The sequence below is a fragment of the Chlorocebus sabaeus genome, chromosome 22, assembly GCF_047675955.1.
Source record: "Chlorocebus sabaeus isolate Y175 chromosome 22, mChlSab1.0.hap1, whole genome shotgun sequence".
Classification (NCBI taxonomy): Eukaryota; Metazoa; Chordata; class Mammalia; order Primates; family Cercopithecidae; genus Chlorocebus; species Chlorocebus sabaeus.
Genome location: NC_132925.1, coordinates 43,537,136 through 44,590,187, shown reverse-complemented (window position 1 = coordinate 44,590,187; position 1,053,052 = coordinate 43,537,136). Strand labels below are relative to the sequence as shown.

Sequence of the window (1,053,052 nt, the reverse complement as noted above, 5' to 3'; positions counted from 1 at the left end):
GCATTTGGCTAAAGATCAAAGATCAAGTTGGCCTCTGACTAATTTATTCTTTTTTTTTTTTTTTTTTTTTTTGATGCCCAACAGGAAACACAGTTAATTTATCCTTAAATACCCTTGTGAATGTGCCAACCAGTTGACATTTCAGGGGTGGCATGTTTATTGATAGACAATTGTGTCATATACCTGAAACAAGGTTCAGGGTCTATGCTACTCTAGTCTATCAGCAGTAATAGCTTTCTGTAAGTTACTAATAGTGTGACGTTGCAATATGTGGGTAATAAAACAGGGAATCAATTGACTCATGGAAGGCTAAAATTAGAAATGAGCTCAGGAAATGTTGGCATCGCTCAACTCCCCAGTCCTCCTTTACAGAAAAGAAAACTAAAGATCAGAGAGAGCAAAGTATTTTGCGGGTTACATAGCTGGCTTATAGAAGGATTGGAATAAGAGTCCAGTTTATTATCCTTTCTGCGACACACGTAGTCATTGAAAGTGTGTGTCATAAAAGCACGTAAGCTACAGAAGTGTATGGAAGAGGGCAGGCCCGCAAGCACAGCTGTGTTGACTGATTAGGCAGGATACAGGCAGATGTCATCGGTGATTCTAGAAGAAGGCCTGGTAGGAGAACACGGGCAGAGATGAGGGGCAGGTATAGATTAAGTGTCTAGATTAAATAGTAGTAGCGTGGCCTGGTGAATACAGCATGGCTTTGAAACCTGGGAATCCCAGATCTGACACATATCCCTTTGTTACTTAACTTCTCTATTGCTGAATTTTTTAATCAGTAAAAATGTGCCCATAAAACTGACTTCTCAGAGTTGAGTTAAAGGAGACAATGGATGTCTTATAATATTCAACCTAGCCTCAGGAAAGAGTTCTGAGAGATGGTGGTTTCTGACATCCTAATGGATGTCAAGCCCTGTGGTCATTCTAGGAGGTTAAAATTGAGAGCCTATTTCCCCTGTCAATCTTTGGGACACTGCTGGGCAATGATGAGCCCTTATGTTGGTGAGGGAGGACCTATCCTCATTGAGCTGATAACTCTCTAGATCAGGGGTTGGCAACCTATAACGCCATGAGTTAGAATCAGTCAGCTGCCTATTTTTGTAGGATCCACAAGCTAAGAATGATTTTTGCATTTTAAATCACTAAAATAAAATTAATTTAAAGTAGTAATTTGTAAAATGTGAAAATTATGTAGAATCCAAATTTTAGTGTCCACAAAATTTTATTGGAGCACAGCCACACTCATTTGTGTGCCTATAATCTGTAGCTGTATTTGTGCTGTAATAGCAGAGTATAGTAGTCATGACAGAGATTGTATGTGATGTTCTCATCACTGCACGCTGAAACAGAACACCACACATCCCATGATGCAGCTATGGCTCAACAATATTTCAAATGCCATGCATATGGTCATACTGTGACATTCTCTCTCTTTCTTTCTTTTTTTTTTTCTTTTTTAAGACAGAGTCTCACTCTGTTACTGAGGCTGGAGTGTAGTGACACGATCTTGACTCGCTGCAACCTCTGCCTCCTGGGTTCAAGTGATTCTCCTGCCTCAGCCTCCCAAGCAGCTGGGATTACAGGTGCCTGCCACCACACCCAGCTAATTTTTGTAGTTTTTGTAGAGACAGGGTTTCACCATGTTGGCCAGGCTGGTCTCGAACCCCTGGCCTCAAGCAATCTGCCCGCCTTGGCCTCTGAAAGTGCTGGAATTACAGGCATAAGCCACAGTGCCTAGCCCATTTTCTTTTCTTTTTATTAAATTACCAATGCATACCCATCGTGTCAAAAGAAGAAAAGAAGAGAAAAGGGGACTTTAAATGTCATGCATTTAAGTCACAGTATGAATTATTTTGGGGTGTGGAACAGGGATTATTTTATTATCAAAATAGATAGCAAAGCATTGTGTGTACTATGCAATGACAGTATAGGTAGGCTAAAATAATAGTTCATGTTAATATTACTACACTAAGCACATATCACAATATTCTCAAGTCACAGGAAAGCAGCCATAGAAAAAAACAGAAAATGTAAAATGGAATGTCTTTTCCTAGCGGAATGTCTTCTTAAAATTAAATATTGAAAATGAGGCTGCAACCAAAGCAAGTTTCTGAGTGCTTCATTTGTAAGCCAAGCAAGGAAAGCCATTTAGGGATGAGTTGATTACATTATGTTTGATTGCAGCAGCCAAAGAAATGTATCCAGAGGAAAGAAACTTGTTCAAGACCATGCAAAACTTGCTTAAGACTGCTTTGGAAAGAATAGTTGCTCGGAGAGTTGAAATCACTGGGAACAGTATCAATAGTTAATTTAAAAACAAGGCAAATGACTTTGAGTGGTTTTCTTTGAATCTTGATGAGCTGACAGTTGCTACCAATACTACTCTGCTGTTTATTTGAGTCAATGACAAGTTTGAAGTGACTAAAGAATTAGCCTATATAACTTCTGTGCAACAACTATAGGCAAGAATAATTTTAATGAAATTATACAGTTTAAATGGGTGAATTTTATAATATGTGGATTAAATCTCAATAAAGCTGGGTTTTTTGTTGTTTAATGAATATTTTCAAAGAACAGAAATGCAATATTTCAGTATAAACTGAAGTAGGATCCTCTAAGATGTATGACAATTGACAGCGGTAGAAATATGTTGGAACAGAACCATCTGTAGTTGGGCACATTTGCAAAGCTTATAAAATTGTGAGGCATTTAAAATATATGGTTATTCGCTGCACACATGAGCAAGTATTTTGCAGAAAATATTTGAATATATCATGTGTTATTGAACCAGTAGTGTCAAGAGTGAGCCTTATACCCTCTAAATAGATTTAACCATCATTGGTTCCATGAATTTTTGTCAGATAGAGAAGCTGAATACTCTCACTCACCCTACTGTACAGCAGTTTCATGGCTTAGTAGTGGCAACATTTTATTGCAAGTTTTTAAGCACAGGGCTAAGATTAAAATTTTCAGTGAGAAGAACCACTTTCAACCACTATTATTAAACACTGAATGGCTTTTGAAATAATCTTTTGTTGAAGGTTAGATAATGCTTCTTTTTTTTTTTTTCTTGAGATGGAGTCTTGCTGTCGCCCGGGTTGGAGTGCAGTGGGCCGATCTTGGCTCACTGCAACCTCTGCCTCCTGGATTCAAGCGATTCTCCTGCCTCAGCCTTCTGAGTAACTGGGACTATGTGTGTGCCACCACATCTGGCTATTTTTGTATTTATAGTAGCGATGGGGTTTCACCATGTTGGCCAGGTTGATCTCAAACCCCTGACCTCAAGTGATCTGCCCTCCTCAGCCTCCCAAAGTGCTGGAATGACAGGCATGAGCCACTGCACCTCACCTGACCAGATAATAATGCTTCTTAATGAATTCAACTTACAATTACAAGGCAAAACAGCACTTACATGCAAATTTTATACTGTGGTAAAGTCATTTTAACAACTAATGTTGTATGACTCACAAGTAATGTAAAACAGTTTTCCTTACTTACCAGGTGGTCAAAAGTTACAATGAGAAGCAAGATCTCCCTTCCCACACAAATTTGCAGCAGACATATTTTATGAAGTTAAACTATCGTCTCAACAGCTGCTTTTTGGCCCCCAATGCAAGTGCAAAGAAAATTTTTTGAAATTTCCATATCTCAAAATCTATTTTCTGTGGTCATTGCAAAAGATTATGTGTAGCAGAGGGAGGCCTTTTCTGAGTAAAAATTTCCTTTAAGACAGTCCTCTCTCAAATTGCCCTGGAGGGGTTTCCATCTAATCAGTCCTAACTCATAAAAAGAAAAAAATTCTCTCTCTCTCTCTTTTTTTTTTTTTTTTTTTTTTGGTAACAGCTTTATTAGATATCATTCACACACCAAACAATTTAATTCACTCATTTAAATTCAGTGCATCAGCCAGGTACAGTGGCTCACACTGCACTTTGGGACGCCAAGGCGGGAGGATCACTTGAGGTCAGGAGTTTGAGACCAGCCTGGTCAACATGGTGAAACCCCATCTCTACTAAAAACACAAAAATTAGAAGGATGTGGTGGTAAGAACCTATAATCCCAGCTACTCGGGAGTCTGAGGCAGGAGAATCACTTGAGCTCAGGAGGCGGAGGTTGTAATAAGCCAACATCATGCCACTGCACTCCAGTCTGAGCAACAAAGTGAGATTCCATCTCAAAATTTAAAAATAAAAATAAAAAGTAAATTCAGTGCATCACCACAATCATTAACACAATCAATTTTAAAACATTTCCATCATTCCAACAAGAAACCTGAACTTCTCAGTCATCATACTCCAAACCTCCCATGTCCCCCAATCCCTAGACAACTGCTAGACTGCATATGGCCTCTGTGGATTTGCTTATACTGAACATTTATTATAAAAGGAATCATACAACATGTCATCTTTTTGTCTGGCTCCTTTCACTGAGCATAATATTTTTGAAGTTCATCTATGTTGTAGCCTGCGTTAGTATTTCATTCATTTTTATGGTCAAATAATATAGGTGGTCTTGACTTGTAATCATTTGACTTGTGATCTTTTGACTTTACGGTGGTACCCATACTGTTTTCACTTTCAATACCAGCATTCAAGAAATTACATGAGATATTCAAAACTTATTATAAAATGGACTTTGTGTTAGATGGTTTTACCCAACCATAGACTGATGTAACTGTTCTGACCATGTGTAAGGTAGGCTAGATTAAGTAATGATGTGTGGTAGGTTAGATGTATTAAATGCACTTTCAACTTATGATGTTTTCAACTTATAATGGGTTTATTGGAACGTAACTCTATTGTAAGTTGAAGAGCACCTGTATTCCATTATATAGATATACCACATTTTGTTTATCTGTTCATCAATTGATGGACATTGGGTTGTTTCTACCTTTTGTCTATCATGAATAATGCTGCTATGAGTTTTCTGTGTGGACATATTTTCATTTCTCTTGAGTATATACTTAGGAATGGAATTACTGCATCAAAATGATAACTCTATGTCTAACTTTTTAAGGAACTGTCATACTGTTTTCCAGATTGGCTGAACCATTTTACATTCTTACTAGCAGTATATCACAGTTCCAATTTCACCACGTACCCACCAACACTTGCAATTACCTTTTTGTTGATAGTTATTCTAGCAACTATGAAATGGTATCCAGCGCACTCTTAATTCTCCAAGTTGGGGCAATGGGGAAAGCGATCATTCATACTACTCCATACTTGGTCCATGTGAGGACACCACCCTGGGAGCTCAGCTCTGTAAGAACATCAGGTCATTTCCATTGAAAATGTAAGTTTTATTCAAGGTAGGGAAGAATTGCAAAGATTATGTCCTATTGGTAACTAGTTTTTCTTTTCTTTTCTGGGATTATAGTTGTGAGCCACTGTGCCAGGCCAAACTTAATTTTAAAATAAATGTTACAGCTTGGTGTGGTGATTCACACCTGTAATCTCAGCGCTTTGGGAGGCCAAGATGGAGGATCACTTGAGCCCAGGAGTTTGAGATGAACTTGGGCAAGATGCTGAGACCCTGTCTCTATGAAAAAAAAAAAAATTGTTTATGATTTAGCCAAGCATGGTGGTACATGCCTGTAGTTCCAGCTACTCAAGGGGCTGAGGTAGGAGGCTCTCTTGAGCCCAGCAGTTTGAGGCTGCAGTGAGCTGTGACTGTGCCACTGTGCTCCGGCTTGGGTGATAGAGCAGGACCCTGTCTCCAGAAAATAGATAAATAAATAAAATTAAATTAAATTGTCATCACCATCCCAAATTTAGAAGAAAAAAAAAACTAGTTTCCTTTGCCATGGATAGAAAATAGCCATAAGAAACATAAACAAAAATAAAGTGTTATTAGATTACCAGGAGTTTGATTGCCAAAGGCTCTGTGTCTGGGGCCTGATCTCTATTCCTCACAAAAAGGAATGTGTAATTATTAGAGAAGAGTTAAAGATATCTTAGCAATACATGAGATTTTCTCATTGTGTAATCAGAATGACTGAAATTTGAAAAGGCGTAACTTTCCCCTCCAGGTGAATCACTGTTATCTAATGCTGTGTCCGTGGACACTTAAAATCATCTTGTGTGTCACAAAGGCAGTGGTCCTCAGAGCAGAGCACAAGCAGAGTCACACTAAAAATACAAAAATTATCCGGGTGTGGTGGCGCATGCCTGTAATCCTAGCTACTCAGGAGGTTGAGGCAGGAGAATCGCTTGAACCCAGGAGGCCGAGGTTGCAGTGAGCCAAGATCGCACCATTGCACTCCAACCTGGGCAACAAGAGTGAAACTCCATCTCAAAACAAACCGAAACAAAACAAACAAAAAACACAGATTGCTGATTCAGTAGGCCTAGGTGGGGGCCTGAAAATATGTATTTCTAAAAAGTTTCCAGGTCATGCTGGTGCTGCTGGTCTGGGGAACACATTTTTGAGGACTGATGCCCTAGTTGTGTCATCTCTCATTTTAGGAATAACTGGACTGGGTAAGGTTGAGAGGTACAAACCCCAAAGAGGGGCAAACCTATTCCCACCCATTGTTTTCAATTTTCCTCTTAAAGAGCAACAAGTCCAGGCCTGGTGCTAGCATCTCTGGGGACAATGTTTTAATCTCTGGAACCACTCGCTTCCTCTCTGAAGAGATGTGAATTACAATTTGTGGCCACTGCAAGAGCTTTCTGAGCTCAGTCAAACCTCCCATAGTCTTGATGGGTGAGTAGAGGAGGAAGTAGGTGAGAAATCAAACTCCTTCCTGGGGAAAATCTCTTTCTAGAACTCCAAGAGTTTCATTCCAAAAGATAATAAAATAAATAAAATAATAAAATAAAATAAGAAGCCCACAAAATCTCTCATGATGTGAAATATATTTTTAGAGCTGACTAAATTCAGTGAGGTGAGTAGATAAGCCATTGTGAAATTTTATAAACCAAGACTCAAAAAGCCAATGCCTGCTCCTTTCGAAGGTCAAGGTGTTTTGGAACACATCTCCAGTGGTTAAACACATGGCTGGGCGCAGTGGCTCTCGTCTGTAATCCCAACACTTTGGGAGGCCAAGGTGGGCAGACCCCTTGAGCTAAGGAGTTCAAGACAAGCCTGGGCAACATAGTGAGACCCCATCTCTACTAAAAATACAAAATTTAGGCAGGCATGATGGTGCACTGCCTGTAGTCCCAGTTACTTGGGAGGCTGAGGTGGGAGGATTAGGCAGAGGTTGCAGTGAAGAGAGATTGCACTACTGCACTCCAGCCTGGGCAACAGAGTGAGACCATGTCTCTCAAAGAAAAAGAAAATCTTTACGTTGGTCCTTGACCCTTTCTCTGAGCCCATTACATTGTTTGTGTAAGAAGAGGAAGTTGCCACAGGAGTGCTCAACCGCTGTCCTGCCACCCAACAAAGCAAGTCATTTTCGTGTGTTCATGTTTCCTTCCAGCACTTATCTTTATGGAGGCATGGTTTTTACATAATTAGAGATATAACGAGAATCCTGCCTCTTCAACTTCTATCATAGTAGAATAAGCACTTCCCGTCAATGCTGTGGTCTTCTGCATCGTTCTGTGTGCGGATAGTCATACCTCTCATCAAGGCTGGTCACCACATTTAAACCTCTGTTGTTGGGTAAGGTTGTTTTCAATTTTTTATACTGTATATATGTAATACTGCAGCAAATATATTTGTACATATAATGTTCTCTTCATTTGAAATTATTCCTTGACCAGGCACTGTAGCTCACGCCTGTAATCCTAGCACTTCACGAAGCCAAGGCAGGAAGATTGCCTGAGGCCAGAGTTCAAGACCCCCGTCTCTACAAAACTCAAAAAAAATTTTTTTTGAAGAAATTATTTAAGATAAAGTTCCAGAAGTAAATTTCTCGATCACAGGGTAAAAACATTTTGTTTTGTTTTGTTTTGTTTTAAGACAGGGCCTGGCTCTGTCACCCAGGCTGGAGTGCAGTGGCATAATCACAGCTCACTGCAGCCTCACCCTCCTTGGCTCAAGCAATCCTCCCACCGCAGCCTCCTGACTAGCTGGGACCACAGGCATGCGACACCATGCTCAACTAATTTTTTAATTTTTTGTAGAGATAGGGTCTCACTATATTGCCCAGACTTGTCTCAAACTCATGGACTCAAGCGATCCTCCCCCATTGGCCTCTCAAAATCATGCCCAGCCAAGAACATTTTTAAATTGCTCTTGATACCTGTTGCCAAAGTGTAGCATATTACTATGTGGCAATTGTAAAGCATATTGAATTATTTGCACCTACACCAGAGTTGGATATATCATTGTACACATTTTTAAAATATGTAAAATATTACACCAGTGTGGTGGCTCACACCTGTAATCCCAGCACTTTGGAAGGCTGAAGCAGGTGGATCACTAGAGGTCAGGAGTTCAAGACCAGCCTGGCCAATTTGGTGAAACCCATCTCTACTAAAAATACAAACATTAGTGGGGTGGGGTGGTACAAACCTATAATCCCAGCTACTCAGGAGGCTGAGGCAGGAGAATTGCTTGAACCCAGTAGGTGGAGGTTGCAGTGAGCAGAGATTGTGCCACTGCATACTAGCCTGGGTGGCAGAGCGAGACTCCATCTCAAAAAAAAAAAGAAAGGTAAAATATAATCTCACTTTTGTTTTAGTTGTAGCATCTTTAAAATGAGTAAAAAATTAAATATTTTCCGCTACACATTTATTTAATAATAATATTTTCTCTTTTGTGAATAATTTGATCATGACAACCAATTTTTGGAAGTTAAATTGTCTGAATGCACTGTGGGTCTGAAGACCCCAGACTGTGTCTTACTTACTTTGCATTCCCTATTCCTTGCACCTAGAACAAATCAGACGGCCTTCATTCATTCCTTCCTTTCTTCCATAAATCTTTACTAAGCACCTGCCATGTGCCAGCTGTTCTGGATGCTGGAGACAGAGGAGTGGACAGGGAAGAGAAACTCTCATGGAAGTTAGGCAACAGGTAGCTAAACCAGCAAAGAGACAAAGTAATTACATATCGTGATGAGGGCCATGGAGGAAAAGAACTGAGGCGGATGGTCAGGCGAGTAGACCAGCTCCTTTAGATAAGGCCCCCAAGGAAGATCTGGCCTGTTGTTCTCCTGCTTAAATGTTCCCATGGCTTCTGCCATTGTGCTTAGAATAAAATCCACCCTCCTTTCCACAGCCTCTAAGATCCTGCAGCATCAGGCCCCAGCCTGTCTCTCTGACAACATCTCCCCACAATCTCCTCCTAAATCATGGTGCTCTTCAAACACACCAGACTTGTTCTGGTCTCAGGGCCTTTGCACTTACTGCTCTTCTAGCTGGAATGCTCCTTTTCTGATGTATATATGGCAGGCTTCCCTTCAGTAGCAGCTCTCAGTTCTGATATCAGCTCCTGCAAGAAGATTTTGCTGACCATCCTATTTAAAGTAGCATCTCATACCCCACAAGTCACTATCCCGTTGTTGTGTTTTTATTTTCTTCAGAGCATTGATCACTGTCTAAAATCATTGTATTTAATTACTTTTTTGCCCACCCCCCACTACCCATCAGCTTACAGAAGCTCCGGGAGAACAGCGACCTTCATCGTCTTGTTCACTGCTTCATCCTCAATACCTGATGGATGTGTAGAGATGCCTCGAGTACCAGGGATCGATTGAACAGCCCCCTCCTGAACATTACTCATGTAAAGCAACCATTTGCTGAAAAGTTAATTTCAGAGGGTATAAAAAACAGGAGTGGAAATGGTTCTGTCAATGTGTCATCAATTAGACATTTGAGTTGGGAACATTGCTTTCCACAAGTCATTTCTCTGGGAATGGTCTTCTGAATTAGAGAGGAAAATGCTGATCAGCTTCATGTAGTATCTAAATGTGATATCAATAAATGGTAGTAGTGACTCTAGGAAAGCTATATTCACACCTCTGTAGAGGGGCTGGAATTAGAGAGAAGGAGATAGGAGCTTAACAAGTATTTACATCTGGTTCTATAGACAGAAAAAAATCTTTGGGTCTAACTATTTAATCTTGATAGAAATGTTATGTTTTAATGATGCTCTAGAGCCTTATCATGGTGTTGCAGTGTTGCAGAATCAAAGTAGCTGAAGAGGGGCTCTTTTGCTTGAGACAGGGTCTCACTCTGTCACCCACGCTGTGGTGCAGCAGTGCAATCTCAGATCACTGCAACCTCCACCTCCAGGGCTTAAGGGATCCTCCTGCCCCAGCCTCCCAAGTATCTGGTACTATAGGCATGCGTCACCATGGTCAGATAATTATTTTAAAATAGTTTTGTAGAGACAAGGTCTCACTATACTGCTTAGGCTGGTCTCGAATTCCTGGGCTCAAGCAACCCTCCCACTTCGGCCTCCCAAAGTGCTGAGATTACAGATGTGAGCCACTGCACCTGGCTAGAGGGGCTCTTGATGGATCGAATTCTAATTCTAAAAGGCTCCGATATAGCTCTCTTGAGTTTACTTTATGCCTATGTAACTGGATATTACTTTAGATTAATGGGCATGTCCCATTCCTCTGCATAGTGAATAGAATCATCGAAAAGCTCACCCTGAACAGTAGTTCTTTTGCAACCAGGTAATTATGGGTAAAGAGCTTTTCGTTTAGCTGACTTGGTGACAACGTTACCAACATATAACATTGTTTCTATGGGAAAATGGAGTCTGTGTTCTTGACTTATAGATAAATACTTAGAATTTAGCCATTTCATACCAATAAATATCACCCCTTTTTCCTATCCAGGTTTTGAGTTCTGTGAGAAGTAAAATAAAGAGTACAACAGATGGACACAAAATATTACTTTTATAGAAGCTTATTTTTGAGAATGTGGCTTAGGCCTTCCTCCTACTGGATCATTACCTTCTTGGCACAACAATCCTGAATCCAGGTTCTCTCCCCAAAGGGAAACCGCAGGATCTGAGGTGAGTATTCCCAGTTTATTCTGAAATAAGTCACTACTCTTCATTTAGGGCAAAATGAATAAAGACATGCCAAGAGGCCAGGAGTGTTTCAGGAATTAAACTCCCTCCATATGCAAGGAAACATCAGCCCTGAGGAAGAAGCTGTTCCCCTCATGAAAGCTCTGTGCATTGTCTCTGTCATCCTGCAGTACTGAAGTCGAGTGTGGATTGAGTTAGGAGGGGGCATAACAGTGATTGCTGATTTATACTTTGAGGACTGCCTGACTTTCTTGCTGCCCATATTTTTCCAGATGATAAAGCCAGGGAAGAGTCAGGGAGCCAGATGCTTGGCAGTCCTCCATGCCTTCCTGGTTATACTTTTCATTCTATGCTCAGCAGATAAGTAATATAGAAAACCATGGAAATATTGACACTGTTATAATATAGTGGCATCAGTAGACACTGGTGATAGAGCACTGTGGGCACTACTCACTTGATATCTTGAACCTAAGACGTGAAGGGGTGTGATAGGCTCCTCCCAGTTTAGGAGACAGGATTTGAGACCCTGCATTTGAGATCCTGCTGCTACTTACGTGACCCCAGGCCACTTTTTCAATTTTTCTAGATTCCTGGTTAGGCTTTTATAAAGTGAATATAGTAAGTTTAAAATGCCATATAAAAATGGCAGAAAAGGAGAAAAGATTAGCAATACATATGTGAAGAACTTTTACCATTAAAAACCAAGAAGAAAACCAACTCAATTTTACAATGTGCAAATTATTTGAACAGGTACTTTACAAAAGAAGAGACATGAGTGTCTAATATGCACATAAAAAGATGTTCAACATCATTTGTCATCAGGAGATGCAAATTAAAACAAAAGTGAGATGCCACTACATACCCTTTAGCATAGCTAATATAAAGACTGACAATACCAAGTGTTGGCAAGGATAGGGAACAACTGGAATTCTCATATATTGCTGATGGAAAATGGCATAACAACTTAGGAAAACCATTTGACCATTTATTAAAAAGTTATATACCTACCATGTGATGCAGCCATTCTATTCTAAATATTTACCCTAAAGAAATGAAAGTGTGTGTTCATAAAAAAATGTGTACATCAATACTTATAACTTTTTTTTTTTTTTTGAGACGGAGTCCCACTCTGTTGCCCAGGCTGGAGTGCAGTGATGTGATCTTGGCTCACTGCAAATTCTACTTCCAGGGTTCAAGGGATTCTCCTGCCTCACTCTCCTGAGTAGCTGGGTTACAGGTGCCCGCCACCACACCTGGCTAATTTTTGTATTTTTAGTACAGATGAGGTTTTGCCACGTTGGCCAGGCTGATCTCTAACTCCTGATCTCAGGTGATCCACCTGCCTCAGCCTTCCAAAGTGCTGGGATTATAGGCATGAGCCACCACATCTGGCCTTATTTATAATATTTTTATTTGTAATAGTCAAAACTAGAAACAACTCAAATGTCCATCGACAGACGAACTGATAAACAAGCCATGGTGCATCGATACAGTGGAGTAGTGTTCAGATATAAGAAGAAACAAACTATGAATACACACAGCAAGGAAGAATCTCAAAATGATTATGTTAAGTGAAAGAAACTGGCCCAAAACAAAACAAAACAAAACAAAAAACTACATCTGTATGATTCCATTTACATAAAATGCTAGAAAATACAGACTAATCTCTAGAGACAGAAAGCAGATCAACGGTTGCCTGGGGTTGGGGTGGAGTGTGGGAGATGCAGCACTAAAAAGGGACAAGAGGAAAGTCTTGGGTGTGTCGGGAATGCCTGGTATCTTGGTTGCGATGGTAGCTACACATGTATATACATCAATCAAAATTCGTTGAACTGTACGCTGTAAATAGGTCAGTTTATTGACATAAATTATAGCTCAATAAAGCTAGTTTAAAAAGAAAAGAAAAACAAGCCTTTGTTTAAATACTGATTCCAGGAGTTATTCAAGCTGAGAATAATAGCATAACATAATGGGTCTTAGACATGTCTTTGTTTTGGAAAAAGTGTTTAAATGGACCTCTCAGCCATGTAAGAACAAACCCCTGTCTTATTCTTGAATGGAGACTCTAGGACAAAAAGCACTTATGGGCGATCATACAAAAATGTTTTGTTTTCATCAAGGTCAGAGTTAAAAATGTAAACCCAAAGGCCAGGCGTGGTGGCACATGCGCTTGTAATCACAGCACTTTGGGAGGCTGAGGTAGGGGATTGCTTGAGTCTAACAGTTTGAGACCAGCCTGGACAACATGACAAAACCCCATCTCGTCTGAAAATACAAAAATCAGCCAAGCATGGTGGTGCATGCCTGTAATCCCAACTACTTGGGTGACTGAGGCAGGAGGATCACTTGAGCCCTGGAGGCAGAGGTTGCAGTGAGCTGAGATTGTGCCACTGCACTTCGGCCTGGGCGACAGAGTGAGACTCTGTCTCAAGAAAAAAAAAAATTTAAACTCAAAACTCTAGCCACAACTCAGAAGGTATCGTTAGTTTACATTCCTCTGGCTGGGGCTGGACACAGTAGAGTTGGGGCCCTGGACTTTAAGGAGGGAGAACTGGATTAAGAAGACCCAAATCCAAGTCGTAAAGCTGGTTCCTGACACATGGTGAGAGGTGAGGGGCTGAGGAACTAGAGAGAGGGTGAGAAAGGGAACTGAGAGGTGGGGACCTGCCCAATGCGCAGCCAGGAGCAGAGAGATCAAATCAGCTGTTCTAGGTTTTCTCTTTTCTGTACTTTATTTCCCACTCCCCAATACACCAGTCACCCACAAGACTTCAGTAAAGTTAGGTTAGATGCCATGATGTGATGTTCATTATGCTTGGAAACTTTACTGGGGGGCTGTATCCAGGTAGAGTCATAGAAGCTTGGAGATGTGATTACAAAGTTGCTAGATATGGCCATCAGAGAGGCCCGGAATGGTGGTCCCCAGCATATGGTGACTAAAGTTAAGCAACTAATAATTTTGGGAAACATGTAAGTCCTCTTCAGGGATTCTCAGAACTACAGCTAGAGGAAAGTGGGTTTCCTGCACTCAAATGCGGGTGAGTAGAGCACAGTTCATTATTGAATGTTTAATGGAATGGTGACCTCCTAAAACATGGTAGCTTGGAGACATTTGAGATATCAAGAGATTAACCAAACTCTTGTGCCACCAACCTTACAAGGATATTTGGAATGTCCTAAGTTATTTTGGGCTTCAAGTCAGAAAAATGATTCGTAAGGCCAGCTCCACCTCTTCTATCTCAAAAGCTCGGAAGAGACCTATGGTATATGACAAAATCCTGGCTATAATTGCCTTTCTCTGGTTTGACGTCAATTAATGACCGGACTTTGTACCTGAAAGACAGTTAAAACTAAAGGTAGCCGGGGAGGGAAATCATTTCCTCCTTGGATTACCAAGCAAGAACAGCAAAAATGAAAGCCATCACTCATCTTACTCTTCTTGCTCTCCTTTTTGTACACACAGGTAAGGAATATTTTTACATTTTAATTCTTCCAATCATGTATGTTGTCTTTGAGGTAGAATCAGCAGGCCTACGGCTACGAATTCTCCCAGCCCAGCACACGGTCTATTTTATAAATGAAGTTTCCTCTCCAGCTCAGCTCAAAGACACAGGCATTTTATCCTGTGATAGGTAAGATAGAGCAGCAGCAAAAGTGGTCTATGGGCTGGGCGCGGTGGCTCAAGCCTGTAATCTCAGCAATTTGGGAGGCCAAGGCAGGTGGATCACTTGATGTCAGGAGTTTGAAACCACCCTGGCCAACATGGTGAAACCCCATCTCTACTAAAAATACAAAAAAAAAAAAAAAAATTAGCCAGGCATGGTGGTGGGCACCTGTAGTCCCAGCTACTCAGGAGGCTGAGGCAGGAAGAATCGCTTTAACTCGGGAGGTGGAGGTTGCAGTGAGCTGAGATGGCACAGGGTGACAGAGCCAAAGTCCATCTCAGGGGGTTTGGGGAGAAGAAGTGGCCTATGGAGTAAGACCTGGGGGCTCAGCAAACCAGAGGTTTGTCTTTGAGAGTTCCTGAGGCCAGATAAGAAGGACTAAGTAAGTTCCAAGGACCCAGTTCTCTACTGTAGCGTTCTGGATCCCCCCTCATGATAATCAGAGAGCTGACCGCAGGAAAAAGCCTCCTTGCACAAATGTACTTGAATTTGAGAAGGCTAAACCATAGGGAGTAGTTGTCATGTTGATTAGACTTCAGACATGTACTCTTTGTTCTGAGTTAGGAAGGGTTCTATGGGCCACATGTGGGTGAGATCATCAATACGTTGAGAGGTGAGGGTTGTGGGGGCCAATTGGCTTAAAATTTTGCTGAAAAATCACTGCCACGAAGTAGATGGATTAATAGGAAAAAAGGCATACAAGTGTATTTAATGTGTGTACCCAGGAGCCTTCAGCATGAACACCCAACTTCCTGATGAGGTATAGAAGCTTATATTTCATCTTGAAGTTACAGAAAGAAAGGGGGCTTGGATCTTGATAAAACAAGTTACGGAAGAAGGGAGAAGAGGAATTCTGTTGAGGGGCAATAAATGATTAGTAGGGAGAACAATCTGATCTGGGAACAAAAATGAACTTGTAGATAATTTTCCTTGGAATTTAAAGATCCTTGGAGACAGTCATTATCTTGACGAAGGGTCTGCTCAGGGGTGGTTTCCTTCTTGGTCTTCTTTCCTGTAGTGGATAATGACATAACAGGGAGGGGAACAGGAGCAATAGTTCTTCTTTGGTGGGTTAGTCCTTACAGCGCTTGTTGACCTCTGAGAGTTTTTAATTTAAAACACTCATTATATCAGGGAGTTATATTCGAGGGTGAAATTTGATTTCCTTCAGGTTCAATGAGTTGAAATCTAGAAGCTGCTTGCAGAAAGGAAGAAAGTCTTTGATGAGGCAGACATATGAAGAGAAATTAAGCCCTTTCAGAGAACAGGAATGAATGGCATCAGGATTAGAGTTTTTGAGAGCTGGTTTCAAGCTTTTAATGCGGGAAGTTTGGAAAAGCCTAGGTGCACAGGAGGGGAGGGCTCACCAGATCTCTCCTGCCAACGCTGGGGGCAGATGCCAGGTCCAAGCCTTCAGGACCAAGGAAGAATTGGTGAGGCTTGTATGACTTTCAGGAGCCACTATTAAAAAAGGATTGACTTTTAAAAAATAGAATAGAAGGGCGGTAGAAAGGGGAAAGTTGGCTGGGAAGGCCAAGGAGATGAATAGAGAGGTAGGGGAATCAGGAATCATTGAGGCTCAAGGTACCTTAGGGGAGTGGAGATGTTTCTCGACCCAGAGAACCCAGGGGGAAGGGCAAATCATGGAGCAAGCAGGGATTCAGACAGCATGCCACCGCTTATTAGCTGTGGGGTGTCTCTGACCGTCAGTGTCTTCCTGTGCAACAATAGAGGGGAAATCCCTATACTGAAGAGTGACTGAGAGGATTAAATGAGACAGAGAGCCTGATGTGCTGGGATACTCCCTGGCACATAGTAGGGGCTTATGATTTCCCTTTTTGTCATGTCTGCATTTGGATCTGATCTTTCTTTCTTCGTTTCTTCCTCTCTTTTTTTTTTTTCTTTTTTGAGACTGAGTTTCACTCTTGTCGCCCAGGCTAGAGTGCAATGGCACGATCTCGGCTCACTGCAACCTCCGTCTCCCAGATTCAAGTGATTCTCCCGCCTCAGCCTTCCGGGTAGCTGGGATTACAGGCACCTGCCACCACACCTGGCTAATTTTTGTATTTTTAGTAGAGATGAGGTTTCACCGTGTTGGCCAGGCGGGTCTCAGACTCCTGACCTCAGGAGGTCCACCTGCCTTGGCCTCCCAAAGTGCTGGGATTACAGGCGTGAAGTACCACGTCCAGCCTGGATCTGATTTTCAGACTTTGGTTTTGACTTCCTCTTCTTTGTTTAAAAAAGTTATACAAGTAATGCAGACCCACTGTAACAAATTCAAACAAAACAGATGTATATGGAATAAAAATTGAGCGTCCAATCTGCCTTCCCACCCATCTACTTCCAGATATATTAATATTGACAGTTTTTGTGGCTATTAAGGTTTGCTTTTGAAAAAAAAAGTTTATTTTATTATTTACTTATTTATTTTGAGACAGAGTTTTGCTCTTGTTGCCCAGGCTGGAGTGCAATGGTGCGATCTCGGCTCACTGCAACCTCCCCCTGCCAGGTTCAAGCAATTCTCCTGCCTCAGCCTCCCAAATAGCTGGGATTACAGGTGCCCACCACCATGCCTGGCTTTTTTTTGTATTTTTAGTAGAGATGGGGTTTCACTACATTGGCCAGGCTGTTCTCAAACTCCTGACCTTGTGATCCGCCCACCTTGGCCTCCCAAAGTTCTGGGATTACAGGCGTGAGCCACCACACCCGGCCTTATTTTATTTTTTGAGATGGAATTTTGCTCTTGTCGCCCAGGCTGGAGTGCAATGGCATGATCTCAGCTCACTGCAACCTCTGCCTCTCAGGTTCAAGTGATTCTCTTGCCTCAGCTTCCTGAGTGGCTGGGATTACAGGTGCCCACCACCATGCCCAGCTAATTTTTGCATTTTTAGTAGAGATGGTGTTTCACCATGTTGGCCAGGCTGATCCCAAACTCCTGACCTCAGGTGATCTGCCCACCTCGGCCTCCCAAACTGGTGGGATTATAGGCATGAGCCACCGCACCTGGCCTGATACATTTTAAAAAGTTGCCTTTTTTTTTTGAGACAGAGTCTCACTCTGTTGCCAGGCTGGAGTGCAGTGTCACGATCTCGGCTCACTGCAACTTGTGCCTCCTGGGTTCAGGCAATTATCCTGCCTCAGCCTCCCAAGTAGCTGGGACTACAGGCGTGTGCCACCATGCCCAGCTAATTTTTGTACTTTTAGCAGACAGGGTTTCACCATGTTGGCCAGGATGGTCTCAATCTCTTGATCTCGTGATCCACCCACCTCAGCCTCCCAGAGTGCTGGGATTACAGACATGAGCCACCGCTCCTGGCCTGAAAATTTTTTTAAAGTTGCTTTTTTATGTAACGTTAAGGATTTTGGAGGTGTGTGTAAGGAATCACTACTTCAAACATGAGTTGCATCTCAGGATTCTGAGCAACCAAGGGCAGGACGTGTTTCTTGTACACCTTTACGTTCCTCCTCACCCCCAGGCCTTGTATAGCACCTTGACTGCAAGGACCGCTACACAAGCATTTACTGAAACAAACGAAAAATGTGCCAGTGACATTTGAAGTGCCTTTAACAGGCAAAACTTTCCAGGTTGTTTTTGCTTTCTCTGAGAGATTAGGACTGCATTATTCCACAGAATCTGCTGAGTGCCTTTGGGAACCAACATCTCATCACAATGAAGAGTTTAGATCTGGGAGAAAGGTGTTTGATTGTGACTTTCAGCTAGCTTTGAATAAAGCAGTTATAGATGTGCCCTGGACAGGGGTGGTGATTATGGAGCCTTCCCCAGAAAGAAACCAGGTCAGGGCATATATTTTGCCACTGAAACCTATGATTTGTACCTCCGTGGACATTGTGCTATCCTTGTGTTATTTAGAAGTTTTAGGACCTAAGGAAATAAAAAGACTAAAGCTATTTTTACTGCACAGATGTCTTCATATATTTCTGTTATCTATAGATTGAACAGAATAGGTTATTTTACAATTCCTCTTGGGTATTTTTACTAGATAATTTAAGCCTGGGATATCAGCTCTAAGCTGTCTTCCCTAAAATCTGTACAACCCTCGGATAAAACACACATATACACATAGACGCACACAAGTATATTTTAGTTTTTTTAAAAAATTGTGGCTATTCACAGCAATGAATTGCTGTCAGCTTGGAATGTGTCTCATTTATTCAAACTAATTGAGCATTCTGAAATGTAATCTCCCTAGTGAACAGAAATTTAAAACCAAAATAAACAAGCCTAGAAGTCCAAAACTCCTTGTCATAATTCCAAAGACCTGCAGAAAACCTCTTAAGATGTCCTGATTTGTTTTCTGCACATCTACAGAAACATGTTGGTTCTTTGGCATCGGCCGGGAATGAACATTTCCAAAGCATGAATTTCAGGGTCTGGTGGGGTTGGGGCTGTTTGCACCCACAATCTGCCAAGCCCTTTTCTTCTGTCTAGAGTTTTCCATGGCGAGAGCCAGCCCCTGGCCACTCTCACTGCTACCCCAGTGATAGAGGGCACCATGGAGGTCACTTCTGCTTCCACTGCTTTCATTCTGATCCCCAATTTTCTCTATTTGCTCTTCTTGTGTTTGCTCCTCGGGGATGTCTTGGTTTTTCATTAAATGGATGGCCTTCCCCGAAACTTTAATCAAGTGGTAGTTAGGACATTGTCATCTCACAGACCTGGCTTTCCCTCTGGGCAAATTTCTTAACCTCTCTGAGTATTGGCGGGCTCTTCTGTCAAATGAGGGCATTTACGTCTACTTTACACAGGTACTGTCGGGCGCAGGGCCAGCGCTTGATAGATGAGAACAATCCTGAGTGGCAGGAATAGGAAGAGTGGCAGTCAACATTGCCAGCTGGTGATGTATTTCTTGCCTAGGAAGAGCAATTGCTGATCTCTTCAACATTTCTGAATGACTATGTTAGCCAAGCCCTCTTCAAGGTGAAGAGCCAGGCTCTGCCCTCAAGGGGCTCATAGACCCATGGGGGAATCAGGAAGCATATTCCACAGTTCTCTGTACCCTAAGGTTTAGAAATCGCTTCCTCACTAAAACTTTTTCCTTCGATAATTTTTTTAACCTATTAAGGTCAGAGTTCTTAGAGACAATGAAAATTTCTAGAAAACTTATCACTGGGCCAGGCAACGTGGCTCACACCTGTTATCCCAACACTTGGGAGGCCAAGGTGGGAGGATCACTTGAGCCCAGGAGTTTGGGGCTGCAGTGAGCTATGATGGCACCACTGCACTCCAGCCTGGGTGACAGAACAAGACCATGTCTCTAAAAAAAAAAAAAAGAAAGAAAGAAAAGAAAAAGGAAAAGAAAATATAGATCACTGAATCACTAGAGTTTACCACTCCATGCATCCAGGGGTTCCTAAAAGTTGTGAAAATGCAACTTTGATACCCATCATAGCTCAGAAAGCAAAGATCACTTATTCATCTTACTCTTAGTCAATGTATCGAGAATTGTGAATGGGAAAACACTACTAGAATACAATTTTGGAAGAAGTATAATAAGCACTTAATGAGGTATTTTTATTTTATTGTTCTTTACCCAACCCTAACCTTTCCCTCCCTCAATCTATTAAGGTAATGAAAAATGGGGGCAGTTGCCTTAAAGTGCAGAAAGACAAAAGGAGTCCACTTCCGGGTAGTCACTGCGCCACCTTGTGGCATTCTCAATTGTCGTCACTGAGAACAGTCTGAAGTATATTAAACCCAGATCGACAGTTGTACAACTACAGGCATAAATAATATTGCTTCTTGGTACTCAACTTAAAAAATATTAACTCCTCTGTGGGACTGGTGGGTCACGTCTGCAATCCCAGCACTTTGGGAGGCTGAGGCAGGAGGATCATTTGAGGCCAGGAGTTAAGAGACCAGCCTAGCCAGGATAGTGAGACCCCCATCTCTAAAAAACAAAAAACATTAGCCAGCCATGGAGGCGTTACAACTGTAGTCCTAGCTATTTGGGAGGCTGAGGTGGGAGGACTGCTTGAGCCTAGGAGCTCAAGACTGCCGTGAACTGTGATCACACCACTGTACTCCAGCCTGAGTGACAGAGGAAGACCTTATTTCTAAAATAAATAAATAAACATTAACTCTTTGTCATATTTTTCAATAACATTTTTTCCAGTTTTGTCTAATTTTTAATTTTATTTATTGTGCGGTTTTTTGTGTTTAGAAATAACCATGTATTTTAATTTTTAATATAGTCATATATATTCATTTTTCCAGAAAAGAATCAGTTGAGGCTGGGCATGGCAGTTCATAACTATTATCTCAGCAGTTTGGGAGGCCAAAGAGGGTGGATCACTTGAGCCCAGGGGTTTATGACCAATCTAGGCAACTTGGGGAAACCTTATCTCTACCAAAAAAAAAAAAAAAAAAAAAAAAAAAAAAAGAATGAGTTGGATACGAATTAGTATTAAGTAACTGCCATTAGTTATTCAATGTACTGTCTGCTCAAACTTGGTATCTTTGTTCCTCCAGCCACTGCCCAAGGCCACTCAGCTGATACTTTAGGAAACACAGAAACTGCAACTAATCCTACAGTAGCTACAACTGATGCCACTGAAACTAATTCCCCTGAAACTGCTGGCACCACGACTACACCTTCTTCCCCAACAGCTACCCCCATAATTCATACACATAGTTCCTCCACAATTCCTACACCTACTACTACAGACAATGAGTCAACCGCAAATGCAAATTCATTAACTACATCTGACATAATCACCACTTCATCTACAAATGATGGATCAATCACAACGGCTCCTTCTGAAACACAAAGTGACAATAAAATGTCCCCCACCACAAAAGACAACCAATTATCAGAGTCCCCCACTGGCATCACTTCACTGGAGACCAGCACCCTAAACACCACAGGTAAGGGCGATTCCCTCAAAGACTCCCCAAGAATGGAGCATACCATTGTGGAGGGAGGGAGGTGGGTATGTTCTGGTGGGCTAGGAAAATGGGTCTAAAGAAACCCAAGGTTTCCTTGGAAATTAACTGTGGGTTTGAAATCTGGGTCACAATGTAGTGATGGCAGAGATCCTAAAACCCTCAGTTTCCTTGTGTTCTCCTTTCCTTTCCTCCTATCCTACCTCAAGTTATTTGCTAGCTGTGCAGTATTTTTTTTCAATGAACTCAGGCTTTGTGAAAGGTATCTCTATAGCTTTCCTCTCCCTAGAGGATTTTTAGAAATAGTTTCAGCTTCTCTGAGAAGACCACGTCCAAATAAGCACAGACTGTTCAGCCCCACTGATCTAGCTCTCTGGTCTACCTAAGGAAGAAGTCAGTTCTACCCTTGAGGTAAGATGGTGGCTGATGACAATGTGGAACTTGTGTCAAGCCAAGAATTTGAGACTGAGGCATAGAAAGCAAAACAACAGCAGTGTTCAAACAGTCCTAGGCATAACCAGGGCCATTGTCCAAAGGACAGATGCTCTGGGAACACTAAGAGATGACAAGTGACCTCAAGCAGAAGTTGATGAAACAGGAACCATTTGCTTCACTTCCCCAAGCTCAGTCTATAACAGAAATCAACCAAGTTTATCAGTAAAGGCTAAATGGCCTTGTGGACCATGTGGGGTCTCTGTTGTAACTCCTGCACTCTACTATTTTAACATGAAAGCAGCCACAGTTAACAAACAAAAGGTTGGTCAGATATGACTCGTGAACTATAGTTTGCTAGCCCTTGATCTAGAAGAATCGTCACACTTTAGAGCCTGAAGAATCTAGATAAATGTTATCATTCTCAGACGGGAAAGCTGGGACCCAGTGATGGCCATGACTCACCCAGGGTCAAAGACCAAGTGGATGTCTCCCTACCCTTAACTTCTGGTAGCTTCCTCAATGTTCTTTGATAGATTTAAGAAGTGGATGGTTAAGCAAGTAGAGCCCAGAGGCTGTATCTAAGACGTCTTTCCCCAGTCTTCTTTCATGTTTGGAGGGGCCACTCTGAAAGTGGGATCTAATGGGACACAGCTCTCCTGGAATCAGGAAAGGGAGGTTTTCTAAGCCATTTCTGCTTTGCCAGGTGTTCCCTCAGAGTCAGGCCGTCTTCCTGTGTTCTGGCCCTACCATGAATAAACTGTGGGGTCTGGGGCAAGTCATTTCTCTCTTGGCTTCAACTTACTGATCTGCAATAAGGTGAGACTAAACTAAAAAGCCCCCAAATCTCTTCTGGCTGTAACATCCTGTGACTTAATCAATTCCTGGCCATGAAACAAGCTAACAAGTCTGTCCTTCGTTGCCGAAGAGAAAGCACCCGGGAGTTACTTGTCTGGTATCTCCAGAAGGAGATACATCCAGTCTCTTCCCTAAGATATCCCAAGTCATCTTTGCAAGGTGGCTGAGGCTTTTCTTAAAGAAGCCATTAATTTTATTTAGAAGACTGGTTCATACCTTGTCAGAGGGGTGACCCTTATTTTGTTTATAAGATACTGAACTATGCCTCCTTTTATCCTATATAGTCTATTTTTTTCTCTTTAAAAAATTGTTGGCCGGGCGCGGTGGCTCACACCTGTAATCCCAGCACTTTAGGAGGCTGAGGCGGGCGGATTACGAGGTCAGATAGAGACCATCCTGGCTAACACAGCGAAACCCTGTCTCTACTAAAGAATACAAAAAATTAACCGGGCGTAGTGGCGAGCACCTATAGTTCCAGCTGCTTGGAAGGCTGAGGCAGGAGAATGGTGTGAACCCAGGAGGTGGAGGTTGCAGTGAGCTGAGACTGCACCACTGCACTCCAGCCTGGGCAACAGAGCAAGACTCCGTCTCAAAAAATATATATATATATTGTTAATGGAAGCCGGGCATGATGGCTCACGCCTGTAATTTCAGCACTTTGGGAGGCTGAGGTGGGTGAATTACTTGAGCTCAGGAGTTCAAGACCAGCCTGGGAAACGTGGCAAAACCCCATCTCTACAAAAGAAAAATACAAAAATTAGCCAGGTGTGGTAGCACACACCTGTAGTCTCAGCTACTCAGGAGGTTGAAGTGGGAGGACCACTCAAGCCCTGGAGGCAGAGGTTGCAGCCAGCCAAGATTGTGTCAGGCTGGGCACAGAGCAAGACCCTGTCTCAAAAAAATAATGTTAATGGACTTTATTTTTAGAGCTGTTTTAGACTCATAGCAAGATTTAGAGAAAGGTACAGAGGTTTCCTATATACTCCTTGGCCTGACACACACATTATCAACATCCCCTACCAGAGCGGTGTGTTTATTACAATTGATAAACCTCCAGTGACACATCATTATCACCTACAGACCATAGTTTACATTAGAGATCACTCTTGATGTTATGCATTTTATGAATTTGGACAAATAAATGTATGGCATGCATCCACTATTATGGGATCACAACCCTAAGAATCCTTTGCACTTTTCATCCTCCCCTCTAACTCCTGGCAACCACAGATCTTTTTACTGTCTCCATAGTTTTGCCTTTTCCAGAACTTCATACAGTTGGAATCATACAGTATGTAGCCTTTCGAGATTGACTTCTTTTACATAGTAGTATGCACTTCCTCCATGTCTTTTCATGGCTTGATAGCTCATTTTTGAGTGCTGAATGATATTCCATTGTCTAGATGTACCAGTTTGTTTATCCATTCACCTACTGAACGGTATCTCGGTTGCTTCCAAGTTGTGGCACGCATGAACAAAGCTGATATTAACGTGGATGTGCAGGTTTTTGTGTGGACATAAATTTTCCACACCTTTGGTTAAATACCAAGGAGGGCGACTCTCAGATCTTCTCGTAAGAGTATGTTCAGTTTTGTAAGAAGCCACCAAACTTTCCTCTCAAAGTGGCTGTGGCATTTTGCATTACCACCAAACAATGAATGAGAGTTCCTGTTGCCCCATATTCTCACCAGCATTATTTTACTTTTTATTTTTTAAAAGAAGTAAATTAGGCCTATGATTATGGAAAAAGCAGCTCAAACAGGGCCAAATCGTGTGCAATAAAAATTAAATCTCGCTCTCATCCTGAACCCCTAGGACCCAGACCCCGAGTTTCCTTCCCCAGAGGCAACTTCTGTGGCCAGTTCCTTGTATCTCCCTCCTGAAATTACCTATGCAAATATAAGCATACATATTTGCTTGTGTATAATCCTCCCCTTCTTTTATTCACAAAAGAGAGCATGTTATACACATCGTACCTTACATACAGCTTTTAAAGAAATCAGTGGTTTCTACATACAGGTTTGTAAGACTCTCAAGACAGCTTTGAAGGTTATCAAACACATAAGCTATTCTGCCATCGCAGCTCAGAATCATTCCACTTGACAGAAATGAAGAAAACTGGCAGCCCAGATCACCGTTGGACCACTGAGCTAACTCTCCTCCTCAGACCTCATCAGTTCCCAGAGAGAGAAAGATACTGCACTCTGCTTGGCCTGGGAGACTCGGCCCGCAGTGTAGAACCCATTGCAGTGTTATTTTCACCATTTATTCAAGTGATCTACTTAGAAAGCCAGAGGCTGGAGTGTCTTCTCATGGCCTCTTAGAATTTTCACTGAGTTAATCCACATTCTCTCCTTTCCTGTCCCATTCCTGTTTTTATGGCTATGTCTCCTAGGTATGCTTACCAGAATATGACATCTAGTTTCTTTTCCGAGCTTCTTGGCTGTTCAATTCTTCATACCTTTCTAAAAGTAAGACGTTTTATCTAGAATGTTTTGGGGAGCCCCACCTTGTGTTAGAGGACTGTGCTTCAAGGTTCTGGGGGGGACTTTGAGATCTGAAGATTCCTGACTCCTTGGAGTTAGAAGACTGCAATCTCTCTTTCTCTGGGCAAGCCCTTGTCCACTAATCTCTGATCTTTACTATTGACGAGTATTATATTTGGTTCTAGAATTTCAGAAACAACTCTCTAGAGACCTAAGCAAGCAAATATTTGTTTTTAACTCTTCCAAAAGTGTGCTGTGGAGTAACACAACCAAGGAATGGAAAGGGCCCAGAAGGGAGGCAAGAAGATGAAAAAATACATTTCCTCTTGTTATTTATTGTCATTTCTCTGGATTTCTAATCTCTTTCTACTCCATCTAAGGTCCCAGCAATCCTTGCCAAGATGATCCTTGTGAAGATAATTCATTATGTGTTGACCTGCATAATACACGTTTTTGCCTGTGTTTAGAAGGGTATTACTACAACTCTTCTACGTGTAAGAAAGGTGAGTTACAAGGGATGAGCCGTGTCTGAGCTCTGTATCTCATACTAAAAGTGGAATCGAAAACTCAAAATGATGGCAAAAGGAGATTCCAAAATATCAGAGATAAAGAAAATGTGGAGGCAACAAAGGCCAGCAAAGTAGAGAAAAGTGCTGTTACTTAGGGACACTGAGGTAGAACAAGGTGATCTATCTAAGACCACATAGTCCAGCAACCCTGGGAACCTGATCATCAGTTCTGTGTCACAAGATTTGTTTGCTCCACAACATCAGATCCCCCTCTTAGAGATATAAGAGCCCTTCAGCTCTAAAAATGGATTTCAGGAGTACATTTACACACCTGGGGCATAATGATGTTTTGATTAGATCAAACATCAAAAGTGCAATGAAGGTCTGAGGACTGACTGTCTGAGTTCTAGTTCTGTTTTTTTTCTGTTTTATGAATGAGAAATATCTTCATTTTCCAGAGCAGCCAATTCTATAAGAAATTAATGCATTGCATTGCCCACTGGCTTAGGGATATATCAAAAGCCCCCCAAATGCTCATATTTTTAGCACTAATAATCTCACTTCTGGGAATTTACTCTAAGTGACCCCAAATACAGAAGAACAGTTTGTGTGTGAAGATGTTCATTGCAACCTTTTTCTTTTCCTTTTAAATAATTAAAAGCACTAAGTCCAATAACAAAAAATGATTACATCAAGGAAGGGAACATATACTTCATAGAATATTATGCAACCTTTAAAAATGATGGTTATGAGACCAGGCATAGGAGCTCACACCTGTAATCCTAGCACTTTGGGAGGCCAAGGCAGGAGGATCACTTGAGGCCAGGAACTTGAGACTAGCCTAGCCAACATACTGAGACCCCTATTTCTACAAATGTTAAAAAATTGCCTAGCTGTGGTGGCATATACCTGTAGTCTCAGCTAGTCAGGAGGCTGAGGCAGGAGGATCCCTTGAGCCCAGGAGTTCAAGCCTGCAGTAAGCCAGTTGTGCCACTGCACTCCAGCCTGGGTGACAGAGCAAGACCCTGTCTCTCTATCTCTTTCTCTGAAAAAAGAAAAAAAAAAAAAGACTAGGCAACGATTTGGAAAATACCTATTATATAATAAGAAAAAAAGAAATGTGGCATAAATTTGGAATTACAACAATGATGTAAACTGTGAACGGAAAGAAATATACCAAAATGAAAATGGTTGTGCCAGGTTGGGTGGGATTATGCATAACTTTAAAAATATTTCCAGATTTCCTGTAGTGTCATTATACAATGTTGGGAATTCTAAAAAATAATCTATGTTTTAAAACAAAATGGAAATGACCCTCTTTTCATTAAATAGTACAGAAAGATTCTGCTTAACTTTCAGGAAAGGTATTCCCTGGGATGATTTTAGTGAACGTATCAGAAACATTTGATCCAGAAAAGAAACATTCTGTGGCCTATCAAGATTTGCATAGTAAAATTACTGACTTCGTAAGTATTTTCCAGCTTTCCGTTCTGTGAAACATTCTTTTGTTCTAACACTGAGTTGCAGAGAGTAGAGCTGGTCTTCAGGTGGTTCACGCTAGTACCATGGTACCAGTTGTTCAAACAGTGAAATGTACCTTTACTGGTTGGTAAACAGCAGCTGTCCTGAGTGCCTCCACCGGTGCCACCACTTATTCATTGCCCAGGCCTCTCCCCTGGGACCCTTGGACCACCCCATCATCTTGCACCTGGCCTGGCATGGCAGAGGGCCTGCAGAAGCTGGCTCCAGCCATACCATACCCATTGTTTTATAAGCTATTAATACAGTTTTAAATGGACAGACAAATATTATGAAGTTTTGAAATAAATTATTTCCACAGAATGAAAGAGAAAAAATTTAAAGATGTTGTTTTTCTTTTTTATATTCAAATTTGCATACATTTTCATACTAGTCTGGCTTTAAAAAAATGTCTAGAAGAATAATTATATCTGAATATCTGTTACTTATTTTTCCCATTTTCAAAAATGTTGGCATGAGCAATACTTTCCCATCGTTTAGGTTACTGTGACCGAGTGCACACGTGTGAGCGAGCATGAAAGGAAAGGGTCTTTCCATTTTGCAGCCACAGATGTTAGCCCCGGAAGGACTCTCAGAGAGCATCCAGCCAATATAGCTCAAAGTTCAGTTTTAAAGGAAAAAATATTAGCCTTAAATATGTCTTAGAAGTTGAGGTGGAGGCTGGGCACGGCTGCTCATGCGAGTAATCCTAGCACTTTGGGAGGCTGAGGCGGGCAGATTACTTGAGGTCAGGTGTTTGAAACCAGCCTAGCAAACATGGTGAAACCCCATCTGTACTAAAAATACAGAAAAATGAGCCGGGCGTGGTGGCAGGCGCCTGTAATCCCAGCTACTCAGGAGGCTGAGGCAGGAGAATCACTTGAACCCAGGAGGTGGGGGTTGCAGTGGCCCAAGATCATGCCACTGCGCTCTAGCCTGGGGGACAGAGTAAGACTCCGCCTGGAGAAAAAAAAAAAAAGAAGTAGAGATGGAGAGACATTTTTTAAAGCTGAAGTCTTATTCCATGACAGTGTCTCTCAATTTGAAATTATATCACTATTAGAACTGGTAACATGTAAAAAACGTATCATGGAAATGATTTTACAGATGGTGCAAAGAGAGCTAGTGCTTCCGACTGCACAGCCAGCCAGTACCTGACAATGCTAGGATAGAATCTGTGGCTGCTGTGTCACAGAGTTTGCTCTGCCCCTTTGCCATGTCACCTCTGCCCTGTGGGCCAGCTGGCAGTGACTTGCCCTCTCATCTCGGATCTGCTTTCAAATTTGCCAGCATGGATGGTTTCAGTACATTGAAGACAGCAACATCAATGTGGTCCTACTTCCAGGGAACCCCTGAAGTACTTCATGTGGTTTACTGAGCAATGGTCACTTAGCACTACTTTCCTCAAACTTGACTTTGAGTGTGAGTGTCACAAAAGCCCCCTCCAGTTACAGGCCTTATGCCCCGGTCTTCAGAGATCAGATTAAAGACTTGATCTCAGTCAGGGTTTGATGTTCCTGGGGAAACCAGTGAGGGGATGAGGCATTCTTATAGTTCCTGGGAGATTTGTAATCCAGAAGGGATGCACCAGAGCTCCCTTGCAACCATTAGAATAGAGTTAGGAAAATAGAGACAGCTTACTTTCTTCAAGGTCCTCTTCGCAGCCTTTGTAGGGGCAGTCCCAGCTCAGGCCCTAAGAAGTCCCCCAGGGTCCATTTTCTACCCAGTTGGATCCTGTTAAAAGCTAGATAGAGTATTATTTTTTTCTGCCCCATTTAATTTGTAGAAAATGTGAAAAAAATTGTTTTTTACTTATTATCAAATCTGTTTTCCTCCACAGTTTAAAGGTGTATTTGGCACATATGTTTATGGACAGACTGTAATTCTTAATGTAAGGTAAGTTTGTTATGGACTGCTGAGGTACTTTGGAGGCAGATGTGTGTCTATCTAACTTCCGAGCTTCTCCTGAGGTCTGCGTGTAACATTAAGACCCTCTGTGGCAAGTCACAAGTTAAGAGGAGAGGGTCAGTCTCAGTCTGAGCACTGCAAAGGGGACTGTGTGCCTTGGCCCTGCCTCTGATGTCACCCCAACTCTGGGCAGGCTGTGGCCTGCAGAAGGCAAGATTCTGTCTGTGATTGGCTGTGCAACAACTTGTGCACGTGGCCCAGGACATCATCTGGATCTCTTTGTCTTGATCCCATGGCTGCAAACCATACCTAGTCAATCCCTGGAATGTGCATTCCAGCGGGCCAGGGGGAGACTGAATGGCCCGTGATCATCTCTTCCCTCATATGGCAAGTGTGAGGTGGACAAGAACACCCAAATCACACACCTGGCTACTGAAGGGTCAGTGGTGAGCTCTTTCTGCAGTGAGAACAAGCACTTATTGAGCACTGCAATAGGTAATGGCAAGTGCTGGGTGCTATTTAGGGAAATAAAGAGGAAGAAGATTCTCAAGAAATTAGCAATTGCATCTCAGCCTCCTCTGAAGCACATTAATACACAAGTACTCAGGCTGAGGAAAGAATGCTCTAAGACAAACGAAGTTAGGTAGGAAAAGCAGTCCTCGTGTAGCAATGCACTATTTACATCTTAAGTCTTACTATTGTATTTATCCTTATAAGCCATATCAAATCCTTTGTGGAGGCCAGGCATGGTGGCTCACATCTGTAATCCTAGCACTCTGAGAGGCTGAAATTGGAGGATCACTTGAGGCCAGGAGTTCAAGACCAGCCTAAGCAACATAGTGGCACTACATCTACATCTTTTTTTTTTTTTTTTTTTTTGAGACGGAATCTCACTCCCGTCATGCAGGCTGGAGTACAGTTGCACGATCTCAGCTCACTGCAACCTCTACCTCCTGGGTTCAAACGATTCTCCTTCCTCAGCCTCCAGAGTAGCTGGGATTACAGGTGTACGCCCCACACCCGGCCTAATTTTTGTATTTTTAGTAGAGACGGGATTTCATCATGTTGATCAGGCTGGTCTCGAACTCCTGACCTCATGATCCACCTGCCTCAGCCTCCCAAAGTGCTGGGATTACAGGTATTAGCCACTGCTCCCGGCCTGAAAAAAAAAAATCTTTTAAAAATCTTTTGTGGAATGAGAGAGAGAGAGGGAGAGAGAGTTTGTGTATAAAATCTCAGAGAGGTCTTTTGAAAGTGATGGATTTCTAGCTTGGTCTTGAATGAGGGGCAAGTCTGGTTGGCAGTGAAGAGGCACAGTTTGCACAGTGGGAGGCTGGCAGCAAGCAGACGGGCTGGGCCCAAACGCAGAGACTCTGTAGCTGGAGGTGTACAGCAGACAGCTGCTGGAGGGCTGTGGATTGTTTCTAGGGATTAGGTTTGGTTTAGTGGACAACAGCCAGTTCATGTGTAGGGGATGACTGGATACAAACAGGAACGGTGAAATTGGAATGGAGTTAGCCAAACCTGTACTTGAATCCTGGCCTTGGCACTTCATCCCTGAGTGACCAGGCAGGTGTTCTAACCTCTGGGAACCTTTGTCACTGCATCTGTGTAATTGGGATAATCTGATCAACTTCCCTGGAGCCTTGTGAGGAGTAACTGAGATAACATCTGGAAGATTCCCTGTACGCAGTGCCTGGCACATAGTTGATTTCGACACCATTCTGTTTCCTTTCTAGAATATGGGACCCTGCAGTGTGATGGAGAGCTGGTCCCACAAGGTCATTTGGGGGATCCCCAAAACTGTGGCACTCCTTTGATTCTTAAGGAGTTGCTAAAAGGGAGCCAAGCTTGTTTGGAGGCAAACCTTCACCCGTGAGCTCAGAGGCATGGAGGGAACTACTTCCCCCACCTCAGGGCCCATTGCAGGGCAAATGCACCTGGGGCTCACCTAGAAAGGCATTTCTTAGGCTCCAGCCCAAAATTATCTCTCCCCTCTGACTCCCCAAGCTCTTTCCTACTATAGCAATGTTAGAATTGGAAGGATCCTCAGAATTTCTCTCTTTAAAACCTCTCTTTAAAACTCGTGCCCAGAGAAGCTGACTGGTCTTGGGCCACAAGGGTCTGGACCTCATGTCTTCACTCCAAGCCTAGTGACCTCGTCATTTATACTCAAGTGTGCAGTGGCTCCAGTGTTCCCTTTAACTATTTCACAGGTGTAACGTCTTGCCTCCTGAATTAGAGTATAAACCTGTAGGTTCTTTTAACGAATAAATTTTGGATGGCATTTGCTTTCCTAGCCCCAGTGCAAAGCTATACCATGTATTTCAACCAATATAGAATAATTTTTATGAAGTTCACCTTTCTCACTGCCCTATTACATTCCACTCCCACTCCCCGCCCCCCGCCCACCACCAAATCCCATCATGAATGAATTATGGTAGAAAATATTAAATTACAATGCTGAAGCCCATTTCATTTTTTGGACTCCATTTTGAGATGATTGTGCCTAAAAATGGAATTTGGTTCATGTTTTGCATTTTTCTTGATTGTTCTGAGGACCCAAGGTGGCTGCAAACATTGCCTAAATAGGTTGGCTATATTTTCAGGCTTCTGCATTTATTTGAAAGTCAAAATGAAATTTTAGCTGGGCATGGTGGCACGTGCCTGTGGTCCCAGTTACTTGAGAGACCAAGGCGGCAGGATCAGCTGAGCCCAGGAGGTCGAGACTGCGGTAAGACGTGATCTCACCACCGCACTCCAGCCTGGTGACAGAGCAAGACCCTGTCTCAAAAAAATAAAATAAAATAAAAATAAAAAAAAAGTAAAAGTCAAAAAGGAGTTAAAAAAAAATTTACACAACAAAAATATATCCTGAGGCTTAATAGCACAGAGCGACAAATCAGATAGTGAAGAAGTTTTTAAAAGTCCCTTTTCCCCCTGTCTCAGTGATTGTATCGCTTGATTCATTTTGGACAATGAAATAATTGCACAGCTGTGCTTAGGGCTCTGAACTGCAGTGCTGATTAGAGAGAGAGACAGTGACAATGTCTTGCTTGTGGCAGGCACTTCATATTGCGGGTAGGATTTGGTAGTATGTGCTCATGTTTCCCGCAGCCCCGGCCCTCTTTTTCACTTCTCCTCTGGGTCGTGTGTGTCCAGGCCCAATCATGTTCCCACTTTGAAGCTGCCTGCTGACTTCCTGGTCCTCTCTGGGAGTGATCCAGGCTCTCTATGGCTGGTTGCTGCTTTCTCCGTGCACAGGGAGGGACACGCGCCCCTCTGTCTCTCTCAAAGAACCAGTCTGAGATTTAACAGTTCAGCAAGATCTACTCTCGCTGTCCTACAGAAAGTGACAATTTCCCATTTCAGGTGTTACTTGTTCTAATTCTGGTTAGCTCTAGGCTCCTAGATCCTTCAAATGATGATTCACAATTCTTCCAAAAATGATTATCCACAATTTTCCTGTTTTTTCCAACAGAATATTGTTTTCACCATGGGTTTCCTCTGAATACACATCAAACAGAGACCTCTAAGCCTGTACATTGCCATCTTTTTGCAGCCCCTGGCCTCCATATGTGGGTCCCAATCGTAGGGACAGGACAGCGGGTCAGGACTAGGGCCGGGAGATTCGGGAGTCTGGGAGATTAGAAGACTTATTTGTTGATTCTTCAGTTCAATTCATTAAGTGACAGCAGATTCATCTCATTTTTAGCACATCTCCGCCGTCAAGATCTGAAATGCGTGCTGCTGACAAGATTGTTAATGTAACAATAGTAACAATTTTGACAGAAACCACAAGTGACAATGAGAAGACTGTGAGTGATAAAATTAATCAAGCAGTTGAAAACAGCTCAAGCGGCATTCTAAGCTATAATTGTAAGTATCGTATAATTTTATTCAAAGTTTACCTGAAGACCTACCTACCGTTTTTTGTAAACCTTTTCATTGTATGTGAAAAGGAGGCAAGAACTGCATCATTGAACCGACAAATGTCTCTGAATTTCTTTTTAACCAATTCTTCTTCCCTTTTATTGCTCACTTGCCCTCTGCTTCTTTCCAGCTATCTTCCAAGTCATCAAACTGACCAGTGTGTTCCTCTCTAGGAAGGTATAAATGACCAGACAAACCCCTGCTGGACAGGGAAAGAAAAAGGAGAAACAACGGGGCTTTCTGTGGAGTTACAGCTTTCCAAATGATTACAGAAAGTTTTACCTATGGCTGGGCATGGTGGCTCATGCCTGTAATCCCAACACTTTGGGAGGCCAAGATTGGCAGATTCCTTCAGCCCAGGAGTTTGAGACCAACCTGGGCAACATGGTAAAATCTCTACAAAAAAATACAAAAAATCAGCCAGGTGTAGTGGTGCAGGTCTGTGGTCTCAGCTACTTAGGAGGCTGAGGTGGGAGGATTGCGTGAGCCGAGGAGGTTGAGGCTGCAGTGAGCTGAGATCATGACACCACACTCCAGCCTGGGCAATAGAGCAAGACCAAGCATTACCTGTACTATTTTCCCCTTTAGACTGACACACAAACCCACCACGTAGCTGTAGCAATTTGCGTTTGCTGTGCTACAATGGTAGTGGCCAAAAACAACCATCATTTATTTATTGCAACCCCGGAATTTTTTGGGTCTGAATTTGGGCTGGGCTCAAGTGGATAGTCTGCTGATCTGGGCCAGGCTTAATTGATCTCTGCTGGGCTCACTTAAGCATCTGCCATTAGCTGCTGGGTCAGATGATTGGTTTGTCTCTGCTCCACACGGTCTCTTCTTCTCAGCAGACCCATCCAAAGGATTTCAAGAGAAGCAAGGGGGTAAAATGCACAAGTATTTCTCAAGGCTCTGCTTACATCAGAGTTACAACTGTCCAGTTGGCTAAAGCAATTCTCATGACCAAGCACAGTGTGGAAGGGCCCTGCCAATGGGGTACAGAAAGGTGTGAGTAAATTGATGTCATGACTGCAGTCAACCCACCGCAGCAGTCATCAGAAGTTCCTCACCCCAGAGGTGACCCGTTGGGGCTAGTCCCGGGAAGAGGTGTTTGCAGCTGGTTCTCAGTCCTGGCTGGCTGCCAAATCCAGAATCCTCCGTTGGGCCACAACTTATTTGACTTTTCTATAGCATTTGACACTAGTATCGTTCCCTTCTAGATGTTCCTTCTTCCTGGGCCTGCATCTACCATTCTCCTAATCACCTTCATGCCTCCCTCATCCTTCTTTTTGCTTCTTCTAAGACTCCTTTCTTCATCTATTAAATGTTTGCTTGCTTGTTTGTTTGTTCGTTTGACAGGGTCTCACACTGTTGCCCAGGCTGGAGTGCAGTGGGATGATCTTGGCTCACTGCAACCTCCAACTCGCGGGTTCAAGTGATTCTCCTGCCTCAGCCTCTCAAGTTGCTGGGATTATAGGCATGCGCCACCACGCCCAGCTAATTTTTGTATTTTTAGTAGAGACGGTTTTCACCGTTTTGGCCGGGCTGGCCTCGAACTCCTGACCTCAGGTGATCTGCCCACCTTGGCCTCCCAAGGTGCTGGGATTACAGGTGTGAGCCACCATACCCAGCCGGAAAATACTTTTTCCTGTTTTCTGGCTTCAGTGGCAAAGATAAATCATTTTCTTTGCCCAAAATTGTAGAATCTCTTGCTCTAGGCTTTTAATCCGAGGCATTTTCATGTGGCAGGTGATGAAGGAGGCTCAGTTACAGTTTGGGATGTTTAGTAGAGAGGAGCCATATGACTCTAACTACTCCTATTCTCTCCCCCTAATCCATTCTCAGACTCATCTTTTTTTTTTTTTTTTCTTCCCACGACAGAGTCTTGCTCTGTTACCCAGAGCTGGAGTGCAATGGTATGATCTTGGCTCACTGCAACCTCTGCCTCCTAGGTTCAAGCAATTCTCCTGCCTCAGCCTCCTGAGTAGCTGGGATTACAGGTGCCTGCCACCACACCCAGCTAATTTTTGTATTTTTAGTAGAGACAGGGTTTCACCATGTTGGCCAGGCTGGGCTCAAACTCCTGACCTTGTGATCCACCAGCCTCAGCCCCCCAAAGTGCTGGGATTACAGATGTGAGCCACCACGCCCAGCCCAGACTCATCTTTTAACCCTAATGTCTTCCAACCCATTTTTATTTATTTATTTATTTTTATATTTCGAGACAAGGTCTCACTCTCACTCAAGTTGGAGTGCAGTGGCATGATCATGGCTCACTGTAACCTTGAACTTCTGGACTCAAGTGATCCTCCCACTCCAGCCTCCTGAGTAACTGGGACTACAGGAGCTTGCCACCATGCCCAGCTAACTTTTAAATTTTTTCACTGTGTTACCCAGGCTGGTCTTGAACTCCTAGGCTCAAACGATCCTCCTGCCTTGGCCTTCTAAAGTGCTGGAATTGCAGCTGTGAGCCACTGCACCTGGCCCCAAAACTTATTAAAATGCGAAGTATAATAGCAATGGGGTGGAGTAATTTTCACAAATTACCTTATCCATATTGTCATGCTGAATATATTTTAAAATTATTTGTGCTTCTCAGTGACCTCTAGGTGTGATTATTATGGCTGTAAGCAGGCTGTGGATGAATGCATCAATGGTTTGGCATGTGATTGCAAACCTGGCCTGCAAAGGACTAACCCACAGAGCCCTTTCTGTGTTGGTAAGTGTTTCACCTGCTTTTAAATGTTCTTCACAACTCCACTTTCTCTCCTTTTGCAACAAAATTCACTGCTTAAGCTTCCACGTGCATTTCAGGGTCTGAGTGATGTGACTTCTGACTTTAGACATATGGACCATGGCTGGGACCTTTGCTAACCCATGTCCAGCTTCACAGGGGACACATCATGTGTGGAGTCAATAAGCATCTCATTTTACCTAGAAGAAACAATGTGAAAAACACTGTCATGTTGTCACATGTGACTTTGGAGTTAAAGAGATTGTTTCTGAAAATTACCCAGAAATCATTCTGTTTTGAAGCTTCCAGTCTCAAGTGTCCTGATGCCTGCAACGCAGAGCACAAGGAATGCTTAATAAAGAAGAATGGCGGGGCCCCTGAGTGTATGTGCGTGCCCGGCTACGAGGAAGATGGTAATGGGAACTGCCAAAAGTAAGAAAAATTACTTTGTTTTTGTCTTGCCATAGCTGGAGCTAGGCAAAGAAGAGCGACCTTATAACACGTATATAGACGTTGAGTCAGGAAGTTGGTAAGCTGGCATAGGTTGGCAGAGACAGAGCATCTTCGTCATCATCAATAGTTTTTTTTTTTTTTTTTTTTTTGAGATGGAGTCTCACTCTGTCCCCCAGGCTAGAGTGCAATGGCGCAATCTCGGCTCACTGCAACCTCCGCCCCTGGGGTTCAAGCGATTCTCCTGCCTAAGCCTCTCGAGTAGCTGGGATTACAGGTGCCTGCCACTGCGTCCGGCTAATTTTTGTATTTTTAGTGGAGACGGGGTTTCACCATCTTTGCCAGGCTGGTCTTGAACTCCTGACCTCATGATTCACCCTCCTCGGGCTCCCAAAGTGCTGGGATTACAGGCATGAGCCACTGCGCCCAGCATCATCTATAGTTTTTGAGCATCATCTATGCTCCAGGAAACACACTAGGTAATACCTATCGCACAGCAACACTGTCAGGAAATGTCTTAATTTCCCATTTTCAGGTGAGGAAACTGAATGTAAATAACATCCTCCAGCTCACAGGGCAGCAAATAAGTGGCAGAGTCATGTGGTGTCACAGCCTGATAGCATCCCACTACCCTCCATCCCTCTTGGGTCCAGTTTTGCCTGAATTGCAGAATCTTCCTGGAGCCTGGAGGATGGAGTGTTCAGTCAGTAACAAATGAGCCTGCATGGGATTGCATACTCCCCTCACCTTTCCAGAACCCCATGGAAGGTGGTCTCCTGGAAGAATGAGAGTGTAAGGAAGACAAAAGAAAGAGCAAAAAAAAGCAAGGGAGGACAGAATAAAAGGAAGATGGAAAGGAAGAGGTGGAGATTGGGGTGGGAACTCTGACACGCTCCCCATAGGGGCTCTTTAACAGTTTCCTATCGCTCACTGTATTTCAGGTGTGCATTTGGCTACAGCGGACTCAACTGTGAGGACAGTGAGTATGAAAGTCTTGCTATTATAAACAAGTTATTAAACATCTGAGAAATCAGTAGTGACCCCATTCAACATCCTGCCCAGTCCTTCAAAGTCTCTGTCCTCTTTCATAAAGAGAGAGACCGTCTGCCTCCAGTTTGCCTTCTGGGTCCTGCCATGCCATGCCCACCCTTAGGTTATGAACAGCAGCCCCTCTGCCGTAGAAAATAACAGAACTCAGCCCCAGGAGTGGGCTGGTACCTCTGGACTTGCTTGAGACCAGAGAAGGGCATCTTAGCATTATATTGATCTCCTACATTAGCTTACATATGCATTATCTGCTGCTACTAGAGATAAAAGACCAGTACATTCCAAAAATTCTGGTGGTTGTAGAAGAGCAGACCTAGAAACCAGACATTTAAATACTCAAATCCTTTTGTCTCAGAGCTATTTACTGGTTTTGGATATTTTGCTGCAAATTCAAATTCTGTTCCCTCCCATGCCCCACCCCCACCAGATTAAGACAATACTAGCTTTAAATTTTCAATCATTTTATATTCTAAAATGTACATAATGAACTAAAGATCAGTCTTCCAAGATGAAGGAAATATTACTGTCAGCCTTCCTGCCAGCCATGAAGATAGTGATGAGTGACATTCTCCATTTTTACTGTATTTTATTGCAAGGAATAATTTGCTAAGTCTTTCTTCAGGGCTTTCAATTTCCACACCTATAAAATGAGAAGTTTGGACTAAACAAACTTTGAGATCTTTCCCAGATTTGCTAGTCTATGGCCCCATGAATCCACATTAAAGGTGGCATTTGTGAAAGTCATATAAAAGAAAGAGACAAAGAGGTCTAGAGCAGTGTTGTACATTGTGCAATAGAAATATTGTGTGAGCTACACATTTCATTTGAAATTTTAGAAATTTCAAGTAAATTGTTAGAAGTAAAAGGAAACAGATGAGGTTGATTTTAAGAATATATTTTATTTAACTCATATAGCCAAAATATCATTTCAACATGGAATCAATAAAAAAAAGATAAACCAATTATCTCACAGTTTTTTCACATGAGGTGTTTGCAGTCTGGTGTGTCTGTTACATTGTGTCTCATAGCCACAGTCAGGTGTCAATAGCGCCAACCAGGGCAGAGTTAGGAGAGGAGAATGGGTGATAATGAATGTCTAGGCTCTTCCCTCATTGATGTTATTATCAAGCCATTAGCTGGCTCCTCTAGCAGTGACATTTAACTCCAACCTGGTTTCCTTAGCTTATCAGTAAGGTGAGGTATGGAGGGCAGGCAAAGGCAGCAGAGGTAAGGAGGGAGGTGTGGCCCTCAGTTGGTACTCCACTCCCCACAAAGTCCAGGAAGACCCTGCCACCGTCGGCCTCCTTTGTATTTACAGTCTTTTGTCTGGCAAGGCTGCCTGTTCCAATTGAGTTCTGAAGGCACAGTTTAGGAGGTGTGAGGGGCGGATGCTAAAGGAAATAGGCCAACTACCCAACCGGGCCTGGAGGGTTGGAGACCAGAGCCTGATCGTCTTCACAGCTAGGAGTCCCTGGGAATACATGAACCTGTTCAGTAGACAGTTGGGGGCTGGCTTGCTGGAGACTGTTCTTATTTTCTTCTCCCTTTCAGAATTTCAGCTGATCCTCACTATTGTGGGCACCATCGCTGGTGTTGTCATTCTCAGCATGATAATTGCATTGATCATCACAGCAAGGTATGGGATGAAAGTGTCCTTTTTAATTCTTTTTTTTTTATAGAGAGATGGGGGTCTCACTCTGTTGCCCATGTTGTTCTCAAACCCCTGGATTCAAACCATCCTCCCACCTCGGCCTCCCAGAGTGCTGGGATTACAGGCATGAGCCTGGCATGAGCCACCACCCCTGCCAGAAGTGGCCTTTTCCTGTGGCACAGCACCACCAGCATGACACTCTCTAGTTTCCAAACACATTCATCCTCTCCTGGGCAAGAGAAGGGAGATAAGGAGAGGCCTTTCTAATACCACTAATGTTTTTTCCTTACCTTAGTTTTTTTCTTATTATATAAGCAATAGCATGATCATGGAACAAAATCAAGAAAATAGAGCAGTGGGTAAAGGGGTGGAATTTAAAAATCACTCACAAAACCCACCACGCTGAGGCAACTAACATTTTGAGATGTAACCTTCCAGATTTATTTCTATCTTTTAAAATAATATTATATACATAATTTTGTATCTTTTGTGTTTTTAAAATTTTGGATTGAGGTTTTTTTTTGGTTTAACACCGTAAGATGACATAGCAACTATTTTCTTATGTCATTAAAAACTCCTTGTTAATGTAATAGTATTTAACTCTACTGAAGTTGTGAAATACAGTTTTCATCATGTCACTTCCCTGTCCAGGACTCTGCTACAGATGGTCTAAAATCAACCTCAACTGAACCCCTGGGTTTTTTAAAACTTTTTTTAAGAAAGGTTATTTCGTTAGCCGGACATGGTGGTGGCACCCCTGTAATCCTGCTACTCAGGAGGCTGAGGCAGGAGAATCCCTTGAACTGGGAGGTGGAGGCTGCGGTGAGCCAAGATTGCCCCACTGCACTCCAGCCTGGGTGACAGAGCAAGACCCTGTCACACACGCACACACACAAACACACATGTGTTATCTCTGCAAGGCTATTTCTCAGCTTGGTGCCTTAAGGTCTCTTCTCTTACAGAAAGGGCAATAGAGTTCATTCATTCAACAGATATTCAGATAGACTAAAGGTCCTCCCATTAACAGGGAGGCAAATGCTGTGATCTCTTTCCCATTCTACATGTGCCAACTGGGGATCCACTTTGATTTTTTAAAGCTACTGTTTTCTAACATTTACTTCATGTCTTATATTTTGGCAAAATAAGTAGTTTTCCACTACAATGTGAGAGGATAAACAGATTTTAGGTTCCTGAAATATTTTGTTCTTGTTTTTTTTTTTTTTTTTTTTTTTTTTAAGACAGAGTCTTGGTCTGTCACCCAGGCTGGAGTACAGTGGCGTGATCTTGGCTCATTGCAACCTCCACCTCCCAGGTTCAAGCGATTCTCCTGCCTCAGCCTCCCGAGCAGCTGGGACTAGAGGCACGTGCCACTGTGCCTGGTTAATTTTTGTATTTTTAATGGAGATGAGGTTTCACTGTGTTAGCCAGACTGATCTCGAACTCCTGGCCTCAAGTGATCTGCCCACTGTGGCCTCCCAAAGTGCTGGGATTACAGAGGTGAGCTACCAAGCCCAGCCTCTTTTCAAGTCTTTGAACTTATTTTACTCATTTTACCCACCGAGGTGATTCTTAGATGTTGACTTTGCTTGAATGAAATGCTGTATCACAAATTATCTTTTCTCTTTGACCTCTATTGTCATTTCCAGAAATAATTCAAAAGCACACTTAAGAATAATAATATTATGAGCAAAATATGAATGAGGCCAGTGGAATTAGATGGTTATGTTGGATCAGCATTGAAGTCCAGGTTTTGTAGATACTCAGAGCTTATGAGCTTAAACTTAGGGAACCTACACTGAAGAAAATAATGAAGTGTTTTATTTCATTCTTAGTGGGGCATCAAGTCTGCAACTTATTCTTTCATAAAAAAACTGTTGGTGTTCTTTGGTTATGTAACTTACTCTTAATTGGTTCAGAAATGTTAATAATTGGGGAATCTGGGTGATAAGTGTGTGAGAACACTGTAATATATGTATTTTGTAACTTACAAATAAATGTGAAATTATTTCAGAATTTGAAAATATTTTTAAAAAGAACGTTAACATTTACTTCAAGAAACTTTCTGCCATTGTCAAATCCCAATTCCTCTTACTGATTACAGATCAAATAACAAAAAGAAGGATATTGAAGAAGAGAACTTGATTGACGAAGACTTTCAAAATCTAAAACTGCAGTCGACAGGCTTCACCAATGTTGGAGCAGAAGGGAGCATCTTTCCTAAGGTCAGGATAGCGGCCTCCAGAGACAGCCAGATGCAAAATCCCTATGTAAGCCAGAGCAGCGTGCCCCGCCCTGACTATTAGGTGAGTCAGTGGGCTTTCGCTCCTGCTTTTGGGACTGAATGCACCAGGGCAGAGCAGAGACCTGGTTGTTGGATCTTCAATCCTTGGCTGCCCTGCAGGCTTTCTTTTTCTTTTTCTTAACTGAAAGAGAGAGAGATCAAAAAGGGAGTTCTCTGCTGTTGTAACTCTGAGCATCTATGTGATTTCAGATACATCACTTAATTTCCCTGGCCTTTGATTTTCTCATCTGTAAAAAGGGCAGCTTAATTTAGATACCCCAAAGGTCCTTTAGATTACCAGCTTCCATGAATATGACTCCAGAGATCATGATGATACTTCTCAGGCTGTTTAAAGACCTAGGTCCTCCGGCAGGACCAGGGAAGGACATTGGATGTAAACATAGTTCTGTGGGATCCTTTTCACCAGGCTGTGTAAAGGCAATGCTCTCTTTCCCTGCTGCTTGATCTCAAGGCAACTCAATCTATTTTTTTAGTTCTATTTGTTGTTGTTGTTGTTATTGTTTTAAGACAGGGTCTCACTCTGTCACCCAGACTTGAGACCAGTGGTATGATCTTGGCTCACTGCAGCCTCAACCTCCTGGGCTCAAGTGATCCTTCTACCGCAGCCTCCCAAGTAGCTGGGACTACAGGCACATGCCACCATGCCCGGCTAATTTTGGTATTTTTTGTAGAGACGGGGGTTTCTGCCATGTTGCCCAGGCTGGTCTCAAATGCCTGAGCTCAAGTGATCCTCCCCCCTCATCCTCCCAAAGTGCTGGGATTACAGGCATGAGCCACTGAACTGGGCATCAGTCCATTTCTAAAGAGATAAAATGGAGCTTAGCTTGTTGGCTCATCCCCATACTCCTAGCACTTTGGGAGCCGGAGGCAGGAGAATCGCCTGAGCCCAAGAGTTTGAGACCAGCCTGGGCAAATAATGAGACCCCATCTCTACAAAAAATAATAATAATAAAAATATAGCTTTTTTTTTAAAGGAGATAAGGCTAGTTAGGCTGGCAATACTGTATTTCTCTAGGGAGAACTTTCAAGGACAATAGCTTGTACCCACTGGGTTTGTACTGGATAATCATAGCTGGCACTGCTTAGTGTGATTGAATGAAATGTTGAAAGGAGGAAGCCTGTACGAGACTTTTGGAGGAAGAGTGACAGGAGACTGAGATGGAAAGAAGGAAGATGGTGAAGGAAGAGGAGAAAGGGAGCTGGGGAAGAGATGGGGAATGGAAGAGACACGAGAGAAACGATAGAATGTGGGAGAAAGCTGAAGAAGACAAATAATGAAAGTAATGTTAATAATTTACAGATCTAAATGATCTCATATGTTTCTGTTGGAGTATTTTCTAAGAGTATTATCTCTCCCTCTCTCTTTCTGTCTAGAATCATAAGAATGTGGAACCCGCCATGGCCCCCAAACAATGTACAAGCTATTATTCAGAGCATTTAGAAAGACTGATGGAGAAGTGAGCACCAGTAAAGATCTGGCCTCCAGGGTTTTTCTTCCATCTGACATTTGCCTGCCTCTCTGAATGGAAGCTGTGGATGTTTGCAAGAATCCATCTTGCTTGCAAAATGAGAGTCTATGACATTAAATGTAGTAGATGCTATTAGATGCTTGTCAGAGAGGTGGTTTTCTTTGATCAGTACAAAGTACTGAGACAATGGTTAGGGTTGTTTTAAAAATTTTTTTTCCTGGTAGGGCAACAAGAATCGTTTCCAATGTAGAGGAAAGCTCCCCAGCATTGCTTGCTGAACGTTGCTCTTGAGTTGAGATAAATGACCTAATTCCCCTGAGAAACATATGCATCAACTGTGGAGGTCCGAGGAGATGAGAAGAGATACTCATCATCTTTCAAGGGTCACAAGCTCACTCTCTGACACATCAGAATAGGGATACTGCTTCTATCCCTCCAATGGAGGGATTTTGGCAACCTTTGAACAGCTCAGAGCTTGCAACCTAGCCTCACCCAAGAAGCCTGGAAGGAGACATATCTCTCAGCTTTTTCAGGAGGCCTGACTGGGAATCCAGGAACTTTCTGATGCTAATTAGAAGGCCTAGACTAAAAATGCCCACTATGGGGTACACTCTACAGTTTTTGAAATGCTAAGAGGCAGAAGGGGCAGAGCGTAAAAAAACATGACCAGGTAGAAGGAAGAGAGGCAAAGGGAACTGAGCGGGGAGGATGAATTAGAGAGGAGGCACCTGAGATCCACCTTCTTCCTTAGGTCCCCTCCTCCATCAGCAAAGGAGCACTTCTCTAATCATGCCCTTCCAAAGACTGGCTGGGAGAAGATGTAAAAACAAAAAACCCAGGAGTAAGAGCCTTAGGTCAGTTTGAAATTGGAGACATGCTGTCCAGCGAAGGGTGCGAGTGGGAGCTTAAGCTCAGGGGTCCAGCCGCCCAGCCTTGGGGTATAGGTTCCTGAGGTGTGCCTTTGGAGCCTCAGCCTTCCCTGGTGACAGAGGCTTAGCTGTGGCCACCAACACACACAGCCACACACACACACACACGAATGGGGGCAACCACATCCAGCACAAGCTTTTACAAATGTTATTAGTGTCCTTTTTGATTTCTAATGTCTTGTCCTCTTAAAAGTTATTTTATTTGTTATTATTATTTGTTCTTGACTGTTAATTGTGAATAGTAAAGCAATAAAGTGCCTTTGTCAGATGGTGTCCTTTCTTGTGTTTGGCGCTTTTTTTTTTTTTTTTTTTTTTTTTTTGAGACACGGTCTTGCTCTGTCACCCAAGCTGGAGTGCAGTAGTATGAACATGACTCACTGTAGCCTCAAACTCCTGGGTTCAAACAATCCTCACACATCAGCCTCCTGAGTAGGTGGGGCTACAGGAGTATGCTATCATGCCCAGCTAATTTTTTTTTTTTTTTTGGTAGAGACAGGGTCTCACGATGTTGCCCAGGCTAAGTTTGGGGGTTTTGATGACGCACACAGCAGTTAGTCTCATTTTAAATAGCAAACATGACACATGGTAAATGGGAGTGATTGACATCTGCTGTCCTTATTAGGGGTTATTGGATTACTCAAGGTAACATTCTACTGGACAGGAGACATTTGCTTCTCCCGTGCACATCCCACTCCTACCCCATGATGAAACGGCCGAGCATTTTGGGTGGGGCTGATCCCGCTCCCAGCTACAGAGGTTGGCCCTAGTTGACTCAAGCCGATCAGTGAAATCCCATGCCTCCTTGCCACAGTAATTGTCCTAAAAGTGAACATGTGGCATAAGTGGATACAATTAGAATAAAGCCTAAACTTTGCTAGGAAGTTTGGAGAAAGAGAAACTTTCTTCTTAAAAAGTGAGCTTGAGGGTGTGAGGTCTTCAACTGCTTCTGTTTTGCTGGGGACAAAGCTGACACACACACAGGCGAAGAGCTGAGAGACCCAGAGAGAAATGGACCTGGCACCTTGATCAAACCATACCTGAAGGCTCTGGCCTTTCCTCAGCTACAAGGCCAATTTGAGTAGTTTTTCCTGTTATTTGCAGTCAAAAAATCCTCACTGATACCACTTATGTTTATTCTTGTATTCTCATGGCTAAGTGGTGAATCACATACAAGAAACATACTCTTGTGAGCTATTAATGCCCCACTAAACCAATCAGTTAACAGCAGCGGAGTTAATGCAGGCAGAACTCAAAATTGGCTGGCCACTGTAATTTGTCATCACGGACTCTATTTCTGACCTGCATATTACCCCCTTTATATTTAAATATGGTTCTGGATTCGGTACTGGCAGAAGGCTATTGGAACCTTATTTCTAAAGAGGCCTTTCCCCCTTCCTGATCCCCCTTTGAACCAGAGCATGCCAGCTCCTTTCAATTCTCAAAGGTCCTGAGCCATACTAATTCTGGGCTTTCTGGGCCATTCTTCAAAGACTTCCATTGCTATTGTTTGAATAAAAATAATCTCCTAAACATGTATATGTATAATGTTTATGAAAATGACTTTTGCATTTGCATTCAAAAAGTTCTTTTTTATTATTGTGCAACATGACCTATAATTCATTTGTTTCTGCCTGCTGGTACCATTGCAAAGGTTTCCTTACTAATCGTCCTGCCATCTTGGAGGGCTGTCACAGTGAACTTTCTATGATGCATACCTGATTGTGACACTCCCTTGCTTAAGCTTTCAGGGATCGTTCACTGAGAAATAGAGCTCATAGAATAAAAGACTCCTGGTGGCATGGCACTTCTAGATATCCGGTTACTGCCGCTGATTGTGCTGGCTTTGCCTCATGCCCCTCCCTACGGTGCACTAACACTTTGGCCACACCTGCTGTTTCCTAAACACACCACCTCTTTAATTAATTTTTTTTTTTTTTTTTGAGACAACATCTGGCTCTGTCGCCCAGCCTGGAGTGCAGTGGTGCGATCTTGGCTCATTGCAAACTGCCTCCCAGGCTTAAGCCATCCTCCCACCTCAGCCTCCTGAGTAGCTGGGACTACAGGCACATGCCACCACACCTGGCTAATTTCTGGGTTTTTGTAGAGATGAGATTTTGCCATGTCACCAGGCTGGTCTTGGATTCGTGAGCTCAAGCAATCCACCTGCCTTGGCCTCCCAAAGTGCTGAGATTACAGACATGAGCCATTGTGCCCAGCCAACATACCATCTATTCATGCCTCCATTCCTTTGCTCATGCTTTCCCTCATGCTCATGCTTTCCCATTTGGGAATGCCCATTTCCTTCAACTACCTAATGTCTTAATCTGTTCGAGCTGCTCTTATGAACTACTACAGACTGAGTGGCTTACAAACAACATAAGTTATTTCTCACAGTTCTGGAGGCTGGGAAGTCCAAGATCAAGGTGTCAGCCAATTTGGTGTCTGGTGAGGACCCAGTTCCTCATCTTTTCACTGCAACCTCACGTGTTGGAAGGGGCAAGAGATCTCTCTGGGTTTTGTTTTGTTTTGTTTTAGATGGAGTCTCGCTCTGTTGCCCAGGCTGGAGTGCAGTGGCACGATCTTGGCTTACTGCAAGCTCTGCCCCTTGGGTTCAAGCAATTCTCCTGCCTCAGCATCCTGAGTAGCTGTGACTACCAGTGCCTGCCATCATGCCCAGCTAATTTTTTATTTTTAGTAGAGATGAGGTTTCACCCTGTTAGCCAGGATGGTCTCCATCTCCTGACCTTGTGGATCCGCCCGCCTCGGCATCCCAAAGTGCTGGGATTACAGGCATGAGCCGCTGAACCCGGCCTGGGGTCTCTTTTATAAGAACATTAATCCCATCCATGAGGGCTCCACCCCCATGACCTAATAACTTACCAAAGGTCCCACCTTCTAATAGCATCATATCAGGCTCTAGGATTTAATACGCGAGTCTTGAAGATACCTAAACATTTAGACCATGGCACCTAATAAATACTTCCATCTGTCTAGATCAACTAAACCATTATCTCCTCTGGCTAGCTTTTCCTAATTCTTCCTTTCTTCCACCAGCACTCTCAAGTAGAATTGCCTCCTTCATGTCCCAACTGGTCCTGTAACCAGTTCCCCCAGGGAAATGGTTGTATATGGTTCCTTCTCACCCAGCACAATGCCTGACATAGAACAAGTATTAAATAATTGTGAAATCGGAGTGTAAAACAGGACTCTTGCAGCTCAACCTTGAAGAATATGTTCATTATCTTGATTGTGGCACTGGTTTCACAAGTATACACATACGTCAAACATTGTTCAATTGTACACTTTATAAATGTACACTTTGGTGTATGTCAATTATACCTTCACAAAGTTGGGTTTTTTTATTTTTATTTTTTAAGTGGGGAGTGAATTATTATGTAGAGCTGTCTCCAACCTTGAGGACACCTTCTAGGTACAGCCCTAAGACAGGATGAGAAAACGAACATGTCACACTGCTGGCTCTCCGCATTAGACTGAAGGTCCTCTGAGGTCAGCTTTGGGTGAAACAGCATGGGATGGCCCGCTGCCTTGACAGCAGCAGGTCTTAGCTTCACATTGGGATCCCCTGAGGAGGTATAAAAGTCACTGATGCCTGGGTCCCATTCCAGAGCACTTCATCAGGCTAGGGCAGACCTGAGTCTCAGGAGTATTTAAACTCTTACCTGCATGGTCCTCTCCCTCTCCCTCTCCCTCTCCCTTTCCCTCCCTGTCCCCCTCCCCCTCCCCCTCCCCCTCCACCTCTCCCTCTCCCTCTCTGACACCCAGGCTGGAGTGCAGTGGCACAATCGTGGCTCACAGCAGCCTCTAACCCCTGGCCTCAAGCCATTTTCCCCTCAGCCTCCTGAGTAGCTGGGATTCCAGGAGCCACCCGCCGCGCCCGTGCTCCCAGGTGCTTCGAATGTGCGGTGGAGTTTGAGAAGCACCGTTTCAGGTCACTGAGTTGGCTAATGATGGTCCAGCTCGAGGTCACATCACATCATTTCCCATTCTTTCCCCGAGAGTCTAGAAACCAAGAGTCGCATTGTGGACAAGAAGCCTCAGTAAGCTCCAAGTCTCTTTATAGAGAAGGTGACCAGGCATCCAGATTGCATCAACACCAAAACCGCTTGAGACTGAACTCTTTTGTGCCATTTTGCTCCCAAACCCACCCTGTCCTCCCGCCCCTTTCTACAGCTGGGCAAATCTCGGGGCCGGTAGGTGGCGCTGTCTCCTATGGCTTGCGGAAAACTCAACTTCCGGCGGGGCGGTGCTTTTAAAAGGCTTTTTTGAAATCATTAACTTTAATTTTATTATTTCTTCTTATCGAGACAGAGCCTCACCCTGTCACCCAGGCTGGAGTGCAGTGGCGAGATCTCGACTCACTGCAACCTCTGCCTCCTGGGCTCAAGCGATTCTCCTGCCTCAGTCTCCCGAATAGCTGGGATTACAGGTGCGCACCACCATGCCCGACTAATTCTGTATTTTCAGTAGAGACGGGGTTTTGCCATGTTGGCCAAGCTGGTCTTGAACCCCTGACCTCACATGATCCGACGGCCTTGGCCTCGCAAAGTGCTGGGATTACAGGCGTGAGCCACCTCACCTGGCCTTGAAATCATTAACTTTTAATGCACCATTTCTAAATTTCTTTTTGGACTTTTCCTTGGTCTCTTTATTCCTTGATCTTGTGCTAGGGAAAAATGAATGTTACGCTGTTTGCTCTTGAGATATTTGCATCATTTTTACTGAATCATTAGAGATCATATATTGTCCTCTTTATTGCTCTTATAATAACCATAAGTAATGTTAATGTCATATTAATGGTGCATAAAATTTGGTACAGTTGTTCAGAGAAATCAACGTTTTATTTAGTGGTGATTGTACAAAATTTAAAAGGAGATAAATCCATTTTCACTGAAAAATTCTTCAGTTAAATAAAAAACGAAATGCCACCCGTGGGAGGTGAGGTGAGCAAGATCTGCCTGGGTTTTCCTTGAAGGTTCTCCGAGAATTCCAGTTTGCCATTAATTGGCAATCCACAGTGCAAAAAGCAAGGTTGGAGATTAGGTTGGGGAGAGCCCTGGAAGACATATGGGGGTGTTCTTCTCAACCTCAGGGCTGTGAAATATGGTGCTCTTGTTCAAAGACAGAGGCCTGGGGCAAACCATAAAAGGCCTCATAATTTCCGCAGGCCTGGTAACATTTTTCCTGAGCCCACAATCATGACATGTGGGCCAATAATTCTCTGCTACTTCCAGATGAGAGAACCAGTTTGAAAATCAACAACTATAATAATATTTAATATATTATGAAGTACTCCCTATATGCCAGGCACAATTCTTGTGCCTCACACATATTAACCCCTTTAATTCTCACGATAATTATGAAGTAGGTACTATTTTTATGCCTGTTCAATATTAGAAGAAATAGAGGCAAGTAACTAGTTTGCAGTCATATAACTAGGAAGTGACACAGCCAGGATTTGAGCCAGGCAGTCCGACTGCATTGCCTACCTCTCTGTCATTTAATGTTAAAATATTAATGTAATGTGGACATCCCTTAAAGAGGAGAGGTGATCATTTTGAGAGTCCACCCATAAGACAGGCCCTCATAGTCTTCCCACATAAAGAACACGTTCAAACAGGCATTCCATCCTCTATGTAAGAGCAGTGCTTTTTTGTAGAATAATTTTTAGTCGGTAGATCAGGTTATGTAAAGTAGAGCCTGCTGCCAAGTGCGGAACACATTTGGCTTTGCAAGTGGTAATTATAGAGCCAGCTCTGGCAGGAACCAGGCCCTTCACTTTCCAGATGAGCACACTGAGGTCCGGAGGGTGGCAGGCAGTTGCACAGTTGCTCAGCTAGTTGATGGCAATGAGGACTGGAACTCAATTCTTCTGATCCTGGGCCCAGATTTCTCATTTTCCTCTACTAGCAATTGAATATGAGGGGTCATATTCTACAAAAGGGTCATCAGCTGCTGCAAACAGGCAAAAGCTGGGTCCTGGGCTGGTGGCTGATGGCTGAGCCATGGCTTCTTGTGTACCTGGTCCTTGAGCAGCTGTTCAGCCTCCATTCCCCACTCCAGCCCCAAACATGACACCCCAAGAAGGGTAGGGGTCCAGAAGCTTGTCCCATCTTTTGAAAGGCTGCTGAACTGCTAGCTAAGCATTGTTTTCAAGGCCACTGGTATACTTAAGACAAGGTAAAGGTGGGAGGCATGATGGTTCACACCTGTAAAAAGCCCAGGATGGTTTTGAATGTGGCCCAACACAAATTCGTAAACTTTCCTAAAACATTGTAAGATTTGGGGGGGAATTTTTTTTTAAGCTAATCAGCTGTCGTTCGTGTTAGTGTATTTGATGTGTGGCCCAAGACTTCTTCTTCCAATGTGGCCCAGGGAAGTTAAAAGATTGGACACCCCTGGTGTAGACCGTACCTGTTCTGTGTCTCTTCTCCATCTCCTGCCTACTCCCTTATTACTGGCATTTACTCAAGAAGTCTCTAAACATGATTGGTTTAAAATATAGTGTGTGTGTGTTTATGTGTATTTGTATTCATTCATTCTACTTTTTACTGAAATAACTGGAAAGGAATCTATGCCCTTTAGGTGATATGAGAAAACATCCAGGAAAAGAGGAACGCATTGTGATTGCTTTGCTCCAGTGAAAAGGAGGCATTTAGAGAAAGAATCCAGGAGAGTTTCCTCCAGGTCTAAGCTCTACTGATAATCTTAAAGAAAATTTTACACAAGCAATATCCTATGTGAAAAAATAAATAAATAAAACAAGCATGGCAAACTTAATTGAAAAATATCACAACTTTTACTATAATTTCATTAATGGATTTGTTTTAACATAGTTCATGAAAGCTGTAAAATATATATTTCCTCTGGAATATATAATTAAAAAGTATTTTCAGAGTTAACCTTTGAAAAGTTGCCCTCAGAAAGATGTAATAATTAATAAGTATTTTCAGAATTGGTAATTAAGCGCTTGTGTGTGCTTCTTAACAGCTTCAGAGAAATACATTTCTATGACTTATAGCTACATTTGCACATTAAAAGCAACACCACCAAAGAGAAACACCTATCCCTATGTTGAAAATTTCTGTCGAGACTTGTTTGGTACTCTGTCTCTCAACGTGAAATTCCACCCCCCCTCACACTTGGCAATGACCACTATTCACAAGCTGAACCTAAAAATAAGCCATCAAACAAAAATTACTGAGATCTAATATATGCCAGTTACTATAATAGGCTATTTTCACTAACAGGGAACCCAGTGTGCCCCGGGGCTTGTCATCTGCTTGTCTCCCATGTTCATCCATCATCTAGGTGTCATTTTTGGGTCTGCCGTCAGTAGTCTTGCATTGGCTGTGGCATAGGGATTACTTTTTCCTAACCAGGACCATGGTGGACAGGGAAAGAAAAACTTTGGCAGAGCATTTTCCTACAAAAAGGAATATAATTTGGCATTTTTCAAATAAAAAGTTAATCATTTTAATTTAATTTAATTTTGAGACAAAGTATCACTCTGTCATCCAGGCTGGAGTGCAGGGGCACCATCTTGGCTCACTGCAAACTTCACCTCCTAGATTCAAGCAACTATCATACCTCAGCCTCCTGAGTGGCTAGGATTACAGGAGCACGCCACCACATCCAGCTAATTTTTGTATTTTTAGTAGAGATGGGTTTTCACTATGTTGGCCAGGCTGGTCTCGAACTCCTGACCTCAGGTGATCCTCCTGCCTTGGCCTCCCAAAGTGCTGGGATTACAAGTGTGAGCCACCACCGTGTTCAGCCTAAAAAGTTAATCTTAACATTAAAGAAAATTGTATACATGTGTCATAGGCATATCAATCTCTACAAAAGAATTTTGTAATACTCTGTCACCAGAGTCACTCATTTCTTGCAGTGTGGCAAATCCTAGCCATGACTAAAAGCAGAGAAAATTAAGTGCCTTTTCTAAATTAAGGGGTATAGTGTAGGATAGTTGTTCTGCCCCTGAACTCTTTTACTCCCTGCATGTTAAATTACAGGTGTGCCTCAGTAAAATATTTCTGACCTGGATTACAAATTGAATTGCCCAATATAAAAAGTCACTTTGGGGGTAGGTAAATCTGAATTGTGAAATAGAAAAGTTAACGAATCTGATTTTTAAGTTTTTTGTTTGTTTATTTTTATGGATAAAATAGACGTAACATAAAATTTACCATTTTAACTTTTTTTTTTTTTTTTTTTTTTACAGAGACTCCCTCTGTTACCCAGGCTGGAGTGCAGTGGCACAATCATGGCTCACTGCAGCCTCGACCTCCGGGGCTCAAGCGATCCTTCCACCTCAGCCTCCTGAGTAGCTGGGACTACAGGCACATGCCACAATGCTAATTTTTTTTTTTTTTTTTTTTTTTTTTTAAATAGAGACGGGATTTCACCATGTTGACCAGGCTGGTCTCAAACTCCTGGGCTCAAGCAATCCACACTTCTCCACCTCGCAAAGTGCTGGCATTATAGGTGTGAGCGACCACACCTGGCCCATTTTAACCATTTTTAAGTTTACCATTCAGTGGCATTAAGTACATTCACCATGTTTTGCAATTATTACTACCATCTAACTCCTGAACTTTTCCATGATCCCAAACTAAGGCCAGGCGTGGTGGCTCGCTCCTGTAATCCCACCACTTTGGGAGGCTGAGGCAGGCAGATCACTTGGGGTCAGGAGTTCAAGACCAAACTGAAAGTATTTACACATTAATTTAATTAATACTCTCAATTCTCCTCTCCCTCTAGGGCCTGGTAACCTCTATTCTACTTTATGTCTCTGAATTTTTCATTCTATGTACTTCATCTAAGTGGAATCATACTATATTTTGTCCTTTTCTATATGGCCTATTTCACTTAGCATGTTTTCAAAATTTACCCATGCTAATAATAGGATTTCTTTCCCTCCCTTCCTCACTTCCCCTCTCCCTCCCTTCCTTCTTTTTTTGAGACAGGGCCTCACTCTGTCTCCCAAGCTGGAGTGCAGTGGTGCAATTATGGCTTATGGCAGCCCCAACTTCCCCAGGCTCAGGTGATCCACCTCAGCCTCCCAAGTAGCTGGGACTACAGGCATGCCACCACACCCAGCTAATTTTTGTATTTTTTATAGAGATGAGGTTTCACCATGTTACCCAGGTTGGTCTCAAACCCTGAGCTCAAGCAATCCTCCTGCCTTGGTCTCCCAAAGTGTTGGGATTATAGGCGTGAGCCACTGCTCCCAGCTGCATGTCAGAATGTCAGAATTTCATTTCCTTTTTTTTTTTTTTTTTTTTTTTTTTTGAGGCAGCTATGCACTCTGCTGCACAGCTTGCTTTAACCTCCAGCTACAGGCCTCCAACTCGAGGGCTCAAATGATTCTCCCTCTTCAGCCTCCCTATGTTGCTCAGGCTGGTCTTGAACTCCTGGCCTCCAGCAGTTGTCCCGTCCCAGCCTCCCAAAGTTCTAGGATTACACGCATGAGCCACTGCAAAGGCCTTCATTCCTTTTAAAGGCTGATAATAGTCCACTATATGTACCTACTACATCCTATCTTCTGTTCATCTGTTGATGGACACTTGGGTAGTTTCCACCTTTTAGCTATTGTGAATAATGCTGCTATGAACCTTGGTGTACAGGTATCTGTTTGAGTCCGTGCTTTCAATTTTTTGGAGGATATACACAGAACTGGAGTTGTTGGGTCATATGGTTAAGTCTATATTTAATTCTTGAACTCATCATAGTTTCAAACTAACAATAAGAAACATAAAATTTCTCTGGGTTATCCATGCTCAAACCTCATAGTCAAACCGATCCAAAACCAGCAGCCTCCTTTGGGTCCAGAAGCTTAGCAGTGATCAGACATGGAATGTTCCAGAAGTAGCCCACAAAGGAAACTGTTCCAGTGACTGTGGGGAAGTTTTGCCTTGAGATGAGCAATCAGTGCATACTGAATTTAATGAGTAGATGAAAGTTAAAGCATTTGAAGGTCATCTCCACTCTCCAGCTTAATTTAAAAAAAAAAGAAGAAGAAGAAGGGACAAGAAAAAAGGCATAAACCAGAAAGCAAAAGCTCAGAGAAAAGGCATCTCCAAGCCAGTTTTAAGATATTGGAGACTGGATCACTCAGGATTTAGAGCTTATGGCAGGTCTTGGCAAGTTAGGGGACTCAGGAATCCACCCAGGTGGTATAGGACGGGGGCTGGTAAGAAGGGAACCAAGGGAAGGTTTGATTGTAGAACTTTCCAAGTGCGGTTTAGGTAAGTGGCGGTCTGTGCTGGATCTGAGTCTGAGACAGATCAAACTGATATTTCAACAGTTTGTAAAGCACTGGAGTTGAAAGAAGGAAGGTGACACACAGAGGATCTGCTGCTCCACGGAGCCTAGGCTTAAAGAATGCTAGATACATGCTAATTTTTATTGTAGTTATTAATGCAATATTTACCCAGTTTCCAGGACTCCACTCCCCTTCCATCTAATCCATCCTACACTCCCCTGACAGACAAATCTTTTAAAATCACCACTTGGCACACAATATCTCATAGCTCAAGCTCTTTCAGGGCACTGACTGACTGATTGATTGACTGAGACAGAGTCTCGCTCTGTCACCCAGGCTGGAGTGGAGTGCAGCGGTGCTATCTTGGCTCACTGCAACCTCTACCTCCTGGGTTCAAGTGATTCTCAGGCCTCAGCCTCCAGAGTAGCTGGGATTGCAGGCACCCGCCACCATGCCCAGCTAATTTTTTTATTTTTAAAAGTGACAGGGTTTTACCATGTTTAGCCAGGCTCGTCTTGAACTTTGGCCTCAAGCTATCCACCTGCCTGGGTCTCCCAAAGTGCTGGAATTAGACTTGAGCCAACATGCTGGCCCCATTATTTATAATCACTGCCTCTCAAACTGGGATAAGAGTAGCTCCAAGGCCACTGACCTGAGAGACAGGTAGCTTTGAGATAAACCCAGGACAGCTCCTGTAAAATATTTAGGGACAAGCATTTTACATCAAAACAAACATGAGGATATTATAGAATACGTTAACCCAAAATATCAGAGACCAGTCTCATTAAATTTAGAAAGTTTATTTCGCCAAGGTTAAGGATGTGCCAGTGATGGGAAGTCCTGACAATATGTACCCAAGGTGGTTGGGGGTAAAGTTTTCTTTTATACGTTTTAGGGAGACATAAGACATCAATCAATATGTGTAAGATGTACATTGGTTCGGTTTTGTAGGCGGGACAACATGAAGTGGGGGCTTCCAGGTTAGAAGTAGATAAGAGACAAAAGGCTGCATTCTTTTGATCAGCCTTCCACTGAACACACAATTTAGTCTGGCTCAGTGAATCTGCATTTTTACATAAACAATAGGCCAGAGGGAGCAATCAGGTATTCATTTGTCTCAGGTGAGCCTCAGAGGGATGACTTTGAGTTCTGTCTTTTGTCCACAAGGAATTTCCTGTGGGTAAATTGTGAGCGAGATACGTAGCTTCTTAGCTATCTTATTTAGGAATAAAATGGGAGGCAGGTTTGCCTGACCCAGTTCCCAGCTTGACTTTTCTCCTGGCTTAGTGATTTGGGGGCCCTGAGATTTATTTTCTTTTCACAAATACTATAAAGGAGCTTGCTATGGACTGCTGCATCTTTGCCGCCAGGCACACTATATTGTACTTCAAGAAGTTTACTTCCTCAGGCATTGAGGCACCACCTTGTTAGAGTTTGGGAGGAGGCCGACAAATAAAGGTTAACAGCCAAACTCCTTGAGCTGGGCAGTTAGGACAGTTTTCCACTGGGCCCTCCAAGCCATTCTTCCACCAGGTCCCTGACCTGCAAAGGTGAGACCCCTTTGTTCTTTACCCCTTCCTGCTTCAGTTTTAGCCAAGCCATGCTGCACCTTTTGAACAAGGCATCCCAGCTGTCACTTCCTCCAGCAGTTAACCCCTCTGTCCCTCAGTTTCCTCAACTGGATAACAGTAGGGTTGTCAGGAGGATGAAATGAGTTAATATGGGTAAAGGACTTAGAACAGCGCCTGGCTGGCAGTGTGCTCTCTGTACTTGATAGGTATTCTATCTTTATCTTCCCCTACCTGAATGTTGCCTCTTCTCTTGCCTATAAACCACTCCACTCTAAATGCACTTGTAGCGAATCCAAGCCCAAGGGATCCTTTGCTGCACCATCTGAGGAAGACCCCACCCCACTCCTTATTGGCCAGTTCAGATCCAGCTCATATGTAAACTGCAAGATGAAAGCCTGAGCATATGTTTTTGAGTCTATCCAGTTTGATCATGGAAACTGACAGATTGTCAGTAAGGACAACGAAATATAGCGGCATATTGGCCAGTCTCAAATCCTTGAAAGGTGCAAATGTTAAAAAGTGAAAAGTTGGCCAGGCGCGGTGGTTCGCGCCTGTAATCTCAGCACTTTAGGAGGCAGACACAGGAGGATTGCTTGAGCCCAGGAGTTCGAGACCTACCTGAGCAACACAGCGAGACCCTCATTTCCACAAAACATGTAAAAATTCTCCGGGTGTGGTGGCGCGCACCTGTAGTCCCAGCTACTCAGGAGGCTAAAGGTGGAGGAACCCTTGAGCCCAGGAGGTCCAGGCTGCAGTGAGCGGAGATTGGGCCACTGCACTCCAGCCTGAGTGAGAGCGAGACGCTGAGAAAGAAAAGAAAAGAAAAGAGAAAGAAAAAGAAAGAAAGAAAGAAAGAAAGAAAGAAAGAAAGAAAGAAAGAAAGAAAGAAAGAAAGAAAGAAAGAAGGAAGGAAGGAAGGAAGGAAGGAAGGAAGGAAGGAAGGAAGGAAGGAAGGAAGGAAGGAAGGAAGGAAGGAAGGAAGGAAGGAAAAGAAAAAGAAAAAGTAACGTAGGTTTTACCTGTGCCTCCACGCCCCACCGTGCCCTCCCTTGCCCATCCAGAAGTCGCTTTGCGGTTCCACAGGCGGGCGTCTACGTCCCACCTCAGGCCGCCGGAGGTGCAGCTTTGGGAGGATGAGATGGGCCCGGCACGACATGACCCCGGTACCTGCTCTACCTTTCAGAGTCTAGCAACCGCCTTTGGCCCATGTAATCTCAGCTCGCCTAATGCAGCGTGCCCCGCCGCTTTCCCGTGGCGACGGGCGGCGAAGCAACGGGAGCGGGCTCTACTCAGTTGTTTCGAGCCCCCCATGCCCCAAGTGAGTCGCAAGCGACTTCCACCTGGGCCCGTAGGGCCTCCGCGTCCCGGGCCGGTCCCCGCACAGGGCGGAGCCGACCCGGCCCGGAGCTCGCCCCGCCCCGCCTCGCAGTAAGCTGACCGTGTGGCGGCCGGGCGGGGGCCTGGCAGGGAGAGAAGGGGAGGAGAAAGGAGAGGAGGAAAGTGGAGCCTGGCGGACGGAGGGAGGAAGGGAAGGGGCGGAGGCGAGGGGCAGAGTGTGCCGGCGCGCGGGGGAGCCTCGGCGCGGGGCGCGTCTCGGAGCCCAAGTCGCGGTCCCCGAGTGGAGCCAGCCCCTGCCCTGCCCGGAGCCCCCCGCCGGGGCCGTCCCGAGCGGCGACACCCTAGGCGTCCCGGCCCGCCATCCAGGGCAGCCGCCGTCCCGGGACTCGGCCGTAAGCGCTGCGGAACAGATGGTGGCGGCGGGGCGCGGGCCAGCGCGGGCGCTGTGAGCCGTAGCTGCGCACGGGGCATGTGGCGGCGGCCCCCGGCCCTCGGCCCCCGCGCTCCGGCCCCCGCCGGGCCCCGGCCGCCGGCCCCCGCGGAGTGCAGCGACCGCGCCGCCGCTGAGGAGGCGCCCCACCATGCCGCGGGCCCCGGCGCCGCTGTACGCCTGCCTCCTGGGGCTCTGCGCGCTCCTGCCCGGGCTTGCAGGTAAGCCGCGCCGCCCACGGCGCCCAGAGAAACTTTGTCGCGCACACAGCCGCGGGCAGGCGTCTCAGAGGGGCGGGGAGCGCAGGCAGTGCCTGAGGGCAGAGGGCGCCTTCAGGGCACTCCCTGGTGGATGGACCAGTCACCAAGGGACAGCCCCGCGGGGCCGTAGTGAATCTCCTGTCCCCCTCCCGGGCTGAGGAGGAGCTTCCCTTCCTGTGTAAACAGCCTGGCCGGCCTGCTGACCTAGCCCGCCAGCCCCGTGCCTAGGGCACGGGGAGGACTATCGCCGGCCCTGCCTTGGGCCCGGGCTCTCCGTTGGCGGGCACAAAGCGGTCCTTGTGGCCGGCCAGGAGCGGGCCGGCTGCTGGGGGGGGATGCCGCCGGTGTCCTGTTCCCGGGGAAGCAAGGGAGTCTCGAAACCCCAGCCAAAGCCCAGGGCCACCTCCACTCCTGAGGGCTCGCCTCCTGGACTGCGGGTGCACAGGGCCCACCGCGAATCCTGGAGTTCTCTGCGCCTAGGCTAGCTGCCTTCATTTGAAGATGCAGACCCACTTCCCCACCCCACCCCGCCTGCTTCCGCCTCGCCTAGGCCACCGCAAACCCGAGGGGGCACCCGCGTCCCAAACCACAGCCCTACCTGGGACTTCCCTATTAGATTCCTTCTGCCCGACTTTATCCCGCGATTTGCACACGCTCAGAGCCTCACACTCCCCTAACTGTGACGGATTCTGGAGTAGAGGACAGGGGCTGTGGAGATTGCCTTAGCCCGACGCTGCCATGGGCTGACGGCGGTGCGAGGATCCCTCGGTTACCTGCTCTTAAGTTTTCAGGGTTGGGAGATGACTGGAAGTGGCAGTTCGGAGGCCCTCGAGGAAGGATGCACTTGTTTGGGATGCGGACTTTCTCCCTTCCTTTAGGAAATAATAGTGCTCTATTCACTTTGGAGCCGGAGATACTTGATTGTTCTTGTGAGCCAAGTGGTTGCCTGGCTGCCCAAGGGGAGGACTGTTCCCCCCGCCCCGTGTCTCATTTACATGAAGGCAGTGGAGGTTTAGGTTTAAGAGCGGAGGAGGGGTCTGAGCAAACAACAACTTCGTTCAGACCCTAATTCAAACTTAATACTGTAGCAAGGTTTTTGTTTTTTGTTTTAAATGGGAAAATAATCACTCCAGAGCTTGGAGAGTAGATGAGTGGATTCCAGACACCCATCCGGCAGCCAGTGCCCATCACGGATAGTTTCATGGGTCCCTCGGGAAAGCGAGCAGAAGGAAGATGTAGCCCACATCACACAGGAATGTATTGTTGTGAACGCTCCCCTGCTCCACAAGGACTTTCCTTTAGTTTGAAATTAGGCACTTTTTCTTTTTTGGTGGGAACATTTTCTTTTAATACTTTTAATAATGTTAGTAGTTTTTAATTTTGGCAAAATAAGAAAATCTGGCAACCCTATGTTAAGCTCCCCTTCTCATTTTCTGTTTGTTTCTTTTGTTTTGTTTTTAAATCTTAGTTTTCTTTGAAATCCAAAAGTTTGGAAACTGCCAAAGGAGATGGCTTCTAAGTTCCTCTCCAGCTTGACATTCTGTAATTCTGCTTGACATTCTGTAATTCTGACAAACAGAATTATAATAATAATTTCCAGTTGCAAATAATTTTTTTTTTTTTTTGAGTCAGAGTTTCAGTCTTGTAGCCCAGGCTGGAGTGCAGTGGTGCCATCTCGGCTCACTGCAACCTGCACCTCCCAGGTTCAAGCGATTCTCCTGGCTTAGCCTCCCAAGTAGCAAGGATTACAGGTGCTGCCACCATGCCAGGCTAATTTTTGTATTTTTAGTAGAGACAGGGTTTCACCATGTTGGCTGGGCTGGTCTTGAACTTCTGACTTCAGGTGATCTAACCGCATCGGCCTCCCAAAGTGCTTGAATTACAGGCATGAGCCACCGTCCCTGGCTGCAAATAATTTCTAAAAATACATTATTTTCCACTTGCATCGTGCTTTCTGTTTTTCAAAGTTCACGAACATCTTCATGGTGATGTCCATTTTCTCATATGGGCTCAGGAAGGAAGTGACTTGCCCTTCCCCTCTACTTGGGTCAGGAGTGGCGGACCAGGGACCATGGCTTTTGGTCCAGTGCCCTCTGTCCTACCTGACTCAGCTTAGGGAAGAGAAAAGCACTGAGCATGGTGGTTCATTTGCAACTCTTTTGGGGTCCCGTTTTCCCATTGCCCATCCTTGTTTTTTTTTTTTTTTTTTTTTTTGAGACAGAGTCTCGCTTTTGTTGCCCAGGCTGGTGTGCAGTGGCATGATTTCAGCTCACCACAACCTCTGCCTCCCAGGTTCAAGCGATTGTCCTGCCCAAGCTTCCTGAGTAGGTGGGATTACAGGCATGCACCACCACACCTGGCTGATTTTGTATTTTTAGTAAAGACGGGGTTTCACCATGTTGTTCAGGCTGGTCTCCAACTCCCAACCTCAGGTGATCCACCCACCTCGGCCTCCCAAAATGCTAGGATTACAGGTGTGAGCCACCACACCCGGCCTCTGCCCATCTCTTTGACTACAGGTTTTGGTGATGGTGCTGGTGGTGGTGGAGCAAGCCATGGCACTGGCCTCCAGAACTTGCTGCCTACCTCTTAGGGCTCTGAAACTTCTCAGGATTAGCAGAGGTTGACTCACATCTGTGTGATTTCTCCTAGTTTCTCAGTGTTGCTGAATTAACTTCAACATTCTCTCTCTTTTTTTTTTCTTCCCTTCCCTTCTTTTTTTTCTTGAAGCACTACAGGTACTTTATTCAGGGTGTGTTTCTGTATTGCTACTAGGAACATTATTATTTGAAAGAAAAAAACATAGTTACTTAGAGAAAAGAAAGAGATGACCCTCAGGGCCATGCCTGCCTGGGTGTTCCTGGACCGGTGGTTGAATGGCTCTCTCTGCTGCTCTAACCTCCTTTCATCTCGGTATGGATTTCCAGCCCGAAACCTTAGGTTTCAGGGGCTCATTTCCAACAAGTCCCTGGCTGACTGACAACCCCCTCCCATCCCTACCAAGGGCTATCTCCTGTTCTCTCTATTATCTTACGCCAAGAGCCTTCAGACAGAATCCTAGGACATGGTCTTCCCCCAAAACCAGGGGTCTCACTGAGGTGAGGCTTTTCCATGCTGCCTTTGCTAAGAGAGAGAGAGGAGCACCATCTTATAAAGAGGATCCTGCAACACCACTGGAATTATGTGTGCTATCACATTCATTTCTTTTTTAAAAAGCAATCAAATGTTCTTCTGGTGAATGCTCTGCACATCCTAAGACAGCCCTTTGTTTTATTTAGTGGACTCATGTTGGCAGCACCCTTCCTCTACCCCTCACCCCCTACCACATTTCCTGTGGTCTGTGATGGGGTTGTTGGAATTTGGCTGGGTCTGCAGCTCTCTGTAGGTAACCAGACACAGGTTTAGAGCTGACAGGACAATGAAATACAAACAGTGGGTTTGGTCTGTAGACTGCTGTTTATCCTATGGATTTACATTTTAACTCCATCATCCTTAAGTTGGGGGAGCTTTTTATAAAGGGGATTGAGGCAGAAGAGGGCAGGGTCTAATTAGCTCTAATTAGTATTCCCCGCCTGCTTGTTCTCCATGCTTATTTAGCTACTGAGGCAACGGGGAATTGAAATGTCTAAGTAGTTTGGCAAAAGGCCTTTTGTGCCTGCGTGCCCTGGTAACTAGTTTTTCTTCTTCAGCCTGGCCACGGAAATATTCTGAGATGCTTTAACGATATCAGTAATGTGGGACAATTACACACTACTTAAATAATAGGGCCCCTTTCACATGGCAGTGTGCAGCTGGGTTAATGGGATAGGGTCTCTTTTCACAGGTATTTCCAGTTGGCTGGAGCTGAGGGCCTTGGAGAACTGACTGCCATGGTTTGTTTTCCTTCTTTCCGGTTCGAATGGGATTAATGGCCTCTATAAATGTAAAGGAATGCTTTATTTAGAGGCGCCCATTTGTTTCTGAAGCTTCTTGCTTCCGTTGAATGCAGGGTTTGCTTCCCGGGCCTGATGGTGAAAAGTTTGCTTCAAGACAGGCTTGACTCATCCCCTAAGGCTGATGCTTTGAAGGTACTGCAGGGTACCCTGCGCTCTCTTTATAGGATTCCCTCCCCAACTCCAGCCAGACATTTTCAGAGCTGGTTGTCTCTTGCAGAGCTGGGACCTACTTCCGCAACTTGTTCCCTTTAGTTATTCTCAACTCTTACTCAGCGTGATCCTGAGATCCAGCTCAAGTCAGATCATGTCTCTCTGCTTAAAACCTTCAAATGATTTCCCAGAGTCCTCCCAGGCTCCACGAACTCCCCACTGACTTCCCTGACTTTCCTTCACCACTTTCCCTTCAAGTCCTTTGCTCTAGCAGCATGGGCCTCCCACTGTCCCTCCAGCGTGCCAGTCATGCTCCCATGGCAGCCCTTCTCCCTGCCTGTAATACTCTCCTGCAAGATATCTGTATGACTGGCTTCCTCCACCCTGCAACCCTTTTCTTATCGTCTCTTGCTCAGCCAGGGTTTCCCTGGCCGCTCCCAGCTAAAGCTGCAACCTCCTCCCTATATCCCGCGTTCTTTTTATCTGCTTTCCTTCTTTAATTTTTGTCCTTAGCACTCATCACCATCTAATGTAACTACATATCTTGTTCACTATTTCCCCTAAGTAGAATTCTTCCCCAGCCAGGATGTGAGCTCTGTGAATAAGGGAGTCTTGTTGGGTTTATTCACCTCTGTATCCTCCATGCCTAGAACAGCACCAGGCACATATTTGTTGATTGAATAATGGATGAACCTGAGTCTTGGTAATTGGGAGGTGAAGAGGGCAATGTATGCCGTCCTCAACTCCCTGTTGCCTTCTACAGCTAGCTTTGAAGTCAGGGACTATGCATGTGGCTTGCTAGGAAGAAACATCCTGGGAGAAAGAGATTCTGTTGGAATGTGTCAGGATTTTTTTTTTTTTTTTTTTTAATGGAGTCTCACTCTGTCGCCCAGGCTAGAGTGCAGTGGTGTAATCTCCGGTCACCGCAACCTCTACCTTCCAGGTTCAAGCGATTCTCCTGCATCAGCCTCCCGAGTAGCCGGGAGGCAGAGGTTGCAGTGAATTAAGATCACACCACTGTACTCCAGCCTAGGCGACAGAGTGAGACTCCATCTCAAAATAAAATAAAAAAGAAAGGGAAAAAGAAAAGAAAAAGTACATATGTAAAGGTTTTTTTAAAAAATTGAGATAGAGTCTCTCTCTGTCTCCCAGGCTAGAGTACAGTGGTGTGATCTCAGCTCACTGCAACCTCGGCCTCCAACGTTCAAGTGATCCTCCTGCCTCAGTCTTCCAAGTAGTTGGGATTACAGGCATGTGCCACCACACCGGGCTAATTTTTTGTATTTTTATTAAAGATGGGGTTTCACTATGTAGGCCAGGCTAGTCTTGAACTCCTGACCTCAGGTGATCTGCTTGCCTCAGCCTCCCAAAGTGTTGGGATTGCAGGCATGAGCCACTGTGCCGGGTGTCTTTTTTATTCATTCATTAATTTATTTTTTAAAAGACAGAATCTCGCTCTGTCACCCAGGCTGGAGTGCGTTGATGTGATCATGGCCTACTGCAGCTTGAACTCCTGGGCGCAATTGCTCCTCCCATCTGGGCCTTGCAAAGTGTTGGGATTACAGAAGTAAGCCAGTGTGCCCGGCCCTTAAAAAAAGCCTTCTAAGAATTGAGAAATCCGGAAAAATTGAGAAGATAGTACAAAGAGTTCCCATCTACCTCACACCCAGTTTTGCCTATTATTAACATCTTACATTAGTATGGTACCTTTATTATAATTAATGAATCATATTGATATGTTATTATTAACTAAAGTCCATCAGTTTAGATTTCTTTAGTGTTTACCTAAGTCCTTTTTCTGTTCTAGGATCCCCTCCAAGATACTACAATACATTGAGTTGTCATGTCACCTTGGGTTCCTATGGCTGTAACAGTTTCTCAGTCTTTTCCTTGTTTTTTATGACCTTGACAGTTTTAAGAAGTACTGGTCAGATATTTTGTAAATCATCCCCTCTTGGGATTTGGCTGTTTTTCCCATGATTAGACAGAGTTAGGTGGTTTTGGAAGAAGAACATAGAGGTAATCAATTGCCTTAAAAAAAAAAAAAACTTTTGATAGGTAATATAGTCCCATAATTTTTAAAAGTGTAACTCATCAAGTGAGAAGCCTGTCTTTCTTGTTGCCCATCAGTGCGGGATATTTCTGTGACCCCTTTTCCTAAACAGATTATGCCTACATAATTCCTATTATAAAGCTACTAAGCTTTCTTATGTATCCTGAGGGTTTCTATGCGTGTGTTACAAATATCCCTCTTTCATTTTTATTCAGAGGCAGCACAAAACACAGTGTGTATCTTGCTTTTTATTTTTAACTTAACAATGTATTGGCGTAAGCTTCCTGTCAATACAGAGAGCATGCTCATTCTTTCTTTATAGCTGTATAGCACTCCATTATATGAATTGGTGCTTTAAAAATAGAAGTCAGATCTGTAAGGCTGGTATTGTTGAGTGTTGTGCAGATGTCTGATGTTCATAAAGGCAGTGTAGAATGAGAACTGCTGGGATAGAACCTTCCTAGGGCATATTTGCATTTCATGGTAACATTTAGACATATGGCTATTTAGTTGCTAGAGTCTATACTGAGACTGTTTTGTCCATTGTGTGACAAATGTGAGGGCCTGGTTCAGGGTGTGGGGAGAAGCATTCCAGGGCATTGCCAACTTCAAGGCAGAAAGGCCATTTCAGCTTCTGTATTCGCTTCTGTTATCCCACGGAATATTTTGGATCAGGAAATTCCAACTGCAGATGTATGTTTTAGTAGTAGTTGTCTGACCTTGGACCCATGGGGTGTATAGAAGTGGAGAGAGGCTGAATGGAAGGAGGCCAGCCGGGAGGCTATGGCAGGAATTTAGACCAGAGGGCCTGGCTTGGACTGTTGGGGCTAGAGGTTGCAGACAGGAAGGGTTGGCTTAGGATAAACATTTCTTGCATCTTGAAAGGAATGATCAACCGGATGTGGTGGCTCCTTGGATGATTGATGAAACACAGGGGTGAGTCAGTGGGTTTTGGAAGAACATATTTTTAGATTACAGTTTGCAATAAACACTGGGCTTCAGAGATGTGAAGCAAAAGAGATACAGGGAGTTGCCACTGAGCTGGGAATAGTCACTATGCAAACAGCAACGAAGATGAGATGTGGCTATCGTCTGGGCTGCTAGTTCCTGTTTCCATGACCTAGACCTAACACTGACATTTGTGAACTCTGAGTGTTTAGTTTTTTATTCATTGCTTCCTTCCTTTTCAAAGTGCTTATTGGTGCCAAGTGACTCATCCAGCAAAGTCCAAACTCTCTGAAATATTAATAGGTGGAGAGAGGAGAGATTCCAAAGGGAGTGAGTCTGACACCCCACATATCAGCACACAGCCTGTGGTTTAGGATCCTGGAGTACCTGTCTGGTACCTGGCACCCGGCACACTGTGAGTTCCTGGACATCAAGGGCTGGTAGGTCATTCACCTGTGCATCTCTAGCATCCCCCCAGTCCAGTGCTCAGCATTTAGGGTGTGTCAAGTGCAGAGTTTCTTGAATTTGAATTTGTCCCAACATCAACCGAATTTTAGGGCAATCATTTTGAGTACAAACGACTTTACTTTTCTATGTGAATATTTAATAATAACAGAAACAGTTAGTATTGCCATATGATAAATTGTTTTACAGTTGTTCATGATGTTTTCATACCAGGTGACTATCACATCCTTTGAGTTTCTTTGGTATTGTGTCCAATATTCAGTAAGGGCTTTTAGGCTGCTGGACCAGAAGACCAGAGCTCAGTCTGATGTGGGTCAGAATTGAGGAGCTCTTATTGTACTGAGCCCTGGACCTCCAGCCCAAGTTCCCAGAGCTCAGTGACGAGGCTCTGGTAATTATAAAGTGTTGTTTGTAAATGTATGTGGCTTTGAAGCTGGGTGCGGAGGCTCAGGCTCACGTATGTAATCCCAGCACTTTGGGAGGCTGAAGTGGGCGGATCACTTGAAGTCAGGGGTCGAAGTCAGAAGACCAGCCTGGCCAACATGCTGAAATCCTATCTCTACTAAAAATACAAAAATTAGCCAGGTGTGGTGGCATATGCCTGTAATCTCAGCTACTTGGGAGGCAGAGGTTGCAGTGAGCCAAGATCATGCCCATGCAGCTTGGGCAACAAAGCAAGACTCTATCTTTAAAAAAAAAAAAAAAGAAAAAAAAAAGTATGTGGCTTTGATCAGAATCCTAAGTGAAGCCTTTGACCTCAAATTCCTTTCTGATGAAGGGGCTGTTATGGATCTCCAGAGGACCCTAGAGCTCAGCAGGTCACACCAGCCCTACGTCCAAGATGGCAGAGGGACCCCCCAGGCAGGCATCTCATGTGGGTACTTGCTGGTGAGGACCCCATCTGACCTCTTTTTTGTAGATAGGGCTCCTTGTTTCAAGTCACATACGCTTGTTATCTTACATTTTCATCTGTAAAAAGAGGCAACTTGGCTAGCTCATCTTAAAACAATCCTAGCCCCAAGGTACTGTAATTTCATGATTTTATGGAAATGATTTTATATATCAGAGAAAAGGATATGCCTCAAGAGCCTGAGTTTATATTTGATAAGGTTGAGGAGAGGAGAAGCAAAGTTACTTTTGTTCTAGATTTGTTTCTTTTCCCCTGCAGATAGTGGTTGCTGACAGGTACGGGGATTTGACCAAAAAATGGGACTAGCATTTTGCAACTCTTCCTGCACACACTTTTGTTTTTAAAGGCTTAAGTGCCTATTCGAAAATCACTAAGTGAGCCAGGTGTGGCAGCTCATGCCTGTAATCCTAGCACTTTGGGAGGCCCAGGCAGGAGGATCACTTGAGCCCAGGAGTTTGAGACCAGCCAGGTGTGGTGGTGTGTATCTGTAGTCCCAGCTACTTGGGTGGCTGAGGTGGGAGGATCACCTGAGGCCAGGAGTTTGAGGCTACAGTGAGTTATGATCACACCACTACACTCCAGCCTGGGCAACAGAGCCAGACCCTGTCTCAAACAGACAAGCAAAAACAAACAAGAAATCTAAAAAAGAAAAGAAAAGAAAACTCACTGAGTGAGTGAATTCATTTAAAATTAGAAGGAGTTTGTCAGTACATACACAGGCAGGTCCAACTTCCCAGTAGGTTGTGTTCTCAGACCTTCTTGGTCCTCATTTGGGCCTGGGATGGCTTTTCCTGCTGAAGTGCGGTCAGGCATGGTAGGTGGGTCCCAGCAGCACCAGAGCCTCCTGCTGCAGGCCTCCCTGGGTGAGGTAGATAAGGATGAGGAAGCCTAGGGTTCAGGGTTAGGGCTGGTGGAAACCTTTGTTCTCACCTGCTGTGGGCTCTCAAAGCCTCTGTTCCTTTCTTCCTAGCCTCTCAGGTTCTGCCTGTTTCTCCCTCCTGTCTTGTCCCAGCTACCATCCTTATGCCGATTGGTATTTCTTCCTTCTAAAGTCCCTGGGGTGACATGATAAAGCTTCCTTCCCCACTACCACCACCTCCTGCACCCACCCCTCTCCCAGTCAGCAATTTTGCCATTCGCGATTTCTGTGAGTTTTTACTGCTGGTGACAAAGGAGAAGCAGGGAGTTAAAATTAGCAAATTAGGGAAATGTTCCAGTTGCAAGATATTGGTTTTTTTTTTAACCCCTATTTTGGCATTTCTTCTCTTTTACTTTTTAAATGTTTCTTTTCTTTTTCCAGCTTTATGGAGGTATAGTTGACAAATAAAAATTGTATATATTTACAGTATGTGATTTGATGTTTTATTATATGTATACATTTGTAGTGATTACTACAATCCAGCTAATTCACATATTCATCACCTCCCATAGTTATCTTTGTGTGTGTATGTGGTGAGAGTATTTAAGATCTACTGTCTTAGCAGTTCTCAAGTACACAATACATTGTTATTAACTGTAGTCACCATTCTGCACAATAGATCGCCAGAACTTATTCATTTTCTCTAAATGAGACTTTGTACCCTTTAACCATCTCCTCTTTCTCCATTCCACCTCCACCCCACCAGCCATGGAACCACCATTTTACTCTCTGTTTTTCTGAGTTCATTTTTTTTCCATTCCACATATAAGTGACATAATGCAGTATGTCTTTCTGTGCCTGGCTTAATAGTATCCTCCAGGTTCATCCATGTTGTCACAAGTGACAGGATTTTCTCAATTTTTTAAGGCTGAATAGATTTCATTGTATGTATATACCACTTGTAAAAAATATCACATTTTCTTCATTCATCTGTCTGTTGATTCCATATCTTGGCTGTTATGAATAGTGCTGCAAGGAATATGAGAGTGCAGGTATGTCTTTGACATACTGATTTCATTTTCTTTGGTTATATACTCAGCAGTAGAATTGCTGGAACATGTAGTAGTTCTGGTTTAAGGAAACTCCATGTCGTTTTCCATAATGGCTGTACTAATTTACATTCCCACCAACAGTGTACAGAGTTCCCCTGGTTCCCTTTTATCAACATTCTTGCTAGCACTGGCTATCTTTGTTTTTTTCTTTCTTTCTTTTTTTTTTTTTTGAGACAGAGTCTTGCTCTGTCGCCCAGGGTGGAGTGCAGTGGCGCTATCTCGGCTCACTGCAGCCTCCGCCTCGTGGGTTCAAGTGATTCTCGTGCCTCAGCCTCTCGAGTAGCTGGGATTACAGGGGTGCACCACCACACGCAGCTAATTTTTGTATTTGTAGTAGAGACAGGGTTTCACCATGTTGTCCAGGCTGGTCTAGAATCCCTGACCTCAGGTGATCCGCCCACCTCAGCCTCCTAAAGTGAGCCGCTGTGTGAGCCACAGTGCCTGGACTTACAGGAGTGAGCGTCGGCGCCTGGCCCATTGCTTATTTTTCTAATTGGGTTATTTGTTTTCTTAATATTGAGTTGTTTGAATTCTTTATGTATTTGGGTGTTAACCACTTATCAGATGTATGGTTTGCAAATATTCTGTCGCATATGGTAGGTTGTTTCCCTACTCTGTTGATTGTTTCCTTTGTTGTGCAGAAGCTTTTTAGTTTGATAGAATTCCATTTGCCTATTTTCATTTTTGTTGCCTGTGCCTCTGGGATAATATTCCAAAAGTCATTGCCTAGTGTGATGTCAGAGAACTTTTTTCATATGTTTTCTTTTACATTTCAGGTGTTACATTTAAGGTTTTAAACCATATTGAGTTGATTTTTTAAATATAGTGTGAGATAAGGGTTCAGTTTCATTCTTCTGTATATGGGTATCTTGTTGTCCCAAAATCATTTATTGAAGAGACTAGCCTTTTCCCATTGTGTGTTCTTGACAACTTTGTTGAAGATCAGTTCACTGTAAATGCCTGGATTTATTTCTGGGCATTTTATTCTGTTCCATTGGTCTATATGTCTGTATTTGTTGTTGTTGTTGTTGTTGTTGTTTTTCAGACGGAGTCTCGCTCTGTCGCCCAGGTTAGAGTGCAGTGGCCGGATCTCAGCTCACTGCGAGCTCCGCCTCCCGGGTTTACGCCATTCTCCTGCCTCAGCCTCCCGAGTAGCTGGGACTACAGGCGCCCGCCACCTCGCCCGGCTAGTTTTTTGTATTTTTTTAGTAGAGACGGGGTTTTACCATGTTAGCCAGGATGGTCTCGATCTCCTGACCTTGTGATCCACCCGTCTCGACCTCCCAAAGTGCTGGGATTACAGGCTTGAGCCACCACGCCCGGCCTGTTTTTGGTTTTTTTTTTTTGAGATGGAGTCTCGCTCTGTCACCCAGGCTGGAGTGCAGTGGCTGAATCTCAGCTCACTGCAAGCTCCACCTCCCGGGTTCACGCCATTCTCCTGCCTCAGCCTCCTGAGTAGCTGGGACTACAGGCGCCCGCCACCTCCCCCGGCTAGATTTTTGTATTTTTTAGTAGAGATGGGGTTTCACCGTGTTAACCAGGATGGTCTTGATCTCCTGACCTCGTGATCGGCCCGTCTCGGCCTCCCAAAGTGCTGGAATTACAGGCCTGAGCCACTGCGCCCGGCCTATATGTCTATTTTTATGCCAGTACCATGCTGTTTTAATTACAGTTGCTTTGTAGTGTATTTGAAATCAGGTAATACAATGCCTCCACCTTTGTTCTTCTTGTTTAAGGTTATTTTGACTATTTGGGTTTCATACAAACTTTTGTGGTTTGATAAAAATTTTAGGATTTTTTTTTCTATTTCTGTGAAAAATGACATTGGGATTTTGATAAAAAGTGAATTAAATTTTTAGACTGGATAGCATGGACATTTTAACAATATTAATTCTTCCAAACCATGAGCACAGGATATCTTTCCATTTTGGGGGTCTTCTTCAGTTTCTTTTTCTTTCCCTTTCTTTTCTTTTCTTTTCTTTTCTTTTCTTTTCTTTTCTTTTCTTTTCTTTTCTTTTTTCTCTTCTCTTCTCTTCTCTTCTCTTCTCTTCTCTTCTCTTCTCTTCTCTTCTCTTTTCTTTCTTTTCTTTTCGCTTTTGAGACTGGGTCTCCTTCTGTTGCCCAGGCTGGAGTGCAGTGGTACGATCATGGCTCAAAGTGTGTACTATTACACCTGGTGAAATTTTGTTTTTCTTAGAGACAGGGACCCTACATTGCCTAGACTGGTTTCAGCCTCCTAGGCTCAAGCAGTCCTCCCACCTTCACCTCCAAAATGTTGGGATTATCATAGGCGTGAGTCACCATGCCCAGCCTTGGATTTGCTTTTTTTTTTTTTTTTTTTTTTTAATTTGACCTATTAATAGATATGTTGAATCAATGGATTTCCTCTATCTTAATTCAACATTGTGTTCCTGGGAAACATGGTTTCTTTCAGTACACTGTAAATTTTGATGTGAGAGTATTTGATTTATAATTTTCTTTTTTTAAAAAAATTCCTGAATAAAACCAATGTATTGTTTTTTCTTTCCTTTTTTTTTTTTTTTTGTACTATTTTTGTCATTTTGGAAAGACTAAGTGTAAGGGGGCCTTTCTTGTTCTTTCTCAGAAAGAGAGGATTTGCCGAGTTATGGGGAAAATGAGAATCCAAGTAGGTCTAGCAGAAGAAATGGAAGTTGCTAACACAAGCATGCATGTTTGGTGAATGCTTCAGAAACTCAATGTTCAGCCTCAGCAAATGAGTCTTAACCTGCAATTAGCAATGGGACCTGCACCCTTTAGACTCAGAGAGGCCTCCTGTTAAAGAAGGAAGTAATTCTCCCAACTTATTCAAAGGCCTGATCCATGAAATTTATAGCCAGGAACTAATTAGTGCATCATCTTTATCTTGCTTTAAAGGTCTCAACATATGCACTAGTGGAAGTGCCACTTCATGTGAAGAATGTCTGCTAATCCACCCAAAATGTGCCTGGTGCTCCAAAGAGGTATGTAGGTGGGGGAGGGAAGATGGGAAGGAATGTTGCGAGGGTGAGGGTGAGGAGGGGGCAACACCACAACACACCAGTTCACTGTACCTAAAAATCCTATGCAGATTCTGTAAGCTGCCTCTTCCCCGTCAGGCCAGAGCGATGACAAATCCAAGTTTATGAGACAATAAGATAAACTGGGTTTCTTAATAGTGTGAAATGCTAATCCTGTTTTGGGGAAACAAGACTTTCCTTCCCTTTTGTTTGGAAACCAATTAGGATTCATCTGTAGTTTTCAGACCTTTGGTTTAAGAACACCAGAAGACCTGAGCTTGTGAATCGAGTTTGTTGCATAATGATTCAAAACATGTCTAGATGGGTGGCATGTTGGTGGAGGCCAGTCATCTTAGTGTGCTTACTTGAAAATAAATATTAGGAATTAGACTTTATGGAATGATTTTATTTAAAAATAATGGCTGCCATTTCTTTAAGCCTTTTAGAAAGAGATATAAGTTTGAGACAATGTTAGGCTATTGATATCACAAAGCAATGTGGGCTGGGTACTGTGGCTCACACCAGCATTGTGGGAGGCCAAGGCAGGAGGATTGCTTGAGGCTTGAGCTCAGGAGTTTGAGTCCAGCCTGGACAACATAGAGACTCTATCTCTACTAAATAAATCAGGAAAGAAAGAAAGAGGGAGGGAGGGAGGAAGGAGGGAGGGAAAGAAATGTAATTTGGTAGACTAATCAGAAAATGATTGATTTCTAAATTTCCTGTCTTGAAGGAAGTTTCTGGGTCACAAACCCTCCATGTAAAAGGGCCCCATTAAGGTTATTTGTAAAAGAACCCAGGACTTGCTGTTTTGGACTGGCTCAGTCTGCAACTCAGTGTGTGATCCCTGTCAGGAGGACCAAGAGATGGCTCTCGGGAGGCTGGGGTTAGTCTCCATCATGGCAGCCTCAGAGGTCTGGGGATTCCTTTAACCTATGATGGCTAAAAATGATCATGTGGGGACCTTACTAGATGTCATACCTTTTGTACATCATATAATATCTCTGATTCTCACAACAGCTCTGTCAGGTGGGTGTAATACACTTGTTTTATTGATGAAAATATGAGGCTCAGAGCAGTAAAGTGACTCACTCAAGGTCATACAAGTGTGCCAAAACTGGGGTTTTAATCTGACTTCTGAGCCCAAGCTTTTCCCTCCAGACTATACGGCCTCTTGCTTGCTATATGAACTCTCTAAAATGTCATTTTAAAACTTTGGGAGTTCTCAGTTTACTTTGAGAGAGGAATCTTTCCAACATATAAACCTTTAATCATATTTGTGATTAATCGTACCATCTTTGTTATCACCCTTCTTTAAAATCTTCCTTTTGTTCTCTGTGACCTGCAGCGCAGGTCAATAGAGACCTGCTCTGTGGTGTCTTGCCTTCCTCCTGCCATCATCTCTTGTCTGACCCGAAATTTAGCCAGAGGGAACCACCTGCAGATCCCCAGAGAACTCAGCTTGAGAACCCTGCCTGATCTTCCCGGTGTTGCTGCTCTCCCCAGAAAGCCTTGCTGGCTTTTTCTTCCTCTTTCCTTCTTTTTTTTTTTTTTATTTTATTTTTTTGAGACAGGGTCTTGCTCTGTCACCCAGGCTGGAATACAGTGATGCAATTGTAGCTCACTACAGCTTCCGTCTTCTGGGCTCAAGCAATCCTCCCACCTCAGCTACCAGGTAGCTGGGACTACAGGTGTGCGCCACTGTGCTCGGCTAATTTAAAAAAAAATCTTTAGAGATGGGATCTCTCTCTGTTTCTCAGTCTTGTCTGAAACACCTGGCCTCAAATGATTCTCTTGCCTTGGCCTCGCAAATTGCTTGGATTACAGATGTGAGCCACCATGCCCGGCCTATCCTTTCCTTGACTGATAACCTTGTTTTATCATTTTTAAGAATCAATTCGGCCAGGCGTGGTATCTCACGCCTGTAATCCTAGTACTTTGGGAGGCTGAGATGGGCGGATCACAAGGTCAGGAGTTCGAGACCAGCCTGGCCAATATGTTGAAACCTCATCTCTACTAAAGATACAAAAAATTAGCCGGGCGTGGTGGCGTGAGCCTGTAATCTCAGCTACTCGGTAGGCTGAGGCAGGAGAATCGCTTGAACCTGGGGGGTGGAGGCTATAGTGACTTGAGATTCGGCCATTGCACTCCAGCCTGGGCAACAGGGTGAGACTCTGTCTCAAAATACAATACAATACAATACAATACAATACAATACAATACAATAACACAACACAACACATTACATTCAGGCCCAGCATGCAGTGGCTCACACCTATAATCCCAGCACTTTGGGAAGCCAAGGTGAGTGGATTGCTTGAGCTTAGAAGTTCAAGACCAGCCTGGGCAACATGATGAAACCCCATCTCTACAAAAAATACAAAAAATTAGCTGGGTGTGCTGGTGCATGCCTGTAGTCCGAGCTACTTGGGGGACTGAGGTGGGAGGATCACTTGAGCCCAGGAGGAGGACCTTAGTGAGCCGAGATTGTGCCATGGCACTCCAGCCTGGGCGACAAAGCAAGACCCTGTCTCAAAAAAGAAAAAAAAAAAAAAAGAAGAATCGGTTCAACCTCATCTACTCCATAACGACCTGCGTACCTGATCGTCTCCATCTGTCTATCCATTCATTTATCCATCCATCCATCCATCCATCCATCCATCCATCCATCCATCCATCTGTGTATTCATCTGTGTATCCCTTTGATATGAGAATGTAAGCTCCCTCCACTGGAGTGTTAGGGACAGGGGTTCTTTTTTCTTTTCTTTTGAGATGGAGTCTCACTCTGTAGCTCAGGTTGGAGTGCAGTGTTGTGATCTCGGCTCACTGCCACCTCTGCCTCCTGGGTTTAAGCAGTTCTCTGCCTCAGCCTCCTGAGTAGCTGGGATTACAGGCACGTGCTACCATGCCCGGCTAGTTTTTGTATTTTTAGTACAGATGGGGTTCACCATCTTGGCCAGGCTGGTCTTGAACTCCTGACCTCGTTTGTGATCCACCCACCTCGGCCTCCCAAAGTGCTGGGATTATAGGCGTGATCCACCATGCCCAGATGGGGCAGGGGTTCTATCTGTTTTCTTCATTACTGTATTCCTGAATGGTGCTTACCACATGGTAGTTGCTCAAAGGATTTCACTGGATTGCTACTTATTGTGTGTCTGCTAGGTGCAGGCCATGACTACCTTTTTGTCTCCGTGTACTCTGTGCTTCTTTAGCACTTATAACCTCTTTTTGTTTTAATTTGTTTTCATGCCTGTTACCAACTAAATCATCATCTCCTTGAGAAACTGAACTGCCTTATTCATCTTAGATACCCTGTATCCAGTCAAGAATCTGGCAGGAATTTGTATTTGATATAAGAGTACTGTTAAAAAGACATGGAGTTAGAAAAACCAAAGTTTCAATCAGCTTTGCCATTATTTAATTTCTTGATATATAAAATGAAGGTGATAGTTCCCACCCTCCAGCATAACTGGGAATGTAAAATGAGATCGGTGCATAAGAGGACTTGTGGACGGGGCTGATTAGCTGAGCCTCCTGAATGGCTGCCACTGTCATCCATAAGTATTTTCTAGTGACATGTGGCTAGAAAATCCAGAAGCCAGGTCCATTTTTACTTTAAGTAGCTTCCTTCCTTGTGCTAGTACTTCCACAAGTCAGACTTCCTGATGCTGACTGTAAATGAAGGTATCCCTAGGAGCTTGTTATCACCCCAACACACATTTGGGTTCCCTGTCTAGCTCACTGGGCTGCCTCTCTGCTCATCGGAAGCCTCATTCTTAGCTGAAGAAATTCCTATGATCCCTGCCCTGGAATGCAGCTTCCCATCTTCTTTGCGGGTGACCTCTCCCCAGGGCATGGATGTGTTTTAGAGAGCCAGGTTGGAGAGTTCGGGAACGGTTATTTATTTATTTATGGCAGGGTCTCACTCTCATCATCCAGGCTGGAGTGCAGTGGTACAATCATGGCTCACTCCAGCCTCAACCTCCCAGTCCCAGGTGATTCTCCCACCCAGCTTCCTGGGTAGCTAGGATTACAGGCATGTGCCACCACACCTGGCTAATTTTTGTATTTTTAGTAGAGCTGGGGTTTCACCATGTTGCCCAGGCTGGTCTCAAACTCCTGGGCTCAAGTGATCTGCCTGCCTCTGCCTCCCAAGTGTTGGGATTACAGGCGTGAGCCACCATGCCTGGCCATGAATGGTTTTGATCAACCCCTACTCCTTAGCAAGACTGAGTAAGTGTCGCTGGGTGCCTTCTTAACCATATATCCCAGGACATCATCAAAAATGTAATGAGCGTTTGATGTGTGTGTACACTGAGGGTTGCTGCCCAGTAGATAGCCAGTGAGGGCCAGGTTCCCAAGCTATGAGGATGAATCTCACGGCACATTCCATGGGGATTCTCCTGCTCTAGGTCCCATGAAGACTTACCCTTATTTTACTTGAAGTGGGCATGGGCACTCCTTATCCCTGCATTTCACATCCCTTGTAACCTAATTCCATGCCTTCTGGCTCTGTCTCCTCCCACAGGTATCATGTGTGAGTCCACCAGTGTCCTTCCCCACCACCCCCAGAATGGTGCTCTTGCTGGTTCTCTCTTAGTTGGCTCTGTGCCACATCAACCCTGGCTCTCTTGCCTTCGTTTACTTTTTTTTCATTTTTAATCATTTAGTTTATTTTCGGAGACAGTGTCTTATTCTGTTGCCCAGGCTGCAGTGCAGTGGTGTGATCATAGCTCACTGCAGCCTCAATCTCTCAGACTCAAGTGATCCTCCCACCCTAGCCTCCCGAGTAGCTGGGACTATAGGCCTATCCCACAACACCCAGGCAAAGTTTTGATTTTTTGTTTGTTTGTTTGTTTGGTAGAGAACAGGTCTCACTATGTTACCCAGGCTAGTCTTAAACTCCTGGGCTCAAGTGATTCTCTCACCTTGGCTTCCCAATGTGCTGGAATTACAGACAGTGAGCCACTATGCCTGGCCTCTTGCCTTTATTTTCTCACCATGGTTTACCTGAGGGTTTCAGACTTACTCTCTGCCCTCATATCCAGAGTCGCCAGACTCTCCCCTACTCTGAGACCAGGATGTGTGGGTCACTGCCTGTCTTGGCCTGTCCACGCTGCCCCTGCCTCTCTGCAACACACTCTCTACCTTGTTCTAGACAGCCTTGGCCGCTTGCTTCTCAGCCACTTATGGTGCTGTTTGTACAGCACAGCTTAAGACACATGTATTGTGTTCTCACATTGCTATAAGGAAATACCAAGACTGGGTAATTTATAAAGGAAAGGGGTTTAATTGACTCACAGTTCAACATGGCTGAGGAGGCCTCAGGAAACTTAGAACCATGGTGGAAGGTGCAGGGGAAGCAATGCACCTTCTTCACAAGGTGTCAGGAAGAAGTGCCGAGCAAAGAGGGAAGAGCCCCTTGTAAAACTATCAGATCTCAGGACAACTCACTCACCATCAAGAGAACAGCATGGGGGAACCCACCCCTGTGATTCAGTTACCTCCACTTGGTCTCTCCCTTGATATGTGAGGATTATGGGGATTATAGGAATTACAATTCAACATGAGATTTGGGTGGGAACACAAAGCCTAACCGTATCAACACACAATAAACCCCAGCAGTTTATGATCTATTTTGTCCATCATTTTTTAAAATGGACATTTTGTTTCCCCTCTAAGATTGTAAATTTTACAACCCAGCTAGTTGTCTTGAGGAATGTGCCTGGAGGAGAGTGTGTGGATGCTTTCTAGGCAGGGCCTAGGGGTAGCCCACATTCTTCCTACTCACACTGTTGCCTAAAACCCAGCCACATGGCAATGCCTAACTGCAATGAGAACTGGGAGACTTTCTCTAGTTTTGTGCCCCAGAAGAAAGGGAGAATGGGCTCAGTGTACTGGCAGCTTATGCTCGTGTCACTCGCAAGAGGACAGTGGTTTGGGAGAAGTGGGCAAGGCTTAGGGATCCGTGCTCCCTGTGAGAAAGCAGGTTTGGGGAAAGCAAGAGAGTAGGCAAAGACAGGCAGAGAGATTGCACTTAGGGCTTGCAGAAGCTGGGAGGCTGTCAGGGTGTGAATATGAGGCTCCGTGAAATGGCGTGGCTGTGGGCAGTAACAGGCTGCTGTGAAATCCGGGAGAAGGACCAGGTTAGGCAAGGCCACCACTGTGGAGCTGAATTCCCACAGGGAGAAGAACGATGAGGCCTGAAGTATTTGGATGCGTGGAAATGGGGTCAGGCATGGGAGAAGACTAGTGAATTCTGGGCTGGGGTGAGCAGTCTTTGCCTGGGGAAGTAGATGTGGAGAAGAAGCAATACATCAGCAGGATTGGAGGTAGGAGCATGAGGAGGGAGACAGGTGAGAGGCTGGGAAGCAAGATGGGCCAACTGAAATGAAAAGAATCAATATTCAATCCAGCTCACATAAACTATGGATTCCTTAAAGAACATCTCCTTGTGGTCAGACTAAATGAAAGAAATAATATTGGCCTGTTGTAGACACTTCATAAATATTTGTTCAATGAATTAAATAAGTCCATTGGAAGCTGGTAGAGGGATTTCTCCATCCCCCAGGCAGGAAGTATACGTGGCAGTGTGTTGCTGACACACAACACACATTTTGGTTGTCATCAGCTACCTTCTCACATCCCTGAGGGTTCTGCCAAGTTGGAGCTGCAGGCATGGTTGGTTAGGGAGCCAGGCCGTGCTGTATCCCAGCCAAAAAGGTCAGCCTCAGCAAGAAGCCAGCTCCCCGCCTGTGTCCCCTTCTCCCCTGGGTTCTCTGCCTGTTTCCCAGTTTGTTTCTTCCCTCTTCATCCCAGGGATTGGGTATGCTGGCCTCCTTTCTTGCTTGGCCCTTTTGTTCAAGGACCTACAGTTCCTCAACTCTTCTACTCTGTTTCAGAAACAAACAAGAATTTGTCTTTTCCCCCAAAACAATCACCCTCGCCTTTTTAGAGTTTTAGCCTTCAGCAATAGTAGGTAGGATGGCACTCAAATAATGTAATGTCTAGTCTGACGTAGAGGAACCTGAATGCACTCGCTGTGATGCTGGACAGCCAAGCACCCATTGAGCACTAGCCTTGACTGCAGGGTAAGAGATCTTGATGAGCAAAAAATATACAGGGGAGCTGGGCATGGTGGCCATGCCTGTAATCCCAGCACTTTGGGAGGCTGAAGCGGGTGGATCACTTGAACTCAGGAGTTTGAGACCAGCCTGGCCAACATGGTGAAACCCCATCTCTACTAAAAATACAAAAATTAGCCAGGCATAGTGGTGGGTGCCTGTAGTCCCAGCTATTTGGGAGGCTGAGGCATGAGAATCACTTGAACCTAGAAGGCGGAAGTTGCGGTGAGCAGAGATCAGGCCACTGCGCTCCAGCCTAGGCGACAGAGCGAGATTCCATCTGAAAAACAAACAAACAAAAAATAAAATATATATGGAGTCAGATGTTACATATTACAATAAGTAGCAGACATCTTATCCTCCATGTAACAGTGATGATGGGGTGAGTGAGCATGATGGCTTACAATAAGTTGCAAACACCAGTGTTCTAACAAACTAAAAACAATCTAAGTTTAAAACACCTCTCTTTTCTCTTTTATATTATTACCACTTAGTAACTAAAAGCAGCAAAAGGCCAGGCGTGGTGGCTCACGCCTATAATTCCAGCACCTCGGGAGGCTGAGGCGAGAGGATTGCTTGAGCCCAGGAGTTGTAGACTAGCCTGGGCAACATAGTGAGACCTGGTCTCTACAAAAAAAGTAAAAAATCAGTGGAGTATGGTGGCACCTGCCTGTAGTCCCAGCTACTTGGGAGTCTGAGGTGGGGAGGCAGCTTGAGCCTGGGAAGTTGCAGCTGCAGTGAGCGGCGATCACGTCACTGCACTCCAGCCTGGGTGAAAGAGCAAGACCCAGTCTCTCAAAAAAAAAGCTGCAAAGGACACTTCAAGTTTCTGTTTCCATTCTGCTGCTTTTCCCCTTTGGAGAGTTTGATAAGGGTATTTCTGGAGACCAGGGATCAATGCTTTGTTTGTGTATGGGAACCTCTTCCAGCATAGAGCATAGGGAGCATCTGCAAGCAGTTGTGTTGTGGCCCGTTAGAAGCCCATCCTTCTTGCCTGGGCTCCTTTTGTTCAAGAAACAAAAGGTTTCCATTTTTCCCTGTTGAGATGAAGTCCCCCCTCCTCTTCTATAGGTTGAGGCGCTTCTGTACCTGTTTCTCTGCAAGAGGATATTTATCCCTCATGTTTGGTAGGTAACAGATCTCTGTATTTGGGGCAGCAAAGAAATGCTCCCTTCAGAAGGATGGAATCTGTGGGCCCAAAGTTAGTTTCCTGCTGCAGAACTTGGCAGTGGCCTTGGCTAAAATGGGAGGCACACACATACTGCAAAGAGCACTGGATTTGGGCTCAAGAAGCCTGGGCCAGATGAACTTCAACTTCTTGGGTGAACTTAGGCTTGTGGACCTCTGATTTCCCACCTGTGGAAGCCAGGGGATGGCACCAGGTGATGCAGTCAAGGGCCCTTCCCCTTGGAACTTGCTATGTCTGACACCTGGCAGAAGGTCTTGAGTGTCAGGTTTCTGGGATCTGAAGCTGTTACACTATCAGACATCAGGATGTCATTCATGTGAGGAGGACTTTCTTTTTTTCTTTCTTTTTTTTTTTTTTTTTCAGCTTTCATGTTAGATTCAGAGGATACATGTGCAGGTTTGTTATATGGGCATACTGTACTCAAGTAGTGAGCATAGTACCCAATAGGTAGTTTTTCAACCCATAAACCCTCCTGCCCCTGTAGTTCACAGTATCTGTTGTTCACATGTTTATGTCTGTGGGTGCTCAATGTTTAGGTCTCACTAATAAGTGAAAACGTGGTATTTGGTTTTCTGTGCCTGCATTAATTTGCTTAAGAAGGAGAATTTTCTTAAACATGAGTCTGCCTTTTCTCTAAGTCTTTATGATTTGAGGCATCTGTATTCATTGAATTTGGAGCTTAGAAATATAGATATTGAAGGGCTGGGTGTGGTGGCTCACACCTGTAATCCCAGCACTTTGGGAGGCTGAGGCCGGTGGATCACGAGGTCAGGAGATTGAGACCATCCTGGCTAACACGGTGAGACCCCGTCTCTACCAAAAATACAAAAAATTAGCCGGGCATGGTAGTGGGTGCCTGTAGTCCCAGCTACTCGGGAGGCTGAGGCAGGAGAATGGCATGAACCCGGGACGTGGAGCTTGTGGTGAGCTGAGATGGTGTCACTGCACTCTAGCCTAGACGACAGAGCAAGATTCCATCTCAAAAAAAATAAAAAGAAAGAAATATAGGTCTTGAGACGTTTTCTTTCTTTCTTTCTCTTTTTCTCCTTTCTTTCTCTCTCTCTTTCTTTCTTTCTTTCTTTCTTTCTTCTTTCTTTTTTTTCTCTCTCTCACTTTTGTTTTTGTTTTTTTTTTTTTTACCTTAAACTACTAAAGGTTAAGAGATGTTTTCCTGATTTATAATGTTTGTATACCTGGAAGGTCATAGCCATTACTAGATATGCCCCTGGTCTCTGTCATTTTGGTTTTCTCTCTTTAAATATGCATCTACCCTTGTTCAAAATTAAAATATCTAGGCCAGGTGTTGTGGCTCATGCCTGTAATCCCAGCATTTTGGGCGGCCACGGCGATCATCTGAGGTCAGGAGTTCGAGACCAGCCTGGTCAACATGGCAAAATGCCGTCTCTACTAAAAATACAAAAATTAGCCAGGCATAGTAGCACACGCTTGTAATCCCAGCTACTCAGGAGGCTAAGGCAGCAGGATCACTTGAACCAGGAGGCGGAGGTTGCAGTGAGCTGAGATTGCACCACTGGACTCCAGCCTGGGTGACAGAGTGAGACTCTGTCTCAAAAATAAAAATAAAAATAAAAATACTTAGAAAGGAGCACACGGAATAGAGGCGAAGCTCTTGGCTTGTGGCCTGACACCCTCTGCTGAGGTCTGCAGCACTCTCAGTTCCTTTTCTTGGGCAACAAGAACCTATAGCTACAAATCAGTTATGCTTACTCATTCCTTATCGGGTCAAAAATAAATCAATCAAAAGAAATTAGTCACAGCAATTTTTTGGACTCTGTGCCAAAAGAGATCTTCACCTCTTAGGGGAATTTCCATGTTAAGGTAGCTGTCTTACCCTCAAAAGCTTCTTCAGACCTGCCGTGCCCCGTGGTGCCTCAGCTAGTGTCTCTGAGTCCCTAGAGCTCTGGGACAATAATGACAGGACTCGATATATAGGTAAAGATGTCTCAAAGTTATTGAGCACGTCAATAAAACCACATGGCCTGACCCAGGTAGCAAGAAAACGAACTTTGACGCTGATCATAGAGATGCATGGCACTGAGAAGAAATCTAACTTTGGTCCACGTGGCGTATGGGGTGTCCTTTGCTGTCTATAAAGCTGGAGTTGCTGAGAATAGGACTCCCTTTGTACCATCACGTTGCTGACTCGGTCTGCACTTCCGAAGTCAGTGCAACCCTGCAAGTTGCAGCTTTAATGTGATTAATAGTGGTTTCTACACTGGCAACCAGGTGACAGTGCAGGAGCCCATGATTCTTCTTGTTAATGCAGCTAACTTCAGGGAAGCCTCATATGCACTGGAGCTGAGGTTTATCACAACCTCAGCTGAAGAATGTTTTTAAGGAGAAACATGGGAAAGCTGCTGCCAATGAAGGGCATGAAGAGGGCTTTGCTCCTAACATCCTGGAGAATAAAGAAGCCCCAGAGCTGCTACAGTGTGCACTTGGGAAAGCCAACAACACAAATAGGGTTATAATCGGCACTTACCTGGCTGCCTCACAGTTCTTCAGGCCTGGGAAATATGATTTGGACTTTAAGTCTCCTGATGGTCCCAGCAGATACATTTGGCCCTGTACAAGTCCTTGATCTATGATGGGTAGTGTCCATCAAAAATCCCTTTGAGCAGGATGTTGGGAAGCTCAGATGAAGTTCACTGCCAGTGCACGTATCCCAGCAGTGGGGGGATCATCTCATTGACCAACCTAAAGGAATTGTGCACCTGCCTCCTGCTTAGGTGAAGCAGGTTGGCTCTGTGTCCTGGTCTATTCCAGAGTGTAAGCTGGTCCAGACCCATAGGAAGTGTGTCAGGGGTTCCCATTACTCTGAGGAGACTGACCATGCTTCCATTGCCACCCTGGTGGTGGGGCTGTGCACTGGACTGATCAAAACAGGTGCACCTTGACAAACAGAACTGGGCCAAGTATAGTCAGGTCCTCAGAAGCAGAGGGGCTGGATAGCAAGGCTTAGTTCGCCAGTGAGAAATTCAGAGATTCTCTAGCAGAGTAAGCACTGGGCAGGCAAGTCGCTGAGCTCTTCAAGCTCTGGAAAGCTAATTAGACACCTACTTCAGACAGCTCAAGACAGCAGAACCAAACTGGCAGGGCCCTCAGGTTGTTACCCCTCCTTTTCCCAAACCCTGTGTTTTTCTTCTCACTGCTTCACTAGAACTGCTATATGAGAGTCAAGCTTGACCACCTGGAACCCCATTCAGAAAGCTCTGCTTTTAAATCTAAGGCCAGAGGCCGGGCGCGGTGGCTCACACCTATAATCCCAGCACTTTGGGAGGCCGAGGCGGGCAGATCATAAGGTCAGGAGATCGAGGCCATCCTGGCCAACATGGTAAAATCCTGTCTCTACTAAAAATACAAAAATTAGCTGGGCATGGTGGCGTGTGGCTGTAATCCCAGCTACTCGGGAGGCTGAGGCAGAAGAATCGCTTGAACCAGGGAGTCAGAGGTTGCAGTGAGCTGACATTGCACCACTGCACTTCAGTCTGGTGACAGGGCAAGACACTGTCTCAAAAAAAAAAAAAAAAAAAAATGTAAGGCCAGAATAATATGTGTGTGTGTGTGTGTGTGTGTGTGTGTGTGTGTGTGTGTATTTATTTATTTTAACAAAGTCTCACTGTCGCTCGGGCTGGAGTGCAGTGGCAAGGATTGTAGCCCACTGCAGCCTGGAGCTCCTGGGCTCAAGCGATCCTCCCGCCTCAGCCTCTTGAAATGCTGGCATGAGCCACCATGTCTGGCCAGAAAACTCATTTTTCTAACCTTGTTTCACAACAAATGTTTATGGAGCCACTTACACCTTTGGTGTAGTCCTGGAGGTTGTTGACAGGCAAGATCCTTGGGGATTTAGTGCACAAATAAAAAAATCATTATTTAAAAAAAGAAAAACCCAGAAAACAAACAAACATACCATAGGCTTAGGACAATACCTCTGGCTTTACTTATTTAAAAACACTGCAGTATCTTCTTGACTTCTTGTTCTTTTTTGTGTTTGCTTTTTGTTTTTCTGAGACAGGCTCTTGCTCTGTTGCCCAGGCTGGAGTGCAGTGGCACAATCGCAGTTCACTGCAGCGTTGAACTCCCGGCCCAAATGATCCTCCTGCCTTAGTCTGTCAAAGTGCTGGGATTACAGGTGTGAGCCACCACACCAGGATGACTTCTTAATCTTGAATTTTACAAGGATTCTAAAGGGCATTGGGTAGTTCTAGGATATCTAAGACCTTGAGGGAGGGTGCATTCCTCTGATTTTTGTGCCTCTGCCAGCAGTCTGGCTTCTAACAAAGTGGTCAAGGGATGCTGACTCACGTGAGGCTTCTGGCAAAGTGTTCCAGAGGGAAGAGGAAGAGACCAATGTCCTAACTCCTCCAGAAAGACTCATAGGACAGCACTGGCCTCCAGCCTGCCAGAGCGGGAGGCGGGGGGGGGATCTTGTTTTTTACATTCACCAGTGAAAAGGTGCTCGGAGAGAAGCCTGGGCTTGCTTTGCCATTAAAAACCCCTTTGCTGGAAATGACCAGGGAGCGTTCATGTTTTATAACAAAGTATATTGTTTCATTTTAAAATTAATACCTTAACCTCCTGCTGTCCCAAATGAGATTGAGTTGTTCTGACGTCCAGCTTTCTCCCAAACCCAAAGAAAGACTTTTCCTATCAATGTGTTGTTATCAAACAACAAAGATAAAAACAAAAATGTTTTCGTCACTTTATTATAGCACCTCATTTAAAATTTTTCTTTTAAATCCTAATAAATACAATTCTATATTCTGGGATTTTTTTTTCCTCCTTAGTGTAAAGATTTTAAATTTCTTCTTAATTCCCATAATTATTTGTAATGACTGTCATCTATTGAAGTGATATGCTATGTTATTGTTACGGTTTAAGGATTTAGGTTTGCAAGTTTTAAAGATTATATTACAAATAATACTGCCATATACATCACAAAGAGTTTCTCCTTTCTCTTTAGATGATTTTCTTGTGATAAGTTTCTTGGAGTAGAGCACTGGGTCAGTGGATATGACCTGTGCTGCCACGTTGTTCTCCTGAATGATTATTCAGCATCCAATGCCAGTGAAAGATGATAAGTGAACAGCTTAAAGGTTAACTCTTGAATGCCCAAGGGAAGACTTCTCAGCCACTTAAATGGCATCTTATTTATTTAACTATATATTATTTCATCTACTTATTTATTTATTTTTAGAGTTGAGGTCCCATGTTGTCCAGGCTGGTCTCAAACTCTTGATCTCAAGTGATCCTCCCACCTCAGCCTCCCAAATAGCTGGGATTACAGGCATGAGCCACCACGCCCAGCAATATATAACAACTTTTAAAAAATTTTAGCTATACAACTTTTGATCATTTCTGTTTCTTTCTCTTGCTTATCATGTAGGCAGTTAGGAACATTTTAACCATCAAAATAACAATGAAACCGAACATTTTTATTATGTGTTTACAGTTTACAAAATACTTTAATATCCAGCAACTCAGTTAATCCTTACAATACTTGGTGAAGCACCTGGAATAGGGATTACCATTTCCTCCATTTTCAGACAATGAAAATGGAAAGTAGAGAATTTAAGGTCAACTGGATGGAGACGCAGCCACAGCATGCCATGTTTTCAGGAGACATCCTGACCACCTCCTGCTCTCTTCCTCTTTTTCCCTGCCTAGGACTTCGGAAGCCCACGGTCCATCACCTCTCGGTGTGACTTGAGGGCCAACCTTGTCAGAAATGGCTGTGGAGGTGAGATAGAGAGCCCAGCCAGCAGCTTCCATATCCTGAGGAGCCTGCCCCTCAGCAGCAAGGGTTCGGGCTCTGCGGGCTGGGACGTCATTCAGATGACACCACAGGAGATTGCTGTGAACCTCCGGCCCGGTGAGTTGCCCACAGAAAGGGCTAGATGCTCTGGGATCAGGAAGGCCCATGGAGGAGGTGGGACTTGTTAGTAATGGGACAGTGAGTCAGGCCAGGCTGAGAACAGAGCCACGAGATGGTGATGGGAGGCGAGGCTCAGACCTCAGGAAGCAGAGTATGTTCTTATTGATGTGTCTGTGGATAGGCTTCTGTGGACAGAGGAAGATCTTTGCTATTTTTAAACAATTGGGGTGAAATATACATAATATTTACCATTTTAAGCATTTTCAAGTGTACAGTTCAGCAGCATTAAGTAAATTTACAGTATTGTATAAACATCAGCAGTATCTATTTCCAGAACATTTTCATTGTCCTAAACAGAAAATCTATACCCATTAAACATTAATTCCTCATTCTCTCTTTCCCTTGGTTCCTGGTAACTGGCATTCTACTTTATTTTTTATTTTTCATTTATTTTTATTTTTAAATTTTGTTTAAATCAGGGAGCAACTGATGGCAGAAATTACAGTCATTCAGGGTGTAGTGGCTGCCCACTCTACTTTCCGACTCTGAACTTCACTAGTCCAGGTACCTACCATAAGTGGAATCATCCAGTATTTGTCCTTTGAAGTTTGACTTATTTCACTAAGTGTAATGTCTTCAAGTTTCACACATATTTTGGCATGTGTCAGAACTTCATTCCTTTTTTGGCTGAGTAATATTTCATTGTATGGGTGTATCACATTTTGTTTATTCATTTGTCTGTCAATGGACATTTAGGTTGTCTTCAGTTTTTGGCTATTGTGAATAATGCTGTGGTTTATTCTAGGAGGATGCTGGTAGATTTACTCCTTAGTGAATGCAAGTTGCTCAGGAAACACGCCACTTTTAGGAAAAAGTGTTTTTCCCCGTCAGCAAATTCCATTTGAGTCTGTAGCATTCTGGAAGGACAAACTTTTAGAGTGGATTTTTTGTGTCTGTGACCCTGGGGCCCTGCAAGCCTTAAAGTTGCTTAATATAAGGAAACGGTAATATAATTACTTATAATGTAATATAAAGAAACAGTTTTGCACATCTACTATGTGCTAAACACTTGACCTAACTTTAAGGTAGCTATCTTTTTTTTTGAGATGGAGTATCGCTCTGTCACCCAGGCTGGAGTGCAATGGCACAATCTTGGCTCATTGCAACCTCCACCTCCCGGGTTCAAGAGATTCTTCTGCCTCAGCCTCCCTAGTAGCTGGGCGTGCACCACCACGCCCAGCTAATTTTTTTGTGTGTGTGTGTGTTTGTAGAGACAAGGTTTCACCATGTTGGCCAGGCTGGCCTTGAATTCCTGACCTCAGGTGATCTACCCTCCTCGGCCTCCCAAAGTGCTGGAGTTACAGGCATGAACCACTATGCCTGGCCAGGTAGCTCTCATTTTACACACAAGGAAACAACCTGCTCAAGGTCCCTCAGTTAGTAAGTGGTGAATCGATTCAGCCCCAGGTCTTGGTAACCACAAACCCATGATTGTTTCTAGTTCACCACTTTTGTCATCGAATATTCTGCATATTAGAAGCCTTGCAATGTCAAAGGGTTGGATGTGCATGTGGCTAAATTGGAAAGTATTATGCTATTGGGAAGGGGCAGATTTTTTCACATTTCACTGATTTTTTGCCATTTTCTTCTATCCTATGGTCTAGGAAACCATTGTCAGTAACTGTTTGTAGATGGTTTATGTAGACTCCAGGGAAGCATATAGCAGTGGAAAGATCATGGATCTGGCTGGCTCTCTTGGGTTCTAGCTCTGCCTCTGTCCCTAGCTCGGAGGCCCTGGGCAAGTTACTCCATCTCTCAGCATCTTAGGGTCTTTGTCACCTTTGTTCCTCATGGGTGTGTTCAGAGGCTTAAATGGGACTTTTTGTATCAGTGAACTTTTCAAAGTTAAAATTTTTATTATTTTCAAAGAGCAGTGGCCAAGGGTGCCAGATGGAGGTTTGACCAGGGATGCTCAGTGCCTCAGAAATGGATTTAGCACAATGCTGCATGTGGCAAGCACTCAGTAAAGCTTGTTGTTGTTGTGGTTATCGTTGTATGGTCTGCACCATGAGTTTTTCAAGAAAGAGCTGCAAGTCATCATAAGTTGAGAAATGTTTTATTTTGTCTATTTTAATTGTCTTGAAAATAAGAAACAAAAGAAGAGTGTAAGATGGCCCTGCTGGATAGAGAAGCCCAAACTATTGGATTGCCTGCCCAGGAATCAGTGTTGAGATTAATTGAAGTTAGGATTTTTGCAAACCTTCTAAGTGTAAGCGACACTCAGCCTTTTTAGTGAGATACTGAGTTGAGAGAGAAAAGGAAGGGAACTCTTACAGAGCTGGTGAGTGGGTAGAAAAAAGTCAGCTGAGCCTTTATGTGGGCAGATGGTTGGTGATGTCCTCTGGGGAAAGAGAAATCTCTTATATGAAGACAGGTTCAGGGTCAAGGGTTTGGACCTAAAGGGGTTATAGGAGTTGTTGTAGACTATTAATATATTGGAACGTTGTGTTGTATAAGAATAGTGTATTGACTAATGTGAATGCCATATCTTCTTTTTTATCATAGTAACAGTATAGCAATAGCACATGAAATTCTAGAAAAATAATCCACTTTAACATAATATTATTTTTCATTTTTACTATGTTCTCTGTCTTTATTCACCTCTTTGTATTTTTCATATACTTATTATCATAATGTATGTATAATTGTGCTATTTTCATTCAATAATCTTTGAAAATGAGGACAAAAATTCACACCTCCAAAAAAGTTTGTAGTTTCAGAGCCATTGTGGAGGAAGGTTTTAATTTACATTTTTGGAACTCCTTATCTAGAATAGCTCTCAAAGCCTGTGGTGTTCTCTCCAAGAAGTATCCTTTATGGTGGCAAATCTCTCTTCTTTAGGGTAGACTTAACTTGGGAAAGAGTTTGCATCACACAAATCCAAAGATGTCCACACTTTAATAATTCCAGTTTTTAAAATCAGAATTAAGGTGTGAGTATGAGCAGAGATGGTGTCTGGTTTGACTATCAACTGGCCTTTACGGCAGTCCCTGTAGAAGAGTTAGAAAAGGCCAGGTATGGTGGCTTATGCCTGTAATCTCAGTGGTTTGGGAGGCTAAGGAGAGAGGATCGATTGAGGTCAGAAATCTGAGACCAGCCTGGGCAACATAGTGAGACCTCATTGCTATGGGGGAGACTGAGGTGGGAGGATCCCTTGAACCCAGGAGTTTGAGGCTCCAGCCTGGATGAAAGTGAGACTCTAAACAACAACAACAACAAGAAGAACCCAAAATAAAAAGCAAGTTATTTGAGTAATGGCCGGTTTGTATGCAATCCCATATTTATGCATAAAACTCAATATATGCTCAATTAAACAAAATCATTCTTATTTGGCATAGTTACATCTCCTGCTAAGCATTATTATGATATGGTTTCTGGTATTAGAAATAAAATGGAAACCATGACCCTATGTTTATACAAAAATACAGTGTGGGTGCTGTGTGCAGCTCTGTCTTGTGGAAGGTGTTGTGGTGGAGAGCCCAGTGCTGGGGGTGTCAAGTGGACGGAGGAGCTGACTGCCTTCTGAAAACACACCCAGACTATGAAGAGGGTTCAGTCTGAAGAGATGAAGACTAGGAAGAGATCTGATGAAAATATGAGTTCCTAAGACCTACAAGCATTGTGAATATGTTTCCCAAATGTAGAAACACTTGAAACCAATGATGCCTGTTAAAATTTTGAAAATAAATAATTTTAACATTTACAAAGAGAAGTGCAGGCAAACCCCAAGAATTTCTTTGTGGGGAGAGAAAAATGGTATGTCGCAGTTAGCAAAATTTTCAGTTATGCAAAATGCGTATTTGCCTCAGGGTATTTCCCCCCTGACTCTGGAGAGGGCTTTCAGTTATATAGGGGTTGGTTTTTCATCTATCTATCTATCTATATATATAGAGAGAGAGAGACAGTCTCGCTCTGTTGCCCAGGCTGGAGTGCAGTGACATAATTTCAGCTCACTGCAGCCTCCCAGGTTCAAGTGATTCTTACGCCTCAGCCTCCTGAGTAGCTGGGACTAGAGGCACACACCACCACACCTGGCTAATTTTTGTATTTTTAATAGAGACGGGGTTTCACGATGTTGGCCAGGCTGGTCTCGAACTCCTGGGCTCGAGTCATCCGCCCACCTCGGCCTCCCAAAGTACTGGGATTACAGGCATGAGCCACCGCGTTGGGCCTCCATTGTATATTTTTAGAAATGCTTTTGTGTTTACTCCCTTGCCCTACCCCCCATGCCTCATAATAGTTATTTGTTGAGTGAAATATAAGACTTTGCCAGACTTATCGCAGACTAATCAAGGACAAGCCTTAGCATAATATGAAAGACACTTCATGAAGGCAAAGTAATTGTTCCAAGGTAAGTCTCAGGAAGGAAATAAAAAGAATTTCTATCTACTTTAAGCAGGACTTTTTAATTTTTTTAAATTGAGATATAATTCACAGACCATAAGATTCACCATTTTAAGGTATACTTAGCATATTTGCAAGGTTGTACAGTCAACACCACTGTCTAATTCCAGAACATTTTCCCAAAAAGAAGTCCCACACCCATGAACAGTGACTGCCTGTCCTACTGTCTCCCACCCTCCCCTTTCAGCACCTGCTATCCACCCGTCTACTTTCTCTCTATATAGTTTTGCATATTCTGGGCATTTCCTATACATCGTATAATGTGTGGCTCTTTTAGCTGATTTCTTTCACTTAGCAACATGTTTCAAGGTTCATCCATGTTGTAGCATGTACTTCATTCCTTTTTATGGCCAAATAATATTCCATTGTATATGTATAGATATACTATATTTTAGTTGATGGACATTTGGGCTGTTTCTACTTTGGGACAATTCTTTTTTCTTTTGTTTTAATAACCCCACAGTTAACATCCTATACTTTGGGGCAATTATGACTAATGCTGCTATGAACATTCATCTACACACTATTATGGGGACATATGTTTTCAATAATCTTGGGTCTATAGCTAGGAGTGGAATTGCTGGGTCATATGGTAATTCTATGTTTAACTTTTTGAAGGACTGCCAAGCTTTAGGCAAGATTTTGTGTAAATATAGGATCATGTTTTCCATTTTATTTCCATACTGGAAACTACATGTCAGGATAAGAACCTTAGAAAAAATCATTAACAAAGAGCATAAAATCCTTAAGAAAGTACATAAACTTGAAAGTAAAACTTATTGAGAATGGTCAAAAGCTAAAGGTGGTTTTGAAACACTGAGCAATTAAGAAGGGTTTATAAGTCATTATTGGCCTCAGTCCTTTAACCTCTTAAATAATGACCCTTGATTGGTAGCTTTCTTATATTTTGAAACAATTTTAGACTTACAAGAAGTTGCAAAAATAACACAGAGATGTTCTATGTACCTTCCTCTGCTGCCCTCAATGATAACATCTTAATATAACAAGAGTACTTTATTAAAACCAGGAAACCAACACGGTTACAATACTATTAACTAAACCACAGGTGAATGGTTGCTTTTGGGTTTCCTGCCAGCCCCTGTTTTTTTCCTCCCTTCTTCTTCCAGGTTCTACTTGGAAGTGCCAGTTTTTAGGTATTGCTTTTGCAATAAAGTTGCCAGCCTGGGTGACAGTGTAGATAGCTTAAATAGATGAAGAAAGTATTTTGATGATGGCTGGATAAGGGGTTATTTTAAAGGAAACTGGAAGTATAGAGCCCTGGGCTTGGAGGCAGACACTGTGGAAGACAACCATGCCTTCAGGTGACTTGTTCCTTTATTCCTTCAGTCAACAGTCACAATTCTGAGGTGGAGAGGGGGTGCAGTCAGCCTGGCATCCTTGTTCTAGACCAGTGAGGCAATACTTTGGTTCTAGATCTGGATTTAATCCTGGGACACTAAATGCCTTCTGCTGTAGTGACTGGAAGAGCTGTCTGCTCATTTATATTGTGTGCACCAGGGCCCTAATTTTCTGTTCAGTTGTAGTCCTGTTATAATAGAGTTGATTTTTATGTTTCCCTTCTTTCTTTCAGTTTTCAGCACAGAATAGTACTTCTAGGGAATCAAAAACCACTTGCATTTATTTTGGGATGGCAAGGATCTTTATTTGCTGAGGTACTACTTTGTCTTAACACTTTGAACAAAATCAGTCTTAAGAGTTTTTGGCTCAAAGACAGGAAACCTGAGGGAAAATAAGAAAGCAGAAAAAATAAAAATTAAAAAAAAGTTTTTGAGGCTGGGCATGTGGCTCACACCTATAATCCCAGCACTTTGGGAGGCTGAGGGGGAGGATCACTTGAGCTCAGGAGTTTGAGGCCAGCCTGGGCAACATGGCAGGACTTTGTCTCTACTAATAATTTTTAAATTAGCCAGGCATGATGGCACGTGCTTATAGTCCCAGCTACTTGGGAGGCTGAAGCGGGAGGATTGCTTGAGCCCGGGAGGTTGAGACTACAGTGAGCTGTGGTTGTGCCACTGTACTCTAGCCTGGGTGACAGAACAAGACCCTGTCTCAAAAAAAAAAGAAAGTTTTTGCTGAAATTCTCAACTCACTCTCTAGAAATGTTTGTTATTTGATATATATCCCTAAGGAAAATGCCAACTTTTCACTTTTTATTAAAGGCAAGGCAGAGAGAAGAAAGCTTTAAAAGTACATTTGAGATGGAATGCTAGTTGATACCTGATTATGGTGGAAGAACCTGCACTTACAAACTGAGCAGCACAGAAATTCTGTACAAAATGCAGTTGGAGCTGGGTACTCTGGAACCACGAACAAGCAGAAGGACATGAGAGGGGCGCCTGGGGTGGCACGTCACAGGTGCCAGGTGATCAACTTCTCTTTTGAGTTTGCCATTTCTCTGGTCCTGCTTCTGGTCCCGAGGCTGGCAGGAATTACATGGAACAGCCCCAGAGAGAGGGGATATAGCCACAGGGATACATGAGCCTGTAGAGACCCTAAGTGGAGAGGGAAGGAACAGAGAAGGATGAATCCTGACACATGGGCCGGAATGGTGTCACCAGAGACAGGCACAGACCAAGACAGGCAGATTAAAGACGAGAAGCGCTTCCCACACTGCTAGGCAGCAGGAGGTGGTGACTGGCTTAAAGTCTCAGGTATTTTTAAAGGAAAGCAGCATGGCCGGGAAAGAGTTGGAAGGGAGGAGAGTGCTTAAGCGTGCATGGTTCTGGAAGTGTACCCAAAAGTGGAACACATACCCAAGACCTTCTCTCAGCAGAAAGTGCACTTCACATGCAGTAATGGCTTCACCTTCAGGCTGCTAACTTTAGAGGCCTCCCTTTTTGGGGAGTTGTTGGTACACTGGAAGCTTAACTCCCACAGCACGGATCTGACCAGGAATGTCAGTCCCTCCAGGATCTGCTGACAGAACATTCTGTCATTGCCACCGCCTATTCAGGAGTCTGTGGCATTTAAAATCAAGCATATTAGAGGCAGCAATAAACCCTCATTCTGAATATCAGTAGTGTTACCATCTTTCTTACATCCCTCTCTTTCTGGAAAAATGGGACAGTATTTCTTTTTAACAACTTCAGCCTTCCTTTGGGAAGGGGTGTGTGTGTGTGTGTGTGTGTGTGTGTGTGTGTGTGTGTGTGTGTGTGTGTGTTTTCTTACTGATGAATTTCTCTTAGAATGTAATGCCAAGAAGTTTCTTGCTTTAGAATAGATAGCCTCTTAGAATACAAAGGGACCTATATATCATGCCTTCTTTCCCTCAGCCTTCATGTCTGGAAAATTTAGGGTTAAATTTGTATGCCCAAGGCTGTAGCTGTTGAAATTCAAGTTGCTGGCAGGATTTGCTGTCTCTCTTTTTATCCTCACAGGAAATTGCTTCAGTAATTGACTTTTGGGAAAACCGAGGCCAAAGTTTTCTTTGTATAGGAACATTTGTGCGGTGTTTATCTCTTTTAATCCCTACAATAGTTAATATCCTCCCTACTAGACTGACGTAGAAACTGAGCAGTGAGTTGAAAGGAGCCTGAGTTCTCCCTAGTCCTTGGTGACCAGGTCTGGATTCAAACCCAACTCTCCTGCTTCCAAGCCTCTATCCCATAGATGCCTCTCCGCCTCCCAGAATCCAAGGCAATTATTTGTTTCCTGGTTTTAAAGTGCCCATCTGTTAATTTCTTATAATTCATAAAAAAGTAGAAGTAGATTTTGGATAAATAAGTTGTAGGTGGTAACTTGGGGGGACAGGTGGCAGAAAATGCAGAAGACCTATGAAAAGATCATGGCATCAGGCAAAGGAAATAGGATTGCAGGCTCTGTCCATTTTTGGTCTGTTGCCTGCCCATGCAAGGGCCAAGGAGGGAGCTCCCTTGCCCCCAACTCCCCCCTCCTCTCTGCCCTTCCCTCACTATGATGTGGCACCCAAGGAGCCCTCTGGCGGGACTGGCTGTGTCCGTCTGACCAAAGGCAGACACTGCAGCAGCCTGGAATTCATTCTGGAAGAAAACTTTGAACATTCCTCTGTTTGAGTCAGACTGATGGTTTTAAAAAATAGGCTTATACCAATAGGCAACTCAAACCTCCATCAATCCTGAGGCGCCTAGAACTGTACACGCAAAGACAAGTCAGGGGAAGCAGGTTCAGAGCTGCCACTCTGACTACAGGCAGTAATGATCATAATCATATTTCATCTGTGCAAGCCTGTACTACTCATAAAACACTGCTCTCCCTCATGAGCGCATAATAAATAGGCTTAACTGATGCTGTGAGCGTTGTTCTTATTTCCATTGTATATTTCAAGAAACATGAAATATATTCCATTTTATATTTCAGGCCCAGGTTGCACTCCTGCTCAAGGGACAGGGCTAGAACTTGAACTAAAATCTTTTGATTATTTTATTCTTTATGGTCTAGTTAGTGAAATATGCTTTGTTGTCGCGGTGGGAGGAGGAGAGGGAGCATAGAGGATTGAGTGCCCTGCAAGTTAAAGAAGGCTTCAGTTTGCTGGTTGTCAGCTTGAGATGAAAGACTGGTTGCTCTGAGATGTGGCTGCCGGCAAGTCAGGTGTAGACTCGCTGGGCAGGAGTGAGGCCATCTTTGCTGTTGTGCCTCTAAACACACAAAGAATCTATCCAAATTTCAAGTATGTATAGACAGTTCTACTGCAGGATAAATAGGACATCTTTTGGCACTCCTGAAAGGTTAATGAGCCCAAGGCAGATATGAGTTGAACTGAGCCTTAAAGTTGGTTCTAAGTGATTTGTTTTTAGAAATTATGAAATGATTTCAAGATCATTATCCTGGCCTGGGTCTTCTAGTTATTGCCCTGACTTGAGCCTCACTTTGAACGCTATAGAGTGAGACAGCAGAGACCACACCTGCCAGACACTGGCTTTTTCCTTTGTTCTTTTCCTCTGAATTAATTCCCCTTTTCTCTGCCTGTCGGCTACCTTATTGTAGCTGGTAGACATATCTAGTGCTGTCTTTTCTCTTTCTTCTCGTTTTCTTTTTTCGATCGAGCTAAAATTTGGAATCTGTCTTCCTGTATTTATATACGTAGTTTCTGATGATAATGAGTTGTACCTGTGATATCCTGAAACATCAAATATGCCCCCCAAAGTAAATACTAGTCTGGTAAATGGTGAGGGAAATAGAAACAAAAACAGGTGACGTGGCATAGGCATGCATATTTTTGCCCATTGGGGTATTTTAAACAAACGTCTTTGTTTCTCTGTCCTCCCTTGCCTTGCACATCTCTCTCCCCAGCTTGGTTCTTCCCCACTCAGGCTCTTTTGTTCATTTCTTCCCTGCCTTTTGTTTCAAACACACATTTCCATCGTGGCTGGGTCTTTCTCTGGAGTTGGTGTGTGGTTGATGGGCTATTCTCCACCTAGTTTGTGTTCATGAAATTGTCTGGTTCACAGTCCACTGATTACCCAAGGGTCCTTGTTGCTGAGAAGGCAGAACACTACCAAGGAGCCTAGTTGTTAAGGAATTTCCTTAGAAATGCTAAGCCCGGGCCAAGCGTGGTGGCTGATGCCTGTAATCCCAGCATTTTGGGAGGCTGAGGTAGATGGATCACTTGAGGCCAGGAGTTTGATACCAGCCTGGTCAACAGGGTGAAACCCCGTCTTTACTTAAAATGCAAAAATTAGCCAGGCATGGTAGTGGGTACCTGTAATCCCAGCTATTCAGGAGGCTGAGGCATGAGAATCACTCGAACCTGGGAGGCGGAGGTTGCATGAGCCGATATTGCACCACAGCACTCCAGCCTGGGTGACAGAGCAACACTCTGTCTCAAAAAAATAAAATAAAATAAAAAAAGAAATGCTAAGCCGAGTGTTTGGGAAGGAGAAACCAGGCCTCCATTCTCAGCACCGTATTCCCTTCAGGCACTTTACTTCCAAGAAAAATCTTCTGGGAGGCACGTAATCACTAAAGAAAAGTAAGAGGTGAACTAGCTTTGAAAGCAAATCCCATCCCTCAGCCCTTAGCAGGTTGCACGACCTCTAACACGGGTGGCCTCTCTGTTGGTGCAGGTGACAAGACCACCTTCCAGCTACAGGTTCGCCAGGTAGAGGACTATCCTGTGGACCTGTACTACCTGATGGACCTCTCCCTGTCCATGAAGGATGACTTGGACACTATCCGGAACCTGGGCACCAAACTCGCGGAGGAGATGAGGAAGCTCACCAGCAACTTCCGGTTGGGATTTGGGTCTTTTGTCGATAAGGACATCTCTCCTTTCTCCTACACGGCACCGAGGTACCAGACCAATCCATGCATTGGGTAAGTGACCATTTGCCCTTCTGTTGGGTACTTAAGGGTGGGAGAATGGAGTAGCAGGAAAATTTAGCTCAAAGAAAGAATTAAGGAAGGCATGGTTAGGAAGGGTGACCAGGCTTAGGCGTTTAATTTGATTAATGATAAGCATACATTCTCTCCTTTCCTGACCTGTGAAGAAGTGAGTGAACTGTCACAAGGTTGTAAAGATAAAATGATCACAACCCTTTGATTATCCTGCCTGCCATGCACAGCACCACTTGCTCACAGTAATAGAATTCAGAAAATGTCCTCAGGGAGTGATGGATCCAGATTATCAGGGAGGCAGCAGGCAGGGCAACTTAAACTTTCCCCTTGCTTGTAGTAACTGAGGTGCCTGGGGAGAAATGAATTCAAAATTTGTCCCTGTTGTTTTTCTATAAATAACTATAACTTATTTTCACATAATTAGACTAAAATCCTATTTTAAAGGTAAGCATTTTTTTTTCAACATAAACACCTGAACTAGAAAAGATTTGACATATTATTAGAAAACAGGTGTCTCTAACTGCTGCAACAGAGTCTATAATAACAAAGTGTATAATTTGATGGAAGTTTATTTCCTGCTCCTCAAGTCCAACTGGGTCTCTTCATTTGTGGAACTTCTCCTTCAAGCAGTGACTCAGGGACCTAGGTGCCTTCCATCTTCCAGGCTTTCCATCTTCCACACATGGCTCCTAAGGTCATGCTGCCTAGAGGGTCATGCATAGGAGGATAGGCCTTTGCCATGCCTGCTCCCACATGTGATTAGACGGAACAGAACTGAGCCAGGAGGCTGAGAACTAGTATAGCTGTATGCCCAGGAATCAGAAGAAATAGGATTATTGAGCAGGTCTCTGCCATGGGGTGTTTGTGTGCATGTTGGGGGTGGTGGTTGTATGAGGGGATTGCATTCTTCAGCCCATGCAACACAACCTCTACTAGGTTGGTTTCTTTCCTTTTTAGTCTTTCAGGAGTTCCTTTAAATGTCAAGATTATGCAAGTGACTGCAGTGAGTGGTAACTTCCAACTCTTGCTTTCCTTGTCTCCATATTTAACTTTAGTGAGGGTTTGTGTTGTAAGGTCCAAAACTAGTCATGAGATAGGGAACAACTAAGATTTAAGTTTTTACTAAGTGTCAAGCCCTTACTAAATATTTTCTATAGATTATCTCATTTAAATCTCATAACAATCTGGTGAGTTCTCTAAGGTTGGTATAAGCCAGATTTTAAAGATGCAGACACTGAGGCCTAGAGAGAATAACTTTCCCAATATTATACAAACGGCAAGGGGTAGAACTGCAATATGAATACAAACTACTTTTATAGTCTGCATTTGCTTTTTTTTTTTTTTTTGAGACAGAGTCTTACTCTGTTGCCCAAGCTGGAGTGCAGCGGCGCAATCTCGGCTCCCTGCAACCTCCACCTCAGCCTCCTGAGTAGCTGGGATTACAGGTGCATGCCACCACACCTGGCTGATTTTTGTATTTTTAGTAGAGATGGGGTTTTACCATGTTGGCCAGGCTGGTCTTGAACTCCTGACCTCAGATGATCCACCCACTTTGGCCTCCCAAAGTGTTGGGATTACAGGCATGAGCCACTGCACCCGGCCTGCATTTGCATTTAATATAATGCCTTCTTCCCCATTAAAATCACGCTACAACACAGATACTTTACCTTAGGCTGAGTAATAATACCTGCTCCAAAACCATCCTACCCCAATCTCCTAGGCTTACCTGAGGATAATGGTAGGCTATGTGGCAGTAATGTACAGTCTCCAAATCTCAGTGGCTGAACACAGTGAAAGTTTTTTTTTTTTTTTTCTTGTGCAAAATCTGATGAGGGCTGAGCTGCTTTCCTTGGAAGCTCTCCGTGCAGTAACTCGGGGATGCAGCTCCTTCCATCTTGTGATACCACTCTCAATTCTTGGTCTTCCAGCTGCCACCAACGGAAGAGAAAACCCCTGAGCCCTTCCCTCTCCACAAGTCCTCTTTGGTAGCCTTCAGAGCTGCCAGCTCCAAGTTGGACTGGGTGGTGGGAGTGAGTTAGTGTGCTGGTGGCATGGGCTCTTCTGAGTCCCTCCGGATCCTTCTGTACATCTCCTAGAAGCTGACTTAGATCTTCTCCAGGGATTGGGAACTGACACTGGTGGAAAAACAGTAAGACAAGAACAAGTTTTAAATACGAATGAAACTCTAAATTCTTTAACCACGAAGAGGCACTAGGCATCATCATTTGCTGGGTTTAGCTTCCTCCTGGCGACAGGTGTCCACAGGACTATTATTACTTTGATCCTATCTCCAAGGCCCTTTTCTTTTTTTTTTTTTTTTTTTTTTTACAAAGCTACTTTTAATACTTTGGGGTGAGCCCCACAGGAATAAAAAACACTGGGAAGGGGTAACCCCCTCACCCCCGGGAGTGGCCCAGGGGGAGAGAGGCTACCTGAGGGGAAGGAAGCACAAAAGGGACCCGCTGCAGACTCAGGGCAAAGGGAATGCCATCGGTGCTGGGACCTGTGAGCACTACAGGAGGAAACGCGAGCGTGGTGGGACTGGCTCCAGGCACACAGGCGAAGGGCAAGAGGGTTGGACACGAAGCCACAAAGCTACTTGGGTTCCTCCTTCTTCTCGTTTGCCTTTTTCTGCTTCTGCTGCATGATCTCCGAGTCCCTCTGCTTGCGGGCGGCAGCAGAAAGCCCGTCATCTCGGCGCTTTCCCTTAACCGAGTCGCTCTGCTTTTTCATATTCTTCTGGCGGGTGAGCTCACACTGGTTACCGCGGGTCATGGCGACGGCAGCGGCTCCGACCTGCCTCCGTTACATCCCCTCGTTCTCGGCCCTTTTCAACTAAGTCCGGGTGCCAAATGTTTTTTGTTGAAATTTTACTACTTACCAGGAGCAACAGCATCTTAACGGCAAGCCTTAATCAAGCCTTTTTTCAATTCATCTGGAATAGTGATTTTATTTGCTTCTTTTCACCTCTGTCCTAATTGGGCCCTGTCTCCAGACAGATAGGGTGTGTCCCCACTTTCATTCTTCCACGGCCCTTCCACTGACTGAGACACTAGATTGGAAGCTGGCAGAGAATCAAGGGCTGGCTCTAGGCGCACAGCATTTAAATATTCAAAGTTATGACACATTACTTATTCAGAGCTTACTCTCTCAGTCCTCTAAGGCAGAACCCGTTGCAGACAGTAAAACTCTTGACAGTGAGTACAAGGCACACTGAAAAGCTGCTTGTAAGACAGGAAGTCCAGTGAAGAACGAGAGCGTGGAAGGAAACCTCGGGCCTGAGTTATGTGAAGCTCTCTTCTCTGAGCTGGGGGGCACACGCAGTGCAGGGGCACACTGTGGCTTGGTGAGCAGGCTGAGCTTTGTCTCCCCAAGTCCAGGCAGCACGGCATCCTGTGTCTCCTGGGTTCAAATGATTCTCCTGCCTCAGCCTCCCGAGCAGCTGAGATTACAGGCACATGCCACCATACCCAGCTAATTTTTGTATTTTTTAGTAGAGATGGGGTTTCACCATGTTGGCCAGGCTGGTCTTGAACTCCTGACCTCAGGCGATCTACCTGCCTCGGCCTCCCAAAGTGCTGGGATTACAGGGGTGAGCCACCGCGCCCCACCTAAAGTATTTTAAATTATTCTGTTTCTGTTTCTTGAATTGTGGATCCTTCAGGTGGATCCACAGCAGGTCAGTGTATTGGACCTGCTGACATGCCTTCATGAATTGTTTTTCATGCAATTTGTAAGCTTTCATTAGTACATCTTCACTGGAGGTTGTGGGGGCATCCCTGCAGAGCAGTTTTATGTTTGCTGCTGTCGAGAATCTCTAGGTTCACTGTGGGACTAGTTTTTCTGTTAACTTTTCAACTGGAGATGTCTTCACCATAAAGGCAGTGTATTCCAGTTGCTCAGGCCTGGAATTACAGTTTTTATGGGTAATTCATCTCATTCGTGACAGACGGTCAGCTTCCGTGCCGCTTTCCCGGACCAGTAGCTGGAGTTTTTCTGTTTCTGGTTTTAGTGGCACAGCAGCTCATTGTAGTGTTGGGCTTTATGCAGAGAGCCCTATTCCAGTGTTCAGCCCTGTGCAGGACTGAGGCTTAGCATCTCTTCCTGGTAGACCCTGCTCCAAGCCCGCAGGGCCTCAGTCAAGGCCTGACGCATTGCAGGGGTCCTTGGCATGAGTGCCTGCCCATTTCCTACCCTTTTTTTTTTTTTTTTTTTGAGACGGAGTCTCGCTCTGCTGCTCAGGCTAGAGTGCAGTGGCACGATCTCAGCTCACTGCAACCTCTACCTCCTGGGTTCAAGTAATTCTTCTGCCTCATACTCCTGAGTAGCTGGGATTATAGGCGCCTGCCACCATGCCCAGCTAATTTTTGTATTTTTAGTAGAGATGGGGTTTCACTGTGTTGGCCAGGCTGGTCTTGAACTCCTGACCTCAAGTGATCGCCTCAGCCTCCCAAAGTGCTGAGATGACAGGCGTGAGCCATTGCACCTGGCCCCCACCTATTCTTTTAAGTCCATTCATTTGGGTTTTGGTTGGGGTTTTTTTTGTATTTTTAAATTTTATTTTGTTTTATTTTATTTTATTTTATTTTATTTTTTCCAAAACCAAATACTTCTGAAAGTTTCATTCATTTATTGAATGGTTTCCTCTTCATTTCTGGGATTTACTTTCTGAGCTTCCAGTCTAGGCTATATATTAAAAATTTTTTAATTACATTTTATCCAGCAGTTCTACATGGTTAGCATTAGAAGAAGCAGATAAGGTGTTTTCATTCCTGTTCCATGACATGAGAGCCTTTCCATGTCAGCTTGATCCATGATATTCTCCTGAGGCATTAAATTGTTTTCTGGATTTGCCTAGGTCTGGTGTCTTCAAATTGGATTCGCTCTTTATACATACAGACACTCCCTTGGCTTTTTAACCATATATATTTTATTTTTTATCTCCCTTGTTAATAATCCTTAATTTAGTAACTGTGTGCATGGTGCTTATTTGGGGTCTCACAGCACAGACAGACGAGAGGGGTGGTATAGTCTCCTGGTATGACCCCAAAACATCTGGATCTTCAGGCCACTCAGACAGCTGTTCTGGGGTTAAGTCAGGTAACTCATCACAAGTGACATCCGATTCCAGTGTCAATGGAGACACTCCTAGTGTCTGTGTGACAAAGCTCTTTTCCTCTTGGTATGAAGTGACTCTGACTTGGTTATACTAAATTCTCTGCAATGAAGGCTTCTGTCTGGCAAACACATTTTCTAATTCCTAACTACTTAACAGACATTCTTTGAAGTAAAAATGTATCTGCTCATTGCTGTTTGCTGTTTGCTGTTTGCGGGAGTGAAAGGGAGGAGGTAAAATGTGCTGAGCTGTAGCTGAGTTTCTCACAGCTTTCCTGGTTAAACAACAATTATTATTCAGTTTCTTTCCTCCCTGCCCACCGCCAACTGGACCAAGTGTAAAAAAACATACACCTGAAGTCCTAAATCATGGGCCAGAGCCACATAAGTGAGGGCAGGATGTTGGAGGAAGAGAGCGGGGAGAGTTTGGATAGACTTACTTCCTTCTGGGCCTATGATCCACTTGCCAAATAGCTACAGATGGGACCTCAGTTCCTTCTTCCAGCTGGGAATGTAATTTCCATGATTGTTCTTTTCATGACAAAACGAGGAGGTAATGGAAAGTTTGGGTGGCCTGAGGCTGAGGTTAAAAAAGAGCTCCACCTGTCCAAGTACAAGGTGTTCGTGAAGATTTCGGGAAAGGAGAAGGGAGAAACACAAAGGAAAGCCAGGCAAGGAGAGCCCATTGCTGCCGCTGGCCCGAGAGGGAGAGCGTGACTGTCACAGGAGTGGGGCTGATTGATTCTGTGCAGGGTGGGCCTGTTGCTGGGGACTCTGTGCTGTGCTCTTGTGACTGTGTGGATGGTGCAGGGACTGTAGCCCTGAAAGGGAATGGAATGGCCCCTTAGAGAGCCAATGATTGCCCCTTTACAGAAGGGAGCCTGCCCAGACCTGCCCTGGTGAAGCTGATTTTGACAGCAGTTAAGGCAGGGTCCTCCTAGCTGTTGCTAAGGCTGTTTTCTTTCCCATGTATGCAGCTTGAATTAGATTATAAAGCCTTTCCCTCAGGCCTGTTAGTGCTCGTTTCCCATCATTTATCCTGAAAGAGGGACTTCCTTAACACGGCCAGAGACCCTGCATATTCTGGCCCAGCCTGCCTCCCAGGCTCCTCCTCGTCCACCCTCATCCCTCACTCTGCACTACAGCCCCCCTGGCCTCCCTCTGCCCCTGGGCTCTGTGCTCCCTCCTGTCACAGGACTCTTGCACATGCTCTTCTCTGGCTGGAACACTCTCCCCTCTTTCCTTTACTTTGTGAACCCATTGGTAAAACAATGCAAGCTCTCTCTTCTAACTTTATTAGCTCTAGATCAAGCTGAAACTCTTAGAGCTGTAATAGAAAGTAACTTCTTCAGGAATGGGGTCACCTGGAGTCTCCACAGGAGACTGAAAAGGAGATCACCCAATATTTCAAGAGAAAGGCTTGGTATTAACCTACTATTGATGTGTAATGCTTCCTTCTTTCCCAATTTCCAGACATCACTTTCCATTTGAAGATGCTTAGTTTCTAAATAATTTTTTATTGCATTTAGCAGAATTGATAGTTTGTTGGTACAATATTTAGAAACGAATGAAGAAGCAGATAAGATGTTTTTATTCCTGTTCCATTGAGCATTTGTCCATGTGCCTGCACATCCTGGTCACTGAGTGGGTTGACATGGCAAGGTTATATGATCCTGTGATCCTTTGTTGTGTGGCAGCAGCATTGATGTAGAAGCTGGTTGCATGGAGTAACTTCACTTACATTGCCCTCACTGGGCATCATCCACATTCCTTAGCCCAGAGGACACTTCCTGTCCACTCTGCCTAGGCTGGTGGGTCCCATATACCTTTCAATGCCCATGTCAAGTCTTCCTCCAACCACGGTAGCCTACTGTTATCTCTGTTTCCTTTTAACCATTTGTCCATACCATTCATTTACAACTCGGCATATACAGCCTTGCCTGCAGTTTAGCGCTGATGTTTAGAGAGTAGGGACTATGTTATTAATCTTTGCTCTCTCCACTGTGCCTGTCCTAGGGGCATGTAGTAGGTTCTGGGTAAATAGTTATTGGTGCCTCTCAAGGCACTCAGTGAATGCTCAGAACACTTGGTAAAGATTTACAGACAATGACGGAAAAATGACTCTTCTCTTCCTTCTCTCTAGTTACAAGTTGTTTCCAAATTGCGTCCCCTCCTTTGGGTTCCGCCATCTGCTGCCTCTCACAGACAGAGTGGACAGCTTCAATGAGGAAGTTCGGAAACAGAGGGTGTCCCGGAACCGAGATGCCCCTGAGGGGGGCTTTGATGCAGTACTCCAGGCAGCCGTCTGCAAGGTAACTTTCCTTTCTGGTCCTGTCCCTGCACAGGGAGGTCAAGGAAGAGAGCATCAGTGGGTGCTGGTACTTCCTGCAGGAGACTTTGAGTGCCCCAGCATATGGCTCCTGACCACTCCAAAGTCAGAGGGTGAGCTCAGTGGAACCTCTGGGAAATCTATAGCAACCAAATCAGCCAGAGCTCAGGAATGGATTGGGCTGGTGTGTGTCTCTCTGTCAGGGTGTGGTTGTGTGCAATGGAGTACTGTCTGCCAGAAGACAGCTGTCTGCATTTATGCATTGGCTTTTTGGTTTATTTTCAGGGGAAAAAAGTAAAGGTCAAGCCATAGGCATAGAAGCTTGTAGAGCTTTCTGGACCAATTTTGGCAAACCTTAGAGATTGCTCTCTTGGGAAACCCAGTTGAAAAAAAATTTGTGGCATCTTTGGTTGCAATTCTAGTTGTTTTCTTCCTGCTTCTCTGTGATATATGAATCCAGAGGGAGGGCCTAGACTTAGATCAGAAATGAACTCATGCTTCAAGGGGTTCCAGTCCTAGCAAAACATATAAATGGAATGTTGGTGATAACATGGTCTTAAAATAATTTTCTACTGTTGAAACAACCCAATAACAATAACCAAAAAAATCTCTCTTGAATTTACTCTCATAACACATACTTTAAAAATGTGTGTGTCTCTTCTTAGTCTTTGTGCATACATTTAGTATTTTTTTCTAATGGTCATCAATAGAGTGTGAATAATTGGTGATGCTTTCTTGAAAATTCAGGCAGATTCCTTAATAAGTGGGGACTCTTCCGTTTGGGGAGGGCAAGGTCAGAGGCTAGAATTCAGTCTAGAGAGGCTGCATATGGCAGCTGCTATTCACTTACTAAGTGATAAGCACTTAATTGCTCACTTACATAGTTTCTGACCTCAGCGCTTGAGTCTGGTGTGTCACACAGACTCCTGTTTCCTCTCCACTCAATCCTTGACAAGATGGAAAGAAAACCCCAGATATCCTTTCTGAAATAAAAAACCAAAATGGCAGAAGGAAATGGATAAGGAGAAGGTAAAATGTAAAGAAAGCAGCAACAGCCATCTGCCGTTCTCTTGGTCCCACTGTGGTTCTGCCCATCACAGAGTCCGTGGGCCCCTCCTGGAGAACAAGGTAGCAGTGGCGTCCTATCCAGGAAGGCTGCAGTGTGGCCTCTTCCCAGCTGCTGGCCAGAGCCAAATGGTTTGATTCAGAAGTCCCTGGTGTCTTTTAGCAGTCTGAGAGAGCCACATGGAACACAGCTAGAATGTATTCAGTTCTGAACCTTTCAAATGTTTCACAAAAGTGTTTATGAATTTGATTCAGAAAGAAAAATTATATTTTTGACTGACTTTCAGATATTGACTATAGGAGGCGTTTTCTTCACAGACATTCAGCCAAATTCTGCTTTTTGGTAGGCAAAAAAAATAGTGCAGAGAAGACAGAGGATCCCTCTCATCTCCCCACCTTGAGAATTTTATGGATTTTCTTTTTTTGGGAGATAAATTCAATCTTTCTCTGGAGAAAGAACCTAATTGCAGGCCTAAGCAGTGTCAGAGTATATTTTATTTAATTAGGTAAATTGGAAAGGCATGTTTGATCACTTGGACCACAGTGGTCTTTGGAAAGCCATTTGATCCAGTCTTATGTCTATGGAATCTTCCTGTGCCATCCCTGATGGATGAACTCTTCAACCCTTTGAGACACGGTATTTCAAGACTCAAGCATTTCAGAGGCAATGCTAGCAGATTTTCTCAATTCATTGCCTGGACCTGGTGAATTATTGTTGACGGAGAGGTACTTTATGAGCAAGTTTCAGGCTTATGCCTGTTGAAATTTGCTCTTATTCCTCACCACGACCTTTGCAAAAGGGAATACCTGGAAAGTTAATAATTGCTCAGAATTATGCAGCCGATGAGCCTCCGGCATCTCTCTTCGCCTTTTCTTTTCCATTGTGCTGTTAGTTTATGTTCCGGTGCATATTAAACAATTTATTTCTCACTTGACATCACCTATTTATAAAACATGTCATCCTTCCGGCTCACCACAGCCTTATGGTAACAAAAAATTGGAAGTAGTTTATGGACTACCTTTGGATGAAAGACTATGCAACAGTCATACTATTTAAAATATTTAATGACTTGAATAATATGTAAGATATTAGTATCAGATGGCTCTAATAGTAACTTTGTTCTCTCTTGGCTCTCCTAGGAAAAATTGTCCTTAGGAAAGATATAACTTAATGTTTTACATTTTAAGAATTTCCAGAATAATACGTAAGATAAATTACGATTGGCATAGGAAGCAGGTTATAAAACAATATGGACAGTATACTTCTGTTTTGCAAACAAAAGAAAAAAAATGTGGGCAAAGATTGGAAATAGAACAAAATGATAACAGTGGTTGTCTCAGGTGACAGGATTATATTTTTCTGATAGGTGATAGGCTTATTTTCTTCTTGGTGACTTTTTGTTTAATATTTACCTAAATTTCCACAGTGAATATGTATGATTTCTTTTTTTTTTTTTATTCTGGAACAGTTTCAGAATAAAGAATGGTGAAATGAAACCCCATGTACTCATTGTTCATCTTTAATGATTACTAACTCATGACCAGTCTTGTTTCATTTGTATTCCCAACCACACCCATATTTGAAGCAGACCTTGGCTATCATTTGTAAGTCCTAGGTATCCCTTACTTTGTTTACTGAATGCTGTGTCTCCTCCTGGTCTGGCCAGATTAAAGGCCCTTCCTGGATCCTGCAAACAGTGGAACAGAGGGAGAAGGCCTGGAATCTTGTGCAGTTGGCTCATGCGTCACAGGGGCTGGAGTTGGCCAGGCAATTCCCCGGCAGCGCTGCACGCTCTACTTCCCCTGACCCTGTGCCCTGGAGATGGAGCTGATAACAGGCCTATCTCCCAGCGCCACAGGGAGCTCTTTGTCCTGGTTTTATTCTCACTCTGGTTTTATTCTCATTCTTGTTTCCCTGAATGGACTGTTAGTTATCAACTTGTGGGATTTAGGGGTATGGAATATTCACATGTCTGACACCTCTGTGGCCTGCTCTTGGAAAGTTGTTCTTTGCAAAAAGAAGGAAACAGATAGTTTCTTCTATTTAGGATTCCTGAATAGTTTCTATTTAGGATTCATTCCATTTATGATAAGGACTCTGCTTCTATGAATGGAGGTTTTGAGTTGCTTTATTTATCCTCTGCTGGTCACATTGCTGTGAGAGGTCATCTAACAGCATCCACAGCTAAGCATCCACAGCTAAGGGATGCCTGTCTCGTCAAGGCAGGCATTTTTTCTAATGCACTGTTCCTGGCTGGAGTTGGAGAATGCCACTGCCTGTAATTTTTTATCTTTACCCAGAGCCTATGATTGAACCTGTTTATAGGTTTTTATGGTCGGAATAAGGGTTTCTCTGCCAGGACCTTCTAGAAGTTGACTCTAAGTTGTTTGTTCTGAAATTGTACAGGCGGAAGTGTGATGTGTGGTTCAGACTGGAAATATGACTGCTTTCCTATTAACTCAAAACAGGGCACGCCCTTGGCCTAGGGAGGACAGAGGGTGAACAGTTGCCTGGAAGCTCTGGGTCCCAACTTGTCAATTATCACTTTGCTCTTCTTCATGGCTCTCAGGTTAAAGAAGTTACTTGTACATTTGAGCTTGGCTGAGTACATGCTAGCAGAACAGTATTTTATGTGCTGCTTTTTTTGATCAGCCAGAAAATAAATCAATGCAACCAAGCACGTTTCCCTGTTTGTCTCCACTGATAGAGCCCTGGCACTTATCCTTTGCATTCTTGAGACAGAGTTTCTGTTTTAATCCTGATTCTCTTAATTTTGCATTATGTGTTCAATTTTTAAAGCATTTGTGTCCTCTCAGAACTGGGTGGATGAATAAATCTTTTTTTTTTTTTTTTTTTGAGACGGAATCTCACTCTGTCACCCAGGCTGGAGTGTGCAGTGGTGTGATCTTGGCTCACTGCAAGCTCCACCTCCCGGGTTCAGGCCATTCTCCTGCCTCAGCCTCCCAAGCAGCTGGGACTACAGGCGTCTGCCACCACGCCTGGCTAATTTTTTAGTATTTTTTTAGTAGAGACAGAGTTTCACCATGTTAGCCAGGATGGTCTCAATCTCCTGACCTCGTGATCCACCTGCCTCGGCCTCGCAAAGTGCTGGGATTGCAGGTGTTAGCTCTGCGCCCGGCCAAATGTTCTTAAAGCAAACAAGGTAAATTTATGTATTGAGTAATATTTTTTTGGCAGGAATTGAGACCTTTACTCTTCCCTGGCCAGAATATCTTATCTAAAATGAAGACCATAGCCTCAGAGGAGCCATGATTCTTGTTGGAGGATCCTTACCAGAGTCCTACAGTATATTGGTAGGACTCTGATAAGGGTTGTTCCCATTTTACAGGGGTGGAAACTGAGTGTCACAAGGGACTAATTGCACTTAGTAAGGAGTAGAACCAGAATGTGAACCAGTTCTATTGATTTGAAATGTATTACTCAGTGACTGTGTGCTCTGGGAAGTAGCAATAATGCACTGTTGAGCAAGGGACACTGCATTTATTTATTTAAAAAAAATTTTTTTAAATAAAAAATTTATTTAAATTAATGGAATTAATTCCATTAATTTAATGGAGTGCAGTGGTGAGATCACGGCTCACTGCATCTTTGCCTAGCTAATCTTTTTGTATTTTTAGTGAAGACAGGGTTTCTCCATGTAGGCCAGGCTGGTCTTGAACTTCTGGGCTCAAGTGATCTGCCCACCTCAGCCTCCCAAAATGCTGGGATTATAGGTGTGAGCCACGGCACCCAGCCTATTTATTATTATTTTTTAAATAATACATTCCAAACCTAGGAAGGCACTGAATTTAGAGTCATGCTTTCCTGACTCAAGCTCTGCCTCTTCTGCTATCGGCTGCCTCCATGGAAGCCAGTTGACTTCTCCAGGCCTCAGAGAGCACATCTGGGAGAGGCAGGGAGGCACGGGACTGGAGGGAGGTGCTCCAGGTTGCCTTCCATCTGTGCCAGCCAGTGCCACTTCTCGCAGAGGACTTGGTCACAGCCCTGTCTCCTTTGCTCAGGGCCTTTGATTTTGCTTTTTTGTCTCTTCTGGCTCAGGCTTAAGTAGGGGCTGCTTAAGACCCAGTAGGGGCTGCTGCAGATTCCTGTAAAATGTGGAGAATTCCCCAGTCCCAGAGTCAGGCAAAACATTGTCAGGGTTTCCTCTTGCCCCCTCCCAGCTCCCAGTTCCTGCAGAATTGACTTGCTTTCTTTTGCCTTATTGCCTGATTTCTTTTAGACCTCAGACTTGTGTCACTTTTCCAAGCATGAGTTCAGAAATACAGGAATTGCCTTTCTTTCTTCAAGGAAGGCATCCCCCCACTTCTGAAACCTCCGCACCACCTGAAGAGAGGGACCCACCACATGTTCTGCTTCCCAGCTGTCTGCGTTGTCTGTCTCAGCACGTGTGAGCTGCTTCTGCTAGCAGATCTCACCACAGGTTTCCAGGGCTTGATCCAGCGCCAGGCTGCCTGCTTCTCCTGTGCTGCTGTGTCTTTGGGAAGCACCATTAAAGTATTGGATTTCCCTGGGCATTGTGCATGCAGGTGTGCAGACCCTCTGCTCTGCGGGGTTGTTGTCAGACAGGTGTGGCGCAGCTTCTCCTTGGCTTTCTGTGTGGCGGAGGGCAGTGGTTTCACGTGCACCCCTGAATCCTTCTACTGTTTTGGTCTCTAAGGCGGCATCCCAAGTGCAGGACTTCGTGTTTTCCTTGCTCTGCCTTCTGCTGTGAGCTGTGTTGTGGGCACCGACAACTGCTGTTCTGGGTTGAGCGGTGGGAACTGGCTGAGTCATAACTCAGTATTGTGAACAGGGCACATGGGAGAGTTTGCATTTCTTTTTGCCCTCTAGTGTAAACCAGTCACGTGCCTGCCTTGCACCTGTGCTTAGGAGGTGTCTGCACATGCCGGTGGCTCCCTTCACTGATCGAGGCAGGGAATAATCATCCCGGGGGAAGGGTTGGAGGCCCCTTGGATGGCTGGGGCTCTATTTTCATACCAGGCGAGAGTGTCAATTTTTTATTTTAAGTCAGAGGCTCCTTCTTGCTTGGAATGTCCGCTGGGCAAAGATGAAAGGAGACAGGAATTTGCTCTTGGGCTCTTGTTGCAAGGCTCTCTGCCTGTGGCCTCTACCTGTGGCCTCTGCATTCCAGCCACAGTGACCTGGAGTCTGTTACTCTGACTCAGGCAAGGCCTTTGCATGTGCTCTTTCCTCTGTTTGGATACTCCATTCCTGTATTCCTGGTTTTCTTTGATACTCCTTCCCTGTATTCCTGGTTGGCTGGCTTCCCTCCCTCTCTCTCTCTCTCTCTCTCTTTCTTTCTCTCTCTCTCTCTCTTTCTTTCTTTCTTTCTTTCTTTCTTTCTTTCTTTCTTTCTTTCTTTCTTTCTTTCTTTCTGTCTTTCTTTCTGTCTTTCTTTCTTTCTTTCTTTCTTTCTTTCTTTCTCTTTCAGTAGATTTTATTTTTTATAGCAGTTTTAGGTTCACAGCAGAAATGAATAGAAAATAAAGAATTCCCACAACTTCCCTCTGACCACTGCACACACAGCCTCCCCCACCATCAGCATTCCACATCCGTGTGGTATATTTGTTGCAATCAGTGACCCGGTCAGTGTTGACACATCATTATCAACCAGAGTCCATAGTTCACAGTAGGGTTCACCCTTGGTTTGTACAGTTCTGTGGGTTTTAACAAATGTACGACAACAGGTAGCCACCATTAGATACCACACAGAGTAGCTTCCCTGCCCCGGAAGTCCCTGTGCTCCACCTGTCTATTCCTGCTTCCTCCCCCTGAATCTGTTTTCCTTTTAATGTCTAACCTTTGCCTGTTTGTGTTTCAGACAGCTTCACTGTCTATTTGTCAGAGAAGCCCTCCCTGATGGACTTCCCTGACTAGGTCAGGATGCCCTGGCTCCAGGCAAACCCTTAATCACTTCTGTCCTAGTTATCGTCTTATTTTTATTTATTTGAAGCATTCCTGGAATGCCTGCCTCTCTTTGAGATAGTAAACTCCCTGAAGGCAGGGATATGTCTTTTTTCTCATGACTGTTTTCTCAGCACCCCACACTGCTGGGCACATAATAGGTCCTTGTTAAACATCTGGTGAACAAAGGCTTCGTTCTCACAGTTGCCTTTATGCTTCTGAAGTTCAGGAATACCAGGTTCTTCTGGCCCCATGCTTGTCCCACCCTGGATGGGACTTCCACCCTCCCATCCACCAGGTTGCCTCCATGGAATTTATAGTGCTTCATGCAAATTCATTAAAGCAAAATCAGAAGTGCTATTACTTGGTAATACCTTTCCATTCAGAAAGCATTTATTGGCTGTCCAGTAAATGCTCAGTGGCAGCTATGGTGGAGAAAACTAAAGACAGATGAGAAGTCTCTATTCTCTGGGATTTGATTTGAGCCTGCAGATCCATTAGAAGGGAAATAAAGCCGGGCGCGGTGGCTCAAGCCTGTAATCCCAGCACTTTGGGAGGCCGAGACGGGCGGATCACGAGGTCAGGAGATGGAGACCATCCTGGCTAATACGGTGAAACCTCGTCTCTACTAAAAAATACAAAAAACTAGCTGGGCGAGGTGGCGGCGCCTGTAGTCCCAGCTACTCGGGAGGCTGAGGCAGGAGAATGTCATCAACCCGGGAGGCGGAGCTTGCAGTGAGCTGAGATCCGGCCACTGCACTCCAGTCTGGGAGACAGAGCGAGACTCCGTCTCAAAAAAAAAAAAAAAAAGGGAAATAAGACAATCAAGTTTGGAAACATTAGAGTGAACCATATAAAATTATTGATATTTAACTATTGGTGATATTTATTCTTTGCCTATTGATGTTTTTCCTGCCAAAAATGGAAAATTCGTATGGTTCAACCTTCTTCATTCCAAAATGTTCTATAATTCAGATTGGACTCTGTCACAGAGTACACATTAGAAATGTTATCCTGCACATTGCTGGGATTTGAGCTCAAGAGGAATGTCTGTATCCTGAGTCATAGGCCAGGATTTCTTTTTCCCAAGGAAAGAAATGCTACACTTTTGGCCTTATTAAGTTTAGCCACAGAACAGATTTTTTTTAAAAAAGATATTTCATTGCAAACAGTGGATGGAAGTAGGAAAAACAAACTAAAAAGAATGTGTGTATTGTTATAAAGAGATGGAAATATGCCTGAATGTCAACATGATTCGGGAATCCAATCACAGAGACCCTCTAACTTTGTTTTGCCTTATGTGCTGTGGAGACTCCTCTGTCCCCAAGCTCTGATCTACTGTGGGAGCTGCCCACTGGCTGCCCAGGTCAGTTCCCTTTCCTGCCTTGAAACCTGTCCCCTCTTCCTCAGTGCTTGCCTGAAAGGTTAACGGACAGCGTTTTGTTATTACATTTGAAAACGTCTTGAGTACTTACTGTGTACAAGACGTCCTGTTAGGTGCTGTGGGGAATGCAGAGTTGAAGTCGCCGGGTGCCCGTCTCCATGAGCATCACTCTAGTTGTAGGACTGATGTACGTGTAGGATCTAAGGCACAGCCAGAGCACAGACTCTGGAAGGACTGGCTCCTTCGGATCCGTGGTTCAATTATAGCATTTTTCTCTCTCAGTGGGTCATCCTGGTCTCTTGCTTCCCGGTGATGCACTGGTGCTAATGATGCTGTTGATCACCACTGGCTGAGTGCTTTTGAGAGCCAGGTTCTGTACCAGGCATTTAACAAGGTTTCTTTCACATACTCCTTTGAAGGTAGCTTTACTGTCTCCTTTGATGAGGAAACAAGCCTAGAAAGGTGGAGTAACTTCTCCAAAGTCTTACAGCCACAAAAGGCTGCACTAGAGTTGGAAACCATATCCACCTGCTGGTATGGCTTAACCTTGACATTAGAGTATCTGCCATCTTTTGAAGTCACACCGGCACAGAGAAGCGGGAAGGGTGTGCTTCCAAAGAGAGCACAGTCCCAGTCTAAGGAACCGTCACAGTTACCCACATGACCCAGTTTGCCAACTGTAGAATGGTACTGAAACAGTCCCAGGGGAAGACAGTTGCATGTGCCACTTTTTTCTGGAGCTAAGAGTTTCCTCTCTATCAGTAACAGTTATCATGTGACTCTATCAACCCTCAGGATTTTCCAGGGGGGCCACTGGTGCTGTCGCAAGTTAGCATGCTGATGGATATGTGAAATGCTTATCTTTGCCCCTGACTTCCTTGTCTGTAAAATGGAAACTCTGATATCTGCCTTCTCATTCCTAATTTGGAGGGCGTCTCAGACCTATTGCCTCTGCTCCCTCGGGTTTTCTCAGATGGCACTGAGACACAATGCTGCTTTTCACTTGGTAGATCTTTCCCAGCAGAGAGAGTACATGTGCCTGGCGACTCTTTTGTGACAACTGGGGCCCATGGGCTGCGTTGATAACAGTCTTGAGGGCCTCTTCATTTGGACAATTGTTAATTTTAATTAGGCAGATTGACCTCGGGATCAGAGAACCTAGAAATTTAAAGCTACAGTCTCTGGGATGGCATCTTTATTCCAAGACTCCCTTGTGTTTGAACTAGCAAGCAAAGGACAGTGAGCCAGCCCATGTTCAGGCAGGCCCCACTTGTGTTTTCTGACAGCTGAGTGGGATGTTGGCTTTCCTCAGATTCCCAGGAATTGGTGGTCCAGGCTTTCCCCTGCACTTTCCCACGGGGCATCCTTGAATCTGCCTGTCTCACTTGTCATGCTCTGCCATTGTCCATTTGTGTAAATAAGTTACTATGAAATGGGCCTGGGGATCCCAAGGCTTAACATGAGCCAGTAGGAAGATTCAGCTGCCAAATACAGGCCATGTGCTCCAGGTCCAATTCAGAGTCTACAGGCCACTTTTTCAGCCTAGTTCCTCTGTGCAGGTCAGACCACACCCAGGGAACCATGCCTGACCTGCCTCTGGGAGCTGTGTTTAAGACAGATGTTGACAGCGAGAGAGCAGAGGGGATAAGTGGGTGGTGCCAGGCATGGGAACCAACCACATCCTCAGAGGAGAGACACCATGGGAAGTAGCATGGTAACTGACTTCAGATATCATTATAAAAGAGGGAATAGACCCTTTTGGCTATTCCAGGGCATATACTAGGGTAGCCACAGGAAAGCAGGTTGGAGTCCAACATAACGAAGAATTTTCTTGTTTTGTTGTTGTTGTTGTTGTTTGAGATGGAGTTGCACTCTGTCACCCAGGCTGGAATTCAGTGGTGTGATTTCAGCTCACTGCGACCTCCGCCTCCTGGGTTCAAGCAATTCTCCCGCCTCAACCTCCCAAGTAGCTAGGATTACAGGCACGTGCTACCACGCCCGGCTAATTTTTGTGTTTTTAATAGAGACGGGATTTCACCATGTTGGCCAGGCTGGTCTCGAACTCCTGACCTCAGGTAATGCACCTGCCTCGGCCTCCCAAAGGGCTAGGATTATAGGTGTGAGCCACTGCGCCCGGCCATGGAAGAATTTTCTGTCAAGGAGAGCTGTTCAGCAGTGTGGCAGTGAGTATGTGTGTGGGCCCCACACCCAGGTGGCAGGTGCTGGAGGAAAGATCCCTGCACTGGATGGGAGGCTGTACAAGAACCTCTGAGGTTCCTTCCAGGCTTCAGGTGCTACATGTTTTCTCTGTTTTTCTACCCAGTCATCCATTGGTGCTTTTGTCCTGTTGTAGCCCCTTGGAGCCTGTCTTCTCTAGTTCTCAGCAGTGCACCCTCTAAGCTGCCCCTGTATTTGGCTACAGTGACCATGAACTCTGCTATACACGCTCATTTTATTTGCCAAGCACAGCTGACTTTGAGCTGACTTCTTCCTGGCTCCTGTTGGCTTCCCATGGAGCCACTTTACCATGTGGGTGAAAGTCAGGTGGGACAGAGACCAGGGACAAACTGTGGAGGGTGGGGCAGAGAAGGATGGAAGCTATTCTTGGTTCTCTGCGTGAGCTTCCTTTTTTGTCAGACCTATAGCCACAGAGAGTGACTTCTTTCAGCCTTAAGAAGCCAAATTGTCCCACAGGCTGGAAGCTTGTGTCCTCAAACTAGTGAAACCAGGTCCTTTACTCCCTAACCATTTGTTTCTGTCTCTGCCAGTCCCTATGTTCTCTGGGGCCAGATGCTGGAAGTGAACAAGCCAGCGAGTCTGTCTTCACTCCTGGGAGGAGTCCATTTTTGTTAATTTTCTCAGTGACTGGGAAGGGCTGGTCTTCCATCTCATTCCTGCTTCCCCTTTTCATGGATGACTGAGAGTGAAGTCAGACTTTAAGGAACTGAGAGGAGGAAATGGAATAGGTCTGCTAGTCTTAAAAAAGAGAGAGAGATGAGTGATGAGAGTTTAGTGGCATAGCAGGGTGAAGAGAAGGCTTGTTATTAGTGGGCCATGAGCATATTTGTAGGCACATGGAAGGGACCAGAGGACAGAGTGACGAAGGAATAAATTCTCCAAAGAGGGTGGGGTTTGCAGGGCTGCGTTTCCTCAAGGAGGGAGGAGCACTTCTTCCCTTGGGATGGTGAGATCAGAGCGAGGCTGGGAGGACACACCAGTTTGTTTAGGACGGAGTGGAGAGCGCTGGGTGAAAGGCATCCTAGGGCCTAGGAGCAGAACTGTGAGATCCTGGGAACAGGTGAAGAGAGAAGTCCTTTTACCTATCTCTGTGGGTAACGAAACAGGTGAGGTCATTCCCTCGAGTGAGTGTGAAAGTGGGAGTTGTAAATAGACCTCATGGTGAATTTGACCAGTGAACACAGAGAAGTGAAGACTTGCAGCCCTGACAGAATGCCTGGTTTCATGCATCTGCATCCAGTGCATTTCTGCCCCACGCACTCCTGACGCTTTCATCTGAGGCTGGCCTCTGTCACGTTTAGTGAAATTGGTTTTGTTTACATTTTGACTTTACTCAGAGACATAGAGAAAAGTTCAGCTACATAAACAGGTCTTCTCTTTCTTTTAAAAACTATTTTTTATAAAAAGAGTTTATTCAACATAAAAAATTAGAAAATGTAGATAAGCAGAAGGGAAATAAGCATCACCCATAATTCTATCAATATAATCTAAAGATAAGATGATGTGCTTCTGAGTTATAGACATGAGTGACAGTTTTTCAACTCCATGGAAATACTATGATGATAATTATTAATCGCCATTTATCCCATACCAGGTACTGAGGGGGGTGCTCAATGTGTATCATCTTCTTCAGTTCTCTCAACAACCCTATTTTATCAATACTATTATTGTCTCCCTCTTATAAAAAAGGAAGCTGAGATAGGGAAAGATGAAGTAACTTGTCTAAGATCACAAAAACAAGGTAAGGGAGACATGGGACCGAACTCAGATTAGCCAGATACCTGAGACCGTGCACATAAATTCTGTGTGGATACTGCTATTAAATAAAAAAGTATTTGGGCCCAGCGTGATGGTGCATGCCTGTAATCTCAGCATTTTGGGAGGCCAACGCGGCGATGGCTTGAGCCTAGGAGTTCAAGACCAGCCTGAACATTGAAGTGTAATTGATGTACAATGAGCTATACATATTGAAAGTGTACAGTTTAACAAATTTTGATATTTATGTACACTCACGAAAGCAACTCTGCGATCAAAGTAACAAATATATCCTTCACCCCCAAAAGTGTATTTATGCCCCTTTGTCATCATTTCTTCCTCTTCTCCCTCCTGCCTCCCTTACCCCAGGCAATGAATTTGGTTTCTGTCACTGCACACTAGACTGCATTTACTCAAATTTCGTATGTCTAGTATACACTCTCTTTTTGCCTGCCTTATTTCCCTTAGCAGTTGAGATTCATTCATGCTGTTAGTCTATCCATTCATTCTTTTGTTGCTGAGTAGTATTCCATCACATGGATACACAACAGTTTATGTATCCATTCATCTATTGATGGACGTTAGTTTTTGCCTGTTATGAGAGAGCTGCTGTAAATGTTCATGTTCATGTCTTTGTGTGGACGTATGCTTTCATTTCCCTTGGGTCAATACCCAGGAGTGGGATGGTTGGGTCATATGGTAGGTGTTTAACTTTTTAAGAAACTGCCCAACTGTTTTACAAAGAACATTTATCATTTTACATTCCTACCAGCAGGGCGTGAGGGTTCCAGTCTCTACGTATCTTTATCAACATTTGATGTGGTCAGTCTTAAATTTTAGACACTTTAAAAGCATGTGGTAGGATCTTATTGTAGTTTTGAATTAATACAAGGCTTTTAAATTGTTTAGCATGCAATAATTGATACTTCCTGTAACAGTCATATAGCGTCACATATCAATTAGTAAAAGGAGAAGAGAGGAAACATAAAAATTATTACTGGTCCTAGAATAGTAACTACAAGTTCCCTTTATATACTCCCTTTTATGTGTTAACTATAATGCTTTTTAATACATTCTGTCTAAACCTAGCAACAGCTCTGCAAAGCAGGCTTATTTCCATTTTACAGAAGAAGAACTGAGGCTGAGAGGTGAAGTGACTGACTCAGGGGGGCCCACAGTTAGAATAGGGCAAAGATTTGACCTTAGAATCTGTTCCAAAGCTGATGTACTCTGGCCCTCATGCTATATTCCATTTGTAGTTCATTGTTTTCCTTTTTTTTTCAATCCACTTTCCCACTATTGCTTCCTTCCCCAAATGTGGAATACAGAACTCAAGCCTTCAAAACAGCTAGCTCTGCCAGCCAATCCAACAATAAGGGAAATTATTTTTAATGTAAATACTCTGTGGAGTCACCACTTGTAAAGCCTCCAAGCCTGAAAGCCTGGGTGATGAACAAGCATGTCCTGACTCATTCACAGCAGCCCAACCTCTGGGCCAAGTTTGTTAACACCATTTTCATAACAAGAGCCCACTTCACAGAAAACAGAATTATTATTCTTATGCTGAGCCATCCTTCACTTGTGGAGCTATTTCCATTTTAGATGCAACCTTCCATTCAACAAACATTTATTTTGGATCCAGCAGCCACAAGTTGAGAGCCTATCATGAACCAGGCACGTTTATGAATTATCCCATTTATTACATGCACAGTTCCTCTCTGTACATGAATGTGGGCAAGAGTTTGGTCATCTGAATCTGGCTTCTCTGGCCCTTGCTAGTTGATGGGATGGTCACTTCATCTCTCTGAACACCAGTTTCCTTACCTAAGAGATCTCAATATATTACCTATGTCACAAAGGTTGTAGTGAAGATTAAGTGGAATAATGGAAGTACACAATACATGTTTTGTATTATTATTACTGTTTTACTGGTAAGAAAAAAGATTTTGAGGTGTTGAATAGTTCGGCTGAAACTGCACAGGTAACTAGGGGCAGCAAGAAAATTCACATGCTTATCAGAAGGCACTCAAATTCCACACTGTTGTGTCTTCTCACTCCCACCCCGCTTTGTGTCCCCACAAGACCCTCAAGAAGCTGGCGTGCAGGAACTGGAGACTGAAGAAGTTAAATGATAGAGCCACATCCAGACCCCAGTTTTGCAGAAGTTGTGCCCGCCTATTAAAGACAGCTTGGAAAATAATGGGAAAACAAAAATTGTGTATGACCTTAACTCCAGTCCCAACCACAACCACATTATGGGATATTTTGTTCTCTTAATGGAGAGTTATGCTTGTTTCTTAAGTAGTTTGTAATCACACTACAACTATAGTGCTAACTTCTTTGTTTTCAGCTTATATTATGGATATTTACACATAATTTTATACTTTCTATGAATAATTTCTGATGGGTGTAGAGGAGATATCTGAGTTTATTTACCTTTTCCGGCACAGTGGGATATTCATGCCTTTCCCTTTTTCTCACTATTAATAAAAATACTGTTGCATGTATTTCAGAATACTTCTTGTGGATAGATTGCCCTGAAGTAGAATCACTGAGTCAAGGATAATTTACACAGAGTAAAATTGACCCTTTTTAGGTATAAAGTCTTATAGCCACCCCCACAATTGAGATATGGATTATTTCCATCACCCCGGGAAGTTTCCCAGCATGCTTTGTCATCCATCTCCTCCCATGACCCTAAGCCACTTTGGCAACTACTGATCTGTTTTCTGTCCCTGTATTTTTTTCTTTTTCTGGATACCATATGAATGGAATTAGCCTTTTGAGTCGGGCTTTCTGCCCTTAACATAATGCTTTGAGATTCATCCATGTTGTGGTGTGTTATCAGTAGTTTGTTCCTTTCTATGGCAGTGTAGTATTTAATTGTATGGATGTATTATAATGTGTCTATTCACTACTGATGGATACTTGGATTGTTTCTAGTTTATGACGATTGTGAATAACATTTTTATAAATATTTGCATATAGGTTTTTATTTGAGCATAAAGTTTAATTTCTCTTGGGTAAATACCAAAGAGTGGAATTGCTGGATTGATAGTAAATGTATATTTAACTTTGTAAGAATCTGTCAAACCATCTTCCAAAGTTGGTGAAACATTTTGTATTCTCATAGGCAATTATGAGAGTTCTAATTGTTCCATGTTTTTATCAGCACTTGATACTGTGAGGGTTTGTTTGTTCATTTGCTATTCAAATAGGGATCTAATGGCTATCTCGCTGTGGTTCAGATTTGCATTTCCTTAATGAATAATGATGTTGAGGACCCTTTCCTGTGCTTGTTTCCACCCGTAGCTCTTCTTTGGTGAATTGTCTGTACAAATCTTTTGACCACTTTTTAAATTCAGTTGTTATTTTCTTAGTGACTAATGAGAGCTCTTTATATATTCTGTAAACAAATCCTTTTTCATATTTTATTTTTTTCAAATATTTTCTCCCAGTCTGTGCCTTGTCATTTCATTTTCTTAACAGTATTTTTCAAAGAAGCTTTTGAGCAAGTAAGTTTTTGTTTTGATGAAGCCCAGTTCATCAACTTTGTATCCTAGGAATCATCTTATCTAAGAAATCTTTGCCTATGTCACAGTCACACAGATTTTCTCCTAGGTTTCCTTCAGAAGTTTTATAGCTTTAGGTCTACGTTTAGGTCAGTGATCCACTTTGAGTTAATTTTTGTGTGTGGGAGACGTATGGGTTGAACTTCATTTTTCTTGCATATGAATGTCCAGTTCCAGTATTCTCTGCTAAATTGACTAGACATTTGTAGATCTATTTTTGCTCTATCTATCCCATTCCCCACTGATCTATACATTCTGTCATTGCATAGATTTTGTCATTACCATAGCCTTGATGACTGTAGCTTTGTAATAAGTCTTGACCTAAGATAATAAGTCCTCCAACTTTGTTCTTCTTCTTCAAAATCGTTTGGCTAGTTTCCATTGCTTACAATTTCATATAAATATTATAATCAGCTTGTCATTTTCTCAAAAAGGCCTTCTAGGCTTTTGACTGTGATTGTGTCAAATCTATAAACCAATTTGCAGAGAGATGGCGTCTCAACACCATTGGCTCTTCCAATCCTGAAATGATATCTCTGTCCATTTATTTAGGTCTCTGATTTTCCTCAAGGTTCTTAATACAATTTGTCAAATTAAAAGTTGGTTTTCTGCTTCCTTACTAGGGTGTTGAGCACATGGCTGTGCCCTTGTGGATAACAGATCACATATTTCCTGCAAAAAACTCTACTAGTTTACACTTTCTGTCGATTGTGTTTTATTTCCCAGGCATCTGGCTCCCTCTTTTCCACACTCCATGGCTTAGAATGCATTGCCTAATTTATTTAATAGTTTTTAACTCTTTATCAAAATATATACACAGAAAACTATATATAGTTATATATATATATATTTTATATATAGTTATGTATAGTTTATACTATACATCTCGATAAATGCTCACAAGGTCAAGAAACAGAACATCCCCAGCACCCTGGAAGCCTCTTTGTGACCTCTTCCAATCCTGACAGCAAGGGGAACCACTATGCCAACTCCTACCTATAAGTGATTTTGTTATGGCTTAGCATTTCATTACAGTAAGGGACCTTCTAGGCTTCTCACTCCAGGTTCCTAAAATGTGTCTGGCCTCCTCACTGTGCTCCTTTGCCTTCTGAGCTTCTGTTAGCGCCTAGAATGCCCACTTCCTCTTCTGCCTTCTCCTTTCCTATTCCTTCTTTCAGCTTCCTTTAAATTTTTAAAAAATTGGTTTTTTTTATTTTTATTTATTTATTTTTTTACAGACAGCATCTTGCTCTGTTGCCTAGGCTGGAGTACAGTGGCATGATCATAGCTCACTGCAGTCTCATACTCCTGGGCTCAAGTGATCCTCCTGCCTCAGCCACCTGAATAGTTAGGATGACAGGTCTGTGTCTCCATGGCTGGCTAATTTTTTTTGTATTTTTTGTAGAGATGGGGTCTCCCTATGTTGCCTAGGCTGGTCTTGAACTCCTGGCCTCACGCCATCCTCTTGCCCCAGCCTCCCAAAGTGTTGGGATTCTAGGTGTGAGCCACCCCACCCTCTTTCAGCTTCTTTGAAGTGTCCTCCTCATTTTTTCCAGCTCAGTTTAACTTTCATCATCTGTGCTGGGAAGCCTCTCCCTCCTCCTCCTCTCCCTGGCTTCCATTAGCATTGGACTTCCCTTCATTAACACTCTTGTCATGGTGTATTGAAGTTGTTGTTTCCATTTGACTGTAAGCTCTTTGAGGTCTGGAACTAGCTCTTCTGTGGACCCAGTGCCTTCTATGGGGCCTGGCATGCAGTAAGAAGTCAGTGATTGAATGCTGGATGAATGTTGAGTGTCTAGGAAACTGATTCCCCAAAAGGCTAATCGCTTTGTTCACAATAGGTCTCCTGGCTGTCAGTCCTCACTGGCTTATTTTCAAACTTCTTTTCCACCTCATGTGGATGGACTCTTTTGAGATTTATTTATTTTGTATTTCCATGCTGCCTCTGGAGCAAGAGAGAAAATATCATAGCTCTTTTGGCTGTTTTATCCACCATTATGATGATAAGTAAGAGAGGATGATACCCTCTACTCTTCATCTGTTGTAAGAGAGCAATAGCTTTTAACCTGTAAGGTCTGTGAATCCAGTCCTCCTATTTCAATAGCAAGTGTGCAGTATAGAAGACTCTCAGCAGTGTTTAAATCCTTCATATATTCACACTGCAAAATCCAACACATTTTGGGATTCACCATTACTAAGAAGGCGACCATATCCCAGTGTTTGTTACTCTGTATCAAGGTCTAGCTGCTCGTAAAAATGATGACTGGGAGTGTTTTTGTGTAGGGTTGGCACCACAGTGGCTGAATATGAAAAATGCAGAGTCCTTCCTTTGTAATACAGACTGTATTCAGCTGTGCCTCAGTCTGAAGACTGGATACATTTCAGATAGTGGAGCAGTAAAGGGAGAAAAGGATCTGATTGACTTTAAACACCAATGTGGCTCAAGTAACGATTGGAGTGGTTTATATCTACCAGAATAGATGGCAGGTTTTTCAAACCCTCAAAAGACAAACCCACCTATTGGTCATTTGAGTGCTCTGTTCTGATTGACTCAGGTCTAATCGGGGGACTGACATGTTCACTTAACTATCATCTTAGACTAGCCCAGCCAAACAGGGGATGTTGATGGGGGAGCTGGTGGGGGGAAGGTTAAAGGTTGTTCTGGGGAAGGAAGAGTTGCTGAGGCCAAAAGGGGAAGCGTCCAGGAGGATCAGCCCTCAGGGGACATCATTGAAAGGAGCAGAGAAGAGTATGATGGGCTGGAGGGAGGGGGTTCCAGGTGCATGGGCCGAAGTGGGCAAAGCCTTGGACATTTGTCTGTGTGCATCTGGGCTTCCCCAGTCCAGGCTGTGTCTCTTCAGAGCAGTGTGGAATGGTTTTGTGAGTGTGCCCCAGGTACACATGGCAAAGGGAATGCCTCTACTTCAGGCCATGACTCCGGAGACGGACCAGTGCCCTGCATGACCAGGGCAGGAGTGGGCAGAAAGACTGGTGTACCCATCCACCTTCTGTCCTTCAGGAGAAGATTGGCTGGCGAAAGGATGCACTGCATTTGCTGGTGTTCACAACGGATGATGTGCCCCACATCGCATTGGATGGAAAATTGGGAGGCCTGGTGCAGCCACATGATGGCCAGTGCCACCTGAACGAGGCCAACGAGTACACTGCATCCAACCAGATGGTGAGTGCTGGGGACCAAACCCCCATTCCCCGATGCCTCTCCTGTGACCCTGCCTGTGGTCTGAGTACTTGCCCAGCCTTGAAACCTTTATCTGGCCCTCAGGATTCACTGGCTTTCTGATCCATTCTTGGTGTTGGGTTTCATTACTCCATCTTCTCCAACTGGGTTTCCGGAACTCCTAATTGACTTACAACATTTCTCAGGGATTTCTGTAGCTGGTTCATCTTTCTGCCAATGTGCATCTAAATGGAGAGTGTTTGGTTGGGATACAGATGGCCCAGGGGAAACAGGATAGATCTCATAGTGGGGAGGGGATCTTAAAGGAGGGTGGGTGCTATGCCTGCAGAGGTCATAACTGGTATAGAAGTTATAGGGCAGGACTTCCTGACTTCTAGACATGGACTCCCAGAGGTGGTGAGTTGCCTGTCAGTGTCAGTGGTGGGCAGAGGTGTTCTGCACGGAATGAGAACCACAATTATGCAGTTTAAAAGAATTTGTGCACAATTTCAAGCATATATAATAATAGACCAGTAAAATGAACCCTACGTGCCCATCACCCAGACCCGACAATGATCAAGATCTCGCATACTCACTATGCAATTTTCCCCCCAAAATCTCCACCCTTTTCTTTCTCAAATCCATTCTGGTGGCCAAAGAGGAATTCTTCCCAATTTTCTTCCCTAGAGAAGCCCATTTTCTCCATTTTCAAGAGGTAGTCGGTGCCCAAGCCTTCCATCTTGTCTAATAATAATGGAATCTGAATAAAGGACTATAACTGTAGGACCTCACCAGATGCGGACCCCTGTACCCATCATTAGTCCTCAGAATCCCTCAGGACACTGTTAAACTGCCTCTCAGCTTCCTCTCTTCCTCCTCTCTCTGCACCCCTGCCCCATGGCCCAACTTTTAGTCCAGAGCTCGGCACCCTCCTCTGCTCATCTGAGCCACAGCAGGATGAAGCAGGACCTGTGGGGGATGTTGGCAGGCCTAACCGTTAGGCATAGGAGAAGGAAAATAATGCAAGGAGGTAGGGAGGAAAAGTCTTAGAGGAGAGAGGAAAGGTAAGAAACGCTGATGACAGAGGGTGGAATGTGGTGGCTATTCTCTAGGGCATCCCCATTTGTCCCCCTCCCTGCTGAAAGGATGGAGACACAGACCAGATATGGAAAACCTCCACTCATCACCTCTCCACTCTGGGGTGAGAGGAGTGAATCTAGTTTGGCGGATGCCACAGGGTCCTTCCTTGAGGGTCTCTTCTACTCAGTTCCTCCGTTAAGGAGCTACCAAGGAGGCTTAGTTATTAAGGGACTCTAAGGGGCCACCTAAGGAAAAGGTGCTTCCCTGGCAAATGCTGGCTGCTGAGTGTGCATTAGAGCCAGGTGCTGGTATCTGCACCTGTTAGGAATGTCATAGTCTTGACTTTTGCCTTGGCCCTAGGACTATCCATCTCTTGCCTTGCTTGGAGAGAAATTGGCAGAGAACAACATCAACCTCATCTTTGCAGTGACGAAAAACCATTATATGCTGTACAAGGTAGGCTGGGAGGGAGGGAGGCTAGTGATTTAATTCTAGGGGCCAGGCTGACCCTAAGGTGTTTGGGAGATTAGAATGTGGGGTGGAGTAGAGGGGGTGGTGAGGAGTGTTTACAGCTCTGCCTATATATATGGGGGAAATTCAAAGGAGGGGTGGAATATAGCCCAGTCTTGATCTAATGGAAAATAATAGGATGAAACAATTAAGCATTCACATAGCAGTGAAGACCTTACAAGAAATTTGAACATATAGTATCTAATTTGATTCTGAGAAAAACTTTGAAAATAGCACGAATTCCCATTTTTTGGGGTGATGAACTGGAAACAGAGAGAGGCACACTCTACTACAGAAGGAAAATATAAAATGAAGATATACCCAAAGAAAAGTAAGGCATCTCATCAGGCTACATCACTAATCCCAATATTCCAGAGCTTTATGCCTGAGCCTGCAGACTATAGGAGACCAGTGGGCCAGTCTGGCACAGGAATTCCCAAAGAAACCAATAAATGTCCTGAGTGAATACAGCAGTCTGGGTACAGGTCTGTTCCATCTAAAGAAACTGTTCCCAGGTCACCCTGGACTACCCCATTTAGTCTGGGACAGGAATTCCCAAAGAGACCAATAAATGTCCTGAGTGAATAGAGCAGTCTGGGTACGGATCTGTTCTGTCTAAAGAAACTGTTCCTGGGTTACCCCAGACCATCTTCAGAGACTCCCCACATGAACGTGCTCCTTCTCAGTCACAGATGAGCCACATTTGAATTACAGATCTCCTCGGTGTGCTCATGTAAGCTAAGTGTAAACTCGCCTCTGAGATTCTTTTACATGGTGAAGCAATGAGAACTTAATCTGCAATCCCTCTCCACCCTCCACCCCCAAACAGCTGGCCATAGTTCCCTCTCCTCGCTCTTAAATGTCCACAAAAGAACCTTTGTCTGATTGTGTTTTTCTATTGCTCCTGCCTGAGATTATCACTGATAAAATGCCACTTACATTTTCTTGAGTTCTTTATCCTCCTTTAGTCCAAATCAATGTTAGAAGATGAAACAAGGGAAAAGGATTGTTTTTCTTTTTTTGTTTAGTGGAAGATAGCAGGATAAAGCCTATTCAGGGCATGATGGTGTGTGCCTACAATCCCAGCTACCAAGGAGGCTGAGGCAGGAGAATCTCTTGAACCCGGGAGGCAGAGGTTGCAGTGAGCCAAGATTTAGCAACTGCACTCCAGCCTGGGGGACAGAGCGAGATTCTGTCGCAAAAAAAAAAATAAATAAATAAAAATAAAGAAAGAAAAGTTTTCACTTACAAATAACGTTTTATGTTTTTAGAGGGCTCAGTTGCACAGACTGTATTGGGTTTCCAGATATTTCCAGAGGGAAGAAGTCCACGTTGGCTTAAGCATCCTTCCTCAGAGCTAAATACACCTTGCTTGGGGGAGGGAGCCCATCCAGTCCCAAGGCAGGGAGAGGGTGGTGGATGTCTCTGTCACTGTTAGAAGTGGCAGACTCAGGAGTTAGTACAGATGAAAGAGGAAAGGTGGGTACTTCAAGGCTGCCCCTTTGCCACAGGACCTCAGAGGTCCTTGGGAGGGTGCCATTCATATCTCAGCTTCCTATTAAAGAAAAGGTCTATACTTGAGACCCTTGGAAAAGTTGCCCTTTTCACTCCTTCTGAACAGATTGAGCAGATCCTGAAAGCTGAACCTGTGAATACCTCAGAGACTGGGGGAGAGATGGCAAGAAACTGTCAGGAGCTGTGACCTTAGAAGACAGGCCTTGAGAGAGCTGTCTGTCACCGTGGGAGGGGAGGGGTCTCAAGACACTATCGTTTAGGGAAAGACCTTGTAAGCCCCTTTGCTATGGGTATATAGGGCTGGATATTCCACGGCCTACTGCAACAACTGTTCCTCTGTGCCATTTCTTCTTGCTTTTCCCTATGGGATCTTTTTTAGTTCATGGTGGGAGAAGGTGGCAGGATATGGTGCTAGGAGCCTTTACTGTTCTAGCTCAGTGTAGCAGTGCTCACTCTGATGGTTGGCAGGGCAAAATTAACTTATTTCTTCTCTTTACTTTTTTTCCCAAGAATTTTACAGCCCTGATACCTGGAACAACAGTGGAGATTTTAGATGGAGACTCCAAAAATATTATTCAACTGATTATTAATGCATACAACGTAAGTCACCAGTTTCTTCCCCCACTGCCACCTCCCTTCCACCCCCTCCCACTGAGGCCCTGCAGCTGCCACAAGCTCAGGTGGGCAGTTCGCCATGCTGCTCTGCTCCCCCATTCCCTTGAGTTTGGTATCTTCTTCCTGCTTCACTCGGGGTCAGGGTGGAGAAACCCATCCTGCTCAATGAGTCTGCCTCTCACCTCTGCCATCTTGACTCTCATCTGCAGATCTCAGTGAGCCAAGGAGTGGCTCAGACTCAGGCTGGCGGCCTGGGAAGTGCTTAGGTTCTGACACCTCGCGTAGGCAGGCAGTGGTATTCTCCACCTACCCAGTGCCCAGGCTAACCCTGCCACTGTATCCCCTGCATGAGGGAGCAGAGCGTCCACCAGCCACACTGCAAGAAGTGCAAAGCTTGCACACTGAGCTCATCTCACAGAGGCAGGATGGGAATCCCTCAGCCTCATGGACCTCAGCGTAGAGCTGCAGACTAACATGAGAGAATCGACAGTCCGTTTTTTTTGTTTTTGTTTTTAATTTAAAAAAAATAGAGAGAGAGATTGGGGTCTCACTGTGTTGCCCTGGTTAGTCTGATCTTGAACTCCTGGAAGCAGTCCTCATACCTCAGCTTCCCAAAGTGCTGGTTTTACAGGCATGAGCCATCAAGCCTGGCCAAAGAGTCAATGTTTTGCCTACCTACTTAAGATGTGATTGTAATCAAGTCCTTTCAGAGGGTTTGTCAATGGGGCTGTTAAATTCTATGCTATTGTAACATATCATGTGAAGTTGGCCCTAATATAGTAAGTGCAAGTTCTTATAGATGTGGTTTAGGTATCACTTTCACATTCCAAGCCACGCATCCACAGACTCACCTCCCAAACCTTTGTCTTTCCTACCCTCCTTCCCCTCAATTCGTAACACCCCAGAAGTATTTGACTCAGACCTACCTTCTCTCAGGCAAATGGCAGGCAGAGCTCTTGTGCTGGGAAGTGTGTACCCTCTGCTATCCCTTCCCTTGTGGGTCCCAAGATGGTTGTAGCATCCAGTGCCTACCCACCTGCTCAAGGGGCCAGGTAATTTCTAAATTGGCATTCAGAGCGCCTCTTCCTGTTAAAACTAAGTTATACACAGACTAAGTGTGGCTTAAGTAACATTATTAATCCTAAACTTAGGTAAAATAGGTTTTTCTGGCTAACCTGGGAACCTAAGGAATCAGTGTGGTGTCACGCATCTGCGAGAAAAGTCATCTTGCCTTCCCAGCAGTGACTGGTTACAAATGAGTATTTGGAGCTCAGCCTTTCCCAATGTTGGCCTCGTCCACCTGCCGATGTGGCCCTGTTTTGAGTTGCAAAATACTGCTCAGATGGGGGGAACGCTGGGGCTTGGGGGTGTGGCCAGCCCTGCGCTTAGTTCCCTGGAGCCTTTGTGTCCTAAAGGCAACGTGTCCTAAAGGCTGCCAGGTGGGCAGCAGTGAGGATTTTTGGCTTGTTTTTCTTCCCTTCCTTCCCCCTTCCCCCTGCCCTGCTATCTCCTGTTATAGCCAAGGGTCCTCTTGCTCTCACAGATTCAGATACTCCCAGAACTTCCTGTTGTGAGAAACTGAAGACTTCCTTCTCTTCTACCCCACTGCCCACATACTAACATCCTCTTTTCTGTTCTCTGGCCTTTAGAGCCTCACCAGATCCCATAGGCACTTCAGAACCCAGAGTGCAGTGAGAGGGTTTCCTAATGAACTTTACACTGTAGTGACTTTCAGATTCCACGGTGAGTGATTTGCTTTACACTTCAGGAAAAGGGGGAACACGTAAGCTGGTTATGTGGGCACAATAGGTCTGTTGAAGTGTGACACCCAGAGAGGGTTTGGGATGTGAGCCTGCATGGGAAGGAGGGGCAGGCCTGTGAATGTCACCCTCTTTCCTGGGGTGAGCTGGTGTGAGCTGTGAGCTGCTTGGGTCTTAAACTCTGGATACTGAACTAAGAGAACCAAATCAAGAGCCAGAACCCCTGCCCTGCCACTCTCCCCTTCCCTCTGAGGATGCCAGAGCTGGGCGACCCCACGGGGCAGAAGGGGCACTGCTGCTGGACCCACTTTCACAGGCAGGGAGGCCACCGCTTGCCTCCTGCGGAGTCAGGGCCTTTGGGAAGAAATGGCTGAAGAGCAGCTCATCTGGGCTCTGTGGAGTGGGGTGAGGTCCCTCTTTAGGGCTTCTGAGGAGGGGCCGCTTGTCAGCATTTCATTGTCAGCCACCTCCTGAATTCAGAGCTCTGGGGCTCCCCAAGATCATTGGCGGGTGAAGGCCCAGGCCCCCTGCTCCTGGCAGCTTTGATATCGGAGGGCATCATGGCGCATAGTTCCATAGACCTGGCTGGGCAGCCTTGCAGCAGCAGGGAAGGCACACTGCTCAGCCAGCTTCTATGTGACTGGTGAGTTCTGTGTGTCTGTGCTCCTGCTGGGACCACTGAAAACCAGGGAGCAGGAGGCTTTCTTATTGGTTCCCTGCATGGGATCTCATAAGTACTTAGCCCTGAGCAGGATTTCTCATATATCTACATTCATTTTCTTAGTGGAAATCCAGGGGCTCAGGGTCAAGGAGTGAGAAGGGAAAGCATTCCCTGTGTGGTAGGCAGAGGCCAGGAGAGGAGTGGGGACCCCTCCCTGCTGATGGGGAGTGGGGAGCAGGGATGAGTACAGGGAACAATTGTTGTGGGCTGGAGCTGCTTTTGGAACCTGGAATGAATTCCCAGAGGAACTGTGGGAACCTAGCTCTGTTGCTTGACTCTGCAAGTTAAACTGGTTCCTGTAAACAAACATGTGAAATGAAGCTGATGACTTATGAATGAACTTTGAAACTCAGCACTTTTAAAAATGAGTGATGATGACCAGGCGTGGTGGCTCACACTTGTAATTCCGGTGCTTTGGGAGGCCAAGCTGGGAGGATCACCTGAGGCCAGGAGTTTGAAACCAGCTTGGTCAACATAGTGACTCCTAGTTTCTACAAAAAATTTTGTAAAAATTAGCTGGGCATGCTACTTGGGAAGCTGGGGCAGGAGGATTGCTTGAGCCCAGGAGTTCAAGGCTGCAGCGAGCTGTGATCGTATCACTGTGCTCCAGCCTGGACAACAGAGTGAGACTCTGTCTCTTTTCTTAAAAAAAAAAAAAAAAAGAAGTAGGGATTATTAGAATACTCTCAAGAATAACTATTTAAATCCCGTGGAAAAGAATTGTAAAGCCTTATTGACATATAATTAACATACAGCAAACGGTACTGATTTAAAGTATATAATATGAGTGTTGACACAGGTATATACCTGTGAAACCGTCGCCACCATAAAGATACTGAACATGTCCATTACTCCAAAAAGTGACCCTTGATAATTCCCTTCTTCCACCCCTTCCTTCAGGTGAAATTTAAAATATATTTATTAAATATAGAAACGTGAAACTACAAGATATTTGAAGCAAGTTCAGTTGATCAAAGCCATGTTAGGGGTATTTGGTCTTCTGTGTTGATTAGAACCTGTGATACTGTAGTATAATAAGATATATATACAGGTCTCTACCCCTAGTTCCTAATATAAAGCCCCTAAAACCTTTGTAGATAAGGACACTAGGAGAATCTTTTGTTACAATATTTGGTCTTTAACGCTGGTTCCTGACACAGAGTTTCCAAGACCATTGTAATTTCCTGGGTAATAAGAACGTCTTTTGTTCTAATGAGGTGACTCTCGGGGGCGCTCCTGGACAGCCTCAGGATGGGGGCTGGTTGCCAGGGGAACCAGACATGTGATTAGAGGGTCGGAACTTTCAGCCCCACACCATGACCTCTGGGGAGGTAGAGAGGGGCTGAAGGTTGAGTGGATCACCAGTAGTCAGCGATGTGACCAGTCAGGCCTATGTAACGATACCTTCATGAAAACCCAGAAGGCCTGGATTTGGAGGGCTTTGGGAAAGCTGTGGGATAGGTTCCTGGAGAGTGGCACCAGAGAGGACAGGGAAGTTCTGCACCCTCCTCACACACCTTGCCCTGTTTCTCTTCATCTAACTGTTCATCTGCAGCCTTTACCTCTTATTAATACGTGGGTAAGTGTAAACAGTGTTTCCCTGAGTTCTGTGAGCCGTTCTAGCAAACTGATGAAGAAAGGAAGGGGTTCGTGGGAATTTCAGTGTACGGCCAATCCGTTGGAGGTACAGGTGACAGCCTAGTACTTGTGATTGGCATCTGCGGTGGGGGCAGTCTTGTGGGCTGAGCCCTTCACCTGTAGGACCTGACACTATGTCCAGGTGGATAGTGTCAGAATTGTGCTGAATTAGAAGATAACCAACTGGTGTCCAGTAGAGAACTGCATGGTGTGTGGGGGAAACTCCTCACATCTGGTGTCAGAAGTGTTGTGTTGAGTGGTGTGTGAGCGTAGAGTAGGAAGAACAGTTTGGGTTTTTCCTTCCAAGTACTCATCTTACTTGCTGCTGTCCTGGCCAATGGGAAGGGCTGGGCTGGGATTCAAGCTCCTTGCACTTGGACTTTTCCCAGCTTTGAGCCCCAGCATGGGGGACCTGGTGCATGTGGGGTGTGCCGGGGCAGCAGGAGAGGCTTTCGTCAGTTCTGCTCTCCTTTCACCTGCTCGACACCCGGCCAGAATCCAGTCATAGCTCTCTCTGGACCGCTTCTGTTTCTGTCACCTCACCGTCCGAGTGGTTTGTGTTGGATTTCATGAGTCATGCAACACATGACTAAGTGTGGGTGTTGGCTTTTACCTCCCCTAGAGTGCTGGCAGACCATCTGTGGGGACATTCTGAGCAGATTTGGGTTGGAACATATGTAACAGATGCAATGGCTGTGGTATTTGGCCAGGCTGAGGAGGGAGCAGAATGGAAAGGGTATGTTTAATTTCATGTCTTGTAGAATCAACTCTGGTGTACACATCTCTCGGAGTGTGAAATCTTCAACTTGGATTTATGCATTTTTTCTTGCTGTGCCAAATTCTTCACTGTGAGAGGTCTTCCCAAGGGAGTTTGGCAATGTGGTGCTTTGCTCTGTAATACGTGCTGGTGAGAGAATCCCTTCCAGAGCTCAGCCGTGGAGCCCTGGGTCCACACGTGCAGAGGGGACTGGCGTCGTGTTGCACCCAGGAAGGCCTCTTCAGTGTGGGAGTGAGCAGAATGAGCTGGAAAGCACTGGAGCTGCATGTGGACGGTGACATCAGAATCTGTGGTGTATTTTTTTCCTAGCAGAGCACATGTTTCTCTTTTTGTTGTTGCCATAAAGTCTGCTCCCACCCACTCCACAGCTGGCCCGACTTAAAGCAATTGCAGATGTGACCTAACCTGACTGAGTATTTAATAGCCTTTAAACTTCTGACATTCCCAACATCGTCTTGTTTCCTACTGGAGAACTAAGGAGTGCACCTTGAGGGGCGAATCTGGTAGGAGTTAATGAAATTTTAGGAGTCACACATAAAAGTCTTCATGCGTAAGAACTGCACTTTGATCCTCTACTATATTTTATACTCCATTCGTTCATTTATTCAACAGATATATACTAACAGCCTAATGTGTAGTGCTGCACCTTAGAAATAAAATAGTGAGCAAAACACAGTCCTGCCCTTCAGCACTCATAGTTTTGGGGGTAGAGACCCTTACAACCGGGATACAACCTGACAATCTCTTTCCAAAGTCACAGAGCCAAATTCCTTTTTATTTTTTTATTTTTGTTTTTTACCTTTTCTGTGGACAGAGAGCCAATTTCCAAAGAAAGAAGTGCGTATCAGGTGTGGGGATTAGAAAGAGCCCTGGGTGGGTGGAGAAGGCCTGCACCCGGTCCTGTGCAGCAGAGTCGTCCCAGGCCACCTTTTCCTTGCCCTGACTTCCAGCTTCCATACACGAGAGGTTTGGGCTCCGTCATCTCCATGGCTCCTGCTGCCTGAAATGTCTTAAGAGTTTCTGATTCCAGAGACTCTGGGGGTAGCAGGAATAATACAAACTTCACATCAGAACATGACACCTATGGCCTGAGTAGAACCTAAGAGTCCATTTCCATCTAATTCTTAGTTGCTGACTCACAGAGTAGGAGTCCAAGTCCCTCTTGTTTTTTCCCAGATCCTCTCCCAGATCCTCCCTTGGGGCTTTTGAGTGGCAGCTTGGGCAGACCTTGCTGGGGAGCGCTGGTGCTTCCTTCCAAAGTTTTATTTGTGAACCACAGGGCCCCCATATTTCAAGTGATCGTTCCCAAGTAATTTTTTACATGCCTTCACTCTTCAGCTCTTTTACGATACTGTTTTATCTCATCCGCATACTTATTCACAGTTATAAATTTATTTTTTAATATTTGTCTTAAATATTTTCATCTACTTAGCCAGAGACCTTAGCATAGCTGCTAAAACATTCATCTGTCTACCCGTCCATGTGTTTATTTATTCCACAACAGATTGTACTAAGTCCCAGAGAGATCTATGATACAGCCCTTGGACTTCACAACATGGTAGGGAAGACAGATCTGTAAATAACTAATCACAGGCAGCAGCTGAGTGCGGTGTGTATTGAGTGGCGCTTTTGTGACCCTTGGCCAGTTAAGGCTGGCAAGTTGCAAAGGGAAGTGGATTTAAGACGGATCGTATTTTTAGAGTTGTAGAAGCACTTAGATAATTTGTTGCAAAGGGAGAGACTTTTTTTTTGCAGAAAGTATTTTCAACAAGCTGTTGATTTGCTGGAAAACTGCATATTTCACTTATTCAACTTTAGCACTATATGCTCAGCAAAAAAGAGTAAGAAAGAAAACCCACAAGAGCAAGAGGCAAGTCTGTCTGCTGTTCTGTCCAACTGCCACGCTCCCTAGAGTGCACCCGAGAAGGGAGAGGGAATCTGCAGGGCTGTCTGCGGATGTTGGGGTCCTTGTCTCTCATATGGGTGCATCTTGCTGTACTGTGTGTTGAGTGTATAAACAGACAGTTGTTTTAAATTTTCTGATAAAATATGACCTCTGAATAAAAGGTACTTGCTTCATTTGGCCTCAGTCTCCAAAGTGGCATCTTCCTTAGAGATTTTCAAGGAAATTATTATTATTATTATTATTTTTTATTTTATTTTATTTTTTTTTTTTTAAGAAACAGTCTCACTCTGTCACCCAGGCTGGAGTGCACTGGCATGATCATAGCTCATTGCGGCCTTGAACTCCTGGGCTCAAGCAATCTTCCTGCCTCAGCCCCCTGAGTAGCTACAGGCATGTGTCACAAGGACAGGTTTTTAAACTAATAGACATATGGAAAATTTCACAAACTTCTCACAAATTAAATAAGCCTGAGTATCCAGCACCCAGGTCAAACACACAGAACATTAGCGAGGCCTAGAAGTCCCTATTCTGCCCTCTTCCATCACAATCCCTCAAGGGCAACCATTAATTTTGCCTGTTTTTGAATTTCATATAAATAGAGTTATACGATATATATGCCTTTGTCTCTGCCTTCTTTCTAGTAATGTTATATTTGTCAGATTTATCCATATTATTACATGTAGTCATATTTTGTTATTTCTTATTACTGTATGTTATTCCACTGTATAAACATACTACAATTTTAAAAAATCCATTCTACTATTGATAGGCACCTGAGGAATTTCCAGATTCCAGCTACTACAACAGTATTGCTGTAAACATTCTTGTCCGTGTCTTTTTGGTGACACATACACTTCTGTTGGGTATAATCCTGGGTGAATGCTAGGTCTGAGGTTGGCCTAAGCTTTAGTAGATATAGCCCAATGGCTTTCTATAGGGTTGCACCAATTTTCACTCCCACCAGCAGGGTTGGGGAGCCACAGTTGCTCTACATCCTTTCCAACACTTGATGTTCTTAGCCTTTATTTTTTTCTGTTCTGATAGGTAATTTTGACTTGATTTTTGTTTGATTCACTGGCTTAAGGATGTAATCCACACATAAGATTGGATTCTCTCATTATGTAGTTTCAAACTCAGGCATATGGACCTCATCTGATGGGGATAGGTATGGATGTGAATGATATGGTGGATTCCTGGAGAAAGTGCCTGCTGAGCTGATTTGAAGGATGATAAGGAGCCAGCCAGGAGGAGGAAGGAGAGGAGCCGTTGTGCAAAGGATCATTACCCTGGGTACACGGAAAGGCTCAAAGCCTGGAGTGCACACTCCAAGACTGAGGAACTGCATGTCTGAAGCCAAGTGTGGGGATGAGAGGTGGCTCTGGAGAAGCAAGCAGGGGATGGGGCATAACCCATTTGAAGCAGATAATATCATATGGCAGGTCGACCATTATCAACTTCTCCAAACTCACAGAGGGAGACCTCAGGCTGGGTCTAGCAAGATGTTGTGTGAGTGCAGAGAGAAGGGAAAGCATGAGGGAGGGCCAGGGAACCAAGCTCACTGGCTCTTCCCTTGGCTGGGGATTCCTGAGTTAGAGGAAACCACGTGGGCCTCAGAAAACCAGTGTGGGAGCACCTCAGCCACAGCCTTTATTAAATGGTTGGGCTTCATTTTCTCTCTCCATTCAGAGTATCCGGTCTAAAGTGGAGCTGTCAGTCTGGGATCAGCCTGAAGATCTTAATCTCTTCTTTACTGCTACCTGCCAAGATGGGGTATCCTACCCTGGTCAGAGGAAGTGTGAGGGCCTGAAGATTGGGGACACGGTAAGTCTCACCCCAAGTTTGTATGAACTCTTATTAGCATTGGTCATCAGTCTTTGGGTTCTAATAACTTTTGTGACTTATTATAGTCCTTTCAGAATTTATATTCTGTTTTCCAATTCAGCATCCCAGAGGAGTCTCCTAAGCCTGTTTTGCATGATGTGTTCAGAGTCTTAGGTGAACTTGTTAAAGAGCCCAGTCAATACGCAGCCCTCAGCACATTTCCACCTGAGGCTTTCTCGGGTTGGCATTGTGACTTTGGTGTTTTAAACCATTATCCTCTTAGCTTGACACAGTTGTAATCAGGAGGAAGAGTACAGGTGGGAATCCAGGAGACCTGGCCTTCATTCCTAGTCTTCTGCAAATAGCTGTGTTCCTTGGATAATCTGACCGTCACTTTTCCTTTCTGTGAAATGTAAAGAAAGCTACTCCCCCCATTCTGTTTGGTGAAATAGAATGGATGACTCTACAGGAATGGAGGACACGGGTGCCTTGTCCAGATTAAGTTTATTCAAATGATGTATGAAGATGTATGCCTGTGCACTAAACCAAGGACTTGAGTGAGGGAGCAGGGAGGAGGACATGTGGGCAACAAGAACACAGACACGGACACGGGCACAGAGGCCAGTGAGTGGTGATGGACAGCTAGCCACACATCTTCTGGAGGTCCTGCTGCTGGAAGCAGGTCATCAGCTCCATTCCTGACTTGCTTTGTTGATAGGTCCAGTGCTCAGTAAACAGAAGACCAGTGAGGGATAATTCTCTTCCACACTTAAAAGAATCTAGTTAGAAACAGAAAAACTATAGAGACCTTACAAATAGATGGCTATATTCTCTTGGCATTCATAGCACTCATGACGGCCAAGGCGGATATAAGCTGACTCATCCCCTGGCTTCAGGGAAAGAGCTTGCAGAGACAGGGACAGTCTCATGGCTGGTAGCAGTGGTCTCCTCGGGCTTCTCCACATTCCACTGTAGATCCTCTCCCATCCCCGTCTTCACACTTGTCCCTCACCCACTTCACGACACACAAACATACCTCTTAACCCTTCCCAAATCTTACTGCAGTGCCTCGCTCCCCCAAATAAAGGGACAGTTCAAAATATCATATGGAAGTTGAGAAAATGAAAGCCTCTCATGACTGGCTAGCAAGGCCTTTTCTAAGACATGTTGTTTCCAAGTTTATTTTGCTTTTAACAAGCTTGAAAGAAGGCCTAATCAAGCTGTCAGATGATAAGTCATTACAAATGATTATTGATTGATTGATTGATTGATTTGGAGACAGAGTCTTGCTCTGTCACCCAGGCTGGAGTGCCGTGGCATGATCTCAGCTCACTGCAACCTCCGCCTCCAGATTCAAATGATTCTCATGCCTCAGCCTCCCAAGTAGCTGGGATTATAGGCATGCACCACCACACCTGGCTAATTTATGTATTTTTAGTAGAGACGGAGTTTCACCGTGTTGCTCAGTCTGGTCTCGAACTTCTGGACTCAAGGGATCCTTCCACCACAGCCTCCCAAAGTGCTGGCATTACAGGTGTGAGCCACCGCACCTGCCCACAAATGATTATTTATGGCTTTTAACTCAGAAGACATTCATAGAACAAGGTGACATTGCTGTTAAAAAACTCCTGTTCCCATCTTTCTATTAATGTGAACTTTTTTTGTGTTTAAATCTCTACAAGTGAAAAACAGAAATATAATTGATGTGAATCTGTCTTGTTTAGCAATAATTAATATTATTTTACATCTGGGGGAAAGCCTTATCTCATTAAAGAGGTTCTTCCAATAACATTTTACTGTTTATTTTTAATAATTGTAGGAAGTTGCAATGTATTTATGTTATTTTCATGCATTATAATGATTACTCAATCCAGATGATTAAAAAAACAAAACAAAACAAAACACTAATGCTTTACAGTTACAGGACAGGGTTTAAAGAGATAGTTATAAAAAATGAAATGAGGCCGGGCGCGGTGGCTCACGCCTGTAATCCCAGCACTTCGGGAGGCTGAGGCGGGCAGATCATGAGGTCAGGAGATCAAGACCATACTGGCTAACAAGGTGAAACCCCGTCTCTACTAAAAAATACAAAAAAAATTAGCCAGGCATGATGGCGGGCGCCTGTAGTCCCAGCTACTCAGGAAGCTGAGTCAGGAGAATGGCGTGAACCCTGAAGGTGGAGCTTGCAGTGACAGGGCGAGACTCCGTCTCAAAAAAAAAAAAAAAAAAAAAAAGAAATGAGGCAGAAATAGTCAAAAATCCCCAACAACATGTAAGTGAATTCTATAGATCTGTGGGTAGAATGTTTGGTGCACCATGTCAGGAAAACTGAAGGATAAAGTGGGAAATATACCCAAACAAGGAACCCTTTACTTGGAGAAATAGGTATGATGGAAAAGAGAAGGGAGGGGGATGGACTATCTAATCTAGCATACACCAGGTTTCAGGAAGGCTCTTGACAATTTCTAATGACATCCTTATAAATAAGGCAAATATTTAATAGTATGAGTTGACAACAGCACAGTCATGCGGATTTGTGGCTGGGTGAACATGCTGTCTCAGAGTGTTGATAATGCAGCCACTGGGAGGACTTGACTGAGGTTCCAATGTCTTCTGTCTGTTGTGTTTATCATTGGCTTGGGTTGAACTCATAGGAGACATGCTTATCAAATGTGGGAAGGCCACAGAGCTGGAGAAAACAGCTTATGTTATAAAGCAGGAAAACCAAGATTTAAAAATATTTTTCAAAATTGAGATGGATTGAAATCATGAAGATTAATGTCTTACATTTTAGTTCAGAATATTACTAGGATATAGGAAACTTGGTTTGATAGTAAAAGAAAAACATCTGGCCGATTATAATGGCTCAAAGGCTCAATGCAGATAAACAGTGATTAAAAAAAAAAAAAGTCTGCCAGGCGCAGTGACTCATGCCTGTAATCTCAATACTTTGGGAGGTCAAGGTGGGAGGATCACTTGAAGCCAGGAGTTTAAAACCAGCCTGGACAATAAAATGAGACCCCCATCTCTACAGAAAATAAACTAGCCAGGCATGGTAGTGCACACCTGTGGTCCCAGCTACTCAGGAGGCTGAGGCAGGAGGATGGCTTAAGCCTAGGAGTTCAAGGCAGCAGTGAGCTGTGATCACACCACTGTATTCTAGCATAGATAACAGAGTGAGACCCCGTCTCTTAAAAAAAAAAAAAAAGTAATGGCTGGGCACAGTGGCTCACTCCTATAATCCCAGCATTTTGGGAGGCCAAGGCTTGTTGATTGCTTGAGCTCAGGAGTTTGAGACCAGCCTGGGCAACATGGCAAAACCCAGTCTCTCCCCACAATACAAAAATCATCTGGGCATGGTGGGGAGCACCTGTGGTCCCACCTACTTGAAAAGCTAAGGTGGGAGGATCGCTGGAGCACGGGAAGTTGAGGCTGCAGTGAGCCATGACTGGGACACTGCACTCCAGCCTTGGTGACAGAGTGAGACCCTGTCTCAAATAAATAAATAAAGATAAATAAATAGCAGGGTGGGCACAGTGGCTCATGCCTGTAATCCCAGCACTTTTGGAGGCTGAGGCAGGTAGATCACCCGAGGTCAGGAGTTCGAGACCAGCCTGGCCAACATGGTGAAACCCTGTCTCTACTAAAAATACAAAAATTAGCTGGGCGTGGTGATGTGCGCCTGTACTCCCAGCTACTCAGGAGGCTGAGGCAAGAGAATCGCTTGAACCTGGGAGGCAGAGGTTGCAGTGAGCCCAGATCACACCACCACACTCCAGCAAGACTCCTTCTCAAAAAAAAAAAAAAAAAAGATAAATAAAAACTAATGCCAGTTGAAGCTGTATTTAATAGAGATATTTTGAAACCTCACACTTGGAGTTCTATATTCAGTTCTTTATTTTTATTTTTATTTTTATTTTTTTTAGCTTTAGAGACAGGGTCTTACTCTGGTTCCCAGGCTGCAGTACAGTGGCTTGATCATAGTGCACTGTAACCTCCCAAGTAGCTGGGGCCACAGAGCTGCACCACCATGCCCAGCTAATTTCTATGTGGGTTTGTTGTTGTTGTTGCTGTTTTTGTAGAAACAGAGTCTCGCTATGTTGCCCAGAATCGTTTTGAACTCCTGGCCTCAAGTGATCCTCCTGCCTTGACCTCCCAAAGTACTGGGACTATAGGCATGAGCCACTGTGCCCAGCCCAGTTCTTTTTGAAAAAGAAAAGTGACAAGCAACTATCATGATGTATTGTTTAGAAGCTAGGAAGGTCAAAGGAACTAATGTTTGTTGATAGTATGATTGTAAAGTCAGAACTCTTTTCAGATGCAAAAAAAACTGAAGCCAATTTATGCTGCCCAAAGTGAAAAGGAGAAAGTCATTCTAAATATATTGGGGTTCCTCATGGAAAGCAGGAATACAGTTAGTCTTGGGAAGGACCAGAAAGAATCTAGATAATGAGCAGTCTGTGGTCACTAATTCTCTGGAAGGAAGGCGTTGTTATTCATGCTGACGGATGGGGAAGACTGAGGCACGAAGCATACAGGTACATAGCCTGTAAGTGTCGATGTGAAAATTCAAAGCCAGGCTTTCTGTTCTGAAGCCAGCTCCCTCACCACCTTTATCCGGCTTTTTGGTGCCCACAATTCTATTCTACGAAACCTATTTCAAAGGACTCTACCAGCACAAAGTACGATCCTGAGGAACAGGAGCCTCCACGGGAGAGTGCTGCTGACTGAGCCCCCCTGCACCAAGTGGGGAGCCCAGCGCTCGCGCACTGCTGACAGGCAGCGTGGGATTTGAGGATCAGCGTGACCTGCCCCAGCTCCCCCAGCTAAGAGGCAGTGAACTCACAAGCCAAACCAAGGTCGTTCCCCCTCCACAGCAGGTCATCTCGCTCATCACTGTCTCCCCATTACAGAGCAAACTATATTTTTTTGCATGGAATGGGGACATCCAACGTGCCCCTTACTGTGGTGGGGGCATTACTGTTGCTGTCTGCCTCTTACAGCAGCTTTGTAAGGGAGCTTTTCCTTCCCCATTTTATGTATGAAAAACTAAGACTCAAAGTGGGGCCTGAGAAGTGTGCCAGAAGTGTGCCAGAAGCCTCAAGCATCGGGAGCCAAGTTGGGGGCTGCTTCTGAGGCCACAGGGCATGTGTTTGCCCTATGCCTCACACACTTTGGGAGTAACAGCTTCTAGGAAGCATACAGTGGTGTCATGGCCACTTATGGATGGACACTCTAGCATATAGATTTTCATTTTTACTGGGATACCTCAGAAAAATGGGGAAATTGTCCAGAACTTGAAAAAGATTTTACATGATTTTGCAAATGCTCTGAAAATCTCAGATGTATTGAAGTGGTTTTTAGAGCATTTGAAGTGACACTAAAGAAGAGGGGAACTTCTGCTCAGGCCGGCACCTTTGACAGCTCTTCCTGTGGGATTGGATGGGCCGCAGCCCTGTGGGAACCGCAGGGGCCCTAGGCGACTGACCCGAGCTGGCCCTTTGTTTCTACTCACTGTCCCAGTGTTGTTGTCTTGCTGTCCAAGGGCCACGGTCACATGGCCTCAGCTCCACTGCGAGGGCTGTGGGGTTTTTGTTTTCTGTGGATGAAGACAGGCTGGCACAGGGCAGTGGCCACTCTGCTCTTCAGAGCCAGACATGATTCTGTTCACAAGGGCCACACCAGGCCATGCAGGCCAGAAGAGGCAGCTCTCTTGAGGAGAGCTGAAGGCCATCGGGGCAGAACTGGCTCCATCATTTGTAGGTCCCAGTGCAAAATGAAAATATGGGGTCCATGTTCAAAAATCATTAAGAATTCCAGCACAGCAACCACAGAGCATTAAAGTAAGCATGGGCCCTTCTGAGTGGGGGGACCCTGTGACTGCACAGGCATATATGTGCCAGGGAGCTGGCCCTGGCACGGGGAGTTGAGGGGCTTTCCCTTTGCGATGAAGGAGAGGGGTCTGTCAATTCCTCTGATCCCCAAGACAGAAGGGGTGCACTTACAGCTGAGACCAGTCTGGTTTTCTTAACCCTGGCCCAAGAAGGCAAACTTTCCATCCCTTCTCTCAGGCTGAACTGTCTCCAAAGCATTGACAGTTGGGCTTTGGCAAGCAGAGGTGCTACTGAGTGTGTATATTCCTCTGGACGTGTGTCCCAAAGCCATACATTTCAGAACTTGCCAGTGACTGTGCTGACATCCACTCGTACTCAGTAAGTGTTTATGTACCAAATCCCATGCTCACTCAGGATGGACAGATGAGGCCACAGATCAGGGATCTAGTGGAGGAGATAATGTGCAGAGGAGTCAGCCCCGTAGAGGGTGACAAGTGCTGTGGGAAAGCCAGGTGTGGCACTGCAGGAACCCAAGGAAGAAGGGCCCTGCACTGCAGAGGGAGCTGTTGGAGCTGAGGCTCAGAGCACCAGTAGGAGTTTCCCAGACAGAGAAAGCGGGGGTGGGCTGGTCCCATCAGTGGGCCTGCCATGTGCATATTGGCAAGATATGTCTGCTAGGGTGTGAAGAGCATCATCCTTTGGCCAGTGGAAAGCAGCTGATGGTGATGGCCATGGAGGCAAGAGGAGTGGGCTGAGGAGGGAGGGGAGAGTGGCTGACTTGGGCCACAGTGGTGAAATATACCCACCAACCTAACGGGTCTGGCCATTGTTTGGTAAGTGGGTTCCATTCTTTGGTGGCAGGAGTTGAGAGGGCTATGGGCAAGTCAGGGAATGGTGGTGGGGGTAGACAAGAATACCGAGCATAGCTGGAGGGTCTGGGGATGCCCCTGGAGAAGAAGGATTAGGAAAAGCAGGCAGGGTTCAGCTGTCATCAGGGATCTCAGGGTCTGGCCTGTGGACAAGGACACAGCCCGTGTGAGGGGCAGCCAGATGGACCTCGCCTCCTCATTATCACAGCTTCCTGCAGAGGTGGAGGAGGTGCAGGCTGTGGTTCTGTGACAACCCTGTGTGCTCTGGGTCAAGACAGATGTCTAGCAAGAAGCAGGAGAGGTGCAAGGGCTGAGGAGCAGGGATGTCCTCAAAGAGAAATAGGCTTAAATCAAACCTTGAAAGCCCCAAATCCAATGAGATTCTCTTTCCCAGTTTTCAATTGTTTCCCTAATTTTCCTCCCTTTATCCTACACTAACCATCAGAAGTCAATTTACTTAGGAACTGGCTTCAGCAAATCAGTATGCAAGTGGCTGGCTGTGAGGCTAGCACGGACGCCCAGCACAAAGCAGCCAGTGAACCCCGTCGTGGACTTCCCACAGCACCCCCTCCCTGCTCCTGTCCACTCCTTGGGACCCTGTAGCCTGTGCCCATCCCAGCTCCTTTTTTGTTGAGATCTGAGCAGATTTGGCATCTGCATTGGATAGCCCTGGATCTGGTGGGTTCGGATGGGGGCTGGGCAGCCCTTTTGAAAGGGTACATCAGGCCAGCAGCCCCACAGGGGAACTAGGAGAATCCCAATGAAGTTCTAATAACAAGACTGGGCGGGAGGGCTGCTGTGTCTGTGACCTTCCTCTGGAAACTCGGAGCTAGTGAATGGAAAGTCTGCAGGAACTGGGGAGCCTTCAGTATCAGTTGAAGTTCTCAGGAATCAGGGAAGGGACTTGAAGAGGCCTCATTCCAGCTGCCTTCCAGCCTCTCTGGATTCTTTCCAAATCCAGTAGGGAAAATGGACCCTCTGAAAGGAGGGGTAAGTGAACAGATTTCTTTGCTGGTCCTGAAGTTCTTTTTATAGCACTTCCTGTGCCCAGCAGGAGCTGAGACCCAGTGGCTGAAATAGACAGAACATTCTCTGGTTATCAGGCGTCTGGCTGCACTCCAGGCTGCACAGGGCCAGACAGATAGCACCTCACTTGGACCGAAGCCTTGGCTGGGGAAGGCCTCAGGACCTGCTTGAAAGCTGGGCCCTCCTTGTTTGCCCAGCTGGGCAGACAGTGCCTGAATGTTTCTACATGCTAGTGATTGGGCACCAGCACTTTAGGGGTGCCCTAACCTCCCACTTTCTCCTCGACACATCAGCAAGATTCTGGAGACATAACTCTCACTTTCATTGCTTTAACTCCATAGGCAAGTTTCCATGGGAGAAGGTTTTACTCACAGGTGTGCACTCCCCACAGTCTTTCAATAACTAAATGCCTTTGGCCCTTGGTCCAGGTCATTCCTGTGTAGTTTATTCCATTTCTGACCTGCAGATGCCTCTGCGGGGCACAGGCTTTTCATTGAACAGGTCCAGCAAGTTGTAGCCCTAGGAGTACAGAGTTTCAGCTGTAACTTGAAGCAAGCTACAGGTAGCTTCAAGCATGTCACTGTAGTGGGAGCTTCCAGCAAGTAGTAATAGGAGATGCAAGCAAGTTTCTCTCTGGGCCTCAGAAGGGAGGGATGGCATCTGCTCCTCAAAAGCTCCATTCACCTCTGCATTCTTGATGGCCCCATGGGTGGCTTCGAGCAGGCATAGTCCCCACTCCCATCCCATCTGCAGGCTCAAATCATTCCCAGCCCATGGCAGAAAGATGTGGAGATGCCTCTGGTCACCACTTTGGGGATCACCATCAAGGGGTCCCTTTAGTAAGCCAGGCTGGCTCTCCCTCTGTACCCCGATGAGGTAGACCTCATTCTCCCTTCTAGCAGGTGATACGCTAAGGAGAGCGCAGGCCCTGCTTTAGGCCCGGCCCCACTCCTCATCAGCTGTGTGACCATGATTAAATCCACCAATCCTGTTTTCTCTCTGGTAAAATGAGGACACTTCCTTCTAGGGCATTTAAAAGAGATGCTTGTGGAAAAGTCCAGCACAGTGCCTGGTACATAGTAGGTACTTGGCAACTAATAACTATTAGTGGTTTTGTTTTGTTTTGTTTTTTTCTTTTTGAGACAAGATCTCACTCTGTCATCCAGCCTGGAGTGCAGTGACATGATCATGGCTCACTGCAACCTCCCGCTCCCGGGCTCAAGCAGTCCTCCCACCTCAGCCTTCTGAGTAGCTGGGACCACTGGCATGTGCCAAAACACCCGGCTAATTTTTCATACTTTTGGTAGAGATGGGGTTTTTCCATGTTCTCCAGGCTGGTCTCAAACTCCTGGCCTCAAGTGATCCTCCCAGTCTGCCCACCTCGACCTCCCAAAGGGCTGGAATTACAGGTGTGAGCCAGTACGCCCGTCCTATTCGTGTTATCCTTTAACCAATTTCATTGTCCAAGTGGATTGAATCTTTACTTACCTTGAGAGACTCCCTGTACCTCGAGACCTTGGAACTTAGCCTTGGAGCTGTTTCTGTCAACCTTTCCCCTTTGCCTCCTCCTACTCTTCCTATCCCACAGAGATGGAAGGTGAGGTGGAGCTAGCCCAAGCTGTGCAGCTGGCCTGGTCCCCCGATTGTCTTCTGATCCTGCGCTCCTAGCTATCCTCAGCTCATCTATCCAAAAGCCTCTCCTGTTGAACCTCTTGGCTAATGCTGAGTCCTGGGTGTCTGTCGTCAAGCCTTTGAAGCAGCAGTTTGCTGCCATGCAGGACTTTCTGCAGGACTTAGAGAGCAGGATCTATCTTCCTGCTCAGTCCCATACCCTCTACCCTCTCCCCGTGTCCTTAGATGTCACAGCATCTGAAGGGAGGCCTTTTAGAACCAGTAAAAATCTCAAAGTAATAGGGATCTATATGTTTAGAAACAGGTATTTATAATGTTCTCAAAAAACGAACATCGTGGGCTGGGCCCAGTGGCTCACGCCTGTGATCTCAGCACTTTGGGAAGCTGACGCAGGTGAATCACTTGAGGTCTACAGTTCGAGCTGACCTGCCTGGCCAACATAGTGAAACCATGTCTCTACCAAAGATACAAAAATTAGCCAGGCATGGTGGCAGACACCTGTAATCCCAGCTATTTGGGAGGCTGAGGTGGGAGAATCACTTGCACCTGGGAGGCAGAAGCTGTAGTGAGCCGAGATGGTGCCACAGCACTCCAGCCTGGGTGACAGAGAGAGACTCTGTCTCAAAACAACAACAACAACAAAAACATTGTTACCTGAAGATTGTCCAGTAAATCAGGTGAATGATGACATTTTAAAAATTAGCTATAATGACTGGGTGCAGTGGCTCATGCCTGTAACCCCAGTGCTTTAGGACGCCGAGGTGGGCGGATCACGAGGTCAGGAGATCCTGGCCAACATGGTGAAACCCCATCTCTACTAAAAATACAAAAATTAGCTGGGTGTTGTGGCGCGCACCCGTAATCCCAGCTACTCGGGAGGCTGAGGCAGGAGAATTACTTGAACCCAGGAGGTAGAGATTGCGGTGAGCTGAGAGCATGTCATTGCACTCCAGCCTGGCAATAGAGCGAGACTCCACCTCAAAAAAAAAAAAAAAAAAAAAAAAAGCTTTATTCCAACCCAAATAATAGAATTAAGAATAGTAATAGCTGAAAGTGGTTTCTAACCTATTCTGAGCTTCAGAATGATCTGAGGAGCCTTTTGAAAAATAAAGACATTTGGACCCAGATCCAGTGAGTCCATTTGTGGGATGGGCCAGGCCTCTGTCTGTTTAGGGAGTAAGGGAGAACCCACCCTGAGTAAAACTTCACAACGGCATTTCATCAGGGTGCACAGGCCACCTGTCTGTGTGTCTTCATAGAATCCACAGTGCCTTGCTCCGAGGGACCTGCTAGGTGATTCAAACCTCACATGGCTCTCCTCAGGGGGGTGAGGAGGAGAGGGTGGGGGGAGTCAGGCTCTAGTTCCTGAATCAGACCAAGCCTCATCCTTGCTTTCCCTCCATCCCAGCCCTGTGGGCAGTTGACAGGCATCCCTCCCGCACCATCTGCCACCCAACCAGGCCCACCTTGAGCCTGTTTCCAAGGCAATCTGTGAGAAGCTCCTGAATGAGAAACACTTCCTTATATATTCTGTTTAAAAAGAAAAGGTCTGTCCATGTGCACAGTGCATTTCATCAGTGGCGACTCGTCTTTAGGACCTCACGGCATGGGGGGATTGTGAAAGATGCAGCTATGACAAGCACTCACAGAGGAGGAATTGGGGCACGGGGGGCTCGGGGGTGTCTGAAGAACAAGCTCTGGAGTCAGCTGAACCCTTTGCCAGCAGGCACGGAGCCCTCTCTACAGTGGGCCAGGTGGGTCCCCTTCACCCAGCACCCTGTGAGAGTGCCGCCATGCTCCTGCATCTAGCATCGTGCCTGGCACAGAGGCAGTGCCCGGGAAATATTTGTCCACTGAATGACTTTTTAAATGAGCAGAGAAGAGGCATCTGCAGTGGGGCTGGGAAGAGGATAGGATAAAAGAGAAAAGAAAGGGAGAACAAGAACTGTGTGAACTCGAGGAAGCCCTGTATCTTTCTGCAGAGGTCCATTTCCTCAGGGTCATGAGGATGCAAAGAGATAATGAATGTTTAAAAAATCGTCTGTCAAATGTGAGCCCACCTGCACATTCCCTTCTCCAGGAATTGTGAGAGCTTGCTGGTTCTGAGGTCTCTTCCTACTCAGGCCACCTCGGTGGTTCTGCCTGTGTGCATGGAGAGGGCTGGAGTTCGCAGCTGCTCTTCATCAACGGCCCTGCCCCTGAGTGGATGGGAGACCCTGACTTGCCACAGCCATGACGTCCCCTCTCTTCCTTCTGCCCAGGCATCTTTTGAGGTGTCAGTGGAGGCCCGAAGCTGCCCCAGCAGACACACAGAGCACGTGTTTGCCCTGCGGCCGGTGGGATTCCGGGACAGCCTGGAGGTGGGGGTCACCTACAACTGCACGTGCGGCTGCAGCATGGGGCTGGAACCCAACAGCGCCAGGTGCAGCGGGAGCGGGACCTATGTCTGCGGCCTGTGTGAGTGCAGCCCCAGCTACCTGGGCACCAGGTGTGAGTGCCAGGATGGGGAGAACCACAGTGTGTACCAGAACCTGTGCCGGGAGGCAGAGGGCAAGCCACTGTGCAGCGGGCGCGGGGAGTGCAGCTGCAACCAGTGCTCCTGCTTCGAGAGTGAGTTCGGGAAGATCTACGGGCCTTTCTGTGAGTGCGACAACTTCTCCTGTGCCAGGAACAAGGGAGTCCTCTGCTCAGGTAAGTGTCCCCAGCAAGCGCTTTAGCTCTGAGCCAGGCCCAGATGCTGTTAGGACACCCTCCCAAAGCCTGCCTTTTATTCGGTGGTGGTAGAAAGTGTCACTACCATGGCTCTCCTTGGAGAAGACAGTGGGCCAGCCTTGCTGCCCGTAGGCAGGAGGTGGGGACCAGTGTGCAGAATACAAAAGCAGAAGGCATTGCCATAAATTGCGGACTCTCAGAGTTCGAGGGGCCTGCCTGTGGGTCATCCACCTTACTTCCCAATTCATGCAGGACTGGCCTGCACAGTATTCCTGACAGGTAGAGATGGTCAGCCTCTTCTTGATTGCCTCCTCGGATGGGGAGCTCACTGGGGCTGGTAGTGGCCATCTGCCCCTTAGCCAATGGATTCATATCTTATTGCTGCTCCCACAGCTCACCACAAACCTGCTGGCTTAAAATGATACACATTTAATCCATTACAGTTCTGGAGGCCAGAAGTCTGAAATGGATCTTATTTGGCTAGAATCAAGGTGCCAGCAGGGCTGCATACCTCTTAGAAGCTCCAGGGGAAGGTTTGTGTCCCAGCCTTTTCCAGTTCCTAGAGGCCACCTGTATTCTTTGACTTGCAGCTCCTTCTTCCATTTTCAAAACCAGCAGAGTAACATCCTCAAATTTCTCTGACTCTGACCTCTGCTTCTGTTGCCACATCCTTCTCCCTCTCCTATGGACCCTCGTGGTTACAAGGAACCCTCAGTCGAACCCTGGAAGGTCTCCCTATCCCCAGGTCCTCAGCTTACTCACACTTGCACTGTCCCTTTCACCATGTAAGGCCACACAGTCACAGGGTCCAGGGATTAGGATGTGGACATCTCTGGGGCTCTTATTTTTCCTGTCAGAAATCCTCTTTTTTTTTTTTTGTTTCTGAGAGGGAGTCTCACTCTGTTGCCTGGGCTGGAGTGCAGTGGCACAATCTCGACTCACTGCAACCTCTGCCTCCCAAGTAGCTGGGATTATAGGTGCTCGCCACCACACCCGGCTAATTTTTGTATTTTTAGTAGAGACAGGGTTTCACCATGTTGGCCAGGCTGGTCTTGAACTCCTGACCTCAAGTGATCCACCCACCTCAGCCTCCCAAAGTGCTGGGATTACAGGCGTGAGCCACTGTGCCCGGCCCAGAATTCCTCTTTATATTGAAGAGAAACTTGTTTCTCAATAGCTTCCACCCAATGGTTACCATTCTAGAGTCCCTCTTCCACGTCACAAGCTGTCAAACATCTAAAAGCTTCTTTATGGTTCTCTGTTCTCTCTTCTGATGTAGGCTAGACACCGCAAGTCTCTTCCTTGTCTGAGGGTGCTATCATTTGTGAAGCATGCTTCACAGAATCGAGCGCGTTACTGGTCATGTTGGATAATGAGGGCTTGGTCCAGGGTTCCGCAGAGCATTTGTTTCCTGTGATTTGGACATTCCACTTCCGTGGATGCACCCTGACAATACATTCACCTTTCCTTTTCCTTTTCCTCTTCCTTCCTTCCTTCCTTCCTTCCTTCCTTCCTTCCTTCCTTCCTTTCTTCCTTTTTCTTTGTTTTGAGATGAAGTCTCGCTTTGTCGCCCAGGCTAGAGTGCAGTGGCGCAATCTCAGCACACTGCAACCTGTGCCTCCTGGGTTCAAGCAATTCTCCTATCTCAGCCTCCTGAGTAGCTGGGATTACAAGCACCCACCACCACCCCAGCTATTTTTTTATATTTTTTTGGTAGAGATGGGGTTTCGCCATGTTGGCCAGGCTGGTCTTGAAGTCCTGACCTCAGGTGATCCACCAGCCTCGGCCTCCCAATGTGCTGGGATTACAGGCATGAGCCACTGTGCCCGGGCCACCTTTTCTTTCTGTTAAACAGTCACAATACACTCTTGAGCTGGTTTTTAACTTCACTACCAAAAGTTTCAGGCTTTTTATTTATTTTATTCTTTAGAACTGTGGTTCAGAAGGAGAGGTACCTTTTTAGTGCGTCGTGTTGGAGCTCTTAATTTTCTGAATCTAAACACAGGACTTTACATTGATTCCAGTTAAAATGACAAGTTGGCAGTTCCCACTCTGGTATTGCATTCTGATTAAATCCTTCAAAATTGTATCTCAAATTTTATCCAACACCATGCGACCTGTAAAGGTAGTAAGTAAAACAGTTTTAGGCAGGGCTGTAGTTTCTTCTATACATCATTTATTCTGTGGTTTCTAGGGCTCCCTCCTTAAGAATGGTCTTCCAATTGGGATGGGTGGATTTGAAAGGAACTAAGGGTTCAGCTGGGAAAGAAAGCACAAGGTATATCTGAAGCAAACCAGGAACGTGCAGATACTCCATCCTATGGGAGGAGGAATTGTACCTCCACACAGGGTTGCACAGACGTGGGTTAGCAAGGGAAGCTTCCTGGAGCAGACTTTGCCATGAGACAAGCGTGAGTACACCCATGGGTGTCATGGGACCAGCATGTCTAAAACTTGAGTTGCCCTGGAAAGTGCAGGACGTAGTAATGTCATCGCAGAGTAAAGTAGGTGGGAAAATCAGGATTCGACATGCCAAACATGCAACAGGGATCAACGCTTTCCCCAGCAGAGTGATGATGGGTTGGTCTTAGCTGGATGGTTCTATCTGGTTCGTAGAAAAAGTTTGGGCTAGGCCGGGCGCAGTGGCTCAAGCCTGTAATCCCAGCACTTTGGGAGGCTGAGACGGGCAGATCACGAGGTCAGGAGATCAAGACCATCCTGGCTAACACGGTGAAACCCCGTCTCTACTAAAAATACAAAAAACTAGCCGGGTGAGGTGGCGGGCGCCTGTAGTCCCAGCTACTCGGGAGGCTGAGGCAGGAGAATGGCGTGAACCCGAGAGGCGGAGCTTGCAGTGAGCTGAGATCCGGCCACTGCACTCCAGCCTGGGCAAGAGAGCGAGACTCCATCTCAAAAAAAAAAAGAAAAGAAAAAAAGTTTGGGCTCAATAGCGGGAGGCCTGGGCCTAAGTCCCATCATACTGTATCTGCTGGTGTGACTTGGGCACAGAGTTGTTAGGAGGAATAAGAGATGTGTGTGAAGCACCCAGCACGTTGCCTGGCACAAAAGGAAGACACACCCAATGCCGGCTCCTCTATGAGTCAGTGCCACACCACTCTGGGGGGCCACACCTGCTGCCCGGTATGCAGGAGGGCCCTGCCTTCTCCCAGACAGTCCCCAGGCTTTGCCTAAAAAATTCCAGGGTGGTGGAATGGAGTTTCTATTCCTCTTAGTAGCCACAGTAAAAGTTCTAAGCAGCCTGGCAGGCTTTTTAGCAGCTTTTCTTTTAAAGAAATATTAGCAAACATGACAGAAGCTGTCCCTCCTTCCCCTTCAGGAGCCTGAAATAACCCTCTGGTATGTGTTCACCCTAGAAGCCTGCATGGTCCATGCAGCCTGAGAGCAAGGGCGTCTGAGTCAGATGCTGTGTGCACGGTTCGTCTCCACAGTTCATCAGGCTGTGGCCTTGGTTGTCTTGGACTTTGGCTTTTCCTGTCTGCTAAGATGGGCCAACACCACTTGTTTCTGCATTATTTTGAGAATTGAAGGAGAAGACAGAGATGAAGGCCCTGGCCTGGTGCTCAGTAGGGAACAGGACCCAGCGGATGTTAGATGCCTCCTCCGTCTCACTGAGACTGGGCAGTTCTCTGAGTACACAGCCTGGGAGACAGGGCAAGTGGGAGATGAGGTAGGAGAGGCCCTCAGTGGGGGAAAACTGGTCATTTTGGAAACAGGAATATTCCACAGCTGAGTGAACATGCAGCTTTTTTTACTCAATCATCAGAACCCACAGTCCTGAGTTAATCCTGCATTACAGAATTCTGCCAGACTTCATATCCAAAAACCCCTGGTGCTCTACCTCTTTCTCTTCCCTTCACCCCATACAATCCTGCGGGATTGGGAAATGTTCACATCATGGGGTAGAGAAACCGGAGGTTTGCCAAGCCCTTGAGGCTCCCAGATCAACGATGCCTCAAGTCACTAACTTCCCTGAGGTCGCAGAATGGAATGTCTTTTTTTCTTCCCCACTGGAAAAGCCATAGACAATCATTAAAGAAAACTTGAAAAATACAGGGAAGTTGATGGATGTGTGGCCAGTTGGTGCTGTCCATCTTCTTGATGACCAGGAGTAATTTGGACCATCTGGGAAACCAGACCTCTTTTCACCCAGGCTGTTTTGTGTGCATCACTTCTGAGGCTGTATGCTTAGTCAAGACCTTGCCAGAGAGTTGGGGGATTAGCCTTAGGTCAAGAATATTCTGAGCAGTAGTAAGAAATTTTAAAATCATCCACAATTTCATCACTCTTATTTTAAGAGATTAGTTTATTTCCTTCTAAACTTACTTCTAAGTTAGTGTATGTGTGTTTATGGCCGCATACAATTTTGTATCATGCTTTTTTCCCTATAATATTATATCCTAAGGAGCACTTGAATTTAAATTACTTTAGTAAATCGTTGATGAGAACATTTTGAGTGTCTTTCCATTGCAACCCCAACTAGCCTCCTCCACCTCTTCACTTTGAAAGCAACAACTAGTTGAAATGTGATGCTATCCAAGTCTTTCCGGAGAAAATAGTTTCTGGAGTGAGGTCATTGTTGTTTGACAATTTGGGAAAGACTTAGACTGAGTCCAGCTCCAGGCACGACTTGATAACATATGTGCATGCAGCGGCTTCTTGCACAGTGTTATAGCACCAGTTCTTGTCTCTCAAACCATATAGCTCAGGAGGGGCTGTGAATGGATGGGTAAGGAATTCCAGTCCCTGGGTCCTTGGCACCTGTGGTCAGCATGAGGCTCACACTCCAGAACTGCGTGCGTTGGTTTTGAGCTCTTGGGTCACGGCTGCATCTGGAGTTGTTGTGGCGGAGAAGCCTGTTTCCCAGCCACCACTCTGCTCTTGAAGGTGCTGACTCAGAGACTCCCAAGCAGCTGACTTCAGCATTCTCTCACAGTTTTACACCCCCTCTTCCCTGCAGCCTGTCTTGGAAGGAAATCGTGTGGTTGTGGTCTGTCTTCAGAGTGGGGTTGAGGGGTGCACTTGAAGAAGTGGCTGAGGCAGAGCCAGGACCAGAGTAGGTAGGGTCACCCCAGAGAAACTCCTTCCACTTCACTGGACTCTCTTATCAATAGGAGGCTTACAGCCCTTGCCCCTACCAAGACAGGGCTGGGGGGAAAGTGCAAGAGATTCCAGGTTTGCAATATGTTACCCGTCATCAAAATGAGCAGTGAACAAATCCGACTAAGGTCTGGAAGCAATTGAACAACTCTGTTATTACTTTTGTGACACATTGTCATGGGAATGTGTGTGAGCTTGGGGCTCTTATGTCTTGGTTTCTGGAGGCAGCTTGACTTAGAGAATGGTTCTGTCCACAAACTGTTTTTGTGTGTTTGAGGGGAGCTTCCTGGGACCATCTTGAGGATTTGTTTTCTTTTGAGTCTCGTAAAGTATTGACCCATAGAATATGAGAAGCAGGACATGTTCTGTTCAGTTGTTTTTCGTGTAATAAAAGACTCTTGCTCAAACTTTCAGTTTCTTTGTTGGTTTCTGTGTCCAAACAGTGTATTTTCTGGGATTTGAGCTACTCCCTTGCGGTACACTGCCGGAGGTCAGTTTCAACCCAGATGCTTTCAGCCTTCTCTACGCTTAAAATGACTACACTGGAGTACACTGAATCATTAGCTAATGGTCAGCCTCCTTCTTGGGTTCCACATAATGAGGAAATTTAAATCAAATAGGGTGTAGAATTTTGAACAGAGCCCTTTTGGTCTTGTGGCTTTAAGATCTCAAAAGCCCCTTGAGTAAGGTCTCATGTATACATCTCACCTTTATTTTACCCAAAGTTTGAGCAAGAATCTTTTATTGTTATGTGGCAGACAACTAGAAGTCAAGGGGCATCCTCTGTTCTCTCCCAAATGTTAAAAAAGAAGAAGAAGAAGAAGAAGAAGAAGAAGCATGGTACTAGTAGCATCATTCCTAGTAGGTCGGGACCAGCATCCAAGCATGGGTTCTGGGTCTAGGCTAACAGTTCCCGGCCGATTTAGCAAAGTTCTGTTAACCCTGTCTAGTTAAAGGCTATTCTGTTAACCTGTGTCTAGTTAAAGGCAGTTCTGTTAACCCTATCTAGTTAAAGATAGTTCTGTTAACCCTGTCTAGTTAGAGCCACTCCTGAGATTAAGGCCACATCCTAGGCTTCTTGACTCTTGCCAAACAAAACACCTGCCATGGCAACAGTTATCCAGATACAGTTTTAAAAGTGTTTCTCCCCATATTTATATTGTTTTCTTTAGTAATATAATTTTCACACTCAGAATCAGTAGCCTGGCAGCTGTCCTGGGGGCTCAGGTTACTGCTATATCTCTGTCATTGCAATTGGCATATTTCACAAATGACTTGTTACAGGACTGTCTTGAAGGTGACCTCTAAGACAGAAGTCTCCAAAAGTACCTTTTGTTTGTTTATTTGTTTTACAGTAGAGACAGGGTCTCCCTATGTTGCCCAGGCTGGTCTCGAACTCCTGGGCTCAAGGGATCCTCCCACCTAAGCATCCCAAAGTGCTGGAATTACAGGCCTGAGCTAAAAGTACCTTTTGAATGAACCTAGATTGGACATATTTAATCTCCAGGAAAGGGACCTCTTGGCAGGATCACCACCACTGTGTGCCCCTGGTAGGAGCACCTAGAAGTTCTTCAGGTTTTTCCACATACATTAATCTCTGCTCAGTTTGATGTTTACCCAGATGCTTCTAGCAAATACAAGGATGCAAAATGTATCTTCCAGAGAAAGGACCCCTCTCTCCCAAAGGAAGCCCCCAGGCAGAGCTTCAGAAACCAGTATAGCAATTTCTCTCACCTAATATCATAAAAATCCTAAATATGTACATGACAGTAAGGGCCAGGAGAGTCCCGTTCCATTTTGGAACAGGTGGCTCTGAGAACAGAATTTGTTACAGGATTCTTCAATAACTGTCATCATAAGGAATGAGACATCTGTGAGTGGTAGTAATACTTCTGCAGGATACTACATACAGGGTGGCTAAGGACAATGCATGTTCCTTAGGCAATTATAACACAGGCAGAGCTGCCAGAAACCATGTCAGGAACCAGCATAGAGATGTTTCTCCTTGTCCCCTGCCCAGGAATACTTCAAAAGCCTTTGGAGGCCTCCTTATATAATGGAAAGGAAATGGCTTTGGAATGCGGGAATGCGGCAAACCTAGATTTTTTTATTTCTCAAATAAGGAGGAAAAACCTACCCCAGAAGGGAGTTGTGAGGAACCAACAGGACAGTGTCTATAAAGCTCCTTGCAGGGGCCCTACCACCAGGGGCACTGAGTACATTTTTCTCCCCGGGGGCTGGATGCAGTGGCTCACACCTGTAACCCTGGCACTTTGGGAGGCCAAGGTGGTGGGTGGATTGCTTCAGCTCAGGAATTCAAGACCAGCCTGGGTAACATAGCAAGACCCTGTCTCTACAAAAAATTATCCAGGCGTGTGCCTGTGGTCTCAGCTACTTGGAAGGCTGAGGTAGGAGGATCGCTGGAGCCCAGCAGGTGGAGGAGGTTGTAGTGAGCAGAGATCACGCCACTGCACTCCAGCTTGGGCAACAGAGTGAGATCCTATCTCAAAAAAAAAAAAAAGAAAAGAAAAAAGAATTCCATCTGTTTCTAGCCACTACTCAAGTTGAAAGGCAAAAAGGTACCAAAATGTAGGGTTTGTGATCTTATAATGAAATAATGCATCTTTTAAACTAGTCACATGAGCCATCTGGGCTGCTCATCTCTGGAGTCAGCCAGCCTCTTGCAGCTTGTGGTTGGAGAAACCAGAGCTTTGGAAAAACCAGAGCTTAATAAGTATCTGGTCTGAGACAATGCAGCTACAAATATAGAAACAACAATCTCTCATTGAAGGTCATTTTGTGTTAGGCAGGTTGCCGCATTCATCTCATTCAACAAAAGTTCATTGAGCATTCTTCATAAGCCAAGTGTTGTACTGGCTGCCAGGGATATACAGCTGGAGTTTCAGTCTTGAATTAATTTCTAAATTTTTATTGCCCCTGGAATTTTCCGCTTCTTCTCTTGAAACTTTCTGGAAATGAAGAATGGGAACATGAATCATCTTATGCTTCTACCTTTACCATTCAGACTTGTTTGAGATCTTGAAAGACAAAAAACAGAGTGTTGGGAAGCATTTTAAGAACCTGCCTTCTCGGTGCTCTGAGCTTAGCTCAGTAAATGGAGTTTTTTCACTGCTTTTGCTTACCGCTCAGATCCTGTGTCTAGAAACATCTTAAGCAACAATTCACCTGTGATTCTGAAAATCTAAGCATTGGGCCTCCCCTCACTGTCCACCTCCCTCTACTTAGGAAGAAAAGTTTGCAAACAGAACTCTGTGGCAAGGATTCTGTGTGTGCCTTTGAACTTCAGTCCTGGTGCTTAAGGTCATGAGGTTTTGGTTGTGAAGGAAATAATGACATTTAAAAATCAAAGGAAAATACTAGGAAGACGTAAGAATGCCAAAGATAAGATCTTAGTCATGTAGGCTTGAGGTGTGGGTATTAGCCTTTTGATATTATAGGATAACATGTTGGAAATTTTTCCATGTTTAAATTTAAAATGGTGAGAGACCTCTGGTGGCTGAAATGGTTATTCTTAAGGATCCTTTTGTTCCATTTCTTAGGGATTGAGCTGACACTTTGAGTTTGGTCTTGGTTTTAGATACTTCAACATAGTTGGTTATTTATTGGCTTCTGCTGCTCAGTGCCTCTGGTGAGGTGGGGCAGGTCTGGATGGAGCTATGTTGATCTTTGGGGAGTGTCTGTCATGCTCAGAACACTGACCTAAGAGCTCCACCCAGATCCAAAAGCTCCCTTGAGTCTGGAAGTTGTTCCGAGTCTGATCTGCTCGAAGGTTTTCTTCCTCTTTCCAGGGCACCTTCCTGGGCTCTGACTGTTGCTCTCTGACCCAGAGGAGGGAAGCTGCTGTCACTCCACCCCATAGCTACCACCCCCAAAGTCTATCAGGTGAGTCCAGATGTCCCTAAGCTAAAGAAATATGAAACCCAGGTTGGTATGTTATTTGACGTCGTGAAGTTGGCCTTTAGCAATAGGCAAAACTATAAAAACACAAGAATAATTTTGTTTTTCTTTTTTTAAAGAGACAGGGTCTTGCCCTGTTGACTAGACTGGAGTGCAGTGGTACACTGAATAGCCCACTGCAGCCTCTAACTCCTGGGCTGAAGCAGTCCTCCCTTCTCAGCCTTCCAAAGTGTTGGGATTACAGATGTGAGCCACCGCACCCAACTGAGAATGTATTTTAATGGCCTTTTCACTATATTGAGATCATTTCCTTGGAAACAAACAGGCTCATTTATTAGTATTTTGCACTCATCATGAGCAAGCCCTAACTAGGAGGATTTTTTTTTTTTTTTCATCTCATGCCTTTCCTAGCAGAGCCTGTCACACATGGTGTGTCTACAGTGCATTGCCTGCTTCATGCCTGCTTCCACCGTTTACATTGGGGAAAATTGAGGCCCAGAACCTGGACTAGGGCTCCTTGTGATTTTTGATTATAGAGTCAGACAGGGAAAACCTTGCACTGCCTTTTGCAGGTAAACAATTAGCTCATTTCTACCTAAATTTACTTTTTTTGATTAGCTTAAGACCCTTCCCACCACCCTGGCAGTTAGCCTACATTTTCCAAGTCCTACCTTATAAGCATTCTTTATTTCTGTCAAAATTTTAGGCAATATTTAGCCCCTGTTTCCCTAAGTGAGTTTCTCTGCATTATGTAAGGATATGTCAGACACAGTGAACCAGGCCTGAAAGATACACGTGGACCAAGCAACTGGCTGAGGTGCTCATCGTTTCGTGACTATAATTTGATGAAAGACACAGAACTCCTCTTAGTATTCAGTGGGTATCTGGCTGTTGTTATTGATGATGCTGAACCTACAAGTGCACCTTTGTCAGTTTCTTCTAATTTATAAAACGCCCTTGACATGAATGATCTCATGTACTTGTTATTACTGTGCCAGGAGATTGGTGTGCTGTCACTCACCCTGCCCATGTGGGAGACTAAGGCTGAGAAGACTGGCATGTGGGCCACACTCCCCACTGAAATTTTGGGCCAAAAGTCTTGACCCAAACAAACAAACAAAAAAACACAAGTCTACCTCCCCTAACCCTAGGGGGCTGCTCTTCTGCCGAGCAGCTGCTTCCCTGCCGTCTCATGGCTTGACTGGGGTCCCGGCAGCCAGGCTTCAGTGTGGCCTGCACATGGGACGTTCCAAACCACCTCCGTCCTTTGAGAATGCAGTTAGTCTCTGAACAGTGGCCAGCCTGGGGTGGAATATGGGAACTGTTAACCAACCACAACACCATGACAGTTTCCAGTTTGAAAATAGTAACCCTCGCATCCTGTTGCAGTGACCAAGAGGGTGGCGAGTTCACACTTTCCAGATGTGCTTGGCATTTCCCCAGAAGTGCCTGCCAGGCGGATTGGGCAGGTTAAGCCAAACCCAAGGTGTTGACCTGAAGTACCTCTGTTTCTTTTGGCTACAGCCTTCTGTTTTTCTTTCTGAATCAGCATTCTCGGGGTCCTAGAAGAGGACTATGGTTGATTTCACTCAGCTGGTTTTAGACTTCTTTGAAACTGGAAAGGTGAGTTCACTAAAGAACACAGGATTTTTCCATCTTCCCTCCACTGCCTTAATCTCCCTGTGACATGGCAGCTGGGCATCCGCATTGATTTTGTTTTTGTTGTTGTTGTTGTTGTTGTTGTTTGAGATAGGATCTCACTCTCTCTCCTAGACTGGCATGTGAATCACAGCTCATTGCAGGCTTGAACTCCTGGGCTCAAGCAATCTTCCCACCTCAGCCTTCCAAGTAGCTGGGACTACAGGCATGTGCCACCATGCCTGGCTAATTTTTAATTTTTTTGTAGAGATGGGATCTCACTATGTTGCCCAGGCTGGTCTACAACTCCTGACTCAAGGGATCCTCCCACGTCAGCCTCCCAAACTGCTGGGATTACAGGTGTAAGCCACTGTACCCAGCTGGCATCAGCATTGAGAAATCAGGTGGCTAAGACCAGAAAGGCAAAGATAGCCTTTGAGATGGTTCTGTTGCTTTTTACAGTGGAGTCTTAGCTTTCCAGCCAGTTCCATCATCTCAGAAAGTTAATGTTGAGGTTTGGAGAACCTTGGTTTAAAGCACCATCACCTTATTTTTTTTATAGTAGTGGTATTTTGCTACTCAGATACAGAATGCCCCACGTGGTCTAGTCGATGAAGGACAAAGGGTGAGGGGCTTGTCAGGGCACTGCCTGTGGGGAAAGACCATCAGCTGACTGATGGGGCTGGTTTGTTAACAATATGCCATGGACAGAGGAGCAGCTGTCCGTGAGACTAAGGATGCGTCATTGTTTGTATCTCTAAAGAGCCTTTTGCTGGCGAAATCCAAACAATGTGCAAGAACAGTGGGAGATTCAAGGCTGCGATTTCAGTGTGACCACAACCATGTTCTGCCAGAGGAAAGAGAATTCTTAATCGTCTTCTTCTCATGTTACTCTGAAGTCTCTGGGTTTCTTGGATATTTGTTAAGAATCTGAAATATCTCAAGGATCACATTTAAGTTCTTCAGGTATCAATAATACTTCTGTTCCTTTTCTTATGTCCAGCATTGGATGTCTTCCCCCAGGGTTTGAGGTTTGTCCTGGTGATGTTGTCAACCACAGCCAACCAACAGCATGTTCTGAGCATCTTCTACACGCCTGACACCATGCTAGGGGTGGGGCACAGAAACATAAAACACAGGCTTTGATTGTGTGTGGGTTTGTAGGCTAATGAGATGAGGCAGACCAGCAAACAAACAAGTCCATCAGTATGCTAAGTGATTCTGTACCTACGTCTCTTAACTAAGTCTTCTGGTCAGCTTTTGAACATGCTCAGGTCTGTTTAATCTCTCTCTCTCTCTTTTTTTTTTTTTTTTTTTTTGAGACGGAGTCTCACTCTGTTGCCCAGGGTGGAGTGCTGTGGTGCAATCTTGGCCCATTGCAACCTCCACCTCCGGGGTTCAAGCAATTATCATGTCTCAGCCTCTGGAGTAGCTGGGATTACAGGCACCCACCACCACGCCAGGCTAATTTTTGTATTTTCAGTAGAGACAGGGTTTTGTCATGTTGCCCAGGTTTGTCTCGAACTCCTGACCTCAAGTGATTCACCCACCTCAACCTCTCAGAGTGCCAGGATTACAGGCGTGAGCCACCACGCCCAGCCTGTTTAATCTTAAAGTATTTACAAAATAAAATAAAAAGGAAAATAAAAGAACAGACAATAAAAACCCTGCCATGAGCCTGCGCCACGCTCACTGTGAGCTCCTCTTTCCTCCGTATTCATGATCACAGTCTTCTTTTTTATATTTTTTCTTTTTTGTGAGACTGAGTTTCACTCTTGTCGCCCAGACTAGAGTGCAGTGGCGCAATCTCAGCTCACCGCAACCTCCTCCGCCTCCTGGTTTCAAGCAATTCTCCTGCCCTCAGCCTCCTGACTAGCTGGGATTACAGGCATCCGCCACCACACCCAGCTAATTTTTGTATTTTTAGTAGAGACGGGGTTTTACCATGTTGGTCAGGCTGGTCTCAAACTCCTGACCTCAGGTGATCCACCCACCTTGGCCTCCCAAAGTGCTGGGATTACAGCCGTGAGCCACCACGCCCAGTCCACAACCACATCCTTAAAACAGTTGTCTACACTTGCTGCCTTCCTTCACTGCCCCCCCTCAGTCCTTAACTCAGTCTAATTTGGATTCAGTCCCGTGACTCCACTAAAATAGGTCTTCCCAGGTCCCCAGTGACCTTGTCTTGATAAATCTCATGGGCTCTCAGCCCTCATCGTACTTGACTTCTCAGCTGTAGTGGACTCTGTTGACCATGCCCTCCTCGAAGTGCTCTCTTCCCATAGTGGTTAGGAGTATGGACTTCTGGTCAAACAGATGTAGGTCAAATTCCAGCCCTGCCACCTGCCTGCTGTGTGGTTTTGGATCAGTTACTTGGCTTCTCTACGCCTCATTTCCACATCTGTAAAAATTAGAGTAATAATTGTATCACAACATAGGGTTATTATTGGGAGGGCTAATGAATGAGATAATCCATGCAAAATGCTTAGAACCATGCCTAGCCTATTGTAAGAATTCCATAAAGTTTTACTATTATTAAGAGATTTGAATGGCTTGTTATCTCAGTGGAATTACAACTTCCCGGAAGGCAGTAAACATTGAAGTAAAACATACATTTCTCTATTGCACATTGACTAAGAATATGCCTGATCCTATAAGAAAGACAAGGCACTATTTCTCTCTTATTAGTGAGGAACCTGTACCGCTGCCCACAGCCAGCAGGTAGGTAGGTGAGGTTGCATGGCAGCACTGCTCAGAGAGGACTTCCCCAGCAGGTTTGAGGAGTTGCACAGTGGAGGGTTAGGGGCAGGACCAAGGAGAGCAGGGGAGACGTTCCCCCAAAGCTGAGTTCTAGGGATGGTGCTAAGCAAGGGACAGATGTGCTTTCTTTGCGAAAGAAACAGCCCTTAGTTGGCAAGTTCTCCAATCCGTAACTGCCCCCGGGCATGGTAATGCTGTTTACAAGTGCAGGAAACCCATGGTGAGAACAAAACTTTTCAAGAGCAACTTCTCTCTTGCCCTTGGAGGTTTATTTAGTTGCTACTGAGGTGCCTGGACCCAAGCTGAGATCGCTTGTGAGGGAGCTGGGAACACGTCCTGTGCATTTTAGAAATCTCTGTTCTTTACTTTTTGTAGAATCAACACCAGCGCATGGAGGGGAGAGGGAAAATAGTGGGATGGGCACATTGCCGTGGGGACCAGGCTTGGAGACACCCCGAGAACACGAGGCAGCACAGGCCAGGTGGGGACAGCACATGCCCTCCCATAAGGGCATGGGAGGACAAGGGGTGTGTTACGTAATCCCAACCTGCTTGTCAGCAGAGCCAGGAATAGTGCTTCTTAGGAGGGATTTCCCCCCAGGAAATCTTCAAAGCCCCAGACAGAGGCCGCAGTCCTCGCAAGCTTATGTATGTGTTTGGCTACAGACAGCCCATCCCGGCTCTGGCTCTGGTGCTCCAGAGAGGACGGTGGTTGGCCTAGCATGTGAGTGCCAAGCAGGTCCATCACTGAGCTCTCTCCAGCGCCCAGCTCTCCCCAGCCACTGCGCATTCCGAGCTTTGTAATCTCATCCCAGCTGCCCTGGCTCGACAGTGTCACACGGCCCTAGTCACACAGACACCAGCGACCTGAAGCACACAGCTGCTGACTTGGCTTCCTGCTCTGCCTGTGAAAGTTGATGGAGAGTTCCAGAAGCTGGGCCCAGAGTCTCACACAGAGCTGTCTAGAACACACATGAAATCTGACTTTGGGTGATGGGGAAATTACCTCCCAGGGGTAAAGGCTTCCAGCCACACTCCCTCTGTCTTTGAACCACTTCCTGTTTACATGGCCACCTGTTCAGAGGAGAGGGGAAGAGGGAGGAGGAGGCAACACTGTTGGAGAGAGGGAAGGGTTCCTGGGGGATGTGAGGAGAGTGGGGAAACATGGGGGCGGGGGGGGAACTAAGGCAGAAACTGAGAGGAGAGGATGAGAGGAAGCAGGAGGAAGTGAGTGTGTGTGCAGGACACACCCACTGGGGGAATGGGGGAGGGGGACAGGGCTGTGAGAAGAGAGAAAGGGGACGGCCCTCCTGTTTCAGGCACTGAGCCCAGTCCTCCCTCTTCAGCCTTCTGTGAGCCAGAATGGACTCCCGGAGGGGATGGAGCTGTGCTGAGGAAAGCCAGGGAAGCCACAGTGCATTCCAGAGCTAGTGGAAACTATTTTTGAGCCAGCTATGGAGAGATGGTTTGTACCCTGAGGGCCTGATGTCTGCCTGGTTATAACACTGAACTAGGTGAGGATGGGAAGAAGAGAACCCCTCCTCATTTCTGCCTTATCCCAAGCTGGCTCTTTCCTTCCTGCAGCCCCACTGCGTTCCTGCTAGTCCTCTGCAGTCACCCACGGCTGCCTTGTGCCTCTGCAGACCCAGAGTGGCGTTTGGGGGTAAATGGAGCAGTGGCTTTGTTCCTGGGCCAGAGTTGAGGGTCCCCATGCCCTGCCTCAGAGGCCCCGCTGAGGGTCCCCGTGCCCTGCCTCAGAGGCCCCACTGAGGGTCCCCGTGCCCTGCCTCAGAGGCCCCCTGAGGGTCCCCGTGCCCTGCCTCAGAGGCCTCCCTGAGGGTCTTGCTGCCCTGCCTCAGAGGCCCTGCTGAGGGCCACTGTGCCCTGCTCTGGCATGCCTCAGGGAGCTCCCCACGCAGGGCCGAAGGGGGCCTCTGTGGTGTGAGCCTCCCTGTGAAGGCTCAGACTGGCCAAGCAGCTCCCTCAGGCCCTGGGTGTTCTCAGTCCTGGCTGTTCTTGCCTCCAACTGGGCATGGTCTAGGTAACCTCATGGGGTCCTTTAGCTGTGGAAGTCTGTGCTTCAAGCTGACAAAAAGGGTACCCCTGCACATCCTCCAAAAAGACCTGTGCCAAGCTTCCCCAACACCCCGCCATGATAAGGCAGTGATGTTTAATGAGCCAACACTGTTCTAAGTGGTTTACAGAGGTTAAGCGAGCTAACTCATACAACAACCCTACCCGCAAGGCATTTTTACTGGCCCCATTTAAAAGTGAGGAAACCAATATACAAAGGGGTGAAATGGCAGCCATTGCTGGTGAATAGCAGATTCAGGAGACCAGCCTGGGAAGCCTGATTCCAGAATCCATGCGTTAACTGCTGCACTCCACTGCCGCCTTTTCCAGGTGGTTCTTCATAGCCCAGCTCTGTTCTCCACTGCCCATGTTTCATGGTGAACAGGCTCCTCTTCAGCCTCAGCCTTATGCACAACTTACCACCCGCTCCTTCTCCTGGTTCTGTTGGTCCCTGAGACCACAGGGTAGTGGGAGGTTGGGGAGGCTGGTGATGGGGGGCCTCTCACACCCAGGTCACACGTTTCTCGCCGCCTAGTAGTACCTTTGGCTCATTGCCTTCCATCCCCTTTGCTCCCTCTCCTCTTTTGAGAGTGTGCCATCCCTCCACTTTTCCTGTCATGTACCTCCTGGTCAACCCCTACATTCCCTAAAGACCTTGATCCTGCCTCACACTCTCGCCCTCTGCCCCAAGTCCTGCTGTTCTGGGTGCCTTGCCTTTCCCTGTGGACAAGCTGTACTACACGTGGGTCTCTGAGTTCCTAGAGTGTCAGTTCCAGTGGCACCCACAGCAATGCCAGCTCCCATGTCCTGATGCCCCATGTGTCAGAGATCACTTGGAATAGCGCTGATATTTCTGACAGCATTCCTGCAAGGGAGGCATCATCCCCATCGACACAGGAGGAAATGGATCATCAGAGAAGCTTAGGGACCTGCCCAAGGTGACACAGGGATCTGAACTGAGCTCCAGCCCATGCCCTCAGCTTGTCACGCAGCTGGTCACCCTGTTTCCCTGAACTCCCCTGCTGTTGGAACTTAAGGCTTCAGCATCTCCCCATGGCCACACCCTTGCCCTCAGCCCAGCCTCTCCTTTCTCCCACTCTGTCTCTACTGTGATCTCTTCAGTTTGCCATTCCCTTGATTCCTTCATTTCCCCGCCCCGCCCGGACTTTCTCTTTAATCTGAAGAATGTTCAAATCTATCCCATCTGCAAAATCCCCCATCCTCCTTGTCCTCCATCTCCCCCCACCTGTGGGAATTACCTGTGGGAGTTCCCTACGCTCACTGTCACCACCTCCTCACGCCCTGCAGGCTGGATTCTGTCCTCGCTGGTTTGTGGTGCAGCCTGGTAGCTGCTTTAGGATTTGCCTTCCTGGATGTCCACAGAGCGTTGATGCTGGGGCTTCCTCTCATGTCTCCCTGGGTTTACAGGGCCACTGGCTCCCCTCCTACCTCCCAGCCTGCCCCTTCCTCTGAATAGCCAGCATTCCATTTTATAAGAGGAGGCAAGAGGCTGTGTCTTGGCCCATAGCGCGCACAAGCACTGTTCTGCTGATGGAAAGCTGTTGAATTCTATAAAGCTGAAAATCTGTATAAATAGACACATTTACAACTTCCTGTCCATTTGGCTATCAATCATTGTAACAAAGGTACTAATAATAACCCGCATGTGTAGCAATTCACGGCTTGCACAGGGATTTTGCATGTCCTTCAATATCCCTATCTATGTGTAATGAAAATATTTTTTCTGTGGGCATCATTAAATTCAATTCCCTTTGCCGAGGTAGCATTAGACGTTAGCTTTGTTTTGATGAAGAGTCCTGACTTAGGTCCTCTGAGCACTGTCAGCCAGTTGGGATGTTGTTCCCAATCCCCATGATGGTGATTGATAGGTTATTGCTCCTTAGGACAGGCCAAAGGACTCTGGTCCTTTTAATGACACGTGTTCCTCCTAGGACATTAGGAGGGTCCGGGGCTGACCAAAAGATGCTGGCAATCTCTGAGCATGCAGGCTGAGGAAAAGGCAGGTTCAGGCTCAATGGCAGGAGCTGAGACATGTGAATTGGGATACAGTGTGACCAGGCCTATGTAGCTTTTGACTGTCTGTTGGGTCGTGGAGTCTTGGACGTCTTGGTTTCAACCAAGGTGGCAGGTAGTTGTGACTTGTGTGCCAGCTCCCACCACTTGGTAGAACCTACTTGGAGGACTGCATTGAGGATGCTGAGGGCAAGCCCAGGCCCCTTGGAGAAGAAGGGGCCTATGTCCTGTGAGGATACAGCGATGTCTGCCACAAGTGTGGAGAAGGAGATGTGCAACGTCTGCCATCGCTGCTTTAGGCTACGATGGACTCTGAAAGGCAGGGAACTACACAAGGTAAACTCAACTGGGACTATTATCAGAGTCACAGAGGACAAGCATTCTGGTGGCTTCAGAGATTTCATCAAGCATGAAGCCTGGGGCTTATTTTCTGGTTTGGCCAGCTAGGGCTTTGCTTTGGAGTCATCAAATATTGGAGGCCAAAAAGTCATGTAGATGAAGGTTTTCTGATGCCCCACAGCCCCTCCGCGGCTCCCACTGACTCATCCCCAGAAGCGGGCTGGGCTCCACACACCACTGCTTTCCTGGCAGCTCCTGGCTGGGCTCAAGGGTGGTAGGAAGCTTTTAGGAATGGCCAGCAGCTCTGGCCATGAGTCCTGTCCCTCTCCAAGGAATGGTGGTGACCTCTGGTGAGCCACCAGCTCCCACCCTCTCCTACCCTTGACTCCTAACTCTTCTCAAACCCTAGGTCAGGGGCACACTCAGCCGCCTTGACCTTGGGCTGGGCTGTGGAACTCTCGGGCCTGCAAGGTATCAGACATACCCAAAGCAGCTAGGCTTCCCCGCCCGCCAGCCATCCCAGGGGGAAGTGAAGAGCAGCAGGCACCCTGCCTGACTCGCTGCCTCTCTGTGATAAGCAGGCCTTTTCACATGGAAGGCCAGTTTCCTCAACACAAATGCCTCACCCCAAGCCCAGGCCCTTCAGCAAAAGAATAGGCTACCTCCAAACCTTTGACACTTTGACACATTGTGCCACATTGTATTTGGATAATTTTATGGTGCTGCCAACAACAATTAGAGGAGGAAAGAAAACAATACCCACCTGGTCTCTGTGCCATCTTTGTTGCTTAGCACTGAGCATGCCTTTTACTCTTTGTATGTTAGTGTTTTGGGGATGGCGTGATGTACAAGCCATCGGAGAGTGCCTGAGCCATATTAAGTCTGCCCTTAGAGTACACCAGTGTCTGCAACTCACTTTGTAATGCATGTTTAAAAATACAGATTGATGGAAGGGCAGACAGCTGGATAGGTGTGCAGTCAAGCAGCAGGTCATATGCGAAGGTAGGATCTGCCTGGGGAGGATATGTATGTGTGCACTGCACAATCCTTTCAACTTTGCTGCAGATTTGGAACTTTTCCTAACAGAATGTTGGGGTGCAGGGAATAATCCCCCGACAGTGAGCCATTGTAATTGAAACCAGGCTCTTGACCAATGTGGTCCCTGAGGCCAGAGAGTGAGGGAGCGGTGTGGATTGGATCCATTTCACCTGTGAAGGCTCCCCATGGGGAGTTCCTGCTGCCAAGGCTCAAAAGTGGCGCTGGTCCCAGACTAGTGGAGAGGAGGGGCAGGGCCGCCCTCTGCCTCCCGAGGTTGAGCTCGTGCTGCCCATTCCCCCAGCCTCCACTATGGAATCCTTGAGTGGCGGGGCACTGCCCTTCCCAGTGGCTTACCCCTCACATGCCCGCATCTACACAGTTAAGACTGCATTCCACAGCGGACTCCGGGCCCGAGTCTGGCTTTCCTCGCCTCTCCTGGAGGGCTTGCCATCTGCCTCAGTGCTGCCTGTGACATGGGAGGGCACCCCCTCAGCACACATTTGCTGTGGCTCTGAGCCCCCTGAGTAAGCAGAGAGGCTGTCTGAGCACAGGAGGGTTGGGAGGCTTGGCTGTCCAGATGGTCTCCCTGCCGCCTACAGGTTCTGGGCACCAGAGAGTGGACGGAGCCCGGGGAAGCAGGGGCAGGAAGTTAAGTGGCTGGTGAAGAGGCTTTCTGGAGTTGAGTCCTGACCTATGTTATGTTGTGGGCCACACACATTGGTGGTCCCAGGGAAGGTGCTGGGATCCAGTTAACAAGCCAGGTAACTGACTCCGATGTGGAAGTAAAATGAAAGGACTCCCCACTCCGCCTCTCCAGTCACCCACTAGTTTGTGGGTGGTGCTCAGCAAATGAAACTCTTGGTTGTATTAATATCAGCCTTCACATAATGGCATTAGGGAAAAAATAATACAAAGTCGATTTTTTAAAAAGTACCAATTATAGCAGCGCATTCTGCCTCTGATTGTGTAGAAAATGGAGAATCCACTGTCAGGCCCTTGGTCCCTTGGAAGATGGCGCTGTCTAGTCTTTTCACAGTCCAGCATGCTCACACTCCAAAACAAACATACACTCACACTCCAACACACATAGACTCTCACACTCAGACACACACACCTTCCCTTACACACACTTGCACTCCAACACACTCATACACTCAAACACCTTAGCACACTCACACTCATGCACACTTGCACCCACACTCTCACACACACACACTTAAATACTTAAACACACTTGTACTCAAACACACTCATACACACACTTGCTTTCTCACACACACACACACATTCCTCTGAGCTGAGTGATACTCCTGCCTTCACACCTGCTGAGTGGGGCAGCGCCCGCCTCTCCACCCTTGCAGGCTATGGAGAGGACCCCCTGCAAGGAAGGGCCAGGGCATCCCTCCGCAGGTTCTCGCCCTGGCTGGGTGTGCTCATAGGAGGCAGTAGACCCTGGCATTGAGATCATGGACTCTGGAGCCAGACTCTCTGGGTTTGAGTCCTGGCTCTGCTGCCACCAGCTGTGTGACCATCAACCATTGCTTCATCTTTCTGGGTCTTGGTTTCACCCCTCATATAACAAGGACAATAATGCCTGCCCCATAAGTCGCTGTGCGGATTCATCACGTTTCTACGTGTAAGGTGCTCATATAGGAAGCCCTGGTGAGTGTTAGCTGCTGCTGCTGCTGTTCTCAGCATCTGCTTCTAAATCATCCATTTCTGGGCTTTGGGTCCCTGGGCAGGAATTCAGCTTCTAACCAGGACTCAGGGAGAACAACTGTGTTTTCTGCTGTGGCTGTAACAGATGACTGCAGATTTAGTGACATAAAGCAACACGGCCTTATTTTCTTACAGTTCTGGAGGTCAGAAGCCTGAAATCATTTTCACTGGGCTAACGCGGAGGTGTCAGCAGGGCTGCACTCCCTCCGAGGCTCCCAGGGAGCATCGGCTTCCTGGCCTTTCCAGCCTCCACAGCCACATTCCTTGCATTCCTTGGCTCTTGGCATCCTCCCCATCTTCAGACCAGCAGCCAGCATCCTGCTTCTGTTGTCCCACTGCCACCTTCCTGTGTAGTCCAGTCTCTCTCACTCCTTCTCAGAAGAACCTTAGTGATTACATTTGGGGCCCACAGAGATAATCCAGGAGAATCCCTCATCTCAAAATCCTTAGCTTAATCTCATCTGTGAAAGCTCTTTTGCTGTAGAAGGTAACATTTGATACTCTGGGGATTGGAGTGGGAACATATTTGGGGGCCAGTATTCATACAACTGAGGCAGGAGGAAGCTTCCCTGGGTCCTGGCCCTGTGGCCCAACTTGGCCAAGTTCTGGACCAACCTGGAGCACTAGTCTAGACCCAGCCTGGCCACACCAGCTGCCAGGGTCCCCTGCTGTCCCTTCATGCTGGCTCTAGGCCCTCTATCTCCCCAAATAGGCTCTGAGGGCAGAGCTGGTGTTCCATTCTCTGCTGAATCCCAGTCCTGGCATGTGGGGCACCAGATGGTTCTGCGCTCGTGCATAAAGGTGAGCAGGTGCTGATATGCCACATGTATCCTTTTAGGCCATGGTGAGTGTCACTGCGGGGAATGCAAGTGCCATGCAGGTTACATCGGGGACAACTGTAACTGCTCGACAGACATCAGCACATGCCAGGGCAAAGATGGCCAGATCTGCAGCGAGCGCGGGCACTGTCTCTGTGGGCAGTGCCAATGCACGGAGCCGGGGGCCTTTGGGGAGATGTGTGAGAAGTGCCCCACCTGCCCGGATGCGTGCAGCACCAAGAGGTACTGGTTCCACTGACAGCCCCACCTTACTTCTCACCCAGGCCAGGCCTGTGGTCCAGCCGGGCAGCCCTCAGGGCCGGCCAGCCTCCACTCCCCACCTCCCACATCTCCCACCCGGCCAGCCTCACTGGGGAGCCGCACCCTTACCAACAGTAACTGAAACTGTGGCTTTCAAACACTGGTTCCATAAGGGTTTTGTAAGAAAACAAAAACACAACAAGAAATACAAAACTGCTACTCTGTTCCTAAACACATTTAGAAATTACAAGATCACAGATTTAAGTGAAATTAAACTGGTGTTGGTACCAAAAATAGCACCTTCTCAGAGCCTTGAGTGTACTATTGTGTGCTTTCACAGGAGAATACAGCGTGCATCTTTTTTCAAATGAATTTAATCCTCCACACTGATATCTCCCAAGCAGTGTTTCACAGAACCCCTATGGGAAATGCTGACAAACATCACCAGAAGGTAAATTGGAAAGAGGCTGGGCGCGGTGGCTCACACCTGTAATCCCAGCACTTTGGGAGGCTGAGACAGGTGGATCACTTAAGATCAGGAGTTTGAGACCAGCCTGGCCAACATGGTGAAACCCTGTCTCTACTAAAAATACAAAAATTAGCTGGGCGTGGTGGCGCATGCCTGTAATCTCAGCTGGTCTGGAGGCTGAGGCAGGAAAATGGCTTGAACCTGGGAGGGGGACATTGCAAGATCGTGCCACTGCACCCCCGCCTGGGCAACAGAGTGAGACTCTGTCTCAAAAAGGGTAAACTGGAGATAAAGGCACCCGACCTAAATAAGGTATGCCAGAAACCACTGCAATGGCTTTTGAATTTTCTGCTCCATTTATACAGATAATAGAACGCGGGCTCTGCGCTGCTGCTGAACGCAGAGATTGTCTAGACCTGGGCCCCAGCCTTCGCTGACTCGGCCACGGCCTCCCGTAGCCGTGCTGACCTCCTTCTGCTCAGCCCCACACGCTCCACCAGAGCGCAAATGAGAGGGAATTACAGAATGATGCCCCTGGAAAGCAGGAGTGGCATTTGCTCTTGGAGTTTGCTGGAGAAACAGCTGTGTCATCATTATCCATGCTAAGGAGGCAGGGACACAGAGGATAAGAAACAAATCATAATACAAACGTCGCTTCTCTTTGGCTGAGGAACGCATCTGTGATTTTCTCTTGGCAGATTTCCCCTTCCAAATGTCTGGCTCAGGCTGATAATGAAATGAGTTCATGCTCCCTGCGCCTGCAGTGGCTGCTGGTCAGTCTGTGCTCAGAAACATTCTGGGTGGCAGAACCCCTGGTTGGACATTTGCCATAAATAACCCAGGCGTGGGTAATTGAAAGCTGGCTGCAGATGGAGAGACAAGATAGACAGGACTGGGTTTTAATGTGTTTAATTGGAGGGGATGGGGGAGAGTAAGGAAGAAGAAAAACAGATCTTCTTTAGATCTGCTAAGAGCAGAGAAAAAACAGATCCAAGTAGAAACAGCCTGGGGAAGGTTAGGATCCTGGATCTGGAGCCCAGATAGCTGTGGCCATCCCAGCATGGAGTCAGCCATTATCCACGTTTTGTACCCGAGGGAGGTGCCCCCACCTCCAGCTCCCAGCAGCAGAACCTTTTTGAGTCTATGCTCCTAGTCCTTGGGGCACACTAGGTTAATGGGGAGTGGGGGTCAAGCTAGGACAATACACATGGAGCCAATCAAACGAGTCTTGCCTTCCTACAGCACAGCAGGCAATGGAGGATTGGCCTTAAGTCGAAAGCCCAGGGGAAAACAGCTCTAGCTTTAAATGTTTAAAGCACTGATTTCCTAGAAGACATAGACTTAACAATTTATTATTCATTACACAATATGAAGGGAGCAAGGAGAGCAAAGAGACGCCATAAGGGAATATCATGATTCTTTCTTCTTCTTTTTTTTTTTTTTTTTTTTTGAGACAGGGTCTCGCTCTGTCACCCAGATTGGAATGCAGTGGCATCATCACAGCTCACTGCAGCCTTGAACTCCTGGGCTCAAGCGATCCTCCTGCCTCAGCCTCCCAGGTAGCTAGGACTATAGACTTGCACCACCACAGCTGGCTAATTTTTATTTTTTATAGAGACAGGGTCTTGCTATATTGACCAGGCTGGTTTCAAACTTCTAAACTCAAGCAATCCTCCCACTTCAGCCTCCCAAAGTGTTGGGATTACAGGAGGCATGAGCCATTGCACCCAGCCCACTATTCCTTCTTATTTGTCCCTGGGCCACACTGACCCTCTCTGCCTCTTTCACAGCCTAGTTGAAACTTTTTTTTTAATGAAGTCCTTTTGATGGTGACTTATATCAGTCTGTTTTTTCTACTTGCTGCTTGTTAAGAGGCACCAGGTTTTGAATGTCCTACGTCCTTTTTTTTCTGGGGGTTTCAGAGCAGCCAGTCTTCATTTTCTGGATCTAACCAACCACACTCTTCACTTCGGGTGAGTTCACACTCAACCCCAGCTGATTTCAATTAACAGGCTCTCAGCGCAAAGTCTCTCTAAACAACTTAATTTTTTTTAAGGGGCAGACTTATTTTAGTACATGACTACAATATATTACAAGTTTCAACCAGTACATGGGGCATAGGAGTTAGACTGATATGTCCACATGGATACTTAGGGAGTGTTTCCTGGAAGCGGCCTGGAGCTGTGGTTTAACAACAGAGAATCAGACAGAGAATCCTGGCCCGGAGCGAAAGCAGCCCTCTTCTTAGCCCTGTGCTGATCTGGGAGGCTGATGGCGGGAGGGGTGGGTTGGGGGCAGCTGGGTCAGCAGGAATGATTGAAGCTGGAGCCACCCCTTCCTGGCCCCCAGCCAGGTCTCAGCTGCCCGCCTTCCGGGGCTGTGACTGTTGGGAGAGTTACCATCTTGTTTCTAACTTCAGAATGTTTCCATAAAGTCAGTCCCAGGAGAGCGGGATTTTGTGGCCAATTCAGGGATGGTTGAGCTCCTAAGCATATCAGAACCTCTTAGGAGGCCTAGTCTGACAGGTGGGGCACCTGGCTGCAGAACCTCAAGTCCTCCTCCATAAAATAAAGAGGACTTGGTGAAATGGTCTCAGAGCTCCCGGCCAGTTCTGCTCCTCCACTTTGCAGTTGCTGTGCTGGAAATGTTTTAGTAGCTGGCCTCTTAATCCCAAGGTGTTAGGAAACAGATGATGATAAAGGCACCACATTGCAGTTGCACATCCCTCTGTATTTTTGGCAGAGAGCTTTCTGGACACACAGTCCCTTTGGTCCCCACAGGCCTGTGGCGGCACAGCAGCTGTCCCTCGTGTAGTTGAGGTTCTGAGGAGGTCACCCCCTGCACTCTGGTGGCCTCCCCAGCACACCTGGCTCTTGAGTCCTGACCCGGTTTCCCAGGCGACTCTCCTGGGGTCTCACTCTCCTCAAAGGCCACCAGGAAGCACGGCATCACAAAGTCCCTGAGAACGACACGCCCCAGCCGTCTCCTCCCTGGAGCTTTGTGCTCACCATCTCCCAGCCACCAGCGGAGCCTGGGACCTCTCCCCTTGAACATCAGCTTTATAGCCCTGCAGCCAGAGCGTAGCTCCCTGCCCTGTGACCTCAGGAATCCCGTTCTCCCAGATGTCTCCTAAGACAGAGAAAGAATGTCTGGAACTTGGTTTTGATGATATAAAGTATAATAATGACCATTTAATTGAACTTTGTAGTCAAGCATTTTCACCCACTATCTGATTGAGCCAGCACCCGCCGTTAGCCTGAGGTGGGAGGAGAGAGGCTCAAGCTGTCACTTTTTGGCTGCTCATCCATTTTCTAGAGGAGGCCCCTGTTAAAGAACAAGGGTTCCCTGGGAGGGAGCCATCATCCTAGAGCCTGTGCCAGAGCCTGGTGTAGACTGATTCGTGGGTAAGAGGACAGCAGGCCTGGGGGACCTGGCAGGTGGACTCTGTCTGAGAGGGAGAAGGGGGCTGGAGCCCGAGATTCTCCAGGACAGTGGATCTCAGCCCTCCACACGCATCAGAATTGCCCAGGAAGCCTGGCCCTGGGGGTGTGGTTGGGCTCAGGTACTGGGAGTTTCTCTTGAAAGCTCCCTGGAGAGTTGAACGTGTGGGAGGGTTGAGATCCCTGCCCTGGGTGATGACCAGGGCAGGATGTGGGGAACTGGGACAATGTGGGGGCATTGAGCTCTGGCCATGGGAGTGTGAGGATCTCTGGGAGGCCAGGAATACTGTTTTATCAGCCAGAAACCCCTGGCTTGGAGCAGACGCCTCACCAGGCATTAGACGGACCAGAGTGCAGATGGATTTGGCTCCTGGTGTCAGAATTTGAAAGGTCTGCAACTTGACGTGTAGACAAGACATGCCATTAAACTCACACAGGTTCCTCCAAGAACCCTTGGGATTCCTCGCATAGCAACAAGAAAGGCAGAGCAGACACATTCCCTGAGGCTGAACATCTGCGGCTAGAAAGAAATGAAAGCCTTCCCAGGTCCTGCACTGTCGGGAGCTCAGGGACAGGTGTGGGACTGTTCTACATTGTCTGACACCCACCTTTATTTCCTCTTTTCCAAAGAGATTGCGTCGAGTGCCTGCTGCTCCACTCCGGGAAACCTGACAACCAGACCTGCCATAGCCTGTGCAGGGACGAGGTGATCACATGGGTGGACACCATCGGTGAGTGTGCCGCCGCCGCCGCCTGGGCAGCCACGGTTTCTCTCCTCCCTGGGGAGGAGGGTGGTTTTAGCCTTGAGTCAGGAGGCACAGCCCAGGCTTCCTGGGCATAACTGTGGGCTCCCCATGAGGACCCGGTGCTGGAACCGTCATCCACGGCTGATGGGAATGTAGAATGGTACAGACTTTGGAAAGCAGCTTGGCAGTTTCCTAAAAAGTCGAACACAGAATACAATGTACCAATTCCACTCCCAGTTATACAGCCTAGAGAATTAGGTCCATATGTCCATATAAAAATGTGTACAAAAATGTTCACAGCAGCATTATTCACGATAGCCAAAGGTGGAAACGAACTAATGTCCATCAATGGATGAACAGAAAAGAAAACTAAGTGTGGTCTATCTATACAGTAGACACTATTGAGCCACTAAGAGGCATGAAGTACTGACACACACTACGGCACAGTGAGGCCTGACCACAGTGCGGAGTGAAAGAAGCCATGTATTATATGGTTCTGTTCATATGAAATGTCTAACATAGGAAAAGCCATGGAGACAGAAAGTAGATTAGTGGTGGCCTGATGCTAGGGAGAAGGGAAAATTGGCATTGACTGCTAACAGGTGTGGATTTCTTTCTAGGGTGATGGAAATATTCAGAATTAGTGGGAATGGTTACACAACATTGTGAGTTCAGTAAAACGACTGATTGTACACTTTAAAATGGTTTAAATGGTTGGGGGGGTGGAATTATGCACCTTGAAAGGGAATCTGCACCTCAGGCTCCCCTCACTGGCAGGCTTCCCCCCTATCTTCACCTCTGACTTCTGCAAACTCCTGGCCCCCAGCTGCCTGTCTGTCTTGGTCCTAACTTACATCTTTTGTAGACTTCCTTGTTCCCACCTCCCTATTTTGACTCCCTTCAGTCATGGCTTTGGAGGGATTTTTGTCTTCCAGACATGGTCTCTGTCACTCAGGCTGGAGCGCAGTAGCACCATCATAGCTCACTAAAGTCTCGACCTCCTGGGCTCAGGCAAACCTCTTGCCTCAGCCTCCCAAGTAGCTGGGACCTACAGGCATGTGCCACCATGCCACCACGCCTGGCAAATTTTTGTATTTTTTGTAGAGACGGGGTTTCACCATGTTGCCCAGGCTGGTCTCAAACTCCTGGGGTCAAGCAATCCACCTGCCTCAGCCTCCTAAAGTGTTGCCATTACAGGTGCCATTACATGCCACCATGCCCAGCTACTTCTTAGTATTTGAGCTATGTATGCATCCAGCACATATTCACTGGGCGCCTACTGTGTGCCAGGTGCTGTCTATCTCCTTAGGAGGCTGTGGGGAGTAGACCACAGTCTGGTTCCTCACATGCCTGTCTTCTTGCCCCTGCTTCTGTCTTGCGGCTCAGCCTGGCTGACCTCAGGTTCTGCCTGCAGACCTGGGCTGGTTGCCCCTAACCAGGTACACATGGTTAGAGAAGGAAACAATGCCTTCCTGTGGCCCGAGGACTGGTTCGCTTGGTTCATAGCAGTGACAGCCGTTCATGCACAGCTGCTTCCCAACCCAGTCCTCTGAGATAGAGCAGCAGAGAAAGCTTACGTTCCAATCCATCATTTACCCTTCTTCTTCCTTCTTCCAGGCTTTTTTCATACGCACACACTCACATGCTCACTCACATTCACCCAGCCCGGAAGGGAGCTGAGACAGAAAGTCCAGGCTTTCATGTCTGATAACCACACAAATTCATCTGCTTCCAGGTTACAGCTCCGTCTAGCAGCAAGGTTAAAAAGGTTAAAAAGGCAAGAGCTGGAAAGCGTTTCCCGCCCTGATGTTCACCTTCTGTTCCTCCCCAGGACCCACTGCCATCGCCGCCGCATTTCCTCACCCCTCACCTCTCTTTGCACTTCCCCTAGTTCCTTTCCCTCCTAAAAAACAGCCTGCTAACCCTCTCCCGGGGAAGCCTTGGAATGTAGATAATGCCTGGACAGGGATGCCTCCACCTTGGGGAACGGTAGCAAGCGGGGAGGGAGTTGCTGAGGCAGCTTGAGGAAGGGGCTTCTTAATATGGAGGAGAGAGGCCGGGCAGCGTGCAGGGCTGGGCTGGGGACAGCCTGAGCTCCACGCTGTCTCACTTTATCTCCAGGCATGGGCACCAAGGTGGGTACCAGCCTCTCATCCAATGTCCTCATTGTCCTGTGGTTCTTTTTGATTTTACATCCCAGGAAGGAGTTGCTGCCTCTTGGCCACTGTGGCCAGCTCTCAGCCCCAAGTGGCCTGGGCTGTTTCTCAAATATAAAGCCCCACTCAAGCCTCAAAGGGGGCTGGGATGGCTCTTTCTTTCTTTCTTTATCCCTTTAATTTCCGTGGCCAATCCATTCACCCATCCCCACCCCGATACCATTAAAACCTCTTATTTCACATCACCCCTGACTAACACTTCAGAGGCTTGGAGATCCTCTAATGTGTTCCACGTGTCCCCAAAGCCATCTAAATTCAGCCCTGGGCCTGCGTTCTTGGTGTGAGAAACCTGAACTCATCTTCAAAGGCCCAGCCTCCTCTTAAGACTTTCTGCCCACACCCACCATGCCCTTTCCTTCTTCAAGGCGTTCGGCTCCCTGCCCCGACCATCAGCGGCTGTGGGCTGCTCAGAGAGACTCAGGCCATCCCCACTTGGTTTTCTTCCAGTGAAAGATGACCAGGAGGCTGTGCTTTGTTTCTACAAAACCGCCAAGGACTGTGTCATGATGTTCACCTACGCGGAGCTCCCCAGTGGGAAATCCAACCTGACCGTCCTCAGGGAGCCAGGTAGGTGAGGGCTGCGAGGGGATCGGCCCACTCAGCCAGCCCTCAGTTCTGGTTTCTGATGCCATTCCCTTCTCTGGGACCACTGCCCTTTTTCTCCTCACTGGCCTTTCCAAACTCCAGGGAGAGGAGGGATACAATTTCTTATTTTTCGTTTATTTCTTTTTTTCTTTTTTAGACAGGCCATCACTGTGTCCCCCAGGCTAGAGTGCGGTGGTGCCATCATGGCTCACTGCAGCCTTGACCTCCTCGGGTTCAGGTGATCCTCCCACCTCAGCCTCCCGAGCAGTTGGCACTACAGGCATGCACCACCACACTGGGCTAATTTTTTTTTTTTGGTAGAGACAGGTTTTCACCACGTTGCCCAGGCTGGCCTTGAACTCCTGGGCTCAAGCGATCCACCTGCCTTGGCCTCACAAAGTGCTAAGATTATAGGTTTGAGCCACTGCACCTAACCAGTACAATTTCTCATGAAGATCAGATCTAAGGTCACTGCTTCTCCACTCCTAGAGTTTAGAAGAAAGATGAGTGTGCAGCTGGGGGCCCATTCTTGGGGCAAAGCTCTAGGGGGGCGTGAGTCAGGGCAATGGGAGTTATAGAAGGATAGGGCCCTGTCCCTGGGAGAATCTTCTCTTGGAGGAGCTCAGAGGTGAAAGTAACCACAGAACATACCTACCCTGCACAGCCAAAGGCAGCAAGGAGCTGCTGTGTTCTGCAGGGAGGGTGCAGGGCATCTGGACCACCTGGGCTGGGCAGGGTATCACTCAAGTCAGGGAGCATCCAGCTTCACACACAGCCCGGGCAGGGCCGCTCCTCTTCCCAGCGTGGATTCCAAGGACAACGGAGCGCTGGGTTCAACATTCCTGCTGCTCCCATGCTCAGCTTCCAGAACCACTGAAGAGGTCAAGCTGTAATCCAAATACCAAAATTCTGCCTCTGCTTGGACTCAGGGGCCAATAGCCTTTGCCTTGGAGTAATTGGAATTTCTGATATCACCCCTTACATTCTTCTTGGGGGTGAGGAGGCAGGGGTGGAGCAGAAAAAGATTTGCTCTCTTCAGTTGACAGCACTGCAAACTATTTTTCCAAATTGGGCCCAACCACATAATGTGCCTTCCTGAGGCCAGAGGCAGAGAGAAGTGTGGTACCAGCCTAGTACACACGCCTGTAAGAATGAAGCTTTGTTTCCAGTGCTGTCTCTGCGGTTCTTTGAAAATAAGTACATTTACTCCAAGGAATTCCACACTAAAGGCTTACAAATGTTGGCCCCCAGCCCAGACCTTGTGGAAGTGGCTTCATGGTACCTCCTGCCTGCCAGTCTGCTCCTGAAACCATGTACATGAAAGCTGAGCGGGTCCAGCATCCCACAATGGAGACCAGGGCCAGGCAGGGCATGGGTGCTGCTCATGAGGGGAAAGGCAGCTATGCCCCAGGGCTCTCATCTAGACTTTGCCACACTTGCTGTGTGACTTTGGAACAGCCACTGGCCCTTTTGAATCTTTCATTTTTTGTATATTGGGGAAACCTTCCTGAGGATCTAAGGGAGAGCCAAGGAGAAGGCCTTTGGGAGGGGTGCAACTTTCATCTCGGAAATGCCTGCAGCTGGGGGGTGGGAGGGACATGGTGATGCTAGTGGCTTTGCTTACCATGTTTCTGGTCCCCCCAGAGTGTGGAAACACCCCCAACGCCATGACCATCCTCCTGGCTGTGGTTGGCAGCATCCTCCTGGTTGGGCTCGCACTCCTGGCTATCTGGAAGCTGCTCGTCACCATCCACGACCGGAGGGAGTTTGCAAAGTTCCAGAGCGAGCGATCCAGGGCCCGCTATGAAATGGTAAGCATGTGGGAAATGGGAAGCAGAGACTTCAAGCTCAGAGGCGTGGTTGAGTTCAGTGGTACGTTAGCAATAGAGGCTCACTAATGTCTTTGGCATTAAAAACAAAGAACACCAGAAAGACTGTGCCCAGTTCTGAACGGAGAGAATTGCACAACCCCAGTGCAGAGTGACCTGCACAGATCCCTGTTCCAAACCCAGATCAGGAGGGTCATGGGGGCAGAGGCGCTGGGCGTGCCTCAGGAAGAGTCTGATCAGTCTGAGAGAGACCACAAACCCACAGGAAAGCTCAGTTTCTTATGGTCCATTACAACACTCACACCTGCAGTCTGGTCAGCCCAGGCGGACTGCAAACGCCCAAAGGACTGAGCGCAGAGTCAGTGCCTGCTGAACCTGGGCTTAGTTTCTGTTAAAGCTGGAAGGGACTTCAGAGACCTTCTGACCCAACTCCTCCTTCCAGAGGTGGATAGTGCAAGCTCAGAGAAGGCGAGGGCTTTCCCGGGGAACACAGAGCTGTCCTAGAGCACATGGCCATCTCCTCCTGAGTGCTCTGCCTGCTGCTGTCGTGGGTGACTGACCTGGGAAGGGATCCTAGGGCGGCATCTGCTGGTTTGAGTGTGTGAGCTAACATGTGTCCTCATCCTCTTCCCCGCCATGTTCTGTAGGCTTCAAACCCATTGTACAGAAAGCCCATCTCCACACACACTGTGGACTTCACCTTCAACAAGTTCAATAAATCCTACAATGGCACTGTGGACTGATGTTTCCTTCTCCGAGCATCTGGAGCGGGAAACTAATGAAAAGGTCAGACTGAAACGCCTTGCACGGCTGCTCGGCTTGATCACAGCTCCCTAGGTAGGCACCACAGAGAAGACCTTCTAGTGAGCCTGGGCCAGGCGCCCACATGGCCTGCACAGGAAGGTGCCTGGCCATGTCACCTGGCTACTAGGCCAGAGCCATGCCAGGCTGCATCTCTCCGAGCTTGGGATAAAGCAAGGGGACCTTGGCGCTCTCAGCTTTCCCTGCCACATCCAGCTTGTTGTCCCAGTGAAATACTGAGATGCTGGGCTGTCTCTCCCTTCCAGGAGTGCTGGGCCCTGAGCCTGGCCAGACAGGAGGACTGTCAGGAAGGGTCGGAGTGTGTAAAACCAGCATACAGTTTGGCTTTTTCCACATTGATCATTTTTATATGAAATAAAAAGATCCTGCATTTATGGTGTAGTTCTGAGTCCGGAGACTTTTCTGCCTGATGGCTATGCCTTGCACACAGGTGTTGGTGATGGGGCTGTTGAGATGCCTGTTGAAGGTCCATCGTTTGCAAATGTCAGTTTCCTCTCCTGTCCGTGTTTGTTTAGTACTTTTGTAATGAAAAGAAACAAGACTGTTTGGGATTGAAAGTAAAGATTAAAACCAAAGGAATTTGTGTTTGTCTGATACTCTATGTATTTGTTTCTTTCTGAATGGACTTAAAATGGTGCCCCCAGTGAGGACTGAAGCGGCCGTGTACTTCCTCAGGGGTGGGACACAAGCTGGTCTGATACTCCAGACTACAACTTATCAGTAAGCATGAGGTGCTTGGGGCAGTCAGGGCTGTGCAAGGGAGCACTGAGCAGATGCCTTTGGCCCCTTCCAGCTTTTACTGACAGAGTTCCAGGCTAGACACCATAAAAACCACCCCCTGGTCTCCCTCCCTTGTTCTAAGGAGCTGAGGCTGGAAACAGATTGTGCAGACAAGCGAGGGTTGAGCGGTGGTTCCCACACAAAGTCACCTCTTAAACATCATTAGCAATAGCAGTTCCCTTCCAAGGCCTCCCCTCACTCCCAAAACACTTATGTCCCATGCAGGCCCAGTGCAAAAAATACATTTGAGCTTTTTTCCTGCAGGGCCATGAAGTCCTCTTAGGTTCCCATATCTGAGATGGTTGTCTGACCCTCTCCCCTTATGTACAGAAGAGGAAACTGATTCTCAGAGAGGGGAAGTGGCTTGCCATTCAGTGTTAGGAGGTTGCTGAATGACAAACTGTTCCTAAGACCCCATCTCAGGCTGGCCAGAGGGCCAGCCTCCTCATTCCTGCTTGCTCTTAGAAAATCTTTCACTGATCATTTTTTGTCACTGGAATAACTTCAAGGTTATTATGCTTTCATTCCAAGTGGATCTATCCTCAGCTGTGGACCAAATTCCCCTTACTTCATTTTGGCAAACATTAAGTCAAGTCAAATAGTCAAATGCCTGTCACTACATAGAGCCTATCACCTGGGGCAAATACGAACAGACTGAGTTTCCTCCATCTTGTGTAAATAGGATGGAACAGAGACCTGGTAACTTGGTGACACTGCCTTAAACCCTTTTTGGGATAAAGCCAAATGTAAATGAAAACATTAAACAGATAAATTGTGGCGTTGAGACTTTCTGAATTGAGAAAAATAAATGTAATTTTGGAAGAAACTTCGGGTTTCTCTCCTGTTTAATTTTGGGTTTCCTGGAGACAAATCATTAACTGGCTCAGAATCTCATTTTCTATGAGGGCACACCATTCTGGTTTTGTTGTTGTTGTTGTTAGAGGGTCTCACTGGGTCACTCAGGCTGGAGTGCAGTGGTGCGATCTCAGTTCTCTGCAGCCTCAACCTCCTGGTCTCCCGTGATCCTCCCAACTCAGCCTCCTAAGTAGCTGGGACTACAGGTGTGCACCATCACGCCCAGATAATACTTTATTTTTTGCAGAGACAAGGTCTCACTATGTTGCCCAGGCTGGTTGGTCTAGAACTCCCAAGCTCAAGCGATCCTCCCACCTTGACCTCCCAAAGTGTTGGGATTACAGACGTGAGCCACCGCGCCTGGCCTGGGCACAACATTCTTGAGTCACAGATAGCAAAGGAAGATTTGTTCTAGTTCCACCTGACGTGGAAGCTGGGGGTGTTTAGTCTGACGCGGAGGGATGTTACGGAACCCGCGCTCACGGTGCCTTGCTGCCCCCTGCTGGAAGCTCTTGGGATGAGCTGTTTGGAGATCTGACTCCTGAGATTCCGACCCAATGTATGATTTAAAGGTTATCCAGCGAGCTGCCAGTGACAACAAAGATAATCTATTCCAAACGCTTCATTTCACAACCCACCCCCAGATAGGTCATTTTGTAATTTTAAGATATTTTTATCAAAATGGGCCTTTGGTTGGGCACGGTGTCTCACGCCTGTAATCTCAACACTTTGGGAGAGCAAGGTGGGAGGATTGCCTAAGCCCAGGAGTTCGAGACCAGCCTGGGCAACACAATGAGACCCTGACTCTACAAAAAAGAAAAAAAAAGGGAATTCTCATACAGCTTGATTGACTAGTACTTTATGAAACTAAAGTGACCAATAGCTACCTCTTCCAGGGAAGAAATATGATTTTTAAATTTGTTTAATCAGGATCAAAGCTTGAGGTGATTATCATGAAACTCTTGGGATGAATTTCAGGTAAGAGCAAACAGATGGGGAAAAACTGTCAGGGCGGACAGAAGGTCCTTCTCTGCAGGAGTATGCCCTTTAGCTCCTCCCCTCCCTGGAGGGCGTCCAATACCATGGTTCCTACTGCTGCTGAGGACAGCCTTGTATACTCAGCTACGGTTATGGAATGGATTGTGTCCCTGCAAAAATTCATTTGTTGTAAGCCCTAAAGCCCCAATGTGATAGTATTTGGAGATGATGGAGTCTAAAGAATGAATTGCGATTAAATGAGGTCATAGGGTGGCACCCTAACTCAATGCAGCTGGTGTCTTTATAAGACCAGGTAGAGACCCCAGGGCTGCACAGAGGAAAGGCTGTGTGAAGACACAGCGAGAAGGCGGCTGCCTGCAAGTCAACAGGAGAGGCCTTAGGGGAAACCATTTCTGCTGACACATGATCTTGAACTTCCACGGCCTCCAAAACTATGAGAAAGTTACAGTTGTTGAAACCACCCAGTCTGTGGTATTTTGTTACGGCAGCCTGAGCAGACTAATACAGCTAGTAACATGCTTTGAGACTGGCAGAGAGGGGGCGGGGAGAAGAAGTAAAAGACGCAAAGGCCGACAGTGACAGTGCTGGGATGAGGCTCCAGAGGAGGTGTTGCGCCTGTGGGGTGTGAGGTGCCTGAGGAAGCTGGGGTTTTGTCCAGTGGGCACTGGAAATGCAGACAGGGCATGGCATGTGAACATGCCTGGAGCTGGGTCACTGCCTGCATGGAGGCTGTGAGCACTCAGACAGCTGTGGCCTTTCTCCTGGCTCCTCTGGAGGTCCCCCAGCTGAGAAGGCCTAGTTAAGTCTCTCCCACCTGGCATCCTGTTCTCCCCCAGGGCTCCAGGCTTCATAGTCAGGACCCAGCTCCTATTCAGGCCTTCAGACCCTCCAGGGGTGCAGACATGGAGCTGGAGGGAGAAGAATAGGAGAGACAGCTGAGCAGGCTCTCGTGCTGGTGAGGGGGCTGTGCTTGAGGAACAGTTCTTCTCAGCCCCCAAAGGCCCCGCCTGCTCAGTTGCTGCTTTGGGAGGGACCCATGGGAAGCAGGGAAGGACAGTTGCTGCCTGGCCAGCCCCATCTGACAGAGCCACCTCCAAGACGGGTTGGGTGATGTGTCAGTGAGAAGACCTTCACATCCAATTTCTTTCTCTTGGATGTGAATGTCGGGAAGTCCATCTCTCCCCATGACTGATGCTTCCTTCTGTCACACAATGGGGACTGTATAATCGGTACGGTATCTTGATGGTTAGGAAGCTGGGAACCGAATGCATTTAGTGGACCAGAGACTGTTCAAAACATGGGGACAAGAGAAAAAGAGGCTCGGGTTCTTAGTGCCACCCCTTTTCCTCTCAACCCAACTCCACTGTCCCCTCTATTGACAACCCCCATCCTCTTCCTACCTTCCTCTTCTACACATGTCCTGATCCTTCTGATAGATACCTGGCTGCATAACGTCTTCACTTTAAGATGCCTCGAATTCTTGGTGGAAAAAGGCAAGCTCTAAACTGCAAGGAGCAACCAATCGGGGCAGCCACCTCACTGACCTTCTAGGGTAGGAGTTCTTGACCCTTTTGGGTCATGGGCTGCTTTGGCATTCTGGTGAATGCTACAGACACCCTTGTCAGAACAACGCCTATAAATGTGTAATAAAGAAGACGCTAAAAAGACCAAGCCTATTTCTCAGGGTTATCATTTCAGTTTGATTTCAAAACCACCCTCCCTGGAAGACACATCATTGAAAGCTTCATTGGTCCCACCCACATAGAATATCAGATCCCTGTGACTGAAAGCAAACTCCTCATTTGATCCTCACAACTAACCCACAAATACCACATTCAGGGAAGGTATTTTCCCATTTTACAAAAGGGGAGATTGAGAACAGTCACACCTTGAGTGAGGGTTGGTGAGACCCAAGCTCAAGAATCCCTTCTCTAGAGTCCTCTGCTCTGCACCTGCTCCTGGAAAAAGTCTGACTCTCTTCTTATCCCAGAATTCTGCCACATGATGGGGGAGTCATCTGAGTCTCCGTCTTGGGGGCATACATCTCTACTGAACTAAAATGAGTGCTCTAAGAGCAGACTGACACATTATAAAATCTCTCTCCTTCCTCCTTGAATCTTTCTCTTTCATCCTCATCACAAGAGCAGTCTCTGGTACACACATGTGGAGGCCAAGGCAACTCCAACTTAGAAGTGAATCTGCCATGTTGACTTCTGATTAACTCCTGTTCTGGAAAGCTCTCTAAGATTTCCAGTTTATCTATTGTTCCTTGTGTAAGAGTAGGTACTAACTAAACAACCTTGATGTTATTGTATTTACCACAAGTTCTGCCCTTAAGCAATTGTCCTACACACCCCTTCTGAATCACATCCATCCTTTCGCTGCGGTCTGTAGCCCTAGGTTTAGGGGATGATGGCTCAGAGATCCAACAACTTGTCTCACCACTGCCCAAGACACAGGCATAGCTTCTGTTCTTAAGTCCCCATTAAATATTTCTTTCTGAGAAACTGGATTTGTTAGCCTCTTTCTCTGACCTCTCAGCTTCCTTAGACTTTGAGGGATAGATTTGCATAGGCCTGCCAATGGAGAACAACACACGTTAACCAAGACCCCAGGAACTGTTCTATTTTTTTAAATGAAGGAAGATGACAACTGACACAAATGTCATGTTTCCTGGCACAGAAGTTCAATCCTTCAAAGACTCCTTTTCATTAGGGAGACACACAGGTTGGCCTGGCAGGGTTTCATATCAGGGAGACCCCAGGTATGAGCTGACATGTGCTGGTTGGCACTCATGTCCTGACACATGATCATAAAACAATTTTTTAGAAAACATACACTGAACAAAACACATGATCACCTGAGGGCTGTGGGGGTCACACCTTGTGTGAGCATCTCCACGTGGGTGATGAGCTGCACCTTAAGGACCCAGGGGGATGGGAAGCTTGGGTTTCCCTCCCACTCAGCACCTTTTCTTAGGGTCTCTTTTCAGCTCAAGCCATAAGGATTGTAGGCTTGATTTCAGTTGGGAGACATCCCCCATTGGATGGCAATGGAGTTGAAGAGGGGAAGAAGGCAATAGAAGTGAGGAAGAGGTAATGCTATAGCCCGAGAAGAGAGCACAGGGGCTTCGGGAAGTCAGAGGGCAGCAAGATGGTGGGGTGAGGGAAGTGTCAACAAAAATAGTGGAACTCTGTAAAATATTTGAAGGGGGATTAATTCTGAGCCAAATATGAGTGACCATGGCCCATGACACAGCCCTCAGGAGGTCCCAAGAACATGTGCCCAAGGTGGTCAGGGTGCAGCTTGGTTTTATACATTTTAGAGAGGCATGAGACATCAATCAAATGCATTTAAGAAATGCATTGGTTTGGTCCAGAAAGGCAGGACAGCTCAAAGCCAGGGGTGGTGTGGCGGGGTGGAGGGGCTTCCAGGCTATAGGTCAATTCAAACATTTTCTGGTTGACAATTGGTTGAGTTTGTCTAAAGACCTGGGATTGATAGAAAGGGAATGTTCAGGTTAAGACTGTGGAGACAAAAGTTCTTTGAAGTCTTATAAGTGGCTGCCCTGAGAGACAACAGATGACAAATGTTTCCTATTCAGATCTTAATCTCTCTAGGATTGGGAGAGTCTGGAAGAAGAAGATCCAGCTATATTAATAGAGATTCTTTACAGATGCTAACTTCCCCCCACAAAGAACAGCTTTGCAGGGCCATTTCAAAATACGGCAAATAAACATGTTTGGGGGTAAAATATTTTGATTTTCTTCCTTGTCTCGTAAGGTTATACCAGAGTCAGGTTGGAAAATAAGTCATGATATATAGGGTTAAATAAAACCCATCTGATAAAAATGTATGACTTGTAGGGCATGACTCCCCAGACCTCTTAGATAGGAATTTGGGCAAGATAAAAAAAAAATCAGTTTAGTCCTCAGAAGGCAGAAGAAAGGATAAGGGAGGAAAGGAGGTCAAAGACTACCTACACTGGTTTTCCTTGAGCAAATGTGAATTTTTAGGCCATCTATACAGTTTGAAAAGAACCCATATTTTTATGTATTTTTTTTAACTCAACATCATCTCTACTTCAAGTGTCTCTTCAAATGGTGGCAGAAAACAACATTACTAGGTTCCAGGTAAACAAGGACAGCATGCCTTGTTACACACAATCATGATTTCGGGATCCTCCCCACCTCTCACCCTGCAGGGCTGCTAAGTACAGGGAGACAACGCAGTGCTGGGACGTTGGAGGCAGGGCTGTGGAGCTGTCTGTGCAAAAGGGCACCTACGAAGACATGGTTGTCCTCATGAGAACTTTGGTTGTACGGCCCGTCCACTTCCCACTGACTGTCCTTACGTGACGATTGAGACTCTCAGGCCCACCAGGTTTACTTCTCAGTTAACTCCCATGCCCTTTTCAGAAAAATAGAATTTAGCTTCTCTATAATGTTACTCTGGAGCCACAGGAAGCTCAGGTCACCTCAGGCTCTGCCCCACACACACACGGCCTGAGTCTACTGCCCTGCGCTGAGCTGGGGCGAGGGATCTCTGGACCTTCACTGCTCTCCTGGGCTCCCCGCAACCCCAGCGCTGAAAATCATGACACAGACCTCCTCTGCTGACAGTTCCCCACCCTTATTTTGGGTGTCGACTGCCCTTCCTCCCTCCTTCCCTGGGATTCAGCCGCAACACACGAGAGCCCACACCAGGATCTGACTCTGAGGAGCCCTCCGCCTCTTGTCTAGAGGAAGACTTTCCCCCTTGGTGGGAAGGAGAGGCCTAGGCAAATGTTCTTCTAAACCAGACTTATGCCAAAACCTTGAACTTTAGAAGTTAAAAAATATTCTAATTATTTTGTTTCTCTTTGTATTTCTATTGTGGCCTTCCTTTGGAAGGGTTATGGGGAAAACAAAGGGATTGCAGGGTAAGTCATACAAGGCCAAATTACAAATGTGAAAGGCCCTGTGATCTAAGAAAAATACGGCATTCTACATCCTATAATCCAAAATAAAATCTGCATTTAAGGAAACAGCATTGATTATAAAATAAATGTAAAGAACTCCAACAGGCCAGGCGCAGTGGCTCACACCTGTAACCCTAGCACTTTGGGAAGCCAAAGCATCATTTGAGCTAAGCAGTTCAAGACCAGCCTGGGCAACATATATTATTTATATATACTATTATATATTATATCTAATATCTATAACTGTTAAAAAATATATTTTAAAGATATAACTCCAATGAGCCCTGATTTTTCTCATGCTTTTTTTGTGTTTAATATTAGATTCCTTCAAAAAGGAATGCGCTTTCTCATTCAGCCCTGGCACTGAAGACACAATTCATACCCACCTGTTAAGGGGCAAAGGAACCAAGCTGCAGAGTCCATAGGGTTACTCATGGTCATTTTCAATGACTGACACTCGGTCCACTGTGTTCAAGTACAGGATTCACACAAGACCAAGCGGCTATTTCGCTGGGAGAGATCACTGATGCAGCCAGAGGTGATGGTTGGGAAGGCAGAAGACTGGTTCTTGGTGGAGCCCAATTTTTGTCTTCCCGGTAACCAGGCTGGATCCAGGGAGCTGCAGCACATGTTAAAAGTATTTAGCTAGATATTGTTGTGTAATAAACCACTCTGGAACTCCATGGCATGCACTACTAAGCATTTATCACGCTCCCAGGCTTACAGATCAGCGGGGCCTTTGTACATTGGACAGGGGGAGGCTGGAGTAGGCTCTGCTCTACTTTCTCTTGCTCTTCGGAGGTCATGGGCTAACCAGGGCGTATTCTTCTCATTGGTGGCAGAAGCCAGAGAGGGGTTAGCAGAAACACAAGAGTTTGGGCTCAGGCTCAGAACTGGTACTGAGTGACTCCCATCCACCGGGCACTTTGGATGAGAAGTGCACCCAGGGCAGCATTAGCAGCTATCTCAGGCGCCAGCACCCTCTGCAGTTGGCTCTCCTGTGGCTGCACCCCTGCCAGCCAGGTCTGATGACCCAGATGGCAACCACTGTAACTGGTGTGGCTGTGGGCTCTGCTGTCGGGCACACACAGAGTCACAGTGAGAATCCCTCCACCGTTTCTACAAAAAATTTTAAAAACTTAGCCAGCCGTGGCGGTGCACGCCTGTAGTTCCAGCCACTCGAGAGGCTCTCAAGAGGATCGCTTGAGCCCAGGTCAAGACTGTAGTGAGCCGTGATGTACTCCAGCCTGGGCAACAGAGTGAAGACCCTGTCACAAACAAACAAACAAAACAAAAAACCGGCCCTGGGCATACTTTTGGCAGATTTTCCTAGAGCTGACTCAGTAGCACAAGGGTGAGCGTTGGGACTGAGATCCACAGGCTGGCTGTGAGACTGAGCAGATCCCTTTACGATTCTGGAGCTACACTTTGGGAATTCTAAAGTAAGAGAAGGTGTACCAAATAGTTTCTTAGGTTCCTCCAGCGTGTGTGGGCGCGTGCACACACACACACACACACAATCTATGGGCTGATGTTCTGCAGAATGCCTCCAGTAGCTGGAGAGGCTGGGGGTGGCGTTCTCCACTCCATCAGTCTCACAGATATTCTGTGCACCCCATGGAGACATGGGGTCCCTATATTTCCCACTAAGACCAGGAGTTACAATGCCCAGAGATCATGTTCTGTAAATATTCCTTGACTAAGAAAGGGTTAAATTATCTAATGCCTCCAAAATACTTCAATGCTGAAGAACAGCACTTGTATAGCCCGAGTTCTTCGCTGCCTGAATCAACTTGTCTTCTAAAGTTTTCATGAAAGACTGGGCTTCTGCTTAGGTAAGAGGCCTGCAGTACTGGGCTGACTCTTAAGAAACCGCTGATCTTAAGATCACTTGAGGCACCCACTAGAAATGCACACGCCCAGGCTGCTGGGCAAACCACAAATCTGCTAAAGCAGAATCTCTGACGGTGTGGGGCACAAGGACCTACACTTTCAGTAAGTGGCAGTGGCTGGTGATTATTCCAGCCTCCTCTCATTTCCCCTCAAGTCATCTTAGCAGGGATCCTATAAAATAGGGTTCCTCAACAGGAACAGTGCCTGTGTCCTGGAGATGGCAGGAGCTCACATTTCTAAAGGAAGGACAGGAGCGTGTGACTCTCAGCAGGAGGCGGCAGACCTCCAGGCTGTCTCACTGCAGAGGCAGAAATGTGAATAACCAGTGCAGTGGTTCTCAAAGTCCAGTCTCTGCGCAGGCAACCGCAGCATCACCTGGGACCTTTTTGGAAATGCAAATTCTCAAGACCCATCCCAGAGGTGCCCAGAGTCAGAAACGCGGGGGTGGGGCTGGGCACCTGTTTTGACAAGACTCCAGGTGACTCTGATACCTGCTAAAGTGGGAGAACCACTGACACATGGAAGTGACAGCCACGGAGGTGGGCACCTGAGACCTCAGCACATCACTCCAAAGGCCTCTCAACACTGAAGATACCTAAGAGATTTCTGCAATTTTTTCTCAGAAAGTTCTTCTCCCCTTCATGACTTTTGGCTTCCCCAGAGTAGCCCCGAGGGCCAACTCCCTTCCTGTTCCTTCTGGTCACTTCTTCCTTGATAGCTGGTCTCTCTCCCACAGACCAAATTTCCCTGGAAATGCAGCACTGGGGACATGAAGCTCAAATTGGACTTTAGAGCAGAAGCTGTTGAAGTAAAAACTTCAGGAGGGAACATAATAAAAACCTGAGTTAAAAATCCTAGGCTTGTAGTCCCAGCTACTCGGAAGGCTGAGGCAGGAGAATTGCTTGAACCAGAGAGGTGGAAGTTGCAGTGAGCCGAGATCATGCCACTGAACTCCAGCCTGGGCGACAGAGTGAGACTGTCTCCAAAAAAAAAAAAAAAAAAAAAAAGTACTAGGCATTCCTCTGAGTCATTAGAGAAGAGTGGGCCATCAGCTGACAAGGGTGGGGGAATGGCTGATCCTGTGCCACTTCCTGCAGGTGGGCCCCAAATGAGAAGGAATGTGAGTGTGCTGGCGCAGTCAGCACCGGGACAGCCCTCACCCTGCCCCTGCTCAAACACCACCTTGAATGTGGACTTGAGTCTCTTTATTAATGAAGGCTGACCTCCCCTCTACTAATGATAGTTGGGACAATTATGTGGGATCCTTAAACAAATCCCCAAATGAAATCTTAGACCTCCTAATTGTGAAGTCAGTCACAGGAAGCGGTCACTCGTGTTACCACTCGTCCATAATTGCTGGCTAGGGAAAAAATGAGCCCAAACTCCAACTCCAGTTGTTGAAATAACAGCCAGAGCCGGGTGTGGTGGCTCAAGCCTGTAATCCCAGCACTTTGGGAGGCCGAGATGGGGGGATCACAAGGTCAAGAGATCGAGACCATCCTGGCTAACACGATGAAACCCTGTCTCTACTAAAAAATACAAAAAACTAGCCGGGCGAGGTGGCGGGCGCCTGTAGTCCCAGCTACTCGGGAGGCTGAGGCAGGAGAATGGCATAAACCCGGGAGGCGGAGCTTGCAGTGAGCTGAGATCCGGCCACTGCACTCCAGCCTGGGCCACAGAGCGAGACTCCGTCTCAAAAAAAAAAAAAAAGAAAGAAAAAGAAATAACAGCCAGATACTAGCTCAGGAGCTGAGCTGCAGTCACCTTCCCCTTCCCCACCTTCCCCTCTTTGGAGAGTGAGCAATGGCAGTTCTGGGAACCAGCCCATGTGGACACCTGGATTGTCACTTTTAGGCTGGAGATGGAGGAGAATGGCTAACAATTAGATATTATTTGGGCAACACATTAGACAGAGAATACAGGACACAAGAAAAGTTGTGCTGACTTTAGCCTATTGGTACTCTAGAATTTTTGTCTTACTGCAATTAGGCTGGGCACAGTGGCTCACACCTGTAATCCCAGCACTTTGAAACTGAGGCAGAAGGATTGCTTGAGCCCAGGAGTTGACACCAGCCGGGGTAACATAGCAAAACCTCATCTCTACAAATAATAAAGAAGTTTAGCTGGACATGGTGGTGCACGCCTATAGTACCGGCTACTCTGGAAGCTGAGCGGGGAGGATCACCTGGGAGGTCGAGGCTGCAGTGAGCGGTGATCTCACCACTGCACTCCATCCTGGGAAATGGAGCGAGATCCCGTCTCAAAAAAAAAAAAAAAAAAAAATTAAATAAAAGAATAACAACGCAGTCTAGTCCCATGCAGAGATAAGAAGGATCCTCAAATGTGGAAGGCCCTAACCCAGACAGGACTGTGGCTGTCTAACAAAACACCAGTCTCAAAAAAAGCAAGCTTGAGAATGAACTTATTATAGTATCAATGCAGTGATTACAAATTACTCAATATTTCCTAAAGTCCATGATAACTCCAGAACCTATTCTTACACAGGCCCTGTGGAAGAATCTAAGCAGGAATAATTGGATTATTTCCAGCTAGTGACTTTCAAGGGGACTGTCACATCTTCAATGTCTTCACAAAAATGTATCTGAAGCATTCAAACACCAAGTCTACTCAAATATGCTTCCCAAGCAGCTTTTCTGTACATCTCCGCTGCTTCCAGACGATCAGCTGCTGAGATTATGCCGCGGCCTACAATGATGATATCGGAACCTCGTTTGCCAATAACTTCTTGTGGGCTATTGTACTGTTGGCCAAGATTATCTCCTGCAAGAAACACAAAAACTATAGTTTCACATAATACAAAAATCAGAAAACCTGTCACATGACTTCTCAGAAAAAGTATCTAACCAGCTTTAAATAAAAATGTGCCCCTACTTTCGTTCCCCTTTTGTATAGCAACCGGGTAAAAACAGGAGCTGAAGAGACTCACTGGGTAGGCCAGAGACATCAAATGGAGAAAGATGCTCACCAATTCTTTTCAATGGTAAAGTTTATTTTTATTTATTTATTTATTTTTTTGAGACAGAGTCTTGCTCTGTCACCCAGGCTAGAGTGCAATGGCGCAATCTTGGCTCACGGCCATCTCCACCTCCTGGATTCAAGCGATTCTGCTGCCTCAGTCTCCTGAGTAGCTGGGATTACAAGCGTGCACCACCATGCCTGGCTAATTTTTGTATTTTGAGTAGAGACAGGGTTTCGCTATGTCGGCCAAGCTGGTCTTGAACTCCTGACCTCAGGTAATCTGCCCACTTTGACCTCACAAGGTGCTGGGATTATAAGCGTGAGCTACTGCACCCAGCCTTATTTATTTTATCATTATTTTTTTCATGTAATTTTTTTCCAGAAGCATAGATTCAAGTTGCCCTAAATATACACTTTCTCAATGTCAAATTTTAGATCATCTATAAGCTTAACAATATATATTTTTAAAAAAGTAAAACTCATATATTACCAAGAAAGGTTCAATATCAAAAAAATACAATAAAGATTGGCCTCACAATTGAAGAAAATTTTAGCATACATCTCGGCATCACCACAAGGCACTGTTGAGCAAGTCTAACCTGACCACTACCATATACAAGAACCTTTCTATCACAACCTCATCAAGTGGTCACACAGACTATCCATAAACCCTAATCTTTAGATTTTGCTTTTTTGTGTTATTAAATTCTGCTGTTCCAGAAGCATTCTGTTAAATGGCTTATTATCTTCCAAATCCAAGACACTTTAAGTATTCTTAAAAGCCTTGACCCTAACTATAGTATCTAGTCAAAGAATTATGAGGGCTTATGAATAAGGGCTTACAAGTACAGAGTGTTTACTCTGTGCCAAGACATTGTGTTAAATATTCTACATGTTACCTCATTAAAGCCTCTTGATTACCTTATGAGGTCAATACTGTTATCCTCCCCATTTTACAGACAATCAGACTAAAAGAAGTAAACTGACTTGTCCAAAGATACATAGTTACCAAAGGCCTCATTCATTATTGTTCTAGACTAAGAAGGCTTCTCTTAAGCAAGTGTTTAATAATATGCAAAGTTTTATTTTGCCTGCCATGGGTAAAGAAGCATTTTTGGAAGAGCCATGACCAGTGACCAGATTTACCTCCTGCTTCCAACTGAACTCCTGGAGTCAAGTGAAGAAATTCTGGTTTCATGCTCACTCGGGAGCCAGAAATAAAACCAACAACAAATTCAGAGTGCTCCTCAGCCATTCTAACCTAAATGGAATGTAATAGAACATATTACAAGAAAACAGTTAATCACACAGAATAAAAGTAAAAATATGCTCTATTTTTTAAAAACTTACAAAAAAAAAAAAAAGAAGACATGGGGTCTCCCTATATTGCCCTGGCTGATCTTGAACTCCTGGGCTCGAGGGATCCTCCAACCTTGGCCTAACAAAGTGCTGGGGTTACAGGTGTGAGTCAACATGTCCGGCTTATGCTCTATTATCTAGTTAGAAACTTTGCTGTATTATAGATGCCTTTTCTCATTCCATATATATAAAGTTACTATATCTGAACAGGTCATCTTAAATAGAAACCATAATAAAACACATTTGATTCATTAAGACTCTGAGATGACCCTTTCCTTTCCCTTCCCTTCCTGCAATAAATCATACTTAAAACAGAAATCCTATACTATGTGCATCTAAAATCAAGATGCTGCAAAATTTCTTATTTCTAATAATGCTTGGTGACCCACCTAGTTCCAAAAAGGATTTGAGGTGAGTACTCTAGAACATATTATAATGGTATAAAACCACATTTAAGGCTTACTGACTATCTACAGACGAGGTACTCCATATCCAAAGGCAGCTGTCATGTAAAGAACAGCTATGCTTTCAAGAGCTAAAGAAATCTTACCTCTACTTCCCTCTTCTGTAACATCAACTGGTCTCCCCAGTTTCTATACTATTATCTCACATTCATAAAAGTATCTTTAGAAGGTCTGCCTGGCTTTCTGATTTGGTACTTTCCCCTCCTGGAGACATGACTCTGTACTTCCCTTCTTTTTTTTTTTTTTTTTTTGAGACGGAGTCTTGCTCTGTCACCCGGGCTGGAGTGCAGTGGCCGGATCTCAGCTCACTGCAAGCTCCGCCTCCCGGGTTTACGCCATTCTCCTGCCTCAGCCTCCCGAGTAGCGGGGACTACAGGCGCCCGCCACCTCGCCCGGCTAGTTTTTTGTGTTTTTAGTAGAGACGGGGTTTCACTGTGTTAGCCAGGATGGTCTCGATCTCCTGACCTCGTGATCCACCCGTCTCGGCCTCCCAAAGTGCTGGGATTACAGGCTTGAGCCACCGCGCCCGGCTGTACTTCCCTTCTTATTTGATACTTCCCAGAGAGCTGACTGGGTACCACCACTGCACTCTAGCTTCGGTACCTCGAGACCTGAGACACATTGATACATTCTTGCCACCAAGTACTACTGCCAACAAACAAGTCATGTCTTGTCCTTGAGCCAGACCCAGACTCCCAGAATGCCAAATATTAAAACTGACCGTGCTTATGAGACTTGGGAAATCAGACATTTATAGTCAATTCAGGGATAGGGTTAAAACGTGACTGTAGGGCCATATGAGTTGTCTCCAGATAGTCTTTGAAATAATATGAAAAAATAGAAATCCTTTACTTCTAGATTCTTCACATGGGGGGAAAAAATCATGGGGATTTTCTTGGGGCTTTTTATTTTTTTTGATAGGCTCTTACTCTTGCCCAGGTTGAGGTGCAGTGGCATGATCATGGCTTCCTGCAGCCTTGATCTTTAAGCTCAAGTGATCCTCCCACCTCAGCCTCCCAAGTAGCTGGGACTATAGGCATGTACCACCATGCCTGGTTAATTTTCTTTTTCATTTTTTCGTAGAGAGGAGATCTCACTATGACGTCCAGCTAGTCTCAAACTCCTGGCCTCAAGCAATCCTCCCGCCTTGGCCTCCCAAAGTACTAGGATTACAGGTATGAGCAACTGTGCCCAACCCCCGATGACAATTTTTTAAAAGTAATATAATATTCTAAAATATCTGACAAGAATAAGAGAAAGCCACTGCATGTGGGCTGCTGTCACGGGAACGTGCATCTCTGTAGGACTTGGGAGATTCTGAGAAACTGCGTGTCTGGGAAGCTCTTCTCATCTTCTCTCAAATCATGGTAAGACGAAAAAGACAATGATCTTAAAGTCTTGGTAGATTTAGTAAGTGTTTGTTTGACTAACTATCTGGGTCTCAAAGTTTCTCCTGGAGTGTAATTCAAATTCCTGAAGTGTCCACTACATGATATAAAATGCTATTAACTATCAAGGAATTCTATCCAACTACTATTAATATACTGTCACACTAACAAGAGCTGGATTTTTTTTTGGCAGAGGTTCCAGAGATGCCAGATTAGGAGATATCTTCTTGCCCTATAGCATGCAGCATAGCAGCCCCTGCCCCCTCTCACCCAGTCCCCCCAAAACTTACCGCTGCTCTAGTGTAGTTCCCAGTGGCCAGGGAGCCGCTGGAGCTCATTTCTGCAATAAGGAGGCAGCCCCGATGCAAAGGCAGGCCCACTTCTTGCAGGCCTTTCACAACTCCTGAGCCTGGCACCACGTGAGCATTTACCAGATCTGCCCAGGAAGCTATTTTAAAGATACCTCCTAAGAAGAAGGGGAAAAAAAGATATTTGCCGATTTTCAAACAAAAACCTCTAACCTCTTGTCCAACCAACTGCAATATGAAATAATCTCACAGTAACATGTTAATGAGAGAACCAAACTCTTCAGGAACTTTAGTGATTATCAGCAGACCCATGGTTCCATCTGTGAAAAGTGTATCTGTTATTTAGGTAAGTAGCTGGGTAAGAGATCACAATGAGAAAAAAACTTCCAAGGTCTGTGCTTGGCTCATCAGGAACGCTAACAGGACTGTTTTTCCTTGCAGGCTGAAGCTCATGACCACAAATAAAACTCATGCTGTTAGAAAGGGACTCCAGTGAAGACAAACATTTATTGATGTCAAGGATAACAACATTTAAAAATTCCTCTTGAAGCTGGGCATGGTGGCTCATGCTTGTAATCCCAATACTTTGGGAGGCTGAGGTGGGCAGATTGCTTGAGTTTAGGAGTTCAAGATCAGCCTGGGCAACATGGCAAAACTCCATCTCTACCAAAAATACAAAAAATTAGCCAGGTGTGGTGGCATGTGCCTGTAGTCCCAGCTACTTGGGAGGCTGAGGTGGGAGGATCACTTGAGCCCAGGAGGTGGAGGTTGCAGTGAGCCAAGATTATACCACTGCACTCCAGCCTGGGCGAGAGAGCAAGACCCTGTCTAAAAAAATAATAATAAAAAAAATAAAATTCTTCTTGAAGATGACACGTTTTCACTCTGCAGGGGTCTCTCAGCAGCTTTACTATCGCTCAATATTTCTACATGTTCCTTAGATCTCCTTAGCTATCTAATTTCAATAGGCAACTATATTCCTTTTAAAAGCGGACAGTAAGAAGCCTGATTTTCGAAAAAACTCTATGCAGAGCTAAAGAAAGTTTGTATAAAACTCTTACATCAGTCAATTAGCTAAAGTAAGCTGGACAATGTGATGAGGGCAGGACATCTTAAGCACATGAAGAAGTCACTTAAAGACAAATCTGTTTTAAACAAATAGCTTATGAACATGCATACATTAAAGAAAAGTTACCTCAAGGATACCTACAAAAAATGTTACCTAACACGACCAAATATCTGTTACAAGGTTAACTGAAAAATGCATTAAATATACAGTCTGATCACACAGTTGTAAAAATGTAGACAGAAATTTGCATAGAATAGGCAGTAGAACTAAGCATTTTTCTCAACCAACACATGCACTACTTTGAGTCCCTATTTGATAAAACAAAAATCTTTAAATAATGTTTATCAATAGAACTTTTTCTGCTACAAATAAATCTTACCATTTTATATTTCTTTTTCATTGTTTCCTTTATGTGGAATTTTCATTCAAAACATCATATTCTGCTAAGGACATCTGTCGAATTTGCTAGACCAGACACATACCCTTCTTTTGGTACTAGCACACCCATTTTATTTAAGGAAATTATCCCTGCCTGGTTCCTATTTCAAGAAGGTCAGAGTTAACAACCTTACAGTTGCAGAGCAGATTGTCCAGGCTAGTTAATGAAGGTATTCTATATCCCAAGCTAGAGTGACTGGTTTACGGTGAGCATGTAGAGTATGCCTACCTGAGAAAGAAGTCAACAGAGAAGCAGAGCTGAGAGATGGAGAGAAAGCAAGTCATGAAGATATCACTTGAGCTCCTGGATCCAACCACGCTTGACAGCCTGCTCTATGAATGGACTTTCAATGACATGAGCATTTCCTTTTTTTCTTCAATTTAAGCTGGATTTCTGATTCTTGCAGATTCCTGAATAATACACTTACCTTCATACTGCTTTTTCACTGTGTTTCCTATATCTGCAAACTTCCGGTCTTCAAATATCAAGAACTCATGGCATTTTGCCAGAGTTATCAACTCCTTCATCACATCCAGCGTAAAATCATTCAAAATATCTACATGAGTCTTGAGCATGCAGATACTGGGTCCTAAAGCATCTGCTAGCTGCAACAGCTCTCTGGCCTCTGAAACATCAGCAGATAGACATAGATTGGTCTCCTTCTTTTGCATAAGCCTGAGAAGCTTCGATGCAACTGGGTGGATCCTGGGCAGCTCTGCACGTGCACCGAAGCTGAGTTCTCTGGGTGTTTCCTTTATAGAAAGGGCAGAACCATTATGATTCGCTGCCACAAAGACATTCTCCTGAATAAATCTCTTCACTCTCCCAACCGTCTCAGCATCAATTTTTTTCTGCTGCTCGAGAATCTCCAGCATTTTGGACAACGTACACACTGAGTGGAGGCGGATCCCGTGCGCCTGCAACTTGTCCTTGCCTCCCTGCTCTCTGTCCAACAGCACTATGGCATCAGTGACCTTCAAGCCCTCCTTCTGAAGAACCTCAACAGTTTCCAAAACACTAGATCCACTGGTGACAACATCTTCAATGATTAAACAGGTTTCTCCTGGATTAATAGTTCCTTCCACAAGACGCTTAGTTCCTAGAAAAGAAAAAATTTCGCTGATTCCAAATTTAAATATGTAGGTATATGTGTATATATATATACACACACAAAACTTGCCAGTTATACATACAGTATATGTGTATACCAACTCTGTATACCAAACTTGCTAGTTGCACATACAGTATATTTATGGATAAAGCCAACTCTGTATACCAAACTTGCCAGTTATACATACAGTATATTTATAGTAAATCAAGTAAATTATTTTACATTATAAACATGGCTTAATGTGTTTTATGATCAAATTTTCAAATATAGGGTTTTTTTTAATTTAAAAAAATTTGTTTTATCACAGAGATGAGGTCTCACTATGTTGCCCAGGCTGGTCTTAAACTCCTGAGCTCAAGTGATCCTCCCGCCTCAGCCTCCCAAAGTGCTAGGATTATAAGTGTGAGCTACCACGTCCAGCCTAAATACAGAGTTTCTTACAGCAAGATCACCAAGATCAAGGAAAGTTATGAAACAGAATAATCCAATATCATCAATGAAATAATTTCTTTTTCCATCAAAGTATTATAAGTTCACTATTCAAGATCAGCCAAATAATTGGCTTTTTGAAGATACAAATTCAGAAGGAAAAATATTCAGCAATCATTTAGACCCATTACTACAATCTAAAGAATTATATAATGCAACGTGATTAAATATATACTTCTCTACCCTAAATTCCACTACAGACTATTTTCAGATAATCTACAAAATGTAAGTAACTTGGGCTGTGGACTTCACAGACTCATCAAATCCTTTGTCTCTTGAACAATTGGCAAGTTTAACTGAATCAGCTTAAGCTAGAACACAAGACTGCAAGTATTTATAGTATATTTAAAAATGCATAATTTCATTCCAGCAACATTTTTTTAAAACATAAAATAAAAAAACAGAAATAAAAGTTTTCTTATGGGTAGGGATTCATATAGATTTTTTTTTTTAGCTCAGAAAATCTCAGCTGGATGCAGTGGCTCACACCTGTAATCCCAGCACTTTGGGAGGATGAGGCAGGAGGATTGAGACCAGGAGTTCAAGACCAGCCTGGGCTGCAGAATGAGACATTGTCTCAAACAAAAAACAAAAAACAGAAAAACTAACACTGCCCTTACACAGCAAAAACTCAACTGATGTTTCTTTTTTTATCATAAAAATTTTTAGAACACATCTGCAGAAGGATTTGTTTAAAAAAAAGTAACAGGCCGGGTGCGGTGGCTCAAGCCTATAATCCCAGCACTTTGGGAGGCCGAGACGGGCAGATCACGAGGTCAGGAGATCGAGACCAGCCTGACTAACACGGTGAAACCCCGTCTCTACTAAAAAAATACAAAAAACTAGCTGGGCGAGGTGGTGGGCGCCTGTAGTCCCAGCTACTCGGGAGGCTGAGGCAGGAGAATGGCGTAGACCCGGGAAGCGGAGCTTGCAGTGAGCTGAGATCCGGCCACTGCACTCCAGCCTGGGTGACAGAGCAAGACTCCATCTCAAAAAAAAAAAAAAAAAAAAAAGTAACAAAACACTAATACACCAACATAAACAAAAAAGCCCATTAATTCCTTACTATCATTAAGATTGCTTTTCAGGTTTTATTTATTTTTTGATAGCCTTGCTCTGTCACTCAGGGTGCAGTGCAGTGGCACAATCATAGCTCACTGCAACCTTCAGCTCCTGGGCTCAAGCCATCCTCCTGCCTCAGCCTCCCATGTAACTGCGACACTCAGCTAATTGTGTATTCTTTTTTTATTTTTGTAGAGACAAAGTCTCACTATGTTGCCAAAGCTGGTCTCGAACTCCTGGGCTCAAGCTATCCTCCCACCTTGGCCTCCCAAAGTGCTAGGATTACAATTGGCCACTGTGCCTGGCCAATTTTCAGGGTTTTTTTTTGTTTGTTTGAAATAGGGTCTCACTTTGTCGCCCAGGCTGGAGTACAGAGACACAATCTCAGCTCATTGCAACCTCTACCTGTTGGGTTCAAGCACGTCTCCTGCCCCAGCCTCCCCAGTAGCTAGGACTACAGGTGCACACCACCACACCCAGCTCATTTTTGTATTTTTAGTAGAGACGGAGTTTAACCATGTTGGTCAGGCTGGTCTCGAACTCCTGACCTCAAGGTGATCCGCCCACCTCAGCCTCCAAAAGTGCTGGGATTACAGGTGTGAGCCATGGTGCCTGGACAAATTTTCAGGTTTTAAAGCAAGTCACCTGATAATCTATTGCCATGAACCCATACGAATATCTCTCTGAGGTGTTTATGCTACTTTATGAGAGTAATTTTATCCATGGATTACTTTTCATGAAGTTTAAATACAAACATACTGGGAAAGTATGTGCTGTTACAACATTTTGCTGATGAGAGAAGGGCTGGTAAAAAAAAAAAAAAAAAAAAAAAAAGTTGGGGTTTCATAGATACAGTATCAAAAAAAGCACTTTTCATTTCCTAATCAATGCAAAGCATCTCACCCGTAGTCTAAAAAAAGGCAGGTGACTTATAGCAACAATTACAAATTCCACAAGCAGTAACAACTTAAGGGACTCAAGATGACTCTGGTAAAACATTAGTGCACAGAAGCTGAAAAATTCTAACAGTATGATGTTACAGATTAATTAATTTAATGCTTTATGTTACTTTTATTTTACCATAATCCTTTGTTTCTTTCCTTCTAATAAGCATTGGAATTTGATTGGTTGAACAGATAACTGTAGCCAATGGCAAAGCTGTATAAGGCACTCCACACACGGTGTCAAAACTGATCCCTGCATTTTGGGCAGTTTGGAATAAAACATCTGCAACCTGTAAGAAAATGAACACATAGACGTTTTATTGTAACTATTTTAAATAGTGTATAAACATGTAACAACATAACAGTAAAGACAGTAATAAACTAGTGGGGGTAAGTCTCAAACCTGATTGGAGAAAAAAAAATGCCTTTTTATTACCCTCTCCATAAACCCAGTATACAAACATAAATCTAAAAACACAAGAATGAATCTATTCAGCCAGACTCAGAATCTGTTCTGAAGGCAACCTGAGACGTGCTGGGGAAGCTCATGATGTTGACTCCAAAGACTAAGGATGGTCCCCTGACCCCCTGGTTTCCCTCAGTAACCCATTACTCTGAGTAGCTAAACCTATCATCTTTTAGTTATATTTCCTGAAAGAAGCCTTCAATTAGAAGTTTCATAAATACAGACTATTGTGTGAATTGCTATTTTATAATCTTCTTTTCCACATAAATCATCACATTTTAATGTTAGAATACATATTCCCACCCAAGACCACCTCATTTTTAAAAAAGAAAAGCAAGCAATCACTGAGTTGCTTTGTGAACTAGATCATAGGTTTACTCCAGTACTTCTAAAGAGTAAAAAAAAAAAAAAATCTATTGAAGGGGTGGCCTGCCCCTTCATACCTGTGGGCGTTTCGTGTTAGGTGGAACGAGAGACTTGAGAAAAGAAATGAGACACAGAGACAAAGTATAGAGAAAGAAACAGTGGGCCCAGGGGACCGGCGCTCAGCATACAGAGGACCCACACACCGGTCTCTGAGTTCCCTCAGTATTTACTGATCATTATCTTTACCATCTTAGAAAAAGGGAAGTGGAAGGATAATAGGATCATCGTAGGGAGAAGGTCAGCAGTAAGACATATGAATAAAGATCTCTGTGACATGAATGAGTTTAAGGAAAAGTGCTGTGCCTTGATATGCGTATGCAAACATCTCCACAAACCTTTTTAGTGCATAAAGAACAGCATTGCTGCTAGCACGTCCCACCTTCAGGCGGTTTTCTCCTTTCTCAGTAAATGTTCCATTGCCCAGGGACGGGTAGGAGACAGATGCTTTTCTCTATCTCAACTGCCAAGAGGCCTTCTTTCCTCTTATACTAGTCCTCCTCAGCACAGACCCTTCACGGGTGTCAGGCTGGGGACGATCAGGTCTTTCCCTTCCCACGAGGCCATATTTCAGACTATCACATGGGGAGAAACCTTGGACAATACCTAGCTTTCCTAGGCAGAGGTCCCTGCGACCTTTGGCAGTGTACGTGTCCCTGGGTACTTGAGATTAAAAGAATGGTGATGACTTTTCACAAGCATACTGCCTTCAGGCACTTGTTTAACAAAGCACACCCTGCACAGCCCAAAATCTGTTAAACCTTGAGTCACCACAGCACATATCTCTTGCAAGGACAAGGTTGGGGGTAGGGTCACAGATTAACAGCATCTCTAATACAGAACAAAATGGAGTCTCTTATGTCTACTTCCTTCTATACAGACACAGTAACAGTCTGATCTCTCTTTCTTTTCCCCACAATCTATGACTATTTTAAGTTGCAAAGAATGTAATTTCCAGTACTAAAAATATTAACATATTATCTCAGAACTGTTTTATCACTCTTCTTAAGGAATAAACTTGGAATACAAATGCTACAGTGACTGGATACCCACCATCTCCGTTTAAAAAAAAAATAACATGAAATTCCTGACTATGAAAAGTTTAAAATTTTTTACATCTTTTTCCAACTCAAAGTTTCACTCTACTGTGTCCAGAGAATTTTATTCTAAAGCAATATATGATTATACCTGAAAAGCTTTTACTGATCCCTCTGTCATACTTGTCTATATGTATGTAAACTGAAATTTAAAATGGTAATTTAAAAAAATTTCCCATGACCATAAGTCTCTAGGTGTCAAGAATTCTTCTGTAGCTCTCTCAGGTCCTTACTTCCAAGATGACAAAGAAAAGAAAGGAACAATGATCGTGCCAAAAAGGGCTGTGGCCAGTAGTTGCACGTACTATGTCTGATACATGCCCAAGGAAAAGACTATTAAGAAGCCCATCATGGGCCGGGCGTGGTGGCTCAAGCCTGTAATCCCAGCACTTTGGGAGGCCAAGACGGGCGGATCACGAGGTCACAAGATCAAGACCATCCTGGCTAACGGTGAAACCCCATCTCTACTAAAAAATACAAAAAACTAGCCGGGCGAGGTGGCGGGCGCCTGTAGTCCCAGCTACTCGGTAGGCTGAGGCAGGAGAACGGCGTGAACCCGGGAGACGGAGCTTGCAGTGAGCTGAGATCCGGCCACTGCACTCCAGCCTAGGCGACAGAGCCAGACTCCGTCTCAAAAAAAAACAGAAGCCCATCATGCAAAACACAGTAGAGGCCGCAGCAGTGACATTTCTGCAGTGAGCATCTTTGCCTCCTATGTTCTTCCCAAACTGTATACGAAGCTACATTACTGTGTGAGTTGTGCCATTCACAGCAAAGTAGTCAGTAGTAATCCATCTTGTGAATCCCACAAGGACCAAATACCTGACCCTGATTTAAACCTGTGGGTGCTGCCTCATGACCCCCAACAAAGCCCATGTAAGCAGCTGAATCCTTAAGGACTGAAGAGAAATTATTCTCTTGAGGAAAAGAAAATGGAAATTGCACTTTTTAAAGAAGAGAATTCTTATTAAATTATTACAAGCATATGATTAATTAAAACATGTTTTGCAAATTTTGACAGAGGGATAAAGACAGATCTGGAAAATGCATTTTTAGTGAGTTAATGCTACCTTTTCTCTCCAATTACTTTATGTACACTAATGTATATATAGTACTATAGTCAAATATCACTTATTAAGGGAAGTTAGAGTTTAGCATAAATTATATTGCTTTTTGGGGTGTAAATACTGAGAAATTCTATTCACATAAATAAGATATGAAAAGGAGTTTTGTTATACCCAAGTCTCTCCATGTTTTGAACTCCTCACCAATTAATCACCAAAATACACACACACACACACACACACACCATGATCTAGTTATCAAAAAACTTATTCTGTCATTTATCAGCTGGCTTATTAAAATAAATCAATTTTTCCCTAGAAAATCCTTAGTAATTCTCCACACTGCTGAGATACACCATAGCAAGATTCTGGATGGTGAGAAGTTAATAGTCCAAAGTACCACAACCTTAATAGTCCAACTTACCCTAATACTTTTTACAATAACCACACAAAGTGGTCCCTAGTGAACATAAACCCTTAAGTGGGCTGAGGAAACTTACATGTCTTCTAGATAGAACTTTCTGCAATGATGGAAATGTCCTCTATCTGAGCAGTCCAATATGATAGCCACTGATCATATATGACTATTTAAACTTAAAAATTCATAATGCTCAATAGTAACTAGTGGCTAGTAGCAAACTCTGTTGGAAGACATATTTACGGCCTCTACTCAGTGTGGTCTGCAGTTTCAGCTGGAACCTTGTTAGAAATGCACAACTCAGGTCCAGTCTCAGAGCTACAGAACTGGATTCTGTATTTTAACAAAATTCCCAGGTAATTCATATATACTCAAAATTTAGAAGCACTGTATTAGAAACCTCTAATTTGTATAAAAATTTTCCTTATGTTGACTAAAAACCTGCTTTCCCAATATGTCCACCTTCTGGTCTTAATTATTGCTTCTGGCCGCACAGTGCAAAATTCAACTCCCCTTTCCAAACAGCCCTTCCAAGTGTGGACCTAAAAGGAAGAGGCTGAGGCAAAATTAATACAAGTAGAACACAAACGTGTGCCAAGTTCGAGGAGTGCAACCCGAAGCATAAACTTAAGTTGCCCTGACTATAGGCTTCGATTACAGTAGTTACAAGTGGATTTTTAAAACAAAAGAAGGGGCAGTTCCTATGTTCACCATGAATTTGCATTGAAATAACATGAGGTAGCCCAGTGGCGGCAGCAGGCATTTGTAGTCCCAGCTACTTGGGAGGCCGCCAAGGCGGGAGGATCTTTTGAGGCCAGGAGTTCGAGGCACGCCTGGGCATGGTGAGACCTCCCCTCTACAAAAAAAATTTAAAAAATTTGGTGGGCATGATGGCACACACCTTTAGTTCTAGTTACTCAGAGGTTGAGGTAACAGGATCTCTCTCTTTTTTTTTTTTTTTTTTTTTTTTTTGAGACAGTCTCCCTCTGTTGCCCAGGCTGGAGTACAGTGGCTCAATCTCGGCTAACTGCAACCTCCTGATTCTCCTGCCTCAGCCTCCTGAGTAGCTGGGATTACAGGTGCGCACCACCACACCCGGCTAATTTTTGCATTATCAGTAGAGGCGGGGTTTCACCATGTTGGCCAGGCTGGTCTCAAACTCCAGACCTTAAGTGATCCACCCCCTCAGCCTCCCAAAGAGTTAGGACTACAGGCATGAGCCCCTGTGCTCACCGGAGGCAGGAAGATCTCTTAAGCCCAGGAGTTCCAGGCTGCAGTGAGCTATGATCACAGAGCTGCACTCCAGCCATGGTGACATAAGAGACCCCCTCTAAAAAATAAATAAATAATTGTCCCCAGGGCTGCATGGGGGAGCATGGCTGAAGTCCCTCTAGGCTCTGATAAATTTTGTATACATCACAGGGTTCACGTTGTTCTATTTTTCTTTTCTCACAAGTATTTTCCCAGCTGCTGAATTATCTGCCTACCCACGTTTTCCCCGTCTGTTTGTTTTTTGAGGCAGGGTCTCACTGTTGCCCAGGCTGGAGTGCAGTGGCACAATGACAGCTCACTGCAACCTTGACCTCCCAGGCTCAGGTGATCCTCCCACCTCAGCGTCCCAGGCGTGCGCCACCACACCCAGCTAATTTTTTGTAGAGACGGGGTCTCCAACTCCCGGGGCCCAGGCTGGTCTCCAACTCCTGGGGCTCAGCTGATCCGCCCACTTAGGCCTCCCAAAATGCTGGTATTACAGTCATGAGGCACCACGCCCGGCCTCAAGTCTAATCTTCTTAAATACACAGAATTCATTCACGTGTGCTTCAGTGCCAGACAGGGTTCCAAACTGGGTTTCCCGACTTTTGCAAAACACGTGTCTAAGCCTGTGGGTGAAAGAACAGACGACTCTCAAAGAGTCCAACAACCCCTAGCCTCTGTGCTTCTCATGCTTACTCCCCAGACCAAGAGTAGGGTTGGACTGCCTGCTTGGCTCTTTTGCTCTCACTCACGGCCCAACTCCTGTCACCCTCTTCCATTTCCTGGTCCTCTTTCCCGCCACCAAACCGTGTCCTTCCCCTTCCTGGGCTAGCACCTGACTCAGAAGACGCGGTCGAGACACGATGCCCCGCAGATCGATGTAGATGGGGGAGGAGAGTCCGCTCTTCAGCACGAAGTCCCCAAACTTGAAAGCCTGCACGTCGTACAGACCCGTCACCAATGGCCCCAAAGCTGCACCAGCTGCCGCCATTGTCGCGCGCTGCCTGTTTGCTTCAAACTCCCAGGCGCAGCGGGCCTCCGGCGCCCCGATGACGTAACCCGCGAAGCCCCGCCTCTTCCGCCTGCCTCGTCCGCAGCTTGCAGAGCTTGCTGCACCCACTGCTGGGTTTCCCCGGGCTCAAGGGTCGGGCGGGTGGTAGCGAATCTGGCGGCAGTTTGTGCTTCTCTTGGTTTCTTCTGGATGGGGTCGCCGGAGTTCAAAGCCCAGAACAGCTAGATTGACTGTAGGATCATGAAGTCCAGCCTTTCATAAGAGTTTTCATAAATCCTGTCCATTTTTTAATAGCCAATGCCTTCTCGACTAGTTCTCTTACTTATCTCTACTCCTTGGCCTAGCATGTTATATTTGCTAGTTATTAGCCACGATTTTCCCCCCATGTTTCTCCAAATAGAATATAAGTTCTCAAAGACAGGGACCTTTACTCAATTCTTTTATTAACTTCATAGCATCTAGTACGTGATAGCACTTAGATCATTACAGTATTCATTACCTCTTTTGTCTGTACTCTGCTTCCTGAAGGAGTACTTTTTTATTTCCTTTGGCATATCTCAAATGCTTAGGTAATAGGTGTAGAAAAGGTTAGGGAGGGAGGGAGGAGAGTTAGAAGATGGTGAATTGGAGGAGAGTTAGAAGATGGTATCAGGGTTATCCAGGAGGATAATATTGCTAGACAATCTGAAAATCCAAACATATTTGGTCTTTACAAATAAATCCCTTAGGGAAAAAAATCTAAGAAATAATCTTTACAAATACATCTCTTCTCCATTGTGCATATAAGGCAATATTTTCTTCTAGCTTAAGGAAAATAACCCTTAAATTCACATAAAGATTGAAACCTTGTCATTTGCGGCAAGGTGAATGAACCTGAAGGACATTATGTTATGTGAAACAAGCCAGGAACAGAAAGATAAATACCAAATGTTCTCGCTCATATGCAGAAGCTAAAAAAGTTCATCTCATGGAGGTAGAGAGTAGAATAGTAATTACTAGAGCCTGGGAAGGATAGGGGGTGGTTAAAGGATACAAATTACAGCTGGATAGGAGGGATAAGTCCTAGTGTTCTATAGCACTGTAGGGTCACTGTAGTCAATAATAATTTACTATTTATTTTCAAATAGCTAGAAGAGGGAGTTTGAATGTTCCCAACGCAAAGAAATGATAAATATTTAAGGTGAGGAATATATGAATTACTCTGATTTGATCACTGTACATAGTGTGTTATTGAAATAGCACTATGTACCCAATAAATGTGTATAATTATCATGTGTCAACTATAACAAATACTTTTTTAAAAAAGAGGAACAGATAAGGCATGGCGGTATTGTGCACTACAAAGAACATGAAGTTTCAAACCAAAACATTTGGATTTTAGTCCCATTCTACTTACTGGCTGAGTGATCTTTGGCAATGCATTTTGAGTTATGAGTCTCAATTTTCTAAAAAATAGAATGAAGATAATATATTAACTTTCTCCAAAGATCACTATTAAGATTCAATGAGATAGTTCACTAAAAAACACTTGATAAAAAGTTGGTGGGGCTGAGCATGGTGGCTCATGCCTGTAATCCCAGTACTTTGGGAGGCCGAGGAAAGTGGATCACCTGAGGTCGGGAGTTTGAGACCAGCCCGGTCAACATGGTGAAACCTCGTGTCTACCAAAAAATACAAAAATTAGCCAGACATAGTAGCGCGTGCCTGTAGTCCCAGCTACTTGGGAGGCTGAGGCAGGAGAATTGCTTAAACCCGGGGTTGCAGTGAGCCAAGATCATGCCACTGCACTCCAGCCTGGGCAACAGAGTGAGACTCCGTCTCAACAACAACAACAAAGAAACAAACAAACAAAAACAGAGGAGGACATAGATTGTACCAATTCATTTTGTGTTCTCCATTTCATTTACTTAGGCTGGGTAAAGAATCTTGACTTTAACCAATATTTAGTCTTACTGTTTTAGGTATTTATCCTAAGAGTTTCCATGAATGTAAAACTTCAGGCAATAGTTCAATCTAGAGCATTTTCATGGACCTAGCTCTATATTGCTTGCTGAATCCCTTCTATATTCTACTCTGATATCTATTTTAGACTGAGCTTGTGGGGTTCTGATTATCATTTGTATTAGGGCTTTTGCTAATATTCCTTAACTACGTTGGTGATTCCTCTCAACCACTCCCCCTCAAAAAAATACAGGCTGAGGTACTGTTACTTAATTATTTATTATCATTTGACCTACGCTACACAGACTCAGATACACTGAAACACACACATATACATTAATTTTAAGTTATCTTCTAGGGCCAGGTCAGTGGCTCATGTCTGCAATCCCAGCACTTTGGGAGGCAGAGATGGGAAGCCCAGGAGTTTGAGATCAGCCTGGGCAACATGGCAAGACTCTGTCTTTTCAAAAAATAAAACAAATTAGCCAGACATCATGGCACACACTTGTAGTCCCACCTACTGGGGAGGCTGAGGCAGGAGGATCACTTGAGACTGGGAGGTTGAGGCTACAGTGAGCTGTGATCATGCCACTGCACTCCAGCCTGAGTGACAGAGTGAGACCCTGTCTCAAAAAAAAAAAAAAAAAAGAAAAAGTTATCTTCCAGTGAACGTCTCAGTGACCTTGAACAACCACCTAGATTCTGTGACTCAGTTGTCTCTAATCCAAGTAAGTTACTTCATAAGAATTTGTTGGGATTAAATGAAAAATTAATTACAAATGGGCTTCATAAGCTATATAGGTGCTAAAATACATACAAATTCTAGATCTAAAAAAAAAAAAAAGCCCATAAGGGGCTTATGATTTTAATTCATAAACCTGATTCTGACTTCATTTCTAATATTCTTTATTTTCTATATTTTCTGAGGAGATTGTGCTGACGAGCCAATGTGAAGAGACCATGCTTTTGACAAGTGCTTCTCATTACAAATAAATGCAATAGCATCTTGATGAAAATAGAAGACAAATGTTAAAACTTTTTTTTGTTTTTCTTGGCAAAGTAAGCTAATCAAAACACTTTAATACTCTGGCTAATTGACAGTATACCATGAATCAGCTTCATTTGCACTTGGGTGGCACGTTTAAACTTTCAAAGCCTGATCATATCTGCATAGGCTAACCCAGATTGCTGGAGTCCACACCAGAATGTATAAACTTGTGAAATCCAGACCAAAATACCTTCCAAACATTCTGACATTATCACCTGAAATACCAGTATGAAATTAACAACCACCCGAGGCTTTTTTTTTTTTTTTTTTTTTTTGAGATAGGGTCTCACTTTGTTGCCCAGGCTAGAAAGAGGTAACATAATCACAGCTCATTGTAGCTTCTACCTCCCGGGTTCAGATGATCCTTCCACCTCAGCCTCCCAAGTAGATAGGACCACGGGTATGCACCAACACACTCAGTTAATTTTTTTAAAACAATTTTTTTAATATGCGGGGATTGAGGGGAGGTGGGTGTCTCCTTATTTTGTCCAGGCTGGTGTCGAACTCCTGGGCTCAAGAGATCTTTCCACTTCGGCCTTTCAAAGTGTTGGGATTTACAGGTGCTAGCCACCGCACCTGGCCCTGAGGTTTCCTTGGCGTTTTTGGGTAAATGCTTTAGAATACTCTAGGGCACAAAATTGTTGCTTTCTTTCTAAAATCTTGGGCCTAAAGTGTTGTAATAATCATGTGATATTTTTACCTTTTCAAAGTCTTTTGTATATTTGGAGAAAGAAAAAAAAATTACTCTTTTCTTTGAACAAAGGTTTAATTAGGAAAAAAGAGACGACCATATAGTATCTTTAGTATAGTATATTTATAGGAATGCATAACATGTGAGATGTACATTTTGAAGTTTCATCCATAACTTATAACATTTACTGTAGCAGTAACAAGACAGCAGGTCATCACTTTACAACATTACACATGAGTGATTTTGACTTACAAATAAAATATTTACAACCTACCTTTACAAAACGACATGGTGTGCATACAAAATGAACAACAGCAGAAAAATTTAAAAATAATAAACAACCAAAAACCCAGAAGATACACTTAAGGCAGACCAGCAAGACACTGAAATAATTAAGGCTGTGGAATTCTTCTGCACCTTGAAAATATAGAGCTATTTATCAATACTGTGGAGTGATTTTAAACCAATTGTTACAAGCCTGATGGAAGTATGTACTTATATGTATATGTGTGATGGTCCCTATGGGGAAACCTGTCCACTTATGAATAAGGCCCTTTGTCTGAATGGCCAGTGAAGCCCACTCCAAATTTGCAAAAGACTTGGGGGGGCCGGGGTCACTCAAAACCAAGAGATGCCAATACGGTTTGCAAATTGACTATTAATAGTTCAAATATAAAGGTAGTTATAAGTCCAGATAGAATAACCTAAATGATGGCCCCTTTATGTTTCACACTTTGTTAGTTTGGCTTTGTGGATGTCAAAAGACAGCAAATTAATTCCAGAATGAGTAGAATTCATCTCCACAAATTAGCCCTAATGGTTTTGAATGGCCCTAAATGGTTTTCCAATAGAAAAATTGACCCACCTGGGCTGTCTGCAAATGGATAGATTTCTGCATATGAGCAATAACATATACATACATATTATACACTATATACATGTACAGATGTACATATATCCGTATTTTCCAACAGTTTGCACTTTGATCACTACTGTTCTCTGAACAGGATCTCATTCTGAAGAGTATGTTTAGTTTTTTTCACAGTCTTCATATTTGTTCTAACTAATAGTTTTACTCACCTTCCCCATAGAGTAGGCTGAAGTTTGGCAGAAACAGAAGTAAAAGCACCAGGGTCAGAAAAATCAAACAGAGTGATGACGGATATGGCTTAAGTTAGTAAGAGAAGATGTATGTTTTGTTAACTTCAGATTCGTAGCCACAGTCTTTGAGGTCATAGTAACAGTCTCTGTAATACTCCAGAACATGGATTCAGTTCTTGATGGAAGTCAGGTATTGATGGAAACTCCTATGCTGGCCATCCCTGGGCCAAAAAATTAGTTTGGTTAAACTAAGCCTCAGGGGTTGGCATTCCAAGAATTGTTATTTGCATTTCTTCTACCATGCTCCCTTTTCTCAGCTAACCCCACTATCTGAAATAGCAGTTATCTAACTAATCCATTATCTTGATCATTTGAATAAAAACTAAATCTGAACACATTTTAGAATCTCACAGCAAAGGGGCACATTTCTCACAGAAAAATGCAATAGCCTGTGCATATTAATTTCAGGCTTATCATAATGTCCCTCAAAGATTAAAAGTTGTCTTTGAGTGATTGCTTTTCCTCTCCTCTAACTTCTTTATATTTATTGAAAATGAGGAAGAAATGCCTTTCATAGAAAATATGTTCTTACGATAATCTGTGTTCTACTACTGCTGCATAAATTTTTTATGTGAGTAAATTTCCTACTAAAAACATTTAGTGCTATAAACAAATTTCAGCCCTTTTTAACCCTTTAGAATTAATGAAACAACTGAGAGCCTTGCTATTTTTAGAAAATAAATATTAACATAGTAGCTTTCCTTTTCTTGATGGAGCGTGTGTGAGCTCTATCGTCTCTAAGCCCACCCTGGGTTTAATCATTCATCCTCAAATCATCCCTAGGCTTTAAATAGTGAAGAAAAATCAAGGTGCAGTTTCATAAATAAATTCACTGAAAGGTCACATATTGCGTTTGTCTAACCCAGACTCCGTAGAGGTGCGACCCAGGAGAGAAAGGAAGAAGGTCTACATTCCTCAAAACTCATCCAGCACAATTCGTTGGCCACACTGAATAAGGACATGGTGAGTTTGAACTTTGCCCTACTACGAAGACCTCTTATGTACCAAATTATTTCCTCCTCTATTAAATGCATGGGACAAAGTTTTAGTTAATACAAAATTTAGTTTATATCATATTTGCTCCCTCGTATTCTCACAAATCTAAATTGCCATGCTCTTCCACAGAGGCAAGAAAAAAGTAACGCCTGACTCGTGGGCTGTAATCATGGAGGTTATGGGATAGCAAATATGCAACTCCTGAAAGACCTAACCACCTTAAAAAAAAAAAAAAAAAAAAGATTCAAGGTTTGTTCTCCAAAAATGAACAGTCCAATTCATTTCTATGCATTTAATTTGCCTGTGCATTTAATTTGCCTCTTAGATTCCTGTGAGACTGTGAAAAATAAATTGTGATATGAGAAGATGTTTTCTTCTCACTTCTGCTCTCCCAAGTGAAGAAAGTGGTTGTTGGGTTCTTCTCTGTCCATTTTTCCAGAGCGTAAAGCTTGAGAAGGAAGGTAGCAGTTGCTTTCGAGGCCTTTTTACTCTTCGCAACTGCCATAAGAAATACTGGAGAAAACGGCTTATGGACATAAGACTTCATCAGCTCTCTGAACCCTTTTCGGTAGACAAGCTCTTAAATGATCGAAATTATAGGCTAAGACCAAATAACATTTAGACGAAGAGCACCTGATACTTCGAACTGAAAGCAATTTACAGAATTTAATCTCATGAGTTTATAAATGGTATCTAAAGACGTGAATATTGAAAACCTGGAATGTTCAAAGTTACTATCAATAAAATTCTTAGCACTGGCAGTGTGTAGCACTTTAAAAAAAATCAAAGTGTTTTATAGATGTCCCAACCAAGGTTATTTCTCAACATTCCTGTAAGATTAATGTCCTCCCTCCTTCCCCATCCCCCAGCTCCCATTTTACCAATGGGGACATTTGGGGAAGAAAAAACAAAGACTTTCTGTAAGAAAAGATGAATCAGGAATAGCTGAGATTGAAACTCAAACATTCCTGGTCCCACCCCTATATTCAGATGTTTTCATTTACAAGATATTTTGAAGTAAAGAAAAAATGCTGCAATATCAGTAAATCTAAATGCAACGAACTTCTTTATCTCCCATCCTCCCCTCTGAAAGGCACTACTATTTATAAAGGCTTTGTGGACCACAAAGCAGTGAAGCTAGCTTTCTCCTCTGCTTCCTGTACTCCCCCTTACACTGTTTATGGCTGAGAGAGACCTGAAGGATATCTCCAACATTACCATTTTTTTTTTTTTTTTTTTTTTTTTTTTTTGAGACGGAGTCTCGCTCTGTCACCCAGGCTGGAGTGCAGTGGCGCGATCTCGGCTCACTGCAAGCTCCGCCTCCCGGGTTCCCGCCATTCTCCTGGCTCAGCCTCCCGAGTAGCTGGGACTACAGGCGCCCGCCACCACGCCCGGCTAATTTTTTGTATTTTTAGTAGAGACGGGGTTTCACCGTGGTCTCGATCTCCTGACCTTGTGATCCGCCCGCCTCGGCCTCCCAAAGTGCTGGGATTACAGGCGTGAGCCACCGCGCCCGGCCCATTACCATTTTTTTCTTAAAAATTTTACCACATTCAGCTATAAGTGGATATATATCTATTTAATTTGAAACAAATGTAAAGATGTAGGAAATCATTAATACTTCTTAAAAGTTATTATGGGTTGTCCCTGATCTTTTCATCCTTTATCCCACCCTTACAAAACAAAACAAAAAGCTCAAAACCCTATGCAATGAATATAAGCCAAGCAAGAAACTTGTGACCTTGACCATTGTTTGTTTTTCCTATTTCAGCTGAAAGTTCATTCCCACTGTGAACTACCATCACTATGATAGAAGTGGACTATTTTCTCCTCTCTCCTCTCTTCTTTACTACCAAGTAATAAATCTCTCCACCAAAACAGGAACAAGAGTGGCCCCTGATCCTTCTTCCCTAACCACAGTTGCCCTCAGAGCAACTTAAAGTACATTCCCCAGGCTCATCATCTGGGATTCCTTGTTATTTCCAACTTGCTATGGAGAACTCTTGAACCAAGACTACTCTCTTATCTCTGTTGGGAGAGACCAGGAGCTTTGCAGACAGGGAGCCTCCCTGTTAGTTTCCCTCCATTATCAAACTATATAAAATATACCCCCTTTCTCTTGGGGCCTCTATTAAGTTCATTCTAGTCTAACGATTGTACCTTGGCTCCAGTTAACAAAACCATCCTACTTTTCCCAGGTCCCTCTTTTCCTGTCTTCTCACTTCCCAAATATGTGTACTTGGGGGAATTCCACGTAACCCCACATCTGGATCTGGATCCTCCCAACTCTGTTGTAAAAGCTGATACGAAAGCTTGAGGTCTAACATTCTGTCAACTGCCCCCATAACATAATTTCAACAATACCATCCTTGCCTCCCACCTGCCGTGGTCTGTTCACCATTGTCCTGGGCCCTGGCCTTCTCAAGAAGAAACTCAACTTGTTATAAAAACTCAGAATGGCTCAACAGGGGGATCTTGATTCAGGTCATCCACAGTGGACAGAACAGAACTTGCCAAGCTGGAATTTATGGATATTGGGACTCCTCAGAGCCTACAGTTTGACAAACACTATGGGCCAGGCTTTCCTCTCTTTTTTTTTTTTTTTTTGAGACCGAGTTTTGCTCTTATTGCCCAGGCTAGAGTGCAGTGGCGCAATTTTGGCTCACGGCAACCTCCGCCTTCCGGTTTCAAGTGATTATCCTGCCTCAGCCTCCTAAATCGCTGGGATTACAGGCGATTGCCACCACGCCCAGCTAACAGGCATGAGTCACCGTGCCCGGCTCAGGCTTTCCTCTTTTATGCTGTATACCATAATGAAGGCATGTTTACTGAAAGGGTTTTAGTAAACATGTTTACCAAAAGGATTTTTAGTAAATATGTTTTAAATTTTTTAAACACAATGAAGACATGTTTACTAATTTTTTTTTACTAAATATGTTTTAAATTTTAAAAAATTTTAGTAAACATGTTTAATGTATGTTTTAAATTTTTATGTATTGTATCATAGAGTATTTGCATATACATAAAGGTCCAAATGAAGACTATAGGGGTTAGTCAAGAGAGACCTCTGAGGGAGTGAGGCTTAATGACCCAGGGCCATTTGAAAACGAGGAAACAAATACAGTCGGAGTCGGTTTCCACATATTTGGTTAATCCCGAAAATACTAAGTGCTATCTAGTCTTATTGCTTATAATTTCCATTAATTTATCAATCTGTAATCTTGGATGGGATGAGGTGGAGGGTGAATGAGGAAGTTGTCTTTGAAACCAATGGAAAAAAAATGATGATTTTTAATTTTACATTTCCACTGTTGGAATAATGCTTTTTATATGTAAAGTTCAGGCTTAGTTTCCACTATTTCTTTTTCATTTAGATAGGTTTGTAGTTCTACTCATCCTTCATATATTCTCTTCTTGCACTTCTGTACTGTGTGATTTTAATTCTCTCTATCCCATTATAGGAGAGAAGCAACGCCGTTAAACCTGATTTGAACAAACACTTGAGTTACATTTTTAAAATCTTACTTGCATAATAATATCTATTTTCAACACATATTCTAGAAAACTAAGGGTGGATCATGTACAAACACAAAAAACAAACTCCCTCCCTCCAAAACAAACGAACAACAATAAAGAAAGAAAACCCATGAAATACCCAGGTTTAATTTTTTTTTCCACCAGAGGGAAAAAGAGAAGTTGTTAATAATCTTGTATGGAGAATATACACCAGAAAGCAGGATTGGCCTCAAAGCACAATTAGTCCTTTTGGTTCAGAGAACTATCAGCGGCTGAGTGGTGACAGGTATTGCAATCTCAGTTACAACTTAATGCTCTGTTAGGGTGGTGTATCAGGTTTTGTTCCATGGCTTTAAAAAGGACTTAGGACCAGGCCTTTAAAAGGCCTATATGGCTGCCTCCTTTTAGTAAGCACCCCTTAGCTTCAATAAGGAGTTAGAAATAAAGTCAGCCAACTTTCTGAAAGATGGTATTCTACAGCCGTAGAAGAAATCAGAAAGTGTTGGTACGTTGTTCATAGGAACTGTAGGAAAGGTTTTCATTTGCCCTTTTGTATGAACTTCTTATATTTGTTTATTTATTTCAAACCTGGTGTAGACACAAAAATACCCCCACAGCTCATAGTGTATTTGAACTTATTTCCTGGCAGGCTTTCTTGCCAGATTAACTCTGAGCTGCCAGCGAATTTGCGGGTAGCATTTCATATACAGAAAGAACCTATCTTAATCAAATAACCTGTGATTGACAGAAAAAATTATCTCATTCAAAAGGGCAATGTTGCTTTCTCTTAATGCACAGGTTCTGGTAAAAGATTTCTATACAAGATTTATAAAATGCTCTACAAAACTTGTCATCTAATTGTGCTTAGTCAAAACAATGTAATGCTTCGGTAAATAAATTACTGTCTTAACTGGAGCACTCAAAGTTACTTGTGTTTGATTTAATATATATCTCTCTATATATTAGAAAACTCTGAAACCTGAATGGGATATATTATACTGTATGTGTATATCTATCCTATTAAGAAACTATATCTAAGTTATCTAAACCAGAATAGTTGATATACATGACAACTCCATTAAATAGAACTTTTTGCTTAAAATTTCAGCAAAGCCAGAGAACTTTTACACTCTTGTGAGCTTACGGTTTGCCCAGTTAACCACTCATTTTGGAAGATACAGTTAAAATTTCATAACAGCCAATATTGTTCTCATCTTTGTCCTTCTTCTGAACACTTCTGTGACTCTTTGCCTCTTTATTTCTTCAGAATGACCTTCTGGAAAGCCCCTGGATTTAGGGTGACTTTTACTGCTGCTCAGACCCTGAATAACCACTGATGAGGTTTAAGAGGTACATCTCTCAATTCAGAGAACTGCACGGAGTGAAATGATGAACAGAATTATTTACAATCACATTCAGTCTTGCTTTGGTTCACACTGCACATCTATGTGAAACCACAGGGGCTGGGAGATGGCTACGTCCCTTGGTTCACCCGGTTGACAATGTAGCTCTTGACATTGGGAATAGGCCGCACATCATTCTGGTGTTTGCGGCGTTCTATGAAGCATGCTAGGCGGGAGGTGTCCAGGGGGATCTTAGAGTAGCTGCCATTATGGGGCTGCAGCCATGGATGCTGTAAGCATGTGGCTGCCGTGGGCCGCCTCCGAAAGTCCTCCTGTAAGATCACATTGATGAAATCTCTGGCAGCGTTGCTCACACCACAGAAGTATTCATGGGGGAAGCTGAAATCCACCCTGCATACATTGATACATGTCTCCTCTTTGCTCTCATCCAAGAAGGGGGAGACGCCACTCAGCATGACATATGTCAGAACCCCGATGCTCCAGATGTCTGTCCCCAGGGAGACGGGGATGCCTTGGATGACTTCTGGGGCAGCAAACTCAGGGTTCCCCAGCAGGTGGTGAATGTGGAAGTGACCCGAAATCTGGACAGCATCCTCCAAGTCGATGAGCTTCACTCGAGGCACTGGAATCCGTAGGTCAATGAGCAGGTTTTCAGGCTGCAGAGATCCAAGGAGGAAGGGAGAAAAGAAGGGAAGTTCAGGCCTCTATTTTGACTACTCAAAAGACCTCATTAATTCAAACACAATTATGCTATTCTTTGATAAAGCCTATGGTGTATGGAAAATTCCCTATGCACTATGGAAACTGCATAGGAGACTTCAAAGTATCATTTTGAGCTTACTACACTTTGAGTTTGGATTGTAATTCAGAGAAGTAGTTTGACATTGAAAATCATGTCTTCTTAACTACATTGCTTCTGCATTGAGTCAAGGAAATAATAAATTACTCATTTTGGTGAACAGGGGCTTCTTTTTGAGGAGCATGGAAGAAAACGTGACATTTGTTGGCTTACTTCTATGAAGTTAGATTAGGTAGGTAGAACTTCCCTACTTTCTCTCACACCAGATGTCATTGTGGCTCTGGTATATTCTCATTAATTCATGGATGATATACTTAAATTGTATGACAACCCAGATTCTCTTTAATAGTCATAATGGGATGGGCGTGGTAGCTCACATCTGTAATCCCAGCACTTTGGGAGGCCAAGGCGGGCGGATCACTTGAGGTCAGGAGATCAAGACCAGCCTGGCCAACATGATGAAACCCCATCTCTACTAAAAATACAAAAATTAGCCGGGTGTAGTGGCGGGCACCTGTAATCCCAGCTACTCGGGAGGCTAAGGCAGAAGAATTGCTTGTACCCAGGAGGCAGAGGTTGCAGTGAGCCGAGATTGCACCACTGCACTCCAACCTCAGCAACACAGACCCTGTCTCAAAAAAAAAAAAAAAAAAAGTCATAATATTCTACTCTAAGTAAATAAAATGATTTTGAATTTATATTCCTTATGAGTAATGACTGTAAGTTGGACTTGGCCATTTAAGGTATTCCCTGCAAAGTTGACACTTCTTATTACCTTTATGTCCAAATGTGCAACCCTGCAGTTGTGAAGGTACTGCAGAGCCTCCATGATGTCTCGAATATAGAAAGCTACTTTTTCCTCCATCAGTTCATCATGATTCATAAGGTAGTCTAAGAGGCGGCCATCATCCATCCTGAAAGTAGGCAGGGAAAGGCAAAGGAAATATGTTTGATATGAAGAAATAGAAAAATAACACATATAAAAATCAGTACGAGCTCTAAGCTCTCTCACACTTCTTGTTATACATGAAGACTAAATGTGCAACACATGCATATTTAGTTAGAGCCTAAAGTTATTGTAATATTCAGAACTAAAATAAATATATTTACAAATATGGTGTACTGCAGGGAAGAAATATGAATGACCTTGTTTAAGAAACATTCTTCATTAACTCTAAAAATTGCTCCCAACAAAAAAGTTGTGACGCCCATTGAAGAGGTTCGATTGCTAAGTAAAGAAAGCCTTCACCAAGAGAGCCTTCAGCAATATTCTGATTAACCGTAACCTAGGGGCTGCAAGCAACCCCATGTGTGTTTTGCAAAGTACTTCTTAATTTTATTTTATATTAATTTTAGAAATGAAGTCTCACTGTGTCACCCAGGCTGGAATGCTGTGGCACAATCATAGCTCACTGCAGCCTCGAACTCCTGGGCTTAAGTGATCCTCTTGCTTCAGCCTCTCACATAGCTGGGATTTCTGGAGGACGCCACTGCGTCTAGCCAAACTACTTTCATTTGTCAGTTTTTAGTTGGGGAAAACAGAAAGTAGGCAAAGTTTGTTCTTTGCATTATTGATTCTTTGCCCTACTCCCACCCTGCCACCTTTTTTGTTGTTGTTGTTTTTTGTTTGTTTTGTTTTTGAGACAGTCTTTCGCCCAGGCTGGAGTGTAGTGGCATGATCGTGGCTCACTGCAACCTCCGCCTCCCAGGTTCAAGCGATTCTGGTGTCTCAGCTCCCCAAGTAGCTGGGATTACAGGTGTGTGCCATCTCACCCAGCTAATTTTTGTATTTTTAGTAGAGACAGAGTTTTGCCATGTTGGCCAGGCTGGTCAGTAACTCCTGGTCTCAAGTGATCCACCCGCCTGGGCCTCCCAAAGTGCTGGGATTACCGGCATGAGCCACTGTGCCCGGCTCTTGGTCCCTTTTTGAATCCTTTGCCTTCTGGGCAACTTTTCCAACCTTGAGAACTGTGATTGAGAACATGGTATATGGAGCCATCCAGACCCAGATTCGAATCCTGGGTCTGCTACCTACCTGCTGAAGGCTGGGAGCAAGTCATTTGAACTCTGTGTTTTGGTTTCACCAAAGTGAACCATCTTTAAAGTGGGAATAAGAACAGCAACAAAATAATAACAATTATTATTCATTATATTAATCTAATATAATGAATTAATATTATCTTATAGTGGGTGAATATTATTATTCACCTATTTCATTATGAGGATTGTGCAAGGATGGAATGAGATGATGAAGCATTTAAGCCTAATTGGTAGCGTAGGTAAGTGCTAAATAGATGGTAGCTATTCTCAGCCACCCTGTGTCCTCTTACAGCAAGGAGTTACCAAATGTATTGAGTTGTTAAAGGCACATCCCCAGGAAATCCCCATGCAGAGGAGCCTAATCCAGGGTCAGAAATGACTTTCAGTTACAGCTGAAATCACCCTGGCCAAGTTTTCCTCTTTCCCTCTAGCTTGCTCCTTCTCACTGGTGTCTTCTACTTTCCCTAACAGGAGCAAAGGCTAGAACCCATGCAAGCCTCTTTTGCTTTCCTCTGACCCTGCTAGGGGTGAGGTAAGAGTGATCAGAGTAGATGGAGTAGGATTGGGCTTGTTAAATATATTCCCCTGAACTTCTTGGGGTCATTAAGGGAGCAATTAATAGCAGCACTGCTCCAAGTGAGAGAGTCTTAGCCACCAAGTTCACCTTTAGAGTTTTTGGGTAAGGCAGATGCCCGCATCCCACCCCAGAATAGGGAATCCAAATCTCAGTTGCCTGGTAAAGAAAAGCTCTCCCAGCAATTCTGGTGACCACCTAAGGGGAGGCCACTGTCACATAATTGGCAGCATAAGTATGTGCCACATAAGCATAACAGGATAATGAGATCCAGCACAGGGATTAGCTCAGGCACTGCCTCTCCACAAACTTCCCCTGAACTTCAAGTTCAACCAAGCACCTACGTTCTCACAGCAACCTTCTCCAGTGCATGCATGTCTTTCTTAGTATTTACCATGTTATATTAAAATCATCCATCTCTCTATCTACTGGTCTTCCTCATTAGACATGTAACTCCCCTAGGATTACAGGATTACAAACTCTACCTCTGCCTCCTCTAAACTACCCTTATAACTATACCTTTGTTCCCCCAGCCCTGGCCCTGGTCTGGATGGTGGTTGGTGCATAGTGAGTGCTCGGTAAATGTTTGCTAAACTAGTTCAACCCACTATTCATCTAACTTAATCCCTGCAACATCTCTGGGATGTTGGAGGAATTTCAGTCTTCACAGATGAGAACCCGGGGCCCTGGCAAACTAAGTATTCTGCTTCAAATCACAGAGCTGGGACGTGAGCCCAGATTCCTCATTCCAAGAGCAGCTTCTTTCCATTGCACTGCAGTAGCCCACTATCAGCACCTTCCCTTAAAACAGTAGTTGGCAAGTCTGAAGGGGCAGAAGTTCTGGGTCAGCTGAATTCAACCTGGTACATAGTGACAATACCTTTCATTGGAACTCAAGCACAGATGTTGTCATCTGTGGACAAGTATAGTTCACTAGCAATAGAATATACCTTTTGAGTTAGGAGGTTCCCTACAGACAGGTCAGGCTCTGAAAAAGACTGTTAAGTCTACAGTGACAAACTACCAACTACTTAACCACATACAGTTTAAGTTTCACAAAAGGATTACAGATGCTAGCAGCACTGCTTTTGTCCCCTCTGTTTTTTTTCCAGCTGATTTTAAAAATAGCCAAACTTGCTTGCATTTTTGCTTTCTTATTTTATCATAAATAAATTTGTGGCAAGTTACTGACTCAAAGATCCCGTACACACACACCTAGACCAACAATCACGCAACAGCCGGACTAACATGGTAGTTGAAAGGCTGAAAATGCAGGCACTTCTTTACTGAAAACGGGTTCTTGTGGAGCCATACACAGCAATGGTCTTTGGCAGAAATGTCTGTCTCCTGTCTAGGCCAAGGGCCTCATTAGCACCAATCTGATCACATTTCTGTTACTTGTATCACTTCTGAAAAGACTCTGTTCTCTTTCATCTCTGTGATATTTATCTAAACCACAGAGCATACTGTTTCTTCTTAGTCTGGGGTAGTGGTGGGGAGAATGGGACGTTATTGCTTTATTAAATCTATTCTAGGGGTATATGGTTGCCTAAGTCCCTAGAAAATCTGGAATGAGTGGAATGTTTAAGGCTCTCCCCTAGAAGGAATTTCTTGGGTGGTAGACTGGAGATGCTATGGTGGTGAACTGACACACAGAGCCCTCTCTTTCAGCTCCACCTTGTCAATCAGCCTACTGTCGACAAGCTCTTCCCAAACTCATGCCCAGCCCAAGAGTCCATAATAGAAAGAAAATAAACATGGAAGGGAGAGGGATATGGGTTCAAGTCCCAGCTTCTCTATTCCTAGTCTTAAGGAGCTAGTTCTAAGGACTTCCCTTATCCCTATTATGATGTTTTAATCTTTGAAATGGAAATGACATTGATTATAAAATGGGGGAGAGAGTGCATGTTATATGCAGCACTTTGCAAATGATAGGACCTTGTATAAAACGTAACTGTCTTTTCCATTAATTGTGGGCAAGAGCTAACCCAAATGGATGGGGGCGACTTTAGAGAGACGGCATCTGTACTTACAGTTCCAAGATCAGGATGTAGGACGTGGGGGACTCATAGGTGTCATGGAGAGTGATGTACTGAGGGTGCTGTAGGTGCTGAAGCAGGGCAGCCTCGTGGGCAGCCTGTTCTTTCTTCTTCATTTTTTTACTAACAAATTTCACAGCCACATCTTTGCGGGTAGCTTTGTGAATGCATTTCTTTACTATAGAGAAACGGCCTCTGGAAAAGCAAAAGGGAAAGTTTACCAACATTCATCAATTAACTAGATATATTTTATTCATGGATAAGTAAAGTTTTGTGTGAAGTGGTCAGATAGATTTTATTAGGAATCTTACTCTCCTATATTTTTAATTATAATGTTATTCAGAAAATCCATTTTCCTTCTTTAGCATTTTAGGTTTTTTTGAGATGTCAAAAACTAAAATATTATATAATATAATTATATTATACATTTTATTTTTGTATATAATATAAAGCTTTTTTTTTTTTTTTTGAGACAGGGTCTTGCTCTGTTACCCAGGCTAGAGAGCAGTGATGTGATCATGGCTCACTGCAGCCTCAACTTTCCAGGCTCAAGCCTCTTGCCTCGGCCTCCCAAAGCCCTGGGATTACAGGTGTGAGCCACTATGCCTGGCCTAACTAATGTAATTTTTTTAACCAATATTTTTCTCTGCCATTTTGACCATCAATGGCAGTTCAGTTTTCTTTTCTAGGCAGAATACATATTTCTGTGAAATACAACAATAGAAAGAGCAATAATGTTAAAGAAGGAGGAATTCTACTCAATGATAATTTTAAAAACATTGTTATTGTTTTTTTCTCCTTCTCATACATACCAATTCTACTTCCTTCAAGGTCTAGCACAAATGCTACCTCTTTATGGGGCCATGACATGATGAAAAAGCCAGACTGTAGAGCCACTGCAAATTGGATTTTTTTTTTTTTTTTAATTTCAATAGGTTTTTGGGGAACAGGTGGTGTTTGGTTACATGAATATGTTCTTTAATGGTGATTTCTGAGATTTTGGTGCACCCATCACCCAAGCAGTGTACACTGTACCCAGTGTGTAGTCTTTTATTTCTCATCACCGTCTCACCCTTTCCCCTGAGTCCCCAAAGTCCACTGTATCATTCTTACGCCTTTGTGTCCTCATAGCTTAGCTCTCATTAAAAACATTTTTAAAGAGTCCATTGTTTCATTTTATTTTATGTTTGTTATCTTTTTATTATGAAAACTTTCTAATATACACAAAAGTGAAGAAAATAGCAAAATAGATCTCCTATGCAGCCAACTTCAATAATCATGAACATTTTAATCAATTTTGTTTCATCTATCTCTTTTCTATCCGCTGCTTTTTTTTCCCCCTGGAGTATTTTAAGCAACAGATATAATGTCATTTCACTCATAAATACTTCAGTTTACATGCCTATTGACAAGAACACTCCGAAATATATAACCACTCTGTCATTATTACATCTGACAAAATTACCAACTCCTGAAATAGAATGGTTCCCAGATACAGCTGTTGCCCTGTGGAAGGTGTCAAGAGAGCTCTGTAGGGGCACAGGTCAGCAATGGGGCAGATGAAGGGAGGGTCAGCAAGGTGATAAGGCAGCACCATCCAAGCCCTGCCCATAAGGTGTCCTAACCCACGCACAGAGGAGTGAACAGTCTGAAGACCAGCCCATTCCTCCAACAGAAATGGGTGTGTCGTGGCCACCATGAAGATCATCTAACTGCCTCCTTGACCTGGCTCTGTGCTCAAAAGGCAACTTTTTAATAATACTTTTTTTCCCATCATGTATTTGCATAAAATAAAATAATGTGCTAATAAGGCCAGGTGGAATGGCTCATGCTTGTCATCCCAGTGCTTTGGGAAGCTGAGACACGAGGATTGCTTGAGCCCAGGAGTTTGAGACCAGCCTGGACAACATAATGAGACCCTTTCTCTTTTAAAAAAATTGTTTTTTAAAAATAATGTACTAATTAGTAAAACAAGTCTTAGACAAGTATTTATTGAACATATATTATTTACCAAATATCATTCTTGACACAGTAAGCAAATATTTGGTCAAAATGGCAGTTTTGTGTCACATTATAAATTAATAAATTGCCATTCTGGTTTTTAACAGTGCTCTCTTTGTGAGTTTGATTATCATAAGTTACTTCTTGCAGAGGAGTGAAATGGAACAATGAAAACAATTGAATGTTGAGGATAGCTCTCCTGAATTTAGTGGCCACATCAAGGTACTGCTAGCTTCATTTTTAGAAAAAGGTTTGTAGTTGTTAAAGTTATGCAGTCCCATGGTTAAAAAAGTCAATTATCTTTACAGATTTGTTATTTAAAAAAAAAATGCATCCCCATTTTTCCTTCCCTGGAGTCTTGCTCTGTCACCCAGGCTTGAGTGCGGTAGCATGATCTTGGCTCACTGCAATCTCTGCCTCCCAAGCTCAAGTGATCCTCCAACCTCAGCCTCCCAAGTAGCTGGGACTACAGGCATGCACCACCATACCTGTCTAATTTTTTGTACTTTTTTGTAGAGATGGGATTTAGCCATGTTGCCCAGGCTGGTCTTGAATTCCTGAGCTCAAAGTGATCCATCCACCTTGGCCCCTCAAAGTGCTGGAATTAGGCATGAGACACCGTGCCTGGCCTGCGAGGCAGTTGAATACATCAATTTAATATAGTTTAGCAGATTATTGAAATATTTACTTATATGACTCTCAATCGTATGCTTTGAGTGGCTACTTCTTCATTTTTCAGTTTTAATTATTTCTGTTGACATCCCACCATGGAAGATGAGATTGTAGCCTCCTTCCTCCCTCTGTCCCTGCCACATAACTACTATCCCCATCCACTGTCCTCCCAATAAAATTATAATCAATATTCAGTGTCTACATTACTACACTATGTCTATGCTATTCACAGTTGAGCCTCTAGTAAACTATGAATACTTTTCCTTTTTCTGACAGAATGCAATCTTCAATCATTTCTGACAAAGAGTGCATGGGAAATAAATTGTTTCAGACTTGCATATCTGAAAATTTGTACTTATTCTACTTTTATACTTGATTGTGAGTTTAGCCGAGTATAATCCAGTTGGAAAATTTTTCAATCACAATTTTGAAGGAATTATTCTGTTGCCTTCCAACTTCTATTGTTATTGATGTTAACTATTAATGTCTAAAGCATTATGATTCCTAATCTTTCATGACCCCTTTTCTTCATGGAGAATTTGTAGGCTCTTCTTTCTTCCTAAGTGTTGAGAAATTTCACAATTATGTGCTGCAGTATGATCTATTTTCATCCATTAGGTTGGGCACTCAGGTGCTCTCTCAATTAGTAAACTCATGTCTTTTCATTCTGGGAATATTTTATTTTTTAGAAATAATTCCTTTTTCTCTGTATAATTTGTTCTATTCTCGCTTTCTGGAATTTCTGTTTTTCAAATTGGACGTTCTAGTCTAGTCCTTTAATTCTTCTTTTCCTATTCTATTTCCCATTTTTTTTTCCGGTTACTCAGATTTCTGGGAAATTTCCTCAACACTGTCTTCCCACACTTCTATTAAGGCTTTCAGGCCAGTTGCAGTGGCTCACGCCTGTAATCCCAGCACCTTGGGAGGCCAAGGTGGGTGGATCACTTGAGGTCAGGAGTTCAAGACCAGCCTGGACAACATGGTGAAACCCCATTTCTACTAAACATACAAAAATTAGCCAGGCATGGTGGTGCGTGCCTGTAATCCCAGCTACTTGGGAGACCAAGGCACAAAAATCACTTGAACTTGGGAGGCAGAGGCTGCACTGAGCTGAGATTGTGCCACTGCACTCCAGCCTGGGTGAAAGAGCAAGGCTCTGTCTTAAAAAAAAAAAAAAAAAGGTTGTTTGTTGTTTTTTGTTTTTTGTAGAATTATGCTCTTGTTTTATAATTTCTTTTTTTTTTTTTTTTTGAGACGGAGTCTCGCTCTGTCGCCCAGGCTGGAGTGCAGTGAGTCGCCGGATCTCGGCTCACTGCAAGCTCCGCCTCCCGGGTTTATGCCATTCTCCTGCCTCAGCCTCCCGTTGTTTTATAATTTCAATATTATCCTTTATCTAAGGATACTAATGAGAGTTTTTGGAAGTCTTTTGCTATATAGTGTGTTTACTTTCTTCTACTTTTGTAGAAGACAGAAATTAAAGATTTCTGTCTTTAATGTTAAAGATTTTCCTCAACTGTTCAGAAATTCTTAGTAGTTAAATTCATTTCACCTGGAGGATATTTTTTGCTAGATTTAGAATTCTTGGTGGCTAGCTCTTTTCTTTCAGCATTTTAAAGATGTTGGTTCTGTTGTCTTCTTGCCTCCATGGATTCTGATGAGAAATCTGCTGTCATTTGAGTCACTGTTCTACCTGAATGTAATATGTTTTTTTCTCTTGTTTCTTTCAAGACTTTTTTTCATATATTTGTTTTCGGCAGTTTGATTATAAGTGTTCTGGGCATGGTTTTTGTTTGTTTTTTATTTAGGTCACTAAGCTTCTTTAAAAATTTGTGTCTTTCGCCAAATTTGGGACATTTCTAGTCGCTATTTCTTCAAAAATTTTTTCTGCACAAATCACTTTTTTCTTTCCCTCAGGAGTTCTAATGACATGAATGTCAGACCCTTTGATATTTTTCCATAGGACCCTGGGGTTATGTCTAATATTTGTAAAACATTTTTTCTCTCTGTTCTTCATGTTGGATAATTTATATTTCTTCCTCTTCAATTTCACCAACTCCTCCATCAGCTTTGTTCTGTTATTGAATCCATGCTGTAAATTTTAAAATGTTAGATATTATATTTTTTGTTATGCAATTTTCATTTAAAAATAATTTCTATTTCTCTGCCAATAACTTCTATCTTTCCATTCATTTCAAGAGTGTTCACCTTTACCTTACAGAAGATGGTTGCAATTGCTACTTTAAAGTCTTTGTGTGATAGTTCCAATATTTGGATCATCTCAGAGCTGGCATTTGTTGATTGTTTTCTTCCCGAGAATTTTTTAAGTTCTTTTTCTGCTTTTTGTAATGTTGAGCAATTTTAGATTGTATCCTGAACATTTTGAATGTTATGTTGTGAGACTCTGATTCTGTTAAAATCCTCTGGAGAAGGTTGATTTTTGGTTTATTTGTATGTTTTGGTCAGTAATCAGCTTGGTTAGGTTCAGGCTGCAAGTTCCGTCTCACCTTCTGTGGGAGGTGGTTCTATTGTCAGTTCAGTTTTCAAAGTGTTTACTATGCTTTTAGGTCTGCCCCTTGTGAGCACCACACAAAGAGTAGTCTGAAGCTAAACAGTCACTGCGCAGTGGTTTACATCATAGTCCAGTTCTCAGAGCCTTGCTATATTTCTTTGAATGTGCCTTACACATGCACAGCCGGAAGGTGGCCCAGGATTTGAGTCATTTCATATAGAATTAGATCTTCTTTTGCTTTCTCCTGAGATTTCCCCCGCATTCTTTATCTCCTAAGTGCCCCTTTTTGAAGTTGTCTGGCCAGAAAGATGGGATTTCCTCAGAGGTTTAGCTTCCTGCACTGTCATGCAGTTTCACATGACTGCCCTTGGGGTGAAGTAGTGACAGTAAGGAGACAGAAAAAAACAAACAAAGCACGAATTATTCTGTTTTCTCCACTCAAAGGGTTCCCCTTTCTTTGTCCTTTGGCCAGAAATGTGGGTTTTTCTTGGAGTTTTTGCTCTTTATGCATGTTACATAGTTCTTTGATTTGGCCCACACTTGTATCAAAGCTGGGGAGATAAAGGAGAAAAGAGGAAAGAAGAAAAAAGGAAGGAAGAAGGGAAGGAAGGAAGGAAGGAAGGAAGGAAGGAAGGAAGGAAGGAAGGAAGGAAGGAAACTACTATTCTCCTTGTCATTAGCCATTCTTCAAGTTTTTACTTTTCTTTCTTTCCTTTTAGTTTTTTGAGACAGGCTCTTACTCTGTTGCCCAGACTGGAATGCAGTGGTGCGATCTCGACCTCCTAGGCTCAAGCAATCCTCCCACCTCAGCTTCCCAAGTAGCTGGGACTACAGGTATGCACCACCGTGCCTAGCTAATCTTTTCTTTTATTTTTTTTAGAGATGAAGTCTCACCATATTGCCCAGGCTGGTCTTGGACTCCTGGGCTCAAGTGATCCTCCTGCCTCAGCCTCCCAAAGTGCTGGGATTATAGGCGTGAACCACCACATCCAGCCCAAGTCTCTTGACTTTCCATTCTCATCTCTATTATTTAATTTAATACCCAGGTATTGCTTTTTGTATCTTGTCCGGGATTCTGGTTGTAATCAGTGGGAGATAAAGGCTACAGTGGGTTTACTATATCATGGCCGGCATTGGAAGTCGGCTCATTTTGAAAGTTCAGGAATAAAAACGTGTTTGGTGGCAGGGCATGGTGGCTCACACCTGTAATCCCAGCACTTTGGGAGGCTGAGGCAGGCAGATCACCTGAGGTCAGGAGTTTGAGATCAGCCTGGCCAACATGGAGAAATCCCGTCTCAACTAAAAATACAAAAATTAGCTGGGCGTGGTGGCAGACACCTGTAATCCCAGCTACTCGGGAGGCTGAGGTAGGAGAATTGATTGAACCTGGGAGGTGGAGGTTGCAGTAAGCCGAGATTGCATCATTGCACTCCAGTCTGGGAGACAGACTGGAGTGTCTAAAAACAAAAAAGGAAAGAAAAGAAAAAAGATGTTTAGAAGCTCTGAGCTTGTGGGTGAAGGCTGTCAACTTTTACTTTACTACAGGGTAATTTGACCAGACTGCTCAGATGGAAAAGCTCCATAATCAGTATCTTTAAGTCTTTCCTTGTGGGCTGGTTAGAGTTCCCGGAGAAAGAGCCCCCCGCTTTCTGCCTAGAGGGTGAAACTCTGGCTGTCAACCTCTGGAGGTCCAGCGGATAAGAGAGCTGGGGTTCTGAGTACCCAGCATGCATACATTCTCATATTGTCCCTGTTTGCAGAATGGCTCCACTGCCTTCAACTGTGTGTGGTGTCCCCAAGGGCAGGGATGCTCCATTTTTCCCCTTCCAGAAAATAAAACTCCAGGCCGGGCATGGTGGCTTATGCCTGCAATCCCAGCACTTTGGGAGGCCAAGGCGGGGGGACTACTTGAACCTGGGAATTCGAGACCAACCTGGGCAACACAGGGAGACCTTGTCTCTATGAAAAATTTAAAAATTAGCTGGGCATAATGGTGTGTGTCTGTAGTCCCAGCTTCTTGGGAGGCTAAGAGGATCACTTGAGCCCAGGAGGTCAAGGATGCAGTGATTGAGCCACTGCAGTCCAGCCTAGGTGACAGAGTGAGACCCTGTCCTAAAACAACAACAACCACAACAACAAAAGAAACAAAGAAACTAGAGAGAGAGGAAGAGGGAGGAAGGGAGGGAGGGAGGGAAAAATGAAGGAAGGAAGGAAGGAAGGAAGGAAGGAAGGAAGGAAGGAAGGAAGGAAGGAAGGAAGGAAGGAACCAGTCTTTTCTTGGATGAAGAAAGACAATCACGCAGATACTTGAAGCTGGGGAGCAGATTTGGAGCCAGCTTATCCCTGGAGAATGCTGACCGGTTGCCTGCATAGAATCTAAAAAGGTAGGACCAGGCCTCCAGGTAAGGATGGCAGGCTGAACACAGACATCAGTTTTCACTCCCTTCTGAGACACAACTTCTCAAAAAATTTTAGCCAATCCTTTCAATTTTAGCATCCTCCTTCTACCTACTTCCAGAGGTACTTGATGCTCCTAATGCTTGAGCCTTTGGGTAATTCTGCTGCAAAAATTACACTGGCTCTCATTTGACCCCATGACTGACTGACTCAGTTCTTCAAGATCATTTATCATTCTTTCATCTGTTTTTCTGTGTCTAATACTTTATTTTTGTCTCTTCTTCCAATGTCCTCATTCTTACATGCCTACTTAAAAAAAAAAAAAAAAAAAAAAAAAAAAAACCCTTCATTGTAGTTTCAATTAAGTTTAGGAGGAAGTGAAAATAGATGCCTGTGTTCAACCTGCCATCTCACCTGGAGACCTGGTACTGCTACTTTTCTGTATAGCAATGGGTATAGGCAATGGTCAGCATTTCCAGTGACAACCCCCTGCCTTCTTTATACTGCATTGTTGCCTATATAATTCATTCCTGGTTAAACACGCCATACTCAAGTGCCCTTTCCTTCTATGGATGTGCTGTAGGAGAGAACATATTCCTTCCTGCACTGTGGTTTTTTATAGTATTTAATTACCAGAGCGCTCCTTTTAACAGAATAGTCACAAAGGCCCAGAATTCCAGTTTAGGTATGATGAAGAAAGTCGATTCACTTCTACGGCCCTGACACAGATATCTTTCCTGTGTCTCACATTAACATGTCCATGTATTATTTGGGCCGGGTGCGGTGGCTCACGCCTGTAATCCCAGTACTTTGGGAGGCCAAGGTGGGTGGATTGCTTGAGCTCAGGAGTTTGAGATTATCCTGAGAAACATGGTGAAACCTCGTATCTACAAAAAAATGCAAAAATTAGCTGGCTGTGATGGCTCACGCCTGTAGTCCCAGCTACTTGGGAGGCTGAGGTAGGAGGATCACTTGAGCCTGGAAGGTCGAGGCTGCAGTAAGCAGTGATCACACCACTGCACTCAAGCCTGGGCAACAGAGTGAGTCCCTGTCTCAAAGAAATAAGGAAAAAGAATAAGAATTTCCATGTATTATTTCTATTCTGTTAATGTGCAACAGTTTGAAAAGATCTTCTGAAAATATGAGGACTATTCTTGGGAGAGAGGAAAAGCTTCAGGCTGTTAGAGACTTTAAAACAAAAACATTGATTACTTTTGAACACATAAGAAAATTGATCTTCCCTTTGAGAAATATCAAACTAGCCATCTGTTTTAGCTAAAACATGCCTTAATCTATGGCTAATAATAGCAAATGCATATCTCCAGGAGGAATTAACTGGGACATCCGGGTGATGAAACCGATTTCATTTAGAACTAGCTGGGGATTTAATCGGCCCATTATTGGGGGTCATGTTTAGCTTCACAAATTTCAACATAATAGAGCAAACTAGATTTCAGTTACTAGAGCTTATTTTGGACAGTAATTGATATGATGAGAAACAATATATACTAGTAAAACAAGCCCAGGCTTGGAGTTAGGTAGCCCAGAATTTGAATCCTGGCTCCACACCTCCGAGTTGTGGGACCTTGAGAAAGTTACTTAACCTGACCCTGAGTTTCCTTTACTGAAAATATACTGGGTGAGATGGGTGGCTCATGCCTGTAATCCCACACTTTAGGAGACTGAGGCGGAAGGATTGCTTGAGCCAGGAGTTTGAGACCAGCCTGGGCAACATAGTGAGAACTCCATCTCTACAAAACAAGAACAAAAAATTCTTGTAAAAGTTTGCCAGGTGTGGTGGTGTGCACCTGTAGTCCCAGCTACTTGGAAGGCTGATCATCCTCCTGCAAGCCTGGGGGGATTGCTTGAGCTCAGGAGATTGAGCGTGCAGTGAGCTATGATAGTGCCACTGTATTCCAGCCCTGGTGACAGAGACAGACCCTGTCTCAAAAAAAGAAAAAAGAAAAAAGAAGACAAAAAGACAATATACTCAGCCGGGTGTAGTGGCTCAGGCCTATAGTCCCAGCACTTTGGGAGGCGGAGGTAGGAGGATCGTTTGAACCCAGGAATTCAAGACCAGCCTGGGCAACATAACAATACCCGATCTCTATCTTTTTTAAAAAAAAAAAAGAAAAAAGAAAAAAGGAAGAAAATCTGCTCAAACAGTATCTCATAGTGTTGTATGGATTAAATTAAATAATGTTTGTGTATTAAGCAGTAGGGCTCAAACAAATAAACAAAAATAACATTTGTATGTAGGATCTGCTTAGTATCTAGAATGCTATAGATACGGAGATCCTCATTATCATCATCATCATCACATACATTTCCTTGGCTTTTTTCTTGTTTGGCTACACAGAGAAGACAGGAAAGGAGAGGCAGAGTTTGTTTTTGATGAAAGTTGCTGTAACGGAAGGCAGGAATGACATGGTGACTCCTGCCTAAGACACAGGAATAATGACCATTTGGCTTCCTCTATAACTTCTGTCACAACCACACCAGTTAAAAAATGTTATGCTTCACTGAGAGATGCCAATCAGAGATAGAGATGATGCCGATGGCCCATTGTTAGTGGGTATTCTTTTATTTATACATCCGGGGGGATGATCTTATGGGTGGGCAACTGTAAGATCTACCCACATGCCCTCACCCAGACCACCTGGAGGCTAAAGCATGTACAGGGATGAACCCCTTTTGTTTCTTTCCCATCAACTATTTTGTGGGCCAGGTGATAGAGTTTTAATTTTTCTGTTAAAAGTCATATTTGTATCCATTTTATTTTTGAGGACACACTAAATGTTCTCTAACCAAAATACTGCAAGTGAGAAAGAGAGAGAAAGGTATGGATGTGTATATGTGTGGCAGGGGGAGGATTGGGATTAGAAATCCTCATAAAATTATTAATGTGCTTGGTACACGGGCAATATAGAGATCTATACCCAACAATTAGTGATTATACAGTCTTCCCAGGAACATATGGAAGTTTTTACAAAAATTAATCATGTGCCACTCATAAAGCAAGTCCAAACAAAAACCAAGGAATCAGTACCATATAGATTTTCTGACCACAACGCAAATTAAGTCAGAAATCAGTAATAAAAAGATACTTTTAAAAACTCATACATTTAAAAATCTCATATATATAAAAACATGTTTCCATTATAACGAGATCAAATAAAAATTCATGGTTGGAGAAAACTACATATAACTAATAAGGAAAATACTGCATATCAAAACTCAGACCTATAGCTAAAATTGTAGTTTGAAGAAAATTTTGGGCCTTAAATTTTCATATTAGAAAAGAAGAAAGGCTGAGAATTGATGAATGAAGCATCCAACTTAATTAGAAAAATAACAGTACAAATGGCTGGGTGGGTGGCTCATGTCTGTAATCCCAGCACTTTGGGAGGCCGAGGCTGGAGGATCACCTGAGGTCAGGAATTCGAGACCAGCCATGACCAGCATGGAGAAACCCCGTCTCTACTAAAAACACAAAATTAGCTGGGCGTGGTGGCACATGCCTGTAATCCCAGCTACTCGGGAGGCTGAGGCAGGAGAATCGCTTGAACCTGGGAGGTGGAGGTTGCGGTGGAGCCGAGATTGCACCATTGCACTCCAGCCTGGGCAACAAGAGTGAAACTCCATCTCAAAAAAAAAAAAAAGAAAAAAAAGAAAAAAGGAAAGGAAAGAAAAGAAAAGAAAAAGAACAGTAGGATATATAAATATTTTAGTTGTTTTCTTGCTATGGAAAGAATTGCATTTGTAAAAGAAATAAACAATGATAACAACAAAAAGTTATTATTCTGATGTGATGTTGCTAGGTGTTCATGAACGAAGGAATAGAAAACTGTGTCATTACCTTCCAATTTCATTCAACTCAGTGTAAGCTGAGTCAAAATTTTCCTTCCAAGAAATGGTGGCACCATCAGCAGCAGCATCTTCGGAAGAGAGAGAATCCATTTACAATATCGAGGATGTCATATAAGAATAAAGAAAAAATTAACAGAAAAGCTCCAGAGCAACCCCAAAGCAATTCTCATGACCAAATACGGTGTCTGACTTAGTGGGAAAATGCCATGATTCTCTGGAATGTTATTTTAAAAAATCTTCCAAGGGGAAACTGACATGACAGAGTTGGCTTCTCTCTCCCGTCTACTTAAACAAAGGGAAAACTCAGGACAATCAGAAATATGACTTCTGGATATTTTAAAAGATAAATTTGGGAGAAAAATTTAAAAGGGATAAAAGAACACTTTGAAGGCCTAGAAAAGCTGGTGAAAATCAGGGGTATAAGGAGGATGCAGAGAATGAAGGGAAAAGTTACAAGGTCAAGAAAGGAGAAAAGGAAAATACATTTTAGAAATTTCTCTTTCTAGCCTGAGCCACATAGCAAGACCCTGTCTCTACAAAAAATTAAAAATCAGCCAGGTGTGATGGTATACACTTGTAGTCCCAGCTTCTCAGGAGGCTGAGGTTGGAGGATCACTTGAGCCCAGGAGGTTGAGGCTGCAGTGAGCTATGATTGCGCCACCGCACTCCAGCCTGGGAGACAGAGCGAGACCCTGTCTCCAAAAAAAAAAAAAAAGAAAAAATTCTCTTTCTTATCCCACTCTTCTCAGGCATTAATGAACTTATCTGGTATACTGAAGGATTTAACTTAACCCACAATATATGCTTGAGTAGATTCTTTGGCAGTATTACCTTGTGTGATGTGTCAATTCCTTGGCAATGATTCATGCACGCGTGCACACACACACACACACACACACACACACACACACAGCATGCACAGCAATACGCATTTGTGTCGTCTGTTGGGGACCAAGGTTCACAAATAGCAAAACACAGCATCATCTGGGGCTGGAGCAAGTGAGCGGCCTGGGAGGATAGGGGTCACATGAGCAGCCTGGCTCGGCTGACCCTGGAGCCAGTTCCCTCAGGTTTCCCAGAGCACAGCCTGGCTGAGACTGAAGGCAGCTTATCCATCTTGAATTCTGAGGAAACGGAGACCCAGGGCCTAGGTTTCTGCATGAGTCACAGGCTCATGGGAACAAAGCCAAAGTCACTGGGAGAAAACTGGACTGACAGTGGGGCTGGAACTGGAGAGCATTTCTGGATTCAGGTCGGGGCAGAGGTGACTTAGAGGGTTTCCCAGACCCCTCTGTAGACTCCAGAATTCTCTTAACCCCAAAGCACACAGGTCCATTGTCTTTCGAGTACAGTCAGCCGCCCCCCACCCACTGCTCTCCCCAGTACACACAGACCACTCCTTTGCACTGCCTGAAGTCTCACCATTTGGAGATTTCTTTCTTTCTTTCTTTCTGTTTGTTTTTGTTTTGTTTTGTTTTTTTGAGACGGAGTCTCGCTCTGTTGCCCAGACTGGAGTGCAGCGGCGTGATCTCGGCTCACTGCAAGCTCCGCCTCCCGGGTTCACGCCATTCTCCTGCCTCAGCCTCCCGAGTAGCTGGGACTACAGGCGCCTGCCACCACACCCGGCTTGTTTTTGTTTTTTGTTTTTTGTTTTCATAGTTTTAGTAGAGATGGGGTTTCACTGTGTTAGCTAGGATGGTCTCGATCTCCTGACCTCATGATCCACCCACCTCAGCCTCCCAAAGTGCTGGGATTACAGGCGTGAGCCACTGCACCTGGCACTAAATTAATATTTATAAAGTACCTTTGATTTATAATATATGATGACTATGACTTATATACCATCTATATGCTTTCTTTTTCTTTTCTTTTCTTTTTCTTTTTTTTTTTTTGATACAGAGTCTCCCTCTGTCGTGCAGGCTGGAGTGCAGTGGTGCGATCTCGGCTCACTGCAAGTTCTGCCTCCTGGTTTCACACCATTCTCCCACCTCAGCCTCCCAAGCACTGGGACTACAGGCGCCTGCCACCACACCTGGCTAATTTTGTTTTTGTATTTTTAGTAGAGACGGAGTTTCACCATGTTAGCCAGGATGGTCTCTATCTCCTGACCTCGTGATCCACCCGCCTCGGCCTCCCAAAGTGCTGGGATTACAGGCATGAGCCACCGCGCCTGGCCTGGAGATTTCTTTAGGATAGCCAAGTTTTCTCTTCCAAAATGTCCCTGGGACGAAGATGATTTGGGCAAAATAAGAACCTTACTTGTAAAATACTCGTATTTAGCTAGCTGTATGTGTATCTTAGTTAATTTTTTAACAAATCTACATAAAATTATATCCATGTTGAAAAAAAATTCTAGGATGATTGGGGGTGAGGAAACTATGAAATCCTCATGTTGTAGTGAAGCCCTTCAGCCAGGTGGCTTTTCTCTCCCCTATTTGAAGTGGGTGAGTCCCTCATGCAGGGAGGTACGTTTACGGCTGGCAGGGGTGCCCGGGTGGGAGGAGGCTTTGTTTCACTGTCTCAGAAGAGGGGCAGAGAACATCCATAGGACTCGTGACTCCTGCCTGTAACTCTCCTTTCCTGGGGCATACTCAGTCCCCAGGGAACTTGGCAGATGCAGGGGTAGGCATCGGTGCAGACCTAACATTTGCCCAAGATGCTTGGAGCTAGACTTTACAGAGACATTCTTCTCAGGCCTCTAAAATGTTGCCTGACTGGAGCCACCAGGTGCCTCTTGCATGGTGGCCTGACATGTCAACGTGCCCATGAGTCTGTGACAGGCAGCCAGGTGTCTCGCCCCCACTGCCTGAGGGGCCAGGGCTGGGCTGGGACTCACCATATTCTGGAAGTCGCACAAACTCCGAGGGCTCGCTGGGAAGGCTGATTCCCCAGGGGTTACTGGCACTGACTCTGAACTGATAAGGACACCCGGGACTAAGGTCTTCGATGACGAGGTAAGTGTCCAAGGTCGAAGCCACCGACTGCTGCCAGATCTGAGAACCTAGTGTACGGTTTCCCAGGAGAGGGAAAGAGAAAAGCCAAAGGGATATTGTTTCAAAGACCTTCAGCGAACAAAGAAAGGAAAACAGACACATTCAATTCAAGGGATGCTTGTGGTTACTGTGTCAGGCTCTCCAAGCCTGTAGGCCAACTATGGTAGTTTGGGTTCAATTTCCTACATGACAGAATAAATGGTGAGAGGCACGGAAGAAGCTGGCCTACAGATTCTGTTTACTTTCAAATGTGCAAGTGCCAGAGTGAAAAGACATAGATAATACAGAATTTACAGAGGACACAACGTAAACTTTTAATAAGGCCAGAAGAGTATATTTTTAATTAATAACATGAGAGAAAATATGCATTTGGAAACTGAAACAAAATGGAAATTAACATGCATTGAACACTATGTACATGTAAAATCCTGTGGAAGGTGTCTTCAACATAATTCTCTCATAGTTAAATGAGATTTAAGACAGAAAGTTAATTCTGTCTTAAATCCACAGAAATCCAGTGAGGTAAAGGACTAATCTTACTTTACAGATGTAGAAACTGAGCCTCAGAAATATTAAACAATTTGCCCAAGAGAACTTACTTAGTGAGCTGAACTATGAACTGGATAATGCTAAGGTAAATATGAACTTTGTAAAATGTATCTCCCAGCTCACTATTAATAGTTTTGTGCTAACCTGGGAGACACAAGAGTGAACAGCTTAAGAAGGATGCAGAAATAAATGGGTTGATAACTGTTTAATAAAAAAGGAGGAGAAAGAAGAGTTAAAATACTAAGCATACTGAAAAGTAGAATAAAACAAATGGTTTCAGGTCGGGGGATAGGGTAGCAAGCACTTGCTTTCCGTTCAATTGTGTAATTCCTAATGTGATTCAGAGTAATCGTGTTATGACTCTGAATAACTGTGGTTGTGTTATTAACAATTAGAGCGATCTGGCAGCTTCTATTTTAACTAATTCTTCTTGCTAACTAGATGGAAGTCTCAGTTGTTTCTAACTGCTGAAGACGTATATTCACTTTTAGCATGTAAATGTAACAAATTTTAACAGTTTCAATTGCACAATTTTAAAAGGCACAATTAAAAAATGTATATTATCTTAATTTTATCTGGGGGTATGTAGGGGTTGTAGAACTCCACCCGTACTACACTAGTTATTTCTCTGGGAGAAAGATCACAAATTAGCCAAGTAGACATCTGAGTTCTAGTGCTAGCTCTGCCTCTCATTAACTATAATCTTGTGTTTCTTAACGTTCTTTAGGCCTTAGCCTCCCCCTCTGTAAAATGGGCTTGATCATCCCTGTCTGGGTGATCGAGCGTGTTAAGTAGGGATATATGTATGAAGGCACCTTGAAACCTGCCCTGGGTCATAAATATGTCAGGGAGGTTTGGACCATCTTAGCCAAAAGAGCTGCTGAACATCTGGGATTAGAAGGCAGCTATAATCTGGCACTGAGGCCTCTGAGCTGAGTTGGAAGACACGACAAGGAACAACTTCTGAAAGATGAGGAGGCTAATATGTTTACAATTCTGAAGGACCTCCTAGAGATGAAGAGAAGACAGGAAAACAAGAGCCGGAGGCCGGGCGCTGTGGCTTATGCCTGTAATCCCAGCACTTCTGGAGGCTGAGGTGAGTGGACTGTTTGTGCTCAGGAGTTTCACAGCAGCCTGGGCAGCATAGTGAGACCCTGTCTCTACTAAAATTATAAAAATTAGCCAGGTGTGGTAGTGTGCGCTTTAGTCCCAGATACTCAGAAGGCTGAGGTGGGAGGTTGGCTTGAGCCCAGGAGGTGGAGGCTGCAGTGAGCCGACTGCACCATGCACTCCAGCCTGGGTTGACGGAGCCAAACTCTGTCTCAAAAAAATAAACAATAAAAATAAAGGAAAAGAAAAGTGGCTCATGCCTGTAATCCCAGCACTTTGGGAGGCCAAGGTGGGAGGATCATGTTAGCCCTGAGGTTTGAGACCAGCCTGGGCAATATAGTAAGACCCTGTCTCTATTCAAATTTTTAAAAAAATGGTTAAGATGGTAAATTTTATTGTGTGTGTGTTTACTACAATTTTAAAAATAAACGTTTTAAAAGAAGAGAAAAGACAAAGGAGAGCAGAAGATAGTGCACCTTCCTCTCTGTACTCCACAGTGTAACCGGAAATAGTGCAGTTTCCTGTGCTAGACGGGGGCAGCCAACGGAGAATCACGGAGGTGCAGCTTCTCTCCTGGGCAATGGGGCGGTTAGGGGCTGCTGGAACACCTATGGAGACAGAAATCAGGATCAGGTGCTATTTCTGCAGAACTTGGCATTGTACACCAAGGTATAAAGTCATCTAGGAAACATTACCTAACCCATGTCACAATTTTTTCCTGTGACCTTCTCCACCAAGTGGCATACCTTTCTCCAGGCCCAAGGCAGAGGTAGGAGACACACCGTGCTGTCTGAAGTTCTTCCTTGGGCTAAATACTGCACCCTGAAGATAAAACTTGGCCAGGGAACTAACATGTTGATGGTAGGTTTATGGTAGGCCACAGACAGCTCTTAGAAAGATTTGTTCTCTTCTCATTTGCCAGAACTTTTATTATTTTTGAATTTTTACAATGGACATTTTCTCCCCCGTGTCACAGGGAGCCCTTATAATGTTCACGTAAAATGTAGGACCAGGTGTGTTGGCTGACACCTATAATCCTAGCACTTTGGGATGCCAAGACCGAAGGAACAATTGAGCCCAGGAGTTCAAGACTCCATCTCTACAAAAAGTTTAAAAAATGAGCTGGGTATGGTGGCACATGCCAATAGTCCTAGCTACTTAGGAGGCTGAAGTGGGAAGATAGCTTGAGCTGGAGAGGTTAAGGATGCAGTGAGTGGTATCATGCTACTGCACTCCAGCCTGGGCGACAGAGCATGGCCCTGTCTCAAGAAAAACAAAATTTGACTAACATAAATTGATAGAGACAGAAAGTAGAGCAGTGGTGGCCAAGAGGCATTGGGGAGGAGGGAATGGGGAGTCATTGCTTAACAGGTACAGATGCAGTTTCAGAAAGATGGGAAGGTGAAAAAGTTCTCTGGATGGATGGTGGTGATGGTAACCCAAAAACGATGTACTTAATGCCACTGAACTGTACACTTATTTATTTATTTTTAAACTGTACATTTTAAGATGGTTAAGATGGGATGGGCACAGTGGCTCATGCCTGTAATCCCAGCACTTTGGGAGGCCAAGGTGGGAGGATCACGTTAGCCTTGGAGTTTGACACCAGCCTGGACAACATAGCGAGACCCTATCTCTATTTGAATTAAAAAAAAAAAATGGTTAAGATGGTAAATTTTATTGTGTGTGTTTTACTGAAATTTTAAAAATAAATGTTTTAAAAAGTATTATAGAAAACACAGCAGAATCCCATCTCTACAAAAATGCAAAAAAAAAAAATTTAGTCAGGTGTGGTGGTGCATGCCTGTAGTCCCAGCTAATTAGGAGGCTGAGGTGGTCGGATTGCTTGAGCCTGGGAGGTCAAGGCTGCCATGAACAGAGATCATGCCTGGGCAACAGAGCAAGAACCTGTCTAAAAAAAAATTATTTCGAAAGGTCTGACTAACAAAGAGGTTGTACCTTGCACTTTGACTGTCGCGGACGTCGATGTGGTCCCGTGGTCATTTGTTGCTATGCAGGTATAAATCCCGCTGTCTTGGGGCATCAGATTACAGATCTTCAGGGTGATTTCTCCAGAATCACTAGGGACACCAAAAGGATGCTCTTCAGACTCCAGGAATGAGACACTGGACTGCTGGGTCAAATCCCGTAGGGTGGGCACATGGCATGCTGAACTGACAGTCCTCAGGCCCAAGGTCAGCCCCTGGTCAGTGAGCTACCTACATACCTTGGTGATCACCCTGTCTCTCTACATCTCCAGATGGCCATGCCCATCTCTCAAGTTTGTTGTATATGAGGGATAAATTAAGGAATAAAATGACATAAGAATTACAGCATGGTTTGAAATATATAAAGTCATATGCAAGTTCTGGCTCATAGTATTATTAGTATTATTACCACTAGCAACTTTGTCCTAGAGTATTTTCAGTTTCACAAATCGATAATGAACAATGGAAAAAAAAAAAAAAGGAAAGACTCCAAAATAAACATATTTTAAGTATTTCAAATTCTAGATGTGGGATCCTTAAAATAATTAAGTGAATTTCTAAGGAAGGGTAAATTCCATCACCTAAATGATAACTTCCCCTTTCATCCCAATATAATATATATTCTTCCCCAAGGGAGAACTGCTCTAAAATACAGAAGTCACAGTCAGCTCTGCCCCTTCCCCAGGGTTATGATATCCCCTGGCGCTTTTCATGATCCTCACCAACCACTGCCTCTCACACTGGGCTTCTTGGACCCACTGATATTTTGTGATCTGGCCAGTTAGTCTCTGCTGGGAATACCAAGGAATGATGATGGTCTTCTTCTTTTTCACATACACGCAAATTAAGTCAAGGAATGACAGTTTCTTGATTCTAGGTGCTTCTTCCACTAATGTTTCTCAAGCATCTAGGGCTTGCTACTGCTTGTCCACTGTAAGCAATGGTACACAATCCAGTTCATAATTGGTAACAATAAATGCTGACAGAATGATTGGGAGGCAGTCAGCTAAGTTTTGTTAAATCGACTTTGTGTGCAGAAGCATGCTTGTGGCTTGATTTTCTATTGCACATTTTGGAATGAGTCGTTTCTTTTTCTAATAACATTGTTCTTAGGTAAGGAATTAAACATCTCACTGTTTCACAGTATCCTGAAGGGCACAAAAAATGTCAGGATGTCCAGATGTAAGGATTACATTTTTACTACAGGTCTGGAGCCTTTGCCACTTAATCAGAAGTCTAAATCTTCTGACTTAAGAGATTTACTTGGGGATCTGTAGGGAAAGATCATCTACCAGGGTGAATGTAAGGCAGTGACTGTAAAAGCTCTTCATAAGTATGGTGCGTGCTTGACCTGAGATATAAAGGTTTATGTTTTCCCTGTTTGTTGAATGTGGGTCCAGAGCACAGTCTTTACAAACCATTCTGTTGGTCCCAGGTATGTCGACGTGGTGCTGAGCACCGTGGGAAATGCGTGCTGGTGCTGCCGCAGGTGTGTCCATCAGGCTGCAGCGTGAGTGTCAAAGGCTGTGACTAACACTTGCAGCATTGAGTCTCCTCAGTCTCCCTCTAATCAAGGTCAAGTGTTTGCCCGAGAACAGGCCCCAGGGCAGCTATTCTCTTGCAGAGCCCAGTCGCCAGAGCAGAAGTTGCACCCCAGATTCAGCCTCTCAGTGCTGTGCTAAGGGGCTGCTGGTGCTGATGTTAGGGCAATCAGCTTACCAAGAGGAGACGGTGTATGTGGCTGAGCTGTTGTCAGTGTCAAGGATGTTCTGGTCTGGACCCTTCCAAGTGATGGTGGGCTTTGGCCGCCCACAGACTTTGCACTGCAGTACCACTGTGTCCCCAAGCAAGCAGGTGACATCCACCAAGGGCACAAGGAATTCTGGGGCCACTATGATCAAATCAACATATATTCACATCATTCAGAGCAAACTTAGAATAAAACAGCCACTTTTTTTTTTAACACACCATTCTCATTTCCCACCCGTGTCACATAATGATTCAAATAACCTTCAGCATAACACTGCAGAGTCATCTGGGTCTCTTCAAAAGTGTTTAAAAGTAATAACTATTTATTGTGAAAAAAAAGGAAATATAAACAGAAACAAAGAAAAGCTCCATAATGTCATAATCCAGAGATAATTACTGTGAGCATTCTGGTATATACCCTTTTGGGCTTTATATAAACAGACTTCTTATAAAAATTGGATCCCATTATACATATTGCAAGCTTTAGTCTTTTCATCTAATAGTTTATCATAAACCTCTTTCCTCATCCATTGATACAGAACTATATCACCATTGCTTACAGCCAGTGCTTTAATGCTGGATTAACTATAGTTTATTTAACCAATCTCCGTTTCCAATTGTAATGCTTTTTAACTCACCTTCTTGGATGAAATTTGGATTTAAGATCTGAAAAGCAAAAAGAAACAGAAAATTGCTTGAATCCTAAACTACTAAAAGAGAACAAGGGACTTCACCCTATTGAATAAAAACAAAGTACAATTTAGGGAGATGAGGCCTGGAGCCCAACTTCCCATTGTGTTGTGACTGTATTACTGTCACATTAGTAAAACCTCCCTTTAGCGACAATTGGCACTTGGTTTACTCCGTCTAATCCAGTTGCTCACATTCCTGCCTGGCAGCGTGCAGCTCCAGGCAGGTTTATTGTAACTTGGAGCTCTGCTAGCAGAGGTCTTTCTGTCCTCCCTGTTCTCAGTTGCTTTTCTTCCCTTCACAGGCAGAAAACCCACTCTCCTGGTCATTATGCACTCAAGCAATGCGGTGGCACTGATTCTTCCTAGCATCATAAACTCAAAAATAGAGAACCTGAGACCTATCAAACTGGAAGGGTCACTGAAATTCACTAACACAGTGGATTCCTTCCAAATGTCCTCCCTTTACCCTTCGCCCATCCCCAGGCAGGGGAAACGACTCTTCAGGCAGCCGAACGCAGAGTTCCTCTGGATGAAGGGGAGTAAGAGAAGCCCTGTCTATCTCTTCTTTCTCAAGCATGATCTCCTATAGCCCAGGCCTGCATGGGGCAACTTGAAGCCACTGACCCAATCATTCTAACCCTTTCTGCTTCATAGGTGAGAAAACGAATACTAAGTGACTAAGCTGACAATCTCTGGTCACAAGGCTGGTTCAAGGGAGGAACTGCTGGGGCTCTTGGTATATACCATGCTGCCTGCCTCAGGACACTTTGGAGAGTTCACAGTAGGAAAAACATTTTAGCCAACTAGCCATTCTGGAAAGCTACCTCTTCTTGAGAAGATGGTCACTTTCCCCCACATCTTTTGTATTGCCGCTAATCATGCAAGTCCAGATTGTACAGCCTGGCATTGTTTAAAAAAAAGCACGGACTTCAGAGACAGGCTGAGGCCACCTGTTTTGTTTAATGTGATTGTATGTTAATTACATAATAACTGATGCTTCACTATAATATGGGGATAAATAATATCTAGCGTAAAGTGTTATCACAAAGATTAAATGAAATCATGTATGTCAAGAGCTTAGCACAACGCCTGGCAAATGACATGTACTCAATACCTATTTAAAAAAGATGATCTCATTTTAATAATCTTCCTTCAGCTAAGCAGCCTGTTATTAAAGTGGCTTATCTTTAATAGTTTATTTGGCAAAATTCTTCTTTCCTTTATCATGAAGCCAGAAAACTCACATGCCTTACAAAATAGCCCAACTGCGGCCTTTGCACTTACTTCCCTGTATGTATGCATATCTTTGTGAACATGCATGGTTTCTGTGTGTCTTCCCCTATAGAGGAATCCATATAAACCCTTTGGAAGAAAGACATTTATATCCCTCTTTGCGTTCCCCTTTGCAAATCAAGTGCCCCCTTATACCACCCAGGTTTTGCACAAAGTAGGCTGCAGAAAATCCTTGTGATGCCAAAATCTGGGCTGAGTGCCCCATCTCTGGCCACTGCAGTGCCCTCTGCTAGTCTCAAAAGACCACTTACACCTCTGCTTAGCCTGTCTTTAAATCAGTGGTTCTCAACGCCTGACCTGGGCAGCCTTAAAAACACAAGAGGCTAATGCCTGGGCCTCATGCCTAGAGATTCTGTTTAATTGGTGTGAAGTGGGGCCTGGGCATTGGGATTTTTTTTAACTCTCTAAAGTGAATTAACATGCAGCCTTGTTTGATGAACCTGATGATAGTCCCCCTGTATCGCAGTGAACTGATCTTGGTAAACCAACTTCCTGCCCCGGAGGCTTTTCTGGGGAGGGGTAGGGGAGTGGATGAGAACATCTGGTAGAACCTACTGCATCTCCCACACCTAAAAGAGTCCTCTGTGTGAAAATGTTTCGAGGCATGGCATGGGGAACGATGTACAGGGTTGCTCCACTCAAACTATTAAATCAACCACGAGCAGCACTGCATCACCTGTAGGGGGCGCTAAAGAGGCCAAACATTTCTCTCCCCGGTTTGGATAAGGCGGGGAGAATGGCATCCCAGTCAGTCATTTGACAGTCAAAGAAAAGAAGGCTAGGAATATTTTCTAAATGTTAACAGTGGTTATCTCAGGGTGGTAGGTTTAAGGGTGGCTTTCTCCTCATTCAAAAAACATTAACTGAATTCATCTTCTACTCTAAGATCTGTGTACAGTTTTGTGGATAAAGAAATACTAAGACATAGGCTCTGCCCTTGGGATTTATAAAGCATCTTAATTTGGGGTGACTATTGCTTCCTTTCTTTTCTTATGTGGGTTTCCCAAATATTCTGCGTCAGCATGTTTCACTTTATTTTATTTTATTTTATTTTATTTTATTTTATTTTATTTATTTTTTTGAGACGGAGTTTCACTCTTTTTGCCCAGGCTAGAGTGCAATGGTGCGATCTCAACTCACTGCAACTTCTGCCTCCTGGGTGCAAGTGATTCTCCTGCCTCAGTCTCCTGAGTAGCTGGGATTACAGGCATGCACCACCATGCCCGGCTAATTCTGTATTTTTAATAGAGATGGGGTTTTGCCACATTGGTCAGGCTGGTCTCGAACTCCTGACCTCAGGTGATCCGCCTGCCTCGGCCCCCCAAAGTGCTGAGATTACAGGCATGATCCACCGTGCCCGGCTTCACATTCTTAAGAATTATTTTTGAAGGGAAAAAATGGCACAGTCAGACCTATTAGTCTATAAGCTCTTTAAAGACAGGAACCATTTGTCATTCACCTTTGTACCTCAGGGCCCTAGCCCAGGGTCTGTCACATAATGCGTATTTAATAAATGCTGGTGAATACATATTTGACCTTTGACTTCATTTCACACCTTCCAAGAACTTAGGTCTGGTTCATAAATAGAATCTCAGAATAGGACCAAGAGGACCAATGTTATTAGTCATACACTCAAAATACTTAGTTCTGGGCATATGACTAATAATACTTGACTAGAGCCTGTTGGGAAACACAGATGGATGCAAACTTTTAGAAAATGATTTAAAAATAACATAATCCATAGCTTCTGAGAAAGGACGTTCTTAGTAGCACGCTGCGCAGAAGAGTGTAAGCTTGGGGAGCAGACAGAGCATGTAGTATCCAGACTCAAGGCCAGACACTCTCTCTTGCCTTGGACAACGTTCTTAAGCAACTCCTGTCTCAGTTTTAGCTATACATTGGGGATAAAAATGCCCATCTGGAAGGGTTATTTGATGTAAGGACTCAATTTATTTGAGGAAGAGGTACTGAGTTGACCCTTGGTGAGGTGGTAGTGACCGGGCAGGGAGTAAGGCCGGCATGCTCTCTATCCTCAGTGGGCCAACAGTCTAGTGGGAAAGATGGAATTCAACAACATCTGCATTTGATGCAGTGTCTGACAGATGTTAATGACCAGCTTTCAACAAACATGGAACGTTACACTGTCCCCCATGCTGCCTGCCCCCACTCCATCAGAAGGACTCTAGGGTGGAAATGATTTGATAATACTGCTAACTTTGTTCAGTGGCCTGTGTTTCCCATCATGATGGGAATCCACAAGGAAGCAGGGCATGGAGTCCATGCCAGGGGTCTCACAGAGAAGAAAGCTGACAAAATGGAAGAGACAAGTAGCAGGCTTATATGCTATACAATTTTAAGTAGGGTTTCATAAACCTACAGTGTGGTACTTATAAAACCTACACTTTTATAAGAAAACGCCCCAAAGTGCTGCTTAAAGAACTTCTTGCCTTATTCTTTTTCATCACAGAACCCTAACCGTGCTAAGTATATTACTAAACAGACACACTGTTTAAAAAAGCAAATATTGTCTGGGTGCAGTGGCTCACACCTGTAATCCTAGCACTTTGGGAGGCTGAGGTGGGTGGATCACTTAAGGTCAAGAGTTCAAGACCAGCCTGATCAACATGGCGAAACCCCGTTTTGACTAAAAATACAAAAATTAGCCAGGTGTGGTGGCAGGTGTCTGTAATCTCAGCTACTAGGGAGACTGAGGCACAAGAATCGCTTGAACCTGGAAGGCAGAGGTTGCAGTGAGCCAAGATCATGCCACTGCGCTCCAGCCTGGGTGACAGAGTAAGATCCTCTCTCAAAATAAAATAAATACAATGCAAATATTGGCCAGGTGCAGTGGCTCATGCCTGTAATCCTAGAACTTTGAGAGGTCAAGGTGGGAGGACTGCTTGAGACCAGGAGTTCGAGACCAGCCTGAGCAACATGGTGTCACTACAAAAATTTTTTAAAATTAGCTGGGCATAGTCCTAGCTACTTTAGAGACTGAGGTGGGATGATCACTTGAAACCAGGAGGTTGAGGCTGCAGTGAGCCATGATTACACCACTGCACTCCAGTCTGGGCAACAGAGGGAAACCCTGTTCCAAAAAAAAAAAAAAAAAAAAAATCCTTTTTTGAGACAGCATCTCGTTCTGTCACCCAGACTGTAGTGCAGTGGCATGATCTCAGCTCACTGCAACCTCTGCCTCCTGGGTTCAAGTCATTCTCGTGCCTCAGACTCCTGAGTAGTTGGGATTACAGGCACATGCCACCATACCCGGCCAATTTTTTGTATTTTTAGTAGAGACGGGGTTTCACCATGTTGGCCAGGCTGGTCTCAAACTCCTGACCTCAAGTAATCCACCCGCCTTGGCCTCCCAGAGTGCTGGGATTACTGGTGTGAGCCACCGTGTCCAAACAAAAGCAAATATTCCTAATTTGAGGGTAGTCCTTAGCAGAGACATTGGAGAGAAAGATTGCCAATAAGTCTTAATTACAGGTTCTCCATCTGGAAGGGACTCATGAAAGTCTTTGGTCTTCATTCTTCTGCCTTTTGGCTGGCCCAGGTGAGGAGAGCCCACCTTGACAAAAGGTGTGGCTGATAATGGTAATAGCATCACTGATTTGGGTAGCATTATGTGGTTCCCATAAGCTACTCACAAACTCCTTCATGTGCTCCTCCAAAACCCTGGAGGAAGTGCAGAGCAAATGTTATTCATCACCATTTCCTAGGTGAGATAGGGAAGTGAACTGTTAAGATCACAGTGACTGAGAACTGGCTCCGAGAGCTCTTGAATTTTATTCCAGTGCTCATTCCATCACAGCATTCAGCAAAGTGGGAGGGTCTTGGGAAAAGCATTGTGAAACTTTGTCATTGACATCAAAGGCCTACCTGCTTGTCTTTGCTCTCCACCTCTCTCTCTCCTGTCTCTACTCAGTCCTCTACTTTAAAATCCTCCAGCAAGGACCAAGAGCCTGGGCAAGGTCCACACTAATGTTTTGTTTCTTACTTTGACCCTGGACTATGGCCATAGAAGATTCCTCCCTCATTTTTTCTCTTTCTACTTTGAAGCAAATCAGAGTACGAACTGGAGGAGGACACCCTTCTCACACAGTAGACTAATTACCGATGTATTTGTCTATGGCTCCCTGTGGACTGCAGGGCCCATGAGGACAAGGACCATATTCTTTTATTTATTATTACTTTTTATTTATATTCTTAAATTTTTTATTTTCTCTTTCTTTGAATTCTAATGGGTCATATTGTTCTGCTATTATTGCCTCCAAGCTTAGCATGATACCTGGCACATATGTGCTCTGTTGATATTTGTCAAATCAATGAAAAGTTAAAGTGGTAGGATCCTAATTTTGGGGAGGAGAACTGAGAAAATGTCCTGCCATGAACTTGCTTGGGAACCTAATGAGTCAGTCAATGTCGGAGATGTAGCCAATAGTGATCTTCCTCCTCTGCACTCTTCTAGGGGCTGGTACCTCTACGTCTCTGACCACGAGCTGCCATGTACCATAATGTCTTGCTGAACTGTATTTGCCCTACCAGACTTGTGAAGCTTTTGAAGGTAGTAACCCTTTCCCATGTTTTATGCACCATCAATCATAATTTTTTTCTTGCTGTGAGTCTTGCACGTAGCAGAAAAATTAATATTTGTTGAACGAAATTAACTGAGGTCACTCAATTAGTAGACTAGAAATTAGGCTTCCTGACCACCTTGTCTAGTGGTCATTGCTGGTGTGTGTAAGATCCTGATGGCTTTATAATAAGCTGCACATTTTTTTTGAAATATAATGTTTTCCTTCCTTAGAAACAAGTTGGAGTCAATGTAAAGTGATAGATGGGAAGGAGGAGAGAGTTGGAATCCAAAATAGTGGTCGTGGGCTGGGTATGGTTGCTCACACCTGTAATCCCAGCACTTTGGGAGGCTGAGGCAGGAGGATCACTTGAGCTTAGTTCAAGGCCAGCCTGGGCAACATAGTGAGACCTCATCTTTACTAAAAAATAAAAAACAAATGAGCTAGGTGTGGTGGTGCACAGCTCCTCGGGAAGCTGAGGTGGGAGGATTGCCTGAGCCCAGGAAGTTGAGGCTGCAGCAAGCCAGGAAAGCGCCACTGTACTCTGGGAAACAGAGTGAGACCCTGCCTCAAAAAAATAAAAAAAATAAAAAAAAGAGAAAACATTGATGAAATAGTGGTCGTGGAGGAAAGATGACATTATTCACATAAAATGTACATGTTCTCCCTCTGTGAAACGGCACAAGAGAATGCTGGGCCAAGTCCAGGAGGACAGGGCTGGTGTAGACACCGTGGGAAAGAACTATAGGTTCCTAAAGCTGGTTTTATTTGACCAGCAGAGGGCGGCAGGTGGCAGCGCTTCCTCCCAGGCGAGAGCAAGAACTACCACAATGTGATCCATCAGCAACTTAGTTTCCTCCTGGAGAGAAATCCAATAATTTTATTGTTTTTTCTTCAAAATGGCAGGGCAGTGAGGTAAGAGGAAAGAGTTACAGGTAATATCAACCAGCACTGAGTACCATAAGCTGAGCTTTGAGGAAATCTTGCATCTATTTTCCTTGTCAGCCAATGTCTGACTGACTCTAAGACTTAAGAGTGAGGGTGAAATTCTGTCTAGAAAATGAGTTGTTAACCGACTCCAGAAGAAAAAGACCTCCACTCCCATTTTTTCCAAATTCCTCATCACAGTCACAAAACATAGCTCAGAACTACGTACTAAGAACACTGAAGGAATAAAAACGGTCAAATAGACATAAACCAAATGCCCTAAACCCAACTGACAGCTGCCCAGAATATATTTCTATATTGTTTCCTTTTTCTATTCCTTTTACACTTGTTTCATGTGAACCTGTATTCAGAGTAGGCAGGAAAGGAATTTTAGATGATGAGATCTGGCAATAAAATAAAGATATAAGAAAAACAATTTTAAGAATTTAGGTACAATATTATGGTTTGAAGGTTTAACCCTTTGTGTTTTCAATCTGGCCAAACTGGACTCGAATTTCTAAATTTTTAGAAAATATTCCTACCTCTGCTTATTATTTATTTATTTATTTATTTATTTTTGAAAGGGTCTCACGCTGTTGCTCATGCATGATTACCATTCACTGCAGTTGCAAATTCCTAGGCTCAAGTGATCCCCCTGCCTCAGACTCCCTGAGGAGCTGGGACTACAGGTGCACACAGCCACACCTAACAAATTTTTTTGTATTCTTTGTAGAGATGGGGTCTCGCCATGTTGCCCAGCTGGTCTTGAACTCTGGACCTCAAGTAATCCTCCCACCTGTGGCCTCCCAATGCGCTGGGATTACAGGTGTGAGCCACCACACACGGCCTCCTCTGCTCTTTTCTAAATGAGCATAAGACAAGCTGTAATTTTAAAAAAATGTAAATGCAACATAATCTCAAACAGCGATAGACTTGTCTCTTTCAACTCGTTCCTTACTCCTCAAGTATTTTCATTATCATTCAGTTCTAAGCGTTTTTCTTCAACTATGATTTTTTCCTTTACCCAGTTGTAATGAGTATGTTTTTACATTTCCAAACACGTGAGATTTTTTAAAATATCCTTTTGTTGCTGATTTCTAACTTAATTGCTTTGTGCCTGGAGAACTTGGTCTGTATGATATCGATTCCCTGGTTTTTGCTGAGGTTTGCTTTATAAGTAGCACGCATGGTCAATTTTTATAAAAAAGTTCCATGTTTTTCCAAAAAAAGTATAATCATTAATTTTGGGGTACAGGTCTTGATATGTGTCCATGTGTCAAGTACATTGATTTATGAATATTTCTAGTCCAAATATCTCCCCTTTACCCCTCAATATTTTGGTTAGAGAACATTTAGTGTGCCCTCAAAAATAAAAAGGATGAAAATATGGCTTTTAATAGAATAATGAAAGCATCTATCACCCATCTCACAGGATAGTTGGTTGCAAAGGACCAAAATGGGGGTGCATTGCTGTGTATGCACTGATCTCCAGGTGCTCTTGGCAGCCTAGGAGTCAGTTAGGAAGGGACTGGAGGTCGGGGGCCAAGGAGGACGCAGCGGTGGAGTTACAACTTCTTCTTTATAAATCACATTTCCAACCTACAGCCATGACCTTGATTTGGACAATGTCTTTATGTCTGAGTGTTTTGGAGTCTCCTCCCTTAATGATTTGGCCCTGATTATGCCCCAATCCCCTAAACTTCTCAGAGTCTTTGGAGCTATGTAACAGATTAACATTTGTTCTGAGGACCTGGTGCCATGGCTCATGCCTATAATCCCAGCACTTTGGGAAGCTGAGGCAGGAGGATCACTGGAGGCCAGGAGTTCGAGACCAGCCTGGACAACATAAGGAGAACCCACCTCTAAACAAAATTTAAAAATTAGTTGGCCATGGTGGTGCATGCCTGTAGTCTCAGGTACTCAGGAGGCTGCGGGTGGGAGGGTCACTTGAGGCTGCAGTGAGCCGAGATGGCGCCACTGCACTCCAGCCTGGGCGACAGAGCGAGACTCCGTCTCAAAAAAAAAATAAAAAAATAAAAATAAATTAAAAAAAAAAAAAAAAAAGAAAAAAAAAAAAATCCCACCAGCGTTTGCATAGGTGCTGGTTACCCTCCCAAAGCACAGGATGAATCATATGGACTACTTAAAACCTACTACTGTTCCTTGCAGTCCATGGATCAAGTCCTGGCTTCCTAGCAGGTCCTTCTACGCCTTTGCTGTCTGTCTGGTCTCAACCCATCTGCCAGGCTTTATTTCCTACAGCTCTTCCTACATAACTAACTCCAGGTACCAAGACCATATACCTGCTCGGCATGTGCTAGGTACTCCCCACCTCAGGGCTTTTGTTCATGCTCTCTCCTCACCCTCTGCCTTCTCTAAGACTGCCCACATCCTATTAGTTTATCCAACCCACACAGCCTCCCAGTGAATCAATGACCACACTCATAGGCTCCCTGGGAGACAGGCTACCTAAGAATACACAGCCTTGGGAAAGTCACTTAACCTCACCGTGCTCCAGTTTTCTCATCTATAAAGTGGGAATAATGCAAATAGTACCTATGTGATGATGTTGTTGGGAGCTCAACACAGAGCCAGTTACACAGGAAAGTCTGCTAAGTAGTAGCTACTATTATTGTGAGCCCAGTGCCTGAGTGGGTGCATAAATATCCACAGAATGAATAAATGGCTCCAGGCAGGATTAATCAGTCCCTCGCCATGACTGTTAGAGCAGGTTTTAAGGTTTGCTATGTAATATGGGCATTTAATTATACCTGCCTCCTTATTATGCTTCTTAAGCATGGGAATCAATCTTACATTGTTCTTTAGCCCTCCATAATAATCATTGCAATGCCTTGTGTTAATCAAATTGTGTGAAATTGAACTGACTAGGAACTCACATTGAGTGAACTTTGACAGCATGGGGGTGGGTTTGGGGGGTGATGGTCTTTGCTTCTTCAATAGCAGGCTCTGAGAGGAACTTCTGGGTCAATGGTACCTTGTAATCTCATTAGTGTACAACATAAATGAAACGGGCTGGGCCCCCAGTCTAGGGTGAGGGTGCCATGGAACATGCATGACAGGGCATGCTGAGTGACTGTGTTGGTCTGAGAAACCAGTTCAGACATTTCCAACTCATGTAATTGAACTTCCTTTCTTGGTTGCTCTGGCTGGGCTCTTGAGTCATTGAGAAAGGGCATGGGCGAGGCCAAGTAATTATCCCGATAGTCAACAGATTTGAAAAGTTATTGAAGAAATTCTCCTCCTAAAACAGATGTGCAATGAAAGAGGGCCTGAGTGTGACCCTTGCTAAGAAAGTACTTAAGCCATAGAGAGTAGATGTCCTCTATAGCACATGCTAAGTTTGGTCTCTCAAAGCACCACCATCAAGACCTGCTCTTTTTATTAGCTGCATGACCTTGACCTCCCTGAGCCTGTTTCCCCCAGGAGGGTGAGAAACTCCACCCCGCTTACTTCACAGGGTAGTTGCAAGGAACAAAAAGCCTACTAGATGTGAATCTGCTGTGGATGATCTTCTCATAATTCTCCCAGGAGAGGGAAGCAGCCCCTAAGCTCAGCTCCCTTCTCTTGGTGGCGGAATATAAATCAGTCTGCATGGAGAGTCAGAACAAAGCCAGGCAGGAAGTCTTCAAGCCACACCCTTCAGATACATTACAAAGAAAATATTTTGTAAAAATAAAATGACAGGAATGCAATGCTTCACTTTCTTTTCATCCAAAGGGTTCTTTTCATGAAAAAATTCTTTTTATAAAATGCAGAAGCAGGCGTCGGTGGACACACTGGGGATGCCAGGAGGTCGGCCACCTGGCTGGGGGTGTAAAAGTTTCCTTCAGTCTGTCTGGCCAGGTTATTTTGAAGCTCTAGGATAAGGAGGCCAGAGTAGCTGGTGTGGTAGTTGGGGGGAAGGAGGTGCGGGGAGCAGCCTGGCTCTTCAGATCTGAGGACATGAAAGGTAGGCCAGGGAACTGTGGGTTCAGGGGAGGAAAAAACGGCCTGCTGTGGCCGCTCAAACTTCCCAGAGCCAGGAGTGGACACTCCAGTTGAGTCTCAGGAGGAAATCTGCCCAGGCCATTCGTGCCACACCCCCTGAAAAGTGAATTTCTGGCCAAGGCACAGAATCTTCCATGTCCTCTTCTGCCGGGATCTCAATGTTTTCAAAGTCGGAAGTGCTGGAGAGCAAAGTCCTTTGTTAGCACACCTTAGATTTCCATGGTGCTCAAAGGGTTACACATCACTGTATAAACACCTGTACACTTGGAGCTGTGCAACTTTCCAGAGGAACTTGGGGCTCAGAAAGGCTAACTGGCCCGCAGTCACATAGCTGGCGGTATCCAAACTAGAATCCAGGTTTTTGACTCCTGTTCCAGTTTTCCATGTGATACTGCCTTTGTGGTTTTTGTTTAAATTACACTTCAGCCTTGGAAAGTCAAGATGGGCAGAAATGATATTCCTTTTTATTGAGCCGGAAAATGGAATAACACACTTATACACAAAAATTGGCACTAGGAGTTAGGTCTTCTCGTCTGCCAGGATCTGTGTTTTAGATTAAAACCAACCTGGAGATGGGACACCAAGTTGCTGCAGGATGGTGTAGGTGGGGGAATAGCAACCAGAAAAACCAGAAGCTGCCTCAGAAACTAGAGCACCTCCCAGTTTTCAAACAGAAAAGGACAAGTTCCTGTGGCTGTGTTAAAGGTGAAGGGGCTGCAGGGATGGAAAGGAATAGGGAGTTTAGTGAGTCCACTAAAGAATTTCTGTTGGCGATGATGAAAACATTCTGGAAATGGATAGTGGTGATGGTGGTACAACATTGTGAAGGGACTTAATGCCATTGAATCGCACATTCAAAAATGGTTAAAATGGTAAATTTTTATGTATATTTCACTACAAAAAATAAAAATAAAAAATAAATGAAGAGGTTAACTAAATGTTTCCAAGGTTCTGTTGCTTCTAAAAGTGTGATTCTTACTCCAATGGGAAATTTCCTCCAAAATCAGCTTCACCTTCCCAAGTGCTTTCTCTCTCTCATCTTTCAGAGCCCTGTCCCAGAAGATCCCAACACTGTTTTTAACCCCTAAGCTAAATATCTGGTGGCTGGTATATGACTGAGGATAACGTTTGCACTTAGTCTGTGTTGTGGATGAGGTCAGTGGCACGTTGAATGGCTGGGGCAGAGGCAGAGTCTTTTTGGAATGATGACAACCTCTTACTCTGATGAACTGACTTTCTCTGCTACAAGAGGTATTGAGTTTTGTTTTGTTTTAGTTAAAACGCATGTAATTACTTGAGCTTGGTGTAAAACCTGGGCTGAGAATCCTTATCCTTGAAGGCCCTAGTCAGGGAGGCTAGTTCAGGACTTTCAATCCCATCCTGTGATGTAGGCAGGTGGCAATGCTGGGGCTAGGGAGCAGGTGCAAAAACACAAGCGAGCATTGACACAGTTCTCAGACAACTTTTCAGAGGTGGAAACCTGCCTTGACTGGGTCCTAAGAAAAATCTAGTATAGGCCAGATGCTGACCCTGAACATGCGAGCCTGGCTCCAGCCTGGGGTGTCAGTGCAGACACCGGGGTAGAGACAGGACTGAAAAAGGTGATGGTTGGGCATGTGGTTCTCAGCCCTGCAAAAGGCACTCGGCAGTATAACCTTACTGGAAAAAAATGAGTTACTATTAACCTGTTCCTAAGGCATCCTTGTGTTTGGTTTTCAGCTTGGTTTGACTCTTCTTCCATGTAGAAACATCTCTTTCATGTGTGATGCCCCCCTTTCACCCCCACCCCAAAGTTTAATCAGTGCAAGGTAAATAAGTAAGCTGAACTATGGATGATACTTGTCATCTTTAGAACAGTTCTCCATGAGGTATGGTCACAGATCAGCAGGAGACTTGGCTGCAGAAGACTTGGCCACGAGGGGATGGCACAGACCTAGAGCCAATCTTGCAGTGGCGCTGTGTGGCGTGTACTTCTGGGAGTGGGGGGTTGTACTTGAAAACATTCACAAGTAGGGGAAGGAAAAGGATGTAAACATTAGAGCAGAATTACCTCCCTTTACCTAATTGGGTGTTCTTGGAAAGCTTTGTAAATCTGATTCCTAGGATTCAAGGTGCTTCATTTTCCTCTTAATTAGCTTTCAAGGATGTGCCTGTATATCTCCCCAAAACACCATGGTGGGACAAATGCCAGCCTGAAGGTAGCAAGCAGCCAGTGTTTAAGTAAAGACCCCAGGAAACTGCCCTTAAAGGAACCGTTCGGTCCACTCATTGAGAAAAATGTTTTGGTGACGTCATTCCCATGCAGGCAGGAGATGAGAGCCTATGTACTGCTAGGTCTAGGATCAACAGGCTGGCCTCAGGTTAAAGGGAATCAGTCAGCAGGCTGGGATTTACCATCTGGAGATCTAGCATGGAGTGAACACACAGGGTGCATGCTCCCATTATGTCAGCTGGGGTTCCAGGAACAGAGGCACCCTCAGTACAGGGTTCAGCTCACTAAGAGTAACAGACACACTCCCAGAGAGACAACGCCCATTACAGCATCAAGCTCAGAAGACAAGGGTGAGGTTGGGGGCCAGGTTGGGTCTGGGAATGATGCCCCAAATGGCCACTTTAATAGTGAGAGGCCGTCAAGAGGTGGCCTGCCCACCTATATTTCAATTTGGATCTTTAACGTAGCCTCTTTCTTCAGTATGCACTCCTCATCATTTTCTTCTGCAGTGTACACTGCAATCAGGTTCTACTTACATATGCCTTGATAAAATTCTCAACTCATGTTGAACAGGTTGACTTTCTATATCTTATTTCTGAAAATACCAAACTAGCAGTGCCAAGATGCCTGCCTTCCCTCTGGACTTGCTCATGTGCTCAAAGTTAATTTGAAGCTGGCAACACATTCAGAGAATGACTGAAGTTTAGGCCAGGTGCATTGGCTCACGCCTGTAATCCCAGCACTTTGGGAGGCCAAGGCAGGCGGATCACTTGAGGTCAGGAGTTCAATACAAGCCTGGGCAATGTGGTGAAGCCCTGTCTCTACCAAAAATACAAAAATTAGCCAGGCGTGGTGGCGTGCACTTGTGGTCCCAGGTACTCAGGGGGCTGAGGTGGGAAGATCCCTTGAGCCAGGGAAGTGGAGGTTGCAGTGAGCCAAGGTCATACCACTGCACTCCAGCCTGGGTGACAGAGACTCCACATCAAAAAAAAAAAAAAGAATCACTGAAATTTAGAAGGATGTATATGGAATATATAAAGGCTACATACACACATACTGGGGATATTGCAGCTTCCAACAACATGCCTCCTTGAGGTTCCAGTCACTTGAAAGTTTGTGCCTAAAGGAAACTTTGTGCCTCAACTACTGTATTTGAAAACTTTTCAGACATACATCAGCACAATTTTTGGTTTTCCTCTGTTCAGCATGAATATTCTAATGTCTTTGCTCATGCACTCCATAGCATCTCCTGAGGACCCATCTCACTCAGCCCATGCAAAGGACTAAAAGCCTTAGATGAATAAGAACCTTTAAAATGTGTTCAATTAGCAAAGCAGAGTTAAGATGTGTATATGCACACACATGCTTTTTATCTAAGTGCAGAATGGGGCATTCGATGACCTCAGTTAATTTTCTTAATGTGTGCTGCTCCCCTGGTCCCACATCCCTCTATGCCCATTTCTTCCTACAGAGTGGAAACACCACTCTTTTCTCCCAGTCCACAAGAACTGGACAAGGTCCTAAATTCTTTCCTGGAACACAGATACCTGGCTTTTCCCCTGCCTCTGTCTGGCCTTCCTCCACTTGCAACTGACATTTACAATACATGCTGGCAACACTTAGGTCTGGGGATACAGGTGCCATCTAGTATCTACAAGCTGACAGGTGTGAACTCCAGGAGAGCTGGTGCCTATCCTATGAAATGCAAGGAAAACAGAGCCTGAAATTTCCCCTGGCTTCCTTGTTCTCTAAGATACATTTAGGCTACAAATGCCATCTCCACTTTCTCCCACAGCGGGGTATGTATTGAGCCACACCTACCAGATTTAGCTCTGTGGCAATACCCACATCCATAGGGGACTACTCTATCCTGGCAGAACTCCCACTGTCAGCCGCTTGCCTCGGGCCTGATTCAACTCAGTTGACTCCTTCTGCAGCTGACTTACTGGCTCTTAGGCCTCATGGTCTCTCTTGGGTTTTGTGGTGGCTGAAACAACATGGTGCTGGACTTCTTTGGGATTAGGTTAAATTAGAATAAGAATAAAAGTCTATCTAATTAAGTGAAATGTTTGGGACTATACAAATTTTTTTTTTAAATGTTGTCTATTTTGTACTTAGAAATCTCTAAACTTATATCCATTACTGGAGATGGAGGCACAGATTTGGAGAAAAACATTACAATTTACTCTGAATGATAAAATGGCAAGGAAAGTCAGCTCCATGTTTGCCCTCATTGTCCAGGGTTTGTAAATTTGTCATGGTTGCCACTCAGTGGCAAGCCACATAAGAGTCATGTTTCTATAACCCAACAGACTGGGAGTTGCAAGTGGAATGGATGTTCTTGTTGATACAGGCGTTGGTTCCACTCCCACATCCCTGTAAACCTGGAGTGCGAGAAACGTCCCCTGGGCAGGGTTTCCATCTCACCATCTCTGGAGAGGCCTCTGCCGTGGCTCCAGGAGACAGGTCCTCCCCAGGGCTTTTCCTTCACACGGTGGGCAGAGCCACTGCTCACGGGCCCAGCACTGGGCTGAAGTGTGCTCTGAAGTTGCTACAATTATACCTCATTTGCTATCAGTCAGCTCTACATAGCAACCAGGTGCCATACTTCACCCATTATTTTTCTGGAACACTGAGTGGGGAATAGAACCCAGTAGAAGAACAAGATGGAGAGGATAAAGGGCTAAAGAAAAAGAAGAAGCGGAGAAGGGGGAAACAAAAGAGGGAGAAACTAAACCCAAAATGAGTCCTTGTCATTTAGCGGGGACTCATCCACTCTTTATAGTGCTGTTTTCCATGAAAAAATGTGTTCTAAGTTTCAAATAATGAAATTGGATATTTTCTACATAAAGTCAAACCTGCCAAAGGAGAAAATACTTAGCAAGCGTCAAGAGAACAAGTTTTTGTTTTTTTAAAAAAATCTAGGTAGCGTTTTCTACCCACACTGAACTGAATTATGTTTTTGTTTGTTTCTTTTTTAGCTGGGATGGGATACCCAGAGATGCCCCAACATCACAATTTATCTCTGAATGGCTGATCATTTTAGCAAGGTCACTGTCACAGAACACATCAAAAAAGGCAATCATTGTAGGAAATAGGACAACAATAGCTGCTTCTACCTCCATGCTAGTATTAGGGTCAAGATCATCACACTCTGATTCCTCGGAACTGTTCGTCTCCTTGATTGGCAGCATGAGGAAGGGGGAAGAAAGAGAACACAGTTAGAACACAAGTAGCTTTTGCCAGAGAGAGAGGAGAACTTCAGAGAAGCATGGGCGATGGGATCTCGGGCAGAGAAAAAACCAGGTATTTTTAAGGTGGGGAGTGAGAATCACCAGGGGCAGCAGCATGCTCTTTTCAGGGAGAGGAGGCTGGGGTTGTGTACAACTGCTTATCTCATGGGAAACAGCAATGGAAACAAAATGAAGCATGAGTGTTGTCGAATTTAAACTGTTGTCTTCTGTGAGGCTGGACTTCCCAGATGAGAGTGAAGGAGAGCATACGATTTCTTTTCCCCAAGAAGGAAGTTAGACTGGGTTTTAGTTGTTCTTACTTTGCTAAGGAAGGGAAACAAAGTTCCAGGCAGATGTTCACACATTAAGGCACAATTAGTGCTATAATAATCAGTGTCTAGTTTCCATTGTCCAGAGGCAGATCTTTCCAGAGGGTTCAATTTAAAGAAAGCAGATGAAATTGTTTCAAGACAGGGCTAAATAAGAGTCTGCCAGGCTTAGAATTCATGAGTTCAAAGCAGTAGATGGATTATTATAAAGAAATAATTTGAACTTCACCAATGTGCCCCCCTACTGTGTCCATGCATAAGGAAAGGCAAGTAAAATGGCCTGAAGTTGATGTTGTCTGAACTCTGGGGAAAAGAAATGAAACTTTACTAAGGACACAATGGCCCTTAAATTCCAAACCTCAGCCTTCACAGGGCTGGGGGTTTGGAAGGCATCCCTAATTGCTTAAACCTGTGTGTATTCTCAAACCTAGGGTACCAAATGGCAGCTTTGAGAAATTTAATATGAATCAAGCATCTCGCATTTTTAAGAGAATAGTGCTGCCGATAATTTTGCTGTAAAACATCTGCACAGTATAAAGAGAAAGGTATAAAAGAAAAAAAAAGGTACTTACTTGAATTGAAGTTGCCAGGAGAAATAAAAGATAAAAAATAAATTGATCTTGCATGCAAAATCCTGCTAAACTACTTCCCCTCTGGTCCCCATATTGGAAAAAAAAAATAACCCATCCACCCAATTGGCTTGTGAGAATGCTGCAGGGTGGGAGTGGATGACAGGTGGGGACGCAGCTCCGGAATACCTTACTCACTTTAACAGAGACTTTGTTGCCCAGAATATCCTTGGGTTTACGAGACCCTGTGGCTTCATTTTTACCCGTGTTCTCCACTTCCGCCCGCTTTCTCATGCGTAGAGTATGCCATGAACATGACTTCCTGTTGTACCAAAAAATGCACCAATCAAAATGGCAGGTCAGGGACAGTGAGGTGGTGGGCGGGCTCACCACCCTTGGGTGAGTCAGCAGGTGAGGTGCTCCATCAAGCCCGGGCTTCAGAGGCCCCAAACCTGCACACCAGCTCCAATGGTGGCTGGCAGCTGACCTCACCTCCAACTGGAAGTGAGCGAGGATGAACTCTGACCTCCCCTGGTAGATGTGCAAGGTTGACTGCAGCATTTGAAGAAAATATGAATCCTAGGTGACTAAACTCTAACAAGGGAGTTTGTATACCATACCCGTGATGCCTCACAGGACCGAGGAATTCCTCTTGTGAAGGGCATGGTGGATAGGTGAGAAAGGGGGTGAGGAGTAGAATAGGAAAGACAAGGGAAGTATATTCTAGAATGTATATGCTACTGACACTTTCCCAGGACCAGACAGAAAGACCCAAAAGGATGATGTTGAGAGTTCTACCTCACGATTTGTATTTGGGCAGGGCCACTCCCAAATAATGTTGATCAGACAGGATTTTCTGGGGCAGGCATTTGCTTAATAAACAGTGGAGCATCGCTCATTTATCTGGATATTTTAGGGCAAAGAGTTTCTCGGTCTCTATTCTCCATATCACTCAGTGTTTGTGAATACATGGCTTTGTCGGCTTTGTCAGCCTCTAGAGGTCCTAGAGCTTCCCTGTTAGGATAAGACCTAATGTGTACCCCCAGGGAGGTGAGAGCAGCAATGGCTTTTCAATAGGCCTTTCATCCTAACTTCTTTCTTCCCACAAAGGGTCCTGGGAGCAACTTCTTCACAGACCTCTGAAGACAAGCTCAGAGTAGAGCCCTTACATTCTATAAATATCAGATCTCAAAGACAGAGATACCAAAAGCCAAGTCACAAACAGTGTCAGTGACCCTGAGCAGGCATCATCAGTTTCAGGTGAGGTCACAGAGCTTGAAAGAAGTTCTAATTGTTGTCTGGAATAAGTGAGACGTGGCTTCCCTTCAGTATCTCCTTGTCAAAGGTGGGCCTATGCAGACAGGGCTCCATGAGATGAGCCTCCATTATGGGAGAGAGGCAGAGGAGATTTAGGAAGAAGGAAGCTGCTGGAAAATACAGAGCATCTCCTCCAAAATGCTCCACATACATCAGGATTTTAAGGATACGTTGAGGAAGGTGCTCCAAAAATATTTATCCCCTAACACACAGGTTCGACCTTCTGAGCAGGAAAAAGCAATTGCAGTAATATCCTTGAATCTTGTGGGAAAGTGGGCTCCTTCAAAAACCCAGACCTTCTCCTGTATCTCCTAACTAGTCAGGCTCTCTACTGTCCCCTGCATACCAGCACCTTGCTCCAACTGTTGAATCTGAGTAAGAACCAGCCAAGCAATCTTAGATGGCATCAGCCTGTTAACTTCAGACTTTGATAACTTTACTCCAAAATCCATGTCCCTGGCTCCTTCTGAGAACAACTTGAGTCAGGGAGATCCCTGCTGAAAGGACTCCCAGGGCAGGCAGCACATTGTGTATGTGCGTGTCCATGTAGGCGCGTGTTTCTACATTTATTAAACTCTGGGTTATTTAAAATGCTTGGTGAAAAACTAGAAATATGAGCAATAACATTTCATGTTTGGAAGGAAGACTCAGAGTAGTATAAATGGCAGGACAGGCTTGGTTTCATATTCTTCTTCCCAGAAGAACTCGTCATCATGGTTTGGGGAGCTTCCATCTCTTGGTTGCAAGCCCGGGGACTGATGTGGACACAGGGTTTCAGTGACGTTTGTCCTGTAGGCATCACAATGAATTCTGACCCCTGTGGTTATGGCAGGCCTTGGGGAGGGTGTGCTGAGTGTCCTCCACTGGTAAATACTGACAACCTCTTTCAGTCCACTGCTCCCCTCCACACACACCCCCAACCCTTGTGCAAGAGCGACTGACAAGAAATCAAAATGACCCATATGTATTTCAATCTGCTCTCTTTTGCTCGGTCTGACATCCTTTTACCTTCCCTCCCATGGGAGGTACGGATAAGTGGCCAACAGAACCAAAGGTAGGGAGGAAGAAGTGTTTAGTACCTGGATATTTAGAGGATAAATCATTAAGAGTTAGCTCTGCAAGTCCCCTGATTAACAAAAACTTCAGTGCTTCGAGGGCCTTTATCCCAAGGCTTCCTAAAAGGCACCCAAAACAAGTGTACTTAGGATAAAATGCTTGGGGGCTACTGTGCCTGAGGGGCCACTGTGGATTTTTGGCTGGGCCTGTGGTTACCTAGTGAGGCCAGGGGGATGTCAGTAGCTGCTATCCCTTGCCCTGGAGAGAGGGCCAAAGCAGTGCAGTTCTGCTGGTGCCACTGCTCAGATAGCTCGTGGGAGCCCCCTACACCATGGTCTTCCATGGATCACTATGAAGCATGGAAAGCAGCGGGGAATGCCAGCCGAACACTGCCTTCTATTCTGGTCATTCATTGACATCAGCACTTCAGGGCTGCCCAGTTGCAGGGAACCAGTCGGACAGCATCGAATCTGTACCTTCCCTCATCTCAGAGGTTAGGGAAAATCAACAGGGGCTGTTTAGGAGGGAAGGCCAGGGTCAGAACTTTAGCAACAAAAGTACTTTTTGTGTAGGAAAAAAAAATGCCAATGCATTCACCCAAAACCTAAAATATAGAAAAGGAAAAAAACAAGAAAAGGAAAAGAAGAATTGTTTGCACATTTGAAAGTCCAAGAATAGTGAAATGGGGGGAAAAAGGGTCAACTAGTCTTTAACTTCATTAAAACATGCTCATGGTGAAAATTTATTTTACATATTTAAAATATACATTTAAACTGATTAGTTACATGACAGGTACAACGATGAGCATTGTGACGCCATCATATTGCACAACCTGACTTCATCCGTATGGGTTTCTTTAAATAGTGCAAAATACTTTATACAGGAATGTGTTCGGAAGGGTCTTTGCAACCAAAATAAGGAAAAGAAGTATCTTACAAATTACTATGAACATATATTCAAGTGACGGGGTCGAAGGGAATTTTTAAAAAGTTACAATCTGTACAGAGGAATTGCCACAGACAACCAAAAAGTTCCCTCCCTCCTGGGAGAAGCAGCGGGCCTCTGACCTTCACAGGTTTGGCATTTGTGCCAAGGTAATTTTTTGGTGTCAATCAAAAAAAATATATATATATATATCAGTTACTTAATACAATATAAATAGAAGTCCAGTCCAGTGAGTCCTGTGGTGGGTCAAATGTGGCAACAGAAAGCACACCTTTTGTCACCTAGGGTTTCAGTAGGGTTCTTAATGAGTGGGGGAGGGGGGGGAAGAGGGAAAAAATGAACAGAAAATTACAAAACAAAAGGAAAGAAAAAACACTGCCACCACCAACAAAAAAAACTGGACCACTCCAGCCTGGATGCCCCATGCTGTGTGTGGTACCAGCACTCAAACACTGGTTCCGTGGCACTGTTCAGAATAAGCAGCAGTAATTCCCTACCGTGTGTTTGCATTTTTGTGTTCTTTTGTTTGTTTCTGAATATTTTTAATCCTCATACTCCTCTCCCGGGGAAGCCAACGAGGCACTTACTTGATGCTCCCGTCACTACTTTCTGCTGCTGTGGCTTTGGCAAGGGGCGCCAGGATGCTGCCCGGGACCCAGCCCTCGGCGGCAGGGGAATGGTCGCTGGCAGGCTGGTACACCAGACACATGTTCTGCTGGTTGACGGCGAGGACCTGGACCACCTCACCTTGGCTCACACAGATTTCATTCTCCTTCAGTGCATAGTAATCTTTGATCACGGCCATGGACGAGGTCCCATTGCAGCCTCCCAGGTCATTCTGCTGGGAGATAAGGGTAAGAGGGGCACAAACACAAGGACACTAGTTCACGTGGGCTTGCTCGGCACCCTACCCAATGGTTCAAGGCCAAATCTCCCACTAGCAGGGTAGGCAGCGGGCAGCATTCGCTCTTGAGTAATGACATAATATTAATAAGGTGCTCTGAAAGTATGTTTTTTAATAGCAATGTTTCAACAATATTATCATCCAGGGTGAATAGGCTCCAGCTCATATAAAGGTACAAACACACCTTCGACCCGGAAGCCCCTTCCTAGCATACAACCTTCCTGCCAGCATTCTCTTACAAGTGAAAGGAAGAACCTGGCACTGGCATAGTGATATGTAAGCACCTGGGCAGAGTGAAGTCAGCATAAGGGTCATGTCAGGGGTCACAATTCTTCAATGGAAAGAACATGGATTGTTTGATATTAAATTTTTCTCTTTTTGAAAATGCATTGGCTTTACTCTATATTCTGACCCTCTTATCTCTGCCCAATTCAAAGGCAAGGCCATGACCTACCCTTACCCAACTTCCTGCAGGCACCAGGTACCCTCCCTTACTCATTAATACAAGAGATGCTGACCATAACCTTTTCATGTGAGTCTGTATCAGGGCAGCTGCATCTAGACAGACTTGTAACTTTCCAAGGAGGTCTGGCTGCCTCATAGAGCATGGTAAGAGTCAGAAAGTCTTCAGTACATACATATATATTCTATATATACACACATACATATTCTGTATGTATATACATACAGGATATACATACAAAGTCTTCAATATATACTTTTTTTTTGTTTGGCTGTTTTTGAGACAGGGTCTTGCTATGTCACCTAGGCTAGAGTACAGTGGCAGAGTCATAGCTCACTGTAGCCTCGACTTCCCAGGCTCAAGTGATTCTCCTGCCTTAGTCACTGGGACAACAGGTGCATGCTACCACACCTGGCTAATTTTTTTTTTAAAGTTTTATTAGAGACGAGTTTTTGCTATGTTGCCCAGGCTGGTCTTGAGCTCTCGAGTTCAAGCCATACCCCTGCCTTGGCCTCCCAAAGTGCTGGTATTACAGGCGTGAGCCAGCGCATCTGGCCCGATATGTTTGACAAAATGCCAAAGTGACTTCAACTTACTCCCAAAGGCAGGATTGTTTTTTAAGGTGGAAAATCATTTCCAGGTGATATGATGGAACAAATTGGTCTAGTTACTCTAATACAGGATTGAACTTGGACACTAATTATTTTTTAACATAACCAATATAAACTAATAATTTTGGGGAGAAATAAAACTATAAAATTGGAACATGTAGATAAAAAATGTAAGTGTTCCTATTCATAGAGCCACTGAGTTCTAGAGAAAACTGAGGCCTAATGAGGTTAACTAACTTGCTAATGTTCTAAAGCAAGTGAGTTGCAGCATTGGGAATAGAAACCAGGTTTGCCTGATTCCTAATCTAGCACTTTTCCCATTTCTCTCCTGTTCTACCTACCTTGTGGGGCGAAATAGCTGTGTAGACTAAATCTATGCTTGAGTCTTTGACTTGCCTCATGGTGACGTTTGAATTGTGGATTATCTATGACAAACATTCAATCCAAGTTAGACTTCTCCCATTCTCACATTGATGATCGACTTCCCTTCCACATCAGCCGATGGATGGTGAAGAACTGTGAATTTCTTTCAGTAGATGCTCAAGGCAGATCATCATTAGAAAGGGTGATCTCTTTTTAAGATGTCAAACACTACAGCAGTGACTTTTAGATGAAGATGATCCACACCGCAACTATTCTATTTAGCAAAAATCATCCATTTTTATGATTGCTAGAGGAAACTGGTATAACTCACCCAATTTATGAGGAAAGAAAAACAAAATTGAGACTAGATTGTACTTCGTGGGCTGTTCCTGCTAAAATAATCAGCAAGCATTCAAAGATGCCACTTCCTGGCTGGGTGCAGTGGTTCACGCCTGTAATCCCAGCACTGTGGGAGGCTGAAGCGGCCATATCGCTTGAGGCCAGGAATTTGAGACCAGCCTGGCCAACATGGTGAAACCCCATCTGTACTAAAAATACAAAAATTAGCTGGGTGTGGTGGGGCACCTGTAGTCCCAGCTACTCGGGAGGCAGAGACAGGAGAATTCGCTTGAACCTGGGAGGCGGAGGTTGCAGTGAGCTGAGATCACACCACTGCACTCCAGATTGGGTGACAGACCAAGACTCTGTCTCCTCCTAAAGTAACCCCTGAGGCTGTGCCCTCATAGTGACAAGGGTGGGAGTAATGAGTGGTCACTTACCTTGCTGGCTTCAAACTTGTCCCCAGACTGGTGGTATTCAAACCCTGGACTGCCATTGGAGGTAGATATCTTCAGGGGAGGCAGAGGTGGGTTATAGCTGGAGCCCTTTGGGGGCTTCTCTGAGCCCACAGGAACAGAGGAGTAGGGCCTGGGGCTGGCTTGGGGAAGCCTGGCAGGTTGAGACCTCATCACAGCTGTGCTCCTTTCTTTCCGCTGATACTCAATGGGTGATTGCAGTGCTGTGGGATAAGAGCAGGTGGTTACTCTAAGTGTTGGGAATTCCACAAGGATTTGGAGGCCTCTTAGGCCCAAGGCCTTGTGTTAGGCATCGTGTGGATAAGTGAGAAAAACACTACCCTTGATTTTAAGGCAATGTGAGAACTAAGACATCTACCTAAATAATGAAAATACAAAAAACAAAATGGTGCCATATGTGAGGTGCCAAGGGTTGTGCAAAGAGAGAGAAGGCTCTGTAATATGTGTGGTGGTGGTGGTGACAAAGAGCTTCGGAAGGGAACTGTGGCCAGACTCTGGCACTTAGGCTGGAGGAAGGAAGCAAGTGTGACGTGCTGGTGAGGGGAACAGGAAGTAGTCAGAGTGCCTAGGGCCTTGGGTCTCCCTGGAGGAAGAGGAAACGAGAAAGGTCTGTGAGGTGGGACATGCCATGGTATGAAAAGTCTAGAAGGTGAGGCCAGTGAATCTGGACCAAATTTTGAAGGTCATGAAAAGTAACTGGATGGAATGAACTTTAAAGCTTTAAATTCAGATTCTATCATCAGAGAGCCACATTTGAGGAACAGTAACCTTGTAGTGGTTAAGAGGAGGGACTGGAGACAGAAGGCTTCTTGTCTAATTCAGAAGCCATGGAATGGTAAAAGCGAGAGGCAGAAGGTCTAGGAGAGCGGGACCGGGGGATGTGGAATAGATGTGGCTGTGGTGAGGTCGGGAGAGATGAGACTGTGACAGCCTAGGTGGGAAAGCAACGCAAGAATCGAGGATGGCTCAGGTTTGGAGACTTGGAGGATGGCAGTCAGTGGAACTCAGAAGACAGGAGAACAAGCTGATGTGAAGGGAAAGACCGGAGTTTTGTTTTATTGAGTTTAAGGTAACAAGGTTGTAAGGTCTGAGAACTACAGAGGGAGAGCCAGGCAAATGCCATACAGGTCCAATTCTTTAAGAATGACTTCAAGGGTTGACCGATTATGTCATTTTTATCAGTTTGCACTGTAACAACTATTTAAGTGGTGAACACCTGGGGCCCAGAGAACTTCTCAATTAGAAGGATGTTGCTACTGTGATAGGTACATACCTCAACAGGACTCAACACAGGGCCACACTTCCTTTCTATCTGAGGTCTCAGAAGCAAAGATGGGCTCTGAGATACCTGCACACATCTCTGTAAGTAGAAGCCTGGCCCTGCTCCATCATCACATCCTTGTCTCTTTTATGTGTCAAAGTAATAATGGGCCCACCAGAGCACTGCCTCTCTCACTGAGGAGTGTTTTGTGGGCATTAAGTATTTAGGAGATGATAACCCAGTTCAGTAACACAGTCAGCCCACTGTATCTGCGGGCTCCACAACCATGGATCCAACCAACTGCGGGTTGAAAATATATGGGAAAGGCCAGGCGCAGTGGTGAACACCTGTAATCCCAGCACTTTGGGAGGCCAAGGTGGGTGGATCACTTGAAACCTTGTCTCTACTAAAAACACAAAAATTAGCCAGGCGTGGTGGCATACGCCTGTAATCCCAGCTTCTCGGGAGGCTGAGGCACGAGAATTGCTTGAACCTAGGAGGTGGAGATTTGCAGTGAACCAAGATCTTGCCACTGCACTCCAGCCTGGGTGACGGAGTGAGAGACTGTCTCAAAAAAAAAAAAAAAAAAGAAAAGAAAAAAAAAAATATATATATATATATGGGGGAAGAAGATGAAAAAAAGATGATTGTCTGTACTGAACATGTACAGAGTTTTTTTTTTCTTGTCATTCCATAAACAATATAGTATAACAATTATTTATACATCATATACATTATATTAGGTATTATAAAAAATCTAAAGATGATTTGAAGTATACAGGATGATGTACATAGGTCATATGCAAACAACTATGCCATTTTATGTAAGGGACTTGAGCATCCACAGACTCTGGTATCCTCAGGAGGTCTTGGAACCAATTCCCTGTGGATACAAAGGGCTGACTGTATCTCCATGATTCATTAAGAGAAAGGTCTCTTGGAACCAAGTAAAGATCTGAATCATTGACTATGCCTAAATAAATACAGTTCCAAGTTCTAAGCACATACCAGAGTTATAAAGTAGGCCTTATCAAACTGATTTTATGAATCAATTCCCATCATATGGAATTGTGATATTACCTGGTTATTTACAATAATTGTGCTAAAACATTTGAAAATAGTATGCCTTCTTAAATAAGCTAAATGGACAGCCTGTATTCTTTCACCAACCTCCATTTGCATAACGCAATTCTCAGAATCAAGAAAACTGCATCCCTACAGGGTTTGTTTTTGACTGATTGATACAGTGTCTCATGTCTGATCCTGCTTCTTTCTTCACTCTGGTTGCTAGGGAGATCATAATTAAATAAATGAGTGCTCTAACACTAGCACCTATACTGCAGTTCTGTGGTTCACAACCTTAATTTGAAGTCCTGTAGCTGTGGATTCAAGTCCTGTTTCTATTGCTCACTGTTTCTGTGACCTTGGACAAGTTCTGAGTCTCCTTTTCCTCACTTGAAAAAAAGTAGGACAAGAGTACTTACCTCTCCATGTTGACGTGAGGATTAAATGTGAAAAACCATGTAAAATGCTTAGCATAGTGCCTGACACAGAGCAAGGATTCAATACACAGGAGCCATTATTGTTATGTCAATAACTTCTTGTTTCAACTTACTGTTATACCTTATTTTTCTTTTGTCCCAAATTGATGAATTTTAAAATTCCTAATTTCTGCTTAGAATCTATCAGAAACTCCTAATTAATAGAATGCAATTTAAATAGATATATTTTATATATGCATACATTTTTGCATAAAATTATTTTATCAACAAAAGTGTTCATTTGAAGTCATATATTCAGAAATCATAAGCCATACACAACTTTCATGACCATCCCTCAGGGCTGGGCTGGTGTTTAATTTTAGATATTTTAGAGTGAAAAGAATCCTAGAGATCACTTAGTCTAGTTGTTTTTCACCAATTTTTTTTACAGTTGAGGGCCAGGAGCCTGGCCCAAAAATACTTTCTGTAAGTGCAAAATTGCTTTGAAGTCTCATGTTCTATCTTAAAAAGTCGTGGCATCCTGTTACATGATCTTCTTCTATTTGTCTTTAAAACACTGTGCTAAATCCCTTATAATATAGGGAAACTGATATTGTAGGGAGGATGCCAGGCTTCCTGCTTCCAGGAAGACTGGCTCATCACGGAGCATGCCAGTATGGGCAGAGTATATCTACCTGAACTCTCTTTTTCACAAAACCAGTCACAAGGCCCAGAGAAATGTCATGATCTGCTCAAGGTCCTCAACTCGTATGTCACCTTTTATCTTTCCCTTCAGCATTCAGTTCCATTCTAGACACCTAGAACATGTTGTATCTCGATCATTTGAGAGTCCAGATCCTAGTACTGGCATGAAAATGTGACACACCCAAGGGTGGGCCTCTACGTGTGTACATGTGTGTACCTTTGTGTGCACTCATGTGAGCACATACAGCCATGTAGTGCAGATCTCAGGACAGGCAGGAAGAGGTGGTATACTCAAAGGTGGTTGTGTGTGTGTGTGTGTGTGTGTGTGTGTGTGTGTGTCTATCCAGGCATATGTGCTTGCTGAGTCTTCAGGTTTACTTCATTACTAGTTACATCTTGCATTCAACTACAAGCTCTGTTTCTGCTTGGTTAGACGTCAGAGCTAACCAAGTCAGCAGAGATCAGCCACTAGTTTAAAATCGCACACCCCTTTCCCATGCCAAGCTCAGTGTGAAGAAAACCCCAGCAGAGGAAAAAATAAAGAAATATATTCAAAGTGGCAACTCTACTTCACTCCAGTGCACACCACCCATGAGGGAGCTCCTGCAAGGGCCACAGAGAGCTACACCCTCTGTGTAACCACCAATTTTCTTCTAGGAAGTTTCAGGATATTACAGAAATTTAAAGTTAGCAATCATCTCTCATTTAAAAGGGGTAAGGCTGGCTAGCAACATGGCTTATTTAGGCTCTCACACTGTTGGGAGCAGAGGAGGGATTTGAACTGATTGGCCAAACTCTCATTTATCTCTAGTTAACACTAGAGAAGCTATGAAAAGTGGAAAAACACATGTCATTTCTAGCCGGCCCTGGCCCCTTAGACACAGAGGATATGCCTACCTCAGACTTTTGCCCAAATTAGTACCAGGCGGTAGTGATGGCAACAAGACATATATCCTGTGTCCCATAAGCGAAATCTCTTCTATCAGAAAGATGGAGCTTCTTTTCCATACCCTATCTGTTCTTGTGTATTCAGATTCAGAAAAATTCAAAAGTGTTTCTGAAAACTACAAAGTTGGAGTTCCATAAAACGTGATCTGGGTTCATAACTCACCATGAACCCAGACCCAAGGAAGCTCAGAAGTTGTGGAGTCCCCTGACATGGCCCTGCAAGAAACCAAGCCCAGCACCCACCATTCAAAAAGTCTCGCTGTGTTTCTAAGACTTGATTGATGTCCTGCACCCAGGCCTGCTGGATGTCAGCGTTGGCGGCTTGCAGAATGACCCTCTCAGAAGTCTCTCTGTTCATGAGTGCAAACTTGCAGGGATCATTGTCCACATTCTCCTCCAGGACCAAGTAATTCATCTGGAAGAAAACAAGTTGATCCTTTTTATATTTAAGAGATTTTTTAAAAATCAGCAACATATTACTGTTCCTCAAAGTTTCTATTTCAGGACAAGCTTCCAAATTTTGCCCCGGATCTAGCAGGACAGTACTTAGGTTTTTGTCTCTGGGTGAGTGACACGGTCCCAGGGAACCTGCAGGATCATGCTGGAGACTGGCTCAGCCTGTCACTTCAGCTCACAGATAATCACTGTCGTTCAACCTCCATGACCGAAGGTTATTAGCCGAAAGAGCTTCATGGTTCTGGATGTCACAACTCCAGTGCCTTGTCTTAGGGAAGCAGCTCCCAAGAACTGGGCTCTTCCTTGCCCCTTCATATCACCATTGGGATCCTCACCTTGATACTCCTTTTGAACATGTAGCCAGGGGTGAGGGATCCCTTCCTGAGCAGTTCACTGAAGATGACAATCTGCTCGAAGAGGAACACGCGCCTCTCTTTGGTCCGGGACTGCATGCCTGCATCCAGCTCAATCACATAGAATGTGTCCTGCTGTAGCAGCTTCCCCTGAGCAGTCAGGGTGCCCTGAAGGAAAGAGGGGCTGGGGTGAAGTGAATGAAAAATGGGGAGATGACCACTGCCCTCTGGGTCCACAGAACCTCCCCATCTGGGGATATGGACAACAGATCTGACATCAAAATCCTAAGGGCTCTAGGAAGAGACTGAATTGGGACCCACTCACTCATCCAGGGGCCAACCTTGGCCACTTTCTTGCTCACACAAGGGCCCTGGAGGGAAAGGGAAAGCAAGCTGTGGAACCCCTGAGAAACAGCTCCAGGCAAATGCCAGAAGGCAGGAAGGTAATATTATTAGCAGAAAAGTCATAATCCTGGTCCTTCTTGTTTTTTATTGAAAGGACAATGGAAAGTAGGTGACACTCGGAGCTACAAGTGGCCTTTCCATCCTCAGAGCTCTGAGAACTGTGCCTGCCTGGTTCCTTTGCAGTGTGGGCCAAGGACCAAGGGCATTCTCATGGCCACCAACCTTGGACTCACCTGTAGACAAGGGAAGTGATGAAGGCAGGACCACAAATATTCTGATAAGTCACTCCCCTCTCTTCTTCAATTATTTTAGGATGGGGAAATTCTGCGATCTTAGTTTCTAGTTATAGGCCAACAGGTAAAGTTGGGGTACTATAGATAGATCTCCACATTTTATAAGCTGGTAGATACTTTTCTGGGTTCTGTGATTCTTCTAAAAATGACTCCAGGGTAGGTGCGGTGGCTCACGCCTGTAATCCCAGAACTTTGGGAGGCCAAGGCAGGTGGATTACCTGAGGTCAGGAGTTCAAGACCAGCCTGCCCAACATGGCGAAATCCCATCTCTACTAAAAATATAAAAATTAGCTGGGTGTGGTGGTGTGTGCCTGTAGTCCCAGTTATTGGGAGGCTGAGGCACGAAGATCACTTGAACCTGGGAGGCAGAGCATGTGGTGAGCCGAAATTACACCACTTCACTCCAACCTGGGCAACAGAGCGAGATTCTGTATCAAAATAAATATACATATAAATTAATTTTAAAAAATTAATAAAATAAAAAAATAAAAATAAAAATGATTCTAGCTACTAGGCCACCTGACACCTAACTGAGGAGGTAGAACCTATTTGGTTTGTCAGTTTCTAATGAGATTTTCAGAGACATCTTCACAGCTTCAAAGGGAATATGGCCCAACCCAGAAAGTCTCCCCAGACTCTGTCAGAGCACCTTGCATTTCTATTGCTTTGCAACAAGAAGACCCGGACATCAGAGAGAGCAATCTGAGGGCCTCCTCTGAAATGCAGGTACTCCTTCTCAGGCGACAACTCTGTCCTTCGGCGCAAATGTGGCCATTCCCTTCATGTGATGCCTTATTCCAAACACTACCCAGCAGAGGGGTTATTTTTCTTGTGTGTTCCTGAGAAGTGCCCGCCCTCTGCTTGGATCATGGCTCCTTACTGCCAATGTCAGCAGCCAAACAGGCTTATCTCTACCCTGATCCAAAGTTAGTATTAAGCCAGTGACCAGCTAGCCAGGAAAGCTCTATTAATATTACATAAGAACCTATCATGGCTTATAGCTCGGCCAGCATCAAAGGGAAAGCCAAAGGATTTGAAAGTGGGGGGGAATTTAAAAGAGGAGGCTCTAACTTCTCTGAAGCCCAAAGCCATGGGCTGAGGGAATAGACACACGCTCACTGTCCTTCCCAGTTAGCTGAAGGAATGCCAAAAGCAGGTTCTGGTGGCTTGACAAAAACAGGAGAGAGCAATGCTTCACTTAAAAGCTTGATTCCGTGCTTGTGTGTGCCCTTACATGGACACACACACACGCACATGCACATGTACAACATAGCTCCTGTGAAGTTTAGCTTGGGGCAGACAGCACAATCAGATGCCACTCCTGCCGGTGGTCACTTCCTCCAGAGACCCAGAGAAGCACAGTTAGTCTCCTGTTCAGAAAACATGGGGTCTTCAAGGTTGAAGAGCAAAAGGGATCTCTTGGTTTGTTCAGTATAGCCTCAGACCTGATGTAATGCCAAGGGAAAAAGTATAAAACTCCACCCAGAATGACTGAAGAAAAATGGTTAAGAACTCAGTGTGTGTCTGCCGAGTAACCCTGCTTACACTAATGCCTCCGGCCTGCTTTGGAAGATCAAGAGCTTATGAAAAATGCACAGCAAAGAAAACCGTCCACATAGTTCCTGTCACAGCAAAGCATGAAAACCAGACAGGGACACATGGGATGGGCTGGAAGGGCAAGGAGGGGAAGAGAATTTGGCTCAACAATGTCATGAATCCAATGCATGTACCCAAACTTAAATACATTATCCCCTAAATTACTCATACAGTGGTATGAGTATGAGTCAACTATATATCTGTCTTGTATCTATTCCATTCCAGTGTAGCCAGAAAAAAAACAAGCCATTTATTTCTTAGTTATCTCAAATTCTAGGAATCCCTTTGCCCCAAAAAAGGGGTAATGAAAGCTTAGGTTTCGAACCGCTGGGAAATAGAAGATACACATCTTTCTCTAAAGGGATCAACAACTACTAGGTACCAATCAATAATTGTGTCAGTTCCAATTTTATCATATTAATCTTAAAAACATATTATGTGTGGCTGATTTATTAGGTTTGGATATACATTAATAACAGTCAGTTATTCAGTTTAAATTAGAAAGTCAATTTGCTCTTCAAAGGTTCACTGTTATGGGCTGAATTGTGTTTTCTCTCCTTCCATGCCCCTCATCAATTCCTATGTTGAAGTCCTGGCCCCTAAAGTGCCAGAATGTCAGCATGTCACCTTATTGGGAAATGGGGTCTTTACAGAGGCAATCAAGTTAAAGTGAAGTAGTCATGCAAGTGAGCCCTAATAGAATATGATTGATGTGCTTATTTAAAAAAAAAAAAAAAAAAAAAAAAGGAAACAGCTGGGAGTGGTGGCTCATGCCTGTAATCCCAGCACTTTGGAAGGCCGAGGCAGGGATCACCTGAGGTCAGTTCAAGACCAGCCTGACCAACATAGAGAAACCCTGTCTCTACTAAAAATACAAAAAATTAGCCAGGCATGGTGGCGCATGCCTGTAATCCCAGCTACTTGGGAGGCTGAGGCAGGAGAATCGCTTGAACCCGGAAGGCAGAGGTTGTGTCACCATTGCACTCTAGCCTGGGCAACGAGAGCAAAACTCCATCTCAAAAAAAAAAAAAAAAAAAGAACTCTGGGGCTTTCCAATCTCCTTGGAATTCTGACTTTGGTTTGGCCAAATGCTCTGTAACTTCTTATGACCTCCCTACTGCTGGACTTCCTAAAGAGATGCATCTTCCAGGACTGTGAACCAGAGGGGCCCAGGCATGAAGGCATAGTGATGAGTGAATGAAGGAGGCAGACGCAGGACACAGGGCTTCGGAGGGAGGAAGCCACAACAGCTTAGACTTCTACTGTCCTGGAGAGAGTGGGCTTAGACGCATTCTTAAAGACTCACCTCGAAGCCCTGCAGACGTCCTAGATTCATCATGTCATTGCAACGTTTGGGAACAAGGCACATTAACTCCACTGCTTTCTGTGGGAAAGAACAATCGTCACTCAGGAGGGGGAACAGCACTCAGGCAGGAAGCTCTTGGTAATTCAGTGCTGGAAAACAGGGACTTCATCTCTGGTGGCTCCTTTATTCTAGGAAGGGACGCTGGTGCCTGCTGTCCACTCAGAGAGTATGGGGCTTTCTGTTCCAGAGAGCGGGTGTTGGTCCTCAGCACAGGGGCTCCACGTCAGTCACTGAGCATATGTTGGGGGAATATTACTCAGCTCCTCCTTTCCCTACCTTCCTGTTTTTGTTCATCAATTCCCTTGCCTTCTCAGATTTTCTTTCTTCTCTCTGTTGCTTCCTGGCTGCCCAGGCAACAGCTTAGCCTGGCTTGTGAGCCACTAGAGGTCTTAAACTAAAATAATCTGTCAGAATGGTCTGTAACCTCTCTGGCTTAAAATAATCCCATGGTGACATTGTCTCAAAGGACTTCACTTGGAAGTAGTCTACAGGGTTTGGATAGGGAGGTGAAAATGGAATACAGAGTGAGACCCTGCCTCAAATATAAATAAATATATATAATATTTGATAATATATATTGATTATATATAAATATATATGTTTGACTCAAATAATACTTGCCTTCACGAATAAAATTGCATACTGAGGCTTTTGTGCAACTTACATCTAATCTCTGAAGGATATTAAGGGGCTACCCTTTCCTACTATGTGTCACCAGGAACCTAAAGAACACCAGTGGGGCTCAGCTGTAGTCCACCCCAGGACAGACGTTATCGAGTTCTAGGAAACACTGTGTTAACACTTGCCATTCCTCAAGCAGGTACAAAGCTGTTTACAAGAGCCTCTTACTGTCCGAGAGGGATGCACCTGGATCCATGGTCTTCCTGAGACAATCTTTTCCCCTCTAGAGAGAGATAACCAATATGGCCCCTAAGAACAGCAAGCATTACAAGCAGAAAACTCACCTCGATATCTGAGCACTCCAAACCAGCCTTCTCACTGTATCTCAGGAAGTCCTAACAAGTAGGGGAAGCAGGGGAGTGTGGGAAGGGGTAAAATTAGTAAAACAGCGGGGAAACAACTTATCATAAAAATACAGTAACACCCTGGAGACTTTCCTTCCCAGCAGAGGTGCAATGGTTTAGAGTAGCTGAGAAATGAAATTATGAGTCATGTAAGATGTAATAACAGACAGAAAACTCCCAGAATATTCAAAATTTCTTTTTCTTTTTTCTTTTCTTACTTTTTTTTTTTTTTTTTTTTTTTGAGACAGAGTCTCACTCTGTTGCCCAGGCTGGAGTGCAGTGGTGCGATTTCGGCTCACTGTAACCTCCGCCTCCCAGGTTCAAGCAATTCTCCTGCCTCAGCTTCTTGAGTAGCCGGGATTACAGGTGAGTGCCACCACACCCAGCTAATTTTTATATTTTTGGTAGAGACGGGTTTTTGCCATGTTGACCAGGTTGGTCTCGAACTCTGACCTCAGGTGATCCACCTGCCTCGGTCTCCCTAAGTGCTGGCATTACAGATGTGAGCAACTGCACTCAGCCTCAAAATTTCAAAGCTATGGGAGAAGGAAGAGTGAGAGGGAGGGAAGACGGAAGGAAAGGGGGATTATGACAAGAAAGGAGAGAAAGGAAAGTTAAGTCTCTCTTTCCTATTTAGCCTCTAAGTTCCACAAGATGAATCAAGTCAAGCCATTGTTTAAAATATAATTAGGCAGGGCACAGTGGCTCATGCCTGTAATCTCAACACTTTGGGAGGCCGAGGTGGGAGGATTGCTTGAGGCCAGGAGTTTGAGACCAGCCTGGGCAACACAGTGAGACCCTGTCTCTACGAAAAAATAAAAAATTAGCCAGACATGATGGCATGCACCTGTTGTCCTAGCTACGTGCGAGGCTGAGAAGGGAGGATTGCTTGAGCTCAGGCATTTGAGGCTGCAGTGAGCTATGACAGTGCCACTGCACTGCAGCCTGGATGACAGAGTGAGACCCTGCCTCAAATATAAATAAACATATATATAATATTTGATAATATATATTGATCATATAAAAAATATATTGATTTTATATATAAAAAATATATATATAAAATCAAATTTTAGGTGTTACTAATCTAAGGTTTCTAAAGCCTTGCCTTTCCCTTTCTTTCTCCCTTGCAGTTCACTCTGATTTTACATTTTTATTATTTTTTAAAGGTATCAAGTCAATGATTGAGACAAAGTAAGAATGTGAATTGAAAAAGGAAAATGAAGTAACAACCTGCCACCTTAAGGGCAGGAAGAACAGTCATGCAGTTTATCTGGGGGCAAAGCTGATGGAGTAACCAGCAGTCAGATAAAAGTTCCCACGTCCCTACCACCCCTCCCACAGTTCACAGTCCTTTGGGACAGTGTGGTGGAGGCAGAATGCCTAGCACTACGCTAACCTGCTCTGAGCCTGAGGGACCCTTCTCTAGCCCTGACCCAGGTTCCCAGCTTCTTACCTTGAGGAGCAACTGGTATTTTGTTATTCTCTGAATGGGCTTGATGAGGAAGTCACTCAGTGTCAGCCTCTGATTTATCTCCTGTTTTACCTCCTGAAACACAGGCAGCAATATTAGAAGAAAAAGGAACTGAAGAACTGGGGTGCTCTGAATCAGGGTTCAAAGGCATGGAAGACAGGTCTGCATGTTTTCCAATGAAGCTGAAGAATCTTTAAGCAATGTGAGAGGTAAAATTGCCTAGAGGACTGTTCGCTTGTTATGAACAACACATAACACACATCACCACTGGCTTCCTGCCTTCCTCCCATGCTTTTACAGTGAGTACTTCCACACCTTGGTCTTCACCCCAGTCCTGGGAGACAAGCTGGAGGGGCCTTATTCTCTCCACTGCTTTAGGGCAAAGGCAGGGAAAAGGGGCTTCTCCTTGACACACAAGCCTATGGAGCAGGGCCCTAAACTTAGATCTCCCAACACTCAGCTGAGCGCTCTTTCTAAGTGATGGTGCTGCCTTTCTGCCCGCAAAATCAATCCTTCCAGGCTAGAGACTAGGAAGTGGCTGCAACCCCTTCAACCAACAGAAGGCTCCTCAGTAAGTGGTCTCTGGGGGACTGGTGGGTACAATCTGCTCCAGGGTCACTTAAGAAGAACTGGAGCTTCTCAAACCGTCTCTGTGTTCAGGCTGATTCTGCAAATAGGGGCTTCTCAAATGACAACCCAGACTGGGCCACCTCAGCTCCTCTCAAGCGAAGGTGCTTATGAGAATTTAGCTAAGAAGCTGCTTTCTCTGTTGAGGCAGCTATTCCTGCCATGAAGGGGTCATCGATGCTGTGTGGGGGTCACCTATGGATGGATGATGTCTGGTATTTCTGAAAGTGGCGGTCTTGGCCCGAGTTTTCCTCCCATCCTAGTTCAGCAAAGCCTGCACAGCTTACCTCAAAGTAGGTGTCATACTCAGCAACGATGTACTCTGAGCGCGGTTTATTCTGACAATACCACACGTAGATGTGCAGTTTCCGTTCCTGAAAGAACAGAGAGAGACATGCGGACAGTCAGGCACCTTGTGCCTTTTGTTCAATCGCAGAGTGCCGTGCTGGCCTCCATGTGAACGAAGGACAAAGGCGCACCTGCGGAGGCACCAAGGCAGCTGAATATCAGGGATATAAATATGGTGGGCAAGAGCCACTTTCCAAATCACCATGGTGGTCAAAAAAACAAACAAAAAAACTCAGAGAGGGCTGAGAAGGAAAGTCAGTCCAGGAAGAGCAGAAGAGAAGAAATTTTATTTATTTTTCTTCTGAGACAGGGTCTCGCCCTGTCACCCAGGCTGGAGTGCAGGGTGGGGCCATCATGGCTCACTGCAGTCTTGACCTCCCGGGCTCAAGCGATCCTCCTGCCTCAGCCCCCAAGTGGCTAGGACTATAGGCATGTGCCACCAATCCTGGTTAATTTTTAAATTCTTTGTAGAGATGGGGGCCTTGCTATGTTGCCCAGGCTGGTCTCAATTCCTGGGATCAAGCAATCCTCCCACCTTGGCCTCTTGAAGTGTTAGAATTACAGGTGTGAGCCACTGTGCCTGGCCAGGATTTTAAAATGAATATAAATGAGCCTAGTGAAGGAGTTGGGGAGGAAGTGATGGGAGACACTCACATGCTTAATAAAGAGCTGTGCCAATCTGTCTTGCTCCTGGACACACTTTTCCAGTTCCGCCAGGAAAAAACTAAAAGGAGAAAGGGGATAAGAGAAGGAAGCCACATTATTCAGAACTGTATTATTTCTCAATATTAAGATGAGTGACAGAAGACTCTCCCCTAAGCCCCACCCCTTGAGTCAGATGCAGGAAGAGGACGCAAGTCCTGGGTTCCCAGGACACTGGATCCTCGGGGCAGCATTAACACTTACTCCTTATGCCAGTCATAAATCTGATGAATATTTCCAAACACGATTTTGTCCTTTCCTCGCATATCCTCAGGGACACCCTTTTCTTCTATTCTCTTCATGAAGCCCTGCAGCAGCAAAGGCAGTGGTTAGTAGCATATTTTCAGAGGAAAGCTTTCTGGGCCGTGCCACACACCACAGCACCCCTGCGAGCCCACACTCTCTGCGTGAGTTTGAGGACAAATGCTTCTATGGTTTCTCACTATTCAACCAGGTCTTTTACCCCCGGTGCAGAGCAAAGGACAAAACTTTTATGAGTTTCAGGATCCCCTTCTTTGTCTCCAGTCCCCTTAAGAAAGCAGAGCACAGAAGAAAACAATAAGCTGTCCCTCTTCCTTCTCCCAATCCAAGTTAATCAGGTCTGTAAAGGCTCAGAATTAGATACATCTGGCCTAGAAGTAAGTCTTAATATGCTAATACTTTATAGTCTATAAAATGTGATCATATAGAATTTCATTTTTGGTTTAACATCAGGTTTGGAGGTTGGACAGGTAGCATTATCTCCATCTGACAGACAAGAAAACCCAGGCACCTGGGTGTTGGAAGACTTGTCCCATAATTGCATCGCTGATGTCTGAGTTCCCTGCGGTTCAGCCTCCCAGTCTCCAGATTCCCTCGTCCTCTACTCCTGGGCTGGACTGCGTATGGAAGCTGCTGTACCTCTTCCACCCTCCCAGCCCCACAAAAAGACAAGAATAACTTCCCATAAGTCAAAGTTCAGGTCTTCTATATGCCTGGTTAATCTGTTTATCCAAGGTTCAGGAAAGCAAATACAAAACCCTAAGTCAGCAGATTTCACAGGATGGGGACTCAGGCCAAATGTAAGGAAGCAGCAGGCAATGTAGGCATACAATTTTTAGACTTCATGTTCTTTCAAGATGATTAACAACAGGGCTCTAAGTCACTCAAATTAGCCATTTATTTTCTCAGGTTTTTTTTTTTTTTTCATCCAAGTGTCTAAGTTCCTTGTAAGTGAATCCCTACAGAGCTAGAGTTGTTTAATTTACTACCAAGTTGGCTCTTAACTGTGGACCTGTCAACCTTGCTCATTGGTGGGTTTTCCTTTTATCTGTGTTTTTGCTAGCTATAACACTTAGCCTTAAAATCTACGGAAATGTATAAGCCCTAAGATTCCACTAAGAATGACCTGTTTTATGCCTATGTGGCTCATAGCTCTGAAGAATATATGTCCACATAGTTAAACATCAAAGAAAAGCTCTTAAGACAATAGCTTGGTCACCTAAAACAAAGTGGAATGAGTTCCACTCTAACCAAGAGGCTCCCCGAAATGCTATAACATTCGGGCCTCTACCTCCCTCTAAATAGCTTATTTCAAGGGGAAAAGAAAAATATTGCCTACATATTCACTTATTACCATTTTTATTTTCATTTCTGCAAGTGCTCAGACAGTAAAGTACATGTAACCATCAGATTAAAACACCTCGGCCTAGGTAGGGTCCAATGTGCTCCTGGCTGGGTGACCACAGACCCACCTGGAACCCTCTACTTACCTCCACCACAATGCCCAGATCCTTGACATAGTCTTTCTCTGTCTGTACCAGCTCATTCAGGACAAACCTGAGCAGGAGATTAAGAACAATGAGTGTTCCTCTTCATTGTTAAGCCAAAAATCTTCACTTAAGTTCACAGAAAAGTTACTTTGGCACCTTTATGACAAGACCCCCTAAAACACCCACATTTATCTCCTGGGAAAGATGCTTACGGATGCTTTCCCTACAGGAGGCCCTATTGAAGGGCTGAGGACACCAAGGCCAGAAAGGATGTCCCCAGGTGACATACAATAGTCACACAAAAAATGACGCTCAGCACCTAGCATTCTTCTTTCTGTTCTTCACGTGTTTCTCCCTCACCTACAACTGAACAATTATATAGACAGAGGGCAGAAAGAATGACAACCATTTTGGCAAAACTGAGTTTTGAAAGCTTTGAGGCCAGGGTCGGCGGGGGATCAAGATGAGACTTTTCTTCCTTCATTTCAGCTCCATTCTTCACTTAACAAGAGGAGAAAGACAATTTGATTACCAACTTGTAAGTCCTCCAAGACAAGGATAGATACCAAATGAAGCTTTTAAGATATGGAAGTTGCAATTATTCAGATAGGTACCCGTGGTAACTGGCCTGGAAGATCTCCAGTCAAGGCCAGAAAGATGGACTGCAGACACACCAAAATCATACCTTTAATGCATCCCTACCTTCTCCAGGATGCAGGATTTAACAATTACAAGGACATTTGCTCTCTTGGTTTCTTTCTTGTTAATTCTTTCTACCACACTATGTGCCACTCCCTTCATCTGGGTTTTCCCATGCTTATAATAAGGTAGGTATTGTAAAGCCTATTTTATATAAATGAAAATGCGGAGACAGACAGATTAGGTAGCCTGACCATGATTATAAAGTGAGTAGCAGAGCCAGGATTTGAACCCAGTTGTGTAAGAGTCCAAAAACCATGCTCTTTCCCAGCAGCCCACTGCCTGTTAAACTACTCTGACTGGCTCTTGGGAGTCCCTGAAGCCTCAAACCCAAACACTCTTTCTGTCTTTTGTCCAGACGCTAAAGAGCTTTACATAAAATGCTAATAGTTGAGCACAGGGGCAGGGTGGTGCTGTGCAACCTACTGGAGTCAAACTCTTCCAATCTGATTGGAACGAGTTTTGCCTGGGACCACACAATTGCATTTTGGGCCCAAGTAGCAGAAGGGATAAAGTTCCGAGATGTCAAAGTGGGACCCCAGCACAAGGGTGGTAACCATTTTGAACCCAGGAAGCAATTCATCTGAAATTCTTGCTCTGTATAGCCCCAGAAGCCACCACATTCCTGGGGCTGGGGCCTCTGGGCAATGGGGAGGAAGCAGAGGAACACACGCTTCTTTATCAGTGCACCCAGCACTTCCAACGGCTCCCTCTCCAGCACAGACAATCATGTGTTTTAGGCCACAGGAAGGAAATGGCAAGGCCAAATAAAAGCATTTAAATATATCTTTACCATGGCCCAAGTTACTGCCTAGTAGAAAGTGGCAAAAGAAAACCCACAGGAAAGTTAGAGTGGGAATGTGGGGCTGGGAGGGCCCCCTGGAGATGAAGTCCAGCTCTCTGTCTCCAAGCGATATTTTTATCCTAAGCTATTTGCTGACAGATGAGGACTATCTTTGGCTTCTCAGCCTCTAGAGAAGGGAACTGTATTAGGTGCTGCTAGTGGACCTGTCATCTTTTCCCTTGAAGGGTTAATGAAGTACCTGGGGAGACCACGACGTATTAAAAGACATTCTGAAAAGTGATATCAGGGATTTAAATTGTAGGCATCGCAAGGCAGTGCACAATTAATTGCCAAATGAACTGACAACAAGGCATGTTTTTCATGGTAAGTTCTTATTAGTAGAAGTTATTTACAAACAAATGTTATTCTTTGGTCCAACTAAAATTATTTCAGCTACACGTTAGAACCACTTCTAACCTCCTTTCACAGGGACAGGGAATGGCTGGTCTTCCATAGAAAAGCTCTTAGATTCATTGCACCGGCTGTTCTCTCTCTCGAGAACACTTTTTCTCTATGGCTAATTCCTTACCTTCCCCAGTCTTTGTGCAAATGCCAGGGCCATTTAAAATGGCAACATGGCCTCATTTTTTCTCTGGATCTCCCTTACACTGCTCTATTTTTTTTTCTTTTTCATGTTTCCAACATACTACATAATTTATTTTGTTTATTGTCTGATTTCTCCCACTAGAATTTAAACTTGCCATGAGAGCAAAGACTTTTGTTGTTATTATTTGTCTTATTCAGTGATGTATCCCACTGATGGTACATAACTGGTGTTAGACCAGTATTTGTTGAATGAATGACTAAAACTTGAAGACAAGTAACTCCATTCTCAACTTTTTTCTTCTCCTGGACAAATGACTATTTGTGTTCATCTTTTCTCCGTGGAGCTCTCATTTAACCCTTTGATGCCCTGCTGCCATCTTCTGGATTGAGTCTTGGTTCTCTACACTCCTCAGCCTCTGGCCTCACATATGGTTAACAGTGAAACACCTCTACACCACCCTTTCATCATGACCATAAAGTACAGCAGGATAGAACAAGGATGAGATATAGTAAGAGGAATGAGATACTCTAACAGTTGTATTTCCAGGATAGTTCAGGATGTGAAGAGGTGTGGATTTTGGCAAGAATGAGAAGAGGGAGAAGAGATGAATGAAGTGGGCAAAAGAGACAGCAAACTTTTGTGGCCTATTGTATCTGGACAATGGCTTAAATGACTGCTCAAAGGCCAGTTCAAACTACATGCTAAGAGTAGTGACTGGCTTTGCCCAGGGTCACCTGCCACCTCAGAGGTCACCTTCCTGACTTAAGCTTTGTTTTGGCTTGACAAAGGACTAAGACATCAGCTCCAACACGGCCTCACCTGTGTAACAACCTGAGAAACTAAGGAGACTCAGTTTTGTGCAAGTCCTAGGAAATTTCCCTTTGGGGATGGCATTTCTCAACCTCTATCCCATTTACCAAATTCTTCGGGTTCCCCTTGAGTACTCACAAAGCTGAGTGGGTAAATATGGAATTACAGGATTTACATGCCACTTGTTCATCTCCACTAAGAAGTGATATGATAGCCCTGCTTTCACACCAGGCCTTCACTGTGATGTTCTCACTTTTGTTTCCTAGGAAACAAAAACTCATAAATAGACACTTTGTACATTTCCAGGTAACAGAAGGACCTGGTCTGACTTATTTTTGCTAGTTTTCCTGTCTGTGGCCAGGCTAAAGGAGTGATGAATTTGAGAGTGAGAAGCAGGCTAATTAACAACAGGGAGGGACCTTTCACACCTGCCTCCCCAATTCTTGCTACTGCTTATAATCTCTCACATGCTGAGCTATGTCTAAGACTCATCAGTAGCTCTGCTTCCAACATAGAGCCAAACCCTAAACAAGAAAACAAAAGTTGGCCCAGTGCGGTGGATCCTGCTTGCAATCTCAGCACTTTGGGAGGCTGAGGCAGGAGGATTACTTGAACCTAGGAGTTCCAGACCAGCCAGGGCAACAAAGCGAGGCTCCATCTCTACAGAAAATAAAATAATTAGCCAGGTATGGTGGTGCACACCTGTAGTCCCAGTTACTTGGGAGGCTGCGGCGAGAGGATCCCTTGAGCCCAGGAGGTCAAGGCTGCAGTGAGCTATGATCATGCCACTGCACTTTAGTCTGTGTGACCAAGCAACACCTTGTCTCAAAAAAAAAAAAGAAAGTTTTTGAGGAGTTCTGCTTTTGTACTAGTGGTATCTGGTATATTCTTGATCAGCTCAAATAATAGATTGACTTCATATCAACATAGATAACTCTTGCATAACATGGGATTGTCCTGCACTATGAATTAAATTTTACCACTAACTATTCAAAGTGGAGAAGAAGTTCTCTTGGAACTAATCCCAGAAACAGATGCAAAATTAAAACCTTTGGAGAAGGAGCAGAGACAGGACCTGCTTGGTGGTACAACAGCTCCTTCCTCTACATATAACTTTCCCATATTTGGGGAAATGTTTTCTTAGGTGACCACTATCAGACTTTCTGCCACGGTCAGAGATTCTCTGATTCTACAGGCCCTCAGTAACAGTCTCATAGTTTCCTCAACTTTACCATTTTCCTTTTATCACCTTGTTTTAAATTTCTAACAGACCTATAACCACAGTTTGTCAGTAGTAGCTACTATCTCACAGAATATACTTTAGCCTAAACTTCAATCAAGTCAGTGCCGAAGTGGCTCAATGTTTATCAGTGCTATGCTGCACAGATCTGACTCTTAGAATGAATGATGTCAGTGGAAACAGCGTGGGGAACCCCTCTCGAATTCTCCCCAACCTTTGCCCATTGTTCACCACGCTCATGTGTGCACCACCGGGAGAAAGCTGGGGAAGCCACTTACATCCTGCCTCTCAGGGCCTTGGCTTTCTGTTCTTCTTCTGGGTTTCTAGGAGGTGTGGGTGGGGCCATCCCCTCATTCGGGCAGCCCGCAGGGTCTTTCAAGCTCCCCCGGTATGAGCCTCCTTCTAGACTCTGAAAAGAAAGAATAAACAGCCTTAGAAAAGTGTACTTTGAAAAGTCATTTGGAATCCCTGTGTCCTCCCAGCCTAGCCATAGACAACATGGAAAATCAGTAGCCAAGGCTGTTCTCATCAAACCACAGTGAAGTATTAGGAGACCAGAGACTTTATCCTCCTGCAGCAGGGAGCCCAGAGCTGCCACCTTCTCAGGCAACCAGGATGTACTTGGCATCTATGTGCTGCCAATTTCTCAGACATAATGAAATTGTCAAAGTGACTATCTCTAGGTAAGAGCTCCAGAGGTAATGATAATGATTGCAATTCTATACCAAATATGCAGTTACACAAAACAAGTGAAAAGGGCGAATGTGGTAATATAGAGGGAACTAAGGGTAAAAGAACCTAAATTTGAATCCCAGATCTGCTAGTCACTGAATGATTTATGTGAGATAGCTAAAATTGTTCCATGCTTCAGTTTTTCTCAGTTTTCAAATTAAATCTTCCCTCTCTGCAGATTTCTAAGGAATAGGCAGAGATAATAGCTGTAATAGCCTTTGAAAAGTTAAAAATGTCCTATGATGATGAGGTTTTCCCCTGTCCCCATGGATGGAACTATTAACAATAAAAATACTCAAAATGGAGTCAATCTTAACACTTTTACAAGTGTCCTGGAAGAAGGATTACACAGTGACATTTAGCATTTCATTATGCAAATTGGCAGGAGTAGTGTGGATACACAGTAAGGCTGGAGAGTAAGGTCAAGTTGGGCAACTGTAAAACAAATAATGAGAGACTAATCTAAGGCTATTCTTTACTATTATTATTATTATTATTTTACAGACAGGGTCTCACTATGTTGCCCAGGCTGGTCTTGAACTCCTGGGCTCAAGTGATCCTCCTGCTTCAGTCTCCCAAAGTATTGGGATTACAAGCATGAGCCAATGCACACAGCCAGAATATCTATCTATCTATCTATCTATCTATCTATCTATCTATCTATCTATCTATCTATCTATCTGCCTGTCCATCCGTCCACCTATCTATCTATCTATCTTTTTGAGATAGGGTCTCACTCTATTGCCGAGGCTGGAGTGCAGTGGTGCAATCACGGCTCCCTGCAGCCTCGGCCTCCCAAGCTCAAGCAATCCTCTCACCTCAGTCTCCCAAATAGCTGGGACAGGCATGTACCACCACATCCAGCTAATCTTTTTTTTTTTTTTCTGTAGAGACAGGGGTCTCATTACGTTGCCCAGGATGGTCTTGAACTCCTGGGCTCAAGTGATACTCCCACCTCAGCCTCTCAAAGTGCCGGGATTACAGGTGTGAGACACCATGCCTGGCCCTAAACTGCCCTTACAAGATGCCTGTCTAAACCAGCTACTGCAGCTAACAGAAACAGCTTCATTTAGTAGTTTTTGAAAACATTAGCCCTAAGGTTAAAGTCACAAAGATTTTCAAAAATGCAGTCCAAAAAGGTAGTAGGAAGTAAAGGCTTCAGCCTGGCCTTCAGTGAGAAGCACTTGGAGTATTTGTCACAATGCTCTTAGTTGCTCTATTTTAACATAGGCTAAACAGAGGTAGAAAAGAAAGGTCCAGAGAAATAAATAAAAAAGCAATGAGGTTCCTGTTGGTCCATTTTATAAAAAAGATGGAGAATATAAAGATTTGAATCTGAAAAACATAACACAGCAGAGACACCAAACTTCTTTCATCCCCCACACCCCCAAACTGACAAAATGTGCCAAGGGCTAAACATGAATTTGTTACCAACACTAGAAACTGGAACTAAGAAGACAGGGTCTTCAAATTTGAGAGAGAATTTCTTTTAACTTGAGATAAAGGTATTCACAGAACAAGTAATCGGCCATGGAAGTTGTTATATCCAGAGCAGCAGTATAGGCTAAAAATATGGAAAGGTCAAGAAGGGTTTAGCTCAATTTATAGATACAGGATCTGTAACCTGTCATTAAGGAAATGAAAGTGTCTGGTGCTGAGGCTTGACAACCAAGCACACAGGCAGGCATTCCAATGACATGTCTCCTGGTGCCATCACCAGAGACAGGCTCCCGGGCAGATGGGCCCAGCTGGTGATTGATCTGATTACATGCCTTTTACTTGCCCTCTCCTTCTCCTCACTGTCCTGTTTCAGCCTTTATTCTGCAGCCTGTTGAGTGGTAGCATGGTGACTGCAATGCCTGGGAAACAAGCCCTGGTTTATAGGCTCACTTGACCATTACATACTGCTGAAGTTCATTCACAGGTCCATCCCTTTGCCCCAGGGTGGTATCTCTGCCCACAGGCACTCCCATGGAGCATCCAACTTCTTGTGGTCCACTCTCAACCTTTCTACAGAACAAAGAACATCTGAGGAGTCCATTCTGTCAAATGGGGAAATACTTCCATCTCCTCCTACCTGACCTGTTCTATGAGCAAAGTAGCCCAAGTTATCTCTAGGGGAGGACTTGCTGGGATGGCAACAGTGATAGAGAAGGACAAGAGAAAGAAAGAATTTGGCTAAAGCTATATGCTAGGTAGTCTGCCTAAAACAATGAGTTTGATTTTAATGCTTGTAATAATTCAAGAGTGATTGCCTCTGAAGACCTAGCTACCTATGCTAGAGATGGGATACTGAGCCACAGCTAAGGGCAACTACAGCTGACCTAAAATTGTCTGTTCTGCTCCTGGGAGAAAACAGGCAGTGGTGGCCAGGTTTCTGCCACAGTGAGGACTTCTGTCCCACCTGGAGCTCAGGGCACAAGTAGTCTCAGAGGACAAAGGGAAAGGTATATGGGGATAGAGCAACAAATGTTCCCATAGTCGATCCAAGGATGGGGAATAGAAATGCAAATAGATTCAAATATGTGATGAAGTGTGGAGGAAGGTCATCCTCATATTTAAAATGAGCACATTTCCTGGGCGCTGGATCTGAGACCATATACTCATAATCTGCCCCTCTTCTGTGCACCTATAAACACTCTTTTCACACTCCCTGCATGGCATTCATCACATAGTATTGTAACCACTGATTTGAATTCAGGCAAATATTTATTGAACATCTACTACATGCTAAATATTTGCAAAGTGCTGGAGAAATAAGGATGAATAAGACAAGGCTCCCTGGCCTCCATAATCTAAGCCAAAATGGGTCTCTTGTAGAGAGACAGGGTACAATGGAGGATGAACAAAAGGAGCAGGTGGCTCTATGGTGGGGTGGAGAAGCAAATGAAAGACTTAATGAAAGAGGCAATGCTCGAACTGAGAACAGATAAATAAGGAGAGTTTCACTGGATATGCCAATGGGAGCACATTCCAGGCAGGAGCAGCATTGTGAATATAGGGTGAAAGAGCGAATGACATGGGGGCAGCCTGGGAACCTGAAAGTAGCCTGGTGTGGGCAGAGTACAGAGTGTGAGGGAAGGGGGTTGGCAAATAACTGTGTGTGAGTCTGGGTGAGTAGGTATTAAAGGAAGAGGGAGTGAGGAGTGAAAATAGAATCCTGGAGAAGTTTGCAGGGATCAGATCATAAGGAACCTTGTCTGCATGGCATTCAGAAGTAGAGACTTGGCTGGGAATGGTGGCTCATGCCTGTAATGCCAGCAGTTTGGGAGGCTGTGGTGGGAGGATCATTTGAGCTCAGGAGTTTGAATCGAGCCTGGGCAACAAAGCGAGACCCCCATCTTTATTAAATAAAAAATAAAAATTAAATTAAAAATAAAGAAGTAGAAACTTTACCTTCTAAGACCAATGAGGGGACAATTTGAGCAGGGAAATAACATGTTTTAAGACTTAGAAATGTCAGTCTTAATGCTCCAAAGATATTTTCATAATTTGGGACAATGTCTCTGATGTGATAGTAAAGAGAAACAGAACTTAAACTTTAAGTATTCCATGATTAATTATACTATTTTTAAAAGGGTCTAGAAGAAAATATATCAAAATTTCAACACTGAATATGTCTAGATGATGATTTATATTTATACTGTTGTCATTTTTCCAAATTTTTTTGAATAAGCATATATTTCTTTTATTAGTCAGAAAAGAACTATTAATTAAAAAAAAAAAAAAAATGGAAAAGAGGCCGGGCGCAGTGGCTCATGCCTGTAATCCCAACACTTTGAGAGGCCGAGGCGGACCGATAACCTGAGGTCAGGAGTTCAAGACCAGCTTGGCCAACATGGTGAAACCCCATCTCTACTAAAAATACAAAAACTAGTCAGATGTGGTGGCGCAGGCCTGTAGTCCCAGCTACTTGGGAGGCTGAGGCAGGAAATCACTTGAACCTGGGAGGTGGAGGCTGCAGTAAGCCGAGATCACGCCACTGCACTCCAGACTGGGTGACACAGCAAGGCTCTGTCTCAAAAAAAAAAACCAAAAAACAAAAAAACAAAACACACACACACACACACACACACACACACAAACCAGTAAAAGAAAGATCCCTCTAGCAAGAGATGTTAGACTAAAATCTGAGAGGAAATGACTGCCAACAGTCCAGGGAGGAGAGGATTTTGAGCATTAACCCTAGAGACTGCGAGCTCCATATAAGGAAAATTCTATGCTTGATTTCAAAGCCTGGTGTACAGGAGGACTCCAAGAATTTATTAAATATGCTATGTAACTCTTGGGAAGGGATCAAAGCTCATGCGATGAGACAATGGGTAAGCTGGCTGGTCCAGTACCACCTACCACACCAACCAATCACCTCTTAGTTGCTCCTCTTTGATAAAAATTTGCATATCACAACTGTTAGGATGGCTATTATGAAAAAAATAACATATTGGGGTTTAATTCCTAGACAGGGAGGTGGCAAAAAAAATAAAAATAAAAAATAAGAGATAACAAATGCTGGCAAGGGTGTGAAAAAAAGGGAACCCTAGTACATGTTGGTGGGAATGTAGATTTGTGTAGACATTGTAGAAAACAGTATGGAGGTTCCTGAATAAATTAAGAATAGAATTATCATATGACCCAATAATCCCTCTTCTGGGTATATACTTCTCTTCTGGGTAGGTAATGAAGTCAGCTTTTCTTAAAATATCTGCACCCTCATGTTCATTGCAGTATTATTTACAATAGCATGATATGGAAACACCTAAGTGTTACTGATGGACAAATGGTTAAAGAATCTGTAATACATACACACACACACACACACACACACACACACACAGAGAGAGAGAGAGAGAGAGAGAGAGAGAGAGAGAGATAGAAAAAAAAATACTATTCAGCCTTAAAAAACAAGCAATGGGGAAAGGATTTCCTATTTAATAAATGGTGTTGGGAAAACTGGCTAGCCATATGCAGAAAACTGAAAGTGGACTCCTTCCTTACACCTTAAACAAAAATTAACTCAAGATGTATTAAAGACTTAAACATTTTTAAAACCCAAAACCTAAAATCCCTAGAAGAAAACCTAGGCAATACCATTCAGGACATTGGCATGGGCAAAAACTTTATGATTAAAATACCAAAAGCAATGGCAACAAAAGTCAAAACTGACAAATGGGATCTAATTAAACTAAAGAGCTTCTGCACAGCAAAAGAAACTATCATCATAGTGAACAGGCAACCTATAGAATGGGAGAAAATTTTTGCAATCTATCCATCTGACAAAGGGCTAATATCCAGAATCTACAAAAAACTTAAGCGAATTTACAAGAAACAAACAAACAACCCCATCAAAAAGTGGGTGAAGGATATGAACTGACATTTCTCAAAAGAAGACATTTATGTGGCCAACAAACATGAAAAAAAGCTCATCATCACTGGTCATTAGAGAAATGCAAATCAAAACCACAATGAGATACCATCTCACACCAGTTAGAATGGAAATCATTAAAAAGTCAGGAAACAACAGATGCTGGAGAGGATGTGGAGAAATAGGAACACTTTTACACTGTTGGTGGGAGTGCAAATTAGTTCAAACATTGTGGAAGACAGTGTAGCGATTCCCCAAGGATCTAGAACCAGGAATACCATTTGATCCAACAATCCCATTACTGGGTATATACCCAAAGAATTATAAGTCATTCTATTATAAAGACACATGCATACGTATGTTTATTGCAGCACTGTTCACAATAACAAAGACTTGGAACCAACCCAAATGACCATCAGTGATTGACTGGATAAAGAAAATATGGCACATATACACCATGGAATATTATGCAGTCGTACAAAAGGATGAGTTCTTGTCCTTTGCAGGGACATGGATGAAGCTGGAAACCATCATTCTCAGCAAACTAACACAGGAACAGAAAACCAAACACCACATGTTCTCACTCATAAGTGGGAGTTGAACAATGAGAACACATGGACACAGCGAGGAGAACATCACAGACCCGGGCCTGTCTGGGGTTTGGAGGCTAGGGGAGGAACAGCATTAGGAGAAATACCTAATGTAGATGACGGGTTGATGGGTGCAGCAAACCACCATGACACGTGTATACCTATGTAACAAACCTGCATGTTCTGCACATGTATCCCACAACTTAAAGTATTAAAAACAAAAAAGAGATCCTGCCATTTGGCACAACACAGATGGACCTGAAGGACATTATGCTGAGTGAAATAAGCCAGATACAGAAAGAAAAATATTGCATGATCTCATTTATATGTGAAATATTTTTTAAAAAGGTCAAAATAAATACAAAAATATATACAGATAGAAAATAAAACAGTAGTTACCAGCAAGGTGGAAAAGGCAACTAGGAAACGCGTATGTAGCTCAAAGGATACAAAGTAGCAAATCTGTAGCATGAACAGGTCTAGAGACCTAATCTACATGAGGATTATCATTAATAAAATTGTATTTGGAATTTTTGTTAAATATATACATTTAGCTACTCTTTAGGTACTAATTTAGATTTCCACCAAAATTTTATTTAACTAATTAAAATCTAAATTTTAGCTACTCTTGTCACACATACACAAAAAAGTAACTGTGTGACATGACAGATATGTTAATTTACTTCACTACAGTAACCATTCTACTATCTATGGGTATTTCATAACATCATGTTGTAAACCTCAAACATACACAATAAAATTTATGTAAAAAAATAACATATGGCTGTGGCCGGCACTTTGGGAGGCTGAAGTGGGAGGATTGCTTGAGCTCAGGTTCAACGCCAGTCTGGGCAACAAAGCAAGACCTTGTCTCTGCTAAAAATAAAAAAATTAAAACATCGGCCAGGCATGGCGGCACAAGCCCACAGTCCCACTGACTCAGGAGGTTGAGGTGAAAGGATTGCTTGAGCCCGGGGGATCAAGGCTGCAGTGAGCCGAAATCAAGCCACTGCACTCCAGTCTGGGTGACAGAGCGAGACCCTGTCTCAAAAAAAACCGAAAACAACAAAAACCTTACATAATATTCTCTGGACATAAAGCATTAGATCTAAGTCATTCCAAGGCAAACTGTTGGTGGGTATAGGGACAATACATAGTTGAAAAGCTGAAGTCTGGAATTTCCAGGCCAGTGACATTTCAGGTTTGTAATTGGGTTAAAAAAATTTTTGTGGAGGCTGGGCATGGTGGCTCACACCTGTAATCCCAGCACTTTGGGAGGCCAGTGCAGGAGAATTGCTTGAGGCTAGGAATTGGAGACCAGCCTGAGCAACATGGTGAGACCCTGCTTCCACAAAACAAAAACAAAAAAAACTGGTGGAAATCTTAACTTTTACCTTCTTACAAGAACCTCAAGAATTGGCCTGGTGTGGTGGCTCATGCCTGTAATCCCAGCACTTTGGGAGGCCGAGGCGGACGGATCACCTGAGGTTGAGAGTTTGAGACCAGCCTGACCAACATGGAGAAACCCTGTCTCTACTAAAAGTACAAAATCAGCCTGACATGGTGGCGTATGCCTGTAATCCCAGCTACTCGGGTGACTGAGGCAGAAGAACAGCTTGAACCTGGGAGGCAGAGGTTGCAGTGAGCCGCCATTGCACTCCAGTCTGGGCAACAAGAAATAAGAGTGAAACTCTGTCTAAAAAAAAAAAAAAAAAAAGAACCTCAGGAATCTCTTCCATAAAAGAATGCTAGAAGAACCCAGTCCCTGGAAACATACGCCTCTGCAATGGATATGGTGAGGCCATTATTTTTTCCCATCTGGATTCTGAACTTTTGCTAACTCCACCTGGCTATTGACAAAACAAGTGAATTCTTCTAAAGGGGGCCAAAGCACACGCACAAATACAGCCTGGCCGTGGCCATGTTCTTCCATGACCCACAAGGCTGGCCCAAGGAAGAGATGAATGCTGTCAAAGTAGGAGAACCAGAGGGCGAGAAGTCTTGCTGAAGCAGGTAGGGCACATTCTCAGGATGCCAGGCCACTAAGTAGACTAAACAGGAGCTCAGTCCTGGCCAGTCTCTTCTCTAAGGGCAGAAGATTATTAGCCAGGGTCCACTGGGGCCATGCTGAGCCCAGTGAACTATGCCGGTGTGTCACCCAATGATGAGCTCAGAGAGGGGTGGGCCTTCCTTCTTTTCCTTCTTTTCCTTCCCTTCCTTCCTTCCCTTTCTTTTCCTTCCCTCCTTCCCTCCTTCCATCCCTCCTTCCCTCCCTCTCTCCCTCCTTCCTTCCTTCCTTCCTTCCTTCCTTCCTTCCTTCCTTCCTTCCTTCCTTCCTCCCTCCCTCCCTCCCTCCCTCCATCCTTCCTTCCTTCCCTTCCCTTCTTCCCTTCCCTTCTTCCCTTCCCTTCTTCCCTTCCCTTCCCTTCCTTTCCTTTTTGTAGAGATGGAGTCTTGCTTTGTCACCCAGGCTGGAGTGCAGTGGCGCAATCTCGGCTCACTGCAACCTCTGCCTCCTGGGTTCAAGTGATTCTCATGCCTCAGCCTCCCAAGGAGCTGGGATTACAGGTGCATGCCACCTTGCCCAGCTAATTTATTTTGTATTTTACTAGAGATGGGGTTTCACCATGTTGCCTAGGCTGGTCTTGAACTCCTGAGCTCAGGCAATCTGCCTGCCTCAACCTCCCAAAGTGCTAGGATTACAGGTGTGAGCCACCACACCCCGCCTAGGGACTTTCTTTCTAGAGTCTCGGTCTTTCATGCCAGGAAGATGGTAGAATTCTGGTGCTCCAGGACTTCAGTTTAGAGATACACTAGATTCTCAAGGCCTTGTTTCTCAAACTCGGGGAATAAAACCAAATTGTATAGACTGTTAAGCTATTACTCTGTAACATTCACCCAACCAATCTATCGCTGGCAAACAGTAAGTTTCCATGTGCCCAGCTTCATACCAAGCTACAGGAGATAAGGATGACACAGTTCCCTTTCCCTGTCCTTCACAAGGCAGTTGAGGAGGCTAAGAATTAACCTTTGTAGATGCTTGATTATCAGTTTACAAAGCCCATTCGTACCTACTCAATTATCATCATGACTCTTTTGGGATTAGATTTGAATAGACAGAATCAGCATCACTAATAAGTGAGGTAAAAGAGAACCCCAAGTAGACTAAGTAATTTTCCCAGGACTATACAGTAAGCAGCAGAGGCAGGACTAAATCCTAGGTCTTCTGATTCTTTACACACTCACTGCCAGCAGCAACAGTCCACAGGTCTAGAAAAGGCGTTATTAAAAATCACACAGTGAAAGCAGGGGGAGCCGTATTCCTGGCTTAAAGATAATACCTTAATGCAAAACCCAGAAAAAGAATGTTTTTCCTATCTGGGGAGATGGGTGAGCATCCTTTCTTGATAAACAAGAGCACTGATTAAAGACCAAGGCTGGTGGCAAGACCACAGAAGGGCCCATTAACATCCAGAAGGACTCATTGGTGGGTAGCGAGTCTTCAGAAGTTTTATCTGCATTTCAGATAAACCCTGTCTTTGTTCCTTAACAGTAGGTCTTGTGCAGCAGTGATCCTAACTCACCAAGGCAGAAGCTTTGGTATAACAATGACCATGCAACCATAAAGCACCGGGGGCAGCTCTGGGAGATAGGAACATGGGGGATCTCATGGCCTTTGGGTGGAGCCAGGAAGCCAAATGAATTCTAATGCAGAATTTGGCACCACGGCTTGAGCAACCAACAAAGCACAAAGACTTTAAGGACTAAGTAAAGTCCAAGAATACCAGATGCTCCTGTAAGATGGAATTGAATTCTGTAAAGTCGAAAGAACTTTATTAGTTCTTCCTCATATGGAACGAAGAAAACTCCCACCTACAGGTCTAGGTTCTGCCCTCTGGGGTAACAAAGAGTTACTCACTCTTTGCAACCTCATTCCCATGGCAGTGCTTCAATTACTAGAAGACAGCTCTTCTGTGTCTTCTCCTAACTTCTTCCCATACTTAACCTTGGTTTCCTCAACTTTCCTTCAAATTACATGGACCACATGGTCTGGTTATCTCCTCTGGGCCCCTCCAGTTTGTTCAAGAACATTGTAGAAGGTTGCATTTAGAATAGAATAATAGAATACATTGGCTGGGCATGGTGGCTCATGCTTGTAATCCCAGCACTTTGGGAGGCCGAGGTGGGCGAATCACCGTGGTTAGGAGTTTGAGACCAGCCTAGCCAACATAGTGAAACCCTGTGTCTACTAAAAATACACAAATTAGCCAGGGTGGTAGTGTGCCTGTAATCCCAGCTACTCAGAAGGCTGAGGCATGAGAATCACTTGAACCTGGGAGGTGGAGGTTGCAGAGAACCGAGATCATGCCACTGCACTACTCCAGCCTGGGTGACAGAGTGAGACTCTGTCTCAAAAAAAAAAAAAAAAAAAAGGAAAGAATAGAATGCATTATTCACACACAGCTCATGACGTGTATGGTCTGAATACCTCTGAATACTATTGCTTCTCTTGATCTGTACATTGTACTTTCGCTAATCAAGCCTGTGATAATACTTGCTATCTTGGCAGCTATCACACAGTTGTACTTAGTCAAATAAACACTCCAGAGCTTTTATGGGCTCTGGATCTTTTCTTCTTCTAAGCTAAAGAACTGATAAGGAATAGGACTAAGAGTCTTGAAGGTGAAAATACAACTTAGTGCTCTCAAGCATGGCTGAGATATTCTCAACCTAGTACTGTTACATTGCTATCCCATGTGGGAAGGGAAGAAAGAGAAAGTGGTGGAAAGGACCAAGAATCAACTTTTGGTAGGAAGATTCTAAGAAACCAAACCACTGCTTCCTCTTTCCTTTCTGTGACGTGAGCTTGGTTTTACATGTTAAGCCAAAGATAGCTCTAATTCTGGGCTTACTGTAGGTCCTCAAGAGTAGTTATTGCTGGAAGAAGTTAAATCCTTCATTATGGCAAACTCACCACAGAAAGGACATTCATTCGACAGACATTTATTGAGAGCCTATAATAAAGCCAATCAACACCAACGCCATCCCACATCCCCTCTTCTCTAGAAAATTTGCTTTGATGGGACTTTTCTATGTCTTTGCTTACATGTTTAACACCTAGCCATGTTTAACAGCACAGATCACACGTATTAGTGGCCCAGAGACTGTCAGCAGTGCAAAGCTTAGCAGTAGTAGTAGCAAAAGGTAATCCAAACTATAAAAATAAGTGTAAAAGACTTTTTTTTACTAATAGAGAAAAAAAAAAAAAAAAAATCCTAAATGACTTACCATCTAGCTAGGGAGGTAAAATGCAAATGAAAACATTAAGATATTTGAACAAATTATGCTACAGAGCTACTTAAGAGCTGTCCCAGGCAGTATGTGGCTTTCATAATTACCATGGGATTACAATGGAAATTTGGCCCGGGCTGGTCAGAGGAGCCCCTGTAGAGAGGAGATTTGAGGAGGACCCTGAATGACCATTATGCTCTAGATCAGCAAACATAAGAGGGAGAACATTCCAGAGAAGTGGGGCGATAGGAACAAAAACTTGGAGGGAAGAAAGCCAAGTGTGAGTTTGAGGATAGCAGAGAAAATAATTTGTTTGGAGCAGAGTTCATCAACCAAATAAATAACTAGATGCTGGAAAGGCAGGTTGGAGAACAGGCTACAAAAATATCAGAATATCAGATAAGTGTGGACTTTATGTATAGGCCAGTGATTCCCAAACTTTGATTATATAGTTCTGTCATTGAAAATAATTTTATTCATACACCCCCAAACATGTAACTTGTCTATAAATTCTGTATCTATGCTACTGTACTATCATTATATACATAAGAAAACACATACAAAACCATTTTAAAATGATATAAAGAGGCTCTAATATTTTCTTCCCATACCCCAGTAAGCTGTCTTATGTACCTGAGGGCACCCCCACATTGGAGACCACCGCTTATGCAGCCAAGAGGGAGGCAATAAGCAGTGTTTACAGAAGACCAATTTGGGGTGAAGGCAGACTGGGTGGGGAAAGGGCAGGCAATGGCTACTGCAATAGTCCAGGAATGAAGTCAGAGCCCAGGCTCAGATGGTAAAAGAAAAAATGCAAAAAAGAAAGAAAAAGGATGACTTTAAGAAAACAATTAAATATAGCATTTGTAGAATGAAGAGTGTATATGGGTTGGTGTGGAGAGGAAGGGAGAGCAAGTGAGAAATATCAGAGAGGGGTCTTTGAAAAGTCAACGTAGTGCCCACAAGATACTTAACTCCTGCTGGTAGGAAAAGGAGAGATGGCAGGAAAATGGACAACCTTCAAGAGTTTGACACTGGGTACTAAAAACAGCAAGGTTTTTTTCTTTTCTTAATTAGAAAGGAAAATTTAGCAGGAAAAAAAATAAAATCATATGTATTAAACCTCATTTATACAGGATATGCTGGGATATTTGAAAAGGGAGTTGAAAAGGGAGTTTAGTCAAAATTGTTAGGTAACTTTCCATAGAGAGCATCCATCATTTTCCTCTAGCTCCTGGGCCAAGTGATTAATAAGACTGCCCAACAGAAGTCTGGCAGAAGCACAGACATTTATCCTAATGAGACTTGCAGGAAAAGCTAAATGGGTGATATGGATGAGAGTGAAGGAAAGGAAAATGCTTCCAGGTGTCATTCTGTGGTGACACACTTAAATGTAAAAACATGAGAGTGGAGGAACAGCTCTATCCTAATGAGCTATCCAAAAAAGGGCCCTTTCACCAGCATTATGCCAAAACCCCAAACCTGCTCAGGCTCATCACCTATCCCTTCAATCGGCTGAAGGGTCAATGAGACAGTCACAGGCCAGACAGGCTGCCAGTGGCTTATGTTCAGTTTTTCCCACCATGGTAGGGCTAGGCACTGGCTCTCTTAATTTATTGTGGTGAGGTATCCACACACTTTTTGCCCATTCCCCTTTATAATCAGCAGTCTACTTTTGAGAGACTTTGCAAGCTGGAAGGCCACCCAAGGTCCCTCATAAAATTTCCTAGTGCTATCAAAGATCCAATCAGTGTGTTCTGGGTCTCAGCATCACAGTGCGCTAGCTTCTGGGCTAACCAAATACATATCAATCGCTGACTGAATGCCACGTGCCTGTGGGCCACTGGATCAGACTTGCAATGAGTTAAGTTTGTCTTGGATAGTTTTCAACTTTCATCAATGCTGCAGCCCCCAAACGATCTATTAATGCCCTATGCCCATTCCCAAACAAAGTCAGAAAGGACTCTGGGGTACAGTTTTTTAGAAACCATCATTAGCTGCAATCACATAGGAGGAATGAGGACAGGTGCAAAGGAGAAAACGGCAGACAGATGCAAGGCTGGAGCAGCGTGGAGGTGAGACACACACAGAACTGCCTCCGGGACCCCCACTTACCAGCTTGTTTTTGACCAACTTTTCTATTGCACTGACAAGGTCTGCAGCAGTAGGTACTTCAGTGGAAGCCTGCCGGGCTGCTAGCAAAGAGGAGGACTGCAAGACATCGGGCAGCAGAGGAAAAGCAGATTAGCAAGGAATAAGGAACAGTGATCAGGAAGTAAAACAGAAGGTCCAAAGTTCAAAGCAGGGAAGGGAAGCAAAGTTCTGTGTTTAGAGGGAACAGGTGACAGACGGAGAAGAGTGTGTGTGTAATACAGGCCTGCCCAACCCCTTATCAGAAATTCTAGCCAGCAGCAAATGGATGGGACTAGGCTATCCTTAGGTAAGCCTATGAAGGAGGGGAGAGGAGGAATCACTGACTTCCTGGGAGGCCTACAGGCCAGGGCTGCACCTACTGACAGCAACAGCTTGGAGGGTGGGGGCTACTGCTCTGTGGGCAAACAAGACTTTGGCCACTACACAGTTGCCCGTTGCTGTTTCAGGGTATGAAGGATTCAATAAACTCAGCCTCCAGTGTGTCCAAAAAAGGGAAACAGTCCTCGCTTTACTATAGCCTTAAATATAGATCCTTATTATGTGTCTAGCAAAAATGCTAGGGGCAGGACTCTTAGCGACCAGCAAGCTAGATACTCCCTTCCTATATTCTCTCCCTCTCTCTTCCTCTCCCCCTCTGCCCCTGACACACATACACCCTTACCCCACCACAAAGCATAGCTGGCTCTGGTAAGGCCCTGAACCGGAACACTAGGAAGTAATAAAAGACTTTAGCAGGAGTCCTGAAGCAGCCAGAAACTATCCTGTTCATAGTAAAGAGAGACGACTCCAGGACCTTCCTGTGTCCCCTTTCCCCTGTGCCAGCAATGAGGAATTGTCCGTGTGGTTGTTTGGTCAATGGTTTGGGGCTTCCTGCTCACTGAAGGACGGTGGTTTTTTGTTTGGCTTTTTCTTCCTTCTTCTACCTGAGAAGAAACTTGGGGAGAAATGGTTAACCCCCCACAGTACATGTGTGCTTTTACTTCCAGCTTATCAGAGCAGAGGGCAGTGGTGTTCCCAAGGCCAGGACGCAGGCTCCTTTGAGTGTGCCCCTTGGGTTAGAGGAAAAGTTTCAAAAATGAAGCTTCTCATCTAATCTAAGTTACTTTATTAAGTCTTTGCTTCTGAGATGGGAGGAAAATAATTATAATTAAGGAAGATATAATAATATTATTTTTCTGTCTTGGGGAAGGCAGGAAAAAGCTTACGTCTATGTGGAAAATCAAGTTATCCTCTTTTTAATCTAGTAGTCCTACTCCTGGGAATTTATTCCAAGGACAGAAGTCAAAAGAACAAATGCTTTATATACACAGTGATCTGTATGTAGTAGTATTAGCCATAGTAGCAAGCAATGGAAACACCCTGTTAGGATGTCCCCAACAGGCTGATCAAACACATTATGGAACAGAAAATAAGCAAAGTTTTCTCCAGCTATGAAAATTACAGCTAAGAAGAAAACAATTAATGCAATTTTAGGAAATGATAGCAAATAAAACATTGGACATATCATATGCATATTATAATTGTAAAAGTAAAACATACACACATATTAAAAAGATTAGAAGGAAACATGAAGAAGACAATTGCACAATATTACAATGGTGAACTTTAAAAAATTCCCTTGACAGTGTTGTAAAAATTGTTTTAATAAATCCAACTCCATTTGCTAGATGCTCTGAAGTTCATCCCACTCCCAAACATTGATAAAAACACACAGAAATCAAACAAGCAGGAATAAGGAGAATTCGTGTATCTGAAAGGAGACTGTTGCCATCTGCCCCATTTCTGGGTAAGGAAAAGGCTACACAAATAAAGGTAAGCCAGAATTCTCAGTTAAAAATTATCCAGAAACAATGTAACATCCATTTCTGTAAACAAGCTGTGTTTGAGGGAATGAGAGAGTGAGGGTGGTGACCTTATGCAAGCAGGGCCCTTGCACAGAGGGCTGTGTGAGACATGGGCACCCTACTCCCCAGGCCACGATCGCCGTTTATAAAACACATTACAAGTAGGCAGGGTCTCATTCCCATCTCAAGGTGAAGCACCAGCACTTCTGTCTCAGAAACGCAGGATGGCATAACACCAGCCTTCCTATTATGTTTCTTCCCAATGATCCAGAGTCAAAGATCTGGCCCTGAAGACAGGGCCACGACTAGGTGAGTCACATCATGGGAGCAGCTGCCACATCTCAGAGTCCCTAGACTCTGTCCTTCCAGCCTTCCAGAGGAAGACTTCGGTTAATGTCTGTGGGTTAACAATTCAAATGCAAAGCAGAGAGAATTAAAATAAGAACTGAGATGTCACCAGAAAGGACACATCCGCAGACAGTGCTTTTTGAATTGTGTGCTCGATGGTACTGCACAGATTTGTTTCCTGCTTACACTTGCTGGGCACCTCCTGGAGGGAGGCTGTCCCACTACAGGACAGAACACTAGAGAGCACAGGAGAGCCTGGAGGGACAGGTAGGCAAGCCGCCGCGTCCACTACCACCACTGCAACAAAACAGCACTCAAAAAAGCAAATTGAAAGTGACGTACAGTCAAAACCCAAAACTGCCACTTCCACGTCTAGAGTCGAAGAGAATCAGCAACACTTAAGGCAAGAAAAACACAGTGACGTGAAAGCAGGGCTGCAAGGAGACTCAGTGGCAAGTGAGGGAGAACACAAAGCTCCCCCAAGCCTCGGGTCAGTACCTGGAAGTACATCTAACCCACGCTTCTGCTCCAGAACAATTGGGATGATCACTGGGTGAGTGGAGACACAGGGAGCATCGATAAAATACCAGTGAGCCTCTGTATGCCAGTGGGCCAGGGAATCTTGCAAAGCAAAGACAGGCAATTTCGCATATGAGGTTTGTCCACCTTTGACAATAACTTCCCCTTAGCAGCATCTCCATTTCTCATACTGTCATTGCAAAATTTGACCAACACTGGGCTTGACTGGTAGCTACCATTAGTTAGAGTTTAGAGTTAAGTATAGGGAAAACAACTAACATGTAGGTTGTACAGTCAAGGTATGACAAAATGGTTGTGGACTGGAACTACCTGGAATTGCTCCTTTCAGGATGTGCTGCTTCCAAAGACAGAACCATTACCCTTTATCAACAGGACAAGACACCAGGCAGATTCCCACTTTGAGAATTCTGCACACACCCCCTCCACAGCCTAGAATGAAGCTGAACCTCCAGGGTTGGGGAAGGGACACCTACCAAATAGAGACACAATTGACATCAGCACGGATTCATGCGGAGGACGAGATAACATGGGAGAAAGAGTACGACTACCCCCATCACACACAGAAAACAAAATCACGCCCTGCACATTGCTCTTTTAAGTGAGAAAGGAAAGAAATTCTACCATTTCATCCTGTGTAGGGTCGTTGTCAAAAATCTTCATAGGTGGTGGGAGGGGTGTGTGTGACTCTTCATCCGGCTCATCTTCACCCCAACCTTTCTTGCTCTTCTAGAACAAAAGAGCAGCATTAGTTACTGTGTCACAAGCTAAACATGCCAATGGTTCTGGACTTGACATTAACAAAAATAATACATAGGAGGAGAGTTCCTCTCTCAACTCACTCCTAACTGTTCAGTCACAATTTCCTCTTTTGAAACATGGATACACCTGCTTATTTCAAATGAGAGTGAGCACCAATGGGGAACACACACACACCCCCAAAAAGAAGCAAAACCAGCAACTATCTATCTTGTTGAAGAAAAGAAAAAGCTGGAAGTAGTCAGAGAGAGCCTTTTACATTTTTGTAAAAAATGCCACCAGGCTCAGCTGCCATTTCCAGAGGGAGAAATGGCAGGTAGCATAAAATCACAAGAGGGAGTCCGGTTACACATCACAAAGAAGTTCTTAGCTACATCAGTGATTAGAGCAGGATTGTGTACCAAATAAAACAGGTATCTCATTTCCCCAACCAAAACATATCCAGTGTCTTTTGGTTACAGAATCTCAGCTTCGTCCAGCCTAACTTTGGCTACGGTCTCTCAAACCTTCCAGTATGGGTATTCATTAGTTTTCATGAAGGCCCATTTAATCATTGGCTGACTTCCTGATAAAAGTTTTTCTTTGAGCTGAGACCCTGCCTATTGTAATCTTCATCTGTTCATCTGGAGTAACTCTGGATGGTGTATTCTTTCTGATGTGTGGCACTGCTCAAGAGACTTGAAAACAGCTATAATCTTCCAGCATAGTCCTGTTTCCAAAGTGAAACAATCTTCATTCTTTTATTCTAAATATAAACAGGTCTAGCTGGTTTTAATGTAGTCCTTAGTAGAGGTAGGGAACTAATGACCAAATGACTCCCCTCAGGCCCAGGTCCTATCTCCAAATCTGGCAAATCGTTTCTGTCCGCTGGATGTCTTAGGTGCTAGTCAATTTCTGAATCGACCACAAATCAAACTGGCCAATGTCTTTAGAATAAAATGAATCCAAATCACTTAGGCTCAAGATAACACACTAGTGGAGATTTGAGATGGCCTAGTTGACAAAACCTGAGGAAGAAGACATATCAGAAGGCCCTCCTGATGGACAACTCTGGGGCCCCATGTAAGTACCTCATCAGCGCTGTCACCCTGAGGGGTTGTCTCATCCCCAGGCTTGGGAGATCCCAGGTCAAAGCTCTTCCGACCATCCCGAACTTTCTTCTGCTTTTTGATGTTTCCATCTGCTTTCCCGCTGTTGAGCCGACGCACAGGACTCGTTAGCCACTTCTTAAGGGTGTTGGTGGAGCGCTTGGGACCCGGGGAACTGTGGATGGAGTTCAGGGAGGGCTGGGCCTGCAGGTTGGCCACGGACTCAGACTTGCCTCCATTCTCACTTGAGGAATGAGAGTATGCATCTGAGGAAAAGGGACAGACACAGCCATGTCAGAGGCAGTGAAGGCAGGCCGCAAACCTGGGAGTGACACAGCTCCCTCCTCAGGAAGCTAGGGCACAAGGCAGAATATCCAGGCCAGCTGTAGACCCCAGTCCAGAGAACCCTCTCAAGAACAGCAAGAAAATGTTTGACTCACTCAATTTTTAATGTATGAAGCACCATTCCATACAGGAGTGGGCAGAAGACAGAGACTCCTGCCTTCGTGGAGTTTACATTCTGGTGGGAAACACATATAATAGACTATAACAATAAAATAAGCAAAATGAAAAGTATGACAGGTGGTGAGAAGTACTACATCAAAACATAAAGTAGGGAAAGGGATTAGGGAATGCTGAGGTTGGAAAAGAGGGTACAGGTTGAACAGTTGGTCAGGGACAGTCTCATGACATGACATGTGAGCCAAGGCCTAGTGGTGGTGACGCCATCTGGCGAAGGGCCTTCTGGACAGAAGAGAAACACAAAGGGCCCAAGGCAAGGCCTGGGGTGGCCTTGGTGGAGTAAGCCAGGGGGGATCAGTAAGAAAGGAAGTCAGAAAAGCTGCCGGGAGCTGGGTCAACAAGCATGTGGTGGGCCAGTGTTATGCCTCTGGCTTTTACCTGGAGTGAAAACCCACTGGAAGACTCTGAGCCAGAGTGATAAATATGGCTTATATTTTTAAAGGTCATTCTGGTTTCTATATTGAGGGCAAGTGGAAATAGGGATACTGGTTGGGAGGCTACTGCACTATTCCAGGTGACGGATGTCGGTAGTTTAGAAGGAGGGTGGTCCTAGTGGTTGTTAGAAGTGATCAGATTCTGGAGATGTTTTGCCGGAAGGGCCAATATGATTTGCTGACAGACTGTGCATGAGATATGAAAGAAGAGTCAAAGGTAACTCAGGTTTTGGGTCTGAGGTTAGGACAGGGTTCTGAGATGTGGAAGAACACAGGAGGAACAGGATTCGGGGAGGGAATATAGGAGTTTAGTTTTAGACATCTTTGAGATGCCCATTAGATACCTGAGTGGAGAAATTGAACAGCAGCTTGCCATCAAGTCTGGAGCTCAGGGGAGAAAGTGCTGGTGAGCTGGAGATAATTGCGGAGTTGTCAGAGGAGAGATGGGGTTGAAGCCATGAAGCTGGGTGAGATCAGTGAGGGGCGTGGATATGGATAATGACAAAGTCCAAGGACTAAGCCAGAAGCAGGAAGACGAGAGGACCAGAAAGTAGCCAGTGAGGTGGGAGTAAAACCAGGAGGGTGAGGTGTTCTGGAAGCTTCACGTGGAAAATGTCTTACGAAGGGAGAAATTAGCTGTGTCAAATTCTGCTTGATAGGTCAGGAGAGATGACCTAAGAATTAAGTCTTAAAACTGAGCAACATGGAGATCATCGGTGACTTTGAAAAAAGCAGCTGTAGTGGAATGGAGGGGGCCACGGCCTAATTAGAGAGGATGCAAGAGCATGGGTATAAGAAACAAGACAGAGTATAGAGAATTCCTGTACTGTTTTGAAGGCATAGTGATTGGAGCACAAGAGTTTGTCTGGTTTTGTTTTTTAAATCTCAGCATATTGTTTGTAAACCGTATGCCATATAGTGACTATTTTCAATCATATAATATGCTTGCAATAGCCTGAACATTTTATGTGGACTACCATTTCATTCTCCGTATAACTCTATGAGGTAGGTTCTGTTATTGTCCTCATTTTACAGAAGAAGAAACTGCAGACTTAAAGAGTTAACTTGCTTAAGGACATACAGCTCATAGGGGCAAGGTGAAAACTGAACTCCAGACAGCCAGACTTGAGCACTAAACTACACTACTGGAGCCGGGTTTGGTGGCACATGCCTGTAATCCCAACTACCCGGGAGGCTGAGGCAGGAGAATCACTTGAACCCAGGAGGCAGAGGTTGCAGTGAGCCAAGATCGCACTATTGCACTGCAGCCTGGGTGACAGAGGGAGACCCCATCTCAAAACAAACAAACACTACTGGGCCTTTCATGTCTACGCCCCCCCCCCCGCCCAGTTCTCTAGGTTCCCTCTGGATATGGGGTTAGGGATGAGGCTGGAGGAAGAGCAAGTCCAGGGAAAGCCTCACTGCCATGGAAGAATAGAGAGGCGAGAACAGGCATGTGGCAGATGTGGGCATGCAGGAAAACACGTTGAGCAAACTTTATTTAATTTTCCCTAAATCCTTGATTTCTGAATACTCATTAAACTTGGAGGAGATCAGAATTAGAATCTACCTACCGTGGCTTTACAGAACAGTTTTGAGTTATTCAAAAGAAAGCCCTTTAAGTCCACTTCAGATGTCTTCCTAGCTCTCCGTGCTTGGGGATGCTGTTCTTGTTCCTGCTAGTATTGAGAAAGCTGGGATCCCCCGACATTCGAAAGTTGCACAGGAGCATCGGCATGCAAATCAAGATCCTCAGTGAGAACTCCTAAGTAACAATTATGTCATGGAGCACCGATTAGGTCATCTATTCTAAAGATATACAAGACAGATTTTTATTTTCATAGACCTCTTACCTAGCTGTACATAGACATCCATACACAATGGAAAAGAGAAGCAGAGAGAGAGAAAATGAAAAAGCAAGATTGAGCACGCAAAATAAAGATACATTCATAAGGCTGTATGTGATTAATTGCCAGAGGGCTGGTATGGACTTTAGCTGACAAGTAAGCAGAGTTCAGAGAAGGGTCAGATCAGTGGAGGCGGGATTGATCTGAAAAGATTTAATGGAAGAGCTGTATCTGAATAGAAGGGCGAAGGAATTCCAAAAGGGAGAAACAGCAGGAACAAAAGCACAGAGGCAGGAAAAATGAAAAATAGGTTAACAGCCAGTAATAGATCCTTTGGGTGAAATAAAGATTAGTGGAGAAAGAGAACCTGGATAGAAAAATTTGTGAGGACATTCAATAATAAACCAGAGGAGTATAAACTTTATTATGAGACTACTGGGAAATGACATAAAAAGGGTTTTTGTTGTTGTTGCTTTGTTTTTAATTAATCTTGGCAACTATACACAGCACAGCCCTGGGAAGGAAGAATTAGAACCCAGAAAGCCACACTAGGGCTGTGCACAGGGAATACAAAGAAATGAACGTGAGACACTTCAAAGCAAGAAGTGATACCATTAGCATCTGAACAAATCAAAGGTGAGTTGTCTCTGTGTATGCTGCTGCTTCTCATCATCACCATGGTCTTGGGAGAATACCTGACCAGCTCTACGTTGCCCGCACAGAGGCCCCGACAGTGCCAGTTTGCATACTGATACTTAAATCAAACACAGGACTAGGTATTTAAACAAATTATTACAGTGGCTTTTCATATCTACTCAAAGACTGAGTCACCTTTTCCTATAATGACTTTGCCCTACACCTAGACTAGAGGTCTAATCTACCCAGGAGGTCCTCTGGTCTACATGTAGCCAACAGAGAAGAAATAAAATCTTGAAACAGGGTGAAAGGATATGGCTGGGCTTGGTGGCTCATGCATGTAATCCCAGAACTTTGGGAGGCAGAGGTGGGCAGATCACTTGAGGCCAGAAGTTTAGGACCAGTCTGGCCAAAATGGCAACACTCCGGCTCTTAAAAAAAAAAAAAAAAAAAAAATTAGCCAGGCATGGTGGCACATGACTAAAATCCCAGCCACTTGGGAGGCTGAGGCATGAGAACAGTTTGAGCCTAGGAGGTGGAGGATGCAGTTAGCTGAGATCACGCCACTGCACTTTAGCCTGGGCAACAGAGCAAGAGAAAGAAGAAAAGAGAAAAGAGAGAAAATAGAAGAGAGAAGAAGGAAGGAACGAAGGAAGGAAGGAACGAAGGAAGGAAGGAAGGAAGGAAGGAAGGAAGGAAGGAAGGAAGGAAGGAAGGAAAGGTGAATGGATGCTTTTGCCAATAGACAGTTGTCTCCAGTGGCTACAGCTGGCTGGTCTCATGGGCACCAATCTCAGGCTTTCTGAGCCTTGACCCTGCTGGAACTTTTTTAGATATTGCTAGAGTTTTGTGCATAATTTGGAAAATGGCGGCAGAATATTTGTATTTGGAAGCATAAAAATTGAGCTTCTAAAATTCTCCGGTATGAAGGATAACTCATAGGGTTGCTATACTCAGGGAATATTAGGAGATCGACTAACTTGGTTGGCATCCCTTTAAGGAAAAGGTTGTAATCTTATCTCAGAAAATTCCTTGCTGGCTGTGGTCTTGGGTGTGTTGACATTGTTTCTGAAGTGTTTGGTGTGGGTCAAACTACTGTTCTCAGAAGGTTGGGTGATAAACATCTTCAGAACACTGGTAATAGAAGCAGAACCTCTCTGCTATCTTTCTGCTGATAAGCTTGCAGAAACTTTTCATTCACTGGACCCCTGTGATTCTATGTGGCTCTACTGAATCTAAGCCTTCAAGACTTATCATCAGCACGTCATGTCAGCAGAACTAGAGGCCTGGCCACATTAAATGTGCCTTGTGTTACCAGGCAAGACAGATGACTGTCTAAGATTTCTGTTCCATGGCACACCATGGCCTGGTTTTGAGATTCACAAATGCACATTTTGAATGACCATTCCTCTTCCCCTATTGTCATTTACTTCTGCTTTTTTTTGCTTCTTGTGAAAATTAATGGCAAGAGTATAAAGTACAAATTAAAAACCAAGAGTAATCTCAATTCTATTGTTTCAAGTTTGTTCCACTCTGGAGCCATGCAACCATGGCCCAAGTAATGGGAATCTCAGAGCTGGAAGCAATGTAATTCATCAACTAGTTGATGTCCTGACTTGGGACAAGACCATTTCCAAGACACTTTAAATGCCTGGTTATAAAGGAATGTGGCATCATTTAGATTAGAAACATCTACTTAGTTAATGGCTTCTTCAGAGGGATTGGCATGTTATGCTCATCCCATCTTTTTTGGAAAATGGCTGCCATTAGCTGCGGGAGAAGTTATTTTACTATCTTTCTAGATAAAACAGTTAAGTGACAGATTTGAAACATCTACAACAATAATATTGTTCTCTTATCAAATCATCCCAAGTCCAGGCAGGTATTATTTATTAGGATTCCCACCTTAGGAAACAGAAAATGAGACTGTTTTAGGAAACTGAGGCTCATGGTGACTGGTAAAGGCAAGACTTAAACCTAGATCTGACTCCGCCACACATATATTTAATCTTATCTCTACATCATGTTCACTCCCTGTGTGCCTTTCATCTTTACCATTATTACAGAAAGGAGCATCAAGTTGCTTAAAGGTTTATACGTGGAAAAGCGATTGTCACAAACCAGTAACAAAACTAGTACCAGCATCTAGGCATCCCTAGGCCTATTCTAGGGCTCTGAACCAACACTTCCTCTTTAGCAAACAGGCTTTAGAAACTTCCCAAAGACCAATGACTGGCATTAAGTAAATGGGAAGACAAATGAATCCCTGGACACTGCAAATAATAAAGGGTCCCTAATGTTCTGAATTAAAAAAAAAATTTTCTGAAGCTAATTATATCACAAAATATTTTTAAAATATAGAAAAATGTAGAGAAAAATTGACATGTATGCACCCATCACCTAGATATAGTGTAAACATTTTTCCATATTTACTTTAGGTTTTTTAAAAATAAAAGATTACAGACATAGTTGAAGCCTTTTATGTTGCCCAGTTGCAATCCTACTCTCTACTTGCCCTCATCAGAGTTAAATTCTCTTCTGAAGCTGGTGTGCATCTTTCTTATCCATGTTGGTAAACATTTACTTTTATGTGAATATAGTATTATTTTGTGTTTTATATTTTATATAATTATCATAATGTAGGTATCACTTTGCAACTTCATTTATTCAAAATTATTTGAGATTTATTCATGTTTATATATGTAGATCTAGTTCATTCATGTTAATTTTTTTTTTTTTTGAAACAGAGTCTTACTCTGTTGCCCAAGCTGGAGTGCAGTGGTGCAATCTCAGCTCAGTGCAACCTCTGCCTCCCAAGTTCAAGTGATTCTCCTGCCTCAACCTCCAGTGTAGCTGGGATTATAGGCGCACACCACCACACCCTGCTAATTTTTGTATTTTTAGTAGAGATGGGGTTTCACCATGCTGGCCAGGCTGGTCTCGAACTCCTGACCTCAGGTGATCTGGCCACCTCAGCCTCCCAAAGTGCTGGGATTACAGGTGTGAGCCACCGTGTCCAGCCTCATGTTAATTGTTGAATAATATTCTTTCATAGGCCATATCATAATTTTGTAATATCTTTTCCTAATGATGAACATTTGGGCATATGGAGATATAGATATAGATAAATAGATATATAATCGTACAAATCTGTTTGCATGAGTGTGAGAATTCTTTTAGGCCAGTGCTTCCCAAACTGTCTGTGGTAAAGAACCAATTTTACTTGTTTCCAATCTATTTTGGACCATTACTTTTTTTTTTTTTTTTTAAAGAAGATATAGTGTCTCACTATGTTGCTCAGGCTGGTTTCGAACTCCTGAGCTCAAGGGATCCTCCCACCTCAGCCTCCAAAGCGCTAGGATTACAGGCATGAGCCATCATACCTGGCCAGACCAATACTTTTATGAAATATATCACACTCTTCGATGTTGCGGAACTGTCAAAACACTCTTATTTTCTGTGCTCATCTCACTGTGCATTGGACTTAGTTCAAAGACCCTGGCTGTCTGTAGGTCACACACTGAACAGCACTGCTTTTACTCTAAAGCATAAATCTCCAGGTGGAACTGCCTGGCTCCACCACTGAGCAGCTGTTATGACTCTGGGCAGGTTACCTTGGTTTCTGTATCTCTGTATCTTGGTTTCCTCACCAGTAGGGAATATCAGAACCTATCTCATAAGGTTGCTCCTCGAATTAAGAAGTTAATATTTGTAAAGTGTTTAGAACAATGTCTAGACCCAGAGAAGCACCATTTAAGCATTTGTTAAATAAAAATTAATAAAATCATAAAAACCTTCCCCAATTCCATGATCGACTTTTTTTCTGTGTATTCATTCATTCATTCCATCTGCGTGTTCTTCCACAGGCTAGTCTCGATATGTTAAGCATCAAAAGTTTTAGCTTCAAAGTTCTATGCCTCATGAAAGCAAAGAAAAACCTAATATTAGCAGTTGCCACCCAGTGATAGATTCTCCCTATCTCCAGTAAGTAATGACAGCTCTTTAACCACTCCTAAGACCAATGCCTGAAGTCTCTTCCTAGAATAAGGTAGCCTCATCCTTTGGTTATCAGGCAATTTTCCCCTCCCTCACCATTTGGAAGTTTAAGCAGCACAGGTTATTCCCTGAAGATGACACCTGCCTCCTTCTATCTACAGGGGTATCTCTCAGAATGGGAGCCTCTGAAGGACTCTATGAGGAGGTAATTGAACAACTGTTGAGATTATTGTCTCAGATACCACCTTGGGGTTAGAATAAGCACGTCGATGTTGTTAGCCTAAGCTTTGGGGCAACAACTCCATGATTTCAGGTATTTTAATCACAGTACAGTAATCTCCCCCTTATCCATGAGGGATGCAGTCCAAGATCCCCAGTGGATGCCTGAAACTACAGATGGTATCAAACCCTATATATGTTTTTTTCTATACCTATGATAAAGTTTAATTTATAAATTAGGCCTTAAGAGATTAACAACAACAACTAATAATGAAGTTGGACAACTATAACAATATGCCAGTATCACTACTCCTGCACTTTGGGAGCCATCATTTAGTAAAATTCAGGTAACTTGAACACAAGCGCTGCAATACCATGACAATTGATCCGATAACTGAGGTAGCTACTAAGTGACTAATGGGCAGGTAGCACATACAGCATGCAGATGCTGGACGAAGGAATGATTCCGATTCACATCCTGGGCAGGATGGAGTAGGATGGTGTGAGATTTCATCACACTACTCAGAACAGTGCACAATGTAAAACTCACGAACTGTTTATTTCTGAAATTTTCCATTTAATATTTTCAGACCTCAGTTAACTGTGGGTAACTGAAACCGCAGAAAGTGAAACCACAGATAGATGGGGACTGTTTTAGCACGTTTCCATGCAACACACATAAGTGCTACCTGCTTCAACTGAAAGTAAATACTAGAATAAAGCCTGGGAGCGCTTGTACATTGAACATATCCTAACCAGTCCATTGTCTGTGTCAAACATTGCCCTTCTTCTACTTAGGTAGCCTTTCATTAGTGTGATGAGTAGTACTGAGTGTCAACCTGATTGGATTGAAGGATGCAAAGTACTGATCCCGGGTGTGCCTGTGAGGGTGTTGCCAAAGGAAATTAACACTTGAGTCAGTGGGCTGGGGAAGGCAGACCCACCCTTAGTCCGGGTGGGCACCATCTAATCAGTTGCCAGAGCAGCTAGAATATAAAGCAGGCAGATAAAACGTGAAAAGACTAGACGGGCCTAGCCTCCCAGCTTACATCTTTCTCCAGTGCTGGATGTTTCCTATCCTCAAATATTGGACTCCACATTCTTCAGTCTGGGGACTTGGACTGCCTCTCCTTGCTCCTCAGCTTGCAGATGACCTATTGTGGGACCTTGTGATCATGTGAGTTAAACTCCCCTTTGTGTGTGTGTGTGTGTGTGTGTATAAAATATATCTCCTATTAGTTCTGTCTCTCTAGAGAACTCTGACTAATACAATTAGTAGCCAAATAGAAGATACGTGCATAGGCCAGGTGCACTGACTCACACCTGTAATCCCAGCACTTTGGGAGGCTGAGGCAGGAGGATTGCTCGAGCCCAGGAGTTTGAGACCAGCCTGGGCAACATAGCAGGATGAAAGAAAAAAGCAAAGCAAAGGAAAGGAAAGAGAGAAAGAAAGAGACAAGAAAGAAAGAGAGAGAGAAAAAAAGAGAAGAGAGAGACAAAGAAAGAAAAAGAGAAAAGAAAGAAATCTGTATAGACATCTGTAGGAACTGAATATACCAGAAATGTATTATATCTGATATAACTCATTTAGAAATTTAATTTCTTGTTTTTAAAGTTTCAACTCATACTTACTTCAATATTACACCTAAAAAAAAAATGCTTCTCCCCTTTCTGGTTTAGTGTAAACTTTGCCAAACTATTCTGAAATCAGAACACACTGTACACAAGTCATCAAAGAGTGCAAACATAGGCTCTGGCAAATGCTTTATGGCTATATCCACAGGACTGTCACCCAGTACTTTTCTAATCACAAAATACTGACTTAGCCTTATTCCTACTGACCCCAAGACGATTTGGAAGTAGAGAAGGACTACGCTTCCCAGACAGAAAAAGAAGACAGTTCTAATAGTGTTAGGAGCTTAGTGTCCCCAAAGACCAGTAACTGTCTTTGCAAGGGGTAGGCTGGGACCCTAGAGAACAAGCATATGTGTAGGTGGCATCCAAGGCTTCCGTGGATTGTGGGCATCCTAAATATATTACTCACAAGTCTGGTTCACTATTTTCTACACTCACTTGAGTAGCACAACTCAAAAATGAAAAACTCTGTTTCAATCCATTCTTCTGGAGTTCAGGGATGGTATTCAAGCACACCCCAAAGGCATGTCTTCTATATGATGTATCATGTGATTGTTAAAAGACATGGGGCCCAGTTGCTCCATATATACCATACATGCTTTATCTAGATGGTCAATAGGTCTATAAATGTCCACTTGGTGTTCACCATAATACTGAATTAGAAACTTTGACTCCAAAGGCTGAAATCAGAAGAAACCACAAAGATTTCTAATATCCACTAATGATTTACAGAGGGGTCCTCTGACCTTCTGTTCTTTTGTCTTGCTTTAGCTCCAATGGCATGGGAATAACTGCAAACTCATTCATATTGCTTTCATATGGCTTGAGTTGTATAAGGTCAATGTACTTAAATACATCTGTTTGAAGATATTATATACTCAAACATTCCTATTTTATTTGCTTTACAGAAATAATTTGCTAATACAAACATTATAGAAATATATATACATTTTTGTTCACACTGGAAATTGACTATCTAGAGAAGGGCACATGATGGGAGGGCCAAGGGTGAAAATTTCCTGGGTAGCCAATGGATAAATCTATGTTTGTAAGCATTGACAGCACAAGGCCTGCAGTAAGTATTATTAAATAATATGTCCTGCATGGTATATAATAATACTCTAGCAAAATTTAGCAGAATATAAGCTCCTGGTTGCATATTCAGCTGAGGTCCTAAGGCTATGTATGGTCAGGTCCTGACATGGCTGGCTTTTCAGCAAACCATCTGGTTAGCCAACTTGGTGCCTGGGCCACTTAGTGCTGGGGAATGAAGATAGCTGCTATGGTGACAGCAATAGGAAATGGGGGGGGGGGGGGCGGTGCGTTACTAGAAATACTGTTCCTTGACACTAGGAAACTTGTTGCCCTTGCAATTACTCTTACCACAACTTTAGACTAAAAGTGGCAGATACATCTTGGCTCAGAATATTCCATCTTCCACCTCTTAGTCATTTCCAAGTCTCAAATGCATAGTGCAAACCCCTGCCTCCCACTTACTATGCCACCGCTTTTCCAGTGCATACTTTACCAACTCAACATCCTTTACCTCACCACTTTAGCCAGACTTAACTTTGTGTTTTTATAAATTTTGTACAACTGAATCCTTACGCATTTAGAACATCTATATCTATTTTTTCCCATTAAAAGTACAAAAGCAAGGGCCACATCTTAGTTCATTTCTAGTTATTGTCCCCCTTCTTTTCCCAATATGGCTGCTCCTGTCCTAGCAGAATGTGTACAGAAATCTGAGCCACAGAAATGATTCCAGATCCACTGGCATCCACATAGGGCAGGGATCCTTCTCATCTTCAGAGCCCATTGGGACATTGGCCCTCAATAGGAATATCTCCAACAGGCAATCTCCACAGATTGAAAAGTCAGCACCTCTGGCTTCAAATTAGAAGTCTCCTAAATTTTGTTCTAATTCAGTGCAGATCTCCTTCAACTACTGCAGGCTCCTTCAGTGTTGTCCTCCCCACCACCCCGGCCCCACGCTTTGGCTCCTGTTGGGATGGCACTGGAATCAGAGGATAAAATGAAAGTTCCCAATTGACTGTCCTCAAGGTCTCCTCGACCTCAGGTTTTCCTGTGTAATCCTCTGAGTCAGAGACAGAGGGAGGAAAGCCCTCAAAGGGCAATGAACTCCACCCTCTGCCCCTAGATAAGCATGTCCTGAAAACACAAGGCTGCTGCTCTGATAGACTGCCGTGCTGACTCACTGGACTCACTGCCCCATCTAGCTGCCTCTGGAAGTTAATGGCAAGAAAATTCTCTTTATATTCCACCAGTGGTGGATTCCGAAGCTTGATATGTGGGATCAAGTAAAAGTCAGTGAAAGCAGATCTGCTGCTCTCCTGAGAGAAAATAGTCTAGATATTAATTCAACCTACACACCCATTTACTTTTGCTAGACTTTGCTGCAGTTTCTGGAGAGGGAACACACATTTTTTCTAAGCTGTGGAGTAGAAAACTTCCCCAAAAGACTTCTGAAAAGTTCAACACATAACCACCAAGGCCAGGAGTGGTGGCTCATGCCTATAATCCCAGCACTTTAGAAGGCTAAGGTGGGAAGATCAATTGAGATCAGGAGTTTGAGACCAGCTGAGTAACACAGCGAGACCTCATCTCTACTAAAAAAAAAAAAAAAAAAGAAAAAATTAGCCTGGTGTGGTGGTGCATTCCTGTTGTCCCAGCTACTGAGGAGGGTGAGGCAGCAGAGTCGCTTGAGCCCAGGAGGTCAAGGCTGCAGTGAGCTGTGATTGCACCACTGCACTCCAGCCTGGGCAATAGTGTGAGACCTCTGTCTCAAAAACAAAACCAAAAACAAAAACCATAGCCACTGAAAGAATACGGTGAAACTTTACAAATTCAGACTGAAGAAAGGGCATATTATATTAGTATAAAATACAGACCTTTCATTGTAAAACAAAACAAAAGTTTCACTACGAGATATCATCTCATACCTGTTAGAATGGCTATTATCAAAAATCAAGAGATAACAAATGCTGGTGAGAGTATAGAGAAAAGGGAACCCTAGGACATTGCTACTAGAAGTGTAGATTGATCCAGCTATTATGAAAACAGTATGGAGGTTCCTAAGGAAATTAAAAATAGAATAATCAGGCCAGGCACAGTGGCTCATGCCTGTAATCCCGGCACTTTGGGAGCCCAAGGCAGGCGAATCATTTGAGCTCAGGAGTTCAAGACCAGCCTGGACAACATGGTGAGACCGTCTCTACAAAGAATACAAAAATTAGCTGGGTGTGATGGCGTGCACCTGCAGTACCAGCTACTCGGGAGGCTGAGGCAGGAGAATTGCTTGAGCCTGGGAGGTGGGGTTGCAGTGAGCCAAGATCACACCATTGCACTCCGGCCTGGGCGACGAGAGTAAAACCGTATCTCAAAAAAAAAAAAAAAAAAAAAAAGAAAAGAAAAGAAAAAAGAAAAAAAAAAAAGAATTATCATATGACCCAGTGATCCCTCTTCTGAGTACATATCCAAAGGAAATGAAATTATTACCTCACAGAGATATCTGAACCCTTATGTTCATTGCAGCATTATTCACAGTAACCAAGATACAGCAACCATCTAAGTGTCTGCCAACAAACCAAGGAATAAAGAAACTGACATATATATTTATATACACACACAATGAAATATTATTCAGCCTTTAAAAAGAAGGTAATCCTGCCACTTGCACAACATGGAGGAACCTGGAGGGCATTATGTTAAGTTGAAATAAGCTAGACATAGAAAGAAAACTATTGCATGATATCACTCATATGTGGAATCTTTAAAAAAAAAAAAAGGCAAATATACAGTGATGGAAAATAAAACACTGGTTACCAGGGGCTGGAGTAGGGAGAAGAAACAGGGAGATGTGGGCCAGAGGATACAAAGTAGCAGATAACTATTTATATGTATCATATAACATCACATCATATACCTTAGATATATACCATCACATTTATTTTAAAATAAACAAACAAGAAGTGCTTACTATTTTCAAGTGATAGCCAGCAAGAATTAGTGGATAAGTAGGAACTGAGATTGCCTGAAATCTGCGCTCACCTACGGAAGATATCTCACGCACAAGGGTCATCTAATTATGACACAGGGCTTCTACCAAGTTCCGAGGCTGGAAAGGGCGCCTTCTCCTGGATTTACTCTCCACATGCAGCCCTCCCAAGCTCCACATCTGGCAGGTAAGCCCAATTTCCCTATAAATGAGGGCCACTCCTGAGTCCATGGTATGTTTTAGGCCTTCAAACAAGCCCTCAATGAGCTCCGTAAAGCATTGTTAACTCTATTAGCTTACCTAGTGACATTTTCTCCTTTTCTTTTCAGATGGTATGAACATAAACAAGTTCAACAAAGAGTCAAAATAGCACTATACAAATGAGTGTATATGACTGAAAACTCTCCCACAGAACGGGCAAGGCTGACTTCCAGTTTTGTTCTCTGACCAGCAGACTTTTCATTCACTAAGATTTCTGCACTGATACTTTCTTTCCATTCCCACTGTCACTCAGATAGTTTAAACCTATTTGCTTTAACTACATAACAGCTCCAGACTGGTCTCTCTGCCCCCAGTCTTTTTCTCCTATACATTGGATATATCTCTGCCACTAGAGCAATTGTATCACTTTGTTCAAATCACATTCAAAACTTCATCAATAGTATCTAATTTGTCAGCCTACCTTTTCATGGTAGTTCTACAATCAGGCCTGATCTCACCTTGCCTGTTCTCTGAGTTCCACTTTTTGATAATCCCAAGTTTTCAAACTGTGGTCCCCAGACCAGCAATATCAGTGTCATCTGGGGACTTGTGGGAAATGAAAATTATTGGGCCCTACTCCAGAGCTAGCGGATCAGGAACTACTGGGGTAGCTTAGTATCCTGTGTTTTAACAAGCTCCTCAAGTAATTCTGCTGCGCAGAGTTTGAAGACCAGTGTCCTATAAGAACCCTTCACTTTAGTCTAATTTTTCAGTTCACTGCGTTATGTTGCATTCCTCACTGCCTGTACACCCTTTAGCTTTTCTGCTTTTCTGGAGCTTACCAAGGACTTCTTCATTGTAAGCCCAGCACGTTCTCCTTTTGCTCTGAGTACCTTTTTGTGCCATTTGTTTGGCACTGATAAATGCTTGTTCACATATTTTACCACCCTAAGGAAAGTCCTTGAGAAGAGGTCTCCTCCAACTTTGTACTGCCAGCACAAATTCTTTGTTTGTGTGAGACAGGGTCTCACTCTGTCACCCAGTCTGGAGTGCAGTGGCTCAATGACAGTTCACTGCAGCCTCAACCTCTTGGGCTCAGGTGATCCTCCCCGAGTAGCTGAGACTATAGACTCATGTCACCATGCCCAGCTAATTTTTATATTTTTTATTTTTTATAGAGACAGGGTTTCACCATGCTGCCCAGACTGGCCTCAAATCCTTTGGTAATTAAATGGCTGGTGATGAAAAGCTAGGGACAAAACTTAGCAATATAACCTTTTTTTTTTTTTTTTTTTTTTTTTGACAGAGTCTCGCTCTGTCACCCAGGCTGGACTGCAGTTGTGCAATCTCGGCTCACTGCAAGCTCCGCCTCCCGGGTTCACACCATTCTCCTGCCTCAGTCTCCCGAGTAGCTGGGACTACAGGCGCCTGCCACCAGGCCCGGCTAATTTTGTGTATTTTTAGTAGAGACAGGGTTTCACCATGTTAGCCAGGATGGTCTCTACCTTCTGACCTTGTGATCTGCCTGCCTCGGCCTCCCAAAGTGCTGGGATTACAGGCATGAGCCACTGCGCCCGGCCAGTTCCTTAAGGAGTTCTAAGTGCTGCCCAGTCAATTAAAGATGAGTTAAGAAAGCCAACTGTTTCTTTACTGCAAGACTTCCAGGAACCTTTAACATGCTAATGTAGATGATGATCCCAGAGGGAACACAGAGCATTTACCAAACTTCATTGATCTTGGCTGTAATTCCCTCGATCTGGAAGAAAAAGGGTGAGTGAGACTCCTGGAGATGGTATCCTGACAGCGGAGTAGTCAGTCAAACTCAAAACCTGTTACGAATGCCAAAGCAGGAGCTAAGTTGCAGTCTAGCCCAGTTATTTTAGGCTTGTGTACTATCACATCAAGTATACCCAGAAGCCAGTGGGAAGCCTGGCCTGGATTCAACTCACAATGTGTCCTTCAGTAGTAACCTTAACCAAAGGTAACTACAACAGGCTTAATTATAGAGGCTGGGGGGAAGAGTTAAGCAGGGTGACTCCGGAAAGTTTAAGACTGTAATTAAGTGCTACTTAACTGAAAATGTCGCAATGGAAATTCTCCTAGGAAACCTAAGAAGCAAGAAGAGGAAACTGCATATATGGAGGAAGTAACAGGTGGCTAGAGGTCAAAGACTGCTTGTTTTCAGTGTCCTTTTTTGGTAAACTGTATTTTTGCGTGGAACAGAAAAGAAAGTGTGAAGGCGTAGGGTCTCTTGGACTTAATGTAATAGGAGGCTCTACAGTCTTAATCTGGTTCTCCTTCTCCCAACCACCTGTGCCAAGTGGGTTTTCTTCTAGGTCTTCACTACCTGGCTTAGGAAAAAGCAGTAGACAAACAAGATTGAGTTTAGTCTAAGCCTCATGACCAAGCTCAGTGTTTCATCCTACACTTCCCAAGTCTGTGCTGTTCACGCAAAAGTCTCCCTGTGGTTCTCCTCTCTGGCCTCCTTGCTACCGGGAGCACAGATTCAACACTGAGGATACACGTGGCTAGGAAAACGAACTGCCTGGCCCACCCTGCGACCGGATTCAAGAGTATGATCCCATTGGCACCAGTTCTTTAAAACTTCGTATTTTGACATAATTTCAGATTCACAGAAAGGTTACACAACCAGTACAAAGAACTCCTATATACTCTTTACTCAGATTCCTCCAATGTTAACGTTTTGCCATTAGCTTTTTCATCTTTCTCTTTCCAAACTGAGAATAAGTTACAGAGAAGATTCCCCTTTATTCCCAAATACTTTAGTGTAGGTTTCCTTAAAACAAGGACATTCTCTTATATAACCATAGGACAATGAGCAAAATCAGAAATTTAACATTGATACCCTGTTTTTTTCAAATATTGACAGTTATTCCAATAATGTCCTTCATAGAGAAAGATGATGTCTTTTATGATCTGCACATCTTTTATAAGTACAGAGTAGTTATTCTGTAGAATGTCCCTCATTTTGTTTGCCATGTATTTCCTTATGATTACATTTAAGGTGTGTGTTTTTGGTGGGAATATCCCAAAAATGATGCATCAAATCAGAAGGCGTAAAATATTGATTTGATTAGACTATAGTGATGTTAACTTTGATCCCCTAGCGTCTGTCACTGAGACAATGTTCTAATCCACCAGGTAAAAGTGCATACTCACTTAGCCCAGCTGTTTTAAAATTCTGATATAATTTTGGTTTGCCTAACTCTGGTCATATATGTGACAAATTAACCATAAGTAATGTTTGAACACAATTCCTATGTAAAATACTCAATTCCATTCATGAAACAATTTCCTGATCACAAACATGAGAAGAGGCTAATTTTCTATTTCACTGAAGACAGACTGAACAGTGCATAATGAAAGTGGTTGGCTGGGTGTGGTGGCTCATGCCAGTAATCTCAACATTTTGGAAGGCTAAGGTGGGAGGATCATTTGAGTCCAGGAGTTTAAGATCAGCCTGGGAAACATAGTGAGACCCTGTCCCTACCAAAATAAAAAATAAATTAGCTGGGTGTGGTGGTGCACACCCACAGTCCCAGCTACTTGGGAGGCTGAATGGGAGGATTGCCTGAGCCCAGGAGGTTGAGGCTGCAGTGAACCTGATTGTGCCACTACATTCCAGCCTGGGTGACATGGTGACACAGCAACACCCTGTCTCTGAAAACAATAAAAAAAGAAAAAAGCCAGGTGCAGTGGCTCATGCCTGTAATCCCAACACTTTAGGAGGCTGAGGTGGGCAGCTCCCTTGAGTCTAAGAGTTTGAGACCAGTCTGGGCAACATGGCGAAACCCTGTCTCTATAAAAATTAGCCAGGTATAGTGGTGCATGCCTGTAGTCCCAGCTACTTGGGAGGCTGAGGTGGGGGGATTGATTTGAGCATGGGAGGTCAAGGCTACATTGAACTGTGATTGAGCCACTGCACTCCAGCCTAGGAAACAGAGTGAGACCCTGTCTCAATCAATCAATCAATCAATCAATAAGAATTTTAGAAAAAGAAACTGGTAATTACACTAAAGACTAGAACTAGGTTTTGTTAAAATTTTATAAGCTATGCTTTAACATTCTATTTAAAGTTGATTTTAGCCTTTGTGGGCACACAAAATCCATCCAGTTGAAGTTTTCACATGAAACACAGATTCCAAAGTGAGGATTCTGAAAGCTAGTCTGGGGCCAGGTTTATACTCAACCCATAAGTCTCTTCTATAGATCTGAAATTGTCACTGAAAATGGTGTTGGAGGTTTTGGGGAGGCATAAATCCAGGCTGGCTCTGTTAACTACTTACAATATGTTACTAATAAATACAGAAAGATCATCACGACATAGAATGCTGGCTGCTCTTGAGACTTGAGTATGGGAGCTGACAGCTGGAAAGGCCAGAGACTGAAGAATGGAAATAGAATTCTAGGATCCTGGTAGACAGTGAGGCATTTCCAGTCTCATGAATCAAATTTAACAATGTTAAAGGCAGGAGAAATGGCAGGTAGGTGATGAGAGAATAGATCAGTGAGAACCTGAGAAGCTCAAAGGTTGGCTTCTAGTTTAGAAAATACTGAATTAGGTTACCTAACTGTTGTAGCAAGTAATAAGCCTTCAACTCAAGAGCTGGGTAGAGAGGCTGGATTTGAAGGTGCCGCAAGACCCTGGACAGGTCACTTCCCAATAATAACATGTAGGTTATTTGCATAATTGGGACTAGAAACTCCCTTTAGCAAGCATCCGCTGCCCTTTGGGCTGATAAAGCAAACTGATATCTTGCCCTGTTGCCATGAGCCTAATCCTGAGACTTACTAGCAGTATTTCAACTTTCCCTCAATCAGGAAAAACATTCAATGTACCCACTAAGCTGCTAGAGGAAGGGTCATTTATTCACCTAGGGCAAGAGTCAAAGCTCAGATGTCTTTAGAGACCAACGGAAAAGGCAAACATGAAAAGATGGGTACAGAACAATCAGGAGAGATATGGGATGTGTCAAACTGGGGGTTGTAAGTCTGCTGGGGAGTGTAAGACTTTTTTTTTTTAAAGGAGGCAACCATTCTGCTGCCAAATACTACACATCTGGGACCAAAGGCCCAAGGATTGCTACTCTGCCTTGCTTGCCCAATGGTGGCAAGGCCACTTTTCCTTTACTATAGCTAAAACCCCTGGCTCCATGATCAGCAATGATTGGTATGGAATGTTAGCAGTACTACAGGCATCCCTGCAGATATCCTTTGCAGAGAAAACAATCAGACTATTTCCATAAGAATGCCCTTTTCCCAGAAGCTTGCCTAGACCTTGCATCATTATAATGTCTCTTCTGTTATTTAAGTGGGGATCCCATAGGCTTGATTTATATAACATTTTATATTTGAAGATATTACTTTATTATTCGTTCATTCAACACATGCTTGTTGAGTGCTTCCTATATGCCACGAGTTATTCCTGATGCTGGGCTAAAGCAAGTGTAGGAGACAGACAAAGTCGCTGAAATTAGAAACTTGTCATTCTAGTTGGGGTAGACAGGGAGTGAGATAAGAAACTAACAAATGAATGAGAAAAATTTCCAGTAGTATTGAACAGTTTTAAAGAATTAAACTGACGGCTGGGCGCAGTGGCTCACATCTGTAATCCCAGCAGTTTGGGAGGATGAGGCAGGCAGATCACCTGAGGTGAGGAGTTCAAGACCAGCCTGGCCAATATGGTGAAACCCCGTCTCTATTAAAAACACAAAAATTGCTGGGCGCGTTGGCTCACGCCTGTAATCCCAGCACTTGGGAGGCCGAGGCAGGTAGGTCACCTGCGGTCAGGAGTTGGAGACTAGCCTGACCAACATGGAGAAACCCCATCTCTACTAAAAATACAAATTTAGCTGGTCATGGGGGCACATGCCTGTAATCCCAGCTACTTGGGAGGCTGAGGCAGGAGAATTGCTTGAATCGGGAGGTGGAGGCTGTGGTGAGCCGAGATCATGCCATTGCACTCTAGCCTGGGCAACAAGAGCGAAACTCCGTCTCAAAAAATAAAAAAAAAATTTAAAAAAATTAAAAAATTAGCTGGATGTGGTGCTGCATGCCTGTAATCCCAGCTACTTGGGAGGCTGAGGCAGGAGAATCGCTTGAATCTGTGAGGCAGAGGCTGCAGTAAGCCGAGATTGTGTCGTTGCCCTCCAGCCTCAGCTACAAGAGTGAGACTCCATAAAAAAAAAACAAAAAAAAACTGACTAATGGGCTAGAGAGGGCCTGAGGACTTCTTCAGAATGAGTAGGTGGTGACAGTTTCTCCGAGAAGTGACATTTAAGTTGAGACCTGAATGATGGGAATGAACCAGCCACATGAAGATGGAAACAAGGCTTTCTGGCAAGGTCACAGACTGTGCAGAGATCCTAAGGCAGAAATGAGTTTGGGATATTCAAGTTTCCTGAAGGAAGTTCTTGTGGCTGGAGCGCGGCTGGTGGGTGAAGGCACATTAAACGCAGTTGGAAAGTAGGCAGGGCCTAGAACCAGAACCTTGCAGAGCACAGCAGGAAGCTGGACTTTATCCCCAATGCAATGGGAAGCCATTGGAGTGTTTTAAAAGGGGCTGGGGAGTGGTATAGGTGATGCAATAGGATTCATTTTTATTAACAATCTTTAATTTCTGACTACCCCATGTTATATAGCCAGATACATTTTCCCCCAGTTAGAATCACCTTTGCACCAAGAATCACCTTTTCTTCTAGTGATGAGTAACAGATACGGGAGAAAGAGCTTACTAAATATGGATGAATAGGAACCATCAAGATACTCAAACCTGGTCTCTGGACAAAACACTCCATATCCAGCTCACATACACAAGGCCATCCTATGCCTCCTAACTATCTGCTCATGTTTCCCACACCAACATGTCACCTGGTATCTTAATTCTTTCTGCTATGGTCTAGGGTGTGTTGACACAGCTTTAGGTAACATTATCAACAAGATATGCTCCCATCTCTGATCTTACTTTTCTCACTACCTACACATTCCTTCCCCAGATCCCACAGAGTCCATTCTCTCTCTTACTTCAGGTCATTATTAAAAGGCTGCCTTACCAGCACAGCCTTCCCTGATACCCTATTGAGAACTACAACACCCACCTCCACATGCTGCCACTCTGATTCCCTAGCCCTGTCACCTTCTCTGGAGCACTTACTGCCATCTAGCCAACTGTATTTTTTGTTTCTTTATTTTTTGAGACAGGGTATCGCTCTGTTGCCCAGGCTGGAGTGCAGTGGCATGCCTGGCTCACTGAAGTCTCGATCTCCCAGGCTCAAGCAATCCTCCCACCTCAGCCTCCCAGTAATTGGGACCACAGTGTGTGTCACCACACCTGGCTAATTTTCTTCCCCTCCCCCTCCCCCTCCTCCTCCTTCTTCATAGGGACGAGGTCCTACTGTGTTGCCTAGGCTAATCTCAAACTCCTAGGTTCCAGCCATCCTCCCGCCTCAGCCCCCCAAAGTGCTGAGCTTACAGTTGTAAGCCACCCTGCCCAGTCAAGCCAATTGTATTCACCATGTCTTTTTATTTCCTGTATTATTTGCTTTGATATCTGGGGTACTGATGATCCTGGAGTGATAGCCCCTCCCAGGGTTAGTTAATATCCAGAGAGAGATGACAACTTTCCTATGCAAACCCACCAATCCAGAGCCCACACCCAGAACCACCCTGTTTATCAAGCTTTCATTTTTGGGCCAATATCCACCTGCCCTAATCGCCCCAGGACCAGGTACCAGACAACTAGAGACAACCCCTTGTCCCCCAGAGCCCTCTACAATTACTCAAACTAGCCAGTCCTAAACCTGCTTATCTTGCCTCACCTCTTAAAGACCCCAGCCCCCTAGTTCCTTCTCTCTCTTTGCCTGCATGCAGCTTCAGTGTTTTCTTCTGTGGCCCGGTGTGGGGTGCCCCATCCTCTTGGGGAACTGTGAGTAATAGACTATCATTTCAGTCACCTCCTCATCTGTTGGCATGACTGAATTTCAAATTTCTATTAATATTAATGTACTGTATTTAAAAATACTATGAAATTTATTTCGTATTTGTTGCACCTACTCCCCTCACTAAAAGCTCCATGAAGGCAGGGATTTTTTTCTTCTTCCTGTTTTTGTTTATTGTTGTGCTTCTAGCAGCTAAAAGAGTGCTTAGCACAGAACTAAAGCACTCAATAAACATTTGTTGGGGAAAAAAGATTTCATAGAAAGTGCTCAGTAAATATGTTCTAAATATTAAATGAATAAAAAGGAAGCCAAGATGCCTGTTTCTGTGTGCATGGATGAATACTGAAGCCAAGTGTAGAGTGAGGTGGCCTTGGGATTCGAGTTCCAGTTCTATCTCTTTACCTTTCTGAACCTCAGTTTACTCATCTATAAAATGAGGATAACTACCACCCATCTCTGAGATAACAATACTTACTTAACCCAATAGTGAGAGCTTATTATATGACAATAAATGGCAATGACAATAATGACTATCGAATGGCAATGAACAGTATTGTATAGTAATACAGCAATGCCTGTGAGGCCTCAAGCCTGCAAGACAGCCAGCCCTCATCCTCAGACTGCAATGCCTTGAGTCATCTGCTGGAATGGATTCACTCTCATTTTCCTTCCCAGGCAGCAACAAAGGGAGAATGCACGTTTCTCTTCTGAGCAGCTTTAAAGCGGCTCTATGCCCTTTACTCACTTTTATAACCTGCTGCTCCTCCTCAGTCACAGATGCAGAAGCATCCTAGCTAGTGCAAATACATGTATACACTCAGGTGTGTCCGGCAAGCATGAACACGAGCTGCGTGACATACTTAGGACTTCCACAAACTCAGGTCAGAGACCCCTGAACTATCAGGCTCACATGGAAGAGGGGATTTATGTGGTTGATAACATCACCCACCCATTTCTTATGCCAAAGTAGGAAGTACTCCATGACCTCAGCAAATAAAAACAGTTAGATCAACAGGAGGACTTTGTTTAAAAAGTCAGGATTTCTAAAGTAACGTATAGTCATTACGGGGAAAAAAAATTTGAGGAAAAATAAAAGTTTCTGTAATCCAACTATTTTGCGACCTTTAACACTTTAGAACATTTCCTGAATCTTTGGGTAGCTGTGTGCACATGAATACCTGTAAAGCAGTATATTTGTTGAATAAATGAACAAAACTCAAGCCCAGATGACCTTTCTTCAGTCCGCTGACCCTTTGGCTAAGTCTCAGGGTTCCAGGCTGCCTGAATGCTGCTAAGGTACCTTTCACAATACCTTCAGTGCTAGGCCAGGCCTCAGACTCCCAGTGCTCAAGAAAAGGAGTACAGTGAAAGGAGCACTGGGCCACACAAATAACCCCACGCGTGATTTCCAGCTTAACTCTTAACTTGCTGCACGATCTTAGGTAAAACCCAATTTTGCTGGCTTTCAAAGTACTAATCTGTCAAGTGGAAAAACAACTCCAGATCATCCTTACCAGCGCTTTCACCTTTAAACCCTGGAAATACAGAAGATTCAGTTATGTGTTCTAAGCATTACTGCAGGGGAGGGCCATCATTTCAAATCCTGGTCTTTGTTCCCAACTCTCGGGCAGGCCTGCAGCAGAGAACGCAGCTCTCAGAAGCCAGAATTAGAACCTGAGCTAGGGAAAAGCAAAAACATAGGGTCCGCAGACTATCAGGAGGGAAGGGAGGAAGGGAGACAGGATGCTGTAAGGTTTCCGCTGACTTCCAGCAACTAGTCTCTGGGTGCTTGGGCCTTGGCTCAGCTGCTCTCTACTTATCAGTACTCTTCCTGGGGAGACAGAGCGAGGGCTCATCTGCTCTTCATGGCCCTTGAAAAATTTGCTGTCTATTCTAGAGACTTAAAGTCTGAATTTATAATAAACATTTAAAGGTTGCATGAGAGGGTATAAATTCATGGCAGGGCATGGTAGCTCATGCCTGTGATCCCAGCACTTTGGAAAGCCAAGGTGGGCAAATCACTTGGGCCTAGGAATTTGAGACCAGCCTGGGCAATATGGCGAAACCCTGTCTCTACAGAAAAAAATTAGCCGGGCATGGTGACGTGTGCCTGTGGTCCCAGATACTCAGGAGGCTGAGGTGGGAGAATCACTTGAGCAGGGAGGCGGAGGCTGGAGTGAACTGAGATCAGGACACTGCACCCCAGCCTGAGTGACAGAGTGAGACCCTGTCTAAAAAAATTTTTTAAAAGAGAGATTATACATTTGTAAAACTGAAGGAAAGGGCTTAGATAACATTAAGTGGACAAAAAGCAGGATACAATGTTAAATATAAAAAGGGAACTAGCTGTGGATATATTTTATACTTATTACATATATATTTTATATATATATATACACACATATATATATATAATGTACATACAGAAAAAAGAATGGAGACTGGGTGCCATGGCTCACGCCTGTAATCCCAGCACTTTGGAAGGCTGAGTCAGGCAGATCACTTGAGGCCAGGAGTTTGAGATCAGCCTGGCCAATGCGGTGAAACCCTGTCTCTACTAAAAATACAAAATTAGCCAGGTATAGTGGAACATGCCTGTAATCCCAACTGCTTGAGAGGCTGAGACATGAGAATCACTTGAACCCAGGAGGCAGAGGTTGCAGTGAGCCAAGATTGTGTCACTGCACTCCAGCCTGGGCGGCAGAGTGAGAATGAGAGTTGAATAAAGTCAAGGTCTCTAGGATTATAGGGTGATATATTTTCCTTATTTTTTCCAATATCTTCCAAATTATCGGCTACAAGTATGTATTACTTTAAAAAGTATGTCATACGTAAATACATGCTCCTGAAATTTCATAAAATACTTTAGAAGATTATAGGGTAAAAAATTCATCTCTCCCCAACTTATTCCCAGTTACTTCCCCATACCCAAATTAATTCTACTCTGCTACCTAGAAGTAACCACAGTGATTCAGTGTATATCTTGGATCATTTTCAATGCATCCACTCACATAGACACACAGTTTGTTCTTGCACAATGATGTTTATACTATGTCGTTAAATGGTTCTGTACGGATTTTTTCCCATTTAACAAATGGGAGATCTTCCTATGTTTGGATCTTCTATTTTGCTGTTTGTTTCAGATGGCTGAATACCACACCACTGTAAAACTATACCACAACCATTCCCTGATTGGAAACAATGTCACTGTCCATCTTCTTGTTTGCTATTACAAAAATTATCACTTGAAATCCTGCGACAAATGGAGACCTTCTTTAGGGTACAGTACAAGAAGTGGTACTGATGAGTCAAAAGACATACAAATTTTCAATTTTTATAGATGTTGCCAAATGGCCCTCAAGAAACAGAATCAATGTTCACACCAGTGGATGAATATCTATTTGGCCTTACCTATAATTTTGCCAGTCTGAAGGGTGAAACATAATCTTGTTTTTATTTGTATTTTTGATTACTAGATGTTATCTTTTCAAAAGTTTATTGCCTTTTGAAAAGTCTTACATCTTCATCGCTTTTGCCATTTTTAAAAATATTGGGTTAATTAGCTTTTTTCTTAATTTATAAGTACTCTTTATACATTCTGGGTCTTAATCTTTTATCTATTATGCAGGTTACAAGCGTTTTCTCCTTGTCTGTCATTTGTTTTCACTTCCTTTATAGTGTCTTTACATTTGCCTGAAATCCTTCTGAAATTTATTTTTATGTATAATGAGATCTGTGGATATAATTTACCTGACTTTAATGTTAAGAAAAAACATTTTAAAGTAGAAACTTCAAAGAACCTCTGCTTTACATTTGTCTTTTATGGTTCTCATATTTTATAAATCAAATTTATGGTATTTTTAAGGAGACAGGACTATGAGAAAGGATTAAGAAGAAGTCTTGCCACACATCACACAGCCTGGGCATTTTCGTAGCTAAGTGAATGCTTCAAGCTATGCCAGCACTGAGCTTATCAGACATGTGAGATTTTGGGTTCTAGCTCTTAGGCAGTTTCCATGCTCCTCTGGGTCACCAACGAGGACTCTCATCTAAGAGAGGAGACACTCTAATCTAAGTATCATGTAAGGCCAAAAGAATGCCCCAAATGAGAACGATATAATTGCCCCAAACTATAATTCCCCTTGTACACAAACTCCAATCAATGTGATTTTATTTCTCCCTGTGTTTTCTGCAACTGTGAATTTGAGTTTCAGTATGTTTAGGTACAATAAAATTTGCTGAACAGATGCATGCCTATGTGAAGTCTTCAAGCTATTCATGATGGGGAGTCAGAGAAAGTCAGCAGAGGACTGAAATGATAAAGGAGAGTAAAGTTGGTGGGTGATCAGAAGTAGGTTTTCCAATGAAGCCTCCCTCTTGGAAGATACGCAAAAAGCTGCGGCAAGAATTACATTTTGATGTGTGTTGGGGTAGAGGGGATTTCACTCATGTGTAATGGAAGGGGTGGTGATGGAGGCAGATCCAAGTGCTACTCTGCTTTTGTGTATTTTGACGAATCACACTGCCATGGGTGAAGCACAGCAGCTTAAAAACCTGGGTGCATATGCATTTTTATTAGATACATGACACCAAAACCCCTAAGGTACTAAAGCTCTATAATCAGGGGACAGAACCAATATCCAAGGCAGGTCTATGGAGCTTCAAAGTCTACATTCTTACACAGTTTTGGGCCCCATTTGGATACAGGACTACAGTGGGATGAAACTATCTTAATGCACCTATTCTCTCTCTCTCTTTTTTTTTTTTTTTTTTTTTTTTGAGACAGAGTCCCATTTCTTTGCCCAGGTTGGAGTACAATAGCACCAGCTCAGCTCACTGCAACCTCCGCCTCCTGGGTTCAAGCGATTCTCCTGCCTCAGCCTCCTGAGTACCTGGGATTACAGGCGTTTGCCACCAAGCCCGGCTATTTTTTTGTATTTTTAATAGAGATGGGGTTTCACCATGTTGGCTAGGCTGGTCTCAAACTCCTGACCTCAAGTGATCCAGCTGCCTCAGCCTCCCACAGTGCTGGGATTACAGGCATGGGACAATGTGCCCAGCCAATGCACCTATTATCTCTATACCTACACACAGAAAGGAATTTAGGCCAGGCTTGCTGGCTCATGCCTGTAATCTCAGAACTTTGAGAGGCCGAGGCAGGAGGATCCCCTGAGGCCAGGAGTTCAGGACCAGCCTGGGCAACAGAGTGAGACCCTGTGTAGTGCAATAGCGTGATCTCAGCTCACTTCAACCTTCACCTCCTGGGCTCAAGTGATCTTTTCACCTCAGCCTCCTGAGTAGCTGGGACTACAGGTGCACACCAGCATGCCTGGCTAATTTTTGTGTGTGTGTGTATATATATGTGTGTGTGTGTGTGTGTGTGTGTGTGTATGTGTATATTTATTTATTTATTTATTTATTTTGTAGAGATGAGATTTTGCCATGTTGCTCAGGCTGGTTTGGAACTCCTGGGCTTAGGTGGTCTGCACACCTTGGCCTCCCAAAGTGCTGGAATTACAGGCATGAGCTACTGCACCTGGTCTAAATTTTTTTTTTTAATTAGCCAGGCATGATGGCACACCCTTGTGGTCCCACCTACTCAGGAGGCTGAGACAAGGGGATCGCCTGAGTGCAGTAGTTTGAGGCTGTAGTGAGCTATGATAGCACCACTGCATTCCAGCCTGGGTGACAGAGTAAGACCCTGTCTCTAAAATAATTAGTTAATTAATTAAAAATTTTAAAAGGAATTACACATCTAGTTCAAATTTTGAATCAGGAAAAAGTCTGAAAATTTCTAACCCAACAGAATGGAAATTACACAGTAATCACTATTATTCTCTTCAGTGGAATAATTTATTTTAAGGATCATAAAAATATTTATAGGGCTTTCATGAGCTCATCTCCAACCTTCATCTCCCAAACCTATTTTCCACCATTAAGCACCTTAACTTTCAATTCTATGATCACAAGGTTATACAGAAACAACCTTTGTGGTTCAGGAAGAGCAACACAGACCAACAGCAGCACCAAGAGTGGCTCTTGTCAGGCTCGATGCGTAACCTCCACACCCTCACTCTGGAGAATATACTACCCAAGGCATAGAGAAAGCTTTAAAAACAGGAAAGCAGTCCTGACCATCTATTTGTTCGGAGTTCTTACTTTGTGGGGGTTTTGGATCTACCACCCGTGTTTCACCCCAACTGTTTCAGAGAAGGGATCTCTTAGTGATCAAATCCAAGTCCAAAGCACGCAACACAGAATCACATGTGTGAGCTGATGCTGTTCACTCTCTTTATCCTAGTGATGGCTCTGAGAATGACCTTCTCAAATAAGATCACCAGGCTCCACCTGGAGCACTTTTTCCTAGCTTGGTATAATGTATTATTCTAGAGAGGTGGGAGGGCATAGTTAGATACTATAAGGTAAAAACACCTTCATTCTCCCTCTTTTGCCCCCATCAAGTTCAAAGTCAAAATGAGGCAATCTTTACGTTAACGCAAAGGAACCCAATAGACTAGCATATGGGAATACTGACTTTCTCTGAGACAGAACCCCAAAGCAAGGACACACATTTTTAATATCCATACTGGTGGGAGGGTTGTGGGGAGAGACGCTCCATTTCAAAAATTGACTGGGTCTCTCCCTATAGGTCAGACACAGCTTAGCCTTTAGGCTACTCTCCTCTGGGGAAGCTGACACCTGCATACTGGCAAGGCCTGTGGGGAGAGCCAGGGACAGAAAGGAAGAATAGCTGATGAACATCTCAAGGACAGAAACACTTCAGTTGCCTGAAGTAACAGGTGGGCTCTGGGAGGTAAAACCCACAAGGAGAGGTCTGTGAATTTTAAGGAAGGATTAAGGAGTGTTGCCATAGGGAGTAAGAAAATTAAGTGAGTCAATTAGAGGCTGCCAAGGCTACCAGGAGGCGGCAGGTAGAAGGAGATAGATTTCTGGGAGGGCTTTGATGACTAGAAACAGCCTTCTCTGGAGAGTCAATACTATTTTAGGAGACAAACAAGTGTGACTGTGGTTAAAGATAATCACAGTCAGATGTTGGCAAAAGTAGACAAACATTTCCAGGCCTCTGCTATTTAGGGTATAAAAGTGTGTGTGTATGCCAGGCAATGCTTGTGTTAAGAGCTTTGGCGGCACAGGGTTTACATATGCAAATAAAAATAACACCCCACAAGAAAAGGCTGCTTCTGGAAGTGCTAACCCATCCCATGGTTTCAGGCACATGATGTAGTATCGCACTAGATTCCACTGTAGTATTAAAAAAGCAAAAAACAAACAAACAAACAAACAAAAAACTGGAATTAACTGGGGCCAGCAGGGTAAGTGAGAAGAAACCAGGACTCAACACACAGACTAAGTACTCTTGGGAAAATCATTTAATCTCTCTAAGCCTCAGCTTTGTCATTTGCGAAACATATAGGCTGACTCCCAAAAGCTGAAGACTTAAGGAGATGCTACAGTCACATACCTATTCATCATTACCATGGACATTCCCTTCCTATCCAGGTCTCTATGTCCTTCCTGGTGCCATTTTCTTTGCCTAACATAGATGGAGTATATCCCTTCTGACCCTTTAAGACCCAGCCCTGTGTCACTTTTCCACAAGGCTTCCTCTGAACACATTCTCCTCACTCCTTTAGAAAAACTGGTAGTTCTGTCCTCTGGGCACATACAACAGGGAAGGCAGAGGGATTTCAGTTCTTAAACTCATCATAGTTTCTCATTAGACTACAGGTCCTAGGTTGACACTTGACATAGAGGACATCTGCTGGCATCCATCCATCTCCCCAGCATCCATTTCTCTTCATGGGAGCACCCCAGATTTCACAGCTTTGTGAGTTGAAACCCTGTCCTTGCTGAGTCTCCACCCCCAGGGTGGGTCCCACAATAAGAGAAATATTTCACTCAGTGGATCGTTAATTCAAGGATGGGCATATCACCTAATTCAGGGTAGACAGCCCCAAGGAAAGTCAATTTGGGGGACTTCTGACTTCTTTCCTACTGAACATGAAGGTATATATGTGATTTTCACTATTGGAAAAAGCCTACTGTAAACTATAAATCTAACCAAGAGTATATTTAGCCGAAATGTCATTTATTTTTGCCTAAAACTGGTATGTATGGTTATTGAATACAAGAATCTCTGATGGGTTGCTGACAACAGAATAGAAATTTCCTTTTTTTTTTTTTGAGACAGAATCTTGCTATGTTGTCCAGGCTGGAGTGCAGTGGTGTGACCTTGGCTCACTACAATCTCTGCCTCCCACACTTAAGCCATACTCCCCCACAGCCTCCTGAGTAGCTGGGACTACAGGTGCATGCCACCAAACCCAGCTATTTTTTTTTTCCTAGAGATGGGGTTTCGCCATATTGCCTAGGCTGGTCTCAAACACCTGGGCTCAAGCAATCCACCTGCCTTGGCCCCCCAAAGTGCTGGGATTATAGGCATGAGCCACTGCACTGGTCAGAATAGAAATTTCTGAGCCATAAAAGGCAGATATTTACCAGAGCATAGCAGATAATTGTAGTAACTAAAGGAATACATCCAAGATCATCAACTTTGAACAAGAATATAGGACAATAGTACAAATTAATGCATACATATAAAGGTCCTTAATAGTGACCTGGTTGAAGAATTACTTAAGAATCCAACACACTGGGAGGAGACCATCTCTTTTTAATAACAACTGTCATCGTGAATCAGCCATAGGATCTACCAGATCAGCAACTTGCTTTAACAGGGACACTCCCAGGGCTGAAAACCTGGGCAAAAGGCCAGTAGTTTGAGACCTAGGTTACAAGTCTGTTTTCCTTAAAAGCTTTGAGAAATAGTCACTAATCCACTTCCATCCTACATAATGGCTCATTTAAAGCTATTACCCTATAAGTTAGAGAAATATTTGATAATGGGAAGAATGTTGCTGTTCTCAAGCTAACACTTATTGAGTGCATTCCATATGCCAGGAAGCCAGGAACTACCCTAAGTGATACACACACACTTTTTCACTTGAATCTTCACAGCCACCCTCAGGGATAGATGCCTGTATTTCCCCAAGTGTACAGATGGAGAAATTGCCATCAAGTTAGGTCACCAGACTAATGCCACACATGCAGTAAGCTCTAATGTCAGGAGGGGGACTCAGTCTGACCCTCCCAACCCATGCTTGGCTGTTAGAGGTCTGAACTAAAGACAGAGAATTGCCCACAAAAAGCTCTAGCTTACTTACAGAAAATGACGTGTGAGCACAAGAGGGCCAACTGGCCTATGTTCCTTCTTAGTCAAAGCCCTGTTTGTGATTCTAACCTGGGCACTTTCAGAGAGTGCTAGAACCCCAGCTTCAGAAGCTCTGTGATCTAATTTTCCTCTCCATTTCGAGCTGGGGCATTTTGGAAAAACACATGCACTTAAGGTAGCCTCTCCAAACCTGCCGCTAGGCTACTTCCAAAATATATGTTAGCAATCACAATCAGAAGAATAAAGATCGCTCTATTTGAATCAAATCTGATGCCACTCTAAAAACATACATATATAGTCACATATATATCATATATATATAAATTTCATGGTATAGGATGCTAATCACAAATATAAATACAAATTGGAGGTGTGACTAAATAATAATGAGCTAAATGTTACAAACTAAATCAGTTTTTAGGCTTTCCAGTTTCACTTTTTAGTACCTGACTTGGCAAAGCCATTCCACAACCAGAATTATAGACACTACCCTGTCCTGTCTTTGAAATACGTACCCACTGATACAGAAAAACCCACATAAAGATGTGAGCCAGGCAACCAAACAAGAGCTGAAACCAATATAACACAATGTGCAGATTGTATCTCATAAACCAAGAATCTGTGACTTTGAAACAAGAGACACAGTTGAGCACATAATTGTGCCATAAGGCTTGGCAAGAAGCCATGGTAATGACAAACTCAGGTGAGTTATGCCATTGGTATGTTACAATGAGAGGAAACTGAGAGGATGGAGAGTTTGGCCGACTTTCTCCAAGGGACCCAGCCATGCTACAGTAAACTCCAACAAGTCCCTTGGGATAACTATACTTATCCTCACCCTGAACTCCTGCTCTTCTTCCCCCGGGGCTGGTCTACCTTTTGGGAAGCCTTGCCCACCTTCTTTTCTAACTCCTACACACACATCTCCCAGAGAACAATCCAGTTCTGATTTTGCTCTTGCAGCCCCGGCTTGCATATGCTGGCAGAAGGGTCATAGTTTAAATTTAGACTTGACCACCTCACTGGGAATTCACTGGGAAACAAGCTGTGTGTGGAATCCATAGACACTCTGGTAGAGTTGGCTGCTAACACTCTAAAATGGAAGCACTAGTTGGTGGTGAAGCTGTAAGTTAAATTGGGAAAAGGGGAAGAATTTCTAAACCAAAGCCCAAAGAAATGAGAACTTCAAAATTAGAAAGGCTGTAAAAACCTTAAAAGGTTATTGAGCTCTTCTGCTTTGAAGCAGAACCCAAGTAAACAAACAGGATTATCTCTGGTTTTTAAATCCCTTTGTGGAATGGGAATTGGAAAAGATCGTAAAGGCCACTGAGTATGATGTCCCAAATGTTACAGAAACAGGTCTACAGCATTGCCCAAAGAGGGTCATGCAGACTCAGCTGAACCCTGCCAGCACACTCTGAATAACAGTTTATCACTGCAGGAGGCAGCAGCTGTGGATGGCAATGCCTCAGAACAGAAATGAGAGACAGACAGATGGGAAAGGCCAAGGTGGGTTGCAGGGAATGGGACTCTGGCTCTCTTAATCTGGATCCCAGTGCCAACATAATTATGATGAGACTCAGGTTGTAAATCAGGAAGTAAGGGCCCTGGCAGTGATCCTTTGTGACTTGGGTACAGGTTCCTCAGAGGTTCTTATAGACCAAAGAATGGCAGGAGAGCTTTTGAAGCAAGTCAGCTTCAAGCAAGGTACTAAAAATTGTGAGCGCGATAAGGCTATCCAGCTTCATGCTGCTTTTACTCTACTTCCCTACCTTATATTCTCCCATAGTAGTTAGCAAAACCTTTTGGAAATACTTTTTAAACTTGGTAGAGAATGCTAATAATACCCACTTGGGGGCCAGAAGAGGGGTAGTAACAAGACTGTTGGTAGCTATGTCAGTTTCTCAGGCAGGGTTCCAACTGCCCAATCTAACCTCCACCCCACCCCACCCCTGCCCCCAGATAGTCTCAGAGCATCCTGTTCTTTTCCTTGAGAGTACTTAGAAATGTGTGTGAGTGAGGCCAGGTGTGGTGGCTACACCTGTAATCCCAGCACTGTGGGAGGCCGAGGTGGGCAGATCGCTTGAGCCCAGCTGTTCCAGACCAGCCTGGCCAACATAGCAAGACCCTGTCTCTATTAAATACAAGAAATTAGCTGGGCATGGTGGCATGCTCCTGTGGTCCCAGCTACTCTTGAGGCTTAGGTAGGAGGATGGCTTGAGCCCAGGATGCAGAGGTTGCAGTGAGCCGAGATTGAGCCACTGCACTCCAGCTTGGGTGATAGAGCAAGTCTCAAAAACAAACAACGACAACAACAACAAACAAAAAACAAACAACAACCAAAAAAAAAAAAAAAACCCAAAAAACAAAACACGTGTGTGAGACAAAGGGGGTAATGAGGGGACGAGAAAGAGAGAAAGAGAGAGAAGGACCTATCTATGACGCCCCTCTACACCATAAAATTATGACAGCAGTTCCTTGTCCCCTTTAGATTTCTGATTATTGAGGGGACCAGGAGTTAGGAGGCCTCCAGCAAGGCCCCAGAATACTCTGGCAGCCACTGACCTCACTGGATCTCTGGGAGGACTTCACGGGACTGGATTAAATTAGAGCACATTGGCAATCCAGATCTGGCTTCAGGTCAACCTTGACCTTCCACTTGGCTACGGGAAGCCCCTTGGGATGTCTCAAGAAAGTCTTCCGGCCTTGCTTGGAGATTCCAGGCCACTGGATTTCATCAAGACCAGCTGGACCTCTCTCTTCTGGGTTCTGGAAATCAAGCTGTGATTTCAGATGGACTTGGGTCTCCAGAGGAGCAGCTGTTCTCCCCCAGAATCCCTCTGGACATTTGTAAATACCAGAAGCAAGTGGTCACTGTGGGACAGATTTCTGTGGACTCAAACTGGAGCAGGTGGCTAAAATACAGTTCTAGGAACCTGAGAGTTAGTTCCAATACACTGGGGTCCTTGGCCCTCCAGATTCCTTCCAAAGAGCTGGGTCTTACCTCATACTAGATCCAGTACTCCACCCTCCCTGTTCCCCCAAACATAAGGGCAGGACCGTCGTACATTTCACTATCTTCTCTACAGAGACAGATAAAATTTACTACAGACAGAATGGAATTATTTCACTAATTATTAAAAAGAAGAAACAAACAGGTGAAATTAGATTTATTGCATTACATTTAACCCAGTAGCTCCAAAAGTTTTTTCATCTCATATTTCATTTCAAAACAATAGCTCCAAATATCATTTTGATATATAATGAATATAAAAATTGAGATGCTTTAAATATTTACATATACGGCATATCTCAATATGGACTGGCCTCATTTCAGGTCCTCAATAGCCACAAATGGCCAGTGGCTACTAGATTGGACAGTGCAGCTTTGGAAAGCAGCTCTAACCAAGTTTTCCTCTGTGGTTCCCTGAATATCCCTGCTGCTTTGCTCCCACTATGTCCTTGGCCCTTTAAAAACCCCTTCCTGCTCTTTAGCGCTTAGTGAGAACCCTGCATTCCCTGGGGAGTCCTACCAGATCAACCCAGGCCACTATGCTCCCGTCAGCTTCTGCGTAATTATTTTAGCCAGCAATCTGGCAGGACCTCGCAGCACTGTTTCCCTTATTGTCTTTAGCAACTGGTTTTTCTTTTATTTTTTCCCCCTTTTGCTATTACTGTTTCATGCTTATAGAGTAGCTCCCACATTGGTCTACTTGGGACCAACTCAGGGCAGAGAAATATCTTATGTTTCCTATGCCACTAGCCTAATATCTGCCACATAGTACTCAAATATTTGGGAATCAACACAAAAAGTGCTCAGCCTAATTTCCTGTTTAAGGAATTAATGAAACCATCTGCATGTGACGGTTGGCACAGGTCCACAGAGATACTATGTACTTATTTTTGTTGTTAGTTTTTGTTCGTTTTTTGAGACAGAGTCTCGTTCTGTCACCTAGATTGGAGTGCCATGGCACAAACTTGCAACCTCCGCCTCCTGGGTTCAAGGATTCTCATGCCTCAGTCTCCTGGGTAGCTGGGACTACAGGCATGCACCACCAATGCCTGGCTAATTTTTGTATTTTTAGCAGAGATGGGGTTTCACCATGTTGGCCAGGCTGGTCTCGAACTCCTGGCCTCAAGTGATCTGCCCACCTTGGCCTCCCAAAGTGTTGGGATTACAGGTGTGAGCCACTGTGCCCTACCCTATGTACTTATTAATGATAGTAATAATCCAACACCTACCTAGATTTACTACAGGCCAGGTGTAAGTGATTTACATACATCAACTCACCTAAGCCTTGCAAAAACCCTGTGAAGAGATTCCATAGTCATCTCTACCTTCCAGGTGAAGAAACTGAAGAAACTGTACTGTGTATTTAAATTACATACCAGATTTCAAAGGCTTGGTACAAAAAAAAAATGTAAAGCATCTCAATTTTTATATTGATTGTATGTTGAAATTATATTTGGAGCTATTGTGTTTTTTTGTTTTAAGATGGAGTTTTACTCTTGCCCCCCAGGATGGAGTGCAATGGCACGATTTTGGCTCACTACAACCTCCACCTCTTGGGTTCAAGCGATTCTCCTGCCTCAGCCTCCCAAGTAGCTGTGATTACAGGTGCCCGCCACCATGCCCAGCTAATTTTTCTGTTTTTAGTAGAGACAGGGTTTCACCATGTTGGCCAGGCTGGTCTCAAACTCCTGACCTCAGGTGATCCACCTGCCTTGGCTCCCCGAAGTGCGGGGATTACAGACATACAGACATGAGCTACTGCGCCTGTTTTTTGTTGTTGTTGTTGTTGTTTGTTTTAAGATGGAGCTATTGTTTTGAAGTGAAATGAGATAAAACTTTGGGAACTATTGGGTTAAATGCAAAACAGTAAAACTAATTTCACCTGTTTCTACTTTTTAATAATTAGTGAAATGATATCATCCTATTTTTAGGATCGTTCTATCTGAGCTTATGTATCTTGCACAGAGTTACAGCAGAGCTGGGATTCAAATTCATTCTGGCACCTGATTCCAAGTTCTTAATCATCACGATATATTGCCTTTCATTCCAGAATGCCACAAAAGGTACTTTTTACATCCTACATATCAGTCGATATCCTATGAATTAAAGGCATTCGCTTATTATACTGTCAGCCAGGGTATTTCCTTATATAAAAAGAATTCATTCAGAAAATGTAAACAGAAGTAAACAGTAGGAGAGACATGAAATTCTTGGTACCAGAGGATGTTTCTCATAAATCCTCTTAAAACAAAAATAGTACACTCTTCCTTTCAAAGGGTGTGAAACTGCGGGTACTTGGTAACAAGTTCTTGTAATTTCAGACACCCTTTGATTCTGAAACTATTTCAAGCAATGTATCCTAAGGAAGTAATTATGGATGTGTACTAGGACATCCATAATTGCCATTAGTGTTTATAACAACAAAAATCAGAAATAACCTAAAATAGGGAGATTATTTCAATCAGAAGAAATCACATTTACATGATAAAACGTGTATCTAGTGGTACGGTAATAACCCAGCTCTCTAAATAAAACAAAAAGCCCCAATTCATGGTGTCTGGTAACTTCTATGGTATAAATACTCCAACCACCGATGATCTCAAGCTACTAATAGTTTAATCTGCTCTGGAAATCCTATTTAACAATCCCTATCTGAGGTGAGCTGGTTCCAGTATACCATGGAATACATTCACTAAAATGTAGTAGAAGTTGTCCAATGTTATGTGAAAAAAGTTTGTAACACTTCTGTATCATATTTCTGAGAAAAAAAATATACACATGGAAAAAAAATCAAAATAATGTATTTTGCGTTAATACTGGCTATCTCTAAGTGATATAATTTTATCTTCATTTATCTGTATTTTCAAAAATTTCCCCTTTATGTATGATTTTTCTCAGAAAAAAAAAACAAGGTTCTCTTTCGTAGTTGCAATAATTTTAAAATGAACTACTTCCTATGATATGTCAAAAAAAAAAAAAAAAAGGAAGAAAGAAAGAATGAACAAACGAATGAAAGAAAGAAAGAAAAGAAAAGAAAAAAAAGGAAAGAAAAATCCTTGGACTTGCTCAATGAAATCAGCTGTGCAATGAGAAGGCCCCAAGGTGAGAAGATTCCCAATACCTCATAGCTAAGAAAAAGAGGGGAGGGGTAAATCCTGAGGCTCCAGCCACAGTGCTTGCTGATCTCCTGGGGAGGAGAGATAAAGGCTGATTATTCACAGGTCCTGCAGGAAGGCAAGGTGGGAAGTGGGACTGGAGATATGTCAGTCCCAGGACAAGAATTAGTCTGTTTATATAGTCTGATCCTGGAAAGATCTATTTCTTAACCCAGGACTCGTCCCAGGATCTGCCCACCGAACTCTTAACTATTATATTAAACTAATACTAATAGTTGTCAAGTTTAAGTCTTGTCTGCAATGAAACATGTTTACAGTCATCAAAAATATCCCGGAAGGCTGGGCACGGTGGCTCATGCCAGTAATCCCAGCACTTTGGGAGGCTGAGGCAGGCGAATCACAAGGTCAAGAGATCGAGACCATCCTGGCCAATATGGTGAAATCCCGTCTCTACTAAAAATTCAAAAATCAGCTGGGCGTGGTGGCACACACCTGTAGTCCCAGTTACTTGGGAGGCTGAGGCAGAAGAATAGCTTGAACCCAGGAGATGGAGGTTGCAGTGAGCCGAGATCTCGTCACCACACTCCAGCCTGGCGACAGAGCGAGACTCTGTCTCCAAAAAAAAAAAAAAAAAGAAAGAAAAAAGAAAAAAAAAATCCTGGAAATGCATCCATAGGGAAAGATGTTCAGAAGATTAAATGAAAGCAAGTTATAAAAGCAGCATGTAAAAATGAACCCATTTAAGTAAAAAGGGGTAAATATATGGAAAAGAATATAGTAAGTGATTAGGTAGTGGTTATCTCTAGATGGTTAGGATTATGCTATTTTGGTCTTTTTGTTTGCCTAAATTTTGATTTTTTTTCTGTAGTGAGCATAGTTATTTTTGAGAGTCATGAGGAGGCCGGGTGTGGTGGCTCACCTGTAATGCCAACATTTTGGAGGGCTGAGGCAGAAGGATTACTTGAACCCAGGAGTCAGAGACCAGTCTGGGTAACATGGCAAGACCTTGTCTGGCAGGGGAATGTGGCAGGAGAAGGTAATGAGGAAAATAAAATAAAAGCAAAGTAATCTTAAGTGAGAAGAAAGATGCAACAACCTCCCTTACCGGATCTCTGGGCTGTTAAGCTCGCGGAAGACATAGACAATTCCTGATTCCTAATTCCTACTCCCCACCACCCCTGTGAAAGCAAATAGCAAACAGTCCTCTACAACGTCTCAAACGAAGAATTCCCCAGGGACTCAGGGAGCCTTCTGTTATGGAATGCTTTTGCTGGAGCTGGGGAGAGGAGGCAGAAGGTTAGGGGAGGGTGGAGGAAGGAAAGAGAAAAGAACAAATCAAAAAGGAAAATACAAGACAGAGGAAATCTACCTTTTCCCTCCGAGTCAGCAGCACTAAGTCAGTAGTCCTCAAATTCGAGCGTGCACCACAACCACCTGGGGTGCTTATTAAAACACAGACTGCTACAGCCCACCCCTGAGTTGTGGGGCGGGGTGGGGTGAGACGGGGCAGGGCAGGGGTGTTGGTTGATGGTGCCTGGTAATCTGCATTTGTAACATGTTTCCAGGTGACCACACTTTGAGAACTTCTGCTCTAAGTCATTCTGTGAGTAGGCAGACAAAGAGGAGAAGGAGCGCTGCACAGATAGGAAACTGAGATACAAAATCTGTGGCAAAGAGTTTGCAGTTCTTTTAAACAAGGCTTGGTTTCCCCTTTGAATGGGAGAAGATAACATCCCTTTCCCCCCAGGAGCAATATGAAGATTCTCATGGAGAGAGAGCAGAAACTGAGAATATCCTGACAGCTGATGACACCCCAGATGCTGTAAAAGAAGAGATACAAGCCCACAACGAATCCTGCACCGGTAAGAGCAGATACCTGGAAACAGAAACATTTTAGGAGGTACTGCTTTGACCTAGCAGCAGAAGGGGTTTCCCTTCCCTTCAATTTGACAGTTTCCTCACTGTGGTCACCAGAAAGGCAAGAATGTGGAACAACCTGTTTTCCTAACTCTGATCTTTGCTCTTTCACTTGGCAAAAGCCGCCTGGCAGCCTCCTGGCTGCCTCACAGGTGTAACCAGGGTTCCCCTCCTTCCAGGAACTGTAACAACATAGTTCTGCCAAGAGCAAAAGATATGCTCTATTAGTCACTGATTAGAGCAGGCAGGGAGGCAAGCCACCCGTGGGCCTCACCGACAAGGGAGGGGGAAGGTACTGGCCGAGCCTCAGCGAAACACCCAGCACCACGGGGGCTGGAATAATGGCCTGAGGGCAGCTGGTTATGACTTTTTTCTGGGCAAAAACAGTCTGAAGAAGAACCAACAAAGCCTCAAACATAAAAGATGTGCAATAAATATTGGCGAAAAGAAGAGAAAAACGTTTCCAATGATACTGCTAGCCAAAGCCAAGGCACAGGCAAGAAAAAGCAATTAGCTTTTTTTTTTTTTTTTTGGGTATAATGTAGGTTCTCGGGATCCAAACTTCAAAAATTAGGTTGCTCTTCTCCAGTTCTTGTACCTTGTGTTGCCCCTAAGAGAAGGATAACTTAGGGATATGTAGGCTTCTTGCCAGTATTTTTTTTTTTTTTTTTTTTCCTTTGAGACAGAGTCTTGCTCTGTCACCTAGGCTGGAGGGCAGTGGCGCTATCTCGGCTCACTGCAACCTCTGCATCCTGGGTTCAAGCAATTCTCCTGCCTCAGCCTCCCGATTAGCTGGGATTATAGATGTGCACCACCACACTCAGGTAATTTTTGTATTTTTAGTAGAGACGGGATTTCACTATGTTGGCCAGGCTGGTCTTGAACTCCCAACCTCAGGTGATCTGCCTGCCTCGGCATCCCAAAGTGCTGCGATTACAGGCGTGAGCCACTGTGCCCAGCCTCTTGCCAGTATCTTCTGTTGAATCTTCTTTTATGTAACACAAAGAAATTACAACAGTAGAAGTGTTATGTGGTTTTTTATTGGTTTCAGTTTTTTAAAAAGGAAATTCCCACCACACATCTAGATCACAAGTTTTCTTCCCCACAGTGACAACTCCACAGCACTGAGGCACTGTTGACAGTGGTTTGAGTCAGGGCCATTAAATTGCTTTGGAACTTACATTTACAGTGTTAGCACCTAGTGGACCCACAGATATTTAGCTGGGAGTCCCCTGAGGATGGGGTCTATGTCTAGTATTACAATTACTGCTATGGTTAATAGTTAATCTTTTTTAGAGCACTTTATATGCCTGGCATTACGCTAGGCCCTTTACTTACATTGTCTTAACCAATCTTCACAGCTCAATGGAGGAAACGTCATTATGATTCCTTCTTGTCCACTCTCCCAAGCACCTAGCACAGGGCTGGCATGCAGTCAGCATAAACATTTGTCAAATAAATTAAAACACTGTGTTACATAAAGAGTGATGTTCAAAGATGCAATGACTGTGAAAGGGTAAGCTTCAAGAACAGGGACAATGGCTGGGCATAGTGGCTCACACCTGTAATCCCAGCACTTTTGGAGGCAGAGGCGAGAGGATTGCTTGTGTCCAGGAGATCGAGACCAGCTTGGGCAACACAGTGAGGCCTTGTCTCAAAAAAAGAAAAGGAAAGAACAAGGACAAAAAACATCGGGGAAAAGGGACCTGAATTAAGTTGAACCAGAGAGAAAAACATGAACAGATATTAACTAAGAAAACGTGTATAAGCTGCTCCGGGAGAGAGAGATGTGATGGTGGTCTCTGCTGTCTTCAGTTTTGGGACAGAAGAGTCCCTTGAAAGCAGACCACATTTGAAAGCAGGTACATTTAATTCCAAATGGCTCCAGGCAGTGCAGTCACCCCCAAGAACAACAGATCATTCCACAGTCAACACCCCATTTACAGTTTAGGTACTATCTCTACCCTTCTCAGTTGGGTCAGTCCTGCCTCTGTTCATAGGAAGACAAGCCACATGCCCAGGAATGAAAGAGTTGAGGAAAAAGTATCAGAAAAGGATACTAGTTCTGATCCTGCTACTAAAAGTCTGGATCCCCATTTTCTCCTGTATAAAAGGAGTAGGTGGAATTAAATGATTCCTGGTGTTCCTTCTGGCTCTAGCTTTCCACGATTTAGTCCCTTCTGCTTGAGAAGACACCCTCAGGTTTCAGACCTCAACCTTTTCCAGAGTCCTCCTTCAGGAAAAGCCTGGGGTTAGGTCTGAAGGGGCAGGATGTGCTACTCACTGAAAGAGGAATAGCACTTCAAAAAAATGGGCAATCACTTCTTGGCCTTTTAGCTAAGATCAAGTGCAAAAAGATGGGCAATGTTTTTCGGGTGGAAGAGAACAGTGTGAAGATTCTCAAAAGGAATACCACAAAAGAGAATGTCTACAACACTACTCCAGAAGGTATGCCCAGTGCTGTAGAGGCTCAAGAGTCAAGACCCCAACATTCAACTTGCTTTTTAATTTTTATTTTTAAAGTTATTTTGCATTAAAAAAATAGATACAGAGTCATAATTTATATCTTTTTATCCCAAGGTAGGACTTACGAACCTATACCCTATGGAACCATTGCCTACAGGATTATCAGTGATTGGTGGGCATGCAGCTGTACCACAGGAGGGATATTCAGCTTCAGTTTCCAATCTCCACCTCACCACCTTCATACACCCCCATTTCTACTAGGCTGTGGTTTGACTGGCAGTCACTACTGTTATCCAGATACTAATTGATACTGCATCTAGGTAATAAATGATACACCTATTACCATTCAGTAGATCAGATAATCAGACATGGAAAGAGAAGCATAGGATTCGGGTTGAAGACAGTAAATATGTGAGCTACTTCTTCCCAGGTTGAGTATATCCCTGGTTGATTCTGCTGATACATTTAATTTAAAAAGAAAGAAAGAAAAATAGAAATAGAGTACATTCCTGGGAGGCAAAGAAAACCAAGAGACATATCGCAAAAGCATACAGTAAGCCCTCTGTATCCACAGGTTCTACATCCTCAGATTCACCAAACTGATAAAAAAAAAAAAATACTGTATTTGTGGGATGCAAAACCCACGGGCACAGAGATCTTTGACTTTTTGTATCTGAAGGTTCAACAAGGCCAACTATGGGACTTGAGCATCCTCAGAGTTTGGTACCCGCAGGCGTTCCTGGAACCAATCCCCTGTGGCTACTGAGGGACAACTGTACATGCTAAATAATCAATTCAGTTTTCATCATGGTAAAGGCACTTCCTAGAAGATGAAATAAAAGGATACACATCAAGGCCCCAAGAATTTTATCCCCTGGATGATGAATTTTTATTTTTGTTTCTTTTTTGGAGATAGGGTCTCACTCTGTCACCCAGGCTGAGTGCAGTGGTGCTATCATAGTTCACTGCAAACTTGAATTCCTGGGCTCAACCGATCCTCCCACCTCAACCTCCCGAGTAGCTGGGACTATAGGTACATGTCACTACACCCAGCTAATATTTTAATTTTTTGTAGAGATGGGGTCTCCCTGTGTTGCTCAGGCTGGTGTTGATCTCCTGGGCTCACTTAATCCTCCTGCCTTGGCCTCCCAAAGTGCTGGGATTACAGTGGATGGTGAATTAAAGTCAACAACAGTGAATGTCATAATGGTTCCTTTTTGCGGTTACCAACACCTTTCTAAAGGAACTTGGTGTCATGGTTTCACATATTAAACTCCATTTATAAAATGGGCTATATTAATTTAAGGGCCAAGGAAGAGACATTTACATCAAGTCATAAGGTTTCTGGTTGAGACTTCTGGAACAAAGTAGGATAAGAGAAAGTTATAGATAAAAATGTCTTTGGATGACCTATGAATCCCCATAACACTTACCCATAGCCCATGACATCAGAGTCAAGGAGGAAGGACTACCCACATAAAGAAAGAATCATAGACACCGATCCCTGCACCTCCCCAATGAAGTGATTCAGCTTGGGTAAGTCCCACCTCCTTCCTCTCTTTACCTCTGAGATGTTCAGGCGGCTGGACTATCTCAGTCTAAATGTGAAGACACAATGGCAAGTGGACTTGGGACACAAGGACACTGATACAGCAATAAACAAGTATAAATAAATCCCATGCACACTGTGGAGCAGCAAAGGAGGATGGCAATCAGGAAAAGCTTTCAAAACGGGACTTGTGTCCACATACCTAAAGTTAACGAAAGTTGACTAGAAACTTAAGTGTCTTGGTTGGGCATGGTGGCTCACGCCTGTAATCCCAGCACTTTGGGAGGCCAAGGGGAGCGGATCACTTGAGGTCAGGAGTTCAAGACCAGCCTAGACAACATGGTGAAACCCCATCTCTACTGAAAATACAAAAAATTAGCTGGGCGTGGTGGTGCACACTTGTAGTCCCAGCTATTCAGGAGGCTGACACATGAGAATTGCTTAAACCTGGGAGGTGGAGGTTGTAGTGAGCCAAGATTGCCCCACGGCACTCCAGCCTGGGCGACAGAGTGAGACTCCATCTCAAAAACAAAATTAAGTCTCTAAAACTGGCTTCTACCTAGAAAGGTCAGAAAAATCTCTGGGCTCCTTGATCACAAATTCCAGTGCAATACATAGCTTAGCAATTTCCAGGTGATTTGAAATCTCTGCTGAACTGACCCACTTTTTCGGGCTTGAAGGACAGTCTAGCTAGTCAAAGCTATCCCAAAACTAACTCCCCACAGAGTGTGACATCAATGATTTATCACCCCTTAGACACATGCATGCAATTATCTCACTTTTGGTTGTTTTTCACCTTCAAAAAGGCAGTTATAAATGCATTTGCCTTCTTTTTTCCTTCTCACCTGATATCTATTTTCTTTCTATCCTTGGTTTTCAGTTTTCCTGCCTCTCAACACCAGTTTCAAGGTAGGGAAGAAAAATCATCTTTCATCAAACCTGCTTTCTATACTCATACTCAATAGAACCAAAAAGGCTAAGTGCAGTGGTTCACGCCTGTAATCCCAGCATTTTGGGAGGCTGAGACAGTAGGATCACTTGAGCCCAGAAGTTTGAGACCTGGGCAACAATAGTGAGACCTTGTCTCTAAAAAATAAAAATATTAGCCTGGGGTAGTGGCATGCACCTATGGTCCTAGCCACTTGGGAGGCTGAGGTGGGAGCCCAGGAGATCCAGGATGCAGTGAACCATGATCAAACCACTGCACTCCAGCCTGGGCAACAGAGTGAGACCCTGTTTCAAAAAAAAAAAAAGTGGAGTGTGGGGGTGGAGGGAAAAACACAAGACAGTAGCTTTCCATACTCTTCCAAATCAAAAGACAAGTTCAGTGAAATTCATCCATATTTTCCTCAAATGTGATATTTAAAGACCACATAGGTACTTTATCTAAATCCTTGACTCTGACCCTAGTGATGACAATTACAACCACTCAGGATTCACCAGAGAAATTCCAGTGTAGCTCACTTAGCTTCAAGTCAAAAATAGCCAAAACATTCCACTTCCTCTTGGTTCTTTTACTTTTGTCCTTCTCCTCAGACTTTAGAAGGAGGTATCCTTTAAATCCTGCATGACTAGAAGCCAGATGGTCAAGGCCCCTTGCCTTGGGAACCACAGCAGTGGGCTCTGAGTCATTGCTTCAGAGTAAAGCTACTCAAGCCGCGAGAGACAGCCGAGTTCTCCCTGAGAGAGAAGGCATTGAGACCAAACAACCCGCGGCCTTTATCTAAAAGGTGGAGTGGGGAGGCTGCCTTTCCATTGTATTTTCCCTAAGACCAGAGGAACTGGTTCAACTGAAAAGCGAGGCAGTCAGTCCCTTGCAGTGCACACCCTCCACTTGAGGGACAGCCTCAAGACTCTCCCCTCAGCTCTTCTGGGTGTTGCAATTGGGCAAGCCTCTTCCCAAAGAGTCTGCGGGCTCTGGGCCATGCACTCAGGCTCAGCACAGATCTTATCTTTTCAATCTGCTTTCAAATTGATGCCTACAGGCTGAGTGGAGACTGTTCTTGGTTAGAGTGAGCCTGAGGAGCCCCAGGCATGCCCAACACCTCAGACACGACCCCCAGCCCAGCCACAGGCTGGAGTTTTCTTTGGAGAGTGGCTAACTCACCTCTCCCACTATCGTCCTCTGATGAGCCCGTTTTTCATCTTCACAATCTAGGGTATTGAGGAGTAAAGCAGGAGAAGGCCCCGGGCACCCACCTTGCCACCCTTCTTTTTCCTTTTAAACTGGTCTCATTGCTTGGACCTCTGACTCCCTCAGTCTTCATCTGAGGGTCGCTGGCCTTTTCAGCTCCGGCTCCTACAACAGCCACTCGCACGCCTCCTCTCCTAGCCACGGAGCCAGGAGCCACTGCCTTCACAGGCCCCAGGCAGGAGGCACCCAGCAGGCCCCGGAGCCACCTCCCCAGCCCCTCCCCCTGCATCGCAGCAAGAAGGAAAGTCAGGCAATTTCTCAACAAAGCAAAGGCCAGCAAGACCCCCAGAGAGTTACCCTGCAGCGCAGCCAGGACTGTCACATATCTGGACTCAAGGAGGCAGCTGTGGGGGCTTCAGATAAGCACCACCCCAGCCCCCACATTCTGTCTGACAGGAAACGGACTCCCAAGAAATCCTGCAGAGAAGCCCTTCGCGGGGAAAGCAGGGCAGCCTTGGAGCCAACCCACCCACTCAGATTCCCCTTGGCCATTTCCTGCTTCCTCCGTGCTTTATTCCCCCTTTCCCTCAATTCCCAGCCTTGGTTTTGAATGTTTCTGAATCAGACTTAGAGGGTCCCTGGCCCCTCACATTCCTTCTTCATCTGAATTCTGGTTTTTAGAGCTCAAAACCACACAGTTCCAGGCTATTCTAATTAAATGTAGAGATTGAGACCATCTAACGCTAAGATTATGACCTTAATGACTTGCAGGAAAAGTCATTCGGATTTAATTAATTTTGGTAACCTTAAATCTGCTCAGGATAGAAAATTTCTCAGGGCTATGTTGTGTGTTTGTGGCATAGAGGATGGTGAAAGGTGGCTTGGATGAAGTTTATTCACCAGTAACTCAGCCAGAAAGTTCCATCAGGATTTTGCATAGCGGATGGGATGAGAGACTGGGTGGGGTATTGTAAATGGGGGTGGAGGCCAGAGGCCCAAAAGGTGAAACTTTTTAAAAGGGCAAATGTCAAGTAGGGGCTACATTCTCATTTCTACCCACACAAAAACAGTCTTCCCCCACTATCCTAGCGTGTGTTAAAGTGACATGAACAGCCTTAGAAGCATCTGCTTATCCTATTTGGGAAGGTTCTGATTTCTTTTTCAGGAGAAGCCACACCATTGAGAACCCTCCCTCTGTGTCCTTCTCGCCCTCCTGTTCACCAGCTGCTCTGGGGGAAATTGGGTGCTTCCTCCAAGTCTCTTCCACAACATTAAGATTAGCAGAATAATTAAATACAGTCCTAATTGGGCACAGAGAGAGTTGTTAATTAATGAGCCAAGCTCCGGCCCAGAGCTGCAAATCCACGCTGGCCTGTGAAAACCCAGGCAGAAAAAAAATGTGCTCCAGTCGTATGAGAAAATTGTCACTTGGCAAAAATAGTTCCTGCTGTAGACACAGGTGTCAAACACATTCCTGTAGCCAGGAGTCACGCGTTAATCCCGCAGCTGAGATCTATGTGTAAATAAGTGAGGTACTTCTCCGCCACTACAGGGACATACGCGGCTCTGCGTCCCCTTCCTTTCCCTCCGTCCGCATCCCACTCCCCAGCAGGCTGGCGCCCTGACATCCAAAGTCGCTGCTAAGTGACTGAGTTCCCAAACAACAGCTCCATATCCAAGTCAGAACCACACCGGCGGCCAGCGAGCGCGCGCGTTCTGTCTGGGGAATTGTGAAACGGATCGCAGCAAACTCTCCCTTCGCCGCCCTCCTGATCGCCACCCCCAACCCCCTACCCCAGAGGCCTCCCCAACCCTTCCCTCCCTACCAACTTCTCTCGGGCTCAGCGCGACCAGTCTGGCTAAGGGAAGGCACCAAGGCCACCGACAGCCACTCACCTCTGCACGGGAAGCAACAGCAGCACTTAGCAAAGAGCCATCCCAAAGAGGGACCTCGGGTGTAAGCCCTGTCGCCGCCCTTCATGTTGCCCCGCCGCCCCAGCGCTCCTGCATGGCACCGGGCGCCAGCCCGGGGTGAGAGCGCGGCGGGAAGGAAACTTCAGCGCTGCCGCCCGAGAGCCGGCTCCCGCCCTCCCTGCTGTGCTCTCCCCGCACCGCGGCCGGCCGCAGCTCTGACTTACTGGGAGCCACTGCCACCTTGGGAAGCGGGGAGGGGCCGGGCGGGGAGGGAGGGCCTAAGGGGCGGAGTTCCAAGGTCCAGCTGTGCGCAGGAGATCTGGCCAGCAGCGGCCAGAGCCTTATGCAACGCTGTCAGTGGCACCAGCGCTGCGGGCACTGGGCAAATGGGTGGAGTTTGAGCCCTTGGCACCAAACAGGTAGGTACTCCTTATGTGCAACTTCCTCCCCTCAAAGGCCACCACAATGGGCATTGGCTTAAAAAATATAACTAGATGGGGCCAAAGAGGTGAGAGAGGGGCAGACTTAGAATGTCCAACACTCAAGGATGCCCTTTTCTTCCTCGCAGCCTCACCTGTTCCCTCCCCACAGCCTCCTCTGTATTGAAAACACCTTCCCCAACCCTTTCTTTCCTTCCATGTAATGCTGATTACTAACAATGAGAACAGTGCCTCATCTTGATCAGCTCTCCAATTGTAATGACGTGAAAGCACTGGGTTTGGAATCATACAACCAACCTTCAAAGCTCAGTTTTGCCGCCTGCTAGCTGTTTGACCTTAGGCAAGTCACTTCACCTTTTATCTTCAGTTTCCCCATTAAAAAAAAATGTAAAAGAATTCCTATTTTCCACGGTTGTAGATTTTCTTTTTAAAAGTTTTTTTTTTAATAGAGATAGGGTCTTGCTATGTTGCCCCAGTTAGTCTTGAACTCCTGGGCTCAAGTGATCCTCCTGCCTTAGCCTCCCAAAGCATTAGGATTAGAGATGTGAGCCACCACATGCAGCCGACGGTAGAATTTAAAAATATCTATGGATATCTCCCAGAGTTGCTGATTTAGTAGGTAGGAGGTAGGGCCCGAGAATTTGCATTGCTACAAGTTCCCAGGTGATGCTGATGTTGTTGGTACAGGACCACACTGAGACCTACTTGAGATTCAGACTTTTTCCTTGCCTATTTGGCATCTGTCTCCTTTTCTTTTTGTAACAGCACCTTGACTTGTCTTTGAGGAACCAGTCCTCCTCCCTACTCAGGCCATGTTTCTGGGTGTGGCTAACATCCTGTTACAGAGGTGAAGTTTAAAATTTCCAGGTGAATGAATACCTACAGAAAAACTTCAAACATCTTACTTATGGCGCAAGACTGCCATTCACCATCCCCCCTGCCCAATATGCCCAGTAGACCTATCATTCCTTTACTTATATCCCTATCCCTGTCTTTTAAAGCTTTTTCATGTTTCAAAGTCAAGCTTGCTTTCCACAACCCCCTTGAAGTCCACTTGGGCCACACCAGTGGGGCCTTTCCACGAACCACTGTATTACAGGATGTCTCTCCCATTCCTTTGTGTCCAGCTTTAGGGCAAAGGGCCTGCTGGAAACACACAACACTCATAAAGAGGGCCTATTCATCAGGAAAAAGGGAAGTTTGTGGGAGGAATGAAAAACAGAAGCTTGATCACCCAGGTAACCAATGCCTTCCTGGAAGAAACACACTCATGGGACAAGGCTTTTAAAAGTTACCAGGATTTGGGGCTTCATTTCCCAGTTGGAACCATGCTTAGATTTGTGCTTTATTTATCTATGTGACAGCCAGGCATGGTTGCTCATGCCTGTAATCCCAGCACTTTGAGAGGCCAAGGCAGATCACTTGAGCCCAGGAGTTCGAGACCAGCCTGAACAATGCAGGGAGGCCCTGTCTCCACAAATAATAAAAATAAATGAATAAATACATAAATGAGCGGGTCTTGGTGGACCATGCCTGTGGTCCCAGTTACTTGGGAGGCTGAGGTGGAAGGATCACTTGAGCCTGGGGATGTCAAGCCCGCAGTGATTCATGATTGTGCTGCTGCACTCCAGGCTTGGCAACAGAGTGAGACCCCATCCTCCCCAGCTTACCTCCCCCCCAAAAAAAATATGTGCCAAGGCATCTGCCACATGGTTGGCATACCAGTAAATGATCAAAGCATGACCTAATGAGTAACAATAGCTTACATTTATTGAGCATTTATATGCTAAGCAGTTTCCTCCATGTTCTCCATATATTATCTCATTTATCCTCATTAAAAAAATCTTGTAGTTTCCTGTTTTACCTTTGAAGAAACTGAATTAATAAACTATGATGAGGCTTTAACGGTTTAATTCTAAAGAGAAACTCTAAAAAGCTTCGCCCCTTTGGAACAGTAGAACATAAAGTGAAAAATCTACCCTCTATTTCTACTACTGCCATCTCCCTGATGGTTTCTCTTGGCAAGGTTTACATAAGAATGTCACTGTCAAGCAGGAAATGAATCTCTGGTGCTCTTTCTAACATATACAAAAACAGAGAAATGACAGTTCAAATTGCTCATGTTGGCTGGGCACAGTGGCTCACGCTTGTAATCCCAGCACTTTGGGAGGCCAAGGTGGGCGGATTGCCTGAGGTCAGGAGTTCAAGACTAGCCTGGCCAACACGGTGAAACCCCATCTCTATTAAAAATACAAAAATTTACTGGGCATAGTGGTGCATGTCTATAATCCCAGTGACGCAGGGGGCTGAGGCAGGAGAATTGCTTGAACCCGGAAGGTGGAGGTTGCAGTGAGCCAAGATCGCACCACTGCACTCCAGCCTGGGCAACAGAGTGAGACTCTGTCTCAAAAAAAAAAAAAAAAATTGCTCATGTTGTCTGCACCCAAGATTCCTGATTCACTGACCATCCTGATAATTGGTCAGTCTCATTTTGCCAGGCTGAATTACTGCAGGATCCTTAATCCTTACATAGTTATCCTGGGTTCCAGTTCCAAGCCACAGCAACCGGCACTGTTATTTAGTTCTCTCTTCCATGTCACCAAAGACAGTACATATTTTGTTTTTCTTGCAAGCCCAGACCAAAAATGTCTGTAAAAATTAACTTTATTTGCTTGTGATCCATAGTATGGATGCTATGGTCTAAGGCTCAATGTTTGGTTTACCCATCCAATCCATCTCTTTTTACACTTTGGGGGCACTATGATAGGAATTCAAAGACGCTTCAAAATTTCATGGGGAATAACCAGTTTGTTTTTTACTGAAATATTCCCTCTTGGTTTTTGTGTTCAGATAACACTGGATCACTTTTTTGTCACAATTCTTTGCAAGAGACTAATGACATACCATCTTACAGAAACTGGCTTGAGTTACATGTTTGAGGAAGACCCAACTCTTACTTTAGAAATCAAATACCAGTAGACCCTAAAGTAGTCCACTATAGGCAAAATGGATCCATTGGGCATGTTTCCACTGATACTTTTTTTTTTTTTTTGAGCAGAGTCTCACTCTGTCACCCAGGCTAGAGTGCAGTGGCATGATCTCGGCTCACTGCAACCTCTGCCTCCTGGGTTCAAGCAATTCTGCCTCAGCCTCTGGAGTACCTGGGATTACAGATGTGTGCCACCACGCGCATCTAATTTTGGGGATTACAGATGTGAGTCACCGTACCCAGCCTCTACTAATTCTTATAACCCAGGAATTCATCCTACTCTCAAAGGCATAAAACCATTAGGAACCTCCTCCTTTCTTAAGTTGGCAAGGTCAATACATTTTTGGCCATCCTGGAGATTCATTCTGGGGTTAGACAGCAATAACCAATAACCCAAGAGTCCCATTGCCATCCTCACTTGCCTTCCAGAATAAGACTAGCCAATGTCTACAACCTAATAAGAAAATCCTTTCCTTTCCTTTCTTTCTTTTTCTTTTTCTTTTTTTTTTTTTAAATAGAGACAGGGTTTTGCCATGTTCCCTGGGCTGGTCTTGAACTCCTGGGTTCAAGTGATCTGCCCCGCTTTGGCCTCCCAAAGTGCTGGGATTACAGGTGTGAGCCACCATACCTGGCCATCAAGGAAATCTTGAACAACATGGGAACACTAACTGTTTGTGGACCTACCCGTTAATTCATCAAATACTTACTGAGTGCCTACTCTGTGTCAGGCTCTGTTCTAGGTACTGGATCTACGTTGGTGAACTAAAACAATTTCAGTCCTTCCGAAGCTAGCTACTAGGACAGACTCATCACGAATGTGAGAGAAAAGTGAATCCACATCGGATATGTGACTAAGTTTATTAGTTGAGGGGTTTAATAGAGGCCTAGATCTTCTAGCCTTTATCCAGCTGTTGTCAGTTAATATTCTCAAAACAATTTAGAAGGGATGGTGGAGGATATAATTTTAAAACATTGGTGCTGATAAGATTCAGAAGGGAAGCATTTAAAAATATGAGGCATTGGTATTTTTTAGGCTCTGGGGTGGAACCAAGTTTGAGATCATTGCTGCCTGAGTCTCCCCTCCCCCACCCCCACACACCCCCTGAGATTTAGATCAATTGACTTTGGGCACAACTGGGCACAAGTATTTTAAAAGTTCCCCAGGTGTTTGTAATATGCAGCATAGTTTGAAAACCACTGGTGCAGTATGGTGGTTCTCAAACTCCAGTATACATCAGAATCACCTGGAGAGTATGCTAAAACACAGATTATTAGGCCCCACTCCCAGAGTGGCTGATTAGTAGGTCTGGGGTGGGGCCTGAGAATTTGCATTGCTACAAGTTCCCAGGTGAGGCCGATGTTGTTGGTACAGAAACACACCGAGACCTACTCGAGATTCGGACATTTTCCTTGCCTATTTGGCATCTGTGCCTTCTTTTTGTAACAGCACCTTGACTTGTCTTTGAGGAACCAGCCCTCCTCCCTTCTCAGGCCACATTTCTGGGTGTGGCTGACATCTTCCCCTTGTCCACCCTCTACTCCAAAGATAAGCCCATGACCTGGGTGTGGCCAGGCAGACACAGGGATTGGTTCAGATTTAGCACATGACTCGGGTTTATGCAATGAGCATAAACCTTGAGATCTCAGCAAGAACATCTGAGAAAACAGCAATCTCTTTCTACAAGATTTCTAAGTTGATGGAATGTTAGCCTAAAGCAGCTGGGGGTATTTTGCTATAACAATGTGGGAAGAAGCTCTCTGAGAATGAAGCCAACACAGGAAAAAGATGAGAGAGAAGAAAAGAGAGGTAGGTTTCTCATGGTATCATTTGAGTAGCTAGAGAGGCCTCTTCCTAAAGCTTTATTCCTAGGCTTTACTTGTGCCCACCCCTCACTTATACATTCCTTTTTGTGTAAGCCAGTTGAATGTCTATTTTTTCAGGATTTTCACATACCTACCCACCCACTCCCAAAGTTCAGGCTAAAAACTCCTAAGCTATAAGCAATATCTTTAAAGTAGTCTTACTTTTCAACTAGGTGACTGAGTCTCATTTATATTTTTGGCAGACTTTGTCTTCGGTGATACCTGCAGCCTAAGTCCATTTTACATGAATAAAGTTGTCTGCCTACCTATGTGACCACTTTATGTCCCGCCCTCATTTCCAACAACAGTGAACCCCAAAGAATTCCTGGTATCAGCCTGCAGATGTAGTGGGCCAGGTGTACCACAATGCCGGGCCTGACCTCAGGCACCAGTATGACTGCCTCTCCCTCCACATTAACCACAGCCTTCAGTAACACTGGACCAAGACCTCAGGCACCTGTCTCTTCCACCAACAGACATACATCCATCTTGTTTTTCCTTTAGGGTTATTCTCTTCAGATGGTCAGGAATAGAATTTTACTAAATCACAATCATTTCCTCACATTTCTTAGCGCTCAGGACAGAAACAGAAGGAATAGCAACCACGCCCCAATTCAGGCCTAGAGATTCATGTGAGATCCTTCTTACTGTGACAAGTACTGAGACCTTTTATGGAACATAGGCTCAGTGAGCCGTGAACATGGTTCCTGGTGAGTGCAGAGGCCAGGCCTTGATCTCCTTAACTCCACTGCAACCATTCCCTTGCCCTCCTTTCCCCACAGGGGTGATTCTCACCTGTAGCACTCACCCCCAGGTTTGGATTCTATAAGGTTTTTTTTTTTTTTTTTTTTTAAGATGGAATCTCACTCTGTCACCCAGGCTGGAGTTCAGGGGCACATCTTGGCTCACTGCAATCTCCACCTTCCAGGTTCAAGTGATTCTCCTGCCTCAGCCTCCCAAGTACCTGGGACTACAGGCAAACGTCACCACGCCTGGCCAATCTATGGGTTTTAAAAGGCTCTGCAGAGGATTTCAATGTGAAGTCATGGCTGAGAACCACTGACTTTGGGGCCCAAGGCCACTCACACTGTGGATGAGTTCCTGCATTGTAGAGTTCAGGAAACACTTGGACACAAAGAGTTTTACTTTCTCAGACTCTGACGATCAGTCCCTTGACCCATTCTTCCACTGCCTGCCATGCTCCTTGGTTGCTAACTGCAGGTTCCTTAATTCTCATCTTCCCTGTGTAGATTTCTGATCTATGAACTGCCTGACTGCTGATACCAGGATAGCTAATCAATGTTCCCAAATTACCAAGCCCTGGCCTCCATTTGTGGCTGTGGCCTAAACATCTAAGATGCTTTCTAAGTACTAATCATTTATTCAACAAATAATTGGTCTTAGAACATTTACTGTTTGCAAGTCACCAAGCTAACCTATATTTGGGAGTTTATAAAGAAAATGTAAATTAAATAAGGTCTGTTCCCTGAGAAAAGACAAAGAAGAACAGGGTGAATTCTAGCAGAAGTTGGTTTAATTTTCTGTGGCAGAAAAAAGAAATGGAAACAGAGCAGTACTGGACATAAGGTAAGTGTTTCTTCTTTATGTGAAAAAGAGGAATTGAGACAATAGTCATCAGTAACCAGAAACACTTCAATTAGAGAAGGTATAATGTGTACATTGCTTCTATATTTAATTTGAACTACAGATATTTTAAACTCCAAATATGTTTTGTTTTGTTTTGTTTTGTTTTGGAGGCAGAGTCTTGCTCTGTCATCCGGGCTGAAGTGAAGTGGTATAATCATAGCTCACTGTATCCTCAAAATCATGGGCTCCCACCTCAGTCTCTCAAGTAGCTGGGACTACAGGCATGCACCACCACACCTGCCTAATTTTTTCGTTTTATAGAGATGGGGTCTCACTACATTGCCCAGGCTGGTCTTGAACTCTTGGCCTCAAGCAATCATCCTACCTTAGCCTCCCAAAGCGCTGAGACTACAGGCATGAGCCACTGTGTCCAGCCCAAATATTATTTTTTTTCAAAAGTGTATATCTATGTGGGTAACTATTCCCAGGTAATATGTGTTATTTTAACAGTAATGTGTACAGAAAAAGTGTGCTTGCCAAAATCACGGAGTAATCTCTTCTTTTTATCTCTGTTTAATGTGGTCTAACCACTGCACCACTGCTGGCCCCATGGGTACCATCATCCACTTGGTGACAGCTCCTGGACTCTAATGACTGAACCATTACTAAGCTTGGCCCATATGTCTTCACCTACTGGCCTTTAAATGTGTTCATCTGCACTTGCCTACCTGACACCTGTTTGCCTCTTTCTAGCTGTCTCACTTATCCTCAAGAGAGGCCCCAGCTCAGCCTGCAGCCACCCTCTTTTTTTTTTTTTCCCCAGGAAGTACTACTGATCACTCTCTGGTCTGAACCAGGTTCAAGGTAGAGGGGTGGTTCAGGACATACTGATGAAGACTGTGGGATTACACAGAGTACACAGATGTCTCCCCAGAATGGCCAACATTCCTCTTCTGTGAGGACAGAAAGGAAGAGCTACTGGCAACAAGGACAGGTTCCTGGATATCTGTACTGAGCAGCCGCCTGAGCTGGCCTGAGCTCAGGGGCAGATGAGCTATTTATCAAAGTGAAGATGGCTGCAGCTGGAGTTGCTAAAAACAAACCACTCCAGGTTTTATCCATTTCCAAAAATGTTTACCTCTAAGTAGGTCAAAGTGTTCCCAAAGTAGGGCAGTAAAAGAGTGCCAGTCTATCACTCTGAGTTTCAATTAAAGGTAAACTTATGATTGCTAAGTGTCCACTATGCGGGATGGCATTTTAATTCTGCCAATGCCACCTTCCGTCCTACAGGCACAAATAGCAGCTCCACATAGATTCATGGGGTACAATGAAGAGGTTTCTGATGAGTCAAATGGAAAGTGGATTTTGTCTTGATGTAACTCAGGTGAGTTTATTGAGGATTTCCAATAATAGAAAGGATATACATCTGCCAATAATGGAATGTGGATAATGACCTACTCATCCTTCAACCAGTCCAAATAAATGAGAGGTACTTAACCCATACATCCCCAGAGAAGACTTCCTCAGTCAGGACTCCTAGCATCAGAACATGATTCCCCATTCCCATCCTCAGGTCTTCCTACTAAAGCTTAAGCCAGTTTCCTCTACCGTTCTACATGCTGAGCCTGGTCCTTCACATAAGAACACTGCAGAGGTCCTTGATGCATGATCTGTCCCTCCTTTCTATAAATATTTACTGAGAACTTCTTACATGGCAGCCACTGTTTTAGATGCTGGGGATAGGGCAATGAACACAATAGACAAAATCCCTGTATTTGTAGGGAGGATTTGCAGAGGAATATTAACAAATATATCAGGGAGTGATAAATGCAATGAAGAAAAGTAAAACAGAGGAGGGAGTATACAGTGTGATGGCAGAGGATGGGAGTTAGAGAAGACCTCTCTAATCAGGTGACATTCAAGCAGAAGGAAGTGTGACAGCAAGACATCCAGGTATCTGAGGATCTGGGGTATCTGGCTTGTTCCAAGCAGAGGGAACAAAAGGTCAGGCCCTGAGGTGAGCATATGTGTGGCTTGATTGGTGAATGGCTCAGTGAGGCAGGCTGGTCAGGTGACTGGTAGTCAGAATAACGTCCCCCAAAGATGTCCACATCCTCATCTCCAGAACCTATAAATATGTTACCTTATATGGCAAAAGAGACTTTGCAAATGTGATTCTGTGAGGGACGCTGAGGTAGGGGATTATGCTGGATCATTTTGGTGAGGACAGTGTAATCGTGGGTGTTCTTAAAAGCAGAGAACCTTTCCCACTGTGGCCTAGGGGAAACTACTATGGAAGGAGGATCAGAAAGATGCAACACTGCTAGCTTTGAAGATGGAGAAAGTGTGGTGGCCTCTGGAAGCTGGAAGAGGCAAAGAGGTAAGAAATAGCTTTTCCCTAACAGCCTACAAAAAGGAATGTGGCCCTGATTGCTGAAACTGATTTTACCCCATGGGGACTCTTGTTGCATTTCCAAACCACAGAACTGTACGATAATAAGTTTGTGTTGTTGTTTGAAGCCACCATGTTCATGGTAATTTTTTACAGCAGCAACAGAAAATGAATACATAGGAGATGAAGTCAGAGAATAGGCTCTGGAACAGGTTTGTGGAGCCTCTTTGCAGTCACAGAAAGGACTTCGCTTTAACTCGAAGTGAGACAGGAGACACTGGAACATTTTGAGTGGAGAAGGGCCTTCAGCCTGGGCCACCTCCCTGCAGCTGGGGGCAAGCAACGGCAATTATCTATTCACCCTCCTGTGTACAAAGGTCAGAAGCCAGACTTCCTGCGGCCTAGAGGGCCATGTGGAAAGTAAGGCAAGTGGGCACAATCTCAGAATCAAGATTCTGGCTGGAGTTAGTGGACATGGGGAGAAAACAAGACAACCCAGTCCTACCACAGGGGCAAAGAAGGGGCAGGCTGTTCAGTAACTACCTGTAGGCAGAGGGCTGGTGTTTAGAACGGCAATTAGTAGTAAAAGGAAAGACTTTTCATGCTTGTTTGCAGGGTTTGGGTTAAGGCTGCAGTTTCACCCCCACATAGATCCTCGGTGAGGAGTTCTCAAGGAGCAAGTGACACATGGAAAGCAGTGTGGCGGTGAGAGGAGGGTCTGACCGCTCTGTCCTGCCCAGCAGCATTAGAATCCTGTTGCTGAGAGCTCCTAGAGCTTTGGCCTGCAAGGGCTGCTCCTCAAGGCCTTTGAGGTCCTCCCATCTCTGCCCTTCCCTGAGCAGACAGGATGGGCACATCCCAAGATCGTCCAGACCACTGCCTTGCCTTCTCTTTTCCTCAAGTCACATTCAGTGCATGTCATTCCTGGGTCCCTGTATTCTTCTAGGGGGAAAGTGCTTTCAGCTTAGCTAGCTGTAAGCAAGAAAACTGCACCATCTTTCCTCTGGGGGAACATTCTGTTTGCTAGGGTAACCTCCTCTCCATCATCTTCAGCTTCTTCTCAGAAAGCAGTCAGTGGCAGCCTTTCTTCTCTGGGATCAAATCCTGAGGCTCTCATTTTAGCTCTGAGGTCCATCAGCTGGTTCATGTGGCTCCAAAGGGCATATTCAAGCTTTCCCCTGACTTCCCTTCTGGATGATAAGGGGCATCATTACCATGTAGATGTCACAGATTTATGGTGGGCACCAGCAGGCATGAAAACATACTGTTGAAATTGGCATTTAACATAAGCAAAGTCACAGCAGGCTGGTTACAAAAAGGAAAAATGCAGGATCTCTGCAGAGGGACCCAGAGAGACCAGCTCTTTCCCTGGACACCTGGGTCTTCCTGCTTCAGTTCTACTTGGAGGCAGCACGACACTGAGTTGTATTTAGAGAAGGATGTGGCCTGGCCTGACATGTTCCTATTTGAGGCTTTGATTCTAAGCCCTTTCATGTCCTAAATAGTATTAGATGGATGTGGCCACAGGCAGGACATCTCAACCAGAACAAAGTAGGCCTGAGGCAGTTTTCAAGAAACTCCTCTCATATACACCCAACACTCACAGTGTCAGCACAACTCCCATCACACAGGTCAGCCCATCTCCATAATGTGGTCCAAATGTTACCTTCAAGTACCACAGAATTAATGACAGAGAATAGCTCATGGAGAGGTGCCAGAGGTATAAGCCGAGGAAAAACTTGAATTTTTAGCTCAAATATATCAGATATTATCTCAATCCTCTGGGTTAAAGTCAAAAGAAAGTTATGAGAGGAATAAGCCATTATTTCTTCGGAAATCACAGAACCAGATGGATCTGCTGTTGGTGGACTGTGGAAAGGACCCAGGGTAGGTTAGGAATAGAGACAGAGGGAAGGGAGCTGGTGCAGAAAGGAGGTTATGCTGGGGCCTCTGAAAACCTATGGAGGTGCAGTGGCTCACACTTGTAGTCCCAGCTACTTGGGGGTTGCTGAGGCAGAAGGATCACTTGAGCCTGGGAGGTCAAGGCTGCAGTGAGCCCTGATCATGCCACTGAACTTCAGCCTGGGCGATAAAGTGAGACCCTGTCCGGGAAAAAAAAAGAAAAAAAGAAAACCAATGGAAACTAGAAAGAGAACCCTGACCCCTTGAACAATCCTGGGGAGGATTCAGGCTGGAAACACCCTGTACGTAGCCCTCTAGAGGTATCAGCACTTAGACAAAGAGCAGGCAGGGAACTTCACATTTTGACCACCTTTGATAAGGCATAACTGGGCTGGAGAGTCTACCTTGTTGGAGTTTAAGTGCTATTCATCAATTTCTCAGATTTTTTTAAAATTAGAATTTTTAGAAATGGAGTCGTGCTCCATTGCCTAGGCTGGAGTACAGTTGTGCAATCATAGCTCACTGCAGCATTGAACTCAAGCCATCCTCTCTCCCGTCCCAGGCAGCTAGGACCACAGGTGTGTGATCACATCGGCTTATTTCATAGATTCTAAGTGTCTTATCCAAGGTCATCACTTAGCCAGTGGCCAGGATTCAGACTCAGGTCTTCCACCCCAAGACATTTTTTTGGAGATAGGGGGTCTCGCTCTGTTGCCCAGGCTGGAGTGCAATGGCTCAATCACAGCTCACTGCAGGCTTGACCTCCTGGGCTCAAGTGATTCTCTTACCTCAACCCTCCAAGTAGCTGGGGCTACAGGCACTCACTACCATGCCTGGCTTTTTAAAAAAATTTTCCTAGAGACAGGGTCTCACTCTGTTACCCAGGCTGGTCTGGAACTCCTGGGCTCAAGTTGTTCTCCTGCCTCAACCTCTGAAAGTGTTGGAATTACAGACAGACCATCTTTTTATAGTCTACTGCATGCTGAGGTAAAGACACAGAAAACTTTTGTTTTATCCTAAACAATCAGCCTGTGCACATAATAATAAAACCAACTTCACAGTTTAAAAATCACTTTTACTTAACATTTCCACCCTTGAGTCTCCCAGCAACTCTGTTACATAGGCATTTTTATCTGCTTCCTTTTGCATAAATGTGGAAGCTAAACCCAGGAAGATTAAGTGACTTTTTACTCAAAGTAAGTGGCTTCTCATTCCATACCCTGTCCTCTTCCCAGCCCATCTGATTCCCTGAGAACCAAATTCTCTTCTGTTTTCAAAGATTGCCAGTACCCTTTTAAGGAAAAAACAGTAGATTACAATACATTAGGTTGGGCCATTTGGAATTGAAATTGCTGACATTCAACCTGTTTTTTTGTTTGTTTGTTTGTTTTGTTTTGTTTTGTTTGGAGATAGGGTCTTGCTTTGTCACCCAGACTGGAGTGCAGTGGCACAATCTAGGCTCACTGCAACCTCTGCCTCCCTTCCCACTGCAGCCCTTCCCCCACCCCTACCCCCAGCAGCTGGGACCACAGGTGCATGCCACCATGCCCAGCTAATTTTTTTTGTATTTTTGGTAGAGATGGGGTTTCATCATGTTGCCCAGTCTGGTCTAGAACTCCTGAGCTCAAGTGATCCACCTGCCTTGGCCTCCCAAAGTGCTGGGGTTAAAGATGTGAGCCACTGCACCCAGTCTCAACCATTTTTTACTACAAAAAGGGAGATTTCATGTACCCCAAACTAAAACATTGGACCTCAAAATGAAGATATTTATGCTATGCTTATATTCATCAAAAATGAGATACTTTGGCTGGGCACAGTGGTTCACACCTGTAATCCCAGCACTTTGGAAGGCCAAGGCAGGCAGATTGCTTGAGCTCAGGAGTTCAAGACCAGCCTGAGCAACGTGGTGAAACCTCATCTCTACAAAAAAATACAAAAATTAGCTAGGGATGGTGGCAAGAGCCTGTAGTCCCAGCTACTTGCCACTGCACTCCAGCCTGGGCAACAAGGTGAGACCCTGTCTCCAAAATAAAAAATAAAATACACACAGGATACTTTGGTTAATCCCTTTAGATTAACAAAGGTAATTACCTGATGCGGAGAGAAAAAAAAAAACCCCACATTTTTAGAAGTGGAAAGGATCCTAGAGGTAATTCAGAAGACATGAATAAAAGGTAATATAAATGCTACTTTAGAACAAATAGCAATATGAATGACTGTAGGGAATAACTAGGAAAAAAGGCCAGCCTGTAGAGAGTCTCAGAGTGGAAGGCACTTGCCTGTAAGCTCTATGCCCAGAGAGGACAACAGATCAGGTGTCTGTGAGTGAGAAACCAGGGGATACCCAAAGTTCAAGGGAAAGGATGGACTCTGAAGTCCTCAAATCCAAGGATGTCGGAAAGGACTATTAATCCATAAACACAAACAATCACTTTAAACAAGTCAGGATTATTTAATTTAATTAAAAACATTTTGTTCTGCTCTAAGCATTTAATAAAAGGATTTATGGAGAAATTGCTAGCTCTTATAGCTTCAGAAAGAAGTGTTTAACATTTTATCTGCAAATTGTATTACTTCTAGATACAGATCAGAAGGAGAGGGAGAATAAGAATTAGCACTGGTGGATTTACACTGGGGGCTCGGACGGGGGAGAATAGAAGGAGACGTGGGTAGAAAGTATTTGGATTTCACTGCTATATATGAGGAATATTCTAACCCTTAGAATTACACTAAAATCCAACAGGCTTTCTCTAAAAGTAATAAGCTCCCAGTCCCTAGAAGTGCTCAAGTAACGCATAGCTGACCACTTGTCAAGGACACTGTGGAAGGGGTTTCTTGTATTAGGAAAGAAAGTGAGCTAGAACACCTTCCACCTGTTTCTCAATTCTAAGATCCCAGGAGCCAAAAGAAGCCAATGTTCTGGAGTGAAATTAAATCTAATCAAGAACCAGTTTTATCCAGTTATAAAAAGAGAACGTATCAACTCTAACTTTTTATAATTCTGAAAAATGTCAAGGAGCTCCTTTTAGAATCTTCTATCTTTAAACACACTTTTCTTCAAAAAGTATCAGTACTCAAATAAATTACAACATTTCTTATTCAAATGCATTATTTTTGGGTTTCAGCTATTCTTACCCAACAGTATTAGAATTTTTAAAAACACCGTACCACACCTTTTCATTGCAAACATACTGTAATTTAGCTATGCTAATATAAAGGAAAATGTTGTGGGCTAGTATGGAAACCTGTTCTCACCCTCATTGATCATACTCCCATGTATACTTTTGATTCTGTGAGGAAGTGAGTTCTGAATCTCAAAGGACTACCTCACATCTAGTCAATTACAGGTACAATCCCATACAAATGAAGAGGATTGAAGGATCGTATTTTGCCTCATGAAAAAAATTGAGGTATATGTTAACAAAGCACCCATACGTTATGTTAACAAAGCACCATCCTGCAATTGAGGATTGTAGGATGAGGTAAATCAGCAAACTGCAATTTATAACATGTCACTTCATACCTGAAAGGAAATGTTTAGGGAATATTCATCCTCCAATTATTTTTTTAGCCTCCCATAGTGAAGCCATGTTAGGGATTATGCAATAAATGAAAAACCTGAGGGTAGGGCTCCTAATGCAGAATTATACTGAAAAGTAAGAGGTAGAGAGAGACCTTTGGAGGACTCTCCTGGTAGGTAGAGGAGACTGAACTTTTTGGCATTTTGGCTCCTGGCGGCAGAAAGTGCAGGGAACTTCCATCCTGCAGACAATCTGTTGAACAGGCTGGACCAGCACCAGGGGTTGGCAGGCCGCTATCAGAGCCGGACTAAACTCAGCCTGCTGTCCAGAGTGCTCCTTGGAGTCATTCTGCCCCAGCTGAGGACATCAGAATCTTACTAGTTGGCAAAGCACCCACAGGACAAAATCTGTCCCTGACTGCTGCCACTCCTCCTAGAGAGTGGGGCATTTGGGGCCAGAGGTGAGAGGGAGAGTGGAAAGGTGGGTATGTGTAACTATAATGGGGTTGATGCTCTTTAGATTCAGCTAGACTGGCTAACAAAGGGAGCCAAGTCAGATGGGAGAATAAACTAAAGTGCCTGTCTCAAGGCTTTCAGACTTGGGAGGGTGTAGAACACAGTGGTAAAGTGAGACCTTGGGAAATGGACAGGCATGGGTTCAAATTTAGGCCCACTGCTTGTCAGCTATGTGACTTTCAGCATGTCACCTAATCTCTTTAAGACTCAGTGTCTTTATCTGAGGGATGAGGAAAATATTATTGTTATTAGCATTAAAGCAACCCAGAACCTGGCCCATGGTAAAGCTCAATAAGTGTTAGGTGTTTTTGTGAGTTGGTGACACACTTAACACAAGTGGACAGTATCAAACTTGCCCAACATTCTCAGGCTGTTGGTGGTAATTGCCCTCAGAGCCCAAGTTTTCTCCATGGTTCTCCACCACCTTCCACAGCATGCGGAAGCTGTTCCTGAGGCCAGGTAGGTGGTAACAGTAGAAATCATCAGGAGGCCCCCAGGGAGAGGACTCCTCATGAACAAGCCAGGGGTGCCATGGGCCACTGCGTCTCTCCTCTAGGGCATCTGCTTCTGAGGCTCACGGGGGAAGCCTTGGGCTTGGTTTCATAAGCGGAGAGGTATTTCCTTACAGCTTCTCCAGACCCTCAGCCCCAGCCAGGGAAGAAAGTGCACAGGAAAAGGAACACAGGTGTCCTGTACAGCCAGGTACAGAAGAACCTAGACTGGTTTTTGGAGCCTGGGGCAGAAGTACCCAGGACCAATACTTTTTAAAAAGCCATTCTTGCCATTTTTAAGTGTACAGTTCAGTGGCATTAGGTCCATTCACATTGTCATGCAACCATCATCGCCATCTGTCTCCAGAACATTTTTCATCTTGCAAAACTGAAACTCTGTACCCAACAGGCACTAATTCCCCATTCCCTCCAGCCCCTGGCAATCATCATGCTTTCTACATCTAAAAAGTTGACGACTCAAGGTATTTCATTTAAATGGAATCATATAGTATGTGTCCTTTTGTGTCTGGCTTATTTCGCTTATCCTAATATCCTCAAGGTTCATTCATGTTGTGGTATGTGTTAGAATTTCCTAACTTTCTAAGGCTGAATAGTATCCCATTGTATGTATATATTCCATTCACCTGTGGCTGGACACTGGGGTTGCTTTCACCTTTGGACTATTGTGAATAATGCTGCTATAAGCATGGGTGTACAAATTTCTGTTTGTGTCCTTGCTTTCAATTCTTTTGGATATATACTCAGATGTTGGATTGCTAGAATGATATGATATGATAACCTTATTTTTACTTTTTTGAGGAATCCCATACTGTTTTGCATGGCAGTTGTACCATTTTGCATTCCCACCAGCAGTGTACAAGGGTTCCAATTTCTCCACGTCCCCATCAACACCTGTTATTTTCTGTGTGTGCACATTTTAAACAGTAGCCATCCTTTGCAGTGGCAAGTCATTGTTTTTTTATTTTTCTAGCAATAATTAGTGATGTTGAATATCTTTTCATGTACTTATCCATCACTGCTATATCTTCCTGGGATAAATTTCTGTTTAAGTCCTTTGCCCATTTTTAAATGTAGTTTTTTGTTGTTGTTGTTGTTGTTGAGTTGCAGAAGTTCTTTATATAATCTGGATATTAACCCTCAACCCTTCTAATACATCTTTAAGTATCTCCTAAGCCTGACACCCTGGGCATCCCGAGTCCACAAAGCAGTGGTTCTCAACCATAAGGGAACATCAGAATCACTAAGTTTGTTCTTCTTTTTTTTCCCCTGAGATAGGGTCTTGCTCTTTTGCCCAGGCTGGAGTGCAGTGGCATGAACACAGCTCACTATAGCCTTGAACCCTCAGCCTCAAACAATCCTCCCATCTCAGCCTCCTGACTAGCTGGGACTACAGGTGCATGCCACTATGCCCAGCTAATTTTTTTCTTTTTTTTCCATGAAGGAGCTTAAAAATACACTGATGCCCAGGTCCTTGGCAGCTGGATTAATTGTTCTGGGGTGGGTATGAGGCACCAGTATCTTTAGAAACCTCCTCCAGGTGGTTTCCAAGGTGCATCCAGAGTTGGAAACCACTGCTACAAAGGCTTGCCTCTTGGGAGGTGCTGCCCTCCACCACCTGCTGCTGTGAAAGTGAGAGGGGACTGTGGCAAGGCAGGACTAGGGCTGGAGGGCCCAGTCCCAGTGAGAAGCCCTAAGATGTCAGGGTGGCAGTAAAGTAGCAGGAAAGGCAGCCCCACCCCAATTCTGTCACACAGCCCCACTCGTTTTCACCAACCCCATCAGGAATGACACCAAGACATATTAGGAGGAAATAACCAACCACTGCTCCCACAGAAGGCAGAGGAGGGAAGAGCAGAGAGGAGCCCTAGCACTACCCAGAAGCCCAACAGGTGTTGGGAGCCCTGGTCTGCGCCAGCTCGGCCACAGACTCCCTGTGGCTTTCGGGAGGTCACCTTGCTTTCCTGAGCCTGAGTGTTCCCCTGGAAGAGAGGAGACCAGGCTAGTGCAGTGGTTCTCAACCCTGACTGCACCTTAGATTCACCTACGGAACACTTAAAAATACTGACCCCTCAGACCCATCCAGAGATTCTGATTCCATTTGTTCTAGGTGGGGTCTGGGCACTGCCATTTGGAAAAGCTCACAGATGATTCTTAGGTGCAGCCAGCGTTGAGAACCCTGTTCTAGTGGATCATCAAGAACCATCCTGTGGTTCTCTTGCCCCCATAGCTGGGGTGATGGTCATGGCCTGAGCACTCACGAGGTACTTAGCCATCACACATAGTCCGTTTCACACAGCCTGTGAGAGTGCTGACTTGGTGCTCTCTGCAAATGCTAAGAGGATCAGTTCTCTTATAGGAATTGAAGAGGAATTGATTCCAACCTCCTGACACCAGATGAGACCATTCTGTCCTATTCCACAACCCCCAGAGGAACATTTTATTCTCAATCTAGTTGTGCATAACTTATAAGGTAAAGCACCCACTGGAGACAAATTACTGCTGAGAGAAGAAAAGGCGCTTTGCCAGCAGGCAGCCGGCTGGAATAAGAGAAGGAACAGCTTATTGGGTCTTAGCTAAGGCCAACATTCTGGGCAGACCCCAGAGAGAGAGGGAAAGGGTTTTGAGGCTGGGCCATGTGCATGACTGCACGTACTTTCAAATGGGGTCTAGTTAAGGGCATAAGGAATGCTCCACGGAGAATGCAGTTAGGTCCTTTTCTTTTTTCTTTTTTCTTTTTTTTTTTTTTTTTTTTTGAGACAGGGTTTTACTCTGTCACCCAGGCTGCAGCACAGTGGTGTGATCATGGTTCACTGCAGCCTCAGCCGCCTGGGATCAGGTGATCCTCCCACCTCAGCCTCCCGAGTAGCTGGGACTATATAGGTGCACACCACCCACCTGGCTAATTTTTAAGGTTTTTGTAGAGACAGGGTTTCACCATGTTGCCCAGGCTGGTCTCAAACTCCAGAGCCTGAGCAATCCACCTGCTTCAGTCTCCCAAAGTGCTGGGATTATAGGAGTTAGCCACCGCACCTGGCCGACTTAGGTCCTTGACTACCGGGAGTTGAGGACCTCTGTATTCAGAGCTCACATGAGTGAGAAGATAGTAAGACCTCACAGGTTGCCATTTGAAGGCTCAGCATAACTGGCCTAACCTAGGGGAAACAGGAACCAACCTGGAAATGAAAAGAGCTAGGGAAATGGGTGATAGGCACTGCTGGTACCTTTAAGAAGCTATGCTGGTTGGCAGAGTTAACTGGAAAGTTCTATGACAGCCTCCCTCCCAGTTTTGTCTCTTGCCTCTATTTTCCATTCCTGGTCTGCAGCTCCTATTTTTAGTTAAATCTCCACTAATCTGTCCTATAGTAGAGAGAACCCCCAGTCCTGTGCAGTTCTTACCCTGAATGCTTCCACCTCCTGCCTCGGGATCACAGATTGACTCTGACACTGCTCTCTGATTTTCCACCTTGGGTTTGCTCCTGCCAAGTTGCACATGTGGCAGCCCCAGCAGGGAGGGAGTGCACATTTCACCCAGCCTTGGGCTAGGAGGCCAGGTCTAGGTCAGGAAGTCTCATCTTCCCTTGAAGCTGAGTCCCTCCTGATGAAAACGACCCACACTTGGGGATCCAAGGAACGTTAGCCTTTTGCCGCAAATGAATTGCTGTGCTTGGTTTCTTCTCTGCAGATGGGTCTCTCAGCTGGACTTGTGGGAGTGTGTAGTTATTTTGCTGGATAATCTATGGCAAATAATATAATAGCAAAAACTTATCATGACAACTAAGGTGCATTGAATGCCAGGCACTGATGTGTTTTGTCTCCGTTACCTCATTTTACCCTCACAATAATTTACCTTCTGTGTACCCTGTTCTCTTGGTTAGACCTCAAGTGGAACCAGATTCCTCAGTTTCCTTGATTTTCCTCTTGTGCCTGCAATTTCAAATTCCCAAACAACTTCCTGACATAGTCCCTCCTTAGTCCTCAGAGGACAGAGGGGAAAGCAGGCAATGAATAAATTGGGAGTGGAGGGCGTGAGGAGAATCAGGGCAGCGATTTTAGCTGACATTTTTCTCCTGGTGGGAAAAACCTGGAAGGCTGGATGCAGCACAAACAATGCAGCCTGCTTCTGCCATCTAGTGGAGGAAAGGAAGTCAGGCTTTGGAGGTAGACCAGATGGCACTCCAGACACCAGAGCGTTTTAAACATGTTCTCAGTTCACAGCAATTATCAGGAAGCCTGCAGCAGGTCTCCATGCTGACCTTCATCCCCATCTTCCTCTCCTAGAAATATCTAGCACAGGTCTGCATAGAAGGCATCTCTGCTGCTGATGATCTGGCCAGTTACAAAAATAAGCCCAGAACTACAGCCTATCTTTGGCTTCCTCAGTGTAAAATGCTTGGCTGCAAGGCCTCTGCCACTTGGACTTCACAAGTCAGTGGATCTCAAACTCAAGTGTGCATCAGAGCCACCTGGAGGGCTTGTTAAAACGCAGACTGTTGGGACCTACCAGTTATGGAGGAGTGGGGGTTCTGATCATTTGTGTTTCTTTCTTCTTTAAAATCAAATGAAAAAAAAACTTTTTTGAGGCAGGACCTTGCTCTGTCACCCAGGCTGGAGTGCAGTGGTGCAAGCATGGTTTACTGCAGTCTTGTCCTCCCAGGCTCAAGTGATCCTCCTACCCCAGCCCCCAACTGAGTAGCTGGGACTACAGGCATGCGCCACCGTGCCTGGCTACATTTTTTTATTTTTGTAGAGATGGAGGTCTCACTATGTTGCCCAGGCTGGTCTTAAACTCCTGGCCTCAAGCCAGCCTCCCAAAGGGTTGGGATTACAGGTGTGAGCCACTGTACCTGGATTTTTCTTTTAACTTTGATTTTTTATTTTTAGAGGTGGGGTCTTGCTGTCAGCCAGGCTGGAGTGCAGCAGTGCAATCATAGCTCACTGCAGCCTCAAACTCCTGGGCTCAACTGATCCTCCTGCCTCACCGTGCCCCGAGTAGTTGGGACTACAAGTGCACACCACCTTGCCCAGCTAATTTTTTTAATTTTTTTTTTTTTTTTTGAGACAGTCTCACTCTGTTGCCCAGGCTGGAGTGCAGTGACACAATCTTGGCTCACTGGAACCTCACTGCAACCTCAGCCTCTCAGGTTCAAGTGATTCTCCTGCCTCAGCCTCCCAAGTTGCTGGGACTAGAGGCGTGTGCCACCTTGCATTTTTAAATTTTTGTAGAGACAGGGTCTCACTATGTTGCCCAGGCTGGCACCTGCATTTCTAACAGGTTCCCAGGGCATGCTGATATTACTAATCCAGAGACCACCCCTAAAGAACCACTGTCATGAGGGGTTTAGTCTCCCTGGCATGAGAAAAAGTGAGTAAACAGGCATGTGAAGGGAACACAGAGCTTACATACAACAAAAGCCAAGGCTAGAATACTTTATCTGTTGAAGGCACATAAAGGAGTCATGGACCTCAAACCCTGGCCGGGCTGAGGGCAGGATCAGATCTGACTCAGCTGTGGCTCCTCCCTGGGTGTGCCTGGTGTCTCCAGGTCAGCATGAGAGTACTTGGTGAGGGGTCAGAGAGCCAGAAGTTGCTGTGGAGGGGAGTGGGTCAGTGGAGAAAGGATGAGTCTAAGCCATATTTGGCCAAAGGTAGAAGAGGACTTTTCCGAATGTAGTGTGATACGATGAGAAAACCGGAAGAGATCTTACACGTTACTTAATTCAACCTTCATTTCTAAGATGAAACTGACTCACGAAGGCTAAATGACCTTCCCAAAGTCACACACAGTTACTTGGTAGCTCTTCCTCTCCAAGTTCCCAACCCATTCACTTCACAATCAGGTCCCAAAGAAACCCCACAGGGTCAAAATGGGTCCACAAGACAGGTTGCTTCCATGGTGGTCTTCAGCTAGAGTCAGGCCAGCAGCGCTCGTGGCCTCCTTGGTCTGTGCCTCCCACCCACTCTGTTCTCCTACCTTTCACCAAGGGGAAGAAGCAGTCCATCTCCACGCTGCTTCGGGAGTGTGAGATGCACAGGGCGCTGCTGGGGACCAGGCCCTCCAGGGGCGGGCTCCGTTCTGTGGTGCGGACCAGACACCAACCAGGCCGCTCGCTGGGCCGCTCCAGCAGCTCCACCGTCTGCCCCACCTGGATGGTCAGCTCGCTGCTGTGGCCCGCACTGAAGTCCTGGAGGACTACTGTCAGCTCACATCCGCCAGAGAGCTTTGGTGGGTGGTGGTGGAGGGAGTAGAACAGGAGGGCAGGAGGAGGAAGGGGGAGAAATATGAGAGGGTTGGTGAGAGGGGACAAAGAATGTGTGAGACCAGAGGTAAGGAGGAAGAGAAGGGGGAAAAGGGGGAAAAATGGTGTTTAGGGCGGAGAGACGGCAGAAGATGAAAAGGAGAGTTGAGAACAGGAAAGAAAACAAGAAAAAAATGTAATTAGCACAGTGCTATATTCAATCACTCAGGTTTCCTAGCTGTAGCCAGTCTGAAGCCTGCCCAGAACCAGGGCTTTGATTCTAATTCCTCTTGCTTCGTTAGAGCTCATTATTCCTTTGCCAAGCTTCAGCTAATTGTGCCATTAAACCCCTTCCCTGTATGCCCCTTTACTCCTTCCAAGGGTTTTACCCTGTGCTCTGTCCCTGCCCTGACTAGGACCCTCAGACTCCTATTGTATGGGCATCTATTCTAACTCACCCCTCCCACTAGACTCTCACTAGATGATAGGGGATAATGGAAGAGACAACCTTCCTTCCTTCTAACCCCTGCAACACCTCCCATCCCCACCTCTTACTGGAGCCGTCAGCCTAAAATTGAGGCTACGAGGACTACAAAAAGAATGAGGCTTCAATTCAAAGGCAGAAGTAAAGCAATGTCTGTCTGGGAGGGGAATAGCCTCCAAGGCTCAGGCACTAGGGACTGGGAGGAAGCATGAGAAGGGAGACAGGCCACTTCTTCCTTAGGAACATACCCCCAGCCCTCACGCTCCATGCCGGCTTCGCTCCACACTGCCTTTTTCCTACTTCACTGATCCTGTTGCAGAACCAATAAAAGGGGTTGACAGGAACAACCCCTACTGCTGAATGCTGGGAGTTCTCACTTTTTCGCCTTGGGGATTTGGCCCCACTTCCCCCCTTTCCTCTGGCGTCATATTTCCATGAGAATCCATTTGGTTATTAGTTTGTCTCATAGAACGAAGTACAGTCTCCCTCTTGGAAGAACAGCTGCACTGAGGGGCAGAGTGACAGGTAGGGAAGGGAAGGAATGAGGAGGATGAGGCCCAGCTTGCTAGCCTGTTATCCTCTAAAGTTCACCCCAAAAGCAGTTTGGAGGCAAAGTCCCTGCACCACCTCCAGGGAACCGACTTCAGTCTGTGCATCTCTGATGTAAGCCTTCAGGGCCCAAATTTTCTGCATCAGTGGCCATATGAATGCACTTGTCCAAATATGTTGTGTAGCCATTTCACACACATTCTGGGAAGCTTCTGCCCAATGGCATACACAGTGAACGTCACAGTGAGTAGAGAATTAACAGTTCCACCAGGACCAAAAGCTCAGCATTCAGGACTGTAAGAAATTTCCAGTAAAGGGACTTCGATTTCAGAGGGGGCTTGAAAAGGTTAAAATAATGCATCAGACTGATGTTGGCAATATGCGTCACCACCAGTCACAGGGCAGGGGGTCTGTGCTAACCACATTCCCACAGGACTGCCATTGGGATCAGATCAGGAAATCTGCAGGACAGAAGGTAGAAGGTGGAAGGAGACAGAAGTGAGTATTTTTCCATTTAACTCTCCTGGTCCCATTAAATGCACAGTCTTCTCTCCCCCACTCTCCTGGTGCTATCCTCCTTAAAAACATCGTATAGAGAAGGATTTTGTGGGATGGAGACCCCTCAAATCTCTAGAGTACTTTTACAGTTAGCAAAACACCTTTACATTAATTATCCACTTGGTCCTCACAATAACCAGGTAGTATTATCATCTCCATCTCATCCATCAGGAAATTCAAGCTCAGAAATGTCAACATCAGCGGTTCGGCACTGAGTGTACACAAAAATCATGTAGAGAGCTTATAAAATGAAGATTCCCTAGCAGTTCCTTCTCTTGCTCCACCCCTCAATCACACATCATGATTCAGTAGGCCTGGGTCAGGGCCTGGGAATGCCTTCCACTGCCCACAGACCGGGTCTCGTTCTGAACCCCAGGCTGGAATGCAGTGGTGCAATCTTGACTCACTGCAGCCTCTACCTCTCTGGCTCAAGTGATCCTCCCACCTCAGCCTGCTGAATGGCTGGGACCATAGGTGTGCACCACCTTACCCAGCTAATTTTTTAATTTTTTTGTAGAGACATGGTCTCACGATGTTTGTCTTGAACTCCTGGGCTCAATTCATCCTCCTGCTTCAGTCTCCCAAAGTGCTGGGATTCAGATCCCAAAGTGCTCTGTAATACATTTCATATTTTGACCAGGGAACACTATACGTGAATAGATATATCACTGAAACACAAGCTCAACTCTGACATTCTATGTTTTTCTCAATTGCTGTTGACATCCCACTAATTTGATTCCACCTCACTAATGGACTATGTAGAATGCCGGCCTAGATGACTGACATTCTTTCTAACTGAGAGATTCTTTATCACTGAGCTTCTGCATCTCAGTGGAGCTGCTCCTCTGTGACAATGCCAGAGGCTCAGGGTTGCTTCTTGAGGCCAAACTCACACATAGCTGGGGATGCAACTTGCAGCCCTTTTAGGGCAACATGGTTGAGTCCAGGGATGAGTGTAGTCCTTTTGCAGACTGTTAGAGCAGAAGGGGCCTGAAACTCTAGTCGCAAACGGCCCAGCATGGCACCCAGATATAAGACCCACTGCCCCCTGGGGCGGGTTACAATCAGACCCATGGGCTGGACAGAAGAGGGTAAAAAGCCAAGCTTGTGTCTCTACAATTCAAGATACAGTTCCTGGCGAGAAGCCTGGATACGCCACTAGATGGCGGTATTTGCCTTCTGTAGACTGCCTAGTCCAGACAAAGGAAGAAGCGGAAACAAGATCAATGGGCAATTTCTTCCATGCTCACACGTTATAGATAACCGGGCTCAAGCTTTACATGCAGCCCAAAAGCCATTATGGTTCAAATACAGGATGAATATCCTGGTTCACTTCACCTCAATGGCTTGATCAAAAAGATTTACTACACTAGGTCCCTACCCCAGCAAGAAGTGAATTCCAAAGAATGGCCAACAAGGGAGGGTGCTGGGGAAATGGTTTGAGGGGTCAGGCAGAGCTGCTCCTGCAACAGTCCCTTCTCATCCTCTCCTCCAGGGAAGCTGTAGGGTGAGATTCTAAGACCAACATTATTCCTGCTCAGAAGATGCTGGGAGCTGAGTAGGCAGCACAGAATCTCAGCATGCATTCAGGTTAGGTTTTTGATTCTTCTCTGATCTTGTACCCCTGCTTCTGGAATCTTCTCTCATCTTATTCCCCTCACTGTATCCTCCCACTCCAGCAGCAAGTCCCCATCTGGCCTTTCATGCCTGAGTCTTGGCCCCCTTCCCGGGAGCTCTCAGATATTTTCTCTGCCTAGTTCCCTAGAACGCCGCCTAAGGCCTGCTAAGCCTTCTTGATGCTAATTGTCTGCCTGGCTTCCCTCCCAAGTGCCTGCTGCTGAGTCACCATCCAACTCCCTGTCCTTACTTTCCCAGTCTCTCTCCTTTCTGGGTCCTCGCCATTCCCAGTGGGGCCTGTTCCGCTGCTGACCAATCCCTGGGTGGACGTGGCCTCCCCACCCTCCACAGTGCTTCCCAGAGGGGCAGAAGGAGCTCCTCCTATCCTCACTTTCCTTCGGCTCCGCAGTGATAGCTGTGTTGGCTTCTTTCCAGCATGGACTTCTATATACATAGGGGACATTTCGTAACCACTCTTTGTAACTCCATCTGCATTTTCAAAGTTCTCACTCACATTCACCAGAAATGATCACTTTCATTTATGTCTATTTTTACATGATTAATATTTGGAGATTAACTGAACCTCCTTCTTGTATAAACTGTGTGAGCTAGATTGTCCCTGTGAGTTTCCCTATGTTATGGAAAAGACACAGTTATTCCCTGATGGTTTCCCAATGGCATCCAGAGAGTGAGGACGGGACCCCTGAAGAATTCTCCTGTTGTCATTTCAGAGCTTCCATTTGTGCACCTCTGTGTCTCTGCTCCATTCTCCAAAGCAGCAGAGCCTCATTTAGGGCATGGGCTCTGCAGCTTCTCACCAGCTGTGTGACCAGGAGCAAGTTACTTCACCTCTTTGTCTCAATGTCTTCATCTGTCAAATGGGGATAATGACAGTACCTACTTCATAGCTTGTTGTAAAGATTAAATGAGATAATATTAAAGCACCTAGGATAGTGCCTTAAGCAGAGTGAGCTAAGTGATTGTCGAAAAAATAAGTTCTGGGCCAGGTGCAGTGGCTCGTGCTTGTAATCCCAGCATTTTGGGAGGCCAAGTGGGGTGGATCACTTGAGGTCAGGAGTTCCAGATCAACCTGGCCAACATGGTGAAAGCCTGTCTCTACTAAAATTACAAAAAATTAGCCGGGTGCAGTGGGGCATGCCTGTAGTCCCAGCTACTTGGGAGGCCGAGGCAGGAGAACCACGCAAACCTGGAAGTAGAGGTTGCAGTGAGCCGAGATCATGCCACTGCACTCCAGCCTGGGTGTCACTGTGAGACTCCATCTCAAAAAAAAAAGTTCTGGAGGTATTAGTGAATTATTATTTAAATTTGGGAGGAAAGGAGTACAGAAGAAATTTTAAACATCAATTTTGATGGCATGTTGTTTGGTAACAGACTGTATCAACTGTATACATGCACATACATTATTATGTAAATGAATCTTTTTTTTTTTTTTTCTTAAAGTCATCTTCATGGAGTTTTGCCCTAACTAGAAGAACTGACCCTGAGGCTCACTAGGGAAGGTGACTCAGACCTCCCTCAGATCAGCACATACTTTTCCTGTTATAATAAAAACAAAGGAATGGTGGGACCAAGGATTCCCTTATGCAAAATGAGGATTCACTCTTGCCTCTTCATTCCACATTGCTTTCCAGGAAGCATCCCTGTGAAGAAACCCCCTTACCCCAAAGTCTGATACCTGCCCTCAATATTTGCCAAATGAGCCTTCTGGTAACTGTGAATACTGACTTCTGACACTGCTTTGCAGAGCACTTGGATCTGATACTCTTGACAGAGGGGGAGCTGTGCCCAAGAGCGCCCATCAGATAAGTCTGACCTCCTCCTCCTCGCCTGGCTGCCTGCCCGCCCGCCAACTTCTTCCATCTGATCATCTGATTCCTCCACAACTCTTAGCCAGCCCGAGGCACCAAGTTCACATAAATTAACATCTACATATGAACAGCCTCACAGGCGGCCAGAGCTGGCTGGCAAAAAATATAAAGCTGGAGCATATCTACTTGGCACGGTTTCAAGGGCACCGTGAGGTCCTGCCAACTCCTGTGCAAAAACTGTCTTTCTCTCCTCCCCCTAACACTCCCTGCACCTGTTGCTAATGCCTGGCATTTCTTCATCAGAAAGTGATTTCATCTAATTAGGTAATGTCCCTTACCATGAAACACCTCAAACCAGAGTATAATGATTCCTTTCTAAATGCAAAAAGATGAGATGTACCACACGAGTTACTTTAAGCACAAAAATGCTCATAATAGCATTTTTTCAAATGAGGAAAATTTTACAACAATAACATCACCCCCCTCCGATATTAAAATATAAAAATCTAACCAGTGGGAAGTGGGTGAGGGTTAAAAAGTTACCTATTGGGTACCATGCTCACTATCTGGGTGACAGGCTCATTTGTACCCAAAACCTCAGCATCACACAATATACCTAGGTGACAAAACTGCATGTGTAACCCTTGAATCTAACATGGAAGTTGAAATTATTTAAAAAACCTAACAGGAAGGGAATTAAAAACCTAACAGGAAGGGAATTACTCACTGAGTGAGTAATTATGCAGCCATTAGATTATTTATAAAACTTTGTAATAGCTTAAAGACTACTTATATAAAGTAAAAAAAAAATTTTAAAGGACAAGATGCACAGTTGTATATATAACTGTGTGAACATCATCAACAACTTAGCAACCCTATTCATAGGAAACAAACAGAAAGAAAACTGGTGGAAATGTTAACACTGGTATTGTTGGGTGGTGCACTCTGGGTAATTTTCCCTCTGGCTTTCTAATCTCCAGTATTGCCCAGTGTTTCTCACATAAGTGCTGTTTTATAATGAAAGTAATGATAACATCAACAATAACAACCTCTAAAACAAATCAACAAAGGTAATGGGAAAAATGCAAATATTTCAAGGAGGCATAATGCTTTGAGGGGAAAAATGGGGCAGTGATGGACAGTTTCCAGTTTTGCTCTAGAAGCTTCAGGAAAGCCCCAAATTGCTGATGATGCTTTAGCATAGCTGCTTCAAATCCTTCCTCTACTAAACCTCTGTCCCCGCCCTGCTATAAAACTCTGAAGGGCTCTCCAGAAACTAGGTTCCTTTAAAAGAGCTTAGTGCTGTGCTTTTATCTTGAATTGATTATAATTTTTTAAGTAAATGTGTAAAGCAATGTCTGGGCATTTAGGAACATTGTCGTGGAGCTCTGGGATTACATCGATTTGTATGTTGGAAGTCCATGGAGCTGCCAGGTCCAATTAAGACGCTAAAGCTTACAATTTACTTTATTTTTGCTCGCTGGAACTATGGCTTCTACTAACTGCAACTGAAGGAGCTATTTGGTTTAGCTGTTTCCCATGGTGCGTAAATGAGCACCGTGGTCTCCTGGTCTTGTAGGTCTTGTGAACTGCATGGTAATTAATAGTGGGAAGAATGCAGGAGTGGGAATCAGGAGGCCTTGGTGCTGGTGCAGGTTTTATCCATGTATGACACTCAGCAAGCCCCTTCCCTTCTTCATACCTAAATTTCCTCATATTTAAGATGAGGAAATTGTACTCCAGGGCCACTTCCAGTTTTAATAATTGATAAATAGAGTAGTTTCTCTATTGACTCTCTGACACAGTGCGATTGAATTTTCTTGAGCACTTACCATTAATGTGTTGCCTTGTTTACTTAAATTATGTGTTACTCTTATCTGATGTAAGATCCAGAAGAGCAGAGCATTTTGTCTTGCTCATGGTCATATCTCTTGAGTTTAGAGCAATGCCTGGCATACAGTAGGTGATAAATATCTGTTGAATGTGCGAGTGAATAAATTCTATGAATTATTGCCTGATATATAACTGAGATGCCTAGGTACATTGTCTGAGAGTTCTCTCCCATTGGCTGCCCACCTATTCCTATTAGTGTCTTGCAGATAACTGTTAATTTTTTTTTCTGAGCCCCTTTCAACCAAATTTATCTTGCCCTTTAATCATGTGGCTATATCTCCATGAATTCCTAAACCTGACAAAAACAACATAAGGTGTTAGTGAGAGGAGACATAAATCCACAAGAACAAAGAGAATGGGAGGTAGTGAATAAGATAACTTATTTATTTATTTACTTATGTATTTATTTTTGAGATGGAGTCTCGCTCTGTCGCCCAGGCTGGAGTGCAGTGGCACGATCTCAGCTCACTGCAAGCTCCGCCTCCCAGGTTCATGCCATTCTCCTGCCCGGCCGAGAACTTTTTTTTTCTTTAATGACAGAAAGCAGATGCAAGAATGATACTGACTTGGTAGAATGAGAAGACGAGATTCAAGTTCCTGCCAGTTATCTCTGCCCAACCCTCAGAAAGGTCCAGGGAGTGGAAGCACCGGACGGCACTGAGGGTGGAACTACAGGTGGGGCTAAAACAGGAATATGGGACCCCTAGATCCCTCTTCTATCCTATGTGCACTTTCCTGAAAAATGAAATGCAGTGAAGGCTTAAATGTAGAATGGAGAGATGGCTAGTATCCTTGTCCCTCTTGGATCCCAGAATGCTAGCAGCCACATATAACATGTTAGGGAGATTTTAGAACCATTCATGGGAGAAACCAAAAGATGTACAGATACTCAAGTACTGGCCTTTAGAGATCCCTCTCTGCTCCCAAAACCTCCAGTGCCCTGCCAGATCACTTCACAGTGAGAACTTTAAGTCAACAAGTTCCTTTCTTTACACAGAATATCGAGTCAGCCTTTGTGCCTCAGTCATAAATGTGAATATTCAGCTATAGATTACCAGACTTTTCAGAAAAACCCCCCTAACAGAGACCAAAATAAATAAACAGAAAAAGGACCAGGAACTTGGAGGAAACAAAATGCAAGCAGGACAATCAAACATCAGTAACATGACAAAATCCTCAGAAAGATAAGAGAGGATATTGTATCCATGAAAAAAGAACAAGCTGTTACATAAAGGGAAAAAGTTGTAGAATGAGAAAGAGCTCTCAGAAGTTAAAAATACTATGGCCAAATTGAAACATTTCATAGATGAGTTGCAAGATAATGTCAAGGAAATTTTCCAGAAAATGGAACAACAACACTGAAAAAGGAGAATGTAATCTGAGGGCCTTTGGTCAAGTTGAGCATGTAGCCTACTAAAAACCCCAACTTAATTCACAGGGGCTTCTCAAACCTCCACCTCCCAAGTCAAGTGGTTCTCTTGCCTCTGCCTCCCAAGTAGCTGGAATTACAGGCGCGTGCTACCAAACCTGGCTAATTTTAGTATTTTTAGTAGAGATGGGGTTTCGCCATGTTACCCAGGAGGCATTGGTGCTGGTGCAGGTTACCCAGGCTGGTCTCGAACTCCTGGGCTGAAGTGATCCTCCCGCCTTGGCCTCCCAAAGGGCTGGAATTACAGGCATGAGCCACGGTGCCTGGCCTCTGTCTGTTCTTTATCTCTGTACTCCCTGTACTCCCTGTCTAGGCTTCAGAGAACATCTGGACTAGACACTGACTCAAGTTTGGGTGAGAAGGGCAGAGCCATCCTCTCCTCAGGGAAAGAAGAGGCAGTAGTAGCAACTGGTATTTATCCTCCCTTCTATCTTCACCTCATTGCCCCTGGGGAACCCACACAAGCTGTCAATAGAGATGCAGCTAGGAGGATTAACCCCCTGGCAATGAACTTTGCCTCTGCAAAACTGCCCCTCAGCCTGGAGGTAACTGTCCAACTGTCCTGTCTACAGGGAAGCATCTCCTGGCTCCTTCTGCCTAACTGAGGCTGTCTATATTGCTGTTTTGATTGTGCTTGTGCAGGAAGGCATTTCCTGCAACACACCCTATAGCTTCGGAAGGAGAAAAGAGCTCATAGACATGATTCTGAAAATCCCAAGGCTACCTGCAGAAGAGGGAGGAGAGGTGGCTGCGTGAAACCTGACATAAAAAAGAGCAACTCATGGTTAGAGAGAGATAAGAAGTTATGGGCTTCTCTGAAAGTCCCAGGCATTCCTGCAAATTGTCTACTGTGTGGACTGTGCAACACTGGAAAATTGAACTTCAGAGGAAACCAGGCCAAAGACCAGAGACGATTTTCACGGAAGTGCAAAATGTCATCAAACCTCAATTATTCAGATGTGGGTAACCATTTCCCTTTCTATGGATTACTGGGTCTGGAGCTAGACTGCTTAGGTATGAATCTGTCTCCATCGCTACTAACTGTATTATCTGGAGCAAGTTAATTAGTCTTTCTTTGGCTCATTTTCCTTATCTGTAAAGTAGGAATCATATTAATTCCTGCCATATAGAGTTGTTGGAAGGATTACATTAACACAGGTAAACCATGACGTGCATTACATGCTTAATAAATGTTATCTATTGTTTATCCAGTAATCATAACTTGGCATGCACTCGAGATGTGTTTTCTTGCACTGATATCTTGTGTCGAGGGAGTAGAAATCCATTTCCAGGGCTGGGTGCAGTGGTTCATGCCTATAATCCTAGCATGTCAGATCACCTGAGGTCAGAAGTTCAAGACCAGCCTGGTCAACATGGTGAAACCCTGTCTCTACCAAAAATACAAAAATTAGCCAGGCGTGGTGGCACGCGCCTGTAATCCCAGCTACTCAGGAGGCTGAGGCAGGATAATCACTTGAACCTGGGAGGCGGAGGTTGCAGTGAGCAGAGATTGCAGCATTGCACTCCAGCCTGGGTGACAAGAATGAGACTCCATCTCAAAAAACAAACAAACAAAGAGAAATCAATTTTCAAAGTCATAATGACATATATTGAGATAATCTGGCAGACTAGAAAGAAAAAAAAAAGTAAACTATTCCCAAACCCAGGGTTCAAAGATTTAGTACCCTAAATTTAGGCTAATTTCCCTTTGTAGGGCCATGGATGTGACCTTCTGCTCTTCCTATACTGGGCATCCTAGAGAAACAACAGACTGGAATCAGACTGGGGAAGAGAATTCTTGGAACTGGTTGCCAAATCAGGGTAGATAACACACATTTATTTACACTGTGGTTGTAGGGTGGAGGTTAAGGTATCCAGTCACACATAGAAACCTGGCAAAGTAATTCCTGGAAAGAGGCCAAGCTCTCCTCTGGTTGACCAGGAAACTCTGATTGCTCTAATTATTGTTAGGTAATCTGCAGACAGGCAGCCTGTCTTCCAGGACTGGAGATGGGAAGAGGGCACAGGCGGAGCACCTGAGAGGGGAACAACCTGCCTCTGTAAGGGGTCTGGCTGGGAGCAGAGTGCCTTACAGATTGATGTTCAGAAGAAAGAGTACATTCTAAATGCTTTGATTCAGAAAGCAAATACTCCTGGTCCCTGTCTCTCAGGCCAGAAGAAATGTCAGCAGACATCTTGTTAATTTTTCATCTTCAGGCAGACTAAGATAATAATTAACAGCTGTATGGCCCTTTATAGTTTATAAACTCTTTCATAGACATCATCTGACCCTCACAGATCTCATAAGGTTGGCATTATCATCTGATTTTATAGATGAGGAAATTGAGGCTCAGAGAGGTGAAATGACTAGCTAAAGATTGCATCCTAATAACTAACTGCAAAGGCAGGACTCCAAGCCTAGTGAGTCCAGCCTCCTCATCCATGCACTTATTCTTCTGGGTCAGCTGCTAAGCTCCACCAGCATGAGGCCATCTCCAGCTGTGCTGGCACCACCCCAGATCCAACACATGTGCCCAGCAATGAGTAGAAGTGGCAGCAGCAACAGAAAGGGTTCCCAGCATCTTAAAGCATCTTCATGTCAAGTTTTTGCCCTCGGCAAATTGCTATTAGGGTTTCCCCTTCTCCCTGACCTTATCTTCTTCAGCGTAAAGGTAGGCCTTTATCTATGACCCCATACTTTCCATTTGCTCAGGTTAACCCACTTACTGGGTGAGTCCTAATGTGATTTTCTGCTCCCATCAGCTATTGGTTGGTTTTGCTTTGGGACTGACTGCTATCCCATGCTTCACCTCTGGTTCATGACATCATGCCTCCTTTATCTTCTCCTCTCACCATCCTCTCTGGATACCAACTATCACGACATGCCCTCTAGACAACACTTTGTACTGTTCCCTTGACCATGTGCATGTGCATGGTTTATGATCCAGCTCCATCTTCTTTTTTTTTTTTTTTTTTTTTTTTTGAGACAGAGTCTTGCTCTGTCACCCAGGCTGGAGTGCAGTGGTGCAATCTCTGCTCACTGCAAGCTCTGCCTCCCGGGTTCACGCCATTCTTGTGCCTCAGCCTCCCGAGTAGCTGGGACTACAGGCGCCCACCACCAGGTCCGGCTAATTTTTTGTATTTTTAGCAGAGACGGGGTTTCACCATGTTAGCCAGGGTGGTCTCAATCTCCTGACCTCGTGATCCTCCCGCCTCGGCCTCCCAAAGTGCTGGGATTACAGGTGTGAGCCACTGCTCCCGGCCTTAACTTCTTAATTTTCAATTCAGACCAGCTCTCCAGGGACAAAAAGAGCAAAGGCAGAGGTCTAGTGGCACTAAGTAGCCACTAGAGGGAAGCAAAAGCTAGGCTTTTCTAAAGGAAACACATGCTTGGGTTCCTTGATCAGAAGACTGGTCCCATAGAGACTCACACTACCCTGACTAGGGCAACCACCAGCCCGCAGAGGAAATATAAGACAAAAAAAAAAAAAAAAAAAAAAAATGCATACAGTAGGTGGCATATACTGGGGGCTCAACACGTTTCCTGGGTGAAATTTCTAATTTTAGAAATGAGAAAGCAGAGACTATGGCAAGTAATGGGATCTGATGACAAAACTAGGTAGTGTCAGGGCCCAGTCTTGCAGATTCTCTTTCCCTCACCCTGCACCAGGCCTCTTCCTCTTCCTCCCTCCCGGCTCCCTCCACTATAGCTCAGCCCAGATGAACTACCTGTCCCTCCCAATCTCAAAACATTTTTGGAGAAACCATAGTCATTTGAGACTCTTTTCTCTACCCCTTATATCTTATCTATCACTTAGTCCTGCAAAGTTATTAAGTCTTTCCTTTGTCTCCTGGAAGTCCCTATGCCCATCCAGGTGTTTATCACCCGCCTCTACATTTCTGCAGGTGTCTCCTCGTTAACTGGTCTCTCCCACTCTCCATTCTCATAACACTCTCTTATTTCAGAATTTACATGGGCTCTGCCACCCTCATCCTGGCATTCAAAGCCCTTTGTAACACTTCCCCACCCACTTCTTCAACCTCAGCGTTCACTACTTGTCTGTGTATTTTATCTGCTTGATCTCTTGAGGCTGCCCCAAATGTGTCCTGGCCATTTCTGCCTCTGGACTTCCGTGGATGGGCAATGTTCCATCTTGGTTGTTTCCCTTTTCCTCTCCAGACCCTGTCTTTCCCACTTTTGGAGGTCAAGTACAACTCTTAATTCCCCACCTCTCTCACATTCTTTGGCAGTGATCTCTACAGTGATGTCCTCTTCCTGGGACTAATTTTGTTCATCCTACACATTTTAACACTGAAGCAGTGAGAAGGACATATTTTGGATGGCTTGTGTGTATGTATGTATATATTATAAAACGTGTGTGTATATATGTGTATACTATAAAGCTAAAATAAAACAGTATTCCCTATTTGGCTTACTGAATAGTCATTTTTAGAGTGGCTTCTAAGTTTTATCACTTTTCTCCTATTTTATGGCATTGTTTCAACAATAAGGCATCCCAGAGCTCTGTGTTTGGCATCAGTCAGAAGGACCCGTGTGTGTGTGTGTGTGTGTGTGTGTGTGTGTGTGTGTGTGTACGTGTGTATGTGTGTGTTGGCTTCTTGGGGTTTTCTTTCCTTAAAAAAAAAAAGCCAGTATTTCTAGTCCATAATCTGTGTTTCAATTGGCAGTGGCAAGATAGAGGAGGCTGAGGGAATTGGTAAGTCTAGGAGCTCACTAGACTACATCATGGTGATTTATAATCTGGGTTTTGAACTCAGCAGCCCTGAGTTTGAATTCAAGTTCCACCACTGACTAGCTGTGTTACTGTAGAAATGTTAAAGATGTAAGTTCTCTTTCTAAGCTTCAGTTCCTCGTCAATAATATTAGAACACAATTAGTTCAGTTCCTCACTGAAAAAGATTAAGATAAGTACCAACTTAATAGGGCTGCTGTTTCAATTAAAGATTATCATGCATGGGACCAGGCACGGTGGCTCATGCCTATAATCCCAGTACTTCGGGACGCTGAGGCAGGCAGATCACCTGAGGTGAGGAGTCTGAGACCAGCCTAGCCAAGATGGTGAAACCTCGTCTCTACTAAAAATACAAAAATTAGCCAGGCGTGGTGGCACATGCCTGTAGTCCCTGCTACTTGGGAGGCTGAGGCAGGAGAATCACTAGAACCCAGGAGGTGGAGGTTGCAGTGAGCTGAGATTGCGCCACTGCTCTCCAGCCTGGGCAACAAGAGTGAAACTCCATCTCAAACAAAATAAAACAAAAAGATAAGAAATCATGTGAACACTTGATACCTACTTAATGGCTGTTGTTATAATTTGGTGTGATTAAGTCACTGAGGGCACATGGAATACTCCCTTCTAGACCCTCTGTCTGTCCCACTGTCCTGCTGAATGGCTCAGTGGTGCTGAGCAGAGAGGTTTCAGAAGAATTGGACAGTTTTGCCTTCCATTTGATAGCTATAAGAGATGGGGGCTAGATATTATGGGAGATAATTAAACTGTTGGTCCCATTAGAATATTTGGGCTAGATTTAAGATTTAATAGCTATGGCATAATACAAAGTCAAGATGGCAGACCGTCCAAAAACTGGGAAGAGAGGGCAATTTTATCCTCCTTTAAATGTAAGTCAACCATACCAATATGGATTGAGAGCAGTCAGATAGTTTCAGAGAAAGCAGAGAAAGTTTTACTTATAAATTTTCACAATTCTTTCTTTCCTGTACCCCTTCCCCTGTAGTTAGGAGTTTGGTAGCTAGAAAGAGCCAGCTTGACTTGAAATATGTCCTGGACAAAATATTATAACAAAGAAAGTGAGCAAGGACTTGGTGATGAAAGCTCAGGCCCTTGGGAACACCAACCACGCTCGCTGAGAGTTCCTTGTGGCAGTGCTTAGATGGACAGCACATTTCTTTTTATCTTCAGGAAAAAACAGAACCTGGAGGAACACTTGGGCAAGTTATAGAAAACCTGGCAATTGCCCCTGTGAGAAGGCTCCTATGCCCCCATTTAGCAAACAGGGAGAAGAATGAGCTCTTAGCTATGGAGATGGTTAATAGTATCAACCTCACAACATGTTTCGTATATGTAAGAGAAAAAAAAGAGAGTTCCCTGCTTGAGCCCAAAAGTTTGGGGTACATAGGGGTAGGGGGTGGCTGGGGGGTGGGGAGGGGCACAACCATAACCAGCATCATGATAGGGGAGCCACATTGTGACCATCAGATATCCTTTCTCCCTTCCTCCTCTCCTGAGACTTCAGCTACAGGCAATGTATTGGATTTCAATCTAAAGACAGTCACTCTGGGTACAGGTTGGGCATGGTGGCTCATGTCCTACAACCCTAGCACTTTGGGAGGCCCAGGCAGCAGGATTGCTTCAGGCCAAGAGTTCAAGATCAGCCTAGGCAACACAGCAAGACTCTGCTTCTACAAAAACAAAAAAAAATTAGTTGGTATGAGCCTGTAGTACCAGCTACTCAGGAGGTTGAGGTGGGTGGATTGCTTGAGCCCTGAAGTTGGAGGCTGCAGTGCCACTGCACTCCAGCCTAGATGACCAAGTGAGACCTTGTCTCTAAAAAATACTAAATAAATAAAAATTATTTTGACCTGGCACAGTGGATTATACCTTCAATCCCAGCACTTTGAGAAGCCCAGGCAGGAGGATAGCTTGAGGCCAGAAGTTCGAGGCCAGCCTGGGCAACACAGTGAAATCCTTGTCTCTATAAAAATAAATAAATAAATGAAATTTAAAATAAATTAAAATGGAATTTAAAAAAGAGGTACTCCTCTCCCAGTGCTTTGACCACCCATTTTGGAGGGTTTTCATCGACTTCAAACAAATTTGGTTTCTGAAAGGAAGAGACTATGTAGAAAATTCTCCTTTAAGGCTGACCTCAAGTTCTTTGTTCATTCATTCACTCATTCGTTCATTCAACAAATCTGTGTGAGTATTCTACCTCTGGATTCATAGCCAGGACAGAATATAGTTCCCAAATACCTGCCCCAAGCCCACAGACCTGTATCCCCTGCATATATGGGCCAGGATGTCTCTGTATTCTTGAAATTCTCTCACGGCTGAGACCTTCCTAAACTGCATTTTCACCAGCTTCCTCTACCTGCTTCTCATCTCCTTGAAAAGGCTTCACTAGACTCTGAGACCTAGAAGAGATCCTTCCAAGACACTCCCTACCTCCTACCTCCTTTCAGCTGCATCTAAGATGGATCCACACTGGGCACTTTGGGCTCTTAGACCATCCCCTATATTGTGAGGGTACAAGGTTTCCATGGTGAAGGAGGCATTCGGATTTTGTACTTCTCTTTCCCTAACCCCCAACCCAACTTCCACAACAACCCTCTTCTATACTGGAGTCCATATGAAGTCACTGTTAAAATCACCACAGCCAGCCTGCCTGCCTGCCTGCCTTCCTTCCTTCCTTCCTTCCTTCCTTCCTTCCTTCCTTCCTTCCTTCCTTCCTTCCTTCCTCTTTCTTTCTTTCTTTTTCTTTCTCTCTCTCTTTCTCTCTCTCTCTCTCTCTCTCTCGACATAAGGTCTCACTCTGTCACCCAGGCTGGAGTGCAGTGGCATGACCACGGTTTATTGCAGCCTTGACCTCCCAGGTTCAAATGATCCTCCCAGCTCAGCCTCCCAAGTAGCTGGGACTACAAGGTAAATGCCACCATACCTGGCTAATTTTTTTTTTTTTTGAGAGATGGGGGTCTCACTATGTTGCCAGAGCTGGTTTGGAACTCCTGGGCTCAAATCTGCCCACCTCCCAAATTACAGGGATTACAGGTGTGACTGGCCATATCACTGCCTTTCAATCACTAAGCACTTTGACAAAGTGCTTCTGTTGACAAACAGAATTGTCAACAAAAAGGACAATGGTGGTTATCTTCTTTTGAAAATGGCCATTTTATTTAAAAAATGGGATTAGTGGCTAAGTGCCTTCCCGTTCCCATGGTAAGTTACTCTCCAGGTTTTCTAGTTGCTTCTGTTTACATTAAGGGAACTAGAACAAGGGAGACAACTTAGGGGAAAAAAATCCTGTGTGTGATCTCTGCTTTCTCAACCATAATGCATCTCTTTTCTCAGTCAGGTGTGGGCGGGGTTATGTTCTAAGCTTGGGCTGAGAGACTTCAGAGTTAAGACAGTTGCTGTCCTTATCTAAAATAATGTTCCTTTAGAGAGGTCTGGGCTCTCTAGGACATCCAAGAAGCTCCATCAAGGTGAGGCTGTGGCATAAAGTCTCAGCCAGCATCCCATACCTTAATGGGGACACTGAACAGAGGTTAAATGACACATCCACCCTCACAGCAGGTGGGGCCCAACCCCCTGCCCTGGCCTCTGGGCCGAGGTCATTGAGACCCAGCCCAGAGACTCCATCTCTTCTAGCAAAGGACAGGAAGCAGAGGTCCCTCACCCCCGGGCTCCAGGACAGTCATGTCCCTGTGTGAGCTTCCCACACTGCCTACAGTTGCTGCCAGCAGCAATGAAATGGATTCTTGAAAAAAATCTCAGCATATAAGATTTGAGAAAAGAAAAATACTCTACACATCAGGGAACCTTGAAATTATAGCAAGAAATTTATGATTCATTTCCTAGGCATAAAACACTACTAATGCCACTGAATTTCCCAAGGTCTACTGTTGACCCTCAGGCTCGCCAGCAAAGGAGGCAGAACGTAAGAGACCTCAATATTTAAAGGGTTTTACATTTCCTATACAAAAAAAGAGCAAATGAAGAGTGAAGAGCTAGCTGCTACAGTAAAAGAGGTAGGATTATTGGGCAATGTGTAGCAAATCAAATGTTAGGTAATATAGAAATTGTGGGAACCTTCCTGGTATCACATATTATTAAACGCAACAAGATCATAGAGAAAAAACATGGATATCACTCCTAGCATTAAAATTTAAGTGGGTTCCTTTTGTGTATAATAAAATCCTAACTCCTTCACAAACATCCTCTAGTACCTGCCTTTCTGATCTCACCTTCTTCCACAGCAACTACAGTCTACAGGCCCAGCCACACAGTGGCTTTGGTCAGCTTCCCTTCTGCCTAGAGCACCCTACCCTCCAGTCCACATCTGCCAAGTTGCCCTGCCCCTTTAGGATTGAGCTCAATTTCCATACTAACTGATTAATTACCTTATTGATTCATTGAACAATACTTACGAAGTGCTTATTATGTGCCAGGCAGTCCTTTAGGCCCTGGGGATACAGCACTGAACACAACAAACACTTCTGCCCTCATGGAGTTTGTATTCTTGAGGAGGTAATCAAGATAATGGCAAAATCATCAAGATGTTACATAGTGAGATATATAGATATAGATATAGATAGTTTTGTTTTGTTTTGTTTTGTTTTGAGATGGAGCTCTGTCGCCCAGGTTGGAGGGCAGTAGCGCAATCTCCTCTCACTGTAACCTCTGCCTCCCGGGTACAAGCGATTCTCCTGTCTCAGCCTCCCGACTAGCTGGGATTACAGGCACCCAGCACCAAGTCTGGCTAATTTTTGTATTTTTAATTGAGACAAGGTTTTGCCATGTTGGCTAGGCTGGTCTCGAACTCCTGACCTCAGGTAATCCACCCGCCTTGGCCTCCCATAGTGCTGGGATTACAGGCATGAGCCACTGCACCCGGTCCCCTTGTGATAAGTATTGAAGGAAAAAATAAAGCAAGGAAAGGGTATGAAAAGTGCCAGGGTGCATGTATGGTAGTGGAGTGGTTTGCATATCTTCTGCAAGGCTTTACAAACCGCATGGCTACAGAATTGTTTCCCTCCTTCATGTTCCCAATGCACATGATAGTTTCCTTTATTACAGTAATTAACATAAGCTTAGGTACGCCCATGACAATATTTAATGTAAGCTTCCGTGTTATTTATATTTGGGCTAGTTACATATATGGGTCATGCTCTGTCATGCTCTGCAACTAGAGTCAGAGTACCTAGAGGTTTTGTACTTTCAAACCCCTGCCCCTAGACATGATTTACATAGCATCTGTTCACTCAGTGTTTCCTGAATTGAAAGAAAACTGCCCACAGAAGTCAGAATCTAATGCACCCTTGCTTCTGTTTTTCCCTTGTCTTTCTTTTCTTATACTGTTCTCTCCTTGTTTTACCCTTTTGTTTGCATCAGAGGTTTTCTCAATATTATCCTGAGAAGACACCCTTATAAATTAATTTCTCTTCTACTAATTACTGCTGAATGAGAATTATCTTTCATCAAGTAATTGAAAAAAATCCTTCTGATTTCTGATGGAAACTCATTTATAAAGAAAATGCCACATTAAAGGAAACCTTCTGTGGTGTTTCGAAAATATGTTCACAAATTTTTTAATACTTCACCATTTAGGGATTGGTGGAATTGAATTCTTCTCTCTTCTACTTGAGTGTGGGCTGGGTTTAGTGACTGTTTTGAACATGTAGAATATGGTCAAGTGTTGATGTGTGACCTCTGAAACTAGGGGAGAAGAGGCATTGCTGCTTCCTCCTTGCTCTCTATTGAATCACTCACTCCGGGGGATGCCAGCCACCGTGTCATGAGGACATTTAAGCAGCCCTAGAGAGAGGTCCGAAAGGTGAGAAACTGAGGCCGCCTGCCAACAGCCATGTGAGGGAGCCACCCTGGAAACAGATCTAGCCCAGTCAAACCTCCAGATGACTGCAGCTCCAAGCGACACCTTGACTACCGCCTCACAAGAAACCCTGGGCCAGAAACGCCAGGCAAAGCCAATCCTGGATTTCTGACCCACAGAAACTGCTACATAATAAATATTGTTTTAAGTCTCTAAGTTTTGAAGTAATTTGTTAGGGAGCAATAGATAATTGAGTGAGTGCTACTCTGGTACCATCAGTGACACTGAGGAAGTTAATTAACCTCTCTAAGCCTTAGTTCCTCATCTGCAAATAAAGGGAGTTTGGGTCAGAGGACTCTGAGGAGTGCCAATGCTAACACCTTATTCTCTCTGAACAAAGCACTCTCGGAATAACGCAGTTTGGGTCAGCTATGTGTAAAGGGTAACAACCTTGAGCTCTCTGGGCTATTTCTGCAGATTCTGACAACAAGGGGTCATCAACTGAACCCAGAGGTACAAGCTTTGTGCTGGAAAGTGATATTCAATTTATAAAGGGATATCCAAAAATCCTACAAATGGAATATTTTATGCTTTGAGGGACTTACAGGAGGTAATATAATATGCTTTATGTGGGTGTTGTGCCTCATAGTTGACGAAGTGTTTTCATGTGTATCATTTCATTTAACCCTTAAAAATCCCCATTTTACAGACAGAAAGTTGAGGCTCAAACTTGCTCCAAGTCACATGGCTACTAAGTTCCAGAGTTGAAAACTGAACCACGAATTCTTTGTTGTTAAATTCTATTTTCCATTACTTTCAGCCGCCTCCCTGATGATTTACTTATTTTATTTTGATTATAATATTAAATTAAGCAGGCCAAGGACATTGTCTAACATGGCCACAAACCCTTCTACAAGAAGCTGCCCTGCTTATAGCTGCTGACAAGGCAGGTCTAAGGCAGTATCTTCTTCTATCACATAACGCCAGTCCATTCTGTGCCCACAGGTGATTGGACTAGGGTGGGCACTTGGCCCATGAAAAGCTACCCTAAAGGCTGACCAGTGAAGTGACATGGCCTGGGGCAAAAAAAAGATCTGAGCTACCTTTTTGTTTTTTTTTTTGAGACAGAGTCTCCCTCTGTCTCCCAGGCTGGAGTGCAGTGGCACCATTTCGGCTCACTGCAACTCCCACCTCCTGGGTTCAAGCAATTCTCCTGCCTCAGCCTCCTGAGTAGCTGAGACTACAGGCATGCACCACCACGCCCGGTTAATTTTTGCTTTTTTTAGGTAGAGATGGGGTTTCACCACGTTGGCCAGGCTGATGTCGAACTTCTGACCTCAAGTGATCAGAGGTGAAATCCCAAAGTGCTGGGGTTGCTGGCGTGATCCACTGTGCCCAGCTGATCTGGGTTATCTTGAGAGAGCTCTTTTCCAAGCAACCAAATGAATTTAACTAACGTTGGTAGGACCGATGTAAAATTAGCAAAATAAAACTGTGTGGTTATAAAGGTCCAAGAATTATAAGGGTTTTCTTTTTTTTATTTTTAATTTTAATTTTTTGAGATAGAGTCTTACTCTGCCACCAAGGCTGGAGTGCAGTGGTGTGATCTCGGCTCACTGCAACCTCCGCCTCCTAGGTTCAAGCAATCCTCCTGCCTCAGCCTCCTGAGTAGCTGGGACTACAGGCACACGCCACCATGCCTAGCTGATTATTGTATTTTCAGTAGAGACGGGGTTTCACCATGTTGGCCAGGCTGGTCTCAAACTCCTAACCTCAAGTGATCCACCTGCCTCAGCCTCCCAAAGTGCTGGCATTATAGGCGTGAGCCACCACGCCCAGCTGAATCATAAGGGTTTTCTAAAACAAAACACATATACACAAAGACCTTCATAATTCTGACAGTTAGGTAAAAAAAAAAACCCAAAACAAAACAGTTCTGTCGCCAAAGACTCCTTGTATTTTATGCCACCAAGACACAGGAAATAAGCTCCATTCCCTCACAGAACAAGCTGTGACTGGGAACTAACCAACTGTTTTTCAGTTTTTAAGAAACTGTTCCTAACTGTGCTAAAGAGGTGACAATCAGCACAGAGTAATAGGGAGACCAACTACTACTTACATCGTTCCTTAGCTCTGCTGTGGGGTTTGACGGGTTGACTGGCATGCAGTTATGGAACAGGATCGTGAACCCCTAAATGTCAGTTGTGATGGACATAAACCAGTGCCTCACATAAGGCTTTGTTTTGGTAAGTGGTGCCCATGGAGTGGCCCTTGATCTGCCAAAAAACTGACCTTCAGAGCACCAGGATAGAGAGATACAATGTCAAGAGTTCTGGACTAAAAATGAGGAGCCCTGGATATGATTCCCAGCTCTGTGGCTTGGACAAGCAGCTTTAACTTTCTAAGCCATGGTTATTGCATCTGCAAAACAAAAGGGTTGGACTGCAAGATTTTCAAGGTCCACTCCAGCTCTAAAATTGTGTATATGTATGATTCAGAGTCTCGAATACCTGTGATGGCTACCCACCCAGCTAGCCATTCACCTTGCACCTATGGTAACCATGTTATCATATTACGTCTAAAAAAATCCCAAATGAGAAACCAAGAAACATGGTCTGGCTATAAGACAGATTTCCTTAAAATCAGAACTGTTCCATAAACTACTTTATATATAGACCTGGGCACATGGCTACCGTGACATATATTTTTATTCTAAAAGGGCCTGAATGGGTGACTAAAAATAAAAGAGACTTCTTTGCATAGCTCATTTATCACATATGCTTTTACAATAATTTAAAGTATTAAATGTGGCCGGATGCAGTGGTTCATACCTGTAAGGCTAGCGCTGGGAGGCCGAGGTGGGCACAATGCTTGAGCGTAGGAGTTTGAGACCAGCCTGGGCAACATAGCAAAACCCTGTCTCTAATTTTGTAAAAAATACAAAAATTAACACAAAAATTAGCCGGGTGTGGTGGCAGGCACCTGTAATCTCAGCTACGTGGGAGGCTGAGGCAGGAGAATCACTTGAACCTGGGAGGCGAAGGTTGCAGTGAGACAAGATCGTGCCACTGCACACCAGCCTGGGTGACAGAGTGAGACCCTGTCTCAAAAAAAAAAAAAAAAAAAAAAATTAGCTGGGTGTGGTGGTGCATGCCTATAATCCCAGCTACTGGGGAGGCTGAAGTGGGCAGATCAGTTGAGCCTGGGAGGTTAAGGCTGCAATGAGCTGAGATCACACCACTGCACTCCAGCCTGGGCAACAGAATGAGACCTATCTCAAAAAAACACAAAATGATACAAATAAAGTTAAATGTACAAAAATACACAAAACTCTGACTCTTGCTCTTTTTTTTTTTTTCCTCCCTTCCTTCCTTTAAAAGAATCTGGAAAACCCAAGGCTTGTCTAGCTTATTTCTCTCAGGTGTTCCTATAAAAACACCAGTGGTAATAGTCCTTTCTTTATTCAGCACCTCACTAAACCTCTGGACAAAGTATCTGCATTCCCCTCTGCGTTGCTTTGTGCTGAGCCCTAGAGCTTGCAGCCTGCCAGGGGTGTGCAGGTGCGTCTGGTGGATCTCAATGAGATGGATGCTCAGCTGCTGCAAAAGTTAGATAATTATTGTCATGCTCATCCTTCCTAATGGAACAATGGTCGATGATTTAAAGCTTCCAGCCTTCTACCTCTCAGATAGGAGAGGATTTAGAACTTTGCAGTCTATCTCCCTCAGAGGATCAATGCATTTTAGAGAGAAGATCTATCAGTCCCCAGAAGGCACAGAAAGCCTAAGTGCATGTGGGAGGTTTGCACTGCATTTTAATATCCCTGAAACAGGGTGGTAAGTAGATTTTTCCTCTAAAACCCTCTCAATACCCATTTTAGAGCATTTCCTGAAATCCCCATCTGACTGCTTCCCTCAGCTCCCCTTCGTCTGGCAGGCTACAGATCACGTCCCCATAGTTGCATCTTTGGGAGGAACATGTGCAGCCGCCAGGGCTGCACAGATCTCAGTGGCACTCTCACAGTGAACTGCATCAGCCCCCCAGCACAGTAGAAATGGCAGGAGGAGCACTGGACTATAAGTCAAGAGTCTGGATGGCCATCTAGTTCTGCCCCTATGTGGATAGTGATCTCGGGCAAGCCACTGACTCTCTTCGGACCTATTTCTTCATCTACAAAACAAATTTTCAAAAAAAGACCTAAAAGTATTCTTAAGATCTAACTTTGTGTTCCAATTTGCAGCTTTCCCCAGGCAGAATCACAAGGTGGAGATGCCAGGACTCAGCCTGAGTGTGGGGGAGAGTTGCTCCAGCCAGTCTGAGCTCTGTGGCCTTTTGGGGCCCCACTATTCGCTCTGCTACAGGGTTGTCATTCTGAAAGGTATTCTGCTTAAATCTCCACATTCATCTTTAATGTTACAACGCCCTTGTGAAAGAAGTAAGGGGAAAGGTCTATCTCCCTCCCACTCCACCAGACAATATCTCTCGGGTTATCATTTCAGTTTCTCTTTGTACAAGTGTCTCTATGGAAAATTATCTTCTCTTCTTTTAGTGTCATTGTGCCCCAGAATACTCAGCACTGCTTTAAAAACTCATCCAAATGTCAGCCACCTTATTCACAGTCACACACATAACCTTCTCCTCTGACCAACAACTACTGCCCAGTGGTAACTTCTTCCTAACGACTTAACAAAGCAAATACTGCTCCCCTCTCTTCCCCATCTCTTGCATCCTGTCTCTGTCTCTGCCTGTTCTCTCTCTCTCTCTCTCTCTCTCTCTCTCTCTCTCTCTCTCTCTCACACACACACACACACACACACAGACACACACACACACTCTTTGGCTCTTCAATATCACCTTCCTTGGTTCCTATATCAAGGTCTCTCAAAATCATCCTGCTGTGCTGAAAGAAGGCAGTGGTGAGAGAAGGTACATATGTTTTTGCCTCACGGTATGTATACTTGTGTTGTCAAAAGCCAAAATGTTCTTTAATCTAATACATTTGCCCTTTTGCTTTTGTCAACAATGTGAAGACAAATTCACTTCCAACACGTCAGTGGGGACTTCAAGGTTTCTCACAATTCTTTTGTTTGTTTCTTTTTCGATTCCTTGCCATATTATCCTCTTCTAAACCCTTTACATTCTTTACAAACTAACAAACATCTCATGAACAGAAGCTTTGCTCACTACTTTCTGAGAAAACAGAGGTCACAGAATGTGAGCATGCTCATCTTCCTTCTTCTCCTATTCCTCTACTGACCAGAGAACCAGGTCCAAATCCCTCAGCATACCACATAAGGCTTCTCAGATCAACCTCTCAGTCTTTCCTACTCATCTGCTACCTAGATGGACCCTGCACTCCAAATCACACCTACGCTTTCCGATTCTCAGACAGAGCCAACATTTCCCCAACTCCCTGACCTTTATTTATGATGTTTTCTCAGCCTGGAATAGTTTCTTCCTTCCTTTCCCAAACCACACCTCTGTCATCTTCTGGAAATCCTTTTCTATCTTCAAGGCCAGTTCAAAGGCCACCTCATCCATGAATCCCCTCCATCAGCAGCTCCTGTCTGCATCATCACCACCAGCAGTTCCCAGTAACATCTCCCTACCTTTTCACTCAGCAGAATGATATTTGTATCTCTATTCCAGCACATTTTTGGCCTTGGATGGTATTTGTCTACATTCCTGTGCCTTTCACTGGATTGAAAGTATCTTCACCATAGAGACTGTGTGGTTTTAAAACATTTCTCTTGGCTGGGCATGGTGGCTCACACCTGTAATCCCAGTACTTTTGGAGGCCAAGGCGGGTGGATCACCTTAGGTAGGGAGTTCAAGACCAGCCTGGCCAACATGGTGAAACCCCGTCTCTACTAAAAATACAAAAATCAGCTGGGTGTAGTGGCGCCCGCCTGTAGTCCCAGATACTCGGGAGGCTGAGGCACAAGAATTGCTTGAACCCGGGAGGCAGAGGTTGCAGTGAGCCGAGATCGTGGGTGACAGAGTGAGACTCTGTCTTAAAAAAAAAATTATCTTATGGAGTAGGTTTTCAATTATTGTCAACTGGAGTTTGCTGAAGTACGTGGAAAGTGCTGTACTTTGCCTCATCATAAATTTGAAACTTCTACATCCCCTGCATCCTTCATGTGGATTCTCTTATGTTTACTTTTTAAATTTCACATCTTTTTTAGCTTTTTAATTAAACTCTCTCAAGTCCTTTCAGAAATAAGTGTAGCGTGTATATTTTAAATGCCTTATCACTTTGGGCTTTTCATTGTGGCATCTTCAGTTTTGAGAAAAATGTGTCATAACTCTTTAAAAATTGATCTATCTTAAAATATATTTTAAATGTTAAAAAGGAAAAATACAATGCTTCTTTATGATATACGGAATAAGTTAGGAGTTATGAGTCTCAAGGATACCTTTGTTATACATTAATACTCTTCTGCACAAAATAAGTAACATCTTTTTCTGTACAAAGTAAGTATACAATGTGGAGGAGGAAACTAATTAGATATGTACAAGGGATTGCTACTAGCTATTTTTCTGGTAATACGAAATAGTATGGAGGCTGGACATGGTGGCTCAAGCCTGTAATCCCAGCACTTTGGGAGGCTGAGGTGGGCGAATCATCTGAGGTCAGGAGTTCAAGACCAGCCTGGCCAACATGGCGAAACCCCATCTCTACTAAAAATACAAAAATTAGCCGGACGTGGTGGCTTATGCCTGTAATCCCAGCTACTCGGGAGGCTGAGGCAGGAGAATCACTTGAACCCGGGAGGCAGAGGTTGCAGTGAGCTGAGATTGTACCATTGCACTCCAGCCTGGGTGACAAGAGTGAAACTCCATCTCAAACAAACCAAAAAAAAGGAGTATGGATGGCAAAGACTTCCAAGTGCCTCCCAGAGCCCATTGTGCCCTTATTTCTTAGTAATGAAGACTCATTTTGGGTGGCTTGGGGAGATACATTGTTACCCAGTAAAAGACTACATTTCCCTGGTTCCCTTGCAGCTATTGCAGCCATATTATCATGCTCTGGTGAATGGGATGTAACTCTTAGTGCTTGTTGCAATGGTCTTTTTAATATGGGGGATGGCACATATTCCCTTTCGCCCAACCTGCTCCCTGGAACACCATCCATCTAGGATATGAGAATTAGACTAAACCCTGGGAATGGTGAAGGAATCAGTTAGAAGGAGCTGGGCGCCTTTACCAGTCTTTACCAGTCCTAGATCGCTTACCTGCAGTTGTCTGTTATGTGAAAGAAAAATAAACTTCTCTCTTATTTAAGCTGGTGTCACCTGGGGCTTTTCTTTTGTATGCAGCCAAGCCTTCTGATCCTGATATAGATGACAGAGTCTTAGGAAGGTAGACAAGGGAAGGTTGGAGATGTTTTTTAATCTCTGTGTTTTTCTATTCTGATCAGAAGAGAAAAGAAAATTCCAAAGCGGCTTGGATCAAAGAACCATATCTCATTGACAAAGGAGAGAGAGCGAGGGGAATGCCAGAGAGCTAATTATGAGTGCTCAGCCAACAGCAATGCCTGCGACACGCCTGCTCTGAAACGCAAGTGACCAGACAGATTGAAGCAGACTGAAGGGACACGTTTTCATATCAGGTCGTGCTGTAGCACTCTTGGAAAACTCAAGTACAGCTGGTATAAGCAGAGCCCAGAAAGCCTCTGTATAAAAGAAAAGATGAGAAACAAGCCGTAAATTGGTGTAAGAAGTGAATACAGGGAAAACTTGGAGTGACTGATGATGACTGAGTTTTGTGAGCATATCTCTACATAATCTTTTCTCAAATTTATTTCATTTTATATATTTTAATATATTCAAGAGTGTTTATAAGTTGCTGGTGTTTAAAAAAAAAAACTTCTTTATAGGAAATATCCCCCCATCCACCTCATTGACTATACAATCATGTACTGTTTATTAATTTTAATTTTTATATTTTTTGAGTCAGGGTCTCATAGAAACAAAGCCATGTTTAGTTTAGGATTTATTATTCCCCACTACTCAGGTAAGACCCTTCTGAGTACTCTTCCTGATTCCTGGGAATTTGAGATTTTTTCACTCTGCCTGGGAACAGGCATTCCACCTCTCCCTGCACTGACATCTGGAAACTCAAAGCAGTAAGCTGGGGTATTTGTAGGGGTCGGTTGGTTTGGTTATTGTCTCTCAGGGATCACACTGTCCTTGTTGTCTCATGTCCAGTGTCGTGAAAATTATTGTTTCTTATATTTTGCCCATTAAAAAAATTGTTTCAGGCCAGGAAGTAAATCTGGCTCTTACTTCTGTATCTTGGCTAGAAGTAGACACCTCATATCTTCCTTCCTTACCACAACTTCCTCTCCTTCCAATTTGCTTATTCAGGTACTCAGACCTTTCATTCACCCCACTAGACCTCCAGTTCATAGAGCCTTTTACTTTCTCCCAATCCATCAATACTCTCTCTTCATCGCTTTCCTTCCTATGTAGCTTAGATGCCATGACTCATTTTTATTTTTTATTTTACTTTAAGTTCTGGGATACACGTGCAGAATGTGTAGGTTTCTTACATAAGTATACGTGTGCCATGGTGGTTTACTGCACCTGTCAACCCATCATCTAGGTTTTAAGCCCTCTGTGCATTAACTATTTGTCCTAATGCTCTCCCTCCCCTGGCCCCCCATGCCCTGACTGGCCTCAGTGTGTGTTGTTACCCCTCCTGTGCCCACGTGTTCTCATTGTTCAACTCCCATTTATGAGTGAGAACACGCGGTGTTTGGTTTTCTGATAAATGAACCAATTTTAACTAAAGTTCATACAATATTCAGATTCCCTGTTTTTACTTAATATTCTTTTTCTCTTCCAGAATCCCATTCAGGATGCCATATTACATTTAGTACGTCATCTTAGAATCCTCTTGGGTGTGATAGTATTTCAGGATTTCCTTGCTTTTGAATATATTGAGTTTTGGTAAGGTCTTTTGTAAAATATTTCTCAATTGGAATGTATCTGTGTTTTTCTCATGAGTAGACTGGGGTTATGGATTTGGGGAGGAAGACCACCACCACATCATATCAAGGGTGCATGCTATCAACGTGACTTCTCACTGTTGATGTTTGATGGAGGTAACCTGTTGATAATAACCTGACTGAGGTAGTGTTTGCCAGATTTCTCCACTGTGAAGTTACCTTTCCCTCCCTTTCACACTGTACGCTTTAAACATGAGTTACTATACACAGGCCAGAGTTAAAGAGTGGGGAATTATGCTTCACCTCTTGGAGAGTAAAGTGCATGGCTCATTATTTTAGTAATGCTCTTGCCAGTGTCCTTAATGTCCTTGGACCTTTCCACTCACTTAACCCAGCTGATTACATGACATATGCTCAACAGTTTTTTATTTTTGTTTTTGTTTTTGACACAGGGTCTCACTTCTCCCATCACCTGGGCTGGAGTGCAGTGGTGCGATGTTGGCTCACTGCAGCCTCGACTTCCCAAGCTCAGGTGACCTTCCCACCTCAGCCTCCTGAGAAGCTGGAACTACAGGTGTGCTCCACCATGCCAGGATAATTTTTTTTGTATTTTTAGTAGAGATGGGGTTTTGCCATGTTGCCCAGGCTGGTCTCAAACTCCTGGGCTCAAGCAGTCTGCTCGTCTCGGATTCCTAAAGTGCTAGGACTATAGGCATGAGCCACCGCACCTGGCCTTGCTCAATATATTTTTAAATGAATGGATAAATAAATGAGAGAGAAAATGGAGCATATATGTTAATTTCTGAAAACATCTTTGCCTATATTTCAAGCTAAATAATTTTTAAATTATTTTTTATTTTAACTTTTAATAGACAGAAGATCTTGCTATGTTGCCCAGGCTGCTTTTGAACTCCTGGACTCCAGTGATCCTACCACCTTGGCCTCTCAAACTGTTGGGATTACAGGCATGAGCTACCATGCCCAGCCATAAATAATTTTTAAAAAATTATTATTTTACAGTATCTATGTCTCTTTTATCAGTATAGATAATAATTATGTATATAATTATATATAAAATTAGGTTATTATTTATATATAAATATGTTTTCTCCAATTCAACATTACTTAGGATGTGTATCTGTTTATTTTTTTCCCCATAAAAGTCATGGAATTATTGGTAAGAACTAAGCAAATAATAGGAAAGTGTATGATTAAAAAAAGAAGGAAATTTAGAAATCAGTTTCTATTACTTTCCATTGTTACAGATTAGGAAACAGTTTTTTTTTTCTTTTGTTTTGTTTTGGAGACAGAGTCTTCCTCTGTCACCCAGAATGCAGTGGTGGGATCTCAGCTTACTGCAACCTCTGTCTCTCAAGCAATTTTCCTGCCTCAGCTGCCTGAGTAGCTGGGACTACAGATGTGTGTGACCCCGCCTAGCTAAATTTTTGTATTTTTAGTAGAGACAGGGTTTCACCATGTTGGCCAGGCTGGTCCTGAACTCCTGACCTCAAGTGATTCACCCACCTCGGCCTCCCAGCATGCTGGGATTACAGGTGTGAGTCACCATGCCTGACCTAGGAAAAAGGTTTGGATAAGAGATGATTGAGCTAACATATTTTTCAAAGCTCATATAGCTGATCAATAGCAGAATTAGGATCAAAGCTAAATTTCCTGATTCCAACCCAGTGTTCCATGCCATTACAGTGCTACATTTTCTTCCCCAGGTCTGCTTGTGTCCATTACTCTGTTTGCAGATAATCTGAATGTGTTTTACAGTGGAATTTGCCCTGGCAATGATACCACAAGCTACATAATAATGGAGTAACTATGTGATTTCTAGAGCAATGTCATGCAATCTCATAGCATTACTTACAAGAGGTGACATGACACACGTGGTATGTTCTTGCACTTATGTAAAACATGCTTTGCAACATTGGCCAGTGACTCTGCTATTGGGGATTCAGTAAGTTCACGTCCCTACCATGCATCATCTACTGTGTAGAGAATCTTATGCCACATGCTGATAGAGAACTCCACTGCTTAGCACATGAATAATGTAATAAATTAAGCTCTAAGAGAAGAGCTCATGTCCCACTAGACTCATCAGGCCATTATACCCTAAAAATTGGTTCCCTAAGTCTGGAAAAAGTTCCAAGAAGAACAAGAAGGTTTCTTACCTTTATATTTTAATTAAATATCCACAGTACCACTGACCCCCTACATATGGCACCTAATGTTCATGGACAGGGGTGAGTAGAAATTAGGGTAGTAGGATGGATATGGTTTGATTGATATGGTGTCCCTGCCCAAATCTCATGTTGAATTATAATCCCCAATGTTGGAGGCGGGGCCTGGTGGGAAGTGATTGGATCAGGAAGGTGTTTCTCATGAATGGTTGAGCACCATCCCCTTGGTGCTGTTCTTGTGATAGTGAGTAAGTTTTGTGAGATTTGGTTGTTTAAAAGTGTGTGGCACCTCCCACCTCACTCTCTCTCTTCCTCCTGTTCCTGCCATGTAAGTTTCCTGAGGCCTCCCTAGAAGCCCAGCAGATGAGGGCATCATGCTTCCTGTACAGCCTGTGGAACCATGAGCCGATTAAACTTCTTTTCTTTATAAATTACCCAGTCTCTGGTATTTCTTTATAGCAATGTGAGAACGGACTAATACAAAGATTAACAGAAAGCAAACCATGAGCTAAACATAAATAACACTACTTCAATGTGTAAGTTTGAAATCCACATACACAAGTCTGTTGAGTAGAGCCAAAATTTGAAAATCTATTTGAGTTAAAGCCAAAATATAAATATTGGAGTCCAGATGTAAATTATCTGCAAGTATGATTTGATGTTAACTGTTAAGGTAGTCATTCTGACACTCACCAAGTATTTCCACCTTCTGGATATATAACTTAATTGCTTTTCCTGGGCTCCTGGTGATTGAGAAGGACCATGTGACTAGTTCTGGTCATTGGTGTTGAGTTATTTCCAGGTTGGAGCATTTAATTGTGGGAGTAAGAGCATTCAGAATTATCTTTCTGTCTGGGATGGTAACTGGCAACTTTAGAAGTTGGTCCATCAGCCAGAGAGTCCCTGAGGGCCTATAATGAACACAGCCCCCTGCTATGGATAAAACTACATTACGAACATGTAGTGTTAACAAGAAGTAAGTCCTTGTTGTTTAAAGCCACCAATATTTTCAGAGTTGTTACCATAGCAAAACTTGGCTTATCCTGACAGATATATTCACTTTTGTTCTCGACTGAATTGTCTTAGGGATGAGTATTGGTAGGAGTCTGGGAACTTGAACTTTGAAAGAGTGGCAGGAAAAATAAAGTTAAGAAAGGGGGAGAGTTATAATGGGACCATACTAAGACAAATACAAACTGAATGCAATTATAGCCAACTTACTGGATTTTATTATTGTTGTTACTACTACTATCATGATTATTACTAGTAGTTCTTAAAACAACCTGGCTTGTAATCCTAGCACTTTGGGAGGCCAAGGATTACCTGAGGTCAGGAGTTTGAGACTAGCCTGGGAAACAGTAGGATCCCATTTCTACAAAATTACAAAAACTAGCTAAGTGTGATGGCACATGTCTGTAGTCCCAGTTACTCAAGAGGCTGAGGCAGGAGGATCACTTGAGCCCAGGAAGTCAAGGCTGCAGTGAGCTATGATCACAACACTGCACTCCAGCCTGGGCAACAAATAAACAAACAAAAACAACCTGAAGATGACTGCCATTACATCTAATGACTCATCTTCGGTGTTAGATAGAGATAAAAAGGGAGGCAAGATCATTCTAACTTTTGGGCCTCTCAGGATAATGCAATAACTATTCCTATCCTACACGGTATGAATTTTGTTCCCTGAGTATTGATATTTTCTCTCTCCCAAATGGACTATATGATTCTTCTAATTAAGGATATTTTCTTTTCTTTTAATGTATTTTTGGAACAGTCCTAAAGCTCATTAAAATCAAGCTGAAGACCAGCTTCTCTTGCAACCAGGGAATTGGCATCAGATGCCACTGTTGACCATTTCTTGGGCTGACTCACAATAGATGGATGGATTCTTACATTTTCATTTCCTAGAGCTTCAGGAATGTTGAATGAGATGGGGGTGGGGTAGGGCAGAGAGAAGTGCATTTGCAATCAGCAGTCTTTGAGACTTCAGTCTTTCTCACTGGTAACCAACTCAGTGAAGCAAACCAAATGAGGGACATTTTTCAAATCTGACTTCTCATAGCAGTTCTTTCTTTCTTTTTTATGTGACATGTGCCCTGTTGGATTGATTCTCTTATTCATTGTCCTTGGCCCTTGATGCTTTCTTTTTTCAATCTTCCCATTTTCCTTTCTTAATTAGAAATGATCTACAGGGCCCCAGAAGTTAAATAGTGCATTTAAAAGCTCATTTGCACAATAAAACTATTGAGAGAAGAGTTGGCATTTATTGGAATTATTTGAATTGTCAGTGACCAAACCACCCTGTAGTTCCCACATCTGGCTGTGCACCTGGGTTCCACTGCCCACTTTGATTATGGCCTTAGAGCTTCTTTGCTACCTGAAAACCTAGCAAAGAAGCTCCAAGGCTATAATTTGCTAGGTTTAACAGGCCCTACCTGTTAAACGATCCTGGCCCTTGATTCTGGATTTGAGTTTTGCCTACCAGATCATGCATCAGACCTGTCTTCTACTCTTGCATTATCAAGAACTGGAACTCAAGCAGCATGCTCCTTGTTTTTGTCAAGTATAACATCATTCTAAAGAACTTCCTACTCTTCAGCACTGCAACAGGGGAGGTCCTCATCTACCAGTCTTGTTGCACTAAAGATGGGAAGTTTTTCTCTCTGTGTTTCTGTACACTAAGGAGACTGAACTTGCTGTACATGCTATGTAATTGTAGCTGCATTATCTACAATGTGTCAGATACTAGCACAGGTACTGGGGATATCGCAGTGAAGAAAGCAGACAAGAATCTCCCTACCCTCATGGAACTTATTCTGTGGCAATTACCAATTCGGGTACTAGTATGATTTGACATGAATTTTATAAAACTATACTGGTTTTTAATCCAGCTACTTCCATGTAAGTTCAAAAATTTTTGCAATCTACAGATGAGTCTGAGTCATGTTCAAAATTAAATTTTTATCAGGATAGGACAAAAAGATGGTTGACCTATACAGGCATGTTTAGAGCCCCCGTGCTGAGCACAAGTATAGATCCAAGAAAATAGAAAATAACCAAGTATCACATTTGATTTCTCATGGCCACAGAGAGAATGTGATTTTGTTTGCCATTATATTACTTGGCTCCTATAACAAGACCTGAGTTGGAATGAACCTGCCCCATTCAGCCCTTATCTGGAAAGGCTAACCACTACCATCTTAGACTAATTTTTCAACATAGCAATGGCAGACAACCTCCTGAACTTAGTCATGCAATGTATCTCTCTAGATATAACCTTAGCATTAGATGGTAACTATTACACAATGAATGGGAGGGTGGGCGTGTGTGCTGGTACTTTGAGCTCCCCTCCCATCTGGCTTCAACTTTAAAAGCTTGTCTCTTGAGGGCACAGTGAGGCAGTTGTGAGGAGACAACCAGATTCTCCTTAACTCTCAAGTCTGCTGCATAAATTTGATGAGTCTTGTGGGGTCTGGGGAAAGGACACGGGGAAGCTACATTTACCCACAACTGTGACTGAGCCATCTTCCTGCTGTCAGGGACTCAGACCCAGGTTGAACATACCCATTACTTGGGCACAAGGAACCAAGCAATAGGTATACTCTATATGAATTACTGTCCCAAGACTGTAGCAGGAATTCCTGCACCTCTTCACTGGGTACCCTGGGGTCCTGTCCTATTTGTGATAAAGCAAACCCGGACTTTCTGTCCGTGTACTAGTTACCATGGTGGGTCTCCATGCAGGCATTGTTGGAAACCATGCTTCCTGCTGCTACTGAAACTTTATCAAACTAGACTGGAGGGACCATATAGTCTGCTGGGAATCAGGGGGAAGTAACCAAAGGGAATTAATATTTTTAAACCTCCCAGGGACAAAACAAATACCTGTCACACTATTCAGAATCTGCAATGCCTCTTTAAGCTTCCCTTGATTTATGAATAGTGTATGAATAGTACGAGTTCTTGGCTCCCAGATTCACATAGAACTTGGACCAAACCTTGATTTGTTTTCGAGAATCTTGCCATGTGAACTTGAAGGATGTTTAACCATACCATAAGTGAGGTCATCATCACTTTGAATGGAATCTAGGTTCTTCAAACCTAGGCTGATGTCATATCAGAAAGGTTTCTCTTGACTGCTGGTAAAGGATGGGCGAATAGTCTGAGGTTCTCACTTGACTTCTGGGGCACATTTCTGGGCACACTCTTCGCTCCAGTGGAGGCATGAAGACTGGGGAAGAGGCTATCTTATCTGAGAGTTCCTACTTGCTCCTAGATAAAACTGCTCCTCCCCAATGCTTTTTTTTCTTTTTTTTTTTGAGACGGAGTTTTGCTCTGTCGCCCAGGCTGGCGTAGCACAATCTCAGCTCACTGTAACCTCTGCCTCCTGGGTTCAAGCGATTCTCCTGCCTCAGCCTCCTGAGTAGCTGGGACTACAGGTGTGTGTCACCACACCTGGCTAATTTTTCGTATTTTTAGTAGAGACGGGGTTTCACCGTGTTAGCCAGGATGGTCTCGATTTCCTGACCTTGTGATCCTCCTGCCTTGGCCTCCCAAAGTGCTGGGATTACAGGTGTGAGCCACCGTGTCCGGCCAGTCTTCATGCTTTTTGTGGGGAGTATAAAGAGAGACTTATAAAATCTTGTGTATGTTTCTTGCAAAACCCTTACCTCTCCATTCCCTCCAAAACTCACAGACTCATTACTACTATCTGCCTTGAGATCATCTGGATGAATTTCCTAGTGTTCTGTAGCCCTGATTGTGTCAGTCATCGAATCTTAGTTTCTCCCTGCACTCCTTCCTCATCTCCTGCACTCCCTACATTCTTTTGTAGCTATATTTTTCACCATAACATGTATAATCATCTAACATTTTATATATTTTACTTATTTGTCTGTATTTCCACCAGAATATAAACTCCATGAGGGCAGGAATTCTTGTTTGTGGTTTTTGTTGTTGTTCTCTTTTTCCTGTCTAGAATAGTGCCTGACACATAGTAGGTATCTAATAAATAGCTGTTGGATGAATAAATGAATGAATGTGATGGATACCCAGTACTTATTGAGAGTCACTAATTATTAGCAATACACATTCTCTTGTTTTGGAGAAATAACCCCTTCATTGGCCTCTGGAGGAGGTATTAGCCATTTCTATAGTCTCTAATAGTGGAGGGACTCTCCAGAACCCCAATCATTATACTATTTTGGACATAACCCTTATAGCCCTTCTCATGTCAAACATTTACCAAAGATGTGACTAGTGGTGCTACTCTATCTAACCCTCCACATCCTTACTTCTCCCACTCCTGCTCCCATATGCATTATTACTATTATTATTATTATTATTATTATTATTATTTTGAGACAGGGTCTTACTCCATTGCCCAGGCTGGAGTGCAGTGGTGTGATCTTGGCTCACCACAGCCTCTGCCTCCTGGGCTCAAGTGATCCATCCTCCCACCTCAGCCTCCCAAGTAGCCAGGACTACAGGTGTATGCCACCGTGCTGGGTAATTTTTGTATCTTTTTGGTAGAGATAGGGTCTCGCTATGTTGGCCATGCTGTCTGAAACTCCTGGACTCAAGTGATATGCCCACCTCAGCCTCCCAAAGTGCTAGGATTATAGGCATGTGCCATCTACCTGGCTCCATATGTATTTTTATAAGACTTTTAATCAAGAAAAACAAGTTATCCAGATTTTTTACTACTATAGCCAAATTAGAGGTCTGAGGCTTGTTGGGAAACTGGCGTGTGGTGATGATCTAAGCAATCATCTTTGAATGACCATCACACTCACTGGGCTCATTATTTTCTCACTTTAATTTCTGAATCATTCACTCCTGCCATGAAGCCAGAAATGCCGGGTTGATGGCTTGATGGCCTCTCCTGGAAGGCTGTGCCTGTGTGTAGCCCTACAAGCAACATTTTGCTGTGCCATTAAGCTGAAATGTCATCACTTTTATTCTATACCAGCCAATCAATCAAGCACTGCAAGGACCACCCCCCCTCCTCTTTAATGACTTATTCCATCTCGAAGCCTGCCTATGTGGTTTTGCAGGATAGAAAGAGAGTACTTAGATCATTTATGTTGGCCTGGCTTTGAGGGTTATATCTGTGGCTCTCCTACAAGTTTGTTAGTTGAATAGTACCAGAAATATCAAAATATAAAGCAATAGGTCAGCATCCTCAATAGCAAATGAGAACACAGGAGAGTCTGAGAAGTACAAAGTCTCCTATTTTCATTGCTAACTTCCAGCTGGCCTTGGAGAAGCTCAATTGTGTCCATCAATTTTATCAACCACTTGCTTTTCTCAGGGCCAAGATCCCAGGCAAGTCCTCGTGAAACTGTGAGACACCAGAGCAACACTCAGAGTGCTATACTTACAGGTCACTCTCAGAGTGAGAGTGCCACACCAATACAATCTAAACCCTCTTTCTACATCAATTATTTTTTTATCTCACGCCCATCCTGGTACTTCCCTTTACTCAGATGCATGCCATAACAACCACTCAGCAGAACTCAGCACAGCCAAACCTAAAACCTCTACATTGTTAGGTATAAAGCTGATTAGAAGGTCACCACTAATAGGTAACAGAGTCACTGGACATCCTTACAGATAGAATAACATTCCTTATTCCACCATCCCAGAAACTCAAAAGCAGACACATACAAACCCCCTCTCCCATCACTGCTATTTTTGAACTCTCTAAATTCTAACTACAGCTACTATTATCCATGTTCACATCCACCCATGGTAGGCCTGGCTGTATTATCATGCCACTGGCACCTTTGATGGTCATTAGTAAGCCTGGTTATAAGCACCTGTGCTGAGAAAACTCTCTTCAGGGCCAGGACAGGTTTGCAGAACCAGTAAAGACAGGTTTCAAAGGACAGATCTGAGAACCAGCTCCATATCTGCCCTGAACCCCTGGCTTGTGATTCTATTCACGAAGCCCAGTCTAAAAAAGAGTGGTCAGAGCCTGAGCCCCTCTAAGCTGCTGAGAGTGTAAAAGGTGCTACACCTTCAGGTGGCTCCATATAAATGGGGGGAAGATGTGTGGTCACCTAACAATCTTATCTTTAGCTCTGACTGCACTTTTGGTTTTCTAAACTTGTTTTCCTTTCTGGATTATAAGTTTGAAATATATTTAAGAGACTCATCCTCATAAAAACTGGCCTTTGACACATTTCCTGTGCATATGTATTTGTGTACCTATATGCACATACATGCACATTGTTGGATTAGGATCTGAATCTTTCTTATGGGTTCTCTAATATGGATTCAGCTCATTGAATCCTCTGCATTCCACTGTCTCCCGCAACTCAACCTGTTTTCTCCTATGTTCAGTCCTTGTGATGCAGTGAACATTAATGTTTTTAAAGGATAGTCATTTTCACAGCACACTTTGGAGTCTAAAGCTCAGCAAAACCATATTCACACTGGGTCTTTCATCAATATGAAACTTCTAGTCATCCAAGCTTTACGACCCACATATATCAGTTTCCATGGTCCACACATGGAATGTCTACAGCAGATATTAGATCCTACACTGCTCCCTGTTTCCGATGCTTTTGGGCTGCTGATACATACCTATCTCTGTGTGTACTCAGAATCACAGACTAGTTCTCCTTCCTTATCCCACTTTTCTCTTCCCTGGGTATATTTTCTTTCCTAATGGTGCCTATTTTATGTTGAAGCTAAAAAAACTCATGAACTAGCTTTCTTTGAGCATAGAGTACAGAGAATGAAAATGGGGAGCAGCTTGCGTGGGACTGTAACCCACACAGAGAAGACATCTGGATATTTATGATTCCATGTGATTTAGAGAGTGGTTCTATAATATGCCATGTTCTTTGAGGGCAGGATTATTTCAAACTCATTTTTGTAGCCTGCTTAGTGGCTCCCAGCGTATCTGATACATAGTAAATGTTTAATAAATGTTTACTGAATAAATGAATGGTCTCAATAGCAGCACAGAAGGAAGAAGATGTCACAATATCAATGTACTGGGTGACAGATGAGGGCAGATTTAGAAATTAAACTTCTAAAGCCTTGGGCTGCTGGATAGTCAAAGACAGTATAGAAGCGGAAGGAAGATAGCTCCTTGTGACCCACAGGGTCCCTACCATGAGAGTCAATGGGAGACCTCACCGTCTCACCAAGAGGAGACAGTGCAGACATGGAGAAGATGACTAGAAGGACAAGAACTTGGAAAAAGGATTTTATACTTCATTTCCATTTTTTTTGGTGGAGGGGTAGGTATATTTAAATACTCAAGATGTGATTCACCAGTCATCAGATATAAAAAAATCTACTCTCATTTTGCTGGGTACTTTAGTGAAACAGAAAACTTTCAATTATCTCTCCTAATGGAATGAAAGCAATGGTACATATAATCAAAATGTCTTTTCTATTTGCCTTTGGAAAGGATTATGTGTGTTTTCCCCCAGCAGGTTTGCTTTCATAATGGTAAGTTCTAGCTTAGGCTAATAATAAAATGAATTAGCATTTTCTCCATAAAATAACTGGTAGGAGAAGAATAAAGATGTGTTTATGGCAGAAGAAACTGATGCAGGGCCTAGGACGTGCCACAGTTAATCACTTACATGAGTAATCTACTTGCAGCAAGTGGGATTCCGAACAGGGCGAAAGGCCAAGAGCAGCTGTATGTCCTGGATTTTAATGATCCCAGAATAGATGTCCCAGGAGAAAGCTATTGCTAGTGTTATGAAAAATGTTAATGGAGAAAGAAAAACGGAATGGGAGTAGGAGAGCTGGGATTCTCAGACTTGATAGCCCAAGGGAGGCCATATAACCTCTTTTTGTCTCAATTTTCTTATTTACACAATGTAATAATTCATTTGCTCTGCCTCCCTAGTAGGTTAACTGGTCAAAAGAAAGTAGTGGTCAAAAGGGCTTATAAAAGTATTACGTTATGAAAATGTAAAGCATTGATAGACAAATAACGAAATACTGTTGGCACCTCCTTTGAGGACACATTCCTTGTTTAATTCCTCCATGCTTGGGGTCTTTGGCTGTGGCTTCTGAAACTTACCCCTGTTTAAAAAAATAGTCCAATTTTTAAACAATTCTGCTGTTTAAGGATAACTACTTTGATAATGTCCATTCATCCTATTGAATGGATGCTTCATTTCTCAGGTAATAGCTTCATTTTAACAGGAACCTCCTAGCTATAATAGCTTAATTTAGTGGTTCTCAAAATGCGGTCCCTGGACCATAGCATCAGCATTACCTGGGAATTTGTTAGAAATGCAAAATTTTGTATCCGTCCAAATCTTACTGAACCACAAACTCTGGGGGCACAGTCCTGCAGTCTGTGCTTTAACAAGCCTCCCAAGCAATTCTGATGTACACTCAAGTTTGAGAACTACTGCTTTAGTGCCCCACAAAAAGGGAATGCTAGGAATTGGGCATTGGTACATGCCATGAAAAGCTTTTTTTTTTTTTTTCTTTTTCTTTTTCTGTAAGGAGTAGGAAGCAGCTTGTGGGACTTTTCAAATTACACAATATGCTGGCTATTCAGAGCTAGGCCCACAATGACATGCTAAACCACGTCAAATGCACTGTCATACTTAAAGTGATATATTTGTCACCAATTCATTTGTAGATTTGTATATGTATAGTATATATAGGTATGTGTATATGTACATATGTATATATATAATGATGACTCAGTACATCATTTTCTCAGGAAGGTCTTACATATGTATTTGTATTATATAAATTATATGTATATATGCCTTGCATATGTACATATGTATGCATATACATACATTTAAATGTCACTAAATAAAGAAAATGATGTACTGAGTATATCGTTTTCTAAGGAAGGTCTTTTTCCTGACTACCCTATTTAAAAATGCATCTCTACTTTTGGCACTCTCTACCTTCCTTTCTTATTTTCCTTTGTAGCATTTTTCACCTTCTAATATGCTGTGTTATTTATTTTGTTTATTGTCCGTTTCTCGCAGCTAGAATGTAAGCTCCATGAGGGAGGCCTGTTTTGTTCACTGCTGTGTCCCTAGCTCCAAGAACTGTTCCTGGCACCTAGTAGGCACTCAGTATATATTTGTTGAATGAATGAGTGAATGAGCAACTGCTGAATCTGGGAGATGAGAAAGTATTGGGGTCAGACCAAAACACTGAAACACCTGTAAGCACCCTTATTAGTCAGTGTCGCTACTGTATGGGAGCCTTGCCTCTCTCTGTTTCTTCTCTGGGCTCTGAGATAACACTGAAAACAAGCTTTGGTAAGCACCACTCTCAGGGATTTACTTCACTACACTCCTTATCATTTCAAAACACTATCTGGTTTTTCCTAAAAATGGGAATAGTGTCCTGATGGATCAACATGTTATATATGGCTGGCTGGGGCTTGGGGGCAGTCTACTATGGAATGGATATGCAACAGAACAGAGTGTGACATATTCTGGGGGAAAATAGTCTAAGAATGAAAATCAGGAGTTCTGAGTTCTAGTCTTTATTCTGCCCCTAACTTGCTATATGGTCTTGGGCAAATTGCTTGGGCAACTAGCATTTCTGGGTCTCAGTTTCATCAGTTGATCTCAATCATCTCCAAGGTCCCTTTCAGTTGTATTTAAATATCCACTCATATGTGTTACTTAATATCTGTCTCCTCTACTGGTAAGCTCTGTGAGAACAGGGACTGTTTACTCACCCACTTCATAATGCCCAGCACTTGGAGGCACTCGAAAAATATTTGCTAAGTAAACAAATCCCTATGGAAACCAAACGGTGATTTCTGCCTCATCAGCCTGTGCTCTACACAACCAAGGCACAGATACATGGATGTGTGCTACAAAGACCCTAGCCGTCAGGGTTCTCCAATCACACAAGGAAGAGCAGGACACTGGTCTGCACCCCGAGGGCATACAGAACTGCACAGTTCCTTGATGTGAACACCTGTGGGAGGTGTGCAAGGAAGACCCCAGGCTGGGCACCTGGGCCATCAGCCCAGTGGCCTGGAAAAGCATGGATTTGGGGATGAGAGATCTGAATTTGAATCACAGATCTGCTATGTTCTAGCTGTGAGTTTAAGTTATCTACTTCTCTTCATTTGGAAAACAAAGTACTACCTGCCTCTCAGGATGGCTGTGAAAATTAAAAGAGGACATCAAGTGTCTTCCTGGTACCTGGTGTCAGAAAAGCGCCCAGTGAATGGAAGCCTCCTTGACTGGTTCTGCCTCCCCTTCCCTTTATGAAGCCTTTAAGCCATGAGGTTCCTAACAATGCCTCTTTCCCAAAGAGTTGGCCCAAGTTTGCTACTAGCTCATGGGAGTGCCTTAGCTCAGTGGTACCCAACCTTTCTGGCACCAGGGACTGGTTTCATGGAAGGCAATTTTTCTATAAATGGGAGGGGTGAGGGGGTGGGTGGGGGATGGTTTGGGGATGAAACTGTTCTATCTCACATCATCAGGCATTAGTCTGCAGCCCAGGAGCTAGGGACCCCTGCCCTAGCTAGTCTTGGCTGGAGGGGCATAAAGATAGGGATAAAAAGTGTTTCTCAAAATATCTACCTTCAGAGATATATATTTTCCCCTTTTGATTCCAGTTTGCCTAATGAGATTTGTAAATTGCTATAGCTTGATATCAAAAGGTTTAATTTTGTAAATAAAATTGAACCATTGATTATCACTTGAACGTGCTGAGGACTACCACTGAAAAGCACGAGTTTGAACTTTGCCTGTCTCTCTTTTTGGCTGCTTTTCTCTCCCTTCTACCTTGCTCCCTCACTCCCTCCCTTGTGGAGTCAATTATACTCCTGTTCCTGTCCTGCCCCCTCCTCTGCCTTCCCGCCACCACACTCATCTTCTACCTATGATTATCTTTATTCTGAAAAACAAATTCTGTTGCTAGGCAACCAGAAGACAAAATTGCTGTGGTTGATATGATTCTCATTAGTGCTGCAATTGCAGTGGTGCCGCCATCATGCCGGACACACGCTCATTGCATCTGTCTCCAGCTTGACAGATCTTTCTGGAAAGTGGGATGGGGAGGATTCTTGGCAGAGAATTAAGGGCCTCAGCACTCAACAGAAAGTATTTATAAATCACTGTATATCAACAGCCTGCTTTAGAATCATTTTATTAGAACACATTCAAGAAAGTGACATACGGAAAAAAGACAGCAGCAATTCTCAGTCATGCAAATGCCCGTGTTAAAGTTCTCCATTGGATTTAAATTCAAGTACAAAGACAGTCCTTTCCTGAGCCAGGTGCAATTCCAGAGAATGACACTTTGCATTGAGAGCACGATTCCTTCGAAAAGTTCAGAACACTGAACAAGTCACATCCTCACAATAAGATTGTGAGATACATAAAAGTGTAAACTTTTTTAAGGATTCCTTTACCCTGCCCTCCCCCATAACCCAGCCAGGGAAGTAAGCCCAACTTCAGGACCTCTCAGAAATCAGGTTTAATCTATTGAAAATAAAGCAGTGGGCCTTTAAAAAAAGTTAGAAAATTAGTGTATATATGAAATGGAATCATCATCTCTGCCTCTTGCCTTGGTGTGGGGTTTCCATGAAACTCTGTGTTTGGGGTTAGGGCTCTCTCTTGAGTGTGTTGGAAACTGGAGGACTTTTAAAACTTTTTTTATTATGAAAAATTGCAAACATATACAGAAGTGGAGAGAATGGTATAATGAATGTCCATGTACCATCATCTAGTTTCAACAATTACCAACATGTGGCCAGTTTTTCATTTATGTCTTCTCACACTTCCCACCCACCCTCAACAGGATAACCTGAAGCAAATAGGGGCTGGTAGGGTGGTCTTTGAACCAGAGACCTTGGGAGGGAGGGAGGTTATGGAGGAGCTAGAAAAACATGAAAAAATCTGGGTAGGCTGAAGCAGATAGAAAAATTGTTGAGGAAGTGGTTGTTGCCAGTGTTTGGGAAAGGCTAAAATTAACCCTCATCTTCTCTACCATACATCATCCCTTCTTCTTCCCTCTTTCTCATGATGTGGGGATGCAAGCTAGATTAGAATGATGGGTTTTTCCAGATTGGGGGCCACTGATAATAGAAATGTTCATCCTGGTGTAAACTTCAGAGACAAGTATGTCCCTCTAATTAACCTCTTCATTCATGTTGCAGACCTCTAGGGCAGCAGGGGCCTGGGCATACCTGCTGTTCTGAGTGGGATCTGGGGGAAGTACATTGGGCCATGGGGCCTCTCACAGGTCCCTACTGCCCCACCATTTTAGACTTTGGAGAGAAGCTCAGCAACCTCGAATTGCACCCAGTAGAGAAGAAGGGAGCCCCGAGGGTGAACCCATGGCCCAGGCAGGGAGATTTTGCTTGGAACATGTTGCCCTCTGAGCAAAGGCTGCACCCCACACCAGCCCTGCCAGAGAAGTCTCAAGAGAAGTGGGTGATTGGAGTCCTGGTGGGAGGTCCCAACGGTGCCACGGCTAACCCGGTGAGCTGCAGGGACAAGTCCCAGGATGCGCGCTAAACGTAAGTGGAGAAAGGATCTCCAGGTCCCAGGTGCCACCGAGGAACAAGGTTGCCATCCTGTTAAGAAAAGGGCCGGGCTCTGTGATTTGCATATAACTTTGCAAAAATCTGCATGAGATCCCGTAGCCCTTATAGAAAACAGAGTTAAATCATCAGTGCAACCTACTGTATTTCTAGTAACCCAATGCAGAGTGCAACCTGACAAACACACAATCATTTTGTAGAAGAGGATATGGAGGAAACAGAGTGTGTGTAAGACTTTCCTTGGTCTGAAGGTTCAGAAGGAGGCCACCAAGTCCACAATCCAGAGGAGGATCACTGATGAACCACTTTTACTAACTTTGTTGGAACTCAAATCCATATGCTTTCATCCCATTAGACACCTGTAAACCAGTCCTGCAGTGGCTTCCCAACGTTCCAGACCCATAAGCAGGAGTTGAGTCAGGAATAATAGAAATGGGGATGCATTAAATGTGAGGTCCTAGTGACAGTGATCATTAAAGTTTATTTCAGATCCTTTATTCGTTTTGTTGTTTAAGCTGTCTTAGGGCCCCTGTGCCCTACCAGCAAGAAACTGAGAAAAGTTTACCCATTTATATAGTACATCTTTGACAGTAATGGACTTAAAATTCATGATTTAAGTGTTTCCAGGGACCATGACAGGTGGCAATCTGTAATTTTTCCAAGGCATGCAGTTGGTTTGGGCAGACTGCAAGGCTGCCTGAGGGAGTGAATTCCTGAGTGAGAGAGTGAACGAGTAGGGAGCCAAGCTGGAGACCCAGCTTCCATATGCAGCATGGCTTACAACATCTCTACTGGGCCATCTGAAGCAAGGAAATCACTGTTTCCTTAAGAAAAATGACCTCTCAAAGAAGGTCAACTTGTAGCGCTCTTAGAAGAGTGATCTATTCTAAAGAGCAATGGCTCTTGGCCAAGAGAAAAGTTTAGGATCAATTCCAGAGTATAATTTCACAGTCTCACATTGACTGTGGCTCAGCTCCATGATGTAAAAGGTTCTATCACACTTGTGGCATGGAAATGAGAAAAACAGTCTGAAACTCTCTTAGTAAGAATCCAGCTGGGCAAAAACTGTTCATTTAGTGAGATCAAATACTTCAGCATCAAGCTGAAGTGGTAGTTACCCTGAGCTTCCAAGAATATAGGGTATACTTAGGATTCAGAGAGGAGATGAGATTCTGAAGAAAGCCAGGAGCTATACACAAGCATTTGTGAATAACTCACGGCAAAGGGACTGGTACACCCACTGATTCCAACTTTACCAGGGCAAAAGAGGCTCAAGAATTTTAAATCACAGCCAGCCGTGGTGGCTCACGCCTATAATCCCAGCTGAGGGAGGCTGAGGTGGGTGGATCACGAGATCAGGTGTTCAAGACCAACCTGGCCAACACAGTGAAACCCCATCTCTACTAAAAATACAAAAAATTAGCCAGGCGTGGTGGTGGGCACCTATAATCCCAGCTACTCGGGAGGCTGAAGCAGGAGAATCACTTGAATCTGGGAGGCTGAGGTTGCAGTGAGCTGAGATTGCACCACTGCATTCTGGCCTGGGCGACACAGTGAGACTCCATCTCATGTACCCTAGAACTTAAAGTATAATTTAAAAAAAGAAAGAAAAAAAAAAGAATTTTAAATCACATTTTTTTCTGTGTGCAATGTCATTAGCATGGAAGGTGGCATCAGCTGTCCTGATTAGCTAGATCCCCCCACCCCTACACCATAATTCACTGTCATTACCAGGTTTTTTTAATAGATGGGCTATGAGGCCTACAGAATTTATTTCAGTGGCAGGATTTAATAGTCTTATAAATGCTAAGTTTGGCATTCTGCTTTTTATATGGTTGTTAAAATTCTGAAGAGGATAGCAGTTTAAAAATATTTTATTGTTCTTATCAATAGCTAACATCTATTGAGTGCTTACCACATGTCTGACAAGGTGCTGAGTGTTTCACATGCATCATTTCACATGATCTGCACCACAGCTTCATTGAGTGGGTAAATACCATTGCCCTCATTTTGCAGACTGAGGCCTGGAGAAGTCCTGCCCAGGATCATACAGCTGGCAAGTGGAGGGGGTGAGATCTGAACCAAGGTTTGTGTGACTTCAAAGCTGTTCTTAACCACTGTACATGCTGCCTCTTCTAAAGGAGAATCCATCTTCTAAATAATATTTGTATATTTGTATGTTTGTGAATTCTAAAAATCTTGGAAAGCATTCCTCACATAAGAATCTATCCTGTCCCTGAGGACCTAACCTGAAGTTTAGGTTTGGGTAACTTTATTATATACATCTATCTATATAAATATATATTAAGCTATGATAATCTCTGTATATCCACAAATCTTTCTCATGATGGTTTGATGTGTGAGAAATAGGAAATAGGTGATAAACCCATATAGGTGATACTGAACACTTGCTCCCTTAAGCCCTGAGCAAATACATACACAGTTATCCAGGAAGCCATTATTTTACATAGCCCACTTGGTACCTTAAAAGAGTGGTTAACCTAAACATCAATGCATAGCTCTTAACTTTAAAAATGATAGTCATTCATGACATTATTGAGATGATTTTTCAAAAATCTGGCCTAGGGCAAGGACTAGTGGAGAAAGTTTAAGTGGAAGTGTGAAAAAGAGACCATTAAATTTTTTTTTTGAAATGCTAATAATTTATCTTGTTTGAGAAAACAGCTCTCAGCTTAGAATTCATATACCTCTCATATCCAATAACTCTATGCTTTGGCTTTCTGATTCCGTAGGCCAGTGTAGAGCCTGAGATCAACTTTTTGAAATATTTGCCTAGCAATTCTAAGGGTCACTTGTCTTGGAATGCTTAGCATAGAGGTCTTTTCTTTATGCCAACCACTCCAACATCGGAAAAGCTGAGTTTTGCAGGATATCGAGTACATTTTCACATTTTCCAGCACACATTGTCCAGAAGCACTTGTCTTTGGCATTTTCCATGAGGGGCAAGAATCAGTGAGACCCACTTGATAGGACAGTGGCTTTTATTAACCAAACCTTCTCAGCATTCTTTATATGAGGGGAGGGTATGCTAAAATTTCCCCTATCTCCCCTTATTCATGTACAGACTCCTTCGTATAAATGCTGTTTATTTAATATACTATAGGCCCCATTCTAATGTTAGACTCTTGGAATAAGAGCTGAGCTATAATGAGATGTTTTGCATTCATTGGACATCCAGTGATAGAAAAATGGCCACAAAAGGAGAACATGTTTATTATATTATACCTCTTCTTGTTTCACTAAGAATTTGAGGCAGCTATTTTGTAACATATTTTCAAATTCATCTTCAGTCGACTGTATGTTTCCAATGTTTTTTGTCTGATAGATTAGAAAACCATGGAGGCAGGGATGTGCTTGAATTGCTATTTGTATGGCTAAGACATAATAAACAGCCTCCTCTAAATTCCTGACTCATGCCATGCTCTGCTTGGCACAGAAGACAGTGAGTGATTAACAGACAATACATGGAACACAGAATTTTCTTGGTTTTTAAATTCAAATGTGTTTTATTTAGCTGATGAGGAGAGGGAACTGATAGAATTTATATTATTTGGGCCAAAATGTTGCTTTGTGTGTTTCTGCCTGAATCATCCAATTGTTTTATTTAGTGGACTTGGCCAGTGGAAGGCAGTGTGCATAATGGATATCAGAAACACCTGGGTTCAAATCTCATCTCTGCCACTTTCTGGTTGTGTGACCCTGGGTAAATTATTCAACCTCTTGGAGTGACGTTTTCCTCATCTGCAAAATGAGGATAACGATACTTACCTTGAAGAACTGTTGTGGGAATGACAGGAGAGAGTACATGTAAAATGTCAGGCTCACATTAGGAGTTCAGTAAGAAAGGCAGTGGTTACTGTCATTTGCTGAACCTCTGGATGGCTTGCTTGCAGGCAACCTTTGTGTTTTTCTCTGCCTGCCCAATTATAGCAGTGACTTCTTAGGGAAAGGCCTGTATCTCTTCCATTAGATGGGGTGGGGGATTCTGTCCTTGGCAGGGACTTTTAGGGAAAGGCCTGTATCTCTTCCATTAGATGGGGTGGGGGATTCTGTCCTTGGCAGGGACTTTATGTGTTCTGTGTTCCTCCATTTCCTACAGAGAAACTCTGCGAATACTATATTAACTGGTTTCAAAAAGGCTTTCTCCACCTCAGGTTTCAAACCAGAACCCAGACTGGAAATATCACTTGATGTAGCCATCAGAATTAAAAACTGAGATACACAGTAACAAAAATATTAAATACTGCATAGAGAGAAGACATCAATTAATACCATGAAACACACTTTCAGGTTAGCTCTTTTCAGGGACTGATTTCTGCGACCTTCTTATTTGTTTTATCATGCATCCTACTCTGCCTGAGGGCCTCCTTTTGGATCTAGATGTCTGTGTTTGCGTCTCATGTTGACCCCAGGGCTCTTCTTCCCAAATTCTATAAGGAGGTTACTGATAAAGACAGGCTGGCTGAGCAGTCAGCGATGAGCAGGAAGGCCTCAGAGGTGGTGCGGAGGTATGCCCACCTGTTATGCTGCCTCCTGAGTGACAGGCTGGCCACGCCCACTGCCACACCACCACCCCAGTGCAAAGACATCAGCCGCAGCCAGTGACATTCAATCTCTGTTTTTCCTCTTTCCATTTTTCCCTCTGCTCAGGGAACCCTCTGAGAGAACTCTGAACCTAGGTAGTGTGGGAGAGACATCCTGGAAAATACTTGTTTCATGTCATTTTTTGTTTCCAATTTAGAAAGATTAGAGACAGTTTCTTTACCAGAAAACCTTCCCTCTGTACTTAGACTGTGGGAGAGGAGGGAAGAGAGGGTAACCGGGTTGGGGGAGCTGTCTTGACCAGCATCCCGTTTGAAAGCTTGCTGCTCACACAGTGGCAAACGCTTTCCCTAGTGGGCGCTCTCTGTGCCCTCCTGACCTGGATCTCCGTGTCCCCATGCTGAGTCACTCTGGGAACCCCTCCCTCTGGAATCACAGAAAGTGAACACCAAACTGGAAACACGTCCGCTTCTCTCTCCCACTGCATATCTCTTCATGAAAACGCCTCACGAATTTGAAGCCATGTTTCAAGCTTTTCCTCACCTTTTCCACAGGTCTCTAAACTGCTGAGTTTTGGGGAAAACCTTCAAGAACTTATCCCCTTCCTGCTCCCAGCCCCCTACCCCCTGGATTTTCCTTCTCTTTCTTTTCACAGTCCAAGGCTCCTGACCTTCGCAACCAAACAAAGTTGCCAGTTCTTCAGCTCACAACCTCCGCCAGTCCTGCAAGTCAGCCTGAATTCACTCTCTGACGGCCCTCTTGAATCCCAAGGTCCTGAGAAGCGGATTGCCCTGTTCTCTGCTAGGAACCTGCTCGTCTCTCACCCTTGGTTCATGCAGAGGGTGGACCCCAGCAACTATCTGATAATCTTGTTCCTCTGTGGTCTTTAAAAAATAATATCTATTAGGTTTTTGTTAAATTTATTATGTCTTATTGTAAGACATAATACAAAAACTAAAAAAACCACCACCCAGAAATATCCATTATTTACATTTTGGAGAAATGTAATTTACATTTTGGAGAAAATATATATTACATATATTTTCTTCATATATACATATATGCATATATACATGCACATATGTATGTACATATGCATAGATAAGCACACATACAAGCACATATGTACACATACATATTCCCCCTTCATTTTTTTAAAAACTTTTTTTATTTTTTATTTTTTATTTTCCAAGACAGAGACTTGCTCTATTCCCCAGGCTGGAGTGCAGTGGTGTGATCTCAGCTCATTGCAACTTCTGCCTCTGTGGTTCAAGCAATTCTCCTGTCTCAGCCTCCCGAGTAGTTGGGATTACAGGGGTGTGCCATCACACCTGGCTAATTTTTTGTATTTTCAGTAGAGGCAGGGTTTCACCATGTTGGTCAGGCTGGTCTCAAACTCCTGACCTCATGATCCATCTGCCTCAGCCTCCCAAAGTGCTGGGATTATAGGCATGAGTCACCGCGCCCAGCCACTTTCTTCATGTTTAAAAGCAAAATTAGTCTTTTATATTGAGAAAGAATAGGAAGCGGGGGCAAAAATAATTCCAGGCTACAGCTCAGGTAAGCCCTGTATTGCGCCAGCAACAGTCATGAGCTTGTGGAGGACCCGACTTAACTAGTTTATGTCACTGGCCTGATGGCCAGGGAAAATATCCAAGTCCTTGCCCCTCAAACTACATAGATGAATACTTCTTACAGAGTATATGGGAAGCACACTGAGGAACACACACACAAATTCATAAATATACACAAACCAGAGATATATACATAAAACATATCATTCAAATGATTTTTTGTGCAGTTTCTATGAAAAGCTACTTCTACCTCAGTGTGCTGCAGGTAACACACAGTAGCAATCATAAGCTTGTCTTCACGGATCTTGTGATTCAGTGGTTGAGATTGAAAACTAACCCATGAGAAACAATAGCAAACCAGAAGGAGATACTATCTCACAAACTGCTGGGGGATGGGATTCCAGTAATCAATCTAATGATGAAGATGTGTTTCAGCAATACTTTCCTGAGGTCAGAAATGTACCTCTCAGGACAGATAAATAATTTTGGAGACACAGCGATGCAGTATAGTTTGGTAGATGAAGGAAATTGTGAGATCATTATCTGTTACTGAAGCTGATCACACACGTACTAGAAAACACACATTTAGAGGAGAGGTTTGCAGACTGCCTGGGCCCCAGGGGAGGAGCAGGAGCAGAGAGAAGGGGCCTGCTCACTGGAAGCTCTAGGTCCTAGAAAGAGCTATGTGGTTTGGGAGCCACGCTCTTCCTCTAGAAGCTCCCAGCGACAGACCTTGACTATTATACAGAATATGCAGTAGGCTGAGGAATGTGCTGTCGTGACAGCCCTCCAATGGAAGTCACTTGAGCAAGCGGATAGAGAGTGAAGGAGGGCCACGATGTCTATAGACAAAGCTGTGGACAGAATCTGAGAAAGCAGTAGATCAAGGATGTGGTATATGATGAGTTTAGTTTCAGTTCTGTTGAGTAGAATGCAACAGGTAATCCAAATGCAGTTATGTCACAGACAGTTGGAAATATAGTGCTGGATCCCAGGGTGAAAGGCAAGTGCTAGGAACAGAGAGTGTTCAAATCATTGCTAAGAGTACAGCTTTGGCCGGGCTTGGTGGCTCACGCCTGTGATCCCAGCACTTTGGGAGGCCAAGGCAGATGGATCATGAGGTCAGGAGATTGAGACCATCCTGGCTAACACGGTGAAATGCCGTCTCTACTAAAACTACAAAAAAAAAAAAAAAAAAAAATCAGCCAGGCGTAGTGGTGGGCATCTGTAGTCCCAGCTACTCGGGAGGCTGAGGCAGGAGAATGGTGTGAATCCAGGAGGCAGAGCTTGCAGTGAGCCGAGATCGCGCCACTGCACTCCAGCCTAGGTGACAGAGTAAGACTCTGTCTCAAAAAAAAAAAAAAAGAGTACAGCTTTATGCTAAGCAACATGGCAAATACAAAATAAATTCAGGGCAACATATGCCCTGAATGTTAAAGAATAATGTTTGACTAGGGGAAGGGGAGAGGAGAAGGGCAGTATTAGCGTAGATGGCTCTGTGGGGATGGGGGGAAGGGCATGGATTAATGTGGACAGCAGTGGGCATTTCCAGACACGAAAACTGGCCTGTTTTGTTTCCCTGCTGCACCTCCACCCTAGAGCAGCACTTAGCAACTAGTACTAAGTACTCAGAAAAAAATGTGGCAAATGAATGGGTAAGTGAATATGAAATTGGCATTAGAAGTACAGTCACTTCAGAGACATACTCTTGGAATTTTGATCATAGACATCAGAAGCAAAGCAACAAAAACTATTGAAGATGGGGGTAGCTCTAAAGAGAGAAGATTCAGGAGTAGAAGTTCAAGCGCAGTTCTCATTGGGAGCATGAGGTAACAAATAAGCCTTAGATGGCAGGGGAAAAGGAGGTGTTTGACAATATGAGAAGGGGAAAAAAGGTGTTGGATTGATACACTGAAGGCCGCTACAAAGGAGGAGATCCAGAGCTTGTGGATGAACTAACAATAGACTGTTTTGGAGGCTGGAGAATGAAAGAATAAAAGGACAATGATGTATCAAGGTGAAGATAAACGTAATTCGATAACCATCATGCTGAAAAAACCCCCTCAGTGTTTTTTGTGTGCTACTCAATAAAGTCTAAATTCCTCTAAATGGTGTTCAGCATCTGCCATGATGGACCCAGCCAATCATTCCAGTTTTATTTCCCAACCCAACCCTGAACTTGAACCAGGCATACTGACTCTCCATGCCCCAAACTTACCCTACATTCTCCTTTCTTTCTCCCTTACCCCTCGCTCTTGCTGTTTGATCCATTTGGAATTATCTTCCTCCTTGCTCCCAACACTAATCTTGCCTGGATAAATTCTACCCATTCAGTGAAGTCTAATGTGGAACATTGTCTGATCTTCCCAAACTAGAAGCTTTGTTTTTCTTAATTACATTTGGTCCCAGTTTCTAGATCTCTCTCTTGCCCACAATGCCAAACACATCACACTGTGCCTGTTTGTTCTTGTGTAGTGCAAAATATAAGTGAGGACCTCAGAACACACCCAGCCATATAGCACTAAATAGAACCACACTATTGGAGTTAGTTCCTCCATCAGCTTTTGCTTTCATAGCTTTTCTGTATCCTCCCTTGCTGTCAACAGCTTAGCCTTTGTGGCAATACATGTGCCTATAGAGAAGAAACTTTCTCGTCTTCTAATATCCTTTGGGTTGAGTAACTAGATGGCAAAGATCATAAGGATTACATATAAAATTAAGATTTGCAAGGTTTTCCTGTGAGCAACAGATGTTTAGTTTTGCTAGTTTCTTCCTAGATTTTGGCTGTTTGTCAGACATCTAAGATCCAAAACCAACAAATTTAATATCTTTTTTCTAGCATATTTCATTGCTGCATCTCTATTACTTGTGTATAATGTATAGAGTGAAATGTAACAAACATTCATTTTAAAAAGTCAGCTTCTTATTCCTTCATTAAAACAGGGGCATACTTAAGGATTAACATAAACTTGCATTATATATTCAGTTTCCACATTGGTACACTATTCTGTGGAGAAACAAATGGTGAACTGTACCCTAAAATACTAAATATGGTTGGGAGCAGTGGCTCATGCCTGTAATCCCAGCACTTTGGGAGGCCAAAGTGGGCGGATCACTTGAGGTCAGAGTTTGAGACCAGCCTGGCCAACATTGTGAAACCCCGTCTCTACTAAAAATACAAAAATTAGTCAGGTGTGGTGGTGTGCACCTGTAATCCCAGCAGCTCTGGGGGCTGAGGCAGGAGAATTGCTTGAACCTGGGAGGTGGAAGTTGCAGTAAGCCAAGATTGTGCCACCGCACTTCCAACTTGGGTGACAGCAAGACTCTGTCTCAAAAAAATAAAAATAAAATAAAATACAAAATGTAAGAAAAGTCTCATATGTCACATCACATGAGCCTCTAACTTATCAATGTATAGCCTTCAGAATATAAAATTATATGTATTTATCAAGACACAATAAAGAAAATGAAAAGATTTGCCACAAGGTGAAACATATTACATATATAACCAACAAAGGACTAATATCCAGAATATATGAACTTCTAAAAATGAATAAGAAAAGCCAAACAACCCACTGTACACACAGGCAAAAGCTTGAACCAGGAATATTACGAAAGAGAAAATCCAAAGCCTCAATACAAATATGAAAAGATGTTCAACTTGATTAGTAAGCAGGGAAACACGAATTAAAGCCGTAAGTACATATCAACACACATCCACCAGATCTGTAAAAATTCTGAAGTCTAACAATACATAGTAGTGGTGAGGATATAGAACAATGGAAAAGTTCATACACATTGGCAGGAGTGTAAATTTGGTATCGGCACTTTGAAAAATAGTTGATATCTTCAAGTAAAGTTGAAAATATACACACATATGCTATAACCTAATAATTTTACTTTTAGTTTTATGCCCTAGAGAAATTCAAGTACACATGCACAGGGGTATGTATGCCAGAATATCCATAGCAGCACTGTTCACAATTGCCCCAAACGTTGCATGTACAGAATGGATAAATTGTGGTATACTCATAAAATGGAATACTATATAATGATGGAAATGAATGAACTATACACATCAGCATGGATGAATCCCATGAAAATAAGTATTGAGCAACAGAAGCGAGACACAAAAGAATATACATAGAATGATTCTAGTCATATAAAAACAGCCACATTGAGATGAAATTGTTTAGGGATACCTGCATAGAAGGTAACATCATTAAAAAAAGGAAAGACACTATTATGCATACAAGGAGAAGGGTGACCTCCAGGGTTGTGACCAGGGAAGGGCACAAAGGGGGATTCCGAAAAGCTGGCAATGATCTATTTCATGACCTGCATGGTTTTGACGTCTATGTTCACTTTATAATTATCCATTAAATTGTTCAGTTCTGTTTGTGCATTTTTTGCATGTATATTTTGCATTTTGAAAAATTTAGAAAGTTTGATGTAAATCAGATGTTTATACTTAGGAATACGTTTTATCTATAGAAATAAGATGGTAAGTAACATTTAATCAGATTGACCCATAATGTACATTTAGGTAATATAAATACTGTACATTTCAATAAAAAAGAATATAGAATAAATATTTTGGTACCAAAATTGAAACAAAGAAGGAAAAACAGAAAGGAAGATGAACTTCAAGGCCAAGCTCAAATTTCACTTCTGATGCTTTGGTTCCCAGGCTAAATTTATCTTTCAAACTAAGTATGCTTCTGGTATAAAATGTAACATATTGGGTGGTAAACGTGTATCTCATCTGGCACGTTTGTCTTTGTAACTTCTCTGATGCCTAGACAACAACTGGCTTAAAGGAAGTGCTCAGTACAACGGTCTCACTTCATAAATACACATAACATGTATATAGCCACCCTATCATCACACACTATCACATATTATCAACTGGGCTGTGAACTCAGAAGACTGGGCAAAAACAGAAGTTGTTTTGATATATTCTGAATGTCCATGGTTTCTGGTCATCAATGGATACAATGAAATTTTGTTGAATAAAAGAATAAATTCAGTGTACCAATATACTTGAAATAATTTTTTACTCTGCCTAGTTTCATTCTTCTGTGTTAACAGAGCTTTCTCTTTGGGCATGTATCAGTGGTTCCTAGTAGTTTGCCCTCCAAATAACAGCAAATTTCATGGTTTGGACTTCATATGCCCCTGTTGGCAGTATTGTCTTAAAGTTAAATGTCAGATAACATATTATAGAAGTCTTTCTCTTTTAAGATTTTTAAAGACTTCTTAAGTTAATGCAATAAGCATTCCCCTTTAAGAGACTGTGTGGAAAAAGGCCTAAGAAATGTGACCGTTCTCATTTTGGGGGTGGGGGGATGAAATGGGGTGGGGAGGTGAAATAAGTTACAGATTTCAGGTTCCATGATTTGAAGTACCTCTCTTTAACAAACTACATCCACTCCATATACCTTCAAATGCTTTTTTAAGAAGAATTTTTCTTTTTTTCAAACAATAATCTGAAATGACTCAAAATGGGGCATATTCAGGCTAACAGCACAGTAAAGAAAGGTCTAAGCAGGAAACCAGGGTGCTGTTTGTGTTTTCTTCATTGCCATATCCTCTGCGTCTACAATAGTGCCTGGCACATGGTAGAAGCTCAAAAAATGACTGATGAATTAATTAGTAAATGAGATAAAAAAGACAGCCTACATGAAAATCCCAAGCAAAGGAAAAGATAATGAATTTTTAATATATTCTATGGCTCACTAAGCCAATCTGTTTTCCATGTGTAAATGAGGAACAGCAAACAGTAAGTGAAACTTTAAAAATCCTATTCTTGCATAAAGGACACTAGCTAGCAGGAGACACGGTACAGACGTAGTAAAAAATAGAGCCTGGGTTTTCCTCCAGCATATCATAACATTCAGAGAGGTGTTTAAGTCCTTGCAGTTGCTACAGGGCAGAGAGCAATGTATCTAGGAGCATTCACAAAGCATTCCTTAGCCAGGGTCAGCAGGGGTCATGCAGAAAGCATCTCTCCTGAAATTCTAGTTAATGTGTACCTCTCTCTGCAATTAGCAGTTTGAAAAAGAACTAACTAGAGTTCTTAAAGAAAAAAAAAATAAGACTACCTGAACATTCTGAACATGTGAGACTCAAATTTAAGTTCCTACAAACGGGAGAGACTGAAAACAAACTGCCAGCCTGATATGACAACATGAGTGCTCAACACAACCAGCGCCATATCTGCATGGGACACGGAGGGAGAAGAATGAGAAGGCTGATTAGTAGTGGGGCAAGTGTCTGGTTGAAAATAGGAGTGGACATCTGTCCTGGTCCGATCTATACAGTTCTGCATCTTCTTTGAGCAGTTTTCTCCCTAAAAGAAGAGCTCTCAAGCCTGAGGCAAGCTGCCCTTAACTGGGCACCGCACATAAGGTATTACTGCACATAAGGTAGAGAGCTCCAGCCAAAGCAAAGCCATAACTTCACAGCCACCTCCAGCCTGCCCCACCTACTCTAGATTGCCTCGGCTCCAGAGGTTCCTGTCTAGCAAATTTTTGCTTAAAGACTTTGTTTGTTTGTTTGTTTTGTTTTGTTTTGTTTTGTTTTTTGAGACAGGGTCTCACTCCAGGCTGGAGTACAGTGGTGCAGTCACAACTCACTGAAGTCTCGATCTCTTGGGCTCAAGCAATCCTTCCACCTCAGCCTCCCTAGTAGCTGAGACTAAGTCATGTGCCACCACGTCTGGCTAATTTTTGTATATATATTTTGTAGAGACAGGGTTTCACCATGTTTCCCAGGCTGGTCTTGAACTCCTAGACTCAGCTGTTCTACCTGCCTTGGTCTCTCAATGTAGTAGGATTACAGGTGCAAACCACCATGCCCAACTCCTTCTGCTTAAGTTTTTAAGTTTATTTTCATGTCTACCAGAAGAGCTTGCCTCCAGGTATCACACTCCCAATGTCACTTCTAGTCATCCTGGAGCTCAACTTTTGAAGAACAAAATTTCCCATTCCCCGTTTCCCCTACAATTAGTTTTGATAATGTGGACTCAGTCATTTTGTTCTATATGAAAATAACTTTTTCTCTTTAATTGATACAGAAGGAAAAAAGGGTAAGTGATATATCAAAAGGTCTATGCAGAACACTCCAGTAAAATCCTTGCCCTGAAAGCCACCACTTCTCTACCTGCAGCCTCCAAGCTTTGCTCTCCCCTCCCCTCCCTCCATCCATGCCATCTCCCTTCTTGTACCCCTTCTCCTGGCAGAACTGCAAGCATACTCACTTGAGTCTTGTTTGCCTTGGACTGTCTCCAGCTAATCCACTTTAACATCTTGTCTCGCTCTCAGATTTTATTTCTCCTTCCACCAAAATTTTAACAATGAAAGAGATTTCAGTTTGAGTTGGGCTGTGGTGGGGCTGAACTGGTTCTGGCAGCTCAGTCCTCCCAGGCAGCTCTGAAGCAGGGATCAGCCTTGCCACATCCCACTGCTCACTGCCAAGCTCTCAGAGCCCAACCAGAATTTGCTTGAGAGGCTGGAAGATTCTGTCTAGGGCAGAATCACACTCCCACCAAGGCTATGATGTGAGTCACAAGTATTTGGCATCAATGAGTCTGTGATAGGCATTAAGGCTTGCCACATGCCAACCCTGAAGCCCCTGGACTGGGCTACAGCACCACTTTGTAGTTTACTTTGTGTTGCTGTGGATTTGCTGGGGCAAAGTGGGAGGTGATGCAAGGACATTCGGCATAGGGGGTGGGGGTGGGGGTAATAGTAGTGTTTCCTTTCTGTTGCAAGGATCAACAAGGTTGATCAACTATCAAGGTTCAACTATCAAGGATCAACTATCAAGGTTACTACAAAAGTACTGTTTTTAATCCAACTTACCAGGCAGGAGATTGACTTGGTTTTGAATCTTAGGTCTGCCGTTAAGTGGCTTCATGACTCTGGGCAAGTCACTTTATATATTTATTTTTAAAACAGAATGAAGGAAGAGGGCTAGATGATCTCGAAGATTCCTTTCCTTCCTAAGATTCTATGGTTTCAAATTCCAAACTCACACTGAATCAGATCTAGTCTCTGGTTACCCTTGCAGCTATCACATACAGATCTCATCTACTGGCAAATCACTTTTTCCAGCGTCCCTATTTCTGTAACAAGTACTTGTATAAACGTGAAACAAATCTTTATGCGGGTCCAAGTGCTCTGAGTACCACAAGGGCATTTCTGAGGTTTCCTGCAAGCTGCGTGTGTTCAGCAAACTACTCACTGGCAGCCATATTTTATGAAACTTACTAGCTTTTGCAGATGATTGGCAATTTTAATGATGGGTTTCTCGAGGGAGGTTTTCAAGCTATGGAATATAAATCAAAATATTAAGTAAAATAATGCTGATATGAAATATTTTGCCCTGTGAAGCTAGGTTGTATTTTTCAGCAAAGTATATTTCATACCCTTTGGTGGTACGCAACAGCTGGAAGCCAGTCATTTATTTGAGGAACTTTCACTTAGAGGAAAATCTGTGACTTCAATTCCTCACACTTTATCAATTTGTTCTGAAAAGCCCACACATTTGTACTGTGTCGAATGTCTCTGAGGAGAGGATGGAGTTGTGCTTCTGGGAGGTGAGAGGGCAGCCACAGGTGGGGAGCTGCAGGCATCCCAAGTACCACAGAAACCTCTGCATTTTGTTACCCTCTGCTCCTCCTCCTCCTCCAGCCATCTGCCTACCACAGATAAAAGTAACAAAGGAACTATACTAGGAAGAAAGTTATTTTCAAACTTAGCTCTGGACTTGAATTATTAAGAAAGCTAAAAAAAAAAAAAAAACAATTTGGGATTAGAGTGGAGATGGTATTTTTCCTACTTTGGAGTGACTGTCAAGTCCTTGAGGAAAATCAGAGTGTTTCTATCTGGGATTTATACAGCAATTCTAATCCTATATGCTGTCAGGTGTGGGATGTGACTGAGACTCGAGATTATGCAGCTATATTATAAAGCCCAAGTTTAGACTTCAGATATATCTACTCTAGGCCTTGGTAACAGGAAGTGCAATTATACACACTTTTCAGGTATTTATTTAAGGGTTTGAAGTGTTTTGTTACTAAATGGGAGGCAGTATAATCTCTCCCTAATAAGAAATATTTCAGGGGCCCCTCCAGCCCCACTGAGACAAAGGGCAGAGTAATGGAAGTGCTGAGGAAATTTTCCCAGAGACCTATCCCATTTTTCCTGCCTTCAAGATAGCACATTTAATGGGCTGGATCTCCAGTGTGTGGTGCCACTGTCCAGGGACCACAGCTAAACCTAACATGCTGTCAGCAACATGCCGGAGACCCAGTCTTGGGTGGACTATCTTGATGGTTTTTAAGAATGTGTCAAGTGAAAAATATTACCATGTGAACTGCTAAGATTTTTATCGATCCTAATGCTGCCAAGTCTCCACATTTCCAGATGTCTGGTTTTCTCTTCAGTGGCAAAACACAGTGGTCTGTGGCCCCTTGAAACTCTAGGGGGCATGTTGCTGCCTGTTTTCTTGCACAGGAGTGCCCCGCAGTCCCCTGGGCAGTGACCTACCCCCGGTTTTCTGTGCTCTTTCATATAGGATCTCAGCTAGTCCTTCAAAATCCCAGGAAATAGAAATCACTGCCTTCATCGTACAGATGAGGAGATGGAGGTATGAAGTGATTAAAGGACCACTCGGGTCATGCAGCTGGCACCCAGTTGAGGATTGTACCTGATCTCAAAACCCATCCCCTTTCTTTTACATCACATTTCCTCCCTGCAGCAGACACTACGGGCAGCCCACCCAGATCCCCTTTCCTGCCAGGGCACCAATGTCCCAGCTCTTGTGCCTGTTGGCTGCTCACAGCTCACAACTGACACAAACGGCTGGCCCCCTTGCCTCAAGGCAGGGCAAACTCCATGCAATTCCTACTGCAGAGCTCTGGGAGGGACCAGCCTTCACTCCTTCCCCACTGGACCCTGCTTCCCTTCCCTCTTTCCCCTCTTAGGAGCACTTTCTCAAATCACATGCATAGGAATCTCAGTCAAAGACTGCTTCTAGGGGATGGGACCTAGGGTGCTCTCCTTTGAGCTTTGAGTTGTCCTAACTCCATCCCTATTCTGTTTTTGTCTGTCTGTCTTCCTATTTGTGAACCCATTTAAGTAAAGACATTCAATTTTTCCCTCAGTCATCTGTCCTCCATAAGCACTAATCCCTACAGGGAAAATAATTTCTTACATCTAATTCAAATCCTTTCAGTTGCAGCATTAGCCCACTTTTTCTCAGAAGAAAAACCAAGCAGTCTTTTATTGCTGATGCAATTAGCAGAAGACTAGAAATGGACATCCTTTCTCTTTCTGGTTTTCTACATACCAGAATGTAAGCTGGAAGATGGCAGGGCCTCTTCGCATTTACTGCTGTACTCCTAGCATGGAGAACAGCATCTGCTGTAGAGTAGGAAGGACCTCTGCACAGTTCATGAACGAAGTGGGTGGGAATATACCAACACAGGGACTGGGCATCTCCTGGTGCAGGGAGTGGTTCCTCTCTCTAGCTACTGCCCTTGCATCTAGTGGCCTCCCAGTGTGCAGGTGATGAAACTGTCAGTTCTGATGAAACAGGTAAGGCTCTACAGGAGTTCTGTTCTCAGAAGGCTCCTGCAGCCAGGCTGCTCTGCCTCTTGTTTACTGGCATCATGCTATGGCTTGTTAGTAAAGCAGCAGTGACACTGCAGGAATCCTTTGAATTTCCCCTTAGTTGGACCCTTACCATCTCCGACCCAAGCCTTCCTTCCCAATTGGTAAAACAAAATCTTGGTCCTGACCCACTACATTGATGTGATAATTCAGGGTTTAAAAACCATTGAGTTATATCCAAAAATCTCAGGGGTTCTCCAGGCATTTCCCTGTTCTTCTTTAGCATATCACCATTATCAGCCCACATTGCACCTCAGCTCACATTAGCTTGTTACTGAAGTTCCTCTTCAAACCACACACCAGCCTGAAATGTTTCAGCAGTGTTCCTTGCCTTATAATTTTTTCAGAGAAGAGTACCAGCAAGTCAATTTCACTTCAATCTCCCTCTCTCCAGCCAGCTCTGACATTTCTGGAGATCTATAGTGATTTTTGGATGGAGAGTATCCCTACTAGGATAGGTTTGTAATGTTCCCTTCAATAAGCATTTATTTTATGTTTCCAGCATGCCTGGGCTAAATGGCAAATACATGCACTGGAACTATTACAGTGCAGATGGCTGCTTTTGTACCATTAGCTGGAAAGGATTCAGCAGATATCTATCAGGTTAAACAAGAAGATATTTGGCTGTCACCTCATTACTCAGCCCTGCTTGGCTAGAATTCTATAATTCTAGATTTCTTCTAAGTGTGACTGCAAAGCCCCACCATTTAGTAATGCACATATAGTCAAAAGATGATTTACAGAGGAATGACCTTTTTAGAAAATCATGAACTGACTCCTGGACAGAATATGGAGGGGCTCAGACCACCATGGAACAAAGTAAGCACACCTGTTTGCCCCTTAGGGAACTACTGCCTTTGTATTAGACAGGTGCAAGGTAGAAGCTATGCAGACCCATTTAAGTACTGAATAAAAGCAACCCTGGAAAAGTTACTAATGCCATTTACTGAGGCACCCATATTGTATTGTCAGTGTTTAATGTAGGATTAATAATATTAGACTGTTTTCTCATCAAGAGAGGATTTACAGCTTAAGAAAACAGTTCAGCTTCTCTGCTATAGAGAAAAGTGGTTGTGTTTCCTTCCCTGGAGATGTCAAAGAAGAGATAGACAAGGAGGTTTCCAAGTTACAGACCCTAGGTGAGAAATGAGAAGTGGTGCTGGGCATTGGTCTTCTGCTCCCAATCTTGTCTTTTTAGCAAGAATCTGGATGAAGCTACAGAAGATGCATTTATCCAATATTGCAGAGAGATACGGCTAACACACCGGACAATATAATTTGTATTCAATACATTCTAGAACACTGAGATGGAACTAAATAAGAGAAAATCTAATAGACGTAAAGTAGCTTACATTCAGGTTACTAAGTCACCCGCCCGACTAAGGACAGTCCATAAAAAAGGGCATGGAGATTTTATGAGCCAGCACTGGACACACATGCGAAACATGGCATGCCGTCTTAGGCAGGATCTGCACATAGCAGCTAGTCCTAGAACAAGGAGCCATGTTTACATTAGTTAGAATACTTCTGCAGTATTATGTACCTTTTAGATGTATTTATATTTAGATATATTTATAGGACTCATTTTATACAGAAATTACACACTAGAGTAAATCCAGATGAAGGCAACCTGGATGTGGAAGCATCTGAAAAATATATAAATATAAGGAACAGACACAGAAACTGAGGACTTCTAAACAGAGATGATTTGGAGAAAAGATGTGACAAGCATCTTTCAACACTTAAAGCCTTAAGAGCTGCCACTAGCAAAATGTGGTACAATTCAAGCATTAAAATTAATATGTGATGATAATAGACTATAATTAATTAAATAATAAAATAACCCATGAGCCAATGCTAACAGCAAATATCCAAACCTTAGATTCGAAGGGCTAGCAGATGGAAAAGAGAGTAAAGTTATTTTTATAGACAGGTGAGTTGAAGCTACATCACTTTAGGTCTAATACAGAAAAGAACCTGCTGACAGTTAATAAACAATAAAACCACAGGGCAGAACTAGCTCAAGCATTTTCAAAGATCCTCATAGTCTGCCAAATAATTGTGCAGTCTTATTCATAGTATCTAAACCTTTGCTTGCCCTCTAGTAAGAGTGGGAATTAACCTTTACTGAATGTCTAATGGTTATCAAGCAAATATTTTACGTAATCTTTCCAATGACTTAGTGAGATACGTATTATTATCTCTCCTTTACAGAAAAAGGAAGGTACAGTAACCTATGCAATGTGACACAGAGTGTCAGAGCTGGGATTTGAACCCAGGTATATCGAACTCCTTCCACCACACCACAGCGTACGTAACACACATGGAGTGGTTGGAGGAGACCCTGGAGCCGCCACACCTCAAGTTGGTGTGTCATGACTCTTTAATAGTTATGCTTTCCTCATCTACTCAGCCAGACAGGGAAACTATTACTTGACAGTAATAGTTTCAAGTAATTACTGAAATTAAAACTATTACTTGTCAAGTAATAGTTTCCTCTGGATTGTAAGAGGAAGACTGGGGCGTTTTTCTAGAAGTCTATTGTTAGATGAGTCTGAATTGGGTGAGATGTCTCCACTCACTCCCCTCCCACAGTGCCGTTGTTTGCCCTTCTGTTGAATAAGAGTCAGTTTACCTGATCAGTCCACTTTGGTAACTTCCTCTTTTTCAGAGACTGTTCACCTGACCACTTAGAAACCAGGGTTCCCTGGCAGTCTAGAATAGTTAGGGGAAAATCTGACACTGCTGATAACATTTACAAGTTCAAACATACCAATGAGTGATTTAACGGATGAAGGAAAGTGCAGTCACAGAGGACACATGGCTGCCCTGTTATCACTGTTTTGTGTTAGAAGAGTAAGAACATTTAAATTACAGTGCATAGGTCTAGAATGATCTTCCCCTTATTTTGAAAGTGTGACTATGTCTAAGGAATTTTCTAGGTTTTGCATACGGACATAACATAGAATCTCCTACCTTCTGCTCATGTCTCTTAAGGCCAGAGAAGGTAATTGGGATTCGATCTTTCTTTAGCATATTTAAAAATACAATGTTCATACATCTGCCTGCTTTCAGACCACTGGTTTTAGCTGCCTCTTCCTCCTGGAGTTTCCTGAGACCAGTCATTTTGTCCCTTCTATTTATTTATTTCACAAGTATCTCCTGAGCCTCTCTGTGCTACGTGTCAGGAGTACGGCAATGAAACAGACAGACACAGCTCTTGCCTTCATCAGGGCTCAATGACCTGGCTATTAAGACAGACGTGAAACAAAAAATTACACAAGTAGAGATTCACACTCAACAAATAGTCCACATCTCTCTACAGCATCCAGCACAGAGCTTGGCACATGATGGGTGCTTCTACATGAATATGTGAGTGCTGTTTTTGTGAAATATGCAGAAAAACTGACCAGCTGAGTTCATCCTAGCATCAGGAATTCAACGCTTTGACTTTCAGAGTGGGGGAAAACTGGAAAAATCAGGAGATCTGTGTTCTAGTTCCTGCCTTCCCACAACTACTAGCATTGTCTTGGGTGAGTCACTTAGGGAGCCTGCTTACTTACTTGTAGAATAAAGTCTAAGTACAAGGATCCCTCATTAATAGTAAAATGGCTGCTGTCAGAGGTCTTCTACACCTCTTGCTAGAAAGACAAGGCATAGCTGGAGCTGAGGTCTTCCTAAAACAAATGGCTCTAGCATAGGGGTCTGTGTCAAAGTCAGAGCTGCTGGGAAGATGGATTAGCAGCTGGAAGGCATGAATTCCCTGGACCATGACACTAATAATCTATGTCTGAACATGGGAAACACTGCACTTGACTTACCACCCACTGACTGTTTAAAGACGAACACTTTTTATACGCTAGGAACACTAGGTTGTATTTCTAGACAACAGGTCAGAGGAGACAGGAATTACAGACATGGTTTTTCACTGTATGTTTTTACAAGTGGAAAAAAAACCCTAATTTTCCATCCACTCTGATAGTCAGTAGAAAATGGCTTAAAAACTTGAGGGCAGTTGTCAGAATTACCTTGAATGACCTTGAGCACTAGTCTAAAGCATGATTAGGGTGATTTGGCACCATAATTTCAGCAGGTTCGGGGCACAGCCCCCACACTAAGGTCTCAATGGTTTTTTTCTCCCAGCAAGAAAAAATAGGAAAAATCCTAATGAATGCAGATCATCTTTAAAAGAAATACCTGTAACTTAGAAAACTAAGATGAAGCAACGACACAGCCTGCTGTCTGAGCCTGAAGGAGCAGGCCAAAATACTAGGTCTGAATAAACTAGGGACAAATAGTCTTTGGAAACCCAGAACTTCATTAATAGGATCACTAATAGGCAACAAAAGATCATCTCATACTCTTTGAATTCTGGAGTAAGCAAATGAGAGGAGGCTCAGACATGGACCCTTTCTTCCCCCTGCTACAGATTCCGGCGGTTGCATTCCTCACCTACCTGGGGCAAATACACAGAGCCTTTGCTACAGTTTCTTTTCTTTTGCTTTCCCATCAGAGCTACTAACTTTTGCTTACTTGCTCCAAAATGTTAGAAAGCAAGTGGCCAGTTTCTCACACAATAACTATATCCTTCATATAGCACTTCCTGGTCCTCTTGTCTCTCAGCAACTGAGCCCCAATAATCTGGCCAGAGGAAAGCATCATTTCCACTAGAGTCCCTTTGGATAAGAGGCTGCTACCAAGCAGCATCTCTGTGGCCATTTCCCAAACCATTAAGCTCGGTCTAACTTTGAGATGAGCTCTTCTCAAATCACTGTAAATTTGAGCCAATCACAGCCCCTAAGGTCTCAGGACACTATCCCAATTCAGCCTCCCTGAGATCCGTCCTCCCAGAAGGCAGGGCAGCCCAAGAAGCCCAGGTGGGGCATCTCAGAAAGAGAAGAAACCTAGACTCCCTCACTACTCAGCCTGTCCACTTTTGTTAAACTCTCCCAACATGAGAGGTCAGCCTGAACCACCGCAGTCTTCCATCCCCTCAGACCAGATCTCGTGCTGGGACATGCCTCCTCCAGCCCTGTTCTTTCCCCCTTGGCACAAAGAGACAACTGGCTCCTGAAGGTAGGATCCATAGTGAGAGAAATTCTCTAGGGGTACCTCTTCAGGGGTGGTTGAGCCATCAAGAAGTCTCAGGGGAAGGAAGGTTAGGACTCTGTCCTACCTTGTCACTGTCCACTGTGTTCTGAGAGGTCCTAGAAGCAATGGAGATGGTGTCTGGTTGGCTGCTCCCATCCCCCTGGCTGTCAATATCCTCCACTCCATCCCTGCAGGAAGAAGAGAAAAAAAACAGGGGTGGGGGTGGGGGGAACCACTGTGGGTTTAGAGCACACAAGGATTTCCGGTTGGGTGGGCAGAGCAGCACCTCGCACTTTCTAGCAGGGATTTGTCTAAAATTATCCTGCTAAAGAGAGTGGCCCTATGCGATTTTCAGTGATGTCACTTCTTGCACTTAGTAAATACATAATCACTATGTTGATAACTGAACGCAAAATGACCCCCTTTCCCAAAACTCCTCCAGCCCATGCTGCAGAGGGGGTATATGTATATGTGAATATATATATATATATATTTGGGAATGGGTCTATAACAGGCAGTAGGAAGATATATATCCTACTTAGAGCCTAGGCTTCTATTTAAGTGATTAGGTCATTTCAATAATCCCAAATTCAGTGTATTCAAGTTTTTGTACATGCTGTAATTAGGATGAGGGTTCATTTACAGTTGGCCTATAAAGAAAACAGAAGTGATAAGATTTCTTTTATTTTTTGAGATGGAATCTCATTCTGTCGCCCAGGCTGGAGTGCAGTGGCGTGATCTTGGCTCACTGCAACATTCGCCTCCCAGGGTCAAGCAATTCTCCTGCCTCAGACTCCCAAGTAGCTGGGATTCCAGGCTCCTGCCATCACGCCCAGATAATTTTTGTATTTTTTTGTGGAGATGGGGTTTCACCATGTTGGCCAGGATGGTCTCAAACTCCTGACCTCAGGTGATCCGCCCGCCGCGGCCTCCCAAAGTGCTGAGATTACAGGTGTGAGCCACTGCACCCAGCCAAGATTTCTTTTAAACTTAAGTTTCTTCTGTTCAGGAAAACAGGTTGAGTGGAATATTGTCTCCAGGGGCTATTATCTTTGGGAAATTCCTGATATTGGACCTTCAACTCCTGGGTGTGGAGAAGGAATTTATTGCCTTCATCTGGCTGGGTTTTGAGGATCTCATGCATGTTTATAATGATTTCTTATCAATACAGAAGGCCAAGGCATTTTCTCAAAGATTGGAGAACAGTCACAGGTTCCACAGCAGCTTTGAAGGCAGCTGTGCTTCTGTGTGTCAGCTAAGACCATCTCCTGAGTGCACTTCCAGCATTTAGACCCCTTCCTGGGCCCTGGACCATACAGCTGTCCCACTCCCACGTTCTTTCAGCTCTCCAGCTGTAGAACTGTGCCCCCATCCTGTGTCGAGCCCACAGCCATGGCCAAGAGGGACTGGATGTCTGGAAACTGATGAAGGCTGCAAGGTCTGTGCCAGGAAAAGCTGGGGGAGATGTGGGGTTAGGGTTGGGGTTAGGTGAATTAGCACAGGAAATGACAGCTCTTCCAATGGGCGCTTTTATAAAAGACACCCTGATGCTGCTTGTGGAGAAGTAATGGCATCGGGGACAGGGAAACTGAAAGCCTGAGAATCCTACCACATGAACAAAGTGCCACAAATAATGAATTCACCTCAAAGGGTTTAAATGGTTACACTCTGGTGTACATGTGGATGTGTGTGTATGTGTGTGTATGCAAGTACCCAGGCATGTGCACATGTATACACACAATGTCTATTCATCATAAAAAGTATTTTCTCCCACCCAGAACACTTCTAAGTCAACTGCTCTCTCACCATCATTTGTGGGCTTGGGAAATGTCAATTTATTTTAATAACATAAGCCACACATTCGTAGGAAGGAAAATCTGCTGTAAAAAGAATTTATGTGACGCATTTCAAAACCAAAAATAAAGGACTTTTAGATCATCTGTTGTTTTGGATTAACTGGGCCAGTGCTCCCCGTCATGTGTAGACAGTTGAGAGCTGGCTGTACTTTCTGCTTCCTGCTATTCTGGCCCATGGTGGGCCCTTCTGGTCCACTCCAGATGAAGTCACTTCTGCGGGATGTGGGGAGCCCACCTAGGAGTGTGGGTAGTATTCCCCAACCAATGAACTCCTCTATAAACTGTCCCTATATCCAGGAATCCAAGATAATGGAATTATAGACTGCCTGCTTATTCTCTGCAGAGTATGCCAAGGTTTCTCACCCACCCATCACAGGACAAGAGAAAAGGTGGGAGCGGAGAAAAGTTAGGGGCATTTCCAAGATACGCCTTTCCCATATTCTAGAAATGCCCAAACTAGAAATGCCCAAACTCTCCTACTATAGGAAAAAGGGGCTATGTCAGGGTAAATAACCCTAGTCAGCCTCACCTGAGTATCCTCTCTCACTATGATCCTAGACCACCATTTCCTTATACTTGTTTCCTTTCTAATTTGTTTATTAAAGTATGGATTCCCTGAGGCATGGCCTGTCTCCACTGCCAGACTTTAGTCCACCCCCTCCTTACCTGGACTCTGGACATAGATAACTGACATCAAAATGACCCCTCCCCCAGAGTAGTTATAATTCCTCCATGCAGCACTGAGGAGGTGACTTTATCCTGGTCATGCAGGTCTTGGGGCTTCTGCCCCATGGAGGTTTCTCTACCTTAGTCACATCCTTCTTTTGGCTACCATCTTGCTCAGGACCAATGCTGCTGCTGCTTCATAGGCCCTGAAATGGTTCCCTACCCTGCTTGTCCTGGTTGGTACCTAAGGGTCAACTAAATCCTCCAGATTTATTCCATTCAGGTACAGGGGAGGAGGGAAGAACCTGTTACCACCGATGACCATCTCTGTTAGAATCCCGTTTTTTTTCTTCAAAAGGTATGTGAAGTTTTTGTATGCTTTCTTTGGAAGTGTCCCCCAAAAGAGTCATTAGAAATGTAGGTGTCACATGGAGACTTGGGAAAGAAATACTTAAGAAGTCATCCATGGGTTTAGAGGAAACTGGGATTCAGAAAGGTCCAGAAAGATATAAGAAATAAGTCCTCTTCTGCCCAGTGACATTGCTTATCATAGGTGAATGAAGGTGAAGTCTCTGTGGGTGTTGCAATAAGAGCTGCAATGAAACCACCACTCCACATGTTACAGTACACAAAGCCCTTTCACTATCCAACCAGTCCAGAGTTCCTCCACTCTAGGGCTCATCTAAAGTCCCCTTTCTTTGAATTCTTATAGCATTTATGATCCCTATCGGTGGTTCTTCTGGTCTATTTCATGTGTGAGACATGGCTATTACATGGCTCTTAAGGGAATCGACTCATCTTACATTTCCTTTTATCTTGTAGCACCTAGCAGAGTGTTTATCAAATAAGAGGTGCTCAGTGAAGCCCTGCTGAATTTGATACTTGTGAGGTGCTTAAAGAGGAGATGACTCATCCTAGGTGGAACTCACAGGCCTTCCTGGAAAGTGCCACCTGCAGGGCACATCCCCCTTCAGAAGCAAAGATTCATCCCATTCCCACGCCCGGAAGCCTGTGAGGCAGGCAGTGCTGGAGGGAGAGGCGCTTGTTACCTCTTACTATTGTTCCTCTGTTTGGCTGGTGTTTTGGGGAGCTGAAGTGGCTCCTTTAAAGCTCCTTTCAGGTGAATGATCCTTTCTTGAATCACTTCTCGAATGTTCTTGATCCACTCCTGCTTGGTTTCGATGTTGGAGGCCTAGAGTGCCACAGGGAGAGAGACTGAGAACCCCAACTCCCATCACCTTGCCAAAAACAGCTCTCAACCCTCCTGCAGTCTTCATCTGTTATTTTCAAGGATTCCAAATGTCTGGGGAGTTTACTTATCATTTAATACTTATGACTCTTTAATACCAGAAACAGGCTTCTCCAACTCCCAGAACAGTGCTCTGACCTCAAGACTCAATGCAGAATTACTTGTATGAGAGTAATTGTCAAAGTATTTCATAACCCATAAGGCACTGACCAATCCCGATATCTGCCCTGGAGCTGGAACAGAATCTGGAAGTTTCCCCTGGGACAGGGATTAACACCTGGGTTGCTAGATCCAGGGGAGGTCTAGTGGGCACTGGGAGGGGCAGCATCTACTTCCCAATCAGTATGGATATATGTCAGGATGCTCACCTAGCATGGCTCCACAGACTTGAACTGACTAGAAGTCAGTCCTGGGCTTGTGGCAAGCTAACTCTGTTAACTAAGGCACTGCTATCATTTTACGATGATTCCATTTGTCTTGGTAGAATATTTTTTTCTGGTAATTCTGCCTCACAACAGGTAGCAGCTATGTTGGCAGTTCAGAGTGAACAAGTGTGAAGCTTTTGTCGGGGTTGGACCATCTTCTCCTTGGTGATGGGCACTTTCCTGACAAGCAAATGACTGCTGAGAGCTCCATCAGCTGCATGATCGCTGCTCAGCCAGGCTAATATCACTGCTGTGCCCCAGAGAGCTGCAATGACTCCTCAAGGCCATCTTCTAATGAAAGGCCCCCTCTTGACACTTCTCCCCATCAGCATGGTCCCCATGCTAATGTGATTTACTAGGGGTTCAAGAACATAGGTTCCCAGGGAATAAGGTCCATATCTTGTACATGGTTATCCCCCACCACACTAGGCACTATACCTTTTACACAGAAGCTATTTAGGAAAAAATGTCAAATGAATGTAGAGCAAATCAAGGTGCTTTTTGTCAAAGGGTCAATTGTTCTTGCCACTTGAAGGAGGACATACGGACAGAGCACAGTTTAAGTGGGCCTTGCTGAGCTGGCCCCGCAGGCCACTCCCTGCCCTCTTCCCTGTTGGTCACACATGTGCATGTACTTGAAGAGACCATGCGTCTTTGAGATTCTGGGTCTACCTTCATGATAGAATTTGCTTCTCAATACCCATGTGATGCTACCATTTCCAAGAGAGGCCCATGGCTCAGTAGAGTCTCTGCGTTAGCTTTTAGGCATCACTTGCCCACCCCCACTTCTATTACCCCCAACCCTAATCTTGTGCCTAGCAGAGAGCAGTACTTACTTTCAGCACTGTTTTATTGTCTGAGGATGGGGTGCGCCCAGACCACAAGGCGAATTTGCAGGGATCGCCCTCCACGTGCTCGGTCACACCCAGCTCTGAGGTCTGTAGACAGGAAATGCCTGTGAGAGGCGGGGAAGGGGAGGGCAGTGGGGAAACTTAGGGCTGGGGTGGGAAGGGAAAGGCAACAAAGAGGAGAGGACCGAGGGAGGGGCTTCTGTCAATCAAACTTTAACAGATTGGATATTCTGTTCATCTACCCAGGATGGAAGGACCTACAGGCACGTGCCTGATTAGCAGGTACCAGGGAGGGAAGGTGAAGAGGGAGGTGCTAAAAGCAAACAGAAAGAAGAACTGTGAACTCTAAAATGCAGACGTGGGAGGTGAGTGGGGTGCTTTCCAAATAGGAGACATTTTCATTTGTCCAGGATGGTTTTGGTGTGGAGGCCGGGGAGGAGATGAGATGAGTGTGTCCAGATCCCTTCCTGCCCATGGGTTCTATGAAAGCAGGGAGTCTTGTCTTATCCCACCTGCCCCACCTACCAGTAGCTTGTTCTTGTAAACATATTTCGTGTGTCCTGAAGAGTCTTTGATTTCCTTGCTAAAAACCAAGGAGATCTCAAAGAGGAACAAGTGCCGCTCCCGCCCCTTCCGGATCAGCGACTTCGGGTCCCACACTTGAAAGGCATCCTGGAGAATCAACTCCCCCTGCACATCCAGGTTCTCGTCGAACCCTGAAAAACATCCATTTTCACCCTGTGGAGTTTCTCTACTGTCACAGTCAGGGGGGCCATGTTCCACTCCTGTCTTGGAGAAAGGCCTCTCTTATTGTTAGTCCTCAGTTCCTAAAGGGTTTTTCTCTCTTTGCTAACTCCAGAGACTGCTGAACACTTCCATAGACATCTCCGAGAATTGCAGTTATCTCTCTCCTGACCCCTTCCTGCACCACGTCTTTTATATACATAACCAATGTTAGTGGAATCTCCTGCCAAGGTCCTGTGCAACCTCACATCTTCACATACCCACAGTTGGCCTCCTGCAAGGGTAAATCCCATAGCTCCTTTGTCCTCCACAACTTTCTACTGTTCCTGACTTGCAGCTATGAGTGGGGCTGAGGACAAACACTTCCTGACTGAGTGTCTCCAGTTCATCTTTATTTGTCATATTACCTTAATTCTCTTCATTCTTCTTCTTCTTTTTCTTTTCTTTTTTTTTTTTTTTTTTTTTTTTTTTTGGTACAGTGGCATGATCATGGCTCACTGTGGCCTTGAACTTCCAGGTTCAAGTGATCCTCCCACCTTAGCTTCCCAAGTAGCTGGGTCTATAGGTACATAACACCATGCCCAGGTAATTTTTGTATTTTCTGTAGAGACAAGGTCTCTACAGACCAGCTGTTGTTGCCCAGGCTGGTCTCGAGCTCAAGTGATCCTCCCACATTGGCCTCCCAAAGTGCTAGTATTACAGGCATGAGCCATCGTGCCTGGTCTACCTTAATTCCTGTATTCCATTTCTAGAATTCCCCCCTTTGATTGCTTTGCACAAGACTTCAACAGTTTATATTTATACCACTTTATACAGTTTATATTTATACCATTTTAAGTTTTTAAGAGAGGCTCTCAAACTTTAATGTGCATAAGAATCACCTGGAGAGCTTGTGAAAACACAGCTTACTGCCCACCCTCCAACCTCCCCAGATATTCTGATTCAGCAGGTGTGGGGTGAGTCCATGAATGTGCACTTCTGACAAGCTCCCAGGTGCTGTTGCTGCTGCTGGTAAACAGACCATGCATGGAGTAGCTGGATCCAGAGCACAGGTCAGGGACAGACTGGAGGAGCTGAGTACTTGCAGGTACTTCACGGTGGGGTGGAGGTGAAGGTATAAACAGAGAGGAAATTGAGTGGAGAAACTGTGTCAACAGGAGTACATTTAGATTGTTCCTGCTCAGCCTAAGGAAAATAGCCAGGGCTCCTTTGCCCTAAGAATTGAGGCTTCTGGTGCTAAGGATTGTCCAGGAAATATGGAGACCATATCAAGTCTCCTAAGGTGGTGGTGGTGGTGGTGGTATTGGCGGAGTAGGATGGAGTCCAGAAGAGATAAAACAGCCACGTGTTTACATATTTGCAACAGACTATACACATTTCCTTTAGAACCCATTAAAAATGTTAATTTTTTTTTTTTTTTTTTTTGAGATGGAGTCTCGCTCTGTCGCTCACGCTGTAGTGCAGCAATGCGATCTCAGCTCACGGCAACCTCTGTCTTCTGGGCTCAAGCGATTCTCATACCTCAGCCTCCTGAGTAGCTGGGATTACAGGCATGCACCACCACAACTGGCTAAAAATTTTTGTATTTTTAGTAGAGACCGGGTTTTGCCATGTTGGCCAGGCCGGTCTCAAACTCTTGACCTCGTGATCCACCCGCCTTGGCCTCCCCAAAAAATGTCAAATCGTAACTCATCTAACAAATTCCGCCCCAGTATGGCTGCTCTGCCCACTCACTCTGCAGCGTTAAGATGACTTTACTGGAATCTTACTCTACAGGTTTCTGGTCCCAAGAAGATAGTTTCAGCTGACTGAAGTCTTATCAGAGTTGTTTGGCTGGACTTACTAACCTTCTATGAGGACAAAATACTGGTTGCACAAGAATGTGAATGTATTTAATGCCACTGAACGGTATATTCAAAAATTGCTAAAATGGTAAATTTATGCTATACATATTATGTACATTTTACCATAATAAAAAAAAGAGCATAAGGCTGAAGATGGTATGTTTTGTGTGTGTGTGTCTGTGTGTGTTTATGTGATCAAGATTTCTGTTCATTGTGGTTTTCTGTTCATTGTGATGACCAAGGCGATGCAATGCAGATGCTACACAGACTAACAAGACTGCTGCGGGTTGAGAGCTTAGCACACGAACAGTGAGGGTAATGGCCTGTCCTGGACTCTCTCATGGCCAGCAACATGTCCACATAACCTCCAGTGGCTTAGGCCTGGTCCTTCCTGGAAGCAGGGTGCTAGCCAGGTTGGTCCTTGTGGAGCCCCTCTCACACGAGAAGGGCCTATGTAACTATTTGTCGTTTCTTCTCTCTTCCAGCCTTAGCTTTTTTTGTCTAACTTCATGCCACTTCCCTCTCACGATGCAAGTTCCCCCGTCTTAAGGAAGAGAGGAGGCTTCCCCAGTGCGGGGAGGACAGCTACCTTCCAGCATGCTGACATGCATGGCATCATTGGCTTTCTTTGGGACACTGAGCATCACTTCCAGGCCATCCTTGAGCTCCCCTTTCCCTTCTTCACAGCAAGTCAAAAGTTCCTGGGGAAAAAAAAGTCCAGACACAATTAGGGCCATCTCCCCCAGCTTCCTCCCACCACCTAACCCACCAAGGAAATTATAGACCAGCTTCACTCTCTGTAATGGTTCCCTCTGAGCTATAAAGAAAGTGAAGTGGGGTAAAGGGTCATCTCCAAGAATTCAACCACAATTTTTCTCTCACACTGAGCATTCTCAGCCCAATCTAGCCCAAAGTAACTCAATCCAACCCAACTCCCAAATGGCTTGATCTGTAAGTCAGCAACTGAGGCATTCTCTGTCACTGGACTGCCCTCTTAGGGAAGGGACTACCCCGGTAAAGCACAAGAACAGAGGTGCAGTATTGTATAATCCAATAAAGAGAACAAAGAGAAGAATGAGAAGGATAAAGGGAAGATAAAGAGTGTGCTACGCAGCACCCATATATCCCTGCATGCTTACTGCTGACACCACTTTTATTTACAAGCCTCTACAGCCTGAATGCTGACTTCCATCCTACTGGGAACAACCTGAGGTTGCAGACTTAATAGGCTTATGACACCCCAGAGTAATAAAATATTTTTAGATCATATGGATCAGGAGTTCCTAATCTGGGGCCAATAGATGGGCTTCTAGGCTAGTTCACTGTCAGATGAGGTAAGTGCGATTAAGAGAGACAAAGTGATTTTCCTCAGGTTATAGAACTCAGTGGAGGCTATGCAGAGGCCTGAATCCAGGTCCCCCGAATCCAAGTCTGGCACTTTATCCACCACATCAACCCTGTCTCTCCTATATTCTGTCCCCCATTGAGGCTTCCAGGGGCAATGCCTTCTTTCTTTTACCTCCTGGGGAGCTGGGGAGGATGTCCTTTCTTTTGTATTTCCTCACTGGAGACTCAGTCATCACCATCCCCATAAAATATATACAGTATTTGGTTGGTGGAGAAAAGATCATTTCCAACTATCTTAAGAATCATAAGACTACTTGGAATGATTTTTGCCCAAACCAGAAGAATGTTGGCTTTTCATCTTTCCTATCAGGGTCACTGTATCTTGCTCACTTTGATACTGGGAAGGGAATGGTTAAGCAACAGATCTGCAAACCATACTCTCTCCTCCAGGGGGCAGGGGATGCATGTTGAGTGGAGGTGCCTTTCCCAGAAAGAAAGAAGTTCACCAGATCAAATCTTGTAAAACACATTAATGACAGACCTCTTGACAAATAACCTAATGGCACTTGCTAGCAAAAGAGGACTTATCTAGGAAATGCTTTTAATAGGATAAATCTGGTCTGTCTAGGGCTTCTTATGGTAAATAATCCTAGAATCTGTGGCTTTAGACGCATGGCTCTCTGGAAGGTGTCACATAAGCTATGCCACTATCTAAGTAAAAAGGGAATGTCTTTCATGACCAAATGACTCTCTTCAGGGCAAGTGATACAATGTGACATACATAATTTACAGACCTTGTAGATCAATCTGGCCGCAGCACGTCCTGATGCTGCAAGAAAAGGCTTGGAGTTGCACTGGTGGTCCTGGCCCTTTCCCATGTCACCTCTGCCTTGGAACTACTTGTATCCTTGAAATTAGTAGTCAAGATTTATACTTGGTAAGATATCTAATTAGTGAGAGTCAGATCTAAAAATCCAATCCTTAGTGTTATCTTGGATACACTCCCATAGGAATAAGGGAGCTTTGAGTGTCCAAAGAAGAAGTGCGCCCCCTAGAGCACATGTTTGGGAGGGAGAAGTGATCAGGGCTCAGCTCTGTCCTTGGCTCCAGTCAGTATAATGTCATCCTTGTTCAGAAAGTGGTATTGACTTCTGTCAACCTAAAGTTCTCAGATTCTCCCACCCCTTTCCTTATTTTAACCTTCCCAATCTTATTTTCATGCATCGTCAAAGAAAATCCTGAGGTAAAACATAAGAGAAAAAACAAGAAATATGCTTCAGTTTGGGACAGAAAACACGAATTGGTTTAATCCCCCCTGCCCAAAACAATTGAGCAAGTCTACCAATCTACCAGCTGGGCCAATAAATTTTCCCTGATCCTTGCTATACTTTGTGATAAGGAGAAGGCTCCACATTTAATTTAGGATCCTTTTGTAAAGCCACAGCAGATTTACATGAAGAATACTGAGCACTCTGACATAAAGTTTCTACTTTCACGCCATACCTAAAGTGATGAACCCAGAGGATACTGATAATTAAATATACATTTATTTGAAATAAAACTGACTTTATGAAAATAAATCCCATATTATTTATTTATAGTAAAAGCTCAGCAAACTGTTTTTCTCTTACTCAGCAGGCACTCTGCCAACAGCACATTTTAAAAAGACCAAAACTATCTTCTTCTTTTTTTTGAGACAGAGTCTCGCTCTGTCACCCGGGTTGGAGTGCAGTGGCTCGATCTCAGCTCACTGCAACCTCTGCCTCCCAGGTTCAAGCAATTCTCCTGCTTCAGCCTCCCGAGTAGCTGGGACTACAGGTGCATGCCACCATGCCTGGATAATTTTTATATTTTTAGTAGAGATGGGGTTTCACCATATTGGTCAGGCTGGTCTCAAACTCCTGACCTCAAGTGATCCACCTGCCTTGGACATCCAAAGTGCTGGGATTATAGGCCTGAGTCACTGTGCCCAGCCTATTTTCCCAAAAACAGAAAAAAAAATTACTACTTCCTCACAAATACCTGCCACTTTATTTTTCCACTTCTTAGCTACCTCTATAGGCACCTCTTCCTAAAACACTCAATTCCAGAACAAAGTTCCAGAGCCCACCCCTTCAACTGCCTACAGCAAAACACAAGCCTATTCCATCCTCAACTTCCCTCCCTTGTCTGTGCCACATAATTCATCCTAGGGGGCTTACACCTTACAGGATCAAAGGGAGAGGTAAAAAGCTATATTTCTTTTAGCACTGCATCTTAGTTGATTTAAGACACTGGGAATGTGGATAGTTGAGTCAGCACTGGTTTGTCTTTCTTTCCTTTTTTTTTTTTTTTTCCTTTTTAAATTCACAACCCCACCAATTCCTGAAAAACCTTTGGGTGGGATACACACATTAAAAACCATAAAAATCAATTTTTAAAAGTCTATTAGCAGAAAAAAAATAATTGCATTTTTTATTTTATTCATTTATTTTTTTGAGACGGAGTCTCACCCTGTTGCCCAGGCTGTAGTGCAGTGGCATGATGTTGGCTCACTGCAGCCTCTGCCTCCGAGGCTCAAGCAATTCTCATGCCTCAGCCTCCTGAGTAGCTGGGATTACAGACACATGCCACCATGCCCAGCTAATTTTTTGTAGAGATGGGGTTTTGCCATGTTGGCCAGGCTGGTCTTGAACTCTTGACCTCAAGCAATCCACCTGCCTTGGCCTCCCAAAGTGCTGGGATCACAGGCATAAGCCACAAAGCCCGGCCATGAAAAATAATTTTAAAAGACCAAGCATTAAGTGGGATAGGAAAGAAGAAGATAATTATATACAAAATCTGGGCTAAGGAGATTCTACTATAAGCAACCACAAAAGTCAATGCTAACTTTTTGATAGCCACAGGTAAAGAAGGGCCTGAGCATCTGTCATTTAAAGACAGAAAGTACATCCATTTTTCAGGAGACAGGATTCCCTACGCCTCTGTCCTGAGGTCTCACAAGAATTTCTTGTGAACCTTTATATAAGAAATTTCAAAAAACAAAGAAGGGAAAGCAGTTCTGCCAGGACAGGTGGGGTGTCTGCACACTCTTTTCTCACACGAGTCCTCAGTAAAGGCCGAGGGTGTGATGTCCAGTTGTAACACTTTAAGCCATTTCTGCAGGGTTGGACGGCTGGAATCCTGGAAGCAAACGCCCGTAGCCTCTTCTTGGAGATGAGGAAGGAGAAGAATTGCAGGGAGGAGGCTGAAGGGAAATGATGTGGCACGGCCCCACTCTGACTCAGAGGACAGAAAACCCTACCAGGGCACAGGCTCCTGCACCTTCACTGCACTGCTGCCCTCACGCCTCTCATCATGGAACCTCAAGTGCTAAGCCAGGGAGATTCCATGGGCTGGGAATGGTGAACTCACTCCAGTGTGACTAGAATGGCGGATTTGAAATTAGACTGGTTTTCAGGTTCAGTGAAACGAGATTATGCAAATTTTTGCAGGCATCTCTAAACAGGAGCTGAATTACATCAGATTTTCTCTGAAATTACACAATGTACTTATAACATGTTCCCTACTATCCCTTTATCTTTGCATTAAAGGAGCAACCAGCAGTCTATTTCAAATGAGGGAAAACTCTACCCCTAAACTTTAGGAATTAATATAGATGGGAGTTATTTAACTACTTGTGTCAATTCCCCAGGCTTTCTGTGGAAATGACATGATTTTCAATGTATCTATGCATTCTTATATGAGAAGGATCAACTCAAATTACTTAGTGTTTTGCATATTTGGTTATTTAACTTTTAAAGAAAAGGGTTTAAAGGAAGATCCAAATCTCTTGGTTGGCTCCAGAAGAACCCCAACATGCGAGAACCTACAGATATAAGAATACTCTCGTGTTTTAATATGTACCCTTTGACTATTTTCCCTCAAAATCCTCATCGTGTTGACAAACACAGAGATTAAGACAATGATAGGTGCCATCCTGGCCTCAAATATCCATGCAAACTGGCACTGCCCTTAGGACTCTGACCTTTTATTTATTTATTAATTATTATTATTATTTTGAGACTGTGTCTCACTCTGTCACTCAGGCTGGAGTTCAGTGGCGTGATCTCAGATCACTGCAACCTCCGCCTCCTGGGTTCAAGTGATTCTCTTGCCTCAGCCTCCCGAGTAACTGGGATTACAGGTGCACACCACCATCCCTGGCTAAGTTTTTGTATTTTTAGTAGAGATGGAGTTTCACCATCTTGGCCAGGCTGGTCTCAAACTTCCAGCCCCAAATGATCTGCCCACCTCAGCCTCCCAAAGTGCTGGGATTATAGGCATGAGCCACTGTGCCTGGCCAGACTCTGATCCTTGATTTCATCAAAAGCAGGGGCTACCAGGAAGAATCTGCTTCTATAAGGAGGGACAAGAAAGCCTCAGGAGCCACTCAGTGCCTGAGAAGGCAATTGCTAAAAGTTCTGCAGTGGTAGGTAGATGAGAAAATAGTCACAACTTATTCCTGCTCCCTTTTCTTCCCTTTCCACCTTAAAATAGGCATCTGGAATTCCATGGAATAGGACAGCAATGCCAGTGTGGGCTGAAGTTCTGCTCTAGGTAGAAGAAAGGTCTTTAGGTGGAGGCATTCCCATCCTTACGGGCCAAAGCTGGGACTCCCTTGCCATAGGCGGTAGGCAGTGGAGGGGGATGTGAAGGGGAGGGGAGGTACCTTCAGGAGAAGTTGATATTTGGTGATCCTTTGGACAGGTTTAATTAGGTAGGAAGAGATGGAATTGGCCAGACCATGCCGTTGCTGTATCTCCTGCAGGGATGAGAACAAGGTGCAATTAGACACAGAGGGGCGTGTGCATGTGTGTGTTCTGAAAGGAGAGAGGCAGGGGTCAGAAGAGAGGAAGAAAGAGAAAAAGGTAGACAGGTTTGAGAACATGTTCTTTGATAGGGAGAGGGAGTAAAAAGAGAAACAAAAGAGACCAAGATGGATATAGAGAGAAAATAGGAGAGAGACGAAAAAGGAAGAAGGGTTAGGGAAAGAATCAGGTATGTGAAACAAATAGAAATTGAACAAAAATGGAGAAAAAGAGCAGTAGGAAAGAGAGCAATAAGGTAAATAACAGAGCGGAGGGTAAGGAGAGATGAAGTAGGAGTGAAAGGAAATCAGCTCCAAAAAGGGGAGAAGAGAGTACAGGGAAGGCAGAGAATGAGGCTCTGACTTCCATTCTGATGGCTCCTGATGAGTCTTTCCCTGCCCTCAGTCACCTTAAAATAGCACATGGATATATCTCCTTTATTAACACCATCCTTCTCTTTAAATTTAACACATCCCAACTTAGGGTCATCACTTTATTTCTTATAAATGTTTCATAGTGATCAATGGCACCTCCTTCATTCTTTAGGTCTCCTAAGCTAGAAACCACGGAGTCAATTTTAGTCATTTCTCCTCTGTTATCCCTGGTGACAAATCTTTCCTTTCCATTTCCAGGGACATCACCCTCATCACTCACGCCCAGGCTAAGGCCATGGCCTCCAATTGCTGTTTGTGCTTCTAGTCTCTCCTTTTACTCTCTATCCTACCTCCAAAATGATCTTCTACTCCCTAAAGTCTCGGGGTTATAAGCAGCAGAAAAAGGTACATTTTTGTCCCTGTCCTCAAAAAGCTTACAGTCCAGCTGAGAATACTCAACGCATATGAACTAGAGATCAACAAAGGACAATACAGGAAATGGTACAGCCAATAAAAATGGGAGAGATTACTGGGTTTGGGAGTGGCTAGGTGGTTAGTAGAGACAAGGCCTCAACCTCACCTGGGGCTAAGAGGTGAGGTGGGCAGGTGGGGTGGGTTAAGTAAAAGTTTGGAGAAATGACACTCACTTACATCAAACACAAAATGTATCGGCTGAAATAATCATTGTATGTTTACATGATGATGAGGACCATGACTGAATAGTACAGAGGATGCACACCCACCTTCCATAAGAAGTGAAAAATAAAATTAGATATGCAAGGCTGGGTCATTGATGGGTCTGAGTTAGAAAAGAGTTAGGATATGAGGGTAAGTTTTTCAATGGAAAAGCATCACAGATCTTAAAGAGAAGAAACGGGTGGGGCATGGTGGCTCATGCCTGTAATCCCAGCACTTTGGGAGGCCGAGGCAGGAGGATTGCTTGTGTCCAGGAGTTCAAGACCAGCCTGGGCAACATAGCCAGATACCATCTCTACAAAAAATACAAAAATTAGCTGGATATGCTGCCACGTGCCTCTGGTCCCAGTTGCTTGGGAGGCTGAGGTCAGAGGATTGCTTGAGCCCAGGAGGTCAAGGCTGCAGTGATCTATGCAGCTATGATCATGCCACTGCACTCAGCCTGGGTGAGAGAGAGAGACCCTGTCTCAAAACAAACAAACAAACAACAACAAAAAAGAGAAAAAAACACATGATGAAAGTAACATTTCAGAAAGAGTAATATATAGCTAATAGCAACATAGGGGTAAATCTTGGAGAAATAGACAGAGACAAGTTACAAGGAAAAGCCCAGGTGTGTAGATCTGAAGTTGCCACATGATCCAGCAATTCAAATTCCAGGTCTATGCATGAAAAACCCAAATACCCATGAATTGATAAATGGAAAAACAAAATGTAGAATATTCATACAACGGAATATTATTTGGACATAAAAAGAAATGAAGTTCTGATGCACGAAACAACATAGATGAACCCTGAAAACATTATGCTAAGTGAAAGAAGCCAGTCACAAAAGACCATGTATTATGACTCAATTTTTATGCAATGTCCAGGCAAGGCAGATATATCTGTAGTGACATAAAGTACATAATTGGTTGCTTGGGGGTGGGGGTTTGTGGTGGAGCACTGGGAGGTGATGGCTAAAGGATACAGGGTTGCTTTGTGAGGTGATGAAAGTGTCCTAAAATCGACTGTAGGGATCGTTGCACATATCTGTGAGCACACACACAAAAACACTGAATTCGTACTTTAAATGGGCAAAATGTATGATATCTGAAATTATCTCTCAGTAAAGCTGTTATTTTAAAATAGGTCCAGGTATGCAATGTAGGGGCATGCCCTAAGCTAGAATTAGTGAGAATAAAGTATTAGGAAGAATAAAAGAAATATTTTAAAGATGGACCTGATAGGACTTGTTATGGGGCTACGAAGAAGGGTGAAGGAGAGATAATAATAATTTTAAAAATTATTCCATTGCCTATAAGAAATGATTTCTATCCCAGAAAGTAGTAATTTTGTCACTATTTGCCTCTTCCCCAGAGGTGTGTAGTTACAAGGCTTGTTTGAGGATGATGGGCAAAACAGCTGCAGCTTGACTCTCTTCAGGCAACTGAACCTTGTGAGTTTATCTGGGAGCTTTGGCAAGAAAGCACAAGCAACAATTCACCTTTGGCACTCTTTCCTCTCTGACAAAAAGCCCAGCTTCAGGAACGCTGCATGTGGAGCAGAGAGGGAGGGGCCTACATCAGTCAAACCAAGCTTAGATATCACACCCATGCTGTTCTCACATTTAGGGTCAAAAATTCTGGATCATGTGAATGTGTAAGCCTTTCTAGGACTTTAATTCTCTGCATTCTTTTTACAGTCATGGATATTAGGTGACTGCGTTTATTAAAGGTTTATCTCATTTTATAAATCTCATTTATAGAATGAGGGCCTAAAGCAGATGGTTCCCAATTGTAGAAGCTACGGAAACTCTTCTGATGGAATGAAAATAAGCTGCAAAGATTATGCCTTTTGGAAAGTTTTGAAAGCAATCCAGAGAGTCTACTGTCCTCCATTCCCACTTCCAGGGCAGACTTGAAAAACTCATACTGGACCGGTTTTCTGGCTTCCATCAGTCTTTCCAACTAATTTAGAGGTTCACTAGGCACTATGTCGGAAATGGGGTATAGGGTGGGAAATCTGGGGATACATCTGACTTATCAAAGCATAGAAATTGGCTAGAAATGGGGATGAAAGGTAGGTAGGACTAAGGGAAAATACAGTCTGGTGCCAGGCACTGAGATGTGACAAAAATGAATCAGGCATAACGTCTCAAGGAGCTCACAGGTGGAGGGAGATGTAACAGAAAGGTACATTGTTAACCTGCCAAAAGGCAAATCATTATAAATGCTATGACAAAGATACAAAGTACAAAAGAAATGATTCATGCAGGAAGTAGCATGTGAACTTTAATGGATAGGAAGAATTTTGAAGAGAGAGAGAGAGAAGGGTGTGTGTGTTTGTATGTTTGTATTGTGTGGAGGGGATACAATCCATCCTAGGCAGAAAGAGCAGTGTAAGCAAAGATAGGAAGCAGAAGAGTTTGAGGCATGCTCAGAGCACAGGACATGTATGTCAGAAAAGTGCTAAGTGGAAGACAGGACACAATGCATTTAAAACGTCAAAAAGACCCTTCTGGATATTGCTCATGAATAATCAACAGAAGCATCCTAAGAGAAAAAGATTCTCAATCAGATGTAATGGTGGCATAGGGCATCTAATATGATACTCAATAGTATCAGGTGAGAGAAGCACTTTTCTTGGGTTCTTCTGCGGTGCCAAATCTAACCCAAGATATTCTAGTGTGGGACACATAGAGCCATTTCCATATCAATGCTCCGTTAAAAAAAAATCATGTGCGTTTTTCCTCATCTGGCTTCTTTCCATTCAAGAGTCATTTCTTTACTGAGCAATATGACATTTGTAGAATCATTTCTGTTGAGGCAGTGCCAGGCTAGAAAGATGCTCAGGGAAGATGTCTTTTGTACACTTGAGTACAAGAGCCATGTTTAAATGTCTTTATATTCTCCATGGGGCCTAGCCCACTATCTTGCATACAGTAGACATACAAAGACTTGAAATGAAAAAAATGAAAACAGGTAGGCAGAAAGATAGACAGATAACCTTTAAAAAGTGCTGTTTCTAGTTTCTGTCACTTCTGATATGACTGCCAAAATGGCCTTCACTGCTATAGTCCGCCTCTCACTAAACTTTCTTTTTTCCCCAATTTCATCTTTCCCTCTTATTCATCCTTTGAATCCTGCAGGGCCCCCTTTGATTTTGCTTACTGTAAAGCCAATAGGTCACTCTCTTTGGGAACCAGCACTAAATAGATCCCACCATTCCCCAACAGGATTGTGTCATCATTCCAAACCAAAGGATCTGACAAGGCACATCAGCCTCACTCTTCTCCTGGCTTCTGTTATAGCAGAGGTGTTCAGCCCCGGCTGCACATCACTGTCACCAGAAACTTTAAAATATCCCAATGCTCAGGCCACAGTCAGGTCAATCACAGCAGAACCTCAGGCATGGGATTCAGGAATCAGTTTTTTTTCAAAGCTCCCCAGGTGATTCCAATGTGTAGCCAAGGTTGAATCAATTGCATTAGAGAACTGATTCTCAAACTTGAGTGGACTTCAGCTACCCAGAGGACTCCTTATAACTCAGGTTGCTGGGCTCCCCCCGAGAGATTCTGATTTAATAGACGTGGACTGAGGTCCAAGGATCACACTTTTGGAAACACTACGTTTGTGAGAGCTGTATGTGAAGCAGAAGTGAAATATATTAATCAACTACTGCATCATAGTGGGCCTTCTCTAAACATGTGCTTTATGGCTACCTAGGTTTGGTGTGGAGGCATGGAGACAAATTTGCCTTGTCCAAAATCACACTGGTCAAGAAAGGGATAAAACAAAATACATATACTTTTTTTTTTTTTTTTCCCATGCTTAAGGTTTGGAGTGGCTGGTAAAGAAAAATTAGGAAAAAAGGATAGCTAAACATCCATTATGCCAAAGCAGAGAAGCATTTCCACCTGCTCATCAGCTGCTCAAGAACGGAAAACCACAGCTTACATCAAAGAAGGTGCCCGCATGCTCCAGGATAAGCTGGTTGGAATCAGGCTTGTTTTTACAGTAGGTGACATACATCTGAAATTTGTCTGCCTAAAAAGAACAAAGATAATAATAGATAAGCATTCATTAGTTGCTCCCTTCTGTCCACCATGCTGAATGCCCCAGCAAGGGCTGTACAGTCAAAAACCCTCAGATGTCAGTGTCTAGATTTTCTATGGCAAATGTTCTATGCTCATCCAGCCTCCATGGTCCCCTAACAGACATCAGGATGTCTTTTTCTGTCAGTACGTACAGAAAGCTTCTGGAACTGAGCTCATTTTAATACTAGTTTGTGCTAGAAAGAATCAGAGAAAGCAACTCATATATCCTGACATATTCTGAAGTTAGGCAGAATTTACTTACAGATTTTACCCTTTTTTTGATTATCTACAATTGTGCTCCCCATCTTGAAAAAGGACAGCATTTGCTCTGAATACAAAAACAAATAATGAAGATAAAATATGATCTCAGAGGTAGATCTGCTTGTACTCTAAATGTCTCCATTGGACAAAGGTGGAGGGGCACGGCAAGGAACTATGCCATCCCCAACCTCCCAGAGCAATGACAGGGAAAAAGAAAGCAGAGTAACCCCTGGGCAGAGGCTAAACAATGGTTCCTAACCAGATTGTTACTTCAAGCCAAGAACCTTACGGCTGGGAGAAAATTCAAGACTCTCAAAACTCTCTGGGTTAGTGTTACTGGGAAAGGTATGTGCATTTTGGCCAGAAAATACTTTTCTTATTTGGTGGAATGCTACCCAGCTCAGTGCCTTTGGAACTTTGTGTTGGCATCCTCTTCTGAGACAGCAGCCCAAATATGTGTTTATTACAGCAGGTTTCATTTATGCTAGCATTGTTCTAAGAGCTTTACATGTATTAACTCATTTGGTCCTTATGAGACCTCTATACATTGAGTTCTGTTATTATCCCCAGTTTGCAGATGAGAAAACTGTGGCACAGATTGGTTAAGTGACTTTGAATTCCCGCAGTTAGCAGGTAGCAAGTAGGGTATCTGACTTTAGGCTTTTTGATCTTGACCACTGCCTTTTAATACATTACAAACAACTTCTTCTACCCTTCATTTCTGCATTACACTCATATATTAAGATTATGAGACTTACGAAAGTCACCTTGGGGTAATTCTTGGTAAAAGGTGAATATTTTATCCAATCACAAAAAAATCCTGAAACCAATTTTCAGGGCTATACACTACCTAGGAGGTTATTCATCATCCCTAGGAGATGATGATAAATCATTCTTATGACTGATTGTAAAGGAAATCCACAAATTTTATGAAAGAAGATGCAAAAAAACCCTTTACTTGATGGTCAATCTTGTCATTCTCTATGTTGGCTGTGCAAGGAGTCATAAATTATTTATCAGTATTAATATGAGCTTTGCATTGGCTCATCTATTTAGAGGTAGAAAATGTATTAGGAAAAAATAAAATGGTAGCTAAGACTTTCTGAAGAAACAAGAGTGCTTGAAAGCAAACGTTAAGATTTCATGAAAAAAAGCTTGTCTGGGAGTCAGGTCTTGAGTTGTGGGACTGGCTGTGATATTTATTACGTGTCAGTGAACTAGTCAACCTCCGATCTCATCTGAAATTTTCCCATCTTTAAAATCTAAAACATAAACACAGTCCTGCCTACCACATAGGGCTGTTGAGAACATAATCTCTCTGAATCATGAAGACACTTTGAAAGGCAATTAGCCCCTTATGGGTGGAAGTCATTATCAGGTAATTATGAAATAGTAGAACGCTTGACCCCGGGGGAAGACTTGCATGTTTGCACTCAGTGTCCTAAGTGGACTTCCCTGGAGATGTTTGCATTCACATAATGTACATGAGCCTGAGTTCAGAATAATGCGTAGTGGAGAGCCAATGAAGACTAATGTTTCAGTTTATATAATTAGAACCTGGTACATTCAGCCCTTTTACTTGGCCCATAACAATAGCATGAAGAAGGATGACCAGGCACTCATCTTGTGGGTCAGAATTGGGATGGATACCCAAAAATTCTGTTTTTCTCTATTAAAGAAGAAAATGTAACCAATGGTTAGGTGGAACCCAAAGGATACATGCTTGAGGAGATGGACACCCCACCCATTCTCCATGATGTGCTTATTTCACATCGCATGCCTGTATCAAAATACTTTGTCTACCCCATAAATAAATACACCTACCATGTATCCACAAAATTAAAGATAAATTTAAAAACAAAATGGTTAGGTGGCTTCCTAAAGTTCTAATTCCCTAATCCATATCCTGTAACAATAGCTAATGGACTGGGCTGATGCAGTTCCTCCGCCAGGGGTGGTAGTCTTGTTCCACTCTTCCAACCTCACAGTTTTAGAAAGTTCTTAGACAGCTTAAGATGGAGCTTAATCCTGATGTCTAAGAACTTTTCCCAAGGCTTCTCTCAGACCTACTCGTGGTCCCTCTCAGTAGCCCCTGGTCCTGTGTGAGACTGGCAGTGACCCCAGTCTTAGGTCAGGCACTGAAGAGTGGTGCCATGTGTATGGGCAGTGGGAGAAGGATTTCAGGTAGGTTACCCAGGTAACAAAGCAGTGTCCCACATCCTCAGGCAGCTGCTCATACTTCTCCAGCTCTTTGAGGAAGATGCTGCAAGAGGAGAAAAAGACTGAATCAGACACCTCTGTGCAGCTGACCCCCCAGAGGATTGCACTGAGGCCAGCACAACCATAACTTCTCAATTATTTACACATGGCTTCTCTATTGTCTAAGCGACAGATGGCGAGGTGCAGTTTTTAATGTTGGAACTAATTTCATTAAAATGTATGTTAATTGATTAATTACTGCTACTTAAAATAATATTCTTTCTCTCGGAGTGAACATTTCTAGGAGTGAAAATAAATAATAAAATATTTTATTTGTGTTGGACTTTTTATTAGCAAGTAAGAATCTACTTTTTTACACAAGTAATCTAAGCACATCATAAATATTTTAAATAATAGAGATATTTCAAAGAAACAAAATAAAATATCGCTATCGCAGAGATAAAGTAGAAAAAAATTCAGCCTATACTGGCTTCTTTCTAATTTTTGGCCTCCATCTTCCACCAGTAGCCAATTTATACTAAAAACTATGTATTAAACAATGTTTTATAATACAGACACGATTAGGAAAGAAAATTTAGTGGGTAAAAAGTCACACTACATTCCAAAGCTGAATCGAATTACAACTGAATTATCCGCCAGTGTGGATATCTGTGCCATGGCTCCTTTCCATGTTAATAAATAATAAATAAATAGTTACACTGACTTCAAAATAATGTATTAAATCATTGATTTGGGTTCAGAGGATATAAATTCTAACAAGCCAACATTATTAGAATGGTATTTGCTTTAAAAAACAAAATATTTTTCAAATAAAAAGTGATTATGAGGCTTTGGGGACACATACTGACAGAAGTGGAATTGCTATGATCTTTACAAGGAACAATTTGACAGTACCGATTAAATCACGAATGTGCTTATCTTTTGACTCTGCAATTTGAATTCTGGAAATTTTCCTGTAGTTATGTCTATGCATATAAGATGATTTATATACATGAGTATTAACTGTGACACTGTTTATACAAGCAAAAGATCGTGTGTAAAGAACAAGGTATTTAAACTATGGTACATCCACAAAACTATACACTATGCAGCTATGAAAAAAAGACACAGCTCTCTATGTTTTCATACAGAAGAACTCTGGGAGAAACTAAGTGGAAAAAGGTACAGAAGAATATGTAGAAAATGCAACTTTTTGTCTCAGTAGGAATTACGTGTTCTTATTTCCAACTCAAGAAACTAAGAAAAGACTTTACCACAGGGAAGAAGGTAAAGGAACAGGATAGAAGACAGTGGCGGACAACACTTCTCAAAGCTTACTTTTCTATCTAATTTTGATTTTAAAACTGTGAGAATGCATTACCTTCAAAAATTGAATTAAAAGATAAATGATACAAAGTGGTTCTGCATTACTCTACTACTTATCTGTACCATAGAGGGGCAAAATGTTATTTGACTAACTTTACCTAGCTTCTATTGTCCACACATTTTGGCAGTATAATTAATTACAAGTGGTTATGGATTTCATATATGTGTTGTGCGTTCTTCCTTCAGCAACACAGAATGACATTGTTTGGAGTTTAAAAATAAATATGTGCAATTAAAAATGTTTGGCAAGTCCTATATGGAAAGCCAAAATGCTAACAATAGTTGATGGGATAATAGATGACTTCTTTGTCCATCCGTAATTTTTTTTTTCTACAATAAATGAGCATTGCTTTAGTAATAAGAAAAGAGCCATTTAAAAAAATCTGGGGGACTCCTAGCAGTAACCAGTTTGTCCTTACATATGTGATTTTAGAGTATTCTGACCTGAATCATAGAGTAATTATAATGATATTTGGGCTTCAGAAATGCAAATATGTAGTGCTCAAAGTCAAAAAGTATCATATTTGTTGCTACCTTTTAAAGAACTACAAGTGACACATTTAAACTAATATGTACTTAATATGACCATTAAAGCGCAAATTTTAAAAAGCACTATATAATGTTATAATTGTGGATCAAACTTAGGTTAAGATCCAAAGGGAAATACACTTTTTTGTTGAGAAAAGAATCAATCTGCCTCATCATCATATATATGCACACACACAGGTACACACACACACACACACACATCTAGATATGCACACACACACACATACACACAAACACATTTCAATTTAAAATTAAAAACATTTTTTTAAAATAATAGAGATGAAGTCTTGCCATGTTGTTCAGGCTGGTCTCAAACTCCTGTGCTCAAGCAATCCTCTTGCCTTGGCCTCCCAAAGTGCTGGGATTACAGGCATGAGCCACTGTGCCCAGCCTGGGCTGTTCTCCCTTAAGAATAGTCAAAGAAATGGTAAAACAGCCTGGATCAGGACATTCCACATATGATATAAAATTGTTTTATTGTTTCAGAAGTGGCAAGTATACCCATGATGACTCAAGGAGAACCATTACTTGACTTATGACCCAAGGACAGTTGGTCTGGTCACTTTAATTTGAAGTAAACAATGATAATTATGTCTAAAGAATTGAACATTGGTAGAGAGAAAGACAGTGCTAGCAATTTTATTTAAAATCTTATCAATTTAAATAGAGCAATACCCTGACTTTTGTGATAGCAGCTACCAAACACCTATGGGAAAGTGCACAATTTGAAAATCCTCAGGAAACAAAAATACTATAACCAGAATTAAATGCACAGCATATAATTTTCATAAGGAATGCCTTTCTGTAAAATGAAGGTTTTAACAGCAGTTACCACTAGCTCACCCACCTACCTATCCCCAGGTCTCACTTTCTTCCTTTCCCACAACTAAGCACAAGTTAAAGAATCAGCGTTCACACTTGGTCATAGTTGTGAAAGGGTCTTCCAAAGCTTCATCCCCCTCATCTTGAAATCACAACTTTGCTGAGGCAGGCAGATCACCTGAAGTCAGGAGTTTGAGACCAGCCTAGCCAACATGATGAAACCCCGTCTCGATTAAAAACACAAAAAATTAGCCGGATGTGGTAGTGGGCGCCTAAAATCCCAGCTACTCAGGAGGCTAAAGCAGGAGAATTGCTTGAACCCGGGAGGCGGAGGGTTGCAGTGAACTGAGATCACGCCATTGCACTCCAGCCTGGGCAACAAGAGTGAAACTCCATCTCAAAAAATAATAATAAAATAACAACTTTGTGGGGGTGCTTGTAAGGATTTAATCCACAGGTAAAAGAACCCAACCCAGTGCCTGGTACACAGTAGACACTAAATAAACAGTAGTTCTTCATGATCAGTGCTTCTCAATCTTAATAAACTCATAGTCTTTGATAAACACATATACCTGACACTCTTCCCCACTCCTGGAGACTTATATCTAGGGGAACTCCCTACCAAGCCCTCACCGAAAACTCTGCAGCAGGTTATTTTCTCCTAAACCATATCCTGGGAAAATCTTGATTGGTTATTAAGCAATAATTAGATTCCAAGGTCACTTTGTTCGGGAAATGTTGGGCTAAGCTGGTTTCTTTGCTGAAGAACTTCCAAAATCCTATAATATGTTGAGTTACACTATAAACCTCTCAAGTAAATACAATATGCAGTGCTTCTCAAACTTCCTTGTGGGTGCAACACTTTTGGGACGAGTATCAGACTTTGTCTCAAGGAACACTCTTGTAAAACTCTAGTTAGTGGTCCCCACACCTGGTTGTGCATCACCTTCTGGGGTTACTATCTGAGTAAACGCATTGTTTAGAAACGCTTCCTGGGTAATCCCCACACATCCAGTCCATAGATCAGCATTTAAAGGCAACTGTCCTAGATTCCAGCATGCTTCCAGATGGCAAATCCTACATCGGTTCTATAGGATTTAATTTAGGGGGAGAAAGCTACGATTATTTTTTTTTTTAAAAAACTATTCAGCTTGTGCCAGGTGCATCAATTGATAAGTTTGAATAAGATATTCATTACTATCTCAATGTAATTGTTGAAAGTAAGTGGCAATATTAAACTCTGTTTTGCTTCTTAATTTGAAGCTTATGAAGATGACAGATTATGTAAGTCTGATCAATATCATTCTACTTACTTCAAATAGACATGATGAATTTAAATTAAAGCAAAACAGCTCACAACTCTCTTCACAAATGATGGAACATTTCACCTTACCTGTTCTATAGCAACAATTTGGCCCTCACCACTCCAATAATTACATGTAATAAATTGTGAAAGAATGAGCAAAGCAAGTCATTTGTGTGAATGTCTGGGGTTCTTTCAGAAAGGAATAAAACTTTTAAAGAAATGTCAAGATCAAGGCAATGCCACTACTCTATTAAATTATTACAATATAATACATTATACAGTTACTTTGTGAGGAAAATGCTTCCCTTTGGCTTTGTACACAATCCCGGGAAATGAAACTGCTGGCATTTATTAACAGAAAGCTTTCTGAGTTTTGTCATTAAATATGATAGAAATAGCACTATTTCAAAGGTGCTAGACTGGTTTTGTTATTCTCTCGGAAGGTGAATTTGGTCTAGAGTCTCACTGCTTCTGGGGAAGTGTATCCTTCACTGAGGGGCTCACAATCTTGTCAGCAAACAGACTTTACATGAAGGGTGCAGTCTGCATCTAAATGGAAATATCTATTTGACGACCTTGTATGTCAATGTGCATTTGCTTGTTGGAATGCCAGAGGTGGTAATAAGGGGAAGGGGCCTGTTGTGGCAATGGGAAAAAGAGGAACAAAGTGGAGCATACATTTAAACATTCAGTCGGAAATGAGGTGGGGAGACAGATGTGAGGTTCATGTATTTGTAGGAAGTCCAGGATATTGCCTTCTTTTCAAAGCAAGGCTGGGTAACTGCTTTCATGCAAGTAGAGCGAGAGATTATTTCTAAAGAATCCATTAATGACCAGGCAGATTCAGAGCCTAGAACATAAGAGGCTCTAGACCGTACGGGCTAAGATAGCTGGTTAGCATATTGGAGCAGGTATTAAACTAATGGAGGGTCATGTACGCTCAGGGAAAGGTGCTGGATTTTTCATGTAACAGTTTCAGCACAGTTTGATCACCGAGGCTGAGCCATGAGAAGCACCTGGCTCTGTCCCTTCATTTCACACTTGACACTTTAGCCCAAGTTAGGGATGAAGAGGAATGATCTGCAGGGCTGGACTCCCATTCAGCACATCACACTCTCAGCCTCCAACCACAAGCAGCAAAATTTACCTTGCTGCATGGCTACCTGTTGAATACGTGTTTGCCAGTATCTTCTTACTTTGTCTAATCTGTGTGATCAGATGAATAAAGTTATTTGCATAGATATATACCAAGTTTAATGTTAACAAAAAATACAAAAGATTAATCCTATGCTTAATGTTACTCATGTCCATTAAGGTGGTGTTTAGCAACCAGGCATGGATGCTAAGAAGTTAGTGTGTAAAACTAAAACCAACATTACTTTGACACATCCAAACGAAGTGTTTAGACTTTGTCTTGCTTTGGGTATTCCCCAATGTCTATAAGCAGCCCCAATGTTGACAGCTTACTGAAAACACAAACAAACAACAGGAACAAGACCACAGCTACATTTGTACAGGGCTCCTCTGATGGGTTCTGCAAGTTACCTCTGCAAGTGTGCGTTTGGGGACCAAAGAAAAAGCACAACAGGTCTTCCCCTTCCTCTTTCCTTGACATTTGACTATTAAGAAAATGACAGCTGGATTCTTTGCCTCTGTCACTAATTTTGGTTTAGGCAGATCATAAACCTTTGTAAGTTTCAGTTTTTATAGAGCAAGGGACAACTAGATTATCTTTAAAGATTTCTTTCGGGCTTTTATATTTGATAATTCTATGATTTTCTATAAATGAGAAACCACTAACATCAAAGGCATTTGGAGTGGGGGAAGAAGCTTAGAAAGCATAGAACATGCACATTTTAAGCAAGGGTGTGTGTGTTGGGAAGGGGGAGGAGGGGCAAAGAGGGAGGAAAAGGTAGCAGCAGCCTGGCAGGGTGGCCTCTCCCCGGTGGCCTGAACGGCACATCCCTTCTCTTACCACCTGGTGGAGCTAGCGCCTCACTGTGCAGCCATAGTTCAAACCCCTTGTGTTTGAAGGGGTTGTAAAATCAATTTACGGGTGGCAACGAGAATTTTAAAAAAGAGGAGGAAGAAATAGAACCTAACACAAAATACCACAGTGCATCACACATAATGCAGGTATTGTTTTTCAAAATTTAACTTCCCCATTATATATAGCATATATGCATGCATGTATCAGGACATAATGTACAGTATTTTTCTTTGGTTCATGATAAAAAATGGTTTGAAAAACACTACCTTGCTCATTCTTCTGCAACAGGATGGTAGCTCTGGGAAGGTCTAGGTCTTTATCCATCTCTTTCCCTTGCTTTCCTTCTCCTCATCCCCTACCCTTCCCCTAGAGCCTCTTTCCCTAGATGGGTCTACCTACCTACCTACCTGCCTGACTACCTACCCCACCTACCTATCCACCCTCCCCTGTCATTGCCTCCCTCCTGCTCTCCTGCTTCCTTCCCTCCTTCTCTATCTCTTCCTTTCTCCTTATTATCTGCCCACTTCACGGTTTTCTCACTTATGCTGTATCCACCTAGCTCTCTCTCCTCCTTTCCTCTTTTCTCTCCCCACATTTCTGACTTGCACTATCTCCACCCACCACCTCTCCTTTCTCTTCCCTCAGTCTTACAGACATGGCTGTGATAAGACCCAGCCTACCTAAGAGTGTGACAATGGGACCTCTCTCTGCTTTCCATGACTCAGGATGGTGCCCCACTCCCAAACCCCCTATTGCCTCTCAACCTCCCTGCTAGACTTCACCACTTTTCGCCCTTGCAGGGCTGTTGTTCAAACTTTATTCCATCATCAAGGAAGCCATCCCTGCCTGTAAAAATCTCACCCCTTTCTTAAATTATATCTCAAATGCCCCCTTCTCCATGAGGCCTTTCCTACTCTCCAACTGAGGCTATTTTCTTTGTGCTCCACTTGTGCCCACCTCCACCCTTGTCACAGACAGGTATGTCATTCTCAGAACTCAGAGGGCAGATACTGGGTTTGATCACAGAGTACCAGCTTCATCTTCAATCTAGCACACCTTTGGCCCAAAGGAGGAACTCTGGGAAGATGAACGAAATGTGGCTGTGGTTCACTTGTTCATTAAGGTACCCCTCCCTAAATTCCCCAGCCTCGATTTTACCCCACTGCTCACCCCTCACTGCTCCTGGCTGACCCTGGCCTGGCCAGTGCTCCCAGCTCAACCTCACACATCTCTAGTCCCGCTCCTGCAGGGAAGGGAACACCAGGCTGGAAGCGTAGTGGCTGGTGGCCAAGGCCAAATCTAATAGCTTCCAGCCAAGCCTAGCAGGAGGGAGTGTGCAGAAGGGGCATCCAGCCTTGGTAGTTGGTCCCTAATTTGAAAATCTAGACCTTGCTGAAAACTGATTTATTTCAGGTAATTGTTGTATGGGCGTGGCACAAGAATGACATAGCTCTGGGAGAAATGGGTAGAAATATTCATCAAATTCTAAGATCCACATGGAAGCTGGTTAACTATGAATTAAACCAGCCAGATGTGGCAGCCACCAATGGTGGTCTAGGGAGTGAGAGAAGGGAAGGGAGTGCTGAAATGGGAGACTAAGCCCTGGAATCTAACACCTGACCTTTAAGGAAAGGGGAGGGGCACACACGGCTCCTCTGGGCCTCTTTGTCTGTATATGGAGAGGGTTGCACTTGATGGTTGAGAGGACCCTCTGAGCCCTGGGAGTAGAGATTTTATTAAAATGTTATTGCTCAGACTCACATATGACTGTATCTCCAAAACATTGAAAAGGAAGTTCAGATTTAACAGAAGGTGATGAGCATTTTAAACAAAAAGCTGTCCACACCAAAGTTGGAAATCTAATAATCAGCAAGCTGAAAACAAATTATTTTCTTGAATTACAAGTTGTATGCTAGGCAAAATGGGAAGACTGCATTAACAAAATCATTACTGTCTGGGGATCTACTAATGGAATATATTCTCCTGTCTGAGTGCTCCAGAAATGCTAACAAAATGCAATCAAAATAGGTCTAAGTCTTGTGTAGATAAGTAAATTTCATGATCTGTATAGTTATTTCTGTAGGAAAGAGATGTAGTGCAAAATGGGGAGGGTGGAGGGCAAAACGAAGCAACATTCCACTTCAATCTCTAGTTTGTGTTAAAGCCACTGTTTGCAGGTATTAAATTCTACATATTAAATTGTTCTTTAAAGAAGTTTTGGTGCTGGGGAATTTCCCCATTCAATACCTATAAAGACAAAGGTCCTTGAGACAGATCTCACACACACACACACACACACACACACACAGAGCAAGAGAGAGAACTAATTCGGTTGCAATTTTTCAAAGTGACACCATTTAGACAGATCAATACTATCTAGCTAAGATATGTATTCACCACATAACCCTTGGTCTAGGTGCTAATTTTCTAGTGACTTAGCTAATTAAGTTAGCAAGGTCGTGTCAATCTCAATCCCTTTCTCTCTCAATCTCTCAATCTCCCAATATCCTTTCCTCCTGCTCTCCCTTCCATAGGCTCTTTCCGAATTACAGGCAGATAACCTGAGCTATGCACTAGAAATGAGAGGTGCGTGTTTCTGTTAGACAGTGCTCAATTGCAACTTTGGGATAATACAAACAATTGGGGTTAAAAAGCACCCTTTGAGTTTTTTTCATATTGAGAAGTGACAACTTCAGAGAAGTATTTCTGAAGGATAAATAAGTATTAGGACAACTGTATGGTCCACCCAGTAAGAAGCTTCCAAGAAACTCCTTCATGTAGAAATTAAGTTATTTTGCTCTTCCAGATGGTTCTTGTAGTGATGGGGTAAAAATTCATACCTAATGGTTTTCTCTGTCTTGAGACTTTTACAAACAAAAGATTAAATTATGACTTGAATGGTATTAGTCACAAGTCTGCAAATATTAATTTTATTTTTAATTTGTTCATCCATGCATTCACCTACCAAACAAATATTTACTCAATGTTTACTTATGTGCCAGGTACCTGATTACGCAGTGAAAGATGTTCTCCCCTCTAAGCTGTCCTTTAGAGTTTACAATTCCTGCATTTTCTAAGTTGGCTAACTGCCATTTTATCTCTTATTTATTAGAGATTTTAGAGGTGTTATGTTTTCCTCATTAATCAAAATTTGTATGACACAAGTAGAAAGCATATATTATGAGTACAGTAAAGATAGCCCACAGATCCTGTAGGAAATTAATATGAAGCTTGATTTTCTTAGATGTTACCTTAAATTATAGATAATTTAAGCCATTAATTTATTTTTGGTCAATAGCTTTCTAAATGCACTACAGTTATTTGCCTTTAGTGCAGAACATATTCATGACTCAGGGTTACCACTAATGCTAAGTAAGCTATGCTGTAACACAGTGACTGTATTGGGCTCTATAGCGGGATATAGAATGGTTTGCACCAATGCTGAGTAGCCCTTGACCATCATGAGTTTTTTTTTTTTTTTTTTTTTTGGGGGGGGGTGTCTATTGCCCATTGTTTTTGCAGTTTGTCTTCTTTAGACAGCTGCTGGTATCCCACTACTCACTCACGTTCTTGATTCTTATTTGCTGTTTCTAAATTGCTGTGGGCTTACAAACAATATGATCAAGAGGTAAAGTGGTTGTTAGGGAGGATAGAAAGATGCTTCTAGGAAAAGACAAGAACTTAATTTTTGTGACATCTCTTCTGGTTGTTGAGCGGCTAGTTGTTATTTTCTTTTTCTTTCTTCGTAATGTTCTAACTCGATAATATGTGCTGGGTAGCTGTTATCTTGATAGTTGGATTTCTTCCTCAATTTATAGCATGCGCAATTCTCTATGGTTTAATTTGATTTTTTAAAAGGATTTCTTAGAACTATATATTGTAACTGGTAGGTAGATTTTCAGCTATTTAGAAAACTACAAAACTATTTACCATGGCTTAGCAGTGATATCATGATAGCAGAATGAGAGGCATGATTATGTTAGCTATTTTGTTACAAGTGGTCAATTTTGAAATGTATATTCATTCCCCTTATCAAATGATTGGCAAATGTAGGGCTCCCAGGAAGTGCGTGCTGTGATCTCTAGGCTTCCATAGTTAGTCAATTTGCTAAGAACATGGGGAAAGTGAGACTTGTTAACTAAATCCCAGAGACCATAAGCCAGAAAAGTAAGGTAACGTGACTTACCGTTTGCCAGTCCAATGTCTTCTCAGATATCCTGAGGGAGATGGGATGATACTGAGCTGGGCTCAGATGATGGAATTTGGGATCAATGGTCAAATAGTTTTATTGGTATCTTATCAATGATAAGCATGAGGACATGATATTCCTATATCTGGAAATTTCCAGACAAACCAAATGGATAATGTTAAAATTTATGATTAAAAAACAAAAGACTGGGATCTTTTATCACATATTCCAGAAAGTCAAATGGTTATTTTTCTCCCTAGAGCTTATTGCTTTAAAAATCTGACAAGGTTTGTATGTCATGGGAGCTACATACATTATGTTCCTTTAAACTGATCCCACCTGATGACATACCAGGAATTAATAACCAGGAGGTGATGAGAGAGGAGTGATCTCCCCCCCTTATCTGGACCTATTACAGCCCAGGATCATTTTACACCCAATCTTGCTTGCCTCTTGGTTATTCTTAGCACAGGGCTATTCTGGAGCTGAGATATCGAATATGGCAGCCACTTGCTACTTGCGGTCTATTTAAATCTAAATCTATTAAAATTAAATAAAATTGAAAATTCAGTTCCTTAGTAGCACTAGCCACATTTCATGTGTTCATTAGCCACCATATCTGCATATTGGACACTGCAGATATAGAACATTTCCATCATTGCAGAAGGCTCCATGGGACAGTGCTGTTCTGGAGTCTTGCCTCAGGGTGGCTGCTACACCTGTACACATGGCCCCTCTATCTCCAGCAAGCCTATACAACTCAGTCAATGCCTCGGCTAGCCTGACGTAGCACTGCTCTGCAGCAGGGTCCTGAGAGTTGTAAGACTTTATGCTAATGTTCCTCTTTGTGCCTTGAGATTCTCTCTATTTGTATTTTGGAAACACAGTTATTTCTACTGGTTGGTTGTGTAACTAATCATGCCAATTTTTTTGCTGATCCTCTGTTAACCATGGAGCATATTGTTTTCTATGCTGTGGGAAAGATTCTTCAATCAAGTTGGAAACAATGACTTGTGAAATTTCAGGGCCCTACGATTCTACTTATTCCAACAAAACAGAGTATCAGTTGATGTCCTTCCCTCTAAACCAGAAATGTGAGATAAAATGAGGATGGAGGAAATATTTAGGTTGACAGAAAACTTCAATGGAATTCAAAACCCAAAGACCACAAGGTGGAATGGTTAGCCGCAGATGAATTCTAATGTCAGGATTTCCCACAAGATTTAATGAGGAGAAGCTACTTTTATTTCTTCAAAGCCTGGTATTCATTCTGGCTTAATAAATGAGAATGTTGAGGAGAGATGGGGAGGAGCACTGCTGAATACGTGACTTCACTCTCCACTAGGACTTTTCGACAATTACAGAGAAAGGGGAGCGAGTAAGAAAGAAGTCTGACAGCAACTGCCTTAGAAAACTGACCAGATAAGATTCACCAACTGCCTTTGATCCACTTCTTGGGAACCCTGTTGTCCGGTTTTTACGGCCTAAGTGTGCACCTCTGAGACCCTCCACAAACCTACTTGTTATGGAAATCGTAGATCTCTTGGATGTTGCCAAAGATGATATGTTCTTTATTGAGGATCCCAGGGGGGATCTCCTCCACACCACTGGTCATTTCCCACAGGTAGGTCTGTAAGACAGTAACAGTTTCATTACTGGCAAGCCTGGCATGCCATATAAAATACAGACAAAATAAACAGGCACTCAAACTTGTGGGGCAAGACTCAAACTGTAAATGCATGTAGAGTTTAAAAAGTGATGTGTTAAGTAAACACAAGAGAAATAAATAAAACCTGAATATTTCATTATCCTGAACTTTAGCAAGAACATGAACTCCACAGTCTCTTGTTATTTATGAAAAGTGTGTAAATTTGAGTATGGGGGTCAGGATGCAGATTTTCAGACCCAATTTAAGTTCATTGACTGTGTCATGGTTTTATTTTGAACTGAAGTGCCTTATACACTTCTTTTTCCTGGGTCTAGCTCCAGTCTGAGAAAAGTTTAAACTTTCTTTTCAAAAGTACTTTAAACTCTCTGCAATTATTGTTGACTTTAGGAGAAAGATTTCCTCTGGCTGGCTTTTTAATTCATTACTCTCTGGGAGAAGACCAACAGCACCAAATTCCAATTGAGGACTTGATGCTGGCAAGGATGTCATTTTTCCAATATAGCTGTGAACGGACTACTGGAAGACTCACCTCTAAGCACTCATGTAAATCCCTTACATAAGCCTTCTCTGTCTGGAGTAGTTCAGCCATAATAAATCTAGAAGGAAACAAATGGGCTTTTAGTTGGTTATAGATATAATGTGTCTCCTCCTTCAAACTTCACTTCCCCACCCCGGCATGTATGAAATTCTTAAATGTCCTATTTTTCTACTTCATCAACAGGTCTTTTCCTTTCTTCAAAATTCCTTCCCTTTCCTACAGGTATCTCCCTATGATACTTGTGATATTTCCTGACCATTGGCCCTGCATCCCTTTAGCAGGTTTGTGCTCAGCTAGGTCCATATTCTCTCTCTTTTCCACCCCAGTCCTACTACTAATACTTGTGATTCTGCAGTGATATTCATGTGAGTACAGGCAGGCAGGACTGTTCATATATTCTGTCTCACCAACTAGATAGCTTGAATCTCAGTTTTCCACATTTCTCTTACAGCTCCCAGAATGATTTCTGTTCAGTAGAGTTTGTAGATGTATACCAAAGCAGTTCTTGGTACCATAACAAACCAGGTTTCAAAGTCCGGAAAAGATATCCAATACACCGAGAACAGGGATTAGCAATTTTTCTATAAAGAGTCAGATAATAAATCTCTGTGGACAATTCGGTCTCTGTCACAACCACTCAACTTTGCTGTTGTCATGTGAAAGGAGCCATAGACAATGTGTTTAAAAAAAAAAAAAAAGTAAGTGTGGCTGTGTTCCAATAAAACCATTTATGGACACCAAATGTTGAATTTTATCTAATTTTCACATGTTATAAAACATTCTTCTTCTTTTGATAATTCTTCCAATTATTTAAAACTATAAAAGATAATTTTTAGTTCATAGACTATATTAAATAGTTGGCAGGTCAGATTTGGTCTATGTTTGCTGACCTCTGATCTAGATTATCCTTTTAGCTATTTGTTCAATACATTTCCAATGGGACTTGTTTATAGCATCAACGGATGTATAGAAAACTGAACATGCAACCATAAGCACAGTACAAATCAGTAATAAATGACTGCTGCTCAGTCCCCCACAAAGAGAAGTGTGTGTTATGTATCTTTAAAGAGAGGGTTCTCCTCCTCCCTGGGCCTCTAAATAATACAATGTGCTTAGGCAATTGTTAAACTTATGATACATGGCCTCGTTGTGGTATATTCTATATTTTTCTATTCTTTGAATTTAACTCTATTGGTAGAGTAAAAAGTGCATAAGCTTTGGAGTCAGACAGACAGGAACTGAATTACAACCAGAGGTAGGATATGCCTCTCCAGGTCTCAGTCTCCTTACTTATAAAATAGCTGATCCACACAGAATTGCTGCAAGTATTAAACAAGATCACATAAGCAACATGCCGAGTGCATGGTAGGTGCTCAGGAAACATTCCATGATTAAATGAGCTGTAGATTGCTATGAAATTAGGACAGAAGGGAGATCAGAAGGAACATAAACTGACAGGCTTTGAAAACTTGCCTTTGATTTTACTGCCTTAAGTTTTCTACAATTGTTCTTTTGTTCCCATCTGCTTCCTGCAGTTTTACCTGTCTTTCTTCACAATTTAGCTCTGCTATCACCACCCCATTTTGTTTTATTTTCCACCCATCCTTTAATCTCTTCTGCCTATTTGTTGTCACAGAAGGAACCAAGGAGGAAGATCTGGCCAGGTGTAGTCCCCTCATCCCCCTCCCAGACATGGGCTGAATTATGACCCCCCTGAAATTCATATGCTGAAGCCTTAACCTCCAATACCTCAGATTTTGGTCTTATTTGGAAACAGTATCACTGTAGTAGTGGAGTAGAGTGGCCCCTGGATCTAATGACTGATGTCCTTATAAAATGAGGAATTTTTGACACAGGCATATATTCTGGGATTATGTCACATGAGCACGGAAACAGCCATCTACAAGCTATCAAGGAGAGAGGTCTGGAACAGACCCTCCCCTCACTGCCCTCAGAAGGAATCAACCCTGCTGACACCTTGATTTTAGGCTTCTAGCTCCCAGAGCCATGAGACAACACAATTCTGCTCTTTAAACAACCCAACTTGTGGTACTTGGTTACAGCAGCCCTAACAAACAAATCCACTCCCCATATGAACAAGCTCTGACTTCATAAAGCAGCTTTAGTTTCTTCAGCTCCAAGGAACCTGTGGTCCTACGTCATCTTGATAAAATAAACTACATAGGGCTTCTTAATTTTAGGACATACTATTTTTTTTCTAGTAATTCCCAAACAGAGTGTCAAAATATTCTTCATAAACTCCTCCAGAAATCTCTGGATATGTGTTACTTTGTAACCCCAGCATAAAGGAATTAGTGTCAAGAAATGGTTTATGAGATGGGCGCGGTTCATTGCTTACCCTGTCCAATGCCCTGTAATTCTTGATTAGAGTGAAATGTTGGTAGACAACTCCCTACCAAACAACCAAAGAAGAAAAATGTGTTTTGCCTACCTGGAGTCAGGACGTTTCTGAAAGTGGTGCTGAGATACTTAGGGAGCAAAGCAGGAATCTAGTGATAAGTTGGTTCCAGCTTGCTAAATGAATTCTGGTCCCTACTCATTCTTATTCTGAGAAAACAGAATTCAATTTATGAAAACCTCAGCTACTTCAGATTCTTCCAAAATGCTGGAATCTCAGCATCCTCTACTCTCTTCTTGCCTATTTTCCTCTGCCTCATCTCCTCATGGGCTATTGCTGACCTAGGAGTAAACTTAGGTGGCAGCTTTACATTCTAACATCTATGGGTCACTCACTGGACCAATTTCCAAGCATCTTTTTCTTCCTTTTGAAATCTGAATACCTAGATCAAGTGAGAGCAGGGACCATCTGATACTGGAATGCCTCCTAAAGCATGCCTTATTTTCTTCTGGCCCAATGGTGTATCCCTGAACTTCAAGTAAAGAAATCGATGTTACAGTCCTTATTTGTTTTGCGATTTTAAATAACGTCCTGCCCTTCCCTCAAGGTTTTAATTTCTACATCCAATTATGTTCCATAAGATTTTCTTTTCCTTCCTTTTTTATTTTGAGATGGAGTCTTGCTCTGTCACCCAGGCTGGAGTGCAATGGAGCAATTTTGGCTTGTGGCAACCTCTGCCTCCTGGGTTCAAGGAATTCTCATGTCTCAGCCTCCTAAGTAGCTGGGATTACAGGTGCACACCACCATGCCTGGTTAAGTTTTGTATTACTTTTTTTTTTTTTTTTTTTTTTTTTTTTAGCAAAGACAGGTTTCTGCCATGTTGGCCAGGCTGGTCTCGAACTCCTGGCTTCAGGTGATCTGCCCACCTCAGACTCCCAAAGTTACAGGCATGAGCCACTGTGCCCTGCCTGACTATAAGCTTTTCTTGATCAATAATTACATTATCTTCATTATTCTCTAGTCCCTTGATTCATACAAGAGAGTATAAAATACTTCTTATTGTCACGGAGCATACAATCTAGCTTAGGAATTGGTTGAATAAGTAAAATGGGAATTGGTACAGAAAAGAAGTAAAGGAGTTCATAAAAGGATGGGCCAATGACAGTGGGGGTTGTAGATAAAGGATTTATAGAGGCATAGGATATGAGCTGGATTTTAAAGAATCAATAAGACTTACAGAGAGCAAAATAAAACCAAACAGGAAAAAAAAGGAAGGGAAACGAAAGGGAAAATAACAAAGAGAAAGGAGAGCATTCTCTCTCTCTCTCTTTTTTTTTTTTTTTTTTTTTTTTTTTTTTTTGAGACATAGTTTTGCTCCGTCCGCCAGGCTGGAGTGCAGTGGCGCAATCTCTGCCTCCCAGGCTCAAGCAATTCTCCTGCCTCAGCCTCCCAAGTAGCTGGGATTACAGGTGTGTGCTACCAAGTCCGGCTAATTTTTGTATTTTTAGTAGAGACAGAGTTTCACCATGTTGGCCAGGCCGGTCTCAAACTTCTGACCTCAGGTGATCCGACTGCCTCGGCCTCCCAAAGTGGTAGGATTACAGATGTGAGCCACTGCACCCGGCTAGCACAGCATTCTCAATTATATACAATTTATTCTTAGACCTGAGAGGAGTCAGTGAAAATGATCTGACTGAAGGGTGTGATCTGAACTAGAAAGTATTTTGAAGTAAAATTGACTTAGATGAGACCAAAGGATAGTACCTTGAAGATTTTTATCATTATTCTGGGGGTTGTAGCAAACCATTTACAATTTGAAGCTGGTAACAGACATAATGGAAAGAAATCAAAGAATGTTGAAGAGTCAAAGCTAGATTAAATTCTGGCTTCATTGCTCACCATCTGTGTGGTTTGGGGAAAGTTACTTGACTTTTCTAGGTCTTATTATATGTAAAATGGGAATAATCTTAGCTGCCTGAGAGAACTGATAGAAAGATACAAAGAGAAAATGTGTATAAAGGCACTTTATGTAATGTTTAGGACATAAAAAGTGTAGGTGCTGGTGGCAGGAGAGTATTGGTATTAGCAATAATAAAATGTACTCCAGAAAGGTAAACCTGGCATCACTGTGCAGGTGAATTGGGCAGGGACCAGCAGCAGGAAAACTGTGGGAAGTTTTTGCAAATAATCTAGAAAAAACTAGAAGATTAGTGACACTATTGATGGCAATTAGAAAATCAGAAGAGAGAGGCTGGGCACGGTGGCTCATGCCTATAATCCCAGCACTTTGGGTGGCTGAGGTGGGCAGATCACTTGAGGTCAGGAGTCTGAGACCAGCCTGGCCAACATGGTGAAACCCTGTTTCTATTCAAAATACAAAAATTAGCTAGGCATGGTGGTGCACACCTGTAATCCCAGCTACTCGGGAGGCTGAGGCAGGAGAATTGCTTGAACCCAGGAGGCAGAGATTGCAGTGAGCTGAGATCATGCCACTGCATTCCAGCCTGGGTGACACTGGGAGACTCTGTCCCAAAAAATAAAAAAAAAATTAAAAATGTTAAAAAAAGAAAATCAGAAAGGAGAATAAAATTTGGAGGAGATGAAAAAATATTTGATTTGTTCCATGTTGAGTTTTGACATTGTGAAGTACAATGTGATGATCTACGAGGAAGGTTTTGTCTAGGAAGTTGCTAATAAATGAAGATAATTCAGGTGAAGGACAGACGGGAGAGACTTGAAAGCCTTCAGAGGGAACTCATATTCTCAATGCAAACGTTATGTCTGTCCATCCTAATCCCTGTAGGTGGCCACGAGGACATATTAAGCTATCCAAAGGGACAAGCAGTGGTGAAAGCCCACCACAGTCACGGCGAGCCAGCTAGCGCAGCGGAAGCCAACACGTACTCTTTCTTCCGGGCTGACTTCCGCTTCTCTTCATTGACTTCGTGGTTGGCGTCCCGCAGCTTGACCTCCCGATCCGAAAGGCTTGCTGGGATAATATCCAGCTCCAGGTCCTTATTATCCTGCACGTGGAGGGATCACAAAGGTCACTTTGTGATGCTTTGGGAAAGCAACTCAATCGAGTTGAGGGAGGTGGTAAAAGGGGGAAAAAAGGATATAATGGAGAAGGATAAAAACATGAGGGATCTTACAGACTCATACCCAGAAGCACTGTTCTTCATGGAATCATTATTGTTTTTTCAAATAAGAGAGAAATAAAATGTTCAGGTCAAATGTTTAGGGTAAATATCCACAGTAAGAAAAAACAATAAACACATTTGATAATTATGTGTCTATTTCCCCAAGGCCTTTGGTCCTAATTAAATCTAAACACATTCATAAATTGGTCTAAGACTGATTCTTAACCATTTAAAATAGATGTGAAACAAAAACACATAAAGATATAAAACATCTTTCATTTGTCAAAAGAAAATAATCAAACCAAATATATTTATTTAAACAAGCAATTTCCCTTGGAAACAGAAAGCTAAATAACAGAACAATAACTGAACTTTCTCATTGCTCATCCCTACTAATTTTAACCACCATTTGGTATTTATATATGATGGAACTTCCTAGATAAAAACTCACAGATTAAAGCCTGGGGGAGACATTAACTCTCTCAACTTTAGGTGGTTTGGCCACTTCACTCTCCAGGCTGCTCTGCTTCAGATCATGAGCCTATTTGAAGATTTAAGAATTAGACATCCTAGGATTAAATTGCCAGGCTGTATTAAGCTCTTAATTCACAGGTTACTAACCCCTATTATAAAGAAGAGATTAAAAGTTCATCTTCCCTGGTTCATGGCAAATTGTACCTCTGTTCTGTTGAAATGTCAAATAACCCTTGTACAAATTGCACCCCTTATTCTTGAAAGAGCACTATTATATATACTGGGCACTCTAATCATTTGCCGATTAACATAATTGGGTGGAAGATGGTACTTATGAAGCTAAGATAACGCTTTTCGTTCTCAAAGTCTATACAGAGAAAAACTCTGTTCTGTAGCCACAGGTCCCACTACTGGCCAGTTGATTTTGTAATGTATAGAGTACTCATCACAGGGGACTGGAGGTTAAAGGATCAGCGATATCCACGCAGCACTCCCCACTAGAAAAGCCACACAAGGCAGGTGCTCTAGGGGTCAACAGCTCAGAACTGCTCTGGAAACATGCTTTTCTTCCATGGTGATGAGGGCAGTGGTGCTCAGGGAAATGAGAAGGGAGGATGTCCCAAAGGGCAATACCCCTGCCTACCTCTGTGTTGACTCCTAGGGCTTTCTCCAGGGAGTACCGGTACTTCCCCATCCTCAGGGAGAAATCTCTGTAGTGCTTGTCCACCGTGGTCACCCATTTCCTTATCTCCGTGGCATGAATGTGGCCTTTTTCCACAAAGCTATCGGCCAGCTGAATCAGAAGCTTCACCTTCTCCTTTGTTTGCTGTCCCAAAAGATGGCCTTAAGTTACTGGATTACATTTATTCTCCTGTCCCTTCATCCCAAATCCTCTCTTCCTGTTTAAAGCAGCCATAGATATCTCATAGCTGACTACCTGGGTATGTATCCGAGCTTTGTTACTACTAACTGAGAGATCTTAAGCAAGTTATTGAAGCCCTCTGTGCCTCAGTTTCTTCATTTGCAAAAAGGGAATCATAATATTACAGTCATCCCTCAGTGCTGGGGTGGGGGAAACTGGTTCCAGGGTCCCCCATGGATACCAAAATCCAGATATTCAAGTTCCTTATAAAACATGGTGTAGTTTTAGCTTATAACTTACCCACATCCTCAGGAACACTTCAAATCATCTCTAAATTACTTACAATACCTAATACAATGTAAATACTAAGTAAATAGTTGTTATTCTGTATGGCTTAGGGAATGATGACAAGAACAAAAACGTCTATATGTTCAGTGCAGACACAACCATCCATTTGAAAAAAACATTTTCAGTTCACAGCTGGTTGAATCCATGGATGCCATACCTGTAGATATGGAGGGCTGATCCTACTTCAGAGGGTTGGTATATTAAAGGAGTTGATAAACGTAGAATGCTTAGTACAGTGGAACACAGTAAGAACTCAGTAAGCAATCAACATTAGCCATTATTATTATTGATGTAAGAATCTCTTATATTAATATGCTTTACTAATTTACACAGTGTGTTACTGTATCTGAAAGCCATTTGAGTTTAGATGTATCCTTAGGAAGTAGGTGGAGGGAAGTGATGCAGGTCTTTCTGAACCACAGATGAAAAAAATCTGAGGCTTAGAGAGGCTTAGGGCTGGTCCAACTTCATACTAGCAGTAAGCAAATGAGTCTATTTGTCTCTGCCCTTTAGTTCCTAGTTCCCCCCTCCACTGTACCAGCTCTAAACCTCATGTAAGTTGGCACATGCCAGGATCTAAATAAATACAATGAGCGGATTTAAGAGTTAACTCTGTCCCTGTCACCACCAGAATCTTGTCTTTAGTTTCCATTAGACAGCAGGAGAAAGAGGTTAATGAAGCCATCATCTATTACAGGACTAGGTAAAGTGGAACTCAGATGTTTACTGGGTTAACTTCATTTTTAGAAAGTTTGTTCAATACCTACTTGGTCCATAGTACTGTGTAAAGAGCTATAGGGCTGGGCTTGGGGGTCAAACGAAAGGAAAAAAAACTTCATTTCACACAGTAGTTAAATAACTCAGGGCATTATGCAATTGCATGTCAAAATGGGAGAATGTAGAGTTAATACTATAGGAATTTTAAAAGGGGAAAATGAAGGTGGACAGGCATGGGTAGTGCAGGTCTCATGGAGAGGCAGTACTTAAGCTGGGTAAGTCATGGGAATAAGAGAGACAACCAACAAGCGGACCGCTGCCCGTTTTTGTATCTTAAGTTTGGATTTTCAAACTCTAAAATTGCTCAGGGAAAGGAAAGAACATTTAAATAGTATTCTAAGAAGGAAAATTATCTTTTGGACTGGAGGAAAGTAGGTCCACGGTTTAAACCATGCTACAATCTAGGTAACAGGGAAACTGAGGCAGAACATCACTGGAGCAACAGTAGAAAAAACAACAGAGCCCTTCTTTCTTTATTCTACTATCCTCAGCCCACCTGTTCCTTCCAGGCCCATCTACAGCCCCTCCCATGAGAGACCAACACTCCCAAGAAATGCACGAGAAAGAGGGTGTCAGAGAGGCGCATTGAGAGTGCTCTGCCTGCTGCACGCATGGCCAGGGACCAAGGACCAGGGATCCAGCTCTCCAGTAGCTCACTCAGCACATGGAGCCTCTCCTGTCTCAGGACAGTAGGCTGGTGCCTGGCACTGGAAGATAAAGGGCAAGAGCTTTGGTGTGAAGGAAAGGAGGTGGGTATGAGGATAGCAGAAACATCTCCTCAGCCATGAAAAGGCAGAGCAATAACAGGGGGAATTGGTTAAGGTAGAATTAGCAGATTCTATTCAAAATAGAATCTACTCGATTCTATCTAAACTAGAATTACTGAATCCCTCTTTTTAATCATCGTATTCATTTATGTATCTGCAGTGTCTAAGCATCCTGAGGACTTTCATCTTATTGCATGTAGGGTTTTTTTAAAAAAATTTTTCCTGAAAACAGTTTTCTTTGGTTTTGTATTTACTTAAAACAGAGACCTTTTTTTTAATGGAAAAGTCTTGGAAATACATATTCTCTGCTCTTGGTAAAGTGACTGCACCTACGAGAAAGGGTTTTACAGCCAGCTGGTGGCAGTAGTCATACTAGGGCAGCTCTATCAGAGAAAATTATATCCTAAAGCATCAAAACTGTGATTCAGAGTCAGCAAAGCAAATGGTTTGTGACCAAGAGTATTCTAGGTATGTGTGGGGACTAGAGGAGCAAAGAGACAGTAAAATGACTTTAGATGCATCCTTAGGAAGTAGGTGGAGGGAAGTGTAGACACGCCCTTCCCCATGTGGCTCCACCTACCTTTGTAGCAGCCCTGTTTCCACTGCTCTCCATTCCCTACACTGCAGCCATGTTGAATGTCGCATGCCCTTCCTGCTGGGACAAGTGGTTCTTACTCACCCCCACTCTCGATCCAATGCCCTTTTTCCTCTCCTGTCCTCCCCAAAAAACAAGTGGGCAATGCCCTTCCCAGTGTTTCCACAGTATCACATACATGCTTGTATTTTAGCATATATCACATGTAATTAGCATATATGTCTCCTTCATTAGACCATGAACCCTAAAAGGTAAGTATTACATCTCATTCATTTGTATATCTCCAGTGTCTAGAAAATAGTAGGCATACCATCAATGTTGACTGAATGAATGAGCAAATCTTGTGTTTGGAGGTGAGTAAAGTTAGACCAGCAAGAGTTGAAGATTTTTATTGGGAGGAAGTAGATGATAAATTTGGCCCATGAACTGGATAAGAGCACTGAGATACCAACCATGGCCACCGTCCCCACTGGGAGTATTCTGAAATGGTTTCTTATACATTAGTGATTGTGGTGGCACCACATGACCTGCTAAATGCCTGGTCACAGCATTTGAGATCAGAGGTAAAAACTTTTCTTATGAGGGCAGCCAATCAAGATGCAACCAGTGACTTCTGAGGTGTCCTGGCCTAAAAGCTGTGTCTAAATAGGGGACTGGAAATATGCCGTGTCAATTGAGGTTGTTTCCCTGAGGATTTAAACTGCACAGACAGGGATCTGGATGATTGGCTGCAGAGTAGAAGTGAAATCACAGAAAGCAGAGAGGAAGAAGAAAAAGGAAGCTGTGGTATAGAAATGGTAGAACATTACACAGATTCTGGTCCCCTGCTCTCAGACGATGACCAGATGATGTGGCTGCTTGAGACACCCTTGGTCTCGGGTGACATTCCAGTTTTCACCTCCAGAGGTGACACTGTGCCACATTTCTTGTTCTTCCCATGGGGCTGAGTCACTGAGCTTTTTCTGGATTTCTGGGAGGTTCAGACACATCGCTTCTATCTTCTTTATTTCCACACACGGCCATACAGTATCTTTCTCGTTCAACCTATGCCCATTTGAAACTCAAATCTTTCCTCCAAAGACAGTAACTTACATAAACTAATAAAATGGGGGTCAGACTGCAGCAGTTCTTGAATGAAAGGTTTGGAAGTATGGACATGATCTTGTGGCTAAAAGGGAAACTTTGGGTACCATAATTCATCTGGGCCTGGAAATCTAGACCTGAGAGCTCACTTGGGCTTCATGTGTCACCTAATTTATGTTTTGCCTTTCCACTTTGAATTCTAGTTACCTGCTGGAAAAGACAGGGGTTCAAAAGAGGGGTTCAGTAATTCTATTTTTTTCTCTCTCTCCCTCTCTCTTTCCCTCCCCACTCTCTCTTTTCCTCCTTTCCTTTCTTTTTTTCTTTGGTTATGATCTTCCTCTAATCAGTGAGCCTCACTCTGAATAAATTTTTTTAAAGCCCTTTTGACTTCAGCACATTTTACAAGACTTTAAGATTTTGCCTTCTTGATAGTAATCTTATAATCTCATGATCTTCCATATTTGCCTTTCATTATTGATATTCCTTATAATTAGACAATAAGGAATATTGATTTTGTAGACACAAATTTACTGAGCTCCTTGTGCAGGTGAATAGGCTTCTTGAAATACATCTTCGGATTCATTCAGCAGGGGGTTGTTAGTATACATAAAAGAACCAAAATTTTCAAAACTTTCCATCACATGTGAACTATATTCCACTTGAGAGTCTCAGAAAGACCAGGCACAGTGGTTCATGTCTGTAATCCCAGCACTTTGGGAGGCAAAGGCAGGTGGATCACCTGAGGTCAGGAGTTCAAGACCAGCCTGGCCAACATGGTGAAACCCTGTCTCTACCAAAAATACAAAGGTTAGCCAGACCTGGTGGCAAGCACCTGTAATCTCAGCTACTTGGGATGCTGAGGCAGAAGAATCACTTGAACCCAGGAGGTGGAGGTTGCAGTGAGCAGAGATCACATCACTGTGCCTGGGTGACTAAAGTGAAACTCCATCTAAAAAAAAAAAAAAGAGTCTCAGAAATAGAATCATGCCTATCTTTTATCTGAACTGTTTAGACTCTACCTCTCTCAGTCTAAAGTACCATCCGACAACCCCAGTGTTCCCTTTCTCTGCTATCTGAATCTCAGGAAAACATAATTTAGTTCAGCTAAGCCTCCAGTTGCTTTCATTACTGCTTAATTTTCTTTTTTTTTTTTTTTTTTTGAGACGGAGTCTCGCTCTGTCGCCCAGACTGGAGTGCAGTGGCCAGATCTCAGCTCACTGCAGCCTCCGCCTCCCGGGTTTATGCTATTCTCCTGCCTCAGCCTCCTGAGTAGCTGGGACTACAGGCGCCCGCCACCTCGCCCGGCTAGTTTTTTGTATTTTTTAGTAGAGACGAGGTTTCACCAGGTTAGCCAGGATGCTCTCGATCTCCTGACCTTGTGATCCGCCCGTCTCGGCCTCCCAAAGTGCTGGGATTACAGGCTTGAGCCACCGCGCCCGGCCCATTACTGCTTAATTTTCTTTTGTCAAGATGAATTAAGTCCAGTTTATCTCATGGATTCCTTCATTTTCAGAGATGAAATTGCCAGCTTAAAAAATATTTTCTTAACATTATTAGCCATTGGCAAATGCAAATCAAAACCCACAATGAATACCACTCCACACCCTCTAGGATGGCTATATAGAAAGACACAATAACAAGTGTTGGTGAGGATGTGGAGAAATCGGAACCCTCACAACTTGCTGGTGAGAGTATAAAATGGTATGGCTACTTTGAAAAACAGTTTAGCAGTTCCTCAAAAAGTTATACATAGTAGAACTCCATATAACCCAGCCATTCCACTCCCAGGTATGCACATAAGGGAACTGAAACATATGTTCACACCAAAACTTGAATATAAAGGTTTCTAGCAGCATTATTCATAAGAGCCAAAAGCTGGAAACAACCCAAATGTCCATCAACTGATGAATAGTAAACAAAAAGTGGTATATCAATGAAATGGCATGCTATTTAGCAATAAACAGGAAAAAAGGATTGATACATGCTAATAGCATGGATGAATCCTGAAAGCATTAGGGTAGGGGAAGTAAGCCAGTCACAGAAGATCTCATATTATATGATTCCATTTATATGAAATGCCCAAACAGGCAAACCCATAGAGACTGAAAGCGGATGAGTAGTTGCCACAGGTTAAGGAGAGTAAGGAATGCAGAGTGACTGCTAATGGGCATAGGGTTTCTTTCTAGGGTAATGAAAATGTTCTGGAACTAAACAGTGGCAATGTTTGCACAACCTTGTGAATATAGTAAAAACCATGGAATTTGTAAAAACTGAAAAACAAAATCATCTTTAAAAAGTTTTGCTTTTAGAAGAAATGGAGTTCTTCCAAATGTCATGATGACTAAGCTTTCCCATCACTGTGTGCCTTGACCCCTTATACATTTTGAAACCCATAATAGGAAAATACCATTTCTATTCTTTTAATGGACTGTCTATAGGCATACCACACCATGAGAATTATGTTTTCCTTTTTTCCTCATTCAAACTCTTTTTATTTCATTTTTATTCTTACATTTGTGAGCTTTTACATAGAAAGTATCTTTCTATATCCAATGTTTCTTCTACTTGGTCTGCTCCTTTGGACCAGAATATTATTAAATTCAATGTACTCTGCTGCCCTATTCAACCATAAGCGCCACCATATGTATTCTCTTGTGGCTAAAGGTCAATTTGGTTTCCATTTCAAATTCATTTTATTGGTTATAAAGATTATAATCAAAGACAGCTGATTAGAAGAGGTTTACCTCTGGAAAGTGGGACTAGGGTGGGGCAGGAGGCTGCTGCCTCTAATCAGAAGCTCCTCAGCTGGGTTTGTTATCCTGTAGATATTCTAATATGAATATCCCTGAGATTTGGAACACGATAGTTATGTCGGGAGGGACAGAGAACAAAGACAGCCAAAGTAGAAGATTCATATTAAATATAAACAAGAAGGGCTGAATCTACTCAAACTTCCTTTTTTCCTTATGTTCCTGAATGGTTGTAGCCCCCTTTGAATGTGTAAAATGTAGTCAGGTAACCTAGGGAACTCAGGATGAATAGTGTGGTTCTCGTCTTTAAGTATCCTGTTGGCTTATATAGGAGATAACATTGCATAGATTACTAGAGGAGAGATGGTCTGTGCCAGGTGAAGGGCTTGTTTGTTTGTTTGTTTGAGATGGAGTCCAAAACACTGCACTCCAACTCTGTCGCCCAGGCTGGAGTGTAGTGGCCTGATCTCGACTCGCTGCAAGATCACCTCCAGGGTTCACGCCATTCTCCTGCCTCAGCCTCCCGAGTAGCTGGGACTACAGGCGCCTGTCACCACACCCAGCTAGTTTTTTGTATTTTTAGTAGAGACGGGGTTTCTGCGTTAGCCAGGATGGTCTCGATCTCCTTATCTCGTGATCCGCCCGCCTTGGCCTCCCAAAGTGCTGGGATTACAGGCGTGAGCCACCGCACCTGGCCCAGTGAAGGGTTATACGGACAAGGGCTGTAGTGCAGGGATGAACTGGATCATATCCTGGTATGTGAGAAGGATCATAGAGGAGGAGGCTCTAGAGTGGAAAAGCGGGGGGTTCCTCTTAAAAAGCACGAACTAGAGGGAAGGGAAGGGTATTCCAGGCAGAGAAATGTATGAAAAAGGCACATAGACAAAAAAGTATAAGATGTATCTCTTAGAGGGTAAGAGAATACATCCATTCTGCTGGAGCATAAACTCTGCATAAAATAATAATTGAAGATAAAGCCAGGGAGGTAGGGTGGCACAGCTGTAGAGTTGTGGAGCATTATCCTAAAGGCATCGGAAAATCATTAAAGTTCTTGATCTGGGTGGTTATGTGACCAAAGTAGCATTTTAAAGATGAACAGCAATGAAGGGCAGGGTGGATTGGAAGGAAGGAGGGAAAGGCCAAAGGCATGCAATCTCTTTAGGAAGCTACTACAGCTTAGGGTAGTAGCTATGTGAATGAAAAAGAGGAGAAATATGTGAAGGTTACAAAGGTAGGATTAATAAGATTGACTGAATAATTCTTCACGTTTCCACTTTGATTATGGAAAGATTTTGATCCTATGAAGTTCTGGGTATCTGCTGTGATCCACCCTATGCAGATAGGAACACCAATGGATCTCATACTATTTATCCTGTTAATGGCTCATTATCGACCCTATTTGGAGAAGAGTGGATAGAGCCAAACTTGTTAATTCACAAGCCATTTTAATTTGGATTTGAATAGGGTTCTGTGCATCTGCCACCTTCTTTGTGCTGTTTGCTTTTGCTGGTACTGAAATGAGTCTCTTATCTGTGCTCATAGCTTTTCGCATTAGGCAAAAAGGCCCAAAGCTCACAAGGATGCAGGGAGATGCTCCCCAAAGTTGAGAGATCATAGGAAAAGATTCATAGAGTGGATAACCACTTTTGAAATATCAGCTCAGGAATGAGGCTAAGGGCCTGATTTTGTCACACCAAACCAGAGGGACATTCCTTACAGTGTCAGAGGGATCTCTGGATAGGATGTTTCCCACCTTGACCCCAACAAGAGCATCTCTCAACCTGGGAAGAGCGTCTGCTATGTGTGGAAGTGATGCCAAAAATGGCTCCTATGTGGCAAGGAGCCCTGTGTGAGAGATGAGGACACTACAAAGAGGAACTTGAGACAGATCAGATTTTCATTCAAACCCAAGCATCCTAAGATCAACTCCTGGCTGTGAAAACAGATGAAAATCAGGTTTCCTTCTATTATGGCATTCCCCACAATCTTGGTATGAATTGGTATGTACATCCTTGCACATTTTGCTCCCCAGAGACCCAGCCTAGCTCATGAGCACGTTTGAGGCCAGATGGAAATAGCTCAGAAAACGAGAAATTCACCTGTTTTGTGTACCCTTATAGTCACTGGCCCTTCTAATAAGGTGAACTTCCCAAGCCACTCAAATTGCAAGAATATGTGGATATGTGCAGTGTTCACATGCACAGGCAACATTTTTACATGAATACACCCTTTTCCCTGATTTGGTCTGAAAGAATATAGCAGATTCCAGAACCTGGAGCATGAAGATGAGTATCTGGAAGCACAGTATATAGCAGTTGACTTCCTGCATACAGCTGCTCTACCCAGCAGCTGCAATTCTTTGGGTATTCAGGTTTCTAGAGACAATCCTTTAGGACATTTACATGCTTTCCCCCTTGCCACGGCAGCCAGGTATTTTTGCTTACAGAAGCTGTCTTTGCTTCCACAATGTGAAATTGGCCAGAATGGAGAGTTCTGGGTGGATTTGGGGAAGGGTCTGGGATGTTTCCTACCTTGGCAGGCACCCTGAATTCCCCATATTCTTTCAGCAGTTCCTGAGTCTCCTCTGTGGTCTCTCCAGTGGAGGTATGTGTTGAGAGGTAAAATTCACCTGTTTCTTGGATCCAGTCAAGCGCCTATGGGAGGAAACAACCCATCCAGTCCCCCAAAAGGCAGCTGTCAGTAGAAGACATGCCATATTACAGTGAAGGTTATTGTTGGGACAACTTAATGGACCCAGGAAACACTGACACAATTTGATTAGTATGTAGCTCTTGGGTTGTTTTTTATGAATAAGCCCTCCCCTGATTTGGAATACTTACCAGCAAAGAGAGGGTCTCCCCCAGTAGACTGGGGACTCTTCTAGGCCAGGCCCAATATCGTCCATGAATTAGGGGCATAGTGGGTGACCTAGCATTTCCTCACATCTCCTGTTACCAAACTCAAAACAGAGAGCTTGGTAAATGCTGACTTGCTGACAAGTGACACCCTGCTTTCTTTCCTCTTTATTCCCCACTCCCATCCCCAATTTGCTGCTGTGGCCCTCTTCTGGACTAACCCTTGGTATTGGGCCTCTGTATGCTCCCCAGAACTGAGATAGAGCCAGGGAAAGCTTTGGACAACCTGCTTAGCGCTGCGCTCGAACACCACATATTGCTGGCACTGGTCTAACCGCCGCTTCTTCAAGGTCCAGAAATGCAGCACGCGATTCTCCCTCTGCAGGAGCTCACTCAGGATGGCTGTGGGCAGAGGAGATACATATGATGGGCACAATCCGACCAACCCCTTCAGCCCCATGGCCCAGGTGCCAGGTGACCATGACTGTGATTTCAAGCATCCCCACGAGACTAATCCAGCATCAGAAGAAAGGGAGCAAAAGCTGGATACAGAAAGGATTTCCTAGAAAGGAGCAAGGTCGAGGAGTCTAGGGTAAGAGCACATTGATGAGAGTTCCATCAACTAAGGTGGCAAGAATATAACACCAGTGACTTACAAATGACCCCGATTCTCTTTATAGCAAAATTAGTCCTTGGTTCTAAGAAATCTTAGGAAGCAACTAATTCAATTGGCCCCAAGAGTCCAATGAGCATGGGTGGACCTTGACAGGAATCTCAGTCATTCTTAAGGACTCAGAAGAGAGGCAGGAGATTTATAGTGCAATGAGGGCTGGTGTCACTGGCTTGACAACCCACATCATGAACCACGTTCTTGGACCTGCACAAGAGGTTGTGCACACAGCACTTTAACGGCATAGCCTTGATTTAAACACTTCTAAATAGTGGGCACAGGGAAGCTGTGTTGGAATTATGTCTTCATGTTGTCTCTGGGCCCATGTTGTTTTGGATGTGATCATAAGAAAAGCTAAAAGTGATGTTAAATGAGAGTGTCTACACAAGGCATATAGCAAAGCAAGTGGGCCATGGCTAGGTATTCAGTCCATGCTATTTCCCTAAGTTTTCTGTTGTTTCAGGAGTAGCTGGGTACGTGGATAGGTATCTTAAGTGTTTTAAATAGTATGTTCTATGCTGGAAGCAATAAAATTAATTTTATGTCTTCCTCCTGCTTCCTGTTGCCATATTAGATATTAACAAAATATATAATAATAACCATGTGAATAATATTTATCACATACTCAGTATGTGGAAGACACTCATTTTCATAATACCCCACAATGCATGCACCATTATTATCTCCATTATACAGATGAGAAAACTGAGGTTTAGAGAAAGCTTTTGAGAAAGCATAGGGAGGGTAACTAGCTCAGAATTGTTCAGATAGGAGAGGGCAGAGTTCAGATTCAGGCCAGATCTGACTTCAGAGTCTGAGTTGTTAGTCATCTTGGTCTCTCACATTACTGGGACTATAAAGTACAAGTTTCTGTGCTTTTTGAAGATGGCACAACCTGAAGTATAGTGCTTGTACTGAGAAGTTTTTGTTGATTTTATGTACTTTTCATACCCCTTCATTCTCACGTCCCCAGCCAAGTTTAGCTTTCTGAGGATAGGATGTGTTTTTCATCTTTTAGGCTAAGTGCTTTTTTTTTTTTTTTTTTTTGAGACAGGATCTGGCTCTATCGCCCAAGATGGAGTGTAGTCATAGCTCACTGCAGCGTCAACCTCCCAGGCTCAAGTGATCCTCCCACCTCAGCCACCTGAGTAGCTGAGACTATAGGCACATGCCACCACACCCAGCCAATTTGTAAACTTTTTTTTTGTAGAGACCAGGGTCTCACTATGTTGAGACTAGGCTGGTCTCAAACTCCTGAACTCAAGTGATCCTCCTGCCTCTGTCTCGGTCTCCCAAAGTGCTAGGATTACAGGTGTGAGCCAGTGTGCCCAACCTTTTATGGGTCCAATTATTCACCCTTCCCTGTATCTAAGCCTTTATCATGTAACTTTTTCATTCCTTTCCAAACAGGCAAGTACAGTTTCTCACTCCCCAGCTGATGTTGGCCACATAGCTTGGCCACACAACTTGCTCTGGCAAATGAGTTGTTAACAGATAAAACAGAAGCAGGGCCTTGAAACATACTTGTAGACTTGACTTTGCTCCTTGTACCTCTGCTATCGCCACTATAGGAACCTCTCCTGGGTAACTGCTGCCCCTTCAACCCAGGTCCCAGAATGAATACACGTGGAGCAAACAAGACATTACCTGGAGTGAAGGAGCCAAGCTAGCCAGACTTAAAGCCTGAAGCACAACCGCACTGCTGAGCCCAGCTGAGATGCTGCTCCCCAGTCAATGCACAGCCACTTGAACAACATATGCTTACAGTGGATATCATTGAATTTTTTTGTTTGTTATGCAGCCATATAACAACCAGCAGCATAAAAAAGCCAAAACTATGTGGCATTGGTGTTGAGTCTAGGTAGTAGGTGAAAAGGAAACTGATATATAAGGGATTGTAGGTCCCTGCTCAGGTGGAAGCTTCAATTGGGGAAGGAAGGAGTAGAAACCCATTTCTTTTAGTCTTTATGTTCCCTAGCCAGAGTTTTGCTCACGGAAGCTCCCTCTATGGTGTGGCTGAGAGAATCAACCCAGATCAGGCAGAAATCATAAAGAGTTTCAGGATTATTTTCCCCCCTCTTCTTGAAAGCTTTCACATGGGCAACAACCTGGTCTTGCCTCCAAGAAGATGTAGGCATTTCTCACTGTCTCTGGGTGCCTGTTACTCTTCAGCACGCAGAGGTGTAGGTGGGATATGTGGTCTCTCAGTAGGCAGCTGGCCTCACCCAATCTCCCATCTACATTTGGAAGCCAGAACAGATGCTTTCAAATGTGCCAGAAGAAGTGACATAATACCAGCTCCCCACAGGTCCCCTGACCACAAATAGATTAGCACATTTGGAAGAGAAACTCTGCTCCCTCCTCTCTGTAGGGACCTTTGATTCCTAGATTTAATTCTGTCCAGTGGCCTCTGTTCTCTCCAACTCTTGAGCAATCTGAGCAAAGAGGGAAGCCTTTCTTAAGCAGACCATGCATCCTACCCTGTCCATGGTGTCTCCAAGCCCATACCACTCCTCACTCCAAGTCAGCTTGGGTTCCCTCCCTAGCCTCAGGCTCCAGAGCTATATTTCTGTGCCTTGGCAAGATGACATTTGTTAAACTCTTCACTCACTCAAAGGCTAATTTCTGCATGGTCAGAATAATTCCACAGATAATGATTTAAGTTTCACATGGTCAGATAATAGGTAATTTTAAAAAGTTATGTATTTATTATCATAGACTTTCTAGAATTCAGAGAGATATTAAAGATGATGTAGAATAGCACTTACCTAAATTTTATGAACACATAAATCACCTGGTTGGTAGAATTGGGCAGTTCTTGCCAACGTGCAGGTTCTTTGTGCTTTTTTTCCCTTTTTTTTTCTTTTTTATTTGAGACAGGGTCTCACTCTAATTGCCCAGGCTGGAGTACAACGGTGCAAATGTGGTTCACTGCAGCCTCCAGCTCCTGGGCTCAAACGATCCTTTCATCTCAGCCTCCTGAGTAACTGTAACTACAGCTATAGGCATGCCACCATACCAGGCAAATGTTTTAACTTTTTGTAGAGACAGGGTCTCACTATGTTGCCCAGGATGGTCTTGAACTCCTGGCCTCAAGCAATCCTCCCATCTCAACCTCCCAAAGTGCCAAAACGCAGTTTCTGACTCAGTCGGTTTGGGTGTGGCCTGAGATTCTATATTGCTTACACTCTCCCCCAGGGATGTCAATGTGGCTGGTCTGGGAACTACAATTTGAGTAGCAAGAGTCTAGATGCTCCCCTCATTTTAAATAAGAAACTAAAGTTTTAAAAGGCTTAATCAATCAGTGACAAATCCAGGGTCAGCATTTGGTCTTAGGATTCTCAGTCCACATTCTGTTCCTAGGCTATAAGACACCCTAGTCTTGTGCTGTTCAATATATTAACTAGGAGCCATAATCTACATTTAAATTAGTTAATATTAAACAAAAGTTAAAATTTAATTCCTCAGTTGCACTAGGCACATTTCAAGCGCTCAATAGCTGCTGTATTGCACAGCATAGATACAGGCAATTTCCATTATTTCAGAAAATTCCACTAGGCAGTGCTGTCCAGAATCTAAGATAAATGAAAATACTTGGGGAAATTTTATCCTTATTTTTGCCTTCCAGATCTTGAAGCATGTTTAAAAATTGACCATGAATCATTACTGCCCACACCATCCCACATCATACATTTTCATTTCCAAGGAGAAGCAGCAGGAAATTTGAGACTGTGTGAAAACTGGGTACATGGTATATTTCAGGGAGGGGCATTCGCTGAAGTGACCAGTGGCTGGGCAGGTCTCTCACTGACCTTTCACTTGTTGCTCGGGTCCCCGAGTGTGGCTGGCGACACTGGGCATGCTGACGTTGTTCCTGTGGATGTACTTGAGAAACACCTCAGCATTCCGCCGAGCCAGGGTGCATGCCTGAGAAAGACAAAGTCGTGAGGCCCCTGTCCCAGCAGGTGTATGGAATCCAAGACAATGGAGAAGGCATACACACCTTCCTTCTACATTTTCTTTTTTTTTTTTTTTTGAGACAGAGTCTTACTCTGTTGCCTAGGCTGCAGTGCAGTGGCGTGAGCATAGCTCACTGCAGCCTCCACCTCCCAGGCTCAAGCGGTCCATCCATCTCAGCCTCCTGAGTAACTGGGACTACAGGGGCCCACCACCACACCTAGCTAATTTTGTGCATTTTTTGTAAAGACGAGGTCTCACTATGTTGCCCAGGCTGGTCTCAAACTACTGGGCTCAAGCAATCTGCCCACCTTGGCCTCCCAAAGTGCTGGGATTACAGGCATGAGCCATGGCACCTGGCTCCTCCTTGTACTTTTTAGGAAGCTCAAGAACTCTGAAGGAATCTAGAAGAAGCAGAGCCCTGGAAGTTATCACTGGTTCATGGATACTCCAATTCCAATTTATGGAGATCACCCTTCTGAGCTTTTCTTTTGTCAAGTGAAGAATTACTCCTTTCTGCCTCTGTCCATTCCATCTCAGATAAAAATCAGAAATCAGCCACCCTTTGTCTCCTTCTATGTTGACCAGGCATTACTAATATTCACTCTCGGCCTACTTTTCCTCAGCCACCAGAATGCCTCTTAAATGACCACTGGTGTAAGCTCAGGAAACATAAACCCACTTGAAAATCAGTGTGATTTAGACTTGAGCAAGTAAATTTGGTAAACACATCTATTAACCCTACATTCCAAATCTAAATGGAAATTACCGACATTTTTCAGACTTATTTGCCCATCAAGTCCCCCTCATCTAAATATCACGAATAAGCATTCTATTGTTGAAGAATGCCAGTCTACATAAAGGACTAATAGCTGTTATATTACCTCCTCCCCTTATGACTCATATTAGCTGTGGGTGGCACACAGAGGGCTGGTCACATTCTCCTTGGTGTGCTGATGGACAAGACTGGAGCCCAGAAAGGGCAGGAGCCAGGAAGCAACTCAGATCTAGGATCTAGGACGACTGACAGTATTTCCTGTTCCTCTCAAGCCTAGTATTTCCTGGATTTCTCTATAAAGCAGGGTTTTTTCTGGTTGTAAAGTAATAAATACTAGCATACTAATTTTTAATCCATAGTTTTCAGAATTAAATGATCTCTAGTAAAACTGTGAAATTTTATTTCATTTTTCTTTGAAATTTTATTTTATTTTTTTCTTCTACACACCCTGAAATGTAAAATTTTAGAATCTTATACTTTCCTTCTGATCCTACAATATAATTAAAAATTATTATATAATTAATAGAAACAATTATAAAATTTTATAATTTTCTGGTTATATAAAAAAATTAGCAACAAAGGTATCTGGGATATCTGGTACACAAACACCTGCTGGTGAGTCCATGAACACAGAGGCTCCTGAATGAAAAAGCTTGATGGTGGTCTCAGCTTAAGGAGTTTCAAACGGATCAACTAATGAATACAAATAAAGAGCTCAATATTCTATCTACTGGGCATATAATTCCCACAGTGATAGGGAGCTTCTCACTGTGGTTTTAGGGACATATGGAAAACATCAGACCAGAGGGTTTTCTATTTCTTTCTTCAATAGAAATATTTTCTTTTAATTTTATGAAGAAATATCTTTATACTTCTGTTTGAGATTTTTATATGCTCTACTTAAATTGTTCCATTTTAAACTTTGCTTTGCAATAGGGAAAAGTTTAAAAAATCATCATAAGCTCTGCACAGAAGAATTTCTATCTAGTCTTATTAGTAAGAGCTGATTACTAAAGGTTCTGACCCATATAGGTACAGATACCAGATAGATAGGAGGAGGGAAGGGAGAAGCCAGCTTAAAAAAAAAATAAAAATTAAGCTCAAGGTGCTCAAGTAGAGAAAATCCCTAATAAAAGAAAGGCAGGTAATTACAGAATTGAATAAAATCAATGGTAACATGTCAGGGTATAAAAATGATCTCTTCTATTCCCAGAAACCTGAGAGGAAGCAGAATATGAAAGCAAGAAATCTGAGAGCAAACGGAGCCTTTAGATGAGCTTGAACACAGAAGAAAGGAGATCAGAGGAGAAGACCAAAGACTGGGAAAGGAGGCTCACAAGGACTTCCCACACCAGCTGACAGTCTGTGCAGAGCTGGCCTGTGCTTCCTCCCTCAGAAGGCAGGGCTCTAGCAGAATACTTGGAATAAGGCATTTCTCTCTTAATACAGAAGAATGAACAGTGTCGTGTGTTGGTAATTGGTAATTGTTAGATTGATAAATAAATAGGGCATCCAAATTCATTTCTTTAATTCTTACCCTAAATTTTGCATCTTCCATTTATAAAATATTTTAATCATGTTTTATATCTAAGCTTATATCTTTTTGATATTACTATCAAAAATAATTTAATTAACAACTGAATGAAAGCATGTCTTTTTCTCAGTTAACAACATCCATGGGATACTGGGATATCTGAACATTGCAGTAGTAGTAACAACGTATCCCGATAGCCTAACTATACAAAAAGTGCCAAGAGAGAAATAAATGTTGGAAATGTAACCTTTCACCTTTGAAATTAGCCAGTCAACATCTTCATTATACTCCCTTACACCTTTAGGGAAGAGGTTAGAAAAAAAGAGGGGATAGGAAGCATGTTTGAAGCTGTGCATGTGTCTGTGGGTGTGTGTGCGCGTGTGTGCATGTGTGTGTGTGTGTGAGAGAGAGAGAGAGATAGGAGGAGGAGAACAAAGAAAGAGAGAAAGAGAGAAAGAGAGAAAGAGAGGAAGAAAGGAAAGGAAGAAAGGAAGAAAGGAAGAAAGGAAGAAAGGAAGAAAGGAAGAAAGGAAGAAAGGAAGAAAGGAAGAAAGGAAGAAAGGAAGAAAGGAAGAAAGGAAGAAAGGAAGAAAGGAAGAAAGGAAGAAAGAAAGAAAGAAAGAAAGAAAGAAAGAAAGAAAGAAAGAAAGAAAGAAAGAAAGAAAGAAAAGAAAAGAAAGAGAGAGAGAGGGAGGGAGGAAGGGAGGGAGGGAGGAAGGAAGGGAAGGAAGGGAAGGAAGGGAAGGAAGGCAAGGAAGGAAAGAAAAGAAAGGAAGGAAAGAAAAGAAAGAAGGAAAGAAAGGAGAAAAAGAGAAAGAGGATAAAAGAACAAGGCTAAGGCCAGGAGTCTGAGCCCTTGCATGACAATGTGCTCTGACCTTAAGAAAGGCCTCCTTTTGTTCCAAATGTTTGCTGATGAGTGGAATGACATGGTCGATCTCTGCCGCTGGCCCCAGCTTATCTCGTCCACCACACCAGTCCTCATCTCTCCGGTATTCTTGCTCTAAGCTCTCCAGGACACTACACACCTAGTAAACCATGGAAGAAAAGACTCAGTAAATTAATTATTCCAGAAGTATTCTCTGAGGACCTTCAGCCTATAGAAGCCTACACATATGACATTTTTCATTAGAAGTTTAATGCCTCTGAGACATCTAAGAGAAATCCAGGAGGCAGTGACAGTCTTGTGTCTGAAACCTGGGAGACATTATGACTGGAGATATGGATTTTGGAATCATCTTTTTATGGGAGTTGATGACATTAACTAAGAATAGTAGGTAAAGTAAGAAAGTAAGACAGTCTGGTATCTTTGGAGTTTCAGTGTTTTTACATATTGTTATAATCTCACAATAACTATAAATTAGGTAGAACAGGAAATGAGGTTTGGAGAAGATAACTTGATTTATCCGACCATCTGTACTTGTCCCATAGTAAGTAGCCTCAAGCAGAGACAAAGGAGGAAGTTGCCTATGTTGTATGGTTTACGGGCCATAAATGAATGTCATCTTTTTCCTCCCCTGGAGAAAAACGTCTCAAAAATCCAACCATAATACATGACATCTCCAGGATCTCTATTACAAAATACACATTTCCTGTAGAGGGGTAACAAATTTGGGTTAACCTAAAAGACAGTTAAGAAGGTTTTTAGTTCTAAAGATGCTGAGAGGCCATGCTAAGTGACCTTATAAATGAACTCAGAAGAGAGCAAAAGCATTCTGAAGTGGGTTTGGAGGGAAATTCAGCCTGGGTCTCACACTGGAAAACCCAAGGCAGCCTAGTATCGGGGCCTGGAGGAGGATGCAGAAAATTGAAACTCATATTCCATACAGACATCCTTCCATATCTGTGGGTTCTACATCCATGAGTCAACCAACTATGGATTGAAAATACCTAGTTAAAAAGTACAGCAATAAAAAATAATACAAATAAAAACAATAGCGTACAACAACTATTTACTATAATACTTACGTATTATAAGTAATCCAGAGATGATCTAAATTACATGGGAGAATGTATATAGGTTACACGCAAGTACTATGCCATTTTGTATCAGGAATGTAAACATCTGAAAAGTCTGGTATCTGTGAGGGGTCCTGAAACAAATACCCCACAGATACTAGATTTCCTTCAACAGACCTTGGGATGACTGGATTTCCTTCAATAGACTTTGATTACTTGTTCGGATATGGCAGTAGGGAAGAACAGCTATGACAATCCTTGGCCTTCTCTGAGAAAGTCTTTTGATGAAAGATGTCTTTTTTTTTCTCTCTCTTTTGAGACGGAGTCTAGTTTTTTCACCTAGGCTAGAGTGCAGTGGTGCAATCTCGGCTCAATGCAATCTCTGCCTAAGTGATTCTCCTGCCTCAGGCTCCCGAGTAGCTGGGATTACAGGTGCCCACCACCACATCCAGCTAATTTTTGTATTTTTAGTAGAGACGAGGTTTCACCATGTTGGTCAGGCTGGTCTTGAACTCCTGACCTCAAGTGATCCACCTGCCTTGGCCTCCCAAAGTACTGCCGCGTGAGCCTCCGCGCCCAGCCAGATGAAAGATGTCTTTGGATAGGGCATTCATTGAGTTATGAACTGAGCTGAAAGATGTGCTGAAAGCTGTCCCAGGAAGAACACCCTCATAGCCAGACACGCTTCTCGTGTCATGAGAAGATGTGTCACCGAACTCAAGGTGACTTCTCTAGTCCCATCTCTAGCATCATGCCTTTCTTTCTGCAAGGCCTGAAACGTGCAGGCAGCTCATGTTTTGAGATAAAACAGCTTATAGACATGCAAAAACTTTAAGAAAAAGGGTACTTGAGATCTGTCCCATGATAGGACTGAACTTAGGAGCAAACAATTTGGGAGTTGGAAGAAATGAAAAGATTATTAGGTATAAATACTTTAACAAGAGAAGAAACAGAAATCGAGAGGGGTAAAGTAACCTTCGGCAAGGTCACTTCAGGGTAAAATTTCTTGACTCCTATTCCAGTGCCCTTCACCATCTTGATCCATTTCAAATTAAAATTTGTGTGTAATATTAGACAGGAATTAAGCCTCATTTGTTTCCATATGGATATTCAGTTGTCCAGCATCCTTTGCTGAAAAGACTTTCCTTCACTCATTGAATTTTTTTTTTGTCAAAAATCAACTGACTGTATATATGTGGATCTATTTCTATCACCACTATTCTGTCTCATTGTGTTTATTCTTATTCCAAATACCATTCTGTCTTGATCCCTGCTGCTTTAGAATAAGTCCTTAAATCAGGCAGTGTGACTTGTCCAACTTTGTTCTTCCTTTCAAAATTGTTTTGGCTGTTCTAGTTTCTTTGCATCTGTATTCTTTGCATTTTCATTTTATTTCCATATACATCTTAGAATCAATGTATCAATTTCTACCAAAAAAAAGCTTGCTGGGATTTGATTGAGACTGTGTTGAATCTATGGATCAACTGGGGATGCTCTTTATCATCTTAGTCTGCAGCTCCTCACTTCTGTGGCCATCAAAGGAGTCATCCCTCTGAAGCAACAGAAAGGACTGAGAGAAGGGGTGGAGACTCTAACCCTGGCTGCAGGGCCCTCTGATGCACATGTCATATTTTCTCCAAGGGAGACTTTCCGATGGTCCCTGTAAGTCACCCAAGGAGAATGATTCTCTGATTTATTTCTACCAGGGAACAATTCAGACAAGGAAACTACTATACACTGAATAAAATTACTCCTGTTTTAAACCTGTTTCATAAAATGAATTCCCTAATAGCACCTAAGTCATTTAAAAAATCCTCTTAGCCCTGTGCATATTGCTGTACAGATGAAAGGGTAACACACTGCATGTTTATGGCCCTGCCGCCCAGCTCCTGCCTTTTCTCCCACAGCAGCATCATGTTATCCGGTGCCTTCCTAGTTCCCCAATGTCAGAGAGCTGTGTTTCCTCCATTAGACTGGAGGCCCCACGAATGAAAGAACCATGTGTTTTTCAAGCAGCGCATAACGCCTAACTGTGGTAGATTTAATTATTGTTCAGCAACTATTCATTCTCCTCTCCTAACCTTCATAGGAGGCATTGCTGCCTCACTGATGTTGGCTTGGCCATGTGACTTATTTTAGCCAATGAGATGAAAGATAATATGACACATGCAAAGACTTGAAATGCACTTGTATGGTAGATTTTGAACTCTTGCATTCCTGCCTTTAACTATAAATGTGCCTGAGATGGCTTCAGGTCAAGGAGGACAAGAGACATGGGAACAGATCTAGACCCAGTCTGCATCTCGAAGCCTAGTTCTACCAAGTTCAGCCAAGATCAACTGAACCCCAGACACTTAAGCAAAAAAAATAAACGTTTATTGTTTTATATACTGAGTTTTGGGGTGTTTTGTTACACAGCACTATGGTGGTAACAGCTGACTAATATACTGTCCAAATCTAGCCTTTAGTATACACTCAATTTCTATTTCAACACCTCCCTATAGATCTGGTAAGTTTGAGAAATTTATGAGAAACAAACCCCATGGTCCAGTGCTCAAATGGCAAGGATGATAAGGAAGCCAACTGTGGTGTTTCCACAAACTATTCTTCAAATGTTAGTACGGAGAGGACTGGCTTCTCGCTGACGTAAGTACTGCACATTAACACTGCAAGGCAGAAAATAGTCCTCTGTCAATCTCAGCCCCACAAGCCCCACAGTCCTTTCCCTCACCTGTTCAGAAGTTTTGTAAAAGGCCACAGAGGCATTGACCAGTTTTAGCCGGTCTTCCATCTTCAGCATGAGCTGCTGCCAGTGGAGGGCCACCTTCTCAGCACATTCCCGGATGGCATCGGCATCGTAGTGGCCGGCCTGGAGCAGCACCTCGGCTTTCTGCTGTACCTGCAGGGCGCTCTGGTGCGTCTTCTGCAAGGAAGTGGCATGAAAGAGGGACTGGGCACAAGGAGAGGAGAGAAAGGTCCGTGGGAACAACCCAGGCGTGGTATGGGAGGGGGTGGAGTGAGGCGTGAGTGAAAAGATGCAGAGAAGTTAAAGAGCTTTAAATGACTGATCCATTTTGTCATGACCATTAATACATTATTATTTTTAAAGCATATTTTAAAAAAGAATATCATACATTTTTATTAGCTAATCTCTCATGACCCTAAATTCTGTCCCCATTTCTTTCTTTTTCCTTGCAGCACTCTAGATTTTAAGGACATTTCAGTTTCTATAGAAGGGAAACAGAAGTTGTGTATCAATCTGCTCCCTAACTGGTTCATAAATTTCCTTCGCATATAGAATAATAAAACTGTACATTGAGTTTTTCAAAGGAGGTTACTACTGCAGTCCCATTTTACAGATCAAGTATAGACAGCACATGAAAAGAAACTTCATGTAACACAAATCTCAGCTAACAATGCAATCACTTAAAACATTAATAATCGTTTAAAAAGATTCCACTTGAAGGAATAAATTTGGAAGGTTAACAAAGCTAGAGAATAATCTCCTACATCATCCCTTAATTACTTCACCGGGGGGCACAACAGTGCAGGAGATGATTCACCTCAATACTTAATCCCCATGTTATTTACATATCCCTTCAGGAGATATATATATATGTAGAAGGTCTATTTTCTTTCTTTTTTCTTTTCTTTTCTTTTTTTTTTTTTTGAGATAGGGTCTTGATCTGTCACCCAGGCTGAACAGTACAGTGCAATGATGCAATCATGGCTTGCTGCAGCCTTGAACTGGGCTCAAGCAATCCTCTTGCCTCAGGCCCCAAAGTAGCTGGATAGCTGGGACGACAGGTGTGTGCCATCACACTTGGCTAATTTTTCACTTTTTGTAAAAATGGGATCTTGCTGTCTTGCCCAGGCTGGTCTCAAACTCCTAGCTTCAAATGATCCTCTGGCATCAGCTTCCCAAAGTGCTGGGATTACAGGCAAGAACCACCACACCTGGCCAGAAGGTCTATTTTTTTTTTTAATCCTTTCTGATTTAGGCTAAATGTGCTATGTGTTATCTGAGTTTATATTAACTGTAGAAGGTGGGGAGAACTAGGGTGGCTGGGAAAGAACCAAATGGGATTAAGATTTACTAAGACAAAATACGGATGTGGATGATCTATAAGAGAATGTTAGAGCCCCACTGACTTGACAGAGCTAATATCATTCCAACCTCAACTGCTGGGATTGTTCCAGACTGACGGAGTAGTACTAATTTGGTCTTTGCACTTTGAGGAAATAATAGTTCAGCTGGCAGTGAAAAAGAACAGCTAGAACTCAGTAACTTACTCCAGAATTATTTTCTGCCCTTCTTGGGCAGCAATTCTGGACAGTTCCCAAGAGCTAATCCACTCTGCACTCCCTGTGTCTGAGTAGAGCCTTACTCGTTTTCACCTATACCTCTCCCTGATTCCCACCATGATGGCCCTTCACCCTCATTCCAGATTGCAGTCTACACATTCTCATTTATCTTCTCCAGTCTATCCCCCACCTCTGGCTTCTCTTTACCCTCTCCTGAATCTGTACTCAGAGTTAGCAATGCTAGCATGACCTCCTTAGCAACCTAGACTCCCTCATTCCCTGCCTTGCCACTGAGTCAGCCCTCGATCCGATCCTGATGACCACATCAGCATTTGGGTTCCTAATTGCTTAACGAAGCTAGAGAAAGTAAGCTAGTGGGTGGAAACAATCCACTACAAATCCCTGGTTTTCTTTCTTTGTCTTGCTTATCGGCACCGTTTTCTTTTCCTGTCTCCTAAATGTAGAGGTACCAAGGTCAGCTCTTCCCCTACCCCTACCCCTGCCCCGCTGCTGCAGCGCTCTCATCTCTTCCCTTGGTTTCTATTGTTTTCTCTCTGCAGATGACTCCCCAGTCTATGTCTCTTGTCTGACATCTGACTCTTCTTCAGTGGCCTTCAGACGCAAGGGTGAGTTGCCTGCACAGGTCTCACCCTAGTGAGCAGCACTGATTCAGTTGATCTAGCTGTCTGTCCTATGTCAGCCTGCCAGAAAGATGCATTCAGTAAAAGTGATCTTCCTGGAGAGAGGAGGGGCCCTTGCCAGTGAATGGGAAAGGCTTTCCTGCTCTATTAGAGCCTCCACCTCTCCTAGACAGCTTCTCAAGTTCCACAGCTGAAACTAAACTCCTCTTATCTTTAAAACAGTTTTCTTATGGTAATCTGCTACTTCTGTTGGCACTCTCCTTCTCTCTCCTCCTAGGATTACAATCTTGACATCATTCTTGCTTGCCGTTCCCCTCTCCCCAGTCCCAGCCCTGCCCTCACCACTTTACACACAGACTGTTGTGGTGATGACCTAATGAGTCTTCTTGCCTTCCATTTCTAATTCATAAAATTCATCCTTTACATTTTTAACAGATTCCTTTAATTCTCTGTAATGGGAAGTATTAGCATTATAAGACTTCTAACATCTTTTCCAGCTCTAAAACTCTCATTTTATGTCATAAATGCCACTACCTTCTCTCAATTCAAGCCTTCAGTGGTCTTCCCATTGCTTTGAAATTAAGTCCAAACTTTGGAGGCTGTCATTAAAAGGCCCTCATTACAACATGGTCCCAAACTACTTCCATAACATGATCACTTATTACTTCCTTACAAAAACCCTCTGAAAACACACCACGTACTTTCTTGCTTTTGCTGCCTTCATTCTTCCTGCCTTTTATGGCTGTCCAAATCTCTCCCCATACATGTTCCAGCTTCCCTTTGGGACTCAGCTAAAGTCTACCCTCCTTGGATGAGGCCTTTTCAGATAGCCTGAGACTCACTGTAAACCACCCTCTTCTGAACTTCTATGTCACTCATCTAACACTTGGCTGATTCTCCTTACTTAGACTGTGACACTCTCAAGGCAAGGATGGTTTGAAAAATCATAAGCACTGTGCTTACGCATATATTTTCTAGTTCTCTCAACATGACTACGAGGTGGATATTATTACTCCCAATTCACAGATTAAGAAACTGAGGCTCAGCTGGCTAAGTGACTTGACCAAAAATGTACAACCCAAAGAAGTAATGAAACCAGAATTAAGACTCATATTTGACCTATTCCCAAACCTGTGTTCTTTCTACTATAGCTCATCACATCATTTCATCTCTAGCAATTAGAACAGTATCTATAGTATCTCATTTGGAGGGAGGGTTCACCAAATGAACATTAACAATTATGATAATTATCTGGCCTCTTTTCAATATCTAAAATGAGCATAGAATTGTTATCATAAAACTGTTACATATTTTTCTCTGACAGTGGAGGAGTAACCTTGATTTTCCCACAATATATGGAAATATATATTATATATAATATATATACAAATGTTCTTTCTTATTTGAAATTCATTATCATGTAATAGACCTGGGAGTACCTTCCCCCTTTAATTTCCTAAATGATAAACTCTTATCCATATAACATAATCTTTGCTTTGCTGAGCTTAAGTAATTATTTTGCACTTATTTCTACTCCCCATTATTTAATCCCATTGAGTGCTATATCCTTAAGATATGGATTATCAAGGACATTAATATTTAGTAGGAGTACACAGAAGAGAATGGAACTGAATCAACTGAATTTATTATCCAGTTTTAGCTACTTCTTCTGACATAATGCTTATTCTTAAAATGCATAAGAGGATTTCAAAGAACAATAGATTTTGAAGTTCACAGTTCATGAAGATTACTCAGCCACATCTTAGATACTAACAAATAATATTCTGGGTTTGACAAGGCTAAATTTCTTTCAAATGCTCTGTACTGCTTTCCATCCTGAATGGCTCTGGGAAAGACTTCTTGAAACCGAGGCCACTTCAGGTAAAAATCCTGACCTCCCTTAGAAAGACCAAAACCTTCAATCTAATGAGGTCACCCAAGATATTATAAGTTAGCAAACATCGTAGTTTGCCCATGACAGTTCCAGTATATGCCTATTTTTCTGGCTTAGTTATTAATAATTCTCTCCTTCACCTTTAAAGGATCTCATTTAAACAATAAATTATATGATCATCCTATTTACTACTTTTTTATTTTCCCTGATGGAACCCAGGGTTCTTTCTTAGGGTTCAAGAAAGAAGTCAAATTATGCTCCCCACCAACAATCATTGTAAAGGCCTCTAGTAACACTGTCAAAGTGGGTTAAGCCAAACCCAACTGCTTTCACTCCCTTTGAAACAGCTTATCTTCCCTGGCATATTTTCCTTCTGATGGGGAGCCTAGTCTGAACTGACACATTTAAGGAGAAACGCAGGCCACCTGGAGAAGGAGCATAAGTTGCAATTCTGGTTCTGTTCCCTTCATTGTTCTAGGCAATGCAGACTCTCCCTACCTTTCATTCCCAATATCTTCTAGAAATCCTAACTGCTCTGCCATGCCCTCTCGAGACTAAGTGGCCTATATCTCAACATCAATTCCAAGAATATTTGATCAAGTTGTATCCAGAGAGAAACCCAGAACTGATTAAGAGGTGTTTATGCTTAGTGAGCCTCTATTCTGTAAAAATGAAACGGTGTCTAACACAAATGAATACATACTGCATATGCAGTCATGTGGAATATAGTCATTTCAAGCACTGTGAATACATTTACCCATGCTTCCTCAAAAACTCATTGAGATACTTAAGTGTGTTATGACATTTGGTCTTACTTGCCCACCATTTGATTTAGGCAAACCTTCTCACCAAAGAGAAATAAAGAGGAGGTATGGCCAAGAGTTGTCTTCATTCTGCCCAGCATGCCTCATAACTGTGCTATACCTTTAGTCTGATCACTCAGCCTTCATTTTCTTTGTTGCTGCTATGACTGTGGAAACTTGACTGCTGTGTGCCCAATTCTTTTTTTGTTTTTGAGACAGGGTCTCACTCTGTCACCGAGGCTGGAGTGCAGTGGTGCAATATCAGCTCACTGCGACCTCCACTTCCTGGGTTCAAGCAATTATCCTGCCTCAGCCTCCCGAGTAGCTGGGATTACAAGCACCCACCACCATGCCTGGCTACTTTATTTTTGTATTTTTAGTAGAGATGGGGTTTCACCATTTGGCCAGGCTGGTCTTGAACTCCTGACCTCAAGCTGTCTGTCCATCTTGGCCTCCCAAATTGCTGGGATTACACAAGTGAACCACCATGCCTGGCCCTGTTTCTTGATTATAACCCCAATCCTGATTTTTTCTTTATAGTGAATATATCCTAACACTGTGATATTTCGGTGTGTCAGAAAGCTACAATAGAGACAGCTGATGGTAATAAAACTTATTTCCTCTGGTTAATTCCGCCTTAGAAAATGATTTGCTGATGCAGTGTGTGCAATATGAAGTTTGTTTTTAAATCTGAAATCCCAGACAGTTCTTCTAGTACTAGTAATGGTTCCTAAGAAAATATCATGCATCTTAACACTGTTTATACATCCACGATGGTTTCCGGGAAATTAAATGGTTGCAATCAATCAACACTAGCTTAAAAATGGTGAGCAATCAGTTGGATTACTGCATAAAAAGACACAGGCAATTAAAATTTTATCATTTTGCCATCATTGTTGTAGAAATGACCCATTAACAATCTTTTTTTTTTTTTTTTTTTAAGCAAAAAATAACATCTTTGCATTTCTTACACACTCAGAAGTAGGCTGAATTCTATACTGAACCACAAGTAATGAATGTCTTTGAAGTTTTCATTCTATCTCTTTTCCCATTGGTAATTAACTTATTTTATTTTTAATATAGTTCCCGTGTCCCATTTCCTACTCTTTTTCCTACACCACTCTAAAGCAATCAGTTCAAGTCTCTCTGGGAAGGACAATGTACTAGTAAAAAAGGATAATTAAGGGTACTTAAAGCAAGACAAAATTTATATTAGATTATCATAAATGAAGTTTTATTTTTAAATAGCCTTCTAAAAAGTCCCTGTTGATGAACTTCTTTTGGTTGCAGTTTATTCTTTAAATATTGTTCTACCAGCATTATTGAACAACTACTTTCAGCGGGGTAAAAATATCTGGTGCAATCTGCTCCAATGCTCATTATCCTTGTTAAAAGGTAGACTCTGACAATAGTATCTAAGGGTTACATGTAAACCAAATGGTTAAAAACAGGATCCTAATTTATAATGACCTTTGTACTTGTTTATCCTCAATCTTGAGTGATCTTCACCGAAGTGACTTCTAACCTTTTACTTTTACATTTCCTCACATGGTACATATCTAGAATGTATACAAAAAACCAATGTACCAGTGGCCTTAAAGGTTGAAGGTACAGATAGATAACAAAGATTCTCATATGAAGTGTGAATACTTGTTTTCTAACACCAGGCCTCCCTGGGGGATGAACCCCTGCATTTGCTTCCCCATCAAGTTTTGGGTAAGAGGGAGGCTCCCTGGACCATTCTACTAGAAGGGGTACGGCCTTCGCTGCCTGAAGGATCACCCACACCTGAGAATCACCCTGCCTGAGGTACAGAGCAGAAAAGGGAAGGGAGGACAGTGCAGCCAGATTTGGGTGTTACCTCGATGGCCAGCTGGAACTGCTCGTGCTCCCGCTGCAGCTGCTCTGCTTCGGACAAAGAGCTGGCATTGACCAGGCTAGCGTTGAGCATTGACTCTCCATTGCGGATCCATCCCAGGACCTAGGGAACCGGGACAAGCACACAGATGAATGGCCTTCCGCAGTTTCCCCAGAGCTGTTGCCTCTTCTCATGGGGACTTCAGATAGAGAGCTCACTATCGTTTATCTTCTGTTGGAGAGAGGACAGCAAAGGTCTCCATAATTTAAATGGTCATCTCCCCAATCATACAGAGTACCTGTCATAAGGTACTTATTTTATGTACCTGTTTTATTCCCAGCTCCATGTCACCCCCATCCCAATTTCCTCACCCACATAATGTAAACATTACTTAACATGGTGGTACTGTATACATGTCTAAACTTCCTTCTGGAACATAGGATGGTATAAATAAATACATTCCATCTGTTGGTATCCTTTTCTTTTTTTATACGGTCCAGTTCAAATAACAACTTATGGAAACCTTTTGCACCTAATCTCTCCTGCTAGAAACAATCTCATCTTCATCTAGTGCGAGCATATCATTTTGCATGTACCACCTTTATGGTATTCACCACACACTTCCTGGTTTCTTTATTTCAACCTATGTTTCATTCCCCCCTGAGAACATAAACTTCCTGAAATCCAGGGCAATATATTAGTCATATTTTAGTCTCACACAGCACCTAGCACAGTACTTTGCATATAATGGGTGTAGTGTAGTTTTTGAAATAATGGTGTATACCCAGGTCACACCTGAGCAGTGAGTCTAATCTCCTCTACCTTGCAAAATAACCAAGGGTAGGCAGGTTTGAACTTCAGTAGGTAAACAACCCCAAAAAAGGAGAAAAGAGAAAGAAAACAAGCAAAATAGGAATAACCCATCTTCTGAATCATCAGAAAAACGGGAGTAAGCTATAATATAATCGACTTAAATTATTTAGAGGCCATGGGTAGGCTGAATACAACTTCTATGTGATGTTTACAAGTACTGGGAGAAAGAAAACTCAACGAGGGAATATTAGGATAGAAGAAGAAACAGCTGACACTGTCTAGAGAGTTCTAGGTGAAAAGGGGATGTGGAAATTATCCAGCTAATAAAGTCAGAACAAATAATGCAACTGGAAGAGTTAGGCTCTGAAAACCTACCTGGTGTCTGGTCACCAGAACACTGCCAAATACTTTCCCTATTAGGGAGTCTGAGAGTTTGCTTGGAGAAGAAATAAAAGCTATTCTGAAATTTCAAGATCAGTAAATACCAACCATCTGTCACCTCATGCCAAAGGAGAAAGACACCACTAACTGTTTCAGATTTGCTTTCATATTTTTCTCCCCTCTACTTCCTCACATTGAACAATTAGAAAATACCAAGCCTAGTCTCATGCTCTATAACTCATAGGCACCTCTCAAATTTCATCCCTGGGCAAAAAATGACTCATGCCTTATTGTGCATAGATAACATCAGGTCATAAATCCCACTAAAGCTGGGCTACTTGGATTGAGATGTTAATTCACGGCCAGGCTGGCAGATTGTAGATGGGATGCCAATCTGTAAAGCAATTAGTTACAGGAAATAACTGCTCAGGGTGTTCACGTGAAATCCCTGTTGTCACTGGTGGACTGTGGCTGGCTGCCTAGAGGTGCTAATTATTTTGAAAAGTTGCCTGTAACTTTGGGCGCATGCATTCATGGACTGCATGCCCAAATGCCTCATCTCTTTGGGAAATGGAGTTTACAGTATCCCTCTGCCATGATTTACTGCATTTTGTTTGGTCTGAAGATTCATTTGAGGGTGTCAGCGAAACGACTTCTCCAAGTGCATCACACATCAATGCCTGTAGGACAATTTGACTCCCTTTGGACCTCTTCAGTTTTGTTAGAAAATTTTTCTCTCCAGTTTCAGTCAACAGGAAACATGAATTATAGCTATGGTGGTGGGATCCCTACTTACCAGCTTCCCATTTAGACACATCATGGGTTTCAGTACCTACTTTTTAAATTATATCACGTCATTTCCTTGTTCATTTTTATTTACTAAATGCTGTTTAAAAAGGCATTCCAGGACTTTAAAGTGGGAGATTTGATTTTAGGAAGCTAAAAATGCATGGTAGTTTATATCCATGGCTTAGCTCCAGAGTGGGGCTGATCCCTATGAAAGAGTCAGTCCTGGACGTAGACCTGGCATAGCAGAAAAATAACATAACATACGGAGTCAGAAATCTGGCTTTTTACTTACCTGGAAAAATCACTTAACCCCCTGAGCCTCAGTTTTCTCATCTGTAAAATAAGGATAATTGTACCTTCCTTTTCTGCATTGCAGGGTTGACGCAACAATGCGTAAAATGTAAAGTCTGATGATTATGATGGTACTGGTGGTGATTTTTAGTTTGGAGAAAAGCTGGATAATAAGGTGATTATTTATACCTCTCTTAATGAGAAGAGAGTTTTATTCCAGTGTCTGTATGAGCTTACTGGCATATTCTGATGTGATGTAGCTTCCTTAGCTGTTTTGTCATCATTATCCTTTTACTCTGATCACTGATAACCCTTGTTGGTATAATTTTCTATTACTGGTATTTTTAATCTTCCAGGTTCATAAAACTGGCTAGTTAGTCTTCTGTGAGCATACAAATATGTACAAGTTAAGAAACATCATAACTAAAATGAGAAAACGTTGGTTCTACTAATCTTGAGCTGTGTGACCTTGCAAACATCATTTAAGCTCCCCAAGGCTCAGTTTTCTCATCTGTAAAATGTGAACACTTTCCTTGCATAAGGCTCGGGGTAAAGAAAAAATAAAATAATTAATGTAAAAGTATTTTTCAAACTGTAAAATGAATATTGACATTGATCAAACATTTTAGGCAACAATTTAGCCAATAGGTTAGATGATCTTTAAAGATAATTTCCAGCTCTAACATTCCACACTACTTTCAAAACTCAAAGAGTGTCCCTAGGGTGTCCAAGAAAATCAGCTACGTACAAATGAAGGACTGAAAGAATATCACTGCTTGGGGACTTAAGAGCTAGGTCAAAAGTTCAGCTCAGTCTGAGCTTGAGGGGGAACTGTACATGAAGATCTATTGCTTCTTCAGGCCAGGAAAGCTCAGCTAAGCCCAAGTCCAGAGAATGGATTTGAGTAAGTGGATGAAGATATCCACAAATGGTGATGCCATTTAAGCTGGGCAGACTGAGCCTTGTAACCATGTAGACTGGAAAGTCACCTGTAGATGGCTGTGTTCTCATGGTCACGCCTACAGCAAAGCTATGAGGCTGTACTCAAGGCAACTGACTCTAAGGACCTCTATTATAGATGATTTATCACAAGGCATAGTTGTTTCTGAAACTCTAGCCACAGGAAAAATAATCAGCTCCTCAGATGGTAGCTGGGAGCCTGTCATATGTCCAGTATTCCTTAGTTCTAAAAATCCATGGTCTATGTGACTGCACATGTTCATCCTTCATGGTTTATAGACTGTGGCCATATGTCCTCTTAATTATCTCCATTTTAAAACAAAAGGATGGTACTTGTCCTGTTGGCTGCCCCTCTTTTGGCTCTACTTCAATTCCTCTCTTTTATATTCAGTCAACAGAACTGAACACAGTATTCTCCACAGGAGAATGAGGACACATTAATATTTTCTCCTTTGTCCTAAATGTCCATCTTGATTATATGCAAATTTTGGCCAGCATTTGGTGCAAAGAAGGAAATTAAGCCAATGTCTTTAGTAATCAAATAAATATAACTTCTTTCCTCATAGCTTAGAGACACAACATTTTACAAATCCATTTTAGCTTATTTTCTGCTAAATGCACTGCTTTGCAGGAATACATATGGAAATTCATTTAGTTTTATGCTCATTAGGTAGGTCTTTCAAATCTTTCTGAATTAGCTAGTAGATGTGAGGTCATCTTCACCAGAGTAGTAATTTTCCTGGTAGCTATCAGAGCATTCTGTGGGGTTTGAAGAGTAATTTGGCATTGAGTGGTCCAGGGATCTGCTCCATGGGCTGTAATTAGTGGAGTGGTTTCCCTTCAAGGTCCACCATTTCTCTAGGGGTGTTTGGGCTATCTATCTTAGATATAAAGTCCTATATAAACCCTCAGAAAGAAAATCAGTTGCATCAATCAATTTCATTTTTTTGAGTCCATTAATATAATTTTTAGTCTAATGTCTATGCCTTCCTTGCTTTTCAGTACTTCAGTTTAATATTATTTTGGTAAAACTACACTTAAGGTTATGATGGGCCATGATCAAATCTAAACCTTTAATCTATGAGCTCTAATGACATAGTTGTATCATAATCTATTATTGTCCTCTCCCTTTCTGCCCCCATTAATGGCATTTCAATTAAAGTGTCCTTTTTCTTTCTTTCTTTTTTGAGACTATATTCAAAAGAGACTCTCAAGCTACTGTCTAAATTTAGCCTCACTGATCAATACCGACATCTAAATTAACTCCCTTTTTCCAAGAGTCAACAGCTTCCAAATCAATATTTCCTGCTCCACCAATTTCCATCAAATACAAATGCCTTCTCTGAAACTGGATCAGAGGGCTCTCTAAGGAAAGAGCTTACACTGACAAGGAAAACAAGCCTGTCTAATGAGGCATGGTGGCTTAACCAAGCAGCAGTCCCTTGGCACCTCGAGGACCAATGCCCTTTGCAAAGGGCTTGGTAGATTTCCTGAGAATCCGGTTTGAGCAATTTTGTACAGTCTTGAACGACAATCCCACGGTGTGTCATTTTTGTCATGGTAGAAATAAGGAATCTTCCCACCCCCACAGAAGAATTCCTTTTTTGTCTCCCCACTCATGATAATATAAATGGGAATGTATATAGATATTAGTCCACCCCAGATTATTTATATATAGACAGTCTACTTCCCTATTTAACAAAATACTTATCATCAGCCCAGTCTTCTCCTATATAGGATGTGTAGTTGGAGAATGAATATATTTCTATTTTAATATCAGCCAAGGAAAAGAGAATTAGGGAGCTGAATCTATCACTGGTGCTGGAGAAAAATAAATTAAAAATCAGGAACAAAAGCAAATTTATATATTTCATTTCAAAGTCAAATAGGAATGATTTTCCTGTTGTTTTGTTCAGATGGTCATTCCTGCCACCTTCCACTGATGGAAATAACCAAGTAGGTGCATCAGAGGACTTCGATGACCTGCTGGAGCCTTGCTGACCTCAGACAGGTGCCACCCTCTCCAACAAGCTTAGGCTATGCCTGCTCCTGTCCTCTCATACATGGTACTGCTGAGGTCAGGAAAACCTAAGACCATTCAGCTAGAAGGATTCTTATTTTAAATTTTGAATTGATAAACATAATTGTACATATTTATGGGATACATGTGATATTTTGATACAGATATACCATATGCAGTACACATTGTAACTGGGATAACCATCACCTCATTTATTTGTGTTGGAAACATTCAAATTCCTTTCTTTTAGCTATTTTGAAATATACAATAAATTGTTGTTAACTATAGTCACCCTACTGTACTATACCACACTAGAATGTATTCCTTCTAACTATAATTTTGTTCCCATTAACCAACTTCTCTTTATCATCCCCTCCCCTCTACCCTTCTCTACCTCTGATGGCCACTACTCTATTCTCCACTTCTACGAGATCTACTTTTTTAGCTCCCACATGTGTGTAGTATTTCTGTGCCTGGCTCATTTCACTTCACATAACGTTGGAGGGCTTCTATTTCTCCTGGGACCACATGGCAAGAGTGGGGGCCAGCAGAGGCAAACTGTAGGACCTTGGATTTAGGAGGCCTGGGCTGAAGTTTCAGCTGACTAGTCAAGAGGGCTTGGGGGGCACTAACCCTACGGTACCTTAGTTTCCTCATTTGAAAAGTAAGCATAACACCACTTCTCCCCATGGGTATGTTCTCTTAAAATGAGATTATAAATGAGAAAGGATTTCTCATATGAAAAGAAAGTCCAGCCTTAACTACTAAGTCGCAGAATTTGCATACTCATTATTGTTCTGGGCCTGCTAGGATTTCCATCAAGTCCTTATAAATAACATGTCTCTCTGGAGACTCAGGTTTGATCCCAGTGTCATTAAGCAGAAACAACCTGGAGGGCAGCACTGTAACCCTGCCTTGCTTGGGGCTCAGGAATGTAATCTGCACGGAATACAGATCTTTAGCATGGCGTGTGTGGGCTATAGCTCAGCACTGATTGGAAGAGATGCGGAGTGGAGAAGATAGACTTATAATAAATAACAATATAATAACTAAGACAGAGGCATTAGAGGAAGGAATACCTTTAATATAAGGAATCAAGCAACAATTAAACAAAATAAGATGCTTTTGGCCCTCATACTAAATTAAAAGTCTTAGTTCTAAAAGTTCCAGCATGCTGAGCTATGGTTTTCTGAAGAAAAAAGGTAAAAGCTCCAGCAGCCACTACAGACAAGAAAAAAACGCGTTTAAAAGATGCTTCTTTGCTTAGGATGATTTGGGTAGAATGGGGCAGAAAGGGGTAACCACAGGAGTGATGTGGTACCTGCCCTGCTGAGAACCCCTCTGGGACCTGTGGAGAGCGGTGATGTGCTCTCTCCTCAGGGTGATCGTGGTCTGCTGACCTCTTAAGCTTCAGTGGCCTCATCTATAAAATGGGAATAAAGTCTACTTCAGATAATGGTTGTGAGGATGGATGAAGATGTGTGTAACACGCCCACAGCACTCAACAAAATGGAACTATTATTATACTTTTACTTCTTCACCCGCACCTTCGTACAAATAGCGAATTAAAACAATTACCACTTAGTCTGTTCTTAATATATGTACTTTTTGTAATTTTTATTTTTTGGAAACAGGGTCTTGCACTGTCATCCAGGCTGGAGTGCAGTGACATGACCATAGCTCACTGCAGCTTCAAACTCCTGGACTCAAGCGATCATTCTTCCTTAGCCTCCCAATTAGCTGGGACCACAGGCATGTGCCACCACATTCAGCTAATATTGAACATTTTTTGTGCAGTCTCACCATGTTGTCCAGGTTGGTCTTAAACTGCTGGCCTCAAGTGACTCTCTTGCCTTGGCCTCCCAAAGTGCTGGGACTACAGGTGTGAACCACCATGCCTGGCCTGTACTATTTTAAAAATGTGACATTGGTCATTGTGTGTATGTTCCCACAGGTTCCTAGAGATTAAGCATAAAACGCCTAGCATAATGCTTCATGCAGATAAGCTTTTTCCTTTTTAAAATCAACTTTAATATGGCAAGAAAAGTTTCCTATAATAACCATATACACTTTGGAAATAGTGATGGTAATTGCTACTAGTTACTATTAACTATATGTCAGGCACACGGGTGCCCCAAATTAATTAACCTGACTCTATATCCTAAATATGTTTATTGATAAAGGATTTGTATATTTCCCATGGACTGCCTGACAGGACTGAGGATAGAAAGAAAAAATAGATTCAGTGACTGAGGACAAATCTGGAATGGATTGTCATGTAAGCGAGAAATCAAGCATTTGTTGTTTGAGCCATTGGATCATTGGGTCTATTTGTTACTGCAGCCAAGTTTTCAGAAACTAATCTAAGTAGTCCTTAACTTACCTATTTTTGAAGTGCTGGTTACTTAAAGGGGCACCTGTGGCTCTGTATGCCTTACCTCATATCAGGAGCAGGTCCCAGGTCAGGCTCGGCTGGCTGAGAAACCCAGGCTGAAGGAAGAAGGGGCCGGGCTTACCTGTTTGACTTCAGCCTGGAGGTGCCGTAACTGGAGGCACTGCTCTAGCCGCTTATGAGTCTGCTCCGCATTGAGCTCCAATTCATGCTGCTTCTCATGGAGAAATTCCAATAACTCTTGCACCTGGGCTGCCAGATCAATGTCTTTTTCACAGATCAACTCAATTCCTGATTTTAAAAAATAGAAACAATTAAAAACCAGCTACTACTGTGAAGGTTACATTCCCTTCAATATGCATAAGAAAACTGGAATTTGGAAACAGTCATTATTCATACCCTCCCAAACTCTAAACATTCCTCTGTGAAACTGAGCACCACAATGCACCCATGTTTGGGATGCTAAAATTATGCCATCTCTTTTGTATCAACGGATCCTTTGCCTGAGAATTCAATGGATGATCAGCTCCTTATTATCAACAGGAATTAGAGTTATATAGAGGTCCAACCCTAGACACGACAGCACCCAGCAATTCCTGCTGGGGGATTTGCCAACACCCAGAATATTCACAAACAAGCCTCTAAATCATACTGGAAAATCAAAAACCAAACCAAAAGACTGTCCCAGTACTTCTGCCAACGACACACTTTTTTTTTTTAGCTGGTCAGATATAATTTATCATTAGATGGTAAGTTCACTCCAACGAGAATAGCTACACAACAGTGATTTTTAAAAATTAATTTTAAATTCCCCACAAGGGTTGCACATGGACAGTGGTGGTTTTATTAGCCAACTACTTAGGTTCTCTAAAAACACGAACTGTTAGAAATATAAGCTAGCTGTCATATATTATTTATAAAACTCAGGCAAACACACCTAATAAATACAACCCAGCAATATACCACAGGGATAATGAGTGCTTATCCGTTTAGAAAGAGCTTCACGTTAAAGTTGTGCCCACACAAGGAGAGTTTGCTCAGTGTTTTTCTACTGGTTTATAATTAGTAAACTCAGTCAGTCACTGACAAGTGTTCTCAAGGTTTATGTATAAACCATCCAACATTAATAAACTGTCAACGATCTGACCTGTAATGGGAACCTTGAGTCAATATATGCCAGCCAGAAGCTGTGGCCCCATTCCTTGTTTACCTCCTTGTCTTACTTTTCCTATATACTTTTCCCAACTCATGAGCACAGGTGCACACACACACTTCCTCTCTTCACCATGCCAGTTCTCCTATTTATACATTATCATCAGCAGGCCCAGGTAGCCTTCATCAAATAAATTTCTGCCTCAGAAATTAATGAACTCGGTGAGAGAGCAAAGGAACTGTCTTAGTAATCAAAGTCCTTCTCTCCACTAGTAACTTGAATTCGATTCCTTACTTGGCTCTCAAAGACTACATGAAAGTGTACTAGCTTTGGAATAGTCCTGAGTTGGAATCCTGACCTTGGGCAAGTGATCTAGACTCTCAGAAGCCTAATTTTGCTCAAACGTAAAATATGAATTTACATACCTACCTACTTCATAAGCTACCTACCTCCTAAACTTGTGGGATTAAATGGGATGATGCATGTAAAATATCTCTCATATATACATATTACTGTGTATACATGATACACAATAAATACAGACCACTGCTGCTTAGTCCTGTGGCTTTTCTGACTCCGGACTCTTACCTTAAACTTTTAACTTTCTGCCTTCTCACATTCATGCCCTCTTGGTTTCTAAATGTCTCCGACTTGTTGCAAGTTGTGGCCCATGTTGTTTCTTGATTTGGATTGTCTACATATTTCTTATTCGGCCTTGTTCAGATCCTTAGCTCTAGGAAAATCCTAACTCTGGACTGCTTGCTTATTCTGATCCCTGAGTCCACCTGGCTCTGCAGCTTCTTAGTTCTGTCCAAGTCCTTTCCCTGGCTCTTCATCCAACAATCTAGACCCAGTGCAGCTTTGGTCCTGATGCTGACACTTTGTCTGTGATGCCGAAGGACAGGATCTCAACCAATGATGGGGTTCAGACTTAAAAGCCCCGCAGATAAGTCACCAAAAGGTAGTGTACTTCCATGGGGATCAAATCCAAAGGAGCCTGCCAGTCTCAACATATGGCTACCTAAAAAATAAATCCCATTTGAGAGATTTCCCCATCCCTCTACTCACACCATCAGAAATCCATCACTGCCACCACCAACACACCTGCAACATATAGTCGGGGGAGTATAAGCAAAGTCTGTACATGCTAAGGAAAATTTATCTCTGGAGGCAAAAATAGTGTTTTATATAAGGACAATATGGGAAAGTGGGAACATTATTTTTTCCTGGTGTTACATGGTAATAATTTCAGTATCTTTTCATGTTTATTTTTTTTTTGTGTCTGTTTCATAATTCCAAGTTCCAGCTCCTGAAATATCTGTGGGAGACAGAGAAAAGAACGGCTTGTTCTTTTGGCAGCCAACTCCTTCCAGTTACTATTTTCAATTACCAAGGGGATGAGGTAGAGCATCTCCTTGACTGAAATAAAAAGTAAGAACACAAAAATTTCTACCTCTGCAGTGCTTGGCATAGTGGGATGACCCCTGACTCTTATCTTTACTTTCTGGAAATGCAATTTAAGATCCATCTGCAGAAGCAGACGCTCTTTCTCACTTCCAGTCTCGATGCGGATTTGTTGTAGCTCATACTCATTCTGCATGTGTCTCTGGTGTTCAGGATGCTGGGCTTGGGCAAATGTCTTTCTATGTGAGCCTCATGGCTCAACTCTGCCACACCACATGTTACCTGTCAAAGAGGACAGCCACCTGCTTAGGACATCAAACAGAGCAGTCTCCCAGCAAGTCCTGAGACTCAGTCCCTGCATTTTCATCCATCTCATTTGAGGTTGTTTTATGTGAGATAAACACAGGAAATAAAATGGATGAAGACAATCCTTACTGTACCTCTGCACTCCTCAGGAACACATCATGTTGTGGATGGAGTAAATGGGAGGAACATGAAGATTTATTCCAGCCACACCTAGAAGAATAGAAATTATCCCCCCTCCCACTGCCCCCAAACACACTGACACGAGTACCAGTTAAAGCCCATCAAATGGTAAATATCTGTCAATCAGCAGCAGGCAGAGTTTGTTTGTGTTGACATTACTGCTCTCAATCTAATGATATATCTGTTTTTCTTAGGGGCTCTCAGAAATGTGAAAAGACATGTTTCCTCTTTCCATCAAATAGTGGAATATATTTGTAAGGAAATAATTTGTCAGGCTCTTTTTAAAAAGTTCTTTTGAGACTTCTTTCTGATTTGCCCCCACAATTTCCTGTGTCCATACCCCAATCAGAACACTTCCATTCAGGTTGGTTCCTTATTAACCTATCCATGTTGTCCCAGGAATGCAGGCTTCCCGACGCCAGGGCCATGTCAGTCTTACCCATCTCTGCCTCTTCAGGCCCTAGCACAATGCTTCATTCATATCATCCAATAAATACCTAATCAATGAACAAACGAGCCTCTTTAGAGAACTGGGTCATATGCTGTGGTGGAAAGTACCTGAGAGCTTGGGGGAAGAACTGGCTTAGGTTTGCTCTGTATGCTATGAATGGAGAGACACTGTGCTTCTCACCCTCTCTGAGCCCGGGTTTCCTTGTCTGTAAAATGGGAATCACAAGGAGGACTTCTCAGGGATGTTGTGAGAACTAAGCGAGATACAATGTATACAGTGCTTGGCATCTAGTAGGCTTAAAATATTCATTTTCTCCCTTTTTCCTCTCCCTCAGAGAAATTATAATGAATACACTTTTGATTGCTGATGGAACTACTGAATGGCTTGTACAAAATGTAAATATAAAACCTTACTGACGGGTGTTTATGTACTCGCCTAATGTATATCATTGGAAACTATGGTGGCTTTAATGCTGTTAGACTGCTGCTCTCAACCCTGGCTCACATCAGATTCAGAAGATAATTTTTTTTTTTCTTTTAGACTGAGTTTCGCTGCGTCACCCAAGCTGGAGTGCAGTGGCGTGATCTCGGCTCACTGCAACCTCTGCCTCCTGGGTTCAAGCGATTCTCCTGCCTCAGCCTCCCAAGTATCAGCTGGAGAATTTTTTTAAAAATTGCTATGTCCTAACCACACCCCAGACCAATAACCTCAGAATCTCTGTGGTCAGGACCCAGCCATTAGTAAGTCTTAAAGCTCCAGGCATGATTCCAACATGCAACCAAGATTATGAACCACTGGATAAGATGGTACAATGGCCAGAAACCTGGGGAAACAGAGATATTCCTTCTGCTACACTCAGCGAATGCTCTGCATTGGTGTTTGTTTAGGGCTAAAAGCCACAGCTAACAATGATAAGCATTAGTTTGCTTTCGTTTGTTACCAGATGAGGGTACCACTTTAATTTCCTCAAGGAGAGAGGTGACCATGGTCTAGAGTAAGATTCAGATATTTCTGGCTATGCTGCCCATACTTGTAACACGTTTTTAAAAACTATGTTCTAGCCGGGCGCGGTGGCTCAAGCCTGTAATCCCAGCACTTTGGGAGGCCGAGACGGGCGGATCACGAGGTCAGGAGATCGAGACCATCCTGGCTAACACGGTGAAACCCCGTCTCTACTAAAAAATACAAAAAACTAGCCGGGCGAGGTGGCGGGCGCCTGTAGTCCCAGCTACTCGGGAGGCTGAGGCAGGAGAATGGCGTGAACCCGGGAGGTGGAGCTTGCAGTGAGCTGAGATCTGGCCACTGCACTCCAGCCTGGGCGACAGAGTGAGACTCCACCTCAAAAAAAAAAAAAACAAAAAAAAAAAAAACCCATGTTCTTTAAATATCGGTATCTGCCTCAGATACAGAACATCTTCCTTTCTCTTTCTTTTCTCCTCTCCTGTCCATTCCTCTTTCTGTGTCACTCCGTCTACCTAACAGTTCAGAAATCACAAAGTCCTTTAATGAGGTTTTTAGATCAGTGTTCTCAACACTGGTTGTACCTTAAAATCACCTGGGAAGTTAAAAAAATCTGGGCCCACACCAGACCAATTAACTAAGAGTCCCTGAGGGATGGGGCCCAGACATTGGTATTTTTAAGAAGTTCCCAGGTGATTCTCAATCTACAGCCAGGTTAAGAACCTTTATGTCAAGGTTTCTTCTTCCCCTCCTCTCAGCCCCTCAGATCCACATTCCTATTAACCCCAGAGTAGCTTTCATGTTGAAAATAATAATAATAATAATAAAAAAACCCAGATTTTTTTTCTTTCCTTTTTGACACTAGTAAAATTATTTGTGCTCCATTATTTTTACCTACATGTGTTCCACCCACATTGATGTTCATTCTTGATTAATTCAGCAAACATTACTATTAAGAACTTGCTAGGCACAAGACACTGGCTCTGCTAGATGCCGGGAATGGAAAGAGGGAAGAAAGAATTTGTTTCTTCATGCTGCTGAAAAAACTACAGGAACACAAATAACTTCAACAGAATGTAGCATGTGCTAGGAGTACAACATATACTAGTTGCCAAGCTTCACTGAACCCTTTCCATCCTCCCGTGTTATCCCACTTCATCCTCACATGACCCTATGTGGTAAGGATTCTGAAGATCACTACTTTTCAGAGGAAGGCAAGGTTTAGAGAGACAGGTGAATACGTACAAGGACACTCAGGTCCTAAGAGGTGCGGCCGGGATTTCAACCCAGGATTTCCTCTTGATTTTGTATTCTAGCCTTTACGTTCAAGGAGAAGAGTGATCCTCACAAAACTTAATTTATTTTAAGAATTTATTTATTTTTAAAAGTTGGGGTTGGGCTCTTCTCAGGCAAAGTAAATTTTAAGTATCATGGCAACAGACTCCAGAGATTTCTCATTTACAAACATTGTATAAAGAGAGAAGTTGATGCTTTGAGTAAATCACAAAAACAACATATCCATAGGGTATGTCACTCTTGTTTTACTCCTCGAGTCAAGTGTAACAGTCGCATGGTCAGATTTCATGGGAGAGAAGAAGTATGGCCTGGCCAATGAGGGCAGTTAGGCTGAATTACGGAAAGTGAAAACTGGAGGGAACCTTAGGAGTCAAGGCCTGCTGCACTAGACAGAAGAAGAAACAAAAGTCTAAAGAGAAAAGGGACTTCCAAAATCAGACTGCTAGTTGGTGGAACTGGACCTTGAATTCAGCCAGCATGTTTCCCCCAACTTCTTTCAGCAAAACCTACCACCTCGCAACTTGAGGCTTAAATAGATGATTCCATAGTGAGGAAAGAACAATGAGCAAATTAAGAAATTGTTCCTATTTATTCCTGAGCCTGATGTTAAGTTAAGCAAAGGCTTTTGCTTTGGTTAGAGTTGTGGGTACACCAGAGCGATTTAGTAGAGCCTGGCTCAATATTAGAAACTTCACACTTGAAAAGAAGCATATAAAAATTGCCTAGTTCCATTTGCTACTACAAAATCAAAGCATAAGCCCTTATTCAGCATGGACTAAACACCAACAAAAGTTTTAATATTGCTAATTGTCCTTTTTCTAAGACTACAGTTTATTTTACCTTTAGTCCAAATACAGTCCATTAAACAAAGACTGTAACTCTCCAAGCCATTTATTGCCTCAGTCCTGTGTCTCTGAAGTCTTACATTCCTCAGCCATTGGAGGTCAAGGCCCACCTGGGCTCACCTCTTACCCCAACCCCGCCCTCCAGCTCTGGTGTGAATCTACCCTCCATTTCCCTAAGCCCAGAGGTAAGTTAGATGCCTCCCCTGCAGAACCAGGCATTCAGCCATAGACAGGGAGTGAGCATTCCTACAACCTCTGGATTCATTCTCTTGAAAGCCTCATGGTATACGCCAGACTGAACAGCTAGCTGTGGTAGGAGCAGGAGAACAGCCAGCCTCAGTAAGAGGCGCTGAAGAGGCCAATCAAACCTCTTTTGACAAAGCTCATTTCTAGAACAGGATATTGTGGGGGTCGGCAGCCCATCTGCCTGGGGTGTTTTCACCCACTCAGCCCTCATGATTTAGGTGGACGCCAAGCACAGCCCACCTCAGCCACAAGCAGTCCTCAGGGACTTCCAGCTCCCAGTAGTCTTTCTGTTACTATGGATACTTGGCTCTTGGGACAGAGGTTGGCTTGCCCAGGGTCACGTCAGCACCCTGGTAGTAAGTACTGCAGGTGTCCAGGCAGACAAGGCTCCTTTTCCTGCTGGACACATCCACCATGAGAGATGAAGGGTGAGCATCCCTGCACAGCTTCTCTGCCCGTCTCTCTGCTAGATGCTGTGTCTGCATTCTCTTATGGTTCCCAGTCGTAGCTGCATAGACAGCTACAGTGAGTACCATGAGGGCAGGTCATGGGGCTAAATGCCGAGTCCAGGTAAGATTCCCAATCACAGAGAAGGGATTATGGTTTCCCCCACTTCCCTAATAAGGTACAGTCCATGTCCTAGAACACTGACTTCCAAATTTTAATGTACACACCATTTACCTGGAGATTTCATTAACATATACTTTCAGATTCACAAGTCTGGGATAAGGCCAGCGATTTTGCATTCCTAATCTGCTCCCAAGTGATGCTGGTGCTGCTGGGCCCAGGGCCCACACTGAGTAGCAACATGCTAGGTCAGTGGTGCACAATATCACCTGGAGGGCTAACTGAACCACAGATTGCTGGGCCACACTCTGCTCACCCATAGACTATTTAAGCAACACTGCCTTATTCACGAATCCATCCCTCAGATCAGCCTCTGCTTTGGAATTCTTTGACCCTTAGACTATCTAAGCAACATTGCCATGTACTCTTGTGTACAGGGCTTTAAGAGTATGCGCTGTTTCAATGCCTATAGCAACAGCAAAGTAACCACAGCAAACATTTATGTTATGAGATTCTGATGTAATGGGTTCAGGTATGGGCCCTTGAACTCGCATTTCAAACATATCCTCAGGTGATGCTAATGCTGCTGATATGGGGATCACATTTTGAAAGCCACTGTCCTAGGTCATTCCGGAGATGTCAGCTGTTGTGGCTTAATTATCACGATTAAAAGCAGTGGTTCTTGGCCCTGGCCACACAGTTGAATCACCTGAGGAGCTTTTTGCTGTTGCCCAAGTTTCATTTAGAAGTAGTTAAATCAGAATATCAGGGCATGGGGCCTGGGCACTGTCATTTAAAAAAAGTCCCCAGACAGACTGCAAGGTGAGTAGCCCTTCCTGGGACTACACAGAGCACTTGCTGCATACCTGTGAATAGGCCTGGGTTTCAGCTGCACACCTGTGAACAGGCCTGGGTCTCAGATGCAGCCTGTTCACAGCACAGATGAAAATTCAAGGACACACTATGTTGACAAAAGTGAACAGAATTTACTAGACTGTCTCTCCTCTGGTCAGGAGTGAAGTCCCTTTGAAAGCTGGTCTTTACTCTTTCAGGTCATCAAAAGAAACACAGTACTTTAAAGTTCAGTATGACTGCTAAGGTCCCCCTGACAATCTCAGGATTTCCATATCCTTCAGGATAAGCAGGGACATGACCCAACTGCATTTTATAGTTGATGGCCTTAGTCCCTGTCTATCTCGTGCTGGAGAGTGAGGAACCTGAGCCAACAAGGACCTGGGAAGGAGGGCAGTGGAGTGGGTTGGGAGGTAGAGTTATGGGCTCTAGCATTCCCCTGGGATGTGACCAGCCATGTGACTTCTTTTCTTCTGGACCAGTGGATCACCATGGCGCTCTCTCATTCTAACATCAAAGGCTGATTTGGGGAGTGGGAAATATAATAGTAAGGACTCACTCACCTGTTGGATAAATTTTGAATAAATCTTGAGCAAGAAAAGAAGTTAAATCTGAGTAACTCAGCCATGTTTTTCTGAGAAGTTACAAAATTATATGATCTTGTCATAAATGTTTATCAGTACTGCTTATACTCACCCAAAGACCAGTGATTAAAAATTGAGGAGACTGAGAAGCAGGAACAGGAGACAAGGAGATAGCTTAGGAGTAGAGGATAGGGCTAGAGAATGTGTGCTGGCAGTAGGAGTCAGGAGCAGAAGAGGAAACCGCTACACAGGTGAATACAATCCATATGAATGTCTGACTGCTTCTGGTTTGTTTTTCCAGGCTACCATTTTTTTAAGGAATCTGTGCTGATTGCCATCATCGGTTCTGTCACTCTCTCTGCAGACCAGCAGACCCTGGCCCTATTCTCAACTTGAGCACAGCCTAACTGGGTAACCTTGGGCACTATTTCAGCTCTCATGGCTTCTGTTTCTTTTTTTTTTTTTCATCTGACTCCTGCACAGGCTCGAGTGCAGTGGCATGGTCTCTGCTCACTGCAGTCTCCATCTCCCAGGTTGAAGAGATTCTCCTGCCTCAGCCTCCCGAGTAGCTGGGATTACAGGCATCCACCACCACACCTGGATAATTTTTGTATTTTTAGTAGACATGGGATTTCACCATGTTGGCCAGGCTGCTCTCGAACTCCTGACCTCAAATGATCCACCCACCTCAGCCTTCCAAAATGCTGGGATTACAGGCATGAGCCACCACACCTGGTCTCATTTCCTTTCTTTTTCTTTTTTTTTTTTTTTAAATGTAGGTAGAAGTCTCTATTCTTTGTAGCTGTAGGAATAAAATGAATAAACGATGTGGCAGTGCTCCTTGCAGGCTAGCTGGTATGCTTGTTTTCATCATCTCCCCTGCCAGAAGAATGAGCGAGGTCACCCACCTGATGCCTGGACCTCCATGATGTACTGGTGCAGATCCTGTCCCTGCTGGATGACCTCAAAAGTCATGTTGTTCATGGCTAGCTTCCGTTCTGTGTGGCGCTGCAGCCGCTGTTCTGCCAGGGTTAGGTCCTCTGTGTTGAAGTCATTCATCTGCCGAAGCAAGTCTTCATTCCAGGCGTCTAGCTCTGCTGTCACCTGTGAGGGAACCACTGTCGTCAGCACAGGCTCACCAGGTTCACAAGAGAATGTTAGGTTAAGACTTATGATTCCAAGCCTTATTCATGAATCCAGCCCTCAGATAAGTCTCTGCTTTGGAATTCTTCAACCCTTAGACTATTTAAGCAACATTGCCATGCACTCTTGTATACATGGTTCCAAGAGTGCTCTCTAGGTTTTTCAATGCCTATAGCAACAGTAAAGAAACAGCAGCAAACGTTTATATTATGAATTATGGCTTAGAGAGTTTTTGCATACTCCTTGCTGTTCAATCCTCACAATAACCCAGTGAGGCAGGCATGATGGAGATCTCCAGGTCCATCTTCTAGAAGAGGAAGTTGACCCTCACACAGACAGATGGGGTGATTTAACCTGCCAGAGACGGATAAAGTTCTTCTACTAACTGCAAAGACTTTGTCTACCATCCCACAGTGGTTGCTGTAACGATTTTCATAACTAAAGAGGTTCTCAGAAATTAAGTAGTGAGTTTATTTCAGAAACAGAAACAGAGGGCTAGAAAAGCCTGGTGAATGGCCCAAAGTTACACAATCAGTTAAAGAGTAGTGTCCATCAAACCCAGGGGTCCTACTCTGATTCCCATGTTGTATTGTGCAACATTCTGTCCTTCTATTATAAAGGTTGACACCTAAAAATAGTGACTAAACACTAAACAAAATATAAATGTGTAGCATACCTCCAGAAATTCAAGCAGATTTAATCAATTGAAAGGCATTCATTATTCTAATGAATACTAAAGCATGTAATGAATGGAAACATTGCCCTAATAGCAACTTGCTAATTGTTCATTTCTCTACACCTTAACTCACATGACTTCACCAGGTCTACTCTGTTTTCTGCAAATAGGGACTAAATCCTATACTTCCTTTACAATCTCTGCAATCATCCACAGACTAGGAACTCAGAAGACTGAACTAGATAACTCCACCAGTGTGAATCAAAATTAAAAGTTTGTAAACATGGTTTTCAGATCTGCTATCTTGTGCTACCCCCATGACACCCCTGTGAAGGCGACAGCATGCGTACTGTTATCCTCTTTTCTCAGGATAGGAAAGTGTCACTCCAGGTCACACATTCCCAGGATGGCCCAGGCCATCTAAGCATATATCCCAGAGCCTTAGTTGAGTAGTTTTCATGATGCTGGGTCTCATGCCAGCTCCCACATGGCATAACCTTCCAAGTTATCAAAAACTGCTGCTCCAGGAGCATCAGTGACACAGGGAGACAGACGATGGACCGAAGCAAGTGGGAGCAGTGCTCTTATATCCCATGCTGGGGTACACATGCTGGGATGGGAAAGCCATGGGTCACAGGATTTCATTTTTGTCTAACAGCAAGACCCTTCTTCAAGCAAAATAGAAACAGGTTAAATTGTACTTGCTCTCTTTGAAGCAGAAATGGGGACATTGAAAATATCACCCTCGCTGCCCTAGGTTCTCACTTCACACCCCATATCTTTTCAGGTCAATTGAGAGAACTGCTGAGCTCAGCAGGAAAACCCAGCATTACTCATTGCGGGGCGTCCTTGGGGGATCCAGGAACCAGTGGGTTGACAGGCAACGTAGGTTTTTGTTGTAGCCCCATCTTTGAAAAGTACTTCATTCTCTAACTCAAGAACGGGGTTAGACTCATGAGACTAAAAGAGATTATTTTTAAAAAGATAATTTAGCCTGGGTGCAGTGGCTTGTGCTTATAATCCCAGTGCTTTAGAAGCCAAGGTGGGAGGATCACTTGAGGCCAGGAGTTCAAGACCAGCCTGGTCAATGCAGTGAGACCCTGTCTCTCCAAAACAAATAATAATAAATTAGCCAGGCATGGTGGCATGCACCTGTTGTCCTTGCAACTTGGGAGGCTGAGGCAGGAGAATCACTTGAGCCCAGGAGTTCAAGGTTGCAGTGAGCGATTATTATGCCACTGCACTCCAGCTTCGGTGATAGAGACCCTATTTCTTTTTTTTTTTTTTAAAGCATAATTTAAAATATAAATAGGCTTTTATAGTTTTTATAGAACTAGGCCTGTAAATATCTTTTTTCGTTACTGTATTTTAAAAACTGATGTATAATTTACATACAAAATACACATATTTTAAGCATTCCGTTCTGAGTCCTGACAATTTTATACACCCATGTAGTCATCGCCAAAATTAAACTATAGAGCCTTCCATCACTCCAGAGAACCTACTTGTGCCCCCTTCCAATCCATTCCTCCCCTCCCCAACCCACAACTAGGTACCAATTTCTGATTTCTATCATCATAGATGTAGTTTTGCCTATTCTTGAATTTCATACCAATGAAATCATACAGAATATATTTTTTTAACATTTGGTTTTTTCACAACATGTTATATCAAGATTCATCCATGTGGCTGTGTGTATGCATGGTTCATTCCTTGCTACAGCTGAATAGAGCACCATTGTATAGATAGGCCACAATGTGTTTATCCATTCTCCTCCTAATGAATTCTTGGGTTGTTTCCAGTGTTTAGCTCATATGAATAAGGTTGATGTGAAAGTTCTTATAGATGTCTTTCTGGGGACATAGGTTTTCATTGCTCTTGCATAATTACCTAGGGGTGGAATTATATATAGGCCATAGGGTAGGTGTATGTTCAAGTTTATAAGGGAACCATCAGAGTTCCTTAAAATGATTGTAATATTTTACATTCCCAGTAGCAATGTATTCAAGTTCCAGTTGCTCTACCCTCACCATCGTTTGGCATTATCAGTCTATTTAATTTTAGCCATGCTAGGAGGTGTGAAGCGCTGTTTCATTATGGTTTTAAGTTGTATTTTCCTGATGACTCATGATGGTGAGAACATTTTCAAATGCTTATTGACCATTTGTACATCTACTTTTGTAAGATGTCTTTTCAAGTCTTTTGCCCTTTTTAAAAAATTGAGTTAATTAATTTTTCATTGTAGATTTGTAAAAGTTCTAAATATATTCTGGATGTAAGTTCTTTATTGGATAATATACGGAAAATAGCCCAAACCACAATTTTTACTCCATTTTCTGGCCTACGAACTAAGGGGAATTAGAATAAAACTAAGACAACAAGCATGAAAGGAAGAGCCTGCCTTTTCTTTGATTTTAGGTTCTGCTTCTGTGAAACTGAGTCTATGAGGTATCTATTTGCTGCAGGAAGATCCAAGGAGTCCCTCAGCCAGGAATCTATGGAGTGGAAGGTGCCGATGGTCCTGTGAGGGAGAACAGAGTCAGGTCAGAGGGCTTTAGTTGAGAGAGTGATCTCTGGGATCTTGGGAATTCTAATCTAAGCTAAACGTGAAATATGTCCAGGATTCGATATTTGGTGTTTCTATATTCTTTCCTCTCCTCTCCTTACCCTCCTCCACTCTCATCGCCTGACACCATTGAATTGAGGAACCCAGGTCTGTTATGAAGCCTGGAGAATGGGAATTTCCAGGGCCTCCTCCTAAGGCTGCCCTCCCTGGGTCCACAGGCTCTCTCCTCTTTCTGTTGGATTCCCCTTTCTTCTCTCCCCCAGGCACTGATGCTCACAGCTTTCAATTAGTCTGATTTGTGTGTGTTTAATGTACGCTGAATTTAAATTATTCTCTTTCCTAAGTATTTTCTGTTTCCTCTAGGAATGTTTTTTTCATTAGGTTCTTCCTCCCCATCTTCTTTCTGGGGCATAAGGTTGGAAGACAATAGGGGTCCATTTTTTAAAAAGAAAAATAGTTGTTTTCAAACATGAAGTTGACCTTACTGCTAATAAACAAACCTTTTTTCCAGCCTTACCCTGTGCTCTTGTTATGAACCAGTCAGATGGGTTACTTGCTGATGCTGAGAGCAAGTTCTGCTGTCTCCAGCCTTCTTCACTGGTCTAATAGCCCTGAAATGCCCTTGTCCTTCCTCCCAATCTGCTTAAGCACTGACCACCCTTCAGAGTAAACCCTCTGGCATGAAGAGCTTCACGACAACACCCAGACCCAGATATTTTTCTCTGGCTTATCTAATAGCATGGGTCATGGGTGAGTTTGCTAATACAGAGAGACAAGACTGAAAAGAAAAACCTGTGCCAGCGAGTGAATTTAGTGATTTAACTCCATCTGGAGAGAATTTGTTCAGGCTAGAAACTAGGGCCTGAAGCCAGTGAATGAAAGATGGAACACAAGGTTCCCAGAGGGCATTCCATTTTCAGTCAACCTATTTTGCTTTCTCCTTCCACTTAGTTACCTCTGTCTCAGCTCCTGGCCCACTCAGTTCCCCACTTGCTCTAGTGGCCTCTGTCTCCCTTACTCTCCTGAATTAATTGGGGAGTTAGGAAATGATGACTTATTTGACAGATATATCGGCAATATTTCTATTCTAACAATTATCTACTCTGAGACATCAATAAGAGAAACCAGAGAAAGAGCCAAAATAAAATTTAAAAAAGGGTAAGAGGCAGTGGGAAATGGAAAATGGGAAGCCTCACTTCACAAAGAAGCCCAAGCTGTTCCTGCCAGATGAGATCCACCAAATCCAGTATTCTGCCATGAAAATTTGCTTCATAGGAGTTGGTTTAGCAGTCGCCTTGAGCTCTGTTTTCAGAGAGCTCTCTCCATTGGTTCCTCCTGTTTTCTTGGTATTCCCCAGTATTTATGTGTAGAGAAAGCTATAATCCCTCTTCCCCAGACGTTTTGATGTGTATCTGCCTGAATCAAAATTCACCTGCCCCCCTTTTATTCCCACTTCCTATGGTCTACCCACTTCAACTCTTTACCACCTGCAACACTGGAAATCTCACTGTGTAGTTCTTTCTTCAGATCAGTGTTTTGATGTTGGCAATAATGACGAAGACAACAGTATGACTGAAGAAGACATTTTACTTTGTATTGTGCATTTATCATGCGGCAGGCAGTGTGTTAAGTGCTTGATCAACTTTATTTAATCCTCGTAGCACTATAGGAGGAAATGAAAGCACAGAGAAGTCATAGTTTTTCCCATGGTCTCAGAGCTGGTGGTGGCAAAGCTGAGCACTTAATGACCAAGTCCAATGCTCTTAGCCATGGTGTTACATCAATAGGGCTGCCCCAAGAATTGATTTTGGGGTGTATCCTTCTTTTTACTATTCTCACTTCAGAAAAGTGCCAGTTTTACCCTTCCTGTTTTCTTCTAAAAAACAAAACAAAACAAAAACAAACAAACAAAAAACCTCATAATTCAGTTTTCTTCACTTCACATGAGCCTGTTAAATTAATTATATATTTTTGAGCAGACCAAGAAATTGTGTGTTTGTGGCCTTAGATAAATGCCAGGCATAATTTATCCTTGCAAGAAAACACACTGCCTTCCTCCAGTATTTTTTTTCTTTTTTTTAAAAAAAATTTCTATGGAATGCTTCACGTATTTGTGCGTCAGGGGCCATGCTAATCTCTGTATCGTTCCAATTTAGTGTATGTGCTGATGAAGTGAGCAGAGTACAGTATATTTTTAAAGAGCTTAGTAATTTTTTTAAAACCAACTCAGCCAGATTGCTCAGTATAAAGGTAATATTAACCCATATAGAATTCTCTGGTCCCAGAGGCCTTTGTCATGAATAGGAGACACATCTGCAATTTGGTTTGAGACTTAAGTTGCAGCAGATAGAAGTGTGATCTGTTCCCTACACAGGCATGGTCTCTGTAAGGCAAGAGCAAATGACTTTGGCTCCCACAGCAGGTGCTCTGAATAAACATTCAGGGCTCTCCTAATATGACTCAGTAACAAATCAGAAGAGAAACAATGAGAAAGAATAAGAAGGGATGTTTAATTGCTTAAAACCTGGAAGTAAATATATATATAAAAGAAAACATATTATGAATAATAACAATGCTGACTACAATGTATTAAGTGCTGATTAACTGCCAGGAGCTTTGCTAAAAATATTGTGTGTTAACTTATTAAATCCTTACAGTATCCCAACAGGCTGACAAATACTATCTCATCTCCATTTCTCAAATGAGGAAACCAAGGCTTCAAGGACAACTTGCCCGGCTGGGTGTGGTGGCTCACGCCTATAATCCCAACACTTTGGGAGGTGCAGGCAGGCGGATCACTTGAGGTCAGGAGTTCGAGACCAGCCTGGCAAGCATGGTGAAACCCCGTCTCTACTAAAAATACAAAAATTAGCCGGGCATAGTGGCACACACCTGTAATCCCAGCTACTCTGGAGGCCTGAACCCAGGAGAATCACTTGAACCCAGGAGGCAGAGATAGCAGTGAGCCGAGATCAGGCTGCTGCACTCCAGCTTGGGTGACAGAGTGAGACCCTGTCTCAAAAAAAAAAAAAAAAAGCAAAGCAACTTGCCTAAGGCCAAACAATTAGTAAAGGTGGTAAAACAGGTTTCAAACCCAGGCAGTCTAACTCAAAATACTGCACACTTGATCACAGCATTACTGTCTCTCAGCAAAGGTGATTATATACATTAATGAACACTACATATGTTGCATATGTTAAGATTCAATCTCATTCCAACTACCAGTAGGAAGAAAGGGTCCATGGCATTACATTGTGATGGGATGCCTTTGACATACCTGCATTGTCAATTGCAAAATGAGCATCTTTCTGTTTTATGACATCATTATTTTTGTGAAGATGAGGAAAGTGGAAGACAAATACTCTCCACTGGCCTACAAATGCTGGCTGAGAGGGAAAGACTTATTGCAGCTGAAGAAACCATCTCATCGTGTGCGAAGAGCTATTTTATCTACAATGTATCGATATAGGTTACCACGATGAATAAACTAGCTAAAGTACCATGGTCATTTACTCTTGTCCAACACAATGTTGAGTTCCTCTCTGTTAATCAATTCTTAAAATGATAAGATTAGTGAATTCTAAAGCAGATTATTTTAAAGTTATCATAGCATTTCCCTGTTTTAGTAATATGTATAATCTCTCTGAAGAGTTAAAATATTTGTTTAAATAGGTAAAGACCTTTGGGAATATTGTAACAAATTTCCAGAAAAGAAAAGGGACTTGAAAGTAATGAAATCCACTCAGTTGTTTTTAATTTTTGGCAAATTAATGTGAGAACATATTGCAAAAATGTTGTAATTGATGAGTTCCAATGTTCAATTACTTAATTTCTATACCAATTGAATAATTTGGATAATTGGATAATTTTTATGGCCAATTTCATGTTCTTTTCTTCTCTACCATCATGATTAAAACTGAGGTCCTTGGCCAGGCACGGTGGCGCACGCCTGTAATGCCAGCACTTTGGGAGGCTGAAGTGGGCGGATCATGAGGTCAGGAGATCGAGGCCATGCTGGCTAACACAGTGAAACCCCGTCTCTACTAAAAATACAAAAAAATTAGCAGGTGCCTGTAGTCCCAGCTACTCAGGAGGCTGAGGCAGGAGAATAGCGTGCACCTGGAAGGCGGAGCTTGCAGTGAGCCGAGATCGTGCCACTGCACTCCAGCCTGGGTGACAGAGCCAGACTCTGTCTCAAAAAACAAACAAAAAACCCCTGAGGTCGCTGATATAATCACAACTGTCAATTAACAGGGTTGGGAGGGATCTTGGCCATTCCTTTTTATAATTTTGTCCATACCATTGCCTTTTATCATTTTGAGATTTGTGGAACTCTTTTCTCCTTTTAAAAGATCTCTCTTTTGTTGAAGAGCTCCTATAACGTATATTGCTCACTCATTCTAGAACCTAGTTATGCTTGAGTGTCAGAATGTTTTCCCCCCGATGTAAGCTGAACACCTTCTACTGCATCCTTACCAGAAAGAAGGAGCATACAGCATTTGGACTTTGATAATGTTACTTGAGCTCAGGTCCACAGCCCTAGATCCACCCCATTACAGAGCGATCTGAACATTCCATCAGGGATTTTTGACAGTTCTACTGAAAACAGGTGACCTACCAGATTACTAAAGCTTGTGAATAATCCTGTTTTTTTTTTTTTTTCTTTAAAAAAAGGACGATAGTAGGGAAAACCTCCCAGTGATCCTAAAATTAATTTGTCAAAAAGTCTAGGAGAGACTATGAAATAAATATTTTGTGAGGATTAGGTTTACTTCATTGTATTAATTCTACGTGTTTTTACCAAAGGTTCTGGGGGTACATTCAGAAAATGTGACAGTGATCATTAGGAAGAGTCCACAAAGATGACCTCAAATAGATCTTAGCTTCTTTCTTGATATAGTTGCTATGTCGGTGGATGTGGCATGTTACAAACGTGGAGAACAGCAAGGCCTTGCAGTCTCGAACGGTTTTTATGGAAGAAAAAGTGGCAAAATTGGACTAGATGATCCACAGCTAACAGTGACTGTGCAGACTAATGGCTCTGTGTCCCCCAGAGAAGAGCCTGTAGTGACGTACCAGACAGTCCTGTCTTATCTGCCCAACTTTTCAAACAGCTACAACGTTGATAGTAATAATAAGTTAAATTTACATCTATTTTCACAGGCAGAAGAACTGTGCAAAAAAAAGAAAAAGACTAAATGTGAGTGATAAAATATAAAAGCTGCCATTTAAGGTTATTTTTTTTAAAGTCAGTGTACTGGGAGCCCTTACTTTGAAATAACAACCAGGAGCTTTTAAGCAAGCAAAGCCTAGACAAGACAGGTGATGAAGTCATTAAAAAGGTACCTATCTCCTGGGCTGCACCAGAGCCAGTGCTCTGAAGAGGACACATCCAAGCCTGTATGTGAGCCACGCTCCCTTCAGCAGACAGTGACCAAGACAGTCAGTGACTGGAGACCATGTCCTATCCAGAAAGAGATGAATAACATAGGGGATATATACCACAGAGGGCTGACACTAAGGAGAAATCATAATAAAATATTTAGAGTCAGGGGATTGCAGAAATAACTCATACAATCTCACCATTTTTCAGATAAAGGAAAAGAGGCCTATGATAAGCATTTTCAAATATGTTTAAGGCTCCCAAGTAAGAGGGAGCAGACTAATTCCTTTTTCTTTTTCTTTCTTTTTTTTTCCCCCCCAGAGAGCGGAACAAGGACTGAAGTGTAAAAGGTGGAGATTTTGATTCAACATAATAGTGAGATCGTGAGCTCCCGCCTTTCTTCTCTCTTCCCTGCTAAGCCCCTTTCTGGGCTCTGGAGATATTCTAATAGAGGCTGGATGGCATCCTCCAGGGATGCCAAATCCTAGCCACCAACTTTTGCCTGCCCTCAGATGTAACCTCATTGGGAAACCCTCCATGGACATCCTGACTGTGCTAAGTATCTGCTCCTTCCAGTGTTCTCTGCAAACCAGGAGACTCTATCATAGAATTCTTAAATTGTATGACGATTCTGTTTCTGTGTCTCCCTGTTATATCCTCAATGTCCAACATGGCTTTTGCTGCATAAGTAGGTGCTCACCAAATGTTTACCGAATTGAATTTCTATATAGGTAAAAGGCTGACTGAATGGTCTCTTTCTAATATAAAATGCTAAGGGCCTCTGCAAGCAACTAATTGAAGAGATGAGACCACCAGTAAGTTATAATCAGCTTATCTTCTTTAGGTAGAAGTTTCTTCCTTGAAGGCCGTTTCTCCCCAGCCTTAGCCTGGCCCCTATTTGCTTTACATGAACCCCATAGGTTTAGAATTGGTAGATCATCCCCTACTCAGGTTAATTACTCAATTAACTTTCAGGTGTGTTAAGCACACCTTGCTTGCAATTACACAGATATTTAAAAGAAAAACTATAAAGGTGGCCCATATTTTCAGAAAGTTCCTTGTCTAGAATATCTATCTTTCTTGGTGTCATTTCTAAGGCTTTTCAACATGAGTATGCCCATCTCAGAAAATGCCCCAAATTATCTATTGATAATAGAAAAACTATCTTGATATAAATATGCATATATGTGTATATATATATTATATTATGCACATATATTTTATCAAGCCAATACAAAGTGTATAAAATTTCCCAGGATTTTCATTAGTAGACTGGTGCTGGAGTCTCACTCTGATCACATGGCAGATGGCTTTGTGGAGGGCATGAAAAAGAGGGCTCCTCAGGGAAGGTAGGAGTGTCACAACTCTGTGGGGCTGACTATAGCTCATTTGTTCACTGCTTTCTGCATATTTCAAATTGTTGTTTTTTTTTTATTTGTCCAGTTAAATAGATGTATCTACTATCTAGTTTTAACTAAACTAACCTTCACAAAAAGACACATGGTTTAATGAGGTTCCTGCAAAGAAACTGCAGTTTGAAGATAATACTAATCATGAAAGCACAAGAGAACTTTGAATTCTCTGTCAGTCACATTATGGGGTAAGGCAACAATGACAATCTAATCCGATCTCTCAAGAAACCAGGGAAAAAATAATTGGAAATTATCAGAAGACTATTTGAAATATGGAACCCACAACTTCTAATGAAAAAATCTAAACCTCTTCCCAAGAGCGTGTTGAGTTTCGAAATTATTAGCCAGTGACCAAACATTTTTATAACTTAAAAATGAATAAATATTTATATGTAGGGGGTTGCAAGTTCAAAAAAACTGAGAAGGGACATAATCAAAAATGTTCAGAGACCACTGGCCTATTCTTGCTTCTAAAAATATTTTTCATTTCTTTCTGATTGTCCTTCCTAATTGTATAAAACTTGGAAATGTAAGAAAGTATCAAAAATAAGAAAAAAAAATCACCCATATTCTTACCATCACAAAATAAACATTTGTATTTGGTGAAATGTCTCTTCTATCATAACTAGTTTATATAAAATGTCTTTCATAGAAGGAGGCTGAACCAACAGGAAAAAAACATCACAGAACATCATGTTCCATTATAGGTCACTTTGGTCTCCATGGAGTCCAAGAAGGTATATCAGAAATCCAGCTATGGGCCTGGTTTTGAACATCTGACTAACAAATTTAGGATGTTTCACTTTACGTGGGCGCACCCTATGATCTCATTCCAGGTTATAAAGTGAGCACCATTATTATTGAGTAAAAAGAGATTGGTGCAGCAGCTCATACGCTATCCTGCTGACTACATTAACTGGCTCATCTGGGCCCTCAGTGATATGCCTAAGGAGTCACACTTAGATTCCTCAGATGCAGGGTAGCAGGCCTCCTCCAGTGTTCGGTAATCCCGAGGAATCTGGAGCATGTCTATCAAATGCCTTCCTTTAGGAAAGAAACCACACTGTAGGTCCTATAATCACAGACCCTGCCCTGGCTTATGTCAGCATAAACACACCTCTCGTTACAGAAACCACCCTCAGTTTCACACTCAGAAGCTTCTCTAAAAGTTCGTTCCTCATCCCCACAGTGAGACATAGCTGGTATTTGAATAATCTCAACACCCTCAAAAATAACTTCTGACAATCTGACTCAAAGCAGAACTTTCATAGGTTTGGCAGGATTTCCAGTTCTAAGATTAGATGTAGCATTCTCCCCAAGCTTTTGGGCCTCCCCCACAAGACAAGGGAATAAGACCCCTTCTAAAATCCGGATGTTATAGCCTACACCAGAGGATGCAGAATCCTATCATGATTTTTCTCTCCCTCACTTTATGAGGCCCTCACACTCGTGCTAGCCTGCATACCAGGTTGTCCAGTTGTTGTCCAGTACTTGGGGTACGAAGAGGAATTTTTATACATACAAAGGCTAAAGAATACAAATCCCACAATCTATTTGTTTATTTTTTATTTTTTTCTGAGACAGGTTCTCACTCTGTCATCTAGGCTGGACGGCAGTGGTGTGATGACAGCTCACTGCAACCTCCGCCTCCTGGGTTCTAGTGATCCTCCCATCTTAGCCTGCTGAGTAGCTGGCACCAGAGGTGCCCACCACCACATCCAGCTAATTTTTTGTATTTTTGGTAGAGATGGAGTTTCACCATGTTGCCCAGGCTGGTCTTGAGCTCCTGAGTTGAAGTGATCTGCCAGCCTTGGCCTCCCAAAGTGCTGGGATTACAGGCGTGAGCCACCACCCTCGGCCCCATAATTTAAGTATCAAGTTCCTCTCTCGTAACCTTTAAACCAGATCCAATTTTAATGCATGCGATTTAAACCCACATTTTTTAAAGGATATTTTCTCCATATGTTTTAGATCGTTTTTAAGGAGTGGAACTGGATTTGCCTAGAATCGAAGCAAGCAAAGGCACCCATGTGATGCCCCCAGCTGATGTGAGGGGCATAGATGATGTCAAAGCGAAGCTAACTGACCCATTCCAGCACTGAACCAGCAACCCTGACTTCCAGGCCACAGCCATCTTTTCAAATAAAACTTATTCCAAACCCTCAGATTGTTTCCTCCCCCTTAAGCATGTTTTGAAGCAGACCCAGAATGACAGGAGAGTAAATAAGAAGTACAACAGCAAAACCACCAAACCTGCTAACATAATTTCTCCATGGATATATTCACTCCCAGGGGGCAAAATGGAGCTGAGGAATGATTGCAGGAGTGCCTTTGGCTACTTTAATCAACTTAGCCTGTATTTATTTTTGTACATCTCAATCCAAATTACTAAAGAATAATGACCCAAACCCTCTCTTTTACCTCTTTATTACCTTGTTACCCTGACTTTAAAATGTTCACTACATACACTTTTCACTACATGTCAATATTTTTATTTTCCCACTGGCATTTTGATTGCTTTTCAAAACATGTTTTGATACTACTTGCCACCTGAAATCCTGAGAGTACATTCAAAATAAATAAAAAGTATAAATAAATTCACGTAAGGTTATGAAATCAGTTGGAAGGATAGTTAAGATCTAGATTTAAAGGCTTAACTTCTCCTTTGTTCCAGGACCTGTCCAGAAAGCATCTTTTAGAACGTGAAGTCTTTAAGCAAGAAATTACAAGTTCTCCCAAGGAGGCAGGAGTACAGATGTGCTTGTAAGAAAGTAAAGGATAGAAAGATGAATACCTTTATGATTGCTTTTCTTTTACACTTCAGGTTCTCAATATGAACACTTTTTGACCCAGGATTAAAGCAAAGGGTAGCTGTTCCCAAGACAGTCTCTTGTATTGAGTTGGATTAGGATGGGATATTGGAGCTTTCAATATATTTTTTTTAAAAATTTCCTTCCAAAGCTGTTCCACTGAAGTTTCTGCAGATATTATCGGGAAGATCACTCTCCAGAAACCCAGAGGCCCTAACCCCAGAGAGATGGTTGGAATGGAAAACAAAGTTAAGAAATGGTGGGTGGAAAGTTGGTTTTTCCTCCTACTATACCAGCCAGGAGCAAAGAGAAGACATGCCTTTAATTCAACCCTTTGCCATCCCTGAAAAGGAAAAAGTGCCTTATGTTGGATATTCCTTATACCACAGAAACCCTATTAGCCTGGCTTTAGTTACGGTTTCAAAACAGAAAATATTAAAAGGGGGAAATTATGTGAGAGAAGACATTACTAATTGGTAAGATAAAGGGGACATAAATTTACCAGAATATGTGATTCCAACCTTCCGAAAATAAACTGAGGAGTTTATGAGAAGAACTAACAAATGATCTTAGCACAGGCTTACTTTCTTAACAGGTAGAAATCAAACTGCAGATACAAATTCCCCTTCCTGTGGTGCTTGGCTTCTTAACTGCTGTGTGATTGAATCTAATGCATGATTTATATTATCAGCTCTAAGGAGGCCACCTAATTTTAACATCTACCCATTCAAAAAGCTGTGAAATTCAATGACTCTACTCCCATTATCAAACTACCAGCTCCATGGTATTTCAGGAAAATGCCAATTAAGACTCTAATAGATAGCAATAAAAAACTTCTTGGCTGGGCACAGTGGCTCATGCCTGTAATCCCAGCACTCTGGAAGGCCAAGGCAGGCAGATCACCTGAGGTCAGGAGTTCAAGACCAGCCTGACCAACATGGTGAAACTCCATCTCTACTAAAAATACAAAATTAGCCAGGTGTGGTGTCACGTGCCTGTAATCCCAGCGATTTGGGAGGCTGAGGCAGAAGAATCACTTGAACCCGAGAGATGGAGCTTGCAGTGAGCCAAGATCGTGCCAGTGCACTCCAGCCTGGGCAACAGGGCAAGACTCCATCTCAACAGAACAAAACAAACAAACAAAAAACCTTCTCAAGAAAGTAATCTACAGACAGAAAGTAAACTAGAGGGGCTCTGCTCAGCAGTAGGGGATGAGAAGGACTGGAAGGAATATGTCGTAGTGGACTGGGAATTTCTTGTGTTCTAAAAATGCATGCTGGATGCTCTAATTTCCTTAGGCTACTGCCCTGTCCCTGGGGCAGTGCCCTTGGCCAGGAGGCATCTTGGCCCCTCTCCACCTCCCGTCCTGCTCCCCCCTCCGGTACCTCGATGGTGTACTGCTCAAAGATGCGCAGTTGCAGGAAGATGTCCAGCTTGATCTTCCGCTCATGGAACAGCTCCTCCATCTGCACCTGGGCATCATCAAGCTGCTGCAGGACCGACTCGATGTGGCTGATAGAACTGCCGTGGGGTGTTTTGTTGTTGGACACAGCTGAGTCCCTGTGGCAGAGTGGGGAGAAAAAGGGAGGGAGAGGCCTTTCCATGTTAAAAGTGACAGAGAAGGAGGGGGACCTTCCTCATCTGAGCAAGGTGGATGTGAATCAGTTGAGTCATTCAATAAACAGACATTTATCAAACTCCTGCTGTGAGCCTGATGCTATCTGCTTAATGAGTGAACCAAAGCTATATGAATCCTGTTTTGGGTTCACAAGTCTATTTCCAAGACTAGTTGTTCTCCTATTCCTCAAGCAGACTTGTGAAAGAAATAAGATTAAATTATGTATGAGAAAGAACTCTAAAAGGCATAAAATATTAGAGAAATGGAATGGTTCCACACTTATATGTAGTCTAATATGTATAGTTTTAACACACACATACACACACATACATCTATCACAATACATACAGACAAACATATTAAAGGCATATTTTTTAAAAATCTTCCTACTTTTACTTCACAGACTCTTTGTTAAAACAGATGATGTCATGGTTGCCAAAATTGTAAGCATGCACTTTATAAAGCTATGCTAAAGTTATGGGCTGGTGTTATTATACTAAACAGGCTCAGGCTATACTTAGGAAAGCATAGGATCTGGAGCCTGCAAACCTGAATTAGGTCTCTACTCTGATATATTTAGGCTGGTGGTCCTGGGAAATCACCTCTCTGAGCCTCAGCTCCCTTATCTGTCAAGTAGACTTAATAACAGTGGACTTAATAATTTCTGCCCTGCCCACTTCACAGTTTGCTGTTAAATAAGAGTGCGCATGAACTAAGACCAGTAACATGTTGTATGGATGATTATTACTCCTGAAAGGACACAAGTGAAGTGTCAAGTGCTGATCAGCAGAGTAAAGGCTAGATCCTAAGAAGCTGGGACAACCAACAAAGGCTGCAAACAGTTTTGATGTGGGGGTTTGAAGCAATGGAGAAACACAGTCAATAGGAGGAGGTGTAGCCTCCTCTGAGGAGGGAGAGTCTCCACAAACGTAGTAGGGAGAGGTGATGCCTTGTAGAGGGAAACTGAGAGATAAACAGATTGATTTTGCTCAGCAAAATTAGGTGGTGGTAACTATAATAGGAAAATGATGGAGGCTAAGTTAAAGTTTAGATTCCATAGAGCCTTGAGTAAGCTAGAGCCCTAAAACTTGAAATAAACTGGCATACTCATTATCTTGTGACATCTTAGCTTCTCACACAATTTAAGGAGTCAAAGGACAAGGAGGAAATCATTTATTTCCAATCATCTCATCAGCAGGCTTTCTGAAAGCCATGTTCTTTTAGCCTGTGTTTGTCTCAGAAGCAATGGTATCTGAGCTCATTCTGTTTCTGAAGATGGCATAAGGCTAATTTGTCAAGCATCCTTCTGTCTACCATTCAGAGGGCTCCCAATTCCTGCCTCCTCACCCTGGCCTGTTTGTTGTGATACAGGCACAGTTTCTACTCCCACAACTGCATGGACATCCCCAGGCATGAAAAGAACATGAGATGTACTCAGTGCTATCTGCTATGTATTTGTTGAGGGCTTTGCTGCTGGGAGGATATGATTATTCTCCTGGATTGTTCCTCTCAGTCTTTCTCCATCACTCATCTTCCAGAAGGAAGAGAATGATTTTGGACCATTTTATGCGGCACTATGTCAGTGTCACAGTCACTAGGAATCACAGAGATGATGTAAAATCTCCCTTAGGTGCTCTAGTGACAAGTGTCAGAAAAATCACGAAGACCTAGGGAAGATGTTTCTGGTGTGTGTGAGGTATCCTGCCAATGTCCACTAAGCACCATTTACTTCTTTTTCTCTTTGACTTGCTTTGATGTCAGGGAGGGGAGCCTAGGTTAGAGTCAGGTTACTGGCACAATGAATGGTCGCCAGTGGCTCTTGGTCATATGCCTGCGGTACTCTCTGAAACCCATGGAATTTAATCTTGCAGAGCAGGCATCACACACATTGTTGCCTTTGCCATCATCAAGTAGCCTTATGCCCTTAGGCATTGTGCAGGTTTACAGTTGTTAAGAACGAGTGGCATCTCCGTAGGCCTAGCCCCACAGAAAGTGAAGCCAGCCAAGCCTGTGAAAAGTATTTGAATAGATAACACAAAGCCATCACAAAATTCTACAGCTGCCAGAACTCCTAGAGTGAACCCCTTAATTACACAGACGAAGCAGCTGAGGCCCAGAGAGGTTAAATGACTGTCCACTATTTGGAATTCTCTTCAGAAGCAAATGACAGTGGAGTTTCCTAGGGAGGCAGACAAAGCTGTCATGTATTATATATTCATGAAGATGAATTAGGGGAAGAAGGAAAAGAGGCTGTCTTGTTAGCATGCAATAGGAGGATTTGGAGCATCTCATGTGCATGTTTGGAATAGAAATTATTAATTTCTAACAGAAAAACATGCCAGGGCCTTCTAAAGGTAATTTCTCATTGTTTATTTAATTGGACAACTGGTATGGGTGAAAAAAACCGTCTCCAATTGACGTAATTCCCTCAGGCCCTAAGGCTGGCCTGGGACTTGCTGATGAGATTATTTCTGTCCAGAGCTGGCAGAGGTCCCAGCACTCAGTGATTTTGGGATAGGAACAAGTCCCTGGGGGCGGGCATCATTAGCACCATCAAATCCTATTTATACAGCACCTGGGCATGGGGTTGGTTGCTGAGGGCTTGCCTAAGGCCTCATGACACTTTATCTAAGGAGCCAGGGTCCTTGACAGGGACAGAAAACTAGATATTGATGCCAATAGAAAGGAGGCAATGGCCTGGGTAATTCTAAACAAATGAAAAGTTTTAGACAGGATCTGTCTCCTTAGTTATGTTTGTTTAGGCTGATGCCGAAGGAGTTTTATTTTCTGGGCAGCAAGGAATGGTAAAAGGTCATAATTGGGTAACAGGGAACTGGTAGGACACCACCACACTTTTTCTATGTCTTCATGGGTTCAAAGTCAAACATCAGCAAAATGATCTGATTTTGCTGACTGGGGCACTGGAGGTCAGAGTTCAGCCTAAGACCAGATGTCAGATAACACCATACTCCATAATGTCTATTTCTCTGCATGAGCAAATATGCCCTAATTCTTAATGATTTTTTACTTTTGTTATTTTTTTGTCTTTTGTTAATTTTTGTTGTATTTATGTTACTTACTGATGGCTGAATAACATCCTGAATGATAAATAATGTTTTGAAACATTAAAGTTTTTCCATTTACTATTTCATTCTAGACTCAAGTTGGGTATGGTGCAGGCATTTTTACATCTTACAGATAAAGAAACCGAAGCTCACACAAGACCACAAAGCAAGATTTTGCTGAGTCAAGACTGGGACAGGACTTATCTCACGTCTAGCCCGAGGCATTTCCCACTGGAAAGCTCTGCCCATGCTGACCTGGCCTCGCTGGGCTCCCCCAGGGAGGGAGGCGCTGACCTGAGCTGCTGGATAAGGTCTTCGCCTTCCTTGATGACATTGAGCGTGGCATCTAGAGTGGCGGTCTGCTGCTGCTGGAACTGCTTGATCAGTTCCTGGACTGCATCCACAGAATCTGCACAGACATCCTCCAACATCTCCTTCTGAAGGTCTTCCATCCATGTCCACAACTGTAGAGAGAGAGCAGAGACTCCACTCAGGGAAGATGGGAGAGGCCAGGGCTGGGGTGAGGGCAAGGTAGCTAGACTGGAATCACCCAACTTACTCTCAACCAGTCAGTGCCATTCTGATCAGCACACCTATGGGTCATTTTGTGTTTTTACATTTATATTCATCACCAGTCTTTGCTAAGTTTACTCCATTGGTGTTGACAGTCCCTAAAGACAGGAATCACCCCTGGCTTAACTTCCCTGTGGTTCAGGGAAACCTACAGGTGTGGTCTTAGAGCAAGGAGATCAGTCATCTTTGAGACACCACTAGGAAGAACAGGAGACTAGAATGAACGAATATTATTTCCTCTTTCAGAAAGGAGGAAAGGGAGTAATGTGCTCTGTGCACATTGATTCCTAGAAATATATAATGACATTGCAAATATACAAAGAATGTGGTGGTCAATAAGAACTAAATGCACATTAACTGAGCATATTCTGTACATATCCCATACTATTTTGTTCTTTTTAAAATTGCTAGATTGGTTAGAAAATTGAACGCTAAAGATGGTGGTTTATCTTAATTTCAATAAATGTAAGAGACATTTTCCCATAATATTCAAGATGACAAAATACAACTAGGTATTACTGGCTAGATAACTTTAAAAGAGCTAAGTATAGTGTTTTGAAGAAAATAAGCATTGGAAATGTTGAGGAGTTAAAATTGAATTACTGAAAAATCATTTATTGATAGGTTTTCCTCATCATACTGAATACAGGTCTCCAGTGGCCTGCCAGAGAGCTCACTTTTGACTACTATGAGAATTTTCATAAATGAGAGAGGGGAAGATGAGTCTAGTGTTTGCTTTGAAACCAGCAGTCTTAACCTGACCAGCAGGAAAGATAAGCTCAGGGCTCTACCAGGAAAAAAGCCAGTAGAGAAAGAAAACTGATAGATGGAGTCAGAAGATGCAGATTTTGGCTTTTATTCCTCCCATTACTCATGGTGCCTTTGCACAAATCACTATACCTTCGATCTCCATGACATCATGTGTAAAGCAGGTTGTGGAAAGCATGAAATAAATTGGTTAATTTCCATCTGGTTCTAACATCTTAAAGTCTTCCCTGTTAAAAACATAGGTAAATGTCTACCTCAAGAATATTATTTCATCGAGTTGGTTCTCAGTATGGTAAATAACAGTATGGCCTTTTCAATAAGGGAAGATTAAAAAAAATAAATAGAGACAAAAATAGTCTTCAAGATTTTGGACAAGTTATTCTTTGTTCCTTAGATAGAGAAGCCCTAGATGCAGCAGAAGAGGTTAACAGGAAGATTAATAAGTTTTAGAGGCTGTGAATAAGAAAGCGTAAAGAATGTCCTTTTTGTACAGGTGAGTAATCTCCTGAGTCTTAGTTTCCTTATCTACAAAATGGGAAGAACAAGATTTGCCCTGCTCACTTCAAAGACTGTGAGGACTGAACTATTTCCTTATTATTAATGCTTTAAATAAACTTATAGCAGTATTAAGCCTATAGCATTATGCTGATTGCTATAGGGAATGCAAATTATTATCCAGCAACCCTCACATTTATCAGCTTGCAAATCTGGTTGTAATTAGTTCAGTTTATTTCCTTTCCAAATAAAACACCAAACAAGTTTTCCAGACCATATAAGCTGGGATACATGTTGCTGTAAGTGTGAATATGCTAATTTCAAATCAGCATAAAACCAGGAAGTATAGGATATTGATAATGATAGCTTAATGTCACTTCATATTTTCTGGCTGTAGTTTTGTCTAGAGAGAAAACACATTTTCTAAGTGTATTTAAGTCTTTAGGGAAGAGATGATGGATTCTCTGAAAAATTATTGTACAGAAAGGCAGTGTAGCATAGTCTTTAAGAGTTTCAGGGGCTGGGTACAGTGGTTCCCACTGTAATCCCAACACTTTGGGAGGCCAAGGTGGGCAGATCACCTGAGGTCAGGAATTTGAAACCAGCGGGGTCAACATGGAGAAACCCTGTCTCTATTAAAAATACAAAAATTAGCTGGGCATGGTGGCAGATGCCTGTAATCCCAGCTACTCAGGAAGCTGAAGTAGTGGAATTGCTTGAACCCAGGAGGCAGAGGCTGCAATGAGCCGAGATCGCGCCACTGCACTCCAGCCTGGGGAACAGAGCAAAACTCTGTCTCCAAAAAAAAAAAAAAAAAAAAAAAGTTTCAAATCCTAGTTCTACCACATATTAGCTATATAATCTTGGGTAAGTTACTTGTTCTCTCTGCACCTTGGCTTTCCTTATCAGTAAAATAGGGATAATAACAGTGCTTTCCTCCCAGAGAGTTGTGATAAAGATTACAAATAAGTTGATATATGTGTATGTATTCACAAATATATTATCTATCCTACTTATCAACAGTGTCTGACATATAATCAATACTGTATCCGTGCTACATATTATTACATTTAAAATATATTTTTAGCTTAGACAACATGGTAAGACCCAGCCTCTATAAAAAAATTTTTTTTAAAGCACAAAAATTAGCTGGGCATGTTGGCACACACCTGTAGCCCCAGCTACTTCAGAGGCTGAGGTGGGAGAATTGCTTGCTTGTTCCCAGCAGGTCAAGACTGCAGTGAGCTGTGATTGTGTCACTGCACTCCACCTGGGTGACAGAGCAAGACTCTGTCTTTAAAAAAAAAAAAAAAAAGATGCTTTTGCTCCAAGCCATCTCCAGTTCCCATTAGAGGGCAGAGGGAAAGTTTAAGTACTCCTTCATTTTGTAGTTTGTATAAGATCAACATCGAATTTGGTCCTTCAAGATACTAGATTGGGCTGGGCATCTCTATTCTGTTTTTGTCACTTTGTCTCAGGATAACCGAGGAAAGCCTAGAAACTAAAAAGTCTTGATAGCTCTAAAAGAAAAAATATGTAAAGAGAGAGAGGTGAAATCGTGGACCTGGGGCACACAGTCACTGCCTGGTGGGAGCAAACTTAAATTGCAAGCTCACAGTTTTGAATAAGCACCTCTAAGGCTTAGCACCATAAGGTAGATAGAAATAAAAGTTGGTGCTACTAAACCATGAGTAGAGTCAATATCCCATTTAATAGGCTGTAATTTTTCTAGCTCTCTCAGTGTCCCATAGGTTTCCTCTGTGTATGTCCCTCTGATTTAGCCCTGAAAAACTTGCTTTGAAAAAAGTCCAAATTAGAGGGACACTTCTGCTACTACTTTACTGATTATTAAGCAGTCAGTGAGATCCAGCCAGAACAATCTTTTCTGTCAAGCTACTACAAGCCAATGTTTGCTGGAACTAATTAGGTAAAATAATGGAGCGAGTGAGGCAACAGCAACCACGTGTGCTTTTTTCCCCACTGTCTTCCACACTGGTTTCTCTCCCATGGGTGAGCCGCTTTCCTTTCTGCTTATCTAAGGTTTAACATTATAGCACTGTACCTTCTCCATCAACCCACCCTCTCCCCAGAAAAAAAAAAAAAAAAATCCCATGTTTCAGTCATTTCCAGACCCTCTCTTCTTGATCAAAATGTATGTGTACTATGACCCTTCTTTTACGGTCCCGCTCTCTTCTTGGCAATGGTTGCTTGCTCCATGCCGATATACACATGTAGATGGTTTTGTGCATTCTTTCTTACAGAAAACACATGTAGTTGTGACCAAAAATACCTACATCCAAAAGAATGGGTCCAATTTGAGAATTTCTAGAACCTTGATGGGGTACAGTTAAAGGAGCCTTTCCATGCCCTACATAAGATTAGCTCTAATAGTGAACCAGTGAGTCAGCCCACAGACCCTCGCCCGCTTGCATAGTGGGGCAGCCTGAGAAAGGGGCAACTGAAAAAGACAGGAAGGAAGCAGACAAGAGAGGAAGAGCCTAGGAGGTTTGTAAGAAAAATAACGAGGCTTACGGATGAGTGGTTAAGGAAAGAGGTCATTTTATTTCACTTTCTCTGGCTGATTGGCTGTTCCATTTGCACAGCTTGGGCAGCCATTGTGCTGACAACAACTGATTAACAATAATGGTATCAACAATCCTTAAGGATGTTGAAAGGCACACCATATCTACATGGTGAACCTCCTCTTCCCTCATTTTGAAAAGATAATTTTTCCTGGACATCAATCACCTGCTCATTTCTTAAATAAATAGTATAACAGTACAGCAAGTGAAACAGAGGATGAGGCTATTTTTGTTCTTAAAGCCATCACCCCTCTTGAAGACCAATTTAGTTTTGGTTCCAGAGTTGGTGGGTAGAGGAACATGTGTATATAGGAGTGTCTGTGGTGTGTTTGTACCTATTTGAGTAGGAAATGGTGTGGCAGAATGATTCCACAAGGTGAAACAAATAGAAATGGGTATTTAATTAAGCTGTCTAATAAAGAGCAGAGGTTGGTTACTTTGGCCACATTCCTTATTTAACTTGACTTATATTTATACAACAAAAATATCTTAAAATGGATATTTTGAAAGCCCAGTGACTGCAGCATTTCCATGGAAACACAGCAAGGAAAGAGAATTCTGTGATGACAATTTCTACAGGGCAGGTGCTACAAATGCCGTGTTCCTGGAAAAAAAGAATGAGGACTTGGGTCAATGCTTCTCCCAAACTTGCCCTAGCTCTCCAGATCAGAAAACAAAGCTGGCTGCCCTCTTGGCTCTAGGCAAAAAGAATGTATTTAAGTTCAGCGCAATTTGTACTAGTAGTGGAGGCTCTGGATGTATAAGAAAGTCCCAAGTACATGTTTGTCGCCTTTCTTTTCTGAGTAACTCTTCTGTATAAGTAGGGATGAATAGTTCTGCTTTTGAAAAATAACATTTATTGGATTGTTCCTGATTATAAATTTAAAATGTCATTGAAGAAATCTTGCAAAACAAACAAACAAAAAAGTCAAAAAATTAAATCTCCCATAACATTCTTAAATTCTTGGTATATTTACTTCTGGTACTTATTCTATATGTGTTATTGAAATTGTGTTGTATTGGATATACAGTTTTTATAATTATACCACAAGCTCTTCCTCATGTCATTAATGATCTTTGGCAATGTGATTTAGAATGACTGTGTAATACTTTACTATATAAATGCACTATGATTTGTTTCACGAAATCACCCAGTGTGAAACATTTAGATAGTCTCTAATTATTCAAGATTATGACTAACACTGTGATGAAATAGTTAGACATTTTTAACCCTCTAGGTTCCTACAATAAATAAAGAATTCATGAGGCCAATAGGATTAAGCAGACTTGAATTTGCAGAAGAAATGAGCCTGGAGGTTATCTTTTTATATCTTCCTCCTGTTTCCTCTCTGATCCTAATTAGAGTAAATCTTTTGATGTGGAAATATGGCAAAAGTAAAATTATGGACTTTAGCCTGGGGAGTCATAGGAAGTCTAGGTTAAATCATTTATGAAGGTGGATATTCAGTTCCCACTTAGAAATCTCCTGCAAAAGGGGCTTTCATTCCACGAAAATTATAGACTAGGATGACATTCTGTTAGAAATTGGCACCAAGGCAGAAACTCTGCAAATTGTGATAGGAAGGAAGAAATAGTGGAAGGAAAGAAAGAAGGAAGAAGATAGCCATAATGAGGCAGAAATGATTTACAACAGTATTTATCAGCAGTACCGAAGGCCACTTTAGCAATGCTGAGCAGAGTTTCCTTCTATTCACTCTACTCACAGTAAGAGGGAAAAGCAACCACGGCACCTCAAAATTCCCTAACAGACTACTAATCCTCTCCTGAATAAAAAGCCAGAACTTTGCCTATAGAGTCAAGAGGAAGGAGTCAAGAGTGAATGAACTCAGGAACACATAGGACCCATAGTTAGTGATGTTTGAGAGGTGATGAGTCTTGAGAGGTATTAAACAGAGTACGGAAAAATCAAACCACAGGAGTTCTTTCATGAGACCATTCAAGGACGCTCATTTCTGCCCCCCTAATAATCCATTTCTGCCTGCTATATATAGATCCTGAAGGAAAGCTCCCATCAGCAAGTTAGATACCCCACCCAGCCCCCCTATTTACAATATCTGGAGAGCTCAAATCAAAGAACTGCAATAGATTAAAATGTAATTGAAGGGACTCTTCTCTCATTTTTCTTCTTCTTTTTCTTTTGTTAGCAGAGACTGGCTTCCCATTGTCAAGTAAACCCATTTATTCAATATTTATTCAGCACCTCTATGTATCAGACACAGTAGTATCTGTATCTACATATCTAATGTCACATGTGTACTATACATATGAGCACTCCCAATTTAGTGAAGGAGAGAATCACAGCTCAGTGTGACCATGGCACCACTGATGGAGGTATATACAGCACTCTGCTCTTGTCTGGGTGAAAGTTGCAAGCACCCGGGAAGAAGTTCAAGGAAAAATAAATAATGTCTAAGTTGAGCTTTAAGTGTCTTATTAAGCCTACTTTAAAGAAACACTAAGAAAAATGTGGGAGGAAGTTTCCTACTAGGAAAAAACGAGTGTTAGTATTGTACTACTTTATTTTGTAATAGTCATCCTCATAATTATTACAAAGTAGCAGAGATTAAGAGCAATTCTCCCAAAGGTATGAAGCATTAAAAAAAAAAGATCTGGAAATCAAACCTACCTGGCACCCAAAATCTTGCTGTACTTAGTGTGTGGGAACATTTGCATGTGTGTGTACACATATATGTGCATGTGTACACATATACATGTATGTGCACGTATACATACACACACCTTATTTTCTACGCTGCCTTGCAAATCACTTAAAGGGGACCTCACACAGACTGGTTTGGATGGGAAAGTGACCAAGAGGGAACATGCAGATACAAAGTCCCAGTGCATGTTCCCTGGGAACAGCTCCTCTGTGACAGTCACTCAAAATGTTGCTTTTCTGTCCATCCTGAAAAAATAAAATAAAATCTGTATGATCAGAGAGTTGCAGATGTCTCGAATAGAATGAGCCTCACAACCACAAACCCCTTTGTATCCAGGCAGGGCTGCTCCAAATTTCTCTCATACTTTGGGACTGAGGAGAAAGAGACTATGCAATTTCCTGATAGCCTCCTGTTTGAATGAATTCTCTGACGGAAAAAAAAAAAAATTCATTCAAGTCTCTGTTTATTAGCCTGTATATAAAAGTCTTTGTGGCAAAGGAGAAAAAAGCATGGCCGTTAGAGTCAGAAAGACCTGGGGTCAATTTCTCTAGTTACTACAACCTAGCTATAAAATCATGGGCAAATTATTAATTTTTCTGAACTTTGGTTTTCCCATTTGTAAAACTGGAATTTTAAAAAATGAGAATTGTCATGGCTACGAACTAGATAGCTAGATAGCCTAGCACATAGTTTGTGCTAAATAAATTTCAGTTCTTTCTCTTTCTTCACCTGCCCCCTGTATCACACCATTCCTTCTAGTAGTATTTCACATGAATGTGACTTTATAGCTGAGTTCCAGTGAGGAAACAAGTTTCAGGTTCAAACAGGACCAAGCTTAGCAAGATGTGAGCGATATCCGGGAAGACAATAGTCAATAACTCCTTGACTATTCCTGTCTCCCACACCTCCAATCCTGGCAACACTGTGTATTTCTCAGCCAAGATCTGTCGTACCCATTAAGCCCCTGATTTGGGGTTTAGAAATGTATAAAAGAAAAATAAAAGTAAGGAGAAGGAAGAATAGAGGAGATAGAAAAGAAAAAAACAAGAGTGTAGGTCATAGGAAGACAGGTAAAATCTCTGCTGTACTACTGAGAAAGTCTGTAACCTTAGAAAAGTTATTTTCTGAGGCTTAGTCTCCTCATTTAAAAATGTGTTTAATAAAATCTATACCATAAGATTATCATGAAGGCTACATGAGATGGTATATGTGTCTGGCAAGTAATAGGTGTCCATTCAAAAATGCATGTAATATATTTTGAGTGCTTACAATAAACCAAATGTTAGGCTCGGTAAATCACCTATACTACTTCAGCTTTATTATTATTATTATTATTATTATTATTATTATTTATTATCATTATCAACAGCAAATAAAGAAGACAAGAAGAAGAATGGAATCTTGGATTCACATTAGAACCTTAAGGGGCCTTAGAGCCACCAACTCCAACTGCATAATTTTATAGATAAGGAAACCCAAGGCCAGGGACATAGTGACTTGCACAAGCTCATATGGTTCTTTAGCAGCAGAACCTGGTCTAGAATCCCAGCCTTCTAGCTCTGTGTATAGAAGGTGGGAGATGTAGCTAGAGGAATTCCTGAGAGCCATGGTCACTCTTTTGGGAGTGGTAGTTCCATGGAAACTGACCCTGGTCCACCACTTCTCCATGCAGCCAGCACCGCCACAGCCCTCATGAGGAACATGACTCCTGTTCGTTCATACTCCATTCCATCACCCACAGGCTCATAATTAAAAGGGAATACACATGCCTTTGGTTTCTGAGACTTTCATTAACAATTGGGTGAGCCACTACCAAGCAGAGAACCAGGCAGGAAACCCTGGATTAATGCTAATCCCCTTGCTTTATAGACACTCATCAGAGAGTGGCCGCAGGTCCCGCAGAGAGGAGGCAAATCCAGCCTCAGGGAGCTTGCCAGCCCTTCATCTGCCTGGGGAATCTCAGTTGGGAGAACATTATCTTTTCATGTTTTTCTCTGATAGGCACTGCAATGGTTTGCATTCATTCCCTCGGTGTCAGAAAAGGCCGTAACAACCAAGATTCTTAATGCATTCCCAATATTAAAATTCAACTTAATTAAGTAGGGCTACTTTTTTTTTTCCTGGGCAGCAATCAAACTTTAATTAATACTCTATTAAAGGGAATTCCTGGGAGGGGACACAAGCATGCATACACCTAATGAGTTCATCCGCCAAGGGTGTTATTACAGATGATGCTAAATGGGCCTCCTTACTGGCCACTTACTCAATTTCAGCATGTCCCATGTTAATCAGAAATGAAAAGCAATCATAAGTTTGCAACCATCCTCCTCTCTATGGGGCCCCTCTGCTCCTGCAGCAGCTTAACATAATCTATCCTTCCTTTTCCTTTCTCCACTTGGTGAATTATTCAGGCTGGCTTTCAAGCCCAGCCAGCTTCCTTGGTGGAGGGCATCTCAGTCCCCCTTCTTTCAATGCGTGTCACTCCACATTCAGGCACAGTGAGGACCAACTTTAATATCACCCTGACACAGACCTCATTAAGAAGATTAAATCCCCTGTTAAAAAAAAAATAAAAACACAGAAAAAACACAACTGTAAACTCTACATGTTCCTTGCTGGTAGCAAAGATACCTGATCAAAGTTCTGTAGGACTCTCATTTCTGACAGGAAAGAGCAACCAAGAGAAATTGGGTGTGGAGTAGGAAGACAGTCTGTGATCCTCTTACATTTCTTCTTGCAATGACTATTGCTATATCAGGGATTCCCACATTTCTCCAGCTGCAGATTGCATGCTCTAGTAGATGTCCCCAAAATCCCCTGTCTCCATGACCCCCTTTCCTCATTAGATATTATGGGAGGAAATTTTGCCCCATTCTGAGAGATCTAAATGCAGGCTATCAGGAACGAATTGTTAATATTACCAAAGTTAGGAAACGAGTAACCTCCAGACTACCCAGGACCCTGGTCAGACCTTCAGGGCCATTTTACTAGGAAGCCGACCTAACTCTGGCAGGACCGAATGCCCTCTCTCCACTAGCTCCCCTTACCTCTTTGGTGTGTGTGTGGAAGGAGACAGACATGTCCAGGAGAAGCTTCCGCTGCTCCACCCTGCGCACGAAGTCTTGGATGCGCACCTCCAGGTGTCGAGCTGCCTTGTAGATCTCCTCCGGGTCACATTCCCCCGTCTGAGCCAACTGCTCCGCTGCTTCTAGGAGCTTGTCCGCATTGGTGTACGTATTCTGCCAGCAACAACAGTGAGGCAAAGTCAAGTTGCAGTCGCGACTTCTAGCAGCCCACCCTGGGGCTCCCCCAAGCTGAAGCGGAGGGGCGTGGGCGCTGAGCCGACAGCTCCCTGATCTGGCACTGAGGTGCAGTTTGCGGAGCTGGCACGCCGCCTCTCAGCAAGCTAGCAGCCTGCCTGGCTGCTCTGCACAGGCGGGCACCAGCGAGGTGCCTCATCCACCCCTGGGATTTCTCAGAGGTGCAGTGTCCCTGGAAAGAAGTGTGGAGAGCCTAGCTCCATACCCAGCTGCTCCCAATCCCCTACCTTCAAGAAAACCCATCGCTGCCCTCACATCTCAGGCTGTAACTGTCAGGATCAGAAATAGCACACCCACAAAGACAGTCTGTATTTCTATGTGAGAACACCAGAAAAACACTAACTGGGAGACTCGCTTTGCTTTTCTCCTCAAGTTCCCTGTAACTACTGGTGTTTATCTTTTTGGAACAGAGCTATTTCTTTGGAGGGGAAAGGATCAGCAACTCTAGGGAGCTGACAAAAGGCAGCAGCCACAGTCAGAGGGAGGAGATGCAGGCTACTCCCTGCGGGCCCAGGGAATGTTTGCAGGAAGGTTGGGGAGGAGTCTGTTGATTTTGTTTATCATAAGCTACTGCATGCACACACGCGCACACACAGTTGTCCAACCCCCTGTCTGTACACACCATGGTATTCTCCAGAGCATTTTAAAAGGCAACCAACTTGTAATTATTATTCATCAGAATGGGAGCCACTGCCTTTAGAGTAGTTGCTACATTATTTGCCACAGATACAACTTTTCCTCAGCAGGCTTCTCATTTTGAAAGTCTCCTGATATGTCCTGACTTACAGCTGGTGACTCAGGTGTACATATATTTCTTAGTATCCCTAGAGTTGGCACAAAACTCTAGAGTAGGGAACAAGCAGAGCAGTCAGTATCAAACACAAAGTGAGCGGAGAACTGAAATGGATTCGTGAGCAATGACTCTCTGGTGCTTTGTTTTGCTTATGGAGACAGGGTCTCCGAGTCTGTAAGGAGTGTTTTGGACTCACTTGAAGACCTGGGTGCTATGGACTGAATTGTACCCCCCACTCAAATTCACATGTTCCCAATATCTCGGAATGTGACCTTCCTTGGAAACAGGATAATTGTAGATGTAATTAGTTACGTTAAGTTCAAGTCACGCTATAGTAGGATAGATCCCTAATCCAATATGACTGGTGTCCCTATTTAAAAAAAAAAAAAAAATGCCATGTGAAGAGACAGACATGCACACAGGGAGAATGCCATGTGAAGATGAACGAAGAAAGTGGGAGATGTATATACAAGGCTAAGAACGCAAAAGACTGCCAGAAAACTACTAAAAGTTGAGAAAAAGGCATAGGGCAGATTTCTCCCTCATATTCCACAGAAAGAACTAACACTGCTGACACTTTGATCTCAAATGTCTAGCTTCCAAAACTGTGAGAAAAGAAGTTGTTGTTATCGAAGTCACAGTCTCGTGGTGCATTGTTACGACAGTCCTAGGAAACTGAGACTCTAGGGTTGAAACTTTCAGAGGCTGTGGAGCCAGCCTCTTGATTGTACTGGTACAGGACTGGGGAAGATGGGCAGGCAAACACTTATCTTGGCTTCTAGAAATTTGGAGAGAGGTCCCAGGGGATCCATAAGGAACGCTGCTTGAAAAGCAACTTCCCAAGGTAAACATCGTTCCAATGCTGGTGAGACCGTGTTGAAAAAGAGAAAAAGTCATTTACATTGTCCCAGTGCTTCCAAGACAGGGTTGAAAAAGAGGAAAAATCACTTGGCCCCAACTGGGAAATTCATGGAAAAACAGCAGCTTCATATGAGGAAAGGAGCTTTGCCACTGGTTAAACCAGGGTACATCAATTCTGGAAAGCAGATGAAGGAAGTCATCCACTCATGAGAGACATGCAGGGACACAAGGGGAATGACAGGCAAGGGTAGACCTCTAGGGCTGTGGGTCAGGTTAAAGAAAGCTCTTGTGGGATTTCTAGTCCCACAATTTCTAGTCCATATGCCCACAGCTGATGGGAGAGAGGTATTTTAGGAATCCCTCAAATTGTCCACCTTAAATCCTAGAGAATCTCAGGATTCCCCCCACCCCTGCTCTCCAAAACCCCTAGAGATTGTAACTTTACATTCTGTAGACAATAAAAAAAAACTTGTGGCAAAGTCAAAGTGAGCTTGCTAGCCAATTAGGTTTGGGACCAATAAGAGATAAATAAAAAGCCAAACTGAAGTGTCTACTACATGTAAGGTGATCAATTTGTCCCAGTTTGCCCAGGACTTTCCTGGTTTTAGCATAGAAATTCCTGTGTCCCAGAAATCCCCTCAGATCTAGGAAAACTGGGATGGCTGATTGCCATAATACATATCCAATACTGTAAGTATCCCAAAAGTACAGATAAATATATAATGTATTTTGTCTCAAAGAAGAATAAAATCATTCTTGAGAGAAATAACATGACAATACATAAGATGGGGCAAGCAACAAACTAATAGATAATTAGGGGTTACAATTTCTTGATATGATATAGACGCTGAAGAAAAGGAGTAAAACTGAGAATAATAGTAGCTAATAATTATTAAATATTTTGCACATGACAAAGGTTGTTCTAAAGGATTTTATGCATGCTATCCCCTTTAATCCTCACAATAACCCCATGAAGTTGATGCAGCCATCATTCCCATTTTACAGATGAAGAAACTGAGGTACAAAGAATTTCTGGCCAAAGTCACATGGCTAGTAAGTGGCAGAACCAGGATTAAAACCCTGTTGGCAGGCTTCAGAGCCCAAGCAACAACCCATTAAACTACCCTGCCTCTATAAAGAATATAGGCAGGAGCCTGAGGATGGGTAGGATTTAGCAGAGAAGGAGAAGGGCTTCTCATAGCCAAGCCTGTCTTTTTTTTGCACCCAGGGTACTCTATATTTATCCCACCCCACAGCCATCATCATACTTTATAGTAACTATGTGTCTCCATGGTATCTCTCTACTGGTCTGTGAGCCCCTTAAAGGCAGGTTCAGTGTCTCATTCATCCTTGGTTCCCCTATGCCAAGCACTGTGGCTGGTATGCAATAGGCATTTACTAAATGTTTGTTGAATAAAGAAGACACAAATGAGTAAGTCTGTTTGAATAAGTTGAGTCAACCTGACTAAAATTGGAGAGTGGCAGAAAATCAGGTTGGATACGTCAGTGAAGAGCTATAAGATAGATACATTTTATAGAGAGAATGGAACAATAAAGACAGGTGGGAAGGCAATGGGGTCAGTGTTAAAGCTGGACTCTCAGCTTTGTCTCTGCCCAGCTCTCTTCCCTATTACTAGCAGAAAAGAGCTTCTAAAATTCAGACACAATCACAACTGTCTTCTTAAAACTGTTCAGTGGCTTCCCACTGCCTTTGGGGTAAAATGTCTTGACACGGTGTGCAATGCCCTTCTTCACCTGACACTTTTTCCCTTCAGCTTCAACCCACATCACTTTCCTACAAACAGCCTAGGAAGTAAATTACTTGCATCCCCCAAAACTCACTGCACTGAATCTTGCCTCTGTGCCTTTGCACATATTCTTCTTCAGCCTGAGATGCCCTTCCCTTCACTCTTGTACTTGACCAACTCTTATTCACTCTTTAAGACCCAGCTAGGGCACTGCTTCTTCCAGGAACCCCACCCTCATATCCTCTTCTCTCCCAAGGCTAGCTTATGTGCCCTCCTCTGGACTCCTAGAGTGATCTATACCAACCCTCTCCATGGTACCTGCCACTTTCTACTGCAAATGTTTGTCTTTCTCATCTCCTTAGGGGCAGATAATGTCTCTCATCTCTTTCCCTTAGTGTATGGCACCTAGTAAGTGCTCCATAAATATTTAGTAAATGAATGAATGAATTAAAGAAGATATCAACCACCACCAATCTTAATATTCCACCCTAGCTCCTCATCAACTACCCAGTACAAGACGTTACATGATAGAATTCACGTTCAATGTTCAATTTTATTTGGTATATCCTACCTCCTGGAACAGCCTTGAAATAGAAATGTGTATGGAAAATATCAACTAAAGTATTACCAAAGCAATACTTCGATTCTTGTCAATACCCCCAAATTGGGGCAAGGATCACAACGGGTTTCTGCTCATTTTCTGACCAAATCAGCAACAGCTTTTGACCCAGGGCCAGAGTCTGACCTTGCTCTGAACATATTTCCTAGGCATTCTTTGGTTTCCCAGCTTCCTAGTCTCTCTCTGCCTTGGACTTGACGCCTTATTGACATTTCCCGACAGATATGCCAAAAATGGGTTATGAGTGCTCGTATATAGATCCCTCAGCTGTTGGAGCTTTCAGGTAGGACCTGTGGTAGACAGAGCCACTGAATCACAGATATGGGCCACACCGATGGCTGCAGTTCCTGTTCTTCCCTCTCCAACACCCCATGACTGTGTCAACCAGGTATGATGCCCTAGATAATTCAGCCCTTAATTCTAACTTAAACACTCTGCTGAAGCCTCAGCCCATTACTTTTAAATTTTCTCCCCAGGAAAGAAACAGAACATTCTAGGATAATTTGTCTCTAACAGGAATTTCAGCAATACAGGTATGTTTTCAGATTCCCTGGGCTGAAGCAGAGAAGCAGGAAGCAGGCTTTTTAAAGGCAAGGGGTGGGAAAGACAGTGAATAAAAACACTCTAGAATCAAGAGGCTACTTCCTTGGTAATATGAAGTGAGAATCTTGGCTTTATGCCCTGGGAATGAGGAAGGATGAGGCCTGAAAGTCACCCTTACTATTCAAAAGAGGCAATGTAGATTGAAGAATGAGACTACCAGAGGACCAGGAGAAAATCCCCCTCGCAGTGAGCATTTTTTTTCGGGCCAGCATGGCTGAAACCAGTAGGTAATGAGATGAAAGGAAAAAAAAAATACATAAGCATTGAAGACAAAGGAGACACAAAAGCACAGGCATTGGGGAGGGCAGCAATCAAGATAACAACCAAAACCTTACATCTGAATAGTACTTTACAGCTTACAAATCTCTTTCACTTTCCTTCCTTACCCTCTCTGGGGCAGATCTGCAAAGAATCCATGTGTGAGGAAACTACCTGAGGCTAGAGAAAGAACCATCTGAAAGAATTAGAGATAACAGTACCTAGCACTCACACAGTTAGTAATAGCACTTGCTCCCACCAGTCAGCATGGAAAATCTCATGATTAATGGGATGTTGGATGGAGTACCCAGAAGGGTCAGAAGGGTAAATAAGTAGACTTAGAATGAGAACTGCTCTGGTCTTGCCTAGTACATTTTAAGAGAAAGACCTGAACAGATCATTTTTTTTCCATGTAACTTTATTGTGTCTCAGAATAAAGCTTAAGAATATTTATAGGAATACAGAAATATCCACAACTGACAAGGTAAAACTCATGATGTCTGGTATCTAGTAAAAAAACTAACAGGCATGCCCATAATCAGGAAAATCTCACCTATGAGAAGGAGAAAAACCAATCAATGAAAACTTACCCAGAACTGAAATAGATATTAAGATTAGCAGACAAGTATTTTAAAATGGTTATTATAATTGTATTTCGTATGTTCAGATAGTTAAGAAATAAAAAAATTTTTAAAACCCCTTGTAATTCTAAAGATGAAAAACATTAGACTGTATTAACAGTAGGTTAGGCTTTGCAGAAGATAAAAGGACTGAACTTGAAAACTGCAAGAGTAACTATTTAAACTAAAATACTGAGAGAAAAAATAAATTTTAAAAATAAAGCATCTGTGAGCTATGGGATAACTTCAGACAGGCCAATATCCACGTAATTGAGATTCCCTAGGAGAAGTGGAGGGTATTGGAAAAGATACCTAAAGAAATAATGACCAAGAAGTTTTCAAATATAACAAAAACTATAAATCCAAGAAACCCATCAAACCCTCAACACAAAAAACACAAAGAAAACTACACCAAGGAACATAAAAGTAAAATAAAATGGCAAAAAAGGGAAAAAAAGAAAATCTTTAAAGTAGACAGAGGAAAAAAGGACAAGCTATATACAGAGGAACAAAGATAAGGATGACAGCAGACTTGTTATTGGAAACAGTGCAAGCAAAAAGACAGTAGAGCAACATCATAAAAGTACTAAAAGAAAAAAAACAAAAACAAAAAACAAACCTGGGAATTCTGTGCCCAGCACAAGTATTTTCAAAAACAAAAGCGAAATAAAGACTTTTTCAGATATACAAAGACAAAAGAATTCTTCACTAGCAGATATGCAAGATAAGAAATGTTAAAAGAAGTCCTTCAGGAAGAAGGAAAATGGTATCAGATGGAAATACAGATCCATACACAGGAATCAAGAGCACTGGAAATACTAGATGGGTAAATAAGGTTTAAAAACTAATGATAACAATGTAATGTGGGATTTATGGTACATATATAAGTAAGATAAGTTAAAATACTATAAATCCTAAGGCAATCATTAAAATAATAAAGAGTTATAGTTGATCAGCCAACAAAGGAAGTCAAACAGGATCATAAAATATTAAATTAATCCAAAAAGGCAAAAAAGGGGGAAAAGCAACAGATGAAACATATAGAAAAAAAAAAGTGATAGAGTTAAATCTAAACATATCAGCAATCACATTAAATATAAATTGTCTAAACACAATCAAAAGGCAGAGATTGTCAGATTAGATAAAAAAGCAAGTTCCAATTATATACTGTCTACAAGGAATGCACTATAAGTACAAAGACACCAAGTAGGGTAAGAGTAAAAGGATAGAAAAAGATATAGCATGATAACACTAGCCAAAAAAAGCTGGGTGGCTATATTCATATCAGACATAGTAGATTGCAGAGTGAATAACATTACCAGGAAAAAATGAATAATATTATCATTTGGTAATGATCAAGGGGTCAATTCATCAAGAGGATATAATAACCCTAAACATTTATGCATCTATCAACAAAAGTTCGAAATATGTAAAGACTGATTAAACCCACAAGGAGAAATAGAGAAATCCATAATTATAGTCAGAGATTTCCATGCCCCCTCTCAGTAACTAATAGAACAAGTAGATAGGAAATTTGTAAGGATATAGATTTGAACACTCTTAACCAACGTGGCCTGACATTTATAGGACATTCCACCCCCACCTCAACAGCTGAATTCATATTTTTTTCAAGTGCTCACAGACTATTTACTGAGATAAACCATATTCTCAGCCATAGAAAGAGTCTCAACAAATTTAAAGGGATGCAAGTCATACAACATATTTTCTCTGACTATAATGTAATTAAATTAGAAATCAATAACAGAAATATCACCAGAATATTCAAAAGTTATTGGAAACTAAATAACACATTTCTAAATAACCCATAGGTCAAAGAAGGTGGCATCAGTTAACCAGGTGTCCACAGTATGCTAAGCACAGTGTTAGGTTCTTTATCGACATTATCTCTAAGCATTGGGATCAATCATAAGATAGATATTAATTTCATTTTACAAATGAGAAAACTGAGGCTCAGAGACATAAAGTAACTTGTTTAAACAATGTTTTATAACTAGAAAATGGCAAGCAAGTCTCTCTAACTATAACTTCCAGTACTTTTCACCGAAACATGTACTTCTCCAAAACTCACTGTAAAATCTCCAGCTCTTCTGCTTCTTTATTACTTTGAATTACATTCACTCTTAGGCCTTTGGTTTTTAAATTATGACATTGTAATTGTGCATGTGCAACAGCCTTTTTTTTTCTTTTGCAATACACTTGTTTTGTGTGCATGTTGTCTTCTAAGGAGAGTTGTACTCACTTTAAAGGAAAGAGTCCATCTTACTCATCTTTTCTATCTCAACTATTCATCAATGTACCTAGTGGGCATAGTGCTCTCCTTTCAGTAGTCACTCAACCCAAAAACTCTGCAGTTCAGCAGCTTGACAGCAGTAAGGTGTCACATTTCCCAGTTCCATTTAGCACTGAGAATGTATTTGCCATGTAAATGAAGGTCAGAATCCCAGGATAAAATAAAGAAATTCAGTTGAGCACATAATAGCTTTAAAATATAGTACTGACACAGCACACTGTCTATGATGAAGGAGGGTGATATAGAAAAATGCTTTTCAGTTTTCATCCTAGAACACCAGGAATATATTTCTCCTCCATCTGTTGGTTCTTGTAGTGGGGAAGGGGATGAACTCTGGGAATGGCAAAGTCATCTTTGGCGGAAAAGTAGGAAGAAACAGAGGGAACTAGTTCTGGGTACCAGTGATGGTTTGACCCACCACATTACATCTGCTGAAAGAACAATATCTTCTTAGGTGCCCTGAATAAGTGAACAAATAAGTTCCCTCCATTAGAATAACTTTATGTCCAAATAAGGAGTGTCTAAGGAGTACCCTAAAGAGATGCTCCTTAAAGTTGAAGACTATCTATATAAATCTTCAGTTACTAATTGGGACTGATACGAAAAATAACTATTGCAGGTACCAGTGCCTCCCAACACGAGTAGTTTCGGTACTGAGATTATCTCTGGGAACTTAAACACCAACTTTATCACATTTACATATGTCATCATCACCCTGTCCATTCTCACACATCTCTACTTGCTGGAGACTATTTTTCTTTATATCTAAAATGCTTTAGCACCTTTTCCTATAAAAGGCATATTTTTAGAACTCCACATTTTTTTAAAGTAAAATTTTATTTTCCTACAGTCTAACTTTGAGTGTTTAGGAAGGTACACAAGCCTAGAAATTCTGAGAAAATTATAGTAGTTCTTTGCTGGGGTGTTCTCTTTCACTGATCCCTTTTCTTTCTTTCTCAATAACTCTCTTCATTTACATATTATTGCTTTAAAGGACCTTCAAAATATTCCCTCCCGACTGTAAACTAGAAGCTAAATATCTGGTCACTCTCAGGCAGGAAAGCAAAAGAAATACTTAACTGTTAACATTTTATCCATTTAATAACAACAACAATAAAATACCTTGTTTGTGGATTAAAAGGCAAAGTGAATCCTAGAGGTTGCCAACACTAGTTACAAGATATAATTTGACAGATAACACCAGGTCCAGACTGTTAGAAAAGACCAGTTCAGATTCCAGAAAACATGGCCACCCTCTGGGACCTGAAACATACAGCAGGTAAAGACTCTGTCCCTGACCTCTCCCCACCTAGCCCACCAGGGAATGGGGAGCTGTGGAAGGCAGAGTCAGGGCTGTAAGCTGGGCCTAGGGAAGCCAGGACTAGCACTTAGAATGGGACACAAAGAAGACGCTGCAGAGAGCAAGGAGACTAGAAGCCAGAGGCTGGCCCAGAGCTGCTTCCTGAGACAAACCAGAGGGAACAATGGAGAGCAAAGACAGCTGAGCAATTAGGAGACCAAAATGAGGCATGCACTAAGCAGACACAGAGCTCTGAAGACTGTGGAGGAAGGCTTCTTCCTTTTCCCACTGAGCAGGCCCCAGATATAGCCAGCTGGCATTCATGTTGCTGCTGGGAAGCAACCCCATCACTCCTGGAATTTGATAACACAATCTCCACTCCTCTGGTGACCCTCTCCCCTCCCTCCTTTCCCTCACTCTATTCAAACTGGCAAAACAATGAAGGGGAACATGCAGCCACAACAGAAGAATGGGGACAAAAACATTTTAAAAGTGAAGAAGATAGACTTAAATATTCAGATGTGGATACACAGAATGCCCAGTGGCCCCGTCCCGGCAGAAATTCATTCTTGCATGGAATTCCTGAAGCCAAAGAAATAAGCAGTTGGTGAGACAGCATCCCCATGGAACAGGATAAAGCTGCCTGCTGCAGGGTTTGGCAATTCAAGAGGTATGGGGGGAAATGTATCCACAGCAATGTTCTCTCTCAAAAGATGTAACTTTGCAGTGTTGCTGTTTTTCCTGTTTTCTATATTCTATGTTTGGCTGGCAGTGGGAGGGAGTGGGTGTCAGAGAGAGAAGACTGGGCTTTGGAGAGACAAGACAGTTGGCTTGAAAATACTGCTGAAAACTGTGGGACTTGTGGATTTATTTTTCTCTCCTGTTCCATTCCTAACAGAGGAAAAGAGGAAAAGGCTGTTCCTGACATGGAAAGGTGGGTCAGATGATGAGGTGACCAAATCAGAGGGTTTGGCCATACTTCTGCCTCCATCCCTGTTAGCATAGTGCTCTTTCAAGTCCTTTCACCCTGTTTTGGTCACATATACCTCTGTTGCCTGAGGTTATGTCTATATACATCTGTAGGGAGCCCACAGCCTCTGATATAAAAGCAAAGGTACCTGACCCTCTTAATGATGATGCTCCTCCTCCCTTTCCACTTTCCCAGAATCTGGACTCTTTCTACCTTAGACCATTCATGCTGCTATCACAAATCCTTTACAATGGGTGGCTTATACATAACAGAAGTTTATTTCTCACAGTTCTAGAGGCTGAGAAGTCCGAGATTAAGGTACCCACAGATTCAGTATCTGGTGAGGGCTTCAATTTCTGGTTCACAGATGATCTTCTCACTGTGTCTTTATATGATGGAAGGAAATAGCCAGCTTTCTAGAACCTCTTTAAAAGGGCACTGCTCACCTCCCAAAGTTCCTGCCTCGTAATACAATCACATTGGGAATTAGGTTCAATATATATGTTTGGAGCAAACACAGACATTCAGACCATACTGCTACTTGCCCTGGGTTTTACCTTAGTTAACCTCCCTGGGCTTGGTCCACAGATTATGTGGAACAGAGTTTCTCAACAGTAACACCATTAACATTTTGCGCTGGTTAATTCTTTGCTTGGGGGGCTCTTGTGGGTTAAATTCTGTCCCCACCAAAAGATATGCTGTAGCTCTAACCCCGTACTTTAGAATGTGACCTTATTTGGAAATAACATTGTTGCAGATACAATTAGTTAAGATGAGATCATACTGAAATAAGGTAGGTCCACAATGTGGTATGACTGGTGTTCATTCCTATAAAAAGATGTCCACATGAAGATACAGATATACAGGGAGAGCGACATGAAAGCTGAGATTGGAGTGGTGCAGCCACACGCCAGGAAATGACAAAACCACCAGCAAGTCACTAGAAGCTAAGAGGCCTGGAACAGATTCTCCCTCATAGCCCTCAGAAGGAACAACCCTGCTAACACTGGAGTCTCAGACTTCTAGTCTCCAAAACTCCCAGACAATCAATTTCTGCTGTTTTAATCTGTGCGGTTTGTGGTACTTTGTTACAGTAGCCACAGGAAACAAACACGGGCTGTCCTGTGCACTGCAGAATGCGTAGCAGCATCCCTGGAATCTACCCACAGGATGCCAATAGCAACCTCTTCCCCAGATGTAATAATCAAAAATGACCCCAGCTACTGTCAGATGTCCAGGTGGGCTGGAAGTCGGGGGTAGACAAAAATTGCCTTCCGGTTGAGAACCACTGTTTTAGACCATAAGACCATAGAGGAAGCCGAATTGAGAAAGATCATACAACTGCCCCAGCTTACAGTATTTTTCTGATAATCATTCAGATGGCAGAAACCTTAAGGAATCCTCTAATCCTTTGGTTCTCACAGGACAGGGGGAGGAGGTTAGGGGGTTGAGGGCCAACGGGTTTGAGAGATAAAGATAGGAGCTTGGAGGGACAATGTAGTACCCTGTCTCTGCTCCAGGTTATGTAAATTAGGATGGGCTTGGGGAGGGAGTTGTGGGAATGTCTGACAGCCACGTTTTAAAAGCTCCCAGGTGACTCTAATTGCAGCCACTCATCTACCATTGAAACCGCTCATCACAGGGAAGGGCTCAAAGCCTGGGCTGAAATTCCAACATGAGAGAAATCTAGTCTTTTGCCTTGAAAAGGCTCAGAACTTAGGACAGTGATATATTTAACACTTTGTATGGCAGTTTAAATGCAGTAACTGTGGGTTATAGAAATGAAAACCAGAAATGACCAAAATGCTCAACAATACAGAATAGTTCACTACACTCTGGTACATAACACATGATAGAGTATTACCCACTCACTACAATTATGTTTTTGAAGAATATTTAATGACTTAAAGATATGTTCTTAATTAATATTAAATGAAGAAGTCAGAATAAGCCAAAGTATGGTTCTAATTTTATTATATAAAAAAAACCTACTACTGATAATGATAATGCTTATGCTATTATATCATATTATAGATAAGGAAACTGAGGATTAAAAATGTAAAAGAACTTGAGAAAGCTCACATAAATAACTGATGTTGATCTGGAATTCACATTTGTTTGATCCTGGGCAAAACAATCTTAGTATTCTGCTGTGTTAAATGGAAATTTATCAATAAATATTAATAATGGTTATGTCTGAGTGATATTAGAGATAAATTTTCTTTTCCACTATTTCCTTGTTTCCTAATTATTCCATGGTGAATATATATTAGTTTCATAATTAGGAAAAATGGAAAAAATCACTTAAATATAAAAATTATATGCAGGGCATTGTTTAGAAATTATTCTAATGAAGAAAATGTGTCACACATGTACAATAGAGTAGTATTCAGCCATAAAAAAGAATGAGATCCAGTCATTTGCAAAAACTTGGATGGAACTGGAGGTCATTATGCTAAGTGAAATAAGCCAGGCACAGAAAGACAAACATCTCATGTTCTCACTTATTTGTGGGATCTAAAAATCAAACCAATAGAATTCATGGACATAGAGAGTAGATAGATGGTTATTAGAAGCTTGGAAGGGTAGTAGGAAGTTGGGGGTAAGGTAGGAATGGTTAAGGGCTATGAAAAATAGAAAGAATGAAAAAGACCTACTATTTGATAGCACAATAGGGTGACTATAGCCAATAATAACTTTATTGTATATCTTAAAACAACTTAAAGAATTTAATTAGATTGTAACCTAAAGGCTAAATGCTTGAGGGGAGGGATACCCCATTCTCCATGATGTGTTTATTTCACATTGCATGCCTGTATCAAAACATCTCATGTACATCATAAATATATACACCTAATATGTACCCACAAAAATTTAAAAATAGTACAAAATATTTTTTTAAAGAAATTATTCCAAATAGTAAGCAGAAACATTTGTTTTGCAAATGTTTCCTTATTTTTGTAAGAAGAAAGATGTGTAAGACTATTGGTAGGAAGGTAAATTAGTATAGCCATTATGGAAAACAGTATGGAGTTTCCTGAAAAAAATAAAAATACAATTACCATACAACCCAGCAATTCTGTTACTGGATATATATCCAAAGGAAATGAAATTACTATGTTGAAGATATGTCTGCACTCTCATGTTTACTGCAGCACTATTCACAGTAGTCAAGATATGAAATCAACCTTTGTGTCCATCAGTGAATAAATGGATGAAGAAGACAAAGGGTCTTCAAAAAGTTCATGGGAAATGTGTGATATTTAAAAGGAAACTATGCGTGGATTTCAACTTTTTCACAGCCAAATAAACTCATACTAACTTGTCATAACATACCTGAACAGGAAGTAGTTTGAGGTACTAAGAAGGATAAGACATCAGTTTCAAACAGCCCCAATCAGAGCAACATGAATGCTGCTAAAATTGAAGCAAGGACAAACATCAAATTTATGGTAAAGCTTGAGTGGAAGAATGGTGAAATTATTTATGCTTTACAAAAAGTTTATGGGGACAATGCCCTAAAAGAATTGGCAGTTTACAAATAGCTAACTCATTTTAAAAAGGAATGAAATAATTTTGAAGATGAAGCCCATAGCTACAGACCATCCACATCAATTTGTGATGAAAAATTAGTCTTGTTCATGCCAATGATTGGCCAGAGAAATAATAGCCAACACCATAGACATCTCAGTTTGATCAGCGTACACAATTCTGACTGAAAAATTAAAGTCGAGCAAACTTTCCACTCAATGAGTGCCAAAATGATTGCACCCAGATCAGTTGCAAACAAGAGTAGAGTTTTTAATGGAGACTTTAAACAAGTATGATTAAGATCTTGAAGTATTTCTTTGAAGAATTGTAACAGAAATGAAACATAGCTTTACCAGTATGATCCTGAAGACAAAACACAATCAAAGCAATGGCTACCAAGAGGTGGAAGTGGGAACCTGTCAAAGCAAAAGCAGACTGGTCAAGAGCAAAGACCATGGCAACAATTTCTTGGGATGCTCAAGGCATTTCACTTGCTGGCTTTCTGGATGGCCAAAGTGATAATATTTGCTTACTATGAGAGTGTTTTGCAAAATTTACCCAAAGCTTTAACATGAAAATGCCCAGGAAGCTTCACCAGACAGTCCTCCACTAAAACAATGCTCCTGCTCATTTCTCTCAGCTAAACAAGTGTATTTTTTTTTTTAAGAATTTTGGTGGGAAATCATTAGACATCCACCTTACAGTCCTGATTTGGCTCCTTCTGACATCTTTTTTGTATCTTAATCATAAAAAAAAATCTTAAAGGGCATCCATTTTCCTTGAGTTGAGAACATACATTGACCTGGTTAAATTACCAGGACCCTTGGTTCTTTAGGGATGGACTAAATAGCTGGTATCATCACTTACAAAGGTGCCTTGAACTTGATGGAACTTATGTTGACAAATAACGGTTATATATTTTTTTTCTTTTTAATTCCATTTTCCATAAACTTTTTGAAGTGTTGTCATATAGACAATGGAATACTATTCAGCAATAAAAAAGGAGATCCTGTCATTTTTGACAATATGAATCAACAATATGAATCATATGTTATAGTAAGTGAGATATGCCAGGCACAACAAGATAAATACTGCATGATCTCACTTATATGTGGAATCTAAAACAGTTGATCTCACAGAAGCAGACAGTAAGGTGGTTACCAGGGGATGGGATAATTGGGGGTGGTGGTTGGGAGGTTTTGAGGCAGGGGGGTTGGGGAGATGTTGGCCAAAAGATACAAAATTTCAATTAGATAGAAGAATAAGTTCAAGGGATCTATTGTTCAATATAGCATCTATAGTTAACAATATATGTATTCTTAAAAAATGCTAAGGGAATAGATATAAAGTTCTCTCACCACAAAAATGATAACTATGTGAGATGATGCATCTCTTAATTAGCCAGATTTAGTTATTCTTCAATGTATATATACCTCAAAACAGTATGTTGTACATAGTAAATACATACATACATGTTTCTATTGATTAAAAAATAAGAAATTTAAAAGAAAAAGAGAAAGATGTGCAAGATAACTGATTATCTCGGGAGTGTGGAATTGAGAAGTGGGAGTGGAGAAATAATTAGCTCTTTATTTACATATCTTTGCAACATTCCACATGTTATTACAATAAACAGGACTTTCTCCAAAATTTGAAAAACACCAAAGAAATTTTAAAAGGGAAAGATAAGGATTCAATATATTTTTGTCAACTGACAGGTGAAAATGTGAGTGCATTTAGAAATACAAATAAATTTCATTACAAATATATTTATCTTAGAGATGAATGCATTTCCTAGTTATGTAGACCCTGAAGACACTGATGCTTGAAGAAGTACGATAAAATATACAATCACAAAGCATGTAAAATGTCTCTGTAGCCCCAGTCAGACATTTCACATTTCTCAGTCTGGACTTTATGACATTGCTTAGCATAGCTTAGAAGAAACATGATGTTGGTATGACATACATATGCAAAAAAAAACTCATTAAAAATGATCACCTATGAAGTCCTAGAAATTATTCTCCCTGGGCACAATGCCAGCATCAATTATTCATAACCTTGAGTTGTTTTCCTCAGCCATCAGAAGTAAGAAACATGTCAAATTTGAAAGTACTTAAAAGTGAGGCAGGTGCTCCGATCACACCCCTAGAGCCTATGTCTGAAGTGGCACCGTAAGTTTTGGTTGAAAGCCTTCCCTATCACCATCATATAAATATCAAAAGCCTTAGTGCCATGACATAGAACTAACAGCAGCACGGAATGACAGGCAGGGAGTCTAGACCTTGGGTTCCTGCATGTGTGAAAGGGACAAGCTGATATAGATTGAAATGCTTAGGGCCTTTTAAATGAGAATTAGGAACACAAAGGTGGAGTAATGCAAAGTGAAAGGGATAACAGGTAACACTCAGATCTAGAAAAATCATTCCCTCTTGTCTAGTCTCACTGGTTTGCTCTAGGATTGGGCTATCAGCATGGCTTTAGAAAGTCAAGTCCACTTGTGTCTCACCTTCCCCAGGTATACTGTTAAAATCGCCATCATCATCATCCAGCAGAAATGTAGATGTCAGGCACAGGGCTGCTCTAGAGACTGTGTAGCAGCTGACTAGGCCCCGTGGAATGCAGACTAGCCCTAGAACCATACTGTAGTGTTGGGAGAGACCCAACAGTGAGTAGAAAGAGAAAAACTTAGCTTCCTCAGTGGCTCTCGGGGTGTCTCTACTCATGACTGAGATTTGTGGACATTGCCATAGGTACCCCCCTTCATTTTTAAACAGGTGAATTGTGTTCAGAATGCTTAGTATATAAGGCATGGAAAAATATAAATTGTATTTCAGAGTTCATCATTAATAAAAACAAAATTTGAAAAGTTTCTCCATGAGGTGCCTAGGGTTAAGTCTTGGTTCTCTACATAATTAAGTTATATAGACCCCAAGGACATGAAAGAAATGAAGGGTGACAGTAGCACAAATTAGCAATATAATGCTGAGGTCATACTTGGTAAAGGAGTGACCAGGGCAGGATGGATAAGGCTGAAGACACTGTCAGGAAGTGACTTTTTGAGCCAACTTTAAAGCCTAGAATGTGAAGCCAAAGAGTAATCTGCTAGGCAAGGGAATGGCATGGGCAATAGTACAGATTTGGCAAGCTCACTGTGGGAGCACAGCAGACGTGTCTAAGAGCTCTCCAGGCAGAACAGCCCAGCTGGCCTCAGTGAAGCACAGTTTGGGAGTCAGAGACGCCAGCTCTAGTCCTCACTGTGGAATAAGCCCTAATGAGTGGCTGTCTGGTGTGGAAAGCTGGTGGGAGGGAGTCAAGAGGAGAGAAAGACAAGAGGAAGGAGACCTATGCTAGTGACAAGGCCATCTGCACACACTTCTCAAACAGGGCTGGATTGAGAGATTTGTTTTAGGACAAAAGAGACACCACATATCCACTAAGGACTGTTCGCCATGCACTGTCGGCCAAAACCCAGGGCCATCTGAGACCTCCGGCTCCCCACTTTCAAAGCAGGAACATGTTCTTCCCACTTCCGTTCCTTAGGAGATTAAGTGAAAAGACATAGCCATTGCAACATTTCCTCAGAGCAGAGAAGCTGCAGGAGATCAAAGTCTCCCCACATAAAGCTCTTCAGGGAAAGGGCAGAATCCAAATAGCTGAAGATTGGACCATGAGACAGGGAAGGGTCATGAGGTTCAGGCTCCCATCCCATCATTCACCTAATTTTCTGAAACTCCTGACTGTTCCTGATGCTCACAGGCCAAGAGCTATCTTCCATGACCACAGACTATACCCATAATCCTCACAGTCACAAAATCCTAGGCAAGAACCGTAAGTAATTCCATACAAATCCACCCTCCATAAGAGAAAAGGAAAATTAAGCAATGGTATTAATGTGGACAGTGACATAATGAAACAAGAACAAGCTGGCTTGGAGGCAGGATCTAGTTAGGCATAAATAAGTTCACAGAACCCCCAAAAGGTAGATATAAGAAGCACTGTAGACCCCCTTGCTGTCTTGAAGTGGGGCAACACTGCTTGCTGTTGAGAGATCGCTGGGCAGGGCTGCCCGTTTTTCTCTGATTAGAAGAGCGGTGAAAAGAAACCGACAGAGAGCTTGAAATGCAAAGCATCCTGCTGTTTCCACTTACAACCGCTTTTGCCCCAAAAGTCCTATTGACCTGAACTTATATAAATAAACATCAGAACAGGGAGAGATTTTGCTCATTAAATCATTAGCTTTAGCTTTAGAATGTGGAAAGTTTCCCGGCTAATCCCGCTACGCATGGGAATCTGGCCCTCAAACAGTGAAAGAAGCCCAGGGCATCAAGAGTTCAGTTAAACTCAGAGACTGGTCAGCACATTCCCTCTCTTGGGAAACTCCTGGGATGGGGCAATATCATCAATCTCTTCTATATCTTTAGTTCTTCTTCTCTGAGTGTGTTCCAGACATGATCTCATCCACTGTCACCATATCCCCTGAAAAATAATGATGGCAATTTACATTTGCTCTGTGCTCTAGACTTAAAGTACTTTTAAGTACATTATCTTATTGCATGCCTACTTCAACTAAAATGGAATAGATATCATTCCCATTTTGTAGATGTAGAAACTGAGGCTTGGCAAGGTTAGGGGAACTGTACATATAGGTGGGGTGGCTCTGGCCTCCCCTTCAAGTATTCTAATCCCTGTATCCTTCTCACTGGATCTTGTTGCTTCCCACAAGGAAGAAGGCAGGAAGAATCTGTAACTCCCATTTTGTTGATGGGGAGATTGTGGCACTAATTTTTCAAGTGATCTTTGTGTGAGGCATAGAGTGAAGAAAGGAAAAATCTAGGAAATTATCCTTAGTCCAGGTCATCTGGCACCCTGAAGTCATGATACAATGTAATTTCTTGGAGGAAATCCCAAACTTTATACTATAATTTTTAAAATTTATTTATTGACATATAATATTATTATTACATATAATTATATATATTTTTAGAGTAATGTGACATTTTGATACCTGTATGCAACATATAATGATCAAATCAGGATAACTGGGATACCCAAACCTCGAACCTTTCTAACTTTGTAAACTTGCAAAGTTTCATCAGAGTGACAGCTACAGCAGGTGAATCAGACTCAAGATCTGCATCCCAATAATCCTCTTCTCTTAGCTGTATTTTTTTAAGCAAATGAAACTGACCTTGGGAATTCCCAAGACACTAAAAGAGTCCATAGGTCCAAGCCTCCTGAAGAGAAAGAAAAATGAAACATGTCCATTATATGGATTTGGAGTTCCCTTTTTAGCCTCTTCCATGGCTTCCTTCCCTCGGTGATATTTTAAAATTCTAGGCAGGTGATGAGCCAAAGTCCACCAGAGCTATTTCAATCCATATTTGGCATTGTCGAGGCTCAGATATATTGTGCAAAATAGCCCATGGTGTGAAACACCATGGAGATATGTAATTATAGCTGAAGTTGCCAGTATTTGTTTTGTTGGCTCCTAGATTGCAGTAGGACAGCTGCACCAATCTCTATTTAAATCCAAAGGGCAGTATCTTGGGCTAGCTGGGCATATGCCTTGTGCATCCCAAGACAAATAAAGGCACCAATCCTGTTGAGGCTTGGATGTCCTCTGGTATCTGCAGGAGGCCATAAGAACTCAGTTCCCTCTGTCTCAAACCTGGCTTCCTTTCCAGGTGGAATAATTCAGATGTAATTATCTGTTCCTGTCTCAACTTGGCAGTGGGCTTTTCTCCTGTTAAAAATTTATTCTGAACAGAACTGGTTTATGAAAATGCCTCCAGTTGCTCATTGGCAGAGAAAAAAGACAGATCTGCCTGGTGGGTTGCTCTTGTTGGTGATGTGTGTTTATTTTTTGGTTTGCTTAATATATTGCCTGAAGCCCTTTTCCTCAGGCCTCTTTGATACTGGTTCCTTTTCCTCATTGCTTGCACCAGCTGCCTCATCTACCCACATGTTCTCAAATCTCTTACCCGTCAGCCCCCACAACCTGATTTGCCCCCATTACCCTGAACGCCTCGGCCAGCAAGTACTTGCTTCATGGAGGTCTCAGGGGGCCTGGAAAGCACTGCCCACCTCAAATCACACCTGGACCAGTGGGAAGGGATGAAGGAGGAAGAGGAAGAGGAAGAGGAGGAGGAGGAGGAAGAAAGAGGCTACAAATGTTACTGTTCTGAAACTGTCCCCACCACCACCGCTGCCACCATCGCTACTCCCCACCCCAGCTGGTTTCATGGACTCAGAAGGTCCTCATAGCCCTGTAATATATGCACACCTACAATGAGGAACTGGAAAGGCTTGGGAGGGTTCCTGTAAATTGCCATTCTCTGAAGCTTTCTCTTGGGAAGAAATTCTGAATGCTTGGCTTAAACCCAGCCCTGTGTCTTCAATGCTAGTGTTGCTTCTCTTTACACACTTATAACTGTACCTGGTTTTAATAGCTTGTAAGTTACTAGAATCTAGAAAAGAATATAAAGTTTTAATATTAAAAATGCCACTAGTAAAGAAAAATAACATTGTAGATATGCATCTATTACCATGGCTATATCATTAAATGAGAAAAGCTGGTAGCTAAATGTACCCATATACACATAAACAGAGGAATAGCTGGAAGAATAAACCCAAAGTATTAGCAACTGTTAGACAGTTAGACAACCAAGTGGGTGGATTATTTCTGTTTCTTTTTGCTTGTCTGTATGTTTTATATCGAAAAATATGTAACTTTGTAATTAAACTTAAAAAAGATAAATAAAATAAAATAAAATAAAAACTTCCTTTAGAAAAAAATCAGAAGGAAGGTTGACTAAACCCAGTTTTTTTTTAATTCCTCTGACTGTGTGTGTTCTAGGAGTGTGGGCCTTGCCTCCTCCACTTGAATGATCCTCTCTGAGCCTGATTCCTCATATGGAAAATATTAACAGTAACTCTATAGAGCTGTTTCAAAGATTAAGGGAGGTATTCCTTGTAAAAGCGTGCCTTCAATAAATGGTAGTTATTATCAGTTATTCCTGTATGTTTGTCTTTATAGCATAGGTTTAAAACCTTACAAATACTTTTCCAAATCTTTTCATGAAGGCAAAATAGTCTTGAGAAATTTGCATACATTCCTCCTATATGCAAATTCATCACATGCTCCCTCTTCTTTCAGCATAGACAAATGCTGGCTTCCCCAGCAGCAAGCATACTCCTGAGGCTCACCCTGCTCACGGTGTCACAGAAACAAAAGAAAGGGGGAAGAGAAAGGAGGCTGATTCTGCTTCTCTTAATCTGGGCAAGTTGACATTTGTTGAAATTAATTATTGGAAGACATGGCAATAAATGGTTTGCTTTCAGAATCAATACTGGGCAGATGAGAAAGCTTTCCTCTGGAATAACTTTCCCTGTTTCCTTTCTAAACCACGGCAATGCTCTCTGAGAGACAGTAACTATATTCTTCCTATTCTTCTCACTGTGCAAGGTAAAATATGTTGTCACATTTGTGAAACTTGAGTGATTCCACTCTTTCTGAGGAGGGCCACTAGGCACAGAATCCTTTAGAAGGGAAAGTCTGTTCTCACTTGGCTCATAGTGTCTCTCTACTTCTTTCTCCCTTTTCTGGGGACCCATGGCAGGCTCAGCTCCAGCCCAAATTGAGTCGCACCAAATTGAGTGGCACATCTCACTGACAGGCTTGTCCTCCATATCAGATTCCACTGGCAGCCAATGCAGCCTTGCCCTGGTACTCAGTTTCCATAACTACAATTTTGTCCTGTTCCTAAGAGCCAGCCATTACCTTACCAGATACCTCAAGAATCCTGCCTCTGAACTGCAGCCCAGTGGCTACAGCCTGGCTAAGAGCCTCCCAGGTGCAAACTGTGCAAGCCTCCACCTTGGGTCGCTGAACACCACTGGCTCCTGGATGCCCAGCTGCTGGGTGTCCCCTGCCCCTAGGCAGGATATACCATTACTCTATTGGCTTTCCTCGTTTGACTGGTCAAATAGGGCACCCACCTCTTCTATAACACTTAACGCTTGATGATGTTTGTCGGTACCTGCAGCTGATCTGTCCTCTTGGCACCTGGCCATCTCAAAGCACAGGCCTACTCTTTCCCACATAGCTAAGCAGACCATTCTACGCTGAATCTTGAGAGATGACAGCATGGCACTTAACGGCTTTGCCTGGAAGGGAGTGAAGCTTAGATATATTCTATCACCAGCCACCGGCACCAACATGATCACCATTTGCTGCCACAGAGACCGCCATTTATGGAGCATCTCCTAAGAATCAAATTCTCCATTAGGTACTTTCCATATATTATTTCTCATCTCCACATCACTCTTCAGGGTAGGTGTCACTCTCATTTCAGAGAGAAGAACTCTGGGGCTCAGAGAACTTCAGTGATTGTCACAAGGTCCAGGGCCAAAAGTGGAAAAAAGAGACTGACCCCAAATGCTAGGCTTTTCTTCACTATACCATATGCCCCAGTAGAGGGGAAATCAGAACTAAAGGGGACATCTCATATGGAGATAGGGGACTACTAGGGGGGTAGGTTTTTGAAAGCTAGGACATTTCATTAGTGATAGCTTAACTTTAGCAAAAGGTAAAAGGAAAGGGATGAAATAACCATCTGGTCTGGGCCAAGTGTAGTCCACCATTTTGTGCTAGAACATAGAAATGAAGACTCAGGCCAGATACTGGCCAAATCAATTGTTAACTAGGCCAAGCTCCAGCAAAGAGCAGAATCAGCTGTCACCAATCATTCTTACATGTGCTTTAAATACACCAGAGGACAGGCAGAGAAGGGCAAAAGTCAGTCATATGCGGCCCTAGGCTGCATAGACACCTTTTGGGTTAAAAAAATGTCATGGAGGATCAGGAAGGTGACCCTTCATGAGAGTCCAAGGGAAATCTTAGAGGCAAGAAGGGAAAAAGTATCCCTTAGGGGTCCTACAGTCACAGTGCTAATGTGAGGCGAGCTGCCTGAGGGATGACCCAGATCTACACACGGAAAGAGGGCTAGGAACTGGCTCTGGGACGGAAATGAGAACCACACCAGGCCTGATCCCAGAGACATCCGAGGTTCTTTTGAATCAAGAGACTCCACAGCAGGGTGGTTGACAGCCTGGACTCTGGAACCAGACTACTAGAGCTTGAATCTGAGCTCCACCACTCACTAGGTCTATCAACTTGAGCTACTTATTTAGTCTCTGTGCCTCAAATTCCCTATCTATAAATGGGAATTAGAAATATATATTAGTAACTCATGGGATGTTGCGAGAAATAAGTAAGTTAACATAAGAAAAATAATTTGAACAGTGCCCAGCACATAGAAAGTACTCAGCAGGTATTATCATTGTTGTTGTTATGAAGGCCATTTCCGTCTCAAAAAGGAGAAGGAAAAAATGGCAACCAGTGAACATTGGTTATATTGAATCAAAAGCAGTCTGTGACTAGAAAAGTTGTCTTGGACTCAAAATCAGTATGCTGAATACAAAGTCAATATACAGTATACCACTTCTATCTAATTTTTGTTTTGTTGTTGCCTTTCAGATCTCTTTGGAAAAGACCAATCTTACTCACCTGTAACAACAGCGAGTTTTTAAAAAGAGAAAAAAAGACTTCCTTACATTTCAGCTAACGAAGAGAGAAGGTTAAAGCCTCCTCTGGTGATCAGGCTCAGTGTGATGATAATGATCCCAGCTGGATAAATCATGGAAATGTAGTGGAGCTGGGAAAATGGACACAGTAAGGACAGCCATTTCTTCTTGTCAAGAGTGGTTTCCTATAGCTTCATCTGAATTTTTTTGGCTTTCTTTAATTAAAAAAATACAAAAGAGTCCAAAGAACTCACTCAAAATTTGACTCAAAAGATACTTCCTCTAAAGTGCCAAACCCTGCACTGGGGCTCTTCAGGGTGACCCCCAGCACAGGGCAGTCTTGCTAATTCTGTCAGGATAGTACTCAGTTATGTTCCAGGTTATGTGGTTCTGGAGCCTGTGTTCTTATAAGTATTCATCAGATCTACCTCTCTTATCATTCTTAGAGCTGAGAGGGACCTCAGAGATCATCTGGCCTGATAACCGCCCAACAAAGGCATTCGTTCCATATCACTCATTCGTTTATCTTTCAAGTGTCCATTGCATGTCAGGGTTACCACTGTGCTAGGCATTGGTTTAAAAAGACTGAGACAAAATTACTGCTCTGAGGAAGATCACTGTCCAGTCAGAGAGTGAGGACAGCATAAAACTGATTATGGCACTGTGCTAACTACCATAATAGAGATATGACCAGAGTAACTAGTTGACTAGAAAAGGGGCATTCAATCCAAACCAAGGAGGCCACAGAGGGCTTCCTGGAAGAGATGATATTTGAGACAAGTGTTTGAAGGTGAATAGAAGCTGGTCAGTTAAAGGAGTGAGAAGGATTAAGGAGACAGTATTGAGACTTTAGAGCATAGCATGCTCAGGAAAACAGGAATACATGGTGGGATACAGGCAACACAGGAAGGGTAAAAGCTAAAACCAGACAAAGTAATGGGCAGGTCATAAAGGGTTTATATTATCAAGAGTTTGAACTTTATCCTGATGGGAAGCCATCTATAGGTTCCATAACCAATGGAGATCATGATGAGACTGAATTTGAGGAAAGCCACTATTGTGGCAGTGTGAGGATAGATTTAAGACAATGACTGGAGTCAGGGAAAACAGAAGGCTATTGCAGTATTCCAAGCAAGAGATAATGAGGCTCTGATCTAAGGCAGTGGCAATGGGGATGGAAGGAAAGAAACATACGAAAGAGGCAGAATCAATAAGACTTTGCAATAGACAATGATGAGGAAGAGCAAGGGAGGAATCAAGAATGACTCCCAAGTTTCTGGCTCAAGCAAGTGGGTGGTTGGTGGCCTTCACTGGTATAAGGAATGTAGGAATAAGAGCACACCAGAAGGAGTAGGAGGTGATATAATAAACTCTGGACACACTGAGTTTAGGAACCCTCTGAAAATTGCAGCAGAGGTGTCCACAGAGCCAATGGGTTTACAAATATGGAACCCAGGGGTGAAACCAGAAATGAGACATGGATTTGGAAGCCATCAGAGCAGGGGTGGCTGTTGAGACTGAGAGAGAGTCTAAATTGTTCAGGGAGTGTGTATAAAGTGAGAAGAGAAGATCTGAGGAACAAATCCTGGGGAAAAGGGAAAACAGTTTAATCAGGACCAGTCAGAAAGTCATAAGGAAACCAACAGGGCACGATGTCCCAGCTCTTTGGGGGGGCCAAGGTGGGAAGATCACCTGAGGTTAGGAGTTCAAGACCAGCCTGGCTAACATGGCAAAACCCCGTCTCTAGTAAAAATACAAAAATTAGCTGGGCGTAGTGGCGGGCACCCATAATCCCAGCTACTCGGAAGGTTGAGGCAGGAAAATCGCTTGAACCCGGGAGACGGAGGTTGCAGTGAGCCGAAATCACACCACTGCACTCCAGCCGGGGCGACAAGAGAGAAACTCAGTCTCAAAAAAAAAAAAAAAAAAAAAAAAAAAAAAAAAAAATTCTGTTAAGTGTCTTTTGGATTTAGCAATAAATAATAAAGTTAGCAAATAAAACCAGAGAGTCCTGTTGGAGTCCCTGGAAGATTAACCTCAGTGGGCCAGAGGGAACAAAAGCCCAATGGCAGGGGTCAAGGGGAATGGAGGAGGTGAGGAAGTAGAGGTGGCAAATATAAACTCCTCTATCAAGAACTTGGACTACAAAGGGAAGGAGAAAGAGAGGGGAAAGTAAGAGTTCAGAGAAGCTATTCTTGGTGGCTTGCATTCGTATTAATTTGTTTTTAAGATGGGAGAGGCCAGGCGTAGTGGCTCACACCTGTAATCGCAGCACTTTGGGAGGCCAAGGCGGGTGGATCACTTAAAGTCAGGAGTTCAAGACCAGCTTGGCCAACATGGTGAAACCCTATCTCTACTAAAAATATAAAAATTAGCAGGGTGTAGTGGCTCATGCCTTTGATCCCAGCTACTTGGAGGGCTGAGGCAGGAGAATCACTTGAATCTAGGGGCAGAGGTTGCAGTGAGCCGAGATTGCACTCCAACCTGGGTAACAGAGCGAGACTCTGTGTCCAAAAAAAAAAAAAAAAAAAAAAAAAGATGGGAGAGACTTGAGGGTGTTTAATCCTAAGGAAAAAAGGTTGCCTGTATCATGAAACCTCCCGTGAGAAGCAGCATACTACATCACAAGGCACTTCACTCTGGTTTGGACAGCTCATAAAAAAGCAACCTGTGGTTAGAAGTTATACCTGAATTAAGCTAACATTGGCTTCACTGTACCTTTTATTCTTATTTCATCTATAGGAAGCCTTCAATTATCAAACCCATCATCCCTGCCTTCCATAAAACATTCTTTACTTGAAACAGAACATATCCAGTTACTTCAGCTTCACAGTCCTGGTAGCCTTCCAACAATCGTGGTGTATTTTGTCAATATCTTTTTAAAAATATATTTTCCAGAATTAGGCACAATTTTCCATATGTGATTTAAACAATGACAGTATAATTATTATTTCTCTGGTTTAGATATTATATTTTAATTTATATTATCACTCAAAAGCCTTTAACATTCCTCTCTGCTCTAAGAATAAAGTCTAACTCCTTGCATCTACAGGTCAAAGTTCTTGGGAGTTTAGACACAAACTACAGTTTTTGAGCTTTTCTACAATGATTCACATTCTACCACATAGAACCCTTTGCTCTAACCTACTTGACTGATTTCATTTACAGAGTCATAAATTTTTCTGGGAGATTCCAGGGAGCTTGAGGACTCCCACTATGACCATAGTTTTCCTTGACCAGAACTGAAATAATCTCAGAACAGCATTTTCCGTATCTTCCATTGGATGGAGCAGACTATGGTCCTCTCCACTAACGTGATGGCTCATTTCTGTGTTCCTCTTATCTTCATATTATTTCTGCATAAGGTTCTACTCTCAGGTTTGTAGATTTCATATAGATATGAAGCATTCTGATACAATGTCACTCCTTCCATTAGAACAAGTCCTTTCAACAAAGAATCCTCTTCTACTGCCATTTTCTAGTTATGAGCTCAATATCCTGAGGTCTCAGTACTACCTATTATATTTATCTTCTTGTGTTAAAAGTTTAAGTGCACTACTTGTTACACATGCCTTTTGTTGGTTTATTTATAAAGAAGCCTAAAAATATTGTCTGCAACCTGTATTCTTGGTATTTTTTTAAACCTAAGGTTATCTAAGCACATTTTATTTATAACACACTTTTTCTATGTCACCTGTGTAAAGCCTGACATATCTGAATTTGGCTTCACTGGGTTAACTTTCTCCCTCTACTTTAAAATTCATTTAAATCTTTCTATATAGATCATCAAGGTTTCTGCCAACGTATATCCTTCCCAGTCCTTACAAGATGCACTCCATCCCTTGCCAGAAGCCCATCATCCTGGCTCTGCAGAACACAGTTCAGAAAACTTTTTGAAACACCATCTACATAGGCAGATATTTGTTTCTCAAAGCTTCCCTTCTTTGCTGTAGTTACTGCCATTACATGGAACAAGAGATAAAAACACCACCTGTGGTTTCAAATCTTCCAGTTTGTTACTCAGAACTTAAGTCATTAGGAATAAAGCCCCAATTTCTTCTGAATGTGCCATTTGTTCCCCAAAGGAAGCAGCAAATGTGAGTGACAGTTCATGGGGTTAACAAGAGGTTCATGGTAGGCTCTCTACATCTTAGATATTGGCTCCTGCCCTCTCCCAATTTTCTACATCATATCCACACAAAGTGACCTTCAAAACCCTTGGCTGGAAGTTAAGATGTAACATCTTTTTTTATCCTGAGTGTGATCACCAGACCATCTCCCATCAGCTCATACCAGTAACTTCTCCCTAGTGCTCCAGGGAGGGAAGGTTCTGAATCCAACCCAACGGGAAATATTTCATGCAAGATCCAAAGACCAAGATTGTCCTTTATTGCTTTGCTGCTTCACATTCCTCCACTTTCCCACTTCATGACATTAATTTTTCTGCATTTTCCCGGCTTTCTTCCTCACTATTTTTTTTTTCATTTGCCTAAGAATCTTTCATCCTTGCTAAGAAGTTAGAGTGTGAAAAAGCGCCTATTTAAGCTCTCCCACCTTTTCCTTCTGCTTGCATTTGCAGCTGCTATAATTGGTCATCATCTCTGGCAAGAAGAGAAAGAAGGAACTTACTTTGAAGGTCACTGCATCACTGCATATTAATTGAATTGCCAGATGAAGTAGCTTTCACTAGAAATGCCCCTTGAAAACCTTAAAAGAGCAAACAGTAAGCCTCCTTTCTTGCCACGGAATTTCTTAGAAGGTTAGAACATGTTTGATGCATTTTTTAAAATTAGATTTTGAGTTCCTCAAGACAGAAACTGTGGAACTCTTAACTTTTCACAGTGCCCAACAGAGAAACTTGATGGGAAATGAAAATTGATGAGGGCTATTGTTCAACTCTGAGGGCACAGACCTTCCATCTCTGCGGATTATCCTATTTTATTTTGCCCTTATTACTATGGTAGGTTTGCTGATTGTATCTTCAGTGTATCAGAGTATCTTCAGTGGGTAAGGTCACTGATAAATCCACTAAAATGCCTTTCCTCTATTCTTACCTATTTTGAATGATTTTTTTTTTACAGTTCCAGTTTTACTAAGTCAACAAAGTATCAAGATAGCACAATGCAGTTGCTTACAGAGTTCAGAACGTTTGTCATCATTGACTCTTTCTCTTACCACTTGTTTGGATTATCCATTCATTCTGTTAATTCCTCTTTCATAATAGCTCTTATTTTTTATTGTTATACTTTCAGTTCTGAGGTACGTGTGCACAACATGCAGGTTTGTTACATAGGTATACATGTGCCATGTTGGTTTGCTGCACCCATTAACCCGTCATTTACATTATGTATTTCTACTAATGCTATCCCTCCCCCCAGGCCCCAATGCCCTGACAAGCCCCAGTGTGTGATGTTTCCCTCCCTGTGTCCATGTGATCTCATTGTTCAATTCCCACCTATGAGTGAGAACATGCGGTGTTTGGTTTTGTCTTCTTGTGGTACTTTGCTGAGAATGATGGTTTCCAGTTTCAGAATGATTTTTTTAAAGTGTGTTCTACTCAAGTTTGACAAAAAACAAAACAAAACAAAACAAAACCAAAAATCCACAAGGGTTGGACAGATAAACAAGTAACCAGAGATTACTGAATAAAGTACTTAATTGTGCCCATGTTTTTCTATTTCTTTAAGTCTTTCTTTAAATTGTCTGCTCTTTCAAAAATGTTACACTAATGCTACTTAATATGCCTAGCTGCTTAAATGTGATTTGGTGCTCTGAGACTTTAGATAATATATATTTGAATGTAAACACTTGCTAATTTTTGACTAAATTAGCATACAGAAAATCTGGCATTTCAGATAATGAGGCCATAAAGCAGGCCACTAGCAGAGCAGGCACAGCTGTTATGTAAACCACAGGCACTTGAGTACTCTCCTACCTCGTAATAGCAAATATCTCGTGACAATATAACATTACCACATTCTATTCCACCACCGGGGCAGACATGGACACATCTATCCCCTGACAGCCATCCTATTATGGGCAGCAACTCCATCTTACACTTGTTTATATTATTGATGATACCTAATGTACCACAAAAAATATGTGTCTCTTAAAAACTGTTCTACTTGGTGGCCTGAGTCATTTGATGAGATTATAGGCAAACTGAGTCCAGTATTCGACCTAAGGAGCAGGAGGGGTTCCCGCCAGTGCCCAGGTCTTCTGTTTGAGCACGCACAACCTCAGCAGCTTGGACTAGATAACTGTAGACACAGATCCCCTGGTGTATCCCTTCCTGGACCTTCGCTCTGAATGTTGGCTTCCTCCCTAGGGAGGCTGTCATGACTGCAAAGCCTTTCCCCAGTCAGCTCAGCTTCTATGTCGGCTATTCAAAGAGTGCCATCTGCAGGATGAACTGAGGACTCAAATATTTAATTCATCTTCAAAGGGTATTTGAAGAATTTGTTTAAAATTTGTTCAAGAGCTATTAAACACAAAAGTTAAAGTTTAATGAAGGATAATGGATGGCCACATAAATTCTTCAAAGATATCATTTATGTCTATTTTAATAGCTGCCCTAAATGTCTTTACTACAAAGACTAACCACTGGTAAGAATCACAGATGCCTCCACTATCCCAAGAGTGGAGATGTGTTTGTTCAGGGGCTTTACACTGCCTCAACCCCTCCCCGTGGGTAGCCATTTCCTCTGTTGAGGGCTTGCTTTTCCTTTCAGAAGGACAAATTTCCAGGATCTGTGACAGATGTAATAGCTCTCTTTCTGCTTTGATTCAAGACAGTTTTTTGAACCCAAATACAGAGAATGGGTGCTCAGAATTCCTCTCTCATTATCAGTCTCAGGTAAAGGAATCCTAAATGATAAGGCTGAAAGAGGTCCCTTCACAGAATCACGACCCTTTAGAGCATTGCTTATAAGTTACCCCAGGCTCCTACCCCGCAGCATATATCGCCTTCCTGACCACATCTCATAAACAGCAACCCAAACAAAGAATAAGAGTGTCCACGCTTTGGGCTTTCTGTCATTGCTCTTCTTACTGAAGAACTTTTCAATTCCTGATTAAATCCACTCCTCTTCTCCCAATGGCCCTCATCTAATTGAGAGCAGAAGCAAGAGAGAAAGAAGAACCCTTTCCTGCCTAGATCACCCCATTTTCACCACCTAAACATGGCAATCACGCTGTACAGAACAAAGCAGGTCTCAAGCAGGCTGCTACTGACAGCCAACCTGCCTTCACTGTGGTCAGCATTGGTTTTCCTATGTGGACTAACAATCCCAGGATGCTGGGCCACTCCATCTCCCAGAGTGGGGATCACGGAATAAGGTAGGATTAATTCCCCAACTACAAGATCCAGCTCTGGAGGCTAATTTCAGGGTAATGAGATGGCTCACGAACCTAGGTAAAGTGCTCCCTTTGTAGCTCATATCTGCTTTTCTCCTTTCCAGAGCAAACACTCCTCCTAAAAGGATGAGCCTTTTGGAAGTTAGAACTCTGTCTTCTCTTTCAAAAAAATACAGTCTTATCAGAAAGCAGAGCCAGGGAGGTGTGGATCATGCCAGTGGATTACTCATGGGAAGGGCCAGAGGAAAGTTGTAATCGATGTCAATAAGGGCGGCAACATCCCCCACCCTCACCCCCTTTGTCTTTGTCCCACACTTTCCATAAGCAAATGGGCACTCAGAAATGAATTTTATGCCCACTTCCTTTACCTCAATAAGGAGGGACAGCATGGAATTAGGATAAGAACATGACTCTGGAATCCAACAGACCTGGGTTTGAATCTCAGCAGAGCCCCTGACAAGCTGGATGACTTGGGCACATGGAAGAACTTTCTAAGCCTCAGTGTTGTCTTCTATAAAACAAGGCGAATACTACCTATCACTCAGGATTGGTATAAGATATATAATGGAAACATAAGCTCTCAAAAATGTGCCCATTCTTTCTTTAGCATGAATTTAAATTCATGTGTTTTTGTTGCTGACGGAAAAGCATTGTCCCACATGAAAGGAGTATCAGGTATCAGCGAGAAGGTGGAGGAACAGTCGGGAAAAATGGGACTGGGGTGGCCATGGGTCTTTCTTGGTTATAACAAAATGCAAAAACTGTGGCCTATAATCAAAACATGGGCCTACAACCAAGGTTGGCATTGCCTCTGAGGCTATATCAGGCAGAGGGCAAGGAGGATTGAGCTGGGTCAGAGCTATGGGTAGCTTTGGGGATGTCCTTTCTAAATGAGGAGTGCTGAGCCATAGGACAGCCCACAGGCAGAGGCACCAAAGCTATGGGATGGCCCTATTCCAACAGACCACCCCACGTACTACAACCTCCACTCTCAGCCGTCAGGGGATACATGTGGCCCTCTCCCATCCTTGGACCCCTAACAGCCTAGAGAGGAATGACCCAGGATGCATGGCCACTCAGGTATTTTGGATCTGTGCTGCATCTTGCCGAAGGTCCTTACTGGCTAGGAGGCTTTCTTTTTTTGTATTGTGGTAAAATATACACAATATAACACTTACAATTTTAACCATTTTAAAGTGTATAATTGGCCGGGCACAGTGGCTCAAGCCTGTAATCCCAGCACTTTGGGAGGCCGAGACAGGCGGATCACGAGGTCCGGAGATCGAGACCATCCTGGCTAACACGGTGAAACCCCGTCTCTACTAAAAAATACAAAAAACTAGCCGGGCGAGGTGGCGGGCGCCTGTAGTCCCAGCTACTCGGGAGGCTGAGGCAGGAGAATGGCGTAAACCTGGGAGGCGGAGCTTGCAGTGAGCCAAGATCATGCCACTACGCTCCAGCTTGGGTGACAGAGCGAGACTCCGTCTCAAAAAAAAAAAAAAAAAAAAAAAAAAGTGTATAATTTAGTGGTATTAAGTACATTCACAGTGTTGTGGTGCATCCATCACCATCATCTATCTTGAGAACTCTTCATCTTCATCTTGCAAAACTGAAACTCTGTATCAATTAAACCAGGGGTGTCCAATCTTTTGGCTTCCCTGAACCACATTGGAAGAAGAATTGTCTTGGGCCACACATAAAATATACGAATGATAGCTGATGAGCTTAAAAAAATTGCAGAAAAATTCATAATGTTTTAAGAAAGTTTACCAATTTGTGTCGGGCCACATTAAAAGCCATCATGGGCTACATACAGCCTGTGGGCCATGGGCTGGATAAGCTTGCATTAAACAATAGCTCCCTATTCCTCCCTTACCCCCAGCCTCTGACAACCACCATTCTACTTTCCATCTCTATGAATTTGACTACTCTAGGTATAAGTAGAATCATAAAATATTTATCCTTTTTGTGAATGACTTATTTCACTTAGCATAATGTCTTCAAGGTTCATCCATGTTGTAGCATATGTTAGAATTCCCTCCCTCTTTAAGTCTAAATAATATTCCATTATATGAATAGACCACATTTTGTTTATCCATGCATCTGTCAATGGACATTGGAGTTGTTTCCACCATTTGAATATTGTGAACATGGGTATATAAATATCTGTTTGATGGCTGGGCACAGTGGCTCATGCCTGTAATCCCTGAACTTTGGGAGGCTGAGTTGGGTGGATCACTTGAGGTCAGGAGTTCGAGACCAGCCTGGCCAACGAGGTGAAATCCCATTTTTACAAAAAAAAAAAACAAAAAATTAGCCAGGTGTGGTGGCAGGCACCTATAATCCTAGCTACTCAGGAGGCTGAGGCAGGAGAATCACTTGAACCCAGGAGGCGGAGGCTGCAGTGAGCCATGATCACATTACTGTACTCCAGCCTGGGCAACAGAGCAAGACTATGTCTCAAAAAAAAAAAAAAAAAATCTGTTTGAGTCCCTGCTTTCAATTCTGTTAGGGATACACCCTGAAGTGGAATTGCTGGATCTATGGTAATTCTATTTTTAATTCTTGAGGACCCTCCACACTGTTTTCCACAGTGGCTGCACCATTTTACACTCTCATCAACAGTACACAAGGGTTCCATATGAGGCTTTCTTTATCTCACAGGCTGGGTCTAATCCACCCATATTCCCTGGGCTCAGGTCACTGCTGACATGGTCTTTCTGGCTCCTATAAGGCCTCTCAATTTTCAGCAGATGCTTGCAGCTCCCCTAGAGAGGCAGTAATGCTCCATGACCTTCCTGTTCTTGCTCGGTTGTTGACATACCATCTCTTTTTGCATCCATAGCACATAGTCTGTCTGGGGCTGGGAGCCTCCCTGGGTGAGGCCTAGGGCTCTGCACAATGGCCAAAGTGGGGCCCACATTGAGGGCTGTCTGCCTGGTGGGACTGAAGTCAGCTCTGGCTAAAGCAGTGATGTGGCAAAACCTAGCTCTGTCATCCTCACTCCTTCAGCAGCACCCACCCCTCTGTCCCATATGGGCACCCTCCCTGCCTTATTCTTCATTATTTTGTTTTACATGGCAGCTGATCACACCTGATAAAATAACTGGAGAGTAGTATTTCATCTTGAAAATGAAAATTCTCACGACCCATTTGGAAAACTCCCCAGTGGAGAAATATAACAGAGTTAGGATAACATTTTTAAGATGAAGGCTCTGAACAAAAACACTTTAAAACAATTATACTATTAGACAAATGGCCAGGGCCTCTCATACATCTTTGCGCAAATTCAGAAATGGTGCCCTTTTTGGATCAGGTGTGCAGCTCAGCTAAAAGACTGAACATTATATAAATGGAAGTTTAAATATTGTCCAAATGACACCAAGGCAGGTTCTTTGGGCACATTCAGCCCTGTGAGTGCATGGCTGGTGAGCAGGTGTCACCTGTTTCTCCAGGTCCTGGAAGGTATGTGGCTTTGTAAGTAGAGCTGGGACTGATTTTTAGCTCTCACTCACTGGCAGTAACAACCATAAGCAGCAGCCCTGGGGTGATGAGGAATCTAATAATGTCATTCCCTCCCACCAGCACCACCTTGTGGACAAGGCATTTTTAGATCACACCAGCAGGAAGATTTTTTTGAAAGATCATAAATATGGGCATCTATTTTACCACTCACCTAGAATCCAACAGAAGACAAAGGACTCCTTGCATCAGGCAGGAAGGCAGCCCAGCAGCCACAGGCTATCAACCCCGCATGCCTCACCAAACACCAAAGCCACAGCGCTGGTCTCCCTCATCTAGACACACACACACACACACACACACACACACACACACACACACACAGAGACAGCATCTCACCTGAGCCACCTCTTCAAAGTCATCGTGCCTCTTCTGCAGGGCCCGGGCTCGATGTAGGGACTTTCCAACTCCAGTGTGTTTGCTGAGAAAGGCCTCACCATGGTTTTCAATCCAGTCCAACACCTGGTCAAAGAAGGATAACAGCAACTATGACTTCCTAGCAGAAGGAAAGACACGTGACAACATGTGCAACTGCTAGAGTCCTAACCACCCCCACATCCCATCCCATTGTAAAGCAGCAGTTCAGGTGGAAATGGTCAATCTGCTGTGAGTCCATGGGATTTCATTACTGTCACTGGCAATATTACAGTCCCACCCTTAACTAAATTCAACTTATCCTTTTTGATCTCCATATTATCCGTCCATTACTTTTTCCATTTTCTTAGTTCATTATTTTAAACAAGCTACACACCAGGCACAGTTTAACCCCCTCACCACTTCTACCCAATCACATAAAGATATTGGCAGGAAATTAGATAGTAGCAGTTTGGGCAGTATCTTGGCCCTCATTACTCATCGGTCACTCTGCCATAAGAATGCAAACAGCAATGGCAACCAGTCATGGGGATCCTGCCTCATTGTGCTCCTGGGACGCCCCTTCCTAATCTTGAAAGCAAAGTCCAGGGTAGTCAGTCCCCAGTTGGATGCTCATGATATCTGAACACTAGGACAACAGCCCCCTCTGGCTTCTTTCCATCTCCCTCCTCCAATCGATACCAACTAACCAAACAAACAAATGTATAAATTAAAGTATTTGCATCCTAAGTCCTTTAGTATCTGCGTCTCTTGGGAAGTAGTGGAGACTTTATGTTCTTCCAGGCTAAAGATCTAGTGATTTGGCTTCAATACAGTTTCCTTGGTATTTAGAAACACTGGAACAGAGAAGCCTGGGCAATAGAGGGATGAGAGAGACGGGAAGCTAAGAAGGGTGGAAAAGAAGTTTTCCTGAGGGGCACTTGAGAGGCAGGATGGAAATCCCTTAGTAAAAGCCTTGACGTGCAGGGAGGATCAAAGCCTTTTATACCCATTTTGCATTCTTGCAGATGGCCTAACAAAAATGCGTGCATCCCAGAGATCATCTTTTGATCTCTGACAAGTTGGCGCTCAGTAAATCAGGTGACCACAATTAAATCAGAATTACAGTATAGACACACCTGTTACAGATCCTGCTAAAACTCCTGTGAGTCCACTCACTGCCTGCAATATTAACCATGAACTAAACATTTGATTAATGATGTACTAGCCTTTCCAGATTTTGGAAGAACTTATTGGAAAATGACTTAGATGAACTAGGTCTATTTAAAAAGATGGTTTAACTCATTCCTGTGTCTCAGACAGATTGCCCTGTAGCAAACAGAGGTAGAACCAAATCATTCCATAGACTACAGGCATGGGAGTTCTCTGACATTTGGGATATTTTAATATCTGCAGTGTGCAAAGTGTGAACATTTTCAAAGTCTTTGGTGACAGGATCACAAAGCCCACATTATAATTGTGCTAGTTCAGAGAAAGGTACATATGAATATAAAAATGAGGCTTAACAAATATCCACTTAATGAAGACAGATGGAGTAATTGTCCATCATCATGAAGAAAAGAAGTTTTTTGTAAATAAAAAATGAATTCATCTAAACATTATCTATGGATATTTTAAACACTTTATAATATATTCTGGCAATATACATATTTTAAGTATTCTGCAGGCACAGCCCTAAAAAGAAATTGTGGTAGTGCTGGATTTTTACCTTTTGCAAACACTGAAAGGCAGCACTGAAAGGAACTTTACGTGTTCCTCTCTTAGAAGAGCCTACGTTTCTCTAGAATTACTTACGGTGAAACTTCAACCAAAAAAAACAGGAGAGTGTATTTTTACTTGGCTTGCCACAGTTAGATCTCACAATTCTGTACTGTCACGGGATTTATGAGCTTCAGCATGCAAGGTCAAAGGCAAATACTTTGTAGTCACAAAGTTTCCCGTATATTAGGTGCCAAGTATAGTAAAGTTTTAGGATTTTAAGGCATAAACTTTCATCAATCCCTTCTGAAAACAAATTGAGGTTTGAAGATAATTTTTTGCATATTAAAGAACTACCAGTGGTCGTTTATGAATGTGTTGAAATTTATAACAGATTTTTGAGACCACAATTTTTTAAATTTAGTTTTGAGCACTTAAGTAGGAATTGCTTGTCTCGCAGTGTTTTCATGAGTTTTGTTTTATTTCATTTTTTATCTCTAGCTTTAAGAAAATTGGTTATTCTGAAGTAAATTGGTTGAAGAGGAATATTTTTCATCTACTAGTTCACCCACATACAGCGTCTGCACTCCCCAGAAACGATTTTACAACTTTTAAATATTTTTTAAAAGGCAATTTGTTTCCTTTTTCAGTACTTTGCTTTCTTTAAAATGTCAATTTATTTTTAGTTAGTGACACTTAGTTTTACTTAATTGGTTATGCCTTCATCACTTAAAAACCTATTTCTTTCATATTTGAGAAGCTTTTACTTCATTTTAACATAACTTTGATTGCTCTGTGATGTTATAGTGCCATCATTTAGTCCAATTTCTGCCATTAGAATTGAAGCTGTAGGGAAAATATGTGCAATTTCAATGAAAGTTCAGGAGCTACGCAGAAATCAGTTTAACAAATCAAAAAGCAAATAATTTAGGAAAGTTAACAAAATTTCTTTAGTAATCCAGACTGAAAAAGTACTTGAGGCTAGAAAAACATAGTCAATATATGAAGTATTGTTAAAGATTCTAATCTCTATTTTATTTCAGATGGTTCATTTAGAGCCATCACTGCGTCATACACGTATTTAGACCGCACACCGTCTGGACCCTGATTCCACGTCCTCCAACCTCGGGAGTACAATCCGACTTTCCATGCAGATCCCGCGCAGCAAAGAAACATGTTCCTGAGCAGACACCAGCAGTGCCTGACAATTACATTACACACTATAAATGTATGTGTGGCTTGAGATTCTAGATATCTGTCAGTTTCTAGTGTGTTCCATTAAGATAAATCAGGCTCCAGAATCTGAACATCACTGGTTAAAGAATAAATAGACTTTCTAGTCAAATCCTGGACCCTACCTAAGTACAAGCACCCATCAAGGTACTCCTTATAATCTTATTCCTGAATAATTTCTCTTCATCTACAAGGCATATTTAAAATACTCAATTACCAATCATAGTCAGGGTATACAGCATGAGAGTCATTCATACCTATCGATGGCTCTGAATTGGTATTTGAGCATTTCTAACTTTGGCGGTTTTATCTTTTTGTTTTCGTCTGAGGGGTCCTCCGGCAGCAGAGAAGCATGTGTGGGTATGTAAGTATTCACATATTCAGATATTTATTTAAATAGTCTTATTGTACCACAGTGCCAGGCACTAGAGCAGCTCTGGAGAGGGGGGAGCAGCAGTAAAAAGGCAGGCATGGCCTGATGCTGGGAACTCAGTCTACAGGGCTAACAAGCACTAGACACTAAATCATACAATTCATCATTCATTGCAAAGGTGAAAAGTACCAACAGCCAAATGCATCTTCTTTGGGGAGTCACAGAAAGTTTCTCAGGAGAAGTGAGGTTTAGCTGAGATCTGAGAGAGAGTAGGATTTAACCAAATTAGGAATTGAAATGACCAGCATGGCTTGCATAGGGGATAAGTAGGAAATGGACCCCGAAAAGGCAGGTACCAGATTGTGGTGAGCCCTGGTGTGCTGAACAGAGGAATCCAGTGTTCATCCTAAGAGCCACTGAAGAGCTGCTGCCAGGAGGATAAAGACACTTTTCATTTCCAGTTAAAAATTATTGCTCTGACTGACTAGGTGCAGTGGCTTATGCCTATAATCCTATACCTTTGGGAGGCAGAGGCAGGTGGATTGCTTGAACCTACGAATTTGAGACAAGCCTTGGTAACATGGCAAAACTCTGTTTCTACAAAAAACACAAAAAAATTAGCCAGGTGTGGTGGTGCACACCTGCAGTTCCAGCTATGTAGGAGGCTGAGGAGGGAGGATCCCCTGAGCCTAAGAGTTCCAGGCTGAAGTGAGCTGTGATATCACCATTCCAGCCTGGGCAATAGAGTGAGACCTTATCTCAAATATATGTGTGTGTGTATATGCGTGTGTGTGTGTGTGTGTGTGTGTGTATAAATATATATATAGCTCTGACTGCTTTGTGGAGGATCAACTGGAGAAGGCAAAGGGTAGAGAAAGGAAAACAGGAGGCAGAAATTCTGACAAGAGGTGATGGTGACTCATGCAAGGCCAATGGCAGTGTCTATAGATAGACAGATTGGGGGGAAAGAATTGCCAGGACTTGGTAATTGGCTATGGGGGAGATGCAGAGGCAGGCGGTAAGCCTGACCCCCAGGGGCATGTCTTGAATATCTGAGTGGAAGGTAGAACTAGTCACTGGTACGGGACTGAATGAGTTATGAGGGGTGGCACAGACATAACATATTTTTTTTCTTAAGATTTTTTTCCCTTTCTATGCTCACACTCTTGTTCTGAGAATGACCATGGAAAGGGATACTCATAGGCATAAGCGGCAGTGATTTGTGCCCCTGAACTTGAATGGGAAATAGTACTCAATAATGGTTGTCAATCAGATTCTGGGAAAGATGTGCCTTTAGTTTCAAAGAAGTAATTTATACACTAAGGCTAAAAAATAAATTATAAATTGTTAATCTACCTAAATCCCAATAATAAAAGTTAGGAATGCCAAATCCATTTTAAAAACATAACTTCAACCTAATTGTCCATCAATGGATGACTAGATAAAGAAAATGTGGTATATATTGACAATGGAATACTATTCAACCATAAAAAAGAATGAAATCATGTCTTCTGCAGCAATATGGATGGAACTGGAGGCCATTATCCTGAGTAAAACAAGTCAGGCGCAGAAAGACAAATATCACATGTTCTCACTTATATGTGGAAGATAAATAATGCAGACGCACGGATGCAGAGTGTGTAGTGCTAGACAATGGACACTGGAAAGGGAGAGGGGGTGGGTGATGAGAAATTATTAATGAGTACAATATATGTTATTTGGGTGATGGATAGCCTAAAAGCTCTGAGTTTACCACTATGCAGTCTATGTATATAACAAAATTATACTTGGACCCTGTACATTTATACAAATAAAAATAAATAAATAAATAAATGCATACCCTCAGACTTAAATGAAATTAACCCATGCATTCTCAAAAGGGCTTTTCACTGGGGTATACTTTTTGAGCAGCCCTTAACTTGACATACAAAGTCCCCTATGCCTGGCCCTACCCCCTCTTAACCCCACCACTAGTGAGTTCCTGCCTCACCCCCAAACACCCTAAAAGCTGCCTCTCATCTCCTAAATTTTGCTCTGTTTTCCCCGTCACTTTCCATATCCTTTTCTCTTGTATACCCACTTCCCAGGCTACCTCCTACTTATTCTTTAAGCTCTAGTTCAAAATCATTGGCTATGGAAAGCCTTAACTCCTTAATAACCCATCCAGGCTGAAGCGGGTGTTTCTCTTCTCTTATTCTGTTCAAACCACAATTATTGCCTACAGGCCTGTCTCTCACACTAGACTCCAACCTCTTTGTACTCCCAGGACACAGTGTGGTACTCAACACAGAGTGGTTGCTTAATACATGTTTAATTGAACTGAACTCAAACTGACCCCTCTAACGCAGAACTTTGGAGTGAATGTCTCCTGCTCTACACTCCCACTGTAACTCTCAGTCTGCACTCAAAGTTTTCTCTTTGTGCATCTCTACCTTCTCCACTGTCCCACTTGGCAGGTAGTTATTTCCTAGAGGGATGTAAAGAGTACAGATTTTTCACCATTTGTATGCTACCCTTCCCTCTCCTCTACCACACAGCATCCTTGCGTGCATCTTGCACTCAGAAGATACACAATGACTGTTTATAGCCATGAACTGCCAAGTGCATATGTGGCCGAGGTCCCTGCCTTGCTTGTCTTGAGAGGAATTTTGCCATCCCATTCAGGAATGCCATCATTAGGGATAACAGTGCAGGTGAGCCCAGGCTCCTTGCCACTATAGCAGGCAGGCAGACTTGTAAAAACTTGTAAAGATCTTCTTTTCTCCGTCTTGACTTTTCAACCAGAAAGCAGTCTTTTCCAAGAACAGTCTTTTCCAAAAGAGATGCTTACATCCTCGACTAGATTTGAAAGCTAACCTAACAGCCATTATGCATAATTCCCTAATCACCCCCTTTCTTCCTCATCTAATTGTGTTTATTCCAACCAGCATACAATCAAGATGCAATGCCTTTCAGGAGACAGTCTTTTCTAACTGCCAAGGAGAAGGGAAAATGTTCTGTTCTCTTTTTTTTGAGATGAAATATCTCTCTGTTGCCCAAGCTAGAGTGCAGTGGCATGATCTTGGCTCACTGCAGCCTCTGCCTCCCAGGTTCAAGCGATTCTCCTGCCTCAGCCTCCTGAGTAGCTGGGATTATAGGTACACACTACCATGCCTGGGTAATTTTTTGTATTTTCAGTACAGACGGTGTTCTGCCATGTTGGCCAGGCTGGTCTTGAACTCCTGACCTCAGGTGATCCACCTGCCTCAGCCTTTCAAAGTGCTGGAATTATAGGTGTGAGCCACCATGCCCGGCTGGAAAATGTCCTTTTGAAGAGAATTATTAACAAACAATCTCTGTATGGTGGCCATGAATGCATCTGAGCTCATGAGAAACCACTCTGGTCTTAACGACTTTGTAAGTACCATTCCAGGTGCCAGAACCTCTTCTTCTTCTTCTTCTTCTTCTTCTTTTTGGAGACAGAGTCTCACTCTGTCACTCAGGCTGGAGTATAATGGCACAATCTTGGCTCACTGCAACCTCCACCTACTGGGTTCAAGCGATTCTCATGCCTCAGCCTCTTGAATAGCTAGGACCACAGGCACACACCACAATACCCAGCTAATGTTATTGTATTTTGGTAGAGACAGGGTTTTACCATGTTGCCCAGGCTGGTCTTGAACTCCTGAGATCAGGCAATCTGCTTACCTCAGCCTCCCAAAGTGCTAGTATTAGAGGCATGAGCCACAGTGCCCAGTCCCAGAACCTCTTCTTAAACGCATCCTCATTGCTCATTCATTCAGCTCTCCACTTACTCATCACCAGTTATCGCCATATGACACATGGCGTACTTGCTTGGTTTGGGTGTTGTTTTATTTCCACCCCCTGACTGTAAGCTCTATGTAAACAGGGGGTTCATTTGATTTGCTGCTATGTTCTTCTCAGAGTATTTGCTGAATAAATGGGTAAACGAATAACAAATATAATTTGAAAACTTCCTGTGTGGGAAGGACAAAACCCATGAAAAGAAATGGAGATGTTTTGCAAATGTATGCGGAATCAGAATCTCACCTCTCTGATCCCTCACCTGGTTCTCTCTGATAAGTCATCTTATTTGAAATAGATTATTCAGCTTGTGTCATAATTTGATCCACAGGGTAAAACAAGAAATTGCCTGATGTTTTAAGTAAACTAAAGATTTCTCCTCTCTTAATTTCTACCTCTCAGCCCTCAGCCTCCCACATTTAGAAAGCCATTATTCTGAAGTAAATGAAGGATCATTTATATGCCATCAGGCATCTACAAGACATTTTGTTCTGTTAAAGGTTCAAGTACACACAGTGTGAAGAGCACTCAGGAGAGTCTACCACATCATTATTTCTGTCTCTTCACACAGCACACTGAGCACTAGTTCTGAAGGGGAGCAGCTCCTAGACTGCCTGTACCACCCAGCTCCCCATCGGCTGCAACTGGAGAGCATGCAGGCACCACTTGAAATGCCCAATTACTAGCAACTCATTTTCCGTCCCCTCTTTGGAACAAGTATGATCAAAATAAATGTCTTGCTATGGCAGGAGAAGCCATCATTCTTCTGAGAGGGCTCAGCGGAAACTCATTAGCAGGTGTACAACTGTGCTTCCATTGAGAGCTGCAATCCTGTCTCCTGGCAGACCCGATGTCGGGTAGAAGCCAGCTGAGGGTCCAGAGACCCAAAGTCTCAGCTGCCCCTAACCCTTGGCCTCTCCAGCCCCAGCCCACCTGTACCTGTCCCCTCCCAGCACAGTGGAGGCTGGGTCCTCCTACCTCCCTGAGAGAACCTCCTCTGCCTAGTGCCTTGCTGTCTGTTTCTGGAGGCACTATACTTTTTAACACTAAGGCTTCAAACTCTTGCCAGCAGTTGTGAACTTTAGAATGCTTAAGAATCACCTGGGGTTCTTTTTAAATTATAGGTTCCACCTCATTCCCAAATTCTGAATCAAGAAATGTAGAATAGGGCCTGATAATCTGTTTTTAAAAAGCCCTCCACTCTGCCCAGATAATTTTAATGCAGGGGTCCAAGGACCACACTTTGAAAAATACAGTTGCATATTCATATGTGATGCCTCCTTCATTTTCTGTAACAAATGGAAAATTTTTAGTGATTTTTTTTCCCATAAAAGCTCCCAAACCTACACTTTCCCCATTACCCTTGTTCATGCTCTATGGCCACATACCATGCCTATGGTTTCCAGTCTCCCCTCACCCCAACTCAGCCCCTAAACTGGCACTAGATTTCCTCAAACCTCTACTCTGATGACATGTCTCCTCTGCACAGAATCCTTCAACAGCATCTCATCAATAATCATGCGTGAGTTCTTTATCCTTTAGCCTAGTATTCAAGATACCAGAATTAGCATGTTGAGATCAAGGACATGCTAAGGAGAGGGATTGTTAGAAAAAAGGTACCCTGGATGGTTACTGTCTTATCACTTGTTAATATAACAATAAAAAAGGAATTGAGGACATTAAACATGTTAAAAATTGCTGTGGATCAATAAAGCCCTGAGGTTCACTATCTCCTGGCAAGAGACTTCTCACTGCTTCCCCAGGCTTCATCAGCCTCCTACCCCTGCCAGATGAGATGCCCACGTGCTCATCGTGGAAGGACCACTTTTCAGTCAGGACAGAGTTTGTATTCATAAAATCAAAATAAATACAAAACTAAACACCAAGGGAGAAGCCCACGGCGGGGAAGGGAAGAGAGGCAAGAAGGAAAGTAGGGCAGAGAACAGAGTGGCTGGGGTATAGTATGGGAAATGGGGAACCAGGAAGAAGAGGTACTAGGAGCCCATGAGTTTCCAGGTAGGAAGCATGTGAGCATGCAAGAGGCAAGCCTCTAGCTCATTCCCCAGCCCTGCAGAGACTAGGGAACACATGGAGAGGACTAGAACCCATAGTCTTCTGTACTAGCCTCCTGCCACAGGGAAAGGGATAGAGTGCTTCCTCTAAGATCAGGGACACTAAAAAGGCAGATGGGAATGTTTTCTTCCCTCTCTTCATTTCAATCAGAAAGCAACCCTGACAAGCAGGAGCCTCCCTCTCGATCTGCACCAACTCAGCAGAGTCTCAACCTTGTGCTCTTTCTGGGCATACACTCTGCCCAAATAATCACCTATTATCTACTTGAAAAATATCTGAATGATTAGATTATCACTATAAAAAAAAACTTATTTGAGAACTTTAAAACTGCTAATTATGACCATGGGCAGATGGATATTATTCAAGATACATGCTGCAAATAATAGCATCAGTAATGCTAAGTTAACATAATTATAACTGTGAAAAATAAATGAGAATGGATAGTGTCTGTTTTGGGGAAATTTGTGTTAGTAATAAATAGTTATAGAGAAAGCATATGGAAAAGGGCTTTTGTTCTTCATTTGCTTGGTAGATGTTCCTCCATCCCTTTATTTTGAGCCTATGTGTGTCTCTGTATGTGAGATGGGTCTCCTGAATACAGCAAACGGATGGGTCTTGACTCTTTATCCAATTTGCCAGTCTGTGTCTTTTAATTGGACCATTTAGTCCATTTACATTTTAGGTGAATATTGTTATATGTGAACTTGATCCTGTCATTTTGATATTAGCTGATTATTCTGCTCATTAGTTGATGCAGTTTCTTCCTAGCATCGATGATCTTTACATTTTGGCATGTTTTTGCAATGGCTGGTACCTGTTGTTCCTTTCCATGTTTAGTGCTTCCTTCAGGGTCTCTTGTAGGGCAGGCCTGGTGGTGACAAAATCTCTAAGCATTTGCTTGTCTGTAAAGGATTTTATTTCCCCTTCACTTATGAAACTTAGTTTGGCTGGATACGAAATTCTGGGTTGAAAATTCTTTTCTTTAAGAATGTTGAATATTGGCCCCCACTCTCTTCTGGCTTGGAGAGTTTCTGCCGAGACATCTGCTGTTAGTCTGATGGGCTTCCCTTTGTGGGTAACCCGACCTTTCTCTCTGGCTGCCCTTAACATTTTTTCCTTTATTTCAACTTTGGTGAATCTGACAATTATGTGTCTTGGAGTTGCTCTTCTCAAGGAGTATCTTTGTGGCAATCTCTGTATTTCCTGAATTTGAATGTTGGCCTACCTTACTAGGTTGGGGAAGTTCTCCTGGATGATATCCTGAAGAGTGTTTTCCAACTTGGTTCCATTTTCCCCCTCACTTTCAGGCACATCAATCAGACGTAGATTTGGTCTTTTCACATAATCCTATATTTCTTGGAGGCTTTGTTCATTTCTTTTTCCTCTTTTTTCTCTAGATTTCTCTTCTCGCTTCATTTCATTCATTTGATCTTCAATCATTGATACTCTTTCTTCCAGTTGATCGAGTCGGTTACTAAAGCTTGTTCATTTGTCACATATTTCTCGTGTCATGGTTTTTATCTCTATCAGTTCATTTATGGCCTTCTCTGCATTGATTATTCTAGTTATCCATTCTTCCATTCTTTTTTCAAGATTTTTAGTTTCTTTGCGCTGGGTACATAGTTCCTCCTTTAGCTCTGAGAAGTTTGATCGACTGAAGCCTTCTTCTCTCAACTTGTCAAAGTCATTCTCTGTCCAGCTTTGTTCCATTGCTGGCGATGAGCTGCATTCCTTTGGAGGGGGAGATGCACTCTGATTTTTTGAATTTCCAGCTTTTCTGCACTGCTTTTTCCCCATCTTTGTGGTTTTATCTGCCTTTGGTTCTTGATGATGGTGACATACTGATGGGGTTTTGGTGTGGGTGTCCTTTCTGTTTGTTAGTTTTCCTTCTAACAGTCAGGACACTCAGCTGCAGGTCTGTTGGAGTTTGCCTGGGTATCAGCAGCAGAGGCTGCAGAAGATAGAATATTGCTGAACAGTGAGTGTTGCTGTCTGATTCTTGCTCTGGAAGCTTCATCTCAGGGGTGTATCCCACCGTGTGAGGTGTGAGGTGTCGGTCTGCACTTAGTGGGGGATGTCTCCCTGTTAGGCTACTCAGGGGTCCGGGACCCACTTGAGCAGACAGTCTGTCTGTTCTCAGATCTCAACCTCCATGCTGGGAGATCCACTGCTCTCTTCAAAGCTGTCAGACAGGGTCATTTACATCTGCAGAGGTTTCAGCTGCTTTTTGTTTAGCTTTGCCCTGTCCCCAGAAGTGGAGTCTACAGAGACAGGCAGGCCTCCTTGAGCTGCTGTAGGCTCCACCCAGTTCGAGCTTCCTGGTGGCTTTGTTTACCTACTTAAGCCTCAGCAATGGCGGGCGCCCCTCCCCCAGCCTCGCTGCTGCCTTGCAGTTAGATCTCAGACTGCTGTGCTAGCAATGAGGGAGGTTTCTGGGTATAAGTAAGATTGTCTTCTTGAATCTTACTGGACAGGTAGTTTGAGGATCAATCTCAGCAGCTATATGATGTTAGGCAAGTCTCACCCTGTGAGACCAAGTAATTGATCAGGACACTTTGATCAGTGATACTCTAGCACTAAATTATAAACTTCTCAAGGGCATGATCTGTGTCTTTTATTCCCATCACCCATCATAGGGTATATGGCATAGTAAAGAGGCCAAGAGGATGGAGTTTGATATTAGGTGAACTTGGAATTGAATCCCTGATCTGCCACTAGCTGTGTGACCTTAGGCAAGTTTACTAAGCCTTAATTTCCCCATCAGAAAGACGGAACAAAACTGTCATCTGCCTCACAGTGATGGAAGATTAAACAAAAGCCAAGTGAAGAAATTAGATACTCAATCATATTTACTCATAAAGTTGATGAATCCTGAGCTTTGAACAATATAACTTATAAAGACATATTTAATTCCAGTAACAAAATCTCAGGGTTGGAATCCAACCATTCCTCTGATACTTGAATCCCCTTCTTAGTGCACCCATCAAGTAATCTGTTGAACACATGGTTCCCCCATGAGTGCATTCCTTGATCTAATGAGGTGCACAATATGCCCTGACCCTTTCCTTTTTAGATGTTTTAATCCTTCTTTCTTATCGGAAGAGTTAGTTTCTAGACCTGACATCATTCTGGTCACTTTTTTTTAAATAACTAATCATTCTGAGAGCAACCTGAAGTGCTCATCTTCTATTATGCAAAACTGTCGACTGGATTATATAATGACCAAACCGTTTTAGTATGATTAAGAGACTATAGTCAATGGAGCTAGTAAAAGATTGACTATTTGGAGTTTTTAGAAAATTACAGTCAAATCCTTTTGAGACAGTCTTTGGCAAACTAGAGCTGACATAGTAAAAGCTGTAATTTTCCCCCTGAGGCTTCAGAAAAACTGAGGGGAGCAGGTACAATCTATTTGTAGTACAGGAACTATGGACTTTAAATGAATATTAATTTTCATTAATTCAGAATGGAAGTCACCAAGCCAGATATATTCTGACATCACTGCCCTTCCCTAGTTCACCTGACCATACTGCTTAAAAACAAGACATAGAAGCCTCAAATGTGTCACTGACCTAGTCACACCAACAAGACCACTCCCTACCCTTCCAGTCTCACCTCCCATTATCGCTGCCAGGAGTAGGTATCCAGTTAGACTTCCTCACCCTTGTGCCCTGCCTATAAGTTAGTTCTCTGCTTTCTGGTCTTTCCCAAGAACATCACTCCCATCTCCCCTTCCTGTGCTCCAAGGACCAGCGCGAAGCATACCCCAACAAGAGTGAACTCTCTCTGCCCTGACTCTAATAAGCTCATTGTTGTTTGGTTGTTTTTGGCTCTGAACACAGATAGCTGTGTGCCATTAATATATACTTGGGTGTATGTGTCTATGCTCAAAGGCAGAGACCACAAACTTCTAGCACAAGATTTTGCATACAGAAGGTGTGCCAAAACACTTTACAGACGTGTTTTTTCTTTTTTCTTTTTTTTTTCTTTTTTGAGATGGAGTTTTGCTCTGTCACCCAGGCTGGAATGCAGTGGTGTGATCTTGGCTCACTGAAACCTCTGCCTCCCAGGTTCAAGCAATTCTCCTGCCTCTGCCTCCTGAGTAGATGGGACTATAGGCGTGTGCCACCACACCTGCATAATTTTTGTATTTTTAGTAGAGATGGGGTTTCACCATGTTGGCCAGGCTGGTCTTGAACTCATGACCCCAAGTGATCCTCCCGCCTCAGCCTCTCAAAGTGCTGGGATTACAGGCGTGAGCCACCGTGCTTGGCCTCTGTCAACTGATATATTTTTTATTTGCTACAGAAAAACTAAATTACTTTATAATAAAAAATAGAAGTTGGGGGTAGGAGGGTTAAAGTCACACTAAAAGACAAAAACATGGAATTATTTGATTTAAATAATCAGTGGAGATTATTCCTGTGTTTGTGTTTTATTCAAAGAGCCTACCTACTGTTCTACCAAAGAGTGTTGTCTGTCTAGGATTTGCTATCAGATAGACTCATGCTTGCAAAAAATGGAAAGTGAAGAAGAAGGTGAGGCGGAACAAGGTGGCCTGCCTGCAGGGGATGCTCTGAAAACAGTTGGTCTAGCTAAGAAAAGATAGAATGAAATTTGCATCTCCCAGAAAGAGCAAGAATCTAGTGACTCCTTGTTCTTCCCACCACAATTCAGGTGTATCTGGGCCTGAAAGTAGCCCTTTTACATACATGGAAGATAGAAGAGTTAGGGGAGAATAAAAAACAGAAGGTGCATTGGGTTTCCTTGCACCCAATACAGGAACACCCAGATTCATAAAGCAAGTTCGCAGAGACCTACAAAGAGAGTTAGACTCCCACACAATAATAGTGGGAGACTTTAACACCCCACTGTCAATATTAGTCAGATCAACATGACAGAAAATTAACAAGGATGTTCAGGACTTGAATTCAGCTCTGGACCAAGTGGACCTAATAGACATCTACAGATCTCTCCACCCCAAATCAACAGAATACACATTCTTCTCAGCACCACATCACACTTATTCTAAAATTCACCACATAATTGGAAGTAAAACACTCCTCAGCAAATGCAAAATAATGGAAATAATAACAAGCAGTCTCTCAGATCACAGTGCAATCAAATTAGAACTCAGGATTAAGAAGCTCACTCAAAACCACACAACTACATGGGAACTGAGCAACCTGCTCCTGAATGACTACTGGGTAAATAATGAATTTAAGGCAGAAATAAAGTAAGTTCTTTGAAACCAATGAGAACAAAGACACAATGTACCAGAATCTCTGGGACACAGCTAAAGTAGTGCTCCGAGGGAAATTTATAACACTACATGCCCACAGGAGGAAGCGGGAAAGATCTAAAATTGATACCGTAACATCACAATTAAAAGAACCAGAGAAGCAAGAGCAAACAAATTCAAAAGCTAGCAGAAGACAAAAAATAATTAAGATCAGAGAAGAACCGAAGGAGATCGAGACACGAAAAACCCTTCAAAAAATCAATGAATCCAGCAGCTGGTTTTTGAAAAGATTAACAAAATAGATAGATCACTAGCCAGACTAATAAAGAAAAAGAGAGAAGAATCAAATAGACACATAAAAAATGATAAAGGAGATATCACCACTGATCCCACAGAAATGCAAACTACCATCAGATAATACTATAAACACCTCTACGCAAATAAACTAGAAAATCCAGAAGAAATGGATAAATTCCTGGACACAGACACCCTCCCAAGACTAAATCAGGAAGAAGTTGAATCCCCAAATAGACCAATAACAAGTTCTCAAATTGAGGCAGTCATTAATAGCCTACCAACAAAAAAGTCCAGGAGCAGATGGATTCATAGTCGAATTCTACCAGAGATACAAAGAGGAGCTGGTATCATTCCTTCTGAAACTATTCCAAACAATAGAAAAAGAGGGACTCCTCCCTAACTCATTTTATGAGGCCAGCATCATCCTGATACCAAAACCTGTCAGAGACACAACAAAAAAAGAAAATTTCAGGCCAATATCCCTGATGAACATCAATGCAAAAATCCTCAATAAAATACTGGCCAAACAAATACAGCAGCACATCAAAAAGCTTATCCACCACGATCAAGTCAGCTTCATTTCTGGGATGCAAGGCTGGTTCAACATATGCAAATCAATAAACATAATCTATCACATAAACAGAATCAATGACAAAAACCACATGATTATCTCAATAGAGGCAGAAAAGGCTGATAAAATTCAACACCCCTTCATGCTAAAATCTCTCAATAAACTAGGTACTGATGGAACGTATCTCAAAATAATGAAAGCTATTTATGACACACCCACAGTCAATATCATACTGAATGGGCAAAAGCTAGACGCATTCCTTTTGAAAATCAGCACAAGACAAAGATACCCTCTCTCACCACTCCTATTCAACACAGTATTGGAAGTTCTGGCCAGGGCAATCAGGCAAGAGAAAGAAATAAAGGGTATTCAAATAGGAAGAGAGGAAGTCAAATTGTCTTTGTTTGCAGGTGACATGATTGTATACTTAGAAAACCCTATCATCTTGGCCCAAAAATCTTTTTTCTTTTTTTCTTTATTTTTTGTTGCTTTTTATTTACTTTTATTTTAGGTGTGGGGGTACATGTGCAGGTTTGTTACATAGGTAAATTGCATGTCACTGAGGCTTAGTGTATGAGTGATCTCATTACCAAGATACTGAGCATAGTACTTGATAGGCAGCCTTGAACCCACACCTCCTTCCCACCTTCCCCACTCAAGCAGTCCCTAGTGGCTACTGTTCCCGTCTTTGTGTCCATGTGTGTTCAGTGTTCAGCTTCTGCTTATAAGTGATAACATGTGGTGTTTGGCTCTCTATTCCTGTGCTAGTTTGCTTAGGATAATATTCAAATAACTTTAAAAGATTACACATGAGGTAGAAAGACTGACAGAAATACAACCTAGTCATGTACATATTTTCTACTCTCAATTTCTTATATTAACTTCTAATGATAAGAGCCACCTTGTCCTCACCTTGTCTTATATTCCTGACATTGCTATTCACCAGATCTCTGGATTTCTTTGAGGTTTCTGGGATTCAGAGCATTTTCTAAAAATTCAACATTTTAAGCCTCCATCAAAACTTGTAATGTCTTGCTTTCTTTACTTCTCTAGATGTTGGTCCAAAATCTTAAGCTGATAAGCAGCTTCAGCAAAGTCTTAAGATACAAAATCAATGCAATTGATTTTTTGCATAATTCTGGAATGTGCAAAAATCACAAGCATTCCTATAAACCAATAATAGAGAGCCAAATCATGAGTGAACTCCCACTCACAATTGCTACAAAGAGAATAAAATACCTAGGTATATAACTACAAGGGATGTGAAGGACCTCTTCAAGGAGAACTACAAACCACTGCTGAAGGAAGTAAGAGGACACAAATAAATGGAAAAAGATTTCATGCTCATGGATTTACAAACAACAAAGTGATGAACTGACAGGGTCTTAATTTCAGAAAGGCTCTCATTTTTAAAAGCATGATGCAGAACAACTACAGGTGTCGTTTTGTACTTTTTCTTAGCTTTAGTTTAGATGTCATGGTGGCCACAGAAAAGTCAGATCACAGCAGTTCCCTGATAGTTGGAGTCTGGAATGCCACCCTCCTCTTGGGGAGGCCTTTCACCCACCCTCCTGGCAGCCCCTCTGCAGCTCTCCAGGACAACAGCTGTAAAATCAGCATGAGGGTAAAGAGGACACCACGGATATTGTACAATTCATGGCCCAGATCATCTCTGAGAGTCATGGAGAGTTCACTGAAATAGCAATGCCTCTCCTTTGTGCCTTCAGAGGCTGGTACCTCACTCTGTCTCCATCACAGACTACCTCCTGTGCTCTCCTGCACTCAGGAGTGATATATTTATCAGGATAGCTCCAGATGGCAGGAGTAGGCAACTGATTCATTTGCTTCTCCACTCCCAGCAGGCCCCATGAGGGCTTCAGAACTGCGGCCAGCACATCAGTAGTGCCCATTTCTCCTGGGACCGAGGTGTTGCCTCTGATGACTCAACTGATGCTCCAGTCAGAAGAGGACTCTGCAAGGCGAGTTATGGCAGCCCAAGAAGTGAGGACATGCCCGAAGGCCCATCTGGCTCCTGGGACTGATTGCACAGTGACTATCCCCCTATTCAGAGGGTGTCACAGTCAGTGACAAGAATGCTGAACTCTCCCTCCACTCGGCCTGACTACTTCAGGCACCCAGCACCAGAGGCCCCTCTAATGACACCGGTGAAGGGAACCAATATCCCAAAGACATGTACAGTTGGCTCTCAATTTGCCATGTGTATTTCACTACACCGGAAATATACAATGGATTACATTGTATTATATAATACAGTAGATAAATTAGATTATCCTTGGATTATACCTGGCCGATGCCACAAAAGAATGAAAGGAGAGTGAATTGTTATTTTATATGTATAATCCTGGAGTTACACGGTAGCCACAGAAAAGTCAAACAGGTGTTGAACACAAGTGCATCCACCCCAGCAGCTCCTCTGAAGCTCTGCAGAGCCCATCCTAGGACAACTAAGCCCATCCTTAGTTCTCCTAAGGTGAACTAAGAGAGAGATGACAGACAGTGAGACTGGATCTCAGTCCCCATCTCCCAACCAGCTCCCCCCGCCCTAGTATATCAATCCTCCAGCAAAGATCCCAGGGTCCCCTGGAAGACAGAAACAGAGAAAGTACAAGGAGAAAAGAATGGGTTATTTCATCTGAAAGGGCATTTGTAGCAAGACTGTCCTTTTGTGGACAGAAACATAACCATTTCTTTGTTATTAGTGGTAAAGGAAAAAGCCACAACTGATGTCATAATACAAAAAAAACTACATAAAGTCAGAAATAACCTGTAATCATGAAACATACACTGAACAACAGCCCAGGTTTTAAATCTGATTTTCCTGGTCCAACCTTGTAAAGGAATCCTCTGAAGGTCCCTGTACCCCACTTCACCTCCACTCTGGCAGGCCACCTGCATCCCAGATGGACCATATGTGGGGTCCAAGCCTGACAGTGCTTAGATAACCACCCACCCCCGAGCTGTCTAGCAATCACTGCCTGAGTGTGGGTCAAGCTCACCAAACGAAAAATGTGCCACATTGGCCCTAACCCTAACCCATATTGACACTTTGGGAGGCCGAGGCAGGCGGGTCACCTGAGGTCAGGAGTTCAAGACCAGCCTGGCCAACATGGTGAAACCGTGTCTCCACCAAAAATACAAAAATTAGCTGGGTGTGGTGGCATATGCCCTTAATCCCAGCTACTTGGGAGGCTGAGGCACAAGAATCACTTGAACCCAGAAAGTGGAGGTTGCAATGAGCCAAGATTACACCACTGTACTCCAGTCTGGGCAGCAGAGCGAGACTCTCTCTCCAAAAAACAAAACAAAACAAAACCAAAGAAAAATGTGCCATATGACGATGAGGAATTGCAGTTCCTGAAACTAAGTCTCCCTTTCCAATATCACATGGTGAGAAGGCCAGTCTATAAAGTCACTTAGGCAAGAAACACGCAATTCACAGGTCCGGTTTTTGTTTTGTGTTTTGGTGGGGGTTCTGTGGAGCACTTGAGAGCTGAATTTCATTTTTCTCTCTCTAAGTCTGTGCTCTCCTAAGCCTGATCACCTAGATCAGGGACTTGAGCTCGGTCTGCCTCCTAGAACGGATGATGGACAACAGGGCTCAGAGCCTGTTACCTGCTGTACGTCCTGCTGAAAGACACAGAGCTGCAGCCGCTGGTGGAGCCGCACCTTGCGGTGCTGCCAGATGCTCTCCAGCCGTCGCTGGTGATGTAACACCTCGTGCACCACGTCCAGCACTTGGTGCACTGCCTTGGAGTAGTTGGCTGTGGCCGTGAGGGATTCTGAGTTCCCAGGGCTCAGGGGCCGCTGCAGCACATCTAGCAGTGCTTTGCCATCCTGGCTGACCTGCAGGAAAGAGAGAAGTTTAGGTTAAGGGAAAAGGGTGATAGGCAGGGCACAGAGAGAAGCAGTAAGTATCTGCCTGAGGGTCCCTGACTATGCCTTCTGAGAATCTCAGGAATCCCATACCCAGATACCTAGCCAGCCAGAGCTGCCATGATCCTCCAGCCTGGTGGAGGGCCGAGCACCTGGAATTCTCTGATGGGGGAGTTGCTGGAGTGCTGGCCAGTTGTCTGTGAGACTCTCTCCCCTCCTGAATTTCAGCTCTGTGAGGGCAGAGACATTGCCTACTTGCTGTTCTCCCCTCAATGCCCAAAACAGTGCCTGGCACACAGTAGGCACTTGGCAAATTTTAGTTGTTGTTGTTGTTTGTTTGCTTGTTTGTTTTTGAGACAAAATCTCGCTCTTGTCCCCAGGCTGGAGTGCAATCAATGGTGCGATCTCCGCTCACTGCAACCTCTGCCTCCCGGGTTCAAGCAATTCTCCTGCCTCAGTCTCCTGAGTAGTTGGGATTACAGGTGCGTGCCACCATGCCTGTCTAATTTTTGTATTTTTAGTAGAGATGGGGTTTCACTATGTTGGCCAGGCTGGTCTCGAACTCCAGACTTCAGGTGATCCGCCCGCCTCAGCCTCCCAAAGTGCTTGGATTACAGGCGTGAGCCACCGCGCCCAGGCTTGGTAAATATTTTAACTGACTCACATCAGGTAAGACAGCATAACTTCATTTCAGAAATGAAGTCAATATAAGTTCCCACCATAATTCTCTCCTGCTCTTTCTTTCCCAAATTCCTCTATCTGACTCTAAAATTCTAGATGTGTGACAAGAGACAAGTTATTTAACCCCCTTGGTCCTCAGTTTCCTTCTCTGTAAAAGAGGGAGAATTATGTACATATTTCATAAAGTCATGGTGAGGATTAAATGAGTTAACACATACAGTGTTTAGAATAGAGCCTGACGTGATACTGGCTACCAATTTTATCTTCATCAGCATCACCATTGATATGGTTTGTCTGTGTCCCCATTCAAATTTCATCTTGAATTGTAGTTTCCATAATCCTCACATGTTGTGGGAGGGACCTGGTGGGAGGTAATTGAATCATGGGGATGGGTTTTTCCCGTGCTGTTCTCATGTTAGTGAATAAGTCTCATGAGATCTGATGGTTTTATAAAAGGGCAGTTCCCCTGCACACACTCTCTTGACTGCCACCATGTAAGACATGACTTTGCTCCTCCTTCCCTTTCTGCCATGATTGTGAGGCCTCCATGGCCATGTGAAACTGTAAGTCCATCAAACCTGTTTTTTTTCTTCTTTTTTTTTTTTAATAAATTACCCAGTCTCAGGTATGTTTTTATTAGTGACATGAGAACAGACTAATACAACCATCATCATAATCATCATCATCTCCCTCCCATTCTCTTTATTTCCTTGTCATTTTCTTTCTTTTGTCTTTATCCTTTTAAAATACTTTGCTCTCGCTCTATATGACCCCCTTCTTTCTTCTGAAAAGCAGTAAAATCCTCATTTTTCTAGAACATGCAGAGAAAGGCTGGGACACTTAGACTGTTGACACACCATCCACATCCCAACACTCGCCCTCAGTCTGAGAAAAGTGGGATGACACTCTCTGCCATTCTTCTCATTGGAGTTCTGGCACAATCGCGGGCAACAATAATTCTGGAAAGTGACATCATACAATCAACACCTGTGGCCCTCCTGTACTTGGCAAAGTACCCAACAGAACATGCATCTTTCCAATTTAAAACAGGGGTGACTGGGAATTGATAGAAATGTTGAGTCCCCAAACGTGGTTACCAACTAAATCAAAGTTGGCTTGGAGTCTTCCCCAAAAAAAGGCTTTGGGAGATGAAAATGGTCTTTTATCTCATCAGCAAGGTAGGGAATGAGGTGTGTTTCCATCTCCACACCTCTGATGATGAAGCTGTTTGCCGGGTTTGCATACTCCCCTCACCCTTCCTTTGGTCCCTGATAATAGCTTGGCTGGGGGTCCAGGAATACAGAAGCAGCTGTTACTCCTCCTGCCCATGGGGCCACAGAAAGGCTTTCAGGGCAGGGTGATTAGGAGGGGTGCTGGAGTAGAGTGCAGCAGAGGCCAGGAGAGGAAACCACCACCACCCACCCAATCCCACCATCCCCATCTCCCATAGACTACCAGGAGAGTGGGGTAGGGGAAGTAGCTTATAAATAATGCAGAAGTGATGCCCACCAGAGACATGAGTAAGACAAACATCCTATAGCCAAACCCAGGAGCGCTCTCTTCCTGGAATTCTGAGCAAATGCTGTCTTTTGGCACCATGCTATGTCCAGGGCAGGGTGGTTAGAGATGGAGGCCCAAGTCCTAGAAATCCACCCTGCATGAGCTCCAATTCTCTGCCTCAGTCTCTACATCTGTAGGAAGGAGGGACAGCTCACTGGTCTCTGAAGTGGGGTTGAAGGGAAGGTTTAAGCCTCACAATGCTAGGGCCTGATAATTAATTGAGAGAAATATTGTATCTATATGTATAATTACACTTCACATATGTGGAAGTATAATATTAATCTCATTTGTACTCTCTATATTTGTATTTTGCAAGGAGTAAATTTAAAGATTCTTGACCCATGGGCAGAGGCACAGTTCTGTTATAAGACAGAAAGCTTTGGGCCATATGGATCAGAGCTGATGAGATCAGATTTGGCCCATAAGTCCTTCATTGTGCCTTCTACAATGACAGAATACATTACCATTTTTTAGTACTCATTACTATCAGACACTGGGCCAAGTGCATTATATACATTACCTTCATTTTATTTTTTTAAATTTTTTGTTGGGTACTATGATTTATTTATTTAAATAGTTTTGGGGAACAGGTGGTGTTTGGTTAGCTCCCACTTAAAAGTGAGAATATGCGATACTTGGTTTTCCATTCCTGAGTTACTTCACTTAGAATAATGGTCTCCAACTCCATCCAGATTGCTGTGAATGCCATTATTTTGTTCCTTTTTATGGCTGAGTAGTATTCTATGGTGTATATATACCACATTTTCTTTATCCATTCGTTGGCTGATAGACATTTAGGCTGGTTCCACAATTTTGCAATTGTGAATTGTCATGCATTACCTTTATAACCTCAACACTATCCTATGAGGCAGATGTTACGACTTTCATTTCACAGATGAAACGAAGCTCAGAGTGGTTAAGTAACTTGACTGAGGTCACACAGCTAGTAAATCGGAGAGCCAGGATTCAAAGTCAGTTTGACTGTGGCAAAAACCCTTATTCTTACCCAGAAGCCATTGGTTCTTAGACTTCAATGTGCATCAAATTCAAATAGGGTAATAGTTATTAAAATGTAGGTTCCAGGTCTCACTTCTTGACATTCTGATTCAGTCTGGGGTGGGACCCAGGAATCTGTATCAGGTGAGTCTGATGCAGGTGGTCCAGGAACCCATTTTAATACTCCTCTAACTAATCCTGCCCAGAGGAAACACTTGGGCTGTATGTGAATTCACTTCTCCTCATCCAGCTTCCTTAATCAGCCCATCCCGCTCCATCCCTCAGTTCCCTTCCTCAGAATTCATGCCAGTTAGCAAACATACTAACTTGTGTATATCTACACAGAGGTACCTATGTAGCTGTTTCCTTTCACTTTGAGAGGACTGTCAAGAGGTTTTTTTTCCCTTTGTTAACTTTACAGCAACCCCCTGCCTTTGATTTTTCAATGGAAGAGTCTTTGTCCTTCACATTCACAGAAGCTTTTTACTCCTGCAAACACTATCTCCATGCTGTGTGTTTTCCTCTGGATCTTCTGGTGAGAAAATTAGTATTTTTTTGATGAGCTGCTTCATAAAAAAGGTGGCAGGGCTAGTGTGTACATGTCCATTCACCAACCAGAAAGCAAACTCCAGAAAAGCACAGCTTCATTTTCTTATATTCCTCCCCCAAGAGGAGAAAGTCCAGTCTTCACACACAGGATAAGGCAAGTGTATAGGGTGTGTGTGTGTGTGTGTGTGTGTGTGTGTGTGTGTGACAGAGAGAGAGAGAATGAATGTGAGTGCACCAAAGTGATGCCTAATAATGGCCCCAATTTGTTCTCCTTCCTGGTTGGAGACACCATAGTTCATAGATCAAGGTTCCTAAAGATGTCACCAAAAAAAGAAAAACAGCCTCTCTTCTTCTTAGTCCCACCCAGGCTATTTCACAGTGCACAGGCCAGTGCCCTCGTCACCCATCCACATGCAGAAATGCTCAAGACCCATGGTTGCCCTGTTCCATTCTCACCTCTGTGTAGGCTTGGGTCACCTGCTCATACAAGGTCTGGTGGTGGTGGATTGCCAGCTCTAGGTCCTGCATCTCGGATGGCAGACCACCTTCGCTGCACATCTTGCACCAGGCGTCCACTCCCGACAGGAACTGGAAGGAGACGCGGGGTGGGTCAGTGGGGGAGCACTAGGGGTAGGGAGTTGGGTGGATTATGGACAGAGCGTCAGATACCTTGGGAAAAAACATCAGGACTTCTGAAAGCCTTCAGAGACCACTGTAGAGGGTAGAGTTTTTTAATTCTACAAACACTAACTCCTGGTAAGAAATCAGACCCAGGTACCCATTTAGGAAGTATAGTCTCCACAAAATTGACTATTATGAAACTGTAGGGGGCAGGTGAATCACCAGATGTTCAACAGGTTATAGCTACACACTAACTGTAACGTCCAGGTACGGAAACAGCTCACCACATTCCACGGATACATTAGAGCTTCTTGCCCCATGTACACTCACAGGCATATGTGAGGGGCTGTGTGTAACATAAGGAGATGTTCCACAGCTGTGCTTTATAGTGTGTACATCCAGTTGTGAAGACAAGCAAAAAACACCTCACACAGACCACCAGGAACCCAGGGAACTTGCAGAGACCATTCCATATGGGATGCAGACTGCCCTCAACAGGTCTCCCACTGACCCACTGTTGGGTCAGTCCCCTAAAGGGTGGAAACGAGAGAGGCAGTCTAGGCGGACAGGCTGTGCTATACCTACTGCATCCCGGGTTGTGATATATAGACATAGATCTTGACAGACATCAAATTATTTTAAAATTAAAATTAACAGCTGTGGAAGACTATGGGTCTTCATGCACAAAGGGTAAGCTAACTGAAATCACTCCGATTTATTGGGTGGAAAAATGCACCTTGAAAATGCAAATAATTCACCCAACAGTCTGGAATTGTTCTGTCTGTGATTCCTCTCGCCTGGATGCACAGCTCCATTTAAATTAATTGCCTAAATACCTTTTAATCCCATTGCCAAGAACAGCCCATATGAGGACAATAAAGAGCTGCCTAAATATGTGCATGGAAAAAAATAGCCTTGAGTCATTTTTTTCCCCAGTTAAAAAGAAGCATGGTTTATGAGTGTCCCTGAAGGACTAGTAATACCTACAGAAATTGCATTAAAAAATAGATACAAATAAAATTGCTTCTGATCCAAACCAGTCCAAATCAGGAAACATGAAATAAATGTGCACTTCTCCAGTTTTCTCAGTTCTGGCACTGCAACCGTTTGCATTCTAGTTTTGTTGTCACTGTCAGCTTTCAGTCCCCGGCCTGTTGATTGTTGTCGTTGACTTTTCATTCTGTACATTTTGTAACACATTAGACCATTTCTTAGCAATTCTGGAAGAGTGCCAGGTGCCATCCAGTATCACATCATATAATATGTACATGCTGAAATCTCAGAAGCTTCTTTGCTCCACCAATAACTACTTTACAAATGACCCTAGGAGCCACTTGACATTCTTGTGTCAATCATGGGGGGAGCACTGCTTCAAGGCTCTTGGGATTTCTCTGCAATATTCTAACAGGTGGCCTGTAGCATATCCCACAAAATGATCACCTCAAGGATATAATGCCAGAGAGACAAAGAGAGAAGCAGGGGGTCTTCCTTACCAATCTGGGCAAACCTTGAATAAAGTATGAAAGTGATACAGTTGAAGAGAGAACAGGAAATTGGACATCAATATTCTCATGGCCCTAAGAATGAATCAGTCACTATCAGTCACTACCACCAACAACCTTAACAACAGCGACAAAAAGATGTGGCCACATCCCTCTCAAAGTATAGGGTTGGGCTTGACACAAGCATTATTTCAGTCTTTGGGAAGTTCTCAGGTGGAGGAAATAAAAAGATACCAGGATAGTACATGGTGCAAATACCCATAGTAGTAACGTCCACTGTTTAGTAAGCACATGAGGCACCTTACACATTCCATCTCTCATGTTGTATCTTTAGCACAGCCCTTTAGCACAGAAATAGCCCTGTGCTATTTATGATTAGCTCCACATTATGGAAGAGAAAACAAGCTCAGAATGGTGACATGACTTGTCTAAGGGTAAATGAATGGTGGAGCTGGGATCAGAATCCATGTGTCTTGCCTCAAAGTCTAGACTTTTAATTATGCTATGTTGCCTTTCACACTAGAGAGGGTAACAGAGGGAGAGATTTAAGGTGTGACCAGGTGTCTGACTCTCCTTGGCCTATGTTACCCAAATGTAATGCAAAGAAAGAAATGTAGAGGTTAAGACCACAGGCCTAGTGTTAAACACACCTGAGTTGATAGCCTATCTACTCATAGATTGTGCGATTTTAGCAGTGGTGTGTTAGTAAATGTTTAACAACCGGCATATATATGTACGTGTGTATATGACTATATATTACATATATACAGGTAAGTGCATTTACAAATTCTACTGATATAAAGAATGTATAACACACCATTTACAGAGAACAACATATACAATGCTCTGTATTGTATATTTAATGTAGCCAGTTGATTCTCACAGGATGCTTTTGACCTATGGTTGCAACTGACAAACATTTATAGTTTTGACACACATGCTAGTTGATATTTTCATTATGCTAAGGAGTGAGACAAAGGTGAAAAACACCTGAATACTACGCCAGAACATCACTTGTTCATCAAGGATGTCAGCGACTTCTTTGCTGAACCAAAAAACAGTTTTTGAATATTGGAAGAATATTTCCTTGATTTTTGTGTGTTATTCACAATGTAACAGCTATACACAGGACACGTTTTTAAGTTTAGTCTGCATTTTCAAACACTTTCTCCCTCATTTTCTTTAGACTCTAGGCAACAATAAAGCAATGAATTAATTCCTGGTTTGTAGCATCTGATAATTTCTATAATATGAAACTCCTACCATGGTGTATTTTAAGCTACCAGTGTGACATCACCAACATGGAGTTGGGAAGAGTAATCCATACATAGCACACAATTGTATGGTATTTCCACCACAGAAAAATATAAATGCATAAAAATGATTTCAAGAACATAGGTAATAACAACAGGTTGTAAAATAATCAGCAAGTGATGAGTTTTGAGTATTTATTAACTTTGCTTTTAACATAACATATTTAATTATAAACCTACATAATTAAGCAATAGCTAGAATGTGATAACCAGCTCACAAAATTCCTGAAAATTTAACAATTGTCTCTCTATGAGCTGGTTCAATACAGGCTCCAACACATCGTGGAATCTTAGGCAGGCCAATCAATTAATGTCTCCGAGCTTCAGTGTTCCTCTTTGTAAAATGGGTTATCATGTAACTGGCCAATGCCTGGCCACTTAGTAAGTACGAGTAATTATTATCTTGACCCGTTATATTATTATTATATTACCATTATCCATAGCAAATGTTTCATGTAAAATTAGTTTCCCCCTGCTCTCAGCACCTCAATGATCACTTTACATTCACCCCTTTGATCTGTGTTCTGAGAATGCACACTACGCGGACAGCCCACACATGCACACGCGCACACACAACCACTACCAAGCAAAATGTAAAAAGGCTCTGGGTACCCTCTTGTTTGTATGACAAGCAAAGTCACCAAGAGTTACCAATGTTTCTTTGTGCACACAGGGGCCATGAATGTGGTCGAACATAGGTTATTGTTGCAATGACTCCGCAGGGTCTTCAGTGTTTCAAAAAGATAGGTGGAGCACTCTACAGAGAGTGTGTGTGCTCCGCTCCAGCCCTTCCCTGTCCGTGCCCAACCCTTCCCACCAACAGCAGCTGCTGCAGGATTCTGGGCCTTACCTGCTCAGCCTTCTGGTGGAACACAGCAGACATGGCGAGGATGGTGCTGCGTTCATCCAGGGCAGCGGCGAAGCTCTTCCACTCCTGGTCCAGCTGGGTGGAGATCTGCTTGATTTGCTGTGAGGCATAGTGGCCGGCCTCAGAGAGGCGGGAAGCCACGGACATGATGCGGTTGATGTTGACGTAGGCGTTCTAGAAAGCAAAGGGGAGTGCTCAGTGGGGCAGGCTCAAAAGACATCCACTGGGCACTCTTGTGGGGCACATATTTGGGGAAGAGAGCTGCCCAAAAGTCTGAGAGAGACTGGTACAGGCCATACTAGTGTATTTGTTTTTGGCCCAAGGGAAATCTTTTTCTACAATTCAATTTCAGTAGATAGCAGGGACTTCTCATTGTGGGGAACCAGCACAGATTTTGTGCCAACTATTAATGCACGTTAATGCAGTCACTCTACAACCATCTTATGAGGTCATTCCCAGGGATGGCACATAACTCTCAAGAGCGCTCTTTGGAAGTGGTGGCTCAGACGAGGGCACGAGCTAAAGGAGGCAGAGACAACTCTCTTGTTCAGTGGAGAGCTGTACCCAGGACACTATTACCATCTACATACAACAAACAGGGCAGAAGTACTCATCAAAGAGGGCAAAGGAGACACGGTAATTCCACATCTTCCTATCACCTAGCAAAATGTCCCCACCTTCCTACTACCTCCTTCAGCCCTGCCAAAAGAGCTGAGGCACTGGTCATCAAACAGGGTTTAAAGAAAGACAGCATTTGAAGCCACACACTTTTCCATGCTAATAATAAGGTCTGTGAAGCCCTTTCTTAACCCTGCTTGATTTAGGAAGATTTCCCCACCTGACCCCAAAAGGCATCTGTGGGTACCCCAAAAGGCATCAAGGAGGAGCTCTCTTGGCCCATTGTCTCCTGTCATCTTGTGTTTTGTTTACATTCATTCTCATCTTTGCTTGCTAATTAAAAATTCATGAACATGTATGCTATTTCCTATTAGGTCACTGAAAAACGCTCCAGGAAGGAACAAGACAAAAGAAAAACCTCACAAACCTAAGACAGTAGTGATTATGGCTATTTTTAACTGCTATCTCCTATTAGTTATCTGAGGTATCAAAACAATCGGGTAAGGTTGTGGCATCCACAGGGAGCTTTTCCAAATCACACGATATGTCTGCATGAAGGAGGACCAGGGAGGCAGATTATTCACACGCCTTCATTCTTTGTTACAAATCTTCTCAAATAATTATACATATTCTGCAGTAACAGCATTTTCTCTAGGTTCTATCAACTCAGGTGTAGTTCATTAATACTGAGTAGGTTTAATGAAGGTTCTTTATTTTCCTCTCTCATTTCCCTCATGGTCCCCATTCGTCTTAGCTGTCCCTGAGTTCTAAGCACTCCATCCCAAACCTGGGCCAGGTTGGTAGGGTCTCTCTTAATTTAAAATGTCTCTGTGGAAGTTTAAAAAGTTAAGTGAAGAACTTCTACACAAATCCATCCTGATGTCTAATGACCCCTATGTGACATCTCTTTTTTCAGTCTGTCCTGAGACCTTTCTGCCATAGTGCATTTCCCTAAGAGAACTAGGATATTACTGATTCTTGTTATGGGAAATAACTATCCCTCAAAGTTGTAGGAACCATTCGCAGCCTTGTTTTCTGAGTTAGGACACAAATTCTATTGAAAATTAAACTCTATTTATAGAACTGACAGAAAAACCACTCTGCACTTAAAAATAGAGAGGAAGAAGGAGGAAGGGAAAGCACACACTGATTTTGACAGTTTTATCTTCTTTTTTAAAAATTCACGAGCCAGACAGTTTCATCTTCTATGGGAAGAATAGTATGGGAAGTCCCTCAAATCTCCTGCTCATGTCATTGTCTTACTTTGGGTTCTCCCCAAAGCAGACCTTGAGACAATTATTTGGGAGACAGAGTTTACTTGGGCATGGTCCCAGGAAGCATAGTGAAAGGGAGGGGAAGTCAACGAGGAAAGGGAGGGAAATGAATAAAGGATATGTTAAGTTCTATGAGCAACTGGGGTTCAATCCCTGTTGAGACCTTTTGAGAAACTATAAAACATACCTCTGAGCTGTCCCACTGAGGGGTGAGGAATCGGGGTTACTGATGCACTAAGTCCCATTGATCTTTGTTTGAAGGTCCTTCCGGGGTTAGTTCCTGGCATTTCCATCCGAACCCACAAACAAACCAAGCACACTTCTGAGGTCAGAGAGTGATCACCGCAGATAAATGCAGGAAGCGGTCAGTCTGTACGAGAATCACCTGCAGATGACCCCCAGGGCAGACTGAGGCCATATGGGTGGGACACTGACAGGGTCTGATAGAGCTGTCCTCCCAAACTGGATTCAAATCCTGGAATCCATGCCCCTGCCCCCTTACCCAGATCTATCTAGGTAGTTGGGTTTTCCTGTCCTGGAGAAAGGCCTTGTGTACTCTGGCCAGATGGAACGCAAGAAAAGCAGTAAGAGCAAGGCATTACCCTGTCCCCAGATATATCCTATAGACACCCAGCCTTTTGTCATCACTGCCTATTACATTCTCCTCCCTCCCAAGGCACACAGGGAGGCATATTTCTGCTTACTTTTGGGAAGAACTTTCTAGCTATTAGAGGTGTCCAACTGTGGCTGCCTCTGTAGACTCTTAACACCTTGTCACTCATTCAAATATTTATGGAGAGCGGGCCAGGCTCTGTGTTGGGGGCTGTAGGAGATCAAAGAGGAATAAGATAGGATTCCTGCCCATCCACCCCCTGCCCACAGGGGCTCACAGCTGAGACTTAAGACAAGTCCTCAAATAACTGTAATTTAAGGCAAAATGAAGCAAGTGCTTCCACAGAGGTAGAAACGACTCTCTGTGGGGATTCAGAGGGAAGGGATCTGAATCACTGGCAGGGCTGTCGGGAAGAGGCTCCCCGCATGAAAGAGGGTGGGGAGGCTGGCAGTCCTCCATGGTCCCCTTCAACCTCTAAGCCTGTGATCATAGATTAAAACTGAAAGCAAATAAACAAACAAAAAAAGACCACAGCTTACAGTTCACATTCTAGAGTAGCACAGTAAATGCTTTTTTTGTTTCCTTATCAGCAGGCAGAGAAATGTCTTGCTAAAATTAACAAATAATTATGCCTCACAAAAGCCGTAGAGGCCATATCCCTCATAATAGAGGGATAAACATAATGTTGACTTATGAATTTGCTCATTGTTCTTCCCTATAGCCCCTTTTCAGAATATCAAACACTTCAGGCAAGTCACATTGCCCAAGTTCTTCATCTTCTTCATTTTCCTTTGCCCCAGAACCTGAGAGAAATGGGCAGATAGATTCTAAACTGCAGTTGTCCCTGGGTACAAGGATAGCCACACAACAAATGAGAAGGGAGTAACGGCAAGGAAGGGCTCCAATGACTTAAAAGGAAAGAACGAGGTTAAAGAGCTGGATTAGGAGTCTGAATAAATAGGAGTGCTTACTCATTAAGCATAAACAACATTTCATGGCCTTTGGTCAATCCATTTGTGTGGTTCTTCTGGGTGACTGTTTGTGCCCTTATTAGGAATATTTGGGAGTTATGTTTGTCCTTGGGACATGGCCAAGAGGAATGGATATTTTGGCTCTTTACAGCCTTCCCATTTCCTACCAGCTGCCCCCTCCACTCTCTTCCATCTGCCTGGCTCTCCCATTCTTCCCTGCCAGCCTTCAATGCCTTTCTATCTGCAGAGCTGCCCATTAGTCAAGGGCATTAAAGTCACTGGGCCAGGAATCAAGAGCCATGAGCTTTGGTCCCAGCTCTGGCATTCACTTGAGATGTCACTTGACTTCTCTGTGCCTCAGTTTCCTCATCTGTGAGGGAGTTGACCTAATGATCTCAGACATTCCATTTCTGAGTAAGTAATGTCAGTTCCAGGAGACCAGGAGCATAGTGCTGCCTACTCCAGAGGTACATGTAGTCCAGGCCTGCTGTCCATGTCTCAGCAGGCTGAGATGCTGGCTCTGCTCACTGCCCAGTAGTGTGAGGACCAAGGCTGGAGCTGGACCCCCTGAGTCCTTCAGCATCCAGGTGACCAAGGGCCAGAGGCCCTTCTCCCCCTCTCCTCTTTAGCCCCTTCCCCTCAGCTGAGATGCTCAGACTAACCAGCTTCCCTGGCCAGAAGATAATAACTTGACTAATAATTCTAGCTTGATATATGTCTTCTTAAATCCTTACCTCAAAACTGATTTATTAAATTTAAACTCCCCTATATATGCAGTCTGTTGTTATTAAATTATTATCATTATCCAAAGTATGGCACAGCCCAAGGTATAGACACAATCTACCCTGTAGAAGGCAATGCACCTGCAGCATGGTCTGTTGCATCATCTATCCCATCTTACCTCCCCCTAAAGCCTCTCCTCCCATCATTTTGGTCATAAACAAGAAAAATAACTAAATTCCAACAAAATCTCAATAACTTAAAAATCATGTATATTGACACCCCGCCCTCACTTTTGTTACCCACAAAATTCGTTTTTTAATTCCCGCAGTCATTAATGGGAGATCACAGGATGGAGAGCCCCTTCTTCTGAGGCCTTGTCCTCTGCTGTGATTAACTGAAATCGGTGGAGCAGAGTCATTGTCCTAAAAGAACTGCGTGGCAGAATCTTGATCAAAGTTTTCAGCCCCACCAAAAGGGCTCCCACTTCCAACCTGATTCCTGGCTTACGCCCACTGGCTACAAAAAACAAGATAATGATAGCTTTCCATTAAAAACCTTAGCTAAATTTTCTCTTTGTGATTTCTTATGTGGTATACTGAAAGAGATACTGGTTATTCTAGAAATAATCATTTGATGCAAGTTATCATTTTGGTAACCTTAACCTATGTGTCAGGGGCTGATTATAAGAGAAGATCATTGCCAAGGGAAGGTATTATTTGAATCCCATTCATTTCACTCCTAAAAGCAGAGGTGAACTTTACACTCCTGTGGTCATAGGTCCCCACTCTGAATTAGACACACTCTCTGTGGATTACATGAGATAACATAAAGCATCCAGCCAGATGCCTGGCACAGAACCAATAGTGCAAAGAATGTCGTATCTTTTCCCCCATTCAGTTCCAGGAGACTGGCATTAGTTCCCCACGTTAAGTGCATACCAAATCAAAGTATTAGTAAAATGTACAACAAAAAGAAAAATCTATCAACGATTCCAATAAGAGGCAAAATAAGCGAAGTCTCATTGAAGTCTCACAGAAGCACAACACAAGGTTCCCACTATTCCCTACTACAGCTGTTAATGCTGCCCTAGCCACTTACCAGGCTATGCCCTACATGCCACAAACCCTCTGCTGCAGACACTCTTCCCCTAGGAGTTAAAGGTCTGGAGCTCAGAATTGTCTATAAGTTTTTCCTTGACCCAGAGAGATCAGAGGATTCAGAATCAACCCACAAGGTGCTTTCTGAGCCATGTTATTTCAATACAATGTCCTTCCATACCTTAAGTTGGAAAAATAAAGTTTTTATCTCTTGAGATAGTCTTCTTGGGGTGCCTCCACCACCTTGGCATGTGATAGTCAAATCCAGAACACTCAGAAGTTGGGCCATCTTGTCCTCATACAAGGAAACAGATTCTTCTCCTTATTGCAAACTGTATTACAAAAGGTGGCAGAAGCCTCCTCCCCATGCTGGGTGTTGGGGTTCTTCACTTTGTGGTCTATGGGCAACGTGACTTGTCTTCAGCAGGAGAAAGACAGAGTGAGCTCATCAAACAGCTGTTTCATCTCTGCAAGGAACAAGTCCTGAGCACAGGGTTCTCAATTCCTTTCCACTTAATGGGGCTACAGCTTTTTAATCATTATTATGAAAATGAAAGGTGTGATCTGCCTGTCAGATCAACACAGGAGGCAAGGTATAACCACCACTTAGGGGACACTTTCCCTGAGGGGCTTTGTCCTCTCAACAAGCTCTTGAGACCTTGACTCTCCAAATCCAAAAGTCAAGGGAGGGAGGCCAGGCAAATAACCAGCTGAGAGCCAAGGTACTCAGCAAAATAATTCAGGTCAAATGAAAATCAAATGCTCAATCAAAAAGCTACTACAAAATATAAACAGTATTGCCTCAACTGAGAAAACATTATACATACCAGGGAAGCACAACCAAATACTACCAGTTATTGAATGCTGCTTCTTCTGCTTCTTCTTCTTCTTCTTCTTCTTATTATTATTATTATTATTATTATCATTATTATTATTATTATTTTGAGACAGAGTCTTGCTCTGTTGCCCAGGCTGGGGTGCAGTAGCATGATCTTGGCTCATTGCAACCTCCGCCTCCCGGATTCAAGCAATTCTCCTGCCTCAGCCTCTCGAGTAGCTGGGATTACAGGCACATATCACCACGCCCAGCTAATTTTTTGTATATTTAGTAGAGACGGGGTTTCGCCATGTTGGCCAGGCTGGTCTCGAACTCCTGACCTCAAGTGATCCGCCCGCCTCGGCCTCTCAAAGTGCTGGAATTACAGGTGTGAGCCACTGCGCCTGGCCTGAATACTTATTTTGTACCAGATATACATGATGGTGGGAACTTTTCTTTAGGGTCTTTTTCTCATCTCTATTATGTATAGAGAAGTTAAAAAAATAATTTTGGTATATATATTTTTTATATATACAATTTATATATAATACAAATGATCAGGGAGAAAAGGGTTATTAAAACTATACAGAGGAGACTCTCCCTCCCCACTGAAGTTAATAATCAGAATATCAGATGTCAAAATACCTGATGGAGCTAGGGAATTTATGTTCAACCTCCTACTTTTATCAATTCACTCTTTTTATTGAGGTGCAAAGGTTGTTGTTTGTAGTTTATTTCTTCCCTACTATAAATAATGCTAGGGATTTATTGGTATTTTTAACTTTAATAGATTTGGTGTTTTAAATTTCCTTTTTCTTATAGATGGATTCCAGTCATGTTGCCAAGGCTGAACTCTAACTCCTGCGCTCAAGCAATCCTCTCTCCTAGCCTCCCAAACTACTGGGATTACAGGTATTTGGTATTTTTAATTTTAATTTAAAAAATTATTTTAATATATCTTTAATATATTTAGCTGGGTTATACTCCATCAGAGCTGAAATTACTCAAATGTCCCCACCTCTTTTGACTTCAGCAAAAAAATATATTTTTTTAGTGAAGCACAATTTACACATAGTAGAATAAACAGGTTTTAATGAAATGACCAAAACTGCTTTTCTCAGGAAAAGAATGAAAAACACTTTATTTAAAGTTTTTAGAAGCCAAGTTCATGCAACAAACTCATTTTACAGTTAGGAAATAAAAAAAGGAACTGAGCCATTGCTTGTACCTACCTAATGTGTGATATATCAGTCAAGCAACATGTTCAAAGAAAGAGGAAGAATGAGACTAGAACCCCGGCATCTTGATTTCCTCTCTATATGGCCCCTCTGCTTATTGCTCCCTTTTTCTTGTGCCCTGCAGCTTATATTAATGTAAATTTTTATTTTCTCAATCTCAAAGCCATGAATAATAGTAACTGGAGATTTTCCAATACAGTTTTCAGAGACCTTGTGAGTAACATTCAGTATCAGTAAGAAAATAAAGAGATTGTGTCAAAGCAATGGAAAAAGCTCAGCCTCATCTCCTTTCTCCAGCTTAATAACACCATATGTATTACTTACATCTTTGCCAGTACAAAACTCACTTTGGGTCCTAAAGCTGTTAAATCATTAGTTTATGATTAATTAGTTTCACATTACCAGGTAAACCTGCTGATCCCACCTGGAAACATATGGACACTGGGATAGTAACATCTGGAATAAGAACTGCCCATGCTTGAAACTATACTACAATAGCTATGAGATATGATGAGCTCTAAAGGAAACTTCCAACTTCTGCCTCCCATGAACCACAGGGTGCCCTCTGGGGGGCCAAATGGGGCAGCTGATTGATGACTATCTGATCAGGTCTGGCCAAACAGGAGGTCAAACCATGTGGAGGCCATCTGTCACTGCCGGATGGAGAGAGAAAAGGAATAGGAATAGCGCCGGTGCTTAGTAAAGATAACACTGGCTCTTGAGTCCTGTCCCTCTGGCCTGGCTTGCCGTAGCAATGTTTCCTCCAGCAATTGCTTTACAAACCATTAAGCAGTCATGAAAACAAGCGCCTGGCCATATGTCCAAAGGCCACAGGAAACCCAGGAACAGCTTTCAGAAAAAAGACAGGCCAGGCGTGGTGGCTCATGCCTGTAATCCCAGCACTTTGGGAGGCTGAGGCGGGCAGATTATGAGCTCAGGAGATAGAGACCATCCTGGCTATCACGGTGAAACTCTGTCTCCACTAAAAATACAAAAAAAAAGTTAACCGGACGTGGAGGTGGGCGCCTGTAGTTCCAGCTACTTGGGAGGCTGAGGCAGGAGAATGGCATGAACCTGGGAGATGGAGCTTGCAGTGAGTTGCCTGGGCGACAGAGCGAGACTCAGTCTCAAAAAAAAAAAAAAAAAAAAAAAAAGAAAGAAAGAAAGAAAATAAAAGAAAAGGAAAAAGAGAAGCTCCTCTCTCTCTCTCGGCTCTGAGTAAACCTCCTTGGGCAGGGTAAATGTTTTTGTATGAGACATCGTTGCAAAATTGAAGTGGTAGGGAAGGATGGGTACAGCTGGAATCAGATTCAGGGGACACCCAGTGAGGCAAGTGATTAGGAAAAATGCAGCTTTTCTGGGTTAGGATGTAGTAACTTTAGGCTACCTTTAAGGTTGAAATTAGAGCCTCTAAGACTTCCGGGAAATGTATTTATCAGCGTTTTATCCCCAACCACCGCCCTGACCCCCTCCACCGTTTTTTTAATAGGGCTTGGCTACTCAGAGCTTGATCAGTGGCACCAGCTACACCTAGCAGCTGGTTAGAAATGCAGTATTTCAGGCCCTTCCCCAACTTTCTGAATCAGAATCTGCATTTTAACAAGATTGTCCCAGGTGATAGGTATGCACATTAATGTTTGAGAATCTCTGTAGTTAGGAACTCTGAGGAGCTTTCCCGAACATTAACTATTTCTTCTAGCATGCCTAATCTTAACAACAATAGTTGAACATTTGCAAATATAACATCATGCCAAATGTTGTGCCTAAAATGCACAACCACATTTCACCCTTATGCCATCCCTGACAAAGGCACTATCATTATCCCCTGTTTACAGATGAGGTGGTAAGGCTCTGAGAAATTTCAATAACCTGCCTAGGATCACAGTACTAAGAAGGAAGTACACAGAGCTACAGTTAGCACCTACTGCCCCAGCTGTTTTACTTTGCTATAAATGCAACAGCTGGGCACTTCCCTCTCCCTTGAGGGAAGACAATGAGAAATTTCTACTGAAGATCTAAAACTCATAGCCCAGAGAAAAAGGGCCTCTGGAGAGAGAACTCAATATGCGTGTTTTCATCTCTGAAGCTTTCCCATCGGGCCCTTGATGTACTCTTGAATTTTCCAGAATAGCCTAGCTCCGGAATAGGCAGGAGCCTGGTAGGTGGAATTCTTTTGCCCCCTCCTGCCTTGGAGCAATAATCTCTACGTGTAAATCCAAAGCCAGCTTCCCTAAGGAACAGGTTGTTGTCTCCACAGAACCGCAAGAAAGTTCAGGATTAAGGCAACTCTTTGCTTTCATCAATATCTTGCCTTATAGCTGGAATCTTAAATATGTCATCCTATATGTTTATTCATCCATTCATTAATTCAACAATACAAGACATTGTGCAAGCAAGGTACAAGACAGACAAAATTCCTATGCTCTCAGAGCTTACCTTTTAGTAGAAGAGTCAGACAATAAATTAATAAATATTTACTATATGTTTATTTCAGTGTTACATAAAATATGCCTGGGAAAGGGATAGCACGTGATGGGGCTGGATAGAGAAGTCGGGACAGCGTGACCCCTGAGCTCGGCCCTGAATGAAATAAGAGGGTGAGCCATGTGGCTATCTGCAGGAAGAGGAGCAGCAGGGTCTAAGGCCATGAGGCAGGAATGTCTTTGGTGGGTCAAGAAACAGCAAGAATCCCAGGATGACCGGAACAAATGAATAAGTTGTAGAGGCTGAGATGTGAAAGGTAAGTGGGGTTCAGTCTATTGGAGCCCAGTAACCCATGGTAAGCGACTTCGGCTTTCATCATGAGAAGGACAAGAAGACATGAAGGTATTTTAAGCAGAGGAGTGGCACGATGTAACGGACCTCACATTTAGGCAGGATCACTCCGGCCATGGGTTGAGAATGGACTGCTGGGGAGCAAAGGTAGAGGCAGAGAGACCAGGTAGGAGCTACTGCAGCAGTCCAGGCAGGAGCTGATGTCAGCTTGGATCAGGGTGGTAGCCATGGAGGCAGCAATAAGAGGCCAGACTCTGAATATATTTTGAAAGTAGAGCTGAAAGGACTGCGGAAGACAGTCCTTTAGCTTTTCCTCATTTCCGGGCCTCTGGTTGCATAAGGAACTATGACTTCTGCTTTTTGTACTGCTCCCTTTCCATCTGCCCATGTGGTCCTGATCTCTCACACCTCTTCAGTTTCCTGACTTGCAAACATCTCACCTGTAATGTCTGCAATCAGTCTCTGTCCTTCATCTGGTACTCCTAGCTGGCTACCATGCTGTCCCCAAATGGCACTGTCACTGCTTATTATCAACACTTCACATTTGTGTTCTGCTTTACAGTTCAAGACTTCTCATGTACATATCTCATCTGACATACTAGGTTTCACAGACCATTTCATGCCTTTCACTCAACTCCAGAAGACCGCAAAGAAAGGCATAAATCAGCTTTGGCTGAATTTCAGACAAATTAACTGCTTAGCAACTGCAGACCTGACGGAGAGCAAGTAGTGGCCGTAGATGAATATGTGTAAGTGGGTGGGTCAACTGAGCTATAGAGCTCATGGGGCAAACACCAAGAGGACACAGCAAATAGCCTGGGTTAAGGAACATGCTGACAAAGGACCTCAGAGAGCAGTGGACGGAAACCAGAAAAGAATGTCCCAGGATTGTGGGTAGAGAACCAGGAGTGAGGGAGAGAAGGAGGGAAATCTGGGCTCTGAAGAGGATAAGCAATAAAGAGAGATGGTTGAGCCAGGCAGTGCCAACCATGAATCAGAAATCTGAGTCATTAGCCAAGCCCTGCTGGTCAGCTCAGAGGAGCCTTGCAGAAGGGACCCAGGCCATGTGTGCACTAGAGCACTACTGAGAAGTCTGCCTAAGACAAGGAGCTTCCCTGTGCTTCCTGTTTGAATAGGAACCAATCCCCAAACATGGCTGAGTAGAGATGCGGGGTAAAGGCAAATGGGACATCTGGAAAGGTTGGGGTGGAGAGCAAGGAGTAGGGAGTAAAACACAGGCACTCTTTCTCCCTGAAGACTCTTGACATCGGAGAAACGTCCTCATCTTCTCCTGTAGTTTAGATACTTGACGCTCCAAACCTCATGTTGATATTTGATCTCCAACGTTGGAAGTAGGGCCTATTGGGACTTGTTTGGGTCAGGGGACAGATCCCTTATGAATGGCTCCTTCTCAAGGTAATGAGTGTGTTCTCACTCTATTAGTTCCCACAAAAGCTGGTTGTTAAAATAACCTGGGCTGGGCGTGGTGGCTCACATCTGTAATTCCAACACTTTGGGAGGCCAAGGTGGATCACTTGAGTCCAGGAGTTTGAGACCAACCTGGGCAACACAGTGAGACCCTGTATCTACAAAAAATTAAAAAATTAGCCAGCATGGTGGCACACACCTGTAGTCCCAGCTACTTGAGAGGCTGAAGCAGGAGGATTGCTTGAACCCTGGAGGTTGAGGCTGCAGTGAGCCACGATCCTGCCACTGCCTGCCAGCCTGGGAGACAGAGCTAGACCCTGTCTTCTCTCATGCCATGTGACCTCTACATGCCAGTGCCTTTCATCTTTCAGTATGAGTGGAAGAAATCTAAGGCCCTCACTAGAGGCAGATGCTGGCACCATGCTTCTTGTGTGACCTGTAGAACTGTGAGCCAGATAAATCTCTTTTCTTTATAAATTATCCAGACTCAGGTATTCTCTTATAGCAACACAAATGAACTGACACCCTCTAAGTCCACAGGCTAATTATTTGGTAACTTTAGAGTCTGACCTCAGGGCTAATGTCAATTGGCTTATTTTCTTCACCCTGGACCGGTAGTGATTTTCAACTTGGTTCTCAGCCTGGTACAGATTTCCTGAGTCACCACAGTACGGTTAAATCAGAATCTAGAGTGGAACCTATATGTTCCATATGTTTTTTATGTATTTTGGCATTTTTATGTATTTTTGGCATTTTTAAAAAGCTTCCCAGGTAACTCTAGTGGGCAGTCAGAGTGCAGGACTGCTGCCTTAGGGACATGCACTAGCTTCACCAGAGATGAGTTTAAAGCACACTGCTCTCTCCTTTGGGTCCAGTTTAATGCTGACAGTGGTGCCAAGAGCAAGGGTCATAAATGAATCCTGAGCAGATCAGAAAATAAATTGTAATGCTCCTACTGAGTCAGAAGAAAAGGGAAATTCCACCCACCAGGCTGTCTGTGGAGATACACACACTGTATCCTGTTCAACTTGATCGATAAGAACAGGTCTGGCTGGGTATACATGCAGTACTTTGTAATCACAGGTTCCCTAAAGGCCTGCCTTAGGAACCCCAGTGTTAACAGCAACCACTGGATCGTGTTTATTTTTGTCAGGGGGTGTGGGTTTGCTTTTTAGTGGCTTTGCTTCTGTCTTTAGGATGAGAATCCCAGAAACAAAGATGTTTGGGATCAGTGGAACTTGAAAGATCATGCAGTCTGGTAGTTCCTGGATGTTAGTGTGTATCACTTGGGGACACTGCAAGCATGTCCATCCCTGAAGAAAATCAGTGCTCTCATTCACCTTCTAGTTGGTGGTTGTTCAGCTTGTGCTGGAGCCATGCCTTATTGGGCTGCCTCAAAACTAAAGGCCCTACCTTCCTAATTCTGCATCCCTGATGCTCAAATAGTGTTCAGGGTTGGTGACAGACACTGTGACATGCTTAACATCATCATTCACTCAACAAGTATTTATTTAGGCACCTACTAACTGCCAGTCATTGTTATAGTTCCTGCAGATACAGCTGTGAATAAAACAGATAAAGCTCTGCCTCTAGGAGTTTATATTCTAGTGGGCAAAATTCTGTTTGCGTTAGGTACATAAATTTGGCAATGACTAAATTTCAAGCTCCTTGAAGATAGTTTTGTGTCTCATGAATCTTGTTGTTCTCAGTGTTTAGTAAACGACACAGACAGCAAAAGTTTGTTGAATGGACAAATGAGTGAATACCGAGTGGTACACACAGATCCTCCTACTTCAGCTTCCCTAACACCACCACGGTTGGTGTCCACACTCTGTCATGGGCATTCCCTAATGTTTAGGAGGGTTATATCTTCAAGCAAGTAAAGACCACTTACAAAACACTCACTCTTCAGTTGTCTTATCTTCTTTTTTTTTCAATATACCATACAATTTGTCCATTTAAAGTGTATAATTCAGGCCAGGCGCGGTGGCTCCTGCCTGTAATCCCAGCACTTTGGGAGACCAAAGGAGGTGGATCATCTGAGGTCAGGAGTTCAAGACCAACCTGGCCAACACGGCGAAAGCCCATCTCTACTAAAAATACAAAAATTAGCCAGGCGTGGTGGTGGGCGCCTGTAATCCAAGCTACTCAGGAGGCTGAGGCAGGAGAATTGCTTGAACCCAGGAGGCAGAGGTTGCAGTGAGCTAAGATCACCCCACTGCACTCCAGCCTGCGGAACAAGAGTGAAATTCTGTCTCAATGAAATGAAATGGAATGAAATGAAATGAAATGAAATGAAAAGTGTATAATTCAATGGTTTTTAGTATATTATTTAGTATACAGATATGTACAACCAACACCACAATCAATTTTAGAGCACTTTCATTGTCTCAAAAATAAACTCTGTACCTATTAGATATAACTCTCTTATACCCCTTCCATTCTAACTCTAAGCAAAAACCAATCTACTTTCTATCTCTAAAGATTTGCCTATTATGGACTTTTCAAATAAATGAAACCAAATAATAGGTGGTATTTGGTTCCCAGCTTCTTTCACCTAGCAAAATGTTTTCAAGGTACATCCATGTTGTAACACATGTCAGCACGTCATTCCTTTTTATGGCCAAATAAATATAATTCCATTATATGAAGATACTACGTTTTGTCTATCCATTCATCAGTTTATAGAAACTTGGGTAGTTTCCACCTATTGGTTATTATAAATAATGTTGCTGCAAACATTTGTGTACAATGTATGGACATTTTATGTAGACATATGTTTTCATATCTCTTGAGTATATACATAAGAATTGAATTACTAGGTCATATGGCAAGTCTATGCTTAATTATTTAAGGAGCTGTCAGACAGTATTCCAAAGTAGTTATACCATTTTACACTCCTCCAGCCATGTATGAGCATTCTGACTTCTCCACATTCTTTTTTTTTTTTTTTTTTTGGGGGGGGGGGTGAGACGGAGTCTTGCTCTGTTGCCCAGGCTGGAGTGCAGAGTGGTGCAATCTCGGCTCACTGCAACCTCTGCCTCCTGAGTTCAAGTGATTCTCCTGCTTCACCCTCCCCAGTAGCTGGGACTACAGGCGTGCGCCACCACACCCAGTTAGTTTTTTATGTATTTTTAGTAGAGACCAGGTTTCACCATGTTGGCCAGGCTGGTCTCGAACTTCTGAACTCTGGGGATCCGCCCGACTCAGCCTCCCAAAGTGCTAGGATTGCAGGCGTGAGCTACCACACCTGGCCAGAGTTTTGATTATAACCATTCTAGTGCATTCTAGTGGGTAAGAAGTAGTATCTCATTGTGGTTTTGATTTACATTTCCCTGATAACTAATTATATCAAGCATATTTTCATGTGCTTATTGACCATTTGTATATATTATTGAAGAAATGTCTATTTAAATCCTTTGAACATTTTTAATTGAGTTGTCTTTTTATTATTGCGTTGTAAGAGTTCTATATAGATTGCAGATATAACTCCCTTATCAGATGAGTGATTTGCAAATATTTTCTCCCATTTTGTGGTTTGTCTTTTCATTTCTTCACTGTTGTTTTTGATGCACAAATTTTTTATTTTGATGATGTCCAACTTATCCATTTTTAATTTAGTGTAAGGTAAGGGTCCAACATCGTTCTTTTGCTTATGACTATCCAGTTGTCCCGGCACCATTTGTTGAAAAGACAATTCTTTCCCCATGAAATGACATTGGCACTCTTGTCCAAAATATGTTGACCACAGACACATGGGTTTATTTATGAACTCATAATTCTATTCCAATGATCTATATGTCTATCCTTATGCCAGTATCACATTGTCTTAATTACTTTTGCTTTGTGTTAGGTTTTGAAATTGCATAGTATAAGTCTTCCAACTTTGTTCTCTTTCAACATTATTTTGGCTATTCTGCATCTCCTAAAATTCTGCATGAATTTGAGAATCAGTTTGTCAATTTCTACAAAGAATCCAGTTGGGATTCTGATAGAGATATACTGGATTTATAGATCAAGGATTTAAGGAGTATTGCCATCCTAACAATATTAAGTCTTCTAATCAATGAACATGAGCTTTTTTTTCATTTATTTGTATCTTCAATTTCTTTCAACAATGCTTTATAGTTTTCAGAGTGTAAGTTTTACGCTTTTTAAATTAAATTTATTCCCAAGCATTTTATTCTTTTTTATGCTATTATAAATGGAATTGTTTTCTTATTTCCATGTTCAAATTGCTCATTTTAAGTGCATGGAAATACAATTAATTTTTGTTTATTTATTTTGTATCCCGTAACCTTGTTGAACTAATTTACTAGCTCTAATAGTTTTTTACTGAATGTTTTGGGATTTTTCATATACATGGTTGTGTCATCTGAAAATATAGTTTTACTTCTTTCCAATCTGGATGACTTCTTTTTTCTGAATAATTGCCCTGGATAGACCCTCCAATATTGAATGGAAGTGGCAAGAGTGTCCTTGTCTTGTTCTTAATCTTAAGTGGGGAAGTATCATGTATACTATTAAGTATAACATTAGCTGTGAATTTTTGTAGATGCCCTTTATCAGGTTGAGGAAGTTATCTTCTATTCCTAGTTTGTTGAGTATTTTTATTATGAATAGGTGTTGAATTTTGTCAAATGCTTTTTCTGGGTCTATTGAGATGATCATATGATTTTTGAGTTTTTTTCCTACTGAAGTTAAACCAAACTCACAGTTCTGGGATGACTCCCCCTTGGTCATGGTGTGTAATTCTTTCTGTATGTTCCTGGATTTTGTTTCTTTTTGTTTGTTTCAGAGATGGGGTCTGCTCTGTCCCCAGGCTGGAATGCAATGACACGATCATAACTCATTGCACCATAAAACTCCTGGAGTCAAACAACTCTTTTGCTTCAGCCTCACAAGTAGCTGGGACTATACGTGAGCACCACCATGTCTGGCTAATTGGATTTGGTTTGATAGTATTTTGTTGGAAATTTTTGCATCCATATTTATAAGAGATATTGGTCTGTAGTTTTCTTATGTGACAGATTTATCTGGTTTTGGTATCAGGGTAATACTGGCCTCTTAAGCTGGGATGTGTTCCCTCATCTTTTTTTTTTTTTTTTTTTTAATATAAGCTTACAAAAAATGAGTACTAATTCTTCTTTAAATGTTTGGTAGAATTCAGTGATGAAGCATCTGGACCTGGGCTTTTCTTTGAGAATATCTCTTTGATTATTAATTCAATTTCTTCACTTGCTATAGGTCTATTCAGATTATCTATTTCTTCTTGAATCAGTATCAGTTGTTACTATCTTTCTATGAATCTGTCCATTTCATTTATTATCTAATTTATTGACTTGCAATTATTTATAGCATCTCTTTATAATACTTTCTGTTTCTGCAAGGTAAGTAATAATATCCCCTCTTTCATTTCTGAATCTAGTAATTTTTTTCATTGGTTGTTCTAGCTAAAGGTTTATAAATCTGGTTGACCTTTTCAATAAACCAGCTTTTGATTTCATTAAATTTCTCTATTGTTTTCCTATTCTCTAGTTAATTTCTACTCTAATCTTTATTATTTCCTTTCTTCTGCTTGCTTTAGGTTTCATTTGCTCTTCTTTTTCCAGTGTTTTAAAGCGGAAGTGTAGGTTACTGATAACTTTTTTTAGCTTTTTAAATATAGGCATTACAACTATATGTTCCCTCTAAGCACAACTTTAGCTGTATCATGTAAGTTATGGTATGATGTACAAAAATTTCATTCATTTAAAATTATTTTCCAATTCTCCTTTTCATCTCTTCTTTAGCTACTGGATATTCAGGAAGATGTCATTTAATTTCCACATATTCATGTATTTCTGAAATTCTTTCTGTTACCGATTTCTAATTTCATTCCATTGTGGTGGGGTAAATATCTGGCATTATTTCTATCCTTTTTCATTTCATGAGGTTTGTTTTTTGGCCTAGCATATGGTCTATTATGGACAATGTTTCATGCCCTGGAGAAGACTGTATAGTCTGCTATTGTTGGATGGAGTGTTCTATAGATGTCTGTTGGTTCAATTTGGCTTAGAGTCTTCTGTTTCTTTGGTTAGGTATTCTATTTCCTTCTGCTAATTTGTTCCATCCATTATTAAAAGGGGGTATTGAAGTCTCCAGTTAAAACACTTGAATTATATATTTCTTCCTTCATTTCTGTCAGTTTTTGCTTTGTGTATTTTGGTACTTTTTTGTTAGGTGTATATGTGCTTATAGTTGTTATATCTTCCTGATAGAGTGACGTTCTTCTCCTTTAAAAAGTTGCTCTTTATCTTTAGTAACTTTTTGTTGTTCTTTTAAGATGCACTTAAGAGTCTGTTATTAATGTAGTCACTTGACTATTCTTGTGATTGCTGTTTGCATAATACATCTTTTTCTATCATTTTACTTTCCATCTATTTATATCTTTGAATCCAAAATGTGCCTCCTGTATACAGCAGTTAGATTGGGTCTTAAATGTTTTTTGCCAGTGCTACTAACTGGATCTTGGTTTTTAAATCCAGTCTGACGATTTCTACCTTTGATTGGATTATTGAATCCTTTCACATTTAATGTCATTATTAATAGAGTTTATGTCTGCCATTTGACTTTTTTTCTATATGTTATATGTCTTTTTTTATAGTTCTGTTACTCCAGTACTGCTTTTTTTGCATAAGTGAATATTTTGTAGTGTAGCATCTTAATATCTTTACCGATTGATTTTTTTTCACTATACTTTGGGAGTTATTTTCCTAGCTATTGTTCTAGGGCTTACCATATACACCTTAACTTACCAGAATCAGCTTCTGCTGTTTGTTAACTTAATTCCAGTGAGACATAAAAATGTTACTCGTACAGAGCTTTATCCCCTTTCCTCACATTTTGTCATATTTTATACATATTACATTTATAAATGTTACAAACCAAACATTAGATTGTTATAAGTATCACTTTCTGTAATTTTATGTCTTTTATAGAAGCTGAGACAGAAAAGGAGGATTACTATATGTTTATAGCTTTTTTCATATTAGTCTTATTTATCACTTCTGAATCGCCGTATTCGTTCCTGTGGATTGAAGTTATCATCTGGAGTAATTTCCTTAGCCTAATACAAATTTGCTCCTACCAACCTCCTTTGTGCTATCACTGGAAAACATATTACATTTTTATGTTATAGGCCCAACAATACATTATGTACACATTATTTTATGATTGCTTTTGAAATCAATTAAGAGAAAAAAGGAGAAATGTGTGCTTATGCTGTCTTTTATAGCCACATAATTACCTTTATCAGTGCTCTTTGTCTTTCAGTGTAGATTCAGATTACCATCAAGGGTCACTTGCTTTTAGCTTGAAGAACTTCCTTTATTATTTCTTATAAGGTGCATCTGCTAGAAACAAATTTTCCCAGTTTTTGTTTATCTCAGAATAGTTTTATTTCACCTTGATTTTTGAATGATAGTTTTGTTGGATATAGTATTTTTTGTTAACAGTTGTTTCCTTTGAGCACTTTTTAATATGTTGTCCTACTTCCTTTGGACCTCCATTGTTTCTGATGAGAAATCAGCTTTTAATCTTATTGAGGTTCCTTTGTAACAGAGAAGTCATTTTTCTCTTGCTATTTTCAAGGTTTTCCTTGTCTTTGGCTTTCAGTATTTTGCCATAATGTGTCTGCTTGTGGATCTTGTTGAATTTACCCTACTTGGAGTTTCTTGAGCATCCTGGTCATAAATATTTTAAAATAAATTTCAAAAGATTTCAGCCACTATCTCATCTAATAATTTTTTCTGTTTCTTCCTCTTTCTCCTCTCCTTATGGTACTGCCATTATGCATAGCAGTTGGTGCACTTAATGGTGTCTCATGTTTTTCTGAAGCCCTATACATTTGTCCTCATTCTTTTTTCTCTTTGTTCTTCATATTGCATAATTTCTATTAGTTTATCTTTAAGATTGTTAATTCTATTTTTTTCTTGCCAGTTCAAATCTACATTGAGCCTCTCTAAAACATTTGTCTCAGTTATTGTATTTTTCAGCTCCATATTTCCTTTTTTTAAAAAAAAGCCTCTCAGCCTGAGCAACACGGCAAAATCCCATATCTACAAAAAACAGAAAAATTAGCTAGGCCTGGTGGCATGCACCTGTAGTCTCAGCTACTCAGGTGGCTGAGGTAGGAGGACTGCTTGAGCCTGGGAGGTTGAGGCAGCAGTCAGCCATGATTGTCCCACTGCACTTCAGCCTGGGTAATAGAGCAAGACCCTATTTCAATATAAATAATAATACTAATGATAATGTCTTTATCTTTACTGATACTCTGTGTTTGACGGGGACACTGTAATTATGCTTTCGTTTAAATCGATTTTTTGAACATATCTATAATAGCAACTTTAAAGTCTTTGTAAAATTTGACATCTGGTTGCTCTAACAGGTGATTTCTATTGACTGTTTTTTATTTTTTTCTAGTGCATATTTTGAATCCTTTTTTTTTTTCCTGGTCATACTTTCCTGTTTCTTTGCATGTGTCATAATCTTTTTTGTTGAAAATTGGACATTTTAGGCCATATAGGAGCGACTCTGGGTACTGGTCTCCCACTTCTTTTGGAGCTTGTTGTTGTTATTTGCTTATTTGTTTAGTGACTGACTGGATTATTGTAGTGAAGTCTATTCCCACTCCCCTACACTTCTACAGTAAGTAGCCTCCAATGTTGCTCCCGGGGGCAATACAGCATTGGATAGGCTCACAGGCACTCTGCAATGACAGTGGCTTTGGCAGTGCTCTGATTTTCTTTCCCTGATCAAACCCAGCTGGTACCAGATCTTGTACCAGATCTCATTTTTCCCTGGTGCTGTCAATGGAATTTAATTCTATTAATTGCAAGCTGATTGCTCTCGTGTTTTCAACAATGTACTGGGGCATAAGTGGTTCCACAGACATAAGCAATTAAATTTGGGTCTCTTTGAAGAGACAGTTCCTGAAGTCAATGCTTGAAATCTTTTCTGGCCCCAGATCTCTTTCCCTGATTCTCTCTGGCAAACTAACCTGCCTGAAATGCGGCCTATGTCACCAATGAATCTACCAATCGTCTCCTAATTTCCTTTCACCATAACCTCCCTAAGAGCGTTTTTGGAAGTGGCTTGAACTTTTCCATCCTCTGTTGCACATGAAGTCAGTTCCTTTGGGGAAAGATTTGGAGTTCTCTTTATACAGTTTGTTTCTACCCCAAGCAAAATCTCTGAGCTGCAGCTCTGGAGCTGGGGTTAGGGACAATCGTGGGCTTTCCTGAAGCCCAGCCCACTTTAGGAGCTGAATGCTCAGTAGAATGAGATGAATAGCCTCAGGTCTCCTTGGCTTCTCTCTCCCAACATGGAAATTCTGCCTAAGGGTGATCGGGGCCCTGGCAAACATTGCACAGCCACTGTTCTAAGAACGAGGGCTGGCTAGAAGGGAGTCTCCACGTCTGGGCCACATTCACCCAGAACTTGGCATCAGCAACAGGTAGTTTGGGGCAGGATAAGAAATGTCCCACCTGGGAAGATACTCCTTCAACTGGGAACTAGGGTGGAGGGGAAAGGAACCCTGTGTTCTTGGTGGAAGCTTTGTGGAGTAGTTTCAAACTTACTGAGTTAGGAGGGGAAAGAAGAGAGTGGGTCTCGGTTCAAATACCACAGGCTCACTGTTCTTACTGAATTTTAGTGTATGTTCTTGAATAAATGTTTTTCAGTTGCTGTATGCATTTTGGACCATTTCCAGAGACTTTAAATGCTTGTTTTAAAATTTTTCACTGGTTTCAGTGGAACTAGTTTCAATGGATAACAGGTTTGCAGAGTTCTTCACACTGTCATGGTGGAAGTGAACTGTCTTTTGGAACTTGTAATGTTTTCTTTTAGAAAGTGACTATTTAATACATATAGATCTTCATAGAAAAACAGTTTTCTGATTTAACGTGCATATAAATCACTTGGGGAACTTCTTTACAATCCTGGGATCCTACTCCAAGAGATTATGATTTTCCAGAACTAGGGTGATAGCCAAAAAGAAATCTGCATGTTTAGCAAGCTCCCTATGTGATTCTTTGAGAAAAAAATATACTAAAAAGACTAATGCTTACTACATAAGATTGAACTCTTCTTCTTCATTTTTTTAAAACAAGTTCTATGTCTACTAAGGGGTTTTGCAGTTATGGTAGCATCAAACACTGGCTACTTAAACATTACAATTGTGTGTGTGTGTGTGTGTGTGTGTTGTGTTTACATCAAATCTAGAAATTCAGTCATTCTAAAAAGTGCTGCCTGTCTGGAGATGGGAAGTGCCACAGAATCACGGTTTAGGGCTGCCAAGAATCGAAGATGACAGAGGGCCCAAGGGCAAGGTTTCTCAGATTAGGGTTGGGAGATTAGAGTTGGGAGACCACCTGCCTGCCTCAGACTCTTGATTTTTCTCATACCAGATCTGATTTTTTCCTTGATGCTGTCATTTGTAACCTTCCCTCAAAACAAAGAGAGAACACTGTAGTTTTTTTCTGCAACTGGTCTGATTTGCACACCATCAAGTGGCAATATGTGCCTTTGGCAAGCGAATTAATAGGATTAAAACAGCTATCAAGTATGCTGCAGCAGAAAGACTCCCCCGCCCAGCTGCACATTGTTATCACTACGGTGAATCCTCACAGTCATAATAGAAAATGAATATCATTTCATATTTTAAAACTCTAGACAGAAGCCATTAGCAATTTATTTTTCCCAAAGAACCAGCTAATTAAAATTGTAAATAAGATTGTGCTATGTTTGCATGTACTCCTGCGAGTCTCATGAAGAACGAGAGCATAGATGGCTAGATGACTGTTCTGTGCATATTACCACCCAACTTCCCTTCCATCTGCCCATACTCCCATCAGAGTAGACGGCTACACTCAGGGGAAAGAAAATTTATGCAAAAGGCTTCCACAGCAGAAGGCAGAATTTAAAAAGAGGGAGACCCCAGAGAGCTCAGGAAAGCTGGTTGTCTGAGGCACTGTAAGAAGCACCAGAATATTTTCCTACTGGGTTTAGTAGGTGGGTTGTTGTTATTATTATCATTATTAATTGAAGATCAAAAGAACTGGATTTCCCAGTGGGAAATTCAAAAACACATGTTATGACAAAAAATGTAAAGATCAACCAATTTTAACTTTTTTTCATTTTATTTATATACTATATTTAGTAGGGTATCACTCCCACACTCTTGGTATGTTAACAATTGATGGCCTCTCCTGGTACCAATTCATAGATAAAATTTAGAAAATTTCTGATTTTTCTTCTGTGATTTAATAATATGCAATTATTTCTTTGTATTACAGATTGAACTGCAGAGCCCCAAAATTTATATGTTGAAGCTCTAACACCCAAGTACGATAAAAAGTGATCGCATGTGGAGACAGGGTGTTTAAAGAGGTAATTAAGTTAAAATGAGGCCATTAGGGTGGGATCTAATCCAATCTGAGTGGTATCTTTATATAAAAAGAGGAGGTTAAGACATACAGAGAGATACCAGGGGTGTGTGCTCACAGAGAAAAGGCCACCTGGCAGCACAGTGAGAAGGTAGCCATCTGCAAGCCAAGAAGAGAGGCCTCAAGAGAAACTAAACCTGCCATCACCTTGATCTTGAACTTTTAGATTCCAGAACTGTGAGTAAATAAATTTCTGTTGCTCAAACCACCCAGTCCATGACATTTTTATGGCAGCCCTAGCAAATTAATACTCTCAGTAATGGTCACCTTTGCTGGAATTGGGTCTTCAACCAATGTATAAAAACTTGACATGTGAAAATAAAACTGAACAGGTAAGTTATTAGTTGATCATTTTCAGTCACAAAATGATATACCTAGGACTTCTTTAAATTATAAGTTCTTTGGTACATTATAGAGTTACTTCAATTCACAGGCCATTAATTTCTACCAATGAATGAACAATCATCATTAAGTCAATGCAGATTATTGATTGAAAAATGTACCTGACCTGACCACCCCCCATCTAAATTGGGCCCTTTTCTTAAACTCTGTCATAACATCCCTTCCTTTTCCAACAAAAGACTTATTAGTTTGTAATTATATATTTATTTGTGAGATTATATACTTAACATCTGTCTCCCCGCTGGACTCTCCATGAGACATAATCATCTCTGTCTTGTTCACCACTATATGCTCAGTATCCAATACAATGTCTGATCTTTAATTATTTGTTAAATGAGTGAATAAAGAAGTGATAAGGTTCTTAGAACCTTAAGTTGGGGAGGTTGATGTCTTGAAAAATGTGTTCATGCATACATTTCTCTGAAGAGAAGATTCACAACCTTCATTTGGTTTCAAAGGGATCTGTGCACTACCCGAAACATAAGGAACCGTTGGCCTATTTCCGTGTGGTAAAACAAGATTCAATACCAGAAGACTTACCTGCAGCCTAAAACAAAGTATGCTATATTTACATTTACAGGAACAGATGTGTGGGTATATGTGTATGTGTGTGTATAATTTCCAAGAACAGAAATGCTGCAGTGAATTCACGGAACAATCCACATTCCCACTTCGCCTGAGTAACTGATCATTCCTGTAGCCACTGAGCTCGAGCAGTAGCCACTTGCATACATTTGTTTCTTGGCAGCAACATTCATCACCCAGGCCAGAGAAAAGGAATCTGTAATTCCCTCCTTTCACCTGCTTGGGATGCTGACATCCCTCTTTGCAGGAAGCTTCTTTTAATAACAAACCTTAAACCTCCCATTTAACGAAGGCACCAGGCCATGTTTATCAAGCACAGGCGTGCAGGCAATTTGATCCAAAAACCCTGGGATTTCCCTTCCCTCACCCTGAAGCCAGAGAGGAGATCCAGCCTAATCAGGCCAAGGAGGCCTCTGAGTGCTGTATGCATTCACAGTGTGGGAGGCTACTAGATGGGCTGGGACACACTAATTGGCTGTTGTATACTAAATGTCTTCTCTCTCCCAATTCCAGAAGATACTTCCCTTCAGTAAATTTCCTCCCTTAAAATGGAGACAGTAAATCTGTCCGAAGAAAGGTTTTTGATGTGCTGTTAACTCTCAGTTATCCATACTAGCAGAGAAGAGCAGCTGTACAGATAATTCAAAACCAAAGGCTCTTTTGATTTAACTTTGAAGTTCACTGTTTCTAGGGGCTTGGTGGTGGATTTACCTCCCTAATTATGGTTGTCTTTGTTTCTTATTAAAATGAGTTTGTCTGCCTTAGGGCTAGGCAGTTGGGTGACGTGAAAATTCTGGCACAGAATTTGTAAAACTCACCAGGGAAAATCTACAAGGCACACAAATATTCAGACTTGATTAGATTTGAGTTCATGTTCTTAATCACCTGTTATCAATTGCTTTGCTACTCTACACTAAAGGGAGACAGAAATGAGATATATCTACAGAAGACCAGTGGGAAGAGAATGAGTCTTTACATTTAGATGAAGACACAAGACTGTGTTGTGGCCAAGACTGATAACACAATCAGTGTTGATGATTTCCCTGCCTGGTCTCACAACCTTCATCTGCCTGGTCTCACAACCTTCATCAACACAGCCAGAGTGATCTTTCTATGCAAGTCTCATGATGTTCACCTCTACCTAACATCCTTCAGTGTGCTAGTCATTAGAGCTGTTCACAACCATCCTGCTCTCTCCTTCCCAGCATGTGATAGGACTGCACGATGTCCCCAGCCACTTCAAATTAGACGTGGTTCTGTGATTGGCGTTGGCCAATGGAATGTGAGCAAATGTGTCACTTCTAGTTGGAAGGTTTCAGAGCCAGCGTGTGTCCAGTATGTGTCCTTGGGTACATGCTTCGTCTGGCAAGGCTGGTAGCATCTGAGCTGGCAGATCTGAACTGGTGGCTATACCATCAGCCCAGGTCTCCCTGGGTGGCTATGATAAGCAGAGCTCCTACAAGCTAGGGATGGGTGTGTGGTAGGAACAATAAACAAACCTCTGTTGTTTTCGACCACTGAGATTTTAAGGTTCTTAGTTAACTCAGCATATCCCTATCACTGCACATATCAAGCTGCACCATGATTGTCTAAGTTTTCTTTCTCTAGTTAGACATTGAACAACTTGAGGCCAGAATTATTTAATTAAAAGTAATGGCAAAAGCGCAATTACTTTTGCACCAACCTAAAATATTTCTTCTCCAGTGTGTTAATTCCAGTGCATAGCATATTTAAAAGAGCCTGGTAGAAAATGAAATTCTCTTCCTTCTTGGCCTCTGTGATTCACCTTGTTTCTATTTTTCTAACACTTGCTTCACTCCCAACATCATCAGCTACAATGATAAGCTGTCTTTGTTTTTCAGATATATGAGGAAGGGTGGAGCTAGTCTTCTGGACCAATAATTCAAGTAGGAAGAGCTGGTGGAGGAGACAGACATTCTTAGGCTGCAGGAGTTTGAAATATAGTGGCTTCAAGGAGCAGACACAATTTTGAAATAAAGGGTAACCATGCAGGGAAACAAAAATATATCCGTAAGTGTTAGGTTTATGAAGAATAAGAGCGGTCGTATGGACTGAACTCCTCCATCCTTATCATTATCATAACACCAGCGTTTATTGATGACTTACTATGTGCCAGGCGCCGTTCTCATTGTTTTACAGTTAACACATGAAATCCTTGCAACAACCTTATATAGTAGCTATTATTATTTCCATTTTATATATAAGGAAACTGAAGCATAGAGAGGTACAGTAAGTTCTATCTGGCCACACAGTTAGCAAACATCCCTCTCTGAGTGTTCAGCATCTGCCTGAACACTGCCCATCATGGAGAGCTCACTATCCTCCACTGCATCCCACCCCACCTCCCGCTCTGAGCCATGTCCTGCCTCCCCCTCAAACTGCCATTCCCTGAACATTTCTGCCTTCTAAACAAACATAAAGCAATTCTACTCTTTTCTCTTTAAGGCAGTCCTTTAAATATTTGAAGGCAGCAATCGCATGTTCCTTAGGGTTTCTCTTCCCCAGTCTAAACAGCCCCAGGTCACTCAGCCATTTCCAATGTGCCACAGCTTGAGGCCCCTCACCATTCCAGCTCAGTGACTCACACATGCTGGGGACAAAAAAACGTTGGCTAAGTCAGTGAAGTGGAACTGGTGGAACTCGCCCTTCTAGACTTGAGCTGAGCCAATGCCTCCTACAACCCCCGGCACATTCTTTCACTGTGTAAAGCAGGATCTGGAGGCATAATCTGCTGCAGGAACAGCTGGCTGGCCACATGCCCTGCACTCATCCTCATTCCAACAAATGGAATACCAAAGGGTCCGCATGTTCACAGTTCTTCCTTGAGTGGAAAGTCTGTTTCTGTCCCTCCTCCCCCTTCTCCCCACTCTCCCACTCCCAGAGGCAGCCCTGAGAACAGCCCCTCAGCTCACCATAGAGTTCATGGCAAAGTGATTGTGCTGCGTCTGGAGGTCGAGGGCGTACTGGTAGCTGACTCCGATCTCCGTGTGGCTCTGTAGGAATAACTCCTTGTTGTGGCTTATCCAGTCGAACATCTAGAGGGGACAAGAAAGCACAGAGTAATCAGAATGGTCATGGGTCGAATAGGGCAAAACTTTCCGAGCTAGTGGAAGGGGGAAAAGCTCTCTTGCTGCTCAGTTATTGTTCTGAGTCAGAGAGTCTTAATGGGGTGGGCCACAGCCTGGTTTCTCAGGAGGGCCCTCACTTTTAGCTTAAGAACCCACCAGCACTTTGGGAGGCCGAGGCGGACGGATCACAAGGTCAGGAGACTGAGACCACGGTGAAACCCCATCTCTACTAAAAATACAAAAAATTAGCTGGGCGCGGTGGCGGGTGCCTGTAGTCTCAGCTACTCGGGAGGCTGAGGCAGGAGAATGGCGTGAACCCAGGAGGTGGAGCTTGCAGTGAGCCGAGATTGCGCCACTGCACTCCAGCCTGGGCGACAGAGAAAGACTCCGTCTCAAAAAAAAAAAAAAAAAAGAACCCACCAGCAGCCGCTGTGTTGCATTACAGAGCCTAAGAGAAAATGAGTGAGATGATTGGGAGATGGGAGAGGAAGCTGTTTACCATTCCCAGCATGCTTGCTTTAGGGACAGGTGCTGAGGAGACAAGCTGGGAGGCTTAATGCATCTCCTGCTGCACTAGTAGAAGACAGAAATCTTTGAAGACAGCAACAGGGACATCCTTACTCGCCCCTGCCCCTCTTATACACTGCCCAGCCACACACAATGTTGATTCTGAACTGAATCAACTTTTCTTATAACTCTACAGCCTCACGATTCCAGGGTTTCTCCTATAACCAACTGGGAAGCAGAAAATGAGGGTTTTAAGGGTGGTATAAGTACTGCCTGGTGCTAGCACAGTGGGCATTGAGCCATCTTCCTCCTCCTAACTCCATACCCTGGTTTTCACTTAGGTATCCAGCCCTCTTCCAGGCAGCCCACATACTTCAATGGGAGCTGACCAGAACCCCTGGCTCTTTGGGACACCAGACCTAAGCCAACCAGTGCATGACATTTCCCAACCAATGGGATTGTCTCAGATATAAGAATGTGATCCAATGTAATACAATAAAACACAAGGGAAGTTTGCTAGAAACGTATAGGAAAACAGAATCCTAGTTATTTAGTTATAGCTTCTCTTCCTCCAGTATTGTTGTATGTGGCTCTGACCTCAAATTGTTGCAGCCATTCTTCTGGCAGCCTAAGGGTGAAGCCAATGGGTAGAGAAAGGGTGGAGCCAAGACAACTGCAGGAAGCAGGCAGAGCCCTGGCTGAGCGTTGTCTGGTTTCCACTTTGTCTCTGGACTTCCTTGGACCTCAGCCAATAAATCCTCTTTATTATTAAAGCCAGTTGAAGTTGGACTTTCTGTAATTTTCTGTCCAGAGCAGAAAATTCTACTCTTTTCTCTTTAAGGCAGCCCTTTAAATATGTGAAGGTAGCCATCACATGTCCCTTACACTTCTCTCTTCCCCAGAGGAATGCGGACTGGAAGGGAAGAGAAAATGGTTAGGAGGCTGCTACAGAAAACCTGATGAGGGTGAGGACCTGGAAACTCAACCATTTCCAATGTGCCACAGCCTGAGGCTCCTCGTCATCTCAGCTCAGTGACTCACACATGTGGAAGACCAAAATACAATGGTTAAGTGAGCAAAAGCCAGGAAAGGTGTGAAAGAGTACATTTGGAGAAGAGAACTGCACTACTTAAGCCTCACACTGCATTTGGGATGGACTAAAGGCCGCAGCCCAGTTGCAGAGTGGAGCAGGAAGCAGCTGAGAACAGAAGCAGGCTAAGAAGTGGCCATAATTGTACCAGCTTTCCGGAGCCAGAACTGCAGCCTTATCCAATTATGTCCCTTTAACAGAAGAGTGAATTGACTATTTCAATTACATTCAACCAATATTTATGGGACACCTGCTATATGCCAGGGACCGCTGGAGGTGACATGGGGAAAAAATGACTAAAATATGGTTCTTGAGTATTAGTGACTTACAGGCTAATGTGGAAAGTTGACATGGATTCAGATACAACTTTATTACAATCTGGCACACAATGTGATTAAAATTACAACTCAAAAAACATCTACTGATAAGATAGAGGTGAATACTGGCTGTTGAGGGAGCACAGAGGCGGACACCTCACCTATCCTTGAGGAGATGGGGAAGAGCAGAGAAGGCTTCTCAGAGGAGGTGACATCTGAGTCGAGCCTTGATTCAGGTAGGAATCAGCGAGGTGAAGGCCAGTGGGATGCATGCTCAGGCAAAGCAACAGAACTGGGGCAGCCTACTGTGTTGAGGACAATGAAGGGTCCTCAGCTGTGTTCTGGAGCCTGATATCAAGGAGGAGGTGTGGCTGGGGAGGTAGGTGGGACAGGCTGACCACAAAGAGCCTTGCACACAGGCTTCAGGGAACCTAGACCACACATTGTCGGCTGCCAGGTGTTGGTGGAAGGTTTTAAGCTGGGTTGTGAAGTGTGAAGTGAGCTTTGATGGCAGTGAGGGATGTGGACTGGAAGGGAAGAGAAAAATGGCTAGAAGGCTGCTCCAGAAATCCTGATGAGGGCGAGGACCTGGAATCCTGGATTAGGGGAGTGGCAGTAGAGTCTGAGAAATTGGCAGATTTGAGAGCTACTAGGAGGATTGCGGACTAGGTTGTCTAGAGAGGAGAAGGTGGGGAAGAGGTAGAGAGAACAGCCAGGCTCCTGGCATGGCACCCTGAGTCCTGGTAATAAAAAGTACCACCACAGATGCTGCCTCAACAGTAAGGTAAGAAGCTTGGGTGGGAAATAGTATGTTCTGTTCTAGATGTGCTGAGTTTGGGAGGCTTATGAGAGGGGAGGTATCCAGTTGGCAGTTATTTGTGCCTAAAGTTCAGGAGAGAGACATCAGGGCTGTAACAACCCACACTTAAGTATAAAAACATCACCTTCCAAAGGCAAACGTGCATGATTTGGAGATTATTCTCCCTTTTGAATTACACTTCCATCTACTTACACCGACAGTAAAGAAAGGACAAAAGGACCATTCTTTACTTCTGAGTGTCAGAGGATTTATTTCAGGCTGGGGCTCCTGTAGAGGTTGGGTCGATATTTGTGCTTTGTGCACTATACTGGGTCCTCCAGCCTCAGCTACCCTCACATCACAGGCATTTGTTCAGGGCTTTTATTTTTTCTTCTTTAATTATTATTAAGGACAAGAAGGAAAAGACAGACGCCCCAGGAATTTAGAGGACTCTCATTCTGTAATTTTTATCTTTAAAAGCCTGCCTCCCAGCCCTATTTTAAAATAATTTCTCATTTCTTTTCTTTATTGACAAAAGAATCAATAAAGTTAATGAAAGTCTGAAATGCCTGAAGTCCTTGGAACTTGTGATGAAAACGCTCACTCCATACACTTTCTTGGATGTCTCAGTGGCCGATAAGTGACCTTCCCTGTATTTTATGTTAAATGGTGATTTCGATATGCAAATAAGTAGATGACTTATGTGTTGGCACCAGAATGATTAGATTGCTCGGCACCAGATCCCTCGACCACAGAGTAGGGAAAGCTGAACACCAGCCAATTAGGGTGGAAAGCAATACAAAAATGAGTTAAAGACAGGTGAGAGTTGAGAGTGCTGAAAGAACTGTGCACCTTGCTGAATCAGCTTCTTACAGAATGAGGTCTGCGCCCATGTCATCCCAACTGATTTTGCCTCCTATATTTGGAGCATACCAGCTTGTCACTGGGGTCTGGGACATTCTGGAAAAGTTTAGCTGTCACTGGAGGTGGTGCTCCAAAGAGGTGACACACATCTCAGTAGAGAGAAAAAGACCTGCTCTGGGGATTAGATGGTCTCATGTGATGTCAGGAACTAGGGTTTCCTAAGGGACAATCACAAGTCTTCTCTGGGCCTAAACTTGCTGCCTACTTGCATATAATCCTCACCTTTGCAAGGCTGGCTGTCTGCAAGGGTCATAGTCATCTCTGTTGCATTCAGTGGAACTGGTGGCAGAGGTAGAATGTGTACATGCATGAATGCATGCATGTGCATGTATATATACAGTCAAGTGAGATGAGGACTAGGCTGGTTCCAGGCCCAGCTCTGTCACTAACTCCACATGAGACTGTGGAAGAGTCACTTCATTTCTGGTCTTCTCCTCATTTGCAAGAGATAGTGGTTTGCAGAATGGAGGTAAGCATCCTGCTTTATAATAGGCTCAATTTGGAAATATACAGAATGCGTTTTTTCCACACAAAATAAAAAATAGTTTTGTTGATTCTCCTGGATCAGAAGATATGTTCATTGCTACAACTTACACGTCTATCTTTTTGAATAAAATAATGTCAGTGAGAAAAATGGCATTATTTTATAGCCAGAGAAGCTTCTGGACTTGGTCGTGGGTGCCTGTAATCCCAGCTACTTGGGAGGCTGAGGCAGAAGAATCACTTGAACCCGGGAGGCAGAGGTTGCAGTGAGCTGAGATCATGCCACTGCACTCTAGCCCAGGCTACAGTGTGAAACTCCATCTCAAAAAAAAAAAAAAAAAAAAAAAAAAAAAAAAAGAAGACGGGAAGAAGGGAAGCTTCTTAGTCTCAGCCCTGACAATTGTGTGATGCTTTAGAGTTCAAAATGTTCACTCACCCTTCATCATTACATTGCATCCATAAAACAATCCCACAAGGTGCTATCATCAGGCCCACTTCACAGGCAGGAAAACAGGTTCAGGGAAGTAAATTCCAGGGTGTAGATTTAATTCATTCTACCCAAGGCCACATTCACTGAGTGCCCATTGAGCCATGCTTTGGGGACACTGCCCTGCCTCCTGGTCATATGGCTGTAAGACTTGCTCTGCTTGAGCTCCACAGGGCAGTTATCCTTAAAAGTTAGCTGAAAGGGCATTGCGGTACTCCAGCTGGGGTAAGGTGCTATTCCTCAATAGGAACATTCCCCTGCCATTATCTAGCCTGCTCCTCCTTCTCTGCCTCCTCCTCCACTGCCTGCCCCACCAAGATGGAATGCCAGATGTCTGGGGACAGCTGATTCAAATAGCTGTAATTCTGTCAATACTCACTGAATGAATGAATGAATGAATGAATGAATGAATGAATACTGAGTTGGACATAGGTTCTTCGGTTGCTAGTGTCCAGATAAGTAGACTCTTTCTAAGCTCCCTTCCAGCTAGGACATTTTAAACTAAAAATATCTCCAAAGTGCCTTCAAACTTGTCCTTGTTTTTTGAGAAGCCACAAATGGTGAGTTCAACAAAATGTAATATAACAAAAAAAATTCTACAAGGAGGAAAGTTCATGTCTAAATAATGAAATTGTATCTCTTTGAAATCAACATAGTTTAGTCTCATTAAGAAGATAGATGTTACATGTAAGTCATTTGGTTTTTGGTTTTTTTTTCCTTTTCTTTTGGGGTTTTGTTTTTAACCAAGCTAAGTAAATTTTTTTTCTGCTGGCTAAAATCCAGTGAAAATATACAAATCTAGTTCTTAATACAGTAAATGTTAAATGAATCTATTTAAATGCAAATTAGGAAAACAAACAGAAACCTTTTTCTCCTTTCAATGGTAGGAATAGCTAAAATGTTATTATTGTTCTTTTTTAAAGAAGCATAAATTATTTCATAGGACAAGTATATTAAGAATCTTGTGTTTATTTTCCTTCATTTGCCAAATTTAGCAATAGCATCTGATTTAGAGTTTTAACTTTCAAACCACCTTACTATCTATTGTTAGTATTTTATACTGTAATTATAGATTACATTGGTATTAAATATGTTCATATTCAGCTTTGATGAGCTGATTAAGAGGACACAAGACAACCAATAGCTTTTCTTTGCCTAAATATGCACATCCCAATAGCAACCATGTTCACTATACCCTGTGTACACTACAGTGGATCATCCATAAAAGCTTGTGCCCTGGAGAGAACCAACAACCTCCTTGCAGGTGAACCTTGTTATATCTGGGAAACTAGCTGTCCAGTTAATTCCAAAATAAAATTTTATAAGTTGAGAGCACAAGGAACAGAATTCAAATCAGTACAGACTCTGCTGAATAAACTTTGACAAGTTTTGTCATTGGTCTCAAACTCAGTTCCTTATCTGTAAAATGTGGGTAACAATTTAAACTACTTAAACCTTAGGGTATCAGAGAGATTCAAATAAAATGATGGTTATGAAAATGCTTTGTTAAGTGCTACACATATGATAGATTTTGAAATCCACATATGAGCATATATTCTATTGCACATATTTTCCAAATGTTTTCATTATAGTAAAAAACAGAGGAAAGGTGTGAATTTAAGATTGCAGTAGCCGGGGAATCACACCTGCAGCTCATATGAAAAACATCCACAGTCTGCCCACCTAGACATGCACCCTCAGAGTGACCACAGGGCACTGCACAGACACAGCCCAAAGGTGCCTGTCCATCCTCCCACCACCTCCACCTTCACGCACTCAGAGGCCCCTTCACGCACTCAGAGGCCCCGACACCCTCTCAGGGCTCTGCCTGAGGGCACTGGGGCCTTCCTGCTGTCCCTGGGTGGCCTGACCAGGGAATCTTACTTCCTCTTGGCTTGCTTCCAGACTCTTCCTTCCCCATCCTCTCTGCCACACCTCAACTCTCACTATTAGAGACTTGGTCCCTTTGGCTCTTAACAGTTTTTCACTCAGGTGAGATGCCTATTAAAATGCAATTTTTCCTGCAATCCCTCCTGCAATTAGTTTATCCTAAATATAGAAACAATTTAGTAAGAGGGCAAGGTCCTTTGTGAACATGACCCAGGGATGAGATCCTACAAAGTGGCAGAGAGGTCCTAGAGAGAAGGAGGGAAGCCCTAAAATAGACTTGAGAATCAAAGGCAAAATCCCCCCGACTTTGCAATTTTGCTTTCATGGAACTTGGACTGACCCAGGACACATTTTCTTGTGCAAATAGGGTAACACGCAGACCTCATGTGTGTATATTCTGGCCCAGGACCCCCAAGACCCTTCTTGGTTTTCAGTTATCCACTCTCCTAGAATTGAGCTTTGCTAGTTTTCCAAAAACAAAAAGGTGGAGAGAGAGAAAAAAAGAAACATAAAGGACCCCAAAATGTGGCATTATCTCCAGGTTCCAAGAATTCCTTACTGAAAGAATGTGACACCTCACCTCTTTTGTATCCTGCAAACCCTGCAGGCCACAGGGTATTCAGGTTCTGAAGAGATCATTACATGGATATCTACAGACAGGGGAGGCAGCTGGGATATGGGCCTGAGATGCTGTAGGTGTAATAAATATCTCTTGAAGCACTGCTTGTTTCCTTCGTGTTTTTGGCATGTCAGTTGGCATACTTTTATATATTGTGTAAAAGAAAAGCCATTTTTGTCTTTTGTCATAAATCCAGTCTGCTCAAGGAAGGACAGCACAGCCTGGTTACCTGGGAGACACTTTCACTGTATCCTCAGTAACTGGCCAGGATGCCAAACATCTCACCGACCAGGCCATGTCTCTGACCTGTAAACATGCTACAGATCCCCTAACTCATTTCTTACACCGTCCATACCCAAATTCCTTAAATCTCAAATCCCATGTCTAACACCCTTACATGTCGCTCACAATCTAGAACAGGTCTGATTTCTCCATAAAACAGCCAAATATCCCACTACGAGCAAAGGGTTAACAAAACCCTTTCCCCTCTTACATGGTAACTTGACCTTCAGTTAACATCCAAGTTCAGCTTCCCTGAAAACAGATAAAAGATGGTATGTGCCAACATGTTGCTAAATCATATATCTTATGGTAAAAAATACCCCCTGCTTCACAAATTTCATCTGGATTGGGAGGAACTGTAAGTGAACTGCAAACACCTGATGGGTACACCATATCTTGGACATCCTTGAGGTGGTGATTTTTATAACTGCAATGTTCGTTGCAGAAACTCTGGGAGCTGTGCCAATGGAGTTGTTACCAAACATACTGGTTCCCATGGGGCATGGAGTTTATAAGCCATGGCAGCTCCTGCAGTTGCCCAAAGCAGATCTTATCTCCTTGCACCTAAGCCGATGGCTGAGCTGAACTGCTGTAAGCACTGCTCTGCTGGCAAGCTGTGGTTCCCATGTTATATCATTCTCAGTAGATCAGTACCCAAGATGGCCCATGGAAGTCTCGTAAGTCCAAGTGTTTAGTAGGACCTAAGAAGACTCCCTGGTAGGTGCTGTGCTCATATTTTAGAGCCAAACTATACCTACAACAGTACTAAGCCTCTTGTCTTCTTTTTCTTCCTCTTCCCTTCTCTCTGTAACAATTTATCTCCATGATATGTTAATGTTATCTCCATAACGTCAATAATGATGATGGTTATGACAATTGCAGCAACTAAGATTTGTTAAATGCTCCCTATGTGACAGATATTGTACTAAGCACTTTATATATATTAACTCACTTAATCCTCCTAATAACCTCATAATTATCTCCCCAATATTAACCCTCAATATCATCATCTCCATTTTATGAATTAGGAAACTAAGGCATCAAGAAACTAATTAACCTGTCCAAAGCCACACAGCTAATAAACATCAGTCAAAGTTTCAAACCCAGGAGGTCTAGTTCCAGAGTTGATGCTCTTAACCCTGCTGCTAAGCCCTCCAGTGAGCTCAGAGCTTCATTCTGTCTCTCCTTCTCTTCATCACCAAACTTTCAGAAGTGTGTTCTGCCCCTGCTGCCTTTGTTTTTTCCTCCATCCACTTCCTCCTTCAGCCCTTAAAATATGGTTGCTTTTTCTACTTTCTTGAGTTGACACCCACGATGAAAACCCATCACTTCCTAGTTTCTGAATTCTTTATTCATCAGTTCTCATTCACTTTGACCTCATGTCAGAATCAGATTCAGTCCTTTCTGAAATTCCAACCTGTCTGCCCCGCAAGACCAGGTAATTTTCAGCAGCAGCCCATCTGGCTGCAGACATGATGAGTGTCTCTTCCTGCTTTCACAAGTCTCTAGACTTGTGAACATCTTCTCTGGAGAATCAGTGTTTTCACATACTTGAATTTTCTTCCTTGACACATCATATCTAGTCTCAGTATGACAAAAATGATAGGAAAACTCTAATTTTGAAAGCTTACCAATCCTCCAATCCTACATTGACTTATCTAAACTTACCTCCCACTTCCCTGGCTGCCAATTTGTGGCTTCCTTTTGTGTCCCTCACAGCCTATTGTGACAATCTAAAGATGGACCTCAGTCCTTTACCCTTCATCCATCAAACCCTCTCCATGTGAATATCCACCGGGGGCCACAACTTTAACAACACTAATACTATTTCTTATTTCATGTACCTGTGCCAAGAGCTTTCATAGTTTATGTCACATAATCCTCATAATAATGCTACAAAGAAGGTATTGTTAATTCTATTTTAAACATAGTGAAAACTCACTATTAAGAGGCCAAATAAATTGGCTAAGATCACACAGCTTGTAAGTGATGAAGATAAATTGGAATCTAGTGTCCACCTGAACCTAAATCCCATGCAAGTTCCTGTTTCATAATGTTCTCTAACCATAACTTCCCAGATAACTGACAAGAATAAATACATGCCAGGCTCCACACAATGAGGTTTACACACATTATCTCAATCCCCATAACAGCCTTATGAGGTAATAGATGCCATAATCACAACCTTTTTAATTTATTTATTTGTTTATTTTAGGTAGAGAAACAGATTCAGAGAGATTAAGTAACTTGGTCATGGTCACACATTCTGGGTGGCATATTAAAGACTCAAATCTAGGTCTGCATAACTCGAAAAGTCATGCTTTTAAACCATTAAATTGTCTTCCAAATATACACTTAAATCCTGGACTAGCTATAGTCACACAGTGCCTGCTATGGTTTGAATGTGCCCCCAAATTTCACGTGTTGGAAACTTAATCCCCAAGTTCATATGTTGATGGCATTTGGAGGGGAGAGCTTTGGGAGGTAATTAGGATTAGATGAGGTCATCAAAGTGGGACGCTCCAAGATGAAATTAGTGGCTTTAGAAGGAGAGGAAGAGGAACCTGAGCCAGCACACTTGCCCTGTCTCGACATGTGGTGCCCTCTGCCATGTTATGATGCAGCAAGTAGGTCCTCACAGGATGCTACAAGCTCTTGGACTTCCCAGCCTCCAGAATCATGAGCTAAATAAATCTTTCTCTATAAATTACCTAGTCTCAGGCATTATTTTATAGCAACAGAAAACAAACTAAGATAGTATCTATGGACTCAATATGAATATCCTCTTGATGTTCCACAAGCATCTGAAAACTACCACCTTTTCCTGTCTTCCCACACCTTCACATCATCCCTCAGAGCTCAACTTTTTCTCTATTTTCTCAAATAACTCTGGAATATGCCTTTTACTTTCATTGCTGCTGCTACTTATCCCTCAGCCCACCCTGCCTAGATAATAAATTAAAAATACTTGCCTATTTGGTCCCCTTACTCCATTCTGTCCCTTATACTTAGCCATCTGACCCCATCAGGTTCACCGCACTAATACATTGCTTTCCCATGTCATTCTCTCAGTCAAAATAATAAAAAGAAAACAAAAAACAAACCATATTGTTGCTGATACCTACAATGAAAAATCCAATCTTCCTAACCGGTATTTAAGGCCTCTCCCAACCCCAGACTGGTCCAAATCTACGTTATTATTTCACATCACTGTCCTACGCCAAGTATCTTTTGCAGTCAAATTGTTTTATTCACTGCCATGCAAACACACCATATTATGCTCATTCCATCCCTATATTGTGTCTACATTTCCCCCCACCATGAAATACCCACACTCAAATCTCCAGATTATTCCCATCCTTCAAAATTGAAGTCTCATCTCCTCCTGATGCCTTTCTTGACCAAATAAGCCCATACTGACTTCTTTTTCTTGGAAACTCATTTCTCTAGTGTTTACCATAGTAGTTCACAAACACAGCTTTAATTTAGAACTGTCTGAAATGTTTTCTTAAGAAAATATAACTTCATGGCTGGGCATGATGGCTCACACCTGTAATCCCAGCATTTTGGGAGGCGGAGGCATAGGCTGGTGGATTACCTGAGGCCAGGAGCGACAGACCAGCTTGGCCAACAAGGCGAAACCCCATCTTGAATAAAAATACAAAAAATTAGCCATGCGTGGTGGCAGGCACCTGTAGTCACACCTACTGGGGAGGCTAAGGCAGGAGAATCACTTGAACCCAGGAGGTGGAGGTTGCAGTGTGTCGAGATTGTACCACTGCACTCCAGCCTGGGTGAAAGAGTGAAACGCTGTCTCAAAAAACAAAAATTAAATAAATACATACATATAATATACATAAAAATTAAATATATATATATATATCCTCTCCTTCTAAAGCCACTAATTCCATCATGGGGCATCCCACTTTGATGACCTCATCTAATCCTAATTACCTCCCAAAGCTCTCCCCTCCAAATGCCATCAACATATGAACTTGGGGATTAAGTTTCCAACACGTGAAATTTGGGGGCACATTCAAACCATAGCAGGCACTGTGTGACTATAGCTAGTCCAGGATTTAAGTGTGTATTTGGGAGACAATTTAATGGTTCAAAAGTATGACTTTTGGAGTTATGCAGACCTAGATTTGAGTCTTTAATATGCCACCCAGAATGTGTGACCACGACCAAGTTACTTTTATATATATCTTCCTAGGTCCTACCACTGATTTTCTGATTCCATAGAAGCTCTCCAGGTAACCTCAGTATACCTGCATTTTTATTTAAAATGTTCATGTGGAGACTTATGGTCTGTCCATGACTAGCTGGTATCAGATTTAACCCTACTGTCTATTAGCTATTTGAAAGGCAGTGGTCAATAACTAATATAGATCAAAGATCCTTGAAAGAGGGAAAGCATACAATGTAAGGCCCATATTCACCTCAGCTTTCTCCCTGAGGATATTTTCCTAACTGTGGAGCAGAGAAATAGAAGCTGAGCAGAGGGCAGCAATAGTCTTGATGGATATGAAAAATGGATATTAGTGTTCAGGGACTGGTAAGGAGGCTGGAATTTGGGTGACAAGATATTACAGTGGAAGGAGATGCAGAGGAGCTACCTAAAATCTTCACTAAAATTTCCCTCAGGTCCATAGCCAAATCCCAAGCTTTGCATATGCAGGACAAGACTCCAGAAAGTCTAGCAGAAAACAGCTATGAGAGATGGGGCATATTAAGAGCTAAACAGAAATTTTAGAGGCCACACAGTGCTGGGGAAATGCTGGGAGTTCTAATTCAAGCAGAGTAGAGAGGCTTTCATGAACTCTCTGGGCATTCATTTGGGACCCCAGAAACACCAAGCTATAGGAATAAGAGCCTTATCTTTAGAATAGGGGCTATACCCTAGGATTAATAAAAAGATAAAAATATACCTACTATACCGAAGTCTAAACCAAGGCTCAATGGGATCAAGATAATCTTTTGTAATTTAATTATATTCTAGAATAAGACTTCAAAATATTTAGGGAAAGATAAACTAACAGGAGCCTCTACAATGTATCATCTACAATATCCACAATACAAGGTAAATCATAAGATATATAAAGAGACAGGGAAAAGTTACTGATAATCAAAACAATAAAATTGGCTATAGAAGATGATCGAGATATGAATTAGCAGACAAGGAAATAACTATGATTGACATCTTAAAGAAAAGGGAAAAAATGGATTAAAAACTGGAATGTTCCAGTGGAGAATCAGAATCTATAAAAAGAATTGCATGAACATTCTAGAATTGCAGAGTATAATACTGAACTTAAGAATTCACTGGATGAGTGTAACAGCAGAATAGATGCAACAGCAAGCAGGATGAATGAACTTGAAACAAATCAATAGAAAACAGCACACTGGGCAGGGTACAGTGGCTCACGTCTGTAATCCCAGCACTTTGAGAGGCCAAGGCAGAAAGATCATGAGGTCAGGAGTCTGAGACCAACCTGGCTAACAGGGTAAAAGCCCGTCTCTACTAAAAAGACAAAAATTAGCCAGGCGTGGTGGCAGGTGCCTGTAATCCCAGCTACTTGGGAGGCTGAGGCAGAAGAATCACTTGAAACCAGAAGGCAGAGGTTTTAGTGAGCTGAGATCATGCCACTGCACTCCAGCCTGGGCAGGCAACAAGAGTGAAACTCCGCAAAAGAAAAAAAAAAAAAAAAAAAAAAAGAAGGAGAGAGAGAGAGAGAGAAGAAAAGAGAGAAAGAGAGAGAGAGAGAGAGAGAAAGAAAGAAAGAAAGAAAGAAAGAAAGAAAGAAAGAAAGAAAGAAAGAAAGAAAGAAAGAAAGAGAAAGAAAAAGAAAGAAAACAGAAGAAAGAAAACAGCACACTGAAGCACAGAGAGAAAAGCAAATAGAAGCACAAAACACAGCAGAAGAGATATGGGACATAACTAAAAGATCTAGTACAGTGCCGTCCAGTACAACCTTTTGTGATGACAGACATGTTCTATATCTGTCCTGTCCAGTTGGTGTGCCACTAGGTGCCTTTTGAATATTCAAAATGTGGCAAGTGAAACTGAGAAACTGAGTTTTTAATTTTATTTTTAAGCAGGGTGCAGTGGCTCACGCCTGTAATCCCAGCACTTTGGGAGGCCCAGGCAGGTGGATCACCTGAGGTCAGGAGTTCAAGACCAGCCTGGCCAACATGGCAAAACCCCATCTCTACTAATAATACAAAAATTAGCCGGGCATGGTGGCATGTGCCTGCAATCCCAGCTGCTTGGGAGGTTGAGGCAGGACAATCACTTGAACCCAGGAGGCGGAGGTTGCAGTGAGCTGGGATCACGCCACTGCACCCCAGCCTCGGCAACAAGAGCGTAACTCTGTCTCAAAAACAAACAAATGAACAAACAAAATTTATTTTTAATTAATTTTTTATTTGTATAAATTTAAAAGATACAAATATAATTTTGCTACATGGATAGATTGCATAGCAGTGAAGTCTGGGAGCTTGTAGTGTATCTATCACCACAGTAGTGTATACTGTACTCACTAAGTTTAATTAGCCAGATGTGGCTACTGACTGCCCTGTTGGGTAGTGTAGTTTTAACACAGGCATACTTAGAGTTCCAGAGGAAAGGAAAGAGAAAATGGGACATGATAGACTCTAAGGATAAGAAGGATATAGTACTCCTTCTAGAGTAGTATATTGGACATCGATTCCTTAACATTCATTTCACCCCAGATCATTTGTTCAAACCAGTCATACTGATTTCACTCCCCTTTTTATTTACAGGTTCAGGACTGGGCTTGTCTTAGTGAGTATGAACCAACGAAATTGAGGAGAGATTTGCTTAGAGCTTCTGGGAAAGAGAAGTCAATGTCTGCCTGTGTTTCTCCCTCCTTCTCCTGCTACCCCTATCACTTGGGGAATAGTGAAGCACGTTGCTCTGTTACAACTGGCAGCTGTCTTAGAACCATGAAGGGAAACAGCCTTGCAATGAAGCTCTCGGCCAAACAGTGAGATCTCAGCAGATCAGTGAGACAGAAAGATCCCGAGTGCCTGAAGACAGGCTCGCACTGATTCATCAATCTTAAAGCTCACATCATTGTCTCTGAGTGACTACTTAAAATGTGAATACATTTCCTTGATATTTAAGCAAATTTTACTCGTCTTCTGTTTCTTGCAGCCCAAAGCATCCTGACACCCAGAGTTACACGCTCATGATGTTTAGTGTGCTTGTTCATTCACGTGTGGAGTGCTCATTGTATTCCAGACACTGGATTAGACACTGGGGATAAAAGATCAAGGCCACAGTCTAGTGAGGGGGACAGACACATTCCATATTCTGTTCATGTTAATAAAATGTGAAAAATACTATAAGAGACGTATATTGTGGGCGGACAGTAGAGGAGCACTTGGTCCAACTTGGCAGAGGTAGGGTTAGGGAAAAGCATGGAGGGCTTCTGGGTGGCAACACCTGGACAGCACTTGAAAGACAACAGGATTTCATCATGCAAAGAAGGTGTAGTTTGAAAGGGCATTTTAATTAGAGGAAATAGCTTGAGCAAAGGCCTGGAGGTTTAAAGCAGCAGCATAAAATGAGGGATAGAAAGAAGGGATAGTAGGAGATAGGGAGATACCAGATCACAAAGGGCAAAAAATGCACTGGGGAACCACTGGAGGGCAGTGATAGCTCAGGTTTGCTTTTAACCCTGAAGTGAGTGTCTACACTGAGACCCTCCCAGATATACAGGCATTTATTTCATTGCAAAGGGGAGACCAAGCCAGCCTTGATCTCATAGAACAAAAATCAACTAGCACATTGCAGACTGCTCACCAACTGATGGTCTCTGCCTCCACTTTCTCCTCCATTTTATTCCCTCTCCCATCTTTTTCACACAAACTCTTCAAAAGTCTGGGTCAAAGAAGATAAAGATCATAATATGATAATATATGAAAAATACTGAGTACAGCATATGATACATAGCAGATCCAGAATGCATGCTAGTCTCTTTCCACTTCCCCTGGGTTCAGACAAGATAAACTGGCAGTCACAACAAGTAGCTGCTGTCTGATTAGAGAAACTAAGACTGTGAAACTTCATGCTAAAATCACACACTGTTCTTGACAGATGAGCTGCAGTTCAGCGCTGTCTGGAGAAGTACACGCTCAATGCTAAGCCTTAAAAGGCCGCTCTCCTTGCTCTTGCCCTCCTCAAGTTAAGTGATGTAATAAAAAATCTCACCAAGTCATTAATATAAATATTTTCAGACTTTAAATAAGGTGTTTTTGCATTTTATTTCCAGCCTGTGAACCTAGATGCACTCTATTCCCTGCAGCAGTGGCAACACACTGACTACCCTCCTCTGGTGAAGGAATGGTCATCCAGGAGCCAGCAAGTCAAGCAGATGAGAAACAGAACTAACCAAGCCAGGAGTCAGCCCAGACAGCCCCGGGATATTCACTCTGAGTGGCCAAATTCCTTCCATTTGAACCACAAATGCTGATAAAATATTTTCAGGAACAGAGTGAGGGAATGTACTTCACTCACTTCCCAAAATGTAGACTTGAAGAGGTCAAATCCTATTTAATCCAGGCTGAGAAAATAATGCCCAACTTTATCCCAGAGCTAAATTTAGGCACTGAGATCTGGCCCTTGGCAAGTTAATTTAGATGAGCTAATGGTTGTTCCTGGCATAAGGGATATACTCAATAAATGGTAACTATTATTGTTACTGCAAAAATGGAGTGTCTGTTGGATGTTCTCATCCAGTCCTCCCACACATCCTAAAATCGGCTGTGCCAATCACTTGCACATCTGGGAACAAAGCTCCACATGAGGCTAAGGAGGAGGCAGCTCTTCATTCAGGAGCCCCTCTCTGGGAGAAGGAGGCAGGCCTCCCTGTGGGATTCCTTCTCTTGGGGAGAAGACCACCACCTAGCTATGCTGGTATGTGCTAGGTGGGCCTGACCTTGAGCTTAGGAGGAGGACTAGGCACCCCACTTTGCCCCTTCTCCCCTCTTCCAGCAGCAGCCTCTGCAATGGGGCTCAGGCAGGTAAGGGGCCATGCAGGGAGCCAGGCTGGGCACATCCACAAGAAGCTTGGCAGTGTTTCCAGCTTCCAGACCCTGCAGGGTATACTCTGCAGGGCTTAGGAAGAACTTACTGAATGAAGAGCCCCATCACTCCTCAAGGCTGCCAGAAGACCAAGGTGAATGCCTGTGTTTAGATAGCACCCATTGTCCCTAAAAGTAGGGCAGAGGCCAGGCGCGGTGGTTCATGCCTGTAATCCCATCACTTTGGGAAGCCAAGGTAGGTGGATCACCTGAGGTTGAGAGTTCAAGACCGGCCTGACCAACATGGAGAAACCCTATCTCTACTAAAAACACAAAATTAGCCAGGTGTGGTGGCAGATGCCTGTAATCCCAGCTACTCAGGAGGCTGAGGCAAGAGAATCGCTTGAACCCGGGAGGGGGAGGTTGCAGCGAGCCAAGGTCGCACAACTGCACTCCAGCCTGGGTGACAAGAGCGAAACTCCATCTCCAAAAAAAAAAAGTAGGGCAGAAATGCAATAACCAGCTAACACATGATAATGTTTTTAGTAACCTTCATAATCACTTCTTTCACTTTCACGTTTCTGTGCCTTAAAAGAAATTAAAATTAAAATTTCATTTAATTATCTTCCAAATGTCTTCCAAAATGTCTTTGGGATTTGTTCCCACTCATGTCCCATTGCCAGTTCTCCCAACATGAAGGCCTTGGTGCTGCTGCCTTTGCTCCCTGACATCCAGTCAGTCACTGGTCTCATTTTCTTTCCTTTAGAGTGTCTTGAGGGTTTGCCCCTTCCCTTTCTACTTCACTACCACCTCATCTGTTCCCACTTGGATTAGTATAAAAGGACCAGAACCCGTTTCCTGCCTCCAAATCACTCCTCCATTGCAAGGTGAAACTTGCTAACACCCTGGTTTTCAACAGTGAGTGCATTAAGGTAGCGTTCCTAGAAACCATTCAGCAGTAGGTGGTGCTCTTGTGCCAGCTCAATGTTCACAGAAGTTCTATTCTCAAGCAGCCCAGTGAGTACAGACTGTGTCACGGTCAACTATTTATTTATTTGGCACTATGTGCCTCTGGTCAACACAGAGTAATTGAAGACACTGGTCCTGACCTCCAGAAATTTTCAATATAATTGGGGGAATGAGGTCTTTGAGCACCTAGCTATAATGCTAGATGGGATGGAACAGGGATGATTTGAGGGGGATGGATAAGGGCTGCAGGAAATGCTCAGAGAGAGAAAGCACCTCCAACAGGGGAGAACAGAGAGAGTAGCATCTGAGCTGGACCTTCAGCTGAGGGAGGGCTTTAATAGGCACATACAGTGGAGCAGGCATTCCAAATGGGAGGAGAGTTGGCATGAACAAAGGCATGAAAAGGTGGGAATGTGCAAAGTGCAGAAGAGAATACCCTGAGGGATGGGAGCTGAATGCCCAAGTCCAGTCTCACTCTCCATTCTAGGGCCCTTGTGTTTGTACCCCCTCTTGCTACCTCATGACAAGGTCATCTCCCCAGAGAAATCTGGGACAAGCTGGTCAACCCAGTCTCTAAAGAGGATGGAGGAAACCAAACCCTCTTTTATCTCTCCACCAGAAAGCATATGTTACAGAGTATATCTTCTCACCACAGCAGCAGTTGTTCCTATAGCAGGACATTCTTATGCTACAGAAAGCTTACTAAAGGAGAGGCTGGAGGTGAGCAAACCAAGAGAGTGCGATTTCAAAGGGGCCATGGGATGAGGGACTGGGGGAAGAACCCTTCTGGGATTTCAGCTAGTGGTAGATTTCCTCCAAGAGATTAATATTCCTTTGTGTGTGTTTTTTTTCTTTTTTTTTTTTTTTTTTTTTTTTTTTTACTATACTTTAAGTTCTAGGGTACACGTGCACAACGTGCAGGTTTGATACATGTGCCGTGTTGGTTTTACCACAGGTTTCCGACTCTTTAGAATATAAGACTATGAGGCTTTAGCTCTCCTTGGGAATGACCTCAGGAAGAGCCATGGGATACAGGAACAGGGTTGAATAGTAGATACCCTTGAGTTGGGCTTTTCCCTGAGAAACAGTAACTACTACTGACCTTGGCACCAGAATGCTTTAACTCAACAGTTCCATACTAGAAAAATCTCTCTGTGCTCACATGTGAGAAGACATCCTCCTGTATTTACATATGAGATAGTGTCTCTCTCCATTCGAGTGAGAGAACATCACTCTCTGGGGTGGGCAAACTCTTGGGGTTTCAGATCAACCTGGGCTACAAAAACTAGTGCACCTACGCATACAAAATCTCATTCTCACCTGTGCAAGTGGGACCAAAAGCCTCAGACTCCTCCTGTGTCCCCTCACACATTTGAAAAACTGGTCCCAGGAAAGCTGCATTAAAGAGTTTAGAGCCCATGTCAAATGAAAATAGGCTGAAAGAACTCACAGAACTTTATCTGGTGAAGAAAACATGAGGAGGGTCCCCAAGCACTGTCCCCAAGCTGTGAGAGAGCTGCCCTGTAGGGGAAGGAAGAGAGTATTTCCCCAGTGACCCTGGGAGACAGAGCTGGGACTACAGGGTGGAACTACAGGAGGGTAGAGTCTGGCCTGCTGGAAGGAGGACTTTCTAACAACTGGGGCTACAGAACAGTGGAACAGGCTGCCTCACAAAGCTGTGGCTTCCTCAGCCCTGAAAATGCTCAGAAGAATCTGGAAAAATGCACATCTGGAAGGGAGTTCTGCCCTGGGTAAAGGATTGGACCTGAATCAAAGACTCTAGGATTCTCAGATGCTCCTGGCAAGACCTGAACCATTTGCTAGAATCTAGTTTTCCTTGTGGTCCACTGGTTATTCCACAGACTTCTGACTCTCTGTTGTGCTCTGAATCCTGGTAACCCATATGGCGTGAACATGGACCTCCTGCACTCCTTCCTGTAGAGCCTGTGCTCCAGCCACACCCGACTGCAGACATTCCCAGGATCCAGCCTGCCTTTTGAGGCTGCTGTGCCTTTGTTCACACTCTTCCATCTCCCTGCATCCCAAACCCTGGCTGAACATGTCTCCCTCTATGCTCCCACAGCACTGATAGACACCATTGTGAACTTACATGTGCAATGGCTATTTGTTTCCTGGTGCCCTCTACTCCAACATGGCAAGGCCTGAATGCAGCTCATCTTCCAAATGCCCATCCCTGGCACAGTGCTCAGCATAGTGATTGGCTTATCTTCAGCAAGTGTTCTCTAAGATCCTGCCAGCCTGGTTACAGCTTCCATTTCCTTTTCTCCCTGCTAGCAGCCGACCTTGTGTCTAATACCCACTGATGAGTTCCTCCTCAAAATCCCTTCTTGGTTTCTCCAGCCACCAGGTTCTACCTCACCTCCATGCTCTGCTGCCACAGGCTGCTTACTGTCTACTCTGGCATCTTTGTTGTGGATAGGGCTGTATTCCCCACGCATGCCTCACAAGAGAGCCTCCCCAGGCAACTGTCTACTGCTGATTCCACTCATTTACACAGGCCAGCACAAGTCTGTCTCCACAAATCTGCCATTTGTTCCATGTGCCGAGTGTCTTCAAGGCTCCAGCCACACTGGAAGATTTATGTACATTTTCTTTAACTCACACAATAATCCTAAGGCATATATTAAAATCTATGTTTTAGAGATAAAGAAACCAGTGTTCAGAGGGGGTGAACTGAACACAGTCACTCAGCTACAAGTGGCCCAGCAGGGATTCAAACCCAGGTCTCTCCAGTTCCAAAGCCAGTGCTCTCTCCGTCCCCCACAGGAGGCCTGAACTCTGCATGGGACTCTTCCTTAACTCTGACCAAGGAAGGAAGCAGGAATGGAAAAGGAAGGCCATGCAACATGTTCAGAGAGAACAGGTGCACGAAAGGTAAGGACAAGCCTGAGGAGATGCCAGGGCAAGGACCAGGAAGGTCGCAAGTGGGAAAGGGAGCAGAAGGGGAACAGGGGAGAAGGGTAGAAGGTAGAAAAAAGAAAGGAAAGCAGGTTCTTCAAAGTAAAATGCCTGGAAAGAAACCTTGTGAAAGCTTCCCACCCCAAACAGAGACTCAATTTGTTTTACTTTATAAAGTACACCTGAAATGTCCTTAATTCTTCAAACAGGGTACCAAAACCTTTCCCGTTTCCCCTACTGCGGCAGAGCTGACATGTTTCCTTTATGCTTGGACCACCCCCATGCTTTTTCTCCCATACATACTAAGACACCCACCCCACCTCCACCAGCCCTACCCCCACCCAGAGACCAATAGAGACCTTGATATCATAACTCACCCAGGTTTTAGCCACTGGAGTGGTGGCTCTCTCCACATCCTGGGGATGTCCTGGAGTGGTGACTCTCTAAACCATCTTTTCCTTACAATGTATCAAGAATTACATTAGTGCTAATTCTGATTTTCTCTGCACTGCCTTAGACTATCCTCTATCCAAGGGCTAGGGTAAAAGTAGAGAGACATAGTCCCAGCAGAAGGCCTGGCACACAGTAGACACTCAATATCTGTTGATGAATTAGTCAATGAACCTTTCTCAGTTACTGCCCTGCACCACACACACACACATTTCATCTCTGATCAGACCTTCTTTTCACAGCTCACCTCAATTGCTGCAGACAGAGTCAGTGTGACAACCCAGATTCTGGAAAGTACTGTTAACACAGTGTCTCAGTTCTCAGTTCCAAAGAGTCACTATGGGGTCCACAGTTCTATGGGGTCCATTCATAAGCAGGGGCTGCATAGGCAGACTCTTTACACACAGCAGTTCAGGTCGTGGCACCTTCCACCCTCTTGAGAGAACTGTGGAAGCGAGCCAAGCCTCATGCCTGAGCATTCTTCCCCATCCTTCCTCCATTCTGTTCTCCACACCCACACTCCTCCTGCAGGCCTGCTAATCTCAGGATACAAATGGGGCTGAAAATGCAGGAGAGGGAAGAAAGGAGAGAGAGAAAGGACTTAAGAGGGAGAAAAACAGCTTTGGGAGAAAACACACACATGCAGCCTGTAGAACACTGTGACTTAGATTATTTTTAGAATCTAATGTTTCTAATGTTCAAGGGGAGGAAATGAGAAAAAGTAAGTCGGAATTCCCAGGACCAGCAGGCTGGAAATAATACAGGACACTGTGTTCTGTGTCAGGGGGCGGGACACAGACACACTTCCTTGCCCTGAGCCCAGTCAACAGGAGGTGGAGGGGTTTGGTGGTTAAGGTCTCAGTACGAAGGGGGAGAGCAGGACCAAGAGGGCACCGGAGCCTTTCTCCAAAAAAAGCAGGAAATTACAACCACCCAGTAAAGGCCTTGCCCTTCCGGCCACCCCGAAGGTCACAGCTCTTTGAAGCCTCCCTCCCAACATGAAGGGCTCAGGCAATTGAACAACACAGAGATATGACACGCCCCTCTGGAGGCCTGTCAAGTGCTTGTCCCTTCACCACAGCACTGGTGAGGACACATGTCAAGTGACCCTTATCCTCCTAGCCCCCAGCCCTTTTAGCCACCACCTAGGTTGCTGGCACATGCCACCATCAGCAAGGAGCCTCCAAAGAGAGGGTGTAGACAGTGTGTGTGTGTGCACGTGCGCACATGTGTTTGCATGCACGCACGTGTGTGTGTGGGTGTGTGTGTTGGGAGAAGAGGGAGGAGCACCAGCTTCAAAGCAGAGGACTCTATCCCAAGCAAACCACTCAAGCACACCAAGTCTCAGCTTTTCCATCTGTGAAATGATGCCCCTTTACGTGCACACCTGGCCTACCACATACAGTACATGGGAGGCTCAGATGACGAACCACGGACTGGATGATTTTAGGGTGGGTCTCTGCTCTGGGTCAAAGATTATTATGTAAAAGGAAGGGCTGGGCCATAAAATCTCTAAGGTCATGGGTGTGAGAATACTTTGAACATTCCCAAAAGAATTACATATTGTAATTACCGCAAAGGCACTTCACTTTGACAAATGACAGTGGAATCATGTTGCTGCTGCCTCATGGGGAATGGGGGTATTGGAGGTGTGGGGAAGAGAAGATGTTGTGGGCCAGGGCCCACCAGGGAAGTAGAAGCAGCAGGATTTCTCTACAACAGCCCCACTGGTTCTGGTCACCCCAGGCAGGATAAGACTTTGGGTCCTGTTTTGGGCTCTAGGGAGTGACCAGAACTGTTTATACCTTGGAGGAAGAGGACAGGAAATAGCAGGGGATACTTTGCCCAGTGACGGGGCATCCTGGGGACGTCCTGCAATGCTAATGTGGCCAACAGGACATACCAACCTCAAAACACAATAAGCACATCACCCTTAGCACAGTGGTCTGCTCCCTACCACGATGCCCAGTGGTGCCTAGTGTAGATTTTCTCACGGTGATTAACATAAAAGCAACATTATTTTGTTTGCACAGACTTCCAAGAATGTTAAAATGCATAAACATTGCCATAGGAAGTATTTCTGGCCCCAAGTTTGCAAGAGAATAAGACAAATATGCTCTTAGCTATACTGCACAGTAGAAGGTGACAAGTGTCTCAGATGTAGAGGGTGCATGGGGATGGGGGCTCACCTCTCATGGGACACCAGGAAGAATCACTTCCTCTGGGGCTGCTTCAAGGACAGACCTTGTTTTTCCAGAGGCCTTTCCCCGTGGAGGATCTCCCCGCCCTGACACCTCAGGTGTGATCTCAATTTGACCTATGTGCTCCTCTTTTGTGCCCTGCCCAGGGGCACGGCATAGCCTGATGACCTGCAGGGCCCCCATGAATCTATACCATAATTTCCAACTTCTCTCAAAAATCAATTCTGAATTTTGTTCCATTAAGGATAACTGAAAATGATTTAGAGCAGGTTCATTTGGAAGAGAGCATCAGTGATACTCTTCATGGTCTCAGCAGGCACCCATGACTGAAGAGTAAATCATAACTGAAATAGCGCAGGGAGAAGGAAGGGAAGCCAATGTTCCTGGCATAGTTATGCTGGGCCAGGCACCATGCCAGGCACTGCTACATACATCACCCCACTCAGTTCTCAAAACAACCCTGCGAAGAAGTTTGTCTTTTTTTTTTAAGTGAACAAATAAATAAACAAACAAACAAAACCTCAAGGGAGTAGGGTTTTATTTGCTGAGAGGTTTCTTATTTTTCATAATGACCCAAGGTAACAATCCTGAAAAGACAAGAACCCACTATAAATAGGTAGGGAAGAACAAAAAAGCAAGAAGTATTATACAATAGTTAAGTTGTAAAAGGGCTTAGATATTTATTTAGTGCAGCAAGTCTCAAAGGAAAAGGAAGGAAGAAGAATGGATTGGGGTGGGGTGGGGCTTTATCAAACCACTCTGCAGATTCTGGTACATCTCCTCAGAAGTTTATTCTCAAATCATCACCACCTCCAAAGCTACCACCACCATCACCGTGGCCACCCCACTTCTCCTGTGGAAAGATGTCTTCATGAAGAGAGAGTATTGTGCATGAGAACAGTGCAGTGTGGAAGCAGAAGAAAAGTCAAAAGACGCTGAAGTAGAAGTAGCACAAATTCTTTATCTTTGTTTTGTCAGTAACATAATTGGGGGTGAGAAGTTAAAGATGTGCCTGATGTCTCACAATTGGTAAGTGTCACCCCAGGACAAATCCTAACCCCACCCACCACAGCTCCATTTCAGCATGGCACCCATGAATATGAACAGAATTTTGCCATGCAAAAATGAATACTGCAGTACGGCATTTAAAAATTAGGTTTTCCAAGGTGAGCTTTCCCATAGTGGTAAAGGCAGGGCCAGACAGCCACAGAGGCCACAGTCTCCACTGAACACCTAAAAACAAATGAGAGATTCTCATTTGGGCTAGGTGTCTTGGTCATGGGGGAGGTGGGCACCAAAATATCCTCTCAAGCAGGGTGATAAGGATCTTGTCTTGAGTGTTTCCCAACCATGCATTTACACATGAAATAAATACAATGTGCTGCATAAACCAATAATAGGCATGATTCCAATACTGGAAGCCCCATTAACCAGCTTTGTTCACTCTTTTGGGGATTCTCCCAAAGTGCGAATATCTTCTCCTTTCCAGAATAGCTTTGGGCAAGACTAAAAAATGGGCCTCCTGGGTAGACATCAGTAGAGCTTCCTTGATTCAGAAATGAAGTAGATAAAGATTTCTCAATCCGTTAAGTCTAGTTATGCACCAGAGCTCTTCGAAGCACTGAAAGACTAGAAGACTGAGGGCCTTCCCCAGACTAGAAGGCAGATGGGAGTTTCAGTATTTTCTGATACTTATCATTGGCATCAGCACACTGACATCACAAGGTCATAATGACTGTCATCAGATGGCAAGGCTGGGATTTCTGCAGTGTGTAGGAGGTAGACATGTGGACTTCACGGTTGCTTCTAGTTTTACCATTATAAGATGTGTCCTAGGCACCCAGTAAGGGGTGTGTATGGGGAGGATCCTCCACTGAGTAGCACTCACCCTTCCATTTGCCAAAGGCACATCTACAATGAGTCTACGTAATGACCTTTAAGACCACATATGGCCCCCAGTGGGGAAGAGACCCATTCCTTCTCTTCAGTAATAGGTTGTGTTTGCAGGGCAGACACCTTCATCACACAGGGTCTATTGCAATTGGAGGGGTGGCCGGATGTGAAACAGGGCTGCATAGAGAGCCTTAATCTGCACCAGGCCAATGAGGGGTGACCCGTCTTGTGTTCTGTGAATACAGTGGAGGACAGGCCCATTAGTTATAGACCAGAGGGCACCCGGCTGAGACTGAAGTGGTTCATCTAACATCATGCATTGTTTGAATCATCTCTGAATTACTCTGTGCTTCCACAGATTGCTCATTAAGACTTTCCTGTCATTCCTGAGCTGCAGTGTTCCCTCTTCTCTGAAAATTTCCAAGCACAGAGGCTGTGCCTAGGACAGTACAGGGTGCACAGAAAGCATTTAATAAGTAAGAGTTTATGCAAAGGGAAACAAAAAAACTTTTGGAGGCTGGCTATGTCTATTACCTTGATGGTTTTACAGGTTTACGCATGTCCAAACTTAGCAGGTCATATATGTTAAATATGTGCCACTTATTATTTATCAATTATACCTCAATAAACCTGCTTTTAAAAATTAAAAAAAAAAAGTGAATACACAGGAGCTTATGTGCTCACTTCCTTAATTAGATGGCGAACTGCTCCAGACAGAACTTCTGGCCACCCCCTCTTTTGGGGGCCCATGACAGCTGTTCAACATTGATTATTAAATGAATGAGTGACTTGCTTTATGAATTATCTGTGGAACAGAGGCCCTACTCCCTAGAGGCTTAATTGGGAGACAGTATGGTCCACTCCCCAGCACCTCCAAGATGGGGAATGTGGAGGGTCACCACAGGTGTCAGGGGAAGAAGTGAGAGGCAGCTTCACTCCCCAAGGCCAGCTGGTAAATGGGGAACACCAACCCATTTTCAAGCCCTTGGGAATAAGCTGTCACCCTGCAAGGCCAGGGGCAAGACTGCGCCCACCTCTTTTACAAAAATAGAGGCTGAACTATCACCAGACTCCTCTGATTGCCAAGAGCTTCCCAGATCTGGAATTAGAGGCCTCCGCCAACCAGCCTCCCACCAGAAGGAAGACTAAGACTTGGCTCAGACAGTAACTATTTCCTCAAGCCCTTGTTTAGATGTGGATCCACACTCACAGCCCTTATTCCAGACCATCACCCTCTTCATCCCCTTCCAAAGTCACCAAATAAGTCAAAGGCTGAGGTACTCAGCTCTGAGCAGATATTTTAAATTAATCTTAAAGCAACTTAAAAGGACTGTTTTTCTACCCTGTCCAGCACTCAGCACATTTTCAGTGGCAGCTGGGTCAAGCTTGAGTGGCATTTTCACCACTGACTCAACCTCAAAATATTCCTGGGCTGCCCTCATCCCATCCTCCTTTTTGTTCCCTTGTTTTGAATATTCTCTGCCTCTCTCCCCACCCCTCTACTCACATGCACATGCATGAACATACACACGTGCACATTCGCACACTCCCCCACACTCCTTTTTAAGGTATGAGCACATCACACAACAGGCATTCTAAACCTTGGGTTCATGGACAGAATTCAGGGATCATATACTTGGATAGGAAAAAAATCATATCTTTATTTTCACTAACTAACTGAAATACAGCATTCTCTTCCATTATGAACATAGTCAACAAACTGCATTAGTGTTAGCACTGCTGGTGTCTTTGACTATAATAGAAACACACACATTTTCATATCATATCAGGGTTGTTGTCCTGGAACATCATTTATTTATGTTCATCACTGCTTCAGGATTATAAGAGTTAAATTAGACTTCAAGTAGATCTTATTAGCATGTTAATTTAAAAGTACATATAATGCTGCTATTTCTAAAATGTAATCACTGTATTTCTTTATTTTATTTTTAACATGTAATTTAGATTCAGGGGATATTTTGTGCAGGTTTATTACCTGGGTATAATCCTATCACCCAGGTATGGGTATAGTACCCAATAGTTAGTTTTTCAACCCTTAGGCCCCTCTCTCCTTACCGCCTCTAGTAGTCCCCAGTTTCTATGTTGCCGTCTTTAAGTCCATGAGTATCCAATGATTACCTCCCACTTATAAGTGAGAACGTGTGGTATTTAGTTTTCTGTTCCTGCAAATAACCGTGTTTAAGTAATTGTTTTCCAAGCCTATGTATATTTTTTGTACATTTACAAATGTTATTCTGAGAAGGGGTCCATATGCTTCACCAGACCAAAAGAGTCCATGGCACAGAAAGAGCCCCTGCTATGGAATGAGCATTAAAAGGTAGGATTTGGGATTTTTCTCTAGGGCCATCAGGCATGCGCCAGGAGACAGGGGCTAACAGGTGGTGTTCAGTGGTAGCAGAAAGTAGGTTCTGGGAGCAGAGGGACAACACGGTTATTGGATAAGAGCTTGGATGGGCTTTGGAGACAGACTAAGACAGTGGCCCTGGCTAACTAACAGTATGACCTCGGGCCAGCCACTTCACCTCTCCGAGTTTCCACTTCTTCAATTGTAAAATAGTAATTATCATATACTATACAATTCTTAGGAGCATGGATTGAGAGAATCTATGTGTAACAGCAATTACTGCCCTGTTGAATGGAACGTGGCAGGTCCTAGAAGGGCAGCGTCCTTGACCTGGGAACTTCTGGAGCTATGGTATGCTATTTGCTTGGTTTTTCAGACAGGCACTATCTGTGCCCTATGCAGGTTTCCCATGTCCTTGAGCCTCAGAGATACCATGAAGTGCTCCAAACTCTAAAACATGCCTAGGCAGACCTAAGTCCTCCACCTCCCTTTCTGTCCCTTGCTCGCTGAAACAGGCACGCAGGCCAGGCTGCAAAGCAGATTCCCTGCCCCAGAGCAAAACAGGCCTCAAGAAAAAAGAGATGTTCCAGATCTTTCTAAATCTGGCCATAGAGCCAAAGTACCTGATTCTGGCTTCACAGAACAGCTGGCTCCTGCCCTGGCATCTCATCACTCGGTGAGCAATGCAGGAATTCTGAGATCTAAGCTGCCCTTCCCAGAGCAGCCCAGGCCAGGGCTGCCAGGCCACTGGGCAAAGAGCCCCAAGAAAGGTCAGAAGTTCCCAAAACTTGCTTAAATCATATTCAAAATGTATATAAAAAGGGATATGCTATAAAAAGTGATATGCATTAAAAAAGGCATATACTAATTTTTTTTACTATATGTTATAAAAAATTAGAAAGCCTTATAAAATTATACAGAGAAATTAAAATCAACCATAATTCTGCCCCAAGGAAGCAAAACTATTAACATTCTGGTAAATTTTCTTGCAGTTATATTTAGTACATAAATTGGGATCACACTTATACAGAGAGTTTAAGATCTCGATTTCATCATTTAAAAATACCTAGAGACATTTTTCAAAATGAGCTCTTAAAAGACAGAAAACCATCACATCAGACATTGTAAAATTCACAGGTTACTGAGAGATGTCATGGCATCCCTCAGAACAGTATTGTCCATTTAAATATGTTACATCCAGAAAACTGATAGGAGGAGAGCCTACTGTCTTCTTCTTAAAGCACATATAATAGTAAACTCTTCTTTCTTCTCTTTAGCTTAAAGAGAATCTAGGGAAGATACCCTTGGATCCTCAGCAAAGAGGCACTATATGCAATTTTCCTTTTTTACATTCTCTTATCTTACTTTCCCCTGATAAGGGGAAAGCTTTGAAAATTCACTGCTGGAAAAAATGGTGTCTTACTCAAGAAAGTGCTTAGCAGCTAAAGAGAAACCTCTGGAAACAAGTGGGTATGGCAGGAAGATCTGGACTTGGAAACAGAAAAATGCTGGATTCAGATGTCAGCTGTGTCACTGTAGACCCAAGATCAAAGAACATCCATTTCCCTGCATGTCAAGAGAGATGCCACCACTCAACCCGTAAGGATCAAAGGATTACGCAGATTAAATAAGACTGTGTGAAAAGTGGTTTGTCAATGGTAAAATACATTGCAGGGCCATAATCACTAGTTAATATTATAGTGGCTGTTAACAGTACTGTTTTTGTTCCTTAGCTGGCTTGAGCAACTCATTACAGGCACTTGGGGCAGCTTCTAACGGTAGGTAAAAGCGTGGACCCTGGAGCCAGACTGCACTTCCCAGCTTGGTGAATTCTTTAACCTCTCAGTTTCTTCATCTACAAAATGTGATTATAATAGTATGCCTATCTCTTAGGACTCTTGAAAGGATTAAAATGAGTAAATTTACACACAGTGCTTAGAACAATACTGAGCATATATTAAATACTATATAACGGTGAGCTTAAAAAACAAATTACACTGGCTAAAACTAGTAGGCACACTGTTTTAAAGTACTTTCCAGAAAAGTACTATCATTAATCAGAAAGTTGGATGAGCAACCTCTACTCCCTCACCCCCATCCCAGCTCAGGTTTGGCCTGTTCCCTTCCTACCTTCTCAGCATCCTGCTCAAAGAGCCGCAGCTGAAAGCACTGGTCCAGCTTGAGCTTGCGCACGTGCCACATCTGGTGCAGGTGCTGCCGGGTGGAGTGCAGTTTGTCCAGGAGGCTGGTGATCTTGGGCACCAGGCTCTGGAAGTCGGCACTGCCCGGGATGCAGTTGCGTCCTGAGAAGCCGTCGCTGCAGCGGATGCACTGCAGCAGCCGCTGCCCCTCTCGGTCCAGCTCCTCCACAGGGGCCTTCAGCACCTTTTTCTTGAGCTGTGTGTGCTCATCAATAAGCCGCCGAGAGCCCTCCACATCCACAGGAAACTCCTTCCGGGCTAGCATCTCCTGGAGGTCCTCCAGGCGCGAGAGCAGGTGCACGGCGCTGTTGAAGAACTCCTCCAGGGAGAGCCGCAGTTCGATCCACTCCTCGTGGTTGTAGTCCAGGGAGCCGTCAAACTCCTCCGTCAGCTGGGAGGGGTCCACCAGTTTCGTGAGGCCCTCCACAGATACCATGCTCGTCTGGAAGGGACAGACACAGACAAGGATACTCAGTGATGTTGGGGGAAGAACAGGGCAGAAATAGGATGAGGGAAAAGGACAAGGTAAGTCCACATAATAATGACCACAGCCTGCCTCAGAAAGGGTGATGGGGAGCCATGGGACTCACTGGTCAGGAGTCACAGATCAGCTGGGATCAGCAGCTTCTACAGACTGCTGACTGCTTTAGCAAGCCTCTCCAACTGCCCCCCATTTACCACCCCAGAAGAACTGCCTTTGTGTCCCTGCTCTCCTCATTTTCCCTCCTCCTGACCCCAAGTTCACTTCAATAGGGTTTCAGATGCTAGAAGCAGAAGCTGGAAGAAAAACTGACCTAGTTTCTGGGGGACAGTTTTCTACAGCTTTAAAACCAAGGCCCGTGGATCCCGGGTATCATCATAGTTGGATTAAGCAACGTGGGCCAGTGCTTGGGCTGCAAAGATTTCATAGTCTTATCTCATCCAAGGCTCTCCCTGTTAGCTCTTCTGTGGTATGGTGAACAGAACTAGGGATGGGCAACAGGGGAGTCTGGGCCCTTGGTTTTCTCTGTGAGGCCCCTACAAGCTCCTGGAGAGCAGAGTGGAGAATGTTTGTCTCCAGGAAGCAAAGTGTCTCCAGCAAATGGTGATGCAGGCAACCACCCTAGTTTATTAGTAAACATCTTTTCCATCCGATAGGGCTTTAGGCTTCTCTTCTTTCTCATGAAGAATGAGAGGCTAGCAAATTAATATCTGGGTTTGGGTCCCAGCCCTACGCTTACTAACTGTGTGACCCAGGGCCAGCTATTAAGGTCTCAGAGCCTCAGTCTCCTCTTCTGAATAATGGAGATAATAATTCCTTCCTTAAGGGGCTTGCAGAGATTAAACATATCAATGTGTATAAAGCACATGGGGTGCATAGCATGGAGTACATGCTCAATTCTTGTTAGTGCTCACTCTGATGACCTGAAGGCTGGATCATTACTCAAAACCTGAAAAGCAATTTATCTCTGTGTCTTGCTACTCTGAGCATTCCCTCTTTGTTCCTTCTCTTTCCACCCCCCTCCTAAGAGGAAGGAAGGAGTGGCCACAGGCAGGAGGGCTGGTCTGGAACAATGGTTGTCAAACTTGACTGCTCATTAGAATCCTTTGGGGAGTGTGCAAAAACACCAATGCTCAAACTTCACCCCTAGAAATTCTGATTTCATTGGCTAAATGGGAGCTTGGACATGAGTAGGTTTAAGAGTCCCTCAGGTGATTCTAATGTGCAACTAGAGTTGCAAACTCCTGCTAATCTCCATCTTTGCTACTCAGAGCATAGCTTTCAGACCAGCAATATTGGCATCACATGGGAGCTTGTTAGAAATGCAGAATCTTAGGCCTTACCCCAGACCTACTGAAGCAGAATCTGCACTTTCAAAATCCCCAGGAGATTTGTGTGCATTAAATTTGAAAAACCCTATTCCAAAGTACCTTCTTCAAATTTTGCTCAAAGTTTACCACTTCCGGGAAGTCCTCCATAATTATACTCACCAATTATGTATAAGTGTCTGTTGTTGAACAAGCTTATACTCTCATCTCTGTATCACTTGTCACCCCACTCTGCACTAAGTATTAAATTCACTGTTTTTAAGATACTGCCTTATAAAGATTCCTTTGATTGGGAGGCCCCCAGCTATCTCTCCTATACCTCTTATTTAGGAGACAGAGACAAGCCTGCTCAACTTAGAGAGGTGCCGAGAGATGGGACATGCAGGCCAGCAATGCTGAAGCATAAGTATCAAGACATACTGAAAGGATTCTTTTCAGTCTCTTCAGCTTATACATTTATAGGCTTGTCACCACCTCTGTATAAACAAGCCAAAATATAAAAAGCATTTCCCTACAGGACTCCTACTGTTCCCGAGGGGTGCTGGGAGACTATAATAGGTCACTGTTTTTATACCAAGCCAAATTTCTTGTATTGTTTACACAGAGTGAGAATCGCCTGCATCAAGGGTCAGGTCATTGTGCTCAAATCACAGCCTATTTGACACCACACACAGGCGCTCCTGGCCCCCAGGGCGCAAAAGTCTGGAATGGGAAGCTGCTGAAAGATTAAAAGCAGCTCTGCGTTTTCAACACACACACATTTAAAAGCTCATCCCCTTGTAAATGAGGACTAGAATTCCGAGGAAGGGAACAGTTCAAATTTGGCTGGAACACAGACACTTAAATCATTGATTTAATCTGATGTATTGTCATTTAAAATTCTCAGGGGAAACATATACCCTCTAGAAAATTTAGTTTGAAAACATGTTTTCCCTGATTATGAAAGTAATACATCATCCTTGAAAAAATAAAAATACATGAAGTAAATAAAAACCACCCATTGTCCAGTCACCTAGAATAAACCATCACTAACATCTTCAATCTCAGTTTTCTTTTCCATACATACACTTTAAAAACAAATCTCAGATTATACTATCCATATTGTTTTATCACCTGCATTTTACTAAACAATAAATATTTTAATACTACTTTTTCTAAATATGGTTTTTCATGGCTTCATAGTACTTGGGTTTTTTGTTTGTTTTGTTTTGTTTTTTTGTTTTTGTTTTTGAGGAGTTTCGCTGTGTCACCCAGGCTGGAGTGCCATGGTGCAATCTCAGCTCACTGCAACCTCCGCCTCCCGGGTTCAAGCGATTCTCCTGCCTCGGCCTCCTTGAGTAGCTTGGATTACAGGTGCACACTACCACGCCCGGCTAATTTTGTATTTTTAGTAGAGACGGGGTTTCGCCATGTTGGCCAGGCTGGTCTCGAACTCCTGACATCAAGTGATCCGCCCTCCTCAGCCTTCCAAAGTGCTGGGATTACAGTACAGGCATGAATCACCACACCCAGCCAGTATTTGTGTATTAATGTCACCAACATTAATGGTTAGCAAGGATACAACCTATATATGTGTATGTATATGTACTATCTATGTATAAATATTTATGCACATGTGTATATATACTATTGTATAGGAACATATAAGCTGTGATGAACATTCTTGTAGACATTTCTTGTTTGCAATTTTACCTGGCTTTTTACCTTCTTGTTTGTTGAAATTTTGTATTAAGAATATTTTCTAAGCCTGTAATCCCAGCACTTTGGGAGGCTGAGACGGGTGGATCACGAGGTCAGGAGATCGAGACCATCCTGGCTAACACGGTGAAACCCCCTCTCTACTAAAAAATACAAAAAACTAGTCGGGTGAGGTGGCGGGCACCTATAGTCCCAGCTACTCGGGAGGCTGAGGCAGGAGAATTGCGTAAACCCGGGAGGCGGAGCTTGCAGTAGGCTGAGATCCGGCCACTGCACTCCAGCCTGGGCGACAGAGTGAGACTCCATCTCAAAAAAAAAAAAAAAAAAAAAAAAAAAAAAAAAGAATATTTTCTTAAATTAGGCTGGGCACAGTGGCTCATGCCTGTAATTTCAGCACTTTGGGAGGCTGAGGTGGGCAGATCACCTGAGGTACGGAGTTCGAGACCAGCCAGGTCAACATGGTGAAAACCCATCTCTACTAAAAATACAAAATTTAGCCAGGCATGGTGGCAGGTGCCTGTAATCTCAGCTACTCAGGAGGCTGAGGCAGGAGAATCACTTGAACCCAGGAGGCAGAGGCTGCTGTGAGCTGAGATCATGCCACTGCACTCTAGCCTGGATAACAGAGTAAGACTCTATCTCAAAAAAAAAAAAAAAAAAGAATATTTTCCTCAATTAGTTACTAGATACAGAAATACAGTTAAATAGAAAGAATAAGTTCTAGTATTCAACAGCACAGTAGAGGAACTGTAGTTAACAATCATTTATGATATATTTCAAAAGCTAGAAGAGAAGAATTGTAACGTTTCTAGCACAAAGAAATTATAAATGTTTGAGGTGATGGATATCCCATTTACTCTGATTTGAGCATTACACATTGTATACAGACATCAAAATGTCACATGTACCCAAAAATATGTACAACTATGATACAGCAATAAAAAAAGAATTGCTACATCAATGGATATAAACTCTTCCTAAGGTTTTTGATACAAATTGCAAAGTTGCCTCCAGAAATAGTTGTCCCAATTACACAACCAACAACAGTAAATAAGACCGTCTAATGAAGGTGTGCATCTGGGACAATCTTGTGAGCCTCTTGTTCCTCCCCATACTCTAACTGGTAAGGCCATGGTGGCCAAGGAATCCTGAAATCTCAGCCCTTGAGGTGTCACATACTGTATGGTAGATGGAGAAGAGAAAGTGAGGAATGTGTGGATGGCAGAAGGGGAAGGGAAAGAAGACGCTAAGAGAGAGAAATCTGGCTCACCTCAAAGATGAATTTAGAGCTGCCAAAGTTGGTCTTCTGTTTCTGCCAGAAGTTGTCGGGTTTAATGATGAGGGCCACATGGATCTCAGCTGGAAAGGCTTCCTGCAGCGTTTTGAGGAGGGGCTTGATGAGGTCCCACTTGGAGCCCCGCATGTCGATGATGACAGTGAAGCCACGTTTGCACACGTCCTCACTGTGGGGAGGTCAAAGGTCAGTATGGTCACTCTGGGTAGCTGAGACTTTGGAGTACACAGTCAAAAAGCACCCGGAAACCTGCACTCCCTTTGACCAGAATCACTCTTCCAACTTCATGTCAGGTCTCTTGGCCACCTTCAAACCCAACTCAAACTGTATGCCTCAGAAAAATCCTTTCTACATTTGACCAATGGTCCTGGCATTCTGCCTTCTCCCAGCATTTGGCAAATAACTAGGCCTTCCTTTTGCAAGCTGAGTATCCCTAATCTGAAAATCCAAAATCTGAAGTGCTCCAAAACTTGAAACTTTAAGAGGGTCAACATGATGCTCAAAGGAAATGATCATTGCAGCATTTCAGAGTTTGGATTTTCAGATTAGTGATACTCACCCGGCAAGCAGAATGCAAACATTCCAAAAAAAAAAAAAAATCTGAAGTCCAAAACACTTCTGGTCCCAAGCATTTTGGATGGGAGCTACCCAACCTGTAGTTAACTGCACTTGTTGGGATGTTTACAATTTGGATATTCACAATTGTATTTTATTTTTATTTTAATTTTTGTCTCCCTTTCTTGTTCCTAAAATGAATCATGTTTTCCCCAATGATATTCCAGTTCTCTAAAGACAGAGACCCTGTCGCCTCTTAAATCTGAGATGGAAAGTCCTTGACAGGAGTGTTGTTCTGCCCTGTGCCTACATCAGTGACAGACACTAGTACATCTTACCACTGAGCCCAAACTGGGCCAAAGAATACTTTTTCAAAAAAGGACTCTAGGTTGATTCTGCCAGTTGATGAGAGATGGTACACAAAGTATTAATAACATGACTTTACCACCATTGTATTTAAGATGTACTACTTTTAGCTTATTATTATTTTTCACTTTTTTTAAGAGTCAGGGTCTCGCTATGTGCACCGGCTGGAGTGCAGTGGCTATTCCCAGGCACAATCACAGTGCACTATAGTCTCAAAACTCCTGGTTTCAAATGATCCCTCTGCCTCAGTCTTCCAGGTAGCTGGGACTACAGCCTTGCGCCACCATGCCCAGCTTTGTGGTTTAAAATGTATGTCAACTTAAAAAATCAGGTCGCTGAGTCATGCTGATCACTCAGAAAGAGCCCAGAGTGGAACTGACTGCAACGGAAGATGCAGACCAGTTGTTGCGTGTATTTCCATTGTAAGAGTCACAGTGTGAAATGCATGTATCAGGATGTTAAGGGAGGATGAGGGAGGAGTAACTCTTGAAATCAAGGCAAGATGAAATGACAGTGACCATCCTGAAAACCAAGACATCAGCAGGCTAAATAAATCAAGATGTTGCTACATAAGTTAGTAGCGAAGTTTAAACACTTGAACTTTGACTATAACTCCTGAGAATAGGAAGAAAAAAAATGAAGGTCAGAATAGTTATAACATCTCAGTTTGGAAGACCGTCTATGTTTGAGTAGTTAGGGGTCTTATTTTTTTAAAGCCAATCCGTTTATTTTATACTTCAAAATAGACATTGATTACTTCATATTTTAAAATATAAATACCAGCATGGTATTTCCTTATGGTCTTTCACTTAATTTCCCATTTCCCAGACTGCAGTTGTTTAAACCACTATGTATGTTACATGACCCACATATGTGCCTACCACATATCAGTTGCTCATAGCTGCTGGCAGTAAGGCCACAGAAGGACTCAGGTCACAAAAAGAAATTAAAACCTTTTGGGGGGGCTTTATTCTCAAATTTCAACCAGTGATGAGATTGTTACAGCCTCATTAAGAGACCACAGCTCTTGACTGTGTGCGTGTCTCAAGCACAAGGTAGCTTACTTAGGCGTCCCTGGTACACAGAAAATTCCCCAGGCAAGGGGACTCTCTCCAGCATGAGAGAAAGGATGAGTATTCTCCCCAAATCCTGCATCCCAAAGGAAAGGAGTTGCCTCTTCTTCCCTGACACTCCCCTGACAATGAGTGACCAAAGTTTTCCATAAATAATTTTCTCTATCCTCTTGTCTTAAAGCAATGCGACTTTTTTCCCAAATTACAGGATTTCTTTCCCATTATAAGAGAAACACGTGATAACTACACAAAAGTTAAAGTAGTCAGAGATCCATGCAAGAGATGCTAATGGTAGGACTTTATAACACCCAGGCCTATATCCTTTCTACCTTTTCTGTGCATATCATTTTCATACCGTGTACTGTTCTACTTTTCACTGTAACATAGTTTTTTCTCACGTCTAAAATTTCTTCCAATCTGTTGCACTTAGTGATAGTCCATCTTATGCCTATACCATAACTTATTTGATCATTCTCTTGATTGCTTTACAGAAAGGTATGCCAACTTACAAGTCCACCAGCAGTGTGTGACAGTACCCCCCTCACTCTCTCCTCACCCGCACTGGCCACTGAGTCCACCAGCAGTGTGTGATAGTACCCCCCTTACTCTATCCTCACCCGCACTGGCCACTGAGTCCACCAGCAGTGTGTGACAGTACCCCCCTCACTCTCTCCTCACCCGCACTGGCCACTGAGTCCACCAGCAGTGTGTGACAGTACCCCCCTTACTCTATCCTCACCCGCACTGGCCACTGAGTCCACCAGCAGTGTGTGACAGTACCTCCCTTACTCTATCCTCACCCGCACTGGCCACTGAGTCCACCAGCAGTGTGTGACAGTACCTCCCTTACTCTATCCTCACCCGCACTGGCCACTGAGTCCACCAGCAGTGTGTGACAGTACCCCCCTTACTCTATCCTCACCCGCACTGGCCACTGAGTCCACCAGCAGTGTGTGACAGTACCTCCCTTACTCTATCCTCATCCGCACTGGTCACTGAGTCCACCAGCAGTGTGTGACAGTACCCCCCTTACTCTATCCTCACCCGCACTGGCCACTGAATTTTTAAAACCTTTGTCTGTTTTATTAAAAATACATTGTATTATATTTAAATGTGCATTTATTTGATTACTAGTTATTGCTTTTTGGCCTGTGACTATTTCTTCTGTGAATTACCTGATCAGCTCTTTTATCCATCTTTCTATTAGGGATTAGAGGCTTTCTTTGGGATTTAGGGGTTTTATCACCGAACATCGTTTAGTGTAGCTTGACTTATATTTGTTGCATGCCCACCTATGTCAGGTTCAGCAACATTAACTGTGGGTCTTGCCTTTCCTTAGAGACAATTGTCTTCCTTATTTTCCTGCTCCTCAGACTCCATCTCTGTTGCCATAATTATGCTGACCTGAGAATTCTTTGTTCCTAACAACAAATATTCTGTGTTGCTACCGAGAGCTGGAGGTCAACAATCCCTGCATCTAAAGCTGGTGGTCAGTAGCAGGTTATGCCCTGTTAACTAATCATTTCTGACAACTAAGAGTAGAAATTAGGTCCTAATATTCTATAGGAGGTTCTCAATAACTCAGGAGATGGAGAAAGAGGCCCAGGAGCTGAGGGCTGTGACCTAATCTAATTGGCATCTTTCTGTGAAAAACAGGCTAATCTTCCAAGGTGCTTTGTGTGTTTGGTTTCAAGTAAGGGGCATAGCTGGGAAAGGGGAAACAACTATTTTACTGCGTGCTCATTCTATGCTGGGGCTATAGTTCAGTATTTGCCATACATCATTTCATTATATCCTAATAATAACTTCATAAACTAGGTATGGTTATCTCCATGTGAGAGAAGATGAAATTGAGGCATAAAATTTGCCTAACATCACATAACTAGTAAGTGGCTAAGCAAAAATTCAAAATGAGGACTGTTGACTTGAAAACCCAAGCTCAGTCTGGGCACGGTGGCTCATGCATATAATCCCAGCACTTTGGGAGGCTGAGGCAGGCAGATCACTTGAGGTCAGGAGTTCAAGACCAGCCTGGCCAACGTAGTAGAACTCTGTCTCTACTCAAAACAACAACAACAACAACAAAAAAAGAAAAACCAAGCTCAGGTCACTATATCATACTATACCCCACCACACTGACACTATGTATGGGTGTTTTTGTTTGGGGACAGGAATTGGGGGCTGGAGATGAGGGGATTAAGTTAGGGGACTCAGAGGAGATGGGATAAATTAGGGCAAGGAGTCTAAGTGAGTGATCTCCCTTCTGCAGTCTGTGCAAAACCACAAAGTCAAAGAAGCAAAAGAGTGTGGCATATTGAGAAAGTTCAAGCAATTAACTCTGGTTCAGGCCTTTGAACGCAAGAGAGTGCAGCTCTGAGTGCCTTGGAGAGTCCCATTCGGGGCTCTGTCCCTCTTTTTGCACACACCCCGCTCCACCCCGGGAGCCAAGATGACTCACCCACACAGAGTCTGCGCTGCACATCCATCTTCCCCTTGTAGGTCAAGCTCCTAGTATCTGAAACCCTAACACTCTCTGCCCAAAGGGCCCTTAGTCTACTTCCTAGGCCCATGGGTATCTCTTTCCAGGGTCCAATTCCCAAGGGCAAGTAACACCACCATTATGTGTACCCCTAGGCCCAAGGGGTGACAAAGGGCTGCTATTTGAAAGGATGTGGCTAGAATATAAATGTGGGAGCTGGGGTGTTCACTTGCATGCATGAGGCGCCCCTGCCATGTAGGGCTGAGCTGGGGAGTGGAGAGAGAAGGCAGGCAGAGCATGAGTGGGGGCTGGTCTACTGTGCTGCCACATTTGGGCCTGGGAGCTCAAAGGAGTCCAACAAATCTAAATTTAAATTTGGCCTTCTAGGTTGCTGTGAAGATATATTTGTCAAGGTAGAAGGACAGAACATGTTTTATTTAACAGTTTGTTAGCTTGCTACATTAATTTTAAATATTCAGACAAAGGGTATGTGAGCTTCCATTTGTACTCTTGCCTTAGGCACCACAATGTTAGAATCAGGCCTTGCAAGAGAAGAGACTGGAGAGGATGCAGGCTTCAAATCAGAATGCACTTCGTATGCCAAGGCTGGAGCAGTGAATTTGTCCTAAAGGCAACAAGGAACTACTGAAGGGTAAGATTCAGAGAAGGAACGTGATCAGGTGATTTGGATTGATTACCCTCCAGCTGTGCAGAAGGGTAAATTGGGGTCAGCCCAAAGGAGTGTGTTAGATGAAGGGTCCTTGCTAAAATGACTCTTCATGGAAGTCTTCCATGGACCACCCTATTTCAACCTGTAACTGTCACCTAATACTCCTTATACCCCTTCTCTTTATTTTTCTCCTTAGCACTTATTACCATCTGGATAATAGGCTTCATTTATTTACTGTCCACCTTCCCTCACTGGAAAGTAACCTCAGTAAGGGCAGGGAGTTTTTATTCATTTCACTGTTGAATGTTCAGTGCCTACTACAGTGCCTGGTGCAAACAAGGAAGGGGAGGCAGTAGTTAAGGGTATGAAAACTAGAACCAGCTTCCTAGGCCTGAATCCTGGCCCCATCATTTACTTATTGTGGAACCCCTCTGTGCCTCAGTTCCCGCAATGTAAAATGTGAATAATAATTACAGGGTTGTCTTAAAGGTTAATAGACATAAATCACTTAGGATGGTGCCAGACACAGACTGTTCTATGTAAGTCTAAGCTGCCATAGGAGATGTCACTGGTGTCCACCTAGGATCCCTTTACTAACTACTATGCCTGTTCTCCAGTTCCAAGAGTGTTGGAGCTATCAGCTGATGCCTGTAACCATCTCTGAATGCTTGCTTTAGCTGATGGCTATGCTTCTCCAAGAGAAACCTGGGCAGTTATATCCCCACACCGGGGCTGGCGAGTGCCTCTCTGGTGGAGGTGTGTCAGAGCCTAGCTCCTTTACCTCATTGCAGAGTAACCCTGAAGTGTGATGTATTTTCACCGCCTCCCCAGTCTCCCCAGAAGGCTCCAGCTAGACTTCACCCGAAGTCTTCACATATCCTTAGTTGGTTTTTCCCCTTTCCTTACTCTGCTTCTTTCTTCCAAGTTTTTCCTGAATAGCAGACCCTAATAAATCATTTGAATCCAAATTCCTTCATATTAAACACAGCCTAAGACAGTCATTTTTATTACAGTTATGAGTAATAATGTAAATATAAATTGTATACTGTTGGCCCTCCATATCTGTGGGTTCCACATCCGTATACTCAACCAACCTTGATGGAAAATATGTACAGTCACCTCTCTGAATCAGCGGGTCTCAAACTTTGGTTGGTTGAATCTGCCAGTGTGAAACCAGCAGATTTAGAGGGTCGATTGTATATTTCATACATATATGAAATTCTGAAGGCAATTTGATATATGGTCTAGAAGTTAAAAGAGAAACCAGATGTGGAAATGTTTATTTAGGAGTCACACAGTGCCTGGCACATAGTAGGTGTTCAATAACATTTGCTGAATGAATAGATTCCTGAATAGGTGGTAGCTGATGTGCACTCAAGTGGGTGAGATCCCCCAACAAAACTGAGGAAGAAGAAAAGAACCACCTTCTGGGTCAAGGATAGGATTGGCAGGAATATCAGTGTTTAAGAGATGGGAGAAGGAAGTAGATGACCCTGAGGAAAAAATGAAGAGAGGTTAGAGAGAACCAGGAGAGGAATGACATCAAAGAAATAAGGGAGGAGAGGATTGCAAGGAGGAACAACAGTGTCAAATGCTGCAGAGAATGGTCATTCACTGAGAGCAGAACTATTGTATTTAGCAACTAGGAGGCCACGGTCCCAAGAGTCAGGGAAATTTCAGTGAGGTGCTGGGGCCAGAATTAATGCTGGAGTAAGGAAGCAGTCTTGCTGGTTAATCTCTGTAATGATTAGCAGGAAGTGCCACAGACATCAGAGGCTGCTTGTGGTGCACTTCCACCCCCTGACTCTGTCTCCCTGACCCCAGCAGTGGTCAGAGTCTGCATGGTGCTCTCTGGCCAACCCAACTCCCGCAGCTGCTCCCCAGCCTGCCCTCTTCCCCAAGCCTCCAGACTCCCAGACCTCTTCTCTCATTCACTGTGCTCAAATGACAGCAGTTTCAGCAGACCTGTTTGCAGCGGAACGTAACTAACAGGTAGCCTGCTTTCTCCCTTTAGGTGATTTACCTCTTAAAAGATATTTATTAGCCCAGATCAAACTTTCAAGGGTAGAAGTTTGCATTGTGTATGGTGAGGATGGGGGCATAGGAGGGTGGAGTTTGGAGCAGCAGACTTTTATATACTTATTTTTTATTTAAAAATATTTTTTAAAGCAGACTTTTAAATCCCCTCAGGAGGGGAAAGAACAGTAGGTGACCCCCTTCCTGTTCCCACACCTGCTACTTGAGAGGGAGAAGGCAGTCATTGCCCTGTCTCCCCTGTGCCCACCCTGCCCTATAGTTTCCCATCTGGGGCATGGGTCCCCTGAGGCCCCCTTGGCCAGGTTCTCACCCTTTGTGATAAATTACAATCCCTTCAAACTGAGCTGTGTTCTGTTTCATAGACTCCAGGGCTCTTGGGCCCAGAAGTCATAAATGTATACTGAATGACTGGATGATTGATCAGCTGTTTCTTGTACTCAGTTCTAGACCATTTACTCTTTTGTTCATTAAATGTCACTGGGGCTGTTTTCACTCAGTAAGCCTGTGCTATCTCAGAAAAGCACTTTTGCCACTTTATGCCAATGCTTCTCAAACTTTAGTGACTTTCCTTATCACCTAGGACACTTGTTTAAAAATGCTGATTTGGGGGAAGCCTTCCAGATATTCTGATGAATGTTGGTCTGGGATAAAGCTCAGGATTCTCCCCATAGTGATCCAAGGACAACAGTTAGGCACTCTTAGGTGTGGTTTTTGAGAGTTTAATGATAAAAACTCGCTTTGTCTAAATCAGATATTATGATATGCATTTAATAAACAGTAGGTAACACACAAATATATCAGAGCAACAATGAAATAAGTCAGAACAACATTTGCAAGGTGAACAACAGCTACACCATACAGAAGCCTGCTGAAAATGTTAGTTTCTCTCTCCATGCCCTCAGGCATGGAGTCATTTATTGCAAGAATAGGCTTGGAAGGATTTCTGCTATTGGTGTAAATGTCTGGTTCTTTTTGCAAACACTGGGCTCCTCCTCTTGGCCTAATGAGGCTTTCCCTGAAGAGCTTGGCAGTTTCCGTTCCCAGTTGCTCCCTGTGCTCAACACCTGCTGAAGATTTCCTTTCCCTGGCTCCCCTCTCTAAGTTGCCATGAAATCACTGCAAGGTTTCTGCTTCTTGTCATACACCTGACCTAGCAGCCACATCTCAAACCTCTGGGCAAGGCCTGGGTGTCTCTCTAGGTGCATGTTAGGTCCTGCCCACATCTGATGCCCACAGAGTCATCTCCTGACCCACTTGGCTGGCTCCAGGTCTGATGAATCCAGGTGTAGAGGGCCTCTGTGGGTGGGTGGGTGGGTGTGTGAGGAACAAATGAATAGGCATGTCACAACTGACCATTTTCACTTATGGTAGCCTAGCAGAGATCACAATTTAGCAGCCCACTATTGAAGCCAATCCCCAAAAGTGGTTTTATTAGGCACAGTTGTTGTTTGTAAAGTTTTTACACATCTTTGGAGAAGGTTTAAAACCACTCTTCAAGCCACTCCCAGCTTATTTACAAACTTATACAACCAGTTTGTTGGCCTTTGAATTTGCCTTCTCTGTCTTGGTTGCTACTGTTATCCCAGCCCTGTTTCACACTTTAGGAGACTCAATTACCTCCACTTGAGGGGCAGGGGGCAATTAGGGTACCAGTGCCTCAAGCCACAGATCTCTCTGGACCCAGAGAGCAGGGCTGGGCACCTGTCAATGACAACCCCAGGCCAAGCTTTGCCCTACATTACAGTCTGGCCTTAGGGAGAAAAATACCACTTTCTCCCATCTTGTCTTCCAATCTCTTCTCCCTGGACTTCTTTCCAGGTCCCTGCCTGAGCAAATCCCAGAATGTCTCTCTGGATTCTCTCCTGGCCGCATGAGTGAACCACCCTGCATACAGCCCATTATCATCTGACCACAGGGTTGAATTCAAATGCTACCTTCTATTCTTTCCTGATCTTTCTTCTATCTTATTGCCTGATCTTCCTCTGTCAGAGCAATCTCCTCCTCGCTAAAACAGATAACATATTTTCCATGCCTCTCTTAATGCATTTATTAGTTTCGATTTTATATTCAATTTTCCCTCTCATGCCTCTATGTCTTTGTGCTTGCCCACGCCAACCCTATCTGCTTGGATAATTTCTACTCACATTTTTACATTCACAAGCCTCACAAGCCTCTTCTTCCAAGAAGTCTTCTCTTACAGATACATGCCCTCCCCACCCTGCTCCATCCCCATTGGGATAAGGGGACCTTCCTATGTATTGCCATGACCCTGTGCTTTCCCACATGGCAACTGTCATGGCTACTGCAGGGTATCTACAGCCAGGCTCTGGTTGACCAATTTCTGTAGCCTTACAGAGATTCATATGGCTTCAAAAGGAGAACCTCATTATGAAGGTGCTTCATAAATAATATAGTGTCACATAAATGTACAATATTATCTATTAGTTCATTAATTTATTCATCCAACATACATTTATTGAGCATTTACTTTGTGGCTGGCCCAGTACTAGGCACCAGGGATATATAAATGTGGACAAGACAGAAACATGAAAGTTTCATTCTAGAAGGAGAGGTGGACACAAGATAATGCTAGATAAAGAGAAGAAATGCAAGTTATGATAAGTCTTAAGAACATCTCAGGACAGCCCACATGAGGAGCAAAGACTGAAACCACAAGAAATAATTCGTTAAGGGAACACTAAAAAAATACTAGAGGCTGGGCACGGTGGCTCATGCCTTTAATCCCAGCACTTGGTGAGGCTGAGATGGGCAGATCACTTGAGGTCAGGAGTTCAAGACCAGCCTGGTCAACATAGTGAAACCCTGTCTCTACTAAAAATACAAAATTAGCTGGGTGTGGTGGCAGGCACCTGTAATCCCTAGGTAGGCTGAGGCAGGAGAGTCGCTTGAACTTGGGAGGCAAGGTTGCAGTGAGCCGAGATGGCACCACTGTACTCCAGCCTGGGCGACAAGAACAAAACTCCATCTCAAAAATAAAATAAAATAAAATAAAATAAAACATAACATAACATAACATAACATAAAATAAAATAAAATAAAATAAAATAAAATAAAATAAAATAAAATAAAATAAAATACTTCAGACAGAGGGAATAGCCTGTGCAAAGGCCCTGAGGAGTCAAAGAGCCTGGATGCTGGCTGCTCCTCCACCGCAGCCAGGGAGGAGGCAGAAATCATGAACTTCAGTAAGGAAGCAGGAGACCAGCAGCCACATCTGGGCTAGCCCTCTAAATCGTGAGGACCTCAAATCCTCTAGCCGAATACACATATACAATGAGAGCCAAACTACTGAAATTTGGGGCAACTTTTTTTGGTAAAAATGAGACATATTCATATATTAGTGGTAAAAGCTAACTTACTGAACACATGAGGCTCTATGTTAACATTTGTATACAGTATCTTATTAATTCCTCACATGAAACTCATAAGAAGCTGCTATTTATTATCCTGCCCTATTGTTAAGAAAACTGAGCCTCAGAGAAGTTACTTACAGTCACCAGGAAGGGGTAAAATCAGGATTTGAATCTCGGTTTGTTTGACTCCAGTATCTGTGCATAAAACTACCATGCTTTCTTGCCTCACAGATGCATAGAACACTTGATCTTGAAGAAACATTCATGTTTCTTCTTGCTAGCTCCTCCTGTTAGAACTGAGGGTAGCAAGTTTCAGAGCTGGGAAGTGACTTGCTCTAGGTCACACAGTCTGCTGGATATCTTAGCCATTTGGACCAGGCATCTAGTTGTCAACTGCCTTACTCCAGGTCTTTTATAAAACCATGAGAACTCTGGAAGTGACAGGAAGAAAAATTCTCCCTTGAAGAGGCAAACGTCAAATAATCTGGCTTGGAGGCCCAGGGTATCCTGTGTGAGTACTAAAACCCCTAACTCAGGAATAAGGACCATCCTCCTCACGGTTTCCACTGTGCTCTGGCAGCAGGGAAATGCCCTGACCCTGTTTGCCCCCACTCATGTGTTATCACCTGAGATCTACCCCATTTCTATGAATGTCTGGCAGATTCCCACTTAAAACAGCTGCTGGAATAAAGATCACATTGATCCATTCTGATGGCAGGTGGTGAAGCAGAGACCCACATGTTGTGGGTCTCCAGCAGGCCAGCCGGGGAGATGAGGATTTCTGTTTACCTCCTTAGTGTGTGCTGCTGGGGGCCGGTTCCATTGGCCTGGGTGTGTGTTTCAGGATATCAGCAGTGTGAAGATGTTAGAATCCTGGTGTGAGGACAAGGAATCCCTAGTGCTTGGGTTGTGATGGAGCACAATTAACCTTCAAATAAGACCTATTCACTAGGATGTCCAGGGAAGGTGACAAATTGAACATGGGTAGAGAGCTAGCCTGGTCACTGAGGAGTGGCTGACAGAGAAGAAGGACAAGGCAAGCTAAGAGTTCCTCATTTAATGAGGGTGGCACTGGCCCTGCCATAGCATGTCTTTGGTCCTTCAGGGCTGACAGTGCAGGACGACTTGGAGGAATGATAAAGAGGAGTCTTATCCAGGATGCCTGGGCAGCCTTTAGTACCTGCAGACCATTCACCATGACAGACAGAAACCAGAAAAGGGAGGAAGAAAAGGTAGCTCCAAATAAGTATCCACTTCACACTTTCTCCCAGAACTGTGCTGCACCCATGTCTACCCTAAATCATTACATAAACTGAGTTCTTCCGAATTTGAGGAGAAAGAAAGGTTCCTGGAGTTCCGTAGAGAAAATGATTCTCCTGACCCATTTGTGCTGGAATTCTCAAGCCATTCAGACATGTAGAGAGTCTCTGGCTGTGGGATCTAGACTTTGTTCAAACTTTTGCCCGTTACTCGATCTGTGTTAAGCTGCTTTCTGCTCCTCAGGGCTATTCTAACTGCCTCAGCACTTCTGCTGACTGCCCCAAGCCACAACCACTTTCTGAAACACCAGAAATCAGCAGGTGTTAAAGAAAAGTGTTAAAGACACATTAGCACCTACTTTAAGTTCTCTAATTGGTATAATCAGAAGTAGTAAAAATAATATTTGAGGAAACAGTGTCTTATAGAGAATGAGCAGCTCTCTGGGAATGGGTTTTTAATGAATGTTTGTTCCCACAGACAGTTCTCAAACTGGTCCTTTACAATGGGGAGGCCTCCTGGATGGCTGGGTATCCAGAGGGCAGGAGAGAGGTGGTGGGGCTCCCTGTGCTGGTCATGCACTCTCTCTGCTGGGTTATGGGTGACTGTTCTCCACCAGCTGGCTTTCTGTCAAGCTGTAATCCAACTGCCAAAAGACCGCCTCAGGATCTACATTAATTCATCCAGAGGTTTTTGTTGTTGTTTGTACTGGAAGTCACCCTCTGGCCTCTCTCCCAGGTTATTATTCCAAAGAGTTAGTGTCTTTTCTACCCATTTAACAACACATCTTTTGCCTCTGCACATCTGATTTGTGATGCCAGGGCTGGTGGGGGCAGTGGGGTGGTGCAAAGGCAGTATCTTATCCGAAATCTAAGTTTCAATTCCTCCTCTATAAAGTGGTTTGACTCAGTGTCTGTGCATAAAACGACCATGCTATCTTGCCTCACAGATGCACAGAACACTTGATCTTGAGGAAACATTCATGCTTATTCTGCTAGCTCCTCCTGTTAGAGCAGAGGGTAGCAAGTTTCAGAGGCGGGAAGTGACTTGCTTTAGGTCACACAGTCAGCTGGATATCTTAGCCATTTGGACCAGGCATCTAATTGCCAATTGCCTTACTCCAGGTCTACAAAGTGAGGAGATTATGATTAACTGGTCTGGGGCTGGACTCCATCATTTTTAAAAGTTCCCCCTGGTGATTCTAATGTGCAGCCATGGTTAAGTACCATGAAGGTGAAGTTGTAGAGATTTGTTTGCCTATTTCTAGTTCTAGGAACTACTCCTTGTCAGTTCCTCACCCTCAAGTGTGCCAGAAGCAAACCCAACTCTTGCCCATCAGAGTCCCAGGGAAACCCTAACTGGAGACCAGATGAGGAAGGTTGACAGTTTCCACCTTTTTAAAGTCTGCTACCTAATTCTACACAAATAACACTATTAAAAAACAAACTAAAACAAAAACAAAAAGACCTCTCACTGCAAACACCTGGAACAGGGATGTGGCAGTTTCTCTTTTTCTCTTCCAGGCAGGGCACGGTAAAGTATTCAAAAGCACTGACTCAGGTCTCAAAGTCACACCCAACATTCGCAGGTATAGCTATAAAGTGACAGGTCCAGAGGCCTAAAATCACTCAGCAGGATCTCTGCATCCACATCCCAACTTGTCTTCAATGCTGCCTTTAAACAAAATATTCTAAAAATCAAGTCTTCTCATACAGAACAAAGACAGTGGCTCACGCCTATAATCCCAGCACTTTGGAAGGCTAAGACAGGTGAATTGCTTGAACTCAGGAGTTGGAGACCAGCCTGGGCAAGATGGCGGAACTGTGTCTTTACAAAAAAATACCAAAATTAGCCAGGCAAGGTGGCTCATGCCTGTAGTTCCAGCTACTACGGAGGCTGAGGTGGGAGGATAGCTTGAGCCCAGAAGGTTGAGGTTGCAGTAAGCCAAATTGCACTACTGCACTCCAGCCTGGGCAACAGAGCCAGACCCTGTCTCAAAAAAAAAAAAAAAAAAAAAAAAGGCAATGACTTGCCATGCCATGCTGCAAATAGTCAAAAGAGCATGCCACAGCTGAAGGGAGCTCCCAAAGAGAGCTCCAGGAATGGTGGGGGTGACAGCAGTATCGGGCAAATGCACGCAGTCTTCCAAAGGATATACACCTTGAAAGGACCAGCATGAGGCAGCTGCACAAACCCTGATGTGTTTGTCAATCAGTAAGGTCATTTTACAGCCTTACAGGCTCTGAAACACAACTCCTGTTCACCAAAGGAAGAGACCCACTTTCTGAATCAGAGTGGCTTGGGGGCACAGCGTTTGTTTGGAAGGAGCTACTCTTAGCCAAGAGAAGACATGAAAACTGTGAAAGCACAAGAATCATTGCTCCTAGAAGTCTGGTCTAGCTGGCTAGGGAGAGAAGGTGGCAAAGGGGTGGGTTCAGATGGGAGTGGGATGGAAATTGACATCCATTTCAGGACAGCAGCTTCCTGCCCTATTTCCTACCCTCCCTCACAGAGCTGTTCATCCCTTCCTTCTGGGTCATTCAGAACATGTAGCAGAAATGAAATGGAAACCAGAGCACTACAGGGAAAGAAAGAACTGGAAACCAAAACCCACACAGCCCTCCCATTTTCCGCAGCCCTCCTCAGACAAACCCCAGGGTCACTCTACTCTGGCCTTCTCTACCCTCTCCTTCTTCCCCGCCCTCCACTCCCCCATAGTCAGGCTATATGAAAAACAATTCATCTTTTAACTTTTTAAAAAATATATCATTATGATCATAGCACATATATCCGTGAGCAACAAAGACTGTGACCTGTCTAAGCACAGTGCCTCAGCCACCCCACCATAAGACCCAGGGAGCCTTTCTAAAATGCGGAGTAAGAGAATAGAGCTGAGGGGACTCAAGAGAAATGGCAACAATGCAGCCATGGGCTGCCTCCCACTGGGGTGCTGCCCCCAACCTGGTCAGGAAACAGAGCAGCAACTCTCCTAGGCTTGGCCTACTACCGTGCCATCACCACTCCTCATTCTCTTGCCAGCCCCCGTCCCTGCCCTCTCACAGGAACACCCACTTACTCTCCAGCTGGGCTCTGGTTTCCTGGCAGGCTAGGTGGAATCCTCATTAATAAACCACATGTTTCCTCCAGGAAACAGCCCTTGCTGTGGCTTGCGCACACCCTCTCTCCTTCCCTCCTCCTCTTTCTCCTTAAGTAGCAGTTACATTCTTGAAAGCCCAGTGCTCTTTGCCTGCAGTACACAGACACATGCACAACCATCCCCACCAAAACACAATGCAACACTCCACACAAAGCCACCCCCCCAGGCCATGCCCACTGGATTTTACCAACCAGTGCAGGAGCTCTATTTCCTGCACGGCAGGCAGCTGTTACCCTCTAGCTAGCCTGCCCTCCCTCTGACACCCAGCCAGGGTTGCCCTGGCAGACGGGACTGATGAGATCCCCATGGTTTATATGGAGGAAAAACTCTGTGATGGCTTAGACACTAGTGGGAACCTGGGAATTACAAGGGACGTCAAAGAGCTGGAGTCGGGGGAGCCCTGTAGGAGGTGGAGGCATGCATGCTTGGATCTTGAAATGGAACAGGGAGGACAAAGGGCTCCAGGTCTTTGCTCCAAATCAGAATAAATTAGGCTGCCCCCATGCATAACTAGCTTAGAGGCTCAGGAAGCTCACATATAGGGTGGAAGAATCCCTCCACATATGACTTCATAGAGGCCCTTATCCTGTGCATGCTGCTCTGGGGACTCTGCTGTCCCACAGGCAGGGTCTGTGTTAGGGGGCAGTGTATGTATGGTTGCAGCAAGCTCAGGACTGGTACTCTGGCCAGCTGGAGGACCCTGGGCCCATGACTGGACCCCTCTGGACAGCATTCTACTCTTTTTAAAAGAAAGAGTTGGGGCCGGGCGCGGTGGCTCAAGCCTGTAATCCCTGCACTTTGGGAGGCCGAGACGGGTGGATCACGAGGTCAGGAGATTGAGACCATCCTGGCTAACATGGTGAAACCCCGTCTCTACTAAAAAATACAAAAAACTAGCCTGGTGCGGTGGCGGGCACCTGTAGTCCCGTCTACTCGGGAGGCTGAGGCAGGAGAATGGTGTAAACCTGGGAGGCGGAGCTTGCAGTGAGCTGAGATCTGGCCACTGCACTCCAGCCTGGGCAACAGAGCGAGACTCCGTCTCAAAAAAAAAAAGAAAGAGTTGGCCTGGCAGACCTCTACAGCTTCTTCCTGCCTTTAAGCTCCAGAATTCCAATTCATCTATTTCCTTTACAATCCAGGTCAGATTTTTACCACCAGTAAATTATGTCTGATTACGTCCATTTAACTGACATGCTTTTGTGGTTGCTGCCTTGGAAGCTTTCAGTTTTTGTCTTTTCCTGTGGATCCTGAAACCTTAACCAGACCACAAACCTCCTGAAGGCAAGAACTGGGTCCCTCCCCTATTCCGCACCCCATCAATCTGCAAATTCAGCCAAAAGATCATTTGACCATTCCCTCTGAGTTGGTGTGTATGTAAGAACTAAACAATTGTTTTGTGTATCCACAGAATTAAATCTGGACCAATGTGCAATCTTCCCAGTGGAGCACTCCGTCATAATCAGAGCTGCAAGAGGGTGAGGAATGGTCTTGCCTTCCTCCAAGTCCAAAACAGGGAGCTTCTCTTCAGCCAATGAGAGTGAAGCCTGAATTTCCTGCAAATGAAAACAGCTTATGGTCTGGAGATCCAGGACATTCTCTTCCTGTGTCGGGAACCAGGGTGGAGTGCATCACAGGACAAGGTTCAGACCTTGTCTCAGGCACCAGGCCAAAACCTGGCACATGCATTACTAGCGATGGAAACAGATAAAATTCCAGCTCAGGACAGAACAGTCTGGGAGATGCAAGGGAGAAAAATGTACTTATTTTAGAGTTTTTTAGTAGTTCTCAAAACCGAGGCTGGTCCTCACTTGACCTAGAACAAATAGGGAATGCAGAGAGGAAGGAGGCTCTGAGAGAAAAGGAAACAGGGGCCAGGGCCATCAGGACACATGCTTGAATTACGTCAGTAAATTATCCAGAAAAACATTTGTCCTTGCTGAGTCACCATGGCTGACAAAGTGCTCCCATCTAAGTTCCAGGAGAAATGGGGCTGGCTGTCATATTTGCTTAATTTAGGAACAAGAATATACCTCCTTGGTGAGACTGAGTCCACTGCTTGTTCCCTCACAGGTACCTCCATGCTCCGTCCCCTGGCAGAAGGCTCTGCCCCACTCTCTGCCCCGCTCTCTGCCCCAGTGCCAGTCCACCCACCGCTGGCCTGGGCACCCCCTGTGGTCACAGCCCCCGACCGAGGAAAAAGGACCTCCCGAAGGAAACCTCAGTCTGGCCTCAGGTACTCCATGTCTGAAAGAGAGATCCTGGCATTGGCCCTAAGTAGTATGGGGGGTAAAGCCCTCTCCTTTTTCCTTGGGGAGCCTCCAGTCTATTTGAATTCAGCCAGTTTGCAAGGTGGTGCTCTGCATCCTCAGGGGCAAGAAAAAAAACTAACCATTCCGACCTGCAAGAGGTTCACCACCTCTCGGAGAGAAAGCTGTGTGGTTTCTCTCAGGACAGGCAGATCTCATAGAAACGGTGGGACTCACCCCCACTATATGAGTTTCCTAGATTCAAAAATGTTTAAATGTCGTTCAAATCACTTGTTTTGTTTAGGTAATGCTGGACTTTTGAGAACAAAATTCTGAATAAATCTTTTTTTCTAAAGCAATCTAAGAAGAGATGAGATAGGGTAGAGAAGGCGAGGGGGAAACTTTTTTTTAAATACAAGTGACAGTGGCAAACTAGTACAGAAATCTTCCACAACTGATGAGTGCCTACATCTGAGTTAAATTATCTGCAACAAAACCCTAAATAGTGTTGTTTTTCTTGTACTCATCTTCCATATTGAGAGAAAGAAAATGTTGTCTGGAAAGGAAGGTCTGAAAAGACAAATCATCTTCTATGTTTTATCGTCAATGTTTGTGGCTGATGAAAAAGGTCAGGGGGACACTGGGAGCTCCAAGAGATAAGTTCGCTTGGGGCACTGCAACTTCAAGTCGACCAAAGATGAAGGCAAACCCAACAGGAATGTTTTTTGTTAGTGATTTAGTTTTTTTTTTAATTTGATTTTATTTAAAAAAGAATTATAGAAACACCACACCGTTTATTTCCCCAAAATAGCATTATTATGAAATTCCCAGTTTCAACTGGCAATTATTACATAGCAGGTGAACCATGTTCACAAACAGTATTTTATCTATCATTTACTACAGTTCTTTGAGAAAGATTGTCTCAAACTCACTTGTAATTGAGGAAGAGTAATCCTTGCTTATTGGTTGCTTAAATTTCAGTGTTTCAATAAAATTTTAAACGGTAAAGCTTGGAAAATCCCAGATTTAATGAGGAGCCAACCAGAATAGAACCACTGGAGCCTCTGACGAAACCCATCTGTGTCGTCTTGGGCAGCTGAGCTCAGGTACTCTACCACTTGGTGGCAGCACACCTAAGCTGCCAGAAGAGTGTACAATAAAGGCAGTCTCTACAAAACTGAAGTGTCATAACATAGAGTATCAGTATCAAATATATGCCTGAAAACATACTCAACCCCAAACATCAGTGAAGGGCACATAATCAGACTTAACCAATGATAAGTAAAGAGAGAAATAGAAAACATAGTGAAAATGATATGTAATGGGGGAAAGACAAACAGCCCCAACCTGGATCCCAGTAACTAAAAAACACATCCTTTTTACCCAATGCTAGGCTGTCTCTCCTGCATCTACATTCAGGGAACTCTCTTATTTTCAATATTCCAGCCAAATGAATCCCAGCTAAATTTAACTCATCCTGATTACCTACCACAAACTCCAGAAACACCTGAATGCATTGGTTCTCATTTCACCTGACATGGAAGTTGACCTAATCAAGGTGACACCAGACACTTCAGCTTCCTAATCAGCCTGCTCTTGGTGAGACACAGACTACAGTAGCCTAAAAGAGAAATTTAATGACTACACCTAGGCTTTCCAGGCTCATTCAACATTGCTGCCCAGAGGCAAACTCCTAAAAGGCCTTTTTCCTAAAAGGCAGATAAGGACACCAGTTCCGATAAACACAAAAGAGGTTAACCACTTTAAGCCATGCCAGAACTGACTACACAACCAGCCAAGGAGCTGAAACACATCCAGAGACAAAACTAAAAAATCACCAAGGGCAAAAAAACAAGCAAGCCCTTTTTAGATTTCATATCAGATCCTAATTTTAATGTATGCTCCCTGTTAAGGGGCCATATTAGTTTAGGCAAGTAAAAGGAATCCTTGCCTGGGAGACCCCACAGAGCAGGCGCTGTGACCAATCCCTCTAGTCTTTCCAAAGTCAGGATAAGGTTTAGGTACACAATATATGGCCCTAAGTTAGGGTCATTGATGACGGTGATAAGAATGTTTGCACAATGGTGCCTGGGCAATGGTGAGCAAATAAATTTAGGGAAATGCAAAGAATAGGAAATCTCATTGGAAAACAGTATGGAGGTTTCTCAAAAAGTAAAAATAAAACTACCATATGATCCAGCAATCCCATGTCTAGGTATATGGCCAAAAGAAAGGTAATCATAATGGAGTACTAGTCAGCCAATACAAAGAATGAGATATTGTCATTTGCATGACCATGGATGGAACTGAAGGACATTATGTTAAGTGAAATAAGCCAAGCACAGAAAGACAAATATTGCAAGTCATATTGGGAGTATAAATTGATAAATTTGGAAATAAATTTGGTGATTTGCCCCACCAGCTTTAAAAAAAAGGTTCATAAAATAAGTAATCTGATTAAAACATGGGCAAAAGATCCAAATAGACATTTCTCAAAAGAAGACATACAAAATGGCCAACAGGTACATGAAAAAATACTCAACATCACTAATCATCAGTGAAATGCAAATCAAAACCACAATAAGATATCATCTCACCTCAGTTAGAATGGCTATTATATTAAAAAACAAAAACAAAAACAAAAACAAAACAGAAAATAACAGATGCTAAGGAGGATGCAGAGAAAAGGGAACACTCATACACTGTTGGTGGGAATGTAAGTTAGTACAGCAACTACGGAAAACAGCACAGAGGTTTCTCAAAAAAATAAATATAAAATTACCATATGATCCAGCAATCCCACTGCTGGGTATGTAGCCAAAAGAAAGGAAATCTGTGTATCAAAAAGATACCTGCATTCCCATGTTTACTGCAGCATTATTCACAATAGCCAAGACATGGAATCAGTCTTAGTGTCCATCAACAGATGAATGGATAAAGAAAATGTGATATAAATACACAACGGAGTACTCTTCAGCCATAAAAAGAATGAAATCTTATCATTTGCAGCAACATAGATGGAACTGAAGGACATTATGTTCAGTGAAATAAGCCAGGTACAGAAAGGCAAATATTGCATGTTCTCACTCATATGTGGGAGCTAGAAAAAAACAACTCACAGAGGTAGTAAATACAATGATGATTACCAGAGGCTGGGAAGAGACGGGAGAAGGAATAAAAGAGGGTGATTAATGGGTACAAAAATACGGTTCTATAAAAGGAATAAGATCTAGTGTTTGATAGCACAGTAGAGTGACTCTAGTTAACAATAATTTATAATATATTTTAAAATAAATATGAGAGAAGATTTGGAATGTTTCCAACAAAAAAAATGATAAATTTCTGAGATGGTGGAAATCTCAATGACTCTGACTTGATCACCACACATTGTTACATCTATCAAAATATCATATGCACCCTATAAATATGTACATTATGTATCAATTTTTAAAAAGCAAAAAAAAAAAATAAATTATATATGTAAAAACTAAAAAGAAGCCCATGATTGCTACAGATCTATCTCGAAGAAGCCACTTAAGATACAGACAAAGGTTTATATAAAAAGATTTTTACTGAGGGTTACTTACAACACTGAACTTTTGGAAACAACTTAGATGTCTAGTGATAGGGTTAATTAAATATAATGCATCCCAAGATACACTATTACACATGAAAAGTTTAATGTTATGAAAATATTTCTATAGTATAATGCTAACTGGAATAAAGCAAGCAGCAAAACTGAAGAAACAATATAATTCAATTCTGTTTTTAAAAAGCTCTAGGCCAGGCGTGGTGGCTCACACTTGTAATCCCAGCACTTTGGGAGGCTGAGGTGGGTGGATCACTTGAGGTCAGGAGTTCCAGACCAGCTGCCCAACATGGTGAAACCCCATCTCTACTAAAAATACAAAAATTAGCTGGATGTGTGGTGGGCACTTGTAATCCCAGCTACTTGTGAGGCTGAGGCAAGAGGATCGCTTGAACTAAGGAGGCGGAGGTTGCAGTGAGCCGAGATCACTCCATTGCACTCCAGCCTGGGTGACAAGAGTGAAACTCCATCTCAAAAAAACAAAGCTCTTAAAAAAGATAGGAAGGAAATATGTCAATATATTGTTATTATCTCTAGGTGGTACAGTTATAAGAGCTTTAAAAAACTCTTAAAATATTTTTTCTGCACTTATTTTCTCCAGTAAAAGAAATATCCTTCTAATTTAAAAATACAGGCCAAAACTTTGTCACACTGTTAGGCACATATATTCACTCATTATGTATTAGAAGCGAAGTGTTACTGACCTATGGCTGTAACTGCTATCACTACTGGCTCTAATCCTAAACTTAAGCATAACCCTAACCCTAACTTTGAAAAAGCAGTGCTAGGGACAATAAAGGACAAGTGACAAAACAAGGTCCCTACTTTCAAGCAAGGGAAGGAAAAGCAACTGCCACTGGTTGTCAGCCCCTTCTGTGAGCTAAATAATGGGCTACATACTTCACACGTGTTATCTCATCGAATCCTCACTACCATTGTGTTTGGTAACATCTTTATACCTGTTTTAAAAATAAGAAAATTTTTAGCAAGCATGCACATTTCACCTCCCAGAGAGGGGGATTCTGGGGTTTATTCTTCCTCGGCTGGAATACCCTGCATAATTTCCAGGTGTCAGCATTTTCCCTGGAGCCCATTCTTTCTCTGTTATCGTTCCACTCCCACCAAGATAATGCTGATGCCCAAAGTCCCTTCTGAGAGTACACATGGAATATGCATGTGAAGGAGACTCACCACCCTCACTTATTAGGAATTCTTTTGTCCAGTGCTGGGTGGGTCCTTGATTTATCGCTAAAGGCACTTACTGGTTCCTGGAATAACCAGGGTTGCTTCTCATAGTTACTTCATGACCAAGTGGTTTCCGCCTCTGATTGCTCCAGTTATTGTTCTCTAGGGAATCACAAATGTGTCTCTCTGCATTTGAAGCATGATAGCCAGCTCTTCCCCACTCCCAACAACCTGTCCCTGAGCCCCCGTAGCCCCTTAGCCCCACATGGACTGTGCAGGCCCCACAGACCTGCCAAGTCCTACAATGGTGGCATGGCCATGGAAATGAAGGAGCCTCAGAATGCACATTAACTGAGCACTAATTCCAGAATTGTACTTCTGACACCACAGCAATGCCAATATAGAAACAGACAGGCAGGTGGGTGAAGGAAACATCTCACACTCAAGGAAAATGAACAAGATGATCATCGCTAGAATATGATAGAGACTACCCCACCAATGTAGGCATTAAGTTCGGGGTCCCTGCTACTGATAGTCTTTTATTAATCTTTTTAAATAGTTTCTATGGTCTTAAGTGCTTTTGTTTTCTCCCTACATCTCTTGGTACAATTTGGTAACTAAATCATGGTTGACTATCACCCACAGATGAGCATAAATGAGAGTTAACTCATCTAAAACTGAACACAAACACCTGGGGGAGGAACTGTGAAGGGCCCCCCCACCACCACCCTCACCACCCCCGTTGTCCTGCAAATCCACAACCACCATGGTTGCCTTGGCCAGCAGAAGCCCAAGACTGAGGCATTTGCTACCTGTATTCTCACCTGCAGCAACTTTCACACTTAGGTTCCAAAGAGAAGCTTCAGGAAAGCAAGTTTGAAGCAAAGTGGTCCCTGCCCACCATTGTTAGATCCCTTTCCTACCGCCCTCTTTCATTGTCCCTCTGTTCCAAATCCAGTCTTAGCCCATCCTTCAGAGTTCACCTTCTTATTCTCCCCAAATCAGTCCTCTCACTCTGCCACCACTGCCACTTCCTTCACTTTGGCCTCCTCATCTCTTCACTGGATAAAAGCTTAGGCTCTGATGCTAGACCATCTGGCTCCAGATCATACTGGCTGTGTGCCAGTAGGCAAGTACTTCATCTCTCTGAGTCTTAGTTTCCTCATATGTTAAAGGGAATAATGACAATTCCCATCTCAGTGTTGTGAGAATTAAGTTAATGCACGTAAAATACTTATGACAATGCCTAGAATTGATTAATAAATGCTAGTTGTTATTATTACTATCTTTAACCCACATTATTGCAACTGTTTCCCCATTTCCTAGCCTTCTCTTCCATTCCATCTTCCACTCAGTTGCCAGAGTGAATCTTCTAAAATGCAATTTTAATTGTCATTCTCCTGCTGAAAAGCTCTTCGATGGCTTTTTTATTGCCTATTAGTAAAACTTTTTGAACTGGACCCATGGAATTCTATATGCCTCTCTGCCCTATCTTCTGCCATTCTCCCAAAAGACTATGTGTTTCTACATCTTGAGTTTCTGGAACTTAACCTGACACCCCTTCACCTCCTTTGCCCACCCTCAGCGTTCCTCTGAGCCCTTCCCTGTGCCTCGCCCACTCCTAACCCTCTGTGCTTTTAGCAAAATTATCTCAGGGCTTCTGAATGCTGCTCACGTCCCTTTTGAAGTCTCCCCACTCCCAGTTAACAGTGATGCTATATGTTCCACATACTGGGAGGCCAGAGCACTGGGTTCAACCCTCTATTTCATCACTTAACTCAGGGTGCTACCCCACAACTGTGCACATGCCAGACTTCCCCAGACGATAGAAAGAGATGCAAACTAATGTTTGTGGAATCTACTGTGTGCCTGGCACTATGTAAGGACTGTATATACTTTATCTTACTTAATACCAATAATTAATAAATTGAAAAGAATTTTACTTTTTCTTCAATATTGATATAAATTATGATATTTATTCTAAAGTACTGAGAAAAGTAATCATTATTAATTTTCCTTATTTCAGTTAAATAAGAGAAACTTCTCAAGAGATACTTTAGCATTGCATTAATCTATTAATAATTTGGTTTGGAGTTCTCAGAGTCCAAACCTTAGGTTCTTTTTCACTCTAAATTATGTTTAAAGATTCATCATGTTGCATATCACAATAGTTCAAAAATGCTAGTCACGGAAAACTACATAATGTACAATACCATTCTTATAAAGCTCAAAAACAAGAAAACTAAATAATATATTGTTTATGAAAACATGTGCTGAACTCTACCTCCCAAAAAGCAAAAGAAGGATAAACATAAAACCCAGGGTAGTGTTACTTTGGGGGGAAGTAGGGGAGTCAGAATGGGGAGGAGCCCTAGGTAGCACTGAGGATAGAGGTGATGTTCTGCTTCTCAAATTGGAGGGTAGGCTCTCAAGTGCTCGCTTTATTATTGTGCTTCATAACCTTTATATACACTGCATCTAGTCCCTCATATGCAGCAAACAGTGCTATCTATGTATGTTCACATATTTTTTGTTGCTATTATCATTATTACTATTACTGACCTTCTCTAGGGGAAAGACTAACAATTACGAGCATCTGGGTGCTAGAGAGAGACTGCTAGATAATTCCTCACAACACCCTTATGAGATAGACATTCTTTTCCCAAAATAAAAATTAGCATATTAAACTCAGAAATGGTGAATAGCACGCTCAAAGTCTCCCTCTGTGCCAAATATCTTCCATTTGCACCTTGAATCCATTCTGTATCTTCTCTCTACTCCCCAGTGCCCTGGACTACATGGACTACATCAATGGGCTCCCCTGTCATCTGGCTTCTCAGTACATTCAGCCAACGATGACAGGAGATGAGACAATGGGAAGAGAGTGGGGTCAAGGTACCAATTCCCCTGCTCCCTGTCATGGAGTCACCATGAGTTGGTGGCATCTTCCACTGAAGGCCACAGTTCCTGTCAGGCAGCCTCTCACAAAGCTCTCCTCTCTCTTAGAAGTGGTTATGTTTCCCCTCCGTGCTGTTTCCAGGCCTGCAATGCCTGAGGGATCCAAACCTTGCTGGTTTCCCTGTTCCCTGCCCACAGCCTTACAAACTCTCTCTTCATTAAAGTCTTCCCAAATTACCCAGGTTGAGGGGCCATATGTTTCCCGGCTGCAGAAAGGTAAAGCTGGGATCCGAAGCTCAGCATCTTCCATCTAGACTAAGATGCCTCTTCATCCTTTGCTGCAAAAGCTGATATGACTCTAAGGAAGGTTATTACTAACAATTGCAGTTACTACTGTGGCTTTACGGTAGAAAGCTATTTGCTCTTCAGGGCTGGGGTTACACACAGACAACAATAGGGACACCTAACTGGTATTGCTGGAAATGTGTGTAAAAAGTATCTTGTTTATACATAGAAATTACAAACTGTTTATACATAGGGTTTAAATTTAAAATAAAGAAATTAACAATGATCTTTAAAAGGTATAAGTTTTAGGGAAATGTAAACAATGTGACCTAAATGTTCTCACTGGTCCTATTATCTGGCCCTTCCATCACCCAATCCCTCCCTTTCCTCCCCACATCCTCCTTTTATTGATGATCCCAGATAAAGAGCAAGGTGCCAACAACACATCTCAATAGGCCCTTACAACAGAACATGTTTGATGACAGTAGTTTGGATAGTTCAGACTCTCTCATGCAGAAAATAGAGAGAGGAAACCCTTGCAGTTTTTACCCCTCTTCTTTCAACTGTCTTCCTAGTTCTCTCTGCTTACGCCTATTTTCTGGGGATGCTGCACAAAGACAGTGCAGGCCGTAAGCCCAACTTATCTTTTGCTGAAATCTGTAGAACAAGAGCAAATGTTATCAAATAATAAGCCACAAGTAAAGGCACCTTGATCTGACTGACAATGCAGAATAACTCATCCTAATTTCTTGTCATCTTTCCTCACCAATATGATAACCGCATTCCTTGGCAGAACACTCAGTATCTCAGTGGCACTGCTAAGAGCAGATTAAGTGTCAGATACATCAACTGGTGCCCTAAGGAGTCACAGAAAGAAGGCTGTGACAAAGCAGGCTAACAGTGATGATGAAGAGGAATTCAATGCAATAAAAGTAACCCAGGATTTCCTTACTAGATGTAGTACTTAAAAATTCCTATTTCAAGCATTTCGTCAACTCCCAATAATCACAGTGGGTAGATTATCCACACTGTGGGCTAGGCCTGGACAGTTGTTTACTCTCAGACTGGATTTTCCTTTTGTTTTATTTTCTTTTTTTTATTATTATGCTTTAAGTTCTAGGGTACATGTGCACAATGTGCAGGTTTGTTACATAGGTATACATGTGCCATGTTGGTGTGCTGCACCCGTTAACTCATCGTTTACATTAGGTATATCTCCTAATGCTATCCCTCCCCGCTCCCCCTACCCCATGATAGGCCCCAGCATGTGATGTTCCCCACTCTGTGTCCAAGTGTTCCTCTTGTTCAATTCCCACCTATGAGTGAGAACATGCGGTGTTTGGTTTTCTGTCCTTGCAATAGTTTGCTCAGAATGATGGTTTCTGGCTTCATCCATGTACCTACAAAGGACATGAACTCATCCTTTTTTATGGCTGCATAGCATTCCATGGTGTATATGTGCCACATTTTCTTAAACCAGTCTATCACTGATGGACATTTGGGTTGGTTCCAAGTCTTTGCTGTTGTGAATAGTGCCGCAGTAAACATCCAACATATAAAGACACATACATGTGTCTTCATAGCAGCATGATTTATAATTCAGGCTGGATTTTCTATCCTGTCTCTATCCTGTCTCTCAATTTCTAGGGACATTCATCAGCTGATTATATCTGAGTATTTTCTTTCCACTCCTTTCACATACAAGTAACTGTAAGCAGATAGCAGACCAGGACAAAAAAAGGATAGATAAGTGTAGGTGGATGACAGTAAAGATAACATGAGACCTCATGATGATAGGAATCATCCAGAACTTGTCTCATAGTAGACACTCAGTAAATATTTGTTGAACTGAGTGGATGGAGGTATTGAAAAGTTGAATTAGAAGACTTTTAAGGTTTCTTCCCAACCTATTACCTATGACTCCTCAGAATAAGATGATGGAAAACCTGAGTGACCTAGGAGATAGATGCCCAAACTCATCAGGAGCAAGACAGAGAAGTTAAAATGAAGGGACTCATCTCAGGCCAAGATGGATGCTGAATGAATAAGTCAGGACTAATCCAAGCTGTTACACCCCAACAGGATCCTTGGGTAATGCCCCAAAATTTCCACCCAGAGTCCAAGGGGACTAAAAAGAAGTTCTCTTAGGATTTAAGGTATAGACAAAATGTTAAGTGAAATCCCAGACCTTAACTTACTTAGGAAGTCTGAGAGTACTTAGATGCATATTGGTGGGGGTGGTAAGACTCTGTTCTGAGGCCCTGGATTTTATGACATATTTTTTTTTCCAATATCACAGAAACCTAGAATTCAGGGCAGGAAAGATTCTTAGAAGTCATCTAAGCCCACCTCCAACCCAGTAGAGGAACTTTTTCTACAGCATCCCCAACAGAGGGTCATCTGGTCTTCAGCGACAGGAAGTTCGCTTTCTCCAGAGGCAGCAGCATTATTGCTAGACAGCTTCCATGTGGGCAGGTTCTTTCCCCTGATTCTAATGTCGACCCATTAATGCAACAGAGGCCATGCCTGTTCCCTCACTTCTGGGGCAGCTCTCCTGAAGTTAGGAATTGCGTGTTTTTTTTTTTCCTTCATCTTCATGCCTGCCAGCAAACATCCCTCATTCCTTCAACTGTGGAGACATGGATTGTGGGTGCCTTAATGTGCTGCTTCCTTGACAGTACTCTAACTGATCTATGTAGTTCTTAAAATGAAGCTGGCCAGATGAATGTTACAGAGTTGAATGCAGTGGTTCAGATATGACCTGGCCTACAGAGAGGAGAGTGGGACTATTTCTTCCTACTCATTTCTAAATTATCAACACTATCCGCTTAATCATCTATTCTAAAATGATCCCCTAAATGGTCATTAAGTTTGCTGGTTCCTTAAATTCCAGGACCCTCTTTCACCACTCACTTGTCCTTTGTTTGTTTTCTGTTGGCTGGTTCATCTCCTATGCTACCAATGCACTCCCATCTTGGGCTGCCTTTTACTATTACTGGTTTGGCACTGGGTAGGGAAATACCCAGGTTTCCCTTAAATTTCTCAAAATGTGTGTTCCTGCTCACCGCAAATCCTCAATCTACCTGGCATAGAGAAGCTCTAAATACTTGTTGACTACATAATGAATAAATGCATGAATAAATAAGTAGCAAATGTTCGTCGGGAGTGGTAGCTCATGCCTGTAATCCCAGCACTTTGGGAGGCTGAGGTGGGTGGATCACTTGAGGTCAGGAGTTTGAGGCTAGCCTGACCAACACGGTGAAACCTTGTCTCTACTAAAAATACAAAAATTAGCCAGTTGTGGTGGCGGGCACCTGTAATCCCAGATACTTGGCAGGCCAAGGCACTAGAATCACTTAAACCTGGGAGGCAGAGGTTGCAGTGAGCCAAGATTGCACCACTGTACTCCAGCCTAGGTGATAGAGTGAGACTCAGTCTCAAAAAAAAAAAAAAAAAAAAAGCATCAAATGATCAAATGTCACCTACAGGCTTGATGACACCAGCATGTAACAATCCACTTCTAACAAGAGCCTGTCTTTTTAGCATCCTGAATCTGACCCAGATAAATAATTTCTTCTCACCAGTATCATCTACTGAGTCTAACAGTTAATTTTCATTGTTCTCTTTCTCTTCCAAAGCCATGGCTCCACGGAAGAAAGTGGCAAATATAATCTGACCTGCTAAGTTATTCGGTTTTCCTACCCCAAACTTCACTGTCTTTAGAACAATCCTGTTCCATCCAACAGCCCTTATGAGTGACATGTGGCCAACAGAATCAGGAAGTGACTGGTGGGCATGACTAGGTGAACTCTGTGGCCTGCCGGGCGCTTATACTCTTCATGAATGCAGGTCCCTCAGGAGGCAGAGCAGCAGGCATCACAGAACAGTTCTTCCCACTGGCAATAGGACTCTTGCCTACCCTGTGAAGAGCCTTTCGATTCTCAGGAGCTCAGACTGCAATGATGTGACCACCCTCTGAGAAGCAGAGAGCCTGCATCTTGTGTGTTCCTTCAGTGATAATGTATTATTCCACCTTTTTCACGGCCTTCCTCTCAGCCCCTCTTGGGTTTTGTTCCCCTTCACCCCAGTGGAAATCTTTTCTTTTTAAATTACTTCCAGTCTGTTTTGTCCCACTCTTTGCTTAACAAGTCAGAATAAAGAAAAGTATTCTTCCAACTCTTTCCCTCTTTATTCTAAAGAAAAGATGAGCATGAATTAGTTGCAGCTATGTGATGAACATGCAGGAAAGAAAAATGTACCCTTTATATCTTCTGGGATCCCAATTTCTTCTGTCTTTAAAAGAACTGAGAGTTCATCACGGGTCCCTGTGAAAACTTCTATTGTAAATTGCTTCAGAAAATTCCCGGTTTTATGCCTGTTAGTCACATACTTAGAAAAAGTGCTTTAAAAAACTGCTTAGCTAAATTGCTAAATTACCTATATCAATCATGAGTTATTTAGTCTACCTCCTTGCTTCTGAGACAGATAAGAGTATTTCTTCTTTACAATGACCCCCAGAAAAAAAATCTTTCATCCTTACATTCATTGTCTCATGCACTCAGAGTTTATAAGATCTTCTTCAGATATGACCCAAATCCCTTTTACTGGAACTTAAGACCTTTCATCTTTTTTCTGTTCCCAGTGGATATCATAAAGAAAAAAAAAAGACACTATTCAGCATCTATTTGTTCACAGTCTTCTGTCTGAAGTTCTTCAGGGCTCACCATTCCATTCAATATCCTTCCAAGTAGGGGATGACTGTTCTTAAAATCCCCTTTACTACCTGCCCATCACCTCCCAAGCATCCCTTTACATTCATCTCTTCTTTAGCTCTCTGAGATGCAGTACTTGCCTCACTCGACATCTGCTTCAAGAACTTAATAACACATTCAAAAATTATCCCAGGTCTTCCAGCAAAGGCAGGATCTATAGCTCCTCCCTGTAATTCACTAATTCTTCTATAAAATGCACAGAGACAAGATGAAGGTTTTGAAAGTCCAAGGAACCATTTCTTATTTGCCACAACAAACATTTCACAGGTTTTGGCCCCACTAAGAGAGAGTCAGCAGTGCTGTCGCTGCTCAAGAACAAAGATGGCGAGAGAGCACGGGGGCTGGCCTCAGGAGGGTTGAGTTCTAGGCCAAGCTCTCCCACTGAGCCTTGTGAGCCACACACAACCTCTGCCAGCCCCTTTCCCTAAGCAGGACATGACATGTATCTGCCTAGATTGCTCCTCAGGGCTCTCCCAACTCTCACATCTTGTGGTTCTCTGATCAAGTGAAGGTCTCGTCTCTCCCTTCTCAAAATACATAAACTATGTCCTTGGCATGTCTCCCACACCCACCTTGTGGCCAGTGCTATCTAGACCAGTGTTTCTCACACTTTTTAAAATGATCATCCTAGGACCTGAAGAAGCCTTTTTAGATCTTTTTTCCCTAATCACCCTACCCAGTGAAAATTTAATACCACACATATACTGTACATTGGTAGAGTATATATACCTGTGTTTAATACATGGAAATAAATATTTTGCTATCCCTAACAACCAATTTTCACTCTCTTTGGGGGCAGTATCACTCCCACTGAAAATGCATGACCTAAATCAAGTTGAGTGCCTCCTCTAGCTGAGTGATACAGAATTGAGTGTCCAGAGTTGCCACTTCCAGCTCCCACCCCATTCACATGAATCCCAGCAGTAACAATGGGAATGAGGCAGACAAAGGACAATGGTGTTCCAGGAACAGTTAGAATCCACTGGAAGGGCAGAAACCACTAGGGTCCCTGGCAGAGATGGAGGCTCCTTCTAAAACTGGCATCAGCCCAGCTTCCCTCCCGCTCCCCTACAGGCCATTCCCCTTCCCCTTACCTTGGCACACTGGCCAAATACGTCACTAGTTTCCGCAGGTCTTCCTGTCTTATTCTGTCATGATTGCTGCGAGCAGGGAAGGTCAGGATGGGTCCGCCTCGCTTATCACGACCCCCTGCAAGGAGGAGGAAGGGAAGAGTATTTAAGAAAACCAGTCAGAAAGGAAAGCCACAGAGGAAAAAGAAATCTGTCTGAGTGCTGGGTGACCAGACAGAAATAGGGGATCCAGAGAAATCTGGTCACTGTTCAGGACAAGGCTAGGGGGTCGAGATGCAGGTAGCATGTATGACTGTGGGCAAGTCTTTTGGCTTCCCTGGTGCCTCATCTGTAGAAGGCAGATGAAAACAGTACTGTGCACATTACAGGGTTGTTGCAAGAACTGATGAGTTGGCACATGGGGATGTACTTGGAAAAGTAAAGCTCTCTACAAATGTGAGATGATAATGAAGTGGTGATAACTGTTCTTACTGAGAAAAGAAGCTGGTGGAAAGTGCTATGTTCTTTGGAAATTTAACCTCTAATTTACTTCTCTTTATAGACCTCTGTGAGGTGGGAGTGCTTGTCATTAGCTGACTACTACGGTAAACAGACCTCAAAGCATCCATCCCAGGATAGCATTACTGGAAGGTTCTTAGATTCATAGAAAAAACATTAAGTATTTTCTACACAGCCAAAAAACCACCCCTGCCTGTCTGCCTGAGGTGCCACCTGTCACTCCTGCTAGAGGAGCACATGAATCTTATCAGAAATCAGAATGCTCAAGGTCTTAATCACTGCAAATGTATATGTACCTACTAAGATTACAAGTGTTTTCTAAACATCACATTTAAAATAACTGGAAGGAGTATACCAAAATGACAATTGGTATTGCTATTAGAAGGCCAGGATTTTGGATCATTGCTTTTTTGTTCCTCTACTTTCCAAATACCCTATTCACTATTTATTATATGATTTTAAAATGTATTCATTAATGGACACTATGATTAGGAAGTGGAACCAAGTTTCTCAGGGGCGTTAGATAGGAAAAAAGCTAAGGGTAACTATGACCTTACAGGGCACTGGTCATTACACAAAAAAAGCCACTGTGTCATGATCACAGACTCCTCACGCCACATCTCAGGTGGCCACAAGATAGACCCCAGAGTAGGACCACAAAGGGATCTAATGAAAGAGAGTGGAGAGGTGCAAACCTCACCAATACTGGAAAACAGGATGTCTTACACAGAGGGCAGAGTCTCCCAGGGATCCCGCCCAAGTGTGAGTTCATGAATAAGGTCTCCTTCTGGTTAAGGAGTCCAGAAGGCACACAGATAGAGGGGACGCTTGACAAAAAATCAATCCAGAATACCCTTGAGGAGGAAGTAAGGAGGCTGCAGAGAGAAAAGGATTACGCAAGATCAAGGCCACTGTGAGATCCAGCCCTGATGAAAAAGTGTTTCTGCACCACCACCAGTGCCCAGCACCCCAACTCAGGGAAGATTCATACAGATTAACTCAAAGTTGGACATTTCATACTAGCCCTGGTTCTTTGAAGTGATAACCACCCTTGTCTCATCTGCCTTGGAAATGGTCCCCATCTCTCCATTGCCTTCCACATGAGGAAAAGGAAGCGAAAAAATTAAATAGAAGGTTTTCCAAAAGCTGGGAGGTACTCCAACACTCTCAACCTTCTCCTCTATCCTTGACCTCACCCCAAGCATTTTCACTCTGGCAGTTTGTTTGTTTGCTTGTTTTACCATAGCTGTTGGTTTCTTCCTGACCTTCCTTGGGCATTTTACAAGTAGAGTCTTGGAACCATAAGGGACCACAGCTCTGACTGGCAAAGGGTGGCTTGGAGGGCTGGCTGATACTGTCCCTCCCAAACTGGAGCCAGGGCTGGCCTTGGAGACATGAGATTCAGGATCATGGCTGGGGAGGTTTTTAGATAGCTGGAAGATAGTCACTTTTTCTTTCCTCCACTTTCCAAACTTCCTATTCACTATTTACTATATGATTTCAAAGCGCATTCACTAATGGACACTATGCTTAGGAAACAGAACCAAGTTTCTGCTTTTTTTTTCCTGTCTGACACTCCTGAGAAACTTGGTTCCACTTCCTAAGCATAGTGTCCATTAATGAATAAGCTTTAAAATCGTATCATAAATAGTGAATAGGAAGATTGGAGGATTCAGATGGCAAAGAAGGAGGGGTGAGAAGAGAAAGCCTGGGGAATTCTAATTCCCCACATCCAGAAGTGTAGATCAGGAGTCAAGAGGAGGCAGCAGGATCAAGCCATGTGGTGTTCAGAAAGAAAGAGACCTTTGAAGATTATAGAAAAAAAGGAGAGGAATGAGCCTAGAGGAAGAGAATCTTTATGCTGGGAAGGGTAGGGACAACAATGGAGCAAGGCCCCAGGGAAGGCACAAGGGGAGGGTCCAGTCCACAGCAGACAGGGCAGTCCCCCTCTTTGAGGCAGGCTGTTGAACTCTGAGAGAGGAGGAAATGGAGATAGGTGGTGGAGAGGGAGGAGTTCAGCCTGCGCGAGGGACACGGTTCTTTGGTGGAGAGGGAGGAGTTCAGCCTGCCCGAGGGACACGGCTCTTTGGTGGAGAGGGAGGAGTTCAGCCTGCCCGAGGGACACGGTTCTTTGGTGGAGAGGGAGGAGTTCAGCCTGCCCGAGGGACACGGTTCTTTGGTGGAGAGGGAGGAGTTCAGCCTGCCCGAGGGACACGGTTCTTTGGTGGAGAGGGAGGAGTTCAGCCTGCCCAAGGGACACGGTTCTTTGGTGGCAAGGGAGGAGTTCAGCCTGCGCGAGGGACATGGTTCTTTGGTGGAGAGGGAGGAGTTCAGCCTGCCCGAGGGACATGGTTCTTTGGAGGAGGAAATGGAGATAGGTGGTAGAGAGGGAGGAGTTCAGTCTGCCTGAGGGACATGGTTCTTTGGAGGAGGAAATGGAGATAGGTGGTAGAGAGGGAGGAGTTCAGTCTGCCTGAGGGACATGGTTCTTTGGGTAGAACGGTAGACAAGAATCAGTCCAGGGTCAGGGTAGGCTTTGGGTACTGAGGAGAGGGAAATGAAACCATCACTGGAGATCTTCTCTCAAGAATGACAGTAGGACTGGGTAGGACATGAGCTTCAGGGTTGCTGACAGGGTACTAGGGCACAGCAAAAGCTCTGTTGAAAGCTTTGGCTACAGTATCTGTGCCAGGCTCCAAGCTGAGTGAAGGCAGAATGGAGCTAATGCACCATATAAATGGGGTATGCCCAGCGAGGGTAGGAGATGTCCTGTTGGATGATGACATCCCAGAAAAGAGGGAAAGGTGTTGATTTTGTTCCTCTCATATCCATCCTCTCCCAAATGACAAGAGGATATCAGAAAGGGTCAAAATAAGGAACTAAAACCATAGATAGACATATCAAGGGTCAAGATCTTGGACGTGCATAATCACGGTAGGTAGGTGGAGGACTTTGGTACCAACGAGGCTGAGCAGCAATGAAGCTCTAGGATTTGATCAATAATTGACATAGATGCTGAAATTACAGAGGACAATAAGCAGAAATGAAGTATAAGGACCCCCGATAAAGTCAATATAACAATAGACCTGCAAGATGTTAATGAATACACATCACAGACACATAAATTTTTAGGGAATGAGGTTATTCTATGGTTTGGAAAATGCCAGATTAAAAAAAAAAAAAAAAAAAAAAAAGTTCTTTACTGCAGGACTTTCCAGAGCCTTAAAATGTTAATGTACTTTAGTGGACATTGTAATTCTCCAAGAAGGAGAGCTACGATGTCCAGCATTTCCCAAACTTCTTTGAGAATAGAACCCCATTTTCTTTGTAGAGGATCATCCTGTGGAACTGTTCTTGGAAAACACTTTGAGAGATGCAGGTCCAGGGTACAAAAGATTGTGCCACAGCAACATAAGGTTTCCCTGGGAACGGTGGAAACCAATGAGGACAACCACATTGGTGGGAGATAAGGAGGCAGAGAGGAATCATGAGGAGGTGGCCAAAAGGTGGGCGTGTATGCACATGAAGACAATAGGGTGAAATAGACCCTACATGGTAAGGCTGGATAAAAGGGACAGTGGGTGCTGTGACTTGTAAGTAGTACAAAGGATGTCAGAGAGGGCCAAGGGGAACTTGTGAGCTGTGAATGACAGAGCAGAATGGAGCAGTGCTGGAACAATGGAGGCTCACTGAGGGACAGCCCCAAATCCTGTCACACAGACATGCAAACGCCCAACATGCAGAAGCTTCTGGGCTGCCCTGGATTATTCCCAATGTACGTTCCCATGGCAGCATGGTTTTCTTTTCGCCTGGCCAAGGCTGGGTACTAGCAGGGGAGAGCAGGCTCAATTAACAAACAGCCTGTTTCTCTACTCACCACCTTCCTTGCAGTGCTTTCTTCTTCTCAGAAAGAAATCCAACTGTTAAACTGCATTATTTAATTATAGGTTTCTTTATTTTGTTTTATTTTTGTGTTTTATCTTTTATGTTTTAAAAGCTCAGGATGTAAGAGTTGATTGGTTTGGGTTTTTTTTTTTTTTTTTTTGGTTTTGGGGTTTGTTTTTGTTTTTTTAGATGCAGCCAGTCATTATCTTCCCAGTATATTCAGTGTCCTTCCCAGACACGGAAGGGCAATGTTCCCTAAGCCCAGAAGTTTCTGGCACCACAAGCGCAGGTGCAGTTGAATAAGGCTGAACCCAGGCTGTTCGGCTTACATTGGCAAATGGGGGAGAGCTATGCTCCCAGCCCCCTTCGTCCTGCTCAGGGAATTTTCTACCTGCCTCATTCCTGACTGCCTTCCTGGCCACATTGCTTCTATGAGCTCCATTAGGACTAGCCCCTACCACCTGAGAAGGTTTTTTTCTGGGGCTCCGCCCAGGGCTCTGACTGAATTTACTTGGGAAAAAATAAACCATGAACATCAAGCAAGGGTCTCCACGTTAGAGTGTACTGTGCATGCATATGCCCCAAACTGATGTGGAATAGGATGATGCTCAGAGGAATACATTAGATCCAGGAAGGTCTCCTGGAGGAGGCAAAGTAGGAACTGACTCTGGAAGGAGAGGAGAGGCTCAAACTGGCAGAAGGTATGGAGAAGGCACTGCAGAGGGAAAGAAGTGTCAGGCACAAGAGAAATGGAAGGATTGGCAGGATATCCAGGGGACAGGAAGAACATCAGGTTAACTAAGGACTATAAAAAGAAGGAAGAAAAGATAAGATTGGGCTCCCAGAGGGCTGTGGACCACATCCTTGGGAGCCCAGGCTATGGGGATCAGCAGAAATCAGAGGCCTGGCACTGCTCAATGGCCTCTAGGATTTCTGCACAAGGTCTTCCCATATGCTTAGCAAGCAAATGGAATCCAAGTTTCTAAAAGTTTTAAAGGTTGCTCACCTATGCCTCTCCCCGTACCCAAATCACTGCTGCATAATCCTGCCAAGGAGTTGTTCTGCCTGTACTTCAACATCTTCAGTGGCAGGGGACTGCCAGGTCACTCTCGTCTAACAGCAATGACAATAATAAATTACTATTGCTACTACTGCTAACAATAATTACAATAATATAGAATGCACTTAGTCATTATAAAGTCTTCTGCACACTCCCATTGCATGCCTGCCCTCACCTCCCACACCTACACTCTGAATCATCAGGCTCTCGCCCTTTCTCCAATGAGGTGGGAGACAACTGCTGCTTAACTTCCCCTTTCCTTTATCCCCTTCCCACTTCCTCTTCTCTCTGTTTTGTCTGTCGCCCAACAGCCAAACCAACAGTGCCTGTGGCATGAACCTCTGCTCTACAGGACTGGAATAGCTCTTGCTCTGTGACTGCACTGCTACTTCTTGTAGATCACCAAAATCACCCAGAAATAAAGCTTTGGTCCATGAGGTATAAGCACATGGCATGTTTCTCAAAATAACATGGCATGTTTCTCTTCGGCTACTAACATTGTCTACCCCAGCCCCTGCCTCAGACCCTACCAGAAATTCTGATCCAGGAGGCCTAGAGTGGAGCCCTGGAACAGGCACCCAGAGTGATTGTGGCATACCTTATTGTTTGAGAATGACTGCCTTAGGGGCTCTGGCCAGTCTTTGGCTTCAATTATATCAGGGGTCACCAGACTTTTTCTTGAAGGGTCAGATATGAAATATTTCAGGCTAATGGGCCAAATGGTCTCTGCAATAGCTACTCAACTCTGTTGTTGTAATGAGAAGGCAGCCATTAACACTATCTGTAGTAGGTTGAATAATAGTCCACAAATATATCATGGCAAAGACTTTGCAAATATGATTAAATTAACCATCTTGAGATAGGGCGATTATTCTAGATTATCTACGTGGACCCTAAATGTAGTCACAGGTATCCTTAAAAGAGAGAGGCAGAGAAAGATTTGACACAGATGCAAGAGGAGAAGGCAATTTGACCCTGGAGTTAGAGATGGGAATGATGCAGCCACAAGCCAAGGAATGTCAGCAGCCATTGGAAGCTGGGAGTAGAAAGGAACCAATTTTCTCTTAGAACCTCTGGAAGCACAGCCCTGCTGACCCCTAGATTTCAGCCCCATGAAACTGATTTCTGGCTTCCAGAACTGTGCAATAATAAGTTTCTGTTGTTCTAAGCCACCAAGCTTATGGAAATTTGTTGCACCATCAATGGAAAACTAATACACTCCATAAACAAATATACATTGCTGTGTACCAATAAAACTTTATTTATAAAAACTGGTGGATGGCCCACCAGCTACAGATTGCTGACCCCAGAGTGAGACATTAAGAGGTCTTTGTGCACAAGATGTATAGGAGAGAGAAGTCATATAAATATTTGGAAGTCATTATTCAGAAAAAAACAAAAACTAAACATATAAACACGAACCCTCACTTGAGTTCCCTTTGCCAGGAAAGAAAGAAAAGGAGGAAACAAAAACTCCTTTAAAAATCTCCTGTCCCTGATCCATGCAGAAAGGAACTGAAATAAAACCTCAGGGAATGTGCCAAGTGCCCAGATTCTCCAGTTGAAGCAACTCTCACAGGGCCAGGCCAGGGGACTGAGGTTGGATGGGAAGCTCGGGGAATGTCCCTTTGGTTCTGGGTGTCCTTTAGAACGCCCAGCTGGGGCCAGAGCCCTCCTTTCTCTCTCCATCTGCCTCAGCAGAAAGGAAGCAGCTGCCCCAAGCATAACTTCCCCTCCCCTACTTCTCCCCCACTAACACATAAGTGAATCTGAACATATGTGCGCATATGTTCAGACCTAGAAAGGACTTCTTCTCTAGGTCCTTTACAAAGGAAAGTCCCACAAATACTCACCAGACACGAAGGCCACTTTTTCCTTTAGGATAGGAAGGACATCAGAAGCTTTCAAACCATCATTCCGAAAAGACCCTGTGGGAAAACAAACCAGAAGGAATCAGGGTGAGAGGAGCCAGCTGGCTGAATCGCAGGGTCCCATCCTCAGTCTCCCAATCCCATCATCAGTCGGCAAGTCCTGCCTTGTCCAGGTCCTACAGCCCAGCCCGATGGACAAGGAGAGGGTCTGCAACAGAACGGATACTTCCACATGATGCCAGCTACAGGGGTGACCAGGGCTGCAACCCCCCCCCCCCGTCCTTCTCAAGCAGAGGACAATCCAAATCACCCTCCTCATGTGGACAAACCTCCATGCCCTGGGGGCAAAAAAAAAAAAAAAAAAAAAAAACCAGCCCTGTTGCTGTTGAGCAACTTGAAGATGGAGGACTTTTACAAAATCACGTTTGTACCTCTAGTGCCTAGCACAGTGTCTTGAACATACTCAGCACCCAGGAAATATCTGTTGAATTAGTTAACTGATATCAAGATGGATTACAAAGTCCTAAATAAAGATTTACAAAGTCCTTTTTGCCTTTCCTCTGGCACAACTATTAGTCTTTATTTTACAAACAAGGAAAGTAAACCACAAAACTCCTACAGAAGGAAGCAAAGTTGATGACAATATTCCTCTCCCCACTTCTTCCTCCTCCCCTCAATGTCACCATCATCAGTCCACGATAGACAGGAGATGGGGAAACACAAATCTCCTGGGAAGGAAATGCACTACCTTGTTTAACTTGTTCTCTTTCTAACTCTTGCTTCTCATTTAGAAAGTCCTTTTATGTTCCAGTTGAGTTCCTGTTTGGGGGCTGGAGGCAGAAGCTTGGGGCTCCCAAAGAATGGAAACTAAAGATGTGCCTGGAGGAACAGTAGCCTCAGGAGGCAAAGGACAATCCAGCCCAGTGTGGGATGTGTGGGAAGTCAGGACCCAGCTTCCACATCCACAAACCCCAGGCTAGCCCACTGCACCCCTATCATTTAACCTAAGAACCCCACAGGGACTCTCAGGGAGAGCCACCCACGCTTACAGCAATTCGAGCTCTAACTGAGGTCTCTGTTATGTGTCACCATTAGGGATATGACACAGATAGACCCCAGAAGGTGAGCGGTTGTATGTCAGCTCAGGGAGCAGAACCAGATACCATGGATGCCCCCTCGGGTGCCTTTCTCCACTTGGCTTATACTCTTGGGGTCCAAATTTGACAATTTACAGAGGAAAGTAACATGCTGGGCAGGACAATCCCACTCAATCCTTCCATCTCTAAACATTGACTGTTTCAAGAAACCTACCTGGGAATTTTGGCAATAAAATTCCAAGCCAGGTGTAAGATCACTGGCCTAGGGAAGTGAAGTGGGCCAACAGCACACTCAATCAAGGAGGAAGAGATGTCCTCAGAATGCCAGTGTCTATGATCAGAGGTCATACCCTAAACCTAAAGCAAATTTCCTAAGTGTCTCTGACCATTTTGCCTATTTTTTCTCTTTCATTTTGCACCAAATGAAGACTGCAAGTCTTTTATTCATCAGTTGTTTCTCTTTACTAGCTGACAGAGAACTAGCTACAAGGCTCACTTTGAGAAGACCTTGAGCAATAGGAAAACAAAGTAACACCATAAAAAAGAATACTTGAACTTCAAAGCCTATAAGCATTATTTTGAACTTTCTATCCTTAGTTGCTACAGATATTTATGCTCTAATTTTATCTTCGCCACAGAAAAACAATTAAATTTCACTAATAGAGGCTAATTAGGATCTATATAAATTATTATAGAATTTACAAACAGATATATAAAGTATTTTTTTATCCTTATGCAACGAGGAGACATTTAGCTTCCTTGGCAATCTATTAGGCTTTATCTGTTAGACAAGGATCTTTAATACATGACTTGTTTGTGAAAAATGATGCTTCTATATCAAAATACATGATTTTCCTTTGTGAAATATATCTTTCTATACATTAATTTTAAAACACTTTCCTCTATGTAACCATGCACTCTACTAATTTCTATAGAAAAAAAATGTAATATAAAAGTTAAATTTCAGTCTTATCTTCTTTCAGATTATTTACAAGTTCAAAAATAGCAAGGCCCAAACTAATGAGATTTACTATAAAGAGTCCACATAACTCTCTTTTCTCCTAAACTCTTGTCCTATTTTTTTCTTCTGTCCTCCCTCTTGTCCCCTACTGTGTTGCAGTACACAAGAGGGTCCTAAATCTAAATAGCCCTAAGACCTTAAGAAAGGGTTTCAAATTTGCTATAATGGAAGCAAAAGGTTCCCCATCTTATCTCCTCTCTACTCCCACCCTTGGAGAGGAAGAGGAAGCTCCAAGTCTCATCCATCACACCCACTCATTGTGCCCCACCTCTTCCTTCTCCCCACCAGGGCCCAGGACCGGAGAGAAGGTGTGCAGCTTGTCCATGCAGCTTGCAGTCATGGGCTCCAGCAAATATCAGTGCCTTGGGTTGGGCTGTTCTAGGATTCCTAGGGCTTCTACTTCCCAGGCCAGGGTCCTCCCCGACCCTGTAGAGGCCACTGCTGCGCCTGGTTGTGTGTCCACCATAAGAAAACCTAAAGTGTCCAGATTTACAAAATCCAAACTAGGGGACAATCATTTCCAATTACAACTAAAATTTTCACATTATAAAAGGATTTGCTCCAGAGTCTCTTCAAATAAAAGTTCCCCTAGTGATTTGAATTAGTTTTTCATTTGCCAAAAATTAAATTACATATAACTTTTCAACAATATATGTATTATGTAAAGCCAAGTAGAGCTAATTAGCCCAGCAGCTCAGAAATTGGTGACCTTGCATATAAAACCTATTTGCACTGGCTAAAGATCCTACATAGCATATTAATTCCCCCAGGGCCCTTGTGAAACCAGCTGTTGGAATATATAATAAAAGAGAAGTTCATCGAATGCTAATTCAAACAGAACCAATGAAATAGCAACATGTTTTCACTATCAGGTACATGTCTTGGTAGACTCATGGCAAATGTTCAATAAATATTTGATGAAAGAATAAATGAATGAATGAAACGTTGACCCTTCCTAAAATGACTTACACAAGGTCAATGACTTCATCTGTCACACCAAGCACTGGCTATCTGAGTAGATGCCCTCCAGGGTACTACTCAGCTCTAATACTCTGAGACTTTCTAAACCTTCTCTTCATATTTGTTGGCCTTTAAGATCCTCAGGTTATCAGATCAATACGCTTTAAAAGGAAGTACTGGGAATAAATTCCCTAACAAGATTCATTCCACCTTGGGAAGATAAAACATTTCACTGGCTTCCTGGCCAATTTTTCCCCCAGAATCAGTTTATAGATGTTCAGGGGCAGATCACCCCATTTTGCAGGTAGCCCAAAATGCCAAAATGGGAGAAGAGTGATGGAAGAATTTCCATAAGGCTTAACCTCTTGAAGGAAGTAAGCTTACATTATCATTGCCATTTCTGGTATAAAGTATATGTGATAGACCTATTAGAAAATAAACTCTAGATCAAGCTTGTGCAACCTGTGGTCCGCAGGCGTCATGCAGCCCAGGGCAGCTTTGAATGCAGTCCAACACAAATTTGTAAACTTTCTTAAAACATTAAGAGATTTTTTTGCAATTTTTTTTTTTTAGCTTTTCAGCTGTCATTAGTATTAGTGTATTTTCTGTGTGGTCCAAGACAATTCTTTTTCTTCCAATGTGGCCCAGGGAAGCCAAAAGACTGGACACTCCTGCTCTAGACCAATCACAGACCTGTTTCCATCTTTTTTAAAAAAAAGGCCAGTTGAAACAGGCTTGCTACCTCTAAAGAAGGCCTGAGAAGACATTTTAAAAACCCTAAGCCCTTGGAGTTGCTGCAGGAAAAAACAAAAAACAAAATCAAGGGTAGCACCTTCATGGACCTGACCCAAGACGGGTTGTGGGTCGTGGGTGTTGTGCTTCTTCTTAAGGACAAAGGCATGCTTCGCCGGCATTCAGTGCTAATCCCACCCCATTTGTGTCCTGCTGTTGTCAGAATTACAAGCCTGCTGTTCCGTTAATTAGCAAAGTTGAAATGCTCCACATCTATTAAGGAAGTACAAATTATCCCTGCCATCTCCCCAGGATCCTCCAGCATGGGTCTTCTCCAAGCCCCACTTTTGCTTCTCCTTGCTCCAAATGTGTTATGCTTACATTGCTTCTAGTCATCATTTCCCACGTTAGAAAATGCCAATCCTCCTCACTCTGGCTCCCAACCTCTGTGTGACCTTAATGGCAATGGTGAAACTGGCCCTTGAGCCACCAGCCCTGTCTGTGGTTTTGTGGGTGTAGAGTAGCAGTATATTCCCCAGGGCACCTGTGTTCCATACTAACCTCCTTCAGAAAGCAATCCTTATTTCAACAAGTGAAGAAGCAAACAACAGAGTGGGTGTTTACAGAGCATTTGGAGGTTCAAGCTGCCAGAGTATCCATGGATTGCTCTTTGTTTCCTTTTGGTTCTCAGACACACCCCTTTAATGTGCACCTATTTAGAAGTTACTACGTAAGTGTTCTAACGTTGCTTCAAGTGGGCCTGAGCCCTGTTTCTGCATACTTCCCTATACTCAGGTTTCTGCCTTCTCTTTCTGCTTCACCCTGTGGTGTCCAGCATGGGAGCCTTACTCAAAATGGCACTGAGTCACTGAACAAGAGGCTGCATAAAAGAGATCTGGCTTACAATTGAGAGGTGCAGGAGCTCATTTGGCTGGACCTTAGTTTGGTTGTAACTTTGAAATTTTCCTATTCCTAAGGTCATTGTTTCATTAATTCTGCATTGAGCACTATGTGCCAGGCCATATGTCAGGCTTTGGTGATAGTAAGACAAATAAGAAATGGATCCTGCTCTCCAGGGGCTTCCAAGCAGAGACAAACAGGTTTCCAAACAGGACAATTAAACTGTTATCAGAGACAGGATATCACCTGTACAAAATGCAAGGAGACTCAAAAAAAATTTTTTTTAAAAAAGGGCTTCTTAAAGATGAGTCCTAAAACCTTGCAACTCAAGGTAATAAGCATCACATACAACTAGAACCTTGCTAGAAATGCAAAATCTCAAGTTCCACCCCAGACTTACAGAGTCAGAGCCTACATTTTAACAAGAAACCCAGGTGAGGCCAGGCATGGTAGCTCATGTCTATAATACCAGCACTTTGGGAGGCTAAGGCAGGCAGACAACTTGAGCCCAGGAGTTTGAGACCAGCACGGGCAACATGACAAAACCCTATCTATATAAAAAAAATACAACAAAAATTAGCCAGTCATGGTGGCACACCACTTGTAGTCCCAGCCACTTGGGAGGGTGAGGTGGGAGAACTGATTGCGCCAGGGAGGTCAAGGCTGCAGTGAGCTGTGATCATGCCACTGCACTCTAGCCTGGGTGACAGAACAAGACCCAGTTCCAATGCTCCCCACCACACACACACAAAACCCAGCTGATCCATATGTACATTATACTTCGGGAAGTTGTGCACTAAAGTATGTCTTTCCATTCCAGAGTCACCTCAGAGGCAGAAGATGGAGAAAAGCATCCTGCAGCCTGGCCTAAACAGGACCTCTAAAATCTCATCTAACACTACTCATCACCCCTCCAGCCCCTACCATGGGAAGACCCCTCTCCATTGCCCAGAGATTCCAGAGATTCAGCCATTACCCTATAATTATCTATTATCCAAATTCAGCTCTGGAATAAAAAGGCTATCTGGGAGGTAGATGAATTCCCCCTCCAGGGCATTAAGACTGGACTACATCTTACTTTTTGGTGGCAGGAGTGTTTATAACACCTGTCCAAACTGCTCAGAATTTTGGTAGCTTAAACCATTCCTTCATGTACCAGATGTTTTCATTTCACCACAAATCTTCCTTCCTACCCTCAGAGCCCTACCTTCTCTAACTACTCTCAGTACCATAAATACTGTCACTGATAATATTTACAGACCAAGATGCCATCTCTAAGATAGCCCTGGAGGACAGAGAAGCCAGTCCGTTTATGCCTCTTTATCCCAACTGCACCCCTACTCACAGGTACAAAGTCCTGAACACTGGGGAAATGCTGGACAAGAAACAGAAGGAGGGGTGCTCCCACCTGGGGAGTTCTGCATCTGAGAACACAGTGCCCATCTCAGGCAATTCTCTCCCTTGGAGGGGAAACCCAATTTCTACTCTCTGACAATTTCCAGCCTCATAAAATACCCAGTGTCCATCTCCCCTGACACCAGGAACTACCAGACTGCATAAAAAACCAGTGAAGACTGTGAGATTCTGATAAAGATCCTCCCACCCTTCCCCCAACCTGACCATCCTATATCCACTATATCTTAATTTATTGGTGCCATCATCCACGGAGCTAACCAAACAGAAACCTGGGAAGCACTCTAGACTCCTCCCCCTCCCCCATCACACATATTGATTCAGCTACTTGGTTCTGTTGATCCTACCTCTTAAATCTGTCTCCAATGTGTCATTTCCTCTGTGAGGTTTCCCTGGCCTCCCCATCAAGCTGAGCTGTCTCCAGTTGTACTTGATACTCCATCACTACTGAATGGCATTTATGCGTTTTCATTTACTCCCCATTAACTGATCATGATGCCTTGAGGGTAAGGAACATGTAGTATTCCTTATTCTACCCCAGAACCCAGCACAGTGCCTGTCACAAAAAAGAGTCAAGAAATACTGAAACTGACCACGCACAGCCACAGAGAAGACAGAGAATGGCAAGTTGAGATGATCCATCAGGTCGGTCTCCACAGAGAAGATGATATTCAAACTAGATTGTAAATAACGGAAGAGGCAAGGGATGGTGGGAAGCAGTACATGCCAAGGCAGAGATGGAGGGGCAAACAAACTGTATGCTATGGATGAAGAGATTTTACTCATTGAACAGAAAAGCAGAGTTAGGGGGTGATGAAAAGGAGTGCATGGAGGAGGATGGGCTCTGTGGTCTGACTCCCAACAGGGTGGATGCCTGGGGAGGCATCGGCAAAGATGCCACTGTAAGTGCCTCTGGAGACTCCAAGACCCAGGTCTGTGCTACAGCAAGGGGTAGAGTTAGGTGGAATCTCGCTGGTCCCAGAAGAAGGCTGTGGCTCCTGAATAGGGCTTGGCCCAGCAGGCTCTGATCCCAACCTCCAGGTCACATTCTGCTTTATCTTTGAGGATATGGGGAGGTTGGGACTTGGCCCCTGCTGAAGTTAGTTTTAGAATAGGGGGTAGGGGCACTGGAACTTTGTCTCTTTTGATCTTCTCTCTAACTCCCAGGAGAGGCAGGAAGCATGTTTGTGGGTAACCTCCTGGGATCTGCTGGGACAGTAGCAGGTGGACAGTTTATGTGAGACCCCATGAAAGTGCAATGTGAAACTGAATCATAAAGGAAAGAGACAAAGTCCTGGTCTCTTCTGTGTAGAAAATAGATGGGTGAGGCCCTTAGGAGAAGACACTGTCAGTGAAACTGGAGTTAGCAGAGAACCTATTAGAAGCAAGATCTTCATTCTCTTCATTCTCCCTTCTTTCATCCCCTCCTTTCCTATGTTAACACAAGAGAAAAAGAGAGGTGGCAAGAGTGGGAGAAAACAATAAGGAAAAGGAGTAAGAGCAAGAGATAAAGAGTTGGAGAGAAAGATACACACACACACACACACAGAGAGAGAGAGAGAGAGAGAGAGAGAGAGAGACAGAGACAGAGACAGAGAAAGAAATGGAGGTGAATGTTCCTGTCTCCTCTTTATAGACCCTAAGGAGCTATTAAGGAAACTGTTGAAAAATGCCTCCAGTGACTATAAATATGTTCCTTAGAGTTCTCCTTACATCAATTACCACCAGCCGGGTATGGTGGCTCACACCAGTAATCTCTGCACTTTGGGAGGCCCAGGTGGGCAGATCGCAAGGTCAGGAGTTTGAGACCAGCCTGGCCAACTAAAAGCCTGGCCATAGTGAAACCCTGTCTCTACTAAAAATACAAAAATTAGCCAGTTGTGGTCGTGTGAGCCCGTAATCCTAGCTACTCAGGAGGCTGAGGCTGGAGAACTGCATGAACCTGGGAGGCAGAGGTTGCAGTGAGCTGAGATCGTGCCACTGCACTCCAGCCTGGGAGACAGAGGAAGACTCCATCTCACAAAACAAAACAAAACAAAATAAAACAAAAACACCTACCACCAAGACAGAAAGTGTGTGCTTAAAGGAAGGAATAAACCTGGCAGAGAGAGAAAGACTGGGCAGCTTTATGTCAACAACCAAACACACAGCAGTGTGGAGACCCACATGCCTCTCCCCAACCTGAAAATCTACCTGTGCCCAATGGAGCCAACTCCCCACAGTCGTCCTTTATCACTGTCACCCACAAACATCAAATGGACCAAGGAGCATCCTCCTCCTTAGGTGGCAGGTGTGCAGGAGGGATGGTCGGCAGAGTTCTCCTCTTTGGCCATGGGATTTCTAAGCAAAGGACACCCGGGAGCCTCTGCTAACTTGATTTCAACACAAAAAGGGGAAAAAAATGTGTTCTTCCTTTGGCAATTGCTAAACATTGAGCTTTTCTAAGCAAACTGACCAGGCCTCCTGTAAGCTGAGGCAGCAGCCATGGACTTGGCTATAACCAGGTTGGGCAGCCTTTACACTGGAGAAAAGCAATGTCTACCTTCTCTCAACTCTGATATGCATTTGAAGTTTATGTTCATAAATGACCATCTTCTGCCCTGCACTATAGTGAGCTGGACAGCTTCCTTAGGGTGCCTGCCCTAACTGCTCCATCACCATCTGGGCTGGACTCACTTGTCTGCCTCAGTATATCACTGGCATGTACCTCCCTGTTCTGCCATTGTTCACCACTGCATCTGGCTGCCTCACTAGACTCTAAGCTCATTGAGGGCAGAGGCTGAGTACTTCTCTCAATAGCTTTAGTGACTGGTACACAGCTGACACTTAATGAGTGACCCAGAGGCAGTTTTTCACATCCCAAGGGTCATGACACCTTCTACATAAAAAGTGTTTAGTAACTGCCATGTCTCTTCCTCCCATGGTGCTTCTTTGTGCTTATTTCTACCTCCATGTTCATCTTTCTTTCTCTCTCACATGAACTCTAATTGAGGCCAATTTCAATATTAACTTTCTAAAGTCAATATTAGCTATAAAGGCCTGGCTAATGGGCTACCTTTGAGGAACGGAAATTTGTAACACTTGCCATTGCTAAATTAGCTCCATTAAAGATCACTAATAATTAGCACTTTAAACAAACGGGTAACGCCTCTCTAAGCCCAGCTAATGAGCAAACCATTTCTGTTTATTCTTCACAAGATTTAATATTAGCTCGAGTTGAGACCTCAGCTGCAATACACACAAGCTTATTCACTCTTCCTCCCTCCCTCCCTCCCCAGAAAAGTTGACATCTGGAGTATGGTGCAGACACAAGAAAATGGCCACTTCAGAAGTGATTCTATCTACCCACTGCGTTTGTTTTGAAACTGATTGTTTTCTAACTCACCAGGTTATCTGAAGTGCTCATACATCACAGGCAGTGGTGATAGTGGTAGATTTATTGTCTTTTTTGTTACTTTAAGCACTGCTCTTGGATGGTCCTCAAAGTAACACAGAACATTGGCTTGTCAGTGATTACTATGATCCAATTGTTGAACATTAGCTATGTATTTGCTATTATAATATATTTGGAGAGAGTTACAAAGGTGCCGAGGGGCAGAAGGTGTGTGCTGTGCAAGTTCAGACATAGAAAAGCTTTGCTCCTTGGGACCCTCATCTCAGTCCCCCTCCCTTTTCCCCAGCACAAACATCAATAATATTAATACTTAATTTAATCAGGGCATAAAGACTAGTTAAACATGAAGTTGCTGACTTGAAAACCCAGTTCAGGGCTCTGTCATTATGGAAGGCACTCTGGCAGATATCTAAATATGAAACTGTCCAGTACCTATTGGATGCCTCTCCCCTCAACCATCTCTCCAACCCCCATGTGGGCGGCAGTGAAGTAGCAATGGCTGACCACAGAGTTTAGGGCAGAGGACCCTCACGGGCAGCTCCTGGAGCAGACCCTCTCACACAAGCCCAGAGTTTCTCCCCACTCCCAGTTGCACTCTTTCTGATTCTACAACCATGCCACTCCTGCTCCAGTGTCCTCACCATGACCATCAATGAACAATGTCACCGGGATACACTGGCACAGACTGGGCACAGGTCCACTACATACATGGAACAACTAGGACCAAAGTAACAACCAGGTTTGCAGAACTGCGGGTGCGGTCTGACAGCTGAGAAGGGACACATCCAAAGGTCATTTTACTGAACAAACTAGCAAACTAAAGCACCCTCTCCCCACGGCCAGGACATGTATGCCGCTGTCCTTGGTCCTGAACTAGTGTGACGCTGCTACTTGGAGTGGCTGCTGTCCATGTTGTCTTAGGGATATGTCAACCAAAAAAGAAAGAGGCAGAGATGAAAGAGATGTTAAGATATATCATGGAGATAAGAAATGTGAAGAAGCATTGGAGGGATATACATATAGAGAGATTACAGAAGAGAGGTTTGTTTGGTATTGTTTTCAAATTATTGTAGTAACCAAGAAACAAAGGTCTGTGTGCATACCCCTACACACACACACAGACACAAACATACCCAGATCACATGGAAATGAGACAGCATGAACCCTGTATGTCCCCTGATACAATGTTCAGGTATCTAGATAAATTGGCTAACCATATCTGATGGATTATCCATGGAAAGATTCCTGGAGTTTTAAGCAATTTTTGAGTCCCTACTTAAGTTATTGCCTTGGATATCCAAACATATACAATTCAACTCAATAAATATTTATTGAGCACCTATATGTGTCAGGCAAAGTTACAATCACTGTGGGTACAAAGGTAAACAATATAGAGTTCCTGACCTTAAGGGATTTTTAATTTAAGGAAAGAGTCAGACAAACCAACATGTAATTTCAATATCATGCAAGAAATTTAATATAGAGGTACACATGGGGAACAAATATTCAGATAATCCAAAAGAGATACTAAAACTCTAGCTCTAAGGAAGTCTCTAAAATGTGAAAAAGCAGTAACAAGAGAAGAGGCAATGGATTATGGAATCATCACCTAGGTCCTAGATTGGACAGGACAGGTGACAAGTCTCTGGTGGGTCTAGGAGAAGAGAGAGGACTAACTAAGACACAATGGGGTTTTCCCATGACCTAGACCCTATCCATAATAACAAAGAGATGAGTTAATGTTTGCTGGAGACAAACAACAAAGCTTCCCCTGTGGACCTAGCATAACCAGGGCCCAGCAGAAGCTAGAAAATTTGCCATGATTGGGAAAATATTTGACTCACGATGTCTGCTATTTCTTTAGAAAGAAGCATAACAATGTTAAGTGCTAAACAGGAACTCAGGGGTGATCTAGGTATCTCATGAAACCAAAATCCTTCTCCAGAATTCTGGAGGGTAGACTAGGTAATCCTCAACTCTACTCACCATAGGACAGACTAAGTTATACTTTTTACCTGACAAACTGAAGCAGGCCTATAAACCCTGCCTCAAAATGTATGTGGGGGGGGGAAAGCCATGAACTTCATGAAACTGTATGCAAACCATTGCATATCTGTCCATACGTGTCTATTCTTCTGAGAGACAATCTTTAAGTCCAGTTGTCAACAGATTTTCAAGGGGATCTATGACACCCTAAATCATTGAGAACCACTAGCCTAGGGCAGTCACAGTGAGAGTCTACAAGTTACCTTGGGTTCTAACCACTAGATACTATTATCTAGGCTCTAATCCCTCACAGCACACTTTATGACACTCGTGGTTTTGCTGGAATCCAATACCATGGTTGGGTTGGCAGAGAAAAAATGAAATGATTTTGATTCCTTAGCTAAGATAAATGGAAACTGTGGCAGATGGTAGAAGGTGAAGGCTGTGTGAAGGATCCTGTGCTATAAGAATAAGCTTTATCAGAGGTGGTTCTCTCTCATTATGGAGCTACTAAGAGCTGGAAGAACTGAGGTTAGTTGAACACAAAATGAGTTTTGTAGACACCAAGGCAGTACATCTCCAGTAAGCCTTCCAAACTGATGACACCCCTGCCATTGGAGGGATGACAACTTGGCCCCAGGCCCTTTCTCAATTCATGACACTGTCAAGGTTAGAGCCAACAGAAAGGGTTTGCAAACATGTTTAACAAGATCTGCTGGAGCCTGGATAATGGCAGGATAAGGTTTCTGGAGTGTTCCTAGTGAGGCTGGAACCATATGACACACCTGGCCATTACTTGCTCAACGTGCTGTCTTCTACTTAAGACAGCAAGCTCTCCCAGGACAGGCATGTCTTGAGGGGAAGGTCACAGCCCTGAGTCAAGCATAGACTTTGGACAGAAGTCTGACTCCCAGCTCCAGTATTTATTAGCTGTGTGTCCTTGGACAGCTTAACCTCTCTGGGTCTCCATTTCTTCACATGAGATAATAATACCTACACTTCATAGGCTGTTATAATGATTAAGGGAGGAAAATTGAAAAACCAGACACCTACCTGACACTAAGTAAACATAATGCTCACTTTTCTCTGTTCATCTTGATATCTCCTTCATGGGGCCTGACACATGGTAGGTAGATGTTCAATAATAAGTACTGATTATATGAATGAGTGAGCAAGTGAATGAGTAAGTGAATGGAGTAAACTCAGAAAACGGCAGCTAAAAACTGCCTCCTCAACTTCCCACTGCACACCTGTAAGCCACACCACTCACACCCATCTGTGTGCGTCCTCTGAATTTTTATTGTTTCCCTCTGCTACCCAATCTGGGCTATTTGGCGAGCACCACAACTACTCCTGCTCCCTTACCCAGGTGCCCCAGATGTAAAAGAAAGCCTGCTGTTCCCGAAGGAAGGCCAGCTGCCCAGCTGATTGTGCATTTGTGCCTCCTCCTGTGGCCAGGGGGCTATGGTCAGGGGCATCTCCATGACCATAGCTGCCAGCAGCTGGCAGGCCTTGTTCCTTCTTTTCCCAACTCCTCTTCCCCCTGCCCTTATGAGACTGGGTTCTACATAAAGATCTACAGGTCAAGGTGGCATTTCTGAGAAGCATGCCTACTGAAAACCCATCCTGATAGCAGGGCCACCATCTGAGATGAAGAAGCCACCACATCTACCTAGTAGGCAGCCTTCAGAGCCCCATGGGGAGAGGTCTGGGGAGAGTCATTGACCTGTGAGTCTTTTTCTTAGTTGGACTTGAGTTGTCAGGCTATAGTAAGTAGGGGGAGTTCACAGAGAAAGAAAAGCTAGAGAGGTTATGTTACTCTTAACACACAGAGCTAGGTGTGCAGGCACAGGAAAGTGGTGAATACAAATCCAAGTGAGTTGGATACTAAAATCTGCTTGCTACACGTAGAATAAATGTCCCCAGGTTGCTTAGATTCTCAGTTCCACGCTCTCTGAAATGATTTTCTCACCAACTCCCCAGCACTCATAATTCTCTCCCAGTAATATTAGCAGACCTCTAAGAGGCTGGGATATCTGGTCCCCTGCTCTTTCAGCTCCCTGGAAAAGAGGAGTCCTTGCCATGACTAGAGAGCCATGAGATTGTCTTGTCCACGGATAAATGTGCATGTGTACTCAGAACATAGTCTATATGCTAAGAATAGAATAATTTTAAGTTAGGGAGTAAAGAGATTTATGATAGCTTCATATATTTCAAAAAATCAGAAACAACCTCAAATATTCAACCTCAGGGAAGTGGTTAAATAAACCATGGTATATCTACTCAATGTATTCATTAAATATTCATTAAATATTATACAAATATAATATCTTGGGAAATTTCCTGGTATATTGTTAAATATGAAAAAGATTATAAAACAGTTATGTACAACCATATCTCAATTGTACATATAGTGTCTGTGTTTCTGTGTGTATAAAAACCATATCTATATGTACATATATATATATGTACACAGTAGTTATCTCTGAAAATTGGATTGCAGATTTTGTTAATGTTTCTTTAATTTTTTCTATGTCAGATTTTTCTTACTTATTCTTGAAATAATTGGAAAAGAGCAAATTCTCTCTTTTGTATATTGATCCTTCATATATAGAATATCTGTAAAATATTCATACACTCAAAAAGTTTAATAATTAGGTTGTGGTTATGATAACAAGTCAAATAGCATTTTAAAAGCAACCTTATTTAAAGTTTAGAACAACTGTGTTACATAGCTGTTCACTCTGCAATGTGATCCTGTGGCAAATAAAAAACAGCTACCATTCATCACAGATAAAATTGTCTTATGACTAAAAGAACTGAAGTCCAAATGAGCTGTAAAAGGAAACTCCATTTTTCATTAGGTATAATTTTCCATGTATGCAAATAGGGTTTATCCCTTTGAAATGCAAGATATAAAAGAAGATTCAAGTAAAATAGAATTCAAATAAAATCAACATGTTTTTAGATTAAAAAGCTAAACATTACAGTGGATATCTGTTGAATGAATCTCTAAGTACCCGCTATGTGCCAAAGCGATTTTCAACTAGATGTTTACCTATAAAAACAAGTAGATAAAAATAATTAAACTTTTTTTTTAAAGATAAATAATGGATTGGTCTTGCCCTACCAGATATGAAAGTATATATTTTAAATTCAAATTATTAAAAGGTAGAGCAGACACAAGAATTAACATACAATGAACGGAGCCTGAAACATAGCCCTAATACAGATCTGGCACATTTTAAAATCTAATGCATGGTAAGGAAAGAATCTAAAGCAACGGAGAAAAGATAAAGTAGTCAATAAATAGCAATAAATGGCACTGGAAAAACTGAATATTTGGAAAAGAAAAACCCAGTTCGTCCTGACAACTTCATACCATACACCAAAATAAAATAAATTTTAGACAGATTAGAGCCCAAATGTTTAATATGACATTTAAAAAAAACCTTAAGAGAAAACATGCATGGTCATTTAACTGATCCCTGAATAAGAAAGAGCTCTCAAGGCACAAAAGTATTTAAAGAAATCAGAAAGGAAAATATTGATGGTCTTGTTTATGTAGAATTTAAACTATATATCAGATTATAAACAAAATTTAAAAGGCAAATGACAAGCTAGGAAAAGTGTAGCAAATACGATAGAGAAAAAATTACTGCTCCCTATTTGAAAAATGGGCAAAGAATATAAATATACATTTCAAAAATGAGGGAAAATGGATAATAAACATATGAAAAAGCAGTCCACCTAATTAGTAATAAAGAAAATGCAAACTAAACAATGAGATGTTTTAAAACCCACTAAATTTGCAAAGATTTTGAGAAGGCAATAATCATCAATGCTAGCAAGGGTTATAGGTTCCTGCCTATAGCCCTGTTAGCGCAAGTAAAATTGCTTCAACCTTTTCAGGAAGCAATCTGGTAATATGAATAATAATAATACAGTGATCTAGTGATATCCCTTCTGGATGTCTATGTGAAGGAACTAAGGAAAAATCAGGACAGATATTTGTAAACAAGGTATTTCATGCAATACTTTTTAATGTGGCCCCAAACTGCAAATATCCCAAATAGCCAACAGAAAGGGGATAGTTAAGATAAACTTGAAATAGGTATAAATTAAATACACATCAGCCATTACAATTTGTATTTTTGAGTAATTTTTAATTTCATGGAAGAATGCTTGCAACACATAAAGTAAAAATTAGGGTATTAATGATACACGCACTATATAATTTAGGTTAAATCATATGAGATTGCTGAGACTCAACTTTTTTTTTTTTTTACCTTCTGAAATAGTGATTTGATGTGATCCCAAATATGGACATAATGTATTTCTGGGTTGTGAGATTATGGGGATATTTCATTTTTTTCTTTACACTTTTCTATAATTTTCAAACTTTCTACAATAAATATGTATTAAAATTAATGTTGTAAAAGTGTATAAAGACAAGGTAAAACAAAAATACCCCAAATTTAAAACTGTATGAATCCACTTGTCTGGTTTCTCTTTTCTAGATTTTATAATCCTCTGCTTCTTTGGTCTCTTAATCCCCATGCCTTGCCTCGTTTTTGTCTGTTATTCTATTTATTTGCGTGTTCTATAATTTGCTGTTTGAGGTTAATCCCCAGAATAAGAAGGAGAACTCTAGAAAGGCTCTGACCTCAGCTGTCAATCCCTTTTCCTCCAGGAAGCCTTCCCAAAAAGGCACAAGAGTCATGCAGTTTCTATCCCCAGAGATGGCCCTGTGCTTTTCAGTCAATAGAGGTACCACAAAAGGGGAAGCAGGTAGCCTCCTCTCCACTTGTGTTGCCACTACCCCTCTAAAATTGAGAGGCAGAGGACAGCCCTGAGAAGCACTGGGAGAGGACATGTCACCAAGAGGTATGAGTCCTCATCATCCAACGATGAAGACTCCAAAAAACATCCAACTAGAACATAAAGTACAATGAGATGCTAGGCTGGGGTAACCAGGATTACTTCTCACCAGTGTGCTGTTAGAGGGAGGCTGCTGCTGCCCTCTCCTAAGCCCATGGGCCTGTACCTTTTACCTGTCAGCCCACCATGGGATCACTGAATTGACTGATACAATTAATATTTAGAGCTAATAAGATCCCCAACAAATATTCTGTTTCTTTTCTACAAACTATGGACATATTTCTGTATTTGTTCACATATTGTACTATAAAATGATTCATATTACTATTTCAATTTTGAGTCATTTTTCTTACAGCAATAAAGTTATCTCTTGCTTTGAAATGCCCTAATCAACATCTGGAAGGTTCATTAATGTCCACCTCAAAAAAGTATAACTTAGCATCACTATTCCTTAGTTTTTCCTTCTGCAAAATGTAAGCAACATCTCATAAGGTTATAATGAGAATTAGCTGAGACTATGTGTGTACCTTGTGACTGGTCGATGGCAGGTGTCCAGTAAGTGCTAGGTAATGGAGTGAATGAATGAATCAATGAAGTGTCTGAACTGTGTGATTGATTTGCCACTGGGCTCAGCTGTACAAACCTGGGAACAGCCAAACTGCAGAAACCATTCACAATTCAAGACACAATTATCCACATGCTGTCAGCTCCTGAAATTGTAGACATAATAACTTAGAGGAAATGTGCTGCCTCCAGAGAGCATGCTTTGCCAATTCAGACTACGGCAAAGGTGAGAACATTATAGTTCCCACAGGAAAAAAAATTCTTCCCTTCAACCCTAAAATTGTAGAATTCTGCATTTGTGCAAATGGAAACAGTAGTCAAAATCTATTAATTTCCAGCTTTGTGGCTGTATGATTGAAATTTTTCCATCAAAATCTATATGTAAATTTGGAAGCATTCACCATCCAACTGGGGCCCAGGCATCTACAGAGCAACTGAGTCATTGTTGTGGGTTTGTTCCATGCCAACAACATTGCTGATGGGGGAAAGGATACTGGACTAGGAATCTGAAGACCTCAGTTCCCTTTGTGTATTTTTCTTATTTCTCTACCCCTTTCTGGCCTCCATTTTCAAAACCAGTAAAATAAACAAGCCAGATAAGATGATGGTTGAGGTTGTCACTTCCCCAGCTGTCCCATTCCCTAAATCTGCTTTGCTGTAGAAGAAATAATGGCCTGCAAAAAGTTAGAGAAGGGAGCATCCCAGAGGAGAAATGAGAACCTCAGGGATAAGAATCATGCTGGGGAAATACCATATTTAATGAATTGCAAAATGTATCATTAGTTTATGTGCCATTAAAAAAGAAAAAACTGCTGCCAATTAAACTATTACACACCATAAACTATAAAATCCATCCTGATTTCAGAGATGGCAAAATGTAGAAGGAAAAAGAGCATCTTATAATCAATAAATATGGGAACTAATATTTACTGGGTATTTGTTTTATTCTAGGCACTGAGCTAAGTGCTTTATCCACATTATTTCATTTAATTCTAAAACAACCCTGTGAAATAAATGCAAGCATAGGAAAGACCAGCATTCTATAGAGGAAAAACTGAGATACAGTGAGGGTTTACATAATCTGCTTAAGGTCTTTTAACTAGTAGGGAGAAGAGGTAAGATTTGAACCTACAACTATTTTACTCCAAACTCCATCTTCTTAACCCTTTACTCTCTGAAGAAGCACTGGGGCATCTGATACCAAATGAAAATGAGTTATTTCATGGTGATAAGACTGAAACACTAAAACTGTCAGAACATATTAAAGGCACTTATTAGGATGAAATACTTTGAACTAGAGGGAACCCTGGAGATGATGTAATACAAGCATATACTTTACAGACAAGGAAGCTGAAGCCCAGAGGGATGATGTGATTTACCCAAGGTTGCACAGCCAGTTAGTGCAAAAGTTAAGATTCCAGAATTTTGCTAGGTCATGAGATCAAGTTGGCAAGTCTAGAATTTTCAGATTCTACTCATTCCTTTCTTTTCAAGTTCTAGGCATTTTCCTATCTCTACTCTATAATTTCTTAGTGGTTTCTCTAAAATCACACAGGCAAATTCTTTTAGCATTTCAGGATACAGTTCCTTCAGGCCTGAGATGCAGAGCTATTCTCAGAGAGGTCAGGGTGGATGGACACAACAGTTAGACAGGGTTTTTGCTTTTTAAAATTTTTTTATTATTTTTTTATTTTTTGAGACAGAGTGAGTCTTGCTCTTTTGCCCAGGCTAAAGTGCAGTGGTGAGATCTCGGCTCGCTGTAACCTCTGCCTCCCGGCTTCAAGCGATTCTCATGCCATAGCCTCCCCAGTCCCTCTAGCTGGTATCATAGGCAAATACCACCACCGCCCGGCTAATTTTTTGTATTTTTAATAGAGATGGGGTTTTGCCATGTTGCCCAGGCTGGTCTCGAACTCCTGAGCTCAGACAATCCGCTCACCTTGGCCTCCCAAAGTGCTGGGATTACAGGCATGAGCCACCACACCCAGCCCAGACATGGGTTCTAATCCGTCTAGTTCTAAGAACCCAGCATGCTTAATCTCTCTGTTCCTTGTGGACTCATAAGTAAAATAAGGCTAATAACGCCAACTTCATAGAGAGACAATGTACATAAAGTCCCTATAAATAATCAATTGCAGCTGTTATAGCCATGACTATTGAAGGAGTTTAGGGCTTTTACTATTTTTTCTTGACTACTGGTTATTACTATCATTATCATTATTATTATTGAGACAAGTCTCACTCTGTCACCCAGGCTAGAGTGCACTCACGTGATCATGGCTCACTGCAGCCTTGATCTCCTGGTCTCAAGCGATCCTCCTACATCAGCCTCCCAAGTAGTTGGACTACAGGCATGCACCACCACACCCAACTAATTTTTAAAATTTTTTATAGAGATGGGGCCTCCCTGTGTTGCCCAGATTGGTCTCAAACTCCTGTGTTCAAGTGATCCTCCTGCTTTAGCCTCCCAAAGTGCTTAGATTACAAGGCATAAGCCACTGTGCCAGGCTGGCTCTTGGTTCTTGTATGAATCAATCTATTCTGCATTTTCTAATCTGAAGTGCATTTTCTTGGCTGGAGACAGTAGAAGCAGGAGAATAGGGCTTCTTTATCTCCGTCTATAACAGACAATCTTCCCCAAGCAGAGAGCTAAAACCCTGCTCTGTCACAACTGTTCACAAGCTCACTTTAGTTGCTAGCTTTAGTTGAGCTATCTGCCCTTCCATTAACTTTTTGTACAAGCTCTTTAAAAATCAAGATTCTTGAAGAAGTCCCTTTCATTTCATAATTCATCCTGCTTGTCTTAAAGGGAAGGCCAACCTCTTTCCAAGGCATGGGCAGCTCTCCAGACTTCACAGCATTTGAAGCTAAAGGTCAAAGCAAATTATGTTCTACCTTCCAGCCAATAGGGGCTGAATGCCAGTACAGGAAAAGCCCCTTCCTACCATTTTAGGGACCTTTGTGCTTCTAGTAGTTATATACGTGTGTGTTAGAAGACAATGTGTGATAATAATGCCGCAGGTTGCCAGGAGAAAGTGTGGGTCCTAAAGCGGTGAGGTGGAAAGTACCAAAGAAGCTGCATGGCCAGGATGTGAGCTGACTTAGTAGTCCTACTTTCCATTTTAAAGACACTGAAGCGGGGGGAAAAGCGTGTACCCAGTCTCACAGTTAACAATGTCTGTGGAAAGCCCAGCTGTTAAAGCCAACAGACAGACCAAGGTACCCTGTCCCACTGGTGATCACTTACCTCACAGAACACAGGCTTTGTAAATCAAGCATCACATGAGCCCACTTTTCAGCTCCTGCTTTCTCCTTAGCTGTTGTTTTGTTTTTGCTGCTTTCATGGGACTTTGTGGTAGATGCTTACTATCATTTATTAAGGGTTACTTCCTAAGTGCAGATTCCTAAGTGTTTTACATATCTTATGTTGCTTAATTCTCTCAACTACCCTAAGGGGTATATATTGTTTCCCACATTTTATGGGTGAAAAACTGAGGATTAGAGGAAGCAAATAATGTGCCCAAGGTCACAGAGCTAGGAAATGATAAAGTCAGGATTTAAATATGGGTCTATCCTATTCCAAAGCCTGTGCATGAAGCCTCATACGTATAGATCTGTCTCATCTAGCTCCTAAGTCACCCTGGACAGGACATATCCAGAACTTCAAACTCTCTAGGGTTAAGACATAGCCATGTTTGGTGCAGCCTCAAACACAGTGTTGGATGTGCCTGGGATGAACCCCCAGACCCCGAGTTTCTGGACAGTTACAAGACAGAGAGTTACAGGACAGAGGTTTCTACCTCAGTTTCCTGCTTAGCCCTATAATTAGCACCTTACAGCTAGTACTGTGCTCTGAAACCCCACCTGTCTATTTAAGGCCTTGCCCATCCTTTGCCATACCCCTTTCCTGGCAGGGGAAGGAGGGAAGGATGTCTATGTGCCGCTAGTCACTGCCTGGGGGCCTGCCAGGAATGGAGTGATGGCCCAGTAATGTAGAAGCACAGACTAGCCTGACCCTGAATGTCTCCCCCAACTTGCGAACTCTGGTGACTCTCCCTCGCAGGACTCCTCACCTTGGATGATGATGCAGACCTGAGGGAAACCTGTTGTTGCGATGTTCCAGTGGATCCCATGTATTTCACCGCTGTGGCTTGCCTCTTCCAGCTAGCCCAATAGTCCCTTCACTCTCAGCCAGACATTCTACCAACCCCTTGGAAAATGCCAACACCAATGCTGTTCTGAGGTGGGAAATCAGTTTTCTTCATGTAGGCTTGACTAAATGGATTGACTAAAACAATCCATAGAAGACTGTCAGAGGCATTTTAGACAACAATAAGTGGCTAAATGGAAATGGAGAGTCCCATGAAATTCCCCATGCCATTAACTGTTAATGATGTGGTAATTATAAACACAACAGCAAATATTATTACCAATTTCAAGCGTTGACAAAAACCAGCTGGTACACTCAGCAAAGCACTCCAGTCCTGGAAAGTCCTGGAAACTCATATAATGCTGTAAGTCCAACTAGATGAAATCTTAGTCTAACTGTGGGAAGGAAGCTGTATTTCTCAACATGCAACACTACCCAGAAAACCCTACGCAATAAGCACAAGAAGTCTTCTCTGGTGACCTGGACTGACCTATATCCATAGTGGTGACTATTTCCACCAATCCATATAAGGTTGGTACAGAGATTGGCCAGATGCTTACCAAGCTCATTCCCTCTTCCGAAGCACATGACTGTTACATTTCCCAACCTCCCTTGCAGTTAGGAGCAGTTATATGACTGAGCTCTGGTCAATGGAAGGTGAGCAGAAGTATCATATGCCACTTCCAGGACTGGCTCATAAAATCATCCCACATGTATGTCCTCCACATTCTCTCTTCTTGTCCATCCTCGGATGGCTGGGTGCAAAGTATCCAGTGGAGGACTCCAAGGCCCTATGAGCAAAGCCCTATGAGAATGGAAAGGGTGAGTCCTGGGTTGTCACCAACCAGGAACATCTGTAGGAGACTATGACATGAGCAAGAAATAATCTTCTATTATGTGATCTCTGATATTTACTGGTTATTATATCCATCAACCTACAGTGTTTGACCAATAAGCAGAGAACACTCTCTTATTAATATCAGGGTGGCAAACTGTGGAGATTGAAGAAATTACTTCGATCTCTATCTCAAAATCTTATGTCAGGTGTTAATGTATTTTATTAAGGATACACATGGTTTCTTTAAAAGCAATAAGAATATGTCAGTGATCTAGGTATAAAAACGGCAGGAGAACTCAAAGGGAAACAAAATAATGAGCATAGGGGAGGGGAAAACTTGGAAGAATTTAGATACCAGCTGCCAGGGGTTTGACAGGTCCTCCATTCTTCTCCCTAAGAGTTCCTCCACTCTCACACCTCTTACAAACAAATATGAAAGTATCAGGTAAATTTTAGAGCATGATATGAACAGAAGGTACTATACTATTATTGTTCTGATTCCCAAATCTAAATCCTTGGCCTTGTTTCTCACCCAGTCTACCTCCAGTTGCATCTCCAACCTCCAGTAGGTGTTTCCATTAAATGGCACCCAAAGTTCAAAACTCTCCCGCTATCTTCTACTCTGTGTCTCTAGCATTTTAGGAAGGGGAAGAATCATTTGCTTCATACCATATGCCAGGCCCATTATAGTAACTGCCTCATTAAATCCTCTCATATTCTTTCATGAGACAGATATTATTGTCTGCATTTCATAGATGTGAAAACTGAGGCTCATAGAAGTCAAATGATTTGCCCAAAGTCACACAACTGTTAAGCAGGAGCTGTGAGAACGATTTTCATTTGTGTAAAATATCATACCTGATTGGAGTGCTCTCTAAAACAGTTATCTACACCTGGTGGTGTGCTAGAGCTTGTTCTAGAGCCTGCTTGTTCTGGTTCCTGAGAAACAATTGTAATTTTCGGAATTTTTGCCAGCTCGTTGTTATACAGGTTGGTAGGTTGAAATCTGCTATGATAGGAGTATTTACACAATGGAAATCAGCAAATGTTACAAACACCACAACCAGGGCTTTTATTCTTCCCTGGAAACATTACCAGCACGTCACTGACTATGCCTTCCTATTTGGACCAATATAGCAAGGCAACACTATGTCCTGACACTGTCTTGTTGGAATTTCATGATATTGATTCTTCCTATACATGAGCATGGAATGTTCTTTCATTTGTTTGTGTTCTCTTTTATTTCATTGAGCAGTGGTTTTTAGTTCCGCTTGAAGAGGTCCTTCACATCCCTTGTAAGTTGGATTCCTAGGTATTTTATTCTCTTTGAAGCAATTGTGAATGGGAGTTCACCCATGATTTGGCTCTCTGTTATTGGTATATAAGAATGCTAGTGATTTTTGCACATTGATTTTGTATCCTGAGACTTTGCTGAAGTTGCTTATCAGCTTAAGGAGATTTTGGGCTGAGACGATACGGTTTCCTAAATATACAATCATGTCATCTGCAAACAGGGACAATTTGACTTCCTGGAATTTCAGGAGCAATAATAAGGAAATAACTCCCGGACTGCAGACTTTGCAAACAAAAACTCGAAACAGTAAAAGCAAATGTTACAAAGACACAAGGGAATGAGGAAGAAGTATGTCTCCCTTAACACAGCTCAACCTTCTGACAGTTTCATGAGGAGTTCTCCTAATAAGCTGATAAGAAATAATTTGGAAGGAAAATACTAGTTTTAGGTGGGGAGGCAGTTAAATTCTGGAGCAGTGCGGAGGACAGCTTTGGAAAGAAAGACCTTAGAGATTTAGTTTTTAAACTAAGAGATGGGGGAGGCATCACAGGTCCCTTGAGGTAAATTCTAAAACAGGGATTATTTAAAAAAAAAAAAAAAAAAAGAAGACGAAGAAAAAGAATGTGCAGTTAGCACATTAATGCAGCAGCACATATAATCCAAAGCTGAAGATAAAATCACATGATGAATTCCAAAGCCAAAGATAAATGACTGGAATTTTTTCTTTGATCTACCCAAGATTTACCTTCTTGAATCAAAGTGCATCTTAATTAGATGAGTATGCACCAATCCAATATCTGAGGAAAGGAGCATAGAAGCTTATGGAGTGGTTAGAGGCAGTCAGCCTGCATTTGTTTCTTTTTCTTTTAAAGTAAACACTCCACATGTGGAGAATAATCCCCATGTGAAAAATAAAGAAATCAGTGTTTTAATTTGTAGCCCACAGCAGTTTGTTCCTAAACCTGGCTGATCATCCAATTTGGTTTAGAAGATTTTTTAAAATAGAAAATTTGGTGTCTACATTTATATTTAGATTCAATGAGTCTAAAGAATTGTGTTTGCCAGAACTGAACAGACTCATAAAAGCATAAGGGCAAAACAATAATTGTGGCAACTAAAGGATCCTATGAAGAAACCTACGTAAAGTTGACTGGCCAGAGAACAGAAAAAACACTTAGAACAGAGATCTACAGGGGATTCCCATTTTTGAAGAGGTTGCAATTACAGTGGTCCTTCAGTATACACAGAAGTTTGGTTCCAGGACCTCCGTGTATACCAAAACCTGAGAACACATACTCATGTCCTGCAATTGAGGACCCTATGGAACTCACATATTGGAAAAGACAGCCCTCCATATACAAGAGTTTCACATCCTGCAAATACTGTATTTTCAGTTTGTATTTGCTTGAAAAAATGCCCTTTGGAGGGCAATTACTTAATGTCTCTGAGTCTCAGAATCCTCATCTATAAAATGGGAAGACTCCTGAATTGGTAGGTTAGACAGAAAGCACCTATCACAATTCCTGGCACAGAGGAGGTAATTGTTAGTTATTGCCCTATTATTATTATTTTTCTTTATCACTCGGCTTTGGGAACATTATTCCAAGCAATACATATAAAGCTATGGAAGCTGCAGCCTGGGTCCCTCCAACCTCTCTCTTCCAGCAGCAGCCCATGGCAGGCTCCAGCAGTCCTCTGAGGACAATAGAAGATACTAATCACAGTACCAGTAATCAGAAAACAAGATATCAGCTTTAGCTTGGCTCTGCCCTCAACTCACTACATGACCTGAAACCAGCCTCCTGGTTCCCTTGGTCTTAATTTCCATCCCCACCGAATGGGCACAATCAAATAGAACCTGTCTTGGTCAGAAGTGCTAATGAAGAGCCCAGGAGAATGGGTTAATGAGAAGGCTGACTCTCAGCTCAGGGATAACGAGCCAGACTGTCACTGTCCCTGGGAGCTTTCCCTCCCTGGTCAGGGAGAATGTTGGCACCCCAAACTGCTGCACTGAGCTTCAGCTAATTGGAAGTTTGATGACAGATGACACCAGGTTTCCGGGAAACAAATGATCTCTCTAGCTTCAGAGTTCTGCAGTGAGAAGGAAGGAGGAGTGGGAACTTCCCCAGAGTACTGCAACCAAGGTTCCTGGGGGCAGCACATAAAACATTAATGGAACTTGAGCCACCACCAGAACTGTCAGGGAGGAAAGGAAACAAGCAAAGCTACGAGTGGAGAGTGCTGATGGCTCAGCCTGCCAGCTGGCATGACACACTACAAATGAGATGCAGCCAGCCAGAAGGGCAGCAGGATAGCCTCGGAGGACCACAGCAGCATTGAGAGCTCCAGAGACTCTAGAAGATTCTCAGGAATTAAGGGAATCACATTTTGTTCTCTCCAAAGGGGAAGAGGTGTGTCTTGAAGAAAAGGTGATGAAGCAAAAGTATGGGGGAAGGGTCCCCATTGTATCTGTTGTAAGAAATAATCACAGGAGGCACAAGCAAATACCACTGATGGAGCAGGCTGGCTGGAAGGGAGGATAAAGAGCCCCACAGAAGGTGAAGGAGAAGAGACCAGGAGGAGGAGGAGGGAGGGTTCAAAGAAAATTAGGTTACCCGACTTCTCACTTAAAAACTAGGGTGGGCTGCACAGTGGCTCAAACCTGTAATCCCAGCACGGTGGAAGGCCTAGCCAGGCGGATCACTTGAGCCCATGAGTTCCAGACCAGCCTGGGCAATGTGGTGAAACACCCGTTTCTACAAAAAATACAAAAATTAGCTGGGCATGGTGGTACGCACCTACAGTCCCAGCTACTTGGGAGGCTGAGGTGGGAAAATTGCTTGAGCCTGGGAGGTTGAGGCTGCAGTGAGCCGTGATTGCACCACTGCAATCCAGCCTGGGTGACACAGTGAGACCCAGTCTCAAGAAAACAAAACAAACAAAAATCTAAGGTGAAGTGGCTGCCACTTCTCTACACAAAGAGGGAACTTTCCACATCTTCAAGCTGATGTTTTTCCTAATGTAAAATTTCCAAATCACTTCCATGCAGACGAAACATGCCAAGCACATAGAATTTCATACTTGCAACCTGAGCTAGCTCTGAAGCTGCTGTGCTTTCCCCTGCAAGTGAAGGGAGGTAGGAGACAGGAAGAGGCGGGACTGATTAGATGTGACAAGAAGTGCTTCCCACTCCGCCCCAGCATCTGGCCCAGCCTGGTCCCATCACAGGGCTCCAGCTGGCCCCAGACTGCCGAGGGCATGAGCCTCATTTTCAGCAGCTGCTGGTCACGGCTCCAAGGGCCAAACCTAGCTAGAGATATAGATGTGAACCAACTAAAAGCCACTTCTCCCCCAAGACAGGAGCCACTCCCTTAGCTGTATTTATAGATTTAATTTATAAGTCCTCAAAAGTTAAACATTCTGAAAAAGCAAACACTCCCAGGTCTATCACTTGTTTAGGCTCAGTGTCCTCCATTAGATTAGGAGCACCCAGGGGGAGGTCTACACATCTCCCTTCCCACAAGGAGCTCTGGGAGAATGGAGATGACACCCATCAACCTGTACAGACCCCAGCATAGCCACCATACACCAAGACTTTATAAATGTTTTTTGACGAGAACAGCATTTTAAATCCTTGTTTTTTTCCAAATGATTCTATTTCAGGAAAGGAAAATTTCTGAATACTAGTGATGTTTTCTTTTTTTCCTAAAAAAGAAAACACACACAAAGCTCCAGTCCTCCAGGGGAAGCGCCAAGACACTGGAGTGACCAGGAGCTAAGCCAGATGGAGTCAAGGACAGTCGTTGTTCCTCCTACAAGAAGGGATGGCCTGCACCATGCAGCATCTCCACCACCCTCTGAGCCCAAGTTCGGCTGGGACTTCTCAGGCTTCAGAATCCTACATTAGGATTTGGCAGAGAGTCACAGAAAGCTCTACCATCATGGCTAAAACAAGTAAGGTGCTTATTTGTCTTAAGCAAGAAGAAGTTGGACCTGGCATCCCGGAGCTGCCTCAATGGCAGCTGTCGTCTTGTACGTGGTCTTTGTCTCTTGGTCACAAGATGGCTGCAGAACCTCCTGGCATCATATTCCCATTCTAGGAAGGAGGGAGGGTGAAAAGCAAATAGCTTTTTCTTTGGATGGCTTTATCTTTATTTAGGAAGAGAAGATCACCCATTGGCTTGTGCCTGTATATAAATAGTCAGAATTGTGTCACGTCTTTGTTGGTGCCAAGGGAAGCTGGAAATTTAAGTATTTCACTCTCTATCCTTGATAAAAAAGGAAGGAAAGAGAGGTTTCTGGAATAGATATTATGTACAGTAACCTGCATTATCTATGCCATACACAAGGATTCACAAATCAAAAGGACACTTACACCACCTTCCCAAGAGGGATGGTGTAAGGTGGCTCTTAATTTCTGCTCTCTCAATGTGAAAAGCTGTGAAAAAATACATCCCAGACTTAGAAAAACCTCTCAGGCTCCCAAATGTAACCCGGCCCATGTAACATGCTGAGTCACTTTTACATACATTCTCTCATGTATTGTTCACCACAATTCGCTAAGGCATGAGCTACAGAATGAAAGTTTCTGTCCCCCTACCCCAAATTTATATGTTGAAATTCTAAGTGCAATGTGATGGTATTTAAAGAGAGGCCTTTGGGAGATAATTAGGTCTTAAGGGCAAAGCCCTCATGAATGGGACTAGTGTCCTTTAGAAAAGACCCCAGAGAGCCCATTTGCCCCTGCTGCCATGTCACACAGAAGGCATTATTCATGACGAACATGCCTTAGCCAGACACCGAATCTGCAGGCACCTTGATCTTGGACTTCCCAGCCTTCAGAACTGTGAGAAATAAAGGTTTGTTGTTTGTGAGCCATCCAGTTTATGGTACTTTGTTATGACAGCCAAAATGAACTAAGACAGCAGAGATGATTTATTCCACATTGATAAGTTGAGGGAGAGGCTCAGAAAGAAGTTACTTACCAAATATTCCACGGCTTACTAGTGGTAGAACTAGGTTCTGAACCCAGTTTTCTAGTGTCAGCCCAGTGCTTTTTTCATTACATCACTGGCCATCTTCTCACACTGCACACCTGAGTTTTGCTGCCACTGCTGCAACCACCCACCTTCCTGTTTATGATGCTAGTTTCCCATTTCAAAATTTAGACATATGCAGAAGAGGAGGATCAGTTATGGGGAATCTGGCAAATATCATAGAAGGTTGAAAAACCTTTTCAGGAACCTCTTACTCTTGACAACAGAACATGCATCGTGATAGGATGCTCTATCAAAGCTCACCCACAAGAGGTACTAAAAACCCAAATCCAATAATAGATGATGCCTTCCAGTGGTCATCTTGTCTATCTTGCCTCACTCCACCCACCTCAAACAGCCGAAACAGATCTTGACATTCTCTAAAGCTTCTACAATTACTCGCTTGATGGTTGTTGCTGTACGGGCTCATATTGCTCAGGCTAGCCACACACTCCTCCAATGGAGCACTTAGATCGCTGCATGGTAATTGCCTGGCCACTATTCTGACTTCTGTACAAGATCCTTTACTCCTTAAGAAAAAAGGATTGCTCAGTATTATTTTCTCAGCATTTAGCATGGTGCTTGGCACATGTAAGTTCTTAATAAAAATCACTTGAATAAATGAATGCAAAACATCAATCCTTCTTGTTACATTTCTTTTTGCTCTCTCCAGGGTATAAAAAGAAACTAGCTTGTCACTCTCCTGTGGGTGCCCAGTTTAGGACTCCACAGATCCCAGAGAGGACAACATTTGGGCTATTCAACACAAATCTAGAAACGCCTTAGGATGCAAGAGTCCAAGAAGCCAGAGGTCGAGGGCATTGGGGAAGATGTTTCTGCATTTCTGGGGTGGTGTGGGGTGTGTGAGAAGTTGATGAGAATGGGCTCTGGAGCTCTGGCTGGCAGGATTCTTGATGCAAATAAAGCAGAAGAAAGGGAAATGGGAAGAAGCCTAGCCTGGGAGCAGCAAGAGTGAATGCCAGGCATGCACTGAAGTATCAGTGCTCCAACCTGTGTGTCCCACTCAGGAACTGAGTTCAGCAGTGAAACAGACAGCCTGGCCTCGGCTTCCAAGTCTCCCTATCTCTAGCCTTTCAGGCCTTTCCTTAGCTTCCTTAGGTCTGTAGCATGCCTTACTTTGATCCCTGGTACCTGTCCCATCCTTGCTCCCGACTCTCTCCTAGTACTGACCCATCACACAATCTGGGCCTCTGGTTTCCTGGTACTTCCAGATTCTGGCTGACGCCCTATGATCCATTCCCAGCCTCTGCTCTGGATCCCTCATTCCTGCCCACTATAGTCCACAGCCACAGTTGATGGAATAAAACAATGCAGGAGCCAAAGGAGCTTCTACAGCAAGCGATTCCTAACCTCTCTGTAGTCAGTGACCCCTTTGAGAATCTGATGAAAGCCACAGACTTTTGTCTTCACAAATTGCATGTATATACATACATGCACAAAATTTTCATGCAATTATAAGAGCTGAACGAACCTCCAAAAAAGCTCACTCATGAACCCAGAATAAGGACTCCTCATCAAGAGGATGTCATGCACTTTTGTTTGAGGGTTGTTGCCCTCCCTGGGAGAAGCCCCTGGTAGCTCAGCCAGGCAACTCCCAGTTTATCCTCCCCTCAGGGAAGTATTTGCAACAGTGAGAACACAAATTGCCTCTTTGAGCCCGCCCACCTCAGAAGCCTTTAATGAAAACAATATTGAGCACTTACTGTGCGGCAAGCTGTGGAAAGGCGAAGGACTTGACACGCATTTTCTGGAAATCTAATACAATAAACTTAAGTTGCTATTATCCCAATTTCAGATGAGAAAAATCAGGCTTAAAGAAGTTAAGAAACTTGACTGTGTTGCACAAATCGTGAGTTATGGAGTGCAGAATCAAACCCAGTGTTGTCCAAGGTCCATGCCTGCTTTTCTCAGCACTACACTCCAGAGACTTCCCAAGGTTAGATGACCTCTAGGAGTAAGCAAGGGAAAATTCCTCTTGCCATCCAAAATCTACCCTGCTTTCCCCATTTAGCACGAAGCTTTTAATTCCTCGATCAGAAATCTAGCTAAAAAGAGAAGTAATACTTCATTGTTATGTGTCTGTCTCTCTGGGTCTGTATAAATGTGGTATTGTTTTTTAAAAATCATACAGTGCCTGGAGAATTGCATATGGGTCCAGAGAATGAATCCATGGAAGTCACTTGAATCACTAAGTGTGAACCAGAAGAGAGCTGTAGGTAGCATTCTGGTAGAAACCATCGAGAGCAGCTGAAGGTTGGAACAGACAGAAAAGAACATGCAGGGGAGCATGTTTGGAGATATGATGAGGACAATTACCTGTCAGACAGAAGGAATATTTCTAGATAAACTGCATTGCAAGAAAAACAGACAGGAAGGCTTCTGATAAATCCCTTCCCATGCACAGCAGTATAGGGTCTGGGGTCAGGGCAGAGGACAAGCCCTGCCTATCTTGTCCCTGCTAAAGGGCTGGACCAAGTGGCAGCCCCTTGGAAACAGCATTAGAATGGTTTGTCTTTACAAGATATCCACGAGAGACACTGAGGTTGGGCTGGAGGGTGAGCCAGGCAGAGAACATGCGGGAAAGTTCTGCTCACAACCAGAGAAGTGCTCCAGCTAGAAGGATCAAGGCTGAGGATGAAGGCAAGATGTGGTTTGGTAGAATCTGGAATCTATGAGACAAGATAAAATGAAACCAGGACACACTAAGAGGAAGGAGAAGACTGTGTTCTGGGTGTTTGTCTGTAAGTAGCACACAAGGCTTGCTTTCAGTGGCCAGAAGCAAGGGGTTGATTAGCAAGAGGGTTGCTCTTGAATAATGCACCTGCAGAAAGTAAGCACCTTCTCCCCAGCATCATGGATGTTCAGGAAACCAAATAAAACGTTACACTACAGAATACAGAGAAAAAGCTCAACATGTTACAAGTTTGGAGGTTACCATGTTATCCAAAGATAGAATGATATAAGGCAAATCTAGTCAAGAAAATCATTATGAATGTATGCAAAGGGTAAACCACAGAGTTTGTAATCTTTTTAAATTAAAAAAAAATCCAAAATGTCCACCACTAAGAGAGTAGTGAAATAAATGATGGTAGCATAGCATAATTGTTGGGTGTGTGGGGTCTAAAATCAGAATGCTTGGGTTAAATCCCAGCTCTACCACTCAAGAATTGTGTGACTTTTAGAAAATTACTTAAATTATTTAAGCCTCTATTTCCTCATCTGTAAATGAGCATAATGATAGCACCTGCCTCCTAGTATTATTACTTAGTACAGGGCTTGATATATTCCTAGATAACTGTAGAACAAGAAATCACTCAATAAACATTCATTATTAGTAGTACTGCCATTATCAAGATGCAGCCATAAGACAGAATACTATCGTGTCATTAAAAATAATTTCCAGAAAGGTAATAACATTAAAAGATGTTCATGAACAATGTGTTTAGGTTTTAAACAGGTTATAAAGTGTGTATGTTTTATTTTTGTCATATGTATATATATATGTGTGTGTGTTTGTGTGTGTATGTATTCAGATAATCAAGAAAACAAAATGAAGATTTAGAAATAAGTAGCCAAGGAGAATAGGAAATTACTTTTGCCCTCAGAAATGAAGAAAAGAAAGACCAACTTCAATACATCCAAAAAAAGCTCTAAGGGAAATGTGTTCCTGAGGAATTTCTTTGATGTGAGCTTATAAAAAATTCCTGGCTGTCACTGCTGCCCCTCCTCCACCCTGCCCTTCTCTCTTCTTCTGTCTGTGAAACAGGATCTGAGCCTCTCCAATCTAGGAAATGGCAGCAGCAGTCCCCATTATTATTACATTATCAGTAACAACAGCAGCAAGACTTCTCATGGGAAGAGCACCTCACTTTTTTTCAGAGCCCTCACATACCCAACTGGCCTTTAAAACAACCTAAGCAGTGAACCTGAAAAAGACCCCACCTGCGGCTTGTCTCAGACTAAGACAGACAACCTAATAAGAGCCAGGAATTAAATGATAAATCAGGGATGCTTGTTTTGGCCATAATAATCAGAGGGGATCACGTACATTGTGCAAACATCACTGAGGGGCAATTCTAGGGGTTCTCAGTTAAGACAAGTGGGGTCATGGAAAACACCCTAATCCTTTCCCATTTATTCCCATTATTCAGAGTGGACAGTTGGGGAAAGAGTTCCAAGCCCTGAGGACAAAGTGGGTGATGAAAGATCCCTGGTGTTCCCCCTTTCCCTCTGTGAATTTCTTCCTCCTCCCAAAGCAAAAGAGTGCTTTTGACGAGAACCAAAACAATTACAGAAGTGCACTAGAGTACAGGTGAGTTTGATGCAAGTGTCTGAAATTAGATTTCTGGCAGGTAGGCAGGCCTTTGCAGGCTTCAGCAGCTCTCCTTTTGTGCAGAAACATGGACAAAGCACCCCACGCTCAGATGCTAAACTCAGCTCCTCATTGTTATCTAAACAATGGAGTCAAGAGGTAGATGAGAGTGGAGGCAAAGATAGGCTCTTGTGGAGCTAATTCTACGCCCAGGAATAAGGCATCCAGGGGCATGGTTCAGTGAGGCTCTCTATCTCAAGACCTTCCCTTTCAGGGTAGGTTGAACAAGACAGGTGATTCTACATGGCCCTTGAGGAGGAGGAGGAAAAGATTTCTTCCCTCCTCTCACTCTGACAGCACTTAGGAGCCTCAGGAAGAAGTGCCACAAATGTGGACATGCTTTATTATGGCTCTCAGAAAGTCAAACCCAGCTCCTCAGTACACTTTCCCCACCATTAACGAAGTACTTGTAATCCTCCATCCTTTGAGCCTTCCAACATAGGAGCTGGCAACCTATCAGTTTAGCAAAGGCAGCATTCCAAGAGGTAGGTCTCGTAGGAGGTCTTAAGAAAGGTAAGTTCATCTGGGGAAGGAGGAATGAGGCCTTGTGAGGTCTGGCAAGCCCCCATCAGCTTGGCTAAGCTCCAGGAGAGAAGTTCATTAATGAGGGGCTATAGTAAAAGTGTCTTCACACCCTCTGAGAGAGTGTATGTGGTTTCTCCCTCTTCATTACCTCTTCTCCCCAAATCTCTGCTAGTAGTAATAAGCCAACTTTGCAAACAGATTCCAAAGGTATTTGGGGATACAGACATTTGTACCAGGCCTGTAATATTTGCAACAATTACATATAAATGTTCTCACACTTGTCATTCTCCCAACCCCCCCATTCCTACCATCACTGCCTTCTCTTCCTAAAACTCAGGTCTACCAGCTCAGAGTCCTCAAACAGGTGTCCTTAGCAAACATGTTTCATTTCTCCTCAGCATGCAACCCTCTTCTCATGGAACAGCAGATAGGGGCCCACCCAGAAAGGGAACAGGGCCAAGCTGAAATCTGAGAAGCCACACTGATCCAAGGGCTCTGGCAGTACCTGGCATACAAGACGCACTGGGAGAGGGCTCAGTGCCCTTGGGTTGAGCTGCACCAGGAGATAACACCTTCAAATACTAACTCAGATACTAACTTCCCCTGTCTTAGTAGGGCAAGCCATTTATGCTTTCAGTAACATGAAAATGGAGTTTTAGCTACAGATAATAATCCACAGCAAGTGTTTACATGGAAATTATTCATTTCCATCCTCACCTGGGGGAATGTTTAATCCTTGTGGGAAGAAATAAGATTGAACTCTTCTGACTACAGCATTTCATTCCATGCAGTAGGTAGTTCTATCACTACCACCAAGAAACTGAAGCCTCGGGAGGCTCATAACTTGTCTATCATCACACAACTAGTAGAGGTGACAGAGCCAGAACTAAGACCCAAGTATGCTTGACACCAAAGCCACTTAACCCTGGAGTTCCTTCCATCTCCTCCAGACCTACCAGAATCCTGCCCATGGTTCACTCACTATTCAGATCATGTCACAGGAAGAGACTTTTGGGGACAAGTCCAGCCCACATCGATCGCTCCCTCTTCTGCTCTTTTATTAAACTCATTGTCTGGAGCACTCCACCTAGCAACTGATTTTTCAAAAACCTTCTCTTGCTCTCTAATTGCCTCATATGTGTTCTCTCGGTTTCTTAACCAGTCTATGTCCCCAGATGGTTTCTTCCTTCAGTTCTCCCGCCATATCAGGGTTACTGTAAGCACTTGGTGAATATCTGTTGAGCAACTAGTTTGAGAGATACAGATGCAAAGCCTAGTTGGAACACTCCTTTTGGGGTACAGAATTTCATAAGTCAGAATCCTCCCTAATTCTACCTTTTTAGTTCCTTTCACAAGTTAAAAATGATACTTATAAAGAGTTCTTAAAAACATAGGGAAATGCTTATGATAAAATGTCAAGCTAAAAGAGATTGGATGCAAAAATAGATATACTTTGTGAGCTCAAACTATGTAAAATTGCAAAAATTATCAGGGAAAATATATTAAAGAAAAAAGTGAAATAAAGACTGAAAGGGAATAAACCAAAGGTTAAAGAGGGGTCATTACTGGCAGGTTGGACTCTGAAAGATGGCTATTTTTTCATTTAGTTTTGTGTCTTTCTTTTGGGAAATGCCATAAGTTGCACTTTAAAGAAATTCCAGAATGAACATTAAATTTGATTCTATTTGTAGAAAGGAGTATAGTGGGAGTGAACTTGGAAATAGGGAAGTATAAGTGGTTCATTAAATTAGGAGAAAATATTCAAAGAGTACATCACTCAGGGTCCACCCAGAAAAATAAAAATCATACTAAGAATTAAAAACATACCAGATTCAATGCAGGAAATACTTATGCAGATAACAGGAGAGCTAAGAAGAGAATAAGATGTAGAAAAAAACCCAGAGATGACCAGGAACCAGGGTCATACCATGGAAGCTGGAACCAGGACAGGTGAGCCTCGTTTCTTCATCCAGAAAATGTGGGAGTCAGAGAGGCTGAGGAACGATGCTCCAGTTCCCCGCTCTTTCCACTCTTCAATCTCCCAACAGTGCTTTCCGCTGGCTAAACTCCGCCAGCAGCCAACTTTCATGGACTCTGGGAAATGCAGTCTATAGGGGTTGGCACCCTGCAAAACTGCAGGACAGAAGTTGGGATGGATCTGAAGGCAAACAGGCCCAGGACCAACAGGAAGCAGGTAAACATTAGATCAAATATCAGATTCTAGGTCAGGTCAGGTCAATAAAGAATAGAAGTACACATGCTGACAATTTTTGGAGAATGTAAGTTTTATGCATATATAATTAACTCAAGGCAAACAATGCCTAGTTCAATAGTTAACTCATAGTATCAGTGTATAACTTTGCTAGGGCTTCCATAACAAAACACCCCACAGACTGTAGCTTAAACAACAGCAATTTATTGTACATGGTTTTATAAACTAGAAGTCCAAGATTAAAAGGTGTCAGCAGGTTTGGTTTCCTCTGAGGCCTCTGGTTTGCAGATGGCTGGCCTCTTGCTGTGTCCTTCTACAGCCTCTCCTCTGTGCATACACATCCATGGTATCTCTTTGTAGGTACAATATCCCCTTTTTCATTTTTATGTTTGTGGGTATGTAGTAGGTGTATATATTTACAGGGTATGTGAGATGTTTAGATACAGGCATGCAATGTGAAATAAGCACATCACAGAGAATGGGGTATCCATCCCCTCAAGCATTTATCCTTTGAGTTACAAACAATCCAATTATATTCTTTAAGTTATTTTAAAATGTACAATTGAGTTATTATTAACTATAGTCACCCCATTGTGCTATCAAATAGCAGTTGTTATTCATTCTATTTTTTTGTATCCATTAACCATTCTCACCTCCCCGCTCCCTTCAACCCCCTACTACCTTGCCCAGCCTCTAGTAACCATTGTTGTACTCTCTCTGTTCATGAATTCTATTGGTTTGATTTTTAGATCCCACAAATAAGTGAGAACATGGGATATTTGTCTTTCTGTGCCTGGCTTATTTCACTTAACATAATGGCCTCCAGTTCCATCCATGTTGTTGCAAATGACTAGGACACCAATCATATCAGATGAGGGCTCACTCTAATGACCTTATTTTATCTTAATCACTTGTTTAAAGGCCTCTTCTCTAAATATAGTTACATTTTGAGGTACTGGAGGTTAGGGTTTCAACATATGAATTTCAGGTGGGACAAAATTCAGCCTCTACCAACCAGTGTCTCCCAAACTTTCCTGCTAACAGTAGTCCCCCAGGGTCACTTGTTGAACACACAGGTTCCCAGGTCCTTCACCTGGAGATATGGTTTGATCTGCCCAGACCTAGTGCTGTAGATTAAAAATGGCCATAAATTGTTCCCTAGTCCTCCCATTAAGAGACAGAGTCTAATTCCCATTCCCAGCCACAGATTGGCTGTGGTGGCTTCATTGACCAGTGGAATGGAGTAAAAGGGACATTCTGGGACTCCTGAAGCCTTGCAGCCTCTGACCAGTATCCCTGAAACATTCACATCTGGGAAAGCCTACCACCTCATAGGAAGTCTGGCTACCCTGAGACTACCACGCTGTGAGGAAGCCCAAGCTAGCCATGTAGGGAGATCACACAGAGAGAGAAAAACAAAGAGAGAAAAACAGCCAGCCCAACTGTTCCAGCACAGGCATCAGATATGGTATTTTAAAAAACCATCTTAGATATTCTAGCCCCAGCAGACACAATGTAGCGGGAGAAAAAAGAAGGCAGCTTGTGATATTGTGGAAATATTAATATATTTGGTCTTTGTTCTACTTCCTGACATACAGCTCCTAAAACCTTTGGAATCTCTAAAGTGATAGTGTCTTTTGTATGCTAACAAGATGACTGGTAGCTGGGAGCCCCTAGGCAGCTTCAGGATGGGGGCTGGCCACTGGAAAGACCAAAGCATGATTAGAAGGTGGGGACTTTCAGCCCCATCCGGCAACTTCAGGGGTGGGGCAGGGAGAAGGGATAAAGGTTAAGTTGATCATCAATAACCAATGATTTAATCAATCATGCCTATACAATGAAGACTCCATAAAAAGCCCAAAAGGGCTGGCCTTGGGGAGCTTCTGGATAGTGGAACATGTGGAGGTTCCAAAAGGGTGCACAGCCAGAAATGACATAGAAACTATTTCCCACATGCCTTGCCCTGTGAATCTCTTCCATCTGGCTGTTTCTCTGTATCCTTTTAATATCTTTTATAATAAACTGGTAAACCATGTCTCCCTGAGTTATCTGAGCCACTCGAGCAAATTAACTGAATCTGAAGAGGGGTCATGCAAACCCCAATTTTTAGCTGGTTGGCCAGAAGCACCGGTCACAACCTGGGGCTGATGACTGGTATCTGAAGTTGGGGACACTTAGGGACTAAGCCCTTAATCTGTGGAATCCAATGCTGCCTCCAGGTATATAATGTCAGAATTGAATTTAATTGTAGGGTACCCAGTTGGTGTGTGCTGAAGAACTGATTGGTTGCTGGTGGGGAGAAATCCCCACACCTTTTCCTGTGTTGCATAGTTTGAGACTAGGAAAAACACTTTCATTTTCCTATCTCTACTATAACTACAGACAGAACTAAAGCCCCCTACATATGGCCCTAGTATACCTGTCTCACCCATTCCAACTGTTAGCGCCATCTCAGCTAAGGTACCAAGCATTGTGGAGCAAAGATAAGTCACCTTCACTGTGCTCTGCCTGAATTCTTGAGCCGCAAAATTATGAACATAATAAAATGGTGGTTGTTTTATGCCACCATGTCTTGGGGTCAGAAATAGATAAATGAAATGCCTGGCTAGTGTTCTGGCAGTCTTCAGTGGCAATCTGGCAAACCCCAGGCTCAATTAAGACTGTGCTCCAAGTAATATGCCCACAGATGAATGCAGAATTAGTGATGGTGGGAAGGGGGAAGTTAGAGTCTTGAGGATAAATGATGGTGCTCAGACATATAACTCCACTGGCGAGAACATCAGAGGCCCTGGAAGGGTTCAGGGGAGCAGTGGGGGGCCAGTCATACGAAGCTCCCTGCTTGTTTCAGCTTCTGGGCTTTCACACAATTCTTCGCCTATCTGAATGCCCTCTGTTCTTTCCTTTCCTTCTCTTCTTCACCCTAGTCGTTTGCTGTCTTTCAGCCCTGTTCAAGAGTCGCTTCCTATAGTAAGTGGGATCTGACCTGCTTCTAGTTAGTCTCATTTCCTACATTCTTCAGTGCCTATACACAGAAAATGGAGAAACAATTGTCACTTGGGAAAGTACTTTGTGAACTGTGAAGCTCTGTTTAAATGTTCATTCTATAAAATCTTGCTTCTATGTTGCTTTTTTTTTTTTTTTTTTAGACAGAGTCTTGCTCTGTCACCAGGCTGGAGTGCAGTGGTACAATTTTAGCTCACTGCAACCTCTGCCTCCTGGGTTCAAGCGATTCTTCTGCCTCAGCCTCTCAAGTAACTGGGATTACAGGCATGTGCCACCACACCCAGCTAAGTTTTGTATTTCTTAGTAGAGATGGTGTTTCACCCTGTTAGCCAGATGGTCTCAATCTCCTGACCTTGTGATCCACCTGCCTCAGCCTCCCAAGGTGCTAGTATTACAGGCGTGAGCCACTGTACCTGGCCTAATTTTTTGGTATTATTAGTAGAGACAGGGTTTCACCATGTTGGCCAGGCTGGTCTTGAACGCCTGACCTCAGGGAATCCACCTGCCTCGGCCTCCCAAAGTGCTAGGATTACAGGCATGAGCCACCTTGCCTGGCCCTCTATGTTGCTTTTTACACACTCTTGCACATATGACACCTCCAGAGTCAAGAACTGATGGTCAGAGGGAGGAGTATTTCCACTTGCTGCATTCACGTCCCTTTTTCAAAACTCCTGGAATCCACTGCATGTTCTAAGGTATAAGCTGACATCACACACAATAGCAACACTTTCAGACTTTGACATTTATGGGTACTTTATTAGTGTGTCAGAACACTCTCCACTTCATACCAAGGCTAACTGGAGTGTTCAGTCTTCCCTGGAACATGTGGTACATAGTGAGAAGAGCTGGATAGCTTCCACTGCTGGGAGACCTTAGGTGTTAAATGTTGGGAGACAGTTCTCCACAGTCTCTTACATTTCTGCACATCTTATAAGCGAGACCCTGATAGCTTTTGTTCCAGATTATCTTTTCAAGGATGTTCATATAGTGAACAGACTTGGAAGATAGAGATATTGTTTCCCTCTGAGGCAAAGGGCAGAAAGATAATGCCCTGCCCCAGGACACAGCAGATTTGCTTGCAGTCCCTTGTAAAAACTGGAATTTCCTAAGCTCGAAGTTCCTCAACTATAATGCAAACCCACAGCATGTGCAGCATCGACCTGGGCCCCTCTGCACTGCTACTGTGGGACTTGGGGGTAAGGAGTACGAATACAAATATGCTGAAGTTCATGTGGCCTGCTTTGCCGTGAGTCATTAAGTCCTTTGCCTCTGATCCAGGAGTCTTATAACTTCTGCCAGCATCCATGAAACTGTGGCAGGCTAACTTGTTAGCTAGCAGGTAGGGTCAATCTCAGACCTTGATACTTTACAGTTCTTGACATCAGGTAATAGAGTATACACGCCTCCCCTCTGAAATACCTGCTCCAGCCCCTCTCATTCTCCCTGTCCAAAGTACTTCCTTCTATCATACTCTTGATTACAAGACCCCTGCTTGTGCTGGCACATTACAAGAGAGGCTGAAGATAAATGTAATTAAGTAAGTAATCTGAGTGCTAGACACCAATTTCTGTCAGAACCAGCCATGCTGAGGGGATAATGATATTAATGACAGCAGCTTTTGCTCTGAAGGGAAATCTTCTCAGAGATGTCCTTTTCCCTACAGAGCTTCTCTCCTCCACCACCCTTGCTCACCCCTCATGACTATTTTCTTGCTCTTTGGAATGTTCACATCCTCTAACCCAATATCTCTACTGCAAAATCTAAATTATCTGGGAACCTTTTAAAACATGCAGACTCCTCCCCCAACCCCAGACCTACTGAATAGAGTCTCCGGTGGTGAAGCCTAGCAATCTGCATTTTTAAAAAGGTACCCCAGGTGATTCTTGAGTACGTTTAGGTTTGTTCTAAATGCTGGGGGCTCAACTCTAGCTGCACATAAAAACATGACGCCTGGCTGCAGCCTAAAGAGTCTGAACAATTGTTCTAGAGTAGGGCCCATACATGGGTTTTTTTGTGTGCTTTATGTTGTTGCTTTGCTTCATTTCTGGGGTTTTTTAAAATGTTTCCCTAGGAGATTCCATTTGCAGTCAGGGTTGTGGACTTTCAGTTTATCTGCCCTATTAGGAACAGTAACCAGGTGAAAATGCACACACTGAGGACTTTTCCCTAATATTCCTTTGCTCTAACATCCTAATTGTCCTTCAACAAAGCCATTTAGTCTTCCTCTTTCAAATATAAATCTTAAAATCTCTCCCCACCTTGTAACTCTCTAATAATCACTTACAACAGAAATCTACCCCCACGGTGTAGACTTAATTGGCCTGTTCTCTTTCTTTTATTTCACCTTGGCACTCTAATTAATCCATTTATAGTTCATCTATCCATCAATCCATGCGCACCTTGCTAAAGATACTTTCAGAAACAACTGGGTTTCTCCTGACTGATTACTCTGCCATTCATGGCCTCCCTCCTCTCTACCCCTCCCCACAGCACCCAAATTCCAGGGGAATGGAAGCTTAGGTGAAGATAGCCTTTCATACCAGAGGCTTAGGAACTTCTTCCAATAGAGACTGAACAGCTGCTGAAGATCCTTGCCTCACCTTCCCGACACATGCCCTGTGTTTGGATGGCATATTAGTCTGTTCTCACACAGCCAATAAAGATATACCGAGGCCAGACACGGTGGCTCACACCTGTAATCCAGCACTTGGGAGGCCTGGGCAGGCGGATCACCTGAGGTCAGGAGTTCCAGACCAGCCTGGCTAACATGGTGAAACCCTGCCTCTACTAAAAACACAAAAATTAGCTGGGCATGGTGACGGGTACCTGCAATCCCAGCTACTTAGGAGGCTGAGGCAGGAGAATCACTTGAAACCGGGATGCAGAGTTTGCAGCAAGCTGAGATCGAGCCACTGCACTCCAGCCTGGGCGACAGTGTCAGTCTGTCTCAAAAAGGAAAAAAAAAAAAAAAGATGAAAAACAAAGAGTGCAATCTACATGTCCAGGTCCTAATTACTGTGTCTTTCAGAAAGATATCCCACCCACACCAAGGTGAGCTCTGAGCAATGCTGCCAAGTCATTAAGATCCATCTTCAAAATAAATCACCTGCATAATTCAGCATCATTCCCATCTTCTACCCCTCCGCCCAACTGGCGAACAAGTGTCCCGTTGCCCCTGTCAAAAACCCTGCTCAGGAGGAATTGGATACATTCAGGCTTGGAGGACTGATGAGGCCTCAGGAGCAAAACATCTTAAGTCAAAGGAATGAGTTACTTTAATGGTTGAAATTTGGGCTGTGTTGAACTGAAAGGAATGATTCCCTAGGGGAACTGTGAGAGGGATTTTACTCATAGGGAAAGAGCAACATGTTTATTGGCCTTAGCTCCCCGCTGATGAACACATAAACTGGGGAAGTTGTAGGTCTCAGTATTTCACCCAGTAAATAACTGGACACCTGCTTAGGACCGGCTCTGGCTGGGCACGCGTGGATTCAGGAGTATATACGACAAGGTCTTGCCTCTGGAACTTACCATAAAAGGCAATCACACTTTAAGATTTTAAAAATAACATCTGTTCCACATTTGCTAAGCATTGCTTCTAATCATCTTGAACAGATTCACTCATTTAATCCCTACTACAACCCCATGGAGTTTGCTGCTTCTATTACCCTATTCTACATTTGGGAATGCTGAGGAACAGAGAAGGGAAAGAACAGAACCAGGACTGAACTCAGGAAGCCTGGCTAGAGAATCCACGTACCTAACCACTGGGGTAAATGTCTTCAAAAGACCCCTGACACACAATATCCAGGAGTGCTATGCTCCTCAAGGCGGCCCCTTCGGAGGCTGCATTATTCTATTGGCATTGCTGTTGCTCAGAGGAGTCCTGCATCCTCTCTCTAGCAACTTTCCCTCAAAGTCTTATGAAGACAATCCACTGAAAACAACCTTTTTCTCTGATGAAGCAACCATGGTAAAAGAGCTGGGCCCTGAAACCAGGTAACCTGATTCTAGCTCACCAGCAAAGTGTGACTCTAACGATGCCTCTGCCGCTCCTAACCTGATTCAGAGGGCAATTCCCTTGACTCAGGGGTAGATCCCACAGGTCTGCCTCCATCTCCCAGCAACTGGCACCACTCAGCACCTGCCTGCTGCACTGAACCTGTTTACAAACCAGGTCAAAACAAGTACACCAGTAGCCTTGACAATGAAAGGAGAGGGGACAGTGAGAGTAAAGGAAGGCCACTACCACCCTCTCAGTGCTAGGCTGACAAATGACCCTTCAGTGGCCTTGGTCTACCTCAGATCCTCTTCTCCCCCTCCCCACCTACCTTGCAGGTTTATGAGGCAGCTCCCCAGAGCAAGGCAGAGGACAACTGGTACCATCTATGCACCAGGTTTGCCTGAGCTGAAGGCATCTCATGGTGAGACTCTGACCAGAGGAACAGAAGGAACAAACTCTGGAGCAACTACTGCTCACCAGAGTCAGCAACAGACAGACCTGCCAAGGAAGGCAGGTCCTCAGCCTTGGAGGATCATAGTGGATAGAATCCAGCACAGAAGCCCCACAATCGCAACTTTAATTAGAGCTTTGAGAGAAAGACAAAGGCGGCAGGGAAGAGACGAAGCCCAAGGTGGTCCCTTCTCTAACTAGGAAGGGACAGAAATTCTAGCAGCCTAGAATAAACAGGGGGCCCAAGAACAAGCTTTGCCCCGAAACTTCAGATAAGTTTTGGTAGCTTGTTGCGTTTGCTGGAGGTCAGGTGCGGGTGCTCACGCCTGTAATCCCAGCAATTTGGGAAGCTGAGGCGGGCAGATGGTTTGTGCTCAGGAGTTCGAGACCAGCCTGGCCAACATGGCGAAACCCTGTCTCTAGTAAAAATACAAAAATTAGCCAGGTGCGGCGGCATGAACCTGTAGTCCCAGCTACTCGGGAGGCTGAAGTAGGAGAATCCCCGAGCCCAGGAAGTGGAGGCTGCAGTGAGCCAAGATCACACTATTGCACTCCCGCTTGGGCAACAGGAGTGAAACCCTGTCCCAAAAACAAAACAAAACAAAACAAAACAAAAAAATCCTCCCTAAATGGGGAAATGAAGATGGTTGCCACTCAAGTGGCTCCTCCTGTTCATCATTTAAACGCATTCATACAGATCCACCCTTCAAAATCCCTGCTTTCAGGCTCATGCCCACCTATCTGCCCATGTCTCACACATACAAATTACTATTTGTTCATTTTTTTCATTCAACAACCATTTATTGGGTGTCCAGTATGCCCAGTATGTGCCAGATGGTAAGAATACAAAATTTGGCTGGAAAAATACATAGATCCAGCCTTCAGGGTATCTCTGGTCTATTGGGGTAAATGAATAAAAGAACTAGAATATAAACACAAGTGCTACAATTTAGATCTACATGATATAATTATAGAAGTGAGGGTAGGAGGGTCATGAAAGGCTTCAAAGGGGAGTTGAAAATTGACCTGTGTCTTCAGGAATGTGCAGGTTTATTTCAGCAGTGGGGAGAGAATATGATAGGAGGGGATGTAGACATTGCTGTCCTACGGGGCTAGAACACAGGGGAAGAGGCTGGGGATCAAGGTAGGGCTATGCTAATGAGTTGGGAATTTATTCCACAGACTTACTACACAAGCACTGAGAAGCTTAACCCAAAGGAATGACATAAGATTTGCATTTTAGAATTATAATACCTAATGCTTATGTAATACTTACATTCTTCTAAGCTCTTCACCTATATTAATTCATCCCATCCTTACAACAACTTTATGAGGAAGTATTACAATTATTCTCACTTTACAGATGAAGACATAAGGACACAGAGAGGTTACGTGACTTGCCCAAGGTCACAGAGCTACTAAGTGGTGGAGGCGGATTAAAATCCAGATCCATGTGACTCTAGAACCAAAGTGCTCACACTATGCTCTTTCCAGCCTCCATGCCTCTGTTCAGTTTGTCTAGACTGGAATAACCTTCCTCCATTTCTGAGAACTCCACCTCATTTTTAAGCCACAGCTCATCTGTCACTTCCATAATTTCTTCAACATATAATTGTCCCTTCTTCTGTTCCCACAGCACATATGTATGGTGATTATGGCATTCATTACTACATTCTGATTTGTTTGCATCTCTCTTGACCTATAGGATTCTGAAGGAACAGGTCCATCTTTTAAGTCCTCAATCCTTCCCCAACACATTCCCTGGAACAAAGACATTTATTAAATGTATACAAGATTAATGAACACTTTAAAACAAAAATGCCCTGGGTACTGGTTTGCTAGGACTGCCATAACAAAATATCACAGACTGGGTGGCTTAAAATATAGCAATTTATTTTGTTGCTCTGGAGGCTGGAAGTCCAAGATCAAGGTCAAATAGGGTTGGCTTCCTCTGAGGCTCCTCCCTTTGGCCTGCAGATACAGATGGTTGCCTTCTTGTTGTCTCCTCACACAGTCGTCCTTCTGCGTCCCAAGGTGTCTGATATAGTTTGGATATTTGTCCCCACCCAAATCTTACATTGAAATGTAATCCCCAGTGTTGGAGACAGGGCCTGGTGGGAAGTTTTTGGGTCACAGGGGAGGATCCTTCATGGCTTGATGATGACCTTACAATAGTTAGTTCTCATGATATCTGGTTACTATAAAGTATAGCACCTCCCCTGGCCTCTTGCTCCCACTCTCACCATGAGAGATGCCTGTTCCCTCTTCACCTTCCACCATGATTGGAAGCTTCCTGAGGCCTCACCAGAAGCAGATGCTAGCACTGTGCTGCCTATACAGCCTGCAGAACCATGAGCCAATTAAACCTCCTTTCTTATAAATTAACCAGCAATTATAAAATTGCCCAGTAATTAATGAAATTATAGCAATGCAAGAACAGCCTAACGCAGTCTCTCTCCATGTGCCCTAATCAATCTTCTCTTCTTATAAGGCCATCAGTCAGATTGGGTTAGGGCCCACCCTAATGGCATCATTTTAACTTAATCACCTCTTGAAAGCCTTCTCTCTAACTACAGTCACATTCTGAGGGACTGGCATTTAGGACTGCAACATATGAATTTGGGGAGGACATAATTCAGCTCATAACACCCTGTATATATAATATACAAATACTCAATATTTTGAACTTTTCAGCTCCTCTTCCCCAACACTTTATTTTTCTTTTTATGTGTTTTCAGTATGAAAATCCTTAATGAGGAAGAACAGCTGTGAAGACATGGTTTTGGTCAGCATAGATGAAGAGCACTTGGAACCCAGACATAAAGCACATCTTTCGGGACTGGAGGCTGATAGTGAGATGGTTAAAGAGGCACTAGATGAAGCCAGATGGGTCTGGGCCACCAGATCCCTCAATCTCCCAAGTCTTTTTGTTGGTTAATACTCCCGCCTGTGGCAAGGAGACTCTGGGAGGACACACAGTGATCCTCTCTCCTTGAGCATATACTGGCTTTGTAGCTTGCTTCTTAACCAGTATAATATGGCACAGGTGATGGGAGATCACTTCTGTGACTAGGCTATGTATGACTGTGGCTTCCATCTTGCCAGAGGATTCTTTATTGCTGGCTTTGATGAAATGAGCTACCATGTTGGAGAGGCCCACATAACAAAGACCAGAGATCAGGCTCTGCAGCAAGAAACTGAGACCCTCAGCCCCAAAACCTTTGAGGAACTGCCAACAACCATGTAAGTCAGCTTGTTCCACATAGGTCTTCACATAAGACTCCAACCCTGGACGATATCTTGATTGCAGCCTCCTAAGAGACCATGAAGCAGGGGACCCAGAAAGCTGTGTCTAAATTCCTGAACCACAGAAATTGTCAGACAATGAATGTGTTATTTCAAGCCATTAAATTTTGGAGCAATGTGTTACACAGCAATAAATAACTAATACACTTCCCAAAAAGTCCTCTCTCTAACCTCCAAATATTTGCTGCCCTATTGTTTTAATTTCTGACCAGCTAATATCTTCCAGTATCCACATTTGTATTTAATTCCCTTTGGATAATTTTTTTTTTTTTTTTTTTTTTTTTTTTTTTTTGAGACGGAGTCTCGCTTTGTCGCCCAGGCTGGAGTGCAGTGGCCGGATCTCAGCTCACTGCAAGCTCCGCCTCCCGGGTTTACGCCATTCTCCTGCCTCAGCCTCCCGAGTAGCTGGGACTACAGGCGCCCGCCACCTCGCCCGGCTAGTTTTTTTGTATTTTTTAGTAGAGACGGGGTTTCACCGTGTTAGCCAGGATGGTCTCGATCTCCTGACCTCGTGATCCGCCCGTTTCGGCCTCCCAAAGTGCTGGGATTACAGGCTTGAGCCACTGCGCCCGGCCTCCCTTTGGATAATTTTATCTTGGATATAATTTTCATCAGCTTGATTTTGTCTACTGCAAAAGAATAGAGTCACTATAAAGGCACTCCAGGGACACTAACATGGAAATATCCAAACTTAGGTTGGTAACAAGATGCTCATCCCTGATCTGTTACAAGATCACTGTACCCTGTACCTAAAATACGTGGGAACACTCACTCTACCACTGGACTTGGCTTCTCTTTTCTATTTCCTCCTTCCCCATCAGAGATGTTGTGCTCCTATCCCTCCTAGGAACCACTTTCCACTACAAACAGTGTTGCACAGCACATTCATATCTATCCTAGGCCTTTCTGTCTCCCTTCTTTCCTCCCAATTCCTTCCAAACGACTGCAGCAAAAGATTCCTCCCCCTCCCCTCCACGTTCTCCTCCCTGCTTTGTTCTGTTTTAGAGCCAAAAATAATCCTAATCACAGCAGATAAGTGCAAGATTGGTGCCAGGGATTTACACCTGCATCGGGAAAAAGGGAGAGCCATGCATTTTGTAGTAAACTAGAGCTAACGATGAACCAAAGCCTGCAACTTTTAAAGCCTTTAAAAGCACACCAAAACCTCACCTCCTCATCCTCTAATTTAATTTAACCTGCTTCTGATCACGAGCAGCTTTCCAGAAAAAAATGCAATAGGACTCTTGCTTGCTGTGGTTTTTGCTATGATTATTAAAACAATGTTGCTCTCTCCTTTATGTTTTTTTCATTGTAACTTATGAGGTGAGTTATTTCGAGTCTAGCCTGGGAATGTTAACCATCATGCATAAATGTGGATTTTTACAAAAGCACAAGTGTAGTCTCCATTGCCCAGGCTGGAGTGCAGTGGTGAGATCTCGGCACACTGCAACCTCTGTCTCCCAGGTTCAAGTGATTCTTATATAACTCAGCCTCCCGAGTAGCTGGGATTACAGGTGCACGCCATCACGCCTAATTTTTTTTTTTTTTTTTTTTTTTTTTTTGTATTTTTAGTAGAGATGGGATTTCACCATGTTGGCCAGGCTGGTCTCAAGCTCCTGAGCTCAAGTGATCTGCTGACCTCAGCCTCCCAAAGGGCTAGGAGTACAGGTGTAAGCCACCCCTAGAAAAGCACAATAGTAGTTCTGACACCTGACTTATTAATGGATTTTTAGATATAACCCACTTGTAAGTTGGGGTCAGATACATACAGAGTGAGGGCAGTGTTGTTCATTACAGGAAGTGGGGTGAGAGACAGAGATGAATAAACGTGGGCAACGGGCCATGCAGAACTGGGAGGAAGGAGAGCAGAGACAGAAGTGGGCTGTATGGGAAAAGAGAGCCAGGTCAGGGGCATGGGAGGGCAACCTTTACTGAGTAGCTAACATGTGAGGGACACTGAGCTACAGATTTCTCATGTTATTGTAGTGAATTCTCATGAGTCTAACGAGGGAGGTCCTCTTCTGCCATTTAAAAGAGATGGCTGCTTCTTAGAGAGTGTATATGACCTGCTGAAGGTCACACAGTTGATAAGTGGTGGCCAAGATTCCAACTTGGGTCTCTCTGAAGATCTGGCAAGGGCCTTCTTGTGCACCTTCTTTTCTTTTCCCTTCTTTTTCTAGGTTAGGTAAGAGGGTGAGGGGTAGCTTATTCTACCTTTCTTGATGAAAGCTGGGGGAAGGCAACACTAAAGCACAAGAGTAAACTGGCAGAGGAACTCTGGGGAACCAGAAAGTTTTTATTTCCCAATGGAAAGCTCTGTGGCCTTCAAGGTAGGAGCTGGAGGATGGAGACAACAGGTCTAGAACTGCTCAGGAGCACTAGAAAGAGAAAACCAGGCACTCCTGCCGAAAGCTGCTACAGCCTCCTTCGGCAGGTGAGAAACAGAATAGCCCCAGTGGGGAAGGGCAAAGGCAAGGTCAGCAGCTGAGAAGAGCCACGGCGACGAAACCAAGAAAGGCTGAACATACCCCACCACACACGCAGTTACCCCAGGCTCAAGCTCAGCATTGTTCTGATCAAAGTTTGTGTCGATGATTATGGTTGGGGGACAACTGATGAAAAGGAAGCTATACAACTATGTATCTTGGGCATTCATTTCTTTAAAATGTTTGCTCAGGAATAATTATAGTAGTCCCCCCTTATCCACAGTTTCACTTTCTGCGATTTCAGTTACTGGCAGTCAACCTCAGTCCGAAACTAGGTGAGTACAGTACAATAAAATACTATTACAGTAAGAGAGACCACATTTGCATAACTTTTATTGCAGAATAGCCATGTACCGCATAACAACGTTTTGGTAAATGACAGACCACATATATGATGGTGGTCCCATAAGATTATGATGGAGCTGAAGAATTCCTACCACCTAGTGACATCATAACTGCTATAACATTGTAGCACAACACACACATTACTCACATGTTTGTGGTGATACTGGTATAAACAAACCTACTGCACTCACAGTTGTCTAAAAGTATAACACATACAATTACGTACAATGCATAATATTTGATAATGATAATGGCAATGTTTCTTGTTTATATGTTTGCTAAAAAAACTGGTTTATATATTTGTTTAAAAAGTTAACTGTAAAACAGTCTAAGCAGGTCTTTCTGGAAGTATTCTAGATGGAAGCATTGTTACCATAGGAGACAACAGCTCCATGTGTGTTACTGCCCCTGAAGACCTTCCAGTGGGACAAGATGTGGAGGTAGAAGACAGTGATATTGATGATCCTGACCCTGTGTAGGCCGAGGCTAATGTGTGTGTTTGTGTATTTATTTGTTTAAAAAAAAAAATTCTAGAAGTTTTAAAACATTTTTTAAAGAAAAAATAGAATAAGAATATAAAAATATTTTTGTACAGCCATACACCTATTTGTGTTTTGCGTTATTACAAAAGAATCTATAAAGTAAAAAATTTACAGTAACATAAGGTTAAACAAAAAATTTATAAACAGTTCCATGTTTAACTAGACAATGCATTTTTGTGTATTTTTTAGTTTTTTGAATTTTTTGTTTGTTTTTGCTTTGTTGACACTATAGTCAAGATTGAAAAGGAAAAGTTGAAAGTTTTGCTTTTATGAATTTGGTAGGCAATGGAAATGACGAGTGTTGCTTAGAAACCCAAGTGACAATTTGTGGCAGGGTGGTGTGGAAAGGTCTGATCCAGTAAGCACTACATGCAATCCAGCACTGCCCTCTCTCCTGAGCATGGCAGATTTAAGAGAGTTCAGACGAGAATACTTGTCATGGAGTTGGGGTTTAATGAGGGACACTATTAGCAGTGTCTTCTCAGAGAGTCCTTCAGGCAGCCTCTGAGGGGTAGACATCAGTCACAGAAGGTGACTAGCAAAAGCATCATGGCAGAGACCACAGGGTTAATGTAGTGAACATGGTGGATGGCAAGCTGGAATAAGTCATCCTAAGGGACCATCCAAAAGTAAGAAGTGGTGGCAGTGCCAAGAAACAAAAATCATGCTGGTGGAAATGCCATTTCTTATAAATTAAAATATGGTAATTAAGTTAAATACAGTTTATTTGAGCATTAAAAGAAATTTCATACACATAGATTTTGATAACAGGACATGTAAAATCCATGTATAAATGTGACTATGTAATATTTTCCATGAAAATAATATTTTTCTGTATACTATTTCATTACTTCCTTTTATTTTGCTTAGTAATATAATGTGAATATTATGCCACATCATTAAATCTTTGAAAATTTAAAAAAAAATTTATTAATTTTTTTTTTTGTTTTTAGAGACAGGGTCTTGCTCTGTCACCCAGGCTGGAATGCCATAGTGTGATCATAGCTCACTGTAGCCTTGAACTTCTGGGCTCAAGCAATCCTCCCACCTCAGCCTCTTAAGTAGCTGGGGCTACAGGTATACGCCCCCATACCCAGCTAATTTTTTTAAATTTTTTATTGAGACAGGGTGGCTATGTTGCCCAGCCTGGTCTCAAACTCTTGGCCTGAAGTGATCCTCCCCTCTAAGCCTCCAAAGCTCTAGGACTATAGACGTGAGCCACTGCACCTAGCCAATAAAAATATTTAAATAAATTTAATGCAGCTTAAGTGTACAGTGTTCATAAAGTCTACGATAGTGTACAGTAATGTGGTAGGCCTTCACATTCACTCACCACTGACTCACCCAAAGTAATTTCCAGTCCTGCAAGTTGCATTTATGGCAAGTGTACTATACAGGTGTACTATTTTTAATCTTATGCCATATTTTTACTGTACCTTTTCTATGTCTAGATATGTTTAGATACATGAATACTTATTGTGTTACAGTTGCCTATAGTATCTGGTAGAGTAACATGCTACACAGGTCTGTAGCCAAGGAACGATAGGCTATACCATACAGCCTAAGTGTGTAGTAGTCTGTACCATCTAGATTTGTGTAAGTACATTCTATGAGGTTTGTACAACAATGAAATTGCCTTATGACACATTTCTTAGAATGTAATCCTGTTCACTAAGTGACACATGACTATATTTGTTATCATTGTTCTATTTTTAATTAGTTATTATTAATCTCTTATGGTGACTAATTTATAAATTAAACTTTATCATAAGTACGCATGTATAGGATAAAACAGTGTATGTAGGATTTGGTACTATCCATGGTTTCAGGTATCCACTGAAGTTCTTGGAACGTATCACCCACAAACAAGGGGGACTACTATATTTTCCTTTTAGCACTTGCCTAGTGTTCCTTAAACATGACCCTTTTAGTAAAGAGGTATGTTGTAGATATGACAAGAGGGCTATGAAACATGTGCTTATCTTTTATCTCAGGTAGGCATGTGGATGCCACTGCTTGGACCTATAAATCCAGGTAGATCCTGGGTTTCTGCCCTTTGAAAGAGCAGCCCAGGTGGTGCTGATGCAAGTTGTCCAGATCACACTTTCTAAAACACTCGCGTGGACCAAGTAGCTACAGTAAAGTCCACCTGTTACCCAGAGATCCACGGATTAGATTGGGGCTGATTTCCAAGAGATGGGGCTTAGGAAACTGGGAAAACCGCAGAGGATAAAAAGAAACTTCTGGGCTACTGGCCACTAAAATACAGCTATCTTTAGCATACTAGGAACCATCCCTCCCCAGCACATTACAACCATCTTATCAATGACTCCTTATGACCCCTACCCAAGCTTCTGACTCATTTGGGACCCCCAACTCCCTAATATTCCTCCCAACTAGCTGCCATTTCTGATGCTTTTACTAGACTGCGGGTATGATCAAGGTTACCCGGGATATTTATTGCATTTAAAATGCGACATGCGGCTTTGCCTAAGTCCACACTTGCCAAGCAATAGTCTTGCCCCAAGTGTTCAGGAAGTAGCAGGCCTGTTCCTAGAGACAACACACTCAGAGTTCTCCATCCTGAACAGAGCAGAGTCCTCTGACTCCCAGGCCCTGTGAAAAGGAAGGGAGAAAGAACAAAGAAAGCCCATTAGCATGCTTGCCCCAGGCAGTGGTGCCCACCAGGCATCCTGTCCACCTCTAAGAAGAGAGAGACTGCCCTCTCTCTCTTAGTCTTCTTAGTGTGCCTCTTCTCAGGAAAGGTCAGGCGATCCTTGCTAAGTGCTTTGAGCCCTTGGGACCCAATGGGTCTCTCTGCCCCGGGAGTCTGACAGGAAATCAATCTGCTGTCTCCTTTGCATTATGAATAGTGTGGATGCCCATCAGATAAGAGGTAATCTCCAAGTTTCCTCCCATCACCAACAGTCTGTAACTCCTTTTAGCCAAGACCTAAGAACGCCTATTTAACATGAAGCAAGGAGAGAACTAATCTATGGTTAGAAAATACTTCTCCCCAATTTCCTTGAAAACAGGAGATAGCAGTGGTATGAACAAATCAGACAAGCAGAGCACCTAATTGAACCTTGCTTTGCATCAAAAGAAACTGAGGTAAGACTGGAAAAGTGACTGAAATACAAGGTGATACAATTGATGGTTGAGCTTGAGTTGGAGCCAGGACTCCTAGCTTCTCCTGCTTGTCTCCCTCCACAGTTTGTGTCAGCCACCTTCAGCTTGACAGTGCATGCCCTGACTGTTGGCACCAGCAGCTGCTTTATCCTCTTCAGGGTATTTGGTTCCAATTGATGTCAATGGTGAGGACTGAGACCATGGCCACAGTTGGGTGGCCGGGAGACACCAGTCCAGGATTTTACAAGACACCAAGAATGTATCACCATGTGGGTAATGTGCGTGGACATTACTGAGCCTGAAAACGATCACTTCACCAAATATTACTGCGGGGCTTCCTCAGGGTGGGTTCCCTGGGAACTCCAGTCATCCCGTTCCATCTTCTCCAGGCAATCCTAATATAATCCAGGCTAAGTCACTGTTCTAGAAGGTAAAAAGCAATGAAAAGACTTGCTGTTTTAGGAATATTGATCTGGGGGAGCTAAAAAGGAGTAATGCCACACCAGAGAGGCTGGTCAGGGGGCTCTGACAAGGTAAAAAGGCAGGGATGGGTGGAAAGGAAGAGATGCAGACAAGAGGTTGTAAAGGGTTACTGGGTCTAAAACCTAAGATTGAAAGAGCCCCAGAAGAGAGAAAATCATGAAAAAATTCAAGATTTTAGGTCTTGAGAAAGAGGGGCAATGCATCTTGAAGGAGAGGCTGAGTTTAATTTTAGACATGTTAAAGAAGATATCCACATAGGGTCTCAGAGAGGACAGCTAGAGAATAGAGGCTGAAATCTAAAAGATGTGAGCAAGGCAGCCATATCTGTGCTGGGCCTGGAGAACAAGCCTGGACCCTTGGCAGTGCACATTTCCACATCCTGGAGAGCAGGCCTGGACCCTTGGCAGTGCACACAGCACTAGGTGCTTGGGGCCTCCAGGCATACATCTCCCATTCCTAATATTTCTTCAGCATCTTGAGTGCAGAACACTTGGTCTGTTGATATTCCATGTGCCTCAACATACATAACACAGGGCACATGGGAATGTAGAACCAAAGCCTCTCCTGGATGCACACGTAGGCTGGGCTGTGCCTGCCAGCTGCAGGGCCCTACAAATCACCTCATCCTCCACATTAATTTTTTATGACAATAGAAGTCAAGCTGGCCCAGGGATACGGGACACTGGTCCTGCCAGCTGCCCCTTTGGAAGGACAACACAAAGGCCTCACATGGACTGACCAGGCATTAAAGAAAGCCCCACTATGACTTAAATTCTGCTACTGTTTTCACAATTCTGAAGATGGTGACAAGCTTACAGAACCCGAGCTATCCTCAAACATCTTCTCCTGCCAAGGATTATAAGAGTTGAAATCAAGAAAGGAAGAGCTCTGACAGACACAGCCTTCCCTCCTGTGGGAAAGCTCTCCTCTGGATATGCTCCATTGACAAGGGGCCTGGACAAGTCAGTCCTGCTCTGTAAGGGGAGAGGAGTTGGCAGAGGCTCAGCTCCAGGCCACATGCATAGGCGCCTGCGGGGAATCCTGTACTTATGCCCTCCTCCTGGGAGACAGATGCGATTAAGGACTTCTGGGCACTTTGCCAAATGGCCTAACATCCTGGGGATGGAGGAGTGGCCCAGGTGGCTCGAAGAAGGGAGCTTGGCTTGGGAGTTTCTAGTAGAAAGGCCCAAACCTGAGGGCAGATTGGCAGCAACGGACAAGCTAGTGAGCCTTGTGCACAAAATGGACGAATGCTATACTTTTTTCTTTTCTTTTTTTAAGACAGAGTCTTGCTCTGTCACCCAGGCTGGAGTGCAGTGGCATGATCTTAGCTTACCGCAACCTCTGCCTCCCGGGTTCAAGTGATTCTCCTGCCTCAGCCTCCCAAGTAGCTGGGGCTACAGGTACACACCACCAGGGCCAGGCATTCTTTTGTATTTTTAGTAGAGACGAGATTTTGCCATGTTGACCAGGCTGGTCTGAAACTCCCAACCTCAAGTGATCGACCCGCCTCAGCCTCCCAAAGTGCTGCAATTACAGGCGTGAGCCACCGTACCTGGCCCAAACGCTATACTTTTAAAAGTACCCACCTCCCTGCTGCAGAAAGCCCATGGAAGTACCAGGAATTTTTTGGTAATGATAAATGGTGGGGCATTTTGTATCTCATGGTAACAATAACAAATTTTGTATATTTTCTTCCATAGCTCCTGGAGTGAACCGCATCCCAGTCTATCCTGATGGGGATTTCTGAGGCCTTGCCCTGATCTTTCTAGGTAGCCCTGACACATGGCCATTCAAAAGCACAGGCACGGTAGCTCACACCTGTAATCCCAGCACTTAGGGAGGCTGAGGTGGGCAGATCACAAAGTCAGGAGCTCAAGACCATCCTGGCCAACATGGTGAAACCCCGTCTCTACTAAAAATACAAAAATAAGCTGGGTGTGGCGGCATGAGCCTATCATCCCAGCTACTTGGGAGGCTGAGGCAGAAGAATCACTTGAATCAGGGAGTCAGAGGTTGCAGTGAGCCAAGATCACACCACTGCACTCCAGCCTGGTGACAGAGCGAGACTCGGTCTCAATAATAATAATAATAATAATAATAAAGCACAGGAAACCTTGGTCCCTTTCCTTGCACTCCCCCTTCTCCCAGTTATCACTATAGGCCAGGAGGCCAAGGCAAAAGACAAACAAAGTAGAGGAAACTTCAATACAATGATTTGTTGACTCTCTACATTCCCCTCTCCCCTATCTCCCAAGTAACTTCAGATTAACCTCAGCATCATTTCTGCAAGGCCTAAGAAGGAGTCAGTGTTTACTCCCAATTCTGTCTGTCCTTTGTTCACTACATCCAATCTGGAACACCCAGGTCCATAATCTAGCCATAGGCCACTACATAGGCTCTGTTCTCCCAAGCTTTCTCTTTTTAAATTTACTTTTCCTTTATCAAACTTATTTTAGCCATTATAAAAGCAATACATGTTCATCATAGAAATTCTGAAAAATCAACATAGGAAAGAAAATGACCTAATGTCTCAATTCCACCCCATTCTCCATATATTAACCATAATATTTTTAATGTACTTCCTTCTAGTCTACTTGCTGTAAATTTTTCTTTCCACCATCCCCTCCCCGCAATCACCAATCTGGACTAGACATTCTGGTTCCTCGGCTCTTTCACCAACTAGTTGTGTGACCTTAAGCCAGTTATTATTTAATCTCCTGAAGCCTAATTTCCTGACTAGAATGATGATGCAGGCTGATTGCTGCAGCTCTATTCATTCCTATTATATCTGTTTTCCAATGAACTCTTTCACTGAGATTAATAATCAGATTGGTCAATGAGGAAATAGGACTCAATTTATAAAAATCTACATAAAGCACAACTTTAAAAAAAATACAGCCATGGAGTCCCAGGAGATGGGTCATTAAAAGCTTGGAATGGTCTTAACCCATTACTTCCTGTGGACAGCAGAGCCACAACACGCAGGGAGCACAGCATTGAGAGGGTTGAGAATAACCACAAAGTCACCCTTTACTGTGCACTACACAGGCCCAGGAACTCTCTATGTTCCAGGGATGCCCCTGGCAAATTTTCTTCTCCTATTCTCCACAAACTTGCAATACAAAATTCTGATTCCTAGGGTACAGATAAGAAAAGCTAGGCTCAGTAGGTTCAAAGCCTTGCCCAAGATCTCAGAGCTAGAAGGCGCAGGGCCTGGCCTTGTGCATCCAAATCTTACACCCTTGTCCTCAGCAGTGACTGGATTCTCTGTGTATCATTTCTGGCTATTCCATCCAGCACTCTGGCAGAATTTCTTGTTATCTGGAGCAGACTTTCTGGCTGGTTTTCTTAAACTCCCTCCCTCTTCCTCCTTGTACATTTATCCTACTGGGATAAGTCCTGCTCACAGCAATCATGACAGAGTAAGACAGGAAGACCTTAGGAAACTCACAGCCTATGTGGCCAGCAAGCCAAGGTAAGGTGAAGGAGAATAGGGTAAGGGTGGGACAGGCTGATTCAGGAGTCTGAATGAGAGGCCTTGAGCTCATGCTACCCTTGGAGTTGATTTTAACTATTATTACCTATTGTTGAATGAATGACTCCTCAAATCAATCATGCAAAATAAATATACTTATTTTATGGATAAGGAAAATAAGATTCAAAGAAGTCAAGTAACCCACCCAAAGCCACATAGCCAGTCAGAACTAAGACTGAACTGGCTGAATCCAGGTCTGTCCACCTCCCAAAATCCTGCATTTCCATTCCTCCAAGATGCCTTTCTCACCAAATATCCAAAAACCTATGGAGGTAGTACAAGATCTGTGGAGAGAGAGCTTAGGACACCCATCAAAGCCCTTCCCAGGACCCCCAGGAAGATGATTTTATTCAGGGACTCTGAAGGCAACTGCTTGTAGTTATTAAACCATCTGCTGAGAATCCAAATTCTAATTTGATCTCCACAGGCAGGAATTCCTCAGGGAACATGTAGTTCAAACTTAAGGGAGGATCAGAAAAACAGAAGTCCTTCTGTGGCAGGTTGTTTATAAAGATAGCCAAATCAAGTCCTTCTATCCTTATGTGCCCACTCCTTTACAATGTGACTTTGCCTTTTTTCCCACCAAGAGGTAGGGTCTATTTTGCTACCCCCTCAGTCTAAACTAGCCCATGACTTGCTTTGACCAATCCAATAGAGCAGAAGAGATGCCGTGTGATCTCTAGGCCTCGAGTTCAAGAGGTGTTGCAGCTTCTGCTCTCGTCCACTTTCAACACTTCTGCCATCATGTAAAGAAACTCAGTCTGGTCTATCTAGTGGATAAGATATCACAAAAAGATGAACACAGAGAGTTATTCAGTTGTTGACCAGCACCAATTCCCAGACTTGTCAGTAAAGCCATCTTAGACCATCCAGCCTCAGTCAAGCTGCCAAATGACTATAGCTAAATGAATGACTCCAATTAAGACCAGCAGAAAAACTGCCCAGCTGATGCCAACTCAAGTTGCTAATCCAGTAAGCAAATAGTTGTTTCAATCCACTAAACCTTGGAGCCTGATTTCCCAAATCATCTTACATAGCATTACTCCATCAATTCTGAGAACAGGGGTAGCATCAAGAAGGTAGAAATGGGCCAGGCGAGATTGCTCATGCCTGTAATCCCAACACTTTGGGAGGTTGAGGCAGGCAGATCACTTGAGGACAGGAGTTCAAGACCAGCCTGGCCGACATAGTGAAACCCTGTCTCTACTAAAAAATACAAGAAATTAGTTGGGCATGTTGCCACACACTTATAATCCCAGCTACTTGGGAGGCTGAGGCATGAGAATCACTTGAACCACACTCTAGCTCCAGTCTGGGCAACAAAGTGAGACCATCTCTCAAAAAAAAAAAAAAGAATGTGGAAGCGGAAGAAGATTATAAAGTATGTCTTAGCCAAGCAGCTGGTGCTGTTTGTGCCCTGAGACTCTGCAGGCTTCAAAAAACCCCAAGACTGGAGCCAGACAGCATTAAGAAGTCTTGATTGCATAAAGAAGAATCAAGCCCAAGGGCCCATAAAAATGAGAGACGTTTAGAGCTTGCTTTTATTGATCTACAACTTCTCTGTGTGTGCTCAAGAGGAAAATGTCTTCTCTCATATATCAACCTGTTGGTCACAGCCAACAACTCCCTGTTGCCTTTTAGAAGAATTCCAAACTCCTTAACCTGACATTTAGTGGCTCTGAATGATCTAAATTTAGGTCTGGGGTTCTAATCCCAATACTGCCACTTACTCACCAGCCATGTGACCCTGGGTAAGACACTTCACATCTCTGAGCCTCAGTTTCTTAATAAGTAAAACTGGGATTTTGCATGCATAGATCACGCAGTTGTTATGAAAACTAAGATGACATAAAGTGCCCAGTACTATACCTGGCACACAGTGGATGTTGCAAAGCTCCTTTCTAATGGTTCAACACCCTTCATCACACTCAGAGAAGAGAGATTCTTTCAGAGAAAAGTTTGCGAGATGCCAGGGAGGAGCTAAAGGTTCCTTGGGGTAAAGCCATATCTTAAAGCCTTGATGTGGTTGGTAAGGAATCAGAATGATGGACTGGGTCCCTGTGTTATTTGTTTTTGTTTTTTAACCACACATCCCAAGTACATCTATAGCTAACTAAAGCTTTGCCACGGTATTTTCTGAGGAAAGAACTCTGAAATGCTCTTGGTTGAGTTTCAACCAAGCCAGGCCTCCTCTCCACCTTAGATTCTCATACCCAACAATGGGCATCTGCCTCTTGTATTCAGAACATTGATCCTACACGTGAACTGATCTTACTTTCTTCTCTAGTTTCCTTAGTGGAAAAAACCCTGTTATCCTAATTTCCATAGTCCCACTCCAGCAAGTCACTACTCCCATGTTCAGGACAATTGACAGTCCCAGGGAGAACTGTCCCCTCTCTCTTCCCCTGACTATTTCCCTATTTTCCACTGTCGATAATGACTTCTTCCCTGTGTCTCTCTCACAAACACATACAGTCGCATTCTATAGTGAAACAGGAAATTGAACTGATAGAACTACATCTCCATCAGAGACTAATCAATGCCATTGATTGGAACAACATTTCACTAGACATGAGGCACCAGGGAGATGGGATCCTCCTTCCTTCCCCCTAAAGTACACACACTGCCCCTCTGTCAATCCCTGGGATTCCACTGCACCAGTAGTTGCAAATTACCTGCAAGTATCAACCCCTATACAGCTACAGCCCACAGGTGAAGAGAAGTTAAAGCTACCAAAACATCAACCACTGGCTCAGGATTAAAGAGAGATGGGCAGTTCCATTCCTGTGAGCCCTTACCCTGTAGGGAGATCCTTCCTGATCCAGTAAGCCAAATCCACCCCATCCCCACCCTATTATCCAAACCACCAGACAGCCAACAAGCTTAGTAAAATGCAGTGGTTTCCATTCTCTAAGCATGGACTCTCCATAGTCACTCCACCATTCCCCTCCAAATCACGGCACTGACCCCTCAGAAAGGGAAAGGAAATAATTTATGTGCCTCAATGTGCAAAGCCTTCCACCACTATGTGTTCATCACTCATTCCTAGAACATCCTTGAAGGTAAGGCATTATTTCCAGTTCACATGAGTAAACAGAGGCTCATAGAGTCCAAGATAACACAGTCAATAAACAGGATTTAGATCAAGGTCCATGTGACTCAAATCCCATGTCTTTCCACTCAAGAGTCAACATTTAGAGTTATGATCTCTTAGTATATACTCTAAATATACTTCTCTGTGTTTGGGTGTTTGTCCACTCATGTACCTTTGTCACTGGTTCCTATAGCTCCCAGAACAGTGCCATGTGCTTGGAGGTAGTGTTGACAATGAAGACACATGGAGATGACTTCCAAATCACTCCCAGTGTCCTCTTCCATGAGAGGCCCATTGAGATCTAATCCAAACCTGAGGCATGTGGCTGTAGTTACCACACTTGGTGCCTTTTCTACAATATTTAACATAACATATTGTCACAACAGGAGTTAAAACTATGATGCAAAGATATGAGAGGAAACAGATGGAAAGCTGATCAAGAGATATGCAGAGAGGGTAGAGTCACCTCTTCTATGAGCTTCATCTGGGAAAGTGGTACCACTGAGCCTCTCCCCAGGGAGATTCCCTTAGTTTTTTAACTTGGCTGAGCCACTGATCCAGGCCCTCCCAATGACTCTCACCAGCATTCTGGGGACTCCCTTCAAGCCAAGGTAAACATGACTCAAACCAGCAGAAGCCAATATTGCTTGCTCTGCCCTGAACTTTCTCATAGTGTCTCTAACCCAGGTTGCCGGAGCTTGGACAAAATAGAGAATCAGTTGCCAATGGCAACCAACTTCATTTTGATTGGCTTAGAGGGATGGAAGTCAAGGAGGGTCCAGGAGCAAGTGGCCTTTCTATCTAATGCATTCACTTAACAATCATCTTGCCTTATACTCATGTAACTCTTCAACTTGTTAAAGGGCTTTTCAGCATCATTTCATCATCTCTTTCTCTCACTGCAATTCTTGAGGTGAATGATGATCTCCTCAGGCAGACAGGAACTCCCTGCAATTGTTTTGTACTTCTCCACCAACCTCAGTACTTTCGGAAACCAAAAACCTTTTCAGCAAAGGAAGAGCAGGAATATGATCTTCCCAACACAAAGTCACAGAACCCCTCAGCCTTAGAGATGGGTGGGTCCTTAGCAGCTCTGTAACTATACAACTCTCATCTAAGGGCAGGGGTGCACTCCAAACCGGTGCTGTGCAGTAGAACTTCCTGTGATGATGGAAATGCACGTATCTGCTCTGTCCAATTGAGAACTGTACTGGAAAGAGAAGATGTGTGCATTTTGATCACCTGAAATGTAGCTAATGTGAGTGATAAATTGAGTTTTTAATTTTATTTTAACTAATTTTAATGTTAATAGCTACATTAATGTTAATGTTAATGTTAATGTTAATGTGACTATTGGCCACTCTATGGGAGAATACACTCTATGGCATCCCAACCAGACTTTGCTGCAACAGTAATTTACTACCTCAATTTGATACACAGTGTCCACAAAGAGAGTCATGCAATTTTACACAGAGAATACCTGTTATCTGTGCTGAATTACATGATGAAAACACCTTTTGCCTAGAGTTTGAATGTTGATCCCTTCAATAACAAAATGCTTACGAACTCTTACAGACTGAGCAGGTTAGAAACAGAGAAGCCACTAAAGACCATCTAACTCAACCCCTCTGTTTCACAGATGGGAAAACAGGCTTGCTATATCTTTCTCCTTACAGATGCTGTGTTCTCTGGAGAGTCCAGTGCTCTTCCATACTTGCTCCCAATGCTCCCAATGTTTCTGACAACTTTCCGAATTATTCTCTACCTCTAGGTATCCCAGGGCAAGAGCCAAGCTAGGGAGAAGGAATTAGAACTGTCACCACCATGACTAGCAACCAGAGTCTCCTGCTTAACAATTTCATGGGAGCCACAGGTCAGCAGTAAAGTGCAGGGATCTAAGGGAGCCCTGGGCCCAGTTGCTCAGGCAGAGCCCTGCAAGGACACAGGGTTCACTCTTGGACCACCCCCCGCTCTATCTTAACCTGTCCAGTCACCTATTTGGAAAGTCCCCAAATTTATTTTTATTATTATTATTATTATTATTATATTATTATTATTATTATTTTGAGATGGAGTCTTGCTCTGTTGCCCAGGCTGGAGTGCAGCGGTGTGATCTTGGCTCACTGCAACCTCTGCCTCCCGGATTCAAGCGATTCTCCTGTCTCAGCCTCACAAGTAGCTAGGATTACAGGCACACACCGCCATGACTGGCTAACTTTGTATTTTTTATTTTAAGTAGAGACAGGGTTTCACCATGTTGGCTAGGCTGGTCTCAAACTCCCAGCCCCCAGTGATCCGCCTGCCTCAACCTCCCCAAGTGCTGGCATTACAGGTGTTAGCCACCACGCTGGGCCCTCCAAATTTAGATGTTCATCTGTTTCCTCTCACATTGGCTCAGAGCAGTGATGTCAGTTTAAATTTGGGGCTTCTAGGCAAAACTGATTTCCAGAGGAATCCCTTTCCCTTTGATATCTGCTGAACGGGACTCCTGGAGAGAGGGAGTCTCTATATAGGTGTGGGTCCTGGAAATAAAGATTTTTAAATTAGGGAGAGACATAATTTTCTTATAAAAAGAAAAAACATATTTATTTTCTCTGCTTTTTAAAACTGGAAATTAAGAAAATGTAAACGTAAATCAGCCTCATTTTTATGAGTATTATTTGAGCTCTTTGGTGGTTCTGCTTCTGAAGGTTCTAGGAAACATCACTCATGAAGTACTTAATGAACACCATCTTTCCAGTCACTACACTAAGCACTGCACTATCTCACAGGGGAGACAATCTTCATGTGTTCAATATTTGTTAAGCCCCCACAAGACAAAGTTGCTATCTTCATAAAACGTACATTCCAGTTATGGAAGGCTTACAAAAATCATGTGTACAAAACAACATTACTTGAGATACTACAAGTCCCACAAAGAACACAGAAGCAGTGGGGTGGGGTGTGATGCCGGGATGGTAGAGTGGGGGACAGGCTACTCTAGCTAAGATGGTTAAGAAAGGCCACTTTGAGGAGATGGCATTTGAGTGAGGGCCTGAATGCTGGGGAGGAGGCAGATGGGAGGATGAGCGGGGGAAGACACCCCGGACAGAGAAACCACATGTGCAAAGGCCCTGAGATGAGGACAAGCATGGTATGTTTGAGGGTCAGGAGGCTTGTAAGGCTGAAGTGAACAAGTAGGAAGTGGTAGGAAGAGAGGTTTGAGAAAGAGGCCATGGTTCAGGGAGAGGACATGAGAAAGAGATCACGTGAGGCCTTACAGGCCAAGGTAGGTACAATGCGAAAGCACTTGGGCAGGGGTGGGCATTAAGCCCAAGAGACATGAGCGAATTTAGGAATATAAATATGTACAATGGTGGATAAAATATTTACAATACAGGAAGAATGAGTGCAAGGCAGGCCATTACAAAGTACAGAAGCTATGCTAATAAAGAAATCTATACTGTAGGGAGGGGTTCAAGAAAGTCTAAGCCTCTTGGGGCATGGCATTCCAGGCTACAACAGAAGACGCAAAGATGGAGCAGTGTGAAATGACATGTGTGAAACATGACAGCACGTTGGAGGGGACCACATGTGGTTGCTATGGAGGGTGGATAGGTACGACCATTCATGGGAACCATGCATACATCAGTCTTGGGAATTGAATGTATTTTGTTTTCAATCTTGTCTCTTTAAAATACGGGTACCCAGGCCCCACAACAGACAAATTAGATAAAAACTTCTGAGGGTGGGAGGGCAGACACTGGCATATTGAAAAGCTTTCTAAGAGATGCTAATGCGCAGCCAGGGCTGATAACTGCTGCTACAAGCATTAATTTGAAGGACCCTAAAAAATTTTAGACAAGCAGCAACATTTATTTCTCATAACAAATTTTTCTAAAGATTGTATTTTATCATTCAGTGAAGTATAATATGTTCAAGCAACGATGACAAATTAATTACTTGTGTTTGCATTTAAAACTTTGAACAATGTTACAAATGGAATAACAAGTTTCCATTCCTCCTGACCTCTGGCTCCTCAGTTTATAAGAAACCTAGAAACTCTGAACAGAAGAAACCTTCAGCAATAAGAGCTAATAGATTTTACAGCCAGAAGGATACTGCAGAGAGCCCCCCTCATTTTACAAACATAAGGAGAAGCCAGAGGGGTACTATAATCAGGACAAAGATGCCTGGGTTTAGCACCGAAGGTAGAGCTGGACTCCAAAGATAGAGCTCTCTCCACAAAACCATTCTGCTTCTTGCATGTGGCTAAAATAACAAAAACCATCCTAATGTCTAGACTTGGACATTTTCTACAATATTAGATCATGACAGATCACTTAATTTTAGAAGAAATGAAATATAAATATAAAACAGAAAAGGGATAGGAAAAAAGAAGTCCAAACTAATCAAATACAGTTTTTGGTAAATATAACTTTATTTTTCAGGTAATCCCCTTAGTTAGTGACCTCTATAGTTACCGCTCCTTCTGATGTTTTATTTTGATATTTCCATAGATTTCTGTAAACTGAGAGTTTACTCAATGTATGACAAGTTTTCTATAGGTGCATAATTCCTGTTCAAGGCATATACTTCAAACTGTAGACCCACATCTTTCTCCAGTTTCCAGAAAATAGAGAGTTTGAAGCATCAGACACAGAAGAGTGGGTTTGCTCCCATGCTGCAGAAGGCATTTGCAGGACAGAATTCCCAGCTCTATTCTAGAATCAAACACCTGAGGATTTTTTTGAGTCTATATTTGGAAATGCCATTCCAACCCTGAAGGCTTGAAATATGCTGCTTAAAGATGTGCCAGGAAAATATGGCAGCAGCACCATCTGCATTTATACTGCCACCTTTTAGCCCTGGATCCAAGATTTATACAGCAACAATGGTCAACTATTTGGCCTTCTCCATTTCTTCATGAAGTCTTCCACTTCACTTTCCCCTGGCAGAGATTTTATATGCCGCCTAAATTGATCTGAAACAGAGGTAAAGGATGTCTCAGTCAAGGTCACTGTCCAACCTGGATGCAGTGATAGCTATAAAAACTGACTGTATACAGTTAAGTGTGTGATCTCTGCAGTAAATCCAAAACACAATGCTTCTTGCTACTCCGAATGACCACAGAAAAGGCTGGATTCAAGCTGGAGTGTTTGTGAGCTATGAAAGCTATGACAGCCCTCAGCAGGGGACAGATGTTGCAACTGAGTCAACAGTGACTTGGCCAAGGTTTGGTCATGCAGAGGTGGAAGCAAATATCTAGGCATTAAAAATCAGTCAGGTGGGCCAGGAGCAAGATTACATACAGGGAAGTTTGGAAGGAGAAAGAGAGAACTTGGAAATCGACTCACAGCAAGCCTGTAGTGAGAAATACGAGCGAGGTCTATGGTAAAGAGCCACCCAGCTCAGTGTCCTGTTGTAATATTTATACATTTATTCTTCTACCTTTATATCCTTTCTTCTTACTTCTTTATGCAGATCGATTCTAGAACCTATTATGTGTTCAACCTATTCTGTGTCCAACAAAACATGTATTTTCATGTCACTGACAGATTTAGGCTATAGAAATGCATGCCCTAATGCAGCATTAGATGGGGACATTTTTTCTTCAAACTGCTTTCACATTACTTGCAACGTGATTTGTCAAAATAGATACCTTAGGACCTCGTCTCTGTGAGACTTCACATACTCTACACGTGTTGGTTTCCTTATATCTTCAATACTTCTGGAAACACAAAAGCTGGCACAAGTGTCATTATCACGGAATCCATGGCTCCTTCCCTCTGTGCAAGTGACCAGCCATCTGTTGGAAAGTCTTGTGCAGCTGCCCGCTTTTCATGGATGCTTCCATTGCCTGTTCAACATCCTCACTCTCCAGGCTTGCCAAGAGTGTCTCCTGGACCCTGGGGCTGATGCTCACATGAAACCTTCCAGCCAATGAGCACTTTCAGACACTCATACTAGGATACCAAGAGAACAGAGTGCTCTTTTTAAAAAAATCTTCTCATATTTCAAACATCATCCTATCTATGTAGTAAGTGTTGTGAATACGGCTAAAGGGATTTCAGGTGTCTTGCCTTTGTTCTCTGTGTGGTCCTGGTGAGGATGCTGTAGTTTCAGAGACAGCTGTAGTAAACACTGGGAATTCAGAGTGCTAGAAGGAGGTACTGGTGTCATCTCCATCATGGGCCTCCTCTCACTCATGAAGAAGTACTTAATGTCAACAGCCACTTCACTTCCTACACATGAAGATGCATTCAGTCATCCTTGTCTCCTTTAGATATTCATATATTGTTAGATGGCATTTGGAAGTCATGTTTACTCTTCTCACTTGAAATAACCTATAGCGAGGAAGGGGCTGCACTGTGCAAGGAGGAGCTTCCATTTTGCTAAGGAGGAAAAGGATAAGACTTAGTTAGTGCCTCTCTAGGTTCTAGACAATCTTCTCCATTGTATATAAATCTGATAATGGCCCCTGCACGGGGCAAAGTACTATTCCAGCTCTGAGGGCCTCACCTCAGGACTAAGACCAGGTGTTTTGACTTTGCCTCAGAGCAGGGATTTGTGATTTAAATACATTATGGAAATATGCCACTGGAGCCAAAACAAACTATAATATTCAGAGTTCAGATAAATTTTAAACTCTTACCTTTCAGCGAGGAGACATTGCTTTTTTTCTTTGTGAATCTCAAGTTGAGGGGCCAAAAGAAGTTGAGTTCCAAGTTCCTTCCAACTCCCACACCTTCACACTGGCTCTCACTCCTGCCTCTCCTGACCACGTTAAGGCAGTGAGCTCTTTGTTTTATAATTTCCACAGGCTCCAGCAAGCATCTATTCCACCTAGACTTTCAATGCCTCATTAGGAAGACTGGGACCTGTCTTCTAACCTGTGGAGCAAAATTCAACAAGAAGCAGCCCACAATGAAGGCACTGAATTTTTCCTGCCCCCAACCCCCTCTTAGGAAACTGGCTGCCTGTCAAAAACACAAGTAGCCATAACATTTGAGAGCTGTGCCTGCCTCTGTATGTGACTCAAAATCATCTGGCACCATGGGCAGTTCTACATTGAACATTGTTCTTCTGCTTCATTTTCTGGGATGATTTAGAGGAGGTACAATACACGTCCCAGTATTTAAATCCCAAACCATAAGTAGTTTATTTTGTGATGAAGTAAAACAGTTTCTCAATCCAAAAGGCATCTATCTTTCAACCCCTTTCCGAGTTATTTTCTGGGCCTTCGGCCTATGGGAGACTCCTCAGAAATGCAGATACCCTCAAGCAGTATTCATACTTATGGTTCTGATCTTCAAAAGCACCTTGGAGCTAAAGAAAGGAAAAAACCGGGGGTGATCCTGTAAGGCTTTGATGTGGATGCCCACAAGCCTGGGGAAGGAATGATCTGGGAGATGTGCAAATAGTTCTTGCTTCTTTCTGGGAGCAAAGTCTGGCCCACAGGACCAGGGTCCATAATAACATGAGACATTTTTAGTAACATACAGGAGGCCACAGGAGATTCACATGTTTCTGTATTATAGATGCAAATCTGTTTTCACCTTGACCTACCAGGATAAGGAGTAAATTGGGAAACAAAGAAAAAGTAGTTCTATGGTAGGAGAACAACCTTGAAGGCAGGGGTAGAGGGGGAGAAGTGATCTCAGATCATGTTATTAAGTTCAGCTTATAGTTCATTTCTGTTTCAATTATTGTGACATAATTTACTCCCTCCCAAAAGAATTTCTAGAGCCATCCAAAAAAAGCACTAACAACAATATATTGTGTTGAGTCCTGGTAACCGGTCCTAATTCCTCACAGTGATTGCAAATACAAGCATTCACCACAAAATGTTAATAATTGCTCTGTAATAGCTGGAGTGGCAAATTTACTCACGTATCAGCTTTGTCCTGTATGTACATTACTTTTTTGGGGTAGGGATGGAGGTGTGACTTTTCTGTCATGGTAAAACAGAGAGCATATACAATTGACCATTTAATCCATTTTTAAGTGTACAGTTCAGTGGCATTCAGTCCATTCACTTTTTCACATTGTTGTGCAACCATCACCACCAGCCATCTCTAGAACTTCATCATCTCAAACCGAAATCTTCATTACTTTTCACACAGTATGCGAGCTTCCCTCAAACCCCAAAAGATTAAGACTCCATCTATCTTCCTTCTCAGTCCTTGGAAAACTATAGGATACAATATTAGACAGCATTTTAAGGTTTACAAAATATTTTTCTTCAATGCTCACATAAACTTTGTAAGCCTCCTGTAAAAGGGAGAAGACCAAGAATCCAAGAAGGGGACAGACTTGCTCAGACAGAGCGCTGACCATATGGGGATCCAGGGAAGGCTCCCAGCATGCATCCCATTATCCCTCACCATCTCTGACACTGGGAGGAGAAAGAAGGTGCTGGAGTGGCACCTAAGGAAATCCTCCAAAGGCCAAGGTCTCTCTTACCCCACCCTCTGCCTGAAGTGATTCCATCTGACACATAGTCAGAGCTGCCTGGTGACCCAGAAAAAAAAAAAAAAAGGCCATTTTCTTACACATCATTCATTGCAAAAACCAACTGGGTCATTTCACACTTCCTTTCTTTCTCTTCTCTTTTCACTCACATCAAAGCAAACCCACATCCCATCCACTTTTCCACAAAAGCACCACAGTACACTCCCCATCACCCTTGTCCCTGCACAGACCTCTTCTATTCCTGATAATCACTCTAACCAGATTCCTTCTTCATAAAAACGCGAACATTCAAGCGATCCCATCTGATGTGATTTCTCCCTCCTGCACATTGCAGGGATGACTTGGCCCATGGCTTCCCATCATGCTGAGGCCGCCCTGAGTGCTTGATGGGCCCCTCCATTCAGGCCAGCACGGAAGACATGGTCTGTTTTTCTGTGTATCCTCCGTTCCTCTTACAAGAACACCTGTCATTGGATTTAGGGCCCACCTTAATCTAGTAATTATATCTGCAAAGACCCTATTTCCACGTAAGGTCACATTCTAATATTTCTGGTAGATGTGAACTTTCAAGGGGCATTTATTCAACCCAGTACACCCACCTTCCTTCACCAAGGTATGTCAAATTCAATTTCTTGTTTTCTTTGGAGTTTGGTTTCAGTTTTTCATCTAGTACCTGCTCCATCTCAGTCCTGCTCATCATCACTGCCATGCTGGAAACTGTTCTGAGAATCCTGCTTCCATCTCTCCCCATCCCCATCAATACCTCTAGTCGTCACTTTAAAATGGGTACATGAACACCAGGTTAAGAAGGAAATGATACTAAGTTGTCCAGAGAGAGTTCATTATTTCAAGCATTCATCTCTCCCCATTTACCCAAGAAATAGCGTGTGTTCATCTCACATTTTGCCATGGACTGGAGGGTCTAACGGTTACTGCCCTCAGGTATTACACATCAGAAAAGTGGGCTATTGCACAGCCAGCGGAGCAGAGGAGGCAAAATGTAACCAGTTAACTTTGAAAGATATAGAAAGTTGAAAAAAAAAAAAAAGGCCAGCCAGGTGCAGTGGCTCATGCCTGTAATCCCAGCATTTTGGAAGGCCAAGGCTAGTGGATCGATGGAGCTCAGGAGTTCAAGACCAGCCTGGCAACAGGGTAAAACCCCATCTCTAAAAAAAAATACAAAAAATTAGGCATGGTGGCACATGCCTATAGTCCCAGCTACTTGGGGGGCTGAGGCAGGAGGATCACTTGAGCCCAGAAGCTCAAAGCTGTGGTGAGCTGAGATTGAACCACAGCACTCCAGCTTGAGTGAAAAAGTAAGACCCTGTCTCAAAAACAAACAAACAAAAACAAAAGAAAGAAAAGAAAAAGCCATGTGGGCCAATGGTTAGGGAGGTATGGCATAAGCCAAGTACTCAAGGAAGAACTGAATTTGAGCAGATGGAGGTGAGCTCAGAAGACATGGGGAACAATCTGGGGAAAGGCATGGAGGTACAAATAAGCCTGGAACTTTTAGGGGACTATGAGAAGACCCCATCTGGTCTTGGGTTTCACTGCAGAGGGCAGGCTTCATCAGTGATAAGGTTGTAAAGGCAATTGTTTGTAGATGTATACCTGATCCTGTAGGGCCCTGAGTCCAGGCCAAGAGGACCCATTAAGGGGTTCTAAGCAATTGGGGAGTTTGACTAAGAGGTGTTCAGGGAAGCCAGACCTGGTTGGGTGTGCATGATGGACTAGCGGGGGAGTAGGAGGATGGCAAGGAAGACCTGGCTGGAAGCCCAGTTGAGAAGACAAGCTCCAGAGCCAGAGCTTTATTTCTCCACCGTCAGTGGCCTTGCAAAAGCCAAGTGAATCCCCATCCATCGCCATAATCTTCCATCAGACTCTGCAATCAATATAGCCATCCTGACATGGCTAGGGGAGGGGGTAGCCTGGCTGGTCTCCAGCCCTTCTTTCCCATTAACATGATGAGTTGCAGAGGGCATGTCAGGGACTGCTTTCAGTGAATTCTAGGAATGGAGATCCCTTTGCATAAAAATCCCCAAACAGGCAAAGAGAAACTCAACAGTGTTTTGCAAATCAACACATGAATGCCTCTTGGGGACAATGGCCTCTCCAGAGAGGACAGAGTCACCATCTCAGCTCAGATCTGGCTTCTACTGATACACTAGCCTAGGATTGGTGCTGGCATCTGAGAAATAATGAAGAAACACTCAGTTCAGGCACCACTTTATACCAGAGGCCATCAGAGAAGCAATTATCATCTCCTCGGTAGACTGGGAGCTTTCTGGGAGAAGTGGGCTGTCCATTCCATAAAGTTCCCATCCAGCTCCTGCTAGTCACCACGCACAAGCCCAGAGGAGGCTGTAAACACACTCCCATCTACTCCACCCTCCTCATTCAGCCACAAACATCCCTGCTTCAGGAGCACAGGGTGGGGTGGAGGTGACACAAAGCAGGCAGAAACAAACCCTGGGTATGATGGGTAGGATAATTTCTGAAGTTTACAAGGCACACCTCTGAGCCTCTCTGCTTAGCTCAGTCTATCCTAGGAGAAAGATGGGCAGGAAAAGGGGAGCCCCGAGGACCAGAAGTAGAACTGACTCTAATGTTTCCTTTCTCCTTAACAGTGCTCTGTACTCCATCACAGGAGGTTCCCACAGGCCCCAGACCCACAGCCACTGCTGCCTGGCCGTAGAGCACCTAGAGCAACAAGGCCTCAGGAAGGAGCTGGGACCAGGGGCACTCGTAGGGGAAAGGGGCAGAGGTGGAACTTTCTGAATGCAGCTAAGACAGAGGGAAGAAAAGACACACTCTCCTCTTCTCCTCTGTTGCACTGGAAGCTCAAGCTTTATCAGAAATATTATACAGGACAGCAGTCCACAAGGAAAAGGACCCTCCTGCAGATGGTTTTCCTTTTTTTAGTGATCAGTGTAATTTGAAAGACATAACTTCTACCCCCCTTATTTCAGAAACGGATGCAAACAAATGATCTATTTGTACTAAAACTAAATTCCCTCTGCATGTAACTTCTTAAAGGTATTTATAATTTGCATCTGACTCACACTTTTGATGTGGAAAAGTTTTATTAACATAACTACTTATCCCAGCCTACTCCCATTGGGATTCATGGCTCTTGCCCAAAAGACATTTCGGGTATTTCTATGTTACCTTAAATCCTGGCAGTGATTAGTGTTTCATGACAAGCACATTCACAGATTCCATGAGAAACGCCTGGCTGTCTTTGGGTTACAATTAGGAAGTGAAATTGGAAGTGAGAAGCAGCCCTGTCTGCACGAACAAAGAGCCCCAGACCGAGGGTCTGGAGATCCAGGACCCTATCCCACCACTGCCTGTGTGGTCCAGTCACTTGCCTCCTCAGAGTCCTTGTCTGCAGAATGACATTGCTGGCCGAGCACAGTCCTTAGTTGTCTTCCAGCTCTGACTTCCTGTGATTGTAAAAGAAGTTTAAAAATATCTCTGGAGAGAGAAATCTCACAATATTATGTAGTCATGAAAAGACTGAACTAATGGCATCTAACATCTCTAGGTTCCGAAAGTCTGTAACTCTATTATATACAATGGTTTTTAAATGTGCAGAGATTAAGAAACATAAACACAAAACAGAAGAGTCTCTTTAAAAAGCTATTTTAAAAGAACAGACATTAAAGAGCCTAAAATAGCCATTCTGTGTACATATAGAGCAAACGGGTGAACAAGATCAAAATTACACTACGTCTAGGGTGGCAAAGGCTTGTAGTGACTGGGATTCTTTCCTGATGAAAATAAGGCATGACAATTGTGGGGACATTATGCCACAGTCCTAACTCCCTGTCATTGTTATATCTTTTGTCATTGGGCACAGGAAAAACACAGGACCCCAACACATGGATGGCATTACACGAACAACATTAATTCTTTCTTGACAAGTGCACTGCTTTGTCCTGAGATCAATGGCAGATCCTGGGGCAGCAGCGAAGCATCTCAAGACACTTAAGAACGTAGGACTTCAGCTAAGTTGGAGTCTTCCTGGTTAACAGGGCATGGATTCACTCAAGTCAAAACAGAAGTTCAAAGTGGGGTATAATACACAGCAGACAGATGAGATTCATTACAAAATACTCAGCTAATATGGCGGGGAATAGGAATGAGCAAGACTTGAGGTCAGGTGATCAAGCATTAGTAAAGTTTGTCAGGCCCCAAGTTTCAGTAGAGACTGTTAGAGGTAAACTAAGTCTCTCAAGCACTGGGAATAGATGTTGAGTGCTAATACACAGAAGGTGCTCAACTGCACTTGTTCACCAAATGGAAACCTACAAAAGCTGTTGCTCCAATGAGGTTTGTTGCTGAACAATGTTTCTCATTCACCACAGCCAAGACTTTAGGGTCAGCCCCAGGAGAGAGATGCAGAGGGGGAGGGAAACTCCCTGAACTTAAAGGTGCCTAGACCAGTCCAAGTTCCCTAAGAAGAAGGATTCCACTTCATATGCCACCCTGAATCTGGCTGATGGAAGGAGGCTGTATTCTCTGGATGAATGAGGGCTTAGCCAGAGAGCTGATGTCCTCCATAGGTTAAGCTGGATGGGGCCCTTGGATGGGTGCCCATCTATCTGAGGAGACCCTGCCTTATCAGCATCCCAGACCCAGATGAATGTTAGAAATCCTGAAAGATTTCAGGTTGCCAGAAGCAGCTGGAGACAAACAAAAGGCCCTTCACAGAGTAATTAAAATAAGCAAGAAGGTAAAGGCTCTGTGTGTCTAATTCTGCACTCTGCTGAGGGAGATGTAATGGATGAACCCCAAGAAATGGGCATGAGCCAAGCCTGTTTCAAGAAAAGGCTTTCCTTTATTGTGAGAACTGGCATTAAGCAAAGTAATAATCATTTTCAGTTGAATCTTGTGAGAAACTGAATTTAACTTGAAAGTAGGTATTGCGTTTCTTTAAATTCCATTTCATATGGTTCCACTCCATATCCATCTTCTAATGGAGAGGATAGTTTCTTAACCATCTTGTTTGTGAACTGTCTATGTGTTCATACTATGATTCTATTAAAGTCATTTTACTTGGAGAAGGATATTTAAACCTAGTCTGTGGGGCAGTGAATCTGGAAATTTTCTGGACCTCTGATCCTGTCCTGGCCTTTCTTAGTCACCCCTGCCTGTGCCGAGAGATTAGTCACGTATTTAGTACAATCAAACTCAAGGTAGAATCAACTACTTGGTGGCACCTCTGATTTATGACAAAGGTGACATTGTAATGCTGTGAGGAAAGAATGATATTTTCAATAAATGTCTTCAAGTCTACTGATGACAAAACAGGAGAAAAAAAAATCTCCTTTTTTCCAGCTGGAACCATGGAGGGTATAGAAGAAAAGAAGAAGAAGGTTTCTGTTGTGCCAGAAACCCTTAAGAAAAAGCAAAGGAATTTCGCAGAGCTGAAGATCAAGCGCCTGAGAAGGAAGTTTGCACAAAAGATGCTTCGAAAGGCAACGAGGAAGCTTATCTATGAAAAAGCGAAGCACTTCACAAGGAATACAGGCAGATGTACAGAGCTGAAATGTGAATGGCCAGGATGGCAAGAAAAGTTGGCAACTTCCATGTACCTGCAGGACCCAAATTAGCATTTGTCATCAGGATCAGAGGTATCAATGGTGTCAGCCCAAAGGTCTGAAAAGTGTTGCAGCTTCTTCGCCTTCGTCAAATCTTCAATGGAACCTTTGTGAAGCTCAACAAGGCTTCAATTAACATGCTGAGGATTGTAGAACCATATCTTGCATGGGGGTACCCAAATCTGAAGTCAGTAAAGGAACTAATCTACAAGCGTAGTTATGGCAAAATCAGTACGAAGCAAATTGCTTTGACAGGTAACGCCTTGATTGCTCCATCTCTTGGTAAATATGGCATCATCTGCATGGAGGATCTGATCATGAGATCTACACTCTTGGAAAATGTTTCAAGGAAGCAAATAACTTCCTGTGGCCCTTCAAATTATCTTCTCCATGAGATGGAATGAAGAAAAAGACCATCCATTTTGTAGAAGGTGGAGATGCTGGCAACAGGGAGGACCAGATCAACAAGCTTATTATAAGAATGAACTAAGGTGTCTACCATGATTATTTTTCTAAGGTGGTCAGTTAATAAACAGTACCTGCTCTCAAATTGAATGAAAAATAATGATAATAACCTCTCTTTCTCACCATACACTAAAAGCATTTCCAAATGAATTACTGATCCAAATGTGAGAAGTAAAACAATAAAGCTTTTAGTAAGAAATACTTAGAGTAGACAAAAATGTCTTAAACAGGACACAAAAAGTACTAAATATAAAAGAAAAAAATGATAAACTGGACCACATTAAAGTTAATAACATATGTTCATTTCATCAAAATGCATCATAAGGAGTGTAAAGGAACAAGCTACAGACTGGAAGAAAATATTCATAATACATATATTCCACCAAGGACTCATATTCAGAATGCATAAAGAACTCTTACAACTCAATAAGAAAAAGGCAGATAATTCAATAGCAAAGATGAGGCAAAAGACATGAAGATTCACATTACAAAAGAGGATATCCAAATGGCCAATAAACATACGAAAATGTTCTAGACTTCATTAGCCATCAAGGAAATGCAAAAAACAAAAACATAACGCCCACAATGTGACACTACCACATACCTAGCAGAAAAGCCGAAATGGAAAAGACAAATAATACCAAATATTGGCAAAGGTATGAAACAATGGGAAGTCTTCTATCTGCTGGTGAAGATATAAATCATTATAACTGCTTTGGAAAGCTTTCTGGCAGTGTTTATTAAAGCTAAACATACTCATACCCTATTGCTTGATATTTCCTCTTAGGTATATACTCCACAAAACTGGGTGTATATATTCATCAATAGACATGTACAAGAGTGTCCATAGCAGCTTTATTCATAATAGCCCCAAGCTGGAAACAACCCAAATACCTTGTACAGTAAGATGGATAAATTGTGGCATATTTATACAATATAAAAACAAATTGCTATACACAACATGGATTAATCTCACATACATAACACTGAACAAAACAAGACAGACATAAAATAGTGTGCATTTTAGAATTCCACATATACCAAGTTTCAAAACAGGCAAACTAATCTATGATGCTGGGAGTCACCATAGAGATTACTCTTGAGAGGAGGAGCTAGTGAATGGAAAGGGACCCTGCAGGGGCTAACGTTCTGGGGTGCTCATAATGTTATTGATCTGTGTGCTGATTACTCTAGTGTGTTCACTGGGTAAAAATCCACGGAGCTGTATACTTAGAATTTGTGCACTCTTCCGTACACTTGATAGACTTCAGTGAAAAGTTTTTAACATGAAAATATAAACACAAACTACATTTAAGGAATAAAGTCCATGTAGGAAAATAAAAAATCCATGAAAACTGCTTTGCAAACTCAAATCTATAAATGACAGCAAAATGGATAGCTTCTAATTGTCCCGATTATTCTCTTAAAATGAAAAATTTGCATTTTAATTTATTTAGTATCTATGTCCCACTTTCAAAAATAATTTGAAACCATGTTCTTATTTGTTGAACAAATACACATTAGGGCTTTTTAGTTTTCATTGGAAGCTTTTAGGACATCAAAGTTGTTCAATTTTGCTTGGTTTACTTTTACTTTTTTCCCCATGTTAATATATGGGTTTATAGAAATACAATTTTTCTTGGCTAACACCCTCTAATGAAGATTAACAACCCTAATATTTACATAACCAGCAAGCAAATTCAGCTGAGCAAAACCCAGTCCACCCAATCAGGATCTTTGGAAGGCTGCAGCCAGTGGCTGTAGTTCAGGTTTAACAGCTTGGCATTCATTGGAAAGGGAAGATTGGGAGCAATTATTTCAATAATCCAAGCCAAGAAACACAGCTCTGCTATTCAGGAAAAAGAGGGGGCCACAGAGACCAAGTCTACTTCTAGCAGAACGGAACCTGACTGGCTAGTAAAAGCTGATGTTTCCCTACTCTGCCGTGTGCGTTGGCTTTCGCCTCTTCTGGAGGAAAGCTTTTGCACGGGACAGATGGTTCTCTTACATTTGTATAATGCCCTATTATTTTCGAAGTTTCCCAGATACTAATAGCATCTGAATCTCATACTCACCTTAAAATGAAAATAGAGAAGATTAACATTATCCCCTTTTCATTGGTAAAAGAACTGAGACTCAGACAGCTAAGAGACTCTTTAAAACGACATGGCTGGCAAGTTCCATAGCATGGATAGAACATATTTGTCATGTGTTCTGTCCTTTGTACCATGGGGTCTTTTGGCTTCTCTCCAAGCCACTTAAGAGAATGAGAACCCATTTCCAAAACTTGGAAAAAATTTAAGCTAGGATTATTCGACATTGGGCAGCAGGCAAGCTGGAAGCTGTGCCACAGTCAAAGGAAAAGATAGCATTCACCTTCAAGATCATGCACTATGGAGGCACTGGGGGGTACAGGGAGATAGGTAGGTGCCAGGACTTCTACTTGTAGCAATGGTTTGAAGACCTGAGTCTGACTCTACTACAAAAGGTCATCAGCAATGGTGGAGATTCATCTAGGCAGGCTTTGCTACAGACAGGGAACTGACACCTGTGGGTTTGAGACATGCAAGTTCTGAAATCCATTCATGAACACAGTTTGGATTCTGCTAGGGTTGCAAGTCGCCAATAGCAAACAGCATAAAGAGCACTGGCTTTGGAGCCTGTCAGACCTGGCTTTCAGTCCTAGCTCTGTTTTTCACTCAATGTGTGCCCCAGAACAAGTTACTTATCTGCTCTGAGTTTCAGTTTTTTTGGTCACAAAATAATAATGATAAAATATACCCATCAGAATCATTGTGAAAATTAATACAATAATAATATAAAGTTATTGGCATATAGTAGGCAGTAAATACATTTTTGTTCCTTTCTCTTCTCCCCAACTAAAAAAAGACGAATTTTCTGTGAGCTTTTAAAACACACAAAAGGAAGTTTCTATCTTCCTTGCCAGGCAGAATGAAATAAAAACATAAATCATTTAAATGCATACCTTACAGGTAATCATATACGAATATATAATAACCTTCTCAGGTGGCCTAATTTAAGAACCTTGACCTATTTTTTTTCCTTTTTCACCTGGAAGTAATCTGATTAACTCAGTGCACGCTTCATTTCCTGGAATAGAAATTGCAATAATCTTCTCCTTAATTTCAATAATTGATTAACATGACAAAAACATGTCACCTATAGTCAGAATCTAGCACCCACAATATTCTCTAGAACTAATGTTTTGATGTTGCCAAAAGCTGCCTGAAAGAAAAGCATCTGATTTCCAGGTTAACTCTAGATGTTCCCCTGGGCAAATTCCACAGGTTACACAGAAACACTAAGAGAAGGGGTTTCACACCTGGTTGCCTATGACCTTCCTTTAAAAAGCAAACACAGTCTTTTCAAAGTCTATAGGTGTTCTTCCCTGAGAAAGTTTTGCTGTTTCCTCAAACTCCATGAAGACTCCTCCCATAAACTGGTCTCCCTTCCCAGTTATCCTATTTCTGTTCATAAGCACATGTTCTTAGAATCTCAGAAACAAGAAACTGAAAGAGACTTCCATTAAAGCCATCCGGTCTAGTACTAAAAAAAAATGCATTAATCATCCCACTGAACCCCTGATGGTCTGCTACTGACTAAACACAACCAGGAGAGGGGAGCCAACTATATCCCTGCTGCATTGCTCCCATTGTTGGTCAAGTCCTTCTATACATCTGGGTGGGATGTTTCTCCTTCCATCCTTCCCCCATTCACTAATCCCAGCTCTGCATTCTAGAGCAATAGGGGACAGATAAATCTCACCCTTCTTCCTCACTAGAGGCCCCACAACATGGAAAGCACCCATTATGTGTGTACACAGGTTTTACACTCTGAATCAAACATTCAATCCAAAAACATCTGAGGATCAACTGTGTGCCTCATACTGTTTTAGGCACTAAGACAGGAGATGTAAATAACACACAGCATCTATATGTAAAAAGCTCACAGTAGTCCCTTAGAACTTCTGGATATGACCTGGCTTCTAGATCAACCACCCTCTCCCTCTTCCAGATACACTTTGGCTTAGTGAGTCTCTTAAAATGTGATTCTCAGGATATGGGAGCAAAACTGGATAGATGAGTCTGTGGATTATTTCCTAGTTCTGATATCGTACTACAGTTACACAAGATGTTAACAGTGGGGGATGCTGGGTGAAGGGCACACAGGACTTCCATGTATGTTTCTTTGCAACTTCCTATGAAGCTATAATTATTTCAAAATAAATTTTTTCTAATGGATGGATGAGATGCCACTAACACAAGCTACTGACAAGACAATTCAAAACCTAATAAAAGGCCCCAACTAGGGTAGCTCCACCTACTCAAATATTTCTTGAAATAACACAGAGCCGAAGAGAGAGCAAGAGCTGACAGATGAAAGTCCACACTCTGCCTCTCCTTAGGAGGTAGAGCATCTTCTATAAGCAAATGCTCTGCCATGATCTGAATCTGCAGGGCCTTCTCCTCATTCCTATTCTGGAATGTCTGGATGGGCAGAGCCTATTGCTTGTGCTCCCTGTCACCTGGAGGGGCTGCATGGGGTGGGGAGTTATAAACCGTTAGGCTTTGGAGTCCAACACACCTGGCTTTAAAATGCAGGCCCACCACTCGCTAGCTGCGATAGCCTGGGGACCTCACTTGCCCTTTTCAAGCCTCTGCAAAACAAAGATGGTGATGAGCGCTATTATCTCACATAGTTTTGTAAGAGGAGACAATAAAATAATTTATATAAAGTACATGGTATAGTTGCAGCATCCACAAATAACTCAATAAATATTTGTTGTTTTAGAGCCTCGCTCATGGACAAGTTCTAGGATTCCAGGATTTACTTATTCCCCACCTCTTTTTTTTCTTTTTTTTTTTTTTTTTTTTGAGACAGAGTCGCTCTATTGCCCAGGCTGGAGTGTGGAGGTGCAATCTTGGCTCACTGCAACCTCTGCTTCCCAGGTTCAAGTGATTCTCCTGCCTCAGCCTCCTGAGGAGGTAGGATTACAGGCATGCACCACCATACTGACTAATTTTTGTATTTTTAGAAGAGATGGGGTTTCACCATGTTGACCAGGCTGGTCTGAAACTCCTGGCCTCAAGTGATCTGCTGCCTCGGTCTCCCAAAGTGCTGGGATTACAGGCATGAGACACTGCGCCTGGCCCTTACTCCCTTTTTAACATCCGATAGAACATCTGCCCTTTCTCCACCTTCTAGTACCTCTCTAGCCTGCCAGGATATATCAGATTTCCAGTCCAGTACTTCTCCTCAAGTCATTTGCAGTGAAAGACCAGTTTGATTTTTTTTCTGCTTTTATTCTAATCTGTTATAGACTAGTGCTTTAGTAAAATATAATAAAAATGAATTACCAGTGAAGTACAATTTTAAAAACAAAAGTTCCAATTCTTTAATTTTTAGATTCAACAGACATAAAATTACTCTGGCAAATTGCTATAAAGTTTCTAAATGCTTCCTTTCTATTTCTGTGCTCCTCATTACTGACTGACAACAAACGGTTGGCAGAGCAGTTCCATGGACCACACTTTAGGGAGCACTTCTCCATTACCTCCCTTCCCCAAGCCTGTAGGAACCTTACTTTCAGTGAAACACAACTGAGGGCTTAAGATCTCTATGTTTTGGATATTGGTTTTAATTGCCAAGGAGGATTGCATGGTCTCTAAGCGCCAGTGCCATGTCCACTGTCCCCAGCCCAAAACCAGATGCCTCATGGGGACCCAATTCCTTGCTGATAATACAAGTACTCAAACAGGCATATTATTTACTTTTACCTTTCCATGATTTCATCTCAATGGTGCATCCTTGAAAACCTGCCTAAAGAGAACACTTTGTCCCTTCAACATCCCTCCCTGTTTGCGTGCATTCCATCTATTTCTGTGTATGTCTTTTTGACCACCTGCTTCATCTCCATTTAACTGAAACGTACCAGATATAGTCACAGTTTCTTCCACAGAAGGAGAAGACAGGACAAATCTCAGAAAATCCCATTCATCAGAAAAGCTGGCTTCTGGCTCACCAGATAAACATTCAAGGAAATGGAGTGGTTACATTAATTTACTTCCTGGGGATGCTGTTAGCCTCATCTCTGTGTCTCTAATGCTGGGCACATGCTAGCTGCTCAGTAGACGTTTATGTGAAGTGGGCACAGAGTAGCAGCTGCTGTAGTGACTGCAAGTCACACCTTCAGTCATGTCACTCAGAAGAAAAGGGGCAGTGAGTAGCACCGCCACAGGAAGGAGCCTCGGAGGTCACTGAGAACAGTGGCTGTCTACCCTGGCAGTGAAGGGCCTTTAATACAACACTCACTCCTACATCTCAGACCCAGAGACTTTTTAATGTCATTGATCTGGGGTGAAGCTTGGGCATCAGTATTTTTCAGGTTCCATAGGCAATTCCAATGTGTGGCTAGGGTGAAAACTCACTGATTTAGAATACTCTCCCATCCACACAGGTACTTAGCAAAGTTCCTTAAATGTTTGTTGAGTAGATGAATGACAGAGTCACTGGATCAGCAGATCAATAAAGTGAGGAGGATGGATGGGTCTGAGGCAAATGTGAACATGGCCTTGACCCTGTCTCCTCAGATCCCTCACCTCCAGCTGCTCTGCATTTTTTCCCACAGTCCAGCCTTAAGCTCTAGCCTGGAAGCACCCTCTTGCCCATAAGAGGAGGGCTTGCTCCTCCCCTCAAACACTGGTCCCTAGGAAAGCATTGACTTAGTCCACCCTCACCTTTTTCAAGCAGGAAACTCCTGGGCTTTCTCAAACGTACACCCAGAAGACTCCACAAATACTACTGGCCTCAACTCCTACAGAATAAGAACACTCTATCTCATCTATTTCATGTTTATTTAATGGTTGCACTTGGATTGTTTTCCTGGAAGCTTGCAGTCCAGGACACCATCTCAAACTACAGACTTTCAGAGGGCAGAGGCCCAAGAACACTGTAAAAAGTGACTGGTTTATGAAAATCTAGTAAATGGACGCTGCTGTGGTAATGCTGCAGAGAGACAACAGGGAAGGGGAGGATGAGAAATGGCAACCAGGAGGAGGAAGAGGAGAGGGCAAGGAAGAGGAGGAGAAGGAGAACAATGAGGAAGAGGAGGAGGATGAGGAAGGGGAGGAGGAGGAGGATGAGGAAGAGGAGGAGGACGAGGAAGAGGAGGAGGAGGACAAGGAAGAGGAGGAGGATGATGAGGAAGAGGAGGAGGATGATGAGGAAGAGGAGGAGGATGAGGAAGGGGAGGAGGAGGAGGATGAGGAAGGGGAGGAGGAGGATGATGAGGAAGAGGAAGACGATGAGGAAGAGGAGGAGGATGAGGAAGAGGAGGAGGATGATGAGGAAGAGGAGGAGGACGAGGACAATGGTGACAACCACGACGAACTGGTATGCATACCTGGAAGGGGAGATGCTAGCTGCCCAATGTGGGCAGGCACAGATGCACAGATGACATACAAGACCAGGCAGTGCCCACTACCCCTTCCCAAGGAGCAGGGAACAATTTAGCTAAGCTCAGAATTATCTGCTGGAAATGTGCCTGGGGCTGCCCCAGGTTCTGACCTCTGGCTGCTCCCTTAGCTGCTGATGCTGCTATTTTAAGCTGAACAGTTGCCCCTTCCCAGCCTCCTCTCCAACCTCTAGTTCCAGAATCTCAGAGGAGCAGTTGGACTGGTCATTCTCCCTCTGGATCCTGGACTTCCTACTCCATGAAGCTACAACTGAGTCAACTAGGGATGCTATGTGGGGATGTTTTGGAGGAGATGAACACAGGGTACCTAGAGAGTCCGTTGTGAAATCCAACACTTATTTTCAGGCCAGAAAAAGAAAAAAGGTACATATGTTAGGTCCAAGGAGAACACTCCCTCTGGCCCCAAAAGAGACACTACTTAGGTCCCCCTCTTACTGCCCATCTAATAGCTTCTAATTGTTCAGATTATCCTGTTCGAAAATGAAAACTTGTTTGTTTGGTTTTTTTTATTTAGGATATATGCCCCACTTTCAAAGAGACTTTGAGGCCAGTCTTATTTATTGAACAAATATACATTAGAGCCTTTTTAGTCTTTATTGGAAGCTTTCAGGACATCAAAATTGTTAAATTTCACTTGGTTTACCTTTGTTTGCCCTGCCTGTCTATGTATAGATGGCATTCCATCACTAGCATTAATAGGTATTTTCTGGTATGTTTCTCTCTCTCCATTTAAAGGGGAAAAAGAAACACGCACTATTTGGTCACCCTCGTTTCCTAGCACTCTGGGAGTCTCTATTAGTAGTTTTCCTCATGGCAATACTTACAACCCATAAACTAAATTAAGGGACCCACCCAGGGCCCACAGCTTGCAAGTAGCACAGCTGGGATTCAAATCCAGGACTTTGTGAGTTCAGAGCTCACAGACATCCATCTTCCCCTGAAAACAAGCCTGATACTCCTGTTGTCAAAAGGAGCAATCTGCTCCCAACCCTAAAGCCCCATTACACTGATACTTCCCATTGGGTTCAATAAACCATGTGGATTGCCTGAACCCCAGTTTCCAGAAAATAGAGAGGGAAATGCATTCACCGTCCACAGGACAGTGAGATATGAAGAAATATGTGCCTTTTCTTGCTACATCAGCTTCTTTGGTGGCTGCGGAAAGAAAGGAGGGGAGGCACCCAGCCAAGAGAGGTGAATTATGGATCATCCCAGAGTCGGCAATAACATTTCCAATTCCCAGAAGCACCTCTTAACTGCAAGAATTCCAATAAAATGATTCATTCATTAATCATCCAATAGATGCGCACTGAACACCTACTATGTGCCTAGTACTAGAAACTGTACTAGGTGCTGAGGGTAGAAAAGTAAAAAAAAAAAAAAAAAGTCACAGTTTCTGTCCTTATAAAGCTAGCAGCTATAGGGGAACAATGCTGGGGTTCAGAGGCATTTGTGGGGTGACAGCATCTCCTGACACACTACCTTAAATTTAGTACTGAGGCACTTTTGTGGGAGGAGGAGGAGAAGGAGGAGTAAAGGAAACCAAACTCGTTGCTATGCAACAGTGATGATTTATTCTTAGAGCAGGGAAAGCAGCAACATGGTGCAGGGAGTGGGTGGGGGGTGGAGATGGAAAGAGGGGAGGCTGGAGGAGTACAGAGTGGGAGCAAATGTGGTATAAGCAAGCATTGAGGCTACACACACAGGCCTCTCCCCACAGAGCCACTCACAAATGGACACTCCACAGAAGTGTGCTCTCCAGAGGTAGGCAAAATACTGTAGGGACAGCCCCAGGAACCACTGAAAAACCCTGGTTCTTAGGTCTGAAATTAACCTTCAGGTATTGTAACCAGGCCTGCACTGAATACCAAAAAGGAACAAAAGCTGAACATAACAATCCTTACTCCCACCAGGGAAGTAGGACTCACACACGTAGTTGACCAACGAGTATTTATTAAGCACCTCCTCCATGCTCATTCGACATTGTGCAGAATGCTGTGGGGATAGAGACAGCCCTCAAGCTGAAGGAGCCCATGTGTTGGCTAAGTACAGAGATAGACACCTGCCTGAAACCCAGGACTGAGTGCTGGACCTGGCTCAGTCACTTACCTGCTTGGGGAAGCCTGTGGCAAGTCGCTCCACACCTCTGGACCTCAGGCACCTGCTCCTTAAGTTGAGAGACATAAACAAAGCTCAGCCCTATGTCTCTGACACTGCACATGCCACAGGATCTCAGTAACAGCAGAGTTGAGTATCACGTGGGGTACTTGGGAAGGGCTGCATGGAGAAGGAGGAATTGAGAATGGAGGGGAGAGGGAGACAGATGTTTCCTGAGGGCCTATCATGTATTTTTACCTATGATAAAGAATAGTTTCCCCATTTTCAGAGCTGAAAAAGCCAAAGCCTCAGAGTGTAACTTCCTCAAAACCACACAGCAGAGCTGGGATTCAAACCCAGATCCTCCCAATCCCAAAGCCTGAGCACTTCCCACTGGTCCACACAGCTTCTCTGAGATGGTGAGATTTAATAGGAAGAAGGGGTGCGAGGAACACTGCTTGAGACAACACAGACAGAGATACTGACAGGCTGAAAAACAGTCAGGATTAACAAGGGCAGATTCCTGGGGCAAAGACAGGTTGTGACTGAAAGGAAGGTGGGGAAGCAGAAAGAATGAGAACCAGGCAGTCACTAACCAACACCCTTCATTGTGCCAAGTGCTATGGAAAAGACAATTTGCAACCAAGGAGATAAAATGTGAAAACTAACAATTAGTGAAACCCCCAAAAAAGTGCCAAATGAGGTGTACAAAAATAAATCATAGTACAGTTTAAATGGGGGAACAGTTGCTTCCAACTGTAGTAGCCACAGGAGATTCTGTGGAAGGAGTTTGGATCTGAACCTTAAAGGATTCGGGGGGAGGACAGGTGAGGAGAGGATGAGAGAGGGAAGGACATTTGGAAAAGGAAAAATCTCACCCGCATGAGAAAAAGCAGAAAATAAGCTCCAAGGAAGGCCACTTTGCTTAGAAGAGAGAGCTGGTGGGAAATAGCATAGAAAAGTGGGGTTGGGTGAGGCTAGGGAGTTGTGGCTGACAGAGTGAGGACTCTGATCTTTGACCAGGGCTATGAAAACCATGGGCTGCTTCAGTGAGGAAAGACATGGTGAAAAGAGGAGTTGACATAAAAGAAACCTGCGGGGTTTGGAGAGCCAGGGAAGGAACTATTAGGCATGGGATGAAGAGAGTCTGAAGTAGGGATGGCTTTGGAGGTGACCAGAAAGGATAGACAAGTCCTGGTGACTGGGGAGCTGAAGAAGGAGGAATCAAAGTTAACCCAAGCTTCAAGGCAAGAACATGATGGTATCATATTCAGAACTAGAGAAGCCCAACAAAAAATTTGGGGAGAAGGTGGTAATGAGGTAGATTATTTCCATTCTATGCACTTTTAAGATTCTTCTAAGATATCCAAATGAAATAATCATGAATCATAAATTCAAGAAAAGGAAACCTGAGGCTGGGGAAGAGGAGGTGTAGTCATCCATGACCCAGGGTGAGACCAGCCCTCCCCCACTCCCTGTGCCCCCAGGGAGGGCAAGGCTGCTGCTTTGGGAGTTGGAAACTGTATGTCTTGGTGAAAGAAGTCACAAGGAGATTGGGAATCGAATCTGAGGGCCAACACTTAATTATTCCCATCAGTAGAGCAAGTGAAGCTTTCAAACAGGATGAAGCCACTTCCCTGTCCAAGCAAGAATTCCTTCTGTGCTCTAGTGAGGGGTCATCTAGCTTTTGCCATGGGCAGGGAATCACAGGAGACCTCACCCAGCATCTTGCTATAGAGACGGGGGATAAGATTTTTGAGGCAGAAAGACCTGGGTAAGAATCACACTTGCTCCATCTGGGGCACCTTGAACTGAATACCATCCTCAAGATAAGGTCTGACAGAGATACAGAAGAGCTCTATAAATGCAGCTCAGGGACCCTAAAATATCACTTCTATTTGCTTGTCAGTGGCAGTTGAAATTCAACCATTAGAGATTTGTTTCTTTTAAACTACACATTCTCCTGTGAGGCATAACTTATTGAGTTGTTACCAACCGTAAGTACAAGAGTATGTATTCATTTATCAGATACCTGGGGAAGCCAGGGTTTTAATGTTTTGGAGAGGAGGAGAGGGGCATTCTGGAGGTGGACTCACTGGCCATATTTGGGTAGGCTACTGAAGTGAGTCAACAACTGACCGGAATGGCAAAGGGACCTAGAAAGCAAGTTTCACAGCTTCACTGGGGATCAGTCCTAATCATCAGATAAAAGAGGTCACAGGAGAGAGAGCTCTGCTGGTGGAGCTACCATATGACAATATGGGCCCTTTGGGGTACAGTATGAAAGATAGCGGTCAGGACCTCTCTAGAGAGCACTGCAAAGCACAACAGAAAAGCCACCTCTACCTCCTGTGAAGGCAAAGTCAGAGATCAACGTGTACCAGGAGAGTGGAGGTCTGAAACCAGAAAGCCCCTTCAGATGACACAAAATCCCCCCGCTTGTTGCTCACCTATGCTTTCACTCTGCACCACTCCTGTCCTGAAACTGTTATTTCAAAGATGACCATGATCTTCTCACATCCAAGCCCCCACAGTTCTATCTCACTCTCCAATCCTTGACTTTAGTGCCCTCTCCTTCCTTGCAACCCTTGATAAGGGAATCCCCAGGTGCCCTGGTTTTTCTACCATGTATCTGACCACTCTTGCATTCCCTCTCACTGTGGCCTAAGGCTCTGCCTTACTCCTCTCTGTACAAACCCTCCCTGTCCCTAACAAAAGAGAGGGACCACTGCCCAGCAGTTCTCAGCAAAGCAGAAAGGAGTGGTTCAGAAGAGTTTATGCTGTGCAGAGCCTAGTAAACAGCTAGTATACAATAAACTGCAGGAGGAATAAAGAAACAAATGCATTAAAAACACTAATCCAAGTGTGACTCAAGAGGATCATGCCATAGGAAGCCACAGAAGATGTAGTGCTTTGTTCTGTTTCTGTGGAAGCTTCACTTACTTAACATATACACCCAAACTTTGACACATGAGCACCCACCCATTCAGCACGTTTTCTCTAGAGAACAACTTAAAGAGAGTGTTGTCAACATAAGATTCCCTTTGCTTCCTCATTACTCTGGTCTTTTGCCTCTAAGGAAATATGGTTCTCACAAAGGACCATGTAACCAAGAGAAAAAAGTAAGGATCTGGGCCCTGTAGATGGAACCTGAGAGGAGAACTCTTCTCTACCATGAAAGGACTTTTATCCCTGGGCCAGCTTCCCCAGCCTCCTGCTACAGGTCCTCCCATATGCTCGCCGGCCCCCACTCTTGTACCATTTATCTTTGCAACGAGCTTTTTCTGTGGCCTCACATCTGTATTATATGTGCCATGATACACGCGTATGTAAACAATATCAGAACACCATCTCAACCTTTGGGCTCCCTCACACTAATCGCCTTCCTTTTCCCCCCAGCAGAAGTGTCATGGAGATGAATACCATGGTCTCCTCCAATAAGCTGGGAGCTCTCTGAGAACCAAAGCCATGGTTAGGAGTCACCCCCTCTGTACTCACCATGTCCCTTCAGTGGTCCAGGGGAATAATCTGCCATGCAGGCACCCTAGTTCATGTTGACAACTCATCTACAAAGAAGACCAAAAGGCCCAGGAATTCCACAGAAAGGAGGAGGAGAACACATAAGGAAAGGTGGAGGGAGAGAATATGGGAGAGGGGAAGAACTTAAGTGAATCCTCTGTGGCCTCAGTGGCTTTCTTATATCCTGCCCCAGTCACTCTTTTCATCTTTGACCCTGGCACTGATCATTAAGATTTGCCCTTTGATCTGCTTGTCTGTCTCTGCCCATTGAGTGTGAAGCATTGCTATTTGTCAGATATTCTGAGCACCAAAACCCATGCAAGAAAGTTGTCAAGGCAACAGAACCTCTTTGGTATAAATACTGGTGGGTGATACCACTGGTGGAGTAGAGCACAGAGAGCCTCCCCTCCCCCTCTTTTAGTCAGAGCTGACTGACTTCAAAGTTGGGGGAGTGGAAAAGAGTAGGTCTCTCCAAAGACATGCTAAATTGATGTCTAATGGTGATCCAGCAGGGAGAGAGGATTTTGCAGTTCTGATTAGCTGCTCAACTCCCACTGAGTCCAGAGGTAGCGGTGAGGGGCAAACAGAAAGCTGCAGGAGGGTGGTGGAAGTGGCATAAATTGTGGGAGATGCCTGAAACCACCGTGCTAGGATGTGGCACCCAGGACAGGCTCTGTGAACCTTGATACCAGCCTGCTGGGGGCCACTGGGGATCCCTGGGAATGTCCAGGGCCTTAAGCTCTGACTAGGGCTGTTTTCTCTCCCTTGTTCTCTATACTTCCTCCCAGATCCACAAAAACACATACTTTACAGAAGATTCTTAGGATCAAGCATCCATATCCCAGTGCTGTTCAGAGAAAAGTATGCCCTTCACCCCCGCCCTGAGGATGCTATTACATTCAGATGGCCACCTCAGCCATCTCCCTGTATCCGACCCACACCCAGAACACCATTTTTAGCCTTTTCCCTTCTCTAGACCTCAGTAGTCCCATTTCTAAAGGGAGAGAGAGCTCTCCTCCTCTTCCTCCAGTCTCCAATATTTCTGGAAAGGGTAAAAATAACATAAAATTTGTGTTTAAGGACTCTTGGAGAAACTCTTTTGAGAAGTAGTCAGTTTCAGCAGCCCTGCTAGTTCGGAGGCTTGCATCCTCAAGTTAGTCCCAGCCCTCACACTTGGAGAGAGACAGGGAACAGCAAACCAGGACAAGGTGGCATTCATTCATTCCCCCTTTTCAACCACATCCTTACATCCTCTGCACAAACGCTCCATTCGTCCCATAATGAGCTGTCATTCATTAGAAGCCCCACCTTACACCTTTGCTCACCCCATTGACACAGCACATCTCACACTCACTCATCCTGCCAGGACCAGCCTTCCCAGTCACACAGCAAACAGGACTCTTCTCCCCACTCTTATGGACTTGCCACCTGCAATAATCACTTAACACTTACCTCACTCTGCATTTTATCATTAACCAGTTTTTGGCAGCCCTACAGCATCTAGAACAGTCTTGTACACATAAGTAAATATTTGTTTTAAGGTTTCATTTTTTAAATTCATTGTTCAGCAAAACCAGTGACTCCAGTGTCCCGGTAGCAAGCACGTCCCTCCAGAATGAGAATCCAGACTCCCCATGTCCTCTGCTATATTCATCAGCATAGTCTCTTCCTCCTCTCCCAAATACACCATTCCTGCTGTGGCCTCAAACATTCTTACCAGTTGCCCAAACTCCCACAGCTGCTCTGCCCCATCAACCCTGTGCCCTACTCATCCAGGTCTGCTCAGGGCCTCGTTCCCCACCTCTGACATCACTCAGCCCTGTTTCCATCACTAGTGCCTCCTGAATTTCCTGCAGTGCACAAACAAGAAGTAACTTTAAAGAGTAGTGTCACCAGTTTTGTAACAAACACTCTGGTACATTCACACCCATGACCATCTTTTCCCGGGTCCCACTCTGCACTAGGAATCTGTGTCCTGGATTATGACTCTAGAATCTTCTGGCCGCCTTGAACCACTATCCAAAATTTCTGGGCCTCTAACAGCCACTAGGTTTCCTGGCAAGAAACTGGTTATTGTTTCTCCCTGTAAGGAGACCCTAAAGACCAACAAACTCTACCCTCCTCCCAGAGGTTAAGTAGATAAACCGGCCCACCTCACTTTACCAACCAGGCTCCCCAAGAGCCAGCCTATTTGCTACCTGGTAGACCAGTATTCAAATCCTGATTCTAATCAGTGGGGGACCTTGGCAATTTGGTAAAATTCAGTCAGCATTTACTGAACAAGTAAGTGCCTCCTCTCGTTCTAAAGGATCAGGGACTCTCATAGCGAGGTCCCCAGACCAGCAGCATCAGCATCACCTGGGAACTTGTGAGAAGTATAAATTCTTGGGCCCACTACAGACCTGCTGAACCAGAAACCCTGAAGGTAGGGCAAACAACTTGTGTTTTAACAAGTCCTCCAAATTATTCTGATGTGTGCTCAGGTTTGAGTTCCACTGACTTAGGCCCTGGGGAGATATTAAAAAAAAAAAATGAAAAACCCGTAATCTAAACTATCCGTTCTTAGCCATGGCTGGACATTAAACTAAGCTGGGAGCTTTTAAAATAATACCAGTCTGGGCCCCATCCCAGACCAATTTCATTAGAACTTCTAGGAGTGGGGAAGTCATCATAATGCAATATACTGAGTGCAAAGACTGAACAAGGTGTGCAGGCAACTGAGAAGGGAGTCTGCAGTAAGGAGATCAGGAGAAGCAGCTGCACCATCTGTGCCTTCATTTTCTCATCTGTAGAATGGGGAGTGTAATAGTCCCCTTGAAGGACTATTGAGAATTACATAAAATGATATATGGAAATGCCCGGTATATAGCAGATGCTCAGTCTTCATAACTTCCCTCCTTTCCCCAGAATGGGCCCCTGGTTGACTCTGAGTTGAGCAGCTGGGCTGCTGTGTTTAGAATGTCTCCCACACTGGCCCCTCATCAAGTACCCTTCCCCACCAAGAAAGAAAACTTCATGACTCTTCATAGCTTGGGGCAAGAGTTCTCTTCAGCAGCCATCTCCATAATCCCAGCATCTTGATACATACACTGTCCTTAAAAACAGGCTGGGTCCTTTGGAACCAGACTTTCCCTATAAGACAGCTCACAGTGCAGACCCCAGACTTCTAATACTCCCATACCCTTTCAAAGAACACCTATTGTTTTAAATTTTATTTTTCCATAAGCTACTGGGGTACAGGTGGTATTTGGTTACATGTGTAAGTTCCTTAGTGGTGATTTGTGATCCTGGTGCACCCATCACCCGAGCAGTATATCCTGCACCATATCTGTAATCTTTTATCCCTTGCCCCCCTCCCACTCTTTCCCCCAAGTCTCCAAAGTCCATTGTATCATTCTTATGCCTTTGTGTCCTCATAGCTTAGCTCCCACATATCAGTGAGAACATACGATGTTTGGTTTTCCATTCCTGAGTTACTTCACTTAGAATAATAGTCTCCAATCTCATCCAGGTCATGGCAAATGCTGTTAATTCATTGCATTTTAGGGCTGAATAGTATTCCATCATATGTATATAGCACATTTTCTTTATCCATTCATTGATTGATAGCCATCTGGGTTGGTTCCACAATTTTGCAATTGTGAATTGTGCTGCTATAAACATGCGTGTGCAAGTATCTTTTTCAAGTAATGACTTCTTTTCCTTCGGGTAGATATCCAATAGTGGCATTCCTGGATGAAATGGTAGTTCTACTTTTAGTTCCTTAAGGAATCTCCACACTGTTTTCCATAGTGGCTGTACTAGTTTACACTCCCACCAGCAGTGTAGAAGTGTTCCTTGATCACCACATCCACACCAACGTCTACTGTTTTTTGATTTTTTTTTTATTATGGCCATTCTTGCAAGAGTAAGGTGGTATCGCACTACGGCTTTGATTTGCATTTCCCTGATCATTGGTAATGTTGAGCATTTTTCATTATGTTTGTTGGCCATTTGTATATCTTCTTTTGAGAATTGTCTATTCATGTCCTTAACCCACTTTTTGATGGAATTGTTTGTTTTTTTTCTTACTGATGTGTCTGAGTTCGTTGTAGATTCTGGATATTAGTCCTTTGTCAAATGTATAAATTGTGAAGATTTTTCTCCCACTCTGTGGGTGGTCTATTTACTCTGCTGACTGTTCCTTTTGCTGTGCAAAAGCTCTTTAGTTTAATTAGGTCCCAGATATTTATCTTTGTTTTTATTACATTTGCTTTTGGGTTTTCAGCTATGAAACCCTCACCTAAGCCAATGCCTAGAAGGGCTTTTCAAATGCTGTCTTCTAGAATTTTTATAGTTTCAGCTCTTAAGTTTAAGTCCTTAATCCATCTTGAGTTGATTTTTGTATAAGGTGAGAGATGAGGATCCAGTTTCATTCTTCTACATGTGAGTAGCCAATTATCCCAGCACCATTTGTTGTAAAGGGTGTCTTTTCCCTACTTTATGTTTTTGTTTGCTTTGTCAAAGATCAGTTGATTGTAAGTATTTGGGTTTATTTCTGGGTTCTCTATTCTGTTCCACTGGTCTATGTGCCTATTTTTATACCAGTATCACACTGTTTTGGTGACTATAGCCTTACAGTATAGTTTGAAATCAGGTAGTGTGATACCTCCAGATTTGTTCTTTTTGCTTAGTCTTGCTTTGGCTACATGGGCTCTTTTTTTGGTTCCAAATGAATTTTAGAATTGTTTTTTCTAACTGTAAAGAATGATGGTGGTATTTTGATGGGGACTGCGTTGAATTTGTAGCTTGCTTTTGGCAGTATGGTCATTTTCACAATATTGATTCTACCCATCCATGAGCATGGGATGTGTTTCCATTTGTTTGTGTCATCTATGATTTATTTCAGCAGTCAAAGAACACCTCTTTAAAGCAACTTGATAAAGGCCATTTTAGTTACACTAGGAACATATTGTCCTGTTCTGGCTGCCCTAAAACTCTTTTTGCCTGTGGTTCCAGGCAAGCGGACAGGCTCAGGATGAGATCTCTGGACTCAGGCAGCCCTCCCTGATGCAGAATTTGTCAGTATTCAAACTCGTTCTCCAGGAACATGTGAACGATAGGGGATTTGGCAATAGCCCCAGATTCCTCTAGCCCCTCCCTCCCCATAAGGCACAGGAGTGGGTCTGCAATCACAGGCAGTGCCATGGGCGGGCCCTCCGCAATGCCACAGATCCTGACCTGTGGCCTCCTGAATTGAAGACAGAAATGAGGGTTGTCCTTGTTAGCTACCTCCAGGGCTCTATGCTTATTCTAGCAGACACTAAACATTTTTGGACTTCTCCTGAAAACAGCCTCGACTGTCATTCTAAAATTAAAAAACAAGCAAACTGTTTCATTACTTAATAGACAAACCTTGTGGGGTTTTTTTTGTTTTGTTTTGTTTTGTTTTGTTTTTTAATTTTGAGGTGGGGGAGAGAGGAAGGTTGTTGTTTTGTTTTATAAGCTAAAATACTGTCAGCCGGTTTGCCCAGATTTGATTCCTTCTTCCCCAGATTTTCCCAAATGGAGTTGGGCTGTTTCCAAAAACCAAATTAGTATTCAAAAACAGTTCTCAAGTTTTATCACCATTAAGGATAATTTTTTTTAATTTTTAAATTTAAAAAATAAAAAATAACCCCACATCATCAGCTTGATTGGCTATTCCCAGAATGCAGATCCACAGTCGGAACACAGGCAGCATCCCTGGCACGAGCGGCCTCAAGGCTCTGCTGTGAGGAGAGTACCCCTCATTTGGAAGTGGTCAGTGATGCACTCAGTCATGTATCACCTACTAAGTGCCTCAGAAACCAAATTCCAGAGGACAGAGATGACAAATCCCAAAGAGACAGGGGCTGCCAGGGGAGAATTTGTGTCTTCAGAGGTCAAGGTCTGGCCTAGTACCCTGCCTCTGACCCACAAAACTCTCATGAAAGAACTTGGAATGTGAGACAGAAGCAAAAATCCCTGCCAAAACAGCCATGAAGGAGCAGGAAAAATTAAGGTGACACAAAGCTTTTCTCCAATTCTCTGAGTTACAAGGCCCTGGTTCCTTCCCCGACACGACAAAGTCACCTTCTCCTGGCCTCGCTGTCCTCCTCTTCTTTCCCCAAGTTCTGCAATGTGTAAAAGATCTCTGCCCAGGCTGACCAGAGGAGAGTAAGATATTTTCTTCCTGGCTTTGCACGTTCATTCAGCCTCAGGCCAGGAAAGAAGTCCAGGAGTGTGTGGTGTGTGGCGATGCAATGCTCACTTTCCAGTGCTGGAGGCTCCCTCTCACTGGGTTTCTTCTCCCATCAGTGTTCTCACCGGCTCGGATGCCAGGCTCTGGGTACTTGAAGTGATGATTGAGCTTCACTCACAACCCTTAGGAAAAGGTGGCCCCAAACTAAGCATTACTAATGCATAGCTTTGCTCATTAAGACGTCATGCTGGAGCTCCAACAGGGTGGAGGAGGCTGGAGGGACAGGAAAGTGGTTGTGTAATTCAGGCAGCACTCAGTCATCAGCACGAATGATGGAAAGAGATACTGGGCTGTCAAAATCATGGATAATCAATATTCCAGAATAATGGACATTATTTGTTAGGAGACAACATGATTCTTAGCAGCTGAGTTGTCTTCCTAAAGATCTACTTGTAAAGAGCAGCCACATGAAAAGAAGACTCTTCCAGATTTAAAAGTGACCATAAGATACACATACAGAAAAAAAAAAGTGAGAACTGGCTGTGTGGGGAAGACATGGAGGAAGTTAGAGCTCAGAAGGACCTATGACATCATTTCCCCCATTTTACAGATGAGGAACTAAGGTCCAGGGAAGTGAACAGATTGCCTTGTATCACATAATCATTTGGTGGAAAAGCCAGAAATGGACCTGGGTTGTCTCAACACGGCACTGTTCACTCGGCCACAGTAGTCCAAGGGCTTTGCCTGGAAAAGAACCATCATCCTAAGCATATGATGCTGACCTCCTGGCAGTGGCGGCTTCTGTAATCACCACAATTTCCCAACACACAAGTCACCTCATGTGTTCCTGCACCCTGATGTCACAGCTGGCACTGAACAGCCCTGGGCCAAGTACCAAGATGATTCATAAATCACTGCCCAATTATTTAAAATCACAGCAGAGTCTTTGTCAACAGCACCTTATGTGACTCAAATCAGTAGCTGCTATCAATTTCATCAAGTTCAAGTACAATCTTACTTCTTAGTATTTGGGTGGCCCTTTTAATTTCTTTCAAAAACTTCTTGATAGCTTATACCTCACTTTATGTTCACCAAACCCCATGGGTCAAAGGCAGAGGAGTGACTGGGAGGTCTATTTCATATATTTCCTTCAAGAACTGACCCCTAAGTAAACACAGTTGGTAATTGGGGCTGAGAGACTATAGCAGAGGACTCCTGAGTCACAGACGCCAGTTATTTCCAGAGCAAGTTGGAAGCAGGAAAAAATATGCTAAAATTCACAAGAAGTTTCAGGGGCAAGAACCTTAAGGATATTATCTGTTAACCTTCAGACATATAGAACACACTGGGGTCTGTGGCAAATTACTCAGCATCACACTTCAGTAGATCTCTTCCTTTTTCTTTGCTTTTTCATTAAAGCATAATTTGCACTAAGTATACAAATCATAAGGGAACAGCTGGGTGAATTTCCGCATATGTTATACACTAATATAATCACCGGACCAAGATTTAGAACATTTACAGTTACCCAGAAGGCTCCCTCATGCCCCCTTCCATTCAAGAATAGCTATTACTCTGACCTCTATTCCATACATTAGGTTTGTTTGATCATATAAGTAGGAGAATATGATATGTATTATCTTATGTCTGGCATCTTCTCACAATCTTCTAAGATGCTTCTGTGCCATTAGTGTGCCAATAGTGTGCTCTTTTATCTTTTCTCTATAACATCCTGTGGCGTTGATATACAACATATTTATCCATTCTACTGTTGTTGGAAACAACATTTTGGTTGTTTCCAGTTTGGGGCTGTTATGAATAAAGCTGATACGCACATTCTTGTACATGTTTTTGTTTTTGTTTTTGTTCACAGACGGAGTTCAAATCTATTGGGTATATCCAGGTGTAGAATTATGGGTTCATGGGGTATACATAATAGATATCACAGAAATTCTCTTTAAAGTGCTGTATAAATATACACTCCCACCAGCAAAGTAAGTTCCAGGAGCTCCATAGTCTCACCAAAACTTGATATTATTGGTAAATAATCATTTTTAAAGTATCACTGGAAAAGACAGTACCCCATGTATGTTTCCAGATATCTGATGTTAGTCTTTAAGCGGTTTTTTTTTAATCTAACAATTTTACTTCTTGAAGATAGTAAACCACCCAACCATTGCAGACTACACTGAGATGTTCAGAGGGATGTTCAGAGAGCTCTGAATATATATTTAACACATTCAGAGACATACTAAATATCTAAGGATTTCACTGTCTCCTTCTTCATGGGTAAGATATCACTAAGGTATCAGCAGCCCAGAGCACCTCCCTCTAATCTCTGTCCTGGAAAATATTAAAGATGAGCCAATCAGGAACTTTAATTTATACACTACCATAAGCCAATAAGATCTGGTCACACGGGCTCTCCATTAGAAAGACTATTTCTATGTCCCGAATGGTAAACATTGTCCCCAAAATAGGTAAGTGAGTTGTTATTCATTTCACTTGTTTTTGTGTGGCTTGGCAAATGTTAATCAGTTATCAAGCAACATACATTTATAAAGCATACATTCTGTTACTGAGCTAGACATTCTGGAAGTTCCTTGAGGGGGCAGGGCTCCAGAACCCATCACATGGAATGTTGTCATCTGCCTTCTTTTTCTCACTTTACCCATCCAACCCCTTTCACAGATGAAATGAGGTTAAAACAAACTTCAATGATGACCTTGGCTTCAGAGGGGAAAGCAAGACCTAAAAGAGGTTTCCTGGGGAATGAAAACAGAAGAGGGGAGAACAGCCCTTCCCATAGGGCCATGGTGATAGAGTGAATGAATGATTGAAGGCGATGTGATTATTACAACCTCTGGTCTTCTTTAGAACAGAAGACTAAGCTCTATCTTATCCTTTTTCCAACCTCCACCCATCACGACCTTCCTTCTCCCTTGCTACTACCTCTTGGTGCCATTGTCCAGGAGATTGAAGCAGAGCATCACATCCCACGCTGAACCACCAAGTGCAGTGCCTAAGACAAGACATATTCCCTGACCTTACAAAACATATCAACCTTAAGGAATACGTCTCTAGTTGGGTGCGTAAAGTGAGAAGGGGCTCTGTTCTAAATGCAGGGTGCAAACCAGAGTACGAGTCACTATGGACAGGCATTGAGCTGATCCTTAAAGCAGACAGGACTTAAGGCAGAGCAGTGAAGCAGATGTGGAGAGTGCTCTGCCCTCTAGCAGAGCAAAAGACAAAAGTAGGAAGAACATGGGACTCTTGGGATCTGTGAATAGACAGCACAAGCCTATCTAAGTGGCTTTCCATGCCACCACGATGCTGGGGTACCATTCTGCTAATGCTCCTGAGTATGGCTGACCTTCCTCAAACAAAAGCTGCCTGAGCACAATGACTGTGACTTTTAGGAATTTTCTTAGGAACACCCAAATATGAGCATGCTGAATATGGCTGTACACAGTTTTGCTCGTAAGCCTCTATGCCCTCAATTTCACAATTCATAGTTTCTCCTTGGCTCTCTAGATGTCAAATGCAAATGTCTGAGAACAGCTCCATGATTTTCTGGGTTGGAAAGCTGCGTCTATCCCTGTGCAGAGATATAACCAAGCCAACAGGGCAGCTAACATAGGGGAGGGGACAGGGAACAAGCACACAATGTTTAGGACAACGAGGTGACTCTGGACCACAGAACTCTTCAGGACCAGTTGAAAAGGACACAGTGAGCATCTGAGAAGGAGGTAAGTAGGAAGACCTCGGCACCATACCACAGCCACCCGCATGATGTTCTTGGATTACAATGCTCCCCTGCAGAAAGCTCACTTCTTCTCCAAATAGCTTTTGGGGCCTAACTCAAGGTTTTTCAGGGCTCTGTAGTCTTATTCCATCATGAAGGACCTTCTACTTCTTGTTACTTGGTTTAAATTTTCATTCCATTTTCCTGCTTCCCACTATGGTCAACTCAGAGGGAACATTTGCCCTCTGGATGGGGCAGAAGTATAACTACCACCTTTGAATTGCCAACAAGTAAAATGGCATTGAGCTAAGGCTTCCATTCTCAGTCCAAAAGTTTATTTCACCTCAGGCTTCTGTGTTTGCTATCTAAATAGTCTCTATGGAAAACCCATCTTGTTCAGGTCCAAATATCTTTTAATATACAAAAAGTAGCAAGTGGAGAGAGGGGTGAAGAATGGCCACCAGACAAACAAGTATAACATTGGTTGACAGTACCTACGTCTCAACATCCCAGTCTTCTGGTTTTCTTCATTCATAAACTGATCTTATTCCACTGATAAACGTGACTATAGTAATAATTAATAACTTGAGAAAAGTTAGTGTGACACACCAGTAAGTGCTTCTTGAGGGTGGGGAGTTGGCCTTAGTCATTGCTAGCACCTACTATACACCTGCCACACATAAAAGTACTTAATAAACATTGAGGCAATACATGAATGACAAAAGGCAATACCTGAGTAACTTAAAACATATTCTACACATCAAGGACACAAATTCTTAAGGGATGCAAAATAATGAAGAGATTTAGCCTCTAAAACTGTGGAATAAGCATAATAAAGTAAATGAAGCATAAGAGAAAGAAAAAAATAAGAAGATATGGATCAACCAAAAAGGATAAAACACTGCCAAAAAAGACTGTGTGACAGTAATAACTGCTGTCCTCAATTAGCTGAAGGACTTCAAGTAGAAATGAAATTGTATAGCTTTGCATTACTCTAGAGGGTTGAACTAAGATCAACATGTCTAAATTAGGCAAAGTCAGATTTCAATTACAAAAAATAATTTACTAACAATTAGATCTGCCCAACAATAAAATTAGCTGTCTCATGGAGTCATGAGCACTTTGTCACTGAAGATATGAATTACCATCACTCAGAGATCATCTAGAGGCAATTTCTGCCTCAAATGGGAAGTTAGACTAAATGGACTTTAAGATCTCATTCATAACTAAGTTTCTACTAATCTAGAACTCTGTGGTGAAAAGTAGGTAACATCAAGCAAAGCAGACTTCCTGAAAGAGGGAAGTTTGGGGTCAGATTGAGAAGGGGGTAATAGAGAATGGTAAATTAGCCGAGTTTAGAAACATAGGTACATATTAGAGTGTAGGGTCTAGAAACCTCACTAAGGGGAGGAGGATTAGAAAAAATCACCCTAACAGTATAACTGGTCTCAGGGACACTTTAAGGTCCAGAGATATTATTCTCAGAAACATCTATTTAGAGTAAATTGGAGGCTTCCTAAACTGGCAGGTGATCCTAACCTGAATAAAATTGAAATGGGAAAATCTTATCAGATATTTAACAAGTTGAGGCAATACGGAGAGGCAACACAGTTGCAAATTAAAGGAAGCCAATAATAATGCAAGTCTACCCCACAAATCTGCAACCAATTTGAAACTTATGAAGGGTGATCTCTGAGCTGCCTTGCCACAAAAGTACCCATCCTGGCAGCCTGGGGCTCCTGTCATTATCGAACCAGGGGTCATTATTTTATGAATTCCATATTGTAGTTGAGCCAAATAGACAACAACACCTTCTTTCATTTCACTTGGATAATGGCCAGATACAAGTCGCTTTACTATGACTTAAAGAGTACTGTGCCCATCTGTTCACAATTGATGGGAATAATTGAGGGGTAGAATGTGCCAGGCACTCTTGGACAAGCCTACAGAAGTGGGCTAGGGGCTTTCTTGGCCATTTGCCATGTGACAATGATTCCCTCATCTGTGAACATATGGAGTAGATGAAACTGTCACTTGGAGAGCATGGTACAGCAGAGCTTGGACCATTCCATTTTCACAAGAAACTGCACATGAGTTATAGCAAGGAAATAGCCTTTACATCTTGGTTATATCATGAGAAATTCTTCTAAGCTTGTGACTGTGTAAATTCTCTTAGGAGAATCTGCCCTTCTGCCCCAAATCAGAAAGAAGTTATAATTGGATGTTATCTTTGTCCACCATCTTGGATTTAAAACACAGAGGCAAATCACCCCAAAGAAGAACAGTGGCCAGGGGATGTCCTGAGACCACACACAAACCTCCGTTTTCCACCTCTCAAGGTGCAGGTATGGTAGGAAGCAGGAAGGAGCCTCAAATATTTGTTCAGACTTTGCAAAAATTTCAATGATCGAAGGAAAGAAATCTGACCAATAGTGGCTGAGAAAACAGTTGCAGTAATACTGGGTTAGAGGTATTTCTTAACATAATATTGAGGAAAAAATAAAGGAATCCTTTATTTTTGGAAAATTAATAAAGTTTGGAAAATTTCACTCATGATTAATTTTTTTAAATAGAGAAAAAGAAAAAAAAACCAGAATCATTAATTTGAGGACTGGCAAAAGCAAGGAAATCTCTCTCAATTCTTGGCCAGACATTCACAAAACCATGATTCTCTTCTAGTCAACATTTTGTATACCAAGGCAAACCATGAGGGCAAAACAGATGTTGCTAAAAGGCAACCTAGAGTCAGAAGAGAATATTAGTAGATAAGTTGTTGAGGTTTGGGGGTACAAGGTGGTAGAGTCACCTCCTTTTCCTCCAAACCTGCCTCAGATGCAAACCAAGATGCAGCCTCTAACGCATGGAACCACTCCTCCTCAAAGCAGAAACACCTAATCAGAACAGCCCAGTCCTAATTAAGCAGAGCAGCTGATGGCCTAACTCTGAGTCATCCATGCTCTTGACAACTCCTCTTTACTCTTCCTAAGTAGTTCCCTGCCGCTCACAGGGGAATCAAAGGCAAGGAGTGGAAGAAATTGACTCCAAGTCACTTTGCTTTTTGTGGGCCGTTGTGTAATTGACTCCAAGTCACTTTGCTTTTTGTGGGCCGTTGTGTTGACAGCATTTCTAGGAAGGGGGGATATACTGTAAGTTAAAATGAGGTGTTTGTGTTTCCTCTGGACCTCCCTTAGATTCCCTCAAATGTCCAGGAATAAGGAAGAGTGGTCCTGGATGAAAGTGCCTGCCTATACAGCCAGGCTCTGCACCACAGCCCTCCGCCCACCACATCACAGCTTCCTCTCATCTGCATGACAGCTCAAGGTCACCAGCTCCTGGAGGCTTGCTCATTCACTACACTATCTCTGACCTTGGGCTTCCTCCTTCCCTTCAAACTCTCCTGTCAGCATAATATCAGTACCTTTGAGTCATTTCATGTGTAGTTGTCTGTTCTCATGATTAGAAACTAACATGAAAAAACAGAGCAGGAAACTTGTAATCCAAGGTCCTAGATTCAAGTTTTCCAAACTTGAAAAGATATATATCAATCAGAATTTTTCAGTAGGATTCCTTTATTTTTTCCTCAATGTTATGTTAAGAAATACCTCTAACCCAATATTACCTCAACTATTTTCTCAGCCACTATTGGTCAGGAAGTTATGCCATTGCTAGGAAGTCATGGGCAAATCTCTTCACCTTTTTGAGATTCAGTTTCCTCATCTGTAAAAGGGCAATGATAATCCTTGCTTTACTGATTCAGAAGGCTACTGTGGATTTCAAATGAGATAAATCATGTGAAACCCTCTTGTAAATTGTAAATCACCCTATTTCTGTTGCTGGTACAGAGGCCATGTCTCTTCCTTATACTCCAGGTTCTGAACTAGGGTTGTGCCCCGATCTGTAGGCTCAGCAAGATTTGCTTTAAATGTCACTGAATTCCTTGTCCCTACAATGTTAAACACAAACCCTCTCCCACGCATTACCATATACAGGTATACCTCAGAGGTACTGAGGGTTTGGTTCCAGACCACCACAATAAAGTGAGTCACATGAATTTTTTGTTTTCCGAGTGCATATGAAGTTACGTTCACACTATGTTGTAGTCTATTAAGTGTGCAATAGCATTATGTCTAAAAAAAGTACATACTTTAATTAAAAATATTTCACTGCTAAAAAATGCTAACAGTCATCTGAATCTTCAGCAACTCATAATCTTTTTGCTGGTAGAGGGTCTTGCCTCAATGTGGATGGCTGCCAGAAATTAGTATAGTGGGAGTAAGGTGGGAGTGCCTGTGGCAATTTATTAAAATAAGACAACAACGATGTTTACCACATTGATTGACTCTTCCTTTCATTAAAGGTTTATCTACAGCATGTGATGCAGTATGATAGCATTTTTCCCACAGTAGAAATTCTTTCAAAACTGGAGTGAATCCTCTCAAAACCAGCTGCTGCTTTATCAACTAAGTTTACAGAAATCTTTTGTCATTTCAACAATGTTCACAGCATCTTCACCAGAAATCAATTCCATCTCAAGAAACCACTTTCTTTGCTCATCATAAGAAGCAGCTCCTCATCCATTCCATTTTCATCATGAAATTGCAATAATTCAGTCACATCTTGAAGCTCCACTTCTAATTCTAGTTTTCTTGCTATGTCTTCCACATCTGTGGTTACTTCTGCCACTGAAGCCTTGAACCCTTTAAAGTCATCCATGAGGGCTGGAATCAACGTCTTCCAAACTCCCATTAATGTTGATATTTTGACCTCCTCCTATGAACCACAAATGTTCTTAAGGCATCTACAATGATGAATCCTTCTCAGAAGGTTTTCAATTTACTTTGCCTAGATGTACAGAGGAATCACTATCTAAGGCAGCAATAGTCTTATGAAATGTACTTCTTAAATAATAAGACATGAAAGTCAAAATCGGTCCTTGATCCATAAACTACAGAAAGGAAGTTGTGTTAGAAGGCATGAAAGCAACATTTATCTCCTTGTACATCTCCATCAGAGCTCTTGGGTGACCAGCTGTACTATCAATGAGCGGTAGTATTTTGAAAGGGATCTCTTTTTCTGAGCAGTAGGTCTCAACAGTGAGCTTAAAATATTCAGTAAGCCATGCTGTAAACAGATGTACTGTCATCCATGCTTTGTTGGATTCAGGATTTGGGGGAATGGTAAATGAGCACTGGGTTCAACTTAAAGTCACCAGTTACATTAGCTTCTAACAAGGGAGTCAAGCTGTCCTTTCAAGCCAGAGAGTGACTTCTCTTCTCTAGCTTCTTCCAGTAGAAGGCTATTTCATTTACACTGAAAATCTGTTGTTTGTTATAGACTTCTACATCAGTTATCCTCTAGATAACTTGCTTCAGTTTTTATATCAGCACTTGCTGCTTCATCTTGCATTTTTAGGTTGTAAAGACTGCTTCTTTCCCTCAGTCTCATGAACCAACCTCTGCTAGCTTCAAACTTTTCTTCTGCAGCTTCCTCCCCTCTTTCAGCTTTCATAGAATTGAAGAGAGTTAGTGCTTTGCTGTGGATTAGGCTTTGGTTTAAAGGAATGTTGTTGCTGACTTGATCTTCTACCCAGATCGCTAAAACTTTATATCAGCGATAAAGTTGTTTCCCCTTCTTATCATGTGTGTGTTCACTGAAATAGCACTTTTAATTTCCTTCAAGAATTTTTCCTTTGCATTCACAACTTTGCTAACAATTTGACACAGGCTTTCAGCCTATGTTGGCTTTTTATTTTATTTTTTTTCTGGGACGGAGTCTCTCTTTGTCACCCAGGCTGGAGTGCAATGACATGATCTCGGCTCACTGCAACCTCCGCCTCCCATGTTCAAGCGATTCTCCTGCCTCAGCCCTCGAGTACCTAGGATTACAGGTGGGTGCCACCATGCCTGGCTAATTTTTGTATTTTTTGTAGAGACTGGGTTTCACCACATTGGTCAGGCTGGTCTCGAACTCCTGCTCCTATGATCCACTCGCCTCGGCCTCCTAAAGTGCTGGGATTACAGGTGTGAGCCACTGCACCCAGCCACTATACTGGCTTTTAACAAGCCTTCCTCACTAAGCTTCATCATTTCTAGCTTTTGATTTACTGTGAGGGATGTATGACTCTTCCTTTCACTGGAACACTTAGAGGCCACTGTAGGATTATTAATTAGCCTAATTTCAGTATCACTGCATCTCAGGGAATAAAGAGGCCTGGGAAGAGAGGGAGAGATGAGAAAACAGCTGGTAGGTGGAGCAGTTAGAACACACACAATTATTAAGTTTGCAGTTTTATATGGGCATGGTTTGTGGTGCCCCCAATCATAATAGTAACATCAAAGATCACTGATCACAGATAACCATAATAGATATAACAATAATGAAACAGTTTGAAATATTGTGAAAATTACCAAAATGCGACATAGAGACATGAAGTGAGCACATGCTGTTGGATAAACGGTGTTGACAGACTTGCTCAATGCAGGGTTGCTACAAAACTTCAATTTGCAAAACATGCAATATGTGTTAAGTGCAATAAAGTGCAATAAAGTGAGGGATGCCTGTACACTCAGAAGTCAAGCTTCCAAGCATATCATTACAAAAATGCCCACCAAGAAGGCTCCTGCAGCCTGGCTTTGTGCACCCCCACATATGAGACAGGAGAGCAGATCAGGACCTCAGAGTCTGCTGAAGGACACGATCACAGCAGCAAAGTGGTATTGAGCCTCCACCAGCACTGCAGACCGCACTGGTACATCCAGCTCCACTGCCCAGAAAGCAACTATCTTCCATGACAGCCAGGAATTTTTTCTCTTTCTCTTCAGCACCACCACCTGCAGAACTTCCATCACAACCACTGCAGCCAAACTCCCTGGCACCACTCATCTCACCATTTGGGAAGTGAAAAGCCCAAAATTCTCTCACTGGGACTTGTTTCTAGAGTCATAACTAAAATCTCTGATTGCCCAACAGAGAGCACCCGGGGGACCAAAGGGAGAAGAATGCTATGTGACATCTGAAGCCACTAATTACCCCTCTTCCCTGAAGCAATGAGCTGACAGTATCCTGTCTTTTTTTCTGAGTGTCTGCTAACAGGTCTGCCTGTGATTAGGAGGAGCACTTACACTGCTACTAAGTCGCTCTGCACCTTCAACAGCTGACACCTATAAGCAGCTCCTTTGTTTTACAGCAAAGCGAATTCAATAATTAATGGCCTTATGGAGAATTCCAATCCACAGCCTCTTTCAACAGGGCTCCAAAAGCATCCCCAAACTGTAAAATTGTTTCTTCAAGTAGAAATAAATCACCACTTCTTGTACTTTATCATACAACCAGGTTCCATGGGTCCCAGAGTCAACCCTTCCCTAATGGTCTGATAAAGGAGATAAGAAATAGCTGAGTGCTCATGAGTGACTTGTGCAATATTTTACAAATACGAGAGAGAAATAAATAACACAGTGCTGTGGACATGGCAATGATATACTCTGAAAAACTTAAAATGCCCTCTCCACTGCCACCCAATTTCTATCATGTTTTAAATATCTAACTCAAGCTTGACTTCTTCCATGAGGTAGCTTTTCTCTGACTACTCCGGCCTAGAAAAATTTATTCATTCAACATTTCTTTGTTGAGCATCTACTGCATACCAGACACTGTGCTAGATTCTGGAGATAGAAAATATAAACAATAAAAACCTCTATCTGGTGGCTACATTCTCTAGTTTACTAATGGAAGTACTGTTTATACTCCTGCATCTTTCATGGATAGCATTTCCTGGAACTCATATTACTCTTCATTTTATGAAATAATTATTAACATATCTTTTTAAGTAGCCATTTCTGATTTTTCTTTATTCTTTTTTTTTTTTTTTTTTTTTTTTGAGATGGAGTCTCACTCTGTTGCCCAGGCTGGAGTGCACTGGCATCATCTTGGCTCACTGCAACCTCTGCTTCTTGGGTTCAGGCAATTCTCATGCCTCAGCTTCCCACGTAGCTGGGACTACAGGGTGCACCACTACACTCAGCTAATTTTTGTATTTGTTTTTAGTAGAAATGGGGTTTTACCATGTTGGCCAGGCTGGTCTCAAACTCCTGACCTCAAGTGATCCACCTGCCTTGGCCTCCCAAAGTGGTGGGATTACAGGATCATTTCTGATTCCTTTTATATTCTGCTAAGAGAAGGTGCTGCATAAATATACATTGAATGAATAGTTAGCTAATTATGTGAAATACACACACACACACACACACACACACACACACACATATAGTTTTCCTATCTGGATTGTAAGTTTCTTCAAAAGCAGAGATTCTTCTATTCACATTTCTGTATCTTCTAGAGCATCAGCACACTTCTAGGCACATGGCTCATCCTCAGTACATACTTAAATTCAGTAATTCTGCTAGAAATGAGAGTTCCTATTCTACATTTATACCATTAATCACACTCTAGATTTAGAAAATGGGAAGTCGAAGGCAAAGGAAAACAATACGGTCAGTTCTAAGTAACAGTTCCCTCAACATGCTAGCTAAGCTTTCTCTCTGACCAAAGTACTGTGTTTTTGAGAGAGGAATATTTCATCTGTGGGGATTTACCTAAACCACCTGTAGTCTGCAAGAAGAAAACCAGAATGGAATTAGAGCAGCAAGGCTGACTTTGGACAGCAAGACCACCCATAGAAACATCCATCATGTGACCCACACTGGATCTGCCTGCCAAAGGACCACGAACCCAGGGTCAGAGCCACCTGCCCTGTCGGGGGAATGGCTACAGCCCAAACCAGTCCAGGAAGGCCTGGGTATCCTCATCACCCCGTGTACCCACACTGCTGTCTTTTGTTTCAGCCTCTTGAAATCCATCTCCTAGAATAACCAGCTTTGTTCTGATAAACCACAACTAAGAGAGTCAGTGAACTGGGGCTGACCTCTGTGGGAAGATGGGTCAATATCCTTTACTACCTTAGGTGAGATTAGGTGGATTGATGTTGTTCTCCCAATCCCCAAGGTGTGAGCACACCATTAGCATTGGTAAAGCATACCCAAGAAGCAGCCCAGGAATGGCATCAGGACATTCGTGTATCACCCCCAAAGGCATTAACCCGAATCAGAGCATTCTAAGTTTTAGACACCCTCGAAAGCTGTCTCAGGGTTTGCCATCTGAAAATTCAGAGAATTTACCCTGAAGCCCATCCTCCCTACTCCTCAAACCAGAAAGTGCCCCCAGGACCTTCAAAATCAACCTTAAATAACCAAAAATTAGATATCATTTTCTATTCCAGACACAATGCTAGATCATGCTTCAGTCCTACCAGATCTGAATGATCTGATCCCTGCTCATGTTGGGACAGTCTGGAAGCAGTCCTGCCTCCTCCCCCATCCTTGCTATCTGAGACAGATCCTGAGGAAGCTGCTCTTGGAAGCCAGCAATGGCATTTAGTCATGCAAAGCAATGAGCTGACTTCATTTTCCTCAATAAATATTTCATTGAGATTCGGAGAAATAACAGAAATCTTATTCATGAGATTTATGTTTGTCTTAATGATTCGCAGCATAATTTGTTCCAATTAAATATTTATTTTAATATCTTCTTGGGTCTGAAAACTTCTGTCCCTTTATCAGTGAGTCTGTACCATCAGTCCCCTTACAGATGTGAAGACATTGGGAACAGTCTAATTCTTCTCTGAAGTGGGAGTTTTTCCTTTCCAGCTCCCTCTTAATGAGAAGCCTGCACCACATCTGTGCTACAGTTGCACTGTCTCTGACACATCCCCCAGGGCCCTGTCAGTCAGCTTCCACACCCTGCTGCCTCTCACCTTGCAGGTCTCAAACCTATACACATTCTTAAAAGGCTTACCTGCTCAGCTACCTCTCCCACCTCTCCCAGCCACAGAATCCCAGAGACATTCTCTGTAAAACAAGGTGGGGGCTGAAGGGAGGAAGAAAGCTGGGCTCTCATTGCAGTATGATGAAAAGGAGACCGGAATTGGAACAAAGAGCTCTGAGTTCAAGTTCCAATGTCACTACTCCAAGGACATACAGTCTTACAATGGTCACTTATCTGGCCGCGTCCTACTTGTAAAATGGGGATATATATACTGTTGAAAGACTCAAGTGAGATAGATGGTGGACATGATTTATAAACTGTAAAGAATGATAACTCCCTCCCAGAGTTGTGACAATTAAATGAGAAGATGGATTTTCAGTGTTTGGAACAAATCTGGTATACAATAAATGTTCAAGTAAGACATCATTATAAAAACATGAGAAATTAAATATATTTACTTTTTTTTAGAGTGCAATGACTATTTAGGCCTCACTGCCTGGCATTTACATGTGGCCTAAGGGAACATGTCCCATTACTCGTGTAGAGAGATGCACAGAAGTCTTAGGAATCTTCAGAGCCCATGTGAGGGACAGAGGGTTTCTATGGATGCATGGAAGTGTCTCCTGCAAGTCCACAGAATGCTTCTGGGGGCTGGAAAGTTGTACTTTTAAAATGTTCACATGCATATCTTTGCAGTCTCCTGCAGAAACCCTCTCTCCCACAGAGATGGCATAATCCTAACTCAGTTGCTAAAACTTCCCTAGATCCTAAGAAAAGCATTCCCTGTTTACTTCACAGGGAGTATAGTCTAAGCCACACACCCCCTCCTCAGCCCCAAGAACAGCCCCCTCCAAGTGGCAGCCAGAGCCATCTGCCATCTGTGGTCCCTCTGTCCTGTCCCCCAGCTGCGAGTCCCACCACGTAGTCTCCCTGAAATATGGCCCAGGCACAGATGGAAGTGTCTCCTGCATCTCCACAGAATGTTTCTGGGGGCTGGAAAGTCTGACAGTCACCCTGAGGGAAGGCACTCTCCGCTGTCTACCTCCATGCCAGCCCTCAGGGAGGTTTCCTGGATGATCCCTAAGAGGAGGCAAGATGGGTCTGGGAGGAGGGAATGAGTAGATTCCCAAGACAGCTTAAAACCCAAAGAGATTTTACATTCAACATTAATTAAATGTCATTTCTAAAATTTTTAAATCCCTGGAACTGTGAGAAAGATTTACAATGCTAAAGCAAAAAAGGCTTCTGAAAAGTAATTATAAAGGCTTATAAGTTAATAATGGCTTTGTACCTTGTACTACTAGAGCTAATTCCATTATCTGAGAAACTAAAAACTAATGTTCAGTAACTTGGTGAATGCCTCAATCTGAAGCTTCTGAAAGAACAGTGCCAACAGCCTTCTTGGCCACTACATCATGTTAAGTAATTCTCTCCTCCAGGAAGCCATCCCAGAATATCTCTCACCAAGTCTGAGTCATCCATTCACTCTAAACACCACCCACCCCACTCCCCCGACACACACACTGCCTTAATGTTCCTCTACTTCTTCCGGAAGAATCTTAAATTAGCACAAGAGTGCATTATTTTAGCACCTATAAAAGGATCAGCTGAGTGATATTAGCCAAAAGGAATGAATGAACTGTTCAAGGTGTCAAGGCACTACAAGGGTCACAGAGGTTCTGAGCAGAAGGCACTTTTGTAGCAACTTTCAAATCACACCAATTCTGTCTTCTCCAGAGATGACCCTTAAGAAATGTTTTAGTTATTTAAATATAAAATAATTTGCTGATTCTCCCCACCCCCAGTATGTTCAAGGGAAAAAAAAAAAAAAAAGTCTTTTTCTTTTCCATAAAAGAAATTCCCAGTACAGATCCCCCCAGCTCAGGGCAGCAGGTCAACAAAATACACTTGACCATACACCAGCCAGTCCCCCCTTCTCTCCCTCTGAGCTGATGCAGATCAGAAGGAAGCCTACAAGGTCTGAAATCTGACCTTCCATCTGCCACTTGATCTTCCATCTGCCACTTCCCCAATTCAACAGGGGCTAGGGGCTGGAGGATAGAGCAAGAGAGATCTCCAGGGATCCACTTGGTGATGAATAGATGTTAATTTGGACTCCAAATAGGATAGAGGTAACTCTGCTTCAAAGCAAGAGGCCTAAGGTCACAGCTAAACATACTTTGGTGGACAAAGGAGACTTCAAGATGTTACTGAACAATGCAACATCTGACTCTGCCTCCAGCAATCTACAGTATAGGTACAGTAGTCCCTCCTTATCCGTGGTTTTATTTTCCACAGTTTCAGTTACCTGTGATGTAGTACAATAAGATATTTTGAGAGAGAGCGATACCACAGTCTCATAACTTCCATTATATTGTTATAATTGTCCTATTTATTATTAGTCATTGCTGTTAATCTCTTACTGTTCCTAATTTATAAATTACACTTTATTACAGGTATGAACATACAGGGAAAAACACAGTATATTTAGGATTCAGCACTATCTGTGGTTTCAGGCATCCACTGGGGATCTTGGAACCTACCCACCTCAGATAAGGGGAAACTACTATATTCTCATCATCATTTCTAGATAGAAGAGAGAAAAGGACACGAGATTTAAGATAAGAAATGCTAGGTTCGAACCTAATTATGCATACCATTATCCAAGCTGAATGACTTTGTCAAGTCACTTATTTCAGCCTCAGTTTCCTGATCTGTAAAATAGGATCTGTACTATTTTGAGGGTTGAGATAAGCACTTAGGACAGTTCCTGGCACATAGGAAGTACTTAATCAATGTCAAAAAAAAAAGTACCAAGTGATAATACAACCATTATCAACAGGCCACATTCTCCAAGTTCTTTTTCCAGTACAAGACTAGATTTTTATTATCTGTCTATGCTATTTTTGCTGGCCCTTGCATGACTAATAAAATGCTACTAAAAGACTACCAGCTGGAAGAGAAGATGTGGTCTCTAGCCATGACCAGAGAGAAGATATCTGTCCACCAGAGGGAAGAGAGCTGGGCTGCAGCCTTGGCCTCATGAATATAACATCCAGGCCAACTAAGCCAGCAGTACCATACGGATACTCTGAAACATCACTGTCACTGTAAGATAAATATGCACCATACCCTTCATTTGAGTACAGAAGTTTTAAGTCACCAAATTTGATTCTTTGTGGACCCTACACTGATAAATAGATCTTATCTTTAAAAATGTAGCCCGATTTTTGTTGACAATCTTGCCTCCCACAGTGAGAAATGTTCCTGGAACCAGGGTCTGTTTCAAGAAACCAATTTAAATTCATGAAGCTTCTGGTATTTATGATAAAATGGAAGTAAATCTAGTTGAAGCAAAGACCTATATTCCCAAGATAACTGACCATTCATTTATTAGTTGCTGCCCCTAGCTAACACCCAAACCACAAGCTGCCTTTGCTCTACCTCCCTGCAGAAACCCTGGTCATTCAGAAGTACCAGGGTGAAGCTGAAAAAGAAGGGGGAACAAACAGCTTTAAATCAAGGGAAACACCCTCTACAGCCAAGGTCAACACCCAAGAGGGGCAGCAGGGCTTGGACAGTGGCAGAAAGACTCCACCCATACAGCACTTTGAACAGAAGCTCTCTTCCAACTGGAGGCATAGAGCTAGCTGCTAATCTGACGCACGCCCAAAACAGAGAAGTGGGTAAAAATAAAATTACGACTGCTCCCGTGAGAAGGCCAGGAAGAGAACATACTGAAACAATCATGGCCTGCAGCCCTGCCTAAAACCAGTGCTGCTAAGTGACCTCAGCCAAAGGCAGGAAAGGATTGATCAAGTTACTTTTCTTGCTGAAAATCTCCCAATGGCTGCCCACAGACTACTGAATAAAATCCTAGCATGGGGCCTAAAGGCCATCCAACCAACCTTTCCAGCTTTCTCTCTCAATATTTCTAATCCCCTTCATACACATTCACAATGTGTATAAACACACGTCTACCACATACAGACTATTTCCCAAACTCTGCCTTCTTCTGTAGGCCTCCTCTATCTCCACAGGCCCAACTTTTACCCATCATTTAAGGTCCTTTTAAGATCCAGTCCACAGCTGAAATTCTCCTCCTCCTTTTCTCTGCTCCCAGGGCACTTTCTAACTGGGTAATGCCTTCCCTTCACTGTCATTCTCATGAAGACAAAGATTCTGCCTGTCTTGTTCACACTCATAATAGTGCCTGCACAGGGTAGGCATTCAGTAAATATTTGTTAAATTGGGGAATACTACCTCACTGACAGGAAGTTTCTTTGGTGACCTGAATTTCCTAGCCTTCACCAGACAAGACATCCACATTAACAAAGGCAATTCAAACTCCACTGGCTTTGGCCTGATCTTCTACCTCATGCTGCACCTCAGCCCAACTCACATCTGCCCATACTCATTCCTGCTCGCAAGGCATTGTCAGCCACACCTGCCATGTCCTTCCTCTGCTGCTCTAGCTGCCCACTGTTGCTGGAGGATGCCTGAGGTGCCCTCTGTGTGGACACCAGCATCGGATCCAGAGTGCTGGCTCCAGGGTTCTCAAACCCCCAATATTCCAAGTGCCAAGTAGTCTGAGTTCCCAGAGTCTTCACTATGCCAGGATCAAGCCCTGATGGAAGCTAAGCCCATCTTCCCCACAGTGTTCACAAGATCAGCATCATCTGTCCCCATATGCCACACAGGGTCCTCATGAAAACAACAGACAGCTCCTTCAACTTTTGCACAGGGTTCCTCTCCTCAGGGCTCAGATGTGAGCCCATGGCATTGGCTAAAGAAGAACCCCTGGGAAAAAGAGCTCATGGTATCCCCAAAACCCATTTCTCCCTCCCATCCAAATCCATCATACAAACAGGTACTAAGGGGTGCTTGCCTCTGATGAAATGGTCAGAACATATCCAAATGCTGACAATGCCACTTTGAAGACTGAAGCTACACTTCTACCTCTGACATAACTGTTCTTCCAACTTGCTCCCTCAAGCCTGGTCCCTCATCCAGCTGCCTGAGGTGGTGACAAAAGGCTGCCTTTTAACCCTTTCTCTTACCTTTCTCCTTTTAAAAATATATCTACCCAGGGCCTACTCTCTACCCTTCCAGCACTACCAAAGACCCTGTTGCCTCAGCTCCTTTCTCTCTGGGTTGAGACAGGTATTCACCATGGCCCTTGGATCCTTCTCTCCTGAAGTGGTTGATAAGAATGGGTTTCAGCAGATACTGCCCAGACTATGATGATTTATCGATGCTGAAGCCTTCTAATGCCTGCCAATTCATGTATCCATTATTCTGGGCTGGGCCACTCAAGCCCTTAATCTTAGGAGAAGGAACTCCAGTGAGGCAGGATGTACCTTGAGCCTCGCAGGCTGAGCCAGCAGGGCGCCTGCTGAGATAGCAGGGCACCTGCCCCCTCTGAGGCAGCCCAGCTCAGCCACCTGGCCAGTAGTCTCAAGGTGAGGAGGCGGGACTTTAAAAGAAGCTACGGATGGCTTCACTCCTGCAGGAAACGCATCCCAGAAACAAGCAGGTACACAGGTATAGCCTGAAGCTGAAGTTTCCTCCAGGGCCTTGGGCCACACTTCAAGAGAAATGGAAGTTAGTCATCGACTCTCTTCCCCCATTCCAACTTTTGATTATCCTCTTTCAAAGCCCAGATCCTCACATGCATATTCTGTCTCCGCACCCTTTCAAAACCTGCCTTCCCAAGCCTTCAGTCCCCAGAGTGCCTTATAACCACTCCTCCATCCCCTTCTCATCCAAAAGTTAGATTTTAGGCAATACAGGTTAAGAATTAATAACTAACATTTATTGAGCCTTTAACATGTGTAACATCGCCTAATCCTTACAGTAACACTATAAGGTAAACATAGGATATGACTGGCATCTTACAGATGAGGAAACCAAGGCCTAGAGAGGCTGTGACATGCCCAGTGTCACACAATAGTAAGTGGTGGAGCTATGAGCTAAACCAGGCCATTTTTACTTCAAAGCCTCCTCCCACTTCACTACTCAGCATACTGCCTGAAAAGCAAGCCAATCAGCTAAATAAACCTCGTCACTGGGCTTGACACATCCAAATTTATTAACTTTTTTTCCTTTGGTTTTTTTAAAGGAGTCTGGTCACATAAATCAATAGCTTTAACTGGTGGGATTGAAGAATGAAATGGCATGGAGGTAATCAAAGGTGACATGTAGTTATGTGGTACATGAAAGTATATCTACAAGTACATGTAGATACACTTTCAATTCACTTTTACCCTACTTGTCCCCACCCTCCCCCAAAACCCAGCTGTACTCAGCTGCTCATGACCAAAAATATTACCCCATGCCTACTTTCAACCTGCTTGGCACACTTCCTTTGGGAATCCTCTTTGAGGGACTTTCAAGAGCTAGCAACCTGTGGAAAATGACAAACTAGGAAGGGGGACTTCTAAGATGAGGTCAAACCATAGATATAGGATATGGAAAACAGAAGGAGGAAAGATGGACCCCAAACCTGTGGAAGGCTAGTGTTCAGGAATTGGACCTCTTCTCCTCAGATACTCTGGTGGGGCAGTTGGGGACAGGCAGGATAAATTCCTATCTCTCTCTGGGGCCGCTTGTCCAAACAGGAGGATCTGGTTTCTGAACTTCTGGGAGCAAGCCAGAACTTGGAAAAGATTGTCTTTGTACCTTTGTACCTCGCCTTCTGTGGTCCCCTGCTCCTAGGTAACAAAGGCAGGTATATTAGATCAAGAAAAAACTTCTACCCCTGCTAGGGAAAGGATGCTCATGTTTTCAAGGTTTTGGAGCATTCTTTTTTTTTAAAAAAAAAAAAAAAAGTAAAGTAAAAGCAAGTTTATAAAGAAAGTAAAAGAAGAAAAGAATAGCTACTCCATAGACACAGCTGGTTACCCATTTTTATGGTTATTTCTTGATGGTATGCTAAACAAGGGGTGGGTTATTCATGCCTTCCCTTTTAAAACCATATAGGGTAACTTCCTTTTTATTTTGTTTTTTGTTTTTTTTTTTTTTATTATTATTACACTTTATGTTCTAGGGTACATGTGCACAACGTGCAGGTTTGTTACATATGTACACATGTGTCATGTTGGTGTGCTGTACCCATTAACTCGTCATTTACATTAGGTGTATCTCCTAATGCTATCCCTCCCGCCTCCCATGACCCCACAACAGGTCCCGGTGTGTGATGTTCCCCTTCCTGTGTCCAAGTGATCTCATTGTTCAGTTCCCACCTATGAGTGAGAACATGTGGTATTTGGTTTTCTGTTCTTGTGATAGTTTGCTGAGAATGATGGTTTCCAGCTGCATCCATGTCTCTACAAAGGACACGAACTCATCCTTTTTTATGGCTGCATAGTATTCCATGGTGTATATGTGCCACATTTTCTTAATCCAGTCTGTCATTAATAGACATTTGGGTTGGTTCCAAGTCTTTGCTATTGTGAATAGTGCTACAATAAACATACGTGTGCATGTGTCTTTATAGCAGCATGATTTATAATCCTTTGGGTATATACCCAGTAATGGGATGGCTGGGTCAAATGGTATTTCTAGTTCTAGATCTTTTTTTTTTTTTTTTTTTTTTTTTTTTTTTTTTTTTTTTGGTGAGACAGAGTCTCACTCTGTAGCCCAGGCTAGAGTGCAGTGGCATGATCTAGGCTTACTGAAGTCTCCGCCTCCCAGGTTCAAGCGATTCTCAAGCCTCAGTCTCCCAAGTAGCTGGGACTACAGGTGTGCACCACTGCACCTTACTAATTTTTGTGTTTTTAGTAGAGACAAGGTTTCACCATGTTGGCCAGTCTGGTCTCAAACTCCTGACCTCAAATGATCCACCCGCCTCCACCTACCAAGATGCTGAGATTACAGGTGTTTGCCACCATGCTCAGCCAGGATTCTTAAGCCTTAATATTTTCTTTCTTCTGCAAACTGCAGCCCACCTCTACTAGGAGCACTTGGAAGGACCCAGCTCATTCAGTGGAACCATGACTGCATTAGATCTATTCCTATTTTGTATAATATGCATTTATAGAAGTAATTTGTAACATGATGAAGTTTGGGGAATACATTTCCAATAAAGCTATTCTTCCTGCTATATATTTTTTAATATTTTTGATTAAATAAATTTATTATATTTTGATCATAGACTATCCCAAATTTTTACAGTTTTTAAGTTACAAAGTGTGTTTTCAATGAACATGCCCCCTATATTTCTGAATCCTTTCTGTATTAGGTTTGGCTGTATATTTTCTTGCATCATTCAGAGCACGTAGGTCTCAAAGTAGAACAAGAACCATGACTATGCTTCTTAATCTTTAATCCTGAGCACAGACTGTGATAGACACAGTTGGTTGCCTACCCAGCGGCCATTAACCCCCTTCTTCCTTGCTTACAGACCCACATTTTGTTCAGAAATCAAGCATCCATGTGCTTCAGGGGACGCAAAGACAACTTCAGTCCCACAGGGTAAATGCCAATTACATTACACCAATCGCAGAAATTGTATCCCCTTCCAGTGACTTGTTTTGGAATTGGTGGTAAAATAATGGACTTTGAGACATGAGGAAACATCTCCTGGAGGACATCTGGGAAAGGTTTTCTTGCTCTTAAATACATGCATGAAGAAACAGGCTCTTTCCGTTGTTATCGGTTGTGCATGTAACATATGGAGTTACAGCAGCCATCTTGGGACTATCAGGATGGTAGAAAGGAAAGATGTAAGGTATTGGGGTTCTAAGATCATCTTTTCTTGCAGTGGCAGGCTAGTGATCAGGACCAACCTTCCCACTGAGGACAATCATTTATATTTGTTTTTATTTTCTCAAAAGCATTAAAGAGCTAACAAGATAAATAATTTCTAGGCTGAAACCTAGGAGAAGTTGAAAATCTAAAGAGGAAGGCCCAAAACACACAAAAAAAGCTTTTGCCTTGAGAGCATTTGCCAATCTGCAAGAAATAATATTTAGTTTAGTAGCAAAACTAAGCTGTGCTTTTGGCAACCAGGAGGAGTAGGAAAGAAGAAAGCAACGTCCAGGGCCTCTGCCCCAGAAAACTTTGATAAACAACATCCACTCTAAGCTAGGCTTCCTCTCAGAGGGGAAGCTTCACCCTCAAGATAAAGGTAGCCTAGAATAAACTAGCTCTTAATGCAAACCTGAAACCCAGTTGCCTGCAACCTAGGTCAAAGGAATCTGAAGCATTGTGTTAAGGTAGAACTGGACTGGAAGTATCCCAGGGGCTGTCAAAAGAAAATAAAAATCATTGCAGAAGAATGTTATCATTCTTGCCTTCAAATTATTTTCATAAAATCTTTTTCAAAAATAGCGATCAAGATACAAAGATAAAAAACACAAGGAAAAAGTATACCATGAAGAAGTACCATCAGGAACAGCAGAATACAGAAAGAGACCCACATCTGTGGTAATTATTTCACAATGTGTGTGTGTGTGTGTGTGTGTGTGTGTGTGTGTGTGTATGAAATATATACATACATAAAAATGGAATATATTTACCATGTACCACATGATGCTTTGATATATCATATATATCATACTTTGACATATATATATCAGAGTATCATGTGGTACATGGTAAATATATTCCATTTTTATTTGTCCATTTTATCTCAGTAAAGCCAGGGGAAAAAAATCTACCCACAAACACTTTAGATAGTAGAATTATCAAACAAAAACTATAAAACAAATATGCTTACTATGCTCAATGCTCAAAGAAACAAAAGATAAGCTTGAAAGTATTTTTCATAAAATTGGAAACTAAAAGAAAGGTGATCTGGGAAAGAATTAAACAGGGATTTTGCACTAAAAATACAATAATTGAAATTAAGAAGTCAGTGAACACATTTAATTTCAGATTAGACACAGCTAAAAAGAGAATAAACTGAAGGATATGTCAGAGGAAATTATCTAGAATGCATCAAAGGGAGATAAAAATATCTAGAATAATAAGAAATACAGGCTATATAATGAGAAATTGCAACATACAATCCGTTGGGATCTCAAAAGGAAAGAAGAGAAAGAACAGAGATAATAACTGACAATCTTCCCAAACTGATGAACTACAACATTTTATAGATTTAAGAAATCTAATGAACCTAGGCAGACTAAATAAGAAAGAAGCTAGTGATGATGCTGAGCCTCTAATTTAATTGTCCAAATTCTAAACTTCTTGTTAAGAGAAGCAGGAGGAGAAGCAGGAGGAGGAGAAGTGAAGGCAAGAGGGGAAACGCATTTATTGTTTACGCATTTTGAGTTTGGGCCAAATTACCTGCAGCCAAAAGCATTCCAAATTATATTCATGGTGAGAATAAAGTAGCCACCAATTATTGAGTGCGGATTATGTGTACATACACATTTTTTGTAATCCCCTGCAAAGTCTTATAAGGTAGTGTATTATCAGCCAAGGCAGGCTAGGTAAGCTACAGATACAAACCACCCCCAAATCTTAGTAACTTCACAGAAAATAAGATTAATATTTGCTTATACTACATATTCAACTGGGTTCAGCAGAGAGCTGTGATCATCATAGTCACTCACAGTCCCAGGCTGATGAAGGATTTATCCCAACAGAGCTACAATAAATTAAACAACAAAAGGAAGTAAATAGTATATTGGCTTTTAAAGCTTTCACTTGGAAATGAAATACCTGACTTCTGCTCACGTTTCATTGGCCAAAGCAGGTCACAGGACCAAGGATGTAGAGAAGTACCATCTAACTGTATGCCCAAAAATGTAGATAGCTAGAAGTACTTACTGAATGGTACTAATGACTACCACAGATAGATATTATCCTAATTCTCTGAATAAAGAAACTGAGACTCAGAAAGGTGTGTAACTAGTCACTAGTTAAATGAGTTAAGAATATATTAATACATTTTCCTGAAGGAGATATTAACATGACTATCTGTCTTTTGGTGGTTGGAGTAGTGAGAAGAGAAATGTACCAGTGATATGATCTCTAAGGAGCCAAGCAGAGTGCCCAGTGGGGTCTTATCCTCAGCTATCCCAGAATCACTACCCCCAGGGCAGAGTATGGAACCAAGGTAGCAAGGGGCAAATATCCTAATCCTTCCTTTGTTCCTTGTGCTAACTGGAGTCTTCCCTACAAGGATAAGACTGTACTGTAACTGGCCAAACAGAGAGTATATGCATATATGTACTATGGGCTTCCATTATCTTATATATTCCAGGTGTTCAAGATGTGGTTAAGAGAGTGAGGGGCGGAGAAGACACATAATCAGATTGGTCATGCCAAGCTTGTTAACTCTGATCTGTGCAGGTTCAGAAAGCTTGCCAAAGCAAAGGAGACCCACTCTGTCCAAACACAGAAGGGGCTGTCTTGCTCTCTTAAGCCCTCAAAACCTTCCTATGAGCTGGATTTTCCAGCCTGTAATGTACAGAACATTCCCTACCTCCTTCCATACCTAATGATGACACTGTCCACCTCCTCCCTCCCAGCACCCCACATCTGTTGGCAAGCTCTCTTGGCTGCCCTTCCTGCTATGTATGTGCTGCCTCTGCCAGCGCAGTCCAGCCTCCTCCAGACACAGCAGCATTTGTCTGGGATTCTCTCCCTGCGGCAGGGAAAGAGTCAATACCAGGGTTCTTACTTATTTATGTGTTGGTTTATTCCTTCCCAGGCATGAGGCAGCAGTTAAGGGGAAGGGGACAGGGTGGACAAGGCCTAGAAAAGAAGCTCTGGGGGACCAGAGATTGGTGGAAAAAAAGTATCTATAATTTCAACTGCTTTCCAACCACATTGTCTCTAGCTGAGCCCCCTGGGTGAAAGGTCTGTATATTACCGAGGATAGGAGATTGTAGTCTTAATTATGTCTTGAAGCATTTGGCTGTGTTCATCCCGAAACTTCCAACAGGAAAAAAAAATGTGGTTTCCATTACAGTATCACTGAGGGACTTGTACTGGGGTTGGGATCATTAAAAGGAAAACACTGATGAGTAAGCCATGGCATTTTGTCTTTAAGACTTAACGTCCTTCCTCTACCCCTAGCCCTGTATTTTATTTTGAGACAAACTTAAAATAGTCTATAAAATATGGAGCTCATTATCCCATCTAACAGATTTCATGTAGCACGAAAGTAGATTAAAAGCCCCATACCAATTATTCCTCCTATCCTGGGTTTATAAGGAAGATACTCCTCTGGGTTCTTTAGAGCACAATTCTGCAATAGCCCAGGAGAACCAAGAAGTGCCACTTGTAACCCCATTCAGCTTATTTTTCATAATGATAACAAGGAAGGATAAAGAAATACAATCCTGCTTTTGGAGCTTCTTAGAAATTTTGCGTGGAGTCGTTAAAAGCTGAACCCAAACCAGATAACCCTCAAACACATGAATTCTCCAGTCTGTCCATATATAATGACTACATCAAGGCTACTGAGCACAGTAAAGGGGTGGAGTTGAGTTGAAACCATAGGGGAATATAATGCAAAGAGGCCTCAATTTGGAGTTTTTCATTCTGGCTTCACATCCAGGCTCAGCTGACAACTGTATGACTTTGGGGAGTAAAATCATTTCTTTGAGCCTCAGTTTCCTCATCTCATCTCTTCCAACTTCATCTTTCTTATTTTCCATGTGCAGGTGGCATCTCCTCTCCACAGTCTCCTCCAAGGCCCAGTACAATGTTTTATATAGGAGAAAGAAGGAGGAACGGATGTCTTGATTGCACTGACAGGCCCCTCTGAGCTGGCCCTTGGAGGTAAGTCCGATGATAAGAGCATCAAGGTGAGGCTCCTATCCTTTGCTCCTATACTCTCCAGTCATGGGTCCTCTCTGAGTCCCCTCAGTTATCTCATGTATACAATGAGAATAACACCCTCCCACAACATCACAGGGTCATGGGACGTTTGAATGAAGCAGTAAGCACCTATCTGAGGTCTTGAACTATCCCACCTCTCCAGTCTGAGCTCATGACACTGCCTGTTCTTTTTTAAGAATATCAGGACCATCTGAACTGCATTTCCTCATTTTTAATTTTTTCTACTTAAAAATCATTTTCTAAGCACTCCTTCTTCCTTCCTTACAACAGAGGAAGTGTCCCCTCCTCCAGTCTACCACTTCCATCTGCACTCTCTATTCAGTCCATCCCTACCTCCTCCAGGCCACTGCTTCACTGCAGAGCACTTATCACAAGCTGTTCTTACAAATTCAACTGTTGCTTGACTTGTGTATTGTCTGCCTTACTCACTAGAATGTAAACTCCATGAAGATTTCATGCCTTATTCATGTTGTATCCCTAGCAAATAGCACTGTCCCTGGAATATTGTCAGTGTTCAATGAATATTTATTGAATGGATAAATAAATCCATTTCTGTTCCTCATCTTTAAACTTATATCACTGGTCCCTTCCCCCAGCCTCAAACCCATAGGCCTTCCTCCTTTAACAAAATCATCACTTGACCCTAACGTCCCACCAACCACCATTCTATTTTTACCTTGCATTTTCTGACATATTTCTCAAACAAACAATATGTGCTTGCTGCTGCCTCATCTTCACCACCTCCTCCCACTGCAATCTGGTTTCTTGTCATTGAGGTGCTGAAACAATGCTGTAAGTAGTCACCAATGCCTTCTGTCACCAAAGCCCTCAACATTGCCTCCTCTCCCTGCACATGGAGCTCCCTAACTCTCCTTCTCCTCTATTCCCACGAAATTATTGTACCCTGGCTCTCCTCCTACCCTTAAGGAATACTCTTTGTATCTCTCTTATCCTGTCTCCCTATGTCAACACTTTCGAAAAACAGTCTACACTACTCTCACTTTTCTCTATGCTGTCTTCCTTGAGCTAATACCAGTTTCACCATCACTTTTTGGCCAATGACTCAAAATATTCATCTCCTACCCTAACATCCCCCTAGAATCACAAACCTACTTTAATGCATGAACGAATCAGGCATCTTGTAATCATCTAAAACTCAAACTCAAACTTTCTAAATCCCTTTACCAACACCCCAAGTCCTACTCCTCTTTTCAGACTTTTAGTGTAACGGTTGCCACTCAAGTCAAACCTAAGCATGAAAGCTTCAATGACCCTTTAATATGAAGAGTAAGAAATCCCTGTTACTCTCTTGGACGTTATCTTGTACGTCCTTCTCTTCCTTCCTCTCCATAGGCAATGCTTCCTTCACATCCATTTTCTTTTTCTCCAGTTCTCTTTATGCATTCAGATTCATCTTTAAAGAACATGACATGCTCAGAAGTTCCCCATGACCCTTGCTTCCCCTTGTGTGCCTTACCTTCCTGATACACTGACCTGCCCCCTTTTCTTTAGCTATCCATCCCCTTCAACCCACTTTGTGCTTCTGCCCATGCTTTACTGACTAGAATGTTTGGCCCCACCTTCTCCACCAAACAAACTCCTATTAATCCTGCACCCCAAGCTAAACTATCAGATATTCCGAGAAGACTTACTTCTCCAACCCCTCTAGGCAATTAGTTGTTCTGTCCTCTGTGATCCTATGCAAGCCTAGGTAATTGCACTTACCAGTTTTGTTGTAAGGTCCTTTTTACACATCTGAGTCTCTCCTTAAACCATATGAACCCAGTAGTACTTAGTCTACTGTCTGGTACATTGGTACTGCTCAATACCTTTTATAAATTGAATGCTACAATTCTGGAACCATTTGCTCTTAACCCAACATGCCAATGCAAGAATCTTCATAAGGTAGCCCCAGTCTGTCCCTCCAACCTTAACTCTTATCACACAGATGCTCCAGGCAGTCTGATTTAGTCTTCATTCCCCAAGCACACCCTGTATTTGCTGATTTCCATCCTCATAATTAAGGGTTACTAAAGCTTAACCCTGTTCTCTCCTTTTTATTCTGTCATTGTATTACCTATTGTGTTATTTGTTATTATCTACTCCCCCCATCAAACTGTAACACTTCACAAAGACAAGAACACTGTTTTCTTTAGCATTGTATTCCCAGAGCCTTGGGTAGAGCAAAGCACATAGTAGGTCCTTAGAAGACATTTGTTGAATAAATGAGTATTTCTTCCTTCATTCAGACCCAATTATTTCTCTCTTGTAAATTCATAGCACTCATCTAGCAATATAACATGAAAGAGTACCTGTGGCATCACAAAGATATATTATAGGTATTAATAGGTGAATATTTTGTAGGTGCTGTCCACAAGGAACCATGAAACACTAGAGCTAGAAGAGCTCCCCCTTATAAGTAATCCATCACTTGAAAGAGGGCCAACAGAGATGCAGAGATGTTACTGTTTATTCTTTTTTTTTTTCTGGGAGATGGAGTCTTGCTCTGCCACCCAGGCTGGAGTGCAGTAGCGTGATCTCGGCTCACTGCAACCTCCACCTCTCAGGTTCAAGCAATTCTCCTGTCTCAGCCTCCTGAGTAGCTGGGACTATAGTTGCGTGCCATCACACCCGGCTAATTTTTTGTATTTTAGTAGAGATGGGGTTTCACCATGTTGCCCAACCTGGTCTCCAACTCCTGAGCTCGGGCAATCTGTCCACCTCGGCCTCCCAAAGTGCTAGGATTACAGGTATGAGTCACTGCACCCAGCCTTACTGTTGATTCTTGATCTTTCAGGAGTTTGAATTGTAAGCTCCCTAAGGGTAGTGAGCTTACACCTAACCCTAATCACTCCCTGCTCTACCTGGACCCTTAGTAGAGTCTATTACTACTGCTACTAATAACAACAATACTAACTGCTTTGGTGTTTTCTTTGATAATAAGCCACTTCTGTCCACAAGGTGAAGAGCATACCTATCACTTATACTGGGGATCCAACTAGCCTTCTGAATATCCAGGGACACAGCTGTCCCACTGCCCCTTGGTTCTCAGCAACCAGTGAGTATGCCACCACAGAACAGGCCCTGGGAGGACATGCCATATCTGGGCAAGCGCTGCTTTGCTGTTCTCACATCACGGTAATCTCCACCCCACTGGATGGAAACACCACACCGGGACCTCACAAAGCAGCTATCAGTGTCCTTCCCCCAGGACTTGGCCTAGATACATCTTGCCTGGGTAGTTCACATCACAGACAAGACATCCCAATGATATGCTCTACTACCTGCTGACAGGGAAGGTGGCTGGACTCCCAGTTTAACATGCATGCTGGAGAGACAGACAGATGGAGCTCTTCCCATCTGTATGGCAGCAGGTAGAGGAGGCAACCCATCCTAGATGGGAGTCCAGGGTCCTGGATCTTGACTTTTCCCTCAGCAGCTCTCTGACCTTAACCAAGCCCTTAATCTCTACGAGCCTGTTTCCTATCTGTGAAACGGGAAGTGATATGACCTATCTCAGACGGGCATAATGAGAAACAAAGGGGTAAGATATTTGGAATTATCAAATAATTACATTTCTCTTTTTCCTCCTTAACAATGCTGTGATAATCAATTGTTCCTTGGAGAGTTCAGATACTCTGTTAGCCAAAGTTATTAATTAGGCTTCCTATTAAGATATAACTTTGAATTAGGTATCTAGGTGAAAATATAAAGGATAGTGAGGACAAGGGCTTGCCCTCAGGGAAACTCCACTCTTAATGGAGGGAAATGATCCCCGACAAGAAACTAAGATTCCTAAAGCTGCAGAAATTCAGACAACAAGCACATACTTACTTAGTACTTATTGGTACCAAACACATGTCACACATATTAGCTCCTTCAAGGCTCACAACAACCTCCTGAGGTGTATATTATTACTGCCCACAGGAGCGCATTGTGAATTACAGAACACTAGCCATGCACCTAGTGCCCATGAGTCTCTGAATGGAACCAGGTATAGTCAGGGGAGCTTTCTCTAGAGGACATCAGGGCTAAGAGGTTTGGAAGGAAAAGAATGTGGATTATCTATAAGAAGAGGAGGTTTGGGGCATTTCAAGAGAAAGCACAAGAAAATATGAAGGTTGCTGGTGAGGCTCTGATATAGAACAACAGGGAATTTATTCTGTGATGGTGTTTCAAGTGGGTGTGTGTTCAAACTCTTTATTAGACAAGAGGCCTGGTCCCTTTAGTAAAGTGATCTTGTGGCAAAAGCCAATTAAATAACTCTAATAGGTATATATATAGATGACTATAAAAGCTAATTTAAAGTAACTTCTTTATGTATTACCTGAATATTCTGCTCAAATGAGAAGGTGATTACAACTTAAACTCCTTCAATTAGAAAAACCCTAGCACAGCAGAATCACCCAATGTGCTTTTCATATACATGTTGTGTGCTTTTTTCTTCTTTTTCCCGTTGAATGTAAGAGAGAAGGAACAAGTCATAAAGGTTGGCACAAAGAACCCATACATCATGCTGGGCATACATATGCAATAGTTAACAAGAACAGGGCAAGCCAGACCACAATGGGTATCCAGAGTCTAGGGACCGGTTACAAGCAGATGGCCTAAGCACAGATACCCAGTCTGACCTGGTTAGGGGCCAGAGCTGTACAGATAGCTAAGCAGCAAGCAAGCCAATGATAGAGCAAGTCAAAGACAGGGTATCTGTCAGTGCTAGAAGACAAGGAGCCAGAAGAAGGCTGCAGGCATGGTGAGGATGAGACCAAGGAAAGGGAAAGCACAAAGATCAGGGTGCCCTGACAACCAAGACCACGAGATCCAGCTGCCTCTTAACTTCTTGCACCTGAGCAGAATCAATCCTTGACTTAGAATGTTTGGGAGATCTGAAAGTTGAGACAACAAAGAATGGCCAGTCAGGGAGAGGTGAACTTTAGTGACAAACCCAAGTAGATTCCTGGTCAAAGTAAAGCCCAACACCATGAAGGCTTGAAAACAGTTATTCTCCTTACCTCCCATTTATCCTGAAGACAGAAAATGATTTTTCTTTCTCTAATTCTAGCAGAATATGGACAATGCCCACCTAACGCCTTCCTAGTATGAGTTATACAAACCAAGGAAGGAAAGGTTTTTGACATCTACAGTGACAGACCACCATCCCTACCTCCAAACCCCTCAGCAGCCTGAACTGAGAGCAATAAACCCAAAGCAAGCTGGGGCCAAACAACCTCCTGGGACACAGATAAATTGCTTTTCTGGGAATATGAAGGAAAGTCAAGGTTTATCTAGGAAGTCATAGAAAAAATGGTTAAGTTTGTAAAGAAAGTTGCATGAGTTGTATCCAAAAGATTGCGTTCTTACACAATTTGTTCTTTAGCATAGTCCTATGTTTACTCCTATGTTTACTATTCCCATGTAGTGACTTGTTTTTCATTCATTTTGTTATTTTGCAACAGAGTTCCTTTTGCCCTTACTCTCTGACATCCACGTGAAAGGATGACAACAAGCAGTTCTCAACTCTGGCTGCCATTAGAATCACCTACAGAGGTCTTTAAAATGCCAGTGTTTAGCCCCCTTTTCAGCTATTCCAATTTAATTGGCTGGAGGTGGAAGTGGGGGTGTTGAAAGGGAGGAACTGGACATTACGCTTTCTAAGAGCTCCCAGATGATTCTAGCATACATCAAGAGATGAGAAACAGTTGGTTTCTGGTCCAGAATCCAAAACACTTTCTGGTAGCTATAGGAATGTGGACAGTACCAAGAAGATAATCTCATTTGTCTATTTTTGTTTTTGTTTGTTGTGCTTTTGAGGTCTTAGCCATAAAATAATTGCCTAGACTAATATCCTGAAGGGTTTCCCTATGTTTTCTTCTAGTAATTTTATAGTTTCTGGTCTTACACGTAAGCCTTTAATCCATTTTGAGCTGATTTTTGTATAGGGTGAGAGATAGGGGTCTAATTTCATTCTTCTGAATATAGATATCCCATTTTCCCAGCACCATTTATTAAAAAGGATGTCCTTTTCCCAGCACCATTTATTGAAAAGGATGTCCTTTTCCCAATATATGTTCTTGGTACCTTTGTTGAAACTAAAAACCTTCTGCACAGCAAAGGAAACAATCAACAGAGTGAAGAGACAACCTATAGAATGGAAGAAAATATTTGCAAATTGTTAATCCAACATGGGACTGATATCCAGAATATACAAGGAATTCACATAACAGCAAACTAACAAACAAAACAGAACAACCCAAATAAATCCCATTAAAAAGTGGGCAAATGATCTGAATAGACTTTTTCTTTTTTTTTTTTTTTTTTTTTTGAGACTGAGTCTCATTATACCACCCAGGCTGCAGTGCAGTGGCACAATCTCGGCTCACTGCAACCTCTGCCTCCCTAGTTCAAGCAATTCTCCTGCCTCAGCCTCCTGAGTAGCTGGGATTACAGGTGCGCGCTGCCACGCCCAGCTATTTTTTGTATTTTTAGTAGAGATGGGTTTCACCATGTTGGCCAGGCTGGTCTTGAACTCCTGACCTCAGGTGATCTGCCTGCCTTGGCCTCCCAAAGTGCTGGGATTACAGGCGTGAACTACCGCACCTGGCCCAAATAGGCTATTCTCAAAAGAATACACACAAATGGCCAACAGGCATTTTTTTTTAATGCTCAAAATCATTAATCATCAGGGAAATGCTATCAAAACCACAATGAGATATCATCTTACCCCAATTACAATTGTTATTATCAAAAAGACAAAAAATAAAAGATGCTGGCAAGGATGTGGAGAAAAGGGAACTCATACACTGCTGGTGGGAAATGTTATGGAAAACAGTATGGCGGTTTCTCATAAAACCTAAAAATAGAACTATATACAATCCAGCAATCCCACTACTGGGTATTTATCCAAAGGAAAAGAGATCAATCAGTATATCAAGGGATACCTGTACCCTCATGTTTACTGCAGCACTATTCACAATAGCCAGGATATGGAATCAATCTAAGTGTCCATCAATGGGTGAACAGATAAAGAAAATGGTTATATATACACAATGAAATACTATTCAGCTATAAAAAGGAAATCCTGTCATTTGCAGCAACATAGATGGAACCGAAGGTCATTATGTTAAGCGAAATAAGCCAGGTACAGAAAGACAAATATTACATGTTCTCACTCATATGTGGAAGCTAAAAAAGTTCATCTTAAGGTGTAAACAGTACAATGATAGGTTTGTGAATGGTTACAAACATATAGACAGAAGGTAAGTTCTAGGGTCTGATAGCACAGGGTGACGATCATTAACACTATATTGTATAGTTCATAATAGCTAGAAGAGAAGATTTGAAATGTTCCTAACATAAATAAGAAATGTTTGATGTGATGGATAGCCTAAATACCCTGATTTGATCATTACACATTGTATACATGTAACAAAATATCACTTGTACCCATAAATATGTACGATTATTATGTGTCAATTTTTAAAAGCATCAAGAAGAAATTAGCAGTCTAATTCAGCATATCCTTAAGTTCAACATGTGAGATGTTGACGTAATGACAAACATCAGTAAATTTTGTACTTCTGTCAGTATTTTAACCATATCCACATACTTCCTACACTGTTGTTTCCTTGATATTGTTTTAAGTTGACTCTTTTTTACTTATATTTCTTTATAAAAGGAATTAGTGGACTGCAAGGTGGCATAAAAAGGTAGGAGAAAAAGAAAAAAGAAGATCATGGCTGAAAGGAAAAGGCACTCAGGGTTAGAGGCAAGGAAGACAGGTAGGGGCAGGTCCAGGATTGGAGACACAGGATCTATGGGGTGAAGGTGACCCAGCACAGACATAAGAAGGGATGGAAGCTGGGCAATGAGAGAATAATAGAGAAATGCCAGGGAATGGGGATACTTGTAGCAGGTAGCATAAAGCTGTGCCTTGAAAGAACACAAGGGACAGAGAATAAGCATGAGGCCAGGGAGGCTGGAGACTACTGGGGCCAAGAAACTAAGGCAGGGCAAAGTGTGAGGCCCAGGCAGGGATGCTGGAAGGAGAAGAGGGAGACTAGAGGTAGGAATGAAGGAAAAGCAGAGGAATGGGTGGGCTTAAGGAGGGCCCACAGTGAATGGGTGGGGCAGCAGTGGACAGCTCAACAGAAGCAGGCATCAGGGAAAACAGATTGTCTTCTGGACTGTGCCAGGCAGTGGCCAGCAAGATAAGCTCAAGAAACATCTGTAAATCACCTAAAATCATCTCATGTACTACCAGTGGTGGACATTCCCACATGCTGGGAAACTGCCTGATGCTCTATGAATAAAGAGCAGCAGTCTTTCATTCTTCCCCTCTCATTACCAAAAAAATATTACATGTAAACAAAGGAACCTAAACCCCTACCTTACTTGTCAGGTCCCCATGAATACACCAAAACTCAACAACAAAAAGCAATGTGACTTCTTTCATATACAACTCATGCTTCTTATCTCTATGAGCTCTTTTGTTTTGATAGACAGTCCCCACCATAGCAACCATCTCCTTAGTCAACGTCTATAAGCACAGAATACAATCAGCAGAATTGACAAACGCCCAGTAACAAACACCGTAAAAACAGCATCTATTATTAAGGAGAATAAATCATCAAAATAATGTCTGAACAAGCTGGTAGTACACTGTCAAATAAATTCTTGCATGTAGTTAAGTATAGCCCTAGAAAACAATATCCTTTATTTTTTTAAATCCTTACCCTCAGCTGAACAATGATGGGGGAGACAAAAGATTAGTCTGCAATCATCAAGCCTACGCTGTTATTTCTTTGTAAAGTTTATTTCAGCTCCATGATGTGTTCCAATGTTTCCTCCCTTTTCCTAGGTGTGTCAAATCACAGATTCACTTATCTTCCAGTCACAGCCAAGTGAGTGACTCAGGCCAGCATACAGCTCATCGATTATTTCAATTTCCTGGGATAAACTCATCAGTTCCCACTTCTCATTTCCTATCCCCTCCTTACTTTCTTGAGGCCTGTTACTTTCAAGATGACATAAGGCACGACAATGATGAGGGCAAAATGATACAAAATCTTCAAACAAATCAAAGGAGCTGAATTCTGTTATACTTAAGAAAGATCAAATCTAAGGGAATTCTGTTCACCGCCCAGAAAGGCAGGTTCATCTTTCATTCATTTATTCATTCATTCCTTCAACAAATATTTATTGAGCATCTTTCATGATCTAGCTCAGCCTAACATGCCACTTTAAAGCATGCCATTTTCTATGCAAAGTTAGGTAACATTCATTACGAGAGGAAAGGTGCTATAACTGAAAATTCTTTTTGAATATGGATGTGGGTATGCACACATGTATAATACTTTAATACTGATTAACCAGAACTGGGAAATATAATCAACACCCAATCTCCAAACACCTGGAAATCAAACACCCTACACAGTCAAGAGCTACTGGTCTAAAACCTCACATTAAGGAAAACCCTATAGATAGAAAGACACATAAACTTTCAAATTACAGCCATATGTGGTGATCAAACATGCATGGAAGACCACATAATTCTTGCAACCAGCTTTTGCTATCCAAGGGGACACGTTAATCTATCAACCCATAAATTCATTAACCTGACATTTCCAAAATGCCTGACACTATATATGCACTAACACAATAACTTTCCCCCAAATTCTATGATATAGGCATTATGATTAGTATTTCAATTTTTAAGATTAACAAACTGAGAATTTGGTTAAGTATAGCTCTAGAAAACAATACCTTTTATTTTTTAAGTCCTTACCCTTAGCCTTTTATTCAAGGGCACTTAGAAGGCAATGGAGCCAGAACTTGAACCTAAGTTTGTGACTCATGGATTCAAGCATTTCTAAAAGATAAAAATAAATTGGTAGTATTATAGCTTATACATTGACATCGTTTCATCTTATAATTAACATCATATGGTAGTGTGAATCTTGTTTTAATTCATCTAAGTATAAATTGTCTCTAAGCCTCTCACCATTCTTAATTGGACTTTTCTTAGTTCCCGGGTATTATATACCACCTGTTCCTGTCTTTCCCAGGATGTTTGTTGGAGAGTGAGAATTAACTGTCTTGGTAATGAAAACTACCATTTAAAGAGTACTTTGTTTGTGCCATGCACTGGAATAAGTATTTCACTTATAGTTTCTCACTCAGCCCCTACAGCAACCCTCTGAGTTGGTACTACCATTGTCATCATCACCCCTTTTAACGAATGTAGGGAAGAAGATACAGAGAGGTTAATCAACTTGCCTGAGGTCACACAGATAAAGAGGATTCACACCTAGTGGTCTTTTCTCCCTTCTCCCAGTCTATAATCTTCATCAGTAGGAAGTTCTGGTTCCCTTTTTAACGCCATCTCAAGTCTGGGCTCCCACTGGCCTGTTTCTCGGTGCTAGTGAGAAACTGCTTTTAGTGTGTGCTGGTTTGATTTCCTCCATCTTTGTTTTCTCCCCTGATAAGGGTCCTGGTTCACTTGCTCTGTGCAGCTCTCTGCTTCCACCTGGTATTGATCTCCTGGCACACTAAGACTATTCCTCATACAGATGAATACATCTTGGGCTGTATAGCAAGGCTTCCCCAGGGCCATCTTTCCCATCAAGAGTTTGATCTCGTTCTTGACAAAACCTCTTAAAGAAGCCAAAGCTTTTAAAAATAATATTCAACATTTTAAAAAATCAATTACCAAACAAGTTCACAGTGGCTTTTCCTTTCAAAAGAACATCTGGATTTGTGTCACATTATCAGGACACTTTAATTGCATTAATATTTGATGATAAAATGTATTAAGGTCAGATTAACCTGAGAAATAAAACTGATTTTCTCTTTTCTTTCCACTACCTGCAAATTCTGTACCGGCTCTGTCTATAGATAATCAAAAAAGGGAACTATCCTCAGGATAGGTATTAATAGTTCCGTGAAGCTAAGAAGTGCACAGGGAGGAACTCAGCATTTACTAAGCACCTACTGTGTGCACCAGATATGATGTTATATATTTTACATCTATGAATTAAACAATAGCTCCAGAGCAACCCCAGCACATAGGTCTTACCGTGCCTATTTCATAGATGGGTAAACAAGCTCAGAAAAGTCACATAAATCAAGCTAAGGTCAGTGGCAGAGCTGAGATTTGAGCCTGAGTCTGTTTGCCCCCAGCTTCTTGCTGCAGGAATCATTCTCCTTCTGCACTGCTTCTCAGAGAGTTCTGTCAAGAGCCCTGCAAGACAGGGCTTAACTTGTATTTGACTAGAGTACTGAGCTTGATGAAAAACCCAGCAAGAAATGAGATCCTGTTACACAGATGCTCCCCAAATGACCCTGTGCTCCTGATTCCCAGCTGGGTCATACATGTCCCCAGAAAAATCACCTTTCTTTACTTTCCATGGGTTTGCTACTTGCCTCTGTTTCATTCCTTCTCTCTCTTCTTGACCCCCCTCCCCTCTCTGCTGTGTCTTTCTGCATGTCTCTTTATGTCTCTATGGGTATTTATCTCTCTCAGTCTCTCACACAAGCATACACACACTCAGGATACCTCGATCCAGCAGCCGGAGCAAGCGGAGATACCAGAGATACCACTGGTCCCAGAAGCGGTCCGTCATCCCACCCTGAACTCATCCTTCACAGCCAGTCCCCTCGGCAGAGCCTCATCCCACCACCGCTGACTCGAGGAGGCCGGAATCACTTGATGCTGGGCTCGCACACAGCCTGCTCTAAGCAAATGCCTGCCTGCAAAGACAGCCACCAGTCCTCCCACACAGAGGCTGACTGTGCCGGGAGCCGGTTTCACAGCAACAAAGGAACAAGTGCAGAACAACGCCGTGTGCAGACCGAGCCTGCCTGGACCCAAGGGGAGGTCGGAGATGCGTGGGAGGGAGTCAGGAAGGGCTTTCGCAAAGACGCGAGGTTTGCAGTGGTCTTGAGAATGAAACTCCACAGGCAAGTCCATGTCTTAAATTTTTTTCCAGCATCTCCTGCCATCCTGGCTTCCATGCCTCCCACACCAGAGGCCAGTGGCTCCTCCAGTAGAATGTGGGGTGGGAAGCCAGAAGCTCAGCCATTTTGGACTTTGAGGCCAGTCCAGGAGCCCGGGAGCCTTACTGCCTCACTGCCTCACTGCCTCACTGTCGGGACCACTGGCTCTCCTTGCCCAAGACTGCAGGACCTGCATGACTAGTAAAAGGCCACAGATCCTTTTTTCCCACGTCCCTTCATGGAACCTTTGTTATAGTAGAGACAGCATGGGCTCTGAAGCATGGGCTCTATAGTAGAGACAGTCATGGGTCCAAATCCTGGTTGCCACTTAATACTTGCCTGGCCTCGATGAAGTTATTCAGCTCCCTGTGCCTCAGCTTCCTCCTCTGTAAACCAGAGAGAACAGTATTTGTGAGCCTCAAAGCAAAAGAATATGTTTCTGGTGTCGCACCTGGTAGATACTGGTAGATACAAGGTTCTCCCTTACCTCTCAACCCCTCTCCCTCTTGCCAGACTCTCAATTCCCCACACGTTCATACATCCCACGGTTTTCTATCCCCAGGCCTTTGCTCCTGCCCTTCCTGCCAGTAGCATGCTCTCCCCACTCTCCTACCTCATCATGGCCAAATGCTCCTAATTTTTCCAACAAATAACTCAAATGCCACAGAATCCAGGCAGACTTCCCTGATCTTCCTTCCTTTATATTTTATTTTTTTCATTCCACCTTCTCCTTTGTATATGACTCTTCTTCCTTACTTACCCATAAACTCCATGAAGGTAGGATCTGCTTTTTAATCATCTTTGTGTCCCTCAAAGAACACTGAACTTTGCAATTACTCAAGTGATTACTAACTGGACAAATGAATATGCAAGGGCATCTGAGTCCCCGATACAATGTTGTTTTCAAGGCAAGGAGAAAAGTAAGCTGTAGAGATCTCAGCCCCTGGGCATTGTCTAAGGCCTTTGGGGCATGACGGGGTGCCCAGTCCTTGCCCCACACACAGCCCGTCTTACAGTGGGCCAGCCTGTGACCCAGGTGACTGGGAGTGCCGCTCACTGAAATGAAACCTGAGGAGTCCCCAGGTCTAGGAAGACCTTGTTCTCCAAGCCTAAAAAATACCCAACAGCCATCTGCACATTCATCACAGCTCTGTGCAGCTTAGGCCATGCCAGCAATGCCTTCTCACTGTCCTAGCAGAAATGGTGGTCTCCAGGCCTCCTGGTCTCCATCAGGCAACTGGCAGGCATGTCTCCCTCGGCATCACCTCTTCCTTGGAACTTATACCTCCAAGATGAGACAGGCTGCCGATTTCTGAAGAACTCAGACCTGGGAGGAGGCACGTCCAGGGGGTAGAAGCCAGGAGGGAGAGAGAGAAAGCAAGCAGAGCCACAACCTCCACCGCCTGCTCCTGCCCCCCAGATGCCTTGTGGTTTCTTCTTAAAGGGCAGCATTGGGTCTCGGCAGAGATATCACCACCCAAGAAGCTACCTCTCAGGCTCTGTTAGCATTATTTTCTTATTACCTTAAATGGACAAGACTCCAGTGTGTAGTTAACACAAGAATGCAAACCCCTCCTCCTCCCTCCAGAGAGAAGTAACCCGGTGTTCTGCCCTTCACGAATAACAAGAATTCATCGCTCACGTGTGGCCAGTACTTTTTCGTTCACAAAGTACTTTCATAACTATCATCTCCTGCTTGCCCTGCAAGGTCTGTAGGATGGGAATCACTTTCTCCAGTATACAGAGGAGAAAACCCATGTTCCACAAGATTAAATAACTTGTTTAAGGTCAGGTAACTCGTAGGTGCCCATCTGTCTCATTCCTGAGAGTTTCAGGGGCGCTAAGAGATTCCTGGGAAATTGTGACATGTTTCACTAAGATATGGCAGCCCTCCAGTAAGGCAGGACCTGGGGAAACATGGCTGTTTCCTAACAGGAACCCTGAGGGAGGCCCCTCCAGGGCGGCGCTGACATGCCATGGGCACAGATTGAGTGGAGGGTCCAAATGTGGCCACTTATTAACTAACGGCTTTTTATCTTTTTCTTTGGCCCTTGACTTATAATTGCAGAGAGAGTGCATCTCCAAATAAGAATGCCAAAAAGACTTTTTCTAACACAACTTGGGAGAAATCTGAAACGGGAGGCTCCCATCACAGCAGGAGACCTAGACAGAGAGGGGCAATGGAAGAGGATCTGACTGTGAGGCCAAAAGTCCCAGAGAGTGCTCTAATGGTGCTAGTGCTACAAGTCTCATTCTTGGGACTGGAGAAAGAAGCTGGCCCTGTTCCCCTCCCTCCAGTAATCAAGGGCAAAACAGTCCACACAGTCTCATTTGCAGTGGAAAAGGGAATAAAGACTGTCAAGAATAATATGGGTACAAGCACTTCCCCCACAAACAGATCTAAGAACATAAGCAATGCCCATCGGGTCAGCCCCAGGGTGAACCCATTCAGCCTGGAGTTTTACTCAAGATTGGCTTCAACCCATCAAGCTGGGCTCCTTGGAGCTCCCCAGCCCACCACTGCTCATTTCTTCATCTCCGACAGAGCCTCATAAGTCTTACTTGAAATGCAGCCCCTCCAGAAGTTGAATAAAATGTTCCAAGAGACTGTCGGCATTGCCATTTAACTGCAGTGCAATTAGAAAGGATATTGGGCAGGACACAGCCTTATTAGTAGGTTTTTGTTGTTGTTTTTGTTTTGTCTTATAAAATGCTTCCACAGTGGCTCCTTCTTTCATCATGGTCAAAGCAAGCACAGCTATTCCCGTTGGCATGTTTCCTCCAGCCCACCCAGCTGGCTATAGAGACATGTTTTCTAGGGTCAGGCAGTGTCACCAGGCCAGCAACAGCCCAGCCACTCCAGAAGGCCGATGCCCATCCGGATGTTCAGCAGTTATTTGATATCACAACATGGATGTGTTCCTTTCTCTACTATGTTCCTTCTTCTTTCCTTGGCACTGTTCTTTCTCCCTCTCTTCACCCACCCCAACTTGAAAACACTGTGTTCCCAATCAGATAAAGTCAGCACAAGTGTATGGAGCAGAAGGCAAGCAGCACGGAGGGAGGAGAGATCCAACCACATCTCAAATCTTTCCCACTCATCTCCTGGGACAACAATGGCCACTGTTCCCTCAGCAGCACTGACCTAACTCCTCAGACACATGGACCTATCTGGCAAGTGAAGGCAACACAGGAGGTAGCATAGTTGCTGGTATCTGCAAACCAAAGTGAAGACCATCCACAGACATACTGATCTGCCCCAGGAAGCGGGCTCCACCCGGCTACCATTTTGCCCTGCAAGCTGTGCTTCAGTTGTAACATGAATCAAACACTCCAGTAGACAGCATCCTCAGCCACCTCCCATACCACTTCTGCCCCCTTGGTGATTAGTGCCCAAGTGGTGGAGTGGAGCCCGGGGCAACACATTCTCAGGGATGCCATTTCAAGGGTGGCTTGGACCCCTGCCAGTCTCTCCCATGAGTTTAGTGTCCCTAGGTGAACAGGCTTCTTAGGTCCACACCTGAGGACAGTATCTACAGCAAGTATCACCTAGACACTGAAATTCAAGTCCACCCCTCCCAAGAGGCCCTTTCCAGCTAACCTCACACATTCTCTATCTCAGAGGTTCTCAAAGTTTAATGGGCAGCAGAATCACCTTAGAGGGTTGGTTATCCATGCAGATAACAAGGCCTCATTCCCAGAGGCCTGCATTTTTAACAAGCTCCCCAGAGAATTCTGCGATGGTGATCTATCCGCTTCAGTCCCTGCTCTCCTCTCCTACCCTCAGCACTGGCTTCGTGTCACTATCTTGAATTCTAGTGTGTACCCCACCTCCCCCAACACCCTGAGAGTCCAGTAGGGAGGGAGAGTCTGAGCCCCCCATTAGAGTATGCTCACCTGGAAGGCAGAGGGGCCTCTCTCCTTTCAAGGCCCAGTAGAGGGCCCCACATGGAGGGGTGAGAAGCTGCCAGCCAGGAGGCTGAGAAATCAGCCTTGCCTCTCCACAGGCTCCAGAAAGCCTTCGTTCTGCCACAGTTTCACTGCACATCTGTACAATGGCTTTAAATGTCACCTCAAATATCAGGCCAGGCAGCAGGAGGGAAAGGCAGAAGCTAATTATTCTGCCTTACCTCGGCTTTTGTGTAGCTTTCACCTGGCTCACCTCCGACCTCTGCTGAGGATCTTTAACTCTGCCTTGGCTGAGGCATGGCCAGCTCATGGAAGACAACCTTTCACTGCCCTGGGCTCTAAACCACCTCGTTAAGTGGTGAAAACCTGACCCCTCCTTGCTTCCCTGGGGGCTTCTAGTTCCCCCAGCAGTCAATAGAACCCCCAGGTTGCACTGAATCTCTAACACAGCATGCCACCCCAATACCCGCCACTGCCCACCCAAGAGCCAGTCCCCTCTCCTCCTTCATGACCTTACGAAGCTTATCTATCCTGGGCCCCATGCCCTCTCCATTAAGTCCTGTGAAAAGTACCATGACAACTTCATCCCATCCAAGGTATTTATGATGACAGCTTAATATTTAGGCCCTCAGGAAATATTCCTATTTTGCCAAAAGATAAAGCTTACGTCAAAGGAAGGCATAGAGGAGTGCAGGCCTTAGGTAAGCAGTGGTGGGGATGGATATCTGCAGTCAGGGAGCAGAGTCCATGACTCCCTTCCCTAGGTCTTCACAGGCATGTCCCTGTGAGGCCATCCCAATGAAGTCAATCACGGAAGTTGGTGCTCCTTCCATCCTCCCTCACTGCCCTGACCTCCCATTTCCTACTCAGCATGAACACCTGGTTGGCTGCCTTCCCCAAGGCACCTACATTGCAAAGGAGTTCTTGAGGGAAAAAAAAAAAAAAAAAAAGCTGGTAAATATTTGGAGAGACCCTCTCAGAACTGATCCATGAGCCTCTGCAATCCAGAGTTCACTATCACCTCCTCTGTTTCCCTCGCAGCCAGTCACACAGTTCCTCCATCTCATTTCCACCAAGAGTCATTTCTCTGCCCATCAAAGGAGGTAGTGTTACTTCATGGCTGACAGGAGGCCGTTCACCCCTCAGGAGGTCTGGCTTCTCTTAAATGTTCCTCACATCTCTCAGTCCCTGAGGTCACCATCAGAGAATCAGGAAGCTAAGTTGCCAGTCACCACAGCTGAAGCCTCACTCCTTAGGCCAGGCGGAGCCCTCCTGTGAACCTCTACCTGCTCTCTCCATCCCATGCCCTTCTCCATCCCCTCCAGGAACTTTTCCAGATAGCCCCCCTCAGCAGGTCTGCCCAGTAAAATCAGGCACCATACCATGAGGACTGGGATTGATAATAATGAATGTGAAGTTCAACCATATCAAAAGGAACCCACTGTATTGTCAAATAAATGCTAAATTTTGGTTAGCACATATCTAGAGCTCAATATTTTTTTTCTACTTAGTCCCTTTTTTGCTATAGTCCCTTGAGTATTTTTGTCTGTTTATGGAAAGTATATAATCTGTGTGTGTTACACAGGGCCACCCACTGTTAAATCAGAATATCTGACTTACCTGAATATCCTGGCTCCTTACATACATACACACTGAGCTGGATAATGAAATTACTTGCACACTAGCCAATTTGAATTCTCTCTTCCTTGGTTCTTATTTTCAAAAAGAAAAAATAAAACTATTTGCAAAGATCACCTTACTTTTCAACAAATGAACTCTGCTTATGGTTCTTAAAAATAATTGAGTCTCGTAAATTCTATAAACCTTTTTATACCTTCTGTACCATTAATTTCCAAGCCTTTGAGGTATTGGGAAAGGGCTGAGGCTTTGGAATAACTTCCCACATCTCAGTTTCTTCATCTTTTGAATGAAGATAAGACTAATCCCATAAAACTTGAACTTTTCATGAGGAAAAGACAAAACAGCATATAAAATCCAAAGCACTACACTTAATACATAGTAGATACTTCATAAAGGTTAGTGCATTCTCCTGCAACAAAAACAAGCTCAGGTCACGCTGAAATTCTCAATTCATGGGACCAGAGTTAAGAGTCAAGTCACTGCTCCAAGTTTCCCAGGCTTCTCTACCTGCCCTTCAGGAGGGGGCAGATTCTTAGAGCTTACATTTCCTCTAATTCCTGTGACACTCTCCTTCCCTCACTAGAGAAATGAAAATGTCCAGCTGCCCCAACTCATCTGATCTCCTCTTTCTGACACAGGTTGGAAAGTTCCACTGGAGACTCAATTATGAAAACTATTTTGGCTATACCTTGTGACACATGTGGATGACCCTCAGCACTGAGGAGAAGAGAAACAATACAAAGTTCCCGATGGACCATCAGCATAGTGAACAGCAATTATTTGGCATCCCGAAAAGTCCATCAATCCTGGCCTCACATCATGCACTCAATAAAGCCTAAAGATATCCATGGGAAAAAAAAAACTATAAAACTTCAAGAAGAAAAATATTTATAATCTTAAGGGGAATGGTTTTCCTAAGCAAGACACAAAACTCAGTATATTGGCTTATATACACATTTTTAAAAATTTTTTGAAGGATATACAAATCACCAAAGGAGAACAGGAGGCTGAAGAACAGTAGTCAGAAGGATAACCTTTTACTGTAAATCATCTTACACATTTTAAATTTTGACCCTTGGACTGTATCACCTAACTCTTTAAAAGACATTTTAAAATAATGGAGTCAATAATAGATACAACTGTTCTTGGCGTCTAGCTGCTTTGTTGTGAGAAGGCTAAGCCACATGGAAAGGCCATGTGGAAGAGAACTACAGATGCTGGTTGAGATCCCCAGCTAGTCCCAGCCCCCTCGCAGCCACCAGAGGAAGCCCACCCTGGAGCTGCCAGCTATCCCAGCACCCCAACAGATACCACATGGAGCAGAAGAACTGCCTGGTAAGCCCCACAATTATGAGAATGATAAATTGATGCTCTAAGTCGCTAAGATTTGGGGTGGTGTAATAGGTAACGAAACAGAGCCACTGGTGCATGCAGAGTAAAGTAAAGCCCCATGATTCGATGAGATCACCAAGGAGATGTTGAAAACAATTGTGCCTTCTTTCATCTAGAAGGCAAAAAGCATGGTTAGTCTCAGGACCACATCTATTTGTTAATAGCTTGCTCTCTACTCTTCTTAGAATTCTGAAGATGGGGTTGTCACAGAGGGTGTCTAATTAACATGCTTGTTTGAATTATAAAAAGTGAAATTAGACTTTCTCTGACAGGAAGTAAGTATGTCTAATTTGGCTACTTGCTTTGACAATCAAATTTGCCTTTCCCAATTCATATAAATCCGTAGCTCCAAGATTTTGAAGAAAATGTGTTTAAAGCCTATTATAATATGCAACATGCTAGAAAATGTATTATTTGCAACCTTTAAACTCATGGTAAAAAAAAAAATGTTTAGGTATCCACTTAAATGTGTGAAGGGGCATAAAGTTTTCAATATTCTTTTAGAGCATACAGAAGCAAAAAAGTCTGATGCCCACTGAATGACAGTATACCTTCACAAAGAAACACTATGCAGCTATGAATAAAGAATGATGAGGCGTTCTGTGAATTGATATGAAAAGATGTTCAAGACATACTGTTGGGTTAAAAATGCAAGGCATTGAGCAGGATAGTTAGTATTCACCTGCTTTTGATCAGAAAGGGATAACATAAGTATGGATTCTGATTTGCTTATATTTATAAAAAGAAAAACTGGGAGGGTTCCCAGTAAACTAATACTGATGGTTACCTATGGAAAAAGTGGCTTGGTAGACAGGTATATGGGTCACATAAAGACCTATTTATTTTGTACTAATTTTTGAACACTGTTCAAATATTTTCATATATTTTAAGTCCTCACAGAATAAAATAGTAGATAAAATTGCAAAAACATGAACATTAAAAGATAATGCAGGAGGTAAATATTTGCCATGGTTGCAACGATAAATTATACAAAGGGTTAATATCTCTAATTTACAAAAAGTTCCTAGAAACCATTAAGAAAAAGTTAACAACCTGGTATAAAAATAAGTAAAGATTACGAACAGGCAACCCACAGATGAGGAAATATAAATGATTGATAAAAAGTAAAAAGAGGTTGATCATTACTAATGATCAAGGAAATGCAAATAAGCAATAACAGCATGCCACATTTTACCTATAAGATTGCCCCCAGCAAAACACACACACACACACATACACACACACACAACAAAACAACCAACCTGGTAGGAGACTAAATTGATATAATATTCTTCCAAGTCAATTTGGCAGTACAATCAACAATTCTAAAGTATATAGCCTTCAACCTAGCAATTCTTCTAAGATTCTCACCTACTGAAATATCTGTACTTATACACACATTGCAGTGTATTCTATAATAGAAAAAAATAAAAAGGAAAGAAAAAACCTAAATGTCCCACAATAAGGAACTAATAAGATAAATTATGACACAGCCTACATTATACTTAGAAACCATTAACAAAAGCAAGCAGTTTTATATGTAGTAACATGAAAGGGTTCCATGATCTATTATTGAATGAAAGGGTTCCGTGATCTATTATTGAATGAAAGGATATGATTTGTGAAATAATTGGAAACAATTCGTATTATCCCACTTTTTGTGAAAATAGATATATAAATATATACATACACACTATCAGTATGTATTTCACTATGCATAGAAGAGTTCTAGTAGTATATATATATACACACCAAACTATTAACAGTAGTTATCCCTGAAGAATGAAGAAAGGTAGTTAAGAGAATTGTGTTTTATAAAAGTTTATGTTGTTATAATTTTTTAACTATAAGCACTTGTTACTCTGGTAATTTTCAAAGCATTTAAATATTGAAGCTGCTACTAAAGTAGTGGCTCAAATCTTTTCTGAAAAAGGAGGTGCTCCTCAGGGCCATGGCAGCAATTTCCTTCTCTACCCCCTACTCATAAGGTCTAGAATATGAAATTGTCTTCAGAGAACCCACAGGTCACAGTAAAAAATTCACCAGACTTATCCACCTGTTCAAGTGACTGGCGGATAGAGTTCCATCACTATATCATGAGAAAATGCTATTCATTCCCCACTTTGTTCCACATCCCTTACTTACCACAAGAGTCATGATGGGTTCTCCATAACAAGCATTCAGGAAGAACCTCAACTCCTCTCAAACCATTCATTTATCAGCCACTTAGACACCTTATGGGATTTTGGTCAGCAATGGAAACTATGTTGCATCTCAAGTTCCAGCTCTAACCAAAGGGCAGTGACTGTCCAGAGTTTTGTGTTGAAGATTATGCGGCTACTTACAGGATAGATGGGGAAAGAATGGCACTGTCAATTAGTGATGTCTGCCAAAGACAGGCAGGAAGGCAGGAAGAATTGTAATACACAGGCTTTCAAGTCAGCCATCCCTGCCCTTGTACAATGGGCTCTGACTCCCCAAACCTCAGGCTTTAAAACCTGCCATCTCTACTTAGAGTTTTATGCATCAGGTGGGGGAAGCTGAAGGTGGTGGGAGGTGGCACAGGGTAAAGTAAGGTGAAAGCTGACTGTGACCGTGTCACTATGTGGTACGTCTATCGGAAGACTGTAAAGATATGGGGTGTCTGAGGAAAGCGAAGGGGGCCCTCACAGGTGGAGCTGTGGCTCCAAACAGCTGCATATGGAAGACTCTGAACATCTGGTTGCAGTGCTGGTCTGAGGTAAGCCCTGAGCCTGGATTCCATCTGTCACGTCTTACTGAGCTCCTTATCCCAAAGACTCAGCAATTGTGCCCACGTAAGAAACATGCCTTTCACAATTTTGAAACCTCCAAGTGCCCTGTTAATTGGCAATCCACTCATATTCCCATAACCAAAAACAGAAAAAAGAAGCCAAAGCCAAAAAAATCCCAGAACTTCACGTGTTGTAACTAAAAACACTCAATAAACAAAGCCAGTCCTTGGGCTCCCTTGGGGAGTAATTGTCTAAGCATGCTTCTTTCTTTCAGCTGGTGAGAGAGACAGACGTGCTAAAACTGTATGGAGCTCATCTTGAAAGCATTAATTTTTCCAAACACTGATGTGCAACTCATGTGCTTTTCCTGAGCAAGTGGCAGCAGGCAGTGAGGAGGCTGCTGAGGACACCTCTCCGTGCTGGGTCTGACTGCAGCAGCAACAGGGATTCAGAGGAAGTGGTCATACTGAAGCCTGGGGGAAAGTTGGGAATTTGGAAGTCAGAGGCCAAGGCCCAGCCACTATGACCTGTCACAGGGAGGGGCTGCACAACGCCCGTGCACTAAAGACTTGGGGTTGGATTACCATTTACAAAATGGAAGGAAAGAAAGCAGAACCAATGCCTTAACCCCCTTTCAGGCCCACTCCCTTGGGGCCAAGTTGGCAATCAACCAAACTATTCTTCCTCACAGCCTGTAGCTCCAACAACCACACACAGTGGCGAAGCACCAGTAGAGGTCAGCCATTTCTGGGTATTGGTCTTTAAACCATTTTCCTCCTTCTCCCCATTTAGGGATGGGAATCTACAGTGAAGAATGTGATTTGGTCATCCAGTTAAACTGTTGTTTGAGCCCCAAGTCCCTTCTTACTAGGAGGTCAGGGGCACCCTCCCTGCAGCCTGTTCACATAGGATGAGACACAACAAAACCATCTACTGAGGCAAGGAATCTCATCGTCTGCCTGACAAATACAGACTCAACAATCAGGATATGCCACGAGTTCTGTCAGTCTTAACAAGACAATTTCCAAGTTGATTGCTACCACAAGGCCCATGTATATCTAACCGCATGCCAGGATTCTCACTGGGAATCAGTGCTACACACACACAGGCATAATAATTGTTTTGTCACCACCAAGGCTCCGCAGCCAACTCCCTTCAAATGCCAATTCTAACAGTTGTGTGAGATCAGTCAAATTACTAAACTTCTTTGTGCCTCCGTTTTCTGTAAAATGGGGATGATAATAGTATTTAAATAACTTCATAAATGTAAGGGGCTTAGAATAATATCTGGCACACAGAAAGCATTGTATATGTGTTTATGATTATCATTATGTTGTCAGCCTTCACGTTTCCATGCTAAGCTATCTCTTCCCTTTGGATCCCTGCATATGCTCTTCCTAGGCATGGAACACTGTTTCCCATCCCGCCTTCATCTAGCTATCTGCGCTAATTCTTCAGGTCTCTAGGAATTCCTGGAGAATTGGCCAACTGGCCTTCCTGGCCAACTCAGCTGGGCCAGCCATCCCTGCATCTGCTGCGCCCACCACATCCTGTACCTTTTCAACACCATATTAGTGTCCCCATATTATCATCTGTCTTCCCAACCAGGTCCTGTTCATTGGTGTATCCCTAGCGCCTGGCATGGAGAAGTCACTCAATAAATATGTGCTGAATAAATGAATGGGGAATAGATGAAGGGCAGCTTTCATTCACTCAACAAGCATTTACTAAGTGCCTACAAGATGTCACACCCTGGACGATGCCTGGAAATACATGAAGGAACAGAACACCAAGGCTGCTCTCTAAGAGCTCACAGAGTTTCTGCCTCCTAGCAGTAATTCAAGAAAAAAGTGGAGGTGGGTTAACCTTTCCCAAGGCAGGGGGTCAATCAAGTACCAGAAGGAAGGGGTGCTCTCAGAGGGGAATACAGGTTTACCTAGGATAGGTCTGTTTAACTGGAAACAAGCAGCAGAAGCTTTGATTCTGTTTATCATGCCTGCGTGTGAAGAATCGATGTAGCTTTGCACTGATGAAAAATAAAAGGTGGACTCTTCTTTATTATAAGGGTGGTTTATTTACCCAAGCATCCATCTAACTCTTTCAAGAGAAACACTGGTTAGTTCATTGCATTCATGTTGTCTGCAGACTATTTTTTACCACACTGTAAACTCGTCTGAACTGAAGTCACTGTTCGTCATGATCATATAGTTTATATCCTACCCCACTGCTGCCTTCCATCAGCACCAAGCACCTAACGTAGTGCCCAAAGTAAAGGGACACTGCAGAGTGCAAAAGGGGCACAATTCACTCGTTTGGTATCACTTCCCTTCTGAATTCCTCACCATGTTTTTTAGCTTTGTTAAAGGAGTATTTGTTGTTTATTCTACTTTTCTGAAGCAGAACTGGCACCACCACCACCTCACCCCCCAAATAAAGCCAGCTGTGGGATTCTGGAGAAGTTACTTGGCTGTAGCTTTGCCAGAGCGATAGCTCAGGCCCATTGAAGGAAAAAACGGGAAACAGAATTTCTACTTATAGTAAGAAAAAGTTGGAGCAACTTTTCCCTTGGAGATTACATCAAAGATACTTGAGGTTATATTTTCCATACTAGTTGCCCTAAAAATGAGGGAACACAAGAACTTTTCCTCAATGAAGAATCCAAGCCTGGCTACCTACAGAAGGGCAATGGTGCTGCCAAACCCCAGCCTGGGAAGCCATGCAGCCTGATGCAATTGCAGCTGGGCATCCAGGGACAGCCACAGTGCCTCCATACTGCACCACCCACCCAGAACCCCAGGACCACAGTCTCACCTTCACTACCATTTTGAGGGTCATCTGTGGCATGTCTTATAACAGGTTTCTAAGCTAGATAAAAGTAAGTTAGAATTACCTGCTTATCACTTCTATTCTTTTTATAATGATACAAAGCAAGCCAGTAAGGCTGTGACTCAGGGGAAGTCCTTTTACCATGTTTACAGAGACAATTTTGTGAGGATAACTACGTGTCAAGGCACACATATGTGCACTAGGCCTGTGGATATCTGTGTGAGGATGCCTCTGTTTTTTGTTTGTTTTTGTTTTGGGGTTATTCTTTGTTTGCCTGTTTTTTCTGAGACAGGGCATCATTCTGTCGCCCAGGCTGGAGTGCAGTGGCTTGATCTTGGCTCTCTTTCAGGCTCAAGGGATCCTCCCACCTCAGCCTCCTGAGTAGCTGGACTACAGGTGTGTGCCACCACATCTAGCTAATTTATGTATTTTCTGTAGAAACGACGTCTCCCTATGTTGTCCAGTCTGGTCTTGAACTCCTAGGTTCAAGCGATCTGCCTGCTTCAGCCTGCCAAAGTGGTGGAATTACAGGCGTGAGGCACTGTGCCCAGCTCCTTTACCTCTGTTACGTTATGATGGGGCGGGACAAATTACCTGAATAACATTGGAAATATAACCCATGAGCTTGTCACTAAAGCAGCTATGTCTCAGCCATCAGACAGTTTCCCTGGGAGAGCAACTAGACTGAGAACATATAGGTAAGACAGGCAACTGGGAGGGGACAGCTGATTTTTTCTTGATATCTTTGAGACTGAATACACCCTTGCATGGAGGTACATAAACACATTGCTCATTAAAGTGTTACCAGGATCTATCTTAAATAACACGTGCCCAGGAGCAATGTGTGGTGTTCTCAATTCCCTCCATGACAGTCCTGCTACAGTAGACAGGAGAATGTCATAGAAAGTGAGTCTGGATTTCTGCTAAGCCTTTTACAAATGTCCTCCATGAAATTCTTGTATATAAGATGGTGAAAAATGAATGGGATGAGTGTATAGTTGGGTAGAATTGCTGTGGATAAACTGCACGGACAAAGTGTGTGTTAGGAGAATACAGTGAGCTTTAGGTGGAATGCAGGTCTCTGGTGATGGCCACAGAGCTCCTCCCTTGATTGTTGTATTTGACTTTTAAAACAATCACTTCCTTAGATCAGATCAAAGATATGCTTATACGATGGGCAGATGATGCAAAACTGGTATAGTAGGCTTCATATTATAATAGATGACCAAAATCAAGATGTAAAATTATCTGGGCAGATTCGAACACTAGGTCAAAATTAACAAGGGCAAATTTCATGTCTGAGATCTACATTTTAAAATAAACATATATGTATCACTCACCCAGTCTTTCGTACCTACCCTAAAGAAGCACTCGTACATGTGTACATGGAGACGCTGCTTATGATGATTTTAAAAACCAGAAATAATCGAAGAATTGCTAAGAAAACTACAGAATATCCACACTGCAAAATATACTATGCAGAAGATTTCCAGGATATGTTGCATGCAGAAAACTTGCAAAATGATATGTTAACCTCAAACACACATACACAAATTTACACATTTCTGCTGATATCTATCCATCTATGTAAATGCACAGAAAGGTCTGGAACGACCCCTAATAACTAGTATGAGGATCTGCCTCCAAAGAGAAACTGAGTTGGTACAGAGTTCAAAAAGGCTTTGGCTTTACGAGTAACCTCTGAAATTCAGAATGTATTTGTGTTAAACTTGTATAATTAAACTTTCTTTTTAAAGTACAGCCTTGCTTTTAGCTTTTTTTAAAAAAAGTTTTACAGTGTGGGAAAGGATACAAATTCTTGAGCTTTCAGTTACCACAAACCTAAGAGGAGTCAGCATTGTGGAAAGACTACAGAAAGCTAACTCATACTATACAGAATGTGTTAGAAGTTCAGTGTTCAGACAGCCTGCAGGTACTAGAGTTCACTAAGCTGATCATGTCTGGAACACTGGGTTGGATCCAATTTTGGCAGCAGGAACATTGGCAACATAGAATGCAACTAGAGGAAAGAAATGCTATGGGGATTCTGAAAAGCATGATGTCAGAATAATAAATATGGAACTACGACTGTTTAACCTGAAGACAAAAAGATTATGGGGGAAACAAACACATTCCTTCAAATATTTGAAGGCTTATTATGTAGATGAATCACTAAACTTATGAGTTTTTCCAGAGGTAAACATGAAGACAAATAAATACAAGTGACTTTTCTATTAAAAAATAAAAAGAAAAAATATTCTAACTAACAAGAATGAATGACAAAATAGCCTGTCAGGCCAGATCATGAGCTCTCTGTCATTGGAAGTATTCAACTAAAATACTGTATATAAAAAGATGTTGGGTTTTATTAGAAGAAAAACTATGTAATCTTGAATATCTCCACAACTCTAATGTTCTATGATTCCATATTTTGACTGCAGAATCAATTTTCAATCAATGTATAGTCTCATCAATTCCAAATCCCACAGGTGGTATACTCTACCACCAGGTGGCAGTAGATGCCGTAGGCTCTGGGTCCTAAATGTTAGGTGTGGTTAAAAAGCACAGTTTAATACCTTTAAAAATAAAATAATAAAATAAGAGAACAGAGTGCAAGCATTAAGCCAAGAAAGTAATCCCTTTTAAAGAAAAATGTAAGTATCATTCATAATCTTTCTGATTATTTCATCACAATGATTATTAATTCATTTGCTTTCCTCTTGTACATTTCTTTTGTACCGGGTCTACAGAGATGACCCCTTATCTTCTGTGGCCGCCTCTCTCTGGTGTCAAGTTTCCTGACTTGTATACAGTTCCTCATCCCCAAGACTGTCCTTGATGCAAAAATCTCCTTGGCTTCCTCTGCAGCTGCAGATCATGTTTGCTCCCACCCATGTTTCTTCCCGACCCAAGAAGAACTATCTGTAGGGTCAGAAAACACCCCAGCCTCTTCCTGCTTCTAGCCTTCCTGCTCTGTATCCACACAGCTGAAGCCACAAAACAAGCAAGCAACAAACAAAAACAGAATAGGCCCCACCCTGAAAGCATGAAAATATATGATTATCTTTTCCCAAAGAGAAGAGAATAATCTTCCACTAAGCTCTTAGAAAACTTTCCATCTCCAGCCACAGCTGTTGGCTTGGTGTTTCTTAAAATTTGAATACAATCAACAACCCTTGTCCCAGTCCCTAGAAACCTTCGAATGTTAACAGCTGCCTTGGTTGAGAGTGAGAGATCACTTCAGAAAACCTAGTACTGAGGAAGTATTTCTGTAAATGCTTACGAGTGAATGCAAATAAAACAAGATTTTCTAAACTGAGACTTAAAGCAATTTTACTATGTACCTGAGTCAAGGTTCTACTCATCTTTCTAGTCTCAGGTGAAAGACCTCTTCTTCTAGCAAGCCCTGGGGATGTTAGGACTATGTTTGTTGTCTCTGCTATGTGCTCCCATATCCTCCTCAGTGTCTCCCATCACAGCCCTGTACCTCCCCAACCACAGCCCTGCACCTGCCCTGTCACCATCCTTACCACGTGCATTATGGCCACTCTACCAGCCTGTTTCCCCATTACATGACAGGGCCTAGATTGTACCTGATGCTTTTGCCACTGAGCCCCTAAACACAGTAGGACCCAATAAATATCCATGAGGCTATTATAAATAAACACATTATCAATTAACTAATTCATACGGAACCCAAGTCTAGGCAGCTGTTTCACTGAGGTAAATATCCATTCCACAAACTTTGTGTCTCTTATGCCAGGTAGAGTATAGAAGGAGTCAAACCCAGTTCCTTCCCTCAAACAACATACAGTTGAGTAAGGAAGTCAAGTACACAAATACCTATGGCACAAAATATATAATGGAGCACCACAAAAAGATGAATATTAGAGGATGGAAAAACAGGAGCAAAGGCACAGAGATCACCAAGTAGTTCAAGTCACTGGAGCTAAGCCTATGGGACAGGTAATACGGGGGGCAGAGCCTAGAGGTCCTTAAATAATACCTTTGAGTAGTCGGTATATTCCAGGCTAACTGCTTTATATTCATGATCTCATTTATTCTTTGAAACAATTCTATGTAAAACCCCCTATCACAAAGAAGCAAATGAGTTCACAGAAGTCAAGAAAATTGCCCATTATGTCACAGTTGATAAGTGGCAGAGCTAGGATGCACACCCAGGCCAGCCTTATGACCATGGCAGCAATGCTGCAGTGCTTTGGAGCCTGGGATGCCAAGTTAAGGAGTTGCTACTTTATCCAGTGGGAGCTACTTGGAGCAGGAGCATGCCACAGTTCAAAGACTGTGCTTGGGAAGACATATCAGACAGTAATGGGGAGAATAGATTGGGAGTCAGGTTTGAAGCCTATTGCAATAGTCCGATGTTGTATCATTAAACTTCTGAACTGGAGAGTGGCGGTAGGACTGCCAAGGGGATTCGGAGCTGAGGAACTCCAGAGGAAGAGTGGGGACAATCAAGGATGATCCCAAGCTATGCACCTGAATGACTGGAAGGATGAGGATTTGGAAGTGGCTCTGTATATGTGCATGCCATGGGAAAGAGTAGAAATTAATGGGTGACGGGAGACACTGAGGAGGATATGGGAGTACATAGCAGAGACAACAAACATAGTCCTAACATCCCCAGGGCTTGCTAGAAGAAGAGGTCTTTCACCTGAGACTAGAAAGATGAGTAGAACCTTGACTCAGGTACACAGTAAAATTGCTTTAGGTCTCAGTTTAAAAAATCTTGTTTTATTTGCGTTCATTCGCAAGCACTTACAGAAGCCTTAAGTCCTCAGGAGCTTCAAACCAGGGGGCAGCCTAAATCCTCCCCACTCTCTTCCTCTCCCTATGCATTGCTGCTACCTGCAAAAGCTTCCTGAATTCACTGAGACTTCCCACCCATTTGGGGCATCTGAGCTCAGCAACCCACAAAAGCAGAGGGGCAATAATGTGACATGAGGCATCACACAACCATGTCCACCCAGGTCTACTCTCCCCTGAGAGCCACACTGACCCAGCACAGACAATGTCTGGTCCAAACCAGCACCAATAAGTGGAATAGCAGCAGACAGGAGTTAGAGGCCACAGGTAGTGATTCTGACTCCTTCACTGACTTCCTGTAACCTTGGACCAGAAGCTTAACTTCTCTGGATCTCAGTTTCCTAATCTGTAAACCAAGGAGTTTGAACCAGAATCAGAAGTTGCAAACTAGGGGCACACAGGACAAACTCATCTTGTAAATGGACTTTGACCAACACAATGTCTTTTAATTAGCGTCAACATTTAAAAACCTGGACATTTCACAAAGAAAGTGCATATTTGCTGCTGTTCTTGAAGCAGGAAGGTCTGGCAACATGGAGCCCACATTCCTACATGGCATCAATCAGCTGGGGCTGAGTATTACTGCTGCTGGGACACCACCCTCCAGTTTGTCACAGTCCCCACCACCCCTACTGTCCCTGATTGCTGCCACTCATCATCTATACATGAGCCATTTTGATCTTTTAGGCTAATAGTCTGGCCCCTATAGGTATCTGAGTTCACAACCTCTACAGAAAACGACCTAAAATATCATCATTGCAAGACTCAGGAACCGGAGACATTAAACAGAAGCAAAGAGGAGTTGGGAGGGATTTTCCCTCAATGGAAGATGTGGGCTCCTCAGAGGAGCAAGGGCTTGCTACAGCGGATGAGGGTGGTTCATTAACACGTGTGTCAGGCCTGCCCACCACCCCACACCACACCCTCAACACGGCACAAGGCCAGATGACATCAGCCTTGGACACAGTCAGAGAAACTCCATCATGAAGCAATTTGCTTCCCCAGCCATTCTAATTTAACAATTAGCTTAACAACTCTGGTCAGGCACTTGCTGCTGGAGTGGAGAAACGATCCTGATCAGCAGAAGCTTCAGCCTAGAAGCTTCAGGAACTCCCTTCCTACCCCCTAACCCCAGCTTTCCTTGCTTCCCTTGGGTCTGCATCTTCTGCTCACACAGATAGATATTCTAAATATCTCCAAAGAGGTTCCACCTTCTCCTTGAGCTTCCCAATTGGGCTCCTAGGAAATTTGCCAGCAAAATTAGTTTCTCCTGCTCCCACTTCAGCCCATTCTCTTAGTCTGTCCTGCAGAGATTCTGGCCTCATCACAGGAAGCATGTCAGGCCAGTATGCAAGATGGGGTGTGGAAGGAAGCCTGTACATAGGCCACACTGCAGACATAGGGGCACACTCACAAGGCTGGCAACCTTGGGCCGTTCTTGGTACAGATCCTGACTCAGAGCAGAAGCTTCAGGAACAGAGTTTGCCCTGACTCAGACAGCATGCTCAGCTCCGCATCTGCATTGCCAAAGGGCCTTGTGGTAAGAACACACCACACTCCCTCTCTACAGCTTGTCCTGCTCCTGCCTCAAGCCGCACCCCAAACCCAAATGCCAAATTTCAGAGAAAGAAAGTGAGATTATTAAGGGGAGATGAAAAAAAAAGTTTATAAAGTCACAGTCTATTATTTTTAAATACAGCATTAGAATTCCAGGATAGATGGGGTGATGCCAGGGCCAAAAATAGCAGACCCTCAAGAAAGCAAGCATCCCTGCATGACCAGATAGAGATTTCAAAGAGAACATAGAGAAATAAATGGCTCATAAAAATGGAACAACAACCAGGAAAATAATCAGACCAAAAATAAACCTGAGACATGCCAATGCCAAGGTCAATCCCAAAGGTTATTTTGTTCCAATGGGGCCAAATCAGTGGAACCAGTTGATGATACTCTTAGTACAAGTGGTGTCCTCAAGAATGAAAATCCTTCCCAACTTGCCCTCCTTGATGGACAGGAGCGAGGTCAGGGTTGAAACTGCAGTGAGGGCATGGGAACCTGACTGACAAATGAAGTGTAAAGAAATCACCAGAACCATATGGCATCCACCTGGGAGTCCTAAAGGAATTCAAGGGTGAAATTGTGGCGAGGCTGCCCAAAATGTGTAACCTCTGATTACAAAGTCACTCATGCTCTAGAACTGGCAGAGTGCCCATGTAGCCTCCATTCATAAGAAAGGATCCAGGGAGAATTCTAATTTTCATACCAGGAAAGTAGGCAGGACATAGCTTAAGAATAGGACTACTGGGCATGCAAGCAAGCACGATCTATCAAAAGAAAAGACAGTACGGCTCTTATAAAAGCAAAGCTTGTTTTTGAGAGAGTAAATATGAATGTGAATTGATGAAAATTTGTCTATTTACATAAATTTAATTTACATAAAATTTCCAAGATACTATAGTAAAAAGCTTTTTTAAGTTGAATAACAATACAACAGGAAAAACACTTTTTCAGTGAACTACTTGGAGGCCAGAAACAAAATGAAAAAATTCACTGACTCATCTCCAAATTAAAGAAATTTTAAAAGTGCGGTTCATAAGCCATCAGGACACCAGAACTTGTCTTATATAACATTCTTGTAATGTGTAGGAGGGAGCTAACGTGAGGTACTCTATGGGTCTACACTCTTCCAGGCAGGAGAAAGAAACGCTGATCAAGAGAAATGATAGGACAGTCTTTCCGGGTTCTAAGAGTTGATGGAGAAGAGGTGACTGAGTTTCAGTGGGATGGGATCTATCTACTTCATAATAGCTCCTTAGTCACCTCTCTCCAGATAAGATAAATTCTGGGCTCCATTCTCTGGACCTTGCGATTGTGGGCTCCAAAATTTACATATGCCTGGAAAACAGGAACAAATGCAGATTTAAGTCACAGAAAATGCTTCTGACTAGACTATCAAAGAGATTGTCCACTGCATTTGGTTAAACCCTGACCAGTCAGGCCTGCCATGGCCCTGCCCTTCCTTCTTCATTACAGTGCCCATTCAATGCATGGAGCTCCAGATTTAGAAATTCAGAGCACACACTCATAGAAAAGTCATTCTGAAGCTATGAACCGAGAATTCTAAAACAAACAATAGAGTATGACTGGATTTACCCATTCCTTCAATTTTTGTTACTGCATCTCTATCTTGGGCATATAGCAGGGAGCTGACTAGAAATGCAAACCTGAGTAAGCTCAGTACTCCCTGCCTAGCCCCACTGTTCCCTTGTAACCAAGCCCATCCATCTATTCTGCTTTTCCTACTACCTCCAACCTGGTAAGAGGCATTGCAACACTTTCTTAGCCTCTATCTCTGCTATCCAAGTCCCTTCATTCCTTCAAAACTACAGGCAACAGAACTTCTCCCCTCGGTCATCCTATAGCATGATGGGACCTTGAAACTTACTACACCATTCTGGGCTTGAGATCAGTGCCTTGATGGAGAAGTCAGAGACAAAAGACTTCTACGTTGTGTCACCTGTAAAAGCCTGTTCCAATAAATTATAGTAGCTATGTGCTTAGGTTCGAATCCTGGCACTCCTAATTACGAGTTGAGTGAACTCAGAGCTCAATATCCTCATTTATCAAACAGGTAAAATAGTGTTTATCTACTTAAAAGGGCAGTTCTGGGGATCAATTGCGGTAATGCTTATTTTAAAGAGCTTGCTTGATATAGTAGCTACTGCATAATAAGAAATCCATTGATATTAGTTAGTACTAACATCTTCCTAAAGAGAAGATTTTTTATATTTTCTCCTCAGTCTAAATGCAGCTTTTAAAAGGCTACTTTAAAAAAGTGGGGGTGACTGATGCTAGTTCTCTGTTCTGCAGCTCTTTGGCTCTCAGTTGTCCCTATAGTATCTTTTTTACAGTATTTTCTTAGGCTTGTCTATATATTGCTTAATAAATTATGAAGTCATTCCTATGTGTCAATGTCATTGCCGCCTGTTCTTGAGAAAAGTTCGCATGGAAAAGGCAGCACGCCTGCAATTTTAAAAGGAGTGGGCCATTTACTGCTTCCAAGAGGTTCCACAGATGACACTGTTCTTGATTAACCCACACGTAAAGGGTGCGTACTCTGAAACTAGACTGGGTCAGTACTTTGATAGCAGATCTATCATTGGGTGAAGATTTGTATTAACCAAGCTCACAAGCCTGATGGATAAGCCAGAAATTCCATATCTTGAGTACCAAAAGTAACAACAAAACACAACTGCCACAGGACCCTGGAGTGCTCAGTTCAGTGTAATCAGTGTAGGCTGATGCACTGGGGACGCCAAGCTGTCATCGGAACATTGCATGATGACCATGTAATCAAGGCTTGGGAAGTCTGCAGAACAAGCCATGGTTCAACATCAGCAGGCCATGATGGGATGGACTAGCAAGAATAGTGCTGGTCCTGTTGGAGTACCCAAGAGCCCTGGTGGGCAGCCAGAGTCTGAATGGGCACCACCAGCTTCTGCTTCAACTTGCTTTTCAGAATTGCCCCGGCTGGCCAGCACCTTTTATACAATCTTTCTCCAAATTGCACTCAGAGCAATTAATTAGGTTTTATATTACTAAATTACAATCACATTTCAGCCAATATCCCTGACATTATTTCCAGGTCACACGGATGGAGTCTCCTTGCTTCACATATTTGCAAAACACCTTCTGGTCCATAGCTACAGACGGTAGATCCCATCCATGTGGGATACATGGATGGAAGTAACTGAACCCTCAGAAGCAGCTTCATTTCTATTATTTCCAGGTTCCTGGGAATGTGGGAGGATGGGCTTCACTGTTACCTCCAGGAAACCTCTATGGGCTAAATTCCCCCAGGCCAGGATCCCCATATTCTCTTTTATTTCAAGGTTATTTCACAAGTAAAACAGGAATTCATTTGCAGTAACCACCTCATCAATGGCATTGATTGACTTATCAGGTGAAACTGCAGATATTTGCTTTATTAACAGGAAGAGACCACTTTCAAGTGTTGGTTGGAAAGAGGAAGAGAGACAGAGGAGCAGAGAGAGACACAGAGAGCAGATACAGGGAGCAGATCGGAACAGAACAAGTCCAGGAATAAGAGTGCACTGAGCTGCAGAAGGAAGTATAATATGTTCCTGAATTGTATTTAGAAAATTGATATCCACTACTTAGAAAGGAATAGCTCCTCTTCCACTAAATTTATCTGGCCCAATATCCTCTTTTTCTTCCCTGGTGTTAACAGCCCATGGAAGAACATGCAGCTTTAGTCCTTAGAAGAAAGAAACTTGAAACCTGGCATAGAAATACAACTTTTTCCTCAAGTCTCAGACTCCCTAGGCTGGAAGCGATCTTCAAGAAGTCTTTTAGGAATTTCTCTGACTCAAGAACTGATGTGCCTAAGGGAAATTCTAACAGAGGAGACACTTTGCCAGGGAAATTCTCACCTTCCTACATAGTTGTGATATGGACACATTCTGCTCTCTTTCTCTGGGTTTGAGGGACAAGGCAATGTCGATGAAAAGAGTTATAGTTCAGATGTATCCCCTCCAAAATTCAGATGTTGAAACTTAATGGCCAATGTGATGGTATTAAGAGGTGGGGTCTTCAAGAAGTGACTAAATTATGAGGGCTTCTCCCCTCATCATGAATGAGATGAAGGCCCTCATAAAAGAGGACACAGCGTTCAAGGCGCCGCCTTGGAAGCAGAGACTGAATCCTTACAACAAACCTGCCAGCTCCTTGATCTTGGACTTCCCAGCCTCCAGAACTATGAGCAATAAATTTCTATTCTTTATAAATTACCAAGTAACAGGTATTTTGCTAGAGCAGCACAGATAGACTAAGATGTCTTCAGCTCTCCTCTTTTGGGCTGAGTTGCAAGGCAACGTTGATGAAAAGCACCCAAGCTTTGGAGCCAGACAGCCCTAGGTGAGATCTTCGTTTTGAACATTTCTGGCAAATCACTTAACCTCTCTGGGTATGTTTTCACAGCTATAAATGGGAGGAACTACTACCTTTCAGAGTTGTTGGGAGAAATAGAGAATACATTTGGAAAGTGCTTAGTCAATGAATTTCCAGCAAACTTATACCTGCAAGGGATGGGATGACACCATTAGAGAAGTCACCCACCAGTTAGCACCTGACTGATCTCAGATCACCAGGCATCCCAGCACACCTATGCAGGCATGTACACCATGCCCCCCATGTCATCTAATCAGGCACAAGGCTGCCTCCCTCCCCTTCCTGATCACCTTCCTAGAAATGCTGTTTTAAACATGAGGTTTAAACACGAATAGAAACCTTTCAATGACGGACATCAGCACATACACAAAAAAAGATAGTTGAAGAGAGCAAGAAAAGGCAGAAAATATCCCCAATTAAGGCATTTTCAATCATACAAATATTATATATGTGAAAGGGACTTTAACAGTCATTGAGTGAAATCGTCTCTTTTTATAGGTGGCGAAACTGAGATCTAGAAAGGAGAAGGGACAGGCCCATGACAATGACAGAGGAGTCCTTAAACCAAGACCTCCTGACTGAGGACCCACTGAAATTGACACACAAGGCAAATGCCAGAGGAAGGGAAGGTCAGGCTTACATTTACTTAGCCGCTACTCTATAAACAACACTGGGATAGGCACTGAGACTTAGGAAACAAGTTCCCAGCTGTCCTCCAGGAGCTTAACCTCTATCTAGCTGGGTAGCAAACACCTACCACGTGAAACAGCAATAATGAAAGGGGGTTTGTGATGACAAGTCATGGAATGTGTTCAGGGAGATCAGCGATGGAAACAGGGTGATGTCATAGAAGATCTCTTCCCCACAGGTAGTGGGACATGCTGCAGCCTCATGAAGACCATGGCTAGGATGCAAAGAACATTCAAGCAAAGGTTCCAGCAGAAACAAAGTCTTTGGATCTAGATTCAGTATGGTATGTTCTCAGTAAAGAGAGAATGCCAGCAGGTTCTGCAAGGACCTGGTAAGTGTGTACGTGGATGCTTCCTGGACCTCTCACCACCGATCACCGAGCTTGGTACTCAGAGCAGAGACTTTTTCAGGACTGCAAGTTTTTCAGCCATCACCACTTCACAGTCTCTGCCTTCACTCCACACCTGCTATCTTTAACAGTGGTCTCTGTCCATAAGCCTTAGAGAGCAGAATATAGGGATCAAATCCAGCTAACTGTACTAACTTTAATCCTATCTTCATCTCATTTTTCCTACCTTAATTTTTCCTCTGCCTGTATTTCATCACCTCCTTATTTTTCTTTATCTTGTTGTGGTACACTTTTTTAAGCTGTTGTAAATCCCTTTCAAAGCAAGATAGTATCTAAATACATGCTGCTAATCAAGCCCATTTGCACAGCAGCCTGACAAGAGAGGCTCTGCCGTCTCTCCTCCAGAAATATCTTGGCCTTCCCACTCACTGACTCACCAAATTCATCCTTCCAGGCCTAGGTCAAATGTTCTACAAACCATTCCCTAACTCCCCCAGGCAAAGCTCACCTCCCTTTCCTCTGAGCTTCAGCTGCATGTGGTATCTACTCCTTTACAGCACTTACCTAGTCCACTCTGCAATCCACTCTAAACATTGCTCAAAAATTAATTTTGCTAAAGCAAAGCAGTCCTATCATATAATTTCCTCACTCAAAAATACTCAATGGTTCCCCATTGCACAGTGAAGGACTCTCTCACTTTACTACAGTTTACATTGATTTTCTATTTTTGCCCTATACACCTAAAAATCCAACCTGCCTGCTTTTCTCAAGCATGCCCTGTTCCCTGCTACAAGTAAATGGGAGCAGCAGATTTGGTGTGATTCTGTCTAGCACTGACCCTGGGCTGTGCACGACATAGAGGGACATGTGTCGACTCAGCTCTGGGATATCCCCAGTCTCTCAGACATCTTAACCACGTTCCCTCAGTATTTCCTCCTCCTCCTCCTCCTCCTGACAGGTTTCCATGAATTCCTTTCCCCCCAGCGCGATCCAATAGAAAGAATGTGGACTATGGAACTAGACAAATAGACCACTTGGTTCAAGTCTTAGCTCTGCCACTTAATAGCTGTGTGACTTTAGGCAAGTTCGTAGCCTATTTCTTTATCTTAAAAATGGAGACCACAAAGGTCATTTTAAGGATGAGATATTTGTGAAAATGCTTGACTTTATACCAAAAGTGCGGAGGCTTTCAATAAACACTAGGTATGATTACTAATGATTATTGTCCTTGCTGTTATTCATGCTTCGATATCCAGAAAGACCAAAGCAGGAGGTCAGACACCCATTTTACATCCTCAGTCTTCAGTCTCAATGCAGGCACTGCCAGGGCCTGGAGACCCTTTTCACATCACAAATCACATTGCTACCTCATGCATCCAGTGGAAAATGTCACACTGTTCCGTCCTGAGACCATCACTCAGTGCGGGCTCCTCTTTATCCCTCCCCAACTCCTCCAAGCTCCATGATATTTTTTTTTCTTTTTGTAAAAATGATACGTCCCCAGTGCTTCTGTCAATAAGCATTATTCAACTGCTGGGGAAAGGGTGTAAATCAATAAATATTTAAAATCTACCAGGCTTCTCTATCATCTCCAGACATGGCAGGACAGAGGCCTCGATGTTAGTCTGTGATGAAGGCAGATGGGGAAGGGGGTTTTGCACTAGCTGCCTCTTATTTGTGTCTCTGGTCTAAGCACAGATATTAACTACGTTAGGTGGAAACAGAGGTGCTGCTAGATGAACTCTAAAGATTAAATCTCACTGTATAGCACACTCAGCAAAAAAGAAGCCTCCCAGGAACTTGAAATGTAGATGGATGTGGGACTGTCATCGGTGTCACTGGGCCAACCAGCCTTTTTGGCTTTAGTTCTAATTTCACAAAGCAATCTGGATGCTCACATGCTGCCACCTCACAGGATGTCACAGAGGCTGCTACCCATGGAAAGTCAGGTTACACCAAGTGGAGGCTGACAAGGGCCCAGGCGAGTACACTGAGTTCCACAGATGGAGGTGGGTGGTTTCCTCCCAGAAGGATGACCATATCCCTAGCCCCAACTTCTAGAATTGGGATCTAGATCCTAGAACTGGGATTTGGTTAAGTTATCCAAACTTTGTCATCCTGCCCCCTCAATGATGAGATTTTCAGACTAGCCACTCAGGGTTAAAGGAGGCACTGCCCATGGAGTAGAAGCCATTTGTTCCTCTGTGTAAGCCCAGCTGGGCCCCATAGGAATCAGACCCATGGTTTGACCTCAAGGCCACTGCCAACCAGCTGAGCTAAGGCATAGGGCCTGAGGAGACACGTGCAGGACATCAGGAGGCAGGTGGGTAGTTATGAAACTATGTCAGGAGTCTCTCAAACTGTGTCTTCACATCCTAGTCAGGCCTCACCAGGCCTCACCATTCCTCTGCCCAAGCCATGCACCCAGAACCCAGAGCAGTTCATCAGAATAACCGGTGAGTGGCTCCCCTGGCCTGCATTGCTGCACCAGTGCTTCTCTGAAAAAGTGAGTGTGTGTTGGGAACAGGCACCTCCTACCTGCTGTGCCCTCCTGCTCACTTCTCAATTCTGGTTTCCATAAACACATCATCAGCAGGAAAAGCTGACATAGCAGAGAGATACATAGGACATAGACTTGGATATGTAACCCAGATCAGGGATGTGATCCTTCTCTCCATTTCTATCCTATCCTGAGTGCACAGACCTATCCCATATCTTTCCTCTTGTGTTTTTTTTGTTTGTTTGTTGTGGGTTGTTTTGGTGGTTTTTTGTTTTTTTGCTGTGTGCTTTAAATGGATTTAATAAACCACATTATCTGAGCATCCTAATTTGGCTGTGAGCTTCCAGTTCCATGACCTCTGGTTTGGGTGCCAACTATGTGTAGAACATACTTAAAGGCCACTATTGCATCAGAGTAATTCCCCATCACAACAGGGGGGAGTAGGGTGGGGTGGGAGGGGTAGGAAAGAACAGTCAAGGTCAGGGACATAGGAAGAGAGGATAAGTGCTAATATCATATCTGAGGTCAGAGTAGGATTAGGGCCTCGGAAAATATCATTTTACTGACAGCCTGGATATGAGCGTCCCCTTTCTGACTCTGCCATGAAGAAGTTGTGGACTAATCACTTTGCCTCCCGGGAACTGTTTTCTTATCTGAAGGAAAGAGGCAAATAGACTAAATTATCTCTAATGTCTCTTCTGGAGCCTTCTGGATCTCCCATTTGGGGATTTGAAGTCTGCTCCAGCCTGCACTGCAGCTAACACTGCATCCTTAGAAAGTGGAGTTTGTGTAAAGATATTGGAGCTTATGCAGCTAGAGTACGGCGATCACCTAGCTCACATATTAGTGCTGGGAAACTAACTGAAAGGGGATTGGAGAAAATTGTTTCTCCTAAAAGCCTCACATTCTCCTAGTCAACCAGGAGCTCCTGTTTGCCCTTCCATCACTCTCCATCTGTTCTAGGCACACCCTCTGTCCTTCTCCAGCCGACTGAGTGCCCAAGGCTCACCTAGACGGACCACATCAAGGCTTCTTTGCCCTCTGGCATTCTGCTGAGCTCAGCCTTTGAAAAGCTGTGGCAGGAGATCAGAAGAAGCAAGGGGGGTGAAGCGGTGTTCCCTATTCCCAACATTGTCATGGGTGGCCATGAGCTCGCTATGTCCCTTACCCAGGTCACAGCTCCTTTTGAGGTTGCTCTTTCACACATTCTGGTAACCACTCACTACCCTCACTCCTTCAAATCTAAATCCCTCCCCACACCTTTGTAAAGAGTCCTTTCATTAAACCTTCCTCAGGTTACCCAACATGGTTGGGCCATCTGTTTCTTGCTAAAGCCCTGACAGGTACATCTAATGAACCCATTTTCACCCTAGTGTCATCTTTGAACAATTGATTAGTTCTGAAAATCTCTATACAGTGCAACTCAACACATTCAGGACTCTCTCTGGTGCAGTGGAATTTCCAGACAGAGGTTGAGTTCTCTTTTCTCCACAGCCCTCTTCATCCCTACATGCAAAATTTCCTGTGCAACATAGAAAGAAAAAAAATCATAATGAAGTTCTGAGCATAGATAAGCAACACAACACAATGTTCATGTCATTGTCTAATATGCTCTCCCATCTAGCCTGATGACTCACATCTTTTCTGGGAGATGACCCACTGCCCCTCTCCCTGACAACACTCAGGCCACCCTCCCAGGGAAAAGGGTGTCATCAGGGATCCTGGATCCCTGTCAAGCCCAGTTCTACTCCTGCTCCCACCAAACTCACCCCAGCTGGAAGATGAACTGAGTTGGATGTCTCTGACTGGCTTCCAGAAAAGTTATGTTCTCTCTCAGCCACAGTCTGAGCTTGAAATCTCAACTTCTTGAGGTGGTTTCTTTTTAGTAATAATAATAAAACAGTTGTTGAGAATTTATGGACTAGATACTGATCTAAGCATTCCCTGTGTTATACAATTCCATCTTCACACAACCCTGTCCAGTAGGAACCTTTATTATCTCATCTCATTTTAAAGGAGAAAATGGCACACAGGTTAAAACCACATGCCAGGATTTGGGCCCATGCAGTCTGGCTTCAGAGCCTGTACTCTTTTTTTTTTTTAAACTAAGGAATGTTTTAGTCATATGAAAAATTAGAAAGAATAGTATAACTAGTCACCATAACCTAGATTTAACAATTATTATCTTATTGCCATATTTGCTTCATCATTTTTGCTGAATTATTTTGAAGTGAATTACAGACATCCTGACATTTCACCCATAAATACTACAATACGAATCTCTTAAATATGAGGGCACTCAGCTACAATAACATTACCACACCTAACAAAATTAATAATAATTCTGAATACAATCTAATAACCAACCTATACTCAAATTTCCCTAACTTCACCCAAAAATATGTAACTCTTCTGAATTCACACATCCTCCTTGCACAGGGCTGGGCTCATCTTGCTGAAACTGTTGCAGTGTTAGCTCATATGCTGCTGCTGAAGCCACATCAGCACCCAGCCCTATCATCACAATGCCGTATGCTCCTTGCTATGCTTTTCCTTCTTAGTCTTTGAAAATAAGAAACCTTCTCTCTTACTCCAGAACTCCTTCCACTCAATTCTGGTATAAATCTAGTACAAAGCAGTCTTTCCTGAGTGGAAAAGACCCATCTTCCCAATGTAGCTCCTGCCCCACTGCAGCCAAGACCATGTGAGAGACACAAGTAAACAACACACACAGGACAGCACTGCTTGTGTCCATTGTCAGCTACTCAGGGAAGGGGGAACGGTGGACAAGCTCCCAAAGACAGGGATGGGGGGTCATCCTGGGGTGAGAAGTCTCACCAAGAGGGGAGGAAATTTTGAGGGGTCAACATTTTGTCCTTGTTTTTGTTTGAATACTCCTGTTCTGGAAACAATGTATGTGTAGCTCAAGGGGTATCAAGTTGGAAAGAAAAGCAAGGCTGGGCCATTCCAGATGCAGAGGGCCACCTTTGAGATTCTCAACCCCAAACCAAAAAGCTGTCCTAACAGACACACCCCATTCTCTTCCTCAGTGCCCAGATAATCTGCTCATACAATGGCCAGAGGGTGTCTTTGGGCACCCTCTCAAAAACCTTTAGATTTCCTCCTCAATCCTGGGTGGGCAGCGTGTGCTGCTGGAGGTCAGCAAGGGGAACGGGCCTTAGTTACTGTTGCTTTCCTTATTGCTTCAGACCTCTCTGAGTAACAAAGAAAAACAAGGAAAAGAGAAGTGGAAGAAGAGCACAGAGAAGATGTCATCCAAGGTGCCCTGCCTGATCTTCAGGACCTAAAAGCCCTGAAAGTCCCTAGCAGACCTCTGCAAACCAAAACTACACGCCCTGCCTCTGAACGGCTGCCAGAAAGGAATCACATCAGCTCTTTTACCTTTTTTTTAGTCTCTCAGCAGTTTAAACTCCTACTTGTTCTTTAAGGCTTAATCAGAATCACCTCCTGTGCTCAGTCCTCCTGGTTTATGCTTCCTTAGCATCCAGTGGTGACCCCATTGCAGGATGTGTAGGATAAGCTGTAATTATGCCTTCTTGGTTGCCTCCCCTGCTAGACTCTGAACTCCTTGAGGCCAAAGCCATCATATTTATCTCTGTATCCTCAATCCTTAACATGGGGCCCATCAAACCTCAATCATTTGACAAATGTTGGTCAAAATTAACTGAATTGTAACAGTTCTCTAAAATCACCTTCTCTGTCTTGTTAGTGGCACTAAAGTGTACATTTTTCTTTGCTTAAAACAAAATTCCCTGATTGCTCCTCAGTAGCTCACTTGATAACCGAACTAACTGGAAAGCAACACACATTCCGAACCATGTCTCCTAAAGGGCAGGCGCAGCCTTTTTGATCCCTACTAGCCAAAGTCAGTGCTTTACATATGGAACACCCTCGAGACATGCTTGTTGAATTGACCTGAGGGTGCCCATGATCTAAGCTCCCCAGAGAAGTTGACCATCTGCTATATATAGCTACAGTGTGTTTGAATTATGTTAAACTCACTGTTAAACTAATTATGTTAATTAGCTGACAAAGTTCAAGTGAGGAAGAAAATTACCAATCCCTCCTGGAAGTGAGCTGAAAGAAGGGCCTTCTTGCTTCCAAAATGTCCTAACATCTTGCTAAATACTGACATCTGTTTGCCTCCAGCTTGCTGCTCCCAATGTTTGCCAACTGGCCGAGAATGTTTGTGTCTTTACCAACCATCTTCCCCCATCGCACCCACATCACTTCCTTCCCGAGCTGGCAACCTCACAGGCACTACCTTGTAAGCACCGTACAGGCACCAAGGGTGAATACCCACCCCTCCACCGAGGAGACCGCTTCCCTCGAAATGACCCAGTGTTTCCCCTGTCCTGCAAAAGTGTGAGTAGTACATCACCACAATCACAGGCCCCGTCACCCTCCCCTCCTCTGCTCCTCTTCCTGTTGCCCCTCTTAAATCACATAGAATCTGGCTGCCGTGACATGATTAAAGACACTGAACCCTCATTCCAAGTGCACGAGTCCTTCTGGAGACAGACTGACTGGCATATAGTGTCTGACCACCTCCATGCTCTTCTCTCCTGCTGTTCTCACTCTCCTCTGCCTCTCCAAACTCTCCTGGGAGGACTCACTAACTCCTCTTTTCCTCCCACCCTCTAACTCTGAAGAGTCCTTGAAGCTGGACCCTTAGGTCCTCTGTGCAGCTAGCTCTCTCTTCCCACTGCCTGGAAGATTCTGCTGCCTTATTCAGACATGTGTTCTTACACTTAAATGTATTTCATTCTTTTTCCTTTACATCCCTCAGTGCTCTGAGGTGACCAGGTTCCCAATCCTACATACATCAGGGCACCCACAAACCCATAGCTCACCAGTTCTCTACGTATACTTCAGTACCACAGCCTGGTATGTTTTCTAGACAATTTCATTCAAATCACCAGCTGTCATCACAAATTCAGTGTCTCCCCTCTCCAAACTAGCTTCCTTTCACAGCATTCTCCTTTCTTCTATTGGGCCTCCATTTGTCTAAGGCACCAAGGAAGCACGTGACTTTAAAAAACAAGAGAGAGAGAGAAAAGAAAACCCCTAGAGACCTTTGTATTTAGAAAGTAGCAAGAAAATGCTAATGCCTGCACTCTAACGCAGAGGTGAAAGATGTGGATTTCTAGGACCTGTCCCCAGAGACTCCGATTCAGGAAGGCTAAGCTGTGGCCCAGGAATCTGCATTTTCACAATGTCCCCAAGTGAGTCTGATGGAAGCGGCGGTAGGTCACATTCTGGAAGACTGGGTTTTAGCAGTTGGATATAGGATAAAGCAGACAGGGCTAAAAATGTGTAAATGCCCAAAGGTGGCTTTAAATAGAAGCAATAAACTGTTACAAAGCTCTGTTGCTTAGGGATTTTTACTAAAACCATAGAACCGAGATAGACCACAGAGTTTATCTGGTCCAACTTCTTCATTTAACAGAAGAAAAACTGAAGCTCAAGGGAGTTAGGTGCCTACAGAAGGCCACACAAGTCTAAGGCAGAATGTTTAACCTAAGTGACAAAGGATGTCCTTTCATAGAAGTAGTAAAGGAAATAAGCACACACAAACACACACTCACAGGCTTAAAACAGCTTTTTTAAAATGTGCAAACGAATTGCCTGAGGCTTTTTTAAATATGCAGATTCTGATTCAGCAAGGAGGGCGCCTGAGATCCTGCATTTCTAACAAGCTCCCAGGTGATGCCCTTGCTTCCAGGTCGCCATCCACCCTTTAGGCAGCAAGTCTTAGGAAGTAAAATAACTGCTCTTCTGTTGTTCTAAATAAATAGTCTGCTTCTTTACAACAAGCACTTGTGCTGTAGAATGCGGTCTACTCCTGGTGTCCTCAGCTGCACTGTGTGGAGCGCGTGGACTCACTACAGTGCTGCCCCTCAGCCTATCAATCACCTGTTGACAGCCAGCAGAGATGGCGCCTAAAACAAAGGTACTCACACCAAACCTCAGCCCCTGACTGTTACTGTAACAACTATGTTGAAAAATGACATGGCCTTCTGAAAATTGGGGATTTAAAAAGATGTAGCCACATACTGTTCTTGAAAACGTATTTAGAAAATTAGATTATTTCATTTTGAAGGAAGCTTTCAAATTAAAAATAAATGTCTCTGTCTAGAAATACATGTGGAACCAAACAAGAGGGTTTTATTTGGAATTAGGAAATAAAGAGGCAGTGCCATTGTTATGAACAAAAGGTGGATGACACCCAGAAAAAGAATGGTGTCCTGGCATGGAGGTAGGCTTTGGCACCATATTGCTTGGCTTCGAAACTTGGCTCTGTCACTTACATGTTGTGGGATTTGGAGTGAGTCATTTAACCTCAGTTTTCTTATCTATAAAATGGAGTTATTATGAAAATTAAAAGAGTTACTACAGAAAAAGGCACTCAGCATGAAGTCTGACACATGGTGGGCATTCAGAACAAACTGGCTATAAATACTACCAGAGATCTGAGTGCAGCAATGAACCACAGTTTAGTTAATTCAACAACAGGGACCTCAGTCTGATCAGTCACAAGGTAGAATTCTCTCGTGTATCTGCCTCCCCAGGGCCAGTGTCATAGGTGTGCAGTTGCACACGGTCTTCAGATGGCCCTGTGTTTTGGATTTAGGGCCCTACTGTCACTGTCGCAAATGTCTTAATAGTTTAATTTTTGAATCTGTGTTTTGTAAGTGAAGTCTGATAGAGTGGAGCAGCATGTGCTGACCAGCTGCCTGCTCAAGACAGGCTCTCAGCTAACCATTCCCCCAACCACTGGGGCCCCAGGCCTTGCCTGGCTTCCTCACCCCTTCCACCTAGCGGAGGGAAGGTGGAGGTCAGGTACATATACCCCACAATGTCTCCAGGCAAATCATGATGTTAGCCATCCCTCCCTTGAGTTGTCAGCACCATCACAGCATGCTCAGCAACTCAGCAGCAAGTCTCCCACCCACCCACACTCCAGGTAGCGAGCACTTCCCTGTGCTTGCAATATCCTTGGAGGTTGTCCCCTCTAAGTTGAAGCAGCAGGTCCATGGAAAGAGACACCTGAAACAATTTATGTGCTCCTGGCCAGGGCTCAGTCCTGCAGCTGGGCGAAGCGGGAACCCAGCAGCCAGTAGGCCATGTGCACCAAATCACAAGGTAAGAAGAGAGCCAGATACCTGTGAGGTTTGCACTGGCCCCGAAGAGGCTTATGCTAAGGGAGCACAACATTAAATAACAAATAGAAAACAACGTGACAGATCAAGAGAGACAGTGAAAGAAAGGAAAGCATTTTATGTATTAACACCTACAGTAGTACTTTTCTTTGCTATTTTTGAACAAGAAGTTTCACATTTCTGTTTTGACCTGGGCCCAGCAAATTATAGAGCTGATGCTGACTATGCGCATCTGGCCCCCACCCCAAATGCTCTACTTGGTGCTGCTTTCACCGCCCCCTCATTTTATGTTTGGTGGACCAAGACCTAACCCTTTCTCAGAAAAGACTCCCTGATATAGACTCTAATAAATACCAGTCGGCCTCAAAAATGGTCAGCGAAGCCAATGGAGAATGGAGAGAAAGAGTCCCTTGAGAATCAAGGCCACTTGGAAGCTAAGAGATTCTCAGGAGAAGGCTGGCAACCTAGAGAATAGCAACCAGGCTGAGGGGATAAAAAGCACCAAAATTGCTCCTGGAAAAGATTTTCCAACATTTCTTCCACTATTCCCATGGTTCTCAAACGATGCACAAAGATACTGTGGGCCACCATAGAAAATTCATAGGGGCTATGTGAATTTTTAAATTTTTGAGGGAAACACATCAATGCTTGGCATCTGTCAGATACTGCATAAGCTACTAGCAAAAAGTAGCTCTCAATTTCAACCTTAAACCACATTCCATTCCTTTAAATGACGTCATATCTTTGCAAAACTGGATTTGAGGCAATTTCTGTGATAAAAAGCAAGCACAACACAAAAATCAATGGAGAACAGGAAATAAGGGGAGCAATATCCAATTTGAGTCCAGCCTCTGAGAAGCTGTGCAGTGCCCAACAGGCACACACATCCCATTAGTAAGTAACTGTGATTCGTTAAAAATGAAATAAAAGTACTTTTCTTGGGGAGATTGAGGAGGAAATGTTGGTCAAAGAATACAAAATTTAAGTTAGCCAGGAGGAATACATTCCAGAAATCTATTGTATAACATGGTGACTATAGTTGATAACAATGTATTGTACAGTTGGAAATTACTAAGAGAGTAGATTTTAAGTGTTCTCACCACAAAAAAAAAAAAAAAGATAAGTATTTGAGGCCCTGAATATGTTAATTAGTATAATTTAGCCATTCCACAATTTCAAAACATCATGTTGTATACCATAAATAAATACAATTTTTATTTGTCAAAAAATAAGAAAAAATAACTTAATTTATATGCATCATTTTTTCAAATGGCTACTGGATTGTTAGAACATTAGTACTTATTAAGTTGTTTGGATCTAACTATCTAATCAACAGATCTACTAAGTATTCTGTTTCACGTAAGGGTGCCACAGAAAACTTATGAGATGTTAAGGTACCATGAACTGAGAAAGTTAAGAGACCTCCACACTACACAATTCCTTTTTTTCTTCCATAATGAGAGTCTCAAGAAGGAAGGGACAAGGAAGAGGATTACAAGGAGCACATACCCAATGGAATCAGAGCTGGTCTCAGCCACGTGTAAACCAACAATCAACACAGAGTGACATTTGTCACAATTACGTTTAAAGAAGTTACTTTCAAGATTCAAACTTTAACCTGAATGTTTACAGTATAGAAATAATATAATTTTTTGAATATATACGAATATATAAAATAAATCTAGACTCTTTCATCTTCAGCCTGGAGGATGAATGGTGCAATTTGGAAAAGGTTAAAAGAGATGTTAAATCTATGAGTGAAGGGTGAAAAGACAGATACTAGAGGGAAGCTTACTGATTTAATTGGGCTGGATCAATTCTAGTAAGAAATTCCTAGAAAAATCCAATTGCAGGTCAAGGCTGAAGCCTGCCATGCTAAGGCAAGTCACAGATAAGGCTGGTGCTCTCAGGCACCATAGAGAGATATGTAGATTCAAAACTTTCAAGCTTGAGAATGAAGAAAAACGTAGTCGGAGGAGAGTTGGGTCAAAAATCAGGAAGGGCCCCTCTTGGGCCCTTGAATAAAACTGAATAAAAGCACAAAGATAAATGGGCATCTTTAGTTCACAACCTGTTTTACTTATGGCCAGAAAGACCCTTTGGCCCACCCAATAAAATGAATGAACTCATCCCAAGGACTCAAGAACACAAAGATAGGGCATCAGCTAAAGACACAGAGAAAGGCAGCTCTGTTACCACGAACTGAAGTGGGGAAATTACACATCTAAAGACATCAAGCTAAAGGATAATATTCTGTGGGGAATTTGGATGCTGATATGGTTTGTCTGTGTCCCCGCCAAATCTCATCTTGAATTTTAACTCCCACAATTCCCACCTGTCGTGGGAGGAACCCAGTGGGAGGTGACTGAATTATGGGGGCAGGTCTTTCCTGGGATGTTTCTTGTAATAGCAAATGAGTCTCATGAGATCTGATTATTTTTAAAATGGGAGTTTTTCTGCACAAGCTCTCTCTGCCTGTTGCCATCCATGTAAGAGGTGACTTGCTCCTCCTTGCCTTCCGCCATAATTGTGAATCTTCCCCCAGCCAGGTGGAACTGTAAATCCATTTTAAACCTTTTTTGTAAATTGCCCAGTCTTGGGTATGTCTTTATCAGCAGCATGAAAAGGAACTAATACAGTTGCCCAGACTCACTTCCTTAATGTATCCAGATAGTTTGACCCCTCAACTTGAAACCCCAGGCCTAGCGAATAAACCTGGATACCTGCAGACTCACTGAATGGAAAGGACAGAGGGTCCTTGAGCAGCAGAAATACAGAGCCTCACAGGATGACTTGTTCCAGAGAGAAGTAGGGAGGCAACAGCTGATGACATCAAGAACTGTGCCTCGCCCAGGTCCTCTCACTGGGCTCCGCCACCCAGGCCCAGGCTCCTTCTGCTTGGGAGTTGGCACCCGCACAAGTGTAGGCAGGGCCAAAGCAAGGAGATTCCTCAATCAATAAGGACTGCTGCAGTTAAACTCACATCTGCTTCCCCTCTCTCTTCCTGCTCTTTCTGCTTCTGCAGATGCCCTGGATGCTGAATGCATCATATACTGCCTTCCATGATTGAGCTTTCACGATTTCATCTTCTTGGCCTTTATCTACTTCCCTGATCCCTGGCCCCTTGCTGACTCTGGCCAGGCTTCCCCCTCTGGTTCTAACTCTTGATCATTCTATAAACTATGAGAATTTCTTGACCTTTAAAACTTGCTTCTGTTCCCTCAATCCCAGTTCCTCACTCTCTGCCCAGCTTCCAGAATAATGTACTCATACCTGAAGACAGAGTGGCAAAAGAGGGGGTGGTATGGTGGGAGGCTCTAAGAAAAAGAACAGGATATGGTCCTGAAGGCTTAATCTCCAGAGGAAGAAGCAGTCTGCAGATCGTCCTCCCCACCAGCTCTTCACAAAGCCAAATGTGGTAAGGGATAAATCAATGGCAGTTTAAACTCCCTCTAAGAGACAGAAAAAAGATCTGGCAGGGCCAGCCAACATGGATAACTCTGGGGAAAAAGATTTGCCAAATATCCAATTTAAAGAACTTGGAGTTTCTGAGAAAATTCAAACAAAACTTTTCTCCTTTCAAAAAATCCTCTTTACAGACTAAGAGAGGAAACAAATCATGTTGAAGAGTAGTTGTTACATATAGATTATAGCTACCCTAAAATTGTTGACTGAACCTTCCTGGGAAGCCCATAAATATTTGGTGGGTCCTATAAAAAATAAACTAAGGATACTGTAATTGGCTCAGAACTTAACTTGTACAGCTTATCCAGAGACTGGCAAGACTGGAGGTTTGTTGCGGCTGGATTTCTAATAGCTAGGGACAGATACCAGTCAGTGGCAGGTTATTGTACATTTCATGTGTCATGTCTGAGAACAGGGACTACCAGGCATAAGAAAACCATTATAAGATGCATTTTCCCAGAGTTGAGATAAGCAAAGGAAGACTTTCTCCTAAATTATCAGAGACCCCATAGACTTTCAAGAGACTAAAGGAACCTCAGTGATCATCCATTTCAGCACTTTCACTTTACAGTGAAGAAACTCAGGCCCAGAGAGGTACAGGGGCCTGCCTAGAATCAGAAAGGAAACCAGTGCATAATGGCTGACAGCAGCATACAGGAATCCCCTCTCCAGGCTGTGGACATACCCCTTTGCACCACACTACAGACACAGAACTGCACAAGGCAGCCAGACGACTTGAGGTTTCCACTGACATCCAAAGAAGGACAGACTTCCACTGATCAAATTTTGGGGGATTCCTCTCCTCCCGCAAAACAAAAAAATTTCCTTTCAAAAGCTGAGCAATGCCTGTAAAATGCCCCCTCAACTATAGCATATGCAAGACCTGCAAGGCAAGGGGCTGGCAAAAAGTTAAACAACCCTGAAAGGAAGGTTGAAGAACATAGGGTTAAAAGTCCTGACACTTGAAGAGATAAATTGCCTCCTTTGTTCTTAATCTGCACAAAGGCTCTCCAGGAATTCAGAAGGCTCTCACCATTCAACCTGACATATAGGAAGGTCACATTAAATCCAACAGCCCAGAAATGGAAAAGTCCCGGAGAACAAGGCTTCGGTACTGAGGGTCCTGGAAGGAGTGAACAAGGTGGGTACCTGGGTGCAGAATCAATGCACAGGGATGGAAAAGACTTGGCATGGGGAAAAATGGCACCCGAGTGACTGAAAGAGATGGAAAGTGATTGCCTTCATCCTCTGTACTAAAGAGATTTAGGATGGGATTTTATAGTGCCACCTCTATAGTCAGATCCCATCAAATCTGGAGTTCTATGGCTCTAGGGCCTCCAGGAAACCTAAAGTGGCACGTGATCGTGATCACACACTCAGCCCATAAGTCTGTCAAAGAGGACCTCCACTGGAGAGCTGCCTTGGTCTTTCTCATAGGAAAACCCAAAATCTAAGGGGCGAAATCACAAACAGGCCTATTCAATGCCCAGAATCATGCTAGATAGAGTAATTAAGGTGGTCTGAAAATATGTCTCAGAGAATGACTTCTATGCATAACACGTTGAATAAATACTTCAAAACAAACTAGATAGAATAGAGTGAATAGCTGTAAGAGCTTAGAAACTAGGCCAGGGTAAAGAGAAGAAATTAGATGACCTCCTTTTGGATTCAAGAGATGTGTTTGGTGGCATCAGGAGCGGGGAAGAGGAAACATTCTCGCTAACAGTTGGCAGACTTCTATAAACCCTGCACCCCTCCAGCAGTCAGTTGCCCTGGCTCAAAAACCAGACATTACAATGAGATTCTATGGGAATAACAGAAAATTAAATTGTATAACCAAGTCCTATGCATGCCCTCTGCTAAAAGTGAGGCATTACAAAATCTGTTGGCAAATGCTAAAAATCATTTCTGTTATCGATTTATGTAAAAGCTTTTGGCAAATGGAATCCAAACCCCCTTCCCCCAAAAGTAATTGTTACACCAGATACAGTAAAAGTTTAGCATTTTACCCTCTGAGATGAAGAATTCACCCACTTTCTTCTTAAAGTTCAAGGGTCCTGATGTTTAATGGCTAACTGAGTAAGCTATTTGCTATAAACTCCACTAATTAAAAAGCTGTATTCAGCTAGATTATAGATGATAAACTCCTAGAGATCCTTTGGTTGGAACTACTGATAATCACAACCCACAAAGTTAAACTTAAATTTAATAGCTGTTAAACAGGACTTCCAGAAATCCAGGTTTCAGAAAAAGAATATATAACCATTCTCAGGAAGACTGTATCATACAGCTCACAAAGCTCCTACCGCCAAGATACAAATTAGCTCATCAGTGGACAATATAGTCTAGACTACCCTGTTGTACAGGTCAGTTGGCCAAAGTTTCCAACTTAGGAAAGACAGTTTGAAGGTCCCTGGTCTGGTGTCTGGAGTCAGGCAAAATGTGGTAAGGCTGGCTAACTAAGCACCATGAAGATAGGGGCTACCTGTTAGGGAAAGGCCTTACAGGTACATTCCGAGGTCTGCCATAGCTTCAGGGAAGTGTCAGGACTGGAACTGAAGGAAAAACTACCCCAGAGTTCTGTGAAGTTTGCATAGCAGTCAAGTAGGGAAGGAGGATATTTAGCATGTTCTCCATCTGCCTCCAGAGGCTTCTGCAACATTTCATTTTATTTCATTTTATTTTATTTTATTTTATTTTATTATTTTTATTTTTATTTTTAAGTAATGGGATCTTGCTATGTTGCCCATGTTGGTCTTGAACTCCTGGGTTCAAGTGATCCTCCCACCTTGGCCTCCCAAAGTACTGGGATTATAGGTGGGAGCCACAACACACGGCCTCTGCAGCCTTTTAAACAAAGCAGCAAAAGGAAGATATAGAGGAGGACGTGGTACTGCAGCTGATGCTAAAAAGACCCAAGCCTCTCATATGCAGCCATCTCTACCCCGCTTAGGGTTTTCCTGTTGTCTAGAAACAGTCACAAAGCATAATGGGAAGGTTAGCTTAAGTATCCAGATGCAGGCTCTGTGGCTTATCTAGAACAATTCTTGACCCAAGCCTGACTTTACCCCTATATCTGAGCCTTGCATTTGGCTAGAGGCCTGGGGATTTCCCCATTTTGCACATGGCAGACACTGTTCCTGGGAAGGGAAAAAATTAATTTGACACAAGCAATCAATCCCACTGGAATGTTTATGCACAACGAGCCAAGCGGAAATGGATCTTAAAGGGAGCACTTCTGCTAGGTGACGGGAATTTTAATGCTGAAAAATGACATTGTGTCAAGAATCCAACATGACCAAAGGAGCACACACATTCATATCCAAAGCATGAGCAACATCATGTGCATGCACACAGCACATATATGCACACGTAAGCACGCAGACTTGCTCCACCTGTGGGAAAAGTTGTCCGAATATATAATTGTCCAACCATCAGTCACTCTGGGTTTTTTTTTTTAATGTTTTGTATTCAAAATATGTAAAGAGTTTGAAGAATGGAGCAGTGCTAAACCCTTTTACAGTAGAAAGCTATAGTAGCATGTGAAGTGTTCCTATACTCCTACGTGATTCCTATGATGTCAGGCTTGGTGAAAGCATCATCAGTCTTCACCCACAATCTAAGCCAAAACCTGGAGATCATCTGAGACTTCACCCACAACCTAAGCCAAAACCTGGAGATCATCTGAGACTTCACCCACAACCTAAGCCAAAACCTGGAGATCATCTGAGACTTCACCCACAACCTAAGCCAAAACCTGGAGATTGTCTGAGACTTCACCCACAACCTAAGCCAAAACCTGGAGGTTGTCTGAGACTTCACCTCTCCTTCAATCCCAACATCAACTAGACATTAAATCCTGCAGATACCCCTACCATTAAATTGCTTGTATCATGAACTATATTTCAGTAGTTTCCTAAGTAGAATTTCTATCTCCAATTTTGTCCTTCCAATGCCATATTATCCCTTCCAAATTAGATTTTTTTATTCCATCACTTCAATTTTTAAAAGTCTTTTATAACTCTCTAGTGCTTACAAGATAAAACCAAATCCAGAGTCGGGCATATGCTTGGAGTCCCAGTTACTCAGGAGGCTGAGGTGCAAGGATCACTTGAGCCCAGGAGGTCAAGGTTACAGTGAGCTATGATTGTGCCACTGCACTCCAGCCTGTGTGACCCAGCAAGACCCCATATCTTTAAAAATAGAATCCAAATCCTAGTATATAAAATCCAACTCTTGAGAAAATCCAAGACCTCATATGTCTCTCTAGTCCCTGTCTCCCTACAATCCTCTAATTCTCCATGATGTTTACACAACTCTCTCCCTTTGCTCACCTTTCTTCCTCTGCTAGGAATGCCTCTCCCCACTCGTCACTATGGATAATGAATCCCTCTTCCAAATGTCATTCAATCATTTCCTACTCTACGACAACCACCATATCCACCAACATAGACTTCATTCCTCGTTTATGTCTGTGCTATCAACTACTATAGTCGTATCATATAACTGGAATGCTTTAGTGTACGTTTTAGAAATCAAGTATGTTTCCCTCTACCAAAATGTAAATTCTCTAAAGCTCTAGAAAATGTGGAATAAAGGAGAGTTCTGCGTGGAAGGAAATGTAAGAAAGCCAAGATGGCAGTTTACCCTATTTCTCCTTTTGAGATGCTGGAGTTGGGCTGGGTTTGCATATACCCTAAGAAAAGAAGATTCTGGACTGCTTTTTACCATCTTCTGTATCTGATGCAAAAGAAGAAAAGTTCAAGGACATGGGCTGACAGGAAGATGAATAAGTTAGTCCTCTCTGTATCTTGGAAGAGCCAGAAGAAAGGTGGTCCCTGATGAAGGCATTATCTAGGATGTTCAGGCACACAGACTTGGAATCCAAAAGAAAAGGCTGAGGAAGTGTAGGCTTTTTAATGCAGGCCCAGAAACCCCAGAAACATGGTTCTTTGAAAAGATTCTAAGAACCAAAATAGTGTGAAGCCACTAATTTGCTGACTATCAGGATGATTCTCCCCAAGGGGGTTAGTGCCCCTATTCACCATATAAGGATGCTGGATCACCTCTGAGTTCCGGCATCAGGAGGACTGACCAAGTAGTCTTGAGCTGCAGAAATGAAAGACCTCAAAAGGGTAAAGTCTCCAGAGAATCAGGCATAAAGGTCCTGAAACCACTTACCACTTGGTTCCTATGCCCCTGGGCTTCCCTGTCCCCCCACCTGCTCTCCATTCAGCTCATAATATTGTAGATGGAAGACGCATTAGAGATCTTCTAGCTCAACTCTCCCCTAAGCCTCAGAGAGGGAGACACTTGCCCAAGCTCGGCAGTAATAACTGTTCTTCCGAAATCCAGCCCACTGCTCTTTCCACTGGAACCCAACCATCTGACTCTGCCACTTACCTGTTGTGTTATTTTTGCTCCATACTTGCCCCGCCTGGCTTGACTTGCCAGGCTACCAGTTTCTCCCCCTCTTCACAGGGGACAGAGTTCCCAGATTCACCAGTCAAAGTAGAACTACTGCTCACAGCCCCTAGTGCTGTTTGAACTCCATAGCCCTGGATTGAGTATAGTGTATAAAATACAAAAGTTTTCCTGCATCAAAAGAGGTGAAAGAATTTTGGATGAAAATAACAGCAACCAAACAACTCCACCACCACAGAAGCAGAAGAGCAGGAAATCTAATTTGGGCTTCATTTCTTCCATTGATTTATTACTGATTAAAATTGGTTTTATTTAGCACATCCTTGCTATAGAACATATGTTCATGAAAACCCAGACTGATGTTAAAGGAATTCACTTTATTTGAGAAAATCAAAAGTAACTAGAACTTGTCATTGTCAAAAGTTGAAGAGACTTGGAAAGCAGATCCTAGCAAGGTAAGGAGAAACCAGACCCACTAAAGGCCCTAGCTCAACCATTAGTCATATTTATCAGACGAAAACACCAACGTCTCAGAAAGCAGAATTCAGCCATGCAGCTCTATAATGTAATCCATCTTCACTCCATCATTCTCCTAAGACCAGGAGCTCCTTGAAGACAGAGACTGTGCCATATGCCCCTCTGAACATGATCTGTAACAAGTGCTCACTACATGCTTGCTGGAAGAATCAACAACATCACACCCTTGCATGTTTACATGCAAATAAGCATGTACATGTATATACATGGAATCCCAATGAAGGCAATCTTGGGAGCCTCATTTCTAAACCTTTCTTCCCCCAAATTATTGTTTTAACTAGGGTAATACTTTTTAAAATATAATGTACTTTCCTCTTTTGCATGTCTTTATATATATTTAACCTCCTCCTTACTCTGCCAGAAGCATCTATTTGCCTCAAGGAAGTTTAGGATAGTTATAGCAGCAGGCAAAGAGAAAGCGTCAATGTTCAGCTGTTGACATCCAAAATAGGATTTTTTTAGTATGCAGCTTGAATTCTCAAGCTCCCACTAACATATTAAGATACAGCCTGGGTGGACTTGACCATTAAGGTTTTCTTTAAACCAGAGAGAGAAAGAGTACTGAAGATATGACATAGGGGAGATCCCTGCCATAAGGAAAGAGGGAAAGCCCTTTTCCTCAGGCATGTGGGGAACATGGGAAAAATTCAGTCTAGATCGGATACCAGGGTCTTAGGCTCCACTATATATACTCCCACCTCAAGGCTCAACCAGAGTTTAGGGAACAGCTTTAGAAATATCCTAATAGTTGTGATGGCACTCACTGAGAACCCTAAGGCTACTCCTGAGGTGTTGAAGGCCTCTAGAAAAATGCCTACCTTTTCACCAAGTGTGGTGTGGAGGGGAGAGGATGGTGGTGAACAGATGAAAACACAGCACTGGCCAAGGTGAGTGTCTAGTTAGGGAGCCAAGTGCAGAGGTTCTGTCTTCTCACACTTGGTGTTGAGCATGCTGGGATCCATACACTTCTTTGTTCCCTGCTGATAGTACTCAGTCAGTGACTGGGCAAAGGCCTGGAGTCAGGACTAAGAGGCTGCTATATGTAGGGTCTTTGACCCCATAGGCAAAAAGTAGGACATAAATTTTAGTGCTGGGTATTAGCACAATATTCCAAAAAACAAGAGAGGTCATCAGACCAGCCCTACCTCCATAAAGCAAAGACCAGTGGGATCTAGCTATTTTGCCTTGGCTCCAAGCACCCTTCTTCCTTTGCTCCCATCACTACCACCTAAGTTCATGTAAACACCTCTATGCACTCAGATCCCACTCTGAAGAGAAGTGGAGGAACATGAGAAAAATCTGAGCAACTGAGCAATTTACCTAAAAGAAACAGTCATCCAAAAGAGATTAATCCAGAAAAAAGAATAATATATTATAAACTAGCAAAATGGGGGTGGGGGCTTATCAGAAACACCGGCTCCACTTTAGAAAATTTGAAAAGCTACAGTTTCTTTGCACATCTGGGTAATAAGAAGTAAGTGTGCAACTGAACTACACTGTTACCCACCAGAAAGAAAATCTCAGCTATTCTGGCAGTTAGATGAGCTACTCTTCCTCTCTCATACACACGTCTCTTTTCCAAAAGCAAATGGAACATGTCATGAAAAGTTTCACTCCATTTCTAGTGCTGCCAATTTCCTACCAGACACGAAAAAATGTACAGTCCTCAAGTGCAGTACAGGCTGTCACTCCCATCTGAGTCGCCCAGCTCAGCTTTCAACCACACTCAAAACCAAAGGAGACCCCAGAGAAGCAGCTGACAAAATCCCTTTTCAGTTAGTCAGCATTTTGTTTTTCCAAAGCATTTTCTTTCTATCATCTCACTTTATCTCATACTATTCCTATGAGGTATGGCAGGGCAAGTATGTTTACCTCTTTCTTCGAATGAGGAAAGAGAGATCCCATCTGTAAAAACAGGCCTATTACCAGGTTTGGCCAAGGTACAGAGCTATTTAGTGGTGGGCTGAATTAGAAACCAAGGTCTCCCGAATGACATCCTTGGAGTCTCCTAGCCAAGAACAGGCTATGGCTTTTGCATACACAATCTAAAGTGCTGCCATAGCTAACTGTGGTATTGGAATTAACTTACATTCAAGTTCAAGAATAGATGCGGCTTTTTTGGCTAATTGAGACTGCAAATCTGGCTCCTAAGGCACACTGAAAAAGAGGTCAAGAATGGCCTCTACCATTTATTTAAATGTCACTAACAAAAGTGTCCTTAAACATTACACAAAAAGTTATCCTTCAGAGAACAGGGACTGGTTTTTCTTCCTCTCTCCTGAGGATAAAGGCAGAGAAAACAGCACAAACCTACAGTTGTCCTACAGTCACCTTTGAACAAGATCAAAAAAATGAATGGCCTTTCTTGCTACTCTTTGGACCAAATAATGTCCCAGAACAAACACCGGTCCACAGAAAATCTGGGTTATAAATGTCTATCATTAGGAGAATGGTTTAATAAAGTAACACATCCTCACAATAGAATGTAACACAACTGTTAAAACAAATGAGGTGGCCAGGCGCAGTAGCTCACACCTGTAATCCCAGCACTTTGGGAGGCTGAGGCAGGCAGATCATGAGGTCAGGAGATCGAGACCATCCTGGCTAACATGGTGAAACCTCGTCTCTACTAAAAATACAAAAAAAAAAAAAAAAAAAATTAGCTGGGCGTGGTGGCAGGCGCCTGTAGACCCAGTTACTCTGGAGGCTGAGACAGGAGAACGGCGTGGACCCAGGAGGTGGAGCTTGCAGTGAGCCGAGAGCGCGCCACTGCACTCAAGTCTGGGGAACAGAGTGAGACTCTGTCTCAAAAAGACAAAAAGAACAAAAAAAATGAGGTAAAACTATAGGTGTTGACATAGAAAAATGTCCATGATTACAAAATGATAAAAACAAGTTGCAGAATAACAGGTATAGCATGATCCTCTTTTTGTTAAATGAAAAAAAGCTATTAATTTGTATAAAGATGTATATGCAACAGGTGCATGCGTGTATCTGTTGAATTTATCTAAACATAAGGGAGGAAGAGGGAGAAAGAGTATTCACTCTGACCATATATCTTGTACTTTTGTTCTGTGTAAATATTTTTTAAAACAGTGTCAATACCTTTACCCCTCCAAACAATGAATGGATCCTCTGTCTTCCTGTATTTCCCCCATATAAAGGTCAATTGGCTTATAAACATCTTCCTTTGTTCAATAGACATATGTATAGGAATGTATCATACCTTTAAGTTAGTTGGAAAAAATGACCTCATTTTGGAAAAATTCTACCCCCTTCATTTGTTTTTCATCTTCATTCAAAAATTGAAAAACAAACCATGGATCAAGGGAGAAAATTCACATAGGAAAAAGGACTAGAAGGAAATACCTCATATCAGCAAACGGGTTCTCTCTGGGTGATAGAAGAATTACAGTGGCTTTTCTATCCTTTATACTTCATCACATTTTTCAAATGGCCTGCAGTTAGCCAGCATTAAAATAATGTTTTATATTTTTAAAAACTTCAATATAAAAAGTATTCTATGAAGGTATACCTAAAATTGAGTATCTCTAAATAAAACCTTATTTTACCACTTACTTAAATTATCTCTTAGCTTATAGACAATAAATACATATTAAATGAGTCAATGAATGACTAAAACTCCCTTTCTGATTTTTCTCCAATTAGCCATTATTTTCCTAATTCAACAAGACTATGAATTTTTCAGGGACAAAGATCATGTGATAGCCATTTTCATTAGCCCTCTTAGTATCTGGCATAACACTAGGCACATGGCAGACACTCACTAAATATTAATTAGCTGGTCCATTTGCATGCTTGAACTTTCCTACTTGGGTCTTTCTAAAAGAAGAGTGAATATTTTTCCGGTGCCTGTGAAATATGTGAATATTTATAAGCAAGTGATAAAAAGAATCCCCTCTAATTAATCCACACAACAGCTGTATTTCACAATGTTGACTTCATAGGTCTTTTGTTTAAAGCAGAATTGCCTGTCCACAAAACAAAACAAAACAAAAAGAACCAAAGAAGAAGACATATTTCCTTAGCACAGTGTTTCATTATAAAACTCCCAAATAGCCTAGACACCAATAAGTAGTTTTTTTGAAAAAAAAAATTGGGCCAACAAATATTAATGGAGTAAGTAGTATTTGCAAGGCACTAACCTGGGCATTGACAAGAATACAGAAAACTCCAGAGCAAAGGGTGTGTACAACCTACTTGGAGAAATCAGACATAAACATTTTCCAAAGTAGGGCCTTCAAAAGGCCTTAACGCCATCAATGTTCCATAAGGTTTGGGGAAGAGAATAGTATTCAAACAAGTGAAGTGCACACCTCATCCTCACCCCAGACATCTCGTCCAAATCACCAGCCAAAAACACTATTTCTTTCCCCGCTCCAGAGACTCCAGGGCTGAGCAAGAGTCAGAACCAGGCATACCCAGCCCATTCTGAAATCAACTGAACAGATCATTCTTTTATGCAATTCCCACTCATTCTCCAGAAAATGGATCCAATCCATCTCTTGTCTTCCCAGGCTCGCAGCATCTCCCAGTGCTTGCAGATGACCTTGGCTCCCATTCACTAAGATGACTGAGGTTAGCTTAATAGGAGCTCTAGCATCTGACCTGAAAAACACCTGGTCTTTCCACATAGCCACAGAAGAAAAGGTGACCACCCATTCCAGAGATAACCTCTTTGCCCACAAATCTCATTCTTTTCTAATTTTGGGGGAAGCTGGTACCCACCGTGGTACCCTCTGCTAACGCATATACCACCTTCTAACACTTTGAGTCTCTATCATTGTCTCTTCCTATGACTTTTTCAAACATTCAAAGCTTTTTCTTGATCTGAAAGAAAAAAATAACTTCACTGGACCTGATAACCTTTTAAAATTTTTGAATGAAGAATAATATACATGCATAAAACTGCACATATAAGTTTACAGATCATTAAGATTTCACAAAAGATCCCAGCACTTTGGGAGGCTGAGACAGGTGGATCATGAGGTCAGGAGATAGAGACCATCCTGGCTAACACGGTGAAACCCCGTCTCTACTAAAAAATACAAAAAACCAGCCAGCCGAGGTGGTGGGCGCTTGTAGTCCCAGCTACTCGGGAGGCTGAGGCAGGAGAATGGTGTAAACCCGGGAGGCGGAGTTTGCAGTGAGCTGAGATCCGGCCACTGCACTCCAGCCTGGGCGACAGAGCAAGACTCTGTCTCAAAAAAAAAAAAAAAAAAAAAAAGATTTCACAAAAGAAACACACCTGTGGTCTAGAAGCAGCACAATATCAGTAACCCCAAAATGTCCTCTTGATTACCATCTTATTTGTCTCCTTACTTTTATTACCAAGTTTCTTGAATACTGGTCTATGCTCATTATTCTTGTTTGTACTACCTTTTCATCCATTTCAGCCCAAGCACTCCCTCTTCAATGAATCTTCCCCACACCCATCTGGGTCAAGTTGTTGATCCTTCCTCTATACATTAGTGTGCATTTGTCTTTACTGCACTTATCATACTACACTGCAATCATCTGTTTATGTATCAGGCACCCCTGCCCGACAGTTAGGCTGTTAACCTCCTTTTGGGAAAGACTATTTATAACTTGTCTGTGTACCCCCAGTGCCTGGCACTTAGTAGGTGCACAGCTGGTGTTTGACACTTCAATAAATGAGTATAAAAATAAATGAAGAGATCTGCTCACTGAAATCCAGTACTCTGCTAAAATTGATTAGTTCTTTCTCCAATTCCCATCAAAAGGAATGATACTTAGCTGTCAAAACTCAGTGGTTGGGATCATGAAGAATGACTAGAAAATTGTACTGTTACAATCTTTGGTTAAGCGTCTCTTTACATCCAAGTATCTGAGCATGTTATGTGCCAAAGCACTGGTGTACACAGAAGAGGCTTAAAATCTTGCACTATCCCTCTGACTTAAAGCTGTGACAGTACTCCCTACGGTGTTCTGTCCTTCCACTGCCACACCCTGACATGGAGTCCTGCCAATCTTTTCCCCAACTGTTCCTGGAGCCACTCCTCCCTTTCCCCACCACTTCATTTCAGGACAGTAAGTAGTCAGAGACAGGAATCCCCCAGGAGCCCAGACCCCTCCTCCTAGCCCTCTTTTGTCACATCCAATTAACCATCTGCCAGTCTCCCAGGTCCCCTTCTAGGCCCACTGTCCAGCTGCCAACTCAATATTGTGCCCCCACCCCATAGATGCCCATTGTCCCTGGGCTGGGTAAGAGTATAAAAGATGGAGATTTTAGCCTCATCCCTAGTCCCTGCCTGTCAAGCCTTGGAATAATTGTAACTGCAAGTTTAAAAATCATAACACTATCTCCATACTGTTATCAAATGAAGGAAGAGAAGGAAGAAAATGAAGAAAATGATGAGAAGGAAGAGAAGGAAAGAAGGAGGGAATCAGTTTTCATGATTTTGAAAATAAAGGGATTCATCTAACTAGTAACATAATCATAATATGTTATACATGTAATATGTCATACTAGTAATATATAGTACCATATTACTAGTAATATAATCCTATTTACATTACTATTCACAATATGAATATAACTATCACAATGTATCTATTAACATGAGCAATTTCTTTTCTTCTTTTCTTTTTTTTGAGACAGAGTCTTGCTCTGTTGCCCAGCCTGGAATGCAGTGGCGTGATCTTGGCTCACTGCAACCTCCGCCTCCTGGGTTCAAGTGATTCTCCTACCTCAGCCTCCCAAGTAGCTGGGATTACAGGCGCCCACTGAAAGGCAAGAATTTTTTTACCCATTTTACAGATTTATAAACTAAAGCTTGGAATAATTATAACTTGCACAAAGTCACAAAGCAAGTAAGTTTCTGTTCCAAGATTCTGTGATTCTGGAACTGGTCTATACTTAAGGAAACTCCCACCTCTTTGTGTTCTAGGCAAGATAAGTCTGGTTCCCCACAATCCATCCTTTGGTGGCAGCAACACCCAGATTCCTACTCGCCAGCCCTCGGAAGGGTCTTTGATGAAATAGGGCTTTTCCTCTTGGGTCGGCCCCTGAAACAAGGGGTGGAATGAGTGTTTGGGGCCAAGAAAAAGAGTATGGCATATTCTCTTGTGTGAAGGATTTCACTTCATGGAGAAGAATGAGCAAGGGGCTCTTTCATGAGCCCTAACCTGCTTCCACTTTCTTCTAGGACTTCAAGAGACACTATGGAAACTGGAAATTCATGAGCAAATCCCATCACTGATACAGCACCTTGATGGCCAGACACTGACCCCTCCTAAGCAGGCTGCCCAGATACCATCTTGCCTGAGTTTCCCTCCCTCTCTTCTCTCCTCACTTACTTCTTCCCCACTTGCCTTTCTGACTCATACTCTGTAGGAGGCGATTCTGCAGACCCTACTACAGCCTAGAGCAGTCCCACCTAAGCTTGCAAAAGAAAGCCACCAGCACTTTTAAATGGATTGCTAACTTTAGATCTCCCAGCCTGGCTTCTTAGCTTCTTTGCCCAAGAGCCTTCTAGGCTCAGCCCACCCATTTCACAGCTGCCTCAGCTTGCACTACCCTCCCTAAGCATGGTGCCACTAGTCTCTGAGTCTTCCAGCCAGATGATGCTCTCTCTCCTGGAGCTGTCAATCTGGAATATTATGCCCACCGGTCCTTGCCAGCCAGCTACTTCACTGAGGTCCGCCTTCCCTCCAGTGTCCAAGAAAGAAGCATCCTCCTCTGGCCCAAAGCTGACCTTGAGATCCACCCCTCCAGGCTCATCCAGGACCTTCCTCTATCAATTACTTCTGTCTTTTCTAAATATTAAGTATCTTCCTCATGCCTGCCTTCTCCCTCTTCCCCATCCCTAGGTATTCGCATATCTTCTCTCCTAAAAAAAACCTCCCCTCAACTCTGCTCCCCATCTCCAAGTACCTTGCTATTTTTAATCTTCCCTTCACAGTCAAACCTTTCCAAAGAGCCATCTATATGCACTCCCACCACTTCCTCCCCATGCGCTCACTCCTCATTCCCCTTGGAATTTGGATTCCACCTCCCATACGCAATTGAAACTGCTATTTCAAAGATTACCAATGATCTCCTAGTCTCCAGAACCAATGGTATTTGCTCAGTTCCCATCTCCCTCAACTTTCCTGCAGCATTAAATCCTGTTGATCACCTGATTTTCCTAAGTATTGCTCTCTCCTGGTTCTCCTCCAGCCCTTCTGCATCTGTTCTCCCACAGCCCAACGTAGATACCCCTGTATCTACAATTCTGTCTTTGGCACTCTGCCCTTAATTCTGTGTATGCTTTTCATTTATTATATCATCTATTTTGATAGCTCCAGCCACAACTTCTTTCAGATAGCTCCCAAATCTATATTTCCAAATCTGGCCTCCCTCCAAAGCTCCAGACTCCCTTCGTTATCCGCCTACTGAATCCACACCTCCCTTAGCTATTTCACTGACACCTGAAATGCAACATGTCCCAAAGCAAATTCTCCAAATCTCCCCTCTTCCCCTGCCTCCCCACAGCTGCTCCTCCTCTTCCCAGCTCCTGACTTTCATTAAGGGTACCTCTGTTCTCCCAGTCACTCAAACTCTAAACTTTGGAATAATCTTGGGTTCCTATCTCTTTCTTGACACATCAGCATCCAAGATGCCAGGTCCTATAGACTCCACTTCCTGAAGTAACTCATATCCATCCCCTCCTCTCCATTTCTGCTGCTGCTTCGCAAGTTCAGACCCTCCTCTATCGCAGTGATCTCCTAACCCATCCCCAACCAACAGTCCCTCCCCTACTCCAATGGGCCCTCCACAGGGCTGCCAGATTTATCTTTCTGATCATGTCATTTTTAGTGGCTTCCCAGAGTCAACTGCTGAAAGACCAAATTCATTGGCCTTCCATTCAACGCCTTCATGATCTAGGAGCCTAGTAAATGTCTGATAAAGCAATCAACTAATCAACCTGGTTGCCACCTCCTGAGTCTCATCTCCCATTGATCCTCCACCAGCCTCCTCTGAGTCACATAAACTGGACCATTTACTGCCCCTAAATATGCTATGAATATTCACACCTCCTTTCAATGCTGTTTTAACCTGGGATCACAACACTTTCTGTCTTCCCTATCCAAACCATACCAATCATATGTCCCAGATCAAGGAGAAGTAGCCACTCCCTTAAGTGTACAGAGTGTCTGCCACTTTTCACTTATACTTGTTTATCTGTTGCATCCATGTTCCCTAGCTAGTGTCCAGCTCCCTTCTAATAATGTGATGGGGCAGATGGGGAGGAGAGAAAGCTAATTCTCCTACAGTTTCTTCTTTACCTCCCTGAATTAATTCCTCTGTCCACCCATTTGATTCTTTCTGTTCCCTTTCTCCTAGGCAGACACAATTTCAAACAGCTCTATTGATCCAACAGCTCTGTGGCTGTCAGTCATTTCCTAGTTATTTTTGCTGCCAATCATTCATGCACAAAGGAGTGGTAGGAGGAGTCTGAACTGCACGCAGACAGAGAAAAGGCAGGAAGGGCCTGATTCTCTGTGCACACCTGAGGCTCAGCAGAAGTAAGAACCAAGAACCGTCTCCAGATGGATCGAGCCACGTGCCCCAAGACCCGGACAGGGACTGGAGCACTGGCATTCTTATACTTATGCAGAGGAGGAGAAAACAGGGGTCCCCTGACCTGCTGTAAAAGGGTGACCCATCCAGTCCCCTTGGGAAACCACAATGAGAATAACTGCATCTCTTCCTGGACTGGAAAGGTCCCATGGAAGTCAGATTAAATAAGATAATACTTGTCAGAAGAGGCATCTAGAGTAACAGAATGTTCAACTTGGAAAGATCTACGTATTTTTGGATAGCACTGTACAACTTATAAAGACTTTTCAGATACAGTATCTTATTTGAGTCTCTCAGCAGCTCTATAAGGGAAGGGTCGGGGCAGGGGGGCTATTATCCTCATCTTACACAGATGTTAAAGTCATTTGCCCAAGTTATTCATGTAAGTAGAGAGCAAAATGGAGTGTTTACCTCCTGCTCTATTGTCTGGCCTTCTCGGCCTCCTTCATACACTTTTTCCTCCCCTTTTAACCCCTTATATCCAAGTGCTCCCAGAGGGTGTATATTTATATCCATTTCCATTCCTGTTCTACATTCTGTTTTAAATGGCTTTATATACTCCCATAGCATGCGTGGTACATGACGATAGTAAACACTTGATAAATATTTTTCAAACAAATGATTTAATGAATGAATGAAAGAGAGCCGAGGCCCAAAACCTAGCCTTCTGACGCCACACACAGGCTCCCTGCACTGCATCATGTTGCCTCTCTGGCACCCTCTCACATCCCATGTCAAAAGCCCTGCCCAGCACGCCTTCAAGAGACCTTCAGCCTCTGTCCATCACATTCAATAATTAAAACAGCAGAAACAACAGGGATAACTAGGATTTCTTGTGCTTCTACTGTGTCAGAGACCGCTAGATGCTCCATACATGTTTTTTTTCCTAGTTAATCCTCTCAACCTGTGAAACAAGCCTTATCAGTCCCATTTTGCAGAAGATGAGGATGAGAGATACTAAATAATTAATGCAAGATCCTACCCCTAGTTAGTGCTGAACCTATTCCATCCAAAGCCTATCATCCTCTAGCTATACCAGGGTTTCTCCATCTCAGCATTACTGACATTTTGGAGCTGGATAATTATTTGTTGTCCTGTGCATTGTAAGATGCTTAGCAGCACCCTTGACCTCTATGCACTAGATGCCAGTAGCAAACCCTCCCCAGGTTATGACACACACACAAAAAAATGTCTCCAGGCATTGCTAAATGTTCTGTGATGGGGGGTGGGAAGGGGAGTATTGCCCTTGTTGAGAACCACTGGGCTACACCATACTGCCCACCTCCAGCAGTAAACTATCAAATACCAGAACTAGAGAAAACTTTGAAAAGTAAAAAGTGTTCAATTCCAACATCTAAGAAGAACCTCTAGTTCACCGGTTACAGTGTTGTACTGATTTTATTTATAGTCAGGAAGATTTTCTTACTTATCAGCTAATTTCTTTCTGTAGCTTCAGTTTATTCTAAAACCGCCTTTCATCCCTCAAGGGATTATCAAATACGATGGGACAGAATGTACCAGTAATAAAGTTATTGGTGATTTGTGGCACAAGGATGAAGCAAAGTTTGCCAAATCTTATAGAGGTGGACCTGGATGTCACTCATATGTTCTAAAATATATTAATAGTAGAAATAGCCTATAAAAAATATAGCATTAGAAATATTAACAACATTCCCTCTCAGGAACCACAAAGTCTTCCCAATACTCCCCCAAAGGCTCCTGAAAAATGGGGTGACCAAAAGCCCAGTTCATAATGGGTGAAAGTGGAGGAGATCAAGAAGGGACAATAAGCATTAAATTAAGCGTCATGTTTACACTCTGGAGCATCAAGCATAACTTAAAAAAAAAAAAAAAAAAAAAGATGTTTTTCCTTTGCTGCAAAAGAAAGCTCAGGAAGTAAGAGACTCCTCCCTTTTTAGGTACCTGGCAATGTACAGACTGGGCGGTGATATTTACTCAAAGAATTGCATACAAACATAGATTGTTATTCCAAAATCTCCCTTCTATATGACCTGGACATGACAACAGTTTAAGTTTCCCTATCTAGATGTGATAGGGTTCTTATTTAAGAAAAATGTTTAAGGAATCATACAGAGAATACAAACCAACCATCACTTAGATTCAATAGCTGCTTATATTTTGCCAAGTTTGCTTTATATTGTGAGGAGGTGTTTTTTGATTAATCACAAGGTTTTAAAAAGATCCTTTTTCTTACCTCCAAAGAACAAATAAATTCAACGGGGGAGACAAGTCTTCATGTATGAAAAGGCTAAATAACAATACAATACCGATGAAGTGAGAAAATGAGTACAGACAGTGAGTAATTCAAAGGGCTGTCATCCATCGTGAGCTGTGAAAGCTCCCAGAAGGAGGTAGGGCTCAAGTCTTAAAGACTGTGTTGGATTTGGAGGGTGCCGGGGTGGTTGATCCAAGGAGACTGTGAATGCAGGCGCCCTTGGACAGTGTGTGGAGAGCAGCCTGGCTGGAGCTGAGCTGTGAGGTCGACACTTGACCCTGAAGGCACTAGGGGGTCACTGAAGGTCCAAGCAGCAAGCAGTGGTGTGATGAAAGTAGTGCTTTAGGAAGTGTAAAGTGTCCGCAGGTCCAACTTAGAGTGGGGCTAAGGGAACAGCTTCCGAGGGATGAGAATGAGGGCCAGGAAAGGAGTCCATGGGGGGCATATGGGGCCTGTCCTGGGGCCATGCCCTGTGGATGAACAACAAGGGCTAACTATGAAAGATAATCCAACAGGGTTTGTTGGAGCAGAGAGATTCCTCACAGACAATACCAAGGTTTTAAATATCATGACTGGAAGAGTGAAGATGTCACTTATAGAATTAAGAAAGTCAAGAGGAAGAGCTAGTTTGGAAAGCTGGAAAGACAGAGTTGAGTTTGAGATTGGCCGAAGCCCAAGTAACCACAAACACTTCAACTGAAAATGTCTAGATTCACAGAAGCAATGCTCAACAGAAGGACAGAGGTAGAAAATATCTCCACATCACTCTCTTTTCATTTATCTTCTTACTTTTTTCCTTTGCACCTTAAAGAAAAAGGTTTTTCTGCTGCTCACCAAAGCTAAGCTCTTATTTTTGTTAGGGAACCGATTCTTATCTCATTTCTTCAGGTATCAAACTCTACACTCGTTCTAGCCTCCTCAGTTTTTTATCTCCACACATTTTCTCCCTGCCACCTCCAAACCTGCTGTGACTCTAACAAAAAAACAAAAATTCCTTTTCTGGATACTAATGTCCCTTCTGGCTAAGCATATACCTCTTTTTCCTTTCACTGATAAACTCTGCAAGTAGCTGATTCCCACTCACCACCGCAAATCCCTCCTCTGAACACCTCTTCTAATCCTGTGCTCCTGGAGCGCGCAGGGTCTTTCTTTCACCATGCCCCAGCACTCCTCCTGCTCAACCTGTCTGCAGCCTGTCATCACATCAGAGCCCACACTGACTCCCTGGGGTCTCCAGGATCAAGTCTCCTCTGCTGCCACTTCTGCAATCAGAATTTCTACGCCAAAATCTAACTTGCACCCTTCCCTTTCTTCCTCTACTCCTTCCCTCTGAGAGCAGATGCATTCACAAAGCTTCAGCTGCCTCCAACCTTCCAAATCAACATCAACAGCCCTAGCCTCCAGCCATGCTCCTGTCTTGGGTCTCACATTTCCAACTGCTGACAAAACAACTCCACCTGGATTTCCCTGAGTCGCCCCCCATGCTTCATGTCCAAAGCTAACATCATTATCTGCCCTGCAAAACCAGTTCCTGTCTTCAACCAGCCCACACCTGTCCATCAGTCAGACACTGTCAGTCCTCTGGGCTCCTCAACCCACATACTTCAGTTTCCTCATGGGCTTCATTTTCCTCTCCCCCATCAGTAGATTATCAACAAGTCCCCACATTCATACCTCTAAAAATGTGTCTCGAGGTCATCCCTGACTCCCCATCCTTTCTGCCACCAACCCAGACCAATGCTCCTCCCCTTCAGCTCCGGATCACTTCTGCATCTCCCTAGATTCTACCCTTCTTTTGTCCACTTATTCAATCATATTACCCCAGATTAACCTTTCCACTTTCTTCATGATGTGTCATTGCTCAAGAATCCATAATGACTCCCTACTGCCCCAGAATCAAATCCAGTCTCCACTCTTGTGCTTTCAAGACTCTCCCTATTTGACCCTGCCCCACTTCTCCAATCCTGTTTCCCACTCCTCACTAACCTACATCTTCCTCTGTGTCAGCCCAGGCTCTTCAATGCCCAAACTCCCATGTGCCACTGCCCGTTCTCCATTCACCCTTCAAGGACCACCCTAGGTTCCACCTCCTCTGTAGTTCTGCCAACTTTTTAACTTGTAGCACCACAATGGTCAGCAATTAATCTTTAATTGAACAGTAATTGTCAATCTTCTTCAAAATTTGAGAACATAGACCACTTCAAATATTTCTTTTGTGTTCCACAGCACCCTGGAGAGCAGAAGGCTCTAGTGAGAACCGAATAGTTATTTTTGATTGGCTGGTCAATTGGTTTCTGGTCCCAGTTATCAGTTCCCATATCTCCCTTCCTCTGCCTCCTAAGTATGATCAATAAAATTATTGTAACGCACTTTCTCAGGCTTGGCACAGAGAATTCCCAGGAAGACAATCTGGAGTCTACCAATCTAGAATAGTAGGCTGGGTAGGGTGGGGTGTCTGTGTCCATGTGCACACAGGGAAGTGAGATTTAGGGAATCTAGCTTAACCAATTGGTCAAGGGATTGAAATACCAAAATAATCAAGAGAGGACAAGTAAGGAACCAAAATGACAGAATAATTCGAAATACGCCTAATTAGAAGCACAGTATGCCAGAATTTTGACAAAGCAATTTCCAGTTTGGTCCTTGTGCATACAAAATTTTCCATCAGAAAGAAAAGGGTAACCCTGGTGCTAGGGACTTTGAAAATTTGTTTGAAGGTTTCTCAGATGTTCAATTGAATACATTTATAATCTATCCAGCCTATCAGGTACAGTGCTATATTCCATAGAGATGGGGAATCAGAAGGGAGAAGGTTTAGAAATATGGCTTTTCTAAGCTTAAGACTCTCCACCAACGCATATGTTTATTGCAGCACTGTTCACAATAGCAAAGACATGGAATCAACCTAAATGCCCATTAACGGCAGACTAGATAAACAAAATGTGGTACATGTACACCATGGAATACTATGCAGCCATAAAAAAGAATAAGATCATGCCCTTTGCAGCAACATGGATGGAGGTGGGGGCCGTTATCCTAAGCAAACTGATACAGGAACAGAAAACCAAATACTGCATGTTCTCACTTATAAGTGGGAGCTAAACAGTGAAAACACATGGACACAAAGAGAGGAATAACAAACACAGGAGCCTACTTGAGGGTGGAGGGTGAGAGGACAGAGAAAATCAGAAAAAATACTTGTCAGGTACTATGCTTATTACTGAGGTAATGAAATAATCTGTATACCAAACCCCTGTGATACACAGTTTACCTATATAACCTGCACTTCTACCCCGAACCTAAAATAAAAATTAACAACAAAAAAAGAAGAATCCCCAGCAAGAGCCTAGGCTAGAGACCACAAGTGTGGTGAGAGTCAGTGAGCCAAGCATAGAGGGCCACACAGGGTGGGTATAGTCCTTGACCCACCCCCTCTTGCAACATGTTACAGGTCATCAGTCATTTCCAGCCTTATGCCCCAAGGACTTAACCTTTCTCTGATACTAAGTGCACATCAGACTTAGCTCAGCCACTGGGCTGCCCAAGGAGAAGGGAGAATATCCCCAACATAGGAGTCCCACAGGAGACTGACTCAAGTCTGCTATTTATTTTGTGATTTGAGCCAGGGTTGGATAATGTGTGCCATACGTTGTGTTTTGAAAGGCCCTGGGAAAAGTTACACATTGGACTATTATTGGCCATTAACACCATTAACACTGTGTGAATTTATTGTCAGAAATAAACAAGCCTCCAGGAACTGAGCTCTGCTACAGGTGCCTGGAACAGAAAATGAACAGGACCTAGTGTTTGGATGATACAAAAGGGGAAAGAGGAGTGGGCACCAAAAGGTAAAAGTGGGGTCCTGAAAGGGAAAGTGGAAAGGCTCACACTTCAAGATTTTTCCCCCAGAGCTAAGAAAATGCAGACTTTTGCCCCAGTTCGGAGGCAAGAGGGATCAGCTGGGTTTTTGATTGACTGGTCAATTTGTTTCTAGCCCCAGTTATGAGTTCCCATATCTCCCTTCCTCGTCCTCATAATGAGTATTTCTGGATATCACTTAGCCCCCAGAACCTTGTCCCTAGATTCCACCTCTTTAGAATCCATGCTTTTGGGCGCCGGGCTGTTTGTGTATGAGAGAGAAGAAAGAAGAGAGAGAAAATATAATCCATGTCTCAGGAAGAGGAAGAAGGGAAGGAAGGAGGAACAGAAGAAAGGTAGGCTTAGACCTGGGAAGCAGAATAGAATGACAGGGGCTCCCTCTGATTTCCCCAGACCCTGGCAGCAGCTCCTGTCCTCCAGCTTTTTCCTCTGCACATCAACTAGAGAATGAACATATGATCCAATCAAGTCTTGACTTCCAAAGCCACAAGTCTCCCCCACAAAGCACCCCACCCCCTTCCCTAGAGATGACCTCCAGGGCAAGGTAACAGGGTTAGGAAACAGATGGATGTGCAGAGACCCTCCAGAGCTAACCTGACCCCTGACCCCCACCAGTTCATGTCCTCTAATCCAACTTTCCAAAAGGGAGAGCAGATGCATGGGGCCCCGGTAACTTACTCGACTCTTTGGGACAAAGATTCCAGACAAAATGGTTTCAGACATGTGGGGAGATGGGGAGCTACACACAGAAGCTGGTGGAAGCCACAGGTACAGGGAAACGGGGAATCCCTGGCCATCAGAGAAACAGGGTCACAGGTGGTGGAAAACAAGGATGATCAGTGCCGGTTCCCGGGAGGGACTGTGTAGCCAGGAAGCAGGAGGAGCAATGGACCCGGGACATGGACGATGGCAGGGGCGCAAAGATCTAGAAAGACATCTCAGGGCTCTACACCTCACAGCAAGCAGAGACTTAGTGGGTGTGTATGAGAGGGACGCTAACTCACACTTCCAGGAATGAGTAATTCTTATGAATAGCTCCTCCGTTCCCAGAACTGAAGAGGAGGACCAGGGGGAGGTCCGAGGCGCCCACCGCCCTCCCAGCCGGGTCTGCCTCTCAAGTCAGAGGGGCCGGCTCCCCACCACACGCACCAGGCGAGACCGATGTCGTCCGCCCCGCTCCTGTCAGTCTGCAGCCGGCGCGGCTCCGGGTCCTCACCGCCCCTCTGTGCACATCGGGGCCCCGGGCCCCCGACGGCGAGGAGGGGTGCCGGCCCAGGGCTGCCGCCGGGAGCCCCGCTGACAGGCACGGGGGAGGGGGAGCCAAGGGAGGGGCCGGGACGCCGGTAGCCGGAGCGGCTCGCTGCAAAGTGAGCCAACACCGCCCATCCCCGCGCTCCGGGAGAAGGCGGCCCGAGGGGACCGCCTCCCGCCTCCCGCCTCCCTAACACGGACTCCCGCAACTGGGATGAAGGCGGAGGGGCGCGGAGTTCCCAGCCCCCACGCCCTCCCCAAACGCAGCCAGCACTGCCATAACAACCAGAATCTCGGCAACTCCCGTCCCGACGCCGAGGGGGCACTGGCCCCCAACACGCACGCGGCAGCAACAGCCCTCCTTCCCCAAACTTGTCCGAGACGCCGCGTCCGAGGCGGCAGCCTTCAGCCCCGGGCCCCGCGCCCTGCCCAGCTTACCTGTCCGGAAAAAGGCGTCCACGTCCGAGTCGGCTGCTCCTCCTTCCTCCGCTGCTCCCTCAGGGGGGTTCATGACTGTGGGAGGGCGTCTGAGGGCAGCCGGGGGCCGGAGAAGCCTGGGGCCGAGGGCTGCTAGGCGCCCGATGGGCGGAGGGCGCGGGGCGCAGCGGCCGCGGCCGCAGAGCTGGCGGCCGGGGGGCTTCGAGGGCGGGCGCTGGGCGGTGGGGCTGGGGCAGAGAACGCCGAGCCTCCCTCAGGCGGAGGCGCGCGGCGGGCTAGGGGTGCCTGCCGCCAGCTCCCCCATGGTACCCCTTCCCCAGGGCGCTGGCCGCCTGCTGTCTGCCTGGGGCCGGGAACCGAGGCCGGGGCGCGGGCTGCCTGGGCGCCCGCTGTCCCCCAGCAGCGGCAGCTGGCTCTCCTGCTCGCCCGTCTGCCTGTCTCTATTGTTCAGCCCTGCTCCGCTCTCTCCTCTTTATTTTTCCTCCTCCCTCCCACCCTCCCTGTCTCTCTACCTCCTCCCTCCCTCGCTCACTCGCTCACTCGCTACCTCCCTCCTTCGCTCGCTCGCTCGCTCGCTCTCTGGCTCCCCCTCTGGCTCCCGCCGCAGCCGCCGCCTCCCCAGCTCCTCCCCCGGCTCCCGCTCCCTCAGTCCCGGCCAACAATGACCCCTGGAGCGCCGAGCTGAACTGAAGCTCCGGCCCGGGCCGAGGGCTCGCTGCGGGCCCCCGGCGGCGCCGACGCCCCCTGTCCCAGCTTCCCCGCGCCGGCCTCCCCGGGAGCGAAGCCTGAGTCCCGAGCTATTGTTCGAGGCTGTGCTAGGCCGGCTTCCTGAGCTCGGCAGGAAAAGCCCGGGCCGAGGAGGGGGCGGGGCCGCCGGGCGAGCCCGGGGCTGCAGGGCGCAAGCCAGCCTAGTCCGGGGGCTCTGCGGCCCCGGCGCTGCGCGCTCAGCTTCTCCGCTCGCGACGCCAGTGCTCCCCCCGGCCCCGCGGCCACCTGCTCCGCCCACTCCACTCCCAGGTGTGTGAGGGGAACACCAGGCTGCCCGCCCGCCTTCTCCGGATCTTCAGATCGGTCCCCAAGCTGGACTGACCTGTCCCTAGAGGCCGGCCTTTCTTCCCCTCCTTCCTGACGAACTCTCTTCTGTCTCCCTGCCCTCCTGAGCCTCTCACATTTTCCTCACCAGCTCGCCACAGTTTCTCTCCTTTTTGTCTTTTCTCGTCCTTTTCCCCTTTTCAGCGCCCCTTTAAACATCTCCGCCTGTCTCTGTGACTCTTTGTCCAGTTCAATGCTCCTGTGATGTCTCCCTGCCTACCTCTCCCTCCCTCCGTCACTCTCTTGTCCCTCGTTTGTCTCTGTCCTGCCTCCGTACTTGGCCCGGGTCTCCGTGCTCCTCTTGGACAGCTGTCAAAACTCTCTAATCCCTGGGGCCTTCTCGGTTTTGTTCTTCTCCCTCATGTGAATGGAGACATCCAGTTGGCCAGGAGAAAGGAGGTGTTACAGCAAGCTGAATTTCAATTAAAGTGGGGAGAGGGGCTGGGTAGGAGTGGGGATGACTATAAAAAGAAAACAGATGCTGTATGGGGTAATTAATGCGGTGATTGTATTGTGCCCATCAGTTTTTAAGTAATAATTAAACAATAATTATCCAGTAGTGTGTTTGTGGTTCTAGTGACTGCAGAGCCCACCAAACAGAAGGTCTTTAAGACCTGAGTACTTAATAAAGTCTGCTGAGCGCTGTTTGCTGTTGCCTCATCCAGACAGATGGAGAAGTAGTGGCCTGACCTAATGAGTTAAAACACGCCTAATAGGAAAACCAGGTACTTGTCTGAAGCTGATGACTGCAACCCATCAGACAGAATCTCCGGGAACTGTTTGTCTCTAGTAACCTATTTGGTTCCACCTCTCTCTGGGGGCCAAGGCAACTGGGGCCTATGCAGATCCACCAACTGGGTAACCCTAGCAGCAAATAAAATGAATTAAATGGCCGGGCGCGGTGGCTCAAGCCTGTAATCCCAGCACTTTGGGAGGCCGAGACGGGCGGATACACGAGGTCAGGAGATCGAAACCATCCTTGCTAACCCGGTGAAACCCCGTCTCTACTAAAAAATACAAAAAAACTAGCCGGGCGAGGTGGCGGGCGCCTGTAGTCCCAGCTGCTCAGGAGGCTGAGGCAGGAGAATGGCGTGAACCCGGGAGGCGGAGCTTGCAGTGAGCTAAGATCGCGCCACTGCACTCCAGCCTGGGCGACAGAGCGAGAGTCCGTCTCAAAAAAAAAAAAAATGAATTAAATTAGTTTTTAGTGAACACTTTCTGGCTCCCGATACTCATCACGTTCTTCACTGACACAAATAGTCTCCTTTTTTTTTTCACCCATTAAAAAAAAGTACCTGTTTCCAACCTTGGATACACCTATCAGATCTGTCTCCAACCTTGAGTACATCTATCAGACCTCTGTAGTTACTCTGACATCACAAGTTCACTGCCCTGAGATCTAATTCATCTGGCCCTAATATTTTGAACTGGCTTAAGATGCCCCTTTGCCTATGCCTTTTCTGACAATGAAAATACTTCTCATTTGTCTTTTCAAAATCTTTCTTCCCCTTAATCCTGTGCCTAACCCCTGGTCTGCTCCCCTACCCCCGCACACACATATGTAATGGCAGAGCTGCTATTAATTAATTGCTACCATTGTGCAGCTAAAGAATCAGTGGCCTGGCAAGGCATTAGCTCATCCCAATTCAGAAGAAACATTACATTTTTAGAGGAAGGGTCATATCAAAATCTCAAGATACAGACAAGAATGGGGGAACACCTTATGTAATGACAAACTTTTTGAGAGGAAATTTGCCAATTTCTATTTAAGTGTTAAATGTTCATGGCTATATTAATATCAAAGAAGACTTCAGAGCAAAGAATATTACCAGGGATAAAGAGGGACATTTCAATTTATCAAGTAGACATAACAATCCTAAGAGTGTTTGCATCTAATAAGACAGCTTCAAAGTAACTGAAGCAAAACTGATAGGACTGCAAGGAGAAATAGAAAAATTTATAATTATAGTCAGACAATTTAATATCTGTAAAATGCAGTAATTAATAGAATAAGGAGACAGATCATCAGTGAAGATACGGAAGACTTGAACAATGCTATTACCAACCTTACCTAATTGACATTTATAGAATATTCCACTTTATAACAGCAGATACACATTTTTCAAATGCACAGGTAGCATTTGTCAAGATAAACCATACGCTAAGCCATAAAACAAATCTCAATAAGTTTAAAAGGATTAAAATCATGCAAAGTGGTATATAAATTATACCTAAGTTGGTTTAAAAAAAAAAAAATCATACAGAGTATGTTCTCTGACCACAGTAGAATTAAACTAGAAATCAATAACAAAAAGAATCCAGAAAAACCTCCCAAATATTTGGAAAGTAAATAACATACTTCTAAATAACACATGAGCTACTAAGAATTCAAAGGATGGGCTGGGCACCATGGCGCCTGCCTGTAATTCCAACACTTTGGAAGGCTGAGGCCAGGGGATCACTTGAGGCCAGGAGTTTGAGACCAGACTGACCAACATGGCGAAACCCATCTCTACTAAAAATACAAAAATTAGTCGGGCATGGTAGCACATGCCTGTAATCCCAGCTACTCTAGTGGTTGAGGCATGAGAATCACTTGAACCCAGGAAGCAGAGGTTGCAGTGAACCAAGATTGTGCCACTGCACTTCAGCCTGAGCGACACAGTGAGATTTTGTACCCTGCCGGCCCCCACCAAAAAAAGAATTCAAAGGGGGATATTAGAAAGAATCTCAAAGTGAATAAAAATGAAAACACATTACATAAAAATCTGTGGGATGCAGCTAAGGCAGTCTAAATCTGTGGGATGCAGCTAAAGCAGAAAGACATTTATAGTGCTAAACACCTATTTTGAAAATAAAGATCTCCCATCAATAAGCTCCTATTCTACTGTAAGAGCAAGTGAAATCAAAGTGGAAGAACAGAAATAAAAAAGATCAGAGCAGAAGGCAATAAAATAGCAGGAAAACAAAAGAAAAAAATCAATGAAACTGAAGTGGGTTCTTTGAGAAGATCAATAAAATAAAAAAACCTCCACCCAGACTGATCAGAAAATAAGAGAAAAATCTCAAATTACTGCTAGCAGGAACAAGAGAGGTGACATCACTACAAATTCTATAAATGTGAAAATAATAATAAGGGAATAATATAAACAACTTTATGCCAACAAATTTGACAACTTTCATAAGATGGACACAAACTACTAAAGTTCACTCAAGGAGAAATTGCTAACTTAAATAGCTATTTATCTACTAAAGAAATTAAATTTGTAGCTTAAAAGCTTTCCCCACACACACCCACACACAAAACAACTCAAGATTCATATGGCTTTTTTGGTAAATTTATGAAACATTTAAGGAAGAAATAATATCAATTCCACAAAAACTCTTCCAGAAAAGTGGAAAGGAGGGAATATTTCCCAACTACTTCTATGAGGCCAGCATTATTCTGATGCCAAAACTAAACAAAAGCCATATAAGAAAAAAAAATGTAGACTACTTCCTTAGGAATATTTATTAGGAATAAAATTTTTAATAAAATTTTAGCAAATAAAATCCACAATATATAAAAAGGATAATACGTCATGACCAAGTGGGTTTATCCCACATATACAAGGTTGGTCTAACATTTGGAAAACTATTCAATGTAACTTACATGTTATGGGTTGAATTGTATTTCCCAAAAAAGGTATGTTAAAGTCCTAACCCCTGGTAGCTGTGAAAGTGGCCTTATTTGGAAACAAGGTGTTTGCAGATATAATCAAGTTTGGATGTGGTCACTAGGATGGACCCTAATCCAATATGACTAGTGTCCCCATAAGAAGAAAAAAAACAAAAAACTCCATATGAAGACAGAGAAGACAGAGACACATAAGGAAAAATGCCATGTAATAGCAGAGGCAGAGATTGGAGTGATGCAGCAGCAAAGAATACCAAGAACTGACAGCCACCACCAGAAGCTAGGAAGAGGCAAAGAAAGATTCTACCCGGAGTCTCAGAAGGAGCACGGCCATTCTAACACTTGATTTCAGACTTCTTCTCTCCAGAACTGTGACAGAATAAATTTCTATTATTTTAAGCCGCCCAGTTTGCACTACTTTGTTACAGCAGCCATAGGAAACCAATATACCATATTTAAAAAGCAATACCAGTCAGAGCATGGTGGCTTATGCCTGTAATCCTAGCACCTTGGGAGACCAAGGTGGGCAAATCACTTGATCCCAGGAGATTGAGACCAGCCTGGGAGACATGGCATAACCCATCTCTACAAAAAATACAAAAAGTAGCCAGGCCTGGTGGCATGAGAGTCAGATCCTGTCTCAAAAAAATAAAATTAAATTAAAATTTAAAAAAGCAATACCATGTAATCATCTAAGTAGATGCAGGAAAATAATTTGACAAAATCCAATATCCATTTCTGAACAAAACTCTCAGCAAACTAGGAATAGAAGGGCTCTCTTAATAAAGGGCATCTACCAAAAATCTATAGTTAACAGCAAGCTTTTCCCTAAGATCAGTAGATGGCAAGATGTCTACTCTTACCCCTATTCAATGGACTGGATGTACAGTGCAATAAGAAAAAGAAATTAAAGGCACCCAGACTGAAGAGGAAGAGGTAAAACTGTCTGTAATCAAAGATGATATGATTGCTATTTAGAAAATTCTACGAAATATATTTTTTAAAACTAGTAGATCTAATAATGAGTATAGCCAGATTTCAGGGCATAAGACCAATATAAAAATTAAATTGCATTTCTATAACCTAACGATGAAGATTTAGAACTTGAAATTTTAAAACATCACTATGGTAGCGTGGAAATACAAAATTTGAAGCCTTAGCCTAATTTTTAAAATATATAAGACCCATACACTCAAAGATAAAATACATTGCTGGAGGAAATTAAAGAAGATCTAAGTAAATGGAGAGAAATACTGTATCATGGAATTTTGTGAAGACTCGAAATCCTTAGGACATTAATTTTTCCCAAACTAATATGTAGATTCAGTGAAATCCCAATAGGGTTTTTTGTAGAAATTTATAAATTGATTTGATGAACAGAACCTAGAAAAGCCAAAACAACTAAAAAGAAGAGAGTTGGAGGACTTACACTACCCAATTTCAAGACATTTATGAGGTTACAGTAATCCAGACAATGTGGTATTGGCGTAAAGATAGACAAATAAAGTGATGAAATAGAATGAGGTCCAGAAACAGACCCATACGTATATCATCAATTGCTACCGTTGATTTTCAAAAATAAAAGTAAATCAAAGGGAATTCAGTATAAAAATGGTAATCTTTGCAAATGGTTCTTGAACAATTGAAAAATCTGTATTAGTTTTCTGTGACTGCTATAAAAATTTACCACAAACTTTGTAGCTTAAAACCACACAATTTTATTACCTTACAGTTCTAGAAGTCAGATATCTGAAATGAGTCCCACTGGGCTAAAATCAAGATGTTAGCAGGGATGTTTCATTTCTGGAGGATCTAGGGGAGAATCTACTTCTTTACTTTTTCTAGCTTTTAGAGGACACCTGCATTTTTTAGCTTGTGTCCCGCTTCCTCCATCTCCAAACCAACAATGATGGGCCAAGTCCGTCTCACACTGCCATCCCTCTGTGTCCAGAATATATAAAGAACTCTCAGACCTTCATGATAAGAAAACAAACAACCCGACTTTTAAAATTAGGCAAAAGATTTGACTAGACATGCACTTTAGCAGATATATAGACAGCAATAAGCATTTGAGATAATGCTCAATACCATTAGTCATGAGGAAAATGCAAATTAAAAGCTCAATGAGATGCCATTATTTATTGGAATGTCTAAAATTAAAATGCCCAAACATATCAAGGGCTGGTGAGGATGAGGAGAGGATGCAAAAATGGAACTCTCTTACACTTCGAATGTAAAATGGTACAATTACTTCAAAAAACAGTTTGGCAGTTTCTTAACTAGGTAAACATACACTTCCCATGTGACACAATCATTCTACTCTTGGTATTTACCCAAGAAAAATAAAAGCATATATCCATGTAAAGATTTGCACACAAATGTTCACAGCAGCCAGGCGCGGTGGTCCACGCCTGTAATCCCAACACTTTGGGAGACAGAAGAGGGTAGATCACAAAGTCAGGAGATCGAGACCAGCCTGGCCAATGTGGTGAAACCCCATCTCTACTAAAAATACAAAAATTAGCCCGGTGTGGTGACACACACCTGTAGTCCCAGCTACTTGGGAGGCTGAGGCAGGACAATGGCGTGAACCCAGGAGGCAGTGCTTGCAGTAAGTGGAGATCGCGCCACTGCACTCCAGTCTGGGCGACAGAGTGAGACTCTGTCTCCAAAAAAAAAAAAAAAAAAAAGTTCATTGGAACTTGGATGAATCTCAGAATAATTATGGAGAGTGAAAGAGGTCAGACAACAAAGAGTATATTCTAGGTGATTCAATTTTTATAAAATTCTAGGAAATGCAAAGTAACCCATACTGACAGAAAGCGATCGGTGATTGTCTGGAGATGACCAGAGTCAGGGACTGGGAGCTGAGGGGAGAGAGAAGGGAGTTATAAATGGGAACAGCGTAACTTTTGGAGGTGATGGATATGTTCTTGACTGCAGTGATGGTTTTACGGCTGTATGCTTATGTCAAAACTGATCAAATTGCACACTTTAAATACATGCAATTTGTCAAATGTCAATTATACCACAATAAAACTTTTAAAAAGCAAATTTTTAAGTAAATGAGATAAAGCTACACATGCTTACAAGGAAATACCAGTTATTTTGAGGGGACCTTCATAGTCTGTAAAATATTTAAATTTTAATAATGTGGATTCTTTACAATGATGTGTGTGAGAGAGAGAGACAGGGAGAAAAGCATCACCTGGAGAAACTTTTTCACATGATGCATAAGAATGCCAGAGTGGAGGAAGGAAGCGCTACGTTCAGGTCTACGTATTTAGAAAAAACTCCCAAGGCATCTTGACACAGACCCCATTTCCTCGACCCCTACTCAGAGATTTAAAGGAAGGAAGGGACAGGACAGGACAAGATGGAAGAAGTGTTTTTGGAAGGTAGATGAGCCTAGAAGACTGGAAGAAGGAGTTCGGAGTGCGTAGAATAGTGTAGAAGTACTTCAGTGAAGCTGTGGCTGTGACTGAAATGGAAAGCTGTGTAAGGCAATGAGAAAGGAAACATAATAGCATGTGTTGATGCCTTATATATGGAGAGAAGCAGGTGTGGACAGCAAAGAGGGAGCAGAGGGGAACAGGAGTCCAAGAAGCCTCCTAGGTTACACTAGGTAACTGAGAGAGAACAATGGCATAACTAACAGGAAAAATTGGCTTCTGGAGGAGAAATTCTTCCTCTAGAGAGGAGAAAACAATCTGGGGAAAGATGGGGAAAGGGATTAAGATATTACTTAATCGAACCCCTCATTTCAACAATGAGAAGACTGAAAAGTAGAGAATAAAGTGACTTGCCCAAAGTCCCACAGCAGACCCCAGAATTCATGAGTCCTAGGCTGGTTCCCATGCTGTTTCCCCATCGCACACATTTCCTCGCCTATGTTAGGAGTCTGAAATGATGATGGGCATCCAGGTGGTAATGTCCAATCAGCAATTAGTAATGTCCAATTACTATGGTGATGTCCAATTGGCAGAGCAGCTGAGAGAGGGCTTGGCAGCTGGGAATATTGATTAAGGAGTTAGGAGCTGGTTGAAGCACCAAGAATGAATGAGATAAAAGATTTTCTATCCACTTCCATTAACTTTCCTCTTTGGATGAAATTACCTATCTGTATGTCCTGCTTTCTACTCAAATCAAATGTGCCTTAGAACCAGCACCTTTTCCCTTTTCTGAGTTCTTTATTCTAATTTCACAGACTAGAATCTGAGAGACTTGTGGGGTTCCTCCCCTTCCTCTACTTCCTGAATCCATGCTACCATTAACCCTGTGTTTTCCTTTGAAAGACCATCTATCGCTCTCTTTTCCCTCTAATGCCATCCTAGCCCAGCCTTCAGCTCTATGGTCTTGAATTTCTACAACAGCTTGCCAACTGGCCTCCCCAGGCAAAGTGGGGAAGTGAAGCCAATGATGGAAAGAAGCAATAGGCCAGAGAGACAAGTCACAGGAACATGTTGGCCATGTAGACTAGGGGAGAGGGTGTCAGGAAGAAGACAGGGGTCAAACATGCCAGATGCCACAGGGAAGTGAGGGGCAGAGAGGATTAAGACATGGAGAACTTGGGTAAGTGACAGGTTTTAAGTGAGCTTCGGTAGAGAAAGAGGAGCATATAACTGGGTTATAGGAGACAGTGTGTGGTGAGGGAGCAAAGCAGAGGATAGAACCATACCACAGGCAGGGCAGGGGCCAGTGTGGGGTAAGGGGATGGAAGCAGCAAAGAGGAATCATCTCTTCATGAAGTGTGGGCAGTGGGCAGTGAAAAAGAAAAGAAGACAGTAGGTAGACAGGATGGTCAAGTTTCCAAATGTTTATTTTTTTCTGTTGTTTTCAAAATGGAACAGCTGTGCATAGCTAAAAAGCTGAGGGAAAGACACAGCAGAGAGAAAAAGAAAGGAATAGAGAATTCTGAAGCCAGAAGACTATCAGCATCACTCAGATCGTGGAAGGGTGGGTGTCTCCCCTGCTGAAGTGAGCAGCCGGCACCCTGAAGAGTGGTCTGCATAGAGGAAGCTGGTGGAAGATATTTGGGCCTCAAATCTTGATTCCCAGCCCTCAGTCCATACTACACAGGAAATTTCTAACAGAAAGCTGTTTCCTTTGTCACACTATTTTCTGTTTAGAGTGAGGACAGGAAATAATCTGTCCTCTTCTTTTAACAATTCCAAGGGAACGCCAAAACATCCCCTGGTCTTGGCCTTGCTTGATATACAGTTGTGACAGCCCCAGAGTTCTTCCTGACCTCTACTCTTAATCTTTCCTGCTGCAGTGAAAACCCAATCACTCTCATCCTGTCTTTGGGGGAAGCATGTGGTGACCAAAAACCTGCCTGAATGAGGAAATCTCCAGGAGGTAAAATCATGTCCATTTCCTACAGATCCTCAGGAAGTTGCCCTTACAGACGCCACACTCTTGTTCCCTGTCAGCCTTCACCTACTTGGAAGAGACGGGAGAACTCAGCAAACTAAAGAACACTCAAATATGCCTTAGTCTCCACTGGCATTTTAAAGGAAAGACCCCCTTAGTCACCTCAGAGATGCAAGTCCCAGGAAGCCAGAGGAATGATGCAGCTGATAAACTAAAACATAGCTTAAGCTACCCACAAAGAGTTAGGTGTACTTAAGAAGTGGCCAGACACGCAATCCAGTCATCCCAGGAAACTCTCTGTCACAAGTGGCCCCAAGGAGGAGTGAGGTTTCCTTTCTGATGTCATCCCATGAGACTAGGAGGACCTGCCAGGCATCCTGGAGGACATGTCATGCAGCAAGTGACAAGAAAGGACCAAGATGTGGAAAAGAAAGTGAGAAACAGGGAAGTTATGATGAAAAAGGAATAAAGACAAATGTGGAGGAAAGACGGTGATATGAAGACAAAAAGAAGAAACACAGACAAAGCGCATGCTCAAGGGAGAGAATCTCTTTCTGCTGTTCACTTAGAGCAGGGGTCATGTAAATAAAGTTTTATCAGAACAAAGCTGTGCCCATTCATTTACTTAGTGTTTATGGCTACTTTTTTGTTACAAGGGCAGAGCTGAGTAGTTGCAACAAAGACCATTTGGCCTGCAAAATAAAAAATATTTACTATCTGGCACTTCACAAAAATGTTTGCTGACTCCTGACTTAGAGTAATAACAACAACCTTATAACGTCCCCTAATACTGATAGGCTCTCTGTGGTTCTTCAACTACTCTTCAGAATAGTTGTTATTTTCAGAAACTATTGCCCTGAAAGAAACCAACACTGGAGCTAAGCAATGGGAAAATTAATCAGAGCTGTAGCTTAGAGAGTGACCAAAGTAAAATCATTCCAAGATACAAAAGAAATTACCAGCTAAAGAACAAGTCTGACCCTCAAAAAGACTGCTATAAAGACTTGGAACCAACCCAAATGCCCATCAATGATAGACTGGATAAAGAAAATGTGGCACATATACACCATGGAACACTATGCACCCATTAAAAAAAAGATAAGTTCCTGTCCTTTGCTGAGACATGGATGAAGCTGGAAACCATCATTCTCAGCAAACTAACACAGGAACAGAAAACCAAACACCACACGTTCTCATTCATAAGTGGGAGTTGAACAATGAGAACACATGGACACAGGAAGGGGAACATCACACACCAGGGCCTGTCAGGGGGTGGGGGGTCTAGGGGAAGGGTAGCATTAGATGACAGATTGATGGTTGCTACAAGCCACCATGACACGTATATAACTATGTAAAAAACCTGCACGTTCTGCACATGTATCCCAGAACTTAAAGTATAATTTAAAAAAAAAAAGAAAGAAAACTACTATATTGACAATAAAATAAAGTCTCAATGTCTATCCAGAAAAAAAAAAAATACTGCTATAGATGGAAAATATATGTAGGGGAGGAGGGAGTATGTGTGTGTGTGAAATATGATTTTAGGTTGATAAATACTAATCAGAAATATATAGAAAAATATATATGTATATTTCTGATTAGTATTATGTTTCTATATATTTTTTTTCTCCTGATTATTAGTTAACAAAACTAAAATCACAATTGTTTGATGCTGAAAGGTGGATATTGTACAGTACCCAAGGGAAATAAAAGAGTCAATCAGTATAATATATAAATAATAATGTGAAATTGAAATATAGATAACAGGTAAATTTGAGGGAAAGAAAATGATGTTCTGATACTGACATGAAGGTATAGGTTTGAAAGTTGCATTTTTAATACAACTATCTAAAGTTCTTTCCCTCCCCTGCCCCGGCCCCTGTAAAAACAGGGTCTCCGTATGTTGCCTAGGCTGATCTCAAACTCCTGGGCTCAAGCAATCCTCCTGCCTCAACCTCCCAAAGTGCTGGGATACAGGCATGAGCCACCATACCCAGCCTATCCAAGGTTCTTGATAACATGAGACTGAGGAGGGAAGCAAATGGGAGTTAAAGGATGAACACCATCCCATGAAACATGAAACAGGCTGATCTGGAGCTTTTGCAGAGAAATTAAAGAGACAGGTTAAAGCCACATATCTCTAGAATTTGGCACATATTTTCCCACTATTTTCTTCAGATGACTTCTACCCACACCTGTAAAGCCATCCCATCCCATCTTGTTCTGCCCTCTCCTCAACACATACACACACACACACACACATCTGCTCCATTCCAGGCACAAGATTCTACTCTTCATTCTCTCATTTATCCAGCAATCCCTGCCCTGTCCTCATCTCTAGGCTTCTGCTCAAAGGCACAGACCCTGCTGGGTACCTACCCCAAATCCATTCTGCCCTGCCTTGCTACTAACAGAACTATGATAATATTCAGGAGGGCAACATGTCCAGCTATGATGCTCACCTGCCCAGACTCCTTTGCAGCTAGGGGTGGCCATGTAACCTGTTTCTTATCATGAGATATGACTGAATAAAAAGTCTGCTAGGGATTTGGGGAAAACTTTTGCCCTCCTCATACAGGCTCCACCTTCTCCCCACCCTTCCTTCCTTTCTTTCCTTCTTCAATTTCTTTCCTACCCTTTTTTCTTTCTCCTTTTACCTGCCTTGTGCACAACATGAGGCTTGAGGTGGAGTAACCATCTTGGGAACACAGATCAACAAAGCCAAAGGCTAAGGATGGTGGAGCAGAAAGAGAAAAGAAGCCTGGGGCATTGATGGCTCCTTGAAGTTCTGCATTAGCCTTGGGCTTCTTGTATGTAGGTCTCTGTTTAGCTAAGTCCCTGTAGTCAGGTTTATGTAGTGAGTGGCCTAATGCAACTAATTCCCATGCCCTTACTCTCCCTTCTACCTGGAAAGAAATTCTCCCCACCTGAGAGCCAACTTTTGAAGTCCTGTACTTCCTTCAAAGCCCACCTTAAATCCTACCTCCTTCAAGTGGACATTCCACAATGTCTCAAAACCCATCTCTCTCTCCCGTAGTCATATAGGGCACAATTAAAATCATTAAAATAGTATACCCATCTGCTTCATATCATAAATATTCATGTCTGGTTATTCATACATCCTCTCCCTAGACTGAGAGCTGCTAAGGGCACGGATCCTTTCTCACTCATTTTGAATGCCCTGCAGCCCCCAGCACAGTGCCCAGAGCAGTCACTCAGTAAAGGATTGTTGAATTTCTTTGATTGCACAAATGCTCCTTCCTTCCCAAGTGTATGCTATGGATCATATTAAAACACCCGACTTCTATGTAGATGGGATGGGAAAGTTAATAATTAGGAAAATAAACTTTAGAAATCCTAGTCATGTTTGACCATGTTTTGACAGTTCAAAACTGTGTGGCCCTGTTGCTGACTAATTGCCCAGATACACACACTAAGGTCAAAAGAAGGGACAGAAATCAGAAGGTATAGAAAGCCCAAAACTGGTCTATATATCATCAAACTAGAATGCTGGTTTCACCAAACTCAACGTCAAACCAGTATCTATTAGAGGCTGATTTGTATCCAAAGTAGTTAATATAACTTATTGCATTGTAATTCCAGTTACACTTCTACACTTATTTAATGCATTTCTTTGGGTTGACAAAAATTTATTTTTGTCATCTACTTGGCCATCTATTATGTGCCAAGTCCAGGTGACTAGCCATCCCTGGTTATCTGTGACTAAGCAGTTTCCTGAGACACAGGAATTTTCAGTGCTGAAGCTGGGAGAGCTCCAGGCAAACCAGGATGGTTGGACACCAAAGATGCACCGAGCTTGATGCTTGATATAAAGCAGTAAAAAAGGTAGATGTTGTCCCTGCCCATGTGGAGCTCTACAATATAGTTGGTTCTTATTTGGCATTCTTAGCAATTAAAAGTCAGTTTGCATCCTGTAACTGTATTTTCAAATCACATATGTTAGAGTTTATTAAACAGCAATCAAGGCCATCCAACACTTCCAGGTGCTAACACCATAAATCTCCATAGTAGAGTTGGCTGTGTGTGTGGAGGGAAGAAGAAGGACTTTGGAACAGGAGGATAAGTCAAAGTTCAGTTCATTAATGTGGTCATTGTTCTACCAGCTGTGAATTCCAACCAACTTTAATCACAGCCTGAGCCAGTTGTCTGTTGTTCTTGGATCAGCAGGCATGCTCCATCTTCAGGTTCTCAGTCCTCTTTGTGATACTAATTTTGACCTGTTGGTGGGACTGTGCCTTCTCTGGAAAGGACCAGGAAATGTCAACTTTTCCTGGGGGAATGTGGAGGTAATCTGATGGCAGCATCTGCTGATATGGCCACCACAGTGGACTGGAGCTGACTTTTTCTTCATCATTCTTCCATATTCATTCTCCCTATAGCTGGGTGCTGGGCCCTCCCATTTTTGGCATATGGATGACATATTTCCCCTTTTAGAATGCCAGTCCTCCCAGATAGATAATACACACTTCTGAGCTTAATAATCTGAAGATCCTATCCTTCCATAGGAGCCACCTATTCAACAAAGACTGAAAGTCCTGGTTCCTCATTCCAAGAATAAGTGGAGTACCTCTCACTCAATGGCAGACGTTTCTCTCTAATCTCCAGCCTTCACCCCTGCTAGGCTTTCATAACTACCACCATTGCTTTTCTACTATTGGCTGGGCATTTTCACATCCATTATTTTATTTAAACCGGACAACAACTCAAAGTAGATATTGTTATCCCCACTTCCAGATGAAGAAACTGAGGGGCAAAGAAGTTAGGGAACTTTCCCTGGGTCACACATTATAAATGGACAGAGTAGAAATAGAAACTCACTCTATCACTCTTTTGTGCGAGTTGATTTGATGACCTGGGAGGGAACAGATCTAGTATGCTTGAAAAGAGCCTGTATATCTTGGATGCTTGAAAATAAGTGTGAGGAAGATTTCAAGGGAGAAGCAATTTTGTGTCTGTTGACTTCTAAATTTTGCTTAGTGAGGGGGTGGGTGTGCCAGGGAACACTGCAAATCAGGGAGAAAGGCCTGACAAAAACCCTAGTTTACTGCCTTGCACTATATCAAATGTTAGTTCCTAACTATCTGTGAGTTTCTGCTTTGAAGCAATAAGAAATTAATTTTAAAATGGTCTTAAGAGGTTTTCAAAGGACAGATTTTCAACAAATAAAATTAAAATGCTTAGTTTTATTTCCATGGAATTTTTATGGCAAAGTTGCTTTCAGTGATCTGGAGCCACTCTTTAAAAAGATACAGACCAAGGAAGTTGGAGAGTCTTATCTTTTATATTGTGGCAGCCTCAACATTGAGACACAGCACTGAAGGTCCCAGAGCCTGACCCCATCACTACCCACCATTAGCAGAGTGGTCAGGATAGTCCAGGGATCCCAGAATGAGCATTTACAAATGAGGAAAATGACACCTACAGCAATATGTCAACAATGTCTTGAGAACTTCCTGGTTTATAATAGGTGCTCTATAATTTTATTGAATAGGGGAATAAAGGAACAAGTGATTTTCCAGAAGGTCACACAAACAGGGACAAAAATCCAGTGTTCTAAACCTTCACGCCATCTCTTAATTTAGTTGTATCATCCTCTGGGTGAGCCTAGCCCACTTTAAAATGGATATTCAGATATCGGAATGAATAGAGCAGTGTGCCTGACTTAAGTAATATCAAAATTTTAATTAGAGATGTGGAAAAGATGGAGTCGATAAAGCTCCCCTGTTATCCAGAGACCATGACCATTCCGGGTGGTTGGTTTCGTTTCTAATGCACATCTGCTCCACCTCACCAATTGCTTTGCGCAATATGCAGTTCACATTACAAAGTCAACAATTCTTTATCATTTGTGTGGTCAGTCACCCTTTCATTGTCCCTCCCTTGTAATTGTTTAATCTGGCCTCCCCTGCCACATTTCTTGGCTGCCTACTCTCCCTGCTCCTGTCAGTCAGGTTGTACTCAGGGAATGCAAATGCACAGAAAAAGTCCAGAGTCAATTAGAACTAATTAGGTGTTTTATCTGCTGCTTTGGATTATCCGTACCCTCTATGGATACACGGCATAGGCTGGTTGAACAACCACCCCTGGATTGGGGAGCATTCTAAGATTCATACACAGCTTCCTATTGTCTGTGCTAATAGAGGTAAAGGGTGGTGTGAATGTACAACAGAGACATTTAAAAACCAAAGTATAGTTCACATACATTTTAATTATACATTTCAGTGAGTGTTTACAACTTTATATAACTGTCCATCCATCACCACAATCAAGGCATAGCATACTTTAACGTCACAAAAAGTTTTCTTGTGCTGTCTTAGCCAATCTGCCCTTACCTTGGCCCCAAGCAACCATCAGTCTGCTTTCTGTCACTACAGATTAGATTTGTCTTTTTTAGGGTATCACATAAATGGAACCATAGAGTATGTATTCACAAGTTATTTTTACTTGACTTTTTAATGGTTTCTCTAATTTCCTTCCCAGCAATGTCTGGTTCAGGCTGATATTAAAATGTGTTCATGTTCCCTACATCCACACTGACTTGACAGGGTGGGCAGAGCTGGGACATGGAAGAAACGTGAGAGGCAAGACGTGGAGGCTCATGAGCATAATTATTGGCAATAAGAAGAATGTTGGCTCTCCCCAGTATTTGTAGAATATGACAAAATGGTGTGCCTGTGTTGTGCCCTGAACCTGTTTTTAAGGTTATTCAATACAGAGTCTCCTAAATTTAACTGCCAAGGAATTGTGTGTGTTTTGCCTTGAATGGACATTTGGAAACTCCAGACTTTAGCCAGCCCCTCTCAGCCACGGAGTCGTTGCTCCCTCTGGTGTAAACACAGAGATTTGTCACCCTGTGTCAGGCATTCCCACCCACCGCAGCCCTCCCTGGACCACAAGGAGCCCAGGCAGGCAAGAAAGCTGCAGGCTCTCGCTGGCTGTTGTTAGGTTCCTGGGTCAGAGGCTGAGTCCGTGAACATAGAGGAACACTGAGACCAACTGCTTGAGAGAGGACAGGAACAGAGAGAAGGGAAACCCCAGCTAGACATGCAAGATAGAGAGGTGAGGGGGCAGAGGTACAGCCGGAAAAACAAAGCAAGAAGTGATAGAGGGATGAGTTTTTTCCTCCATTTGTGAAACATCCTAAAAATTTACTCCTCTGCCCGAAATAGATAAAGTTCCAGGATATGAGAATCCTTGAGAAGTGAATTTTAACATGGAAATGCCGATAAATCTTTTAAACAACTTACACACCTCCAGGTGCTGCTGGACCTGCTTAATCTCCTTAAACCTCCAGTAACTCCAACCATGGTGTTTAAAGTCTCATAAATCTGCACTAGCTTAAAATAGGGAAGTATAAATCACGTTCAGAAGCTTAGGGGTAAGGACAGGAGACGGGCATCCCAATGCCGTTTAAAACCACAGCACAGGCTTTTCATCAAAATTTTCCAAGAAAAGCTAAAATGAAAAACATTCAGGTTTCTAGGTTGTGGTTTCATAAGTTCTCAATTTGTTCTTTTTCCTTTTTTTCACGGGGTGGGCTGGGGTTCAAAGGAGCATTGACTAGTCAGTTGGAAAGAAAAAAATTGCAAAGACGCGTCTCACTTAGTCCTTTTACACAAAATAAAACCAAAACGAAAAAATAATAACAAACTACTACCGGAAGTCATTAGAAAACAGCAATGGTGGCCGGGCGCAGTGGCTCAAGCCTGTAATCCCAGCACTTTGGGAGGCCGAGACGGGCGGATCACGAGGTCAGGAGATCAAGACCATCCTGGCTAACACGGTGAAACTCCGTCTCTACTAAAAATAGCCGGGCGAGGTGGCAGGCGCCTGTAGTCCCAGCTACTCGGGAGGCTGAGGTAGGAGAATGGCGTGAACCCGGGAGGCGGAGCTTGCAGTGAGCTGAGATCGCGCCACTGCACTCCAGCCTGGGCGACAGAGCGAGACTCCGTCTCAAAAAAAGAAAAAAGAAAAGAAAAAAAAAGAAAAGAGCAATGTTCCTGGTAAAGCACCAACAAAAATGATGTCTAGTTTTTGTTAAATTTTGTTAAATTGTTAATTTATGCCAAAAAATAGAAGTTATGGATACTATTCTACTATTCTACTATTCTTTCTTTTTCATTCCTACCACACGCCAGGCACCTACCACTGAGCTGAGGACACACACAACCACCTCCTCCTCATCCCCCTGCTGCAAAGGCTGTCAGACTTTTTCTGGTTCCACTTCGTAATATTTCTCATTACAAACAGTGATTCTCACCAGCTGTTTGAGAAGGTATTGGAGAAGCCACACTATCCTAGAAAATCCAGGGGGTACATGAGAGATCCAGCAGGGGAAGGCTTTTCTGTGTGAAGAGCTTTGGGTACATTATCTAATTTTATCCTCACAGCGGCCACATAAGAAATATTATTATTATCTCTGTTTTACAGATGAGGAAGCCAAGGTTCAGACTGTTTAAGTAATTTACCCCAAGTAGCATGGCTGGCAAATGATGGAGCAAAAATTCCAACCCCGAGTCTGCTTTAGAAGACCTGATCTTATCCAGGATGCCATCTACCTTATATGGGGCAATAAGCCCAGACCACAGAGCATTTGGAAGAATCTCACATATCACACTCTAAGAATTGATATGTTCTCTGCTTCCTCTTTTCTGGCCTGGTCCAGTGACCTTTCAAACCCCAAAGTCTTAGAAAAATCTACGTGTTAACTGAGTCTTTACTGAAACTTCAGTCCATGTAGAGAAAATAAGAGTCCCCAGCTTGTGCCGCTTGCTACAAGTTCCACTTGGCCTGCAGGGATGTACCACCAAGTGATCCTGGGAAAACATCGGAACTTCCGTTTCCTTACCTACTAAATAGGAATCTATATGACAGCCAATAAAAAGTGAATTATTAAGCCAACTACAGAGGACAACTATAGCTTAATCCTGCAGAGAAACTCTGGGAAACAGTCTAAGACACACACCTCAGAATTATTCCACTCAAGGGATGAGGTTGTTGGGATATTTATACCTCATCTCCCACCATTCATTGGTTGAGGGATGCTCCTGGGGGACAGGACAGTTAATTTTCCAGTGTTTCTGAACTGCCATGTGTCTTAAGGCCTCGTGACCCTCCAGGGTTCCAGGTGAAGTCCTCAAGCACCACGATGCAAATCCTGGCAGATGGAAGATGTCTGGAAGACACTGAAATGGTAAGGCAGCCTGAGGGATATGCATTCAGTGTTTGCCACACTAGCTCCATATTTCCAGATGGGAAAATCCGAATTGGAAGGAAGTTAAACGTACCACTACTCACTGAGCAACTGTCCCAGGTATTTTTGAGGTGCAGGGTTGTGTTGCCCATGAGCTTGAGTTCACAGTCCCAGGCTAAGAAGATAACTGAGCTGAGGACACACACAACCACCCTCTCCTCATTCCCCTGCTGCTGTGGCTATCAGACTTTCTCCTGGCTCCACATCAGTAATATCTCTCACTACAAAGAATGATTCTCAACAGCTGTTTGAGAAAGTATTGGAGAAGCCGTATTCCCTTAGAGACTCCAGGGGATACATGAAAATCCAGGGGTAGGGACAAAGTCTATATTTAAAATATATATTTACAACTGCCTCACCCCCTCACCATGCCAAGTCCCTTGACACTAGGTTATTGTGAGGAGTGGTAATAGGAAGATAGGATAAACTAATTCCTGATCAGATGCAGTAAGTCAATATCCTCTGAAACAAACAACTGTTCAGCTAAAGGTATTGCCTCTTTTCTAAACCTTTACAAAAAGATACAGTGAGGCATCAAAGGAAGTAGTTTTAACTGTGCACCAAGGATGGTTTGATTATTTCAGGAAGTTGCAAAAGACAAGAGTTTAGGAGAAGCTGCAAGGAAAGTTGTAAGTGGCTCAGTTTCTGCTGGTTCAGCATGAGACTCTCATCCAACATCCAGTTAAGTTGGAAGTCAGAGGTTTCCAGTTTTGCTTCAGGAGATTACTACTGTGTGTTCCCTTATCCCCAAATCTCACCTGTACCCTGGCCCTTCCCTGAGCTCATCTGTATTATAAAATGTTTACAGAGTGGTTAAATTGGGAGTGATGATGCCAATAATTTATGCCAAAGTAATCTCAGTTACTTTGTCTCCATAATACTCCAAATTACAGGACCTGAATTATTCCTATTATCTGAACCTCTTTTTTTGTCAGGTTATGAAAAAGAGTTAAAGAAAAGGAAAGGTAGTAGATGATTCCTCCAGATAAGCTGTGCTTCTTTTAATTTTACATCATGTGATTCTTTGGCTGTCAACAAAAGTCATCATTGGTACTTATAATTTTCCCTCTAAATGCCTAAGCATTTTATTATAGCTCACAACACCTCCCCTTCTAGTTGAGGTCTTGGTTGCTGGACGCAGGCTTAGAGAGGTCAGCAACAGTACTGCTTTACCAGATACTGACTTCTCCAATTGGAGCTTCTCCTTTTTGCAGCTTCTCTAAAAACAATGGCCTCCACATCATTTATGGCGGTGCTAGAAATACTTACAGGGGTAGGAGTGTGGCCTTCTCATATTTACTATCTAAGGGCTTCAATTCATCTACCCTTTGCCTCTGGGAAAAGAAGAAACTCAAGTCATCTTCCCTTCTCCCCATGCCCCTCACTCTGTACCTCAACTTGATGGAGAGATTTCTCACACTGAGTGGGCATCACTCAGTAAAAGGTGGTATGCTTTCTCTGCCACTCTCCTTTCTTCCTCCTCCCTCTGCATTGTTGAAGATGCTGTCTGATTCTCAGTTCTCTTCTCTCATGCTTGCTGTGGTACTTTTATCACTTTTGGGATCTGTCACATGAAGAAAGTCTTCTAACTTGGGCTTATGCTTAGGGGGAAAGAGAGGCACAGGTAAGCCTCTGGCCTAGGCCACATGCTCTAGACCACTCAGCAAAGAGAGGCACTTATCTTTCAGACACAAGCTCAAAGAAGAGCGCCTTTCCTTTGTCATTGCTCCCTGTGCATGTATGGATCATCCTTAGGAATTTTATGGGGAAGACAAAGAAGACCATGTCCCCTACTTGGGGACATGATTTGACCATTTCCTGAAGTCTCCTGGCCTCCTCCTTTCTTGGCCCCATGTTTTCTGTAAACATTTTCAAGGAGACAGAAAACATTATAAGAATGAAACAATTAATACCTGTTTACCCCCTTCCTAATTCACCAGCTGTTCATCTTTTGCCACATTTGCTTATCTGCATGTGTGGTGTGTGTGCAATGTTTTCGTTTTTCTGCTTTTAATTATTCCAAACCATTTGAAAGTAAGTCATAGATATCAGAGCACTTTATCCCCAAATAGTCCAGAAGACCTCTCCTAAGAATAAGGACATTATACTGTTTTTATATAATTTATATAACCAAAATACTATTATTACCCCCAAGAAAAGTAATAATAATTCCAGAATATCAAATATCCCCAATTGTTTCAAGAATGCCTTTTACAGCTGTTTTCATTGTGCTAAAATACACATAATATGAAATGTACCATTTTAACCATTTTTAAATGTACTGTTCAGTTGCATTAAGTACAGTCACACTGTTGCACAACCATCACCACCATCCACCTCCAGAATTTTTTATCTACCCCACTGAAACTGCATCCAGTAGAATCCTAACTCCTCAGCCCTGGCAACCACCATTCTACTTTCTGTCTCTATACATTTTTCCCAGCAGCTATACCATTTTACACTCCCACCAGCATGCACAAGGGTTCCAATTTCTCCACATCCTTACCAATACTTGTTATTTTTTGTTGCCTTTATTTTTTTTTATTTTATGGATGGGGTCTTGCTATGTTGCCCACGTTGGAGTGCAGTGGCTATTCACAGGCATGATCATAGCACACCGCAGCCTCTAACTCCTGGTCTCAAGGGATTCTCCCACCTCAGCCTCTTGAATAGCTGGGATCACTGCATCTGGCACTTTCTTTGTATAATAGCCAACTTAATGTGTTTGATCTCATTGTGGTTTTAATTTGCATTTCCCTCGTAATTAGTCTTTTCGTGTGCTTATTGGCCAGTTGTACATCTTCTTTGGAGAACTGTCTATTCAAGTCCTTTCCCCATTTTTTAATCTTTTTTTTTTTTTTTTTTTTTTTTTTGGTGGGTGTTGAGTGGTAAAGATTCTTTACATATTATGAATATCAATTTGCAAATATTTTCTCCCATTCAGTGGTTTATCTTTTGTCTGTGTCGATTGTGTCCTTTGATGCACAGAAGTATTTAATCTTGATGTAGTACAATTTATCTATTTTTTCTTTTCTGTGCTTTTGGTGGCAACTAGAAAATTTTAAATTACATGTAGCTGACATTACATTGCTATTGGACAGTTCTGGCCTAGAAGCTTGATTAGATTTAGGTTGATCAATTTTGGCAAGAATACTTCATAGTCTGGACACAGTGGCTCACGCCTATAATCCCAGCACTTTCAGGCAGATTGCTTAAGCCCAGGAGTTCGAGACCGGCCCGCGCAACATGGCGAAACCCCGTCACTAAAAAAATACATAAAAATTAGCCAGGTGTGGTGGCACACATCTGTAGTCCCAGCTACTAGGGAGGCTGAGGTGGGAGGATCACTTGGGACTGGGAGGTCAAAGCTGCAGTGAGCTATGATTGCATCGCTATACTCTCAACCGGGTGACAGAGTATGACTCTATCTCAAAAAAAAAAACAAAAAACAAAAAAAACACTTCATAGTTGATGTTGTGTACTTCATAATATATCACAGCAAGAGGTATATATCTAGTTGTCCTACTGTTAGTGATGCTAAATTTGATCATGTGGTTAACTGCCAGATATCTGGATTATAAAGTATATTTTCTCTTTGCAATTTCTAAATAATTTGTGAGATGATACTTTGGCGCCAGAATACCATTTCAGATATTATCAAACCTTGACACTGGTTAGCCCTCTTAGAGAAACGTACAGAGCAAAATTAAGGAAAAGAATCAATGAGTCAGATCCTAAATGCATGATCCTCTGGGAAGGCAGTTCAGATAATTCCTTGCCTTTGTACCCTGGCTTTTTGGTGGCTGCAACAGCCAGAGAACATGTCTTTTTAAGTCAGATATTACCAAGCATTGGCAAAAAGGTGAGGAAAGAGAGTCCTCACCCCCTGCAGGTGCAGCCATTCTGAAGGACAATTGTGCACCTTAAATCCACCAAGCCCACTCCTGGGTATATACCCGGGGAAATTCTTCCCAGGGAACACAAGATGTTCCTAACAAGCTTCACTACCACCCTGCTGGAGGCAACCTAGGTGTCCATCTCTAAGGAATGTACAGGTAAAATGTAGTATGTGCATACAATAGGATAATGAACTATATTTTCATTTAGAAACCTGGATTGATCTCAAAAATGGAGTTAAAAGAAAAAAAAGCAATAACAGAATGGGATTTATAGCACAATTCCATTTATGTATCAAACACACACATAAAGCTGCCTTGTATATTTTTGTAAGGACGCTTATATATCTAAATAAACATCTGTTGGACGGATTGGAAGAACTATATTAAATGTATTAGAGTGGATGCCTATGGGAGGAGGGCAGTGGGATTAGGAATGATAGATGAAGGGGAAAAAAAACAATAAACCTTTAAAAAAAAGTTTCACAGAAAGCTTGGTTCTTCTATGAGTAAATGATAATATTCCACGACCTGAGAAGCAGGATTACCTCAAACATGTACACCTGAATTCCAAAAGATAGAAAAAAGAAAAAAATTCGATATAATTCTAGATTTTTGTCTGTTTTTCATATTCAAAACAAATGAGCTGTTTCCTGCTTTACAGGTTTTCTATTGTTGCCATTCAAATTACTATACACTTAATAGCTTAAAACAACATAAATTTATTGTCATATAGTTCGGTAGGTAAGAAGTCTACCACATGTCTTACTGGGCAAAAATCAAAGTGTTGGTAGCACTGTGTCCTTTTCTGAGGGCTCTAGGAGAGTTTCCTTGGCTGTTCCAGCTTCTAGAGATCACCCACATTTCTCAACTCATGGCTCTCCTCCTCTGTCTTCAAAGCCAGCAAGGGCAGCGCTAGTCCTTCTCACATCTCCTTCTCTGACTCTGACCTTCTCTTCTGCCTCCCTCTTTCACTTTTCAGGACGCTTGTGATTATATGGGGCCCACCTGGATCATCCAGGACACACTCTCTCTATCTTAAAATCAGCTGCTTAGCCACCTTACTTTTATCTGCAACCTCCACTCCCCTTTTCTATGTAAGGTAACATACTCACAGGTTCTAGGGATTAGGACGTGGAAATTTGGTAGTCTGTTATTCTACCACACCTCAGCATATGTCAAATATTGAAAAACAGAAAACCACATACTCTTTCTCATTGTGAATGAGTTATTCAGCCAAATAACCAAAGATACGTTTATGCTACTATGTGCTAGATCCCCATGGTAAGAGCTGAAGTTATAGTAGTGGTCAGGAGTTGGGGGTTTGGTGACGTTCCCTCCCTTGCAACAAAAATTCCCATTCTGGCATATTTTAGCTAAAGGATAAATGAGAAGTATTCTGATTAAGCTGTCTTATTACAGTGTAAATGACTGGCTTCTAGAACAGATATTTACGTCCTTTTCAAAAGAAGCACCCTAATCCAGGGCCTCTTAAAATTTAATGGGCATACAAATTGCCTGGGAATCTTGTCAAATGGAGTTTTGATCCAGTAGGACTGGCATGAGGCCTGAGTCTGCTTTTTCACAAACTTCCAGATGATGCTAATGCTACCTGTCCAGGGTTGCACTTCTGTTTGAGTTAGAAAGAAAGACCCTTACTCAAACAGAACTCCAATTGTAAGCCATAGTCAGTCTGACCCTGCCATCAGTCCATCTTTATGATGGGTTTACCTCCCTCTAAGAGATGATGGTAGTCAATCAGCTTTGCAAAACACCACACTTTGTCACTGTGACAAAATACCCCCAGCAGAGAGGACACCTTGCCTACTGGGAATGCCCTCAATTTCCCACAAGGACGGTTTCTGACCAAGACCCACATTCATCTCCAGATATGGGTGTGCTGTATACAATCCTTGATAGGATAGTGAGTCTCCTGTTTCCCCGGCCAGGACTCCTAACCTCCGAGACTGATGTCCCCCAGACAGTGTGACCCAGTGGCCCAGTATCTGAATTCATATCTATTTACAGAGTGTATGTGATTGGGCAAAATCAGGACCATATTGGGTCAGATTACCTGAGCTATTTGAGGAGTACCTTACTAGATCAAGTTATAAAGACAGACAAGATTCAACATTATCTCCTTACTAGTATTTTGCAAACTAGTTCCTTCAGGGCTGAGAAATAGATGAGCAGAAGACAGAGCAGAAGCAATAGAATCTCCATAGGTAAGTTGAGCTCTCTTTATAGCGACCTCAAGGGAACTCTGGCCAAAGAAACTACCTTAGTAAAGCTCAAGGATCAATGGGAGGACACATTATCACATTCAGGTGAATTGATAATGTAATTTGTAAGGTAAAAGAATGCAAGTTCCTATATATACCACGTGACTGTTCCTGATTAATGAGTTTGGGCAGTACCACTTCATACTACACTTTTGAACACTGACGTACTTGGGTGTTCTCTGAGCTGCGATTTCTCCAAATCCTTGTTTGGGCTGCAAAACTTTGATCACTTGGGGGCAACAAAGCAGAGCCATACCTGCAGTTCCACACCTTCTACTTACAAGATAACTAGGTGCATCTCATCTCTTCGGCAGAGTCCTGTTACAACATTTCCCCTGAGGATTCCTTGAGGAACCTCCATCTTACGGCATCTATAGGCCTTCTTCCCAAATTATTCTGGGTGGGTAGCTGCTAAAAACACTTGTGTGGGAACAAACACTATGGGAGCTCCCCCACTCAAGCTGCACAGATCCAAAGTTGGTACCCCTGCAATAGAGCAATGGTGGAAGGCATGGCTCTCTGCCAGGTGAAGAGGAGACATATTCTGACTACAGCAGGACTTAAAGCTGTCAATTCATCCAGCATCTCAGCTGAATGACCTCCATGAGAGCTGTTTCCTATTGTAGAACAAATTAAGTTAGGGGGTCACTATTCTCTCTCACCCTAAGCATTCATTCAAGTATTAAAGTGTGGAACTTTACATCAGGCAGCAGCTTTTAAGACATAGAGTCTAATACCCATCATTTTGCGGATTTGAAAAAAAAAATGAAGACTAGCTACGAAGGCCCAGGAAGCCAGCTCACCCTCCCACCCTTCTGTTTACATCTCACTCCCACCTCTATACTTTTTACCACTTTCATACTTTTTATTTCCTCCTTCCCTTTTGCTTAGCTTGAAATGATGGTGCCTGAATTTCTTGCCTCCACCAAAACTGGATGGATGGCTTTTCTCCCTCTGCTGAAGGGAAGAAAGTTGTGAAAGCCTGCAGATAAGGGAAGTAAATAAATTAAGAGTAAACAGGCAGTTCATGGCAGAGATGATATCCAAACCCAGCTCACAGAGGCCAGTCAGGTGACTTGTTCGAGGTCACATATCTAGTTGATGGCAATGCTGGGACCAGAACCCACCTCCAACTTCAAGACTTTTTCCTACTAAACCTTCCTCAACCATAACTAGAACACCCTTTCCCATACCTGATGGAAAGACACCTCATTACGGATTCAAAAATACCTTTGAAGATATTCACCTTGAAAGCTGAAGGTCAAGGTCTGCTTTGGGGAAAAGGGTAAATGGAGCTACCTGGGAATGCTACAGATCAGGCCTCGGTCTTTTGTCTCACAGTCACATTAGCCTTCCCACCTAATTCCATTTTTAGGGTTTAAGCTTTTTAATTCTTTTCCAACGCAATCCCTGTCTGGCCATGTGTTATTACTATCTTGCTATTTCAAGTTTCTCTCCAGCTGGGTAAATCTTCATTCTGTGTCCTAGCCCTGGGTTTTCTCTTTGATTTCCTCTCATCTGCCCAGGAGGCCAGCTTACCCTCCCAACCCTCTATTCACATCTCACTCAACTCTTCCCACTTCTATACTTTTCACCACTTTCATACTTTCTACTTCCTCCCTCCCTTCCACTGCTCTTGGAATGATGGCTTCTGAATTTTTTGCCTTCACCAAAACTGGATGACTTTTCTCCCTCTGCTGAGGGAGGTGGGGGGCGGCGGGGGGCGGGGGGAAGCCGTGAAAGCCCAAAAAATGCCATCTTTCATCTCATTTTCTATTTCTAGCACATATTCTATTTATAATTCTGCCTCCCTCATAGCAGATTGACACAGCACTCTGCTTAGTTCCCAGAATAAATGCAATTCAAGAATGAGAGGCAAGTCCAGGCTCCCAGGATTCTTCTGCAGTCAGGCATTTGTTAGGGTTTTTTTCTGCTAGCATTTGAGGAGTATCTCTGCTGGGAGCTGTGCTTCTCTGAACCCATCTTTCACTGTTCTGAAAATGCCTTCCATACAGGATTTTCTTCATGGCAGATTTCCTTTCCTGATCGTGTCTGGACCAAGCTTATATCAAAGGCAGCTTTTATTCCCCACATATACATTGACTGTGCCATAAAAGATATTTAAATATTTGTTGGATAAACAAATGAATACTGGCATATTAAATGACAAGTCATAACCTGAGTTTGTGGGAAGCCAATTTGGAATTATCGTTAATCCACAAAGTAAACAATACATGTAAAAATTTACATTTTCAAATTGAAAACCAATTTTATATGACATTCAATATCTCCGATGTCCCCATAACCAAATCATTATAAAACCTGAAGGAAGGAGCAACATTTGCAAAGTAACTTCCACCTTAGGAACTGTGCTTTGCTCACATAATTTTATCTATTCTACAACTTGTGAAATAGGTATTATCATCCCCACTTCTTAGGTAACAAAACTGAGACGCATGCAAGTTGAGTAACTTAGCTTAGGTAACAGAAGAAGTAAGTGGCAAAAAATGAATTAGACCCAAGTTTATCTGATTTCAAAGCTCACTTTAAAAACCAAAAGAGGACGTGGGATCTTTGAACACAGTACCTGATGTAGCACATGCTGATGACTTCGGTGCAGACTGTGTTCCCCTTGACTATTTCTTTCCTGCTTAGCACATAGTAGATGCTCAAACAAATAGTTATTGAATTAAATTATTGACTGTACCATTTAGACTCAAAGTTCCTTAATCTGGTAGTATGCCAACATTCAGGACTTGATATAGACAATTTAGAAGAAACCCAGCATCAAGCTTTGGAAGGTTATCCTGTGGGGATGCATAGGCCAATGTTCTCTGTCTTGTCTTCATCAGGGAAAACAGACATGGGATGATGACTTGAGTAAGCAAGATGTAGGTAAGAGCTAAGGGAAACATGGTCAAACACTGGATCAAGCCGCTGAGGAAGACAAAATATTTTGCCTGCAGATGCCCATCACTCTTGGATAAGCCAGGCTTGAGAGGCTGCAGAGGCACCAGGAGCTGCTCTTCTGCATTTGTGGCAACAGTAAGAAGAGTCTCCTAGCAGAAACTGACCTTGTTCTATAGCATCCTCTCCATGGTAATGTGGAGTTGTTAGTTTCCTTCATTGCTCTCTGATGCGTAACTTTAATTGTATCTTTGCTTTTATGCAGAGAATGGATTCATGTTCCCAAGAGGATAGCTGGGAAAACCCACTGCCAGCCTCGAATACAAATAGGAACCTGCAGAAACTGCTGCTTCATGGGTGGACACAGGGAAGAGGAGATGAAAGAGGACAACAACCTCCAAAGGTCTGAAGTTCAGGCATGAAGGCATCACGGTTCCTCTTGCCCTCTTCCAAGGAGTGCAAACAGGAGCAATTTTATTCAAAGGAAAATGATAAAATTGTCTTCTAGGGGATGTTATGTGGTGCTGGAAAGCTACCATCCCCCCAAAAAGCTGTTCCTCACCCATACAGGAGCTCCCATGGCTGAGGGACAGCTAATACCACTGTTGACATAATTATCTATTACCTTCCTCAATTTTTTAGGCATGTTTCTCCATACTTGAGATCATATTGTATAAACATTTTGCAACCTGCCTTTTCCAGTTAACATTATAGCTTGTAAGCATTTGAGGGGAGGATATTATAAAGTCCAGCCATTTTACAGTTGAGGGGACATCAGGCAGAAATAGCAGCAACGACAGGCACTCCTGGGCTGGTTCCCAGGAGGTCAAATGGTTCTATCCCACCCATGGTATGGTGCGCCCATTTATACAACCTTATGAAGCAGTTGGTAGTTGTTGGCTCCTGGAGGTAGGATCAAGGGAGCTGTTGTTTTTTAAAAAAATCTCTCAACTTCTTATATTTTTCAAAATTTCATAATAAACCAGTATCACTTTTATAGTCAGAAAAAAATATTTTAAAGATGTTTCCTTCCTGCTGCCAAGAAAGCAGCAAGGCATTAGAATCTGAATCAAGGCAGAAGAGCAAGCTACGCAGGCTCACCTCACCATGCTTGAGGCTCCCCAGCTGTGGAATGGGGACAGTCACCCTGGACCTCCCAGAGTAGAGACTGTAACACTATCTGTCACATAGGGAGAAGGTGATGTCACTCTAGGACAAGGTGAAGAGATGAGCAGCCCACATCTGGGAGGTGGCCAAGCTTTGTGGCCCACAGCTGCCCACCCCTCCAAAGCCCCCCAAAGCCTCTCAGAGGCAGAACAGGAATTTGTCTTATTTATGATTACAACCTCCCAACTCAGCCATCATTCAGAACAGATTGCAACCTTGGTATCTTTAGACCCTGAGAAAGGAGTTAAGCTACATTCTTTTCCCATTGCTTGTGAACAGGGCCAACTCATTCATTAGGCACAGGAGACACAGTAGCTAGGGACCAAAATACTGTTAGGGCTACACAAAATGTTTTGACATATTATATTCATGTATTTGCCATTATTTCAAAACAGTCATAAAATATGATTTTTCATTTTCTTAATGGAGGAAAAGGTCCAAGAAGGCAAAAGTGCTTCCTGCCCACAGAAATCATAACATGATTTGTCACTTAGTCTATATTTCAGCTTCATTTTTTCCAAGCCTTTCCATGAAATTATCAAGGTGGATTAGGAACCAAAATGTCTACTATTCCTCTCTAATCATCTTCTTCATCATTCTGGTAAAGAGGAAACAGACTCTGGGTGTAGATTTTTGGCATGAAAATTACCAGAGCCCTGAGGTTAAACAGAGACCCTCACAGCAGAATTAGGCAGATGGAAACATATTTGGCAGAGAGCAGAAGAAAACGCTTTATAAATTGCTCCCACAAAAACCATTACAACACTGATGGATAAGATGCAATAACTCTAGGAAATGATCTGGCATTGCCCCTTTTTCCTAGGAATAATTGTCCCTCATTCCTGAGGATAACATTTCTGTGAAATGTGAACATCCCTTTCATAATTTCATAACTCTGGTCCTTTTAAAATTAGAGTTATAAATAAATAAGTACAATTTGCAAAACGTTTGATTATATCCCTATACTTTACCAGGATTCCCTAAGGAGGCACTTACACCACTTTTTACGTCATTAAATATTTAAATAAAAACTCATTGAAGTGAATCGTGGGACAGAAAGGCATTTATGAAGCACATGTTTGGGCACGATGCAGCAGCAGGCTTTAGACGTAGGGAGCACACAGAATATTTGCTCCCTGCAGACCAGCCATAGCATAATGCAGCAAGGGGCTTTGAAGGGAGGGAATACGGGTTTCAAGGAAGGAAGCCAGTAGAGAAATCCCCAGTTTTACTTAGCGTCCCTTATCCAGCATTTTATTATTATTTTCGCTGGTAAACATTGACTGAGCACGACACTATGTGAAGAGAGTGGGAATGTTGTATTAAATAGCCCTGACCCACAGGAGTTTGCAACATGGTTAGAAACCATGAAAATACTAGATGTAAGTGGATCACAGCAATATCAAGGCGTACATGCTGATTGACAGAGGAGTGGTCCCAACCGTAAGTTTTGTATGAGAGCCAAGAGAAGAGAAAATCCTCAAGTGACTGAGCATCATTGAGGATCCAGCAGGAAGCAGATGGCATACTCAAGAGAGTTTAACTAAGGAAATATTTACTGAAGAATGGGCAGAGTTGAGCGAATCAATCACAGTGGTGAACTTAGGGACTAGCAATTGTGGAAGCCGTAACCACCCCTAGACCTGAAAGGGCAAGGCAGGAAATGATGTTATTGGAGCCAATGAGAACTGGTTCCATGGAAAATGGAGTGCTAGACAGTAGCTGAGTCTATGGAGGCAAGGCAAGAAGCTCACTTTGGGAGCTGGGAAATAAGTACCCAATGTCTGATCACCTGTTGATACCGCCAATAGGCCAAATCCAACCAGCTACTAGAGAGCAAGGAAGCCCAGGAGATACAATTCTGGTGCAGACACTAGGTTAGAGAAGACTACAGAATGGACCTAGCGGGACAAATGGAGACTAGCCCAACACACAGGCTGGAGAGCTTGCTACGGGCCTTAAGAGAAAGGAAAGACATATTGGCATAGAAAAGGAAGGGGGAGATCATCTTAAGCAGAAGTAGACATGTGCATATAGGAAATGGGAAATAATTTTTTTCCAGTGAGGAGGCAATATGTGCACAGTACGTTTTCTTAAGAAGAGTAAGGCTGTAACATTCAGGAAGTTTGGAGGAATTGACATAGGTCAGAGTTTCTTTATCCCAGCACAACTGACATTTGGGGTAGGATAATTATTTGTTTGGGGGACTGTCCTCTCCTTTGTAGGATGTTTAGCAGCAGCCCTGGCCCCTACCCTCTATATGCTAACAGCAGCCCACTCCCAGTTGTGATAACCAAAAATGTTATCACACATTGCCAAATATACCCTAGAGATGCAAAACTACCCCCAAGTTGAGAACCACTGGGAGAGGAAACGGAGGACCCCATGATCAGAAAATTGTAGAAACACAGGGTGAATGTACGATGTTAGTATCTTACATTCTAGAGGTGGCAGGTATGGGCTTAGATCAGTGTGGAGCAGTGAGACTGGCAAGAAATGGACAAAGGCACGGGGTCTGTAGGTGAGAAGGCCCTTACCTTCTATGGGATGTGTGAGGAAAGGCAGAGGGGAGTGCCTAAGGGTGATTCTTAGGTTTGTAGTGGGATAAGAGGGAGGAGGATGTCTCCACTGACAACACTATGAATGTCTGAGGCTGGCCCTGGGGAAGATGGTGTGCCCTTTGTGAACTTGTTTGAATGAAGTCCAGGACATTTGGACAAGGGACTGAGTTGAGCAGGGAGGTTGAGACTTTAAGTGTAGATTTGAGTCATCCACGCAGACAGCTCGCTGGAAAACTTCTATCCATAGTAGGATAGGAGTTCTCATGAAGGGAAGATAGAGAGAAATCCAAAGACTGAGGAGGTTTTCTTTTCTTTTCTCTCTCTTTTTTTTTTTTTTTTTTTTATGGTGATGGTGGGGAGCAAGGGAGTGTTGTGCATATTTAGAAGATGAATAATGTGGGATAGAAATAGAAGGCTCTGGAGGCAGGAAAACCAGGCAGTTTTCTGAGGGGTGAGAGTGGGCTGAAGTTCAGCTCCTACCCTACTTATCAGCCCATATGCCCAAGGGGCTATGTCTGCCCCTGAGTGACCACCTTTCTCTAATGTATGTGAAGGTGCCACACAGCATAGTTGGGAGTCCTAAGGAGAATCAGAGCAGCCACAGAAGACACAGGTGTCAGGAAGGAAGGAACTGTGTCCAGACAACTCACCCCACTTCCCAGTGGCAAATATTCTCCTTTTTTTACCCCCAATTACTCAGGTCCTTAAAGAAGTAGACTTTGATTAGGTAGACATTTTCATTTATGTGAAATTTTGTGGTTTGTTCTTCATAACTGAGTGGTTATAGGAGGTGTTGCCCTTCTAGGTTCTGGAAAAAGACTACATACAGAGGTAGCAGGAAGAGGAGGGGATTCAGAACCACAATGAGTACCTGTACTTGTCGTCCCAATGGTTTCAACTCAAGAGAGATGACGGACCTTCCCCATCATTTTCTTTCACAAAGAGGCATATTGTGGTAGGCAGGATTCTAAGATGGCCTCCAACATTTCTACCCCCTGGTGTACATGCCCTGTATAATCTCATCATCCCTGTAAGTGTGGGTGAGGTCCATGAATATGAGGAGATATCATTCCTGTGATTAATATTATGTGGCAAAGAGAACTTTCAGATGTAATTAAGGTCCCTAATCAGTTGACTTTGAGTTAGTCAAAAGGGAGATTATCCTGGGTGGATCTGACCTAATCAGGTGAGCCTTAACAAACGGACAAAAGAAACACAACAGATGCCTCTGCTGACCTGGAAGAAAGCAAACATCAGTGTTGTAAACTGACATTCCAGGGCCATGGAACTACAATGTAAAAGTGGCTTCTAGGAGTTGAGAGCAATCCCTGGCCAAAAGCCAGAAAGAAAACAGGGACTTCAGTCCTACATCTGTAAGGAACTGAATTTTGCCAACAACCAATGAAAATGGAAGAGGATACTAAGGCTCTTTTAAGAGCACAGCCCTAGCCAACACTTAAATTTTAGCCTGGCAAGACCCTTAGTGGAGGACCAAGCTCTACCCAGACTCCTGCCCTGTGGAAACAGATCATAAATCTGTGTTGTTTTAAGCTGCTAAGTATGTGGTAATTTGCAATGCAGCAAAAGAAAACAAATGTATATGTGAAAGGAGTTTATGTACACAAGGTAGATTAGCTCCACGGGGAGTCTAACAACCACACCCCACAGCTAAATCCCAGAATTGTGCTGAACCTGAGCCAAGGTCCTGAGTATGGTGTACCCATCATCACTGCTCAGCCCCAGCCTCACCATGATCCAAGCAGCAGGTGGGATAGGGTCACTCTCAGTTTCCTCCTATGAAATGGCACACTTACAATCTGGGGAAAGTGAGCCAAAATATAAACCACACAGGATAGGGAGAACTGACTTTCTGAGCTCATAGCTAGTATGAGACAGTGCATATTTATTATAAGGCTGAGATGGTAGAGAAGACAGTCAAGACTCCCACTCTCTGGTGCCAGACCTGTGGTTACTTGGCCACACAGAACTTTAGTCCCTAAAATACTGAACATGCAAAGCTGAAGGACACTGAAGTATCATTTTTCAGAAGGGCCTCTTAGAAGAAGGAAGAAAGGAAGGGGAAGCAAGGTGGAAGGAGAGAAAAAAAGGAGAATTTAATTCAGTAAACAAATATTGATGGTGCCTATTATGTGCACATTCTGTTCTAGGCTCCCGAAATATAGCAGTGACTAAAACAAACAGAATCCCATGCACTCCGGTGAAAAAATATAGAGAAATCAATAAAACAAAAATTAAAAAGTACATAGCATGTACTGACTATAAAGCAAGGGAAGAGTAGGAAGGGATATTGGTGTTCAACTTAAAAGAGTCAGATAAGACTCCCATAGAAAGTCACATTTGGATACAAAACCGAAGGTGCTAAGGAGTGAACCATGTGGATACCTGAGGAAATCATGTTCCAGGCAGACGAAATGCAAGTGCACAAGTCTTGAGGCAGGAGAGGATCTGGCCTTTCTGAGGGATAATAAGATGGCCAGCATGGCTGGAGGGAAGTGAGGAAGGAGAAAAGAGAAAATGATGGGTTCAGAGAGTTTAAGGGCCTGTGGGTTACTTCGACTTTTACTTGCACAAGGTGGGAGCCACTGAGGGTTCTAAACGGAGGAATGACATGATCAGTCGTAGGTTTTCAATAATTTGATCCGGCAGTTGTGATGAGAACCAACCATGGGAAGGGAAGGGCGGAAACAGGGAGATGGGTTAGGAAGCCATTGTAGTGGTCTGGGTAAGAGATGAGGTTTGCCTGGACCAAGGTGATGGAAGTGGAGAGAAGTGCTCCAATTCTGAATGACTTGCAGATACAGCCAATAACACTTGCTCTGATTGGATTTAAGGTGTGAGAGAAAAAGAAGCCAAGGATAATACCAAGGTTTTTAACCTGAGCAACTGGAATTTACAGTTACTATTTTGTGCTATGAGGAAGCCTGGAGGAACTGGTTTGGAGAGGAATCTTGGAGTGCAGTTGGGGTGTGTTAAGTCTGAGAAGGCTATTAGACATCCAGTGGTGCAGAGTAGATAGTTGGATGTTCTAATGTGGTGTTTAGGGAAGGATTAGGGCTGAAGACATAAATGTAATATCCAAAACATGAAACTGGATGAGATCAAAAAGAGAGTGCATGTAGATAGAGAAGTCCAAGTGTAAATCCTGGGGCACTCCAAGATTAAAGTGTCAGGGAGAGGAGAAAGAACAAGCAAAAGAGACTGAGAAAGAACAGCCAATGAGGAAGGAGAAAAACCAAGAGTGTGATGTCCTGGAATCCAAGGAAAGAAAGGGTTTCAAGCATGTGAAAGTGATCAGCAGGGTCAAATGCTGCTGATAAGTTGAGCCGAGGCTGACAGATGATGTTGGATTTAACAGCATGTCATTGGGGACCTTGACACAAGTCATTTCAGTGGAGTGATGGGGATGAAAGCCTGGTTCAAGTAGATTCAAAAGAAATTTAGAAGAGAAAAATTAGAGGTGGCAGGTATGGACAACTCTTTTAAAGAACTTGGCAATAAAGGGAAGCAGAGAAAAGGGTCAAAGCTGAAGAGGAAAATGATGGGAGAAGCATGTTTTCATGTTGACGGGAATTATCTAGTAGAAAAAGGGAAATGATGAGAAAGGATGTAGTCAATATTCGTTTGTACAAGAAAATAGCAGAAAACAATGTAACCTACTTGATAAAAGATTTTATGTAACAAAAGATTTTATTGTAATATTAAGAGATATTTTTACTGAAACATAATAAACACCCATGAACCCACCATCCACCCCAAGAGCTAGACCACTACCAGTAGCATCTATGTGCTCCTCCCTCTCTAATCTTACCTCTGTTTTAGAAGAAAGCAACTTTCCTGAATTGTGTTATTATCATTTCCCTGTAAAATTATATTCTCCTGACTGTATCCTGTTATATTTATTGACCAGCAGATCAAGGATAATCTAACCTATGCTTTCAGCCTGGCCTCCTACAGACAGACATCAAACCACCTCAGTCAGACAGTGCCATGAAATTCCTCCCTTGTGTTTAACCTGCTACACTAAAATTCTATTCTATTTCATCTTCTCTCCAGCTGCTAGTGCTTTGTCTGAAAAACCCCTTCTTCTGCACAAAGATCATTATTATTCATTCCTGTCAGCATTATTTACTCTGCATGAAAGCAGGAAGCGATTGGCACACCTTTGTCCCATGTGCATGTACAGAACAGACCCCAGTGGCCAGAGCATTCTTGTTATCCTGGAAGATGCACCTGCAGCCCTCAAGCCTCCAGCCTCCCCCTTCCATCCTAAGGCATGTCCTGTTGGTCAGATGCCTATACCAACACCTGGCAGCCCCTTCACAGAGGCCTCAGAAAGGCAGGTGATAGCCAGTGACTAGGTTTCTTTCATCCCTAGATCTTGTCCTATGGGCAGTGGCCATTCCCAGATCATCCAGGTTTCTCCAGGTGTGCAAGGACCTGTAGAATTTTGACAAATGCCAGCAGAGTGGCCTCTTTACAAATGGATGACAGCAGGTTGTGAAAAGCTTTCTGCATGCATAACTCAAAAATCTAGTTCTCCCACTTGTTCACTGATGCTTAAAATTGCTTTAAGGAGAGACAAAGGCTTTCATCTCACAACCAGAGAAAGCTTTGAAGGCCCTGGGTGATCTATCGATTTAGACTAATACACCTGTTGTATAAATGGACTGAAGGATTAGATGATGCAATGGGCACCTTTAAAATAGGTGTGAAGTGACAAGGGGTGTAGCAGAGAAAGATGGGGCTTTTCTTGCCTCCTTGGGTGCTTAAAATGAACAGTCTTGAGGCCAGGTGCGGTGGTTCACACCTGTAATCCCAATACTTTGGGAGACCAACGTGGGTGGATCACTTGAACCCAGGGGTTCAAGACCAGCCTGGGCAACATGGCAAAACCTTGTTTATAAAAATGTAAAAATTAGCCTAGCATCGTGGCAAGCACTGTAGTCTCAGCTACTTGGGAGGCTGAGGTGGGAGGATTGCTTAGACCTAGGAGATTGAGGCTGCAGTGAGCCATGATCACCCCATTGCACTCCAGCCTGGGCAACAGAGCAAGATCCTGTCTCAAAACACACACACACACACACACACACACACACACACAGTCTTGAAATCAGAAGACCTGGAGTCAAGCTGGGCACTGGGCCCTACTGCCAGCTGTTTGATCACAAGCAAAATTACTCGAAGCCTTGAGCCTGTTTTTTATTTCCAAAGCGAAGGTAATATCTACCTTCAGAGTTTACCGTGAGACTTTGATGTCATCATGTTTGTAAAAGTGCCCTGGCACAGTGACCACATTCTATCCAGTAAAGATTGTCTATCTTTCCCTGTTGTCCCCAGGCAACTCAGGTTCTGCTCCTATCCGCTCCATCCCTCTTTCTTAGCATTATAAGGTCAAGAGTGAGGTATCTGGGACCATGCAACCCAGGTTCAAATCCTGACTCTATCACTTGCTGACATCTTGGACAAGTTTAACCTCTCTGGGCTCAGTTCCCTCATCTGTAAAAATGGGGATAACAATAGTACTTGCCTCATGGGGTGACAGTAAGGATGAAATGAGTACATGTGTGTAATGCACTTAGAACAATTCCTGGCACCAAAAAACGCATTGTAAGAAGTGTTGTTACTATGATTCCCCAGGACTTCTCACCTGTCCACTTTCCACAAGCCAAAAGATCAAGTTCCACTTCTCCTCTCTCACCCACAAAAGCGCACGGTCAATGGCTACACATTCCGTCCCATCCCCAACGCCCCCAGCCCGGGTTTCCTAAGGCCCCCAGCTCTGTCCTTAACCCTCCAGGCCGTCTGATCCTTCCACCAACAGCAAAGCCAAAAGCAGCTTTCAGCTTCCGCCAGCAGCGCCCTAGCGGGACCCTGGGAACCTGCCGCTGCAGGAGGGGCGGGGCGGCTCTGTGACGTCGCGCCCGGCCCTACCCCGGGTGACCTGGCAGCGGAGCCCGCGCAAGGTTTGCCAGGCGAAGGCGGAGCGCTAACGTCTAACGCTAACGGCGGTCGTGCCCCGCCGCTGCTGTCACCCCTGGCCGCTGCTGCCCTCCCCGCCGAGGTTCTACTGCTCTTCTTGAGAAGAAGGGTGTGAGGCACTGGGTCTCTCCCTACACCTCTCGCCTGAGACCAGGCGCCAAATGTCGCCTGAGGCCAGACAGCCGCTTTGGGAGCGAGCCTGAGGTAGCCACCCCGAGGGGAAGTGGAGGGAGGGCAGGGCTCTGAGCGCCCCGAGGGCTGCACTGGTCTGAGCGAGGAGCCCTGCAGGACGCCCCCTGGCTTCGGAGCCTCTCCTCGTTCATAGAGCAAGGGGAAGGCAAGATCTTCAAGAGAACGTGACCGTGGGGGATTATGGCTTTCTGGCCAATTTGTGTGCGTATTTTGTACCCAGAATACTATTATACGGTTTCTTACCCGGAGGACAGTGATAGGGAGACTCAAGAGTCTGGAATCAGAGCCCTCCACGGAGGAGCCACACCTCTGCTTTTTCATCAGCAACAGGGATATAAAAATAACTTTGGGAGAATTGTCAGGTGGACCAATGGGCATACCTAGCACTTCACAGACTGCTATCACTCATTCTTTTATACCTAGCACCTCACAGACTGCTATCATGCGTTCATTTTTACTAGTAACTATTGAACACTAAGTTCCAGGCACTGGGTAGGCACTGGGATGGTGTGGTGAGCAAAAACTGACCAGTCCTGCCGTGGAGTTTACTGGGAGAGGCACATGTTACTCAAAGAATCACAGCAACGATAGGTAAGTGATGCTCTGAAAGGGTATGTACAATGGAACTGACAGGATGGTCTGGGAAGGTTGAGCAGACTTCCAAAGGAAGAATTAACCTGTTAAGAGGAGGAGAATGCATTCCAAACAAGAGTAACCACATTCCAAACCCACCACCTCCAATTCCAAACCCAAACAGGGATGTGCAGTTGCCTGTGCTTGGTTCCAAGTGACACTCATAGAAACCCTCTGAGATTCTGCCCTGGAGCCTTTCATTTATGTAACTGGAGACTTTCATTTATGAAACAGAAGCCCTGTTTAGCCCATACCAATAAAACCAAGTGAGAGATTCCTGAAACAAGACTATAGTCTATATTAAGACCAACATTCTTCAGCACTTGGTAGGTTATATGTTGGCCTTCCATTTCACATTGGGAGGCATGTAGGTTTCACTTAAGAGGAAATGTATTGAATTGGAAGAGTTGGGGGTATGGATGAGCTCTGGAATGTATAATTGAAGAAGGCCTACGATATCAAGAGATTTAAAAATGGAAAAGAACTTTACAAAATGTTAGAATTGAGGAATGTTAAGATAGAATGTTCTCCCACTTCTTTGATGTGAACAAATGGCCCTTATTGCCCAAAGACAGAAAAGCTGGGCTTTGGTGCCTCTTCAACTCAGAGAGTCTACGATTTCAACTTTTTGTGATTCAGAAGTGCATGGAACTCCTGAAAGTAAATGGGAACCTGGGGGGACAATTTGACCTGACCCTCCTTCAGTGTTTTCCATTTCTACAAGGGTACCACCACTGTGCACCCAGTCATCCAAGCTTGAAAACTGATAGTGACTCTAGACTTTTCTGTCCTTCACCTCCTCCTCCTTCTCCACCTTCTTTTCCACCTCCTCTTTCTCTTCCTCCTCCTCCTTCAGTAGTTACCAAATCCTGTATATCCTATCTCCTAAATACCTGTATCTTTTATCCCTCCCTATTGCAACGACTTTTCAAGGCAGTGAAGCTCCTGAGAGTTGTCAAAAGTGCTGCCATATTCTCCTAACCAGGCTCCCTGCCTGAAGCTTCACCATCCTCTCTTCAGCTCATCCACACAACTGTTAGTCAATGTGTGTTTCAGAGTCCAACAAAGAGAAATAAATCATATAGTAATTTTTTGAGCATATAATAATTTTAACAAGAGAAGTTCAACATAAAGAATTGTTAATGATGGGATTGGAGTAATGAAGGATTGGCTAATATGTCAGGAGAGATCTAAAATATACAGGAATCACAGATATAAGGGGCAACCACTACTCCCAAGATAGATCACTCAAGGAAGAAACCTTTCCCAGAGCTTGGTGCAGAGGGGATGGCCACAGCTGGCTGGAGAGCAGAGAAATTGCTGAGGTGCCAGGCAGGCAAAATTTACTCTCTGAAACACCAGAGAAGTCATTCACTAAAAGGTAACTCACTGACAGCACTCTGCTATAGAGCTTCCCAAGAGAGGTGCCAGGGGACACTGCTAGCCATGGGGCACTGATGGCCACTGTGTACTCCAGCAGTTGGGCACTCAAGAGATCACACACTGCATGAACCAGATGCTGGAAAAGCTGTCTGCTACAGGATCCCAGCATAGGAGAAACTACGAGTTCCTGGAGCCTAGCAAGAAGAGCATACCTAAATTCCTAAGAGAAACCTCTTCCTCCTCCAGTCCTTCCAGTGCTCTGTCCTAACAAAGCTACTGCTTATGACAACTGGCAAGGGAAAAAATGTTAAAGGACCTAGTTCAATTTTTGTGGAGGAGGCAATACAAGGTGAATTTGGAGCTGAGAGGCAAAAATTGGTAACTGGCACCTCAAGCTAACACTGATTGTGTGACTCTTGTGCTTAAATTTTCTAGTGGCTCCCCATTGCTTTCAAGAAAAAATTCAAAAGCCCAAACTTTGAGCTCTATTTCTAGCCTTAGGCCCAACCACTCCTGCTTTGTCCACTTTAGAGCTCCATAATTACAGTTCCCTGAACTCGTCATGTTTCTGACAACCCCACATCTTTGCCTAAGTCCTTCTAACTACATGAAATTCTCTCCTTACTCTCATAAGTACACATATGCTTACTGAATACCCTGTACCCGGTACTCTTCTGGGGGCTTGCAATACAGCAATGAACAAACCGGGTTTTTCCAAGTCTCAGTTCAGATATCACCACTCTTAGAAAAGTACTTTCTGACCTCCTTCTAATACCTCCAGATGTTAGATGCCTCATCCAAGAGTTTTTCTTCTGTTCTTCTATATCTAGTACAGGCTTCTTGACACTTATTATACCTTATTTGAATCACTAATTTTCCTGTCACTCTCTTCCATGAGACTGTGAGCTCCATGAAGCAGAGTGTGTGACTTATTTATTTAGGTATCCCAGTATTCAGCACAATTCCAATAAAACACATAAGTTTTGTCGGATTAATGATTTCCTAAGGATCACATAATTAGTCATAAACAGACCCAGGGCCAAAATCCTGGACTCCTGCCTCACAGTCAAGAGTGCTTCTTCATTATAGCTTCATCTGCCCTCTGGATGTTATGCCACAACTAGCTATGAAGGATAGCAGCCCTATGTTTTGTTTTGGAAAAGGCCAGTGCAATGTCAAATATCGTCAGGAATGGTAATGGAAACTGAAGAGAAACATAGCCCTAATCTTATATTGGAAACTATAGTGCATTCACCCCTCAGAGCCCTTGTTTGTATGTTTTAAATCTCTGACTCACAGAAATGCTATAATGAAATCAGAGGTAGGAAGGACAACCAGCCTGACCAGCCTGACGGGTGAAAACCCGTCTCTACTAAAAATACAAAAATTAGCCAGGTATGACAGCACGCATCTGTAGTCCCAGCTATTCTGGAGGCTGAGGCAAGAGAATTGCTTGAACCCAAGATGTGGAAGTTGCAGTGAGCCAAGCTCATGCCACTGCATTCCAGACTGGGCGACAGAGCGAGACTCCATCTTAAAAAAAAAAAAAAAAAAAGTAGGAAGGACAAGTAAAAGATGAAAATGATGTGGGGTATTATGACACTCTTAATAAAGACTTTCATACACTCATATTAGACAGGGCTAACGTGACCCAAGTGTGTATACCAGATCCCCAAATCAGGGAACCATGTTGTACAACTTTACATGACATAGTTTACATGCCAGTGTGTAAATGGGCCATGTGTTCCTAGAATGGATGATGATGTGAATGAACATGGGAGAAATCTTTGAAATATGAGCATGGCTTAGATAAACCAAAAGAGGTACCTATTCATTTGTTAAATAATAAACATGTAGAACTCATGCTTTCAAGAGGTAATACTAGCATGATATATAAGCAAGTTTGGGAAATTTGCTAACAAAGCCAAAAACTCCTACTCAAAAAAAGGACAAGGTCAAGTAGAACTGCTCTTAACAATATTGCTGTTGGCATCCAAATGCTGTGTTGACTTGGCCATAGGTTTGTCTCAGGATGGAAAAAAATTCAGGCTTCTGTGAAACACAGTTGAAGAAGCAAAGTTAATACAAATAAACAAATTGTGGAGATCTTGAAAGTCAAATGGCATAATTTTTATAAGAAAAGAAATGAAGATCCATTAAATGTTTTTCAGAGTGATGTAAAAACATGAGTGGTTAAGAAATTTTACTGGAGGGCAAGATGGCCAACTAGACGCAGACAAGTGGAACAGCTCCCACAGAGGAACTGAGACGCCTGGAGTGCTTTTAACATGTCTTCAGAGGGAAGGCACAGACAGTGGACTGAGGGAAGGCACAGAAGCTTGGCTGAAGGGGGAGAAAGCTGGGAAACCCATACGGGCTGCTATACACTGAAGCTCATTTATGAACCACAACAGCTTTGGGGGAACGAGTGAGTTGAACTGGCAAGGAGCAACCTGCTCTCACCAGGGGCCACTGGAACCCTGGAAGGAGGGAACCCATCAGTCACCACAGAAACTTAAGGTGGCAGGGAGAGCTGCTTAGAGAAGTAGGGCAGCAAACCAGATGATGTGGAGCCCAGAGAGTTTGGTGTGAGAGTGTTTGTAGTGCAGCATGGCCAGGGATGGCCATCCCACCAGGCTCAACTTGCTCCAATAAGAGACTTTAGCTGTAGGGGAACTGTTGGACCTCATCTCTGCAGGGAGGTCTTGTTCATCAGATAGGGCTGGTCTGATCTGAGCACCCATTGGTCTGCTGGCCTCTTCCAGGCCCCAGCCTGGCCATGCCTGCTTACAGGGCAGTCTCAGGTGCCTTGGGGGTCCACACCATAGGTTCTGCACTGGCAAACCATGCCTGATCAGTGGAGAGCTCCAGCAAGGTGGCCCCTATGGCTGCATACTGCAGCCAGTACTTTCCTTCCCCATATTACAGCTTCCCTGAGCCCACAGCAACTACCCACATCACTTTGCTGGCCCATGTCTGCACACACAGGTTTTGCTTTACTTGTCCTGCCAGCACACAAGAGTGTAGTCCACCCTTGCTAACCCTCACTGACTGCCACTGCAGACAGAGCCTTGGTGGGTACAGAACCAGCAAGCCCCACCCCTGCCAACACCTGCCCTTGTGCTAACACTGTGCAGAGAATAGCAGATCCTCCTCCACCCTGAGCCACTACTCCTGCTTGCAGGGTACAGAGAAGTCACCTGGACTTGCACCGGCCAGCACCCCACCCCCATCCAACACCACCTCCAGTGCAACAGCACACACAGTCTCCATCAGGGATCCCTGCTCCCTGCAACAGCTGCCCTGCCTCTGCAACTGTGTGGTGATTTCAGGAACTTCTGTATGTCCCTGAGGACTTTGGAAACCATTTTTTAAATAATATTAAGATATTAATAAAAGTTATTAATATTTAATTTTACATTACCTTTTATGATAGAAAATAAATAATATACATAAAGTACTTAAGGAGACTATAGGCCTTTTTGACTACAACAAATCAGTTTTCAAAGAAAATATGGCTGTCCTTAAGAATATTTTTAAATAAATCACATAAAATTTTTGAAAAGCATTTGGTAAGTAAAGGGGAAATTTTGGAAACATTATTTAATTTAATAATTACAATTATAGATTTTCACAAAGCATGAGTATTACTTATTTCAAGTATAATTTAAATATTTTGAATTCTTTTTTGTTTGTTTTTTTTGTTTGTTTGTTTTTGAGACAGGGTTTTGCTCTGCCAGCCTGGCTAGAGTACAGTGGTGTGATCTTGGCTCATTGCAACCTCATCCTCCCAACTCAGCCTCCTGAGTAGCTGAGACTATAGGCATGTGCCACCATGCCTGGCTAATTTTTGTATTTTTAGTAGACACAGGGTTTCACCATGTTGCCCAGGCTGGTCTTGAACTCCTGGGCTCAAGTGATCTGCCCGCCTCAGCCTCCCAAAGTGTTGGGTTTACCAGCATGAGCCACTGCACCCAGCCAAAAAATATTTTTATAAGACTTTACTGAAGGCCTAGAGTCTCCTTTACTAAATCAATTAAATTATTTTCTATTATTATTTATGTTTAGAGGCAATGTTTATTATTTTTGTAAACAAACAAGTCATTATAAAAGTGCATTAAGTATCAGATTTTGGATATTTGTTTAACATCAAAAGACAAGAATAAATAAGTCACAAACAAATCAAATCACAATGGGAAAAAAAAGTGAACAAAATCTATTGTTTTCTTAGGGACAAATGATGATGATGGTGGTGATGGTGATGATGATGAAGAAAAACCATACAACTTCTTTGTTAGGAGAAAATAATGTGAAAAAGAGAAAATTAAATCAAAAGTAGAGCTAAGTATTTGCAACACATATGCATAAAGATTATCATTGTCACTGATAATAAATGCATTGCAATTAAAGTAATAATCTGACGTACAGGGATTGTTTTAACAAGATGGTTGAAAGAAAAAGCCCTATAAAGGCGTCTCTGGTAGCAGGTGTTATACATAAAACCTTCGGCACAGAAACAATAGGTACTGAAATCTGGAAGTTTACCGACTGTGCCAAACAGTATCCAAATATAATTTCAACTGTTGTAAGTTTGTGAATGGTTGTAAATTTTGTATTACTATAAAAATTTACAACCATCAATCTTTCATGGCACACCTGTAGCCCATTCTGCCATGGCCTCTAGCGGGGAGCTCGGCTTTAGAGAGCTATGAAAGGCAGAAGAGGATTAAGCGGTGAAATGCATACTACAAACAATATTTGATGATATCCAAGTTTTCTAGGAACGCCTATGGCACAGTATGAAAACCCCTGGGGATGTACAGGGTTTAAGCAGATGAAAGAAGAAGGGCACTTCAAGTAAGCCGGCTAGAATTAGCAAAATACCAAGGGGAAGAGAGAAAAGAAAGATTATTATTAACAGTGGGCGAGAGACAGTGTTAAGCTTTGGATATATAATTTTTTTTTTTTTTGGAAAGTGGCCAGAGTAGACTGTATAGGAAATTTGTGTTGGTAAAGAGTAGCAGAAAATTTTTAGTTTAGAATTATAGGTATAAATCATAGAAAATCTTGAAAGTCAGGATATGATTGTCATTTTGTGAGCAGTGCTCTCTGACTATAAAAAGCAACTTGGAAGATAGATCTGGACACACTGGACAGGACAGGCCAGAGAATGACCTGAGACAGGGAGACTAGTCAGGAGGCTGCACAATAGGTGATAAGGGGCTGAGCCAGAGACATAGGAGTAGAAATAGGAATTAATTGAAGACACATTTCATTTTTATTTATTTATTTATTATTATTATTATACTTTAAGTTCTAGGGTACATGTGCATAACGTGCAGGTTTGTTACATATGTACACTTGTGCCATGTTGCTGTGCTGCACCCATTAACTCGTCAGCACCCATCAACTCGTCATTTACATCAGGTATAACTCCCAATGCAATCCCTCCCCCCTCCCCCCTCCCCATGATAGGCCCCGGTGTGTGATGTTCCCCTTCCCGAGTCCAAGTGATCTCATTGTTCAGTTCCCACCTATGAGTGAGAACATGCGGTGTTTGGTTTTCTGTTCTTCTGATAGTTTGCTAAGAATGATGGTTTCCAGCTGCATCCATGTCCCTACAAAGGACACAAACTCATCCTTTTTTATGGCTGCATAGTATTCCATGGTGTATATGTGCCACATTTTCTTAATCCAGTCTGTCACTGATGGACATTTGGGTTGATTCCAAGTCTTTGCTATTGTGAATAGTGCCGCAATAAACATACGTGTGCATGTGAAGACACATTTCAAAGGAAATAGTGGGATTTAGTGAGATTCAACAGACTGAAGAAAATGGATGACTCTCAGGCTTTGAGGCCAAAGGACTGAGAGATTAGTGGTATCACGTTCAGAGAAGAACCTGGGAGAGGGATTTAGTTGGGAGATGGACAATGGATTCTAGTGAAGTGTCCTGGAGGCAATGGGAAGTATGAAACAGAAGCACAGGCAAGAGGTCAAGGATGGGAAAACGAGTATAATCCACACAGTTTTGTCATAGATAAAGCCATGAAAAGGCTGTGAGCTCTCCAAGAAGAGCAACAGAAAGAATGCTGAAGACCTGAGTTGGGGGAAGATTGCTAACTCTTGCTTAGAGTGAGGAAAGAGGAAGAGGAGTTATGGAAGGAGGCAAAGGAGCAGTGCTGAGGAAAATAGACACACAAGAATGGCGTATGCTATCAAAGGAGGAGAAAGTCTCAAGAAGGAAAGAATTGTCATGTCTAGCAGGTCACCTCCCATGTCAGACTATGTGTATTCCAACCCTACCTCTGTCACTTATTAGATGTCATTGCAAAAGTTCTGTTATCTTTTTTAGTTTCATCATCTGTAAAATAATGCTAATATATTCTACCTTATAGGGATACTTTGAGGATTACTTGAGAAAAATGTATGGTCCAGTACTTAGCACAGTACTGGTCCTCTTATGAGTGCACCTGGCACTTACAATAAATTAATAGATGTAATTGATAACTTTTAAGGGAAAAATACAATGATGAGAAGAGAAAAAAGAAACTGCAAGAGGTTAAAGAAGGACCAACCCCTGAGAAAAGACAATGAGTATGGAAAACTTACAAGAGATTCCTTGCCCCAAAATGAAAAGAGCTTGCAGATCAGTTGTTAGAAAAGGCAATGGGATGAAGTAAAGGCTTTACTTAAGTTTGCTCTATACTGACCAAGGGTTAACCATTGTTACTGTTGTCATGGAAGCTTCCTTAATTAGGATTGGGGCATCTTTTCATTTACACGAGATTATCTGAGACTCCAGGAGAGAAATTAAACAATTGCACAACAACTAAAAGATCCTGTCAAAATACATGGACACAGAAAATGGTGCAGCCACTGTGGAAAACAGTACGGCAGTTCCTCAAAAAATTAGAATACAATTACCATATGATCCATCCATTCCACTTCTGGGTATATATACACAACACAATTTAAAGCAAGGACTTGAACACATATTTGTATACCTATGTTCATAGCAGTATTATTCACAATAGCTAAAATGTGGAAACAATCCAACTGTCCATTGACCTATGAATGGATAAAATTGCGATACACCTAACAAAATAATATTCATCCTTAAGAACAAGGAAATTCTCAGCTTGGGGCCAGTGGTGCAATGGATAACACATCTGACTATGGATCAGAAGAAAAATGAAATTTTGACACATGCTACCACATGAATGAACCCGAAGACATTGTGCTAAGTGAAATAAACCACACACAAAGGGACAAACATTATATGCCATATGATTTTATATGATAGTCAAATTCATGAAGATAGAAAGAAGAATGGTGGTTGCCAGGAGCTGTAGGGAAGGAAGATAGGGAGTTCATACTTAATGGGTACAGAGTTTCAGCTGGTGAAGATGAAAAAGTTCTGGAGGGGATGGTTGTGGCACGACAATGTGAATGTACTTAATGCCACTGAACTGTACATTTAAAATGGTTAAAATGGTAAATTGTATTATTTTTAACACAGTAAAAGAATACATATATGTGTAGACAACATAAGACAACATTGTGCAGAGCAAATAAGGTACTGCTGTTTGATAGATAAAATGGTTTGAAAAGTCATCAGAAACAACTTATAAGAGGAACGTTTTAAATGATGAAATATTTCATACTGACAAAATTAAATACATGATGTAAGTAGAAGTATAAAAATAATGAAACAAACATCAGGGCAGCAACCATCCAGCTTAAAACATAGAGCATTACTAATAATACAGAGACCCTTGTTGTATCTCCCTAATGACGTCCCTCTCCCTCCTCTCCCTCCTCCACCAGGGGTAACCACCATTCTGAATTTGTATTTATCATTCCTTACACTTTATTAGAATATTATAACATACATATGTCACCAGAAACAATATATTGCTTTTCCATCTAGCATGGTGAGACTCCTCCATGGTGATGTCTGTGGCATAGTCATTGAGAATTGTTGCTATTGTCTTAACAGTTGAAGCTTTTATCATTATGTAGTGACTCTCTTTATTCCTAATAGTGCATTTTGCCTTAAAGTATCTTTTGTCTGGCATTGGTATGTCTACCTTAACTTTTGTTGGTTATTCTTTGCTTATTTATACCCTTTTTACATTGAGTCTTTCTGTGTCTTTGTTTTTTCAGGTGTACCTATACCTATATTTTAACTCGCACATTTAAGCCCATTTATTTTTATTGTGATTACTGATATATATGCATTATTTTCTACCATGCTATTTGTCCACTTTCCTATGTTTTCACCCCTCCTTTCTTGCCTTCTTTTTGATTGATGAAGGGTTTTGCTTGTTTGTGTTGTTTAAAAATTCCTTTTTTCCTCTCTACAGATTTAGTGGTTATATTACTGTTATAACTTTTCTAATACTTTGCAAAATCTAAAATTAATCATTATTTTATCCTCTTTTTCCTCCAAATAAAATAATATAAATAAAGTAAAAGGTCATGAAGTCCCACCAACCTAAGACGACTTTAGTTTCTTGTCTTGGAATTTCCCAGCCATGCTGGTGCTGGTATACATCGAAAACTTAGAACTAGTCCGTGGCTACAAACTCCTGGAGGACTGTGTCTCTCCTGACTAGAAGCAGCAATGTAGACAGGTTTCTTTGCTGCTTACCCCCGCCTGTAGGCAGATATTTCAGCCACACCTTCTTACGCTGAGGGTGTAGTCGCTGGGTGGGTCTCAAGTTTAGGTCAGAAGGGGACTCCTTTAGTCCAGACATTTGCCTTTTGTGAGCCCAATCCTTGGTCTCTACCCACCCTCCCTGGCCATTTATCTCAAAACTTCAAGTTCCTGCCATCTACATTTGCCCAGATGAGCCCTAGTATCTTCATTTGCTCAGCACTGCGAGTTCCACTTTACTCACCTCATTGGCCACTGAAAGATTTCTCTCACTTCACTGCAAGCCCAGCAAGGCAATGTGAAAGGCTTGTACTGAGATTTGTCTGGCCTATAGGTGTTTTGAAGAGGGACAGCTTTTTAGCTATCTAATGGGTCCCTTTCTCTACTAAAAGCAGACAAAAATCTTTTGATCTGTTGTTTACTTGTGGAGGGAATTGTATACACTTTATGGATTTTCATGTTTTGTTTCAATTTGTCCTGGAACTTTTTAAGAGAAAATGTACACATTTTCCACTTGACAATTCGAGTGGAAAAGAACACGCAGTTATGAAGAAAGACGCTCATCAAACGGCTGTTTAATGATTATTTTTATGTGGAAATGGCCTAATGTCAAGTCACAGAGGGTTCAGAGTAAATTTTGCTACAATTCTTACCCAGCTAATAAGAGCTGGACGACATGGAAAGATGTTCAGTATATAGTTTTGAGTAAATAAGCTGTTTTGTATAATCTTATTTTTTTTTTATTTTACAAACATATATTTATACTGACAAATTCTGGAAGGAGACATCCAATATTTTGGGGTGATATCATTAGTGATTTTTTTTGTTGACCTCCACTTTTTAAATGAACAAGGCTGTGTAATTTTTATGTAAAAGACATAACTATTTACAACAAAAAGTAGGGGTTAGCAGACGGCTTTCTAACCTTGGCGTTGTGTAACCATAGAATGCATTTGTCTTGCAGAGTCCCCAAAATTGAATGTCAAACAGAGGCTGGGTGACCTCCTGTCCAGGATTGCTCTCATCGTATGAGTCGAAGTTTTCATCTTAGGTATTTTTTCTCCTGAGAATAGGCCAACCAATCAATGGCTCAGACAGATAAGCCAACATGCATCCCGCCGGAGCTGCCGAAGATGCTGAAGGAGTTTGCCAAAGCCGCCATTCGGGCGCAGCCGCAGGACCTCATCCAGTGGGGGGCCGAGTATGTGCTCCTTTATCGCCTTCACCCCTTGGAGGACGGCCGGAGAGAGAGGGTCCTGGAAAACCGCAGAGGTTGCCATAGCTGCAGATAGGGGGTCGGGACTAACTGGCATCATCTTTGTTTTAGCTCTCGCATTGCTTTGATGCTTTAAAATCCACACATAAATATTACATCTAGCTGGGTGAGGATGGGATGCCTCCCCTAAGCGAGCCAGATTGAGCAGTAGGACGCCAGGTCAATAGACCGTGTCCTGGGGCAAGCAGCAAGAGTTAAGTGACCGCGTCACACCAGCGTATGCACACCCACCTCCTCCCTGCACTCCTCCCCAGTCCGGGTGGAAAGAAGGGCTGGGAATCTCCGAGGCTTAATCTGCCTTTCTTCGTTCTCCTGTCTCACCACTAGATGGCAGCAGTGCAGCCGGGGGAGGGACGCGACAGCCCTGGGTGGATGGGGTGGGACCAGTCCAGCTAGTTCACCCCTTTAAGGAGACACTTCCTCCCCTGTGTTAAAACTCTTACTTGGACCCAACCAAAGACGCTTTGTATCTTGTCTTTGAGGAAATTGTTATTTTATTTAGTGTTTCTCTGAACTGATTTGTTCTGCCAACATAAAGATGTCCGCACAGTACCCATTGCATTCTGGAGAAAGGCCAAGCAGAGTGATGGGTCCTCAGGCATGGCTGAAAACAGTGTGCCTCAAACACGCGGGCCTTCTTTCAGGAGAGACCTCCAGAGGCTGCTCAGTAGATGGAGCTTACACAACAATCGCTGCGGGCCGGGATTGAAGCAGCTTTGCACAGAAAGCCTCTCAGCTATGAAATTGCTCCTTAGATAAACTTGCCTGCTTGAAACTGGGGAACCAGGACTTGAGACAGGAGTTGGAGGATAACTAGACCTGTCGGACCATTTTCAGGCTATTTTTACTGTTTTATGATTCCCTGCTTAGGAGGGTCTCAGTAGGAAGGGGAGAGTGAGAGAGGCTGTTGAGAGAAAGCCAGTGAGTGGGGGAAGGGAAGATGTCCTCAGCCTGAGGTTGTGAGCGGGTGTACTGCGCAGATGGTGGGGAGAGTGTGGACACCTTTGAGAAGACACAAAATGTCATCTAAGAGGGGCCTTTCGGAGTCTCTGGGCCAGTGCTGTGCTCCCGGGCTGGATTAGGATGCAGCTTTTACAACTGGAAGGAAAATAGGCCGGGGTGCTCGTAAAAAGAAACATAAATGGTGCCTAGTAATGAGCCCTGTTTGGTTTTCTATTCTAAATTTTATATATTGCCTCTAAGATTGAACTTTAGCATCAGAAGACTAATTTATTTTGGCATAGTCAGATAGACAGACTTTTATCTTATACGTTCGTTTCAAACCCATTTTATTGTCCTTGTGCTGCTGTTTCATAATAAGCAAAATGACATTGCTTAGTATCGTCCCTGAGATTTATGGAAGAAGGCATTCACTATTGCAGCCTGCTCGCTCTCATATTGTATCACGTGCTATAATTTTTTAGACATCCATGAAAACTTAGTTTGTAGTTTAACCACAATGAAAAAGGAGGGCATGACCTAAGAGCCCCCTCCTTTCTATCCAGACGTGAAAAGCACCGCTCAGATGGTTGTATGTGACTTACTTAAAACCTGTACCATTTTAGAGAATAAAACTCTACGAAGTATTTCCAAGACAAAATACGTATTTAATCCATTGCAAGTAAGAATTTCCCTACATATATGCTGTCAGCGAAGAAACCTCTTACCAGGCATTGGCAGGACATGTACTTATTTGTCCTCTGGTAGGCATGTGTTACAACACAAATTTGCAATCTATGTGTATAACCATGGACCTGGTCACTTGCAAATGAAGCTCAATAACCCAAAGAACGAAATCCATGATTACAGCTTTATTTCCATGTTGTCTAACCAATTCCACAAGAAGTCCAGAGATGTTGGTGCTGAGTGTTACTCTACCTGGGCAGCACTTCTGTAGAATGAGGTGCTGTGTGTCTCTGTCCCTCCCATTTATACCACCCAAGTCTGGTTATAAAGCCTGAGGCCACACCCCGCTCCTGTTGTCACATTGCACCCACACCCCACTCCAACACTGATCTGTGTGCAGAGATTTCTCATGCACGTTGTTAAATGTGGCCTTAACGTATTTCTTCTGCCCTTCCTGCTGATGACCTCCAAGGGGTGACTGGCAGTTACTGCTTTAGTCCATGTAGCTTTAACTCTGTCTTGCTATGTGGCTCAGAGACAGGCAATGGTTAGCCCATCATTGTATGGCTTGACCCTAAAATGGACTTTTACTAAATTTCCTCTATATTTATTTACATACTACCTGGATCTGGAGGAAGTAATGGAGGGAAAAAAGCAGGGAGGGACAGAAATTTGTGGCTCATGGATCGTCAATAACCAGGCTTTGATGGAGACAAACGCTGCCATACAGCATTGGTGACCCACATGTCAGCGGCTCATGTCCATTCCCTGCTGCAGGCAGCCTCTTTTCATCTTATGCCAATCCTGAAACAGAACTCAGTACTTGTTCCACAATGCCCCAAAACAAAGTCCACTCCACAAAATATTGAGGAGCAGGCAGATTTTACTGAAAATTTTGAGGGAAGATGGAGAAACAGTTTTATTTCACAGTCACCATATAGCTTCAGATTGTCTCACACCTTCTTTGGCTTGTCTTCTCTCCTGAGCCTTACACGGTGCCCTGACAACCCTCTCTCCCTTCCCTCTTGAAGCCCCAAGCCTCACTCCCTCCGGCCAGAAACCCTTCCTGATTCACCCCTAGGACACTTCCATCTCTTCCCCTTCCCTCCTTTTTTGTTTCTTCAGAGATGGGGGTCTCACTCTGTCACCCAGTCTGGAGTGTGGTGGCACAATTATAGTTCACTGCAGCCCCAAACTCCTGGGCTCAAGTGCTCTTCCAGCCTTAGCCTCTGGAGTCGCTGGATTACAGGCCCTAGTCACTATTCCTGTGCTGTCTTCCCCTTTCTTTTTAGTTCTTTTCCAACTTCTCTTCCCAAGATTGTATATACATGTGTAATATACATCTGCGTGTATAAAACATTCAGAGATGACTGAAAAAGAAACCTGAACCCAATATGCTCCAGGGAATTGCATACCCAAACTTTTCTTGGTTCTTCCTCATCCTTAGAGAAGAACAAAGCTTTGTATTCTCTAAGCATTCTCTGTGCCCTAAGTGGAGAGTAACACATTCAGGCTTTTCCCATATGTAAGTGAACTAAACACAATGACACATAGAAGCCACTTCACAAAGGTTCCTTTCTCTACCTCCTTCCCTCAGAAAAAGGGGGAAGGATTGCTAGAACAGCCAGAGGCCACTGGATATAGGATGCTCCTCCTACTCTCTTGACTTTTTTTCTTGTAGTTATTTTGAGGCCCTGTCCCGTGGAGAGACGCCTCCGGTGAGAGAGCGGTCTGAGCAAGCTGCTTTGTGTAACTGGACAGAGCTAACACCTGAGCTGTTAAAGGTCCTGCATTCTCAGGTAAGGGCCCTGCTGCAGCATTGAGGGGAATGTAGCACAGTGTTGAGGCTGGGTGGGTACAGATGAAAGCCCTCTGTTCTCTTGCCAGTCAGCTGACCACTTAGCACCACCCTAAAATACACTAAACCGTGGGCTGAAAGTAAATCTTCCCTTGGGGAAATGGGAATAATTTTGAAATAGGCTGTAGGCTGAGTCATTGGTGGGGTCATCCCAGATTTCCTTGAAGTTGGCAGAATGCACAGGGGTTCAATGCAATGCTAATCTCGTCTCTCCAGAAAAGTGCAGGCCCTCAGTCACTCGACAGTGTCTCCCTTACTGATCAAGACCATAATATGATGCCAATCACAGTTTGGGGAAGGGCATATTTCAGCTCCCCAGCTATTCCAGGTCCAGACGTAGCTTTTAGCTTTTAGGGAGAGGCTGTGAGCCTCTTCACAGTCACATCATCCTGGGAGCTGCCTGGAGAATGAATGCATGAGGAGGGTCCGGTTGGAGAAAGTTTGTGGTTTGGCCAATTCCCAGGAAATACGATTGAGCACCACCATACCCTGCTTTATGATCCAGGACAGAGAGGTTAGGGGTGATTTAGGACTGGTGCGGCTAACTACCTTGGTCCCAGAGGCTTAGCATTTCACTGGAATCAGAGGGTCAGGAAAGGTGGTGGAGCACTTCATCAGGGGCATCTGTGCTCTTGTCGCATTGGTGGCCAACAACCAGTCACCTTTCCTCCTTTTATCCACCAAGTACCTTGTGCAGTGAACATGACAGAGCTCTAACGTACCTGGGATCAAGCAACATTAGGCGTCCAGACCAAATCCCCGTGGGTCAGCCACATACCCCACATCATTCCGGGGAAAGCATGAGGGATGCACGTGAGGTCTAGAGCTAAGAACTCAGTGCAATCTGGAAGAAAGAGACCTATGTCTTGTTTTAATTTTACCATTAATTAGTGGTCTCAGGTAAGCCCTCTACCCCTTGGTTTTGTTTTCAGGCTGTTTTATCTGTCATATAAGGAATAAAACAATTTAGGAATACAATAGCAGATAAAAGCATCACCAGAAATTAAAATGTAATATAAATGTATATCTTTTGCATAATTCTGACACCTGAAGTTTAACAATTAATAAATTATATTTCAGCATGCTCTTCACTAGGATTTGCGAAGGTAATGGCCACACAGAGCCATCTTGTACCTTCCTAACACCCCCTCCCGCCCCTTGCCATGTGCTGGGAGATGTGGACCTGGCCTGGGGGCGGGGTGTTTCTCAGGGCCTTGTCTCAACTTCTCCCACATCTCTGTGTTGTGTCTGTCCCCTGCCCTGCAGGTTGCTGGGAGACTGATCGTCCATGCAGAGGAGCTGGCCCAGATGTGGAAAGTGGTGAATCTTCCAGCAGATCTGTTTAATAGTGTGATGAACGTGGGTCGCTTCACGGAGGAGATCGAGTGGCTGAAGTTTTTAGCCCTTGCTTGCAGCGCTCTGGGAGTTGTAAGTTAGCTTGACTGTTTGGTTCCTGAGGGGCAGTCTCCCTCCGGGCCTGGAAGGGCAGTGGATCTATACACGTGGTCAGCTCTCCAGGGCTGATGATAAACATGCCTCTTCTTGCCTTGGGCTTCTCCTCTCTAAAGCAAGGTCATTTCTGTGCTCGTCAGGCAGAGGCAGGGGCTGGGAGGGGCAGAGGGAGACACCATCGTCAGGCTCTGGGGAGAGCTGACTACAGTGTAGCTCTTGGATTATTTATGAATATTGCCCTCAGATTTATTTTCACTCTACTCCCTCCATTCACATTCCCAGAGACAGCCAAGAGCCGGCTGCAGAAAAAGACTTCCAGACCCCTAGAATATATATCAATAGACACTTTTTAAAGGGGGTACAATCTTATAGAAAACTATGTAATAAACAGAATTGGATGCAAAACTCAGACATAAGAAAGCAAAAAAAAAAAAGAGAGAGAGAGATGAGGCTATTTCTGAATTTAGTCATGACATCTCCATGGATGCAGGATGTTCATACAGATTTATGCCTTTTCCAAATTTGACTTGTTTGATATTGGAAAAGCAATTTTACTGCTTTGAAGCCAAAAATGCTGAAAGCAGTTTATATGTATAGATATTTAAAGCTTGGGTATCTTATATTGGACTTACATTGTTAAACATTGTTAAAATAACTTAAAATGAATCAAAAACATGTTTTCTTAAAAGAATCCCTGAGATACATACAAGTTTGAAAATTATTGAGAAAATAATTGCGTCTGCCAAAACCGAATGGTATGAAAAGGTAGTCTGAATCATTCAGCATATCTAAACATAATCTTGTTCTTCTCAAATATGCTTGGAATACATATTTGACAGTTTTATTTCTGAGAAAATTTAGTGGAAATATTGTAGTCCAACTTTTCCTATAGGTTCCCCTACAGCCTTCATCATAATCATTTCTTTAGAGAGAAGCAAACAAAAGGACATTTGTGGCTCTTTTTTTCTTCATTTTCCTTTATAGCATTTATTACTGAATAAATCACTATCCTCCAAGGAGGAAAGAAAAGTAAGCAGCAGAGGCCTATGAGTTGTCAATCAGGACTGGGGAAAATCACAAATGGGAAGATAAAAAATGGACATATTTTATTGAATTCTCATAGGGTTACAGATTTTTTCACACCACATTTTGAGACATTTTAGGGTGAAAATGTACCTTTAAAATTTTATCTGTAGTTAATTCGGATCTTCTTGGTCTATCCCACCCACAAAGGGTCAAATAAGAAAATAAATAAATTCAATCCAATCCTGAAATTTTAATCTGATGTGGTAACTGAAACAGCCTAAAGATAAATTTCCCAGTATCTCAGGTTTTTCCTCACCACGCTCTCTTCTCCAAGATGGCAGTTGAATGTAGATGGAAAGAAGTGACTCTAGGACCACAGAGCAGTCAAGTGAAGGGTTTCCCACAGCCCTCAGTCTTCCCTGGCATCTCTGGTCTCCATGGCAATGCCTATCTGTCTAGTCGCTAGCTGCTTGCAGCTTAAGTTTTTGGTCTCGTCTCTCCCAGACTGGTGAAAGGCTGACAATGCCTCCCTGACCGGCTCATTTCAGTTCTCGATGGTGTCGAGGCCCTCCCTGAGTTTCTGCCAGGCCGTCCTATCTGCTCCCTGGCTCTGGTGGTCTACTTCACAGCCCCTCACCAGTGTGTGATGTGTCTGAGGCCTTCCCTTATCCCCATACCTCAGAGTAACAAAGAGTGACTCTGGAAAGTCAGATTCCAACCCTCCCTCTGGTCCACTGTGTAGATGCGAAGTTTCCTCTGATGTACCTGCCTCCCAAACTGGAGAGGGGAAACCACGAGGTGAATTGTATCTTTCTACTTCCCTTCTAAAACAAGGAGGTGGAATTCAGTGTTCCATGAGGTTCATCTACCTCTGACATCCTGTGATTCTATCCCCACTTCTCTGCTTCCTCTGAGACACCCTCAGGCCTACCTCTGAATAACAGTGAGCTCTTCCAATTCTAACAGGCCTTGACATATCTGACTTTGCTCCTCATCATACCCATGTCAAAGAACCCCTAGAGGTAAAGTCAGCCTGGAGGTTAAGTCTGTAAATAAGGGGTGCCCTATGAAACCAGTAATCAATACCCTTATATTCATTTCTATCATGCTGGACTGTTTCTGGGATCTTAAATGTGGGGCTGGTCAGTGATACGGTGTGAATGTTTGTGTCCTCCCAAAATTCATAAATTGAAACCTCAACTTCCAAGATGATGGCCTTAAAAGTAAGGCCTCTGGGAGTTGATTGGGTCACAAGGTTGGAGCCCTCATGAATGGGATTAGTGCCCTTATAAAAGTTGCCCCTCCACCAACTGAGGACACATAGAAAGCATCATTCATGAGGAACAGGCCCTCATCAGAGACCAAATCTGTTGGGTCCTTGGTCTTGGACTTCCCAGACTCCAAAACTGTGAGCAAAAATTTATGCTGTTTATAAATTACCCAGTCTAAGGTATTTTGTTATAGCTGAGACTAAGTCAGGGGTCACCATCTGGTGGAGATCTTGCATCCTAGTTAATTCATATATCCTTAGAGGCAAGCCCAGAATTTCTCTTTCCTTTGCAAATTCAACAGCAAGACAGGATCTCTATGCCGTTCAGAAAAGCCAGTTTGTTCCTTGTAGAAGAGTCTAGTAACAGGAATTTTTACTCCAGTAGGTAACAGGTACATTTACTCCATCTTGAGCTCTCTGCGTCTAATACACATTATTCAGAATGCGATGGCATGCAGACCTGCATTCCTCCTCCCTTCAGCACTCCTTCTTCTGGACTGGCCTATGCCACCTCCTGTTCCACTGAACTGATTATTAAAAAAGTAAGAGATCACGTATGTAGAAAATAATCATGTTCACTGGAAGGAATGACATATTTTGTTAGCAAACGATTTACATTTCAAGGCTTTCACCTCTAACTTTGAAAATGAAGCTCGCAAGATGCTTAAAGATTATGTCTGTGAAGCAAATCCCAAAAAAATATTGTGCAAGAGAATGAAGATCTGTTTACTTTAGATTTATGTCAGTTTACCAAATAGCTCCAGTCCAAAGAGTTATTTATCCACTCATCCATTTATTAAATCTTTAAAAATGTTTTAAAATCTTACGAGGCCATAGAATTTGAAGGTTTGTTGTTTGAATAATCAATAAAAGATGATGCGTAGGGCTGAAAGCCCCTATGTTAGTTTGTTAGGGCTGCCATGACTTGGTGGCTTGAACAACAGAAATTTGTTGTCTCTCAGTTCTGGAGGACAGAGGTTCTGGGAACAAGCTGTCAGCAGGATTGCTTTGTTCTGAGGTGTTTCTCCTTCTCTTAAAAATGCCCAGCTTCTCGAACTGTGTCCCTCTGTGCCTGCATGTCTGGTGGCTCTCTCTTTATGTCCTAACTCCTGTTCTTATAGAGACACCCTACTGACTTCATTTTAACTTATCTTTTTGAAGGTCGTATGTTCAAATACAATCGCATTCTCCAGTTCTGGGGTTAAGGCTTCGACATATGAATTTTAGGGGAACAATTCAGCCCATACCAGCACCCCACGGGAGAGGGCAACAGAACAAAGCATTAGGGGCGCAGAGGGTTGTTTTTGTTTGCTTGTTTGCTTTTTTACAGAAACGGGTGAGCTGTGGGTGGAAATTATAAAGTTCAGCGTGTGCTCGCAAATCTACCCCAAACCATTCTCTCACTCACATGCATGACTTACCATCCTCCCAGACAGCCTCATGTACACTAGTTAGCCCATGCCTGCCCTCCCACCTGCTCTGAATTAAGTGGAAGTGCCTAGAAGATGCAGAGTTTCACAGCGATTTCCATGAGAGGATCCCCAGGGGCAGGGGAGAGGAAAGGAAGGTGGCCTGCCTCAAACTCAGTTGTTTTTGACATTGTGTGGTTTATTGACAATTTTGTTTCAGAAAATAACAATGCTTATTAAATGTAAAGAAACAAATTTTAAATATTAACTCAATTAAAATTAATAATTATTACAAATTATGTTTAAATTACTTGCCATCAAGTCAAACTATCACTCAAGGAAGAGTTTATTCACATCCTCAGTACCTCAGTACCTCCTGACACAGATTACACTCCTGGGTAACACACACCACAGTTAGAGAAGCCCCATCTAGGCAATCATTCTGTTCTGGGAGAGGATGAGAGGAGAACAGCAAACATCAACTGCTAAGGCAGGACAAGTCTCCGCTACTAATCATGTGGGAAGAAGCAGCTGCTTTTTCACTCCCCCTAAGCCACCACTCAGGACTGATCATTCACTGATCCCTGGAAGGGTGTGTCAGGATGATCTGTACATCATCAGTTTCAGTAAACCACCAAGATCTGCATGCCGACCTTCATTTCACAACTCTTTCGCTTGTATCATTTATTCAAAGGGTGAGTTTATTTAACGACATGAGATTAGTTCTGAGCATTATCCTTTAATGTTCAAGTTTCATTGTAAGGAGGGTTTGCTTCTGTAGTAACCCTTGTATTAAAATTCCTGGCACTCATTGTCAACCAATATTTCCCCTACAATATAAGGGTTAGTATTATGTAAAATTAAATAAAGCACTAGGTGATTCTATTTATATGGGCCCAGATGGGCCCAGATGCTTTAGAGGAATGTTTATCTTGATGTTCAAGAACATTTTTCCAGTATCTTCCTGGGTCTCTATTTTTTTCCAGTATCTTCCTGCCTCTTGGGCTCAAGCCATTCTTCCTGGAACATTTTTCCAGTATCTTCCTGGGTCTCTATTTTTATGGGGAAATTAGCCTTCTCTCTACTGTGTCATTGCCACAAGTATCTTGCTGGATTATATGGGCTAGACCATTTATCTCAACCGTTTAAAGATTGGAAGGTAATAATAATAATAATAATAATAATAATTCTAACTATATAGAATGCAAACCAACTTCCCTCCTTTAGTGAGGTTATTCGGGCTAAAGTAATAAATATCTTAAAGTACTCAGGAATTTATAAATTTAATTCCTCGAGTAGTCTTCCAACAAAGAAAGAAAAAAATAAAGATACACAATACTTAATTTTTTTAGAATGAATTAGTGACATTTGAATATAAAAATGTCAAGCTTTCTAGAATCTTAAATTGTTCCCACTTCATTTTATAAGAGGAATATTTTTGTTTTCTTTCTTGTATCTCAATGGATCTCAGGAATACTGCCTGGAAGAGTAACTTTCTCCTCATTTTATCTAACTTTTATAGACTATTACCAAAACTCTCAAGATAGTGTGTGAGGTCTTATCATGTGACCATAATGGTGGGTCGCCCCGGATCCCGTTCAGCACCTTCCAGTTTCTCTACACATATATTGCCGAAGTGGATGGGGAGATCTCTGCATCACACGTCAGCAGGATGCTAAACTACATTGAACAGGAAGTGTAAGTTAACTTTTACCCAGAGGAGGTGAAAGAATACCAGGAAAACAAATCTAGCAGGCCAAGATAGTGAGATTATTGTATTATACTGCTCTGGAAATAGAAAAGTATTTTGAGAAACATGAAATATGGATCTGAAAGAAAAGGGGAAAGGGAAGGAGAAGAGGAAGGAAAAGAATGATATATGACAATAATTCTTTGAGTCCTTCTGAGACTAGCAGTAGTGGCAGCAGCACCTGAGAACATGTTAGAAATGCAGAATCTCAGGCTACACTCTGGATCTATGGAATCATAAACTCTAGGGGTGGAGCCCAGGAATCTGTGTCTTTATAAGCCCCCCGGTAACTCTGACTCATGCTTAGCTATGACCAATGGAACTGAAGTGGAGGAGAAGGAGGAGGAGGAGAAGCAGGGTCAAAAGAAAAAGAGGGCTGGGCATGGTGGCTCACACCTGTAATCCTAGGGATGGCTTGAGCTCAGGAATTGAAGACCAGCCTGGGCAATATGGTGAAAACCCATCTTTACTAAAAATACAAAAATTAGCTGAGCACGGTGGTATGTGCCTGCACCAGTTAATTGGAAGAATGGCTTGAGCCCAAGAGGCAGAGGTTGCAGTGAGCCGAGATTGCACCAGTTACTCCAGCCTGAACGACAGAGCCAGACCCTGTCTCAGAAAATACACACACACACACACACACACACACACACACACACAAAGAGAGAGAGAAAAAGGAGCAACAGCAGAATTAATGTGAAATGAGAGAGTTGTTTGTATATTGTCTTTCTAAGATTAACTGTCAATGAACTAACTGCAGATATACCTTTTTCCAAACAGAATTGGTCCTGATGGTATAATCACGGTGAATGACTTTACCCAAAACCCCAGGGTTCGACTGGAGTAAAAGCACAATTTTGGCAATTTTAAAGGAAGATACAGAGATGATTGTACTTCAGAATGACTGAAACCCATATACCACCCAAAATCAATTTTCTTGTACAACTGGTACACACTAACAAACAATTAAACATATGAAATCAGAAATGTGTGGAATTAAGATGTGAAATTGTTGGAACAAAACACCTTCATTACCAGGAGATTAGTATTCTTCCCACGTGGACACTGAGTAAAAGTGGCTGACAAAGCATGGATAGAAAATGTATCTCCAATCAAAGCCAGACTGTCAGACTTTAAAAAGTAGTATGTTAACCAGACACAGTGTTGTTGTTTTGTGATTGTTAGGCATAATTTAGATGAGTGCCTTTTATATGGTCAATTGAAGTTTTTACCAGTTTATTTCTCCATTTGTTGGTACTGTGCTAGTAATTCATTCATCCTTTCACTCATCAGTATTTATTGAGGTTAGCTATGTGCTAGGAATAGGGTTGCCAGAAAAAAATACAGGGCACCCAGTTAAATTTGAATCTCAGACAAACAACAAATATGTTTTGTTTTGGTTTTTGCTAAACCTGGCAACGTTCTAGGAACTATGCTGGTTTGTGAGCACATACAAATAAATAATATCAGAATTCCACCTTCAAGGAGCTCACAGTCTAACATTAAGACATGAACATAAATCACTTTCATGCAAATGGCCTTGAGAAGAACTAACAGTACTCCAGAAAGTGTCAATGTCAACGGATTTTTCTGAAACCATATACAGATGTCATGGAACCCACTAGAGAAAATCCCCTACATGAGCCTAAGACCTTCTGACAGGGTCTTAAAGATTTTCCTTTCTCGAAGGAAACAGATGAGATTAACAGGCTGTGATTATGGTTCTTAATATCAGGTGTGTCAAGGTTGCTGGGTCAGTCCCTTCTATTTGTAATACTATCCCCTCTTAAAAGTTGCTTTTGCTCAAAAATCATGTTATATGCATATATCTCTCTACATCAATTGAGGAGAAATTTGTCTATTAGTGTCTAAAGGTAAGAGGAGATTGTGATTGGATGTTACCATGGTCCTTGATTTCTGACTCGAGTGAAACAATAAAAATGACTTCAACAGATTCGTCCCCCACAGCACTGGGCCACACCTGCAGAGATGGGCAACAACTAATCCTACCTGCTGTCTGCCTTCCTAGCCAAAGTGGCCGCTCATTTCTTTTTTTTTTTTTAACTATAAGTTCTAGGGTACATGTGCACAATGTGCACGTTTGTTGCATATGTATCCATGTGAGTGGCCCCTCATTTCTATCTGCTCTGGAACCTAAGGCTGTTTGAGAAGGCTGAAGCACTACAGGTGAAACCTGGCACTGTAATTAATCAGGATTCGAGAATGAGTGAAACCCTTTAACCTGCCTCAGATTCTTGGTGTCTCTCAGTTTCTCTTTCACTGTGGCCGAATAACTGAAATATGGTCTTGTCTGCAAATAGAGAATAAAGGGGGACAGAGAGCCCCATTTGAAAGACTTTAAAATAACAAATTAGGTTCATACATGTAACAAAAGCAAGAGTCCTTTGTACATTTGGGAAAGCAGGTTGAAATCAGAAACTTAGTCTTGTTAGCCTTCAACATAATCCCTTAAGAGTGAGGCTAATGAAATTCCAATGATCAAAGAGTGTACTAGACACAGATATGAAGTTATTGGTGCTGTAGCTATTGGTGCTTACTGAGACGAAGCACAATTGGCGATACCATTGTTGCACTGCCAATTGCTCATCTTTTGAGCCACCACTTGGTGTGCGCCATCTTCCTCCTCTCCTGCCCTGGTTCACTGGGGCAATGCTTGCTCTAAGCTATTGATATTGCTATGCCACAGCTGCTAACTAGGGACACAGTATCTACAGCACATGTGCCAAATCAACGTGCTTCTGCAGTCACCCCAAGGATGGAAAACAGCTTTGTACTTTGCCCTCTACCTGGGCTATGCTCTATTAACAATATTACAAATACTGTATTAATGATAATAGCCAACATTCATTAAGCACTTACCACATGTAAACCACTGTGTATAGTGCTTTATACATTCTCTAATTTTTCCTTACAATATCATCTCTAAGAAACAATCTTAGATAAGTTGTTCAATGTCACTGGTGAGAAATAATTTGAATCCAGATCTGTCTGACTCCAAATCTATGATGCCTTGTATATATCCTCAATGCCTGTCTAGATATGGGATTCCTTCCACCCCCCCACCTGAAATAATCCCTGAGACAGAGATTTACATGCAAATAGCTTATTTAGGAGGTGATCCCAGGAACAGTGGAACAGGGATAGAAAGAGTAAGATATTGTAGTGATGGGAAGAAAGCTAATAAATGGTGTGTTATCTAGCCAGTTACTTCTATACCCCAATACTGCTGGGGAACTCCGGGAGACAGCATAGAACACATCTCAGAGTTATCCCAATTGAAAGGGGAGGAAGCTCTTCATCCATCACTGGATAATCCTCACCTGTCATTGACTGAGGGCTTCTTCCAGGGGAATTAATGTTCTGCCTTTCCAGCTTGCCTCAGCTTGCTCCTTTTGCTCCAGAAAAAAAGGCTCTCGGCCAGGAAGTCATAGATGTTCACAATAACAAGCCACCCGCATCTGCTACACTGCCTTACAAATATTTTAATGAAACAAAATTTTAACATTTTAATCATTATTAATGTTTCTTTGGGTCAGGCACAAGTCTTCAGGGTCTGCAGGGCAATAAGTGACTGTCATTGTGCTGTATTAAAGTTCACATCTGACCCACAAACGTGGCACATTTTCCCCAACCATTTCTTCCTTGTGATCAGATCATTCCAAAGGGGGTCCCTTGATTCTTGCTGCCAACAGATCCTTGTCAGACCCATCCTACTGGCTTTCCTATCATAATGAGCAATATCTATAGAGTCCCAGCATGACCTCAGTTAAACTGTCAAATGAAGGCCCTTGTAACATATGGTTTGTATTTCTCCTTTAAAACAAATTTCAGGAAGCAATAAAATCAGGATTTTATAAAGCAGAAACAGTGGGCTCTTTCTTTCCTAAATTAAGCTATTTTGATTAAAGTGAAGACTGCAGATACGTAAGCTTCAGTGGGAAATGCAAAGATTATGGCTCAATTCCATTTTCTCTATGCTCCATGCCCTTCCTCTCCTTGATGCTATTCCATCAGGGACCTACCATCCCTAGTTAACCAACTACTTTCAGGATCACCAGGGCCCTGCAACAGAAGGAGCTGGACACCCCAGTGTGGAAGGCTGGTTTTGAATTAGGTTAGAATAGGAATCTTAACCTGAAATCCTTAGAGAGGCTCCTGAATGCCTCTGGTAACATTATATATAAAACTATGTTTCCAAAATGTGCTCTTTAGCATTTTTCTGAAGAAAAAATTATAAAGCTTTGAGCAACTTCTCAAATTTGTATATTATCTCAAAAGGCCAAGAACCTTTGGGTTCAAAATAGCCCCAGAGAGCACTAAATGGCTTGAGGAGAGGCAATAACAGTCTCTCAGATCTTTCCAAGCAAAACTGAGCTCACGCTCCCAACATGAGACTTTTTATCCATAGCCTCTTACTTTTTGAATCTTAGGTCCTGGCCATAAATCTGTGTTTTTAGTTTAGATCTTCATGTACTTTCAACTTTGGTCATTTCCTATGAACTGGAACATGGTCAAACCTGAACAAAGACTTTCACACTTCAGAGGTGAGCCAATTGGCAAAGTCATTGGTCCAATGTGCTGAATTATGAAAGACTGGATAGACAAGCAGAGCTGTGTATCCATGATAATAGAGGGACTAAACCTCCAGACCAAGCTCAAAGGGCTAGTCCTGGATAATCCTGAGCCTCAGACATTCAAGTAGCTGTCAGCCCCAATGCACCAAAGCAGTCCAAACAATGGTTGATTCATTGGTTTATTCAACAAATAATTAAGAAATTCCTACAAGTGCAAGGGATTGTGCTAGGCACTGGGGATACTGCTCTGAACAAGGTGAGGTCCCTGCTTTCATAGAGATTAAATTCTACTTAGGAAGACAGATATTACATAACTAAACACAAGTTACATAACTAAACACAAGTTACATTACATAACTAAATACGAGTTTATAATTGTGAGAAATGATGCTACTACATAGTAGCATGGGGCACGGGCACACAGCTAGTGTGCAGGGGCAAGACAGAGAGGCTTTCTTGAGGAATTAATTTCAGAGCAAGTTCGGAAGCCACAGGCAACTCAGAAAGGTGTATTTGCAGCCCACACGTCTTTGCCACGCTCCACACTCAACTATCTGGTAGCCAACTTGACATCTTTTCTTGGATGATTCCAAAGTACTCCCTACCTTAACATATCCAAAAATGACTTTTCTGGTTTGTATTTTTTTCATAAAAAAATATTGGAGAGAAATGAGTTCATAAGCTTCCTTCCTAAATGTGGATCTCTCCCACCACCTGCCAAGATACAAAACCCAGAAACCAGGGTCAACAAATACCTCCCCACTGATAGAGCCTTACTTTCCAACTCTATCACCAAGTGCTCTCCATTTTACCTCCTATGCATCTCTCAAATATGTCCTCTTCACCTTCCCTCACCACCACCTGCCTTAGGTCCCCTCATCCCCTCCCAGCTACCAATATATTTCATCTGGACTTCCTATCAATCTGGTCCTCACAGGAAACAGAAGACAATCTAGAGTTTTGAAGATAATTAAAAGGTTTACAGAATGGACAAGGAAAACAACAAGGGGGTTGAGGCACCCAGGGACTAGCAAACCATTATCACCCCTAAGACTGAAGGGACAAAGGGGAGGACATGTTTTATTAGAGTGTGAGAGGACTGGAGCTGCAGGGATTCCCCTGACGATGCAGAGGGCCAGTGCATCAGCCATATGGTGCTGAGATAGGAGGAATATCCTATTCTCTCCCTCTTCTATTGACTAAACAGAACCTGAAGCTGGAGGGCATGTCTGACTGATGTCAGTCTAAAGAGAGGGCAGAGAATGGATGCAGGAGGAGAGAACTTGTTTACACCCATACTTGCCTTTTCCCCAAGCAGCCTCTATGCTAGTGATTAGCAAACTTCTTCTGTAAAGGCCCAGACAGTAAGTATTTTAGGTTTGGCAGGCTAGATGGTCTCTATCACAAATACTTAACTTTGGCAGTTGTAGCACAGATAATGTGTAAACACATCAGTGTGACTGTGTTCCAACAAAACTTTATAACAGATGATTTTCAGGTAACTTTTCACATCACAAAATATTATTCTTTTGACTTAAAAAAAAAAACTACTTGAAAATGTAGCTGTATCCAAGAATGGCAGACTGAATTTAGCCAGGGACTGTAGATTTCGGATTCCTGCTCTACACTACAGCCATGGGTCTTTGTAAAACCCCAGTCAGTTCACTGTGCCCCCTGCCTGAACTTTTACATATTCCCAATGGCCTTAGGATAATAAGCCAAATCATGTAGTCTATGAGGACTGCATAGTCTGGCCCTACATACATTTCCATCCACACTTCAGCAGCAAGAGCCTCCCTGGGTTTCTCTTTCTCAACATCATGCTGTCTCCACATCTTTAGAATACTCTGCTCTCCACTCTCTATCTAGCTCATTTGCACATCTCAGTTCACTGCAACATTATTTATAATAGCAAATAACAAAATGAAAAAGGGGGTGGGGACATAATATTCCCAACACTAGGGAAATGAATCATGGAACACCAGGCAGCCATTTTATAATTGTAGATTAATGAGAAACAATATTGATTAGATATTAAGAGAAAACACTCATGTTAAAGTAATACCTATTATTTCATATTGCTGTAATACATTTATACACATATACGTAGGTGGAAAAAATTTTGAAGGGAATGCACCAAGCTGTTCAGAGTGATAACTCATGGGCAATGAGATTATGGGTTATTTTTCCTTTCTGCTGATCTCTATTTTCTAAAATAAGTATGTATCAAGAAAAATCAAGATGAATTTAAAACAATCAACTTAACTAAAAAAAACCCCTAAATTTCAGGTGAATATGTTAGAAAGTTATGAAGTTACATGAGGGCTGGGGAAGGAAAGGAGAGGTTTTCAGTTTGATCTAATTCAAAACTAAATCTGTGAAATACTCAAGTTTCCTAAAATCACTCAGGATAAGTGATATATTGGTGGACATATTTGAGTTTCTGGGCTTTGACATTAATGGTAACAGATTTTAAAGGGTAGCTCTTTTCTCCATTAAAAAGCAATGAGGCTGGGCGTGGTGGCTAACCACTGTAATTCCAGCACTTTGGGAGGCCAAGGTGGGCAGATCACCTGAGGTCAAGAGTTCAAGACCAGCCTAGCCAACATGGCGAAACCCTTTCTCTACTAAAAATACAACAATTAGCCGCGTGTGGTGGTGTGCACCTGTAATACCAGCTACTAGGGAGGCTGAGGCAGGAGAATCGCTGGAACCCAGGAGGCAGAGATTGCAGTGAACTGAGATTGCACCACTGCCCTCCTGTCTGGGTGACAGTTGAAACGGAATGAACTGAGTTATCTCTCTTCAATTTGATTTAAATCATTAACCCCAAACCCAATGCCTTAAAAACCAATGACTAAAATCCTCATTAAACTGAGTGCACATGCCAATATTAAGAATGCTGTGTCATGCTTCATCAAAATTACCTCAACACAAGAGGAGACAAGTACGCATGGAAGTAAACCCCAAATCCCAACTAACGAACATCTGAGATCAGTGGCCACAGGGAATAATTCTGAAATTGTCATCACACTTAGGCAAAGATAACAACCCGGAGGTCTTATTTTTATAGAATATCAAGAAAGAAATCATCCAAAAGGCACACGATGCCAAAATAAAAATTAAGAGCGAAAACCCAAAAAGTCGCGCGCAATTCCTTCTGAAACCTATCCGCCTCCTACCCTTGACCCTTCCTGTGGTGCTGGCGGGTTCTCGTCCCTGTTTCCCCCACTGCAAGCCCTGGAACCGCACCGCTTAACTCTTTTCTTGGCGGCCCCGCCCCGGCCAGACCTAGGCCCCGCCCCATTCGCCGTCTATTGGCTTTTCCTACCCCCTGCCGGGTGACGAGCCTGGAAGCCAGCGGGATCTACTGCGCACGCCCAAGGAGCTGGGCCTGGAGCAGGAGAAAGGGAGTGGAGGCGGGTCGCAGACTATGAAGCGCGGCGTTCCGCGGGATCCTTTCCGGAAGCGGAAGCTCGGCGGGCGGGCCAGGAAGGTCCGGGAGCCCACGGCGGTTAATTCTTTTTAGCATGAGGCTTCACTTCTTTCGGTCTGGGCTTCTCTGAGGCTGCGGGAGATGGTCAGGTCCGGATCTCGACCGGGCCAGGTGAGGGCTGAGGACCTGAGGAGTCCACTGTGGGGATGGCTCGAGGGACAGGGGGGTTTTCGGGCCAGGGACTTGTAAAACTCTGCTCGAAAAAAGACAAAAGACAATGAGGCGACATTAAAGTGCTGGGACAGAGGTGCAAGGAACACCTAATCTTCCCGTCGTAACACAGCCGCTCGGTCTCTCGATGTGTTTCTGTTTAAATTATCGCAGCCCGCCGGCTTTGGGGTAAGATCGGGGTTCGAGTCCCAGCCGTCGCCGCTGGCTCGAGTGACTTAAGCTTTCCTAGCTTCAGTCGCCTGCAGTTTGAGAGTCTACTAGTTTTTACTTATCAGAACTTTCTATTCTTTAGCTGCAAAATAGGCAGAAATAAGCATAAAATCCTGTCTCAAAAAATTGAGAAGGTTAAATCAGAGAACCCGGTAAAAACATCGATCACACAGTTGGTAGACATACAACATTTAGTTCCCTTAAAGACTCGTAGTTTGCCACCATCTTGATAACAGCAGCTAACGTTTAGATAGGACTTATGTGGTAGATACTACTCTAAGTTATGTATTACATAAAATAACTCATTTCATAGTCACGATATCCTTATGAGGTAAGTACTATTATCCCTATTTTATGTATGAGGAAATCGAGGGCCGGAGGGTTCAAATAACTTAGCAGTTACACAGCTGTGGAAACAAGAATCAGACTCACAAAGCTGATGCCAGAGTCCATTCTTCTTTTAAACATTTTACTTAGTAGATGTATGACTTTGAACAAACTTTTCTAAAGTTTAGGTTCCCACCTCACAGAAATAATGATAACTCACAGGGTATGGATTAAGTGGAAATGAAAGACTTTAGCACACTCTAAGTCATTCTACAAAGGCAGTTTTATCTTGTACTTGTTGGTAGGAGATATGACTACTAAGAAATGCTTGTATGTTTCTCAAATGGCAAAATTAAAAGTTTAGTGATAATAACCCAGTAGAAGTAAGTGTAAAATAAAGCAAACTGATTCTCCTGTATTGTGATTAGGACACTCCTTTTGGAGAGCAGCTTTGCAGTTTGTATCAAGGGTTATTAAATTACTAATAACCTTTCACCAAATAATTTTCCTTTTAATCCTAAATATGAAAAGGCTGTTTTCAATAAATAGGCTTATTCCAGGTTTGTTTTCTTAATTGTGAAAAATAGGAAGCAAACCAAGACCATATTATATTACTTCCACTGAAGGAAATATTATACAACCATTAAAAATTTCTGAATATGAAAAAGATTTAAAAGTGGAAAACACAGGATTTAAAATTGCAAATATCTAGTTATTATGACTAAGTAAAAAATGCATATAAAAAAAGATTGGAAGCCCCGGTAGCAAAGAACACATCTAGTACCTAGATCTTGGTTTCCAAGTACCACTGTCCACTAAGGAGTTCTGGCTTTTTGGAGAAATGACCAACTCCAGGGCTGAGCGGGGGAATTATAAGAAGAACGTGGATACATCAAACTAAAAAGCTTCTGCACAGTACAGGAAATGATTAATGGAGAGAAAAGGCAGTCTGCAGAATGGGAGAAAATATTTCCAAGCCATGTGTCTGATAAATAATCCAAAATACATATAAGGAATTTCTATAACTCAAAAGCAGAACAACACATAACCTGGTTAAAAAATGAAAAGATATGAATAGACATTTCTCCAAAGAAGATGTACAGATGGCCACCAGGTATATGAAAAGATGCTCAACATCACTAATCATCAAGGAAATGCAAATTAAAACCACAATGAGCTATCACCTAACACCTGTTAGGATGACTTATAAAAAAACAAAAATAAGTATTGGCAAGGATTTGGAAGAATTGGAACCCCTGTACACTGTCAATGGGAATGTAAAATGCTATAGCCGCTTTGGAAAACAATATGGAGAGTCCTCACCAAATTAAAAATAGAACTATATCACCCAGCAATTCTACTTCTGGGAATTTATCCAAAAGAATTGAAATCAGGATATAGAAGAGATATTTGTACTCTTGTGTTCACTGCAGCACTATTCACAATAGCCAAAATGTGGGAACAACCCAAAAGTCTATCTACAGATGAATAGATAAAGAAAATATGGTATATACATGCAATGAACTATTATTCAGCCTTTAAAAAGAAGGAACTAACTGTCATATGCACCAACAGAGACGAACCTTGAAGACATTATGCTAATTGAAATAAGCTAGTCACAGAAGGACAAATATTGCATTATTTTACTTATATAAAGTATCTAAAATAGTTAAAACTCATAGAAACAGAATGTGAGCGTGGATTGGGCATGAACCAGAGGGATTTTTGTTTTTTGGTTTTTTTTGTAAAGAGCAATATTGGGATAATTGGCAACTTGCGAATAAGGTCTGAACATTAGATCAAAATTCTGTATCCATGTTAATTTCCTGGTTTTGATAATTATACTATGGTTATATTAGAGAATGACCTTGTTTTTAGGAAATATTTAGGAGTAAAGGAGTATTGTATCTGCAACTTAACTCTAATGGTTCAGGCAGAAAGTAATGCTGTGTATATATATTGAGAGAGAATATGGAAAACGTCAAGGGTCACAGAATCTGAAGCATATATAGGGCTTCTTTGTACTATTATTTCATAATAGAAACTACAAAAAAAAAATTGAAAAGAATTGTTCCAATATGATAGTTACTGTTTCAAGGTGCTTTTATCATGGGTAATTTTCTTTACTAGATTTTCTATAATATAGCCTTGTGTATATTTTTTGGAGAACCACCATATATAACCTTACAGTTATGCCAGACATGTACCTCAGACAGTGTACTTAAAAAAAATTTTTTTTTGAAAGAAAAATTGTGGTAGTTGTTTTTGGACTCGATCCAGGGTACAGTATTACAGTGTCATGGCTTGGATTTGTTATTATGATTCCAGCCAGGACATCGACATAGATATACCAAAGGGAAAGACCCTGAGAGTGTGACACAGAGACCAGTGGAGTGAGTTCTCACTGCTGGCTTCATGACCCTCCATCATATTCCAAGTTATCTCAAGAAGTATAATTCTTACCAACCTAGTTTTTAAAAAATATATTCTCAGTGACATTCTTAGAAGGATGGAGCGCATATTCAAGCATATAATAGAATGCCATGTAACTCCAGAAAGTTTGGTAGTTACTGCTCAAAGCTATCTTGAGATGAAATATGTAAATATGTCAAGATAAATTGTAAATGAAACTGCCAACAGTGACTACATCTGGAGGGTGGAATGAGGAGGGAGTCAGGGACTTTCTTGTGTCTATTGGAATAGAGATTATATTTATCTGATATAAAGTTATTAAGATATAAAATAGTATACCACAGAAAGTGTCCCTTCTCACTCTGTCCCCCAGATACTCAGTTTCCCTCCCCGGAGGCATCCATGATTAACTGTTTCTGGCATAACTCCCAAGATACTGGATGCATGTAAAAGCAAATGCTTATTTTTTTCCTCTTTTTCTACACAAAATGTTGTCCATTATGTCACTTTTAAAACAAAAAAATTTAAGAAAACAACAGTGGTATATGAATTTAAAAAGTAAGATTAAGACAATGAGATGTAGATAAAGAGAAAGGGCAGAGTTCTTGCTGGTCTAATCAGGCATTCCAAAGAATGTACATAAAAGGAAGCAGAGTTAAAAACTCTGTTCTGTATCTTGAATTAACTTGTATGTTTCAAAGAATTTGGGAATATAGAACATATTTTGGGGTTAGTATAGTCTGAACTTAGTGTAGTAGTTAATTCCAGTTTAAAATAATATCTCAATTTCCTTTTTACCTTAAACAGACTTAAGGAACAAATATATGTGGTGTTTGCTTGACATTTTACATAAAAGAAATTTAATATATGAATTAAATTGTAATTGTGGATTTTTAGGATAGATCACATTAATTAAAACAGTGAATAATATGGTACGTTACAATGGAATATTATTTGACCTCAAAAAGGAAGAAAAATTTTGATACATGCTACAATATAGATGAAGCTTGAAGACATTATGCTAAGGGAAATAAGCCAGTCACAAAAGGACAAATATTGTATTATTCCAGTTATATAAAGTTTCTAGAGTAGTCAAATTCAGAGAAGCTAGGTTGGTAGTTGTTAGGGTCGGGGGAAGAGGGGATGGCAAGGTATTGTTTGATGGGTACAGAGTTTCGGTTTGAGAAGATGAATAAAAGAAAAAAATGGCATTAAATTTTGTCAAGATAGCATATTGAAAATATAATAGAAAAATATTTGTTTATCTGCTATAATATATTATGTCATAGGTGTTATCTTCAGGAAGGCACACTGGACCTGCTAAATTAACAAATGGAAAGAAAGCGTAAGTACTTATGAAGACGTTTACAACTTCAGATTTCAAGATGTTTTTCAGGTCTTTGGGCTGGATGACATGTTGTCTACCCCAGAAAATTAGGTAGGCCTCTACTATCACAAGCTCTGGGGAACAACTTTTTATATCTACCCATGTTAATCATTTTAGTGTTTAACAGTCTTTCTAATCTTCAAAATGTGTTTGTAAATTCATCTTGTACATGGTTGGACAAGCTTTCTTGTCTTTGCTGGAAAGAAGATGACTGCTTACTAATGTATTTTGTGGAAAATATTTGTAAAAATATTAATGAGCTTGTTTTCCAGGACCTATTTAAGAAAAATATCACGTTTTAATGCAGATTCTGGCTATTCCATCCATTCTGATTCAGAAAGTCAGGTAAGATTGAATAGATACAATACACACTATTTTAATTAGTTCTCAGATAGTAGCTAAAAAGTAGGAATAAAATGCAAAGTATTAATTGCTCTAAGGAAGTATGAAGTCTGTTGCTTTAAAGCATCTTTTCTACCAATAATAAATTGTTTGTAAATAAACAAATTTTAAAACTACATAATATATATTTTTTCCTACACTAACAGTTATATACAAATGTATTCTAAATGACTTTATTCCTTACAGGCGGAAACTGTACACGGGCTTGATGGTTGTGCTTCTTTGCTGAGGGACATTTTGAGAAATGAAGATTCAGGTTTATTTTTTTAAATTCTTTGCTGAACACCTTATCTCAATTAAGTCATTTTGATGGTAACACATTTTTGTTTTATTAATAGGTTCAGAAACAGCATATTTAGAAAACAGATCTAATTTTAGACCTTTAGAAAGCAAAAGATATGGATCAAAAAAGAAAAGACGTGAAAAACATACTATTCCTTTGGTAGTCCAGAAAGAAACATGTAAGCCTTTTTTCTCTTAGTTATTTAAAGATAATCCTTAATTGTGGGTATTTTGATCAATTATCAGGGTTATACAGTTGACTTTCATTTTAATAATCAGTATTGGTTAGGTTTATGTGTGCTTATGCCTTTCTGTATTCAGCTTCTAATCACTGAGTAGTCCACTTTGCTTGCTATCATTTTCTCAAGAAGAAAAGTAGAAAAAGAGACTATCTGAGTTTTGTAGGAGAAAAAGTTCAAACTCAGAATGACATTTGTGAGGTATATAGAGTTATCTTAATTTTCCCTGCCACTCGTTTTCATAGATAATCATAAATTGGTTGTATTTCAGGTATATATTCTAGTAGTTGCTTTAAGATTATTATATTTATATGTGTGTGTGTGTGTGTGTGTGTGTGTGTGTGTATGTGTATGTATGTCCTAAGTTAGTCAAGCCGAACTTGTCAAGCTGCACAGTTAGGATACATGGTACATAAGGAGGTAAAATTGAATCAATAAGGAAAGAGAGCCTGCTGCTGATTGATGGTGAATATAGCCAAGGGTACTTTACATCCTCACAGCTAACTTTTCCTAGTTTAGAACAAGAAAGTTTTGGTTATGTTGTCCCTTGGAGGCCTAGAGAACAAGATAGCCCAAAATGAAGATGAAAAAGTCCACAATGGGAAATCAGATGGACGAGAATTAGACTAGCCAGTTCTATAGTTCAGGTGGGCCAGAAATGTCAGCACTGTAGTGCATGCTTAGATTCAGCTTGGGCAAGGAATGAAGTTTAGAAAGTCTTATAAGGCAGTATCCCTATATATTAAGAGATCAGGATTTAGGCAAGGAGGCTGAGAAAGTGTCAGTAGAGCATTCATGGAACTAGAGGTTGATGTTTCAGAAGTCCCGAGGTAGAGAACTGAGGCAGGGGAAGCGTAACTGATCTTGGAAGCCAGTAACAATAGCCTTATATTATCATGACCTGTACTATTCAAGATGGTAGTCACTGGCCACATGTGGCTATTCAGCACTTGAAATATGACTAGTATGACCAAGGAATTGAATTTTTAATGTTATTTAATTTAAATTAATTTACAATTAAATTTGAAACCTGTAATTGATCCAGTTATAAAACTTTTAAGTATGTTTGGAATAACTTGGGCATGTGAACCTACCTTTTCAAGTGTAAATTTTATTAAATCTAAATATAGACCAAGTATTTCTGATGAGAATTTAGCATCTAGATTGTGCTTTATGTAAAATATAGGCTAGATTTAGAAGATTTAATACAAAATTTCAGTTATTATACACTGAAATGTTAATATTTTGGATATATTGATTTAAATAAATATGAAAAGTAATTTTACCTATTTTATGTAGTAACTGGAAATTTTTTTTTTTTTTGTATTTTGGTTCTATTCTTTTATTCTATCAATCAGTCAATCATCTATCTTTTTTTTTCTTTTTCTTCTGTAATTTTTTTTTATTATTATTATACTTTAAGTTCTAGGGTACATGTGCATAACGTGCAGGTTTGTTACATATGTATACTTGTGCCATGTTGGTGTGCTGCACCCATCAACTCGTCATTTACATCAGGTATAACTCCCATTGCAATCTCTCCCCCCTCCCCCCTCCCCATGATAGGCCCCTGTGTGTGATGTTCCCCTTCCCGAGTCCAAGTGATCTCATTGTTCAGTTCCCACCTATGAGTGAGAACATGCGGTGTTTGGTTTTCTGTTCTTGCGATAGTTTGCTGAGAATGATGGTTTCCAGCTGCATCCATGTCCCTACAAAGGACACAAACTCATCCTTTTTTATGGCTGCATAGAATTCCATGGTGTATATGTGCCACTTTTTCTTAATCCAGTCTGTCACTGATGGACATTTGGGTTGATTCCAAGTCTTTGCTATTGTGAATAGTGCTGCAATAAACATTCGTGTGCATGTGTCTTTATAGCAGCATGATTTATAATCCTTTGGGTATATACCCAGTAATGGGATGGCTGGGTCATATGGTACTTCTACTTCTAGATCCTTGAGGAATCGCCATACTGTTTTCCATAGTGGTTGAACTAGTTTACAATCCCACCAACAGTGTAAAAGTGTTCCTATTTCTCCACATCCTCTCCAGCACCTGTTGTTTCCTGACTTTTTAATGATTGCCATTCTAACTGGTGTGAGATGGTATCTCATTGTGGTTTTGATTTGCATTTCTCTGATGGCCAGTGATGATGAGCATTTTTTCATGTGTCTGTTGGCTGTATGAATGTCTTCTTTTGAGAAATGTCTGTTCATATCCTTTGCCCACTTTTTGATGGGGTTGTTTTTTTCTTGTAAATTTGTTTGAGTTCTTTGTAGGTTCTGGATATTAGCCCTTTGTCAGATGAGTAGATTGCAAAAATTTTCTCCCATTCTGTAGGGTGCCTGTTCACTCTGATGGCAGTTTCTTTTGCTGTGCAGAAGCTCTTCAGTTTAATTATATCCCATTTGTCAATTTTGGCTTTTGTTGCTGTTGCTTTTGGTGTTTTACACATGAAGTCCTTGCCCATGCCTATGTCCTGAATGGTATTACCTAGGTTTTCTTCTAGGGTTTTTATGGTTTTAGGTCTAACATTTAAGTCTGTAATCCATCTTGAATTAATTTTTGTATAAGGAGTAAGAAAAGGATCCAGTTTCAGCTTTCTACTTATGGCTAGCCAATTTTCCCAGCACCATTTATTAAATAGGGAATCCTTTCCCCATTTCTTGTTTTTCTCAGGTTTGTCAAAGATCAGATGGCTGTAGATGTGTGGTATTATTTCTGAGGACTCTGTTCTGTTCCATTGGTCTAGATCTCTGTTTTGGTACCAGTACCATGCTGTTCTGGTTACTGTAGCCTTGTAGTATAGTTTGAAGTCAGGTAGCGTATGCCTCCAGCTTTGTTCTTTTGACTTAGGATTGTCTTGGCAATGCGGGCTCTTTTTTGGTTCCATATGAACTTTAAAGCAGTTTTTTCCAATTCTGTGAAGAAACTCATTGGTAGCTTGATGGGGATGGATTGAATCTATAAATAACCTTGGGCAGTATGGCCATTTTCACGATATTGATTCTTCCTATCCATGAACATGGTATGTTCTTCCATTTGTTTATGTCCTCTTTTATTTCACTTAGCAGTGGTTTGTAGTTGTCTTTGAAGAGGTCCTTTGCATCCCTTGTAAGTTGGATTCCTAGGTATTTTATTCTCTCTGAAGCAATTGTGAATGGAAGTTCATTCATGATTTGGCTCTGTTTGTCTGTTACTGGTGTATAAGAATGCTTGTGATTTTTGGACATTAATTTTGTATCCTGAGACTTTGCTGAAGTTTCTTATCAGCTTAAGGAGATTTTGGGCTGAGATGATGGGATTGTCTAAATATACAATCATGTCATCTGCAAACAGGGACAATTTGACTTCTTCTTTTCCTAACTGAATACCATTTCTTTCTTTCTCTTGCCCGATTGCCCTAGCCAGAACTTCCAATACTATGTTGAATAGGAGTGGTGAGAGAGGGCATCCCTGTTTTGTGCCAGTTTTCAAAGGGAATTTTTCCAGTTTTTGTCCATTCAGTATGATATTGGCTGTGGGTTTGTCATAAATAGCTCTTATTATTTTGAGATACATTCCATCAATACCGAATTTATTGAGCATTTTTAGCATGAAGGGCTGTTGAATTTTGTCAAAGGCCTTTTCTACAGCTATTGAGATAATCATGTAGTTTTTGTCTTTGGTTCTGTTTATATGCTGGATTACATTTATTGATTTGCATATGTTGAACCAGCCTTGCATCCCAGGGATGGAGCCCACTTGATCATGGTGGATAAGCTTTTTGATGTGCTGCTGGATCCGGTTTGCCAGTATTTTATTGAGGATTTTTGCATCGATGTTCATCAGGGATATTGGTCTAAAATTCTCTTTTTTTGTTGTGTCTCTGCCAGGCTTTGGTATCAGGATGATGTTGGCCTCATAAAATGAGTTAGGGAGAATTCCCTCTTTTTCTATTGATTGGAATAGTTTCAGAAGGAATGGCACCAGCTCCTCCTTGTACCTCTGGTAGAATTCAAATGTGAATCCATCTGGTTCTGGACTTTTTTTGGTTGGTAGGCTATTATTGCTTCAATTTCAGAGCCTGCTATTGGTCTATTCAGGGATTTAGCTTCTTCCTGGTTTAGTCTTGGGAGAGTGTAAGTGTCCAGGAAATTATCCATTTCTTCTAGATTTTCTAGTTTATTTGCGTAGAGGTGTTTATAGTATTCTCTGATGGTAGTTTGTATTTCTGTGGGGTCGTTGGTGATATCCCCTTTATCATTTTTTATTGCGTCTATTTGATTCTTCTCTCTTTTCTTCTTTATTAGTCTTGCTAGCGGTCTATCAATTTTGTTGATCTTTTCAAAAAACTAACTCCTGGATTCATTGATTTTTTGGAGGGTTTTTTGTGTCTCTATCTCCTTCAGTTCTGCTCTGATCTTAGTTATTTCTTGCCTTCTGCTAGCTTTTGAATGTGTTTGCTCTTGCTTCTCTAGTTCTTTTAATTGTGATGTTAGAGTGTCAATTTTAGATCTTTCCAGCTTTCTCTTGTGGGCATTTAGTGCTAAAAATTTCCCTCTACACACTGCTTTAAATGTGTCCCAGAGATTCTGGTATGTTGTATCTTTGTTCTCATTGGTTTCAAAGAACATCTTTATTTCTGCCTTCATTTCGTTATGTACCCAGTAGTCATTCAGGAGCAGGTTATTCAGTTTCCATGTAGTTGAGCGGTTTTGATTGAGTTTCTTAGTCCTGAGTTCTAGTTTGATTGCAATGTGGTCTGAGAGACAGTTTGTTATAATTTCTGTTCTTGTACATTTGCTGAGGAGTGCTTTACTTCCAATTATGTGGTCAATTTTGGAATAAGTGTGATGTGCTGAGAAGAATGTGTATTCTGTTGATTTGGGGTGGAGAGTTCTGTAGATGTCTATTAGGTCTGCTTGCTGCAGAGATGAGTTCAATTCCTGGATATCCTTGTTAACTCTCTGTCTTGTTGATCTGTCTAATGTTGACAGTGGGGTGTTGAAATCTCCCGTTATTATTGTATGGGAGTCTAAGTCTCTTTGTAAGTCTTTAAGGACTTGCTTTATGAATCTGGGTGCTCCTGTATTGGGTGCATATATATTTAGGATCATTGGCTCTTCCTGTTGAATTGATCCCTTTACCATTATGTAATGGCCTTCTTTGTCTCTTTTGATCTTTGATGGTTTAAAGTCTGTTTTATCAGAGACTAGTATTGCAACCCCTGCTTTTTTTTGTTCTCCATTTGCTTGGTAGATCTTCCTCCATCCCTTTATTTTGAGCCTATGTATGTCTCTGCATGTGAGATGGGTCTCCTGAATACAGCAAACTGATGGGTCTTGACTCTTTATCCAATTTGCCAGTCTGTGTCTTTTAATTGGAGCATTTAGTCCATTTACATTTAAGGTTAATATTGTTATGTGTGAACTTGATCCTGCCATTATATTAACTGGTTATTTTGCTCATTAGTTGATGCAGTTTCTTCCTAGCCTCGATGGTCTTTACATTTTAGCATGTTTTTGCAATGGCTGGTACCGGTTGTTCCTTTCCATGTTTAGTGCTTCCTTCAGGGTTTCTTGTGAGGCAGGCCTGGTGGTGACAAAATCTCTAAGCATTTGCTTATCTGTAAAAGATTTTATTTCTCCTTCACTTATGAAACTTAGTTTGGCTGGATATGAAATTCTGGGTTTAAAGTTCTTTAAGAATGTTGAATATTGGGCCCCACTGTCTTCTGGCTTGTAGAGTTTCTGCCTAGAGATCTGCTGTTAGTCTGATGGGCTTCCCTTTGTGGGTAACCCGACCTTTCTCTCTGGCTGCCCTTAAGATTTTTTCCTTCATTTCAACTTTGGTGAATCTGGCAATTATGTGTCTTGGAGTTGCTCTTCTCGTGGAGTATCTTTGTGGCGTTCTCTGTATTTCCTGAATTTGAATGTTGGCCTGCCCTACTAGGTTGGGGAAGTTCTCCTGGATGATATCCTGAAGAGTGTTTTCCAACTTGGTTCCATTTTCCCCCTCACTTTCAGGCACCCCAATCAGACGTAGATTTGGTCTTTTTATATAATCCCATACTTCTTGCAGGCTTTGTTCATTTCTTTTTCTTCTTTTTTCTTTAGATTTCTCTTCTCGCTTCATTTCATTCATTTGATCCTCAATCGCTGATACTCTTTCTTCCAGTTGATCGAGTCGGTTACTGAAGCTTGTGCATTTGTCACGTATTTCTCATGTCATGGTTTTCATCTCTGTCCGTTCGTTTGTGGCCTTCTCTGCATTAATTATTCTGGTTATCAATTCTTCCACTCTTTTTTCAAGATTTTTAGTTTCTTTGCACTGGGTACGTAATTCCTCCTTTAGCTCTGAGAAGTTTGATGGACTGAAGCCTTCTTCTCTCATCTCGTCAAAGTCATTCTCCGTCCAGCTTTGATCTGTTGCTGGCGATAAGCTGCGTTCCTTTGGAGGGGGAGATGCGCTCTTATTTTTTGAATTTCTAGCTTTTTTGCCCTGCCTTTTCCCCATCTTTGTGGTTTTATCTGCCTCTGGTCTTTGATGATGGTGACGTACTGATGGGATTTTGGTGTGGGTGTCCTTCCTGTTTGATAGTTTTCCTTCTAGCAGTCAGGACCCTCAGCTGTAGGTCTGTTGGAGATTGCTTGAGGTCCACTCCAGACCCTGTTTGCCTGGGTGTCAGCAGCAGAGGCTGCAGAAGATAGAATACTGCTGAACAGCGAGTGTACCTGTCTGATTCTTGCTTTGGAAGCTTCCTCTCAGGGGTGTACTCCACCCTGTGAGGTGTGGATGTCAGTCTACCCCTAGTGGAGGATGTCTCCTAGTTAGGCTACTCAGGGGTCAGGGACCCACTTGAGCAGGCAATCTGTCTGTTCTCAGATCTCAGCCTCCGTGTTGGGAGATCCACTACTCTCTTCAAAGCTGTCAGACAGAGTCGTTTGCATCTGTAGAGGTTTCTGCCGCTTTTTGTTGTTGTTGTTGTTGTTTAGCTGTGCCCTGTCCCCAGAGGTGGAGTCTACAGAGAGGGGCAGGCCTCCTTGAGCTGCTGTGAGCTCCACCCAGTTCGAGCTTCCCAGTGGCTTTGTTTACCTACTTAAGCCTCAGCAATGGTGGGCACCCCTCCCCCAGCCTGGCTGCTGCCTTGCCATTAGATCGCACACTGCTGTGCTAGCAATGAGGGAGGCTCCGTGGGCGTGGGACCCTCCCGGCCAGGTGTGGGATATAATCTCCTGGTGTGCCCGTTTGCTAAGACCCTTGGTAAAGCGCAGTATTGGGGTGGGAGTTACCCGATTTTCCAGGTGTTGTGTGTCTCAGTTCCCCTGGCTAGGAAAAGGGATTTCCTTCCCCCTTGCGCTTCCCAGGTGAGGCTCTCGCTGGTCGGGCTGCAGCAGCTGACCAGCACCGATTGTCCGGCACTCCCTAGTGAGATGAACCCAGTACCTCAGTTGAAAATGCAGAAATCACCTGTCTTCTGTGTCACTTGCGCTGGGAGCTGGAGACTGGAGCTGTTCCTATTCGGCCATCTTGCTCCGCCGCAGTTACTGGAAATTTTAAGTTACATGTATGGTTTGCATTATATTTCTATTGGATAGCATTGGTCTAAGCTCAGCACATTACAGCCAGTTTTTTAAGTAATGTTTAGTTATTTTATTTTGTAAATAAGATTTTACTAGAGTGCAGCCAAGCTAATTTATTAATGTGTTTTTATTAGCTGTTTTTGTCCTGCAGTGGCAGAATTGAGTAGTTGTGACAGAGATCATCTGGCCTGCTAAACCTAAAATATTTATTTGACCTTTTAAGAAAAAGAGTGCTAAACCCTGGCCTTAACTCTTAAAACAGAGGTCTTTTTATTGGGGCGCAATTGAGAAAGAAAGGAGTGGTAGCAGTCTCCTACTTTTTGTCTGTAGGCAGGTTATTTCTTATCCAGGGCACCTTTCCTCAAGCAACTATTATTTGCAATGTATGTGACTGACAATGGGTGTCACGGTGTCAGCTTATTGGATCCTGACTTAACTGCTTCTGTCAGTCAGAGTTCCAACAAGAAACAGATGGCAACACTCAAGTTGAGGTAATTCGAGGAGGGTTTATGTTTATTTACAAAGGGACTCATAAAGATATGAGTAGGGTATAGGAAAACCACAGGTTTTGCCTACTAGGTCGCACGAGCCTAGTGCTAGCAGCAGCAGTAGCAGAGCTGTTACCATCTCTAGACCATAAGGGATTAGGAGAGAGAAAGGTTACTGGATCTAGAAAGAGATACTGTTTGTAGAATATGCTACCTTGAGAAGAGCAGTGAGCTTCATTGAAGGGACGAAGTCAGCCCAAGGTGGCCTCATAGAAGGGGAGCAGGAATAAGTGTATATCCTGACTTCATGCTTCTTCCTTTCCTTGATATGCCAAGACTCCCATTGGATTGAACCCAACTGAAGCCCTACTGATGTATATCAGGTCTGGGATTTGACTCTTACGAGCTAGTAAGCTAGTCTTACTGTGTCATGGATGCTAGCAGAAGACAAGACTACTGGGTCAGAGACGAAGGACTTTATTACTCACAGCACAGGCAGCAGTATGTGCATCAGCATATTGTGTTGGTTCTTATTCACCCTAGTTCCCGTTGGGGTGATACGGTGGACCCATATGGATGCACGGGTTTATGTTGCAGCTGAGGAACACCGAGCTTGGGGAATCGGTCACTTTGATAGTAAGCAATAATCAAGCCTGTGCTTGTCCCAGAGGGAAACCTTACCTCATCCTTCAAGGTTGCTCACTGCAAACACAACCCTGAGAAGTGGCCCAGGTAAGGAGTTTAGGTCAAAGCCTTGCTTTTTTGGTATATACAGCAAGACATATTGAAGGACTGTCTCTTTGCAGCCCATATAGATCAGCATTCCAGGGAGAGCAGGGTGAGACCAGTAGAGGTGGATTTGGATTGGCAGATGGAAGATTCTGGCTTTCTGGGTCCATAACATTAAATTCTTATTTGGATTACAGCCGAATCAGCAGTTCTGGCCTGTGATCAGGGTGCAACATTCCTATTGTTGTTTCTCCCATATTTTCTTAATCAGAAGGAAGGACCTATTTCCACAGGACAATCTTCTTTAGGGTTGCAATATTAGAAATTAGTTCCTAATTGTGTGTGTGTATGTGGTTGGCAGCTGTTAACCAATAATACAAGATTTTGCTCTGTTACCACAATGCTCAACAATACACAAAATCCAAGCTCATCACTTGTTCTGTTTACCATCTCTCTCCAAATGAGGTAATCATAAAGAACTTTAAGCAATCTATTACAGCATGTTAACTAGTATCCTTGTATTATTTTACTTTTAACACACATTATCTTGCTATTTTGTGTTAACTGTCTTCTGGGGAATGGCCCCCTCATGCACTTTCTATCTGGGACCTACCCGATCATTGAATGCCTATGGAGTCAGGTAGGCACACCATGATGCATTCTAGGAATAAGGAGGCAGAGAAACCCTTCCAGAATTGTATTTAGCTTTTTTGAGAGTGCTCTGGCATTAAATAAAATACATATTTTTTAAATAAGGAGCTTTTACATGTGATAACTGTGTTGAATACTTTCATGATTTTGCTTTTAGTAATATATATTGCTGTCTTCATTTTTGGGGAACTAAACCAACCACAGGCAAAAATCCTTTGAGCATTGATTGCCCCTTATAAAGGCCAGGTGTTCTCACATCTTTCAAATGATAGTAGGCATCCAGTGGGTCTTACCTGCACTGGATGTGTGTTCTATATTCGAGTGGCAGGAATAACTTCCTGGCAGACAGTGCTTGCACTGCAGCTAGACTTCAGGGACTAGAAAAGTTTTGTGGACTGAGTAAATGAATACATTCCTTTCGTGAATTTTAGTTATCACCTGATATCACTTAAACATATTACCACACCAATAGCTAAAATTTTCATGTAGAGTGTGTTGGTGTAATTAACAAGAGCAAGAAAATATACTTCATTTGTATTTGCGTAATAACAGACTCATTTGGTCATTAGTTTTACTTTAAAATTGTGTAGTAGTCATATAACTGCAGTCTTTCCCTTATGGTTTCTAACTTGGATTGTTTGCTAAGTAAAGTTACTCAACATTATCAGTAGAGTTTTGTGTGGACTTGAGTTTATAAAGGAGCAAAAGAAGTCATTTTAGTTCTAAGGCTTTGATTTTTAAGAAATAGGTTTGGAATTTATTAATTTATGTTAGTTGATGACATCTGCTGGCTGAGGCATAATGTAGCTCAGCTTTATTAGAGACCGTGAAAACCATGCCTTGAAAAGAAAGTAAATGAGAGCCTGATGCTGTGACCTGTGTGTGAAATCTGAGAATTCCTCAAACTAGCCAATTCTTAAGGACCGGAGGAAACGCAAGAGCAGAAGGAAAGACCCAGGAATAAAGAGGAAAGGACTTGTGGTATGCTAGATAGTCATGGGCTATGATCTCGCCCTCTATCATTTTAGATTTCAAAGTTAAAATATTTTAGAGGGCTTTTCCATTTGACTTATTATAAAATTGTATTTCCAGTAAGAAATAGTATTTGCTTTATAGAAGTTTATTTACCAGTTTTGTTTGAGCTGATCTGTTCAGATAGTGAAGGTAACTCTTATTACTTTTGATTTTAATCATCTCAGAGGGGACATGTTCAGAGGTTTATTACTGACATCAGATAGCATGATTTATGAATATGATATATTTGCTTGTCTATTGTAAGAGTGCAGCTATTTGGTGATATTTAACATTGAGTTTTTACTGTATGCTAGATATTGATTTAAGAAATTTACAAGTGTTACTTCATTTACATCTTGCAATAATCTTATAAAATAGGCATTATTACAATTTTTCTGATGAAAAAGAGGTCAAGAGAAGTTAATTTGCCCAAGGTTACTCAGCTAACAAGTGTTCAAGCTTGTATTTAGGTCTGGAAAGTACATTCATAGGAATAGATCATCTCAAAAGGAAACATACCCCAAGTCAAAAGGAAAGCATCTGATATCTTCAGCCATTTTCATAGTCAAATTTTAAGTATTTTTCTTTAATTTTTTTTTTCTATTTTCACCGGTTATAGTATTTAATCTGCCTTTAACTTTTTCTGTTTTTGCTTTTACGTGGAAGTTTTATGCTTTTAGTAATGTTTTTATTTTCAATAAACTGTATATTTGAGGGATTCTCTAGTTTTAAATTTTTAATTATTTTGTTTTTTAAAAAAATAAGGAATACTTTTCATAACTAATTTTAAGGTACATAAATCTCAATAAATTTTTGCATATGTATACACCCCTGTAGCCACCACCTAGATCATAGAAAATTTTTAGCACCCTGCAAGGCTCCCTTCCTGTCAGTACCCTCACCATCACCTAGACCCTCATCCCTGTGTAACCATTTTCCTGACTTTTATTTCCATTTGTGACTTTTACCTGTTTGAGGACTTCTCTAATGTGATTGAACACTCTGCGCCCTTGTGTTTGACTACTTTCACTCAGCCTGATGTGTATTAAACATCCAGATAGTTGTATATATCAGTACTTTGTTGTTTTTTTAATGCTATATAGTATTCCAGCCTGTGAGTATACCACAGTTTACCCATTTCTGCTATTCATGGCTATTTGGTGTTTTCAGCTTTGGGCTACTGCAAATCAAGCTGCTGTGAACAGTCTTGTACATGTCTTTTAGTAGACATAAGCACTCATTTCTATTGGCGTATACCTGGGAGTGGAATTGTTATGTCATAGATATATGTATGTTTAGCTTTGGTAGGTGCAACAATTAGCCATATGTTTTTCTAAATTTATTTTGTATACTGATAACCTATGATTTACCAGAATATTCTCATTTCTGTTAATAGTGTTTTAAAAAAACATTTGGGAAGGGGATCTAATTAGGGAAATAGATTTCAGATTGTTATACCAGTCTATAGGTAGTGCTATGTAGAAAACTTTGTTATTTTTTACTTATTACTTTGTTAATACTTCGTTAATTCTACCTTGTTCATAGACTAATACTAGGCTCTGTCAGACGAAATAATGAAATACAGCCCTGCTTAAAGAAACTTACGGTTTAGTCAGAAAGGCAGGAGGATGAAAGATAAGCAATATAAGGCAGTGTGTCAGTGGCATATGATTTGTATAGACAATATGTGCTCTGGGGTGGTGAAGAGCAGTCACTAGACTGGAATGATTGGATTGCAAAAGGCTTCATGGAAGAAGGAAACTCAGATGAGCCTTGGTGAGTGGTTAGAATTGGATTGGAAGGAATGGTTCATCATGAACAATGTTATTGGAAGGTGAAAAAAGCTTGTTGGGTAACTAAATTGGCCTGGCTGAAATGAAAAATTTGAGTTGGGGGTGATGGGACAATAGTTGGAAAAGTAGGTTGTGGTCAAGCTTTGGAAAACTTTAAATGCCAGGTTAAGATTTTGTTTGTTTGATTGGTTTGGGTTTGTTTTTGAGGACCCAAAGCATCAGAATTGTACCAACTATTCTCTTTCCTATTCCATTTTCCCTTGACAACATGAACTGACAAGGAACAAGGTGAAGGAGTTTGATTGGACTTTAGGGATAATATAACTCCCTTAAAAGAAGTGTTAAAATTGAAGGAGAGATTTTACACATGGCAAGTAGCATAAAAAAATGGGAATTGTGGCCGGGCGCGGTGGCTCACGCCTGTAATCCCAGCACTTTGGGAAGCCGAGGCGGGCGGATCACGAGGTCAGGAGTTCAAGACCAGCCTGACCAACATGATGAAACCCCTTCTCTACTAAAAATACAAAAATTAGCTGGGCCTGGTGGTGCGTGCCTGTAATCCCAGCTACTTGGGAGGTTGAGACAGGAGAATCGCTTGAACCTGGGAGACGGAGGTTGCAGGGAGCCGAGATCAGGCCTCTGCACTCCAGCCTAGGTGACAGAACAAGACCCTGTCTCAAAAAAAAAAAAAAAAAAAAAAATGGGAATTGTAAGAATTAGTATAGATGATTTTTGACTGGGGAAAGTGGTAAAGCCCTTCTATGAAGTATGTGATGAATTGTACTACCTCTGAGAGCCCTTTCTTCTCTTAAAATCTTATGGTAAGAATTTTTGAAGAATCATATTTCAAGAACTTTTTTTCTTCTTCCACATTAGCATCTTCAGATAATAAGAAACAGATACCTAATGAAGCTTCTGCTAGAAGTGAAAGAGACACATCAGACCTAGAACAAAATTGGTCATTGCAAGATCATTATAGAATGTACTCACCCATAATATACCAAGCCCTCTGTGAGCATGTGCAGACTCAGATGTCACTGATGAATGACTTGACTTCAAAGAACATCCCTAATGGAATTCCTGCTGTACCATGCCATGCTTTATCTCACGCTGGTGAGTATGAATGCTGTTTTAAAATCATGAGTGTAAGTTCTAATTAAATTGCTTGGTTATTGTATAAAAAGTAGGATATGTGATTAATTTTTTCTCCCTCTTACTTACAGAATCTCAGGCAACTCCTCATTCTAGTTATGGCTTATGTACCTCCACCCCAGTCTGGTCACCTCAGCGGCCACCCTGCCCTCCACAGGTTCATTCTGTGCGTACAGTTTGTATACTACATAAGTAACTATTCACTTATAGCAGTCATTCGGGAAGGACTGTTGAATTTATTGATTGTAACTTAATGCACTAGGATTTAAAGATCAGTTATTTATTTATTTATTTATTGCTATAAAAGTTTTACGTATTTATGGCCAGGCACTGTGGCTCATGCCTGTAATCCCAGCCCTTTGGGAGGCCGAGGTGGGTGGATCACGAGGTCTGGAGTTCAACACCAGCGTGGCCAACATGGTGAAACTCTATCTCTACTGAAAATACAGAAATTAGCTGGGTATGGTGGCACATGCCTGTAATCCCAGCTACTTGGGAGACTGAGGCAGGAATTGCTTGAACTGGGACCGAGGAGGGGGAGTTAGCAGTGAGTGAGATCGTGCTACTGCATTCCAGTCTGCGCTACAGAGTGAGACTCTGTCTCAAAAAAAGAAAGAAAAGTTTTACCTATGTTTTAATGACAACAATGAAGGAGACAATAATGAAGGAGAAAGAGGGAAAGAGATCATAAGAGGGAAAGAGATCAGTAGGGGGAAAAAAAATCAACCATACTGACCACCCAAGTACAACTCCTTTTAACACACTGATAGAGTTCTTTCCAATCGTTTAATCATCTGTACAGGTTTTAGTTTCTGGTTTGTATTTGTTAACTTTGCTTTCCTTTTAAAATAAAGTTATAAGTAAACTTTATGCAGTCTTATATACTGCTTCTTTCACTTAATACTTTATTTAAAACATGTTTATTAATATATACCCTTTGTGAATTTTTAATAACTTGTTAATACTGTATTTTGTGAATATACCATAGTCTAAAGGTTAGGAGTAGTAACCATATATTTGAGTTTGTTATAATTAGTATTATTATTAATAAGCAAGTTTCTAATATCAGAAACTTACTAATATTTTTAGCTTCAAAGTAAGTAAGTTGGATTTTTTCCTCAGTACAATAAAGATTCTTGTTTTTTAAAGCTTAGTTTACCCTGTAATATGGTAGCATTACAAGGCCATGACTAAAATAGACTGTTTACAAATACCACAGATGGTCTAAAAGCATCAAAAATTAGTTCACTTTGGGAAGTTACATCATAAGAAAATAAGTTCAAATATGCAAAAAGCTTTTGCACAAACATATTTACAGAAATGTTTCAGTAGTGAAAAACTGGCTGTTACTTAAATGTCTAACCGTATGGGAGTAGTTACACAGACTACAGTATATCCTCAAAATATAGTAGTAACTACTTATTAAATATTCACAAAACAAATATGTTAATAAACTTTTAATAAATATATTTCATGTATTTGAGTTTGTTGTAATTAATACCTACAAATGAGTGCTCATACTTCTGAAGACTTGTTTTTCTCTTTCTTTAGGAAGTTCAAACTGATGGTGACAGTCAGTTTGCATCACAAGGTAAAACAGTTTCTGCAACCTGTACTGATATTCTAAGGAATTCATTTAATACCAGTCCTGGAGTTCCATGTAGTCTGCCCAAAACTGACATATCAGCTGTTCCAACATTGCAGCAACTGGGCTTTGTTAATGGAATTCCGCCACAACAAGGAGTTCATAAGGAAACAGACCTACTAAAATGTTTTCAAACATATTTGTCTCTTTTTCGATCTCATGGAAAAGAAAGACATCTGGACAGTCAGACACACCGAAGCCCTACTCAGTCACAACCAGCTTTCTTGGCCACTAATGAAGAAAAATGTGCCAGAGAGAAAATTAGAGAGACCACAAGTGAAAGAAAGGATTTAAACATACGTGTGCGAGATACAAAAACAGTCAAGGATGTACAGAAGGCAAAAAATGTGAATGAGACAGCTGAAAAAGTTAGAATTATAAAATATTTGTTGGGAGAGCTCAAGGCCCTGGTAGCAGAACAAGGTAGATGGGACTTATAATTTTCTGTAGTATGTATGGTGTTATACTAAATAGCAACGTCATATTATTTAGCTATCATATAAATGGAGTTTGTGGTGTTTTCCATAGAACTGTGTTTTGAGCTAGTAAGAAAATGAGTTCTACTTATTGTATTCCTCTTTTTTAAGGTTTTGATCCCTTCTTTCCTGTGGATTTCAAATGTGTTTGAGAATATCAAACATTCAGTGTTTTGCTTGCAAGTATGTATTTATTCTACTTGGTAATAGACCTTGAAAAGATTCAACAAAGAGAATTTGTACAGATAAAAATTTTAATTAGAGAACGCCTATACATGATTAACTTCCTGAGTAGACTGATTATTCTTTCTATTTTAAAAAGATGCAGAGAATTCCTTCCTGTCATTTCTTTAATAGCCAACTGTTAGGTTGTTTAACAAATCTCACTTTGAGAAGTAACCCATACCTTCTTATGCCCTTTTCAGTTTATTTTTAGGACTTTTTTTCTTAAGAGAAATGTTTCTGAGCCAGATTATATTCATTTGTTTCCATTCTGTATATGTATTCTATAGTAATGACTTTTGCTTGAAATGAGTTACAGTTTTGTCATCTTAGAAAACACAGTAATTGATTGTGGAAGCATTGATTGAATACCTAACGTTTGCAGACAAAAAATCTTAAAATGCTATATGAATGTAGCACCATTAAACCAAAGATTTAGTATATTAAAATTGCTGTGTTTTCAGCCTTCAACTTACTACCATTTTCACAATCAGATACATAATCATGGTAATAATAATACCATTGACTGTCATTTATTGAACACTTACCATGTGCCCAGCACAGTGCTAAGTGTTTTATGTGCATTATCTCATTTAATCCTCCCAGCAGCCCTATGTGGTACTGTTACCACTCCCATTTTACTGATGAGGAAACTGAGACTTGGAGAAACAGTACCTCATTTAATCTTCTCACCAATCCTGTAAGGTACTGTTTTTATCTCCATTTAACCATGAAGAAACCAGGTTTCAAGAGTTAAGTAATTGAGATGCTGGTCAAAGGATACATACTTTCAATTAGGTAGGAGGAATAAGTTAAAGAGATCTACTAATAACATTATAACTATAGGTAATAACAATATTGTATTAAAAATTACTGAGAGAGTAGATTTTAAGTGTTTTTGCTATAAAAAATGATAAATATGTGAGGTAATACATATGTTAATTAGCTCTAACCATCCCAATGTATACATATTTCAAAACATATTGTACATAAATTTATACAATTTTTCTTTGTTGATTTAAATAAATAATTTTTTACAAAAAGATTAATTTGTTTTAAAAAAAATGAGTTAAATACTTGACCAAGGTTATAGCTCCAGACAGTGGTGGAGCCCACGTCCCAGCCTCCAAAGCCTATGAGTGAAACTGCTATATGAAAGATTGGTAGAAGGCCAGCGCAGTGTCTCACAGCTGTAATCCCAGTACTTCGGGAGGCCGAGACAGGCAGATCACCTGAGGTCAAGAGTACAAGACCAGCCTGGCCAACATGGTGAAACCCCATCTCTACAAAAATACAAAAGCCAGACGTGATGGCTGGTACCTGCAATCCCAGCAACTCAGGAGGCTGAGGCAGGAGAGTCACTTGAACCCGGGAGGCAGAGGTTGCAGTGAGCCGAGATTGCACCACTGCACTCCAGCCTGGGCAACAGAGCAAGACTCCGTCTCTAAATAAATAAATAAAAGTTGGTAGAAGACTGCTTGATAATTGAACACAGTTGTTTACTGTGTATATGTACTTTTCATCAGGATGTTAAAATATCTGTGAAACTGAATACATTTTGTAACTTAGAATATACTTTCAACCTGTTGGTTATCAGATAATTAATAAATAATTTTAAGTACTTTTAGCCCATAGTAAATATGAATGGGAATGAGGGGCAAAGATAAAAGGCAAAAGAATTAATATATACCTTCCATGCCTGTGTCTGTTTGCAGTCTCCAAAAACATCCACTCTCCACAATTATTAACAACCTTTTGATGTCACATGAAATGAGATGTGGCGGCTTGTGTTCAATCTACTTTAGAAAATTAAATAATGAAACTATCTTAGCAGACCCTCACTCAATATTTTGCCATATTAACCCCCTAAAGTAAACTGTTTGCTTATGCTAGGATAAAAGGTTGTATTATAAATGTTAATACTATAACCAATTATAGGAAACCCTATAGCAATCATAAGGAGTCCACTGTGGCCCTTGGTAAGTATGGACTAAGAGATTTGTGTAAGTCACATTCCTACTTGACTCCTGAACTAAAAAAAAAAAAAAAAAAAATTCACTTATGTAATAATCCTGTGATTTAAGATTAATCTTTAGTTTACTGAACTTAATTTCTTTAGAATTCTGAGGAAGCAAATACCAGCAGCATGAAAGAGAAAAATGGAATCTGTATAATAGATTTATAAATAATTGAGTTGAATTTATAACAAGAATGTACATATCTATAATGATTTTCTTTTTTAGTAATATATACTAATAATCTTGTCCAAAAATATAATATTGATTTTACTCATTTCTGTTTCCTTTTATAGAGGATTCAGAAATTCAGAGGTTGGTTACAGAAATGGAGGCATGTATATCTGTACTTCCAGCAGTAAGTGGAAACACAGATATTCAAGTTGAGGTAGCACTGGCCATGCAACCATTAAGAAGTGAGAATGCTCAGTTACGAAGGTAAGAATTGCTCTTGGAATATTTTTGTCTGTATGCAAAGATGTCTCCAGGCCAGAACAAAGGTGCCAAATGATATACCTAGGACTTCATAAGTAAAATTGATTTGCTGTCTTACTGTATTTCTACTTTTCTTCCTCATTTTTCAGAGATTTCCAGCATTCTCTAGGTCTTCCTTTACTTCTACCCCCTTGTACGTATTTTCTCCCACTTCTTTTACCCCTGTTGTCACTTGGTACTGCGTAGGCAGGAAAATGAAGTACCTCTATATATTTATCAGACTAGTCTAAGTTATGCTGCAGGAACAAACTTCTGAATCTCATTTGCATAGCACAGCAAGTTTCTTTCTCATACCAAGACTAACATGGATCATTGATGGCTCTTTCATCCTGTGACTCAGGATCCAGACTCCCTCCATTTTATGAAGCCACTGTCTCAGTATGTGTTGTCCAGGAAAAAGAGAATGTGGATATGGCAACAGGGAGGAGTCTTACATCGCTCAACCCAGAAGTGATCATTTCGCTACCACTTATATTTTATAGGATGAAACAAGGCACAAGGCCCTGCCTAATAGAAAGGTCTGGGACATTGTATTAAAAACAAACTGTTGGCCGGGCGCGGTGGCTCAAGCCTGTAATCCTAGCACTTTGGGAGGCCGAGACGGGCGGATCACGAGGTCAGGAGATCGAGACCATCCTGGCTAACATGGTGAAACCCCGTCTCTACTAAAAAATAGAAAAAAATTAGCCGGGCGCAGTGGCGGGCGCCTGTAGTCCCAGCTACTCGGGAGGCTGAGGTAGGAGAATGGCGTGAACCCGGGAGGCGGAGCTTGCAGTGAGCCGAGATTGCGCCACTGCACTCCAGCCTGGGCGACAGAGCGAGACTCCGTCTCAAAAAAAAAAAAAAAACTTTTTCTTCTGCCCTCACACAACAATCGACACAGAACACTTCCACAACCAAATGTGTAGGGATTTCTCCCCACCAGCAAGCAAACAATCACTTCTGCAACAGACACCAGTTGGGTGTCCTCCAGTTCAATTCCAACACCGTCTACCTGGAAATAGTATCAGATCCCACAGGTTGAGGGCTCAGTTCTACAAGACTGAGCTCTACTTCCAATGCCGATCTTAAGCCCTAGGTTGTTTTGCCTGTGTTTCTGACTGACTGACTATAAATTGAAGTTCCCTTGACCTCCTTCCTTGGTTCAGTTAATTTCCTAGAGTGGCTCACAGAACTCATGGAAACACTTCAGTTTACCACTTTATTATAAAGGATGTTGTAAAGGATACAGATGAAGAGATACAAAGGGCAAGGTATTGGAGAAAGGGCGTGGACCTTCTATGCCCTCGGTGGATGCACGACCCTCTAGTAACCACCATGTATTTATCTGGAAGCTCTCCATACCCTGTCCTCTTGGGCCTTTTATGGAGGTTTCATTGGATAGTCATGATTGAATCATGGACAACTGTGAAGAAATGTGATTTGACAAAAAGGGTACGATCTAATACGAATAGACAGAGTGTGGAAACCCAAGAAGTTCTGTCTGTTCAAATTTTTTGGCCTCTCTGTGGAACATTCCTTTCTCCTCAGTTTGAGGCAGGTCCCCTTCGGAAATGGGGTTCTTATGACCTACAGACAGACAAGGTAGGTCAGAGAATTTCCTTATGGCCAGCAGTAAGAAAGGTGGGAGAAAATTAGAGTGTATTTTTAGTTCCTATGGCCTACCATGGGGAGGAAAAAGGAGCATGTGAAAGGATGGCAAGAGAAGATTAGAGAGAGAGATTCTGTTTTCTGAGGCCTGCTTCTGAGGCCTAAAGTACTTGAATATTAACAAACGACTGTCTTTCACCTTTGTCACTGAAGCTGGTCTGAAGCTGCTTCAGGAACCAGGGACAAAAGGCCAAATACTTTAATAAAAGGTATGTTTTTGGTTTTGACTGCTTAACAAATAACAAGGGCTGTGGGCATTGACAGCCAGGAACTGTGAATGAAAACATATATATATATGTATATGTATGTGCATATAAACATATATATGTATATGTATGTGTATATAAACATATATGTATGTGTATATATACATATATGTGTGTGTTTATGTGTATATATGCATGTGTGTGTGTTTATGTGTATATATACATATATGTGTGTGTATATATATGCAGTGACAAACATACATGCACACACACCACACACATTTATATACAATATGTATATATATAAAATAATATCATAGATATATAATTTTCCCATACTTCTATACACCCAGGAAGGAAAGGAGAACCTTAGCAAGCACTAGTATAGCCCCACCACACTTAGACATAGAAAAAAGTTAAATTCTTTGATATTTTTTCTTTTGGTCATCTTAACTTGTTGGAATTACATTCTTAATTTGTTTAGGAAAGATGTAGACCAGGGATCTAATCTTAAAATATAAGAGGAATCACCCATATATTATCAATAATATCTTAACTTTGAATGTTTCAGTGATGACCATCAAGGCCAACACTTCAGTGTCTGTTTATTAATACACTTTGCAAAAAATTGGAGTATATATCAGGTGCATCTGCAGCACTGCAATGCGAGTGTGCCCTGAGAGAGTGTTATAGCTGCATAAGCTGTAGACATTCAGTAAGATATGACCTGCAAGGATCTACACACATTTTTAAAGAAACTGGAAAGCAATTAAATAGTTGGAGCATAGCTAAAATATATATATCCGGAGCCTATAGAGGCATGATAGCTAGTGAGATGCACTCGTTTAGGATTCTTTCTCCAGAGGTCATTATCCTGTAGATGCTATGATATAAGATGGGGTTGCTGGGTTTAAGATCTAATATCGTCTTCAGTCTTGACCTAAGGAATTCCTATACCAGCATAAATTTTTAAAACCAAAAATGACTAAATAATAAAATAATGAACAGCAAATACTGCTAACATTTATTGAAAGTTTTTTATATGCCAGACTATTGTCCTTGATATGTGTCACCTCTTTATATCTTCACAACAGCTTTGTGAAGTAGGTGCTCTTTACTTGCATTTACAGGTGAGGAAATCAAAGCCACAAAGGGTTTATGTAACTTGCCCAAGGTTATACATCTAAGAAGTTAGACTCAAGACTTGAACCCAGGCAATTTGGTTTTAGAGTACAGTGATCTTAACTTGTAGACTTTTACACTGTCTCGGTTAGGAAGTAGAGATTTAATTATACCTCACTATTTAGGTGTATTTTGTGGAACATAGAATATATTGTAAGCCATTCAAAATAAGCATATTATTGAAAGGAATGACAATCAAATAATTGGTTTCTTAAATAAGGATACCAAAACTTAGTCTGAGAATATTTTATTTTAACATTGTCACCATGGAAAATATTAGTGGTTCTTATTTGTTTCAGTTCCTTAGAACATTTTTATATTGCCTTAGGGGCTAATTTGTAAGCCACTCAAGAAAATGCAGTTTACTGTTTTATGGGCCACCACTTGTTTCTAGTTTTTTTTTTTTTAAAGGTATTTGTTTGATGTCTGACCTAATTCTTCAACTGGCACCAGAGTTATTTGGCTGGCTGTCTTTACAGGACAAAGATTATATAGCATGCTATTGCCACTGTTGTTTACTTGACCTTCTAAGAGATGAAATAACTAAAAAATGAAGAATTTGTTAGGCATGTTCTTTTTAGCAGAATGAGGTTTCTGGCAGTAGTGTAGGAAATTTTGTGCCACTTTGGTAATCTATTTGGAAAGAATTACCCATTATCTCCATTACAAATAAAAATTGGAATACATTGGTTCATTCAAAAGTGTTTGTCATCGTTTTCAATTTTTAAAAAAGTTTTTTTTTTTTTCCTGTTTAGATGTTTGGAAACTACGTGTTTCTTTTTAACCACATCTTTTAGGACTTTCTTGCAGTTTATTGCCATCTTGTGGCTTAAAAAATAGCTAGATGCATCGTTTCTATGATATTTTGGCATTTTTGGCATTTAGGCTAGGGAGATTTTAATGTGTCTTCTGACACAGTTGTTCAGCATTTAGCCTTTCTGGTCCCCAACCACTAAATGTCTGTAGTGCCCCATTAATTTTGACCACCAGAAGGCTTGGCACATTCCCAAATTTCCTGGATGGGAGTTTGGTGGGTATTAACCTCCAGTTAAGAGCCATTGAGCTAGAGAGTGCCAATAATTCATGACCACCTCCTGATATTAAACTCAACTATGAGACCATTATGTAGCCACACAGGACATAAAAATGAAACGAGTGAATGGAAGGAGTCAAGGATGATGTTCAGATTCTGTCTTCATAATTTAACAAATGGTAACATAATTCTTCCAGATGGGAGCTACTAGAGGCAGAATAGATTTGTTTATTTCATATTGTTACCATTTTTTGAGTTAGGCAAGGTAATAGGAGAGCCTGTGAGTTAAGATTTAGACCTGCTGAGTTAGACCATATGGAGTATAGGAACAAGATGCAAGATGGAAATGTAGACTCGGGAGTTATTCTCTGAACATGTTTTTATTGAGCTTTTTGTATAGATCTGGCACTGTTGTAGACACTGGAGACAATTTCATTGAAAGTAAGTGATTTATTACCAGCATATAAGTAAGTGATATATTCACCAAGAAGGTAGAGCGTGTGAGCGCAGTGAAAGGTGAATTGGTGGGGAGTAACAACTTTTTAAGGAAAGAACAGAAGATTAAAATTAGGAGAGTGACGTCACAAAAGTCACAGGAAGAAGACAATTTATAGGAGAGATTGTGCATTGCATTAAAATAAACTGACAACAAGAACAAATGTAGGTTAAGAATAAATATCACAAGACAAATTACTCAAAGAACTTCAGAAAAACTTTAAAACAGTGTTCCATAGTGTCAAGGAAATTAAAGATAATAGGATCTCTTACAGGGAGAAAGAGTGAGATTGAGACAAAATGCTCAAAGAAGAAAAAGAACAGTGAGTTAAGTGAACTCAGAAAAATAAAGCAAAAGAATTACAAAAATGAAAGCCCCATTAGAAACAAATGTAAGATAATTAATAAACAGACAAAGTCAGGGATATTGTAGTCCACTAGAACTTAAGTATTATGAAGCCTGAAATTTTTTGTTTTGTTACTTTTTGGGATTTTAGATTTTTCCCCCAAGTCTTTCTGTTTTAATTGCTACTAAATTCATAGTTCAGTGTCTCCTACTAACCTTAGCTTCTTCCTCTTCCTAAACCCTTTTAAAAATTTTTATATATTTTTATTATGGTAAAATATGTATAATATATACCTTTTTATTTTTAACCATTTGCAAGTGTGCATTTCAGTGACAATAAATAAATTCACAGTGTTCTGTAACCATCACCACTATTTGTGCCAAAACTTTTTCATCCCCAACATGAACTCTGTACCCATTAAACAGTAACTTTCTCTTCTTCCTTTTGTTACCTCCTGGTAAGTTCTTGTTTTTTGTTGTTTCTGTCTCTGAATTTGAGAAGGCTGAAATTTTGTCTCTTTATAGTTTGCAGCTATATTTCTAGTGCTAGGAATTATGCCTAGCACTCATTCTAACAAATATTTGTTAAATTGACTGAATGCATGGTAGATAAGCTTGAGGGAAATCACACAAGGCAAAATAGAAAAAGAATGATCTAAAAATTATTATGAAGAAGATAATACATATGAAAAAGGAAATAGATATAAAATTGGTGTTCCTGAAAAAAGAAAACAGAACAAATGGATTAAAGACAAGAGATTTATCAATAACAAGAAAATTTTCTGATTGTACCACTTTATTCTAGCCTGGGAGACAGAGCAAGACCCTATCTCTAAGAAAAAAAAGATCTTTGTCAGCAGATGAATAGGACGTAGAAGATCTCAGAAAAACCGTGCAAAATAATCAACACCAACACGTATGCTGGTAAAGTTACTACACCCTAAGGATGAAAAAAGTTAATTTTTGGAGACACTCAAAAGAAACCGAAAATTACGAATGAAGAGAAACCTTTTAGGCTATCTCCAGTCTCTTCACGGTGATTTTCGTTGCCAAAGGATCATAGAATATCATTTACAAAGTTCTGAGGGAAAGAAAGTATGCCCCGAGAATCTCTAATGTGGTCTAGCTGTCCTTTTAGTGTCAAGGCAACAGTCATATTCTCAAGTGTGCAAGAACTTAGGAAATTTAACAGCCTTGAACTCCTTTAAAAAACAAAACAAAAAACTTGAATGGCAAAGTCCAGTCAACCAAAAGATGAATTCAAACAAAAGAGTAGACAGATGTGAACATTGAACCTATATGTAAAACTAAGACAACCTTGGAAATTATGGTTATAGATCAGAATGTGTTAGTAATCTTGACAATATGAATTCCAGACTCTGCATTTTTCATATTCTATTTCCTAAATTTTAGATTACTTAGGAGTAATATTTCTTGAAGTAAAGAAATATTTTCCTAAAGTTAATCAGTTTTGGTTTCGCTTGTTATTTTCTTTCCATTAAAATCATGTAATCCTAAATTCAATACATGGTATTTTTAAGTAGTATTTGTAATATCATCCTATTATTTTAAAATTCTTCATATATATATATATATGAACTATATATATGTATTTATATATATATATGCTGGAGAATGTATGAATGTTACCCAGCAAATAATGATTGTTATTTCTATTTAACAATGTGCTAGAGGTTCTAACAAGTGCAGTAAGGCAAGAAGAAATAAAAGCCAGTCACATTGGAAAGGAAAGAAGTAAAACTGTCTTGTTCACAGATGACATGATAATTCTTGTAGAAAACCCTATGGAATCTACAAAAAAAGCTGCTAGAGTTAATAAGAAAGATTAGCAAAGTTGCAGGATACAAGATCAATTGAATTTTTATGTACCAGCAATGAACAATTTGAAATTAAAGTCAGTACTAGAGTCGCATCAAAAACATATGAACAATTTAGGGATAAATTTGAAAAATATGTAAGACCCATACACTGAGAACTACAAAATATTGTTGTGAGAAATGAAAGATCAGTATAAGAGAGAGAGAAACTAGATCCATAAATTTAAGACTTAAGATGTCACTTCTCCCCAAATTGATGTATAGATTTTATGTAATTAAAGTAAAAACCCAAGCATGCTGTTTTTAAATATTTAATTGAAGCTGATTCTAAAGTTTACATGGAAATTCGAAAAATCTAAATACCCAAAACAGTATTGAGAAAGGAGAACCAAGTTGATACTATTCAATTTCAAAACATAAAGGAATAGTATTCTAAGAGGTGTGGTGTAAAGGTAACAAATAGATCATTGAAACAGAGTAGAGGATAGAAACAAATTCACACATAGAGATAGTGTTTTGCAAAGATATCAGAGAAATTCAGTGGGGGAAGAATATTCTTTTCAATAAATAGTGCTGAAACAATGGGAGAGTCATGTTTTTTAAAAATGGACCTCAACCTTTACCTCATACAGTACACAAAGTTGACTTGAAATGAATCACAGATCTTAATATATAAACGAAAATTACAAAACTTCTAAAAGGAAACATAAGAGAAGATCTTAGGGATTTTGGATTGGGAAAGATTTTAAAAATATAACACAAAAATATAAACTAGAAAAAAATGAGTAAAGTGGACTTCATCAAAATTTAAAACTTTTGTTCTTCAAAAAGCACTATTATTAAAAATGAAGCAACCAACAGACTGAGAGAATATTTGCAAAACATGTACCCGATATAGGACTTGTACTAGAATGTATAAAGAACTTAAGACAGTATAAATTTTTAAATATCAAGCTTAAAAATGGGCAAAATATTTGAACAGATACTTCACCAAATAAGTGGATATCAAATATGAATATCAAATACGAACATGGAAAGAGGCTTATCAGTAATCATTAGGAAAGTGAAAATTAAAACCATGATGAATACCACTGCATACCATTAGAATGGCTAAAATTCAAAATTAGTAAATGTTAGGATGTGAAGGAATGGGAACTTTCACAATTAACTGGTGGGAACGTAAAATAATTTGAACACTTTGGAAAAAATGTTTGGCAGTTTCTTAGAAATTGAATGTATATCTAACATATGATCCAACCAGTCCACTCCTGGGTATTTAAGAGAAGTCAAAGCATATGTCCACACAAAAACTTGTTGATAAGTGTTCATAGTAAACAACCCAAATGTCTATCAATGGGTGAATGGATAAACAAATAGTGCTATAACCATACAGTAGAAAACTACTCAACAATAAAAGGGTAGGAACTATTGATACATGCAACAGCATGAATGAATCCCACAATTCTTATGTTGAGTGAAAGAAGCCAGGCTAAAAGAGTATATATTCCACAATTCCATTTATATATACTTCTAGAATATGCAAACTAATCTATAAGTAAGTGGTTATCTGGGAAGAAAGGGCTATGAAAAGGGCTATGAGGAAACTTTTGGGGATGATAAATATCTTTTTTGAAAAACTTTTAGGTTTGGGGGTACACGTGAAGGTTTATTACATAGGTAAACGTGTCACAGGAGGTTTGTTGTACATATTATTACATCACCCATGTATTAAGCCCAGTACCCAATAGTTATACCTTTCCCTCCCTCCTACTGCCCAGACCCCAGTGTCTGTCGTTTCATTCTTTGTGTTAATAAGTTCTTATCATTTAGCTCCCACTTGTAAGTGAGAACGTAGTATTTGCTTTTGTTTCTGCATTAGTTTGCTAAGGATGATAGCCTCCAGTTCCCTTCATGTTCTTGCAAAAAAAACATGATCTCATTCTTTTTTATGGCTGCTGATGAATATTGTAATTGTGATGGTGATTTTACTACATCATATGGCAGAACATAAAATGACACACTTTAAATTTATGTAGTTTATAGTATGTCAGTTTTATCTCAAGCTATCTAAAAAAAAGAATGACTTGAATAAAAGAAATATTTGCCTAAATAGCAGCAGTTCTTCTTTTCCTTTTTTAAAATCCAGTATATTTAAATTTAGTACATAATATTTTAAAGTAGCATGTGTAACATCAGTTTTTAAAATATCCTTTTTTCTGTTTTTATCATGTATCATTTTAAATAGAATAATTTTTTAAAAAGCCTAGCCCTGAAAGCAGGGAATGAGAGGAATGAAAGTAGCTAGTTGTACAGTTAAGTTGGAGGGAATTTTTTTTAATATGGGAAGAGTTTTAATATGTTTCTTGGCTTAGGCACATGAACTGGCAAAGAGGGAGAAACTGCAGATATAGAAGATAAAGGGAGTGGGATAGGAGCAGAGTCCTTGATGGTCTAGGAGGAGGGTGGGATGCAGGGCACAGATGAGGCTACTCACCCAGACTAGATGGAAAAAATGAGGGTTAGTACACATATGGATACACCCTGGGACCAAAGGATGACTGTGTTTATCCCCAAACCACATTATTTTTAGTGAAAAAGGAAAGTAAACAGTTGAGAAGAGGAAGGTAGGAATGAGGGCTTACAGTGAATTATTAGAAGTTTAGATTGGTTACATTTGAGAAGAGAAGAATCTGACCAGGGACATACAAAAAGATTATCAAGGAAAGCTTCTGTTGTAAATGGGAAACCTTTAAAGAAAATCAGAATTTTATTAAAACAAAAATAAGCTCATATTATATTGTTGTTCTGCAACTTGCTTCTTTCACTTCATAATGTGTCTCGGAGATCTTTTCACATCAGTACAAATGGACCTCTTGCTCATTTTAATATCTGTGTATTAGTATTTCGTATATGGATGTACCATAATTTATGTAACATATTCAGTTGTTTCCAACTTAGCACTATTAAATAATTGCTGTTGTGAATATTCTTGTATATATCTATAAGGTGGGAGATGCTTTTGCACATGTAAAACTGTTTCTGATGCTTGATAACCTAGAAGTAGAATAATTTTGTCAGAAATTATGAACATTATACATTTTGTTGGACATTTCAAATTGCCATCCAGAATGGTTATACTGATGTAATCACACGAATTGAGATAATTCATTTCCCTGTACTATCATCAGAAAGTGTTATTTCCTTTTATTTATGTCAATGCTGTGGCCAAAAAATATCTCCTTTTAAATTTGCAATTCTTCCTGTTAGTGAAGATGAACATTTTTATCACACGCTTATAGGCTGTTTCTATTTCTTATGTGAACTGCTCATTCTTATCCTTTGACACTTTTTACTAGGTTTCCTTCCTTACTGATTTGTAGGAGTTCTTTAAATGTTACGGACCCCTTGTCTATAACGTATGTGCAGGTATTTTTCTTTCAGGCTTTTAATTCTACAAGTTTCAAAATTTGATATGGTTAAATCTTTTGTTCTTTTCCTTGATGCTTGCTGGATATTGAGTTTCACTTAGAAATGCCTTCCCCACTTCAAGATTATGTAGATTTCCCCCTAAAACTTGTATAGTTGGGTTTTTAAAAAATATTTTATCACTTTAATCAACTCAAAATTAATACATGTGAGTGATGCGAGGTAGGGTACTATCATTTTAGATTCAGTATCAAAAGTAAATATTTTAAGGCAAAATATTTTTAGGTAATTCTGGAAAGATAATAGAGGTAACTTTTCTCCCCATAAGCAATAACTTCTTAGGAGTAAAGAAAACACTTTTATATGTTTCTATTTGTGAGGCAGATACATATTGTGAAGTTCATTGTAACAGGGCAGATTGGTAGCCTGTTAATATTCTCGTTACTTAAGACCACTAACTTTTCCATCTAATAAAATTATTAGAAGCATAGATTTTGTTTCAGCATATGACAAACATCAGGCAGATAGATGTCTGATAGCAGTCAGTGCCTGTAGGTATTCTTGTTCATAGTAATGACAAATCTTTTAAAAAGTAGATGATTAACTACAATGATTAAGATACACAGAAAGACAATGAGAAACAGCAAGAGGAGGTAGAAAAGGAAAGAAATAGAAAAAAACCCAACAAATCACTGAAGAGACAAAAAAGATAAATTAACATTTTCCTTGTGAGGGGAGGTTTTTTTTTTGAGGCAGGGTCTCACTCTTTTGCCACGCTGGAATGCAGTGGCGCGATCTCGCTCACTGTAGCCTCCACCTTCCAGGTTCAAGCAATTCTCCTGCCTCAGCCTCCCAAGTAGCTGGGATTACAGGTACGTGCCACCTATTTTTAGAAGAGATGGGGTTTCGCCATGTTGGCCAGGCTAGTCTTGAACTCCTGACCTCAGGTGATCTGCCTGCCTCAACCCCCCAAAGTACTGAGATTACAGGCGTAAGCCACTGCGCCCGGCCCATGAGGGGAGGTATTATGTTGTTTCAGGCAACCTTAAAAATTATCTTAGGCCTCATAATAATAGTAGTATGGTTTTGTTATGTTTATTTAGTTTTTGTCTTTTGGGGATGTGACAGACTTCTGCCGCCTTAGTGGGTTTATATTTTATCTTTTTTGATAGGCTATCACATGTATACTGTTAAATTGGCTTGGGATTCTTGCATTCATAGTTCTTCATTGTTTCTTTAGGCAGTTGAGAATTTTGAACCAGCAACTCAGAGAACAAGAGAAAACTCATAAGCCATCTGGTGCTGTGGATTGCAACCTTGAATGTAAGTAAAAGAACTTTAAGGATTGATAAATTATTTGTGGCTCTGGAAATGTTGATAAAGAATTGAGCTTTTGTAATTACTTTGAGGGGATAAATTTAAAATATTGTAGAAATATAGGAAAATAAAAGATACTATCACTTCCTTTTTTTTTTTTTTGAAAAACAGGAGTGTGTTTCCTTTTGCATATCTTCTCTTCATATATAATTGATGTATTTAACAAATACTTACTGAATACCTACTGTGTGCCAGGCACAAATAGAACTATATATGTACTTTTTCTTTTTTTAAAATGAGATCACACTGTATATACTTTTCCACAGCTTCTGTTTATTCACTTAACATATAGTGGACATTTTTGTCTATCAAAATACATAATCATGCATCTTTCTCTTTACGAATTACTTGGATATTCTGCTTATCCAGGTCTACCATAATATGGTCCTCTGCTAATAGTACTTTCCCCCTTTTTCCCAGTGCAAACAATATTGCAGTGAAAATCTTTGTATATGTCTTCGTGCATATATCTCAGCTTTTTTTGTTTGTTTGTTTGTTTGTTTTGAGATGGCATCACTCTGTAACTCAGGCTGGAGTTCAGTGGTGCGATCTTGGCTCACTGCAAGCCCTGCCTCCCAGGTTCAAGCGATTCTCTTCCCTCAGCCTCTCAAGTATCTGGGATTATAGGCGCCTGCCACCACGCCTGGCTAATTTTTGTATTTTTATTAGAGACAGGGTTTCATCATCTTGGCCAGGCTGGTCTTGAACTCCTGACCTGAAGTGATTCACTCACCTCGGCCTCCCAAAGTGCTGGGATTACAGACAATGAGCCACCACACCTGGCCAGCATTGTTGCAGAATAGATGTATAGCAGTAGAATTGCTGAGCCAAAGGGTATATACAGTTGTAATTGTGACAGATATTGCCAAATTGTCCTTAACGATCACAGAACTTAATAAAGAAACTATAATAGTACCAGAAGAAAAGATAAGAATTTGTATTTTTAAATTTTTGAGGGGGAGGACTTTTCCTAAGCCTGTCAAAGATTCAAATGCCACAGAGGAACAGATTGATAAAATATGTCCCCAGAAAACTTTTTCAGTTTCTACATAGCAAAATTATAAATACATTCAAAACACACAAGCAAAATGGAGAAACAATATATGACACGATAAAGGCTTAATCTTAATATATAAGTATATCTTATAAAGCAATAAGAAAAAAATATGATTACCCAACAGAATGAGCACTTTATAAAAGTGTTCAATTTCACCAGAGTGATTCAGAAGTTATCACTGTGTTTCCACTGTTAACCAAAGGTGAGGAGAGGGAGAGGGTAGGAGAGAGGAGGCCTAGAGGACAAGTGGGGAGATCAGTAGTTGCCACTTTAAATAGCTTCTGTTCTTTATATTATCTTGTCATTTATCTTATTGTTTCTTTGAGATCATTACTGTTTATAATTACTTGTTTGTTATCAGCTCTGTGAGGGACCATGTCTGTGCTGTTCATCTCTGTATATACAGATTCTAATATAATACCTCACACATAGTAAGCATTCACTAAGCATGTAGTTGCTCAATAAATGGTGCCATATGCTTTTATCGCCTTGAAAAAGAACGTGATAGATCTGTGTGTTTGTATACAACAGTCTTAAGGCAGAAAAAGGCAATGTTAGAAATTGTGTATGGTGTATGTGTGTGTGTGTGTGTGTGTAGTGTAATTAATACTGTATGCAAAAGTATTTTCACAAAAGATATGAAAATTAATAGTGATTGTCTTGGACAGAGGAGGAGTGGGAGGGAGATTCTTCTTTGGGAATCATTTGGTATTGTTAACATTTTGTGGTGTTTGAATTTTTTTTTTTTTTTTTTTTTTTGAGATGGAGTCTCGCTCTGTCACCCATTCTGGGGTGCGGTGGTGCAATCTCGGCTCACTGAAAGCTCCGCCTCCTGGGTTCATGCCATTCTCCTGCCTCAGTCTCCCGAGTAGCTGGGACTACAGGCACCCGCCACCACGCCTGGCTAATTTTTTTGTATTTTTAGTAGAGACGGGGTTTCACCGTGTTAACCAGGATGGTCTTGATCTCCTGACCTCGTGATCCGCCCGCCTTGGCCTCCCAAAGTGCTGGGATTACAGGCGTGAGCCACCGCGCCCGGCCAGTGTTTGAATTTTTTAACTTTGTACATGTATTCTTTCTTTTAAAAGGATTATATATTCTTTCTTTTAAAAGGGTTAAAAAAAAGTAATGCTTAAAATGTCAACTGGAAAAGAAAGGTATGATTTCTGCCAATCAATTTTTTAAAATATATGTTGTATTTATGTAGAACTGCTCATGCAATTAATTGTTAAACAAAATCAATAAATTTCAGGCCATTTTTTTTTTTTTAAAGGGGTATTTTCCAAGTTTGTACTTTTTCGGTTTGGGAAACAGCTATTTGATCCGTTTTGTCTTACAGTGTTTTCTCTTCAGTCATTGAATATGTCACTGCAAAATCAATTGGAAGAGTCACTAAAGAGCCAGGAGTTACTGCAGAGTAAAAATGAAGAGCTCTTAAAAGTGATTGAAAATCAGAAAGATGAAAACAAAAAATTTACTAGTATATTTAAAGACAAAGATCAAACTATACTTGAAAATAAACAGCAATATGATATTGAGATAACAAGAATAAAAATTGGTATGTATTTAGACAATAGTTATTGTCACATTTTTTAAAAGGAATAAGGAAACTGACACTTTTGTTGTTTTAGAATTGGAGGAAGCCTTAGTCAATGTGAGGAGCTCCCAGTTTAAGTTAGAAACTGCTGAAAAGGAAAACCAGATATTGGGGATAACGTTACGTCAGCGTGATGCTGAGGTGACTCGACTAAGAGAATTAACCAGGTAAAATTGACTTCTTTTGAATAACTCATGCCTTTTTTATTTTTAGATGTTTTTATAAACTTCAAAATAATGTCAGACCTGTTATCTCACCCATATCTTTTACTTTGCTAATGTTTTTGCTAATTTCTAATGATGTTTTCTTCTGTTCCAAGTAAATTAGTTTAGAAATTTCAAATCTGGCTAAATGCTTTTTTTAAACCGTGTGAATCACGGGTCCCTGATGAGAAGCTGAAGACTTGTATAGCAACACCGTTAAGCCCTCTGGTTCTGAAGCTAGAAAGATCTGACTGGAATCCCAGCTCTACCACATATTAGCTGAGTTAACTTCTCTAAACCTCATTTAACTTCTCTAAACCTCAGCTGTAAAGTAGGGACATGAATAGAGTTGTCATGGGAAACTAAGAAATCATTCATGAAAAGTACTTAGCATGGTAAGCCCTCATGTCATATGATCTTGGGTAAGTCAGTTAGCCTCTTTCAGCCTTATTTCATCAGTTAAATGAGGGGGTTGGCAGTAGCCCTTAAGATCACTTCATTCCCTAACAGTATTTTTCTAAAATAAAATTAGCTCACTCAATTTTTCTATGATACTCACTTACAAAGTTCAGTTTTCTTTTGAGATCTTTGCTAAGAATTGGATTCTCAACTGCTTTTTTAAAGTTCTAGGAGAGAAGTCAGTTACCTTAGGCCTAAAGATCAGCAGATCTGACTTTGTCTTTGAATGATCCTAGAAGTTCCAAATATAAAATAATCTTGAATGTAAAGTAATCTTCCTTGTGTTTCCAATAAACAGATCCATTTTGAATTTTAAACTTTCCCCCACATTTTGAATGATAAACTTGTAGGGAATCAGATGAAACAGTAATATATAACATTTAATTTATTAATTTAGCTTTATAAATGTATTTGAAATTAATAATCTGTTCACATGGAAATATTGCCCTTTTTCCACATTTATATTTCATAGGATGTTTGCATTCAAACTTCTATTTAACAATGGGAAAAGCAAGACATTTTTTGTAATCATAGAATTATAATTGATTAGGTTCTAGTCAGAAGTTCTGAATATTGGCTTATACCAGTCTTATTCAAAATAAAGTAATAGAATGTCCCTTCTTATGAAAGTCTTGGTAAGGTATCCCAAGGAATATGTGTCCTTTTTTCTGAGGAATAATTTCGGGGTGAGAACTTTGTTAGTGTCAGGTATTTATACTAAGAGAAACCAGTAAAAAAAGGCCACATATGGTGTGATTCCATTTATGTGAAATGTCCAGAATAGGCAAATTGACAGACACAAAGCAGATTAGTCGTTGCCAGGGGATGGAGGATGAGAAGTGACTGCTAATGGGTAGTTTCATTTAGGAGTGATGAGATGTTCTGAAATTAGATAGTGGTGACAGTTCTCAACTCTATGAATATACTAATAACCACCAAATTGTGCACTTAAAAGGAGTAGATTTTGTGGTATGTAAATTATATCTGTAGGGTGCAGTGGCTCATGCCTGTAACCCCAGCACTTTGGGAGGCTGAGGTGGGTGGATCGCCTGAGCCCAGGAGCTCAAGAGCAGCCTGGGCAACACAGCAAAACCCTGTCATTACAAAAAATACAAAAGTTAGCTGGGCATGGCTGGGCATGGCGGCGCATGCCTGTAGTTCCAGCTACTCGAGAGACAGAAGTGGGAGGAGCCCAGGAGGTCGAAGCTGTGGTGAGCCACTGTCATGCCACTGCACTCCAACCTGGGCGACAGAGTGAGACCCTGTCTCAAAAAAAATAAATAAATAAATAGATTAAATAATATCCCAATAAACTGTTATTTTGTAAAAGGTGTATATGGTATACAGTCTGTTTAGAAAAGAAAAAGGAAGAAAAGAAAAAAATAGTGAGTCAGCATGGTCAAGTGCCATGAGAGTTTGCTTAGGAGTTACTATGAGCATCTGCTTCATTCTAAGGGGCAGCTCTTAGCCCCAAGCAGAAAATCTGATGAAGTGGAGGATATAGTTCTCTGGTAGTTTTCTTTCCTTCTCACAGTCTTTTTCTTCATACTGCTAAATTCAGCTTCTTTGTGGATGTGAAATCACAAGCTGATATCTTTTATAAACTACTTCAATTTTTTTCAAAGTTCTGTCTTTCCTGTATCATTTTATTTGTCCTCATCTATGGAGGGAAGATTTTAGTATCTGCATTTTCATAAATGGGCAAACTGAGGCCACGCAAATTAAGTATTAGTAGAATGTTAATAACAGAGCCGGGACTAGAACTCACGTCTGTTAATTTCTAGCCAGATGTTCCTCTTGCACATGGAGTGGCTTTAGCCATGGTAATAACTCCATGCCTAATTTAGCCTAAGTAAACCTTATGATTTTTTACCTGGGAAGTACATGGATAAATGGATGGATTCATTTGTTTATTCAGCAAACATTTATTTTGTATTATGTTCCAAATATGTGCGAAGCATACATAAAAATATTTAATTACTTTTGGTTGCTAAATATCCACATTGACAAGCAAAAAACTTATTGTAGTGCTTTACTGACATATGTAGGAATATCTTTTATTTATTTTTATTTATTTATTTATTTATTTTTGAGACATAGTCTCGCTTTGTCGCCCAGGCTGGAGTGCAGTGGTGCTATCTTGGCTCACTGCAAGCTCTGCCTCCTGGGTTCACGCCATTCTCCTGCCTCAGCCTCCCCAATAGCTGGGACTACAGGTGCCCTCCACCACACCTGGCTAATTTTTTTTTTTTTTTTTTTTTTTTTTTAGTAGAGACAGGGTTTCACTGTGTTAGCCAGGATGGTCTCTATCTCCTGATCTCGTGATCCGCCCACCTTGGCCTCCCAAAGTGCTGGGATTACAGGCGTGAGCCACCGTGCCCGGCCAAATACGTCTTTTTTTAGTAAATGCATGGCACATGTTGAACACTGCACATGTTGACAATACTATTCAACATGTGCCATGCATTTACTAAGAAAGTTGGTAACAAAAACATAAGAAAAATCTTTCAGAGTAATAGTATAACTTTCCTAGAAATTAGTAGAAATGGAAGCCCAAAGAAAAAAGGGACTTACCTGAGTTTCACAGCTAGTTACTGTCTGAACTAGGACCGGAGCCAGGATTTTGGATTCCCTCTTCAGCTTTGCTTTCTGTTTTAAAGTGGACAGCTTTTCTCTGAATAAAGATGCCCCATTATTGAGGGATTCTTCTACCTGTGTTGGAGATACTTTTGTACCTGCTCATTCTTTCAAAATAACATGCGGTCTGCCCTTTCCATTGTTTATTCAGAATGAAAACATGTAATTGGAGGCTTCTTTTTTTCTTAACATTTATCCTAACAAGAGTATAGGAACTAAAAAAGTTCATTAATTCTTGCCTACTATTTGCCTTTAGAAAAGGCCCTGTCTAGAATATTAGATGCAGACTTTTGCTCTCCTTTTCATAAGAATCAAGAATTTTCCTATCAGTTTTTTACATTTTTGTTAAGCACGTTTTTATGCTGGGCATAAATCCTGCCTCGTGACTACTAGCTCACCTGTCAGATTGACTGCACTCTTATGAATGATTGTAAAAACATGATGGGAAGGCTAAGCACAATATCTCATGTAGAGTTCAGCACTATCCCTACATTTTCCAAATATTTAGTAACAGCTTCAAAATTCTAAGTACATTCATTGACATCAGTTTTATACTTTTTGTTTTGAGGCAGAATCTCGCTCTGTCACCCAGGCTGGAGTACAGTGGTGTGATCACAGCTCACTGCCACCTCAACCTCTCTAGCTCATGCAGTCTTCCCACTTCAGGCTCCCAAGTAGCTGGGACCACAGGCACATGCCACTATGCCCAGGTTTTTTGTTTTTTGTTTTTACTTTTAGTAGAGACGAGGTTTCGCCATGCTGTCCTAGCTGGTCTTGAACTCCTGGGCTCAAGCAATCCTCCCACCTTGGCCTCCCAAAGTGCTGGGATTACCAGCACACCCAGCCATTGTTTTGTTCTTTAAATTAAAAAAAAAAAAAAAAAAAAGAAGTCTCTGAGCTTAATTATATCTAAATTCATCCACATTGTTGATTCATAATTTCTTTGGTGACACTCTGTGCAATTCAGTTGGTTGGGAACATCTCCAGTGTTATAGGTGGGTTGCTGTGACCATTTTAATTTTACTTTGGGCATTAGAGTGTAAAGCTCCAGCATGCGACAGTACAGATAAATCTACATGCTCTTCCACTCCTTCACGCTTCCCATAGTCACCTTAGTCAGATAGGCATCTGGTTTTTGTATGTGTGTTTTAAATAATCTCTCAGAAAAGAGATTCTGTAAAATTTCTGAATGTCTTTCTCAGACTTTGCAGGAGGAGTAAGGACTGAAAGGTACATGTACAAGGTCTAAAGAAATACCACAAACCATCTTTCTTTTCCTTCTCCAACCTTTAATGATTTTAAATGTGCCTGTATCACTTTTTTTTCAGATCTTTCTACAACATGTTATACAACCATTAAAATGTGAAGAAAATTAATATTTTAAATACTAATTTAAATAATACTTATATTTAAAAATATATAAATTAAATAATATATTTAATATTATTTAAGTAAATAAGTAGTGAATAGTTTCACAAAGCATTCTTATAAGTAGCCTAGAAAGGACCCTGCATTTGTTATGAAAGGGTGCCAATTTTCTAAGTATTAAAAATCAGTGTATTTAGCTGAATTATGTATAATAGAAATGCCAATATATCCACTTGTCACCGTTTAGGTGCTCATATTCCTTCCTTTAAAATTTTAACATTTTCGTATCTCTTTACTTACAGAGAGTTTTAATTTCAGAGATAGTGGTGAGTCATATTCTGTTTATACGTCAGAAGATTAGTAATTGCTATTAATTTCCAGAAATTAAGCCTTTTTAAATGTCATTGTCCCTTCCTTCCTTTCTTCATCTCTGATTTTATCTATAGCAACAATAATTAAAAAAAAAAAAAAAACTGGAAAGAAACCTCAATATAAGTATTCCTTTACTGAAAATAAACAAAAATAAAAATTTCAGTATGCAGTCTGATCAAATTAATTAGTGGGTCATTATTCATTACAGCATTCCTTTAAAGGTATGTTTCTCCAGCATATTTTTGTGTTTTAGTAACAACTCATTAGCTTCTTTTAAAATTAATATAATTGACAATATTTTAATTATATTTATGGGGTACAGTGATGTTTTGGTATATGTAAACAAGAAGAAATAACTAAATCAAGCTAATAACATGCCCATCATCTCAGTTATTATATTTTGGAGTGAGACATTTTTAGCAATGTTGGATTATTATTAAGTATAGTCACCCTAGGCTGGGCATGGTGGCTCACACCTGTAATCCCAACACTTTGGGAGGCCAAGGCAGGCGGTTCACCTGAGGTCAGGAGTTCGAGACCAGCCTGGCCAACATGATAAATACTAAATTTTTTAGATATGACCTTGAAAGCACAGGTATCACAAACAAAAATAGACAAATGAAATCGTGTCAAACTAAAAGCCTTTTTGCACAGCAAGGGGAACAATCTAACAGAGTGAAGAGACAAGCCATGGTGTCTCTACTAAAAATACAAAAATTAGCCAGGCATGGTAGCAGGCGCCTGTAATCCCAGCTACTTGGAAGACTGAGGCAGAAGTATGACTTGAACCTGGGAGGCAGAGGTTGCGGTGAGCTGAGATTGCACCACTGTACTCCAGCCTGGGCAACAGAACGAAACTCCGTCTAAAAGAAAAAAAAAGTATAGTCACCCTACTGTTCAGTAGAACCCACAAACTTATTCCTTCTATGTAACTGAAACTTTGTACCCTTTGACTAACATCTCCCCATTTCCCATACCCTACCATCCACCACAATGCCAGTCTCTGGTAACCACTATTCTACTCTCTGCTTTTGTGAGTTTAACTTTTTTGTATTCCATATATAAGTGAGGTCATGCAGTATTTGTCTTTCTGTTCCTGGCTTATTTCACCTAGCATATGGATGTTCTCCAGGTTCACTCATGTTGCAAATGACAGACTTTCCCAGTTTTTTTTCCTTTTTTTTTTTTTAAGGCTGAGTAGTATTCCAATATGTTTATATGCCACGTTTTCTATAAAGAAATATTCATTCATTCATTGAAGGACACTTAGGTTGATTCCATATCTTGGCTGTTGTGAATAATGCTACAATGCCTATACTCTGGGTGTGTGTGTATAGATAGTTGTGTGTGTGTGTATATATATTATATATACATATATATGTATACATACATGTGTACATATACATGTGGATATGTACCTACACATGGGATTGCTGAATCATATGGTAATTCTATTTATACATTTTTGAGGAGCTTCCATACTATTTACCATTGTGTCTGTACTAATTTACATTCCTACCAACAATATACCAGGGTTTCCTTTTCTCCACATCTTCATCAACACTTGTTAGCTTTCATCCTTTTTGTAATAGCCATTCTGACTGGTGTGAGATGATATCTCATTGTGGTTTTAATTTGCATTTCCCTAATGTTGAGCATTTTTTCTTAATCGTATTGGCCATTTAAATGGAGAAATATCTGCTCAGGTCCTTTGCTCATTTTTTAATTATTTGTTTTTTTGCTATTGAGTTGTGTGAGTCCCTTATATATTTTGAATATTAACCCCTTATCAAGTATGTTTTGCAAATATTTCTTCCACACCATGGCTTGTCTCTTCACTCTGTTAGATTGTTCCCCTTGCTGTGCAAAAGCCTTTTAGTTTGATACAATTTCATTTGTCTATTTTTGTTTGTGATACCTGTGCTTTCAAGGTCATATCTAAAAAAGTATTGCCTGGACCAGTGTCATGGAGCTTTTCCCTCATGTTTTTTTCTAGTAGTTTTACAGTTTCAGGTCTTGTATTTAAATCTTTAATCCATTTTGAGTATATTTTTGTATGCATTGTGAAATAACAATCCAATTCCATTCTTCTGTATGTGGATCTCCAATTTTCCCATCACCATTTGTTGAAGAGACTTTTCCCCATTTTGTTTTCTTGTCACCTTTGTCAAAAATCAATTGGCCATAAATACGTGGATTTATTTCTGTCCTGTTCCATTGATCAGCGTGTCTGTTTTTATGCCAATTCATGCCGTTTTGATTCAATTCCTTCAATATATTTTGAAATCAGGGAATGTGGTGCCCCTAGCTTTGTTCTTTTTACTTAAGATTTATTTGGCTTTTCGGGTTGTTTTTAAATGATTCTATATGAATTTTAGGATGGTTTATTCTATTTCTGTGAAAAGTGACACTGGAATTTTGATAGGAATTATGTTGAATTTATAGGTCATTTTGGGTAGCATGAATATTCCAACAATATTATTTCTTCCAATCATGAGCACAGGATATCTTTCCATTTATTTGTGTTTTCTTGAATTTCTTTTATCAGTGTTTCATAGTTTTTAGTATATACTAATAATATTTAGTAAATACTAATTTTACATATATATATATATATATATATAGTTTACCTCCTTGGTTAAATTTTCACTGAAGTATTTTACTTTGTTTTTTGTTGCTTGTTTTTCTTAATTTCTTTTGGGTAGTTTGTTGTGAGTGTATAGACATGTTACTGATTTTTTATATTGATTTTGTATCCTACAACTTTACTGAGTTTATCAGCAAACCAGTTTTTTGGTGTTTAGTATTTTCTGTGTATAAAATCATGTCAGCAAACAGAGACAATTTCATTCCTCCCTTTCTTATTATCTTCTGTTTTTTTTTTTCTCTTGCCTAATTACTCTGGGTAAGATTTCCAATACTATGTTGAAAATAAGTGGTGAGAGTGGGCCTTCTTACCTTATTCTTAGATCTTAGAGGAAAAACTTTCAACTTTTCAACATTGAGTATGATGTTAACTATGGATTTGTCATATATATGACCTTTATTGTGTTAAGGTACATTCCTTCTATACAGAATCTGTTGAGAGTTTTTTCATGAAAGAGTGTTGACATTTATCAAGTGCATTTTCTACATCTTTTGCGATGATCGTATAGTTTTGTATTCTTTATTCTGTTAATGTGGTATATCATATTCATTGGTTTTATATGTTGAACCATCCTTGCATCTCATTTATGAATCCCCTTTAATCATGATGTATAATTCTTTTGATGTGTTGTTGAATTTGGTTTGCTAGTATTTTGTTGAGGGTTTTTTTAATCTGTGTTCATCAGAGATACTGACCTGTAGTTTTCTTTTCTTGTAGTGTTCTTTTCTGGCTTTGTTATCAGAGTCATAATGGCCTTGTTCTTGGCCTTGTTCAGTGTTTTCTATGTAAAACAAGTTTGGAAAAATTCCCTCCACTTTGAATGTTTGGGAGAGTTTGAGAAGGATTGGAATTCTCAATCCTTCTTTAAATGTTCTTTAAATGTTGGTTAAAATTAAGCTATGAAGCCATCTTGTCCTGGGCTTTTCTTTGGTGGGAGACTTTATTAAGAACATTTAATATCTTTACTCTTTATTGATCTGCTCAGACTTTCTATTTCTTCGTGATTCAAGTTTGGTAAGTTGTGTCTGTATAGAAATTTATCCATTTGTTCTGGGTTATCTAATTCATTGGTGTATAATTGCTCATAGTAACTTATGATTCTTTGCATTGCTGTGGTATCTCTTTGCATTGCTGTGTTATCAGTTGAAATATCTCCTTTTATTTCTGATTCATTTGAGTCTTCTCTCTCCTTTTCTTAGTCTAACAATTTGTCAATTTTATTTCCCCAAAAAAAACAAACTCAGTTTTGCTGATTTTTTCCTATTGTTTTTCTAGTCTCTATTTCATTTATTTCTTGCTCTGATCTTTGTTGATTTCTTCCTTCTGCTAATTTTGGGCTTAATGTGTTCTTTTTCTAGTTCCTTAAGGTGTAATATTAGATTATTTGAGAGCTTTCTTTTTTGATACGTTTATTGATATAAATTTCCCTCTTAGAATTGCTTTTGCTGCATCCCATAAATGTTGTCATATTTTGTTTTCATTTTTGTTTGTCTCAAGGTATTATTTAATTATCCTTTTAATTTCTTCTTTGTCTCATTGGTTGTTCAGCAGCATGTTTCTTAATTTCCACGTGTGTGAATTTTCCAAAATTTCTCTTGTTTATTGATACCTAGTTTCATGCCATTGGAATCAGAAGATACTTGATATGATTTCAGTCTCCTTAAATTTGTTAAGACTTATTTTGTGGTCTAACATAATGTATCCTGAAGAATGTTCTGTGTGCGCGAGAGAAGAACAGGTACTCTGTTGCTGTAGGATAGAATGTTCTGTTATGTCTGTGAGATCTATTTGGTCTAAACCAAGCTTGTCCAACTCATAGCCCCTGAGCTGCATGCAGCCCAGAATGGGTTTGAATGTGGCTCAACACAAATTCATAAACTTTCTTAAAACATTATGAGATTTTTTTTTTTTGACAAAATTTTAAGCTTATCAGCTGTCGTTAGTGTTAATGTATTTTATGTGTGGCCCAAGACAATTTTTCTTTCAGTGTGGCCCAGGGAAGGCAAAAGTTTGGACACCCCTGGTCTAAAGTGTAATTCGAGATGTTTCCTCATTGTTTTTCCTTATTGATTTTATATGTAAATGTTAGAATTGTATCTAAATGTTTTCCTTATTGATTTTATATCTAAATGATCTGTACAATGTTGAGAGCCGGGTACTGAAATCCCTCACTCAGTCTGTCTGTCCCTTCAGATCATTTAATAGTTGCTTTATTATTTAGTTGCTCCAATGTTGGGTGCATATATTCTTACAATTGCAGATTGACCCCTTTATCATTATATAGTGATCTTCTTTGCTTCTTTTTACAGTTTTTGACTTAAAGTCTGTTGTCTGATATGAGTATAGCTACCCCTGCTTTCTTGGTTTCCTTTCCTGTGGAATATATTTTTCCATCTCTTTACTTTCAGTCTATGTGTGTGCTTTACCTTAGAGTGAGCCTCGTGTAAGCAGCATACTGTTTTTGATTCATTCACCCACTCTGTCTTTTGATTAGAGAATTTACCCTATTTACATTCAAGGTAATTGCTGATAGGCAAGGACTTGCTACTGCTATTTTGTAATTTATTTTGTAATTGTTTTGTAGATCCTTTCTTTCTCCCTCTGTTGCCTTCCTTTGTGGTTTAATGGTTTTCTGTAATTGTATGCTTTGATTCCTTTTCATGTTTTGTGCAAATTCTGTAGGTTTTTGCTTTGTGGTTACCCTGAGGTTTACATAAAACATCTTATACTTAGGCTATTTTAAGCTGATAATAACTTTAATCACATACAAAAACTACACTTTTACTCCTCTCTTCCACATTTTTTATTTTGATTTCAAAATTTACATCTTTTTCTAATTTATGTCCTGTAACTATAGTTGTTTTTAATAGTTTTGTCTTTTAACCCTCATATTAGAGATAAAATTGCTTTACATACCACCATTAAGGTACTAGAGTATTCCAAATATGATTATGTATTACTTATACCATTGAGTTTTATAATTGCATGTGTTTTGTGGTATTAATTAGTGACCTTTTACTTCAGCTTAAAGAATGTGTTTTAGCAATTCTTGTAAGATAGGCCTACTGATGATGAACTCCCTTAGCATTTGTCTGGGAAGGTTTTTATTTCTCCCTCATTTCTGAAGGACAGTTTTGCTGAATAAAGTATTCTTGGCTGACAGGTTATTTTTGTTGAGAAGTCCACTGTTAGCCATATTGGGGCTCCCTAGTGTGTGATGTTTATTATCTCTTGCTGCTTTGAATTTTAACAGTTATCTTTGAATTTTAACGGTTCAGTTATGGCATGTCTTGGTGAACTTCTCTTTAGGTTAAATCAGATTGGAGACCTCTGAGCTTCCTGTACCTGAGTGTTGGTGTCTTTCCCTAGATTTAGAGAATTTTCAGCCATTATTTTCCTAAATATGCTTTCTGGCCATTTTTCTCTCTCTTCTTCTTCAGGCACTCCTGTTTCTCAGGTGGTGTCTCATAATACCTGTAGGCGTTGTTCATTCTTTTTCATTCTTTATTTCCTCTTCTGACTGGATAATTTTAAATGTCCTCTTTTCAGGCTCACTAATTCCTCTGCTTGATCAAGTATACTATTGAAGTATTTTTTTGAATTTTTCAGTTTAAATACTGCATTTTTTAATCTCTAAGATATCTATTTGATTTTAAAAATTTGTTTCTATTTCTTTGTCAAACTTATTGTTTTGTTTGTTGTTTTCCAAATTTCATTTAATTTTTTATCTGTATTGTCTTGTAGTTCCCTGAACATTTTAAAGAGAGGATTATTCTCAATTCTTTGTCTCTGATTTCATAGGTCTCATTTCTTTAGAGTCCATTATTGGTGCTTTATTACTTTCTTTTAGTGGCGTCATTTTTCTGATTCTTCATAATCCTTGTATCTTTGCATTGATGTCTGTGCATTTGAAGAAGTGGCCACCTCTTCCAATTTTTGCAGGTGTTCTGCCCTACCCCCCTCTCACCTGAGGTGAAGGGGATAGACTTTCACTATTTAGCCTGCAATTCTGGATTGGCCATCTGGTAGTGACCATAGGCAGGCAGACCTTGTTGTTGGGTGCTCTAGCTGGGCTGCTACCTGTGCTTTGAGGTCAGTGGAGCTATTGGCTGTGCTCCATGGCCTTGTGAAACCAATGTCTGTGCTCCATCAACCAGTGAGGCCTCTGACTGGGTTCCAAGGTCAGGTGGAGCTGCCGGCTGGGCTCTGCAATCACCTGTGCTTGGGCAGGGTTGCAGGCTATATTCCCTGGCTGAGTGCTATTGCTGTTTAGAATCTAATTGGGTAGGGTTGCAGGCTGGGCTTCAATGGTGCTGGGTTTGCTGCCCAGCCACTCGTGACAGGCAGGGCCAGAGATTACTCCACGGTATGCAGTCACAGGTTTGCCTCCCTGCTTGGGCCTGGGCAGAACCTCAGGCTGGACTCTAAAGCAGAGTGGAGTCACTGCTTAATGGCTAAGATTGAGCAGGGCCAGTTACTGTGTTCTGCAGATATGCAGGGATGCAGGTTTGCCTCCTGGCCTCAGGAAACTATATGTACAGCTGTGAAGTTAGGTAGGGTCACTAGAGTCTGGCAGGGCCAGATGCGGACCTCCACAGATTTATGCTAATGTGCACTTGCCTCTGGGTCCGGGGAAGCCATAAGCAGAGTACTGAGGCTGGGTGGAGTTACCACTCGCCCTCTCAGTTCTTATGGGACCAGATGCTCTCTTCTACACTTAGGTGCCACTGCATACTTGCCTGCTGGCCTAGGAAAACTCTAAGCAGAGAATTGAGACTCTGCTTAAGGGTTGGGGAAGGCTTGGGTGTGATAGTGGTAGGGACTTGACCCTGCCAAACCTGTCAACTGTGCTTTCTGCAAAGCAGTGCTTTTGACTGGTCTCTCTGGTCTGGTGCTTCCATTGGCAAGAATGCAGAGTCATTGCCAAGATCTGTGCTGTAGCCGCTATAAGCCCCATCCCCCTTCTTTGTTTTTTGCTAACCCCAGATGGTCTAGCCCTGTAGGAACACGTGGGGTAATGCAGAAGTGGGCTTCCTGAGAAGCATCCTGGAGTGCTGGGTCAGTTGAGTGTTCACCTCCAGCTTTCTTTTTCTGCAGTAGAAACTGTAGGCCCAGGGGACTCCTCCTGTGTGGTACTTAACTGGCTTGGAAAGAGGTGAAACTATTCCTTTTAACTGTGCCCAAGCCTTCACTGATTTTTGAGACCATATATGATTCAATTTAAATAGACTGAACTCTTAGTATAAAATAGCTTTAGGCTGGGCATGGTGGCTCATGCCTGTAATCCCAGCACTTTGGGAGGCCGAGGAGGGCAGATCACAAGGTCAGGAGATCGAGACCATCCTGGCTAACACGGTGAAACCCCGTCTCTACTAAAAAATGCAAAAAAATTAGCCGGGAGTTGTGGCGGGTGCCTGTAGTCCCAGCTACTTGGGAGGCTGAGGCAGGAGAAAGGCATGAACCCAGGAGGTAGAGCTTGCAGTGAGCCGAGATCGCGCCACTGCACTCCAGCCTGGGTGACAGAGCAAGACTCTGTCTCAAAAAAAAAAAAAAAAAGGCTTTAATAGGACTACTAATAAAGATTGCCATCAAACAAACACCCACTTAGACTGAAACCACACTAAGTACTTTACCTATACCTTATTATTTTATCTTATTTAATCTTCATTGTAGTTCAGAAATATCTTCATTTTACAGGTGAGGGACTTGAGATTCAGAAAGGTTAAAGACTTGCCCAAGATCACAGCTAATGATGGCACTGGGATTTGATTCTGTTTCTAACTTCAAACCTTGTGTGGTTTTCCTTATACACCTTTCCAGTACCTAGCTGTTGCTTATACCTATTATGCCAGATAATTATCTCTAACTATCCTTTTTTTCTAGTATTGTGCCCCCCCCACACACAAACATATGTAATGGAGGGAAATAATTTCTAACAGAATTCATAACAAATGAATAGTGTGTTTCTCTTTGTATCTTAGCCTACCTTTGTTAGGCCAGTTTTTTACTCTAGGGCTCAATTTGTAGTGCTGCTCAAGAATAAACCATCTCGGCTGGGCATGGTGGCTCATGCCTGTAATCCCAGCACTTTGGGAATCTCAGGCGGGCAGATCACTTGAGACCAGGAGTTCAAGACCAACCTGGCCAACATCGTGAAACCCTGTCTCTACTAAAAATACAAAAATTAGCCAGGTATGGTGATGGCACACATGTAATCCCAGCTACTCGGGAGGCTGAGGCTAGAGGATCACTTGAACCTGGGATGTAGAAGTTGCAATGAGCTGAGATCATGTCACTGCACTCCAGCCTGGGTGACAGAATGAGACTCCATCTCAATAAAACAAAAGAGAAGAATAAAATATCTCCATACCTTAAAAAAAAATTCTGAGCCTCTATTTTTAGACATAGTGATAGATTTGATACAGACCAACATATTTTATCATTGTTATTTTAATTATATGCTCTTGCCAAAGCACATTCTGTGATTTTGTGCTTCTAGTCGCTTTTCATATTGAGAACCAGACACTTCTCTCAAATCCCTTTTTTAAAGATGGAGGTATAGATAAGTGAATTAAAGAAACAGGTAAAAATAATAATAATTAGTGTTCTAAATTCTTCTTAACAGAACTTTACAGACTAGCATGGCAAAGCTTCTCTCCGATCTTAGTGTGGACAGTGCTCGCTGCAAGCCTGGGAATAATCTTACCAAATCACTCTTGAACATTCATGATAAACAACTTCAACATGTCCCAGCTCCTGCTCACACTTCCATAATGAGTTATCTAAATAAGTTAGAAACAAATTACAGTTTTACACATTCAGAGCCACTGTCTACAATTAAAAATGAGGAAACCATAGAGCCAGACAAACCCTATGAAAATGTTCTGTCCTCCAGAAGCCCTCAAAATAGTAACACTAGGGGCATGGAGGAAGTATCTGCACCTGGAATTATTTCTGCCCTTTCAAAACAAGATTCTGATGAAGGGAGCGAAACTATGGCTTTAATAGAAGATGAGCATAATTTGGATAATACAATTTACATTCCTTTTGCTAGAAGCACTTCTGAAAAGAAATCACCACTTTCTAAGAGACTGTCCCCTCAGCCACAGATAAGAGCAGCTACAACACAGCTAGTTAGCAACAGTGGACTTGCTGTCTCTGGAAAAGAAAATAAACTGTGTACACCTGTAGTCTGTTCCTCTTCAACAAAGGAAGCAGAAGATGCACCTGAAAAACTTCCCACAGCATCTGATATGAAGGACACACAGCTCCTCAATAAAATAAAGGAAGCAATTGGTAAGATCCCTGCTGCCACCAAGGAGCCAGAGGAACAAACTGCATGTCATGGCCTATCAGGTTGTCTTACCAACAGCCTTCAAGTGAAAGGCAATACTGTCTGTGATGGTAGTGTTTTCACTTCTGACTTGATGTCTGACTGGAGCATCTCTTCATTTTCAACGTTCACTTCTCGTGATGAACAAGACTTCAGAAATGGCCTTGCAGCATTAGATGCCAACATAGCTAGACTCCAGAAGTCTTTAAGGACTGGTCTTCTGGAGAAATGAATTCAGAAGAAAACTCATCGAGTGCTTCTTTTTAAAACTAGAACTTGACTATATTGAATGTGTATTTTTCTTTAGTGAAATGATGTTTTATATTATTAATTATGTGTGAAGTAATACATTGTACAAGTACTAATTGTATTGTTAGGATATATTGACACTGAGGAGCTTATAAAAACAAGTCATCTTAAGAAGTTGACAATTGCTACAAGAAGAAAGTTGTAGATAACTAGGAAATTACTGTAAGTAATGTTTTATTTCAGTACTTAGCAATTAGAGTTCTTTTATTAAGATGTATCTGCTGGATTAAGGGTACAGGTTGAAATAGTTCTGTGGTTGTCCTAAAAGATAATGGGAAAAGAATCTCTGGATGTAAGTTTTTCTGTTGAAACTGGAGGTGTTTTTTGTTTTGTTTTGTTTTGTTTTTCTGTTTCAGTATACTTTTTTTTTTTAATAGCAATGTATTTTTATTAAACATGCTATGTGCCATAGGCTAGTGTTGTTGGTGAGATATATAAACATTTATTTAAAGAGAAAAGTTACCAGTATCTACACCTCTTAAAAAACATTGATTGGTCTAAAAAATATATAGATAACATCCTAAGTTAACATATGGCTTCTTAAAACTTGGGCACTTTTATTTGTTTTTATTCCAAATTCATGTTTTAAGACCTTTAAAGAATAGTCAGACTGATAAGTGCTAACAGATAAGCTATAGTTTGGGAAATGTGTGGGTTTTTTAAAACAAGAAATGTTTATTTTTGTCCTTATATTTAAACATGATGGAATTTGTAAATCTTGGCATTGATTGTAATTCTACCTTTTTGGAACAACTTTTTTTCCAGCATGTTAGCTGAGAGTATTCTCTATTCTATAAATAATATGAAGTAGATTGATCTCTCTGCTTCTCTATACTACGACTTCTTAGCTCAGTATCATCTCCCTTCATGTAAGCAGTACATTTTAACTCTTAGGAAGCTGAATGTTGTGTTATCACTAATACTTTGTACAGGTCACCTGCCTACTCTAATTGTCTTTAGTACTTGGACAGGCTTTATCATTAAAGAGTGTTCTCCTAGGCCCAGAACCTCCTCATGTTTTTTTGTTTGTTTTGGTTTTTTTTTTTTTAGGTGTTAGTGCTACAGCGTTTGAAGGACCCAGCTGTAGTCTCTTTTGTGTGTTCAGATTTTCCAGATAGAGATTTAAGTCTAAAAATTTATTAAGTGAATTCTAAACTATTTCACACAAGAGTCCATTAGCATCTTTAATTTTCTTTAGTATTCATGAATTAATTTATTGGCATCTTATTTTGAGGTAATAGGCCACAACTCTTTAACAAATAAGTTCAGAAATAAAAAATAATAAGAAAATTGTGTCATCTGTCTACTCTCAAATATTTAACTTATTCATATGCAAAAGTAGAATCTTAAGATTACATGGTAATACAAGAAGATAGTCGTATTTGGCCCTTAACATGGAACAGGCATCCTTATATGCAAAGGAAATTTATAAACCCTTGTGGGTTCAATTAATTAGTGATTGTTATAATCAAATTAATAGTTTAAGAAACAAATGAGACTAGAAATTTCTTCAGGGACCTTCAGGAGACGCTTAGTATTTGATGTAAGACATGCACATGAAATAGAAACATGAAAGAATTTGGTTAAATTTCAAGGAATATGAACCTAGCACAATGGATGGAATAGATAGTGAGTTTTATAGAACTTTAGAACAGAAGGAAGCCAAGAGTAGAAGAGGACCTAGAAGAGACAACTTCATTTGGAAGAATACATAGGATTTGGGTAATCCTGTCAACAGCCTTAAATGTTTCCCCCTTAGAAAGTCAGTATCATCAAAATGTGGGGATTGAATTTAGTATATTAGGATGGTGGTAGACCAACCTGACTGAAACAGAGGTGGGGAGGGGGTGGTAATAATAAATGAAAAACACACAATTAGATCAGTTGTGGAATGTCTTCAGCTCCAGGCTGAGGAGTATCCATTAAACATTAAGTCACTGGAGTATTTGGGTATCTGATGGTGGTGGTTTTTGTTTTTTGTTTTCAATTGAGGATTACCAGGTGAAGTTGGGTATTCTTAAAATGTCATAGAGTGATAGTAAATAGGAAGGATTAGAGGAGGGAGAGACTGGAGACCATTTAGAAAACTGTTGCAGTAGTTCAGACATAATCCTGTGGCAATAGAAGTGAAAAAGGAGAGGCAAACTGAAAATTTTTCAATCAGCTGGGTGACTTAATAGGAACTAAAGAGGACAGAAAAATCAAAGATGACTCCAAGGTTTTCAGTTTAATCAGTTTGAGACACACTAAGCAATGTCTAAAATGAAAAGTCAAGTTCTTAGTTAAGTTCCAAATTGTCTTCATTAGAATAAAAAGGGGAGGAGAGTGTCCATTCTCAGTCGTCTTTAGATCATCTCAGCAGGAGTCAGCATTACTGCCCCATCATAGTCTCCGAAAGGTCAGGCTGGTCCCAGATCCTAGCCCTCTCAGCCTTTTCAGATGTCCTAGAGTGCACAAAGCATGTTAGTAGATCTCCAGAGTATCTGCTAACCTCTGACACACTGAAATTCATGTCTCCTGGTATTGAGCATGGAATGAGAACCATCCTATGGCATTTTGTCACTATTTTACTGTCTTTGATCTGTGGAGGTAATGTACAACCTTTTACAATGAATTTAGTGTTTGTGAACACCATTGAAGATAAAAAATAGAATCTGATGCTATTGGACCAACTGTAGAGCTCCTAGGGACAGGGCTAAAGAACCAAAGAAGTACTTAGCACATGTTCATCCCTTATTCCCACCACCCCTGGAGTTTAGTAAATCAGAAACCTTTGCTTTTCACTAATGGTGGCATTTTACTTGTCAAGTGCCTTAAAAGTGATAAAGGCCTGCTCCAACTACATGGAAAGTAGGGCAGCATTGTAAAACCTGCTTAGGTAAAAAGGGTGTGCAGCTTCATCACAGCTGACCAGGTAGGTATCTAGTGCTCATATTCCCTCAGCTAAAGACTCATTCACTCACTGAATGAAATGAAAGCTCTAATGTGTGCCAGTTACATATTATAGGCTCTGAGAAGACAGCAATAAACAAGACAGACATTCTGTCTTTAAAGAGCTTATGATACAGTGGGACACAAGCCAAGTCCCACTGGACTTCAGTCATGTAGTAAGTTCTGTGAAGAAAATAAAGCAAGGTAAGGGAACAAAGAGTGATAACATTGGCTTAAGTTTTAAGTACTAGAGTAACAGGCCCCTTCTCAAAAATAATATTTAAGGGTCCAGAATTTAAGCAACCACTAGGGAAAGTTGGGTTTGATTTGTAAGTTAACAGTCCCTTAATCATTTTTCAAATGTTAGTTCTAGACTTCCTTCTGCTCAGAATTGCTTAAACATGTGGGTTCTAAGACTATAGCATGCCTTAACACACACACTACAAAGCCCCTTAACTTGTCTGGATGTATTAATATTAGCACTGTAGAGAACTGTCACTATTTAAAGCTGTTGTCTTGAGCTAACCCTCCCATAGAATTACCAGAGATGATAAGATCTTAGGCTTCTGAAGGGTTTAAAAGTTAACTTTTTGAAAGGACTATAGAAATAATCTTACTGTTACACCCAAAGAAAAGAACTGTTCTACGGTGATACTACTAGATACCTACTACTAGAAGATTCCAAGCACACCAGGGGTATTCCTTTTGCCTGGACTGCCTTTTGCCCAAGCTCCTCCTGACAAATTTTTATTTATTCTTGAAATCCACAGTACTACTGCTGTACCTTGTATATACTTCTAGTGATGCCTTTATCAGTTTACATATCAGCCTTTCCTACCCTCTACTCTTCTTGAGGACAGGGACCAGGATTGATTCATTTTCAACTGCCCTCATGACCCTTGGTGACTATCATATAGTCTGTACTTAATAACTGTTGTTGGGCCTAACTAAATCTCTGCAGATGGTCACCTAGGCATAACTTGATTTTCTGTTGGTGTTAAGTTCATGAAACAGCTTGCTGATAGCTTTATTACACACGTCTAAGTTCCTAGCATTAGCCTCCCTGTGCCTTTTATTCTTTATTCAGTTACTAAGTTCTGAAACCAAATTCACTTACTGGCAAACATTTGCACACTGCTGCTTGTGCTGTGGAGAAGCCATAGATTCTTAAATATTTAGGATAGAAACTTTTTTTAACCATGACACTGGTGCAGAGTAATCTATCCCACCAGCCTGCCTCACCAGTTTTTGGGAGGGATGAATGTCAGCAAAGCACTGGAAAACTGCAGGGCACTGTACAGTCTGTGACTTATGACAATATTTAAAGAGTCTTTACCATCCTGCTTACCCTCTTCTGATGTCCGCCAGTTTGTCAGTGAGTCCCTTGAAATGTAAATCCAGAAATTAACTTCAGATGTGATCTGATCCATGTGGATGACAGTTAGATTGTCATTTTACTATAATCTTATAGTAGTTTTAAAATGGACAAAGCTTGAGTTGGCTATCTTAGCCATCACGCTGCAGGTCATATTAGGGCTGTAGTTAGTTTCCCGATAATATTCACACTGTCATTCTTGGTGTTGAGTGGTACCATGTTAGGGCAGCTGGGGCAGGAAGTCATGGGAGGCTGTTTCCATCTAGCTAGACATGAGCATTTCCTCGAAGACTAAGACTAACTAGTTAAGTGGTCTCAGCTGCTTCTAAAGGAAGAGCTCAAGTTTACCACAAACTCAGTGCTTGCTCTCCTTGAAGTCAGATCTGCTTTTAGAGACCATGAATAATGAAATATGAAAACTAGCATGTGGAAACTGAAACCAGACATATTTAAAGAAACTTGCTCAAGGCTGCACACCTAACACCTTAACCAGATGTTGTGATTCTCAGTTGCCTTTCTTCATTATGTTGTCTCCCTGATGACAGCTCAGTCTCATGACCACTTGAACTTTTGGGGCTCCAAATCTGTCACCGGAACCTAGCTCTATGCCATTCTGTTTCTACTAGCATGGTCTAATAATAAGGAACTCCCTCTGGGATTTATTGTAAGGATTAAATAAAATTACATGTGAAAATGTTTTGCAAACTACAAACATTAAGTGGATGATAATGATTACTAATTACATGTAGTTGGTCTTTGTGTATGTATGTGTGTGTACTATAATAGACACTTAAGGTTTTACTTTTGCTTTATTAAAGGTATACAGTGTTCTTAAAATCTGTTTAGCATGTGGCATAATTCTAGTAAAACAATTTCCCCACCTGTCACTTGGCCAATTCCACCAAAGTCATTACTAAAACTTGTTTTAAAGTAGATGGGTTTTTCTCCCATCAACACTGGCATTCAAAGTGAGCTCTGACATTTCCAGGACCCCAGCATTATCTTCTGCTCAGCCCAAGGGTAAGAGGGCTCATTTCTCCACAGAAATCTCAAGAAGACATGGAGAAGAACACAAACTATCCAAGAAGAAAACTCAGTCCCTTTTGGAGCAAGAGACTTAAGTTTGTTCAAATCTATAACAAGAAATGTTGTCAGCCGCTCAGTAGGGAGCACATGGCCAAGGTACATATTTTCATACCACCATCCTTTCCAGATTATTTTGCACTTGGCTGTGAACTCTAGGCCCAGAGTGGGGTAAGAGACCAGATTCAAATATTTTAAAAGTAAGGAGCTCCAAAACAAGCAGAACAGACCGTCTTGAGGGTAGTAGTTTGTTTGAGGTTTGGCAAGAAGGAAGTAGTAAAGGAAAAAGAATTTTCAAACCTAGAGTCTCAATGGATTAAGATAAAATTAATCTTTTCTCTTTTTTTTAGGTCAATCAATATGATTAGACTTGCCATCTTAGGATAGGGAGATGGAGCAATTGAAAATGAAACAACAACTAGAGCAAATCAGTAAATCACATTTGAAAAAAATAGGTCTTCACTATTTAGATCAGTGAGCTATATTCTAACATTACCTTTCCCCAACGCAAAGCTTGTAATCATCATTTCACTAGAGACTCAGTCCACCATCACCACCTCTTCCCTCCCCATATCCCAACCAGTCTACAAATCTGTCTGGTCAGATTTTTTAAATAATGATGAAACACTTAAAGCAACTTCTGTCAACTCCTAACATACCCAGAAAGGGTATGAAAATTTAAATTATAGTTTTGTATTATATCTTTGTCCAAAATTTGAGAAAATGCCATGGTATATTATTGATTGGTATAAAACACTTAAACAGGCAATGATATTTTAAGTTGCTGGGAAAGTTCACTTGAATAACATGGTGCGTTAGAAGAGCAAGAGCAGTGGATCGAGTCAGGTGACCTAGTGATTCCGTCTTTATGTGTTATGTGACCTTCATTCATTTACAGTTTATTAGCTGTCTGCCATGTGCTACATACTGAGCATCTAAAGACAAGTAAGACAGTGTGCCTTTGAAGGGCCCAGAGCCCCAGTGCCTCCCAAATGAGGTGATACGATCTCAAAGACTCACTCCAGCTCAAAATGCTAAATTTTCCAAGAAGAAAGATCGCAACACCAAAGTAACTAGCCACGTGGCTCTGGTATGTCTTCCTACCACGTTGGTATCTTACAGAATTTTAGTTTTGGGTTGCTCTTTGTTTTGTACTTTCTTTCCTTCTTTCTTTCATACTAATATCATGGGTGCTCTCCATATTTATTTTTCTTCTTATTTTAATTTCAAAGAGTATCTTTGTGTGGTAACTCTGAGGACTTGAGCATTTTTCTTTTACCCTCACATTTAAATTAAATAATTTATACTGGTTCTTAATGGGAAGATGGTAATGTAAAGTTGCCCCTTTTCCCCTTTTTGCAGAAACCAAAAAGAGTACAACTCCATTTGCAGGGGAAACAAGGAGAGAGCTGTAAAACCAAACCACAAAATAGCTAGAGGGACTGGAAAAGCAGGAGTTACCAAGCAGGAGTGCATAGGAGAAGAGTGGATGCCACAGCTCCAGATAGCAGAAAAGGCTAGCAGACTACATTTCTCGAAGACGAACAGTTTACCCAGAGGTGAAAGGGTTTTTTAAAAAAAAATAGTTTTTTTTATTGATGAGGTCTCGCTCTGTCGCCCAGGCTGGAGTACAGTGACATGATCAAAGCTCACTGTAACCTCGAACTCCTGGGCTCAAGGCATCCTTCTGAATAGCTGAGATTACAAGAGTGTGCAACCAAGCCCACCTAATTCTTTTGATTTTTTTTTTCTTTCTTTCTTTTTTTTTTTTTTGTGTGTGTGTGTGTGTGGAGACAGGGTTTCACCATCTTGCCCAGGCTGGTTTTGAACTCCTGGGCTCAGGCCATCCTCATTCTTTGGCCTCCCAATGTGCTGGGATCGCAGGTGTGAGCTACCATGCCCAGCCAGGAGAAGTTTTAAATCCTTAGTTTGTAACAGTGGGGAGAGGATCCACGGGCTTTACAAAGATTGTGTGTTTGGAGACGGGGAGCATAGGTGCCTATTCCCAAGTGGAAGAATAAACACCAAACAAATTAATGCATAAAACTCTGAATATTAAGGAAAATTCCAGTCCTCCTTACAAGCTTTCTGCAAATAGCTGATCTAAGAAAACTTTCCTTAACTGCTTCAAAAAAAGTCATCAAGAAAGACCAGCAGAGGATCTGTAGTAAAGTATTTTTAGGAAATAAGGGAAATAAATAGGAAAATATGACTGTAAACTAAAACCAATTATCAGGAAAACATTGCCATCAAGTAGACAAAAGTTGTGACTAAGTATTTGGTCATGAATGTTTATAACTGAATGAAACAGGTATTTACTGAAACCAAGAGTACTGAGCAGAGAAACCAGAGTCTAAGGCCAAGATGATCTGGTAACAGGCGAAGATGAAGCAGGAGTTGACAGAACTTAGGGAAAAGATGGAAGGACACATTACACCATCTCAGAAATGAGATGGCAAAATTGAAAGTAAGTCAAAGTAAAATAGATTAAACATAATAGTTTTGATACAAAATTCTAGGTTCAAACTTGTCCTCCCTTCAGCACTTTACTTACTACACTAGTGCCTCCCAGCTCTAAGCATGGCTACTAAGAAATGTGTCATGGAGCAGATCCTTGTTGCTTTGTAGGTGACATAATTTTCCCCTCTAGAAACCTGTAGAATTTTCTGTGGCTTTGATCATCTTAAATTTCACTGTAATGAGTATGGGAGGTTTTGATCTTTAATGTCTCCTGTTAATGCTCTGTGAGTTGCTTAAATCAGTGGTCTTGCATATTTTTCTAGTTCTGGAAAACTTCAGTCATTATTTCTTTAAATATTTTCTCCTACTACTATGTTCTTCTCTCTTCTATGATTTCTATTACACTTCCATTTGAAACTTCCGTGTCTCCTAACTTTTTTTTTCATTTCCTTGTCTATTCTTAACTCTTCTGGAAGACGTTTCCTGATGTGATCTTTCATCTCATTCACTGGTTTTTCAGCTATCCCCATTCTGCAAATCAATTCATGTGCTGAGTTCTTAATTTCAACTGTTATATTGTTCATACAGTATGTTTTTTTTGTGTAATTGCTTTTTCCTGCTTCATATTCCCAATACTTTCCCTTATCTTGTTAAATGTGTTTATTATGTATATTTTAAATTCAGGCCTGCCTGGTCCATTGATCCTGATACCTTTAGCATGGACTGTTAAGCATGTGCACGTGGTTTATATCATTATTTTCCCTTGTGTGTTTACATTATCTTGGGGAGTATCAGCTACCTGAACAGATAATGTATACCTGGGAAGGAAGACTGAAATCCAGAATCCAACTGAGACCCTTCTGATGAGTTATTGAGTGTATGTGATGTGGGGTGGTGGTTGTACTGATAGGAAATACTCCTTAGAGTGTTGACCTCTGTTACTTCAGTCTGGGTTTGATCATTCCCTGTTTCCTGTGTCTTTTTTTTTTCTTTCCTGAGCTCTACTCATTTTTCAAGAGCTTCTTCCCATAGGATTGGAACAGGGATTAGGCCTGCTCAGGGGTTCAGACATTCTTCTGCACCTGTTGTTACCCACTCTTCAAGCCCTGCCACAGGCGACTCAAATACTCAGTAGCACTGGCCTGAGTACTGCTCTTCTGCTCCCTAGAAGTGAGAGGTGAGCAATGACTCATTCAGAACAATGTGGGGGAGAGAAGAAAATGCAGGGAGAATGATGTTCCCCAGTCCACCACCTGCCTGACCACCTTCTATTTTAGGCTGACATTTCCTATATACCCACTGGTAATCAATCATTTCCTGTCTCCCCAAAGGTTTCTTAGTAGTTTTATGGTATGTTCTGTTATCCATTATTAACTTGCCTGTCACTTCTGTAGCATTTCCATGGTGGGTTCTGAAAGACTAGCAACCCAGGTTCATTTGCCACCTTGTGCTCCCCACTAATGTGTAATGTTACCTCTGCGTCACTCACCCAGTTCCCCTTTATCTGTGGGTCTGTTTATTGTCTCTGTCTCTCTCATCTGTTTTACCTGTCTCTGTGCAATACCATACTTTTAATTATTGCAGATTTATAATGTCTTCATATCAGGTAAAATGATCCTTTCTCCCCCCATTCATCTTCAAAATTGTCTTTGTCTATGCTTGGGCCTTTACTCTTCTCTGTGAAGGACCAGTTGATCAAATTCTGTGACAAATTCTCTTGAGATTTTATTAGAATTGCTTAGAATTTATAGGTTAATTTGGAGAATTGCAATTTTTATTATATTGAAACCTCCAACCCATTAGTATTGTATAATGCTCCATTTACTTGCTCCATAAAAATCTTGTTAAACTTTTATAGAATTTATTCCTAAGTACCTTATAGCTTTTGTTACACTTGCACATCCCAGGGTTGTTTTTTTTCTTTCTTTCTTTCTTTTTTTCCACAATGAAAAGACCGTTAGTTTGTTCCTAATCACATAAAAGTAAATCCCCCCTGAAATCCCACCATCATGAGATTAACGAGTTGGTTATCCTTTTAAGCATTCTTCATACATACACATAAAAATACACAAGTAATTCTATATATATAGTATCATATCATGCTTGTTTTTTTTTTCATCAACACCTTCTCTCACCACCTTCTCTCCTCATACTAGTCCCTTTCCCATGCCCTAGCCACACACCTGTAACCTATCATCATAACCTAATGGGTGACTGTCAGTGTTTTCTCCATGCTCATGAAGTCATATAGGTCCATGATTTATATAGACTTCAGAGACAGCTGGTCATTGTTTCACAAAAATGGGATAATATTTAACTTTTCTGTATTTTGATTTTCTGACTTAGAAGTACCTTAGGGAAATCCCTCTAGATGACTAGGAAGTCATCTAGTATGGATCTAATTTATTCTCTTCAATGGCTAGTTAGTATTCCATGATATGGAAATATTATATAATGCATAATTCATTCAACTATTTTGTTCAGTTATATATAACAGAAAATAGCTATTTTAAGTAGAAAGAGATTTAACATAGGGAATTTGGGACTTACAAAATCACTGGAGGTGCCCAAGTAGCAGGCTCTAGGCTGGATCTCACGGAATCATGCCCATAACAGTCCTACAGACCCTTCTCTCCAAGAGAACTGCCGTCTCTGTCAAGAAGGTGCTGTTCCAGCTGCTGGCTTCGGAACCACACTACCTTAGCTGCAACTTGAGGATCAGGAGGCTACCACAGGAACTTTTTACTCCGGACCTACAGTGTGTCTGTCAGATCTGCACTAGTGCATCTGGAAAGATTAAATCACAATCTAAAGTCCTAGCTTTGAGGGAGACTTGGAAATATGTCTTTAGCTTTCCAACCTCTGCAAAATAGAAAGACACACAAGAAAGGGGTTAACTAAACAGCGAGTGGGCCAATCTACCAAATCTGTTGCTGTGAGCATTCACTTTGTTTCCAGTTTGGGGTCTCCTATGAACACTGTCACACAATTGCCATAAGACTTCATGTGTGTTTCTACTGCTATTTCTAAGGAATAGAATCCCAGGAGTAGAACTGCTGAACCAACAAATACACTTATTTTAAAATATAGATCTTGCCAAATTGCCTTCTAAAAAGGTTGTAACACTTTACACTTTTGCTATAAATGTGTGAAAATTTCCTTCATATATACCACCAGCAATAAGCAATAGATGCTGTGGCTTGGCGTGTGTGTGTGTGTGTGTGTGTGTGTTTGAAAAATAATACTTTTTATTATGGAGAATTTCAAGCATGCACAAAAGAGGCAAATAGTCTAGTGAACTCCTGTGTGTCCATCAGCCAGCCCAATAACCATGGCCAAACCTGCCCCATCCAATTCCTTCTGTTTCATTTTGTTTTAAAGCACGTTCCTGATGCCTTATTATCTCATCCATAAATATAAGTGTAAATGTATTTCTAAAACACAGAAACAGAAAACCAAACACTGCATGTTCTCACTCATAAGTGGGAGTTGAATGATGAGAGCACATAGACACAGGGAGGGGAACATCACACACCAGGGCCTGTCAGGGGGTGGGGGGAAAAGGAGAGAGAGCATTAAGACAAATACCTAATGCATGTGGGGCCTAAAACCTAGATGACAGGTTGATAGGTGCAGCAAACCACCATGGCACATGTATACCTATGTAACAAACCTGCACATTAAGCACATATATCCCAGAACTTGCAGTAAATATTTTTTTAAAAAAAGATAAGCACAATATTATCATATCTAAAAAAATTAACAATAATTATTCATTAAATAGCTAGTGTTTACATCTTATTTGAGGTACACAAATTGCAATTGATTAGTCTTTTATGTCTCTTTTAACAAATTGTCTCCCCTGCCATATTCTTTTTCCCCCATACAATTTATTTGTTGAAGGAACCAAGTTTTTGGTGCTGTAAAGCTTCCCACAGTCTGAATTTTGCAAGTTGCATTTCTATGTTTTGGTGGAAGATTTTCCTCATCCTTATTGCCTGTGAATTGTTAATGGAATCTAAGAACTTGATCAGATTCAGGTTTGATTTTTATGGCAAGAAGAATTTAAAGGCAGTGACTGTTTCAGGATCAAGAGTCACACAATGTTTGGTTGTCTCTCTCCTTGTGATGTTAGCAACCATTGATGCTCAGTACCCAGACCTATTAGTTCACTAGGATTGCAAAATGGTGACAGTCTAAATCTACTCTTTTTCATTTATAAGGTATACTGTCTATAAAGAAAAACTTTCTCACCTCTGCTATTTGGTTACCCAATAGTATAGTTCATATAAATAAAGCAGCATAAATGCTTGATTCTTTCCCATTATTTACCAGTTTTCAAAATAATGAATTGGTTCCTTAGCATCCTTTAATGGTGACTGTTTTTTTAAGTATCATTATGAAGTAATCGATGGATTAAACTTCTTTGATGTGTTTTAATCCATTGCAGGTATGATTTTCATTGACACTTACATTGTCCCATGTTTGATCTTTGGAAGCTTTACTATGGCTGTTATTTATGTTTGCCAATGTGATGGGTATTGTGATTTTTTTGTTACTTTTATTTTTATTTCTCTGATTTCTGGTGAACTTGAATCATATTCATATGTTTGTTTGGCCTTTTGATACTACTCATTAGTAAGTTGTTTGTATCCTTTGCACAATTTTCTAATCAGTTGTGTCAGTTGTTGGTCATCATCTTATCAGTTTTTAAGGGTACTTTGTATAGAAAGTGATCCTTTGTATGAATATAGTAGCACAAACATTTTTTCAGACATATTGACTGCTATTAACTTTGTTTATAGTACTATTTGCCATACCAAAAAAGTGATTTATAAAAGGCTGAGTATGCCTGTCTTTTATTCTATAGTTCTTGGTAAGGAAAGTCTCCCCAAACCATAGCGTGTGCATATAATCCCCTGGATATTTTTCTTCAACTTAAAATTTTCTTTTTACATTTAACTCTTTAATATATTTGCATTTATTTTTGAATGTAGTTTAAGATGGCAGTTCAACACTTTCCTTTCAAGTGAGTAGCCAGTTGTGTCTGCATAGTGAAAAAAAAATAGTTCAACTTTTTTCCCATTGAACTACCACTCTGAAATACATTTAAAGAATAACTACAATGTAATCATTAATTATTTCTGTTCCAGAAATATATTTTATATTCTTACTAATGCTATACTGAATTGAATTTATATATGTTATAGTATCACTGATATCTTAGTAAGCCCCCCTGTATACTCTTCTTTTTTTATTTTTATTTTTAATTTTATTTTTATTTTCATTTTTGAGATGGAGTTTCTCTCTTGTTGCCCAGGCTGGAGTGCAATGGCATGATCTTGGCTCACCACAACCTCCATCTCCTGGGTTCAAGTGATTCTCCTGCCTCAACCTCCCAAGTAGCTGGGACTACAGACACTTGCTACCATGCCCGGCTAATTTTTTGTATTTTTAGTAGAGACGGGGCTTCACTGTGTTAGCCAGGATGGTCTCAATCTCCTGACCTTATGATCTGCCCGCCTCAGCCTCCCAAAGTGCTGGAATTACAGGCATGAGCCACTGAGCCTGGCCTACTCTGTCTTCTTATATTTTTTGTAGTTTTACTAGCTATTCTTTGGCATTCTTTCTCTATATAAACTTTAGAATCATTTTATCTAATTCCAATAAAAACCCTATTGGAATTCTAATTGGAACTACATTAAATTAATATATTAAAATTTCTGGAATTAACAGTTTTATATTAAGTATTTTCTTCCAGGAACATGATATGACTTTAAATCTATTCAAATATTTTGTGTCTTTTAATAGCTTTTCCCCAATTAAAAAAATATATAAGCCTAGAGTTGATCTTGTTAAATTTATAAGTATTTAAAACTTTTGGCACTATCTTAATCTGAATAGATTTTTATTAGCAACATGAATTATTATGTAAACATAAGAAAGAACTTTCCAGATAGAATGTCCAGTCACTGGAGTTTGTAACTGAGTTGAAGGCTCCCTCTCATATTACCAGGAAGGAAAAGTGGACATACACCTTTCTAAGACTGTTCAGTTGTGGTCTTGCTGAGAGATAGGGGGAAGGACCAGAGGAGTCCTGGAAGACCTACTCAGAAAAGGAATCTGGAATGTTGCCGTTTTAGGCAGCCTCCTAATGTCAGGCTTCTGTTAATGTGAGGGCTCTTGACTTAATTAGCCAGTTTTTCCAGTGGGTACATGGGTGTGTGCGAGACCATTAGAAAACATGCTGGGATAATTCAGAGCAAAAAATTCCCAAAGTATTTCTTCTTTTTTCTTTCTCTCTTAAAAATTCCATTTTGTTGTTATGATATTGTTTGGTTGTTTTGTTTTTGCAATTAATAGCTTTTATTTCCACAGGTAAGTCATGCAATAAATGTATTTCTTAATCCACATTGTGTCAAGCTCTCCATTTATTGCTTGGATATATAGAAAAATCCAGACCTAGTCCTTGTCCTCAAAGGCTTGCAGTCTATTTGAGGATACACAAATGGATTACTCAGTATGAGGCACATGTTATTGGAGCACAGAGGAGAGACATCTTAATCAAACTGGTGAGGTTCAGTCAATTTCACAGATAATGGATCATTCAAGCTTGGAAAAGACTAATGAGTCCTGAACTACCAAGGCGTGTCCAGAAAATAGTGAGGTGCTCCCATGGCTGGAGTTGACGTTACGATGAGTAACTACAGAAGAACCCAGAAAAAAGATGAGGAGTTTGGTCAGCTGCAGACGTTTACAGAGGAGACTTCCATTGACAGATTTATGTTGAAGAAAATCCTTCTATCAGCATGGATTAGAGGGGCAAGACTGATGACAGGAAGCCCAGTTGGAAGGCTGCCACAATAGCCTAAGGGACAGGTAAGGCAAGTTATAGTGAGAACTGGGGAGGAGAGGAATTTGCCATCTGCATAGGTAGGAAATCTCATGGGCAACTGATGAGGCAAAGGGAATGCAAAAGGACCGAGGTTTCTAGCCAGGACTGCTGGATGGGTGTCAGTGTCGTTAACCTGGGAGCCAGGAAGCTGGGCAGGTTTCCTGGGGACGAGGGGAAGAGGGCAATATTGGCCATGAATTCCAGGTGAAGAAGTCCAAAATCTGGGTACTCAGAAGAAATAGACTAGAGATTTACATTTGAGGATCACTGGTGGTATCTCAAACCATGTGAGGGCATGAGATGGGTTAGGAAGCATGCAGAGCTAGGGTGGAGTACTCAAGGCTTAGTTCATGTTCTCCTATACCAAAGCAGTTATCAAGGACAACTTAAGCTAGCAGATGAATGCTTTCTACAACAGAACTAAGAACCTCTAATAAGTTTTTAATTCAGAAGCTAAACTGATGAAACAATAAACATCTTAAAGTCAGAAAAGCTAATAAATGAGCTCTTTCCATTTATACTTCTACTCAAGTACTACTTGTTAAAATAACTTCTGACTTTGTTAATAAACAATTGTAAACATGAATGCAAAAAACTAAATGAAAATGTACTGGGGTCGCGGCATGGAGGGTGAGACCTGCAATCCCGGCACTTTGGGAGGCCAAGGAGGGCAGATCACTTGAAGTCAGGAGTTTGAGACCAATCTGAGCAACATGGGGAGACCCAGTCTCTACAAAAAAAAAACAACAACCAACCAAACAAACAAACAAACAAAAACTACAAAAATTAGCCGGGCATGGTGGCAGGCACCTGTAATCCCAGCTACTCAGGAGACTGAGGCATGAGAATCACTTGAACCCAGGAGGTGGAGGCTGCAGTGAGCCAAGATTGTGCCACTGCACTCCAATCTGGGTGACAGAGCAAGACCCTGTCTCAAAGAAAAAAAAAAAATGTACTGGGATATTCACAAGTGCTGGATTCAACCTTAAGTTTTTCACTTCACACCTGGTTAGGATTCATCAGGTGTAGATAATCCGAACCGCCATCTCAATCCTCCACTCACCTATAGGTTCCCTTGGATTGCACCACCTCTCCAGCTGCCACTCATCATGTCTGCCTTGGCTGGGACCATGAGTCACAGCTCACAGTCTCTCCAACCTGGCACTGAATGAAGACTGCACAGATAGAGGTTACCAAAAAAGAGGCAATGCAGAATAATGGAAAGAATTTTAGCCCACCAGGGGCCAGAGAACAGAGTTTGGCATGGCGTGATTAAGTGATTGGTACTCCACAGAAAAGTACTCACCATTTGTGGAACAATTATTCTGTGTCAAACACTCTGCTAATATGCTTTGCAATGTGCCCTCTTGTGCAACCCTCACAACAACCTTATGAAGTGGATGAGGTTTATTTATCTCATTTGTATCTGTTTTTTAACAATTAGGAAATTCAGGTTCAGAAGAAATTCACTTGTGCAAAGTCACATAGCTAGTTAATAACAAAGCTCCAGTGACTCAGATGTTAACACTAAACTATAGTCCCTCCACACAAACAATCTGAAGTAGAAATGCACAACTTATCCTCTACCTTCTACTTTGTCTTTTGCAAAACAAGGGATTTTTTCATAGATGATATCATCTGTCTATAGATTCTCATTCTGTAGGAAATTGAGTTTACAGAATTTGTATACATCAGAGGTCTTACATGTAAAATATCTCCAGATTTACTTTATACAGTAGATAGATTTCTCAGCCATGATTTGCATGTGTTCATTTTGTCTGTAAATGTGGTCTTTGCTGTGCTGGGTTTTCAGATCGCTTCCCTCTCCTCTGCCCAGGTCGCCTGTTGTTCCTAAGATAAACCTCTACAGTGTGGTTAGAATGGAGGTATAGGGCTGTTGAGGGTAGCAAATGGAGAACCTATAGGTTTATAAAAGTAGAATATGAAGGAAGGATGACAGATAGAATGTAAAATAATAGAATGTAATTCCGAGTCCACATTTGTTTATGTTGTTATTTCTATTCTTTCGGACTTTTTAAAACTGTAGATTTAAGTGTTCTGCAAAGTCTTACACAAAAGCCCAGTACAGTACATGAACTACAGAAAAGCAGAACTGCTCTGAACAAGGAAGAGGTGGGAGATCTGAGTTCTGGTCCCAGCACCCACTTCATCAACTCCAGCCACCTCCTTGGAATCCGGGGTTCTGTAGCTTGAAATAATCAATTTGGATTTTAAACTTACTTGTAACATAATAATAATCATAGGAACTTTAAAATAATATTTTGTACTAAATTTTAGAATTATTATAATAAGTGATCTAATAAAACAGTCTTTTCCTGAAAGATGCCCAGTAAATTCTCAATAGAAGTTACTTAAGGAATTATAGGGTGTGGCTATGGGGAAGACAATAGATACATTTTATTTTCTACCTTCTACACTGTTTGTTTTCTTTCCCTTTTTCTTGCAGTTAGCATTTATATTTTTATGGTTAAAATATTAATTTAAACTTTTTTCAGATTTTGATATTCTCATTAGTGGCTTTTTATTAAGAGAGATTCGGGTTGAAATCCCAATGCTATCACTTACCAGTTGTATGATTTTATCTCCTCTTAAATGCAGGTGGGACGTGGGGAGTAATTATAGAATTTTGGGGTACTGATCTAAAGTGATAACAATTGTAAAGACTTAGTACTTGGGTATGTAATACATTTTCCCTGCCCCTGCCCCTGCCCACATGACTTTTCTGTACTTTAAATTGCTATTATCTTATGTATTATCCTTCTATAACAGGAAAAGTTAACCTTTGGTTAATACATAAGATAATAAGATTTAAAGAATAATACATAAGATAACAGGATTTAAAGTACAGAAAATCAGTGTACAGTGAATATTTATAGGAACAAATCTACAAATCATATTTTAAGGCTGGTATGTCTGTATTTTCATATGTTAATACTCCTGGTCAAGGAACTGATATTTTTTTAAGAAGATTTTAACCCTCTCCCACCCCCACCAGCGTCTAGTAACTACCATTCTACTATCTGCTTCTGTGAGTTCAACTTTTAAATATTCTACATGTAAGTGAGATCATGTGATATTTGTTTTTCTGTGCCTGCCTTATTTCATGTAACATAATGTCCTCTAGGTTCACCCCATGTTGTTGCAAATGAAGGATTTTCTTCTTTTTGAGATTGAATAGTTTTCCATTGTGTGTATATATACCATGTCTTAGTCTGTTTCTGTTTTTTACAATAGAATACCTAAAACTGGGTAATTTATAAATAAAAGATATTCATTTATTATAGTGTAGAAGCTGAGAAGTCCAAGGTCAAGGGGCTTCATCTGGTGAGAGCCTTCTTGCTGGTGGGGTCTCTGCAGAGTCCCAGGGCAGTCCAGGGTATCACGCGGCAAGGGGGCTGAGCATGCTAGTCCTCTTCTTATAAAGCCACCACTCCCATGATAACCCATTAATCCATTAACCCATTAGTCTATTAATCGATGACCCAAACCCTTCTTAAAGACTGCATCTCTCAACACTGCCACATTGGCGATTAAATTTCAACATGAGTTTTGGAGAGGACAGATATTCAAACCGTAGCACCACATTTTATTTATTCATTTATTTGCTGATGGACACTTAGGTTGATTCCATATCTTGGCTACTGTGAATAATGCTGCAATGAGCATGGGAATGCAGCTATCTCTTCAACATAGTGATTTCATTTCTTTTGAATATATACACAGAAGTGGAACTGCTGGATCATATAGTAATTCTACTTTTAGTTTTTTGAAGGGCCTCCAAACTGTTTTCCATAATGGCTGTACCAATTTACATTCCCACCAGCAGTGTATAAGGGTTCCCTTTTCTCCACAAGAGAGTAATCTCTAGACAAATAATTAGCCTTTAGAACACAAGAGCAAACTGAAGCACAGTTGTCTAATATGCAAATTGTTTTGTTTGCTGGGGGTTTTACCTAGGCTGTCAGTAGTTGCCTGGTCCTACATCAGAATTACTGGGGAAACAAACAAAAAAATTATTCCCCAGGCTTCATTCTAGACTAACTGAATCAATTTCTGGAGGTAAGACCCAGGTATAGATGTTTTGTTTTGTTTTGTTTGTTTTTTGTTTAAAGCTTTGCAAGTGAGTCCGTTGTGCAGCTAGACTTGAGAACCAGCAGGCTTTTAACCTTAGCCCACAATGCTGATCTAGATAGATTTAGTACATTCATGAGCTAAGGTGAGCTAATATATTATTCAACAGCCATGTAAGATTAATAAATTGTGACATCTTGCCATCTTTTCCTTCCCTTTCCTTCTCCTTTGGCTTATTTACTTATTTATTTATTTATTTATTAACAAGGACCAAGCAGTGAAGGGGGCCAAGCCAGAGAAGGGATTCAGAGACAGGAAGGAAGTGCAGTGGATGTGCATAGACGAATGGGAGATCCAGGCTTGCAGAATAAACCTCTTGCAAAGGTAGTAAAAATAAATGGGCACGCCCTCCCCACCAAGCCACCAAGTCAAGGAAAATTTTCTACAACTAATGTCACTTTGGGGCAGTGGGGGCTAACTTACATTGTTTCAAGAGGCCTAAGGAAACAGACAATTTCTCACTGAAGGAAATTTATTTGGTCTTGACACACCAGACATTATGTGCTAGGTTTGTGTGTTTGGACCATGGTCTTCTTCAGGTATTTTTGCAGATCCTCTTTGTCTCTAGTCACTAGCCAGAGTTTAGGGGAATTGGTACAATCTAGCCCCCATTAACTCTTCAAACTGACCAGCTCGGGCTCCTTTTTAGAACAAGACTCTAAACTAAGGAGAAATTTTTAGAAGTAGAATAAAATGTACATAATAGGAAATGATACAAACCAACTTACAAAAATCAGTTGTATTTATGTATATTAGCAATAAATAATCTGAAAAAGAAATTAAGAAAGCAACTCAATTTTCAGTAGCATCAAAAAGGATAAAATACTTAGGAATAAATTTAACCAAGGAGGTGAAAGACTTGTACACTGAAAACTATAAAAGATTGCCAGAAAGAAATTAAAGAAGACATAAATAAATGAAAGACATTCTGTGTTTATGTATTGGAAGACAACAGTGTTATGATGACAATATTCCCCAAAGTGATCTACAGATTCATTGCAATCCCTATTAAAATCCCAATGTTTTTGCAGAAATAAAAGGAACCCATTCTAAAGCCCATATGGAACCTCAGAGAGCCCCCAATAGCTAAAACAATCTTGAAAAAGAACAACAAAATTGAAGGTTTCATACTTCCTGATTTTAAAACTTACTACAAAGCTACAGTAATCAAAAAGTGTGGTACTGGCATAAGGAGAGATATATGGGCCAATGGAATGGAATGGAGAGTCCAGAAATAAACCGTTGCATTATATAGTCAGCTTATTTTCAACGAGGGTTGAAACCAATGGGTAAACAACAGTCTTTTCAACCAATGGTGGTGGAAAAACTGGATATCCACATGTGGAAGAATAAAGTTGGACCCTTACATTATACCATATACAAACATTAACTCAAGATGGATGAAAGACCTAAATTTAAGAGCTAAACTGTAAAACTCTTAGAAGAAAACATAGGGAAAATTTTTATGAAATATTGGATTTAGCAATAGTTTCTTTGGTATGACATCAATAACATAATCAACAAAGCAACCTACAGAATGAGAGAAAATATTTGCTAATCATATATCTAGAAAAGGATTAATAGTCAGAATATATAAATAACCCTACAATTTAATAACAAAACAACCAAATTTTAAAATGGGAAAAGGAATTTGATAGACATTTCTCCAAAGAAGATACTCAAAAACGATGCTCCACAATTTTAGTCATTAGGGTAATGCAAATCAAAATTACAATGGAATACCACTTTATACCTGCTAAATTGACTACTATCAAAAAATAGAAAATAATATATATTAATGAGGATGTGGAAAAACTGGAACCCTTGTGCATTGCTTGTGAGAATGTAAAATGGTACAGCCATTGAAACAGTTCGGTGGTTTCTCAAAAAAGTTAAAAAATAGACATTATATGACTCAGCAATTTCATTCCTAGGTATGTCTTATTTTAAAAAGAATTGAAAATGGTCAAACAATACTTGTATGCCAATATTCATATTATGTATTATTCATAGTAGCCAAAATGTAGAAACAACCCAAATGTCCATTAACAGATCAATGGATAAACAAAATATGCTACATGTGAATATTACTCATCATAAAAAATGAAGTTTTGATATATTCTACCTGGATAAACCTTGAATACATTATGCTAAATGAAATAAGACAGACACAAAAGGACAAATATTATATGATTACACTTATATGGGTTATCTAGAATAGGCACATTGATAGAGACAGAAAGTAGAATAAAAGTTACCAGCTGTTGGAGGGAAGAGGGAATGGGAGATGTTGCTTAATGTGTACAAAGTTTCTGTTTGAGATTATGACAAAGGTCTGGAAATAGATAGTTACACAATGTGATGAATGTACCTAATGTTACTAAATTGTACACTTTAAAAATGGTTAAAATTGGCTGGGCACAGTGGCTCATGCCTGTAATCCCAGGACTTTGGGAGGCCAAGGCAGGTGGATCATGAGGTCAGGTGATTGAGACCATCCTGGCTAACATGGTGAAACCCCATGTCTACTAAAAATACAAAAAATTAGCCAGGTGTGGTGGCGCACACCTATAGTCCCAGCTACTCAGGAGGCTGAGGCAGGAGAATCACTTGAAACTGGGAGGCAGAGGTTGCAGTGAGCCGAGATGGAGCCACTGCACTCCAGCCTGAGCAACAGAGTGAGACTCCATCTAAAAAAAAAGTTAAAATTATACATTTTGGTTTATGTGTATTTTGCTACAATAAAAAAGTGAAAAAATTAGCATGACAGGGATGAGTTGTGAAAGGGTTTGAATTTGTGTCCCCACCCAAATCTCATGTCGAATTGGAGGAGGGGGCCGGTGAAAGGTGATTGGATAATGGGGGTGGATTTCCCCTGTGCTGTTCTTGTGAAAGTTTAGAAAATTTGCAGTCTAACCATATGGTAGTAAAGCAAAACCCATTTTCTTGACAGAAAGTCAAGCTGGCTGCAGAAATTTGCATAAGTAAAGTGGAGCCAAATATTAATAGTCAAGACAATGGAGAAAATGTCTCCAGAGCATTTCAGAGACCTTCATGGAAGCCCCTCCTACCACAAGCCTGAAGGCCTAGGAGGGGAAACTATTTTGTGGGCCAGGTCTAGGGCCCGGCTGCTCTGTGCAGCCTCAGGACATAGCACACTGCGTCCCAGCTGCTGCTCCAGCTTCAGCTGTGACTAAAAAGGGCCAAGATACAGCTCAGATCATTGTTTCAGAGGGTGCAACCCCCAAGCCTTGGCAGCTTCCATGTGGTGTTGGGCCTGGGGGTGCACAGAAGGCAAGAGTTGAGTTTTTGGGAACTGATATGCTTTGGCTCTGTGTCCTCACCCAAATCTCATCTTACAGCTTTCATAATTCTCACATGTTGTGGGAGGGACCCAGTGGGAGATGATTGACTCATAGGGGCGGGTCTTTCCTGTGCTTTTTTCATAATAGTTAGTGGGTCTCACGAGAGCTGATGATTTTAAAAATGGGAGTTTATCTGCACAAGTTCTCTCTTTGCCTGCTGCCATCCATGTAAGATGTGACTTGCTCCTCCTTGCCTTCTGCCATGATTGTGAGGCCTCCCCAGCCATGTGTAACTGTAAGTCCATTAAACCTCTCTTTCTTCCCAGTCTTGTGTATGTCTTTATCAGCATTGTGAAAATGGACTAATACAGTAAATTGGTAACAGTAGAGTGGGGTGCTGCTGAAAAGATACCTGAAAATGTGGAAGCAACTTTGGAACTGGGTAACAGGCAGAGGTTGGAACAGTTTGGAGGGCTCAGAAGAAGACAGGAAAATGTGGGAAAGTTTGGAACTCCCTAGAAACTGGTTGAATGGCTTTGACAAAAATACTGATAATAATATGGACAATGAAATCCAGGCTGAGGTAGTCTCAGATGGAGATGAGGAACTTGTTGGGAACTGGAGCAAAGGTGACTCTTGTTATGTTTTAGCAAAGAGACTGATAGCATTTTACCATTGCCCTAGAGATTTGTGGAACTTTGAACTTGAGAGAGATGATTTAGGGTATCTGGTGGAAGAAATTTCTAAGCAGCAAAGCAGTCAAGAGGTGACTTAGGTGCTGTTAAAGGCATTCAGTTTTAAAAGGGAGGCAGAGCATAAAAGTTCAGAAAATTTGCAGCCTGATAACATGATAGAAGAGAAAATCCCATTTTCTGAGGAGAAATTTAAGCCTGCTGCAGAAATTTGCATAAGTAACAGGAGCTGAATGTTAATCCCCATGACAATGGGGAAAATGTCTCCAGGCCACATCAGATACCTTTGTGGCAGCCCCTCCCATCACAGGCCAGGAGGCCTAGAAGGAAAAAGTGGTTTCATGGACCAGGCCCAGGATCCCTGTGCTGTGTGCAGCCTGGGGATTAGGTGTGCTGTGTCCCAGCTGCTCCAGCTGTGGCTAAAAGGGCCAATATGGAGCTTGGGCTGTGGCTTCAGAGGGTGCAAGCCCAAAACCATGGCAGCTTCCATGTGGTGTTGAACCTGCAGGTACACAGAAGTCAAGAATTTAGGTTTGGAAACCTCCACTTAGATTTCAGAGGATGTATGGAAACGCCTGGATGCCCAGGCAGAAGTTTCCTGCAGGGGCAGGGCAGTCATGGAGAACCTCTGCTAGGGCAGTGCAGTAGGGAAATGTGAGGTCAGAGCCCCAGTGCAGAGTCCCTACTGGGGCACTGCCTAGTGGAGCTGTGAGAAGAGGGCCACTGTCCTGCAGATCCCAGAATGGTAGATCCACTGACAGCTTGCACTGTTTGCCTGGAAAACCAGAAACACTCAATGCCAGCCCACGAAAGCAGCCAAGAGGGAGGCTATATCCTGCAAAACCACAGGGGCAGAGCTGCCCAAGTCCATGAGAACCCACCTCTTGCATCAGTGTGACCTGGATGTGAGACATGGAGTCAAAGGAAGACATTTTGGAGATTTAAGATTTGACTCCCCTGCTGGATTTTGGACTTGCATGGGGCCTGTAGCCCCTTTATTTTGGCCAATTTCTTCCATTTAGAGTGGCTGTATTTACCCAATGCCTGTACCTTCATTGTATCTAGGAAGTAACTAACTTGCTTTTGATCTTACAGGTTTATAGGTGGAAGGGACTTGCCTTATCTCAGATGAGACTTCAGACTGTGGACTTTTGAGTTAATGCTGAAATGATTGAAGACTTTGGAGGACTATTGGGAAGGCATGATTGGTTTCGAAATGTGAGGACATGAAATTTGGGAGAGGCCGGGGATGGAATAATATGGTTTGGCTCTGTGTCCCCACCCAAATCTCATCTTGTAGTGCCCATAATTCCCATGTGTTGTGAGAGGGACTTGGTGGGAGATGACTGAGTCATGGGGATGGGTCTTTCCTGTGCTGTTCTCATGATAGTGAATGATCTCACAAGATCTGATGGTTTTAAAAACGGGAGTTTCTCTGCACAAGCACTCTCTCTGCCTGCTGCCATTAATGTAAGATGTGACTTGCTCCTCCTTGACTTCCGCCATGATTGTGAGGCCTCCCCAGCCATGTGAAATTGTAAGTCCATTAAACCTCTGTTTCTTCCCAGTCTCAGGTATGTCTTTATCAGCAGCTTGAAAATGGACTAATACATGAACCTCCACCTAGAGTTCAAAGGATGTATGGAAATGCCTGGATGTCCAGGCAGAAGTCTGTTGCAGGGGCAGAGCCCTCATGGAGAACCTCCACTAGGGTAGTGTGGAGGGGAAATGTGGAGTTGGAGCCCCAACACAGAGTCCCCACTGGGGCACTGCCTAGTGGAGCTATGAGAAGAGGGCCACCATCCTTCAGACATCAGAATGGTAGATCCACTGACAGTTTGCACTGTGCACCTGGAAAAGCTGCAGGCACTCAATGCCAGTCTGTGAAAGCAGACACAGGGCCTGTACCCTGCAGAGCCACTGGGATGGAGCTGCCCAAGGACTTGGAAGTCAATCCTTGCATCAG

At 42.7% G+C, this 1,053,052-nt stretch overlaps 7 protein-coding genes and 1 pseudogene across 45 annotated transcripts; 5 read left to right on the top strand and 3 right to left on the bottom strand.

Annotated features, from left to right (window-relative positions):
- Window positions 1-14,257: 14,257 nt before the first annotated feature.
- MUC13 (mucin 13, cell surface associated) lies at window positions 14,258-41,342 on the top strand. The gene is made up of 11 exons (XM_038003431.2): window positions 14,258-14,410; window positions 21,103-21,498; window positions 25,673-25,795; window positions 27,161-27,267; window positions 29,160-29,215; window positions 32,943-33,106; window positions 35,757-35,876; window positions 36,194-36,323; window positions 37,283-37,320; window positions 38,940-39,024; window positions 41,141-41,342. The coding sequence occupies exons 1-11, from the start codon at window positions 14,359-14,361 to the stop codon at window positions 41,340-41,342; spliced, it is 1,473 nt and encodes a 490-aa protein (XP_037859359.2). The 5' UTR covers window positions 14,258-14,358.
- Window positions 41,343-57,144: 15,802 nt separating this feature from the next.
- Window positions 57,145-179,475, top strand: ITGB5 (integrin subunit beta 5). Its single transcript, XM_038003428.2, has 15 exons — window positions 57,145-57,584; window positions 70,951-71,036; window positions 85,071-85,275; window positions 95,805-96,054; window positions 103,334-103,502; window positions 122,482-122,643; window positions 124,081-124,176; window positions 126,256-126,345; window positions 134,850-134,984; window positions 146,607-147,036; window positions 168,532-168,754; window positions 173,312-173,412; window positions 176,091-176,210; window positions 177,873-178,039; window positions 178,705-179,475. The coding sequence occupies exons 1-15, from the start codon at window positions 57,515-57,517 to the stop codon at window positions 178,798-178,800; spliced, it is 2,400 nt and encodes a 799-aa protein (XP_037859356.2). The 5' UTR covers window positions 57,145-57,514; the 3' UTR covers window positions 178,801-179,475.
- On the bottom strand, window positions 98,609-98,874 carry LOC119625846 (small EDRK-rich factor 2-like). Its single transcript, XM_038003430.2, has one exon. The coding sequence runs from the start codon at window positions 98,848-98,850 to the stop codon at window positions 98,671-98,673; it is 180 nt and encodes a 59-aa protein (XP_037859358.1). The 5' UTR covers window positions 98,851-98,874; the 3' UTR covers window positions 98,609-98,670.
- Window positions 179,476-187,161: 7,686 nt separating the features above from the next.
- Window positions 187,162-205,765, bottom strand: UMPS (uridine monophosphate synthetase). Its single transcript, XM_007985548.3, has 6 exons — window positions 205,536-205,765; window positions 200,115-200,268; window positions 196,800-197,471; window positions 194,847-195,022; window positions 192,492-192,606; window positions 187,162-191,147 (listed from the first exon to the last, which is right to left on the bottom strand). Exons 1-6 carry the CDS (start codon window positions 205,689-205,691, stop codon window positions 190,978-190,980), a joined length of 1,443 nt encoding a protein of 480 aa, XP_007983739.1. The 5' UTR covers window positions 205,692-205,765; the 3' UTR covers window positions 187,162-190,977.
- A 3,728-nt stretch (window positions 205,766-209,493) lies between these two features.
- Window positions 209,494-906,596, bottom strand: KALRN (kalirin RhoGEF kinase). Of its 32 annotated transcripts, none has more exons than XM_073009778.1 (60): window positions 906,127-906,595; window positions 713,256-713,330; window positions 705,963-706,077; window positions 674,902-675,094; window positions 670,054-670,566; window positions 640,522-640,644; window positions 613,544-613,735; window positions 609,714-609,845; window positions 605,211-605,441; window positions 586,251-586,373; window positions 551,559-551,750; window positions 541,668-541,876; window positions 538,115-538,289; window positions 523,648-523,843; window positions 514,020-514,186; window positions 506,253-506,372; window positions 499,480-499,698; window positions 495,668-495,817; window positions 492,333-492,447; window positions 488,137-488,252; window positions 487,527-487,649; window positions 478,457-478,639; window positions 477,104-477,222; window positions 471,832-471,898; window positions 471,154-471,263; window positions 459,386-459,455; window positions 456,792-456,881; window positions 451,645-451,737; window positions 446,197-446,308; window positions 443,545-443,735; window positions 443,005-443,106; window positions 441,544-441,686; window positions 438,058-438,160; window positions 372,188-372,434; window positions 303,653-303,936; window positions 302,448-302,552; window positions 299,056-299,151; window positions 285,243-285,373; window positions 280,825-280,891; window positions 279,278-279,381; window positions 279,026-279,095; window positions 278,311-278,397; window positions 277,379-277,471; window positions 275,863-275,913; window positions 274,838-274,915; window positions 271,220-271,405; window positions 270,672-270,843; window positions 265,998-266,236; window positions 263,465-263,718; window positions 259,758-259,881; window positions 258,548-258,607; window positions 242,358-242,385; window positions 241,690-241,861; window positions 239,942-240,063; window positions 238,459-238,590; window positions 236,167-236,331; window positions 233,320-233,398; window positions 221,876-222,076; window positions 218,004-218,142; window positions 209,494-217,085 (listed from the first exon to the last, which is right to left on the bottom strand). In XM_073009778.1, the coding sequence occupies exons 1-60, from the start codon at window positions 906,197-906,199 to the stop codon at window positions 216,540-216,542; spliced, it is 8,967 nt and encodes a 2,988-aa protein (XP_072865879.1). In that variant the 5' UTR covers window positions 906,200-906,595; the 3' UTR covers window positions 209,494-216,539. The 32 variants fall into 32 exon arrangements, with proteins under 32 accessions (XP_072865879.1, XP_072865880.1, XP_072865881.1 ...); XM_073009779.1 differs by having other exon boundaries at window positions 263,465-263,715; XM_073009780.1 differs by having other exon boundaries at window positions 302,448-302,549.
- LOC119625638 (large ribosomal subunit protein uL30 pseudogene) lies at window positions 784,961-788,884 on the top strand (annotated as a pseudogene).
- A 38,108-nt stretch (window positions 906,597-944,704) lies between the features above and the next one.
- Window positions 944,705-968,155, top strand: LOC103228163 (ropporin-1). Its single transcript, XM_073009777.1, has 6 exons — window positions 944,705-945,137; window positions 956,298-956,425; window positions 959,808-959,925; window positions 961,251-961,412; window positions 966,664-966,839; window positions 967,672-968,155. The coding sequence occupies exons 2-6, from the start codon at window positions 956,310-956,312 to the stop codon at window positions 967,736-967,738; spliced, it is 639 nt and encodes a 212-aa protein (XP_072865878.1). The 5' UTR covers window positions 944,705-945,137; window positions 956,298-956,309; the 3' UTR covers window positions 967,739-968,155.
- A 6,712-nt stretch (window positions 968,156-974,867) lies between these two features.
- CCDC14 (coiled-coil domain containing 14) lies at window positions 974,868-1,052,653 on the top strand. 8 transcript variants are annotated; one of them, XM_038003423.2, is made up of 14 exons: window positions 974,868-975,093; window positions 979,392-979,447; window positions 979,762-979,834; window positions 980,078-980,147; window positions 980,230-980,352; window positions 993,530-993,766; window positions 993,877-993,971; window positions 995,357-995,396; window positions 995,619-995,873; window positions 998,460-998,601; window positions 1,010,075-1,010,157; window positions 1,012,608-1,012,826; window positions 1,012,900-1,013,032; window positions 1,027,177-1,033,195. In XM_038003423.2, the coding sequence occupies exons 1-14, from the start codon at window positions 975,064-975,066 to the stop codon at window positions 1,028,114-1,028,116; spliced, it is 2,496 nt and encodes an 831-aa protein (XP_037859351.2). In that variant the 5' UTR covers window positions 974,868-975,063; the 3' UTR covers window positions 1,028,117-1,033,195. The 8 variants fall into 8 exon arrangements, with proteins under 8 accessions (XP_037859351.2, XP_007983764.3, XP_037859352.2 ...); XM_007985573.3 differs by having other exon boundaries at window positions 995,357-995,873; XM_038003424.2 differs by having other exon boundaries at window positions 974,869-975,093; window positions 979,797-979,834; window positions 995,357-995,873.
- The last annotated feature ends 399 nt before the right edge of the window (window positions 1,052,654-1,053,052 follow it).

Bases quoted from the DNA above. Each gene is read 5' to 3' on its own strand.
- ITGB5 (XM_038003428.2), top strand. From the start codon at position 57,515: ATGCCGCGGGCCCCGGCGCCGCTGTACGCCTGCCTCCTGGGGCTCTGC. The intron at 71,037-85,070 runs GTATGTAGGTGG...TTCCCTGCCTAG, and splicing joins GTGCCTGGTGCTCCAAAGAG to GACTTCGGAAGCCCACGGTC. The intron at 126,346-134,849 runs GTAAGTCACCAG...CTCTCCATTCAG, and splicing joins TGATTATTAATGCATACAAC to AGTATCCGGTCTAAAGTGGA.
- KALRN (XM_073009778.1), bottom strand. From the start codon at position 906,199: ATGAACCCCCCTGAGGGAGCAGCGGAGGAAGGAGGAGCAGCCGACTCG. The intron at 488,253-492,332 runs GTCAGTGAGAGA...CTCTGCCCACAG, and splicing joins ACCCGAGCAACAAGTGAAAG to CCATCCTGAGTGAGCTCCTG. The intron at 274,916-275,862 runs GTGAGTTTTCTG...TCTTTCCCACAG, and splicing joins TGGAGTGCTCAGATATCGAG to AAAGCAGTGGAGTTAATGTG.
- MUC13 (XM_038003431.2), top strand. From the start codon at position 14,359: ATGAAAGCCATCACTCATCTTACTCTTCTTGCTCTCCTTTTTGTACAC. The intron at 33,107-35,756 runs GTAAGTATCGTA...TGTGCTTCTCAG, and splicing joins CGGCATTCTAAGCTATAATT to TGACCTCTAGGTGTGATTAT. The intron at 36,324-37,282 runs GTAAGAAAAATT...ACTGTATTTCAG, and splicing joins GGTAATGGGAACTGCCAAAA to GTGTGCATTTGGCTACAGCG.
- UMPS (XM_007985548.3), bottom strand. From the start codon at position 205,691: ATGGCGGCAGCTGGTGCAGCTTTGGGGCCATTGGTGACGGGTCTGTAC. The intron at 200,269-205,535 runs GTGCTAGCCCAG...ATTTTCTTACAG, and splicing joins GACCGCGTCTTCTGAGTCAG to GTTGCAGATGTTTTATTCCA. The intron at 195,023-196,799 runs GTAAGTGTATTA...CCTTCTTCTTAG, and splicing joins AGTGAAAAAGCAGTATGAAG to GAGGTATCTTTAAAATAGCT.
- LOC103228163 (XM_073009777.1), top strand. From the start codon at position 956,310: ATGGCTCAGACAGATAAGCCAACATGCATCCCGCCGGAGCTGCCGAAG. The intron at 956,426-959,807 runs GTATGTGCTCCT...TTTTTCTTGTAG, and splicing joins CTCATCCAGTGGGGGGCCGA to TTATTTTGAGGCCCTGTCCC. The intron at 966,840-967,671 runs GTAAGTTAACTT...TTTTCCAAACAG, and splicing joins AACTACATTGAACAGGAAGT to AATTGGTCCTGATGGTATAA.
- CCDC14 (XM_007985573.3), top strand. From the start codon at position 975,064: ATGGTCAGGTCCGGATCTCGACCGGGCCAG. The intron at 980,353-993,529 runs GTAAGCCTTTTT...CTTCCACATTAG, and splicing joins GGTAGTCCAGAAAGAAACAT to CATCTTCAGATAATAAGAAA. The intron at 998,602-1,010,074 runs GTAAGAATTGCT...TTGTTTCTTTAG, and splicing joins GAGAATGCTCAGTTACGAAG to GCAGTTGAGAATTTTGAACC.
- LOC119625846 (XM_038003430.2), bottom strand. From the start codon at position 98,850: ATGACCCGCGGTAACCAGTGTGAGCTCACCCGCCAGAAGAATATGAAA.